This window comes from Gavia stellata, chromosome 15 (assembly GCF_030936135.1).
Source record: "Gavia stellata isolate bGavSte3 chromosome 15, bGavSte3.hap2, whole genome shotgun sequence".
Lineage (NCBI taxonomy): Eukaryota > Metazoa > Chordata > Aves > Gaviiformes > Gaviidae > Gavia > Gavia stellata.
Genome location: NC_082608.1, coordinates 18566560 through 19645482, shown reverse-complemented (window position 1 = coordinate 19645482; position 1078923 = coordinate 18566560). Strand labels below are relative to the sequence as shown.

The following is a 1078923-nucleotide window of genomic DNA, read 5'->3' as shown; positions in this document are numbered from 1 at the left end:
CATTTACCCGGGAGAAACTAGGGTCTGTGCATTATAGTTCATGGATTGTACACCAAAGAAGTGAGATTCTCCTGCAGGACCGAACTTCAACAGCTGGTCATGGTCTTCACATAAAAATGAATGTTGATGTTGTAACACTTAGGCCTCCTGCACACAACCGTTTCACCTTAACTTCCCAACGTACTGCAGGCAATGCCTGGACTGGATTACCCCTACTATCAGCTGGGGAAACTGGGGCACAGGGTGGGTGATTTGCTGAAATTAGACCTTCTTCCGTCTGCATGACCAAACTGCTGGAGTTATAACCGCTCAGCCTAGGCCAGGGCTCTGTGCTTCAATGCTCTATACTCACATTCAATAGGGAATTCTTCATGCCACCCATTTCCATTCCTCACATGCTTCTACCTCCAGTCTGTCTTGGAAACTATGCAAGGGATTTTACATTTTTTATAGGATTAAGAAAAACTTCTTTAGCTGGCAACGTTGGAAAGAATCTATTTCTCGCCTTTTCTGGATATTCTTCTTCTTGGTAGTCCCTGGCAGGGCTGTCTTATCACAGGACAACTGCAGGACAGCTTTAGCCCATTTCATATTCACATTGCCCTTTCATTTGGAGCCCAGTGCACACCTGAACCAAGAGAGACTTTAGTCCACTCAGTTACGGAGGCTCCTCACTCCTGCTACAGAGCAGTTCATGTCTTATCAGGTTCACTTTCAAATGGCCCATTCAGAAAAAAATAGGAAAGAAAAAAAAAAGAGAAGCAGCTTTGACTTTCTGAAGAATTTCTTGTTTAACAAAGCAGTTCTCAGCAGGTTTACGGCTCCAACTATTAGTATAAAGCATTCTCAGCAGCTTGTGAAGTAATTACAGGAATCAGGCACAAATCCTTAGCAAACACAGCCACTGGCAATAATTAGAAATTTAAAATTTACTGCTAAGCAGATTTCTGAGTTGTGTTACTTTAAATGCTAGGTATTTGACGATGTATGATGTTTTTAAAACTATTATTGCAAGAGAGAAAATTAACTGCTATTTTCTCTTAAACTACATCTTATCTACACACAACAGTTGGGCCACAGTCATTTACTCTAAGCGGAGGAACTCCCTCTGGTGATGGTTACATCCATATAAAGTTGCTGTATGGCTATCCTATGCAAAGTGGAATAAGTGATGCTGGTATAAGACATCCTTGTATTATTATAATGTCTTGGCTAGATTTGGCTCCTGCTTGTCTGAAATCTAGGGCATTCAGCAGGCAGGCAGTTAGACTGACAGCTGGAGAAAAGCAACAAGTATAGTAATGTATATAACTGTATCCACGCTGAGCAATTAGCCCAGGGAAAGCGTTAAAGTGAAAAGCCACATGCCTAACCAGCACGCCTGGCCAGGTGCAAAAGGTGTGTGAACCAAGCAGTAAGCAAATTTAGTTACTACTAGTGAAAGTTTACAGTGTGCTCGGTTGCGTCATTCATAATAAAATAATTCTTTTCTGTATGCTTCTCCAGGGAATACGCAGAACATCACTAAGTCAAAGTTTCTCTGCTTCAAGATTTGTGGTGCAGCTCCTCACACAAAATTCCCGCTGCCTTCAAGGATGTTAAATGAGATTGCTTCATACATCATCACTAAGCAGAGTCATCTTCTGTGCATGAATCTGTGTGAATTTGCATTCCAGAAATGGTTTCAATAAGGCAAATTCTGCAGTAACATAAATTGCTGTCAGACAATAGTGGGAGAATGTGGCCAAGACTTGAGCATCTTCCCAGGACCTGTGAAACCTTCAGCATCATTTGTTAACAGCGAGGAAGATGTATCTGAATAAAAGGACGGGCATTTCATCAGGCTAGGAGAATAAAATCACTTTTGGAACCAGGATTTGTGCTGCCTGATTAGAATTAATTAAATAATGTTTTTTAAAAATGTTCTCAGGGAGGTTCTAAGTGAAAGTCACGGGGTGTTTGTTCAGCCAAGGAAAAATGTCTTTCTCCAGCCAAAAACAAGTGAGGTAGGTCAGCCTAAGCCAAGACTTCCCCTTTCCCAGAGGAAAGATCTGACTTCTAAGGAAAGATTATGTCAAAGAGAGAGTTTCCTCAGAGCACACCACTCCAGCAGCATGAGGTGACTCATTTTAGCTTGATACAATCACAGTACCTTCATGCCAGCGGTTGCTGCAGTTCCTTATCCGTGGCGCTAACAGGCCCGCTGTTTCCTCGCCAGCTCTGTATAGGTGCTGTTGCCAATGGCACAGGGCAATGGTTTTCTGGGGGTTAAGCAGTTAGAGATTGTTGGTGTTACCTGATCCGGTGGGAAGGCAAGGTTACAACTGCTCTGCCTGCCCCATCTCCTGCACACCCAGCTGCTGGTGGCCAGCCCAGGGGGTCCTGCCTGACGTACCACCCCGGAACGGGGTTCATGTGGCCTGGGGGAGACCTGCAGGTGTGTGCTGGGATCAGCAAAGGGTGGTAGAGCACTTTCCAGGGCTTCTTATGGGTCAGATACACCAGGAGAACAACTCCACTGATCACAGTGACAAAAGAACGAGCTAACACTCTTCCCTGCTATGCCCAGCTGCCTCGTGAAGGCTCAGCCCTGGGGGCTTACTAGCCAGGCTTCCACTCAGTTTTAGGAAATCAGAAAAAACAAGTAAATCCAGAGTGTTTTTGTTGTGAATATGAGCACAGAAAATACATAGTCCTGATTCAGCTTCCCTCAGCTAAACCTGCCACCTGAAATTCAGGGAAACCGATAAGAAGCGCTGGGCTCCCCCGCAATGATAGATGGCATCGCTTTTATCTGTATGGTCACCCCTCCAACCTGTGCTTTGTGTAAGATATCCTAAAGCAGCAATATTATAATTATTACCTTTATAATTATTACCTTTTTTTCTTGCCTAAAAGCGCAGCCAGTGCATATACTAGCAGGAAAAGGGGTCCCTTACGTGTGCCCACCTGGGTGGGTGCATGTGATAATCAAGAAATAAAAGAAACTGCAGCATCTCTTGAGGGGTGACACTGAATGCAGATGACACACCCCCTCACCAAGGGAGTTATTTTGGGGCCAGCTCTACAGGAAGACCCCAAATCTGGGTTTTCAGTATGGGTTCATTCTTTCTCTGAGCAGGAAAAGCTGGCTATTGTGTCTGTGCCAGATGTTTGCTACCAGTGAACTCCACTGGGAATTTATAGGATGAAATAAAAGATCAAAAGCAATTCAAAACACAGACAGGTGATTCTCTTTAAGCATCTGGCTTCAAGCTCTCACAAAGCCTGGCAGAGGTCAATGCTAAGTGGCCCCTGACCATTTGGAAAGGCCTATAAAGAAGAATATAAAGTGTCTCTACTTCTGACTAGCTTTATTGCATATAAGATATAAATTAAGCAGATGTGTGTTACTAGACAAGCACTCTCGTGAGTGCTGCATCCCACTAACAAAATTAGCAGGAAGTCTTCAAATACATGATCAAAACATTGTATTAATTATGAGGCGGAAAGGTACTTAGTCTGGGGGAGAGGCTCGCCTTTGGGGTGCAGCGAGCGGCCGTGCCTCCGCTGCGATGGCGGGTGCCCTGGGGAGACCGCTGCAAATCCCAAACAATTCTTGTGGGTGGGACCACCAGGGCTGCGATTCTTGTCTTCATGCTCCCTTGTGCCAGTTCCCTCTGGGGCATTGTTGTCCCAAAGCCTTTTGTCTCCAAAGAGGCCTCTGTGAGCAGTTAGTGTCCTGCAGGGAGGCGGGAGAGGAGGTCGGAGGGGCTGGGGGGGAGCGGGGCCCCTTTCCCTCTCAGACCAGTGGGGACTGCTGTATATTTTGGATGGGGGGGACATACCGTGAAGTTCTCACACTGCGACTGCTGAGAGAGGCTGAGTCATGGACTGGAAACCTCAAAGAAATCTCCCTGGAGGACAGATTTCACCCTGAAATGAAAGACATGAGGAGTTAGTCTGTGGATTCACATGGATTTTACAGCAAATCCGCAGCCCTTTACAATGCTCTGCACAGCAGCCAGATTGAATTACCTGGGGGCAGCAAGACTGCACCCAGGGACCCCCGGCCCCAAAACACCAGAGCTGTGCGCTGGGGGCTCCAAAGGATGGGGCACATGATATCTTGCTTGGACCACAGTAAGGCAGAGCTAGGGACCATGCAGCCGTGTCAGCATGGACACTAATAAAACCATCTAAAAGGCACGTGCCATTAGCAAATTCACAATTCTACACACGACATTGAAATAGGGGTTATTTGGTGGCTGATTCTCTGCACTGACCCACAAAGACTTGGCCAGGGCCAAGCAGTTTGTTTTGGGGGCTGCATCTCTGCATCTCTTTGGGGGCTGCATCTCATTTCTGAGAGCTTGAAATCTGCCTGCCTGTAGTCCCAGAGACAGATGGTTTCCCATAACAAAAGTCCTGCCTACATCCAGAAATATCAACTTAATAGATAAAGTGCCTGTCAGTGGCACCTGCAAACACCGAACGAGGCAGATGAAGGGCCAGATACATATCAGCATTGTGCTTGCGTATGATTTCCTTTATGAAACCTTTAACCTCCGCTTCCCACACACTATTAGAAGTGAACTCCCTCAGCTCTTCGCTGCGGCTGCTCTGAAGCAATGAGTATTTTGGCAAGGACACTAAGTGATTTCCCAGGTCCAATCACAAGGCAAATGTCTTAAAAGCTCTGAAAAAATCTACAGCTCCTTACGTCAGCTCTGAGGATGTCAATGCTCTCTAGAATAGCTGGTGATGCACACTTTGAGCCGTGCTTCTACCACATCACAGCCTCAGTGCTCTGCGGGAAGCAGCAGCCATACAGGGACCTGGCAGGGCAGGGAGCATCACTGCCATTCACAAGCCATATGGGGATATTAAGACTTGCAGTCAATAATGTTGCTTCAGAATTTCTTAGAAGAGATCCAAGGATTTTGGAGCCTGAGAGTCACTTTTGCTATATCATCCCATTGCTCCTAAGGACTTTGCTATAAGAAGGCAGATAGTTTGTCTTGTCTTCTCTTATCCGAGGAGCAGGGTTAAACAAGCTACAGAAAATCCCACTTGCCTTTGACCTCCTGATAAAGGTCTTATCTAAAGCTGGTTGAAGATAGACAGCAGTATTTTGAGCTGTTGCAGACTGGGCTTATCTGGGAGTGTTCCCTTTTATGTCCTTCAGCAGAGTGTCTGCAAGTCAGTACATGTGTTTTCATCATCTACCTGGTTTGAAGGGGACAAGCAGGCTCTCTCCTGTCCAACAGCTCTGCTAACTGGGCTGGATCTCATTCACCACTGACTCCTGGTGCTGAGACGGAGCTCACGCTCTGGCTTCCATCCTTCCACTCTCCCTAGGCATTGTTTTGAATCCTCCCTTGGCTTGGGCGTTAAATATAATTAGATGTCATTTCAAAATCGGAACTCAAGAGATACAAAACTGGCATTGCAAAGCAAAAACTTCCTGCAAGAGAGTTCTGAAAATTGCTTCCTGATATCCACACATACCCTTGAAAATCCGGGAATAAGCCTTCTCCAAAAGCCCTCTGGGCAGATAGACAGCTTTTAAAAGCTTCGTCGTGGCAGGAAAACACAAGAGACCTCAGCTAGTGTCCTTTTTTGATGTATGAACCCCTAACTAAGAGGATGCATCTCATAGCTTATATCTTGGCCAATTTCATTCCTCAGATGAGCAAGGGATTTCTTTCAGCAGTCACATAGCTACATTTTTTGAAGGTGCTGGAAGAAGTATAATAGAAGGGGGTTCCTCCTCTTGTGTCTCTGTGTGAGGTCCTGAACAGCAAGGTTTAGTATTCTAGCTGAATTCCCTCTGAATCGTTCAGCAGGCTGGGAGAGACACATGGAGAGTCTCCACCTTTTATCTCAGCACAAAACTTTCCCTCTGAATAGAGCCTCTTTAATGGGAAAGTTATTGTCCTCCAGCGAGCCACTCATTGTTAGGATGACAGTAACTTGCATTTTGCCGCAGATGTTGCCTATTACAGCGTTTCCCATTCCTGACATAAAGGGGAAACATGAAGGTACTTTGGACGCACTGTGCCTCAGCCACAGTCAATCGATGCTTTGCATTTGCTGCCACGTTCAGTTCGCTTCCATGCTCCGCTCCAGTGCAGCTACAGTAAAGCTTTCGGGCAAGGCAGAGGAAGAACCAAGAAGGATGTTTACATTATGGGAGAGCAACAGCATGAGAAATGGTGACATCTCCATTATAAAGTCAATGTTTTGAATATTGCACGGAGACTTAGCAATGGGTGTCCTTACTTCTGCAGCAAAACAATCTGGACGTTGTTAGCTGACACAGAGCAAAAACTCTCTAAACACCCTATTAGCACCAGACAGAGATTAAAAGCAGTGCTAAAAACCAGATCGGCTACAGAAGATGGTCACATTTCTAACTCTCATGAGAGTACGCTCCCAGCTCTGCATGACACAGCTGCTTCTGCCATTCACCATGTGAATTTTATATGCTGGAAAATGTTTATTTCAGTTTTGGTTCAATGTTCTAGTTAAATATTATATATCATATAACTATATATGTTATATAAAACTAGTCTACCTGTCTTTCAAAGCCATTAACCTATTCTTGAGTGTAACCAGCCCTAACAGATCACTTTTTTTCTGCCTAGTCTTCCCAAAGTAGCTGCATTATTTCATCATTCATGTTTTCTGCATTCTGAGAGTGTTAAGGGGACTGGAGGAAGTGAATAGCTGAATATTCAAATACTTTTTCACAATATCTCTCTACCTTCACTTCAAAGTCTTGAATTTGATTTTTTTTCCAACTTATATCCAGCAAGCTCTTCGGCAAGAGAAAGCTCAGATGAGGCTTGACTCCTTAATTACATTATTGGCAAACCGTGGCATTCCTTTGTTACTTTCTTGATCTAATTCCCCCAAAGAGCTGAAAAAAGGAGAATGGTAGATTAATTTAATCATAGCTTCTTGTGTGGTTAAATACCAACTCCTTTATTGTCCACATACATTTGTGTGCTCTGAACTTTATCTCTTCCACCCAGAGTGAAAGCCTCTTCCTCTGTACATTTTTTCCCTTCAGACTTTATGTCGAAGGAGTGCTGCAGACTAAAGTCCATGCGTTGGGAGTAAGTGGAGACTCAGTAGCTGGAGCAGAGGATTCAAAGCATTTCTTGTTCCATCAAGTCCTTCAGAGGCAAAATGGCAAGGTTAATTCAGCTGACGGCTGAAGGACACCTCCCATGGCTCCCTGGAGCAGCTGTAGGCACAGGAAGGGTCCTTGTAAGGAGGATGCATTGCAATGTCAAAAGTCAGTGTTGGAGCAATGAGTCTCCTCGAGGTTTTTTGGGCACTGATGTTTGCAAGCCCCACATCCATATTTTGCTGAGCTTGTATGCATACGTAGAGGGAAAACCCTTCTCATGACAAGGTAATGGAGACAAATGCTGTACAACCTTTTTCATCTGGGGTTTCATTTCAGCAGAACCTGCAGTTATTACAAACTTTCTGTCTCAATTAACTCAACACTTCTGCCAAAGAATCCCAGAACATGCTGTCTGCAACAGGGCAGATTTACTTTTCTGTGCAGACTTAAACAGCTGTTTCAGACTGTGACTGAAAAATTATGGCATTTACAGTTGAGCTTTTCCAGACTCTTAACTGAAATGTAATAGTGGAAGTGTTAGTTGTGTCTCTTCATTTCTGGATGCATGTCCCTCAGATGTGAGGCCTCCTGTCTTTGTCTCAAGGGGTGAAATCACACTTCTCCCAAATTAGCTTTGTAAAAAACCTATCTAGCTCCATCTAGGTTCCCATTCCTGTAACTCCTTCCTTTGGGAGCTTGTTGCCAGCTGTAAGTCTGAGGCAGCCTTTGGAAATCAAGGTATCATTTAATTTGAACATAAGGTTCTAAAGGGTTAGCACCCTCTGCATGGTTATGTATTGGACAATTACCAGCTGGATCACTGGATAGTCCTGCTTCTAGAAACTTCAAGGCAGCTCTCTACCTCCTTCAAACATCTTCCCAACAATTGCTTGAGCAGAGGACCCTTCATTCTCCGTAGTCAACTCTGTGACAACATTGACAAAGCAAGCTGCAAAACTTGGCTGAAGTACGTTCTTTCCCAAAGAATAGCTTAGGACTCGTTGCTGCCTCAAGGAGAGGTCTTGTTTGGAGCTGTGGTCTTGAATTCCCATACGGGCAGTTTTTCACACTGCTGTTATTAACCTAAACTGGCATATTTAAACATCTCAATAATCAGCTTATATACAATAATTGTGAATTATTACAAAGCAACTCTTCATTCTCAAAGAACTATCAAGGAAAACAGATTTAAATGTTGTTTGAATCAATAGAAGGAAGTTACTCAAATTAAGGGAGAAGGAAGACTAATAAACCACTCCTGCAGTCCATACTATATAGGAAGGCACCATTATATCCATGAGAAAACATTGGAATTTAGGTCAGAAATTCCATAACTTACGCACAGGTCACACATGACCTGGCACAGCAGCCAAGCTCCTACAGTCTTCCTCTCTCTCTTAGGAAGAAAACGTGCTGCTCTCCCTCCTCTACACCAACTTAGATTTATAATTTCACATAACACAGTATCATCGTGACTGCTTTGCAAGTAATTGTTTGCTAAAAGTTTAGCAGATAATAATTGAGAATAAGCAACTTCCTTCAAGTGAATAATTGCAAGATTAGCCCATTAGTAAGAGTCACAGTCAGCAATTTCCAAGCGGCTGCTGGGACAAATGCAAAGTCTCAGGAATGCATAAGCAAACGCGTTAGACACAATACATCTACTGGAGCAGTGATTCATTAAACAATGCAGCTTCTGGAAACACGGAAAAAACATGTTCAACACAGGAATAACTAATGGCTTTCCCCCCCAAAAGGGGAGTAATTATTGTAAGTTGTCACTACTTACAAGGTGACGACCTAAACGTGTATACTTTAGGTAGTAACACTCACTCTTCATAAAAATCTTTTTGCCAGTTATATCACAAACCCAAATGCCAATAAATTCCATCAGTTTCCAAATCTTCAGAAAAAAAAATCCTACGGACTTCAACTCTTTTAGCCTGGAATGGGAATTTCAAATAGAAAGGCTGAGAGTGTGCAGACCAGTTTCTTTGAGAGACATTTCAGCTGGTTTCACCTTCTCCTCATTACATACTGGCTCAAAGTGGTTTACATTTCCATACTAGTGGAGAACAGACTTAGAGAATAATTTCTGGTTTCTCTGAAACATGAGCAGCATATTTTTGATTGAGGGCTTTGTAAACTAGCTCCTTCCCGATCAGAGGTTTGGGGCCACCATGAAAAGAGGGGCTTGCTGGTCAGAGATTAGTGAGTGCCCCGATGCACTGCCCAGAAGACGAGGGGTTACTGGAAAACCACTGAGATGCGGAAAGGCCCCCAAGGAGCCCCACTGAGCCTGCAGATCCACAAGAAATCTTGGCCTTAGCCCTGCATATCTCAGGAGATGAGTAATGTCTGCACTTCTGCTGCTGCTCTGGTCTAACAAATGCCAGGCTACATGGCTAGAGCGTTACCCTTCCCAGTATGGGACTGATCCAGCTCCCGCTGGAGCCAGCTGGAGCTCTTCCACCGAACGAAGTGGGGGTGGACTGGCCCCCATTGCTGCGGCTGTTTGTCCTTGTATGGTGCATGCTGCCTCCATCCCACTGGGCCAGGAGGCAGTGGGAGCCCAAGGTCGGGAGATGAGGGCAAATCCTGGAATCTACAGCTATTCCTCAGAGGGGATGAAACTCCTATTTAAGGAAAGAAGTAAAACTGAGAGAGGGTTTTACGACTAGGTCCAGAATGAGGCAAGGACAAACATTAATATGAACAGTTCAAATCAAAGCAGGTGGTCTTTATGTTTCAGTCAGCCTGGACCTTGAGAATTAATGGATGGCAGTGCCAAGGTACACCCCAAAATGTGTCCCTGTGAAAAAGTTTTATCTGCTGACATTGCAAGTTCTGAGTGTAATACTGGAGAGGTCTCATTGCAGAGCAAGACTTCGTTGTTCCAGCTACTGTAAAAAATGAACACAATGACTGTCCCCACCCCAAAGCACAATTAACACTCGGAATTGCAATTATCCTATGTTCCCCAGTCTGCAAGTTTTGACCCTCGCTGGGGTCACGGACCGGTAGAAAGGGAACAGTGAAAGGCTAGAAGAGCAGTGGCGGTTGACAGCAGACCAGTGTTGACAGCAGATGAGTGTTTCCAAGAGGCAGGGATGAGCAGGGGTTGTGTTTACAGGCTCTGAGGGCTTCTCTGGGTCAGGGCACTCTGAAATGTAATACAAACCCATCCCATCCCATCCACCCGGGATAGGGGGTAAGGGTTTACAGCAGAGTATGAGTGAAATTCTAATTTGTAGAAACCGAACTTCAATAGAGGGCTCTACGTTCATCCGTCTGTGCTGGGCCTCCCTCTTCATACATGGGGAATATTTTGGGATTGATTTTCATTTATGACTGACTGCTGCTGCTGCTTGGGTGTATGTTGCAGAAAACAACAGAGAAAAGAAAACCCCCGACTCTATAAAGTAGGAATGTGGGGAGTGTAAAGTCAGAAAACTGACAACAGGGAGAGAAGAACCTGAAACTATTTCTAATTCATTGTTTCAAGTGGCAAGGTTTCAAGTTATGTCCCTCCTGCTTTAAATTTCCCACTTAGTGGCAGATCCTCAGCTGGGGTAAACTGCTCTGGGACCATTGTATTTTAGGATGAAATCCTGTCCCCGTTGCAAGTGAAATTGCTATTGATTCTCATAGCACAGGGACTGCAGCATCTCTGCTGAAATCTGTGGGTTTCACACTCTGCAGGGGGGCAAATATTGGCTTCAGACACAGTTTTCATTGAGGATTTTATGCAAGGAAACATTCCAATTGTTCAAAGGCTGCATTAAAAAAATGCTCATTCTGCAACATTATTAATTCGGAGCCAAATTTAAGTTAATACTTATCCTTTCCCCATGTCAGAATCAGCAATATGGAGAAAAAATGACAAAAGATTTCTCATTAAAATCTGAGAAGTGAGGCCACAGGGTTAAGGATCTCTGGAAAACAAATCCTTAAGATGCGTGTCTGGTTGTTTTTGTCTGAATGGGAAAGTTGCTTTGTTTGAGCCTTTGAAGTGACAGGGTTTGCAGAATGGAAACAATAGCTGCTGCTAGAGATGAAGAAAAGCCCCACATCTGAGAACAAAAATGGAACTGAGACTCCACCTCAGGGCAGCAGAGATACCAAGTGCCTTTTGTTTTGAAGGAACTGACCCCTAAGGATTCGAAAGTCAAATACTTGACCCCAAAGAACAAACATAAAGATGATGTGTGTTTTTTTTTTAATTACTGCAAATATAAGGACCACACATAAAGATGCAGATCCTCGTGGCTTTCTTGGTGAGAAGACACACAGGAGTCTGCCTACTGATACTCTGCAAAAACCTCTGATGGGCCATTCATTGTGAGTGCCAACACCTGCAGGGAACCGCAGTCAAAGTGTTTCAAAATATAGGGGAATGAGAGAAAATACCTTGCCTGCCTCCACAGGGTGATGTGATTAGCTCCAAGACTTTGCATCCTGCAGTCTGTCCTTCTCCCAACATTTTGCTTTTTCCTTCTGCTTTTTTGTCACTCTTTCTCCCCTTCCTTGAAAAAACAGCTTTCTTATTTCTACCTTCACAGCCCTGGGTGGCTCAGATTGCTGGTGCATCAGGATGGACAGTGATGCACCAGTGGTGAGAACTTTAAAGGCAGGAGACCCTTGGGTGCCAATTCCGCAAAGACATCACAGAATCACAGAATCATTATGGTTGGAAAAGACCTACAAGATCATCAAGTCCAACGACCAACCCAACCCCACCATGCCCATTAAACCATGTCCTGCAATGCCACATCCACACCTTCCTTGAACACCTCCAGTGATGGGGACTCCACCACCTCCCTGGGCAGCCTCTTCCAATGCTTCACCACTCTCTCCATAAAGAAGTTTTTCCTAATATCCAGCCTGAACCTCCCCTGGCACAACTTGAGGCTGTTTCCTCTTGTCCTGTCACTTGTCACTTGGGAGAAGAGACCAACACCCACCTCACCACAACCCCCTTTCAGGCAGTTGTAGAGAGCGATGAGGTCTCCCCTCAGCCTCCTCTTCTCCAGACTGAACACCCCCAGCTCCCTCAGCCGCTCCTCATAAGACTTGTGCTCCAGACCCCTCACCAGCTCCGTCGCCCTTCTCTGGACGCGCTCCAGCACCTCAATGTCCTTCTTGTAGTGAGGGGCCCAAAACTGAACACAGGATTCGAGGTGCGGCCTCACCAGCGCCGAGTACAGGGGCACGATCACCTCCCTGCTCCTGCTGGGCACACTGTTTCTGATACAGGCCAGGCTGCCGTTGGCCTTCTTGGCCACCTGGGCACACTGCTGGCACATGGAACAGTACGTGTTCCATGGCAATGACATGGAGCTGGCTCACCGAACTCTTCCCCAGATTGGGGACAAAAGTTTGCAGGCTGTTTCTTTTAAAGAATGAGCCAAGTGCATTCCTCTTGGATTGCAAGTTAAAATATCCTTCAAGAAAAAAACCAAACATTGGTTGTTCTTATTTTCTCTAGGATATGTTGCATAGAAGTAGAATAGGAGTATAATTACCTTAAATCAGACATGGACCATGAAGGAAACAGATGCTTATTTCTTTTAGAGATTAGACAACCTTGCAGACTGCCCAATAGGAAACAGAGTAGAAAATGGGCAATATGTCTCATAAGCATCAAGCAAATTAGAACATTGCTCAGGAAATAAGTAGATTTTATGACTGATAGAGAAAAAAAGCTTTTTTTCTTTAATGCAGGCTATAGCAAGATTTCATTCAAGATGCCAACCTCTCTAGCAGTCACATTTTGGCCAGCTACACCTTCTAGTTCTGCCTGACGGTGTGAAAGAGGAGAAAAAAGGTTTTTTTCCTGAAACTACATGCAACATCTACAGCACAACAACCAGCAGTCTTTCCTGAACTCGCCATTCGAGGATTTTGGAGTTCAGGATTTCTCAAGAGCTGCTGATCACCACTTGCATGGACTTCAAAGCCAAAATACCTGTGAGGACCTGGGGCTGCTCCCCAGATTGAGTCAGTCCCAAAAGTAGCATTTTTGCTTTTGGAGTTGACTGTCTGTCATAAGACCAGCTTAGGAGAGGTGGGAACCTTAAAGCATCCCTCTGGCTTCTGCTTAGTGGGGATTTTCTGGTTCATTAAAGCCTTGATACATTAATGGCCCATGCATGATTTCAGAGACTGGTGCGCCAAACTCCTGCAGTTCAGGCCTGGAGCTTGTTAGTGTAATTTTCTAAAGATTAGCAAGCATTGATTCCACTGGGAAGCCTTGGGGAAATGCCGTTAAATCTCTTCTGACTGCCGCGGCACTGCATGTTTATGGAGGGTGCCTACTGGGGTCTCACTGCTGCTGGGGAGATGTGATTCTTAAGGAAAGTCTTCCCTTTAAAAAAACTGCATCAACTGCAATCGAGAACCATTAGCTGGTAGCTTCATTCAGTCAGACACCTCATTTTACTTCTCCCAGGTTGTCTGAGCCCTGGAGGCCTTCCACAGAAGATAGATACTGGCTCAATTCTGGCTTCAGTTTCACTAACGTAACTCCTATTAACCTCAACAAGCTCAGACAGGTATGAATTAGGCGGAATTTTACCTGCTGGAAGGACATTGTATATATTTTAACACAGAAGAGTTGTGTATTATTACAGAGTGGAAAAAGAAAACCAACCCGGATAATTCAATTTCCTAGCTAAAAGGTGGAAAGTACTAAAATTAAGTAGAGGGAGTAATTCAATTTTCTGGTTACAAAACAGAACATTCTTGGTAGAATGAATGAATGAATGCCGAATCCTGGGCCAGTGTTTACAAATCAAATCTCACAGTACCCAGGTGGGAAGGGACAATAAAAAGCCTGACTCTACATTAGGGCCACCAAAGGAGGAGCTTGGATGCTGGCTTATATTTTTGATAACTTTTTATCAATTCTATATGAGCCATGGAGTTAGGGATGTGAATGCTGCCCTTCAGTACCCTGTTCCGAACGCAGAATGATTTTCACTGATTTTCAGTTTTACACTGGTGTAAAGATCAGCAGCGCCTTACCCCAGGGAAAGTATTATCAGTTGTGCATCAGCAATCTCCAAAACAGGGAAACAGTAAAACCTAGAAAGAGAAAAGAGAAGTGCCTAAAGAAAGACAAATTGTTTGGATAGTTCAGGCATTGTTTTCTTATCTTTAGCTAAGCTGAGGAAGTAGATTTGTTGGTCCTGACAAAAAAGCCCTTTGTACATTGTAGGAGACGGAGACCCTGGAGGATGGAGAACAATAGGCTTCCTTTGACACAGGGATTGACTACCTTCAGGAAGCACATGTGGATTGCTCCCAGTGATTGAATTCCAGTATTGCTTTTTCAGGATCATCTAATTATATTACAGACTCCATTATGGTCCTTTAAATGGCCACAATCTCTTTTACTACAGTAATGAAATAACCACTGCTTAAAACAATGTTGCTTTTTTTTTAAAATGGGCTTAGCAGCCAGCACTAGAGCATTTTCCTCTTTGACGGTGAAGAGAGCTACAGGTATGTGTTATAACATCCATGTGGTGTGGATCTGGCCCTTCAGTTCCTATGCTTTGGAGCTGCCTAAATCACGTTTGCAGGAGTCTGTGGGAGTAAGACACTGCTCACCACCAGCAGTGAAACAGTTGCTGACAGACGTACAAGAAAGAAACCACGGGGCAGTGCTGGTTACCTGTTGCCTCAGCAGTCGCATGGGCTTTGAGGACATTATGGCCGTTCAGTGTTGGAGGAGACATAACCGGCATAGAAACTTTGGTAGCGAGGCCACATGTGCCCGCAGGTGCCACCGGCACGCAGGGAGCCGGGTGCTCCTTCAGCGGACCCGTGCTGCTTTGCAAACCAATGCAAACCTTTCTGAATTTGCCAGCAAAACACCAGGCTCGCTGCTCATCCTCACAAACCAGCTTCTTGCAAACTGTAGACTTCTTTCTTAAACAGCCTGGTTTAAGAAAGTTTGCCATTTCCCTTTTCCTCACAATATTTGGTTTTGGGGAGACGTCTGTTTGCCCCAGAGCTGTGGCCCTCATGGAAGACCTTGAACGCGGGCATCCTCCGCTGCTCGAGGGCTCCCCACACAGCAGCTATCCGGCACACTGCGCAAGCAGGCCCTTGTGAAGAACAAAGGAGATTCATGGCTGTTTGCTTACAAACTTTTAAAAGCACAACTGTAATTTATGGGAGATTTCCCTTTCCCGTCAGTGCTAGACCTGGAGGAAAGCTCTGGGTTGCTTACTGCGGTTATCCATGGTTTATGTGTACTCAGTCCTTCAACGCTGAGCTACCAAGGACGTTTTCTGCACAGATGCTCTTTTTTTCTGAAAGTGATGAATTCCAGAGATCACAAAAGCTAGAAAACTGTCAGCAAAGAGCCTGTGGCTCGGCGAAAGAAAAGGCAGCTGCTGGGAGCACCCCTCCCTGCGAGGCCCCTGCCGTGACCTCCACCTCTGGCAGGGAATCATTGAGGAAGAACGGTATTTCAGTGCACAACCTAGCTCCCACGTGGAGGTCATCGAGAGCAATGGCAGAGATATCTGGGGATGAGGAGGGCTCCCAGAGTTTCAAAGGTTTGTGAATAAAGACCATGGGAGTGGTTTACAAAGGATGCTGTACTGAAAAGAGAACCCAAATCACCAGAAATTCCTCACCACCACAGCTTCCTTGATATCATAGCAATATGTCACAATCTACTTAATTTTTTTTTTTCTGTTTCTGTGCAAAAAATGTTTGTGACTTTTACAGTCTGAGGGGCTGCCCCGTTCTTCTGTGAGAGCAGAGGTGGGATCCATGTGTAAATCATTCCTCCTTTTCAAACTGACCTTTTGCCATGGTGGATTAAAACCTCTGCTTTATTTACAAACATCAGCTTACTGAATGAGCTATTGAGGGCTGTAACTGTTGATCAATGTTAAGGCCATCTGAAACATCAAAGCAAAGGATATTTATGAGGAAGGGTTGAAAAAAACATGGCAATTTGCCTCCCTTTCTAGCTATGTGCAGCAGCGATGGCTCAATCAGTTCAGCTTCTGTGAGTGTGTTTTCGAAGTATGGGTTGCAACTTTTATGGGCTGAAGATTAAATACCAAATGCAGTCTCAATGGCAGCAAGCACAAATCTCCCGATTCCGCAGAGCGACAGTGCCATTTACTTCTGTGCAGTGAATAAATATGGAAGTGGAGGCACAGGAGATGACGGGGAGGTTCGACCTTGGTTTTGAAGCATCGGGGTTGGATCGATGTTGAAGGCACTGCGTTAGCATGGCCCTCTGGCCTGTCTTACTCCAGCACAAGAACTCAAAATGGCTTTATCAATATCATCAAAATAATATAAAACCCCTGCTCATTCCTAACTTTATGTTAGCAGAGAGATCCCTTTATCCCCTCAGTCCTAGGACCCAAATCAAAGACGTCCCCTTGAGATTATCTCCCTCAGCTTTCCCAGGTTGCAGATCCCACAAATAACACCAAACAGAATTTTTCCCCCATCAGTTTAGATTTTCCTCAGTCCCATTTGAATCAAACTGGTTTGTTGCTTTTCATTTAATTTTGGGGTTTTTTTCCTTCTTTTTTTTTGCTGGTAGGTTGAAAAGATTAGAAGGAGCAATTCATTTTTCAGATAAGGTATTTCACCGAACACCCCCTAGTCAAGAATTGGGATGCTTGTAATAGATTTCAGAGTCACACAAGCAACTGCTCTCTATTTTTCTTGCAAAAAACAAATAAATATGCAAATCAAAGCTATCAGTGGCTTAGATTCTCATCAGAAACCATAAATAAACATGCAGTTTATTCAGAGGAAACACATCTTAGAAAAACTTTCAGCTTTTGGAAAAGCTACAAAACAGTACAAAAGGAGAGGAAAACTAGGCAGTTACGTCTTGCTCCCACTCCTCTCATAGTATTTTACCTTGACATTTACCATTTAACAGATAAATGATGTGCACCAAAACAGGACTATTTCCGCTGATGAGAGAGGATGTGCACATTCCAGAAGAATACTTTTGGGGAGTGGTTCCCTTCTGTGTTTGGCTACTGATCTCACAAGACTGTTTTCAACCGTGAATGACACTCAAATATAGCTTGCAGGATATGCTTGGCTAAATATAGCAACCCAAAGCAAAAAAGGCATTTTTATAAAAATGTACCGAGACATCAATTTCATCAGGCGTGACAGCCTTGCAGCTTTGTTTTGCAATCAAGAAAAAGTTTGGACAAATCAGTTGACAAACACATTCTTATGATGTTGACCGCTGGATGGTAATGTGACATGGTCTCTTTAGTTCTTTTCCTTGCCATGTGGGCAAATAGCTCAGATCTGGAAGAGAACACTGCATTTCTGTTGTTAATTATGGGAGGGAGCTGAGCCTAGTAGACCTAGAGTTGGTTCAGAACCTTTACCTCTGTCAAAAGTTGTTTTTGTGGCAAAGCTGCTTCCTGGAACCCAGGGATAGGTGTTAGATCTCAAAATGGACCTTCCCCAATTACTGTTGGGAAAAGTAGCCTGTTTTGCTTGCAACCACAAGTCTCACATCACTTTGACCCTTGGTAACATCCTCCCTCAAGTCCTTGCACTTTCCTGCACCTCAGGTCCCTCTCGTGGCTACACACCTTCCTTTGAAGTTAGGTTGAGCCATGGAAAGAGAAAATGAACCTGTAACCTCATGGAGCCAAAGAGGAGATACTCCGCCACCCACAATTTCTTAGAACTTTCTTAAAACCTCTTAGCTATGTCCTTGTCTTGCCTTTTGAACTAATGTCCTACCTTAGGTCCTTATGTCTCCATCACACAAAAATGCCAAAGGGCCTCCACCTCTTCATGTGAAGACTGCAGGCATTTTTCACTTTTCTAAAGCAGTCCCCCCCACAAAAAAATCAAATTACAAGCCCAGAACATTTCAGTTATCTTCAAGTGAAGGTCACTTGTAAGTGTATAAAAGCAAAGCATTTAATTTGCACAAGGCTTTAAACACATGCTTAACCTTAAATGAGTAAGTCCCATAGAAGGAGGGCTCATATGCTTAAAATTACAGATGGGCTGTAGGGTGTTGCTGGTTTGGGATCTTGGACCACGAAACACACACAGGAGATCTGCCAGGCTTCAGATGAACCACAAGGGCAAATTTAATCTCCTTAGAAATGTGCAGCTGACTTCATACAGATTTTCTGGTGCACAGATCAAAGAAACAGTTGTACACTGGGCTAGCTTGTGTCTCCACGTGTGAGATAGACAGAGAAAAGTGGAACAAGCCTAAGAAAACAATAAATGGGGTTTCAATCTATGAAAGATTCCCTACACTTGGTAAAGAGACTCTGCCTGCTGGCTAGTAGCGAGGAGTGGGGAATGCAGGAATTTTGTTGCTGTCTTGTGACTTATTCAGACGAACCCCCAAAGCTGCTACAACTACTGGCCTGAGTAGTTTGCTGCCAACTTCTTTCAATTCCTTGGAGAAAATAGGTTCTTTTAGCCTCCTGGTGGAAGTGGTTAGGCAGAAACGATTCCAGATGGGAGAGGATGGGATGGCTTTTGTATTCACAACATCTGTACAGCATATAAGGCATAGGGCAATCCAAAGGGCTTAGGGAATTAGGTGACAAGTTGTGTGGCTCTCTGAGGTCGCTGTTGAAATGAAAGAGTAAAGAAAAAAGCTGGCTTTGAGGATTCTGATCTGTTTGGAGTGTCTCTGCTGTAGGCGTGTGACATGCTGCATTGCTCCTCGCCTAAAGGAGTCACAGACACATGTTCTCAGTAGCATAACTGAGATAGATAGATAGATAGATCGGGTATAACTTTGTGCCTACCTGGACCACTTGATCTAGGGATTAAAGTAATGGTCATTGTGGGATAATTTAAGCAGCAAGACTGAAATGGGCTCAGAGCAAGAATGTGAAGATTCAGTGTTTCTGTGAGCTGTCATAAACCAGGATTCTGTATCCTTCCCCAGACAGGACCTTGACAGCAATCAATAACCAGAAAAATGAAGCCAATTGTTGGCAGCAGGATTTAGTATCTCTTCAATATGGTACTTTGTTTTATTTCTGTGTCTGGCTGTCATCTGCTGGGACAAGATCTGGGAGAAGTGAAACAAAATCCAATTTTTGTTGCATCTTCCACAGTAGGAGCAAGTCTGTTTTGCACCATGAGATGAGATTGCGCACTCCACAGAATAACTGCGCTGTCCTCTGTTTGTCCCCATCCCCAAATTCTTGAATTCCTCTAAACAGTTAAACATAGTTCTGCTTTGACCTGGAAAACAAGATATGTCTAACGACTTTTTAAGGATTAACTTTTCCAAGGTGCATTATTTAACTCATTATTTCGGTGCTTAGCTGAGCTGTCAGATTTGGTCACTGTTGTGACACTTGGAATAATCTCCAATTAGACACAACAGATTCTGCTGGGAAACCAGACATAAATCAGGTAGTGCCGGGCACCAAAGCTAAATGGGCAGACTAAGCAACATTCGCTCAAGGATCCCCTGCCATTCTGCATGACCAGACATGATGAGATTTGCCGGGAGGTATGTGATGTGGGCCAGCAGTGAAGTGTAGGTGTCAAATTCTTGGCACACTTGCCCTGCAATGCGAGGAGACATCAAGCAAATTCCTCAGCTTTGTACAAAGGCAGGGACTGTCTTACGGGCAGACACCGGCAGTGCCCAGCTTTCTGCTGGCTCCGTGGAAAACAGCTGCCTCCTTCTGCAAGGTCACAACAATTTCCTTGCATCAGTGAGATACTGGCATTATCAGTACTAGATGGCAACAAGTGGCACAGAAGCATCTGCTTGTTCAAAGCTAAACAGGATCTGAGAGTCAGCTGCTCCTCTGCACAGAAATGATACTGTTATCATGGCTGCAAAGGGGCTTCAGAGCAGGGCTCACTGCGCGCAGTGCGGGATGATGTATCCACAATTGAGGCTGGTTTACAGACCTGTGCAAGACCTTTTTGTTCTGCGTGTTTAATGGGACAATCCCCACTTAATCCTAGACTCTGCTGTAATTTTCAGATTACCAGTTGAGACTGCTTATTCTGAGACTTCCAGGACTTCACACCACAGGGGCTTTTTTCTGTAATTTTGTATTCAGCCCTCATGTAAAATGTCACTGTAGGAATAAGTAACAGATTACTTGCTTTTCAGCACTGGGTAATCCCAGCTACCCTTCCACTCAGTCCTGCAGTACGTTGAGGTCTCTTATGGCAGAAGTGAGCAACAGAGCAAGTAAGCACACCCTAAGCCAATGTCTGGTAGTGGAGGTACAAGACTTATTCCTCTGACTAGCTTTAAACATGAGTCTTTACCTTAAAATAAGTATTATTTCCTAGTCTCAAAGAAGTCCTGCTACTGCAGACACTAATACTAATCAATGCCACTAGTCCTAATCAGTGTCAATAACAGCTTTATCTGGAATTCAGAAAGGTGATAAACAGGTATTTTCATGTTTAATTTACAAAGTCTCCCCTCCCCCCATCAGGAGAATGTATGTTTAGTAAATACCTCTGATGACATGAAGCACTTTTTATTGTTTGAGTTAAATGAATGTCATAGACTTAATTAGTTACATATTTCCCTAGCAGGAAATGGGAAGCCATTAAAACCAGTGCATTAAAATATCCCTCAATTACTGCTTCTTTGCAGATGATTTCAATTTTGTTCATCTGCCTTTTCCTGTTGAGTGGTTTCAGCAGAGGTGCTTGAGGAGCAGCACAGGGTGAACTTCTGCCATTTGCAGGTCCCGCTGTCCTGCCGTGTGTGCCCACATCTCCCTGGGCCAACAGCCCTGCACCCTTCCCATCCTGGCCCTCCCCGTACCATCCCTTCCAACAAGGACTGTCACTCCGTGCTCCCTCCATCCCTTCTTGCCTACCAGTCTGACACCTCCATTTAGTACCTCAGTTCCCCAGTCCTATGCTTCCTAACTCGCCCTGATCTGTACCATTCCTCTGTCTCCAGGAGGAAAACCGCACCTATTTCCAAACCCGCAATCCTCTGGACACCTCGCGTGCCCACAGCCCTGCAATTCCGGCCCGCTGCTGTGCTGGGGCTTTCCTGTCACCTACAACTCAGCAGGTAACATTCAGCCTTTCAACTTACGGTATTGTCTCCATAATAAGAACAAGCAAAGACATAGAAAAGGCCCAAAGGAAGAGGATGAGCAGACAGAAAGCCTTTTAATTTGTGCGAGTTCAAAGCAATATGCTCAGAGGATAATGAGTATGATGTACTCCTCATTTCAGTTCAGGGCCACGTTGAAATAAGCTGAGCCATTTCATTAATGAATATACTTAAAACAAGGAATAGAGGGATAAAAATCACTGAGAGGTGCAATTATTTCAACAGATGCTGCAAATAAGATCCTATAATTCCTTATGGAAGGATTGTGCTGAGCTAATTGTAATGCAGTTATTCCACAAACAGGCTCTTTTTGGGGACTCTTGTGCCTTGATCATAAGGGCTGGAATTGGTCCTTCACTGGGACTTCATTCGGGGACTTCTGAGACCTCATCAAAAGCTGAAAAGTGTTGCATTATATTGTCATATATAAAATGAGGCAAGAATGACCATTGCAGTTTGGATTAGTGAGCTGGGACAGGATCTTAGCATCGGACTCTGTTTGCTTGAGCTCCTGACCGTATTGCTGTTGAACACATGAAAGGCACACCCAGACAGACACGAATGTGGCCTACACCATCCCAGCGATGGTGGATGCTGTAGTACCTCCATGGTGTCACAGTCTGACAAACGAACAAGGGCAAGGGCTTGTGTATCCTTTTTATTCAAAGGAGATCACTGAAATTCTTTAACTCTCTGCCACTGCAGATTGAGAACAGCACATCTGGAGAATCAAACTCTTCCTCAAAACAATTATCCACGATTTATGTCTTCTCTAGCTTTTGATCCTTTTCATAAGTCAAAACACATATTTTTCTCTTTTTTTCAGAGTACTCTAGATTGTTAGACAAAGTTCAGAATAAATCCTTAAATTCCCTGAAATCCACCTGCTCTGAGATTCTAGCTGTAAACTCAAAACCAGGCCTGCTTTGTGCAAGTGTAAACCGTGGGGGCCTAGAAGTCAGGGCTCAAACTTTCTTGAGAAATTTCCCATTTGGGGATGAATATAGAGGGAAGTGTTTATTTTGAGTGAGGTCTGATTTTGTTTGGAAATGAAATCCATTTACACAAGCTCTTTGCAGCTTAACAGCTATGGTTAAATCTCCTGTAACCCCACACAGCATTATCACATCTGTTTGAGTAAGGTACTGGAAGCTGCAAACTCACATTTTCTAATTTCAGAAACTTGTTTACTTTCTTATTTGACAGCATCCTATCTTTTCTGATGCTTCATTTCTTCCATTTCCAGTTACAATTGACTCTTCCATTACTTCAGGACTATCAAATATTGCAAAAGATTAATTACGTGGAAATAGATGTTTGGTACTTTGTTAATACTGCTCAGCAGTAAGAACCCAAAAAGCATTTTAAAGACTCCAAAAGCCACTCAGAAAAACAGATAACATTCATTTAATTTATTTTAGTGATGCTGTTAGTGTCATCATCAAACGTCATAGCATTTTCTCTTCTTTTAAAGGCAATTGAGAATCTGACTGCAATTCTGATAGCCATTTTGCTACAACTGTTGATTTAACTTGAAAGGTTGAGTGTTTTTATTGTGCAGAAAATGTCACAATAGAAACAGCCTTGCTCCAGAATACAAGGATCCTCCACCTTCTGCAAGCATGGCATGGAGCTGCAAACTGGGACTGGCCTGGGGCTCAGACCCACTTTAGAATTAGACTGGGAGATGTCTTTGCCGAGACGTTTAAGAGCGTCTTAGTAATTTTTTAAGAATGCAACTGTCCCAATCAAAATAGAGAGGTTTTTTTAAATGAAGATATAGCAGTGTTCATGCGTATGATGCTTTCTTAATAGGAGGAAGAAGATGTACTGTCTTTGTTGCTTGAATACAGTTACCCACATAATGACTTGTGAAAACATCAGCGTATGCAAGCTCAGATTAAGGAGCTAGCCGAGAACCACTACTTCCAAATGGCATTGATACATAAAGTCCCATGGTGTGGAGACGGGGTCCTCAGCAACATCTGGGTCCTTAGCCGCAACTCAGCTCTCCAGATTGGTTCCTGTTTTGCTGCACTACTTGCTAGCATAGACACTCTGAGGTATCTGGGACACCATCTATTTTTCTGCCTTTTACAGCATTGATTAATGTCAGCTAAAAGCTTTGCACTGACTTTCACATTCCATTGACAAGCTCTGATTCAGATTTGTCTCCACAGACGTAAACCACATGTTCTACAGAAGAAAATGGGACAGATGAAAGGTAATGGGATTTTTTATTTTTGTCGCATATTGGTTCTACTAAATGTATAACCTGATATTGATGTACTGCCATTTCTAACACTGAATATCCATCCGAGAATAGAATACACTACACAGACATTAGGAGACCTCTTAACATCAGCTGGATATATGAACTGCTTAAGACAAAGGACTTCTCCCAGAAACTCACGTGGCCTCCCTTACAGTAAAAGAAAAATCTACCCACATTTCAACGATAGACAGAAGCAGTACACCTATAGCACTTACAGCTGTTGTATTAACACAATATCGTAAAAATCCACTTAGGATAAACTTCTACAACAGCCTTTACCCTTCCTCACGAAGCAGTCACACTACAGTTGAAACGAAAGGACTGTTCTTCTGATGATCACACAGTGACGTTTCACAGCTGAGTGTTGCAGACATCATCATGGTAAGCAACCTTTCCTCAGAGATACAAACAGTCAGCACAAATGAAAGGGGATTACTGAACAGATTTGTAATTAGCCAAACTAAGCAAAACTACAGGTTAAGGGCACACATATTTGTTCAACTGAGGATGTAAACAAACTCTCAATTATATTTAAAGCATAATCGGAAAATATCATGATGTACATTAAATACAGGAAAAGCACTTCAGAAAGAGCTCGCATGAAACAAAATATTTACTAATCTCGGATAAACCTACTGGTGGGAGATGTCCGACTTACTTCCAGCATCACCAAGGAAATACCCTCTTACAAGCTCCTTGGAGCTGGTGGGGACTTTCCAAGAATAGTCTTAAAGTTAGTCCTACCCTAACATATCTTCAAACTAACGCTCCTCTGCTTCTCCCAGGTTCCCTCATGGCCCTACAGAGCCAGCAAGGAGACCCTGCCTGAGACCGTCATCTCTGAGTACAACATGGGAGCAGCTGATAGGGACACACTGAAACCCGCATACGAAAACCCAACAAAGGCGGCAAACACACGGTGGTGCCATGAGAAGAGACCTAATTATATCCTTTCTCATCTGCAATTAACCTTACAGATGAAACAAGAAGGTATCTAGTCCAAAACTGCTGATGAAAGAGGGAGGTAAAACACAGACAGAAAAATCTCCTTCGTTGCAGTGCTACCGTGAGCAAAGTGGAAAGTCAAGAAACCGAATTGCATACACTCTGTATCTGCCCTGTTAGCCTGACACATCATGCGAGTTGTCACTAATGGAGAATTCGGTTTTTACCACCAGGCAGGCATTTGGACACACATTTGTTAACCCACACTGCAGTTCTGAAGCAAAGTTTTAGCAGCTTAGGGGCGAGAGAAATAAAAAGTGGAAAATACGTTGCTTTAGAAGCTGAGCATTTAGAGAACTTATGGTCACAACAAAGTGCAGAAATAAACAACTTCTTGTAGATACTGCCCTCGTGCTGCCTTTTAATTGAACTACATAGATCAAGGAGCACTACAAGGAAGAGAAAAACAAACCAGTGAGGAATTTAAATGAGTTTTAGGAAGGAATTAGGAAAGTCACAATCAAGCCAGGACACAGTTATAAATATCACAGATCTGAGAAAAACAATATAATGGATTTTCACATATATTTCTTGCAACAGCTCTTACAGATGCCTGTGCAGATCATCCCCCTCAAGCCAGACACCCCATTCTTTACTCCTTTCTCGGACGTTACTGATGTCATTATAGATCCCTCTTGCGTGAACCCCCATTCCTGTCATAACATCTGTATGTGTGCATAATGCCTACACATGTAACTCCAGCCAAGATTGCCCAGGATGTCTGGCTTTTATATGAACCACTAAGCCCTTCTCATTTGGGACTGAAAATTCTTCTCATTAGACCTGAGCACACGTTCTTAAAAGACTCTGTCTTCAAAGAGGGCTGGCTGGCCCCAGGAATAAATCATTTGGTTATAAGCAGGCACTTCTGAACATTTTACCCACGGTGAAAGGAAAGCACTATGTTATGTTTTCTAATAAACTATTCACTGGTACGACAAACTCCGTTAGTCTCAAGGTCAGCTCCCTCTCCCCACCTCTTTCCACCTTGCCTAGCTGTTTCATTCAATGGCTGCTTCTGCTTGTCACATTGAGTGTAATGATGTGAAAAACAAATAGCCACTTTACCTGCCCAGTGCCACGAGGCCTGAGCTTTAGCTGGAGATCCCAGATGCTACCAGACAATAAGTAATTATAATGATCATCTTCAGAAAAGTCCAAAACCCAAAAAGCAAAATTTGAATTCCACTGAAGTCAATGGGAGCTTTGGCAGAAACTTCAACACTGGCAGGATTTCATCCAACATTTCTTTCACATTAGATTTAATTAGTGGTCAGTAATGAGGCACTCTTAAAATTCTCCACATCTGGGGAAAGGGAAACATGATTAGATTAGAGTGTACGGTTATAATTCATGAATTGGATTGTTAGAACTAGTTTTCCTCTGCTTTTTCTCCCCTTCTTTGCCAGGAATAACACAATTAAACTCAGCGACTCCACAGATAATTCAGTCAGGAATGACTAAAGTAAGGTGGTGTTGAAGAAACCTACTGCAGACTACTGAAATGGAGGCCTGATTTAGGGTTCTCATTTCAGATTCGACGAAAGTCAGATTACTTCACATATGGTACTTTACAGAAGATTACAAATTAACCACAAGTCATCCAAGAACATGCCTTCAGATGGAAAATAAATCAAGAGGAAATTAGTCAAAAAGTAAACACCTCTTTTCTTCTATCAGGTTAAATGAACATAAACCATTTTTCTTGCCAACAGTGTCCTCAGCTAACTCAAACGAGGTTGTGCTCCTGGGAAATGAGTACCCCTCAGAAAATCTCAGCTGTGAGTACACCAGAAATGTGTCTCTGGTCTTAAGACAGGACCCACAGAAGCCAAGGCGGTGACCCGCACTCTGCAATGCCATGCCACGCTACTGCCTGCTCAGTCCAAATTATGGATTGGCTTAGCCCTAATAGCGAGGTTAGTTCAGCCTTATTTTCATTTATCACAATATTGAATTCCCATTTGGTTTACTGAGCCTGCCAGACCTCTCCTCTGAGGACCTCCGGGTATTAGAAACCGAACAGAGGGCAGCGTTTCACTTATTTTCTGGCACTGAGCTGCAATAAAACTGTACAAATACACACCCAGAAGTAGATGTTGCACTGGAGTCACAGCAGTGGTTGTTCCAGAAAAGGGATTCTGCTGAGAATGTACCTAGTGGCTTCTGGAGCACGAGTCTGATGAGGAGCGGCTGAGGGAGCTGGGGTTGTTCAGTCTGGAGAAGAGGAGGCTGAGGGGAGAACTCATCGCTCTCTACAACTACCTGAAAGGAGGTTTGCAGAGAAGAGGGTGTTGGCCTCTTCTCCCAAGTGACGAGTGACAGAACAAGAGGAAACGGCCTCAAGTTGTGCCAGGGGAAGTTCAGGCTGGATATGAGGAAAAATTTCTTTACTGAGAGAGTGGTGAGACACTGGAATAAACTGCCCAGGGAAGTGGTGGAGTCACCATCACTGGAGGTGTTCAAGGAACGTGTGGATGAGGCACTGTGGGACATGGCTTAATGGGCATAGTGGTGTTTGCTGGTTGATGGTTGGACTTGATGATCTTACAGGTCTTTTCCAACCTTAGGGATTCTGTGATTCACAGGTCCATGCAGGTATGTCCATGCATTGCGGAAGGAATAAATAACAGTAGAGTGGGGTGGCGTTCCTGGTACAAAAGATGCTCAGGGGATAAGCCCAACAAGAAGGTTGCCCACGTTCGAAGAAGAGGGAAAATAGGGTGATACACAGAGGAAGTTCAGAAACCTGGCACATAATTTTCATATTTCTTGGAAAGAAAATACGAACAAAACAAGTTTATTTATATTTGAGGATTCCATAGGAAGACGTTTCTTTGATTTCCTAAGCAAGTATTTTCTTGGTCATGTCAAGCTCCTTTAATATTCCAGGTCAGAAAATAACAAAGACTGGAGGCTAAGCTCGACATAATACTGCAACATAAAAACAAAGTCAGACACTAGCTGTAATAATGGCTGGAAATGTGAATTTTATTTCCATTTGCTCCCTGGTTTTCATTAACATTTGGAAGAAATCATGCTGACTGCAAACGATTAGAGGGAAGCCAGTAAATGTAACATGGATTATGGGATCACTGTCTGAATTAAGCTGACCAGAGAATGGCTACAACCTTCACTTTCACAAAATACAATAGTTTCCATTTGTGAATGCAAACGAGTGAACAGCATTGTTACAACTATATTATTTTATCCAAAACTATTTTTTCTTTCCCTTCCCAGAGGATTACTACTTTTGCTTAGAATAATGAGCAATAAAAATGAGTAGGCTGTAAAACCCAGTGATCTGGATAGATTTAGCCTGAACCTACTTCAAAACAGCTGATGTTCATGATTCCTGGTCACGAATGACAGTGATCACAGACCATGGCCAGAAGTCTGCTGCAGTCCTGGGAAGGACAGACACTCACGGACTTCCACACTCACAGGATGCAGGATGGCCGCATAGATAGTCTTCCTCAGTGAAAATTCACATTTTAAGACTGTTCCTGCCCTTCAAACATGCTTTGCTATATTTGTGGGGGTGTGGAAAGGTGGTATTTGTTTCACTACACAGCCTAGAACAAGAAGTATTGAGTTTCTAACCTGCTTTTGCTCAGTTAAAACCAAAATGAGTGATGACATTCAATATAACCATAAGATCAAATGTCATAAATAGCCCAGTGCTTTAATTCTGCCCTGAAGGTATCATATTTTGATCTTCATCAAGGTATAATTGTGCATACCTACCAATGTCACATCCACAGGGAAAAAAAGTCAACTTTGCATTTTACACACAATCTGAGATGCTGTCAGCGATGCTAAAGAAAACTTCTATCACTGTGTAGGCTATTTAACACAATCAGGCTCCCATACAATTTGCATGAGTGTTATTGGCTTCAGCTGAAACCTCACTAAAACCGCAGAATAGTGGTTGACCTTGTATAAGCTTTTTTCTGCTTAAGAAGAATACGTTTGCAATAAAAAGCCTCATCTCACTTCTCCAAAACACTTCTGGAAATATGCAGCCTTTGAAAAACAAGCTGATACTTTATGCTCTGAGGCTGATGAGCAGCTAAGCAAATGTTATTCTAATATTTCATGTTGTTACCAGAAAGAAGCACACTGGTACGCAGACTTCCTTGAATCTTGACTGCAATGGTAAATCTGGGGACTTGATTCTTAGATACACCACAAACCACACCAAACTGTCCAGGACAAATAGCAACATACCTGTGAGAAAGGTCCCCAATATATATATATAAAGTTTCTCCCTGTATAAAACCGATACATATTCATAAACCTTAATCCATTCACTTGGGGAATGTTGAATGTATAGCCTGTATGGATTACAGCCTTTCTCTTTCCCAGAACTTGGAGCACCCCAAGGAGCTGTATATATAATCTTACTGATTCGATAATATTACATTATAGAATTGTACTCTGTCACTGTCTGGCCAGGCTGTATGATCCAGAGGGAGTGAATGTCTGCAGAGCCTATTTCTGTTCCAAGCACAGGAACAGAGCTGTTAAAAATTAAGTGCTGTCTGTGTACCGGCCTTTTCTCAGGATCCAGGTCTGAGAACAAAGACATTTCCCTCTAGCAGCAGAGCAGGGAGTCTGAAACTTCCATAATTGCTTCTTTTTTGCGCAAGACTTTTTCACTCCAGTGTAGGAGCACGCCTCTCTTTCCAGTTCTTTTTAACACCTCAGAGAGCAGTCACCTTTTCTGATGGAAGTGATGCCAAAACTCCCGGGAGTACAAGCATGGCCCAAAAGAATATAAATCCTTCTCCCACTTTCTCTCTTAATCTCCACTAAATCCCCTTACATTATGCTGAATTAGATAAGAGGCAGGGCATTAATATTTCTGCAGATAAGAAATAAGCTGCCCTCAGTTAAACAGCCCCTATTATTTATATCCATGTGAGCAACGGTCATGGTTTAGAAGACGCTAGCCTCCCTGGCTTTTTTTCTTCTTTTTCATTTTTTTAAACCGTTTGCATATTTCAGATAAACTTGTGAAGCTGGGGACAGATGTTATCAGAGTAATGGGAAAAGCCTGATGGAACAAAGCTGATTCAGAACGTGGATTGAGGAATATTATATAACTATAAAATGTTTTGCAAAAGCAAGTGAATAGTGCCCTGAATCTGTGGAGATGACATCACAGCCTCCTAAGAACTTAATTCCCACAGATCCATTGTATCTTATTATTATTTACTGGGAAAGCACTGAGTGAGATGATTGTCTCCCAGTCGCACGCTGTGTGCGGCCATCAGGCTTCGGAAGCGCTGTTGCCTGTATCGGCTCAATGACTGGGCCTGGGGCTTCTCTCGCTATCGCTGCCGCTGAGATGTGGGTCCCCTTCGCATCCACCGGCTTCTGTGATGGGGGAATCAACTGTTGTTGATGGCGAGGTTTTTTTGAGCAGCACTCATCTGTCAGGAGAGAGTATCTGAATGAAGGTGGAGAAGGATCTGTAAATATTTTCTCCAAGCCACAGATAGGAGCATTAAGAACCCAATTAGAAAAGCACATTTTTTATACCCACTTGAGCTGAAAGGTTAGTCTGAACTATAAGTATGGATGACACAACCCCAGGTAAAACAAAATTCATGTAGCAATTCAGCAGGGACTGTTGATGAAACAACTACCAAATAAACTGCCGGAATCTGCATTTCTGATTGTTCGGCAGTTAAACTAATGGCCAGCTGAAAGCTCAGTGCTCAAATGACTCAACAGAATATTCATTTGCCATTGGTTAACAAATACAACAAGAGTTAGATGAGAAATTCCTTGCAACTTATTGAAATTAGCAAGATCTGGGCAAACTACCTGTAATAATTTCTTTGATGAATGAAACTTTTCCTCCTTGGCAGAGAGCACACGTTGCAATTTTTCTGATTGTGCTTATCATTTCAAATTGTTTGTTCTATCATTGTCTCAGCAAATAAATGAAGGGAAATGGATTGTTAGGAAATAAATACCTGTGGTTATTCAGTCTGTATGTTTAGTCACAAAAAGTGCATAATTTTCTGTTCCTGAATAGGAATCTATTCTTCCCCCACGATATTTGCTAAGTGTTTTTTAGCAAAACAGAACACTTTTGCAAATAAGCACAAAGAAGAAACAGTAACAAGCAAAACAAGGATTTCCCAGTCAGATTATTGCATACTTCTATTTCAGTTCAGCTAGCCACTACACTGGGTAGTCCTGCTGACATGTTTCATTTCAAACTATGAATTGCATCGACTACTCTCAGTCTGTCTCATGTGCCCAGATCGTTCTTCCCCTCAGTCATCCTCATTGTCAAAGAAATGAACCTGCAAATTCCCCGTTACCCTGCAATTTCAATAAACTCAGTATAAATCCAGCTGCAAAGATTTCACAGCATCAGGCAGGGAGATCATGTTAATAATTTACATCCACAGTGTTTAAGCCATATAAATCTCTGCAGGACTGATTATGTGCTCAGCTCTGGCTCCAAACATTGCTATGCATGGGAGCATCAAGTCAGAGGAGCAGAGAAAGTGTCTTTCCTCTCCTCCTCCCAAACGCTGCCCTCTCCCCACTGGCCATGTAATCGATTTTTGTCCGAGCCCTGGGGAAGCTTTTTGTGTAGTCAAGTGAAGAAATAGCCTGACAGACTGCTCCCTGTGTCTAATCCTGCAAATCAGGACCAATAATCGCCTTAACTGTTCAGCAGATCTATTTTTAATGAGTGCCACCCACTGACTGACTCTCGGCTCCTGATTCCAGATGTGAAGCTATTGGCTGGTGGCTAATACTGGACTTTCACTGGGACTGTATAATCCGTCGGGATTAGTCAGTGAGACGCTTCCCTCTTCTTACATAACCAAGGGGACCTTTCTTATTTCTCATCAGAATTGAGTGTTTTCTAAATTCAGGCCAGAAAAGCTGTTCTCTAAACTCACCCGCTGTACTCTGGTATTTATCCATTTATAAATACCATATACTGAACTCAGATAACTAACAGCTCCTTATTTTAGGGCTTTCAGCTTTTCAGTAATTGTTGCAATTAAATCTCAAATAACAATATATTTAACTTTTCACTAGATTCAAATTTTCCCTGGGAAAAAATCCAAATTTTAATCATAGCCCAAACCTTATATAACACTTCAGGATATGATTCATAGTACAACTGCATCGGATGACAACTGCATTTTGAAAGATACACACATAGACATTAATGTTGTCTGCCAGAATATCAATTTGCTTTGAAACACATAAACTGACACTGCCTTCCTTTGGCTGAAGGAAGAAATCTGTCAATGTTTTTGAAGTTCAATATGAAATACCTCTGTTACAACAAGAACTGAGTGGGAAGATTTTTCCTGTTCCCCAAAGAACTGTAAGGTTTTGGAAATGTTTCATGTTGTGCATCAGGACAATCTATCAACACTTTGAAAATCTTCAAGGCACAGAAATCAGATTTCTTGTCATCGGTTCTGTGCAGCTGAAGAGTTTCATTCCTGTAATTTGAAAACATTTTGTTCCTATTGGAAGCATTTACATTTTTTGAGCTGGAGATATTACCTAAAATACTGAAATGAAAAATTTATGTCTTCTAGAAAAACACAAATTTTCTTATTTTGAAAATTATTTTAAAAATCATAAAAATTTAACCCAAGAAATGCCTTGAAAAATTTGTCATTTATCAAAGGAAAAATTCTATTAATTTCAGGTAAGAATTGCTCATGGTGACTATTTCTTTAGGAATCAATAGGTCTGTGGACTCAGTTACCTGTATTATAGTGTCCAAATTAAAACAGTCAACTTGAATAAGAGCCAGAGAGAACTACTATACATTGGCATTGTATTACCAAGGCAATATCCAGCGGAAGACAGGGAACAGTGGAGGGCAGCTGGCTGTGTTATCTGTTTAATGAAGTAGACATACGTTTCTACCCAGGAATCTTACAAATACTAAATATTCCTCATGGTTTAATTAAGGAAAATACTGCTATGTGTTTTTATTTTGTGGAAATTGGAAGTTTACAGAGACAAAAGATGTCCCCATTTTGACTGTAATGTTTTTGGCTTTTCCTGTAACTCTCAGTCTAAAAAAAGTGAGATCTTTTCTTTACAATCTTTCTAAAAGAAAATATTTTTTTAAAACACCCACTCAACAGATAGTCAGAAGTGTAAGAACCAAGAGATTTCACAAACAAAAGCATTAATGAAACATATGTACCTAGGTTTGACTTTTGTAATAAAAAACAGAAAGCATTTCTGTGATTTCTTGACTACACCTATACTATGTCTTTCCCTCACACATACCTCCCCGTTCTGTCCCACCAAGTATTTCTGCAGTGACCGGCACACTGCTGGTGCCAGCCACAGGCAAGAGCCTGCAGAAGCTTGACAGTGCCCTGCCCGTCCAGAGTTGTTGTGAAAGCTTCGTAACTCCATCGGTGGGTTCACTCAGTCAGCCAGGGGACACAGGCAGACTGTGTGATTGCAAAAATGTGTTTCCTAGGAAACCAGAAAATCCTGAAAATGCAATATCGCTTGATGAAAACAGCTCATTCAGTGATTTAACTGCTTCCTCTAGATTTAATTTGGTCTCAATGACAGTGGTTTTTTTGTTGGTTTTTTTTTGACTCTTTAAGTAGAAAAATCACCTCATTTTACTTCTATCCACATTTTGAAAACTACGTCACAGAAAGTTCATAGGACTTGGGCAAAGATACAACAAAGGTTGCTGGCAGGACTGGGGACTGACCTTTGATCTCTTGACCTTCTACACCAGTGCTTCAACCTTTCTTTAGATGATTATTTTAAGATTTTTATTTTCATAAATTCTGTGGTTCTGTTTGAAGGTTCAGGGTTTGTCACTATCATGTTTCAGTGACTGCAAGGGATTTCAAACCTACGGCATGTACGTACCAGCTACCACAAATGAGTCACACAGCTAAATGCAATGAGATTGCTGCCTGCTTTGTCCTTGACTGTCTCTACATTACAGAGTTGGAGATCTTTTTAACTCATGCATTTTTTACAACATTTGGTTAATTTTGAAAGGTCAAGTAAAACGTTTTCCCATGCTTTGAATTTAATGTCATTTGAACAAAGGCTGGAACAAACAGTTATGAGAGGCAGTAAGAGATTATGGGTGTGCAATCAGCGCCTGCTTAGCAGGTCTGGCCGGGGAAGAGCTGGAAGCAGACGCCAGGACTCTTATTGCTACGGTGCTGTCTGAACGAGCTATCACATACAATATCCTTTGTTACTTTAGGACAATCTCTAATGGACTGAATCACTACATCACTGTAATCTGATTTAAAATGAGAAATAGCCATAAACATCTGCTGCATCACCGTCCAGTTTGGCTTTACTAAACTTCTGGGTGTATTGCAATGAAGAAGCTACCATCTGTTGCCGAGGTCTTGCCCTTTGCATCTTCTGTGCCTCTACTAACAATCTCCAAGAACAAGCAAATCCATAGAATGACTTGGAGGTAGGGCAGGACTATGACCAGAGCTCAGTGGAAGATGTCACATTGCATGGTAGGTCAAAACACCCATGCAATCACTCACAGCTACCCACATATTCCCACATAAATACATGAGTGTACTTGGAGAAGCTCTGGTTGTGGAGTCATCCCACAAACATCTGTGTTATTTGCTACACTTCCTCCTCCAAAGGATCATGGCGATATGGGTCATATTTGGAGGAGGCTAATTGACTTTCCTGAGCTAAGAGGCGGATGAGAGAAAACTAACTGTGGATCCATACTATGAAGTAGGAATAAAAGCAACCCAGCTGCTGTATATATCAGTATGTTCATGTCATCTTCTTGCTTATTTTTCTCCTGTTAAAGAAAATAAACTGTAAGAGATCCATCAGCAGCTTTTTCGCTGCTTCCAGCTATGCTGTTATAAACATAATGGATTTGGAGAATGCATAGTATTTCCTGACCTTCCCAGTCAGGCTCCAACCCCAGCGAAACTCATGGACAGGAGCAGTAAGTGGCAACATAGACCACTTTCAGGGTTATGGAAGAACCTTTGCCCTGACTGGCCAAAGATTTTCCCCAGCATTTTAGTTCAGCCTCAAACATTCATTCCAGATCCCACTGTTTTCATTTTCCAGAGACTTTTGCCAATGATAGACCTCAAAAAGTAATTAGGGGCATTACACTGTAAAAACAAAAACAACCCAGAGAAACTCCTTGGCAAATTGTCTTCTAAAAAACCCCTGTTATTTATACACTGAATTAAAAATAATACACATGCATGATAGAAAAAGAGAGAAAGGAACGAGTCACTTGCCTCCGCTGTTCGGCTTCTTGTGTATTGGCTGTGTTGTGCAGAATACACTATTCAACCCCCCCCCCCCCAACAACATTTCACTTTCACAGACCTAAGGGCCTTAGGATTTCAGCAGACAGTTCTCACACAGTTGTTTCAGTCTTAAAATCTCTCTGCTAAGTAAATTCATGTAATCCAGTGACAGATTGGACTCTTACTGTGTAGACAGCAGAAATAATCAAGTACAGGACAGAAAATCCCAGACACCCACATGACTTCACTGCCAGAGAAACCAGTCAGTTTCTTAAATTACACAGAACATGTCAACAAATAGCAATAATGTAGTGAACTATGGCACGGAACGGCCTGACCCCTACTCTAACACAGTGCCTGACTTGTCCCGCTCCAGTCTAATCTTTCATCTTTGTGGTCAGAGAAAAAGGAAATGCAAAGTTGGCACGAGTCTTGCAGAAAGATTTTGGGGGCAACAGAGATGTCTTTCATCTCTTGTTGTATATTTCTTTGGTAGTCAAGTGGGATCAGTTGTGGAAGGAAGACATTTTTCCTTCTAGTTTTTCAGAGGCCGATTCTTTTTAAAATAAGGCCGTTACATACGTTACAGCTCTCTGACCTGTGGCACACAAGCTAGCACATCCATAGCACAGGCAAGGCCAGCAGCTCCATGCCAGGAAAAGGCTGCTGCAGCATCTTGATACCAAACTCACTCTCCCTTCCCTGAGGAAGTCACGGAGATGGGACTCTGCTCCCTGCTATATACTTTCTCTTAATTACAGTGAAACCCAGACCACAACATTTATGTTTCAAATGTCACCTTACAGAAATCCTCGTGTTAATTATCACATGCTCCCCAAACCCTATGGAAGACATTTGTCTTGTGTAGATGATAGAGGATACAGGAATGGTAGTGTTGTGCAATTCAACCTCCTCCTCCACAGAAGTCAGGGCCACCCCCAGAGAAGCTGCCTCTCTTCCTGATCATGCGTACAAGAAAGGAACTGAAGCGGATTTTAGCAGACTGATCCATGATGCGCGTTTCAGCCCAAGACTCTGAAGTCTCAACTTCGCTGAAATAGGTAACAAAGCTCTCAAGAGCTTAAGGAAGCCAAATCTCATCCCAGTTCACTGTTTTCCAAGTCTAGGGCTATTACATTTGTCCACGATACTTGTAAACAAGAGAGTTTCCCACAGATAAAACATTCAGCCATTAGGGCGAACAGACTGGACTCACCTAGGTAACTTTCCTTCTCTTCTGGATAAGCATGTGACATAATAGATGAGCAGATACTTCTGCTGTTCACATTTACAAACAAACTGGCATTTGTCATGTTGTCCGCCCCTGCCTTACAGTCACTGCTCTAAGTGAGAAAAGCACGTTCATCTGTCCAAAGCCTCCAGCATGTTTGGCTGGAAGGAAAGAAAAAAAAAGGCAACCAATCTTTGGTGCAAGGGCTTGGGACATGCTGATACAGGTGTGGTCCTTCGTACCTTGTGACAAATGACGGGCTCCAGCTGACCTCCAGGAAATGACAGGGAGGTCAGTGCCTGTGCAGCAGATACTTGGAACCTGACAGACACTGTTCCCTAAAGAAATGATTTGAAAATATTTTCTTCTGGCCACCATTGACTTTGTGTTAATATCTACCTTCCTCCCCATGCCCTGCCTGCTTTTTGGCTTTTATTTTGTAATGTTGCCTTGTTGAACCTGAATGGCTGTAGGTTTTTGCAGCCTTAGGCAAACATTAGCAGAGCTCTCCCTTGTTTCTATCCAAACTAATTTTTTAATACTTTTTATTTGGGTTATTTAGCATAATGTCGCAGAACTACCTTTTCGGCTGAGAAATAACAAATATTTTAAACAGATTTGGCCTCCTTTGTCTTGTTTTTCATTCCCTGATCACCTGTAGCTTGCTCAGTGCCTTGTGGAAAAGATGTTGCAGAAAGGTTACTGCATCCCTCAGACACTTTTAATGTTCTTTTTTTCCCCCTCATTTTTCTCTATCTCATGTGATTTTTTTTCCTCCTCTTCTCACTTTACTCTGTTTCTTTTGATTTTCTGTCATCTTTATCCTTCTCCTTTGTCTTGAGCTGCAGGTGCCCTGCAATACCCCCAGTCCTTCCAGCTGCTTTTGTTTTTCAAATCCCTGCAGCCGCAGCCAGGAAAAAAGCAGGAGGGATGAGAGTCCTGCAGTCGTGTGCTGGGAAGCGAGAAGGAAGCCAGGAGCCAGAGGTGGGCAATCCGACCGAGGACTGTGAGGGACCACAGCCGTGAGAAACGAACACACTGTGAACATAATTTGAAAATATAGCTAAAAATTATAACCAGAGAAACTGAGGGGGCTGAGGGTGAAAATTTCCATTTAATTTCAGCACCTTCTGGACTCCTCACTCCCTTGAGATCCTTTCAAATTGAGTTAAATCTTGTGGTCCTCAGACAGGCAACTTTCCCACTGACTATTACTAAGTATCCCGCTCGCACACCTCCTGAAGGATGCGTCAGGCCCTGTTTCCACAATGAAGAAATTATTTATTCCAAACTGACACACCAGATGGACATACAGATCTCCAAAGACGTTAATTCCAACACCCGTCCTCTAGTTTGTTTGAGGCAACCACAGTAATGAAAATAAATGCCTCGGGCCTGACAGAAAGCAGGCGTTTGATTACATTAACAGCTAGTTTTCCAGCCAAAAGTGGTAACAAATTAAATAGCCATCTGAGATGTTAACTAATAAACCCATGTATTCTGGCACAAATTGCCATCTGTGGCTTGCTCACGGAGGGTTCAGTCTTCAAAGGCACTGAGCGCCTTAGCCCGGATCCAGCAAAGCATCTGAGTGGTTAGTTTTAAACGCGTAGTAGCAGCGAAGCCCAAGAACCAACTCATATAATGAACATTAAGCCTGTATTTAACTACTTTGATACAATAAAGGCAGAAAATTCAACTGAACATTTAATATATATATGACCATTTAATACATATGTGAACAAGCACCTCCTTAAGTAAAGCAAGTGATGAGTCACTTCAGATTTGCACTATTAGGAATAATATCCTGCAGTAGATACAGATAGTCTGTATTACTTTACAACAGTTAATATTTAAACCTGAAGCAATAAAATTATGGTAACTCAGAGAAAAGACTGGACATGAATTGCTAATATGATTATTTTAGCAGACCCCACAAGCAACATTTCTTGTAAAGGGTGATTTCATGTTTCTGAGGTTCACAAGCTCCCGTCTACACATTTACTCTGCACAGCAATGTAGCTGAAGCAATGTCAGTTCTGAAACATAAAATCCCGCTTCTTGAGGTCTTACAGGTTACTACCCAGGTGTTCAAGTTCTCTCCACGGGAGGTAGCTTTGTGTGAAAATGTTTCAGCTAAAGCCATTGCTGCTAAATAAAGGAAAAAGCCAGAAATTGCCAGCTCCACAGGTGTAAACTACCTGCCTGGCCTGCAAGTAGCATTTTCCTTGCAGCATCATTGTATAGAATATATGCTTTAAGGTTTCACAGCAGCAATACACAAGATTCAGCCAAGGAGCACATTTTTTCAATTTTCCATTCTTTGGTGCTTTCCCATCTTTCTTTTCAGGAAAAGAAAGGAAAGAGGTTTCAGGTCCAGCAAGTTTGTGGTTCTGAGAGTTTTAGCCCATATTAAATAAAAAATTTCAAAAAAGAAATTCAACACTAAGACTTCATGGTTGCAATGAAAAGATGAAAAATGTAGTCTAAATACGCCTTTCAGAACCAAACAGGAGGTACAAGTAAGAGAATATCTTGGTTTTTTTGTAAATCAGTAATAATTTAGGAAGCTTAGTTTGTGATTTAACAGCAGGTGTTGGCAATACTATTGTTAAGCACCTGCGCAACCATATGAAATCCTGTTGACTCATTTGACTTGCGCACTTTAAATTTAAGTACATGAACAACTATGTTCCTAAGCAAGAGCTGCTGGCAGAAAATTCCCAGCAAGAATGAATTTTAAGGTAATCGATCTCCAAACTTCTCCAACAAAATTTCCCGCTCTACTTGCTTACACATTCAAACTGAAACAAATTCTGTCTTAGAAAGAAAAGCAATTGCAGATGATTTTGATCATTGTTTCCAGTACTGAAAAGGGAATTGCAAACAACTTCCAACAGTTTCAATATTGCAAAAATGTTCTTCATATCGTTAGTGTGTTCACTCTACTTTTAAAATCAAGTGCCGTCTAGCGTAAGTGCCTTGTGAGAGTGCAAACGGGACATTGCACAGACTTGCAGGGGGATAACAATTTTGTCCTGTAAGTGCCCATGGCAGATGCTCAATTCCGCAGGAAACTGTGACATCAAGTGAGATGGGACAAGGGACCGTGCTGATTGCTCTTTGCATGAGTGTCTGTGTGGGCTCCTACAACACACTGTGTCTACTGAAGCTGCAATTAATGAAGAGTTATTAGTCATCTTGCTGCTGTACCCACTTCTGCCATCCTGACTTTGCACTTGCATTAAAAAGTGCCTTATCTGAGGGCCCTCTCTCTGCCGTACTTCCACATGAAGCACTGGCTCAATGACTGTTGAGGAATGTGTTTCGCAGTGAGTCCACTCCACTGTCTGCTCCTTCACTCCTCACCAGGGAAGAACAACTTCTCTTCACTGCGAGCAGAGATTTCCATATTTGCAAACATCTGTTTCTGTTCCTGCCCAGGGGCAGCTGATCCCAGCAGAGCTGGGCAGAGGAGGGCTGGCAGCTGAATTATCGTGTCACGCAACACATGAAATCTTCCTTTGACTACTGGGATGGGCCAAAGTCCCCTTGGCTCACTGATAAATCCACATGAAATACAGAACTGTCTTATGCAGCAGAACATCTTTGGGATTCCTCTGTACTAATTAATACTATAATGCTAAAATATATTTATAGTACTTTCATTATAAAGGCTTTGACAACCTGACCCATTTGTCTGTATATAACTTAGGTCATCCAGTTTGATTTTACTAACTTTCTGCACTCATCAGTCTCTCGATTGTCTTCTGCTACTTCATCATGTGCTTTCTGATGTCATTAAGAAAACAAACTAGCAACACCTACTAACTTTGATGTCATCCCCTCTGGCTTTATATTTAATTTCCCTAGAATTAAATATAATGTCTAGTTTATTTGAAACATTGAGAAGATGCTTTGAGGAAGACTACGGGACAAAAGTTTTCTTTGTTATAAAAAGATCCCACAGTGACTATGCTGCATGTTTATCATATCACCAGGAAGATAGATGATACCAGGATATGCTGGTCCTGCAATTTCTCATGATCCCATAGGGAGGGAACTCAGCACATTTTCATTTTTTCTATGCTGTTGCATTTTTTTTTAATAGATGGCCACCAGTTCCAGATGTCTATAAAAATTAGAGCATCTGAGTAATTCAGTACTCCCAAGTACTAGCACTGTGTAAGCAGAACAGATGGCCAGTCCTACAGCCTTGGATGTACATTCCCCTGACGTGTGAGATGGAAACTGCAGCACAGGAAAAGTGAGGTATTGGGCTTTTTATTAGCTTTATCGGGTGACTGACATTTTGCTGGAAGACAGTCAGGCTATTTCTGGTTGCCATGTGTGGTGCTGCTCATACCTAAAATGGAGATGAAATTGTAGAGAGATGTGAAAACTGCCATGATGCAGCAGACAACAGAAGGATGAAAGTCACTGGTCTAGACAGATTACGATAGAATCACGTATTTTTAATTTAATATTGAAGGACATTTCTATCAGCATTGGCAATGAGTGGACACATTCTGCTCCATGACAAAATAACCAATTGACTTTATATGAAGAAGTGGTATTATACAAGTAGCAGCAAATGACAGTAAATATATAATAAGATACTATGGGCTTCTTGCATCTTAATGTGTAGATGAAAAGCTGTAGATAGGTATACATATAAAGAAATAATATCTAGACAGGCAACCCACTGTCAAGATTTTAGTGCTTTGGTACCTCTCATTAAATAGTCCTAGAGACAAATTTTCTCCTACTTTCATATTATTGAAATAAAAAAGACAGAAAAATAAATTCAGCCCTGCCTTAGCTTTGTGATTCAGCAGCTCTGATCAGTAACATTTTCACAAAACCTTTCAACATCTCTGCAGAAAAAAACCCCTAAAATTGTGGCTGCACTGGTTTATTCCATGATTAAGTAAAAATTACTCTATTTCCAACATAGTTATATTGCAAGAATAACCTATTCTCTAATATATGACTAGAAGCACACACATTTGGATAATTTTCATATCCTAAACTTAGCAAGAATCAGATAAAAAGTTGCTGCCGTGATATTTGTATGTTCCTGTCCACAGCAGGGATCAGTTGGGATCTTTGTAAAGACGCTGAGCTACAGGAGTAAAAGCACCCACCTCATGAGGTGGCTCAACTTTGCAAGGCAGGACTGTGTTTGTTGTTGATGCTCCTTATTGCTGCCTTTCACCTTGCATCTAACTTACCTCTTCAGCTCACTGAAATATTTGCTTTCTCTGGGAAACTATGTCATATTCTACATGTGAACTGGTCATACCACGTACTGCTGGAGGCAGTACAGTGTTTATTTGTGGAAAGAATAATATTTTTTTCTGCAAATAACAAAGGCATTATGATATTTATCTTATTCCTCAAAAATATGTTGCATTGATAATACAAAGTACGGCAGCAGGGTGACATAGTAACAGTAACTCCGTATTAACATTCCTATCTGGGCATGTTGGTCCAATTTCCTTTAATAATCTAATGGGACTAAAATGTGTGTTAAGTCATCTTGATGCAGAGTGACATCTACACAAGTTACTTGCATATTGGTTTGGTTTCTAATTTCTGAAGTCTTCTGTTTGTTTTAACTTATATTCACTCTAAAAATTGTGCACTTTAAATGAAAAGCTTTAGAAGTTAAGTTCCTCTGCTATATTTCCAGAAAGGATGACTCTAAATCTTCCTCCAGTGCTGACATTAAAGTTGTGTTGACATATGAAATGAATGAATGACGCTTTATGTTGTCTTCCATATATGATACTTGGCAACAATGTGCAGGTTAATGTCTTCGAGGCTGGGAAAGTGAGAAGTAAGAGCACCCCTGAGACTGCTTCCAGATACAGTCATAACATACATTCTCAATAGGACTGGGGTCAGTTAATTTTATAAAGATTATTTACAATCCAGGCATTTTCCTGCCAGCTATTCTGTGTTCAAAAATTATTACACCTATTCCTAACCGCAATAATACATTATGCAAGCCAATCCTTGCTTTGCAGACTCAGCATGTTACTGGGTTGCCTGAACTGCTGCAAATACTATGCAAACATCCTCAAGGGTTTGATCCTTTCCTAAGTTGGTACCAAAATGTCCATTATTTCTGAAAGCGCAGGACAAAGCTCTAGTTTTGTGGTTGTGGGCCCCCAATCAGACTGCTATGCAAAGTGCTGCACAACACCACAGGTTCCCATCTTTACAGTCTGAACTATTTTGGTATCTGTAGCCCAGGGGTGTAAAGAATATTATAGGATGTCTCTTGAAATAAGAGCAGAGCAAGAAAGCTGAAGGGAGAGCTGGAAAACATCACTTACAAGGAAAGAGTGGAACTGGGACTGTTTAGTCCAGACGCTAAAAGAAGTTATAACAGCCGTAAGCTACATGAGATGATTTTGCTGACTGCTCTTCTCTTTGCAGTTCTCCGTATCCACTGGTGATGGACAAGAAAAAGCAGGCTTGAATTGCAGAAGGGAGTTTGAAAACTAGGAAAAAAACCCAGAAATGCCTTTCTGCTGTTAGAGAGAGTTCAGGGCCGGCAGCACAGGAACGGGATGTTCTGAATTTTCCATTATGGCAACGGCGGGGGAATGGACAGCAAGGGGATCAACTTAGGCAAGTATCTGTTAGAAATGGGATAGAAAAGTTAAGCCTGCTTTGGGATCAGGATTACGTGGCCTGTAGAAACTCTTTCCCTCCCTTTTTTTTACTACTCTGTGTTAAGTATATCTGGAAGATTTCTCCAGGACCTCTAGGCAAAGATGGTTCTGTGACTGCTCAAAGGCAGCAGTATTTCTCCCAAGGAGAGTCTCACCCAGCAACAGGGTATATATGGGTTGTGTTAACTATTCCTGTGTTCCTCAAAGAAGTAATTCATGTAAAATGCAGCATTAAGTACCTCCTCCCTCGGTTTCTTAACAAAAATGGTTGTGGTAAAAGCAAACTTAGGTACTCAGATGTCTGTGGGACAGTCTAAAACTAAAATGCTTTACAAAGAGACTTATCGCCTACTTATTCCAAGCCACAAATAATTTTCAGTCCCACCTGATGTTTATAAACCCCCACAGTCACACTGTGGTCCATCCTAATGAAAACAACTACAGTACATGCACAGTTTTCCCCAGCGTGTGTATTTTTTGCCAGTGTGCAGCTTATGATCTGGGTACTTGCCAGACTGCTGGCATTTCAAGATTTAACACATTCCCCTTGTTTTGTCCCTCTGAGGTACTCACGTTAGGCTGAAATTATAATCTAGGTATTTCGTTTTGCTCCATTACGTCACTTATTTTAGAAAGACATTCAAAGAAGGAGGGGGAAAAAAACCCAACTTTTTTTTTTTTAATTTGGAGCAGACAATGTACTCTTGATCCACCTGCTTCTTTCTTTCTGTTTTACAATTTCATTATTTACTCTTGATATAATACACGAATAGACGTAACAAAATCCAATGGGAGATTTATAGCAGTGAGAAAACTAACCGCTGAGCAAACTCATAGTGAGAGCAGTGAATGCTCTGGGGGGCCACAAGCTAGTGGGATTGACACAAGGCCAATGAATCAGTGTTTTGACCCTGTTACACAGATCAGAATAGATGCTATAGATTGCTTTGGTTATAAAACTCTCCCTGGTACTCACGTATGCACAGAGGTATAGGGACAGGTATTTCACAGTTCTGTTAATGGAGCAAGCTGAAGTTTTCAGCTGGTCTTTCAGAACAGTGAGTTATTAAGGACAGAGCAGTATGGATGCTTGAAATAGTACTAATGCTGGGAGACTGTCACATACTCCGTATTGTAAGTACTCGAAGTCTAGTATGCTGCAAGAACACCATGTATTTGAGATGAAAAGTGTGGGCTGAATGATGCTCTGCAAAAGCCTGTTGACAGGTAAGAGAGTGGCATAATCAGGTATCAGATGTAATTATACTTCTTAGAGTAAGCTGTAGTCACACGACTCCTTCATTCAAAACCTACAGTAAGCGTTGCCTGTGGAGATGATACTGAACTGCAAATGAATGCCTGGGCACCCTTGTTATTCCTTGTCATTGAACAAATGCTTTTATATTTAATTATGGCAGAGAACTGTCAGAAGAACATGTCAGACACAGAGAAAGGTAAGGATTAATTTCTTCTTGCTTAATGAGCACTGTGTTGCCAGTGTCAGGTATACAGCAAACCAATCTAGAGATCAGCTCCACAAACAATACAGGTCACCAGAAGTTAGCAAGTAACCTGAAGACAGCTCACTGCCCTGTAAAGATAGGCTGTAACTGAGCAGTGTTAGTACTTAACAGTGCAGGCACAGCTTGTCTTGTACCCTGCTTACATAGCCAGAGTCTGCTTGTACATCTGTTTTTCCTTTTTCCTTTACAGATCTTAAGTGGACAATAATGGTTACAAATACAACCCCTTCCCCCGATTTCAAACAAAAATTAGCACTAAGAAATAAAACATATTCTTAAGTTATTGCAAAGGCTGAGTATTATAGTTACCACATAAATGGACTGCCATCCTGCTCAGAACTCTGAATTCAGACCAGAAACTGTGTTTCATTATGTCACTTACTGTAAGAGAGATATGACAGTTGTAGCAGTTTGATGAATGATGAACTTGACAAACAGAGAAATTTAATTAATTAACTTCTGCCTTGCTCACTATTCTGCTGCTCCTGAGACTACTAGTATCATTAGAAATCTCTGAGCACTATAAATCAGAACAAATGCACCAGGAAAGTTTGCTTCTCCTCTGAACACTTAGCAAATCCCACTTAAGAGGATGGCAGCTTGACTAATATCCGCACTTAGAACAACAACCTGTCTCTCAAGTACCTTATTACTGCAGTCCTTCTTGGGTTGAACAATAGCTTTAGATGAGCAGAGATTTTCTAGTGGACTACACAGCAATTAACTTGCTTCTAGCCCTCAGAATGATAATATACAAGGTGACACTTTTTTAATAAAGAAGTTACTGAACTTGTTTTATAATTTAAAACCTGTGACCAATTTGTTCTGAGTCTTAAAGAGGAACAGCTACAAAAACTACATAATAGAAAACACTGGGCATGTTTTAAAATTCCTCAGAATGGTTTTTGTTTTGATCAGTGCTGGATAATGTGGGTGCAGCGCAGGGTCCTGGGGGTGCTGGCTCACACTTGTGGGGACCACAACGTGCTCAGAGCATCTCCACAGAGGTCCCTGGTAGGGACAGGGTGAGAGGAGCACACCTAAAAGCATATCTTTTGATATGCTTTGTGAAGCCCTAGGTTACTGCTAACTGTGGTGGGAGAGAGGTCTGGAAGGGAAATACCTTCTTCCACACATTTTGGGCAATAGGGTGAAAAATGGCAGGAACACAAGTAGAAAGTGAGACTGTGCCCTGGTCGAGAAAGCCCATCCAAGAAGCACCAGAAAGTCACTTCCAGTTTCTCAGTGGTCCTGAAGTCAATAAAAGTTTTCCACTGGCTTTACTGGGCTTATGCTTTAAAAAATACACACCTACATAGCCCATTCACATAGGTGACATACACATTGTCACATAATCTTAGACACGAAGGCTTGCATGACTAAAACTCCTTAAACAAACATCAGCTAATAGTATAATCTCTAAAATGTTGTGATTATTTTGCTAAGCAAGTCTGTAGCTGCTGGACCCAGGCTCATGACAGTCTGAGAGATGGGCAGAAGTACATGTTCCTTTTCATTCTTTTCAGACTCAAATATAATACTGAAGATATTAAAATATTCATGATACTAAATATTTAAATTCTTCCACCCTGCTGGCCTAGATACTTCTACATTCACCAAAAAAGAGAGAAAAAAAGAGTTCTAACATATGCAAAAAACATATATAAAAAGCTAAACAGAAAAAAATGTGTGTTCAGCAAACAGAGGTGAGTATTTGGGAAATAACAGCTTTAGTTGAATGGTGATAAAGCATTCCTTATACAATAGAGATGAATATATTACAAAGGCATGACAAAGAGAAATGACCTTTCTCCCTGTACAGTGGCACACAGAGAACCAAGGGTCAGGGTCAGCTCATTTTGCAGACCTTAGGGGTTAGATTTAACATTTAGACACAGATTTGATTCTAGAGCTCTTCAAACTTCAGGGTCATACAGTCATATGCCAGAGGCCTGCTGTATTTTATTAACAACACATACTTTTCTTTCTTGGAATATCCAAACGTGGGGATGGAAGGCATTAGTTAAACTCACAAATAGGCAATGGGCCAGTCACATTTGGGTTTGACTAGAGGGCAGACCTATTGAAAAGATAAAGTTACAGACCCTCAGGTGAGATAGCTTTCCCTTTTTTTTAACGTCTTATTCACAGAAAGCAGAGAGGGGGGAGAGAGGTGTGAGACAATGCGTTAAAACAGATACTACTGGAGAACCCAGATATAGAAAGCCCTCCTCAGTGGGAATCTCTAGGCCAGGTACTGGTGACTGGCATGTCCCAGGAGCAGGCTTCAAACCAGACTTCAGACAGCTTGCAGGGTTTCAGATGAGGGAGCACTTGCTTAGGAGGGCAACTGCCCCTCTCTCAACCAAGGAGGATATTCTCAAGTCTTGATGGGTGACCTTTTAACAGGGGACGCTTTATGAAATACGTTTTGCAAACCACTAGATTGAGTCCGGCATCACCTCTTTAGCTACTTATTAACTGAGACATCCAGATCCCCTCACACTTGATTTTTACTGGTCAACCTTTATATTTTCTAGAAACACGTGAGCCAGAATTACCCACAAACACATGAAAAAATGTTGATGTTGGTATGCTGAATATAAAAAACACATGAGCAAACATCTTCCAGATACGTTATTAAAACTGAAGTAATAAAGTTTATCTGACTCTGAAAACATAAAGACTCAAAAAAGCCAAGCAAATGAAAGGCTAGTTTAACCTTGGCAGTTTTACTTTCAAATGCAAACCCAAAAGCGTTCAAACCAAATGGAGCATTTCTTTCATTTCCAGCCACATGAGTGATGCTGAATTAATATACAGGTCGCATTTGAAAGGTTTTGCGCCAACATTAAGCCTTTGAACAAAATTTTTTGTTCCTTATTTCTTTCTCCCATTCTCTTTTCTGTAATCTTGGGGTATATGAGGTACTTTAATCCTTTAGATCTTCAAGGTTTTATTCACCTTGATACAGCTGCAACTACAGCACCAGGTTACTTTATTGCAATACCAAAAATTTCTACTATTACTCATTATGCTGTGATCAGCAACAAGAATTCAGAGCTCGTAGGGAAGAATTAATCAAGAGTAAACCATTTTCCAGAATGGTCTAGAAATACAGTTCTTAGACTTTGAACTCACTGGGAGCAAATTGTCCCAAGTTACGAAATTTCAGAGATCATTTCAGTTTTAGGATTTTTTATGAACTTGATATATGGTTCTTGGAATTTTCTTTACAAGCTTTTAAATCTAAATATTCAGCAATTTTAAAACCCATGTATTTTATGAAATGTTTAGAGTATAAAATTTATACAATATTATAAAATGTATAAAATATGCATACAGACACAGTTACTTTGAATATGGTGATTTTTTTTTTCCTCTGCACAGCCCTGTGGTGCCATGTGCTTCACATCTGCACCCATATTGCATCAGAGCACCCATGCACTCAGTGTGAGCAAAGAGCTGTGGCAAGGAGGGAGGACTGACCTTTGCACCAGAGTGAACGCTATTTATGCCTACACGAAGCTCTTTGTTCTTTGGCTTAATTTGGTCTGCTGGAACTGATTTTGCTCTGATCAGTAGGGCGTAGGCAGGAAATCAGCTTTTGCCAAACAACAGACTGATCTCTGAAAAAGCTGATGGGATCAGTAGTATCCTGAAAAGCAACTCTGATTGTGGCAAGCAGCCACACGTTCAGCTCTGACCTTATGGAAACATGATGGCAGGAACATGAACCACTGGGCATGGCTTTGTTTCTCAACACAGCTAGTTAGCATAAACAACAACATAAAAAAAACCACGGGGGATGCCTTTGCATAAAAAAGGTGATTCCCACCCTTACACTTTGTGATGGGTTTGAACTGGATCAGTCATATGCGTATTTTGAACTCAGAAATGCTCTGCGGAGAGGCATGTGGGAGGCACATCTCATTTCTGGGTCCCCGTTGGACTTGGGCACGGGGTGAAGAAGCAGAAGCAAAGCACTGGGCTCCTCAGGAGACTTAAGAACTCAAGTAGCTACACAAGGCAGCTAACGCCAAATGGGATGGAAACTGACTGTAGGTTTTTAGGATTGTAATTCCATCATCCCCCCCACCTCAGTCTCATTTTCAGTATCAGTGTCATCCTTTCTTACTCTGGCTCTGCCTGTTGCACAGACTGCAGGAGCACTTCCACATTCCTTGATCCAGGTATTCCCTCTGTCTGAGCTGTGATCCCACACTGCAGCAAGATCTGGCAACGTGCGGGACTCCTCCTTGCACCCTGGCTCCTGAGGAAGGAAACCTGCATGTGCAGGAGGTACAACATGTTCTACATAGGGTTCATGGTCTGCATGGTAAGGAGATGAGGATCCTGGAGTGCACCCTAGGTCACTCCGGTAGGCAAGGAAAGGTGCAATCGCTGCACCTCTATCCTCTATAGAAAAAATGGGGATGAGAGTTCCTTACCCCTTCTGAGATTGCAAAGGTACTTTCATTAAAGCTGGTGAGATACTCAGATCCTGTGATAACAGACCCATGCAAGCAACTTAGACTGGAAGAATGTAATTTCTAGACAGCAATCTCTTTTTACTTCCTTTTCTATCAAAGACAAGCTTTAGCTTTTACAGAGTCAGGTTGCTCACTAGGGCTTTCTATGCAATTTTCAAAACCTTTCCACACTATCCCCCAGATATACTTGACACAGGAAAGCAAAAGGGGTGAGGAGCCATATTACACTACTCTCTTTCCTCACCTCTCCTTAGACAAAATGCTTAATATGGGCACAATCTGCCAATGTCACCCACACGACAGTGCTCTGCATCTGTGTGGCCATATGATTGCTTAATCTGCCTGTTTCATAAGATAATTACTGAATGAGACATTAATATTAGCCATAAGCCGTAGCCTCACCAATTGCGGTGGCTGGTGTTTTGCCAGCGTGTCTAAACTAGTCAAGTTCAGACATAATTTTGCAAGGGACTTTGAACTCTTCACTGAACATGGAAGTTGAAAAGACAAAATGAGGACTGAGCCTGAAATCTGCTGCTTGTGAGCTCCGAGTCCACAGTCAGTACAACCCTTTTGATTGTTAGCACCAGACAAGCAGATATGAAAAATCCATCAGCTGTTTAAATAACTTGCTCATCATTTGTCTTGCTAATAGAAGAGCATTAGCTCTTTCAAAATAATTGTGTTGAAATTGAAAATGTTGTGAAGTATGTTAAATCTCTTTACAGGAAATTATAACACTGAAAAGTTATGCAGAAAATGATTTCTGCATTTTGTGAATCAGTCCTGCAGAAATGTTAAAGAGAAGACTCCCTATTCCTGTTCTAGTGAGAGCCTGAAGATTTCTTAAAGGAGCCAGAGCAGTGATTTTGTCTCCTGCATTTCTCAAAATTAGGTATGGTATATCATTCATCATTTGTGACATGTCTATATCCTACAGTGGGTGTGCATATGTATATTTATTTACACACAAATATGTTCAACACAAGTAATAAGAATTAAGAAAATAAAGTTATGCAGTGTAACACAGTAGAGGTAAACAACAATTCTTATAAAACATGCATGAAAGTGATCCATACAAAAACGGCTGTGAGGAAATGTTCATCATCTTCTGCATATACACTGCATGAAAATAAAATGTTTTTGAAATGACAGAAATATGAGTATTTGTCACATTCCTCTCTCAGTAAATAACTGATCCTTGCCAGTTCAGGAGAAATACTTTCATTTGTAACTAAATGTTTCTTTATATGTTTTCTCTGGATATATTTTGTGACTGCTACCAAAACCCGGTGCCACCCTCCTGCAAACCAAGCGGCGGTGATCCGACACCTTGCGATGCTGTTGCGCTGGCAGGGTGTGAAGGAAGACCCAGCCTCAGGTTTCAGCATTGTTAAGGGGCACAAAGGCAGGCAGGAGGGATGCAAGGGCAAGGCAGAAGAGCAAGATCATCTGCTAGGCAAACAACACCAAACAGGCCGATTCCAAAACAAACACGATACCACTGGACAGACGGGCTCTTTGATGACAGACTTCTAAATCTCCTCTCCTGCAATGATTCTTTCCATGACTGAGTCACTAGTTTTTCATGATGATCTCTCACTGCTCATGACCCAAGAGGAGATCTTAATCAAACCACTGCTGTTTTATTAAACCATTAATAAGATATTTGACAACAGCAGGACCGTATATTGAAAGGAGGATAAACAGCCTTTGGGAAGAGAGGTATTTTCCTTCATTAAATGTCAGAGAACAGTTCCAGAAACTGAGCGAAACCAAGACTTGCCAATGGAGAAAACTATTCCTGTCACGGTAGCTCTCCTGATTCCAAATGAAAATGACAAATTCACAGAATAGGATGTTTTAGCAGGTGTTTGAGGTGACCTGAAATGTCTGACCTCTCCTCTAGTTGTTTGCCAAAGAGACGGGGGCTATCTCTTGCCAGAGGAGGTACCTACCCACCACTGGCATAACCCAAGTGTGGATAGCTGGTGCGGCTCAGTGGCCGATTGCCTCCCGAACACTTTGGAAACATTCCCACTTGATTCCTGCTGGATAACTCACTGGATTAGGTCATTTTAGGAGTCCAACTTTCCCCCTCTGAAAGAGTGGGGTGTCTGTCATGGGTCAAAATGACCCAGAATCAACTTTAAGAACAGGTAAGTAAGACACAACTTTTCCTTAAAAACAATAAGATTAGCAACAGTGGAACCAAACTGCAAAAGGATGAAGCAATGAAAAATATTGACAGTAGCATCCTCTTTAGATACTATCAATACATCATTAAAAGCAGAAATACAGATGATAAAGGTTCATTCACAAATGTGATTATTCCATTTGTTTTGCAATAACATTATTTTGCACAAGTGAACAGTTTTAAAAAGAACATTAAATATACAGTTTAATCAAAATGTGTCAATGCAATTAATACATTTCAACATGCCTGGCCTGATTTTCTACTCACTTAAATCTCTCTTAGCTGGTGTAATCCCGTGGAATATGATAGCTTTGTTCTTGAGGGGATAAAATCAGATGCAGAAGTAAAGTTAAAACAGGAGATGATTCCAAAAAGTCACAACATAACTTGCTCCCCTGTGCAAGGTGTCAGACAAAGTCAGAAACTGGCAGAAATCATGTGTCTATACTTTTGCGTAGGTAAGAAGACAAATGAATTAGGCAAAAATTAAAGGTCATGTTAATTAGCATTAGACAACACCATCTGAAGTACTCCCAGACAGAAGTGACCAAGAAATTAATATCTAAAATCCAGAAATACCCAAGCAAAAAGTCATGGTTCACTATCCTTCAATATGTGCCTTCATTTTACCCCCAGCATGTACCAGACATTCCAGACTCTGCAACTTCAAATACATGACTGAACTTATTCCTTACTCATATAGGTATTACAGCATTAATGTCCCTTAAAAAACTAAATTATAAATGCCAGGATATCAAAGGCACTGAAAATTTATTCACTGAAGCAGACTGAGAAAAAAGAAAGTATTTTTAATCCCTATAATTTCCATATCCAGCATTATTACAAAACAAACATTGATCTGGGAGAACAATATGGAATATAAGTTCAAGGAAGAAATACCAGGACCCTAGAAAAATCACCCTTTTCCAAGATCCATGAAACTGGCTTTCTTAAATGAAAAATGTTAATTATCATTCTGCAGCTAGTTTGGATGAGGGTTCAGTCTCTGATCAGACTGCAGTTCATCTATTCATGCAGCATGAATTCCTTAAAATGAGCATACTACCTACCAGCCCAGAGAAGGGAAAGATTTAGCAGTGAACACTAGTGTAAAAAACAAATACTGGTGTCACTAGTGTAAACCCAGTATTTCCTGCTCCGCTATGGAGAGAGTTTGATGTGGGAGAAGTGCAACTTACACAATAAAACAACATTGGACTGCAGGGTGAGTGCTTCTGCACCAAGTTTTTTCACGCATTTTTATATATATATCAAAAGCAAACTTCCCTAATACCTGATTGCTTTAAGCTGTTTGGATCAAACTCACTGTATACTGCTTTAATTGGTTTATTGTACTGCTGTCTTGGACAAGTTCAGAGGTACCAAGTCCCCCTAATTTCATAAATATTAGAGTTTCCACCAAAACTTATTTTCTTATTATTTCTTTGTTCAGGAGCTCCTAGGCTTTCCTAGTAGAAGTAGCCCCTCATGTAACAGGTCTTGTGCAGACACATACTGAGAGATAGATCATCTGCCAAAGGCTTTAAATCTACAGAGACAAGAAATATTATCAGTCCACAGATGGGAAACCAAAGCACAAAGGGTCGGATCTTCATTTCAGTGCATGCCTGGGGAAGCAGGAGCCTTGGGAAGCAAAAATGAAGTTAAGCCCAAACATGTTATTTGATATCCTCAGGTAACAAAGGAAAGCTATGGCATAGATTAAGCACTGAAGGATTAAAATTATGTTTCATTGAACCCACCCAACAGGACAAGTAAACAACATAGCAGGTATCTGCTTTAAGAAGATGAAACTATGGGAATAGCCTCATGTACTCTCAAAGATAATCTATCCAGAAATTAATTTGTTTTTTTTTTTTTTCCCTCTTGTCTTTATTTGAAACAAATGCTACAAGGAATAGCAATAAAGTCACTTTCCTGTCAATTATGTATTGAACTGTCAGGCAACAAACTGAGGAGATTACAGTTTCTGCATAAAAATGATCAAACATAATAACAAAAAAAAAAGCTTTGGATTTTTTTTATAAGTAATGTCATGAAAATGTTAATAATAAGCCAATTCGCACTTTTGGGGGCTTTCTCATGAATGTAGCATCTTAAATGAGTAAGTCATGAGACTGTATTTTTTAACAGTCTACATTCATACTAAAAGATGATATAACTCTTAGTAAAATCAAAAGGATAGATACGTTCTGTTTTCATCTTTAAGTCAGTCTAAACAAACTTAACTGTAGCCGAGTATATCTGGAGAAAAGAAGGAAAACATTTGCTGATATTGTGACATGTCCCATCCCCCCCATGAAGGGCGTGATAAAGGACAATCTTGAATTGCGGAACATGCAAGGCAGTGGGGCTGGGTGAGATGGTCACAAGCACTTTGCTAACAACACTAAAAGGGTGATTAGTAAATTAGCATTCTGTATTCTGGGCATGCTTGGCATCAGTAATGAAAAATTGATTTTTAAAAACTTGAATTTAATGGGAATACAAGGATATGGGAATGGTTGTCTCTCCATATTGCATCTCCAACTAGAAGAGTTTGCCCCTTAAAACAAATTCACTCCAGCTTCCATATACTGGGAACATAAAATCAAAACACTTATTGAACAAGCACTAAGTGTTGCACATAACTTTTTGTTGGAGTTGTAAGTGTAATAAAATTAAAATGTATTTAAAACAGGGAACTGAATCTTTTATTAAGGTGTGTAGCTTCTGACTACATAACTGCAATCTGCTCTTCTATAAAGACACCCTAGGAGAGATACGTGGTGTGAATCCAACAGGACAAAACTTCAGAAAAGCAAAGAATTATCAGTGGAATTTATCATTAAAAGATGAAGTTCAAACATATAACCATTAGCCAGCTAAGTCCATGTAAATAGATTCTGGAAGGGACTACAATTCAAAGGACTCATTAGCTTAAGATGTGCTAATATCAGCCAAAAACTCTTTTACTGCCTGAAGTGAATTTAAAGTAGAAGATATGAATGATACCAACACTTCTTCTCTACAGACTTTTCCACATACGATCTACAGTGCAGCATTACTTTACTGTAGTCTAAAACATTCAGCTTTGGCCTTGGCCTGAAAACATATGGTCCTTCTTTTTCTCGAACGAGTGCTGACAGATTTTGCTTGTCACATCCATATGAACATTTTCTACTCACAATTAACAGGACAGCATCCAGTATGACTGAAATGAATAGAATAGTCCTCGGACAGAGGCGAACAGGATTTGGCCCTTAAATTATATGTATCAGGCGATTGGCCAGTTAATGACAATTATGGGAATTCACTCTCAGTGAAACTGGAGACCCAATTTTGCTTTGTAAATGGTAAATGTTTTCACACGATACTGAAGTCCAAACAAACCCACAGTGCCTGGCTTAGTCTGTTGCATCTATTTCAAGGGTGAGCTTTCTGAGACAACAACCATCTGTTTGTCCTGTGTTTTTACCAAACAAGAGAGTGTTCAAGTCTATTCCTTGGATTCTTAAGCTCTGCTACAACAGCACTAATGACCAAGTAATAGCAAAACCAATCTTGTCTCAGATACCAGCAAGCCGGCATTGATTTCTAGACAATATTCATGTAACAAAACATTGTTTTTTGCTAGAAATCACGGAGCCATAATATAGCAAAAACATCACAGAAAGTACACGGCAAGGTAGACACTCTACAGAGGTGGTTGTATTCCAACACCCTGAAACACTTCTTCCTTTGAGTTGGAATATAAATTATGAGATAATATCAGTTTACTTGAAAATAATAACACTTCTCTAACAGTAAAATAATTATCGGGACTAACAGAATGTGAATCTGGAATCTGCTAGTCCTTCCAAAGCCCTGCAGCCAGCCAAAATACATTGGAATACGAAGCTTCACAAAGCTATTTCTTAAAACTAAGATCTCATCCTAAAACCAGGAGAACATCATACCACTTTTGTTTTTTCCGATCAGCTTTAGTTTTTTCCTTCTCATATCACCGGTAACAAAGAACCTGCAGTCCCAGCTATGCCCTCTGTGCTCTTGGGTCCCTTTTAGCTCTTGTTCATCACCGAACTCTGCCTGAACGTAGTGACCAATTCTGTTGAGAATGCACAAAAACGAAGATGATTTAGCTGCTTTTCTGCTAGCAGGATTGCATCCCCAAAGCTGGAGGAGAGCAGCATCATCAGTACCAGCCGCAGTTCTGCCTCCGAGTTCAAGTAGGGAGTCAGAGGTGCTGAGTAAAGCAGTACAATTTTTTCCTTAGTCACTGTTCAGAGTAGACTGTGCTTTCAACTGATGTCCTCTGCTAATCTTGTGTTTAGATCACATCACCTCAAGTACTCTCCCTGTTTTTATCTGCTGATGCATTTACAGATGAAAGGAGTAAGTATCTGCATTGATTTTACAAGCTTTTGCAGTAGCATAAGATCAGTAGGGCTCAGAGATGATACACCGAGATGACTCCCGAGAGGAAAACAGGCTGGTGAAAGTTCCTCTGAAAAGGACAATTACTGCAGTAGTAGTACAAAATGGCAGCACCAACAAACCATAGCAGCAATCCGAGTGTGGAGGGTTATGAAAACTCATTAGGTATGTGATTAAGAACCAGGGAGTTGAAGGAGCCCATCAAGAGTGATACTAGAGAAAGCTTACTGACACTTCTGCTGCCTGTATCACTTTATGAGCTTCTGACGATTTGGGTTATTTCATTCTAATCAAAATCTTTTCATATTTCTAATCCCTTCAGCAGATTAAATATCGCCAGAAGGAAAATCGACATGCATGCACAAAGCCTGGACTCGTCCATTGAGTTTAGTTATCTAATTGAGGTCGTTAAGGTTGAAAGACAGTCCCTTCTGGGCAGCTATATCCCCAGTAGAGAAGGACAAGCAACAGGAGAGAGTCAGCCTTTCTGAGATCTCTATCACCCTCTAAGTAGTTTCTTGTTTTCTGCTAGCCAAATAAATAGTCTGAAATGAATACATTTCAAATCAGTCTCCTTCTGAGATGGACCTATGCCAACTGCTGCCATTTACTTAAGTCCTTCTACAACACTGTTAAAAAGGGAAGTTCTAAGCAGTGACATCTTGAAGACAGAATTTGTCCTGTGCACAGTCTGTGAACAAAATTACCAAGGACTTAAAGTTTCTGCAGCCCAAGTCTAAACTGAAGAATTTTTACTGAGGGTAAAAACACTTCAATTAAATATGATGGTAATTTCTGCTTACCTTGAGAAAAGGGGTGCATGGAGACATGTTTATTGTGTTTTTCCACGTAAAATGGTTAAAATGAACTACAGGAATTCTGACTTCACGAAGAAATATTACAGCCACAATGAGCCTTCAAATTCTCTTTTCCTCCTTGCTTGCCTGCCATACATTTATATGTAACACAACTGCCTGGTTATTTCCCAGGCAAGCAATAAGAGACCAAGTGGTAATTAAGTTACATCACTCAAATGTCAGGTGTATTTTGAGCCACGGTAATATCTCAGCATCTCACATACCTTTCATGTCCTGTTATTTAATTATCAAAGGAGCAATGAAAAGGAGCACGGGAATGAGGTGTAGATGAATATGAATTATTGAAAGGAACTAGGAAGAACGTGCTGCAGAAACAGGAGTATCTGTCATTTAAGCGCCACGTAAGAGGTTTTAAAGCACAAATGAGAGGAGTGAATGTGAAAATGCTCTGCCTGGTGTTTGTACTGCTTAATAGAGAGTAGGGGGTGTTTGAGTTCCTACACAACATACCTCTCCGCAGCATGGGCAGGTCTAATACTGGGGGAATACCCAACAGTACCCAAAGTGTGCAGCCAGCTTCTACACGGCTACCTCCTGTCATCACAGCTTCAGGAGGCACCTCAGTGAAGGACTGGAGGATACTGGCATTTTCCAATGCCTCCTCTCTGTCTGACCAGCCCTTCAGGACCATTACTTTTACAGTTTACAGCAGCGTATCTTGCCCTTACTTGACCCAAGGGTAAAAATCATTCTCTCAAACAACATTCTCTCCTGTTTACACCAAGGGCTTGCACTCATCCAGCCCAGCCACTGGCTGCTAACACCTCCTGGCAGGACAAAAAGCAGCTTCACTGGAAAAGCTCCCCTCCCTTCAGGAGCTTAAGTGATCTTTTTATTTAAGGCATTTTCTATTGTCTAGCCCAAGCATTCAGACAGAAATTTTGTGTGTTTACCTGAATCATTCAAAGCAATATTTCCTTTCACTTCATGTTAACACCAATTCAACAACTGTGGATAGTTGTCATGTCACTGATAACCTTTCAAGTTCTTATTTTCTTTTTTTTTTTACCTTTTTTTCATAATACAAAACTTTCATGTCTTTAAATGACTTTGCCAACCCCACTCTTTTCAAATTCTGCAAATCTTTTTCAAACAATGAAATCCAAGGCCACAGGAACTGAAAACTTAACACTACTTCCATTTAATCCATGATCCATAGCATCATCTTTTTAAGTATCTCTACAAGCATCTTTTGATTAGTTTGGTGGACTGACTACATGAATGGAGTAATTTTATATTTTGCTTTATGCTACCCCATCACATTACAAAACCAAACAGCATTTCTGCTTTCCAGACACTTGCTTTTCATTGCATTCATCTCTCTTCCTACTTTATGGCCATTTTCCTTTAGATTAGTCTCCCACAGTGGACATATTAGTCTGGTTTTCCCCAGGTTCAGCCTAATTGCATTAATGCCTACCATTTTCTCTAATCTCTCTAGCTCCGTCTCTGTCTATCTATCCCACCAGACATTTCCCTTGATTTTACCATTAATTAATGCATCTTTGTAGTGTTTACAACAAAAGCTGGGTTATAAATGTGAATCACATATCCATTCGTTGCCCAGGCACTCAGAGTCAGACCTCTTCCGAATCAGTATGCTGATAATTTTAAGATTACAGTGAATGAAACACTTTCTGATTATTTTTCCCCTCCAGTATCTCAGCACTCGCAGATGGTAAGTCCTCCCGACTTTGTAGGATAGGAGGAGGGAGGGAATACAGATTGAGAACAGAGTGATCAGTTTGCAAAGGTAATGGCCCAGAATGTCAGCTTCGGGCAGGGAAGCTCACAAGGGGCACTTGTACCTTCCTAATCCTTGTGCCGTTGCATGCCAAGCCAGCTCTCCAGTGTACCTTAAAGCAACCCAAAGGTTCCTCTACATGAAGGGCTGATGAAGCAGCTGGAGATCAGGGAAAAGTGGAAAATACTTACCAATTGACAGCAGGACAGGAACTTGAGCAATCCTGTAGGTTTTGCAGTACTGAAGCTTTTCACTGCTGAAGCCTTGCAGCCCTGCATGCTGAGAGGGGTCTCTCCCTGGGTGGCTAACGTGAATTTCCAAACAAACAGGGAAAGAGTTTGTAGGGGGAGAAATGCAAACCAAGGGCTTACTTTTGAAAATGGCTCTGCAGCTCTTAATTCACTTTTGAAGTACGAAACTGCAAAAAGTAGGTGTTGTCAGATAGATTAAAAAATGGGTCTGATGAGGAAGTTCGAGGGAAGAGCTTTCTTTCTCACCTGATGGTGGGCTTTTAAAAAATGTTCACTGTATGCCTAATAAAGTTGTCCTCAAAGCAGATGGTGGACCTCCCAGAATCAGCACGAGGAGGAAAAATTCTCTCCTTTCCTCACAAAGGGGAAAGTGAAACAGTTATTCAGAGCCCCGTGGATGGGGATCTTCCCATGGGTTTGCAGAGACTGCAATGCAAGCACATAGTCTCTTGCTACTAGTTTCATACTAGTATGGTCAAACCATAATATCTTCCTGTTTTAGCCTGAATGAGGCTAACATTTCATTGATTAAAATCGATACAGATCTCAAAGAGGAATCAGCTACGTCATTAAGAAGAGTTTAAGGGTACTTTTTAACAACTGGGTGGTACCATATGCACAACAATGTCTTTTATGTATATTACTTTTTAACACAAGGTCTCAAGATTTGGGAAGAAATATAATTGGAATGATTCTTTTTTTTGACATTTAATGCATCATAAATGGAGAACTGGATTTGTATGGTAATTCATTTGAACAGTATGGTATTAGAAAAAACAAGATGAAGTAATCAATCTCACCAGTAACAACTATAAAAAAATTCTCATACCTTCCTTCACTAGTTTTAAATGATTTGAGAAATAAATCCTAACAGGAGAGGGGAAAAAAAATCAACAACGTTCAGTATTCAAGCCCACCTCAACTGCTTAGCTATTCACATTTTAATCTGGCAGTTCGTCACAGTAGCTAATGTAATTTTAACACTGTTTCTGCTTTCCATTTGAAAACTGAAAGCGTTGCTGTATTTTATTCTTGAGCTATATAACTTTAGATAATCAGTCTTACTAGTAACTTATCCACCTGTTAAAAACAGTCTTCTCCAGCATAGTTAGTTGAAGATCAACTTCTTGTAACCTCCTGTCCTTCTCCCCGAGTGGGAGCTTGCTGTTATACCTTAATATCATAAACAGAGTTCTCCTTACAAAACCACAGTAGTTACATTTATTTGATTTATGACTAGGAAACCAAGGCACAGATTTTAAGTGATATACCTGGGATGACAAAGAAAGATTTTTGCAATGGTAAGAGATAAACAAAGAACTTCTCGACTGTAACCACAATATTACCTTTTCTCTTTCAACGTTGCATTGCCCGATGGCAGACATTTCAGTGTGCACAGTAAGTCAGGTGTGTGTCCATGTATACAGACAGACACCCACGACCCTGTGAGCTCCAAAATCAATGGTACTTACAGACATATGTATCCCCCGTGTGAGCGTTCTCCTCAGCACATAACAGTGTTCATGCTACTTGAAACATCTGGTTAAGTGTTTCTTCAGTTTTTCTTCCTAGCAAATTTGCAACACCTTCTTCTGCCCATTTCCCTCTTCGAATTCTGAAATGGGTGTTATTTTTTGCTAACGCATGGTGGCACACATGCAATTTGTCTGTTACCTATCCCTGTGCAGATACCCTTCAGAGAGCTTCTCTTTGAAGCAAAGCTTTCTCTTTCTTAATCATGTCTCCTGTTACTGACTGTAGAAATGCATGAAAATGGTAAAAACACCCTGACCTCAGCACTCAAATGGCAGTCAAATATCAGGTTTTAAAGGGGCTTTGGAAATAGTAGAAGTTACATCTGTGTGGCTGTATCCTGTACAATATATTTTTGGTATTTCAATGATCCTGAGGTGGATCACTGAAATGACTCTTTTAATGTCAGTCATGAAAGCGGTGTGATTAATAAATGCTTTGGAATTCTGAAATGAAAAGCACTTGGTAAGAAAAACGTTTATATTGTTTCCAGTTTTTATCTCACCAAAGGTTTTACATTGTCAAGATATTTTCAACTTTGATAGAAATATCAAAATGCACAGTCCAAATGTGCCTGCGGAGTAAGAGAGAAAATGGAAGTTTGCACTTTTGAAGTAAACTTCCGTTTACCAGCAACAGCCTCATGCTGATTATCACCTGGGACTCTGTTTTAATTTCCTCAGTTGCTAGGCTCTCAGTGAGGTCAAAAACGCAGACCAAATTTTTTTTCTGATGTGCGTGCAGTTAGACAGATGTGCCCTTTAGGACTCCAGGAAGGGAAGGTTGCATGCGTTTCCCATAAAAAGTTTTGGCACCTCCGAACGGACCAGTGCTCAGAGATGGTAGAAAAACTTCTTCCTCAAATGTTCAACTTGTGTGTGGTGCTCAGTGTGAGACTGACCTCCAGAACTGCAGTCAGGGGGGAATGACTCTCCAGATCAGGTTATGAAAGACTTGAGATTGCCTTCCTCTAAAGCACAACTCTCACATTACCTGGGCATATCTCACTTAATCAATCTCTTGCTATGCGGAAAGATAATAGCACTCAGCTCTAAGCCGTGGCATTCAGCTCTCTGTTTCCTCTGCCCACGTCACACAACATTTTAATCCCCTAAAACCTTTTAAACCTAAGTGGTTCAGCCCTTATGCAAAATTCAGTGGGATCGACATAGAAATGTTTATCCATTTGAAATCAGTTTCCTTGGGTACTGTCCATTGACAGATATAATATTCTAGAAAGTCCAGAGGAAATGAGCACAGAAAACTTTGGGAAACTTATCTGAAGTTAATTCCTAGGTTCAGTCTTCACGCATGGAGAAGACTGAAAGGACACAGAAATTTGTGCATTACATATCATGAACCTTATTTTACATTTACATAGCAAAGAAATGCTCTGAATAGTTAATTTGCTTTAGTGGTATTTCACTTACTGAGAAGTGGCCCTGTTTGGATTTCATCAAACTCGACAGTGAAAAAGGAAACAACTTTTACGAAGACAGGGATGGAAATAAGGAATAAAACACTGCCAACAATATGTGAGTCAGTCTTCTTAGACAGTTTGTGGCACGTCAGGAGCACGGATCACGACTGGGGTTTCTAAGGGCTGGGATGAACTAGCAATATATTATAAAAGTGCTTAACAAATCAAGGGTCCCATTGCCTGATTTACCACATATTCCTGGGCAATTGCAGCATTATTCTACTGGAATCAATAATGCTGCAACTCGGTAAGACTTGAATAATGAAGAGGTGAATCTAGCCCTTTACTGTCAATTTAATTATCCATACAAACGACGCATTTGGCAAGAAAGGGTATTTCTATCGCTCCATAAAGACAAATTATGAGGAAATAAACAGGAACATGAAGCTAACATTGTTGGACTGAATAAAATGTTGGCATAAATCCTGGAAGTTTACCTTGCAATATATAATGTCATAATTAAACTAAGAAAAGAAGGCCAAGCTTCTAATGCCCAATGAGTAATATAAGGGTCTGAAAAGATGTTGAATTTCCATGTAACAAGGCTATCTAAATCCAATTACTTCCAGAAGTGTTAACCACCTGTGAACACAATGGAAGCATTTAAACTAATTTTTGAGTGTTAAAATGCTCCTTTCAAACCCATGTCAATTATTTTGCAAATAAATGAAAATTTCTTTTATTTATCGTAAAAGTCCACATAGGACAAACATAAAGAACCTGGGAGAGGCCAGGGCTATACATTGGCTGAGGCTTAGAGAAGAATTAGCCCTCGCAGACAAAAGGCTGTATCTCAATTGATAAAAGAAACAGCATCCAATAACTTCATGATGGAATTGCACCAACTGAAGATTCAGCACTGGGCTAATTTCTAAACCAATGAATGAAGACAGTACAGGTTTTTAAAATTAATTTCTTTCATTCTTATTTTTTCTCCTCTTTTTCAGTGCATTCATATTTCCTTAAATAATTACTTTGATTTACACTTTTGTTTTCTCTCTGACTTTAAAAGCCTGAAATGCATCTTCTGTTATAGATGCCAGGCAAAGTAATTACCTTTGTATTATATTTAGGCGTTACAAAAAGCCCAGTTGGGAAGGAAGGAAGATTGACAACAGTGCCTTTATTAAATTACATGCCTGCTCCCTGCAGAATGATTGGAAGACCTGCAAGCACATACAATTTCAGAGTGTACAGTCTACACCTTTGTGAGATTGCCCACTATATACAGACTTCATTAGTCTTGAATATATATACATGCACATACATATACAATCAGAGTTTTGTCTTCAGCTCTTTTTTGCTGTTCTGACAGAGAAATACTGTCAGGTAAGTAGTGCATGATTAATCCAGAAATACATGACCAAACAAGTAGAGCCTAGGCCACCCTCCTCAGGTTTCTCAGCGTAAGAACATCTCCGTAGGGTCACACCAGGGTCTGTGCAGCACCCATGTACATCATCTATCAAAAATCTAGGAAGAGGGAAAGCATATACCTGTGGTATTTCCACTAAAACATCTCCCTGCTGCCGAGCAGTATGTGGGTTACTGACTTTCCGTGCCAGACACGGGATCTACCTGGTGGACCTTCCTTGCATAGATTTGCTCAGTCCTTTTCTGAATTCTTTACACTTCTGGCCACCACAACATCATGTGCCAATAAATTCTACAGTTTTAGCTTGTGCTTGGTGAAAAAAGTGCTTGCTTCTTCTGTATATCTATATTCTGTATATATCTGCTGCTTGATAGAGGATTCTGGAGTAATTGCAGAGAACAAAATACAGGAGATGAAATCACAGGTAAGCAAGCTATTAAAGCCAGTGACATTCACTGGCTTTCCCATTTTCTACAGCATTTAACTATTATCAATATCTAAATACTAGCCCTGCAAATGATTTCATTATTGAACTATCTAAGAAAAATCTGCTCACCGTAATGGATGTCTCTTACCCTCTGCATGTCACAGGGACGTGATGATAACTGCACTGTCACACCCACAAGGTTTAAAGACAGCCTAGTAGATCTCTGCTGTGTGTGTTTGAATTTGAATTCAGTAAGAGTTACACCATCAATTACCATACAGCCTAGATTGAGGCTTTAACCTTGGTTTACATAGGGCTAAGCTTAGTCCAGCTGAGAGCTGTACAACATCGTGTCATCGCTTTGTCCCTCGAGCCATCTGGGTAGGAACCACCTCTTCTGCTCAGCTTTCTTAGGGGTCGCATGTTTCCCTTGTTGTACAAAGGGAATGCGAGAGGCAGGTCTAAACCAAATTACAGTAGAATGGCAAAACAACAAAAGGGGGGAAACAATAGGGAGGAGCCAGGAACGTCATTCATGTCAACAAATAAATGAAGCATATGAAAACTGCATTTAAGGCATAAAGGGCATGTAAAAGAAGCTGATACGACCAGATGGCTAAGGAGCAAGGAGAGAGCAATTCCAGAAACTATAAGGGAAATAGAGAACAAGAAAAGAGAATAAAGATTATGAACTTCATACTGAATAGGGCAAATCCAAAGGGAATTTAACAGGAAGACTACAGCAGTAGTTATGAAAAACAAAAAAAAAAGTGAACAAACCAAGTCAGCAGAGGTTTGAATTGAGCCAGAAGATATGCCTCTCCCACCTGGGGAGAGATTTCAATTTGTTGTGTCAGCATTAATAGTTTTAGATACTCCACTACTAAGGAGGATCTCATACAGACATGGCAGTAGGGTCCAGGAGAACAGCAGGCAGAGACTGGCCAGGGTGGAAGGACAGCTTTGGGGGTAAGTTTAAGACATTTAAGATCTTCAGAGCTGGGTTCAGGACCTGGCTTTCTCAGACACCAAATAAAGTCGTTCTCTTTTCTGTGCCTTCATATCCCGTTAATAAAATTAAGATAAAAATATTTCTATCCTTCCTCTGTCCCATTTATGAAGACAGATGACTCTTAGGGACTGACTGACAGATACTGGTGTGGTTCTAGCTGGCAATGAGGTCCTGATCTAGTTACAGACACTGCTGCAGATCCCAATAAAGCAAATATTAGGGTGACTAGTATTGGAAGTGAAGTCTTAAACCTTAGAATATATGTATTTCTTGGTAAATAAGTATAACACTCAAATTACTCAATTATGTACAATATTTACTCATTGTTTTGAATTTATTCACCTTCTTGTCAGCTGGTTTCAGAAATATAACCTTTAACAACACCACACAAGGGCTTCACAAGGTAAGAAGGAAATACTAATTGGTTTTATCCTTTTGTGAAACAATCCATCCAAAGTTAATTAGAATAGGTTTGTTTTTTCATTGCAAAAATAATCCATAAGAAAGACTGATAGGCAGAGCAAACTGCATCTTGCATAAAGGTGGTAGGATTTAAGTGATTTTGAGCTATACTCCCAGAACTCAGTTGCCTTCAGGCATCTATCTGGTCTTTGTCTGTGGATGGCATAATTAGGACTTGAGTGAAAACCCCAGTGGTGAAGCCTGATAAGAAGTTAATCTTCTGGGCACCACGTGGGCCAAGAGAGATGTGCCAAAAAGTCCAATTAGCAAAGGCTTCCCGCCCTAGGCCGTGCCATAGCGTTGCTCAGCACTGATAAACAGCTGCAGCATCCACTTCCGAGGTGCATCAGTTCAGCAGTGCACAAGTCCCACACACAGGACAGGGGTAAGTAGCACAGCACAAGCAAAGGGCACCACCTGCACCTTGTACCCACTGTGCGAATGGCAGAAAAGCAGCTCTGCAATACAAGTTCATAACACTTCTCCACGCAACCTTCATACTCGCAGCGGGACATGTAAATCCTACTGATTCAGACACCTCTCTAGTAATAGGATTCAGCTTCAGTGCTTTCAGCCACACTGGGTATAGGCATAAGCTGAGGCATTTCTTACTGCATTTGGGAGTACCGGAGAGGGTACTTGTCAGTACAATCTGATTGTAGGTTTCTTGAACCCTCTGACTGAGGCCGAGCAAGCAGAACATGGGTCAAATCCATGTCATCCCTATTTTAGACTGAGGCAACCCAAGACCTACTGGCAGTACAGAACTCAAATGCATTACAGCAGGTTCACCTCCCCCCCTACAGCCATGTATGAGAAAAGTGAGAAAAGGATTATGTTTGATTTCCCATCATCTGTAAAGAGGAGAGGAAAAAGTTCTTGGTTGTTGGAAAAGCACTGCAGATCTGGAAAAGAGAGTGCTCAGCACCCATTCATTGCAAGCCAGAGACCCTTTCTTTTACGCGAGGAAAGCCCTTCCCTGATAGCCAAAGGAATGCTGAGGCCCAGCATCCATGAACCCAATAAACTTCCCTCTCCATCTAGGGATATTTAAGAGCAAATCCCAGTTGCAGGAGGGATGCAGGACACAGAAACTGCTCCTGAGGAATTTGACTGGTGTCTCCAGAGCAAGCAACTGTGGTATGACTACAATGGAAGGAGTTAATAGACACTGAAATTGTTTTATTAAGTAGGTTTGCCAGAATTTACTTATTATTAAACCTCATTAGTTGGAGACTATCCTTGTACTCTATGTTCTTACCCAGTTGCTGCCTGCTGCTTGCTGAATAGACAGAGGGATGCTGGAGAGATTATTTCTAAGCCCTTCCCCCTTCCCTCTCCCCTCCTCTTCCAGGACCACACCGACAGTCCCAAGGGAAACAGAGGAGAGACAGGGAGAGGGCAGGATCCACTAGTTCTCACTCAGCATATTTCACCAGGAAGCCCCAGGAGTCCAGAAGAGAAGCTGCCACTTAGGACACTGTCTCCTTTGCAAAGGATCTGTTAGTACAACATATATTACATGAACACATACGAATATTTTCCCCTTCCAGGAAAGAAGGAGAGAAAGAGAAAGAGGAAAGAGACTCCGATCTCCAGAGTGCTATAGTGATTTTTCATGTAATCAATACTGTAAAATATCCCCAGGTCTTTCTCTTGGATTGTAACTCAGAGGACAGCTGATCAGTTTGCGGCATGTGTACTTCACCGGCGGGGAAGCCGGGCACCGGGCAGCAGCCCGTGGTGCGGTGGTAAGTAACTTTGGGGAAGTTTCCTTGCAATTCACTTTCCTTGCAGTTCACTGACTTGGGGTAATAAATGCTTTTCAATTTTTAGAGATTATGAACAAAACCAGGGGTTTGTTCCTGAAAGGGAGAAGTCAAGAGGGGGGCGTCTTTAAATTGCTTCCCCCCCCCCCGCCCCGAGCTGATAAAATACTTTGCTTTCTGTCCATGTAATAAAGTTTTCTCCAGGGTGGGCAAATGTTCCCTATATCTTCTCAGTAATTTGCAGTGACATGAGACCGAGTTGATAAGAATAGTCATCATTTATACAGCACTTCATCTCTTAAGGCATTTTGCAAACATCTACTAGCTAATCCTTGCAATACCCCTGAGAGGCAGGCAAAACAGGCGTGCAGTGAAAGGAAGAGGAATTGCAATCTGAGCATTCAAGTCAAAGCAATTAGGAACTTTGCATCCAGCTGATGGCAGGTAATTGACCACTCTAACTCTAATAACTATTAAGCAGCTTAGTTGAGTTTGCGTGTATTTCAGGGTTTATAGAAATAAGAAAGCAATGCGACAACCACCGGAAAATACAACGATCTAACTACGACCGAGATCTGCTCGGAGAAGGGACGATCTGTTCACATTTGGGTTTGCAGGCATCCGACCCTTCGTGATAATTATGAATGAGGCTTTAGCTCTCCTCTGTGTCTGTGTGTTGCCAGACAACCAATGAGGCTGCAAAGCAAATCGCATTCACAGGCTGCAGATTTCAGGAAGAAGCATAGAGGTGACTTTTCCTTACCAAACAGGCACTCATTAATTTTGTGATTTAGGAAAGTAGCCTGAAACACCTTTTCTTTTGCAATAACCTCTACTATGTTTTCTCCTCCTTCCCGTGTCTTTTGGCTGACAGATAACCCTGCTCTGATGCCATTTCGGATGTCCCAGTGAGTACTCTTAGAGATGCCTATTCTCTCCGGAGGCAGTGACCAAGACTATAGTAATATTAGCTACACTTCTTGTAATTCCTTGAGCCACTTCTTTCCTGTCTCCGTTGAAACCCCTTCCGTCAAAGGGGTCCATTACCAAAGAGCCAGGAGGATTTACCACCCTGATCAAGTCTCTGCAGTCGATCTAAAGACAGAGATCATGATAAATGTTGGAGGCATCAAGTACCTGCTACCTTGGAGTACTTTAGATGAATTTCCCCTGACCAGACTGAGCAAACTTAAGTTTTGCAGCAGCTACGAAGAAATAATTCAGCTGTGTGACGATTATGATGAAGATACCCATGAGTTCTTCTTTGACAGGAACCCCAATGCTTTCGGGATGATTGTCAGCTTTCTAGCAGCAGGGAAGCTGATGCTCTTAAGAGACATGTGTGCCTTGTCTTTTCAGGAGGAGCTGAGATACTGGGGGATTGAAGAATCCAACCTGGAGAACTGCTGCTTTCGAAAACTATTTCAAAAACTGCAGGAGTTGGCTGAGGTACGCAAAGAAGAGGAGCTCCGGAGGAGCAAAGAAGCTACATGTGTCTTGGATGACAAAACCAAATTTGGACAGTTTATGAACAGGCTCAGAGATATGGTAGAAAATCCCCAGTCAGGACTCCCAGGCAAAGTCTTTGCTTGTCTCTCCATTCTCTTTGTGGCCACCACAGCTATAAGCCTTTGTGTTAGCACAATGCCAGACTTAAGAGCTGAAGAAGACAGGGTAAGTAAGTCCTTTTTAACTGGTCTTTAACAATTAAAAGACAATTGTCTGTCTTGCTAGGCATAAATCATTAAAAAGATAAAAAGGATACAGAAAAATCCATAGCCATGAGGTTCAAAACTGTTGCTAGTAATGAAATGGTCTATAACAGAAAATGCAAGAATGGCTTAAATTACTTCTATCAGTTTCAAAGTGATATTCAATTAAGAATAATGTGAACAAAATATTTTACTAATTGTCAGCTAAAATACAGGAAAGAGTTTCTGAAAAGAAATTATACTGCAGCTCTCTAATGCAGCATTGTTTTTCCTTCTTAAGAAGCAGTTGCTAGTGCAAGTTATATTAACTTGTTAGCACTGGGACTCTCAAACTCACGTTGTGGAGCCTTCTCTTCAACATGCTTTAGTCTCTAGTTATAAGCAATCTCTCGTTTGGTCACATCAGCTACAGAAATATTTTCCTCTGACATCTTTACTTTTAAAAATAGCCAAGTGTCTTCCCTTGTGATAACTAAGTCAAATCTTTAAAGAGGAAGAAATACTCATTTTTCTCACAGAATAATGTTACATACCAATAATGGCATAAAGATTAAAGGATGAGAGATACATGAACTATTTTTGCAGATACTGAACCTTAAAGCTGCATGTCCAAAAATCATACTTCCATGCTGACAGAATTCTGTGTTTGCCCACATATATATATGTACATGTTGTAGGAGTAATGCCAAATACTAGCTGAACCGCTAACTGCATTTAAACCCTTTTCAAGTAATCCACATTAATTCAGAGCAAATAAATCAAGCCTGTATCATACATGAAGGATCTTCTCTATAACATTGTTGTGAATATTTCAGCATTTTAAAGATTTGTTATTCTAATAACAAAACAGAGTAAAGTTACTACATCTTAAATAACTTTGGATTGTTACGTCCAAATTCATCAAATAACCTTGACTCATCTCTTTAACGAATCCTGCACTTCATTTGCAAACTGCCCTTCCAAAAGCGTTGAGGAAGTCCAGGTCAAATAAATTCCCTGCCCCAACCACTACTAAAAGATAAGATACTCCTCAGAGTATTGTATATTGATGAATAAAGCCATTTTAAAATTTATAGCACAGCATGGCGTGCATGATACAAAAATCTGTATATATTTTATTGCTCAAGCAGTGATTCAAAGCAGCACAGTCATGGTGAAGATATGTCATGATAATTGATGTCTTTGAATAAAACTAAGGACTGCACAGAAAGCTGAAATTTAAGATCATTCCCTGTTCCATTTAACCCCTTGACTATGAACTTACATTTGCATAGGAAGACTATCACCTTTCAGTAAGAAGTCTGGTGCTCTTGCAGCCTTCCACAGCTATTACTTTTGGCAGGAAAAACTGTAACACTGTTCCAATGCTTCTTCCAAGGAAGTGCTTTAAATATAGAACATCCTTCCTACAGCTAGATGTAAAAACATTACAAACTCTGCTCTAGCAAGTGCTTCCTACTAACTTTGAAGTAGCCCGATGCATTTTATCTTAATTTCCCAACCACTGCAGAAAAAACTTTTATAAATACTTTTCATGCAAAAGAACAAGCACATAATGTTTCAGAGCTCAGCTAGATGTAATATGTTGTGTGTTTTAAAAATAATTAACCGTATGTTAGAAAGAGAAGCATGCTGAGGGTTATAAGTATATCTGGTAGCTGCAGTGTAGCTGCTGTTCCTGGATTTCCTATAAAACACAGATGACATTACTACTTAGAGATTTGCATATATATCACTACTTTAAAACCAAGCAAACTGGATTGAAACAAGCTCAAAAGATGAAATGTTTAAAGTGTAGAGGAGAGGATGAAGGATGAACTTGAGCAAAGGACCACATTTGTCCAAATATTTGGAAACATTACATAATTTTCACTTATAGCACCGGTCTAATGCACTTTGCCATTGTGTCCCAGAAGAACAGAACAGAGTATTGAGAGTCCTATTATTTGAAAAACTTAAAATTACGCCAGAGAAAACATAGGGGAATATACGAGACAAAATACTTATGCCTTGTGGAAAAGCAAAGAATATGAACTACTAAATAGTACTTTCTCCATCCCTAGGGATGGAAAATTCCCTAAATTTCCATCCCTAAACTCCTGGCCTGCAACACCTAAGATTTTCTTACTGGGATCTCAAAAGAACATTTTGGCTAGAACTGGACAAATAACTCGGAGAACTTAATTCTCAACTTCTTGATTGTGGCTCAGTCATACCCAGGCAAATTGCAACTCTACATTGATTTGTAACTCAAAATTGTTCACTGGCTGACCTCTGAAAGTGATTCCAAGATGGGGCCACATTTACCAGCAGCCTGGGACAGGCATGCAGAATCTGACATTTTTGCTCTTTGGGCTGAACATAAAGATCATATGTTATCTGTTTGCTCAGTGACAGAAAACAGTTAAATACTTTCAGTAAAGTTTCTGAACAACCTGTAATTCCACACCTGAATTCAAAGATGCCCTATCCTGAGGTTTATTCATTTCTGAGTTAAAGCTTGGCAAAACCTCTATGCATAAATGTGCTTACAAGTACTGCAAGGATCCATTTTCCAATGTCACTAACAGTGGAAATTTAATTTATCCATTCTGAAATACAAATAAAAAAGGCTTTACCTCTGCTGCATATGTACCACTCTAGGGTCCTTTTTCTCATCATCACAGACACGTTAAGAAGGTGAGAACTGGCTGGACTCCAGCTCAAGGAGGAGGATCAGAGTCAAAAAAAAAAGGAAAAATAATACAAGGTGACTTCCACCTCACTCAGAGGCTTGGCTGATCCCACCCTGCAGGCACATGAAATCACAGTTGCTAAACCAGGTCTGCTTAGAAGGGAGACTAGCTGCCTGGGCAGCAGAAGAGCAAACCGGAGTCCACACCATCCGAGGGAAAGTGAAAACTCCGGTCTCCGGGAGAGGGATGGCAAGGAGCCAAGGCAAGAGCATCCACATCAGGGAAGCCCAGTCACCCTGGCAACCAGAGGGGAGGGAAGGAGCCATCTCTATGGGCAGCAGAAAAGGGAGGGGAGGGTTAGCTTAAAGGTAGGAATACAGACAAAAGTAAAATAAGGAATGAGTTATTATAATTGATACCATGCACACACTCTAGAATATGTCAAATGACATTTAGGAACCTCCTCATTAGAGAGATGAAAGAAAAACACAGATAGATGGGCAAACAATTCTGTAACTATATAAAGCACCTGCCATGCATCCCAACCCAGAGGGAGCAGCCCCAGGTGAAGGAGGCCAAAAGTTCAGAAAAACTCCAGAGCAGTAAATGTATAGCTCGAGTGATCTCAAGTTTAAGTCTTATCAAGTTTAAGGATTTATCATACATGATGCTAAGGAAAGAGGACTCATTAGTAACTAATTATGTTATTTGGGCATAAAACAACTGAAGTGTCACATTCTCCAATGGCAATACATCCTTATCTAGGATATTTGCATCTCTTCTTTACGGATACCAAACTGTCTTCAGTAAGAAAGCAAATATAGTATCACCAAAATGTAGTAATCAAGGCATGTGCATATGTAGAGATTAAAAAAAAGGCATATTTGGAGGTGACGAACTCTGTTTATTATTGATCTGAACAGGTAGCCTGAGAGAACTACAAATCTGAATCAAAGACCACACATATAGGATAAGAAAGCTGAAGCAACAAAGTCTACCCAGTATTTCTCTCAAATATTTCCCTCAAAAAAAAATAAAATTAAGATCATCCCACTAGAGACAAGGCAAAAGTCCCATCAAAGTCCCCTGAAAGTCCCAGTCCCACATAAGAGTTACAATCAGGATCCAAGAGGTGTAACTGAAACAGTCACTACTCAGCACATCTAACCCAAAGGTAAAAACATCATTATACCAGAGAACTACGGAATAAAACCACGGCAGAAGAGCTTGGACAGCGAGGCTGCTTTGAAGCACTCTTGGGATTTTCTTTAGGAAGAGGTATTTCTTTTAATGAGTCCCTAAAATTGGCATCCTCTGGAGAAATGACTCAGCAGAAAGGATACAGCAAGGTCTTTGCTTCAGGAAGGCAAGCAAATTAAGGTCAGGGGAAAAAGAAGAAAAAGAAACCCTAGACATTTCCATTCCTTGTCCCTCAGCACCAGTAACAACCAAATCCTTTTCTCCCCATGTAGACGGCTCCCGACAAACCACATGTAAGTGTGGTTTAAGAGAGAAGAAAATGTCTATTCTCTGTTCTCCCTCTCTTCTCCAGTGACCAGTGAGTGGGCAGACCGTGTTATTACTAATTTTTGTATTTGCTCTTAACTGACCTTGAGAAGCTTGTAATTGCTTTACGTATCGTATATAACCTAATGAAACATAACCGGCGTAACCAGTATTGTCAGATCTAATGATTTTATCTTGAAACTTAGAATATTCTTTTTTAGTAAAGCTCCCATTCCTGGGTCATTTGAGTATGTGAAAATCTAATTCCTTTTAAAAGAGTAAATTTTTAGTCTCTGTTGCACTGAGAATCCAGAAAACATGAACAGAGGAAAAGAACCCAGTACCTAATATATAGAACAATTTTTAAATGATTTTTTCATTCTACACCATTATTCCGGAGGCCCTGACTTAGTTTTTCCATATTTGATGTTGCTAATGTTGCCTGTATGATAGTAAAACCAGCCTATTTGGCTTGTATACTAGAGGAAACTGCCGAGAAACATATTTTCTTTAAAAGTGGGGTAATTTTTCATTATAGGGGAAAGAACAATGTATTGGTCTTACTGTGAAGAGAAAGAAAATCAAACAGGGTATTTGTTTCATCAGGGTTACCATTGCCATAGCTAAATGCGTTAATTATAAGAATTCACATTGACTTGTATCTAGCCAGTTCAGTATGTGAAGTTATGCTTGCAAGAGATATATCCTCAGTATTCAAGCTATTAAATCCATTACAAAGACATTCGAACATAAAGCTCCAACCCTGCCCATAACCTGCAGATATCATTAAGTATCTCTAGTGCACTTATTAAAGGGAAACCCGAAGAACTTGGGAGTGACTGGAGAAGATAATAATCCATGTGGAGAGTGTCAGTGAGAGGAGTGTAAACCTAGTTCTGCAGCTCATGTAGTGCAAAGATAAGACTCTTCATCAAAGTGTAATTTGGCCGACTGTGAGAAGCAATCCCCTTTGGTAAATTGGATATGACAGTCAGATTTTGACAGGTATGCTGGCTACTATTTTTATAGCTTTTACACAAGGGGGACTAAATATTGATCAATAAAGAATTTTCTAGCTGATTAGCCAGGGCAAAGCGATTCCTGCTGAAAAATACCTTTTTCAATGACTAGTTCAGAGTACTACTGATGAAGTGGGGCACTATGCAGAATCTACCTGAAAAGCATGGGTATTTCACAGTAACTTGGTGTTCAAACTCACCTTCTAACACAAGCATACATCACACAAAGCATGGTCCAGAATGACATGCTCTATTGCAAAGAGATTAATGAAATTCTGACTTCCAGAAACACTTGTAATGCTCATTTAAAAGTGTAAGGCGTATGTGTACATGCCTATCTATAAATATATTGGTATATACTTATGACTTGAAATTACTTGGAACAAAATAAAGCTGGATGTGCTTCAGTTTTATTGCATCTGCTCTGTACATTTTTCTGGGTTCTTACAGAACACTCACTCTCCTAAATTATCTAGTCATCTAGTACAATTCTGATTTCTTCTAACCATTTTGATCAGCAATGAAAGTATTGCAGCATTTTAATAGGAAAATGTGCTTCACTGAAGCACCAAAAAACTCCCAGTCTACTAGGTGTACTCGGCACAGTAGAATCCAGCTAACTTCTTTGCTTTGTAGATTGAATTAGTTAAATTAATAACAACTGAAGAAAGATATAAGAAATAAGAAGCCATGAAACAACAGAAATCAGAATATTCAAGCCTGGGACTTTGATACGTATAAAAATTACTGCTTTATGGGATCTGCCTTTTTTTGAGGTTTGCATATCTGTTCAGAAACGTCAAAAGCTTTGACCTTGAAATTGCACCATTATGTTAAGACTGATTTCAGAATTCCACATTATTAGTAACTGTTTTCCAAGCATCTGCAAACAGAATTGTATATTTCAGCATTAAATCTAATATGTACAGCACTGATGAAGTTCACCTTACTGAAGAGCCCTGCCCTACATAACCGAAGAGGTGCACCAGTGGGGGGTGAACATGTGTCTCAGCTTACCCTCGCTGCCACAGAAAACAATTTTCTTTAGAAAGTCTGGACACTCCGCTTCACTGAGTAAATGGATTCTGCATGGTTTTCAAAAGCTGGCTCTGCCAGTAGAAGGTCCAATGTTCAGAAAGCACAATTAGACATTATTAGTTTGCCTTGTGTTCATCCAGTTTTGGCTGTATCCCAGCAGCACTAAGTCTCCTGGCTTTGCACGCTATCCTGGGGGTACAGCCAGCTGTTCCAGCTGCTCTGCAACAGGCAGGCAATCAACTGCTATGCAATGTGCCAGCACATGTGTTCCTCGCTGGGAATCATGCTTTCTTTTCCCTTTTGCTGCTTTCAAGTTTGTAATATTTGCAACAGGAAAAAATCCTGTTCACTTTCCTCACTTGACTCATCTCAAGGGATTCAGCACAGATGATTACTTAATAAATGCCTTCTCTAGGAAGATGGGTACTTCCTCCAAGGGAGGCACTCTATCTTTGGAAGACGCTCTTTGAAATCAATTCATCCTCCAAGTTTGTAGCAATAATGCAACAAGTATTAAAAATAAACAACCACCCAAATTTGTATGTGTTTCAGAAATTCCTCTTTGAATATGATGGAAATCTTTGAGGACTCTTCAGTCTACTGCTGCAGTCAAATTCACAATCTGGTATTTTAATTCTGAGCAAATCTAATTGCTAATTTTATTGCAGCATCAGGGCTACGAACTGCATATGTTGTGTTTATTCCCACAGTGTCAGCACCTCCTGTTAGCACTAGCATTTTCCCTTATAAGAGATTCAACCATATTTGGGACCCCGCTGTATACCCTGTACTACCCAGGTACAATAAAAAATAGTCTCTGCTACAAAGAACTTACAATGCAGTAAGGAAAGAAGCAGAGAAGAAACAGTAACAGAGCAAATGATTTGACCAGCAGCAAAACTGGAAACTGAAGGTCATCCTCCTAAGTCCCACATAAATACCTTGTCTTTTTGACTACATTGTTCTTCACAGTTACAAAATCAAGTCTGTTAAATTTCTTACTAGAAAAACAAGAAAAAGATAATACTTCCACATCTTTCTCCTAACACAAACACTCTGGGTCACCAATTGGTTTAAATCAAATTCAGATTCTTCAGACTGATTCTCATGGTGTTTGCAGAATAAGGACCCAAGCTTAAAAGTTAATTGAAATATTTTATTTTAGTTACACTTTTGCCCCAGAGGAGATAATTATGCATTGGATACAGAGATAATAATTTTCTTCTATGTTCTTTCTAATGTCCACATTAATATAATCCCAATATTAGTTTAGTTTCCTCAAACGTACTAGTGGTAGTAATTGTTTTCATAAGTCCAGGCTTCTTTCCCATAGAGCAAAGTGAGTGGGAAATCATTCTGTGATCAGAATACGCAGCACTCCTTTAACAAGCTCATCATTCTGTAAATCAGGTTACAGTCTCTCTCTCAGCAGGCTGTAAACCTTTTGATTTTATTGCAACAGTCTGTAACCATAAATCCAAGTACTGAAGTGATCCATAACACAGGGTTTTCAAGTTCTCCCTAACCATCATTTGATTCAGCAGAGCATGGTTTAATTATTCAAATAATAGCGGCAATGCGGTTGCAGTGATTCAGCAGTACCTGCAGCACTGCAGCTGGATCCCACAGCTCCAGGTAAGCAGGGAACACAGATTGGCACAGCACTTACACTACCAGAATCATCATTTTACAGCCAAAAGGGATTTCTCCCCTGCATCTGTTCATTCTCTGCTGTGGACTGGGATAAAAAAAGCCAGGAGCCAGTTAGGTATCTCGGTTCCCTACACTGAGGTCTTGATCTGCCTCTGCTCCTCCCTAACCTCTCTCTAGACTTGTAGCCTTACCCTGTAGACCCACTGCCTTGGATTTGTGGACAGGCAAAAGCAAGAACCGAAGCTTGTTTTTTCACTATTACATTAGCTCGTATTTTTTTTTCCCAGAGGGAACTGCCTGGGGAGAAGCTGTAGACAAGGATGCAGTGCCCATGTATAATCTTGAGAGAAGTGCAAAAGGCTGGAAAACAGCACCCTGCCCAGGAAATGTCAACCTTGGGCTTAGAGAGGAAAATTCCTGCGAGTTTTTCTTCTAAATCCTCCACATAGGGGGCTGAATGTTTTTTCTGAGTGGGCCAAAAGGCCAGACTGCAAGAAGAGCAGTCTTGCTGAGATAAGCCTCTCTACTAAGTGTTGGATAGCACAAGCAGGCAGAAGGCAGGTCGATAGCCACAATACAGACTGATGCCATCTGCTACCGTTTCAGTGGACACTGGCCTCCATCCACAAAACAGTGTGTGGATCAGAGGGAAGGATCTGAGCAGTAACTGGCTGTATTTGAACATGCCAAATAAAACCTGGACCTGCCAGGGTAAGTTTAGCAGACGTGAATTGTGACCTTGCACCAGCCACGCTGCCAGACGCGTTTCTGGTGTGAAAGATGATGTTCTGGCAGCCTATCCTTCGACTGCAGAGTACTAAGCGGGTCCAGGTCCTATGTTTAAGGAAACTCTCCTTTAGGACTCCAATAGGAGTCTGAATCAAGAAGAGTCAAGCATATTGCTTTACGAGTTTCTTCCCTGCTTTGTTTTGAGACTGTTTGTTTAGTATGGGTGACTGAACACCAAAACAGCCTTTACTTGGAAGCAATCACTACTGCATCTATTGTGGATCGAGCTGGAAAGAGATTTCAGATCCTTTCTGTCCATCGCTCATTTGTTTTATGATGATGAGCCAGCTGGTTTCCATAAATGTACCCTGGGAATAACAGTGTTTGCCTACAGTGGTTCAGTCATGACTTCTAGCTGGGTTCAAGGACTTTCATCAACGCGGCTTCATAAATAATACCACTTGCTTTTCTCATAAATATGCTGTATAAGCAACACAGTAATTCCAATCCTATCCCAATGCAGCTACAGCACTGCACTTCCAATATAATGGGAATAACAGGATTTTCCCCCCTTTTTTCCTAAGCTTAAGAGAAACTTTGCATGCTTCCCTCTGATGTTTTCAGATAGTTTCAGTTCCCTTTTTCACATTCCAGAATTTACCTACAAAGGATTTGTTTGTGTTTTTGTTTTCTGGGGTTTTTTTAAGTATCAGTAACAAAACATGAAGAGTCCATGGCCACAATATAGAGTAGGTGGGGATATAACACCCCTTTTCAGAAAAGTGCCAAACTTCACTAGCCTGCTGCCAAGTAGTCAGCCACTACCTTACCATCGAAATTGTGCCACTGATTTCCACGGTGCTCTGCAGAGGATCAGAAAGAACAGATCTGTTCCAGTTGATACTGGTGAGGTGACCAGAGGTAAAACCTGAAACCCTTTCTATCAATGTGCAACACCGCCTTCGGCTGCTAACAGGCCAGACAGACTCAGGCTCCAATGTTCAGAATCCTCAAACAGTTTTATAAGAGGAGCATACCGAAGTTTGCAAAATACAGATTATCACTCTGTTTTGTCTTTGCTTCAGCATTTATGGACAAACACCTTACAAAGGACTAAAGGGTAAATATCCACTGCAAAAAGTATTGGGGTAAAACTTTAGCAGTAGGAAATTAATTGCCAGATCAGGTAATGATTCAGAACAAGTTTTCCAGAGCATATTTTAATTATAAAGTGTCTTACAGTGCAACCAGGTGGGACACAAATGGTCAGAACAGAGCAGAACCTGAAGGCATAAGAATAGTTCCCTGGTGTTCTCATCCAGTTGTCTATAAATAATACATTTTTTCCTTGTCTAGAAAACGTAACAAAGTGAGTTGCATCTGAAAACCAAGGTGGATAAACAAGATAGATATTCCGCAGGGGAAATTCTGATTCAGTCTCCCTGGGCATTGCTACAGTTATTGATGCATGTAAAGATATTATTTTCACTAGATGAGATTTATATCTCTTGTAAGATAGGTTAGTGCAGCATAACTCTGAGATCTGATTTTGTTTATTATCCTAGATGTCATTACACTTTAACTAATGTTTCCTGTTAAACTAAGAGGGCACTTGGCCAGGAAATTTATCTTATTTATCTTGTGAGTGGCACATATCTCAAGTTCAGTTAGCTTGAATTCACAGTTAGTGAATAAAGTTCTTTTCTATAAACTCACCTGTGCAATTGAGGTCTGAGATTTAGCTGCCACACAGTACCCTGGCCAGTCCTGGCCTCGGAAGTGCTGAATTCCTGAATCTCATGTCCTTTCAAAAAATGGTACCCCAAGAAAGCTGCAGCAACACTTACCAGAGTCACACAATTTCTCACTACCAGAATTATTACATTCGAAGCATTGTCCCTACCTAGATCCAACCTGATTAAACTTGTTTAAAGAGTGTACAATAAAAAAGCAAAATTTATTGAATTCATGATCATAAACTGGATAAAAATTCGACTATACCCACACTACACCCACACTTTAAAACTGCAGTCTTAATCCCTTCCACCTCAAAAAGGAAAAGGGCCAGAGAAAGGCAACAAGGATGGAACAACTTCACACAAGGACTAAGGCAGGCAGAATTCCTTAGGATGGGAACAAGCTGCGACAGTGGCTGCAACAGAGGTCTACAAAATTGCAAATGGCAGGAAATGAGTAAATGTCAATCAAGTAGCCAGCGTCCCTTCCAGTGTCAGAGCTTAGGGGTGTCAGATGAAACTAACGGGAACCTTGCTCAAAGCAAAGCGGTGAGTCTCTGTGCAATAGGCAGCAGACAAAAGAATGGCCAAACTTTATAGAAAAGCAATTCAGTTTGCTTAGACGAACACCACCTTCAGCTCAGGAAGCTCTGGAGTGGAAAATCGAAGCCGGGAGATTTGCCTCTGGCATCTGTTTTCTCAGGCTGTTGGAACAGGGCACTGGGCTAACTGGACTCAGTACTGCCGTTCTTGTATTTTATTATGAGCCTATTTTTTCACATCTAAAGAGAAGTTAATAGAAGTATCCTAAAACAAGCAATTTTACTGTAACACTATCAACATTCCAATGCATAAAAGAACCCAGAAAATGAGCCATTGCCTTATACAGTGGAAGGCAATAATGAAAAGGAAGCACGAATTGCTTATTATCTCTGGTGCTACAGAAGTTTGAAACAGCCACTTTGCTTCTTTGAGGTGGTTTATAAATTTAAGAAATCACTCAATATTTCAGGCATCAGGCTCAGTATATATCTTTTTACATACAAAATATTGTTTCCTTCATTGCTGAGCCAAATGCTCTTTTCACACATAAGATCAATACCAGGCACTCATTTTATCACATTTATAGCATATGTTGTAGAATTTCAGCTAGAGACAAGTTCCATAAATCCTGATAAATTCTTGCATTGTTCAAAAGTAAATCTGAAGGACGAATACAATATAAAGAGTTAGATACTCACTCACCACTGGATTTGTGATAACTTTTCTCCCATCAGAGTCGATGCTAGCTTGAGTACTGATTGACGCTATGGTAATGTAAAACACGTCAGAGGGTTTTGTTGAAAAAGCCCACCCAAAATATGTTGTGGTCAGTTATAAATAAAATCTCATCTTCCCCTCATGTTCACAGTCAACACCATACTGGCTTGGAGCTTTTATAGGTTCTACTACACCACGGTACTTTGGATGCAAAAATGCAGTCAGGAGGAGAAAGAAGTCAGTTACAAATTTGACTCAAAGATCTGAAAATAAAAGCTCAGAATTCTGCTCTAGTGAATGGTGAGGTCAAGAGAGGGAGTTGTTCGTTGTGTTTTGCGTTGGCAGGCACTGATCACTAGAATTTCCCAAATGTGTTTGCTTTGTTCAGAAAGAGGAAATATATAGAAGCCGTTGTGGCACAGAAAGTCCTTTATTGGCCATTTATGCAAAAACCCTTTCATGGATGAGAGTATTTGGCCCATAATTTGACAGTTTACTGACAGTAACTAACATCTGATGGGAATTTGGTGACAACAGCAAATTTGAAATACACCACATAGAGGCATCCATATTCTGGTAAGAACACAGTATTTGAAGTCAGTGTGTTATTCTGCCTGCTCTTTGGACAACAGTTGTAAGTGGAACATAAAGCACTCTGAGGTCTAAAAATCATCAAAAACACTGGGAGAAACAGAAATTGGCTTCCGTACTTAATATTTCCTTTTTTTCCCTCTTATTCCAATATTCACTGCTTTTGAACAGGATGTTCAAAAGGATCAAGAATCGTCAAACAGACTGACATTAGAGAGGGATAGTCTATATAAACCATATCACATCTATTACATAATATACACAAATATTCCTAATGCAAAAAACATTCACAAACAAACTCATTAAATGAAATCTATCTCTCAACGTGAAATCAATGAGCATGTTCTCTTTAAAACCCATAGAGCCAGGGTCTTACACTCTCTTTCCAGACACTGGTGGCAGATAAATAAAGACAGGCAGAGGAAGAGGCTTGGAAGTTTCTAGCAGATGTTGTATATGGATTGACTAAATCATGGTACGTCTATACTATGTAATGGAGTGAAATGGCCCTGCTGCGAGATGGTAGCCCAGCTACATTATTTCTAGGGCTTGAGTTAGTCACCTCCATACAGAACTACTGTGCTGCATGGATAAATCAGTTCCCTCGGAGAGACACAGGGTGGGTTTTGCTGCATGCCTTCACGTAGTGTAGGTACGTCCGAAGCAAACACATCCTTCTTTTTCTGTCTCTTCCAAAAAAAATGAAGCACAGAATTCGCTGCATTAGTCAGTGTCAGAGACTGTGATATTGTCACTCTTTTTTGTTTGCTGCAGCAGAAAAAGGGACTGTGGTTTGAATCATATGCAAACATTTCTGAAATGTCTTTGCAAAGTACATAAAAAAGACAAAGTGTGCTAACAGGGGAGAACTCACCACTCTTTACATCCACAACTCTGCACAAAGGAGAAATAAAATGCACAGTAACATTCCTGAAAAGTTTGATTTTGAAGGATGCTTTTCTGAAAAATGAAATATGCACTTAGGAAGCTGACTGCACAAATTGCTTTCTCTAAATATATATAACTTTCCATGGGGAATACTGAGGCAACCGAGGATGGAGAGAAGAAAAAAATCTCCCAACCAGTCCTTACAATGCTACACCTTGAAATCTCACATTCAATTCAAAAGACACCCTAGATCTTAATGGTTAAAACTTCCAGCAAACAAAATTTCTTTTCTTGCATTTTCCAAGAAAGGAATAGTGAAAGCTACATGATGATCTGAGAGCAATGTCACCTTTAAATGTATAAAGGTAAATAAGTAACATAGGTACTGGAAATTCAGCCCAGTTAACAAAAAATAAAATAAATCTTGATGGAAACAATTAATAATTCACAGGCCACATCACTAGAGTGACCACAGGCAGGTCTGTGCAGAGTCCAGGCTGCAGTGTACAAATAATTTACAACTCAGAAAAAGTGAACGCTGCATAACACAACTGCTGATTGCAAGCAATCTCATCAAACCAAGTCAGCAGCTCTGCAAACATCAATGCACTCTAGGCACTGCCATGGCAATGACTTCAAATGGGGCTATAACCTGATCCTGTACGCGTAACTCTAGCAGGGCCAAGTCTTCATTACCTTTTGTAATGTTTACTTTAAGAGATAAATTATGATCTTGATAGTCTACTGTGCAGAAAGAGGAAAAATCGTCAAACAGTGCTACAGAGCTAAATGGTTCTGAGGGTTACACAGGGTAAAACATATACATACGGGATATGTTACCATTTTACCTGGGGAACCTCAGATAGCCAATGATATAAACACTGTCTGAACAAAAAGACTTGTTACTCCCAAGAATAGCAGTAATTCTACCACAAGGGACACTGAAAAACCAACATCGCATTGCAATGCAGAAGGCAACTGAACATTGGTAGTAAATTTAATTAGTAGTAAGGGTATGTGTTTCCCATGGTGTTTTTAATCAATATCGCTTGTGAAATCTCGCTGAGAATGGAGAACACTGTACAATGAATTGTTCCTCTAAATTGCTTGATTTCAGAGACAGGCTACCAGGAAAGATGCATATAGCAACCTTGACTTCATTCTACAGAGGTTACAAAAAAGCCTTTCATGAAGCAAGGGTCTGCAGTTACTCCTGAATAACACATGGCCACTCTGCTCTCCCAAAAGGAGGTTCTTTCTCTGCACAGATCCTTCTTCGTCATCCCTAGTTCTGCTTGATCTTCTGCAGTTGTGAACATCTCAGAGATGCAAGTCCCTGTTCAGCAAGAATACAAGGAGAAGACTCTTTAACCTTGCTAAGCCTTCACGTACCAAAGTAGTAGCTGGAAAGAACTATTTACTAAATATTAATTTTCAAGCAGCTTAAAAATCTAGAATGAAATTACTGCCTTCTACATTTGGGTTTTCTGGAGCATGTGGTGACAACCCATATTCTGAGTCCAGCCTGGAATTTCAAAGGGTTGTGATACTAGTCAATCCCTTCCTCTGGTTCCCAGTTATAGCTGAGATTCTCATCTTCACCAAAAATTCAAACCCCATACACTTCACATGCCAGTGTTTTGATAATGTGCTCAGCAAAGAAAAGCACACAAGGCTGCTTCAAAGTCAGCCAAAGTCCATGAAAGACTCCAGTTCACTTGAACTGGTTTTCATTAGAACTGTAATCCAAACATTTGCACCAATGCAAGAACTTAATGTAAATAGCAGTGTGCCACTATGAAAATATCATACAAGTACCTGTTGGGTGGAATTCTTCAATGAACTTATTCACAATGCTTAAAAGCAAAAACCCAGCATTAGTTCAAACACAAGACCATGTTTCTTAAGAATACATTAATTCTCTGTACAGAAATGTACAGGAATGTATTTATCAGTAGGATAGATATGGTGTGTAAGAAAGCAGTGACAACAGTATTTAAAAACAATGTGTTCCTTTCAGGGGTAGATGTCCAGCTGCTAAGCAGTACATGCTGCTTTCGCTTATCTTCTGTAAGGCAAAAAATGATGGCAGGACCTGATTTGTTTTCTGCCGGTTGGCATACAGTAAGCAGACACTGTGCATATGAAGGAGGCGGTATGTACACCTCAGTCCCTGTAACCAATGTGTCCATCCATTAGCTCGCTCTTTGGATGGATGTAACCTAGTGGCTGCCCTTCACTAAAGGACAAAGCTCAATGTAGTCTCTTACTTACCCACATAATCACGAGTTAATTTACATTTGCCTCTTTGTTTCACTGGAATAGGCCAAAAGAAGTTCAATTTTTAAGCTCAGCTCAGGAAAATAAAAAATGTGAATCCAATGTAGTTCAACTAAAGCAATTCTTTTGATAACAAAACCGAGAAAACACTGCTTATAGCATGTGGCCTCAATACTGGGAGAGGATTCTTCAAGGCAAGTTTCACCTACTGGATGGATAGTTATTTTCCTCTAGATTAAAACATGTGCATGTACAGAAAGAAACTTGATTTATATGCCATAGCTCAGCCACGGATCCAGATGACTTAATGAATATCTCTGAACCACTTTTAATTGCACCAGAGTACACAGCACTTGTGAAAGCACCATGCATTGAACAGCACCAGAAGTTTACAGAGACATTCAAACATTAATCTTTCTTTTGAAGAGAAAGTGACTTTTGTACAGGCTTATAAACCAGTCAAGTTTAAATTAATTTCTGTTTGAGAGCAGAAAGTGGGACTTATTTGGGACTTACAGGCTGCATGCCAAGACTTTATACAGAGATGAATTTCATTCATTTAGATTGGAAGAAGCAGTATAATAAAAATAAGCAGGTAGATATATCTGTTGATTCAGATATTTCACGTGCTCATTATCGTCTATACACCATTGAAAGATGGCTGCCATACAGCTACCGGCTAGCTGGGATTTGTTCATTTCTGATACCAGTGACTCAAGCAGATACATATTGCTTTTTCCTTAGTGTTTTTGGATGCTGGTTCACAGACTGTTCTTTTATTTAATTCTCTTTTTGTTTTGTGTCAGGGTGAGTGTTCCCAGAAGTGCTATTACATCTTCGTCATAGAGACCATCTGTGTGGCTTGGTTTTCCCTGGAGTTCTGCCTCCGATTCATTCAGGCAAGGAGCAAGTGTCAGTTCTTCAAAGGACCCCTAAATATCATTGACTTCTTGGCTATTTCACCCTATTACATTTCCCTTATCTTCTCCGAGGATGACTCAAATGAGGACGATGACAGGCCAAGCAGCAACACATATTTGGAGAAGGTTGGTTTGGTGCTACGGGTTTTACGTGCCTTGAGGATCTTGTATGTAATGCGCCTTGCCCGACACTCCTTGGGCTTGCAGACTTTGGGCCTCACAGTTCGGAGATGCACACGGGAATTTGGCCTGCTTTTACTCTTCTTATGCGTGGCTGTCACTCTGTTTTCTCCTTTGGTCTATCTCGCTGAGAATGAATCTGGGAAGGTGCTTGAATTTACAAGCATACCCGCTTCTTACTGGTGGGCTATCATTTCAATGACCACTGTGGGGTATGGAGATATGGTACCACGGAGCGTCCCAGGCCAGATGGTGGCTCTGAGCAGCATCCTCAGTGGCATTCTCATCATGTCTTTTCCTGCAACATCAATATTCCACACTTTCTCCCATTCCTACTCAGAGTTGAGAAAGGAACATGAACGATTGCAGTCTCGGCTAAACAGGGTAAAAAATGCCAACCACTCTGGTGAAAGTGACACCTTCAACGAGACAGACAGCTTGATCCTGGAGGATCAAGCATCACCAATCAAATACATTTACACAGGGAACTAAGCCTGGTTGTAAAACGTTCCCACGAACAGGAATAGAAATATACACATATGTATGTCAACATAATACACAAAGCAAAGCAACAACATAGGATACGATGCTATTTTTCTCTGCCAGCATAGGTCTAATAAGCAGTGAAGCCAACGCAGCTAGCTCCAACGCATCATTATGGAGCTGGAGATTTTGAGAATGTCAAAAGTCAGAGTTTATTCAATAATAAATATTCATTCTTCTCTATGACTGATAAGAATAAACTTTGTCTCTGCCAGTCATGTATCTTGCTGAATACCTAATATTGAATGAGTAACAAACAAAACAGCTTCTATTGGCACAAATACACTTGTTATTTTATTTGCCTTTGAGTTTCCAATGTTCTTGCAATTAACATCTTGAGCCAAGCTTTAGAATGGATTCTTTCACGGCTACGCACCAGTGTTGTTTATACAATGCTCATCCACCAGGCATACGGAAGAAGCCTTGATACAAATACGAATTCTGTACCTAAAGCCACTAATAAGCTTAAAATAAAAGCACTGTATGTGAAAGCTTTCAAAGTTTGCCTGTAGCCAGACGATCAATCTATAAATAACAAGTTGCACTGCTATTGTATAAAATACATAGTGTTTGCAAGAGAATTTGCTTGAAATGCAGCTGCAGTCTGCAAACTGTAAACATTTCATACTAGACAGCAAAAGTTTTCAAACTTCTTTTTCATATACTTATTTAAAATAATTATGAGGAATAAAAAACCCAAGCTTATTGACCATATTAAAAAGAGTTGGTGTTATCTTTTTTACTGAATGGTGATGGCTTCTCTGGAAGAAAGATGAAAAATAGGGTTATTGAAAATAAGATGACAGCTCAGAAGTATCCAACCAAGCTGTGTGGTATGGTCAACACACTGGAGGGAAGGTATGCCATCCAGAGGGACCTTGACAGGCTTGAGAAGTGGTGGCCTGTGTGAACCTCATGAAGTTCAACAAGGCCAAGTGCAAGGTCCTGCACACGGGTCGGGGCAATCCCAAGCACAAATACAGGCTGGGCGGAGAATGGATGGAGAGCAGCCCTGAGGAGATGGACTTGGGGATGTTGGTTGACAAGAAGCTCAACATGAGCCACCAGTGTGCGCTCGCAGCCCAGAAAGCCAACCATATCCTGGGCTGCATCAAAAGAAGTGTGACCAGCAGGTCGAGGGAGGTGTATCTCCCCCTCCACTCCACTCTCATGAGACCCTACCTAGAGTACTGCGTCCAGCTCTGGGGCCTCCAACATAAGAAGGACATGGACCTGTTGGAGGGAGTCCAGAGGAGGGCCATGAAGATGATCAGAGGGATGGAACATCTCTCCTATGAAGACAGGCTGAAAGAGTTGGGGTTGTTCAGCCTGGAGAAGAGAAGGCTCCGGGGAGACCTTATAGCAGCCTTCCAGCACCTGACGGGGGCCTACAAGAAAGCTGGAGAAGGACTTTTTACAAGGGCCTGTAGTGATAGCACAAGGGGAAATGGCTTTAAGCTGAAAGAGGGTAGATGTAGGTTAGATATTAGGAAGAAAATCTTCACCATGAGGGTGGTGAGGCACGGGTGCAGGTTGCCCAGAGAAGTTGTGGATGCCCCAACCCTGGAAGCGTTCAAGGCCAGGTTGGACAGGGCTTTGAGCAACCTGGTCTAGTGGAAGGTATCCCTGCCCACAGCAGGAGGGTTGGAACTAGATGATCTTTAAGGTCCCTTCCAACCCAAACCATTCTATGATTCTATGAAAGGTATAAATAGTAAAGAATGAGGTGAACGATTGCCAGAGAGGCAGTGGAAATGATTTCCTAATGCAAATGGAAGATGTCCCTTTTGGGATATCCAAGTATAGCCAGAAGAAAGCAACAGGACTATACGAAAGTCAATAATGCTACTTCATGGGATTGTCTAGATGATTTTACAATTTGACCTTTTAGATGCTGTGAACGTAGTTAGTGAAAACTGACAGAAGACATGAAGGCAGGATCTGTGCAAACACCTGTGTGTTTACGGCCTGGGTAAGCTCACAGGTCCTCAGTTTGTAAGCAGTCCTGGTGATATCCGCAGAACTTTTACACGCTGAATGTTGGGCATGTATTTAAGTACTGAGATGAATCAAGGCCTAAATTATTTTTTAATCATATTTTCAGCATTCATTATTCCATTTCTTAAATCTTACCAAGGTCCCCATGACCTTGTGATGGAGCAAAGCTCAGTGAAGTGATGATTCAGTTCCAGTTTTCAGTCGGCACCATTCTTGCACAGTACGGTGCAGTCTGGAGCCCAGGGGGTACTTCCAGGTCTTGTGACCCATATCCCACGTGGACACACAAACACAGTCACTAGCAGAGTTATGCAACTTCATGCAGGCATTTGGGAGTTTTGGTTTTTAGGTACTATCTTCATCGTGCTGCATAGCTTAAGTATAGAAAAGCACAGTTGTTGGCAGAATTTGGGTCGTGTGACTTGAATTAATCTGTTGGATTTATCTTGCTATTGACCCTATGATTTAAATCAGAGAAACTGTAGCAGATTATAGATGAGATGTTCCAACACAACTGGAACAAATCCACACTAGATGACAGGCATTTATATTTGCCACATAAAGGGTGGAATTTCTGCTGGTTTATGCATAGGGCCATCTGATTTTTTATTGTTATTTTTTGCATTTAGCATTTTTTTTTGCCAGCAGTTCTCTACAGCAGGACTACTTAGGTGGTAAATCAGACAAAATCCAACCCCGATCTGGACCATGACCCAGACCTCTCCAGGGTCCTATGTGTGGTGACACCACCTGTATTTCCCTGGGAAAGTCTGTATTTCTTTACAGTTATTCCAGTTTCTTAGGAAAAACAAGTACACACTGCCACAACACCCAGCACAGTCCACTTCTACCCCTCTGGTCTGGCAGAGCCAAAGACAGTGCTTGCTCCCTGCTGTGCGATCCCTGCTAGAACATATATCCTGATGCTGAAAAGCTACATCCTTAAAAGATGTTTCTCCCCACTGACACGCTCTTTGGAAATACAGACAATTAGGTAGTGCAATATATTTGCTTTTCCTAATTAACAGTTTTCTTGCTAGTTCAGGAGTTAGTTCAATGTGGTGCCAAAGAAAATTAGCCCAGCCACATTGCTCTAAACATGTAGATAGCTGGAAAAATATTGGAACTTTTACTGCCCAAAGACTTATAATAGCTTAATGTCCAACAGGTTCTGTGATGTAGGTGAGGTTGTGGACATAACATGCATCCAAATTCACAGCAATCCGAACCTTGACTCAGTCAAGCATTTAAGCTTGTGTAAATTCTTTCAAAACTCAATGCAAGAATATGCTGAAACATGGAGGTAAACCAACCAAACAAAAAATTACCAGTGTTTAACAGCGAAGTAAGTGCTTGTACTTTCAGCAAAATCAGGACTATAACACATATTTCTGTTCCTAACTTAATCTATTCCTATAGCTGGGTCTGGGCTGCACCAGCTTTCATAGAAAATGTCCTTCATGATTCATTGTGTTACTAGGGAGGGAAAAAATATGTTGAGAGGAACATTTAGTTCCTGTGTAACTCAACTAACAAATTCAGAACAAGCAGTTACAATTAGCAGATATTGTTGTTGCCAAGATCACATAATTTCATAACCAGACTTAATTAAAAGAGCAGTTTAGGTGCCTGGCATCCAGCTTCTCTTAGTTCAAAGCCTTTTCCCTGAATCTAAATCCTAGAAGCAGCAGGGATACAGCACCCATTATCCAGGGGAAACCATGTTGTTCTGCCCTCCCCAATGCAATACATCTCTTTTTAAACTTCTAATTGTTACTCCGATATCACAACAACTCCACTGTATAATGAAGGGACCCACAAAACTCCCCACCATGCTGCTTTGTTTGGGGAAGTCGATAGATAGCCTGCTCTGCAAACCAGCTAGGGATACCAGAGAGAGAGTGAGAGAATCACATGAAAATGCAATACAGGACCCTTCCAATTACTAGTCTGACTTGGAACCAAAACACAGTGAATGAGTTTTGATCACAGACTAAATGCAAATTTTCTATGATGCTGAAATAGTACTGAGGGGCTAAGACCTTTGCTTTGACCTAACTCTCATTTCTTCAGGGATTCTGCAGACTGTTTCAAATTCTCACTGCAGCCCTTGTACCTCCCGGCTATTCTCCAGCTGTTTCTCCTCTTTGACTTTCATCAGTTCCTTTGGTAGAGAAGCATTACATAAGATGGATGTATTATTATTTTAGTAATGAACACCCATTAGTTTCATAGGTTCAGTATTTTATTATTTCAACCTATTGCTAGATCTCCTGAAATTTGCTTTTCATCTGTCTTTGGCAATCTGAAGTTTGCATCCAATCACTAGTATTCATAATATAATTAAAGTTACCAGGTTTATTATTTAAGTCACATAAATTCATTGGAGGGAATAGTACAATATTTTAGGGGTAAATTGCAAAAGAATTCACTAAGTGTACTGCATATCCTATGCATAAAATATAGCAGAACTATTTAAAACTTGTATTGGTCAATATTTTTATTTCAAACATACCCAAACAGTATTCTGCAGTTATTTTGAACAAATAAGCACATCTGCTGATAGAAATTACACTCAGCGTGCCCCCCCTCTAATTTTATTCCTAATGAATGATTTTTTCCCCTTTTTTTTAATTGAGAACATTATTTTAATACATTGCAGTAATCTATAAATAATGATGAAAACCTAGAAGGTTCAGGAAATGAAAAGTATAGCACATTCCCTGAAGGAGTGTCAGAAAGTTTTTAGTAATAAATTATTAGCCACACGTTAAAGTTAAAACTGATAAAAGGCTGATACAATACTCATGTTTCCTAAATGGAATCCGGTTTCTGCATGGTAAAAAGCTAGATATTCTAGCACATGTTACTGAAAATATTAAATTCCTTCTTGTGAAATATTTTCCTTCTGTAGCAATGGCTTATCTGAGCTAAATGGGGCTTTTCCTGCTTCCCTGAGTCCTAGCCATGGCACAATACCTGGCAAAGCCCTGAGAAACGGGACAAGGTTGTGAATATATCAGGTACTCAGTATGCACACTGGGTTCTCTGCTGGCCTCTGACATGAGGCATTAAACTGGATTTTCCCATCAGGCAAAGCACAGAGACTGAGCTGAATAATCCTCTCTCCATACAGGACACCAGCATTCAGCTCAACCGAGGTCTGCAGAACTCCTTGACTAGTCTGGGCAAACCAATATGGTTTGCATATGGGGTGCCGATCTTGTTAGCAAGCTTCAGTTCTTAATTTGCAATATTAGGATGAAACCTAATCCTCTAGGTTACTCTCTTTTTTTTCTGGATGACTAAAATTATATTCACAAGGAAAAGATGATGAAGAGAAAGCACTAAGGTGTTTCCCTTACCCCTGTGCTCCTGTCTTTACCATTTTACTTCCGATAGAAGCTAGTTCTCAAAAACTTATTTTCCCCAAAGGTTAGTGTTCCTGTAGTTCCCTTATGCCTGTATCTGATCTCCATGAAAAGCTCACATAGAGGGGGAAAAAAACCTAACCCAAACTACTTCACTAGAAGAGACATCTGCATTCAGAATAGTAACAAGGAAACTCACGTAGGAATTGCAAGCCTGGATCATCAGCGCCAAGTAGAAGTGCTTAAGGAGCACCTTAGCAGAATATTACAGTAGATTCAGAAAGAGGTATGAAAATCCGGCTCAGATTTCATTATTTCCATACTTGATTCCTGCCATAACTATACCAGTTGTAAAAATCAAGCATATGTCTAAAAGGGAAGGGCTGTAGAAGACCCTTCTGGTGTTTCTCCTCTGAAAGTTATAGTCTATTATATCACCAGGAATAAGTACCATAACTAAGTAATAAAACCTAATCATCCTGAAACAACACTTAAAATTTTTAAATGTTCAATGAAAAGGTCTACTGCTTCACACCTGACAATTTTGTTTAAAAAAATCCTTTAGGTTTTAATGTATTAGCATAGAACTCTATACCTGTATATAATAAAGTCATAATACCTTCCAAAATTTCCTGCTTGCCAGTTCTAGCATTCAGCCAAATATTAGTCAGTCAGACATTAACTAGTCAATAGGTTTTATCTCAGCTTCCTCAAAATAATTTCTTTCCATCAGCTTTCAGGAAACTGTGACTATTCTCAGTAAGAACAAATGGAGTGGTACAGAATCTTTCTTCTGCCTAAAGTTAAAGTAGATGAGGTATGATTTATATTGACCTTGCAGGGCAATGAAGCCCTCAGAATGCCTCTGTGAGAATCCAATAATGTTTCAGTTAATTTCAGACAAACAGCATGGTCATTTGCCGATGTTCCACCATTTGTCTTAACTCCGCATCCAGGTCCACATCACTTCCCACACAGGCAGGGCGCTGACCAAGTACCTTTCTAGTTTCACAGCTTTTTTTGGTTTTGCCTGCCCACTTTGGAACCCCACATTAGGAATTGTTCATTTGCTATACAAAAAGCCATCTCGTTAAAGAATGTTCTTATTAAAATTCATAACCTTAAAGGGACCATGTGATGAATACTAAAGATAATTGGATTGTACCCATGAACAGAGGAAGTGCTTTTATGCCTGTCAATCAACAGGTCTTGTACTGTTCTTTAAGTGTCTTACACTGTCTTTTAGGAACATATCTGTTAAAATTTTCTAATTAAAATTTCACTTGTAAATCACTGTTCTTGAAATATCTTCACCAGAACAACAAAGCAGGTAACAATCATAAAACTTTATGCCTTGAGGATCTACTTCTTCAAATTATGTAAGTTTTCATTAGTCTGATGTTTTACTTTTACCCAGCTATCCTGAAGCTTTCCTAACTGCCTAGTTCCACACCAAATTAGTTAGAGCTGTTCTACCTCTGAGAGACTTTTACATGAGAATTTCACAAAAATCGTCTCAGCTCAAAGACAACAATCTCCAGGAAATTTCAAAGCTTCAGAGAGATGAAAGAGCTTTGAGCTGCTAGTGATTAAAGAAAAAAAAATTATTACACAGTTCAGCAAAGGTACATTACTAGACTCATACAGCGCAACTATGTGTTTTACAGGATATTTTTAGGAAAGAGGGTGAAACCATATAGGTTGAAACCAGCTCTATCTGTAATTCCAAGTCTGATACATAGGTTCATACCTTGAATGGTGCTTGCAGTCAGCAGGATTTAGTGCAGTCATTTCCAGAGTTGATAAAGATAATGCTATCCGCTTATTAAGGTGTAAGTATGCATGCTTAAACAAATTAAACTAATCTCATACTGATACAAAGATACCTAAGGGAAATTGAAGGTCAAATAGATTTATGCCATAAGTGATTCAGAAATTGTGAAATGTTCTAACAGAATTTAAAACTGCATTTTGTCTAAGGAATTTTGTATTTTTGAATAAAACTGTAACCAAGGGTTACAGTTAACTCAGAGTTATTACACAGGCAGCATTAAAAAAAACAAAACCAAAACCCAGAAAACACAGAAGTGCATTTCAAGAACAAGAACATTGGAGGGAACATTACACAGAACAAAAGATAAATCAGTTTCAAATTATCTTCCAAAAGAGCAAAATACGTCAGCAGTACAGGATAATTGGTTTGCTGGTCCTTAATCACTGTTTGTTGAAATAACAGCAAATTAAAGGCACGTTTTTGCAGGTTGTTCAATAATTCCTGTGAGCTGCTAAGTAAGTGCCTCTGGCTTTGTGAAAGTCTAGAGGGTTTGAATCACCCAGTATACTGAAAACTCTAAGAAGTGCAACTAAATATTACAATAAGGTAGTTAAATTTTATACTTGACTATACTTTATTTCATTGAAGTAACACAGATTCTGACTGGTTTTAGAAAAGACCTGTGTTTCACACTGCCTGCTTCTTGTATCCTTGCTTGGGATACCAAAGAAAAAAAGAAAAGCAAAGCAGCCTAGATGTGGTGTAAATCAGTATCACTCTTAAAATCCATAGACTTAATCTAACTCACCACAGCTGAGAATAAGGCTGTAAGCACTTCTACATTGCTGCAATATGTTCACTGTCATTCTCTTCCTTTGTCAAGTGATTCTGAAATGTAAAAAAGTCAATCAGAAAGCTGAAGAGAAAGATCAACATTCCTTTTACCACCAACCGTGACCAACACTTCAGGCTTCACAAGTTTATTTGGACTGTGACCCCTGCAACCTGTTGACAAGAATTGCAAACCCAGACACAAACACAAGCCTTTTTATCTCCATTCTTATCTATACTCCTACCACTGCATACTGTAGTTTTATATATATGTTGATCTTCCTAAAAACACAGACTATGCACTCTCTGAAATGGCTACATCGAACTCTCCCAAACACCCACATTTCTAAAAGGGAGGGAATTTCATAAGACCTTCAAAGATTTCCACCGTGGCTGATTCTGGGTGGGAAACTGGAAGAAAAGGGATGCAATTCTTGATTCACCCTGTTTCCAACAGAGAGAAGAGGGGCACCAAAGAGTGTCTAATAGCAGGGAATATCCCAACCTGTAAACCACTATTACATAATTGTTGTGTTCCTGTGCATGGGAGAGAATAGACTGCAATTATAACTACAAGGAGGTGCTGAACCTGCTCCTTAAGGGCATGCTTATTTGAGAGAAAAGCTGGCATCGTCATAGCTGTTTGCTTGCTCAATTCTGGCTTTAAAGCCGCACTGAGGACTGCCAATATTTATGTGATTCTCTCGTTTTATTCAGAGAGCAAGAATAACCAGCCAAAAAGTCTTGGAGCACCCTGAACGTAACAAGACAGCAATAGCACTCGTTTCTCCTAACTGCTTTTCTGTTGAATAATCAAGCTTATATTAGTTTTGGAAGTTTTCCTCTTCCAAGATGCGGTGGGTAAGTCAAGTGGCTTCTAAGCTGAAGATGCTGCACAGAGCTTAACCCTGCCAAAATTTATGCACGGGAATTGTCCCAAGGAACTGTATTTGGATGACTGGGTCTCATGAGATAGCATGAAAGCAGGTCTAGAGGAACAAGTACTAATGGAGGTTTTTCCTCAGAAAACCTGTGGGTTTGCCTGTAAGAAATACTCCAATTTCCACAGCTCACTGGTTGCCACAGATACAGTTTCCTCTTTCTTTCTTTCCATTCATGCCTTTTGTGCTGCACAGGGGCAATCCATTTTTTATTCATAGGCTTTAGGAGGATCAGTAAATACGCCGTGACAATTTTTAAGCTAACATCTCCCCAGCTGTGACCTGCAGTTGCACATCTGAGGAGTTAAATGTATCTTTGTAACATTGCATTGGCCTCTCTCCCAATACAGTCACTCTGTGTACTTTTACCAACTGAAGAAAATTATTGAAGAAGCATCTTATCAACATACGTGCCAAATGTCCAGACGAGCATAACTGAATCTGCAGGAACACCACTTTGGTGTTGAGCCAATATTAAGACATCAGTGTTCAGGATTTTCTCCCACTCTTCCAGTCCCTCAAGGAAGTGAAGCACACATGGATGGATGATGTGCTTACTCTTCAGGGGCTCCATTCCAGCTCTGTTCCAGCCAGATCTGAGCCTAAGACGAGGGGCCAAACAAGAGCCCCACAGTCAAGTCACTGTGCTGGTCCCCTTCTTATTCAACATCTTCTCAATTTTGTTACTGCCTTCTGAGACAAACACTTTATCACAAGGCAGCTTTAAGATACACTTCTAGTGCTGTTACACAAATTATAACACTAAGTTGAAAAAAGGAAAATGCTCTGGTAATTCAGCCCTTTTTGCCTCTGGGGCCTTCTGTCTCTTCAACACATGAACTACCGAATCAGAGTTCACTTAACGTGGCACCGGTGGCTCATAGAGATGCCTCCAGCCTATGAAACCCCACAGCAGACCATGAGCACCCTGCCTCTGAATGATGCTTTCCAAGCCAAAACATCAGTTCATTTACAATTAACAGTGACAACTCGCATCATACAAACACAATTCAGCATGATTAAGTCTCTCCCCACCTCCAAAACTTTCTGATAGTTAAGACCCCACCTCAAAACCACTTTGTAAAGGCTCTGCATTGAATCCTGATCTGCCCTGGATGCTCTCCCAGAGGTCCTCACACCTTCTGTCTGACAGCCATCTAGTGGTACCTGCACTACTTAGCAAGGTAAAGGAGCAGCGAGCTCAGTGCTCAGATGGATGGGTCCTCTCCTGTTAGAACCAGAAGCTGTTCTGGGAGGATGGAATGTATACTCTGTATTTCTGTCACTTTATTTATTTGCCATTATCCTATAAAAAACTTATGTATAATACATCAGACACATCACCACAATGCTGTTTGTGGCTTTGAACTTTTCACAGTTGCCAACTCTACTCTCCAACGCATCCTGCCTCTGAGGTGAGATAAGATAACGGATAACAGGGCTAGTACAGCTTCTTCCTCCAAACAAATGTGGTGCAAGACCTCCCTCCTTCCTGCAGCCAGGCCGCACTTCCTCTCTAGGGGGAAACTAAGCATGGGGTATTCCTGCTTTCTTCCTGCCCTGCTGCTCCAGGTCATATACAAGGCATACAAGTGGTTCAACCACAGACACAGACACTGAAGACACCACTCTAGCCTCTCTGAAAGTCTTGCCAAAAGGTTTTCATTATGAAACGCACATGGCAGTGATTCTTATGGCTGCCTTTAACCGCTACATACTCCTCCTTGGTGCCCCTCTTATCCCTCCCCTGCTTTCAAGCATGCATCTTGTGCAACTCAATTAAAAGTTGTCAGATTCCTTCTGCAGACTAAGCTCCTTGCTACAGTAATTTCCAGTTGACTCAAAGGACTTCTTGCCCCCTGTAACAAATACAACCTGAGCTTTTCTAATTTCTTCCTCAGTTACCAGTTGCATCCTTTTGTATTCTAAATGCTCAGATTTACATCACCTGCCAGAATCACCTAGAGATCTTTGTCATGCTTTGTCTTCACATATCCCTTTCTATAATCTCCTTTTACTTGAGCCTTGGGCTGTGTTGTCCCCAGCAGAAGCAAGGAGAGCTAGAACAAATCTACAAGATACTTTGCATGACAAAGTACACAGAAACCCATGTAATGCTGAGCACATTTCTAAGCTCAGTAGACCATTGCACTCATTCCTAACTATAGGCATGGTTCACTAGTTTTGAGACTTTACAGGTGCTGCATTGCTTTGAGGTTCGGAGAACTGTGAAATTAACAGTAAAATATCTTGGGTATCTTAGCATGAAGGCAAGAAGATTGCAAGTTAATGTTAAGTTTTATTCAGGTTTACCCAGAGGGCAGGAATATAGTCTAGTGGTAAGGGAACAAAAAAGGAAAAAGAAGATTTAAAAAGTCAGCATGAGTATTCAGAGTCAGGTATGATTATTCCATATATTACAAGCAACCCAAAGAAAACCAACTGCCTCCAGTGTTTGCCGTTAGCTGTACATGTAGGGGTTAATTCATAATAGATAGATTGACATAGTTCAGGGGAACACCTCATTGCCAAAAGCATGATTTGACCCCAGAATACAGTAGCTAGTCAAACTACTATCTGAGTGGCATCAGGCAGATTACTCAGCCCACGGTTCCTACTAGAAAGAAATGTTGTAAATAGGATTTGAAGGAACGTGACTTCTGGTCAGCCACAACGATAAGGACATTGGCAGATTTCAGCATACTGGACTTCAAGCTTGCTTCTCCTCTACCTTCAACACATTCAAGCTCTAACTTAATTAAACTCCTCAGCTTATCTCAGCAGAGATGCCTTGTAGAGAAATTGTATGCAATGTTTTCCTCCAGCACCCACAAGGGATACATGAAACCCTACAACCAATAAATAATGCAAGAGAAACTAATTCTAACTTTAAAGATTGACAGAGAAACCCCCCCTTATTTCCTCCAGCCTGAATTCTTTACAGAAAAGAAGACAATTTTCCTTCTGTCTGCCAGAATGCTGACCACCCAGCCCCAGCTGTCTGAACTTTCCATGCTGTTCCTAGTGATTTATAATGAACCCCAGCAGGCCCCAGCCTGATTAATTAACACAGAGATGTTTCTTCACTGGTTGTGGCTCTATGTCTCTTCGTAAAGTCCTGCAAGCTACCAAAAGGAAGAAGAGAAAGGAAAAAGCTTTAGCTGGCACTCATCCAAACATCTATCTTTACATAGAAGATAATATCCTTAGGGAGGAAAAATGATACAGTAAGTTTCCCAGGATGTAGTGCAGCAAAAGAATGCTGTGTTACGCACTTTCTGAGAAATTAACTTTCAGCTTTTTTGCCCCTATTAAAAAAGGCAGCGGGTTTTGTCACAGATTTTATACTAGCTCCTTTCACAGTTCAGAGGCATCAATCACAGAGAGGTCTCAGGACCAGCCCTCCTTCACAACAAATTCACACTGGAAGAAGTAAATAGACTTGATTACTGATGTGTACCTTTCCAGAATGGAAGCTCCAACTAACAGCTCAAAAGCTACCTGGGAGCTCCTGGTGAAACAAATTACTTCTTTTTTTAATGTGTCAGAACAAGTGGACCAAATTACTGAAGTACTAAAAATCAGGCTAGTATTTTGTCATTTACAAATGCAAATACAATGTGTGCAAGCATCCAGAAAAGCAAACAAATTACTCCCTATCCCTCTGAAACTTGAAAAGATGAGCAGGAAGAAAACATAACAAAATGAATTGATCTTTAGATCTCAACCTTTTCTCTGCAGATAAATCTCTGTGGAAATTAAACACAACTAAGCCAGATTAAAAAATCTAACCACAAAACCAAAAGAGAATTTGAGTTAGTAATGTAAGAGCAATAGGAAAATAGGGAATATTGAAAATGAACTCACATCTTCATATTGGCAGAAGATTAAATGCCATGTTTAAAAGATTTGAATTCCTTCATCATGTTTTTATATTACATTAAATTTATTTAATCTGTAATCATCATACTTTTGACAACGGTTTGTTTTTACACTGAGTAGTGATATCCAATGCTACTTGAAATAAAGCATAAAATTCTTAAAACAATTATTCTTGAACACAGGGGTTATTACTGTACCATGTTACATTGACACGCACCTACAAATGTGGTCCCATTAAACTGGAAGCCCAAAAACATGATTTTGATCATCCAGTCTGGCCTATAGACTTTGCCTTCATGTTAAGCCACTGAAATGACTGAATCTAAGTCTGACACAGGGTTACTCATTGCTGATTGTCTGCAGGTCCAGCAACGTTGTATACTGGGTGTATTACCTACAGAGAAAATTAAGGTGTCTGCTCAAAACAGTTCATAGTCAATGCAAAAGGTAAAGGAGGGAGAGTGATTTATTATGAACATTTTCCATAGGTCTTAGTGGTTCCACATTTTTATGTAACATTCTTATTTTCAGCCATCTATTTTTAAAACACCTCAGAAGGATGTGCTAGTAAGTGAGTCAGTGGGAAGATCTGAAGGAGGCAAATTAAAAAGAGAAATATGAAGCACAGTGGACAAGGTTAAGAAGGCAAGTGCATGTACAAGGAACAGGGCTGGAACATCTACAATGTAGGCGAGCTGTCTCACTGCCATAAAAGCCATTTTGAAATGTAGCTTTAATTGTAGTCCTAAAACTTGTCATCACCAGGTCTCACTGAGTTTCACTGTACTACTGACTTGTCTGTGAACTACTGTCAAGCCTGTATTTTGTGTGGCATGTACCCAACAAAAAAACCATGACCATTTCCCCTCCCACATGACAGCAGTAAATATGCAGTTAATAGTAGAAGCAGTAAGTTCATTAATACTTTTTAACAGGTAGATTTTCCCTACTTCAAGAACAGGGCAAAATCATTAACTACGTTATTGACAACATGTGAAGATTCAAATCCGGGGAGAGCACCACACAAGATTTTCACACGTTCCAGCTGAAAAGCAAAGCTGACACCTGACTTAAAGTTACAAAGCTCAGTCCTGACCCGATTCTCTACTTCTCTGCCCCTTACATATTAATGTCCTGAAAAAGCCCCTCAGCTGTTCAAGTATCACATATTAAGCATGAAGCAGCACAGCAGGTCCATGAAGAGTAGCTTAAGGTGAACATCTCAGCCTGACCAGACATTTTGCTCTTGGCCTGGTAGCTTTTAAACTTGCTTAAAGTTATCTTTTTACCAGCTTGTATGATTGCTGCTGTGGAACCTGGAGTCTTAGGAAGACTTTTTTATGCAGAAAATGAGCAGAAAGTGGCAGATTTATAATGCGTATCTTTTGAACTAGCATAGTACTGCTGAAATGTCTTTAAAAGAAACTGTTGATATGACATTTTTGTCTCAAACTGTCCTTTTTTCAAAACAATATTTCTTCCTCATGTCAACAAAAAAAATTACATTTTGCAGTATTTTTTCTATTTATAGATATTTCTTTTTACCAAACAGCTGGTTTTCTTCCCAAGACAATTAAAATTGTTGATATACATGATGCTAGATCAGCTCTTTAGACATAAACACTGCCTGTAATTAACAGGTTTTCTTTTCTTACTTGTTTACTAATGAAGTGGAAGGGTGGACCTTTGGTCTGGTCTAAAAGAATGTAAATGAAACCCGGTAAGAACTGACCATCTACAATGAGGATGACTGAAATAACTGAGAATACTGTGATTAAAGAGTTCACTGAAAAAAAAAATTGAGCAGAAAAAAAAAATCACTTTTTTTTTTCTGTAACAGCAGAAATTTTAACATAAGCTTTTAGCTGGCAGCAGTAAAACATGAATTGTTTCTTAGGCTGAATTATCACTACATGTTTCATGTAGTAGGATTAACTAGTATGTTGTTATTAGAGTAGTCAGTGATTCAGTATGCTAGAAGATTGGAAGATTAAACAAAAGCTAATCTCTAGAAAAGTAGGACAAAATCCTTTGCTGCTTTTTCAGGAAAAAGAATTCACAGCTTGCAGGTTCTCAAAAGCTGGCTTCCCACTTGCTGTCTTGGTAAGACAAGGTTTTTTTCAACAGCAATACTTTCCCATCCACCTCTCTCAGAGGAATGCAGCTTCCAACAACTGTGTATTACAGAACATTAGGGATCAGGAAGCACCAGTGTTGTTCTTTTTTTTAGACAGCTTAGCACTAACAATAATGAATTTTTCTACAAATCAGACAACTCTTCTGTTACACGGGTGGTCAGAGTTTGACACAACTGGAAAAAGCTGACACATCAGATATTGCCACAAAATTTGAAGAGGTATTCAGGAAACCACTGATAAACAAAATGCTGTGAAAAGTGTTTATGTGTATTTTAAAGAAAACTGTTGACAGATTCAACATTTATTTTAACTTGAATGCACAGTATAAAGCATATTTCAAGTTCTCATCGCTGACTTATCAGCTGTAGGATCCATCTTCTAAGAGAACAATGAGATCAGTTCAACACATCGGGTTCTACCAAAAATCCCTTATGACAAAGGATATTGTCACTCTCACATAACTGCAAGTGCTGCCAACCTTTAATTATTTTCAAAAAAGAATAACAATCCGAGTTCTGGATGCAAAACCTGAAATCAAATTATTCCGGGTTATAACCAAGACCTCTTTATTCTTCTCTTGTGTTACCATGATGGCCTGTAAATCTAATCCAAAGCAAATGCATGTTCAAGTCTTAGCTTTTGGCACCCTGTTTCTAAATGTAGAAACAATGTACTCTCGACATATTGATGGAAAAGGTTATATCCAGTTCTTGACTAGGCAGCAATGTCACATTCTTCAAAAGAACAATGAAATTGATAAATTTTCATTTAGCATGACATTTAAACAATGTTAATTTTTTATATGAGAAAGATGGTGAATTTAGAGCCAACCTCCTAATACAATTCTATATCAGGTTTTCCTTTTATATTTAAGTATTACATTTTCAGCAGCACCTCTCACCAACTTGTCTATTGGAAATATCAGTGGCATTCAGGACTCTGATCAACAGGTAAAAGATAACAATGATAGATACAGTTCTCAGTAGCGTAAGACACAAACAGAGAGCAACTGATATCCCTCCTACACAATACTTAAGATTTTCAAAGGTGGCTTAGGTTCTGGACATTTTAAAGAGATTTTTAGTACTTAAGGGACCTTTGACAGCTATCAACAAAAAATCCAGGAGTTTAGCACTCAATTCATGCAGAAAATTATGAAAATGGTCTAAAATAGCCTTTGAGATGTCCAAATATCTTCAGTAGCTCTGGAAAATATTAGTATCATGCTGTATGACAGAGAAATGCCACATATTAAGTAGATCTCTTGTATACTTCTATTAAATATTCTCCTGCACTGGAAGAAACCCACCACTCAAGTGCAGGAGATTGGCCAGGAATGGCAGTAGCACAAATATCGCATCTCCTGGGAGGATTTATCCAGGGGAGAGTGAAGCTTTAAAACACCTGCAATTCATACTTAAGTGATCTCTTACTTTCCTCCAGGCTCCCTCTGCAGTCATGTTCTGCTGAAAGTCCCAATTAAACAGATGAAGCCGCTAAAATTAGTTATGTTAACAGCGATGCATCCGTTCATTCCTCTCCTTGGGATCAAAGGCATCTCAGTGGGAGTGACTCTGTTGACAGCTGGAAAGGTCACCTAGGAAGTTCCTGCTCATCTGCTCCGGGGTCAGATCTTTCCCATGGCAAGGTCTGGACCCAGCAGATGGTAGTGGGCACTTTTTGCCTTCAAGGAAGTTCTGACACGGATGCAGTGATCTGCTAAGAAATTGGCAGCAGCAGGACTGGGGTCTTAGGTCTGCACAGTGTACCCCCTTCAGTTGGACTATGTAGGGAAATGTAAGAACCAACTTTGACTTCCTGAATTAATTAATTATAATATTTCTTGTCAGTCTTGCAGCACATAACTGTCTATCCTTTCAGACTGAAATTTAGCATAGATTGAAAAGACATAGATAGTGGTAATCTGCAGGAGAAAAATGTTAAGACTACTTAACAAAAATAAAGTACATGAAACATTCATCTCAACAGGATTAGGCAAATTACAACAAGCTTAAAAGTCCTCGTTCCTTTTATCTCTATTTTGCTTTGCTTTCCATCTCCTGTGTATCCCACTTATGGTACCTGACTTAACATTGCCTTGTACCTCTCTCAAGAAACATGAACCAAACCGGTGTTCAGTGAACCCATGAGAGGCCTCTTGCTGATTCGCAGTTTCACTGAGGTCCGTGTGTTAAGCATCATTGCATAAACAAGTGAGAGTGCGAGCTGGCTTTAAACTCAGAATACTCCAGGCTAAGGGCTAGTATGGAATGTTCAATAATCAGATCATATATTCACTAGCTTGTTCTGTTCCTGCAAGTTCCTCTGTCCAATCCCTTAAAATTTAAGTAACCATTCCTCAGTAATGAATAAAGTTGCTGGAGTTTCAGATCTCACAATAAAAAGTTAACTGTTATCGGTGTTACAATATTTAGCATCTGCTGCAAGTCACTCATGGCTAGTTATCAGCTCTTCTATGGCTCCCTAATGATTTTCTTAAGAGAGGGAGAGCCAAGGACGAACTACATTCAATCCACAGTGAGATGATTTAGCTCATGCTGGCAGGCAGATCCAGCAAATGTTTCTCTTGAGTGACATTTTTGATGGGCATTGCTGCAATGACACTTGCCAGAGCAGCATCTGTAAAAGAGTAAGGGATGAGCACATCTATACCTGTATTCTGTGCAGGCCAGCTGAAAAAAGCTGTAAGGAAGAACTTACCAGACATTACTGTTTGCAAACAGACATTTTTGAGTATTAATAGCTCCTGCAGCCTGAATAAAACGGCAGAGTTGGGTTTTTTCCCCACTGGAAAATAACTTTCCTAATAGACCCAAAATCAGAAGATCTGTTCAATTTTACATGTATCATTCTAATTTCAGTGAATGTTCCACTTCGAAATCAAAGGTATGAACACCATCACTCCCAGGGTGTTTTGGCCAAAATGCACCTGCATATATTTGATAGCTAGGGCCTAGAGTCCTTCCACACACAACATATCTCAAAAACCACTCAGTCAGAAATTTTTATTCACATTCACAGGTATGCATTCCCAAAATATTGTATGTATGTGCAGTGATTTGTGGAAGATCCAAGGAAATATCCATCATATCCTCAGCTGATGTAAACCAGCATAACTCCACTGAAATAAATAAAACCAACTTCTAACAGATTCAGATAATAATTACTTAAAAGAACTGTATGAGATTGCCTCTGTGCAGTTCATTTCTAAGGGACAAAAAAGATGACACAGTGATGTCTCATTTTTAACAGGCTACAAAATGAACCCTAAGCACCTATCGAAATTATTAAACAGTGATGACTTACATCGCAGCAGCTGACCTCATTCTGCGATTCAGGTATGGTCACCTGCCTGCTCAGTTACTTAAATTTTCATTGAATAATCATTTTGGTTGACACCGATTCCATCATATTTTATTATTCTAGGTTCACGATTCACTTGAAGAAAGAAGCTGAAAAATTGACTATTAATGTCAAAACTTATGGAGTGATGTTACAAAGTGTTTTGTTAACTAAACACACATCAAGACATAGAGTTATGGTGACAATTCTTAGTTTTCCTGAGACAGCTGGAAATTAAAAGAATGCAGAATCTGGAGACTTTTATGATCGTTTTACTAAACATAAACTAGACATGAAAAATTGTTTCCTACATACTGATTTACTGTTACCTGAAGATTCAGGCTTGAAAACAGGAATAATTCTGTAGGAATAAGTAAGTGTCTTTCAGAGACATACTAATTGTTCTTCCTCAAATCAGCTTTTTCCCCGTACGTTAACAGTTCCTTGGTGGGCAGTTATTTACCCTGAACACATTGCTGATTTGTAATCTACTTTTGTTATCTCCATACAGTTAAATGTCATAAGAAGCTTTTCTGTTTACATCCAAAGTTGTAGTGACTGGTTGGGATCTTAAAACACACAGTAGGAGAGCTATCCATTAGGAACACCTAGCATGGTCTGGAGAAAAGGAAAATATCATGGGCAAGAAACAGTGATACATCTCTCCCCCAAAAACCAAGCGCAATGTTATACAACTGGTAGCTTTTGGAGTAGATCTGACCAATGAGAGAAATCCCACCGATATGCCATATCCACATGGAAGTAAATGGTAAAGTTGGAGAATGCCTTGTCCAGTTCTCCCATTTAGCTAGGTAATTGGGGTCCCAAATTCTGCCATTTCCACTAATACCTTGTATCCTCAGTATCAGAAAGGCTGAACAACTGTTTATGACTGTTACTCAGGGTGAGGTGCATTAATAAGGCTCAGAGTGAAAGGGCATTAGAAATCAAGAAACCTGACTTTTATTCTTTGCATTTGTCAGAGGTCCTAACAACAGGGTTATTCTGTACTCAGTCTACTACATGGACATAGAAAGAATTACAGTTTCCTAGTTGTGAATGATTGATCACTCTCCTTGAATTCTAATTTTGCCTGAGTAAATATTTCAGGTTCTGGTCTTGAGGTTGTAAAATAAATCATAATATAATTATACCTTGCCAGTGTTTCTGAGGAAAAAAGTGCATGAATTTATTATTTCTGATGAGCAGTCTTACAATAACAGAAGCCTGAGGTTTACCAGCAAGACAAACAAATTAACTTCATTTATCCGTGCATTTCATTCCAGATTAAAAAGGCTAAACTCAGAATTTAAAACCGACCTACTTCATTCTGGAAGATGAGCAGGCTAGGACTTATAGACACAAAGATCATGCAGCAGGACAAGTGCTTGTACGTTTGGAAGGCAGCTCATTTCAAGCTATCAAATACATCAAGCCAAACAGTGTGCACTGAAGTATTGCATCTACTGTCAATGGATATAAATTGCTTTATTTTACATAATGAAAGTGCAATTTGTAAAGCCAGTGTTTGGAACTCAAGATAGTGAATTTATGTTGTAAGCTACCTGATTTTTGGCTGTCAAGCTAAAAACCTGTCCGGAGAGGATAGAAGTCAAAGGCTGAGATTCACTCAAATTCCAGAGCAAGATTGCCATGACAGATTGGACATAAACTGTGTGACAGAAGAGAAGAACACTTAATTGTATGTTATAATTCTGTATGTTTGTAGTTGGGAGTGTAATTTCCTTGTAACCTCATCACGGTCTAGCTCCAGAGATGCCTGCTTCTTCCTTTCCTTTTCTCAGGCACATAGGTAATAACTCTCTTCCAGTGCATAAACAGGAGTTGGCCTCAGTCAGCATACAGAAGCAGGAAAGTGCCATTTCGGAAGGCTGAATTAGCTCAACCACTTTTTATCTACCCAAGCAAAACCATGAAGACTTGATCCTGAATTCATCCTCAGATGCAAGAGGCAGACACTTCTCTTGGACACTTTCCTACCCACCCTGTTGCTAGAAAAACTGGGCCTTATTCAACAGTCATGACAGATAATAATCTAGCTATTTGAGTTAATGCATACTCACTCATCCAGAACAGGACTCTGCTTGGCAGTAATCATGACCCAGACCCATAACAGCACTTAATGTCACCAGTCATCTAAATTTACTGTGATAAATGGAATATTTCAGTGGATCCCTAATGATTTCTATTATGAGAATATAAAAGGCAGAGACCTGAAAAACCTAAACCACACATCTCATTGCTATTCGAATGATAATAGCTCTGCTGTCTGCTTGCCTGGCAAGCAGGGTGAGTCACACAGAGTAGAAAGCAGCAAGCTCTCACTGCATTTCTTTTCTTTAACCCATTTTAATCAAGAAACACTTGATCTGGGAGACATTAATGTTACATCTGGTGTATTATCAGAAAGCAAAGGGAACTGCAGCTTGAAGAAGCTGGAGTCCTTGCTTGCTCTGGACAGTAGATAGTCTCTCAATATGGATTACTTTCAGCCTTCTAGTCTTTTAATTTTTTTCTCTTTTGAGAAGTTCTGAATTATCTACCAATATATTTTTCAACAATGGAAACTCAGTTTAAACACTCTGCTTCCTAATCTCATCGCAATTGTAGCATTCAAGAATGACAGGGTCTCAAATTACATTAAACTCATCAGGAGACACTCTGCGAAATGCTGTTTTAAACATCAGATAGCAACCTGAGCCATAAATTCAGAACAATGGACTATACTAACTAGATAAGGAAAAGAGAGTTAATTTCAAATTACCTGATTTAAAAAGACACTCAGCTGTAGTCTTCCCATAATCACCAGACTAATTCTTCAAGGTATCAGCTCAGTTAAAGCATGTAATCTACGTAGTGTGATTCCTGCTGTACTTTATTTCTTGCTCATTTCAAAGATATGGGATTGTTAGAGCTGCTCTGTGAGATTTTTATTACCTATCATGGATGCTTCAAGAGGGGAAGGTATGCTAACAATTAGGGCTATGGAGCCCCCAACCTTCACAAACACAAGAGATTGACTATCTCAGCTGATGCAAGGCAGGGGCACATTGGCATGATCATTGTGGGAGAGAAGGTGATCTCTTGCCTCTGTGCTGCAGGGAGTCTCATTTCTAGCTGCACTTATCAGAAGACATCACCTGGTATGGGCAAGATCAAGAAGATCATGCTGATCGTGACAACAGACCTTGCTCTGCACTGGCATTGGCTCAATTGAAACGTCCTGGAAAGAAGACAAAAGACCAGGAAAAGCATGATCTCTCAAAAAAATAGGATCCAAATGCATTCAAAGCTCTAAAGCTCAAGTCTAATATCTGTTATACGAATATCTAAATTCAGATATAAAATAATGTTTGGCCAAATCCAGACATCTGGTGAAAACACTTCAGAGTTTTGGCTTAGGTTGCATCCAATTTGAAAATGTATATACTTAAAAATAACCTTTCACAGAAGTAAAGGAAAAAGAAGAAAATCCCCAACAATACGAATTTTGAATGCAACGAATTTCAAAGAACTACGCAGTCATATACTGAGTGATTGAAATTTACTCACAGTGGGTGAAAACAGAACCTAAGAAGGGCATTGATGGAGCAGAGGCTTCATGACAAGCCCTTGCTCAAGGCTGAGTTTCTCTCTGAATGCCTAATTCACTGTAGTGTACTCTGAAAAATTCCTACTCATCCAAGGCTTTTAAAACTCAAATGATCTCTGAAACTGGTGATTGACCTCCATATTCAAATGGTTACCCAACTGTCAATTCAATTCTCTCCTGTTTGCTTCAAAACTTCCTGTTTTGAGAAAGACTGCCAATTTCAGAGCACCAAAAATGACGTAGTGATTGTCATCATCTAAACCATAAATAGAATTGCTCAGGTGGTAGTCAGACTGCTACAGTCATTCTGGATTAGAAGGCTGCTATGATTCACCACCAATACCTATTCATTTAATTAAAAGTTCTATAGAATCTACCTACACAGATTTAAAGCTAAGTGGAGACTGATGTGTGAATGTGTTTAACCTAAGGTTAACATTAAATGAAAAACAAAGGTAAATGACATGGCATTTGAATGGACAGTAACGCCAAGAAATAAAAGTTTACTACATGGAAAAGGAGTTTTGGAACAAAATCTTATATTAAAAAGCTATTGACTATTCGAGGATATTAAAAAAAGATTTTATACAAGCCACTGCTAGGTAATGTAATTTTGTAGAAAAGCCACAGTGAATTGAAAGAGTTCATATAGTGGTCAATGGAAGATTAAAATAATGAAATTTTGACCCAGCAAGATATTTTAGAGCATATGACTGGGATATGGCAATCCCATTATCTGGTTCATCATCTGATATTATTGAGGAAAGTAGTTAAGAACATATCAGAGAGTGGAATAGATGCTGTGAATAAGAACCTCAATGGCTGTGAAAAAAGGCCAGGGTGTGGAAATCCATCCCTTAGTCTTTGCAGCAAGTCAGAATGCTGAAAATAACATAGTTGGGGTGACACTAAAACTTTTACATGCATGGAAGGATGGGAAATAGCCTAATGATTTCCTTAATGATTTCCTGAGAACTTGGCATTCTATAAAAGCATTGGAAAACCCACAAGGATGAGGATATTGCTTTAGCAACAACCGTCAATAAAAGCATGTACAATAAATAATAAATGCTAGAACCTATAAGCAATCAGACATTTAGAAGTCTCATTTTCCCTTATGGGAACTATTAACATAATAAAAAATTCAAAATGGCATTACACAAACAGAATTTTGCAATCATGCCTACTACAGAGACCAATCCTCTTGACTGTGGAGGATTCCCAAGGTGAGACACAAATGTATTCTTCCCAGATCAGTATTCAGGAACATTCTGGTGACCAAAAGGCTTCATACTAGATGAACCTGATACTCAGCACAAATTTTGCTGTTGAATGAAGGCTCCTTCTACAGAACATCCCATTGAAGGGAAAAATTTTGTCCCAAAGTGATGACTTTATTGCCATTGTAAGCAGTCTTTTAATAACAAGAAAGAGTTTTTATGACAACAGGTTTCTAGTTCAAAACCCAGGCTACTCAAGTGCTAGAGGAAAATGATTTCTCTGCTAATTTCTTCTTTACACTCACTGTTCATGAGAGAAAACAGAACTATGATTCAAATACTGAGAAAAAGGAATTTCATGACAACCACCATGCTTACTTGAAAGAGAAAGTTTGGGACATCATCTCATCCTTCTTCTTTTTCTTGCTTTGTTAGTAAAACACCAATGTTAACTCTACCATACTAGTCACCTCTATTTAGCTTTGTATTTCAGATAAGACTTATCACCTCATTTACACATCTGTGGCTAGCATTGACAAAATATCTTCCTTTTCAATGCACACGCAAAGTCTGCAGCAAGCAGCATTGATCATTCTATTATCACTCTGTTATGCTTAATTTCCTCTTCATCTTTCAAGTCAAACTCCGTCTCAGACTACATCAATAGTGGTGGCAACACACTGATTGATTACCCGTGCCTTTGGCAGGCACCCATGCTGCAGGTATGTTCTAAGATTGCTTTTGTGTTAGTCCAGCACAACTGAGCTCTCCTGAACTATTCAAAGAAACAAATTAACAAGTGTATTGCGATCTTTAAGCACTCCGATATGACTTTGTAACAAGCAATTAATTGATGCAGCCAGACAGTTTGACAAAGCACTAGAAATCTCTGCCAAGAGGAGGACTCTGCTGCAAGAGTAAACCAGCTTCAACACCCACCTGGGCAGCTCCTTGCCTCAGTTCTGCCCAGACAGCAACAGGCAGGGCTCAGGTGATCCTACCCTTTCCTAGTCATGCAAAGAAGGCAGCATGACTGGAAAAGCAGGGATAATCATTCAGTATTCTCCACTCTGAATAAACGGAGACAGAGCAGAAAATTAAATGCAAGAAACTTTGTGAAATGAAGCAACTCCTTCATCCTTCTAGACCAAAGGGGCTTTTGGGAAGGAACATCCCTAGAGTGACCCTTGACAGTAGCAGTAATTTCCTGTTGAAATCAATGGTTGCCATCGGCTTTGATTTAAAGGATTAAAGTGCTTTTCCTCTTCCTTCTCCTTTCCAGATCCAGCCAAACCACCAGCACTTGCCTCGTCCGTAGCCCAGCCAAAGGGTCTCATTGTCCTATGGCCCCAAAAGTTAAATTACTGAACACAGTGGACATTGGGATTATAAGAAACGCCAATTAAAAAAAAAAACAAACTCATCAGTCCATCTTTTCTGATACCTGAAGACCCTTTGAACCTTTGGAATTTCCAGACATACCCAGGATGTTATCAGTAACTTGATTTCATAGTTTATCAACATAGTATCTTGCAAACTGTCCTGCATAACAGCAGTCCAAAGATATGCAACTCTGCAAGCAGAACAGAAACCGTCAGAAGCACAATCTGGTGACCCTTTCTTTTTGCTTTGTGAAGCTTTTGTCCCTTTACATTTAGCTGTGCTGGCTAAGGCCCAAAGCAGTTGAAGTTTGCTTCCCACAGAAGGACAGGTATTACCTCCAGATGGTGCTTTTGAACCTGTGTTGTAATCTGCAAGCCAGTGGCAAATGAGGGAAACTGCTCTGTTCTAAGATCAACCAACTCAAACAAGGATATTCCACAAGTTCCTTGCCACCAGAGCAGAACCCTCATTTGCAGACTGTAATGAAGAAGTAAGTCCTTTTTAATTGCCATCATTTTTTAACATTTTCAGAACATTTTAACCAATTATCTTAAGACATTGGCACTTAATAATTGTGCTCTTCCTCAGATTAGTACATTTAAAAACGCCATGCCCAAATTGCTAACAGTACTTCATCCATCATTTCAAGTGCATCTCTTCGGTGCCAGCCTTTTCTTTATGTGGCCTACCTCCATACTATACACACAAGTTACAAAAGCATTTGAGAAAATTAATTAACCCAGGAACTTTTGCCCCATTTTTTCTGGCAAGGTCAATTTAGTAATGTGCAGTGATAATTAAGGTGCTCTGAGTCTACTACTGTTTGTGTCCCCTAGACACTACTGGTGCAGATCTGAGCAGGAGTGATAACTAAACCAGCCAGCACACATTATTAACTCTGCATTAGTTTAATTTCAACAGTCTTTGATTAAGGAAAATAACCGCTAGTTTTAGATGGAGTTTATATCATGGCTAGCTAAACAATGAAATCACAATGTGCATAAATAACACGTTAACAAGTATTGATTCAGAAGTATTTATCACATTGTTTCTAGGATTGTTTTCCAGTTCTATTTTCAAAATGTGACTCCTCTCAGTTTCCGCCTTTCTCTTACTTATATGACTATGCGTTACTGACCCTGCTCAAGTTACGTGTTTTGACATCTGAAAGTAGGAAACTTAGAGTACATAACCTTAACTCTTCCCTTGGCAGTCATACATGCACACACAATTTTTGAAACAATACATTGCTTGAAGTTTTTCAGCCCATGTAGCTTTAGAGCAGGGAAATGAAAGATGACCTACCTCTTCGTGTCCCTTTCAGGTTATGCTTCTAATGGATTACTTCTATAGCTTAAGATACAGCAAAAGCATTTCCAAGATAATGTAACCAGAATTGTAAGAGTTGAATTTTACTGCCATGCAATTAAGGTGCTGTAAAGTTTAATTTCATTCTTAAACTTGCTGGTTGCTTCATCCAAATAGGCTATAACTATGTGATCCTTTCAGTAACATTCTGCTTGGCATAGGCTTCACATTTTTGCACAGAGCTAGACAAAACGATATTCATGCAACTGGATATTATAGCAGTAGTCCTGCATACACTTTTATAGCTTGATATTGTATGTTGTTATGCATTTTACTGCATAAATAAGCACTCACTATTGAATACCGAAGGAAAAATAAGGAAATGCAAGGAAATGCGTTGCATCCAAGAACTGAAAATAATCATGTACTATCAATGCAGTCTAAAAATAGGCAGTGTTTTGATACCCAAGAACAGATATGCTTTCTCACATGCAGACAAGTGTAACTGTCATTTATCCCATGCTCTGAACATCTTTATACAGTTTATAACAACATAAAGAAAGAACTAGTTCTTTGCAATATTAGCCACTCATACTACTGATATAAGGGGAAAAGAGATTAAGATGTTAAAACCTGGTCTTCATCATATCTGGCAAGGAAATAGTGCTATAACATATCCCTAGCACTGTGCCACACATATAACAATGTACCAATTCCAGCATGAAAAACACAGCTTCCCATAGGAAACGCTTACTTAGAAACAGAAACAGGAGGAATTTGGATCAGTGAACATTTTTTCACAGTCATCTGTTAATTGCTTTCCCTGCACTGAGAGTCTTATCCTAGCAGAGGCGTAAGTCCAATGTTAGGACAGATCTGCTGTTAAATTGACATGAGGAGACCTTGTTGCATTATGAAGAATAGAGACAGAACAGCATTGACATAATCTGAGACTAAGATACAAATTGATGAGGTGTGGTAGCATAAAAGACTAACAGGATCTTTAAATGTATGTGTGTGGGACTAATAAGTAGGAGTAAGAAAGTTATTTTACAGCACAGCTGAGGCAGACTGGAGGACTGTGTGCAGTTCTGGTAGCCACATTTGAAAAGGATATTGAAAAATCATGAAATGATGGATGAGCTGTGTCTGGTACCCGGGGTTCTGCCTGACTGTTGCATGGCAACAAGGGGTGCTCGCTTTCAGCCCAGCTCTTGTTCTCAAAGGAGCGCCTTTAAAGGGAACAGATCTGCCAGCTGCAATCTTTCCTACAAACCCTCCTCCATCATCTGATCTAGTATATGGATTGCTCAGGAAAATGGTGAGAAGTTTTCATTCCTCCTGCAGATAAAGCGAAGGGGCCCAAAAAAGAGCCAATCTACGAGTGTTACGCTGATATGAGATCTTGCCTATAATTAAAGCAGTTTTGTTTTTTTTTCTTTGAAGCACTTCATATTGCCAGTTATGATGTGCTTGAAGAAGTACTTATTTTTCACTAGTGGTATTTCTACTTTCTCTGTGATAACAATTTTCTGTATTTTTTCTCTGAAGACATTTCAAGCTTTTCCTGAGGAAGAAAAGGGACTAAAACAAAGTTTTTTTCCCCAGTATTAGAAGAAAAAAAAAAAGCCGATCTTCTTTGTGCTATCAGTTTTTGCTGTGTGGTAGAACAAATGATACATATGCGTCTTCCATGCCACATTTACAACTTGAGGAAATCTAAATCTCAAGGCTTAAATTTTGCAGTACCATATTGCCATTTTTTAAACACACAATCATCCCTTCCTGTGGCAGGGGCAACAGGAATACACCTATCTTTTACACTCCACCCTATTCCTTAACCCCTGACTGTAGAGCTGAAAAAATAAATCAGTCTCCCACAGTGAGGCAACTGATATGGTTACTGTCTAGTGCCAGCAGCCTGAAGACTCAAAAATCCAAAGTCAGACTCCAGAACCTATGTGATTGCCCCCAAACAAGACATATTTTACTAAAAAAAAAAAATCTATGCTCATGTGCACAAATGTATGGTGTCCTTCTGCCCCACTATCTGTTGAAATGGATCCATGTGTGCCCCAAATCCCACCAGGGTTCAGGACACTCCTTTTACTTCAGTGGTTTCTGGTGTGGATTCTTGTGAGCAAACTGCCTTTTCTTTTTCTGATTCCTACTCCTTCTGATCCCAACCTGATCTAAACTGGCCTAAGGGCATGGAGTGTGCTACCGTTAAATGATGAGGATCTTGCCTTCACTTTATTAATGCCTCCCTTGGGAGTGCTAAGGACAGACTGGGAGAAAATGATCACATTATCAAAGGCTCCATTCCTGAAAGAGACAAGTCTTGAGAGTTTGTTTACATCAGATGTAGTGATTGACTTTCACTTGACATGTCACAAGCATCCAGTCTGTTGGCCACAGAATAAAGTGAATAATTTAGCAGGAAACTGCTGTACGCCAAGCAAACAGGCTGTAAAGCAGTTCTGCATAGAATCTGGGGAACCAGCTGCTTAGATCAGAGGCACAGAATAGTATTTATTTTTTATGCATCATGATGAATTTCTAACAACATAGTCCAAAATTAGGAAAAGGATGATGAACATGGAGGAATTATTTTTTTATTGTCCATCGTCAAAAACTCTTTTAGCACATGGACAACTACAGGGAACTGCAGGCATTACTTTTAAGGTTGCTAACATTTCAAGAAGTGTATACTAATGTGGATATATTCATGTTGCAAAGAGGTGAATATCACAGTCTACGTACAATAGATGAGACAACTGCAGATTTCCGTGTGATGAGAGCACTGGTTTGGGCAGTAAATGAAGATGTTATTCTAATGAGTAATTTGGGAAGCTGAATGTAGACCCATATTTGCCTGGATGTTGCAGTTAGAAAACCCTTCCTGTCCTGTCATGATACTGAACAAACAAATGCTGGTTTTATTCATTCCCCCGTGGGTGGATTTTGCAAAAGAGCTCAGCATTGACCTAATTGTGATCACGCTGGAATCAACGGGAATTTAACACCAGATTCAGCCAGAGTAGGAATTGGCTATCACTGCCCCAAGATGTCCAGTGTTACAGATTTACACATTCTGCAAAGCCTTTACAATTACCCCATTATTCAGAGTAGCTGCATAACCATGTAATTGCCCCCTTTTCTGGTCTGCCTTCCCTGCTGGCTTCCACGGTTGTCCATTTGTTTTCCAGGTGGCATCTCTGTCCATTTACAAATGACATCTTTCTCCTGACTTTATAGAATTGGAATTGGAAGAAAACGTTTCAAATTTCAATGAGAAAAAATTTCAACTGTCCTTAGTTTTAGTCTAGGATATGTAGTTGTAAATTTGTGATTGATTTGCCAAACTTCTTTTAACGCAGTAACAGAGAGAAAAAAAATCTTAGTGGAGCAGACACTGAGAATAATTACCTATTCTCCTCCACACATGAAGTATTTATAATTAAATACATCCAGCTTTGTCTAATCGAAGCAGCAGAAATGCCAATGAATTCTTTAAGAAATATTCAAGGAAATGTCATCCTTTAAATTCTCAGCTAATTCTGGGTAGATCGTTAACATTCAAAAGGTAAGACATACCTAAAAGTAATGCTCATCCAGAAGAAGGCAAGGAATAAAATAAAGGAACATTTCATTATTGTGCATAAAAGACTAAAACTGGGAAATAAATCATTATATTATCTTTGTGCAAAGAAATGAGGACTTCAGCAAACAAGTTGTACATGGAGATATATTAAACAGAGACAACAGCTGTAATTCAAACAAAAATGTATAATCATTAGAGCAGAGAAGCTCTTTTAACAGAATGACAAATATAATGAATGGAGTTAGAAAACACGAGAATAACAGTACTGATGCCTCTCAGAAAACTCTAACAATTAACAATGATAACAATTTTTCAGGAAAAAAAAGGTGAAATAATCTTATCATGTAGTTATAGTCATTATTCAGATATAGATTACAGTGCTCAAGCCTCAACAATCACTGGATGGAAACTCCCCCCTCACCCCACCAGAGTCTGTAGCCTCTAAAACACTTCTCTTCCCACACCCCACAGAGGATTTTTACACAAGAGTAAACCAACATAATTTCTGGCCTTTACTGAAGTTGCTATTATAACCTTGTATTAAATTTATTTTTTGCTTTTCAAACTTTCTGGCTGAGATTAAATACTATCACCTCCTTTGTAGCCCAAACATCTCTGAGAACACTTTTATTATTTAAAACAGAAACTGGCCAACATTTAATTAGTATCTGGCACACTCTGTAACCTACAGTGTCTTCCCCAAAGAAGACGACTGTTGTTTTGCAGGCTGTGTTTTTCCACCTTCTGTGTGACACTGACCTAGACCTGCAGAAGAAACACGGTTCAATCCTGCAATGTCCTGAGGTGCTCAGTGCCTGCAATTCCACATGACAGCTGTGAATAATCAGTAACGTGCAGGATCAGATTCTTAGTACACATTCTTTTTTTGGCAAAGTAGTAGACAGGGCTAATTAACAGGATAAAACTGTAAAGACACGGGCTTACCTGTGTATGAGTTAAACCATAAGATAACTTCATTGTATTATACCCTTGTGAACCTTCAAGTAATTCCCTGGCTTGATTGATTAGACTCAAAATGCAAAGACTGCAAAAACAGCATTCAGTTGTTCTATTTGTTATAATTTCAATTTAAAGCTGCAAGTAAGCTAGCCTGCTGCCCAAGTGCAATTCCAATTCCTCTAGCTCAGAAAAACTACTGCAAAACTAAACATATTATTTAGCACTTACTGATTATCCTTTGCTTAATTTGGGAGCATGAACAGTAACACTGCATGTTCAAAGTCGAGTTCAAAATGGTTTGGCTACATCTTCAAAACCAAAAAATTTTAATTGAAGTGGGTCAGATGTTGGTTTGACCTGGTTTTGAGTGCTCAGCAGCAACACTGTAATACCAACCCAATGTTTGCAGATAAAGCACTGAAATGTCTCTTGATGCGTAAGTGTATCTCCTTGTGGTTAAAAGCCAATTGTTCTCCCTGCAGTACAATCTACAAAGCAGCTTGATCTGTCTCTGCTCTGAAGGTGCATCACCAGGAAATGCCAGAATTCAAAGCAAAGGAAGATTACTTCCAATGATCCTGGACACAAGTTTCATAACTCACAGGAACCTTGCAGCTCCTAGGTTAGGATGACAACGGCCACTCAAGTTCCTCTGAAAGCAGCACGTCAGTGTCTTTAACAGAGGTGGTGATCCGTTCTAAAAAGCATCATGAACAACCACCTACACCACAGCCAGACCCAGCAAGGTGCAAAACATTCCACTGGCATCACTACCTGGAGAAGAAACTGAATCTCCATTAAGAACTTCTTTCTTTCTGCACTGCAAATCTCCTTTTGCCACAGAAAATTTCAGCCAACATTCCTAGTAATTACTTGATTGACAAATCCAATCACTTACATTTAATTAGCACAACAAAATTATTCCTCATATCTGTGGCATGCTTGCTCTTTTCAGGAACCTTAATGAGATGCCCTCTTGAATGCTTGTAATAGAAGGAGAAAACAGACTTCAAGTTTCTAAAGATGAAGGTCTTCAGGTACTATAGGTCATAAATGTCAATGTATGTGAGAAGAAAATATTTAATTTTGGTGCACGGTCCACACTGCACATAGCTACGATGAAAGATTCATATCTCTACATTAACATTTTACCAGTAACATACTGGACATCCAGAGAGCGCATTCCCTACCACCGAAGTTGAACTCCGTGATTCTTCACAGAAAGATCAGCTGGTATTTGTTGCTAAGGGGCAGCAAGTCCTGGCTGGACCTGAAATTGGCAGTGAAAGAGAGGGGTATCAGAGAGACTGTTATCTCTAGCATGGTCCAAAGGAGACCGAGACAGCAACACTTTGTGTTAGCAGAGTACGGCCCTTCCTTTTCTCCTTATACTGCCTTAGCTGTAGTAGCATGGAGGAAAGGACCAGCTCAGACAACTTCACACTAATGAAGACTTTCTCTTTTCAATAGGAATTCCTCCTGGTCCTTTGGCACTCAACTGAAACATTCCACAGCCCGATTTTTCTGTCCTGTGCAGATGCCCATCAGAAATAATGGGATTCTGGATTCAGTGGTCCTCATGAAAATGAGGACGGCCGTGTGAAGCAAATCATATCTCAGTAGCTTCTTTTAAGGCTCACCTCGTGACAATGAAAGTATCTATATTTAGTTGACTTTTCTACTAGTAAAGTGTCTGATTTTGTACATATGACTTGTCCTTTTCCTTACAGAACTATTCGTTCCACTAAAGATAACAAAGTATAATCTTATAATCACGTCATTGTCCTCTTACAGGTTGTTCCTTGAGCACAGTTCCTCTTGTCCTGGCCCTAGAGATGCCAGTAAGCAATACCATACATTACCATGAATTACAAAGCAGTTAGTATTAGGCCACTGATACTACCATGCATTGTCACACTTTGGTATTGTTTCCGATTGCCTTCTGCTGCTGAAAGCTTAGTAAATCTAAAGGAAGAACAGTGTAACATCCTTCTCCTTCCGACACCTCAGCAAGAGTTTTAGAAAGGGCTTTTGGCTTTGTGGTCATTGACCATCAGCAAGCTTTTCCCTTCGAGAAAGTATAGATTAGAAAAGCTTTTCTTCTCTCAATCACAGAGGATTTAGTAGCAATGCTAAGGAAGTAACATTCTGAAGTGTCTGTACAAGAACGAAGTGAGAGAGTGAGAAGGAATGAGACAGTGAAAGGGTAATGTATGAAATATGATAATATCCCTCGTATCTCCATCTCTTACCTTGCTCACTTTCGTCTGGTCCGACCTCCTAAAATGAAATCTGTTTACTCTTCATGAATCCCTGCTTGTCTTTCTCTTCCTTCATGCGGCCCAAAAGATCTGAAGCGCCCAGGGAAGTACTCCTTGATCAGTTCTGATGGCAGGCAAATTAAAGACTGAAAATGCAAGATATAGAATAAATTACCAGAGGGGAATAACTACAGCAGAAATAATTTCATTTTGTAACAGGAGTTTACTTCACGTGAAAACTACTCATAAAAAACTCAACTATTTGTTTTAGCTGCTGAAGAATAAACTGAAAAAAGCACAGTGAATTGTTTCTGTTTTAATACAAATCACTTTCACATTTATTCTAGACCTGTTTACGCTGCTTCCATGATTTGTGCTTTATCCAGTTAAATATTCACATGAGTCACGATATTGAATGTTTACTTTTCCCTTGACAGTTGTTTTCTAAGTACAGTTCTTTGTTTAATATATCCTGACCTCATGTATATTTGACAGGCTCTAAGGAGTGTTATTCCTCTGGAAGTAATAAATGAGTTCCATTTGTTATATTTTTATATTTTCCTCAAGAATTTCTGCCACAAGCAACTCAGGTTGCAACTGAAATATTAAAATTTCATTCTCAAGATTTCATCATAAGTCTTTGGCTCAAATACAAAAAAATATATCTGTGACTTTATCTGCTGAGTATCTTAAGATCCATAAATTCAGCACACTCAAATGAGGGAGCCGGCAAGAATGGCTGCAACAGTTTGAGTGCACAGTCATTGTATGACTAATATTCAGAACTACCACAATATCTGAAAGCCATCAGGGAGCCCAAATAAGATCTGACGGTCAAAGCAATTAAAGTATAGTTGCTATTTATTGCCTCACAGAATACACAGACATAATAATATATTCTTTTCTAAACTGTTACCACTGAGCTACTGCACCAGAATTCTACCAGGAACACGGTCCTCTGGAAGAGCTGCTATTTAAAAGATGTAAATATAGGACCACTACTCTTTGAGGTCATTACAGAATCCACAACAGTGTTTTTGGTAAGAACGGGGTCTTTTGCAAAAACATCTGTCATTGCAAAAATTGCCTTCAGGGAATTTTATTCTGCCTTTTTAAACTTACATTTCATTAGATGCCCCCCAATCCCTGTGTTATGATTACTGGAAAGGAAGCCTAACAACAAATATACAACTAATTCTGCAGCATTAACTACTTAAGGTGATTTTGGCATTAACTGGCACAAAAAATAAGCTGTTAAATTAACAGCCTTTTTTTCAAGTGGTTACTTGATGAGAATTATATTGAGTCCTAATCCTACATCACCAAAGGAAACAGGAACTGAATCAGACCTAAAGACGCCACTACCTGAAATGTCTATCATGTTTCCACAAGGCAAAGTTCATTTTGAGTTCTCTGGAAAACTGAAAATGTGCCTGCTTTTGTACAAAGCCTGACCATGACTTACTGCTATATGAGATCAAATCATTCTACTTTGGAATTACATATCCCCACATTTTAAAGGAGTTTCATTAACTGTTTTTAAATTAATCTTTGTAATTTTTCCTTGATTTTAAAGAAAACAACAGACTCTTCATAAATTTTTAAGGTCCTCCTTCTCGGTACACTTTAAATTAAGACTTTGTCAGTAAAAAGCTAGCAAGAGAATTCAGCTTTCTACAGCTCCATTCATTTTAGTAATCTCTGAACATTCCTGTGAAACGATCATTAATCCTACCAGTCCTCCTTGCATAGCATTTTCTTTCAGTCCAGTCTCAAAAAGGAGACAAAACCCTGCAAATTTTAAGTCAGTCATTGTTTAACTATGCCATGCTAGGAAGCAAATGAGTAACGGAAATGTTTTATCCTACCATGAAAAAAATTCCTAAAGTTATGAGAACAAGCATGCAGCCATTTGAAACTTATTAAAATTTTAATGGCCTGAGGAATCATTTTGTTAGTCAGATCTGACTCCCTGCATAACAAGGACTGTTATACCAGTTTAGTGGACACACATTTTAAGTGATATGTCAAAACCATAGAGGGCTTGTCCATACCCTAAAATGGAACATGCTATTGGCATGTTTGAAGTAGAAGATGCACCAGCTAAATCTATGAAGTGCCCCATCTAAACTTGCCACAATTGGTAACAGTACGGTCACAATTACAAAGTGCTGAAGTCAAATCAGTAATGTCTCATTCTTAAGGTCAAGCTGCAACAGAACCATCTACAAGAAAAAGCTGGAGAATCAGGCCAATCCATATTTTTTTCTTGTTAAACGATGGAGAACCAATAAAGGCATGTGCATTGTCACCTGCTGAAGCTGCTGGAGGACTGCTGCAGCGAGTGGGCCTTGGGCCTTATGTCTTCTCCTGGGAGACATCTAGCTACAGGCTGTAGCCTTGACACCCTGGTCAGGAGGCTAGAAGAGACAGAAATGGCCTCCAATAATTTGACATGTCAAGCAGTTTCCTGAGAGCTCCCCCTTTTCTGCACTACCTAAGAACAGCAAATACTAAGAAGGTAACGGGACACAGCAATTTAGTTTTACCAGAAGAACACGTAATAGAATAAAGATCACCCTCAGCTTGGAGCAAGAAGGCACAAGAACACACATCAGACCTCTCTGGCCCTGTCTGTGTGTCTTCCTGCTGTGTTTGCATCTGCTGGGCTCATTGCAGAAAGCCACAATTGCCTGACCGAGCACCACACGGTGCACACGGGAGACCGTTCATGCCAGTGAGCACCGTGTTGTCTCCCTGTACAGCTGTATGCTCAAAAGAGTGCTGGGAAAGACACAGTCCCCAGACTGACACTGCTGTGCCACATCCTTTGGGGTCTGGAGCGGGTGGGCAGCAGCCACAGCCCGACCCTGTAAGCACCATTACCTGCCACGTGTCTCCCACCAGCATTCAGGGGAGCACTTTGACGTGCACCAGGAGACCAGATATGATGACCTTTTCAAAACAATAGTTTATCTGATTCAAAATAGCAGTCATAAAACAAACTACCTTTCATAAACACATCAAACAAATAAATGGGAGTTAATTCCTTAGCATTTTTCAGAACGAGAAGCCATACTTACTTCCAGACAACAAAATTTCCCCAAACTGGCACTAAGTAGTTTTTTTTATTACTACTGCAGTGCTCCAAAAGGCACATATTAATAACGCAAATGCTCTGCATTTCACATTTGTTACTAGTTCTGGGATAAGGCAGAGTGTGTCAGCCCATTGTATTGGCTTTCAGGTGAAATGAGACATCTGAGAATCATCTGCTGCTAATGGGAAACGTTCTTCATTTACAAATTCATATTCAATGTTTTTGTTAACTTCAGTTTAGATCTTATCTCAGTACACAATAACCAAGATGTGTAAACATCGACTCACTTCACAAACGAAAACTACAAATGTGCAGTTTTGGTTTAAAAAGCCTAGAAACTTACACTTAGGAAATGCTTATCCTGTGCCCATCCCCACTACAAAAGTCCAGTCTACGACGCTTTACAGTACCTTAAAGACCATGTCACTAATCTGTGGCAGACACGAATTTAATCTAATGCATGAAATTTTGTTATTTGTATTTTCTTTCAGGAAGACAATATGCCACAATAATGTATTCCCTTTAATCATCAATCCACTTACATAACATCCCCGACTTCCAGCGCTAATCTGTAATGCCGCCCTTTCTACCGTGAGCCCCTCTCTGAAGCCAGATTACCTGCACATGTTTGCTGGCCGGGCTTAACTGCTCACTCCCTTTTAAATTAAACGATAAAAAGGGAGACGGCCTCTTCAGACAGCAGTTCCTCAGTCTAGAAAAACACATTTGTAATCTCGCCCACTTGAAAAGTTATTTTTTAAGAGCATAAACAAAGATATTAAATCTCACTGTGAGGAAAGCTTTTATTCTAAGTGTAAGATTACATGTAAGCTTAATGCTCTGGGGAAAAAACAGATGTTTTAACACCTTCCCTTCCCATGCAGCTGTGCCAGTGCTCTGTTTAAACAAGAGTTCGCCTCCTACGCCGAGGTAGGGTACTTGGGGGAGGCCCGCAAGGTCCTTACTTTTCCCATCCCGCTGCCAGTGGGGTCAACAACGGCCGCGAAGGCGCGGGGAGGCCTGAGGGCCGGGTCGGCTGCCCACCCCCCGGTGCTCCCGCGAGCGGGCTCCCGCACCCGGCCGGGGGACGCTCTCCCCGCCACAAGGGCGGGTGCGGGGGGGAGCGGGCAGCCTGGAGACGGGGCTGCCGGCGGGTTTTCCCGGCCGCCGGCCGGCGCTCCCCCGTCCCCACCCTCGCCCCTCAGGCCCTGAGGCGGCGCGGACTACACTTCCCAGAATGCCCCTCGGCTCGTCCCTTCTCGCGAGAGGCGGCGGCGGAAGGCGCGAGGCGCGGCCCGGAAGCGCCGCTGCCGTGGAGACGGGAGCCGGGACCGGAGCGCCCGCCGAGACGCCTGAGCCGACCATGGCCGAGACCGACCCGAAGACCGTGCAGGACCTCACTGCCGTGGTGAGGCCGCCGGGCCCGGGTCCACCGCCTCGGGGGGAGCGGGGAGCGCTGCGCAGAGCGCCGCCCCGGGGCGGCCGCAGAGCGCGGGGCGGGCGGGCCGCGGCCTCCCTGAGGAGAGGCCCCGGCAGAAAAGGGTAGAAGCCTCCGGCCTCGCCCCGTTCGCGGGCCCTGGCGTTACCTCCGGGGGCCCGGCACGGCCGAGCTTGGGTGGCCCGCGTCTGACTGCTGTTGGAGGGGCTGTTGGGCTTGTGGTGTTGCCTGCGCCTTTTTCCCCGGGTCTTATGATAAACCGCTTCCACTGTAGAGTTGTTGCTGCCGAGTCCCTCAGGGAGGGCTCAGGTCAGAGCGCAGCTACAGTCGTGTTTCCCATCGCAGCACTAAAGCCACTCGCTTACCTGAAGTGCTCTGCTAGTGCCGCCTCCCAGGCTGGCTGTGCTGCCAGCGAGGACGGCTGCGGCTCCTTGCGCAAGAGGAGTTACCTGTGTCTGGGAGGGATATGGTTAAGAGCGAGTGTTTGGGAGCGTGGACAGAAAGGCTGCTACTCTGATATCGATAAGGTGTCATCAGGTGATTAACATGTGACGCTGGAAGCAGCTGTTGTGGGTTTAGTCCTGGTTGTGAAACGCAGGCATTTTCTGGATCTTAAAATTCTTTAATGTAAGCCTCAGTTCTCCTGTGTGTACATTCATATATATGTAAAAATATGATACTTAAATACGGAATTATACTGCAGAGTTTGTGCACAGTTGAGCTCAGCAATGAAAGAAAACATTGTGCTTGCCTCATTAAATGAGATTAAATACTGTAACAACCTCTAATGAAAACAAAACAGACTTATTTTCTTCTTTTCTATTAGGTGCAGACATTGCTTCAGCAAATGCAGGACAAATTTCAAACCATGTCCGACCAAATAATTGGAAGAAATATCCTTTTTTAAAGTCAGATAGGTGCTATACACTACAGATGCACAAGTATTTTAAAGTATGTTTACCAGTGAGATTTGTAAGATTAAATTTAAAGTGACCATAAGAGTTTGAGCAAAGCTGTAATAAAAAACAAACAAACAAAAAAACCCAGCCACTATTGGATTGCAGTCATGTTCCTTAACGCTAGTGAACTTGATGACATGAGCTGTCGCATAGATGACCTGGAGAAGAACATAGCAGACCTCATGACACAAGCAGGAGTGGAAGAATTGGAAGGCGAGAACAAGACCCCTGCTACTAACAAGAGCTAAAGTGAGACAATTGCTTGCTAGCCTTAAAACAAATCCTCAGGTCACTTGAAATTACTGACTTCAATGTAGATAGATAGAATTTTTCCTTTGATTTGTGAGGTAGTCTGAAATTAATTCAGAGCAGTTCTGTACATTATAATACAAGAAGTTTTAAGAAGTTCTCCTCAGCAGGTTCCTACTAGCCTCTTCAGCAAGGATGTTTTCTTTGCCAGTGTTGGGAGGAGAGTTATTTTCTTCACGTCTCATTAGTTTTGAGGAAGTGCAATAGCTGTACTCATCCTTTGTTACTCACTCATTCTGGTACTCTTAGTAAGATCTGAAATAATGTCTTTGCAGCATGGGAAGGAGAGGAGATGGGAACTACTGAGTGAGTTACTGTTGATCAGTTGTAAATTCCTCCTGTGTAAGTTAGGAGCTTGCTGGGAATACGTGACTCACACATATCACTGCAAAGCAGAAGGTCCTGACTTGGACAGTGTAAGACAACAGTCAGACATGAGGCAAGGTGTAGTCTAGGGCAACGCTCCCTGGAAAAAGAAATGTGGTTACTGTTATATGTGTTACTAAAATGTGTTATTATTATATATTCTTCTTATGTAATTTCTTAATTGATAACCTGCCCGTATATTACACAGAAACATCGGAGAAGTAGATGTTTGATCTACTTGGCAAGCAGCAGTTCAAAATCTAGTACAAAACATGTAAATAAATTCAAGTGATCAGGTAGCACCACACATAGCATTTAAAACAGTTGCTAAAGGCATTTCAGAAGATGGGGGCAATGCAAGAGTGCCAAAACTGTTACAGCATAAACAAGGCGTGTGTGTGGTGCTGAATTACAGTAACTGAGCACTATGATTTCACTTCAGTTTGTATAGAGCTTGGGTTTTGTAATCCATGGAAGGCAACTGGTAAATAAAATACTACATGTATCATGTTAGAGTAACCTTTTTTTTTAAGGTGGCTAAGTAAGATATGTCTCAGACTCTCAGGCTTGAAATCTTGAGCTCACGTCTAGAATACTATACAGCCTGTATAATAGGCATGTGTGTTTGAAACAGGTATATGTCTTGTTAAGGTACCTACTTTTTGTGACAGAAACACCAATTATTATGGGCTTCACTGCCCCCAGTGCCAGTTCCCTTAGCCTGTATGTACCCCACAAATGAAAAAACCCCACAAATGAAAATTTCTGATGAACATGAATCTTTTAATTCTTCTCAGTAACATTTTTTTAATTATTATTTTTTTCCAACAGGTTGCCAGTAACTTAAGATGAATCCTGGAAAACTTTTTTTTTCTACAAATCCTTGGAATTACAGAACAGCTTTTTGCAACTGCTGTGCGTAAAAGCATTTTTATATTGTTACAGAGCTTGCATTCCTAATGTATATTGTATAGTTAGGGATAGGTTAGTTTATATTTTGATTTGTGTACTGTAATTTCACTTTTTGAATTCTTGTTACGAGGATCAATTAGTTGTGTTATTAAAACACAGATCTTGTGGATCTCAACTACTGGGTGTATTTTTTTTGTGACGTCACTTTTTTGCCTTTCTCATACTTTTTCTAGACATTTCATTTTTGATAGCTAAACATCCAGTGACTCCCATTAAATGGAAATCTTAACCTGTCCTACGTAACTTTGTGGAGTGAAGCACAAGATTGAAACTTGGCATTAATCTTAGCTCTAAGCATCAGTCACTCAACTAGTTAAGGACTATAGTTGAGGACTATGTGTTGTTTTCTCATAAATGTAATAAGGTGATTTTGGTAACATAAGACACTGAACATCAAAATCATCTCTCATACTCCTGGTGTTACCTTACCTGTATGTTCCTAGAACATAAACCAGAAATAGAGATTTAACAGTAGAGGCATTTGTACACAGTTGAGCAACCACTGCCATTCAAATCTGTTGTATTTAGACAGACAAGGAACTATTAACTATGAAAAATCTCACTATGGGTTTTAAGTTTTTTAACACTGTAAAACTCTGCTTTGAAACTGACAATATGTCATTTAGCATCACCTTTGAACAGTAATTATGGTTAAAATAGTGATACTGGACAGAGTAGGGATGGGATTGTGGGAGTGTCTCTATGTGGTCCTTCAGTTTAAATCACTGGCTCGTTGTACAAAACAGTTTGCTAACAAAGCAATGAACAAAAAAAGGAGACAATCCAGTTAGAATTGTAAAGCCTTGCTTCTCTTTGAATAATAACTAGCTGGAACTGTTAAAAATATTTGGTTTAGAAAGGTGTTTGCTTTTATAATCATATCCACATTTATGGGCCTGGAGTTTTATGGATTACATTAGAGTATTTCGGCAATAAAAAGTGTATTTAGAGAGTCTGTACTATGTTACTTGTGAAGAAAAATGACCAATGTCAGATATTACTGACAATCATTGCGATGCTCCTCCAGCTTGAAATATTAATTTAAGAAAGCACTAGTGGCAGTCAGCAGTTACGTGCAGACCACACTTAAGACTGCTCTTTGAATGCCACCAGATTAGCACCTGTGTATTATGAAGGCAATATGACAGGTCATTTTTCAAAACTGAGGGGAAATTGTAATAAAAGCTCTTAATAATAGGGGAATTTTGTGAACATAGGAAATGTATCAATATACCTTGTAATACCAGCCTTAGGCTCTTTGTAATGTCATTTAAAAAAATCTAATAAACTGTTATGTGGTAACAAATAGTCAGGTCATATATATTAAGGCAAAATCTAGTGTTAGTATATCATATGTGAGATTGTATTTAGTTGCATGTTATGGAAAGACTTTAGCACAGCCTCTGCTTATAGAATGTAGTCTAGAATATAGGTGTGTTCTGTCTAATAAACAGGTGAGCATGATTCATGCCCTGTCAAATCTGGATTTTACTAGGTAATGACAATATAGACCAAATTCATAGGAAAGCGTAATAAAGTAGAGGATCATTTTGTATGATGTTTATACGACTATAAATTCTCATCTGGCCACCTTCCTCCTGTAGGAGAAACGGTCGTTCTTGAATTTGCTTGCACTACCCTATATACAGCAGGAGCTTTCCTGAAGCCTGCTTTCCTGAAGTTTGTTTTGTCAGAACAACTTAATGGAAAATTGTATCAGCTTTAAGATTCGAAACACTTTTCAGCAGGGGTAGTTTTCCTTCTTTAACACTTAACTGATTTTGAAAAGTAATAATTCAATTCAAGCCTTTCAGACAGGAAGGTGTTACTTGTAGCTCTTAAAATACTGCATATTTTTGAGAAACACTTTTTATTCTTACTCCGAACCAGTGATAGAGCTTCTATATATAAACAGCACATGCAAGCCAAAGTAGAATCCCTTTTGGCCACAATTTCCTAAAGTGCAGTTAGTTTAATACACAAAGCAAAGCAGAAAATGACTCTTCTTAAGTGTTACTTTATACGGATTTGGTAACACTTTACAAAATAATAGTGTCCTTGGTTCTTTTCTCACTGTGCTGGTTCACATCTTATCTGACAAATATTTGTCCTTTCTACTGGGCTGCCCCACTTCCAAAGGAAAAAAAAAAAAGTCTGAGGGTCAAGCTCGTGAATAGGGACTGTCTTCCTTATAAGAATATAAAGAAAGCTGTTCCATTTATTCATTTAAATCAAACTATGTAGTGCTGTGTTTTGGTTAGGACTGTACTTTGAAACTGCAGCTTGCATTTTTTAGTTATTTATCTCTACGCCAAGGTCTATATCAGCACTTTCTACTTTAAGAGATGTTTTCTGCTACCTGGCATCATGGTTGCATACACTTGGATTTTATCATTGACATATTTACCTTCTACGGTTTATTTTCACAAACAGTTACGGATGAAATGCACCCTGCACCAATTTCCTGGTACAAGCAGGCATGGTGGATTCTGCATCTTCCAGTTTGCAGTTCAAAGCTGGTGTAACTTCGAGCAGACCTACTGTAACTCATGGGCACAGCAGAGCCATGCTATGGCAGCAGATTGTCTGCTCTGCCTGTGTGAGTGAGCATGGGTATCCCCGCGTGTCTGCCTCCTGCCTACCTGCAGGAGGGGAAGGGGTTTCTGGTGTAACAGGTGCCATCCAGGAGGAGGTGAGAGGTGGAAAATGCGCCCTCTTGAGCTTGCCACTTGCTTCGTTCTTTCCCATCCTAGCCCAAGCAGCAAGCAAGGGGATAGCAATGCTACTTTTTGTAAGTGAGCATGAGGTATGGAATTACACAGCACAAGCAGAGTCTACAGGTCCTGCATTTATGGGGAAAAGGAAGAGCAGCTAAGGATGGAGAAGACAGAACCCCTCCTGCTCCTGTCTATCGGCTCTGCTCTCACCTCTCACCACTTCTCCAAATTTCCATTGCTACCATGCTCTTCAACCCCAGCTTCTCTTCCACTCTGACTCTTCAGAGCTCAATTTCAGCTATTACTGAGGAAAAAGCCATTGTTTCCAAACTGTCTCCAGGTAACTATATATAGATGCTCTTTCACAAAAGATCTACATTAGGAACAGCAAATAGACTCATTTTTTTCTATGACAGGAATTATGAGTGACACCATGCAAGTCTTCAACCACAGTTTTCATAGCCAATCATTAATAGCAGTATTGTTTTCAGAACACTAGACTTAAGACCTGAGAACCCAGAAACAAGTTGAAGATAATGGGAGATGTGTGGCCTATGCATTTTACACTGGGCAACAGAAAGAAATTTGAAACTCCCGTCTCGTCTCGTGTCTTAATTCCTATATTTATAGCAGGAATGATACTTTCAGTACAGAGGAATAGTGTTACAATAAATCTGTGTTTTGAAACACTTAGGCCCACTGATAAGTGATCCAGAATTATGGTATCCTTAAGAGGATTTTTCATTTAATCTCTGCCCTAAAGACAATGTACAGTAAATAAGACTGCACGCAGATAGCTCTTCAACTAATACCATCTGGTCCATGCACTGAATGAGGCTGGTTGCAGGCCAGAGAGACACACTAAACTATGACACTCGCTGTCTGCAAGAGCTGGTTTCGAAGCCCTCCTTTCCCGGAGCTGAACCCAGGTCTGCCAGACGCCTGGCACATACCAGTGCCTGCGTTGCTGCCTGCTTTGGGTCGGACTGCATGAGAAATCACTTGGACTTCACCTTGCAATTCTCACAATCTATTGTTGGCAGTGAAGACTGGTAACATTTGTGCAAATTCATGTTATCTGGCTTCCTCTAGACTTACTATCTCAACACTCCCAGTAAAGTACTACCATTGGTTCCTTTACTTGGATGGAATGAGGCACGGGGAATTGGTTTGCCTGAGATTACTGTGGAAACCAGTAAGACACCTAGCCCTCCTGTCTTCCAAACCCTGGGGGAGTGCTGAAGTCATTCACTGGTTCTTCCTCCAAATTTGAAAGCTCACAAAATTCGTTCCCTCATATTGCAAACACATTTGACTCTCTGTCTTCAAAAAGAAAATAATTTTGATTCTGTATGGTTCTGCTGTGGAACACCTGTAACGAAGGCCAGAGACACTGCCTGTCCTCTCCCTAAAATTACACCTGAGTCTGCAGTTTTTCTGGAGGTATTCACATGGAATTATTTAATGAAGCTTTTTGCTTTTCCTCAAGATTATAACTCTAGCAGATACTGCCTTCTAGTGGCACACGCTCACTAATAGAAGGAACACTACTCAGATTAATTATTTGGTTACCGTTAATGTACAAGTTCAGATGTTAGGCCTTTAATGAGCCACATGCTGTTGTGAAATGTTATTACAAAAGACACTGAGGCTTTGTTTACAATTAAGAAAATTAATAGGATACACAAATCCCTTCCTGTGCTTTAAGTCTTGCTGTGTTCTAAAAAGACCTGACGCTTGCTGAGATTTTTTTTTCTGACTCCGATGTAGAGTTAATGAAATTAGGTCATTTGGAAAATAAAGCATGGGAATAGACACTTCACACCATATGAGCACTCTGAGATAAGAATGGTTAAACAGGTATTGTCACTGAAAAATGCACGTGTATTAATAGAAAGTGTTCTTTTATGTAATTTTGCTACAGACCTGACATTTTTATTTATGAAGCTCTTGTAGTTAGATACATGTTTAAAAATTTCTTCAGTTTACAAAGCTGTAGAATATACAGTCTTTGCTCAAGAGATTAAATCCTGTTCGAAATAGCAACTGGAGAAGTGGTGGAGTTAAGTGTTTCTCAAGACTCAGATTCATAGGTGTTAACACGACAAGTCTGGAAGGAAGGCCTGTGACCCTTTTGTGCAAGCCCCGTACAGATATGGAAAATACAGCAAACTAAGCTATCCTTTTAAGGGCAAAATGGAGAAAACAGGCAAGGAGCTACCTGAACAGTGGAGGCAAAAGAGATGAGACAAATTACTGAAGGCTTCACAGCAGATCAGTGGCTGAGTGAGGCCTTAGGTTTAAATCTTTCTTAAAAGTGACCTGCAAAAACCACTTGAGACAGACTATAGCACTTGTTTGTCTCCCAAAACAGGTAGGCAGGCAGGTGTACTCGCAACATAAGGCTCTGCTCCGTCACATCTGAATTCCCTGAAGAGTTTAGATAAGAAAAAACACACGTGCTGCATAGTCTGCAGCAAAAGGTATCCTGAATTTTGATGCAGCATAGCATTCTGTTATATGTAGGTGTCAAGTGGAGAAATGTTTGTCCAACTGCTGTCTCGTGGCACGTAGGAATATCACCAGCTCAGGCTAGGTGGATTACTGACAAAGACCTGTCTGGTATTCTGCCAGCTGACATTTCCAGTTGCTCGGGCTCAGAGTAATTCATCTGCAGGGCACCTCAGTCCAATTCCTCCTTCTCTAAGAATATGACTTTCCCAACGGATAAAAGTTTCTGATTCCCACACAGCTCTAATAAATATTTTGCTTATTTCTCTTGCAGTCGTGTTTGGTTTTGAAGCATATTAGGGAAGCTTTTTGCATTTTAACCTGCACCATCACCCTGGAGGAACTTGCTGAATTCAGCTGTTCTCTAGCCACTGGCATAGAAATATCAGTTCCTTGGGAGCAACACAGGAAGGTTTCCAGGAAGTTTTTGTTTGTTCATTTATTTTTACATGCACTTTGAGAAGTCAGGAGGCCAAGGATATCCAGGATAGACATTGTGTAGTTTGGGAAAATTAAAGCAACTGGTAACACAGAGGAAAAAGAGACAACTTTAAGACATGAGGCTAGCTGATAGTTTCTAGGGATTTAAGACTCCACGTATGAAGACTGTGTGTGATGAAGTGTCCATCGTGGTCTGAGCTCTGACATATGACACATCGCAGTGGCAGTAAGGAAGGAGCATTCGCTACCTTCCCAAGAGGCTGCTCCACAGGAGAACAGCAATTTATTTAGTTTGCCAACTGCTATAAAACAGGGTAAGTTTTATATCATACAACAGGTGCCCAATTCAATTAGACTGTAAGAGGCTGAACCTCAGCCAAATCCTCTCTTCACAACAGGTTCACTCCTAAAAGTATTCTTTAGAGGTAGAAGGCAATAAGAAAAAATCAAAGAGCACTGCAATAGTTAAATATCTAAGGCCCAAAAGCGCAAATGTCATTGATCTTTGCAAACAGATTGATTCTGCAAGGATTTTGTTCACTCGTGAAGTACCAGAAAGAAGACCCTTCAAGGCTCATCGCCAGATCTTTTAGGAAGAAGTATGTGAATTTCTTCCTGGCTCTAGAGAGCAGTAAATTTTTAATGCAAATGACTGGTCACCAAAGAGAAAATGACCTGAGTGCTTGCTTGCCTAAATTCATGCTGAGAAATACAAGTCCAAGACCTCAGTCATGTTACTATCTTTTAAAAACATACCTAGTTCCAACAACTGGAAGAGTGATTGTTAATGAATGTTAATGTGATATAAGGGGGGAATAACCAACCCAAAACCTTACGCGTTTTCCAGTGAAGCCAGCCCTCCTGCTATTGACACGCAAAACATATTATAAATCAGACTGAATCTTCTAAAAAAATTAATGGGACTTCAAATGTTAAAATTAATGACAAATGTAATCAACATTTATTAGAAGGGACATCATTGGGATTCCAACAAGTCAGGCAAAAAATTTAATCAGGTTCTTATCAGAGGGTTACAAATAGATGTGTCATTTTAATAAATTCGACAAGTGTACCATGCAACTGGGAATTAGGTGCATTTTAAAAGACAATTAACCGTAGATCCTTGAACAGGATTCACTGCTCTGGAAATTCTTTGCAAGTCCTTTTTCCAAATTATTAGTGTTACCCTGTCATATGAGAAGGTACAGAATTGGGCTCTTCTTCATGAGTAGCCCTAATTCTCACCTTTTTAATGGAACATTTTAATAAAAAATATATTCAGAACCAGTACAAAATCCATAAGTAAGAGCTCTTCAATTCTTTGAGTCTTGAAGGTGGCAGTGGAGGAGATAATTGGGGTACCTTTGATAATCTGGTTTTAAATGTTCTTAATTTTATTTTTATACAAGGTCTTCACATTAACATTGTTTTTCTTTCAGGTCAAAACCTGAATAAAAATCAAGACAGCAGTTTAAGACTTCACTACTGAGCAACTGTGGAAGTGAATATGACCATGAAGTTTTAATTGCTTCATAGAGATCCCAGACATGATCAAGGCCTTCCCCCCTACATCCCCCGTGAAGACACTCTGGGATTCAAGGTGATTGACAAGTTAGATTATTAGTGCCACTCATTAGCAAGAAATGTAGTAAATTGAAGCCCTTGAAGGAAAGGTCTGTTGCTTGCACAATAAAGCTCTTGGTTAAATTCCATTTTGAGCACTTCTAAAACAACAGGCAACAGTAAACAATATTTAGCAGAAGGACACCATCTGCCTTTTTTTTTTTTGTATCATCTTTCCAGTGTTTTAAGCAAGGATTTGGTTATAACTACTGACAATTGGCACTATAAATTATGGTTTTCTGCTCTCTGAATAGTGAGGAGCAAAACCAAACAAAGTGCAGATTTAAATCTCAGTTTTCACACATTATTGAGCTTGTGAGGTGTGTTTCCAGATTAACCTGCTCCTGCCTTATGTTCATGGGAGGGGATATGGACACTGTTGAAGCACATTCACCGAGGTTTGTAATTGGTTCTGCATTCGGTTGGGCCACCTGGGACTGGGGAGAGGGCTCTGCTTCATGGAGATAACGATGAGATGAATGGCTGAAGGAGTGGAGCAAGACAAACCAGTCACCTTTGCGTCTTTATTTGGAGGCCCTCTATGTCCCAATGCTGTTCCTTCTAAGGCTTGGACTAGCAGAAGTGTCCTGTTCTTCCAAACACTGTGAAATTTATAGGAGCTCTGTGTTCTTCCAGTGATACAAGACAACAAACAGAATGGAAATTCCTACCATCTTCACACCATTTGCAGCCTTGTTGATCCAGAGTGTTTTAGGAAATCCTGTTCCACCCCCCCAAAAGCACTGAACAAAATCACTGTTTCACACATCACACCAAATGAAAAACAAATTTATTGAACCTGAGGCATATTTAAAAATCAGGAGGCTTTTCATGCCATAAGTTATTTTAAAACATCTTTGAAACTACTCCATAGACTGAAGTTAAACAATTAAAATGCATAATCACATTTAAAAAGCAGCACCAAAAATGTAAGTCATTTTGTCACAGAGGCTGCTCCAGCATGGTTTGATTATTTAACGTTATGCTCTAAAACCAATTTATACTCTATACCCTTGATCTCTATTTCAATTTCAGGATGTTAATGCATGCACCATTGCTGTATTAGCTGATAGGGCAGAACAAATACTTCAGGAAAAGTCACGATTAGAATTTGAAATCCCTCTCAGCCATGTTTAATACCCAAACGTATTCACCTCGCTGGCTTTTCCTGCAGATTTTCCCCGCTGGAACCCCATGTTTTATACCTGGAAAGAATGATTATTCAACATCAGTAACAGGTGAATCTAGAGCTCTACAGGGAATATATAGGTGCAGTTACTCCTGCCATGAATGCTAAAATTATCAGGCATCAACTAAATCTCTTCAAACTGAGCTGTTAAACAAACAGCCTATCTTTCCGGGCAGGGAGAGCAAGCAGTCGCCACATACCGTGCTACAGAAATCTTAGGATCCAGATAGCCAAGTCTGAAGGTGTCAGAGGCTATTTGCTCATTTTCCTCTTTGCATTACCTGCACCTTCAGTTTCTGAAGATTTTCCTCCATTCTTTGCACTGACTTTGTTTCACTGTGCGCAACCCTGCAATGAGAAGATATTAGGGGGTTTGGATCACTGAAGCACACCGCATATTTTGAAGCCTCTAACACGGCCCTGAGTTCCATTCATTCACTACTAAAGGAAACAATGCGCTAGATAAACAAGGAGACAGAATCACTGTTGCAGGATAAATGATTTTGTATTCTGAGCATTGGCAAAGAAAGGAGTGAGATTTTGAGGAGAAGCTTCTTTATAGGAATTTAGCCAGCAGGCAACGTTAACACAGGGGCTACCATCCCCTGTATTACTAATGCTTTACTAATTGCATGTGTACAGCTGGCAAAGTGATTCATTATCTTTTCTTGTTCAAGACATATTGTGTATAAATATAGTCCACTATTGGAATATACATTCTCAAGCATCTCAGACTAACTACTTGTCTAGCAGAAGGATATAACGTACTTGTGCTCTTTGCAGAAGAGGGGGGCAACTGTTCACATCCTCCCCGAATTCCTCCAAGAAAGGAGAGATACTGCAGATGATTGCTTGAAAGGCACAGGGAGACGGCAGCAGTGTAGAGCATGTGCATCCATGTCTCAAAAAACAGTTGGCACAGGTGCAAGTCTTTGCCCCTTCAAAGGAACATGTAGATATGATTCAGTGCCAGTTACCCACAGGGGAGTTGCCATTTCAGGTAGCAGAGGGACTTGCATTGGAACTGGGATTTACAAGGCTGGTGCCTGCCTTGGAGAAGGCAAAAGTGTAGTGCAATGCTTCATAGTGGCACAGCAAGGACTGTAGCAACCTTTTCTATGTTGGCAACACGGCTGTCTCAAACACCCTGCTAAATAAGCCTGATTCCTATAAAAAGGAGCAGATAGTTTGAAGGAGACAGCTTTGCCTAGAACTAAGTGAAGAGTTATTTTCACTGCATACTCCAAATTCACTCTTAAAGATCTGCCTGGTGTTTATGTAATGAATCTTCATTCTGCAGACAGAAAGCTTTCATTTTTGGTATCAGTTAGTCTTTTTCTTACTGTTTTACAGCTTGTCTCAGAAAAGGATGGAAATCTCTCCCTAGAGCAACCTCTTAAAAGCCACAGAAACAAGTGGCTCATTCTTGATAGCAACACCCATATATTTTCCGAGGAAGGTTTACTAAGCAAAGGGACTGTGGCACTTTGCAAAAGTTCCGCAGTTTTTCTTGTACAAGATAGGAGGGAATGGTAAAAGTAAAGAGTTGTCCTTCAAGTGCCCTTGCCTAAACAAAAAGAACAGCTTGAGTGCCTATCATTAGCAGGCAGAACACCTCTGCAGGAGGCACACGGCTAAAAACCCAGAGAATTCTGCATGATTACAGCTAAGTAACTCAACAAAAATCAAGCAGAAAGTTTTCCTGAGGGAATTTATCTATGAAAAACTGTTTACACTAAGGTTAGCATGTATTAACTGGGTCTGAGTAGAAAAATTGTTATTTGGAGATAAACAGGGAATTTCAGTTCTCAGAGGGAGAATGGGTTGAGGGCACATGCCCTCACTGCAAGGACACAGATGATATGTGCTTCACCTCAGGGTACTGCAAACAGTATCTCCAACTCCAAGGTGATGGATGAACACACACTCACAGCATAGCATAAATATACAATTATTGGAAATTTTCTTTAAAGATGGGAAAGGCTACATGCCACACAACCCAAGTCTACTTGAAAATTGTCTGTTGCTATTAAATGGGAAATTGGAACCGCTAACCACAATTACACCACAGCAAGGTTTTTCTAGCTCTGTTTTCTATGATTCTGTCTTTAGAATCAGAAAAAAATAGAAAGTACCTTGAGAAGTCAGCCAGCTCTCAGTCTGCTCCAAAGCGTAACTATGCTATGAAGTCTGACAGATTTAGTTTAACTGTTCCTACAGCGCTCCCACTGGACCATCCTCTTGGACCAGCCTCAAGGATGATGCTTAACGTGTAATTCTTTGGGCTTTGGATGATGCATGCCAAGGTAGAAGACCAGAAACTCTGAGAATAGGTCAAGCAGGTCAACTTTTTTGTGATAAACAAGGCTCTTGTATTCCTGTAGGAGGAGATCCTACAGGTTAAGCTTTATCACAAACTAAAGACAGTATAATTCCTCAGAATTACTGCACAAATGTCACTAGAATTTCTATTTAACAAAGAAATTTGGATTTGTGACTAAAAATCCTCTAATCTTCACCCAAATATCTATTGCTATTTAAACATCAGTCCACCTTACTTGTTACAATGACCATTTGTTAAATCCTAGTATTATGGTAATGTTAGCTGATTAGATTCCCACTGTTCTCTAGTGTATTAAACTGGATTGTCAACTGGGTGACAAAAATCTTTCAAACAGAGGAAATACTTCTATAGGTTCAGTAGCAGAAATATGTTTTTTTCTGAGCAGACCTCTTTGGACTGGTGCTACATTTCTAGTACAGGAGCTTATTACAGCTGACGTTTTGCTTCAGTGTGAAATTAGCCCAGGTTTTTGAGAGTCCAGGTAAAATGGCTTGCATGGAAAATACACAAATCTACTTTAGCCATCACCTTGATTTTACAACTTTTCAGGTTGGAACTGATTAGCTTCTGAAGAGATTACATCAGTGAGCAGACATATAGGCCAGACCCAGCTTAGCCCCTGAATTTTGGTAAGGTTCAGAGCCAAACTTCCATGTCTCCACAGCCTTTAGCAAGGTAGTTCAACAACCTACGAATCTGCAGTTGTTACACTGGAGTCAGAGCCTCGTGATGACAGCAAGAACAATCCCTTGATTTTTCCTGTTCCAAAGAGCAGGAAGAGATTTATTGCCTGAAGGTAAGGAGTGAAGCAGCGCTAAACCATTTACAACTGTCAAACCTAGAGCCCATGGGATAGCAAACCTCCTAGGTTACATTAAAAGAGCAAATCTCATCCATTTTCCCCTTTAGATGACAGGTGTGGATAGCCTTTAAAAACACCCAGGATAGTACTATTTAATTCATTACCTATAGAAAACCTCAATGTTTGTTTGAGTTAAGAATCAATCTCTATTTACAGTAGGATTCTGGACCACGAAGTAGATCCCATATTCCCTTTCTCTCTCAGAACAGCCATGTTCTGTGTATGTTTGTCAGTATAACTGGAAAGCTTATGAGTAAGTGGCATATACGATAATCGTTCACGAACAGCTAACAGTTCAAGAGCTATACAACTGCAAAAGAGTCTAAAAGCTGATGGAAATATATGTGATTTGGATAAAGAGTAGACATTTTCTATGAAACCTGTCAAACAGTCTTCAAACTGACACAAAACCATACAGGAAAATGGTTGGAATAATGTGATTTCAAAATTGCTTGTGTGACTATTCTGTACTACTAACACTAAGTTGTTGTCCATTATTTATCGTTAGTGTATTCAGCTCTAGACAGAACATATAGGAGGACTCAGACTGAACTGAAGGAGCGCAGAGCGCTATCTTAAATGAATAGTCAGCAGAGAGCACTAGGATAAATCAATAAATGTACAAGATCGTTTCACATTTTTGAGGAAGGTACAAAAACACATTGTCAGCCTGATTCAGTAGATGGCACTCTACCCTCTGTAATGAAGCCATGCTTCAGCACAGTGTTAAGGGAAGAATCAGGTTCTGGATGAGAAGTACAGCTGAGATCCTTACTCCTTGTAGTCATTAGATGCTCACATACCGTGGTAGTAAGTGCCACCGATAGGCCTTAACAGATGGCAGGCTCCAGGGTGCTCTTCAACTCCAGGCTTGATAGCCCAATGACCCAGTTGTAGATTGGGTATTGACAATCTGCCTCCCAAAATTCCTGTGAAGTTGAAATTGGGCATAATGGCATCATTCATTTCCTGTCCTAAACTCCTTGGTCATTTCAGTGCCACTTCCCAACCCAGCAGTGATTGTACTCCAGCCTGTGCTGGATAATTTCCGGATGTGTAAGTATAACACTTGGTAATCCGCTGGGGATGAAGAAACGTCTCAGACAGTAAAGATATTTTGCTTAGGCTCAGGGGAGGCACTTTACAAGTTACATAATTAAGCAAATTAAGACATAGTCCTTCAGTTTTTCACAGCCAGTCTCCTTCATGGTGTGCTTCCCTTTTTTCAGCTCTTTCTTTGCTAAGGGAAGTAATTCTCTGACCTCAGTCTAAAAGAGATAGACAGACCCATTTCAACAGTAACACCTTTGTGAACGTGACCTCTTGTTGCAGCACAGGGTCAGACTGCAACCAGATTTCCCATGGTGTTATAACTGGACAGAATGGTATCATTTACATCACGTCTTAAATCACTGCTGATAGCAGTATTTCAATCAGTACATAGGCTGCATATCAACTATGAATAAAATCACGTGGGCATACATGTACAGCATTTTAGGGATATAATGGGGGTGGGAAGGTACTGCAAAATTCAACACAAGCAGTACAACAATCAGAAGGTATTTTACTTACTGTAAATTTGCTGACTGAAAAATGAAATGGGTCAGAAACTCAGCAATGAGATTGTGTTGGTGACCAAATAGGAAGCAGTATTTCTGTCCCACTTTCTCCTACAAAAATAGATAAAGAAGGTTTCAAACTTCTTTCTGAGCAAAGCAAGAATCTGTGTTCCTCTGCAGAAATCTTATTCTCTTTTATTACCCCAGCACAAATCAGAAACAACTCACTTCAATGAGGCAGAATCAGAATGGTGTGAGGACACAAATCTTTTTGTTCCTGACGGCTGGCACCAGAGTGAGGTGGGATGGATGGGTGCATTACTGATGTCCTTCTCCTCCCCCCAGCTCAGGTGACAGTTTGGAATATTAAAGACCCATGACTCTAGGGATAGTGAGGCAGGAAGTCCACAGATGAAAGCCACAGATCACACTGTTATCTCACTTTGGATGAAAATAACAACCCTCTCTCTTCTTATATTCACTTGAATTTCAAACACCATCTTGGCAAACACAGGATAAGCACAATTTCTGATTACAGTGAAAGTCAAATTTATGTTGTGCTTTTATGCCTGCACTGTTCCACTCTCATAAGAGAATACGCAGTCAAGAGATGTGTTCCACACATCACGCTACTCCCACCTCCCCAAGCAAAAAGAGGAAAGAATGGCAGATTCAGCGTCCTTCTGCTGAGAATTCATCCCTGTCCCTCAGTGTTTTGGTGTTTCAGACCAAAAAAAAGCAAGCCTCCATGTTAGTTTTGAGTAGTGATTTTTCAAAATGAACTCATTCTGCCATGATTCTTCTCATGACACTTTCTATATTTTTCCCACATCAGCAACTTTCTAATAGCAGCAGAGAAGGAAAGAAGAGCACCATAAAACAGTATTAAACAAGGAGGCTCACTGGTAATTAAAGTGGGAATGGAGATAAAGGAACACTGGGTAAAGCCTGCTGGAATGCCTCTTTGGGATATTTCAAACAGTTTTTTGAAATAACATTTCTGTCTTTCTAGAGCTAATTATACATTTGCTGCACACTAAGCAGAGGCTAAATTAATTGGAAGAACAAAGGTAATTTGTTGTGGGTTGGAATGAGGCCACAGATGCTTGTTTCCCTTGTGGGTGAAGAACTGATGACCTATCCTAAGTTTGTCATCGACAAAAGATGGGATGCAGGACCAGAACGTGCATCCCACCCAGCCCATCATGTAGCAGTACTACCCTCCAGCCTCCTCTTCATCCCTAGCTGTGCCAGCCACCGCGACTACAGACTGGGTAGCAGCAGGTGGAAAGTCCCTCTGCCTCTCCTTCCAGCCTCCCTCCATTCTTTCACCATCTGGCAGTAGATTGCTTCAGTAAGAGCTGCCAAATTCAACATGTCAATATTAATCACCAAAGTCACAATGGAGTATTTGTGAGGCCCATACCCACGTTCTGCCTGTCAAATAGATCATCTCCTTTGCGCTGGTTCTTCATAAACAGCTGGAGATTTTTAAACACCTTATTAAAATAGAATAGATCATCAGCAGCTGGAGCATTTCAAAGATGAATGGGCTTTATGCCAGTAAATATGGTACTTGCCAAGAAACAGGTGGCAACTACAACTGCAATGCTCTATCAGACTGCTGCCCTTCCTATTGTATATATTGATTTGGACAGGCTATACCATGTGGGACAGGTATTGAATACCTACCTCCTTTTCCCAGGTTGTCAAAAGTTGCAAATATAAAACATGTATCCTCAGATGTCCAGAATGTCTGCTTAAATATGAAGCAATTCACTAGTTCTGTTTCTGATGGGGGGGGGAAGTATGATTAAAAAAAAATCTGCTGAACATTTGCAGAAAATCAATTTCTCTAAGGTACAAGAGAGCCTATATTGCCAAACTTAGAAGCCATTCAAAAATATACATTTCAGTTTGAGGTGTTAGTGCTTTTATGGCAAAACATACACATGGGGTTGGTGTCTTTAAACCAATTTTATTCCCCTATGAGGAGGATTTAATTGGCTTCAAATAAGAAATCACTGTTTTACATAGTACAGTCTTTCACTTAATACCCAAAAATCCATGTCATGTATTTAAATTACAAGAAAAATACTTACTAATGAGCTAATGTTTTGCAAACACCCACAGAAATATTTGAACTTAACCACTTTCCTTTTAAACAGGACATGGTGGAGAGAGAGAAGTAGCTTTCTTGGGTAACCACAGTGTTGATGAGAGAACAGGGCTGTTAAACAGAATTGTGGCCCTTCATTTTACTCCTAGCATTTCCCTCTAATTCACTGTTTAACTTTGGGAAAGACACTTAACCTCTATGCGCCTCAGTTCGCCCGTCTGTAAAATAGTAGATAAGTCACCTAATTCACAGGGATGTTATGGAGATTAATTAACTAACGTCTGGAAAATGTCTCAAGATCCTTCTGTGAAAGGCATTATAAGGGCAAAGGATAGTAGTATAACCGTATGCAAAAGGTTTTATCACTTGGCACAAGACAGTTTGGTTTTATCCTCCTTCTCTCTGCAACATCACTGAGTATTTTTACAGGGACCATTGACTAATAGCAGACTTGTGCAGCTTTGCAGAGTACCATTTTCTTAAGTCAAAGGACATGTTGTTTCAACCTAAGTAAAATTGTATTTAGTCGGCTCCTGATACTGCTTCAAGATCCTCAATGAGATCAGAGCCCTGGCAGGCTAGGTGTTGTACACACAGTCCTTGAAAAACAGTCCTTGAATATGTAAGAAAGCTGCATCTATTTAACATAAGAGATCTTTTCAAGCTAATTTAATTGAACTAACAAATGTGCTATGTGGGCTGTCCTTAACAGCGGTATATTTTCATGGCCAGCTCTAGGTAGAGGCAAAGCAGGCAGTTGCCTTGAGCAGCAGACTGCTGTGAGTAACAAAATGGCCATGGGCTTCCTGCCAACTTTGCCTATGCCAGCAATTGCTGACTGGCTATTGCTGCTTCCTGACAAAAGAAGAGTTGGGATGGGTTGGGGTGTTAGTTAGTGACCCCTCCTACCCCAAAAATCAGTGGCAGCAGGCTTCCACCCCTGCCCTTGCTTTTCATTTGCCGTTCTGAACATGCTGTTTCACTCAAACTGAAAGAGCACATTGCAGCTCTCTGACATGAGTTTGAGTCAATCAGTTGGTTTGAAGTCAGACCTTACATTAATCCAACTTTGCAGCACCCACAGTCACAGCTCTTTGGTGCTTGCCGCATAAATAGGAAAAAAAAAAAAGGTGGAGCAGAACAGGGACAAAGTGGGGAAATTATATGCCCTTCAATAGCATAGTCAGAAATAATTCCCAGAGTCCCCCGTGCCCAGTGTCCTAACTCCCAGATCTATCTGGTTCCTAATATGTATTAGTGATTTGTCTTGGTCTACCTGCTTTTCCATCAACGCTTTCTTGTATTATCTGATAGAGCTTTTACCCAGGAAACTGAATTCCACCATGTCCTCTTCTCCACTGAGCTCTGCATGCAGCTTGACATGCTCCACTCCCCTTCACTTGTTACCTGCTCTAAGAGCCAATTTTAAAATAGAAAAGTATCTGTCACGACCATGTTGCTTTCAACTATAGCACAGCACGTTGCAGTAAATTTTTATATTAGGAACAGAACTGGAAAACTTTGCTTTAAAGCAGCTGTTTATCTTCCTGAGCCATTCTGAATCAGTTTCCTCTTCAAACAGCAGACCTGGAAGGGCAAGGGAATGGGGAGAAAGAAAGGTTTGGTCACAATTTAGAGCCATTTGTTCCTGTCAGAATTTATATGAGCTAAATCTCAAGCCTGGACAAGCCTTAATAACTATCATATTTAAAGTTCAGCTTTACAGGGGAAGACTGCGTGGCCCAAGGGGATAAGTAATAGAATATAGAATCGTTCACCTTTCATATGGCCATTCATACCCAATTCAGCAAGGACAGGCTGGTGCTGGCCTTTCAGAGGCAGACATGACACGAATTTAGCAGTCTCTAGCTAATCCCATTGGACTAAACTACTGCTAACTGGTGTCCTTGCTGGATAAAGTTACTCAAGTAGGTCACTGACAAAGTCAAAAGAGCTAGCTTTACTGCTAGACCTGTGCTGGAGGGATGGGAAGCCTCTACTTTCTCGTGATAAACTGACCCTCCCAAACGATCTTTAATATTCGTATATATACTTTATCTTTACAATCACACAAGGTTTGTTTCAAGATAATGTATCCTACTGAGACAGTAATCTGAAAATGAGAAAAAGCAATGTGTGGGCAGATGGGTTTTCTGTGGAGTGAGGTGCACTGTGGAGAGTAAAGACAAGAAACTGAGCCAAACATTCTCCTCCATAGAGGTGTCAAAGGTCACAAATGGAAATGTCCTCACAGAAAACTTGAGAATGACTTTAGCATATTTTTACCACTGCAGACTGCTAAGAAATGAATGATGTCAGAGCGAAGCAATAATCTGCCAATTACCTCTTCAGAAACTGGCCATAAACAAAGATGTGTCTCCCATTATAAGCCTCTCAAGTTCAGAGCTTCCCTGCTCAAGATTACAATATTATATGTTCTCGTTCCAGAACAGAGGAGAGCTAACACAAGCAGCAGGCCTTTACCAGAAATATTTCTATTTTAGTTGATAGATGCCAGTGCTTTCTGTGTGGAAGGTCCCAGAGTTGGTCCCTGCTGACCTGTTGCTGTGAGGTTTATGATCAAGAAGCCTGAACAATACTGCTAAGAAATCCCCCTGGCCGAAATCACTTCTGACCCTAAAGCCTAATTCAAAGCTAGCATGTTTAGCAGTAACCTATTTCTCATTAGTGGTTCAGTCACACAAGACATCCACAGCAGCAGTCAGTGTTCCCCATGGAACTTAATGGAAGAAGCAGCTCGTACAGACAGGTGTCTTTTCAAGAAGGGAGTGAGGTAGAGGAGGCAAGAGAACAAGAAGAGGGGGGAAAAGGTAGCTAGGAATAAGTTCAGTTGGGCGACAGCCTTGGTGGGGATGTGGATGAATGCTAACGGGCTTGATTTATTCATGTGTAATCCGTTGTGAAAAGGTTCAGCCCAATTGCCTTTTGTGGTATCTCTCTGAAGCAAGAAATTTCATTAAAAACAAGATCTGAGAGACACACCTATCTGGTAAGAAAACAAGAGCAAGAGGATCCTCCCATAACAGCTGTAGCTAGAGAAAACATATTTCTTCAGTACTAGAAGCTGACAGCTTTCTCCAGCACTCTATTTGTTTTGCCAAAAGGACAAACACAAAGAAAAGGTCTGACATTCTGCATTGAGTCTTTAACCTCACTCCCTGGGCCCCCAGCTTCTGCACGTCAGGCAGTGCAGAAATAGAGCAGGTGAATCCTGACAGCAGCTTCCACACGCAAGTTCACCTCACCACACCACACTCTGGACACAGCCACAGCCCAGAAGTGCAAAGGCTTGTTACTTCTTATTGATGACCAGAGAGCTCCCTGTTCTTCAGTGCTGCCAACCGTTTCTGTTGAGGGGCAGCAACAAAGTCTGAGGTCTGCAGACCACTGACCTTGTTATTCATTACAGCCACGAGACTGTCACAGGGTATCAGTCACACAAAAACTTGCCCATTTTATTAGCCTGCTGATCGGAATCCTTACTTGAGGGGACCCCCTTTGTATGTCCCCACCCCTTCAGGTGGAAGCTGGGACCTGTGAGGAGCTTTAATCTATAATGGGCTTACTATTAGTGGGAGTTCACAGTGAAGAATATGTGTGCAAGAAAGATAATGTAGGGGAAAAGAGTATTTCCTTATTTTTTAAATTTGATCTCATAATTTGTTTTAAATTCTGTAAGTTGACGCTGAGGCCAATTTACAATTGGTAGCACCAGGTTTGCATAGAAGAGAGAAAGAAACAGCTCTAAAATTAGAAGACTGAATAATCTTGGGTTTAAAAGCATCACAAATGCTGGTCTTGTAAACACTCTCATCAAGAGAAATACAAGTATGCTTGCCATGTAATTGCATATTCAAAAATAATATGGAGAGAACATTTTGTAAAGAAATGCAAATGTAGCACTCATGAAAGGTCCGGTCTGGACAGGCTACAGAATGAAGCTGCTCTGCTGACTCACTAAGGTGATATGGCAGTAAGGCAGGTCAGTCTCCCTTCAGTTCTGCTCACAATGGAACAAAATCAGTGCAAATAGCCCCTCATCTACACTTGGTGTTCCTGTAGTTCACTCCTCTTCCCCCAGAGGTTTCCAGCCTTTCGTTACACCATCACAGACAGCAGATCTGTAAGGATACAAGTTCACTGATGATCCTTACCCATTTTGCCTCAAGAGATAGCTTGTCAACGACAGACAGAAAACTACTTGCTGTCACAACTTCATTTCCTTAGAACTCCAGGCTACACGACATTCAGACAAAATCCTTGCTATGTCTCTCTTTTACTAGTAACTCCATATTTTTCCAAATACTTTTCACCCTGAAGAAAAATGAATAGGAATAGGGAAAGATATTTCAAGATGAGGGAACAAAAGGGGTTAAAATAACCTCAATTTTCAAACACTTCAGGGGTCTGGTGTAGGCTAAATTTATCTCCAAATATCTCTAGGGCTTCTGGGAGGTTCAGGATCCAAATATGAATTTAAGTAAGTCACGTCACTCCTGTCTCTTCAAACTGGAATACATTTCAACTACTATGAAACTGAGATGCCACTATTCCAATGATCTAAGCCCAGGCACTCCTACTGGTGGGTGCTCAACCTTCAGACCCAAATGTTGCAAATTTGAGTTAGCTTCAGTTTTCTCACACTTACATATAACGTGGAGTAGGGGATGGATCTACAGAGCTGCTGCTAAGCACTGAACAGAGGCATATTAGGAGGTTTCTCAGAAAACTTTACTCTGCACCTTCAATGCCTCAAAAGGGCGTTTGCTAAAATAAACCAAAATATCACAATTTTAAACCTCTGCTCACTGCTTTCATACAGGTCTAGGATCACACAGAGCAAACAGATGGTGTCATCATATGCACTTACGGAGCTGCAACTCAGGGACCAGACCAAATTGGCTTAAAAAGCAATGGAAGAAAAACCCTGTATCTGGTGTAAATAATAGATTTGCAACTCTTGCAGCACATTCACACACAGACATGTTCTTCAAATAAAATCTGAATCTCTGCTATAATCAAAGGATATTGAGCAGTACATTATGCAGCTTCAAAATAGACCCAGAGACTGGTTGTACCAGTTACTGTAACTTTAATCTGCAAGAAACTTCTTTACTGAGGCATAAATAGTGCCTGTCAAGAGCATAATACAAATTCTATCTGATAAACCTTAGCATTTAGATCCCTTTTGAATATATGACCTCATTTATAGCGTATAAGACCCAAAGTGAGTCCTGCTGAACAATGTTTTCCATGTTAAACTTGAGCACTATTCTTCCAGACTCATTCTAGTGAAATATTGGTTTATCAAGGCAAACTACAAAAAAGGGATGGATGCATTACATTCTCACTGACTTTATTCAGATACTTTGATGGATGCATTTTTAGTAAGAGCATGATGGAAGCAGGGTGGAAAGCAGTATGCTTTGACAAGGCACTTTGAAAATACTTCAGTGGGCACTTTCTAATGAGATTCATGTGATAAGATCACTTGTAACTCTGTGTCTGCAGCTGTGTCAGTCAGAAGTGATAGGGAGCGATAACTGCAGCAATGGAAGTCTCCAAGTGTTTCCAAAAGGAATTCTCCATTTTATCGCTTCCCCTGTGATATTATGTGCTTGTAATAGCGCCCAACGACTTTAGAAAAGCTGCCCTGAGGGCCTGCCATGCTAAATTCTCTAGATTTACCTAGGAAGACACACGCCCTGAAAAGCTCAGTCTTATTTAGCCTTGCTAGTATCTGCAGCATGCTGTATGTGTATTGCAAAAGGTAACATAGGGTGAATAGAGATTTTGCTGGCATGAATATGAGTTGACCATCTTTTTGAGCAAAACAGCAAGGTTATATGTAGCTGAGAGAGTTTAGCAGAATCTACCACAATTAATCAGGGTATGAAGAAGGGGCATTCTCATGCTTCTGGTAGAGCTTAACACCATCCAATTATGACAGAGAGCATCCTGGGGAGTTCAGCCACCTTACCCTTAAGGCTCTTCCATTCAGACAAATAAAACCAGCTTCCCATTCTGCAATACAGACACCTGAAGCAAAATTTATGAGTGATGTTCAGCCAGAGTGTTTGCTTTGCACTAACAACCAATGTGCTTACATCCTAGCTCAGATCAAATGTAGCACAGAGTATATGTACTCCCTCTGAGGAATAATCATCAAAATAGGGCTGGAAGAGAACCTCAAAGGTCATTCAGTCTATTTTCCTGCCTAAGGCAGGCTCGGCTACACAAACTATTCTTGACAGACGTTTCTCTAATCTGTTCTTGGAAGCCTCTAAGAATAAGGACCTCACCACCCCCGAGGAAGTCTCTGCCATGCTTACCCACCCTTGCAATTCCAAAGTTTCTCCTAGTAAGTAAAATCTCCCCTGGTTTAAGTGACTCATGAAATGGCAAAACAGTGCAAAATGAGGTCAGAGAGACCTTTTTGTCTCCATCTTGCACACTTCATTGCAATGTTTTTTTATTTCATTTTAGCCAGAGCACATGGCCACGATGTATTTGGTAGATCCCTGTATCTTGTCTGTCCAAGACGCCAGCCAAGCTATAGGATTGTTGTGACAAACTTCTTTCCAGTTTGACTTTATCTTTCAGATTGTAATGGAATAACAGAAAAAAATTTAAAGTAGTGTCTGTAAAAAGAGTGCATCTATGAACTGAAATGAATTTAAATTTTATCTTAACCTGATTGTTAATTGGGCCCTTTTCACATTTAAAGACTTCACTACGTTTCCGCCTGTTTTAGCTGTGACACATGCAGAAGAGAGCATTGATTCAAAAGAGATTCTTTTGACAATCATGCTTATATGTACTCAGTTTTTAAAGACAGCCTTTTCATAAGGCTTCCCTTGGCCTGAAACATCAATTCCATCCACAAATCTCTCCCAAATCTCAAGTCAATGATATAATCTCATATTGGACCAAAATGAGGTCCTTAAGACCATTTCTTCTCTGGATGTTCAGGGTGTTTCAGAGGGACTTGCCACTTGGTCAAGATAGACAGATTTTAATGGTCAGAAAGCAGCCCAGAAGAAAGAAATTAAGACCAGAGCAACTAAATAAGAGCGCAGAAGAGGGAACTCACTGCAAGAACACAGTGAGTAGCAGGACCATGCAGAGAAGTACCCAAAGCCAGCCCAGAAATGCAAGGAATTCTGAAGACTCTCCCCAGCTCTACCACTAACGAACAGGTCAGAAGGCTATGCCTGCAAAAGCAAGTGAAAATAGTCCAGAGAGAGCTTTTGCATTTGCTAAATAGAAAATGACAGCAAGTCCCCCACCAGGCACAGGTTTACAAGCTTTCACTGCTCCATAGCGATCTTCCCCTTCAAGCAGAATTTAACTCAACTGCAGTACTCCCAGAAATGGAGAGACATGACATCCAGAAGATGGTGCTCTTGGGTAAAGCACAACTTCTGGAGGAAAAAAAGTTTCTTTAAGATTCCCTTGGTTTTCATGCTATAGTAAGGATTCCTGCACATTTTGCTCTTAATTCACAGAGGAAGCCGTGTAATAATCACCAAGCAGCAGAAAGGAAGGCATAAGGAGGCAGACAGATTAATGGAAATAGCACTGTGCCATTGAGAAATGCCCCTCACCCCTTGTGAGTATATACACACGAACCATAAAATAGCAAAAATAAACAATTTTGCCAGCAGTTTGATCAAGATCTATTCAGGATCAAGGGACTACTTCGAGTCCTTCTCTAAAACCCAGAGCAGAAAATATGGCAGAAATTGTGTGGGAAGGGAAACAAATGAAACATGAAGACCATGTTTAGCAATTCCCTCAGTCATCACATAATCTTTACTGGGATATTCATCAGGGACTCTGGTGTGCAGAGAGCACCACCTCTGACTATTCCCCACAGAGGAGGAGGGGTTACTCCCAAGGAATCAGGAAAGGAAGCAGCTACATTATGAAGCCTCATGAATAAGTATTATTTAACCAGTGTTTCATTTTTAAATGCATCTATCAAACAAACAACATTTTCTCTCAAGGATCTCCAAGTATTTTACATAAGAAAATAAATATCATTATCTACATAAGAGAGATTGAAATGGAATTATTTGCACAGCCAAGGAAATCTGTTTTCCTTCCCTTTTAAAAGGGCAAAAAACCTATTGTACTGTGGAGATGATGCATTGGAGTAAGCTACTGTGCCTTGTTCCTAGATTTCAATACAATATATGCACGCTCCAGAAAGAAAAGAGAATATATGTTTATGTAGATAGATATCTAAAAGCTTGATTCACACGAGATCTAATAGTGCTTGCATCTGAGGCATACTGAAATCAAAAGCAGACAGAAGACTTAATGGATATTAAGGTAAGCTTCTGGTGACTTCCAAGGCTGGAGACTAAATCTGTGGCCGTGCCAAGGGTAGGGCATCTCTGGCATTCAGATGAACCCTCACTGCCACCTTCTTTAAGCCCTTTGTTTCCAAACAGCCGACCACTTCTGCCAGCCTTATCATGGGCATGCCATGAAGCCCAGGCTGCCTTTTTGCTAGAATTGGGCCATCCAGTAAGATGATGAAAGCAGAGTTTCTCTTTCTATTAATCTAAAAAGAAGTCTTGTCTTTTTATTTCTTTGGGGGTTTTTTTTGTGGTGTTGGGTTTTGGGGTTTTTTGGGGTTGCTTTTTTTTAAAAAAGAATAACCTTGTACCTCAGTCCTGGGCTGGAAGAAAAAGACTTCACCTAAAATAAATTAAGACCAGACCAGCAGGCTGAGAAACCTCTATTCCCTAAACGAAGAGTCAATTAGTTATAATCAATTAAATAAAATTAAGGAACACAAAGTCACATGGGCTTGGGAAAGGAAAAATGATAAATGAACTACCATTGTAGTCACTTGGGGAAAAAATGTCACCATCAAGGAGAAAAAAAATGGAAGCAATTAAAAAAGTTAAAGACTTTCCTTATTGCAGGGAGATGAGGGAGTGTGCCAGCCCCGCAAGGTTTTTGTCAAGACTTTTCAATTCATTTCGTATCTGTGTCTTTGCTGACAGTTTCTGGTGTGGGCTGTGGGAAGTACTTAAGCCATGGGGCCCAGAGCCTTGCAGAGTGCCCTACTTTGCGAACCCAAGTGTAGCTGCCATCACTTGTGCTAACATAGGCCAGATGCTTGCAGCTGACTTCAACCCAAATGTTTTGTCCCCATTACATTTTAAGAACGCCCTCCATTGGCAAAGAACAATCCTAGAGTCTACACAACTGTCAGCTTAAGAAAATAGATATTCACAGCCAAGAAAATGACTAATTAGACTCTGTGACTGCTCTACTAGCTGCATTTAGCAGACTCCACATAAGACCTGGAGAGAAAATATTTTAGATAAGGCATGCAGATTACAGTAAAAACAAACTCAGAAAAGTCCAAACTGCCCAGGACATAGGGCATCTTCTTGATGATACGTTTGAAGCCTGCACTGTCTGGATTTGAGTCCAGACAAATCTGACAAGTCTAGTATTAGTACATCTCACTTTTAACATAGATGGAGCTTCTATGACACACTGCCAACAAGAATGTCAATGAATAGCAGCCTTGGTGGTAGGTTTCAAAATCAATATAATCAGCACAGTGTTCTATTCACAGCTTATAAATTGCTGTCATAGTGGCTAACTTCACAGTCCTATCAGTTCCAGAAGCCTTGTTAAAACTGCCTGTGAAGTTTGCTGAGCACAGTTTTGTCAAAAGGTATTCTGCCTGCAGCTTAACACTGGCACACTATTCAGTCTCTGCCCAGAAACTCCTCACATGGCAATAGCAGAGGCCACAGAAGAGAAAGAAAACATGCTGAAAAAATTTCAAGAGATAAGGTAGAAACAGAAGTGGCATATTTGGAAATACAAGCTGTTTCCCCCGCCCACCAAAGGGGTATTCTTAAAGGTCATGAATTTGGGAATCTTCAAACAGAGGCAAAAGGTAGAAAAATAAAGCAAATATCATGTAGTGTTTTCTACTTCAGTGGTTCACGTTAACACCATAGATTTCCAGACATCTAAAAGCACATGAAGGCTGAAACAGGCTATTTTTCACCACAGGACAATCCTACACCGCCCACAAGGCATATATCCTTTCAACACAAATTCACATCATTATCAACCAACTAATTTAGTCTTTCACCTAATCAGGTGAAGATCTCACCACCCACTTTCAGTAAGCTCAAATACTATTTCAGGATTCCTGTGCTATGTGCCTTGGATCTGAATTTCACACTATTTCCTAATCTTTCAGTCACTACTCCAGAAGTATCTCATTTTTCAAACAATTGGAACAAATCAATTCTTGGTATGCTCCCTTGATTTCAGTTGAGTTATAACTTTCAGTTTCAAACTTGTCAACATATTCTTAAAGTTTTGAAGAATAAAGTGCAGTTCTTCCCTCAGACAATCCCTTAAGGCCATAATGTTTCATTATGACCCTTAAGTGGTGAAGTGTCATTTAATAAAATATTTTTCCTCTATTGTATGCTTTATCTTGCTACTGTTAAGATCTTCAGAAATCAAACCACCACCCAGATAAGGTGGAAAAGTACTATTGCAAATCTACAGAGAAGGAAAACAGACATAGACATTAAGTGATTTGCCTGAGACAGTTGAGGAGAACTGTATCAGGGCTGGGAAATGAAGTGTTGCCCCTTGGCTCTTCATTCAGTACTTTATTCTGGGGATCACTCTTATCTTTCTCAGATGTTAGCTTCAACAGCCTGGAAAGACAACATCTAAGTGCCTTGGGTGGTGTCATCTTCTTTCATTCAGCCCTGCAGCTCCTACAGCAATGACAAGCTCAGAAAGCATGAATCACTTTCATGGACAAAGCAAGTTTTTGCTTTTTAACAAGCACACTTGCCTCAGTAGTAAATTTTAGTTTCTTCCTTCCCAAATGATTTCAGGAATTTTAAACCACAGAGATTAGCCATTATTCTTCAGATTTTTTCTTTTCTTCGTAGTGTTGTGGTGAAACAGGTTAAATCTGTTGTTGTCAAACTCATGATGCTAAAACACCAAATTGCTACAGTTATAAGCTTTATTAGGTAACTTGGTATTTCTGCTGAAAGAGATAGACCATATAGGTAATATCCAGTATATTAAAAAACCCAAAACATACATAATAGAAATATCATATGTTTAAAAAATAGCAATATAGTTTAGATTCTTAGTATATGAATTTGGAACTGAACTGGTCTTTTCTCCACTTGTATAGATAGAAATCCTTGGAGCAGTTGTATAGAAGTACAAAAGCAGCTTGCTGGAAAAAGGAATCACAGATCACTATCACCTGTCCATCATCTTTCCTTCCCTAAAGGACTGTAAACACACACAGTCTTTATTGCTGATATTCTACTCTAAAAGCAGGAACATCTCAATTTCTTTCCCCCTGCTGATTTGTTTACGGGCATCTCTCACCTGCAAGAGATGGACAAATACTACCCCTTTTGTACTTAACTAAGTGGAAAGACAGAAACTGTCTGCCATACAACCTGACTAGAAAGCTGAAAACCATACGTCTTATTTTCACCTTTTTCATCTCACTTCTGCACCATCTCTTATGAGCCATAACATATCTACTGTGAATTTTCTTGTATACATCTGCTTGAACTTTCTCTACTTTTTCTGGAATATTTTACTGCATTCAGAATGGGAGTCACATGGGTGCACTTTGCTCAGATCTTTCTGTATCTATTACCTCACGTAACATCACGAACATTAGTGATAGACTCAATACAAATGCTTTCAAACATTAGCTGTCACTGTTAAGAATACTAAATCAGATGAAAAAACAGATCTTACTAGATTTTTACCACCCCTTTTCTATACTATCCCCCCGACCTGCTCACAGATCTGTAGCAGGATAGTTCTATTTAAAGATAAACCTCCACAATTTTTGCTATAATTATGTCCCCCCCTTCCCAAAAAATACAAGTTCTCATTACTTCAAGCTGTATTGTTGCTCATTTTCAGTGTGCTGGAAATATCTGCCATTGACGTCTTTCAAACAGGCTTGTTTTTAGTATGGACAAAAAGACGTCTACATTTCAGCCTTACATCGCATCTGCAGTCACTATGCAGGTAGACTCAAAGACCTCTTTCACAGAAGGGCTATATTTTTTCAACAGGAATGCAGGACTTTTTTTTTTTTTCTTCTGAGTATTATCAACCTTGCTGAGTTACACATACTGTCTAGCTACAGATAATTAACTTCAAGGGTATCATACTGCATGTTTGAACCCGAACCCATGGCCTTCGGTAAGCCAACCTGCTGACCCCTGCCACTGTAGGCAGTGATGGATGCTCCTTACAGAGTGATGTTAGGGATCAGGCTTTGCAGAGAGGTGGAGCTGTGAACTGCTATTTTTCTGTCACATGGGGCCCAGACTTGTCAAAACATTCTCCTCTGTTTATGCTCACAAGAAAGCTCATATACATCATCCCACTCTCATCTAAGGCATCAGCTTCCAGCGCTACCTTTTAGTCACTACATGCTTGTGAGCCTGCATTCATATAGTCTTACTTGCCTATAAAAAAAAGAGAGGTACTAAGATATCTGCTTTTCCTACAGTGTACACCTCCAAGGAGGCTTCTAAGCATTCTCAAAAGGGATGCCAGAACTGGGCATGAGACTGAAATATTTGAAAGCTCAGTGAACTGAATTCTACCTTAAATGCTGGCTTGATTAACTTACTGGGAGCCCTTTTTCACCACTGATTTCGCAAAGAGCACGAAGACCTTAGGGTCTTCTGTCTCCTTAGGGTGAGATTCAACGCATCTACTCCACTCATCTGAGTTGGGTGTCGAGCCTACGCTAGTCATCTGCGCTCCCTCACAGCAAGAGATGCAGAGGGGCCTGCAGGGAGCAAGTCATACGCTCTCTTAGCATGGAAAAATCACCTTCTGATCATGCCCATCTTCCCTTTTGCCTATAGAGAGTGAGCTTAAAGAAGACACCTATCTGAGGACAATTAAAGGTAGCAGAATGGCTTCACCCTTAACTTCACTTTCATAGAGCATCCTATATATAGTTCACACCTTTCTGCAGTACTGAATACAGAAGATACTGTACACTGACACAGTATAAAGATCTGTTTTTCCAAGGAAGTAATTGAGGTGAAATAAAAATCTCTGTTCTTTGCCTGGCTTGTGCCACTGATTGTGTACGTCACTCTAGACAAGCCTCTTTATTTCTCTTAGCTAAGTTAGTTTCTCGAGTGTTTCATGTAAGTGAAGGTAATGAGTGTCTCACAATAGCAGTGCCCAGTGTAAAATTAATTTCTACAGAGAACATCCAATCTTCCCATGAAAGAGGTAAGATCAAGACAAGGCATCACTTACATGGATAGTTTTAAAGAGGCAAAGGCTATAATACATCTTATTCTGTTTGACAGGTATCACAGATTCAGATGAAGTTACCAGGGGTTCCAGCACAGTACTTTTCTATAATTATGTAAATTACTCTGGTTACAACCACTGGATATATTCACATAAATGACCCTGATTTTTCAGAAACACTCCTCTTTTTTGAGGTGTAATTTTGCATGCACAATAAACTGTGGATTTCAGAGAAGCACTTTAAGCATCTAAATATCAGATTGTGCCTACAAATTGTTTAGATAGACATTTTAATAGTATAATTTATTAGTGCAATTACTTAAGTAGGCAAGAATGCATGCAAGGAGGCAGTAAATAATTAAGAGCACCAAGCTGGAGCCTAGGGCACCATTTAAAAATCTTTTATCTAATATCTAAATTTGGCAAGTGTAGGGAAAAGGTGCTTAAGGAGAACACACATAGACAATCAGCACATAAGCCTCCCATTGCACCATACAATCTAGTTTCACTTATTGCTGAAGATTATTTTTGAATGCTCTGATTCTAAAGTTACCAAAATTGGCTATTGTAAGTAGTTGATGCTGCTTGGCTTTTCAAAGCCTCATCAAGCTTTTAAAAACACAGATGGCTGTTCTACAATAAAAAAGAATCTACCTGCAGTGATGCATTTACACCAGAATAATCAGGCTGTAACAAGGGAAAGAACAGGCCGTATATTCAATATGGAAAGTTACATCCATGAACTCTAGTGCTGTCAGTATAAACAGGTGCTATACTGAAAATATAAAGCCTCATTAACACATCATTTAATAAAAAGACCTATTTTCTTATCTTCCAGGTCTCTTTACATCTTCCATAAAGACCTGCTTTTCTAAGTTACTGATCTCAACCCAATAATGTGATAGATCTCGAATCTCAGAAATGGTTCTGACTACAGCAGTTGACAACATAAAATGCCATACAAAAGAAACACTAAAACCTTTATGTATGTGATTAAGGCTACTCGGAATGCTCCATCTATAGCCCTGAAAATAAAAAGCTTCTTGTGGCTTGAAAATGTTCCTCCAGCAGCATTTTAACTCAACAACGTTGTAGGAAAAACAAATGACAAAAAACCTTCAACAATCCCCCTTGCAGAAAACCCATTAAACACAAAAATTTCACAATGTCAAATCAGTAGCTTGCAGCTTTTTCGCAGGCTCAGTATTTGTAGTGGGGAAACTGTCCAAGCCAACAGAGCATGGTATGAGAAGGACAGAAAAATCTTGCAGAATGAATGCGGGAGGAATCCTGGAGCCAAAGAAAATGAGAGGCGGTGGGGTGGAGAGAAAACCACCGTTTGGAAAGTAATTTCTCTGTGGCTAGCAGAGAAATCTCTTTAGAGTCAGCAAGCTGACAAAACAGTCTTCTCTATCAAGAGGAGGTGGGCAGTGTGGTCTCTGCCTGTGTATGGGCACAGTAACAGACTTTCAGCCTCTGGACATGAGGAGGAAAAAGGGAACTGGGTTGCTCTGACTGAGACTGTGTTTCTGGGAAACAACTGATCTACCCAAAAAAAGTGAATTGCAGCTTTAAAACCTTAATTTTTCCTCACCTCCTCAGGTTAAAATAAGCTTCTGAACTGCTTCTGGATTTCTCAGCTTGAAAAGCTTACACCCTGTAAAACTCAGGAACTCTGGGGTTTGAAATGCAAGGATCCCCAAGGATTTCAGATCTTTAAACAGGAATTTTCCCAAGAAGTCTTCACCTTTTGCAGTTTCCACAAAATCTTTGTATCATCAAGATGATCAGTAACTTTCTGTAAGTATATTTTGATTTCACAAGGCTTAGATTAATTGCCTGGTAGAAAATTCAACCTTAAATCCTGCTTCCAGATCAGCTCCATTTTCCTACGAGCTGCAACACCTAAACAGGACCTGCTCCTCAGTCATCTCTTACTTTGACTTTCGACATTCTCCTTGGGGGCTAGGGCTCCACACAGGCCTGACGCATGACAAAGTTGGACTTCTATAAATTCTCCGTGACATCATGTCTCTTTTCCCACCAAAGTGAGAAGCTTCATGGAAAAGTAATACTAGGGACATCTTCAAATTCAGAGAAAGTCAAAAATGACCAGCCCAAGGAAATGGAAATATTTCAGAGGTAAGTTCAAAATGTAGTGCAATAGCGGATACCTATTTTGGCAAGATAGTATAGAAAGTCTATAGAAGTAAAAGGAGTAGCAGATATATCTGTTGTATCTGCATAAAAATACTCTTTATCTTGCTGTGAACAGTAATTGTTTCTTCATGAGACTTCATAAATCTAGGTTACTTATACCGCCTTGTGTAGATTCACTGATGTCTGATAACATGGCTGAACTTATGTTGCAAACTTTTCCATTGTAAGGCCACCTACTTGGCTTTCTTCTCCCTGCCCAACTGCCTATTTTTGCAGAAGTGTTAACAGAAAATACCACTGATGCCACTATATCTCTGTCAAGTTTCAATGAAAATAGCTAATACAATCAAAAGTTATTTAGAGGAACAAAGAAGAGATAGTGAATTCATAGATCTTGTTTCTTTAAGAAATCAAAAAAGAGATAACATGCTGTATTAAATAAAAAATCCTGTACTAGAAATTTAATGTTTCACCTGTTGATGATAATGATTGATGATAACATGTATTTTAAGAAGTGCCTTTTAGTCAGTCCCCTTGAGGAGGTGGATCCTCATTGCTTAAAGTTAAAATTATAAGCTGTGGTGTCCCAATAATCTCTTAGAAAGCAGCTTCTAATTTAATAAGCTAAAAATCTTTCATTGAATCGAGGATAAATAGATAGATCAAAATGAAGAAATCTTTTGTTTAAACAGAGATCACAATCATCTAGCAGGTACAGTAGAAATATTCAGGCACTCATTACAGCTGGGCACATACTTGTTTGAAGTCATGTTGCATAGCTCCCTCTAGGATATGAGAATGTTCCTTCTATTAACTCCTTGTGTGCTGCACCCTTATACATAAGCAGAGATTGATGTTTTAAATTGTATTCTTACAATAAAAATTCTGAAGACTTCTAGCGACAAGCATACCATTAACTCATACCCTAATACTTAATTGAAGAGTCAATTAAATACTACTATATTAAGGGGGTGGGGGGTGGGGGGAGGGAAGCCAGAGAGTTATCATTTGCAAAGTGTTCGGAGATCTTAAAATGAGATCTAAAGTGGTACTGCATTACTAAAAATTTTGCTAGCCAAATCCACACCCACCCTTTGATGAATGAAACTCACAGTAACATCGATAGTGTTGCTTAACTGTCAGACTACCTAAAAGTTGTCAGATTTTGTACAGTGTGCTTGTCATGTTTCTCTGTCTTAAAGTATACCATTCCCTTTTATCCTCACATCTCAAGGTAAAAATAAACAGAATTCATATACCACTCACACAACCTTCTCTGTTAGACCAGGTGTCCTTGGAATGTTAGTACCTAGTCCCAGTAACTGACGAAAATATCTTCAGGCAGTTTGTTGGGTTCGGGTGGGTTTTTTTGGTTTTGTTGGGTTTTTTTGTTTGGTTGGTTTTTTTAGCATCATTTATTTAGGGTTATCCCCTTGTCCTCAAAATAAGTCAGGAACATTCTATGTTGAAGTTACCAACTTTTTCTTGATAACGATCCAGGACAAATTCCTGCACAGTTTTTTCATTTGTTTCCTTCATTTCCTTAATGAAAAAAAAAGGGGCATCTTTAACGCAACTGAAGACAGTCCGTACCTGGCTGTTCTGTGTGTTCTAATGTATGGGAGACTCAGTCAGACTCAAGTCATATCATGTTAATAAAACCTCATGAGAGAATCCTTAGCCCCAAGGAGCCTGCCATATCAGTGGCAAGGCATGAAGAGGAGGGGGAAGTGGACACAGTACAGAAAGATATAACGTGCTTGAAGGAGGAGAAAACAACACGATGCAAGAGCTTTAGGGTCCCTACAAGTATTTCTGAGAAATTATTTTTCACTAGACAATCCATGAACAGTTTGCATCTATATTCCACCTTGTATGAATTGCTTCAGTCTTAAAGCACCAGAAATGATTCACACCATTACCTCTGCAGGGACTTTCTGTCACATCACTACTGATTGAAAAGGAAAAAAGAGTCAAGCACATGCTATGCAAAACCCAGTACTTTAGATAAAGTAGCAATTCTATTTTAGTGTGAACCATTCATATTTTTCAAATAGAAGAAAATATGTTTCCTTAAAAATAAGGCTCTTAAAAACAGATAGCTGACATACGCTTTGGTTCAGTGTGTGACATTTCTTGGCAAATTTCAGAATAGAGATAATTTTTACCTTTTAGCTGAAGTATTTGGGGATGGGGGGAAGGCAGTGAAGTGTCCTTAATGCTGATAAATCCTTCAAGTAACAGCAGCATGAGCAGAGCTACAGACTTCATCACAAAGATGAGACCCACAACCAGAACAATTCTTGCTAAAGTGCAATCTTTGATAACGACTATTAACAGCAAATAAAATAAACACAACACAAAAGGTTAATGCCCCCTTTGCTAGCATTTTCCTAAAGTTTATTCTTTTGTGCAAAATGCTTAAATCTTGCTGAATGCTATTTTTACTTTAAGTATAATCAGGGAGAATGAGAAACTAATATTCTCAAATTGCAATTACGAAAGGAAGTATGTAACATTTTAGGTGCTTCATTTAGAGAACACTCCAGGTTAATTACATGATTTTTTTCTAATGAAGATATTTCCATGAATACTTAGGATTGTTGCATTCATCTCATTTGGTAATGAATAGATTGATATGCAGATGATTTCAGCATTTCATTAAAATAGCTGCAGAATAAATGCTGAAATTCATTCAAGTGAATTGAGAATGCCAGTTTCAATTATGCTGTTTCCCAAGTTTAATTAATAAGTTGTATTGTTGCAATTAATCATAGTCAGATGGTTATGAAAAGTGAGTTTTTATGATCCAAATGCTTTCTAAATGCACAGTGATACATCTACATCATTCAAGTCCATATACAGTAAATCAAGTAATATTTACAACAATATCTAAGTACCTAGTGTAATAACCATGAAGCTGCTCTGAAACTCTGTATGTTGAACTATATGCCAATCTGCTTTTTGGAACAGCTTTATCTAGATGCCCACCTTAATGATGTCATTTACTGTAATAGGAAGTTGTGTGTAAAACAAGCAGGACTGAGGCCCCAGGCTCATCTCCTTTCAGAGCAGGATCATAAAAAACAGTGTAAAGTTTGAAGTATCAAGGGGTGGAATAATGGAATGACATTTATATTGGGTTTCTGCGTTTGCCCATATACATAAATGAGCAGAGGAACAACAGGTGGACGACCCTAGTATCTCCTCAGAGCAAAGGGAACACCGTGCTCCTCCCTGGGCTATCAGAGGAGGATGGTTGGGCCACGATCCATGTGTGTTGCTCACCATGTGAATCAACAGTAGAGGCTCTCACCAGTCACATGTGAGCAGGTGTCTGGTCGGTATACTTGTGTGGCCATGCCCTGCGCCTCATCACAGCAAACTCTCTTGTCTTTTGTTTAGCTCCATTTCCATTTATTTTCCTGGATGAGGGGCTCTCAAATCTGTGCGCAATATGGAAGTGTAAGTGTCAGACACTGACGATGGGGCCGTGGGTCATACAGGTCTGCGTGCTTCGGATACCAGCAACTGGAGAGACTACAGTACATACATATTGTGCGGGTGTGCATGTTGTGTGTGTATTTGCTAGTGAGCACCAAGCTAGATAAGCCAGCAAGTGGGATAAGAGGCTCGAGAGCCAAGTATTGGAGTGGCTGTAAGTCTGGGCTGGATACTGGAGAAAACAGATGATCTAAAAGTAACCAGTGACATACATTTGCACATCTGTATGTGTTTCTGTCTCTGCATGGGGCAACGGGGAGATCAGAGAATCCGGGGGCTAGCTACTGGGTAGACTGTCTAAGACCAGGTACTGAAGGAATCTATATCATACATAAGTATATATTTTGGTGCTGCTTGTGTGCAGCCAGCCACATGCATGTGCATTGTTTGCATGCATGTCTAGTGGGAAAACAGGCTCAGCGTCACTCCTGGCTGGACCTGGGGACACAGAGCTCCTATTAGGCTACTGCATTTGGCAACTCCTAACACCAGTTATTTCAACTGGCCCTGCTCAAAATAGATCTAACTGTGTCTAGGGGAGCAGGCAACTTGTATGGATAATATTTGCTAATGGAAACCAGGAACTCTCCCCCACAGGTTTCTTTTCTATTATTTTCTCCATGTGCATGAGGAAGCAGTGAATTTGCAATCTTGTCCCAGCATCTGCTAAAAATCCTGGCTAACCAACTGTGCACACAGTCTGGCCATTTCCAGGCATCTCCACAACTGCAGCTTGTGGCCTTCTATCTTTCTTAAAGCTAGCTCTGCTCACTGTTTATTCCCTGTCCGATTTCTCCCCTCCCTTCAATTTATGTCATAGCCATAAGGGTAGCAAAAGTACTGCAGAATACAGTTTACACTGATACCTATTACTTTCCTTGAGCTGAAGTAGTAAAAGTCTTACTGGCACTCTCAATTGAGGGCTTATTTCTAACTGTAAAACAAGTGACCTTCTTTTGACCTGCTAAGAAAGCATTTGGTTTTCTACTTTACCTGGTCATTCTGCAGCTTTCTAACCCTCCATCCTTTATGGTGTATTAAAAGAAAACCTCCTTTTGACACTGCATCTGAAAAGGAGTTTTAAGAACTTTTCGCTGATAATAAACCAAGGGCCTCATCTAAGGGCCAGAGATGTCAATAGAAAGACTCCCATTTGTCCATTTCAGTGGGCTTTAGATCACAACTCTGGCTTACCAATAGGTTTTTAATCCTTTCCATGTGTACTTTTGTCACAGTTCTGCATAAATGAGGGGCTTGCATTGTGAAGAAAGCACATTATCAAAATTGGAAGTAAAAATTTGTTGACTTTTTCTTTTTTTTAAGAGTTGAATCTCCAAGAGTAATACAGTTGAAAGGGATTATTTCAGATTCCCTTCCTTTTTTATTTCCAATTACAGTTAAGATATTACACAACACTGAACTGCAGGCTCTTCTCAGAAGATCAAAGATAAATTGCTTTCATTGGATTCTGATTGGTTGAATACAAAAACTGTGCTAGTGTTTACACATACCTTTATCTGCAACGAACACCAAGGTTTCATTTCCACACCAGAGTGACACATGGTTTTCTAATAATATTCCTTAAAATGATGTAGTTTGTTCTTCATTTCAAAACTGACATAATTTCGGAGCTCCTGGTCCTGTAATTTCTTGAAGGATGATCTGTTAGCAATGTGTTGTTTTGACATGCTATTTATTTTGGAGTGAACTTGGAAAACCAAAGATGACTTGAATAACTAAGCCAAAGTTATTACCTGAAAATGACTTTTGTTTGAAGGTTTAGGCCAAATTAATTTTAACACCACTATGATTTATTTCTGGATGCCTTTGTGCTAGGTGTGATCATATTATTTCTATCAAAAATTATTTGGTGATGAAAATATATCTATTTTTAATCAAACTACTATTGGCAACTTTTCATTCTGGTCAGAAATGACTTGTTATAATTTAAATATTCTTAATTTTTGCCTCAAAACTGACTGTTGAAAAAGAAATGGAGACTACAGAAGGGTTACTGCTTTCATAATTGTGAAAATAAAAAAGTTACATAGGAAAAATATTGATTCTTTTATGCAAAACTTTAAAGAGAAGGAAGAGAAGAAAAAAATCCCTCCCACCCTTTCCCCAAGCCTGGCTGGATGTACATGTTTTATCTACCTTCTTGTTAAATTGCTCAAGAGGTTGAGATTTTTGGCCCATGTATCGTGACTCCTGACAATACTTTGCAAACCATAATGTAATCATCTTAAGACCTCCACAGAAATGCTGCCCGGCTAACTGGTGTGATTTTTAGTCTTGCAGTCCTCACAGTTCCCTTGGATCTTTTCTGGAATCCTCACATCAGACAAGTTAAAAGTGCCCCAGTTGAAGTGAGGCTTTGCTGCATGACAGGCTACTCCAGTCCCGCATCGCTTCTACAGCCTTTTAGAAGTAAATGCTTGCTTTAAAGTTGTTAGCATATAATTTAAGTTCCCGTTATCAGATTTGCTACTTGAACACACCTAATAGGTATCTGGTTTTGATATTTCATACACAGGTGTGCTGAAGGTCAGACTAGAATACTTTAGAACAACTTTAATATATTCCAAAGATCTGACTATAAGAGAATTCCTTGGCTGAAGTATCCCTACCAGGATTTCTAGATTTAAATGTTCATTCACAAGAGATTCTAGACGAAGCATTAAGTAAGGGTTGAGGAGGCAGAAGACATTACACTTCAATAAGACCTCAGTTTAAACAACTGTTCAGTCCTAAAAATACAAGGCAGGAACAATAAGGACTTCACTTCCAGGAGATGTCTTTTAAGACAGTTGGGAAACAAGTGTTCTGCAGCATACCACGGTCTTGCCTAGGTACATTTTTAGATACACAAAGTATAGGTTGGCAACAGCGCAAGCTTGCTTTAAACATTTTTCACCCATAGGATGGGAACTTTGACAGTACAAAGTTTGACGGTATTGCCTCATTCAAGAAATATAGTTTCTTCTCCCTAATAAGCAAGGGCAGTACAGCAAACCCACCATTGACTAAGATGACTGGTCTTTAATAATCACTTCTCCACATTTTATACTCGGTATTGGTGACCTAAGATGCACAGTCAAGTTCCAGAACCATTCAATCAAGCCCAGGAAGAGTAGCACCTTGGTCAAACCAAAATGATATAAACCGATAATTTACTTTCTACAGCAGTTCCTGCAGGTCATTTATGCTAAAATGCGTTCCAAACCATTAGTACAGTATATAAGAGGAGACCTACATTTCTGGGAAGCTCCATTATAAAAAATAATAATAAAAAGTGATAGTTTTGTGATGTCTCTCCACATTAATTGGTTGATGTGGAAAAGGATGTGCAATCAAACCACATCACAGCACTATGATTTTTTAATTAAACAATAAATTAACAGTGTGGAGATCAATACTCAATTCCATTTGAAAATGCCAGATGGGTCCAAATTCAGAAAAGGTCACACACATTGTAGATTAGCTCTCCTGAAATAATTAGTAAAAGAAGATCCACTGTAGCCTCTTAATTTGGAGCACATTTTGAAAAATGTGAGTAATTACTTATTTTCAGTATTAGAAAATTAATGCAAAGATTATTGAAAGGCTGGAAATTTTGCAGCAGCTTGAAAAATGTGAACTGAGGGTTGCAAGATGGATGTTACATTTAAAGGAAAAATTTAAAGTTAACTGGGCAGAAGTGGGAGAGGGATGAGTGTTGGCACTTTTGTTCTGATTTCCTTTAAAAGATCTGTCCAGCACAGACATGCAATTTCAAGCCTTATAGAATTTCTTCTTTTCAGAAATGAATAGCCAAAATCAAGCTTATCTATTTAAGTAAAAGAATAGGTAAATAGAAAAATGGCAGGAAGGAAGCTAAATAAAATTATAAACAAATACCACCCATGGGATCTCAAGTGATCTGGCTACTTTATTTTTATAAATATCAAGATTGAAAAAGCAATTCTCCTAGATGCTGCAATGTTTGATACACTATATTTTACTACATATATAATGGCTACAAGGAAAATCATACTACTAACAACAGTTTTCCCATCTACCTGTGTGACCAGCATTCTAAGAAAGCTGAGATCCAAACTAAAGATAATTTGATCCAGAGATGCCAAAAGCACGAGGGGAAACTTACACCAGATAAGAATTTACTCAGGTGTCCTCTGACCATCAAAACTGTGTGTGGCGTTGTGCAGTTTGGAATGATTTTTTGATTGCTTGTGGACAGATAAGCCCAACTCTTCCTGAAATAGGCCAAGCAATACTAAGCCCTGCAGGAGTGCTCTTTGGGAGGTTAGGATCAGCTGCAGCAGCAGGCAGATGCAGCACCTAGGTAGTGCTACAGGGGAGAAATAGATGAGCATCTATCCCCTGACAGGCACAGAATAGTTTAGGTTGGAAGGGACCTTAAAGATCATCTAGTTCCAATCCTCCTGCTGTGGGCAGGGATACCTTCCACTAGACCAGGTTGCTCAAAGCCCTGTCCAACCTGGCCTTGAACGCTTCCAGGGTTGGGGCATCCACAACTTCTCTAGGCAACTGCTCCAGTGCCTCATCACCCTCATGGTGAAGAACTTCTTCCTAATATCTACATCTACCCTCTTTCAGCTTATAGCCATCACCCCTTGTGCTATCACTACAGGCCCTTGTAAAAAGTCCCTCTCCAGCTTTCTTGTAGGCCCCCGTCAGGTGCTGGAAGGCTGCTATAAGGTCTCCCCGGAGCCTTCTCTTCTCCAGGCTGAACAACCCCAACTCTCCCAGCCTGTCCTCATAGGAGAGGTGCTCCAGCCCTCTGATCATTTTCATGGCCCAGTCAAACCTACCTAGTGAGTTTTCCCCTTCTTCAACAGCCAGATCAACATTATTGTTCTTTTCTTCAAAATCCTGAGCAAATCAGGAAGTCGCTCTCTTAAACGGGGCAAAAGGGAGAGACCCAAACCATCTATCCCAGCTACCCAAGTCTGGATTCCAGTTCCCTGGAAGAGAGGTAGGTTCCTGTATTAGGCATTTCAGAGCACGAGCTTAACTTCAGAGTCCTGCTCTCTATTTATCATATTAGGAGATTAGTTTCTCTAAGCTTCTAATATATATTGCTAAATTAGGCAGTACTAATCTCTCTGCCTTTCCCCATTCTCCCAACTTTTCCCTGCTAAGGTCTCATATGACTTAAGTCTCATGGATTAACGACAAGAAAGAGAGTCTCATCCTAGTGAAAAGTTTCCTAGCATAACTGACAGAAAAAGAGATGCCTAATTATTTTAAGCAGCTGTACTAATGGGACTACACTCCAGGATACAGGCAGACTTCTGAAGCTCAAGCTAACCTGGGAGGACTTCAATTTACTCATATTAAGAACCTAGCTCAGAAGTTCTGAACATAGATTAGGTTTGTTAGTTGAGATTCCTTATGTTATTGATGAAGAAGATACTATATTCTTCAACAGAGCTTAGTAAGGGTAATAAATGGAAATGGACACCCTGTAGAGGATATCTTCTGTTCCAGCAAGCTTCCACCAACACACCTTCCACCTCTCAAGTATCATTCTCTCAAAATGAGTATGAGCCTGCAATTGTCAGGATGCAGTCCCTGCAGATAAGAGAACTATCAAGCTGGAATCACTCCTCAAAATGGGAATGACTAACTTAGCAATAACTCCATCATTAGTACCCTGGTAGCCGCAGGTCCTAATTACATCTGATATTTTGTAGCCTATTACGTATCTGATGCCATGTTGAAAGAAAAGTGCGAAGAAGGATACTGAAGCCAATGAGCTTGGCTTAATGAGCTTGGCTTAACATAAAATGAAGCATGCATCTTTTATGAGAGCTTTTTTTTCTTCCTCTTTACAAAGCAAACTCTGTTCTACAACAGATTGGAAGATTGATTTCACACAGCAGCTGATGCCCCTTTTTTTTGTTTTACTTTTCAAAAAGAAAGTGCTATTCGACCAAGAAGTAGGTGCCAGTCTGTCTGACACCTTTGGCAAAATAAGTACTCTTGCTCTCTCTTGTACCCTTTAATGGCCTGAAAAGAAAACACAACTCTCAGGTGGGAGAAAACTAGAAGGAAAATGCATGCACTCACCTAGAAGGAACACAGACTTCAATCCAAAAAAATGTGTACTACAATTCCAGTTCTTTAATTTATACTCATATAATTAGAGCTTGAAAGAAAACACATTTTTCCATGGGGCACCTTACCATACTATATGAAGGAGCTGAAACCCTACTTAAATAGAATTAGCATTTAAGAAAAATAGCAAAAACCCTTGAATTCAGGTCCTAACAAACTAACAGAACTAGACACTCCTCTGCCAATTACAAGAAATACAGGCTTTTCCCCCACCTTCATTGTATTACTTCAGTGGTATTTAATGGAAAAATCTGTGTTGGAAATTGCTGCATCTTTAAGGATAATAAAAAAATGTAAGTAGCTGAGCAAACAGGAATATTTGAGAAGGGGCAGAAGGAATCTGTGCATCTCACTCATGCTAGTAATATCAGCACATGCCAAACAAGAATCTGAAACGGGATGTGTCAGATGTTACATATCATCTCAAGCTCTTGAAAAGCCAGTTTTCCCTTACAATTCTGTTTCTAGGTAACCGAATCCCTGTCACACACAGCTTTCCACATTCTCGCAGAGGACACTGACACGAGCAGCACAAAGACCACTGCTATCAATAGGTAATGCTATGTCTTTATCTTTTTATAAAATGTCATAAAAATGTAACATTACATTGTCACCTATGACCAGCGGTAGAACAGAGCTGAGGCCGGGCTGCATATGTTCAAATGGTTGTGTGCATGCTGCAGTAAACCATTACATTCCTGTAAAAGCATTTCACAGGGCTGGAAGGCAGCAACCTCAAGATCTGCAAAAGCCTTCTTGGTTGAGAACTGTGCTATCACAAGGATTAGCCTGAAAGCTGTGAATGCCTGGCAGACTTTGAGCTATTGCCATCTGCAGAATGGACGGACTGATGAGAAAGCAGCTCAGAAGCTAGCAGTCATTTTGTATGGCGATGCCAAAGTCTTGTAGTAGCAGCTTCCCAGAAGGGATGACAGTTCTTACAGACAGTTACTCAAAATCAGACTAGCATAAGGACTGACCTGTAAACAGCAGATATGGCAAGTCAGAGGAGGATAGCTAACTGTAGGTTTTGGGGGCCGACTGATACGACCCACTAGTGTGCAGAGAGCAACATCACCTCGGCTATAACACAGTAGAATTTGCTGCATCAAATCTGAGGCTGTCCCTGCAGCAAAGGGCCACGACAATCTAGTGTGAAAGACAGCCGAGCAGCTGAGTTGCTTCCTAATATGCTGATAGAGGAAGAAGAGGACATTGCCAAGAAATTCCTTGTGAACAGTGGAAGCAGACAGACACAGTGGAAGGGAGTGAGGATGACTAACACGCTGTGGCTGCAAGTCTGACGGTTGTGCAGCTCAGAGCAGGCCGTTACGTGGTAACATGATAGTCCCCCAGCTTCCCTGTTCATGCTGCTGCTCACCCAGGCCCCTCGGGTGACTTTAAAGATTAATTCCCAGCCCAGCAGTGGTAGTTATGCCAGATGCAATACTACTTTAAAAAGCCTTTTCCATGAGGCATCCTGTGTTCTCCATAGAGGCCTCAGGACAGATGGTATCAGCAGTTGATAAGCCTCACTGAAGAGCCCCAAAATATCATCCTGAATTGAAATCCATTGTTAGTTATATCCTTTGGATGGGAAGAGGAAGATGTATACAGACTATCTGTATTTTTAAGAGTTACAGCACACTACTTTTCTACTTTTACTAAACCCTTTTTAGCTTAAAATGAAAATAGCCAACAAAAAGAACTACACTTCAACCAGGACAGAGTGCCAGGAGGCATTATAGCATTTTATTGCTTTCATCTAAGCACCCTCAACAAGCTCTATAACTGTTCAACACAAGGCAGTTCCTCTCCTGCTCTCAAGATAGTGTCTCTTTTAATACTAATTTCTCAGAGAGATGCATCAAGGCACAAAGTTGTACAATAATAAGCCAAAGATCAAACTATTCAAGCAGTGCTTGAGCCAAATATCAGAGACTTATTTCCTGGCAAGTAACAGAAGACTAAAGGCAATAAATTAAATTAAATGTTTGAAACATACAACCAGTGAATATTACTAGCAAAGAAGTAAGTTTGGGAAGAACCACCAATGCTTCTGTCTTTGCTACAAAATTATTCTTCATATGTGGATCTAGTTGAAAACTGGTATACCAGAAAAATCCCCTTTTAACCTCAGTATAAAGACTTCATTGCAATATATCCAAATTGCAGATTTCATAAGCTTGAGGTAAATGTTTGCTGAGAAATTATAATGTCTTTAAAAATGCATCAGAACTGGGTCAAAGAAATCCAATGATTTATTGATGAAAATTATGTCCATCAAAAAACAATTACTTTGCACTGAAGCCTATGTAAAATGCCCAGGAAGCCACCCCTGTTTCTCACAATCAGGTGGTTAGATCTATTTTTAAATACAGACAATAAGGGGAATTGAATTTATCTTAAGGTTCTTGACATCTGCTTTAAAGTTTTAAGACTCTAGCAGTAACAAAATCTTAGCTTCTCTCATCAGTGATAGCCTCTCTCTCTCCCCGATGAATTGCATCAAATGTTTGGTTGTTGGCATACCAGATGATGGCTGGAAGAAAAGCTGAGAAGTGGGGTGGCATTTCAGCCTGAGTGGAATAGACAGATTGGCTGGAATAATAAAGCTGCCAAGCTAAATATGGCTTTGAAGAAGCCCTCAGCTTTAGTCTAGTCCTGTTATCAATACTCACTGCTGCTGCATGTGCCTGAGAGGAGAGGCCTAGATGAAAGAGAGCAGGGAATGGAGTCATCTGACACAAAGAAAAGAAATTTGACAGGGAATGAGTTGACTGATCACTGTATTATTCAGCTCATAACCCTTAAATGTATTAAGCTGCAAAGAAGTTGCATGGATTGACAACAGCATAGCCATGACAAAATTCAGAGTCAACACAGACTGCAAAACCTGCCTGCCATTTTGGTTAAGCCCTGTGATAGCCAACTTTGGTGTCCTTCTGTGCTGCAGAAACCCCAAAGCTCTCCAGGCCCTATCACCAGTATGTGAAACAGTTCATTTACAGCTGTTTTGTCCCGCAGTCCCCCATTCCTGCAGGATAACACTAACAGTACAACCAGATGACAAGCCTTTAGATGGGTAAGATTCCTCAAATACACAGTATTCATACATATACAGCTATTAATTGCACTTGTACCACCCAGCTTTAAAGTCACAGTTCAACATCTAGCTTTCAGAAATCTATTACAAAACACGTTGTCTTCTTCAATTGGACCCAGGAGCTGCTGGGTACACAGTTCAAAAAAAAAAAATTATCAGTGAGCAAGTCTACGGATTTAACTAAGAAAAAAATTACCTCTCATTTTATTCTTGTTGCAAATGACAAAACTTAACAACTCAAAGCCTTTTAAAACTACTAGAACAGTGAAAGGTACCTTTAAAGTGCTCTTGTAGTGAGAGCCTGGATTAGGTTCTTGAATATTCAGCTCAGTCACAGCCTGTCAGACATGTTTCCACCTCTTCCACTGTTTTATTGCTCAAGTTTGTATTTTTCCAAGATGGATATCCCTGTTGTGGCCAGATTTCTGTCTGAATATTCCCGTGATTCTGCTGCAACAATGACAGAGATCTTGTGACACCTGTGGAAAAATAGCATACCTTATGATCCAGTAAGAAAAAAGTGTTTCAGTGCTGATGTGGATTAGAACACCAATTCCCACCTGCAAGACTACTGTGAAAGGGGAAAAAAGCTGCAGGAGAGGATCAAAATCCTTGAATCAAAACACAACATGCTTTTTCCACTTTCTGTTTGAAAGCGTCACTTAGGAGAGCTTCAAAAATCTTGCTGAAGTCAAGACAGGATATCTACTGTTTTTCCTGTAGCCACAAGTGTTTTCTTTATCAAAGAAATAAACTAGATAGATTTGTCAGGAACAAATTTCAAAGCAATGTTGGTTCTTACTCATCTCTCTTTTCTTTTCTACTTTTGCAATTGTTCGGTAGCTTTTTCAGTACTTTTCTGAGAACTGAAGCTAGGCTGAGTTCACCTTTATTTCCCCGAGCCCTCCAAGTAATGTTCCCTTTTCCAGTGTTTCTAGCACCTCATCCATTCCAAACAATCAGTTCTCAGATAATCACTAGCACTGACTAAAGCCATCTCAAATAAGAGTTCTGTCATGCCTGTCTTCAGGATTTCTAAGTTATATAAATATTCCATAGCCTGTTCTTTCCTTGCCTTAGGTAAAGGAATTCTGGCATTAACTGGATTAATAATCTCATTGTAATTCACCTTTTTTTGTGACGAATAATGCAACATAAAGAAACATAAACAAGAAAGTTTATTTGTATCAGTTTGTAAGCCTACCTTTTTTTTTGGGTTGTGTTGTTTTGGTTTTTTGGGGTTTTTTGTTTGGTAGTAGGCCAGCATTTTCTTTGCTATTTCACTTATTACTTATATACTTCTACGATAATCAAACTAACATTACATATTTACCGTATTTACAATGGACAACATCTTTCCAATTGGTCTAGAAGTCAAAGTGACAGAATTAGAACAAGCTATTTATGTCAAAGGCTTTAAATTGCTGACATCCTCCTCAGACTTGTGAGCTACCAACGCTTCGCCATGCCCTTTTCTTCACACACTGATCCGGTTACACATGAAGCATGCATTGTTCTCTGCAATTATTTCACACATGGGAAGAGTTTACTAACTTGGCAAATAGCACTAACATCCGCACTGCTTTAAAAGACAAATTCAGAACAAAACCTTAGGAAGTTGATATCTATAAAAGGATAGCTGGGTCAGTGGTTTACTTTATGTCTTCAAATTATCCAGTAAAGGGTTTGATGAACACAGATGCAGAAGCTACTACTGAGAAATATCTGGACAGGATTCAAGTTTGCTCTGTTTTGCTCTTCTAACTACAGGAACCAATGTGATATTTAAATAAAGTTTCCAAAATTAAACAACTACATTCTCAGTCCAGAGAGATTATTTATTTGAAAACAAAGGTGAATTCAAAATGGTTTCAACTCCTCAAAACCAATTCATATACTACTGTAACCATTAAACGCACAGAGTATAGCAGATTTATTGCTTGTAATTTGTGTTTTATAGCTCCGGGGTTTAATGTGATATTGTGTATGCATCACTATAAATGAAATGACCATTTTTTAACTCATGTGAACTCAGGGCATGGAAAGGTGCTGCTCTGGCAACTGCAGAAACCATTTCTCTGTTTATGCTAACAAATACAATACTGAAAGCAACTCATATTTCTCATGGGTTGCCTGTCCCTTCTCACCCCACATTAAACAGAGGTTTAACACCAAAGCTGTCAGAGCTTTCCATTCTTTCCTTTTCTTCCATTAGAACTTAAACTCATGAAGATCAACAACTTTTCTTTTCAAAAATTTATACCAATTTCTTGAGTACTTCAACAGCACAATGGAGTACCTGGCCAAAACATCCAATAATGCCACAGTTAAGGAGACAAATTCAATTCCCTGTTGGATCAGACTGAACCCCGAACCTCTATCTTCCATATATCAATAGAGAGTCCAGACTATGGAGCTACAGAGTATTTAGATCTGTCTTTCTCAAAAAAAGAAAAGACACCTCATTTTGGTCAGAGCAGAACAGTTATTTTAAAAAGGTTTTGGTTTTTTTTTTTTTTTTTTTTTTGCAAAAGAAGACAGACATTTCCTGCCCAGGAAGAAAAGCAGCTGCCAGAGGCTGGTGTTCACACAAGTATTTACAGCTAGCTTGCCTGTTCACAGCTATGCTGGGTGCAGACCCCATCAGCTAGTACCAAATGTGGTGATGGGTGGACACAAGCCTCAGGCAACTGAATCAAGACCAACAAATTCATTTCAGATGGTCTAATCAGAAGTTAATGGCAACTTCACAGCTGTTCCAATGCATTTGTCTGCAACTGTAAATCAGTGATTCCAAGGATCAAGGATTCCAATTGTATCTGCATTTCTTCCACCCCTGGGCAGGGTTTACACAGGCAAAGCACAACTGTATGTCACTGCTACATGTCATAAAAGATTGGTGAGAGAAAATGCAAGAGCAACATGTGAGGCTATTCATATAACAATGTCACACACTTCATGTACAGAAAGAGAATTACTTGCAACTTTGGTATTTATAAAAGGACCTTCCTTTCATGTTGATATCAGATCTTCTGTTTGGAAGTTGGGTTCTAGATGATATTAGCAGCATTTGATTTTTCTTAATCCTAAAACTTTGAGACTGTAAAAATATATGTATTTTAATCAGTATGTTAAGTTAGTGAGTATTTTCTGCTGAAACTATGGAATCATTCCACTAGCGTTCTTTATTCAGCTATATGGTGACTGCTATTACAGTAATGCCATTTTGTCAATTGCCCTTTCATCTTTTTTTTTCTTAACATGGATCCATTTTTAAACCTATCATAGGTTTTATAACACACCACTTTAATGTGTCATTTATGCTGTCCCCACTGGAGTTTCAGCCTTTGTCCAAGACTCCAAAGCTACATGATAGTCTGTTCAATCTTAGAGCAAAGCAAAATAATCCCATTTCATTTACACAGGAGCAACCCATTTTACTTTGAAATGTAAATAATTCTAAGTGTTGGAGAAATGTGAAAGAAATTCCCTTACACAAATTTCCTATTTAATAGCTTAAAAAAGAGAGTTCTGTCCCACTGCCACTGAACTCTCAAAATTCTGGCTGCAGCTCAGCAGAATGGATAACACACATTTAAATCCTGCTGATCAATATGAGACTTACGTGCTTTGTCAGATCAAGATCCATGCAAATACAAAAAAGTTATTGGTACCTCCCTATGCTTCACATTAAAAAAATAAATCTGTAATTCCAATCCAGACAAGCATATAGATAACCAGCACACAGACAACCCTAGAACATATATATATATGAAATAATTCACATGAGCCAGTATTTCATGGATTGGTGTGGTTTTGTGTTATGCTGTAGCAACTGCAGGGCAAAGTCATTTATTTCATCACATAGCAACAACTATGCTTACAGCTAGCTGCAATTATCCTTGGGGAGCAACAGAAGCCCCAACTGATCTCAATTAAACTAGCATGAATTCAGAAGAACCCCAACGAATACAGGCTGTAAGTGGAGATGGCATTTAGTCATTTTGATACAGGTAATGCATTAATAGAACTAGCAACATTCTCTCAAGTTCATAATTTAATAAAATTCCGGAACATTTTTTGACAAAAAAACCCCAACCTGTTTTAAAACATATTTGTTCTTAAAACACAGTTTTAGTTGGAGCTAGAAAATCAACAGTTTAAGATGATTCCGACGTGTTCTGAAAAGCCACTCAAGTGTAATGTTATTAATAAAACAAATGCTACTGTTATTCTGGAAGCACCACAAAGTAGTTTTGGGAGCCTTTGTTTTCCCACAACATATTTTTGCTTTTAGTCCCAATCACTATTTACTGTCATTGGCACTCAGATATGGAAATACAAGGCTAGCAGAGATCATTTTACAGAAAAATCAGCACAGGCACCACATTATTTATCCAGATTGGCACCCAGATCTGTGTTATGTATTAATACATTCAGAAAATGTCTTCACTATAAAGCAAGTTGAATGTTCTTTAAAATCAAGTCAGATTATTGGCTGGAAAGGTTTTTGTTATTGCTCCTATGCAGAGAAATACTGTACAATTTTATTGCTTTTTCAACAGCTGAAGAAGGTCCTGTTCTTGCTGCACTTTCTAGTGTATTATTTTTCAGATTTTATGAGGCATTTCATTATATGAATTATGGGTGGTAGATCTGACCTTGTTGCAATTTAAATTGACCAGTCATGGGTCAACATTTGCAAAAAATGCTGAGCATTTGAAGTTTATATAAATTTTTGAAGCAAGTTATAAAATAATAAAATTAGTCAAGAACAGCAGCACTTTTAAATTCAGGTTGAAAGAAAGACAAAGTGGAAAATATATCAGGACTGATGCTGCTGAACCTAATAAATTTTTAATTTCTTCTCTCTACATGCATCACCTTCTGTTTAACTTTGAATCAATTCCTAAGTTCATGCAAAACTCAATGGATATGAAATTACACTACCTGATCTGAAAAATGCTCAAAACTTATTATATGTGGGGACCCCCCCCCCTCCCCCCAAAACAGCAAATTGGAAACTGTTCTGTATAACAACACCCCTGTAAACAATATCAAAAGCCAACTAAAAATGCTCTAGCACATGTTCAGAACTTATTTTGACAAAGCTCTGACATTTTAGATCAAACCTCATGCATTCATTTATTTGTCCATCTGCATGAGGATTTATTTGCCACATCATTATAAATGGGGGTTACTCTAATGAAAAGCTCAGAGATTCCACCTTCCCACCCCTACTCACTTCCCTCCCTGCAAACAACCACCACTAGTACACAGGTCCAATCTAAAGCCAGCTAAGATAGTAGATATATTTCAGTTATTTTGATAGGCTTTAGATCAGAATTGTGCATATATATTCATGCCAGAAAACACTTTTATTACAGGATTTATGAATGAGCACTGTTCTATTTTTAGAGGAAGGCATGAGGTATGAAGGAAAAGCAGTCAAAAGATAATTTCAAGAACCTTTAAAATAAGGTGTTTTCCTACTACTGATCTCACCCACAGTTCTTTTATTAATGATTACTCTATAGCAGAAAACAACTTGCTTGGCAGAGTTAAGGTATTAAATTATTTTTTTTTTTAAAACACTGTCATTAATTGATTCAGCAGTAGGATCTCTTGGAAAAGATCAATTCTATAAACTACTAAACTTGTTTCAGTGGCTACCCTGATACCAAATAAAAACCCATACTGAAACAATTAGTGCTCGTAAACTCATTACAGAAGATATTAAGGCCCAATGATCAATAATCTCATCAAGTAGGTGATTACCATAATAAAAAAGCTTCTGATCTCCAGGCAGCCAGCCAGAGGCTGGGGCAAACAACAGACCCCAGTTTTCCAGAAACTTCTATTTGATACCATCATATTTCTTCTCCTCCCACTTACAATTCATAACAGAGAAAGTAAGCTTTCTACAGACACCTACTGGGAGCCGTTAACAAGACAAGTACACCTCTAGGGGCTAAATAAAAGAGATTTTTTTCACCTGATTACCTCTGGCAAGGATTTGATGTGATCCTAACTCCCAGAAAGACAAATCCTCAGAACAGGAAAATCCAAAAGCCATCTGCCTGTTTCTGAGTATTCTTTTATTTACACCACAGATAAGGAAAAAGCTAGAGAGACATTGGTCACATTAACCTATTACCCAGGCTAACTTTAATAGCAAAGGAAATTATTCTTATAACATATGAAATAATTATTTCTCCTAGACTTTATTATTATTGAAAGGAAGCATAAGGTCATCGCAGGTTTTGTCTCTGCTGCTTGATTTCAGAACTGTCTAATCTCTACCCCAGAATAAAAGCAATCACTTCTGGCACACACCACACTTTACTATCACACTGTCAAATATAGCTTTCAAAGTTTTTTTATGCAACACTTGGTCAAAAACTTGATAAGCTTTTCACCTTTAAAAGCCCAAATATTAGTTCTCAGTAAAGTGGGTATTGAGAAAGTATCTTAATTTTACAGAAGAGAGAATATTTTATTAGTCACTATGATAATAGAGAATCAATTCTCCAAAATGCTGTTGACAGTAATGTTTCAAGTACAGCAGAAAATCCTGAATTCCAGGATTATGCTCAGACCACCAAAAAATATCTTTTCATGAAAGTGAAAAAATCAGGAATTAATGTAATCTAATTCAGTAGCATCTCATTAATAACAACTTGTCTATGATTTGGCACTGATGTGACTTTTGCAGCTGTTGCTCTTACGATGCAAATGATACAATACTATGCAGAAAAATGTTCCATGAGAAACATGCCCTGTGCATAAGTCTTGCTCCTTCAGGTAATGCAGCAAATTAATGCTCAGAGCACTATGATGCCACCATCACTAAAGAAGTTGTTCTCTGAAATTTATTTTAATGTGCATAGCAGAAGGTTAGCTAAAGAAAAATGCCTACTTAAAATATAAAGCAATTATTAGGACAACAGCACAAATTTGTAGGTTGTTCCTTTCTTTTTTTTTTAAATAAAAACCTGAGGTTTTTTATTAAAGTTTATTCTTGCATAAGTATAAAAGCCCTGGAAAACCCTGGGGAGCTGAATACAGGAAATGTTTAATAATTTTTCAATATAGAATATTCTTAAACTGATTATTATGCTAACTCACAGTGTGTGGTTGAACATTTAACGATGCTGAATCATTTGGATGCAAGTTTGTGAAACTACCTTTGAACTTTTCATAATCACACAAACAGGGAAGAAAAATACTCTAGAGACAGGTCATCCTATTAGCATTGACTACTTTCTTCAGAAAAGATTCATCCTGTTTCAGCACTATATTACAATTATAGTTCCTTCAGATTGACTGTGGGGCCACATTGGGAAACTGATCTGCCTTTAAATAATCTATTGCTCCGACTCCCCAAAGTAGCAGGAGGCAGTGGCAGTATTCAGGAGGCAGTTTTTTTACCCTGAAATCCTTCAGGATAAAATACGCCCATCATCCTACAGGGATGATCTACTGTGGTAAGGAGAAGAAAAGCCCTTAGGCTGGACTGGCCATTCTGCCTGAACTATCATGGATGTGGAGTGCTGATACTGATTTATAAACAGCTATGAGATTCAGCCATATGTACCAACCAAATCTAATTCTAACAATTATCTAACATGTCAAGTAGTAATAAACTAATTTCAAAAAATATGGAATTGAGTTTGGAAGTTACAATTCTTTTATATGACTGTCATCCATAAGCTAACTTCAGAAAGTTCAGCTTTTTTTTTTACTCGGTAAAAGACAACTAAGTAACCAAAGATTTATCTACACGCATCCCCTTGCATGCAACTGTTAAACTAAAACATGATTTGCGACCTTTGAATGAGAAGAGAAGGCAGAATCATGAAGTTACAGATACAGAGTGGGGTTTAATTTCTTAATTTCCCCCCATATGCAGAAGAAAGTGCAATACACAGATGCAAAATGTGCGCAAAAAGGCACATCTAAACTGGCAGAGTAGTACTATGCAGCCAAACGAAAAACCTCATCATTACTACAGGGTGAGGCTCTAAACATCTATACAGTGCAGTATGATGCTCCTTAGTATCAGACAGGAGGAATATGGATACAATAAGGCTTGATAATCCGCAGGGACTAAGTAATTTGAAAGGTTTTCCCATTCCTCGAGGCAGCGTGAAGTGGTGCTTCAGTACAGTTCAAAAATTATTGTTAGCATAAATAAGGCGCTGGTGCATTGAGGTGAGGGTAGATGGAAAATTCCATCATGTTTGAGGGGAGGTGGGACAAAACAAAGAAAACTGCTTCCATCTTAAAGCTGGAAAAGTTTAACAGCTAGACAGGAAAAAAACCACACAGGTTCTTAAATAAGAAAACTAGGTTTTGTCTGCTCATTTGGAGCTCTCCTAGGCAAGCCATCTTGTAAAGAGCTGCCTTTCTCCTATAGATGTGTGGGGACACCACCAAAGAATCAGGAGGCTTAGATTTGTTGGGTCAGTTCTGTCTCCTGTTGTTTCTTCAATCATTGAAGGAAGTCACACAGTACTTGGATCTCCAGTTTTTTGTAATAGAAACTCCTCTCAACAAGGCCCCAACATTTGGAAGGGAGGAAGGAAAAGAAGTCTATATATGAAGGAAATAGCATTTCTAAAAGGGTGGAGAAAGCCAAACTACTTTCAGTGTCAAGCATTAGGAATGCTAAAGCATTTGGGACCAAACCTCAATTACAAGGTTTCATAGAAATCTGAATCACAGGAAAAGCTTTCATCAGAATCTAAGTGACATCTACATCCTGGGAGACATATCCCTCAGAAAAGGCCTCCAAAGTGTAACTGGAGTTAGATCAAGGAGAGAAACTCTTTTCCTTAAAATTTTTACTTGCAGCAGAGGAGTCAAGGGTAAATATTAAACCAAGTTTGCTTCTTAGCTAAAAGCTATATTGCCCAGATATGTTCACTGCCAGGCCTGCAATACCAAACAGACAAGTTTAGGGGTAAATAAAAGTGAGTAAATGGCCACTTCCTAGCCTCACTGAGTCTGTAGGAATGATCTAGTATGTCACATTTCAAAGTCTTTCCAAATAAATACAAAATGGTTAAGCACCATGTGCTGACTGTGCTGGAATCCAGAATAAAGCATTAGTAACTGTACTTTTTAGCTGTTGTCATATGAGTCAGAAAATCTGCTATAAGTAAACAGCTTTAAAAAGTGATTAATATGATGCTGATCCAGGAATAAAAACATCCCTTTGTCTTCCTCATTATAATTCTGGGGTGAAAAGTCCCAAAATTGCCAAGTCAAAATTTCATCCATATTGAGTTTCCAGGAATTCATTTGCCTCATGTCTATCAGATTTGATATTGATTTAGTAGAATAACCTGTATTTCATTCAAAAAAGTGGCCAAACCAGTCCCCTTACAACTCTGAAACAATAAATAAAGGGTATCAAAGAGGAAAACCTCTACTTTGCTTCTTGTCTGTGAAAAAAACTTGGGATTGAACACCTACTGAATACTAACTTGCTCTAGGGAAGAAATCCAAAACAAATAAATACAGGTGGAATGTTATCTACAGCATAAGAATTTGAAGTAATTCATAAATCTGGGGATCAGCCCAGATATTAATTGCAAATAGCACAGACAGGAGAAGAAACATTATGAAACACAAATATGTGAGCAGCAAATGTGTGAGGAATAGCAGCCTTCAAAGTAGTTTATTGTGTCTCAGTGAAGCTGCAGGCTGATAGAAACAAGTCCTCATTTGGGAAACAGGCAACTTTTTACTTTAAAAAACCCAAGATCCTCAACTGAGATAAGAAAACTGTTTTCTTATTCCCCTTACTATGCATTGAATGATGTCTCTGAAGTGTAGTGCTTGGAGTTCAGTGAGCTGCAGTTTACCTCCCTAAACACTGACACTGCAAATTTCCATTAAAAACTCTCTTAAAAGTTTCTTTGGAAAAACAGAAAATAGCAGCCACTTATACTTTGAAATATATATTTTTATCCTTGGTGGAAGACCAGTAGGTTGATAAGCAAGACCTTGTTTTCACTATGCACGCTTCCTTATTTAGTTTTTTGTTTGTTTAAAACTGTACCTCCAAAAGGACAAAGAATATGACTCAAATACAGATTAGGCATATTACAGTTGAATCACAGTTAGCTCTTCTCAAATTCACCTTCTGCAGTGACTTTAGAGCTTAGTCCAAAATACACCCCAGGGCTATTCGATCTTTACAAATTCAGAAATCCTGGTAAGGACGTTAAGTCAAGTTCATAAAAAGCGTGGGAAAACTTCCCATCCTTTTTAAGAGACCTCATAACCCAAAACACATCAAAAGAAGAAGTGCTGTATACATGAAAAAATGGGAAAGGAGATTCTTATGTTCAGGTGATGAAGTCAAGCGTTTAACTGTGTTTGGAAATAAACTGATAGTGGAGCATCACATCATTCAACTACTAAACAATAATGCAAAAAGAAAGTGTTTACAAGTGAGTCCTCCAATTTTAAATCAGTAGTACAATATGTACTAACCCGGCAATGAACTCTGGTATTTATGGGTAATTGCTTTGTGAAAAAAATCAAAGCATATTTGCATCGATCGTGGGTGCTGTATGTGGAACACAATTAATTTCAAGAGATAACAGCAGCAAGTAGCTGGAAAGAAGAATTTTAGTCTGCTCCAGTGGAAAAAGAACAAATAACTACAAGTAGTGGAGTAATGCAGGAAGCAATTTGCAAATGCCTTTATGATAAAGTACTGCAAATTAATTCTTTCTATACTTACATTTGTAATGTCTGTTTAAATATTTTCTAATAGATATTGGTTTGTCTGAAAACATTTATGAACCCTGAAGCTGCAAGAATGATATTTCATTTGAAATACATTTTAGAAATGCACTTTTCAATTTTCACTTTTCTTTAAAAAGTCTCAGCAAGCCAAAATGTAAAACAAAGACCTTTTAAACTCAGTAACAAATCACACAGAAAAGTCTGACACCCCAAATGGGTACTTTGGCCAAAATTCATAGTTTGGAATTTATCTGCAAATGTTGTCAATTAATTAGAAATATCGATTAATACTTCCAGATTACCCCCTCCTTATGAATAAGAACATGGAAGACTTGCAAGATAAATTACTATATTCATAATTATTTTATTATGCAACATGATCTTTACTCATCTTGCTCTAACACAGGTAAAATCCTTAAAGTCCTTACCAAGGATCCATTGCTTTAACCCTCTCACTGATTGAAAAGAGACACCTCTGAGCAGCAGGAACAGAGCCAAGGAGACAATTTATGGAATTACAGTAGCTTGACCTGAAATGACCATGGACACATTGCTCCCATGAATTGGAAACATAATTCTAAAGCCAGGTAGTAAGGTTCCCAAAGCTCATTTTCCTCCTGCATAAACCAGCATTAAAATATGTCAAACCCCTCATGCAGAGGGGTTCAGACCACCAGACCTCAGAAGCTCTGCTCGTAAGAAAAATGGATATTTGGGTGTCCTGGACAGAAAAAGTTTGCAAACCTTGACTGAGTAACTCAAGTACAGACAGTCTAAGTCTACTGTGTTCAAGCTTCTGCTTTATATCCAAATCGCTGGCCTGAAATCCAGCAGTGCACAGACTTCTTCATGTTGGTTAAAAAAAATATATATTATTGACCTTGTGCATTATGGCTATGCTGTGTGGTTTAAAACTAGCACATTTCAACTTGACTAATCTTGACTTGGCAATCTCAGCATTCTCTACCACTTTCATTAGCCTGAAGAGTCAGTTCAAACTCTGCACACTAAAGACAGATGAATCTGTGTGGTGTCTTGGGGGTTGCACTAGATGACCTTTAAAGGTCCCTTCCAAACCAAACTATTCTATGATTCAAGACTTTCTTTTTAAAATTACTAGAACAGCACATGTCAGTCTTGGAATGCTAGACAAGAACAGGAAATTGAGTACTCAGTAAAAAGTACCATAGCAAGGCTGCTGGCATTCATGCTAAGTTAGTGCTGAAAAACATTCAGCTTTCTGAAGTGGAAAGTAACAGACTACCCAGAGAAAAATAATACCTCTTTTAGGTGTTTTATTTGCAAATGCTGATAAGCAACTGATTAATCTAATGTTAGGAGACAAGGTTTTCCTCTGTCTTATGTTCCACATTTTGGTATTTGCTTTAACTCTACAGAAGGATTACACATTATTGATTTTTTTTCCCCCAAGCATCCTGAAGCCTACTGATGATGGTACCAAAAAAGTACTTCTCCAGGCAGTAGGTGGAATACTTCACCAAGACAGTTTTCTGCTGTCACAGCTCATGGGAGAGGTTTTATAGTTATATTAACTAAATTGTTCTTTCAGAGGCCTTAGCTATTTGCAGACACTGACCCACCCATTAAGGCTACTGAAAGCATGAACACTGACTCTCCAATTGTATACCAGTCAAGAAACAGCAGCATATCCTTTATTCCAATGCAATTACCATAAAAGTGGTTTTTTTCCCCTAAGAGTCTGAATGGTTGTGATTAAATGACATTTACTAACTAAGCACTTTCTCACTGGATTGTGGCAGGTTTTCAGTGCTGCTACATCTGTGGAGTGTTTTCAAGTTATTCTCTTAAGTAAACATAAGACTATAAAATGTAAATGTAAACATAACAGTTCTATAACAGTAAAAGCATAATTTGAATAAATAGGGAAGCTAATGAAATACCATTACATGTAAAAGACTACCATCTCCCTCTATGCACTAAGCAGTGAACTTGCAACTGCAAATTCAGAAGTAAAAGAATTCATTTGGCTCAATCTTTTGATTTTTATGAGAGTCACAAAAAATTTGTTCCTATACATTAGCCATTAAAGCTACCTCGCAATTTTCTTATTGTTATTACCTCTTCAGCCTTGACTTGCCAATTGAGAGCAGATATAGGAAGTGAACCATTTATCTGTAAATTAACAATCAGGACAGTGGAAACAAGCAATCAGTAATCCAAACTTAGTACAAAGGTAGCAAAATATTTTGTTAAGGTAAACAGCTAATAGGTTCTTCAGTATTGTCAAACATTGTCTGTCATTGATGGGGCAGTTTTTTCAAGAATGTAAAAACAATGAAGTAACAATGTCTAATATACAAAAAATAAAGCCACATATACATATTTTTTTTTAATAAGCGATCATTTACACTTCATTATGCATTTGAATCAATACTCACTCTGATTTGAGTACAACAGTTCCATTTGCTTATCCTTTAACATATAAAGAACATCAACTTTGATTTTGAGTCAAGATTACTTTTGAACCTTCCTCCCTTAATAAATATTCAATGTTCTCTACTATATATTTAAGCCTTTAGCTCTTGTTGTCTAGTTACAAGCAGAGCTGAAAAGTGGCATCTACAAACCCGTACAGCGTTATAAATTATATCTCTAATAATTTTGGTATTCTTCAGGCCTAAGACCAGTCTGGCCTAGGGTTTTGATACTTCTGTTTATGTTTTCCTAGACAGAAAATATTAATCCACACAGAGTAGTAAAAGTGCACTGGAATACTCTCCTTACAAGAAATGATAAATATGTGAAAAGAGAGAGCATCAAAAGAACAAGACATCTCACTTTGTTACAAAACTTTCAGGATTCTGTGTTACCATGTTTTGATTCTGCTTACAAAGCAAGTGGTAGAGATCTACTGTTATGGGGACATTGGGGACTGTCTGGGGGGGAAAAAAAAAACCAACAAAGAAACAAACCACAAAACCCTGCTACTTCCAGATAGACAAAACAATTTAAATCTGTAGAAATAATTAGACATGAAGTACTAAATATAACTATTTCTGCTATTGTTTTGATAGCTTTTATCACAGTGATAAATTTGAAGAGAGGTAAGTGTACTCAAATGGGTTTTTTAAGTGTAACTGTGATTGTCAATTAAAGAAGAGATTATATTGCCAACAAAAGACAACTGAACCTTTTAAATGGCAGTTTGCATATGTTTACCCAGAGTGCTGAAAAATCTGAGACTAGATTTTCCTCATTTGGGTGCTTTACTGTTAAACCAGAATGTAAATTCCAATATGTACTTACCATTTCTTTTGTTGTTCTTTCTCTCACTTTAATTTCAAGACAGAACCATTCTCTACTCATCCTTTCACTTCCTTTTTTACTGTCTTAGATAATTCCACTCTCCTTTTAAGTACAGACATACATACACACATAAGAAAACCTCAGGAAAGGAAAATTTATTGTGCTGCCTGAAGTCATCTATCACATAATAACCATAAAATGTATTGCTCTAAAAGGTAATAAATGCAACTTTGCTTTAGAAAGCAACAGGAGCTATAAAAAAGTGGAATCTTTGCTACCTCATTCTCTTTGCAGCCTTGATACATTAAGACAAATTTAAAGATACTGCTTTATTACTGAATTCTCAAACATGAAATGTTTGGTGTGTAAAACAGGGAAAAGGGCCTTAACTTTCTGAAAAGTAGAAAAACAAATCAAAAAAAAGAATGACCACCTTCTTTCTGCACCAATACACAAAAATCTTTCAAAACCAAGAGAGCCTGGGCCTCTGCTATCGCAGAAGTTAAAATGCTCATACACGGTACTGCACTGAAAATCTGAGTTCCTCAACTCAGACACTAGGATTTCAGGTTGCAGACCCAGAATTTGCAATTGCACTGAGGTTCTTGTACCCAACTACAATCCCCTGGGGTCTTACAGCTACCCAAGAGCCATAAAATGGCCTATTGCCAGACCAGGAGCACCTTTTACCACTAATCTAAGAGGAGTGGCTGTTTCAGGGAGGAGAAAGTTTTGGAGACAGCAACCTTTTCAGCCAGTGCAACTGCAGGATGTCTGCCCTTAGGAACTGCTCCCGTATCTCCTTAAGCAGCAGGTCAGGAATAGGCTGACTTTTAGACAGACTAAGGAAAAAGTACAAATTCCTCATTAAGCTGAGCAGAAGCTCAAAACTGTTTCTCTCCTCTTTCTGGCCATTTTGTTCGGAAGAAAGGTTTGCCCGCCTCCACCTCAGTTATGACAGGAGGTTTCCATTCCAAGTAAGTCACTGACTTCAATACATACATGTTTTCCTACCAAGTAAAAGTATTCCTACCTGCTCTGAGAATTGCTAGGAATTGCCTCTTACTCAGAAAGTGCAAGTTACCTTGAAGTCAGTTAAGTAACCTTTCTCAAATCTATACTATGAACTAAAATCAAATGAAAGCACAGTTAACTGAAAGTGTAACAAAGAATGAGCAGCGAATGTCTTATTCTACCGATGGGTAGCGTAACACCATAGTCACAAATCATCAGTTACATGGTACAACGAAAAGCACAAACAAAGAAAACCTACACACATTTACCCAATTAAGTTAGACTAGGAACAGAAACTTGCATTGTAATTTGGCCTTAATAGTTATCGCTCATTGTTTTAGAATTCAGAAAAGTCAGTTTTAATGCACTAAACCATATAACTTCTTGAGAATTCACCTATCATTGTGTGGTTTTGCTTAGTACTCCTACAGTTTCTCAAGAGAAACTTAATTAAACAATAGTGATAAACTGGCAGGGTTTTACAAACTAATGAATGACTGCCTTTCTGATGATTAAATGCAGATGCCATTGGTTGCAAGAAGCATAATCATCAGGAAAAAAAATGTTTATTTCTTCATAAACTTCTGCCGATTGTTCATGGACACCACACCAGTATAGGGGATACTTATGTTCACTTTTAAGATTTCTGGGCAGCTTTTGTGACAGCATACTTTCCTACAGAGGCATGTCCGAAATGAAGAAATTGCATAGTCTTCAAGTCTCACCTGGGGCAGTTAGAGGCATTTCCCAGGTTGGCACTGATGTACAGTTTAGATTCAACAGACAACAAACATATATTCTTAGCTTGGAAGACCCATCCTAGTAAGTCAGACTGTTCAGATATATTTGCAAAAACCAGAAGCGCACAATCACAACTTCCTGTTGCTTTTTAGAGATGATCATAAGAAAGCAAGGATATAATCTCTTTAATAACATTCACAGAGACTGAGTGCAAAGAATGAGTGGGCCATTATGTATTGATTACAAAGAGCATCTCTTTCAACTTTTGAGTAAAAGGAATAATTTACTTTCTGAAGAGTTATGAATATTTGTGCAGAGGAAACAAACTGTAGCCAATGCAATATGGCTCTTGGACTTTGCACTGGTTGGAAAGCAAGGAAATCTGTAAGACTGGTAGCTATATTTTTCATATAAATACAATTACTGTAACAGTTGTTTCTTCTCTTTTTATGCTTGGGTAACAAAAGTGGATTATTTAGGTGGGGTTTTTTTGCTAGCTTATTACCACTATTTCTACCCATTATATCTTCTTTTGTTGCAAGATGACTATCCTCTGGGGGGAGAAATGGTAACTCTCCTGGGTCTGGTACTAAAACACTTTATGGAAATTGAATACAAGACAGCTTTTGTATTAGGTATAGCACTTTCTATGAAATTAGAGCAATCATGAGGCCAGCCTTTTATAACTCACTTGGCTTCACTTCCCTAGCTCTCTCAGGGATATTATTATTTTTATTTGTTTTTTAATCTCCTGAACACGATGATCATTGAGGCAACTCTGTCCAAAACTCTAAGTAACTAGCCCTTTTGGAGAAAGGTGTTGAGAACATTGCAAATTATGCTAAATCAAGGGATAGTCTATTCCCTCCAATTCCAAACCTCCATGAGAAACGGAAGTGTATCTGCATTTCCAATACCAGCTCCTTTTGAATTTTAAAGCCTAATGGGACTTATGCTGGCAGTGGAAACATGATTTTATGACTGAATCAGATCTGTCTTAAGAAAATTTCACTTTTCCCAGGAGAGGTCAGCTAAACTTCACCTGGAAAATGTGATTTACTCACATGGATTTTCCACATTATTCTTCCCCCCTGCCCCAAATCAGAAGCAGTTCCAGACCTGAATCCTAGCAGACCAACCATCATTTACTGCTACTTCATCATTCCCTGATGATGTAATTTCTTCAGAGAAGTATAAGGAACTAAACCTAAGAACTGAAGAATAAACAGCTCATGATAGTTTAAACAGACTCAAATGACAGTTCTGGATATATAACCATCATTTGACTCAAACAGAAATCACCAGTTAACTTTGATGTCGGGTATTTGAAAACAAAAAGAATGGAAAAAAATCCTTGTTTTTTTGCCTTGGTGATTTTGTTTAAAGAGGTTCACTCAGCTGTGATTTTCTCCTGAAAATCTTGAACTGGAGATTGTTCTTTTTGTGCAGCCATATTTAAGCTGAATCAACAGTCAATGATAAAATTGTATACACCAGTTCATATTTCCCCATCACTTCCATTAGCAGAGTGTGCTTTTCCAGTCAGAAGCAATTCTACTTCAGTGTTACCTCATTTCAGCTGAACACTAGGAAATACATATATATTATTTTTTATCCAAAGTACACATTAGAAACTTAAAGAATTGGAAATTCAACTGATGAATACAATAGCTACTAACTTCACAGTGCAGATCAGTGACATTTTCACCTGATCTTCCTTTTTTTTTATTATATGCAAAATAATTTGCAAAACAAAGAGCTTCACAGAACAGATCTGTGAAATAAAAAGGATTTTTCTACCAGCATTCTCTATGCTATATTTAGCTTCATCAAATCTGAGAAAGCCTAATCTGAAGAAGTCATCTTGAAACAGTATCAATGCACATTATTCTCTATCATCTATAATCCAACTCAGATTTAAAGTAAACCTGAAAGCATTACAGCCATTTTGGTGCCTAACCTGCTTGGCCATATAAGAGCTATTCCCTTGCTGGTGTGATTAGCACTGCATTAATGGCAAGGATTACAGCAAGTACAGACAGAGAATCTTTGGCAGTCATACGTGAAAAAGGCACAGGGGAGTTCTGACTTCACCTAGCCTGGCTTTCCTGCACTATGCTTAGTATCTTATTGTTGCATGCACTTAATTCACTCCAGACATACTAAATGTTCACTGGCAACGACTGTGACAAACCTAGCAATCTATGTTTAAAGGTTTAACCTGATGACACAGCAAGATATGAGCTCATCCTTTTTATTAGGTAAGAACAAGACATTTTGCAGAGACTGTAAAAATCAAAATATATGGTTTAGTATTAGTTTTGGGTTCAGTGATTTTAAAATATTAAGTACTTAAGTACATGGTATTAAACACCATGATAAAATGTTCAGACTTGAGGTTCAGAAGTGAGAAACCTCCAAAATGGAGATAAAAGACTAAAGACAGAAAAAGCAATGGCTTTCTGACGCCAATGTCAGACGGATTTGCTAAGTCGTCTTTATCTCCCACCACTGGTTGTTCCAGCCACCTTTTGCATCTTTTCACTCTAGCCTTACTCTAGTTGTCCTGCATGCTTTGCTTTATCCTTTCAACCTTATTTTGTTTAACAATATGTCACTTGTTATCTTCCTGCTTGACTTTTTTTAATACCTTTGCCCTTGCATACGTCCAAGATGTGAATTTCACCCAAAAATAGCACGAACACCTGAGGAGCCTGTATGAGAGTGTAAGATATTCTGGTTTCTACCCCTGGTCAAAGCCACCGAAAACTTCCGTTGTGAAACCAATTCTCATCCCAATTCTCCTCTGAATTTGCCACTTATAGTTTTCTATAAAGCTAACATGTTAGGCATTTTGAGTCAAGAGAAACAGTTGACTTCAGTATTATATTTTCAAATATAAAAAAATTAACACACTTGGAAAACCCCTAGAAGTTATCTTTCAGAAATATTTTGATATTTATTGAAAGGACTCATTTTGACTTCTCTTTCACAACTACATTTTATTGAGGTTGGTATGGACTTGTGGAAAGTTTCCATTTTGGCAAAGGTGTTTTCTTGTGAGAAAATGTTCTGTTGGAAAGGTTTTAAGTAGTGATAACTGCACTGTACATTCCACTTTTTCCCCCTGCTCCTTAAGCTACCTTAAGGTAGCTTGGATTCCCAGCTCTGAAGCAGCTATTGCTAGCTTTTGTAACTTAACAGCCCCAAATCTCACTGAGGATCCTAAATACTATGCTGATAAATAAATGACCGTTTAGTAATAATGTAAGATTAATGGCCAATGAGATGTGTATGAAACCAGTTCAAGAGTCATGCTTTTACAGGAATGTGTATTAAAAGAGCTTACAAAAACCAGCCTATGGTGGTAGAAAAACAGGTATTTTGCAAATCTAGAGCAGTAAGTTCTTTCCCCAAAGTAACATCTGAAATAGAACTGCATGAAGGAATACATACATCCATAATTTTGCTGAAACACAGTGTCTCCATTTTCATCCTTGTATTTCAAATAAAAGCGATTAAAGTTGGAACTGCTTATTCAAGCTTAAATATTTGAGTGTTTGAAGCATTTAAGATTTAAAGTACTTAACTAGAAGTATTAGTTTTAAAAACCACTAAGCAAGTTCTGAGTTTCCATGTCTCTGTAAGAATAGCTTACAGATAATATGCTGTCTTCATTATATGTTGTTGATAAATACCATAGATACAATTAGCAAGGGAGCTAGCCTTTTGCTTTAAAAGAGTAATATCACAGGATTACAATACAAAAACAAAAAGCCAGAAGTAATAGGTTGTTAGCATCATTGTATATTCTGCAAACACAATATTATTCCATTTTTAGATCAACAGTATCTCTTAATCTAATAGAAAAACGCCTGTGGATAAATGCATTTAACACAGCACATAAATATCACATTGTCTGCAATGTACTACAGTATCTCCGAACTCCCAAATGCCAACATGTAATAAATAGAAAACATTTTTACAGGAACTAATGCCTGTCACAGCAAGAAGGATTTTACACTAGATTTATATTTTTCAGAAAGCTCCTTTCCTGCAATTGTGTAGAGAAGCTTCTTATTTTATATTGTTATTAAGATGCACTTAACTGGAGGAGTCATGTCTTCCCTCAGCCATGATATTAACAATCTCAAAATTCTTCTCGAACTACAGAAACCAGCTTTGTAAGGCTGTTGCATGCTGCCTTCTCCCGCTCTTCCAAAATCCTACAGAGAGCAAAACCCCCAAATCACAGTGCAACAGGAAACATATTAGTCAAAATAAGAGTTACAGCAGATACTCTTATAGCTGCCTTACTTCTTGGCTACAGTCAATGCCCTGAAGTCAATGTCTTGATTATCAAGACCTCTGACCTACACTGGGATTAGTGTGATAAGTCTATGCCAGCTTGTGCTACTACAACAGATGGGATGTTGCTCTGTACCAGGGCTTCTTTAGGACTTTGGCATCACTAATCACCATATGCCATTTACAAAAGCAACAGAAAAAGACACTAGGAACTTAAGTCCAGAATCTCTCTTAGGTTTTGCTTCAAGCATTTTTTCAATGCCCCACAGTTTCTTCACTCCTGTTTTGTATTTCCAGCTGCAACTCCAATATTATCCTCAAAGTAATTTATTTTATAGTATCACACATTTACAGTTGTCTTTGATTGCATTTGGATTTCCTCTCATCTGACACAGGCTGCAGAACAGACTAACCTCTTTTACTCATCTATGTGTATCTAATACATAGTCTGGACGTGATCTGGAAAGATTGATGGTGATTTCAAATTAGCTTACATATGTCTTTCATCTCTGAAACAGCCCTTGGCCTCTCTTCTCTTTGCTCTCTTTGGACAGGGATGAAGTCACAATCTTCTGTTTCTCCTTTGATTGGTTTTGAACTGGAACAATTTTAAGTTTTGACAAGAAAGGAAAAAAAAAATTCTGTACTTCATAAGGATCAAACTCTTAAGATTGCTGCCTGAAAAAGGGAGGAACGCCACAGGAAATAATTGAAGTAATGAACATTTCTGTCACTCACCTTACAAACTCATTTTTCTTCTACATTTTATTAGATGCTGCCTTGCTCTCCTCAAACACAAATGACAGATTATATTAGATGCATAAATTATATGGATTATATTTCTGTCACCAGTAAATTAGCTGTTAAATTTAGTTTGCATGATGGTATTGACAGGTCCCTGATTTAAGAACCCTTTTTCTTTTCAGTCTTTTTTTCCACCTTTTCTTCTTTCCTCTTTTGTCAAGATCTCCGCCACATTTTGGAAGAAACCAGTAAAAGTTGCAAATGTATGTCACAGACTTAGAAGGACAGAGAGGCTATGTTTCTCTTAAAAGGGTGGGGAAAAGAAGGGTTATAAATGAGTACATAAATTAAGTAAATATTACGTAAGTGTACTGGCCAATAAATGCAGCTCTCAACGCAGATAAATGTTTTAGTAGACTTGTTTTCTTACTCTTTGTCCAAAATTTTTCTAAGCCTAACAAGTGTTTCTGTTCCAAGTAGGAATCAGACAACTTCTGATACGTTTAAAGAACTGTTGAGATTTAAGCTTTATTGTTGGCTCCTCAATTTGATTTTGTTTCCAGACCTCAGGAAACAATCCCTCTACTATGAAACTTATTTTGACAGATCATGGGCAGCTGAAAAGTTACAGCATGGTTCATTCAAGCTCTGTAGGTGCGAAGTTCTGCCCTGTCAAGTGCAAGCAAGTCTCAGCAGGATGCATTATCTTCAGCACAATGAGGTGTGATCCAGATTGAAAGTTCAAGCCCCGGTAAAACTCGAAGTTCAATGAATACATACTCATTATCATCCATGGTTAAATGTCACAAATGCAATAAATATTTTTTGAGAGACTTGGTGATTTGTATAACACTTCCCAATTTGTTCTGGTTCATGAAGTACTTTAAGAACACAGCCAGAATGTCCCACCCAAATTTAAAGAAACCCTGTTCTGTCATCATCCCCACCCAATTAGACAACACTGTTATGCCTCAAGTTGTCGTTTTAATAAGTTATCAGGAAGACGACAAGCTCTCATCTGCAGAGGCATGCAATGCCAGATGTACTGTTATGAGCAGTTCGCTCAAGTCCAGCAACTTGCAATAACACATTATTCAAAAACGTACAGATTCAGCTTACTCTGCATTCCAGTATTTTCATGCCAAATCCTCAAATCACCTCCCCTTTAATTAGATTGTTGTTGTGGAATCCCCGGGAAGTTATTGGCATCATCAAGCTTTGCTGATCCTGTTATATTTGTGAACTAATAGAGTTTTTAGACACACAGAATTATAACTAAAAGATCAGTCTGAAGATGAATAGTTTCTCCTGGGGTTCACTTTATCAAAAGTCTTAAGTATTCAATCACAGTAAATTCAAGCAATTGACAAACAGATATTCCATGCAGCTCTTTTACTTGCACAGAAACACTTATTCTTTCAGGATTGGTTCCTGAATTGTTGCATAACCTTAAGGCAACCGTGATCTACAAGTTCTATGAATAAATAGACGTTTTGGAGTCTGGGTTGAACTCTGGCTCCAACATGCAATAAAAATCTCAAGCTACTTCATAAGAGGGCTACTACTAGAAACAGCCATATACTGTCAAAAAGTTCACAGTGATAGCGTTTCTGAACAACAAGAGTTATTAACTGGTTATCTGATTTCTGGGTGATATTTAGAACTATTTACATTGCCCCAGTTTACCTAAGAAGGGAAATTCTGTGGCATGGCACAGCAGGAAAACAACCAAGGAATTCCCTTAGTAACACAACATACCAAAACTGGAACTTTACTTTCAGCACCCCTGTGCTCCAGGGTTCTTTTTGCAAGAAAGGGTGAAAATGCGTTATGAAGCAGTTAACTAGAATAAACACTGGAGGTTGAATAGGAGTCTGTGTTTAAAAGCTTTTAAATGGACTTATCAAGAAATCTGTTCTAAAGGTTTGCTCAAGAAGTATTTGTTACAAAAAGTTTTGAAGTTGGAACCTTAAATGTGTTTTTAGCATGAAATAAGTGCAATCAAATTTTAAAACAAAATAGCCCAAGTACTGTTGTTTTGTCAATGCTTCCACAGATATAAGTATTCTATAGACTGCATGATATTTGGCATGCTGAACTGCGTAACAATCATCTCAACACTCTTAGCTTTTATGTTTCTTTTTTTATCAGAAGGAGTTCTGCTTGAACTCTGAACTAGCCAATAGATTGTTTTGTGCCTGCACAGAAAAACAGGGGTAAAACAGGCGTAACAAGTGCTAATTAAGACTCTCCCCTCATTTAGCTTCCTGATCCTTTAACATGCTTTACAGTATAAATAGAAACTAACACACTGTAGTAACCACCCAGAGAATCATTGACATTTAACCCCTGCAGCCCAACAACAACAATCATCTTACTAGTGATATGTATCCCTTTCAAGGTTTTGGATTTTTTTAGGGCTAGTCAGATTTTGTCTAGAAGCAGTTCACTAGCAGAATCAAATTATATTTGACAGACAAGTAAAATTATCAAAACGGACATATAGACAGACATTTCTTAAAAGCCTCAAATTTCCACACTGACTCTAATCTTCTTACAGTAGCAATTTATATGAAGGTTAAAAATAAAACGTGCCTAAGTATGTCTTTTGAGTCAGACTCAAGTTTTTGCATACCCCATTTACGCAAACATGAATTCCAAGGGGACCTACCTACCAGGGGTATAAGAAAGGAAGCTTTGAAGAATTTGGCCCTAACAGTTAATCTTAAGTACCATGAATTAAAGAGGAAAGCCAAAAGAGAAGAAATATTACCTTTCTTTTCCTGTATGCCTATGTGGTTTGCTGTGGACAGAAGCAAGCTTACAAGAAAGTGTTTCAATTTGCTAAAATTCATAAGAGACTCCCCCTCTCCCCCCTTTCAGGCCCTGTTACAAATTCTCATCTTTTAGGATTTAAAAAGTAAGTTTTAATCCTGGCTCTGCCAATAATCTTCTGAATGACCTTGAGCAAATCGCTTCGCCTCTGTTCTTTCAGCCTAGCTGTAAAGCTGGATTAATTCTTCTCACCCACTCATAGTGGTGTAAAATAAATTATTGTCATGCAGTATTTTGAAGCACTACAACATGCAAGAGATAAGCAAGACATACACTAAGCTTTGCATGAACTTTGCAAAGATAAGCTTACAAGCAACTGTCTATGAGGTTTGAAGGGAAACTATCAATATTCTTACTCAAGAAGTTTTACATTTTAGATTCCAAATTAATCTTACCTGAAACTCAGCCCATTTTTATTAAAAGCATTCAAGACAATATGCATATCTTTGATTTATGTCAATAGGAGTAAAAAACCTAATTACCTTTTTCTTTTTTTTCTTCCTTTCATGACATAAGGCTCTAGACTTAACTAGATGTATTGCTTCACCATTGTTTCAGTAGCATCTGAAAATCTTAACAAAACATTGAAGTAGCTCAGTTTTGCAAGATATATCATGCAAAATCAGACCACCATCTCATTGCACCTGTAACATGTCAAAACACCAAAGAGTGCAGGATGATGGTACAAATGCTTACCAACCTCAGTCGTTTTTCTAGCCAGTAACCAATTAATTTCTATTTTGAAATATAGTCACACACTTGTTTTGCAAAATATTCCTATTAAATGCAAAGCTATATTACCTGGTGTTCCCAATAAAGATTTTAATTAAACTGTCAGCTTTTTGAAGCCAGAGTTATCTAAAGACATTTCTCCTTACTGGTCTCTAATTACAGCTGGATTTTGTTTTCATTAGTTTCTTGTGGTGGCTTTATTCTCTGCTCTCATTACAGTGAAGATTCATAGATCAAAATGACACTTTTGCAGGAAACTCCCAATTCAGCCAACACCGTGTTTGCTCATAAAAGATACAAACCTGCTTATCAGGAACTTATTTCCTCTGCATAAATGAACACACAAGAATCACAATGACCTACAACAGTGAAATTATTAAGTGTCAATCGTTTGCATGGGCAGAGAAAAACTGTTCCAAAGGATTATGGGGTCTTATCCTTCAAGTACTTATCCAGGGGAATAATGTCCATGCCCACACAAATGCTTGCAGGAATACAGCTTTTCATGACTTTAAGGTAATTGTTTTCCAGCTTAGCTATTTGTTTGTTTCTAATTAAGAAAGCAGTTGCAATGTATGCCAGAAAACCAAACCCAAATTTCCTACACACATAGATTATATAGTTTGAAATAAAGAGTTTATCTTCTCACATCTCAGCATGCAGAACTGCTCACATACTAGAGATTCCAATTCCAACAATCAAGGAACTGTCATTTCATTAAAAATACCTCTGTTAGCAAGACTTCATTCTCATTGTTTGACTGCTTTTTAATATCTAGTCTCTTGTGGTTCAGTGGTTGACTTGATAGTGTTATGTTTACAGTTGGACTTGATGATCTTAAAGGTCTTTTCCAACCTAAATGATTCTATGATAGTATATCCTTGGCAGGACAATCGTAAGACAGTCAGGGGGTACACCTGTGATAGTTTACTGAAGAAGATGAAAGGAAACATTTGTAAGCTGAAGAACCTCAATAATCAGGCATCATAACAACTGCATCAAAAGGTTTTAAGACTAACACAGTGATGTTCCCAGATAAGTTAGCAAGATGTCCTCAGTCCCTAAATTAATATATAATTTATTTAAAAGTTCTTTAATGTGATCTTTTCTGTACAAGTCCTTGGGACTAATTGAACACAACATTGAAATCTTGTGCAGCTTAATATACTTCTTGAAAGTATTCTAAAATCTCAAGCAACAGTGTCTCAAGGGAACAGAGTGAAGCCATCATCAGGATTGCTCTTCTGGCTGCAGCTGAGCCAAGTTACAGGTTTACCAACCTTAGCAGCTCTCACTCACTCCCTTCCTGCCAAGTGTTACTATCCTCTCACATCTGCTGACAGAAGTTGCTTTCGATTCTAGTCATTTCGATTCTAGTCATGTCAAGTGATCCTGCTTTTGCCTTATTTTTTTTTAAAGGACTTGCAATTGGAAATGGACAACAGTTAGTTGAAGTAGAAAGGCTTTTTGAAAGTCACAAAATCCTAAAGCATTCTGTGGCTCCTCATTAAATATTCACATGCCTAAGAAAAAAGGAACTAGAACAATAACAAAAGGATCAAATTAAAGATTCACTAGGTCTTCCGCTAAACAAGTAATTTTTAGGAGATGGACATCCAGTGGTGTGTCCAACACCAACAAAGTGAAGCATGGCAGATTGAATGCAAGACAGGTATGAGAAAAGCAAAGCTCTCACATAAGAACTCCACGAGTTTGTCTATGGGAGTTGAACAAAAATACCTCCACATCAATGATCATCACATACAAACCTTCTCCAGACTGCTTTGTGTATTGCTGACATTCTCTATTCTGTCAAAATACAGCCCTAAATCTAAGGGGAAAGTCGTTGGGTGATGTGTTTAATGCAGCCTTTATTCCCTCTCTGGTTAAATGCTATTGATCTTAGTATTTCAATTGCAAGATATTCAAGACAGGCACTCCACATACGCATATAAAGCAGTAGAATGACATTATTCAAGCTATTCATCCTGCACATGTTGTACAAGCTTTTGCTACCTTCAAACTGTAGAAACAGGAAAATAACATATTTCCATCAGTTTCTGTTCACCAATTCAGTGGCCTTCCCCATCTGTACGTCCATTCTAGAAGAATGTTTCCTTTAAATTAAAACTTTCATAGCACAGCTATCCATCAGCAGAGAGACTAGCTTGCCTGCAGCCCAGTGCTGGTTTCCTATAAGTAGTAGAAAAAGCTCAGGCTGATAGCAATAAATATGCATTTATTCCCTAGTAAAGCCAAACAGTACTGCACTTCAGTCAAGTTACTAAGAGGAACAGCACTGAAAGATGTCAGAGTACATTCTATCAACCTGACAAGTTGTCCAATGCTTACATGAACTAATAAAACAAGGGAAAAAATGCAAATTCAATCACAAATGAGGTCAAAATAAATAAATTTAAGGACATCAGACCATAGACTCACAAGATGCCTACATGAGGTTAAGTACACACTTGTAGTCAAAACCAGGCCTACTTTCAGAACTGCTATGTTCATTTCTGTCCTATCACAACATATTATTGTTAAAATCAACTTAACGATGCTTATCACAATCTGCTTACTGCAAGGTCCTATATATTTGATTGTATAATCAGAAAAAGGTTGTTTCTCATCAATTTATACACATTCTTCAGCAGGTCACTAGCACAGAATTGACTGTGTTTAAATAAAGGATTTGGGTGAAAAGGTTTTCAATGAAGATACGTAATAGGAGAGAAAATGCGTAGTATGCAAAAGGGAAGTTTTAGTTGTTCATCGAACTTAAAGCTTCCAGAAATACATTACTTTTATTTATAAACATGTATTACACAATACTGTTCAGAAGAATATGCAAATACTTAGTTGGCTTCAACACTGTATACCCTTTTTAACAACATAACCTGTCTACAAAAAAGAAATAATTTTTCAGACTATGAAGTAGTAAATTAATATGAAAAGTATATCACTTAACTACAATTACAGTAACTCATGCAATATCTGGTAAAGTAGAGTCAACCTACCCTAATACAAATGTTGGGGCTGTCACTACATGGATTCTCCACAATAGTTTTGCTTTATGCAGTCATTTCAACTGTACACAAGAAAAAAACCAAAGAAATCCATTAAATGTCAAAGGGAACATAAAGAACTTTAGAAGTGCAACAGAATTTTAAAATTATGGTATTAACAAATATAAAATTACAGAAGGGCCAATAGTTACACAATTAAGGGGCTAAATGTTGAAGTTTCGGGGCTGGGAGATATACCAGCTCTATATTTAGATATTACCTGGACTGCAAATTCCAACAGTTTTGCAGTCAGGAAATTCAGCTACACTTCTCATGTTGACATGCCTCAGGGGCTGCAATAACTGGAACAATTCATCCCTGAAAGGAGAAAAGTCAGAGGCATATTTAGTGTGGTATTCATAATCATCAAGATGAGGTAATTAGTCTTTTTCCCCCACCTCTGTATTGGCTCTTATTATAATAAACCAGAGGTCATTTTAAGTTCAAAAAGGTTAGAAACACATATAAAGGACCAACATTGGAGATTTCATTATCACAGAACATTGGAATAAGAAGGTTGTTTCAAAAGACATCAAATGACAGGATGATAACAAATCATTATTGATTTGCTTCTTCAGAAGGCAAGCTGAACTCTGTTTTAGTAAATTAAAATGACTGTGGACAGAAGGGTAAGTCCTGTGTTAATTCTTGGCCCCACCCCGATGTTGGGCTCATGTGGAAACAGGAACCAGGCAATATAGTAAAAGGCCAAATTGGGATTTAGGTCTGCATTGTTTTCAGTTATCTATAGGTTAATTGTACTTTCAATTAACTGGCATTTCTAAAGCATTTCTGTTTACTTGGGGTCAATGGCATGAAAACTGTGAAGTCACTAGAAATCTCTGTATCCTATCAGAAATCTATGTATACTATCAGTATGTGTGGCCTCTTGCAAGCTGCTTAAACTAAGCTTTATTTTTACAAAAGAGCTATTAATTTTCCACTTAAAGCTTATGTCTAGTAAGCTGCCAAAGACAATGACAGGTTTGTAATGATCATTAGTGTCTAGAGACATTTCGACCTGAATTTAGTGCATTTTCAAATAAACATTTTAGGAAGACAGCTATCATTTAACTTTATGGCACACAGTCTTCTATTAATCCCTAAGCAATGTCCTAGAAGATCTCAAAAGTATGAAAAATGTATTTCTGACATACTCTGTGTATAACTGCTTTTATGATGACCCTCCAGTGCAAGCATCGTAAACCACTGAATGCTAACAAATAATTTATAGCTAATAAAGGTATGCGTTGACCCAAACTGCAGCACGAACTTCCTTTTTGTCCAAGTTTGCTTGCCAAAGCACTGAAAGAGAGCTAAAAGTGTTTTAAAAAAAAAGTAATTTTAATACGACTGGCTTCACAAATATCATATAAGGAAACCTATATTTTTCAGTTATATGAGCTTGCTTTGAAGAAATGAACATGTTTTTCTCTAATTTTTTTTGTTCTTTAGATGTGTCCTTGGGCTTGAGTAAAAATAGTCTGTGTGTCAGTGAGTTACTACAATACCCTCATTTTTTTATATTAATGTATTTAATGGTGCCTAGCGGTGTAAGAAGAATAAAGAATGGTACACATTTATGAATTGTTCTTTCCTGTATGGCATCCAGACCATCTTAACACATTTCTGCCTGGGCCACTTCATATCTCAAGCACAGCTTTCCTTGAGGCCACTTTCCATAGTAACCATCATAAGTGTCAAGGAAAATTACATATCGTAGTCCTATACTCTCTAAGTGAAAGAAATACTTCTGTTGTTGTTACCGTGATCTGATATATGGCTAGAATGAACATCAACACTAATAAAATATTTAACAGCCTAGATTTAACTTGGCTTGCTATAGGGTGCAATGAAGCTTTTGACTTGATTAAATATTCCACTTCAGTGTGGGATGCAGGTTTAGCATTTTTTAATTCTTCCCCAGAGCACCATGCCAGGTTTTCATATAATTAAGTGGGTACACTCCAGACTGTTTACAACTGGGATCCCTGATGAGACTACTGTCTGAAAACTTTATGTTCTTTTCAAAACTACATATAGGCTGTCAAGTTCCTTAATAATTTCTTTTGTAGTGGCTGTTTTGGAAAGAGTTTTAAGCAATTTATTATTAAGGAAGCCAAACAGATGCTCTCCCCCCTTTGAATTTTTTTTTATTATTAATTTTTTTTTATTTTGTTATTTTATTCTCTGCTATGGGTTTATGGGTCTTAATTACAGCAGTAATTGAGAAAAAGCTGAAACAGAACTAGCTTAATTTAAGGCATAGAAATGAGCCCATTTACAATATATTAATCTGTGGAATAATTAAAAAGCAAAGGAGAAACCTTTAGTTCATTTAAAAAAGGGTGACTGACAAAGCTATAGGAAGAGAATTATGTTTGATACATTAAAAACACACTAAATCTGAAACACTGTCATCAAAATACCTGTGACTGCAAGGAAATAATCTAATATGAAACAGTACTTTCTTTTTCCCCCCACAAATTTAGTAAGATGGAACAGCTCCTTTATTTGCAGGTCTTCATGCTTTACCAGTCTGCTACCCCCTGTCACATCTTGTTAGGATACAAGTAAAAAAATCAAATAGGAAAGGGGTTTCAAATAAATACTTCATTAAAGAAAGCACAACAGTAGACAAGGTAGGAAGTTTGTATACAGAGCAAGTCCTACAGTTAGAAAAAAATCCCACATTACTATGTACATTGTCTTTGTTCAGTGACACAGATGACCCAAACAGACAACATTAAGTGAATTTGTCTGCTCCTACACGTCTCCTCCTTAGCATCCATGAGAACACACAATAACCATGGAATAAATTGCACTTCCAGGTGATGAATTCACAGTCAAAGAAAGGAAAACGGAAGAAGAATATAACAAACACTTCCAATAAGCAGTAACAAAACATCCATGGAAGAATCACAACACTGAGCCTTCTTTCTTCTTTTGTTTCACACAAATAATTACACACCTTGAACACTACTTCCAAAGATCTTTAGTAATTCCAGAAATACACTGTTTCCTAACAAGGATCTTAAATTTCCGTGTGCTGATCCCAGCCAGAATATCATGTAGGTAACAGATTCAGCTGTTCTTCCTACAACCCCTCTATAGGGTAGACATTTGCTTATAAAGTATTTTCAAGATAAAAAGTACAATTTTATTAATTATAAAGATATCATACAATTAATTGTTATTCTGCAACTTAACCCTTAACTGTTTTCTTGTCCTGAATGAATATTATACAAAGTATTACAGTTCATATTTTTTTAAAAACTCCTATACTAATCTTTGTTAATCCATACAAATTCAACTTAAACTGGTGATAAAAGCTTCTGATTTGAAGAAAACATCAAATAGTACAGCAATTAGTATGTAAAATAAGATTATTTCATTGGTTCAGCCTCTAGTTCCTATATTATTCATCACTCACAACCAGCGCATATGAGCACATTGATCCATGCACATCAAAGCCAGGTGATTCCAGGTAGATGTAAATACTACACATGCAGGCTCGAAGATCACTCAGTTATCAATGCAAATACCTAGTACACACCCACGTCCTTTGAACACACTGTATTACTATGAATTCATTAAGTACACATTCAGCATTACCTTACAATCAGTTGTAAGCACGTGACTGTGCACATCTACGTTTAAAATACTGCACGATAACTGTAGTGTAAAGCTCAGAAAAGTCATTAGCTCCAGTCTTTAACTATTGTAAAAAGGAAGACCAGAAACACCATACATCCTCAGTACCGCACTCAATTACAAGGGCAGAGATACAGCGGCATACCAAGAGACACAAAAATCACAGTTTCTTCCTAAGAGGTACATTCCCCCAAAATCCTTTCAATTTCTAATTTTGTTATGCTGTAAATTGAGGTTATGGCCTTCACTTATTTTTTCTATCCTTTGGATATTTCACCAGCCACCAGTACAGTATTTGCAAAAAGCCATCTGCAGCATCAGACAAGTCCCCCTAAAATTCTCCTCCCTCTTGTATAACTATATTTACTATCACGTTAAATGAAATACACCTCTGCACAACAGAGGTTTTCATGTTCCAGTTTGTGGATAGTATCTTTAGGGTCAGTAATCAATAAAAGTTTAAAGGAAAACTATGAACTATACTCCAGCTGCATTTAGATCTCTAAGTAATCGCATAACAGCACTTTCATACATGTTAGCATAAAATTCAGAAAATATTCCCCCCCCGTCCCCTTTTCTAAAACCGGACACAAACATTTACATTTCAATTTCTGCTCACAAGCCTCATGGGTATACATTAACTGAATCAGCTGCATGTGGTGAGGCTTAAAAATTCAGGCCTAGGAATAAGAACCACATCATAGTCAAAACTTAATTCTGAAAGAGCTCCCTGCATTGAGTATGTATTACATTTGAGCCTTAGCCCTTGGACTGAATGACACAGAAACATCTGGTTTTCACCGTTGTTTTAATGGCAACACAATGAGCAATTTCATTTGAAATTCAAGTGTTTACTAGTGTAAGATACTTGGCTCAGGCATATGCTATTACTTCGTTATTGAATGTGTTCATCATTCACATGAAGGCTTCCTCATATGTTTCAAAACCACTTCCTTGCCCTACATCACAATGTTACTGAATGCAAGACTGCTCCTAAATATTGTTCACTGTAAAGCAGAGAGTGCAGACGACCTTAAGGTGAACATTGTTCTGGCAACTATGCAGCAAAAAGGGTATTAGGGACAAACCACTGACATCTGCCATTCTGAACTACTGTAGTGAGCTTCTGTGATGGGGAAAAATTGGCCCAAGTCTGATAATAAAATTATTTGTGAGTCTTGGAAGTAAGCACACCAAAGCACTTTTAATCTCCAAGACGCATTTTATTAGTACATAAACTGCAACAAGATCCATTTTTGGCAGGGAAAACAAATCTACTAAACTAGAAAAATTTAAAGGTTTTGTAACAATCACTTCAGTGCTTGCTGGGCCCTGGCTGATGGGTCCATACCTCCAGTGCTGCTCAAGTTCAGCAACTTCCACTGGCTTCCTGACACAGCCTCCTCTGGAGCTTAGGGAAAGCTCTTCCCACTGTCCATGAGGCCTGACTGTGGCATATTCATAATAATTTTGAATGCTATATGAAGTCTTTACCCTGTGATCTGAAGGCGTAAGGGGAATAAATGCTAGCTAGTTTGCTTAGGTAACATTGACTACAGACACCAGGATCTCTCTACAGTCAATTGAGAGAGATGAACATATTTAGTTAACTTCTGGAAGAACGTCTCTCCTCCCATCACCTATGGGAATAAACCTTGTGAGATCAGCATAAGAACAGAAGCTAATCTACATGTATTTCCCACTCACCAGTAACAGCTCCTTTGCAAACATCATTTTAAAAGGCTAGATTAACTGGCTGACAAAGCATTGATTAATTTTTTTTTTAATTCCACAGTCATAGCAACTTTAAGAAACTACACAAATAATATGTAGTAAATGCATATAAACAATAGAAATTACCAAAATAAGCATCACCTTTTCCTCACTGGTGATTCAAACATGCATAGCTGTGGGAATAACGCAGAGACACCTCAGTGGTAGTGGAGCTTTTAGAGACCCTTAAGAGTTGGTGACAGATTAATAGGTTGGTATCATAAGTTTTGACATCCTTGCGATTTTGGTATTCTTGGTTTTATACACAAAGAAACTGAACACTGTAAATACTTCAGTGCATCAGCCGTAGCATTACACATGTGATTAGACCACTGGTAACTTTATGAAATAAGACCACGTGCTTATTTCCATGTCACAGAGCCGGTCAGTGTGCAACAAGAGAACTGAGTCCAAGCACCAAAACTATTCCAACAGATAATTTTCAAAAATAATTTCCTCAAGGAAACTCCAGCAACATTAAAAATCAGGACTGTTGAAGACAACAATACAAAAGCAATATTTTCACTGCCACTAGTATAAAAGCAAAAGATTTTAAAATACTTTGTTTCCTGAATATTAAGTTCCATGCTGTGTAAAGCAGTGATCACATCTCTCAATTTCCCAATCCTTGCATTATTTTATTAAAACTAATGAATGTTTTTAGCATACAAGAGACTAAATAAATTTGCATAGGATCATAACAGCCAGCCTACGCTCATGCCTGCAGACTTAAATACTAACTGTAAAAGAAGTAACATTTACACAGTAAATAACTATGTCACATCCTGACCTGCTTCTCATACAATCTGGTAAATCCTTTAACTCAGCAAATGCCTGAAACTGAATTGGAGTGAGCTGGAAAAAACACTCTAATCACAGAAAGAGAGAGACTGGTCATCCAGGGCAATGCCAAGGTCACTCATTGACAACATAACACTTTACACATAATCCAGTTACAAGAAATCAGGCCTCTACTTCAATAAAGAACTTGGATTATTGGTGCTTCAGGTCGTTTATTCCCCTAAGCACTGCAGAGCTCAGACTCATTGGGCTGTATTGAGCTATTCATCTAATCTTTTATAATGGAGAAGAAAAAAAAGAGAAAGCAACGAAAACTAGAAAGTTCACATAGTACTCTATACTGTTCACAATCTAAGTTAGAGTACAGTTGAGTTCAGCCCAACATCTACAGCCTTGTCATGACAGATGAAAAGCTATATGTTGTCCCCCAAAGAATCACAAATATTTCATTAAATTTCTCATTCAATTTCTGTGACTAAATACATAAATAAAATACAAATTACTTTTTATATTCCCTCCATATTTGAGTCATGCAACTTCCCCTTCCTGACAATCTGTTTCTCTTCCTCCTTGCTCTGTTCCATTATGTTTAAAAATCTAATAATTTTTACTGTGAGAAGGAAAACGGGGAGATAGCTTCTTACTCTTACATCCAGCCTTATTTCTTCATCTTAGAAGGTAATTTAATTAAGAACTTACTGCTTTGACATCCAAATTCAAGGAAGTGTAAAAATCTGGCTCAGCAATCAAGGAGAAAAAATTACAAACGTTAGTTTAGAAAAAACTATAAGTAAGAATTTGCTGCAATACTGTATGATTTGTGCTATAAGCATAGAAGTTTAGTGCAGAAAAGATTAGCTTCATATGCTGTCCTGTAGCATCCTGTCCACCTTACATTAGAGCCAGCCATAATGAAAAGTATCTGCTTAAGTCTGTGGCCTCATTTTCCTCTAATGTGCCATCTGAACCTTAACAAGAATTAATATCAAGGAACTGAATGAACTCGGTAAATACTAATAGAAGTATTATCTAGGAACTGAATCATCATCTAAGACCTCTCAAAGTAAAGAAAAGGCAAAATAAGGAAAAAAAGAAAGGGCTATTTGTAAAGGGGCAGGGGGGGAACAACTTTGGCTAACATTCACCTTTTATTTTTCATACTAGACCAGAAATTAGTGTTTTGTTGCTGTTTCTCATGAGCCCAACATAAATAGGGGGAAAAAGAGCAACTTGAAGCCAATCTCCATGCTAATTCTAAGGATTCTGATTTCAAGGGTGAAGTACGTTTACGTATAAACCCGCGTACTATATTCCACTTTTATTTACTCTCAAACACTGCAAGAGCAAAATCAAGCATCAGACAATAAAGCAAATCAAGTCAATGTTGACAAGAACATTGTCAGCTTCCAACATTGTACTTGTGACCCATGACTGAAAATAAAAAAGTATCACATTCATTGTAACTATAGTCTGAAATCTTAAAGACATTTCTTAAAATCTTCAAGAGCACTTATTTTCCTTTTTTAAAAAAGACAAACCACTTGAGTCTGAGAAATAGACTCAGTCCACTGTCAGTTATAAATATTCTTAAACTTCATAGAAAAAGTAAGACATATAAACCAGAGTTTTATCATAAGAGTTCTGATTCGACAGAGACCTAAATAATTAGCTTCATAACCATTATTTCAGAGAACTACTCAATACAGAAAAATTAATCACTTGAAACAAATATTACCATGATCTGATCTCAAAGACAGACACCTATGCTGTTCAGTACTTCATTTCATTACCTAGTGAACAACTCACTACAGGCAAATCAAACAAGCACTTGAAGATCTGAAGAATTGGGAACGAAACATTGAACCCAGCAAGCTTTACAACAGAACTCTAACAAAACTGTTCAGTTGAGAGCATAGAATTTATTCTATAGCCTCTGTGTACGAGCCTCATGTGCTTAAAGCCAGATAATTCTACAAAACAGTATCATATTTATCTAAAATTAAGATTAAAGCTAAACACTGGCTACAGCTCTGACAATTGAACATTGCTATCTAATTTTAAACAGACAGTTTTGGGAGTTGTAACAAAACAAGCCTCAGCATTGCCATATAGAATTGCCTATCTGGAGGGCCTAAATAATTGAAAAGCTAGTGCAAAGGCTGAAAAGATCCTGCTTTTTACTAAGTAACTACAGCAGATTTTCTTTTTTCAATACCTTATGAGATTTATGAAATCTCCAAAATGGGATACTCTCTCATTTAAAGTCATTTTACAAACTCTTCTCCAAGCTATTACAAAACACATTTAGAACTTGCAACACAGCTCACCACTGTGCTATGACACTGTAAGCACTAATTCACCAACCTTGAAAGAAAAAGAGAAGAGGCCTTTTATCATCTCACCCTTTTTCCTAACATCAACCTGAAAAAGGTTGTTCTTCAATTAAACAAATAGGTCTTTTTAATATTTTCTAATAGATATTTAAAAAAAAACATCAGTGTGAGAACTATGCTTAGAAAAAGAAAATTTGTGTATACATCCCATTATTATTACACACAAGAACAAAATCTTAGTCATGATACCTTCATGATAGGTGTGGAGTAACACTTCCTTATAAATCTCCCTGAGATGAACACTATGCAGGCACAAACACAGACTTTATTGGAAATGCATAGCTCATTCTTGTTTCCTTTGATGTTAATTGAAGTTCTGCTATTTTTTTTTAACAGTAGCACACTCTGTTCCTCATTTAAGACTCTTGTCCTACATACACTTATATGGCACTCTACACATAAGTGCAAATACTAAAAAAACCCACCAAACCAAAAAAAACCACAAAACCCAAGCCACAGGACTATATTAACATCTAGCATAAATTAGTCTGTCTTCATTACAGTGCAATTATTGAGCAGAGAATTCAGGACAAGTATTTTATTTTTACTTAACATTTGAACAGACTGAAGAGAAAAAAAAAAATATCAGACTGCTTTTCCATCTTTTATACGTTCCTCTTTTTGCTTGGAGACAAGTTACAATTACTAAAGTGTAATTAGTCTCTTTTAAACTCCAGTTTTCTGATAATAACAGTGTTTTCAACAATGCCAAAATTTTTTTCCATTTAATAAGAACATAATAAATTCATTTCCAAATTTTAGCAATGTCTTTGTTATTTCAAGAAAAGTAAGTTCTTGGACCTGAACAATTTACTTATCTACCTTTGGATAGGCAGTCTCATTTGCGTAGGAAGAATCGGGGAGCATCAAGGGCTGGCTGCTCCCTAGGACGGGGAGCTGAGGACAGTAACACAGCCCCACCATACGTGAGCAAGGTGAGCAGAGCAGGCCCAGGGAGCAGCCACATTCAAGCAAGAGCCCAGATCAACAAGCAACTGTATGGTGTAAGGTCAAGCCAGGAACGTGAGCCAGGATCAGGCTCAATGATAGAGACCAGAGTCAGACACAGCCCAGTAATTGCTAGGTATGTCCATAGCGGCAAGACAGATCCAAAGTCAGGCCAGGAAGTGAGTCTACAGTTTGGGATCAGAGACACCCACAGCAGAGCTGTGGCTGAATTGGAGACCCACACTCCTACAGCACAGCTCAGGAAGAGAGTGAAACCCCCCAGGCTGAGCTGAAATGGAGCTCCTGGGCCCATGGGAGGGGGTGAGAGAAGGCCCCAGGTGAGGCTGGTCAGGGCCATTAGAGTCTATTAGTGCCCTTAGGTCCTGACAGAAAGAGATGTGTTTTCATTTTTCAAGCAGCAGCTGAAGCAGATAATAGTTTTCCCTAGGGGAAAAAAGGAAGCAGTAGAAGATTTCAAAAGAAATGTCTTACTTTACAAAGCCTTATAACTTACACCACTTTTTTTTTTTTGGCAATGAACAATATAAGTAGCTAGTTTTTATGGCCTGTGGGCTACGCAAGAGAACTATGTTATTGTAAGAACTGTAACCAAGGCCAATTTGAGAGGGTTGTCAAAGTGAAAAGAAGAGAAGCGATTTCTATGCAGGATTTTTAAAAGCTAGAAATGTTGAACTTGATGCTGAAAAACGTTGACCATTTTCTGGGAGGTTGTAAGCCTTCAACTTCCATCACCCCTCTCCCTGTACTGACATCTCAGTCTTGGGCTTCTTGAAGTTTCCAGGAATCTCTGAATCATACAGAAACCGAACTGGTGCATCAGGCCGTCTACTAATATTTTCGCAAATGCCTTAATGCTTTGATTTAATTCATTTACACAGAGTTACAAGAGTCTCTTAAGGCACTGAGGAAACATTGATGTGTGTTCTTGTTTTGTCCTAAATGCAGCTGTTTTGTCCTAATTGTTTCAGAAGCTGATGTGCACTAACCAAAACTGCCACAAAGACTAACTAGGGTCATGGAGACTTTTAGCACAATTTTTAGACTTATGTTAACCAAATCTGCATCACGGGTTGTAAAGAAGTTTATTATATAATCATATATATGACAAACAAATACAGCAGATTAAAGATCATTATTAAACATACAGAAGGAAAAGTTCAATTTCTAACTACCCTTTATTGACAAAAAACAAGTCTGTCCACCTCTTGTTATGAAACATTGTTAAAAAATGTTTTATTTTGGTTTTCAAATGGAAAAAAATTGTACTTGGCTAATGGATACCCATTTAAAACTGCAGCATTGCTGTGCATATACCAATATCATCATGTTATTTGGTGGAAAGTTCTTACTTACCCATTCCTCTGAAAATATTAGCTTGGGAACCTGACATAGACAGAAGCTTTCTTTGACAGCCTATTTCCTTTAGAGGTGAAGCAGAAGGACTAACCAGCCAACTTTTGAGGGCTTTCACTTTTGCTGAAAATGAAGTTATAAAGTTGTTAAGGGAATTTCTGAAACTTAATTCATTGCCTGTGAGATTCAAATGCTTTTTAAAAAGTATTTTTTATATATTGTAATGCTTCTGAGTCATGCTTTCACTCTCTTAAGGGTATCTTAGCTTATCTTATGACCCTTATTTCCCCAGGGCTTACTTACGTAGTGGGTGGGGGTTTTTTTATTTTTTTCCTTCAGAAGCTCTAACATACTGTTCTAGAAAATTTGTAATTAGGTAGCGCTCTGTTTTTATGTTGGCCTCTTCACTGGTAGAGAGGGCTTCATTCCCTCCTCAATTCTTACTTCGAATGCTGAGAATCAAGAATCCCCTGTGCTTCTGAAGGTCAGGACAATTGGTGCTCAATTCTAATCTCACTGACATCAATCCGACATATGAATTTTGCTTGGTTTAACGGGCATGTGACAATAGCAATGACAGTGCACATAGGATGTCAAAAGGAGGCAAATACATCTTTGTAACACTGAACTGGGAGCAGTGTGTGTATGTTTAGTTTCGTTCATGAATGGCCCTTATGCACTTTAGAGGACTTTGGGCTCATGACTGGAGTTTTTTGCTACAGGTCCCAAAGTGCACACTACTTTCAGGACTGTGTCCTCCAATTACACAACCAAATTTGTGCGGTTTCCTGCATTTATTTCAGAGCAAACAGATACCATCAGGCCTGGCCTGGGCTTCCTGGGACTGTGAAGTAACCCCTGTACCCTCAGCTCAGCCGCTCGAACTGACAGCTGGCAGGCTTCCAGGAGCCCAAACCCGCTGACCTCCTAAGACCGTGGGGACACACCTTTTGGATGCCACCAGTCTTAAAACAGTGCTCTCCTTGATGCCATCCGAACTCTTGTCAGGGCTGTGGGCTCATCCTGACGCCTGGCCTAGTACATGTTCACCTCAGGCACAGGTGGGCTGTGAGGGAAACAGTGGTAGGTAGGGGGAAAATGGGAGCGACAGGTGAGAAAGATACACGGGCCAATTGGTTGTACAGTGAAGGTTAGCAGAAAGCGCGCTCAGGGTGAATAAAGCTCTGAGCGATGACGAAGCGACGGTAATGCCTCTGGGCGCGGCCACCGTGAGGCAGCTCAGTGACCCGTTCACCTGTGCGCCACGCTCAAGATGGCGGCCCACACCACCCCAACCCCGCCACACTCTTCTCGCTTTCGATTGGCGAGGAGGGCTGGCAGTCTGTAATGCCAGCCAATCAGGCCACCCGCTGCGGCCCCGAAGGCGGTGCTGCGGCCTGGCCCTGGTGGAGGGTGTTCTCCGCTGTTGCAAAAGGCGAGACGCGGAATGAGCCGCTTGGGCCCGTGTCTGAGCCCGCGGCCCCTCCTGCGTGGGCCTTGGGCGGCGCCGGGGGTGCTGCGTCGCGTCTCGGTGGCGGCCGGTCTGCGCCGGGGCACGGCGGGCTCCAGCACCCCCTCTGTCGCGGGCATGGAGGAGCTGCTGAGTCGCTCCGTACCGCCGCTGCCGCCCTACGAGACCAAGGAGAAGGCGCCGCCTCCGGCGGAGCTGCGCAGCGCGGAGTTCGTGCGGTACTACCGCGCCCTGGAGGCCGGGCCGCCCAGGGCCGAGCTCCTCACCCGCTTGGCCCGCGACTTCGGCGTGGACCACGGCCGGGTGGCAGAGTTCAGCGCCAAGGTGCTGCAGGCCCGGGAGCAGCAGAGGGAGCTGGGGGCCCTGCTGCAGGCCGAGGACCGGCTCCGCTACTACCTCAACCCCCAGTACCGGGGTCTTTTCCAGCACCTGGGCCGCCTCGAGGGCGGGCTGCGCTTCCTGGTGGAGCTGAGGGGCGACCTGGTGGAGGGGCTGGCGACCAAGGCGGTGGACGGGCCTCATGTCAAGGTGAGGGCTGGGCTGGGGGTGGGCGGCTCTGAAATGGAGTCGGAGGAAGGCCAAAGGGGATGTGCTCTGGGGCTTGCTACTCATGGTGCTGCTCGTGGAGCCGCCACATCAGGCTGAGGAGCGTCCCGCGAACCTGATTCACAGTTGGGGTCTCCATGGTGTGACATGAGCAAAGCCCCTTCCCACAGGCCGTGGCACCAGTGGGAGATGGCTTTGCTGACATGGCTTAGGAAGGGAGCGGCCCATGGTGTGAAGCAATGGGCTTTCCAAAGTGAAGTGGCAGTGGGAAGCTGGGCTGTGGGCTGTGAATGCCTGGTGTTAGGGCAGTGGAGGAAGTGCCGCAGTGATGCAGCATGACATAAGGCAGCTGATGTTGGGGCTGCCAAGCTGTGTCAGTAACTCACTGCAGGAGTGACGTGTAGTGGCATGACTCCTGAGTCCAATAAAGGGCCAAAAGTGACATAGCAGCCGTATTGTGCTAACGATGAAGAATATCAACGAGAAAGGAGTTGTCACGACTTAGCTCAGTAGCGTGTAGAAAATAGGTGAGGTGGAACATCCCCAGTGGTTACATGGTGTGGCGAGGTGATGGGTGTGGAGGAAGGAATGATGTAGCGGATGACAGTGGAAGGAGGTGACAGGACTTCCCAGAAGGCAATGAAGAAAGACAGCAAGTTGATCAGATGCACTGACCATAACTTGTTTGTCAATACTCAGATACAAATAATGTTTGACAAGAAAAGGATGTTTTTCATGTCAGTGCTGTCAATTAACCATGGTCATCACATAACTGAAGTAGCAACAGCATTGGTAAGATTCCACATCCAGTTGGATCATCTTAAGTAAAAACAGACTGAATTTGCAAAGTTAGCAGGATAGAAATGTGTAAAACAGCTGAATGTACACACGTCAACTAATACAGCATGTTCAGAAACATACTAAACCCATTTGAAAGTAGGAAAATATTGTCAGCAAAACTAAAGCTTCAATAAAAGGGCTGTCATAAGCATTCTGTTGTGTCTTCTCAAAATATTTTTTGAAATGTTTGGGTTCATATGACTGGGCTTAGTTCTGCATATCTGTTCTTGTAGTCTTTTGCGCTTGTTGATCAGGTTGGTTTTTTTTCAAATGTGATATACTCTAAAAATGAGAGTTGGTGATAAATAGCACATAAACCAGGAAAGATTAAGCTAGAACTGGTTTGCATTTGGTTTGGTTTGTGACAATAATGGCTGCAAGAATTTACCCTGGATACTGTTTCTTTATAGTTTGGAGTTTCATTTAGGTCATTCTCATCTGTTTTCCACAGCAACCAATACCTAGAACTATGTGCTATTCCAGTGTTCTTGCTAGTGTGTCTGGGAAAGGTGTTACGTCTCGCTTCCGAAATAAGCGTCTTGCTTAGCCTTTAAAATCTATTTGCTTCTACTGCAAGTAAGCATCCTAATAAATACAAGCACCCAAGGGAGCACCCAACCCGCAGGAAGTCTTGACAGTCTCTGCAATGGAGCTGATTACTAGCTGGTGCAAGTGATTTGCGAGGAAGTGGTGTAAGGGCATGTGTGTTCCATTTGATACCTTAAGCTGTAGGTGTGAGATACTGTATTACCTGTTCTGAGGCTAAATGTCAAGAACAGAGAAAACTATATGGCAGAATATTCAGGCTATAGGATGCGGGGGGGGGGTGGTGTTAGAATTTTTTTCTTTTTAATAAAGAATTTGAGTCTTGAGTAGAGAACTCTTCTTGTGGTACAACATATATTTTGGGATCTTGTAGTTGGACAATTTCAGAGTGGTTCTTTGCTGGTTTCCCTAATTGCAGGAAAGAGACAAAAAAAGGTATAGCTCTGGAACTTGGGATGGATGTTAACATGTCAGGATTCATTATTACATATGATGAATTCTTGTCTGCCTGAATTTGTGAAGGTATTATTTTAAAACAAGAAGATGCAGATTACCTGATGATTGTTTCTCCATTGGTTTCACTGTTACTGAATCATTAACAAAATAGATGATGCACTGCAAACTGGTGCGGTATTATCTTCAGTTACTCCCAAGTATACACATCTTCATAATGCCCTCAGTTGCCTTTCATAAATCACCTCTTAAGTTGAATTGGTGTTTGAATTAAATGAAGAAATGCAAATGCCTAACTTACTCTGATTTTATCTACCACGGGACATGTGCCTAGCTGCACTGTGCTCCAAAATGAGTCTCATTATTAGACTTGTAAAGATTCTGAGCACTGAAGTCAATGAACTATTTTAGCAGTGTCCATTAAATTAGAAGTCGTACTGCCCTAGCTGTCAAGATCCAACGTAAGGCAAATTGGGTTGAAAAAGCTTGGTTATAAGAAATTGAGAAGAATGGTGACTACCTTACTGGAAGAATTCCATAGATCCTGAACATAAACCCTGAACGATGCATTGGAAATAGATAAAATGACAAATTGTGCAAAGAGAAGTCACATGCTGCAAATAAGGTTTAGTTTGTATTTAAGTTATTAGAAGGCAGAATCGTCACCTCGAGCGAGACAGAAAAATTATAGGTATCCTCAGTGACAAGTTGTTATGACATAGTAAATGTTCTTCTGTGGTTGTGTAAAAGATGATGAATACTCTTGACTTAAGTTTCTTGATAATCAGATGGCAAAAATTTAGTGATAAACTATTCTTGAAGCTATACAATTTTTTTTCCAAAGAGTCCATCAAAAATACGTACAGGACGTATGGTGAAGAGAAATTTTTCTTCATAATCTGTCCCAGAGGTTGGTGTGCTTTTCTACTAAATATATGAATCAATTATTACTATTGTAAGCCTCATGGATAGTGTTAAGATGACCCTTTGAAAAAAACAGTACTGGCATATAATATGTTGTTTGAAAAGTTAAATTACAGGAAAGCTGTGCCTGATTCTTTTTCACGATACTGTTTGAATTTTTTTCCTCTCTGTCTTAACGTTCTTTTCATGTGTTCTGTTCCTTCCTTCCACCAAAGGACAAGCACGTTTTCCAGTGTCTTTATAAACAAGTTGAATTTCCGATGAGCCCTTGCAATGCACAGAGTGAAATTTGCTGAAAATCTGTTTCCTGAGTGTAGTTCTTCCTCTTGCTGTTTAGAACCCTCTCACCTGCAGTACTTCTTTTTCTGTGCCAGCGTTTTCCTCTTGAGATTTTTTTATATTTTGCTTGTTTACTTAGTTTCAGCGTTTGAAATATGTACTCTGGTGAAAAATTCACAGCATTATTATTTCAGGTAGCAAATCATCCAAATATTGCTTTAAAAATACTCTTCACCTTTCCATATGATTTAGAAAAAGCCAGTGGAAGGTTCAAGTTACTGGCAAAAGATAGCATTTTTGTCAAATTGATTTATAAATAAACCTGCTTCCATAATTAAGCAGTAGTTGGAGTGTATCTGTAATCTTCTTGTGCTTTTATTGGTCTACTAGAAAAAAAGAAACACCGTAATTGTTTTGGGTATTTTTCCCCTCATAACAGCTGCTCCTAAAGTTGGACTTTTCCTTGAATTATTTTTTTTCTTGAAGCTTTCTGATGGATTTGAACACTGACCTTCATATAATCAGGGAAAATGGTTTTAAATTTTAGTAGAGGAATTGGAAATGGTAGAACAGGCTTTAAGGGAGAGTATTTTGTGTGTAGGCTGTACATGGCTTTTTGGGGAGGGGAAATATTTGTGGTGATATATGTCTTAAATACATCCTTCTGTGGATGTATGTAGGTATTTCACCCAGCTGTACTGCCTTGAAAGAACTGTGGTCTCATTGATGAGGATTCCTCAGTGGATTAGAGTATCTGTTCACTCAGGTGAAACAGTGGCTATATGGAGAATCTAAATATTGAAACAGTTTGCTTTAAAGATCTTAGAAGCCCTTAACTGGAGAAACAACTGAAAGTTAAAAGTTTTTCTATGAAAAAAATGTTTTTCTATGAAAAAAGTGTTTGGTATTTACCTATCAAAAGTCCTGTACATGCATTTCATTACTGTAGATTTGATTTAAATTCTAACATACATAAAGGCAAATGTGCAACAGGACTTTTATAACGTCTATGTATTTGTATCTGGACTGACAAGGAAATGTGGAAATAAAATTAAATGGATCTTCTTGATGCTGGAGGAGAATTACAGAATGCCTTATATGGCCTACTGGGATTTGATATTTGCCCAAACTGTCTAAAATGTTTCTTAGACAATCCGTATTTTGTACTTTGCATTTTGAAAGACCTATTAAAACAAGGATTACCCACTGCTGTTTTGTAAATATAAAATATTTTTCTATTTTGTCAAAACATACCAATGCAGAAGCAGCTTGGGCTGTTGGATATTGGTTGATGAAGCATTTCTATTTTGTGTTTGATCAATTGATGCCAGTCAAATAACATATACAGGTGATTAAATCACTTGAAAATGCTTGTGCCCACTTTACTCATTGTCTAAATGAGCAAAAATGGGGTGGAAAAAAAGGGAAATAAATTTTTTTTTTTTTTAATGAATAAGACATCAAACAATATAAAACACAAGAGCCAGGGAATTTTTCAGCACTACCATTACCACTGCAGTAATTACTATTAGAAATAAAAAAGCAGAAAAACAGTCCTCTTTTATTTGTGTCACACTATTGAACCTCATTTTGCTGCTGGGTATATTTTTCAGTATCTCGCCAAGGGTGTTCTGTATCTATATTTTGAAGCTAATTTGTAAAAAAACAAAAAAAAAAACAAAACCAAAAAAACCCAAAGACACTTTTAAACACGTGGCAATATGAGAGTAGGTCTATGTCAGTATGCCCAAATGAAGCATATCAGGTTAAAACCCTGAAGCATTCCAAAGCTGTAGAAAAACTCGACTCTTGAAAGGCTGGCAGAATAGTTCTCTTGTAGCCCTGTCAGATATCTAACCAGCAACTAACAATCACTGAGCTATCTGTTTGATATGCATGGAGTGTTAGTTACTGCTGTTTCGTGTTATGTTTATCTGTAAATATCTGCATATGAAATTTCATTGTAAGGGGTGTTTTATTTTTTACTAGTTTGAGAGGGAAATTGAAATAGTTCCCTCATCAGAGAGGCAGTTTTTTGTAACTAAAAAAACCAAAGTTTTTCTTCAGTTTTTCATAAGAGTTTTCCCATTGTTGCCCTATAAATAGGGACCTAATGCGAAGATCAAAAAGCCTGTAATTTGCTGTCTTGTAGCAAGAACACTGAAAAATAAAATTATCACGATTTATTGTGCTCGGCTAATAGAAACTGAAGTATAGCTGGTAATTTTAAATACCAATCCGAGTATGTCTTGTTGCTCAAATTTAAAATTGGGATGCTGAATGACAAATGTGTGCTATTTTTCTTTTTAGTGAAATTTTGGAGATGTAATTTTATGACTAGAAGGGGCTCTGAAATGAAAATAAGAATTTCCTTACCACTAAATTTACAAAATAAGAGAATGTAACTTGAGACTGTCATCGTTGGAGTCAAGCCTTTAAGAAACTTAGCGTATACTATGAGATTAAACACAACTCAGAATTTTGCTCCGATTACTTGAATTAAACACAGTTTTGGAGAGTATAAAGTGTTTTACGTCTTTCTACACTAAGAAGTTTTGTCAACACACACAGTTGCAGTTGGACTAGATGATCATCGTAGGTCCCTTCCGACTGGAACTATTCTAATTCTTTGGCCTGTGTGCTGCCTTGTTGTTTTGTAAAGCATTATTATTTACAACTGACAGGTTATTTGAATTGAGTTGTAATTCCCCATAAACAATATTCCTTTCTTCCAAATCATTACTGAAAGCACATCTGCTTCACTTTCTTCTTTGGTTACAATTGCATTGCTTTTATACAGCTGTATCTTGGACCTGAAGTAGCTCTATAACACGTTCTGCACCTTGAAAAGTAGCCTTCAGTTCAGTTGGGCATCATTATGTCCCATCGTAAGGAGCATGCTTGCTAAACCTGTAGGTACTTCAAAGAAGCAAAATGTGTCTGATTCCTATGTTTTCCACTTTTACAAGTATACGTGTAGTATAGCTGGCTTTCTCCCAAGTCGCTCATTGCCATCTGAGCCATGTTACTGCAAATAGATGCAGAGCAGCGTGTTCAAAATAATGACTAGCAGGAGTGCAGCCATCAGCAGTTTCTTCTCCTAGCTGCTAGACTGCAGCTTGGAATCATGTTCCAAAAAGCAGATGGATGACAAGAGAGCCATAGGAATCTGTCAGTTTGACCCCAGATCTGACAACTCTAGGTTATTTTTTTGGCCTTCAGTGTGCCCTTACAAAAGAAAACAAAACAAACAATCCTGAAATAGGTGGAGACTTTCACTACACTAAGGGGTATTTGACCAAAAATTATTTATGTTTATTTTCTAAAAACTTCAGAGCTGTGCAGAAGCAAGGATTCGCAAGGAAAGTACCTTAAAGCCAGAAGAAACAAAACAATCAGAACATATTTGTTTAGGATTCTTATTCCTTCACAGTTCAAAAGGAAAAATGTATTGGGAAACAAAAAAAGACAGACAAATCTGTTTATGAGGGAGTACTTGAACTAAAATTCAGCTTTCCCCAATAAAACTGTTGCTGATGCAAGTCTTGTTGAGGTTGCAGGCCAGTCCCTGCTCAGTTGTACTGCCTAGGAGTTGCAATTCCTGCATGACTTAGCCGTGCCAGAAAGAGCCCTTTTTTGTGGATGCTGTTATGCAGATAGTTCTGGGCTCTTTTTTGTACAGCTTGTTTTACCTGCTGCTTTCTCTTTAATCCACTAGTCAGAAGCGTGAGCAAAAACTGTTTTGCCGGTACAGATTACAGCTACTCTACATGCAGTTGAGCGACGTGTTATCAGAGCGCATCATGTGTTGAGGTGCTCTGAGCCAATAGTAATTATGCATTTTTCACAGTAATGTCATACTGTAGAAATAGTCTCCTCTTGTGAGGTAGTAAGGCAGCACGGGTTTAACATACGTGTCCAGTAAGCCCTCCACATCATCAGACTTGCTATAAATGTGCAATAGATCCATTTATTAGGCAGGGGAAGGCACGCTGCGTATGTCCGTCTTAACTGTCCTAGTTGCAAAGTTTTGAGGTAGCTAATCTGGTCCTTTTTAATGTCATCTATTATGTTAGTTCCTCCCCCTCTCCCAGCTACTGTTGTGTAGGCTGGTGTTACCTGGAGATAGAGAAGGCAGGAACACTTTTCATCAAAGCATCAGTGAAGAATGCGAAGACTCTCCATTCCTAGGGTGGGTTTTGTTTAATGTGATCCTTCATTTCTCTCGGTTCTTCAGTGGTACTTCTTGCAGATAGTTGCATATGTGTATTTTTTTCAGAGGTTTCTTTTTATGCTGGTGCCATGCATTATGTAGCTTCCATTGTTTTCCAGTGGAGATTGCTTAGCCTATAAATGTACTTAAGGTGAATTTTTTTTTTTATTATTTCAGTCTCATAGTAATTTAACAACTTCTTTTTTTACTCGCATATGCAGGCTTTGTTCAGCCTTGTAGTACAAGTGCAGGTGGAAGTACAGTTTGACAGATGACTTTCAGCACAGTTATATAATAAACTGAAAGAGAGCTCTACTGAGAAAGACCAACAAAAAACTAATTTACAAAGCTTGGGAGTGTTGACCTCATGGAAGAGTTCATGGATAGTCCCTGTATTTGGAACAATGCAATTGACATTTTCGCTATTTGAAGTATATGTCAATTTATGCTCCAATAAGTAAGGTCGTCTTTTCTTACATATTTGAGGATGCTACTGAAAAAAATACAGAAAGACAGCATAAAATTTTCATGCATGACAGAATTGCTCTATGCAGATGAATGGCTGTTTTCTTCTAGATCGTTGGTATAGTAGCCATTTCTGTATAAACAAAGATAGATGCCAAACAAAAGCCTATGTATTTCACTAACACAGCTTAGTAACAATAGAAGGAGTAGGTAGGAAAAAGGGAAACTGAAGGAAAATTTGATTCTACACTTCAGGCATGGCAAAGAGCTGGGCTTTGTTGTGAATGTACCTTGCAAACTCCATGACTGTGGTCATTACCATCAAGTTTAGTCTAGGAGTTTTTATAGGAGGAGTTAATTGTTAATTTTATTGTAACTTTGGGTGGATTGGTGTAGACTGAAATATCTGATCAGTTGGCTGCAAGCATAGTCAGGGTTTGAAAATTTTAGTTTTTCTAGTATGTTGAATTAAAGAAGAAAAGTCTTTTTTTTTTTTTATTAATCTTGGAATATTTGTAGTGGTTACTTTGGCCAACAGGAACCTTCTTTGATGTGTGGCTCTTGACAAGCACCTCTGCAACTTTCATCTTTGTTAGATTACAATAGGAAGTATTTTTGCTTTTTTGTGAAAGTCCTGAGACTACATCTCAGCTTTGGAAAGATGTTTTAAGTAGTAAGTGTTTTCTGGAGAGATTTCCCCCCCCCCCCCCCCCCCCCATTGTTTTGCTTGAACGTAGCAAGCTAAAGTACATTGGAGCATAATTTTTGTCTATTTTATGTACAGCAGTGGCTATTTAATAAAGGTCTGAATAGAAGGTGAAGAGTTTTTTGTTTTTAAATAAATAGTTATTAAGTTAGTTTCAGGTAAGCCTACGTTTCTGATCAGGCTGTTGGTAAATTGGTGCTGGTATCACACTATGTTCTGTATAGAAAGCAAATGTAAGAAAATAAAATAAGCTCTAGAATCTTTTTAAGGGATATTCATGCTGTGCTGAGTTTAAGAATGCTTTCTAAACTCAAAGAATTTTAGACAGGAAAATCTTTAATAATATAGGCAGCAGGAAATTAGTAGGGAATATAAAATTAATTATTGTGATGAATGTTTCTGAAAGTATTTAATGTTACAGTTGGCTTTAATTCTGTCTCATACTGTTCTAAATGTGTGGTGATTTTTGAGTTTTGTAGTCTTATGCTGCTGCTTTTGTTTTTCTTCCTCAAAAATTTTCATACTTGTAGAGAAGAAAAATTCTGTAAACCCTATGGTTTTATCTGCCTCCTGTTCAAAGATACTAATTTTCTAGTTTATCATCCTGAGTGGGCATGTGCAGCTCTTGTGCCGAGTTGTACAGTCCACGCTAAAATCCAGACTGAAGCATTTTTGTAGCTTACTGATGCCTGAATGTGCCTGTATGGGTTCCAGTCACCTCCAGTAGATACGTGCCTTGGAGATCTGTCAAAAGTAGAAGGATCCATGTGTTCATCATGGTGCATAATGTGCAGGAGTAAATAGCTATTTTGTATCTTTCTTATAAAGAGCAATGGAAAAAATGTTCAGTATAGTCGAGATGACTAATAAAATATGGTAAGGACCTGGAAAATTTTAGTTTGGTGAATTGCTTTCTTTTATTAATAAGCTAGTACTAATAGTCTTCCTAAGTCATGAACTGCTGAATACTCAGAAGAGATTCAGATGTAGAAAATTACAGTGAAATTCAAGTCTTTATTTTCATCATATTTCCTGTGGTTTTTTTCATGGTATTTAAATCTGAGCACCTGTGCAACTGCGCCTTTATTGTCAAGACTGCTCAAATACTTCTATTTATTGTCTGCTTTTCACCTACATTGTTTTGTATTCGCTTCCATTTCCCTGTCTGCAGTTTACTATAGACAGTGTCTTTAAACATTTTCATGGTTTTAGTCCTATGTGAGGAAAGCTGAACTATTACGTGGTTGTTAATTTCAAACAGATGCATTAGTTTCCTTGAACTTCCCAGTGTTGTAGTTTGAAATAATCAAGGTTATCTTTACTCACATTCGTCTGTTCTACGTAGCTTATTTAGCAGATAAGTTCATCTTTCTTCTGTTTGCAGGAAATGAATGGAGTTCTAAAGAACATGCTTTCAGAGTGGTTCTCGACAGGATTCCTAAACTTGGAACGGGTCACTTGGCAGTCACCTTGTGAAGTACTCCAGAAAATTAGTGAGTAAGTGCTAAAAGTTGCTAATGCTCATTGATGAAGAGGTGGTGAAATGCTTGTGACTGCACAGATCCATTATTTTCCAGATAGTGCTTTTCAGTACTGAACCATAAGCAAAGTATAATTAAGGAATAGTTGCATTTAACACACTAAAGAGCACACTTTAAAAACTGAATTAAGTAAATGGTAAAGGGGATTGCTTGTCCCATAATTTGATCCTTTAGCTCACATACTGCACTTGTAGATTGCTGTCTTTTCTCCCAACCTTCTCAGTTACTCTTCCCACATTCCCAGAGGTGCTGCTGTTACTTTTCCTACAAACCTAGATTCTTGCAGCACTGCCTTCTCGCCCTCCCTTTCCCCACACCGGTGCTGCTGCCGCTGCTGCCTCCATCACCACTGCCACCTTCTTCTCCCCTCCATCTACACCAGCAGGGTTGGAGGAGAATCAATACTTAAGTCTGATGCAGCACGGGGTGCCCAACACTCAGGAGCATGTTTTACTTCTAATGTAGTAAGGCTCCCCTTCCTGGCTGGAACTGGTGAGCTGCACAGAATCACTTATAAACTATGTGTAAAGAGAGCACCTTGTTTTTTTAGAAACAGTCCTTAAAATCTACAACATATATTTCTGAATTTCTGTCAAATATTGGAAGTTGTAGTGATGAAGTTGAAGATGACTGAATCAAAGTTATGTTGTGTGGCATTTTGTCATATAAAAAGCTTGAAGAAAAATGAGTCTTTAAAGAGTTCTGAAAGTACATGACTTAAATGTTGATGAGGCAAAGAAAAGAGATCTTATACAAGCTAAATTTTCAAAATAAAAATAATTAGTAATATTTAATTAACCCTCAAGGTATTTTGGCAAACACACTAGACTTTCAATATGTAGTAGAGGAAAGAATGTTTTGAATGATTGGTTGAAAACATGGCTGTGGGAGTGCTAACAGACTACTTTGTAGCTTAGGAAAACTAATTCCGTAGAGGCGTGTTCGGACTCATTCAGTCACTTAGTCATCTCAATCAGATATCCTATACTGAACAGAAAGTGCAAGTGAAATCTCAGATAAGTAATAAGCGTGTCCCAATGAAAACAAGAGAGAGTGGGTATGCAATACGGCTTTACAGTCTACTTTGTCAGAATTTGCTGATGAATTTTACTTTTTTCACTTGCAGCCTGATTCTCCTTTTTTGATTGGAGAGTTTTGTCACTGACATCGATGGGAAAAGTACTGAGCTTGTAGGGTTGGCAGCTGACCTCTGTTTTTAAATGAAAAAATCCATATATAATTTTACTTTTTTTTTTTTTATTTTCTCATTGAGTTCTGAAGCTGTGCATCCTGTTAGAAACTGGGTTGATATGAAGCGTCGAGTTGGGTCATATAGAAGATGCTACTTTTTTTCTCACTGTGCAATCCCAGGAGAGCCATTGATAGTCTTGCATGTTGCACTAACCAGTGATATCTCCAACAGTATCCAGGTACAGTCACTGATGCATTTGGTACGCAGCAAAGTGCTCAAAATGCATTGTGCTGCTTTTAAAAGCTGTAATTCCTTATCATTTGGGAATATTTGGTTTTGTTTCATTTTTTGAAGAGATGAGAGAAATGACAGTTAAAAATTACAGGGATATTCTGTATATCTCCTGTATTATGTAAGTTGAAATTTTGGGGGTTTGCTCAAGTGCAAGAATAATAATAAAAGATAAGAAATATATAAGAAAAGATAGCAAACTAAATTAAAACTTCAAAGCAGTTATGATTACTGATAAAAATTTTAAACTGCATTACAGTTATTTCCTGCACTTGCTAATGGATAAGTAGCTCTCCTTTCTACTTTTTGATTAGATTTTTGTTGTTTCTCACAGAGGGTAATGAATAAAACAGTGGGGAAAAGTGTTAACACATTTGAAAATTAAAAAGAAAGCCCCCCCCCCCCCGATAATAGCTACTACTAACTTTTTTTTTTCATTTTATTCTTATTTTCCCAGGCCATAGTGAAAGAAGTGCCGCCTTTAGAAACAGAAGATACAGCCAAAATTACAACAGCAATTTTCTACTCAATCAGTTTGACTCAGCAAGGACTGCAAGGTGTGGAACTTGGGACTTACCTCATCAAACGGGTTGTGAAAGAGCTGCAGGTAGGTGTGGCAGGGTGTACTTAAGACGCTGCTTGGCCAATGTGGTCCCCTTACCTTGCTGTTTTAGTTTCCATTTTGCCTCATTGCTCAAGGCAAGGAGCTGCTAGGTCTTCCCCTGCAGTTTTAGCTTCTTACCAGATGAACCTTTGAAAGTGCGTAAAAAGTTGGAAGAACATTTTCTGCTCTTGGTTAATGTCTGCTAGATGTAGATGCTGTTATGTAGTTGGCATGTACTGTATGAATTACTTGCGTTTGCCTAATAATGTGCATAGGTTGCTTAAAAGTCAAATTAGTACCTTTCTATTGAATGTAGCTTTCATATAGCTGTATTTTGCAATGTAGTGTATTATATGATTCACTATTGTCTCTCAGATGAGTGGCTGGGGCATTCTTAATGCATGCTAACAGGCTCCCTTCCAGGCCCCTGATCAACATTTTCTCTCTTCAATGTACCTGACTGTTCCTTTTTAAAAATCTTACGCCTGCTCCAGTAACAAAAACAGTTCTTGTACATTAATTAATTAGTTTTCTTGTTTGTTACGTTGAATTGCCAGTGGTTATGTATGCAGTTTGCATGCTTGCCTTGAATATGTCTATTTAAAAAAATGAGAGATTTCTTTGCCCAGGCATTTCTTGCAATATAGTAAAGATGATGTCCTTAACGTATGAAAGTCACAGGAATCAGTTACTTTATGCAAGTCAGTTCTATTAATTTATATAATATCATTGCATGCTATGGGATTATTGTTAATAGTTTTAGGACTACTTCTTGTAGAACCTTCTTCCAAGCAACTGGAGAAAGGAATGAAAACTCATTAATTTATATACAGAGTCGTGTGAAAGAGACAGTCACATTTCTGTGTTGAGTACATTATTTTATTTAATAGTCTTTACTACTTAAATTATTAACAAAGCTACCACTTAAAAGTAATGATCACTACTTGTGTTAATATTCATTGTTCCAACATCTGGGTTAGTAATGATGTCTGTAAAATTGTCTGTGATTTAGAAATTCAGTTCTACTTACAAAAATAACTTAAAATTGGATGCACCAAATTTGTATTACTGCAAAATAATGGATTAGTCAACTACTGAATCTTAGCTGGCTGCCCTGAAGTTTTTTATTTTATTTTATTTTTAATGGATATTTTGGCTGAATTTTGTTGCTTCTTGCTTTTGGAATGGCTTTTAGATTAATTGTCTAAAGTGCAGTAGTCCAGGTATAATTAGGTTGTGCCATCTGTCTGATCTTGACTGAGGGGAGATTGGAATAAATTCATGCAGTTACCTGTTTTCACATCTGAAAAATAATTTCTGGATAATTGAGTTGCTCTCATAAAATAACCCTATTGACAATGTATATGTCCATCACTAAATTACTTACAACACTAGAAAAGTTATGAGTGAGTTATAAAGGAAAATAGACATACCACACTTAGATAACCTAAGTGCAAGTTCTAAAGTTTGATGTGTCCAACAGAAGAATGTTTCTTCTTTATACTTATGACAAAGTTTCTACATGTCAATGTTGTAAAATCCAGCCCTTCTTCAGTGTTCATCACGATGAATAGGAAACACTTTGGCTGAGATGCTTTTAAATACTTTAAAAGCTTAAATACCTTACTTAATATTGAAAGCTAAGTGCTTTCCATACAATACCAAAGATGGAGGTCTTCCTCCCTACTTAAATTCCATGCGCTGCTTTAAGATGTTATGAAAAATGTGCTGTTATTAGTAAGGTTTTATATGGCAAATTGGACATGTACTTAGTTGAAAATGAAGTAGCAAAACTTGAACTGCCTATTTATATTTATTCTATATCTCTATGTATATATATATTAAAGATACAACAACCTCCAGGAATTGTCTCTACACCATTCCTTTTTGTGGTGATAAACCTTGCTGGGGTACCACTGTAGGGCTAAAAAAGATGTGAAGGATAATCCAGGAGTGCTTATTCATGATGGATGTTCTCTAATAGTTTTTCTTCCACACTTTGGTGTTAATACTTTTTTCTTTTCTCTTCTTCCCACTTTCTTCCCACTCCTTCATGCTTTCTTCCTTTTCATTCCAAAGTATTGTTCTTGAATTCTGCAAAAACCATCTCCCGTTACATACTTTACATCTGTGAAGTGACCCTAAATCATCATACTGTTGTTATCAGAGTTATTTGATGCACTTCTATAATGCCTAGTCATTCAGCTTTTGTTGTAAATGTTGTGACACCCATCTCAGCGGACTTCACCTTTCAGTGGAGAAAAGCCCTGTGTATTTCAGCTTCAAAATAGTTACACTGAAATTTCTACAAAGTTGGATTGTTGAGGGCAAAGGCAGGGCATATGATGAGTAATACTCTTGGCAGCCTGTTTTACCTGTCTCCCAGAATTCTGGAAGTCCTGCTTCAGTGCATTAATAGCACACATGTGCTCTCTTTCTCTCTGGTCAGGTGTAAGCAAAGGACTTTCCAAGGTTGTCTTGTGTTCAGGTTGGACATAATTCTTTGGAGCAGCATTATAGTCACTTACTTTAAAAGGGACAAATGGTATAGCAGTAGTGCTGAGTTGACTTGGTGACAGTAGCTGAAACAATATAGCCTCAGCAAAAAAATATTGGGTCAAAAATTAGATCTCATTAAGCTAGCTTCCGGTAGCCTTTGTAAAAATAGATAGTTGAGGTCACTGATAGGAAGAGGGTTTTTTTTTTATATAACCTTTGCATGTCTTTGCAATAAACAAATCTTTATTTAAAGTACTGCTAAATCACTAAATGTTCCAGGTTACACAAATTGAGAGTCTCTTTAATTCAACTGATTAAAAAATGCTTTGGGAAGAGGAGGCCATTTGAAGAGGTTGAGGATTTTGTTTTTCATTATATTTGAATTGTTGATGATTAATACACTTTTATAACTTGCCATTTATTTGAGTCAACTTTTGTGGACATCTGTTTGATCTGCAGAATGTTATTTGATTCGTATTTTCCCAAGGCACTGCAAACTCTTAAAACTTTTTTTTATCCTCTAGTAAAAATCCTTTATCTGACTTTGCCTTAACTTAACCTGCTCTGACACTTCTACTTGTAAGTGCCATTGTAACGTCAAAACTGAATTCTCAGCTGTCATTCTTCATAAGGAAAACTCCAAATTGGACCTGTCATAAATGTATATCATTAGATCAGAAAAAGACATGCACTAAGTTAGAAATATGCTAATAGCCACTCTTTTTTTCCCACCATTGAAGCCTTTATTTGGCAAGATTTTTGAAAACTGTACTGAAACATTGATCTAGCAGGTATCTACACTATAAAGTTATGTCTATAAATTCAATTGGTACCAGATTCATTAAAAGAAAATCTCATTAATGGACATGAAAGATAGAGCTTAATTTTTTACAAATCTTGCTAATTCACCTGAACTGGTCACATACGCTGCTAAACAGGAACATGGGTAGGGTAGCACTTCTCACCTTCAAAGAATGTCAAGTACAGATTCCCTCAAGAAAGTATTTCTTGCAAATGGATTTTTTTTAGGACCGTTAGGAAAACAGCAGCAGTAGAGGCTTTGGCGAAGATTACAACCCTCAATGTTAAGCACTGTTAGTTTGAGGCACTGCATAGAGTTAATGGCCCCTGCTTTTGAGTCTTTCACTAATTTAAGCAGATGGAGGATGTATGAAGTTGAGTCATAGAAATGGGCCCTCAGTTTCATCTCTTTATATGTGCACAGTTAGCAGTTTGAATCCTTAATACCTACCTAGACATTATGAATTGGCATTTGCCACAGGTATTGTAATATAATTGGGTAAAGGGGAGGGATATAACAGAGATGAGAATAGCACCTTAGGGGTGTAGCTTGTGTTGCATACAAAGGGCATCCTGGGAGAAAGTATGCTGCTCTAAATAGGAGATTTTTCTTTTTTTGGTAGTTGCTTGACAAAAGTTTGCTACACAAATAATTTAGAAGGGTTTTATAAACAGGCTTCTATTGTTATCTGAGCATCTTCTGTTTGCGTTATTTTGGGGCGAGCAGCGGGATGAATTCATTAGTCCACTGATACCACTTTGGTCCCAGTTCTCCCTGTACAAATCTGAGAATAGGCTACCTGTGCATTCTGTGTAGTCTCTTGGTTATATTAATGTATATAAAGCAGGGAGCAGACAACAGAAATAATCTCTTGTATGTCTTAAATTTAAGCTTGTATTGTTCCCAGAAACGAATTGGATTTTGAAACAACTTCAGACAACTAGCAAGAAAACAAACAACCCCAAACTGAGTGCTGGAAAACAAGCAGGCAGATACATTTCTAGCAAGCTGATAGGCGCTGGTGAATGCGTAGACAGATAGATTTCTCATTAGACAGACATTTAATTCAGAATGTGTTTATAGCCACTTTAAATGGTCTGTAGCTCCGCAGAAGGTACATCATAGCTATTCAGTCTGCAGATGACAGACACAGATAACTGTGGTGAAGCCTTTGAGAAAACTGCTTAGAATTTTATAGCCTGTGGCATTTGGGGGAGAAAACTGATAGCTACTATGTGACTCAATAGAATGCTTAACAATTGGTGGCAGATTTTAGCTTTCTGGTTGGACTGTTGATAATTGCTACCTTAATTTGATCTAGGTGACCTGGGGAGATCATAATTTCCAAAACAGGCTTTGCTTTCATTGATGAAAAATGTGACCTTGGACTACAGCTTTCAGAGTGCAAGACAGTTTCAGATGAGATATGGATAATAGGAGAAATCTGCGCTCTTCTGCAATGAAAAAAAAAAAAACCAAACCAAAAAACCTAAAAAGACAACCAAAACCAGAAATCTACCCCAAAACAAAATGAGCAGCTGTTTCTTAATGGTGTGTGGGTTTCTGACAAGAAAATAAACATTAATGGATCTCCACCAATAGCCTTAGAAACTAGCACATCAATTTAGCAACAATGTGAATGTGCACACTTCACTGCATCTATTTATTTTTCTACAAGAAATGGCTGCCTCAGATAAACTCCTAAACTCAAGCATTTATCAGATATGTAGTAGTCTGTACTGTAGCTTCAAAATGGGGTCACTTTCCCATGTCTTATCTGTCCTAAGAAGTAAGAAATATGCACAATTTCCCATTTTGTATTTATTAATAGAGTAGGAGCTACTAACTTCCTAATAAATATTTTGGGTTGGGCTTGGTGAACAGGTCACTCCTGAAAGTGAATGATAAACAAAAAGCAGTCAACATCGCAAGGAGGCAAAATGTCAGTTACTTAATTAGGAACTTGCAGTGGTTATTATTAATACACAAATACGGGATGAAATTGTTCATTCTCACTTGTCATTGTGGATGGTTCATTGTTACTCTCTCAGCTTTGCAAGCTGTGAGATGAGATCGGAGCTATTATCCTATAGAAGCAATGAACATGGCTCAGCTCCTGTGTGAAAAGCCCTGTTTGTTACCTCTGTTTAGTAGCAAAATAGTATTTTCAAACACTGCTTTCTTAGTAGAGATGGTGCAGAAGACTTCCAGACTTGACTTTGTGGTAAGCAGCCTTTTCTCTTGGTCCAATCAGTTTTTCCTTTTACCTGAAAGAAGAGTTTCTCCTTCTCAAATTTCAGCATTACCTTCCTTCTTCCCCTCTCAGGTTTTAACCCCAAACATCTGTGAAGAATTCATGAAAGAGACCTAAGCAATGTATTCTCAAAGGCACTATCTTTTATAAGATGAGTAATATAGTTAAAAAAGGGAAAACCTTTAAGGAATATAATCCCATCTTCGGGTCAAGAAGAAACACATACTGTATTCCTTGAATCCCTACCTGGAGCAAAATAGCCTCTAACAACCTTTTTCTTTTTCTCTTTTTTCTTTTTTTTTTTTCTTCTTTTTCACCCCCACTGCACAAGAGTAACATCTGTACTCCGTCTAGCAGCACTTCTAGGGTTTCTCATTGATAGGTCATTAATTTGAAAACTTTTACTGATTTCTCTCTGTCTCTTGTGTTCTCTGTGTTATGGACTAAAGATGAACTTTAAAGCACAACAGGGAATGAAGACATAGAAGAATGAAACCCCATTTTGAAATCCAATGTCTTTTGGGGGGAGCTTGCTGCTGCTTAAGGATGCTGACATAAAAAGGGTACTTCTCAGTGTAGGTTACAGGTTTGTGTTTCTGTAACTTAAGGTTCGTTTGCAGGTCTATCACATCCTAGACAGCTGCTGAATTGTCATCCATCATTATTGTGTGGACATGCAGAAGGGTACTGGGTCATTGAATCTTCAGAAGGGAGTTGTGTCCCGCCCTTCTGGGCAGAAATTCATCTAGCTGCAGTGAGAGCTGACATGCAGAAGGTCGAATTACTTGACAGCAGAGTGTCTCAGCAGCTAAGCTACATCCGGTCACAGTAGAGTCACCACTGGTCAGCTTTCAGTGTGTTGATGGAGAAATGAAGGTAGCAAGTGATGCTGCTCGTTACCATCTTGACAAAACTGAAAGCTATCAGCTTTTTCTTCAGGAACAAGTATCTTGAAGTTATGTTTTCCAGCAGCCTTTAAAAATTCAGGTCTGTGCCATCTTTCTCCCTCCTCCTTCTCCAGGAGATCTGTGGTTTTGTGCTAGTAGTGTTGTCTTTGGTGGCAGCTAGTGTTCAATCAAGGAAAATGTAGCTGAAAAGGGGGCATCTGAGCATAGCTCTCCTCTGCCATGCTAATTAAGATCCTGCTGCTTTAAAGAAAAGTGGATTCCAAATGTGATGATTAGGTGTACTGAATGAAATTCAGAAACCCTACAAGGAAGTGGATGAAAGATGATCAAAGGAAGATTTGATTCTGTATTCAAATTTTATAGAGTTATCCACAAATCAATTCAAAATAAATAGTCTTTATATCCGTGGGGAAGTATTTAGCATGGGGTTGGGAAGGGAAAATTTTTTGAAGAGTATGAGGTTTCTTTGGTCTGTCTCATTTTTGCCCTTCTTCTGCTCCCAAATTTTATTTTTTTTTTTAATTTACTGTGATGATTGCTCTCTTTTTCAAAACCAGAGGGGAAAACTTTTCTAAAAAGGCTGAACTGTCTACTCCAAAAAACATTCTTCTAATTAAAAAGTGTTTTCTATATCCATGCCTCTTGTAGCCATGGTCCGCAGTAAGCACAACCCTAGTAAACTATTTTGTTTTATAAATGATATATTTTCTAATATTGTACACAGAGGTTCTAAGATATCAGCAGAAATTGCTTTCCACAGACATCTCTTTATGTCAATTTCCAAATAATATTTTTTCTTGTATGAAATGCATATGTGATGAAACCTGATAGTTGTAGTTCATGTATCTTGTTACAGACTTATGCTTCAGAATTGCTCTTAAAAATAAAATATCACATGTCCTTTAGTGGAGACTTGAAAAAGTCACAGGAGAGCAATGCTTTACTAATATTGCATTGTCTGACTATGGTAGCTATAGCAGTTGAGAATATGACACAGTCAAGATCTCCTGGTCTCTCCGATGACATAAATGGTTGTTTTGTTCAGTAAGATATAGAAATGAGTGTTTTTATGAAATAATTTGCTTTTTGCTTTGTCTAGTTCTCTAAGGAGATGAAATGAGTAGTTTCTTTTTAACTTGGTCTGCCTTTCTTGTTCCTGTCTGGTCCCAAAAGAAGAATTCTTTGACTTACGTATTTGTGTAATAGTCCAAGAAGTTCAGATATGGGGAGCAAGTGAGGTTGTTTAGTTTATGCAATTATAAGTCACAAAACTGAAAAGGTGCTAGATCTGAGCTGGCTGGTGTATTATAGTGCTGGAAGCCAGCAGAACAGCAGTAAGCTATTCGGGAAGCTCTGTGTGGGAGGAAAAAGATGTTGTAAATAACGAGCTGAATATTATTCTAGTTATTGAAGTTACTAGAAATGGTGCTTGGCTCCAGTCTGTAACAGAGGTATGCCAGGCCTGCATTCCCTGGCTTCTGTATCCTCATGAAACAGAATGCAGATGGCAGCGTTGTGTGAAGCACAGCGGTACCTGAGGATGCAACAGCGCAGGTGCAATACAAACAACCTAGCAGCATGTGTTCCATTAGCATTTGCTAGTGTAAGGTAGCATCTGAGCGATGATGACTTTTTAATGGTTATCTTGGTAATACTCAAAGTAGAAAAAAATGCATTTTGTAGTCATTTAAAGACAATTTTCTGTTGACATTAAGATGCTTCTGTAATGTTGATAAATGTCTTTGTTCTTACCGCTTCTTCCTACGTGAACAGTAATTAAAACAACACTGTAGTTGTTTCAGTTCAGCTCTGTCTTCCCTCTGTTCCTTGCCCCCCCCTACTCCTTCAGCAGGGTTGACTGATGTAATTTTTGTTCATTCCAAGTGACAGTGAGTTTAACAACCTTCTCTATTTTTCACACTGGTGTGCCCCAAAACTAACCTATAGTTTCCCTTATGTAAGTTGTGCTTTACATGATTTCATAGTTAACAGTTTTTATTTATAAATTAGTAGGAGAAGAAGTTTTATTTTGTTAAAAGAAATATTAAACTGTGTGATTACTATTTTTACTGCAAGTATATATGTCTTATCTTGCTATTTTATCAATGTAGTTTATAGTTTGGGAATAGCAGGAAAGGTAGCTGGCCTTATAAAGAACCACTTTCAAAATTTCAGGAAATACTTCTTTCCGTTATAATCTAGAAATCGTACCTCTCCTGATTTTACAGTAAACTGAAATAGTAAACTGCCCTTGATTTTAAAAAAAGATAGTTACATATGAAAATTAAATTATATTTAAAAGGTTTTGAAAACTTGTATGTTTATTTTTTAAAAAAATCTTATTCCTCTGATTAACTTCATGGTATGCGATCGTCTTTGTTTATTTCTGCCTATAAAATGATATATCAGAAGTAGTGTTGGTAAGTACTTCACAAGTACTTCTATACAGATTGTGTGTGTGGATTGTAATTCAGTCAGTGTTAAAATTTTCTTCGTTTTCCAAGTGCTTTCTAGTCACTAACCTATTTCTGGCAGAGTGATTTATTTATTTTTTTTTTTTTTGTCTATGTGTATCAGTTAATTCTCAGAATCCCTAGCCTTTGCTTGACATCAAGTGAAGGGTATCAGCTGTTCTTTCACTCAAACTTCTCATTGTCAATCATGACAAAACTCATTAATTTTTTTTCTCTCCTTTTGTCTGCAGAAAGAACTTCCTCAGATAAAAGCTTTTTCTACTCTTTCACCTATCCCAGGATTCACAAAATGGCTTGTTGGTCTCCTCTCCTCACAAACAAAAGAACTGGAAAGAAATGAACTTTTTACAGAATCAGAATGGCAGGAAATCTCTGAGATCACAGGAGACTCTACTACCGAAACTCTAAAGAAACTCTTAAATAACAATGAGTGGGTGAGATCAGAAAAATTAGTTAAAGTGCTTCATTCACCATTTATGAGACTCTGTGCCTGGTATTTGTATGGAGAGAAACATCGTGGCTATGCTCTTAATCCAGTAGCAAATTTTCATCTTCAGAATGGCTCTGTGATGTGGCGGATAAACTGGATGGCGGACACAAGCCCTCGGGGCATTGCTGCTTCTTGTGGCATGATGGTAAACTACCGATATTTCTTAGAGGATACAGCCAGTAACAGTGCAGCATACCTGGGGACTAAACAAATTAAAGCCTCAGAGCAGGTTCTTTCCTTGGTATCTCAGTTCCAGCAAAATAGCAAGCTTTAATTAAATATTATGAAAACTAAGAACAAGTGTTCCTCACCTATAAAGAGCTGTAATATTTTGCAGTGTCTATATTTAAATGAGAATGTCCATTGTAAAACAAATTTACTCAGCACAGCACGATGCCAAGTTATCTAGGTTATCAGATGCTATATATTCAAAACCTGATTTGCTGTGATTTGAGTCATTGTAAGTTCTAGACATCGGTTACATGCAAATGGCTTGGAGGTATATATTAAAGGGTGAGTAAAATTCTCTCAATCAGTTACAACTCAGTGGTAACTCGAATGGAAAATACTTGAGCCGTACCATTATTCTGTTGATAATAAACCTGTATAAACCGTGTCTTCGAAAGGAGCTGCACTTATTTGTCATAATACTGCTATAGATAGTTCAGTACCAAAGTACCTGAAAAGAAGTACTGAATGAAGGTAAATTTTGGGTGAAATATAATAGCAAAATAGTATTCTACAACTTTATTTCAATAAGATCTGGTTTTTTCTCCCTCAAAAAGTCTCATGTAAAACCTCATGGTATTTTCCTTTTTCAAACCCACTAAAAATCTCACAGAGTCTTTGCTTTGCTGGAGCATGGAAAAGCCTTGCATTAATGTTGTTGAAAAATCAGGATTGCTCAGTGCAGCAGGTATGTAGTATTGCATTTGCATTTTTGTCTGCTAAAGTATAATGGGCAAGAAGGAAGTGTTCAAATACGAGAGGGGAATAAGAGAGACTGATACTTAGGGATCAGTTGAGAAGTTTCCAAATACATATATTATACTTTGGTTCTGGTAATTTTTAAGTTGATAAAGAGTTATTTTTAATAAAGAGGTAGGTGTGACCTGTAAACCAATAAAATGAACTTTCTCAATAAATTACGTCTTGTGTATTTCAGCATGTACCCTCCTTCACTTAACAGTCCTCTTTTGATAACAGTATCACCACAGCAAAAGGACCATCTTAACAGAATTTCATGCTGTTTTGTAATTTTGGATTTATTCTGTGTCTGGTCAAATTCCAGTGGTGTTTTCAAGAAAAGAATTATACAGAGGAATTCAAAGTGATGGAGTTCCTACTCCTGTATGAAAACAGAAGTGAAGAAAGCTGTAAGTGTCCAATTAGCCTTTCTCCTAGCATGAAATTATATAATTGGATCCACTTTTTTTGTATTCATTATTAGAAAAAAATCCCATCCTCCAAGCTGGTAACCTGTTATGGGAATCTATTATACATATCTTCCAAGCAGAGAAAAGCTTGACTTAACTTCTGTTCATGGTAGTTTTTGCAACGCTGATAAAGGAGAGGGTATGTTCACCACCTGTTACTCCCTTGAGAGCAAAGACATTTTTATACAGCAGCTGGTCATCAGTTGTAGTGATGCCACGTTAGCAGTGACAACTCTCCTATGCCATGTTGCCTTCATTATGTTTTTAAGAATAGTTCCAAAAAAGTCAGCAGCTTTCTCATACATCAACAGGTTAAAGTCAGTTTATTGATTTTGATCACGTATGATTTAAAAAAAAAAATCCTATCATCCCCTTGCAAGCAATATGTCCAGTAATTTTTCAGTTGCCAAAACCCCTGAAGAAAAGTTGAGTTCCCCTTGAATTGTGGTGGTGGCATTCTGGTGCATATACCAGGGACAATATGGTGTAAGCTAAAATACAAGTTTTTGGGGTTTTTTTTGCACCTTCTCTGGATAGATTGCTGAATGTGCACTAGGGAACACTGCAGCAGTGTAAAGAAATCTGAAGATTATTTGATTATACTTTCTTTATTCTCAACTGGGGAGCTAAGGACTAAGGATTAAACATGCAAAGCATTGGAAACTTTTAGTGAGAGACTTTGAACAGGCAATTCCATCCTGGCCAACCTGAGGAAATAACTTCAGAGTGATTGTCAATTCTTGCTTTTTGATCAGTAGTTACGGTAAGTAGTTTGCACAACCATATGTATGTATAGTCTTTATAGTACTTCATATGGAAGGTTTTAAAATGAAGGTCTGTGGTTCACCCTCAAGAAAAGGGGGAAGTTGATCACAGGTATGGAACAATTGCATGTCCAGAGGAGACTTCAGCCTGGAAAAGAGACGGGTTGAAGGCAGCTGGACAATTGGAGTTAAATGTATATATCTTTTGGATTAACTAAGACATATCTTCTCTTGACATGGCATTATTACATGAAGAACCTGGTTGCCACTTCTGTTCCAAAACCCACATTTTTAAGGCATTATGATAATTTTGTTGGAGTTCCATCTGAAGTTTGTTGTGCAAGTTTTAGACCTGGAACGTGAACATTAGGGAGCACATTGTGTGTGTGTGTGTATATACATTTAGCACCCTGTGTGAAAAGCTTACTGAAAAGTAGCTATCTACAGTTTAGAATATCAGACCTGTATCAGAATATCAGACTGAACAAAGTACTCACACATTGCTTTTTCTTTTCTATGTAGCATGTGCATTTTGCTAGTCAGGTTTTTGTACAGAGCCTTAGGGTGAACATGCTCACATAACTGTATTGGTACAGAAAGTTTCACCATACAAATTACTACAGGACACACTATCTGTTTTTAACAGTGGTCAGAAGGTGGCTTCATTCTCCTGTTGGGTTTTCTAAGCTTTCTGAATTCCTTTAGAGTTCAGTTTTCAAGGTGAAATTTAGCTGCTTGTATACATATGTACAAGCCATTTTTGGCTGGGAGGAATAGAGAACGAGAACCCTCTTTCTTTGTTATGTTAAGCTCTTCAAGTTTGAGGAAACCAGGTCACTTACTTCAAATGAAAGAGTTCTGAAAATGCAATGATTTTGAAAAGTGGTTTTATTTTGAAACAGGAGCAGCTATGAGGGCAATTAAATGTGCATCCACCTGGCCATAGTTCAAAAAGAGCTAATGCTCCTGCTTTATTGCAGATAGAAACACAACACAATCCTATATTCTTAACAGCTGGACTTGAAGGATAGTATTTTCCACTTGGAGCCCCAAACAAATGTATGAGAATTGGTTCAGTGACATGAAGTGATAGTAGCTTCTAATGAAGAAAAAGCAAAGCTGCTAACACTTCGTTAACACTTCAGTTATTTCCCTAGACCTCTGGCTTCTTACATCTAATACAGACACTACAGATACACAGATCTGCCCTCAGCTTAAGGGAAGCAGGCATATCTTTTTTTTTTTTTTTTTCTTCCCCCCCCCCCTTCCTACCAAACTTAAAATCAGGAAGATAGATAATGGCTTTCGGGCATGTCAAACCAGCCGTAGGAGTTTCTCTCAAATTCAAACCTGTATGTACCCTGTGGTGCCTGGACTGATTGCTCAGCTGCTTAGCAATGCAATTTAGTTGGCATGTCATGAACAGGACTACCCCTTCTACCTTGCCTTACGTGTATGCCACATTTCTCTAGACATTGAATTACCAGTCACTCCTGCATAAGCAGTCAATTTAATTTAGTCAAATTCGCAGGAGCTGTTCTAAGGTGTTTGAGATGTGGGGCTGAGAAGCAGATTGTAGGCAACGATGGAGCAGCATCTTACTGGAGCTGTTATGGATGGGTACGTTTGTTATATGACATCTGTTCTCCATCAGAACCCTAGTACCTGCAGAGTTGTTTCCCTTTCAACAGTTGTTATGGTTTTGGTTATTGGTTGTGCTTTGCTTTCTGAGGTCACTTCATCTGTTATATTCATAAGTTAGCAATGCGAGGCCAAAAATTCCTACAGTGAGTTCTGTATCAGAATAACAGTATAAACTTAAGTGCAAAAGGATCATTTGAAGATGAAGGTGGGACAGTCTGCTCATAAAAGCCATCAGCTGTTAAGTGCTATTAGTTTTCTTTCATTGGTCATTGACTCTGAAGTGTGTAGCAGCGCTTGGATTTTCCAACTTGCTACTGAAGAGTGATTTTTAGCATGAGCGATGCTGAAGAAGATAAATATTCACCATCTGTACTACTTACTAGGACAATAACTATTCACTAGAGAGGGATCTTACTCTATCAAAGTGAATCTTCACAACTCAGAAGAGAGAATACCAGTTCCTTTTTCTCCCTCTCAGTGTGTAAAAATTGTGCCATTTCTGAAGAGCATGCCCAGAATGTTAAAGAAGAGGTAACTGCCTGTCCTTTAAGGAAGCTGAAATACAAAAAGTTCTCGAAGTCATTGCTTCCTATTACTATAGTAGTGTGTTTCAAACAATGTATTTTAAGATTAATTTAGGGAATGTAACACTGCACTGTGTTTCACTTTGAAGTGTCAAGGCTGAAATCATGAGTAAATTTTCCCTTCTGTAAATTGTTCTTTGGATAAAAAGCAAAGAAATACCATCCCCTTTTCCTGGTATTTCTGAATGGCTTCTCAGGTGGTTTCAGATGACAGTGAATACTGTTTTATTGCTAACCATTGAAAAGTCCTGTGGCCATGTGTGTGTTGTGTTACAAAGTTGGCCGTGCTGCACTGTGAGCTCTGAACTGTCCTGCATGAAAGCTGCCGTGTACATCACTACAGAAGCTGGCACAGCTTGTCTGCATCAGATCCATGCCGCAGCCCTTCCCCTTGCCATCCTAGGTATTAGAGGCTTCTTAAATGTGCCTCTTGGGAGTCGACTGTTTTGCAACTGTTACATTAGCAAAAGGAAAGAATACCAGTATCCCTATAGTTACCGAGGCTTAAGTTGTTAGAAGCAATGGTATTGATAGCTGTAGAGTAATAACAAAGGTATGTCTTATGGGTGGAAAACTGGCATTAATAAAAGGGCAATAGCTTAAAATCTATCACTTCTTCCTTTGTTTGGTTCTAAAATGAAGCATAGTAAAAACTGAGAATTATTTGGTAAAGTTGCAGCTTTCTACTACTGTCTTACATCTACTTTTCAGCAGCCTGCACAGTTCTAATTTTATTCTAGTATTCAAACAGGGTGACATGCAAGTTTTTGCACTGGGTAGGGAGCAGTGGTTTTGAGTGCAGGTTTTTAACCAGTTCTGCTGAAATGAACGTGGCAGTAGGTCATGATGTAACACTGAGGCAGTAAACGGTGGTACAAAATGTGAAGTATCTGGACCATTATGTAGTGCTGCCTGTAGGACTTGACTTTCAAGTCAGTTTATTTCAGCCCTTTCTTCATTGGGAGGAGGCATATCAACATGTTCAGGCCAGGGGCTGCTTTATGTTCTACCTTCATTTATTTTCTCAGCTGCCCTACTAGACCCAGTGGGTAGAAAACAAAATATTTGTAAGTTACAGTGCCATTCCTTCCTCATAGAAACACACCTGACTGTAGCTCCTGCTAGAAACCCCTCCACAACAAAGTAATATGATTGCCTTGTTAAGAGCACAGGTTTCGCCAGCACACTTTGCCAACAACCCTGGCCCTTCACCCTGCATCCTGGACTTTTTCAGGACACTTTCTGTTACGATGTGTCTAGAGAGAAAAAGCGGTGGCTGGTTTCAGTGGCTCACTTCCTCAGTAAGCAATGGTAGCTGCTATGCTGTTAGGTGCAGCATATAAAAGCATCACAGTTTCACAGCTGCATCCCACTTTTGAAAGCAAATCAATAGAAATGATGGTACTCTGTCACTTACACTTGTTTTATGATCAACTTACACCATTTTTCTTGTCACAGGCATAGGGCCTCTCTCTGTACAAGTTGTATGGAGTTGAGTAGGACCTGTGTTTTAACATGTGCTCTGGATGGGTAATAAGAGGCCAAAATATTGCTTGAATGGGGGCTATTCAGTTTATTTAGAGATGCTGAGCCATCACAAAGTCCCGTTAAAAGAAAGGAGTAAGTGCCTCTTCAATCAGAAAAATGTTCCATGTATTTCACTGTAGTTTATTTTAGTTATTGACTGTCATAACCTACAAAACATGCCTTCTGTGGTCTCCTTGTGGAAATGAGTACAAAGGTTTATTAAACCAGATTGAGTAAGGGAATGGTAGTCTGATTCTTCAACCTCTTGATAAGGAAACTCCCCTAGGAAGGGAGAGATCAAGGTTACAGTCAGCATGCCAGGGGCAGTTTACACTTTTTTAGCATTGGTATCTTTAGAAAATAAGGAATAAGCAATCGCATTTATTGCCTTTTTACTCCTTCCAAAAGCATTTGCATTTTCAACAAATTTGATAGAACAGCACATATCTCGAAGACACTCATTTCCAAACACAATGAAGATCAGGTGGAAGAAAAAGATGACGTTAATATCACTCAGAGGTGAAAGCCCCAAACGTTTCTTAAGCAACCACTAGGATGTTGTATGGATATTTGTCACCATTTAGTACCTGTCTTCAAAAGAGGACTCATAAATGGGCCTAAAGGGAACTCCTGAACCATAAGCCTCTTCAGATGTGTTCCTGCACTTATTCAAGTGCCTGTTGACTGATATTTTTCCACATGCAGCTGCCATAAATCTTCCATCAAGGCATTGACTACATGGTGCACAGGGTACTAAGGCAAGCTGAATTGCCTTGATGTGTCACATCCAAGCTAGATGCTTATAGTTAGGGAACTAAGCATAGTGTAAGTGGGTTAGATTCAAGGTGCTTTGTAGTCAGACTTAAGTTTTGTTTTATACTGAGGACACCCAAAACTGTTCAGAAAAAAATCACTTGTTGCCACATTATATCTAATAAAGGAATGCATACTCATTCCTCTTAAAATAAATCTGTACCAGGACTGATAAGTACTTGGAGAATGCTGAAGTACAGCAACATGTAATCTGACATGCTGGATAAGTTATTAAACCTTATACTCTGATTGTAGCTGAAAGCCCGAGGACAGCTTAACGTGGGATTCTGTCTTCCAGTCACTGTTTTCAACAGTGGTTTGTTATGGCAGTGCCTGGAAGCCATTACCCACCTGATAAGCCTTGCAGTAGAGGGTAGCTCACGCAACACATGTCAAACCCTGCTAAAGTTGTCACAGTTCATTGGCTTCTTTGGATTCAATACCAGCCTTCTCATTAGCTACTACTCCTGGAAAGAACTTGGGCTAGTTTCCTGAGGTTCTCTTAATTCCCTCAGTGGTGCAGGACTAGAAGAACAGCTCCTGGCATTTTAGCTGACTTTTGTTATCAACAAGCATTTTCAACAAGGCTGGTATCAACTCCAGATGCTTGCTGTCTATGCAGACTGCTTAAGGTCAGGCTCAGAAGTTCCCTTTTAATTTGGTTTGCTAAACGCTGGAATCTGCTGATCTTGTTGAAGTGTTACGATTGTTGAAGTCAATGGGAGATTTGTTTTCTTAAAAAGTGTGGGATTTGGGTCGTATTGATTGTTTTGTCGCAGTGAAGTCCTTACAAATGCAAACTCAAGATCTATATGCTGCCAAGGCTATAACGAACGTGTGCAAGTACGGATTTTTATTTTTTAACGGACTTGCATTCATTTTTCATGTGGCTGTTTCTGGAGATGCAGTAACTCGCTGCACGATGCGTTAGCTCACTGCAGTAGCTCACCTATTGAAAAACAGAAGAAGGTTGTATTTCATTTTTGTATTATGCATAATATTTATCAATGTCCATCTCTTCCTCTTTATCATCTCTTAATTGTGGGTAGAATTAACAATTATAATCTCTGAAAGGCAGCACCTGCAACTAGTAGCAGAAAGAGCTAAACTAGGCAGGCATTGTGTCCGTAGGATTGTGAGGAAATAAAACATATTCTGGTTCCATTTTTAAGAAATGGCAATCAAAAAAGCAATTTTTAGTACAGTTGTTCAAACTAATAGACCCTTTTTTTTGAAAGAATGGGAAGTACAGAGGAAAATTAAGGTAGCTAATTTACTGAAACAGATATGCGAAGTTCCCCCCTAAATGTGATTTTTAAATCAGACAACTCATGAACCCAATTACTGGGGATTAGGCTGGAATCATTTACTGAATCTTAACCAGAGTCAGAATTTGGGAGTGTTGGGGGGAGTCGTGGAGAAAGGGAAAGAATGAGAATTAAATTGACCTAGGTTGTTTCTGCTTAATTACAAAAAAAGGAAATGATGCAAGAACTTTAAATATCGAAAAAGTCATTAAGTTACTACAGTCTGTATCTAAGAATATACTTAGATAGACTTTATGTTCCAGAACGGTATTTAAAATGCAATTTAAATACTTAAGATATGTTTGCTTAAATTTTTAAAGTAAATATTGTTGTGGTTTTTTTCAGAGAATATTCTCCTGACAAGATGGCCTTGAAAGTTCATATACTTACTGCAAGTAAAGCTCTCATAACAAGTTATGTTAAAGTTAAGAGGATGGCTTTAGGGTAAGGATAAAGTTTTAATTGGATTTTTGAATAATCATCTTTTGAGTTCTAACCAAATTTCAGATAGTTCTGTGTTTGAAATACATACTACACCACAGATCTTTGATCTTGTACTCAAAATCTGAAGCTCTATGCTTTATTTATGGCACACTAGTCAAGCCTTTCTTTAACATGACAGTTGCAGATTTTGTCATGAGGCGCATGTCACCGCGGTGCTTGACGGGGTTGTTAGCTCAGCTGCAGTAGAAGCGGGGTAACAGCTACAGAGCCATGCCTGACAGAGGTATCCCACTAATTCTGAGAGCCCAGCATGAGATGACTGCAACTTGATTCAAGCTAGTACTTTTGTAGCTCATTATTTGTGCAAAGCGGAGTTTCTGTTTGTTGACTGCAGTCTACACTGCTTGACAACCTTATGAATTTGGACTGGTCTGTCTCTTGCTTGAGACTCAAAAACAATGGGGGAAAAAAACCCTACTGTGCCTGTGAAAGCCTGGATTGGGGCTAGTTCTTCAGAACCTTGGAGAAAATAATGGGAGGAGACCCCAGTAAAATTCAGCTCTGTGGGTGGACATCAGATCTCTGCTTCTCAGCTGCCCATTGACCCCCTTACAGCATCACTCTCCTTCCTGCTTTGCTTTGGTTAGGCTCCCCACCTTTTTTCTTAGGTGACCAGCAGCAGAACAGATGTTGCTTGCATCCAGTTGAAATGCCCAGTGCTGCACCCTGCTCTGGGTGCCAGGGACGCAGCTGTACGGGAAATTCTTGCTCAGACTCTGCAATCCCATAATGGAGCATGCTGGGTACAGCTAAATGCTTCAGAGAATTTATCTGTCTGATTATTTTTCCCCTGAGCCTGTGCAAGCAAAGATTTTCAGAGGCTTAAAATCAGAACAGATTTGTCTATCTTTCACAGGAACAAGGTGATCTCCCAGTTTCATCACCAGAGCATTGGGGGGGGGGTGGGGGAAGGTGTTAAAACATCTCTGTGAAACAGCGGTAATATACACTTCAGCAACATGATACCTGTTCCTCATAACTTCGTTCTGAAAGAAGTATCTAGAGCTCTTCTCCTTGCTGAAAACTTTTACCAACAAACAGTTACAATGGTGTAAGGGTTGCACAGGGACTTTCCAGCTGAATGGACTAACTCAGCATGGACACAGGCAAATTAATGTACAGTATTTTAAAATAATGCTGGGCTAGCCTAATTAGGGACATCTGTCCACTGTTTCCATCCCACCTTTTCCCAGTCAGCCTGTAGAGGGTTGCTTGACAGATCCATGGTGGAAAAACAAAGGTTGTATTTGATTGTAAGAAATTCTGTGAGTCAGAGCAGCATAGGTGTATTTCTCTGTTTTTCATTATGTGTCTGATTAAGATCACTAGGAAAAATCGTAAAAACAAAAAAGGCTGTTGTTGTAGACCCCAGTTACACAGTTTGATCAGAAGCCTGTGAAATGTTAGGTGAGAAGGAACATTAGCAGAATGAATGATGTAGGAGTGAACACTTTTAAAAAAGAACAAGATTGTTCTCACTTCTACGTAGATTTATCATCTTTTTCCAGAAGGAAATGATTCTGAGGATTTGAGTATATTCAGGCTGAAACAAGTGCCTGAGAAAGGCAGTATAGAAAGAGCAGGGTTTTGATATAAAATATGCTGAAGTAAGGTATCATGTGAGCACTTTGCGCTTCCCTGAAGTGCACGCTTCTATGCTTAGGCCATTGTTAATGTAATGGGATTTATTAAGAGGAATTTATTTACTATGTTGGCACTTCTCTTGCTGTTTCTCCTCCCTCCCTAATGTAGAGTGTGTGTATACTACCAGGATGTATTTGATAGGCTTTGATGCATACATAATAGAAAAAAGCAGGACGAAAGAAAACACTCATATTGTCTTGTTTGTAGAAAAGTTCTTAATGAGAATAACCCAATGTTTGAGATGGATACACGTTTGCATCTGTTCCTTGAAGTAATCAAGCCATTTTCTTTCTTTAGCCCCTACTGAACTCTAGGGTGGTTACAGGTTTATGCAAGGAAAAGAAGTACTAGAAAAGAGTGAACCAAGTCTTAACCGTTAGCATATTCCACTTTTTTTTTCTCAGTGAGCTTATTTATTGGCCTATCAGAGAGTATCATTTCCCATAACCAAGCTTATAAAAGTGGGTGAGAAAAGAACAATAATTAGATAATCTCTCTGACTTTTATGGGATTAAAAACTTCCTGCCCACAGACAGACAGCTGAAATACTGGTTCTATTGAAATCAACATCGAAACTCCTAATGACTTTCACGGAGCCAATAGTGATTTGTCTGTCTGCTTGCTCATTTGGTCTATCTTGATTTATCTCAGGTTTGCTCTTCCTTTGTGTGCTTATTGCTCTTGAAGCAGCCTATCAAGCCACGCAAGCCCCTGTGATAGCTCTGTGGAGATATATTTAATTTGATTTGCTGCTGTCCCCAGGAGTTTATTCTCTGTCAAACAGCTGCCTGTTGTAGTGAAACCTCAATATAGAAGAGCATAATGGTTTATGGATGGAGCATTTAACAACCACCAGTGAATGGCATATGTCTGAAAAATATGTTCAAAACATAGTCATGGCATATGTAAAGGCCATTGTTCTGAAACAGTTATAAGGATACATCTACAAATGCAACACAGTAGAGAATTACCTGACAAATGTGTTCAAGAGTTTACAAACACCTCTGCTATTTGAATGTTTCCGTACTGTACATTTTAGTCTATTACTTCTGATCAGGTTCTTAATATAAGAATAAGGTAGCTTCAGTATTCATTCCTGTGCTTTGTTACTCTGCCATTCTTAATCTCTCTCTATCACTGCTTGTTGTTCTCTCTTCCCTCTATCTCAAAAGAAAAAAAAAGATTAAATAAATGTCTACTGAGGATGACTGAAAAAATCTATGTTAACAGGGAATTAACTGAGGTTGCTAAAGCAAAAAAGACACAGAAAGGCACATCATTTGCATGTGTTAATGGGAATAAGGAAACTAAAAAATAGAAAGTGCCTGTGCTCCATCACTGCCAGAGCAGTCATTTGTAGGGACCCTGACACTGATCTACTGCCGCTGGCTTTATGCCAGAGTACATACAGTAAGTGAAGTCCTGCCCTTGGTGAAAGTGCTTTGATATTAATTTCAATAGGGCCTGGATTTTATGCACTTATTTTAACAGTGATTAATTCCTATTATTCCTATTTGTATGTTGTTTCTCACACACTCTCAGGATCATATAGATGAGCAGTAAAACTGAAAATGGAAATGCTAGAATGTCATGTTAGAATGACATTTTCAATTGGGCCTGAAAATGCTACCTTAAATCTTAATGAAGTTTCATGGGAGCTGGTTGCCACATTCCCTAACAGCTTGCCTGCCCACTCTCTTTCCTTGAGGTGCTATCCACCCACATACTCCTCATCACTTCAGGCAGTTACTTCCCCCTAAGACCTTCCAGCTTAATGGCTGCCAGGATTATTCACAAATATATTTCAGGGCTCCCAAGACCTCCCTGGCATTTAAACTATTTGAGCCAAACCAGTTCATTGTGAGAAAATCATTCCCCAGATGGCATGTCAGAAGGGGTACCAACCTCCAGCAAGCGGACACCAGCACACAGCTGGGGGGTTCAGATGATAAACTCTTTAGCCAGCACAGCTGGAACAGGAAAAGGTTGTGTGAACAAACGCTTATTATTATCCTTTGAAAATCCTGACCCCATGGATCAAATCCTGACTTCACATATAGCAGAGGGGACAGTCTGTGCCTACAAGGACCCTTTTGAAATTAAGCTGAGCATCACGTATGTGGAGTCAAATTCAAGATTGCCTTGCCTGACTGATTCCTCCTGGTGGAGTTGTATTGCTGTTTGGCCCCAAGTCCTTGCTACTCCCCTCCAGCTGATTTACCATCTGGATTTCTGAAGTTTATATTCATCCAGCTCCTCGCACAGCGAGCAATGACCAATACATGGCTTAGGTACTCAGTGTGTACAGGTCCATTCACTCTTAGGAGCATCCGAACAGATGCAAAAACAGTCGAGCTTGATTTCTAGATCCCAGCATCATCTCACAGGCTGGGCAGCCGGTACATTGAGTAAGTACGGTCCAAAGGTCTTCAGGAACCGGTACCAAAGGGCCATTTCTCACAACTATGCTTCAGTTGTGAAAAAGCACGGCCAGAGCTGTGCTTTTCGGGCAGATACTTATTCTAAAATGTCTATGGAGAATCCCAGTTCTCAAAAATCCAGAATTCTAACAGATACCCTTAAAAAACAAAACAGTTTATTTTTAAAGGGATATCTTCTTTCTCAGATAAACCGCGAACAAGAGTTTTGTACTTTTGTTAACTGGTGAGTAATGCACTCAATGGCAGCTCCATGCTAATCACGGCATGAAAAAAATGGCCTGTAAAGTTAATGGGGTTTACAGGGATATATCTCCAGTTTTGATTCTGTTAGTTTTCTTTATAGGAGGAGTCAACATTTGTCCTCAAAATGTTTTGGGTTTGAGTGTCTAGCATCATAAGCACAAATTTGTCATCAGAATTTCATTGGGATGAGGAAGAAAAAAATTACACTTCTTCACATGCTGTCAATCAAGTGACTGACACTTATATTACAGTCTCAGCTGAGCTCTTCACATGAAACTATGGCATATTACTGCAAGCTTCCAGGGAATTGCCCTTTTTAAGGAGAAAAAAGAAAGGAAAAATGATATTTACCTTCTCTCACTAGGGTATCTCTGTACACAGCAAGGAAATTTCATAAGCTTGTTCTGTGAGTGACAGACTATCCTAGAGTGGTCACACATGTTCTAGCAACAAGAAGCATCAAGACATTTTGAGGGGAAAATCTGCAGAATAACTAATCCAAGTAAATCAGAAAATAGTCAAAATCAGTAACAGGATTAAAGTCCTGATCCAGATCCTCTTTCATAATTTCTGTAGGACATACTGTAGCAACATTGTATCAACAGTGTAGCAAATACCCATGCCAGAATACAGTAGATGAATAATTAAAAATAAAATAATAACAGCATCATTTCATTTAGTTATTTTTAATTTTAAAAAAATATTATTATTTTAAATGTATGTGGAAGTATCAGCTGTCAAGTCTGCCTCATGTTTCCTGGGGTCTTCTTAGACTGGTGACCCTGTGTAGGTTTTGAGCATACCTTTTTTTAACCCTTTTGGAGTCCTGATGAGCTGCTAATCTGAATGCATGAAGGCAGGCTGTTCTGAGACCTGCTGTGTGCTCCTTGTGGTGCCTCCACATCCAGATATTCCCATTTGTTCTCCATTCACACAAATATTCACCTTTCCATTGCAGTTCTTTGTGGTTCTACCCCAAATCCCAGAGGCTGTCTTAGTTAAAATCCTCAAAATATGTCTGGAGATTGTTACAGAGTTTGCAGTCTCTATGGTAGCGTTTACAATTCTCTCATACGTGCATTTTTTTGCTGTGCACTGTAAAATACTGCATTGCTAGTCTTACACCTAGCTTTAGTAATTGTTTCATACAATACTTCAGACAGTAAATCTTTTCTGTGTAATAGTAATGCAGTGTCATCTTCTGGAAAATTATTGACTATATTTAATCCCCCTGAATAATGAGATTGTGGTTTGCGTGTTTTCAGTTGTGTTTGGTGCCTTGGGCTTCAGGTGTTTTTCAGCTTCTTGGAGACTACAGAAGCTTCAGGATATAGCAGAGAGGTTTTAGGAACATTTCAAAATAAGAACAAAGTTATCGACGAAGGAGAGTAAGCAAAAGGTGATTGTAGGAGAAAACTCGATTAAAGTGAAACTTATCACAGGTCCTACTTTGCTGGGTCAGTATCAGTCTGCCCTGGATCTTCTGATGCCCTTGAAGTTTTTCTTGAGGAATTTGAAATGTTGTTTTTTCCTATGCTCAAATAACAAATGTACTTATATATTTTTAAACAAGGTGGTTTTTTGTCTGGTTGTATTGTTCTCTAAGTAGAATGTTGCTGTGCATTTCGAATGGGCAAACAATCCAATTAGAGAAGCATGAGGAGGTCTGATAAATACTGCTTGAAGTGGAAAATGAAAAACGTCTGGAGACACCAACAAAACATATCTTTTGAATGCTAAGAAAAAAACACTTAATGCTTTATGGTAAACCCATCCACATCTCTAAGATTCTGGATAGTACATGTTCAGGTTTTGTATGTTTATTGCAGATTATTATAGGATTGATCTGGGTTATATTTTGAAGCCTTTCTTATGAATAGAGAGGTGTGGAAGAATGTAATATATTTAGTTTGTAAAAATACCAGCTATGGAGTGAAAATCAGAGGAACCTTTAGAGGAATTAGCCTTACCTTTTTGATTCAGTGGGACTTTTCCAGCTTACCCTGGCTAGGATATAACTCAATGAGTGTAAAAAACACATTAAGACACAGGAAGATATGAAATAAAGCAGCATGAAGATTGTTTTTGCAATCCTTCCTTAAGTGGCTTGGGGTTACAGTTTTATAAGAGAAGGAATTTATCTTGAAATTTGTCCAAAGGGACGGGGAGAAGCTGAGTGTGGAAATCATCAGAAGGGTACATGCAAAGCTTAAAATTCCAAACTGTCATTTTTCTTACTAACTTCCTCCTCATGAATCCAAGTAAGTCTGCTTCTCCACTTATTTCTGTACCATGACAGTACTTTGTTGGTAGCTATACATACTAAAACATGCACACTACTGGTTTGTAGGTTTTTTTGGTCCAGTAGCATCTGTAATTCTTTCTAATCTACTTAAGGGATTTAACCAAAGTGTTAACAGGAGCCAGAAGGCATAATGTTATTATTCTGTCATAGAATAACATGAATAATCTTTAATATACGTAATGCATATGCTTCATTCCTCAGCTTTTCTATACTTCACCATTTCCTTCCTTTCCATTCTTTGTTTTCACTTTGGAAGTACGTCATTTCTCTCCATTTCTGCTTATTTGTATGATCAATAATTCAACAGGAGATATTTCCCAAACAAACCCCTGAAAGAGGTCTAGGTGAGACTAAACACACTGTCAGGAGATCTTTCAGAGTCTTCATTTTATCAGCTCCAGTGCAACAAGCTATGTAAGTGTGTGCCGAGTCTTAAGCCTATGAGTGGTCCCATTTCTTTGACTTAATTACTAATGTACCTTGATGAATTAGGACTACAGGTTGAATCAACATTGTATCAAATTATATCAGACAAATCCATCCTCTATTTTCTGTGCTCCAAACTGGGCAGATGTGAGCTAGCTCCATTTTGGAAACTGTACAGGCATATTAATGAACTGATTGGTTGAGGCTCATAAGCTTTGTTGATGAGCTAACTTGGGTACAGGTCTGGACCCATGTGTTTAAATGGTTTCAGATCAGAGCAAGTTCACATCCTACCAGTTGTAACATGGGCAATCCATGTTTGCCATTCTCTTACCTCTGCAAAGGGGAGATGATCAGATGGGACAAGCAATGAAGTCAGAGTCAGTGTGTACGGATGAGTGCCTTATCCAGGGCTCTGCTAGGTCTCCTTCTCGGCTGGCACCACTGGGCCAAGAGCTCGAGTTTGGGTGTCACATCCTTGGCAAAACCTGGACATATGCTGACACTGGTTACCTCAGTATAGCATTAGGCTGCTGCCAAACTGGGAGGGTTCTAGACTAGTAGGTACTAAGGTTTCTGATCCATGCCTTTTTAAACCACCTTCAGAGGCAGAAAATACATTTTTGCTTCATTTCAATGCCTCTGCAAAAGATTTACTATTATCCTTGATGCAGTAGACAAACATACCCAAAGATTCTGAGGTTTGATTTGGCAATTGAGATTATAAAATAACAAACATAATCCTTCCATCCTCCACTGAACAGCTGGTGCAAACTTATTAAATGGCAACCTCATTTTGCACTGGCTTCTGTTGGGTTTTTAGTCATTCCGCTCCCTGTGTAGTGTGCTCACTCCACATGTTCTTTCTTTTCTGTATTTCCACTAGCCTTTCCTCTATTTACTTATTATTTGCATTTCAGTACCTACTGTTTTGTATGATGTTTGATGCTTTGCTTCATGTAATACTACCTTTGATCTAATGACTACTATCACCCCGAATGCTGTCATCATTCTTGAATTCTCACTCTATGATGTTTCTGAACTACTTCTAAAATCAACACTTTGTAACCTTTTCTAGTTGCACTTCCTCCCCTACCACTCTGTGTTTGAAAACTTCTGTTACTCTTATTATGGCACACCTCTTCATTGCTGTTTGTCTTCCCATCTGCTCACTTTTCTTTGAGACCTCAGCCTATTCCATATACATTTTTATACAGATCATCTGTGTCAGTCTTACTGGTCCTCTGTGAACCAGCAGGTATTTAGAGAGCCTTGATGTTCAGCTTTCCTCAGATAGGATAAAAGCAACACAGAATAAGGTTACATGGATATTTTACTTAAACTATGCATAAGAACAATAAACTCCTGGGAAGAGAAGTCACACACAGAGCGCACGCGATCACTCCGGTAATTAACCCAGATATGAATACCTGGCTCCCACATGACTAAAGTTTAGCCTAACTCTGGAAAGAGTTTACCTCATACTGGATACTCTCTTGTTGCTTGCTGCAGTTTTAGCCATAATACTTACATTAATTTACTATTTCTTGACTAAAAGTTCTTTCATATATTAGGACAACATTTTAAAAAGTGTAAAAGTGCTGTTTAATGGTTTTCCCATAGCGGTGTAAGTGTGGGTGCAAGTGTCTCGCTAAATACATAAACATAGATAATCCTTGCTTTCTCTCTTCTTCCCGGCAACATTTTTTTCCTATATAACTCATCCCTGGAGAAAGGTTCATGAGTGAAAAATCATTGCTAACTTCACTTTTTGCCTTCACTGTGAATTTCTTTCCTGGAGCAATAATAAGAAATAATGGGTGTAATGCTTTCCTTCAGAATCCATAGTATGTAACAAATTGTCTGTGTTTTGTTGTTGTTGCCATATTAAATTTAAGTGTATTATTTTTTCTCCTTGGCTTATCTATTTTATTTTAAGTTCAGAGGGCCTTCCAAACCTTTTTGTAATACTATTTTAGGAGCCAGATCAGTTTTGTAGTTAGACGTGGCAACTAAGATTCAGGTCTCAAGTCTCCCACTTCCTTCCTGGATTAACTTCAGCAGTTCCCATTTTTTGTTGAGCCATCACCAATAACCAGTTGTAGATGTCCAGTTTAATAAACAGATTGTAAAGCAAAATCAGTCAGAAGCCTCAACTTAAACTGGCATAAGAAGAGAGGTGTTTTCTTCGTGTCCCCAAAAAGCAGGCCAGCTGAGCTACAGAAATCAGTGTTTTGTTAGTCTTAATCCCTGTATGCGTCAAGTTACCTTTTTGTAAGATGATTGCAATATATAGTTCACAAAGAAGGAACGCTCAGGCTATTTAAAGCTTGTGAAACACTGAACAGCTCTAAGTGGATTGCATTTGATGAGTGCTAAGTTAAATGACGGTATTCTTTTCTGTCATTGTGAGATGGTTCTGCTCAAAATAAATTTGGAAAAAATGGCTGTATGGGCAGATTCTTTCGTCATATCTGAGCAAATTTAGCAAATCCAAGGACAGAAAAATTTCCTCAGTTGCATCTTTGTGACTCTGTTTTATTCATTAGTTCATTCGTTAGAAGAAGAAACATTTCTAAGTGTATATGGTATGAATAATAACCTAGTGTTCACTTTTTGGTCTGTAGGTCTAAGTTATTTTGACAAGTGAGGAGTCTCATTAATTAAGGGTGGGAAAATGAAGATTAGAGAATCTTAAATCTGCACCATCTGGGTCAGACTTGCTGGGACCTGGCCTGTGCAGGTAGCCTGTGTCCACCTGGACAGAAGGGTGGAGGGACAGAGTGACAAGGCAGACTACCCCATCCTTCTAAGCCCTCGGGGAGTGGCTCCAGCTGAGTAATGCAGTCACAGAACGCAATTCATGCTTGTTCAAGGCTCAAGTGGTACTTAGGTGCGAGACTGATCCTTTGTGCTCTGTGTCAATGGTGCAGGAAACACCTCACTGGCCTTTATCTCCTGCTAGACACCCAAACCATTCCACAATGCTGCTGAGATCTAGGCTTACCTGTTGCCCAGTCTGGTAAGCATCAAAACACAGAGGAGATTTTTTATGTATGTTAAAGAAAACAGGGTTTGCAGGAATATAAATTATCCTTTGAGAGCTCTCTCAGAGGTCTCTCAGAGCTCTCTCAAGAAAAAGAAGGTAAATAACACATTAAAATGTTGGTTTAAAAAGTCTTTTCAGTATCTCTTTAGATCTGAAGAGAATATATGCGTTGTCATTTTCTTTTCTGCTCCTTTGGGTTTTTGAAAATACACATCTGCTTGCAAACAGAGGGATTTGAGGCCAGGCATTCTTGAAACGGAATACCTTTCTTCCCATGGTATTCTTAAAGGTTCAATTTTACAGTATCACTATAAATACAAAATCACTGCTTGGGCATTTCATCCAGCAAATAGGAGCTCCCATTTCATGGACATACTAAACAGTGAAATGTAGTCTTAGGAGCATAAGCATGGGAATGATGACTGCTGAGTTCTTTGGCTTACAGGCACAGGTTGGCATGGGGGTGTTTGTTTCCTCAATTCTTTCTGGCTAATATTTGCTGAGTGATTTTTCAGAAACAATTTAATCTCTTTTGGCTCCTTTGCAAAACGGGTGGCATTCTGTTCTTACATAAATGCTGTCTGATGGTACACTAAGATCCTGGAATGAAAGCTGCTATATACCTTCAAATCATTGTCGTTAAGCTGAAAGTGAAGCAGCATCATGAAGCATGGATTCAGCTACTGAAGCTGGAGACTGAAAAAATACAAAGCAGTTTTGCTCTGGTGTTCTAGATCTAGATGACTTGTTAGGGCCCTAGTAGATTGTTCTAAAACTGACGATATTCCAGTGCCTCATCCAAGCACATCCCCAACAAAGCAGGGCAACAGTTTAAGCAGAAGAATTTGAGGTCTTCCTCTACAGCATAGTGTTTAGTATCAATAGTACTTTATTTCTTTTTCTTTGGCTTCCATTCCAGATGGGAAGGTTTTGCCTAGCCAGCTCAGTTTGGCTTTCCAGGTAGTTCTCGCGTTACATTCTTCTGATGCTGGTAAATTGTAGTGCAATTGTATTTTACACTATATGAGATTACCATTACATTTGCAATCTTTTAATTTCTAAATTTCTTCTCATAGCTGCAAACCAAAAAAAGACTGTACTTTTTTTCTTGGGGAAGATTAAACATGCATTTTACTTACAGTTATTAAATGCCACTTATGTTATTCCACTTGTTCTAAGCAAAGAATGTACCCTTTAAAAAATATTAATAATAAAAACTTACTTACCCTTGCATCCAACCTATGGATAATGTATCCTTTAAATTACAAAAAATATTTGTAATAATCTTTAAAAAATTTACACGTCCCACCAGTATTCACATCCAAACCCAAGCTACACTTTTTTCTTGTCACATATACATATTTAATATACTTTGGGACTTATAAAACAGTATGTCTTAGGCCAACAAGCACACAGCTGTTCAAAGCAGGTTTTAAATTATGTTCTTGGCCTGTAGCTAGCAGTATGCTTATAATATACAGTAGTAATAGTAAATAAAAGGCAAAGAAATAACTGGGAAATATAATCAAGAAAGAAGAAAATAATCTCCCTTAATAAAAAGGAGATTGCATTACATAGTCATGACTCCAAGTGCCATTAATGTGTTGGGTCTCCATTATCTATAATACCTGAAATATTTAATTTGCAGCTATGAGCAATCTTTAACACACAAAAAGGCAGGGCTCATGCAAAAATAATTTGGAAGTAGTCAAATGCTCCAACTTCCAGCCTCTCTTTATTGTCTGAGATATGATTGCTGTACTTTAGAATATATTTTTCACACTGTCAGATTCCTTATTTGCTTTGTTGTGTAACTTTAACTATGTCTTTTTTCCCCTCTCCTCCTTTTTTTTTGGGTCTATAACAAATTCAGGGCTGGTGAGTTGCCGTTAAGGGAAAGACTGCAGTGTCATAAAGAAAACCACTATGAAGTCAGGGACTCAGTCACAAGATATTAATAAGAGGGGTAGGTATAAAATCAGGAGATTCAAATCAATGAAGCCATGTTAGAGGATTAATATTGGTACTGTATTTTCCAAGAATGTGTTATCAAGCCCTTCATTTGCACAGCCATGAAGACCTGCATGCTTACTGAAGTGCTTCATTAAATTCCTGCCTGTGGCATCAATGTACATATTTTCATTGGCAAGATGCAGCTCTGAGCAGTAAAACATTCTCACAGGCACCTGGAATTTCTATTGTACTATGATATTCCAGATTTTACAAGCTTGAGTAAATTTGGAGTTAGGCCCCTTTTGCAGAACTGATAAGGAATGCATACATGGGAAATAAAGAATAAGATTTCATGCTGCAACACTGAGGCAGAGTTATACCATTTGGTGCAACAACTGTGCTAGTTTGTCCAACGGATCCACAGGCTGGCCCCTAAAGTGACATAATATGCCTTCTTTCTGTTGATGTCACTTGAATTACGATGGCTTACTCAAGCTGAGGATCTGATCCTATAAGTTAGTGGAAAGATTATTCCCCTTTGGTGACTTTGAGCCAAAACAGAATAGAACTGTGACGGTGGGAAACTGAATTAGTCATAGGTGATAATTCAGGAGCACTGGCCTGAAGCTGTGCTCAGGGCGCAAGAGGGGATAAGGCGAGATGCTCCCTAGTTCAGGGTGTGAACATAAGTCTTTATGTAAGTTATGCTGCTGGGAAATAAAGCTATGCTAGCGCTGCTGTGTGCTTTTAACCTTCAGTACATTTATGTGAGAAAGCAGGGGGAATGAAAATGTGTAAATGTGCCTGTCAGAAACCTTGATCAGTCTGGGAGGTTTATAATATGCTTGTAAAAATACACTATGGTCTATGGCTTTTATATGGTAGTTCTTCAGATAGTATCACAATTTTTTAAATAACTGATACTTAAGTCATAGGAGAGAAAGTCATAAAGAATATTGTACTGAGATATTTTTCTCATGTTAAAAAGCTTTGTGACTTTAACAAATGAAATGTTTAAGCCTCCATCAGGCAGCCTCTTATTGTGTACATATTTATTCCTATGCTTAACCTTGGGCTCTGTGAATTGTCCCTTTAACGGCCCCCCTGATGCCCTGCCTTAATATCCGTTAGTTAAGCTGGGTAACAGCAAGGAACCCTGGAGAGGGATCAGGATGCTATTGCACTAAGTGCTGTACAGACGCACAATAAAAAAGACAGTCTTTGCCCCAAAAGTCTTCCAGGTAAGGCCGAGAGAAAAGAGATGGACACAGAGAAGCAGGCTCAGAGAGGGTATAGAGAGTGCCAAAATGTTATGGTCAGTCTGAAAGCCAAAAGTCTAGCCAGGCCTAACTTTTGGCAGGCTTGATGTTACTGAAAGTTTTAAAAGAAGACAAGTAAGTTGTTTCAGAGGTACTTGAAGAGTACATGCCTTAGGGGTGGATCAGAGAGAGGACAAATGAAAGTTCCCCCTGGAAAATTTAAACCAGTGGGATGAAAATCACGCATATCCACAAATCTTTGCAAGACTAGTACCTATGTGTTCAGGGTGATTTTTCACGTGTTTCTTATTATGTATTTGGATTGTATAGTCAAATCTTATATGCTTAGCTCTGTGGGGGAAAATAATTAAAGATTAATAAACAGATTCAGCACAAGAAAATTCTAATTATGAATAGGCTGAGTTCTTCAGCTTAGAAAAATGTAAGAAAAGATATATAGGAGCTATGTGTGAATAATTTCCATAAGATTGGTATTACTTAAAGGCAAATATAGCTTTCACTATTTATGACTCTTCTCTTGGATGGTTGCTTTGTTTTTTTAAAAAAAAATTGGTATTTTCTTAATTTCTTTCTTTTCCTTCCTATTCTCTTTATGCCATGGTTGAGGAATTGTCACCATTAATATTTCATAACCTCCAGAGTACGTGCTAAAACCATGGAAATGTAGAAACAAATCACCTTTTGGTATTAATGCAATATTGCAGAGTGTAGTTCTCAAGGCTGTGCAAAGAAAGGATTAGACTTTATGGGGGAAAAAAACCTAGCAGTAAAAATGTGTCTAGCAAAACACATTGAGAGTTTTTAAACAGTTTAAACAATTTTATCACATCCTGTAGTGACTTATTAACAGTGTCTTCAACCTTTATATATTCCAATAACAACCTGATGTCTTCATCTTATCTTATGGAACTATAATTGGCTGAATCCAGGTACCAGTGCCTGGAGGCCATACAGTCTTATAGACTTTAATGGCTCATTAGGTATTTATTCACTTTAACTTAAACAGCTCAGCCATTTGTGGAAAATGAGCCTTTAAAATAGAATTAGGGTTTTTTTACCTAAGTGTAGTGTATAACCTGAACTGCCACTGAATTTAAATTTCCAAATCTGCCAGCTTAATTTGGCCTTGCTGTCTTCCCTTTTCAAAATGGGTTATAGCTTTGTAATAACTTCTTATGCTGAAGAAGTATGCTGGTGGTACTTAAAACTGCTTGAATTAAACAGAATGATTCCTTTAGTTAAAAAACAAACCAACCCCCACTAAATGTGTGGTTAATGTGCTTCGATAACTCATGCTGACAGGTGTCATCTCTACAGGCTATCTCTAGCCTTTAATCATCGGAAAGCAGAGACTGGAGGGGTCCTAAATAATCTGAATTTTAGCCAGGGTGGTGGGTGGTTCTACTTCACTGTTCAAAATAGCACAAGCCTCAACACACATGGTGCACCTTGGGTTGTGTCCAAAACCATGAGCCTATGAGGGAAAGAGACTGTAAAAGATCACAGAGGATGGGGAGAGCATGATGGTGAGTTGCCTTTAACAGTTCCAGCTAAAGCCCGCACTTTGCATGTCGAACAGTTGTTACACAACTGGCAAATCTAGTCTCCTCTTTTGCTTACCGATCTGGGAGGCCTGACACAGAGGAAAACGTGGTTTGTGTGCAGGATTTCACAGCTCTGTGCAGGAGACCACAGAAGGGTGCTGGGCTGAACGGCACTCCCTGCCTGATGAACCACGGTCCTTTCTGTGAAAGGTTAACTGTGGCACAGCAGGTAGGGGTCTGCTGGCTTGCTAAAACTGAACTATCACTCCCTGGGAGTGGTTTGGGAGAACAGCTTGGCTGGGTACACGTTCTCTCTTGTCTCCCATTCGTGCAGATTCTCTCTGCACAGGGTAAAGGTGACTGAGAGTCAGCTCCTTCCATACTGCTTGGAGACTCTGTTTTTTTCCTGAAAAAATAAGTTCGTTCAATGAAAAGGTACCATAACCATAATGTTTTTGAATGGTTTGTTGCAAATTACTATGCAAGAAGGCATGCTTTTGGGCTTAAAGGAAGTTCATTTCTGTAATGTGGTTAGCTTTATGTAGCAGTCACTGATTGTTTCTCCGTGCATGCAAGTTTTGCTGAAGTCTAATCTTGTCCTTCACTGCCCAATGCTGCCATGCTAGGGGCAATGACAAGGTGGGCAAGTGGAATGCGGAAAAGAGAGCATTGTGTGAAGGATGCCATGGAATTTATTGCTGCATTTGGCTTTTTGGATCATCAGGTTCTCTGTAGGAAGGATGAGGAAGGCTAGGGAGAGTTCTTGCCCCTTGAGATGCTGGCTCTGGTAGATTAGTGATAATGACAGATGAAAATTCTGTTCTAGAGCCAAGCTACACTATTTTCCATTCTAGTAGGTCTATTTCTTTCAGACACTTACATCGTTAGTACAATGCTCAGGCATCACAACCTAAGAGAAGTTTTATTTTATGAACGCATAGAATAATAATATCTGGAAATTGCTTTTAAGCTGCCATTTTTTCATGTTTCCTTTGTTTGTTCATTTCCATTATTTATATGGCCTGAAAATTTCCATATTTGCTCTATTTCATTGAAAAAGGCACTATATATTTTGCTGGGGGAGGGTTTGGATTGGTTTTGTAAAGGGGAAAATATAAAGCTCTTAAAATGCTTAGGAATCAAAATGGTATCTTTAATATGAACAGATTGTGATGGACTATGCACGCTTGACTCATGTGGGCATAGTAGGGCTAAGATACAGCATTGTTAGAGTTGTGGTCTAAAGAGTGAACAGGATGAAACTGAGGAAAAGCAGGTGTTGCTTGTTCCTCCATTTAGAATTAAAGGAGCAGTAAAATACTGAAGGATTCTGTCTCTTCCAAAGCGATCATTCAGGTTACTTAGCTACTTTAATTCACTTAGAGTGGTGCTTAAGGGCAATTTGTTCCTGATTCCCCTCTGCCAGCTGAAGCAAATGGTTTTTCTTTTCTTTACCTCCCTTTTTACCTGATGAGACCACAAAAGGCATTGTGAAGAGGGAATGGCCGGAGACAGCAGCCTGTTTACTCTTGCTGTGTCCCCTTTTCATTATCCCGTGTCTGTTTTCTGCATGCTGAGCAATATCTACAACGTTTAATACCCAATTTAAATTGATTTCAAATAAGTGACACAGGAATGCATAACCAGTGAACTCTGTTTCATGTCAGGGGAACAGCAGAGGCGGTAGCTTGGTGACCCCTTCTTTTACACTTGTATAGTCTCTGCTGCTCTGATGCTACCTCCATTGATCAGCACCTTTGACAAATGAGTCCATTATTGTCTATATAAAATGTTGAAATGTTTCTATGAACCACTTTTCAAAAAGCAATGTATCTACAAAATTAATCCCGGACAGCTTTTAAGACTGTCCCTCTCCCCCAATGACACAGTTACATTTAGAAAATGTGCCTTGATGTTTAATTACTGCAGACAACTGGGATGATGTCCGTTATCTATGCTATCGAAAAGATAACAGTGATAGCATCATCAAGACTGAATGTAGCTATGATGCACATAAAATGCTGCTATATCCTCTACCGTACAGAAAGACTGTACCCCACATCACATAGTGAATAGAGGGGCCACAGTCCCTTAACCACTTCTCTTTACCTCCCAGGAGATCCATCCCGAGAAACATCATTAGGATAATGGTTCTTCTGGGGCAAGATAGTTACTACTAAATCAACATTACTTCCTAATGAATCGTGGTTTTCCGTGGAGCTCTTGAGCTGGGCCTAGCTCTGCTTAATTTAAAGTAGCTGTGTTGACATAATATATTTAGACTTCTGTAATGTGTTTGACTTGGTACTGCACAACATTCTGATTAAAAACAATTATCGCTATACAAATCGGTGTTGTACATATTAAACGGCTTCCAAACTGTCTCGACGATAGCTTGCGGAAGGCAGCTCTAAATCAGGAATCGGTACTCGGGAGAAGTTTCCGGTTCTCTGGGGTCTCGCTGTGGGTTCGGCACAGAAACTCTGGTGAAAGTCTGCTGGCGTAAATGAAGCAAAGGGCTGATTTCAGTAGCAATCAGGGTTGTGTGGCGGGTGGAAGTCGTCCAACATCTGCTTTCAACAGAGCAAGACCCAGGCTCATAATTTAGGCTACACTTCTCCAGTAAGTGCTGCATAATAGACGTGAATTAATTCAAAAAGGTGTGGAGGACATTGCGCGTACTCAACTGCTTGTGACTGCTCAGGGTAACGTGGTAACTGAGGAGGCTGATGCGTGACTATATGGGCAAGTACGGTGAGGCAGGTTGTACTGCTTTACCAACGGCAGAACTAATGTTCTGGCAGAGGAACGGCATGTCAGCTTTTGGAAACTGTGCCTCTTCTTTTCAAGCTTCTCTACAGGGCGTCGGTGTGCAGGTGCGGGAGCGGGGGCCGCCGGGCCTGGGTGAGGAGAGGCGGGGCTGCCCCGTGCTGGACAGAGCCGGTTCCAGGCAGTTCCAACCGGTTCCAGGCGGGTTCCTCAGCTGCCCCACCCCAGGGCACAGCTGAGCCCCTCGGCGAGGCGGGTGGTGCCTCTGTGGAAGTGTGTTTAAGAAAGGGGCGAAACGCTGCCTGGGAGCGAGGGGAAACAGTGTGAGAGCGCAGTGTGAACCCCAGGGGTGGGGGAGGAAGGGGAGGAAGGGGAAGGGCTCAGGCGCCAGAGCAGGGATTCCCTGCAGCCCCCGGAGGACCCCTCACAGGGGCAGGCGGGTACGTCCTGAAGGAAGCTGGAGCAGGGGAAAAGCGTGAGGAGGAAGGAGCTGTGGAGAGGAGCCATTAGGTACTGACCGTAACCCCCTGTTCGCCATCCCCCCGTGCCGCTCGGGGAGAGGAGGCAGAGGAGTTGGGAATGGAGGAGTGAAGCTGAGCCTGGGGGAAAGCGGTGGGGAGGGAAGGTGTGGATTTAATTTAGTCTTTTTCTCACCATTCAAATCTATTTTAATTGGCAATAAATTAATTTTCCCCAAGTCAAATCTGCTTTGCCTGTGATGGTAATTGGTAAGTGATCTCTCTGTCTTTATCTTGACCCATGAGCTTTTTCATCTGATCTTTCTCCCGCCATCCTGTTGAGGTGGGGGAGCGAGAGAGCAGCTGGGTGGGCGTCTGGATGCAGCCCGAGGTCAACCCACCACTACTTCCTTTCTGAAAAGGTTCAGAATACACATACAAGAATCTGATGTGGAAAACTCAAGGTAATCAACGTATTAATGCAGTTGAAATGAAGGTTTTGATGTACTTTGATTAAAGCCTATGTGAGGGAACAGCTTGTCTGAGGTACAGCAGACATTTCCTTAACTTAACAAGCAAAGTCAGGATAAGATCCAGTTAACTTTGCTTAAACTATAGTGACTTATTCAAACTGAAGATCTGGCCCTATAGGTCAGTGGAAAAATAACTGACCTGTGTTGACTTTGAGCCAAAATACAGTAACTTAACAACTGAAAGCAGGATGAGACTGAGTGGCAGACAACTGGAGCCAGCAGAAATTCAGGTCAGACTTCGGGTGCTAAAATTTCACACAGAAAGTAACCAGATATTGGGATGATTTGCAAAGAACTATAAAAGAGTTTTCATTATTTCATTTTATTTTCTTTCTAAAAATCTGCTCTAACTCCTACCACAAAATATGATCAGGATGCAGAAGTTATCAAGTGACATATTTTGACCTGGATTATACTAGAAATCAAATGGATAAACGTAGTATTCCCTTCTGGTATAAAAATTCCATGAGGCTGAATGAGATCACAGCCTGCAAAGATAGCGTTCACTGTCTCCTAGCACCACAAATGATTAGAAGCAGAATTATAGCATGGTGATTTCATGTCAGAGGACAATGCTTTATTACTGTTTGATTTACTTAGTAATATAAGTACATTGAATCAGAGCAGGGGAAACGGCTTTAGAATTAATTTTTTCGTTAGCTCAGTTATTTTTGTTTGGTTCTGTCTTTCTGGTGACCTTCGTCTGAGAGTAAGGGATCCTATAAAACAGGGATGTGACGGTTTTCTTTAAGTTATGATTCACCCAAATATAGCACTAGAGAAACAGCAATCTGCCAAAGGGACAAAGGAGATTCAAGGGACTTGGCAACAAGCTGATGACCTAAATATTAACATGGAATGGATTCTTTTTGTAATTTCCATGAAGATGATAATAACTACTCTTGATTAGTAGGTGGCCACTTCTGAGCCACGTTTATGTACTCAAGTGGCAATTTACACCATTTAATTTTCCCATGTATAAGGTAAATCTGCTCTAATTTAGGAATACAGGTTCTCTTTACAGTCCAATGGAAAGAATTACGCCTCTCCAAAGATGACCATCCCATCACAGGATAAGTTCCTGAGAAAGGTGAGCTAACATAACTTCTAGAAATATCTGTATTACTACATATCATCAGAGGTATTCTAAACAGCTGCCTAACTTTTAGACTCCAACAGAAAAAATGTTCATTGCGGGCTTGAACAGCCCTGTCTCTCTACCTGTGGTTTCTCATTCCATGCTGCCCATTTAGTAGCGCCAGCTGTTTGTGGAGCTGTGACGTGAATCGCTGGGGAACTGTCCTACTCCCTGCTGCAAGGGCATGACAGATAGGATGGTGAGATGGTGGGGAATAATTAGAGCAAGAAGATGAGTAGGTGGGGATTGGTGCCCAGGAAATCTTTGTCCAGTTATATCCTTGAGCAGTTAAACCAGGGAGATAGCCATACTTAGGTGCTCACACTGGACCAAATAAATAAGGGGATTTGCAGTTGGAAAACTTCTCAGCATTTGATGTAATCTGTCCAGATCAGCATGGGCAGCATAGGACAGGGACTAAAACCTGTAGCTGTGATTTAATGAAGATGGTGATCCTTAACTTTCCATTAAGGCTAATCCTTAACTTTCCATTAAGGCTAATTCAGTATTTTTCATGGGCACTTAAATTCACATAAAAAATACATTCTTTGCTATGGTATGGTTTCTGTCAAATTAACCCCCGAGTACCCCACCCTCAAATGTAACACGGTTGTATTACATGTAGCAATATGACATACCACATCTTCAGTGAATGCATTGCCCTCGGGTACACCAGGGGTTAGTCAAGCAGTATTTCTGGATGTTTGATTACCATGTTGAGTTAATTAATGGGCTGCATGCAATCTCTATTAATTAGACCATGCTCAAGCCTTGATAAAGTGTATGTCCTTACAGTACAGCATAATAGTTTCACAAATCCCCTACAAACTGTGGTTAATTACAAGCTCATCATGATTTCAGGATTTAAGGGAAGAAAAAAAAGGTAAAATACTTTTCTTTAATGGTTGTAAAATGGTTCTAAGAAAAATCTCCCATGAAATGAAGGTAAGGATGCTTTTTTGAAGGTGAAATGATTTGGTGGAAAGAAAGAATTTTTCTTTTAGGAAGATAGTTTGACAGCTTTCCTCTAACTACATCATCGGTGGGAGGAACAAGCTTAGGAAGGAAAAAAGACAGGGGGGACACATTGCTTCAGCGGAGTGGAGGAAAGACAGTAACCTATAGTTACTATTTCTTTAAACTTGATAGTCAGCTCTACGCAGCAGTGTAAACTCCCCCCTTTCCAAATGCTGTGAGAGCACACCTACCAATTCTCACATCACAAGCTCCCATCATCATAGAAAACCTTGCTTCACTCCTGCAATTTAGATTTCATCCTAGTTGTCCTTGGTTTCAACCCATTTGACTGCTACACTCTCATGGATGCTCAGAGGCAAAGACATATGACCACATTTGATAGCAGGGCTGTAGTGCCTACACTCATCAGGCTGAAGATCACATATATAGGTCTGGTAAGACAGATACTGCTTCTCTGCCAACTCTAAAGTGTCAAATTCAAGCAAAAATAAGCAAATTAAACAGAGCTAATTGATGACTGCCTGCAGTAAGCAATCAGTAGCTGCCAGCCGATTTGTATGTACAATTCTAATGCACTATTGACACATTTCTGAAAATGCACCTTCAAAAAGAGAACTAATTAACTTTTCACTGATAGCATGTGTTCCTTTGTTTTCATGTACCTGCCATTTGAGCTGTAAAGCAGGATTATCAATTCAATCTTCAGGTCTAGCCAGTTTGGCTTTTGGATTTGTGCACTCCCACAAAGACCTTATGATTGGTGTGGGGTCCGAGGAGCAGCTTCCTAGTGAACATAATTATCTATGTTGCATCTATAGAAACTTCCACATTTTTTCTCTTTATATTGATCCAAACCCTGCAGTTCTTTGACCTTGTTCTGGCACAGCTGCCCTTACAGTCCACAAGGGTTTAGGCTGACCACAGAGAAGGACTTTGTCCCACTAGGTTCCATAAAATTCTTAAAAAGAATAACATGTAATACTAAATATAGCAGTTAATATCTTTATTATATACACATATATATATTATATATAATATTTAATAAAATTAAAATTTGATGAGCTATGTGGAACTGACTGTGTTTAAATAACAATTTTTCTCTTTCCTCAGTTATCTGAAGAACAGAGTCCTTCTGCAACATTAATAATTGTGTGTTTACACTCATTCACTGCAGTATAATTTGTCCTCTTCAACTATTCCTCTCCATAGGTTGACAGTTTATTGCATGGAAACACCAATGCAATGAATGGTAAGCTCAAATATAAATTTAAAAGTATTATCAAAACAGATTAGAGAGTGTTTGTTCAGTTATTGTCTATCCAAGTAATTTTGCAGGACATGAAAAGCAATCAGCTTCATTTTAGGAGTGCTGTTTCACTTACCAAGCACCTTGATTAAGATAGATGCAAATGTAAGTGTGGCTATCTTTAAAATGGTGGCTGAACATAACTCTTTTAATCTAAGACCTCATTTAAAATTACTACAGAAAATGTAATAGTTGCTGGGGAAAAAGTAGCATGTGCTACCAGACAAAGCATTGCCTGGGTAGACAAACAGCTTTCAAAAAGAAAAAGAGGAGAAACCCAGAAAAAAAAGCAGAAAAAAGGAAGAATAAGGAAAAAAACCCACCTCAGTAGGAGCTGAGATTACTCAATATTTCTTATAACAAAGCAGGAAGAATGATTCTCAGCACTGTTGAATCAAACCATCGTAAAAGAAGTTTTAGTGCATTGTAAAAGCAAGATAAACTTTTCCATTTCCCTGTAGAAACAAGCGACAGTCTTGCAACACAACAAATTTCTCCTGCTTTGACTTCCTTTTCTTAAACTTAACTGGAGTGTGGCCAGCGGCAAGACATATACCTAAATAAACTACCAGCTCACAAAAGGCAGGGGACCTTATTCCTATGTAACCCCCGCATGAACACAGAGATTGCTCACTTTTTCCCATACTAGATAGGTGGCAACTGACAACAGAGATTTAGTATTCACCTGTACCTTGCAGCACACAGAAGGACAGCAAATCAGAGATGGATGTAAATGTTGAGGGGTTAATTTTGAGGAGGCTGAAAGCAGGTGAGTGAGGTGAAGAGGAGCACAGAGCAGCAGCTTTCCGGTAGATGGCTCTATTATACACCAGACTGTCCTGCAGCTTCTGCACCTCTCCCCAGTGAACCTGTGTTTTTTCTCAAGCAAACCTTTTAACACAAAATGGATGCACAGATCTTTGCCTTTTCGTTTGGGCACCAGTGTCAAGTGTAGGTGTCTTTTTTATTATTACTAGTGGTCATCCCCCCTCCCCCCCCATCATAACATGTAATTATGAAACTACCATGACAACAGAAACTTTCACAGTTGAACCCCAGCACACAGAATAAACCAGCACTTGGTAAGCTGATAGGCTGAGTGAGGACTAATAGCTGATGTCAAGAGTTCTACAGAATTATTGGTTGCACATCTACTCAGATAAAATTTAACAAGGCCAATTAAAGCCTTTTGTTTAACGCAAGGTTACTTCACAAATGGTATTTCCAATTTCAGAATTTTTGTTGTTTTGTTTTTTGCAAAGAGCGCAATATGGGATTGATGAGTCTTGTTATTTTGCCTATAAAGAGAGGTCTTAAATGCTTCCAAATGCTTGCCAAGTGCAGCCATTCAGTTCTACACCACAGAACTAGATGAGTTTTGCTCGAGCTATAAAATGCATTAATTTAAGATTATACCCCTGTATGCTGTGGAACATATGTAGGTACAGCACAAAGCTGACAATTTGTCAGGCCCTTCTCCAAGCCCTTTTCATGAAGAATGAGATCCCATTTGGATCAATTACAAGTGAATAGACATTATACACTCAAAATCATGCCTTTGTTGCTTAACAGTGCAAAATATTGTTGGTATAATTATTTTTGTGCCGTACTCTTGCCCTGTGGCATCAGTCCAAATGTGATTCCAACTCTACCTGGCTCTGACCCAAGACCACTCCACATAAGGCCCTCAGGATCCTAATTCTCTCATTCAACTAACTATGACCAGTGTCTGTGTGGTTTTGGTTCAACATACAATGGTACGTGCAGGGAAATCCAAATATTTTTCTAGTTGTCAGTGGCCTTCTGCAAAAATTGGTACAAATTTCTTGTACAATGCAAGTTCTTCATAGATTTCTCCTATGTATTTGATTCACTTTTAAGTTCTATATTCCTGAATGTCTTATGCTATACTATTTCTCCACTTTGGACCCTGATATTTTTGGAGCCATTATATCATTCTGATATTAAACTCTTGACACATCTGTTGTGTTACACACAAGCAGCCATACGTGCAAATAAAGTAGGTTCCCAAAACACCTTTATTAACTGGAGCACCAACTCCGTTTTCAGTAGCACATAATTCAGGGGGGAGATGGAGCATATGACATATAAACAGAGGGTGGGAGAACTGGGTTTGTTTAGCCTGGAGAGGGGAAGGCTGAGGGAACTCCAGCCTTCTAATACAGAAAGGAGGGTTATAAACAAGTCAGAGTCGATTCTTCTCAGAAGTGCACAAAAGTACGGCAAGACACAACAATTACAAATTTTAACACGAAAATTTCCAACTAGATATGAGGAAAAAACTCTTCACAGTGAGGATTTTTAAGCACTGGGATACGGGCCAGAAGAGACAGAAAGAGAGGGGCTAACATTTCGATTTCGGACATTTTCAAAATTTAACTAGACAAGGCCCTTGGCAACCTTGTACAGCTCCAGACCCAACCCTGCTCGGAGAAGGAGCTTGCATTAGATGACCTCCTGAGGTCCCTTCCATAGAATTTCTTCACAATTCTATGACCAGCATCTCTCCTGGGTTGTTTTTTTCACTTCACCTCATAAGGAAGGGGTACCTAATGTATTTTTTCTAGACGTTTTGGGTAAGAAAGACAGGACAAAACACCTTGGATTAGAAGGACTTGGAATTTGTGGTGCTATTTAGTTCTTTGGGAAGGAGGACAAAGGGAGACAAAATCTAGGTTTGGCTGTTTGGACAGTTCATTCTTCTACAAAGATGTGGGTTATCATTACAAAAATTTTCTTTATGCCAGAGAAGCAATGATCTTGAACTGTGGCCCTCATTCTTATGTCCTCATGTTGGACACAGGCTATTGAATGAGTTGTAGATACTTCCCGTTTAACAAGACTCCATTCTTGCTTCCTGGAATCCTCAAACCCTTATCCATACTTTTATGTCTCTAAAAATTGGGTGGAAAACAAGTCTGATGTCTTATGCTAGACCATACTACTGAGCTGAGCGGCACAGCTTTCTGTATTAACTGAAGAATGGCAATGGATTCCTTCCATTCCTGTCCTAGCAAGTTTAACTCTGGACCCCCTCAGATGGTGCAATTTGACAAATCAGTGTTTGACTAAATCTGGGGCTAACAGGCCCCTGATTCAGGAATGTGTCCTGTACTTTGGTGTACGTAACAGATCCCACAGGGTTTCTCTGATGTTTTCTAAAGAGTTGGAGAGAGGTGGAGTTGGGCACTGTGGTCATAGGAAGATCAGAGCTTTGGAGATTTATGCTTCAGTATACATCTTTAGCGGACACGAAGGAGGTACTTTTTACATTTACCTGCAACCCCTTGCAGCAACATGGAAGATACTTTCTCTCTTATCAGACATTACAAACAGATAATTGAGTCCAAGCGTTTCTCAGAAATAACTTGCAAGAAACAGCTCTTCATGCTGCATAACATAAACAATTGCTAAAATATGCAGATCAGGAAAACTAATGATGTGTAATACTATAATGTTTTAAATGTCTTAATGTAGTTTATAGGCACTCCAAAAAAAACCTCTTAAGGAGCCAAGCATCAATAATGTGAGCCTGTGCTAGCTGAGTAATTACCTCTCGGTGCTGAATTCTTAAATATTAATTTGCTATATGCTATTCATCATGTGCAACACTGTAATCTGTGAAGGCAAGGCAAAATAAAAGCTCCAAAGTAAAAGGAGGAAGTAGCTTTTTCAGCCAAGGTTCAGAGTTGCCAGTTCTTCAGACTTGCATCTCCCCCATTTCTTGACAGACATGCATATGACATAGTTTCCAGTGCCTGTTTTCATGGCAAGTACAAATACTGGGATGACATCACTACATACTCTTCAAAGCATTGCTGTAGCATAGTTGCAGAAACCAGCTTGATGTGATTGCTGGAAGGGAGAAGGTGTCTGTGACTTTTACAAGTTTACCAATTTGCTCCTAAATTACTGCAGCATTACTTTTATTTCCTTGTGAGGTGGCCAAAGAAATACTCATGGGTTTATTTTTGCCCTTAGCAAAGAAGTGCGGTTCCTGTTGTTAGTGGGGTCAGTGAATAGCTTTGCAGAACAACTTCTATGTAATCAAATCAGGGTATATTTGCATTGCATAGTGCAGTGTAGTAAAGACACCCAAGCTAAATTCAAATGAATGAGGTCAGATACTAAAGGCACTTCAGCTGCAGTAGTATACAACAACCCCAACAACTAATTTACTCTGTCTCATAGATTGTAAGGAAAAACCCCAAGTATTTAAATTTGAATCCTGAAATGTCATATTTAAAATGGATCTAACATTATACCTCATGTTTTTCCACTAGGAAAACTTCACTTCTTGGACTTCAGCTCTTCTTTGTCCTATAAGAGAGGCAATCTGTACCTAAGACAGGTAAACAGAGGGGAATTTTGATGTATTTCATATACCCTGGAAATAAATAAAATTGATTTGGAGAATTTTCTTCTCGGTTGAGCAGGCTGTATTGGTTGGGTAGGCAGTCTTTTAATGCAAAGCTACATTCTGCTGCTATGGTTATGATCATGCTGTAGTCACGCTTTATTATGGTTATGCTGTGGTCACTATTGCTACCTGTAGCAATCACTAGGATAACAGATTTCTGACTTGAGAGAGAGGGAAACTTCAGCCCTGATGGAAGTCTCTAGTTCTGCTATTAAGAAGATTGTTACAAGTACACTGGTGTGCCTAATAGAGAATGCCAATAAACACTGAGGTGGCAAAAATAAGATATTCTGCTTTTACTACTTTTTTGGTGTAGCATTCTTGACATGAGATTTCAACCACTTGGGGCCTCAAGGGTCTAATTTAAGTGGCAAGTCTCCACAGAGCCTGTGAAGTTACAATACTTAGTGGCAGAAATAGGAATAAAAATAACTCCTTTTTGATTGTGCTTCATGTTAAAATGTGTTCATTTGACAGGAGACATCCATCAGGGTGGGTGTTTTCCTTCATTTGGAAAGCAGTGGACACCCAAAATTAGGCAGAGAGAATGCTCACTCCTTTTTGCTCTTTCACAGTGGTTTGTCCAGTAGTAAACCAAGGATAATTCCATTTACTTACACTCTCACAGGAGTGCTGTGGAGTGCAGGAGTTTTCCAAGGTCCTTCACAAATTTTCTGCAGAGTTTTACACTGGGTCTGTAAGCCAAGATATAAATCCATGGGTCGGTATTATATGTTTGCAACTGTCTGAAAGGCTATGGCTCTCTTCCCGTTCTGGGTATTATGAAGTTAAGGGTGTTTTTAATCCTATGAGAGGTCAAAACTCTAGGTAAAATCTACTGGAAAAAATATCTCTACAGGGGCTCAGTTTTAACATCTGGACTTTCAGCCAAAAATCAGAACACGTCTGTCCACCTTTTCTTGTGCATTCCCTGTCTGCTCATGCTTCCTATCACAGCCTTCTTCATCCTGAGCCAGTGAGAGTATCCCTAGAGCATGTGTGTGTGTGTGTGTGTGCCACAAATATGTACTCTTATTAGTGGAGAAGTAATCATGTTCTAGTTCATCAGTTCCTCAAAGAGCAATGTCTCTTGGGAACAAAGATTGCAAAATCAGACAGCATGCCAGACCTGAACTTTCAGCAGCTGATCCCAGAGAGACACACAATATGCTCCTTGGGCTGATCCTTCAGGGAAGCACGTTTTCCAATCCTGCATCATCCAGTTTGGAAGCTGTTTACCTTTTTTAACACAAAATTTTTAAATGATACTTAATCACACCAAAGAGCTTTCTTTTCCTCAGAGAAATTATGTATTTACATACAATTCTCTAATTGCTTACAATATGTTGTCTTCCAAATGTAACACCTGCTTGGGGATGCTGCTAATTTAGATATAACAAGATAAACAGTAGTGTTCTGCATTTTATAAGGCAGGAAAAAGTAATTTAAAAATATAATTAATTAAAGTTACATAATAATAGGGATAAAAATAATTATTTTTTTCATATTTCATAGCAGCTACTATAGAAAATGATTTATTTTTCTATTGATTAAGGGCATATTTCTAGGAAAATTTGGCTTCATTACATGACAGAAATGAAAAGAAAAATCATGCCTCCTATTTAAAAATTAGGATATTTTAAAGACATGCAGCTTTACAGCAAAAAAGGAGCATATTATTTGGCATATGCAAATCAAGGAGGAAGAACTCTTGTTCTGAGAAATTGGCTGCAGTTCAGTGCAGGTGCATTACCTGTTTGCAGAGTGGCATCTGCGCTTCAGAATCCCACTTCAGAAGTGAGATTTTGTCCTGGGCATTGCAAGGGAGCTGCGTAAACTTGTTGGTTTAGGGCTGGCAGGGTCTTTGCATCCTGCTTCAGTGCTCTTGTAGAGGCAGACACCTATGTCTTTGCTGAGTGACAGTATTGTGATGATTCCCTCAGCATAGGCTTGATTTCTGCGCCTGCCACTGTCACTTTGCATCCTTGAGTCGTACTTTATAGCTGCCGCTATGCACACCGGAGCTAAGGTGGAACATACTGAGTTTTCTCTGTCTCTTGCTTTCTTTCGCTTTCCCGGGTCTTACTGCAGAGACCTCTCCAAAACCTTTTTCTCCCATTTGCGGCCACCTGCACAGTACAGTGGGGAGTAAACGTTCTCTGACTACAGGGGCTTCAAAGGCAAGGTTAGGTAATTGTTGATAGGTAGAGCTGTGTCTGTCCTAGTGGAAGTCTTGCCTTTCATAGTTACTTCCTTTATTGACAAAAATGAGTTTCTGTTACGTTTAGTCTGCTTGTCTTGTTCTGCTCTGTGCGTCATAAACTAAAAGCCCTATTTGGTTGTGGCTGCAAAAATGTTCATTGAGATGAAGCGAGAGGAAATGACCTAGGCTGAGAAAAGCATTTTGATTTTCACTAACCATGTTCTGAATATTGTCTGAGACCATTCATAGAAAATAACTGTATAGGGGTGTTGTGCCATTTTTCTCTTCCTCCACTCAATTTAATTTGCTGTTTTTTCTTCCTCCCTAGGATATAGCTTTTCTTTTCTGAAGATCTGAAAGTGCTTCACAAATTACTATTTTCTCAAACTCATATGTAGTTGAACGTAGTTTGTCTCCTTTTTAAAATGGAAGGAAAACAGGATGCCTCCTTTGTCCACTGCGTCCACGCAGATGGGTTCTTTCCTCCAAGCTTGGTTTTGATTCATTCAATGAGTTTCTGAGTTGCAGAAAACCCAGTTCCCTGTGGCTCCAGAAATGTTTTTCCTTTTTCTCTGGGACCTGATTATCTGCTTTTCACATTCTTACCATGAGCCACCGGTTCTCAGCTGTGCTGCAAATCTCCTGCCTACCATCCTTGAAACCCCCAAAGCATTCTCAGCTGCCCATCAGAATCCAGCTATGTCCATTCCCTCCCACTCCCCACTTCGCCTAGTTGTTTTTAGAAGAAATATAACATACAAGTCTGAAACAGAACTCAGATCCTGTCCATGCTTTTAATGTTTGATTTCATTGTGGAGCATTCTTACTTCTGTAAAGATAGCTCTATTAAATTTAGTGCAGTGCCTCTGATAACTTTGCTGTGACAAATTGTAGTCATGCCACACAATGCAGTGCTCTGATTTCTATGGCCTGAGAATGTTTACAGAGTTGTATAAAGTCACCTCAGATTTTTTTTTCGTGAGGAACATATTTCATTTTACATCTGGGTCTTACTAAATCCTAAATGAGCATATATGGAAAGGACAGGAGGGGGCTGTGAAATAATAGAGCCTTTTCCTTCTAACTTGAAGTCCATTCTGTGCTGTAAGCAAGCAAATAGCTTTGCCACCTGCAGCCATTTGCAAGCCAAAATGAAATGAGCTGATGTTCTCTGTCCTATTCCAAGCATACAGGTGTCCACTGTATAAAAAGTGTTATTGCCACTGGCATAATTGTTAACAGTGTCAGCACAGAAAGCAAATGGCTCTGTTTGGAAATTGCCCTTTACACTGAACTGGGGCATGCTGGCTGGCAGTATGGGTGAGCTTTGTCACAAGGCTGTACCTCGTTAACAAGGAGACAGGATTTCAATCTTCAATGTTTGTAGTCCAACATTGGCACCCAGAATATGATTCAAAGTTCATTAAATCACTGTGGTCTGTTTATTGAATGCAAAGACCTTTAAACAAGATCTTGAAGTCCTTTTTAGAAAGGATACAGAGCTTTAATTGCAAGGCAGACCAGACTCCCTCTATCTTCACCCATCTTACTGTCTGTGATCCCATTGTTACCCACATTTTCTTCATCAGTTCTTTGGAATTCTTTGGAATTTTGCAGTCGTAAAAATGCAGTGCTGTTGAAACAAAAACTTTTCATGGGCATATATTTGCTAGTTTTGACAAGAAGGGTGTCTCAAATCCAAGGTAGAATTTCATTAGTGTATTGGCCTAGTCAAAGGAAACAAGGCAGTGATTAGGGCACTCCTTTGCCTGCTTCATCCATCAGTCAGCATTCCTCTGACTGTGAGGGCAGGAGGCTACCATGTTGGCAGAACACAAAGCTTTATTCACACATGCTTAATTCATAAGCATATTCACATACCAAAACAACCTGCCTTGCCTCCCTTTTGTTATATCCAATAATCTAAACATTTTCAAAATTTGAAACATTTTCAAAGGGCAATGAAACTCTGTTCCCCTCAGCACTACTTCATAATTCCTGCCCCCTCCCCCACCCCAAAAGTCTTGGACTTTTTTACTACTGTTATTATTTTTTTTGAAACCTAAGCGTAGTTACTGAATTCAGCTCTGAAAGCCAGATTTTTAAAAGTCTTATTCTTGTAACTCTTCTAATACTGTTATTAAATCTGGTGAAAAGTGACCATGATTTCAGCTGCTGTGTCAAAGTACTGGCTATTTTAGTATTATTATTGGCTTCTGAGCAACACTGAAGAGCCAATACAGACTGTGAAAGCAGCATCAGCTGAGAATCCCCTCCACCTGAATTATGGTCCAGTTCAGAGGTGAGCGTGAGAGAACTGGAAAGTAAAGGCTGTGCAACAGCAAGGTAGTCAGTAAAAGAAGAAAGGCTGGCTGAAGCAAGAGGGAAAAAATAACAACGATGCAAATCAAAGCAGATAGGCAGGTGAAAAACACACATTGAGGCAGCTGAGTTAATAGGGACTCAGAAAAATCATGTTATCTTTTGGTTGGAAACCCCATCAAATGTACTTGGCAGAAGAAATTTATTTAGATATACGTTCAGAGAATCCCACAAAGGAACTATTCTGACATGTGAATACCTTGCATTATCTACGAACACGCAGGTGGCTTTTGGATGCAACATGCTGCATAACAGATGCCTTTGCCTGTGTCTCAGGAGCCACTCTTTGTGCATTCATTTTGAGCCAAAACACTTTGACAATGCTAAAGATTTGGGAAACGCTGCTTGGCTGATGCTTATGTAGTGAAGCGAGTGTTTAAAACAGAAAATCTGGATTGTTTTCATTGGTCATTAGAGGATAGTCTAACTAGCTTACTGCTTACTGCTTTTATTCCCATAAAACTACTTAAAATAATTGTGGAGACTGAACCATTGCAAAATAGCCCTTGTTTATATGTATGTATATTGACTTCACTGTCCAATTTGGTCTTTAGTACAAATTTCATTAGCACAGAATGCATAAACACAAGTCTCAAACAGCAATCAATACTTCACTAATATGCCATAAAGTGCTACATCATACATTTACATAAATGATTAAAACTTCTGCTTTGCTAATGCATGCAAACTTGGTGCAGTGCAGATAACAATGCTGCACACATGGCATTTATTAGCACTGGCGTCGGCATTACTGAAGTTCAGAGACAGGGCTCAAGAAACTGCAACAATATGGAGCCATTAAGTAAGAGCTCTTGCCTGCAATGAGAGAGCTCTACTTGAAGAAATGCAGTGGTTTTTTTTTTTTCCTTTTAGGGATGACAGTGATTGTGAAAACAAGTCAACCCCCTTGTCAGCTGTATCTGTTTCTAGCCTCTAAGACTGCTAGGGTTTAGTTACTTGCAACAATTCTTTTGGAAGAACAGTTCTGTGGTTATTTCAGTGATTTAAACATGTAAGGGAAAGGACTACTGTTCTCCTGGCCCACAGAGACATCCGTAACTTAAACTTTCCCATATATGATACAGAAATATTGTAATGATTATTGTGGCCTCATGGTCCTATAGTTTGGGTGACACATCCGGGAATAGATCACGTGGGACATTATCAAATCCATGTACCCTGAACTACAGTTCTTTGCATGTATTTCAGCAGGATTTGGACTAGCTCCTCAAAAGAAAAGGAGTTTATCCATCTGTATGCAGAGCCCCCATCTCCCAAAATTCACAGCATCCCTCTGAAGTATTTGTAGACACTTCAATATTTTCATTGCTATGCTACTGCTTGTCCAGTCTTTCACAGAAATACATTCTTATTTCCCATTTCTAGAGGGTTGTTTGCTTATCTTCTTTCAACTGTCTTGGCCTTCAGGAAATTGAAACAGAAGGGCTAAGCCCCCCTGCAAGAGATTTTGTTTCACAGTGCTATGGTACTCTATTGCTGAATGATGAATACCAATTTAATTATACTTGGGAGCCCTGGCTGTGTTTTCTTTTGTTAAGTCAGAAGTGTGGAAATGAGTTTCATCTACTGTTAAAAAATTGCTACAATACTACTATAAAATATAGAATTTCCACTGTATCTGGCTTGTTCTACAGCCCTTCTAAATTGAATTCAATTAGGCTGCGTGTCTCCTTTATTGTCAAAGATATAAAACTGCTACAGTCACATGTGGGTTGTGGTAATGCATTAAATCAGGAGATTTGTCAATATCTCTAAACCAAGTCCTAAGGTGCCCTTTGCTGAAGCTCCTTTTAAACTAGTGTGAATGACTGCAGGTATAATAAATACATCTTTAATACATCTTTATTTATATTTAAGATATTTATTATGGAATGGAACCAAGGGTATGCCATAAGACAAAAAAGAGTTTTGCCACTTTGATTTGTGAGTGGTATTTGTGTGCATAGGTGGATAAATGAGTACGATCACTATAAAATTTCTTTCGTGACATGGGTGAGGAACCTTCATGTAGATTGAGTTTGGTCTTTCTGTAGAAATATTATAGACGACATATGCTTCTGGCATAAGCTGGTGCATTTTCAGAGAATTCAGTGAAGCTTCATCACTTAACACTGGCAGAAAATCTGACCTTGTTTTCAAGAAAGGAAAACAAAGCAGAACATGTAAGAACCTGATGCAAAATTCCTTTACGTTCTGAGAAAGTCTCAGTGAGGTCCATGGGCACTTCATGAAGCACTAAAATTATTCATAATATCTGCTTTTGAGTAATTTTGTCTATGTTACTGCTGGTTCTTTCCCCACTTCCCTTAAACTTTACTAAGCAACACTGGTGTTGAAGTAATATTTCCTAAAATATGTGCTGTAGCTGACAAAATGTCAGCATACTGTTAAACAACAACAACAAAAAAGTATTTATTTTTTCCTGAAGAAGTATGATGAGATGAAAAGCCCCATTGTCAGACATCTATCAGAGTAGGCAATTAAGAAGCAGCAGTCTACTATTCACATTCAGAGCATAATTCAATAAATACATACTGCATATTCACCTTCCACAACTAGTAATTACAAACAGATGCAATCAACAGGTCTTTTTCAACATTTTTACAAACCTCATCGAACTGTTAAGAAACCTCAAAGAGGAGCTAATTCAAAAGTACGCCCACACCACACACTCTGCTCAGATGTGTGTGCTTTTAGCACACCCCACTCCCCCTCCTTCAAATAAATAAATAAATAGAGAAACAGAAGTGTGTGGGCAGGAAGAATTTATATAAGGAGAGAATTAAAAATTCTGCATGATTTCAATTATACGAAAGTGTCCCAAATGTCACCTTTTAAAACAGACTGGGCCTAGATTCTCAGTCCCCGTTGCTTCCCATTGTGATGTGTAAACTGCAGCACAGTGGTTGCGTTTAGAGATGATGCAGTTACTCGATGATGCAAAGGTGGCAAGTCAGAAGCAGTCCCTGCAGCTGAGCTGCTCTGTAGTCAAAACACCCAGGGAAAGAAAGTGTTGAGGAAGAAGTTACATGCAAAAGGACGTTTCCTTCTTCTTCCTCTTGGGTGTAAAGATGTCATTCAGAAATTCAGATTTGCTTGATGTGTGGGAGTGGCAATGCCTATTCAAACCTAAATATTTTCATACATTTTAACAGCTGTTGAAACACAACTAACACTTGCAGTTCCATCCGCAGTTTTCCTTCTGCACCCTTGGACAGCATCAAACAAGAAATTGTGATTACAAGACATGTTTGGTTTTTTCTGTGTGGTGTAGCAGTTTATGTCACAAGAGGCATGATCTAAAACAGGGAGGAAGTTCTGGAATGAACAGCAAATATTTCTGTGACTAAGCTCAAAGAATTACATTCATTGACTGTATATACTTCAAACAGAGGACATGGTATGAAAATGCCCCTCACGATATCAACTTAGTTATCACTTAATGTTCCAAATACAAAGCAATCATGTACCCTGTAATACCATTCTGTTTTTCTGCCCTAAGAATAGGATGTCATAGCATTGTCTATCAGCACTGTGAGCAGATCTCTCACAGAGAGTGAGAAGTCTCAGATCCTTCATTAGGAGGGGAAGGTGAAAGATGTAAGAAGTCCTGGTGACCCTGAGCAGACCAGGAGGGAATGATCTGGAGGGATTCAGGTTTTGTTACATTTTTCCTTCTCATAGTTCTGAAAGTTTGTAACTTCCTTATTGCTTTCTTGGTTCCAAAAAGAGCAGGGAATTTTTCTCCCCTCTACAACTTTGCTGCAGAATTGATAAAAAGTTGTAGCTAATAAAAGAGGGGTCTGTGGAATATAGATGGATAGGGCACTAGTAGAGGCATCAGGAGCCCTAATACCGGTTTATGGGACAAGTGACTTGGGGCCACATGCAGTAAACAACTTGAGCATTGTCCACAATCTTTAAATTACATCCCCATTGTCCACAATCTTTAAATTACATCCCCAAACTATTCCAGCTGAATACTGTAATCACCAGGCTATGTTTTCTAGTGCTCCTATTTCTGGCTTAATGAATCTTGAATTCCTCTCTGCACAGGGGCCAGCTTTAAGGGGACAGTTGGAAGGTAGTATTCTTTTTGTGATGGTCTTTCCTCCTCTGAAATCTCCTCTTTCAGATCCTTTCCCAGTCCCCAGGATATAGCTGTCCTGGGAAAACTCATTGGACTAAATCTCCAAGAGAAATGGCTAGGGGACACCACACCAACACAATCAAAGGGATCGTTGGTGGACATCTAATTTCTGCATCTGATCATGCTCAGTTGCAACTGGGAGCTGTTCCTAGGGCAGGGGCTGGAAACATTTAATGGTAACATGCAAGACTGTATTTTTTTTTTTTCTTTTCCCAAATTATAGGTAAGCATGGTGTTAGAAACTCACAGGAAGCTGGGACATAATTTATCTCAAAGGGATAAGCTACTACCAATCAAGTGATGAGCAGTACCATCACCCTCTCTGCAAGGCAGAGGCTGTCTTGTTGCCAGTTTTACCAATGTAAACATTTTGCTGAATGCTGTGTTTGTAATCATGTGTGTAAGTTGTTCAGCCTGAACTAGGAGCAAGAAATCAATTTCTCTTAAAAAAAGATGATTCTGCACCATATGCTATGAAATATAATTTTTAGGTACTCAAGGAAATTTTGAGTAAAAACTGTATTACCGCTGGGAAGGATGGTCCTAAAGGACAGGAAGAGGGAGCATGAGTATACTTTGTACTTAGGTACCGATATTTTGATTCAGTCTCATTTTATAATCTTCAATAATTGTATATAGTTTTTCTCCATTACTTGAATGCTTATTTATCTTTGGAAAGCATTTTGTGATCAATGGGTAGAACGTGTTTATTAAGCACGAAGTATCACTTTATTTAGTTGATGATTGAGCTGAAGACCTTATACATGTTTATAGCAGAACATAAACCAAGGCAAAGAGAAAGAAACAATCATTCAGTTGAATTACAAATAAAAAGAGGCAGGGCTTTGCTGCTGATTTACTCTAGCTGTATGAAATACACATAATTTTCATTATTTCTGGTAACAGAGGAATGACACTTGCTTTCTTCACATCTTTACAATATACCAGTCCCACAGTCTCCTGTAGCCTTCTTCATCCCAACCATCCCAAAGTGCTCTCTCTATTGAGACTGTGTAGGGGAATCATTTTCCTGAGAGGAAGGTGGCAATTGCTCTTTGTGAGCAGGACCATTCTGGAGTGCCTGAGGCAGGTGGGATGGTCCAGAATCTCAGAATTACCTGAGGGCAAAACTGGGCCCATTTTAAAAAACGAACAGTCAGGCAGTTCTTCAGTCTTCTCTAAAGTGACTGTTGCAGGTTTGATACTGATTTCTTTCTGGGTGATATTTACCAGACCAGCTAGGAGGATGAGGGAGTCTCCAGGGTGTTTGTGGTGATGGCACATGGTCTGACTTCAAAAATGGAGTGCCAAATCAGCTATATAGCAAGCAAAATTTCCACTGATTTGAACTGCTACAGGACAGGTCCCAAAGGCTTTTTATATAACATGTTTCTGAAATGAGGAGCAATCCTGTTCTCCTCATGCTGGCTGTGTGGCCACTGAACCATCAGCCTTTAATTTGCTATAGCTCATCTTTTCTCGTCAGATCTGCACATTCATCCAGCACACTGAAGTTTTCTCATTTCACTTTGTTTCCCTAAATGCAGCCAGTCATAAGCTCATAGATTCAGACACACTCTTTAAAGGAACCCCCTACCTATGCTGCTTCTGTATTCAACTAGACACAAGGGTCAGTAGTTTTCCACACCACCATTTCTTTCTCATCTCTGGCTCTGCTTTTTCGAGCCTGGACCAATTTTTCATTAAGGAGAGCTCAGCAGTAGAAAGAACACACGTGGCAGCAAAAGCAGAGTGGCTTTTTCCATTTCCTACTGCCATACGATTTTTTATTTTGAAATCTAAGCACAACATGTGGCATGCTGTTCTTCAACTCAATGAATTGGTAACTTGCTTCTCTGTATGTTGTCGCTAGCAATCATGAACTGGGGAAAGGCAATCTTTCCCAGTACTGTTCCTTCCTAGGCAAGGGTAATAGAAGCCTTACCATCTAGATGAAACATTATTCATACCCTTCTACTCAGACAGTCTCATATGGTGATTTTCTTCGGAGAATACAAAAAAAATTAAAATTTGCACCATCAGGATCCTGTCTAAACACTGCAGTTTATTTCATGCCTCTAAGTCAGAACTGCGTTAATCAAAATACTTGTCATAGAATTTCTAACTACCACTTTATTGGCTAACCTGGGTTGCTACCTGAAATGTTCACATGTGTGGGTTAAATGGAATATAGAGCAACAGGGCGTAATTTGTCTTTGCAGACTTTTATTTTTCCCTGTGTGAGCATGGTGAATGCTACATTCTTAATTGGAGACATTTCTTACAAGTAATCAAGTGCCTTATTTGCAATCAGAGGGACTGGAGTTTGAAGAGGCTCTATAGGTATGGCTAGATGATCAGAAGCAATTGCATTCACAAGCAATGCTGCCCATCTGCTGAGGGTGGTAATTTTCAGCTAATGAGTGGTTATGTCTTAAGATGCACTAACTTGGTCCCTTGTGATCATCTGTCCACATTCTTACTCTTGTTGGAGGTACAGTGTTGAAGGCTTAATTAAGTCCTAAGTCTCTTAAATATTGGAAGGAATTCTGCTTCCTTCTACAGCCTTTCTACTTCATAGCCCACAGTGCTGTAGACAGAACAAGGCACGCTTAGTGCAAGTACAACACTGGTTTATGGTAAACTGCCACATTCATATTCCAGCATAAGAGGGAGACACATCAAGAGGTGATCTACAATGGGATGAAGCATAGAATTAATAGTATTGTGGAAATGCCAAGCTGTACCAGGCTAGGAGGCAGCCCACAGGCAAAACCTGAAAATCTTAACATGAGGAATAGTGATTTCAAAGCACCTCTCATGTAGTTTGCTTAGGCCTCCTGGAGAATCCCCTCCCCGAAGTAGATGCTGCCATGGGAACAGAAAGAAAGAGCCCTTTAATATTCTGTGCATTAAGTAGACTTGCTATCAATATGCTTTTAGGATAGTAGCAATTCTGAGTTTAATGATTAAAGATGCAAAAGTATGGTTTGGCTTTGTACTTCCCAAGGAATATTAGACCCTCCAGAGATTATGGATAAATGACTAGATATCCCAGAACGTAATTTCAGCAAGTTCCAGACCAGTGACCAGAAGAAAATTCAACTACTGAACACAAAGACATGTTTGCAGCCATGAACACTATCTGACAGGGTAACTAGATTATGTCAGATTTTGCTTACAGGCAACTGAAAGTAAATAAACCTGAAAAATTACTTTACAGTGTATGACTGTAGGTGGTGAAAAATACCACTCATGAAGAATTATGATCCAAGCCAGAATTACCTTTATGTCCCTAATCTGCTCTCAAGGCTTCTTTTTTGTCTTTAAAATAAAAAAAAGCTACAACCTTAATATTTCTTACATGTCAGCTCAGACCCCCTTGGGTTAATACATTCCGCAGTCTTGTTGTTTACTTCTCATTAAGCTAAATGTTTTATGCAAATCATCTGACATAAAGCCAGACGACCAATCTAGAAAGGCTGTAATTCCATCTGATGAGTTCATTCAACTGAAATCTGTACTTAATTTCCATAATTATACTACCCTATTCTCATAATGTGAACTGATTGCTGCAAAAACACAAAATAACTAAAATGCATTCAGATTTAAAATATGAAAATGATATGTCCCTTTGGGCACAAGAGTTATGTTTTACAAACAGTTTCTCTATTTTCTTTTTTTTTCTACCACAAAATATCTCTTTATTTAAGGCTGTGCAAGCCTAATTTAAAGACTATTAAAATGATAAGAGCTATTTCTAATGCAGTTTTGTCTTGATAGTGAAAAAAAAATGGAAGGGAAGAAAGGAGGAGGGGAAAAGAAAAGAAAATTGAGAAAAATACTACACCAGGGCATTAACAATTATATTAATGTATTATGCTCAGAAGCCTGAAGATTGCTATCTTCCTTGTCATGCAGCTTAAACTTAGAATAAACTGGCTGTGTTGTTGCTGACAAGTCTAAGTATCTTTTTAATTATAGAATCAGCCAAATTAAGTTACTACTGCACCAATCAGGCTGTAAAAGAGCTAGTGTAGCTGCTTTTCACATGGCTTGAAGGAGCTGACAAGGGTCTGAACTTTCTTTTGGGAAATTCATGCCTTTCAAAACTCATGCCAAACATCTTGTTTGGTTGCTCAGAACCAGAAAGGAAAGCTGTGCCACTAGCTTTGAATTGAATTTATTGGGGTATTTGAAGGAACTTAGTCTAACAGTGATATCTATTCAGCATGCTCCATCCAACAGGTTCTTAAAGTATTCCAAAGTTTGAGCTCAGCATAACTCCCATAGAATGAAGTCACTGAGTAACCAGAAGGCCAGGCTTTTTATCTTTTCTGTCTAGTTCTGTAACCACAGTCATCTTTTGTGAACAACAGTTACAAAAAGTTGTACTTAAAAAAGTGAAGCAATACTCAGAAAACCTGGTTCAAAGGGCAGGATGCAAAAGAGGCATTTAAAGAGGTTGAATGGCATTAACCAGATGGCATTACCAATCCCTGTTGGTCCACAGCCTTCACCATTAGTGATCCATGAACAGCCTGCACAATGAAACTTGCGGCCGTTACCCAGAGTAAGAGTAAACTAATTACTCCATCTCACACATGCTTTGTAAAAAGGTACTCTGATATTCAGAAATGTATGCTTCTGTTTAATACAAAGGATCTTATTATCTTTCTGTCTTCTGCATGGAACAAAAACATTTTTTACTTGCATTACTCAGAAAGGTAGTGGCTATTTTTGGTAAAAGTCACTGACTCCCTCTCTCAGGTTCTGCCAGTTACCCATGTACTTAATGATCTTCCATCTCCAGTGTCAGCTGAGGGTCCTTGAGTATATCATGATTTGTGACTGCCCATTTGTCTGTCATCTAGGATTTGTGTTACCAAGTCATTTTTTTTTACATAGGTAGGCATCCTTGACTGGTAATCTCTCATTAGGAAGCAATGCTACAGCAATTCAGCTCTACTAATGATAATTGTAATAACGTGCTTTGAAATGCAGCCTCCTTCTCTGTGGGGGGAAAAAGTGGAAATTGCAGCATTTTTATTTCTATTATATTTTTAATGTCTCTTGTCTCAGATATTTCTTCTTCATCTCAACTTCTTTTGTGTGTGGTAGCTGGTTTTAGGATTTGCTTGAACTCTGTGTGCTCTTAATTTGCAAGGAGCTGAAAAATGTAGTTCAGTTTTTTGAAATCATCCAGAGGCTTGAGTGTGTAGTAGACAGTTATATATGATGGATAGTGAAACCAGTTAAATATGCCACACCACTGTGAGTCTGTGCAATAATATTGCTGCAGGAATTCTATAGAATGCAGATAATTCTGCTGTTACTATGATGACCTTTCTGGCGAAAAAGGAGAGCAGAATCACATTATGGCTTTCTAATAAAAATAAGAAGTAATCCTGTTAAATTCAAGCTCATCCAGCCAAATCACTTTAGCTTTCTCATATCCCTAGTTTAAATATCCTCAGCTGCCTTTCTTGAAATGAGAAATACTCGCAGATAAACAGCATCAGCCATTGCTATGTGGGGAGATGGGTGGCAGCCCATCTGTCATCCTTGCCCAATAATGTTGAAATATGCAGACTTACATCCTTCTTTGGTCAGAGAGAAGTTCATAGGGCACATGCATTTGGGAAGTGATTAAAGAACTGGGGCAAATGCGGTACTTCTGTGAAGTTGGCTGAGCCTCCATTTAATGATTTGTTCCAAGAAGGTATGTGTAGCTCAGCAGAGCTCCTTGCTGGGACACTTGTTGGTTATGCTTCAGAAGAAAGAGTGTCACTTCCTGGAGCAACTGGTTATTCTGGAAGAATGAATTCTCACTTATTCAATTAGTTTAATGGACTGGAAGTGCCTAAACCCAAATGCTCACTCCAGCTAACAAGCTTTCTGTACTGAATACAAAGGTTGTTCATAGCCTTACGGATTATTAAGTTTATACTTTTTAATCAGAACTCAGAAGAAAATGTTGTTCCATAAGCCAAGTCCTATGAAATTTACAGTTGAGAGAAGTCCCTTTAAGAAACTAAATTGCATTTTACTTGTATGCAGGAAAGGCTAATGAAGCCAATTTGAAAAGGATGTCATTTGTTCTGAAGTGTCGGCCATTGTAGATTCCTTCATCTGTTGGAGAGAATGACCTAATTTTACACAAGATGAGCCTAGTTCTGGATCTAGCAGTTTGGATTTGCATGCACTGAATGAATCTACTTTTGCCGGGTTTATTTGCATGAAGCAATTTGGATGCTGTTTGGTCATAAAAAGACTCCTGTCTGTATTTCACTGGAGTTTTCTAAGTGGTAAAGCAGAGTAATTACTTAATGAGAAATATAAGAATATTTTTTCAGTGTCTATGGCTCCCTGGAATTTACCTTGAATTGATCTCAGTGTGTTACTGCAACAGTGTTCACCAAATACATATTTTGCTTGTTTCTCTCCTCCCTTCTTATTCCTCCCACTCAAAATTACATTAAGTCCAATGGGTTGGGTTTATATCACATAAAATTTCCATGGGCTGCAGCACTGATCTGCATAATGATTGAGCAGACTTAACAATTAATAGTATTTTTATTATGGTTATAAGTACTACCACTTTAATTTACTACACAAATACCACCATTCTTATTTTTATCTTGAATTCTCTTTTAATGAGATACCTGTGTGCATCACAGAACTTGTTGGTTTGTGCATCTGAGGAATGGAGTAAGCTAAACTGCTGTGAGCACTCTGTTGCCATTGCTATTCTCCTTCCAGTGTCCTGTAGCTTGTTTACAGCTAGCTTCTCTGTCTGTACACTGTTCTGCAGGCTGTAACACAGGCACACCCAAGATTGTTTTGCTAGTACAACGTATCAGTATATTGACACAAAATCTAGCAGATAAAGCATTGTAGCTGCAGATGGCTGCTGCTGGAAATACCTTTTCCTTGTTCAGCCAATTTACAAAGTGCCCAGTTAAAGTAATCTACAACAATTAATAACAGAAAATGTAGATCTTAAGGCTTGGCTGCAGATCTTCTAAATATCAGGCACTGGGAGCAGAGGGAGTTGAGTGGTCATTGAGAAAATGACTCAGAAAAGGATTTTCAGAGTGCCTGTTCACTGCCTTCAAGATATCAGTTCCCTAAGCAGAGCCTTCCCACTGAGGATGCCTTGAGCTATTCTCAACCTGGTGTTAATCTGCAATGATAAAAAACCCAAACTCAATTGGCTTGTGGAGACATGCAAGCAAGTTACTTCATTTTCTTGGCCCCAATTCAGCAAAGCAGTTAAGCATGTGCTTCTGCCTCATTGGAGTCCAATGGTGCCTTAAACCCATCCCTTAAAAAGGAGTTGTAACGTTGCTTGCATCAGGTGGAACGAAAATAGTTAGGATGAAATAAGCAACTAAAGAGAGACTTGGGGGATAGCAGGGGAACACTATATGTAGAGAAAACGTTTAGTATGAAAGTAAGTATTTATGAACATGTGCAAGTATTATTGCACTGTACATGAAGCATCTCTGGTAACAGCTTAATATTTTTCCAGGCTGAATTGAAATTCAATAGTACAATCTTCCCTTTGCTAGAAGATCTTTCTGTGAGAAGTGGGTAAGGGTGCAGAAGGAGGGGGAAAATAGAGCTGCCTCTAGAGAAAGAAAAGGAATTAAATTGAGGGGTGTAGGTGGAAATCTGTTTTGCAGACTCACACCAATTTTACAGACCCCCAAATTAATTGAAGTTATTCAGGGAAGATTAAACTATTGGAAGGCTTTACTTACTCTTGGTCTAAAAGTTTTCATTGAAAATATACTCCCTGAATACTGGATGAGTGACTGGAGTTTATGTACTGGCTACTAATTGAATGGCTAATCAAAATCTATTACTTCAGCTACTCCTAAGAAAAAATATGTTCTGGAATGTGATTCAACTCCAATTACCTACCATGTCCGTAGATTCAGCCCTCCTAATCCACAGAGAAACAATTGTGCAGAGCAACTATTAACACAACATGTACATGTCAAGTTGCCATCTCCATTGTTCTGCTTTTTTGCATGCCATTTAAAAAATAAACTAGATTTTAATTTTTCTCTAAGCCTCATATGATAATCCATGCATGTTTACTTTACAAAGAAGCTGACTAATTAGTAGACTTCTAATTAAGTTCATATACAAAATGGTTATATTATGTCAACATTTCAAGCAATAGGCTCTTTGGAGCTCCCAGAATTGCTTGTGGCCCTAAGTGGCACGCTCATTTACATGAAGCAAACAGTGTTTTAAAGTACTGACTAAGTTCATGTGCTTTTGCCTAACAGATTTAATAGCAAATCTTACACTGCTGTTACAAGTTTAGCCTGAAGAAGCGTGATCAAATTAAGCTGCCCAAGGTCCTTGGGATGGTTATGAGACATCAAGATCATCACTGTGTTCTCAGTCCGACTGCAAATTAACTGACAAAACTAGCCCCATGCACATGATTTTGCAAGCTTATGTAGGTGAAGTCAAACATCTGCCCACAAGTCACAATCATGGACTCTGTTACTAGCTCAAGAATAAAATTAGAGTTAGTAATTACCTTATTTTTATACTGCTAGTACAGTACACAGAGTGGTACCCTGAGTGGTACGTTTGCTCAGTAAAGCATAGCACCAAGTGGGTATGGTAGATTAGGTCTTGAAAAAGCACTTTTGACACATCCTTGTGGTGCAATCCCTGTGTTAATACCTAATCCTGCCTGTTCACCCTGCTTGAATGAAATACCTTGCTAGCAGTTTCCTAGTGTCAGAACTTACCCATTCTCTACTGCTGCATTGTGCAGAGTAAATAAACAAATCCATTATTTACTTAGTCTCATTGCTGACAGTATGGCCACACATAGTGAGAATTGAATTTAGTTATCAGTCCTTAATATGTAATTAAGTTTTCTTCCAAGTATATGTCCAGTTTCTTTTTGAGTCCATGTAAATTTCTGTAGCATTCTTTTGTGAAGAGTTTCCCAGATCTGCTACCTGTAGTGGTGGCAATTACCTGCTTTCAGTAGTTTTGAACATGCCCCCCCTTACTTCACTTGATGCCCCTGCTCTTGCATGAATGAGATAGTGAACAGTTAGTGAAATGTTACTCCCTCTCCATCCTTTCAGAATTTTGTACACTTCTATCATATCCCACCAAATGATTCTTTTCCTAGGTTGGATAGTCCCAATTTACTCTATTATTGCTTTTATGAAGAGTTATTGCACAGCCTAGTTTCCACTTTCTGAAATTTTTCCACTTCTAATATATTCCTTTTGAGATGAGAGATCCAGCTCTCTGCACAATATTCAAGGTCTTTCTATAATGCCTCTTTATATGGTGCATATGATTGTGTCCTCCCTTTTCTCTAGGCTTGAGATGTTCTGGTCTCTTAGATGTCCCCTTCAAGGACTTTTAGACTAGCTTTATAGGAGTTTGGCTTTATTAAGTAATCTCTTTTGTTTCCTCCTTTTTTTCTTTGACTTCTATGGGCATCTGAAGAATATTTCAGAAATGTGGTTATGTCTCTTTAAACAATTTGTCTGTATGCTTTTCGTGTTTTGTACACTTTAACAAATAACTATATCAACAGGAACCATAAAAGAATCACTTGTCCACCATTCAGAGAAGCCAGCAGTTCACATCTTTGTGAATTGCTAAGGAACACAGTTACTTGGAACCCAGCTGTGTCTCTGGGGCTTTCCCTATTATTTTTGTTCACTGAAGAGAAAAAAAATAATGAAAATATGAACTTTGAAACTTATTTTGTTATCGGCCTGAATCTTGGATATCCTTCTCCCACTAGTCAGTCCTTGTCACAGATGCAATCCAATGCCATCTAAACTCCAGCTCATCTAAATTTGCAACCCCATCAATGGCAGATGCACTGTGAGAACATCCACCTCATTTTAATTGGTAGTTTCTGGATATTTGGCTGCCAGTAGGGCTGACAGTTGTGCCCTGAAAGGTAAAACAAAAATGTATTACCCACTTTTCAGAAATACCCTCCAGATTACCTTTGTTATGGTTCTTAGTGGTGCTTCATTCACGTTTTGTGAAAGAATGATCACCTGTGAGACCATAATGAGCGGGTTATTAGAAGCCAGAAATACTCTACTTTGATTGTTTGGATACATGACAAGCTCCCTCCATAATCGGAATGACTTGAGCAATCATCCTCAGCAGGAGCTTATTTTCTAGTTCTAGTCCATTTATAATCCATACAATATTTCACTGTACTTTCACTAAAGACGTATGTTCACTCTTTTGTATATATTTTATATGGACTTTACATTACAGCTTCTTAGATAAGAGTCTTAATGTGAGATCATGCATACATTACCCACATACAAATATATTATACATGTTCTATTAATTCTCCTTTTTCTTCATCACCTATCCTGTGTGAACCGAGATATCAAAAATACATATTAAATGGCTTGCAGTGCTGCTTAGGATATTCTCACTTTTCTGATACTTATTTCTATTTATTGGACTAGAATGAAGATTAAAATTGGAAAAGATATTTTCATAGTTTTTCTACTTGGGAGGAGAAATCAAACAGAATGAACTGATTACTGCATCAATGGATACATAGATTTAGTGTTAGCTTGTAGGAGAGAGACAGTGATTGGAATGAGAAATGAATTTGGTTGGTAGCTTACATTTATGATGGATTATAAAATACAGTGATTTACTATTTAATGCAGGGGGAAGAACTGTGGCATTCTTAAGCTTTGATTCAGGGAGGGAATGAAATATTCACACAATTTTCAGCACGGAAGTGGTCCATGTTATTCTAATAACAGTCCTCATAGGTTGTAAGTCAGGCACCAGCCTTAGTTGTAGGTAAGCCTTTGTAGTTACCATGGTATCGTTGATATTTTAATAGCAGCCACTGGACTAAGGACAACCAGGACTTAAAGATGCTAAGATGAATCCCAGGTGAATCATCTGTTGAATGACTGGGTAATTAAATACCCTTTTTCTGAACATAGCCTTCTAGAGGACTTCGAAACATTAGGACTTGTTGCAAAAAGATGAAGAGCAGAAAGAGCTTGGAGTTGTGATGAGCAGCCTGTAGTAGTTCTCCCTGTAAGCACAAGTGAGAATCTTGTTTTTCCAATGCTTAGGTAAGAAAAAACAACAGGTAGGTATCCATAGATTCCCGGTCAGCATTTCCTACCAGAGCCATACTCTCATACCAGTAATTGTATCCATCTATGAAATGTGATGATCACAGAATGACTGTCTCTTCCCGGTAAATGCATTTCAGGATGTTAATTAGAGTTCATTAGTGAAGTGCAGCTACACTGCAAAATATATATCCTTTCAGTGCATATTCTGGGGTTTGGATGAAGAACACTGAGGAAAATGGCATGATTTTGATGCCTGAGTATTCTGCGTACTGGACTGAAGGCTGGTAGAATACTTTTCATTTTGCATTCCCACCATCCCTCTTGAATACTTATTTAAGTTCTGAAAAGAACTTTCATCAAAATTGAGTTCAGTCCTTTTTCAGACTTCATTTCTTGTGAATCTTCCACTAACCAATTTTAATCAAAATAGCCAACCTAGGAGTAATTTTAACAGAAGGCACATTTGTAACTGTCAGTGTTCATTCCAGAAACCTTGATCTAAATGTTAAGTTTTGGGAAACACAAATATACAACAAATTCTATGTATGCAGCTGAAACAATTTATATTCTTAATACTGAATATTTGTAAATGAGCACCCAGCCAGTAACTATTCAAATAAATTTATTGGCAATGAAATAAAGTCAGAAACTTATGAGCTGTTCATGTACAATTCAGCAGAAAGAAAGAGGTGAAATAACTTACAACTGTAGCTTGAATTTTCTGTACCAAGACATTCTGTCTTGTTCCCTCTCTTTCCCTCTACCTTGTTTTCTCTCTCTCTTTCTTTCTTTCTTTCTGTCTCTCTCCATTACTAGCAAAAGGATGAATCCTTTCTGGAGAGATTTTCTCAGTGCCAGGGTGCTGAATATGTGTGATAATATGCTGAGACATTACTAATAAGAAACCAAGCTTACTCCTTAGGTCTGATTCCTTAGTGTTGCAACCAATTTGGGTTGTGTGTCTGGTGTAAAATAGCTCGTTTTCACTCTCTCCCTCTAAAGATGAGTTGGATTATGAAGGGAGGGGAAATCCAACTCAGAAAGGGCTTCCTCCAGGGAGATACTTCAGTGAATGTTTGCCACTTCACTTTCAACACCAACTGTGTCTTAGAGAAATAGGACTATAGTTTAGAGGAATAGGGTGTGGTCAAACCTCTCCTTCAGGCCAGTTGCCCTGATAGGCTCTAGGTAGCATGCAGCCAGCGTAGTGCTGGCAGACTTAAAACCAGCCAAAGTTCAGGGAATTTCAAACACAACTTAAAGCCACCTTTACTCACCACCTCCTGTGCTGCAGTGTGTTTTTCTCAGCAACAGCTGAGGATCACGTTTCCTCATAAGTTACTTTCAGCAGGAGACATTTCGATATAAATTGATTGCCCTCAGTTCCCAAAGCAGTCCTTGAAATAAAGGCCTTCCTTATGCATTCATTCTTGGCTGGCAGCATCCACACCACACCTAACAGCACTGATCTCCTATTCATCTGCTCTGTGGCTCAGCACTGTGGATTTAATCCAAAGGCACTGCAACAATTGTTTTTGGGAATAAGCTCATACAATAGTTACATAAATGGGAAAAAATGCATTTCTAAGATGGGTTAAAATGCTGTAGATAAAAAATGCATTTCCTTCCTGTACCGCCATTCAGTAAGACAACAGTCTTCCAACATATTCCATTGTACTGGATGCAGTACAATGCAGTCCTATACACTGTAGTCCTCATGCACCTACATCCTTTTCCCTGACCCCACATTATAGGGATGGTAGCACACTAGAATTAAATTTTCAGCCTTATAGAAATAGGCTGTAGTTCTTACAGTGAGCATTCCTTTCCAGTAGAATTGTTGAACACCTTTTCTTTCTTTTTTTGTGCAGCAGTAGCTACAATCAATCTATTCACATCTGTTCATCCAATGGCCCTAATTTAAAAAGGCCCATCTCCTTGTCAGTAGATAGTATTCCCCATAAATACTCAAGTCTTTTAAAAGAATAACTGTGACAATAAGGACCATAAAATAAACTGGTGTCAAATGCAACATGGAATCTAGTGGCTTTATTTCAAGCTGCGGGGTAAGGTCAATCGCAGATGAGCAGATTAGTCACACCAAGATACAAGCAAACATACACATTTTCTGAAATATCTATTAAAAGCATGCATAAATGAATTTTTAAATAGTCCATTTTTTCTCCAAAGGGTAAAGATAGATGTCATTCAGTCTTGATCTCATTTTTGGATATTCTACTTCCCCTATTCGTTAGCACAAATAGAAAAGCAGATCAACTGTGAGTGGAGAAAAGCTATTGTGTTGTCTCCCTTTTGAAGGAAGCAAGCTGAAAGAAAGAAATGAATGGGACCTATGATAGTCTCCTCTTGGACTCAAGTGTCTAAGAGCAGGATTTGAATAGCCTTTCAGGGAGAAGGATTCTTGTCTCCCCAAACTTTAGCCCTGCCACTCAGCCAAAAAGAGAGCATCTGAGAGCAGTTAACATTTAACACAGCAGAAGGAGTTGAAGCTAGCTTATCATAGTGGACAAGAAAATCTTTAATAGGAAAACAAGACTTTTCTGAGAGGAGAAGGTTGCAGAAGACCTTGTATAGGGTCTAAAGGTGAAGAAAAAGATACAGGATTTGACATTTTTGTCAAAATAGGTGTTTTCTTTTGTTGAAAAGTTTATTCTTGGAACAATATGGCATGATGGCACTAAACCATCACACTTGTTACATACTCCACTTTCAAGTATAGGTATTGCAGATATTTTAAAAGTACTTGGAAGTTAACATAGCCTCGGACACTGGCATACCACAGGAGGTCATGAGGAAAAGAAAAGTTGCCTGGTTTTGACTCATTTGCAGAGTGTTTGCAGAGGATGCAGTGTAATATCGAGAACACAGATGCCAATCTCAGTGTAGGGTGACTGCCTTTCTTCCTCTTCTTAACTGACCTATGGAAGCAGAAGAGGCATTCAAAATACTCAGGTATAACCCAAGAGATTTTGGCTGCTAGAGCAGTGTCCACCACCCAAAGGAACCTGTGTTTACAACTTTTGGAAAAAAGAAGGTAGGCTGTATGGAAGTACTTTGTAGGTTAGAGCTGACCTATGGCTGCACCTGGCCTATACTGATCTAAATTTTCCATCTCTAGTATGAAAGATCATGGATTTCTCCCATGCTGCTTTTGCTGAGGAGTGTTTTACTAAAACACCTTCTGTAAAAACATATCCAGACTGAATCTGAAATAAATTATTTTAATATTTTCAGCCTCTATTCCATCCTCTTATCTTCCTGTCTTTTACTCCACCAGATTAAAAAACTACAGGACATGGCATTTTTATCTTCTTCTTCATCCTCAAGACACCTTTTTTCTTTTTTATGATAAGCTAAATGGAGTGAGCTTTTAAGCACCTTATTGTAAAGCATCTATTTGAATGCAAGAATTTCTCTATCAGACTCTTGAGTGTTTGGTGAGGAGATAAAAATCACATTTCTGTTTCTACTCACATTGCCTCTGTTTATATAAAGAATTCATTAGTTCTTTTTGGTACAACATCATCCTGGAAACTCATCCATTCAGCTCCATATCCACTCTGAGCAGCAAATCTTTTGGGAGTAATTTCTTTCCAGGCTATAAATCCTTTGTGTGATAGGCATGGCCAGCATTCCTTGTGTTTAGCTATGTCCAGTTGCATTTGGCTGTGTATAAGTGTCCTTTGCTTGAATTCCCCCAATTTACCAAGCAGTTCTGTTCAGGTTTCTTACCAATTTTTCTCTCAAGCAATAGCTACAGCAGCCACCAATTTTCTCAATAGTGATTTTATATTTAATTCTGGATCACTGATGACAAGATTGAATTCTAGTAGGCAGTGATGCACTGAAATTCCGTTTTTCCATGACAACTTTCCTTGAAAATAGGCTTGTAAAATTTGCCATGTGGCTGGTTATTAACCCACTTAATGTTTATCTTAAGAAACAATACTAAATTTCAACAGAATATTGTGCATTACAATACTCTAACATTACATTTATAGGAATTTAAGTGTGTTACCTCCATAAACTGTACTTGCAATTTTACCAAGACATGAAATTAGGTTAGTCTGGCAAAACTTTCTTCCACAGAACCATGGTGACTCACAGTCCCTTTTAACTCTTTATTAGATGAGTTGCTTTTCAGATTTTTAATGATAAGCTAACAAGCCTTTGCTGAGCCTTTTCACTTGGTCTTGCTGAATACTGGCTTGACATTTGCACTCTTACACATTTCCAAATTTTTTTAGTGGTTTACATAAGTAGTCTAGGAACCTCCTAAGCATGCTCTCGTTGAACTCTTGAAAGGTATCCATTCTTTCTGATCTTTGATTTTCTGATTGACTCTATTGAACATGCACTTGGAAAGTATTTAATAATCCTTATGACTAGAAAGCACTTCCATGTTTCTTTCACTACAGCATAAAAAACTTATAAAAATAGAATTTAGGTAGAAAGCCAGTCACTTGCTGTTGAAAGCTCCTTGCACTTGTGGGTTTTGTTTTCTTTCTTTTTCCCAACCAACTAAAAGGCAACTATAAGAATTTGTTTTGCTGAAAGAACCCTTCTGTTTCTCAGGCTTTCTTCCTGCTTGTAAAATCCCACAATACTTGATTTAGAAAGACTTTTTGGGTATGCTAATTTCAGTAAATTCAGTATATATGTACTGTTTGAGCTGAAGTCAACTGGGCACTGGGAATTTAAAAGAGAAACCACAGGAAGAGAACAGTTTGGGAAGGAGAAAAAAATCTCCTTTGAAAAGCAGAGAGTTCTTTTCCTTGTTTTCCCTGGGTACATTTAATAAGAGGAAAAAGCCTCTTGCAGTGACACCTAATTGCTTTTGTTCCTCTATATTCCCTCTGCAAAACATTAAAAGTTGCAGATTTTTTTTCTGGATTTGAGGACAGCTGTGAATCACTTTTCACTGGCAAAAAGACAAAGGATCACAGCCTCCCCTATGCAAACGAAAATATTCATGTATTTTCTGTATTTCCTGGCACAGTATTTTTTCATATTTCTGTAAGTACACTCATTTCATACATCATGTTACCTCCATCACCTGTAGGACTTGCACCAATGGCTCAAAAAATGCCCCATATTGGATGGTCGCCCTTCAGGTGACAAGACGAGTCAGAAGACGGACTTGCCAGGTGCAATAGTCATCTCATTTGAGCAAACTGATAAGCAAATACTTCCCAGTTCCCACTATCAGTTCCCCTGATAACAGGGTGCATTTCTTCATAAACTTGAATATGATCTTGTTATTAAAGTCTTCTTTACACCTCAGTCTACATGACAATTTTTTCAAGGTTTAATATTGCTCTAGAATTGAAAGGAATACAATGTTTACTTTCTAATTGCCCTACTTATTTTTAGTTTGATCTCATTTATTTAGCATTAAAATGAAATCTTTCCAAAGCAACTGCTCCATAAACCAAAGTGACAGCACTTAACACTGCTCCAGCACATATGTCTGTCACTCAAATAGACAGCCGTCTGTAAACACATATAAGCAACTTCATTCTTCCATCAGAAACCTTGCTGTTCCCAAGTCAAAACAGAAACATGGGTAGAATATAATTGTTTTTAGAACTTGTTCCGCAGTTTCTGTGCTGCGATACTGGCCTAATTTCACTGGGGAAGAATAGAAATTTTATGGAGCTGGGAAAACCAGTGTTCAAAAATTACTTATAATTTATATGTACCAAATGGTACTTCTGGCACCTTAATTATTCCTTGTTTCATTATCCCTGGATTCACGATAGCAGGCTGATTCATAGCTTTCACTTTTTCTCACTCTAAAATAATACAGGGAGAGGCAAAGCAGCTGCTGTTTGCAGCAATATTTGTCACAGGGGAGACTCCTGAGTAGCACCTAGGGGAGTCCTTTGAAGAAGGTCTATATGATGTGCTGGTCTCTTTGAGGAGTTGTGGAATACTTTGAAAGTTAGTTTAATGACTCTCACTATTTTGTAGGAATGAATCACCTGAAATTCAGTAGCAATAATACCTATATTCATAACAATGTCATTCTGCAATACATCTCAGAAAATGGACTGCAGGCAAAAGGCAATGCATACAGGAACACTCTGCCAAAGCGAAGCAAACAAAGCACACAGGACCGTCACTTTTATCAGCCATTGCTCTTTTTTTCTTGTGGCGAGTGAGCATCATCCATGCAGGGTCAGAGTTCCTCTCTAGTTTGTAATCATCTTCTGCATACAGTGACTCTCTACAATTCACATATTTGGGAGGAAGAGGGCACAGCCATTGCAATTACAAATTCAACAGCTTGATGAGATCTCTGTCCCATTTTTCTGACATGACAGTGCTTTATGAGTCAAGCCACAAGGTTTGGTTTTAAAAGCCAGAGCCTGTGGTAGACACAACCACCATATGCACAGCAAGAATGGGAGCAAGCAATGGGATGTCAGCGTGTGGGGCCCTCATGGTGCCAAGGTACTTGCATCAAATCTTCCACTTTGGTGTGTTTGGAGTAGAGGAATTAAAAAATGCATTGGTCCAGGAACTCTGAAGATAGTTCATTAAGCTGGAATGATTGTGCTTTGGAAAAAAAAAAAAAGTTCATCTTGAAATTCGGAGTCAGTGAACAACTTTGTCCACCAAATTCTGTTATGGTTCAACAAGATGTGTTAGGTATGCTCCAGGAACTGTGAAGTGTGGTTCTTTAGATCATCATGGCCTTGCCCAGCCTCTGCATGTATTAGTCTGCTGTGCTGCTTTGTACATAGATGAGTGAGAATTTTCTGGAGGCTGATTATATTTCTGTGGCACTGTATAAAAAATTCCACTCATGGCTGTCATAACTCAGCTCAATTTAAACTGAATAACACCTAACTATAGAGAGAGTGACATACTGTACTTAACCAGATCTGGCATTGCATGATGGCGTTTGTAATGAATGCCTCTTTTCCATCATCGCTCACTCCTAAATTCTTTCCTTCTCTAAACATTCTTTTTATTTGCAAAATTGAGTTGAAATGTCAGTGCTTCATGCTGACATGCTTCAGTTTCTGATGGATTCATTTCTTCTTTGCTTCTCTGTGTTTCTTTTCATTTGTTCTATGTAAGAAAAAGGTAATACCTCAATTAGATTTCCAGGGTTAACATCTTGTGTGTAATTTATATTTTGAAGGACCTTACATAGTGTTAAATGGGAATAACTCTTTGGGCTGTTCAAGAAGGTTCCCTCATATAACTTTTTATGATTGTTTCCTTTTGTTGTTGTTGGGATTTCTTTGGCAATTACTTTTTCTTTTTTTTTTTAAAAAAAAATGTGTTAGCAAAATATACTAATTTTTGCTGAACACTTTCACTTTCCTGTTAATAAAACACATTCCCCCTTTTTAAAAGGAGCCCAAAACCTAGTTAAAATAATGAGAAACAAGAAAAAGTCATTTTTTAAAAATAAATTCTTAACTGCCTTATAGCATAGGCATGGCTATGCAGTCCCATTTCAATAACGGTCCTTGAAACCATTCAGTGAAAGGTGCTCTAAGAGGGCAAATTATAAAGAAGCTGCAATTTGCAAAGCCATATTGACACCAAGTATTAATTCATTGTGTGAGGAGTTGGGACCTCGGTAAAATGAGATGAAAGCCAGTCCTTATAAGTTTCTTTATACTTTTTTAGTTATGTCCAGATTCTAGCATTTATTTTTCAATAGCATCTTATGCATGTCTTGGAGTGTATTGCCAGTATCATTCTTTTGCTATCAGAAATTATCCAGGCTTTCTTCTATCCAGAATTTAGTTTCATGTTGCAGTTGTAGGAAGCATTGATTCTATGTGATTTACATAAGAGGTTGGGTTTTTTTCAGCCTGTACTCAAAATTCTCCCATAGTTAATCAATAGGTAATAGCAAGGACAAAGAATGCTAGGTATTCCTCATGTTCCTTTGGTATTCTTAAGTGATTCTGCCCTCCATTTTCATTAATTAATTTAAAAACTGTAAATTTTAGACAAAATGGGTAGAAAAGAATATTTTTCTCATTTACTCTGGACCTGTCACATACAAATGATTTATTTGTAGTTGGACAGTTCCATTTCTAACAGGTTAAAAAATATCGACCACGTTATGCATTTCCCTCTTAAGTAGAAGGACAATTCAGATTACAGAAATCCCCAAGACTGTGTATTATGGATGTGTGACCTGGTGAAGAAAATAAAATATGAACCAGACTCTTCCTGGGATGTGAGATGAATCTGGAAGAACAGGTTTAAAACTGCTCAGAGATCTTACAATCCTCTATTTCCTCCTTCTGTGAAGGGCAATGGACCTATTTTTGGGAGCTGCTTAGCACTTGCAACCTTCTCTGTATTCCCTGGGTTTTGAAGCTGAAAGGTGAAATTCACCTATACACTGAAAGCGAGCACTTTTTTCATCCTATTTAATGGCTCTCCTATATAGGAAAAAAGAAAAGTGAAAAAAAAGTGTTGGATTAACTTTTCTGTAATGTGTATGAGAAATACCACGAGGAAATCTGCTTCTTGGTATTAAGATAGAGGGCTACAATTTAAAAATCTTTTAATGAGCTTTCCAGCCAAGCTGAGTATTCCCAAGTTGTCTGCCTAGTTTATACACAGTCTAAACTTTTATAAACAGTAATTATAAAGATTTCATTTATATAATACCATATACTCCCACATCACTTTGCAAAGACAGAGGACAAGGCCCCCTTGCTAATAAACTTACTGCCCAAATGAGCAACTAACAAGGTTGCATGCAGCTTGTTGATGAGAGGTAGCCGCAGTTTCTCCCATTGCATAACATTTTACATGCACCTTTTTAAGGCTATGCCAGTTACAGGAATTACACTTTTCTCAATCCCCTGGATAGACTTAGGTCTGATCAACCCATAATATAAAGAAGCTCCTGCAAACTGAATCCTGTCTTTACATGAAATTCGTCCTTCATTAGGCTGCGTGCTATTGTTATACCCAGCAACCAAGTAAACTGAGACACAGCCAACTTGTCATGATTTTTAAATCATTATGACTCTCTTTTTGTGTTGACTGAGCCCTACAATCCTCACTCACATCAGTAGTCTCCCTCCTTGTACCCAGAAGCAGTGTCAGGCATTTCACTGTTCTAGCAGAAAAATGCCGGAGAATTTGACTTGTGGCTGCTAAAAACTGACACTTTCAGTATTCTTTCCTATGCAAGCAGAACACAAAGATGTGTCATTTTCACTTGCTTAAGTGACTTAAAATTTCATTTAGACAATTTAAAAAGGTGCAAAAATCTAATCAAGAGCTGCCAACCTATACTAAATTATTCAGCTTCTCGATTGGAAGGGGGATGTGAAAAAATAAGATTTGTTAATGTTTCTAGTTTGTGTTGTCTTGCTGTGGCAATTATACTTTCAAATATGATGTGCCTGGATATGCAAGGACTATGTGCATAACTGATTGATTAGAGAAGCTGTGAATGAGCTACCTGTGCTGTGCTAATTTGAGACAGACAGAAGGAAGGCTCCAGAATGGCCCCAGGCTGGGGTTCACATGGCATGTGCCTGGGGCTGAGGGTAGAGCTATGTGCCTTCTGGGGCAAGTCAGCTCTGACAGATTTGCATAAATTTTTATTAGTTTATACTAAGGAGCTTGTGACAGGAAGGAAGTTCTTGCTGGTAGTAAACCAGTTGTTCATGTTGAGACAATTTTTTTTACTTTATTTCATGACTTGTCATGAGGGGAGGGGCTCTGCCTCGTATCTCTTTGCCTCTTGTCCTTCAAGCAAGTGTACCAAGAACACCAAAAGGGCTTTACAAATTCTAGAGCTAAGTCTGATTGGAAGAGAGCCTAGAATCATGAGTTTTTAAAAACAGAGAAGATTTCGAAGTCAGGTAGAGTAGCAATGTAAACAACTCATCCCCCTACATACATACCTTGTGGCTTTGCAGCAGCTGCCCTTTTCAGGTTTGCTCTCAGTCCAGCAATCTCAAGTAGCTTCCTGGGCTGCCACAATCTCAATACATTTTTCTTTCATGCTTTGAGAATTTTTTTCCTTTCCACTGCCTCTAAAGCTTGTTTTGAGTCTCCTTTCTCCTTTTTCTTAGGCATCTCCTTCTGCAAACATTGCAGGGTCCCTGCTGGTTGTGTCTCCTTTTCCCTCCCCACATCATCCTGCATTGCTGTGTATTATTTCCCTGGGCATTATGGTTTCCTCTCAGAGAAGATGCAGTGGTATCCCCATGCTGTGTGCAGTAGCCATCATGAAGTAAAAAAGAAGGCCTTCTTTTCTGTGGTCCAACCACAAACCCTTTAAAAGAAAATTGCACAGAGTATAAGCAGTTGCTGTGAGCAGATGCATTAAATCATTGCACAGTCTACTGCAAGCAATGTTCAATGTCAAATCAACAGTGCACATGTTACACAATCAAAAGGAAATGATGGGGTTTAGAGGACTTCCAGCACAGCAATTGAATTCAGCTGAGTGGTCACCAATATTTTGAGATGCAGTTTACCAGGAAGGGAAGGAAGGGAGGAGCTGTTTTTCTAGTAAAGCTCCAGAAAAGGTGACACAGTAAAGTACAGCTTAAGAAGTGGCCTTGCTTAGGAGTAGCTGGAAAAAGGTACTGTGTGAGGATGGTTTCTGTCTACCCTTCCACCTATTCTGAAGCCTTCACTTTCCTTCCCTTCACTGATGGGGAGCTGCACTTGCTTTCCTTTTCTCCATCATGCAATCACTGCATAAATTTCTTTTCTCACGGTTGCAGTTTCAATGCCAGGTCTACTTCATATTTTGTTCTTTAAAAGGTGTATAAATCCTAGCTAAATATCATAGGATACAACCCTCTCAAACTTAGTGAGAATGTGAAACTGGAATACACACTCTCACATTAAAAGTGTCTTCCTCTTTTTTTACTTATATTCCAGGATGCATTGCAAGGAGCAGACACATATGCTTCTGTCCAAACTAATCAACACACAGAGTTTCTTGGATGCTGAGGAGAGCTAAGCACCCAGCTCCTCCACAGTAATTTACCTATTTAAGACCACTGTTACAGCTCAGGCTGTCTCCATTTAGTCTTTTCATAACTGTTCCTCAGAATGTTCCTCCAAATAAATATCTCCCGTGGCTTGCTTTGAAGACAGTAACACCTGATTATTTGGCTCTCTATTTGTGAAGGGCCAAATTCAGCTGTTTTGCAAGTGGGTACAATTATGGAGATGTTGCTACAGTTCCATTCACTGTCGCAAAAAGGGAATTTAGCCCATCATCTCTTTCCTTAGAGAAAAATCACATCCTGGCTTTTGTTCCTTCTTGATGGATTTATTTCCTTTCCTGCCATGTGTCCTGGCAGGTAAGAAGCAGGATTGGGTTGTAATGAATACAAATGGATTTACATATTGAGGCTGCTGGACACAGATAGATTCTGCTTTTCCACCTGGCTTTTCAAGCTGCCAAAGGGACTGCACATGCTGGTTCTGGTTTGTGTCACTACTTTGAACATCCATCCTGGAGGCAGCAGTCATTGAAGGGGTGATGCCATACTTTCAGCTGCCAAAGAACTGTGGCTTGTCCCTTATCATTATTGTTAATGCCTGTTTGGGGCGATTTAGCATATCATTTTACACTGTGTTTTTTCCCTTCTCTCAAACTGTCAGGTATCCTCTTGATAGAAATGGAAAATTAATTTGTGCTTCAGAAGGTGCTTTGAAATAGACAATGTACTACAATTTGATTTTTGGTATAGCATCTTTCCTACATACTGAATCCATATCTCTTCAGTGATCTTGATCTTATAAAAAACAACGGGTAGTATAGTTTATCCACCCCCTTCTCCCCTTAACAAATCTTTTTAAAACTTAGAAAATAACCTAAGAAGTTTGTTCTTCATACCTTTAGAATCATTATCATCAAATCTTTTACAGGCTGGACATTATCTTGTCTTAGCATCACTTACCAAGATATAAACCACTAGGGGATTAATAGTGTAGAGGAATGTCTTGCCTACCAGAGCTTATGGACAGACTAGTTAAATGACTTGGTTATATTCTCCATAAAAAGAGATTTTCATGTATTACTCCCAGCACACTGAGACATGAATGTATCTTTCTGTCTACATCTTAAGGTGTCCTTGAGAAAGTTTCCTATGACAAGAATGATTTGTTCTATGAGCTTCAAAAATTCACATCCAGGAAAAAAGACAGAAGCAATGGCAACAACAAATACATACTTGGTACTGAGACAGCAGATACAGCAAATGAGGCTTGTATTTTCACAGATGCACTATTTTCAAGTAGGTAAAGCTGAGAACTCAGAAATGGAGAGTTGCCCTTTCAGATATTACTCTTTTTTCTTAGCCCTTAGTACTTTAATGCCTAGCCTCAGTTTCTCTGCCACATGGCAGCAACAGTACTTGCATATTTTAAAGGTGAACTTGTAACTGGGTCCTTCACAAGATTCCTTAAGAGTACTTGATGATATGTACATAAGGAGCATCTTTATTGGTACTTCTCAAACTGCAGCTGGTTCTAACTAATTTAACAGGCCCAGAAACACTGTGATAGTTCCTGGCACTTCTCTTTCCTTGCGACATAGTTGAGAAATTTTAAGGTGGCTGTTAATGTGTAGGAGAGATAGAAGTGATGGGGAAACCAAATGGAACAAAACAAATCCAAGAGTTCAAATTCTGCATGATGTAAAATCATTGTGGATTGGGAGAGCAATAGAAAAGGATGTCCTGAAATCAGAGCTGGCTTTCAGGGATGCAGAAATGAGGATATATTGTAGTATGCATATCCAAAGTGAGCCAAATAAAAAAGCAAATCTAATACTTGGCTGAATCATGGGGGAAATTCTGTAGCGTGCGTGACTGTCGTTGCACAATGGGTGGGCAGTCCTCAATCAAAGCAATCAATTCCAGACAACGCATTGGAAAGAATATTATGGCAGTTGAAAAAAGAGGAACATGAGAGTAAAGCATTGACATTGTTGCCTTCAGCTTTGAAAGAATGAGTTATGAGGACTAGTTTAAAATCTTAACCTCAGAAAAAAAGTTGAATAAGGGAATCTAATTAAAGAGTTCAAACTTTATAATGGTAGAGCTAATGTCAGCATTATTCATAACTCAATGCAGAAAATTTGATAAAAGAGCACAAATGGAATTTAAATTGAAATAAAGACACCGGGGAGCATCTTTTCTGTCTGAAAGTAATACATGTTTGGAGAGACCTACCTGGCAAGGTTTAGGAGGTGATGACACCAAGGGCATTTTCAAGAAGCACCTAAATTTTGCTCTGTGGAAACAAGGTATTAATATGGATGAGCTCAGATAAGCCAAATAGCCAATTCTCATTCTCATATGTTTGCTGCCAGCACCAGCAGCTGCTTGATCTCTAATGAGCAGGAGACTGGCAATGGCAAATGGTGTCCTCTTTCAGGCTGATGGCATGAGCAAGACCCTATAACAGATAAAGACATGTTTACCTTGGATTCATGTTTACTGCAATCTTTATGAAAATGCTTTTGGCCCTGGGGATATACCATTTTCCTGTCCATATATACACCCCTGAAATATTTTACAGCCAAGGAAAGAAGTGGTTAATTTCTTTCACTTGCCACAGAACTAAAATAAGCCACTTGTTGCTATTTGTTTATAAAATGTAATAAAAATGAAGAAGGAAAGGGGAGGAGAATGCTTTGGAGTCAGCTTTACTAAAAGATATTTTAAAGATCAGATTTTACCTTTTGTTGGCCCTTACTAACACCTTTTTTCACACATTAGAGTTCATCATTGATCCCAGATGAAATGCTCATATCAGCATTTGGGCTGTCTTTTGAAATTCGTACCTCTTTCATGGTTTAGTATTTCCCCGCTGTCTCTGGCCTGATGAATCCTGTTCTGGTTTTGATTTTTTTCTCTTTTTTTCCCAAACTCAGGCCACTGCTAAAATTTTGAGTCTCACAGAGGAGTTTAATTCCATATAATGACATGATAGTAGTTGTTTTGACAGCTCTTTGAAGATTCAGTATAAACACAGGTGTTCTGAAGGAATTGCACAGTTTCATTTTCATCCATAAATGGAGTGGAAATTAAAAATCTTTAATCAACCATCACTGGTCATTATAAGCTACCAAGAGAAAAGGACTGCGTGGACCACAAGCAGATCTCCCTTGTATTTTAAGGTGCACATTGCTCCTTCTAGTTATACCTTGAGAAGGTATTTCTGGTGACTCTGATGACTATTTCTGGGTATAGAGGCTGAATTTTGTTAACTGAAAGTGTAAACCTATCTCTTTAAACAAATTTCAGTAGAAATGCTCCCAAAAGTCAGCTGTTGTTGATATGAAGCAAGGCTATCTACTGATTAGCACAATGGAGCGGGAAACAGGTTTTGGGGCTCCCATTCTTGATTTTGCCACCTAACTGTTTGGTAACTGTGGATTATTTGTAGATTTAGGGACAAACGTCAAAGCCTGGTGAAGTCAATTGATGTCTTTCAATCTATTTCAGTAGACTCTGAGAAGGGGACCTGTTTCCATTTGTGTGAATTGATCTTTTTTAGACAGATCCAGATTAATAAAATTCTTTCTGTAAAGTTAATCTGGATTTCATGCAAAAGTATGAATTCAGTGCCTTGAATTTCTCATCTTTTTTTTAAGCACCTTTGCGTGCTTCAGTAAGTATTTGACCATCTAGAGAAAGTTTCATGAGAATCACCAAAATGCTTATTTTGGGGGAATTTAGGCATTTACAATGCTAGTTTTTCTGGCGAAGATTAACATACAAGTAGAATAGACATGGTTGTTTTCTCAGCTGCCATAAAAATCATCATTACATCCATTTGTGTGTGTATCAATATTATTTGTTTCAAATAGGCCAATTCTGAACCTATTTTCAAATCCAGATTCATCTGACATCCATATTGTTTGCATGCAACACATGGCCTAGCACAGTGCATGCACTTTGTGACCAAGCTGCAGCTAGACTATTAGGCTGCCATAAAGCCGAATTGCTGCAGGCCACGGTTACCTGTGCTTAAGTTTTTTCATGAGCCCATTCTTAATCCTCTAGTATAGAAATAACCAGGAATCTGTAGATTCCAAATATATGATCTGCCACAACTCCTGTAAGAAATTAAGGTAGATTTTAATTGTGTCCTTAAGAAGCTTTATATAACTGCACGTCATGTCAGTATCAGCTACATTGCATTTGTTATGGTGCTTTCAAATTATGTTCTACAGTTCTGCTCTTTTTAGATAAATTCCCTGTAGCCCTAAATACCAAGTTAAACTGTATCTTTGTCGTCCAGGTCCGCACAGGTTGTATGCAATTTCACTACTTTTGTAAGTTTGGTCCTTTATGAAATCCTTTGGATTGCTCAATAGAGTGGGAGACAAGATTGTGGCAGAAACAGCAATTTAAAAAAAACCCTGTTCTTTTAAAATAATTAACTCCCTGCAAGCTTTTTTTGTTGGGCAGGCAAAATGTGCAGAAGTCTAGCTGCAAACACTATAGAACAACTTCTACGACTGATTTCTATTTTTAGCAGATTTCTACTTTCAGTTTGCAAGAGTGGAACTGTCAGTTCAACTAGTGTAATACTTGGAATTTAATCACCTTATTCACATTGACCAGAAACAGAAGCACAGGGTTCTTTTTAATTAAATAATAGTCCCACAGAATGCAGGAAAAAAGTGATATCCATAAGGGATTATTATTCCACCTTTCCTTCTTTCAATAAGGACTTTCAAAATCCTCAAGAGTCACTTATGGTCCTTTCCTATTAATGAAATGATTAACAGAATATCCTAATTACTCTTTAACAAGGCAAGACATACTTCTCTCTGAGCCAAGGGGAAGAGCAAAGCAAGCATTATTGTAAAAAATTTGGTCAAACAACTGAGAGGTAAAGAGAGGAAGATAAAAAAATAAACCCACCCAAATTGCATTAAACTCAGGTATCAGATCCTTTAAAGTCCTCCTTCACAAATCCCACATGAAGGCAATGGTTTCATGCAACCACTTGTATTTCTGCAGGATGATATGATTTATATTGAGGAATTAAATTTTAGCATTTACTGGAAATTGTGAAATTTCCCTGCTCTTTCACCTCCATTTTATTTGTTCATTTTCTTATTAAAGTCAGACTATATGACTACTTAAACCTATGAATAAGCAGTGAATTTGAGCTTTAAAATGATGTTCTGACAAACTTAGAGAACATTTACTTAGCATACTGCAGAGCCAAAAGTTTGACCTCTAGAAGTTCTAAGAGAACATAAGCTTGCTCTACATCGGTCTGAGCTTACCAGAAGTTGTTACTGTATTAACATAGCACTGAGTCCAAGCTAATAAACCTGCCACATGCTCAGGTATTAAATGTGCCTTTAGTCACATCAAAGGGTTCTATACTGTGCAAATACTTTCACTGCAGCCAGTGGATCTAATGTCTGCAGTTGTAAATCAGCACAGCTTCAGGGCAGTCACTGGTACTCTGGCAATTTATATCAGCTGAGGCTTTGATTCATTATATCAGGAAATCACAACCTTGACAACAGAGGGCTGTGTAAGAGCTCTTGCAAAGTACCTTTTGCTGCTTGAAGCCTGGAGATCTCCAAGCATAGTCCTGTCCATCCTATGGATAATGAAACTGATGCCATACCATATCAAGCCATGCCATGCCATGCGCCTCTTCAGAGTTTATAGTGCAGTATCACCCTGTGCTGTGATCTTGCCATACTAGCTGTGATGGGCTGTGTTGGATCAATTAGTGAAACTTAATACCAAGATTTTGAAAAGCACCTAATTCTCCTGAGTGCCTCAGAGACTAAGAGTAGAGTGTTTTGTGATATACAAGGTAGGACTGCACAGATCTGTAGATCCAAGAAAATTATAGAGACACCTAGAAGCTGTGATGTGCTAGGCTGAGTGTAGAAATCAGGAGCATTAAGGAATCAGGCAAATTCTCTTGCTGACTTGCTGTGTAATTTTGGGGCAAGTCATTTAACCCCTTCTGTCTGCTTTTGTCATCTGTTGACTGGTAGTTAATGGCATAAATAAAAAATTCTGGTACAAAGAGTATTATTTAAAATAACACAAGGGAAGAGCAAGTTAGCTCATGCATTTCATGTATTTTATTCCTGGGTGGTGCCCTACAAAAATATCATGTTTAATAGGCAGTCTGTCTCCAGGAGTCACAAATTACTACAGTTAGAATGGATTATAAATCTCAAGTAAAGCCTAGTCAATTCTACAAATGATATATTTCTTTTATTACTGACCCTTTATTGCTTCTCTCTCTCACATACATCTATCTTTTTTTCTTGGGCAGAGGGGGTGTCATGCTGCATTAATATTCTTCTCAGCAGCTTTTCTAGTCAGCCCCATTTTCTTTCCTTCTTGCATCAGGAAACTTGAATCTCTCTCTTTTTTATTTTTCTGCTAGTGCTTGCTTGGCTATGTAACAAAAGACAGGGGTATAAAAGGTATTTAAAAAGGCAAGCTGGGAAATTCTGATATTTAAAAACCCCATTTTTTCCCAGAACACAGGGATTATTTACTATCACTATTTTGGGGGGGGGTGGGAAATAAAAGGTCCATTTCAGTTTAATTTTACATCAGAAAGACAAACCTTTAAATTTTAGGGAACATTAATTTAATTGGTCTGGGTTGAAATTATGAGAATGAGATAATTTGCTGTTTCTAAATAAACATTCCTAGAAACATTTAATTCCCTGAAAAGTTTTTCTTTTCCAGTTTTCATCTTGACTCACCATGGGGAAAGAGAGTTGAATCATCTCTAGGTGTTGCAGAGCACTACCAGTGTCCAAGTCTATTAGCTGCTCATAGTGCTTGAAGGAGTGAGTTTCAAGGGATGTGGGGGGTCTGGTATGAGTCCAAATCTCAGCACTGAAGATCTAGGATGTGATGGCTTCTCTGGTAGCTGTGGTCATGAACAATAAGCTCTGAGTCAGTTATGCATAGTTGTTTAACAGCCAGGTTCAACTCTAGACCTTCAAGCCTGAGCAGTCAGAAAACTGCTAAATTAAATCCACTTAGACACTGAAAAAATGTGTGGGGTTCAATCTCTACCACATAGCGGAAAAACAGGATAGATAAAACCTCTCATGTCAGGTGCAGGATGTTGAGGGACAATATAGACTCTTTACACTACACAGGTATACACACTATACTATACTTTATACTACACTTGATCCGCTGCTGGTAAGAGACAGGAAAGTTCTGCAAATCTCTAAGTTTGCGCTATTTTGATGTCTGAATGTAAAAATCTCTTGAAACAAATATATGAAACACGCTACACTGGAGAGAGACAAATCTCTCTTCCACCCTCAGGGACTGAATGCAACTTACAACTGCTGAGTGAATAATTAGTGGTAATTAGCACTAGAAATTGATGCCTTTGGAGATAGTCTGCCAAGTTTTTAAGCACTTTAATACTAATGGATTTTTTTTTTCTCTGGGATAAATCTTTATAGAGGAAGCAAGTGCAAATTGATTTTTAAAGAGCCTGTCCAATGTTGAATTTATCTTACAAAAACATTGGGTTTAAAAACAATTACATTTACCTTCACTGTATTTTAGTGCTTTTTCCAGTGGGTTCATTGCTCTTTAAATATTTTTGCTGTCACTTTTTGTCTAGTTTATTGGAAAATGAGTATAAGGAGTACATTTGCATCCTCAGAAGATGTTAGGATAAAATATGACACCATGTCAAGTTATTTAGTTCCTAAATCATTCTTCAGTTATGAAAAAGTATTCTGCTTTAGTGATAATGGCAATATAATGACACTTTGAATCGTAAGAGTAAAGTTTGCTGAGCAGAGCAGAGGCAAAGACCTAAGCGTTAAGAAAATTGTGCATGCAATTTCATGCCTCCTCTGCCCAAACAGTTGTTGACTGAACTCAGAATCCTTATTTAAGTTTCTTTTCAGATCCTTCCAGCTAAAATCAAGTAGTAAGGCAATAGGAGTTGGAACAAGGACTTGAAACTGCCCCGCTAACTCATATTGTGTATGGGATATGGGCATTTCCATGGGGAAATAAACATTAAAAGTGTAAACAGGGCTTTAGAGTTGGTGCACTAAAAGGTTAAGGAGTGGCAGACCAGGCTTTTACTGTACTGCTGGCTTTGTGAGGGATAGGGATGTGGTTAGGTGCAGAGTCTGGTTCCAGTTGCTTACCTAATGAATTAGACTGAAAAGTCAAAGATAAGTACAGTATCTTGATTTCCAGAAGTTCTGGGCACCTTGACTTCTCCCTGAAGTTTCTGAGAAAGACATATATTCAGGACCTCAAAACTCTGATCGGAGAAAGCTTAGAGATTTTTGCAGGCAGTTGATATGAAAAACTCTAAAATAGCATAGAAAGAAATCTGTCTTATTATATTATATGGTAGCCAGGACTCAGAGCATTAAATCAGTGCAGTAGTTTCTTTGTTGTTATTACCAGCAATACACTGAGGAATTTCTGGAGAAATCAGAGCCGAAAGGAAGGTTTGAAACATATACATGCTAAATATTAAGTACATTAATTACTGCAGAAGTATGTAACTTTTATAACAGGTGGTATATGGATGCCAGGTTCAGTGAAACCGGCTGCTATGGTTTTTTTAACACTGTTCAAATTGTGCAGACAACATACAAATCAAATTAATTTCCTGCAGCAAGAAAGAAGGACCGATTTTTATTTACAGGGAAAAGGGTTCTTTTTCCCTGCCAGCTTGAGACGCCAGAATATTTGTTCATGGCAATATAAATATGAGAGTTACAAAATGATCAAAGGCAGACAACAGCCTCTCTGCTCCTCCCTCCCTTCCACTTTTAGAATAGACATATTTTCTTATAGGCCATGATCCAAAGCCAGCTCAAATCCATGAAATACCATCAGTGATTTCCATAGTCTTTGGATGAGGGTCTCTGAAAGTGACTGCCTACTCCGCAAGAGTAGGTAATTCTCTTATCCCACAGGGGACCTGTGTGGACAGGTTACATTTGCATTTGCTTTAGTGACAAATTGAACTTTTGCTTATGAAGTGCATAAGAGGGAGACAATCCACAGAATTTACCTTGTGGACTATAGCAATGTCGGATTAAAACCTGTCACCAAAGTCCAGAAACCATTCTTTACAACCCAGTTTCTAAGCACCCTGCATTTACAAATTGGAGTTTTTTTGGATAAACTTGTGTTTTGGTGTTGTCTTCTAGATGAACATACTGCGCACCACAGTCTGGGTTTCCATCCAAAATGACAGGCATGTGGACCATAATGTCCCTGTGATAGAACAGTGAGACAGGGCAAGTATGTGAGGCATGGAAACACAAATGATGTATAGCTGGGCCAACCTGTGTGCCATCACTAGGCAAAGGCTAGCTTTGGAAAATTCTTTTCAGAACCCTCTGTGCACATTTTCACCAAGAAACACAAACATTTCTCAAGTGGAGAGGCCCTTGAAAGTCTTCAGATTTACAAAAAATTTAATTCAGAGATACATTGAGATTCTGTATATTTTTAAATCCTGAAACACCATAATCCTTTGTGAGAATGCGTGTAGTTTTGTGTGTATACTTCGTAATAGCCTTAGGCAAATAATACCTTCTTTTCCTGTTTTATTTATTTTCCCTCTTAAAACCTGCATACAGAGAGAACCAACTTATTTTTACTGTGAATAAAAATTAATTAATGTAAAAGATGTTTTAACCAAATAATCACTATTTCAGGCTGTACACAGATAATAACAATACGAAGCCTCTGCATACACACCTAGTTCATCTTCACTGTTTATTATCAGGAGATATTTCAGACACACAGTTGTGAAGATGTCCATTTACACTTGTTTGGGCTCAGCTTCTGTAAGTTGTTTGGTTGTGAACAAAACATCAAAGGAGACAAACAGTGGGTATTGAATTATTTTTGTTTATGCCAGCTAACACCAGAGGCTTTTGGGATCACAAATATGTTGTATGCTGGTATTAGGAAATTCACTACTTCATCAAAAGTTTGAGTTTACAGCCTTCTTGGGAGTGTCAGCTTTCCCTATTTTTGAGTGAAAAACTGTACTGAGATCCAATACTCTTTGCTCACACCTTTCCCTCTGCTGCACCCCTCCTCCTCCCCCATTCAATACTGCCCTTTGCTCTCCAGTATATTAAGTACAGCATGATTACTCTAGAGATTATTTTCTCCTTTTTATTGCATTTGACTCTTTATTACTGCTCATTAGAATGTTATTAACTCGGCCTCAGTTATGACAATATTCAACACCTGCTTCATATAACAAACACATTTCCTTTCCCTTCCCTAGCATTGCACACCTGGGCCTTGAATTATTCCCTTTGGCTGAGTTGAAAGAAGGAGCATGAGAGAGTAGGTCCTTGATTTTTCTGAGGTAAGAGGCTTTTAATTTGTGACTCGACATAGATCCTGTTATTATTGATTCTGCGGTATGCTTTTCATCTTGATTGTATGTAGTGACTGACACTGACAATTATTTTGGAAGAGCAGTGATGTGAGTGGTATTTCAGTAGAAAAAAAAAAGAGGTAGGATTTAGTCTGCTTTTAACTGAACTGGATTGTTTGCTGAAAAATCTCCATGGTGAGAACATAGACATGTACAGACCTGGCTGTGGCTTGACTGGAGTGTGCAGTGTGCCAAAGGCCAGCAGTCCTCTGGAGCTCTAGCTATGGTTTACTTCCAACACGATTACCAGCAGGTCGGAAACAGAGGGTCACCACTTTTTTTTACTCAGAGAAGGCTAAGCAAAAGCCAGGATTTCTCTCCTTATAAGTAATGTTTCTGAACCTGATGCTGTTAAATGCTAGTGAAGCAGAGACCTGTAAGATAAAAGAAAGACATGGAAGAAACAGAGAGCATCAGATGAGATTATCCTGTGATAACATATGTTACTTGAAAACTGAGGAAAGCTGCCTTGTTTGGGACTGTATTGTAGAGAAATGCTTCCCCACCTCTCTGGTGATGATTACGGCTTACAAATAAAGACCACCCGTGTTTTCTCTTCAGGGTTCATGTTTTTCCCTTTATTTAGTCTGGCTTTTTCAGTTTTCAAAAATGGAATGAAATCATGGCAATATTCCACAGCGAGGAGAGTGAGGGTGAGGGAACAGGGACAGGATATAAACATATTCATACAATTTAGATTTTGTTTTTAACAAATTATGAAGTACCAGAGCTTCGGCACCTCATGCACTGATAATCCTGAACCAGCGTTGTGGGAATAGTCAGCATTTGCAAGGAAATAAGAAGCCATTGAAATTCTTTTTTTACCAGTGTGAGACACAAGGCAATTGGAGAATGAAGTAATAAAGAATACGTTTCATAGCCCCTTTTATCCATTAACATTAGCCATTTACTTAAACAGTTTTGGATCAGGCCTGAACTCTAGTATGCATGAAACTCATATGTCTTTCTTTTTCAAATACAGTTCTTCTGTGCCAAAATTCTTTAAATCTGAAGAAAGCTATATTTCTTTCCAGGCTTTCTGCTTTTTTTTTTTTTTTAAGAAAAAATTGAATCAAATTCAAATATGCAAATAATGAATTTCTAAATGTACAGTAGAAGAATAAATGAATTTGTCTTCTAAAAGGGCACTGTTGTCGAAGGAAACTTGACATTTCCTTGGTAAATTGAAAAAGTATCATTTGAAGTCATTGTAGTTTATCGGTTATGAATCAGGTTACCTTTTAAGTAATTATAAAAATCTTAACTAATCAACATTTGCCATTGAAAAATCATTTTTAATTGAAAAATAAAGCATATTTTCTGGGTAATGTAGTCACTAAACAAGTATGTTTTTTAGCATTCGGAGTGGAATGGTTCAGGTTTATTAAAGAAAAATTAGCAAAAACTAATGGTTGTCAGATGTCTTTTTGCCAATTTGTACCCAACTGCAGAATTTCTCTTAATAGTAAAAGGATATGAAATGTGATCTGTTTCTAAAATTGAAATAGGGAAAAACCCAGAGGCTCCAAAATGAAATGCCACCATGGAATGACTCAGGCAATCCGATTTCACTTGCACCAAGAATTTTGTGAGATACTGAACTTAACCTCCTCACTTCTTTTAAGGTCTTTATCAAATAGGCAGAGTGCCTTTACAACAAACAGCAACACTGTATCTTGATATGCTTACAAAGATCTTAAGTAGAACCCATACATCTTTTGTGGTTATAACAAGCCTTTTGAAATCAAGGGGATGCTCCTTTAGTTTGTCTCATTTTCAGAAGAGTTGAGTTTTCAGAACTCGGCTGAAGCTACTGATGATTAGGTAACTCTGAAAGTCAGCGTCCTGGAAAAACTGCTGTAAGGAGGAGGACTACCTAATCTCACGTTGAGATATGGTTTGTTTTCTGGAAGGGGAGTTGATGGAGTTTACTGCTTGTCTGTTGACGTCATAGGAATGGAAACACAATGTGTTAAAATACATGACCTCTTTGCATATATATGTATTGTGAATATAGGAATTGTTTGAAAGTAGTGAACATGTATGCATGGCATCCAGTAGACAGAATTTTAAATTTTATAGCAAGTTACTAGGCAGCTTTTAAACATTCTGCTATTTGTGGATACATTCATTTTCTAGACACTACAAGACGATAAAAAGATCAGGATTTTTCTTTACAGCCTCAACTCTTTGACCCAATCTGGCTGTATATCTTGATGTCTGGAAGTGTGAAAAGATTCAAGGCAGAATATTTTCATCCTAGGTCAACTTTCTCCAGTACCTAATGCATACAGAGGAGGCCTTCAGGAGATTTCGCACACACTGGAGAGTGATATTGGAAAGTATATGCTTATGACAGCTCTAAATGTAACATTTGTCACTGAGAATCCTTCCCAGCTGTATGCTATTTTCTGTTGCATTTCAAAGGAAAAGAAGGAAAGGAAATTCTCAAATGACCAACCCAAGATGGCACTAATGGTTTCCTCTCCCCTGGGTTTCATGAGAGCAACTGCTGTTGAAGTTACCTATGTAACTGTGTTAGCCACAAATATTAATCAATATTTGTCCCTCTGAACTTAAAGGAATTAATAGTGGCCTTTAACATAGAAATCTGTCTCCCATTAGATACCTTTTTTTCTTTTACTGTTGTCATCTACTGATAGTAATGGATACTTATGTACATAGTTTTCTTTGCATTTCTCACCACCTGTCTTTTGCCCCTGTTCATTCATAATAATGTGATTATTAGTCACAGTAATAGCTGGAGTAACTGATTGTGCTGCTGGAATTGAGGCTATACCAATTTTTCTGTAATGATGTAATGAGCTGCTTTTTTTTCCCCTCAAGGATGTAAGTCAGCCATGAAATAGCTAAGAATGAGGCAGCAGAAAGTCATAATTTGGGAAAGCTTTTTATTTTTGAAGAAATACTGATACAATGGAATTGATTGTTTTGAAGTTAAAATGAGGCAACAGGCACATTTTTGTTTGTTTCTTCTTTTGGATGAATTTTGTGTCTCAGGCTGATAATGGCTTTTTTCTCCACAGAAAAGGAAAAGTGACTTTTTCAGCCTGAAATGCTGTAATGCAGATTGCTTTAAAAATAAAATAGGTGTCTGTGGAAGCATTTTTTTGGGGGGGAGAGAGATGAATGGAATTATTATGTGATATTATTAAAAAATAAATTTGGAAACAAGAGAGAGATCTGTATTTAAACATAGTTACAGAGCCAGCAATTTGGCAGGGCCAAGGCTCTGAGACCCAGGAAGGCTTAGGAATGTGTTTTAGCTGACTGTTTCAGCATCTTTAGAAACCTCTGATTCCCATGCTCTCCCTTTAAATGAGTAAACTTTGCATCTCCTCTCTAGACTTTGGTAGAGCAGCCTCAGGTGTACAATGCTGCCTTGGGTTTGTACTTTCATTATATAAGGGAAGCTACGCAAATCTCTGAACCCTGGTTTTGATCTGTAGGGCTGGAGTGTGTGAGATGGGTTACTGTTGGCAGTTACAGCCACATCTGGTGTTCTGTGGCTTTGTCTTCTCTTCTTTAAATGCAACTTTTGTAATGCTTTAGTGAATCCTATAACTGTAAAAGCTGCCAGCTAGGCACCACTGAAACACAGAAATGAAACTTCTCAGCTGGCCAAAGTTGTCATGGATTCAGTGGCTTCTGTGAAGCTATGGCCGTTTGCACCAGCTACGTGTTTGTGGGCAAGCAGAGGAATAGCAGGGGCAGAGCAAGCATGTTATGAGCTGGTCAGTTCTCAACAACATATACTGAGAGGTTTATGAAGGGAAAGGTAAGGATAATTGTGTGTCTCAGCATGACTGAATCATACCTGCTGAGATGCCCAGTAAAATAGGTTTGATGATTTTTTTACTCGCTTGAGCATGAAAAAAATTCTTGAAGCAGCAAAAATATCAAAGGCAACTTTCAATTTGGAATCATGCTTTTCTCCATAACTAAACTGGCCAACAGTGTGACGATAACTAGATGAAGAATAAGTTGCACTTAAAAATTGCTTGATGTTTCCTTCAGCAAAAGAACGTGTCATGGACACATTGTGAAAGTAAAGGATCTAATCTGATAATTATCATCCATTTCAGTTGTAGGAAAAATACAGCAATTGGACAATAAACCACATGTGTCCGCACTGTGAAATTTACCTGATTGGTACATGAAAGGCTGAATGTACCTAAATATTTGTTAAGAGAAAAGAAAGAATATTAAACTTGTGTTTTGTATGCTTGCAGTCCAGGCTGAATAATAAACAGCTGTCATTCTACAATACCTCTAGTATTGTAGGCATATTTTATGTCCATTCAGTTAGAATTGTATTAGCACTTTTGACGGTGTGCCTGGGTCACATATTGACAGATAGATTTGTATTTGATTGGGAAAGTTATTCCTGATTTTCATGAAGAGGTTTCCTGTACCTTTCGTCACATCAGAGGAACAAAAGGACACCCAACAAACTGCTGTTTATTATTTTTGTATTTTTCTTGATGTGGAACCCACTGTTGTGGTTTTTTTTTGGGGGGGTGGTGATGAAATGGTATTATTTTTTTAATTGGTTTCAGTAATTAGAGTATGTCATAAAATCATCCTGTTTTTCTTTACTGTCCTGTTATGAAATCCTAGTTTAAAGGAAGCCTTTGGGAGTTATGTGTACTGAAAGGGAATGGGGATTTTATCTGAGGTATCCTGAACTGAGTATCTTGACTAGAGATGCAGCAAGCCTCTCGCCTTCAATTTAAATACCAGTGAACATCTCCCAAGCATGCCAGACTGAAATACCTCAGTTGTCCAGAGCTACTGGTTATATTCCACGTTAGGCAATGCATGTACTATGGGGCTAATTACAAAATTTGCAGACTGAAGTGAATGACAGTTATGTGTCATAGGAAAGGGGAAAGAACATGACACATGCAAAAAATTAACTTAGAAAACCAAAAAGGGGGGTAAAATATGAAACAAGATATACTGGAGACAAGGTTGTTCAGAAATTTCCCCAAAGGGAATCCTTTCTTTTTGCAAAAAGTGTTACCTGAATTTTTTTACTCTTGGAATTTTTTTCCTGTGAGCCAGTTACCTGCTTTTTTTGAAATCTATGGGAAAACTGTTTGTGATGTATAAACTTTGACCATTAATACCATGATGTGAATGTGTGGTACCACCACTGACGCATCAAATAAGAGATCAAATTCCAACTTAAGAAATGGAGGAGTGATTTAGAGAATGCTGAGCTACCCAGTACACTGAGCTTTGTGCCCCTGTGCTACTGGGAACTTTGGGTTTCTTAAGACCTATTGATTCACAGGTTGTTCTAAGTTGTGATGTGTGGGATATGTCCCACAAATGGGAATATTTTGCAGCCCCACTTAGTTTTATCACATCCAGGTGTGCGTTGTTTAGAAGGCCCACCTGAAATGTTTGCGTTAAAAAGGATGTTTTGCTGTAGATTGGAATACTGATGGTTTTCTTTTTTTCCTTGGAAAGGACTTAGTACATTTTAGGACAGCTGGTTTGTTGGCTGGTGCACTGATGCCAAAATATAAAAGTAAATAACAGGCATGTCTATCTTCAATTTAAGATGCATTTTTGCTTTCTCACCTGTATTGTTTATGGCTCTTTCCCAAACACTAGATCTCCAGAAAACCACATCTTTCTAACTACTGCTCCTGTGCCTGAGTGTGTCTGAATTTCCTTGTTCTTCTCTTGAAAATACTTCTTTTCAAATATCATTTTTATATTAGAGATGGGTCATGCAGAAAGCCCTAATTATCTTTTCTGAGGGCAGATTTTAGTTGTTCATACAGTATCCTATCCCTCCCATCCTCTGCTTCATGGGTATTCCAGGCTATAGAAATGACTCTTTAGATTTCTGGGTGTTGTGAGCATCAGGTGACATACAGCTGATCAATTTCTCTGTTCAGAAAACTGGTGTCTTGTCTGTGCAGGGTCCCTTTTTTTCATCATTCACTGGGAAATAATTGGTTTTCTGCAGAAAATACCTGCATATTTCTAAAACAAGCAAAAAATGCTTTACAGACCAGAAGGCTTTGCTAATCAGTGTGTAATGTGCAATATAAAAGCATTTGCCAGCTTTTGCTCCTGGAAAATTGTAAGGCTGACAGAATTACACCATAAATATAGGACCTGAATGGTTTTGTTTACTTTCTCTCTTTTTAATATATTTCATTAGGTTTCACATTATACAGACATACAGAACAAACCAGGGAAAATGGCTGGAAGTCTAAATCACCAATGAAGAGAAATGTTATTTCTCTTTATTTTATAAAAAACCAGATGAAGAAGGAACACCTTAAAAATTGCGTTTTGTTAATGTCTTATTTTTCTCACTGCTCCTCTGTTTGTCTTCTGATTCCACAGAGGAATCTGTTCATTGATTTTTTTTTTTTTTTTTTTTGTTATTGTTTTGTGGGTTTGGTTTTTGGTGTTTTTTTTTTTAACCTGGAATATCTGCCTCTGTATAGCTTCATGTACTGTGTTCACACACAGACAATTCCCACCCCTCCTCCCAGGTACCATTTCTATATCCTTAACTGCATAGTTCATAAAATTAATTTCTACTGCTATGTGTATATCTTCTAATGTTATTTGCTGCAGTGATCATAGTACAATAATGATTTCCCAATAGAAATGTTTATGGGAAACTATATTATTGTTACAGAAACTATCACTCTATTTTGACTTGTATGAGGAATTGACACATTTCCTGCAGACTTTATTTTCATTTCCCTTTCATATCATGAAAGTCAAGTCAAATCAAATCACCCCCAATTTATTACAGCATTTAACACCAACACAGCAGCAACAGTTGTTTGAAACTGCTTTTTAAAAGACAGTTACATCTCTCTCCTCCCGCCCCTTCCTCCTTTGAATAAAGCAGTAACCATAAAAGAAACAAGGATTCTAGTACAGGAAGATAATTTGAAAAGCTCCTTAATCTGCTGCCTGAAAATTAGCTCCCCAGCCTATTAAAAGGAACTGGAGTCTTCCCAATGCCATTGTGTGCTCTGGGAAAGAGCTGAATTTTCTGGAATATGCCATCTCTGGTGAGCAGGCAGGCTAGATCTGCATGCGAGACTTTCATTTACTGTGCCTTAATCATATTGTTTGTCAAGCTTAATATTTTTTCCTACATTTTGATATGTTTGAGGTGTTTATCAGACAAACTTACAAATTAAATTTTATCAGTCTTTCAAATGCCAAGACCTTTTGTGTTTTCTCTGCACATGTATAGAAAATAAAATTACTGCAGCAAGCAATGCTGGGAGACTAGCCAGAATATAGCTTTGATTAATACTTTGAACCCATTCCTAGATTAAATATATTTATACATATGAAAATATTTAATAATAACCTTTTTCTTGGCTGAGATGATGTGCTTAGCATTTTATTCTCATCTGTTTTGGGGCTACTGGTTTGATTTCTGAGTTAGGTTTTGAATGCTGTGTTTCTCAAGCCACACAGATATAGAGGTTATTTTAGTTGATGAGCTGTAGGAAAATGTATTTGCAGTTGTACAGAAAGGTTATAGCAGCAACATAGGTTATTATTCATGTGATCAGGTGGTAAACATGACTATAAGTTACTGTGCAATAATCCTTTTTGTCGATGCAGTTAGCTTGGAGTCATTAAAGACTCCCTGCAAAAATAATATGTAGCATTTCATAGCAACTAATCTAACTTGTATGACTTGAATCAGCACTACAGCTCATCTTAGCTTTCTTTCTAGCTGAAATGCTTAGTAGTAGTATGACTTCAGACTGATGCAACCAAGAGAGGAAAGCTCGTGGTCTGTATGAACTTTATAGACAGTATGTAGCTGGTTGAGGGAACTTGCTGGCACAGGAGATCACCTGTGATTGGAGGGATTTAAACAGCAAATTAGGTTGTTGTATGAGAACTTCTGTAGAGCAAAAACGATAACATTTCATGTATCATAATTTAAGCAGGGAATCTGCGGGTACAGTGGATTTCAGAGGCGAGCAAGTGTTGTCTCAATGCAGGGCCAAAGTGGAGAGACTTTCCACCTCTGAGTGATGAATCGGAGGCCATTTTTGGAGCTGGAATATTAGATGCGACAGGCTCTTCTCAGAATGACAGGGTAGCAAGGTCATTGCTTGGAATACACTATTGCACAACAGTTAGTTTCCTTTATTAGATATTCTGGCTAAGCAGTGTTGTGATCCTTTAATAAAGCATGCTGATTAATGTCACATAGTAGGAATGTTTATGCGTAACTGTCTGTACATCCAGCTGTAACCCAGGTGACTCAGAGATGCCTAATGCTAACAGCACACAAACTTTACAACTTCTATTCTGCAACTTTTGAAATGTTAAAATATTAGATGAATCCAAGTAACACAAGGAGCTCACAGATTTCATATGAAGCCTGAAACACTTGCAAGAAAGAAACCTTAACAGTATTATTTCTTCACTGATAAGAACCCCAAATCCCTTGCAGCTGAAAAATTACAGAGGATTTAAAAGACTTCATGCTCCAGGTTATAAATTGACAGTGAGCCAGTCACAGTGAGTAGTTCTGTCTTACAGGGACACTGAACCACTATTACTTCAAGATTTCTAATTCTCTGCAACCTAAGTCTTGACAGATGACTGCAAAGAGAAGCCAGAAATGTCACTTGTTCCACCCCCTATCATGGTTTAGTTATTTACTTAAATGCTTCCTACACCATCCTCCCAGAGAGATGGAAGAATAATGAAAATGGAAAGGAAATCTATCTTGAAAACACAGTGAGCTCCTCCTGAGAATCTGCTTCACTGAAGCGCAAGGGTGATTCCTGAGGGAGAAAAACCATCTGGTTGCTACATTGATGGGGGAACCACAGAAAAGAGGGTGTTCTGCTTGCTGGGCTGCAGTAGCACAGACTTTGGGATAGGCAAACAGAGAGTATAGTCAATGCTATAGGCTGAAGCCAGTCTAAAACTCAGCAGCCACTAAAGGACACAGTCCCGTTAAGAGTTCCTGGTCCGCCTCTTCTGCCTATTAGATCTTGTACGTTTATGTGTCGATGTCATCTAGTTGAAAACCAACCCTGATGTGTTGTGGTGGTTTTATGAGTGCTAGTGCCAGAAAAAGAGGGGAAACAAGAACACACAGCCAGCAGCAGAGAAAGGAACACCTCTGCTGGGGGTCGCAGAGATGGAGGTTAGTTTACTTTGTGCAAGTGCACCCCCTGACTGCTCTGGTAGAGTTGCCTTAGAGAAGGTATTTTCTCCCGGTTGCTTAGACTGTGGGTTCTGAGTTGTGCCATTCAGTTACACTGCACAGAACCCAAAGGGCTTTGAGTTAACAATAAGCAAATTTCTTTGATATTTTTATATTAATGGGCAAGATCTGTAGGAAAGGCAGAGGAAGTTTCTAGGAATAAATATTTACTGTAGCTAACTTTCATGCAAGTCTCCTTTTCAGTTCATTCATTTCAGGTCCCAATAGGTTTAATGATAGAACAGGTCTCTTAAAAAAATGTTTGCAGATACACAGACTTTAAAAATTCTTTTCAGGCCCTTTATTCCCTGAAATAACATCATCCCCCAACCAGATTAAATGGGTCCATCAACTGCAGACTCTAAGCAAGAGCTCAGGTGGAGGTACGCTGTAGTCATTACACTGAAATGAAAGCAGCTGTGCTAACTTGCACCAGCTGAGAATCTAGTGAGGTGCGTAGAAATGGTTTCTTTAATTTAAGCAGTACCTGGGATAGAAAAAAACCCCACTTCCCTGGAGACAACCTAGAAACTCAGGCTAGGATCATTTCTCACTGTAAATGCAGGGAGCTATTCTATACTGCATCTCAGCTGCAGTCCCTAAAGCACAGCAAGATCTTCCGGCAAGGTCTCTGGTGTGTTGAGTCAACACATCAGAACTCATGGGTATGTTCAAGAAACCATAAGTTAATGATGCAAAACTACTAAGTTCTGCATTTATGAAAAAGGGAATGCTAATTTAATGAGTGCATGTGTCTCACATAACTAGTTTTCTTCATGTCTTTTTTCCTATTGATATTAGTTACACTCTAACTGCCTTCTTAAGCTCATTCTTATTGTAAGTCTATCAGGATGGTTTTATTCATAAATGTTTTGCATTTAGCTATTTCATATGTATATAGAAAACAAATGTAGGCCTCCCCTGAAGAAAATAAGAGCATTATTTTGTCTAAAATATTTTTTTTCCCCATGGGTTACTACCCACATGCAACAGCTCAGCTGACTCATGGTTTCAACACTTTCAGAAGGGTTTTCAGCACAGCCCATATGTGTAAGTGCTTTCCAGACCTTAATCAAGGCCTCTTAAGAAGTGTTTTCCCCTAATGAAAAAAAGAAAACACATGGATTAGCCACCTGAAATCTATTAATGTTTTATGGAGGGTAGTGCTTCTGGTGTAGTTAATAGGCTGCATATATGATATCAGGTTTTGAGTGTTGTAGCAGGATGGAACTGCTGCAAACCTAGAGTGAAATGCTTAGCTAGTAATTCTTTTCATAAAGACACACTTTCTCCAAGAAGTGTCAGTGCTATTCTTGGACTCAACTCTTCTGTTTCCTGCTACTAGAGGTCTCAGATGAAAAAGCAGGTGTTTGGGGTATGGATTTCTTACCTAACCCTCCATTAGAGGTGAGTGAGATGCTAACTTATAACCTTTACGTATTGGCAGGTCTGTAGTTGATCACCAAAATCAGAAAGCTGAAGTTGGGAGTGAGGGGCAAAATATAAATTAGCCCTTCAACTGTCTGTATTTTTTTCTCATTTCCCTCAGATTTTTCTGAAGGTGGTGGTTTTTTTCTTCCTAGGGAGTACAGAAGATAAAGTTACTTATAGATAATTCATGAACTAGAGACTGAATATTTGGATTAAAGGTTTAAGATTTTTCTAAACAATTTAATGAAATGAGCAAATAATATATAGGTATTTTTATTCCACATGTCAATCATCCTCAAACTATGTTAGCATCTTAATTTTTTTTTTTTACATGTTAATGACATCTCATTATTCCATTAATGGTTTGCAGCAGGATTATCTGTATTTATTTTCCGTTAGTGCTTATGCATCTTGATATGCCTGAACAAGTATTAGAAAGTTAAGCTTCATCTTTTCTTGGAAACATGGGAGAACTGAAGCTTGCTACAGAAATTTCCTCAGTATGCATATTTAAATGTTAAGTTGCAATTTTTATTTGCTTTCTATTCCTGTAAGCTTTATTCTTTTAATTTTCCAATTACTGAATGATTAAGAAGTTAAGAATAAGAGCTGCCCTGGTATCTAACAGCAATCTCCAGGACAGAGTTTTTAAAGTGATGTGAATGGGTACACCTCCACTGATCACTAGAGCTATGGTGGTTTATATTGGTTAAGAATCTGACTCCACAGCTTCAGTGAAGCTGTAAATAACCTGTAAGTCCTTAGAATCTGCCAAAGTAGGTTATCTTTATTAGCTATGTTTGTAGAATATTTCTATTGCGAAAAGGTGGAATAAAGTCACTAAGTTTGACTTAGAGAGGCAGTAAAAAATGGAGCATTTTTCAGGTTTTTTTTGCATTTATTGCTGAAGAAGGCTCTGGAATCCTAGCTTAGCAACAGTGTAGTGTTTTCCCTTGTGATCTCCTGAATGAGTGCTTTCCTGACTCAATGGAAGATTTGACAAGATCAGAAAGCTTCTGGAACAGGTGTGTGGATTGAAGTCAGTGTTATCCACTTGAAAATATTTTCTAAGTTGTGAAAGAATATGTATTCAGAAAGAAATGTGCTAATACATCTAGCACAAGGAGGTGAATGTGTTGAATATATCAGGTGTGACCATTTCAACTTGGCAATACTAATTGATGCTTAAAGATTGTCATGCAAGGAAACCTGAGCCAGGCAGTGACCTGATCTGTCCTGCTGTCACCTTAGAAAGTAAGGGGCTGGTGACTTTTCCAAGACCTTAAAATAATAATGAAATATGGCGTTTGATGAATGGTTCCCCTGCATGTGGTTCTTGTTTCTTTCATGCTTTTATCACTGTTATTTGTTGTCTTAGTTGTTTTTCCTCTCCGTAATGATAAATCTTTTTGTTTTATATGAATTAAAAGCTGTGCAATGATTTAAACTTCTCTTAAGCAGGTGGAGATTTAGTCCAGAGAAAAGGTTTTCTTCTCTTGGCTGTTTCTATGTTTGGAGGTGGGCACTACATTTTGGTTCATGAGTTGGTTCCTCTGCCTGAGGCAGGAACTGAAGCCAGAGTTGAATGTGTTGGCTAGTCCAAAGCAGTGTGTTTCAGTAGTACCTTCTTCATCTTTACTGACTACAAATTGTTTGTCAGAGTAAATCAAAATTGCTGCTTCTGAAATACAAATGTATGGGTTGGGACTGCACTACTAGAAATTTCTCGTCTTGTCTTGTATTGCAATGCTAGCAATAGGTAGAGAGACTTGCATTGGTTCACTACTAGTTTTGCCTAAAGCAGAGGAAAGGTGGTGTTCTACATTAAGAAGCTTCAGCTGTTAAGTAGACTTTCATCTTTATTTGCAAAAGCCCAAGCCTGGTGATGTCCCTGTTTGTACTGGATCCTATGGGCTAGGTCTTTGAAAGAAAACTAATATATGTGGTCAGGATGCGCTTTATGTCCTGTGGGTGAATTAAATTATTGACTTTCAGCAAGAACATAGACTTTCAGGTGAGGGCTTCTTCAGTAAATTGTTCACATATGACTTATTTTTAGGCTTTTATAAAAATAGGTTCATGACTGGTAAGGATTCAGTGGTACTGTTATAGGAAATCAGTACAACGCAGTATTTTTAAAATATTTCAGGTTTCTTCTTTTTAATTCCTTTAAGATATTTCTCAGATTGACCTTTTCTCCCCTCTTTGTGTTACATACTGCACTTCCTACAAGCTAACCAGACAGTCATTTACTTTGGCCCAGCTGATTTGTGGTATTTCTATTTTGTGTGTTAGCTGTGAGGTTCCTGTGATGCCTTGGAAAAGCACACACCTTGTTTATTCTGTACATTTATCAAATGAAGACCGACATGAAGTCATTGGGTTTGACAATTGATTTATGGTAGTTTCAGCTGGCTTTGCATTAGCTTTATGATATTCTTTGACAATGTGTTGAACAGACTTGGTTAAAGATATTTTTTTTTTTACAAACCTGATGGGACAGAAGGCTTTAAAACAGTTCATAGAATATTTGCAGCCCAATCCATCTAACCCCTATTAAATTTATGAATGTAGTATAATATTTTGTTGACTTTCTTTCTGTCGTGGTTTAACTCCAGCCAGCAACTAAGCACCACACAGCCACTCGGTCACTCCCCTGCAGTGGGATAGGGGAGAGAATTAGAAAAAAGGTGAAACTCGTGGGTTGAGATAAAAACAATTTAATAGGACAGAAAAGGAAGAAAATAATAATAATAATGATAAAAGAATATACAGAACAAGTGTTGCGCAATGCAATTGCTCACCACCTGCTGACCGATGCCCACCCAGTTCCCAAGCAGTGGCTGCACCCCCGCAGCCAAATCCCCCCCGTTTGTTTGTTTGGGTTTTTTTGTTCAGCATGATGTCATATGGTATAGAATATCCCTTTGGCCAGTTTGGGTCAGCTGTACTGGCTGTGTCCCCTCCCAGCCGCTTGGGCGCCTGGCAGGGCAGTGTGAGAAGTTGAAAAGTCTTTGACTTAGTTGTTGCTGAGCAGCACTCACACTAAAATGTCAGTGTGTTATCAACACTATTCTCACCCTAGATGCAAACCACATACTATACCAGCTATGAGGAAGGAAATTAACTCTATCCCAGCTGAAACCAGGATGCTTTCTGACTTCTGTAAAGTGAGTTCTGTTTTTTATCTACTACTAGTCCTTCTGCTCCCCATTTTGGCACTTGACCATATGAGTTGCTGTTTCCCCCCCCCTTCACTTTCCTGCTTCTGGTCACATCTCTCTCCAAAAATAGTCTGAAGCCTTGGAGAAATACATTTAAAGTATGATTTTTGGGTCTAATAAAGAGGAACAAGAAGTGGTAGAGAGAGGGATGGAAAAGAGGTGAATATAATGGCCATGGAGAAGAACATGCTCATTCACATTTAAGTCCTTAATCTTAATCACCAGATCCTTCTGAAGGAGTGGTCAGGACCACTGTTTTGAGAAAGAATTCACCGTGATTCTGACTCTGACCTTCTATGAGACCTTTAAAGTTGAAGCTTGTCTAAGAAAAAAATCAGAGATGTTGATATTAAAATTTTTTTAAAAAAAGTGTAATCCAAGATGCTTTGACCTTTAGCTTAGATTAGCCAGCTTGGGCCAGTTAACAGGTGATTGTAATAAAGCAGCAGTCAAAAAATAAAAAAAACCCCAACCCCAAAACCACCTTTTGATCTTGAGTGTAGACTTTGTGTGCAAAAGCTACCCATCAATGAGCTGTTAATATTGATTGTAGTGCTTACAAAATTTCTGTGCTATAGAACTACCTCTGTAATCCCATAGAACATCAAGAATCAGTCTGATGGATAATTCATTTCTTCACTAGCGCTTGGGCTAAAGAAGGTCTGAACTTGCTCTCTATACCAGAATATCAGAGTTGGATCAAGGCAAGCTGATGTATTTTCTAGTGTCTGTCATATTTCTGGTAACATTTGGATTCAATCTGTAGCTAATTTGCCTCCAAGAAAGTGAATACTTCCTTCCCTGTAGCATTATATCATATTAGAAAATACTAAGGCTTGCATTTTCATGTGATCTTGTCTTGTACTATAGTTGTGTCTAATATCTGATTAGAGGGATAGCTAACTTGGTTTGGTGGTGACTACCTTTAAGAGCTGCCTCCCCATCATAAGGGGTAGGAGGCGTTTTAGTGGTACTCAGTGGAAATTTTGACAAACTGAAATAAATATTACTGTGGGAAGTGTCAGCTATGCCCCTCTCCCAGCTGAATTCATAAGGCAGACAGACTTCCTCACAATCCCCTTATAGGAAAGCATACCATAGAGCAGGCCATAGGGCATTGTGCGATAATTCTACCTTTACCTCCTGGGTAAGGAAGCCAACCTAATTAATGACTTCCCTCCAACTGGAGAGGTGCAGAATAGAAATTTGGATACTGGCAAATGAGGGATTTGTTGTCAATTTGGAAGACTGTGAGTGCCAACTCTGCAGTTCTCTACATCTCAACTTAGAACTGGGATCAATACTGCACTTGCAGCTTCCACTTGTGTATTTTATTTATGGGGCACATATTTTGAAACTTTTTCCCCTGTTGTTTTTAAAGAGTTACTGCCACTACCTACTTTGATCTAGGCTAGCCAGAATTTATTTTGCTTTCTTTTGAAAATCGGACAACTGCTAGTGATAACAGGATGTGTGTTTGGGTATATGTGTACCTTTCCTTGTGTGTAGGTAGAGGTAATGGTACATGTAAATCTGTCAATTTGAATTTCATTTAACTTAATTTCTCCTTTGACCTTCCCTGGCAGTGCTATTGTCATGAACACTTACATCATGGCCAGCAGAATGGAATAAAGTCTTTTGGTATGTGTGAGAATTATGCTTTGGATATATCTGGAAAATTCCAGTGAGCTTTCTATGGGTAACTGCAATTGATGGTATAGAGGTACATTTAAACCAAGGTCACAGATCTGAATATCCCTTTCCTCTGGAGCTGAAGTCAACATCTCTATTCAAATGTTCCAGCTCTGTCCATGATGTGCTGACACTGGCAGGTTATGCTTGATGTTATATTTACTGAGAAAGCATACATTATATGATCACTAAAATGGGAAGCACTAATTCCAAATCCTCCATGTGCATTTTGTGTATGTATATATGTGCAGAAATATGCTTTGGGTAGACGCTGGAGGTATCCAGGTTCACAGTGCTCTTTCTGAGTTACAGATGTGCTATCACAGTAAAAAGATAACGTAGTTACTCTGATGGGCAAGGGGATGAGTTAATGCATTCTTTTTTTTAACATCTAGCATAAAAATCCCTGGTTAACTATGCACAGGCAATGGGAAAACCAGGAAATTTTAATATAGAAGCCAAATGATGTAAACTGTACAGTCAAATAGCAGACTGACACTTTGAATAAAAGAGGGAAAATACTTTAAATTTTGTCTCACTTATATTCCCTAGCTGTGCTTTCTTAATAGTGTCGCCGATGCTGAAGTATGTGAGTAGGGATCAAGCTGGAATCATATACTAGTTTGTTTTTATGGGAACTCTTCTTCCTGTTTTGTGAATAGAGGGTACTTTGGAGTCCATCTGTAATAGCTGTCACACACCAAGCAGTAAACCCTATCATTCTGTTTGTCTGCTCAGCTGCTTTCTCTGATGGTTTGCCAATGTAAGATGAAAATTAAAATATGTACCGTATACAGAAAGATTAACTAACTCTAATTATTTGCCGTGACAACTTCTCAGGACAAATAAGGCTTGACTGTAGTCTTCCAGTAAATCAGAGTAGCCTATGCACTCAGGAGCAGGAGTCCCAACTACCAAACTCATTTCATGTTTACTGCTGAACAGACACAAAGAAGAATCAATGTGGGCTAGATTTCAAGTAGTAAGACAGAAATGAACCTGTAAACCAGTCCGTTATTAGTCCCCTTTACTCTCACATGATAATGATTTGGAGGACCTAAAATTATTTAACAGTACCTCTGTTTTCTACTTCTCAAACTCAATTTTACCTTTTAAAAAACCCTATGCAATTAACAATTATCTAATTAACACTTTTGCAGAAGGGGGTCTTGCATTTTAAGATAGCTGCATTACCATAGTCCATCTGTGTGGGGGTTTGTATTCCCTGGTGAATTTATTTTTTTTTCTCCAGACTAGTAACAACTGAACAAAATGGAAATCAGGCAGTTACATTTTTTTTTTTTTATCCTTTGCAGTTAATGCATTAACATTCTCTGGATTTCATGCTTTATTTGTGACAGAGACTGTGCTCAGGCTAGTCACAATATCCCAAGATCTCACGACTTCAAGAAAAACAGCTGGAAAATTTTAATTAAATCCCTCTCTTTACCACCAGACAAAACAATGCCCGCTCCCCCTCTAGGGTATTTTTTTGTTTTCTGTTCTATAAACCACAGACTATCAGTTTAGCTGTTGCCTAAAAGGTAATGTGATGGAAGCCTGGCTATAGATTTGATATATTGCAGGAAGGCTGTATTCATGAATTGTGAATAAGAGCAACAATTTTTCAAATACGTATTGTCAAAGCCGTTTTCTCTCCAATAACATTGCACATAAAGTGTTACAAGTGTAATGGCTATTTTACTTGCAGTTAAAAAGTGCATGCAATTGTAATATATCAGCTGTTGTTAAAATGACATCTGGGAATATATGAAGGTTTTTTCTTATCCTGTTTCAGGCTTCTTTACTACCTGTATTTCCTGTTAAAGGTATCAGTATTAAAGAATTACTAGAAGGAGGACAGCACCTACGTACGTGTGTGTGTTTATGCGCACACACACATATATATATTTATTTGTTCCTGGCAGATCTTAGTACCTGTATTTAATGTACGTTACTGTCTATTAAATGAAATAGTAATTTCTTTGTAGTTCAAATAATGGATCTCACTGTATACTTTCACTTGCATCTGTCAAATACCAAGTGGCCATAGTTGGCCTATGGTCATTTTGAATAGCTCTTTGTTTCCAAATCTCATTGAATTAAATGGTTGATACTCATTGCTGCTCCAAAGATTGCAAAACTGTAAGGATGATCTTGCTTTGACTCATCCAGTAAAGTCAGTTGCAATAAAATGAATTCTTCAACTGCACTTCAAAGGTATTCTAATACAGGTTGTTAAAAGCTCTAAAGGTCTGACAAAGAAATTCAAAGCGACTTATAAAACAGGATTTCTCTATTATAAGCGGACAGCATGCAATCCTTGATCAGTTGAAGACAAATGCAAAGCTTTCCTTTTGCGGAGGTCAGGATTTCATCCACAGTATGGGATTTCTGAGAAGTTCTCATCATAGATGTTTGAAGCCTTTAATAGGAGTACCGATGTTGAAAATACCTCTTAATATGCTGTGCCTATGGCACACAGAGAGCATCATGTTCCTTCTACCCATCCTTGAATAAGTAATTGCTTAAACTTAATGCCTTATTTCTACAGTTTCTCCTTGATCCTACATAGGAGTCTGTACTTGCAGAATAGATGTCAGAGTTTCTGAAAGGATCTATGTTAGCTGCTTCTACTTTAGACCAAGGTTTTAGAAGGCAAACCTTTGAAAGTAGGAAACTACATTTATTCATTTAGAAATCTGTAGAGCTCCTCCCCTTAGTTTTAGGACTAGTGTCTAACACTGAGAAATGTGGACTGGGACTACTGGATTATCTGGAAGATGTTTCTCCAAACTTTCCCTGCCTGACCAGCAATCCTGGACTTAGCAAGCACAGACCCTTCCATGGTCTGGGATGGAAATGCAACTGAGCTTCCATGATCAACCTTATCTCAAACCCTAGAAATGAGGATGGTAAAAGAAAGAGTCTGTTATGAAAGTTAATACAGTTGAATATTCCTTCCTAGTCTGAAGTGGCTGCCTTCATTTCCTGAGCGCTTTGGTGTTGCAGGATGCACTTTTTCAAACTCTATTCTGAACTGATTACCTCGTTAGGTTTAACATTTGATTAGTGAGTCAGTAAGTAATACTAGATGTGTCAGAACACAAACTGTACCCAGGTCTCCTTTGGTTTCCATTAATGAATTGAAAAATGTTCAGAGTACATGTGATATACCTTTGTCATGGGCAGGGCAGAGGGAATGATAGTTTCTAAAAATCAATTCCAGTCAAATATTTTATAACACAATATGTCATCCAATATTTGTGGACTGAAATTACTAATCTAAGGACATTGTTAGATTTCTAATATGATATTTGGCAATAAGTTGTAAGCAGACCTTTATACTTTTAGTCTCTGGTGAGTGCCTTTTCTAGTTGTGTTGAACTGAAGAAGCTGACTTTCATAGGATTCAGTTCTCTTAAGAGAGAAGCAGCAGAGGTTGATATAATACTGAGTCAGGGATATACCATAAGACAGTTTATCAGTGACAGCATTCTTGAGGCTTAATTGTTCTTCTCACCCTTCGCCCTCTTTTTCCCACCCTCCCTCCCCCCAACTGGTTTTCCTCAAAATAGTTTAATACCAGCCATTCCTAATATAATCATGCTGAAATTATGGAAAAATTGAGCAAAGCTATGATCAAAGGCCTTTGAGCTTTTTTCCTCCTAAGCAGACTGTAGGCTACTTTTGATAATACAATTACATGTGCTTCTGTCAAAAGAGAAGTTGCTATTGTTTTGTGTGATGTTATTTTAATGGTGCCACTTAAAAATTAAGTTCTGCTGCTGAAACCCTAGCTATAAATAGTATTTCCTATGCTCCACAATGTCTGCCAAAGATGTACCTCTTGGGAAACCATCAGTGGTTAACCTTGAGCGGTATGCTTAGTTAAACTGTAGATGGCAAGCTCAAGAAAAACGATCCACTAAATCCAAATGTAATAAAACCAAATGTGTGCTGATGCCAACTAATGTGCATGGTGGCAGGTAAACTGAATGCATATATTGTTGATGGGTACATGCTCCCTTGCCCCAGCTTTCTGTGGTGAAGGAAAAGCGAGCAGCCTCTGACAGGATCAAAAGTGCTGTGTGCCTGATTTCATCTTGCTGAGCAGCAGTGGCATCTTGTGCTGTGCTATCTTTCATTAGTAGGGCAGCCCTTTAGAGCAGGGGAGAGATTAAACACTCTAACAAATGTGGCTAATCCATAAGGTGAGAGAGAAGAGTATATGCTTCCCATTATTCAAATGGTATTTCCTCTTCCTATATAGCCAGAGGCTTTTTCTGGATTATCTGTGGTCACTTTGCTGTCCACACTGTTGTCCATTTCTGTCACTATGTTACAGTCAGTTCATGTTTCCCCCCCAAGCAGACCAACCAAAATTATTTGTACCTAACCACTTGTTGTTTGGTGTGTGGTTTTTGGTTTGTGGTGTGTTTTTTTTTTTTTTTTTACTTCAATGGGAATAGGAGTGGCAAAATCTGGATGCTAGTGGGTTGGAAAGTGAATCTCAGTATGAGCATTAACAAAACATGTGCAAAGTGCTAGGTCAGGTCATCAAAGCCTCTGGCAAGGAAAAGAGTATATTGCCTTGCTGTAGGAAAAATCCATACAGTAATAAGCATTCTAAAAAGTTGTTATTGTGTTACTTGCATAAAAATGAAGCCTCTGAACTATTTTTGTTTGCCATTGTATTGAAAAAAAGAATAGAAGACACTTATTCATGGGCAATTGAGAGGCAATAGGTAATTTGTAGAGGTGACAGAAGAGTTGATGCAGATGAAGCTATACAGGAGGGGAGCAGGGGAAAAGCAGCATGTCTCATTCACAAACAGCAGAGGATCTGAAGAAAAGGGTTATAGCTGGATGTGGCAGGATGTCTACGGGCTTCATAATTCTGCACAGCAGTCTTTTTTTTTTTTTTTCCTGACCCCCTTCTAGCAGTTTGTACTGATTCTTCTCCACTACCCGCAGAAATGTCTTACTTCTTGTAGGATCAGTGCTCTTCAGCATTTAGTAATGAGATAAAAACCCCAATCTATGTATTTAATTATGTGTCCTAGCACAACTGAAGATAAATGCCAAAAGTTCAAAGGTTCCTATCAAAGGCTTAGTCATAGAGGCGGCAATGACAGATTTGACAAGTGTCGCACCAGGCTGGTAAAGGTGGAAACCCAAAGTTGTGGCTTTACAGTATACCCTAAAATGAGGCATAGGAGTTGTAAGTAAGGGAAGCAGAGAAAGAATCTTTGTTTAAAAGGAATTTGGCCACTGATTCAGTTTCACTTGAAAAAACACATTGATATCTCTTGAGAGTTAGTCTTAGAGTTTTGGTTTGTTGTTAAAAATAGCAGTAAATCCCTTCCTGCCATAGGTTGTAAGGAAAATTTTGGAAAACAATATGACCAAAGCTGAGTTGTTTCGGAGTCTAACGAGTATGAATGGCTTCATGTGTTTTGGTAAAAAAAACAGAAAACCAAACCAAACAAACAAAAAAACCCCACCAGGTAATAGTCAACTTTCCCCTGTTTTTAGCTCTTCTAGTCTTTACAGAAAACCATATACTTAGTCAACTTTGTAGTTTACCTGAAATTTCTGAGTTTTAAGAAAACATGAGGAATTGCAGAACTTTACACTTTTACTGTGAATACAACCTCACTTTGGTATACGTTTTTTTCTTTTCTTTAGTCTGCTGTTTCTCCAAAGAAAGAGATTTTTCCAAGTCTCATGACATTGTCCAGTCTTACTCACCTGACAAAAAAGTTAAGTTGTTCATGGGGTCTTATGTACCATGCACTCTTTTGTTGAACATCTGAGAATTTAGTGTGATTATGCTTTCATGTTGATGCCTTGCACAGCCACAGGTCTCATCTTAAAGGTCAGCTATACTCCCTTGCTTCAGTACTTTCCCCTAGTCCAAGCTCTGACTACGTGCTCATCTTTTTCTCATGAAAACTGTTATTTATTTATTCCAGATCACTAAAAGATGAAAGGTACAGGTAAAAAAAGGAATACTTCAGTATCCTTCTTAATGTTGTGCTCATGGTGACAGAAGGTCCAGGCAGCGGAGGTGGAGGGGTGAAATTGGTGATAATTCAATCCTTTCTTTTCATTGTAGGAAAGACATTTTAATTTTACAAGAACTGGCTTCATAAAAAGGAAGACATTTGAGTAGGTAAGGGACATAAAATTACCTATCACCAGGAGGTAAAGCAGAGATGAGTAGGACATTTCCATGGGGAATCCTTCCAGCAGTAGCAAGTAGTGCCAGGAAAAATAGCCACAACAAATTCATAAGTAAGTTCTGGTCAAAAAGGAGTAAGCACATACTTATGATTTAATGCACATCCCCAGGGAAGGTGTGGTTGGGAAAGCATATGAACTGCAGATAAATACTAGAAGAGGATGTAAGGTAGGTAAGGAAACTGTGATGCCAAGCTAGTAGAAAAGAAGATATTACTAAATATAACTGGGTACAAATATGATGCTGATGCTCTTATTTTACATATTTCATAGATATCACATGGGGAAATGACATGCAGTGGGATAACTGCTGGGTGTTTGGCAGTCTTGCATTGTATCTTGCTTACACAAAAAATCCTGTTACAGTCTGCAGGTAAGGGCTGTACAAAGGGAGTAAGAATTGCAGGAGACGTAGCTTGTGATTATGCACCTGGCCCATAAACAGCTGTTTCCTTAGAAGGAAAGAATAGACATGTGTTCTGAACATAAAGAAGTTTCTTCTTCCTGAGACATAAACCCAAACTGTCTTTCCTTTGCTCTTTTCCTTTAAGTATTGGTGAGGCCTGAACCAAAACTTACTCTTACTTCCCTATAAATTCCAATGACTTCAGTTTAGTATGCATAGGTGAAAGAGAGTCTATCTACCAGTACTCCTGTCTGTTTTGTTCTCTAACTTCCCTCAGGTGGTAATTTTTAATGTTTGGAACAACTGCTACTGCATAACCTGTGCTGTTTTTGACAGGTCCAGATGGGTTGGTAAGACAACTTCATCTGGATGGGGCCAGAGGAGCTTTAGAGTCCACTGTAATAGTAGCCCTCTGGGTTTGGCAGAAAAGATGCTCTGGAGCTACCCCTGCATTGTCTGCCCCTCGCTGAGTTTCCTGCTCTGTCAAGATCACAGCTGGTTCAACCCCTTGGAAGTATCCCCTGGCAGCTTGGAGGCTGCATGGGGTGGCCATGAAGAACATGGGTAGATAACTGTTCTTTTTTTTGTCCCCTGTTTTTCAGTCAAGGGGATGGAGTAGCTAGGGTTGGTAAGGAACTTTCTGAATAGGTTCCTTTGTCGGAGCCTTTCTGGACAGTAAAAGTGAAGTAGCAAGAGTGGGGAGCGTGGAGAACTGCCTTGCTCTGTGGGAGGAGAGGGCAGGGCAAAGATAAAAGAGCATCTTGAAACCCTTGTAGCTGTGCACAAGGCCCTGCAACAGATGAGCAGTCTCAGGGCTGTACAGCAGAAAGTAATGTTGGCTTTTGCAGGTTTTCTGGGGGGAAGATTTCCTTATTCTGAGGGCCTTCTTGAAGGGTTGCTAATTAATTGAAAGGTGGGTTTACCAGCAATCCACCAAAGTAGCTGTGAATGTTGTTTGTAACTGATTAGGACTATTTTTACTGTCTCTCCTTTCACTACATGTTTATTTTTTCCGCTAGATTGCTGCAGGCTTCCTGAGCATTAAAGCAGCAGTTTGGTAGTGATATGATATTGTGCCTGAGCTAGAGAGCAGCAAATTGGCAGCATCAGCATTCTTACTCCCTAGCTTAGGCTGCTGTACAGAGTAGATGAAGTCAACATTAACGTCATAAAAATATTACAAATATATGTTTTTTTGGAACCATACTGTTGCCCTGATACTAACTTTTTCCTCGCTCTAATGACAGCTGGCTTCACAGCAGCTCTCAGATACTCATTTTGATATCTTTTTTCTCATGAGGCCTTTTTTAACACCAAGGATTCTTTTTCTGACATATGCACAGATTCCAGATTACTGCCTTAATCCTTTCCTTTATCATTCTTGCATGCTAGGGATTGACCAACAGCCACTCTGTTAAGAGACTTTGCCACAAGGGACTGGGATTAATAGAGTTATACTGGTAGGACGTTCTACTGCGCTCTGGAGGCTGAATATCTCTTAGTCTTTTTGACACTGTGTGGCAAACACAAGCTAAAGCAGGGCCTGTCTATTAATTGAGATTAATTTTGATTTATTACCTTCACATGTTCTTTTATTAACATTGGTAACTACAATGGAGCAAAGGCATTTCAAGATAAATTCTTCCTGAAGTTCCTTTAAGTTCTTGCTTGATAGGATGTTTGGGCTCTGAGAAAAAGAGCCAGGGAGATGAATGAAAGCATCTGAATTGGACTGAAATCACTGCTGATGTGAAAAGAAGGGAGCTAAGAGCCTTTAATTAAGGAAAGGACTTGTAATTTGAAAATTTATGATGACAGCTGAATAAGCAATTCTTTCATATCTGCCTTAAGAAGCCAAGTGGTAAAGGAGGACACAGGTATTTTGTTGAACAGTGAATTACTAGAACATAGTCCTTTAATATGAATGTTTCTGCATTGTTAATATTGTAATACCACATTACAACTTTCCACTCTAGAAAACCAGAACTTCTGGTGCCTGGCAATACAAATTGTATTCTCAAAAAAAAAAAAAAGTTTTTAGGAGTAATCAGAAAGAAATATAATCCCAAACCTTTTTTTCTTGGAGGAAAAAAAAAAAAAAACAAACAAAAAAAGCAAAGAAAAAGGCCCGAGAATATAAACAGAGAAGTACATCTAAGATACCTGCACTGAAGATCTCTGCCTTATTTTTTCTATTGCCATAGGTTATAGTCTTAAAAATACCCAAAATATATTTGTGGAAAAAGACTGATATTTCCACACAGATTTCCATGTGTGCGGACTGCTTTTCTTCAAAAATAATCTGATGGCTAACAAGACATTTTGGCTGTCTTACTAACTGAAATTAAGACTGTTTTATCAAGGCTGTTTTTTCATTTGATTTTACTCTTGATCTTTCTTTTATACAAAGTTTATAACTGACATTAAATAGTGGCTGAATTTTTGTGTGGATTCCTGTTGCAATCAGTAAGGCAGGCTAATGCAGGCATATTCTGGTCCTGAAAAAGGTGAGGTCAAACAGCATGTAAGAGAATTCTTCTAAAATTCGGAATTGCAATATTAACTGGTCAGGCCCCAGGGCACAGGTCTGCAATAGGATATAGAGCAAGTGCTGTTAAAGGTGTGTTTTTGGTTGGTTGCTTGTTTTCAGGACTCTACGAACTCTGCTATAAAGATGTTTGCTTAAGGTCAACTGTGGGAAGGGGAGGACAGGGAACAATATTTCAAATCTCTCTCCCATTGCAGGGAACATTGATAAGAATACTCTGAGTGTGAATTTGATAATTTTGATAGATTTCTGTATGGGAGATGACACAGAGAAGGGCTTTTCAGTCTCCTAGTTTGATGGATGACTGAGCAGTACTTGCATGAGACAGAACATCTTGGTAATGCACAAAAGATGAGGACAGACAAAGAGAAAGAACTTGTGTTCTTCAAATTTTTTTTTGGAAAAAGAAAAAAATCTAGCACTTCAGTTAAATTATATTTAAAATATTAACTTGAAGTGATCCTAGCTTTGGCAAGAAATACAGACTCCAGGTAACTGACACTTAGAACACTGATTGGTAAAAGTTTGGGTGCTACAGGAGGAAGAATGATTCAACTCATTTTCTTATCCACTTTTCCAAAGCATCTACCATTTGCTGGTAACGGAAAGAAGTTCCTGGGTTCTTCTAAGCAGCTATACAGGAGAAGACCCATCTCATAAAAATGGAAACAAATTATTTTTATGCAACTTTTTCCTTCTTTTGGGGGTGTGTGTGAGTTCATTCCATCCTCTTTTCCCCTTTTCTATTTTGATACATCAGAGGAGAAATAAAGGGCAAGGAAAATAACACAAATATTTTTAAAATGAAACACTTTAAAAGCTTTCCATGGAAAAAATATGTTGTCTTCATCTTGCTCTAAGTAAGGGCCTGAGGTGGTATGAAGTTGGCTCATCCTTGCTTTACTCAGAATCCCTGTTGTGAGATCAGGAGCTAATGACTCTTCTTTACCTATTGAGATAGTGGCATATTCTATTTACTGTTGTCCCTTGTACAGCTAGGGCAGAAGGAAATGAGAGAGGATGGGATAATCTCTTGGAAGACAGCATTTAACACCTGTCTGGTAGGAGATAATTGCTGCATTCCTGGGGGATTAGCACAGTGGAACTTTATTATAGTGTACTGAAACTGTACCCAGCTATCTCTCACCAGACAGACGTCAGACTGTTTTGTCACAGAAGACACAAAGCACAGAATGAAAGATGCATGAATAAAGCATGTTTGTGCAGATGAAATGTGGTTTGTGCCATCCTTTCTGCTTCAAAACTGGACAGAGATTTTTCTCGCTGCTGTCCTAGTTCAGAACTGTTTGAGGAACACTTGGGAATGACTAAAGTGGTGTCTATATTGCAGTCAGAGGAGTGATTCTGTAGGAGGCACAACTATCTGTCATCTAGCCTGCTGAGCAACAAAAGCAGTGTTTCATAGCAGTGTGGCTTTTGGATAGCTAGCCCAAAAAAGCAACCTCAGTCAGAAGTCTGGGCCATTGTTCCTGTGTTGCTTTCCACTGAGCAAGCAAAGTTAAAGATAGCTTGGGAAACACTTGCTGCTTCTCTGGCCAGTTCCTGCTCACATCCTTGGGCATATGTTGATACAGTGAGCTATAGACCAGTGTACCTGAGCCACTTGGGAAAAATGACTTTTCATCATCTGTATGCAAAGTAGTGTCCTGGGAGTGTCTCTTACTTCTGCTATGTAGACGTAGCTTGGCATTTTTCCACTGACTATCCTACTTTTCAGCGGTACCCTTTAATGTGTATTGATCCTTGTGGTTTACAAATAAAAATAATTATTTTCAAATGCATACCAAGAAACTGGAGCTCTCCTATAAGAAGGAAAGCCCTTTGACATATGATGCTGTAAATTAGAGGGTGTTTGTATGTTTTCAGTAATTGTAGTTTGCCTATAGTTGGATCCTTAGCATGGAGTTTGAATTGTGTTAGAGAATATACTAAGAAACAAATAAAACATACAAAGGAGAAAGGAAAAGAAGATGAAAATTTAGCAAAGAGAAATTCAGGAATTGGTATATATTCCGTAACCTACAAATACGCTCTGCTAGTTGGTCTGAATGCCGATTTCTTGCATCAGCTGGAAGAACAAGTTTATAGCTGCTTAATTCTGCTGTTCATGTGCTTTTTGAGTCTGCACATGGATTATAAAATACTGCATTGCTTTTTCTGTAAGCCTGAATGTAGAATTGCATCACTTGTTACTACACAGGTCATAGGGTTTAAGTCTCCTGGTGAATGCTGAGCTCTTAGTCAGATTATTTAATTGTACTGTGATATAAAGGAAAATATTTTGTAATTTTACTGTCTGCACTATAGAATCTTCATGCTTTAAAATTGGGTGCCCAAAATGAGAAACTACTTAAAACCTTGCTTTGCAGTTTCTCATATTGTGCTGGAATGCTGCTTGAGCAACAAAAGATGTTACTTTTGACACTTAATTTGCAGTACAGAACTATTTTAAGAATAGACTTGACTTCATCTACTTAATGACCTTCACTATATATAACAATCTGAGAACTGAAAGTTACTGAAAGGTTTGTGACAGGAGCAGAATTCCAGGGGAGTGGAAAAATTGTTTACTAGTTTTCTGGAGAATAAACCCAGAGCAGTACCATACTTGGTGTGTAGCATTTTAATTTAGCAGTGAAACAAAACTCCGGTAAGATTTACAATTTCTGTTGTAACTGTGTGACCACTGTCAATACAGAGCACTAATAGTAGTGTATAAGAGCAGTGTTCTTTACCTGCTAAAAGAAACACAAAATTTAAATTTCCCCTTTAAATGGTTCTGTGAGGAGCAGGGAGTTGGACTCAATGATCCTTACAAGTCCCTTCCAACTGGAGATGTTCTATGGTGTTGACTGGCTAATTACAATGGAAGAAAACAGTCTAGTTTTGTGGACTTTATCCTGAACTTGATCTGCTATTTATTTTTCATTATACACAGACTTGTATAATTTTGTAGTGATCCTTGTTGAATGAAGTTATGGCCTCTGAAACATAACTAAAAAAGTGAATGCAAATCTCTTGCTCTAATAGCAACTCAAGTTGAAAAAGCTTCATATATATTGGGTAATATATATATATCACATTTCTAATGCTATCTCAAATGAAATTTCAAATAATTGTTGAAAATGTCTTGGAATAGTAATTCTAAATCATCTTCATCCTAGTAGGATCCTTTGAAAATTGTCTTCTATCTTGTTGATGTGTCAGGAATTGCCTCTTGTTTAGCCGGCAAGACAAGTCATGACCCAACATACTGTCATGGCCTGAAAACACCTGACGTTAGAATAAAGATTTAATCACAGTAGGGAGGCGAAAAATGAACTGTTTATGTTACAGTTGCTTTTCTGTCACACGGTGTGAATGGTGTTAATAGAGAGGGGACCATAACTACCAAAGGTGTCTTCAGCTAATGTGTCCTACTTTGCATTTGTAATAGACGAGGAATATACAATAAAAATTGCTTATTGCATCATGACTAAACATAGCTTCTTTAAGTGCATCAACTTAGTTTCTCTTTGCCACATGGGCACAAATGGAGAAAAGCCTTATGCCTTTACAAGCTTTCAGTACGTTGGCTTTTTGGCTATTTTTTAAAAAAAAAAAACCATACCTTCTATAATTTTGGAAACATTCAGCACTGACACTAATTTCCTGTGAAACCAAGTGATCAGAAAATAGTGATTGATCTAGTAATCAGAATCAGCAAGTGGAGTTTAATTCATTTGCCTGTAGAGTGCTTGCCAACACTGTCATGTAGAGCTCGCTGCTGTTCCAAGAGCCACTTGTGCTTATAATAATTAGAGTTCCAATGATCTGGAACTGCTTGATTCAGCTAAAGTTTTGGCAGGTGGTTGACACACTGAAGCATACTTAAATGCTACGCTAGCCTTGAAAAAGTCACTTCAAATTATTTGCATGCCTGTAATACTGTTACAATCATAAAAAAACCCAGAAGTGGCCAATCTATCAGCTATGGATGTGTAGCTATCATGTCACATAAAACACATGAATTATGGATTTTAGGGAATCAATGGATTAGGAAAGTTCAATTGGTTAGTTTTAATTGCATTAAAAAATTAAATTGTTCCTCTATTTATTTTGATGTACGATAGCTCATGCACACTTAGTGCTATTAGTAAGCCTTCATAACTGGAATTGTGCCTGATGAGCAGGTCTAGATGTGGAATTACTAGAAAATGGATGAAATGTATATACTTCCTCTTCCAATACCAAAAACTCCATGAAAAGCTCATAATAAAGTCTTCATTTGATTTTTGAACCTTCTCAAATTTTCAAAGACTTATTAATGAGAAAATGTCAAGTTTGCCACTTGATGTCAGTTAAGACCTAAGGACCTACTGTTGTCCTAGACTGCTAAACCCAAAGGTACTATTGAGATAATTTAGTCTATATCAGTGCCAAACACATGCTAATGGACTTTTCAGAATTATTTTTTACCTGAATGTTAGAATATCTTTTAGATGAAGCATAGGATAACACATTTTTTCATATGATCACTGACCATTCAGTTAGCTGATTTTGCCACTGTGTCTGCATAAGGCTGTCTCACACAAGCTTTGAGGATTTGCTTGATCTTTTGCTATTCTTTTTGTGCTAGTTTGGGGAAAAGATGAATGCAGAGCAATTGTTCTTAATGTGCACCTCAGAACCCACCAAAGTTTTACCTAGGGAAGTTAGACAGGCTCTGACTGTAATGAATTTCACATATAGTCTATGAGTTTAATAGACATGAACTCACTATCTGCTCAAAGTTGCTGGAAATTTGTGTTCGGATAATAACATTTGGGCTGTTTGTGTTCAAATTCTGTATTCCAGGGTTAATGAAATATTGGTTACACAGGAAACCAATGTGATATGCTAAAGTGCAACGAAGGGTATTTCTTTGGGATGGAAATGTTCATGCCAGTTATGAAGGAGTAGTTGGCATAAGATGCAGAAAGGGGAGGAGACAGTTGGAAAGGAACTGAGATGAATTGAGGACTGACAGCTTTTTACTAATCGCTCACTGGATCTTTCAACATGGTCATAAACTTTTTGTTATCACATGGAGTTACCTGCATAAAAATAGCTGCCAACAACTCCTATTGACTTAAGAATAGGGGTTTTCAACCTTAAAGGATCTATCTCCCTCTCTGTAAAATTTTGTACACCATTTCCTTTGATTAATTCTACTACGTCAAATCATGGTACTGTTTCATTTGCTGTCAACAGCTTTTTGTGATATGTTGTTTACTTGTCACAAGTTGTCTGGGGGGAGAGAACTCCAAGTGCTTTGCATTTCTCATCCGATTTATTTGTCAGCAGCAGTAGATGCTTATTTAGGAGAACAATTGGTGGAAAAGAAAATGAAATAAGCTTGTGTTTTGTTTTTGTGCGTTTTTAAAATATTTTTTGGTTGGATTTTTTGCTGTTTTGTTTTGAACTCTCAAAACTCAGTACTAAGCCAAAATGAAAGCAACTCACATTATTAGATTTCCACCAAGAAAAAAAAATTACAGGCAGTTTTTCATAATAAACGTTGATACTGCTGAAAACCAAAAAGCAGTACAAATAAGAACTTGCTATGCAAAGATGCATGTTTTCTCATGACTTAATATCAAAAAGCTACATAATGTCTGCTTTGTGAACTAGTTCTGTCAACATGCGTTTTATTAGGTTCCATTAGGAATGTTTCTTGCACCCAATAGCAATATATCTTTAGTAAAAACTGTCCGTATCTACTGATCACAGCCTGTCCCCTTGTAGAAGTCGTCACCACTGAAAACATAATATTGTATTGTGCAGGTGACATTCGTTAAATACTAATTGGCACCAGCATATAAAAATGTTCTGGCCACGTGAGAAGTCTGCTGCAATGCAAAGCTTTGCAAAACAACATGTCTTGCTCCCATCAGTAACTAGGACATTGTTAAACAGTTGAAGAGTAGACCTAGATAGCAGAGGTACTGTTTTTCAAGAATTAACTGCATGGAAAAGTTAAAGGTTCAGAAAAGAGCTCTGTGCATGACTTGGCCTCTGGAACTTACTCCTAAGACATGGAAGTAAAATGTGCATGTAGGAAGTTGCACATGCACAAACAGAGTTGAACCAAATCTCTTTAAATATTCAGCCCTTAATGCGTAACATTTAATCACTAAACACTGAGTTTAAATAGAGCTCTTTGGGTGATGATGATGAAATGATTAAAAAAGTGGTCTGAAATGTAGTTCAGATCCTCTCTCTAGGGAGTCTCGCTTTGCCAGTTTTGGCAAGTTGGCCTCCTACAGCAACAGAATCAGAAATGCCAATTGTAATTAAAGTCTTTAATTACATTTTCTGCTTTATTTCAAGGCAACAAGCATTTGGGGGGTGTGGTTTTATTTTTTCTCCTCCTCTTTGAATTTTGGTAGTGCTGAAAATATGTATAGGCTTCCTGTGAGCACTTGGCTTTCTGAAAATAATAACAACAGATGAACACAAAGAAAACATGAGTCGCCTTCAGAAATAAGTATAGTGTTTTGCAAGCCTTTTCAAAGTTCTGTCAGGCCTTGTCAGGCATGCTACAAGTTTACTTAAATATAATCTTCAAATTTCACTTCATGTTAAAGGAAGATTTGAGCAAGTAGAATGGTGCAGCTGAAAAGAATAGTATGTGCATGGGCTCTTCAACCCTCACAGCATGAACCATGTCTTAAATCATAAATCACGAAGAAAGGTCAGAAGGAGGCAAAAACAGCTAAGCCATTTCTTAGTGAGACAATTTCTTTACTTCTTGTAAAAGGTTAGCGCTACCATCTTCCTTGTCAACATGAAGGAACACAGAAGGGCCACTGAAAGAAGATGGGTAATGTTACCAGGAACAGACCAGAAGAGTGGAGAAAGTAACTCGTACTGTGCATCAAGAAAACATTGCAGCCTGGTCACCAGATGCTGAGCGTACGCTGCTTTTAATACTGCCTGTAGATAGTGTTCTGGCCTCGTAACTAGGCTATGCTTTGCTGTGCTTAGTCATAATGTCATGTTTATGCCAAATCATTCTGACGAAGCTATTTGAGTTTTGAGCAACCCTGGAATAAAAATAGTATGGTAAAAGGCAAGAGACATCTTCCCAAATTGTTTTTCCTCCTGTTACCCATTTAAGCAATAAGCAATTAAATTACTTTAGTTACAGACAGTTGCTTTTTGCAGTGATATTTTTTGCATGTCTCACCATTTTTTTTTAATGTCCTAATGATTTAAAAAGGTCAGTGGGGAGAAAATAAAGCAAGTAGTTTTGACATTGAGTACTTGCTCCTCAGTAGATCATCAGCTGGCCTGATGGATGTCAGTGGTGCTTCCACATGGACCTGCTTGATGGATTGCAGCAAGAATCTTACTAGCCTTTGCTTTGGTCTGATATTAAAAACCTGCAAGTTGCATCCTTTTGTTTCCTTTGTGTAGAACTGAAGAGGAAGAAAGCAGAAATAAGCCTTTGTTCTGACCTTGCTTTCCCCTGTTTTCTTCAGGTGCACATGAGCTGCCACAGAATCTCTCTACTTTGGAGACAGTCTGCCATATCTTGTCTTCAGCAGCAGATTTGCTGGTGTTCATAAGTAGCTGCTCTTCCCTTTCAGATCTGCTTCTGGTCATACTGTTTCTTCTGGAGATTAATACAATTCAGTACTGGCATTACCAAGCATAGACCACAATATCTGTATCTTGCTACTGTGGTTAGCCTTTGAGATGGGTCTAGTTCTACTTCTACTACTGAAATAGAGCAAGCAAGGCGGAGGTTTTGGCCTGAAGACCTACTGTTTGACACCTTTTACATTTTATTTTTAAACACAGTTTATTATTATGGTAGATGTCATTCTGACAGATTGTTGGTGCATAAAGCTAATGTCTGTCTTCCTGAAGAACTCCTGTTAACTTTTGTATTTCCATTGGCAATGGCTTTCAAACTGAAGACATGAATTGTTTCCTTAAGGAAATGCAATGAAAAGCATCACTTCTGTGATGGTTTTGTTTGTTTGCGATAAAGCTGATGGCAATATTTCTTACACATAGCAGGGTCAAATTCCTTCTTCATGTGTCTTTCCACCTCAGATGTTTCAGCAGAAATCTCCTTCAGGCTTTGTTGTCAAAAGATCTCATCTCCTATTTGAGAACTAAAGTCGCCCAATTTTCAGAATATATCAACACAACAAGGACACTTTGGACATGGAGTATCTGTGAAAACATCTGGAGTTTCTAAAATTTTGTTCCTTTTTTTGATGTATAAATTGTAGCTTAGCTTTTTAGAAAATCTTGTCTTGTCTGACAATGTTGAAGTCCATGTTTGAACATCATAAAAATTGAGCTCTATTACCTTTAGTCTAATGAAGTCAATAGCTGGTTTTTACATCAGAGATTCCTGTAAGTATACACTCATTTTAAACATCTCATTTAGAAATATAAATTAGGAATTTCAATAAACTGTAAGTGTTCTTTTGCAGGATTTTCACAATGCAATGTTTTTACTTCTTAAATTTTTCATTTCCAATTTACTGTTCCTAGTTTCTTGAAAAGTAAAAATTAAATATCTTTGATGTTTAAACAATTTTTTTAGATAGAACTTAAAATTCTTTATTTTTAGATCATGGGGAGATAAAAGTGCAAATAGGTTTTCAAAAGGAAATTCTAGCATGGAAGAAAAATTTATTTTTGAGTCCTTAACAGGCTTTTCAAACTCCTTTTAAACTCTACCATGTCTGAAAATAATTGTGAAAAATTCGTGTTCCTTTTAAGTACGAATTTTTATAACCAGCATTTTAGCAGATGATATGGAGAACATGGTTTTTCTGGGGACTTGAAATATAAAAAAGTTTCTATCCTTTTTTGAGCAGAATTTTAGCTTTTAATTTATTTAATTTTTTATGCATTGGTTTATGCTTTGGTTTTGGCTTCATTGAGATGCCACCTGTAGCAGAAGCCCTGGAGTGCTTTGTGTTCTGTTGGTGCTTGTTTTATAAAAACTGTCCCTTACATGACAAAGATGATTTGGATTAAGGCTATGGAAATTCTGTCCCTGGAGAAGTGGTCATTGGAGAAAGTCTTTCTTTATTCTAAGCATATGTTTTTACTATACATGGCTTCATGTGGATAAACCACATTACCGACTTTAATGCTTCCCCTGAAAAACCCTCTTTGCATTCTCACCAGGGAAATAATTAGCGACTGCAGGGGGACATGGTGGTACCAGAAGTACTACATACAGCAATATCTATCTGTAAGTGGCTTATTTCTTGGCCTCTCTTTATTCTGCCAAAGGGTGATGCAGCACTTCAATGTCAGAATAATCCTTGACATCCCTTGCTGCTGCCTCTGCTGTTTCTTTTGCAGCTGTGAGAGGGAGCATGGGGTGGTTGGAAAGCTAAAGCCCAGGGAAAACACGGTGTTGTCCTTGCTGTGTTGTCAGTGGCCAGGTGCCCAGCAGGTGACTTGGCTGGGTTGTCTGAATTGTGTTAATAAAATCTTCTCCCTTCTCTCTGGTGCACATGTGCTACTATTTTGTGTGTGGGAACATTGCTTGCTGCCTCTTTAACATCTAATAAGGAATTTCTCATTTTCAAATAGGAATTTCATTTGGAGATGAATGAAAACATAGTTACCAGTTTCTTTTTTCCTTGATGATGCAGTAAAGAAATATTTTTATTTGCCCATGCTCTCCTTTCCCTAGAGTTTGTTGTGTCTCGCTTGTGCTGTATGCATAATTATTCTTCAAACTGAAATGAAAACCCAACTTTATTTAAGACATTTTCTTCATGTGAACACAATACTCCATCTCAAGGTAACAGTTACAAATTCAGATTTAACTATGACTTAATGGAAAAGGGAGAGAAAGAGGCTCTAAGTTGTAAGAGAAACTTACAGTGCTGGCTGAAAAAATGGATAGTTTATAGCTTTTTTCTTATTTTTCCTAAATTCTTATATTCATACTTAGCTTGAATGCTCAGATTCTCTCTCTATAATGTTTCTGGAATATATACAGCCTTTTCTAACCATCCTTGCAAGTAACACTCTCAAGAAGGTTCATATATAAGCTGCAGCACTGTCCCTTTCTTTTCTTTTGGTGCTCATGCTTGAATCCATTCTTATCACAGAATCACTAAGGTTGGAAAAGACCTGTAAGATCATCAAGTCCAACCATCAACTAACACCACCATGCCCATTAAACCATGTCCCAAAATGTGACATCCACATGTTCCTTGAACACCTCCAGTGATGGCGACTCCACCACCTCCCTGGGCAGCTTATTCCAGTGTCTCACCACTCTCCCAGTAAAGAAATTTTTCCTCATATCCAGCCTGAACCTCCCCTGGTGCAGCTTGAGGCCATTTCCCCTTGTTTTGTCGCTAGTCACATGGGAGAAGAGGCCAACACCCACCTCTCTGCAACCCCCTTTCAGGTAGTTGTAGAGAGCGATGAGGTCTCCCCTCAGCCTCCTCTTCTCCAGACTGAACACCCCCAGCTCCCTCAGCCGCTCCTCATCAGACTTGTGCTCCAGACCCCCTCACCAGCTTCGTCACCCTTCTCTGGACACACTCCAACACCTCAATGTCCTCCTTGTAGCGAGGGACCCAAAGCTGAACACAGTATTCGAGGTGCAGCCACACCAGCGCCGAGTACAGGGTCATGATGACCTCCCTACTCCTGCTAACCACTTTTGCAAAGGTCTTTTTCCTTATCAGCCCCTTGGACCATGTCACTGCTCTCTTTTACATTCCTTCTTTGCTTCTTCCTTTATCACATCAAATCAACTCTCTGAGGCTAACTTTTAAGGCTGTTTGCTGCCTCTCTTTGTCTAACCTTTATCTCAAGGCTGGTATCAAAAGTCAGCTCCCATATCTGATCAGCCTCAGATGCCAGCCCCTACATCCCAGCTGTTAAATATTATGAGCAAACAACTTTGTGCTTCTCCCTCATCTCCCTCATCCTTGAGAAAAGGTTCCCATGCTCAGAGCAAAGCCACATCTTGGTTCTCTTTCAAATTCCTCTTTTAAAACAAATTTTTCTTCTAAAACTCTATTTTGTTACAATGCCTTCAAAACTCCTGGGTGGTTAGCTGCTGCTGCTGAGACAGACCGTTGGCATATGATGTGGATTTAGTACTGCCTTGCTGTTTATTTCTGTTCCTTTATCTGTGTAAATTAATCTGTTTTCTCATGTGTTAGATTCTTGGCATAGGCTACCTTTTTCTTTTGTGTCTGTATACACTCTAACTGGCCCTAGGCTATACAGAAATGCGAATAATGTATGCATGTAATACAAACAAAAGTTTTATCCTCTTCGTGCTATCCTTAAACATATGTTCCGTTAGAAGGTAAGGATGTTCTTTGCAGCATGAAATTTCTCATGTTTCTTATTGAGAGATGCTGAATTTCACTCTTTCAAGTACTTAATTCCTTTTAGATCCATTTGAAAATACCAGTATAAACCAATCCATCTGCACTGTGTTGGGAAGTTAAATTTGAGCAACTTTTCTTGGTTTTGCTTTGTTTATTTTCAGGGTGTACAGAGGCAGACAGAAAGCGTTAGACAATTACACGGGTGAGAAAAGCTGCCTCCTTCCTCGTGCTATCACCAGCCCTGTGGTTGCACACAAATAATGGAAATGATCTGGCTGAACACTGACCCAACAAAAAAAAGCAACTAAAATGAGCAATGGCCATGTAAGCTTTCTGCTGTGACTTGCCAGGAGGTCGTGTGACTCTGGTGCAGGTGCGGGGATGGGGTGGAAGCAGAGCACCAGCCACGAGGCAGGGGCTAGCTATCACTCAGCACCAGCCAGCCCTGGATTACGGCTGTCGTGGATTGCAGCTGCAAACCAAAATGCTAAAAACTAGAGAAAATGGTAACAGCAGAGGTACAATGAACAAAAATAGTGGGGTTATGAACTGGATGATACATCCACCATTGCAGTGCTCCCACAACGAAAACTAGCTGGAGATGTTCATCTTAGCGTTTGATTGTCACTTCTGTCTCTTTGACAGAGCAAGGTTGCTTGAGAAAGAACTGTATTTCCGCAGTTCATACATGTGCATGATCATGGCCTAAGAACATGTTCGCTACAGTATGAGTCTTGATACCAAAACGATAATACGAGCAGGACTGCGTTAATCTCAAATGGGCAACCATTTTAACAGACTAGCAACAACATTTGTGGGAGCTTGAGAAGGTGAAAAAGAATGTTTGAACAGAGATTATTGCAGCCTTTTTTATGGGAGAAATTGTGTTGTGGTTTTATTTATTTACATTGCATACGTAGGTCTTCCAAAACAAATCGTAAGTTAACGTTGAGTCTGTAAAAGTGTCTCAGTCTTGATAGGAAAAAGGTTGAGAAAACTTCTGAAAAATTGAGAAAAGGTTTATTTTGACACTCTTTAAAATTATTATTTTTTTGAATGATGGGTCTTGCAATATTTTTTTTTAATGCAAACAACTGGAAAACAAAATCCAATTCATATTTCAAACTGAACGCTGTGAGTTTGGAGGCTAGTGGAAGTATAAGAAAGGTTGTTTGGTCTTCACTAGGAGATGTAAGAACCACCTTCCCTCTGATCGTAGGGGAACACTTGCGGAGAATTGTACAAATTGGATACAAACCCAGTGACTATCAGACCTGAGACGACTGTGAAGAAAAGGGAAATTAAGATGCCTCTATATAACTGTAGGCCTAGACTAGATCTCAAAAGGTCATCCTGTCCATACTCTTTCCCTGTCAGTGTCAAGTATACTTTCAAGATCTATCAGACTCTGCAGCTTCCAGAGGCAGACTGTTTCAGTACCTTGCTTGGTCTGAGAAAGTATTTCTTATTACCTAATGTAACTTTTCCTTTTTTCAGTTAAAATCCATCACTTTGTCATAGACCTGAATAGAATGCTTCCCTTCCCAGCTTTTATGTATTTAAAGATCACTATCAGTTTCCCCTTCTTTTTTTTCTTCTTCAGGCTTCACAGCCATGTTTGTCCTCTGAGGAAGGATGGGATGTATTTTTGAGACCTCTGAGCCTCATTGGAAGTTAGTACAGATGATTGTTCTGGTCTTTCTTAATCTTCTGAGTTTGTATAAGACTTCACTCCCTCTTTTCTACTCTGAAGACATACACATACTTAAAATAATATGCAGCTTCACAGGGAATTTCTGTGTCTTTACTGAAGTCTAAAGCTTTAATGAGTTAAAAAAAAAAAAGGTTTGATTTCCATATGCAAAATCAAAGACTTTTCCGAGTCCTGCAGTCCTAGATGGAAAAGAATTTCATTGAGGAGAATAGTTTCTGCAGCAGAGGGACAAATGGGTGATTGAATATTTAGTTAGGAATTCAATCGCTGTATAGATTCTCAGTAGGCCTTAATTATACTCTTCCATGCATGATCCTGCAAGTCTTATGCAAGCAAATTTTCATTAAAGTTGAAGAGAGATTTTTATTGCTTGAGAATTACAAATTTAGTCTGTTGGCATGCATTGATTTGCTTGTTTAGTTTCGTGTGGTTTAGGTGTATATCAAATACTTCAGTTTTTTAAGCTCTGTGTTTCAAACAACCAGATCTGCCCAAATTTTATGAGGTAAATAAGGACAAAACTGTGTTTTTCAGAGCAGTGGGGTAGAAAGAATTAATACCTGGCTATTGCTGCTGATCACTGGACTTTGTGTCTTCAGAAAAAAAGGCTTCAAAGTATGTCACTTCCTAATTTTTCAAGAAAATTCCTTTGATAGAAGCAGGCAGTAAAGCAGATACAGAAAAACAGTGGGTGAGATTCTGCATAGGTATAAAGGCAACAAAATCTTAATGGGAAGATAAATCAGATTGCAGAGCTGGAGCGGTATGTTGTTGGAAAGTTCTTACTGGTCTTCATACAGGAAGCATAAAGTAGTGACAAACCTTGCTAAATATTCAGCCTCATAGGGACTGCAAGCCAAGTGCACAATTTCCTTGCCTTGAATGTCTGCATGAAGCTAGTTGAGAAGCTTTCCTTTGCATTCTTATATAAGGCTGGGGAAAAAGTATTTGGAAAATATCTTTTCAAAGCTAGAACACTAAAAAAACCTAATTTTTCTGTATTTTAGCATAGCTTCGTGTTTGTTTTTTTTCCCTCCCAATATAGAGGTGGGCTTATTTTCTGAAAATGCTGAGGAGAAAATGGTAACAATTCATTGTCTACACTTTCCATAGTGATGGAGGGGATATTTTTGATAATCTGTATACAAATTGGAAAGTTTTGCTTATATGAGGGAGAGGAAATTTTTTAGACTGAATTTTCAAGTCTTCACTCTCAGTGAATTGGCTATAGGATGGCAGGGTGTGCATTCAGGACTCAGGATAAAGTGCTGGGTTTGAATGAGATGATTCTGTTTCTGATTTGGGTATTGCATTTGATGGTACAGCAGAACCAGTAACAAATGGTACCAAAGTTTGTGGTGGTCTGGTTAACGGTCACTGCCTGCGCTGTGGAACAAGTTATGCATTCTGTAGCATTTGTAATAGAAGTAATTTGGAAATTATTCACATAAGTAATATCCAAATAATTGTGTATAATTGAATGTATTCAGTGAGGTCATGATTAGAATTGGGTAATTTGCAAAGGATGAAGAACAAGAAGAAGGAGAAAGGTTTATTTGTGAGATGCATGATCCTCTTACAGTGTTCACTTCAGAGAAATTAACCTAAAGGATGGGGCAAGGAAAGAAAGTATCTGGTAAGGCTAAGTACACGTGTCTGGCTGCCCTTGAGTTAACAAGTGTTGGTCAAATAAATCTCTGGCTCTGGCATCTGGATTCTGCATTGCTAACAAAATACATTTCTGCTTTTGTGCCAGCACTTATGAAGAACACTTCTATTCCTACAAGTTTGTGAGGTGCCCCATCACTTGCCTGGTCTGAGATACTGTCCACTCCAAGGAAACATGTTAGTTCACTTAGTCTTGATTCAGCAACTGGTGGTTTTTTCCAGAGGGCTGTGAACTGGGACTTGAACCAATTAGAGCTAATTGCTATTCTGCCCCATGGAAGCAGAAACACTGCCTGTCAGGCCCTGGTTTATTACATCAAGCTTCCAGAGACTGTTTGATTAGGAGGCATATGCATGTACCTATACTGTAAAGTTTGCTACCTCCTATATACTTTTTTCCCTTCTCAGTTGTTAACTTCTCTTCATTGCATTGCTTTTCCTTTCTTGAAATAGATGTTTTAATAGGCATAAAAGAAAGTAGAAATTTAAAAAAATAAATACACCAACTATATATATATATAGAGAGAGAGAGAACTGCTTGTTTGTTCACCTGTCCTGAGTTTGCAGTTTTTACTAATATTTTATAACTTAATTCTACTGATTCATCCCCTTTGAGAACAAAAGTGTCCTGTGAAGGGAAAAACATTTCCTGCATTTGTTTTTAATTGATCGTAGGTTTAGATCTTTAAGGACAACAGAACAAATGTTTCTTATATACCAAGAAGGAAATATCTTAATTTTTTTACCATTAGGTCAAACTTCAAAGAGGAGGATAAAAACTTAATGTTTCCTTGTGGTTTCTTTTCCCATTGTTTCTTACATTACCTTTCTAATCTTTGGTAAGCCTTTTGTGGGACCAACAGCTCCCTCTATCACAAAACAAAATGGTATTTCCTAGGCTCTCATGAGAGTTCGTATGTACAGATTTAAACCACGCCACGGGGCGTCAGGCACAAATGTGGATGCAAAATGGTACATGGAAAAAACGGACTTCTTTCAAATATGTTCAATGTTGCTTAGGACAGAACTGCTTGGTACAGCACATAGAAAGTCACAGCTTCTTAACCTGTATTTTAATATTTTATGTGTTTTCATTTGGAATAAGTCAGGGTCTGTTATACATTCTCAAAAGTTCCTTTTTCCAGATTGGGCAGCAAAAGACTTAACAGGGTATACATTTCTTGCAAGATTCCCCTGCATTCAGTCATTGTACGATATATGTGTCTGTGCAATAGGTAAAAGGATGTTCAGTCACCACTTGTGTTGGAGTAGAAAGGGAGCAGCAGCTGAGAGAGGAAATGAGAGGAGATGCACAGTGAAGCCCTGTGGTGTTCAGGTTGGTGTAGTCCGTCATGCCCAAAGGACAGCAACATGCATCCTGCACACACCGTAATACAGCCTGCACGTACGGTAACTAACCTAGGAAGCGCAGCCTAGCAGGGGGATGCTCACAGAAGTGGTCTTGGTTTAGTGCATTGCTATAACTCAGTCTTTGCCGTACCTTTCTGTTCTAACTACTACTTGAAAGGCACTGGAAATAGGTGTCTGATTTTTTTCTCACTAGTCTCTTTTGAGGGCTGTTTATTAATCTAACTCTTATTCTCAAACCTCGGGAGACACTTAGCTCTGACTGAAACCTTGTAGTGTATTTATTCATTCCTTGGAAAAGGTCCTGATCCACTGTAAGATCAGGCTAGCTCTGACAGATCTACTTTATTTATGGTTATAGTCATTGACAATTACTTTGGTAACTATAACTACAGACTAATTAGGAAGAAGCACTAACAAAATGCTAAATAGATAAGGGAACTAGAATTCTTTTAGCTTGTCAAATTGGTCTATTAAATCTGTGTGTGTGTTGTACCTGTAATTGCAAAGCTCCAATTATCATACACTTAGTGAAAGGAGTGATAAGATTTTCTGGAGTGGAAAGTGATAAGAGATAAAAGTGAAAAGTTGCCTAATAATAACTTTTTAGTAAAAGCTATCAACAGCAGATGTATACTTCTGATAAGAACCAGAGGCCAAGAACTTTAAATCCTGATATCTCCAAGCAAACAAAATGAGGGAAAGTAGAAGCTGGAAGGAAATGTCATCACCTCATTTGTACAGGTGTTTTAAACAATGTAAGACCCTCTAATCTTCACAGCCTTCTCATACCGCTCCTGGTAAGTGCTGTATTGGTGTCCATGCAGCACTGACATCAAGAAACCATGGCCTTTGGAGAAGTTTGGTATTTAATGTTATCTTGGATAGAGTCATCTTCCCTAAAATCATTAGAGAATGAAGGATCTGACCCAAGATGACATTCTTATTTCTTGCTGGGGATCGTTTTTGACTGTAATCATACCTGGGAGACAGGCAGCTCATAGGGATGGTTATAGTTTGTTTTGAAAATAGTACTGCCTTACAGGTTCTCCTGAAAATCTTTGAGGTAAGATGGAGAGGAATGACCAAAATACAGGTATGAATTCAGGCACTATTGAAGACTGGAGTTTATGTAGAGGAGAAGGGAATTAGAGGTGCTTTTATTTCTGCCATAATTCACAATGGTGGAAAGCTGAATAAAGGTATATCCTGTCTCAGTACCTTTCTGTTGATCTGAATCTTTGAAGTGGGAGCTGGAGAGGTTTTTAGAAAGTCTGGAATCAATTTGTGAAGGGGTATAAAGGTGAAAGATTGTGTGAGGGACCAATAATTTTGAGAAATACATAAAAGGAGGAGAAGGGTGGTGGCCTTAAGAGCAGGCAAGATAGAAAGGATTGTTGTTTTTAAGCAGAACTTACTTCACAGAAAAACAATACTGAACTGACTACTATTTGTGAGAAGGGGGGAAGAAAAAGAATCATTCTTTTCTGAGAACCCAAGAGGCTTTATCCATTTTAAAAGCAATCCTGTGCAAAATAAAGGCAAGCGAGCATATGTATTCTAAATGGCACTTCAACCTCTCTCCAAAAGAAGTCATCAGTGTTAAAATAGGCGTCATTACTCTGTGGTGTTGCTTGCTTTCTTTCTTTTTCTGCTAGTGGATTGAAAATGACAAGCCTGACTTCTAATTGGGTTTAGAGCTATTGTTTGCAAAGTTTTGCATATAAAGGGAAGGAAGCTGAATTTTTCTGCTTGTGTCAAAAGAGAAAAAACGAGAAACGATACAGATAAAAGACAAGAAAAGGGTGATCATTTCTGCACTTAGAGTGGCTTTGGCAATTTGACTTTAAATGAAGGAATGTTTTCTTTTGAATGGTTGAGAGAAAACAGTAAAAAGATTTTTCCTCTGAGAAATCAAAATGTTTGTTCTAAGTGAGGGAAGGCTGACAGTCAGATGGTTAAAATTACACTTCTAATGACTTCTTAAGCTGAATTGTATCCACTCAACTAGTGACAGTCGTGCATGGTACTGGGAGTTTATAGGCAGTTGGAAGGAGAGAGAGAGCTGGGGAGGAAGAAAGGAAAAACATGCAGTCAGATTCTTGTATTTTCAAGAAGTAAAAAAAAAAAAATCAGTGTACCATTTCTCCAGTTTTGTTTTCCAGAACTTCATTCTGAAAGGGATTTATTTTTTGGAAACTTTTAAATTTTGTAATAAGGCTTAAGAAGGAGGAAGGAAGCAACAGTGGCCTAGTGCAGAAGATGCAGTAGATGGTAACAAGTGAGTCTGCTGTGTCAGATAAGAAGGAATGTTTACACTAATGTTGTCATTTATGGTAACATTGGCTTAGACTTTGGTCTTGAAAATCATGTTTGTTAAAATGTAGGGTCTATCTAGCAGCTGTAGAGCTGAGAATTTTAAGGGGAATGTCTCCCATCCCAGCTCTTCTGTACTTGAGCCCATTGGTGTGCTGTCTGGGTGGTCTTGTGACTGCTTTCCCTCTTCAAATGCTGAGACATGTAAAGCACTTTGCACCGTTTCCTACAGGAAACGGATAAAGAATAAAGCATAATTGGTTGAATTCACTCTGGAGTATGCATGTTTGAACAGGTACTGACCATCTCCGCTGTGGTAGTGGATGTTAGCGGTTTGAGAGGAGGTGTTAGAAAAACAATCACCATTTAGTTGCTTCAGAGTGATTTTTTTTTTTTGATTGGCACATCAGAACAGCCATTTAGAATGTAATCTGGCTTCATAATAGGACCACTTCAATAGCAGTGGTCCTAAAATTATAGTTCAGCCGTCATAATATTTGTCTCCTTGTTCTTGTAAATGTATGCCAATTTAGTAATCAATAACAGAACAGCTTAAGAATTATTAGACAGTGAAATCTGTGAAACCTTAATTTTAATTATATTTCCTTAAGTGGTGGGAAGATCTGGTCATGTTGTGATTTATGTTTGACAGACTGCTAACATACTATCTGATAGGACAAAGGGGAAGGCAATTATTCAGTTTTAAAGATTTTATGACACTTTTTCTGCATCTTGGATCATAGCAAATGATTCTTGGGACAGTCTAATATCAAATTAATAAATGAAGAACTGAGGCAGTGACAAAAGGAGTGGATGGTAAGAACTGGCTGGAGATCTTCATCTGTGTGGACATGATCTCAAAGAACATACTTTACCAATGCCAAAGACTGCGTCCAGATCCATGCACCCCAAGAAGCAAATTGGTACTGGAGAAAGGTAAAAGCTATAGCTGTTCCAATATTGTCTTGATGGGAACCTTTCCACATGGAATAAGCTTACTGAACTTCAATGTGAACAGAAACAACCAAGCAATGTCCTTCTGTAAAGGAAAGCAGCAGCTTTCACTGTGGTTACACCAGGAATGTGCTAGCACTTTTGGCTTATGCAAGTATATCTGCTGAAACAGCCCAAGTAACTTCCACTAGCTATTGTAAAATAAGGTGTTTTGTTATTCCCTTCCTCACTGTGGGCCTTAACACCTCAAACTTTCGAGCTTTACCTACATGAGTAACAGTGTGCCTATGGTTTAAGATTGGATCATGGGATCTGTGAATGCTGGCTGCTCATCCACCTCTCTTTCATCTGCAGGAAGCAATTTGTTCATTTATATCTTTATATTTTTGGAGATTCTGTGGGATAACATATAAGAACTCATAATAAAAATAATAACACCTGAGAGGCCACAGGTTGATTTTATTAGCTAACATTTATTAAGTGTGAATTAAAAACTAAGGACTGCATCAAAGGTCTGCAGTGACACTTGCAACAAACACTTCTACAGGACAAAATAATCTGTCTTGGTCAATTTTAAAAATGAAAACCTTACGTTTAAATCCAGGCACTTTGTTTGCACTTTTTTGAACAGCACTTTTTTTTGCTTGGGAAGTGAAGGATGACTTTTGATCACATAAAGAGGTTTCTTCAGGGAAATCAAACATTCTTGGAAGACTGCAAAATCCCTTCTCTGAACTGCAGCTGCAAAAGGAGAGCCTCAGACTACTGTGTCATTTTAAATCTTCACAGCAGGAAGACAGCCAGGTACTTGAACTGACATGATGGATTCCCCCTTCACCTGCTGCCTCTATCTCATTAAATTGCAGTGATTAAAGAGTTATCAAAATTTAATACTTCAAAATGACCGCACAAAAGCAACTTCTCCTTATGAGAAGCTGTCTTATAAACTGTGACCCGTGTACACAGAATTTCTCCCACAAACCTCTTCCTCTGTGCACCCCCTCCCTCCTCTAGAGATTCAGTCCTTAAATTTATGAGGAAGTGGTGAAACCTTTAGCCAGCAAGAGCCACTCCTGAGAACAAATATGGGCTCTAAATTATTTGAGCCCATCGGGCATATTGGTTATTAAACCTCATCTGGTGCAAGAGGGCAGATGGATGTGCTGTGTCATTGCCAGCTATATTAATTGCATGCTAAAGATTTTCAATTTTTTAAGTAGAAATATGGATCGGAATTATACCAGGATTATTCAGGTGACTCTGACAAGCTGTAGTTTGAGAGATGTATTGAAAAAAATTAGGAGCAGCTTAGTTTGATCAGGCATTGAATGCTGTCACCTTGCTCCTTTTCTCTTTCTCCCTTCTGCACAGTCCATGCACAGGTGACATTAGTCCAACAGAATACAGACATTGGAATTTGATGCTAAAACAACTAATTGTTAGCATTTTTCCATCAGTAGATCTGCCCCCACCCTCATTACTCAAGAGGAAATGCTAAGAAGCCAAGTGACTTGCCCAAAGCCACTTGGAGAGAGGTGGCAGTGTTACATATAGAGTCTGTTTATCTTGAATCCCAACCCATTGTAATGTTTACTAGGCTATGCTTTTTCCCCCATATATAACCCACTGACATGAAAAAGCAGCTTAAGGGAATGGTGCCTGGCCTGAGGATCAGCACAGACTGTGCCAGCTAGTGGCATGGCCCCTGGACAATATTGTTTCCTCATGCCAATGAGGGCAGCTTGGAGCAAACTCTGTATCAAGCTGCAGAAGCAAGGGGAAGAAAAAGTGTGTGTGTGTGTTATGGATCTTTGGAGCCTCCAATTCCTCAAGTCTGTCTGCAGCTGACATAATGTGAATTTTTTCCTGGATAGCAATAGATTCTGTGAATTATGATACAGCGCCTGGCAAAATTCAGCTATACGACATAGGTACTGATAAAGCTGACAGTCAGTGTAGGATGGGGTCCCTCAGTGCTGCTCCTTGTGCACTGCAGTTTTAGCATTTTGAGGTTGGATGCCTTCCGTATTTAGGTATATAACATTGTCATTAACTAAGTTCCTGGTGGCAAATAATAAAAGAACAACCTTTATGTAAAAAGAGGAAAAACTTCCTGCAGAAACCCAAATGTAAACAGATATTACAGTACTGCTTTTGTAGGCAGCAAAAGTATCAGTATTCAGCAATTCGTGATATTAGTAATGGATCTAAAATATTTAGGGGACTATTTTAAGGTGTAATTTAACAAGGTCTAGGTTATATTGCAGGGATTACTGTAAAGGAGTCCCACGTTTAAATGAAGCTTTTAAAATTAGCGCTCTTTAAGCTGCTAGCACCACAATTTACTTATTTGTTTTGTGAGTGTGCTAGGAACCTCACTCATACCGTGGCTGCTGCATGTACAAAGATGTCTGGCCTCAAAAGCTTGTAGCCTGCATATCGGAGAAGAAACAACACATCAGTATAGGCAAATGGTGGGGAAAAGGAAACACGGCAGCAGTGTCGGTTAGCCTGATGGACAGTGGTGTCGGTATGTGGCTGCTTAGCTACTCTCAAACTGTCTGAGGCAATAAAGAAAGGAAACCCCAGAAAAAGGGTGGTAATGCTACACTTCTGTTTTGATCAGGGTTCATCTGGCTTTCAGAAGTGATGTCAAATACAGAAAAGTCTGAACCATGTAAATCAGCTTAAAGTTGCATTAATGTCTGTATTCACTACCTGATATGGTTCTGCTTATACTCCACTTTATATCCCAGTGTAACAAATCCAAATTTATACGCACATTTTCATATATGCACTGACTATATATATTCTCACAGATTAGCTTTAAGGAAAGTAAACAATTACATAATACATGTTTTTGTTTCTTGAGTTTTGGGGGAAATAAGGTTATTTAATAAAAATTAGTCAATCTGCCTTCCGTCCTGCATCACAGACTTTGTTTAGCAACTCACAGAATCACAGAATCACTACGGTTGGAAAAGACCTGTAAGATCATCAAGTCACCCTTCTTTATCAGACAGGGAGGGTCATACCTCTAGTATTATATAGATTATTTACTTACTAAGAGGTTATGTTTAGTTCTTAATTTCCTTTCCAGTTTACTAGCATGTCCCCTTGGCTGCCTTTCTGTGTTACATATGTCAAAATATTACGGCTAGAGCAAATAAAGGTTAATTTAGGAGGTGCAGTAACTGTTGCGGCATTGAGCTTGCTGGTCAAAAATTCCTAATGTAATTTTCAGAGCATAGGAGTGTGTGAAAGATGAAGTGTTAACTATGATGCTGGTCAGAGACAGCACAGGATAGCAATAGTTGGGGATAACTGTGGGACATATGTATCATACAAAAGCTGGTGATATGGTATTTTTTTGACCTGGTGGAGATGAAAACCCTCCCCACCTTCATTACCGTATGTCAGCTTACAGTAGAAAGTGTAAATGATAGCAGTGATGCAAACAGTGGGAATGGAGTTCATTCAATTATTTATCTCCTACAAATAATACAAGTCTAAACAGTTTGCACAAGTATTAATAAGCAGCAGAAGGCAAGAAACATTGCAGAAGCAATAGTTATCTCTATAATAAGAATGAGAGATGACAAGTTTATTTCCAGGCAAGCTCTACAACTGTTCTCATGATCTGCTATCTCTCCATATCACACGGAGGTTTATTATTCTTTTTCTACTTGATTACACTTATTTGTGGTGCAGGCTTAAAGGGCCTTTGGGACAAGATGCTCATCCCCTGGAGCTCGCAGTCAAGGGGCCTGACCTTGTGTAGTACTGAACATGCTCAGTGTGGTATAGATGCTTACACTCAGTCCACTTGCTAAAACTGCAAAGATGAAGAGTTTGATTTGTTCATGCATAGACACCTTTAACAGTACTCTGGAAGCACAGAGAAGCCTTGAACATGAGTATACATGACCTTGTACAACGCACTACGCGAATAGGCAAACTCTTTTACCCTTGGAGAAACATAGCTAATGACAGCTTGTGAAGTTTCTGAAGGTCAATGTTTTCTACTATAGTGTGAGTGAAAGACGACTGCAAATGGCAGCCAAGATGGCCACGAAGAGGTTTGTGTAGATGCAATGCTGGAATTGCTAAGTGTGTTGCCTACTTGTGTTGTGACTTGTTTTACTCTGACCAAAACTGAGGATGCTGCTGTTAATTGGACATCCCAATGATCTCAGAGCTGTTGACTGTAGATGTGAGAGTTGTAGTAGTTCTGTGCAATAAGGAGATGCACAGAAGCAGGAGTGATAATGATGGCATGAATATGCAAGTAGTTCTCAATGCCAGCATCATCATCACAGATGTTCCCATGCATCTGGGGTCCATGCACGATTCATTCATTTTGCACATGTTCCCACTCAACCAGCTACTCTGAATATCTTCACCCAATAGGGGATGGCTGATTGTTCAGTCTTTATCATATTTTCCTCAAGTTTACCCTAGTAACATCTGTGTACAGTCATTATAGACCTGGCGCTTGTTCTGAGTCGTTACTAATTTTCTCTTTTGGTGGCAGGCAATGCTCTCTTTTTCTGTCCCATTGAACATGTAGAATAAAGCAACCAATGCTATCAGATACTGTCAGGCTACATTCATTTCACCGCAACCCTGAAGTGATAAGTTGTCGTATCACTTGTGTGATAAGCTGTGGAGCACTGGCAGAGCTGATGACAGCACCTATTCTACCAAGAGACCTAGGCTGTGCTTTGGCTGGTGTTGCCCTCAAACTTGTTTGGCCAGCTGGACATAATGGTACAGTGTCAGAGAATTTTCTTAGCTTTGAGTGTGTGAGACACTCCACTAATATACTGATCAGATTTTGCACCACTTCCTTCGTTTCTAGCATACCAAAAAAAATGAAAACAGCTGATTAGTCAAATGGCTACAGAACTCTTCTGGGCTGTAGGTCTGGTGGAGCCAATCCCATTTTGGGTAAAGAAGGCCTAGAACCCTGTTTCTGTTTTTTGAGAGTTGATGAGTGATTTATCTGTAAGGTAGTTGTCCAAAAATTATCTGCTGCTTCTACCACACTATGTGGAAAAGTGAATGCAATAGCTGTCAGCTCAGCATGACCTTATCCTGCCCATATTTGAATTTTGAAGCACCTCCAATCATGTTACAGGAGCCTGTGAAATTTTGCAGTTGAGAAGTCAGGTGCCAAACAGACTGTGATGTTTGTAAGCTCTGACAATGACTATAAACACAAGATTTGCAGCATTCACTTGAATACTTACTAAGGTACCTGTTTTCCTCTTGGGCAACGTAGAAACAGTTTAAATGAAAGAGCTGAACAGCTTTGAGAATTCCCTATTTCTAGGAGCAGGACTGGGGTGAAGTTATTGAGTATATCGTGCAGTTCAGTTATCAAAATATGTTTGCAGTAGCTTGGTTGTTTGGAAAGGAGATTGTTCTTGGCTTGCTTGTTAGCGGTGTGTGCTTTCCAGGAGCAATAATTGAGATTAAACATTCTCTAGGGAAGTAAGTAATTTATTTTGTAGTAAACTGATATCTGTTCATATTTTAACATCGCTTACATTATTTATATGTAGATTTGCACCCGTGAACTGGAAAATATAATCTTTTATTTCGTAAGAAAAGTAATTTAATGTTAAAAATTTAATAAAATATTAATTACATATGAAAAGGCTTATGTAGCACAGAACACGTACTGTATATTATTGCAAATTGTTCATGCTGAATAAATTGCTTTGCAAAGGAAATGGGAATACATTAGCACACAATAAAAGCAACGGAAGTTGGCTGTTCTGTTTGGTAGATTGACAGATGTGAGTAAGCAAGTTGCACATGTAGATTCTTCTCCTGTACCTGAAGACAGGAAAGCAGGAGAGAAATTGGTGTATTGCAGCTATCTATCCTCATTTCTGAAAAAGATCTGCTGCCTAAAAGCTTCCTGACTGCAATGTATTGTATTACTGCAATACATAGTTGTTTTATGTCTCTTTTTTTCCTCTCCTGTTGGAGTGTTTGAGAACCTGCAGTTGGGAAATTTTGGGCTTCACACTGCAGTTTTCCAGTTCATCAGAACTCTAACGATTCAAGCAACAGTGTAATTGGGCAAAGAGTTGGATTAATGTTGTGACAATTAATTTAAGACTTTAATTCTTGTCAGGCAAAGGACAAGCTCAGCTGGCATTGTGGGGAGAATGGTATTGTCAATGAAACAAAATGCTCTCCCCAATGCCATTTAACCAATGTTCTCTATTAGCAACAGATTTCATTGCAAGCCATCAGCACGCGATTATCCCTGGATTGTACATTAATTTCTATGTTGAGTCTTGGCCTCACTTCATGTTTTATGTGCTGAACCAAATGACATCTCAAACAAGGAACTGCTTGCTTAGATGGATAACCTCCTGGTAGTAAATGCAATACATCTGAAAGTTGTTTGAATAATGTGCATGCTCTCTCAGGCAGAAAAACCTACCAGAATTTCATATGGTTGAGAAAAGTCATGCCTTTTAACTTTGCGTTGCTTTTGGTCAAGATGATTTATTCTGAGGAAATGCTCTAACCTTTGTGAAGCTTGTTCCATTACACGTTCATAGCCTCTTCTACAGGAATGGTAGTTCTCCTTCTAATGTGCCCTGTGGCTTTATAAATGGCAAGGTCACATCTTTGTAGGATTTGAGACAAAGATGAAAGTTCTCTCCAAGCTTCTTTCCTGAGAGCTAAATCCACCATAAAACCAGGGCTTTCAAGATTTTTCTAAGCTGAGAAACGTTGAGCACTCAGGTAAAGATCATACTTTTTTTCATTGCAGCAACTGCAAAAGGGCGTATGTATGTAATTCACAGACACTCTGCATACGTATGGGACTGTCCTGCAACTCCCATCACTTTTCTACAACCACTGTAATACTAAGCTAATTTGAGTAGTTTTTGTTCTTCTTACGTCAGCCACATGTTTCTGTGGGCTGGTTATTGAGTGATTAGTAATTAATACTGTGTAAATTTCCTTTGAATATCTCAAAGCTGATGATTTTTGCAATATCCTTGAGTGCTTTAGATTATCAACTGTCAGTTAAAGTTTGTGCACACAAAGCAATTGTAAAATTTATGGTATGAGACCTGAATACTCAGGCTGTAGCTAACTACATTTATAATATCTTCCAGCAAGTGATACAGTAATATACGTATTCAGTATGTATAGCTGTCATTGCGTGTCCATTCCTCATGTTTTCCTTATTTTTCTAAGGGCCTTCAGATCAAAGACCCTCTTTGGTGCATGCAGTGATGCATACATTTAAATTCACCATAGTGAAATGATTTTCATAGTATTTCTTTATACATTTGATAGTAAAATTTTAGTGCATTACTTAGTTATGATTCAGGATGATTCCTGCTTAGTCATCTCTCAAAACTATCAATATATTTCATCTATATTTTCTCCTTGTCTCTCTGAGCATCCAAGAACAGGGATGAATTCCACTCTTAAAAATATTCTGTCATCCGGCAACACAAACACAAAAAATAACATTAACTATATAGAACATTATGAGTTTGAGGAGAGTGCTGTTACATGTCACTAGCTGCCTACAAACTATGTTCAGTGCAGCTGTGAGGGAAATGGTATATGCCCTTTTAGAGCTGAAGTTCTGTATGTGAGCCACTGCAGATGGAAACAGAAATTCCTTCATTCTAACGTGTTCTCATGAACATATTAAATTAATATATACCTCTGAATCAAGATGTTTGGATATTTTCTCATAGGAATGCCATTGGGATTCTATGTGCCTGTCATAACATTGATCCAGGCAGTCTGCTCCAATGGATTTGTTAAACAGGTTTTTACATCAGAACATAAAATCAGGAATTTATGGCTTGCCATAAGGCATACAAAGTGAGATTTCAACTCCCTGTGGTGCGCAGCACATCACGCATCAGGAATGTCACTATTCCTTGTAGCATCTATTACTCCAACCTGCTGCTAAAATGCAATTCTAGGCTGTGCTTCATGTATTTCAGGAGCTAGGATAAGACAGGAAGATGGATAAATTGCTGTGGGGTGATGGCACAGCGGTGGTAAAACCTATCATTTTCCAAAACTTTTTGTAATTTTATTTCTGAACATGACCCTTTCTAAAATCACTTTTGATAACCCTGACTGTTCAGATGCCCACAAAAAGAACAAATTAAGTAGAAGTGAAAAGTCAAAGCACACTTAACACATTAAGAAAATCAAAGTGGTGGAATTTAAAAAGCACAACAAATAAATGATTGATTATCAGTCTAAAATGAACTTTTCTTTCATGCCAACAAACTCTTCTGCAAGCTCCATTTGTGTATAGCACCTGGTGCTAATTGTTGCTAGGAGTACTACTTGAGCTCTCCTCCAGCGCCTCCCTGCTGAAGGGCCCGTTTCAGTTCTGAAAAGGAATTTTTGTACCCTGTACAGCCACCCAGCAGCAGTTACCTAACAAGTCCTCACAGGGTTTCAAAAGCTCCTGCCAAGGCTTTACAATTTTCTTTAATCTATTCATGATCTCTAATCCTAGTGTTCTCAGTGACAATAGCAATTATTACCAAAGGGACACTGAGTATGGTCGTGCTGTAGCTGTCATATAAAAATACCCAAACTTAATACCTTTAAAACCAATGATGTGCTTCATAGCAGCTAGCGTTACACAAGCTTTCAACACAACAGCCACTGCTCCAGGTAGATTGTAGTCAAAGTGAACCTTTTGTTCCCTTCAAAGAGGTGGAGAATCTAGTGATGGTGATACTTTGGGGTTGACAGGCATAAACTCACTTGTGCAGGTTTTAATTATATGTGATCTGTGTTTGTCTGTGAGTCAAGGCACCAAATCCATCTTCTCATGTATCCAATGAGCCCTTGAGTTGACTCCTATTTTGCTGGATGAATTTCAGCCTTGTTTCATTTTCGTTTCACGCACCGGTGTGCAAATTTCCTATCAGCTTCCTGCTAGAGTAATGCATGTGCCATGCTAGAGAACTGGGTGTCAGGGTAGCATAAAAATAAAATTGTTTTTCATTGGCTGGACGTTGGGAAGGGATAGTGAGCTGAAAAGCCTGTTATATCTTGGCCTCCATTTCATACACTTCTGATGTAAATAGTGACCACAATCAAATACTTGCCTGCTGGCTGCTTGATATCCGGTATGAGGAGGGATAGTAGCACTTACTACACTGACAGTTGACAAGTCTTGTGCCTTTTACAGATACGATCATCACTGTCCTTGTAACCACTTACCAATAGAAGATGCCAGGGATGCCAATATATATGGTATGCTATATACACCTATACAGTCACACTTCTCAAGGAAACTGCTACTCAGTCACTCTCCCATCACTTCCCATCTCAAGATTTCAATCTCCAATTTTTCCATGTGATCCAACATAACTCTGTAATGGGGTGGTGGATAGCAATAGGGATGTTGGCTGGGTGCTGGCTGAGCTTCATCTAGCCTCCTGCTTCTCAGCCTTATGGGCTCTTGCAATAACATAAATTTGCTTTCTTTCAAGATGCACACAGGCTCCCTTTTATGCTGACAACCCATCTTTCAACAGGAGGAGGAGAGGCCTTGAATGGAGTGAGGGCTGGATTTTGTGCCAACTCTTAAGTGAGTGAGGGTCAGTGATTGCAACAGTTGGCTTCCTTTAGACTATCAGGGCTTCTGTCCAAGCATTAGTAGCCATCCTCCTCAGCAGAGAGAGCAGGATCTACCCGTGTTCCAGACTCGGAATACATTTTCCCTGCTATATTTATTCTTCCAACTGCATTTGCTAAAGAGGCACAAGGAATTGTAGCTTTGCCCTCTGAACTTCGGCTCTCAGCCTCCCACATTAATGGAGAACGTGGATTTAAAAAAATAATATCCATTTTGATTCATCATTATGTAACTTTTCTCTCCCTCTCATTTATTTTGGCATTGATAAAAACTGAGGAGAGGCTCCTGTATCACTGTGTTATTATTTGGCTCAGTTTCAAGAGAACCTTAGTTGATTGAGGTTTCTGTGCTAAAAGCAGCTGGTCTGCCCTGCTCAGAGGGATTTCAAAATAGCCTGCCAGCCTTTGCATGGGTCCGTGCTCTGTTTCTCAGCCTCTAAGGCTGTATTCCAATTACTCCTTCAGAAGGGCTGATTTAAGAATGAGGATAGGCATGCCAAAAAAGCACTTTTTAGCTTGCTAGCTAAAACCAGTAGGTCTGATGCTGCTCTACTGCTTTCTGGCTATGTGGCACAGAGTAGCTTGTATTGCTTGTATTTCCTTAGCGTGGTTAACGGGCTGTTTTGTACAAGGCAGGGAATAAAGAGGACTGGGTTCAAGCAGGAGTACAGAAGAGAGAGAGAGAAAGAGGGTAAGGTTAGCAATTAGGCCAAATCCTATCAGACTTACCTATCCCTACCATGCAAGCTGCAACATATAACTAGACTGCTCAAGGTCTAGCACTATGAGCAACAACTAGTTATGCTACGTGCCTCTGGTTACTGTTGGCTGCTGCCAGCTGCATACGACTAGCTTTTGCAGTGAAACTCATCCTTTTTTTTTTCTGTTGAACTGATGTTTTTGTATAACTTTTTCAGTATTTATACCTTGAGATGCAGCAAGAGTATAGCTGTAAGACAGAACTGACATAATGAAAAATCAATCAAAACTTCACTGGGCAGCATGTAAGTGTCTAAGAGAGCTTATGAGGGATTGGTGGCTTTCATGTGCCTAGTGAAGTCGCATAAGATCAAAACTTTGTCCAAGATACTATCCATTTGAGAAATGGGAATTCATCCACTTATCAATCTGTTGGAGCAGTCACTTCAATGGTGTTTTTAGTAAATAGGAAGAGAGAAAGAGAAACTCTAGGAAGTGATGGGCTGGCAGATGCTGAGAGCCAACGTTTCACGCTTTATTGCTCAAATTGCTGTTTGCAAAAGTTTGGCCCAAATAACTTTAATAGGTAGCCCTGTGGGCAGAGGAGTTAATGAAGCCTGCTTTCCCATGTAGTTGGGTCTATAGTTCATTGATCGATAAGACACTTTTTTTTAAGGTTGCATTGTGGCCATAACCCTGATCAGACATCAGAGCCCCGTTGGAGCAAATTCTTGGGGTGCTTTAAATGGTACTGTCAAGGTTTCCCTCTCATTGGAGGTGAGAGAAGCCTTAAGAGTGGATGACCTAGTGTCCAATAAAGGTCTGGCTCACAGTGCAGCCTTTTTCTCAGTAGATAACCTATATAACCTCTCTGTTCTCTGTGTGCTTCATCTTTTCATAAAGCTTGCAGGAATTTTGTGTCTTTCAGACCTTTCTCCCATCAAATTTGATTGAAACTTGATGGACAGGTTTAAAAGCTGTTTGGTGGAAAGAAGACAAAGTTGTACACAGACTTGTATATCTTATTCCCTGATAAGATACCAGGCTAAAATCTATAAGTAATAAAAGATCCACCCTAAATTTTGCAAGTTAGGCTTTGTCATAAGGGGGAAGAAGGGATACATTTATTTGCTTATTCTCTGGATAATGTTTCAGACATCATTATTCTTGGAACCCTGTAGTTTGCCACATCAAGCGAAGCATCGGTTTCTAGACACCCTGCTGACCACACAAGGAAGAATGCCAAGTCCTTCCTAAACCCAAGACCTTCACGCAGCAAACAGATGTGCTGCCTGCAGTGCTGAGCCACCGAGTATAAAGGTTGGATCAGTTTCTAGGAAATTAACATTATTTAGCCTTTAGCAGAGAAATCCCATCCCTGGTACTCTTTTTAATAATTTTTCTAGTAGCCTCTGTTTCATTTGAATATATTCCCCAGTGTCACATCTAATTTTTGTATCTGTATAGAATCCATTGCAGAGGATCAAACAGCAGAGGCTGAAAAAGCAAACATATGAGCATGGGTGATATGGCACAGAAGTGCAGTCTCCTTACTCCATTGGCTACTGCTCTGAGCACTAGAAAATCACTTTCAAAATACAATACAATGACTGTCTGAAGCCTATTCAAACCAAACCAAAGCCTATTCAAACCAAACCAGGCCCTCTGAAGGGCCTGAGGTTCTGTTTGGCTCAGATAAGCTTCAGAAAGCATCCAACTGTTTTGATGATTATCGGAAACTTTTGTATCTGCCAGACTGGGCTAGAAAACTTATGAGAAGCTCCCAGCTTTCTTATGAGATTTTTGCTACTACCTGCTTTGGGCCAGATGTGTGTCTGGAAAGGCTTCAGTAGCAAAGGTGAGTGGCACACTAGAAAGCACTAAAACAGACAGAGGTGTTCAGTTTCCAAGGAATGTGGCCCTTCATTTTCTGATTCCAGCTGCAAAGAGATGATAGAAAAGTATGTAGAAAGGAGGAGCAGATGTTGCCTTTTAGATCTCAGTAACAGCAATAAAATGTCTACTCTTCCTTCTGGTTGCAAGACTTTTCATCTCTCTGGGCCAGTTGTATCTCTCATGCAGACCAGAGCAAAGAGTTTTATCTTCTCCTGCCATCTCTATAATTTTATGTCGAACAAAACACAGATCCTAGCTAGCATTCTTGCAAAATACTGTAATATAAAGATGTGGTGCTAATTTAATTGCTCTCTGTTTCTTCCCTTGACTCTGGTCATCTTCATGAGATTCCTAGTCCCATGCAGCTGACTTTTTTGTGTTGATCCTGCCTTTTTGCTATTTGCCATCACCCTTTTCCTCTGTGTACCATTTTCTTTTCTCTGGTAGCACATAGAGGAACTGTGACAACGTAGTAGAAGTCTAGGTGTTAGAAAGGAACATCTTTTTAAGAAAGTACACAAAAATATCCTTATCTCATCATGAAGATTCTGAACCTTGTGCAGTATTTGTCAGAGCTGGGCATACACGTATTCTCAAGACAGTGGGAGGGAGAAAGTATTCTCCAAGGAAACTGTAATCATTTGAAAGTAGCATTTATATTTCAAGGCTTTTCTGTTCACTGAATTCCAAAATAGTTCTTTCATTAGTTAAATTTGTTATTAGGATACCCAGGTTAGTGAAGCTAGATACTTAAGAAAAAAGGAAAACGGTGAGTTGTCCCTACTGTCTTTCACACTGCATCTCTGTGCTTTATGAAACAGTTCTGATGACTGGATTATCTTGATCTTATATGTAGCACATCACGTACATGGTAATGTATTTTATAGCTATAAGGCTACCACAGCAAGTCCTAGTCTTCTGCTGTACGATGTGTGTAAATACGTATCTAAATGCCTCATGCTGCTCTTTCTGAAGTTGATAACCAAAATCCACTGGGGAATTTTGGTAGTACGGTGTGAATCTGAAAGATTCTCCCAGATTTGGCTTGTTTTGAACTGGTAACAGACTTCTATTCATCATTTCTGAAAGGTCCACAAGATCTGAGTTGCAGACCCACAGGTGGTGGCGGCAGTGTTCTTTTAAACCAAATGCATGTAAATGGGCTGTTTGAGATCCTGACATCCCAAAAACCTTTAGAACAGCTTTCTTTCTTAAATGGTTTGAAAAAAATTGCCAGGATCCATTAACATTAAAAACTTTTGGCTAAAACTCAAACATTTTGATTAAAAAAAGTTAAAATTAATCAGCAGTTAACAGATTATATTGCATGTGGTGAAACTCCAAACAAGCCTAGATTTGAGAAAGAAGCTAATTATATGCAAGTATGAAACTGAGATGGCTTTGCATTTAGGAGTTTCTCTGGTCTTGCTTGTCAGGGACCTGATTCTATAGGCAGCCTTTGCACTGTAGGCTGAAAAATGCATTTTGAGACTCAAATCCCTAAAACATAATGGATGTCAGACCGCAAAAACAGTACAGGAGCTATGCGAGTGGATTCTGAAGGAAGCACTCAATGGATAAACTCCTAGTTTTCATCAAAAGCCATGTACTATGGTTACTTTCATTTTTCCATTGTATCGATCCTTACTCCAGAAAGAAACTGCTTGCACATTCATGTCTAGGTTTGACTGCAGCAAAGTTGAGGTTCTTCTTTGAGCTGTAGAAATTGGGGTCTGGTTCCATATATCCTGTTGTTCTTCTGATGCCAGCTGAACTGCAGCAAGGGGCCTAAGTTTGCAAGCTCCTTTTGGTTGTCATCAGTTTAAAATTTTCCGTTTCTTTTTGCAAAGAAAAGACTCTAAGACTGTCAAGCATCTTAAGCTTTAAAATGATAAATTCTGTTTCTTCTGGTTTTATTCTTTCGAAATCTGAAGGGCCCTTTGGCCACAGCTTTATCCTTTGTTACCCACAAGACCCACTGATTAAGTCAGCGGGAATAGTCAGGGTTCAAAGACAAAATGCCATTTCTGGGTAAAAAAGAGTTACTTAAGTAGGAGGATTCCTACTTAATTCCTTAATGCTTTTCTATCACTATTTGAATGTGTTCTGAGTACATGAATTTCAATATATTATTCTCTTTGATCTGCAATATATTGCATTTTTTAAAAAGAAGCTTTTTTTTTAAGTTATATGCTTGCTTCAGAGCCTTGGCTGAATTAATTCTTAATATTATCAGGGTTAAAGCATCATCTTTATTTGAATGGCAAGGGAAAACCTCGGGGTTATTCTCTTTATATACAAAAAAATATCTCTAGCAATAACATTCACCAGTGGTTTCCATGTTATCTGTGCTACTTTAACTTTTGTGCAAAGCAATATGTTGCTGTATCTCTAATTGTGTACCGCAGTCACTCCTGATGGAATTTTATTCCTTTTTACTTATATTGTCTGCATTGCATTAATGGAAGATGACAGACAGATCTGGTCTTCACTCTCTTATGTTCTGGAGAAACACGTGATAAGCAACTTGGAGACTTTGCAGTGTAAAAGTGATAAGAGGAGGTAGATTAACAAAAAGGAAGGCTAAGGTGAAGAATGGTAACACGAATGGACACATACTTGTGAGTAATAATTGTGCTTTTAACATTGCTAAGGCTAAATCTGACTTTTTTTTCTTCTTTGTTTTTTAGCAGTTCTAACAGGGATTTCTGTAGAACTTGTAACAATGCCATCCTCAAAAATTCAGTTAGAGATTTTCTGCTAGCTCACTCACAAGGACTGTTTATTTTATTTTTAGCTCTGCAACACATTCTCTATCAACTCAGACTGAAATTAACTGCCAGAAATAAAAATTCTAATTTAGATTCTTAATTACCTGCCTTCAGGTATGCTCATGGATCATCAGAGGCTAAGAAAAATCTGCAGTGATTGTGTAACAATTTTGGACTGGCAGAACATTAAACAAATGTATTCAGCCACAGAGGTTTACTGAAGCAGTTACCTTGGGGACAGCTCCCCAAGCTGCCACATATGTCTGTAACCTCAAAGGCACTTGAATTGTTGCAGACCTATGGACGAGAACCAGATATGTGCCTGCAGAAGAATTTAGTCAAGGGGAGACTGTACTCATGATACTTGAATGAAGAAGTGCTTTGTAAGTTTTGTTCTGTTAGTGCAGAAGAGAGGCTTTTTCATAACTAGCACATCACCATGTTCAATTATATCAACCCACTACCTAGTTATGCCCATTCATAGGTCTGCTGATAGGTAGATAAAATTCTACACTGCTGTCCCTCAAGGGGAAGCTATTTATTCAGCCTGTCATTTGGGAGACAAATCCTGCTAATTTTGTCTGTGCTGATAGCCTCCTTATCTTTAATGGGACAATTTCTGTTGATAATAATCTGGAAATTTTTTTGTTTCACCAAGAGAAAGATAGCAACAGCTGTTCAGACCTTATTCCATTTAGTTAACTACAGTAGAACAGTACCTTACAGTTGCTCTTTCATTTTACTGGCAAACTTCTGTTTTGATATGTTTAATTTACATGGTAATTCTAGTAATTAATTTTCAGCGATCTGGCAAAACTGTTGAATCAAGAGGATCTTAAATCTATTGCTGCAAGCTAGCTGGTAATGCTAGTCACCTGGCAACAAGGAAAAATAATGTGAGAGAAAGCACTGCAACAGTGGTAGTGGCAGCTGAAGAAGGGTCCTTTCTACAGACTAGGGAATTCTCTTTTGGTTTTCCTAAGAACCAGTCAGATTTGGTGTGTGATGTTGAATGAAAGGTTTATGTATATTTTATGTCAGATTTAGAAAAATATTTAGTTGAGATACTGATTTTATTGTGAGCGTTATCAAAACAAAGATTTTTTTTCTTTTTTTTTTTTTTCCCCTCTTTAGAGTGGACTCATTAGCCAGTGTATCTCTGCTTCTACGCTACTATGGTTTGGTTTGTGTTGGGTCGAATAAGAGTATCTGAAATGTAAAATGCTGGGGCGCAAGTTTGCTTTGAGAAATTAAATGAAGTTACAGTGAGGTGGGTTACTGTATTTTCTTGTATCTTACATCCTCTGAAGTGCTAAGTTACATGGGATAATGAGTGAAGAAGATGTACCTGTTTCATAATTGCTGTATGGCACTTCATGAAACTGTAATAGGCTATACAGGAGTTTTGCACTGATTTAGTGAAGTACCTTTTAAAACAAGACAGCTGATTAAACTGTGTCAGTTTAAGTGAGAGTGCATGATGAGGGTCCAAGGTTTAGGATGTACTATTAAATGGTGATTAAATATAATCCAGCCTTGTAGCCCAACCAGGAGTGAAGGCAGCACTGAGAAAATAATGCTCACAAGGACAGATTTCCTCTAATTTTCTACAGAAAGTCAGCATCCAGTGTGCCGAGATGGCTGCCCATCATGCTGAATGGTGCTCTCTGCTTTTGCTCGGACTTAGCTGTAAGATAATTACATGATGTCTGATTGAATTGTTGGGTGGGCGAGCTTAGTTTGGCATGGAAGAGGAGCGGAGTGAGGTTGCGTGTTGTGCAATAACTATATGCATACCTCTAATCTCCTTGTTCAGCTATTGGCTTTTTTAAAACTCTCTAGGACTGGAATTAGTGTACTGGGAAGCTGTTTATGATGAGGCTTCCTGACCTTGCTGCAATACAGTAATTGTATAGAATAATATTTTACTTGCAAATGCTTCCCTATTGAATCACTTGGCTAAGTTCAAATTAAGCCACTGTTCAGTGTGAATGAGGATGACAGAATTTAACCATCAGAGAATAAAAAAATCTACCACAATTTAAATTGTAGTCCCTACTACTTTCCCACTTTTCTGCAGGAAAATGAGCTTCTCTTGTTACCAAGAATAGCTCTGTCTGTGATATTCCAGCTGAAGCACGTAGTGTATGAGTCAGCCCGAGTTTGCCTTTGAACCAAAAGGTTCATTAAAGTCTACAAAGTGGTGCCAACTTTCAAACAAAACCTAAGGAATGAAACAAGGCAAAAGTCTTCAGTTTTGATGAGCTCTGCTTTGAATTTTGGCTGCATCTATAGAGCTTTGGGTATAGGAAACCAGGCAAAGACAAAGGTTACCAGATTAATATGAATCCATTCTTTCATAAGCTTCTCTTAAAGAAGTAATCTTAAAGAAACATCACCTAATTTAACAGTTTGTCCAAAGGCCGTTGGAGTTGATTGGAGTTTTTTTTCCATTGACTTTAGTAGGCTGAAGTGTCTGAGTGTCACAGTTTAATCTGAAAATATATTTCAGTGAAGCAAGACATGTTTGCTAATACATGCCAAGTAGCTTTTTGCCTTGTCAGTATAATGAAATATTCAATTTGAACAATAGTTTAGTTTAATTGAGCAGTTATCTGATAATCTGCACACGCTTAGTGGGGTAAATGTGTGAGGCAGGTGCAAAAAAAATCCTTCAGTAAATTAAACTAATACAACATTCAATGAGCTAATGAGGTGCTTTGAGAGTTGCATTTCAATTAAAAATCTATGAGGATATAAGCAACTTAGGAAAGTTGTTTGTTAGTTTTGCCTGCTTTCAATGGAAGGGAGAATCAATCAAAGGCTCCTTAAACACATGACTGAGTTGGAAATGAAAGCTGAAAATATGTTTTAATGAAGATATAACAGTTTCTCTTCCAACTGCATTTCACAGTCCTACTTCTTAACAACCTGCCTGGCCTCGCTTACATTCCACAGAGTGACTTGGATTTTCTCGTAACACTTTATGAAAGGGCCAACTGTAGAGAATGACCAACATACGTCTCAATTCCTACAGGCACAGTAGAGACTAGCTGTGTGTCTGAGAAAACCATTAGGTTTATAGACTTTAAGAATGAGTAACTCCTGATATGCTTGCAATAAGCTAAGGGGATTGATCTTTAATGGTTTTCCAGATATGTTGAGAGTTATTCAGCAATTTGAAACTCCAGAGGCTGCAGCTGAAGTGGCCAAGAACAGATTTGATTGTCAGCCTTGCAGAGGTCCAATGAGGATATAGATCATTTGTGGGAGTAGCGTGTTACAAATGGGCTATTTGAAGAGAAGTAAAGCAGTAGGAGAAGAGGTACCAAGGGGAGTGCCATCGGCAGGATTTCTGTGAGCCTGAACTAAAGTTTTTTGAAGTTTTTGAGACTCTTTCCTGATATTTTAATCTCTTTCATGATGGTCTTACTATGCTTTAATGGATTGTAATTGCACCTCTTTAATTGCGATTACGATAACGTTAACTTATCACCAATGTCTATCTGCATCTTCCACAGGAACAGCCAAGGTGAGGCAGAATTTCTCTTGGGCTTTCTGTTCTCCTTATTTTGTAAAATGGGGAAAAATTCTTCTGTTTTGTTAAAATTTGTGACGTGTTGTTATATGTGCTAAAACAGCACAGAGAGCAAAGGGATCCTGATTCAGCCCAGAGATCTAACAAACAGTAAACAGAATTAACAGAATTAGTGACAATATACCCCCTTCACATAAGGAAGGCCTTGCTGAGAGAGGGGGATAGCCTAGTAGTATCTTAGAACCCAGATGACTTATTTTGATTGCTCTGGTGTTTTGCTAGGGAACAGATCCCTAAATAGTAGTAAAATGGTATTCTTGTCTGGTCTCATCATCTTGGTATGACTCCAGATACCAAACCTGTATGTTTCGATTACAGGTTTGTCCCCAAAATAAAGTAGAATTAATCTTTTACAGGGAATCTAATGAGGGACTTTCCACAAAAAAGGTTTCAAATAGTCTTCTAAACATCAAAATGATAGGGGCATCATTCTTTACTAGAGTAATTACCAATCGTAGTATTAATGAGTTTGGAATTTGCTGTTATTTTGTTAACCTGAATGCTTATACCTGTCAATTGACATAGGATTATTCTTTACAGCTGGACCCGTAATTTAGCATATAATTTTCTTTTTTTTGTTATAAAAATAATGCTTTATATCAGGAGGAAATTATTTGTCATACTCAATGTGTCAAAATATTTGGAAAGTTGCCCAGAACATGAGTTAACTGAATACCATACAATGTTAGTTTTAATGTAAATTATATTAGTTGCTCTATAAATTACACAGTGGCTGTATTTCCCATATCTCTACTGATTTGTCCCAAGGAGCATGTCAGCATGAAGATTGTGTTTTGATGATGCAGTAGACAAGCTATACAGAGATATGCAAAAGCTGTGCTTTTGAAGAGGATCAGACTTTGGGCTACAAATGGTTCCCATCCCATGTTCTGCATGAGCTTATCTCCAAACCCACTGAAATTAAAGGAAAAACTTCTGCTGACTTTAGTGGCTATTGAATCCATATAATTTTCTGAAAATAGCTCAAACCCCTACTTTCTTCTGAAATCCATGGCAAAACTCCCAAGGTCTTCATTATGACTATTGTTTTAGACTCTGTTTTTGAAGGTTTTTTCAGCTTGCATATAGATACAAACTCAAGAATGAATGAGAAGTTCGTGCAGCCATCAACATCTCATGGCATGTGCTGTTCTGTTTAAAGATTCAGTGTTGCATTACATAGTAGTCTTTTGTTATTTTTACAAGTGCGGGTATTTCTTTTAGCAATTTTTTAATGTCAGATGGGGGTTTGCATTGTTATGCTTAGAATCAACATTTAGTCTTAATATGTTATGTGACAAAAATAGAGTTTAAAAATATTGATCAGTTTTGGCATTGTCATCGTGGCAAAGTATTTTAGAGATACCTGCAAGTAGTTTATGAAAATAGGTATTTCAGAGGAAGCATAGTTCTTTTTGATGAAGTGCTTATTTTAAAGCAAAGATGTTATCTGTATTGCAACCTTGTATGCTTTGGAGTTTTGCATAATTTCTAGCAATCTCAGTGTCTGAATACTTCGCCATTACGTATTCCGCTGGTTAATTTATGAAGTGTGAGGAATAAAGCTGGTTAAAAATAAATTTACTTTGGTGATACTTAATCTTTTTCCACAATACATGCTGTAATTAACATATTAATCTGTAACAAATGCTAAAAGTTTCTTTCTAATCGCTTTGCCATACATTTCATTTGACATTTCAGTTATATTTCTCTGGCTTGCCCTATGAGCATAAAACAATAAAAAAATTCAATGAAATAGGACATATTCATACTAAGAATCTGATTTTTGTATAAGATTAATTTGATTTTTGTGAAAAGACTCTGCAGTTGGGAAGTATGTGATTTACGTGAACAAAAATATGATTTGCTAAATGCCAAGAGAAGGGAATAGAATAAGAACTTGGAAATGATTATGTAACATTTTAGATACACTTTGAGCTATCTCAGTATAAGTTAAGTGACAAGCATTACCGAGGCACATTAAGTTGCATCTTTATGGGGAATAAAAAGCTTACAAATCACAAAACCTGCTACACTCTGGAAATGAATGTATAAATATTCTGGCATCATACCGTGCTGTGGGTCACATTCCTCTCTCAGCACAACAGCCTTACACATTTTAACTTTGGGAGTAGTTTGAAAAACTTTAATAAGATTGATTGAGTGATTTGTTTTGTTACAATGACAGCAATATTTGGGATTTTTGTTTTTTCAGTGTTGGGAATTAAATATGGCAGTACTGAGCTTAATCTGTAAGAGTTATAAGAGCAAGGTGATTACAAAAATGCCTAAGTGCCGGGTAGACATAACAACGTAAGATCATGAGTTGTGCCCTGCCTCAAATAGTTTATAATCTACTATAAAACAACAGTAGGAAACCTTATGATAGAGTACTGAGGTGGTACTTATAGCATAACATTCAACGTGGTATACCTAACTAAGCAAACTAATTAATCTATTTAATTTTGAATCAATTCCCCCAAAGCCTCTATAATAGATGTTCCAATTATCGCAAAAAGGAAAACCCTTTTTCCTGGGATTACAGAAGTGTTTCATTAAATAGGAGCAACTGAGGGCTAAGGTGCCAAATTCCCCATTATTGCTCCTGCAGGAAAGAAAGTCCAAAACTGCAGATTCTCAAAATTACTGTTCATCTGTGATTGCATCCTGGCAGCCAGCAATTACGCTTTCATCAGTAAATGATCCGAAAGTAAAAGTTGTGATCCTGGGCTGGAGGACTAGAGGTATATAGGAAAAAAGCATGGTTCCAGATTCTGTCAGAGCATTGACCTTGAGAAGTGAAAATTACAACACAGTATGTTCTGTTTGTGGCCCCCTCTGTCATCCTTTCCTGAATTTCTCCTGCCTACTAAACTTCTCCTCATGTTGTATTTCTGTGTTTGAATTTTCCTTCCAAATTAAGCCATTTGCATTTGTCTTTTTAACAACTTTGATAAACTTTGGAGTATTTCTCTATTTTATTAGCTCACTGATAACCCTTTTCTCCAAAGTGCTTATTAGTTACCTGTCTAACTTTGCATCATTTTTACAGTTACAGGCAAGCCCAGACAAGCCATCTATGGCCCACTTAACATATGACTGCTCTTGGAGTAGGTTGGTTTATTTAGCTAATGTGCTCCCTCCTTACAGTAACTGAATGCTGGATAGGAAAATGCACATGGGCTGTCCATGGCACACCAGAAGATTTTGGTGCTCTATGTGTTCCCCTAAAACTCTTCCCTGAGGAGCTCTACTTGTGGGCACCTAGTGAAGATTAGCCTGGTGAAAGTGGCACCTGGATGCCAGACAGTGGCATGTCCAGGTGCACATCAAGCAGTACCTGCAGCATAAACCCTTCAACAACAACTTCAATAATCTGTGCTGTTGTGTGGGAATTACTGATCAGAAGCTTTACTAAATTTAAGATGTATGACATCTACTGCTTTATCCATTAGGGAAGTTACCTTCCCAGACAAGGAAACCAGGCAAATTTGACATGATAGATTCTTGAAAAATGTTGGCCATTTCTTGTCACTTATTCATTCCCTAGGCACTGACAAATTAATTCTCTAATAATTTGTTCTAGTATTTTTCTAGGCACTGAAGTTAAACTAGCTCATCTCCAGTTGTCTGTATCTTTCTTTTCACCTCTTTGTAAAGTTAGGTATGATATATGCCCTTCTTCTGGGGCCTCCCCTCCTCTTTGAAAGCAAGCCTGCTTATGGGAACCGAGTTAATCATCCCACTTTGGCTTAGAGTTACTGCTGTGGCATGACTTGCATTTGATTCAGCAGTGCTCTGATATTAGCATTTGAGAGCATACGGAAGAAACTGCTTGGTCTCTTTTCCTATTTATTATTCAAGGAATGACTGGAGCAGAATAGACAGAGATGTCCAGGTTTAGCAGGATTATAATTAAAAGAGAACAAAGAAACTGAGAACAAAGGTGAAAAATAAAAGGGAGGAGAGAGAAAGAAAAAAAGACCTAAAGTGTCAAAGAGTAAGAAGAAGTGGATCCCTTGATTTAAATCACCTATATGTTTTTAGGTAATTTTTAGCTTCAAGTCTTAATGTCTCTCCCCCTTTTTTGTCTTAAACAGAAAAAAGAAGTTTTACTGCATGAAATTGCTAAAAAGTAATAAAGTTGGGATTTCCTTCTGCCAGGACATCAAGGTATGTTGCATATGCCTGTATATATGTGTATTATAAATACATAAATAAATATGTATACATACATACTCACCAAAATTGATAGTTTATGACAGTGCTAAGCCTCCAACCTATGTAGAAATAGATTTTACATGGGATACTGGCTGTAGCTCATGGCAGTGACTGCGCATGAAATCCCAGTGCTCCTGAATTGTAGTTTAGTAGCTGAAAGAAAAATTCATTACAGCTTAGCACTGGACAGCTGGTACAACCCTTCTTTGGCAGTATGTTGTTACAAATCTCCTCTAATGTTCTGGTAGGAAGATGGCTGCCACTCGGCATGAGACCAGAGACCAGAAAAACCTAGGTTTTTAAGTCCTCATCTCTTATGTAATATAACACTCTGTGATAAGTGATTTGGCTCTCTGTACTTTAGAGGAAGAAAATTATTCTGTAACCGGTGCATTTGTAACCCAAATACATTCTAGTGAATTTGCCACTGAAATTCCGCTTTGTGCTTACGCTAAGAACACTGAACTGCTGATTTGGATTGGATGGGTTTTGTTTTGATTTTTCTTTTTTGTTTAATGACTCATTTTCTAGACAAGTTGAAGTAAATAGCTGCTTTCTATTTTCCAAACTGTTTCATGTAGGTGCAGTAGACAGACTCGTTCTTCTAAAACATAGCTTTTTTTTTTTAATAGTTGTTAAGAATTCTAAGACCTTTGCTATTCTCCTTTTCTACACTTACACTACACTGCATTTAGCAGTTGAAGGCCACTTGTTCACTAAGGTTTAGAAGCAATATGCTGTATATCTTCAAAAATCCCTATTAAAAAAACAAGGGGTAACTTTCAAAAGGATTTTGGAAGAGGAGAGTAATGTAAATAAATTATTCACTTATTCTGTCATCTACGGTCTCCTATTGATTTTTGTTTGAATACAGAAAGCGTTAATTTAGTTATGCCAAGTGTTTCTGTTCTTCTACTTAAAGACATCACATATGGGTTTACTGTAAGCAGTTTAGAGGACCGTCCAAGAGCACCCTCCCAGATTTACTTTTGAAATATGCCTCATACATCTTCTAACAAGAGATGCTCAAACAGCTTTGGAGACCCGTGTTACCTGACCTCTGCTCTTGCATTTGCATGATGCCTCTGGCTTATTTGAAGAGACATTTTTGTCATGCTAATAACATGCCCTTTCGTGGTTGGCAGGGATGAACCCCACTGAAAGATCAGGAAGTGGTTATGTTGAGTTTTCAGGAAAAGTGGCTAATCTGAAATGAGCACAGGAAGGAAAGATGTCATGCCAAAAGTCTATGTGTTTAGGAATAATTTGTCTGGTGGATGGAGTAGGGCACCAGGCAAAGTTGAATGAAGGTCACAAGTCACCAAAATGAAGCCTCAAACAGCAGCCTCCCACTGGGGATTTGTGCTAGAGTTTGCAAGAAGGGCTGTTCCTTTCTAGATGGAGCAGGGCTGTAAAGTAAGAAATACAAAGGTGGAAGTGTGTCACCTGGCCAGACAAGAAGGAGAGGCTAGAGGCACTGCTGGACTGAATCAGAGGAAAACGATGTCTCGTCCAAGCTGTGCTCTGCCTGCACAGCCATGCAGTGAGTGGCCCTTCCCCAGTGGTGGGGCCCTCTGCTTCTTGGGGTCCATTCAACTTTCCTGAACCATCTGCATTTCTGCGTACTCCTGTCACACACCCTTAATCACTAACTGAAGAGCCCTACCTTATTTAACCATTGTCAGTACAGAAGACGATCCATACCTCTGTACTATGTGCCCTTCTCTGTACGTGTCTAATTCTGCTAAATCCCTCTGGTGAAAAACAAGGCAGGGAACCAACCTGCAAATCAAAAAGGAGAAGATAAAGGATTGATGACAGAATGTCACACTATGGGCACAGATATGAATTATGAGATTATGGCTGTAAAGACAAAGATACCTGAAGGAATGAGGTCTGGTTATTGAATAATGGGGTAATGCCAAAGATTTTCATGTAGCTGGAGCAACTTGTACCCTTGGGGGGAAGTGCTATAGTGTCTCCTGGGTGGAGACAGAAAATGGATAAAAATTCTAATGTGATCTGGTTTGCAAAAAAAAGATGAAAATTGCACATAACACACAAATACAGTGAAAACTGGGTGTCATCAAATGTAAGGAGAGGAGGAATATCATTATGCAACTCCTGGGAGGGGAAAAACAAAACCCCATTATACTATTGGATATGTTCAACAGCTGCTAAAATATATCCCAGATGATCAGAGATGAGTACATTATAGTATTGCATGTGCTTTCGGATGCTGGTTATAGACTAGGGAATTTATGAAAAGGCTGCTCTATTATCAACAAAAAGAAGCTATAATAAAAAAGGCCAGAGAACTGAGTGGATAAGCTTTTTAAGGAAAATGGGTGCAAATTTATATCTGTATAACGAGCTTGGAATGAGGGGAGAATAAAATATAGTAACTGAAATCTGGGGCAGAGGGAGGATTTGCCAGCATCAAGACACAGTTTGCCCTTTTACATGGTCATGCTCTGCACAGTACCTGTGTCACTAGGCAACATTATCATGGCTTCGGGCAAGTTAATTCTCATCACCCTCTTAATTCTCATCTCAAAGACATTGCAGAAAGCCTTCAGGCTGTTTGTGAGAACATTTCTATTTTATTAGGAACTGAAACCATGGGTGGCAGGATTCTCTGAAGTAGTGAATCTCGATATGAGGAATGAGGATCCTCTACAGGGATTGCTAAAAGGCAACTCTGAAGTGGAATCAACAGTTTAAAAAACCCACCCGTCTATCTAACTATGCCAAACCTGAAGTATGCTGGACAAATGAAAAGCCAACATGTTACTGTAAAAATCAGCGTTCTGAAGGCAGAGGAGGATGAAATGAACAAAATAATTTTGCAGGTGATGGAGCATTCATGTGTGGTCTCTGAAGGATGTTTTTTAACACTGAGTAATATAAACATAGTTCTATGTTATGTCTTCGATGTATCTGGAAAGCATACCCATGGAACTCAACAATTTGTCACACATGTATTTATATTGAAGTAGGCCACAGATTTGTAGGTTACTTAATGTAATAGAGGGAAGTGAAAAAGTAGCAAGTGCAGAATTTTATAACAGAGAATTACATCAACAAAGAGTATAGTTAAAAGTAGAAAATAAGAAGTGTGTGGCATTAATAGGTGAAGACAGGTAAGTATCTAAAGTAATTTGAAAAAATACTGATGTAAGGATTGTAATAGCCAATATATTTTTCTCAGAGAAATCTCTTAAATATGAAAAAAAACTATGTCTTTGGGGCAAATTCACATCTAACATAAATTGCTATACCTCCAAAGTTTTAGAAAAACTATGACATCCTATAACAGCTAAAGAATGTCAAAAATTGTCCTGAAAGTAGCATCTGAAAAGAAAAATAAGACATCCTGGTATTCAAACACACACAAATAAAAAAACTGTTATGATCAAATATTTAGAATATTTGCTGCCACAGTATAGCTCATTAAAACAGTGATTTAAAAAGTGTTTCATGGACACTGTTGTAGGATCTGAAATTGATCTGATTCCTAATTTTGCACAATTTTTTTATCTTTCACCACTTCAAGCAAACATTTCTATTAAATTGCTTTAAAAATGAAAAAAAAATCCCTTAATTACCCATTTTTTTCCAGAGAAATGGAATTATAATCAGTGTTATCAGTGACTGAAAAAATACACATATACTCATGCATAAGCCCCAATGTCACTGTACTATATTGTGCAATGTTAAAAATCTGGAAAAAGTTTCTGGCAGCGGTGCAAAACTATCAAAGATGTTGCCATTTTCACAAAACATTCGGTGTTCAAGAAAAAGCCGTTTATCATAGAAAACACATTGTATAACAAAGTTACAATCTCTAATTAATACAGGAGATTTTCACTGTGCATTGAATCCCAAATTTGGAATTATCAGAGAGAAAGGTAATTAAGGATAAAGCTGCTGGAGATAAGTAACTCTTCAGCCATCTTCTGGGTGACATATGAAGGTGTCTAAACAGTACTGTGAGCAATTAATCTTCTATAACTCACACAATATGCAGATTAAGAACAGATCTAGTACTGAGTTACACAACACATGCTGAAGTTTTGAATCTGTACATATAGTCAGCATCACATTTCAAGTTTTGCCTTAGTGGGTCTTCCATGAAAGGTTAGTTCTGGAGACAAGAAAAATAATATATGCTGTTAAATTGTTTATTAGCACAAGAACTTCACACAGTGCAAGAAATTATTGTTTATTGAAACAAGACCTTCAAGGGACTCTTTAATTATAAACCAGCTTGATATTTTAAAGCAAATGACACAGATAACAGAAAGAACTATTTGCTCTGGGTAGCAGGTTGAGTATAGCTTGGGGCCTATTAATCAGTCATGCATAACAAGTATCCTATAAAGAAATTGGAATAAACATACAGAAAATACTGCTTCTGCAAGAGGATTCAAAGAAACATTGCTAGGTTTTAAAATATACTTAACAGTTACATCATATTCCATGAAGAGGAGCAAAAGCAGTATCCATCTCACAAAAATAGTTGAATAAAATGAAGACATCAGTTCTCCAGCTTTGGAACCCTCTGATAGCAAAATAATTGCAAGTTCTGAAGAAATTGGAGCATGTTAGCTACATACCATCACCAGCTGCAGGCATTGGTACTGAGACACCAAGCAAGGCTTTGAAGCAGATGGGTTTTTGCTGGGCATCTCCAGTTTCAAAACCAAAGAGATAGGAACAGAGAATTTTGTCTTGAAGTTCTCTAGAAAGTAAACACAGACCATAGCTGTTATCTTTTAAAAAACATACATCTGTAAATATGCATAAAGCTTAATAATGGAAAGAGGATGTTTTCCCATCAGAATTGTGCATATTGATGTAATAAAAAGAAACGGGGGGAGGGGGCAGAGAGTTCCACGCGTGAGCTATTGGTGTGGATTATTTAAACTGCTGTTAGTGCAGGGCCCAACAAGGTTATTCAGTGGGCTGTGATAAACTCTGGGGTCAGCCCTGCAGAAGCATGAGGTAACCCTTTGCTACTTTTGGGAAACACCAGAGGAGCTTTGCTTTATGCTAGAGCACTATTCTAAAAAATCAAAGTCTTTTGAAAAGCATTACCTGTCTGATAATCTTGCCCAAATACAAGACATTGGGCTACTCTTTGACAAAAGGGCAGTAAAATGTAGTGGTGTTTTGTTTTGGTTTATTTTAATGAAGGATACAAACAGAAGAGTGAGGAGGTATGATGACAAGCATATTATTGGACGTATGAGATTAAGTGAGGTAACTGGCATGAGGTCTCTCAAGATATTCAAGGAATTCAAGAGCTACGAATATTTCAGATGTTTTTCAATCTATTTTTACAGCATTGATGTTGGTTTGTTTCATCCCTTGAATTGTAGCTTAGCTGTGATTATTTTTGTACTTGGGATGTAATTGTGTCTAGTTTGGCTGTGATAATGCTTAGGTTTTCTTGCCTTTTTATCTTCCCACTGGCTGAGTGGCAGGGCAGCCATTATTTACAGCAGCAGAACTGGGGTCTGTTTCACTTGTGATTCCCAGCTAGGTAGATAATATTGCAGCTAGTATCATTAAGAGTATTGCACTTGGTTGCCAACATTAACACAAGAGGTTAGATGGTACATTGAAGTCTCTCCACAAACTATATAGACAACGCTATAGAGATTTCCCATATTGCAGCAGGTGGTAATGGATGCAGAGAGCAATGATCTAACATTTTGCAGTGGTAGGATATATTTCTTTGGGAAATACATAGCTATAGCCATCAATAAGCTGGGCAGCTAGTCTAATACAGTCAACAGTAAGAAATTGGCCACTCCAAAGGGCAGTTTGTCCTATCCTGAAATAAATCAGATGACTTGACTCACACTGACTGCAAAGGAAAGCTAGATAATTAGCTTAGATTCAGTTCTGAGTTTTTAGTTTTCTGAAGTTAAGCTCGACTGAATGCCTCTCAGATACTTCTCTGAAAGGGAACACAGGCATAGAAAAGTTTCTAAAAACAGCTCTCTGTTGATTATCCACATTCACTGGAAAACAGTGCTAACATACTGAGCAAGCTGTGAAATTCTGTGGCTTAAGTGTTTAAGTGCTGGAAGGTAAATGCTGAAAATACCATTTCTGCTTGCAATTACACATCCTTCAATAAATCAAAACAGACTAATGCACTCATCAACATGTGTAAAATGTGTAACTGTAGGGGGTGAGAGCATGCACAGCCAGTTATGTGGCCAAATGTAAAAATAAGTAAATAGTCGTCTTGGTCCCTCCAGACACAATGGCTGGTCCTTTTCCCAGGCCTTAAGGAATTTTGGGGGTAGTGACTAGACTGCTTGCAGTGGTGCTTACCTTCTGTCAGGCTAGAATTTTAGCCACTCTTGTTTGCAGCATCTCCAAATTAGATGCACTTTACCTCATTAATCACTGCTAGGAAATACCATATTTTATTCACCCTGAAGCCAGAGTCTGATCCCCATCATTAACTGCCATCTGCTATTTTGTGATAAAGTTATCCTCAGGCTTCCCGTATCTGAGTCAGGTAAGAATGTCAAAATAGCGTTATTGAAATTGGAGAGACTGTTTTGTCATTAGCATGCCTAGAATAAGAAACTGTATGTAAAATTAGGTGGGTTAGGCTGTTTGCAATCTGCAGTTTGGTTTTGTTAGTCAGAATGTAGTGACAGACACCCCTGACTTTCAGGCTTTCGCAGACCTGTTGCTGAGGCCAAATCCATGTACAGGACTGCCAGGGAGGGTGACGCTAGGCCTTGTAGGCTGAGATCTAGACAGCCAAAATGAACCAGAGGCCTGTAGCACCGTGCTGTGTATCCTTGTAGCCTATTATATATGGGGTTATCATTGGTAGTGAGAGATCATATGCCACGTTGCTTCATTGTTTTAGCCCGAGGAAGTTTCTTGACTCCTCTTGCTTGCCTTAGTTGCAGAGCAGTTGTGTAGCTAAAGTCTAGTAACAGAAATAAAAGGTTACATGGTTATTGCTTAACGATGGGTCTTGTTCACTAACATTCATCCTTGCAGTTATTTGGACTTGTTTCGTTGAATGTTGTGATCTAATGCCTACCTACAGCATATCTGGTAATGTTGAGTGATACGTACGTGGCAAAGAGCCTCCAGTGAGCAAAAATTGTAGTATAACATCAAATTGCTGATCATCAGGAGAGAATAATCTTGACAGGCAACAAAATCAAAATTACCATAAGTCAACCCCGAAGCAGCAACCATCGACACTGATCTCTTGGCAGGAGCATGGGGTGCTAACACCACACCTCAACCCCAAATTCTTCCCTGAGGCGTGCATGGCTAGCAGCACCAGGAAACCATGTGTGGTGACCCCTGAGGGGGAAGAAACCTCAAATAACAGGGACAGATATTAGGTAGCATGCTCTATATATTACAGTTTTAGTCGCATTATTAATTCTTTCTCCTTTAATTGAACAACTTCTATTGTTGTGCAGGTGACATTTTAACAGGTCTAGTAATGTCTTTTGCTTGATTTTAATTGGAGTAGCAATAAATTCTTGCATCCTTGTGTGAGGTGGTTTTCCTTTTTGCCCATAGCAAGTTTTTGAATATAACACTAGAAGGGCCTTCCTGAGCCCTTCTTTAATGTCTCCTGCTACTGCAAACATGTACTGTCTCTTTTTAATAAGCTTGCACAATCTCACCTAGAAGTAGTTAAGGTTTACGAGGCTTTTCTGAGCACCTTAGTAAAGAGAGGTTTTTTTTTTTTTTTGAATGTTCATTTGTAACCATGAGCTGTCTCTTGATGGGAGTGGGATAGAGCTTGTCCCTGAAAGGCCTGAGCATCTGAGGTGTGTCCTCAATTTTCTGAAGTTAGACACCAACATATGTGGGGGGATCAGGGCCCTGGACAAGTTAAGTGAACATGTGTAGTGAGTCTACCCAGTGCTTTGAGGGTTTAGCATTGATGCTCTCCTGCAGTTACACCTCCTGAGAGTTAATGAAGATTAGATCTCATCTATATATATAGTGCCAACACATTGAAACTTCCTTAAAAAATTTTAGGATAGACTTTAGTGTGGAATTACAGTGTAGGTCTCCAGCCATTGAAAAATGAATTATTGTCGCTGATGTAACTCAGCAGCAGAGCACCCTGACAGCAATGGCCTGAGCTAATTCCCCCAAAGATTAGTCTCTGTTCCTGGAAGATAAGTGCTCTAGCCTTGTTTCCTTATGTTGGATTTTTATATAGTACCTTGTGTAGCACTGTGCTATTTCCATTTGCATGTACTGTACAGGACTGTATCGACTATATCACAGAAGGTATTATATCACACCTAATTTGGAAAGACTTGGTGAAGGTTATCTCTGCCTGAAGCAAAGATACTACTAGGCTGAATAGAAAGCTGTTAGAGTAATTTTTAATGAATAATGTATTAAACAGTTTTACTTCCCCTCCCCCTTCCTCTGTGCATGAATTTTTTTGAGATTTTTTTATTAAGAAGAAAGGAACTATTTAATAATGAAACTAGAATAATGTTGAATATATAAGTTAGTTACGGGTGGCAGATCTGGAGATGGACTTTAGTCTGGATAGGTACTTTAAATATCAAACTATTAGCTGCTATTCTTTGCTGGTAAGTTTTGATTTGTAGGTCATTTATGAGTAAGCTGTTATACTGCACTCTGCACTCAGTTGTTATAAACTGGCACTCCAGTTTCAAGCTATTTTGACTGGATGCTCAATCACCTGTTGTTATTTTTCCTCCCCAAAAGCCTAAAGGTGATTCATGGGATCTCATGTTTTGTACCATTTACTTTTCAGCTTGAATATGAAATTTAGTTTGTATCAACAAGTGCCCATTGCTCTGATAGCCATTCCCTTTTTATTATTTGTACTTTTTAAAGCTGGCAGAAACAAAACGGGCAAAAGGTGAATTTTTTTCAGAATATAACCTTTTGTTTATGATGACCTTTGTAACACTCAGCTACCCGTTTACAGGAAGATAAATATTAGAGGTTCAAAGAGAGAAAACGTCTATGGAGAATATTTGTTAAAGTCCTCAATAACGCGCTATGTTTGCAGAAATTCAATGATATGTAGGAGTAGTCTATAACTTTCCTGTTTTTAAGGTAAGTCTTTTCTTTATCTGTTCATTATGCTACTTTACCATCAGTGATGATGTGGTCACATGAGGCTTTGGTGTCCTGGCGAGTGACAGCTGTGGACGGACTGTTCAGCCAGATCTCTTTCATGCTTACGTACAGGCTGATCTGGGTGGCATTAAACCTGCAAGGCAACACGTTCCCTTCCCAGAGTTCAGTTCTCTGGAAGTGTTTTAGATGATCTGAACTTATTTTTGAAGAAAAAATAATAAAAAAAATAAAAAATAGAGAAAGAGAGAAAAGAACTTAATCTGTGAAAAGGGAGAAGCTTATCTCTGTTCATGATTTTTTCAAGCTTGTTCAGATGTAACAACCTCATTGACAGCAAGTTTCTTGAGGAAAAACATGAAGGTAACTGCCTTCAAAGAAGTAGGTAAATAAATTTTCACGATATCTTCCCATTCTAGCAGTCTCACCTTTGTTCCATTAGTAGCAGTTTCACAGCAGTCTTTCCTCCTTTATGTTGTTCTCTTTTTTAAAAAAGCAAATTTAAAATTGCTAATTGCACCTATCCTTGGATGTGTGTGGTATATTTCATAAAGATGAGATAGATTCAATTAACATAATACGCAGACAAAGCTCGTAATGTTTGAGCCCCCCCACAGGGGACGCATGCTAAAACTTCTGGCATTTTTTTAATAAAGAGAAAGGCAAATCATTTGGTTACAACTGATGTCGAAAGAGAAGGACTTAATGCACAATTTAATTGAACATTTGTTCTTAACTTTACTCAGGGACATTTGACATAAAAATTCTTACTATATTTGGCAGGAAGTCCCACTGATTTCACAGATAAAACCAGTTGCGTGTATCCAGAACTGGATGGTTTAGGGAGATAGTGGAAGATGATTGCATATTGTACAATCTCCCAGGCTCTCAGGGGCAATTAGAAATGCAAACCTGTTACCCTGGCAACTGCAAAATTTGACAGGACTTGAAACCTCTGATCTCTTAGGATAAGGCAGCAGCATTTATAATTTTTTCTCATTCACCTTACTATAGTTGTGATGTTGAATTGCATCAGATAGCCTCTTCTCTGCTGAAAAGACCTCATACGACTACAGAGCTAATATATAACAGCAATTGTACAGAACAGAGGTTCTGAAATTTCACTCCATGGACCACTGGTGAACCGTTGAGTGCCAACTGGCTGCAAGATGGCGGTTCACTCCCTGTGTTTCCAGCTGTTAATATTTCACCAAAAGGCAGCTAAACATATTATATGTTCTCCTAATAGCTCCAGAGAAAAATAAAATCAATGGCAAACATCTAAACTGCTAATACCAAGCTTGTTCTCTCTTCCCCATCCTCTCTTTTGTTGTGGTCACATACTCTCAATTTTGTTGAATTTGGAGGCTTGGCTGTGCTCGACCACAATAAAGTAATCTTTGCATAGCTGCATATTTTTGTTATAAAATTCAAAGTGGGGAATTCTGCCTTGGATGGAGCTGGATCCTCTCTGGAATTCAGCACTGCTGAGATTAATACCAAAGAACACAGTTTAGTTCTGGTGTCTTTTTTGTTTCTTTAGGCTTATGGCAAGTTTAGAGACAGCAGAAGGAAGAGGCCCTAAAATAATTTTGAGGACTGGAGAGAAATAAAGGTGATAAGTAGCATTTAAAGATGGCTGACAACAAATTCAGTTACCATGTAGAAATAATTTAGTGGGGGGGAAAGAACAGCAGGTAAAAAAAGGTGCTTTTGCTAAGGAAAGAGATAACAGGAACTAATTGGGAGTTAAACACAGAGAAATTATGAGTAAAATAAAAATTTTTAACCATAAGACAAACACTATGCATAGGTAAGCTCTAGATTGCCTGTCTTTTTGAACTGTTCAAGGAAAGGCTGAAATGCCTTTTTTGTGGATGGTTGACATTGCTCATCTGAGTCAACACAGGAGTGATATTACAGGGGTTTTCTTATAAAAAGATCTGACAAGATGGATTTATATTCAAAACCTTAGTATGAAAATGTACTTCACTCTTCGTCTGTTTAAAAAGAAAAAAATAAAAAATTATTTCAGGTTAATACTCAACATCACCGTAATATTTTTATACAGTTGATTGGCCTACTTTAGAGTGTTTTGTATAATTTTATGAGGCTGATATGGAAGAGTTCACTGAAAAAAATTGAAATGTTGGAGGTTTTTTGCATATCCTTGAGTTTGAAAAGGGTCTGTGTTCTCTTTGTTTCCTTGAAGTGTCTCCTGTATTGGGAAGCAGTTTCTTAAACTTCAGCTAACCTCTGACTACCCTGGGTGAGATTTGAGAAATGTCAGAATCATTCACCACCACTTAACTAGAGCCTAGCTTAGATTGTTATTCTTGGCTTACCCTCCAATAACTATTGAAAACTCAGCCAGCCATAAAACTCTTACTCTCCTAATTAGTGTTTTGGACTCTGCTCATCCTCTTTTCCTTTCAACTTTCAGCAAACTTGGCATTTGTGCCCAGCATTGGTTCATAGCCTTAGGAATAAATCCTTCTATGTAGGGAACTTGCCTATTGCCTAATTTTCTCCCCCTGATGGCGAAAGTACCGCCTCCAAACTAAGGTGCTAATTACATCATTGGCTCTGTGGTACAGATGCTGACTTCACTTACTCTTCTTAATAACTAGCACTAACTAATGACTTGGCTGCTATTAAGGTCTGGCGGACATTAAGTAGCAAATGGCTCCGTATGCCCGCGGCTATCTAAACCCCTGTAATCTTAAAACAAGATTATACCTTTATCTTCAGAAAGAAGTTTCATGTAATGACATTTACTTTTCTTGCAGATGTCAGTGAAAGGGCTGAAGGATTTCATCCCAGCTCCATCATGGTTTCATTGACTCTTTAGAAAAAATACACTTTGGGGATTTAATCTAGTAGCTCTTTTGAGAAGCACTAAGCTTGCTTGTATATAGATTCAGAGATGGAAAATTTTGTTTTGAGGTTTCCCCCTTCTTTTTTTTTTTATTTCATTTGGGGTTCTGTGCTTGTGGTATGTCAGCTAATTAGTTTTTAGGTAAACTCATCTTCAAGTGATACTAGAAGATGGGAAGTTAATTCTCACTCATTCTTTGTTTCTTTATGACTATCTAATTATTCATGAGTGTTGTAGGGGTTATGTTCTAGAAAGGCAACTCAGCATGGGGTTAAGCAGTGCCCCAACAGAAGAAGAAGGGTAAAAAATTTACATATTTGACAGGCATACAGCTGCTTTGAGATTGTCATTCTCCAATTTTCATTTCTGTCCTGTTGGAATTGTAAATTATTAATCAAACAATGATTACCTGTACAATCCTCTGAATTTCCAAAGAGCTTTGTTAATGTGAACTAAGGCACCTGTCATGTGCTCAAGGTAAGTTATGATCTCAGAGCCAAATTTTTCCTTGCATTATGCTTATGCAACTTGCTTATGAATCAAGGAATTTGGCATGTAGGAAGAAGCATAATTTTGCTGTGAATTAAATAGGACAAGGACAGACTTGTGATGCAGGTTGGGATAAGGCCTTTTAAGAACAGAGGAAGAAATGCTGGCTCGGGTGGTCATAAAAGAAGGTGGTCATGCAGAAAAGAAGTGAAAAGAAAATTCTGCAGGCACCATGGTTTGAAGGACAAAACTGAAAGTGGATAAAAATTATAAGGAAAAAATTTAAATAAAAGTCTCAGGAAGGGCAAGGCAGTATAGAGATAGTTGTGGAAGAAATAAAGTAAATGAGGCAAAAAATTTATAAGTCTTGCAAGAGTACAATTGAATTTCAGGGATATCTAGTACAAGAAGTAAACATTTGTGGAGTATAAGTGATGTCATCAGATCATGAAAAAAGGAAGATAGGCTCAGCTGTAATGTCTGAAGGCTCTCTGGAAAGAAGGAAGATGAAGCCAGACAGGTAGAATTGGGAAGGGTTTGCATTATTTTATGTTTTTCATTTGCAGTTGCTAGAGTTGTATTTGATCTGCAAGGAGTAGAGATGGTCAAATGTGTTCAGTGACTAGCAGAAATAAAGCTCCCAACAACTCAGGTTCAATATTTACAGTCAGAATGGGGAAGGGAGAAATGCCTCAATATAAAATAACCTCTCCCCCAAAGGTAAATGTAAAATAACCTTACTAATTTGGGCAAAAATGTGGGGTGTATTTGGTTTCTTGAAATTTTTGACTTTTCTAAAACCAAAATGTATTGTTTTAATTTTGTTCTACTTCAACCTTAGAGTTCTTCAAGACTCAAAGAGTAAACATAAAAAATGTTTTCACCCCTCTTCTTCCCTTTTGACCTTTTTGGAGAAGAAAAGGAAACTGTGGCCAGTGTTGAGACACCAGAGAGATAAGATGTGTAATAAAGAGACACCAAGGTTAGCAAAAGGGATCTAAAACTCAAAAGTCAGCTTTTATCTGAATGCAAACCAGAACAGAGCAACATTTGAAACAGAAAACTCAGCAAGACGGATTAAAATGACAGATCTCTCACCTTTCCTGTATTTTCATGCAGGACCCTTGAGGTCTTTCTCAGTCCAACAAATTTCAGTGCATTTCTTGTTTGCAGCAAGTTCTACTTTAGGTCCCTGTGGGACACGGTGCTTTCTTCTTTCCATCACTTCTAAAGCTTGGCTTTGTATCTGCTCTCTACCAATGCCAACAGACTTGTGTTGCAGGTTTCTTGTTTTCTACCTGGTTTTCCCACCTTGTTCTCCAGAATCTGCTTTTCCTCATTGATATTTCTGCACTTTCAGTTGCTTTACAAGAAGTAACAGCTCCTGTTTGTGCCAGAGGGTCTCACCTTGGCCTGGGCCTTCCTTCCATCTGCCCCACTGCAGCCTTTTTAGCAGAATATAGCATACAAACCAAACAGATGCCATCCACCTTAGAAACATTTAAGTTTCCAATACCTGCTCCTTCTCACCCTCACTTTTTACACCACTACAAAAAAAATGCTTGGAATATTTTGTTAAAAAAATTAAAAAAGGACCAAATTAATAAATTAAGAAAACTTTCCATTATTGCTTGGTCAATAAGCCACTGTTCATTAAATGATTTATATTGTGATAGATTTGAAACTGGTTTTAACTGTAAAGGTACTGAAGAATGGCTGTTTACTGATCACTTTAAAGAAGCAGATGAGTTTACCCATTGCAGTTTCAGGTAAACAAATGATGCAGGCATTAATAACATATTTGGCTGTTGGTTCAGAGAACACAACTGGATTTTCAGTGATGATGTTATAAAGCTGAGGATCCAGATACAGGAAGTAGTATTAACTAAAATAGGTGGGGAGGTAACTAGCCTTCAAACATGTTGGTATTTCTAAGAACTATAGATAAGACTACAGAAACAAAACAATAAGTACTAGCTTTCTTTGTGTCATTTTATTATGATCCATCCCAGGCAGAATTTATTTTTCAAATGGTGTGTATCCAACCAATTTCACTACCTCTTCCTCCTCTTATTAAAATCAAAGCAATATAGCTTTCTCAAAAAAAAAAAAAAAAAAAAAATTAAAAAAAGAAGCACAATATCTTGATGGTTTCTTAAGACATCTCACAGTTATAGGTATGTTAGAAAGGAAATTGATGTATCTTCCTTTCTTCTTTGCGTGTTCTTGGTACCACAAGCTGTGCACAGCATGCTTTCAATTAATTTAAACTAACTTTCCATCTGGTCCAACAAATGTAGGATTTGAGTGAAAGACAGTATGATGGAGTGACATGAAATACGCTAATAGCAAACACTAATGTGAAAGCCAGTCTTCTGTGGAAAATGTAATATCCATAGTGCACTCTTTCTACTCCATATTAAAGGCTCACTTTAGTGAAAAATGATTATTGTTTTCAATATTTGCCTAATCAAGATGAGAAAAGAAAGTGGTGGAGATAGAGATTTACATTTTGCAGAGCATGGTAATGTGAAGAACAGGATGTATCAGATCAATTCCTTTTTAATTGCCACTTTCATCAAGCTTTATGTTATGGAATTATTTCATTATGTTTCTACACTTAAAAAAACACAAATGCTGAATATGATTAGAACTTGGAAAGCTTTGGCTTTGTTATCAGTTTGATCAGAATACTCTGTATTTTGCAACTGTTCTATTTTTCCCCAACAAAAGTTCCAACAAAGGTATTTAAATTAGAAAAGCCAAGGCCACAGCAAAACTGTTTCCCCAATTTAAACTAGTGTGAATTTGCAAAGTGGAATTTATTTTGGACCCCGGTTCCTCCTCTCCATATTTCTTATATTAAGTACTGTACATTTAACCCTGGTTTGACCACTTCAACTGATCAAATAAATGCAAATCAAAATTCTAGGCTTGGTGAGATGCACAGGGAAGCATGGTGGCAGCATTACTGTGAACAATAGCAAATAAAAGATAATAAGCTTATTCTTGATAATTCGTACCTCAAACTCAGCACCACTTGTTCTTAAAAGTAGAGTTCCATAGAGGATAATTCTCCATAATCTTGTGCAGATCCATGGAAAATGATCTCATATTTTCATGGCAATTATATACCTGAGTCCAAAGTTGCAGTAAAGACAGATACTACTAACTGCTGCAGTCTATAGCTGCCACATCTTTCTAGGTTAAAATTCCTCAAGCCCTAACAGTATTTTGGGGTGGGGTTTTTTTGTTGTTCTCCCCCCCACACACCCCCCCCCCCCCGGCATGCCTGGAAGGCCTTCATTCTTGGCAAGGCTGAGCAAGACCTGAATTGCAGGTGTCCTCAGAGCCTACCTATAGATCAAATAATATAAAAGGTACCCAATCGATGAAGGAGAGGGTCCTTCAAAGTGAGAAAATAAACACTGTATTTCTTTCTTTCCCTGGGATTATATAAGAATCTAGCACCTAATGTCTAGCATTTCACAGCAGTGTTGCCCTCATCACCAATTTATGCCAATTTTTGGGGAGACAATGCTTGCTGGAGCTGTTCCATGCTGCAGAAAAGAATTAAAAATTTCCCAAGGCAAGATGATATGGGAGTAGAAGCTGTTTAATTTTCTTCAGTTCCTTTTTAGTTTGCCGCAAATAGACCCAACCAAAGAGAAGTCTTTTCATCAGATAGCTACTTTTCTTCTTTGGATTTGCTTTAGATGTAGCAGTGGTTTCAAAGGTAGGAGGATATGAGACAGGAAAGGTTTATAATACTTTTATTTGACCAGCTGAGACAGGTGAGTAAGAAAAAAAAAAAAAAAAGAACTTTCTTTTGGACCTAGAGTAAAATCATTCTTCTTTGATATTTAGCAAAGGTCCTATGTGTCCAAAAGCTTGTCTGTTTTCCCAATTATGTCATATGGTCTAATAAAAAGTATTAACTTTCCCTACAGACCTTTCTTCCCTACCGGAGTTGACGTGACAAAATACATGTCAGTAAACCTGCACAATTCTGCCCAGAAAGGCATTTTCAAAGGGCTCTGACTGCTGTGTTAGTCGTGCTCATTTTTCTGGTAGTATATACAACAGTATAATATTTAACCACCATTAAATGTTTGTCCAGTTGGGACTGTTTCATGTGTAACTCAACAGTTTAATCAATCTATCTCATTCATTGTTAGATTACAACTGGTGTAACTGGAAAGAAGTGAGAAGAAAGGAGAAAATGAGATGCTTCATTAGAAAACACCATCCGGAAGTGACAGATTAAGCTATTTGAAATGAAGGCAATTGTGAATGATTTTGGGGATATTTTATTTTATGTGTAAATTGGATCATTGGCTGAAAAATAATCACTTGGTCCATCAAAGACATAACCCAGAAATGAGGTGAAGATAGAAGTTAACAGAGGATGAGTAATAGAGGTAAGAGATCAAGCATGCAGCAAGGCAGGGATGATAATACAAGTTATTTAACACGGGAAACAGTGGCAACTAATGGTAATTAGCAGTAAAGCGAACACATTTTCCCCTCATAAATCTGGTGTTGGTGTCAGTGTGACTTGCCTGAATGCAGATTCAGGAGAGAACATGGCTCTGAAATGCTAACAAGAAAGCAAGAAAGAATAATCAGAGCATGACTTGTGGGGGGGAAGTCCAAGAAGATTGGGGAAGAAAAATCAGAGGAATGTATCAGGAAAAATGTGTAGTCTGCTGGTATATGTGTTTCTAGATCTTTTCTGTGCCCAGCAGAATAAAAGTCCCTGTTGAACATAACTCTAGAGATCAAGCTATATATTTTTAGCCTGTAGGTTCCAAATTACACACTGATCATCATTATTGAAGGAAAGATGTCTTTGTTGTGGGACTAACTGCACTCCCAAATAACAGTCCCTTACATCTCTTACAAGATGTAAACCATGTCCGTAAAACTATTCCTGGTTTATTATATGTGTCAGCCAGAATTTCTCATCATGTTACACAGAAAGTGGTATCTGCCAACTTTCACTGTTACGTGTGGGTAAGTATAAGTTGACAGAGATGAAGCAGTATTTTATTAAAAAGTCTCCCTCTCAGAAGCAAAGGAAAAAAGATTTCTTCTCTCTCATGTATGAGCATGTATGCCTGTACATGCAACTGCCGTAGCTAAGGCCTAACATCAGCAGAGGAGAACTCTAGATTATCCTGGCGTTTGATAGCCGTAACAGCTCCCTGCTAAAAATTCTTCCTAGTTGTGATGGAAGAAAGACTTTACTTAAGTGCAGTTTCAGCATTTCTTGCATTGTAAATACAATGGTATAGTTTTTTGCTGGACAGGAGAAAACATCTGTGTAATAGCTCAGATGTTATTGTCAATAATATTTTGGGGCATGATAAAGAATAACATATATTTATAATTTAACCTGCCTGTTTATGAGGCAAATTACTCAGATCCATTATCTGGGTTTTCTGCTTGTTTCTTAGAAGCTTAATTGAAATAAACCATGCATATATGATGTATATACTTTTATGTATGGTGTGTGTGTTCATACCTCTCAATTGTTATTTGAGCAATCTCTATAAGTGGAAAATATTTTCAGACACAGCTTATTCTGTGTAGCATACAAGAGACAATAATTCTGCTTTCAAGTATTCAGTGTTATTCACTCAGTCATGTGGTGGCAAATTATCTCTCACCTCCCCATCCTTAGAAATGCTCGTTACTTGAAATAATTTTGTGTCCTAATCCTGAAGGATGTGAAGGATAGGATTTAAGATTAAGTACAGCTGTTTGTGACTAGAAAGACGTGTCAATCTTGAAGCTTCTAGATTCAATTCAGAAGTTAAATTTGTCTATTATAATACTATTATAAAATGAAAATACACCATCCTACTGTCAAAAGAGTTAAATATTCAGGAGTAAGACCACGGTTAATAGGACATTAATCATTAACCGTTATTCAGAGACAGTTTGGATCAGGCTGGGGGAAATATAAAAAGTGTAAATGAGCTCTGAAAAAGCCAGCTGAGTTTGGGTGAGGAAGCTATCTAGCGGACAGGAAGAAAGAACTAATCTTTAGGTAGATAAGACTTGCACAAGTGACAGATGCATGGGCTATAATGAAGGAACAACTCTCTGGCTGATTGATTTACTCAGACGTTAATAAACAGTTCACTATCTAGACTTGCCCATAGTGGCAGTACACCACTGGTCTCCTGGGAGTCATTCACTGGTGGACTTTGGTCTGTCTGTATGGCAGCAGGCTGGAGAGGCCACTGTATTTCAGCGTAATTACTTATTCTGTTCAAGAACGCCTTCTTGAATGGCTTCTTACAGGGAGAATACACTGCCTTACAGAATGGTAGCAGGGGCTGCATAGATGTTGTGAAGGTATACATAAAAGCGATCAAAACGCAGACCTTGCGTCAGCTCCCGGTGAGTGCATGAAACTTCTCCAGAGTGGGCGAGAGAGTTGTTCTGCATTAATGCAATCCAGAAAATGTGTTCCTTCAGCGTTCCCATATTGTATATATGAGTAATAGCTGCAGGTTTTTTTAGGGCTGCAAACCAGTCCTGGGCCACTCGATTAATATAGATGTCTTTTAATTTTATAGTAGGCTATTGATAATACGAATTTATTTATAATGCAGGTAGTGGTTTAAAACATGTAACACTTTTTAAATACTTTTAGACAGTAAGGTTTCACTTCCCAGTCTAAAAATGTTGGCTATAATTATTAAATGTTTAAGGTATTCCGCTCTTGCAGGAAAGGTTTTCTGGAGTACTATTTACCATTGTCTTTGCTCAGCTTAATTTCTTTTTTTTTAATTTTTTTTTAAAGCAAATCTTTCTTACATGATTCTAATACCTTAGACGTAATTATTAAGATTAAGCTCCTGGCTTATGTAAATTGTCATCTCAATTCACATTCAAGTAAACCAGAACTGCAACAAATAACAGAGGTTTTTCTAGAATTCTTTTGAAAAGCTAAGTTATTTGTATACTCCAGTTCTTTATATTCTCATTTTTGTTGGGGTTTCTGAAGACTGGTTTTAAATTAGTAAACAGGCTTTCAAGACTCATGGTAGGTCTTAGATAAGGCGAAAAATGATGCTAAAATATGCAGTGATAATTGAGTGTCAATTTAAGAACATGTTCCCCATTGAACAGGTGCCTGTTGTTTCCTGTGAACTTGAGGTTATTGTTAATACACTGTTAACAGGTTCCCAGGAGTTTCCATTGCAGTTCATTTCACACTTGGACATTGCAATATTTGCAACAATTCACAGAGTTCAGAAATGTCCAGGAGACTTTGGCAGGGACAGCCAAGCAAAATGCTAATAAGGAAAACAGAACAGAAGTCTGAGCCAGGATTTGACTGTTGCCAGACTCCATCAGCACTACACAATGTTGACATGAAAAGAAGAGTTCTTTCATCTTTTACAGCCATAAACCAATGGGGATATTATTTTTTTATTAACAGAGAAATAACAGAATTAAATACAAGGGAGGGCTTGAAAGAAGCCCATTGTGTTAGGCCAGTGACATCTCTCTCAAATGAATGAGTATCCATGAACGGGTTTTGCTTCATAACACAGCTATACAACACAATGACCTAACAGATTGGTGTTTGTCATCCTGCAGAGTAATTTATAATTCTGCAAACTGGGAGGAAAATACTCGTGAATCAAAGCTGACCTGATTTATAGTCTTATGCTTTGGTGTAAATGCACCAGTTGTATAAATACATACAAGGTGTAAAGCAATAGAGTCTCAGCCAGTTGGACTTCCAAAATCTTACCTCAGCCAAACATCAGATGCTAAGACTGTCTTAGACCTGTGCTTTACTTCTGGATGGAATAGTAAACAGTAAAGTTGTGTTATGTGTTGAAAGACTGACCTCCAAAGGGCAGAAATCAGAGTAGGCTGGCTTGTGAAGTTCCCACCAAGGTACATAACAACACCCAAACTTCTAAGGAAATGGCTCATAAGCACCAACAGCATCATGAAACTTCAGTTTGGCTTTTAGTCTGAAGCCCATCCTGGGTTTGGGTGTAAACAACTATTTTTAGCAAATCTCTGCTACTTAACTGTTTGTGTGATAGCAGGCTCCTTCAATGTGTTTCCTTAGAGATTTGGCATCCTTCCTTCATCTCAATTATGAGAAAGGCAGCAAAATACTTTTCATAAAAGTCTGGTTTATAACTGGTAAATGTCTTCTGACTCACAAGAAATTGGACAGCTTGTAAGAATGGTTCTTGACACAGCGGCCTTTGTAAGAACAAACTAACAGGGATCTCCCATAGGGAAAAGATGCTACATGACTGAGGAGCTAAGCAGGCTGAGAATTTTATATTAAGTCTTAGGGTATTTCAAATTTATTTGTGTAAAGGAAAGATGCAAAGTGCCAAGAGCAGGTCTGTACAAAAACAAAGTCAGAGCTGACTGTGTTACGTGGGTAAGTAATATATGAATCTATTATCTCTTTTTTTTTTAAAGAGTGTTTTTCCAGATTTTGTGAAGACCCATATTAGAAAACATTTTTTCACCCCAGATTTTCTTTGAAACTAAACCCAAAAAATAGAATCCTCAGCAAAACCCTGAAGTAGCAGAAAATCCATCTGCTCAGCTAATGAAGATCACTGGTACAAATCCGTGCTGCCTACTGTCCCCACTTCCATCTCTTTAAAGGTGTTTGAATTGCCCCAATTCCCATATTAATTAGTCTGTAGGACAGTTTAATTGCATCGTACTATTTTTTTCCCAATGAACTGAGCTTTTAATGAGTATTCACTGTTTAATAACCACTTAAAAAAATAGCCTATTATTTTTGTGTGTGTGATAATGAAACTCATCACCTTAGCTGTTTATATTTGTATATATACACACATCTTTTAATACCTTGATTTGAACAATAAATGTTACATCCATGTATCTGTCTTTGTTATAAGTGAGTTATACCTTCACTACATACTGCTTCCCTTTCTTATTTAGCCTTAGCAGGACGAGAGATGACAAAAAGCTGCAGTAGCAAGAGGACTTTTGTTTAAAATTGAAGAAAGAAAGAAAGAACTGAAGAAAGCAAGCCTTGGATTGCATCCACTCAACCCCAGAAGACCAGAGTTGTGTACAGCACGCATTTTCATTAGCTTCAGGTACTCAGTGCTCATTCGCTAAAGAACAAAGTACGCAGTGCTACAGAACAGAAATTAAGAGTACGAGAAAGTACTGCAGCCCACAAGTTGTGTAAATGACGACAGACAACTACAATTAAAAGTAAGTTTATCATGGAACTGATAAAAGAGTAAGCCCTGGTGGCTCTTTAATAAGGTGCCAAGCTAGAGCATCAGTGCAAGAATGATGACTGCATGTCAATGGCACAGAAACCAGATGATGAGAACTGTCTTAATTGAATGAGAAAGAGGGGGGAAAACCCAACCTAACAAAAAAACCCCTTCCACATAACACTGTTGTTTCATTTGCTGGGGGGTCCTACTTGTCATCTTGTACAAATGCTGTCAGCCCAGCCATGTGTGGGGCCTGACACCCACATCAGGACTGATTAAAGGTATAATTCTGGCAGGAGTTTGGGGCAGAGTCTGACAATTGCTCAGCTGCCACATGACCACAGGGCTGCCTAACCTCCCTGGCCCTCTGTCTGGGTGGCCGAGGCGGTAGCTCCTCCTTTGGGAAGGGTTCAGCTCTCAGGCCGGTGCCTGCCTGACTACAGGCATGAGGTGTCTCTGCACCCTCTTGGTCTCTTTGGTCATCCTGCTGAGGTGGCTGCACTTGCCGGGAGGGTAAGTCTGGCTCTACTGCCAGGATGGTTTTGAACTGTGCCCTCTGACTGTTTCTGTATTTCTGTCTTTATATTGTGGTTCTGTCCCTACCACTGAAACAGAGCGAGAAGAGCGTGCTTTGTGGTCTGGTGGGAGTAAGGATATAAGAGAACGCAGCTTGATGGGTACACATAGGTCAAAATCCTGCAGTCAGCTCTGCCAGTGTGATGCCAAGCAGCTGCACTAAGCCCTTGGCAGGGCTGAGGATATAGGGTTTTTTTGCCCAGCTCACAGGATTTCTCTCTAGAGCCGTTATTGTTTTGACTTCTCTGTGCAGGATCCAAGATCAAGCCATTTTCATATTGATAAATGCAGTTTTTGCCATTAGAAACAATGGCAAAACTTGCCAGGGCTTTCCAGCACTGGCCTAGTTCTTACATGATGTAGCTAGTAGTCACAGCTTGCACATGTGAATTTTATTGCACGAAAAAGTCTAAATCTTTCCTTTAGACTTATTGTCTCATAACAAGGGTTATTCTAATTACTACAATATATTGTTTCTACTTTGCTTTATCTGTCACATAACATTGAAGTGTACTGGACTAGAGTAACTTGCTGCTGTAACCACAGGAGCAGTGAAGGTCATCAAGCGCTGGGAGGTGGATGAGTAGAGTCCGGCCAGAGGTGTGGCGGTTGAGGAAGAGCATCCCAATAGTTTTACAGCAGGAGCAATGACCCTTGCTTTGTTTCTGCAGGTAAGGTTGTGCTGAAGCCAGAAGGGACTGTTCTGATTTACTATTGCTGGAGAAAAAAATGTAACTGGATTGAACTGTGCAAAGTTACCAAGTAACAGTAGACTGCAATCCAGAATGTGTGGTGTTAGATGAGACAGAAGAAGGTTGAAAGGGCAACGGAAAGCTTCTACCAGGCTAAAAGCCATTCAGCATTTTCTGTCTATGTCTGTTAACATTTCCTTGCTTATGATTTAACTTTGTACTGTTTCAAACACCTCTTTTAAGATAGAAGGCACAGCATTAGTTTAGGACAATGATCTCAACTGAGACCAAAGGAGGTGACACTTTTTTGCTCTGGCTTTCAAGTAATGACCTTTTGCTCAATTATACTGCAAGTTTCATGTATCGTCTTTCATCCTCTACTTATTAGGGACCGCATAAAAAGCCCCCTTTAGATTCAAAGTCTGATAAAGCATAGGCAATAGGCAAAAGCTGGAGGTGGGTCTCGGTGAAAGCAAGCTGCTGTGGCTTGTACCCAAATGTTTCCTTCAAGTGCTGCCCTCCCTCCCCAGCTTCCTCTATTCTCAGATGTAGTAAAAGGCTATTTTCAGGGATAGTCTATCTTTATGTGTCCCTGCCACTTTAGATAACTTCCTAGAAGATCTAAAAAAACAACTCGCAGGAATTTCAGAAAGCCAACAAGCTCTAGCTTGGTGCTGGAAAAAGAATTCCCTGGCAACGAGGCAATAATGCCATAATGCTATGGTGCAAATTTCCTGCAGGATTTTCATTCTACCTAGCCTTCTATTCTTTTTTTCTGCCCTGGATTCTGAGTCAGAATAATCGTTTATTTATTTCACCTACTGGGCCCTTCTGCAAGTCTGGGAGCAGCAGACAGCACGGGACAGCACACTCTACTTCCTTTCCCCTCATAATTGTGAGAACTCAGTGAAAAAAGAAAATAGTATCTTACAAGCCTTGAGCCCTGCTATTGGGAACGCTGCATGCTAAAGTGATAAGCCCTCCCTGTCTGCAGTTCCTGGTACAGAAGGGCATCAAAGCAGTGCAAGATTTTTGGGGCAACCTGGCCCAGAGCAGTTTAGGCTTGAAGGCAATAAGGGCTTTAAATTATGGGGTAAGGTTTTTCTGATTCAGGGCAACAAGTAGATCACATCTGCGCACACATCTTAAGGAGGAGTTAAGGACAAGGAGGGAGCGCATCAGTTATGACTGCAGACTATGGCAGTACCAGCTGTTAAAAGCCATCTTGTAATCGGCCATGACAGCAGTGACAGAAATGCAGTCCTGCAGCATCCCGTGGTGGTCCTTGCTGACTGACGTGTTCAGCCTGTTTCTGCGTTGTTTACAGCGTTCACTTTTTGTGGCTGGCTGTTCTGTACAAGCTGAACTGATGGAGGTGGGTGGGGAAGGTGGCCAGGTGAAGCAGAAAGGAAGTGCAACGAAAAGCCGTTAAAGCTCCTACACGCAGTCCAGCTTAGGGACGTCTGACCTGGATTTGGCTCAGTGCACCTCTCTGTAATGAAAGTGGGGCTTTAGAAGGCAAATCATTGCTGTTACCTGAATGGATGCTGAATAATCTGCTACTGCTTTCCTGTGTGGTCAAACCTTGTTTAGCTCTCTAACCTCCAGATGCTCATTCTATAACCATGGCCTGGTGATGATGAAGGCTGCAATTTATCTCTTTTTACTTAGAGCAATGTGGGAGTTTTGTGTGTTTAGCTCAGGCTACTCCAGCTCTTTGGCAGTCCCAAGGTCATTTTGTAGTCCTCCACCGCTGCTGTATTGCATCAGGAAGGTCTATGCCCAGACAAAAGGTAAAAGCCCATACATCCTTTATTTGAGCATTTCACAAATAAATTACAAGTTTCTTTGCAACCACGTCATAAATCAAAACGTTTATTTACACCTCAGAAACAGCAAGCAATTCAGCAACTAGGGCCCAAAGGAACAATTAGCTGGAAAAGTAGCTGAATTAAGTATCTTTAAAATCAAACAAAATCTATTTCCTCCTTGCTTGAACTTCAAAAAAAAGAAAGAAAATAATAAAAAAAATAACTTGGTGGTAACTTAAAGAGGCAGAGTTTGTTATGGGGCAAACATGATTTTACAGGAGGGTTCTGTGTTCTGTCTGAACAACACAGCTTGTTTGTACTGAGTTCACCAGCGCAGTCCACCAGACACACTCTCATTCTACAGTCCCAGGCAGAGTGCGTATGCATGTGCACACACATACTCTGTCTTTAAACTACATTCATTTTAACCCCAAGTCATCAAATACAGTCACTTGCTGATGCAGAGGAGGAGTGTAATGCTCAAAAGGTGGATGAAATTTTCCCAAATAGCTGTCCCACTGAAAGCACAGTAATGCAGAATTCTGGCTATAAACCCTTCCCTTTCCACTACTGGTGACCTGCTGATACATGCATAGACAACTAAAAATGAGTCAGTAAACAATTATGCGTATCTTCAAACGATATAATTGTGTTAAAAAGGGACAGCTAAAGGTAGCATAAATACAACATGAAAGTTAGGATAAGCCTGGGTTTTAGTGTGCGGGTTTTTGCCTTTTTTCTTTTCTTTAAATCAGGCTGGTTTGGCATAGGTAACTCATGCTGTCCCTTAACTCATGTATTCATCCATAATTCATGGAATTAAACTGTTTACTCCAAGTCCCTATGTTGTATTAGTCTTCCTCCATCTGCGTATATTTTATATATATATATATTTATATATGTATGTGTATATCTCATATATATCTACATATATACACACACATAGCAATTGTGCAACTAGTAACTTTCCACTGAGAGTGTATGAGTGTATCCATTTCTTTTGGACAAATATAAATCAGTTAGCATATCCTGATGTGAGCCAAGAGAACAGTGTAGTCAATAGGTTATGTGTTTTACACAGGAAAACAGTCAGCTATATCTGCTTTAAATAGAATAGTTATAATGATAATTACTAATGTACTTTGTGAGTTAATTCTAAAGATTATAGATCACAGAGTTAATTGATATAAAATAATTGCTATTTTAGTTATTTATCTTTTTGTTAGCATTGGACAGCGTATCTCGGACAACAGAGTTTCTAGAGATGCAATAAAGGGAAGATAGGATCAGCATTTTTGCCTTAGACTTGGTTTTCTCAAGCTGATGTGACTTTAATATAATTTATCTTGAGGAGGTTTTCTAAATTAAATAAGACATTATTAGGTCCATTCAGAAAGAAACTTAGCCTTTAGACAAACAGTGATGTAAAATTATTTGTGTACAAAATTCTGCTATGTTTCAAGTGACTGAGTGTATTAGTAGCAATTGAGAACAAAATTGGCAGCTTTCTCAGTATTTCAGACAGGAGTAATGTAAACAATGTAAAAGTTGTCAATATAACATATGTCTGTCTTTTTGTAGGGATAAAACATATAGCTAGGGCCCTGCAAACTGATTGTAAGTCCATAATTTAATAAATGATGTTTGTATTACAGCGATCCCTAACTTAAATGGCTATGGAAGAGACCAGGATGAATTATTTGACTACAGGCCACAGCCATTTCAACTAAAGGCTAAACCAAATTATGCTGGGTGCCTTAGAGACACGTTAAAGTGGTCGGTGAAGGAAGTGAGTCATCTGTGGGAAGCATCTAAGCTGTAGGTTTTGCTGTACGTCACAAAAGACAGACTTCCGATAATATATAAGCACTCGATGATCCTGTGACAAATATTGCTGCTTTACTGTTCACAGCAGACCAGTAAAAGCAATATGTGGGGAGGTTTAGATGAAAAATTTCGTCTAAATATGATTAACTGAATCTTAAACAATTCTAGTAATGGAGTTGCTCTTTGATTTACACCAGCGTAAACGTGATGAGAACAGGGCTTAGAAAGTGTGTTTGCCAGTGTTCCACTCCTACCTAATTTTCCTCAATACCCGGTAGGAAATTCAGCTCGTTCCCCTTTGTTTTCATCTTCAGACCTACAGTTATTACAAAACGTACATTAATAAATGCACATAGGCATATTGTAAAAGCACACACATGAGATGTACAGACAAGGGCTCAATTAGAAAGTACACCCCACATGAGAGCTTTGTCTTGATAATAAACTCCTCTCACTGATGAACTAACTGCTATACCCAATTTGTGTTTTAACAGCAGATGATAACTCTTTTCAAGTGAAATGATTTTTGCACAAGATATTTGTGCATGTTACAAATGAAAATCAACAAGTTCACTCCCTCTCTGACTCTAGGCAGCATTGTGTGTCTACAAACAGACTGAACTAAATACTGTAGTGACCAAAATAGCTAGGTAGAAATAAGCGCTATGTTATAAAACCAGCAAACTTGGCTAAACAAATGTTAAACAAAATTAACTATAAAAAAATGACAACCAATTTTGTAACTTCTCTACTTTTTCATGATACTGTGAAAATCTAATAAATTGTTTTTGCTTCTTTGTTTCAGGAAATGGGCATCGTTTTTTGAGCCAGAGATGACAATCTTATTCAGGTAGGAAAACTCAGATTCTAATATGGTTCCTCACTTGTATAATGCTACAGAAAGTGCCACAATCTCTTGTTAAATGGAATTTGTTCTCGGGTATAGAGAGGGAGAAACATTAACATGGCAGCTTCATCCTCTTGTTGCATGCTTAAGTAGTCCAGTCTGAAGCCTAGAGACACGTGTAAAGGCTGGGAGGCTTTAATCTAGGTGCAGAAATAAAGTGATAATGGTGAATGAAGGCTTTGATGCATCTTGATTCAGAGTTTCAGCCATGATGCTGACCTCTCTACATGTCAAAATGTTGCAGTGGTATGCAAGAAGAAAGACTGCTTATTGTCAGCCACAAAGCGGTAGAAAGAGTCTTCCCGCTATCAGTGTAGTTCCAGGCACAAAAAGATTTTTCTTTGTTCCTCATTTTGGATGCCCTTGGAATGATCCACCAGATGCTATGAGAGCCTTGGTTTAAATGAGAAAAGGGTAGCTTTATCTGGTACTTGATAGAAATGACACTAACGTCAACGGGTGTCTTTCTAGAGGCGGGTTTTGCTGGATAGAGAGAGGAAGAAAGCGCGTAGAAAAAGAGTATTTGTGTGTGTGGGAGGATATTATAATTTCTTTTATTCAAGATAGAGGTTTTGTAGATCAAAGCAGAGGGTGCAGTTTATCTTTGGGTGCATTTGGATGCATTCATTAAATATACACATTGAAAATCCAGTGGTGTTATGCATTTGTTGATTTTTTCTTTATGAAAACTGTATTTTTTTAAAAGACATGATAGTTGATGATAAAGCAGCAGCATGTGATTATTACAAGGCATGGGCAGAGACAGAGAACGAGAAGCATGCCCATGTTAATGCTTGAGATCAGGTACTTTCCTGCTGCAATGCCTGCAGCTGCTTAACAGCCCACTCCTGGAGCCCTTGCTCAACAGAAAGTCCCACTAACGTCAAAGTACCACTTTGGCGGTTGAAACAGCTAGAGCGTGCTGCAAGAGAAACAAGGTCAGTGGGAGATTTTACTTGGTCAGGACTGCAGGAGTTAAGCTGGAAGAGGAAAATAGGTTCCTGTCTGAAGGCAGCTTGTATCTTACCAAGAAATCTACAACCTTAGGAAAGTTCACAACACAAACTAATTTTTCCTCTGTCACTGTTGTTATTACTCCTTTTGATTAAAAAAAAAGACCTGTTTCATATTTGGTACAATACAGGAAGTCAGAGAAAAGCTATTGTACAGCAATTTTTAACCACCAACACACATTTAATATCTAGTGTAGCATTATGGAAAAACTAAATGTATGTTTGGACTTCTTAATGCTTCTAAAAAGCTTTACTATTGAAACATATACGTGGTGTGAAAGATACGCTCATAATCTCACTGTAGTAAAGACAACATACAGTATGACTCATAAGTACTGTAAAAATGCTAACTAAAGAATGCAGCTGCAAAGTTCTATTGCATAAGGAAGCTTTCTTTGTTTAAACTTTAAATAAGCAAGTTTATTAAAATATTCTAAGACACTTACCTTACCCTAGTTACTGGCAAGCTCTAATAAAAGCCACAGTCTGTCACTAGTATACTTTTTGTGTTAATTTTATAAAAAATTTGGTGTGAGCTTTGATGGATCATTTACAGTTTATTAACAAGATGATCATCTTGATACAGTTAGAAGGGTTTTTTTTTTAACCTTACATGCTCACAGAATAAAAAAAGGATTCATATTCATATGTAACGAACACCCTTTTTTCCCATGTCTGCAAACAAGTGTGGTAAGTTTACACACACAAAGAAATGCTCTTGTTACTCTTAACTGGAAACTGTGTGTATATGTGTATGTATGTATATATATATATTCAAAACTATATATATGTGTGTGTGAACATATTTATAGAATAGGGCATCTGTTTTCCTCCTTGCGCTTATGTATGTAATAGAGGCTGAGAGAGAAACCAGCGCTTCCGAGAAATCCTTTGCTTTTGCTGTCCTAATCAGCTTCTCACACGCAGACATCTATCTACCTACCTAACTGCATCTGCAGAGCTGACGAAAGACTTAAATTTTGTATACTGCCCTGGCAAATAATCATCTGCAGGAACATAAAGGAAGCTGACCTTAACCCCTTTAAAATCAGGCTCAGCACTCCCACTGCTGTAAATCGTGACCCATACAGTGCCGGTCGTGGCTGGCTGCATCCTGCTTTCTCACAAATCAGAGCTTTGCAGAACCTCCCAGCGCTGCTCCCACTGAACTGGGGAGCTGAGCACTGTGCTCCTGCTGGATCGTAAATTCCAGTTGGGGCATAAGAAAGCAGTTCAGATCAGAAACAAGCCAGGGGGACTTGCATTTCTTGTTTGCTGAACCTGAGGTACACGAAGCGACACTGCAGAGCCCTGGGCCTGCTTTATTTGGTGTCAACAAAGTGGCTGTTGAAGCGGTATGATTGGAATAGGCTCTGCTCTCTCCTTCTGGCCACACTATAAACAGCAAATACAGTAGGTTTAGCCGTGGTAGAATAGCTACAATTCATCTGTGGCTATATTATTCTGCTTTGTCCCTTGCCCACTCCAGATGAATATTTTATAAAAGCTAAACCTGTCGTATAACTCTCCTCTCTATATAAATATATATATATATACATACACTCATACATATACAAATACTAACCCACAGACAAAATATTTTCTGAACAGTTGAATAGCAACAAGTCAACAGATAGAAAAAAAATGGAGTCAATCTGTTTTCTGCTCCCCCAAGGTCCAGTTTAGATGTCATGGTCTTTAAACATTCAGAGAAAATTCGCATAAACCTTGCGTCTTGCAAGAGGAATCCATTAATAAACAGAAGTTAGGGTAGAGGCTGTCAAACACCAATGTATAGTCGGACAGATTAAGTGAGGTTGCAAATTAAACTGAATCAGGAGCAACTGAGGCCTAGTAGTGAAGAACAGTAACTGTAAACTGCAATCTTCAGATCTGACGTTTTCTTGTTTCTCGTTGCCATGGCAACTCGGTAGGACAGCTTCAAATGTCAGGAGTTCTTACAGACCTAAATGATGGGAAATGTGTGTGATTATTACTATGCAGATCACAGTATCTTTTAACTTTTTGGTTTTTTCCCCAATCAAATTACTGATTGAGTGCATGCACATTTGTCAGTAATTAAATATAAATTATCCAGGTTCAGAAGCAATTATTTGTGAAGACAGAAATCTCCAAGACAAAACGCCAAAGTGTCACCTGGGGCATTTAGAGACCTTTGTATTGCAATTCAGGAAGAGGTAGTGCGGGGGTCTGAGCATAAATCTCGAGCCAGGACCTGATTCTCCCCATTTGACACCTTTATCATTTATGGTAGTGCAAGAGTGCAAGTAAAATGCCAGTGAGTCACTCCCTTGCGTGCACGCACACTGACAAGCAAACAGCAAACAAACAATATCTTTTTAAAAATGACGTGATTATAGTGCCATACAGTTTGTGGATACACCAGGGAATAGAAGAGCTGGCATATCATATTAATGTTGCTACAGAAATATTAATTGTGTGTGGACTAACTTTTTTTTTTTTTCAAATGAAGTGAAGGTGGCACAACTTGAATAATTTTACCCATTCTAGATGGGCACCCTGATAATACAAAGGTAGTAAAAAAATTCAGAGAAACAGAGATCAAGAGCAAATGTAACATTAGCTGTAGCTAATGGGTCACTTTCCTCCAGTTTTTCTTGGACACTAGTAAATTGCAAATATTCAGCTTCATAATAAAACCACATAAGAACAGTAAGAATAATATTAGCAAAACACTTAGCTAAGTTTGGTCTGACTCCTCTCAAACAAATACGACTTCTGACCTTACAGTGTTGGTTTACTGGTTGTACTGGTTTTGGCTGGGATGGAGTTAATTTTCTTCATAGCAGCTCGTATGGTGCTATGTTTTGGATTTGTGAACAAAACAGTGTTGATACACAGGGATGTTTTCGTTACTGCTGAACAGTGCTTACAGAGCCTCAAGGCCTTTTCTGTTTCTCCCGCTGCCCCACCAGCGAGTAGCTGGGGGTGCACAAGAAGCTGGGAGGGGGCACAGCCGGGACAGCTCACCCCAACCGACCAAAGGGATATTCCACACCATATGATGTCATGCTCAGTAATAAAAGCTGGGGGAAAGGAGGAAGCGGGACAATGTTCATAGTTATGGCGTTTGTCATCCCAAGTAACCGTTATGTGTGATGGAGAGCTTTCCTGGAGATGGCTGAACACTTGCCTGCCCGTGGGAAGTGGTGAATGAATTCTTTATTTCACTTTGCTTGTGCATGCAGCTTTTGCTTTGCCTATTAAACTGTCTTTATCTCAACCCACGAGTTTTCTCACTTTCCCCCTTCTGATTCTCTTCCCCATCCTGCTGGGGGAGTGAGCAGCTGTGTGGTGCTTAGCTGCCTACCAGGGTTAAACCACAGCACTGCATTAAAGGATTCATGCTCTCTAGCCTGGGGGGAGACAACTGCTGTATCAAAATACAAAAATGCAAGTCAAACATATGCATCAAAATTCACAAACACTCAGGAAATATTTGTCTAATATATATTGCATTTGTATATTTAAATGATGCAATATCAATAGTTTTGTCACAACCACAGACATACGCAGCATAAACGGTAACATAATGGTCATTATTAGAGGCTGGCCTTCTGCTCTTTACTCATTTTTAATTACCTGCTTTTCTTCTGGGGCAAATCAAGTTTAATATAATGATTGAAAAGGGTATTTTACTTTATCTGTTTGTTTCTTGTTATTATCTTGGTCTTATTTGAATTGACTTCAATATTAAATTCTTCCAGCTAGGGGCCTGTCCAGATGGGCTATGCAGCAAGGCAGGCACCTGGCTAGCACGCAACAGTCTGTCCTTTCCCCTGCAGCACGACCTGTTAAACAAAGGTAAGTAACGCAAATTAAGCAAGCATAAGAATCCATAGAGGGACTGATGGATGGGACTCACTGAAGTGAGAAGTATCACTGAAATTTCCAAGTAAGATAAAATCTGGGATTGCTTGGCATGTGGATTTTTAGCATGCTGTTTAAAGAAAAGGTCTGGCCACAAAATTAGGATCCAGACTTACGTATAAGAAATTTGTGATTATGACTGCCGAAGTCTGGATATATTTGGATTAGGGATTCCAGCTAGGACTAAATTCTCATAAACAACTTGATCTCCTGAGATAGTGAAAAGCAAGAGTTCAGGACTCTGGTCTCACAGACCATCTGAAAAACAGCATTTCCAGATCGCAATGAAGCTTAGTATGATTAAAGGGCATTTGTTCAATCCTGATTCAAAGGAAATAACATTAGCTTTTGAATTGGCAAAGCTACTCCAAATCTTTAGGAGATTCCTGGAGGTCTTACTGCTAAGGACAGGTGCTTGTATATGATGAATGAACAGCAGCTGTAGCGCTGAATTTCTGGACAATCTATAGGCTGAAACTTCACCAGAGGAATTTGTCAGCACAAAATTTATAAATATCACACAAATTGAAGCAGCTAGTGACTGCTTCACCAACAGCTTGTAAATAAAGGGCAATATATGTTGATTTATGTGCAGACCTGAAGAAAAGCTTGTATATTTTACATCATATTGACAGATGTAATGAATGTTACTATCTTATCATACACTTTGCCTTTTCTGAGTAAACTATATATTAAAACTAGCTGGTTCAGCTTTAATTATGAATATGCTCTTTCCCATGCTATTTTTTTGTCTATTGAAGGCTAGCTTCTCTCTCTCACAATATAAGCAGGCTTTTGATTTTCCCTGTTATCCCACCTGCCTCTTCAAGCACCACCCCAGCTCTTCTCCCTTTCATCTCAAAGCTCTACAGTCCCTGCCTAGACTTTCTTTCTACTGAAATTGCTTCTCAACTTCATCCTTTCTGACCTATCAGCTGCCTTCAACCCATTTAATCACATGCCTGGAAATCCTATGCTTCCCTTGGCTCCTGTGACTCCTCCTGTCATTTTACTATGATTTCTCTAATCACTTTTCCAGCATGTCCTTCTGTCTCATTCCCTCTATCCCAGGTTTTCTTTTTCCCACTTTAACAACTTCTCCTTCTTTGTGACACCATTCATACACGTTCAGCAATCACTTCAGTGCTGGCGGTTCAGAGACCTTACTCTCTTTACCTGCTTTTCCTTTTAGACTAAAATGTTGACCTCTAGCTCTGATACTGTTGCAATGTTTAGCTGACAGCTCTGCACAGCTAAAACTGAGCTCTTAAATCTTTCCCCTAAAGCACTCCCTTCTAGTTCTTCCTTTGCTCTGGACAATACTGTCATCCTGCCTCTTATTCAAGCCTAAAACCAGAAACAAACTGGAGAAAGTTTTTGTCATGGAACCTCCTTTCTAGGTCTGTATATTCAGGTTATGTCTTAATCTAGAAGATTCTTTTTCACACATCATCCCAAAGGGCTTTTTCTAGCCATTCAAAAAGCTAGATCTCCTACCCAACCTTCTCCTCAGTTATCAATTTTGCAACATCTTTTCACAGCCCTTGACAAATTCAAGCTACTGTGCTCATATCCTGTCAGTCTTTTGCTGTACAGAGCATTTTCCTAGTCTGCCACTTTGACAAAACCTCTGTTACTGTGACTCTGTGACTCCTTCATGGCCTCTTCCCTACTGCACGTATTTTCCTGGATTAATCCCTACGTGACCTGTTTTTCCTCTCATTCATAGCCCATGATGGTAATCTTCACTGACATGTTTTCAAAGAAACCTGTTTGGACTTTTTCTCTGGCTTTCCCATGTGATAGGAGGAGCTCCCTGCAAGCATCCATAACATGCTGTCTCCTTGACATCTTCTTTTGCTGACACATCAACAAAAAACTTGGCATTGGCAAAGGGTGCCAGGACTACTATGAATTCAGCTCAGCCCTTTCACCAGCCTTAACTGAAGTTGTGTTAAAAGAATTATCTTATTCCAAACAAACATTGTTTGGAAGGATAGTATATCCCTCTGCTCATTAATGATGACTTGACCCTTTTGTAAAGCTGGGTTGCTAAAGGAGTAGTTTTTGGCTTTAAAAATCGGATTCAACATTCAAAATTATGGGCTGTAAAATTTCAGTAGATAATAATCTTTGGTAGTTGCAGTAAGAATACTTGAGATCAAATCTGTCTTTGTTCTTTCTATTGCACACAAAGTTGATACAAAATTGCTTACGTCCAATAGAGAAGTTAGACTAACTTTCAGTTTCTGTGGTTAATAACAAAGCTTACGAGTTACAAATTTACTTTCTAAAAATATTCTGCTATAGTCATATAACGTGTTATTGGACAAACATTCTGGCCAGTAACTCCCTTAATACAAAACCTGCAGAAATCAAGAACCACCAAAGTATTGTGCAGAAAACTCAATGATGAATGTAAGCAGATCTACTGAAATCAACAGAACTGCTCTATTATAAATTCTTCAGGGATCTGATAAGCATCTGGTCCATATTTAAAACCTCTGTTCTCCCAGCTGGATTTCCAATGTTCATTATTGTTTTCTGTATAGGAATTGCAGTATTCTTGTTTGCTTTTTTTTTTTCCTTTATTATCCCCATAAAGGAGGACCAAATGAAATTTCCAGAAATACAGACACACTGCCAAATTATTAGGGTCTACTTCTTATTTGAGTCCCATCTCTGAACAGCTAACCTAAAGACTACTGACTTCTAGTGTTTATCCACTGACTTCAATGGGGTTGTGTTGATGGGGTTTTTTTCTGGACCCATTCTTATGTATTTTATATCGCGCATGATTTGAAGTTTGCAGCTGGCAACAGCACATAAGATATTAGTATTTAAGGAATACTGTGAGCATAAAATGTGCAAATAATGTGTGCAGGGAGCACATTTGTTGATCTGTGCTAACCATCTCTTTCAGGAACTTAATGCCCTGGTAAGCCTGTGCCTGGCAGGTTTAGATCTGTACACTAATGATCATTATGCCTAGTAATTATTTTATTGTCTTTGTTTCAGCTGTTAAGAACAACACAGTCTCTATAGCCGGTCTCAGCACTCAAGAATTATTACACACCATGAGTTGTTTTAAATGTGATTCCTGTGTACCTCCAAGAAGTAACTTGCTGCATACGGCTGCAGGCATGAAAGCCACAAAGGCGGTGTGTGCATCGTTGTTCTTATGTGGTCACCCCCTACCTTTCCCTTAAGGCATCCAGGGAATGCACAAGCAGAATAAAAGCTAGCATAGCTATATATAAATTTTTTCTCCAGAAATCATTCTCACTGAAGTCTCTAATGTGATCGTCACCATTTTTATCTCATAGTTCTCCTCTGCTCTACCTCTTCAACACCCAAGAGAAACATTCAGCCACATTCCTTTTAAGATAACAGTCAAATAGTGAGATAACAGTGAAATAGGCAGGGTTATTTTTACCTGCTTGCTCTCTGAATGTTTACTATTATGGTTAATGGGTCTCAGATAAGAAAGCACTTATCATAAACAGATGATGTCTGTTGGCATGAGTACTTTGGCATTGGAAGATGTTTGCTTTTGCTGGTCAAGAAAAATGACAAACATTGTAACATGTTTATCTGGATCTAATGTACTAATAGTACGGAGTGTAATAATGCTACATGAGTATAGGTCTAAGTATGCAGTTTAGGGGAGGGAGATTCATGAAGTAGGAACTTAAATGGAACAAAACCCCCTTTCTACTCCCACTGAAGTCTATTGATGTTGACTGTATCTGGAAGGTCAAAAGAGTTGATGTTGGTGGCAAACTCCATAGGACAAATCTGAATTGTCATCTAGTCATGGGGTTTTGGACACTGAATTGGTTTGGAAGATGAGCAAGCCACCTAACACGGACTAAGTGCTTATAATATTGACTTATTCAATGACTATAGCTACCTGTCTGTTTTACAGTGGGCTAATTCAAGGTTTATTCCTTATGCTGATCCACATGATAGAAGAAAATGGAGAAAACAATGCACATAACTCTTTAAGACAAAGATTTCATAATGCCCCATCCCAGGAAAAGGGCAACCAGTAGCAAGGTAACCTCATTGACCATGGTTCAGGTTGCCAATAGGTCATATCCCAGCAGAACCCTTTTAAACAGTCAGTAAACAATTTTGTTTGTAAAATGAGTTCTGATCTCAGAAAATGCTTTGGCATTTCTCAGGCACTCTAGCTTTCCCTGTTGTAGCCTTAGCTTTCTCTGAACGTATTTACATATTAGTGACTCAATTCCCTGGTTATTTTAAAGAAACAGGTCTAAACTGAGTAATTCAAAGCCTTTGAAAAATGTGTTCCTTATGAGACCAGACTCACCCCCGTTACACACACTATGCTTCCTACATTGCAGTTAAAACCTCATAAAAATTAAAGACATTTGAGTTTCACGTTGACCGTCTGTACAAGAATGAACTTTACCCAAGATGCATTCATCCTCTAATTCCCATTTAATATAGACAAGAGAGTTAACACAGCTGGAATTTGGAGTTCAACTCATGCATGCTCCATTTCTTTCAGATTTCTTTCAATTACCCTCTCATCAGAAATATTACATTAATCTTTGCATAATTAGAGGTCTACATTACATCATGGACTTTATCAAAACCTCAGTAATGTTAAAGCGGTAATGCAAAAATGGTAGAAGAAATTAGAACCATGTTTCTGATTAGGCAGCTAATCAACATCCAGGTACTTCTTTCCTGGATTTACCATCTATAAAAGGACATTAATTAGATACATAGTTATTAGTTTAGCCTTCACATAGAACTTCTTAGAAAAACATAAATGGTTTCCACGTACATAACTGGTTGATTTGTCATGGGTAGTTTTCAACACCAAAAGTGTCACAGTATTTGTACCACATGCCTACAAATTATCATATTTTGCACTTTTGTGTAAAATAAAATAATAATTTAATAGCTATGCTCTTCTGTGACCTCATCAGCAGTCCAAAGCACTGTCTAGGCTTTGCTGCAAGTGTCAAAATCTAGTGGTCACTGGTTTTTGACTACCCTGGTATCGTGTTCTCAAAAGCAGAAGGGGCTCTTTTCACCCCAAATTTCACTGAATTTGAAAGACCAAAACAGCTATCCCCAGACAGATGTCATGTGTCCTTATTCTTGCAATTAAGAAATTTGTTTTTAGTATCAGGAATAGCAGTGTGTATGCTTGTGACTAGACGAATTGGCGCTCTCTCTCATTGATCAGTAATACATTGTGGAAGAGTTTATAAAGAGAGAAGTAAATGATTTTTATCCTGAAAATTTGCAGCTTATAATATGATATATAATTTGTTTCCCATTTATGTGAGGAAATGATTTCAAGGTTCTTAATGACAGGAAAAACACAGTATGCATTAGTACTGTGTGAAATAATGAGTGTCTCATAATTCCACTCAAAGCTCCAGTCGGCTGTCATACATCAATGTCAATATTTAACTTCAGGAGCTAAAATGCCGGCATGTGCTATGCAATTGGCCAAAATTGGCAAGACAGTGGAGAAAGATGCCAATCTAAACTAAACAGCTTGCACAGGGGAATAAGTAAGTTGCTCAGGCTGAAGTAATTTTCAAAGCGTATCTGTTTGTCACCAGCAGATGATATTTCCAAGAGTGTCTCTCACTCTGCTAACTTATTTGTTATTAGACTATATTGGCAGATCTGAAACAGTGCTGATTTACGCCAAAGTGCTCTTACTCTTCTGAATTCTGGCAAGGGCCTTCCTCACTGTTGAATCCTTGTTTCTGCTTCACCTCCTCCTTGTCATGTACCCATATATACTCACTATGTAATGGGCTGTTCTTATGAAGTGCAAAATGTATGTGCACATAAGAAGCACCACATGAGAGAAGTTTCTCAGATCAACTAGAAGACTAGTTATATTAGAAATTCAGAAACATGTACTACTACCCAGTCCAGCAGAGTGCTAACGTTTGTCTAATAAAGCCTCTTCTAATAAAATTCCGGTTTGCTAGGGATATGGAGTGTCTTACTGGAGGTGGTGGTGGTTTCTAGGGTAAAGCAGCTACGATGATGTCCTAGATTTTTTTTTTTAAATTGATACGAATTTTAGCTGGATTCTTTGCCAAAGCAATGTCACCTTCATTTGACCAATGGGAAATGAATGCTTCCTTTCTTTTTCAGTTGTTTCAAAACAAAACAATTGCAGAGGTGACTGCCTGCAGTCTAGAAGTATGTTTTCTCATGCTCTAATCCAATAAATTTAGCTGAACAGTTGATAACATTCAGCAAATGACATTAATAAGTACAGTTTTGAAATAGTAGGATTGAACAAGTCTCCTAATTTTTCATATTTGTGCTGAAAATGAAATGCATCAAATGTAACAGCTAGCCAACCTTTTATAAGTGCTTAAGCAGTCAGATCTCATCTTCCACAGCAGTACAGCTTAGTTTACTATCAGTTTTTAATAAGTAGAACATGAACATAAGTAGTCCAGACACATTCAGACCTGTAGGTATCCACTAATCCCAGCTTGAAATACTAAAAGAATTATCTGAAAAAACTCTTATTAAGCAAGAATAAAAATGAGAGGACATTATTACACTTAGAAGCCATGGAAAAGGAGAAATAAGAAAATTGCCAGGTTTGGCTATGCTGATATCAACCTGACTATTTCAAAATCTTTCAAGAACAACTCGTAAGCGTGACAGCTTACATACGTACTAACCAGCGACATACATATACAAATTAAGTGTATGGGTAAAGTAAGGCTTTAAGGTGTAGTCTGAAAAACTCCAAACACCAATGGCATTTTAAAGAACTTTTTGTAAGTATCAGCTGACTAGCAAAGAGGCAAAACCGACATCATCTAACCTCTAGGCACAACAAATCTCCCTCATTCATCTTTAATATGAGGTACCACATCTAAAGCTGAATAGCAAGCTGTCCGCATGGAGGCACATTTTGAGGTGTTTGGATGTTTTAGAGTGGGAAAATATCCAAGGACAGAGTGTTAAAAAAAACAAAAAATCCCATGGCGTATAGTGGCTGTTAATGTCAGAAAAAATATTTGAACCGGTCATTTATTCAGTTCTAGTTTTTAGTTATAGTCTACTCCAGAACAATTCAGATGATAACAATCTGAAGTTATATATTTATGTGACTTCAAGAGGTTGTTCAGAAAAGAAATACAAAATATTATCTATCAACAGTTAGTGTTGAGAACTGTTGAGAAAATGAAAACAGAAAATGTTCATTTGAATTCACAACACTGAATGGTCTATCAAACCAATCTCTTTAAATGTTCATTTCATGTCTACAGAATGACCATCAGGAACAACATTACAGCTCTTAGGGAAGGAGCTGTATTTGATAGTAACATTTTTCTCTTTTGCATTCCAAACACGCATCTTCTAAACTGTCGTATTTTTTTTAATGTCTATACTTCTGGAACATGTTTGGATGGTTTAAAATGTGTGTAAAATGCCATTTCCCACCTAATTGACTCAATAAAACGTAATGTCATTAAGTACGTTTTAAATATGCTGATGTACAATTGGAGGGTATTTCTATTTGTCATGTCTATATGACTGGGTATATAAACATCCTGTCTCCAATTATGTACATACATATGGAATTCTGTGCCATTTCAGGCCCCATTAACTTTAGGTGGGCTCCCAAAGCCAATTGCACCACAAATTGCAGGACTGAGTACACCTGCAGAGAAATCGGAAGACTAGACACAGGGGTCTGTGTTAAAAGTGAGATCCAAAACAAGACTGTCTCAATTAGAATGCAATCCCTTAACCCCCAAACCATCCTTTCCTTACTAGAGTCTAATGGATCGATATCTTTAAGGAGACAAATAACAATGGTATTTTTCTCATACACGCATTTGAGAATCCATCTATATTCACTGATATTTAGCAGTAACAATAATAATGTTAATACGGACAAAAGCATCTGTAACAAAGATGATAAGTATTAGAGTAATAGTGGATATTGCTGCTGTTATTATTGGTTTTAGGAAGTGAGATTTGTACCACTGGAACTTGCTAAATGTCAGTAATTTCCAATTACTTGGGTAGCATCATTTAGCTGCTACTTTAAGTACCACATGGTATGTGCTCTAATGCAAGAACGTAACTTAAATTAGAATAGTGCAAAAAACCCAAACCCCAGCAAACCACCTTTCAGAGTAAAATGTTCCCCATCTTGGCAGTGTTTGAAATTCTAGCCAATATAGGGATATTTTACTTCTCAGAAATGGGAACATTTATCTTGCAAAATTTCCTAGTCTTGTTAACTAAACTGATTTTTTTTTTTTTTTAAATTAAATGCCACTGCTCTGACAAGTAGAAAATTGCTATAGAAGATTAAAATATGCTAAAACAACAACAACAACAAAAAGGTATTGTGTTTAGCAAATTCACATATTGGGAATGGTTCCTCTGAAGCTTCCTCTTTGAACTATACAGAACAGGGATGAACTTTTTCTTCTTTTCTTGGGAAAACCAGAAATCCTACTGTAAAAACTAAATAGTAGTTGAGCCCTGAAAAAAATATACTACTGATTGTCTAAAACTAAGCCAAGTAACTCACAATAAAGGCTGAAAACTGTGAATCTGCAGGTAACAAATCTGCACTTGTAATGGAAAGAGCAATGACCTTAAATGTCTTTTCCATTTGAAACCTGCTATGATTTGTCTTAGTCTTATGCCATTCAAGAATGCTTCGGTCTTCAGACATTTGATGTTCCCGCACAAATAGCATAGGATGTACAAGAGATACAGATGCTTTGTTGCTTTGAAAAATGAACTAGGTGAACGATAACACTGCAGTTTTAACTCTGGCTGTCTATGTTCAGGTAAATTCAAATCCACCAGTTTAAACCATTACAAAAATTTAAATTATATTAATAAAAAATACATATTTTTTAAGGAAAAAAAAAAAAGACATTTTGTCTATTGAGCCTGTAGCTGCATTTCTCAAATCAGAAAAACATTGTGGTGGGGGAGAGCAGGCATTAAACCAGGAAAAGTTAGTGGAAATTAATAGGAAGTTAAATTCAAGGGTATATCTAAATCTTCTTTGCAATCGCAGTACAGACATCTATGCGAATCTCTGTTTTTCAACACACCTGAGGCCCTTTCACCCTCAGTAACCAAATTCATTTCAATGTAGAGATCTCCAGCTTATTTAATTTTTCTTCATTGCAGTATTCCTCCCCCGCCCCAGTGTCTCACTTTCTGTTCATAATAATGGAATACTTATTTAAGCTCAAGTCTACTTACAACTTCGTAGTCCACTGGCCAGGTTAACAAAAAAAAAAGTTTCTTATCAATGGTTAATAGTCAACTACGATATCAATTTTTTTTTCAAGATGAAGTCTTTAAAGTCTACTCTTTTTCTAAGAAGGAAATGTAAATAAAATATTCTTGCTAGAGTGACTGACCTATTAATAGAATTGCTCTGAATTCTGCTTGTTCAGGACATGACTACTGTGTCTTTTGTTCTTATTTTAGTCCCTTATTTCAACACATTTGAATCTAACTTGGTCTTTTATGTTGGTAGAATATAAAAGGAAACATGAAATGCAATTACCATTCTATGATTATGCAATTAAGTGTAATAATTATTTTCAAATCAAAAGTCCAGAATTCAAATACTCCTTTAAATAATATAAATAATTTGGAATTGATATAAAGCCTGGTTCTGCCAGCTAGAGTAGTTGCTTCTCAGTCTCCCATAGGGCCTGGGGCAGTTTTTGTTGGCGAGTTCATTATGACATACACAAATTTGTTTTTATCTTGATCTTTTACTTTTTTAGCTTGTTTTGTTTTATGAGTCACCTGTATGTAATTTAAGTCCCAAAAGTTCTTTGATGTATGCCTTTGATTTGTCTTGTTCTGACCGAGTTCCTTATGGAAACTTACTCTGCCATCTCATTGCCAGTGGACAAAAACTAGCTTTACTGACCTCAATATCTCTTGAGAAGAGACTGCTGTTAAATGTTTGTTAAACATATATTTACAATGATTTGTTGTGAAATTGATGATACTTAAGCAAAATTTTGAAGGGCAGCTATTCTTTTAGATATTGGTTCTACCTTTTAGGTATTTTTCAACCAATACCTAAATGAAATATCAGCTACCAATTCAAAGGTTGCAAGAAGGGGCACATTTTTTCCCCTCTCTCTCCATCCCTCATCCTTGTGGAATGTTGTAGATGCTCACTTACTAATAATGTTGAGGAGCCTTACAGAGGGAACTTGTTTATAATTCTAGTGTTGTTGAGCGCAACACTTTGGTTACATTCAATCTGAACAGAGCTATTTTAGCTGTGTCACTTGAAAACATGAGATGACTGAGCAGTAAGGAACAACATGGACAATCTCAGACCCAGCACCAGACATGCTGCATAACACGCTCTCTTTCTTCCACTTTTTCTCTTTCTCAAGTAGTCCTCCCTAACTAGGGATCCAGATGTATTTTTTGATCTGTTCTTTTTCTTCAACCTGAATTACTACATTCTAAATTATATCTGAATATTTTGGTCCTATCTTGTCTCCAGTAGTGGCTAGGAAAAGCTGACAGAGGACAAGATGCCACTACACTAGGTCTCATCTTAAATACGGTGTCTGCGTTAATGACAGATAAGATTTACTGTTCTTTCCAATATTTGTTAACATTAATTATTATAACTTTGGAAAGTCCTCTACCTGTCCACTATACATCTTTCCAGCTTGACTTCAGCGATTCCCAGTGGTAATAAGTTGGGTTAGGTACTAGATATGCAAAGACGCTCCTTTTTTCAATCAACTCTGTATTCACTGTCTTTTAATTCCACCAAACACCTTACTGTTTTGTTGTGAAAAACCAGCAATCTGCCTGTGTACTATGGCATCTTATATTTTCTATTTCTGGCTGACAAGAACTCCTAAATTTTTCTTGTTCCAAGTTTATCTACCTTTCCAAGGGCTTCTGGGCAACTCTGCAGTCTGTATCGCATTATCCCTCAATATACTGAGCACAGTAGGGCAGCTACAGAATAGGTGAAACTGCTGCTTTTTGCATGCATTAGAGTTTTAATCAGGCTCTTCAGTTCTATGCTCAGATACTTCAGAAATCTACCACATATAACTTCTTCCATGATTTACAAAGGAGGCACATATTCTAAGTATAGATAATAATTGCACCATTTAAATGATAATACCAAGATGTTTTGTATGGGGAGGAGATTCATGCAGGGCATTTTTACCATGAACAGCTCTTTCATAGGGCTATCTATCCTCACACCAGATGTCAAATACAAAAAGAAATACTTTGGCATGAATAACAAAGTTCATTTGACTGAAGGATTTACCTCCTAGGAACAAGAGCCTCATAAAACATAAACACTGGGAGCAAAGTGAGCCACGTAAGGGCTTTTGCAAAAATTAAGCCCATAACTTGCCACTAGAAATGGGATATTTCATCTGTTCAATAAGCACTAAAGTTCTCTTTGTTTTTATGGCGTCGTAATCTTTGATTACTCTGATAAATATTTGGACTATACAAAACATTGCAATGGAACTAAACACAGTTATAAAAAAACTATGTGCAAAAATGAATTGGGAATGCAATGATACCAGCACATTTTAGAGAAGTGCAAATACAGAACCACATTATTTTAACTGGATCCCGGCCTCATTCTTTTATGTCTCCATGTAGTCATTTACACCTGAGGAAAATGATTATGAACATTGTTACGCCTGTTGGCTTTGCACAAGCATGATTAGGTAGCTGTACCAGACATGGAATACCACCCTCACTCTGTGTGACTGGGTGAACCCAAACCACACAACTGAACAGTAGCAAATTTCAGAAAAAAAATGTGGTCCTGTGTTGAGGATTAGGTCTCTCTATGCTGAGGTCTATTTGTGGAATTCATGTTCTCACTCACAACAGCTGTGTATAAAACAGCCTCTGTCCCAAGAGGGAGATCTTTCCTTCCCCTACCCTTCAACTCACCCCCTATTTCCCTTTTTTTTGGTTTTATTGCTCAGACAACAGACTGGTATATCACGCTGCTGGCAGATTATGTGCATAATCTGACTCTACTCTTGGTTTAAAATTACAACTCTCTTCATACTTGTTACAGTACTCTGAACGAATGTAAGGTTGCAGAACAGCTCTAGGCATGTCTGTATTGGTTCACAGTGTAAAGACTATTCAGTGCTACTTATTCTTTTACAGTAGGAGAGGGAGTCCCTCTGTCAGTCAGAGCACCACGCACCATTCAGATGCCCGGGCCTATATTCTGCCCACAGTTGAGCTGGAGAAGGTCTGTAGTCAAGAAAGGCAACTGAAAAAGAGCTTTCCAGTACCTAGAACTGCTTCTTATAATTCAAGGTAAGGAAAATGATCAGACTTCTTTGGGGGCCAGAAAAAAGCAACATGATCACTTCCAAAAGCAAAAAGCCTTTCTCTACCTCATTGTATTCTGGGCAGCTGCACTAACGTAAATAAAGTTCAAGTGCAAATCATGTCAGATAAGAAAGTAATTCCAGTGGTGAAAGTCATGCCTAGTATAGCACCAGCAACATTTATGAAGTGGTAACAAGAATGTATTTGAATCAATGGGCTGCATATTTATATCACTGATGTGATAGTGTCACGTACTGTCAAATATTTTTAATGTATTACTTCTAACAGCTGAAGTCTGCGTTTGGTTCCACAGACTAAACCCAGAATAACTGAACCAAAGCCAATGGAGCTACTTCAGATGTCACTGATTGGAACAAAGAACGTGAATTTGCACCTAGCATTTATATAGTCCTTTTCATCTTCAAAGAGCATCACAAACATTAGCTAGTTCTAATTCTCACACAATGACCTTCATGCTAACCTTTTGGGATAGAAGTAATATACTACAAGAAAAAACTGACAAGATGTGTAATTAAGCATACACCAAGCCTCAGATGTGTAAACTGTCTCTCCTTGACCTCTGTCTCTGCCTCATGGTAGATTTTATCTCATCAAGAATATAAGGCCTTTAACCATGGCTCAGGTATTAATTCACCGTACAATGGATTTTACTAACATAAGATGACAGTAATAATCCTTGAATAACAGATTTACTATCATAGGATACAGCTATTCCTTTTTAAAAGATAAGGACTTCAAAATAATACTGCACCAAAAAATTTGCTGGAAGCTGTCACAGGACAAGCCAGGGACACGTCTAGGTTAGATGTTGGGATTCCGTGGCTTTGAATTCCTACTCTTCAGTCATTCTGGGATTTTTTTTTTTACTCCTTCCAATTCAAATTAGGAATTTTGTAAGTCTCTCTTAGAAAGCTTTCTCAGAAGCAGAGGAAGCTTCCTTTACATATCAGTTCTCTCTGCCCTCCAACCCAGACTTGCAATTTGATTATCAATTCTGGGTGGCTCTAAGCCCAGAATCTTGAATAAGTTCTGCATGTTCCAGTTGCTTGCACACTTTATGCAGAGGAATAGATTGAAGCAGACTGTACTCATTTTCATGGTGACCCAGAACAGCTATTGTTACAAGAACACCTTTAATCTCCTGTTTCTGTTTTTGAATTGAATTCAAGTGGGGAGAGATGAAAGAAAGCGTCTCATGAATCTGCTACTACAGCTGGTACTTCTTAGTTTATCATATGCTAGCTCTAATTCTCTTTGATTCTTCTTAAAATTATTGCTTCTATTTCTTAATTTGACAACCAGGCATTCATTGCTATTTTTTGACTATCAAAAATCCCTCTCCTCCCTCTTATAGCTACTTCCTCAGGAAAAAACCCCCAAACTTACTGCATTATATCATCAATGTACGAATTTAACTTCTCCCTTAGTAGGTTTTCTTATGCAGCATACAAATGAGCAGCTAAATAATATTACTTACGGTTCAGGAAAAGACTTACAAAATAAACTGAAGAGTGAAAGAAGGATAAGGGTCATGCTGATATGAAGGGCATCAGTTGCACTGCAGTCCATTTTGGATTTCTTGCAGGAACACACTTGTAATTTCAGTTCTGTGTTGTTAGTCAGAGGTGGTTTTCCAGAATCTGTCACTGAGATTGGGATGTTGTAATTGGCCTTTTTCAGGTTTTGAAGCAGGATGACCTGGGCATGAGTATCTGCAAAGGATAAGGTGAGAATTAGCCAAAGAGTGGTTGTTTGGAAGGGCAGAGGAATCTGCAAACAGGATCAGACAGGCAATTACAGAAATTCTTTCATGGGTTGAGAGCTAATTGCAAACATATTCCAAACCCCACCAGAAGAAAGACTTTTAAGAGCCCTTTTTGTTTAAATACATTATTTGGTCTGCAAATTATTGGCAGAATTTGCCTATGGAAACTAACATACTAATGAAATGCTAAGGCATGTCATCCCCAAAGCAACACAAGAGGGAAGAATATACCTATTTGCCAAGGGAAAAAACACTTCTTGCAAGGAAGTGCAGGCAAAGCTGCTTGACTGCTTCCTCAGTTTAACTGAGGAGGCAGTGAAGGGGAGTAGTGCCCCTTCAAATCCACAGATCTGCTCCACCTGGGCAACAGTGGGTCATAACAGCTATTGGTACCCAGGTGAGTGTGCTAACTCTTTTAGGGGGTTTAACAGAGTGGTGGTTTGATGTTTGGAGAACCGTAAAGAAAATTACTCCTCCACTTTGTCCTGCAGGCAGGTACAGACACCACATCCATCTTTAGTTTTTTCTAACAATATGAAATGAACTGCTAAAAGATTCGATAGTGACAGAGATAAATAATACATGCTAGAAAATAAATAGAAATAATATACGTTAAAGAGAGATGTAGTACTTTGTGTCCACAATTTGCCATATGAACTTTCTGCAATTGCATAGCATGTGCTTTGATCCTCTTACCAATAGTGTATAGTCCCAGTGCATTACGGTCCCAGTGCATTTGAGTATTTTATTTGTGAAGAGTTTAAATACTTAAAATCAGGAAGTTTTTCAAGTACATTGCTAAAGCCCATGCAAAAGATTCATGCTGTCCTATAGCAAAGACTTGTACATCTTATGCAAACAAATTCCATGCCATGAAATATGGTAATCTTTACAAAACGATGTCATTAGTAGCCTTTCTTTAATGCAAAGCTAAAAGAGAAAAGTTTGGTCAACGTAATATGAAGAGGAAAAAAGCTCAGATTTCAGAGAAGATGCAGACAGACTATTAGTATGTCCCACCAGGCAGCTGGTCCGAGCAAAACCAGCACAGTGTAAAGCAGCAGCAATGGGTCCATCCTGCAAGACTTTCATGCACAACTGCTCCTGAATTCACATAGTGGGCAGCTGCAGGTTGAGCATACTGGGATGTAGAGGTAAGAGGAGTAAATGCATAAGAAAAAGAAGTAATAGACTTACTGTTAAGCTTGGTGATTCTCCACAATTTTTCTGGGCCAGATTGCTTACTCAGTTCAAATTTGAATGGATCTGTGTTGGGATGAAGGTCTTTGTCTGATGCTCCTAGTACCACTACCCTGAGATCTTTTGCATCGTCACAAACTTTTGCCAGTGTTGGATAAAGGGATGGGACATTGTCATTGACATCCTCCAAGGTGATGTGTAAAGTTCCTGTACCTGTAGCGGGAGGGTTACCTATATGAAAAAACAAACATATGTTTATTAAATCATACTTCCATAAACACTTGCTTTTATTTGTACCTCCATGCTTGCAAAGGGAAATATTTTTTATAGTTCTTACCTCTGTTACATGAAAATTATTGCCTTAAAAAACTGGTGAGTCATTGTAAATTTATTTCTGTATTTTCAGAATGCAGCCTGTCTGATTCTCTACAGTATGGACAATTATTCTAAGGAAACCTCTGGGAGAGGAATATTTTGAAGTTAAAATGAGATTAGGACATGAATAGATATCTGGAAAAGAATCTGTTCATAAACATATACTGAGAGAAACATAGTAGGAAACATCCCCTAGATAGACAGCATGGTATTAAAAGAATCAAGAACAAGACAAGTAAGAGGAAAAATGAGAGCAGAGAGGAATCAATTTGTGTGGTGGGTGCCCATAAACAGAACAGGACCAGGTCGTTCCCCAACAACCCTTAGGGCCACATTTAGTTATGTCAGCAGAAGTGAAACCTGGCAACATGCAACTCTGGAAAATTAGATCTTTTATTTACCCAGAGCCACCCTGTGTTAGCAGTGAAGTTTTAAGCTTTCTCAAATTATTCGCCAGCCTGCCTCAGCCCTGACCTGAAAGAACCAGCTTCAGAGGTGAGGATGTTGTTTACTCACCATGTTTACTCACCAAGGCTGTGACTGACAAACCACCTGTGACACTGGAAGTGTTTGTAACGGAGACGGCTGCCCACTGGGAGCCAGACTGAGACTAGCACCTCATTTCACAGAGGTCAGAGAGGAGCTGACAAGGGGTAATAACTTTCAGACACTACACACGTGTGCCACGGTTGAGCCAGTAACCTACTGCTTTCAGTCTAAACCTCAATATCTTATTACAGAACCCTTGGCCATCCCATTTTAACCGATCTCAAAGTTTTCTAAATGCACATTACTTCCTTCATTGTACGCTGTACTTAATAATTTCTCATTTGAAATGCTGTGCTTCTGGGTTGTTTGTGTTACTCATTTTTCTGGTGTAATATACAAGATCTATGATCTCTGCACTTCCCTTAGCTATAAACCCTTAGCGGGTAGAAAGGATTCAAGAGGTTGCACTTAACCTGTAAAGCACTAGTGCACTGTGTCATGGTAGTTTCAAGTTTAGCACTGGAAGTGGTACACTTTAGCGTAATTACCCTGCCTAGAGCAGCCCAATAAACTATGGAATTATTGCTGCACTGTGAGTGCATCCTAAGGGAGAAGTAAACACCCCGTGGTCTGGATCTGATAAACTACTAACTGTAGCAGAATGCAATTAGTCCTTTCAATAACAAATGTTACTAATGGTGACACTTCATCTGTTTCATGCACACATAAATGCATAACAAAGGCAAAATTTTCATAGTTCTTTAGCTTCCTCCCCTCTTCCCCCCCATCTTGCACTTTGTCATTGCAAGGGTTAGGGTCGAGTTATTTTTAATGAAAAAGAAATTATTTTTCACTTTTTATTGGACTAATTGAATTTGCAGAAAGACTCCAATACATTTTTTGTTCTTGATATATTATTAAGTAAAGTCATACGGTAGAATGGATGAAAAGACATTCGAGTATTTGAAATATGATCATAAAAGCCAGCCTTTCATGCACTTAATTAAACTGCTGTCTTTAATTTTGAATGCATTATTTCCACACTGGACTGATAATGTCTTATGCGCTGCCCTTCTTATCTTTCTCTGAAGTCAGTAATATTAAAATCTGCCTTTTGAAATTAAGAAACCAACAGCATTATGAATGTACTGTTATTTTGTCAAACGCAGATATGGCTGCATTTTCTCTGCCGTGCAATGTTTCACTATTTTGTATGGCTTGCGGGCCAGTCAACTATTACGCACAAATAGAGAGAAAGGAAATTGCTTCTGTCCATTTCAATGACTTACTCTCTGGTAGGTTTATTTATAATGGTTTAAACAAAATCTTTTGGTGATTTATGAAGACCTCCAAAAGAAAAATAAGCAAATGTCAAGGTCATAAACTGAAGCTTGTTAACACGCATGTCATAAAAAATACAACAAAAAATGAATCAAGGAAAAATGGTCAAAACGTATCATTGGGAATATATGACTTTTATAAATTTGAAAGTATTATGCCTTTGAAATAATCCAAAAAACCCATGATCTCCAGACAGCTTTGGTTTTGAAATGAAAGATTTCTGTACCATATTTAGATTTTGAAATAAAACTTCTCTTAATTTGTATTGTAAAAACTTGCAGTTGAAAGCAGAATTAGTGCTTAAACCAAGATGAAAAGGGCTCTGTCCAACAGCCCTTTGGAGCAGCTTTTCAAAAGAGCTCAGCTTCCATTTTTGTCACTGAACTGAATTGGCCGTTCCTCCTGAGGCTGAAGACTTTAAACCTTTAGGTGCCTTTAGCGCCATTGGGGATACAGATAATTTCAAATTCCTGCTAAGGGTCCCACAGGTGGCATAGCTGTGAATATACTATGACAAAGGTATGAAGGAAACAGCATTACTCTCGTGTGTAAAAGCTACTAAAGCAGACTGAAGGATGGCTAATTTCATACTGAAAGAAAGTGAAAGCTTGGTATTGAATCCTGATTTTAATAATCTAGGGCAAGACTGAGAACCTTAACAAGTAATCTTCAATGAGACCAAAATGTAAGTAAGATCTTTCAAGTTAGTTAAGGTCTTTGGGACTGGAACTTTGATCAGCAACACTAAAAAAGTACAGATTCATCTTAGAACACGCTGCAATTGGAAATGTATGATACACTTATCTGAACTTGATCAGGACTGGTAATGTCTTCGTATCCTGGCATGAGACTGCATACAAAGCTTCTAATAGCAGTCTTCAGTTAGGCAATAGCTACTGCTGTTGTAAGATGCAACAAGTGAAAAATAGACTAAGAAAAGTAATTCTATTTCGTGAGTTAGAGAGTGCCATAGAATATGATGGGGTTTATTGTCTGGGAACTAGAATCTGTAATGCAAGGACTGTTACCAGAAGATGTAGATGTTAAATTGGATTTTAGTGCTAACAGCATAAATTACCATGTTGCTACCTTTATTTAAAAAAAAGTTTCAAAAGAAATATTAGAGAAACAGATACATTGTATACTTCTGTGTACTTGAATTTTAATGAAAAGCCACAGAGAATCATATTAGAATCATATTAGAATTATTAGTGTAAAGTCTTAAATTATAAGCCCTCTGTAGAAACACACGGCCAAGAAATTTGAAAACTGGCATTCGGTTTTGGTCCAAAAAGTTCCCGTAGGAACCGTGATGGCATTTAGACATCTAACTACTCAAATGAGACTGCCCATCAGGTAGTTAGTTTCTTAAAAGATACCGATTACGCACAATGATGGCCATAGACTAAGATGACATTTCTCTTAAGTATCAAGACTTGCACAAAATGGCATGTCTAACAAGCAATCATATGGTTGAATGGCTGATGATGCATTTAATCTGAATGTAACATTTTTATGGACACGAAGAGCCATTTCATGTTCCACTTTCTAGTTTTTCTACGGAAATGTGATGCTGTTGTGTACAGATTTCTAACTATGGCTGAGCTGTGCTCCATGAAATTAAAGGCAGTATCTGGACTGCTTTGAAACTGAATTAAGACATTCCTAATCAATGTACATTCAAATATCAACAGCTTTCATTTATTTGAAATGACAGCAAAAATAGAGTTAGGAATCGCCACACAGCAGGTGAGATTTTTGGATATGTCTCACACAATAAGAAGCCAAACACCCCTAAAAAGTCAGTGAGAGTTGAGGACTTAATTTTTGGGGGTATCCAAAGAAAAACTCACAGCGTGACTGAGGGTTGCCTACGCAGCACCCTATTTCTTTGCACGATGTAAACACACCTGTACTTCTATCTTGTCTTCCTAATGTTAGCATCATAAAAGACTGATAGAAGGATCCACGCTGTATGAATAAGTCCACAGGCATTTCTCAATGTCTCACCACATCTTGTGTAGGCATACCTACAGAAGCTTTAAAATAGTCAGTGCAGATGCTAATAACTACATAGCCACACATCATTTTTATATGTTTTAACTCAAAGTGTGACTTTCATGGATTATTTTGATTTTATTCACTTAATGCTAAGGAAGCCTTGGGGAACACAACACTGGCTACACCGGTATCTGAGCTGTGTCAACCTGCCATTTTCACATTCAGTACTGTTTTTCTCCACTAACTGAGCTCTGTCAACAACAGCAACAGTGGAAGAAACAATTTAGGCACTTCACTGGTGGAATCACGACAGTTACCGTGTTTAGACACTATATCGTCTTCTAGGAGTACAGCTGAGCAGGAGGGTAGCTAAAAGTAGCCATCCACCTACACTAAACTGCCAGTATGTAATTACAGAAGCTGGTCAGAAACATTGATCTAAACCAGTAGAACATTTTCAGGATGGAAGAGTTGTTTAAATGCATCTCAAAGAGAAAAAAAGATAAAGATTTAATCCTTTTCTTCCAGCTTTCCCTTTCCAATTTGCAGCAAATCTCAAGATTAGCCTAAATGACCCTGATTACATTTTCCAAGCATTCAAAAACATATTCAGAACTTAGAAAATTAACCGATTACGGTGAGTCTAGATTGTCCTTGAAAACGAAGATGTTTATTCCTTAAAGCACTGGAAAGGTTCCTAAGAACATATCCATGTAAAACAATTGCTTGAACATTGGTGCTTAAAATATATCATATTCCTTGGTCAACAGACCACACAAAATCAAAGAATTAAACTGATGTTTGTCCATCCTACCTTGAGCTTTCTGAGTTCTGAAATTTTTAAATACCTCTATGGAATAACTGAGGTGTATTTTTTTCTTCTAGAATTGAGTATTTAAAATATATTTTTTTAAGATTTAAAGGATATTATAAACTAAACAAATTGGATATAATAAGAATATTTGTTCAAGTAAATAGCATTCATTTAATTTGTGAAAACCAACAGGAAGACCCTCAAGGAATATTTTCCCTTCTAGTTTGAGTCTTTTTTTTTTTTTTGGTTTGACACCAAACTTGACTTGTTCTAAAATAGAACAAGTTGCACAAGGGAGAACAAGGATTATCAAACACAAAAAAGTACATTTCCACATGCTATGTGAAAATGGGCTTGGAATAAATCAGATAAAAGTCAGTTCACTTGTAAATAATATAATTTGTTTAGTGGCACAGCTAAGGAACAAAGCATTGATAATCAACTAACAAGAAAAATGCCAGACACAAATCAAAAAGTGTTAAGACTGGGAGACTGCGTGTTTTCACTTGTATTTAGAAAGTTCACCTAATGGTATCAAAAGCTAAACATAGGAAATCTTCTCTGTTTGGAACTTTAATAGTTTGTATTTTGGTCATTACAGCAAAGGAATATTTATGTAAATGCCTTTACATAACAAAATCTAATTAGAAACAAATATTAAAAAAGGTATTTAATTGGAACTATTATACTTTTTTTTTTTTTAAGAACATCAGAGACCTTGGATTATGGCAATGTTTATCAAATTTCCAAAGAAGAAAAATCAACCATTCCAGAGAATCCAGCTGCCACAAAGATCTAAGCCACAATATTGCTGGAAGCCACAACAGTGTTTAGGAAGAATGGAGCATGAACTGTCCCTTTTCACATGCTCATTATGAATGGTAAAAAGACTTCTGTACTCATTTCTTCTTATTAAATTAAGCTTCCAGCACCATCAAATTAATACATATTATCTATGTCCTTCTATGCCATGAAGCAGGAATTACAAGGCCATTTAATTCCTAGAGCAAGCAATAGGGTATCCATTGCCATATAGATTTCCTCTCAAGGTGACAAAGTGAAAATTCATTTATTCTAAATTTTACTACCATATTTATGGTTTACCATTTAGCAGCAGTTTTTAATCCACTTGCACTATCACTTATGTAACCTAGAAAGCTCAATTCCAGCTTTTTTCCCCGCTTCTACTTTTTTGCTGGCTAACGAAGTTACACAGATACAAAATGAGTGAGCAATTATAGTAAGAACAATTTTTCTTCATATTTGAGCAGGAAAAAAAGCCTTTACAAACATGGGTTTGCTGATTTCTGGCACAATTACCTTTCCTCTGAACCATCGTGAATAAAGCCTTATATCTTAAAACTTCTATAAACTATATTCGAATCATAGTCATATCAAGGTCAATTTGGAACTGCAATGATGCCTACAGAATTTCCTTCATTTTACTCCTGTATCACTAACTGTAAAATGTACAACTGCCTAGGATCTCTCCTTGGATATGGATTTTTCACCAATTTCTCTATTTTCAGCCTCATATTTGCCTGAAGGAGAATACAGCAAGAAAGCAGGAGAATAAAGAATGAAAAGAGCGTTGCAGAAGTTTCCAAATTGTTTGGAGGGAGCTATGCAGCCAGACTGTGCGGTCCATGGTTAGGCTAAGTAACATGTTCTCTCTTTAAATTACTATACTTCAAATATGGACTGTGAGAAATAATGCTTCATGCTTTCTAATGATACTGCTATGAAAATCTAAACACAGATTTCTGGGGGTTTTTTTCCCTTCCATATGCTGTTTTTCTAATCAGAAAATGTGTGCATACTAGCTGATTTGGCAGCAGGTACCCTCACTGCAGGCATAAATCCCATTCAGACAGGCATATTCCATCACATTTGGTGTTCAAGCTGAACTCTATTAATGGTTCAACTGAAGTAAATGGAACCAGTAGAGTGGGAAGATACCAAAATTTGGGTGTGCTGCTTAGTACCTGACGTATTTGAAAACTGGTCTCATAAATGCCATATGCTGACATTTTGTATAAAAGAGGTCCCAAATTTCCCATGAGTTGAAATTTCCTATGCATTTTCTTTATGTATTGGCATATAGATATTTTTCAAAATTTATAAAACAAATAGTGTTTAAAAGTTATAATCCTTCATTCATTCACTCAAATAATATATGCAGATCCTATTTTTGAGTAATTACATTTCAAAAGAGCACAGCTCTTCCAGCATATCAAATTGCTACTGACATATGCCATCCGTCTTAAATACTGTTTTCAGCATTCTAATTTCTTTTTCTAATCATGAGTCCGTGATGACAAATTAAAACAATATTTTGTGTGCAATTCATATTTTACTGAAATTTAAAACGGCAAGAAATGGATGAGTATTCAATTTATTCTCTCTTCTCGATTAATACAGCAATTAAGATAAGGGGTATAAAACTGGCTTAATTGGGTTGCCATGGAAACTAATTGCCTGATTTCTTCAAAAATAGCATGTTTTATGTGGAATCAATCTGTGGTAATTTAATTATGTACATCATGAAGCAAGAAGACAGGTTAGATACATGTAAGGGAAAGTTCTAATGGCAAATTGTTACACATCTCGTTGTTACTCCAGTTTTTTCTAGATGTTGCCTGTTACTGTTCATTACACATAGTACAGAATGATAATTTTTCTTTTTAATGATTAGAAGTATCGAGCCTTGCACAATAAATGAGATTCAGAATTGCTTGGGTGTCGTTCAGCTGGTCCTTGGAAAAAAGGAAAAAAGTGAAAACTAGACCCTGACTCACGTCTTCCTCATTTTGCTTTGCATGTGCAACAGGGAAATTGAAAGAGTGCCACTCAGCTAGCTAATTTATACATATGCAACTGGCCACAGTCATAGAAGAAATATCCAGGTTGGGTTTTTTTTTAAACTGGCCAGTGTAGCTCAAGGCAAACACTGAAATCACACCAATCTAGAGAGACCTTTTTATAGTTCTCCATATCTCTTAACCTTTACCTTGCTCAAATACGGATACTACATTAAATAAAGGTTACTGCTCCTGAAGCTTATTTCCTGCAGCTCAGCCCTCCTGCTGGACATCCTGCCTGTGACTGTGGATGGCTGCCATGTCAATGCTTATAATGTCAAACACTGGGGATGGTGATGTCATGTAGGGAGCCACCCACTTTCAGAAAAGAAAGCAGTTTTCACTCATGCAGTATTGCTGTAAAAAACAGTGCTTACTGTGATTTCATGCATTTAAAGCTACATCAGTTAAAATTTTGAACCCTTAACTCCATCTCTGAGTATCTTTAACATCTGGAAGAGATGCCACATTTTCAATGACATTTATCCTCCTCTATGTTTAATGTAGTGGAAATACTTATATTCCCAATTTTCGTCTCAGTAGTTCCCCAATGATGAGCATAGCAGGGGAAGAAGATGGCAAACTTGCACTAGATGAGAATATCCATCTCAGGGGGAGAACATTGCTACCTGGCTTTGTGTGGCTGGTACTCCACCAGAGTGGCCTGAGAAAACTGAAGTTGATAACTGCATTTAACCAAATCAGCAAGACTGGGTATTAGTGTTTCATCATTTGTCACCAGCAGCTGACATACTTGAACAGCGTAAGTGGTTTTCCCATGTATCAGGCAAACAAAGGTAACCAAAGTTTATCTTCTAAAGAGATAGAAAAAGTTACACAATGGGGACATTAACTAGGGTATCATGTCCCTCCACAACAACATGAGTGTTTATTGCACAGCTAAGGTAAATCTGGATATATTTTATTATTCATCCCTCTTAAAGGAAAGGGAGAAAGCAATTTTAGCTTTTTTAGATTTCACACATTTTCCAGATTTTTTTTTTAGCTTTGCCTCCAAAATTTTCATGTTTTTCTCCTCCCTTACTTTTTCTAAATTATGACTCAAACTCTCAGAATACAGGGGAAAAAAGACCATTCCTGGAGAGTTTTTAGCATGACTGACCTTATGAGAAAAACATACAGGTATTCTGCTTTACAATAGTCATCCCAGCTACTCCAGTATATAACAGAATCTGTAGGATGACACTACAACATGGTCACGCACCAAATCTCCTGGAAGGTCTGTCCCAAGCAGATTTCTCAAACTGAAATGATTTGTCTATGTTTAACACATGTGTGTTTTACAGATATACTCCCAATGATTGCACTGTATGCTTGTGATATTGCATTGTTTTTAGTGATTAGAATGCTAAATCCAGGAAATGATCATTATTGGTACTTTCGTTAATTGAATGAAACCGCTGATGTTTTCCAAGTTTGCATAAACCTGACTTTGTCCCATTATGAGCTCATTCTCAGATTAAACACAGTTCATGACACTTTAATGTGTTAACTCTGCTTCATGATATTTCCTACCAGTGTTTAATTTCTTCTTTAACAGACCAGAGATTCTATGTCCACACGTCTTTAATAAAAAGAGTTTTCAAATTCTAAAGACACTACCATGACCTTTACTGAAATCAAAAGTACAGAGAAAATTAGGATATTCATTCCAAAAGTCCTTTTTAAAGTGAAATTTCCCCCAATAAAAGGTCAAACTTTATTATCTATAAAATTAATACTGTGTCCATCAAATTTGCTCTTACACATTGTTTCAATTATGTTTGGGAAGGAACAGGAACTGTTTAGATCAGAAATAACATAATTCATACTTAACTACCTTTCTCTGCAGTTAATTTGATAATGCTGAAAAATAATATCATAAAGTTAAAAAAGAATATCATAAACAACTAAGTTGCTTCCTCCAGTGGGGTGACTCCATTTTCGATGGTTCATTCATGATTACTGTCCTACTGGTAAAGAATAGTTTTGTGATTTAGTGAAAAAAGAGGAAGATGTGATGGATTTATATAAAGAACGACCAAGCATGAAGCTCCTGGTTTTACTTCTGACAGAAATCTTCAACACTTTACAAATAAGAAAAATGCCCTGGCACTTGTGCCCTGCACTGAAGCGTAATAACAAGAAGCCAGTGCCTGCTGAATCCAATGACAGATTCTCTATTGACATCAGTGAAAGTGTATGAAAAAAGTTTCACTGTGAGTTTTGTTTTCAGCTGTCTCTACTCTTCACCCAAGACAGCACATATAAGGTCTTTTTAAAAAGAGGTGGTCATGGAATATGATGGGACAAGAGTATCTTTTCTGTAACTATATAAACTGTATATGCTATGAATGTTAATAGAAAATAATATGTTTATGTAGTGTTCTAGTATATGACTAAGGTCCTTTAGAAAGGTCTAAGGTCCAAAGTTTTATTTGATTTTTAGAACCTCACCTTACTATAAATAGTGTTAAAAATTAGCGCACAACTCATAGACACCCTTCCACAGCAAGCATCATGTTTGCAATCCCTTATACTGACAGTTAACAATGTCAACACTGCTGCAGCTCCTGGTAGTGCTGTCAAAAACTGAACTTGAGGGAAGATGGATTAGGCATTCTTGGTGTGGCCACACAGACATGCAGACCTCTAACTGAGCTGGCCTGTCTAGGAAGCCTCACAAGCACCAGTGTGGTGCTGGGCCTGGACTGAGGTACTCTGTGTTATGCTTGGAGCTGCACTGGGTAGCAGGTCACACCCTTTTCAAGACGGACATTAGCAATGATGAATAGAAAAATGAAGTGGGTTTCACAGCTTTCTTAGTTAGCATTACCAGTGGCCTGGAAATAAGCTGGGGAACACCTTCCAAGGATTTTATCAGTCCCAGTCATAACCACAGGGGACAAGGCAGACCCCCAGACCTACCCATTGAAATAAATTATAAAACTTCCTTGGCTGCTTTAGCCACAGACTCTAGACTGAGACTTCAGGCTGGCAGCACCTATGTGCAAAGCCAGCATTGTTCCCTCTGCGAATGGAACCGATCAAACCGCAAGTGGACAGTGTGTGAACTGAAGCTTGCCTGTCTTATTGCAGGCTGCCTGAAGCGAGGCGGTGCTCCCCAGCAGGCCCCAGCACCGCTCCTCTGGCCAGGTGGAACCAGCGGCGAGTATCCGTGTATGACTGCCCATTGAGGTTGGGGCTCCAGAGGAGCTCTGGCTCCACTCAACTTTCACAAATTCCACTCTTCGATATTTATACAGACCAGAAGATAATTTTTCCAGTTACCAACCTGCCTCTAAGTTTAATGTGTTTCACAAGCTGTTTGGTAATTAATCCAGGGGTGATACAGATCACAAGGTTAATATCAGCTATTTAAGCTCTGCTATTTATTGCTACTTCCACATGTGGCTGAGCTACATACAGTGAAGTAGTACAATACTCCTGAATCATCATTATTAACACCTTAGCATGCCAGTACTAAATGCACACATGTGGTTTCTAATTAATTAATTCAAAGAAGTCAATAATGTTGGAGCAGATTAGCTTCCCTGCTAACAGTACTGCAGAATTACAAATAAATGCAGTAACGGCCACTTGAATTAGATGCTGACTCAGTACCTCAACTGAACAGGATTCCTTTTCTCTAACCCATGTTAAATATCTTCTCTTGCTCTGCTGTTTAGCGCACAGACACCTTTCCCTTCTCTCGTTTTTCCCGAATGGAAAAAAATCTGGGAATTAAGAGGGGTCACCTAGCAGTGACGTTCTTGGCTTAGAATAGATGAGCAGTGAGCGTTACTGCCCTAAGCACAACATAAAGGTATACCCCAAAATCCACTTGAATTCAGATTGGTTTCCACAGTTGGAAATATTCAGCTTCTTGTTTCATCTATTCTCTCTGAGAATATTTGACTCTACCTTTAAAACATATGCAACTTTGTCCTTTGGATAATCCCTCAATAGTATTATCCTGACTTTTTACTTTCATTGTAAGATGCCATTTCCCAGTGTACCAGATTTTATCATGCATTTAAAAAATCTTTATCCAATAGCAAGTAAAAGACAGAGATAAGTTTAGTGCAACATTTTTCCATGGAAATTTCCTAAGAAAAATATGTATATGAATATAAAAGTAAATCATCATCTCAGCAGAATTTTTTTTCTTTTATACTTAAGGCGATATTTTCTTTTTCCTGTCAGGCCCTGAAAATGTTCCCTGAGTCATGTGGTTTCAAAAATGTAGAATTACCCTCCTAAAAAGAATGTTTTACAATTCATCACCAGGACTAAACCAGCTGCAGCTGTGAAAAAGCGTTAGCATATTAGCTGTTATATTACAGACAAATCTTTTATTTATTTTGTGCCTTTAGCTCTGGAGATTTGGAATGTTCAGGATTTTCTCTTTCGTTCTCTGCTGCAAAGTCACTTACTGAATTTTCACTAGATAGTTTAATTTTGATTGTATTTGACAGAAGGAACTTTAATCCACACAATATGTAAAAAATATTGCATTTTAACAAGGGGTTTTACTTCTGTTTTTATTGTCATGTATTGAATAGAATAGAATTAAGCATATCAGGGATGAGTTGTTATTGGTATTTAGGTGCCTTAGGCTTACTAACTGCTCAAATATTATGAAGAAATTAACTCTGATAAAGATGATTTATTACTTTCCAAGAATGTTCATAGACTATTTGCATCTAGCATTAAGATTGCAGTGTAGGAATAAATGTGTGAGACGTAACCTTAAATCAGAGCTGTTCCAAGTTTGAAGTTTTAAGTTAATTCCTCTATTTTCTGTTTGCCACAATGACCGCTAACAGCTTTAGGTGGCCACCTAGCAAAGTGCTGAAGCGTATGCTTAACTTCACACATGCACATTTCCGAACAGAAAATTTCAAGCAGGAAAAAAGTCATATACTTTGATGGATATGATCCATAACAGTTACTCACCACTGTCTATTGCCAGAAAGAGAGCAGTGTATATGTTATTCTGAACATAAGGAGATTCCCGATCCAGGATAGCAGTGGTGCCAATGGTACCATTGGTAGGGTTAATTTCTAGCCAGCCTGCTGGATCCTTGTAAACTGAATACCTAAATAAAGGTATAAAAGTTGTTAACAAATTACATATCTAGACATAAAACAATTACATTACTACAAAAGAATATATCTTTGCACTCACTGGCTTTCATGGGGTGGATCTCTTAATACTTAAAAAATACAACTTAGACCTTATGCCTTCCCTTTGAGATAGTTCATTATTGTTAGGCTTATCTGACAGATGGACATAGAGAGAGAGGTTTGAGCCAATTTCTTTGGATACATATGTCCCAAAGCTTAGTACGGAAATCAATATTTAAAACATTATGTAGGACCTGTTTCCTACTGCTATATTACACGGCCAGAGTACCTGAACACTTTCAAAGGACCTCTGCAACAACACTGGTATGTACAGACTTCATGAATCCTCTCACGGTCCTCCTTTTTCCAAACTCAAAATTCTGGCTGGACTAGGAGTTATATTTTTAATTTATTTTTTGAGTGTTTTTCATCTTTTTCATACAATTAGTTGTTTTGGGTGAGGCTGGAAATGTAATAAATTGTGGGGTATGGTAGCAAAAAGAGAGTTAGACTATGGATTCATTAGGTCTAATGGGAACTGGTTATATGCAGACCCGGTTTGCATACATTTGTTCTGCAGTCTGTGATCTGTAGTTTCCTGCTTCTGATGATTTCAAATAGATGCTCACAATCTTGGAACAATTCAACCACATACATGTCTAAATAAGGATTTGAAAATGCTGTCTGTCAAGATGCCTCAATACAAAATTCACTGTTGTGCTTTCTTTGCATTAATCGGCACAAATATTTAGACCCTGATACCGGAAATATTTAGAGAGATTGTGGAGTTTATGCATGAAGAACTGCCCTACTTGACTGAAGTATTAAACATAAGAATGTTCATGATTAGGGCCTAATTCTATACTCAGTCAAATATATTAAGTAATATAACAACACAGAGCTGAATTAACTAGTACCAATTCCCTCTCCAATGAAATGTGTTAATATTTTAAACTAAAACTCCAATCATATAATCAATACTGAGTATAATAACCTGTTTATCTTTTTTGCATAGGTCATAAACAGCCATACAATCTTCTATAGACATTTTAAATTGTAAGTAATTGACATGAAACCTGTTATTGATTAATGAGTATGTGCCTAGCCAGTGCCTCATAGCGGCATTCATCTGAAAGGTGTCCTGTGTGACAGTGCTGCCAAAAATAATTTACCGGTGCAACTATTTCCTGAGGGAATAATGAACAATAACAGATTGTTAGGGGGGTAAAAAAAAGTAAGTAAAATGAAATAAAATGGCAGTTGCTAGAAGAGGAAAGAATAAATTGCAGGCCAACAAAGAAAGACATAGTCTCACTGAATGCTTATTTCAGAGGCTTGCTTCGGTCTCTTGTGCCCTCTGGAAAGTGGAAAAATAAGTTGTGATTAGTTGCCAGGTCCCTCTAGCAGAGTGTTAAGGGATGTCCATTTTCATAGCTAACAACGAGGGGTCAACGTGTGGCTGTCCTATCCAGCTGGCTCTGACCCCCCAGTCCTCATTTCAGACCTCTCAGTTCTGTATAACTTATGCATTTTCATTGTCCAGTTATTTTGATCAGTCAGAGTTTGAGAACTTTGGGTTTTTGCTGGGACCTCAGAAGAGCTAGGCAGAGCCACAGCTCTGAGCTGTCAGATGTCCGAGGTGGCCATTAGCATCATCCATTATTCATGCAGCAAATTTTACTATGTTTGAGCAGTAGGCCTGATCATTGGCCGAAGGTAAAAGAAAACCAAAAGCAAATGACTTAGTGTATGGCTCAAGCTTAAATTCTGTCATTAAGACAGCACTGTAAAAGGCTATTGAATGAACTGAAGAATGGATCTCTTCCGTCCCTCATCCCAGGAACTTCCCCTCCAACATTTGAAATAATGCCATGGGAAGGTGTCATTAAGCAAAGATGGGGGGTTTTTTCCCATGTAAGTTAGGAAAGATTAGAATGGATTTGACTTATAATAGCCTTTGAATAATAGATTTTGGGCACAGGCACCATACTATTCAGCAGGAAGAAAACTTAGTTGTTGAAAAGGGAAAAGTTCTGGGCAAACTGGTTTCCTCATGCATAAATGAAGCAGTGCACACACAGGTAACTCAGGCCTGAGTACCTCAGGACAGAAACATAGACCTATTTTCCCAGCCCACAGATCAGGTATCCATTGTAACTGGACTAGCTGGAGGCAGTGCAGGACTCGACTTTATGCCTTAGAAAGCACAGGGCTCCAGAATCCCTATGAATTTGCCATGTGACCCACAGGTCCATTTAAATAAACTATTCTGTAGATTCACATTATACTTCAAAGACTGATAAAGTACTCTTATTTCAAAAGGAGAGTCCAAAGAAAAAATACTGAGTTTTGTCTTTGGAAAACAAAATCGCTTTTAGAAGAAAGCGTTCTCTTAATTCATCAGAGAAATACCTCTCTTACCAAAAAAGTCATCAGTTGCCCCAAAATTTCTTTGGTGTACCTTCATGGGAAGTGATATTATGCTACAGAAGATGAACATGACTAATTTCAGAGGTGCTAACAGGCAACACTGTCCACATGACTGCTGTTCTTTACCAAGATTTTGCTTCAGGTTTGAAAAATGCAACCTCCTCAGGGCTGCTGAACCAGATTGACTTTTCCGTGGTGTGTAGGAACACAGTGGTGTTCAGGCAGCCAGTTTCAGGATCAAAAATTCAATATATACAGCCATGAAAAATTCCACAGTTTTATGAGTTATTACTATGTTAAAATAAATTAAAGGACAAATTTGGAAACCAGAACCTTTTGGAATTTATGAGAAAAAGAGACAAATACTGAAAACACTTGGCTTATTTGTGCTCCCACAAAAGTCACTCAGAGTTTCACCACTGGCTTGCCCAGGAGTGGAAATTATCTCTTAGGGAATATGCGGAAAAGAATCAAAGGCAAATGCTAGCGCATAGTGAGATGTTCCATCAACCCAACATGTCCTTCCACTTAACAACCAGTTAAACATTAATCAATATCTGGGCTTTATCTCCTGTAAGAATAAGTTATTAGAATAGTAACAATGCAGATCATTATTTCATTTCTCTTCTTTGTTTCTTTTTTTGTTGTTGTTTTTATAACTTTGCAGCAAAGGTATACACAAAAATGTGAAACAAGGGCAGCCTAAACAATTCCTAGTCTATTGTAAAACTGCAAATTCTCAATTAACCCCGAAACAATTTAAGAAGATTCAACACTTCTAAAGTAATGAGAATTTAAAATGGATTGTATTGTCTCCTCTGATTGCTCTACAAAGCACTGTTGGCTGTGCAAATAAAAAACTGAATTGTATAACCTGTGATTTGGCACAGGATATTGTAAAAGCAGTACTTTGTCTTTCCCACCACATTTTTCACTTATTGTAAGAGTATATTGAAGTACAGTTAAGATGATTGTTCTTTGTTCATTTGTTTCAGGCTCTGCTAGCAAAAGGCTTAGAATAGAGTCATTAAGAAAAGCACTAAAAAAAATAAAAGTATAGAATACAAAGTTTCACTTCCTACTTTTGACTTTAGTGGGATCTGCTGATAGCACAACAGTTTTGAAAATCAGACCTTTTTTTTGGTGGTTGAACATGAACTTATGTGCCTGCATGTACCTACTCAGTTTTGAAAAATCATAAGCACATTGATACATCTTTATGGATGTATACAGAACTGTGTTCTCTGGTGTGCCAATTACTGTTTATTCTGGACTTATTCTACATTGCACTAGTGAAATTTAGTGCTGCTTTGTGGGGTTTCTTTATTTCATTGGGTTTTTTTAAATTTTGAATCATGCCAACAGTTTACAGTTCCCAAGGGCTCGTATGACAACAGGGCATGGGCAAGTGGGTGTAACCTATTTTGATTGTGACCTTCTTGCACTAGGTTCACGTTCTTGCAGAACTATAAGCTAAGTATTGCAAAGGAAGTAGAAAAAGCAATTCCTTTAGACTGGAAATCGTCTGCTGCAAAGTTTAAGTAAACATCTTAAATATAGACCTACAAACAGATGCAGAGAGCTATAGATGCAGAACAAGAGAACACAAATCAAAATATGTACTCAGCCTACTTGGTGCAGAACTAAAATAAAGTAGCAAATATAGAGAAATAATTTAAAATTTATAAATGTCATCTTTCCCTTCCTGCAACACAGGAAAATAATTCAGAGAACAAACACCTCCTGGGGCTGCTAGCAGATATGCATGGTGCTGCTGGCTGACAGCTTGATTAGCACAGAAGATCATTACACAGGACAGTGGTGATAACATGGATGCAGAAATCTAATCAGAGCCACAACCTTGCACTAGCCACAAAAAGAATTTCACAGCCAACAGTGCAATAGGCCAGGGTGTCATAGGAGAGCAGCCAGGCATCTAGGCACAGTGTCAGATGCTGCTCTTGGCAAGGACTTCCAGATCCTGGTAGCTGCCAGACTTTTCCCATGTGGAGTCAAGGGGGCTTGGCTCTTATGCTTTAACAGAAAGAGAAGGCAGGCAAAGGAATCAGTGCCAAATCTATGCTGAATGACACATCTGCGCCCATTTGATGTGTGGCATTGACAGGAGTTAAGGTGAGCAATCTAGATAGGCTTGTCAGGGCGGTGGTTTTCAGCCTTGCACATCTGGAGACTGCTCAAGTCACGTTGTACAGAGACTGTATGACCAGAAAGACACAACAGAAAAGTAATGGTACAGTGGCATTGGCCCCATGAAATATGTGCCTGATTCCGCAATTAGGCTTTGCATAACAGGGCGAGAGACTGTAGGCAACAAGTTGACACTGTGGTGGACTAGTAAGCAAGGCTGGTCTGGCTGAATTAGGACTTGGAGAATTGGACTTTAAGTCCCGTCTCTGTCACAATGGAATTAGGGAAGCCCTTTAATTCATGCTATGCCCCCAACTCAGCTTTAAAATGGTGAGGATGTATTTCTGCTTTGAAAAGCTGTTAAAAGGATAAAATCTGTAAATCATTGCAAAAGGACTGAGAACATACAGCAATGAGGGACAACAAAAGTACCAAGATAGACAGAATAGAAGAGGATAATTTGAATAGCTTTCTAAGGATGCAGAAAGATATTTACTGGCATTTTCAAGTTGTGTAGTTGTTCATCTTAATTTTTTTAACTATGTTTAAAATAGAGTTAAATCCAGATGAGGAAAAATTCGTATTCTCTGTGATAAAAACATGTATATATATGTGTGTATATACTTACTAGTCTTGGGTGAAACTGAAAGTGTCAAAATACTGATAGCAACCATTTTGATACTGTTTCAATCTCACTGGCAGGAGTCAGTATCAGAAATAGAACAAAGCTTATTCATACATTAGATTTCCACACCATAGTTGCTGCTTTTATGGCCAGAGAAGGGCAACGAAGCTGGTGAGGGGTCTGGAGCACAAGTCTGATGAGGAGCGGCTGAGAGAGCTGGGGGTGTTCAGTCTGGAGAAGAGGAGGCTGAGGGGAGACCTCATCGCTCTCTACAACTGCCTGAAAGGGGGTTGTGGGGAGGTGGGTGTTGGTCTCTTCTCCCAAGTGGCTAGCGACAGGACAAGAGGAAATGGCCTCAAGTTGCGCCAGGGGAGGTTCAGGCTGGATATTAGGAAAAAATTCTTTACTGAGAGAGTGGTGAGACACTGGAATAAACTGCCCAGGGAGGTGGTGGAGTCACCATCACTGGAGGTGTTCAAGGAATGTGTGGACGTGGCACTGCGGGACATGGTTTAGTGGGCATGGTGGTGTTGGGTTGATGGTTGGACTTGATGACCTTACAGGTCTTTTCCAATCTCAGTGATTCTGGTCTAACTGACATAAGTTGAATAGACCCAATATTTCACCTAAGAAGTATAGATACACATTTGTATTTGGAATGAAAAGCATTCACATTATCCACATATCTGAATCCATAGCAATTCACCTACAATTAGGTGACATATTGAAGTTAGCATATCTATCTTGCTCCTGCTGGGACCCTACCATATAATGGCAGCCTCTGACATTTTTCTGTAAGTTCTTCATGAACTATTCAAGTCAAATGATCAGTGGGGAAGGTAACTTTGTATTGTCTGTGCCTAAGAGCTCAGCGTGAGAACTCCCTTTTGCCTCTGAATGAAAAAAATCTCTAAATATGGATATTATGTAATCTTTAAATCAAGCCAATATGAATTTCATCTTATTATATCAATTCCACACGAAAAATCAAGAGCGACTACCTCTAGGAAAAGACTCACAGGTTTTTTGGAGAGGCTGGTATAGCAATTACAGCATAAATATATGTGCCTATGTAAATAATGGTGGTTCTAAGAGAAAGACAAAACCATTTCCCAAAATATAAGTGTAAGATTAAAAATCTGGATTAAAACTGCATTGTACTTCATATGCTTTATGTACAGATGACATAATGTAGAGCTTAGAGATCAACCTGCTTCTAATCATGCTCCATCTTTTCCACTGTGCTATCATTACCTTTTGCCTGCACTAATTATGGCAGCATATGGCACCAGAAAGAGTAGAAAGGAAACGTTATTGCAACACAGCAATTCTCCAGCTGAAATTTACTCCAGACTCATTAATGATGACATACTGCAGGTTTTCTGCTATCTGACTATATGATAACAAAGGTACTCCTGCTCCCATACTGTTTTAAGTTACAAGCTTTGGGAGAGCAACTTACATTTCACATACGTATATTCACAGCCTTGCACAGCAGGGTCTCTAATTGCTAACCCATGCTGAATAGAAACAATAGTAATAATTCTCTAACATATATTACATCTAACATTCTCTAACTATATTAACATTTGATATTGTAAAGATATTTTTTATGCAACTTCCAGGCTTGGTTTTTTTATTTTAAAATGTTTGTGTCAGCAAAGCCACTGGCAGAGTATCTTTGGAGCAGCTGTGGGTTTTCCCTTTTTTCAGATATTGAAAAAAAATGTTGATGAATAAAATGTATTAACTTCAAGCTGCAAGAGAATATACAGGTTTGCTTTCCATTTTATGCCCCGATGTAAAGCTACTGCCTAAAATCTTCTGCTGCAGCCCCTAAACACTATGTTGTATGGGTCAGTAACACATGATCCATGGTCCTTGTGTTTACTGTGACAAGGCATGTCCTAACAATAGAAAGGAAGCATTATTTGGGATAACTGAATTCACCATATTAAAAAAAAAATCACAGAAATGAAATAGAGAGATTGTCAGTATTTACCTTATCACATTAGCTTTAAGTATACTACCAGTAAGCAGTTCTGTGGAAAATCAGTTATTTAAAAGGGCTTTTCATACCTCCTTTCAAAACTACTTCCTCATGTGCTTTCCCATTTGGATACCCAAATACGTTTTTCTTCCTTTATGAGCCTTGAAGAGCTCTACAATTTCTACCGATCCATATGACAGGATGTCTTCACATCCTTCTGTATGAGATAAACTCAGAGGCTGGTACCTTGCCATTCAATTTAGAAGCACCTGGATCTGAGCCCGCGTGTGAGCATTACGCTGTTTCACATCTCTTTCAACAGTCAGCGATGGTCTGTAGTCCAGCAAAGTGCCAATGCCAACCACTCGTCTCCAGTGCAGTTGGCATCCGTCTGCCTTAAGAGTTTGGTGCCTTCTTTTGCAACTCTTTTTAAATAAGTGCATGCAGTTAGTGTGGCAGTGTTGTCAGAACTATAAAATTACTATTACGGGCACAAGATCATGACAATTTCAATATAACTCCGCTGTTGCTTAGAGTGTTCTGTTATGCAGGCATGTCTGAGTAATAATTCAAAGCTAAGCCATTTTTCCATGATTTATTAGCAATTCAAATAACACTGCCTGAAATAACAAAAGCATGTCAACAGTTAAATGGCTATGTGTTAGGAGAGAGGGGCAAAAACTGGTACTGGTTTTCATATGTGCACAAGCTACATTGCTGTTGGCAAGTGGATATGCAACGCTACTCTGGCACTTGCTAAATCCCCTGTTCCACATTGCTTTCAACACACTGCTCTGTACCTGAGCACATGGGCCTTGTGCTTCCTGAGGGAATGCATCAGGCAATTTCACTCTGTTTGTAGACATAGTGACTGCTCAATGAGCTGTTTGCAATAGGTCTATGGTCTGCACACAGGGGACTTGGCTACTAGGCAGTTCAGGTATACACGTGTCTCACTCATCCTGATTTAGGACAAATGTGACATTTGAGGATCCAGAATAACAGTTTGGCAGTTTTGGGGAACTGGGAACATTAAGTATTCATAACAGAGCTAATGAAGATCCCTGTTGAATAACGGCATTAGGTTTGTCATCCAACTCATAAGATGATATAACAATACATGCAGCCCTAGTCAGCCAGCTGAACTGGTTCTTTAGTTGTAGCATTTTTCTTTTCATTTTCATTTTTCTTTTCACCCCTGTAATACGAATCAACAACAACAAAAATAATCCTGCATTAAGCTCAGTGCTACGAAGAACAGCCTGTTACTAGTACTAGCTAATTTAAAGCTAGCCCAAGATATCTATCCACCGTGCTGTGGGGACAACCAAAAAAACATTTCCATTGCAGGTAAGGACTAAAAAGCAGTCAGAGGATTTCATATCACAGGGAAAACAGAAGCATAAGTGCTTCATCACAGAATGTTATTGGGACAAAACGTAAGCATTCATTCACCAAAAAAGCTACAGGTTCTAAGAGAAATGATAAAGGCAACAGTACTGATAGCCCATTAAAGGGCTTTTTCAGGTCTTCTCCGGTCACTTGTATAAAGGTACGTGTTGATTACCAATCATCAAGGCATTCAGAAACTGTCTTCTATATGTTTAATTTTGTGGTTCCACAAAACAATCGCTGACAGTTTTAAAGACTTGTTTTGAATCTTAAACCTAACTGCATCTGGCCAAAACCTTGACGTACACATATCCCTTGTAAACATGCTCTATTAACACAGAGTTAAGAAAGCCCCAACAACCTTCAAAAGATGCTGTTAAAACGTCAGAAAGGAAATCTAACCTGTCATCTGTTTGTACTTTCCATTTGCCATATTTGACTTATACACTACAGTTGGCAAACTAAGCATAGTTGGCCATCTTTTCCCATTAAACATGTGATCATACAAAATACATGGTTTTGAATTTGGATGGAAATGCTGTACTAAAAGTGTGGCTATATGCTAAATATGCAGCAGGCTGTAAAATATCTCCTGCAGTGCTCTCCTGCAGAGATTTGGACATGCTCAAATTACTTTGGCTAGATCCTTTAAAATAAAAAAAATTAAAATATACAAAGCAAATTTAACTGAAATATACTATTATTAATCAGAATAAACATATCATTAACACAATCTAAAACCTGAAATAAATCACATTTTCTGGCGAGATTGTTGAGAAAGGTATTAGGTCTGATGCTTTTTTAAACTTACTGAAGATAGAGGATTTATGCCATGGCCATTTTTCAGCTTCATGGAACAGATTTATGGGCTTGCAGACTGTCTGTATTTTCACAGGCTGGAAATGTCAACTTAGAGTACAATTTAAAAAAATAAATTAAAATCCCCATCAATGTTCTGCCACAAGTCACTCTGTGCATTTTTGGTCACTGAAAATTCATGTTTCTCTTTGATAAACTGGACATATTCCAGGGTGAATTCATTAGCTACGCACTAGTGCATAGCTTAGCTCTGCAGGTCGGGCATGACAATCTTTGTAGTAACTCACTGCAGCGTTCCCGGGTGATCCTGAAGTTCCTCTCAAGTTTCTAGGAGTTTATGTACAAACATAAGCATGCACATACTTTATTCTAACCCTACCCGAATAGGCATCATACTGCTCTGGCTTCAGTGCCGATCTGGCACATGAAATAGTGTAATAATCCCCTCCTCAGTGCATGCATATCTGTCAGGATGTCCAGTGGACAGCATATATACAGTATTAAATTCAGTGGTGCTGCACAAGACTGATATATGTTGTTTTTTAAGGTTTATACAGAGTCATGTTTTGGTCAGACATTCGTTATTAATACCAGTTTTCCATTGAGTCAGTCTCAGGAAGAACTCATTTCAGCTTGTTCTAAAGAAATGTGTATTTTACAGAGAGCCAAGAGCAGGAATGCTGTGGTACAACAGGGCTGAGCATACAACTGAAGCTCAGCAATTTTTACTAAAACTCCTCTGTGCTGTATAAACACAGAATATTCTCTAGAACAAGCTTCCATTTGAGCCTTCTTCTTTCAGTCACCCTTTCAATTTATGAATAATATATAGATATTTACAGCAAGAAAAGGAGTCTGCCCAATGCTTTGGAGGACAACTTGCCTCTCCTACAGCCTTTCCTGGCTGGTATCTGTTTTATGTCAATAAGTCACAGGAAAGTCTACTGAAATGTAAACCAGATTTTTCAGAAATATTTCAGCTATTTTTTTTTATTCTTATGATTGAAAGTGTACTTTTTTGATACAACATATTTAAAAAGGCAGACAAAATAATAAAATGGAAACTCTAGACACTACTTGGTCTAGACCAATATGCCATTATACTTAGAAACACTATTCTATTTCCAGTTTACAAAAGTAAAATTCCAATTTAAAATCATAATTAAAAAAAAAATCAGCTAGAAATAATAAAAATGAAATCTCCCTCCACCCAAAGTATATTTTCTACAAGCAACAAACCTTGGCATGAATGATTTAACTTAAAAACTAAACAAATAAACAAAGAGAACAAAAAACCTGCTTACTTCCATCTGTTTTGCAGGTAACTGGGCTGCAATATAAACATTGTTTTATATGGGTGGAAGGAGATTATAATGCTGAGGTGTCTCTGCTTGTAGAATTTTCTCTTGGCTTCCCTCGGAGCCAAGTGCAGACCCAGCAGACAGAATTAAGTAGCATACCTCTCAGAAAAACGTTTTTTGTCTCATTCAAGTAAAAATGAAGTATTGCCAATACAGGCAAATTGGAGCATATGGGACAGCATAAAAAGGTCAAATGAGAGAGCTTCAGACGCTCATCCTTACTGCTAATGACAGATCGATATATACCCAATATTGTCTCCTGCTACTCACTGAGTCAGAGTGAGCACAGTGGAAATTACAGGCAATGTTGTAAAACAAAATGTTGGGGCTATTCTGCAGCAGACTTAGAAGGCAATGAGCTCCTTTGCTCAGACACTAGTGACCAAGCATTTTTCAGGCTGGGGCTCTAATCTCATAGATTTTAGCACTGGAAGTGGTTCCTGTGCCCAGAGGGAACAGTTTGCAGGGCTGTGGCCACATTACAGACAGTATTTGCTTCTGTTTCCATCTGCAGGGCACTTCTTAAATTATGCACCCCACCTCACCACCTGAGCAAAAAGATTCATCGTTTCAGCTTTATTTTGCTTGTCACATCAATGATTTAGCAGGTTGGCTTTCATTGCAATTCTCTATCTACAATATGATCAAAACAGAATTAAAAATTAGATGAAATTCAGTTTCTAGTCCCCTGCCACTGAGAAGTATCAGATGAGAAAATAGTTGACTAATTAGTTATTTGTGTGGAGAAACAATAGGAGTAAAACCCTTGGTAAACATGAAGAAAGTAACAGGAAAGTCATTGCAACTAGAATAATAAAAAAAACCCCTAACACAAAACCTACAGCAATTAATCAAATTAAAATATTAAAATTGTAATAATGAGGCAGTCAAAAAAATGTTATGAAAAGGAAAATATTTTTTGTTATTATTGTACAGTCTTTCAAACATTTCTCTATACCAAGACCTAATTTTCATTTTTTTTTCCTTCAGGGCAAAAAAGTCCTAGAAGCTGAGGTGTAACAAAAAAAAAAAAAAATCCACAAACTCATTTATGTATTTTTTAATCAGAAGTGATTAGGGCTATGGTTAAATGAACCCAGAGGCTATAACTATTTGAATTATTCCTAAAGCTAGGGAATAACACACCATATCTGGGACTAACACACTAGTATAATCAGATTGTTACTGTTAGAATAATTGTCGACACATGCAAATCAGTAAAAGTTTTTCATTGTAGCAATTGTGCCTCAAAAGCTAATCAATGTGAGATGAGCTGGAGGTTCTTTTATAGACTACCAAGAGAAGGTTTTGGCAGTAAAACTCTATCTTCTGCACATGCCAGTTCTTTGCAACTGTGCTTCCAGTAAAAGCAGCTTCTCCTGCTGCAAATCCATTTGCTGATTTCTCTTTCACGCGGGGGCCCCGCTAGCTCTTGAAAAGATAGGAAATTTTTTATAAGAGCCCAGCAGATTCACTACTAAAATGTCACTGTTGAACACAGCCGTGAAATAGCACATTTCTACAGATTTAGTGTGAGTTATTTTTTTCCAAGGGATGGGCAGAAAAGAGGTGAGAAGTGGCTCACTACTGCGAAGCATTAGTCTGTCCAGATCAGTACAGCTCCTGTTGGACTGCAGATCCTACTGCCAGGAGCTGGCTTGTCCCAGCAAGGGATTACTTCTGTCAGCTGCCATAAAACCTTGGGTTTGCCCTGGCTAATACTAAAGCCACAAAGAAAACACCTTCACCTGGAAGCACTCCCCCAAAAAAGGCAGAACAGGGGAGCCGCGAGTCTCGGCTCCACTGCAGGTTTGCAACCTGAGCCTGTGTGATACAAACATATTCACAAGATCCAGTCCTGGCCCCTATTAACATCTGTTAACTTTGGGACTCATAAGGAAGGAAGGGAATTAATGTTTCTGCAAATTAATTTCCAAAACGAAAGTGTAACAAATTGGTGGATATGCTGAATAATCATTTTAGCATAGTTTACGTCCTCTGCCAATCTAAGGCTTCGCAATTTTGACGTCTTTCAAAGCCGAGGTTAGGGCAGCAGGCATCCCCTGTGCACTACTTTATCTGTTTCTCACACACTCCCCTCTTTTGTTTCCCTCTTGTTGCCTTTTTCTCATCAAAACTTTTCCAAGAATTACAGTCCAGTATAAATCTAGAAGACGGTGGGACTAGGTTATCCCAGAGATGGGGAATAACCCCTTGTGAGTCTGAAAATAATTAAAAATGAAGTCTAGAGCTATTATAGGCCATTCCCCTATTGCCAGAGGAGCAAGCAATACCAAGAAGGACATTTTTTGAATTGGTTCCTGCAGATTTAGCAGAATGACTCCTTTGATACTAAACATGCACAACTTTTCCTATTAATTACAGATGTTCATTGGGAAGCGATGAATGTTCACAAATGACACAAATGGAAAGAATGGTGTCTAAATCTGAACATACACAGGTGGGATCTCTGGGACCACAGCCTCTGGCTATTCTCAAGGCATTCAGAATTATTAACAGCATGACTTTCCTCTATCTTATCCCTTACTACATGTAGTAATTTTTACTTCTTCAGTGCTAGAGAAAATGCTAGGAAAGAGTGCTGAAACTATGAATTTCATATGAATTAAAACTGAACTGCTCCCTTGATTTATGTGGGGGAACCTACACTGGAATTTGAAAGAGGAAAAATGTGAGGTATTTTGTCATGCTTGCTAGTACAGAAAATAATTACCTCTAGCAGAAGATTAAATTATGATCCTCAAGGTGGAAGATTACGCTTTTGCCAGTGTTTTTCTTTTTTTAAAGACTGCAACTTTTACTAGGGAAAAAATGTGCCCAGTATTTGAGAGCTATAGCATTTGTTTTGGGTTTTTTTTACATTAGTACCTGGAAAAAATAAGGGAGGAAAAAAAAATATGAACTACAACGGAAGTCAGGAAGTAGGTGTTAGCCAAAACAGTGCTATTCCAAATAAAGGAACCTTATGAATTGTTAACAGAGTTGAAAGAGACTGTAAACATTGCTGAATGGACAGTTACTTAAAAGTTAATGAGACCTTGAAAATGTAGTAGCTCAGTGAAATGTATTCTACTACAGAAATCTGGATCACAGCCACAAAAAGCAAAAATATCAACTACATAAACATTTTGTTAGAAAATAAGTTCCAGACTCACAAACCCCAACCTTGAAATCACCAGACAACATTAGTTAAGGCTGTAAAAGAGATGCCACGAAGGAAATGTCTGCTCAGTCTGTCAAGTCAAGGTCAGCAAAGATAAAGTGAAAGGTTGCAAGCAATGAAGAGCAAAAGGCTGAGTCTCTGTCTTGGATAAAGTGGGAAATACTCATCCCTTAAACAGGAACATGAAGTCTCTGCTATGAAGGACACGTAACTACAGCAAAGGACAGACTCAGCGATTCACTGAAAAGATATCACATCAATCATGTGGCAATTTTCTTAATCCTAAGTAACTCCATTATAAAGGCCAAATACTTCAAACAAAATTACTTGAGACCTGGGTCCTAATTCCATGAGATTTGTCTTCAAGAACAAAAAAAAAATAAATTAGGGCTCCCCTGGCTATATCAGTTATTTCAGCCAAAAAATTTACATAAAAGTTTATTTACTGTGATGAACCAGCATAAATATTTTCACTAGCTTTTTCTTAGCTTAGCAATAAAGGCAAAGAAAAAAGGGACTAGCATAAGAAAGGACAAAATTTAACTCACAATAAATTGACCGTGCAATAAGTAGCAATTCAGAAAGAAAATCTGTGAAGAAGCTGATACTGCCAGAAAAGTAATCGAAGTATTTTCCTCTGCTGACAGAGCTGGGGCATTCCTGAGTTGGCTGAACTTGCATAGGACTTATTTCTACGATTCAGCTATTTCTAAGGTGAGCACTGTAACACAAGAGATGATAGGACAGCAATAATGTTCTGCTGACTTAGAAAAGCCTCTGAGTTTCTTGGCAGGTTGCAGTTAGGGGCCTGGCAGGAAAACCAGCCCCATTCCTGCTCATTCCCTCTCCTTTCTCCATCAAGCACATAACACTGTCCCCCCAGCTCTGTTTAAACTGCATGTATGTGACAGCTAGTATAAAATATGCAGCTGGTGCAGGTTTCCCTCTCCAGAAACTCATTTTGGTGAGATGTTGGTTGCTAGTCTTATGATCGTGAGAGTGTGTTTTCATGTATTTGACAGGCATAATCCTGAGTGGCAAAGATCCACACTGGAATCCAGATTTCACCAAAGTAAAAGCAAAACACTGGTCCTGGGAGTTGAGCTGAACCTGATCCAGGCAAAAAACCTGGCTTGAATCTTGTTTTTCCTCACATTAGAGCACTGCCTGAGCTGTTATTTGTAGTCTTTGCTGAATGTGGAGCTGATCCCCAGAAGTATATTTCATGTTACCAGTTCACAATAACAACTGAATTAATAACTGACATCCCTTAGAGAGAATTTGTTCAACAGGGAGAGCTGTGTGAACCTGCAGCAGTCTGCAGCATCACCCCTCAGCCTATTTTGTCATCCTGCAGAGCCACGCGCTGCCATCGCTGCCACAGCCTGCAGGCTCCCAGCAACGCCTGCCGCCCGCTAATCCCCGGGCACGCCCCGTTACACAGACCTGAGCATACACTTACATTTACACATTTCCCATTACCTTTTTGTTTCTGTACCTCTGGGATGGGCACCTGTGGGTAGAGCTTTATCAGCAAGGCTGGATGGTTTCACTAACCTGTCTCCTGTACCCACCACGACATCGATGCCAGCTCTAGACCAACAAAATGCCACTACGTTTCTCCCTTTCTCACCACCAGATCCCTGAAGCAGGGAGCTTGACAATAGCAACAGCGGTGTGCTGGAAATTCAAGTTCCTGCGGGGACATAGCACTGGGAGGAGGAGACGAGGAATGAAAGGTTTATCCTGGCTCAAGCACTTCATGGGGTCTTCCTAAATGCTACCTCTAGGGAGAAGATATGGGGAGTTCCAAACCCAGTCAAAATATTTTAGAATGAAACAGAATCAAGTCAGGACGATTTTGGGCACAGTCGGGTGCCAACTGATGAGTGAGTTAGGAGTTAATTAACTCCTTCCCTATTTAATCTACTAAGCATCTATTATGAAGGTTGAATTCTCTAAAGGTCAGTGCAAGAGCAAGAAATAAGGATGTGGGTTTTTTTAAAGAAAAGAGTTAGGCTTTTATAAACTTTTTTTTTTTTTAGTAGCCTACATTTTCCTGTATTTCCTCTAAATTCCTAGTGTTTTTTTCATGAAAAATATTTTACACACACACAAGTGCATGCAAATAAATTTGTCCAAGAAGGATGTCTCAAGGAAATTGTATGAGTTATTCACACAGATACAAGAATTGCTCTGTGTAGGCATTACTTTTGGAAAATTATGGAGGCCCATATGTGAAAACTTGTGCTAAATTATGTCCTGGTAAAAACCATATCCTTACCATCACTCAGCAGCAGATTACGTTTTCAGTTGCATATTACAATACATGAACATGATAATGTTAATTTCATGTCAACGTCTACGTGAAAAATACATGCAAGGCTCTCTAATGTTTGATTAATGGTTTGACTTTATCCAGAAGAACTGGAAATTCTCAAAGGGTTTTATAAATCAATGAAGAGCCAACAATTTAATAACTTTGTTTCCATAGAAATAGAACTCAACTAATTCCATAAAATATGTCACTCTGGTATTATTATTGCAGCAATTAAGACGTTTTTCCTTTTAGTTCTTTAGTTTAGCTTTGTTTAAAAATAACTGTATTTGTAGTAGGAAAATAGATTGTCTTGATGCATTTGTATAGTTATGTAGCCCACAGGAATTAACACCCACTGAGTGAAAACACTTTCCATCCTTGTAGCATTCAATAACAAAGAAGGGAAGGGTAGATGAGAAATTCAGTAACATGTGTGATAATGTGAGTATATAATATTCAAGAAAAATTCACACTACCGTCCAATCCGATAATATGAAGAAAAAGGCACATTTATTCCTGGCTAATAATAACACAAACTAAGCTTTCATTTTTTTCCAGCTGATTTTGAATATACTATGCACTTCATGGGTGCAGTTCTTACAGAAGAAACTTAATTAATTCTCTTTCATTCTTTTTGTAATAGTAGGCAATTTCCTATCTGAGGTTTATTTGACCAAGTACACTGAACTACACAAAAAACATGCAACCACTTTCTGTCCTAAATTTTGGTGCAATGTGTGATACCATGTCACATCTTTTCAGTTATTTTAGGCCAGTTTCTTTTGTTTGCCTAACTCACTATCTTTAATGACCATGACAAATGAAAAGGGAAGTGTGATTTACCTTTTCTAATCTCTAGGAATCAGATTCTCAGGCATTCAAGCTGTCCAAATGCACTTTAAAATCCATGGACTTCCCTCCTACGTGTCTGGCCCTTATCACTTTTCAAGATTGTGTATAACCGTGTCTTAGTTGTTTTATTTATAATGTCATCAAGCCTAGGTTGTTACATTTGTTATAGGTTGCTGTGCTGAATCCCCCCCTTCCTGCCTGTGCCTTCAAGGGATGTTAGGAAAACGAAATACTACTTTTCACTTGTTGAACAAAAACATTACAAGTCAGATTCCACACTCAGTTATATTCACTCGGGGGATATTCATGGTAACATCCCTTGTCTAACTGATGTTACTGCAAAACAAATTTGGTCCTGTACATGTAAATATTAATAGAGAATGCTGACAGAAATTAAATTCTGCTAAATATTCTGAAACGTATGTCACAAGATATAGCAGGATTGAGAAAATAGCCCTTTTATATGTATTTCAACATATAATATATGACCTATGAAAAAAAACAGTGTTTTTCAAAAGAAATAGAAAATTAAAGGATATTCTTCACAGGGAAAATTGTCCTTTATTTGCTAAAAGGTGAGTTCGTGCTGAACACTTCTCAGCAATATTTCTTTGGAGGTTAGAAAGCATCTTTTTTGTTAGGGTAAGTATCCAGTATTCTGTGTGCATCTGAATGCTTGCTCTGATATACTGCCTACAACAAATCTACTCTATACAGCACAATTTTTATATCATGATCATCATCATTATAGCCAAGCCCCTTCCAGATGTACATTAAGCAACATGAAAAATGTCTGTCATTTAAGAAATCTGCTGGCCAATGATGGAAAACGTGAAGAAGTTAGAGGAAAAGCTCCACATAAGTAGTCGTTTATGACACAAAAAGAGCTTTCATTAGCTGTTACAGGATTAAGTACCGAAAAGACTGGAAACAGAAGAATTACAGTTGTTTGTTTAACCTTAATTTGCCACACGGACAGCTGCTGATAAACTTATATCTAGGCCTTGCTTGACTGCAGTGTGGTACCAATGAGGCAAACACTTTACCAACAGTCTTCCACTATTTGGTCATACATAGTTTTATTTTCTGCTTGATGTCTATTGCATTCAGTGCACACAATATATAGCGCTCTGTAAATTGAAGGTATTTAATCCTCTCCTAAGCTTCTTCACAACCATGTCTTAGTTACTCTATGCTATTTAACTCTGGATTGGGTGCCCAAGAGTTAAACTTCTCATGCACTTTTCCCTTGTCATTAGAGATCCGAATGTTTTGCCAGCCACCTTCAATGCAATTCCATAGTATCACTGTGGGATGAATTTTAATGTTTCAATTTGATAGACAAAAAATGGAAGGCTCAAGACCTTTAAAACTTAAAATATGTGCTATTTTTTCCTGAAATGACAGAACCCGAAATGAAAAAACTCACCTAACTGCACAAAGAAGGACTCGTTCAAAGGGTTACAGTTATGCAATGATTAAAGTTATTATGGGCTTCTTCGTCTTTTTTTCCCTTGTACTTAAAATCCTACACTCTGTAACAGTTCCCGTGAGTTAAACAAACGTAACACAATTGACATGGACATATGCAAAACTGAGACAATGTTGTTTTCTTTCTCTACTAAAATGTGTTTTAAAAACCAGTTAATAACTTAGAAGCTTCCAGGGCCAGAAGCAACTTTTGAGCGCTCCATTTTGAAGCTACAAACCTTGTGCCCTACTAATACAAAAATTTCTTGGTTTAGCCCTGAAGCATTATCAGATAAACTCTGTGGCTGCATTTGGTTTTTATGTATAAAATGCTACCAATGACCCAGGGCTGAATCTCCAGAGAGGCTGGGCCTTAGGCAGGTAGAATTCTATTGGAAATTTCCCATTCAAAAGGAAAAAGAGGAAACATCGTTCTGACAGGCCCATTAAAATAGGTAAATGTGTAAAAAATTCTCCAGGCTTTGGACTATTCAGTGAAATCTGGGTGAGACAGGTTAGTATCTCCAAGGCAATGCTATACTAAGTACTATCCAATGGAGCTGCCCCAAGGGATCACATGGATAATAATTATCTAGCTATACGTAGAGTAGGCATGCATGTCTCCATAGGCATATTTACCTAGAGCATAATGGTCATAAAATTAAGAAGTCAGTCCCTAGCAATTCACATTTGAACCAAGAATGAATCTGCAGGTTTACTGCTGCTTAACAAAGTGTATAATTTCGCTCTTACTCAGAAACTATTTTACAGAAATTGGCGTCCTTATTACTAAGTTAATAGAAAAATTCCAATTGAACTCTACAAGACTTTTTTCCTATTACAGTAACATTGCAGAGCTCCATTTAGTAAAAATGAGTACTTAAACCTTCTGACAATTTTCTCACTGAACTTGAATTCCACTCTAAGAATAACTGTCTGTGAGTCTGAAAGATGGGGTTCTTTATGCCTTGAAATGCACAGACTAGGGATGTCTTGCGGTTGAGTAGCGGCTGTAAACGTACAAAAGAAGTTCTGTGTATTTGGGACAGCTTCTGCTCTGAGATGCAATCCTACACCCAGATTCAGTGGGAATTTTGCCACTGAACTGAGTGTGTCTATGGTCTATTCTGTCCTTATTCTGGAGATACCAAATTAATGAAATATAGCCATAACATGGGCACCTCATATCTTCACCGCAGGGCAAAAAGCTATGAAAGAATTACAGTGTTTCCTTTTTCCAATCAGGACATGAATGCCAGACAACACCTGCTCTAGTGTCATCTGAGATCTATACCTGCTTTAAAGACAGAAGTGCTGAACTCCACAAGAAGGACAAGAATGGCTTAATTATATACTTCAACTTGATAACAGGATTCTGGTCTAGATGTGTTACCAGTCTTCCTGGAAAACTTTTATTTGAGTGCTTGGTTTTCCAGATTTTGCCTTCATATAAAATAATACTGGTCACGGAAGCTACAATCTTACATATTACCAGTCCAAATAAATTTCTGTCAAAGCACCACTGAAAGTCCTAACTACATACAGTCCTAACTTGGCTGAGTGGGACTCAAGAATTCAATGGCTTTAAACTATTAACAGAAATTCATACCACCCCCTTCCCTGTCAACTTGCCTCCTCACACAGTGTCCTCAAACTTGATAGCCAACTTCTTATAAATCAAGATAATCTTTACTTCTTCCAGAGGCAAAATCCTGCCTTTTCTGAAACTAGAAGAGAACAGTAATGACAAAGTGAGTTATTGTCAAGATCTGACTTCCACTGCAAGCATAACTTGTGACTGATATATCCTATTGTTATATTTCTCAAGAAGATCTGCAATATTGTTTAGTCAGTGACATGAAAAATGTGCCCTATAATTTCACAGTTCACAGTCATTCATTCTGAGTGCTGACATGGTTGAAATCATAATGTGACATAATATTGTTAAGCAGGATAAAGACAGAGGGTCTAATTAAACTCCTCTTAAATGTTACATTCATCCTTATTAATCAAGAATTTGGGATTCTTAAGGTAATATCAAGGGAAGTTAAAATTGGTTTCTATAGCTTATTTGATGACATGGAAACACAGATTCTCAATTCTATCATCTATAGCTTTAATATCAACATATTAAGTATGATTTATGCCAACAAAGTAGAGCAGATGGAAAATTTCAGGAATACGATCTTCTGACAAATAGTGTCAAGAATGATAAAGTCTGGCTTCAGGTAGCTGGGTTCATTGCAAAACTATGAATCATTGGATTGAGAATTCCTGGGACCCTTGCTTCAGGTAGACTTTAATAATGTAATTCAGACACTTCTGCTATTTCAAGGACTAATCAAAGAGAGAGATATTAACCTTTTTTTTCTCAGGAAAGGGACACTGCTCTTCAGGAGAACTGCCTCATTCAGTCTGGGTGAAAATTTGCTCTCTGCTCTCCCTCCTTTTCTACTACAAGAGGGTAAGATAAAAATAGGTGCTAGAGCACCGTGTTTATGTACATTAATCTTTCCCCCCAAAACCTTGGCAACTGCTAGGAAGAACCAAGCAGTAAGACAAGATGATAGCATAAATAAGATAGAGCAAACATGGTCGTTTCCCCACCTCCCTGCAAGGCAAAAGCCAGCATATCAAAGCTTAGCACCAACTGGTTAGCTGGGATTGTCCTTAAGCACTAAAAATTAAGATATACAAAAGCAGACAAGGAGAGAAGAGGCCTAACATCTGCCCCAACACAGAGACAGAGAATATCAGTAAGAAGAGGGCAAAAAGAAACAACAGGGGAGACTTAGAGGTGTTCACCACCAGGAGAAACACTAGAAGCAACTGAGAAATCAAGGACTCCTAGGGACTCTCCAAGGTGCTAAAAGGGAGGTGTGGACAGGTTGGCTGTAAGTTACGCAAGCATGGGAATGTCTATAAGTAATAAAAGGACTGAATAACAGGCTTTGAGAAGCAGACTATCAAAATCTGTCCACCACTCTGAGGAAAAGAAGGTCCTGTAATAGTATAGCTCCGATATTGAAGCTGACAGAGTTGGAAGTGGCTTTCCTGAATGGTTAGTGTTAGATGTTGTCCACAGCTTTCATAGAACATGGTTTCCAGATTTCGCAGATGTTTTCATTCTCTTGGCACTTGGATTTTACTCCAGTCATTTATTCTCTTCAGTCTCACCTCAGTAGTTTCCACCAGAGACTATTTCTTTTTAACCAGCTGCTTCTGCCACATTAATTCAGACTCAGTGACATATCTGCACAGTGCTGGCCAGCTACAAGACATCTGAGCAGGAAAAATAGGGCCTGATTTTACTTTTAAGCCATTATCACCCTTCCAGAGTTATATCAGTGTGGTCATGGGTATGAGAGGAGAATAAAGGAGGTACAGTACCACTCCAGAAACAATTTTGCTTCTTTCCCATCTTGCTGTAGGTCTAAAGAGTTTGCTGTGTGGGGAAAGAGAGGTTTGTTTATTGTGTTCAGTAAACAAAACCTGGAAGTCAGTTTGGTCAAACAATGACAAAAAAAGAAGGCAATGCATAATTTCATTAATTTTTCCTTTCAGATATTAATATTATGATAGTAACATATATATCACAGTGATTACCTACACAGATAGTATTAACACATTCAAGAAACAGTTTCCGTAAAAAGACTGTTTTGTAGATATTGTTGAGCAAACCATTGACTAGTGAGTACCTGCAATTATAGGTAGTAGTTGTGTAGCTTGATGGAATTGGCCAAGTTCTTTCTTTCAGAATTGATTAAATCTCTCCTTTTCAGCATTGCTTGCCTGATATGCCAATACATGCAGCTCTCTAGAGTTAGCGTTTCTGTGTTTCAAAATTTTGCAGGGAAGACAGAAGAGGAAAAACTTTTTGCTTCGAGCAGATTCCCTCTCTACTTGGCTTTCCTTCTAACTTTAAAAAGAGAAAAGAAAAGAAAAACAATTTGCCCTGTCCAATATACAGCAACTTCAGATCTAGAGATGGGCTACAAATTCCCAATGGCTGCGTTCAGGCAGGCTATAAATAAAACTGCAGAGCCAACTTGAGATGCTCTTGGGTGTAACTTACAGTGAAAAACTCTGCTGCTGCATGCTGAGAGCATGGCTCAGCCATTCATTTATAACAATAGAACTATTCTTCTGTCCGCAGAAGGAAAACAAATCTCCTGTTGTTATGAATCAAAGACAAGTCCTTCAGACTCTAGGAGACATATTTAACAATGACTAAGTGTGTTACTTCGTAAGTGTTCACTCTTTAAGACTTTCTATCCCTCTCTCATTAAATAGTACTTCTGTAAGTGATTGTAGCGTATCCCAAAAAGCAAGTTTATTGACCTCCACCTGCAACAAAAGTGCTTTAAAAAGGCTTGATGTGCAGCAAAGTATGCAAAATTGATCCCTTAAGTGTTTGTAAGGAATGTGATTTGAAGCCTCATCCTTGTTCAGAGGGGATTCAGGATCTCTGAAAAAATCCTGGCAAGAGACATGAAAAAGGCTTTTTGAATTGTCTTTGCAATTCATGGCTTATATATCCACTACATGTAAGGGTGGTGATTGGCAGCAAAGAGAAGTAACAGAAGTAAACTTGCTTTTTCCAGTGAATTCTCCTTAGTTTTCTCAAGTATTTGAGATTTGGCAGAAACTCACCGAACAAGAAATCCCATTTCAGTGTAGTTTCATCACTGTTTTACAGAATTTTACGCAATCATTTTTTTGACAAAGAGTATGCAGATCATGGTTGCCACCAATAAGAGTTTGGAACATTTCCACTGACTTCCACCAACTCCACAGGCACTGACCCCAAAGTTATCATGATGTCATCTAAAGCAAAATGTGGCCTAGTAGCAAAAGTTCCTGTTCCCAAAGTCAATGGCCAGTCCATTGTCCAGTGGCTCTTGGTGAAATGACAAATAAACAAACATGATTACTTTTAATTCAGTGTGTTAGGTTCAGCCTTACCATCCCCATGGTCTGCTGTTCAAGGATGAAGCCTCATTAATATATACACTTAATTTGCGGTATAGAAAAAGGCACTTTATGTAAAGAGAAACAGAGTCTAGCCACCTTTCAGATGGAGCAGTAGCTGTTATTTGGGAGTGATGACAATAATAAATACGTCTTTGCTCCCATTTACAGACTAGCAGAGCTATCAAACACACAGCCAGTACAATGGTAGTGCTATAGCAGACATCCACGCTGCGGGTTAACAGGCAGCTGGGTAGCTGGATCCATCATAGACTATTCTAATCTGAAATGATTAATCTCAAACAAATGGAGATTTACTGGTTTCATATTTGTGTAATTCCCCTAAATTAATGATATGGTGATATAAGAAGACCAGAATCAAATAAAAGGATGTCAACTTCCAAGCAAAAAATTGGCTTTCATATTACAACAGTTGAGACTTCACTGCTAAGACAATGTACCTATGCTTCCAGAAGCCACCATGTGGGGTCAGCTGGATTCAGGTGCAGGTAAAAAAAATTACACACAACAGACACACACACACAAATATATAACTTATTTACATATATTGCTTCAGATATTTTTGGCAGTCTTTCCTATTCCCATGAAACTCACTGCAGTTTGGGTTCCGTTTCTAACTTCTCCAGCTTCAAATACTGCATTTTAACCTACTTAATGAATTAGATATGCTTTAGAGCTATAATAAACTTTTCTTGTGAAGATATTTCTGAAGCATTGAGTCACATTGCTTACTGAGAATACCGCAATAATATATTTACATAAATAATTTAAAATCCAAGAGCACAGAAGGTAGTAAAAATATATTGCCATGATAAACCATGAAACCAAGGAACAATGTTGCTTTAATTAAAAATTACATATACACTGCAGTAAACAACTTATTTACACATAGTTAAAGGTCTAACTATTGAATATCCTGGACTTGTTGAATCCAAAAAAAGGAGAAAATACTGAAACCAATCTCGTCATACAGACAACATATTGAGGACCGTAACGGTGTTTAATTAAGATCTACTGTTAATAATGGATTTCAGAGAGTAAGGCTCTTCTTTTAATTTCCCAAGGTAGAAAATGTTATTAAATTTGGCCTTTAACTTCTCATTGACATGTACACTTGAAACTTCTGATTAAAATTTCAGAGGTTGGAAAGAAGCACCCAAAATTAAACTCTTAAATCTGGCACAAAAATAACAATGATCCCTGATTAAGAAATCAAATTTCAGAAACTTCATTACTGTTCTATTAATAAATTGTTGGGTTATAATTGAAATGGGGCCTGCTGTATTTCTTTAATTTTTTAATTCTAAAAAAATTGGAAACTGTAGAGGGAATTAAATGCTTAAAAAAAAATAGGTTAATGAATCTAAGAAACGTGATCCAACTTGAACAGGTTCCTTTTCTTTCTGGGAGCGATCACAGCGGAACAAACATTACTTTCCACCTAGGTATGTGTTGAGGAAAAAACAACGGATTTGTTTGCTCCTTTCATTCTACAACATCTATAGTCCAAAGCTTACTATACTCATTGCAGAATTTTCATAGGAAATTATAGATCTGGGTATGGTTGTGAAAGTCAGTGTTAACCTAGTTTTAAACAGGTATAATTTAGAGTAAGATTGAACTTGATGCTTACATTATTTAGCTGGTCAATATTAGCATGCAGTTCTTATTTCCAGGATCATGTTTTTACCTCTACCTTGAGTTTCTTGGAAATGTTAATGTCAGTAGATCAGAGAAGAGCTGACACCATGAAAGTTCACTGCTAATCACGTGCAGACAAATAGCTAGAGCTCAAGGTGCGTGCTTTTGAGTCTTACAAATACTTGGAGTCATATTTTTTTTCAGTGTAATACATTTTTGCCAGCTTGTTTGAGCTTTTAAATGAAATTCTTTCTCAGTCTGCAAAAGCACTTCAAGCTGAAGAATAAGAAAGAAAATTGCTTCAAAAGTACAGCTGTCTTTAGGAATTTTTACAAAGTAAGCCACATTTTTCAAAGAGATAAGTAATTTGAATCTGATTCAGATATGCAACGTTCAAAGAATATATTCAATCTAGATGTAGACAATGGCACAAATGGTTTCTATACACTATTCATGGTTCTTGCAATGCATTTATGATATCTAGTAGAGTCACTAAATTTCCTGATTACAAATAATCATCAGCCCCTCCTACAAGTTTTATATAGAAAACTAATTAAAAATATCCCTGCAGTTAGACATATCTCAGTTGTTATAGGTTGAAAATAGAAAAAAGTAATATTACTAATTCTCTGTTGTTCTTTTGTTTGTATCCATAGCTTTGGTCTCTATACATGCAATTTTACACTATCCTTAATTACAGATACTGTTCTCATACACTACAGTCTTCCTTTTTCACTGCTAGTAGCTATGTGTTTCAATAATACCTGTCAGTGTTAAAAGCATCTTTTAAAAATGCTATTTTATGCTTTCCTGTTATTTTAGCAAAAGAAGGACATACAGGTAGTCAAATTAGTCTTTCCTGAATCATTCCACTATTTCCCAGATTTCCATTACACTTGTATTATTTTCTTCTAACTTACAGATTATGAGCTAGTTATAGGCAAGATTTGAGAGTTCTTTTGCAGTCAGTTGTGAGATGTCGTGGACTGCAAAAAGTGTTTATGTTACTTAGCTGGTTACACACAATACTAAAAGCCAACTTGGAGTTTTCAGTGAACTATTGGTATGTCCTATAATTTCAGTGCCAATGTAGTTAGGAGAAATTCAGCAAAATCAGTAGGTCAAGGGGAAAAATTCAAATTATAGTTTCTGAATTGTTGGTTTTGATAACCAAATCCTTGTATTTTCTTGGCTTTTCTCTTTTAGCATCACAAAATCAACTGTTACAATAATTAATATGACTTTTCTTATCTCCCATGAAAATACATAAAGTTATAGAGAACTTCAATAATTATGTTTCTTAAACTCAGTCCGACCCCAAAGGGAATAAATATTTTTTCCCTACACAAACCAGGTCCTCAGTAATGTTGTGGGGGTCATATTGCTGCATCTGACAAGCAATAGAAATTCCATAGTTTTTCCATCATAGAAAAGTATGTGTGACCACAGTGAATGAAAGAAGGAATCCTTGGAGCAAAGAATAAGATTAATAATAAAAATGCATTCTGTAAATAAATAAATTTAGAAAACAAGCGGAATGACATACGCTAAGAATCATCCTCAGATAAACTTACATTTCAATGGCAGAACTCAAAGGCGTTTTTAATAGAGAAAAACTGAACTATTCATACTCCATTAACTACGTATTTTTGAAGTGATGCAGAGAATTGAAACTTTTAATTATGTCTTGCCTTTTTCCTCCTTCCTTGGAGATGAACACACTCACCTGCTTAAATTCACCTTCTCATCATTCGAATCCAAGGCTGTCAGTGCTGTCCTTTGCAATGGCATGCTTTCTAACACTTGTTACTGACAGAGAACATCTTCAAGATCAGTAGCTGTCTTTTTTTTGTAGAACAGTACATACATCAGGCCTTCTTTAAGAAGTGCACAATCACTGCTAAATAATCCTGTGATAGTAAAGAAATCTACCTCCATGGTATAGATTGACAGTGCACATTGTTCAGGTAAAGCTTTGAAGTCATTCTCACAAAGATGTTTATGCCCTTTTATATACATTGATATGTAGGGGAAATTAGACTCACAAGTAAGAATGAAAAATTAAACACAGAGGTAGATTTTAGTTTTAGATCAAAAACCAGACCAGGTGGATCAAAATATAAGATGACGACACCACTTAATACCTAGGTTTGCTCTTGTGACATGGCACATGTGTGGGATTACATTATCATAGCACAGAAATAATAATTTACTTTCCTCTATCTGAACAAGGTCAAGTCTTAGCTCACTTTAGCTTCAGCGTTTCACTGGAAAACATTTTCTCAGCCCTTGAACATGGACGGATGGTCATTATTTCACTGAGGGACATTATAAATGATCATAAACTGACTTAATACATATGTAAAACTGATAAATTATTTCTATACACATTTTCAATTTTTACTTGTTTTCTCTGTCTCTCATGAAGGAAGAGGAATAAACAAGCTCGTTAAAAGTATTTTTGAAACACTATGCAAAGCTATGTCTGTTGCTTGTGACACTCGATTGTTGTACTGCAGTGATCTCATAGCCTGGAAAACTATTGCCCCTCATCTAATGCAGTTTTTTGTTTTCATCATACTGAATCTCTTCATTGTAGGAAAAAAAAAGGCCATGTATTATGTAGAGCCCAAACAACTTTAATTCTGTACTGCAGGCAAATTATTGGGCACAGAAGGCATACTCACTTTCTGATGGATGAAAATTAGAGGGTACTGCACTCACCTGATAGTCTGATGTTGCAAAGTATCTGGATCAGTGGCATTTACCGTTAACACAACACTGCCAATAGGGATGTTTTCTTGTTTTGTCACTGCCATTGGGTTTGGGTGGAAAACTGGGCCTTCATTCACATCCTCAACAGTGATCTGAACTGTTGCTGTGGAACTGGGGCCATAGGCTATGTCTGGAATCAGCGGGTCTTCATTTTCTACTTTGATCAGCAACGTGTGAAATGCCGAAATCTCATAGTCTAAAGGCTGTAAAACATATCATAAAGTCAGAGTGCAAGGTGCAAAGACAGTACTTAACACTTTTCCCTTGTACCCCATTGCAAACTTGCAGAAGATGGAATTAGCCAGAAAGAGACAACAGCATTCATCGCATCTGATACTTGTGCAGAGTTTAGCATTAGACACAATGGTAGTTATAAAGTGCATTGAAGATAATGAACTTAATGGACTTAGTGAAAGATATAGATGTCCCTCTAGCCAAGAGCATGTATGTTTTTGCCATACGTTATAGATATAATTCAATTCTCATACGTACATGCTTATTTATGATGTAATATGCATTTAGCAAACAAATCAGTGTCATACTTAGTAGCTACTTAGGATAAGTAAGATAAGGCTATTTTCTCAACTCCTACCTTGAAATCAAAAGCACCGCCATGCAAAAACATTTTATTTGTGTTTAAAATTGAAAGTAACTCTCTTCTGAAGTCAAACAGAGAAAATTCTTGTACAGGCAGCCACCAGGACTATTTTCTTTTTTTAAAAATATGAGATATAGGATTATCTTCATACAAAGACAGGTAATACATTTTTTCATGAGACTAGAAACATGGGACCAAAGGCACCTCTAGTTCAGTCTGAAGCCACATCCCTTACTTGCCTCATATTTGCATCTGTGTTATCTGAGAACAAAATATGACCCTTGAATTCTAATTGTACCCTCAGTCACAAACAAAACTGTGTTGTAAAGTCTCACTATTAATTGTGATGCTTACTGCAAAACTAGATGTTATTTAAGCACAACGGCAATATAGTTAACAACAGCCAGGTCCTTATGACTAAAGAAGTAGGGTTACTGTGACAGAAGAAGGGGTTACACAGATTGTTTGGACAAGGGCTGGTAGCCAACTATGTATTTTGGAGTACCTTATCCTTGCTGTGATGTCTCTTATGCCGTAAATCCAGTGGGTGGACCTTACAGTAATAAAACAGTACAACAGCAAATTGTTCTTACTTTGACAACAGAAAGCATTCCCTCATTAGTCTGGGGATTGGTATGGATTTCAAAACTCTGCCCTGGATTTCCATTAATAATGGTGTAGACAGCTCTCCATGCTCCAGTTGCTGGGTCATCTCGGTCACCAACGGTTAAGTTTACTATTACACCTGTGACTCCTTCCTTTACTGTGGCTTGAAACTAGACAAAAAACATAGAGGAAATTGTTACTATTTTCAAGTAATACCCCCCCACACACACATGAAATATCCAAGCCAGCGTTAATTATTTACCACAACAGGAGAAAGATGTAATCCTTGACAGAAACTGAACGTTATAGGCTCTAAATAATACATCCTCACTCATGAAATATAAGGTAGCACATTACAGCTGCTCTCCATTAAATAGATGGCCGATAAGCAGCAATGTGATAGGAATCAAGCTGTGGAAGATTCTGATCACAAGAAGAAAGTTCATCTCATATTCCTGGAAAGGTGAATCCTGAAAATATATACAGTGTTGCATAGGTGCATGTGCTATCAGAAAAGGAACTATACTCATAGCTAAGCAGAAGAGGACGCTGACTAATATAGCCCATTGTTGCCCCCGAATGTATTATTAGTTACAGACAATCCAGTTTTACATTTCAGAGTATTATTTTCATAAATTACCCCACCCTTATTAATTTTTCACTACACTGTTATCAACACATAAAACATTTTTCAAAAAAAAAGTGTTCCCATACCATTTTTGCAGGGGTTGCTCTAAGAGACTAAAAAATAATTGGACCTCATGCTACCACTTTATCTGCGAAACTATAAGTCAGTGTTACTTCCTTTTTTCAGTGGAAGAATTTTTTATGACCATGTGAAGTTTGCTGCACAGCCGTACTATTCAGCTAGCCAAGCCCTATGAGAAAATTCTCTCTAATTTACTATCCAGACGAACAGTGTATAACATCATTCTTATTTATGTAGCAAAAACACTAAGCAAATCATTGGAAAAGCTTGTAAGGGTCAGACTTAATAATACTCCTCACCTTTCAAGTACTTGAGGCTGACATGCTAAAAGCCCTGTATATAAGAGTGATAAGATAATACCTGCTTTATAGGTGGATAAACCAGAATGATAACATACTTAATCCTGAGAAGTGCTGAACATCAGCAGTACCATTATAGACCATTAGGAAATCTTAGCATTTCTAGGGATTAAGCCTTCAAAAGTCCAAAATTACAAACTTTAATGACACAAATAGGCTTTGCTGTACATGCACTGCTTAAAAGCTACATCGTCGGTGACATTATATCACTCAAGGGAAAAAATCACCCAAGTGGCTTCAAGACCTGAATAGACTAAATATCTTTTGTTCTGTCTTATAGACCACATGAAGTCATAACACTACAGAAGATTTTGTGAGAATACTGAATCCAGAAAATGGCATTTCATTAATATAGAGATTTTACAATCTGGACAAACAGTAGGTAAAATGGATTTCCTCATAGTAAAATACAGAGGAGACAACTATGTCTTTTCCTGTGTTCAGTTATCTTTTTTTTTTTTTCATTTATTCCAGGATATTTGACTTACGTTTTCAAACCCTTTTTCAATTTAGCTGTATAATGTGAGTGTATCATTCAGTTCAAGCTTTCCAGCCTCCAACTTGATTTTATAAAAGGATGACATTAATGATTGGCTATTTCTATCTTCTTTGGTATGTTTGACAAAGAATGTAAAGGTTCTTTTGATTTTGATATTTAATATGTAACAGGTTGTGATTGAGCTTTGTTTCAGACAGATCATTAAGCTCATTTGCAGTTTAATTAACTCTAAATGATAATATAACAATTTTTTTACTTGCTTTGAAACAAATCAAAGAAAAGCTTTATTAAGAATCTTGGAAATAACAGAGGAATGATTACCAAGATTGTATTCCTTCCTGCTCAGCAAAATGCTGTCACTGGAAAGCACACTTGGATACCTCTTACTCTAATTGAAAACAAGCAATTAGCCTGATGGATATTTTTTTATTATTTCATATCATATCAGCTTGAGCATGTATAAAACAGGACATCAGAACCATAATGGCCAGAATTTTTCCCAACAAGTGTTCAATACCAAACAATTCATATTTAGCTGTGTAAAAAGGCAACTAGACTTCAAGGAACCTAATCCTAAAGAATCTAACCCTTAGATTTGACTGGGCATCTGCTCGTAATTCATATTGATCCTTCTGAAAAATCATTTCCTTAATCCACTAGTCTGATTCAATTAAGTGTTCAATACTCCCTGGATCACCTTGGGAACAGTAAGACCTGTTAGGGTAAAATTTTTAAAGACCTGGCTATTTTATTCAGATACATAGTTGTGAAGCCAGTGAGATAAATTTATTATGCTTACCCCACCAGTGCCAGACTACGATTGGAAAGGTTGCCATGATGTGCCAGCTAGTTCAAAAAATATTGAATGTCATTTTAAGGCTATCTAATTCAAGGATATTTCCACTGGGATTGGCTTTCTTCTGCATTCCTAGTTTCTCCTTATTTAGGAAGGGCTCTCAGTAGCTTCAATTGCAGTGAGTTAGTAGTGCAGAAGGGGCACATAGACTTGCTTGGGGCATAAAACTGCAGAGCTTCTGACACCTGCAGATCAAGGAAATAACAACGTCTACAGGCAAAGGCTGTGCCAAGCCAAATAATTCCAAGCGTAGTAGTACACTCACCCCTAGCATTCTTTGCATTTTAGAAATGACCATAGAAACACAGAGGGTATTTGAAGCTGTCTGGAACATTAGACTAAAATCTGTTCAAGATGGATGAAAAAGCAGAATGATCAAATCACAGAAGTTGTCATATGGGTCTACTCTAAATTTATAACATGAAAAGTGAATACATCACAGATTTGTGATTGCAAAAGACAAGTATCTACTGTGAAATAGAGAGGCCCAGAAAAATTTAGTGTATATTACCTAGAAGGTGAACGCTTTCACCTGTTCAGCCTGTTCTTATACAAAGAATAGACTTCCTAGTATTTAGAAAAATCTGTTCTATTTATACTGGGTCCCTTTCAGAAACAAAAGTAAAGAAGGGAATTTAAAAACTATGAAAGCACAAAAAAAGGAGTTGGATTTGCAAATAGAGAAAATATAACCACAGGTTCATCATACTTCAAAATGAAAGGTTTACATTTTCAAAGCACGGTGCTTAACTGGGAGAGTCTGATCCAGTGCTCTAAAATAAAACCCCATAGTGGCTCACACAAATAATTGGATCACAAGTTAATTGATTTTACTCTTTTTAAATATCTGCATATCCCCTAAGCACCACTATAAATTAAGAATAAAATAGATGAGTTCAGTACTTTATTTAAACTGCTATCATCTGGACCCATATTAAAAATAATAACTTAGCAGGCAAATACCCTGGGCCAGAGTTGCATTTGGCTGGAAAGAGCTATGTTAATTTACTACAACTGAGCATTTGAACACATAAGGTTAACTTGCTCTGTGGAGTGATAGGCCATGTTGTCCTTTATTGTGCTTATCATGCATGCAAACTAGAAATTCTAGTAATTGTCATATTTAGAGTTTTATAAACATAGGGAAAAAAGACGTAATTCCCCTTTTTCTGCACCCAAAAGCTTATGAAAAAATACTGAAAGACACAACAGACTAATAGCAACTTCGAAGGAAACAATGAGTGAATAGCAGCCAGAAGTTTATGCTTAATCATCAGCTTTTTTAGACAAATGAGACTTTTAACGGGGAATTGAAAGACAGCAAGGAAATATAGCGATGGATGTAGATGAAGAGTTCCTCCAAGAGTGTGAGGGTAGCTTGTGAGGAAGCACAAATAGACTTGAAAGGGTAACGAGTGAGCAATGTTTGCTCTCACGATGGACTGATGGGAAGTAGCTATTGACCACTGGACATTCTTGAGAGAGATCAGAAAGACAGTTCTACTAAGCATGGGGGTCCCTGCAAGTGAAAACAAGCAGCTTATATTTCTTAAACAAAGCAGTCAGTAAAGGGATGGCAAGGAGACGAGCAACATTCAAAACAACTGTGTCAGAATACAGCCCATGTAACAGCACCTAGGATAGCTCTGAGCAGAAGAGATAATCTCAGTTCAGCAGTCAAACTCTATTCCTCCTTTCCCTGGATCTTGCAAGCCTGCTCCAAACTATGTGCAAAGCTTGAGAAGATAGAATGAAAAATTATGGTTCCAAGCTAGCAGGAATGTTACCTGACTGAGTACAGGAATTCAAGATGGCAGGTATCTACTGAGAAAAACTGGGCCTGCAGCAAAGGCTAGCTAAAGTCAAGTGGGGAAACAAACAAATTGAATCACAGCTTAATTTTAGTAGCTGTTTCCTGGTGGAGCCGGGATATAATATAACACTGAGCCAAATCCTCCTCCACACTGAGCTCTATGGCGAACTGGTGGGACAGCAAAATGGCTCAGTAGGGCCTCAGGAAAAACCAGTCCTGTCATATTTCCACCATGGGCAGATACATGAAAAGATCACTTTGCAAAATGTTTTCACCTGAGAATCCAGGCACTAACCCCATCTCAGACTCAAACAAAACTGGAAATAGTACCTAACTTGTACGAAAATTGTATTCTTATCTGACAGCCTTATTTAAAGCTTCTGTAGTTTATTTACTGGCTTCTCAGAGCACAGAGGAACAAATGAACCTAACTGCATCAGAATCACCTGAATGTCTACTGTCCAGCAACAGCATGAGCATGCAGTAATAATCTTAGTACCTTTACGAAGCCACGGAAAAACTGTCTCAGAATGGGGTACCGATATACCCAAGTTAAAGAGCTGACACAAGCAGCAAACACAATGCAAGATAAACGTGTCTGGGATTGGTGATCGCTACCCCACGGCTCATTAAGATTCTGCATGCTGTGATTCCCAGTCAAGAACAAACAAATTAAAACTCCATGTCAGTTTGCATTTATCAGGGTGACATTCCAGTTGAAGGTATTCTGTGCTACTATCACGTGTTTGTTTCCTCATCTATATATCATAAAAGATGAGAAATAATGGGATATATTAATTCACATGTCTCTATTAGAAATTCCCCAGGGAAACTGTATTATTGTATTTGTCCTCCTCCACTAAAGTCCACTGCTTTTGCAACCATATTTTGTCTATCTGCTTTCTTGAAAATATGAAGACAAGCTTATACAATCTCTAGCAATCTGCTTGCTCTTTGTCTGTGTCTTTTACTTTGCACGCTGTCATTCAGTATGTGTGCACCTGAGTGGGCAATATTTATTTCTGAAGGAAACAATGTGTTTTCCATAGCTCTGTATCTGGCATATCTCCAAGGACAAACGAATTTTCAGAGTGATCACAAAGGTTTGCATTCTCAAGCAATCAGGAATAAGACTCTCATAAATGTCAGCAATGGACATTTCTGGCGGAATTCACTGGGACACAAAGCCCAGCTTGCTGGCTAACAATAAACCAAGTAATCTGGTGCTCAGAACTCATCAGACTTCACAAACCAGACAGGTGAGATACTAGGTGGAAGTATGTAGTATAACATTTGTGCATCGAACAAAGCAATACTGATGATTCTTCAGTCACCTTTCATCTCAGCACAACGACCAAACGTGCTGGCCTGCTATCAGGGGCCCCTGGCAGGCTGAAAAACAGAGGACATGGCCAACAGCAGTTTATATTGAACTCTCCACGTGAGCAATTTCATTGCCAATTTTGTGCTCAAGGCAAATTGTAACTTGGTATTACATTCTTCCTAATCTCTTCTACAGATTTTGAAGGTATTTTCCCTCTTAAAACTGTTCATAGCCTTTACTATATGGACACAAATAGCTGCTGTGTTTCACTACAGATATAGCTGTATTAATGTAATGGATTAAGTTGATGTAAGCTATACATGAAGCAACATATGAAGCACTTTGGAAGCCATTTAGATGAAAGACACTGTGTAAATATAAAGTATTATCGTAGTACGACAAGGATTCAACAGTGTAAACTAGATGCAAAACACAAATTAAAGCTATGAGTCACCTAAACAGTCTTTAGTAATTGTCATTGTCTTACTGCCATAATGCTGGCTCGTAGGGGCTATATTATTTCTTAACTTAAAGTGTTTCTTTCAGTTTATTCTATATTTTTTCTAAGTACATAATATTCTTCCATCTCCCTAGTGAAATTACAGAAAGAATTCAGTTGTAACTTAGAAAAAAATCTTTCCGAATATATGAAATTGACCATAATAATTTTGGATGCATTTTCACTTTTACTTTTGAATGAATTTCGCAGGCTATGTATTGTAAATGCCTTGTGATCTTTCAAGGCACACACCAGTTACTTTACAAAATAAAAGTACTGCTCAATAATGAAAGACTGAATGAGTACTTTTTTCCACATATGCTGCAGCCTGCAACAACAGCAACAAATCCAAAAGATTAATTAGCTAAATGGATGGCCAAAGATTAAATTCTACTCTCTGTAACATGGCTACAATTTCTGCAGGCTCTATAAATTTGTGCCTTTTTATTGAAAAACAGAAAGATGCTTATTATTGCTGATATTAATCACGAATGATCAAAAAAAGGCAAGGGGAGTTTCAACATGACTTTATCGCGTTTTGCTGCTCATCAGTCTGCTTGGAAAAGTACTGCTAAGGAGTGCTAGTAATGCAACAAACAAAGAAACAAGAAAATATTAATCAGGCTGTTTCCCCATGCTCCAGATACAAGTCCCTCTGTGAGCAGTTTTCCATTGTGATGAAGCTAAGCTATCTCTGGGATTCAGTGGGACCACTTCAAGAACTCTTTAGGTATTAGGATTCATGACTGAGTAGGGCAGGGACAGAATGCAAAAATAACAGGGTAAAATGGATGGATGGATGGATGGATGGATGGATGGATGGATGGATAACCTGCTGGGTGCCGCAAGAGTTGCCTTTAAAGTTGGCAGAGTGGCAATGCAAAGAGTTCTCCCTATCCCTCCTGCAGACATCACAAATCTTGGAAAACTGTGGAAGATCTACAGAGTCAGATCCTCATAAGATTCGCAAATGAATTTAAAGACCTTTCCTTTCTGCTTCTTTCCCACAGCAGTGTTGAAACTCTGTTGTATTCCTATCCTCTTGTTTATGTGCTTGCAGAAGACTAAAAAGCCATTCAGGGACTGTAAATAAGTGATGGTGAAGGAAACTTGAAAATAGCTACCTTTTTTTAACCATTTCGAAAAATTTTGTTTACACTAGACTTTGACTCTTTCTCAGTCCAGCTCATGGCCTCATTGAGTGAAGGCAAAAAGATAATTCTAACATGTATTAATCGTATGTTGAATGCCTGCTTCAAAGTCTGTTACCTCCAGGGTATGCATCAAATGTAGTACAGTTGTCCAAAGATTCAGAAGGAAGACAAACATCTTTTTTTTCAGAATATATAAATAATTTAGAAAGGATTCACTCTTTTTTTCACTTTTCCACCTATAAATGCAAGGTGCATTCAATTATTTCTAGAATAAATCAAGGCTTCTAGAATGATGGTCATATCATAGAAAAACAAATACTCTTTCTCCCAGTGGACAGAGGGCAGTGAAAGGTCACTATAATATTTACTACACTTAAGGTACTTTTGGGAAAAACTCAAATAAATAATGATGTTATTTTCTCATCTATCAAAAATTCTTTCCCGCCAGGTAGAACAAACCTTATGTTTAAAACAACAGCATCATAGAAAATGATGATATGACCAAGCCTGAAAGAGCAAACTACACCTATTCACCGGTTACAGCATCAGCGTTGCCTAGGGACCAGGGAGATACCTGCTTTTCACATTTATGAGACCACTTGTGCTGTATTCAGCCAATCCAGCTACGTATTATTTCTTCCTCAGTGCACTTCCCATCAAGAGCAGTGTTAATCCTATCTTTCTAAGATGCTGGATGTCTTCTTTAAATAGAATGAACTTTAAATAGAATAGACTTAGCTGCATTTTTCTTTCTTTTACATCCACCGCATTTTAGGAGCAGAAAGGTTTTACAGGCTTTTTCCCCCCATCAATCCACACAGTTGTCACTTATGCTAATGACAGTCACGAAGGAAGGGAAGGAGGCCTTGTTAAATGCTCCTCTTTCATTTTTAGCAGAGACTTTTTCATACCCGAACCAACTTTTCTGATGCTGAAGATTAACATCTGAACATATATGGTTGAGCTTACTGAAACTGCCTTACTAATAGAAAAAAGCGTGGAAGCCACCTACTCATATTACAAGGAATTCATGCAAACTCTCCTATGCCACTAAGACTGTTTCACATGCCAGTCCCAGTTACAGGTGGGGTGCATTTTTTCCATGGGTCAGAACCGCAAGCAACAAATTCCTCCTACTGGTTTCCAGACTAAGTCACGTTTTTGGGGTTTGTCTGACATGGAACGGGTTCAGAGAAGGTGTCCTCTTTAATTGTTGAAGTTGCTATCTGTACCATATAGGCTCCTTAACAGCAGGACAGATGAATTCACTCCTCTCTGAACATCAAAGTGGTAAATAAAAGGGGAATTCTATCACAACAGAAAGACTGTTTTGATAGCACTGACTTTAACATGCATATGCAGAGACCAGTCAATTTGCTAGAAAGCCTGGGAGATTCAGAGGAATGAAGGAGAAACTACTCTAGTGGCTTTAGTCTCCTCTCAGGTATAAATAAATGCAATGTGGCCTCTGTACTGATGGGGAGGGAGCTGGGCAGTGACAAGAGCTTCAGTAGATGAAAGCTACTGATGATTTTTAAATTATTGTCATGTTTACATTTAGGAAGTAGAGAAGAGCATTTTGCGACTTCTCTTTAGGAAGGTAACTTCCAGAATTTCTTTTCATACATGTATGAAAACTGTATTTTAGTGCTATACAAAAGAAAACTAATGGAAGATGTTAAAAAAAAAAATGCTTCATTCTAAATAGGTCAAAGAACAAACATTTCCTAGATAAAATTCTAGAGGGATCTTGTTAATCTGTATAACTACTACTACAGTTACGAATGAATGTTCTGTGAAATCCTAATTTCATGTTTTATTACATTTTTATTTTTTTAACACAAATCTGTTACTCCTTTATTCTATTATTTGAGGACTTAGCAATGAATAAGATATTCCTGAATACTTTACTAAACATGCCCTTAGAACTGACATAAGCTATGACTGTGCACAGATTTGATGAAAAAATAAAATGCCAAGAAATCCATTCTGGCAAGCAAGGGTTTATACATGTGTTGATAGGGAAAGATAAAAAGAAAAAATAAAAAGCCTTTTAAGACGATGCTCTTGTTACTCAGGAAATCATTACCTAAAATGGTGTAACCTGTTCTGGGAGTGATTTTTTCTGTGTGTTTCTCCTGTATTACATGAACACCAAATAGAATATGCATTCACAGTTTTTTGAATGCACATAGTCTAATTTAAGTGAATTCTGCAATGCTGTTGGCTGTTTTAAATATTTGGCCACACACCTTTTGAACACTCATCTCCAGTGACTCAGCGTCAATATTGACAACTTGAAGTTTGAGTACAATTTTCTCAAAAAGCACCAATTCTAGATTTAAAGAACCTAAGTGATAAACATATTATTAATTTTTTTGACAATCAGCTCCAATGGTTATTTGTTCTCTGTTTAAAATTATGATGATGATTACCTCTCCACTGTGTATAAATAAGGAAATAATAAATTAGTCTATGAAGCTGTTATATATAGACACCAACTTCATAGCAACTGTCACAATGATTTGGAACTCAGTTAGTTCAAGATTAGGTTTAAAATGTAGGTTAAATACAATCTGATTATTGAATTGTAGATGGAACTGAGTCATGATTTAGCAGTATTTCTAAATAAATTGCACTGTCCAAGGAAATCACAGATTAACATGCGGCTTTTCAAGTCCTTTATATACTTTTCAGAATGCTGTGAAAACACTCTGTTTTGGCACCTTAATATTGCAAGACTGAACCATGCTCTTACCAGGTTAAGAAGCCAACATGTATTTGCAGAGAGGTGGAAATTACAACGTAAATCAGACTTTCTCAATGGCAGAATCTTTGGGGTCTGGTAAAAAGCAGCATATGCATCCAATGAGAAATGTTGCTTTTTCTGCCCTGAGAGGACATTGCTTCCAAAGAAGACAGTTTACAGCTGATCACGACCCATGCTGCCAACAACAGATGTTTTGACAGTGTTTAAGCGTCTTCACATGGTCTTTGGTGAGCAGTGCCTAGCAGCACCATTTGAAGCATTCAAAGCAACTTGTATCTCTAGAATATTTTAGCAATGAATTTCATCAATTCCCCAAACTTCTGGCATTTTAGGTTGTGCCAACTGATGGGGATGAGGTGCCCTAGATTTACAAGCCCCTCCAGCTGAGAGCTGTCTGAAGTTAGCCCAGTTTGAAAACTCTTTTTTGGAAGCAGATAAGAACTCTGCGAGGTTTCACACTGTTCCAGGGGAGGCAGGAGGTACAGATGGAAGGTTACAGGCAGTATCATCTGCAGTGATACAGAATTTGTCTGAATTTGAAAAATGAAATCTCTAGCCAGCATTTTGTTTTCTGTGGAAAACTGGGTGGGGAAAGGAGTATTTGGGATGAATGTTCCATATTTCAATCTATCTGAACACAGTAAGTCTTCCAAGTCTGCCGACAAAGTGATGAATGAAGACTATTGCATGTAGTTTCTTCTACTGGATATGCATTTTTTTTCTCAAATGATCTAGCCTACATCCTGTTTGCACAACATTCATTGAACATAAATATTACTGCTGTATCAAAAAGCTATGATACAAGAAGAATCATTTAGCGATATAGACATAGGTGAGCTGTCATGATTAATGGCCTCTTTCCTTTTCTGTCTTCCTCCCATAGCAGAAAAATCTTTATCGTATCTTGAACATCGAGGTAAGCACAGTGCTCTCATTACCCTGACAGGGAACAACGAGGTCCTAGGGTCTCCAACCCTATTAGCACAGAAAAATTCTTTTCCCAAGGTCAAGAAGAAAGAATAATAGAAATGAATGCAACCTATTTGACTAATGACTATGGAGTGATCTGAGCCTCCCCATAAAGCACTGTGATGGGAGGTTTCAAAAGGCAGTTTGAGAGGAGTTCACTTGCAGCTGGGTGGCCTGCTTTGAAAACACATAAGATTTAAATGTATATTGAGACATACAGTGATTGAAGCATGGAGCAACAGGTGGATGGTTTGGCATTGCACAGATGTGGAAAAGGTCAGGAAGGAGGCAAAGGTATACTAAATGGACTTATTGCTTTCTGCTTTAAGGATACCCATGGTCTTCATCTCCCACTGCCCAGCTCCTTTTGCCAATGCTCATTTCATCTTTTCTTGAAAGAAAAATATTTGTAATAAAGGAAAATGAAACGTTCCTTTTGTAAGTGCCCATTGTGTGCTTATTTCCTGTCTAGAATGTCGCAGAGGGAACATTCAGGCCCCTTTCATTTTCTCACCTGTAATTTACGTTTTCCTAATCATACATTTACTGTATACACAGCCTTCTTGAACACAAACACCGTTGCAGCCTCAACTGGATATGTTTTGCTGTAAATAGATTAAGTGTCCATTTAGTCCTTCTTACTAATAAGGAGGATAAAGAAGGAACTAAGGATTTTTATATATCCTGATACTGAATTCTCTCTAAGCTATTTGGAGAATGTGAATGACTACAAGTTTGATGACAGTGCTCCTCAGTTTATGTGTCTGAGCACCAAGAATTAGGAGGGAGGTCAAGACAGGCCAGGGCACTACACTTGTGCTTTGGATGGAAAGATGTGCGTGCGCACCATGAAGTCTATATACAGTAAGTCAAGCCTGTCAGACCTACCTTGTATGGGCTGCAGAGATTAGCTGAACAAGAACAGCAAATGTGGCCTGTCCCAGTGGCACATCATGGTTATTGTGCCTGTGAAGACCATCACTGTAATATCTTGACGGAAGGTGAGAAGCATCACAACTAGCACAAATGCACTCCACGGTCAGTCTGGGTAAGAGCAGAAAGTCCAATGCACCTCCACAGCAAGTAATCACTAGAGCTGACTCTTGCTGGGATGTGCAGAATTCATAGAATTCCTTCATTCTGGTCACAGCTAATGCTGTGGTATGCTTGGAAATCCTTGAACAGCAGCTTAAGTCCTCCAATTCCAAGCAGACCAAATTTCTAATGCAAATAAAGGCAATTCCCAGGAAATACAGGTGACACCAATAAGCATTTGGTACTGTCATTGGTTTATATCAAAAAAGCTTTTCCACAGGGTTGAATGCTTATTAAATCAGGACATGTATGAGGAAAATTAGTTTATTAAGCAACTGTGCTATTCCTCTCTCTTAAGACTGCTTCCCCTTCTTCTGTAGCAAATCTCTACATAATATGCTAATACATCTGCATCAAAATTGCCACACTGAACTCTTCCCAAGGAGAGCAAGCAAGTACACTAGCAATTAATTGAATCCTTATACACATTTCTAGATACAGATTTTTCAACTGAGCTTGCCAGTTCTAGGGGAAATCATTTTAAGGGACAATAAATATCATTTTATTTCTATACACAGCAGTATGATACACTGTAAGCAGCCACCCTTTCTCCCCTTGGAAGGGAGAAAAATGCTGTGCTTGCAGGTAGCTTGAAACATATACTGTTTCTTGCTTCTGAGTAAACTCATAATTAGAGTAGGAACATGAGGAACAATTTCAATGGAGCTGTGAACTCAGAGAGGAGGAAAAAAAATCTATTCGAGGTTAGAACAAAATCTTTTTTAATCTGGCTAATGCTACTTTTGTGCTGATGCTGATCATTATATTTATTACTAAACTGTGGGACATTCCAAAGTGTCGACACCTGACTTCACTTACTAGAAAAGCAATCACTTTCAGATATTCAGCTTGGTGATTAATATGTAGATAACTAATTTTTAGTGAATTAAACCATTTTGTATCAATTTGGTGGTCTTTAGGATTTATAATCAAACCCTGATGACATCTGATTAATGCCAGCACAGGCTCCCTCAACCTTACAATATTCTTGTTCCTTTGGAGCTCAGATCACAGCAGGCTGATTACCCCCCTGATTACCCTGAGTAACTGAGGTCAGAGGTTAGCTAGCACCACAGAACACATTTAATTTAATCAATTCAGTTAGTGAAGCAGTTGGGAAAAAAAATTATTCCAATTGCTGTACACTGCATGGATTTCTGTGCTCCGACTGATGAGCATTTTTGCTTAATTTCTAATTTAATATTCTGCTGGGGTTTGCAACTTCAATTACTCATGATGTTTTCACTCATAAAGTCCAGGGCATTGAGCTTGGAGGGGGAAAGAAAAACCAAAGGAAGAAGAGCTGCCTATATTAACCTATATAATAACCCTTCTCACAGACAGACAGACACACACACACTTTCATAGCTTAGTTGTGGTTTTCTGGGTTACACACTCTAGTGGTGGCTCAGAAAAGTCGCCTTGGTTCTCTCCATTTGTCCCTCTTGCCACTGCCAGATTTTAGCTCTTCTTTTACTTTTGGTAGTTTTTTAATATTGTTTAGCTGACTACCACTTCATTTGTCTTGTAAGCAAAGAGACTTTGATCACGCCACAGTCCTACCGTCAGACAGCCCAGAACCCTTGTGAGTGCTCAGATGAAGTTTGGGGGAGCTCATTAAAGATACTGGCACTGTGCTTCAGTCACCTGAAGCAGCAGCTACTATGTCTGGGATGAAATGTGAAAAAGGACCTCTTACTACTCTCTGAAAGCCTCAGGGCACTTCTTACATGAATACAAATGTCCAGCAGCTCAGTTTGACTCCTACTGGTTTGTTTTGCATCTTACATAACAATCCCCGAGTCTGCTGATACACAGATATTCTTTATTCTGAGTCCTGAGGCTACTGCCACAGCCACTGGCTCTGCCTTCTGACCCAGAGGTGTGTTGGTTATCGCAGTTTCAGTGGACTAATGATGATGGAGAGCTTTCATTATACTTTAGAATGAGTCAGTGCACATCACTCACTCACTCCTGCGTCAGTCAAGACATGGGGCCACAGTAGCACAAAGTCTGTACCAGCCATGATACTTAAACTTCTTTCTGCTATGCATTGGACTCAAGTGCCATCTCAATCGTTAAGTGCTAACTGCAGCCTAGAAAACACAGAATGATACAGTAACTATGTAGCTCTGTAATCTGGTATTGCCACTGCTAGTAACAGCCCATGTTTTGAGTTTGCAAGGCCTCAAACCTCAGGATGAAGGTTTGTCAGGCTTGCTCTGCCTGAACTTTCCTTGACCTGCCTGCAGCTTTACTTGGTTTCGCTGTAACAGGATTTGGCTAATTTATTTTTACTCATTTATCTTTGTACGGTACCACCAGTTTCATAACTCTCACACAATGATGTAGTACAGAGAAATACAGGCCTTGTATGATAAAAGAAGCCTTGAGAAATGGTGACACAGGATGCAGTACAGAGAAGTACAGTCACGGATGACAAGACATGAAGCACAGACTTGACACTGGAGATCCCATGTCAATAAACAACTCACCGATGTTTAGTTAAAGAAATGCAGACCTGGAGCTGGACAAAACTGGTTTTAGGGGCAATAAAGAAGTATCTAACAAATATAAAAGACATCATACATAGTAAATTTGAATGTAACATGGAGCTTTAGACCAATGAAGAAAAAGCAACATGTAAAAGCATGTTAGCAAATACATAAAAATGACCCCAAATGATCCCAAAGGAAGGAAGAAGAAATGATCAGCGTGAGCACCACGCTTGTCCTGGCAAAGGACTCCAGGTGCTGACAACTTGTCATAACACCACTATCATGAACACTGGAATGAAAGCATAAACTTTACAACTCAGAGGAACCAGGAAACGGTGAGAGTAACAGCAGGAAAAGGGGTAGAAGCTAAGAAGGATGTGTACAACAATTTTACAATGTGTACAACAACTGTCATATTGTCATTATTGAAAATTTTTCTGAATAGAAGAATTATTCTTTTTCTGCAGTAATTCAATCTGGATTAAATCTTGGATTAGGAGGGACTTGGATTAGTTTTCGATTTTACTAACAATACATTCTTGGCTTTATATATGAGGTGGGCTTCCTGTTTGCCCATCAACAAGATTTTGAGTGTAACAACACAACACCACGGTTAGCCATTGTTCGCAACGCTTCTTTAAAAATTAAAGCAACTTTCCTGAGTAGGATTCTTTAATAAAGGAAAAGAAGTCTTAAACCTCCATTTTCCCTGCAAGCAGCAGAAAGTTGCAATTTAATCTTCTGCTTGCCCACGGAGAGGATCCATTTTCTGTATGTTCCTTTGGGGTTCTTTGGAATGAAAAATGTTATATGGTTATAAAACATTCTCTTAATGAAACTAGCTCTGAACTAACTCTCAAATTGATGAATCTCCTCCTAAACCCCTGTGTACATTTGCCCACGGCACAAAGTCTGACACAGCTGTCAGACTCCCTTACCTTTAAAGAACCCCAAAATAGGAACTGCGAGATAGTTGCAGGTCAGAAGTTAGGTGTAGATGCAGAGAGATGTGGAGAAGATCACAGTGTACCTAAATGGGACATAAAGGTCCCTATCCAGTGCTTATAGACTCTCATTTATGTATGAAATATGCTCAGCCTGTTCTATAACAAACCCCAAAATAAATAAAAAGAAAACACCCAAATGATATAATCAAATTCTCCATATTAAACACAAAACCACATGTGTAGAAGAAAACAAACAGCAGCAAAACCCCATCACATCAGAATGCTCAAAATATGTACACTCTTTTCCTCCTGTGGTGAGGATGAAAGAAGAAGAAACCACATAGAGCAGATGTTAGTTTTGTCACTTACTCTGCTACTGGAAAAGAATCATGGACAATAAAGGCAATTTAATGTTGTGAAAACAGCAAAACTCTGTTGAGATGTGTAAGAAGTAGTACTGTGTGTGAGACAGAAGCAGGAATTCTTCCATCTGCTCAGCACTGGGGAGCCCCAGCTGTATTATAGCACCCGATTCCTGCCCACAGCATAGAAGGCAAAGGGCAATTGGAGAGGCAGATGTCTAAAGCTCATGGTTTTGAACAAATCTGCATAACAAATGCACGCAGGGCTGTTGTAGACAAAAGGATCGTCCATGTGTCACCTTCATAGTGGACAAGACCAAGAAGCAATGGGCTTCAGTGGAGGCAAGGAAAATTCTCATCAGAGATGAGGCAAAACTTGCTACTAGCAGGGTAGCTGAAGTACTGTAGTAGATTGCTGGAAGATCACAGAGACTGTATCTTCAAAGCTCTTGAAAGAAAAATAAGCAAATACGGGAAATCATACAAAGAGGAGGGAGGGCTTGAGGATATCTTGAGAACCCTTCCCCTGCAGATTCCTGATAAGCCCAAATCCAAGAATCTATCCAGAACAGAAAGGGGAACTAAACACTTTAGCATAGTTTTCTAACATTTTTAAGGTCCATGGTACTCATTGACTTCCATGAAGCTCACTGGATTGCCAAAAAAATGTTTTTTCTGTGCCCAAAAACGAGTGATAGGAAGGAGTTCCCTAACTGAGATTCCAGTTGCAGACTCCTCATCATACAAGACTCTTCATTACGGTGGATTTGGTGCCGACAGCTAGAGATACAGGGTGTAACTGCAAAGTCACATTTGCCCTCCCTACTGTAGGTAAAAGATTAAAATTATGCCTCTGTCATTTGCTTTCCTGGCTGGTCATATTCTCTTTTGGCAACAAAACATAAGGAAAAGGGAGAGGAAAATAATTATGATCTCATCTTGGGGAAGGATTAAAAGAGAATGGCAGAACTAGATACCCAAATTTAATTGTTCTGAGACCATCTGCAATGTGACCACTATAAAAAAATACCTGCTCCAGTCACAACTCTTCCATTCTTACCAGTGAATCAACAAGTCTTTCCTTGCAGTCCCAGAGGGACCAACTGCTCCTGCCACTGCAAAGAAGGTTTCTGAAGAAAATCATGTTTTTTACAAATCTCAACCATTACTTCATCATTTTCCTGAATTGTCTGGCAAAGAGGTATTTAAAGGCCTGCATTTAAATTCCGGAGCAGCTATGAAATGAAGAAAGCAGATTGATTCACATTCTGTTCCACTACTCTCTTTGCCAAGGTGATTTTTATCAGAGAAAAAAACCCTAAAAAACCTCAATCTGAGCCTGAGAATTCTGTTGTCAACTTCAAATCATTGAAAATTTTTACGGCTTGCTTACAATATAAACCCTTAGAAATAGGGTTTACAGAAGAAATGCTGCCAGAACCCCTAGGGCATATTATCCACTCATTCCTCACATGGAATTTGTGCAAAATATCACCCTTACCTTGCCAACAAATAAGAATGGCGATAGGCTGACAGCACACTGTCTGGGATTTTTATACTCATTTTTTTCCATGGCAACGTGTCTGTTTCATGCACTTTTAAGCCTCCATAATTTTATTCCATCTAATCTCTGCATTGTCTTGTTTTGTTTGTTTATCTCTTCCAGAGAGCACCTGCCATGCTCCTAGGCTGCTGCAAGACAAATGAAACACATCTTCATGAGTGGTTGGGGCCAGCTGACGTTGAGTTCCTTAGCTGCAAATTTCACTACAATTACACCCAACCTTCTCACCTCTCCTACTTACTCTCCCACTTACCAGTCATTATTTGTCCCTTCCTTGGTTTTTCCCAACTTGGGGCTAAGAAATTGCATAGCCTCCGCTAGCATTGTAAATGCCAACCAAAAAGATTAAATGCAGCTGTGTGCCACCTCATTCTGTCAGAAAGAACAGATAGTGTCCTCAGAGTCCACCTGCCAATCTTCAACACAGATGGCAAGGGAGTTTTCCAATCGGATGCTGGGTGTTCCAGTGCCTAGGTTTTGCTGAATAGCCTTGAAGAGATGGGATTTAAATTGTATTGAGGATATTAGTCTAAAGTGAATGAAGTGGAGAGTATACTTCTCGTTTATATCCCCAGAGTGATAAAAGTGAGAGTGTAATTTTTTTTTTTCTAAGGCAAAGAAAATGGGAAACCAACATGGATTTCAGACACATGAGAAATAGCTTATGAATTTAGATGATAGTTCAGCAGAAATAAATTGTACATCTGTTCATTCATTTTAATAAAGCAGGGAAATGACACACTGCTGGAGACCTTTGAGAATGCTGGTATTTTTAAATTATGATCCCATAATAGTAGCATTAACATTTGTAATGCTGCCCATACTTTATGAATTTAAGAAAAATAAATTTATGGAATAAGTGAGCTTCAATCTATAGTCTGGACTCTGGGCACTTAAAAGTGAATAAGGTGTTTCCTGAATACTTACAAATTAGTCCAGGAAAGGCGTTACAATAGCTTTACTACGTAACACAGATAACCCTCTGTGTAAGTGTTGACAAACCATGCTTATTATTTCTGAATAAATAATTCAGATCTGCAACATGTAGCTGGATGCATTTATTTCTGCTGAGTAGTACCTAGTGTTTACATTTATAGGCAGCTACAGTGTAGTACTTCCCTTTGAAACTAGACTTTTAAAGAAATAAACTAGATGCTTTTCTTGGCTGTACGTGTGCATGGGAACATGTACTACCTTCTGCTGAACTCAGGCAGGAATATTATCTTTCTCTTGCATCTCCCATAACACAAAAATGAGAAATGGAAAAAGTTATGAGCTGAATACAATTGCTTCATTGTTTCTATTTTATCATTCTTTACAAGGATGACATACAAATTTAAGAAATAAACAAGTGAGACTGCAGGGGATGTCACATTTTAAAAGCTTATGTTTTGATTTTCCAAACTGATCACCACAGGAAATAATAAATTAAGAGTTCAATAATAGCTGTCATGTTTCCTTTAAAAGCACAATTAGTAATATCATTAAAATTCCCTTTTAATCGATTGCATTAAAGCAATTGCTACTAGAGGAAAAAGAATATAAAACTGATTAGTTGCTCACATATTGCCTTATTGATCAACTGAGAGAATCCTCATTCAAGAAAAGGGAAAACAGGCAACCCTGACTTCCTTGAAAAGTGCTGAAGTTCAGCTGAAATCAGATGTCAGAATCTGAGACCTCTTTTTGTAATCCACCCTACACTGTTTCCCACTAACATGCCAAATAAGTCAAGAGTGCATGCTTAAATATTTAATCTTCCTAAAGCAAAGACTTCGCAGAGGCTATGCTGGAAACCAATATTGCTACTGCTAACATCTATATCTATATCTACCAGCATGTGAGTGTGTTCGTGTGCTCTGTGTTGCTCACTCCAGTTCCAGCAGGCAGTCCAAAACCAATCTCAACAGGCAGTCTAGGTAAACAAGACTTATTGTAATTTGGTTCTCTTGTGAATACAGAAGAACTGAAGAAAAGAAATACCTCTGGGACACAGAAGACCCCTAGGCGAACACTTACCATTGACAGAAACTGTACAGATTTATTGATTGGAACTGCATTTTAATCATATGGCTGGAGGAAAGAAAACAGTTGCTAGAGACTGCCAGTCAGCCCCAGCATGGGGCATGATAAAACTGTTTCTGCCATTAATATCAGGCAGTGGCTATGTTAGAGTAAAAGGACATTAAAGAGTTCAACATCTGCAGGCAAAGTTGAATTTATTTACTCATGGCTTCAATTATTATTTAAGATGGAAAACTTGAAAAGGTCAGAGCTGCTAACTTAGAAAGCATGCCCTTCATTTGTCTTCAAACATTCATTTTTTTCTTAGCTTCAACACTGAATCAATTAATCAGGTACAGTGTTCTCTGTTTTCAAATGCTAGTTGTGTTATTTTCAAGTAAACCAGTAAAACCAAACTAAATTTCATTTTTGTTTTAATCTATATTAGAAAATGCAATTTTAGGACAATAAAACATCTGGTCCTCAGTTTAGGTAGGTAAACATCTGTGGGCCTGCGATTCTAGCTACACAGAAATGCATGTGTATAAAATCCAGATTTACATTATAGTCTAATCCTGCATTCCCATCTTCATGGAGCACTCTGTTTGGATGGGAGCCATGGCTTGGATACAAGCAGGTAAGAATATCAATACTATAGATAAATCTTTGTCCTTGATATTATTTCAGCAAAAGACAACTGTTGGTTTAGATTTAAGCTTATTTAGCAGGATTGATTTTTCTTATGTATCTTTTGAAAGTTTCTCACATAACTCCTTAGATTTTTCAAACTTTTTTGAACTAAGAGATTGCTTTCAACCCTTTAAACTTGTTGAGGACAGCAGCACTCTCCTTACCATCAGTCTTCTAAATGAAGAAAAATCATTGATCTAAGAACATCTGACAGTACTACATAACGTATGGGCACTGCTGGCCTCAGTGACTGAAGGTGGTCAAAACAAATGAGCTGAGGAAGAGCAAATAAAGCATAAAAGAAAAAAATGAGATGATGTGTGGAAGCAGACAGTGATGGTACTCGATTTATAGAAGGCAGGCAAGGAGCGTACATGGACTTTTGCGAGTCATAAGCAAACAGTTTAAGTCATGAAAACAGAAAGGTGGTTCCCAAGGGAAGCGGGCAGTGAGGGGATGAAGAAGAGTTCACTGGGGGACAACATCAGCAATAGAAAAAGGAAGATCTTCCAGAAATAATACTCAAGGAGCAAAATCATGGGAACAGAAAGAGGATCATGAGATGACAAAGGTCAGAAACATTGCTTTTTATGAAATACTAGAAGAATAATTTTCCGTATAAAAAGACAGTGGGGAAAGTGACAAAAATAACAGCGAGAAAGGGGATGTCACACTCAGCAAAAAGGAGTCAATGATACATCGCTGAAATTAGTCTTGGTAGATCTGAAGCAGGAAGAGGAAATGGGAGTAGAGAGGCATTCAAGGGATGCCAGATATGTTCAGATTCTGAGAGTCACATGACAGACTCAAGGAGTTTGGAGAGGAAGGAAAAATTAAAGTCAATTATTAAAATTCAGAGAAAGCTCCTTGCAGGCTGCTGGCTAAATAGTAGGCTTGAAAGGGAGAAAGACCACAAGATAAGAGTTTTCTGTTCATTTGGTTAGTTTGAGGGGTTTTGTTTTGTTTTTAAAAAAGAGAATGATGAAGCAGGCAGAAGGGATTTTGAAGGATGATGCAAAAAGACGACGATAAATTTCAGCACTGGGCAAATTAAATATCAGGAAGACTAGACAAGGAAGTAGCTGGAAGAAATCTTCCACAATATGCAGAGAAGTGAACAACAACATCTGTATAAAAGCTGCATTAAGCCAAGTGGAAGAGGAGAATAGGACTTACAATACAAACTCAAAAGGATTGGCCACAGAGCAATAGTGTTGGAGGGAAACATAGGGTCAGGTAACCAACTGGGATTCAGGGATTTTTGATAATGGGGTCAAAATCTAGAATGGGAAAGTGAGGATAACATCAATGCTCTGTGTAGTGTTGGGATTATACTTTTTCTTGTGACATATGGACTGGGAACACAGGGGAAAACATTTGTAAAACCAAATAAATATTAAGTGACTGTTAGACAGCCGGCTAGAGAAAGGGCTACCCTTTAAGCAAATAAGCATCTGGGACTCTAAGGCAAACAAGTCCTGGAAATAAGCCAAAGTAGAAAGTACAAGGATATGAATAAATTACACTCCTGAACCATTTTTCTCAACAGAGACTGTAACTGCAGAGAGCTCCGTATGAATCCCCTAATCTGTTTTCTTCTTAAATGTATCAACACCGTTTTCAGTCCAGTAAGTTCAAGAGACGATGAGCCCTATAGAATTTTATTGCTTTCCAAATGAGCCTCTTTCATAAACACTTACTAACAATTTTACTTGAATAAATGTACAGCTCCTTTTAGCGTGTTGATTTTTATCGGTTCACTATTTTAACGTTTCAGAGCAGAAGGAAAAAAGATATTTTGTCTAAATAATCCTGACATTTTGATTCGTGTGCACAGATGGTTAGCAAATTTTGTAGTAGCCAAATCAGTTCTAGTGTTGCTGACTAAAATCTTAAAATCTCATCTGTCAGTGAAGAAATTGATAAACTGATCACAAAACTCATTCCACTCCAGTGGAATGACCTAAGCAGTCATATAACTATTATTTTTGTATGACTATACTTCAGCTTTATAAATCCTTTCTGCTCATATAACCTGCAACCATGATGCCACCTCACACATATTGTGTAATTGCTATTAAATAGGGTTTTGTCTGGTGCAAATTGAATATGTTGAGATCTATAGTGTGTTATCTTGTTTAATTCTACTTTTAAAACAGAACTCCTACAGATGCTAGAGGCATATTAACAGTGTGGGTTTCTTAACTCATGGGATTAGAGTGATATTTTGCTACACATCTAACAATTCCTCTATTTATTACTCCTCAAATCATCTGTGCTGTGTCTGACAAAAAGATTTAGAGTAACCCTTTATGTACATAATATAGAAGTCCCTTCAAGCCACAGAACATTTTTGCTGGCTGCACCACAAAGGTAATACCTGGTCACCTATTCTCCACTACCTGCCCACCAATTTACATACTGTCTAGGCCGAATCAGATAATAATGATTTAGGAGCCACTCTGCAATGAATATCATATACAGAAACCACAGTGTTTCCACACAGAACTTAGGATTTCAGTCAATTGGACGTTACATAGGCAAATGAGGTTTCTTAATACAGAACCCAAAAGTTAATTTGAGAAAAGAGATTGAGGCGTTCTTTCATATCTTGATCTGAAAATAATTGTGTGAAGTTTCTTTGAAGTCTGGGTGTCACCTTTCTGCACTCAATGTTGAAAGTGGAACTCCTTGGACGGTTAACAAGGGACAGCATGCTATATACCACTCTTGGAGAAGAGTGAAATTAAAGGAAATTTCCATGGAGTGCTCCAGCAGCACATTCAGAGGAAAAAAAATTAATTTCTCAGGCAAAAGACTCCAATTTTAAAATTTACATTAAAATTGAAATCTCTAGAAAGCAGTCCTTATTTGATTTGAAGGTAACTGCAAAATTCCAGCTGGAGAGAAAAAGTTTAATTGGAAAATCACATAGCCATTCCTAGCAATGACTGCTAATAATTATGTTTATACAGCCTCCCTGAGTAAGTGGTCAAAGACTAGGTCTGGAGACATTACGTTATCTTTGTTTAGCTTGTGCTTCTCTCAAGAGCCTCTGTTTGAGCCTTCCTTCCTCTTTAATTTCTGCTATCTGGTTACTTACCCAAACGTATTTGTGCTAGATGTAGTTAAAACTCTTACTGCTACTGTTTGCTTTGTAATTCAGACCTTAATATCTATGGTAAAGTTCACACTTCATAGACCACATTGAGGAAGCATATTAACCTTCACTTCTTGTAGAAGAGAACAATAAATTGTGGGTTTATGGCTTTTTTGTTGCTCGCAGTGTTTGGATATTTGCTGTTAACAGAAGCAGATGGAAGAAGTCTTCAGAGGATAGTCAGCATTGGAATGGTTTTGTGGTGAGAATTTACCAGCTGTAGTGAGAATTGCTGTTATTACCATTGAGTTGCTGTTGACCTTCCAAGCATAACCAAAGGGTTACAAAAAGCAAGGACTCACACAGAAGTTTGCATCAGGACTGCTCGGATCAGCTGATCATAACGAATCAAGGAAACCGAACAAAGGGCAGGAAAGGAACACAGAAAATTAGAAAAGAGAAAAGGACTGGCAAAAATACAAGTTTACTATGTGAGCTGACTTGGAGAGTAAGAATGCTGGGAAAAAATCAGATCTGGAGAAGCAGTGAAGTGCCTTTGTGTTCCTCCCCAATTTCACACTGTTTGAATCATCATTTCTATTCATAGAACCTTTCCTGTACTTATACAATGTTTCTCAGCTGCTTTCAGATTATAAAGCAGGCACTCTGTTGTTTTATGTACCACTGAAATGTGTTTATCTGGAGATTAAATAGACAACTTCATGTATTTCATGACCTTGGTGGAGAGAAACAAAGCAATGAACTCACCCCTCACAAGCAAAGATAAATGTAGAAGTCTGCTGCCTACTGCTATGCAGTGTATCCAGCTCTAATTATGTGATAAGTGGATGGACTCAGTGTTAAACATATTTTGCAAAAGTTCTTGAACAAAGTGCTTACACTGGTTATGCAGATAGCTTGCTCAAAGCCACATGAATACAAATTATTATGCACACAGTATGAATCTGGATGAGTACAGGAAACACTGGTCTTCCAAACCCTGTTTTTTGCTGAATAGTCCTCTATTTCAGTCAATGTCCAAAATAAGCGTATTTGTTTTTCTGTCTCTCTCTAAAATTATTATATTCTTACTTGTAATGCTACAGCAGAGTATTTGCTTTTAAGGTCATTGGTAATTTAATCCTGAGTGATGCTGACTATTTCTCATCACATGAGAAACCTCAAACCAGCTAATTCTGGTAAGAGCTGACACACGATATTGAAGAAGAAAAAAAATAACAAAAAGGTAATTTCATTATCCAGATAGGCAGATTGTTTGAATAAGTCTTCCAGATGTCCTTAGCTTGGTACCACCACAACACAACTCAGAAATATTAACAAACATTCTTCTTGATCACAGGCATTTTTCCAAGTTATTTGGAAGTGATTAGGTTTAGAAGATAGACAGACATTTGGGATCCTAATTGCACTGAGAGTCAAAGCAATCTATGCTCCTAAGCACAGCTTTTTAAACTCCAGTGGGAATTAGATGTCTTTACACCTATGTTTTAAGTCCAATAAGCTCTTCTTTTTTATCTTTGACTTCTAATTTTTTTTTTAAAAAAGAGATCTAAATGCCTATGTTATTTAGATACTTAGATTCCTAAACTGCTTATGTGATTTTGAAAATATTTTCTGCAGCTCATGACAACTAAGAAAACTCTGAATGCCATAGACTTTAACACAACTGAGTGTAGTGACCAATTATTACCATGAAGAAATGGTACAGTTAGTAGAACTTTACTGAAAATTTCAAATATTGTGTTATTTTTGTAGTGAGAACAGAATGCTTAGAGTCTTCATTTAGAAAATAAAATATTTATCACTATTTAGACGCTTGTTTCCTTTTCACATGGATTTAATAAATAACTTTTCATTTGACTAATAGATACTCTCTAAACTAAACTAATAGATACTTCGCAAATGGAGTCTAGTAGAAACACATATACATCTACAACTTTGCCTCGGCTTAAATATGAAACAACATGAGTCATTTATGGGACAACTTGATCTCTTCTGTTTTCACCAAAACTGCTAGGTTAATATTTGTGGGAAACTACATGAGTATCACAGGTTTAACACAAAACTTATTTATTTATTTTAAGTAATAAATGATATATGCTGAGTTGCAAAGTTGTCTTCTTCACACACGGTCCCGATTATACAAGAATAAAAAAGATATTAAGGGCATAATCTGTCTTCTGTATCTATGAGGATAACAGAAGATGTAATGATTTTAAGTTCTAGCAAAGGCAATTCAGATCAGGCTATGCAGAAATTTTCATTGTTAAGATTTGTGCAGGAACAGACTGAGAAGCCTTTTGATTTTCGATCTCTGTTTTAAGAAGATATGAGACAGATATCTTACAAGGATGATATAGGAACAGCAATCCTACCTTGATCCCATTTCCTCTATTTTCCATGACCAGAGAAATTATCTTTGAATTCTGCCTGTGACGTGAAAAATATACGAGGTAATGTCTTTCATTGGTTGTCAGGCTGGCTTTTGGGCACCTGGAGCCTCAGGTATGTCAAGTGTGTTAGTGAACTGCTACAAGAGTATGAAGTGAAAGTAAAGCTGAGCGAAAAGGTCAGTGCAAATATTTATCTAGTGTAGGGGGTTTCTGAAGGGTAAGATACGATTCGGGAGCCTTGCTATCTATATTTACAACTCTAGAAAAAACAAGGATGGCCAAAGAGCTCATGTCTGATGAGCCCTAGCCATCAGGAAGCTGTTCTTTATGCCAAAGTTTACTAACAGCTGTAGAGGCTTTGTCCTGCTCTGTTGAGTTTCTCTATGAATTCTGCTTTCTCTGCATGTAAATTGTCTCACAGTCCAAAAATAGGAGCCAAATGGAAATTCCAATATGCATGTGATTTTGATAAAATGGTTTTACCCTTTCCACAAAACTCGTTCTCGTGACAAAGCAGTACTGGAGACAGTTTGCTCCAATTTGAACAGGCTGCTAGAATTTAAGACTGGATCCCGTAACATTTAGGCCATAGTACAGCTCTGTCTCTTAACTATTAGCCTGGCAACAGCTTCTTCCCGTCTGTTCAGATCTGCTTATTGCTGCTCAAGTACCTCAGCTGAGTCACCTGGCCTTCCAACATCCAGCATGAGAGAATGGTACGTGAAATGGGAAAAAGCCAGCTCAGCTTGTTCTCACCATCTTGCTGAGCCACGCTGGCAGCTCCTGCTGGTTTTTTGCCTCTGTTCAGTCTGGTTTACGCACTGACTTCCCTCCCAACAGGAAAGTGAAAGAATGCTAGTACCCTGGCCATGCTCCTGAACTGTGTGTTCATCAAAGGACAGCACTCTTTTTCTCCGTTTTGCACACAGCTATGGTCCTCGCTAGTGATTTCTCCAAATCAGATCTAAGGGTCTAGAGGAGGCAGCTGCAGGGGAATCATCTACCATTAACAGAATTGTTAGTGTCCAAAGGCAGGGTCCAGCTCACTGGCAAGACTGACAGAGAAAGGAATAAGATTAATCAGGAGTCCCAAAGGGCAACATTTTCCCTGTAAGACAAGATAAGAAGGACCAGGGTTGACTTTCAGATCACAGAAGAAGGGGAGGTGAGATTTGTTGTTGTTTTTTAAATGTGCAAACTGAATGGACAGATCTGGTCTGTGTCGGTAAGGTATGTCTAGCATGGAAAATAACAATAACATGTCTAAGAAAGAAATTTTTTTAAAAGAAGTGTGGAAAAGAGAGCCAGGAGGCTACTTAAAAGTGCTTTTAGCTCAATATTTGGTCCTCAGTATGATTTAGCCAATACCAAGAATCAAGACAGGGACTCTGAAAGCTACAAGTGTGTTTCTCCACAGCCTGAGCTGAAAAATAAATTTCTCCAGATGGTGCTCTGAAAGTCTCACATCCTCTTTGAACCATGAGCAGACGGAGATACATATTGTACTCCAGGGGCTGTTTTACCCCAGTGGGTAGCACAACTGAATCAGAAGACAGTGCTGGAAGTCATCATAAATCATGGTGACAAGCAACCTATTCACTTACAGGTCTCTATAGGAATTGATGAATCATTTATTAAAGCACATATTAGTCATTTATAACTCTTTTATAAACCATTTCTCAGTAGGTATTCAAAATGTGAGCAAATCATATTTTTCACTTAAGACTTACAGCACTAGTATATCCCAAATTTCACTGCGGTGATGTTTTGTCACATTACAGAAATGTTAGGCAAACTTCTTTATTTAAATGGAAAATTCATTTCTAAGATCATATATTCATAAAATCTAAACTAGGAAAAATATTTTCCCAAGTCTTACTCTCCTGATGTGACAGAATTCTTTCTATTTTACATTGCTTTGTCCCAGAAATGGATGAAGGTGAGGATGTGTGGAGGAAGGGCTTAGTAACAAGGGACACGATCTGATTCCCATGAGCAACCCAGTCTCTGATGAGAGGGAAGGCTCGGAGGAAACCGTTAACTGTCCTTGAAAGCCTGTTGTGATAAGAGACAGTGGAATGGTAAACAAGAAGAAGGAGCTACATCCACGAAGAGGAGAAGTGCTCCTGTGCGTGCACAAGAGCACTATACCAATCACACTCGCCGCCCTGGCGCGTGAACAGAGGCTGTAAGCCAATTATACAAGTGTTGCGGACGCGTGTTCTTGGCATCTGTCTATATATACTCTGTAAGCTTGAATAAAGGAGAGAATGACTATACTCATATTGAGATTTCATCATTACTCCGGGTGGTTCTCCCTCTCCAACAAGGATGGAAGTGGCAGAAAGAGGAACTGTCTCAAGAATGAGACTGTTCCCTGGCCAAGTGAAGTCTCCTTTTCTTATGAGCAAGTGAGAGCACTCTGACTAGTCCCACTACTTTTCAGTGTATGACTAGGGATGTGCTGCTGTCCCAAACATGCAGTGAAGGACAGATGTGAGAACTAGGTGGACTGTAGAAAAATCATCCCCTTAAGCCACATCACTGCATTCTTCTCTCAAGCACCTGATAGCATTTACTAAGGAAAGACAATATATCCAGTATTAAGGAAAAACAAAGTATTACTAAAAAGCAGCAATAGAAGCTTCTTCCTTGGGAACAGATACTTTAAAAAATCAGGACAAAAGCCAGAAGAGGGAGGCAAATATACTCAGTGGAATCCCATTTTTGAGCATATACTCTGCATTCAGTAATGGTATAAGACCAGAAGTTGGATTCGTTGTACTGGTTTTTTGGAGGAGGGAGAATAGACAGGAGGGGGTGAAATCCATATTGTTGTCATGTTGAAACAATGTTTTCTCCTCCACTGGGTCTTAGGGAAGATCTGGGCAGAACCACGCCTACAGGAACAGATACAAGAGAAGTATTTGGCAGCATGTGGCTTCCAGCAGATGTTATATTGCTAGTTTTTCATTACACTTCAACCACAGTGACACTACCTGTAGACTAAAATCACTGTTTTGCAGGCATACAATACTGCAGTGGTCTGTCACGAATTGTTAAAGTGACACAAGAAAATAATTCTCTTTTTTCTTAATGTGCTAGATATAAAAACAATACTCAGCACCATTAGCATTCACTCAGTCTAACTCATTCCGACACAGTTTGAATATCCTGCAGTACACAAGCCAGGTATCAGATTTTCCAGAACGATCAATTCCTGCTCTTTGCTTTGCTTCCTTTCTTACTTTCACATAAGTAATCCCTTGCTGCTGAACAAAAGTTGAGCCTAAGCCCTTAACTTGCTGGAAAGGAAATGCCAAATTTCAGTTTGTGATACAAAATATACATTGTATTCAGTAATAATTCACAAAATTAATTTAAAAACAACTTCATATTATAGAAATTGGGTTGTAAATTTTAAAAACTTCGTGAAAAAGAGGCCACTAACTTTACAAGTATCTCTATTTTCATTCTCTATAATTTAAATCTGGCACAATATCCCGCCCATTGTGACCTTTTAAAAGGTAGACCTTGTTACCTCACCTGGGATTTTTGGAGGGGCTCTTAAAACATTGATCTTTTAGGCATTAAAGATGAAATTATTTAAGCCCCTGGACAGAACAGGGTACTGTTTGTACATCTGAATGGATTTTTGCACTGCTCAGAGCCTGTTATGAACAGTAAGGGTAAGTATGTATGTGAAATAGTACAAGGCAGATATTTTGGAGGTGTGTGGAGTGATGGGGCAGTAACAAAGTAGTTAACTGGTCTGAATCCCACAAAGCAGTGTATCATACATTAACCCATCAAAGTACCTGACACATAACCTCAAGGGCTTAAACTGTTCCTCTGAAGTTAATGGAAGTGCTATGTTGGATCACAGCCAGGTTTGCTCAGCTTTTCCTGTGATTACGCCCTGACACACCATCAATGAATTTTCCCCTACGCACGAAGGCCACAACTGCATCAGAATGGCATGGGTGTGGTATGCAGGGGAAAAAATAGCAGATGGAAGAACAGATTCGCTAGACAAATACCCCCTCTTACAGCAGGATTTACATAAACCCAGTAGAGGCTACTGCAAAACTGTGTACAGCAACAAAGGAGCATTTAGACCATTCTGAATACTTCAAATAAAGTCCATTAATGAGCATTTTGAATAGGTGTGTAAGGACCTGACCTCCAAGGAATAAATATAGTAAATAGGAGAACACAGAAGTGTATTATTGCTTAGGGGAGATCCATAAACTTGTTTCTGGAGAAAAAAAGCAGAAGAGATTGGTCAAGTGTCAAAAGGTAAAACTCATCTTCAATGGACAGAGACATGCTCACGCATGGCTGAGATTGCCATGCACCAGGGACTCAAAGAAATATGTGTTAACACATATAAGATTTATTGGAAATAGAAATATATAGAAATATAGAAATTTTCAACTTTGGAGAAAGCTATGAAAAAATAATTAAATTTCTGTCTTGGCATTAATATTATTGAAATCATATATATCTTAATAAAGATATATATAACAATGCATTCTACAAAACACCACTTAGTGCACAGGCTGGGGTACCCAGTGTTGTACTTATACAGTGTACAGACTTTTGAAGAAATCCAGCTCTTACAACTTCATTGGCTTTCACTGTGTCAGATCACGAATGAATTTGGCCCCTGTGCTTACAGATGAAGAGAACACATTGAAAACTTGGCTTAATTGAGCTACCTCAACAGCATATGACAAATAAAGGCAGAGCTATTTTAGGTAGAAATTATACTATCAGAAAAAAACACAGGCCAGTAAATAAGCATTTGTTTTACAGAAGGGAGAAAGGCATTGAGAGAAAGTATCTTTAAAGAGAAGGAAGATAGCTGGGAAAACACATCAATACCATAAGAACCCAATCCTAAAGCAGCCTGTCTCAAAGTAAATAAAAGAAGATGCACTCTGAAATCAAACCTTCAGATTTACTGAATTTGAGCTTTCTACTTCAAAAGTTATGTTGTAGAATATGTCTTTTTCTTTCAAGTTTTCTTCAAATCAATCTTATTGCAGCATGTGGTATGCAACTGGTATTAAAATACAATAACTAAGTACGTGAAGCAGTAAGCCAAATAAAGTGGCATTAGCTCTATTAATAGACACTCTCCCTCCTCTTACACTACTTATTTTAAGTAGAGCATATGTTTCTAAAGGGGCCTGACACCATATGTCTAAAGACTGATTTTTCCTGCCTTATTCATGGAATAAGAATATCACTTAGCAAGGCAGAGGGGAGATTTCTGAGGTCATTATCATCTCTAAACAGTGAAAGGTTCAAAACCATGTCACAATGTATTAAAAAATCAAGAGATGTCTCTATAGGAAATTTGTATGTCATAAAGTGCAAGAAAAATGTATAAGACCGGACTTTTCAAAGAAATCTGCATAATGCTGTCTTTTCACACTTGCTATTTTATTTCTGTACTGAAACCACCAGACTTTCAAGGATACAAAGTACCTTTTACTATCACTGACTGAACTGAATGTATAAACATTTCTGAATTTCCACAGAAATAGACACTGTCTAACAGTACATTTGGGGCTAAGCAGGCACCCAAGTTTTTTAACATGCTTGCCCAAATTACCAGAGAAAACTATTAAGTTGAACAGGAAATATAACTATAAAAAGATTTCTTCAAAAGAAGAAATATCAAAGTTTGGAAATCAAGTAGGCAGGACTCTAAATGACATGAATTGCTATCATTATTAATACAATTACTTCCTATTTCTAAATACACTGAGTTGTCTTTTTATGTTGTTATATTCCAGCGGGCTGAAAAAATACAATATTTTAAATATATTGTAACTATTGATTGTCAGGAAACAGCTTTCAGAGCATTAAAAGCCTGATCTAAAGGGTAATTTTAGGGGAATTAATAGTTTGATCAAAGCCACTTAGTTATCACCTATGTACTTGAAAGGTTTGGATCAGGCTCTCCATGGTACTTTTCAGGTGACTGAAATGATCTTGCCAAAGCATTTTACTTAAGTAATTATAGATACTGCCACTGATTACTGAAAAATAACATTCCTGTTGGCAAAATTATCATTGTTTCTTATTTCTTCTTTCCTTTTTTTTAAAAACCTTCTCCATCTTTTTTTAATCTGGTTATCCAGTTTGCATTTATAAAAGAAATAATTATTCAAGTAAAATTGCAGTAATTTATTTCAAAATAATCTGTTGACAAATCATTACAATTAGGACAGGAAAAAAAATTAAAAAAGGTAAAAATATACCTTAAGCAGAAAACCAAGACTTTTATAGCAATAGGCTTTCCTCTTCTTCTTCTAAAATTACCTTAAAATCAGCATCCCTCATGCTTGCTTGTCACCTTTTGGGAATATTCCTTAAAAACTGCAGAGCCTCAGGAAACTTTTACAGCAAAATCCAAACCAGCAGTTATCAGGTAAAACTTTTGACACTGTCTAATTCTCTCCAGATACCAGAGGCAAAAAAAAAAAAAAACCCAAACAAAAATCTGACTAATAATAAATGTAGGAAAGGGAAGAAACCAGTGTGAGAAGGGCAGAAAGGTTGGTAGATGCTTTGCCTGAAACCAGAAAGTTTGCTGTAGCACTATTACAGTCTCCTGCAGGCAATGAATATCTTTTGTTTTGGTTTGGTTTTTTTCAGACTTTTCAGCATTCTTCAGCGGATTCAACTTGCAGGGAAAAAACCTTTCCTTGCAAATTCCACCTGTAGGTTAAATTTAAAGCTGTTAGGACTAGAGCTTTCATTATAGAACTCTCAACACTAGCTGTCTCACAGGTGAAGTATTGAAGCCAGGACAAAACATACTGCTTTCACCCATGTTCCAGACCATCAAAAGGTCTAAGCTAGAACGTAGGCAATAGGGAATTCGCTATTTTCCTCCATAGGAGCAAAAGGAGAAAGTTACCACTAGCAAACGTATTTTACAGGTTTTCATCCTTCTAGCTAACCTCTGAACAATATCTCTTGACTCAAATTTTTACCTTGTTGTTGCATTTTGTTTTGCAAATGATGCATACAAATTTATTAATGTAAAAGAAGAAAAGAGCAGCTCTGGGAAAGTCTGTCACCTTGAGATAAAAAGTTGTCTTTAAGTATTTTCTTCCATTAAGGAACATTTTTACATTTAGAAACAAGCTAATTACAAGCACCATTTTGTAGAACACAGATGGCAAACTCTTACCTCCTTCTTGGTAAATTCTGGTGGATGGTCATTTTTGTCATCAATAAGAATCGTTGCAGTTGCTGTGCCAGTTAGTCCAACATCAAGACCACCCATATCCTTAGCTTCTATAACTAGCTCATATTTCGGGGTTTCCATAGTCTGAAAAAATAACAGAAAAGGAAAGGTTAAAAAAACCCACAACAGATTACATATTACTTTTAATTCACATTAAAATAATAAATAAAAAAATGTAAAACTTAATTTGGCCTGATAAAACATAGCATAGAAACGGATCTGTTCTCACAGTGATTTACCAAAACAGCACAGCTTTCTATGAACTTCAGCTGTTACAATGGAAACCTTGTCTGGAATACAGGTGAATATTGGTAAACAGTACATAATCTATCCTGTTATTTAAGAAGATTAGGAAAGAGGAAAGAAATTAAAATATACCTGCTCTTTAAGAGTAAGCTCTCACTTCAGTACACCAATATTTAGCAGCTTGCCTCATCAGTGTTATGATGGGTACATAATTAACTACTAATGTCACAATCTACATATAAATTCACTTTATTTTATTAAATTGCATTCATTCTGTGTATTAGCATTTAGAATGGTAATCTAAGCTTGCTTCACTGTAAGAAACAAGAAAGCAGATTCTAAAATGGACAATGACTGCCAGTTATTGTACAAAGCAAATGTGTATAGTAACATTAACGATTTACATCTATAAAATCCGATTCCTGTGTCATGGTTACTTATCTGACTGCCTACCTATTATAGAACCAGATGGCATAGGGTCCATAGCAAAAGCCATCCTTAATTTCCCTCCCTCGAAAGACAGCCATAAGTCGGAAAAAAAATTTGTGGCCTCTGCTCTGCAACAGGAATGCTACAGCATTTCTAATTCACCTCTCGCATCAGGCATGAAAGCACATCTGTTTGTAAGCTGGGCAATGGGGTAGTAACACATCCCATCAAAGGGAGCTATTATCAGAATCAGAACCTACTCCCATGGAACTCTTAGAGAATTTTGACATGGATTTTGCAGGAGACAAGACTGGGCACCTAATTAAAATGAATATTTTCCCCATTTGTATGGCTGCCTTATGTGGAACCATCTGCCCAAAGACTGTATGTGCTGCATCATCAATGGAGGACACAGATGGGAAAGCACTGCAGTCACCTTTAAAACTATATGGTAAAAATATCGCGTGTGCTCAGGAATGTTTTTTCAAACCTTCCTTGAAAAATAAGTCTGGATCCCAGGGGCAAAGCCACATAATGATGCCTGAAAGAGTGGCTAGGGCACCACTGCTAGAGGGCTTTTTTAACCTCAGACCTGCTCTATCAGCCCACTGTGTTTACAAGAACCAAGGGTACACATCTTCGACATCACTCATCCTATGTCCTTCATCTAACGCTTTTCCAGAGAATTAACATGCAGGGAGACAACTGGTGTGAAACTCCAAGCAACACCGTGATCTCTGTCTACCACTGCCTTATAAAGCAGTATCAAGGAAGCTGAATTAGGGCTTATCTCATAGCAGAGAACAGAATCATAAAACAGTTTGGGTTGGAAGGGACCTTTAAAGGTCATCTAGTCCAACCCCCTGCAGTGAGCAGGGACATCTTCAACTAGATCAGGTTGCTCAGAGCCCCATCCAACCTGACCTTGAATGTTTCCAGGGATGGGTCATCTACCACCTCTCTGGGCAACCTGTTCCAGAGTTTCACCACCCTCATCATAAAAAATTTCTTCCTTATATCTAGTCTGAATCTACCCTCTTTTAGTTTAAAACCATTACCCCTTGTCCTATCATTACAGGCCCTATTAAAAAGTCTGTCGCCATCTTTCTTATAAGCCCGCTATAAGTATTAAAAGGCTGCACTAAGGTCTCCCCGGAGCCTTCTCTTCTCCAGCCTGAACAACCCCAACTCTCTCAGCCTGTCCTCATAGGAGAGATGTTCCATCCTTCTGATCATTTTTGTGGCCTCCTCTGGACCCACTCCAACAGGTCCATGTCTTTCCCATGCTGAGGACTCCAGAGCTGGACGCAGTACTCCGGGTGGGGTCAAGAAACAATGATAATTCTGCCAACAGGAATGTTATTTTTCAGTAATCAGTGGCAGTATCTATAATTACTTAAGTAAAATGCTTTGGCAAGATCATTTCAGTCACCTGAAAAGTACCATGGAGAGCCTTTCTGCACTGCAAGCGCACATTGCCAGCCTACGTCCAGTTTTTCATCCACCAGTACCCCCAAGTCCTTCTCCACAGGGCTGCTCCCAATCCATTCATCCCCCAGCCTGTATCTGGCCATTTAAAATTTTAAAAGACTTATTTCTCATCTCTAGCTTAGCAAAGCAACCTCTCGGGCCACACAATCCTCTCTGTAGCTAAGTGATTTGAAAGTATTCACTAAATCGTGCATTTTGCATTACGCATTTTCCTGGGTACATCACACCACCTTTCTTGGAGCGTGTGTAAGAAGGAGATCTCAATTCCTTAGTACTTAGATCTTGAAGCATTTTTAGGCCGTGAGTGAAACAACCATATCAGTTGCTCATCAGATCAGATATTATGAAGCAATATATTTGCATGTAAAATCAATGAGTCAAGCCAGAAGATATATTTAGTTCTAAAAGCATATGGACTACTAGAAAATCAGATGCCACTGCCACTTAGGGGATCCTAAGAAATGTATTTCCTTAAGTCTTACAACATTATTGAATGAAATTCATCTCAGAAGGCAGCAAACCCAGAACAGGAATTTGATTTATAACATCATATAAATAAATATAAGCAAAGAAATATTACTGACATGTCTCCAACACAAATTCAGATTACAGAGTGGAACAAAATTTACAGTTTTCATATATTTATTTTCTAAAATGTTTTCAATGTATTAAAACCTGAATGGAGCTTCTCTCCCCTCTGCTAGATGCAACTTTTTCATTATTTTCATTAAGAAGTTGTTACTATTGTATGGAAAACTTGCAAAGCCATTTATCACTTCATGTTTATAAGCCTCTTTGCTCAGAAAGAGGCCCATTTTTACTCACAAACTGGCCTTTCTTCCTTTGAAAACTGTCCCATTTTCTATTGAAAGCAAGCCCATTTATGTTAGAAATTGCGTCTACTGCAGCAGAAATTTCTGTGACAGGAGTCTAATGTTTAAGCTCGCAAGGGAATGTGAAAAACATCGAATTTTGAGCAGTATTTCATATCATTATGAATACTTCGCACTTTCCTGCTATGCAGCACTTTCTACATCTAGTTCTGTCACCAAATATTTGCTTTGCTAGAGAAAGCAACTCCTAACAGAGAGAGCAGAGGCATGTTCCCATCAGGTGCTCTCTGTACACTAGGAGATTGCATGTAAAGGACTTTTTAGCATTTCTCATACTTGTAGCCCAGTTAATTCAGGCACTAGTAGCAATTATTTGGATCTGTGTGATTTATCAAACTACTGGTAAATCCTGGGACAGGAGAGTGGGGATCTGTGGACAGAGCATGGGTCCCTGTGCTCTTACTAACCCCGTTCCTCAGCTGATGACACTGCAGAGGGCCAGGGCCTGTGCTGGGGGCATCCCCCAGGGCAGGGGCTGCAATGCAAGCCATCGTGGCAACTCCTCGTCTTTTCCCCCTTTCACAGGGCTCAGGCCTTTTACCCCAGTGCGGTCTCTCCCTGCACTTGCTCCCATCTTGTGAGAAATGAGCGCTCCTGGAGGGAGGCAGTGGAGAAGAAAAGCAGCCTTCCTTCACCTTCTCCATCCCTGCTACACTGTGGAGGTTAGGGATAAATGCATTTTGGGAACCCACAGTCACTCAGACTGTTGTCCTACCATGACATTGCCTGTCCCTAAACCCAGGCCTGCTGCTTCTCAAAGCAGTGACCTAGCCTCTGAAGCACACTCTTGCAAAAACAGCCCAATTAATACCATTTGGATAGTGAGATGTTAGCAATATAAATGTGTAACACCTCTCAACAAAGTGGATCAACCGCTAAAAAGGATAATAGATTATTTTAATAAATGAACATTAAGTCGCTGTTTGTGTGGCTTATTACTTATCAACTGTGACTTTGTGGAGTGCAACACTGTTGAGAGAGTTTGTACAATTACAGCAGGAGAACCATTCCTCTCCCCATAAATTTTCACTCTAGTCATTTAGCCATGGCAGGGGTGACACTGGCAAATTGTTTTGTTTGCCAAGAAGGTGAGCTGTGTCTTGAGTGTTTTTCTTTGAAAGTCCACCCACTGCCATTCTCACCAGTGTTAACATTCCTATCAGATTTCACCCCCCTGCCACCTTGACATAACTGGTTCAGCACTGGTAAGCAAAGAGAAGGCAGAAAGGCACTTTTTCAGGTTTGAGATTCCTGACAAAGACAGCAGGATCTAATCACAACAGAGGGAAATAACCAGTTCAGTGCAGATACACACAGGTGGAACATACCAAGTGATTACTTTTAGGTAGTGTTGAATGAAACCAGGTAACGATGGTTTTCTGCTGAGTCTTAGTCTTTTAATATTTCCTACAGATATAGTAAAAAACTATCAGTGACTTAAGAGAAGAAGGCATGGCTAGTATTTCACACCACCAGCAGTAACACTCCAAGTCTTGGTATGGGCTATCACTTGTAGGCTGTAAGGCGTCCATGTGCCATTTAAATTCAGCTGGAATTGGCAGCATCTTCAGTACACAGTAGGACTCAAAACATAAGATGGAAACAAGTAGAAGTACTTGCATGATTACAAGAAAGGTTTAGGACCCTTAGGTGACCACTGGTATTTTCAAACATGTCCAAGTCCTGAATTTCCAGTTATGTACCTGGGCTCTCAGAGCCTTGGTAGTGCTAGAACAACAACAAATCCCCTCTCTGCAACTTCCAATGTCCAAGGCTTTTAGAAGTGTGACCAGTGTATCTCCCCCTGTTTATTTATCTGGTAAGGAAGTGCAATCACTCAGGAAGTTGATGTTTTCACTGAGGCCTGGCTTCTTCCCATCCTTCTTTAGACATTCATATTAAGTGTCTACTTTATTGGAGTGTCACTGCCATAGAGTCAAAGGAGAGAAGCCATTTCTCTATTTGTCTGCATTGATGATTTCAGGAGCTCAGTGCTCCCTAGTGCATGTACCTTGGTGCATGACTAAAGCTGTTGAAGATCTTAATGACTTGATAAAGATCACAAAAGTAGCACCAAAGTGAGGAATAGACATCACATTCTGGCACCGTATTAAAGAAGCATATCCTAGCAGTAAATGATTAATTGTTTATCTAGATTCGATGGCCCTGGTAACTTTACCTTTGGTTGTGGGAGGAGGTAAGAAAAAATCTAGTTTTGCTTAACTTCTGAAGTTCAAAAACTTCTGTCAGACTTTTTATTTGAATATAAAGGAAAGCAGAATAAGTAATGCAGATTCACCAGAAAGAAGACCATGAGAAAACTTTTGTAACAAAGACCTCTTTTTGCCATTGACACCTGAAGCAGTTATGACTAAATCTAATCTATAAAGTTGGCATATAGATTGCACATGTATGGAAAGCACTTCATTTTGGCTGAAAATTGAAATTCTAGTCACTGCTAGAGTCAGTCAGATACAATGTACATTGGGAAGGATGTTTACTAAAATAATGCTTTCTGTTTTTCCAATATAACGATCTAGTTATTTTCAGGAGATAATATATTTTTTGAAAGGACACACTATGGGGTGTTTGTAAATCCATTTGCGATGCTGAAGCTAAACTAAGAATTTGGATTGAGGCTTAATCTTCTTTGTAACATGTGAAGATGGACTGGGTTCAGAATTTTAGGCTGCTTTATTCTTTTATTTAATCTGTAATTCAAACATGTTTAAACAGGAGTTCAACATACTTGTAGATCTTCACAACATTGTTTTTACTACCAGTTTTTAAACTATATGTAGGGGGGTTGAAAAAGAATTCATTTTGGCAAACGTAATTTTTCCCTTTTGTATTTATTCACATCATCAGCCTGCTGATGTATATTTTGTAGTTTCTCTTTCAGTGAATTTTAGGATCCTGCTAAGGATTTCAGGCTGTGAATCCCTGCCTCACGTCAGGACCCAGCTAAAAGCTGCATATACACACCAAAGTCTGGAAAACAACAGGACTCCAGAAACCATCTCTTTGGTGTTTCTTCCTGGCTGTGTGTTCCCCATGACGTGTCTTTAGCTAGGTCTTCATCCAGTGCTCTCCAGTCATTGTAAGACACCTATGAATTGCATATCCAGAAAAGGGCATGCTTTGTATCACAACACCCAAGCCTTCATTTGGTGCTTCAGTGCTTCATTTAAAAAAAACTGGGGAGAATAGAAATTCCTGGATTCACCTAAAGTACTCAGTAGCTAAGATCAGAACAAACTCTGTTTGGGAAGCGAACACCGTACAGAATGTTCAAAACTCATGTGAGGGTTTTAATTACCCTTTCAGGCTATCTTAGTACTTATTACAAATAGAGATTATTTTACTATTTCGTGGATATTAGTATTTTCTATAACAATGCAACAATGCCTCAACACTTCCATTTGTAATTCTGTTTATACACTATGTATTCGTGCATAATACTGTATCAGTAGTGTTCTACCATCTCATAGTTGTTACTAATGATTTATAATATAATGCTAACTAGAAAGAAAAATTCTTAGGATTTATATAATTTCAGTTCATGCTAAATAAATGCTTGTGTTCATTTAAGATGATAATTGCATAGAGTATGTACTGAATATGTCCTATTAAGACATAATCAACGTTCTTGTTGAGTAACAATATCAACATTGAATCTAACATTGTTCCAGAGTATGCTGTCAGGATTTTGACAAATGTAGAATAAAAAAATGAAGCAATGTGACTATTAACAGCTCTAACAGACATAATGCTTTTATAATTATAATATCAGCATTTATTTTAAATGCCAATTGCTGCTGCGTAAAAAGGGCAATATACACAGAGGCTTTGCATTCAGAGCTTGAATTACAGTTTGATGAATACAAAAACCCAAACAATTTTGTAAAGTAAATCCTCTTTAGCTCACCAATTTCCATTTTTTTTTAATATCATAAAGGAAGGTCTACAGTTTAATCACTGTAATAATGTACTTCTGTTATGAAGAAAATCAATATCTATTTACTACCCACAGGAGATCTATAGTCCATAGGTATATCTGGAAGCAAAAGGAAGACTAAATTTTCTCCTTCAGCAGTTGCTGTTAAAAAAGGAAAGAAATTGCTCCAAAGTGCTTGATACAAATAGGTTTCCTGGCCAGAGATATTTGTTTACCATCAAGAGGAAATCTGTAACTATTTAATACATAGGATCTATAGGATCAAGACTTTAATTCTTCATAGTGCTCACAAAACTATAGGGCTGATATACATGGATATGTTTGTTGTATTTTACATGGAAATACAGGAACTGTATATGTGCGTTTCCAATATTTTGTGTAAACTTATCAGTTTTGACTGATATGCAAATTAGGATATAGAGTTGCCATCGAATTCATATCATTTTGGAGAAGACTGCCAACCATAATGGGGTGACAAACTTTCCTTTGAGAAATATTAGAAATCTGCACAGAAAAACTATTTGTTTACTGCTCGCTCACTCACCCACTGTACAAACGTGCATCTTGGCTCTTATATACAAGCACCACAGTATTTGTGCAGACATTAACTTCATTTAAGGGAGGATCCTTGCATTGAGAACGTTACTAATAAGGAATTTCTCCTTGGGTAGAGATCATCAGTTTCTAGGACAGAACAGTGACTGAAGGTCCATTTAGTCTGAGATATTTCAAATTAAATTATTATTGTTAGTTAGGCTACTACCAAAAATAAGCCCTGGGAAGAGAGCAAATATTCAATGTTCTAAACAAAATCCTTAATTATCATAAAAGATATAACACCATTGATGTTAGTATCCCTACACTAATTTTTACCAGCCAAAGATACTTCCCTGAGTATAATTTGTTTGGAACAGAGTGGCATGTTGATCTGCAACAGCTACTCACTAGATGCTCATAGTTTGGGAAAAGAAACATTTTCCATGTCCGCTGTGCTAGAAGTATAAAATACTACAATAATTTTGAATAGCAATGGAGAATAGGGATCACAATGTCCCAAGGAAAATACTTGCTGTCAAATGTCATTAAATAATACTTTTTTCTTTTTTAAAAAAAACACAAGCTATGTTTCAGCTTTCCTTCTGGACCAATGTATGTAATTTAATATTTCTTTTCAGGAAAAAAATTCAGTTGTTCCTCATAATTAAACAGTACTGCAGAAACCTTTCATTCCAGTGTGAAAGCATCGATTATTATGTAACTTCTCCTGCTGATTTTAGACCATTTAATCACTCTATTATTATTACTTACTCGGAGGTGTTGGGAATACAACTACCACAGTCATCTCACCTAAACTTTCTGTCGACAGCAGAGAATAGCTATAGCAAGTGTCTACTCCCCAGTACTAGGTCTGAATAAAGAAAAGAGAGCTACATTATACTCCATATGCAACTATAGGCCCTGATGTATGCAAACATTCCCTTTGTATTTACATGTCACTAGGGCTGTCATTACTGCTATGCCCTTCCAAAGATTGTCCTGAGTTTAAAGAACATGTATAATCATGCTTGCTAGATCTGAGTTCCTCCAAGCTCTGTGTTATATGGTAGTCCAACTTGCAACCCCAAAGCTTGCTGGAGTTTGCGTATCCTTCCTGCAGCCACAGACATACACTTTAGGAGAGGAAGCATGTAATTCAGAGGGAGGTGGGTTTGTAGGCTAAGGCAGCTGTAAGCTTCTTTTCGAGTTGCTACACACAAATATAATTTGGCCATGAAGCCTGCCCAGGTTGGAACATCCTTTCCATTATCCATAATTCTCCACAGCTCTGACTTTTCACAAAGTGACATGCTGCTTTAACACACCTTCCCATGTGCTGCATATTCCTAATGTTAGCACTTCCCTTTTCACAGTGCTTGCACCAGAAAGAACCCTCAACCCTTCTCATACATGAAGCGCCCAGTATTCTGCTAGCCTGGTCTTTTAACATAGTACCAAAACACTGCTGAAACCACTGTGCTACATCTATTCCTCATTGACTATATACCTACCAGTGTTTATACTCCGACTTTTGATGCTGAATAGAAAACACTATGTTATTCACATGAATTACTTGCACCCAGATAAAGACTATTGATGGAGTGGGTGGCAAATAGTTTCCCTGATGATTAACACTTTCCAAGCCTTAACATATTGAACACTGTAACAATGCTAATAAGCAAAACCTTCCAAGGACTTTTTCATTAAAATCAGAACATATGATCAGAAATGTTAACAGTCTGACTGATGGGTGTAGGAACCACCATTCCCCCCAGTCCTGTTTAATACACTTGTAAGGGAATATTGAAACTACTATACATGCTGTCAATTTATAGTTAATTATTTTTGCAAAGGTAACAGTTTGAACAGAGTGTATCAGAAGAGCTTTGTCTCAGAATAAATAAATACCTGCATCAGCACACCTCACTGGATGAGGGAAGTTAAGCTTCAGTCCTGTCTGAACAGGGCATTCAACCTGGTTGTCTTGACTGCTTCGGAAAGTACTAAACCTCAAGCTAGTTGTCAGGAGCACTCAAGATAAGAACTCCATTCTGGATTACAGATATATATTTCAACAAAGCTTTTTTTTTTTTCCAAATCGCTATGTTTCTGTAACAAATGTTCATTTCGACAAATCAATATATTTCCATAAAAACTGTTCTTCTGTAATACCCAATCAGCTCTATTTGCAGTGTTAATTATATATTTCATTTTAACAGTCACAATTTGCAATTCAAATAATCTGCAGACCAAAAGATATTTGCTGAAAAAATGTTCAAATAATTTTCAGCCATTAACATACTAGAGTTGTACTATCTGTTTGCAGACGATTTGTGAAGAGAAAGAAGGGCAAAGTTGTTCTAATAAATTATTAGTTGCAAATTATTGAATCATTCTTGGTCCCTGCCGTAGGTAGAAATGAGTCTATTTAAATCCAAAAACATAAAAGGAGAGACAAGTTTCTCCAACACAGTAACCTACCATGGTTATCAGTAGAGACAGCTTTTCAAATATCTCTATATTAAAATACCTCTGCCAAGAGAATTCCCTAAGTATATGAAGGGTGTAAAGGTCACATAATAAGGATCAGTACACAAAGATGAGCGAAGGTGTTCTGCTGAAACTTTGAGAGAAAAAATCATGAGCAACTGCCAAAGTATTTAAGCCTGAAAAGATCCTCAGCCTAGCATAAATCAGCTCAGCTCTGCTGACTTTAAATGGGCTACCCAAGTTTATTTACACATTTATTAAGCTATAACTTAGCATGTTTATGAACGAACATGCATATATGCTTTCATGCCATGATGTAAGTTCCTTGTGTCTCTTGCAAAACTGGCAGGTTCCCATAGATTTGCATTTAAAACAAAGGAGAACTAAGAGGCTGCTTTCCAAATCATCATGGCATCAAGAGCATGAAAGACAAAGGTCCCAAAGCACACACTTTGAAAAAAGGGCCCCAAATTCTTCAAAACGGGAGGATGAAGGTAATATTTCCTGCCTTGTTGCAGGTATAATCACATTAGACTTAGGGAAATCTTGTTCATCAGTAATTGCAAGAGGGTGTCTGTGCAACACAGACTCTGGAAAATAATGAGAGCTTCTAGGCATTTAACCCATTGCGGAGGGGGGCATCCATCCACGGTATAAATATTTCATACAACAGCAATAACATTGAGCTGGTCAGTACTCCCCTCTGTTTACTGGAAACAAATTGCTTTCCTAAATTGTGTGGACAGCAGCCAATGTCAGTTATCAGTGATCCCATTGATAAACTCGCATTATACCTGCAGCCCTGAAACATAGGAATCCTTCACTGAACAAAGAAACAAAAGGCTCTGTCAAGCACTCTTATCAGTGCTTGAATTTGCTCCTTCTTGAGTCTGAATCAGGTCTGAGAAGCCCTGAAGTGTTTCCTGCAGGCTTCAGGGGAGGAGAGTGAACAGTTCCAAAAGGAAAATACTGCCTTTCATGAAAGTGTATCCCAGAAGGGCATCTCCAAAGCAGGGAAAAAAAAATAGCTGGAGTTTTATCTTCGTAAGGTGCCAAGAAGTGGGTCTGAACAAGGCAGAGGTAAAACTTGAAGCAGTTCAACCTAAGCTTATTCCCAATACCTCTCTTTCCTCACAAAATCAGCTCCGAACCAAGCAACAAACCAATAACATAGCTTAAATCCTGGACACTGTAGGTCTCTGTACTCCCGGCCTGCACTTCTTAGCAGACATTTTTGAAGGAACGCATTGCAGGAAACTAAGTGAAACCTAATGCTGACTATTTTATTATCTGCCACCGTCAAGCAATCTATCATCTCACCAGAGCTGAATTCAGATTAATCAAGTTTATACCACTGACATCTGCCTGGATGCCAGTGCAACAATTGTACTAATCTACCTCATCATTCCAAGACATCACAGACCCATACAGTAACTTTCTTAACCTTTTCATCAAACATCAAATCCTAGATGGATGTTCAGGCAAGTCAAGTTAATTTAAATGCATCCAGTTGACAATAGCAATCCCAGAAAAAGCTGCTTGACCACAGGCCCATGCAGGGTTTGTGTATACTGTTGCTTCAGCACTGACCAGGAAAGACCTTTTGAAGTGAACTTTCCCACTGTTTACATTTACTACACTCTGGTTTGCATCACCGAGAGTGTGGCAACTGGATTTCTTTCAGCCGAAATTCAACTGGAGAATGTGCCCTGGGCATCAACTAATTCTTTCTAGCCATCAGTGTGATTTAGTCCAGGAGACCAGACTAGAGCTGTCTGAAGTGAAAAATTGCAGTGTACATTATGGATGTCAGGTCCTCAGCATGAACTATTTTGCTCTACAGATCTGCTTCTACTGTTCTACTCTATCTGCTAATGCAGAAATAGCCTTACGATCCACAATAAACTAGACAGCTATGGAGTTTACAGTATCTACCTAGTGACAGCAACCTCTTACCCCAGACCAGGCAAGGAGACAACAGCAAGGGCAAGAACTGATAGATCCCCCGAAGTTCCAAAGGCTGTGACAAAACAAGTGTGGCAGTTGCAAGACAAGGATGAACCATCTAATAAACCATCTGACAGTAGCTGATGCAGAGGCTTTTCAAGTAGATGTTTCATCCTTACCCCCAAACAGCATCTCTAGATCTACAAAAGCTTGGCATTATTCCTGTGCCCAGTTTATACTGAAGAATGTGAACAAGGCCATTTATTCACTAAAGTCTGTGACGGGTCACTGGGAAAAAGGTTTCTTGAGGATCTCTGCACAACAGCTGAAAATGAAAGTTTTCCTTGAGTTTCAATTTATAATCGTCTAAACCAATATTATCTGCCTAGGTAATAAAAGATAATAAGTTTTATGATACCTCCCTAATGCCAAGTCTTTACATAATCTGTTATCAAATGAATCAAAATGAAGCTTACTGGGTTAACATCAGAAATCACATTCTCACAAATTAGGTGCACTTAGATTATATTTCCCTCCATAAACTTTCCAATTCCCACAACAGAAAGCAATGTTACAAAGGTCAGGATGGAAATTGTGTTTCTGCTGTGTAACCTGCTTTGCAAATTTGTACCAGTGGTCAAAATGGCCAGAAAACTCAATTACTGACTTGCTATGACAACCATACATCAGCAGGCCTAGGCAGACAGTGGATGTTTCTAAAATTAGTACCCTAATGTAAAAAGCATATTCTATGATTCCAGATGTACAACCTTTGCCTGATGTTTATATTGTTAAATATTAATGGAAGCACTGTCTATTATTTCAGGCATATTATCAGGAACATAATATTCTAGATAAACAGGTACATTCTAAGTTGGAGGGGAAAAACACCCGCCATGTCCATTTGAACCATTTAAATGTGGTATTCTAATCAAAACAGTCATCAAATGTTACTTTTAATCACTATTATAATTTTTCCTTTAATTTTTTATGCAAATCTTATTTTAGAGTTTAGTGTTCTATTGCCAGTAATAATTCCAGGTAGCTTTTGAAATAAAGGACCCTGCTGAGAGTGTAATGAATCAGTAAATGATACTAGCTTTGCTCATGGACAAAAACAATTCTAGTGGCTGCATTTATACTCTTGTTGGGTTATACCTGCAGAATATAAATTGATCTAATTCTAAATCATCCAAGGGAAAATGATGTAAAATAGATTTCAATTACACTATCGCTGTTTTACCAAAAAGCTTATCACACTATGGGGTGAAAAAATCAAACCCTCCATAGGATTTACTTTCTGATGGAAGAAGTAACAATGCAATTTTCCATTTAAAATTTCTCCAGTCAATTTCATTCTTTTCTTACTTAATCCTATGTATCTTTTTATCAGCTTCCTTTCATGATAAAAAATAATTAAATGCCCTATTTGGAATTCCTGTACTTTCTGCTTTGGTTAATAAGTTCTATTTTTGCTAAACTTTCATAATCCTACTTATATCCTCTAAGAGCGTCCCCCAACAAAACAGCTCCCCTGCTCCCCACTAAAGTCAGTCTTTGTTTTCGTACAACCAACCCAAGATTTCTAGGTTATTCTCACTTTCAGACTTAGTCTGTCACTGCCTTGTGCAGACTTTGCACTGTAGTACAGTTCTTTTGGTGAACAATATGGGACGTTAACCTGCTATGGGTTGCTCCTTGTATAAGTTTATGCCTGTGCACTAAAACTGCACACAGTTTCGGCCTTAAATCAATCTCCAGAAACTTTTCATGTACACTATAAAAGAAAGAATAGGTTTCTAATTAATTTGTTTTATTAGCAATACCAAGATACAATCTACTGATAGTATGAATTTAGTGTGGTGACCTAGAAGAAAATCAATAGAAAATAAACATAAAAAAGTAAGCATTGGAAGATCATGCATGCAGAAGAATTTTCCTTTCAAGGATTTTGGAAGATTCAATAAACGCATAGCTCTCCAGATAAAATAGAAAATCTCACAAAAAGGCATAATCATCAGAACCTTGACATAAAATATAGGACATATTACCCAAATAATAAGAAATATTACTGAGGTATAAACTTGACTTCCCTTCTGTACAATCCAGCAGCTCTATGTTCTTTTAAATGTTTAGCAGCGCAGTTTTCTGGCCCAAAATCTTGCCCAAGACTGTCTCAATGAAATAAATTTTGCTTTATAGGAAGCACATTATATTTTTTTTTTCATTGCAATGCCATGGTATTTGTTAAAAAATTTGCCTGAAGTAATAGCATTCTCAGAAAGTATATATTTGGTTAATTTTGTCCGCTTTCCCTGATGAAGTATCACCATAAGATATTTACGTCAGGTTCCTGAGAACCCATTATCCTGGTCTTCCTGTTCAAGGAAGCATTATGCCAGGAGGACTGAGACGTGACAGATCAGGGAGGCTTATGATCAACCTCACCAAGAGATCAGCAAAGTTAATGGGAAAGTTCCCTTCAGCTTCAACACGTTTGGGTGACACATTCTCCTGGGAAGCAAACTGTACAATTACCTCCTCAGGTAGAAACGCTCAGTGACGCAGTCTTCGTTTTAATCATTTGATCATTTTAATCATGTCATTGCACTAGCAAAGGTCCTAAGAAATCTTACATGCTCTGCTTTAATAATGAGACATTAGTTAAGCTTTTATAATATTGCCCAGTTGTAACTGTTTTATATCACATCTAAAGTAACTTAGTTAAATGTATAGAACTGGTACAAATAAAGTTATAGTGAGCTAAGACCGCACAGCATATTTTGTACTACGTATTGTACCAAAATATCCTTCATTCATGCTACTCAATGTCAGAAATTTCTGGAGGTCTTTGCTCTACAAAGTGGTTTTATATACAGCTTTCCTTCAGAAGAATTCCCAAAACACACTGTAAAGAAAAAAAATCATTGCTAATTTGAAGAATTAAGAGACAAATAAGAGTTACTGACTGAGAGAAATCCACTGTTTTGTATTAAGGAAGGACAAACTGCAATTAAGTGAATAACATCTACCATCATGGAGAGACAGAGGGAAGGTGAATATATGAGGTAGGATACAAGCGGATGTGGGGGTGAGCAGAGGTCAGGGAAGTACGAGGGAGCGAGTCTGTAAAGAGTTTTGTGAACTTGAAGTCCCATTTTCAGGCAGTTCTTGTAGACTAAAAGCAATAAAATCAACAAAGGAAAGAATGGTATGGGAGGCACTCTAGTAGGAAAAGAAATGGGAGGAAAGAATACTTGACTCCCTTGAAGAACTGGGAAGAGACATCCATAACATTATTAAAAGAACTTTTCGAAGCTAGAAAGTGCAAAGTTGTAGCTGTGGATCTAAGAGGCACTACCATACTTAGATTAGCTATGGGAAGCACTGTGTCACAAAGACAGTTTTCAAAATCACAAACCTGTCCTACTCCTCTCATTTCTTGCTATGAAGTTGAAGGATTAGTAGTTTGCTACTTGTCCAGCGGCATATTGTCCTCCATGTGTCTATGACACACTCTTAAACTGTTCATTTTGGTTGTCTCAGCTCTGCCAAATCCCCATCCATCTGTTCTGGAGAGGTATGTGTGCAGTGCCTGCTTACTCCTGTATGCCTGGAGATCTGATCCAAGTAGCATGGATGTCTGAAGGGATCCATACATCCTTGTATTCCCCAGCATGGCATTTTAGCATAGCTCATATGGCAGAAGACAGATACAGAACTATAGTACAGATAAATTCTGGCCATAGTCCAAATGTTTTGATCAGCAAGTTTGCCCACAAGCAAGGCAAGAGCTTTTAATAGCGTGAAACGAACTGGGTCAAAATCCTTTCAGTGCAGTGCGTCTTAGACACATGTAGATAAATGTAATTTTGCATTACTGTCTGACATCTCATAAAGATTTGTGATTATGCCAAATAAATGACTGAGGCACCTTTTAAATTCTCTACAGATTAGCATTTTCTGTGTCTAAAAAGTGTACCAGGGGAATATATGAAACCCGCAGTTCATATTTAAGGATGTCCTTCAACTGCTATTGGACCAGCAGTACATTAGATACTGACCTCAATCAGATCAAGATCTAATTCCGGACATTTCTGGAGGTCAGAGATTATGTGTCATTTCTGAATGCTCTGCAACCTTTACTGAATCAAAGAAATTCTTGTTCACATAATTAATTTATATGCACAAATCTCATACTGAAACCAACAAATGAGTCAGAGTTGCAGGATCAGGTTCATGTCCTGGAACTACTTCAAAACATATTTGTAAAAAGGAACCAAAGTGGGCATGGCAATTGTAAAACTAATGGGATTTAAACACAATTAATACTGAATACTAAAAATTAGGGTGTATAATCATAATGACAATTCAAGCTTAGCAAGAGTAGCACAGTAATGAAAATATTAAAAGCAATACCCTTTCTCTCTCTCTCAAAGCAAGCATTTGAAACTGTGATTTAATACAAATCCACTATTTGAACTGAGATTAATAAATATTAGTCTCATAAATTTTAATATTATTTGCATAAACTTTATTGAAAGAGGAAGAAAAGGAACAGAGAAATTTCAAATTCACAAGAAAACTGCAAAATAGAATTGAATTTTCTGCTGTCTTAAAAGCCTATCTAGGTCACTTTAAGTTACACAGATTTCTAGAGGTAGAAAATGCTGAGTTAACATTACAATAAACAGAACTGATTGGAAGGGAGGCTACAAGTAAAACAATTAGCTTAATAAACAGGTAGAGAAGACACTTTTAAAATTACTGCCTTTGTCAAATGTTCAGCATCTTAAGCCTGGTAAGATCCTGTTTATCAAAGCAGGAATGCAATTACTGGTGAAAATGTAAAATAAAAATTTATATTAGACATGCGTTAACTTATTAAAGCAGAACTATGGTACACAAATGAAAGTAAAGCAGAAAAAAATATCAGCATCTAAGTTTCTCTCTCTGGGAATTCAAAGGCTGGCAACAGATTATCAAGGCAGAATTCAGTTATTTTCCAGTATTCTCCCTCCCCCATCTATCCCTGTTTCAAAAATATTTCAAAGGCACTGAATGAGAAACTCGCACATTCAGCCGTGCTTCCTGTCAGGGGGGATGTCACAATGGGAGACAAAATCGAGCAAGGTTATCTCTCCATGGGAGTGAAACTGTCTGCAATTCTCCAGGCTTGACGAGGAAATGCTGAATGAAATGCATGACTCTCAACTAATAATGATATATGCAACATGTTAAAAACTGTCTGTAAGGTCTGAATGGGCCCTGGAGCATAGCGTGTCCCAGGATGGATATGTTACACTTTCTTGGAACTTAGAAATGCAATGAACTCAGCTATTAAGATCAAGAAAAAGAATATCTTTCCTTAATAAACAGTTAAGTTGGCAGTTTGCACAATCCCAGTGCCTCAGGATGGGGACCAGGAGAGCAGTGCCATAGGAACTCACTCACACTGCTGCCTGAAGATTGCTCCAGCTGGGTCTAGGCTGCAGGCATACTAAACATGTATAGTGCCTGGGACAAATTGTGTTATTTGCTTAAAAACCATTTTTGTGAAGGAGGACCTACAAGAGGGTGTCAGAGGATAATGACTTTGGACTCCACTGATTTCCCTAGACCTAAGGTTTTTCTCTGTTTGTAGGACAAGGTAGGTAAAATGGATTTATAATATCCACAGAGTTTATCAGACACATTCTCTTTTTCGCTGTATTCTGATTCCAGGTGGTGAAGAAGAGCAGCAAAGAGCACCCATTTTAGCAGGCATTCAGATCATTCATCATCCTGAGTAGACCACTGAACTGTACCCACACAGAGATAGCTAACACCTCGTTATTTGGTCCATAATGCATAATTCAAAATGGAAATTTTCCCTTACGATACTTAGGAGAAGAGCACTTTAAAGGAAAATACTACAGCACAAAGAAAGGAAAATATACAGTTTTTAAGGGGCTTTCCAAATAATAGCAAATTACAAAGTATTTTTTCATCAGTCCTGGAAGAATGAAGGGTTATGTTGAGTTTAATCAATATTTTTGAGCTATGGTTCCACAGAATCTAAGCATTTTAACCAGAATTTTATACAGCTGAGACATTCCTCCATCCATATTCAAACTAGACAGTTGATCATATCTGTTAGAGGGAATAGAACTTCTCCAAAAACAGCCCTACATTAAAAGAGCATCAAATTCTGCCCTTAAAACTTATTTACAGATGCCCTATTTACCAGAGGACAACATATTTGGTCCTGACAGTGTCCAGAGTAGCACTGGACAATTATTGTGAAGAAAAATGTATCTCTCCACCTGCAGGGATCAAAAGAAATACTAACATACCTTTGACTTCAATGCAACTGGTTGCAGTTTTGCCAGCATTCCAAGAAACAATTGGCTACTAATAAAGGCACCTCCGAATATAGTGCTTTCTTCAAGGGAAACTATTGCAATGTGCAGTGAGGACTCAACCAAGATGGCTTTGGCTTCAGTTCCGCTTGGGAAACTAAACCTAGCAGGCGCCTACTTCTACCTTCTCACGTATGCACTGTTGTAGGAACTGCACATGGGCTGCTAGCGTGAGGTATCCAGCACCTTGTAAATTCACATGCTGCGGTTCCGTTCGCTCATTTCCCCACGTAGACAAGTTACCAGGAAATGCAATTTGCTAATGATTATAAAATGAGATCTCTTGATTACAGGCTAAAAAGGAACAGGAGAAGGTCTATAAAGAAATCCACACTTACTGTGAACCATACTTCATTAACTCCCATGTAGGCAGCGGTATGGGTTCCCGTCAATGAACATATGTAGGAAATAACCAGTATTGGTTAAGCAACTTTAAGAGCAAGGGTTTCATCCTTACAAGCACCTTTTTTAACAGGGCTTCTTTACCCAAGCTTTGCACTAAAGTAAGGATTCAGCTATTAAGCAACATACTATTTAAATCTATGACAGATCAATATGCTACTCTTGCTGTACATAACCATCTATTTAGCATGCAGCATAGTAACCAGAAGTAATGAAATGTGTCTTTACATGACAATCCTGATGTCCACCACAAACATGCATTAACTGGATACAGCAACACCCCATAGATGGGTTAATTGAAACAATGATAAATGACATGACCAAGGTCATGCTGAGAATCACTCATAGACTTAGAAGTAGATTGAGAGAGTTCCAGTTCCTAGTCTGTAACTCTAACCACTTCCTCTCTTTCAGTTATAAATGAAAAAGTTTAAGACCTCCTTCCTATTTTTATAATGACTTGCACAATTTCCTTGCTTCAGACGGCTGATGTACACATCCCTCATGTTACTCCCTTGCATTACTTAATAACCAGCTTGTCTGCCTGGCTAAAAATCTGCAGTCTGGAAGTTTGTGCTCCCCACAAATAGAACATTATGGGAAAAGAAAACAGCATGTGTCCTACTAGTTTCTGCTGGTCATGGTTTCTGTGATTCAGTGGTGTTTTTTTTTTTTAATACTATCATCTTTACTGAGTGTTTCAGTAAAATCAAAAGTTTAATTTCTTTATGAGGCAGCAGGTAATGCAGGGTTTCAGGTCAGGACAGTTGCTGACTACTTGTTACTGAGTGACTCTAACTGGAATATTTGCTTCAGAATTTTAAAGGCAATAAGCTTTGGGGATATTTGTATAGCTAGTTTGGTTTAGGTATATCTTTGCTTATTAGAGCGTCTAAGGAATTAACACTCATATGCTTATTTTCCAGAGACTAACTTTAAATCCTCTAAGCCTCTAGGAAGTAGTTTGTTTCTACCATTTAATTGCTATCTTTTATTTGATGTGACAGGGCTCTCTCATGATCACATAAAGTTTGACATGTAGGTGTTCAGATGGGTGGAACATTTTTTTTGATCTGTTGTTTTTACCTGGAGGACAATGCCTGAGCTCCACTGTATGAGGAAATAAAAAAAAAAAAGAAAATTGAAACTGTTAAGTCACTTGCCCTAAATTTCTCAATGGCCAATTGACACATTTTCTGAAGAAGTAATAAAAATATTGTGATATTAAACAAATGATCACACATACTTGAAAAATATTGTGTGTGCGTGTCAATGTTTGAAGGCCTAAGGAAAGATCTCTGTTATTCATGCTATTGTAAGGTCTGCATACTTTCCAATTCTTTATACAAGAAAGCTTAATGGCCATGGATTATTTGCCTCATTGGTTATGGTTCTAGGAAATAAAACAATAGGAAATATTCATTATAATGCTCTCTTATATTGAACTTCCACTTGGTTGAAGTATTAAAACAAGCTGCAAGGAAAATTAAACCTCAGAAAGAAATGGCAGGTGTATTTATGAATGCAAAAGACAAACTAAATACTCTATTTCTCTTGGTTTGCAGTTGTTATAGTGTAAGCCCTCTTTACTGTCAGCTTACTCCTCAGTCTACCCAATAGCTTTTCATTCACTTCCATTACTAGGTGGCAGCCTAATAACAGAAATAGGGGGCATGTGGGAGGTGAGAATAAAAAAAAGAAGAAAAAACCCACCAAATGACTGGAAAAAATAAAAAAAAGACTCATTGTCATAGTCAGTACTTCAAGAAGAATGACGCTGAGTTGCATAGCATACTTTTTTCATGTGTAATTGTAGAATTACGATGTATATTTTACTACTAAAATTACTGGTTTATGATTAGGTTAAATTCCATCCAGTGGTTTGTGCTGGCAAATTTGAAGGCACTAATAATTAGAAATTTCAATACACACTGACTAAAGAGTAATCTCAGAAAAAATACTAATGGAACAAAAGCTGTGTATCAGACCAATTATGCTGAAAATTTAGCTTTAATCTCTTTGGCAGTTAGCATAGATTGTGAATGACAACATAAGGGCAAAATTAAATAGCAAGCCTTGATTTGGAGACACTTGAAACAATGTGTCTAATGGATTTCTTCCTTTCTTATTCACAGGATCTTCGGAAAGCAGACAGACTAGATCGTTTGGGGGTAGGGGGAGCAACTAGCCTTTTACATTTCATACAGGTATATATGCCAATCACAGCCGGAGACACATAATTACTCTTTCCTTTTGGATAAGGCTGGTGGAAGTATAACAATTTCCCTCTTTTTGCTACTGGTTTATCCCAGTAGCAAATTGTGCTAAGTCCTGCACTCTAACTGTCAATCAATGACAAGCTGCTAAGCAAGGCAGTCACCTCTCCGCCACATACATCTGCCCCAATGAGGGGGTAAAATGTTATCTTGTGTCTGTTAGAGGTGTGGACAAAGATCTGGTGAAAAAGCAGCAAACATAGGAGAATCCTTACTGCTGTGCTCGTATTTGCAACTCCAAGCCAAAAATAGTGCAGTGGGTCCCATTTTGCAGTAAGTTTCTAAATGGTATCATAAAATCTATGCAAAAGGCTTCTTTATCTATATATATTCTTCAGTTCAATACAGTCACATATTTGAAATGAGGTATTTTCATTAACTGGTTAGAGCCACCTTAGAGACGTGATGAGTTTTGCTTTCTTAAAAACACAGGCAAAAGCAAGGACAGTGCTGGTTTTGTCTTATCTCCCGAGATCAATAAAATTGAGTCCCTAATTATTTGAAATAGGAAGCAAATTTTGAAGACAAGAGTATGCTACACTTCACTCTGGAAATCTGTTACTTGCACTGTTATGTTACCAAAAATGCTTCTACCACCTACTTGGTAGAACCACTGAGTAGTACCACTCACTCAAAGTGATACACACAGTAATTTTTATTCGTATTTGCAATTTGTCTAGGCACTACCTTTACCTTGTTCCAATAAAAATCAGTGTAACTCTGCATCTCATCCTCCTATAAAAGGATTACAAACAGTCACAGTCTTAGATACCATGGCTTCCCATTCAAAATGAAGAAGGTAAAAGAATAATCTCCCCTACCAGTCAAAAAGAAGCGTGTTAAACAAAGCCAGCAGTGTTTGAAGCTCTCAAAAAGAGAAAAGAGGGATCTCTCAAGAGCAACGCACATGCCTTTCTCACAGCCTGCAAGACCTTTGTTCAGAACTAATCAGCCACTTGTAGACTTGAAAATGGGGCAAGCTTTCATAAAGATAGGAAGAATCAACAAACTGTCACTAAGCAAAATGAAACTAGAGCAGATTCTGGGGAGTAATCAGTCCTGATGCTGGACTGACAATGAGCAAAAACCATGTGAGAAGTCCACACCCTGCCATAGTTACCGCTTTTTGAACATCCTTGCTCTGCAAGGACAGATTATACAATAGGCATTAACCAGCAAGAATTTAGTTTCAGAATCTCAGCTGGTATGACCTTGCACAGCGTAACGGGAAGCAATGGAATTGCACTACACCTGAGGAGGATCCAGAACCTCCTGTCCCCATCTTCAGGAGATGGGGACAGTAACACCAAAACCAATAATTCCAATAACACCAACAGATCCAATGATCAGACTACTCTCTGTGAGGACAAGAGCAGGCACTTGGCAGCAAGTTGTTTATATCCATTTCAAGCACTGGGGTTTATTTATGACAACCATGGTAAATGAACTCTTTAAAAACTAGTCCACTGTGGCAGCAAAGTTCCACATCTGTTTTATTACCTCCTTCAGTCTTTCTATGTTAGTGGATGTTTTCTTTTTTTACTTGGACTCTGTAGGTTAGGTAACAAAGCCAAGCCTAAACCCCAAATATAGGAAATTAAGATACATAATTTTTGAGAAACATCTGCAATATATTTTGACAAAAACAATATCAAAATATCATTTAAAACAGTACATAAATATTCATTTATGGTATTATTTTATTGTGAATAAAATCGTAGATTTATCACAGTTGATTAGTTTGCTATGTGGAATCAAGTCTCAAGCAGGCAGAATGATCCCTAAAAACCTTATATTATGCCTAACTAAATAGTTAAATATAGGCTTTTGATGAATGCATGTGAAAACTGTACATTAGATGTAGCTGGGTATTGACAGTTTATTAGACAAATATTCACCAATTATTTTTTTACATCCTAATGGCTAGTACTTTCTTCTGTCAATAAGACATGGCTGTAATTCAGAAATACTGCCATAGGTCAACACTAAACTGAATCCGCATCACTATCAGTAAAACTGATAAATAAGTCCATTGAAAATATAATACCTTAAACCCTGGTTAGAACATTTGATGACTGCCTCATTAACAATACAGCAAAAATGCTTCAGGGATTTATGGTGGCAAGAACTGATGATTACATCTTTTTTTAGATTTAAGGGTGGCAAGAAAGTGCCTTCAGAGATCTAGGAAGAGTGATAGGGATTTAGTCTTGCTTGCTTCTTCCTGAAGATAAGGTTACTTCTTTCCCAGCACTTTCACATTTCATCTTTAAAATAAATTAATATTTTTAAAGGCCAAACTTGCGGTTTCATTTTTCACTTTGACAGCTCCTGAAATGCAGATAGATTTTGTATCATATAGAATATTTCCCCTCTTTTAGTTTAGTCTTTTGTTCTAGTGCCATACAACAAACCACTGACTTTTCAAATGACCCTGTGAAAACAAAAGATCAGAAAACAAAGCTATCCCAGCTGGACAGGCACAACACCTTCTCATCTTGAGCAAGCTGCTTTTTGTTCTTATTTTCTTCCTTTCCAGCAGTTCCTTTTTAATCTGTCCTAGCAAGAGGTTTAACAACTCAGGATCCTTTTGCAAAATCCTGGTGAAATTTATAATAGTGAAAATTCTTAGTACTTAAGTTCAAAGGTGACATATGAAAACAAGCTGCTTGTTTCACCTAAGTCCTTTCACTTTTTCCTAGTTGGTAATTGTTTCTGAAGGTTTTGCTATGCCAAAAGGAAGCACCAAACACCGAGATTTACGTGAAAATAAAATCAGCTGAATCTGGCACAATCTGTAAATACAGATTCCCGTAGATGAACCTGTCATATAAGTCAAGACAAAGTGTCCATGAGTTGTAGGTGCATATCACCTCAAAGATAACAGATGTCCTTATGTGCATCAGCCTAGAGAAGCTTGAAAATACTGCCTAGGTGATAGCTTTAATATTTTGAAGACAATATTATTTAATTTGCCACTGAAGAGGGTATCTTGTTTTCATTTTGTGAAAGAGCATGCAGTTTTAAAAGCATTTTTGCCTTCCAACTGCCTGGCTGACCCTTGTGTGCCCAGGGGAAGCTTTAAGAATGGATGAAAGATAACACAACCCTATTGAGGTATTGAACTTCCACTTGTTTTTCTAGAGCTGTAGGTAAGGATTCTGCTTCCCAAAAGACGAAATATTTGTTTATAAAAAAACTTGTTTATATACTGCATACAAAAGTGCAATAGAGGTGACAGTCGGGTTTATCCAATGCATACATTAAAGCATTAGCAAGAATGTGTTGACTATACAGAACATACAATATTTTAGTCTAGAAACCTGCTCTAAGTACTGCAATTTTGATTTTAAATTAGCTATTAAATTATAATATGTGGCTTACTAAACAGTAATTAAAATTAAATTTTTATTAGTGCTGTGAATATTAATCCATCCCAGGTTAATTTGTTTTATATAATTCTTATAAAGCAATGCATTACTGCTCTTCTAAAATATTTTTGTGTAACATTTCCTCCAAGGCCCCTGTATGTATCCAACACTTCTCAGTGTGATTTATTTTTGAGAAACTACCACCATATGGGCTCTAACAGTGTACACTATAATGGTATTGGGCACTGGCTTATTTTTCTGTGCTGTTTTGTAGACACCGAGGACATGAAGTGAATGTAAAACCTGACTGTAAGGTATCAAAGTGATGGAGTATTAGTCAGTAAAAGAGAAAACTTTTCAAACTGATGATTGACTAGGGATGTGTTTTCCTACAGACATTTTACATTGTATAATCAAACCATAATATGAGCATACATTATTCTGTGTCTTCATTAGAAATTTAAACAAGCTGTAACAACGCAAAGTATAGGCCACAACATGCACAGCAGAGCTCAGTGGGTGATTTATTATCATCTTAAATAGAAGCAGAATTGGACTTGACACTGCAAACTTTGATACACCTGCATCAAGACAACTGTATGTCACTAATTCCGACATTAAGTAACACTCAGAATATAAATCAGAAGTGGAACAATATTTTCCCACTGTTTCAATTTATTCTAAAGCAACAGGCATATCATGACAAGATAGAAATTAATTAAAAAATTCCAAAAATATCAGGCCAGTATCTGATGTATCAATTGCAAAGTCATTCAGTCACATTATGTAGCTTTTAAAAAGCTAGAATTTTATATTGCCAGATTAAACAGAAAACACAAATCAATTGGTGTAAGATGCAACACTGAAAAATTTATGTAGCAGCAGGAGAAAAATGAAGCACAAAGTATTTAAATGTTTCCCCAGGTCACAGAGCAAATTTGTGTCAGCAGATGATTCTAGTATCCTCACTCCCAGGACAAAGCTATACTTGCAAATCTATGCATCTTGGAATAGCTTCTGATTCCTAACACAAAACAGCTTTTTATTTAGCAAAGACATTCAGTCCTTTACTTTACCCTATACGGAGATTAAAATGAGGCATGAATATTGGCAGCCTAGGTTTATATTTGGGAATAGGAGGATGAGGAGGAAAACGAGCTTTTTAAGGTGTTGTCATATATTTATTTTAGCGAACACACAGCTCTGATATTAGCTTGAGACTACAAACAAAAAGAAGAAGGAAATTTCTCTTTCAGCAATGGGAACCTTTTCAACTACTGTTTGAACACTGTGCTTGGAAACACAGAATTACAACATAGGTAACACAGGTAGGATTCAGCAGGGAAGACTGGCATAATGCACAGATGTCAAGGTTGAAAATCTCTTGATACATGTCTAACTTTGCAACTTTAACACAGGAAAGTAAATAAATCCAACAGGATTGCCACTCTCATGGACTGCTTGTGCAGCGAACCTGCACATATCTGGGCAGACCTGTCCATTGCCATCAAAGTACAGTAGACACTTTTTTTGGATTTCCTTTTTATTCCTCCTTCAGGACACTTGTGTAATGAGGGGCTATTTGACTTAGACTAATAACAGTCTTTTTGACAAGTGACCTCACACTTTGGCTGAATGGGCAGTTCCAGATATATTAACAATTTTTGAGATTGGAACTGACTGAAAAGTATGTCTACCCTGACTTCTGTGACATGCCAGGTGATGCTCCCCAGTTCATGCAAAGCTGAGTGCTTTGGATTGTATTTGGTTTTAAAGTTCTTAGACTTTGATTCTGTCAACCATCATTACATAATAAGTAAAAGGCACTCTGTTTTCTTCTTGGCAGGAAAAAACCCCCACATTTGTATAAAAGTCAAGCATTAAGGGTTAAAGAGATTCACAAAAGACTGAATTATAACTGAAAGTATCAAACGTAAGTTCCTTATACTTCAAAAATAGTATTTGTTTTCATATTTGTGCATCTGAATTTCAAAACACTGCCACCCCATTCCATCAATCTCCTTCCCCTATTTTCTCACCTTCTACCTGAACTCAGTAATACCTGTCACTGTATGCTCTGATAACAAATTTCTCTGATTTACTTTCTCTTAATTTATTCACTTTTAAAAAGGGCACAATAAACAATAATGGCCATCTGAAGACCAAAAATGAGGATAATGAAAATTCAGTCACCAACAGCACAAACAGTCTATCACTGACGTGATGATGAAAGACTGCTTAAACATGATAAACCCCTTGTTAGGAGTTAAAGTTAAGATTAAATATAATGCCTGCCTCATCTAGGTCATTTGGTATATCATTTGGTTTAAGTTACATGAGAAATAAATTAAACATTTCATGATCTATGCTGTCAGGAATTCCTTAACATTATATATAACCATACACTCCTCACTCTGCAAACACAAGCCTTAAACCTGCACTCATCAGATTATTCTATATTTGTCATTAACTTTAAGGGGAAGAGTGACAGGCTCAGTTTCAGTAACATCAGTACTTGGTTGACAGTACAGTACAGCCAGTGCAATCCACAGCAGCACCTTTTGCACCACTACAAAATGATGATTTTTTTATATACCACTTCAGTTTTAAACACTTTGCAGAAGAACTGGACATCAAACTACCACTAAACTGCATTGGTTTATGCAGACTTCAAGACACAACCTGAGACTGATTATTGATCCTAGCCTGAATATTGTTCCTGTCTCTGCTGGCACTGTTGCTATGTTTGGAAAGAACTGCTTTTCTGCCCTAAGACCTACCAATGAGTCTGATTCACCAAAACACCCTGAGGCACACGTAACAACAACTGGTCCCAGCACAAAAAGAGATCCCACAGTGTGCTATTATGTGGGAAACGGCAGCAGAGGGAGAGATGTTGGTTGGTGTTCTATAAGGACTAGGGCTGTTAATATAGCCCTCCATTGGACCTAATCAGCCCAGCAGAGCTAATTAGTGGCAGTTCACCAATGTGTTGATATAGCTACACTGTTTCCAGTCCCAGCATTAACTTGCTCATTGCTAGCTCAAAGCTGCATGATGCTTCAGCTGAATCTCCACTACATGGTGTTCTTCCTAAGTTGGATATTTGACTAGAATATAATTGTCAACTCACAGAAATTCAACTTTTTTTTTTCTTTTCTCTCTCTTGTTCTTCTAAATATTTTGGCTTAGTAAGGGTTTACAAAAGGTGATTGAACAAGCTGATTTTAAGTGGACAGAAATGTACTCAAGCAAAATAAAAACAATACTGCTAACAGCTTCTCAAAAGCCACATACAACCACAGGCTAGGAGTTCATCTCCTGAGGCTGCTGTATAATTCAATCTTATCTCAGGCTGTCCTGACTTACTAAACTTCTCAGCAGAAGTCAACTTCAGGTTACTACGTCAGATCATTTATCCAACACAGTTCCCACTCTGCCACTGCTCCTACTGTATATCTGTGACTCACTTAGGAAGTGCAGCTTACCATTACTGGTGTCTTAGTGGCTCTCCAAATTAGCTGCAGCTGTGCTAGGCAGTATCTAATGGCAGCCACTACTTTATTGCTTCATGGATTCAGAATTTCTTGTTGGTAAAAGTCACCTGCTGCAATATATTTCAAACAAATAAAAATATGCTTGAACTAAGAAACAGGAAAAAGAGGTGGAAAAATAGGGAGTAAGTTGGTATTTTTCCACCCTGCCAGCAGATACCAATCTACCATGGTCAGATTAGCCTCCATTCTTGACTGTTATTTATTATCACTTTGCTACTTAAACAGGGCACAAAAAAAAAAAAAAAAAAAAATCCCTTTAAATTAAAGTGTGGATGGAAAAACTGTCTGCTATGAGGATTAGAAGACTGACTGATGTGAATGCCCATATATGCACAGGGCAACCAGAACTTGTGAGAAACTATAACACCTCCAGGAAAAGGAGAGTGGTCAAAGCAAGGAGTACCTTTTCTCCCCCTATTAGTTGAAGAAGTTGGTAAGAAAAAGCTAATCCTTTGTTTTCTAAGAGTTCTCTTTTAAGAACAAGACTTAGGACTAAGTGCAAAGAGCCACAGGGGTCTCTTAAAAATGGGTAAAAAAGAAAAAAAAAATCATTAGGCAGACGTTAGAGAGGAGTTCAAGCACTTGTGCAAATACACGAAAGAGTTCTTAGCAAAAGCAGAAAACAAACACTGTGCAATCTTCCATGCAGTTTAGCTGATATAATTCTGTGCTTACAAGCAGCCATTCTGCACATCATCGCTAACATCTCTCTAAAGACAATCTGTAAGCTTTCCTTTGGTGCTACAAGGTACTGGCTTCCTAACACAGAAAATTCTGTAAGACTGGAAGGCAATTACACATAAATTATTTTAGTGGAACACATGGCAAATCGGAAGCTTGACATGTAGAAAAGAGTGTGTGTGGGAGATCACAGGGGGACAAAGACTTAAAACTAGTGCATTAACTTTCTGAACTTTCTATCATTCTTATGTCCCTCTCTGTTTAAATGATTTTCTATTGAATTGCTCAGCAGTGCCTCCCCATTATGGTCTGAATATGTATAGACACAGCAGGTGGTTTAAAAATAGCTGCAAGTGTCTCCGAAAAAAATATGTGGAATGTATTAGGTTGTTTAGGGAGAATTTTAATGACACCTACAGCAATTTACAGTTGACAAATTTTTATGTTTCTGTGGTGCAGAAATACCCAAAATGAATTATCTTGTTTATCACTGGGAAAAGGACAGTAATGAAACATGCTAATTTAGAAAGCAAAATTAAATTCCAGTCAAGGCAGTATTCAAACAGGTGCCATCCGAATTACATTTGTTACACCTTGGAATAACATTCTCCAATATTAAAGGCAGAAAGGTATCACAGGTTCTTCCAAATAGATTTAAGTAAGCTCTGCACAAGACTACTGCTGCAAAAGTCTGGATGCATGCTTTGGACTGCCTGCATTACATCTCAGTAGGCTTTGCCCATTACACAGTAAAAGGAGTTTTCTTCATGGGATATCAAGCAATAGCTGCGTCACCAAATAAAAAGCTACACATTCCCAATACTAGATCTGCTACTTAAATTGGATCCCTTCAATGACCTCTTCCTAAAATACATTTCATAGCATAAACTAAAAAAAACCCCTAAAAATAATTTATATTTTCATAGTAGTAATAATGCTGTTTTGAAATATTTCTGTATGCACTTATGATGCTACTGTTTGCTAGCAGTAAATTATAAATACTCTACTATTTTACTTCTAAGCTTTTTGATTAGGAACTCACAGGTTTAATTCCAAGGAATTGTAGTATTAAACCATCTTATGAGAAGGTGATGTGTCACTGTTGAAATACATTTATTGCTTTGGATCTGCAGTCCCTCCTGTGGCCACCCATCATCATTTCTAATTATCACTTCAAATCATACAAAGTATATCCCCTGCTAGGCACAGAAGGCAGGTGGGTGAGTGGAAATCTATTATAACAACAGGCCTCCAGGGAATGAGAATTACACTATGCTATTTTTCTTGGTTTTCAAAAAGTAGTGCTGTTAGTTACAACCCCTCTTCTAGAATAACTTAAAAGCTTCAGGGGCATCCCTATGACATAACTAACCACCTACCAGTAAGAGGTGGTTATTCTACACAGAAAGAAGAAAGTATGTGTTTCAAAGTAGTAAAAAAGTAGAAGAGCACCAATTACTGCAGGATGACATACATGACAAAATGCCTCCAGGACAACACAGTTGTATAACTATAAAGTAATCCTGAAAAAATGTTGAGAGTATAACAGCTCACATAGCACCTTCTGAGTCTGAAATGAGGATCTCGGTATCTAAAGGACAGACCAGAATTCACTATTTGGCACAAGATTGAATTTATTTGATAAAGCTAAGCTACAAAATTAGGAAATACAAAATAACTCTAGTTAAGAAACAACCAGAAGCTTCTTCTGTATCAGGGTATCACTATTATAATCCAATTTATTAACTCTCATTTAGTATTGAGAGCAGGCTCTTATGGTTTCCCCTGTGCTGCCCCTGGCCATATGAGGCAATACTCAGTGTATCTGGGAAGGTGTTTCAGTATCCTCTTTCAACATCCCCATCAGCCTCCCCTAAAATCTGGTCTTCCTGGATGCTACAACTATTGTCCACCATGCTGAGAAAGTCCAGGGTTTCACCTGTATCTGTATTTCCCATTGCTTTGTTTTTTCTATATGCTTATCATAATTTCTTAAAGGAAGGATTAAGGAGTTTTTATATTGTATTCATGCAGTTATGTGATACATTGGGGTCCTGGTCCAAGACTGAGATTCCTATACACTAGTAGTAATAACAGTAAAACATTCCCAAATGTGGAAGAATGTCTTATGACAAGGTCCAGGTAAGACATGGCAATAAGAACTGCAATAAAAACATGATTTAGACATGCCTTTCAGCCATAATGGAGATTTTAGACTGGACAACATGGTTTGCCTTTGCTAGTCATCAGTTAAAAGAGAGTGCCTTCTGAAGGTGTCTCCTATTGCTCAGCTGGATATATTAGCTTGACTAATGAAGCTCTGCTGCTGGTTTTGAGCCCTTCAGGAATGTGCATTTGAATACAGCACAGCTGGCTAGGATGGAGCAGCTAAGCTCCCTGCAGTAATATGTCTGGAAAGGTTTCTTAGTTTAATGATGGTGAATAGCGCACAGAACTGAGATGAATTAAATCTTACATTGCTCTTATTTAATTTATTAATTTTTATATAAAGCCTCATCACAAAAGTGCTAGAATGTTTTTTGCCTGAAATGCTATAGTAGTGCAATACAAGAAAAGCTGCATGGATCTTTTATATAATCAAAGCTATTCCCCCATATGCACCAAAAAGGGCAAGTAATCCATTTCTCAGTAAAGACATAGGAGGACATATAAAGAACTGTCTCAGTTGTAGACATGATAACAGCAATATTACAGGTCAATAGTATGCTATATCTTCAACAGACAGTTACAAAACCAGTCTTTTAATCTACAAGATTTATACTAAAGAGAAAAGGGAGGCAGATGGTGAGCAGGAAAAAAATGAACAAATATGGCATTTTACTTTTTATAGGTCAGGGATGTAGACAGGATAAGAAAATAAGGCTATTCCAATATTTCTTTGAAAATCCTAGTTCCAGTTCCTCCACCCTCTTTCAAGGCTATAATTAAAATACCAAGACCTTCTGGGTGGGAAGCAAAAAAAAGGCAAGAGGAAAAGTATGCGGTGTCAAAGAGAGCTTCTACTGGACCCTAAAGGGGAAAATCACCAAACAAAATCCAGGAATCTAATCTGAAAAGCAAACTGAATCCGTCAAAATTAATTTGGATAGCGGATGGATGTGGTTCAGAGAAGCAGGTGATCTTTGCACACTGTCTTTGCCCAAGGATGTGACAGGCTCCAAGTCAACCAGGCATCGAGGTAGAGACAAAATCATCAATCTCTGAACTGTATTGTATTAGAATACTAACTGTAGTAGCTAGAGTAAGGTTTGGGATGTGTGATGGGTGGGTAGTTTGAGGCTTTTCATTTTTAGAAGAGAGAATTCAGCTTTGGTGCGTGAAAAGAATTTTAAAAAAGCTTGTAAAAAGAAAAAGTTCTTCCCCTGAGCACTGTGCACTTCCGGTGGGGATCAATTTTGCTCTCCCTCCAGCAACTTTCACTGCCTTCTCAATCTGTAACAAACTCACACAGACCTCCTAGGAATTCTCTTTTTCTCCATAATCACTGAGGCTTGGCTGGATATCTGCTCCCTGCTCTTTTTGGGTGTTTCCTGTTGTTTCCTGTGTGAGAGGCTCTCAGCTTGCTGTCTTTTTTCTTATACCTGCACTCCCGATACCTCTGTTCCCAAATGGACACTCTTTATTGCTCTCCCCAAAGAAAGTAAAAACCTCCTGTCACTGCTCTCCTCCCGCAGTACTCCACCTCACATTCCCTGGATCACAATGTGCAGGAAACAAGACAAGGCAACCAGACAGCATCCCTGTCAGCTGCCAACCTACTGCATTAACAAATCATACTGTTCCCACCCAAGAATAAGCAAATACAGCAGAAATACCTCCTGTCCCAAGGGGCTACTATGAAGAACCTTAACAATGCTAGAACAAAGAACTAAGAATGAGAGAAAAGAGAAAAAAAGTCAGCGTCAGGGTGAAAAGCAAAGTGTGTTAAAGCTGATCAGCAGTCGTGAAGCCACCAGTGATCTTTCCGAATACTTTTCAGGTACAACTTAATGTGCTGACCACATTTACTTTGAACGTGTGATGGCAAGAGATAAGTATTCCATTCATTTCAAGAAATATTTTTCCATTTTTACTGTAGGAAACTAACAGGACCTCCAAAGTATGAGACAGTCTCTGTTTTCATTATAGCCAGTTTGTAGGTTTATTATTAAATGGACTTTTAATCAGAAAACACTGATCTTTCAAGACCATCATTTTTAATTTGAAAGCACCAGTTTCAATGAAATATGTATCAAGAAAAATTTTCGACACCAGTATGGTCTCATTAAAAACAGACTGAGGTTCAAGTCCTTATATGGAAGGCACAGAGAGAACTTTCCAGGTGAATATTTTAACCATGTCTTTGTTGGCTTTCATTTTTTAACAGTCTCTACTTCATTCTTATGCTGATTCAGATAATCATTGAAAACTAAACAGGATAGGAAAGGTGTGCTCTGTCCTTGGCTAATTAAAGTTTTCCTAAAATTTCTAATCTAAAATTTCTTTTTCTTTTCCTAATTAAAATTCTGTCTTTAAAGCTTCCAGTAACGTTGAAAAGCTTAAAAACTGTAGTAGAAACCCCTGCATTCTGATGAGGTTCTTTAAATCTCACACCCTATAACACATAAGAGTCCAGCATAAATCACACATTAACTCCCTATACTGCCAGATGGAACCCATTTGTATAGTGCTTGGAAGACAAGGACCTTCATTTCATTTGAGCATTGCTTCTTATTAGTTACAGGTCATTCAGTCACAAGATGTTTCTAACACCTAACACAAACCAATTATGACAGCACATTCTGTGCAAGGATGAAAGTGTTACAGTCTCACTGCTGAGTGGCAAGCATTGCTAAAGGGGCTCTGATTAAGATGCAATTCAGCCTGATTTGATTTGTGCATAGCAGAGCAGCCCTTGCTTCAGCATGCTAAAAGCAGGATACAGAATCTCCTGAGCAGTTCTTATTTTTGAAAGCGACAGAAGTGTACGGCGCTCCTGAAAGGGAGAACACAGACGGACTCTATTCTGTTTGATGTGCTGTCTTATGTCTGTTTTTACTGCATTTAAAAATTCCATTTCATTATGTTCATAAAAGCTGAATCTATCATGCTGCTGAATCTAACAGCTGTGTTGTATATAGATATTGATACCCACAGGCAAAACTCTTTTATGGGACATCTCGTGGGATCAGATAGAGAAGCTCCAAATGTTTCAACTAAGCAGCAGTTGTGATGACAAATAAATATTTGAGACATACAGACATGTACACAGACTTTTCACTTTTGATTTCTAAATAAAGTCTATAAAATATGTAGCTATGCCTAGAATCAAATGCCTTGTACCACACACTGAAACTTATTACCTGCCTTTTAGAGCAATACCATCATCTGTTTTAGCAGACAACTTAATCTACATCTGTGTCAATGATACAGAAGATTAGGTTTAATATTTATTACCCCTCCTCACCTACATCTAAAGCAACCACAACTGTTGATGCCTACTGCACCAGGAATTCTTTGTGTGGGATTTCTAATCCAGCTAAAGCAGGAGCTGCCTAAAATTGCACAAAAAGCTTTCTCGTGTGAGTTTTCAGGACAAATTTTCTAGCTATGGAAACTCAGTTTTCAAAATGGTAGCCTAACTTGTGCAGGTGCAATTTTTACTGTCAGACAAATGGCAAATATACTCCAAAGTATTGAGCTCTTCACTGTAGTTGACTTATTGCGTTGCCTAAGTACAAAGTTAAACTGTAAAAGTATAAAATAATGCAAGAAGTCACTAATTTCTTTCCATATTAATCACAACATTAAACATCTGTAAGGCATTTAAAAAGAGAAAATGAACACTCACAGGGTTTAACTTAGAAAACTGTGTAAGTATAGGTATGTCCGGTTTTACTTGTATATTTTTCTTTTATTTTAATAGTGATTTAAGTAAGTTTTATGAATTCAAATTTCCTAGCTGATTTTGGCCTAGACATTCAATATTTCCATACTTCATCCTTCATCTTCCCCAACTATGAAACTGGTGTAATAATAATTACTTTTGCTCTCAGAGGCACTGAAAGGTATTCTCACTATGGGGCAAGCACCTGGGAAATCTTTAATGAGGGGGGCCAAAAACAGCAGAATAATTTGGAAGCAGACTCAATGTTGAAAGGTAGTTGTGATTTCAGCTTAGCTGCTCTTTTTGTTCTTTTCTGTTAGTTTTAGTGGTTATTTCTTTCATAATAGATTGCTGCAGCAAAGGACTGAAAATGAGGAATAAGAGTAATTTGCTGTTTTCATTGCAAGACAATATAAGTTATATTTTCAGTGTCTAACAGAGAGCATTGCAGGGAGAGCACACACAGAGATCTGGCCATAAGCAAATCCAAGGGAAGGTTAAAGGAAAATGCCAAGCCTGCAAGTAGCTCACTCATTCTAAAAAAGACAGGCAGCAAAGTTCAAAACCTTGTGAGCGTGAGGGCAGGGGAAAGCGTGACTCTAGGCTATGCAATTGCAGGGTGAGGGCACTAAGGAGGTCATGGCTGGAGCAGAGGGGAGAATGGCTGTACATACAAGGCTAACAAGATTGGGTAGTCCCCAGAAAGGGTCTAAACAACAGGGACTATTTTGAATTAAGTGCTATTGCAGAGCACTGGAAGTTGATGAAAGTGTCACTGTCCTGCCTCCCTCACAGTAATCTAAAAGTCAAATTCCCTTTCTCAATCAGATCCGAATCTGGTTTTGACATGCATTTTTAATCTGTGTAAATTTAGGTTGCATTGCAGCTGCCACAACCCCATCAGTTCAGTTACCACTGAAAGACAAACTTACTGGCTGGCACCCCTGCGTGACCCCAGTGACACTCAGAAAGCAGAAAACCCACCAGGACAGCACGGGATATGCACTCATTTGAATACCAACATGGCTACAGCTGACACCAGTGGAAAGAATCAACTGGATGGGGAATGTGACTGAGACCTCATACCAGAATGTGTATCTGAATGCAGTATTTTTTAGCATTATCACCCTCAACCATCCAGAGTTTATACTGCTGTGGCGTTCCTGTTTAGAGGGTTTTTTCCCCTCTCTCCCACCCCCATTACTAGCCAAATACCTGCAAGTGTGTTATTTCTCATATTTCAGCTCAAGAACAGTAGCCCAAACCTATTTCTGGTGTTACTCACTCTACTCTCTTGATCGCTAACCTCTAGCCTTGGGTTTCTAAAAACAGTAGTAGAATAAAGCTGTGCTTTTTGTTGAGCTCACATCTAGGAATGAGCTACTTCACAAACCAAATGTTTTGGTGTGGTTGTAACTAATGATGTGACAGTTATTTTAATTTTGCATAAAATTTTGCCTGTTGCAACTAAATACCTTTAAAATATACAGCTAATGACACAAGTATTATTGATGAAAAGAATATGCACAACCTTAGCTCAATTAAAGTATTTTTACATCGTTAATACATTAAAAATCAGTATCAATGAATAAGAAATAACGTATCTAGATGAAAGTCAAATGTTCTGATTCAGGCCCAGGTATCAGTTAAAAGCAAATTAGCAGTGTCTAATGTGATGAAACGCGTGCTTCCTAGAGCTAATGACTGACTCTGTCTTTCACTTGAAATACCTCTATAATGTAGTGTCAGCACAGAGAATAGTCTTGCAAGAAAGGTGAGCAGCATCTTATTACTAGCACTTGTGGTTCTAGGTCATGCAAATTGTTTTAAAGACATTAAAACTATTTCTAGACTACTATATGAGAGAGTCAAAACTCCCTTTGGAAATCTCTACGTTCAGCACAGAATCTGTCTTTAACTTATTTTCATACACTGTGAAACATCTCAGATTTCATTCTTGTATTAAAAACTTTACAAAACTGGATTAATTTAACAACTGATGAAAGATGAGGTCCATAAAAACCTCTACATGGACCAAACATACATTTCATAAATCTTTTACTGAGCAGCTTAAATTGAGGTTATGTTGAAGTAACGTTGGAAGTCAGACCCTCAAACAATAAACTGATTTTATACATTTACTAAATACTGGTAGGTAAAACAAGTACCAGTAAATAAAACACATGCTATGATCATATTGTTGTAAGAATAAAGCAGATTTTTGCTGTTCATACGCTAGATTTTGATTTCATTACACTAGTGTAAATCCAATTTAAATGGTGTTAAAACACTTAAAAGGCTTAAAATGTATGTGAAAACATGAATTATGTAAAGTATCCCCTAGATGGAGCAAGTTAGCAAGGGCCATACATATGCAGGCATGGGCATTCAACTGTGCTGCCACACTCAGCTTCACAAACGATTACTTCATAACCAAATTTTAATGAAGGATGATAATTTTGCAGTCCTTCAGCACATGACTGATCATATTCAGTGCTGGTCATCTAGAAAAATCCTCAGTAGATTTCTGTGCTGAAAATGGGATACGGATTCTTAGAATCATAGAATCATTTAGGATGGAAAAGACCTTTAAGATCATCAAGTCCAACCATAGACCTAACACTGCCAAGTCCACCGCTAAGCCACGTCCCTAAGCACCTCTTCTGCACATCTTTTAAATCCCTCCAGGGATGGTAACTCAACCACCACACTGGGCAGCCAGTTCCAATACCTGACAACCCTTTCAGTGAAGAAATTTTTCCTAATATCCAAACTAAACCTCCCCTGGCGCAACTTGAGGCTGTTTCCTCCTGTCGTATCACTTGTCACTTGGGAGAAGAGACCAGCACCCACCTCACCACAACCCCCTTTCAGGTAGTCGTAGAGAGTGATGAGCTCTCCTCTCAGCCTCTTCTTCTCCAGGCTAAACAACTCCAGGTCCCTCAGTTGCTCCTCGTCAGACTTGTGCTCCAGACCCCTCACCAGCTTCGTTGCCCTTCTCTGGCCACGCTCCAGCACCTCAACGTCCTTCTTGCAGTGAGGGGCCCAAAACTGAACAGAGTATTTGAGATGCAGCCTCACCAGTGCCGAGTACAGGGGTACGATCCTCTTACTCAACAGGTCTACAATTTCTGCCTAAAATAAACTCCATACCAATATGGGATTTTTTCCTCCTCTTAACACTGTGGAGCCTAATACAGCTACAAGAGAGTGTGATGTTAGCTTTCCCAAATGTCTTTTACTACATCAAAGGTCCAAGATGAATGAAGGTTCAAACAGACGCCTAGGTATCACCTCCAGTTATAACATTTAAAAGTTCTGAGGACAGAATATAATTTTCAACATCTATAGCACTTAGCTCTAGGGAAACAAAAAAAATAATAATCATGGCTGTAAGGCAAGCAATTAGATTTATTTGTCAATTATAAAAATAGGTTTAGGAGTCACCAGGGAATATCAATTCTTAATGCCCCATAAAGCTCTGCTAATAACTATAGATACCCATGATTTTGACCTTTCTATTATTTAAACTTATTTTTCCTTTTGTTTATATGGCCTGATAAAATTAATGATGCTTCCCCCTTTAACTAAACTTCCCATGCTTAAAATTACTTCTAAAAATTATTTTGTCTCCTGTGTTTTGTTTGCTTTACAGACTAAAGTTAACAAGAAATCAAATGGCCCAGTTAAAATCAGGCCATGAAGAAAAGTTTTTGGAATGTAAGAAATGTCTGGGACAGATCAAGAATTCTCTCTTTTAATGCAGTTAAATAAAATCCCTTTATAAGCATACACATCTAACATTCTTTAAGAAGGAGAAGGTTTATATGAAAAGCCGCGTGAGAACTGACGATCTTGTAAAGCATTTATTCTCAACTTGCCTCTGTTTTTTTCAAAAAGTACTATAAATATAGCATACAGCCTCAGATGGCAAAAGGAAGTTATTAAAAATAGTAGTTGAGTATTTTCATGACATAGGTACTGTTTTCCAACATTTCAGTTCAGAGAATGAGCATTTCTGACACCCTCATTAACACAGTGAAATAAGAAAAGCAGCAGTTTCCATGGGGCAGAATATTTCTTAAATGAAAGATATACAGTAACCTGTAAAGAAGTACAGTAGCAAATGTGAATCAGCAGAACATTGGATATTGGAAAACCATTATATATAAGAATTTGCCTACTCGTGCCCTGGTCATGAATGCTAAGAGCCATGGACTAACATCTAAAATCTGCTTCTATTTCCTCTGCCCAAGACCCATTAACTTCAGCGACCACGTGCATGGAAATCCTATCACTCGCGCTCATGCAGCATCACGTTGCCTGCACCTGAGGCTCTGAGTCAGCAAATGAACCAAATGATTGCGAGTCTACTGTAAATTTAATGCAAATAAACTCTGTTGAATGCCAACATCCTTATTTCTCTGGAAAGCTGTAACCTAAGCCTTGTCTTCAGAGACAAATGGTTTTTTTGACTTCTTTTAATTATTTAGTATAAACAGGGCAAAATTTTGCTCATGACCAGCATTTTGTGTTTTTCACCTAGGTCAGGGGCATAAGAAAAGGGTCTGCCACCATCTTTAACTAGGTATGCTCAAAACTTGAACTTCTGCAAAACTTAAAGCTGTTCTCCTTACTAAATTCTTCTTTTGTATTACCTACACAGGGATAACAACAGACCAGCTTTTCCTCCACTAATGTCCTGGAAAACTACGTGTATTCTTTATGTAACAAGTTCTTTGTTCAGTGTAAGAATTATTCAGTCTACATTGTCTAATATTTACACATTTCACTCCTTTGTTTCAGTCTTGTTTCACAAATCTGTAATGTGACTAAAATTTGAGGTACACATATGTGTATTTTATACTGTAATAACACTAATCTTACACTATGCATTTGTTTGCATAACTACCATCATCTTGAGTCAGGGCTTGTACAGCCCTATACAGCTAGATAAATACATCTTGGATTTGGGATTTCACTATAATTGGCTTAAGGGTTAGATGTTTTGAATACATTTTCTTGTTTTACCTTAAACCACTCTGATGTGTTTTACATATTAACTTAATCCTACTGATTTAGTGAATTTGAACGAATACTCTTATATAACTACTGCATAGGCACACCTGATTTCTAGTATTTACATCATTCAAAAACACATTTAATGATTAAAACTATTCCTTTTGTAAATAACAGGACTTTTTGAACTTGAGCAGCAAGTATGATGAGCAGAATACATACAGCATAAATAAACATAATACAAATGTATAATTATATAAAATACAATCTAAAATTTGCACTTATTGTCAAATAATAGGGATCACTATTATTGTGCATACTCTGTTTTAATTTGAGATCACACAACCACCATGGCTCAAGTCTAGGAAGAATATAAACCCCAAGTCTAGGAAGAAAATAAACCCATTTTGACAGCCAAATTACATCTAAATCTAAGACTCACAGTTCAAGACCTCAGTCCAAAATAAGACTTTCCCTGTGCAGAACAGTCCCTTTATATACGTTCCATAGACAATGATATTACTATCTTCCATATAAGAACAACCCTTCATCTACTCAAATAGCTCTTCACAATAACTGAGGATACAGAATTGCTTATTAATGTATAATAAGGGACTCGCAGACTGCTCCTACAGAGATGGGATCTCTGTTAGGGGTCACAGGTCAAGAGTATGCTTATCTGTGTGTTTAAGGCTGTAACATAATATAGTCATGGCCTGCATATATGTTGTATACAAAGAAATAGTAACAAAAAAGAAGGTTCTGATCTGCCAGGGCAGATTCTTTACTCATGAAAGTTGTCTTTAAGCCTGTGATCTGTTATAAGTGTTCAGTATGTTTTTTGTAGGTAAACATTTTTCTAATCTTTTCTATTATTTCCTTATCTGCTAATGTGTGTGTAAAAGGAACATGTCAAGTGAACTACAGGCTACAGAGCAGGGCATCTTCAGATGAAACACCTATTTGAACTTTCGAGAACTATCATTCTGCATATCAACAGCTGAATAGCAATATGAGCTGAAGATGGATTTTCCTGTGATTAAAGGGGATGTAACAAAATGTATTGCTGTCTTCCTTCTTCTATTAGCTCATTTGATATCCTTCATATCCTTTGTACTTCTAATGCATGTCTTTGAGGAATATTTTCATGTCAATTATTTCTTAAAAATAGTACTTCCCCTCTGCTGATACCTGGAATATTGATAGGATCATTCTATTGCCATTTCCTTTTCATGAGATAGCTAAGATTAAGCCAATGCAATTTAATCTGACATTCCGGTTGTCTAAAATGAGGTTCTTACATCTTTCTTTCACCAACTATCTGGAAGACAGTCTAATTTCAAAGCTGTTGAACAGTCCCACCTCTTGGCAAAGTTAGTACTTTTGAATCTCTGAGTCCGTTTATTTAAATGATTAAATATGGAGGAAAACATCTAATTTTACCCACCTGGATTAGAAATTTTGCCTCCAGTCTCTAATGTTCAGCGTCCTATTGCCACATGGTATCACCCAGGTGAGGTATATGTTCAGTATATCCATCAAGTTTCACTTTGATTGAGTTAACTTCATCTTTGCTAGGGTGGGAAAAATGACCACTAAGCAAGGGCTTTACACTGGCAAGAGATTTTGTGTAGCTTCTGGAGGAATGTGTCTTCAGCTTACTGTCAAGCTTGGACATACCTGTTGTGGTGATCAAACTACCAGCCCACTCTTACAACAACAATAACCAAAGCAATATTCAGTGCTGTTAAATAAATTAAGTACATTTTAACACAAAAAATGAAGAATTTTTTTTTTTTTTCTCAAAGACTTCCCAGCAGGGCTATCTTCTCTTTAAGCATAAACTGTGAACGTCAATGCAAATCTTTGCAGGTTGCCTTCGGACTAGAACCTCTTGGAGGATAAAGAAATTACCCTCAACATTCAGCAATATTGTCTCCATCAATGAATAGGGTCAGCATGCAGCAAAGCACTTGCCAAAAGGTTGCTTATGCGACTCAGGCAAATACTGATTCCAGGCACTAGCCTTAGCAAATTTTTATTTTCTAGTAATATCACCACCACTTTTTTATCATACTGTGAGCTGATTTGCTGGCAACAAAAGGAGGTACGGAAAGAATTCCTTAATACAAGCCTCACAAATATTTATATTAAAAAATTATGCTTAGATTTCAGAAAACCTTGCACCTTGATTAAGTTCAAAGTCTGGGACTAAAACCAAAGTATTTGTTAGTGTCCATTTAGACTGAGCAGATGTGAACAAGTGTAGTAAATCCATGAACAAATCTGGAAACATGATTTTTGAGCTAACTGCCTGGAGCAATTTCTGAAGCAATTTTCTACAGTAGAGAAGAAGCTTGGATGACTCACAAAACCTAAAACAATGTGGATAAAATAACATTTGAAACCCTTACTTGTTTCTATTATTCTGCCACGCTTATATGTGTTGATTTGCATTTTTTTCTGAAGCGCTCAATTTATATCTTTTAAAAGACTTCAGAAATCTGATGCTATCTAGAGAGACAGAGGGAAGTTTATGCTAACTTTAAATAGCACCTTATTATATGAACATCTGGATATTCAGAAATGAACTGTTCTCCACAAAAGTCATCAGGGTTCTTCAGAAATAGCACGGATGCTTTTCACCTGTTTACTTTTTCATTACATTCCCTGATATTCCCCACACATATGATGAACACTGCTATTTACTGATTGATTTATACTGTACATTCCTTAAAGGACTTATTTTATTTTAATAGGTCTTTTAAAATACATATTCCTATTTGATTACTTGTTCTATGTGTTTGAAACCTTAAACCCAAAGTTATGCATGAAGATTCAAAACTAAGTATTTTTAATTCTACGCTGTAAAAATTGTCCCTTTACATCTTTAAGAAACACCTCTAAATGTAGGAAATGAAAGATTTTGAACTCTGAAAGTTATTTTTTCTGACTCGTACATTGTTCATGAATGGCTTTTTTTTTGTTAAAGCACACACAAGGAAGTTGTCGGTTCTTTTTCTGTTCTACTTCAAAGTATACCTGTGAACATTCATTTAGAAGGTAATTTCATAGTTTAACCTTTGATAGAAAATGTTCCTGGATATTTTTCTGTATCCAGTTTCATTCCATTACTCATAAATACAATACACACAAGTGGACTAACCAAAATTCTAACTCAACAGATTATTTTTTGTGCTTCATTGTCTTCTACAAATTTCCCTATCCCCGTTTCTCTTCTCTGAGTGTTTTTCCCATAGTTTTGCTCTGATGTATTCCAGAGCGGTAAGTTGACCTATGACCTATGTTTTATTCCTGCAGTAATACATTTCTAACTCCTTTTGGTTCCTTTATATTTTTTCTTTAAGCTCACCAAAGTTGAAAACTTTTAAAAATGTATTATTTTCTTAAATATATGTTGTTCATTGAAAAAGAAAATTTCATCAGAAGGTGAAAGCCACTCGAAAGATATTATTTATCAGAGTAGAGTTTTAGAAGAGAAAGGAAAATAAAGGTATTTTCTCATCTGCTTCTATTTAAGATAAATAGTTCAAAGTAAATCTTTTTTATTCTGTCATCATCCATCCATCCAGTTATTATTTCAAGACATAAATTTCTAATGTACCAGCTACCACAATATTCTGTTGCCAAACACACAAGGATCAGCAGAGGAATAAATCAGTGTGCCACCAGCACAGGAGTCTCTGGTCCTCCCATGGAGACAATTATACACATGAAAGATTGTTTCCAGAGATGAATTACCCAGGAAAAGGTAGATGTATAGACAGGCCATTTAAGGTTTTCCCTACTATGGGAATGGACTGGACAAAGAGATAAATCTTAGTTGTGCTTTTCTTGGTCAGTCTCTGCCAACATCAGTGTGCAATTTACTGTAGAGTTTTGGAAAAGAAATGTAAAAATGGATGGTTCTGCATTAACTAGGTCCCAGCCTAGCAACTTGAGAAGACTATTCAACAACAACCAAAAAATGGAATAGGAGCAGCAACTAGACATGCTGTTCTTAATTCATGTTACTTAGGAACCAGACGGATGCAGACAGCAGCAAAGAAGTGTTCATGAATCTTTTACAAGTAGACAAAAAACAAAGCCATGAATTATGTGACTGGTTGAGGCTCTTTGGAGATGAAGCATTGTCTTTTATCTGGTAAGGATGTTGTTATTCTTTTATAGCTATGACAGAGATTGCTATTAGATAACATAATCCATGTACCACAAAAATAAAATCTTTGTGCTCTGCAGAGTTTCAGATGTACACTAAGCTAAAAGCCAAAAGGAAGAAGAAAATCCTAGAATTATTTTCAACTGAATTCACGTGACAGAGATTTTGAATACGCATAATTGTACCTCTCCAGATGTTTGCACAATAGTAAAAAAAGCCATACAGTGGTATTGCAGAGAGAGGAAACGATCATGCAAAACAGAATTTGTCCTGGTGTCTTTTTTTTCCTCAACTTTTCCCATGCTGCTGTTTTGCAGTAGTTGATGAGAGCAGTCCCTTACCCCTCATATCTGCGAGGAGAGGGCTCATCCCATCTAATATTTTTAAGCATAGTCCGGCTCGCCATGTATCAGTGGAGAGAAACAGGCATTTGTAATGGACTATGCAACATGCCTAAAATCCAAACTGCCCTTTCCTCATTGAGTATACAGGAGCACATCTTGCTCTAAAGCCTGAATTAGGAACTGTGAATCCTTTCACAAATTCTTGAACAACTTGTATTTGCTACTTGTTTTCCTCCTCACTCATTACTTTCTCCTAGAATTCTTACAAGAGCAACTGTTCATTTCTTAGCCTTTACCTTCTATTTACAACAGAATCCTTTTTGCCTACAAGTCTTAAATCAGCTATTATATCTTTGAGTGGTTACCGTTATGCCCATTTATGAATAGGAAATATATTTATATGCAAAATGATATAACACACTTTTCCAGTTTTCTCCAATATTTATAACAGAGTAAAAAATATGATTAAAATTATATAAAATATTCTAGTATGATTTCCACAGTGCATTGTATGATTTGTTTTAAAGATACTGTCTATTATTTTCTGAGATGGGCTGTACAGAAAATAGGAAAGTGTTTAGAAAGTTACCTTTCTCACTACTATTTATTGAAACTTAGAATATTCTGTTTGATCCATCACACTTATCAGTAATAGTCTGAATTATACTATATAATTTATCCTCCCTGGATAGGATTGGAAAAGACAGGCTTTGCTCCAAGTAAAGCACAAAGTGTCTTCTGCTTATCCATTTCCTCAAAATGTCATCTAAATTCTTAATTTATATTCCAAAATCTGTGTCAGTTTTCTGTCTTCCATCTTCATGAAACAAAAATTACATACTACTTTCTATCATTTCAGGGATGAAAAAATAAAAACATATCTTCCTTTATCTATTAGAAACTAATATCCTCAGTTTAATTTAAATCCCATCTCTTCAAGTAGAAATAACTTACCAAGTCACTAAGATCAAATCATCAAACCCCTTTGCCTCCCAAAAATAACATTGACATGTCAGATCATGTAATCAAATCTTCTTTGCCTCATATGGAGGCTGATAATCAAAATATGATATACGAACTACAGGGAAAAAATAACAAGCTGATACATTGATGCTAGAGGAAAGTGCCTAACAAGACAGAAGTTTCTATTAAAACTTTTTGAACCCAGGCATTCATTATTCTACTCCTTCCACCTGGAAGGAGACAGGACCTGCTTTACAGCTGAAAAGAAATTCTGCTCATTTACACAGCCTTAAACCTTGATTTTGTTTTGTAAAAATTATATCCTCCCTCAAATCAAGTTGTTAGCCTTCATTTTTGTAGATGCTTTAGTAAAAGCTTGGTTTAATTGTATCCACACCTTTCCATGTGATGTGATTGGCCTTTCATGCTAAGATACAGCAGCCACAACACAATCATACGAAATTCTGTGTCCCATTTTCCAATTAAAGGCAAGTCAGTTATAAAAGGTCTTTCAAAGAACTCTCAATACAAAAAAAGAAAAATGTGTATGTACATATATAGATTTACATATATATCAAGGATCCCTGTTAGCTGAGAAATTTTGAGTCCTCCCTACTTCCAGTGCACCGAAGAACTGAATTTTAAAGAATTCCTGTTATGTGAAGACAGTTCTTAGGAAAAACTCACCCACCCCTTAACAAATTAGGCAAGATGGAAAATCCACTGCAGGCTTGAGGCTATTGCTAGTGGAATTTTCTACTATGTAAGAAACAAATTCCTTTTCTTATTCTCTGGGGAAGAAGGGCCGTATTGTCGGTGATGACATAGTGCTGAGGGCATTTTTTACAAGGTGGAAAGTGCCTTCAACTATGTCATTCTCTACTTGTGAGGAAATCAATGCACTTTACAGAGCCAGAGCCGTGTACAGTGAATTCAGAGTGGCAGTACAATCTGAGACACGTTACAACTGCTACCTAGTGAGGTAAAAGTGTTTTGCCAGCTTTATCTGCTGTTCTGCTGCTGGATGAAATGGAGTGTAACTCTTGATGCTTTGTTCAGTTTTCTGTTTGTTTGTTTGTTTGTTTTTGAGGGGTGTTGAAAATTTTGGTGCAGCATTGTTAAATGCAATCTCTATATCGGGTTTCTAAATAACTTCCCAGGCGTTACACATGCTTGAAAGAAGGAACAATTTATATCACTAAACTATGTACATAAGTGACAGTAAGTCGTGGACCTAGGAGAGGGGATTACCCAAAGCAGCTGAGCCAAGGAATGGCTCACCACTGCTGAAAAAGTAAGGCTTTACTTCCTATCCCTCTGCTCAGCCACATGGTTCCATCCCAGTGACAGTTTTGGGAGGCACCAGCCATTTCTATGAGTTGATTCAAAGTTAGCCTCTTGCTGGATCAGTAAACTAGACAGGTGTATGGAGGGATCTATCATGAAAGATGGGGATAGGAAAGCATTCATCTTGAAGCATAAGAATGCATCAGACAAGTGGCTGTGGGGAAGTCACATTATCTTTTTTTAATAGGGATCTGACAGATCAGCACACCCTGCCTCACCACTAGCTCTTGCTGCAAGCACAGCCAGAACCAAACGAACTCATAACAGTTTCTAAAACTTTCTGATTGGACTTAGACCTTTTCAATTCTCATAGAAAAAACAGGCTTGAAAAAACAATCTATTCTGAAGTGCTGAAATTTTCTAACTGAACCACACTGCTTGCTTCTCTGAACCTCTTACAACCATCTCTTTAGCCACATTGCTAAAAGCAATGCTTTTACCTATTGTTATCTGAAAGTGCTACCTTTAAAAGTGGGGTGACAACAGTGTACAGAAACCAGTGATTATTTTTCCTTTAAGGCGGGAACATGATGCCTTAATGTTATAATTAGGCTATGGTGAGAAGTCAAGATTCCAGCAAAAAGCCATGCTATCTCTAATTCCCCTATTCAGCTGCACAGCTGCCTTGGACCTGCTGCAAAGTCTGCCACAAGAATCAATGGAGACAAATGTCCAGTTACCTCAAGAAAGCCTAAATCAGACCTTTATTACCATCAGCACAGATTTTACTATCTTTCTTTTGTATTCTCAAACATTTAATGACAGTAGTGGAAATCTCTGGACTTGCAGATATTAGAGGTACACTTTTGACAAATTCCCCTGAAAAACTCTCTTTCTCTTTTCAGCACTTACCATCTATCACTCATGGTTCATTTGAAAGGCAGAAATCCCCTAGGGAAACTGTGATCTCCCTTCAGTTTGTCTCTTCTGTAAGTTTTGTATTTATCAAGGATACATTAACAAAAGTACACAGAGACGATTCAGAAATTTCCAAGACAACAGAAAATAGGGTAATGAAAGATAATGCAGTCAACAGGTTTTCTGTCACTTTCATGCAGTGCTATCTCACCCATGAGAAACATGTGTCAGAGCGACATTTTTCCTTAAGTCACTCTTTCTGCCATGGAGTTTCATGCACGCAGTAAAGTACCAATGCTAAGGTAAATGTCGAAGTAGCAACTGCTTCAATCTTGCAATTTTTCTAATAAACCCACATATCCTTTTTATTACTATGCAGACCTTTTTCCTCTCTAATGTGTAACTTCCACTGAATGGTTACCTGGATAGCTATTTAGGGATGCATTCCTGTACCTTCTGATGCTTCACTGTCTGGTCACGGCTGAATCAGGTGTCAGAAAAGCATTATGCCAAACTAGAAATAATTCAGAAGTGAGATATTAGGCAAAACACCTGTATTTGATCCCTTGTAGGGTGGGTCACTGTTTTAGCAAAGAAAGGCACCGTCTGTGTTGGCCATGACATGACTACCATTGTCCTCTGTGATATTTAGATTAAGATATCAATAGAAGAAAATCCTATTATAGGAGGTCTGAAAGCTGAAAATGAAAGTATGTTGGAAGAAAATTTTAGTTCATCAGAGGACTGTGGAATGAGTGTGAATGAACTTACAGGACTATAGAGACTTGTACCTCCCATAAGAATGTGGCTCCATAAATTTCCTTCAACATTTTTAAAGGAAATTCAGCTGTAAAAAATTGTGATAAACCTAAATTGAACTGTAGCAGCACATCTAATTTTTACAGTCTAGTTACTGCTAATATCAAATATTCATTTCTCCCAACAAGCAGGTAACTATAGCAACAAACACAACATGGCTGTATGCAAAGGTGCTGAGGAACAAAAAAAAAAGGTAAAAATCTTTATGTTTATCTCAGGTTTTTAAATTTTTTAGACTTCTTCAGAATTACCAGTACAGCTGTCAACTATTTAAAATATCTGCAAATGATTAATTTAGTAAAATATTATGGAGGCACTGAACAACTTCTGCACACGCACAATGGGAAGAACTCCATTCCTCTCTGAAAAAAATGCAATCAAAAATAATTTCCAATTAAACTACTTTCTGACAAAAGGAAGAAAATTAATTTAAATTTTAGCTCTAGGACGAAAGGAGAATGAGCAACGTCATGTTCCATTTTCTTCAGCCTGTCACTTCAATTCTCTTTTGAGGAGGACTTATTTTCAGATGATATAATTACAATCCTGAAACAGCAGTTTTAAATATAAATGACAGATGTTTATTAAATTGAAATACATTTGGAATAAAGTTTACTTCCCTCCTCTTCACTGCAGAAGCAAAGGCCATATTCTAGGGCCTCTTTTCTGTTACAGTCCCTCAAAGCTGAAATATCTTCATGATTGTCAGTGGAATGTAACTCTCCTCCCCTAGCAGCACTACCGTGCATTTAAACTGTAGCATATATGCTGCCTGACCCATCTAAGTGTACTTTCAAACTTTATGCAAGGCAACATCCTAGTATAAATACTTTAAAGAAAAATTAAGGTGGCAAGGCTACCTAATTCTTATGTTGAAAATAACATCTCCTCTAGGGCAGGTTGTGGTCCAGTATTCCAAAAACCATTAAATGAGCAGTGTCAGGCAACATGCTCTGAAGTCATCGTATGTTGTATGTCAAAAAAGAAAAGTTAGCATTCATAAATATTGCTCCATGGTACCATCAACCTACAAGGCAGAATTCGTATTTTAGATGGAGGTGTCTATTTGTAGATGGTAGTATAATATAGTACAAATTTAAAGTGTTTACAAATCACTTTTCTGAGTGAGCTATATCTTCCCTTAAGAGTGATTTATATACGGTCTTGAAGGAGTCAACTTATACTTGTTCTGCAGGGAGAATGATGCTTTATGGATTTCCTCTCAAAGAAATTGAGTTTGCCTTAAAAAAAAAAAAAAAATCCATGACACAAGACAGATCAAATTAAAGATGTCAAAAGCAAACTGTAAAAAGTAATCAGCAAAACTGAATTATATGCATAAACAGCAGCATTTTGATCACTGACAGAGCATTCCGTGATCTTCCAGTAAGGAAAAAATCAATTGTTTAGGAAACTTTCATAGCCATATCAAAAAAGTATATAACGTATATAAAGAAAAGGCTAGCCCTTCTGTGGTAAATTGAATTTCTTTAATTCTGCAGTAATCAACCACATGATTGAATGACTTCATTTATGCTTTAGATTTTGAGCTTCTGAAATGTTTATATATACATAATATGGATGTAATGTCCAACATTTACAACTAAAAACAGATTCAAAGGTTGTCACTAGTCTCTCTGGGATGTTCCAGCTATATTTTAATTACAATTTCAATTTTCACACTTTGCTTAATGTATAAAAATGAAAAAGAATTAGGCAAAAAGTTACATGAATGTATTACAAGTGAAACATTAGTGGATTCTCCAGTCCAAAAGAGCAGCAGAGGAGAATTTGATTAACATGACTCTTTATATTTCTATGTGCTTAATTCAACAATTTACCCATCTCCAGGTCTCTTCAGAGGGATGTTTCTTCAGGATATTTCTGTGTATTTACCTGTGTTTATCTGTTCCAAGAACTAAAAGGTATAATTCAATCAAATATATCAACATTATTCACATTCTGCCTTCTCAGATTACCTTTTAATTGATTTACTGAGAATATAAACAGAAAACTAAAAACAAACGTTATTCATGTAGTCCAAGAGGTTTTTGGTTTTTTTTGTTTTTTTTTTTTTTTTTTTTCCAACCTTGACTAGAGGTTTATATAACTCAATAGTACAGACTGAGGACTATGGGATGTTGACACAACTAAAGAGAGAAATGATACCTAATGCTTCACAGAAGCCAAAAGACCACAATTACACTGAGAGTAAAAGCTGAAAAAAAGCCCCCAGAACCAAATCACATTTTAATTCATGTTATTGTAACTAGATACTGTAGCACAAAGGATAGGTGCAATTAGGCAGAATTTGGAGAGAAAGAATTTTTTTGTTTATGGTATTAAGATAAAATCTCCTACAAAACAGCATATTTTAAATAACTTTTGCTACATACACTAAAAACAGAAAGTCATAAGATAACAAGAAAGATAAAAGAAAGTGAAAATAAAATAAGAAAGATGAACCTGTTATCTGATTGGCATTTAGGGAATCAAAAGTAGCATCCCACTGATGCTAGAGGAATTATCCCAGAAAAACAGCATTGGGAAATCTGAATTATGCTAGCAGAACACTAAAAATAACAATATATGTATTTGACAATACCTTTTTTATGTTAAAAAAAATGGGTTAAGGAATCTGGACCCTAACCACAGTTTTATAGCTAGATTCTTTTTTCCTTTTTGGTATTAAACTTTAATCTAAGGGGTTTCTTGGGAAGATGACTAGTATTTAATCCTAATTTCTGGCACTGGGCAATTGTCTCCCTTGCCAAGGTGTGAACACAGCATGCATGTATGTTTGGTGAATTTCCAACAATGTTAGGGTTCGGTGTTCATTACAGTCACAAGTATGTAGGCATAGATTTGATACTGCTCTTGACTAAAGGTGGAGTTGTTAATTGCTCAGTTTCCAAAGCTTTATTGTATTTTGAGAAAAGAAAGAATAGTGATTGATTTTCATATTAAAGCACACAAAACTTTCTCTCCTGAAGCATCTCCGAGGTAACTCTTGTAGAGTCCCAAAGCACTCTGAGCTGCAATTCCGATATAGCTAAGCAATTATTTCTATGGTGACTTTGAAGTAATTCCGTTTACTTTTTGGTACTAACTCTACTTGAACCGTGCTGGTTGTAAACAGACTACTTTCAGATGTTTTCCCTTTTGCTCTCTTAAGCAATGAGCATTCTGAAAGTACTGATACTTGATGCAAAAATCTAACTTTTAAGACAGAAAACTCAAAAAGTTTTTTTTTTCAAGCATTAACTGCAATACATCCTTACTACCTCTATAACAAGGACGAGTTCATCTTATCCAGACAGCAAAACCTGTTTGGAAACTAGGGATATCTGCAAGAAAAAGAGTGTATTGGGATTAATCGTTAGAGACTTACTTCTTCCTTTTGTAGTTATATTCCTTGGCCCTAAGAAAGGATTGAAAAACATGGGCAGTGAGCATCTTTCATATTTTTCTCACCTTTTGGCTCTTCCAATCCTCTCTCTCCTTAACTGAAACCATTGCCCCAGACATCTATAAAATGTCTCTAATCTGGAATTTCTAAGTTTTACTATTTTCCATTGTAGCTGAACTTCAGTGATCATCGGGCCCTTCGTACTAGCAGAATATGTGCCAGCATTTAGTAATTAACCAGCTCCCTCTGCAAAATCTGCTACTTGAAGATTTTTTTGTTTTAAGTACGCCACTTCTTTTCCCCTCTTAGATACTAATTTGTCACAGTGGGATTTTAACACCTAAACATCCATAGAGCTAATATGCCTTTCAATTTTTTAAATAAAGACACTCTAGCCGAAAAAGACAACATTTCAGTTATCAGCCTCTATTCAAAGTTTATGTGCAGCTGATATCATGCTTTGTGTCACTCTTAGTAAGTGTCTTGAAGATATTTTTTAAACGTCTCTGCAATACATCAGTGTCAGAGAAACTCATGATGTTTAGATGAGTGACAGGTCTAGAGGATCAGCAAACTATCTGCCACAGGAGCTAGTAATACCAAAACTCTGAACCCAAAACATGAGAGGGAGAATATAAGTATTTCTCAGTGCAACTACAGAGAACTGCAAGTTTGAAAAATCATATTCACATCTTGTGCAAAATATGGAGCTTTTCCAAAAAGTAAGCTATTATAGGAGTACATATTTTAAAATGATGCTTGGAGTCATCAGTAGTTGAGAATCACCTGGTTTTCATACTATGGTGGATAACATACTAGAGGAATGAAAAGCCAGTAGCCTTCCTAAGAAATAAATCCAAGATCCTCAGGAAGAGCTGGGAATGCTCTTTCTTCTTCCCTCAGTGTCAGAGGGAAACACAGTGAAAGCAAGTAGAAAAAGATTCCTTTGAGATGGTTCATCTACACAGAGGAGAGAAATCTCCTTGCAGAAGCTCTGCCTGTTAAGTGGTTATTACTTATCCCACCTGCAATCTACAGTTTAAAAAGCTTAAGAAGTATACATAGCGATTACCCCAGTTTATATTGGATGAAATTGTAAAGGAGCACCTACACATGGATGTCAGCCAGCAGATCTGGCAGGATGATAATCTAGAGTCTGTAATAGCCAGGTGTTTCTACCTACAACATTGTTGTCAACAAACCAGAGTTTAGGACTGCAAAGGAAAACCTGCTGTGGCCTCAACCATCCACACAGAGAAGCCAATGAAAGAATTTGAAGGGAGCTCCAGCGGTCACTAGGGTTTTGCAGCCTGTCACGCTCAGTTCAGAGTGGGAAAGGTAAATGCAAGACATAGAGTGTAAGCAGTAGCTTATTCAGTGAGCCTTTCATTTACAAAGGAAGGAAATGTGTTTGTTCACCCAATGGTTTTATTTTTTCCAGAGGTAGGATTCTTACGTGTTGCACTTAGCGTTTTGAAGACGAGCTATTCAAGAGATTTGTCTGCCTTGTGATCTTGATATTATACTCACTGCCCAGAGTCAGTAATGTTGTCCTGAAATGGTTGCCTGTGAGGTTCCTGATGTGATATGTTCATCCCTCACAGATTTTTATAGAAAACAAAATCTGGTCCCTGTTATTGTCAGATAATTTTCTTTTTTTTAAACAAAATCTGACTCTCAAACTATGTGTCGAATTAAATGGAAGTAGAAACACATAATAACAATGTAATGAAAGATTTGCAGAAATTCTGCCACTACAGCTTTATGCAGGTCAGACTTTTTTTTTTTTTTAAATGAACAATTTCTCTACTGTTCTGGCAATGGGAATATTTACTATTCCTAACCTGAATGATACTACTTATATTTTGACATATCATTTTTACTTTTATTTACCTCTTTTGCATAGCCTCTTTCAAGATTTAAGAATGGGTTAATGAGCTTTCTCATTAAAAACGTGATAGGAATCAAACTAAGAATTACTGGTACATCTAATAAACCAAGATTCTTTCTCACTGAAGACATTTAAGCCCAAATGCTGGAAAATTAATCATAAACTTAACTTTAAATATGAGTTTACATCTCACTAACAAGCACTTTCCATCTCTGTCCACAAGCTAGCATAACTGGAAGCTTTCTTCTTCCCATTTTTCTACTTTTCTAATATTTGAGATACAATGGACTATGGAATAATCTCTGAAAAGAGACTGAAGACCCACCACTTTTTCTCTGACCGAAGACCTGCTGCTTCTCACTTTTACAGGCACCAGGAACAATTGTATAAGAAATGCATTAATCAAGGGGGAAGGATGAATGCCTTGTTTATCTTGTTTTTTAATCAGAAAAGAAATATGAGATATTGCCATATCTGTCACTAAAAAACCCAAACCATAGAAATTGAGGTCCAGCTATGGAATTTACCATACTGCGAAACAAGTTAAAGGTGTGCAAGTGGGAATTCTGTCAGAATACAAGACAAAATGATACAATTATTCCAAGTCAGCGCTGATATGCTCCAAGGTATACGTTTTCCTACAATCACTGTAAATATGAATATTTTAGAGGTTAATATGAAGATCAAATGTGGAATGCATTTGCTGAAAAGATTAATATCTTTTCATTAAAAATGAGAGTACACTGTTGGTTCAGCATTTGCATTTAGATGGAGTAAGTAATAAGTATATTGACTGCTTAAGACACATATCTCCAAAATGGAAAATACGGATAAAGAGGGTAGCATCCATATGCAGAAGTGGACAAGCTTTTTCTATTCCCTACTGCTACCCCTTCAGAGAACTTAAGCCCTATCAACAGGAACACTGTGATTTACTTATCACAGCAGAATTGGTTGAATACTGTAAAGAACATTTATGCAAGTATTCATTCCTTCATGCAAGCGGTGTATTGGTGAATATATATCAGTGGGCTGCTGTTGACTTGAAAAATTGCTAGACACTACAGTCATTCATCAATGTATGGATAGGAATGGGTATTTGCTAGTTGTTATACACCATTTTTTGTTGCAGTTGTTGTTTAAAGCTTAGAGCCATCCAGTTAAGCGGGAGGCTCAGCCGGCTATCACATTATTACAAGCGGTCCACATAAAGATGAGCAGGATGGGCCAATGTAAATCCAGGTTTCTCATAATTTATGGCATAAGGCTTTCAGGTCCATGTTTTCAAGTAATAAAGAGAGGGGAAAGTATATATGATTCAAATAATGGTAGATTGATGCACCAAGATTGGTTCAAATGGTTACGGAAGCTAGCACTTGCTTACTGAGATGGTGGCGTGACTTGCGCAGGCACACCAACTGTCAGTCTTGCTGGAGAACATACATTTCATTTAACTGAATCTAGCCCAGGGTTTCTCAGAATCACAGAATACTTGAATTGGTTTTCTTGAGAAGACGTGTTTAAAAACATATGTGACAGCATGTAGCAGATATCTCAAACTATTTGTTAACTTTAATTCAAATTAAGCACAGCAGTTCCTATCAAAAGCAAAAGCATATTACTCCTCAAACTGTGAGAAGTGAAGTAAATATTTCACTTAAGCAACTGTGGTGGCAGCTTTCTTATAATACTTTAGTCATATAAAATTAATACAAATCATACAGCTACTTTCCTGCAGAGCAGAGGGGTCTGTAATACTGGCAAAATAGCATTGTGAGTAAGCAGAAAAACTGATTACTGATCCATAAAGGAAATTTAAGAGATGATTCTACAAGAGCACAAGCATTTTCTCCTCCTATGCACATGAGGAGCATTATTTTGCTTTCACTGCAGAGAAGTGTCACTTTGAAATGGACTCTCCATCCCTGAAATACAAAATCCAGGACATTTCCTCAAGGTTTCTTCCCTCCTTTCTTCTTCTTCCCCCCCCCCCCCCCCCCCCCCCCCCCCCGCCTCTTTTTTTTTCCCATGTTGTGCTCTATTTCGGGTCATTTAGACCATACACTTTGATGGAGGGCATCCTTCTTCTCTGAATTTATGAATCAAAATGTATTCTCCGATGGATATCTGGAGGTATAATTTGCCCCCTAACACTCTTCAATCTTTATTGCTGACACATTCAAGGATGCCTAACTCCCACAAGAAAAAAACCCACATTAATCTTCAAAAATACGTCCTTACCTGCCTTCTGAAAATGAAAATGTATGTTCTTTGAGAAATTATCTGAGTTTCGCTGCAAACCCTGAGGATCATGCACTTTTGGAAAAAAATTTGAATCTGAAAAGTTTATAAATAAAAAAACGCCGGTAGATTCAGGCCATACAAATCCTGCATGGTGCTAAGTCTTTCCTTAGAGGCATGAAGAACTCAGCTTCCCTCAGCAGATGTCAATAGAAATCAAAAGCACTCAGCAGCTTGCTGGATGTAATCTATGGGATTCCGACATACACTTTTTCTGCATACTGGAGAGAATGACTTTTTTGCTTAGTGCTTTTGTAGGTGATACTATACTATGGAAATAGCTCCATAGTGCACACTGTCACCCATCTGTGCTAAATCAAACACCCATTCAATTACTACCAAAGTTAAAAAAAATAAAATAGCTAGGTTGGGGATCTGAAAGCAGATAGGCAACTCAAAGAAAAGACTTAAGACAACCTTTCTGTTTCTAGATAGGGCAAGAAAGAAAACAACCCTAAAGAGAGAGTGACGCCTTTCACATTCCATATTCCTTCTGCCACCTTATACACAGAAGAGCTTTGGAATAGCCTTTGAAGGAGAGGTCACAACACACCAGGGACCATTACCATCTCCATACTCTTGATTTAGCAAAAACCCTAATAAATGCCAGTCACAGAAGAAGAGATTCTGAAGGCTTGTAAGAATTTAACAAAATTGTCTTTATTTTGAGCTGATCCTGTAGAGCTAAAAGAACAAGCAGATGCACAGTTGAGGATCACCAGAAACAAGTTAATGCTTTCCTTTTTCCTTTCTTTTAAATTTTATTTTGAAAGAGTCTACTTGGAATTTACTTTTAATTCTAAAGTACTACCAGAAAAAAGTTTGATTTGATTTTTGATTTTTTTAAGAATTATTAACCTAGATATTTACATATGCATGCTAAGATTCTCCCACATATATTCAATTCGATATAAAACCTGAGCTCTCTAGATGGCCAAACTTTATTTTAGGATAAATACCTGTATTTTGATTCTTTTCACTGAAACAAGGATTTCTGAGGCTATACCATAGAAACTTTTCTGAAAATGTTGAAGCACAGAAAAATAATATGGACAATACAGTGCGTGCAAAACCTGCCAGATGCTTTGTACCTCCATATCTCAGTATCTCCCACTGGGCAATACCCCCAGTGTCCTGATGCACAAACATGAAATAAATGATACTTAAAATTAAAAAAAAAAAAAAAAAGACCAAAACCAAAACAAACCCCCAAACAATTTATATTCTGTTAATTTGTCTTAAATGAAATGAAAAGTTTCCCAAAAGCATCAAGATGGTTTACTAAAAGAGATGGGAAATATGAGTAATTTTAATCAGTATTTTAACTTGCTTTAAAAGAGTTCATATCAACCTTTGGCATATACATATGATTAAAGAGTAATAGTTCTCTCCCTTCTCCATGTCCATCCTAGAGAAATTTTTACTTCAATTCAGCTTCTTAATTGGTGTCTAGGGCTAATACAGTTTTAAACAGTACACCTACAAGGAACAACTAAGAATAATCCACTTTTGACAGGTACTCACTTTTAAGATTCAAACAGAAAATAAATAGAGGTAGCAAAAGACAGAAAAATCACAGGCAATTGACCCAATTTAAAGTTTAAGTAAAATCTAGAAGAAGCAGAATTGGCATGAATTGGCAGTCATGAATAATCAAATTCACCAGTACCAATTTTTGCAGTTTCGGGAGCTGTGGAATTGCCCAACAGAAATACACCCAGCCTCCCCCGCCGCCAAATACCATGTGTACCTTCATAAGCTACACCCATTTAACCTTCATATACTGCTAACTCAAATCCCAGTCATCAAAAAGGATCAAGCTGAGTTGTTCAACATCCATTCTGTTTTCCAAGCAATAGAAAACATTAACGAAAAAGCTTGCTGTTCCTTATGTGTGTCTACTATAATACATTGTCCACTGAGATGCCAGCAAAAGAACGGTAAGAAATGAGGAGGTAAAAAACATTCCTCTGTCCTTTTCACAACTACTTTTTCATGCAGTTGTTGTTCAACCATCATTCAATGCCTCTATCTACATTTTTTGTCCTCTGATGTTACACACCTACTAGCAAGGCTTTCAGGGTAAAGATCGTTTCTTTGTCCCATATTTCTACAATGCACATCATAGAAGATTGTGATAAATAGCCAAAATATTTAAGATCTACAAAGGATTACCAGAGAATATATAATAATAATAACAAGGCACTAACATCAGCTGATATCCTACAGAGGAGTGGCAAATAGTACTCACTCCTGCCCACCAACTTCCCAGCACCCTGAAAGCCACTTCCTTCAAGACTGGTGGATGTGCAGATACCTTATTCCCTAAGCAGTAGCTAGACAGACATGTCCTCCTCCAGATGTTAGTCCTGTCTCTCTCTACCTGAGGCAGACAATTCTCTCACAATAATTCATGAGCTACGTAAAAATACATGAGAGTTATTTCTATAGTATCAAGATTATGTTGGTACCCAGAATTGTTCAGAATAGGATCATTAGGCCGCTTGTCCCTAAAAGCTGCTGTTATGGTTAAAAATAGAAGTTATACATCTTTGACCATGAATGGCTAACTCCACAGATCTAAAAAAGGAGGCACGACTACCAATTTCTACACAAGACATACATAAGCAGGAAGGGGGAGAAAAGGCTAAACCCACAAAGATGACAGAGGGCACAACACAGAGCATCTTGTGAAGAAGTGGAAAACATACTTTTTCCCCAAATGTTTCACCTGACAAGACAATATCAGACTGGACTTTAACTGCAGATAATGCTTGGGTTTACAGTTAAAATTTTACACAGCCCTACATTTTGGATCATAAACCATACAGCATTTGCAGCAACAACAAAATTACTTTGCAGTTTCAACAAGACTGCAGTTTGCCATGTCACCTTCAAAGTAAAGGTATTGAATCTACTATTATTAAAAATCATGAGGAATTCAGATCTTGCTTTCAGGATATACTACCCAGCTGTAATACCCGTTCGATTGAGGCGAGACTTCTTGTATAGAGACAGCATCATTATTTCATGAATCACCAGTGACCTTTGGAAGATACTAGAAAAAAGCAGGCATGTTCATTCCCTTCCATTGATTTTCTAATTTTGAGTAAATTGGTTTAATCTGGGGAATGGTTATCTATTAGGAACAAAAATACCTAAACTGACTTTAGAAAACAGTATAAAGCTTTTGAACTGAAACAATGAATTTAGAAGGGAAACTTGAGGCAAAAATGTAGTAATGATATAAATCTTAAGTTGGGCATGATTCTGTGGCCAGCCACACAAGTATGAAAGAATTGGAATCTCTCTAAACTGAAAAGACAGATCTACAGGCCCAGACCTTAGTTTTACTGCACTATGTGTCTGGTTTACCCATTAAACACCTGCTGCTGGAAAAGCCTGCAGAAAAACTACTCACCTAAAAAGGGAAGATGGTATGGGCATCATGTTCATCTGGTTAAAATAATGGGCTGAATATTGAGAACATTGGACAGTCCTAAACCTAACGAACTTAGAAGACAAGTTCAGTATATCAGCACACACAAGAAACAGCCTGCAAGAAAAAAAACATGGTCTTCTCCAGGAATCAGAGAGCACATAGGGCTACGTAATCAAAGGAAATTGTGATTTACAGAGTAACTGTTTAGGTCATCATTGTATTGGTGCCCAGATCTCATATATTCTAATAATTAAACCTTTGTATTAACAGACCGGCTCTACTTTATTACCTTCTGAACATGAAATTATCATACCTAAGCTTTCTTTGCTATCAATTTATGGTCTCATAATGTTAATGATCTATAATAAACATAGATTTTTGTCACTATGGTAATTCACCTTAAAACCACATCCAGGCTACCTGTCCCTTTACTACTCCTTTTTTGTATTTTCATTTTTTGCCTATGCAGGTACCAAGTTAATTAGTCCATTAAGCACACTCAATAAAAAGAAAATTCTAGAAAAGGACTTAAAGCACCAAACTGTAACAATCTCATAGCAAGCTATATGCACAATTAGGTGTTGGGTTTTTTAGTTCCAAATGGTCAGTTGGTAACTCGAAGTTGATTTCCACTTATTCCTGAGATCTTTGCTCTCACCATCCAATACTAAATGTCTTGCGCAGAAATTATGAACTGGTAGATTTATAAATATTGATCAGAGCATATAACTTCTTATGCCCAAATAAGAAATAAACAAAACTCTTAAAAAAACCCTCAAAGCTGAAAATCTGAATCCCCAGCACTGCAATACTCTGAACCTCTTTTCACATCACAGAAGATTATTATAGGCACGAACATAAAAATGTTAGATTGGCGATAGGAAAATGTTCACTTACCTCACGATCCAACAGCACAGGTGACACCACTGTAACAATATCTCCCTTTTCTGGGTCAATATAGAACATATTTGGAGATGGTTTGGTAGGTGTCTGTTTGAGGATGTTATACCGCAGAAGAGCATTGTCTGTGCTAGAGTCATCAGCATCAAATGCTGTCATACGCATCACAGTTGTTCCTAAGGGAAAGGTGGACAGACAACAGAATGCAGTTAATAAGAACATGTAAAATTATGCCACCTTCACATGTGAGAACCAGGTGAGTACAATACATAATTACCTCACCAAGATCACTAAATAGTTTCACTTGATATTTAGTCTGTACTTGTATTTGTGTTATATGTACTTGCTACTGAGCCAACAACAAAGGGCTAGCATTTCTGGTTTGCAACAGACATATGACTCTAACATAAGTTCCCCATATTTGTATGCTTTGTTGCTATCCATATTAATTGCATTTCACTAAATGAACTACAGATGTATCGTCACTTTAAATTCTACAGGTAGAAAGTCTACAGGATATTTAAGATGAAGATGACAATGTTGAAATAAGAGAAAGGTCTCTATTTTCACTTTAAAGTCTTGCACAGATTCAGAATTTGTTGGACATTCTGTCAATAAGAAATTTTGCAAAGATTAAAGCCTACATTATTCTAATTTAAATTTGTACAAATTTATGGACTTACTGTACCAGCCTCACTCTTCTACATCACAGTTAATGCAGGGAGGACTGAGATGGTACCAATTCTCTACCTAGCTAGTGGAACACATACTCCTGCATCACAGGATCAAGTCTTTTCCTCTCCCTTAGACAGGCACACCAGAGGCTGACATAGCCTACCAAATTCTGTCACAGCATTCTTTTATTTGTTTTGTACAGTACGTTGAGAACCAAAGAAAAGAAGTAATTAGACACCTGGGCTGAACCATGCGATATTCACCCCTAGACTGTTACAATTTCTTAATCAGTTCATTTATAGGTATAAACATAAGCATTATTTAAAAAAAAAAAAATCTAACTAAAAGTAATATATCAACACACCAAAACGAAAGTATTTCTGGTAACATTGACCTGAAGAAAGAATAAAATCCTACCAAATAACAAAAAAGTCATGATCAAATCAACAAACTAGTTTCAATGGTGAATCCAAGTTAAGTAACAAATTAATGCAAAAGGTATTAGCAAATTTTATACAAATAAGGAATCTAGGAAGGTATCCATTCTTTGGCCTAAAAATCCCAACTGAAACAATTTATCAAATTCCATCAACTATACAATTTACATTTAAGTAGCTTAGCACTGAAACCATATTATCTGATGTGTGAACCACAATGTCATAGTCATAATTCTTTGTTAGAGATTAATTCTTGTGTGGTGGTTAACCCTTTCTTTCCCCCCATAGACTTTCAGAGGGCAAGTGTTATTTCAAATACAACATTTTCATTTCTTAACAGGTCTGTAAGACCATATGATCTGTTCTCAGTATCCACATAGCCTTTTGTGGCAAAATAACTACAAGTGATTAAAAATTTCTGGTACAGAGTAGGCCTCAGACATTATATTGGAAGTACCTGCAGAACAGAAATATATATCATTCATGTATAATGATAAACAGTGTCCTTATATTCTTTGTAAATGTCTTGAAGCACAGATCACTTAAAATCAAATAACAATGAAATATTGTGGTAAAAGTAAAAACAAACCCAGCTTCATTTATAGGCTGGCATAACAACCGCCTGGTTCCCTGTTAAACAAACACAACTGGCTTGTTTAGATATGTTTCTTTTTTTTTTCCTTTTGCTGTATTTCCCAGAGTACAAAGTATTGCCTCTTGTTGTAGTGACCTTGAATATAAGCTCTCAAAGGTTTTGCTTCGTTGCTACTGCAGGCAGAGTTACCCCCTTGAGAAAAATAACAGAGATCTGACTGCACGTTGGTTTTATTCACCAGTGATTAAAGGTCAGACAGCTCAAAAAGAAGCTTACCACTGGATACCATACCATGTTTTCCAATATTACAAGATGATCCTAGCCCTGATATTTTCCCCTACTTTGTTTGAGACTTCTTCAGATGAAAAAAGAAAAAAAAGCAGCTTTCTGTTTTGAAGAATGAAGATTCACCCTCTTTTCACAAGTACAACACTCTGTGCTATTTTTTAGATATTTATCGTGTTTCGAGAAGATTATTTATATTCATGTTAGAGAATATGTTTCACAAAGATCTCCTAAGTCACAAGACTTCAGTGAAATAAATAAAAATTAAGGCAAGTCTTCAAGGGATCTTAAAGAGTGCCCAAGCACAAGTGAAATTCAATGGATTTTCGTACATAACTCCTCCCTGAAAAATGCAATTTAATAAGATGTTATACTCAAGTACATTAGACTACATTTTAAATGAATATACAGTTGCTACCATTATTAATCTATTAAATGAGTTGATGCTCAGCAGATTTAGAAACTGATTAAAATATATACTCGGGTAGAAATCTTATTTATACAGTTGTCTTAGACAGTTCTACTGAAATATTTCTGATTATAAGGCTGTGGAAGGCACATGTAGATTTTAAGATCTGATGTACATCCCCAAATCTCAAGTTACTCTGGGATAAAACTGGCTTAATACAATGGCTGAATCTGAGTCTGATTTGCCAGCTGCAGTTCTTTAACCTTCCAACTCACTGGACATTATCTTGTTCTGTGCAATCATTCCTTTGGTGCATACAGATAAGAAATTCCAGCAACTCAGAAAAGCAGAATTTTATATTCATTTTGCATAGAGATGCTAGCTTGAGGAGGAAAGCTGTAGCGAATTAGATCCATTTGTTTCTATGTTGCTTTTCTCAAAAGTTTTGAGATACTGGTTTCTAGCTACCAAAGTGGCATTTACATTTAAGTAAAAGTTATTCTGTTCTCACAAGTTCATATAACAGGTGTAAAAATGCATATAAAATTTGGGGTTGTCTTTGGATGTCATTATGCATTACTACAGTCTATATGAGGTTGTACCTGTTTTCTGTTCATGAACATCAACACAGAAAACTACACCTCTTTAAACATCACCTATACGCTTGCATCGCTACAACCAGAGGAGCTGCTGAATACTGCGGCTGAAAACAAAAGGGAAGTCCTTGCACTGAGTTGAAAGTTGGTGCTAGGCTTCTGCAGGCATGTTGAGAATGTCTTGTCCTCAGAAACATATCCTTTATGCTCTTGTGCTCACAGGCAGGTTTGCAAACTAACGAGTTCAATGCTGTCCATTCATTTCAAAGCACAGTGGTACCTACTCTATATTCTAGTCCATTAAAACAAAACAAACAAAACCCCCCACATATACAAAAAGCTAGAATGGGCTAGTATTTGTGGTTGATGCCTCAAAAATCACAACAGCTTTAAATCAGCAGCTAAAACATATTCCAGGGACCTTTTTGAGCAGCCTGATAGCTACATTTCCAGGGAAGAATTTTCCTATCATAGTTGATGTGTTCACAGATAGAACATACATGACCATACATTTGGGATTGGACCTCCACAAAAGATAATGTTTACAGAGTTCTGTTTTCTAAAAATATAGTGACACAATTTTTTATTTTAAAAGGCACACAGCACACATCCTGTCCAAAAGAATTTAATTCAAGATGCACACTTCCTCAGTATTACTCCTTCATCATAAAGTTTTATTCTTCATAAAAGATTCATTTCCCCAGACCCATAAACTGACTATTTCTAATTCAGTGTCATTTTATAAATACTTCCATTCCTGGCATCAATCAAATGCAGCTGGCTTTCAAACCACAAAACAACAGCTTGCTACATTATCATGTTAAACAATATATATTAACTTATCAAGCTGAGAAAGAAACATCTGCAAAATCAGCAACTTTATAGTTCTGCCGACGATGTGCAGATACACATTGAGTCAGTCTCTCTCAGTTAGGGTATAGCTATGCCTTGGTGTATTTCAATATTCATGGTTTAGTTGTCACACCTTCTGGGCAGTTTCACTATTACCATAACCACTCAAAACCTCTACTCGCACCTCCCAGAGTTCCTCATTGATCAGACATATATCCCACTAGCCAAGTCATTGCTCCACAAGCTGCAGCTATCAATCTGTTGATTGCTCATTTGGCCTGTAAGTTAGCTTGGAAATATTGGCAAAAAACTCCCCTTAGGCATTAAGAAGTAAAACACAATGCTTGCACAATTTTGTGGTGATTGGAGCAGATGGTTTCTTGGGAAAAAGCTCTTTGGCATTTTGTTATTTACCTCTTAATAACCTTTCTATTTCCTTCATTCTTTCTTTCCTTTTTTTTTATTTTTTTGGTGCCTTTTTTTCTGTCAAGATGCCAAGAGAACATAAGGAACAGTTCAGCTGATGGATGAAATTACTACTAACCCCCTATCCCTTTTTTCTATTTATTATATTCAGCTGCCGGGTTTACAAAATGGACTGGAATGCAGTGGAAGTTAGGCCTATTTCTAGCTTGATTAAATGTGACCAAGTGTCTTAACCCTACAGCCTTAAAAGACTACTCTGAATTTGAATACCAACATTAAAATATTATCCAGTTTAAGGACTGAAGAGTTTTAACTTTATGAGAGCTACGGTGCTCAAAAACTTCACAGTGGAGTTTTCTGGTGTTATTTTCACTCTTTTTGTGGGTCTCCACTGTATATTCAGCACATTAAATGTTTTCTACATGTGCTACAGAAAGGCAAGGTTCTACTTTCTTAATTAACATGACTGGATTGCTGAGTTTTACTTCCACCTTCTTCACAAGTTCAGACGTACCTCCATACACTGATTATAATCAGTTTCACAATGGTATAATTTCAAGTAAAGCTATTTTAACCCAAGAAGGAAAACAAAGAATGGAAAAATGGGATGAAAAAGGAAGAAATCAAGAGGGTTACATATATGTCTAGAGCACATTACATTTATTGCTACAGAAAAAAAAGACACCAACTTTCAGAAAATGGAGCAAAGGAGAATACCCTCCTGACTACCATACTCATCATAACTAATTACATGTTTGACTGTCATTTTGTACTTTAAAGACAACAAGCACCAGGGAAGCAAAACAAATAGAAGAATAAAGGTCTATTATGGTTCCAATCAAGTGCATTTGAATTGCAACTACAGTTATTAACTTATGCGTGTTATTAAAAACTTGAAGGTCTTGCTCAATAGAGAAGACATTTAGTAAGAATTAAGGAGTTCAGTCTTTTAGCATGTCTTACATTTGTATAGGGCAATAATTTTCTACCCTGCAGGACTTTTTCACATTGTCTATTTAGATGTCCGGCAAATTCAGGATACATGTATACTATAGAATGAGCCCAGGCCAACTGTATGAGTTTCAACAAGGCCAAGTGCCAAGTCTACACTTGGGTCACAACAACCCCATGCAAGGCTTGGGGACGAGTGGCTGGAAAGCTGCCCAGTGGAAAAGGACCTGGGAGTGCTGGTTGATAGCTGGATGAATATGAGCCAGCAGTGTGCCCAGGTGGCCAAGGAGGCCAACGGCATCCTGGCTTGTATCAGAAACAGTGTGCCCAGCAGGAGTAGGGAAGTGATTGTCCCCCTGTACTTGGCGCTGGTGAGGCCGCACCTCGAATCCTGTGTTCAGTTTTGGGCCCCTCACTACAAGAATGACATTGAGGTGCTGGAGCGTGTCCAGAGAAGGGCGACAAAGCTGGTGAGGGGTCTGGAGCACAAGTCTTATGAGGAGCAGTGGAGAGAGCTGGGGTTGTTTAGCCTGGAGAAGAGGAGGCTGAGGGGAGACCTTATTGCTCTCTACAACTACCTGAAAGGAGGTTGTAGAGAGGTGAGTGCTGGTCTCTTCTCCCAATTAACAAGTGGTAGGACAGGAGGAAACAGCCTCAAGTTGCGCCAGGGAAGGTTTAGATTGGATATTAGGAAAAACTGCTTCACTGAATTGGGTTGTCAGGCATTGGAACAGGCTGCCCAGTGTGGTGGTTGAGTTACCATCCCTGGAGGTTTTTAAAAGATGTGTGGATGAGGTGCTTAGGGAGATGGTTTAGTGGTGGACTTAGCAGGCTTAGGTTCAGTTGGACTTGATGATCTTAAAGGTCTTTTCCAATCTAAATGATTCTATGATTCTATGATTTTTAAACTAGAGTTTAGATGGCATCACTGATCAGTACAGTGGGCACACCAACATATTGTGGTCAGCAGGAGTGGAGAGATTCACTGGTGAGCTATCAATTATGGAATGAACAATAAACTTCTGTTGATACACAAAAGAAACTTCAGTAGAGACGAAGAACTGTTAAGAATTGCTACTATCTATAGAAAGTTAATGCAGCCAGAAAGCATATAAATTGAGTAAGAAATAACGGGACATTCCTAGCTGAACATTATGACAAAACAGGAAAGATGTATGGGCAGGTCAACATTTAGCAATACTATTATTTAACCTTTTTTCTCATGAGTAACACAGCTGTTTTAGTAGAATAAATTATTCACTGCTGGGAATTTTTGAGAATGAGTTATATACAGTACTGTTGCTAGCCATACTGTAGGGTAGAGAGTCACGTGACTGAAAACGATGTTAAGAACTTGCAAGTATCTGCTGCTCCAGGCGAGACGATATATGAAACGTCAGTAAATGAATTTACATTAGTTGAAGTTATGTGACATGGATGCCACTTTGGTATACTGTGCTTTGTCTCTAGTGCTATGAATGTTTCTTTCGTTACGGTAAAATTGTTGGGTGACAACACTGAAAATTGTTAGCCCCACCAAGGATTCCCAAATCACGCATATATTATCAGTACATACCAGATTATGAGACTTTGTGGTAGCAGATGAATACTGAAACTTTTGCCCTACTGTCTGCAGATACAAGAAATTATGAAGCAAATAAAAAAAGCATTATTTAATCCTTTTGTAATACTAAGATCCCCATCACAGATCTTCTGTTGTACAAAATATGAACCTCATGGTCCCCGATTGGCATAACTTACATTTTAGACACTGGGCAGTCTTCCCTCACAAAAAAAAATACTGCATGTAGTCTTTGCATTTGTCTGATAGACTACAGATAGCATGAAATAGGCAGTTCCATAAGGAGTAAAATCAATGAATTTTCATTTCCTATCTGGTATTGTCCAAAGGCTCATCTCCTGGATGGATAAGATGACATCTTATAGGAGCTAAAGTCAGTCATTCCCTTAGCAAGACCATTAATAGGATCTTTTTCTTCTCTCTTATTTTCATGAGATTTATATGGATTTAAGGTACTCCTTCAAACAACTTTATCCCTATGAGAAAATTAGTGGAAACTGAGTGATAAGTTCAGAAGTTTTGAGGGACTGACTGCCAGACAGACAGGTAGAAACACATGCAAATAGTTAGCTTATTCAGATGGATTCTTATTTTTATATGCCAGTTTCTTTTCATCATGTACCTATATTCAAACTCAAAAATAAAAACTATTCCCAAGCAGTCAGTCCATGAAGGGAAAGCAAGAGGCTGTTTCTCTATGCCAAGTGTACTACTTATTAAGCTTCTCCCTCACCTGAATGTATACAGGTATAAAAGTAACAACAGAAACCTTGATATGCAATGACATAGCTATTAAAGGCTTTTGTGTAAGAGGAACAGGGCTGGTTGGTGGAAATGTTCTCCTCTATTTCAGAGTACATGTCAAACTCCTCAACTTAAAAAAAGATATTAACTTTTCACATTTAAAAAATAAGAGGATTTAATATTTTAACACACGGGGTTCCTGAGAAAGAAAGGAAAGTGCTGTGATATGTTCCTGAACCAAGTTTATCCTTTCTTATATGTGAATCTAAACCTCCAGATAACAGGAACAAGGGAAATAAGAGAGGAGAGGAATAGTGACTGTTCTGCTGCTATTAGAAGCTCCTCACCAAATTATACCTACTACTACTCAGTCTTCCCCCCTAAACAGTTCCCCCAGTTCTATTCAACATTGTTGTTACTCCTTCAGGAAGCAAGCCTTCCTTGCTCAGACATGGGGAAGTCATCACAATTGTTCACTTACAGCCTCCTCAGATGAACTGGGAATTACAAATTCAATGAAAAAAGACTTAGAACAGTAGAGCGGTAGATGAAAAAATGATGTCCTTCCTCCAGATATGAAGAAGCTGCAGATATAAGCAAACCACCAAAGATTTCTACTTAACTAAGATTCTTCCTAAGTTCTGGATCCATAGTGAAAATGTTGCATACTCATGTCTGCTTCCCTTGTGACCAGTGACGTCTATTAAGAAAAGGCATGAATTACTTCTTGGATCATGACCATAAGCTATAAAAGTCCCACTGTTCTAATATTCTAACTGCCAATTCATAACATAATATTATATGTCAGATAACATAATTCATAAAGCAATATAACACATTCCCTTGAAGTAAATGGTTTAATGTAAATGATGATATGCATCGAACATCTCACAGCAGGCGAGTATGACAGAACAGTGATTTATGTGTGAAAGAATAGCTATTCAACATACAAAGAGTAAGAGTCAGCCCTAGGCACACTCAGAAAACAGAGGACCCACGTTCTCTTGCAGTTTAGTCTAGAAGTCAATCAGAAAAATCACAGAAAATAAAGACTAGATGAGACATTAAAACATCATTAAATTCACCCCCCCTAAAAGCAATGCAGGACCATTCTTGAAAAGATACAGAAGAATACTGGCTTCTTTTCTGAAAACTTCAAACAGAGAAATTTCCACAATTCCTATGTAACTTATCACCATGACAAGTGCATTTGGCAAACACCTGCCAGAAAGATAGCTCAAATCCTAAGAGGAGATAGGTCAATGCCTAAAATAGCCAGCTAAACTCTAAACCATCACTGCACCAGGGGAGATGGAGGATGCTAAGCTCTTTCCTCACCTTTTATAAAACTACCAGAGGTAAAAAGTCTGAGACTCAACACCTCTTGCCTAGAGTGATTTGCTCATGCACTTAGCCCTCTGATCAGAATTGTTTGACAGCTGAAACATTTTGTCAGAGATGCTTACAAGTCACATGATTCACCATGCCATTTTTCCCAGTTCCCATGTAAAACTGGAATTGACTGCAATCATTCAAATTTGATTTCAGACGCATACAAGCTGTTTAAATGCAGATGCAAACTTTATAGTCAAGAACAGCTAAGCAGAGAGCTTACTAAAAATACATATTCTGCACTTATCTCTGTTTTATAATCCAAATGTTTTCTTTTAGCTTTTCTTTAATAGTTTCCTATTCTTCTACTCTTCCCTGTTTATCTGGGTAGCATACTTCTGGCCAGAGCAATGCAAATTGCTAATAGACAGCAATTTTTAAAGTAATACAAATACATAAAACCTGATGTAAATTTCATATCCAGAAATACCCATGAGAAATTACCTTTTCAATGCGGCAGAAAGCTTCTCCTAAGCACCAAGACAGAAAATAAACCAGACAAAATTAGATTAATCATTTAACTTTCTCCCAAAAAAGAAGTTAATATCTGGTTTCTCCTAGCCTCTAAGCAGGGAGGCATTCTTAATCAAGATAAATGAAGAAAAGAAAATAGATGTTTCAGAGACTTCACTTAGGTTAGTAAAAAAGGATTGTCAATTATTTGCACTCTGAACTTCTGGGAGAGAAACGGCCATTTTTCATTTCAAAGCCACTTTCACCTTGTCTCCATCTAGCCCTGTCAAGAAGAGTTAGTATTCTGAGGAGTTAGTATAGGATCTTCTCTTGGCCCTTATTAAACAAAACATAGGTTATCACTGGGAACCTGGTTCACATTCAGCTATCCTTCAAGCCATGAAAGCCTCTGAATTTTGAGACCTAGCAGGACTTACTACCCCTTGGAGCCAGGTAAACATCCTACCCATATTCTAGCCCACAACTCTTTCACAGCACCAGTGTCCTTTGGAAAGGAAACTTGGGTGCACTGGTAGAAAAGCAGCAGCAGTGTATTTTAATAGGTCCACCAATATGGACTACTGGAGACCCTGGACTGTGAGGGCTTACCTTAGCTGAGAAAGAATCAAGGTAACAACTTCAGACTGCTATTTTATTTTTTTTTAAATGGAGAAATCCCATGCCAATAATAGCTCCAACATAAAGATGTTTGTCAGTCATATTTTCTTTTTAAGCTAAGACTGTCTGTAAGGCAGGAGTGAAACTAGTTAAATAAAATTCAGGGAAATGAAAGAGACCAGTGCCAAATGGACGTTTTAAATCAGTACTATATTAAAATCTAATAGCACTTCGAAAATAAAAAGGAAGTGAGAAGAATATTTTTCCTTTCATTCCAACAACAAATTATTTCAAAATGAAATAAAAAAAGCAATGTAATGTATTGACAATAAGCATCTAGGTTTTTAAAACACAGTAAAAATACAGTCTCTGTGGAATGGGTAATAAGAAACCCAATATACATACTCTGTGTGCATACCCTGCATTAGGGCTTGCTCAAGAACAACAACAAAAATGGAGAGATTTTTCTAAGAAGGTAATATTTTCACAGATTTCCATAGTCTTTTGATCAGGGCCACACTTCATAGATGGAAGATGTCATACTTTACCTACTTTGGGAAAGGAACTGACTGGCTTCTTAAAAATATCTTGTAAGAAAGGCAGCAATTATACTCCCCTGTCTCAGTGGGCTTTAATCAAAAACACGTCATTACTTTACAGAAACCACTTTAGACTATTCTTCTATGTCCAAGTAAGGTACACTGGCATCCTTCCTGATTAAAAGGTAATAATATTACGTTTTAATAAGATATCTCAGTGCAAGGTCAATTTTCCCTGATTGGAAATGCTTTTTGAGACAGTTGGCCAGAATTTCTGTTGATCTAAATCAGCCCAGCACTACTTAGGCAAAGATTTATACTAGGTGAGGCTATGGAATACAGGAACGACCTCGAAGGTCTATATTAGTTATACACAGTATTACATTGCCTTTATTCCCTTTTTTACCTTCCTAATTTCTCACTTCAGTATATGTGAAATGAAAGAGAAAAAGCAAAAGGACGATCTGTGCCTTTTTTGTGCCTCTTCTGTATTAGACCCTTTTCCTTGTTGCTACCAGAATCTTATACAAGTATCAATGTTTTTCACATGGATATAGGATAATGACAATACACCAACATACACTTCATCAGCAACTGCACCTTAGAAGTCCTCATCTTTAACCTTTGCCTCTTTAACTAATATGAACTGGTTGTGCATTAATCTCACGTTACAAAGTGGGGATGTAATTGAAACACCCACCCTTTGTTATCCATGATTCTGTCACTGTGATCCTCATCATCAACATCAATCCAAAATTAATCCATATAAACCAAGGGTGCTTCAATATTATAAAAGTAGTATGCATGAAAGAAGAATCAGACCTCATAATGAGGAGGTAAATCTTCTTACAGTGTTTCTAGCTTCATCTGTAGGAACCAGAGCACACACTAATTCTAATGTATCATTTCATCTTTGTATTGATTTCACAGTCAAGCCCTAGCCATTTGATCTATTAAACATCTGAAAGTTTTTATCTGAGGGATATGTGTTTTCGTCTTAATACAGGATCTTTTTAGGTGAGTTTTGTTTTTCTTTCCCCCCTGCCGCAAATGAACTACTGGATAAATTATTTGGTTTGTCTCCCAGTATCTGCTCTGTTGAAGTTATTAAAATTCATCCTGCCCAGACAGTATTTCATAATGAACTTCTTCACTCCTAGACCCAATGATTGAATTAGCCAACTATTCCCTGTTCCTCATCCAGAGAATTGCATTAAGTGCATTGCACTTTTCTAGATAAATCATATCAAAGATGCAGTAATTCCTGTTAAAACTACGAACAGAAGTGGAATATTTGCTTGTAAGGTTTCAAACTTAGTATTGAACAAATCCTTACAGAGGATCATAAGGCATGTCTTGAAAAGATATCCTTTCCCTTAAAAAGGATTCTTTCTTTCCCCATACATTCTTCTGAACCAAGTTCAATATCTTCCCCCAGTAAAGGAGTCCACAATGAGGAAGGATAAACACAACCAGTTTTTCCTGGAAACCTACACTTTAAATTGGTCAGCCTTTAAATCAAGTCCATAGCAACAACTCATTCCCTAATAGCATTCCATAATAGAAGACAGAATGTTTTTCAGCCATTTCCCCTTTTTGAGATTGAAATATTTGCATATAGAAATCTTTGCAGCCCTACTCAAAATCCTCTTTTTTGGTTAAATTTTATTTTAAAGCCACTGACAGCTGAATTTAAAAAATTATTCAGATGCTGAAAGAGTATGTGCTATGTTTTTAAAGCAGGTCTTTGAAACTATCTTATAAATCCCAGGTTTCAAAAACTCTACCCATATATGTAGCAAGAATACACTTTGGGGTGCGTGGTATATGTTTTTGGTAGGAGCCTTGATATTCTTTCCTGAATTAAGCCATTAATTAAGTCACTAAGTTCAGCAAGTTTGGGGTTTGCCAGTGTAATACATTTTGCTCAGTTACAACCATTTTAGGCTCAGATACGTAGTCTTTTAAGATTCTTACTAGTCACTGGAGAGGGAGTGGCAATTTTGGATGCATTTCATCCCATTCTAAGCTAAATATTTAAGAAAGGTGTGATGAAGCATCTTTAGAAGTGATTAATTCTGGAGGAAATCTAACTCAGAAAAGATATTGATCTCCCAAGTGCTTAAAACAGGTGACACCACTCCTATTAATTCTGCCCATCACTACAGACGTGGAAAACAGAGTTAGAATAAAACGATTCTCCTGTACTTTTGTTCTAGTATCACACACTCCAAAAGACTTTCCCACTTCATGACTACTTACAGGGAGTAAGCTGAAGGGAAAACACGCTTGTAGGAAGTGCATTAGAGGCCTGCCCCAGCTCTGAGCTGGACAGCTTTACAGTCTGCACTGACACTTGACCCTTGAAAAAGTGGAGGTCTGCAAGGATTAACAGCAGGCCATGATATCACTGTTCTTACTCCCTTAGAATTGATGCATCATGTTAAGAAAGGCCCTTAAGCAAGAAATCAAGTTATTTTAACTTTGTGTGTAATTGATTTAGTATTTAAAGGGCTACATTATGTCCCTGCAGAGAAAATATGGATATGGAAAAGGCTCTGTATGTCGTAAAACATCTAAATATTGACTGTGGAACTCCTTAATGTAAAATTAATAATTAAGCACAGAACAGTTCATGATTTATCACTGTCACCAATTGGATACTTAGATATCATATGGATTTGCAGAGCTGGGTGCAAATATAGTGACATTAAGTCACAGGCTTGTTCAAGTATATTTATACGTATGCACATATTCTTTCTTAGGCCCACAGAAAACAAGCATCATTCAGTTCTATATTGTGTCAAGAAGGAAGACCGAGAAACAGATTTTAGATGGTGACACACTTCTACCTTTCCACCAAGTACACAGTCCTCAACCTGAATATACTTAAAAGTCAAGTGGTTCACATCGCTTGCAGTGAACTGAATTCAGCTGCTTAAAACCTAATTCACTGAGCCCTTTTTCCTTAATGTCTTTCCACGATGTCTGGGCTAGCTGAGGAGAAAAATGGGTTTGTTCCTTCACTCTCCAAGCTGGCTGGCAGGGATCTAAATAAAGTCCAGAAGCTATAAACCATATCTGAAGAGTGCTGTTAAGCTCTCCTTTTGCCACGACTTTCATGGTTCCCTGGTTTTGAAGCTGAGCTTCTCATCTTACAGAGAACTTCACATGAACCTAGCAACACGGTCTTTGGTGTGGAGTTGGCTCAAGTGTGAGGCAGCTTGGAGTGCAAATGGATGAAGCTGTATCTGTCTTTGGCTATCCGTTTTGACTAATTTTTTCCTATTTTCCTGTATTGTGGTGCTATACATACCTGGCTGAGTCCTAAACTGTAGGAAGGCAGACTTATAGACTGCTTTTTGGGCTAACGGCCACCAGAAATGGGCATAGTGTTGTACAGCCAACTAGTTCAGTCACCTCTGAACTAGCTCTTGCACAAAGTAGATGATCATTTCCTGTCCCAAAACAAACTTCTGATTTCAGTTAGGACAACTTCTGTAGTCAAGGACACCAAATACATACTGGTATTTCAGTCTGATTGTATTCAATGGCACTTATGAGGTACATAAAAAATAACAACTGAGCTTTTAATTGCCTTTTTACTTTTCAAATTTAGGTCTTCAATGAAATACTGTCTCTTGGGGAGGTGGTTCTGGCCTGTGTAAAGGATGCACTGAATGGAGCCATAACAGGTGAATGTCCATTCCACCCATCTTTCCCTATTAGAAGCAAATGGAAAAGCAAATGGGACTTGGGAGCAGACAGAAGTGGCCCTGTCTCAGGTTCCCTGTTGACTTTTGCCGTTGCAATTTCCAGTGTTGAAAATGTCAATAGCAACATACCACCAAGCTTAAAGGCAATCTGTAAACATAACTTATCAAATATATGTATAAAGCTTCCTGAGTAGAGCCCTGGTGCAAGGTTTATGGAAGAATGACAATTCCAGGATACAATCTGTCAGAGTTTGAGTGGATTTCTTCCATGCAAAACTTCAGTTAGAAAAATCAAGTAAGAAATATTTTACTTTACACCCCTTGTGCTTCTGTGATTTATTAATTTGTTTTTCCACTAACTTATATGAAATCCTACTTTCTATGGATGTGAGCTGTAAATCTCCCTGCTAGTCAACAAAGTCAAGGTCAGTACTGAGTCATAGTTTTTGTCTCTGAGATGTCTGCTAATATCTTTCCGCGACACTACCATACACTTCACAATTGGATGATATCATCAGTACATTATTACACAAGATATTTATATAAACTCAAGGGAAGAGGACCACAGCATCCCTACTACAGCTATATTGTAAATTCCTTGACTTTTGGCAAGATCAGTAACTTCTGAAAAATCCCTAAACTTAACACCCGCTAAAGAAAAAAAAAAACACCAAGCAAACAACAAACTCAAAAACTTACCTACTTTGGTATCTTTAAATTATAATTATTTTATATCTGTTTATCTACAACAAAATACCTATGACAGTTATAAGTGAGTCACAATAATTTGTATCTATGGATTACGTGTCAAATTTGAAAAATTATAGCTTAAATCATACATTCATGACAGATCTTGAAAGTCTAAGAGGAGATAGGTATTCTAATGTAATGGTCCAATGTCAGATGAAGTTATTCTGTATTTTTATTACATTACCAGAAACATGCATTAGATAGCTGCAAACTCTTTTGTTCAGGGAATTCCCTTAGCTTTTTTTTCCAAATGTACTACTTCAAACAGAGAACAGTTTGTAATTTCGTTCACTTGCACGCCACTTATGAAATAACCCATTGATACTAATCCCAGCAGCATTCTGTTAAGCATATTGTACTTTCTATGCCTATAACAACCAAATCTGATAATGATCTTCTTTGCACTGAATACATCTGTTGACACAGTGCAAGTAAGAACTAAACCAAATGGATAATTTGCTAAAGCAAATAAAAGGCAGCATATTTTACAAGTTTCCCAGTTACACTGTAATGACACAGAATACCAATAAAGTTTAAAAAATAAAGAAAACAGTCGTGTAAACTTGTGCAAGCATTTACTTTTAAAACTATACTACTGGGGACAACATGGTTATGTTGTGAAAAGCACAGAAATGCAGGTGCTAATACCCCAGCTTTTTGCACGGTGCTAAGACTGTAATGTTCTCAAAGAAATTAAGCTCTGAAGATATCAGGCATGTGATTTCTTCTGTATATATTTTCTGAATACTTCAAACTTTCCCTAGTTAATAAAACTCCATCTATATTAAAATATACATAAACACTTGTCCCAAATAGAATATATTTAATACTACATGTTAAGACTTCATAGAGACACACTTATTTGTCTATATTGAATACCAGGGATATTTCCTGTCCTTGAAGTGATTGTTTCAAACTAAGTTTCACTTGAAACTTCTAGATGCATTCAGATCTCTTGTTAAAAAATCCCAGAAAGAAAAATCTCCTCTACTGTTCCATGTGGTTTTTGGTTTAACAAATAAACAACTTACGTATTACATTACTGCCTTCATAACATGCCATTCTCTCAGTTTCACATACCATGAAATACTGTAGTCTACTAACCAGTATTTTATTTGCTGGAATCAAACACAACAGCAAAAAATAAAATGGGAGTTTATAAACTTCCTTCAGTGAAAGTGGAGGCTCCCAGAAACAGGTCCTATGCAAACTGCACTGTAGGCTGACTTCCTTCCACTTAGTTCCAACTTTCTCAAGAATTGTTAAGTGTCTTTCAGACTTTCATTTCATGAAGCAAGCTGCTTTTTTTCATGAAAAATGACAATTACAAAATGGTTATTTTGATGGCAAGCGATAATGTTAGAGCATTTCTATCATTTACACTGATATTTTGCATATAAAGATAACATGAAGCAGTTGTTAGCTGAATAACTAAGCTGCCTATATCTGACTGGAATAGGTTCACCCTGGTGCCTGAAACACAGTCCAAGCCGAGATTCTTTTTCCCCCCACCCTTGGCTGGGAATCTCCTGCTGGTGCTGGAGCAGGAAATAAGATAGTTTTGCTAGAAGCAACTTTCACACCTGGGTTAGGTACCAAATAAAATGAAAAGTGCTGCCATTCTCTGCTTAGACTCTGTCCATAAATCAGTTCTTTCTTTTGCAAAATTAGCAGGTAGTAGAGGCTGCAGAAAAGCACCACTAAAGTTTTTATTCAAATTTAGCACTCTTAGCAGTAGTTCATAATATCATTCAGCTGCATCCCACTTGCAAAATGACCTAGTTATGCTAATTTCAGAGGGGTTTTATCACATTTACATGTAGAAAATAAATTGATAAATGCTCTGTTGGTGTATCAGTTATGGAATCTAATGTGTATACTACTTGAGCTCCACATATAGACACTTCCTTCTGCTTCAAACAATAACATTCCTGTGTACAGGAAAAAAGTTATATCATGAACAATTCCATGTAATGGAACATACTCTTACATTTTGTTTCAAAAATTGTTTTAAACTAATGCTTTTTTTGCCAATATGCCAAGGTCTGGGCACTGGATAAAAATGCCTCTGAGCTGTTCTGTGTAGGACATCATGAAGGCATCGCTTCATCAGGATTTGAATGGAAATGCTACAAAGTGGCACCGGTGTACCATAGTTGAAAAGCAATTAGCAAAAAGTAGTTAATTTTTTTTTTTTATTTTCTAGTTGTGTGCTTGTTTCTAAAGCAGTGAGATCTATGTGCATATCTACAAATCAGATTATAAATTAAGCATGCTACAGATGTTTATAAACCATAATTAAAATCAACCCAGTGACCCTCAATTAAACATTAACAAAGATTTATTCAAAACTGGCTCACCATTTATAAGACATTTATATAGAAACAGAGTATCAATGATGACTTTCAATTTTTCAGGCAAACTTTATAAAGTACTTTAATCTTTCCTTCTGTCCTAGTTACTGCATGTGGAGACACTGTGACAGTGGATATGTGGTAATTTCTTGCAAATTTTGACTTCTCAATATTGGAATGACACTATGAATAATAGTACAGGAGCATTACAGGCTCATAAAAGCAAATGAATGCTTTAAGAACTGACAGTACATGCATTCTTAAAGCTGGAATCTATTTAAATGTACTGCTCTGAAGCAAAGAGATATATTTTAATGTATGTACAATTGTAACTGCCTGTGTGTTTTTCTTTGACAGGATTTCATTTTGAATAGTACTATTTAAATAGGTAATGTAGCTAATTTTATATATTTTATACACATGCACATATATACTTAGTATAACATCTACACAATAGATGTATAGATACAGGAAAAAGTAATAAATAAATAGATTTTAATGAAGTTACTTTTAGTTTATATCAGTGCAAATCAGTTTCAAACTCAGGTTCTTTTCTTTGACATTTTTATCTGCTGAATTATCCACATTGATATGGCTTGACTCAAATAATACCAAAAGAACCCCTGATGAAATAAGAAGCTTAGCATCATCTCTTAGCTTCTGTAGCCAATGTCCTTCCCATATGCCCTGCTTCCTGTGCATCTCTAAGATGCTCAACAGCTAACTGATCCCATAAACTCCTACAGCCCTACAGAATAATGTGCCTACCCCAGTACTCATTCTTCTTACAAAGTGTAATATGCTTCCTTTTCAGTTTTTCATATTTCGGGCACTTATTTATTTAGTATTCTATCATCAATAACAGAAAATACAACTGCTGAGTGACAAAAAAAGCAGTTACAGAATTTGAAGGTACCACTGCAAGCTCTCCTTTCATGCTCTTTTGATGCGTGCCAATAGTGCTCTGGACAGGTTGGAGTATCGATATCACCCATGGCATACACAATCCTCAACTACACTGTTGAATGTCAATTTCAAATTACTTTTGTTTTTTTATACCTTCTGATGCAGACTTTGGCAACAAGACTGGAACCTCAAATTAATTTCACACTTGTTACCATTAAGTTATCGAAGTTTTCACTATGGACACATTGACCTATTGATACGGTTTTGTACCAGTGAGCTTAAAGATGGAAGATTACAGAGTCCACCATATTTCTGAGAAATTCAGGTCCTTGTGATTTTGTTTTCTATAGTAGAAATAATATTATCTTCACCCGAAGGCACTGGTCAAGACCTACACTCTTACCTGATCAGCCAACTATGGTAATTAAAAATACATGTTCTTTAAAAGTAATCAGGGAAGATATAGCATTCATATTGTTCATGTTTTATTGCATGCATCAAAAGCGATTAGAAATAAAGTGAAATTATATATGTTGAGAAATACACCACAATTATTACACAGGAGGAACAAAACATCATTTCTGCTCCTGCTCTGAAAATACTTTCATTAAAATCTCTGGAACCTGAAATGTGGTATTACAATAAATATATGTTATTCAAAAAGGCTATATTTTTGCAACTCTACTGTACAAAACTAGTTATATTGATTCGTTACAAGGCTTATTCAATTAGAATATTTGAAAACTATATAAATGTGTAAGGCAAACAGCCATAAAAAACTAAAAAATGTAGGATATTGACTTTTATGTTCAGAGGCACCTTAGAAAGCATCATAAGTGAAATTTCCATTTAATATTTCAATTCCTAAACATAGTAACAGAGAAGTAATTACAGAATACTAACCAGCACTAGAATTTAAAAAGAGATAAATAAATGCTTATTTCCCCAATTTGTTTCATGTAGGCAAACATACAAAACCTAAACAAAAGAAGATCCCTCTCCCTCTGTAAGAAAACAGCTTCATTTGCATAATCTCCTACAAGTCTAATTTCCCTTTATGACATTTTGGAATGTTTTCCTGATCAGTGAATTCCCTACAGCAATATAAAAAGTTCTACACTCAGTAATGAAACACTTTTTTAAACCACAAAATAAGGACTTGCAGCACAAATATCCCTGGTATCCCGCTGTAAAATAAAACTATTTAATTCCTTCCCTTAAACAGAATCCATATAATCAGTAACAGATTTATGCTTTTGTAATAGTGCAAGTGAGAGTTTTCATTGGAGGGGGATACTTGTGCTTACAACTAAGCATCTTAAAATGTTGTTTAGACTGGCTGAAACTGTGGAAGTGACTCGTTTGCAATCTTTATGCTTCCTGTCCTTAATGGAACAGACAAAAGGACTTTGAAAAGAAATCAAAGAAAAGATGAAGGTAGCCAATTAGTTTCATCCTGAGCAGCACTGTATGTGAAACACGGCCTTAGCAACTACTTGTTGCACTAACTTGTGCTGCTAACAAAAACTATTACCCATCTGGTTCCAGCGGTAGACACTTGCAGAGTGTTGTGATGATCAGGCTTGGGTGATTCATAAGGGGGCACAGCATCACACCTGCTGCTAGAAGACCACTTAAGATTTGGCCATTATCCTTCCCTTATCCATATTAGATATTATTTACTTGCTGCCAGTGGAGGGAATCATGTGGAAAAGGGCTATTTGAAGGGCCCTAGAGTTATGGTAGAAGTGAGTGACTGACACGGAAATGTCATTCAGATTCAGCACTCTAACAGCTGCAGCATTGCCCTTAAAGAAAGACTGTGGATAAAGCAAGCACAGTTAGTGCTAAGCTAGCAGCAAGAAAAGCTCTCATACTTACACCTAAGCCCTGTGATGTTAGAGTCAGAGGGTACAACAGAAATATGCTCAAGACAGATGAAACTAAACAGAAATATGAGCAGGGAAACTTAAAAAATACAGTCTAGGAAATCTATTAGTGTTGATTCTGAAAGCCAAAATTATTTATCCTTGCATAATTTTCAGAGGCTGTTTCATCACATAGAAAAGGAGTGAATGAAAAGCTGTTAATGATGATCAAAATTCAAGGGGCATGCAGAAACATACTGCTTTATGAATCACTGCAATTTAATATACTGTGCAACTGGTTAGTGGTCTCTTGTTGTACTGCTGGAGAGTTATATAAAATGAAAAAATGTTTATTTTGTTATGTACAAGCTCTGCAGAGGGTAGGCCAGAGGTTTTAGAAGGAAATACAGACCTCTTGAAATATATCAGAACAAGACCAACATAAAATAAAACTGTCATCATCTTTCCTGCCCTTGGATATACTGAAGGTGTATTGCTTTGGCAGGTTTCAACATTCTTCAAATATTAAGAAACCATAGAATTTTAAAGTCCTAAATTTAAATCCACATTAGCAAGCAAGCTGGTTCCCAAGTACCATCCACATATGTATTTCCAGGACAGTGTCACTTCTCTTGCTATGTATAAGTCTTTCTCTGAATGGAGGATGACTTAAGAGAGGTGCTGACATAGGATCAAGTTCTTTAAAAGATGAACTATGTTTTATTATACATACATTCATATTAATGTAGAAGAATTGTTAAATAAATGTTACAACTGCTGACGGCAGTAATATTAACATGATGAGCAGATCATTATTGTAGTTTCCACATTTCCAGCTTGTTCTGTTTATTTCACAACTACATAAGCTTGGAAAGACGTCTTAAAATGAATTGTAGAAATGAGAGCGTCAGAAAACCAATTAGATCATCAAGTTCAAGTCTATGTCATTATGCTGTTACTTTCTTGTTCTCTCCAGGTTATGTATGTGAGAACATTAACATTTCCTTTTAAAGGCACTTCCAATATACTTTTTTTGCTGACATTAAATCCAGGTTTTCCTTTCCTTCCTTTTACCCCTCTACAGCATGCAGCAGTGACCAATAGGTAGTGCATTTATAAATTGTCTGAGACTCACTAGAAATGTGGCGGTCCCACAGCACACTATAGCTTGTGCTTTACTCTCAGCTTCTGCTTGAAACCATAAGCAATGTTTCTTTTTCTCTGTACTGTTCTTTTTCAGATCAATGATTTTCAGCTGCATTTTAATTACAAAACTGTAAAACAATCTCTTCTCCTTATGTATACATAATACAAACTGCTCCAAGAAACGTGTATAAGAAATGAGGCTCATTCTGAACATATCAGCTGAAAAGGCTTATTCAACTTTTCTTCCAAATGCAGAAGAAATGGACTTGATTCTCAGCTTTATCAAACTAATACTAAAGGTCTTCCAGGAATGAGGGAGGAGACGAAGAACAAATGAGTCTTTGCATTTCCCCAGTCAAAGGAATAAGCAAAGCTTATCAAAAGCAACCTCCACGCAGCCAGGTGCTCCATCAGTTGCTCTTGTGGCATTCCAAAACCCCTGTGCTGCCTGCTTATACCATTAAAACATTCCTTGTACTGATAGTAATGGTGATAGCTATTCCAGAGAGGAGTCTTTGGCTGTTAAATTCACTGAACAACTCTGAACCCAGAGTAACCAGGTAACTCCTCTACCTTAAGAGGTCCTTTATAGCATGTGTAGGAACTGAAATTCCCATTGAATTCCAAAGCCAACAAACCAACTTTCTTTGCAGAAAAACAGTATTGTTTTTAACTGACTAAATAATATAACTCGAAGAAAACAGAAGAGCTTTTGGGCACATCTCTCTTACTTCAAGAGTAAGTACCTTTCAAAAGGCTTGGTGCCCCAAAAGTAGTCTTCTGTTTCCAATTCTGTTGGACAAATAAAAAATACTATTTTCCCTTACAAACATATGTTACTCACACTCTTAGACCACCACAACCACAGACTACTATTGTAAAAAAGAGGTTTATACTGAAGTCTTTAGCCAAACACATCCTGTCCTTCAGCTATAAGCCAGTCACAGTGTATCATCTGTGGTCATTCAGGGAATCTTAGCAGTAAAATAGTTTCTGAATGTTTCTGGTTCACATTAAATAGTTGCCTGCTTGTGCCGCAAGGAAGATGGGACTGACAACCCAAACCCAGACAGAAGAAAGAGTGTTTGACTGTAAGACTCTTCCTACCCAGCTTGTGATCCAGGGACTTCTCTCTCAACATGAGTTCTCCAGTCATGCAGTGGCACAAAGGGAGGGGCTGATGCTCTGCTGACCAGCAGATCATGCCAAATTGTTGATCTTAATTTCCCCTGTGCAGTGAAGATTTTGGTATGCATATGAACATGACACTGCCTAGACCTCTATGGAGTTTCTGTGGATAAAACAAGTGAAGTTAAATTTTTGATGTAAATATATAACACAAGCTGAAGGAAATATTTGACTAGCTATTGCTCTTTACACTCTTCCTGTTTAGCTCTTTTATCGAGACTCATTTAATGGGGAAATTCAACTGCACCTGCATGAAAATCACACGGAGTATAGGGCAGAAATAAATATTTTACTAATGTCAGCCTTTTTTGTTTGTAAACTTAAACAAGAAGACTAGTACTGTGTGTTTCAGAGAGGACATCTACATAATGCTGTATGTGATAAATTTCTGAAGATGAAAATGGACTAATGTTTTTGTAACATTTCCTACTTTGTCCTTGGAAAACCTGCCTGTATAATAAAACTTGTATAGCTTTTCTGAGGCTGATTAACTAGCTTGTTTCCAGTAAAATGACTTTCCCTTGAGAGGAACATTAAGATTTCTTTAATGCAATCTTCATCCATTACCATTGATTATGGCTTCATTAAATATGATAATGAAGACTTACTCTTTGCAACAGACATCACTTTCTGCATAAGTGAGTAAACATTTTCCTCTGTATGCTTTGCTCAGAGAGAAGCGTGAACAAATATTTTATTTATGTACTATTTTGAAGGAAGAAATTGCCTGTGGCAAAAAATTAAGCAAAACTCACTGGCAAAATACTCTTCTCTGACAAGGACAGAGCAACAATATAAAAGTCTGGGGCACAAACCACTCACAACCTAGGCACCCTCTGTGGCTCCAAGAGGTTAAATGCGACTAAATATTCATTAGCAAGATAAGCTGATGAATCACAGAAATTCTTACTTGTGAATGAATCAATAAATTTATGAAAAGGCTGATTGAAGACAAAAAGATATTTCAGTCAGTATAAAGCTAACTGTCCAGTCAGCTTGGTAATGAGAATGGATCTCTGGCAGGTGCAATGGCTTAATCTAAAACATGCATAAAATAGCCGTAATTTAAGGGAAAACAGCAGAGAAATTACATACTAATGTGCTAATAGCACTTGAGCAGCACTAAACATTTTTAATTTTTTCAAATTATCTTTCTTACTAAATCATATTTTGGAAATATCTAATTTAATTGTCTTTGAAAAAAAAAAAGAAAGATTTTAAGAATCTTCTAGTACTGAGAAAACATCAGAGGTTTCTATAATGAATATTTAGTACATGAAGCTTTGAAATGTTAAACTCCAGGTATAAAGGTGACTGTTCTGCCTTGCTATCTGAGTTGCCCAGCATCAGGTGAGCAGGTCTTGTACTGGCTTCTTTAAATCAGTTCACTCCCATGGTGTAAAGAGATATTTTGAAGATCACATTCAAATTCTACCTCTACAGCATTTGCACACATTGTAAGTGGACAAATTCACCAAATACTTGCTGTAAAAGGTATTCCCAATTTCCACATTTATCAAGGAGATTTTTTTAAAGGGCTGATCTATAACCTCAGGGATCAATTTGGGCAAAAGCACATCAGATCAATAAAGTAAGGAAGAAAAAGCAAAGAGAGAGAGGAAATAGAAATAGGAAGGTATTACTTTTAAGAGGCACTGCATAACAAGAGCTATTCTCATGAGTAGACAATCTCACTGTTGGCTTCCCTCTAAACCAGTAAAAAGTGCATTTTTAATACTCATGCAGCTTGTTATCTTCGCATCAAAGTGCCAGACACTGATTTCTCTCCTAGGGCCAAACACATTTCCATTGGTATACATTCAACTGCTCTCAGCAGTTTATTATGGGGAAATGCACTAAAACAGATTAGAAAACATGCCTACCTCTTACAAGAATAATCCTTGACATGATACAACACTGACATAAACACCAACATTTAAGCAAATACACCCAGTCACTGTACTGCAAAGAATTCAGGTGTCCCTAGCAGAGAGGCCATTTCCTTCATGCTTTGATCCAACCCTAACCAAAACCCATGAAAATATTTCCACCGAGATCAAGGAGATCTAGCTGGGTCCATAGGAAGCAGTGATACCAGAGTACTGTGTCCCCTGTGCCATGCATTTGTAATTAATATTCACAAATTCCTGGTGCAGGAGGTATAATCACCTGTGATACATGTCCCTGATGCAGGTAGTCCAGCAATCACTCAAAGCTGACTCAGTGGGAGGTAGCTTGCAAATAAAAGGGTTTTCTCAATTTAAATGTCATGGGTTCTTTCTAGGACTTGCTGGCACAGCCAGAGGGCATTTCAGTTTACCTCTAATGTACAAAGCTAATATTTTGCCCTCAGTATCTTATGGGATAAAGCAACTATACAAATTTCAAAGCGTACAGCAAGAAGTTAATTTCTAAAAAGCGCTATAATTTCAATGCCATATAATAAACTGTACTTGAAAGAAAGTGAAATCATTCTGTCAAAAAGAATACAGATTGTCAATCAACCTTTGAAAACAGACTGTAATAAGCATAGCAAAAAACCCCGTTCCATCAAAAGGACTCTCTGTGATTAAAAATGTTACAATGGTATCTTTTAAATTCCTCTAAATTCAGAAGAGGAACCCTAGAGAACACTGAATACCAACATCAGCAGGCAAAATGTAGTCACATATTCTCAAAGCCTGGGCCTAGCCCAGCTCCACTGTTTTCAAAGGAATTACAATAAGAGTGAAGAAAGACTGTAAGAAACAAGCTCCAGAGCACTAAGTGTAAAGATTTAAGAAGTGATAATCGGAAGGAAGTCCTTCATCTATAATTCTGCATGGGAAACATTCCTCTTTGTTAGCCATTTGACACCTAGAGAGCACATGGATAGCCCCTATTCTTTTTCCTTAAGTATTCCATTAGAAAGGCAAAAAACAGACACAAAAAACATGAGGAGTGATTTTTTTCTTGTGGTAAGCTTATACTATCTTACAGCAGTCTATGTTTCCTGTATAACTTTTGATCAGTACAAAATAAGAACCAAATATTCAGGTGATATAATCAAGAGCTTACAACAGCATCAATATTAAAGTCAGAGCAGGGCACTCCTGCATTTACTACACTGGGAACAGAACTCTAATGAAAGACATGTAACTTTAAAATGTTTTAGCTGAAACACACAATAAAAACAAAAGAAATTTCATCAGAGAAGTGAAATACCAAATAAGTTACCAATATACTGAACTACCCAAAATTCTGCTTTTGATAGATCACAGAAATCAGACAGATACAGTATGAGGGATGGTCTTACTAGATTCACCTGTGTAAGATTATCTCTTTATACTTCTCATGACGATTCACAAAAGCTAGCTTCTTTGAATACTGTGTAAACTTGGCAAAAAATATAAACACATTCTTAATTTAGAATAGCTTTAGTGGAGCATTGAAAAGCAGCTGCTTAAGTATTTATTTGTTTATGATGCTTTTTTTTAAAACACTTTTTGTTTATTATCATCAGGGATACCCTTTTACAACTTGCTCATATCTGTCATGAATCAACAATGATTAGCATTAAAAGCTATACAATATTTATCACACCAATGTGTTGACTGTCTAAGGGAAGAACCTAGAGAAAACAAGGATTTCAATCTTAAAAAACAGATAACACAAAATTTAAGTATATTTGGCCAAATATTTTTTCTCCACAAAGGTACACTTTTATGAAGTTCTTTTCATAGTGAGTATGATCAGAGAAGCTCTTATCTGACAAATAAAGACAGAAAAGTAGTTTTGAGCTAAATATAGCATTGAAATGGGAACAAGGGGACCTTTACAACTCTGCTAAACATCCGGTGTGACCTCAAAAAACCCCATACAATGTTTTTTACTATTGTTACAGTTCCCCATTTGTAAAATATGGGCAACACATATGAGGACAATACAAATAGTGGGCTGTAAACCAATGTGTAGACCCAATTAAGTAATTTTTTTAAATACTTGTCAATAGTCAACTCAAAAGGTAAATAAACTAAAAATAACTACAGATTTGCACTTTGAATAATGAAGCAAAAAATGAACATAGTTGCATAGCATCCAGTATAATTGGTTGAATTATTTATTTCAAAGATTTGTTCTAATGGAATAGTATGAAATCTGAAGGAGGAAGTAACGATACCTTGACTTGCAAGTTGGCCCATCTGAAATAATTTCAAAGAGCTGGATTTTCGCACTATATTGAAATCTTCCCTTAGAAAGCAAAACTCTCTAAAGCACCTTGTATTGGGTCTCCCAGCTTTGCTGCTTTTGAAAACATGCCCAGTTCTAAAGGTGGTCAGTGGCACTAGTTCTTTACAGTAAGACTTTACAGGAAGAATTTTCACTGACATTAAATGAGGTTGCCAGGATGGTGTGTTAATATGAATGAGGCTCTAGTTATAAACCCTATTAAAGATGAAAACAGTCGGAAATATATTTTCCTTTAATGTCACATTTTATTTTGAGGTTCTTCTGATTTTTCTAAGGTGGTATACTTCAATAACCACATGAATTCTACAAGTTTTTCCTTAAAACATTTAAAATACCACTTAGACATTCTATCAATATATTTATATTTATTGTATACCAAAAATAAAACCTGTCTATACTATGACGGTACAGAGGTAGTTGAAGATGACCTAACATGAGGGAGACCCTGTATTAACTGTCAGAAATCAAGACCTCATTCAGAAATACAACTATAGTAGACCTAAATGCTCTTTGTAATAAACACACTGAAAGTACAAATAGCTTATACAGAAGTATGAGATAGTTCTAACACTTACTTTACCAAAAGAACCCAAGACCAAAATAAAATAAATGCACACGTATTTTAAAGATCAATCTGAGATTATCTCTTATCTCCACTTCTTCAGCTAAAGCAGGAGAAATAACAGCAATTAACAAGTACACATTAAGCGTATCATAACTTATCATCAAGCTGAAAGAAAGCACAAAGGTTTCAAAAAGATTTACTGATCAGCTGGAGACTTGAGAGATCAAGGCAATGATGAATTTTAAGTAAAAACAGCATAGTTGGATTTGAGTTTCATTTTCTCATTTGCATTTCAATAAAAATTCAATTTTCTTAAGAATACTTTTTCTTAACAAAGAAAAAACACAAAAGGTATGTCCAGTTATATAATCCCACTAGATGCTGCATTCTTAATGAAGTATTAAGATGCTCAGGACTATACCTTAGATGTCAGTAACTGTTTGAAATAGCGCTAACAATAACTACATAAAAAGGAGCATTTAATCATGCAGTCACCATTAAAGTGTTCATGGCACATCAACTTTTCAAAATTAGAAGTCTCCAAATGTGGGAAAACACCTCTTTTGGCAGGCTTAATTTGACTGAAAGAGCAGTCAGGTAATGTGGTGGAAGTTAGGGGCCATGCTCACTAAAGCTTCCAAATCCAAAGGTAAAATTCAAATGCTTCAGGATTATCAGCCACTATTTCATAAGTGATTTTAGCCACTTTCCTACAGAATACACATCTCTAATCAGAAAAGTCGTGAATAATTACCATATCAATAAAAAAACACATAACAAAAGTCTCAAGATCTCTCTTCAAAATACTTAGTTTATACCTGTTCACCTCTTGCGCTTTGTGTCTCTCACCTGATCACAGAACAGCTAAGTGAACAAAACACTGACAGAAAGTCCATATCCTTTCTTAGCTTTAATTAGGGTCCACTACTGGAAAACTGTCACTCATGTTGATCTGTTATCTTTAAATCTCCATGGTGAACATTTTGCTTCTGGTGCTCTCCTCTTGGACACAAATCCCCCAAGATTATCCCTAGCTATCAGAAAGGAACCCACAGAAAAGAAAATTGTTTTGTATTAAAGCAGCTTGAGAAGTCAATGGGGAAAAATGAGAAAGAGTTATTGGAATGACTAATAGCACAGCAGGTGTTATATTAAAAAAAGTGTAGTATAAAATGAGATAATAAAAACCAGGTTAGTAGAAATACATCCCCAGTGAATCATAATTTTTAAATATTTGCAGAAACAAATGGAATTACAATAGAAAATTCCAATTATTTAGAATTGAGTATCTTCCCGCCTTACATATTTACTAAAGAACTATAGAGATGCTGAAAAAGCTTTTTAAAATATAAAGTAATGAGAAAAATAATTTTCTCATTATAAAATCCTTGACAAACAAGTTATAACTGCATAACAAAAAATTCACCTATTAAAACTTCCTAACTGCCAAAACTTCATGCAAATGCACTGAAAGCTAACCTTGTAAGAGGTGTAGAAAAATCTTGTTGCTGCTAGAAGATTCCAGTTAGAAATTTGTACAGAAAAGCTAGCAATGGGAACTTGTCGACTTCATGATTTGTTCTTAACAGTTTGCACACTCTCACATACTGACTAACATTTGAATAGAGAGTTCCATGTTTCTTTTATTTTTATGGGAGTACACATTTTGTCGCAGCTTTTTCAGTATTTCATATGACTGTAAGTTTATTCGGGGTATTGCTGAATTTTGAATTGCTGGCAGAACTTACGTTTCTAGACACAATCTACATTTGGGAATGAAGCTTTCTTAATTCTTTTGCTTTATTGGTTGTTGCAGAAGATCACAACATTAGGAAGTGATGTTTCATTTATCCTACTATGCTAAGAAGTGGAGAAAAAGCCTTTTTCTTCCTGGTATGTACTATCTGTATTTTCCTATCAAAGTCTGCAAGCATTTGTTGTGAAACCTACCCTAGAGTTCAAAGTTGCTAATTAAGATGTGAATAGTTAGGTAACTCAAATCAGTAACAGTTCTCATGGCCTTTTTGTAACCTTTCACCCTACTATAATAGGCTTTCCCGGGTCCTCTTTGAAACGGTTATCAGTTGGTCAACACATAGTCAAAATTTCCAATTTGCCGCCATCATCCATGCCTCTTGCCATCAGCGATTAGCACATTATTCTCAAAACGATGGTTCCCTATTACTCTCTATATAACCCATGTGATTGTCAGCTGGCTAAATGTGACGGAGAATTTATTCTTGAATGCACTGCATGCATGTAATCATTTATGTTATTGGCATATCAACTAGCTATATGTGATTAAAAAAGAAACTTACTAAATGGCAGGTGTGAATGGCTGTAATTTATTCATTCTTTCTGCAAATCAGCTGTCAAAATATCAACCTAAAATTATATTGTTAAAAATAAAAAAATATATCAAATAAGAGAGAATTACTTTTTCCTAAGGACTAAAGGCAGCAACCACATTTAGCCTTAAACAGCTTATCCAGTCTTAAAATTGTTGTTGAAGTGACACTAAGAAAGCCCTAAGAGAGCATGAAGTGAAACATTAGTGTCAAGACAATGATTTTATCCCATGAACTCCATATATCAGTGCTGATTCTGTATTGCACTGGATAACAGCTGCTGAATCAGAGAGGGACGTAAAGAATATAGTATCAGTCCCCAAACACACATCCACATAGTTCTGCTGTTGGGGTCCTAGAGAAGCAGAGCTCTTAACTCAATTGATAAATACTGTAAAAATTATTAAAGATCACAGGAAAACATCAAGAAGAAATGTCTCTTGGCAAAGCATCTAACCTAAACTCAACACAATCCTAAAAGTCATCTTGAAATGCCAGAGGAAGATGTGGATATAAACCCTTTGTTTGAGATCCATGTCTCTAGTTTTGCACAGTGGCTACATCCAAGTTTAGTAACGACTAAATTAATCAAATCGTAGCCATGGAAAACTTAAACATACAATCTAACATAATAACCCATACTCCTGTTAAAGTCAAGGAGAGCAAGAGTCCCTTTTGTAGTGTAGTTCATCTGCTGCCCTAAAACCTCTTTGAGAATGAAATGAGTGGTCCTCAAGAGCAGATAGTAACTAATTTTTTATTCAGCAGGAATTCAGGGATATTAGTTTGTAATAATTCTGTTCTAAGTCAGGTTTCCACCACCCACAATGCCAGGCAAGCCTGACCTTCACACCATCTGCCCTCACTTAATTGGATCCCCATGCCTAGACCAACCATCCTGATTCTCTCTAATTGCTCGCTAGATCACCTCTATTTCTCTCTCTCTTAACAATGAAGTCAGTCTTCTGAGGTGCAAAGCAACCTCAGCAAAAAGCTGAGCTCCTTTCCTTCTACAGAGTAAAATGGATGCACTTCAGCGTCTTGAAGGATTTGAGCCTTCAGGGGAAAATGAGAAAATTGCAGGAAAATAAATTGGGATTTGAGACTATAAAGCCTCCTCAGTGGCAAAAGCAATGAAAAGATGTCACTCAACAGCAGGACAAGGCTTTAGACTTTGCTGATAATTTAGATACCGGTGAACTTTGTCTGTTTACAAATACTGAAACAAACAGACACTAAATTCCATTAGCATTCTGGCAGCTTGAGGTTTAGTTTCAATTGAGAAAAAAACCAAACCAAACCGCCAAAAAAAAAAAAAAAGGACAACCCCCTCCCCAAAACCTAAAGACTGAACCCCTGAAATTGTGAGCAAAATTGAAACCCAGAAATCAGACTGCTCCTTAATGAGATCTGCATATACAGCACTAAAGGAGTGATTTGTTAAGGAATCTGTGTCTTAATGAAAGTGTGGCCCATAGCTAGATCTTCTAAATGGAATAAAAAGATCTCTTCCTGCCCTGCACTGTCCTTCAGCTGTGTCTGTCTTATTGTTTTGATATATCACAATTACTTAGAAAGGTAGCAGAGGCTGTGTCAAAACCAAAATAACATAGGTACAATAAGTCATGAAAGTGATATGCCGAAAGCCACACAAACCTCCAGTACACAAAGAAAGCAAGCACAGTTTGAGACAGGTTGCAAAACCCTTACAAAAACCAGCCAGCACCGGGTTCTGCAGGAATACTGAAGTAAAGAAATGAAATGACATTTGGTCTCTATTCATATAATGAAGATGAAATTCAAACCATTTGGGCAAATGGTATTCTGGGTGAAAAAAAGCACCAGAAGCTAATAATCTTAATACAAGGGAGACAAAAAGCAATGACTCCTTTTTATATAAACAGTAATTCTGCACTTAAATTTTAACTTTGCACACATTGTATATTATATAAAGCTACAGATGCATCTTCAACTCCAAAAAGACTTGATCTTTCCACAGTCATCCACTGTGATTGCTGGAAGTTTTTCACTCCCATTCTTAATAACTGGAGAAGGGCACTGTCACTAACTGATGTCTGCAACTACTTCTTGTAACAGGAGTTCAACGTGGATTTGTTCTTGAAGGTTCTACTTCAGAAGTTGAGTTGTACCTCTACTGGAGGCACACTGCACGAAGGGTTTGCACGAAGCTTACACAGTAAAATAGCTCCTATTGTATGTGAGGCGTTCATATCCCTGCCTAGTAAATCTTACCCAAACAAGACAAAGGCACAAGATTCCCTAAAATCTGTAAGAGACACATTCCAGAAAACAGTACAGACATTTGCATATTGTCCCTATTTTATTACTATACTCAATTCATATTGCTTTACTTGTTTGTTAGGACATCATTAGCATCAAGTTCTGAATATTATAATTAAAGATGGTTCAGAGAGTGACAGCTCTTCCTGAAGAAGAAATCTGAAAGCAATTCATCATCAGAAAGCCAGAGCCCATAAGCATGTATAATGAAGCCTAGCAAGTTTCAACACCATGGCTGCTACAAACGTTTCAGCAAAGTTTTAACTAGTTTGCATGCAGCAAGCTGTTGTGAGCTTGATTAAAATATAACTGAAGTGCAAGTTTGCCATCTCTTTAAGATGTCCTTCCAATGATTATACTGTGCAACCAGTTCCCCAAAGAAAACATAAGTTGTTTAGGCAAGGGTGCTGCTTGAAGAGATTTTAATATTGTCCAAAAAGGTTACTAAGTCAATCACAGATATTCTCATGTTCAACAGGCTAATGAAATCTGGGGCAAAATATAGCTTAGGCCACCCAAAGGACCACTGAAATCTACAGGTGCAGGATTTAACCAGCTGACATTTAAATGCGAGCTGAAACATCAGTGTTATAGCAGATGTGTTTTTTCTCTTACTAAACTAATACAGAATGCAAACAGAGAAAGATCTATTAAAATAATTTTTATTATTTGACCACACTAATTTAAGGTACATTAAATGCATGACTTGGGAAGAATGCTGTTACAGTAAAACTGAAATAGTTTAGCAGTAATTTCAGCATCTCAAATCATGCATCTGAAGCAGACCGTGGAAAATTGTCATTGTACTATTAAAAATAAAACATGCTCCAAAATTATTTGAGCACTATGGATGAAATGCAGCTTTCAAATTAAACATACATCCTGAAACGATATCCTTAAATCTGAAAAACTGTAAAAAGCTCTGACATTACTTGTTATCAAAGGTGTTTCTCATGAGTCTAGATGATTTTGTGATTTGTCTTTATTTTCCTACTGTAGTTCCAAGCCCAACGTACAATTCATGCCAAAATATTAAGTAATTAAGAAATTATTACACCCCACTGCTTCTGAATTTCTCTGTCCTTCAGATAACTGCTAATTTAGCACCAAAATGGCACATTAGAGCCCTGGACCTAGTGGCTGTGGTTGTATCTTGATTTACAAAATCTTAGAAGGAAAGTACAGTATGATGCTGTGACAGAGCACTGCACGATGATTCCCTGTTTTTACCTGCTACTAACACTGAAGAAAGAGCATTTCTATAGGATATAAAATAAGGGCAAAATGTTTTAGGAGCTATGTTTCCTTTAAACAGCATCTATGACTCGCCTTGTCATAAATGGTAACTCATATTGTAACTTGACAATCAGCGTATTACAGCAGTAGTTTACAGAAAAAACACAGACTTCCTGTGGAATACAAGTGGAAGGCACTCCATGGTTGATCTGCTGATGGTGTTGGGGGGAAAGAGGGCTTGTAATCCCTGCTGCTCTGAGCTGAACTGTGAGAACATTTGTCCAAACAGGGAATGGACCATAGTTCTCTCTCTTGTTTCTATAAAAAATGGCAAAATGATAGAACCGGTCTGCTGTTGGAAACAATATGGACTCAAAGCATGGACTTGGAGCATTCTAAGAGTTCTAATGAATGTAACGTGATCCTGTGGTTTCCAGGCACTTGTGGCAGTGTAGCTATAGAATAGCGTGAGTGATACTGCTTTGGAAAAAAAACCTTGTTAGAATCATAAATTTTCTGTAAGTTCTCTATTGTTGCATTTGGCAATTGCCTAATTGTTTGAATTACTCCCCAATTAATGTGTTTGCAGGGAGCTACCAGCCAATATTTTCTGCCATTTAATAGTTTCTCTTCTTAGTCCTTTTCCATTTTTTTCCCATACTCTCCCACAAATAGTTGTCTTTATTATACATTTAACTTGGTATGTATCTTTTTAACTTTTATTTAATTGCTTTTTGACTCTCAGTTACCACAGTGCCCTTTTTCATGTAATAACAGACAGCAAAGAATGACAGAAAAGCTGTGAATTTTCAAGGGTTACTGCAATTTTTTTCTCTTGTAAATCTATTCTGTATGATAAAAGAAGCAGTATACATCTGTTCTGCAATAGAGAACTCATTATCTTTTTAGGCTTCTATTAGCTACAAGCTGTGCAACATATTTTCTTTTAAGAAGGATGGTCATTTGCAAGTGAGGTAGGGGATCTGTTGTATACATTTAGCAAGATATTTCCTTTGTCATTTATACAGTTGGAACGTAACCCTAAGAAGTTAAGAAATTAAGGAAAACCATGAAAAATAATGAACCTTTTAAGCTCCTTGGCTAAGATGAAAATGTTACAAGAGTACTGGAAAAAGACTAGCATTTCCTTTTGAAGACATACTTTCTAAAGGGGAGGAAAAAAACCCCAAAACCAGAACAAACTAGCAAGGCTGGGTCAATTCCTATGAGCATGGAAATCATGTACCATCATAGGAGCAATCTATCGAGCTCCACTGGCAAGAAAATCTATATTAGATGAATAAATGCATTTGACGTCCAAGATCCTCTGCAGAAAACAAAAACAGAGAATCTATTAGATATAAATACATACGTTAACAAAAAAAAAAAAAAAACCAAAAAAACCAAACAAAAAACCCCACACCAACAGCTAAAAAGCTTATACAAAGCTTTAGTTGTCTGCAATTCACTAGCTACCATCAAGAAAAAAGGGTTAGTGAGGCACAGGAATTAAGAAAAGGGTAAGCTTGTACAGGGGAACACCATAACCGTAAATGTATACATATCCCTCTTTTTTGCTATTCTTTTTTCCATTTGTCATTTTCGTTTAACTAAGACATTACAAAACATATAAAGTTTTAACACTAGGGCTTTTCAGTATATTTAATCTACTGGAATGATGTCACCTTCAGTGGTTCTTGAATATCATTAGTAGGTGTCTCCCAGCCTCTCTAGAGGTTTATTTCACAGGATGCTTTAATTATTCCTAAACTATTCTTAACAGAAATTAGCACATCAAAGCAGTGAGAAACCAATGAGAAAAAAATTCCCTTTGTAGAAGTCCTCAAGTTCATGTATTGAGCCTGTGTGATTATAAAAGGTACCATTTCTGTAAAAGTGTTGTAAAAAGAGGACACAGAGAGAGTGATAAAGTAATTTTTTTCCTAGCTCCTAAAAACTCAATTAAATGAAAGATTTCTTCAAAACTCTCCATGTTTTACAGATTGGCTGCTGCAATGTAGTTTTTCAAAGTACATACTTATTCAAAACCAACATCAAACTGCCTTGTTAGCTTAATCCAGCTTCTGTTCAAGTCAACGGTTAAGCTACAAAAAAAAAAAAAAAAAAAAAAAAAATTAAATTCTCACTTAGGAAGTCCTAAGAGGAAGCCTGAATTTGTTTTTCTTAGTACCTGGCTCTCTTATTTACATTAATGGGCCAAATCAATCCCTACTGATATTTAGCAACATCAGGTTTGAATTCAATCTTTAACAAGAGCTTTGTCCATGCCACAGTGAAAGAACTTGGACGCCTGGTATTTTGATTTTAAAAAGAATTCCAGGATGAGCTAACATATTAAAACCAGGAAATGACAAACAATCAATTATAATCAGCCATTTGATAATTCCACTCCATAGAATAGAGCTCTCAATAACTCCTCTTATCCAATGCCACAGCTGAAAGTCTTGTTAACAGAGATCTCAAGGAAAAAGGAGTTCCAGATCATTGGGCATTTTATGTCAGTTTAATGTTTAGGGAGACAGCTGAGGAAATATATTAGCTTATGCTTATGTTCCAGTATTCATAATAGACAGAGTTTATGGGCTAAATGAAGGACCAAGTTTCTTTTTTAATAGATACCTGCAATATTATTTCCAGGTATAAAGTATAATTAAGTTCAAATATTCATTCTATTATGCATTTTAACTTCACGTTGAATCAACTACAGAGATACATTTGCTGACTTGTTTTGCCAAGCTAACTGTCTGCAGGGAAGATTAACAAGGGAGACAGGCTGTGAAACAGATTCATTCCAGTACTTGTGGATTTTAAGATTAGATTGGCCATTTCTTTTTATGCAAAATGTAAACATATCTGCAATTACTCCTAAGAGAAAGCTAAGTACTCATAAGATATGATTAATATGGCATGCTACTGTATGGAGACATATAGTTGTGTTTTTCCTTTTACTTGGCACTCAAATTACCAACTACCAACTTCTGCTAGCACGATAATAAATGCACTTAGAATAACAATCAGAATTAGAGTTATCAAATCCTACAAGCATTGCAAATCTGTGTTTAAAGTTCCATTTTGGGACACAAATTGTCACCTCACACAGAAAAACCCACAGTGAGGGCTCTTCAGGGAATAAATGTCCTTTAAGTTTCCTTTCATTCCATTTCCCATTATTCAGTACTAGATTAAAGACTATCAAGACTGCCTCCAAAACTAGTAGAGCTGGAAAGTTCTAAGAAAGAAAATCTGTTTCTTTTTAAGTCTCTTGGACCTGATAGTCCTTCTATCTGAAATATCTAGATAAGACCGCCCTTCTGGAGAGCTTTTTCATCTTATCTTCCTGAAAACGAACTTCCCTGTCCAAGTGTCACCAGAGGACTCTGCTGCAGCTGTGCTGCATAGAGACAGAACAAGGCTTTGCCAGGGCAATCTCGTGTCTCCTGTCCACAAGAGCAGATATTTCTTCCATCCCCTATAACTTCTCTGTTTTTTTCATTTAATAGCCTATCCAACCACAGCTACCCTCCTCTATTCCAGACTTAGACTTCTGTAGCATCTGAAAGAGAAGAGCTTTTGGAAAGCAAATTTAAGAGGACAGGCAGAGCTGATTAAGTCACAACTGTTAAGTCAGAGAACTTTAAGAATCTCGGTTTGACTTTTCTATAAGTGTAAAGGACAGCATTAGCAACATAATTTTTTAAGATGATGCAGATCCAGAAACACTGCCAATCTGCCCTCAGATTACCAATTAAAATTTTGACACTCTGGCAATGATAGTGCAAAGTTATCGAAGAACTTCTGAATTTAAGCTAGCTAGCCACCAACATCCAAAACAAAATTGTCTTTATTCTAAGATAGTACACCAGCATGCATCATATGCAAACCCATGACCTCTTTCCAATTTCTACCGCGTGTCTGAATCTTTCGCAAACAACCAGTATCCATCAAATCCATACTCTGGCTCCTTCCTCACTCCTTAGCTTCAGATCTTTGCTTATCTCTGTAGAGCTATACAAAATGGAAACTGTTTGGAGAGTCCTGGACCTACAAATTACACTGTGAGTTAAGAAGCTATTATACTGCATTGCTTTCAATATTCTACTAGGTTACAGTTCTGGGTGAAAATGAGTGAATGAATAGGTATCATGTTAACAGTTACTTGAGCTTTCTTGTTGGAAGAAATGGGGATAGCTAATTTTATAGAATAGTTTGCCTTGTTGTTCATAGAACTCCCAAATAACCAAGTATACAAGGAGAAGCCTGTTACTCAATATAAATTAATTAGATTATCAAGTCGGTTCTTGTTAAGAGTTTTTATTGTGCCACCTCTAGTGAATTGATATTTATAAAAAGGTATTGTAGATAGAGAAGGCAACTTGAGTCAGTACTTGAGTTACATTTCCAGTCTGTTATTAACTCATCTGTGGAAAATAACACAGAAAAAAGTTTGTAAAAAGCAAGACCTATGTGCTTAACTTAAAGCAAATGAATAATGTGTGCCACTAGCTTTAGTAGGGCTATAGTCATTAATGCTAAGCGGTAAACTTAACTAATATTAAGGAGTAAAATAAAAGTTCTCTTTTTTTTTTTTTAAATCTACTCTCAGTCCCTGGTCTTATTCACTGTACATCCTCTTTCCTTTCACAATAAATAAGATGCATCCTACAAGACACAATCTGCAACCATGTAAAGAGAAAAGGAAATGAAGTAATGCGTCCATGGAATGAAGCCAGCTAACGCTGAAAAACCAACCTGCATTGTGGCATTTCCTAGCATTTCTTTTGAACTGTGATAATAAAAACCTTCAATACCCAATTCATAAAGACTTTGTGAGATTAATTAATATATGCAAAAGAAATTGAACAGACTTTAACCTTTCCAATTTCACGGTGTATAAAACAGAACTAATACAGATGATTATCTTACGGGAAGAAACTCAAGACCTGTTCTCCAAAAATGTTAGTAATTCTGCAATATTTCTACTAGAGACATACATATTGAAGGTTACAACACCAAGATTGGAAAAAGAGGACCTACATGCTCATCTGGAAACTGGATCTCTATGCTATGTTACATATCCTGCTTATTTTCTTACTATTTACCATTTCTTTTAATTTTCTTTCACCTTCCTTTGCCCTGCATAACAGGTGGGTATATTGTCAAAAACTGTAAGAAAAAATGGACTAAACTCACTAATTTAGTTGTACTGCATTTGACATATTGGGATACTTATATAAAGGTATTTTTATAGAAAGAAAAACTTCATTTTGACTTTTCATTGCAGAATTGGGTGATTTTTAATGGTATGAACATTCATGCTTTTTACCATAGTTTTGTATTTAAAGTAAAAGAAGAATACCTGTTAAAAACAAACCTAAACTGAAAACATACACAAGCTTACAGCAAGTGAAAAAAGATCAAGTCAAAACCAAATCTAATCTGCTTAAAGTAAGACTTACACTGTTAAGTGCATGCGGCTACAGAACGTTTTTTCATTGGTGAAACGAAAAAGTAGTATTCAAAAATTATGAGATCGATTATCTTAATGAAATGAAAGAATTAAAAGAAGTTTATAGGTGAATAGAAATGTTTCTCATAGTTGAACCAACACTGACTTTTTTCCCTTTGAAATTTTAAAAGAATTTTATAAACTTAATGTTCTAAACCCAAACCTGTCATTCAAAATAGGAAGGAAAATATTTGTTTCTCTTTTTTTCCTGTTTTAAGTTAAAATTAGTCCTCAAATTTGACATAAAAATGTGCAAAGTTTCAGTGTGCCAAACCTGCAAATTTGAGATCCTGCCTGCTGTGTACACAGATCATCATGATTGATCACAGGTTCCAGTAATAACAGTGAAACAAGCAAATAAATGAACAAACCAAAGATGAATCAAGTGCAAATAGAGAGAATTTGAACTTCGACTTCCCATTTCTTTGTTTCACTATACTTTCTGTAGCACAACATGATCATTACTAGAATTAGGTATCTATGATGTAGTAGCACATTATTTAAAAGTCTGCATAACCAACCGCATGTTTACCCTTACTAAACATATATACGATCGACCTCTACACAGTGAAAACCAATTCCACAACAAACATTGATCTGACTTAAGTAGTTACCTGCTTTTAGCCCGATGACAACCAGCTCAAAGACATTTAGTTATCTAAGGTGACATTTAGTTTATTGATGACTAGACATTTAACATCGTTTTCACGGATCACCCTAGCTCACTAAAGGATTAACCACCCTTTAGAGACACCTATTTCCTCCCAGTGACTCTAGAGGGAAGTAGAGGACCAAGCTATAATACACATCTCATTCATTAGGTAAGTCCTCCCACTTTACAGCTATGTCTATTTTTCTGCCTTATTTTGAAGATGGTTGCAGAGGTATGTTGATGCATGACCCAGGATCTTCCACAAGGCAAGTTCTTGCCTTTTTTTTTTTTTTTTTTGTGGAGATTGACTGTATTTTGAAGTTTGATGCAATTTTTTAAACATTAAGATTGAACTTTAGAGTATTGAGTTGGATGGCAAAGCTCCCAATGTATTCATCACAAGTAGTATTTCACCTTGGAGTGAAAGAAATTTTTAAAGAAAAATAAACCCCAAACTTCTCTGAGCAGCCTTTATATCTCAATATTACTTCTATTATAACAATAATGTGTGCCAACACGATCATTTGGGGTTTGGTGACTATTTTAAAATAGGAAAAAGTATTAGTAACTCATATAATATCACATATAAAGAATTACATCTTTCTCCAACAATTAAAGGGGATTATGAATTCCTGGTATCTTTTTGCAAAATTCCACATGCTCTATATATTAGAAGTTATAAAGATAATACTAGGTTCACCATTATTTAGCATTTAACAATCAATCTACATAATGTAAATATTCATGCAGCCTTTAGCATTTTAGGACTACGGAATTCTGAACACTATGCATTTCACTACTTTAACATTGCAGCTAGTTACTTATTGTATGACACTAGGGAGATTCTTGATATTATGTATTAATAAAATATAACATGAACTTTTTAAAACTCAGAACATTTTTCTAGAACTACTTAAGTATCTCTCAATGATTCCTTTTCTACGGACCTTTATTTTAATTGTTAAAAGACTGGGGACTATTCTTTATAGAAGCTCTCCCAAATGTGTTTTTGTTTATAAATCTGAAGGGTTTATGACTTCTGTCCACAGGGTAACATGATTGATAGCAGAGAAACAATGAAACCTTTTCCTCCCCTATACTGAGCACTGCTTTTTTAGACACAAATAGGAATGGTAAAGCATGAGTTTGATATGAAGTGTTCTTTTGAAGACTGCAGTGTTAAATATTTCTTTTTCACTGTTGGGTTCATAAAGTTATTCACAACAGAAAACTGTATTCTGAAGCCAATATAACACAATGACTTCTTTCAGCTTTGAAATACACAATTTTCAAAAAAAAGAAAAAAAAAAATCAGTATATGTGCATGGGGTCAAAAAAGAAAACGAGGTTTTTGTGTCATTTTCATTAGTTTCCATCATCTTACTGGCATTTTCCATTCCTGGCATGGCCCTAGGCAGCTAGGGCAGCTTTTCTGTCCCTATGCGAACCCTTGCTTCAAACACAGCTGATCATCCTGCCAGAGTTGCACATGATGTGAGAACTCTCAGGCACCAAGAAAAACTGCAGCATCTAAAAAGGTTCGCACTGGTTTTCTTGCATTTCCCTAATGAACATAACAAATATACCCAAGAAATTTCATGACTGAGCCTCACACACTGTTTACTTTATGATTTGCCTGGTATGTGAAATCATCAGGCAGTGTTACTTATCACACTTAGCTTTGTATATGCAGAGTTTGACCTCAAAACCAGGAGATTAGAATGAATTAATAAACAGGAGTATTAAAATCAATTTAATTCTTTAGCTTCCTGGGCAAATCAGGATTGTATTTTTAAGCTTTTTTCCTGCAACTTAGAAGTGTGGAAAGCTTTTATTCTGATGTATTCTCTTGCTTATGGAACTAAACTTACAAGAAAAATATGGATTAACTTGCAGCTCTCTATCATATCATAAATTTTGGCAACATTTGCATTTCCTGACAGTGCACTGAATTTCCAAGATGACTAAATAGGAAGTAATGAATAACATCTGAATAACAGTCATCTTAAAACATAAGGGAGGAGGTTATGGTTGCTTCATCTCACCACAAAGTAGAAACTCCAGAGCTCATTTAATCTTTTAAAAGGAAACTGCTCCAGGATTTTAAATAGTGCATAGGCTATTTGCTGACCTATGGCAGAAGGACAGATTTCATCAATGAAAAGCATCTGCCTCCCAACAATATTAACCAGAGAAAACTGTTAACATTATCTTTTATGAGCAAAGGAGCCCATGAATATGGTCAAATCAAAACACTCATTCAAAATTTGAATAATAGTAAAGATCCTTCTGGCATTTGTGTGGCCTTTATTCCATTTAAATAAGCTGCATTCTGTCTAAAAACAAGTCTGCCTTTTAGAAACTATTCAGGGAATCTGGTTTGAACTGTTTCTATGTCCTGAAGAAGTTTTCTGTGACAGCCTTTACAATGATCTTACTATGAAGTTGGGTCTGCTTTGAGAGAGGGGCTGGATGAGACAATCACCAGAGGTCCTTCGTCTTTCATTATTCTGTGACTCTACATGGACTAAACCATCCTTTACAGTTATTTGTTCCAAATGACATGTCACAGCTTGACCTCACTTGCCAATTCCTCCCTAAGTGCTTTTCCAGTCTACACCAGCAAATACCTGTTCTCAAATATATAGTACTTCACTGTATAACATACATATAAAGTAGTCAATATTTTCTCATTAACAGAAAATATATTCCAAACTCTAGTGGGGCCAATTTCCCTACCTGCTTTCTATTAAACCTACACATAGCTGATGCTCTTTTTGTCAACCATCTCTGTTAACATCCCAAATAGTAAATGAATTTGTGTGACCTATAAAGAGGTAACTTTAACGCTTCATAATAATTTTAAAAACTGACACACATGATGCAGAGTTATTTGTCCAACGCTGAAAGGAATCCTCAAAATTTGGAATATAAGCCATTTTATTTAACTATAATAAATATTAAATCTCAACCACACAGTGGGAATTTATGAATTAAGATGTAAATAGATATACACACTCCAGGCACATGATGAGTACATCTAAACATCATCAGTCACCTTTTAAAGCCTACAGAAAATATCTCCATAGCAACTTCAGTTGCCAACTGTGGCAGTCATTTCCAACCATGCAAAAAAATTAATTAGCGAGCAAGAATTTATGTTCTTGAAAATTAACTCGAAAAGTCAAAAGTAGGAGTAACAACTTCTGTATCTTATGCCAGTGAGCTCCCAGATGGGTGTGAAAAGCTCAAGTAAAGATATAAAGCTAGAGGTGCTCAGCATATTTCACAAAAATTAGGAACCAGTGTCTCAGACCAGCTTTCATGGGGCCCATTCCCAATGGTGATTTGCAAGAAAAGAAACCGCGTATGTGTATAGATGAGTAAGAATGCATTTCAAAAAGTACCATCTACCAACACATAGAAATATGCATTGCTTGGCAGCTTACAGGCAATAAAGTTCTTACCATGTCACAGATATTACTGACAAGGTTACAATTTACATCAAAGCTGAGACTTTCAAAGCCACTTAATATATCCAAGATGCTCACTTGACAAAATTCCTTACACATTTAAAAAACAGCCCAAATTTGTACCCTTTAAGAGGTAAATTAAACAAAGCTAAAATTAAAAATACATCTTCTGGGTTTTGCAGTTTAACACATGAGAAAATACACAGCATATGAGATGCAAAAGAGATCCACAGCACTGTAAGGCAAAATTGTTTCAATTCCTGACATACACATTTAAGCCTGTGCCCTTATAGCTCAGAAGCACTTTGCAACTACTCCTCAACAAGGACCATGACAGAAGCAATGCAGGGTCAGAGAGATGAGGAAACATGGTAGGTATAAGGCATCCCAGATGTGCTACAGCCAAGGGAAGAAAAGATACTACACAGAGATCAGAAAGAAGCCACAAAACAAAGTCTGCTTGGAACAGTACGAACAGCAACTTCTCCTCACAGCTATCAGCCATTACAAGCATTTAAGTAATAGTCTCTCCACAGCTGTGGTGAGTGGACAGTAGAGGGGAGTATTTCTTTTTGCAGTTTTCACTTTTTATTGCCCCTAGGAAAAAAAATATCAGCAAGAATAATGTGACTTTTTTTCCAGTCTTCTTTCCTCAAGCAGCTATTTTCAACTAGCAAAATTTTTCAGTTGCAATTTTTGACCAGGACTCTCATTACTTAAAAATACCTCCACCTTTGCACTATAAGGTAATCATATGCTCGAGAAAGATGTTAATTTTTTACCTACTGGATAAGAGCAAACGCCAACCAAATGGCAGACATTGCATGAAGTCTGCAGGGGATCTGTAAATGCACCTATAGATGAATCCTAAATGGATCCACAGGCTAAATCCTGCCATTTGTCCTGAAGTCATTTAGAAGTAAACCAACTGGTTCTAGTTTTCTCAGAAAATGGACATAAATTAGAATTTTAGGGATGCAGCCTGCAGAGTTGGAAAGCATGCACAATTCTCAGCTGGCACATTACCTTTAGTTTACAGTTGTCTTTGGCCTAGGATCACAAAGAATGAAACACAAAAGCTGGCAATTGATTTGCACACCTTTAAAACAAAAGTGAGAAGAAACGAGGATCCCCCACCCCTAAAAGCTTTGTACCCCTTCTTTCCATGCACTAATAAAAAAAGACGACGACAGTTTCAACTGCAAACTGACATATCCCACCAGGAAAACTGTCAAGGAGGGGAGACTTTAAGGACATCCAATGGTAATCACAACAGCTATGTCTGCTGCCAAGACTCTATCAAGCAGCCATGTTCCACTATCTCTTGTACTCTGAAGACCTGTCAGATAGATCAGGGGAAAAAGTGTGCTTTAGTGCAAACTTAAGAAAACAAAATAAACTGAGCAAATATCTGTGAACAAAACTGCAAAAAGTTTTACTGGAGCACAAGTCCTCACTTCTTAGCATCAAGCCATTAAAATTCTTGGCAGCAGTACACACTCCTGGCTTGCCAATGGCCCACTTTCATGCAACCTATTTTTGTTTAGAAAAAACTTCAGAAAATCCTGAATATTAAACCTTTCTTCAAGCTATAATGATCATGGAGATTAGCTCTGATCAGCAGTTTTAGGCCATATGTAAATTTGGTATCCCTAGGCAGACTAGCAAACCATGAAATACCCTTCTTTTTTCCCTTTGGCTAGCAGTAATAAGGAGACTGCTCTACAGACCCTCATTAATACTGGTCCACACCATCTACTTAGCATTCAACAGGTTGTAATTCCTGGACCATGTCAAGGACTAGCCTACAGCTAAGGTATACTGGATTTGCAAGAGAAAACATAATTTAAGCATTGAAATTGGCTACAATAACAAAGAAACCTTTATCTCATTTGGTTTCACTTAATTAATGCTTTTTTATGTTTTCCACTTCTTTGGCTGCTGCATTCCAAGCAACTTTAGTAGTATTCAAGTGGCCGTACCACTACCCATCCTCACAGACATGCTTATGAAAATGCTAAAATACGTAAGTTAAGGAAGATATTTTTCCTCTACTCTAGAACACATTGTTTAAAACCCTCAGGACAGGGCAAAGTAATACAAGGATGTACCTGTCATGAGAAAATGTAACAACACTTTTTATGCAACAGTATATTTAATATAGAGCCATAGTGGGAATGAACAAACTCCCTGTTACAGCCTGTGCAGTATAGCATTTCTCCCTGGATGAGGTCTGAGAAAACAAACCTTGCCTTTATCAGAAAATCTGATTTAGTTTTACTTAGGAAAGAGATATCTACATTCAGCAGCAAACCATACAGAACAAAGGTTCCTTGACAAATGGTTCCCAAATTGTAGTGCATGGCAGGAGGTGGTAGAATCGGCAGCCCTGAATGCCTCTGTGCAGGGGCTTCTCTGAGCATAGAATGGACTTACTTGTTCACACTGGTTTGAAGTGTATGCTAATAATACTGTAACCGCTGTTTTAATCTATATAGTGATTGAGGAAAACATTCTGAATTTTGATGTCCTTCCCCTACACTTTCCAGTTATGAGTAACTACTTGTAAAGGAACTGACAGACAAACTGTAACCTAGAAACCAGGAAGAGGGAAAACCAGAAAGATTTGCTTGCTTGCTTCCAAAAGGATTCTTCGGTTTGAAGAAGAAAAGAAAAAAAAGGATAAAAAGAAAAATGAGTTAAAACTTTATTCAATAGTAATGAAGCCTGAAGCTGGTAATTTCAACCTCCTTGGATACAGCTGTAGCAATAAGAAAATAAAAGCCCAAAAGATGGATAAACTATATTATCTTAACTAGCAAAAGCAAACCTTCAAAATATGAAATTGGAAAAGAAAAGCTATACTATTAACTTTTTTCCCTGTCTGAGAAAATACAATAAAATTTTCAATTCTTTAGTTCTTATTTAGCAAGCCTGAAGCATATACCAAGCCTGTTGTAAGTGTAAACTCCCAAAATTAAACTGCCAAATAAGCAGACTACAACAAGCCCAAGAGGCATGTCTATCTTTTTGTCTTACAATTATTTTGAGTACTGTAGGTTTTTGTTAACAGAAGCTATGATAGAGTTCAGCTTAAAATCAAGAAGGCAAAACTGTTTAAATTAAAAACCAAGAAGTTTGCAAAACAATGCTTGCAAGTGTGTCTAAACAGTAATGTATGCAATTTCATGATCCATTACACTGTCTGATAAAAAAATGCTGATGTGCCTCTATTGCTTTTGTTTTCCATAGCTACGGCCCTTCCCTGTTACAGTTGGGAACTGAGCTCCTATGCCAAGTTCTGGCCAACCAGATTTGGGGACCACTTATCCCATCTGCACAAAAAGTTGACATAACAAGAACAGTACTGCCTATCATATCTTTGTTAAATCAATCATGAATTTTGCTTGCTAAACTAACATTTGTTTTACTAACATTGTATAGGTTGCTTCTACACAGCAGGGATGATAGGAAGTGCAAAATCCATTTATTCGTAGCTACATCATAGACATTTCAGTATCTCAGTATACCTCCTTTAACATAATTACTTTCCTTTAGTGTTATTTACATTTTTTGGTTTATACAACTACTCATTCAATGTCTGGCCATTCTTTAATTACCAGAAATTCTCACAGTGGTTTTAGGGTATGAGCTTTTTCTCCAATATGATTTGTCTGAGTAGGCCTCAGACTTATTCATGTAACTATTGCAGAATTTGTCAGATGAAAACCTTAAACCACTTTTATTTAGTAGCTGCTGGTACTAGCATTATTATATCTGAGTGTAATGTAGATCCTGGATACCTAGATCCTGGATACCAAGTACCTAGATATCATTTTTCTGGCTTAAAAAAATTAACTGATGTCTCTTAGTGGAAGAATCCATAACAAGTTCAATTGAAACACATCAGCGGGATGCTTCCTCATCTTATATTCACCATGGCTTCATTCCAGGGCTTGCTCAAAACCAGCCCAATCCTGCAAACGTTTACAATTCTTCTGACTGTGGCACTTATATAGCCTGTGGGAGTAAGAACCTATTCTTGCATATAGAAAGGAACTCTATATTGTTTAATAGTTTGATTTGCTATTATATGCTTCTGCATAAGTTTTATTTTAATATCATGCAACTGCTGGGATTGCATTTTTATAATTGGTGCTCTACCCCAGAGGAGAACTTTCTGAAGAGTAAAAAATGCTACCTAGGTGCTGAATCAGAGAATTCACTGAGAGTGCTTTGGGTAGCAGTACTTAGCTATGAAGCTTCCCAGCAAAGGTGCTGCAGGTGCTAAAGAATTCAAACTACAAGATCAATGACATTAATTAATGGTTCATGCAACAAAATATAAAAGAAAATTAAGGTAGTGAATTAAATTTTGAAAGAAAAATCCTGGACACAATCCAGCTGAGATGCTAATGCCCTTCTGAAATTTGTGTATATTCTATCAACAGATACAGTCCTACATTCTCTCCATATTCCAAATCAAAGGTGTGGGGAGGTAGCAAGTATGATTTTTGCTATGCTAAATAATGGTAATTATTTATGGTAATTGGTAAATTGGTAATAATGGTAAAGTAATGGTTGCAAATTTTGTTTCCAAAGACTCGGATTTGTAGTACAGGGGTTTTTAGCAATAAGCCTGCATGAATTTCATTGACATTCCTACACCTATTGATTTCACAATATGCCAATTTCAGCTGACACAAAGAATTGTCATTTAACAGGAAAACACAGACATCTTTCATTAACACTTCCTTTAAATTAAGTGTTTCAGATGCCTCCCAAACTTCTCAGATATACCACAGGAGCACAGGACTGACGGCAAGAAATGACAGATGAAAAATTTTTAAATAACTACTGCTTTAAAAATTGAAAACTGCTTTAAAGAAAGATACCCTATTTATAATTGCCAATGGTAAAAGAGAATGATTGTTCAACAAAATTTTTTTAATCAAGCATCATGAAATTCAGATTGTAAAAACATACTGAGACACTGGCAATATTTTCAAAGCCCAAAGGACCTGTATCTCACTACAGATGAGAGACTACAGCTTGGAGCAACAAATCAACATATCTTCATTTGAGAAAAGTAAAAAAGGTTTGACCAATTGAATTTGCAGAGTTGGATTTTTTTGTTGTTTTGTTTGGCTTGGTTTTTTTGCCCCTGCCCAATCTGGGAAAAACATATATCTTACCTCCCTCTGCAAGATCAAGCATAATCTGCCCTTTTAAAGCCTAAAGCAGGGAGGCCAAGAAATACTGTTTGCCTGTGTACTTAATAAAATTACACCCTTGAGTAAGCTGGAAGAAAATACATAATGTATATTCATTGAAGGAGTAATCATATGACCCCATGGACAAACCCTGCAGTGTACCACAAATTATTTCATTAATTAAAGTAGCTTTGTCTTAAGGAGTGTCTCCCAATTTCAAAACCGTGTTAAAAATAAATTTCCCTGCCAAGGTTCCTAACAATGCTTTTGATGATTAAAATTAAAATATATTAAAAGTAGAATGTGCTCTTTACTTTTAAAGTAAACATCATATTCAGCTTTCCTTTTAGAGATTCACTGAATCATTAAGATTGGAAAAGACCTGTAAGATCATCAAGTCCAACCATCAACTAATACCACCATGCCCATTAAACCATGTCCCACAATGCCACGTCCACACGTTCCTTGAACACCTCCAGTGAGGGTGACTCCACCACCTCCCTGGGCAGCTTATTCCAGTGTCTCACCACTCTCTCAGAAAAGAAATTTTTCCTCATATCCAGTCTAAACCTCCCGTGGAGCAACTTGAGGCCATTTCCTCTTGTCCTGTCACTCGTCACTTGGGAGAAGAGGCCAGCACCCACCTCTCTGCAACCCCCTTTCAGGTAATTGTAGGGAGCGATGAGTTCTCCCCTCAGCCTCCTCTTCTCCAGACTGAACAACCCCAGTTCCCTCAGCCACTCCTCATCAGACTCGTGCTCCAGACCCCTCACCAGCTTCGTCGCCCTTCTTTGGACACACTCCAGCACCTCAATGTCCTCCTTGTAGTGAGGGGCCCAAAACTGAACACAGGATTCGAGGTGCGGCCTCACCAGCACCAAATACAGGGGCACAGTCACCTCCCTACTCCTGCTGGCCACACTGCTTCTGATACAGGCCAAGATGCTGTTGGCCTTCTTGGCCACCTGGGCACACTGCTGGCTCATATTCAGCCAGCTGTCGACCAACACACCCAGGTCCTTTTCTGCTGGGCAGCTTTCCAGCCACTCGTCCCCAAGCCTTGCATGGGGTTGTTGTGACCCAAGTGCAGGACCCGGCACTTGGCCTTATTAAGCCTCATACAATTGGCCTCAGCCCATTGATCCAGCCTGTCCAGATCCCTCTGCAGAGCCTTCCTACCCTCCAGTAGATCAACACTCTCACCCAACTTGGTGTCATCTGCAAACTTACTGAGAGATTCCACAGAGGAAACTGAAAAATCTCACCCAGTAATGTCCATCTCATTTCTTTATGGTACTACATGCACTGTCATAATGTTTGCATGGCAAATATTGCTACAGAAGCTTATTTTATTCAAAACTGCATTTTTTTTTATAAAATTCCTATTTCTTAAAACAATTATTAAATACTTCTATTACTCTTAAGATCATATTTAACCAATACTGTTACACTTCTGTTACTACTGAAACATTTTGAAAGATTAGGTGAATATCTCCAGAATTTTTATATAGAGATAAATCAGAAAAACAATTCATAGTTAAAAGTCAACCACAGAATACTCTTTCACTTTGACTTTTTCTTATCAACTGCTTTGAAATTACTTTAAAGTTGAATTGCTTTAGATTCATCAATGATTTTCTTCAAGGACAATTTTGCTCTACTGTAATTGAAAAACAGAGCCAAATTTCAAACTCTTAAAATATTTTTCAAATAGACCTTCATTGTCTGTTATCCCAGTCATTCATAATTAAAAAACAGACTCAAATATATATATGCAGTGGCTTCAAATGTTTTATTTCTGGCATCTGTTTAATATGTTTTTATTTCTGGCATCTATTTAATATATACATTTGATGTTCAATAGAATCCCCTTTGCAGCAGCAGTTGCTACAAGTGAAAGGTTTCTAAATTCTACCACACTATCTTTAGCACATTTTTCCACTTTTTTTTAATAATAAGTATTTCTGAAAAACATTTGTAAACCACTGGTGAATGTATTCAGAATTAGAACACGGCCCTCCTATCCAACTGGTTCTCAGCTACTTCAAGTGAATATAACATATACCAGCAGAAGATGGAAGGAAAATGAGAAATCTGCACCACTGCGAGATTTCACCTTCAACCTTCACCTTCAACCAATGTATGGTTCTAACTCAGTCATGCATTCTTTGCATATCTTATGTATCAGCTGACAGCAACTTTTTTTTTCCCCCTGCAAGAAACCCAATCAGCTTTTCAACTTTACCAGAATATTCTTGGGGTACAATCGTGTCATTTTTAAAAAATTTTCTTACTTAACTTTCAAGCATGTTAGTGGTGCACTTATTTCTAAAAATAACTGTAATTTCCCATCTATTTTTGGTGGACAGCCATGGAAAGTTGCTACACAGAAATATGCATGTGCAAATGAATAGCTGCATGCAAAGGTAGGCATTTTCTGTACTTAAAAGACGTAATCTGAGTGAAGCAATCAAGGAGTTACATTTTCTAGAAGTTTTGCTCAGCATATGTCAGCCAAGTAAACTATTTTGAATATTTCTATAAAGAAAAAAAAAAACTTAAAATACTACTAAAAAAAAATAGATCACATACCATTATTTCTCCTGTTCACTGTTTTATTGTTTGGTCATTCTCACTAAGGTTTCCTTTCTTATTGCAATTGCTTTCAGGCTTCCAAATGTAATGTACAACTACCCTTTGACTTTATGGGACTACAGACCGCAATTTAAACCCCAAGCGCTATATTTAATGGTGGGAAATGAAAGACTGTGAGGGCATGAAATAAAGGGAGAAATGGAAGAAAAAAGCAAAGAAAAACATGAACCCACAATTTAAAAATAACATCTCTTTTTTCTCTCTCATTTTTCTTTTTTTTTTTAAAGACACTGTCTATCTGATAATATCTTTGAAATAATATTGGGGAAAATAATCAGATTAACCTCCAAGAGAATAAATAATCCTGCCATTATGCAATGACAAGTTTTTTATTCAGCTATGTATCTCTTTCACAATAAAGGTAGTACGGATCTGTCTGTTGACTGATCCTGGCATTGCATACTAAGGCAAACAAATCCTGCCTGCACTGACAATTTATAGGCCTTTTTCCATTTAGCACTTGGAGTAGTAGCCACCCCATAGCATTTCTGTCAAAGGAAATGATGTCCCATTGTTATAATACCTGGTAACACAACTCCAAGATTTATGTCCAGTTGAGTGAGAGGACAAGGAAGGGGGTGTAGGGCTTCAACTCCTGTATCTACTGCCATCAGTCTCCAAATCATGTAATAAATTTATGGCACATGATTGCAAGTTGTGAGGATTTATCACCCTATTCATGCGCTTTAAAGGGCTTGAATGAAATACAGTGGTGTGGATGCTGACAGTCCACTGACTTAAAGAACAACTCACTGCATATCCTGCAGGGCTGCTGGCCTGCAAATAGGTGATGGGAAAACAATATCCAGAAATGGTGATTTAGAAGTGTATCAACACAACCTGAGGTTTTATACCACTAATAAAGCTTATCAAGAGGGCTGCGGCATCCTCCTCCTCTCCAGTATGCCACAGAGTGATGCATTTTTTCAGAAAACATTTTCCTGGCACTACAGCATCTTTCAATTAATTGATTATATGGATGAGGTTGTCTCATGTCTCTAAACTGCTGAGAACCTTTAAAGTCCATCCTTCTCTTTTTTGGGAGGACAGAAGTAGAGGCGTGAAACAGGTGCAAAAGCCCAGGTGCAAAAGCCACTGGTAAATTTATTAATGCATAAATTTCCCTTTGCAAAGAATTACACACTGAATTACACAAAATCACTTGAGACCTTGTTTTTCAGTACCCAGCAAGGACTCCAGCATTTTTTCAAAAATTCATTTGTTCTTTAATTAAGAAACATGCTTATTTTTACTTAATGAACCTGGGCTATAATGTAAAAAGAGCCTAAAGAGCTAACCATCATTGCTTTCACTGCTCTGTGCCTGGAAGTATGGCTTCTTTACTACATGAAATGTCCAAGGTAGAGAGACCATGATGCTTTTATAACCTTTAACATTAGGCATTAATGCTGATGTGGCTAGGAGACTAATTTTTGGTATATCATTGTGTGTAACTATAGAAAAACAGATGAAAGCTCATTTTAGCAGGGAGTACAGTGAGCAAACAAATCAGTTGTACAGTAAAAAGAAGAAAGTCAAAGGGAATTTTCTGTCTGGAGCTGAAGAAGAGGGTACCTCATCATTTCTAGTCCTCACAAATGCCAGTAATTCTGACCCGTGCACCTAAGCTGGTCTGGAGCCTTTTCTGAGTCTAACCTATTTCTGCTGAAAATCAAGAATAATTCAACCTTGGAGTGAACTGCAGACTCTTGCTTCCAGACATTCGTATCACATACTCAGTTTGAGTGAACTGCTAATTGCTACACATGAGATTATTTTAATTTGCTCAAAATGTAATGGTTTAACCACACTTGCATGGCTGGGCACCTGTTAATTACTGGATTATACTTTAATGGGTTATTCCTCTCAACTTCTTCCAAAAAACACAGGCAGATTAGACTGGATGCACATCTTTGTCTGCCATAATACAAGACACTATTAATAAATACATATCTTTTCTTTTCATCATGTGCATACACAGTAACTAGAACATAGCAGGATCCCTAGGCCCTGCTAAAGGACCAGATAAATATTTGCATGTCTGTATATGTTAATCTCTCTGTAATATATACATATCATATATATATGTAAGATATATGTATAAAACCATACATATACACAATACCCATATTCATATACAGCTATATTTTATCCCATGCAGATTTAAGAACAAATTCTTACGGGATGTACGAAGCAGCTGTGCATAATTAGCCAACTGGCTTCTGCTTGGCTTCTGTTTGAAAATGAAAACACTGACATTACAGATGTTTCTACCTAGTTCACATCCATTACATTTACAGGCTAAATTACAAAAAACTTCAAGGCAGCAAGTACGTTTTTGCTGAAATGCAGATGATTAAGCCTAAGAAAAGATTGCTGAAAGTTTGCTATCAATGATTTTTAAAGTATGCGCAAAACTACACACCTTCGTGTACAGAAGAACATAAAAACTGCTATGCTGAGTTATACCCAAAGCCTAGCATCCCATCTCCAGCAATGGAGGACTAGGGAAAAGGTATGTGAAAAAGGCTTGTTTTTCCAAAGATAGACTTTTCTGTATTCTTTTGCTTCCTTTAACTCAGAGGCTTCCTAGGCCACAGTCTCATTAAGTACTATTATGCTGAATAACCACGTCGTTTATGAGTTTTTCTCCCCGGATTTATCACATTGCTTGAACCAATTTATAATTTTTCTTTTCCACAACAGCTCATAGCAATAAGTTTCATAATTAAATGTGTAACATTTGACATTTCAAACCTCCTCTAAAATCAAAGTATTGCTCCAAGAGATGTTGCTCTGAATCAAAAAAGCTCAGGTTCAAACATTTAATTTTGAGATAGTCTTGAGGTGGATTTACCAAGACATTTCAGCTTTGCAGTTCAGATCTATATACACTTCTAAGATTTCTACTGCTGATTTAAAAAAATAAAAAGAATATTTTAATATGAAATAATGAGCTCACTCATTACGTGCCTTTAGCAGCCAACAGGCAGAAACTGAAAATGAATTGATACGTTTTCAAAAACTGCTAAAGCACAATCCATAAGAGAGGCTGTAATGAGCACTTAAATTTTAAACAATTCTTTTAGTCAGAGCTCTTGTTTACACAGAAGATATAAAGCTAAACTGTATCTTTACAATATTTTTTTTGTTTGTTTGTCTGTTTTTAAACAAAAAGAACAAATAAAAAAATCAGGATGAAATCTTCTTTTGCTTAGCTTGAGAGAAAAAAAAAAAGTAATTTGGATCATACCAGTATAATAAATACAAGATGGGAGAAATACATTCTTCAGGGTTAGCAGATCATGCCCCCCCAACTGGGACCAAGACAGGGTCTAGCAGGCAGGCTATTAAGGATTTAATTTATGATGTGGTGAGGCTCCTATAATTAAAATTCACAACAAAATGCAATATTTTACTTTCTAGTATTAAAATGCATCAATATTCCCATATCATACAAAACATTTCTACAATGTATATATGCAAGCTTCCCTCATATGAAAATTAAATCTTTGTTTCTTATTTTCCTTGGTAAACCCAGTGGTAATATTCTTTTTTTTAAGCTGAATACCCAAAGAGTTCATCATAATTCTCCTATTACAAGAAAGGTCAAAAAGCATTTATAATTATTTGGTTCTCTTTATACATTGTAAGCAGAAAGCCATTTCTGCTACTGTCTTAAACTCATTTTTTTCATTGTTTTAAGATCCTCATTAGTGTCAGCAGTATTTCAAGCATGTGCCTTTACTTAAAAGTACACTTTGAGACCCATCAAAATGTACCTCTTTGTTTTGATTACAATTTTCTGCAATTCTTATTCAAACATTCTGTATTTTATTCTCATTATGGTCATGAACTCTATCTACACTCAAACTGTTTTTCAAGTATTTGCCCCAGACTACTTTGCTTAGGAAGAATTTTGCTTGGTGAAACAGTTTTATACAATGGTTGCGTTCCACTAAATCGATTGCAGATTTTTTGTGTGGAACTCTCAAAAACTTTGTATATCTCCCCACCTTACTTTGAGTAAAATGCAGCACAGTAAGAATCATTAGCACAATAAATATATGCAAACCCACATCCTACTTCAGACCTAGACCATCAACTGATGCTTAGTGCTTGCTGTAAAGGGGTGTTGATGTTGACACCATTTTGGTTTTCATGCTATTTAGGATTTGATATCCTGAGCTACCACTCCAATTTAACCTTCCAGGAAGTGGAACTGTATGTACACACAGAATGTACTAACTTTTGTGACAAAAAAGATTGAAGAGGAAGTATCATAACACTGATGCAAGCAGAATCAGAAGCCACCAGGAAATTTCAGATGATACTTTTACTTAGATAAAAAGAAACTATATCCTTTGCTGTTCTCTTGTGATGGTGGTTTGTGAAAAATCTTTTTTTTTTTTTTTTAATTTTAATCTTTTGATTAAAAGACAACTCTTAAAAGCACCCTAGTAGTTTCTTCCATATTATTGGATTTATAGGTCAAAAGGAAGAAGTAGGCCTGGAGAGTTCACCAAATTCAATGCAATTTTATTCATTTTACAGCTTTGGTAACCTTCTTATTCCGTAAACCCACAAGGATTACAAGGAACAAAAACCCACAGTCCAGAAAATACTATCATAATATTTGAAATGTATTAAAGATGACAACAGGTGTATATCAAAGATGCCTTATATACCCTTGCTACTTTGCTAGGCCAGCCTGCCCGTAGTTTACCTTTCCTGGTATCTTTTGACTTTTATCTATCGTATCCAATCTCATTTATATTTATTCGCGTACTAACCTTCTTCTTGTTGTTAGGTTAAGTATAGAAAACCCCTTGTCCTGGCAGGTTGTTCTTGATAAGAAGCCACCATCTTTAGAAACAGTTTTCATTTATCTGAATCATAGCTGTGCACTATTATACAATGCATAGCTATCAATAATACTTAGTGCTTCAGACCCTTCCTCATGCTTTATCCATTTTTACAAGTTAGTATTTTATGAACAACCCTCCAGGCTACTCTTCTTAATTCCTTCTGTTTCCTCTCTAAATATCTTCAAAAGTCCCTTTATTTCTAGCAATTATTTATAGACATCTATCAGTCCTGGTTTGGGGTTCCTTGGCTGGAATGCAATGTATTCAGGCTATTGTGCATCATGGAAAACAAGTTACTTTTTTTACATGCAATTCTCCAGCAATTCTCCCTACCACTGCAGTTAAGATTTTTACCCCACTGGGCTTGCAGCATATTGTTACAAGTCACATAATGTCAAATGCATTTACAATAATTTCTGTTAAATGCCTCCAGCAAGTGAAATGAGATGGCTGCCAAGTTCATTTAACTAGCCTTCACTTTCCAACCTTTAGAGTGAGACGTCCAAATGTTTCTGCCTGCCTATGTAATTCATAAGATTGCAGTCACTCTCATTAAGGTACTGAGGTAAGTCTGCGGCAGGATGCAGATCCTACACCCTAGAGTTGGAAGCTGGATAGACCAGAGATCTATAGGAAATAAACTGGGTCATAACTTAGAAAACAAAAACACCAGAAATCAGCAGTACAGTTAATACAAAACCCATCACAGTCAGTAGAAGAATTGCCATAGGTGTCACTGAATCAGGCTCAACTATTATTTTCCTGGTATATATATTCTGACTTCAGCCTCATATAGAAATTAAAGACTTTATAAATAAAAAAAATGCAAACTATTTCTTTACAGCTTTTTTTTTTTTTAATTAAATAAATAGCCTCCAAGTTTGCAGTTTGTCCATGAACAGACCTCCTGATAGAAATCTGAAAACATCTACGCTCACTTTAGCATACATTTGTGTGTACTTTTGTTAGAATTTGACTCCTGGCTATTTCCAGGAATACGACAATTTTCCATGAAAACATCTAATTAACTGTAACTAACTATATAATGAAATCTCTCCAGGAAAGATATATCAGGAAAGAAATACGTTACTATATCATCTACCATTCACATATTTTTATCATTAATTATAAGCTGTGGCAAACCCTAGCTTGAAATTCAGATGAATATTTATTCATGTAATGCAAATACAAGTTTATATTCTCAGTAATTATGCCCAGGTATTTGCCTTTCTAGTAAACTGATGACATACAAATTGTAGATGTCCAAATAAGTAGTGGTGTTTCCTGTGAGTTCAAAAATCACACACAAAAAAAGGTGAATGGCCTTAGTAACACAGAAAATGTATTAAAACACCACCAAAGCAAATCCTCACTGGGACGACGCAGAAAAGATTCTTTAATTGTTCACAGGCAGATTAAATAAATACAGAAATTACACAATATCTTCGTGTTTTCTTTTGTTTCTTCTACTATTAACTATCTCCAATGGCAGAGAAAGGAGGGTCCTTAAAAAGGGTGTGGCACAACATTTCACTGTAATCTTGCAAGTTTTGTGCCTTTCCCTAATTAAGGAACTAAGCCTTCAAATCATTAAGGAAAAAAGTCATTTTGGAAAACAATAAAAACCTGGAATACATGTCTTACAGCAACATCAAGGAAGTGCAATATAAACACTCACTTGAATATTAATATTTATATATTTAAATTTGTGACGCTAACTCTCTCCAAGATTTATTTATTAGTAAATCTCTGATACTTCTCATGAATGATAGACAAGGTGTAACTGCAATTTTAGAGTCAGTAAATAAGTGGAAAGCCGCTAGAAAATTCCACTGGGTTTGAGACTGCTAAAATTATGGCCCCATAGGAAAACACACAGGAACCCAGCAAAGAGTAACTTAAAGCAAGATAATATCATCTGAATCCCTCAGCAAGGCCTCAGGATCCTTCAGGCAAGTTTCACAGTCCAGTATAGCTATATCTTTTTCTACATAATTATACAACTCTCATAATTGAATTATTGGAATCCATGGACATTTACATTTTGACCCAGTGATCATAAAGACAGATCCAAGATACCTGTGTATGAACATTATTTATTTTTCAGCAGAAGACTGTTTCAGTTAATGGGTTTGATTAAGAGCTTGAATGAGGATGAAGGTGGCTGTGATAGGAAATAGGGTTATGCATATAATGCAGAGCCTTTCTTTTGGAACTTCAAAAAAGAAATACAACAATACAATTTTAATACAATGAGAAGGAATCAGAAATCATACATGCAAACACACGCACATAAAGATTTCTATCAAGCTGTGCAGTGCAACTACTGATTCGGAGCAGCAAGACAGCAGAACCTGATGAATAATTTTAAGATACATGCCATACAATTTGAAGAACTATGGAAAACAGATGTAAACAACATGAAATCTTGGTTGACTGGATGTCATCTGCATAGAGAACTATGACAGATTCTAGCTACCACTGATTCTACAGGTTCACTTTTGCACAAAATAATTTTGCAAGTATTGGTGTTCTTGACACCAGGAAAATGAGGTTATGAAGTTTAATGGGATGAATACCTGGGGGAAAGAGGGAGAGGATAAGAAGATGATGAAGTTGAGAAAAATTATCTGAACTTTGACTAACAGGTAAGACAATCAAAATGCCAAGTGCTACATGAATAAATACCAAAGTGCAGCAAGAGAAAATGGATGAAAACAATTACAGAAGAATTCTCTGGAAGTGGTACTGAAAAACATGTCTACTGAATCAGAAGCATAAGCAACAATATAAGGAGTGAAAAAAAGGAAAAGCAAGGATAGTTTATAGATGAGCAAAAATAGGGAACTGCCACTTAAAAAGAAAAAAATAAAAAAATTCCTTGGCAGAGGAAAGAAACTTGGTATAGAGTTTGAGTAAAGAAAGAACATATAGCAGGTAACAGTTAAATATTGTCCCATAGCCTGGAATTAACAAAGCTAAACACTAAATATTGTTTTGGAAGGGCATATGGTACATAAAAGGTGTAAACTTCTGCTTTGATGCAGGGAGATGAGACCACTGAAAGACTTGCAGGAACTCACAGCTCATATCCAGACCTCATGTACTACCAGCAGGATTTAGGCTTAAACACTGCAGAGTTTGAGCTGTTTGGCACTACTTTCTTTTACTGAAATACTGGTTGTGGGGGCTGTGAATCTACTAAAACTACACCATCCTACTCAGTGGTCTAGGAATGTGCATCTTAATGGGCATGACAAGAAGATGCTGTAGTTTAAATGAAAATGTAATACAGTTTGTCCCTTGATCCAATCAGATAATCACACTCTGCTACATACTATTGGCTGATTGTGCAAAGGAATCTCTGACATTTGTTAGCAATATATTCTCAGTTCATTATGAAACTCTTGTTACGACACAGGGTGAATGGGAAGTGGGACAGTCTAAGGAAGTTTCTTTTGAATTCAGAGTAACCGATCAATATCTGAAATAAATTAAGAATGGAGTAGAGACCTACAACAGAAAAGAGTTAGTGTTCCACTCACCAGCCATACTCAGAAATATGAAACACATTTCTTGTTTGAATGAAAAGATCGTCAATTGGGTCATTATATGCTGTCACAAGTAAGGTAAACGAACATTTACCTGAACACTCTTTTTAATCTGATGAAGGAGCAGCTCATAATGCATTTCATACCTACAGCTATTCAAACAATGGCAGCTGTATGTGAAAATGCAAAACTTACTAAAAAGGTTACATGATTTCTAGAAACTACATAAATAATAAAATAAGGCCAAAGAATGACTTGTAGTCCTATCAATGTGTAGTACAAGGAAGTGAAAGGTAATGACTGTCCTTATTCAGAGTAAACAAAGCATATGTCACAAAGCATAAGCTTCAATGAATAGTAAATAATCATAAAAATATATATACTTGATTCCAGATTTCATTTCAAAATATTTCAGTATGCCTATACAGCCAAAACCTTATGTCTATACTCACAGCTTCAACTGTATGAGGAGGGTAAGGCCTTGCGTTCAGTGATGTACAGAAAGACATACAAATATATAACCCACAACTCTGATCTGTATTAAATCACTGTCACTCCACTGATTTAATAGGCATTCTACTGTTTTAGGTTTCTTTCACCAAGATCCAGGTTAACTCCATAACATACTTTGATCATACAATTACCGCTCACAAATGCAGTGGAGATACCTCTCAAGTGGAATGCAACAGCTGTTTAATAACTCACAACAAAATTGCACAACAGTTGGAGAAAACTAATTCAGCCTTCATCTACAGGAATAGTTTAGCTAGGATGGTTGTTTGTACCCAAATTGAAATTTGGAACAGTATCTTATTTTTATAGAATTTCATCATCAGATAAAGTCAACAGTGAATTTAATCAGAACATTTTCATTACTAACTTTAAGAATTAAAGTGTGTTTTTATTTTGTTGCAACTGTTCTATCTGCCTTTACACAAGTAACAGTATTTCAATCTGCCCTACAACATTAGCATATTCATAATGTGCTTTCCATTTATTCCTATTATTTACCTAGCCTCATGCTATATAAACAAAAAAAATGACACTTCCAGCAGCTAACCTTACAGAGAAAAAGGTGGAATTCCCACTCTGAACAGAAATTGTACATGTTATTTGGTCTGAAACATAATCATATCCTAGGGGTTGTCTTCGTTGGTTCTAGATATGAATAAAAAAGCATAAACCTAAATTGAAGCTTTCATTCCAAACTATGTTATTTTACTTTTTTTTTTCCCCCCTTTTCTACTGCAGAGACTTTACTGGTTTTCAAAAATCATTACCTGCTGTCCTAAAGGGCTGCTCCCACCTCTTTATGCAGGGGAAGGATTCAGTGAGCCATAAATTCAGCAAGAAAAATTGTACAATATGATAACAATGCATTTATCAACACAGAATTTGTTCAGGCATTATTTCTAGAGATATGATTGGCATGGACTTACCTGTAGGGGATCCCTCCATGACATGACCAACATAGGGTCCTTCTTTGAACATTGGCCTGTTATCATTTTGATCAATAACAGAAATATCTAGGCGGACTGGACCATCAATGGTTTTCCCACTCATATCTGTAACCTCAACTTCAAGCTGTATGAACGAAAAGAGAGGAGTAAATTCATTAGTTCACTATCACATTGAGCAAAGAGCAAAAAAAAATAGCTCAGATCAGTGCTGTTGTAACTAGACCCTGCCAAGGATACCACTTGCAGCCCATTCTTTTGGACTAGGGTCAGAGCAGGTTTTCAATCTAAGCAAGAGTCAAACAGATGCACATTCAAATCAAGATACCCCTTAGCAGCTTGAAAATGCCATATTCTCTGACAAATGAAGTGATAAGTATAAGAAAAAAAAGGACCCCCAGTAAATCTGATACTAATTATGTGAAGATCTGGTTAGAATTTGTTTCTTTACTATTTTCAGGCACATTTAAAGTGGACACATACAGAAATATCACTGTATAATTGACATATCTCCTAATGCTCAGTTAAAAGCCTTTTTTTAAAAAAAAAGGCAAGAATGCATTAGACATTATTAACATTTTCTCAGTGATGATGGCATGTATTATGTTAGGTAATTTTGACAGTTCTTCAGCTTTTCTAATGAGGTATGGAAGGACAGAACAACACATGCCGTCTTATATGAACAGGTATATATATACACACACACACACTCACATCCCAATGTATGAAAGTGCCTGTTGAACATAGAGCTGACATACACAGCTGAAAATTTGTTTGGAATTCCTTTACTTCCAGAAACTGAAAAGAAAGATCATACTGTATATGTCAACCCTCCAATCCGCTTGCAATGGAAAGTCACAATGAGTTACCAAAACTTAATCCGTCATTAGAGCAAACCATGCCAAAACTTCTCCGATAATAGAAAAGGTCAATTTAGATTGCAACTGCATGCTATGACTGCAGTTCTCTCTCCTCACCAAGACGTGAGTACAACACAGCAATAAACATATCAGAGACACAGCTATCATTTTCACCTACCCTACCTGTCCCTGGACTCAACTCTTAATGGAGTTAAGCCAGCCAGAAAATGAACCTGAGCACAGATGTTAGTATCCCTCTGTTCCAGTCTTTCCCTGAGAAAGTGGTAGCAGAAGGGGCTGGAAATATATGAGTATTTTGTTTATTCTGTTAATTTATTCTTCATTGCCATGTCTTATACCTGTAAGTTATTTATACGCTAGTGATAAATCCTACTGGGAAAGAATGAGGTCAAAATTCTAATCCTTTATTAAAATGGTTGGCTTATTATCACATCTCTCTGTATTTTTTTATGTTTATAAATACATTCTACTTTTATAGTTCAGTGTGCTGAGTGTGAGTAGAAGTATTTGTTATGAGTAAACTATCTACTCACACACACTATTTGTAAATAATGTCATAGTCCATTTTAACATCTACTCACTGCTTATCCTCAGTTCTCTAGCAATTGTTCTTGCAAGCCTTTCTCAAGTCTCATTTTTTACTAGATACATAGCTTAACAGCTTAAAAGCAAACAAATACTCTGACATGAAGACAACTGATTCATGTGGCATTGGCACAGCTGAAGCTCTACTGGGGCATACGCCCCTTCAATTTCCAGGGCTTGTTTAACTCTGTACTCTAAAGTCAATGTGATAATCTTAGGATTGCATATGATGTGATGTGAACTAAGAAGGAAAATGTAGTCTTATTACTGAACTACATTAAAGCTAGATACAGTTTTAGATACATTTGGAAACTGCTGACAAAAAGATTGTAAATGTTGACTCATCAAAACTATGTTAATTGCTTTGGGAAATGGAAGAATAGCAATATTTCTCTGTGAAATTCCAGCAAATTCATTTTAAAATTCGAGATAATTTGCTCTTAATCTATCTCTCAATATTAAGTGACTATACTGCTTACTGAAAAGAACAAAGGCTTTGCTAAATTTAAAAAACTACTTCAGCTGCTTTATCAAAATTTTAAGTCATCTAAAGCAAAGGCTGATCTAACACTAGGGTTTTTTCTCCCAGACTTGCACGGATTAAGAAGAGAACAGGAGATTCTTATTAAAGACTGAAACAGATTTACTTTATCATTGCCAAGTCCACTGCATCTGAGACCAACTGCCAAAAAAGTTGGCATGACAGGTCCGTAGGAATGGTTACATGATCTCTGCTTCATTTTATTAAGATGACAGAGGATTTTATTTTATTAGTCTTTGTACAATAATTTCCAAGCTTGTCCTAAGCATTATGGGTTAACTCACTAGCTCCTTTTAAACCCACTCTTCTACAATGTTTTCAAAATAAAAGCCTGCAACACCGAAATTTTGACCATCTATCTTTACATGGCTAGTTTGTGAAAGAAGCTGCCGTGTATATTATCTTGCCCAACCAAAAATACCCCACAAAAAAAAAAATCCATAAAGCTCCACCGCCCACAAAACAAAAACCAAACAAAGCAAAGAAGCAACAAAACAGCAACAAAAGTATATCGTTACCTAAAAAAAAACAACATATGCAAGAGAAAGAAGCATTCAAGTAAAAGACAATATTGGCACAAAAAACAAATTACTATGAACAGGCAGTAAATAAAACCAGGTGGAAAATTAGATTGTGCCTAACTATCAGAAGAGTGAGATTTCAGTTTTCAATAAAGAAGGCAAGAAAGCCTATCTAGTTTTAATGTAAAACTTGACTGATGTATGAAAGATACTGCACTCATTCTTTTGATAGCAAGAGACTGTAATTGAACATTCAGAAAGTATCTAAGTTCCTACCTGATTATAACAGCATAACTCTAAGGAAAAGTGGTAAGCATGAAGACAGATTTGGGCAAATTGACAAAAAAAAAAAAATCTGCAGAGCTCTGTAGTTATTTATTATGTGAAAACCTGATAAGATTGACTATGCTTTCAATGTTCCAACTTAAAAGCTATGGAATTATGTTCATAATGAAGAAGTTACGTTCACCATAATCTAACGAACCATATTTTCAGGAGCACTTGAGTCTAAATCCCAATTTCATTTTTGACAAAAGTATAGATGCAAACTACAAAGGATAATCAAGTGTTTATGAGAACTGCTACACCTCACAACACGAGTCTCCATAATAGGATACAAAGCAGACTTTGGCTATTGCTTCTAACATAGCTGAGAAACACTGATAAAATTAAGCACACCAATAAAAGAGGGAAAAGCAATATAAAACTGAAAACTGCAGGCAGTAATAGATTTTAGCCTGTTTGTCTAGACAAACTCTTATTCAATACTCTCCCTTCTCAAAAGGGACTTCTTGACTCCCCATGCAATTTCCTTCACCATATCTGAAGTGAGGATCTTTCTCATCACCCCAAATATAGTGATTTTACTAGAAGTTCAGTACTCTTATTCAAAAGCTGCGCAAACCTGTTTTAAGCACTCTGCTTTATTTATATAGTCTTGATTCCCTTCCACTCTGCAGTCAGCAACATTTACGGGAAAAAATAACCAGTCTCATTCTTACCATTACTTAAAGTAATTTCAAAGGTTGCTCTTCACAGAATGGTTGTTTCCATTCATTTATTGCTTTTGGTGAAATAATTCTGGATAACCACCTTCCTTCTCTGCATATAGATGTCTATTTTTACTTTGCAGCCAGCCAGCCAATGGTTGACACAAAATTACATCATAAATTTAAAGTTTTTCATAAGCAAACCTGGCATATCTTTTAGTACTTAATTATCTTCAAAGTCTAATACAGGTTCTTTAGTCATTTACTGCCTTCCAATTTTAATTTTCAATTTGTTGCGGATGACTGTTTCTCACAGAATTCTTCCAGTTGTTTCAACAGGTGGTTTTTCTACATGTTCCTCGTACCCAGCTTCACCCAGCAAAAACAGAAAATAAAATCAGTCATTTCTGTGCGTGAAACCAGCAACTTCCCAGAAGCACAAGGTCCCCGCGGTCAGGAGCCCACAGGTGCATTGGGTGTCCATACTGACTGTCAGCAGCTGGGGCCGCGGGCGCCTCTGAGGCGAGGCCAGGGCTGCCCCGTGCCAGTTCCAGCCGGTTCCAGCCGGTTCTAGGCGGCGCCCCCCAGGGCGCAGCTGAGGCACCGGTGGTGCCTCTGGGAAACCGCGCGTAAGAAAGGGCAAAGCGCCGCGGGGGTGCTTCGTCTTCATCTTGACCCACGAGCTTTTCATCCCATTGCTCTGACCCCCCCGAGCAGGAAAAGCAGATGAGTAAAATGTGACCAAGGCAGAGGAAAGGTGCCTCATCCCGGAACTGGGGTGCACTCAGAAATCTGAAAGGAGCACTGTTCCACTACGGAAGTCTGTTATACCACTACCTGCCCCAACCTCAGTTATTCTGAGGTATCTATAGGTACAGACCACTGCTGGCTTTATTTATTCCTAGCTTGATTAGAATTATAATTAGGAATACCTGTCAGGTTTATTTATCGTCAATTCCTAAGTATGGATTGACAGTAAAGAAAGGTGCAGACTTACGGATCTTTCATTTAGGCAATTTCCAGGTCATAAAAAGTAGTAAAGAAATTCTCTTTATAGTAAAAAGTTTTAGTAAAACTTTAATGCAATTACCTAAAACAACTCAGAGAAGACAATAATTCAGACACACAGAAATTAATTGCAATTAAATTTTCCTGCTATTAGGAATATGAATAAAATATTACCTAATTTTTATATGGCACAAGAATAGATGGCGGGAGAGGATATAAAGCCAAAATACACTGCTTCTAACAGGTATGGATAATTTTATCTCAAACTACTTGATGACAGGGTATCGATTACCTCAGCAAGGTTGCACAGATGATGGCATAAAATGGCACCGTTACCTACAACGGGAGAATTTAGCTTCACATTCAGAGTTAGAGCCTAGGTGGGAAGGGGTTAATTAGCCATTCTAAGTACTCCTATGAGCATCTTACAGAGGCTTCATCTTGCTAATGCATCCACTTAAAAAATTAGATTCCGATTCCTTAAAAACCCACACCATTTATTAGTCTAATTTTATTGGTTTCTTACCTAACAACAGTCATGTAACCTTTTAGCAACATGCCATTTTGCAATACCTTCACAACTGAAATATAAGCAGTTCCAGTCTGAAAGGATCATTGCAGTATGAAGACACTGAACATCTTTCAGTTAATGTTCAGTACATGGACTTTTGAAAGCCTAAAGCACTACCTTGGTGATTATAGGTATCATTGTATTCTTCTGTACATTTCATACTCATGGAGACTAGAGGTGAAGAAGCAGTGTCTTAGCTTTTATTTTAAGGTAGGTGTCTGCCTTTATTAGACATGTTTTATCTCTAAGATATTTTATTGGAAAAACCTGTAGAGCAATAGAGAGTTTCCTGAATGCAGACTTTCTTTTACCCTAAGCTGCAAAACATTTTACATACTATACAACTGCTATAGGTCTTCTGATTCATTCTTCTCCTAACAAAGATCTATGCAATGTCTGAAAAGTCTTTTGATTTAGAAATGCAAAGATTGTTTTGAATTTGAATTTGTAATCATCAGCTCATCACACAGAAGTCCTCACTTCAAGCATTCCTAAACTCTATCCTATTTATTTTCTTGGACATTTGCAAAATATAATCTTATTTTTTAATCAGCCTTCAAATGCTGGTTGTCTCATGCCTTTCTTCAGAAAGAAATCATTTGAAAAGTGATGTAATTCATAGAGAAGCACAACATAGTGATCCAGTCTTGCTGTGGGCTTATGCAAAACAAGGTAATTTTTTAAGCAATACTTCTAGTTAAAATAACCAAAATGTAGTTGGTTAAAATAACCAGAAAGTTTCATACTATTACTATAGCACAAATGGCTAGTCCTAGCATAAATATGCCTGCACTACTAGACAAAAACACTGAAATTCCTATCACAGAAAATGCAGATTTCATTTCAAAACATTAATCTCTATAAAGCCTTTAAAAAATTTCAGGACTCTATAAATTTCACTAGGAAAACTAATTAAAAAAGCAACTGAACCTTCTGTGAATGCTTAAATTTTTCTCTGTAAACCATGGTAAGTTGGGCAATATACAGACTGTAACTGTATATGGTCTAGAAATTGAAGAAAGCAATACTGTAGGAATTAATAGTGGGAAAGGATTCCAAACCAATCATTCAAATAATTTCATTCTTTTTAGCATTTTTATAGCCTCAGTTAACAAAAGAAAATTAAAGATCAAAACCAATACACAAAAAAGCATTTTCTTTCAGGACGAGTGTAGGGGTCTTTCTGCATATACAATATATGACTTAAATACTGCTCACTTTAGTGCATTCTCCAAATTAAGCATTAGGTTTTACAATATCAGATGATTCTTACGGTGGTATTGTTATCCAATTCTACTCAGGAAGTCTGAACCACTGAAATCCAAAGTAAGAAGGGAAAGCTAAATTAAAAAGTAAGGCTGACATTAGCAGGACGTTCCCCAAGCTACCTTTAAGTACTATTCTCCTAGATAGCACCATGTACTTTGCAACGACCCGCCAAACTACAACTGTTCTGCACCTCCAAATCAGGTGAAAGACTGAAGAGCTTTAGCAAAGACCTCACCAAAATAAAGGTTTGCACTGACCTATCTTACAGTCCTAGAATTACCCTGCAGTTATTTCATAGTTCCTATTTTCTTAGCACAACTGCCTCTTAACTGTGTGCATTAATTAAACAAAAATTTCAAAAAAAACAAGACTTCTATCTCCCAAAAGAGTGACAAAGGATGAATTCTTCATTAGGTAAGAGTAATTTCATCTTCTTTGATCACACCAGATGCAAGGTGTTGTAGACACATTAATAGAACTTTTGTGAAAAGGAAGATAAATTTAACGTTATAAACAAGATGTTCTTTTCTCACTAGTTTTAAAGGTAGTGGTCTTAATATTTTTAATCATTAGTCATATAAGTAGACTGAAAGGTCAATGTCAACGTCATAGTATTCTGGTTTGTGAAGTGTAATGTAGCAAGTTCTTCTCAGCGAGTACCAAGGAATGAATATTTAACTGGTACTCTACATGATTTAACTTTTTTAAATTTCCTGCAATTTAGGCCCAATCAAGCAAAAAAAAAAAAACCAGTGACAGTATGAAAGTATATTTACTTACCCTACTAGACTTGGAAGAAAGGGGGATTTAACTTACGCACTCACACTGGTACAGAACTATTCATTGGGGAAGTAAGAGCAAAACAAACTGGAGTGACTGGTCTGATGCTTGATAACAAGACCATACATCAATAGAAGAGCAAGATACAAAGGTGTTTAATGAAATTAATTGTGTTGTAACTTATGTTTGAAGCTAAATGTCATTGGAGAGCAAAACTGGTTTTTTTGGGGGGGAATGGGAGGGGGTTGAGCAGTGGAGAGATAAACCATAAGAGCAAAGTAATAGAAAAAGATAACGTGAGGAAAGAGGAAATTATGATGAATCCTGTTAAACTTTCCTAGAAGGCCTTGTCTAAGCTGAGTCAAATTCAGGAATACTCTACGGAACTGACCTGACTGTTGTCCCATGGTCTAACAGGAGGCTGTCTGGTAAAACACTGGTGGCAGGAGCTGTCTCGTGCCCACCTAATGCAATTCTGACTGGTCCCTGCACCGGCATCCTTCCCAGCTACAGCTGCCATGAGAGCATTACTAACAGATTTGTCAAGTCTAACAACTCTTTTCTTTCCTTTTGAGAGAAAGAAGGGACAGACAAGGAGAAATAGGAGTACAAACTGATTTTTCATAGTTTATATGCTTTTTACTAATATGAACCTTTACCTTTTCAAAGCTAAAGTTGCATTTGAACCAGTCAATAGAGGGGTTTTATTTATACGCAGCTATAAGTCATAACAAGATTCCCATGTTATTTCAAATGCTTTTTCTTTAAACAAAACTCGCCCAAGTCAAGAAAGTTGCCTTAATTAAATAATAACTTTCTGTATATTTTGCACATTAATTTTTGTGCAGTAAATCTTTCTATTGTTATTATCTTACTGTACATTCTTCCCTTGAAGTGGGAAGCGCAAAAACATTGTCTTTGCCAGTTTACATTCAGTAAAGGCCAACCTCCAAAAGCACATTGCACCTGCACCTCCTGTTGGCTTGAGATACCATCAGAAATTGTCCATCTCTTAAAAAAATGGTACCGGCAATCCAGAAAAGCCACTACATCTTGGGGCAAGGATCTTCCTCAGTGTGAGTAGGAAAACAAATCTTGAATGATTAAACTAGTGATAACAGTACTTAGAGTTTTCCAGGTTCTTTATCGTGTACTGGCAGTATTACAGTCTGTCTTCTAGCACCAGAATGTCTTTTGATTTGCAGTACACTTTACAGAATATGCCTAAAAGATGCCATCAGTGAAATACGCTCATTGCTGCAAAACGAAACTAAAATGCTATACTTCTAATATTTTTTATTTTAATATATTAAATTCCTCCATAGCACTAAACTAAGGAATTATGAATTCTTTAATTGAATGTATACCATAATACTATTAGTGTCACAGTAAATATATTTTCTTCCACAGCTGTGTGTCTCTGAATCACAATATTGCTAAAAAGGCACTGTTTTCTTGTAGAACTTAAGTCCTGAAAATTTTTCTCTGCTGTGAGCATAAAATGGTCCCTTTCCTGTGAACAAAATCACAGAGCAGGAAACCAGAAAAAATTAGAGAGAATGGTGGCATAAACCTCAGAGAAAATAATACATTAAACACATACACATAGAAAGCTTATACCAAAATGAACTCTGCCTTTTTTGCAGGACAACAGTAAACCCAATTTAAAAAATTATCTTGATGTTTTCAGCTCATTAAAAAAATAAAATATATAACATGGGATTTTGTAGAAGATTTCTTGTGTGTCAACAGAAAAAATAAACACACAAAATTGATAACTTAATCTCATATTTTTTACCACATATTCCTGAGGATAGTTTTTAAACATTAAAATCAAAGATGGTCATCAAGCAGTAAATGGTATTTTCAGTTATTTGTGTCAGTTTGGAGCAGACAAGATTTACTCTTATGAGTTCTTGTGACTATTATTTTAAGATTTCATATTTTTAATATATAAATACTTGTAAGAAGTAATTCTTTACACATGGCAGATTCCTTCCGATATATATAAAAAACTAAATATTTTGTGAGTAAGATCGAACACTAGCAATTTTTCAAAGCTTCAGTCTTTCAGTCAAATCTTATGCCCTAGATCCACCCCTCATAAAATCTGGTCCCTCTGATAAATGTTACTGTCTAGGGACACTACACTCTGAACAGCCAGGTTGCACAGGAGAAAACTGGGTTTAACTGGTTAGTTATACAAAAGTCACAGTGAACAAAGGAATTGGGAGCAGAGAATGGAAGACACTGGTGTTATCACAAAACTCTCTCTTCTGTTGTGCAGGAAACCTCAAACACACTGCGCAACAGGGCATGTCAGGGTGGGCAGCCAGTAGTTGCTCCAAGGCCCTGCCAACCTGGCAGGGCTTCCCCATGGGCTCTGGGTGCATGTGCAAACCCTGCTGCACCTGTGGACTATTGAACTGCAAGCAATACAAGAACTTTCAAAAAGGGTCAAAATCACCACCTCCGTTTTAGAGGTGGACATAAAGGAGGTATGAGGTACTCAAACTGATCGTAACCATCCTGATTGATTATGATAGAACTGATAGAACGAACTGATGCAATATAGCAGACTGTTTTGAAAGAAAATCAATTATATAAATAAGATAGGCAAAATGTGGAAGAAGAAACAGAGATGAAATGGCTGCACCAAAGCTGTACACCAGACAAAATTTAAATCAAGCTTGAATCTAGGTTTTTTGATCTCCGAATACAAGACGTATAGCTAAATTCTATCTCTTGCTGAGCAAGTGATGTAAAATTAGATTTATAAAGGTTATTAAGCTACCAACATGCGCACAGTGTGATTTTTCAAAGCGCCTTACAAGTCTGGTTACTATATCCTATTAAAATCAAAACACCTTTGAAAGAGGTTTGAAAACCTGATTGTCCCTTCAGTGTCTCATTTTCCCCCCTATTCTACAGCTGTATAGACACAAAACCACAACTGAAAATAATTTTCTGCAATTCTCACAACAGAAAGTGTGTATTTCTAAGGGTCTCTCATATAGCTACAAAAATAGAATTAAAATTACTTCTGAAGCATACTTCCTGTTAAATATTATCAATGAGTTTTGAAATTAGAATGGCCACTCCAAAAATAACCTCAGTGAACAAACGAGAAGTAAAGGACATCCCTCAAATGTGTGGAGCAATACCACTCTTTAAATGAAGCCATGTGTACTTCACATAGACCAAAAGTATTACGGAAGATCATATAAATACTAATTAAAATATTTCCATATCACAAAAAAAAAGCTGGGGGGGGGGGGGGGAGTGGAGAGGGAGAAGATATCAGAATTCACCAAAGCAATCACTCCTAATCACCACAAATATACTACAGAAAATTAAAAAGAGAGGAAGTAGGACTGAAATAAAGGATGAAGACATAAGCCGTGCCAGAATTTTTAGGCTCTATGCTGCACCACAAAAACAACAAAGACCCTTACAAAAGAAAAAATGAAAAAAGGCTTTGCACTTTTAAATAGCTCCTAGCAGTATTCAAGCATTGCTCACCATTCTTGCTTCTTGAAAATAACTCCAAACGGCATGTAGGAAGTGGCAAGAGTTTAACAAATTTCATCTCACAGAAGGATTCGAGAAGCAACAGGGTCAGAGAGAGCCCATAACTAATCAGACCAACAACAAAAAAACCAAGATCTAAAAATGCATCGGTGACAAGAAAACTGACTTATTTAGGCATAAGAAATAAGGTCAGTGTAAATGTCAGGTATATATCACACACGCATATATGTTTTCTTTGTTATTATTGCTTAACATACCTGTTTCTACAAATGAGTAGGAAAAGGCCTTAGAAGTCAAGGATCACTCAAGCTTATACCAGTCTAGTACAGATGTAACAAGCCAGGTTTCTGTATTTTAAAGCAACACAACAAGGAATCACAAGAGCACTTGAATAGAGTACTTTACAAGCTGGGCTGGAGGGCATGCAGCATATTGCTGCCTTGCTGCCCACGTTTCTGGCTTTGTCAGCATTCCTGGGATGACATCTCATCCTCTTTACACTGTCAGTTTTCGCCTGATGAGCTGCAGCCAGGAGTCCTCCAAAGCCCCATCCAAGAAGGGAGTAAGAGTGCTTGGGATCTAAGTGTCGATGAAGAGAAAAATTTGATAATTTGGAAGTGAGGTTTTCCTAGTGGACTTTCTCTTTCTGAGAAATTTGCTTGTTCTGTAAATAAATTGCTCCCCTCTTCAAAATTTGAAATTATATCAGCATATTTTATATACTTTATTTGCCACACCCTCATAAGATGCAATTCTATTGTCTTTTTAAATTTTATGTTTTTTTAAAGGTTAGTCTGTAGAAGTCAGATAAAGAGAACTAGATGAGATTTATTTGTATCTGCTTTACAGCATTTAGATGACTGTACTGTAAATCAGAAGGGCCATGTGTTATGAAACCCATTCAAACTGCAGAGCTGCAAAGCCCCCATCGCCAAGAGTCTTTGCTATGAAGAGTTGTGTTACGGTGCAAAACATGTGTCATTCCCTTTTTTGAGAACATAGCATGCCATGCTGATAAACTGTTAAGTGTCCTGGTTTTGTACCTATACAGTTGCTTTCAATTTATTTATTTTTATTCTGCTGCTAAATCTAATTCTAACTTCTTTCCCAATCGCTGGCAGCCTCTCATATACTCAATGCATCTGCATTAGCAACCAGAACCTGCCTGTTTGACCACAGAGCTGAACTAGCTTCCATGCAGCACACCTTAGTTTGCTAAGCCAGAGGCAACATATTTCAATGCTGATGTTAAAAGGTTTGGGTGCTGTAAATGCCATCTACATGATTCGCTACCTACTGTATGTTTGGTTATATATGTCAGTAAAAGTGAGTTTATCAATCTTCCTCAAAATCATCATAAAAGGTTGTAAACTGTTAGATTATGAAGGCTGAATTTTGACATCTGATTGGCTAAATATATCACGTAAGTATTCACAGTTAGCACTTGGCTTTCATTTCCCTCCTGTATTCTTTGCCCAGCCTTAGCCGTTACAATGATAGACGAGCACTGAAGGTAACAAAGCACTGTTTATCTTTCCCTGTTATTCTGAACTAAATGAGTTTTTGCTGATTTTGTCTACAGTCAGCTTTATTGAATTTCACATTAAGCCCGGTTGTTTTTTTCCAAGAGGATGTCTATGGCAGATGCTTTCATAATTCAGACAGCTGATCTTCCTGGTAACAACATCTAAATGGATTAGCACATCCCGGATCACAAACATTTAAGCAGCTTCGCCATTTCAGTGTAACAGCGTAGTTGTTTTTTCTACTTTGCCAACAATGGCAAGGTATACATTTCATATAGAGAAAAAAGGAAATATCTGAATCGTTTCCATGTTATTTTAGTAAAAAAATAGTTTGCAGACATGTATATAATGGAAAGATACGCCAAGGGCAGCCTGATCTGAAATAAAATGTTGTTTCTAATTACCTGTTTTCTCTCCCTGAAACTAATCTTTGTAACTCTTAACACGTTGGATCATCTCTCTACATTAATTGTCAATAAAGAAAGATTTAGTCAATGAGCCTCAAATTAGCTAAATTAACATGGTAATAGTCTCTTCTGAGTAGTCAAACAGCTTTAAAGTAGCTCCCAAAGGATCAACAAGGGTCTGCTACATAGTGACACATCAAGAGACAGAATTTATTCCATGTTCTTTTATTTTTATTGCTTACATTTAGCCCAGGAACTTTCTGAAATGCTTCACTGGTCTTAAGCTCTGGTGACAGCATTACCTGTTAAAACTATTAATCTTAAAGCATAATTAGCAATTCTAGTGTGTCTCACTGGGTTTGGTTTTTTTTTTCCCCAATCTCAGTCAACTTTAAATTACCACATTGAGCATATCAGTAAAGGCATCTCTTCAGTAAACTATATGCCCCATCACCACTTTCCCTGAATTCTGAACTCTCACTTGATGTTTTACAACATATAACAGCAGCAATTCTTGTACTGCATTTTCACAAAGTTAGATCTCAAACCAAATCTACAGATTCTGACTTATTGATTTTTCACTATCTTTCAGGACTTTGTCTATGCTACATTTCTACACCTGTTTTGTGTCTGGAGATAAGGTAGACTTCTCTTTTTCTCTCCCTCATGCTTCTCCTAAACTGCAAATTATGACGAATCCAAACCAGCAATTTCCTGAATTCCAAGACTCACAACGTAACTGTCATCTTTTATCTTATTTTACTCTTTTTCAAATTCTTTGATAATTTACAAATCTTAACAGAAATGATTTTGAGTCCAAAATTACAATTAAAATATTTTCTGCAAGGAAAATTACTATGTTGCAGATCTCAACTTTTTCATTTCTTGCATCAAGTTGCATCAAGTGGAAAAAAATGCATAGAAAAAGAAAACTTTACATATTTGGCAACAAAGCGAGAATTGGAAAGTCAAAGTTATTGCAGCAAAAATAAAGTCTGGATACAGTCAGTCAGAAAATTCATTAAATGCCATTTGCACCAAAAATTGGAAATGAAGAAGGCCTTTTTGAATTACAACAATCAGCAAGACTCTTCTTCACATACCTGCAAAATAAACAATCATAAAAGGAGTAACTTCCAGAACTCATCACAGCAAGCTGTTGCAGTAAAATTTGCTTCTCCTATTGCAAAGCTGTAACTGATAAAACAAGAAAAGTATCTTTGTAACCACAGACATAATCACTAACAGAACACCAGGAGTGAATTAAAGCCATAACAGGAAAAAAAAAGTATGCCCCACTAAAAAACTAATAGCAATTAAATAAAGGCAACTGTAATTTCAAACAAACATGTTTACCATGATAAGACAGGAAATTAAACATACAGTAGAAACAAATATGCAAAGCAGGAGAAATCTTGCATTATTTTGACCTGTTAAAATCTACTGAGGCATAGCATTTTTTTTTCAAACCTTAAATGACCTAGAACAGAAAGTCCTTGAACAGACCCTCTGAAGTTTATGCTCTGAAGCATCAGAGTGACTTCTTGTATGGAGTAGAGTATTCAACCTTCACGTATTTAGTCCCAACATGGCATTGCACTCACAAAGAAATGGAAATTCATCCTGTCGTATTTTACTCCATTATACTCTCCTTGAGCCTAGCTATGTCAATTAAGGGACTTAACGTCACAGTACAGATCTTTTCTAAAGAGAATAGGCCTGTGTATATTCAAATCTGAACTTTTTTAAAAAATAGGGAGGTATTTTAACCATACAGTATGATTTTCATGAAAAGTATTTAATTATAGCTTGAAGTGTCACCATTGTTACCACCATAATTTCTAGTAGCCCCAGTGAATACAAATAGTATCTTATTGCACAGGTTCCTGTCTAAAAAAGATGAAAACAAGATTGCACCTAGTATTTATCTTCACCAGATTCTGGTGTCATCTGTGACTAGGTCTAGTCCTGTCTCCATTCCATTGTTCCTGTCTCCTAGTTTTTAAGTTGATATACGCAGCGTGCATAATGATCGGACTTTACTGTTCGATAAAATAACAATTAGTTGCAAATCGCATAAAAGTTCTTCCTCACTCAGTTCTGCTACATCACCAAAAAGCGCTGTTCTTCGACTTGGCAAGGTCACTTTTCATCAATATATTGCTGGTTCAAATATAAGATAATTTCTTTTATTTGGAGTAACATATTTATAAATCCATCACTATTAAGTAACTTGCTAGCTCAATGCAAAACACATACAGAAACTCAGTCCAATCGATACCAAGAGTTTGATTTTTGAGCCTCAAATCAGTAGCAATCCATCAACCATACAGACCCTATCAAAGGGAGTAAAACTATTCTGTTTGTAACTGAGGTGTCGTGCAGAACTAAATGTTTGTTACTATGACACTAAGTAAATTCTACAGTATCTGAATAACAAAAAGCACCTACAACTGTGTAGCAAGCATATTTATAAGTAGTACAGTATCTTAAGAAATATGTAAGTAAAAAACAATAGATAACTGTAATATGATCACTTGCCATATAAAAATTGTTCAGTGAACACAGATACTGAAGACAGAAATGAAACAAAATGTTGCATGAACTGAAATCATAGAGCTAAGTTTATTGTTTGGGAGAAACCCATTCACAAGGAATGCAGAATCAGTTGCAAAAAAACCAACTTAAAATTATTAGGTCTCCTTATGAAAGCAGAAAGATCTCCAAATATTTTCTCAAACGTAAAGTAGGCCAAGAATAATTATTTTAGAGGCTCTGTGTTTGTTTCATTTTATGTCAAAGAAGGAAATGAAAATGAAACATACTAAAATCTCTAGTAGGTTGTTAATTTTTCTGCATGTTAAATGTTTTATAAATATGGTTGTGTCTCACCTTCTTTCAAAACCAAGGCTGCAGGATCACATAATTGTTCAATAGATGGCACTCTATGTTCTTCTACAAATAGCTTATATACACCATTAAATGGAGACAGCTGAGAGAGAGATGAGTGGACTGAGTTTAGTCACCTGCCCTAATTTTACTACAGACACCACTTAAAAAGAATTACTCTATCAGAAGATAAACGAGCTTCATACTAAGCAATTCAAAGAAAGTGGAAGTTTTAACCACTGAAAACATGCCTGACAAACGTATTTTAAGTAATCAGACCTTTGTCTTTCTCACTAAAAGGTAAAAAAAATAAGCATGTCTGTGGATTGCCTCTTCAGCAAGGAACCAAAATTGTACAACAGCAACATTTTCCTGCAGGAATAAAAAGGACATTCAGAGAAGGATGCACTGCCTGTTTAGTAGAACGTCAGGAAAGATATTATAAAAATGCATACTACTAAACACAATATTCATAGCTCATCAAATCCTGACATGTTCTGGAATATGCTAGCACCAAATTATGTCACTTCAACTGGGTTTGACAGCAGGTAAATTATATTGTGTAAGAGTTTAACTAAAATGAAGTTGCTCACCAAAAATATCTTGTTCTAGATAAGGATTCAAAGTTAAAAAAACGTTCTATTACTAATGAAACAACAGACAAGAAAAGCAACATTAAGTTTATTTTTCTGCTTTATGTTCTGCTTTACCTAGCAGAACATCATAGAGAACAGAGTAAGTGTGTGGAAACTTTTTTTTTTTTTATTCTTTTCTCTGAACAGGTTCAGAACCACATTTATCTTTTAAAATTCTCCATCAAATGCTGTAACTGAACACATTTCAGCCTTTAGATTTTGAATAGTGTTGAATAGCCATGCTGACTGATCACATCAGTCATATGACATTGCTGGTACACTCTGACTCAACCTCCCTTTATAAACATTTATAGGGCTGAAGTAAATTCCAGCTCAAAGCTTCACGGCAGCATATGGTAATATGATTATCCTACCCAGTAGTATGACTGCTATTTTAATCAATAAATATTCATATCAATACCAAATTTCTTAAATAATAATTCTTATTATTAGAAAATAGATGCATGAACAGCCATTACTGCCATCACAGCAAACCTGGTGTTTGCTGTACAAATAAGTTGTAAACTGCTGTTTTCCAAGATTCACATCATACAGCTAGTTTGGGCTTTTTTACAGTATTTAATATTTGTATAATAATATTTAGTAAGTAATAGATGTAGTTAGATAGTTTAACCGACACAACCCAGTAACCTAGAAATGGGCTCACATTGAAACCTATAGTGCAAAAACCTATTTCCAGTTGCCAACAGCTGCAAAGGCCCAGTTTTTACCCGAAGATGGTTTTATCAGTGATTTTATTGCTAGAAGTGTCTTAAATCTTCAGTATTTTCGGGAACAGTGTAAACTATTTTTCTGTGATCTTGCTTTTATATCTGCTGTAGTTTTGTAACCTGATCACAAGAAATAAGATTAGTGAATAATATGACACTTGGTCAGCCTGCAGGTATGAAGCTAAGTATTTTTTCAAAGTCCTTCCTGCAGAGAGAAACTTAGTATCAGTGTTCGTTCCTGTCAAGTCACACAGCATGGATGGCTGTTTTCTTTCTTGTCATAATGAAACCTTTATTCGTAAAGTAAGTGAGCATCTAAAGATCAAGAGGCCAACTAAAAATGTATCATAATCAAAGAATGAAAGAAATAGGGGAATTCTGCATTTACCAAGGTGATAATCGATAAAATAGCCTAAGAAATACTTCTCTAATTGTCATTCAACCTTCACATCACCTATTCTGTGACTTCCAAGAAATTTCACTTTTCTGTTACCAAGACAATTTTCTGTACATACATGTTCCCTCAAGTAAATTTTACTCCAAATCTGTGTATAATTATTGATAACATTTCTTAGACTTATTTCTTGTTTCTTCCACCAACAACCACAAAAGCTCATTTACCTTATGCAGAATGTAATTAGTAGGTATCATATTTATTTGACAGCTTTCTCATTTTCTCAATTCTATGTAATTTGACAGGGAGCATTACAGATCCGTAACTAGTCTTTCAGAATGACTTTCACAAGGTTAGTTCACTTATTAATTGACCCTTGGTAATGGTAATTTAAGAAGCATATTAATCTCATCTGTCAGTTCTAACACATAGTAGATGTATAAAATAATTTGTCTTTTGCAAGGAGCCTTGCAACAGAAATGAAGTGTCTAAATTTTTTAATTAATGTGCATTTTCTTTCAACAAATGAGATTGGAGTGGAAGGAGACTTCTTTTCAGTGGTTTTCTTTATTCTGCTTTAAAGCTCCTGCATTTTCTTATTATGAAGATAAACACTATTTCACCAGTCAATAAAGCCTATGATCTAAATGATCCTCTACAAAGGACATTCTGGTATTCTCAATACAGATCCCTGAAACTTAAAAATGTGTGAACAAAGCATTCAGCACTTCAACAGCAGTGTCTTATTATTACATATACAGATTAAAGGTTTCTGGAATTGAAGGAGATTTAATTCACTAAGAATATTAAACAAAAGATTACTATTCAGAAATTGAAAAACTTCAATCAGTATCAGATGCTTGAAGTTGTAGTCTTTTAAAATTTGGTTTTCTAATGCATCATAGGTTGAGCAGAGCCTGCTGTTTATGTCTAAGAAAGAGGTATACAAAATTCTTAATCGAAACGGCTAGTAAGGACCATGTGTAAGTTCTCCTGCTTTATTCCATTCATTAACGGGACCAGTTAACAGCAAGGGAAAGAGAGAGAACTGTGTAAAGAACCAGTTGTGCCCTTAAGTGTGTGATCATCTGCACTTCAGAACACATGGGTGAAACACAGCTCCCGCATAAACACTCCAAAAGGGCATAAGCATTTACTGATGAATGTGCACAGTTCTCATCAAGGTTAGCACAGGTTTGAAGTGGAACAGAAGTCCTATGGTCTGTATTTAAAAGCAGAGAAGTCAAGAAAGCACAAGGTAAAAGCTGAGGTCCTCCTCCACCTCCTTCTACTTTTCCTTTTGTGTCCAAAGAATGAAGAGACCTTCTGAAAGGTAACTTTACAAAGAGTAGACCCTTATGCTGTAAACCCAGGGAGGCTATACTAAGAAAGCAGGTCAGGCCAATATTTCTGCATTACCCTACAACCTCTTACAGACTCAGCTATCTTTTACTTCATGCTGGCAGCAGACTTCCAGTGTTAACTTATAGCAGCAATGAAAAATCCTACCAGCTCTACAGGGCATAGAGTCCTTACTAGCATCAGAGATTTTGCTATGTAGACCCCTAGCAAAATTAACCATGCAGAACAGACTGGCATACAATGATTACAATCAGTGGGTCCACAACACACTTACAGAGAACCTTCAGGAAAAAGGGAAGTCTGGAGACTGCTGAGAGTAGGTAACTGCCCTGGGTGACCGCATTCAGCCCTCTGGATAAGGGTGGGGAAAAAATGCTGTGGGAATCCATCCCATAGTGCTTGTGGTTTCTACCATGGAATGCTACTGTGGGTTAGGAATGGGAAGTAAATGTAGAAGACACTATACTAATTCCTCACAGCCATCATGCCGGATTTTGCTGGCATGTATTTCAGATACTTAAAAAAATGGTAACCATCTTATTTATTGGCTATATTGTCACAATGTCTCCCCCGCTGTTATAGTCTACCATGTAAACAGGTATTCAGGTGCTTTTTAAAAAACCAAATTGCCCACTTGACAGACTATAGTGTCTCCTTCAGAATCATTAGTGTCAATCATGTGAGTACAAGTTTTAAGTGCTGTTGAAATGCATGCTACTTAAACAACTGATCATCATATGGAACTACTTCAAGTTTAATACAGCCTATGAGCATACCCAGTATTAGCAACTCAGCTACTACAATACCATCTTTATTTTTAACAATACAGTAAAAACTTACTATGAAAAACAATGCCTACTTCTTCACTCAGAATTAATAAAAGTAACTCAGTTTCCTAATTTTTAACCTTTTAACTTTTGAAAAGCTATGATTTTTTATGAAGATCACAGATGTTAGTGTACACAAGGAATGATCCTTCAAGAAATGATATGGACCCCGTATGCAGAGGTTAGAAGTCAGGGAAGTCACACCAGACTGTAAAACTGGTAATAAAATTACTGCTTGGGATTCCTAGAATTCAATGACATCATGCGCTGATTTTTGCCAGCTGAACATTTGCATTTCATTTGAGGATCTGAATCTAAAATGACTCTAAAGACTTGCTAGTATCAAAGAACTCTGTACAGAGAGAACAAGCTTTCCACTCTGTTGCAGTGTATGCTCCTACCAGTTTATAATACAGGAGCAAAGATCAAAGATGACCTGGACCATGTATTACACTTTGCCACTGTTATTACAACATTGGCAAACTACACTGTAAACAGCAACAGTTCTGTTGCTGAAAGAGTTATTGACAGCTGGAGAATCCCGACTGTTACTGACTCTTTTCAACAGCAAGTGGAGAAACTAAACAAATTGTCAAACCAAATAAATTCTTAAAGCTTTACTTTATAAATTCTCAGTCCCTAACTTCCACCCAGTATCTTCACCTGAGTTACCCTAGATCAATGTCTGTAACAAACAAATGAAAAATTGACAAGTGGAAGGAAAGGAGGACTCTTCAACTTTCAGTGAAATCACTTTCATACATTGCAAGGTTTCTATGAGTAACAAAAACACACATTTGCTATTTGTTCACTTTTATACCCTGTTGTGGCCTATTTTCTGATGATCACTTCTCTTGTATATGTGACAGGAAAGCCGTAAGCCCAAAACAACTTTCTTCACTTCCTATTAGGGAGAACAACAAAAATATTCACACACACACTTAATGTATTGCTGTTTACATTCTTTTTAAGTGATTAATTTCTGGTTTGGATAAAGTATGAACATTTATTACCAGAAGAAAAATCTCTCTCTTGAAAATAGGCTGTTTCTGAAACTCAGAAGAGCTGAATGTCCTATTTAATACTTAAAAAAAAGCTGGAATACTGCATGGGTGGTCATCATCTTAGCAGTTCTCGCATAATTGTAGAAAAACGTCACACACAGTTTTGCAGACCTAAGGGGATTTTATTGCATTTTATGGAACCCTTCAATAATATGAAAGGAAGCCATGTTTGCAAACTAGTATGTGTCTTTAATAAGAGAACTAATAAATATTCACAGTGGTGTGCCACATGGTGTTAGTATCCAAGCAACAGGAGCACAGAAACCAGGATGGGCCAACAGGAGATCCATGGAGCCAGAAGTCAGTGATGAGGACCTGCCACCTGCACTCCGCACCTCTTGCACTAGCTCCTCTCTGATGATGAGCTCAGGTATGAAAGGTGTGCTCCCAAGCATAACTTTCAGTTTGCTTTCATTCAAAAGGAGTCCAGATCATGACCTCTAAGCCTACTGCATGATCTGAAGCAAAACACAGTAAGAGGGGACAATGGGAGGATTCATTTCAAAAGCTCCCTCCTGATCTAAATTGAAAGCTAATGAAGAGGCATCCTGAGAACAACTTCATAGTCTCACCTACTTGGCCTCTCTGCAACCTGTGCACTTTGAAGTCTTATGCAACTTGTCACCAGATGTACTTTGATACTCAGATTCAGTTCTGAATGATGCCTATTGCTGACCTCGCTTACTCACATTAAAAGACAAGCTTGTGGTGTGAAATGTTTGCATCGTGTCTGAACAGCAGTTATGCAGGAAACCTCATACATAAAGTTGTTTGTCCTTCATGGAGATGAAACTCCAATCAAAAATAGGCCGTTATGTATAGAGGGCTTAATTTATGCCTCCCTATATGAGCCAGAATGAAAGCAGCCCACAGAAGAATTTGAATATTGAGCATTATCTGCGTGCAAGTCAGAATTCAAGCTTTTAATGTTCATTTTGCTTTCCTGTTTTTCAAATTGGCCAGGAGAAAAAAAAATAATTGAACACTTTTTCATATAAAATGTGCATTCTGAATAGCCATTAGCTGACAAAAAAAAAAAAGAAAGAGAGGAAAAGCAGGTAACACAACCATGTAAAACTTTGATGAGAATGGAAGCTTCAGGAAGGTGTAAAAGTCATCATGGAATATACCTAGATTAAATGGAATTCTCAATTTTGCTGTTTGAAAATTAAGTGAGTAGAAATTTGATATGTCTGCAGTTGCAATCCTTTAGGTTGCTTGGCAATGAACATTGACACGTCTAAAAATCAGTGAAATCTCTTCCACAGGTTGCAGGATAAGGCTGTTTCAAGACACCTGTGTAATGAAGAGTTTAAGAACGGTTTTCTCTTTTATTGGAAGATGGGAACGCTATGCATATATGCAGAGATTAAACATGAATAGGGCAGAGGAATAAGCAGGGAGAAGGGACAGATTTGTAAAAACCCAGCCATGACTTTCTAATAAGCCAAGCCAATTTTGTAAACTAAGCTTTAAAATGTAAATTGCCCTTATTCCTTCAGTAAACTGTCAGCACAGAATTTAAACATGTGAAAGACAACATTTCTAAAGACTGCTGACTAAAGTCTATGCTCTCTATTTTCACATTATTTCATCTTATTACTTCTTATTACTTCTATTATGGTAATAACAGGAATAAATTGTGATCCTTACTGGGATGAGCCGCATATAAACTAAACTACATGGTTAGAGACAGGCCCTGCTCCAATAACCTCAAAATCTAAATTTAAAGATACCCTTGTGACTGCAAGGAAGGCATCACAGTGCTAGTATTTCAAATTAAAATACAATCTCTATACACAATTTTGTAGTAATCTCTCAGAAACAACCTATGCTGTACTGCCTGGACACTGTGCCATGATGTAAGCTGGGAAGAATGAATGTTTAAGTCTTAATACTATCAACTAAGTCCTTTGTAAAACTCATGGGTAGGTTTTCCTCGATCTTGATAGATCCTTACCTTAGGTATTTCATCATCCACGCAGGAACTAAAAGCAAGTTAGCCAAAAGTGAACCATCCACATAATAAGAGAGACAGTCTTATAGGTAATCAGTTATTGAAAGAGCTGAAGAGAACTTGGAAGTGGCATCACTCTACCATGGCTTCAGAAAGTCAAAGCTAGCACAACGCTCAAAATCTAATGATTACTTCACTTAGAAAAAAGTCTGTGAGATCAGCTGTAAATCTACCAGCAGCCAGACATCAGAAAAGCAAAACAATCATTAAAGACATAGGATGATAGCAGCCCAACAACAAATAATTAAACACAAGTACATATAAGATGGACGTACAGGGAAATTTCCAATCAGAGCAATGAGAGTCTGGATGAGTTTTTCAATGGGAATTTGAGTGTACAAAAATCAGATTAAAGGTGGAACTGGATCCGTTTATGCAATGAATTGTAATGTCATAGATCATCATGTACAAGACCACTTTCAGTTCCCTTTCTAAGACTTATGATCATTCAGATCCTTTTCTAAGACTTACGCTCATTCTGGTGGTGTTCTCACTCTTTCTGCACTTTCCCTTCCCTGTGGCACAGAGGTGTTATAACACAGGGAAACACAAAGTGAGATGGTCTTCCTTTTCATTAATAAAAATGTGATGTTTTTATTCATGTTACATTTGAAGAAAAAAAAACCATGCTATTTTTCAACACGTTCTGGCCACTGTGGCCAATGACTATGACTCTTTCTGCAGTCTTTGTTCTATACACCTCTGCTCTTTTTTCCACTGTCAATCTTTGTGACTTTCTGCTCTATTGCTGCGAACTACTGGATTTTGCAAATGCAGAGAACTTGTTAAGAGTGATAATGGTAGCTAAAATGCAAATATCGTAAGTCTTTTCAAAATTAAGGAAAATTAATAGCTAAGACAATAAACTGACAATTGTACTCACTGAAAGCAGTAATGAATCTGGCTCAGACTGCAGTAAAGCCAGGATGTCATCTTGTGCATTCAATCTGAAAATACTCAGTTTGCCATATTTTGCTTGTACCATATGGAATGTAAATATAAAAACTGCACTCCCACTGCAGAGCAATCAGCCTTGACTACAGCCACACCTAACATCTTTGCACAAACAGATGGCAAGTCTCTTAATATTTCATGGCACTGCCCCTCATAATTACAGGTTTTGCACAAATAAACAAAACACACATTACATAGCACTTCGCATCTTGCAATAAAATAAAACAGTGGTAACATTTAACACAAGTTTAGTAGCTAGAACAGAAAAGCAGAGAATAAGGATTTACTTTTTTTAAAAAAGAATATACAACAGACATTTACTACCTGCATAAATTCTGTGACTTTTTAATAAAGAATGCCTTTGGTGAATATGCTTTTAACATTATAAATGTATCACTGAATGATAACTACTACTGTAATAACTATAATGTCTAATACACTACTTGTTAACACTTGGTAGTTGACCCCTTTTGATTGTTTAGTGCTCTCACTTCACTAGGGTTATTTAATTACAAATGGATTCTGCCATCTAGTATTAACCACCACATCAAGTGTTATTATCCGATTAGTGAAGAGTGATTATTTACAAAAAATTATTAGATAGTATTTACTATGCACAAGATAAATATTTAAGGCATATATGTATAATCAGCAAATTAAGTTTAAGCAAAGCTAAAGGTCTACCCAAATAGTCACAATCGGACAGTAAAATAGTAAATCACTTACTGATTCTCATAACTTCTCCCTTTCAGCTGACTTGAAAAAAATTAAACAATTTTTCAATCAAAAGCTGTTTTTCTGTATTTTTAAGATTTTGACATGAATTAAGGAAATGAAACTCAAGATGAAGAACCACATTCATATCTCTTAATATTAATTATCTATGGGTTCATCTCTCTCAGCTATGAATTACACATTTAGAATATAATCCAGAGACCATAAAATCCAAGGGAAGTCTTCCTTATTCCTTTTGTATTATTTAGCTAATCTAATTTGCTAATCTAAATTCCATTGAAAACATGGGGATATGCTTAGTGATATGCTGAATTTCTTTTACAGTCTTGCCACAGGAACAAGTAGCCAAAGGAACCACACAGGGTTCTCAAGGTAAGAATTGGAGATTTTTATCATCTCTGCCATTGCCATTTGGACCTGCAAAAGTCAATTAACCTAAACAGCCATTTCACATCATTTCATGTATCCTTCTGTTCTATAGAAAATCCATATGGAAGGACACTTTCTGTGACTTATGTTTAATTTCTTAAAGCTCTTTACATAGGCTTGGTATATTCTGATCTGTGATGAATGCCACTGATTTCAAAAGCGTATATTCAAGCAGTAAGAAACACTTCAGAAAGAGCAAAAGTAGTAAAATCTGGATCCAGGATGGAAATTTCTACACAGGGAGAACTATAAGACCGGGCTAATTTATCTTTTTCAGTGGTGGGTTTTTTTTTTTCCCCATATTGCCTTTCCTTTACTAGCTACAGAGTAAAAATAGGAGTCCATGAAAATGCCACTTGTCAGAAAGTGCTCAACTATCTTTAAAGTTCTTTAGTATCAGTAGCACTCAAAGCTATTGTTACAATATGAGACACATACACCTTTTCTTTTCAGAGTGAAAGAAAGTAGGTCTCTCTAAAACAAGCTGTGAGTAATTACTTCTTGAGGTTCTATTCATAAAAAACCATCTGCTTTATAGTCAGGTCACGCTTATTCCACATATGTTTTTGTGTGCAATTCAAGTTGATTTATTCTATTCACTAAGAGGAAAAAGAGTACTTTTTTCCTAGTGAAGACCAGTATTTTGCTGGGGTCAGATGAGTGCTCCTTTACTTTCCTAGTAAAAGTAACAAAAATTACTTAGAGAAATTTGGTATCAGAATACCTTTCTTTCATGTGAGTTACCTGCAAATTGAAGCACTGTGGTTCACAAGAACATGCATATGTTTCACCCCTATTCAATGGCTCATCTCAGGATCACCAGCTACTGAGCTCTTGTTGCTAAGAAACAGTACTCAGTTATATTTGAAATATATATTATGAAAAGGTACTGCTTTGCTTTGTGAAATGAATATGTTGCCAGATTGACAGCCATGGAAACAGGCTGAGCAGTATGTATTGTTTCTTTCATTGTTTCACAATATAGCCAACCATGCTACCTGATTAATGCATTTTAAAATGTGAAATGCCTGTTTAGCTGTTGTCAGTATGTTAAGACAGATAAAAAGTGTATTGCAACAATTAGATTCAGTCTTTATTATAGAAGATATTTATTCACATTAAGCTAGAAACTGAAACTCAGAATCCTCATTATCTGAGAAAACACGGAATTGATATACGCACATGATATACACATGTACATATATCTCATCTCTGTGTCTGTGTGTACATACACACATACGTACATCCGATAGCAGCAAGATGTGCTACTGCTGTTCTGGAGCAGACTTATACCCATGATGCTGTCCTCAACAAAGAAAATTATTTCAACAGGGCAATGCTGTTGCTCCTAAAGAAGAAGAATTTAAATGTTATAGTCACACTTTCCTCTCTACTAAAACAGACCCCTTTAACCTTTATCAGTAAGTAAAGTACCCCTAACTCCAGAAAACTATTAGAGAAAAAGTAAAAGCATGGTTTATTGAAAGACATTATTTTCTCCTAAATAAATAAACAAACAAATAAATGAATACATAAATTCATGATATCTTAAAGTGCTTCTTTCAACCCTAAGATTTTAAGACTATTTGGCATTTCCTGCCTAAATAAGATTACTTTTGGCCAGCACATTAATAGTAGTCATAAAACACACACATTAGGAAGGGTTAATTAATCTTAAAAAGACACGTAAGATTAATCTCTTTTTAACAATGCATTAAATTACCAGTCATTGAAATACAATTGAAAAATAAGACTACCACCTTTTCAGTTCCATTGAATCCCTCTAAAATCATCTTCTTACAGATTATCAAATCTCTCATGCCCTAGTTATAACAAAAGTTAGGAGTTCAACAATCATAATTTACCATATCGTGGTTTTCCTAAGTTATTAGCATTTATAAGAAGCCTTTTCCAGTGGAAAGTTATTTAGCACGTTACCTCTTTAATTAATTAGGGCTGAATTGCCACCCTCATGAGCTAGTGATGACTTTGGTCAGAAGATATGGTAAATGCAAGATCCTATTATGCTTAGTGTTACTGCAGTAGTTGTACACCCAACATACTCAATTCAACCTTCAGTTCATAGGAAGGCTGCTTCATGTTATATAGTAACAGTGCAATAAGGTCTGTCAAAGAGTTTTATATATTTAATTGCTTAAAACAGGAACGTTCATTGGCACTGTATAACATAACACCTTCTGTGATCCCCTTACATCAAACAAAGAGAGTTTGAATAAATGAATGTTCTGAAGAACAATAATGGTAGCAGAAAATTGAGTTAGGATTTGATGACATAAGCAAATTTTAACAGAAATAAACAAATTTTTGATCCATGCAAAGAATCATTCTAACTTCCTTACTCTTTTCTTGTTATTGAAAATCGTAACCAAGAAAACTCTCCAAACAAAATGATAGTTTAGAAAGCCAATATTGGTTTATTGCAGTGCCAGGTGTACGGGGGATTTCTCCTCCTAGCATGCACACGGGGTTAAAATCATGATAAATATTTAAAACAGTTAGTTATGCCTACTGGTCCTGCCCCTTAATTAACTATTGGTTAGTACCTTTCTTAATTCATCTTAATGATACAATTGTCTTTTAATTCACTACACATGCCCAGAGAGTAGGGGGCTTATTTGGGTTGGGGGCGTTTTCTAGCTAGGAGGTGTGGTTTTCACATTATAATGAGATTATAATGAGGCAGGTCAACCTTAGGACACTATTTTGGCACTCTATTCTACTTTTCTAGAATTCATCCTTGTTTTAACAGTTATTGTCAGTTAGTGGAAAGTTAGTGGAGAGAGTTTTTATCTTTAATATGTCTAAATACCAGGTGCATTCATTACAAAGTATCTTCTTTATATTCTTTCCATTCTTTTTCACTTATTTTTGACCTTGTGTTTCAAGATGTTCTGTAACATTCTTATGAAACTCCTGATCTGATTCTGTCTTGTATCAACGACCCTTTAGAGCAGTTTTACAATGTGAAATAAAATGTGAAATAAAAGTGGTCATGTAAATAATTTAGATTTAATTTAGGAATACTTAACATTACCCTGTCATGTGAAATCGTTTCATTTTAAGTTATGGTGTATATTCAATTCCTTGCTGATATGATACAAGGCCACAAAAAATATTCTGCAAATTCTTATTTGATAAAACCCTCACATAGCTCCATTCTAAAATATGTATGTGTTCATACAAATATATATGTATGTATGTATATTTAATGTAGGGGTTTTTTTTAAATGCAAGGATGTAAAAGTGATCATCAACAAAATAAATGTTCAAAAGAAAACAAGGTAAAAAGTACTCAAACAAAAAGGCAAAGGAATTCAAATGCTTTCATATTAGTTGATGCCACTGACTAAACTCTGAATGATTTGTTATTTCACAATTTGATCATTGTTGTATAAATTTTTATGTAGTCAAATAAGATTACACAAAGTGAAAAAGCAGAACCTACAGAAAATTCTCAGGTTCTTTTCTGCTCAAAACTTAAAAAAATATTAGGACATGAATAAAGTCCTAATAGCAGTATTGAGTCTAGATCCTATAAATACTGTTTCTATATTTTTCAGTTAGACAAAATTTTAAGTTAAACTATTCCAAAACTAAAATATAATTTTAAGCTTTAAAAATAAATTTCAAAGAAATACTTCACTTGAAATGTCTACTTTGACATAAAGTATTTGAATTTCAAAATCGCAATCCTGAAAAAAAAGTAAAAATACCATTTTCCATAGAAAACGTATATTTTGGATACCAGTCTCTTAAAATATCTAAATACTAACCCCTGATCTTATCTGAGCTTTCCATCAACCACCACATAAGACATAAATAGGCATTTCTGGGGAAGTAGTTGATAAGTAAGAAGTGTTATTAATATCATCAACAATCTTGAACATCACATAAATGCTCTCTCAAGTAGTTGCTGATAACTCAACCAGAGTGGAGTGACTCATGTTATGGAAGAATCATCAACTTCGATTGACTCCATCTAGAACCATGAAAATAATTCAGACAAAAATCACTGAACTAGATTACAAATAATGTGGTGCTGTTAGACAAGGAGTATCTGATTCAAGGTTAAACCTTTATTTTAAATATTTAAGTTAATCAAATATTGGCTGCAAAAATAGTTATGTTGAGTTGGAAAGAGAAGAATCTTTTACTGTCTGTTGGGCTAACTCTCCTTTAATGTCCATTCTCTCCGCATACACACACTACTATATTTTTCATCATCAAATTCTCCTGTTTCACCCATTAATCATGTGACTAGAACTATCAATTTCTTCACCATACAAAGTGTATATATAATTCTAGCCATTTACTCCTCAATACAGTAAGAAATAATGTAAAGAAATACATGAAGTCTTTGAAATCACTCTGGCTTGTAAGATGTTGGAAAACCTCAAAACAAAACCTAACCTGTATGGGTAATAACAACAACAAAACATTGGCTCACTGAGGGGTTTTTTTTTGTACAGATGATATTTAATGAGAAGGGATGAAAAGTTTATGGTTTTAAATCTGGAGAGTCTTTTCAGTGAGGGTAAAATGACTTTAAATAAATAAGCAAATAAATAAAAGTGAAATGTTCTTAAATGGTGGCATACGTTTTTTTCATTAGATAGGACAGATCAAAAAGTTGAAATTTCATTAGCCTTTGGGCATATTAGAATTAAGGTTTTAGTTCACACTATATCTTACTCTAAGCCACTCCCTGGGACCTGATTCTCCCTTTCAATGACAAAGCCTCCTCTGATTCAACAGTACAGGTGCAAACCTCAAGGAAAATGATGACATGGCACTGAGGCAACAGCAGTGTAATGGGAAGGATTTTAAGTAGGGCATGAATATAGAGAAAAGAGAATGATACCAAATCTCTTCCGTGGCCTTCCTTGAAGTCTGGACAAAATGACTTCAGGGATAAAGAAAAAAAAGTAAGGAAATACACAGTACTTCTTGGGATAATTTTGCACTTAACAGGAATCATTCTGTTCTTCATATTTTTTTATGACTCTGCTGTCCATCTACTTATCTATGTGGTTTCTAACACCACTGGAATTGACTTCCTACAGTGTTAACAGCTCATTCAAACTGTTCTACCGTCAAGATCATTCCCAACATAGAGGTGTGATACCAGAGACAAAAAGATGAGGTTGCTTGCCAAAAATCTAATAAGAAAAGTAGAAACAGAACTAAGAACATAAAACATATAGCCTTATAGTTTATCATAACTACAAAATCCTCCCTCTACAGCCTGTCATACATGAAAATATATGAATTGTGAAATACACATTTTAGACTGTTGTCATTAAGAAGCTTACAATCTCAGAGGAATGCTATAGATTACTTGTCTGAACTTCTTATATCTATTCATTTTATAAGGATACACAGTTTTCTTATGCCAATGACTTAATCCACACTTTAAACTGATTCCCTTTTTTTAAGGTAGAACCACCCTTCTTAAAATGTGTCAAAGTTTCTTTAATCACCCTTTATTTACATTTGAACCAAATTCCCTTCCAATAAAAGATATCCAGTGTGCAGCTTCAACCAAGGCTCAGCATGTTAATGAGGTTACTTAATGAGCTTAAAACTGCTAGCTTTGGTACAAAGGATAAGACTAGCTGAGATGTATCTCAGCACACATACTAAATAAGTGATTTCATATCACAGTATGGTTTCTTTTCAAGATGAAAAAAAGATTTATACATTAAGACAGAAAGAGAGCTCACCAGGACTTCCAAAACAAGAACACAATAAAAAAAAAAAAAATCCCCCAGCTGAAAGAATAAGCTGATTACTGTCAAAATCTATGTTCTTACAAGATACAAAGTTATAACCTGGGATTTCAATCGCTGTTGAAATGTTGGGACTTCAGTCCCCAGCTGCCTTACAGGCTGCAGGCAAAACAAACCTGATGCCTTAGTATGAGACTTGCCCTCCTAATATTCTTCTATAAAGATAAAACATATATATGCAGTTACAATAGATGTAGGTGATAAAAACAAAACAGTGCAGAGATAGTAGCTCTCTTCTGTAGAAGATTTGGAAATTTTGAAATTTGTTTTTTGACTGGAAATGAAAGCCAAAAGTGAATTTCAATTCTATGAAAGATAATTGAAAGAAATTATTAAGGGAATTACTTAGTTTGCTTTAAGATACAAAAAAATAATTTTTTGAAATTCGGAAGAAGGAGCTGAACTGGATCTTTGGAGCCTTTTGACCCTTGGCTCCAATACATCAATCAGGATTAACTTAATTTTGAAATCAATAACCTATGTGAATTTTCTGAACAAGATCACATTTCAGACAGTGATCCACAGATAATTTTGAAAGTTTGGGTTTTCATTTAAACTTGCCCTTAAGAAGGCACCAATACATCTTCTCTGACCAAAGAATATCTTTGCGTCAAAGAATATCTGATGTGCTGCAGACAATACTGCTAAAGTGACATCAATCGTCAGCAATAGATTAGTTCCACAGTGTGTGTGTGTGACAAATGTCCCAGTTCAGTTTCCCTTGCAGCTTCCCTGGCATTCTATTAATCCTATGGTATTAATTCAGCGGTAAAGTTGTTGATCAGGACAACCAGAAAACAACAACAGAAACTACCTCCTACTTTAAAGAGGTGAATGCACTTTAATCTAACAATGACATTAAAATTTAGTTCCCTAATGGTAAAAACTGGGCCCTAAGAAAAGCTGTAGGTTTGGTTTTTTGGGTTTTATTGGGCATGGTAGAGGGGTTGGGGATTTTTGGGTTTTGTAAATATTGAAATAAAAAGAGGAAACACTGTTCAGGTAAGTTACTGCCTATTCCTACTTCAAGACTCCCTAAGGACCATTTTTTCTTAGCCTGTTTGGACCAAAACTAAGGCTCTTTGATCCCAGAAAGTATTTCATTCTTTGAATAAATTCCGACACCTAGAATAGAAGCAGAAGACAGCAATATTTTAAACTTGTCAGCATTGAGAAATAATATTGCCATCACCTTTACTCCATCGATTTGCATAGTGAGAGACCGCTGCAAAGACTTTTTGATAGTGGCAGAAGAATCTAAGCAGTAGAAGTGCTGAAGAATCAAGGATTATAATTTTTTTCTGGCAGTTATAGAAACACGGAGAAAGATTTCTCCAGCTAAATGCAAAACAATGCAAATGTACTCTTTTACTTTATACAAGTCTTTCTATACTAAAAAGAACTTCTAAGGGGAAGCTTTATTTTAAAGTGCACCTCACCAAATCCATAAATTACACCATTCCAGTGGAATTCAGAATAAAACCAATGGTAATTGTCGCCAGGTTTGACACGAGTATGCAAAACCAACATAACGTATACTCTAAAAAATTCTTTCATGTCTCTCTTATTGCTACTCCCGTGAGACCATGGACAAATGAAGCGGCTGAATTCAGTTCAATTATTAATATTTGTATTACTAAATATGCTTATAAAGAACTTGGAATGGGTTGGACAGAAAAAGAACAAACCAAATCAATTTCAAAAAGACAATTTTTTTTCATGTTGCTGTGAATAATAATACACAAGATTGCAAGGACAGGTTTGCTGTGGCTGAGACTACAACTAATAAGAATGCAAAAACCAGACAAATAAGAGCAAAAAGACTATTTCCCAAGCCACAGGATCCTGATGGTTGACTGTCACAGCAGGAGCCACTCCGCATTACTGAGACTATGAGTCTCTCTCACAAGCTGAGACATAAATGATCCATAAGAGAATTCATTGCCTTTCTACCCAATTAAAAACCCAAGTTACTACAACAGAGAAACAAAACCAAACCAAAGTCCAAATTAAAGATGTTAAACTTTTTCTGTTAAAGTTTCTGAGAAAGGAGGGTAGAGCTAGGGGAGCTGAAAAGTATCAAGACTTCATGGATTCCCAAAGCATAGCAAAAGGGAAACTTTTACTGTTTGGCGGAAGCAGATGGCAAAACATGGGAAATTCTTAGCAACTGCTTCTTATACCACACTGCTTCATCAGATGTGAGCCAAGACATTGGCTCATTCTCTTGAAGTTCACTGAAGATCTTTCCATACGGGATTTATTGGCAGCTTGGATATTACTTCAAGCTTGTTGTAAACCACCTGGTTTAATCTTAACATCAAAGAGCTGGGGATTTCATTTATGAAACTTTAAAAGTTTTTCTGGGCCCACAGCAGCTAAGTATATTTCGTATCCCATCTGCTTTCATTCTTGCTTCTTCCTCACAAGAAACTATTCTGGTAACAATCACACTTGGGCAGAAGTTGAAGATGGGAAATGCAATAAATTAATATTCTGGAAAATACAGAAATGAGGAGTGTGCTCATCTATTTCACTGCAAAAGCCTAAGAGAATTATGCTCGTAAAAATTTTTCTACAAAAATATTATAGAATTGTTTTATAACCATGAAAAATACTTCATCAAGTACCTGTTAATACAGCTAGTTTAGAATAGCAGAATTCCACTTCAATCATTATCAAGTATTTCCACTTTTTTATTAATAAAAGCAGAATGGTGTATTTCATGACATGTTATATGTTTTTGGTGGTCCGTTATGCCATCTTTTTGACAGCTACTTCCATTTATAATGTTGTACAAAGTCATGTTAATATTCTACAATTTTGTAATGAATGAAAAAGTAGCAAACACTTTCCTTTATCTAATAAGAGATCTTCTATTTTCAACAGCACTCAGAACCTCTGGACATGTCTTTCTTCCTAGTCAGAATTCTTGATATTTTTCTGGAAATGGCTTGTTAAAGACATAAATAATATAATGAATAAGCATAGAAAATGTAAATCAAAGCTGAACTAAATTTTAGAGTAGAGAAAGAAATTCTAGAACATACACTACATTGTAACTGTCCTACTTTGGCATAAAATTGGATCAGCCTTTAGTGCCTTTAATATCTTAGGTATTTTTTCCCCTCACATGTATATAAACAAAAGCATTAATAATTAATTCCTCCCTGCAAAAATGGATGTTAAGTTGCACAGTATAATCAATCTCAGTATAATTTCAAATCTGCAGACTTTACAGCATCACCAAAATTCTTCTATTACCAATATCACTTTTCCTTAGGTCTCCCACAAGCTTCATAATGTGATCACAAAATTTTCCTTTCAGCAAGTCTACCAAGTTCCACCGCTGCTGCTCCTAACACAAGATATGTGCAGCATTAATTTTACTGTCATTGACAGAAATTTCTGTTTTCTTAGGTGCTTTTTTCTGTAGATTCTAACTACTGATCTACTTACTTAAATTCCCAAAATACAATCCCTCAAACCTCCAACAATCACAAAATATTTCAGCGTCAATTGTTTATTGGGCTTTAACTAAAAGTTTTCTCACACATCTTATCCCTATATTCTAAGAAATAAGAAGTGGACTTCTTACAATTGAGATTTCTTTGCCAATGTTAGAGATTCTTACAAATACTTAGTGGAAAGCTCCATTTCTCCTCTTCCATAGTAGCTGATTTGTTTCTACTGCAGCTTGGCTGCTTGTATATACTGGTCCTAATCAATCCATATATGCTTAATTTGTTTACAAGAAGCATATTAAAAAAGACAGTTTTCACTGGCTGTCCCCTCAGAAGAGATGACAATCCAGAAGAAAGACTATATTATTCCCAAGAGATGGGTTACGTGGTGGGGCCTATGGAAGTTAGTCATTCTACACACACCCAAAGCACAATTTTAAATATGTGGAGAGTCACAGGATATAATTTGAATAGGCTTTAATCAAAGCCTAATGCAGGTGGAATGAAACTGAGCCTCTTACCTTCAAATGAGGCTTTTAAAAATGTATCTATTACCATATAGACACCAACTCACTCTCCAGAGAAGATCAGTTGTTTCGTTATCCCACATGTTGGATCCAGCATGATCCAGATATTTGAAGTAAAACCCCCCTACTTATTCTTTGGATTGAGCATACAGAAAATACTGGGAGCCTGACAAGGACAAAAGCTATCTTTTATTAGATGCACCTATGACCCAGTAAAATGTCTCTCTTTAAATAAGAAAAAAAAAACCAACAACAAAACCAAACCCAGATCTGCTGGTTGTGATAAATTAAACAAAAAGTTTTGAGTACAAATCTACCGCCCACCCACCACGTCCTGTTTTACTACTCAGAGAAGAAGAACCTATTGTATTTTTTGAACTAGGACAGCTTTTTCACCTTGGCCTTTACTCACTACTTTGAGTCAGTTTTTAGTGTTAAGCAAATTTCATACATGAAAGGACTATTCAGCTTTTGGGAAATCTGCAAGTACATTTGTTACCAGGTTTTTTTCTGTTTCTTTTATTAGATTATTGCCCTGCTGCATGATAGGGTCTAAAGAAACAGTAGTATATCTCACTGGTGTTTTCTGAAAATTAAAATTCCTGATGCCATGCTAATTAATTTCCACAGGGAAAACAGTTTAGCAAAAAGATTAATGAAAAATATTGCAGAAGACAAAATTCTGTTAAGCAGCTGCAATGCCAAATTTCCTCTCATTGGAATTGTTATAAGTGACTATGCTATCTGTTACTGAAACATTCTGCCTTTTTCAGGCTATTTAGCTGTACAGGATAAAGGATTAAGGAAACTGCTGGCCCACAATAAAGAAAGATAATGGAAGAAAGTGTTAGCCTACATAAAACTGATGAAAAGCAGGAACTTTACTGCATCACTTTCTCAGCATAAGGAGCCTTTTCAAATACAGCACTATTTGTGCAGCTATATATTTAAAATAACGTTTACCTGTCTTGCATTAACCTGGTCATATCAAACTGCCTGATTTGTACATGGAACCATAGTTCTTGGAAACAAGCACTTCGTATCATTGCATTTGTTGTATTTGAACAGTTTTAAACAAGCCATGTGAAGGAAAAAATACATGAAGAAATAAAGAAAATCCCGTTTATACTCCCATATATATGCAATGACTTCACGACGTTGTAGAAAAGAACCATCTGGAAAACTTCTGGGACAGGGTAATTTTTATTATCTTTAATGCAAAGTTCCTTATCCTTTTTAAAGTGAAAGAATATAGTTTCGAGTAATCGAGTAATATCTATCTAAAGCTATAAACTCTTTTAACCGCGAAGTAAGCTAGACAACTTGCCACTTTATTGCTTGACAAAGTAACTCATTGCTTTCCCATTGAGTGCAAAGATACTATGTTTTAACAACAAATACATGTTCATGGCTCCATATGTTTATCAAAGTGTGCATGTTAAATTTCAAGCCAGTCCTCGATCAGATTTAAATGCATCCTGGATCAAAGGGTAAAATAAGGGAGTTGTTACATTTCATGTCAGTCAAATGCCAAAACTTTGGAAACACTGTAACAGACTGTGTGGATAAGGGGAAGTTTAGACTAATTTCTGAACTTAATAAAGAGAAATATTTCATTTTTAAAAGGTACTAGTTCACATATGTATGCCTCCTGATGTGTTAATGTTTCCCCAGATACACATCATTCCTGTTAATGTCAGGGGGAGTTTGGGCATGATCAGGGAGAAGAAGATAGTGTGATGGCTGCTATTAAGTAACTACAAAACTAGAATTAAGAGGGACCTGAGTTCAGGTATCATGCCATGCTATCTCCTGTAGTCAACCAATTTTAAAGGTCTCGTATTAGAATACCGTATTGATGAAAAACTGAGTGCAAGAGATAGAAAAAGCACAGGAAGATTAATTGAATTAGAAGCTGACTATATGACATCAGATGATCCCAAGTCTTTCATGTTTCATAAAAATGGACTAAGAAATAAGGAACAAAACTAGAATTTGAAAACAGAAGTTCAGCAGCGGGAGCGGTGGAGAGCCCAAACAGTTGATTTTTGGTGACTATTTGGCACCAGACTGACCCCATCCTTTCTGCAGTAAGGATAACTCATGAGCCAGTGGCTATCCTCTGACTTAGTTGAAGCTTCCTGTAATGTCCCATTGGCAGTGCTAGAATTATAAGGTCACAGTGCTTGTCCTTGAAACAATCCTGAAATAATCTTTGTTATCCAGTAGGATAAAATGCTTGTATTGATCCAATATATAAGCTGGGAAAGCTCAAAATTTATATTATCTTTCCTCCAGATAACAAAATTTGTATCTGGCTTCTTTGATAACAAACACTTTGTTGGCTTCCTCAGGAAACACACTGGTAATTTCTAACATCTTACAAAAAGATTTTAAAAGCAATATGACACAACCCTGTATTAAGTCATTCTACATAAGTCTTCCTCTGAACTAAAAATTATCCATTTCATTTGAGAGTTCAACTTAATAAATATTGAAAAATGTATTAGGAGATAGGACTTAGACCAGTGGACTCCCAATATCTATTTTTATCTTCTCCTTGTATTAAAGAAGAAGCAACAGTGTTTTGCACCTCACACCACTCACACAATTAGAGCACAATGTTAGTGTAAGCCATGACATAAACGGCAGGTCTGGTGTGTTTCCAAGAGAAGTGCTCACGTGAGAATAAAAGGTGAGTGATGGCTAAACAACTAATAATAGCTGACCGAGGGGAAAGCAATAGCTGGGAAAGACCAACTTGTCAAAAGTTTCAATATAGGAATAGCTTGCATTTAATCCAGTGGAAAGAAATACAGTGGGGGTAGAACACTGTGGTAGCATGCTACAAGTACCTGGTAGTAGAGATAACAGCAGCTTCATTTGCCATGAACCAGAGGTACAAGGTATTTGTGCTGCACGAAAGCTGGAAAAGACATTAAGACTGAGAAGAATAGGACTTGGATGAGGCATATAGTATGCAAGGAGCAAATCAGTTTGTAGTTATAATGGAGGAAGATCTGAAAGGCTTGGACATGGCAAGGGTATGCAGAGCAAGGAGAAAAGACGACAGTCTATTGGGTTGATTGGCAGGAGAATGGTTGGGTTGTCTATATTGACAGAAAAGGGGGAAGGTGCAAAGATTATTTCTGAACTGGTGAGACATCCAGGAGGACATGTCAAACAGAAAGGTTTTGATACATAAAACTTCATCAAGAGAGAGGTCAGGATAGAGATGGAGCTGTCAGTGTATATATAATTGGAAGCTACAGGAGCAGACAAGGGGTGCAGAGACAGAAGAAGGTGAAGACAGCCCAGGGAAAATCCCACAGAAAGGAGATTCATCAGAAGAGATGCTGACAGAACAGCCAGAGGTAAGACACAATTAGAAGATGGATTCATGAAAGATGAGGAAACTGAGTTTTCCTTATTAAAGTATGATGGACGATGTCAAAAATGGTATCCCCTTATGGTGAACTAGAGTTTTCTTCTCCTGTTTTACTAGCACTCTTGTAAAGTCAACCCTTTCCTGAGCAAGGTGGTTGGAAACATCACATGTGACATTTCCATTGTGATATAATGAACCAACCTAAACTTTGTCAAGCTTTTTAAAAATAAACACATTTCTACATGCCTACTCAAAAGAAAAACTTTGAGTGATGTGAAATTATAGTGCGTTTCCAAAGTGCCAATATGAGGCACAGTAATTGAAAGCACCATTTAAATAACAATAATACGGATATGAAACATGTACCCATAGTTTATAACAACATGATGTGCTCTATACCATTAACTTTTAATTAACTCCAATTTTGCCACAATTAAACTCAATTAGAGCAGAATGTCTGACATTGCAATTAGCTGTATATAAACACCCCAGTTGGTGTCACATTGAATTAATGTCTCCTGATGGTGGACTCTCTTTCCAAGGATAATGGATTTACCACCATCAGACTGTTAATTGGACCTGGCACCTCATGTGTTGTATGTATCCGAGACAAAACACCAGAACTTAGTTTCCTGAACAACTGTGCTTGTCAGAGCTACACAGATTTCAAATGCAACTAGCCAAATTCTTTACTCCACTGTACATTCTGTAATCATTCCCATATAGAAAAGCTCTCAAAAATTTGAACATATGATTTTTTACATCCCAAATTTTACATTCATTTTTCTACTCACTTGCTCATCAGCAATACAAATTATTATACAATAAAAAATACCACAACATATGTAGAACAAGAAGTCATGTCTATTAGTAAGCACCGTATTTAACACAGTATTAGAAGTTCAATCCTATCTCATAAACAGTCCTACTAAAATTATTGGGTTTTGGCTTAATACATTACAGTCTCAATGGGATGCAGTTAGACAACAATTAGTCTTAGTTCAGTATCAGACTGTTGATGCAATTATGCTACCCCAAAGACACATAATAAGACGACAGCCCCTATCACTTCATTGCTAACCTCACCACTGTTGAACAACACGTGCACAAGTTAAGCCACTTGGCATTCATCATAGAATAAGTCAGCGTTTACTACTTGTAAGTGCACTAGTATCCAACTTTAAGCAGCAAATCTGTGAGATTAAGGTGACAGTATAAGTAAAGAAAGAAAACTGATCCTAACACCTTTAAGAAAATGGTTATTTAAAACCTCTGAATTCTCGAACAACTGTTAGAAGAAAGTTCAACCAAATCTAACACAACAGACAAGTGAAACTGAAATACTGGCTTCACAAGGGAAAAAAATGAGCATTTACTTCCCTGCATATTTAACCCTAAAAAAGCTATGGAAAAAAAAAAAAAATCACACAAAGTCATCTAAACCACAGAAAATTTGAAGATAAACTACTATATCTTTTAAAGAGCTAAATCTTGTTTTAAGAGATTCTTAGTATCCAAAAATCAAACACTAAGTGAAATTCATGGGCAGTAGAGTTACTTAAATACTAAATGCTTTGGGGTTTTTGTATTTTGAAAATGATACATTTCAGCTCTGATTTGTAAAGAACTTCTGGCTTCCTTTCTTACCGTCCTAATTCCTCCATTTCATTCCTGTTTAGGATAAATCAAATAGCCTGTGGAGAAGCTGGTAAATTCTGCACACTACTCACATAGGACAAGTTTTGTGTTATGAAAAGGAAAACATTCTCATTAAAAAGCACCTTTAATAAGTCTAGCTTACAATGGTGCTTATTAGCTTCATATGTATGTTCTAGTGTTCTTTGCGAAAAGATAAAAGAAAATTGACCTGGTGGATATGACTTAACATAATTATATGCTTCTCAAAAGTTTTGGGATTCAGAGCAGAAAGCATAATTGATTCAAATCATACCTTTTACATTTGTCATAAAATACTATAATTTATGGTGCTGAATAGCAAAATTTAAAATTGAGTAGCTAATATCAGCACATTACCTTCTCACATAATCTGAATGAGGATATCAGCAGGAGTAAAGGACCCTTCAACATAGGCTCAGCTTTGAGTCACTACTGATGCTATATGAGAGGTAGCATCTACTAAATCACTAAAACTACTTCTTTGAGGATTAGAATGTGCTCTCGATGTCTGCAGAGTAAGGTGATTAAAATGTTCATATTTTGCAAGAACTGCTGAGATGAAAAGGTCAGGTTCTGTGGTCATTTCCAATAACATCGGGCAATCGCATATACAGACTGAAAAGGATAAATAATGATGATGGAGATAGAATAAGTGATGGAAATGTGTTCAGAAAGACATTAATGAATATTCTGACAAAGCCCAGAACAAAACATAAGGAAGGAAAAAGGAGAAAACCTCATAACAAGGTAGCAAAATACTGTCAGTATTAGGAATAAACATGCTCATAAAATTCTTGGCATTTTATCTGTCATCAGGGAAGGTTCTGGTTAAATCTCAAATGCAAATGTGTATGCCTGAAGTATGCCCTGAAAGTGCTACAGCAAAGCATATATCAATACACTGTAAATACTAATTGCAATTGACTATACAATGCCCACACTGTCATTTTAAATACTTTGAGCAGAATCTATTGGAAAAAAATCATTATATGCTACTGATGGCATTTATTTGTAATTATTTTCACTGAATCACATCTTCAGTATTTTCAAAAATCAATGGAATTTCCTCTGTAAGCTGAAAGACTACAAAAAAGATATCACATCTTTTTGGTTTACTAATTGCTACTATTCTAAGAGTTTGATTTACAAAGAGAAAAAAAAGGTTATCGAAAAAAGTTTTTATTCACAATACAAACCTTTGTCAAAAGCCTGTAATCTGACTGCTATACTTTGGGGAAATTACTTGAAGCCTTTCTAAGAGATACAATTTTGCTTTTAATTGCAATTTTAATTCAGAATTCAACTAATCAATTCACTAATCCCACTCACTAGAATTTAGGAGACAACTTGCTTTTTATATTTCAGCCTGGGTAGATCAGCCAAGAATTGACATGGGAAATTATTTATACGCTTGCATCTACAAGTTCAAAGCATGTGGTAGATGTAGTAAGCACAGCATTGATCAAAGCTACCAATAAAGAAATGGAGTGAAATTAAATGCATATCCTCAAACACTTCAATTCCTTTAAAGCATTTTCTTTAATAAATACATTGCAAATATCAATTGCAAATAGATTTAACAGGAACTGAATATCAGTTATCATTAGATGACTTAGTACCTTAAAATTAATAGTGAATGTTAATTTTGCAATTTAAAACCTGACAAAACGCAGTGTGTTTTTCAAGTTGTTGTATTGTTAATATATTAAAGGTTACAAATGCAGTTACAGTCTCCTGCTTCTGTACTGCCACATCTGTGTTCCGCAAAGCTGAATGACAAACAAATTACATGTTTGGAGAATCAGTTTGCTGGCTTTTAAAGCCCATAAACATAGCAGGTTGTGCTTTAATTTACTGGTTTCATGTACAGCAGATCCACGATTCACTAAGGTCGGTGTCATTAGATATACCCTGCAGACCATAGCAAATACACAGCACAAATTTTCATATCCCAAGATTTGAACTTAGAAACACTTTAGGACTGACAAGTGCCAAAATTGCTGCGTTTTCTCCAAGCCTCTATCAGAAACTCTAGATTCCTGACTGAGACAAAGATTGCAGCGCACTCTGAGAAAAAACTCCAGCTGCTGGGAATAAGGCCTTCAGACCTGTGAATCCCACCACAGTTGAATGAAACTCAGTCTCTCTGTATAAAGTGGGGGATAGTTGTCGCACTGGTCATGGGGAAACTAGAAGCTCATATAAAATGGCTAGCTAGTAGGATATTCTTCTATATCAAATGTTTTCTTTCCTCTTTAGAGGGGAAAATGTAAAATACAGTAAAGTTGCATAGCATTTAGGGAATATATGTTATTTTTAGAACAATTTCTTTACTCCTTTTTGTCCTCTCCACTAGGTTTCCCTAGCAGCAAGAAAAAAAATGAAAGTTTTTTAAAAAATTGTTCTAGAAAACAAGAAAAATTGGTAGTTTAAAACTGTCATGACTTTCCTCCCTCTTAGTAATTTCTAAGTAGTAAGTCATAATCCTGTTATTTAACTCTATTAAATCTTCTAAAACTAACGGAAATATAACAGCAGTACATTGCTTTATTTGTTCCCATCCACAAACAAAATCTGTACTCTGTATTCATATCACCTGTGTATTATGTATAAATAATACATTTAAGAAATATATATAATAACAGAGCCTTACATAGAAAATAGGTATTTTCAATGGATTACATTTAGATATCTGAATTACCATTATGTAAAATAAATACTAAGAATAATGTCAGAGCAGAGGTTGGGAAGAATTCTGCAAAGATGAACTATCCCTATTTAGCAAATTTAAACTGCAAATGCAACTGCATAGCAGGGTACACTATAGAACACATGTGCTAATGACAAAAACTAGAAGAAATTATAATAAATATTTCTCCAAGACTCTCATGCATATAACTGTTTCAGGTAGAGGTTTTCTGGCTCCATACCACCTTCTCCAATATTTTACCCATGTGCTTTCCCACTCAGAAGCCTTTAGTCCCAAGTGGACTGTTTTATGATCCTCTATATTTTAGTGCTGGACTTCAGGAGAGATTGAAAAAGAACATTTACCAGCCCCTGCTCCTGCTGCCAGCAGCCTAACAAGTTTAGACAAAATGTTTTGAATATAATAGACATGCTCTCAAAGACAAAATGTCCTTATGGTGTAACTTCAAAAGGATCGGGATTACAGTTAATGTATCTGTCCTCGCAAACTTTTAGTCACGCACCTGCACAATGAGTTTTGCCAGTAGCTACTGAGACCTGTTTTATCCTCTAAAGAAAAATTACAAGGAAAGCCCCTCAAAACAAAAATATCCATCATGTGAGTCTAAACTTATGGTGTTTTATATGAACTGATAGAAACATATTATCTGTTGGAAAAACCTTAAACTAAAGTCACATAAATATAGCTTCATTTTAAGGAATATGGCTAATTAAGAAATAATTAGTAATGACCTGAGTAAACCAGGACAAATACAGCAAGACTTTTATAATTTACATGTTAACAAAATGATGCCAAGTATAATTTCCATAATATTAAAAGTCTCTTCACACAATGCTCTCTAAATATTTATAACTGAAGTCCCCTAAAACTCTCTCACTCATTTGCTATTATGCATTGAAAAAGATCTAAAGAAGGAAAAATGTGAACACAGAAGAACCACTTGTTTCCTTGAATGCTTTCACCACAAAAGACTAATAAAGGGAAAAATGGAGATTCTTAAAGCTCTGCTTGCAATGCGTAGTGTTGCCAACTCTTACATTTTTATGAATTTCATTACAGTTAGTGGCTGTCTTGAAGTTCCACCTATCAAGTCCTGTCATATTTTCATTTTAAAGAGATAAACATATAACTGCCAAAAAGAACTCGAAAGTTCAGACAATGTGGATCAAAAAAAGCCCAGAAGCCAGATTAAAAAGGAACTCAATGAATCACTCAAACTCTCATGCAAGTTTTGGGGCTCTGGCATATTTTAAATTATTGAGACAGGTAACATTTCAGATGGTGAGAGTAGGATGCCTAAGGTTCAGCGTGATTGAAGTCTCCACAAATAACTGAGGAATACTGTAATTAAGAAATAATGATAGTGCACTAGCGATTTCATGCTGCCAAACATGGAAACAGGATTTCCATTTGATTGCAACAGAAGTGAGATTTCAGTGGAACAAAGTAGTTGTGTATAAATCTGTTAGGATATGCTAAGGTTTATGATATCGTACATTTGTGTTTATGCACTGAGACATACATTGAGAAGTATTTGTAGGTATTTAATAAAAGCATAGCAGAAAAGCAACCTGCATGCACACATATATGCAGACTGAAGCGCAGCTGTATTTTTTTTAAAGTGGATTAGTATACGAATTAATCTCTTATTGTTTGATTGGTAAATGTTATCAGTCAGAACTACAGTCACAAAACATGCATTTTCTTACATTTTATTTCTTGTAAACACTACAGAGCTCACCTGTGATGCAAGAGGAAAATGGATTCTATTTATGCTCATGCAGCATCAGTCAATTTGTTAACTTAGGTCCAGCTGCAGGGCCAAATTATGCTTCTGGCTATACCCTTGGCACACTACTCAAGAATAGTTAATTGCCATCAATGTGGTAACAGAGAGACAGCTGATGTATTTTGGGGTGGGAGGAGACAATTCACAAATGGTTCTCATTTCACTTCGACAGATCAAAATATAAAATCTTACTATCACCCACCGACAACCTGTCACCTGTCTCATCTGTGGGCCTGAGAAAGAGTTGAATCCTACAGTGAACTTAAAATACAGCAGTCAAAAAGCTTTGACGATGACACAGGCAAGTGGATCCTGGACTCCAATTTTTTTTTTTTTTAAATTTCTTTTTACGGCACACAGTAATTTTTGTATCATTTCAATAATGGAGACTTCATGGTCCATTCTGCTGCTTTTCCCCAAAGTCATGGACAGACATGGAAAAAACACATAACAATGAACATGTCATAGTAGGGGTCCTGTGAAATGTTTGCATCAGATTAATGCTCCTAAACCTCAGTGCAAGAAAGAGCCGATGCAGAAAGATTGGATTTTGGAGATAACTGCATATTCAACTGGACCATGATGTTTAAATGATGAGATTTGCTGTAGCCTAGTTCCCTCTAATGATGTTAGAGAAACACGCACAATGGAACACAGAATCCACAAACTCAATGATTGAAGCATGCTTATTTCTTAATTTTATACAAATTCTTTTCACACATTTTGCAAATATATCATGCCACTCCACATTAATTAAAACTTACCTCTGCATAAAAATCAAAAACCTGCTTAGTGTTTTTGCCACAAACACATGCAAATACAGCTTTAAAATTATGGCCCATTATCCTACAATAATTTTACAGAGATCAAGTATTAATACCACAGTTCTGAAGTCATAGAACTAATTATTATATGAGGTGTTCTCTCATCTCCCTTATTGAGGCTGACCACTTTTAAGCAGGCCTCAATTCCAGTGTGGACAGAATTAAGTATTAGAATTATTAGAATTATTAGAATTATTTTTAATAAATTAAATGCTAGGACGTTCCAGCCAACCATGTACTACTTAAATTAATACACATAATTTGACAGAAGAGATAGGCAGTCTAAAAAGCATTAAAATGGAAACAAAACTTTTTTTTTTCCCACCAAAATTTCTTAGCATGACATATTAACTACCTAGGCTGTTTCACCAAAATTGAAGAAAAGATAGGGTCATGTAGTAAGTAATCCAAAGTCAAGGGTTTCCAGAACACAGGTTTTTAATGGGATTTACTTATGAACACAGCAGACTAGAATGGATAAAGCAGTACAGCTTTTGCAAAGACAGTGGAAAGGTTCAATACAATAACAAAACAAATTTATGCTTAGATGATGGTTACGCCTATCCCTAGCAACACTATTTATAAAGAGCATAAAACAGGTCAGTATGTCTGAATAAGGAAACGCAGAAAGTGTAGGAAAAGTGTAAGTGAATGACATAAAACATCAAGAAAGACGGGGGAGTAGAAAGGTTATAGAATGAAGTTAAAAGTGCAAGGGAAAAAAAGATGCAAGAAGGTAGAAAATGAAAAGAAGACTGCAGGAGAGGATAAGATCGGTAATATGATTTTCTTCAGATACATAAATAAGAAGAGGTCAGAAAGGAGACAGCAGGTCCTCTAGCTGCAGACAGGAAATTATTGACAAAAAATTATAATTAATTCATTACCTTATTTCTCAAAAAAAAAAAGTCGTTACAGACCATACCTCAGTTTTTATCAAAAAAAAAGAAGCTATAGATTGTTATGGACCCACATTTCCAAGATGAAGAAATAGCCATAGAAATGAAGGTCTGTCCAGCAATCATAACATTAAGATTCTGAATTTTGACCAAATATCTAAATAAGACAGACTTCTTTCTTTATTGGGAGGAAGAAGAGATATGGAGATTTGAGCAACCAAACTTCAAAAATTTCTGTATTATATTCTGAATGTTACTAATGGACTATGAAAAGCTTAAAGTAGTGTTGCAAAATAACAAGGCCAGACCTTCAAGACTTTGACTTGAACCACAGGAAAGGTACTCTATTTCAAAATACATGCTGCAACGTTTTTGCATGCTTAACAAAGGATCAGGAAGCTCAGCACTTGTGCACCTTTTCCAGAAAAAAACAAACCAAACCAAAAATATCTATCTAGTAAGAGATGAACCAGGACTCTCCTCAGCATTCATAAAGACAAGATTAACAGCTGCTACTTAATCTATGATTAGTTGGCAGAATGCCAACTTATCAAAACGCGTTCGAGAAACGTTTTTGAGCAGAAAAAGATTTCCTAACCACATTGTTTGACTCGCACCACCAAAAAAAGAAAATGATGTTCCCATCTTTCCTCTAAACTTCTAAGCTGCACCTTTGCATACATGAGCATTATCAGGCACATCCGAGTACACAGGCAGACAAAAAATGTGACAAATTGTACAGAACTGGGATACACAAAGTAGTGGGTAGTACAGACCTAAGCTGTAGGAGGTCACGTAGCCTTTCCCTCCTCTCCATTCAGACCTGACATACCCTGCAAAGTGTCTTCCTAGGTATTTATGTTGCACCTAGAACAGTGAGCCTTACCCAAAATATTTTGAGGGTTGCTATAACACAAACAGACAAGGAAAAGAAAACAAACTGATCATGCTAAAGACTGAAGAAGTATCATGATGACATTTAAATGCCTCAAAATGCAATTAATATGTAGCAGCAAAAGTAGTTTCACAGACTATTAACATAACATGACAAAAATGTTATTAGTCTCCTCTTGTTTTCCTGGACACATCATTATTCTTTCCAGGAGTGGTCTTCCATCAGAAAATAATAATAATAAAAAACAAACAAAACAACCATGAAAACAAATTTCATGTCATTTATTACTGTCTCGGTAAACTCCAATTTTTCTTTATTTCTTACTGCTGTGCATTTCCACCTCCCACTCTTCAATGAGAAAATACTAATTTTGCCTGGTGTTTGGAGTTTGTGTTATTTTTAGCATGGAAATCCAAGCCCACTACCTTGTCTTGACAGTTACAGGTTATAAACAAACCTTTGCTGATTTTTCCCTTAAATGAAATTTCACTCTGGTCCTCTTATGAATGACATGACAGTGCTGTTGAACAGCAGGAACGTCAAAGCCATGCAAGCAGTTAGATCTAAGAATAATGCATATGCCCTCCAACAAAGCTAACTGGTGACTTTTGTACGCTTTCCACATAAATGATATGAGGATGCTAGTGGCTTCTGAAATGAATCACAGTACCCTGCTGATATCTCATAACATTAAGATCTACAGTATGTATTGAATAGACTATTTACAGTAAAAATGAACAAGATATGGTAGATTAGAAAGTTTATATAAAATAGATATTTTGTTCCCCCAAGACAAAATGGCAGAATATACATAAAAATAATATGAATTTCAACTTCATTTCCTGTCAGGTTTTCTTTTTATCCCATAAACCAACCTTGGGAGAAAGAGAGATATTTCCAGTAGCTGGAAATCCCATTTATATCCCAGCTGTGCAAGCAATTACTTAAATCGTACTTTTAAGAAATGTGACTCTATGTAAAATTTATATGCGCAAATATTTGATTTATGCACACAGTTATGGTGACCACCTTGTTTTTGACCTTGGTAAAATAATCAATGCCAAAAAGTTCCCCATGAATCCAGGAGTCTGCCCACACAGATCTCATCAAAGGATCTAGACATTAGCTTCTGCTGGGTTTGTTCCTGTTGCATTTCTGCTTCCAGGTTTGATGAAATATCTGTTAATACTTAATCTTGACATTCCGCAATCTCAGTGGGAAAAAAAAAAGGATTAAATAAATACTAATTATCTTTTAACAAACAATACCTGTTTTTCTCCAATTTATGGCATCCTAAAAAAATGCTTTCTATGTCTAAATCCATTTGTTACAGAAGAACAGGAAGCAATAATTTTTTGACTAATCCATCACTTTTAACTTTCAGATAAAAAGTGGGGTTTTTAGGTTGACAGATTCATTTACTTCACCCTTTCTCCACACAAACAAAAGCAGTGCTAAGTTGTGAGCAATCATGTCAGAAATGAAGTTCAGTACCAAGCCGGTATTGTGAGAACAAAGAACAGGTTTCCATAAGATTCGCAGAGTCTTCTGTAACATAATGCTATTTTTATGGACAGAATGCTTTATTGGAGATTACAGACACCAACAGCCACTTGTTAATGAGAGACGGAGAGGCATACAGAGCCTTGTATCAAGCACCTTAAATCCATTCAAGGTATCTCAGCCAGGCTACGCTGAGAAGTTGCACTGGAATAAAGACGTTGCTGAGGGATGAGATTTGTATAACTGGTGGAGCTCTCTATCAGTAACAGAACTTGTGTGGTCACATGCAAACTACATCAACCTAACATACCACCAACAGCAGTGAAACTTCGCTGCTCCGAAACTTCTGGCCGCAGTGAAAGTTTCAGAAAGGAGTGCAATGAGAGAGTAACATTACCCCCAGAGCAGATTATCTGAACTTCCTGCATTTTGCATCCTCAAGACTTGTTGAAGTAGAAAGGATCCTGATATAAAAGTAGAGCTGATTTCCTCTTCACACACACAGAATCACGCAGAATCACTAAGGTTGGAAAAGACCTGTAAGATCATCAAGTCCAACCATCAACTAACACCACCATGCCCATTAAACCATGTCCCACAATGCCACGTCCACACCTTCCTTGAACACCTCCGGGGATGGTGACTCCACCACCTCCCTGGGCAGCCTGTTCCAGTGCTTCACCACTCTCTCAGAAAAGAAATTCTTCCTCATATCCAGTCTAAACCTCCCCTGGTGCAACTTGAGGCCATTTCTTCTTGTCCTGTCACTCGTCACTTGGGAGAAGAGGCCAGTACTCACCTCTCTACAACCTCCTTTCAGGTAGTTGTAGAGAGCGATGAGGTCTCCCCTCAGCCTCCTCTTCTCCAGACTGAACAACCCCAGCTCCCTCAGCCGCTCCTCATAAGACTCGTGCTCCAGACCCCTCACCAGCTTCGTCGCCCTTCTCTGGACACGGTCCAGCACCTCAATGTCCTCCTTGTAGTGAGGGGCCCAAAACTGAACACAGCATTCGAGGTGCAGCCTCACCAGCACCAAATACAGGGGCACGGTCACCTCCCTACTCCTGCTGGGCACACTGTTTCTGATACAGGCCAGGATGCTGTTGGCCTCCTTGGCCACCTGGGCACACTGCTGGCTCATATTCAGCTGGCTGTCGACCAACACCCCCAGGTCCTTTTCTGCTGGGCAGCTTTCCAGCCACTCGTCCCCAAGCCTGTAGCGTTGCATGGGGTTGTTCTTGTCGCCAAAGTGCAGGACCCGGCACTTGGCCTTGTTGAACCTCATACAGTTGGCCTGGGCCCATCGATCCAGCCTGTCCAGATCCCTCTGCATAGCCTCTTCCTATATGAAAATGCCTATATTGGAATAATAACAGTGTAACAGTTTCAGCAGTGAATTGACCAATTTCTGATGCTAAGCCTGATGCTGTGCTAACACAGGTTTATAGAAATTATAGTCTGTAACCATTATATGAACAGGAGCACAACTGCTGAGACATAAGTCTCTGCTATGTTAAGATTATTATGCCTACCTCAGCATACAGAGCAGCCTGCAGTTCCTTCATGTGCAGCCATGACAGAGGGAATTCAATGTTTTTTCAAGAGGCTGCCCACATTTTTTTGAGATCCTACCTATAGCAGTTCATTATTTTTAGTATTCACAGTGATGAATTTTCCTCTTTTGCACAGGCATTATCATCAGCTTGCTTACTCAAAAGTCCATGTAGGGATAGCTAAATTTCAAGTAATGCTGCCAGGCAACATCTTAATGGCACTTTCTCAGTCAGTGTTCATTTCTCTCTTTGTAGTCAAAATATGAAATTAATTCAAAAGAGTCCTCTCTGAATTTACCTGGTGTCCCAACTTGTGAACACCTTAATGAATATATACGTAAACATATCAATATAAAGAAAAAACATAAAATATCTCACACACTCTCTACTATACATGTAACGCAAGCTACAAAGATCTTTTTCGCTGCCAGAATTTTCAGCTGTATGTCAGTTGATCTAACTACAGCTCATTTATATAAATAAGTTTCCAGCTTAGCAATAATAATATCCAATAGCTGCACAAGAATGCTTTTTTTTCTTTTCAGTGAAATTTTCTTTCTTTCCTTCTTCCTAAATAATCAGGATTGCTCCCTGAAAGCTTGTACTCTGCCATTATTCCAAGCTCTTTTGATGTAACTGATGGAGTTTGGGAGCACCAGTATTTTAATAGGTTTTGTCTGTCTATTACTGAAGTTTTAATTAAATCAAGCACATTTTACTGAAATTTACACCTATACAAGACCAAAACCCTCCTCCCATGGAAGGCTGAGTGCCTTCTTTCTTTCAGAATATTAGTGGGAGATGACTGAGGTCTGACGTTCCCCAACACTGATTTCAGCTCAGGACAGAGCAGATCACTTACACCTCAGACAATTCTGCCAGTACAGATAACCAAGATTAAAATACAGTTTAGATCAGTCTTGAAGTTAGAAGCACGTTCGTGGTTTTCCTTCTCAAAGAGAAGCGTGCTTCTGTGTGCTGTCTAAATACCTCCACACTGCATATCGCAGAGATTCAGTACCAGGGTATGATAAATCATTCTGAAAAGGATGTGGCTGCACTAAAATGGACTTACACAGAAGACAAATTCATTCTTCTGTACAGAATAAATTACAGCTGTTCAATTCTAGGTTTTTTGCTACAGTAATACTTCTAGTATCTGCAAAAATGCACTCAAGTACTTAAAAATTTTTCTCACAAAATACTCCTTGGCACCTGACCAAGCTAGTTTTCCTCATGATTGTGAAGAATTTCCATTATTTATTCCATATTAAACACAGAAATAGAGTCCATTAGGACTGCAGCATCACCCTAAATGTTTGGCTCAGTCACAGAAACAACAGTCTCATGTAACCTGAACTAAATCAGTTCACACTAGACATTTGGTTGCTGTTGATTGGTTTGAATCCTTTAGCCTGCTCTCAGTTTACTTGTTATCCAACACATAGAAACAATACCACATAGAGCGAATAGTCCTAATTTACTTTTCAGTTCTGCTAACATAAGTTTTCTAAATATCTCAGTCTGTCACTATCAGTTGCAAGGCATCCTTTCACAGAACTGTGATCTGTCATTATAAAAAAAGCTGAAAGCAGATTTCACCCCCCTGCTTGTTAAGTATTTTCTAAAGCAAATAAAGCTCTTTACTTAAAAAATAATTAAAACTAACTCTTTATTAACAGTTCAAATTGCCTAGGTAAATTTGGTCACAGCTCTAATTTGCACGCTGTCACTGAACAGTTTTATCAAGCTTCTTCATTTCATGCTTGCAAAGGATCACTTTCTGGTTATTTCTCTTCCACACATGTTTACAACTTGGCAAGCAGTTATGAAAAAGCCCATCAACGATGGCAACATCCTTTAAAACCTTGAGACCCAATTGAAAGCCCCCCATTGACTGGCAATTTACCACTGATGCTGAAGAGGTTGCAGAGCTGGATTTTACTGCTGCGGGGATTACATGCAGTGATAAGTGGTGGGAAACAAGTGTGTGCAAGTTCAGGCTTTGTCCTGTACCCAAGGAATGCCTAACCAAAATCTCATGCATTAACTGTAAAAAGTTAATGTAATATTGTTTCCATTTCTTCTGAGCCTAGATTAATGAACAAAACATAATTCTTTAACTTAGCAATTTTTGTCATCTTGGTCATGGTAATCAATATATGCAATTCTTCCTGCTTTTACTCACATGAAAGCATTCTGCCTGCGAATACATTATCTGTGTAAATGTGAGATTTTGAAAATGAGCGCAATGTTTTTAATTAACAGATTACCCCATAACCACTGGTTTTCAGCCAGTATTCACTGACCTTTTATTTGAACCTTTGTTTTCCCAATTCACTAGTCTTTCATCATCACTTAGCACAACTAGACTTCCAGATTCATTGGAATCCTTTAGTTCTGTTATTGCAGCTCTTTTTAGAAGCACTTGATTCTTTGGGGTTTTTTGCTAAAAGATACAACTGAAATGTCACTAATATTTCTGCTCTGCTGAAATCAGAAAAGACTATGGATGTGAAGTGAACTCAGAATTCCGTAGATTATCGGCAATTTTTGGATGCTGTGTACCTCGCTGATTTGGCCTAGAATATCCATCTTAAGACTCCACAACAAGTTCCTTACCTGTTTTGACACTACTGCATTTTTCAATACCAAATAAACAAATGATTTGCTATTGTCTGAAATTTCCAAGTAGTTGTATTTATTCAAATCTTGAGAGAAAACAAAAGACATTATTTTTGAGAGCATATTTACACAACTGACCACCTTTTGCTCCCACTAAATAGGGACTCTAGGCTACCTGCTTATCTCACCAACCCAGAAACAATTCAATAATATGCCCATACTCTGCTTAAACCCCTTCTTCAGAGCATCATTTAATAGTTTCATCAACAGGCTGGTAGCAAGTTCCAAAACCATTCAATGTAAATCCACTGGTTTACTTTGATCCAGATAATTCCTATCAGTATGCTCTTTATCAGACCTCTTTAGAAGAAAAAAGGAATTACTACACACTTCTCTACAACAGTCTGTCTTTGCTGGTCATAACAACATCTTTGCATCCTCTTGCTCTTCTTTATAAACAGCTTTTACTTAAAAGTGAAGCTGACGGACATTCTCTGACCTTTAAGGAGGCACCCCACAAAGTTACAGGGAAAAAACACCAGAAGCACCTACCTTTTTCCATTGGCAAACACGATTTCATTAACATAGTTCCATACACATGCGAAAAAAAAAAAAAATTACTAATGGCTAATTTCAATGTAGTGCCTTTTGGACTTTTGCTGTCTCACCCAGCCTCCTCTGGCACAGTTTCATTGTCTCAATAGAAACCACCACATTTTCAAATGTGCAGGTGATTAGGTGAGAATTACTATGGCAATTAATCACTCCAACATTAATATTCTGGTGGAATTTCAAATAGTTGTCAATTCTTGAACAATTTAACTCATTTCATAAAAAATAAATTCATAAATCAACTGGATATATAAATCTGTTTCAGTGGGGGTAGGTGTCATTAATGTAGCTGCCTTACATTCCTCTTGCCAGTTTGAGTTTCTTTTGCTAACAAACAGAATCTAAACTCACCTGAAAAACACAACTGCCACGCAACTGGGCTGCACCAAAGAGACTGGCAGGCCCTGACCTTCAGACAGATTTTTTCACTCTATTTTAAAATATTTTCTGTCTTTTACTACAAATAAAATATTTTAAAATAAACAGTAGAAAGAGGGGATTAACTCAGACAGTCAACAGTTGTCTGAGTAGAATTCAGTACTCCTCTAATTTAATCATGTTTCTCTTGTAATGAATGTATGGAAAAATTCCTACAGGTTTTTCAATATTCCTCCAGGAGACAGAGGGCAGAAAAAAGCAGAATTTCAAACATTCAATGAAAGAAAAAACAACAAAATTTTTATAATAAATTAAATATTCTTAGATAATTTAAAACATTTTGAGGTACATGGATGGTAAAATCTGCAAAGTTCTATGAAATACTGTGATCACCAAAGCTCTACTTTGTGCCCTATTAACATGTTTTTAATTCTCATCCCCTGAGTATATATGCACTAAGCAGAGGAAAAAAAATCAGTGCTCACGAACAGCAGCCCTCTGTGTAGCTAGAAGGATTCAAAAAGATGTCATCTTTTTATCCTTGCCCTACCACTGATTATATACTCGATGGTATGATGGCTTGCAAGGAACTTTTTTCATGGAGATCTATTCTTTCCTTGTTTGCCTTTTGCTTTGAACTTTTTCTTTCAGGGCATCAAAACTGGGCAGGGAGAAGCTCAAACAAAAACAGGAAACAAAAACACTTTTGAGAGAAATTTAAGGATCTTTCAGGTAATTAATCTTTTGGTATACCATCGAAATCAGGGAGAAAATCCTGCTGCCTTCCTGACACCATGATACATCTTTATTGGAACACAATGGGCTGGATTCAAAGACAGAGTAATCAAGTTGAGGGTCCTCCTACAGAACTTTTCAACTACATTTGGCACAACAGGATGCCAGTGAGTATGCTGAGCAGAGTGCTATATAACAGGTTAGAAAGCACTACAGCCTATTAGAATATACATTCACATTGCTCTGGATAATCTACTGCACTGAACTATTTGTATATAATTTGCACTGCTTCAAAAAGGCTCCTCTAGGGAAATGTTTTTGTCTTAATTTAAGTCTATACTTTGCCAGATCAGATAGGAGGGCCATTTGTGGTTTGATGCATTAGGTTGAGAAGACTGCTATGATTTTTTCCAGTAAAAAAATATTCAAGGTTTATACTGAACATATTAAGGTGGAAAGCCACTGATAAAATAAGAAACAGCTGGTAAATGAAGACAAGGAACAGTATTAAAAAGAGAAACTATGATGTTTTTTTCTTTTAAGGACATCAGTAACTACCATAAATCCTATGCGAGTGGTTAACATACATTTCACTGTAGACCTGGATGAAAAATAAATGTTTAAGTGTTGAAAACCAACACCTGGTAAATTTTAGCAGTGCTGTTTGAGTAAATATGACTAGTCATCTAACTGGCAACACTCTTCCAGAGGAGGAGAGAAACAAGATTGAAAATACAAGTATTGATTACCACACAGCAGAAGACAAAACAAAGAGGTCAGGGATGGCAGTCAGAACTGTACCAGAGCCTGTGCCGCACATGGGCTGGAGTACCACACGCTGCCTGCTGCATAAGGACACGCAGGTCAGTCCCTCATGCTGTGGCAGAAGTGGCAACATACAAATGTACTAACCATTTTGCATTCTGAATTCTGCCGCTCATCTATATCAAAGTGGCCAGACACATTTATATGACTGCACATTTCAAGAGCTAGATAGAAAACATGAATTGACAGATCCTCTATTTATACTATGCATTTCAGGACATTGCAGTGCAGTTGTTTTACAGATTTCAGAGATCATTTGTTAGAATTTCAGTGGGGAGAAACATAGCATTTATTGACAAGGAAAGGAATCTTTAGTAAAATCTTTGTAGGAGACATACATCTGACAAAGATATCTGCTAACACTTTCATATTAACAGAATCTTCTTTATCTCTGTTAAAAGATAACCATTACTAAAAATGGAGTTGAATAGTATATTCCATTGATAGCTTGACAATAAAAAACTATGACCATGTAGTACCTTAGTGGCAACTTCCCAAAAAGATCTCCTTTTCTCCAAACATAATTTTGTATTCACAAATCAAATGCACACACAACATTCAGACAGTATTTTTACTAAGGATAAATGACAGAAGTTACATGCAGAAAGCAGAGTAGAGTTTCGATCACATGTAAAAATAAACACATTTACCATTTCCAAAGGACAAAGGGTTCTTCTGGAAATTTTATAGGACAGTTGCTGTAGTTTAGTCTTCAATAACTGCAGCCTTTTCAACAGCAAATACACATTCAAATAATATATATTATCAGCATAGAGGCAGAGATCCTATTGCTATGAGTACTCACCTCATAATTGGCAATTGCTTCTCTATCAAGGGCTCGAGTCACAGACACATCCCCACTGATCTCATTGATTCTAAAAATTCCTTTTGGGTCTTGATCTACTCCCTTACCAGAGAGTCGAAACTTTGCTCCCTCTGTCCCTTCACTGCTGATGACCTGCACAGCGGAAAACATGAAGTTACAGGCCATTTTATAAAAACTTATAAAATCATTCTAAAACCACATAAGATATTTCAATCTTTTACCTAATGTCAAGGTATATTCCCTGCCAAAAATATATAACAATAAAATATGGTTCATGGTAATATATAATATGTAACTATAAAATATGGTTTCAATCATTCAGAAAACATTGTGCAATTCTTGTGTTAAACCCTGGAAAAGCTACTCATGTCCTTACCCAGTTCCTATCTTATCTTTACTGTCTTCTATGTCACTGCTTAGAGTTTCTCTTATTCCATTGCTACTGTATTCACTCTATATCTAGAATTTGACATTTTACTTAATTCTATTTCTTTTTTCAGTTAAATTGATAAAGCAGCTACAAACTTACAAAAAAAAAGAAACAAAAAAGACATATTCCATTGAGTGGCATAAAGCATACTTATTTCACAACAACCGTTACAATACCAGATAACCATCACGCATTATTTTCCGATTAGTCAGTCCTTTTTATTAGCCATTGTAAAGTCATTACAAAACAGACTACTTTCAGGTTGTGGTTTTTTCCCCCCATTCCCTTCTACACTCCTCCTTTCCTGGGACTTCAAACGAAGGGAAAAATCTCCTAATGAAAATACTTGGGTATCCTGCCCAGATCTCTGCTTAGTCACACAGTTAGAATTCCTCCACTTTCCAAATTCATATGTGTATTTGTATATACACACATGTGTGTATGGAAACTCCTTGTTACTATCACTACCTTATTTCCCCATAAGAAAAAAATCCCTAAAAATCCAATTTCAAGGCTGTCTCACATTAGTGACAGTAGCATATGTAAACTTGCAGACTGACACAACGTTTGTTATACACTGCATGCTTTCCAAATTTGTATTTGTACACCAGAATCTAGAAGGATTATAAATTAATCTTGCCCTTTAAGGCTGACAATCTTGCCAAGCCATTCCTTCCCTCTGCTGTTTCATGTTCTTTTGTTTTTAGTGATTTTATGGTGTTAATATTTCTGCAGAAACATTAAGTCATTTCTTTATATGCTGGCCTGAATTACAGCTCAGGAAGAGGAAGGGAAAAAGTGGCCTTAGAAATCTGGACCTGCTCCCATTTTGAGGTAATAAATATGCAGTGTGTTTAATAATGTCCCTGAGGAAATACATGTTTGTTGCTCTGTTGCTGTGGGTTGAGCAATGCTGGTTTGCAGATTACTGGGCAGGGAGATTTTGACTAAACTCCATAATCATTATTCCTTTATTTTAATTGAGAAAAAATTGCCACAAGTTATGAAATAGGAAATCAGCATTTTCAGAGATAAAGTTTCAATTCGGAAACCCTTTTGGGAAGGCAGAAATTTCAGAGTAAAAACCTGTTTCACCTATTTTTTCTTCCCCCTTCCAAGTCAGAAACACTAATGGATGAAGTTTTCTTCTCGTGTATTTCTGAGTATGTCATGCCAAAACACAGAGGCAGACAACACTACAGGTGACAAAAGGGCAAAGTAACTTTGTAACTTCAGGTTTTGTGATGAAACTGAAATTTAATGGTTCCTACTGAAAAGTTACCTGCTGTTCAATCCATTTTTTGACCAGTTCTTATTTTTTACAACAAGCTTAAAAATATGTGTTTTTCTTAACAAAAAGCTATGCTTATGATTTTGCAGTGTCATGACCATTGCTCACTTTTGTAGGGAAAAGATGAATTGATCATCTTCTGCCCTGATTTCTGAGACTTATTACAAGACAAGTGCACCTTCCCATCCAATATAAGAACAGTGGTTTGAAAGGCCTGAAGTCAGGCACAGGCCAGCACAAAAATCTAATTCAGAGATGTCTACACAACAGCCATTTCCACCATAGCCATCAAACATTACCTAATTGATTATGACAAATTTAAGATGTAGTGTAGTCGCAATGCCCCGGTTGTAACAAGCCACAGGAAGAAAGCAAAACAAATCATGGACTGTGCAAGAGAATTTATCAGAAAAATTCCAGATAATCATATACAGACCTTTCTCCACTCTAGATCGGAAGGAAGGAGTGTAATACTACTACTACTACTACTAATAGTAATAAGTGTCCCTGCAAACCTGACTGGAGGGAAAAATTTCATCTCAACTCCAAATCTGGCAAACATCTTAACTTTGAGTTCGATGGCAAGACATCCCAATGTGGTATGTGAGATTTGTACCCCTGGAGCTCGACACATCCCATATCTCATCCCCACTTCAGCTGTAAACCATTCTTCAGCATGTAATGTATAGGACCAACAGAGTTACCAGACAGCAGAGTTTTTTCTAAATGACTGAATGGGTCCATTGAGCTTTTTTAAAGCCTCAGGAGGCAGTCATGTTCACAATGCAAGTATGTGCAGACCCTTCTCTCCTATCTATTTACCCATCTACGCATCTAGTTATTGCACAGCGACTTAAGCTTGTTATAATAATAAGAAGCCTAGGTTAGAGATGCCCCATGTACCACTGCATCATTTGTTCAAGAGCAACAGTGGTCGCACAAAAAGTAATTTTCAGAAGTATGATTCTTTAAATGTTTAATTAGCCACAAGAGGGAGCTACATACTCCCAGGAATGTAAGGAAGAACATTAACATCTCCTAATTAAGATGCTTATATAACGGCTGTGTAGTTCAAAGAAAGTGCATTTCCCAGTTCACACTAAGCTCAGTACAATGAAAAGTTTAATAAAAATCAGGCTTAATTTGCCATATGGTTTGGTGCTTCAACAAGAGCAAGGAAGAAAGAACAGGAGGATTGTCTGACATCTCCTCTGGCAAGACTGCCATTCTGAATACTGTCATAAACACAGCACTGTTCACATGAAAATTTCCTAGCTTACAATGTATTTACACAACGATGCTTTCCCAATTTACTGGCTAAGAAAAAACAAGGCCAGATTATTTCTGCTGGAATGTTTACTCTGGGGTGTCATTTTTACATTTCTAAAATACATAAATTACTTTCCCACAGTTTCCCACTACTACCTGAAGCCCAGACAGAAACATTTATTTCCATAAGGTAGCACAGACCGAAGCACCCACCTACTAACAATACAGATAAGGCAGGCACACTTTATCTGGCCTCCCAATTTCTACCCAGTTCATTTTCCCTTGTTCTGATCTCACAATTCAGAAGGGCCTTGACATTGCCCGGGGAGATCGCATAGACAGAATAGATGCCAGCTGAGCATCCCACAGTAATATAGACTCTTGAAGGGTATTTCCTCACCCAGCGCCCAAACGACAGTATTAGATGTAGACTTAGACAGTACTCACTACCCCACACCCGATAACAATTTCCCATGTCAAGGATACATCAGAGAATAAATGTATTGAAAACTGAAGTGATCCATGCTAGCCTTGTCCTGTCAGGACCACATATCTAGCACCAAAGACATACCAAAATATTTTTTTTCTTTAAAGGCAGAGACTGTACAATTCTGCTCAACTAAAAGACACTTTCAAGAAAACAGAATGTTACTTAGCTGACAGGATCTGCTTTTTGCTGAACCATAGCCAAAACATATTTACCAAGTCCTATTTTTCAGCTGACATTATGTATCCCTTCCAGCTAAACTCATTTCAGCAATGTGATCCCCCTGTTGTTACGGGTTTATCGCAAAAGTAAATCAGTGTTCTCAAGAGAAGAGGAGAAATAGAAGTACAAAAAAACACACTACCCCCCAGAGAGAGACTTTGCAGTTCTGCAAACCCAGCAAATCTGTCCTTAAAAGCACCATCCTAGTTTACCAGTTTCATTCTTTAAGTGTTTGCCTCAACCACTTCCTTAATTTCTTAGTTCTTGACACCATCTGAATTAAAGATGCATCATATTAGTTTCACTTTTTAATTAGAAAACAAATCCCACTCTCAGACAGGGATATTTGGTTCAAACCCCAGTACTTTTCACTTCAGAGCATTACACAGTCTCTCTCGTGGCTTTTTTATTTTTTGGGGCGTTGTTTGTTTTTGGTATTTCCACCCTCTCGTAGCCTCCTAGGAAGCAAATTTATCCATGGAACATTTAGAGGTGAATTATTTTTTCCTTTAATCACTATGCTCCACAAGAGCAAAACAATGGTTTAGGCCTATTGTTTAGATATCATATAAATATTTAAACAGACACTTCCTGTCCTGCCATACTGAAAATCACTCTTTACAGTCAGAGGCTCCATCTGCTCTGTACTGACTCAAATAATCATTCAACCAAAACAAATGCAAAATATTCCCATCATTATCCAAAAACACTAACCAACAGAAACTACTTCATTACTATAAGCTAAACATACAAAAACTGTGGTTAGAAAATTTATATAATTTGCTGAGTTTAATAATTTATTAGATCTATTAGTTCCCAATACCTCTATCTTCATTAATTAAATACTGGATTAACTAGTTAAGCATGGGAAGCAAATTCTGCTCTTTGACAAAGGGAGACATGTTGGCCAAATCTGACCTTTGCTTTCTCTCTGATGAGGACTTTCTTCAGAATTTGTTCAATATATGGGTGATAGCCAAGAACATCCAGTTCATTTATTCACATAAGTAATAGTAACAGAAATTACAAAGCTTCTCTAAGTGACTAAGTCCTTTGTTCATGATAATTAGGGATAAAACCAACACACTATATATGACAGTGTATGTTTTAAGTAACACTTTTTTCTTGTTCACAAACATAGCAAGCTTTGCTGATAGCTTCATTATATCTTCCTTTCACGGTCACCAAACTTAAAAAATAATTATCAACCAAAACACATCTCGACCAATGCCCATTCAGTATGTTATCCAAAATACAAGCTAAATTAATATTGACAAGTATGAACAATATTTACAAAATTCAAGTAAACAACAGAACAAAACTTCAGCAATTAAAGATGCTTATGCAATACAATAACACAGGCAATATCGCAGTCCTAAATTTCAAAACATTTCCAGATCAGTTTTCAATCTCCACTCTACATATGAGGCAATATTTCCAAAGCTGTATAAATCTCCTAGACCATGTGCTTTCACTGCAAAGCTCAATCAATCACTCAAATTCTAATATTTGTACTTGCGCTGGGACAGCACTCCAGAAACCACAAGCACAGAATGAAAAGGGAAATGTGGCCAGCAATAGGAATATACGACACTGACCCAACCTCCTATGACAGCTGACATAAAGGAACACAATCAAAGTCAAGGTGAAGTGTTTGGTTTCTGGGGGAACCAAAGCTGGGGAAAACCCCATTTAGTAGAGCAGACATTGCTTCTGTGTCATCAACTACAAGTATTTTGCTTGATGCTGTTGACAGTTGTAATAAGAATACATACATATATTTCCCAGAGAAAGAAAAATGTATGTAGACAACAGACTTGATTTAACTCAGCAAAGAAAGCTATAATTCAATTATTTTAAACTTTAAAAACCTATTTTCTATGTCAGATCCCCAAGACTCAGTTTCAGCTGGGATAAACACGATTGGAAAGTGTCTGAATTTTGCACTTTAATGTACACATTAAAAACTCACCGGCCACTGGGCAAAACTACTAGTACAAGATTAGCTGTTACTTCTTATTTGCATTCTTTTGCATTGGTTCTCTTAAGACTCTTATGAATTACAGAAAAAAGTTCCTCAAACAGGAACACATGTATTATTACAATAGTGCATCTGTAAACTGAAGCCTTTTTAATAGCTGTATAAAATTTTTGAAGCATTGAGTACTGGGTGTACTAATACCTTGAATGTGGAAACTTTTATACCAACTGTCAGAGATGTAACATGGGAATAAAAAAAATAATCAGGAGTTGAAATTAAATGAATTATGAAAATGAAAAATCATACATCAATATTCTCAAGAGGGTTTTTTTTAGCATCTTAACTATGAGCTTTGTCATGGAAAACATTTCAGGAAGTGTCAAATTTAGGAATAATATTGTGAGAATTAAAGCACATAGTTTTAGCATATTTTTGATGCATGTTTGCAAGACTGATTGGGGTCTGCAAACGGTACAAATATTCCTTGCCTGAAGCAATCCAAATAAAACTGCATGAATACTCTTATAAGGTATCATATTCAGAACTTTAGGTACATGAATAAAAAAGAACTCATACTGCTTGAAATGCAGATGGTATATTTAAGTATTTTGTTGGACGGGGGCTCTGCTTCCTATACAAGTTACTATACCAACTATTATTTCATTACACCAATGCAAATACAATGTTTTAGTAACTATAATTAAAAAAACCTCTAAATCTGAAATTTGCCAAGGTTAATAAATTGCATAGACAAATATTTCAACAAAATATCTTAATGTATGAAAATGACACAATATATTAAAAACCAGTGAAGTTGTTTCACCACCAGTGCTCATTTTTTGAGGTCTTTTTAGAATAATCAACACAAATAGGATATTTGATATTCAACCAAAAAATATCTTCTCAGCATAATGGCTTTTAATCATAATTATGCATAAACGTTTACAAAATTCAGATCAATTTTGTAGTAAGATGTACAAATGTCAAAATGAAACAAAATGGATTATGCATGTGGAAGCCCTGTGCACCAGTGGACACCTTCAGTTTGAGGTTTATTATCGTAGCTGTACCCAGATGCAACAATTCCACTTGAAGAATCAGTTGCAGCACTGGGGCCTGCAGGCTTCATCTACAATTGCACCAAATTTGAAGATTTAATCAATATAAATAGCAAACAGTGAGCATTTGCTCATAGATCAGAGTAAAGTAATTCAATGAACACATCAAGACGTGCATTATCTTTTGTAACAGGTGATCCTTCAGCTTCCTTTTACTCTTAATTTATAAAGAGCAAGAGATTAATTACAAATAATTTTTACTTCCCCTTTTCCTAAGTAATAGTCGATTTCACACATATCTCTGCAAACTCTGGATTCAGTACACAAAAGTATCTTCCTACTGACAACACAGAATTTACAAACACAGTTTTTTGTAATCTCAAAGGAAAATGACCTAGAAGTATTACTTTTCACAGAGGCCTGGATATTTCACTGGCTGATTTGGCCTTTCAGTAGCCATTTAATGACCATATTTTAACTGCTGCTTAAATTACTAACTTGCAACAAACCCTGTTAGTTGAAGGAATTTGAGGACCATTGTCTTTTGAGTGACAGCCAGATGGAGTAGCTCAAAAGCTATGGTTAGTTGTTAGGAAAAATCTGTGACTGACAATATTAAATTAAGAACTCAAAAGATGCCCTTAAAAAAAAAAAAAAAGAGGATTATTTGGATTTATAAAGATGCTTTATTGCAAACTTATCACTGATCTAAAAAGGCAGAAATGCAGAGACAACATTGCAACATTTAATGGTTTCTAATTGCAGAAATTCAGGACATAGGACAGAATACATAATTTGTAATCACCACACACGTAGCTAAATCTACAAGAAGTAGGAGAAAAGAGGAGAACAGAGCCAATTTACAGTACCTTTTTCCAGGTATTTCACAGTACTATCTATTCCAAATAAGATCAAAGTCTTCATTTATTGCTCAAGGCCACTTTTGCAGCATCCAAGAAAGCATAAGGCACTCTGATCTAGCACCGGACTGGAAGAAACACAGCAGCATCTCAGCTGAACTGTGCCCAGGCTCAAATAATCTGCTGATAAGGTCTAGAGAAGCCTGTCCTGGGTTGTCTGGGGAATATAAAAAAACCTAGTTGCTTCCTCTCCCTGCAGCTACAATTACTGCCCATGGGACTTAGCTACAAATGTTATCTTTAGATCCATGCATGCAGCAAAGAAAGAAATCAAGATCTGGATTAAGTGGGAACTTCCAGCTGGGTAGAGTAATTGGAATTGCAGAATAAGACATTGAAGTTGCAGAGCCAACCTGAGGAACGGAATAGGAGTAGTAAAGTGAGAAAAATGGAGCTGGTAAGAATGATATATCTAAAACCACTCTTGAAAATGAAGGTTCGGTTTAATCTGAAGAAACTTATTGGAAGACTGTGTCTAATTTTGTTTTTGCTTTAACTAGCAACATGCCGAGACTTGACTTTTGAAAATATTTTGCAGTTAAAAATGAACCTAGAGGAATAAGTACTCTATCAAAAGTATTTAAAAATTTTAATTGAAGATATTAAAAAAGAAATATCATGATGAAGGGCATTTTTAAAATTTAGTTCCATTACATGAAGTCAATGTAATACTTCTGGATACTTTAAGAACCTGCTTAGCACCCAATTCCCATTTGTAGCAAACAACCCACAGATTTAATTATAGATTTTCTTCAGTCACTAGTTCCCTAGGAAACAAATCCATGGCTCATGTCTTGTGCACGGAAGGTCATAGTAGGAAAATAAATATTTTTCTGTGTATAGAAACTTATCTAGAGGTCACAGGTCTGCATCTCAGCAGATGTTGGCCCTTCTGCCAAGGACAGATGGCAGCTATATTTGACGACTATCTGGGATATTTAAAACTTTAAACACTTAATACTTCTATTAGTAACAATGCTCTATGATGCTTTATGCTGTAAATAAAGGATTTTAATTTTCATTCTCTAAACTCATTTCAGTTTTTAACAATGGGTCCACCTCACTTTTCATCTTAAATGATTAACCATCAGATGTCAATTCAAACCAGCTGTAAGCAGCTACAATTTATCAGAAATGATAGGCAGAAATTTAACTTAAAGTCATGAATGATAAACACAATTTGTGTTTTCTAATATTGGCCCTTAAAGTTGACAATGTCATCATAAACCAGATCAACAATTTTTACCTACATACATGTAGCTGCAATAGCCTTAGAAAAAAAAAAGGTATCATTATTTGTTACTCTACTTCTGATTTCATTCTAATTCATTGCTGAAAAAATAGACAAAATACAATTCATTGGAAACTCAAATACATGTGAATAGCTAATTTGAACAGGGGTGAATTAGAATGAATTCAAGGGTGGCAGAGGGAAGCTTTGTCAGATTTGTCCTCCTTATTTATAACACAAAACCACTATTCAGCTCTATCCTGACCTATCTACAATGACAGCTTAAAAGGTATGCAATTAGGCAACAATCCTACTCACACTTAGTATAATATTCAGCCTGACTTAAGATCAAATAAAGGATTTAAGCTAAGTCAGTGTCTTTAATCTGTGGGAAGCGAGAATGAAGCCTACATTGTCAGCACATGTCAAGTAACGTGCAGCGACTCATGACAACAGACCCCCAAGCTCTACCCCAAGTCTTGACCCCAAGTCTTGTTCCACTTGTCTCTGCGGAAAGGCAACCATCCAAACCCAAGCCCACAACTAATACCACAAACCTGGACTCCTTTCCTCCCTAGACCACTGGATGGGTACATAAATGGATGCAAAAATACTTGATTCTCAGAAATGTTTTTGGCTCCCCACTTCATTCTGTTAAATTTACATTCTCTTCCCAGGTGTCTTTTTTTTCCTTTTTAAATTCCCTCCATCTTTCTTCCATCTTCTTCAGATCCTACCAATTGTGCTACTTTTTCTTTGTTTCTGTAGCTCTAGTGGATTGAATTCTCATTAGCTACAGCTGAAAAAAAAAATCCACATGGTTGGTGAAATTGCTACTACTTGAGAGCATTTTAAATCTCTTAATGACTCCTAGTCTCAAAATGGTATTTCCTTGCCAAGTGAGGGGTTGCCCAGTTTATTGCACAGACTGCCACAGACGTGATTACCTAGCCAGGGAACACTTGCAGGAATCTGGGATCTCCACACACATCATGTTCACTCAAAAAACAGAAAGTGGAACTTTTCACAACTGCGTAGCAGTTACCTCACTCACCAAGGCTCAGGTAGCTCTAGGCAACATTTGTTTTACTTTCCCGGGAACTTCACCCCTTCATGCTTTCTGTTTCCAAAGGACATACTAGCTTTCTTTAGTTGTTAATTTCCAGATGGGGCTGATAAGCATTTTAACAATACCATTCCTTGATTAGCCTATCTGTAATAGTAAAACCATTAATTGAAAGTGGTTTTGTTAGCAATTCCATAAGTTTTGCCTTCCTTAACAAAGCTTCAGATTCCAAATTTATCCAGATTTGGGGTTCTGAAATAATTTGGTTTTGTCAGTATAACATCACCAACAAAGCATGGTGAAACATGCCTTCAGTCTTCTATTATGATCTTTTCAATAAATAGTTTGCTCTTTTTCTCTTCTTCCTTCTTTTCCCCCATCTTCCCTAAAAAGAAGGGTTCAAAATCCACAGTACGTTTCACAAATACTATCATCTTGCAGTTAAAAAGTTAACACTAACTTGGATTCACTTTCCCAATTTAACCTTACTGAATGCATGACTCTTGCTAGAATTAGAAATGTAATGCATCAAAGTACAGGTTCCAATGTGCAAACATCTTGGTAGAGTTGCAATTAGTGACAGAGTTACATTAGTGTCTTAAGAAGGTTTCAGGTGACTATGTAATTCCAATACAGTCTTATATGTATATCACTTCATGGAATCATGCTGGGGAATTATGGACTCAATCAAGATTAAATTAGCTGAAAAGAACACACAATTTCCAAACTAGTCATTGTCAAAATGCAGAACTTAAAACTTGGATTTAAACTTCTAAGAGCTGTAAGATCTCTGGAGTAATGGAACAATTAAGCTTCAATAATACATATGGTACACTGTTGTCCAGCATGTCAGTTAATGTCTTCCAGGTATATTATTACTGTCTTCAAGAAATCAGAATTAAGTTATCTAAATTTAATATTCATTCACTGTGCTACAAAGCTGTACACTTACATTTTCAGTTAACAGCAATACCTGAAACAGCCTTCCAAGACAAGACCTATGTTTGACACACTTGGACTAAGAGGAACTCTTAAACTTAATAAAAGTAGAAGTATAAGGCTCTGTAATAACTTCTTAAAAATAAATAAATAAATAAAAGGAAACAGCTCTACATTGTGAAAAGCTGCCTAACAGGAAGCCAGAAAGGCAACTCTAGCATGGGAATCAGATACCCAGAAAAACCTACTGTATGTAAGTAACCTGTCCTACCACCACAGGTCTGCACTTTCCCAAATCTTTTAAGATTGAAACAAAAATGCTCATAAGATTGAAAAAATTACAACTTTGAACTAATGGTGAAAAATAAGCATTCTTTATAAGCCTGCACTCTAGTATAGCTAGGTCCAATATCCCATTCAAATTCTTCAGAGCTGAACTTTCTACTGCCTGGCTGAGGATTTTGAGCTATCATAGAACACAAAACCATTAGTACACACCACTCAGTTTTATCAAACATCTCTTAAGTAATTTTGTCAACGGTTAGAAAATATATGTTTTAACAATCAGACATAACAGGAGCTATTTTTTCTGCATTTATAGACATACAAGAAAACAGTGAGTCCTAAACCTGTAAAAGGAATATCAAAATTCAAAAAACAAACACCCATGAACACTCTTTAAGGTTATTTTCCCACCTCTCTCTTTTCCTTTATCTACTTTTTATTATTGCAGTACATTTTAAAGTTAGTTTCAGCAAACAGTTTCAAATCGACATTACGGGACACACTGTGACCATCCTCAACTCCAAGTCTATTAGAGTCAACAGAAAATCTCCCATAACTTCTGTTTATTCAGGCCCTCATTGCTTAGGCTGTGTTTGGAGATCTAACACAAAGACAACGTGGCAGTAGCTAGTGATAATGTTATATACTCAAAAGAAAGTTTTAACTACACCTTGATAAATTTGTCTGCTTTTAATGTGAAAAAAAGCAGTCTATCATGACTAAATTAATGACTTTTTTAAAAAATAAAAATAGGTAGTTTTAAAAATATTACATCAAGCTATTATGTTAGTATAAAAACTATTCATACTAACATTGAAAAGAGCTGTACATATTTAAAAACCACAAATGAGGTATTTACCAGACTGACTTTTGCTTGGTTTTTGTAGAGCCAGGAATCCATTCATAAAGTAGAATCATTACTCGAGTAGGTAGAAAAATTGAAGGGTGAATCTCTGATCCTAACATATTTTCTCGAGGTTTTGCTATTTATTCCATGGCAGTTTCATTTCTACCTAACAGTTTTCAATAAATGTATGCTGTATCTCAAGATACAACATGCTAAACATACAGTAATTTAAGGTCTTTGTAGAGCCCCAGAAAATGGAACATCTGTTCTTTCCAAGGTACTTGACAAAACTACAGAAGGCCTTTGGAGTGTACTTTTAAAACCCATTGCTAAATTTCTAAAAACTCACAAATGGATCAAGTGTATCACAAATTGCAGGTAGCTATCATGAAATCAATATGCTTCGTTTTACTGGTGTCCACCAAGAACGAACTTACTCTCCATGTGTACACTGTAAAAAGGTCTTCACCTGTTTGTAGCTTTTATAAGGGCGCTCTCCAAGAAAATCATAGATAATAAAATATTATTCATGTTTATTTGCATGAAGATGCCTCAGTATATCTAATTCTGAACTTGCAAAGCTATTTAATTCAATTTTGCAACAACACCAATTACCCAAACTTAATTTATGCAGAAAATAGTCACTCTAGGTTAGTGTGATAATTCATTCAAATTTTATAATTTCCTTCCTCGAAAAACTAGAAGCTGAGCCATAAAATTTAATTATGCATAACATCTACATTTTCTGACTCAGCAAGCCAAAAGTTGTCTTCGTTCCAAGTGAGGGTGTCTTTGTTTTAGTCTTTTCTCCTATTGACACAGATATTTATATAAATACGTATGTATAAACATATGCATGTGTGTACAAAAATTGGCATCTACATATTAATATACAATTTCATGTATGTGCAATGCAAACATTAATGTACTTTCAGAAGTTTCACTTCAGTCTACACTAGACAGCAAGAGAAATAAGAGACACCTCAAGGTTTGCAGGTAACAAGTCAAATATATGCTCATCATTTGCAGTTACTGATATGAATCCCTACTTCAGTTCATTGCGTAAACCAAGCAGCATATCAAAACTTGCACTACCACTGGAAGACATGCTTTTCTAAGGGAGTAAAGCACAAAGCAGTAGTAATGTGTACCTCAGGTTACCAGAGCTTTTGCAATGTGGAAAAAGGCCAAATTTGTAACAGAAAATACAGGTGCTATTAACTATCCTTTTAACATAGTGAGATCTATTACAATGGCAGTACTTATCAAGTATTATCTTAAGTATCCAAGTTGCCACTGATTTTCTCTACTGGCAAACAAACATTAACCTGATTTAATCTAATGACTCATTTAGAAAAAGAAGTCCATGCATTTCCTACAGAAATCATCTAAAACATTGAAGTGATTTCAAGGATATTGGGAAGAACCGCACAACTGCTTGCTTTTAGCTCCAACAAAGGACTGTAAGAGTATAAAGAAGATTTATTGATGTCTCTTTGAGAATAAATAACAAATAATCCACAGAAGCAAACAGAGAATGTTAATTTTGTTGAGTGATTAATTACATTGTATCTAAACTTTTATGTAATCTCTTTGATTAAGAAGCTTTGTGCAAGAATTCAGCCAGATCAGTATCTTGTTGATCACCACAAGCAGAAAAAATGTCTTTAAGTCAGATGACACAGATTCTTTAAAATATTTTTCCAATTTTCAAAGTGCATTGATAAATAAAGATCTTTTCCTCAGCTTCCACTGTGTAACAAATAAAACTACTATATAATAATATGAAGCTATAATTCTCACAGTCAACATTGCCGACTTTTGCAAAAGACTCCAACAACAAAAAAAATTAGTCTACAAAATCATGATTTAGTAAAAGCTTGAGTAATAGCTTCCTATTCTTAAAGATTACACATGGTAAACTTTGGATGTTTTGATCAATAATTATTAGAGATGGGCTTAAACTGTAAATGCTCTGTCTAAATATGAAACATTCCTAAAGTTTAAGATGACCTTTACAGGAAGCTGTAGATGGAACCCAGTAACATACTATCTATACTATATTCTTTTTAGAAAATAACTTTCTAAGCTACCTCACAGGCATTACTGTTATCACATACATCACCATTAAAAAAAAATTTAAAAAAATTCAGCTTCAAAAACATTTTGCTTGGTCACTTATCTCTGTTTTTATCCCATATACAACTGAGCTTTTCAATTTTCTGAGAAACCTAGTCCATCAATATATGGCTTATGTCTTTTCAAAACAAATATATCTTCAAAAAACCCAACATTTCATGACATCTAAGCCTGCAGGAAAAAAAGTATTCAATATCATAATCCATTAATGTAACAATTATATTTTGAGGCTCCCATCATCAGCTATTAACAATTACAGTTTTAGCATTCAAGAATCCATATAATACAAAGAACTGAAATTCTGTTCCTGACATTGAATGAAATTTACTTTTTAGAGGAAAGAACTGGAGGGTAAATATACACAAGGTCCTATAAGAAAAGGTTTGATTTTGCCCAACTGTTGCCTGAAGCAAAGAAAAATATGTAGGCAATAGAAATAGAGTGAATCTTTTCCTTTTTTTTTTTAAAAGACAACAGTACATTTTATAAACTTGCTAGTTAGTATCAGCCTGTGAATTTATCAATACATAAATCTTAATTACAATTATTATACAACTAAAACATCACTTTTTTCCCAAAAGAAAGAAAGAAAGAAACAAAACTTTTTCAGGCTTTGTAATCCACTTGTGACTAAATACAAGATTTTTTCCCTACCTGTAGCAGCATTATCTTTTCTAACTCTGAAAAATTAGATGATTTCTAGTCACATTTGCTTACCATAACATTGTTCAATGTCAAAAAATACAATTTAAAGCTAATGGTAAGATTTTGTAAAAGTTTAAGCTGTTAAATTATTAAACTGTTATATACAGAAGTTTGGTGGATAATGGCTATACATTCTATATTTTGCAGAATGTAAATGTAGCTATTAGTGTGGAAAAAAATCAGTTTAACACTTTAGTTGAGATGGAAGAAAAAAAAGAATGAAGATATTCAAGAAGCAAAAGGCTTCACACTGAATAAATGAGAGCCAAAAAAAACCCAAGTGGGATATTTGTATAAAGTGTTCTAAATGTTAGAAAGAAATTCACTCTCGTGTAGCAACAAGGTCTTGCTTCTAGAGGAGCTTAGAAGTCAATGGGGATCTGTTGCATCCATCAGAACAAGCTAAAGCAATTTTAAGCCTTTCTAAAAAAAAGCTCAAGGGGGCCTGGGAGGCAGATTCACACCAAGAGTTTTATGGATGTCTGAGCAGCCTTTGAGTGGCTCTGATCTGCATGCCTGGCTTTCTGCTTCCCGTTGGTCAGAAACATGAAGCTGATGTTAGAGTCTGGAAGATGGTCTGCTCTGAGTAAACTGGGTTTTTGGTGGTTCCCTTAATTCACTGGTATCAGGGTTTTATCCTATTATGCTTAACAAACATGTAATCCATCCCATAATGGTGGCATTAAAATAGAAATCAAATAGAAACATAGTCTCCAGTGCCATTTTTAACTGGCAAAATATAAATATCCTGCTAGGACCTGCTCCACCTGTACTTTGCAGAGAGGATTCGGCTATATTGTGCAATTACTGTAAGTAGCCACAACTATTCTGGGCCTTGGTTTTATACCTTGTTCAAAACATAGCCAATACTGAAGCCTTGGATTTACAGCCATAACAAGGCACTGGCTCACTGCTGATACAGAGAAAAGAGAACTCACACCTAAAAGAAAAATATAATTTAATTCCACAACTGTTTCCACTTTGTACCAACAATTTCTTACTGATACTAACTGACATTATTAAGTGGTAATCTATAATCACCTATGGCCATATTTTACTTCAGTTACATAGGTGTAAATCCAAAATATACCTAGGTTTCGTAGACATTTCTTCAACTCAGTGTTAACAAATATCCGTACTTCATCACCTTATATGGGTTCAGATTATGACCCTAGTTACATGATTTAGAACTAATGAAAGGCTTAACCACTGCTATGTCATTAATTGCTGTCTCCCTCTGTTCAACTGCAGTTATAGAATGACTAAAACATCTAATGATAAATATAACGCATGTTACTTATAAGAGTGCACCTGTTTTACTATATATTAATACAGTAGCATTCATATTGCACTTTCAGGCAAAAAGGACTGGACTTATCTAGAATATTAGTGAGTCTCATACGAAAATAGAATAAAAATATTTGGAGAGCCTCTGAATAATATGCTGATACATATAATGATGAAGGCACAAGAGTGCACCCATCTTCACAAAGATGTCAGCAATATACTTAAAATATGTGTGGTTTTCGCTTGTAATTTAAGAGAAATGCAGGTCTGAAACTGTAGGGATAAGTACAAACTTTTAGATTAATGAAGCAAGTTAGTTTCCCCAGGATCAGACTTTGTTGTTTAATTTTTACTGAAAATTAAGGCTGCAGGCATACGATCACAATTCTCAAATAAAAATAAAAAATTATTTAATGGTATCAGTAACTTATTTTTTGGAAATTAGTGACCAACACATCATGAAGTTAGAAAAATAATTTAACAAGGTCTACTAATTTTATTAATAATGAAAGTCACCTTAATATGTATGTTTCTATGGCTACATTTATTGTATCTAGAATACAGAAGGATCTTAAAACAGTCCCAGGATTACCAGCTAATATGAAGAGCAGGGGCTGTTTTGAAACTGTTATTTAGAAAGAACAGTCAAGTCTTTTCAATTACAAATCATTCATTTCAATTTTAGCCAAAGAAATCAACAGGCAAGAAAACAGATCTCTTGTCAATTAGGACTACTTCACTAGATCTATCACTTTGGCATACCTTAGAAATTTTCAACTGACAACACAATATATCAGCCTTAAACTAAATTTACAGAGCAGTACAACAATTTAAACATGACACTATGTTCAAAAATTTAAACCTACACAACCCTCAATTTATACAGTTAAGACTAGGGATATATTCCTATTCCAACCACAGGTCTGAGGAGTGACCTGTCATTTGATTGCACTTTTGTCTTTTTACAGTTTTGATATTTCGCTCCAAAACAAAGGAACCATAAGCATTTAAAAGCACAACCTTTAACATGTCTGTCTACCACACACTAACAAAAACTTTGCTAGTGTACAATGATATTTAGTGGATGTCAGGCATACTCTGTACACTTCAATTCTGTTACCTGTCACAGCACTATATTTTACCGAAAACCAGATATTACAGTTTTCTTACTCATAACACACAGCATCTCCTTGCCTCTCACTTCCTTGACTAATAGGAAATACATGTATCTAGAAAATAACTATTAGAAAATTTAGTTGTTAAATTTAGCCCTTCTCCAGTGCCTCGTAGAGGAAGAAGTCGAACTGAAGCCTTAAATTACCCAATTAAAAAGCCCAGCTTCAAATGACCCTAACCTCCCAGGGACACCTTCTGCATGGTTAACACATTAGGACAATTTTACCCAACAACAGCATGTATGTCAGCCCAGCATCACAGGTGTGAATAGCAGTAAGGAACCAAATTAAATTACAGTAGCCTTTAAAAAACAAGACAGCACTTTTCTCCAAAAGAAGTCGCGCTAAAGACAAAGGACTTCTTTCTGAGCAGCTCTAGGAACTACACAATGTTCAGGAGCATTCAGAACTTCTCCAGAGGCTTTCTGGGGCCTACTTAGGGAGTGGTACTCAGTGCAAGACAGAGTGGCTCCTATTGATCACTGTATTTTTCTACCTATTTCAATAATCAGGCATTATAATATTTCCTTTTACATTACAGGAAAGCTGGAGGTACCCAAATGCTCACAAATGTCAAAAGAAATAACTGTTTAACTCCACTTTCTAACTGTGGATTACACGCCGTTATGGTGAAGGAAACGAGGCACTTAAATTCCCCTGAAAATGTGGGCCTTAGTAACTCAAATCTCACTGCTTTCAGAAACAGCTTTTTATTTCTAACATTGCCTACATGCTTTTGAAATGCAGAATGACTCTATAAATAATAGGGTAATATTTGAATACAAATAATGAGTCAGACATTCCTCACCCTTTCTCTCTACTTTCCAGATATATTTGCATGATATAAATTGTATTTAGAAGAACAAAAACTTAAACTTGAGATGGTTTGTGGGAATATAGAACTGCAAAGGAAGTATTTATGCAGCCACCCTGAGATCTTTTTGCAGTTTGTTATTTTTGCAAAGAGTGCTAAAAATAACATGCAATTCAAAGATGAACGATGCACAGCAAATTACACGAGGATGGTCACAGGTCAGTCCCAGAATACATCTGCCCCTATATTCTGGCTGTAATGATGACCGATATCATCCTGTACGAGCATCAGAGCCCAAACCATCAGGCGTAATAGCAAGAAGTATACCCTTTACTTTTGGCCTCTACATCTTGTGAAAATGTGTAGAGTATCACAATGCTTGATAAAAATAATATTTTTTTCCTTTCAATCCATCACCTGGTAGTCAATGGAAGTTCCTTAGTTCTTCAGTAGGAAAGAGAGAGGATAATTGTTCCCTGTGTTTCCTCCATGCGATCAACAACTTTCTAGAGCACTATCATATCCACCCTTAGTTGTTTCTTTTCCAACATGACAAGCCCTGTTCTGTTCAAACTCTTGATTTCTTACCCCTGATTACCTACTTTGCCCTTCTCTGAAGCTTCCCTAAATCTACTGCATCCTTTTTAAGATGGCATGACAAGAACACAAAATCCAACTTTGTATTTGACATCTGGTGACTGTTAAGCATTGAGTTGACTTTTTCAGAGACCAATCCACAATGGTTCCAGAACTGCTCCTGAATTTTATATATAATTATATAATATTATATATATATCATTTTATATATATTATAATCTGCAGTTATCAACAAACTCAATCATTCAGTACTGTTAAATCCTTCTACAACACTATAATCTTTTTGTTACTTGTCACTCTCTTGAATTGTTTTGGATGATCTGCAAACTCTCACCTCACCGTCTCCTTTTTCAGATATTTTTTTATTGCGTTAAACATCACAAATGACTGTATAGATCCTTGAAAATATCCATTGGTAAAACCTTCCCTATGAAAATCTATTTCCACACTGATGTTTCAATCTTTTTTAGCCAAAAGAAGGCTTTCCCTCTTAGTAGAGAAATGTGAGTATGGTTTATTGATCAGATTTATCTACAACTTTGACTCCTCCATGGATCTTAATACATTTATGAGATATGGCTTGCCTTCAAAAAAGCCATGTTGACTATTCACTTCATGATCATCCAAAAGTTTATCTATTCCAGTGACGGTTACAGCTTGGCTTTGACTGATTCACCTAGTGTGGGAGTGGGATTCAGCGGGCTGTAGTTTCCAATGCATTTCAAGGCTTCCTAGGGTCCTTTTTAAAATGCACGGGCAGTACATGACACCTACATTCTAGTGCAAGTGAAGCCAATGCTTGTGAGTAGTTACATGCCACACTTAGGAGTTCAGCAATTCCCTGCTTGAGCTCTCTTCAAATTTTATCTTTGCTGTTTTATAATAATCATTTTTCTGGTTTGCTCTGCACCCATTTCTTTTGACACTTCAGTTTCAGATGCTCCTTCAGACTCCTGTCCCCCTCCTTCACTGAGAACATCTGCATTGTGACACAGCCTCCCTTGCAGGGAGCATGCTAGTTTCCAAAATATGTGAAAAACTTTTACTGGTAGTTTATAGTTTACTCTTCCATTTCGACAGGACTTTCACTTTTTAAGGGAGGTTGGGGATTTTGAAGGACCCTCTTACAATCCTTCTGAACCTTCAATGGAAGCAAAACTGTTTATGTTAACTGTTTGTCAGCTATTTGCTTGTCACACAGATTTACAAAAACAAAAGTAAATTCAAGACTGAAACCAATGGCAGATCCTGCTACTCAATTATTTGCAATGAGATAATTTCCCTAGCTTTTCAACACAATAATTTCTTACTTTGAAAGCTACTGCATAAGGGTCTACATGGTTCACTACACAAGCAGCAGGGAATTCCTCCCAGAGAGAATGAAGAACAAAAAATGGCAGCCTGGCTGTATTTTGCCTCTAGTCCTTGATTTAAAAAGCTGATGAGAAAATTTCAGCCTAATTCTAAAAATATAATTAACTCTGACAGTCTAATAAGAATTTTAGAAAATCGTTCTTTTGAAAAGCATGTGAAGAAAAAATAAATTTTTTTGCTCTTACCTCTACTGTAAGTAAATATTGCACTAGAATGCATTGTACCTGTCTTCATCTGCCATAAATTATATACATATATGTGTACACATAAGTTATGATCAGTAAACATGTGCTTAATTTGTTCCCAGAATTAAAAGGCTGTTCAGGATGGGAAAGTTTTCGACATAACAAAATGTGGTCAAAGCTTATTTTCTTGTAAACAAGAAAAAAACCTGGAGGATACGTTTAGTAGCTAGCATGTTCAGAGCTCATAGCAGGTGACTATGAACTACATCCGTATCTTTTCATCTGAAGAGTTTGAAATCACCAATCCTTGTGGAATCTTGGGGAAAAAAAAATACAATCAATTTTCTACTACTTACAAAGAGAGTCCTTCATCATTCATCCCCTAAAGGAAACAATATGCCTGTTTTTTTAAGATTACTCATTAACAGATAATTACACTTTTTTCCCAGAGCACTGACTGTATTGTGATGGTGCTTTCTTTTTTTTTTTTCAAAAAAGGAGAGAATTTATTAAATAATAATTACTTTAAGATTTTCACAAGAAAATAAGTTAATAAAATTCAGTAACGGGTTTTTTTTACAATTTTTTAAAAAAAAATTAATCCACATGTAATAGATTCTATTAATTTAAACTAATTTTCATGTTCCAGTGACCCTTAGCAAATTCAGATTAGAAAGCCCAATAGCGCAGTAATAATGGATGAAGTTGATTTATTATGTTTTCTTATTTACACAGTTTCAGCATGTTCTCTATTGTTTACTAATTTTTATTGGTGATAAAATTCATATAGATCCTTAATAGTTTTTACCTTATATAATTAGCAAGTTGCCCATTGCAGACATTGCTCTTTGAATATGCCTGATTTAACCCTTATTCCAACCCTACAAGGAACAATAGCTTCTTCAGTAACATTTAAGGGCTTTGTTTGTCAAGTAGAAAAGAATCTGTTGAGGAAAGGTTGTTATGCTAAACACCTGCTTCTTTAATCTGGTCTCCTAAATAAAATAGCATTTAAGTGATTATGCTGTCTCATTCATTTTAAGCCTATTGCCCAGTTTCAATCAAATTTGACCAAAAAAACTCCAAGATACAAAGTTCCGAAGAGTTCCATGAAAATTGTAGCTATGTAAAATGAAAAGACCTACTAACACCTGCAGACACAGAAAGGTAGGAAGTGTTTCCATTTTGCACATATATATTCATTGCCCAGTCAGGCTAGCTGTAGCTCCAGGGTGCACTCTCTCTTATCCCAGTTTAAAATGCCAGAAAGTAGAAAATAACACCAGTGGTGCCAAGGGCACTGTGGGATTATTTAGGGACATTGTGCTTGAGGTGTTGTCACAGATAAGAGGACCTGGGTTTGTTGCAGGAAACGAATATTTGTAGGAAACCAGCCTTCATCCCTTCAATTACTCATGAAAATACTTGTAATATATTGTAAATCAGGTTTGAACATGAATTTCTGTTAAATTAACATAGCCCCCGAATTCAAGATGTAGCCACGCTCCGCTATGTCTACACTTCCTCAGGTTTTTTGCAATTCTAATAAGTAAAAAATATATTAAGACACATGTTATTGGATTATAGGGATCACTACTACTTTCCATTTCTGGACCTCATTGTTGTACAGATTTCTATTATCAAAATCTATTCCCATCTCCAGCAAGCTCAACTGAAAATGTAAGCTTAATAGTTTTGTCCACGCGTTGTAGAAATGAAAAGAAAAACTTCTGAAGCAGTGCAAAAATACTTATGATCTTGAAAAAAGAGACAAATTTGAACCTTGATGAAAATCTTATTTTCCAAATGTACTTTAATAATTTTCCCTATAAACATAGTGAAATAAAGTATAACCTGATATGTACATGATCAGCTTAGTTCATGCTTCCTTCAGTCGTCCTTTTTTCCACCCCTACAATCTCCCAAGATGGTTGGCCTGATCAAAAATCCTTTCCCACTTCGATGGGAGAATTTCTGTTAGCTTCAATGTGCTTAATGTCAGACATCATTGTACAATGATACAGAAAAATGCGTTAGTATGTGCTTAACAAACAGACTGCCATTCCATGGAAGTGCTGAGGGATGAGGACAAGTTTATAAAGACTGTTACATCTCAGCTTAAACCAGAAATCAAGCTAAATAAAATTACTAAAATAATTAGCAGGCAAAATTGTGCAAATATTTTAATAGTCATTTCAATTCTTAGCTAGAATTTGTATAAGTATTCATTCCATGTTATTCACCTGTTCTTCAGAAATATGAGACAGACAATAACATGGCAGGAAAATAAGATATGGAAGAACAACAACGCAACTGCTACTTGTTGACATAAGAGCAGATGAAATCGGGTGACTTTCCAACAGAAGCAATATGTACTCACAGCAGCATCTTATAGATTAAAATGGGAGAAAAAGCACATACAAAGTCAGTAGCATCGACCAAGAAGAGTACATGAAAGTGTGGATATGTGTGTATAAGCCTGTACTCATTTATTGTTATGCATCTCTTGAGTATGTATGTGTACATAAATACAGTATGGATGGCATGATTCCTGTATTTAAATTCCAAATATATAAATTCCAATCACTAGCATGACTTCATAAACAGCCTCAGAAAATTTAAAGAATATGATAGCCAAACCAAAAAGCAACGCTGTTGCTAATTTAATTACAGAACATCAGAAAGCAGGCTAATCCAAAAGTACAGTTGTCTGAATTTTCATTTGCCTTTGCTTAAGCAATGTTTCAGTGGCAGAAAGTGATTTTTGTCTCTTTGAGTGATTTTAAAGAAAGTAGAGTGGTCAAACTAGAATGCTCTTTTCAAAAGATAAGCAAAAGGAAATTGGAGATTTCTGTAATTGAAAATTTTAGTTCAACAATGGATCCCTGATTAGGATGAAATAATTCATATTTTTATATATTTGACCCTGAAAGAAAAAAAGGTCAATAGAGAAGAGCAACATTTACTTCAAAATGACATATTATTAACAATGATAAAAGACATCAGCTAGTCTTAAAATAAGGTAAGGCAAAAAGATGTCCTCATTATACACTTAAAGGTGCAAAGATACCTAAGTCATTTTGTCAAGCAAATGAGGCCCTCCACAGACAGATAGGAGCAGCCTCAGGTTCACAGGCCCTGGTCTTCATGGGAGACTTCAACCACCCCCAATACCTGCTGAAAGGACAAAAAAACAGCAGGACATCAGCAACCAGGAGGTTCCTGGAGTATATTGATGGTATCTTCCTCCTCCAAGAGATAGTGGAGCCAGAGAGGAAGAGGTGTTCTGCTGGACCTTAAACTTGCCAAACATGAGGGACCTTGTTGGGAATGTGAAGGTCAAAGGCAGTCTTGGTTGCAGTGACCATGAGATGGTGGAGTTCAGGATCCTGAAGGGAGGGAGGAAAGTAAAAAGCAAGCTCACTGCTCCCTAGACTTAAGGAGAACAGACTTTTGCCACTTTAAACACGTCCTTGAGTCCCATGGGAAGAGGGGCCTAAGAAAGCTCTTAAGGTTCACCTCCTCCAAGCTCAAGAGCACTCTATCGCAACTAATAGGAAGTCAGACAAAAATGCCAGCAGGCCTGCATGGATGAACAAGGAGCTCCTGGCCAAACTCAAACACAAAAACGAAGCATACAGAGGGTGTAAGTAAGGACAGGTAACCTGGTAGGACTACAAAGACGTTGTCCGAGCATCCAGGGATGAAGGAAGGAAAGCTAAAGCCCAAATGGAATTGAATCTGGCTAGGGATCTCAAAGACAAGAAGAAGGGCTTCCATAAGTCCAGAGGTGACAAAAAGACGACTAGGGAAAATGTGGACCCATTGCTGAATGGGTCCTCCCCTATGGAAATCCACCCCCCATGCTGAGTTGGGGGACCGGGTTACACAGAACATGGAAAAGGCTGAGGTACTGAATGCCTTCTTTGCCTCAGTCTTTACCAGCAAGACTGGCTTTCAGGAATCCCAGAGACCAGAGGGAAACTTCTAGAGCAAGGAAGATGTACCCTTAGTGGAAGAGGATCAGGTCGGGGAATACTACTGAGGTAAACTGGACATACATAAGTCCATGGGCCCTGATGAGATGCACCCACAAGTGCTGAGGGAGCTGGCAGATGTAATTGCAAGGCTACATTCAATAATCTTTGATGGATCACGGCAAATGGGAGAAATGTCCAAAGACTGGAGGAAAGCAAATGTCACTCCTGTCTTCAAGAAGGGCAAGGAGGAGGACCTAGGGAACTATAGGCAAGTCAGCCTCACCTTGATCTCTGCGAAGGTTATTATGGAGCAGCTAACCCATTCCAGGCACATTAATGACAAGAAAATCATCAGGAGTAGTCAGCATGGATTCACCAAGGGGAAGTCATGCTTGCCTAACTCACCCTCCCTGGAGATGTTCAAGGAACATGTGGACGAGGCATTGTGGGACATGGTTTAATGGGCATCGTGGTGTTGTTGGTTGATGGTTGGACTTGATGATCTTACAGGTCTTTTCCAACCTTAGTGATACTGTGATTCTGTGACTGGCCTGGTAGATGAGGGAAGAGCAGTGGATATTGTCTACCTGGACTTCAGTAAGGCCTTTGACACTCTGTCCCATAAGATCCTCGTAGAGAAGCTGTTCATGTATAGACTAGATGAGCAGACAGTGAAGCAGATTGAAAACTGGCTGAACAGTTGGACCCAGAGGTTGGTTGGAACCTCATGAAGTTCAACAAGGGGAACTACAAAGTCCTGCACCAGGGGAGGAACAACCCCATGCACCAATATATGCTGGGGGCCATCCAGCTGGAAAGCAGCTTTGCAGATAAGGACCTAGGGATCCTAGGGGACACCCAGTTGAACATGAGCCAGTAGTGTGCCCTTGCTGCAAAGAAAGCTAATGGTATCCTGGGCTGCTTAGGCAAAGTATTGCCAGCAGGTTGAGGGAGGTGATCCTTCCCCTCTGCTCAGCTCTGGTGAGGCCACACCTGGAGTACTGTGTCCAGTTCTGGGCTCTTTGTACAAGAAAGGCATGGAACATTCTGGAGCCCAACGAAGGGCCACAAGATGATTAAAGGACTGGAGCATCTCTTCTATGAGGGCAGGCTGAGAGGGCTGAGATTGTTTAGCCTACAGAAGAGAAGGCTCAGGGAGGATCTCATGAATGTATACAAATACCCAAAGGGAAGGAGCAAAGGCCACCAAATCAGGCTGTTTTCAGTGATGCAACAAAAGGCAATGGACACAAACTGAAACACAGAAGGTTCCGTTTGAACATCAGGAAACCCTTTTTCAGTGTGAGGGTGACTGAGCACTGGAACAGGTTGCCCAGAGAAGTTGTGGAGTCTCCCACCTTGGAGATACTGAAAAGTCATCTGGACACAATCCTAGGCAACTGCCTCTAGGTGGCCCTGCTTGAACAGTGTGGTTGGACAAGATGACCTCCAGAAATCCCTTCCAACCTCAACCATTCTGTGATGCTGCCCTATAGACTACAAATGATGGTCCACTTCTGAATTTCACAAACAGGGTTGCAAACTAAGTGATAAAGGTGATTAACCAGAAAGGTTAAAAAAAAAAAAAGTTGCATTTAGAGGCCAGCTGGAAAAGAGCAACAAATGTTTTGGAAAGGAGAAGGAAAAATGTTTATTGAATTAAAACACAGCTGCACCATTATAGATATAAGCATCATACTCCTTCACCTACCCTACTGATCTGTTACTATACATCACTCTAAAATGCAAGAGAAAAAACTTTCAAAAGAAGAATCATCCATGTATGATAAAACCAAGAGCAAAACACAAAAAGGTTAAAATTAGTTAGTAATCATTGAAGAGATCCAGCAGTTAGTCAGAAGGAAGAAAATGGCTGTTGTTCCCTGAGTGACAGCTATTTACTCTACCTTACAGATGAGCCATATATAATACACATCATTTTTCCTTCTGGAAATACTCTGCCAACCATCTTTTCTTAATACCACTTTAACAAGCCACAGCTAGTAATATCAAATTTGTCACCAGTCCAGTCTGCAAAATGCCTTTATTAAAGTCTTTCATTAATGGAAGTAACAAGGTTGACAGTATGACAGTATATTTAGTTCGCAAATTGGCAGGGATAAGTTATTTTTCTTCCTAAAATGTCATTCATTTGGGTATTGCTTTATATTACACTACATACTTGCTAACAATTGACTTTGCGTAATAGGAAACCAAAAGGATACTTTGGAATGAAACAGGAAAATGATTGGATGGAAAAGGTATAGTATTCAGATAACAAACAGATCACATCCGAAGCAGTATGAATCAATTCACGGCTATCAAATAAATATCTTAATTGATTTAAAGGAAGCTCTATGGTTATGTTCTCTCCACTGACTTCTATGTTCTGCAGATCTCATCTTCTTGCTAGTAATATATTAACACAGCACACTGCTCAGTAATGCTGGATAAGTCTGTTGCATTTGTCATACTACTTAAAAGAAAGTGTTACCGTAAGTAGATTTGTAGGAAGAAGTTTTACAAATTAAAGGTACTAAGCAAACCGAAATCCTGGATCCAAATATCCTGTGTTACCAATCTGAGATTACAAAATTAGGCCCTACATCTTGTTAAACTTAAAATTTGGCCCTACTACGAATGCAGAGATCAGGGGTTTGCTCAAAAGCATACATTCAATAAGACAACAGCTTTTTCAAACTGGACAGATTGAGTGGTTGTTTCAAACAAATGAATTAAACCAAGACAGAGAAAAGTCAAGATGGATAACAAAAAACTTCCCATTAGTCAACTCAGGATATAAAATCATTGTAGAAGATTGTAAAGATGAAAGTTAACAAAAAGTCAGTATAGTTTCATGAAAATCACAGAGAACCGAGTTAGGGAATGGCAATTTAATAACTACTATTCTGCATCCCTAGAAGGGGCTTTCTGGCTGCTGCTGTCTATGGCACTCTCCATTCAAGGTATGCTCAGTAAGACCAGGTACTGAATCACACCCTAGATGTGATTCTTAAAACATGAGCCTGGGGTTTTATTTGGGTCAATGAAGCTGGAACAGGCCTGGAGTTTTGGGGAGATTCTTTGGCTTTGTTTTTGCAAAGATGACTGTAATTAACCATTTAAGAAAATAAACATTATAGAAAGGTGTCTAACATCAGGCATCACTAGCTGAAATAGCTGTTGCATCTAAAAAGAATCCAAGCATTTTCCTTAAATTCAAGTCTAAAATTCAATTAGTATGTCAATGAAAAATTAGTTGCCAGGGTTTTATTTTATCTTAGTTACTTTATATAGGTAATTTACCAGCACGGACAGGCTTTTTTCCATCTACCCTCATCTGCAACACAGTTTAAGATAACTTCGATCTCAGAAGTTGGTAACACAAACAATGTGACAGTTAAACTGTAGTACACTTTGCTGAACAGCTTCAGAGCATAAAATCTCTTCTGTTTGGTGCTCTCCTTAAGGTCATTAGCATGATTTATTATAAAGCAAGAAATTAGGTGCTGGATATTTCAATACGGGGCAGAAAATTTAATTCCATCATTGCCATAGAACTGCTTTATCTCCAACAAACTTGTAACCATAGTAACTAGATTATAAAGTATTCCTCAAATGTATAAAAATTCTTTTATTCTTATTAATGACACCAAACACTGAAAAATAATGGTAAATTCTTATTTTTTAGTTTCCCAAGGCATCTGCTGCTCAAGTGTGATTCTTCTGAAAGATCTTAAGTAAACAGGAGTATTTTAACAAGGCTTTCCATTAAAATTCTGTTAGCTTAAAGAGAACAAATGTATTCTGTTGGAATTGTTTATGTGACTATCAATATTTAAAAAAAAAGGGGAAGTTGGAAGAGAGACCTTTCAGAAAAAGAGATAAATTTTAAGTGCTGTTTTCACTTAATGGTTTGTTAGGACATCAAATACATATCCTTTAATGAAAATTAATATGCTGTAGTTTAATAATTCATGTACTTGCATCGAAAGCCCTTTAATTTAATGGAGTGCTGTTCATTTCATTACATTCATTGCTGAGGTAGGTTGGTATTTTTCCATGAAGGTCAGAAGTCTGCCATTCCTTCATGCGAGCCATGAATTTGATCAGATGTTAAACTCTGACATCTCCAACAGCCCGTTCAGGTCCACTCAGCAGGGTATTACACATTTTCAAGAATACTAGAATAGCAGGAAACCTCTAGGTGTCTGTTCTTTCAGGATCAGAAGCAGCTGTATTATGCAACCGTGATCGTATATTTATCAAACTTTGTATTCCCTCCTCAGTACTTCTGTTGGAAATTAATTCCTCTTCTCTGGGGACTAGAAACTTTTCTTCTAATCTTACACCAAAATTTATATCCATTAGTTATTACGCTAGTGTATTCCTTTCGCTTAAATCATTACACTCACTCTGGATTTGCAAAAAACACTTACTGTGCTAGGCTGAACAAATTGAGCTCGTATATATTTCTGCCCAATCTTACTGTACTAATACCATAACTTGATTTTTCTCTAATCCCAATCTTTTTTCTTGCTGGATTAGAAAGAGCTTTATTTATTAAGACTGTCTTTATTGCCTAAGTACTATTTATCAATAACACCCTTACTTTTTTTCCCTTTTCTGTGCATCTTTCTACCACTCTCTGTTTGCTGCTTGTTTATCTATCCTTACCTGTGGATGTGTCTTTTCCTGCATAGAATGATAGATATACTTTAGCAGAGTGCTCTCCTTATATGCCATCAGACCTTGATGCAAGAAACTAGAACTCCTCGTACCTGAGTAATTCCATCTACTCTCTGAAAAAAGTTCTCACCCTGCAATGCTTCCCAGGAGCCAATCATTCCAACATCTCCCTGATGGCACCACTTTTTCAACTGTCACTGAAATATTGTTGCCTTCTGGACAAGTTAGAATTCTTGCTGATGACCACCTCCCTTTTTCTGAGCATACTCTTTAGCACAGCCTGATTGTTACATCTGATATGGTGATGATTTGAAAACAACCAAATGGATATTAAAAAATAATTTTAAAATATCCACTGGATTTTTTCTGTAGACCTCAGAACCATTTCTAGTTCACAGTAAGAAGTACATTCTCTTGCTTCTGCATTATTTTTAGTAACTGACGTGAAGATTCAGAGCAAGGACTGAGATTCAGACCTTTACCAGTTGAGAAGTTGGTAAGGAGTCACACAGCCTCTCTTTTGGTGTTGGAAAGGCTTTTAGGTATATCTCCTCCATTCTGCACATCATTCTGTTCTTTGTCAGTGCACACCATTATCTTCCAGACTTGGACACCCATCCTACCTAGGTCCTTTCCCTCCTCCATTTCTCTTCAGACTTTCTCTCCCCACCCCCTCGTTTTCTGCCTGATTTTCCAGTAGAACATATGCACTTCTTAATTCAGCTTTTATTTCACCGTTGTTCTTTGTTCTTCTGTTGTCTTTCAAATGTCCTCCTCTAATATACAATCCTCTCTAGGTTCTCTTCAAAGGTCAGTGGATCACAATCATCTCTCTTTACATTTCTGCCACCTTTTTTTCAAACTCTTGCCTGAAGTTTGGCATTTTTTTCCAGCTGCATCTTTAGTACTTAACACTTCTCTTCTGTGAAGCATATAATTTATCATATATAAATAGCCTCAATCAGATAGCCACTCAGAAATAATAAGTTTCCAGCAGCTTTTCCATCCAGTTATCTTCAGTCTCGTCCCCTCTCCAGGTTTCTTCTATTGCTGCATTGACACACAAGTTGCGTTTTCTCTTTGCCTTAAATTCACAGCTCAGAGGAGGATAAAAAACCCACGTCCTCATAGATCTTAAAAATTTCTAGCCTGTTTGCTAGCCTGCACCACTTTTTCTCTTGAGCTTTTGTTTAGGTCAGTTCTGCCATCTAATAGTCATTTGGCAGCTAACTGTTCATCAGGCCAGATCAAAGGCAGGGAATATATATACACTATCTAATGCAAAACATCTGAACAAACACCCTCGCCTTCCAAAAGGACAAAACAGCCAAGTAACAAAGAAACAAATTCTCTTAGTGGCAAAAAATAAGGTTTTGCTTTTTCTTCATTCAGCAGTTCCCTACAAAGTCTCCTCTGTACCTCTCTGTGTCTTCTGGCCTTCACTGAGCATAAAAAGTCCTGCCAATTTTTACCAGGCCACTCATGGCTTCCAGATCTCATGTGCCAACAATTAAAATATTCATTCTTATGAAGGACAATTCTTTTAAATTAAAGAATAGAATCATGACTTCATCATATGCCCATCAATAAAATCCATAGCAAATCCTTTCAGCCTATATTAAAACTCTCTCACTTTGCAGATGTCCTTCCCTCCTAATGTCTGGAAGAAGAGCTGGAACTTGTTGACCATCTCCACAATTAACTTCCTGCACTTTGAGCTCTGCATTAGTGTAAGGATTAAACTTCAAAAAGTACCATCATGCAGTTCATCACCACAATTAAAGCGTGTCTGGAGACTGTCATCAAATAGATTCATAGAACCACCACTCTAAAGGTAGTCTTAGAAAACATTTCCATAGCTTAGTGGTGAATAACCTATCACCATAATTACAAGAGAATCCTGCATCCCACTGTTTTGTACTTCATTTGACTTGATATGGACAAATAAACCAGAGAAGTAACGTATGGAGAGAGACTAAAAATTGAGTATTATATCCCTGTGCTGTATCAGCAAGAGCTAAACAAAACACATTAATAACAGTCAACAGTTGTACCCTGGGCCATCTGGTCACAAAGGCCCATATTACCAAGACTATTAAAATATTTTAATCTTACTAGTTTCCCTCAGGAATGAAGGATAATATGCAAAAGCTTAAATTCTGCTAAAAGGTGAGATTCTACCTACAAGAACAGCACATCTATGATAGTTATTTAATTAAAAGATACCCTAATGAAGGGTGTGCAAATGGCAGGGCAATAATCTTATTCCTAAGTGTGTATGCTGGAAAGCCAGTAACAGCACAGAGAACCGCCTCTACACATGTATTTCCTTGTTAGACTAAACACTAATTTGAATATTTGTTATTAATTAAAACAAACCAATTTTTTCACTTGTCCAGTGCAGTATCTCCTTCCTGACTTATATTACCAAACCTTAATGAATAAAGTCCTCTAAAATCCCCATGTTTTTTCTTTATGCTGTTGTTTCCTAATTGTGAGATAAAATGTAATTAATTGTTCTCACCCTACTCTCCTATTTTTGCCCATCTGCCCCACTCCCAACTAAGTGCTAATAAGCAGCTCAACTGTTGGTGGCTGCTGCAATCACTTCCAAACAACCTTGTGCATTCCCAGGCAACATAGCATGGGTTGGAAAGCAAGGGGCAGTCAGGACAGGTGAATAAACTACACCAGTAATTTGCTAAATCAGATGAAAGAAAGGGAAAATAATATACTTGGGGTGCAACTGGAAATCTAACTTTTATGTGGACCTCCAAACTGGACCACATGATGGTATCAAACAGAACTAGTCACATCTGAAATTATCACTATCCTATATATCATTCAGTCAGGAAAGCTTCACATTCCTGATGAGCAGAAAATGTAACACTGCAGTAACAAAGATGAAAGCAAAACAGGAAAATGTGTGGTTATTCCCCCCCATACACACATTATTGTACTAGAATACCGTGTTCCTAAAGTATTTTATTGCTATGCCTGAATAAAATACGAACTGCCCCACTGTGCAATCTCAGAGATTTGAGCGGGAACGCCCATTACAGAGGAGCTCAGAAGGACACTCGTCACGGTGTTGGGCAGACAGGGCGAGATCTGCAGTATGAGACAAACTGCTGTTCCCATCACAAAAGACCTACACAAGTCCTCAGCCCTGACTGCTGCTGGCAGTTGCATGACAGAAGTTTGATCCAGAATCTGCTTTGCTTTCTCCTTCCTTCTCATTTTTTAAATTCTATAATAACATGCAAATTATCCATTCTCTGGATGTTTTCTCTCTTCCCCAAAACACTATAGAAACCACAGCTATTAAATACATCTGCAATGTTCCATCACAGACAGAGACAACAAAGTTTAAGTTCAAGAGAAACTCATATGCATCAGAAGCTGTAACTCATCAGTCCATGTAGTGCCCTGTTGAGGCTTCTGAAGATAAGCCCCAAAATATTGTGGAAGAGGAAATAAATGTGTTTCTTATACCTCACGGAAGCAGGCAACTAAGTGAATTTTTGCAAATTCATGAAGCTCCATACAGTTCACAGTAAACATCTAAAGTTAAATGAGACAGATGATCAACTTCTTCTTACGGTTTGTGCAGGATCTGAAACAAGTACATGAATTCGGTGTCTAAGGCTCTCTAGATTAGTACAGACTATTCTATTTCTGAAAACTTCATGGCCTATCTCAAAGAACTGTGACATGTCAAAAAAGACCTAAAAGAATTGCTTTATTTTCAGCATTGACTCCTACTGAATTTTTCAGTTAGGGAACAATAGACTCTCTTCCCTAGCATGAGTATGTCTGAGGCTCCAAATCTTTTTTATTTATGCTTTGTTAAGCATTCAGCTGCAAATTACTGAGTTGACCTAAAATATTTCATTCCATTATTTTAAATATCTCTAAAATTTTTGTCTCACTTTACACATATACACTCTATGTCACTACTTGCAATAGCCAAAATACTCATGTCTAGATACCTAAATTAGAAATATACTGAAAAAAAATTATATTTAAAGACTTTTAACACTGTTGACAGCTCAAAGTATTTCAAGGTGCTGATCATTTGCAGTTCCTGTAATTTAAACTTTAGTTGAGGATAGGTATCTTAGAGCCTTTGAGAAACAGACTGCCAGATGCTTTTACACTTCTGTGTTTGTACATCATCTAATGCACTTGCAATCCTTGACTAGCATTTCAGGAATGATAACAAATCAAGATGACAAGATGCTAGGAAAACGTTTCAGTACAAATAGGACCAGATTCATCTGATTCTGCTTAAGGAGCCTCAGTTACCAGGACTAGCATTCTAAACTCCAAATAAAAAAACTTAATGAAGGCACTTCTAGAGAGCAATTCAGACTACCTCAGATCTAAAAATTCAGTGTTCATAAGCAGTAGGGGTGGAAGGGGGCAGTGAGAAATAAATCAGTAACAAAAAAAAAAAAAGAAATACTATATATCTGTGTATAAGTAACCTTTTTAATTCTCTCACTGCTTTAAAATTGCACAACAGAAGTCTTAAAAATTAACTATTTATCACTAACATATTAACCAACAATATTTACTTTAGCTATTGATCATTAATTCTCAAACACTGAAATGTGAAGGGAGAAGTTCAGAAATGGCTTTAGAAGGTTTAGGACATATCAAAAATACTTCAGAAAGATAGAAAAACTTATGGAAATTTATGAGATCAGTATAAATTATTGATGGGGAAAGGGGAGAAAATGAAATCTGTGAAGATTATTCTTTCTTTTTACTGATAGGAAAACAACCTTTCCTAATTATTAAAGTAACTGATTAGTTACTGCCAGCTGGGTAAATTACACATTGATCGCAAAGCAAAATTCTGCCCTCGAGCTATGCATTTAGCTCCAGCGATCATATCGGTGGGAATTAGGAACAGACTCCACAGCTGTATAGGCCGTGATGTCATTAACACACCTACTAAAGTCAGAGCGATGCATAGCAGTTCTTGTTTCAAAACTGCCAACATGCAAAATATATTAATGTAATTACAAATTCTGATGCCTAAATGGCCATTTGAACAATTATTGGTGTTTTAATGATTTTTGTATATAAAAGCAGTACATCTGAAGTTCTGGAAAAGTGCCTGTTAGAACTCTCTTCTCCGGTTGCCTGCAGACACGAGAAAAAATTTCCACTTCTTTGTCAGACATTTGCAAACAAAAAATAAAACTGTAAACACCTGCAAAGACTTATTTTGTCTTTGGACACTAGAAATTTACTAAGGAATGAACAAAAGATGGTTTTACCATGAAAATTACCATTTTCATAATGCCTTATGAATTCCTTCTACGTCTTGAGAATAGAAACAAGATAATCCACACTATGCAGTAAGATATTCTTCATAACATTCCTGACCTAGATTTCAGCCCCAGTCTAACATACAGATACACAGGTAGGCAGCAACCTCTACTGAAGATAGCAGCTGCATGAAAACATACGTCTCTGATTAATGCTTTTTACCAGAATGTATGCTGTTAAAGTCTGCCATGAATACAAAGCCATTTTCATCTGTCTACACAATATAGACAGTAAAACAATCTTCTCTGTTCAGTTTTATGTTTCTTAATTTTGTCTGGGATATTACTACTAACATGATAGGCATTACAAAATTTTAAGATAAATAGATCAATTACTTAATATCAAAATTGGATTCAGTTCTTTGTTGACTTACCTTGCCAACAGATCTGGGGAATGGTGGTCTTTGATTTTCAGGAATTAATATCGGAGTTGCCAAAATAGCCCTTTTTTGTCTTGGAATTCCAAGGTTGCCTTCTATCTTAAAGATTTCCTAAAAAAGAAAAAGACCAATTGCAAAGACTTTCAAAATAATATTCAGTCGTTATTTCCATTCCCTGTATCTTTAGGCAAAATTAACATGAACTACCAGATTCTAGGTTTTGTATTATTTCCCAGCAATCAGTGATAACACATCAAACTATTTAAATCTGTCAGGTTACTCCACTTTTTACAGTGACAGTGGAAAGGACATATTCATTTTCTATTCCTGTAGACTAGTTTTAAATCCAAGCAAGTGTGTCTACCATCCTAACCTGACGATTGCTTAAATCATAAATCTTAAACAAGGTCTGTCTTACCTCAAATATTTGCATGAGACCTGTAATAAGCCACACTTTAAATGTCTTACATAATTTTCACATCTCAAGTTGCATCTATACTTGGTCACTTTTCAGTCCAGGCTTTTAATCAAACAGAACTTACAGGTGAATTTGCTGAGGCTGTGCTCAGCTAATGAATTCTCAATAAACACCAAAAGGTTGTAACCTAAGAATAAAATAGACAGCAAAACCCAGGTATAACTTAGAATATCAGCTAGTAGGGGTTTTTTCTGTTTTGGGTTGGTGTTTTTTGGTGGGTTTTTTTGTTGGTGTTTGGTTGTTGGTTTTTTTTTTTTAAGAGAAAACTTCACACTACTATATCAGAAGTAGAAGTGGTTTATACACAAGCCTTACTTTTCCTGCTGCATTTTCTGGAGTATTTAGTTCTAGCTGAGCTTCAGGCAATTCAGCACTTTATAAGCTACAGCAAACTCTTCACAGTGGCCTCTGGTGGCCCATAGAAAACTCTGTCACATCTTTGCCTTCCCTCCCCTTCTGCTCTATGATCCTCTCAGTGCTCTCTCTGCATGAGCTACGGTTTCCCAGAGACCACACCCCCTTCTTTTGCTTCCTTCTACAGTCTCTGCAACTCTCTTCTCCAAGGACAGTTACTATGAAGACCAAAACCAGCCTCTCCCCATCTCACAAAGGTCTCCACTTGATCCAGACCCCTTTTTTTGGGTGTGTGTGGGGTGGGGATAGGGACAGACAGGATGGGGGACAGACCCAAAAAGGAAAAAAAAAACCAACCAAAAACCACAACGCACAACTTTGTACTGCGTTGGTAATGGTGAAACTGAAGAAGATTTAGATCACTACTATTCATTCACGTTGTCTTGATAGTTTTACAAAAGAAATCATAGGTTGAATTAAATGTCTAATTCCAATAAGGTAGTTACATCCTACAGATAACACTTTGCTCTCTCAATGCAGAAACTCCGGAAACTGGTTTCTCAGTCAGTTCTGGAATCCATGTTGTTGTTCTGATAGCTGTTACTTTATTACAGAAGGAGAGCTCCATCCCTAGGCTATATTTTTATAAAACTGCAAAGCTGAATGAGTTTTCTTGGTGGCACGATCTGGATGTCCATCAGTCAAGAACTCCACAGACTGCTGCTGCCATCTGTACAGGTGGCTCCCATGTAATGAGTCTATCATCACCAAAACACTGCTCTACCTCTACTAGCTTTAGCATCATTTTTCAAATTTGACAACAAGCAGCAGCAAGAGAAACTCAAGCCTTCAACTATCAGCTTCAGACATGACAAAGTCAAAGAGCAGTAGAAACCATGCAGAGAATCCCTTCTCACAATTTTGCCAATTTTCCTAGCTTTTTGAGGTTCACCCTGACACAGAGTTCCCATCTCTCCCAAAGGCTTTGCCACTTCCCTCTAATCTTTCAGTCTGCAGGCCACTTGGGTCCCTATTTTTGTCTTTCAATTCCTCTCCCAAAAGAATTTTCCCTAATAAAAATTCATGAGAAAGTTCAAGATAAAAACATCTGAAGTGTCAAATAAAAAGGAAAGAGCTGAATTCTGTCCAAAGGCAAACGCACAGAGCAGTAAGCTTTCAAAATCACTTACACTATAAACACAGCAGAGTTTGGCTGGCATGTGTCTGCGACATTTTTAAAGAGAGTAAAAGTGACTACCAGTATGGCTAAAAGGAAATACCAGTTCTTTAGCTCAGCTGCAGCAGTGCTCAACTGATCACAATTTTCACTTGTGCTAACTCCTACCTTCATGGTTGCCCTTCAGCTCATAAAAATGTAAGGAAGAACTCCCAGATACATGCTCTCTGAAAATAAGCGAGACCTTTATTTAAATTTACATCTCTTTGTATCATAGAATCATAGGATGGTTTTGGTTGGAAGGGACCTTTAAAGGTCATCTAGTCCAACCCCCCTGCAATGAGCAGGGACAACTTCCTTCAACCAGATCAGGTTGCTCAGAGCCCCACCCAATCTGACCTTGAATGTTACATGTTTCTTTCTATGCTAGTTTCAGAAGTAACAGGAATTTTCAGATTGTTCAATATGTAGATCTCCCAATTTCGGTAGTCATAGACCCGTAAGCAATTAATTCATCACTTTCTTATGACAGGTTATGCTTACACTTTCCCAGAAGGTCCACAAACGAAAGAAAAAGCCAAATTATATTCAATGAGTCAATGCTGCAATCATTAATACAAAGAAGCAAAGTTCTAAAGAAAGCAGAAGGGTGGTAAGACTTAAGGCCTTCAAGTCCAGATTTCCAAGCAGTACTTTGGAACAGAAAAGGAAAAATAGTATTATTTATTTGTTTGTTTTTAAACACAGTTGGTCTGTTGCATGGAGGAGAAAGCTTCAGCAGGTTGGGCACAGAAATGTAAGCAGTTCTCCGAGTACGTTTCACACTCTCTATTCTTCAAATCTCACTGCTGTTTTTTAAACACCTATTTCTTCATGATGATTTCCTCTCTCATCATCCCCTGGTGTCTAACAGCAACATGACTGATTAAACAAGCAGCCAAAAGCATCACTATAGAATGCAGGTAAACAGAAAGGAAGAAAAGGTCAAGAGTACTTCATCAACACGTTTAATAATTCAGTGCTGTTTGTGGTTATCATAATGATTTCCCCATTTGTAAAGAACAGGGAAAAAGAAAGAACACTTTGCTTAATGCCAAGCAGCTGCAACTGATGGTTTGATCCTCAACCAGTATATAAGACACAAGCCAAAGAATCTGAAATTACATGTGCACTTAGCATCTGATTCAACAGTCAAAACACTGAAAAGATTCCCATTCATGGGTGGATATATTGCATCTATAATCATTTTTCTGAATTCACCTATTTAGTTACTTGAAGAAGCAACTCACAAGGGATATGAAATTACTCCAGATAGAGCTGGTAATTTTGCTTCAAATTTTCTTATAATATCAAGCTAGCATTAAAAAAGGAGTCTTCTTTTGCCCCTTGACACAAGCAAAACCCACAAAGTTTTTCATCATCTTTGCTGGAACCAGCTGATCAAAGACTATAGCACCTACCATGTCTTTGTAGCAGCCATGACTCCAGAGAAGTATTTAAGTGCCAGGAGCCTTGAGCTGGCAGTCTGGAGAGCCTAGAAGAGCATGTCCCAGATGGGTGGTGTTCAACCAGCACCCAAAGAGCAAATGACTATGATTAACACCTGCTTCTCCCATGCCTGCTGCTTTGTACAACAAACAGAAACCTAAGGTGTGACTCCAGAAACATCCATCCACAAGCAAAATTTAAAAAAAAAAAAAAAGTGCCTTCCTAAGAAAAGTGCACCAGAAATAAAAATTCTGGTTTTCCGATTGACTTTTTTTTTTAACCCAAAATGGTAGGAGAGAAATCCTACCAGGTTCTTTATTTTTACTATTTAACCGCAATATCACATCTGTGATCACTATCTTTCAGCTGGTATTTTCATGGACAGTGGATTACCTGATCAAAATCTGACTATCATTTCACTGTCCACCATTTCATAACCAGCATTTACACCCTATTTTTTACTTCATTAAATTCACTTTCTAGATGTGGAATCAGTACAGCAATAGTTCTGCACCCAGTATGCTGATTCACTGTCAACAAAGCTTGATTCCCTATTCACGTTAAGCAAGCAATAAACACAGGCTCCTCATTTTTCCAGCATTTTGGTTAGGCTTTTACTGAAGATACCAGTCTGCCCAAACTACCATGCAACACAAGTTGCAATTTCCCTAGATCCCTTGAGAACTCTCAACTCAGTTTTGGTTTACTTTCTTTTTACCAGGGGTTCTTGGGAGCATTGCAGTACTTGAATATTTGAATGAATGGCCTAGTCACTATCCAGTAGCAGGCACCATTACTCTTGGCGAAGAAAATTTCATTAGAACTTGTCATGGGAATAAGGTGGATGAATACTGATATCAATTTGTCACAATAAGGGTTGGAAATATTACTGGAGTGGCAATCTGTAATCCACTATGGTGACCAGAAAAGTGGTTGGGTTTCTTGCCATTTAGTTGTTTTTATATACTAAGCTTGATGGTATAAAGCAGGGTCAGTCCCAAACACAAAGAAATAAACAAAATTAATTGGATGCCTGTTGCAAGCAAAATTCCTCTGAAATAGCAAATGGGATGTGGTATTCAGTGGTACATCAGTCTTCCTACAAAATAACATCACTACATAAGACTGAAAAACTAAAACTGCATGCAGGTCAGTTTAAGACAATTTTTTTATATAATTTTCAGCTGAAATGTCACAATTGTGCTGTAATACTTAGTTGCTTTATGTATGTTATTTCTATCATCAGAATATTGTTATTATCAGCAGTATTAATAGTTAATGATTTCTAAAACGTACCAAAACAGAAAAATATTTTCTCATGTTGTTAATAATATGAAAATCTAAGAAATGTGCTGGAACTTTACTTGTAAGTTAAAGAACAACTGTTTAAACAAATAATTAACTCAATGAATAAAAATTAAGAATTGTAAAGGTCAATGGCATACACACAAACATCTGCTCACAAGTAGCCTGTCCTCAATGCCTGCTAATGCCTAGCATGCTAAGGGGAATCAGGTATGTCAGGGAACGTAAACTTCCCGGCTCGTGAAGCGTGGTCAGATATAACATCTGGGTAACGGAAATTGCTGATGGAACTTGATTTAATTATGCTGGGTGTTTCTACCATTATAATTGTCACATAAATAGAGAAGCAGATCCTTACATTGCCTAACCGATGTACCCATTAACTTCGTAGACACTTGGTAATCTCAGACTACAGCTTTGCTACTGTGCCGCTTGGCTAACTGTGCTATATGTATTTTTATAGGATGGAGGTTCCTGTTATCTTTAGAGGAGTCAAGAACATATTAGGAAAAACTTTATTCTTGGTCAAATCATTCGGTCACGTGTAAATCATAACTATTGTGAAGCTAATTTATTCAAAATTGTTTTTGTAACGCATATGTGACAAAATGTCAACTATCATGGAGACAAATCTGAACTTTTGCTTTGTGAAATGATACATTCCATTATTGCCCTGAACCTCTGCAGTATCTTTTGTGATGGAGAAGTCCTGTTTCTATTCAAGTATAAGTTTCATTTATCTTCACACCTACCTTATTCTGCATCAGGGAAAAGTTTTTCTAAGATGATAATGGACTAAATGCCATTAACTTTGCTTTTGTACACATTAACCACTGGAGTTACCTGTTCTGAGAATAATACAGAAATGACAACCAAGTGCCTTTTCTTTTTTTAAAATTAACATTTCAGAATTTTCTTGTCATCATTTAGTGAGTGTTATTTTCATTTTGAACCATATGTGAATCACCCCCTCTTTCAGGAAATCTCATATTGGTTCCACACTGCTCATTAAATATAATGAGGTATCCCTTATACACAAACAACGAAATATGCTCTGACTGACTGCATCTGTCAAACAGCATTGCAAATATGGGCTTAAGGAAAAAGACAGGGGCTGACCTTATGCCTCTGTCTTCACCAGGATACACTAACAACACACCACTTATCACCATTAAAAATACCCTTCTCCCCACCTCTACTGTGCTTACACTGGTTGCAAAGCAAATAAAACCAGACTGCTTTTACAGCATGCCAGAAAAAAATTCAAAATTGTTAAAGATGTCCCAAAACCTTCAGCACCTTAAGTAAATGTAGTGTAAATAAGGAAAGCACTTGCTGATGCAATTGCCAAAGCATACAAGCCTTTAAGAAAAGTGTGCTGTAATAAAAATTTACTGTGAAAACAGTCTTTTTTGGCTTTGTTTTTCTTTTTTCTTTTAATGACAACATCTTCCATTGGGTTAGATACCAAACTGCTACTGAAAATAGTACTAGACACATAGCAGAGTTCTGAAGCAATTAAAACCTTTCACAAATCTGATTCTTTTGAGACTTAACCAAAGCCATATGGAAAATTCATTGCACAGCATGGACACAAAGCCTTAACTTCTTACTCTTAATATTCGTAGAGTCCACACAGTGGACTCCTTTCTTCACTTATGTTGCAGGAACTCAAAATGTGAGAGCTTCCCTTTAACCCCCAAACAAGCTTCACACATGTTGAAAACACCCTGATTTCCAGAGTGAGGAGGAGAAAGAACACACAGAAGACATATCTCAATTCTAGGACATGATAAATTAATCAAAGATGAACCCTTCTGGTGGGGCAGTAACCTATATAAAGCCACAAAATCTGTGGGATCAGTAGCAGATAACTGACAACTCCAAATTTGGAATAACACAAGCAGCCATAAATCAGCTGTTCCATGTTTCACTTCTGGAAGATAAGGACAATTTCTAATAAAGAAAATTTATTTCTTATGTAAAATAAATCCTATTCATAGCAGAAGTTGTCCTACCTTGGAAAAACAACTTTCTATGTCTTGCTGTAGGGCAGCCAGCTATTAAGTATACGGAAGAAAACTAACACATTTTATACCCATGTTCTGGATTGCTCAAGTGCTATGGAATTCATTGCATTATAAGAGTGTTGCACAAAAGCAATTTTGTGATACCCTAAAGCAATAATACAGTATGTTAAATTCATGGGTACTGTTTAATAGCTCTGGTGGCTGCACACTCAGTCCCATGTCTGAATGGATGCATAACACACACTTATTCCTACCCCTTTCAAGGCTTCAAGCTGTGATTACAATTAAAAGCTTCTCAGTCCTGCTCCCCAACAACTTTTTTAAAGTTCTATTGCCACATATTCCTTGCTATCCCTTAATTTCTTCATCATCTCCATTCCCTCAACAAAACAACCCCTCATCTAATTTCGAACATTGATTGTTTACCTTGCTATTCTTTTCTAAACTCTGCACGATCCTTCTGTTTTTCCTGTGCGCCTCCTGCGTTCTCAAGTAACTCCTCACTTTCTCTTGCTCCACGTCTCAGTGTAATTCTGCAAATCTTGTTTTTCTTTGGAAATCATTCACTCTTTAACATTCATTTTGAATTTGTTTCCCTTGAACATTGATGATAGAACTCCACCCAAACTGAAGTAATCTCAAATTTGCATTTTTTGTTTCTAGAAATACCTGGGGTTTTTTCCTACTCTTAGGGGGTTTTTTTGAGCAACACCCATCTTGGCATTACCACTCCAAAGCTTCCCTATTTCACCCATCTTTACCAGATAACCAGTTCCATTCCCCCCACTAAAAGCACATCCAGTGTTAAAATTTCTGAAATCCTGGTAGATTTGGGAATGCTTCTGGTACAGGTCCTTCAACTTATTCAAGACAAGAGTAACAGCAATTCCTCATAATGAGATATTTTAACCCCTGACTTTCTCATTGGAAGCTGACATGACATGCATAAAGTACTGCAGCAAATAGATTTGTACATGCCATAGATCAGTCTAGAGCTGGTGAAATACCACCACAACATATCCAGGACCCCCTTCTCCCCTCCCCTACCATTTTCCCAGTGCACAGCCACCCGAGCCAGTTCAAAGAATGTATAAATTCTGTCAAATCACAATAGTGGGTTTTTAAACTCGGTGCGTGTGGTTATAAGCAGCAATTCAAGAAGCAGTACAGCAGAAAGAGAAGCCCCTTGTTAAGCTACCAGCAGACCCATGGGTTCCAAAGCTTCCAGGTCATTGTTTCTCACTTTAAATAAAAGCTGGTCTATTTAAAAGGAGAATTAATTCATGTCACGTTGGACAGATACACACATTAAACATTATTTCTTCCTTCTTTCACAATTGATCACTAATCCTGACTGTCCAGAAAAACACATTATTTTCCTGTCCCATAAAATTCTCGGGGGGGGGGGGGCGGTAAATAAGGAATTCAGCCTTTGGCCTGAGATTTCACAAAACACAGAAAAAAATTCACAATGCAGACACTGACCATATGTCCTACAACCCTACCCTGCACATTCTGGCAACCTGAACTGTGCATGTGCAGTCAGTTGGGCACACCCAGATGAATCACACTCTGCACAGCACAGATCATATAGAGGAAACCTGGTCATAGGTATTGCAAAAAATTCGCCAGTTACCTATGCTGAAAAACAAGACCCTTTTTATTAAGAGTCTGATTTCTTGTTGCAGTAATCAAGGACATTTTAACTGGGAGGGAGTTTCAAAACTTTTCTTTCCATTACTGCTGGTACAACCTTGCATGTAATGTTGCAGTCAAGCGCCTGCACAACTTCCTTCCTCCTTTCCATTAGATTAGGGCTGTATTGACTCCTAGCAAAAATACTATGTTTCTTAAGACTGCAAAGCAGGAATGTGTTATGTTTAGATCATAGATCTGCACAACAGAAGAGTCTGGATATATTCTGTCAGACTCGACTATGCAAGCATGATGCTCTACAGAGCCAGCATTCTTGTGCTTTCCTATACAGGAGCTGCCAGACTGACAAATGAAGTGGTAGTCTGTGATGAAGACAAAATGCCCACTTAGATCGAGGCTACGGCAAAACTCCTCATTCACCAAGCTAGATTTGAAATTTGGTCGAAAGAGCTGAAATGCTAGTGCATTAATCCACTTCACTGCTTGGTCCAGCTACTCAGAACAAATTAATTAACAGGCATTAACTGAGACCAAAGAGCTGAAATCGTACTGTATTAATCCACTTCACAATTTGGGCTGTATTTTTACTCTTCAGTCCAAACAAATTAACAGACAGTAACTGATTCCAGAAACTTAATTCTATTCTGTGATACAAATAAAGAGACAGTGTTGTAGTGTCTTGTGGACAGCTTCTTATTACCACCTGAATGGTACTGGAGTTGGTACTGGACTTTGACTGCATTTGTCAAAGATGAAAATACAAGACCTGAACATGTCCCGTGTTATTTGTTCCCACCCTAGTGACCCAATTAAATCCACAAGACAATGCCCCTTAGTTCTAAACCTTTCATTAGTCTGGAATGTCTCAAAGACCCACATAGTATTACTGAAGAAGAGAGTACCCAGGTGATGTTCTTAGATGAGAGGTATCTAAAAATTCACATGCAATAAAACAATTTTTTAAAAAGTATGACTACCAAGACAAAAAAAAAAAAAAAATCAGTCATTCACTCAAATTTTACTTCTAGATCCAACTTCTAGACAACTTGTAAAATATGCTAGTTCGAAAAAACAACATTGCTTTGGCTTTGCCATATCTATTTTGGGGTGAGAAATCAAAGCTCAGCTTTTTTGCAGAACATTTCCCAAAAAAAAGTGAAACATGCAAGATGGACATGCAGATATAGGCTTGGAGATCTCCGTGGATTCTCACATTTCTCCTTAATCGTATGCTGGCAATTAAGTCTAATTCAGGAAATTCAAAGAGTGTACCTGTCAGGAATCAGGAGCAAATTAATTGCTGTGATTCATGAGCTCTAACATCAAGCTGCTAACAATATTAATTGCCACATACTTCAGGAAAAAGAGCCTAAAATGGCAGGAATTACAGTTTATGATGGTTTGAAGGGGTTTTTTTCCCCGATTACAACTGCTGAAACTGAAGTTGAGTACAGCTTTACAATACATGAAATGTGACATTGATAGTTCAATACTGCATATCATTAAAATTCATATGTTTGGATCTGAGCATTTTGCCCTGACAACCTGCAGCCATAGTAGCACAGAAATATTTACATTCCCTCCTTCACACCTGTTGACTTTTAACTAAGTGTCTCCATGGGATAAGAACAGTCACCACCTACACAAACACCAAGTAAACAGGTTTTATTCAAGTTTTCTGGCCAAGAGAAGACAGATCCAACCTTACTCCCAGCCTGCATGCCATCTGTTCAGCAACTCCACCGCTACTCCTACTGCCTTGCTTTTGTAACATCGGCCATGGGCTACGTATTCTGGGTTTCCGGTCAGTGGGAAGCAGCATCCAAGATTATTAAAAAGAAATAACACCCTCAAAACTGTCAGAGCAGTGTTGGAGCACTCCATAGCTCCTTATTGACTACAATGGAGTGACTGAATAGGGACCAATAGTCCAGCAGTCAAAGCCTTCACAAGGGATAGAAAAGATACAGATTCAGTATTGTTGTAATAATTGCTTCCAGAGACTTTCCAGTGAATCGCATTATTTTAGCACTTACACCCCACAGATCTGAAAACTCGACTTCGGCCTCATGATTTCTAATCCAGTGTCTTTCTGAGAAAGAAGCAATACATTCAAATGCATTCAAAAGACCCGAGCTCCAACCAAAACCGGGTATCCACCCCTTAGTTTCCACTTACTTTTTTGTTCATATTTGTTCAGTTCTGCCAGATAAGTTTTATTTTTATCTATACACATTGTCTTGCTCCCAAAGTCACTGAAGTCATTAAAGTCAGACCTGTGATGTCTGCTGCCTTTACTGACACACTGGAATTTAAACAGGAGAATTCTAGAATTAAAAACCTGAGTTCTCACAGCTTGAGCTAAATCAGCAAAATCTCTCTACTCCTCATAATTATCCATCATGCAGTTAGCCCCAGAAGATTCTCAACTGGACTGTATTTAAATGGCATTATGAATTCGTAAGATTAATTCTTCAGTTCTCGTCACACATGCCAAGTACAAATGTTCTGCTTCAAAATGTGACCAAAGACCCATTGTGTATATCAGATTATGCACAGCATGTTGCGTCTATGAAGTGGAGAATTTCCAAGGAACGTAAGAAAATTCATTCTATACTCTGCGTTATTCCACTTTCTTTGCACCATTCTCATTGGTATTTGAATGTAGCACTGCAACAGAATTAAACTATCAGCTTAGTGCTTAAGGTTCTGGTTGCTTTTGCCTAACCATTTCAGAGTGGAGTGAAGCACAGTATCTTAGCTTAAAATAGCTTTATTTTTCTGAACTTATCTAATAGAGGCAGGTTAATAAATTGCAGCATTCATAATTTGAGACATTTTTGGCCCTGTTTCAGTTTACAAACTGTCCATTAACAGACCTTGAAATCTGTGAACAAATACATTATCTACCATTATACGCAAGTTTCTCAGATGAGTAATTTTTGATCTTCAGATTGCTCAGGCAGTTGCTTAGAAACATTTGTCTGTATTAGTTACACAAGTCATGTGGTATTAGTTTTCTTTTCAGATTGGACAGCTTCTGTGAACAAGCAACAGAGCATGAAATGCAAATTTCATGATATAAAATTCAAAACTTGCTTTTGGCAAGGATTTGATTTATTACATTTACAGCACAAGATGAAAACAAAAAGGTTATCTCTGTGATCTGAATGACTTGACAGGGGAAGTAATGCCTGTGCCACTCGGAAAACTAGTGGCATAAATTGCAAAAACAAGCAAAGAAAAACATTAAAAAAAGGAATTGCATGGAATCAGTGGAGAGCATGGCCCAGGGACCTTATTTGGCTGAAAAGATCATTCACAGAAACATGAAGATGATAAAGAACGGGATGGAATTTTTGAATAGTCTTGCTATGGAATGAAATGGAACCTGTGCAATACTTCATTTTACTAGCTATCTACATAAAAATTATGGGTTTCTCTTTTATTGATTAGTACTTTCCTAGATTAAGGCATAGGTATTTAGGTCAGAAAAAAAATCATGGAGATTCAACTAAATTATTATTTGCCTTTTTCAGAGTTTTGAGCAAGCAAAGAAAGAGAAGCAAGGAGTCTTGTTCTTATTGATACTAACAGCCAGGTCTTATTCACTAAGTTTGAAAAAAGCATTCACTAGTATTTCATTGTAGATTATATAGAAATGCAGCAGAATCTTTTTTTCCGCTGATGCTATCAGTATGAGAAACATTGAAACTCACACCTTTTTGCTGCTTTTAACTTTGTAAAAGAACCACTTGTATTTGCCTGTGTTTCTCCACTGATAGTAATGATTTTTATTCTTTATTGGATGCAGCGATTTATAACAGCAAAATCATTGGTTCAAAACTAAATATAGAATTTTACTAGCAGAGGATGCTTCTTTCAGTTGAAGAGAACCAAATATGGTAAAACTATGTTACTGAGCTCACTGTCAGAGTGTGATCCAGGCTACTTCTACAAACTCTAAAGCCTGCATTCGAAATATAAGCAAAGTCACGAAGACCAAACCAAACAAACCCTGAAGGAGGAAATACTGCCAAAACAATGGAGAGAAACATAGAAAACAACAGTATTTTTTTTCCAGTAAATATTTAAACCCAGGCTGCAAGGACCGATGGATAGTAAAACCATTTGCAAGGAAGAAAACATACCTGAGTTTTTGCTGAATTGTAATGCCACATAGGAATATAAAGGTACTGAGTCTGATTTTTAGTGATACTTGTGATAGCCAACAGAGATACATCTCATCCCACTACTAACTAGGTAAAGTCGCTGACTAACTTTCCTGGTACTCCCTTTCAAGCCAGCAGCTCTGCCAGAAACTAATGCCAGGGGGTCTACAAATGACAGCAAGTGTGCCTAGCAGCTGAAGTCTGACATCAGTACAAAATATTTGTTCCACCCGTGATTTAAGACAGGCTTAGTTTTGGGTGGACTATGACTAACCCATGCTTAAGATCAAATCCTTCTGCTAGCAGAAACAGCATTGAGTGAATATGAAAGATGTAATGCACAGTCCTTACTTACTGTTTAACGGCATCTCTCATAAATCCTAGTGAAGGCATTCCACAAAACCAGCCAGAAGTGTCACACTGAGCATTTCTCTCAATAGTCAGTCAAATGCCAAAGTGTTATTAATGAAGTATTAAAACACTGAATATAAAGCTGATTAGAAAAAAGGTATAAATTTTTATTTTGGCAAAACCAGTCCTCAATAAACCCAAATTTGTCCACTGCATACTTTCAATGTTTGTATAAAAATGTACACATTTCTTAAATACCAAAGAATCACTTTTTTTTTCCTCCCTCCTTTCTCTAACATGCATCTCAGTTGGATCACGCTCATCCATTTTCAACAGTATGTTGGTCTGTATGCTGCATACAGAAACTTGGTTTAAGGAATATGAGCTTATAAATTGCCATCCTTTGCCTGCCTTTTAAATAAGGCAGAGAAAAAAAAAAATAGAACCAACATCCTGAGCTAAGATTAAAAGCTGCATTCATATTAAAGAATGGTGTCTTTTTACCATTGAAACTGAAGCTGTAGATTATTCTGTGCTGATAAAGTACTACAGTGGGCAAGGAACTTTCTCATAATGAACACTGCTGTAAAACAATTTATCTACAAGAAAGGAAACAAGTTTGCATAATCCATTTATGGTTGATTCAGCTTTAGAGGAATTTGTTATATAAATGTATCTCACCCTGGGGAATTGTTTTGCCAAAATAACTAATGAAAGTGTTTGAGCAACTTAACACTGATAATTAATAGGATTTTTCAGTATCACTATGGACAATGACATCTTCTCATGTACATTAACCATCTCACCAGTGAAGAAGGCAAAAACTTGCAGACTCCAAGACCCAAATACATCAGAAAGCAGAAAACGAATTAACTTAGCACTTGCCAAATGCTAAGTAGGTGACATGTTTTAACTGATCATCAAAAGGTGTTTTATAGTACTTTCTTAAAACACATTCCATAGCTCAGTAATTATCACTTTAAAAATCTTAATTAATAGTTCATCAGTTTTTCAACTGACATTTCTAATATCATGCTGGAATGTTTGACTAAACATAATCAAGTACCATTATGTTGTTAAACACTTAGCTAGCAATCACAAGTTATAAGTTTAGGTGTCAATATTAAATCATCAAGAAGGATTACCACAGGTAACTCTTTCACAATCTCATCAATAATGCCTTGCCAACTACAATTCTGTAGACACTTGCAATTTACAGTGAACCTTACCTGCTTTTGTGGTCACATAATTATTTTTATTATGCTTTGTGGCAATGTTGGCTGCCAAAAAAAGGTTGTCCCAAAATCCCAGTGTGACAAAAATCAATTTTCAGATGCAAATGAGGGTGCCATAGGTGACATTTTTCATACCCAATAAATTGCCTGTCTGTGGCTTTGAACTAATGGACACATAAACAAGAGAGATTGGTGCCAAGGTATTGCATTATAATCTTAGCAAAGTTTTATGAGACTCATGCTACAGGCTGCAAAGAGAAACCAAAGCAAAGGGAGGGGGCATAAACAATTTGAGAAAACCTGTAAGAATAGAGGTAGCTTTTTTTTTTTAACATTCTTTTCCTTTATTTTTTCTGAGCTCTGATTTCCCCTCTATCTGTTTTTCCCCCTTTTTTTTTTTTAATTTTAGTGCTCTTCATGACCCCTTCTCTCTGCCACAACTTTTACCTCATTATTATTCTCCACACCTCCTCTGTCCCTTACCTGTCTTCCCAGTTTCTCTCCTAGAAAATTTGTACAAACAAGATTCCTTTCCATTATTCTTTTTTAATTCTGGCAAAATTGTTTCCATTTATTTCCACCTCCTTGAGGTGATAGGCATCCCCTGGCAGGGGAATTATTCAAAGCCACCCCGCTGTGGCTGACTCTGCAAAACCAGTGCGAAGAGCCAACTAAGGTAGACCCTGAAACTTTGGCAGGTACTTCTAAAGCAAGATATCCAGAGGATAGCATGAAAACACAGTTTATCAATGCTATTAAGAATCTTTACAGCAGTTAAGTACAGGGAAGAGCTCAGATTAAAGCTGCTGAGCTGAACCTCTGGGTGAGGAAGCAGAACCAGCAGGCAGGCATCTCAGTGACGTCTCACTGAAGTCTCAGGGAGCCATGTCCTTCTTCAGGCACTACGTCCACATGAGACTTAAGTTGAAGTCTACAGTTTCAGACTATTTTTGTTACTACATAGATACAGGGATTACAACCAGATCACTCTCAGACAGGTTTGGGGTTTTTTTTTTTCCCCTTTCTTTTTCTCTGAATCACAAGCATTTCAATTTTTGTATTAAATAATGAAGGGATATAGATTAATTCTGCCTTACTAAATCTGTGTACTTACACTACAAACACATTTAAACTTTCCAATAAAATACAAGAAATACACTAAAACTAGCATTATCTTTAAAAACAACAAAGACTTTAAGTGACCCTGCTGCTCATGTCAGATATGGCTACACTTCAAAAACAGGTCTGCATTAGCACAAAATGAATAGCAGGGCTTTTATAGGCTCGTCTGAAGGTTATCTTGATTAATCACAAACTTCTTGAGGCTGCCAATTTAGGTTACAAGTCCTGAGATATATTTACTCCTGCAATACAAATAGAAACATGACAAAACCAATATTTTAATGCTATGTTCATAGTATTGTTTCCAACTATAGCCAAAATGAAAGATATGATTACATAATAGCTTTTCAAACCTCTTCAAGAGATTTAAGTAAAGTTCAAATCCTAAGCTTTTTAAACTTTAATCTTGAAATAAAGATCAATCTTTTTGTTATTTCACCTTTTTCTCAAGTTAGGAAAATATGAACGTACTAAAATGACAAAGAACTGAATCCTGCATCAGACTTATCTCCATGCATATCCAGTTGCAAGACTGGAATAATAGTTTTGGGAAAAAAAAAATTAAAAATACCCTTTTCAACTTCTCATCCTGGCAATCCTTGATAAATAATATTATTGCTGCTGGTGCTCCTTAGTTATGTTTTGAGTTCTGTTTGGTTTGGGGTAGAAGGAGTTTGCTGCTGCTGCACATCCAGCTCCCTCCTGAAAAATCAGAGTTCCCTCTAAAGTCAATAAACCAGTGCACCTTGACTTTGCCTGTCAGCATCATCAGCAAAACAGGGAACCAGAATAGGCTTCTAATATTGTGCATGCATAACTTTGAAAATATATTTTTAAACTTTTGTTTATGCCACTTGTCTGGCTGGCCAAATGCTGTTAGTGTATTCCTCAGAGGCAACAGTTTATTCCCATTGCCAGAGCAACGCCTGGCAAGGCGTGCATATGGAATTCAGGGCAGCATGCCACAACCGTCTCCACCCTGTTCTTCTTCTGAAAAGAGAAATTATGATGGAAAGTATGAAACATACTGTTCCCTGCCTTTTAAGGTCACCATAGAAATTTACTTCACAAGCTAGCTAATATACACAGCTTCTTTTTCTTCCATCACTCTGTTTCTTCATGGTCTTGTAACCCATGCAAACATTTGGAAAGCAAGTCTTTAATTCCAAAAGTCCACAAGTTACTTCAGTGGCCTAATTCCCTGATCAGATTAACTATCTGCATCACTGCTGGTAATGCAGAAAGCGCCTAGCAGAGAATTCCAAGGAGGTGGAGGATTACCTTCTAGTAAATCTACACCACAGAAGAGTACCATGGTCTCTTCATCCTCTACAAGCCCAGCAAGTACATCAGGGTTGCACACACTATGGATTGGCATTGGTTAATGTGGAGCTCAGTTTTATAGTACTTCCTTTCTGTAAGCAGCTTCAATTCGTATGGACAAATAACCTACCCATAAGACTAAGAAACAGACCCTAGGATTTCCAGCTTTTTCTGATGCTGAACTAGATTTGACCAGATCATAACTCCCAGCAGCAGAAGATACCAGCCAAAAGATCAATTGCATCAGATTCACCAGTTTATCTGTGTTGAACAACAGCAAAACAGAAATTGGAATAATATATATAAAAAACCATCCAAAACACAAAGGAAAAACTTCTTAGATACCAGAGATGTTCGTTGACAGTGTATCAGTGGCAAAAGATTTAGAAACAAGTTTAGTGAAAAATCTGCTGAGGAGTTCTACAGTCCTGATCATGACTACTACTGTCCAAGGCTATTAATTTATGCAAGAAGTTAATTTAAAAATAGAAGATATAATGCAGCATAGTTTTATGAACCTTACTAAATGTAGACCCCTAGGCCTCAGTGTACTTTCATTTTAAGTAATTGTATTCCACATGTAAATATTAAAGACTTAAATATACTGGGATAAATTAATTTAGACTTGCTAAAAGGCTTCTATAAATAGCCCCCTATTATGTCACTTCTCTAGACAGCCTGCTTTGTTGACAGTTACTATAAGAACAGAGCATTCCAGTTTCCCTGTGGTGAACATGAAACAGTCACCTAAGGAAAACCTTTCATAATTGGAACAAGGCAGGTGCGAAACCTATCCCTTGGCTTATCTATGCATTTGTAGCTGAAGTTCATTAACTTAATCAGGCCTGATTCTTTTTGAATAAGAAAGTGAAACGAAAAAATGACGTGCAAATCAGTATCAACTGTTAAGTCATGTTCTTGTTTAGCGCAGTGTCAGATATGAAATATTGAGAATTAAAAAGAAACTTTCTGGTGGAAAAAAATACTTACTATGCCATTTTTTTAACAAGATAATTAATACCGTGAATTAAGCTAGTTGTCGCCCCATGATAAAAGTTACAGCACGTTAAAAATTAAAGAAAGTCTTCTAAACCCTATTTTTATTTTCAGATATTTTTTAAAATTACATTAAGCTTAATAAATGTGAGACACATTTAAGAATATATAATTCATGCTCATTAGTTGGCACAAAATCTGTGTAGCACACCCATATATATCTGGGGGGGTGGGTGGGGTGGGATTGGGGGAGAGCTTCTGAAAGGGCTTCCACGTAACTCAGCATTACACCACAAGTTCACAGAAATATTTTTGGAAAATACATTTCACATGTGTAAATCACGCTATTACCAGAAGGGACTACCGATTAGTCTTCATGGACATATGGAATGATAATAATGGAGTGTCAAAGACCAGAGGAAATTTGTTGGAGATGAGCATAAGGTAAAGGTAAAAATCTGTTTGTATACCCTGATATATGCTGAATTGCTTATTACCTTTCTAGAGAGAAACAGTCAAAATCAGCAGGCTCTACCTGGTAAACTGCAGGCCACATCAAGACCTCCAAGATGCCACTGCATGTGCCCCCTGAAGTTGAGTTCAGATGTAACCCAGCAAGTAGATGGCTTGGAATAGAGTTAAATGGAACAACCAAGAGTAACAGCCTTCATTTCAAAATTGCTAGGTGTCCACCAGCAAAAGGGAAAAGGTTCTAATTACCCTGTAACTGAATACTTTACCTTTAATATACCTACAGAGTATCTCCATTTTATACACAGAAATCCGAGGCAGAGAGGTATAAAAGTGAAGGTTGTCGGTATTGTAAAACTTTTTCCTTTTGTCCAACCTCCGTTTTGTCTGGAAGCTCTTTGGGCAGATGCTATCTTTTACTGCGTGTATGAACAAGGTCTCAAAACCCACAATCTTTGTCAATGCTTCTATACTACTACAGTAAAACGAAGAAGAAATAACGCAAATGTAAAATGTTTTTGCTCTCTCCCTTGATTCTCCTAAACACGTACCCTTACACTGGAAACCAGAGCCTTATCTTCCTATTGTCTAGAGTCAAGATTAATTTCCCTCACCTTATTTTCTCATTTTATAGTTTTAAAGACTGTCTTAATCAAGTCACTTATCTAATTCAGAATTGTTCTGAAACACATTTTCAATTAATAAAATGAACCTAAATACAGCCTAATGCACTGAGTGCTAACTAAAGGAAAAGACACTATAATTACCAGCAGTGACAAGGAATTGGGAAAGCCATTAAAAAAAACAGAATAATTTCTCCCCGCCCCAACCTCTAACCAGCCCATATTTTTGTACCGCTAGAAGATACAGTTATTATGTCCCTCAAGTAAACAGCTACTTTTCTGTTTAGCAGACAAATATTAAAGGAACTCCTTCCCTTTTATACTTCTAATATATTTCCCATGTTTTTCCTCTAATTGAATTAAATATGACATGTTAAAGCAGGAAACATTTCCATTTAGGATACAGGTGATTGAACTTTTCTGGCAGATACTGAGTTTATTAAACATCATAGGACTGAACAGAATCTGCCTTACGGAATTTACAAATTTGAGATACAATTTTAAAGTATTTACAGTCAATACACAAAATCTGGGATTAAAAGCCACTAATAAGTGTGAAATTTTGAGATCCTCTAAAGAGCTACTTGACCAAAAAAGCATTAATTTTGCAGGGATTCAGCTGAAGGCACAAAAAACATTTAAAATAAGGGAAGAGGGTATTTTTCCTGTTTTGTAGACACAAAATATAACTGGCACACTGTGACTACCCACTAACATTAAGCACAACTGATATTACATGTATCAACTTGATGCTAATAGCATCCAATAGAAAGGACTATACCATATGACAGTCCCACTAACACAGTCAGTTTTCCTGGCAACTAAACAATGTGGAAGCACTAACAATTAACATCAAGGTCACCCTCAAATAAATTTTGATTTGGACACTCCTCAAAGCAGATTTATGAGTAGATTCAAAGCTCATTAAAGACGGTGGAATGACTCCTGTTGACTTAATGGAGATTGCATTTGGTGTACTGCTTTCTATGTTTTCCTATGACAGATTAATTACACGGTTTTGTGAATAATCATGCCTAAAATCAATCCTGTAACTTAAAGCTTCAGGCCTTACCTCACATATACATGCAACTTTGTCAGCTATGTGTTCGAGTGTTATAAATGTGAGCTAAATTCAGAGTCAAATCTTCCCCAAATTTGACTTTTAATCTTTAAACTGGAGTTTTAACATTCCCTCCCCCTTACCTCCACCTTAATTCCTGATTTGAGGGCCAACATGAAGCATGACAGACTTTTCTGACTTCAATGAACTTATCAGCTTCAAAAGGATGGTTGTTGGGAGTGGGGGGGAAGAGAGTGAACCACATAAGGACAACACAATACAGTGGTACAGAGAAAATAATGTTGTCTGCAAATAAAGTCAGAAAGTTACTTAACCTGTCCTGCACAGCTGCATAAGCACTTAAGGACACATACTTTGAACTACACATAGTTCTTTTGACATAGATGGGAGAAATCTTCCCCCTTCACTAATTCACATGACAACAGAATAACCAAAAAGGACAGGAAATGGGTAGAACTTAGCATCATACTAAGTTGATTGCACAGAAGAGTTGACAATTTTTCCCTTGACCTGCTACTGAAACAATTCACCTCCATTCAAAACCAAAAGCAGGGCAAACAAATAAAAATTGCTCAGTCTCAAATTGCAGGCATTATTGCAACAGAGTGGATAGAACAACCAATTGTATCAATTTTAAGACTATGATTTTATTTAAGTAGCAGGAACATGACTTTTTTATTAAAACCCCCAACCTATACATATTCCTATATTATGTTTCTCAACACAAAACTACAATGTATGTATTGAAAAGAACATGTTTTAGTCTCTCTTGCAAGACATCCCACACTAATATATATCAGTAATGTTTCTACAGACATAGCTGGAAATTAAATACATGTGAACAGTTCCAATAAACCTCTTGGTATGGAGGTTCTGGTTTTGATATTATTAATGACAGTAAATGAATGAGTCTGTAACTGGTAAGATGTCTGTTGACTGAGGCAGTACCAAAACAAATAATGAAATCCCCATTTCCTAAATCAGGAATTCAGTCTAAGTGTTTTTATTTCTAGCAGGCAATTCTGCTACAAAGGGCTGGTAGGATTAACGCATGCCAAATCAAATCCAGAATACTAGTGTAATAATCATCTTAATCTAAGGCATGAGTTTATAGTTTGCAGCAAGAGCAGCAATAAAAACAGAAGATCTGGTCTGAATATTCTTGTTGCCAGATGCTGCCACACTGGAGCACAATGACCGAGTACACCTGGTCCCGTCAGGGGTTTTGTCTACCAACATAATCTTTTGGCAGTCATGAATTTCTTATCAAACAGAAGTGGCTGACTTTTTATTTCATTTTCAGGGAAAAGAAAAATGTCACAGGTATGAGAATATTCTTCGTGCACAGAGAAGAAGCTGCAAAGTGTAATATTTGTCAGCCAATCAGGAATTTTGAATTTTCTGGAATTTTTGTTAGCGAGTTCAACAATATCCAAATCAAAATGACATACCTCATGAGAGCACTCAAGTGCCCTATTTCATAGGGGCTGATATGCTATTTTATCACCACACTGCTGTGCTTGAAGGAAACCCTCTGGATTCTGATGCAGCCTTTTAAACTATTACTAGTGCAAACATGAATCAGATTTCTCACTAGCATTTCTTTTTTGAGGAGGTCAAAAAAGTCAGGTGGTATTAATGTGTACTAATGTCAGTGCATGTATAAAGTCTTCAACATCTCCTAGGATAGTTGAGTACTTCACAGCATCATACCCTTGAAATCCCTATATAAAAAAATTCTATGTCAATATCTGAGAAGGAAAGTTTGGTACAGTCTTCCAGATTTTAAAAAACTTGTACTGTCACCTTTCTTCCAGGTGATTAGAGGATAAATCTTTATACAGCACAACAGTGCTCAATACTGTAAAAAAAAAAAAAAAAAACAAACACCAAAAAAGCAAAAAAAACCCCACAAACATTCAACATATTAAGATACAGCATCAAATGGGATCTAGAAGAATTAAAAAAAAGAAAGTGGATTTTTTTTTATTGTTTAATAGCTTGAAGAATATCAACATTAAGTCTGCAAAGTGTATAAATCTTCCCCGATGGATATATTTTGCATGCTTGTGCTAGTAAGTCTGAAAAGACATTGGGCACACATCAGGAGGATATGAAAATTCTTAACTTTGTGTTGTTTCTTATTAGCAAAGTCCTTAAAACTCAAAAAAATCTTGTCATTTATCTTAAAGGTCTTTTCCAACCTTAGTGATTCTGTGATTTATACTTGTATGAGAGATGAGTAATCTGAAAACAAAGTTCACACACACAGAAAAATACTCCAAATTTCCATTTGCAAATACATAGGTCACGTCACAACATGTTTGACAGGGACCATTTGAAAAAAAAACAACCAACCAACAAAAAAAAAATCCCAACACCAAAACCCAAAAAACAGTTCAGCAATAGTGCTTTTACATTAACTGCAGAACAGGGTACTTGGCCACATAAAATATTCAGTAGCTCTCCAGGGTGATTAGTACCATTATAGAAACAAATGTACTTTAAATAAAGTTAAGCATTTAACCCATTTCTGATTGATGATGCAAAAAGGGACCTTCTTAAGCAGCAGAGGCTACAGTATTGTACTAAGATCATACAATTTAGTGCACAAGAAGGCCAATACACTAACAGCTAGATCTAGCTCTTATTTTAAAAGAGTTATAGTCTATTCCTTATCTTAAAAAGCTGCATATACTAGATCCATGATTCATTTATCTCAAAACCACAAGGTAATTCTAGAGATAGAAAAGAAAGAAAAGACAAAATGATTTCAAGATAATTTCCTGCTGAGTTCAAACATATGCCAAATGGTTCAACAAGTATTGAACACCATCAACCACAAGGGTATTTGCTGACTTGCAGGTAAATTAAAGTGTATCTGTTCACAGTAGTTTGAACAGTTGCTGACTAAATGACTTTGTGTTGCTAGAACTTGGATCAAACCAGTTACCAGAACAATCACTAAAAATATTTTAACAAATCTATTCCTACTCACCAGGGAAGTTCTTGTTTACTGCTACGCACCAAACTACAGTCATAGTGAGGTTGTTAAGAAACTAGAGGCAAAATTCAGTCTCTCGTTTCCTACTAGTACATCTGTTTGCCAATTACCTTAAACAAGAATTTTTCCTTTCCATAGTAATGGAGGACACTGAGGAATTTTAGTGGTATCAAAAGTATCAGCAACAGCCAATTACTGTACATAGCAGGACTACTGGCCAGTTCAAATCGATCTGCTGCACCTCTACTCTCTTCCTGTGCAATCACTATCCCTAGGTGCCCTCTCAGTAAGAGGGGGAGAGATATAAACAACAAGTAAAACTATTTTTTCTAAGATGGATCAACTGCTTAGTGCAAAGGTTATTCAGTTTGATTTGGTGGTGAAATAAGAAATGAGGAGCTGGATTATTAATAACTCCAAGATGACTGTAGATATTAGCAGAGTTGTTTATTATGGAGATGCCAAATTATATTAAGCGTTAACTCTGTCGTTCTTATGCTGAATATTTCTTCAACTTGCCAAGTTATTCTAGGTACTTAAGAAAACTACCTGTAAAATAAGAAGCAAAGGATTACTTTTAAAAGCAACAGAATTGTGATGATCAACAAATAGGGAATTTTAGGTCCAGAAGGAGCCATCTGTCCTTGCAGTGGCAGAATCAATTCTTGGGGGAGGACAAATGTAGATTTTTATCCTGTGATGCTCCATTAAATGCTTAAGATGTGTGCTGAGATAGGTGTTACTATAATAACCATAATAAATGTTCCTTCAGGTTTGTGAAAACCAGCATGGAACTATTGGGGCAATCATTAGGGACAATTATTGATGTCTCTGATGGAGAGAAATGACTAAACTGTTACTCAGGAAATCATCTTTTCATGTGAATAATTTCTCCTATTACGGCTCTCTCTCAAATCTACTCTGTTTCTGGAAGCTGATGGAAAAGCTTATAGTAGGAAAGCACCAGCAATATTTTGTGTCTCTGACACAAAAAAGAACCTTGAGTTTAGTTTTGAACACAACTTAGTTTGATCTCCTCTTGGAATTGTCTCTGTTCCTTAATAAATCTGAGGTATCACTGGTGAAACTGGGGTAGCTGTCATACATTGACTGCATCATCCCTGCATGCTGGATGAGAGAACCACCATGGAAGAAGTTCTGTACCAGAAGTCTCACAGCTTCTACTGGTTTCTGTAACATCTCTTGTTCATTCTAGAGTTGAGGATGCTAAGGATATCATGGCAATTTTAATATCATATAGAAATCACTATGTCCTTTTTCCAAATCCCTTATTTAAAAACTACTCTGTTCCTATCCTGATGTGAAAAAGTATTATGAAATAAGTATCAACAATAAAGATAGCTATGTAAATACCTCTTTTTACAGATATATGTATATAGACACGCACACACATATATTCTTTCTCTGTGTACTTAATAGTTACACTTTAAGGATCGTACAGGATGAAAGCCACTTTATAAATGAAAGATATTACATATCCTAAGAGACTTCTACTTATCCTTTATGATCTTACTTAATGTTCTACTAAATCATGCTTAGCCTGTTGCTTTCCCACTTATATCCTCATTTACGACTATGAATTTTAAATTTAAACCTTTTCCAAAAGGCTCCTTTAAATGCTCCCCACACCTCTGGCACAAATTTCCACACAACTCCGGCACAAATTTCCACACAACTCCATCAGTCTCTGGAGATTAATGCATCGGATTGGTACAATTTTCTCTATATCATCAGAATACTTTCAAGCTAGAATCAGAACAACAACAACTTGAAAAAAATTATATGTCAATGCATGATAATTTATCACTCATCGACGAAATTTAGTGTTTGGGTTTTTTTATGGATAAAGGACACTTAGCATCCTAGATCATAAAAAGAAACTAATTCTATTCAAAATGTCTTCACAAAACTCGTCTACCATTCAAACTCTCATAAAAATGTTTTAGGGGCAAAAGGTAAATAGGCATTTTCTTGGCACTCTGTGCCAGGCTGAATTTTAGTTCAGATAAAAAGACTTCAGCAATCTTTGAATAATCTCTCTCACCGAGATTTATGGGAGCTTTACCATTAAGTCTTATGGATGAAGGATAAGACCTAAGTGTGTTTTAAAAGAAAATAGAATAAAATCGGTTGCATTGCAGAACTGCATTTGGTTCTGAGCTTCCACTAAAACCTTACTTTTATACCAGAAGCACACCAAGCAATAGTGAAAATGTCCCATGGATAACATCTGTTACTGCAGGGAGAACTAACTGAGAAGTCTAAATGCAGTTCAGGGCTGAAAGGAATTATTTTAGATGGTTTTAATACAATGTGTTTGTTTAGAATATTTTTGCCTGTCATTTTTCAATAGTCTGTTAATAATTTGGAATAAATAACAAGGTTTGCATTTGTTTCAAAAATCATCTCATTTTACCTTTGAATCACTGTTAAACATATTCTATACTGGTCTTAGATCTACTTGCTATTAAAAAGCACAAAGTCCCTTTTCCTGGATAAATACATCCCTGGTTCACATAAAATCTGAATGTAGATTACTCATAAAGAAAAGCACTGAACATTCACAGAAGCTAACACCTTCTTGTTTCACAGTCAATTATTCATGTTTCCAGTCTATAAGACCGTTTTTCTCTCCTTAAATAACCAAGTACTTCTCATTTACATGCTGAAGTTGCGCACTGAGGGAAATAGAAGGAAAGCTAGCCCACACGTTTGATCTAAGCGTTTATACATACAGTGAATAAACTTACGAGACACACTTTGCCCAAAAAAGGAACGTTAAATTAATGAAAACCACCAGTGGCTCATGTTCTTTATAGTACTTACTCTGGTATTCAACACAATATGTAATTGTTGCTATGGCAACTGCCACATCTCTTGGCACCATAATAATTCTCAGATAAATGGATCTTTGTCAGAGCAAACTCCAAAGCCAGTGTATATGAAACCTGCATTTCTTTGGCGATGGGAATCTGCAGAGTTAAGTTGGAAGTATAAATTCAGTCCAGGCCTGAGGGGAAGCACAAGCCTATTGATAGAGGTGAGGCTCTGCTGCAGAGCTGAGTAAAAGAGGAAGCGTGGCTATAAATGAAAAATCATAACCGCTGTGCACTGCCATGGGACTCGCAGGGTCACTCAGAAACACGCCAGCAAAGAGGTACGGGAGTCACGTCCATACGGCACTGTCAGACAAACTCCTGCTTCGAGGGTTTGATCTAAAGTCTGCTGGAATCTGATTACTTCAGCAGGTTCTGGGTCAGGCTGAGGGATAAAAAGGGAAAGTAGGTGACTGGAATTTCTATGGAAAATAGCTTATTTCAGTGGTTAAGGAGATATCTGAAATAAAAGGAGCTCTTTGTTGTTTCCCCAACAGCAAGTGGTCTGCACAGAGGATTTTTATAAAAATATAGCCAAAAAGGCAGCTAAATGATACTACAGAATGACCCATTGATGAGAACAAGCTCTTGCTTTCATTGACATTAATTAAGATGTATTCTGTGAAACTTACAATGTAGCATTGCAGACTTAAAAAAAAAAATAAATGAAAAATTGCATCCTTTCACTGGTGATTAAAGCAGGGAAAAGTAATTTACCAAAATACCATCAACACACAGGTATTAAATTCTAAAATCACTTATGCCTCAGCTTTTTATGCATGAATTCCAAATCAATAGGTGTTTGCAGTGTGATAATGAACAAAAGTAAAAGAAGTAATAACAAGTTAATCATTTAATGGCTAGTAGGAGAATGTTACTATCTTCTGCCAAAATGAACGCAAAAGTGAGGAGATGAATTTTCTTTTGTTGGCTCTGTAAGAAAACCCATCTTTATATGCCTGAAGGACACCTTCATATCCAAAGGCAAAATATCTCCACAGCTTTTCTGAAAGAAGTGGTATTCTATACACTGTTTTGATCAGTGTAATAACTCCTAAGTGTATCGTAGATATTAATGTACCCCTATGACTTACTCTATTTTGTGCCTTAAAATTAAATGCAAAACATGGTATTTTATTTATGCAGTGCGTTACTTTTTGCAGCAACTGCTATATGCAAAATCTAATTATATGAAACTCTTCTAGCCTGTTTGTCAATATCTCACGTGAGAGTCCATCTTCATACTTCTGCACAGTCATTTTCAGCCTATTTGGAATTCTATTCTAAACTGAAAAAATGCTAATATACATTAATGGGAACAATTGCTTGCTATATCAGAGAGGCCGATTCTTGATCTTATTTTCCAAATAAATTATTGAACTGCCAGATGACTAAACTCAACTATTCACTTCCTTGCGTCAATATTTTTTCTGTGAGAGAATCCTGATTCATTATAAGATTATTGATCCTTTATCATCTGTTCTAAGGCAGAAAGCCATACATGTAGGATTTAAGGCTCCAGACACTTTTTATCTCATATCAATAAGATTTGCAATCTCTGTCCTGCAGGGATAAAGCAGAGAGTAAGACACAAACAAGAAATGCTAACATTTAAATCCAAGGAGCTTAGTTTCATTATTTCTGTTTGATACTTTAGGAAACAGAGACACAGGTGTAAAGCAACTTGCACAAACATATACATCCAGGCAGTGACAGTAGGAAACAGAATTCAGGTCTGCAAAGCGGCTGGGGAAGTTTTTGACCACGCTGCCTCTCCTGTCCCCGCTATAATAAACATAGCAGGGTACTGATGTTGGGAAGAGCAATGGTTTGACAAAGGGAGAAGTAGAAGCCGCGTATCTGACTAGCCCGTAGCTGCTACAAAGTGGACTGGACAGAGTAGCAGGACTAGAGCAACTTCATTTCCTTCAATCTGAGCTACTGCTGGAGGTGATTTTAAACTTTGTCTACAACATGCTGTTTCAGGGTGTGCTCCTCCCTCTTATCTCTTCTTTTCTTTCTCCTATTCCTTTTCCATCTAGCACCTGAAAAGTGTCCTAAGGGTTTGACAGTTTCTATTTAATCATTTCATCCTTCTGTGTGGAAGACTGCTGAGCACCATACAGTGAAGTTACTACAAGCCTGGAATTTCTGAATATCTGCCTGCCCTCTTATCTGCTTTGGTGCCAGACTCCTGATATCTCACTCCCTGCCCCAGTGTCTGTGATGCTGTAAAAAATAAAAGTTCTAAATAACTCCCTTTGCTGCGGAAAAAAAAAAAAAGCTGCATTTTGCCAACACACAAGAAAAGGCAGAGAAAGATTGTTTCCCGAGGTTTTCTTTTAGCTCCCAGCGTATTAAGGGTATATTCATTAAAACCAGGATTAGATTACAGAGGGGGAGAATGACTCGCAGTCAACCATTTTATTTAGCCTTGGAGGACGCAGTGCAATTCCCAGCTTGCTGCATTTTGCAACTCACAACATGTTATGAGACTCTACAAAAGATAGGCTATACTTTCTGTCTTCCACAAAACCAGACTCTTCAAATAAATAAATAAATCCACTATGTCTGCTCAAATACTCAGATTGATGAAATTTCCAACTTTCATTTGTCCTACTATTTCCACAAAACAAAGCAAGGACCAACCATTGGATAAGACATAAGTTAAAAAAATAATTATTGCCACTCATCGGCTCAGTCAGTTTGTTCCCACCTAGGGTTTGCGAGTGATTTATTTTTCCATTAGGGATCTGAACCTTAGCGATTCTATGAATTATTCAGAATGAACACAAAGTTCATTTTGGGAATCCTGGGTGAATCAAAACATTTCCGTGTCTTTTTTTTAATATCACTAAGCACTCAAGTCCTGAGTGCCTGAAAGGGTATTAAGCAAACATTGGGCAAAGCAGAGCACGAGCACAGATGTGCATGCCTCACCAGCACTACCCCACGGTGAATGCAAGTGAACTTCATTTCTTTCATTGAGGACTGTGATTGCCTGAGGGTACAAGTGTGTACACACACACAACTATTAAAAAGATGACACACTAATGTCACACCTTCCATAGGCCCATGGCAACTCTTCTGTGCACTCATATCCCACATGCCTCTCAAAAATAACAGTAGCTTTTGTGTGAATACTCCACTCTGTCAAGACAGACAGAAACCAACATATCTAGCCAAAACCATAAGAGGAAAGGGGCACTAACAGCAGGTTGTAGAAAGCAATCTAACTGTAATCTAAGGTACAGACTTTTGCTCTCAAACACATGTATGCATATCTGTAGGTACAGACATTCATAGGTTTTAGGGTATTTTGCAGAAACATCTAGACATCTGGAAAAGCAGCAGTGCTGTATCTGCTCTTCTGTCACTTGACACCACAAAAGACTCTGTGATCAGACAGCAACAGCCAAGTTGGCTAATAATGTTGAGGAACCATCTATCTTTTCATATTGTAGTCACCGCCACTCTTTCATAGAAAGCTGCAGGCTCTGCAGATCTAATACGCTTCTGGCAGAAGAGTAAGAAAACATGCCCTTCAGACTCAAAAAGCAGAGTTAAATAGTAAGCGGTATTCTAACAGCCACTGACTGTATTATGGCCATGAAGTTAGCTTAAGTTAATCACTTAGGACTGATCAGTGAGGCCAGCTGGAATCTTCCCACATCTTCAGCAGGAAAGAACGACACCTCTCCACCACTTGAATACCAAAAGCTTTTCTGCGAACTCCAGATTTCACCTCTAAATATTTTCAATATTCAAATAAAGTATGGTTGATAGCAATCGCAAAGTTTTAGGAATTATGCTCTCTCTTCCCAGGCTCAGACTGCCAGTCAGCATGTTAGAGATCATTGTTGTCAGTCATTTCCAAACATGTTGGGAATCTGCAGTTAGAAACATTAACAATGGGATTTCACAGATGTAGGTTACATGCTTTCAGAAAAGAAACGGCAGTTGCTGGCAGTGGGGAAATACTTAAGGACTACTTATCCCCTAATTAAACAAGGTACTGTACTCTAAGTACTGAATGCTAAGCAGTGCTCTAGCATGTACTCATCTTAACCCTACAGAATTATGCTGAATTATTAAGGCTCCATCTGAGCATTTCTTAGCCAAGACTCCTTGCATAAACAGATGGCGCACTTCTGCTGTTTCCATGCTGATGCATTCAGACTGTAAAAGTACAGGATTAAGTTCAAATTTATCATAAAATCACTTTAGATAGGACGCTGTAATCTTTATATCCTTTTCAAGTATGACAAACAGAAAGACAAGACTGTGTTGTGTTTTAAGACAGGCAAACAATAGCTGAGACGGTTGGTAAAAAACATTGATTTAACAGCTACAGAGTGCTGGCTGAGTTCAGAGTAGGACAGGCCACTGCAAAGACCTTTATATTCCCTTGAAGAAGGGGATGATCCTCACTAGATGGATTTCCCAGAACACATTAATGCATCATGTAGCTCCCAATGGCACAGCAGACACCGAGGATCACCATACTAAAAGGGTAATCATCTAGTTATGAGCTGAATATCAAAATCCATAAAGAAGTGATGAATGCAGATAGAGATGATGCTATGATATTGCTCTGAGGAGTCACCTATGAGGGATGACTGGCAAGTGGCAGAGTACGCCAGATTTAGATTGGTTTTTCTCTCTCTGAAGCAACACAAAGTGGTTGGAACAGAATCCAGGAGTGGGGCCAAATTAGACTTGGCTTTTGAATGCAGTCTGGTGATAGATTTCAACACTAGGTATTAATTAATACTGCTGGAATATTTTGAGGGGAGACTACCCAGAACCCAAACAGGACATAAAGACAAAAGGTCACTGACAAAGCTATGTCATAGTCAATGCAAATACACATCTGTTAATTCCTACTCATGAGACAAGATTTCCCCAAATTGTAACTTCCATAGAATAGGTCCCCTCCAAGACATTGAAGGGCTGCTTCGCTAGGAAAACCAGAATAAAACTTCAGAATATGATTCTCAGAGTCAGATCTTCACACATAAACCAATCCCATGAAGTTTAACTCCAGACATCTGGTCAGAGATGTCTCAAACTCCTCTATGTTTTCAGTAACTTCTAACTGAAGAATGAGAATCCCCATTTTGAAACTGCTCCTGAGATTTCAAAATGTGGAGTGAAAACAAAATCGTTTGAACATTCTTGTGAATGCACCAGAAGGAGCATGCCTTGCTAGTTTGAAACACAGGACAGACAAGTGCCCAGCTCCTGCAAGTGTAGTTTTCCTACTCTAAATTTGGCAGCGTGTGGTCCTAAATCCACAGCTCCACCATGTAAGAGACTGTCTCAAATATGACCTTGTTAAAATTTGACTTGGTGAAGAAACAGTGTATTTAAATAAAATTAAATTCCATTTAAGTGTTTTGATCAGCTCTCTGCAGTTACACATTATGGTACTTTCTCTCCTGCTGGCAATCTATATTCACATCACGTGCTGCTTAAAGTGCAGATCAAAACCTTTCCTCAGCCACGGACTTACAGAAGTTTGTTCAACCTTTCCCCTAAAGCTAATTTTTTTTTTTTTTTTTTTCCAAATGGAAGACTTAAATTATACTAAGCTGTTGGTCAAAATATAATGAGAATGCTGGCAGCTGAAGATCTAAATACCAAAATAAGACAATAGATCAGTCATTTTTACCATGGCTTCTTTATACTTCCTTGAAATTATAGGTCTGTAAAGGTACCAGGCTTAATTGTCTAGTAAGCCACTGTCTTGCCTGTCTCTCTCCTAAATGCCATGACACAGAAGTGAAGGCTATCTCACATTTCCTTTTGTTACTTTCACAGGTGTGAAGTAAACAATTCAATCAATTTGTGAAGTGCTTTTTCCCCATAGTACAAGGTTAGTATTACACCGAAATTCAGAAATGGAAAAGAAAGGACACGGTGTTCAGTGGACAGAGTGGAACAGAAATCACTACTGCATAGTGACAGAGTGTACATATGTGTTGCTATTTGTGTGCAGATGTTTATATAGTTTAACACATAATAATATCAAATAAGCAGACCTATATGAGAATTTAAATTCCACAGCATAAAATTCATTCCCATGTTCTTAGATTTGGAGTGAATGTGAAGGTTCTGTAAATTCTAAATTGCACATTTAGACTATGATTTTCCATTTTCATTTATGGCCAAACTATGGTTATCTGGCATAATGTACACCAGAAGAACCAGCCAATCTCGATACTTGGACTCTCTCATTTGAATCACTTCTTTATGAATGTTTAGCATTTACACCCGAAGATGTAATAAATCTTTCAAAACCTGGAAAATTTTTATTTTAAGTTAAACTAAGTGCTACAATATCTGGATTGAAGACTGATTTTGATCTCTCTGCTAACAGATTAAAACTGCTTACAGTCCTAGGTAGCACATGTAAATATCTAGCAGTATCTCCTTGGCACTTCCTTCTAGTCCTTTGTATTTATCTTACCTTTAATGCACCATGTTTTTCATTTGCTCCAACAATCAAAATTTCTGCCATATCCTCAGCATGCTCAGACCGCGCGTGGACAAACAAGGCTCTGCCAGCTTCTGATATATTCTTTAGCGCAACTAAAGACCCATCACGTTCCACCTTAAAGTCTGGGTTAGAAACTTCGAAGTTCAATTTGTTATTCCCCTTGCAGTCATCAAATTCCACTGGGGGGAGGAAAAAGAAAAAAACACAATTATAAGTATCCACTTTGGAACATAGACTTCAAACATATTTATGTTATTGGCTTGTCTACAGGTCTCGGGAAGAAATGTCTCCCAATGTAAGTGGAAAAACTTTCAAAGAAGCTTTATATTTGTGTGACTATAATTCATAGACAAATCTTATGAATATGCACTTTCAGAAGGATGAAGAGATTTTGACCATGCTAATTGGGGAGGCAGGAGATAAACAAAACACTTTGGACATGAACATTTTGTGATCACTCAAATCAAATGCACAAAATGCACACCTAATTCTACAAATTGTGCAATAGCAGTAGAGACCTTGTAGAGACCTCATCGTAATCTGGGATATCTAAAGGCTGTTCTGCTGGCAAAGTGGTTTCAGATATCCACTAAATCTTTATGCTTGGAATTGGTTGTTTACAGAATATTCAACTTCATAGTCTACTGCAAAAATGTTACATAATGAAAACCCAAACTATAACATTTCTTACTAACTACCAGGATTTCAATATAGTGCATGAACTGCACTATCAGTATAGCTAAGGATTACAGGAACTTTTAATTAAACAGTAGCTGTCAATAATCCTGTTTCACTTTACATAGAAGTATATTAAAATATTTAGGAAGGCTGGCACAAAGAGAAAAATGTCTCTGAAGTACAAAGGTTTGAGACTGCCTCAAGTTCCTTCTCTGAGTCCGGTAGATTCACTTTGCACAAAATACTGGAAAAAACATTAGTGATGTAACTACCAGCTATATGATTAAAAGGTCTTCACAACAAACTTTTAATTGCTAAGTAAATTTTTCAGGTTTCGACATCTCTGAACAATCTATTTGCATGTGGAGTTTTTTTGCACACAATCTGTTCTATATTCCCTACCTGCTCCTTGACTTACTGCATGCTCTTGCTATTTTGATTTTACATTTCATTTCTACTGGATCTTTAAAAACTGCATTATACTTTCAGAAATGGATACAGACAGGGAAACAGACTACAGAAGATCAAAGACAATGGAGTTTTACTGAAAATAAAGCACTTTGCATAATTGTTTAAATTCACTGTATAGACTTGTTGTATTCAGTCATTGTTTTTAAAGAAAAAAAATAAAAATCCCAGATTCTCTCACAGCTTGGCCAATACCTAAGCTTTTCCTGACTATGTAATACCTATAACTGGTCTTAAAACACAGACAGAATCTCATAGTGGATGGCCTAACAACACTCCTGGGAAGTTACACAAAAATCTTCTTCATCAAATCTGGCATCTATTTCCAGACATACCAATTTGAAGACATGGCTCCCAGAGGACCTCGTGGAGATCCTTCCTCTCTAGGCATTCACTGGGATTGAATCCCAAAGTAGAACCACCACAGGGAAAAAGAATTGTTGCCGATTCCAGAATTTGAATACAACTTCATTTTATGACAAATATTGATGAGAAAGGTTAAATTAAAAATTAACTAAAAGCAAAAAATCTAAAATGCCCGAACTTCAGAATAAGGCACAGAATATGAGATGGGTGACACTATTTGCCAAATTCACAGTGGTGGGTTGACCTTGGGCTGCATCCAGACACCCACCCAGCTGCTCTCTCACTCCCCCACCTCAACAGGATGGCGGGAGAAAAATCAGATGAAAAAGTTTGTGGGTCAAGATAAAGACAGGGAGATCACTTACCAATTACCGTCACAGGCAAAGACTTGGGGAAAATTAATTTATTGGCAATTAAAATAGATTTGAATGGTGAGAAAAAGACTAAATTAAATCCACACCTTCCCTCCCCACCGCTTTCCCCCAGGCTCAGCTTCACTCCTCCATTCCCAACTCCTCTGCCTCCTCTCCCCGAGCGGCACAGGGGGATGGCGAACAGGGGGTTACGGTCAGTACCTAATGGCTCCTCTCCACAGCTCCTTCCTCCTCACGCTTTTCCCCTGCTCCAGCTTCCTTCAGGACGTACCCGCCTGCCCCTGTGAGGGGTCCTCCGGGGGCTGCAGGGAATCCCTGCTCTGGCGCCTGAGCCCTTCCCCTTCCTCCCCTTCCTCCCCCACCCCTGGGGTTCACACTGCGCTCTCACACTGTTTCCCCTCGCTCCCAGGCAGCGTTTCGCCCCTTTCTTAAACACACTTCCACAGAGGCACCACCCGCCTCGCCGAGGGGCTCAGCTGTGCCCTGGGGTGGGGCAGCTGAGGAACCCGCCTGGAACCGGTTGGAACTGCCTGGAACCGGCTCTGTCCAGCACGGGGCAGCCCCGCCTCTCCTCACCCAGGCCCGGCGGCCCCCGCTCCCGCACCTGCACACCCCGTACATCGACAAAGGCATTCGGAGTCTGAGGTGGGATTTTAAAAGACCAAAGTTGTGAATTCGTACTTGACTATCCTGTTACTGAGAAGAGTCCAAACTCTATAGTCACCACAGTCTCTTGCACAAAAATTATCCCAGCACCGGAAGGGTCTGCTTCTGCACAAGTTTTAGGCTTGCTTACATATTTTTAACTAAAAGCTGATCCCATTTCCTCTGCTTTACTTGAGGGCAAGAGAACTATCCTTGGATTCACAGTGGGATAACAAACCAGAATTTCATCATCTCATTCGCCATTTCATTGAATTTTGCTGAAAGCAAGAGGGATTATAAATAAAGAAACAAAAAGCTCTTTCCCGCCCAGATACACCGATCTCGGTCTGTCGTGTCGCAGACCCCTGCTTGCCAAGTCTTACACTGCAGTAGAAGCAGGGGGGAAAACCACAGAATTTGAGAGCAGTAGTGGTTTAAAACAATTTCACAGTGCTCAGACTGTGCTGGTGTCCACGCTGCTCTCCGAGGCCAGGAACCACTTGCAGAAAGGGTCTTGTGCTCACGGTAGGATTTTGATGGAAGGCTTTCTGTTAGCAAGGCCTCCCTGGCGTAAAACCACACGCTCCAATTTATGTTGGTGATATGACAGGCGTTATAACAGATTCACTGCAATCTCCCAAAGCTATCAACCCACAAAAAAGACAAAATTTTCCTGTCACCACAAATGTGGGAAGTTGAAATTCTCTGTACTAATCACTGTATAGATTGCAGCCTTGGTGAATTATGAATAGATTATCTTTTAACTTATTCTTTTCCTCCCTTAAAAAAACCCCCAACAATGAAGCAGGGTTTTAGGAAGGTACCTTGTTATATTGAATAAATATGTGCTTCTCAGTCAAAAACTGCTGGTGACCTACTGCCTATCAATAGCTTACAACTGGAAAAATTTGGCATCGCTCCCTGAGAAATTAATTATGTCAGGAGTAAAAAGTAAAAAACAATTAAAAGAAAAGCCTAACAAAACTACAATAAACTAATAACTTAAAAACAAATGTCATAGTTCAGAGCTATAGCATCACCCAGCCAAACACTACAGGTCACATTGAAAAAGAGGCCATGTTGTGTTGTCCTTCAAAAAGAGGGGAGAAGCTGGCTAGGAGTACATTTCTCCCACCTTGCTGCTCAGCATTCACAAACCTTGAGGTTCCTGCATTGCTGCCATCTGCGTGCATTGCAGAAATTCAAAGACCACATGCAGATTCGACACGTGGAATCAGGAGAAGTACTTGGATCTATATTCTATATTCCCTTGGAGTTATGAATTTGACACTTTTAGACCTTTTGTATTTTGCTCATCTCTTAACCTTGCTTTATGAAACCCTGCAACTTTTTCCAACAAGGGCAGATGCAGAGGTGTTTGAAAGTGGGAAACTGTTTTCTACCATATCTCATCCAAAATCACTGATGCTTTCAATTTCCAATTCTACCACAGAAACAAGAGTATTTGACGAGGTTAATAGCAAGGAGACGGAAAGAAAATGAAAAGGCTCTGAGAAGTACTGATATGTAGGAGAGAAATTAGAAGTGGGTGGAAGGAGATGAAGTGATCATAAGGATAGAGAACATTGAAGATTATTCAGACCAAGGGCCAACAGAGATGAAACTGAAGCCAGTTGTTAAGAGAGTTGAAGAGAACTGTAGCCTTTGATAAAACCCCTAGTCTAAAGTTAGGGGCAGATGTGAACTTTATCAGAATGATGATTGATGATATCTTTTGGACTGGGATGACCAGGGAACATCGCATGAGATTGCATTGCATTCCCAGTCATTCACATGATGCACCTCACTGAGAACGTTTGCTCCTTTAAACTCATGTGGTTTCTGGGGAAAAGCCAATGCAGATATCCAAAATTTACAGTACTTAAGCTGCCTGTGCCAGGCTCCAGTAGCAGCTACCTAACTTAAGGAGTTAGCCCTGACACTGACCACAGTTTCCTGCCCTGCCAGGCACTCAGGAGAGATCTGAGGTGTTTCAGCTTCATCAGCTTACTCTGATTTCCCACCTGTGGCACTAAATCTATCTCTTAAACAAACCTACACATTGCTGATGCTCTAAAAAACATAGCCCTTTAAATATAGCGCAAATAGGATTTTTAGTTCTTATTCTCTGGTGAAGAAAACTTGCTTTGTACACAAAGCCTGTGTACAAATCTCTATGTAAAAACTATAAAGAGTGATTAATTAATTACTCCTCATGTCCTCCAAGTACTAACCAGTATAACAAGAAACTAGACAGGGTTTTGTGGATATCACTTGTGGGAAGGTTCAGACAGATACTGAAAAAAGCTTTCCAGCTAACCATTATTAAAAGAGGGTGCGGAGGACATGCTGAATACCTACCATTGCAGGGTTTTAACATGAGGTTAAACAAATACCAGCTGAATCCAAAATCACTCAAGACCAATCTGAGTACCTGATCCTCCTTCAAACCAAGAGGATGGACTAGATGGCACCTTGAAGTCTATTCCACACATAGAAGTTCTAGATTCAAATAATTTCCCTCCCTGTCCCTTCAGGTCAATATTAGGCCTATATATGTGGGGCTCATTCAAGAAAAAAAAAACTACAAAAATGCAGTGAACTAACCACTGTGTCTTGCTACACAGATTATTCATCTAGCTGAGTCCTAGACAATGAACTCTCTCCCAAGACTGAAGGAAATTTGGGCATGGGACTGAGAACTTCTGAGTACAAGATGAACAAGCACACGCAAGAAAACAGAAAACAGCTCAGACTGTTACACTAAGAAGCCATCTAAATGATCAAAAGTGACAGGTTTCAAGAAGAAGGTATGGATGTCTCTTTTCAGAAATGAAACATCCCATTATCAAAGAGTTCTTCCAATAAGATCTTTTCAGGTTAGTATTTAAACAATCCCCAGATACCAAAAAAATAAAAGTAGTTACCAAAATCTATGTCAGTTGGATGGATAGCACATGCTCCAAAGAGTCTGCCAAGGTTCATGGAGAGAAGAGACCAAACTACCTGGCAGTCTGCCTAAAACGAAAAGGTGGTCTCCCAATAGATAACACTTCACTGCTTGGCAACCACGATTACGTATGATCCTTACAATGTTCATGCATTTGTCGCAGAGATAAGGTGTGAGGAAAGCCATGAAATGGATAACTGACATTATTGATACTACCCAGCTACATTATAACATATTGGACCAATGGCAGCTTGATGAGAGTGGCCACACACAATAAAACCTTCCATGTCCTCCTGCACACTCACTTTGTGTTAGAGTTTGAGGAGTTTAACTAGATTGTAAGCTCTTCAGAGCAAAGACCACTTGTTATTTCTGTGTCTGTACAGCACTCACAACAAAATGATTCATGTTTGGTGCTCAAGGTGTTACAGAAGTGTAAAAAACTAACAACTGTTCAGCTATAGCCCTAAACTAAAATTTTGGTAACGCTACACCAGACATGACTAGTGATTGTGTCTCATTGTCAAGAACTCAATGGGCAATTAAAATAATGATCTAATATTTATTTACATGAAGGCAGAGTTCTTCATTTATTGATGCATATATGACTCTTTTGATGCTCCTAGTCATGCTCCAGCTGCCAAATGAACATCTTTATTGTGCTTAATATGCCATATGGTATGAGACAGGCTCCAAAACTCCATGCAAACAAAATGAAAATACTGCCAAGCATCTCCCAATGAAAAACAACATGCATGTCAGTCATCGCCCTCTGTTCATTTCTCAGCCTCTTATATTAGACTTTTACTCCTTTCTGTAAGAAAGCTCATTCACATGTGAATTGTACATAATATTTTTGTCCATTATTAGTAATACCTGCATGCATCCCAAGGCTTTAATCACTGACTTTGAGCTTATTATCAAAGGACCTGTTGGAAAAAGGATTCTTGTGGAAGATCCCAAGTCCATTACTGTAATGATGGGAAACTGAAGTTGTAAGTGGAAATACTACCCTTTATAGATCTCAGCAAGAAATCTCAAGTTCCTGGGATTCATCATTTCATTGTGTCCCGTTCTCACTGTTATGATATGCCACATATGTGAGGTTTCTACACAACTGTGATATTTATGCTAATGAACCACAGCTGTTTTAAAGAATACCATTTTAAAACATTGAAAGGTTAGCAGTTGGAGTTCTTGTAAAAATATATAAAAAGAAAACAAGCCAAAATAGATGTCTTATATTCAAAAGCATATATTAGGCTGGTATATTCCTCTTCCAAAGTAATTTTTTTCTGAGTTTAATTCTCAGAAGTTTAATTTGTTTTGAACAGAAATGCAGAATCCATAATATTTTCTCGGAGGAAATATCTACAGAGGTATTCTGAATAATTAAATATACATATTTATCTATAAACACACAAAAACTTATTCTGTATGTCTCTATGTATAGGTATTCATATTTTAATGATAGCTAGCAACAAAATGGCTCCTCAGTGAGAAAAATACACACCAGACACACGCACAGACTTAATTACTCTATCAATGAAAGTTAGGATCCTTTTTGTAAATACAACCTAGCGTTGTTGAAATCAGTGGGAATTACAGCATCAAGCGAATATTATCCTGTGTATTTTTTCTTATCCTTTTTAACAAGTAAATTTAGATCATATTGAAACCACAAGTCGGAAGCTGTACCTCTGAAAAGTCTAGAGCTGCAAGAAATGTACATTACAGCTGCGCAAAGGCAACTTAACTTTCCAGCCCAGCAGGGATCCCTCAGCTCTGCTAAAAAGTCCTCCCTACTCAAATTAGCAAAATACAGAAGTTAGACAGAAACTGGCAAAGCTGAGCTTCATTAACTACAAAGAGAGAAAAGTGCTGGTTGAAGCAAACGGAAATGCTTCTGTGCTGTTCTTGTATATAAAAATTCATAAAGTACCATGACCTAGCAAAGCTTTAGTTAGCAATAAACATTGAGGCTGACTGAAAACAGCAGGTAAGTAACTGAAGAGATGGTAACAGGCCACCACGTGACAGCATTCGTCATGCTGTTGAATGCCTGACTCTGGTACAGGGTGTCACACAGCAGCCCAACACAAACTAATAGAAATGCAAAGTGTTATGAGTCTTCGAGAGATGAATTATCCTGTCAGTGTGAAGAGGATGAAATCTACCTGGAACCAACACAACTGGACAGCCTAAATCCATCCAAGAACAAAAGAGGAAACTGTTACAACAGCTAATGACAAAGGCAGCTGAGAAACAAAAGAAATCCTGCTTTTCAAGCCAACAATACTGTCAATTAGGAGAAACAGCTTCTCTCCCTTCCTTTGAGATGCCTTCAAAACCATCTCTGGAACATGGGTTCTGGCAGGGAGCCCACAGCGTGTTTATTTCTGCTGGTTTTCCTGAAGAGTATCTGAACAAGAGAAGGAAAAATAATAGAAAGAGAACAATGCTGCCCCATGACACTTTTGTGGGCAGACTAAAGTCCAGACAAGACACTGTCAACAGTTCAGTCAGACAGACTGTTCCTTAAGAGATGAGGTTATCATTATTTCATATCTAGAAATAATAGATTTGGGGCTTAGAAAATCTACAAACATGACTAAAATATTTCTTTACACAAAAAAATCTTACTGAACATTTAAGAAAATGAACAAAATAAATTTAATGAAAATCTTTTTTGAAGGTTTTTTAAACAGTTTAATGCCAAATTCTAGCTCTGCAGCAGAATTGCTACAGAACAATTTTTTTAAAAATCCAACAAGCAATAGTAGGTTATTATCTCCCATTGCGTAGAATCATAGAATCATTTAGGTTAGAAAAGACCATTAAGATCATTCAGTCCAACCATTAACCTAGCCCTGCTAAGTCCACCACTAAACCATGTCCCTAAGCGCCCCGTCTGCATGTCTTTTAAATACCTCCAGAGATGGCGACTCAACCACCTCCCTGGGCAGTTGGTTTCTGTTCTTGACAACCCTTTCAGTGAAGAAATTTTTCCTAATATCCAGTCTAAACCTCCCCTGGAGCAACTTGAGGCCATTTCCTCTTGTCCTATTACTTGTCACTTAGGAGAATCAGCACCCACCTCTCTACAACCTCCTTCCAGGTAGTTGTAGAGAGCAATAAGGTTTCCCCTCAGCCTCCTCTTCTCCAGACTGAACAACCCCAGCTCCCTCAGCCACTCTTCATCAGACTTGTGCTCCAGACCCTTCACCAGCTTCCCTACCCTCCTCTGGCCACGCTCCAGCACCTCCATGTCCTTCTTGGAGTGAGGGGCCCAAAACTGAACACAGGATTCGAGGTGCGGCCTCACCAGCACCAAATACAGGGGCACAATCCCCTCCCTGCTCCTGCTGGCCACACTCTTTCTGATACAGGCCAGGATGCCGTTGGCCTCCTTGGCCACCTGGGCACACTGCTGGCTCATATTCAGCCAGCTGTCGACCAACACCCCCAGGTCCTTTTCTGCTGGGCAGCTTTCCAGCCACTCATCCCCAAGCCTATAGCGTTGCATGGGGTTGTTGTGTCCCAAGCGTAGGACTCGGCACTTGGCCTTGTACCTCACACAATTGGCCTCAGCCCATTGATCCAGCCTGTCCAGATCCCTCTGAAGAGCCTTCCTACCCTCAAGCACATCAACACACCCTCTCAACTTGGTGTTATCTGCAAACTTACCGAGGGTGCACTCAATCCCCTCATCCAGATCATTGATAAAGTTTATGTTTATGATTCTTTTATATCTATATAATTTCTTTATGTGCCCCTGAAGTAAATTAAAAGGACTTATTTAGCACCCAGATAGTCAAAAACTGAGGAAACATGAGCAACAGTACAATGTTCATCAAAATATAACAAGAATTGCTTAATACAAACACACATCTATATTCAACTTCTCTGGAATAATAAGTACTAAACAACAGACTTTATCCTTGCACACACTTATAATGTCTACAAAACCAAACTGATTACCTAAACCGGCAAACATCCCCATGCAATTTGTGTGTGATGACCAGATTTGTGCATAGCCCTGTTAAAATGGAAAAATTAGGCCAACAGTTCATCCAGCAAACACTAGTGTGTACATATCTGCCCTTCAGATAATACCCTTTCCACAGTATAAATGGTACCTATTGACAGCACAGAAAAAAACTGTGACCATTAAAACATATTGCAAGAATATATCACAGATAGGAGATAAGCTTCCTATAGATCAAGAAAGACAAGGGATTTCATCCAGAAAACCAGCTGCAGCCAATAAAAGGTGCAACAGTTTCACTGGAAGAATCACACTGGTCTCTTTCTTGCGTTACCTGGCTACCACCAACAGTCCTAGCAGAGCTGGAAAAGTTGCTAGCAATTTGAAACTCTGTAGTGCAGTTCACCTGAGCCATAGGTGATACTAGACTGAAGACTCCCTCTACCTTTGTGCAATGGGTATGATGTGTCATTCCAGAATGAGTGAGTCTCTCCCCACTGAAGACCCACATAAGTGATGCTCTGCTCTGTCTCTCTCCTCGCCTTCTGCTATACCCAACACTGTACTCTGGCATCTTTTCACAACTCACCAAGCTCTCTGCCTCTCTTCTCCTAGCACATCGCAACACCACTTGGCTAGATATGAGTATGGCATCAGGTACCCCGAGCTAGAGCTAAACAACCCTGCCTTAAAACCAGAATTATCACAACTTGTATCAGCCCAGTACTGAAGCAATATGTATTAGCCCTGCAGCACTGGGGTTGCTGTTTGGGATTCCAATGAGTATTTTCACAGAGCACAGACTACTATGTGGGCAAAATGGCTTTGTCAGCACCAAACTCAAGAATTCCTACCTTTTTCAGCACAAATGCGTCACTGCTTCTTCCACCCTGCTCCCTCTTTCCTTTCTCCTAGAAAGGAAGATCCCTTAATGGCATCTCATGTTCTTCAGCAAATTTATTCTACCAACAGGGCTCCATCAGCAGTCTCTGGCTGCTTGAAATTATGGGAAAATACAAACACTACAATCAAAACTGAAGACATTCCCTCCTCCCCCCAGCAGACTTCACCAGCTCACATTACATGATAACTTCACACATCCTTTTGCTGCCTGTCTCATTTAGGACAAAAAGCAGGAGGAGTTGTAATGAGTTGTTCTCAGCTGGAAGTTATCTTGACTTATTCATTACCATGTAGACACATTATTGACTCATCTCCTGGGTCAGTGGCTGCATTATAATGCATGGTAATACTATAACTTCTGCTCTAAACCCTAGAGAAGCATTACTATTTCAACAAAAATATGATGTCAGTGAGTGCGTCTGAAGAAAAATAGAAAAATAAAAACTTTAGATGTTATATCACAGCCATTGATCTTCTGGGCACCACACATAATTCAGTTTAAATGGTGTAGTTGTCTCTTTGTAAATGCAGAGAACACTTAAACTGATAGTACATTTGCGGAGCTACAGTCTCAAAGGAACTGTCACATCTGTGAAGGAATATGACATTTCACTATTAACACTGCATTGATTCTGAACAGTCCACATGACCCCAAACCCAGAAACAATACATAGACAAGACTGTTTTTAACTTTGTTAGTTTCAGTGAAAGGGTTTCCCATTGCAATGCAAATGATCGATATTATTCCGTTTAAGCAGATTTACATAATATTTTGTTAAGAACCCCAGGAGAACATAAGATGAAATTAACTTCAGATTCTCACAAAATCATCACTGGCTGAGTCTGAGACAAGCAGACAGAATGAAAGACATTCAAGTGTATTCAATATGTTGTGGCTCTGCAAATTGCTGTGAGAAGTTTGTCAATACGAAATTAATTGTGTCCTATAACGGAGTAAGATGGGACAGACATCTGAGTTTGTACAAGGAATTCTCAGTGGGATATAATAGATAATTTCCTTTGAATGCTGGCTGAAAAAAGCATCAAGAGGCAGTATACTAGTGACCATGAATTTTCTTGGCTTCTGCACAAGCACACATTTGATCTTTGAGCAGTCACTCTAAGTGCTACCCAAACCAAATTTCTTGATATATGTAATTTATTGAAAACTAATCAGTTGAGGTTGTATTCAGCAGAAGAAACAGTGTCCCAGGAGATTTAACTATGTAAATAAATTGCTGCCAGCAGATGTCAAAAAGTCACAACAAGCAATCACTCACAGGAAATAACTACGGTGCAACCAGCACAGAAAGTACCTTATTTACACCAGTATGTTTTTAAAATGTCTCCAAAGTCACAAATTTATATAGTTAAGGGTTTTCAGTTAACTAGACAATTAGCCACAGGTCATGGGGATTTTTTCCCTCAAGTTCACAATTAAAACTCTTTGTCTTTAAGGCCTTTTTTTATAGTTACGGAGATCTCTCATTTCTTAATGTGATCTGTCATAACTTCTTGGGTTTGGGGTGGTTTTTTTTTAAATTTTTTTCTTTTTTTTAAATGCACAAGCATCTGTCAATGCTCAACTAAGACCAGTTTTCTGAGTCTTAATTTAATTGAAATTATGATAATACTATTATTTTAACAGAAGAGTCACTAAATTATGCACACATTTACGTTTGCCTGAAGTTTGGGCCATTAGTAAGAAAGCTTACCAAATGACAGAAATTAAATATCAGGCCTCAGTGGAGGAATGGATGCTTTGTCCACTCCTTCAGTGGGAAGTACAAATAACTCAGTGATTTGAGGATGGAAGAAGAAATTACTCTTCTAAAAAAATGTATTTTGTCCCATACCAAATCCATGGCAGCCACTCACACCCTTATACACTTGCTTTTTTCAGAGATGGGAGGAAAAAAATACTGCTTGATCTATCTCTCTTGCTCTAGCAGTACACTGAAACAAGAAGTCAAAGTGCAGGAGCTTTTCATTAAATGAGCTATCAGTACAAAGTGCTTTTTACACATTACCCACAGATACTGTGCGGAGGCAATATTGCCTCCATCTTCTCAACCTAGGGTCTTGGTTTCACCTTCTGTGTGAAATTACAACTAATCTGTAAATTCAACAGCGAGTTGCATAGACTGCTTCCTAACCTCAACACACTGATAAGAAGCAAAACTACTGGTCAGTACATGGTAGGAAATGTTAAAAAAAACAAAATACATGGACATCTACATACAGCTGCCCTTCTCCTGGAATCATAATTCTTATAAAAGTCTTTCTTGTTGTACAATAATATTTTCTTAAAAGGCATCCCCAGGAAAAAAAGCTTTCAGCTTGTGCCATGTGCAGCTAATTTCCAAATAGCACTCAGTGGTAGGAGTTTGTTTCAGAAATAGAAAATGACGCATCATTTACAATACATAAAAGGAAATGAGAGTGAGTAATAAATCCACTGTGTAATATTTTCCTTTCAAAATGGATACTGTAGGTTGCTGGCCTATTTTCCCAGCTGCTGAATGAGTAATGCCATGCCTGAAAATCTGCTCAAACCGTTTATTGAGTGGATTGTTCAACTTTCCCAGTGAAAAACTGAAACAAAGTTCCTCCTGTTTCCAGGGGAAATCTTTTGCCTTTCTCATCTTCTCCACCAATGAACCTGACAGAGAAATAACAATTTCTCTTAGCACTTTTTACCAAGTTCTCTCAAGTAAGTTCCCTCAACCTTTTTTTAAGAGTCACCAGTAGAAAGTTGATTTTTTCAGACATACCCGATAAATGCACAAATACACACCTATACTCCTTTTCAGTCCTCAGTCTAAAAATTGTGTTATTAAAATACAGGCCTTAAACATAGTTTATGAATAGCATTTCAGAATGCCTTCAAAAATCTAAATTGCATTCAAATTTGCAAAATTAGTTGGTAGTTAAGCTTTTGTTTTACTCAAGCATCAAGCCAATTCCAACACACAGATCATTCTAGAAACCATGGAAAAATCAACCACTTAATTGCAGCCTGCTAAAGTACAAAACTTCTGAGATTAACGAGGAAAGCCACTCTCAAAACTCTGCTGGATTTTAAACTTTCTCAACTTATCATCATCTCATTCAAACAGTATCAGCACTTGACTAACAGTTACAGAACCAAATAACCTTGGTTTAAACATTGACTCTCACACTAAGATCAGACAAGTAGCACTGCTGAGAACAATGTAATTAAAATTGCACCATGTAATCTTGCTCTGCACAGTCATTCCCAGAACAGTTTCTATTCACATCAAACACAGGCTTTTACACTTGAAAGACAGACAGGCTTTGGCATCTTCTACAAAAGAACTGACCTGAGAGAAAAATATATTCTGTCAGTCAGGATCATTTATAAGCAACCTGAAATTTGTTTACATAGATAAACCAAGGAAAGAATATCAGGCTACTGAAGTTTCTGTCTCTTTTTAATAACTAAGAAACAATGAAAAAAAAAAACAGGTAATGTACAGCCCAATAGTAGTTATTCGGCAAGCCAGGTGACATTGCTATTCACCTTTCCTGCTTAAATGGGTGGCATTGCTACACATGCTCACATTTAAACAAGTAGCATTGAATATGAAGCAGATGACAACGAAAAGTTGTGTCAACTACTTAACACAATTGACATTTCAAATATACACTATGGCTGGTAGTGCCATTTGGCTGCTTGCTGGTTTCCAAAGGTGGATATCCACTTTTATTTAGCACTGTGTACACAATGCTACCAGATTATACTTTGCATCAATGCAACCACAAGCTAAGGTTGAGATCACCACAGTGTTTGATTCCAAGCCTTTTTGTCAGCTTCAGGAGTATGGATCAGGCTGATAACTGACAGTTTCTGAAGAAAGCTGTCACCAATGGATAGAATTTTTCCGCATATTAAACCCCATAGTCACAAAAAAGGGTGCAATGAGAAGCTACCTGAGCCAACATCCCAGATATGAACACCCACAATGGGGACTGTTTGTAGAAAAAAAGCATTACACAAAAAAATGAAAACAGAACATCTCTAGTGTGGAGATTAAGGACACCAGAATACCCCTAGTGAGTATTTCTTTAAAGTAATAAAGTTTTATATTATTTCTTATATTTCTTACTAGTGTAATTTATTTTCATATGGTGATCACACCGGAGACAGATCAGACAAGACGCTGGCCTACCACACAGTATTTACAATACTGACTTGGTAATCAATATATAACTAAAATATTATTACCAAGTACTCTCTTAGATTTAATAAATTACAGTTATTCCTAAAACTACAGGCTTTCCATGTACCATCATAGTTGCCAACACATCAAAATTTGCCGGTCATTCAGTGGAAGGTCTACATGCACTCATTTAATTTATTTTTTTTAAATCTAATATTTACTTTAATTTTTCCAAGTCAAATAGATGAAAAAAGCATGATTTCTCATCTTCCCTTCTCTTTCCTTAGACTTGGTATAGGTACCATTAATTGCAAATGCTCTGATGACTGCACTGAGAATTAGTGATATAAATTTCCTACACTATCACCTGTCTTTGCAGTATTAGGATGCAGAAACCTTAGCATACCTGTCTGAATAACTGTCTTTTCTTTCACATTAGAATAACCGTAATGATTACAATGCTTATGAAGTTTAAAGAGGTAAGATAACAATCGGTCAATCTTTATTTTGCTTCTGGTTATAAACCCATTAAAAAAAACCAGCACTAAATCTGTGCATTTTTCCGGCTCATGTCCCCTTCCAAAGCATTATTCTCTTGTGACAAATATAGCACCATCCTTCTGTACACTGATATACCTCATTTGTGTTGCACTTTGCTAATGGCTACAATCACAACAAACTGAGCATTCTTTTGGTAAATGTGATTTGCCAAAAGTTTTCAAGTGACACAATGTTATATATTTACACACATGGCTGCTTAGCAACTTTGTAGTAGTTCTATCGAGGAATTAAGGTGTAAATAAAGAATTATGCTATATCAGAGTGCATATGGGACATTTATAGATTTAGGAACAGAAAGGTTATCAGAATTCATCACCTAGCAACAAATATAATATCATCATCTCCCCTGTCTAGCAAGCATCTAGCAAGAAATATATTATAACTCCACTGACTAGTGAGTTAACTTGGTAGTTTGAAGTTTAAATGAACTCTACAGCTAATTAAACTCAGCTCAGTGATTCTGTAGGCTGTATGTTTGCATTTTAGCTCATGCTTTATTCTAGAATAAACAGTTGCCATTCTCTCATCAACAGATGGGTCACATTCAAAAGCTGACAGATTCTGAGGAAATGAGAATACAGAAATGCCATACACCTTCTTATGGTTCCCAAGAAAACAAGAATGGTTACGTAATGTATGTAGATACAATTAACAGAAGCAATTCTTAGAACACGCTGAGAGCCCTGCAGACTCCGAGAATACGATCAAACTGTAGTGTTAACATGGTTTCCACAATGCAACTTTGGTGTTGATTCCAGTACAAAAGACTGGTTTTACAACTTTACACTTGTCTTAAACATTTCAAAGTGGTAGATGTAATTATTCACTAGAATCATTTAACAATAGACTAGAACTTACAGCAATGAATATTAACTAAAAATAAAATTAGTTTTCAAGTACCAAAAGCTTTGTGTATTCAGCCTGCTAGACAACTTTCATTCCCTCCCTCCCTCCCTCCCCTTCTCTCTCCCTTCACTGTTTTGCATATATACTCTATTATTATAAACTCCTGCTGTCGTGAAACTGATGAGACATGTTATTGTATAGGCAATGCCTGCTATTGTATTTCAATGTAGAGTGATATAGGTGCAGTGTTACCATCATTCTTTAAAGTTGTTCATCTCGTATTATTTTAGGAGTGCAAATTCTTAATCAATCACCTCTGAGACCTTTGTTTTGAAAACCTCATTAAAATTTCCTTGCAAAGCTAAAGGCTAAACGAAACCAGATTTCATTACACCTTTGATAGACATCCATTAACGTTTTGAAGTTCTGACAGAGACAAGTCTAGAATGAGTACATTCTTCACCATGGAAGCTTTCACAGAAGACTAAATCATAGACAGAGATCTGGATCCTGAACGAGCAGAAACAACACAGCCCTACTATCCGTTTCCTACACACAGAACAGTTACCTTACATGTATCCCAATCCCAACATATGAGAACATTTCCTTGCAGAAGGAATCAGAGCCCAACAGCCCTGGCTTAGTGAAATTTGGTTACCTGGCCAATGACAAGCAATCAAGAAATAAAGTATACACTCTTTACATTCACCTACATCTTTGCCTGTCTTTGCAGACCAAGCCTTTATACTGTTTGTGTACTCAGTCTCCAGGCTACTTCATATGGCTCACATCTTGACAGCACGAGACCGAACAAGCACCAAGGATGTGCTCAGTTCTGCAAGGAAGTGTTTCTCTTGCAGTGATTTACAATTTACATGCCTGCCTTCCATCAGCTCTTCTGCTGACACTGTCTCTCCATAGAAGGCTCCTATACAGTAACTGACAATAAATTACACTGCTCAACTTAGTTACCTTACCAGAGTTGTTTTCCAAGTCTACATTCCTCCTCCAGCTTTCCAAAACACCAGAGGAGTAAACATTATTTTACTATTGCTGTTCCAGAAGGAAACGCTGCATTTATATCTCTTTTTTTTTTTTAAAGTATGTAGAATACCTTCCTTTATAGTTGTAGAAAATAAACCAACTTTTACCCTGACTTAACGTATTGGGAGTTAAAGGTTCTGTAAATGTAAATTGCTCATTTGATGTCACACAATCAGCCAGATTCCAGAGCCAGTGCAAGAACGCAGGCTGGCTATCTTCACTGCAGGGACCTGCCAACTGGCCATAGGGCTGTAGGACACTACTCATATATATAATGGTCTGAATCAGCGCACTACATGAAGGTGCACGCACCCCAGAAGAACAGCACATATTTTGACACAAGCATCAACACTTGCTTGGGAAAAAATCCAGAACTGCAAAGATAGTTGATCGGCACCAATAAAACAGGCTCAGAAAGTTAACTACCGCCTGAAAGCACCATTTGACAATAGGCAGTGTTACAAAGACTGTCACTTTCAGAAATGGCAAAGATTTTCGTAGGCAGAGGCATGTTAAATTTATTTCATTGTCTCCTTGTACAAAAGCCGTCAGTTTTTTATTTGCACTAAAATGGGTTTTGGCTACTAGCATTAAAAATTCATTTATTCAAAATGCATACTATGACCTACAGAAATCAGGCACAGCCACAGAAGCTACCTGAGAAAGTTCATCTCAAGGGCAAGTACATATATAAAACCTTGAAAATGTTAGACAGGGATGTCCAAATCGGTATTTAGGATTAAAAAGGATATTTAAAATTCAGTAGTAACAACATGAGCATCCAAATGTTGAATATGGACAATAACATTTGGAAACTGAACCTATGCATTTAATTGTTATTAGGGGTGGAATAAAATGCACCAAAGAAGCTTCAAATACCATAGCTCTATTCCCATTCCCAGCTACACATTATTTACACAACATGGACCAGCCTTTTAACAGGCAGATACTAGTTCTTCTCCAGTTCGTACAAATGGTACAACATGGAATAACATCACTAGGAAAAACCAAGAACCAGAGATTAGATTCCATAATGTTATACAACATTATGGTTACGAGACAAACAGAAAAGGAATTCACATGTTCAAAAGGAAAGTGTTACTGTTTGAGTGCATGCTTCAATTCCCAGGCCATAGGACAGATGGAGTTTTCATTAATGGTGAGAGTGATTCCATGCAACAGAAAAAACGCACCCAAAATGAGTGCTGCTATTGCTGAGCTCACAGAAGAAGATAATGCTAGCACTATACTTCTGGTAAAAGCAACCTTTGGTTTTTGGGTTTTTTTTTAATTCTCTCTCCACCAGTTATTCCAGACATGATTTTTCACTCAAAAAAAATAATCTCTTAATAGTAAGAAGATTTTTATTTTTAATTTAAGCAAGGGGAAGAAAAAAAAAAAAACCCACAGAAAAAAGAAAACCCAGGTTTTCAAATTCAAAAGAATTTCTGGGCCAAAAAGCAATTGTTTTTGAAGGTCCGTAAGGTGCATTATGAGGTGTTACTCCAATAAACTAATATGTAATACTACTTAAGAGTTACATCAGAAACAGAATTTTAGTATTTTTAAATAAACAATGAAATTAAATAGATTTACAAAAAATACAAAAACATCAGTGCCCCGTTAAAAGAACACTACCTTCCAAACAGTAAAACTATTTAGTGTTCTTTATCTTGTTTGAAATACTGTGTGAAGCAAACCAGATAAACGATTTTTCTATTACTTTTTTACACAGACCAATATCCATTCTATGTGGAAACAAATACTGGTGCTGTGTAAACTAATTTCTTGCTTATTAAAATAATATCACGTTCCCGAAGGCACAGAAAGGAATTAAGGATTTGTCTTTTCAGCTGTTACCTCCTCCATAAATCTTAAAACTTTGTACAGAATTAATTAAAAACTGATGCAGTGTATAACTCATCATTATATATATCAGCTAACATTTCTCATTTAAGGCTACAGATTTTGCAATTGCAGCTGCTGCGTGGCAAATGAGGTCTTTTTATATGCACCCCTCATAAAACAACCTGTGTTACAAATTCGTATTGTTTTGTTTGTGATTTATTGGGTTTTTTCCCCCTAGCAGCTATGTACATTTCTGCTATTCCTTTAAGACAGCACTTACCTGAGAAGCAGGAGTTCAAATGCAGCATTTCAAGAAATCCCCCAAAAAAGACACTTCTTAGTAAACATCAGAGCAGAGCAAATAATTCAGAATAATCATTTATTTATTGGATTTGCCATATATTTTTCTATTCACCACAGATTGCTAAATTCTTATATGTAAATTATTCATGAATTTCTGCCAATGCTTCTTCCATTTAAATTACTATGAAAGTGTAATTGCAATTATTCAGATTTCAACGTTGCCTCTGTCAGTTTTTTGGAGCACTGGTTCTGTTCCATGATTGGTTGCAACTTGCCAATTTGGAATATGTTTCAAGCATTACACTTGAGTACACAGTTCAAAATTTACTTTGTCAGGTCTATACTTGCAATTTGTGCTCTGAATATAATGTTTTCTGACACTTCCATACTGACAAAAGCTCTATTGTAGACACAACTATATCTTGCTTCAGTGGATGTTTCAGTAGCATTATTTCAGTGCCAAAGCCATTACCAAAATACAGAAGACAGGCAGAAGAGTCCTTTGACATTAAGTGCCTCTGCATTTTCTACTATTTATAAAGGTGTTGCCTTCTCCTGAGTCAGTAGGGCTCTTGCTGGTTACTGCTCAAACTGTCCTTGAACTGTACACCCAGCACTTAAGGGGATAACACAACAGGTCACATCCCAAGAGCCCAAAAGAGAGGGAAGGGGATGGCAAGTAGCCGTCCCTCTAAACAGTAGGTTCAGACCTTGGCTCATCAGTTGATTCCCTCCACCCAGGAGGGAGTACTCTGCCATACGAAGCTGTTAATCACTTTTGATAAAGCAGCCTGGCATCCCATCAGGCCACCCCCGGCCAGAAGTCCCTATTCTTCTCCAGCACCTGGAGCTCATTCATGTGCACAGCAGGAAGCACTCATAACTGCCCCTACAAATCTTCTCTGCCAAAAAAGAGGTGGTGAAACTTAAGGACACAGAGACCATTCACTACCAAAATCAAAACCAGAGTTCCCCTATTGTAAGGTGAGTCCTAGGGGTTCTTGCTCTTCAGTTCCCTTATTGTGTTTTGTTTCTGGGTTTTCTCCCAAGCATTTCACTGCACCTGCTTCAAGCTCAAGTGGAAGGGTGAACGTAAAAAGTTTTTCACCTCAGTATTAGCATTACTGAAGATCATCGCATTTTCATTTCAAAATCTCTAAAGCTACGTGTGAATCTACATTTGCACTTTTATTATTGAACCATTGTTTTCTATCCAGTGTGTCTCATACACATGTCAACAGTCAAATGACGTGACTACGATGTGGTTAAACACAGAGCAGAAGGAGGGACAGGCAGAAAAAACACAGAGCTACAGAAAATATTGCACGCTGCAAAATGGTAATTCACCATTCTTTCAAACTTTCAACAGTTTACTTTTTCCCATCACTTTTTCAGAAGATGTGTTTGGAAGAGAAAGATTATAATTGAATCTCCCAGTGTCAGCAGTAATGCATTTTACATTAGAGAGCCTGATCTTGCTTCACAAGGTTGAACAATGTTTGCAAGCCAGTAAAGCCACACCGCTTACTGTAATGCATTCCTCTTTCCTCAAAACAGTAAGCTCCAGCAGTAATGGAGAAGGCACTCAACTGAAAAGATCCAAATAAGAAAGTATCACCACATGAAATAAGGTTAGATTATGTACTATATTCAGACTGCTTATTTCAGGAGTGAAGTTTACATAAGAAATGCACCTTTATAATGGGTACAGACAAAAAACAGTCAAAGAAATAGTAATATAATCTAAAATTAAACCTAATGTAATCTAAAAAGTCAACCTAAAATTACATTAGTAGTTTTAACTGGGATTTATAAACAAAGCTTTTTTTAAGAGGATGCATTTTGAATAGGTTTTCCTTTGAAGTCCCTGGGCAGCACATCAAAGAGGGGAATATAGCATGCTTATTGTCTAGGGATGATTCTTTAAAAAAAAAAACAAACCACAACTACAACCAACCTGCCACAGAACAGGGACCCATAAAAACTGTATTGGGAACACATTTTGTTACTAAGCAGAACAAATGCACATAAGCAGGTTCTATCTATTGCCTTCAATAAAGATTTGATCAAATGGCAGCTGTCTGATAATTACCTTTTGGTACAAAGAACAGCATACATGCTACCAAGCTGGGGAATTACCCATCTCTTTTCAAAAACACACACAGGAACGTGGTATGTCGCTCAGAGAATTACCCAGTGAGCCATCTTACTGCGACCATTTGGAGTAGGTGGAGACTTTCAAATCACTGCATCCTGATTTTTAGTGGAAAGCAGGCTTGAGCCATAATGTACAACGGCAAAATGGAGGAAGAAACGTGCATTTCATGCAACTTCTTTCAGCAGCACCAAGCTTTTCTTTTTTCTTTTCAAACAAGTATTTCAACAGTAGTCAAAGGATCAACCTGAATGCTTTTGCAGCCTGGATACTAGATAGAGGAGCAGAAGTAGATCAGTTAAATTAAATAAAAACTTTTTTTAAAAAAAAAAGAAATTTAGATGGTACACTGCAAAATTTTGTGCAAGCCACTGATGCCGCAGAAAATTGATTTTCCCACAGGTTCTGCAGCTTTGCACTGCCTTTTGAAGTACGGAAGCTAGATATATTTTGCTACGTATATTTTGCTGAACTAGAGCCCATAACGGTTTTATATTTTGCTGAACATTTTCCAGCTGATTAATGTTATGTTTACCAAACTATAAATATAGGATGATGCCTCCTTGAAGAAGTAATTTAACTTTTCTCCTCTATTTTTGTAAATTGTTTTTGCTGTGTGTTTTTAAATAAATGGTGTAAACATAAAACTAAAAATAGATCCCTACATTACATTTTATATAGAGATTTCTTTTTAATAATGAGCAGTACCAAAATAGCTGTAACCACCCTATGTACAAACATGACTCAGATATTAACCATACAACATGTGCTGAAGTTTAATACAACATTAACTAGTTATTCAGTAAGACAGAAAATTGTGTCATTTAATCAGATGACATAAGAGGTTTTTTAAGTAGAGTCTGAAGTTTAGCTTCTTCATGTCCTTTCTAGGAAACCTCTTCTTTTTGCTGTCATAAACACAGACTGGCATTTTTATTTACCTGTTTGCTTCAGAGGGGAGATTCAGGACATATGGTTCTTTGTCTGGCTTTATCTGTTAACCTGAATATTTCTGCTTTTACTTCTCACCTGAAGAGGATACTAATTCTTGCCTGCAGTAAGTTCTTTCGTACCCGCTGACAGAACTGATGAATAGATGAGCTCAGATCCCTCATGTCAAAGAGGTTTTTGCATTGGTCTCAGAAAGTTTTGATTAGGTTGTAATGAGAAAATATTCTGTTGAATTGATATGTGAGCGTGTGAACATACCAAAAATATTTTTCCTTCTCACCTTTATTCATTTTAACAATCGTGTATCAGTAGTGCCCAGAGGTGCTGGAGAAAATGGAGAGCTTTTCAGTGCCAGGTGCGAGACACACATATAGTAGACGACATTTCCCCATTGGCCACAATGTAGTATAGATTCTTCAGCGCTTTGTGAAGCACTGGAAATGCCATTCTTCAAACTTAGACTACATCATCCCAGTGTGAAGAAATGTCTTTGCTAATGATTTTACTGATTCAAACCAGGGCTTCTTTCCAAAACTCATTATATAACAGCTAATTTCTCATATCTCATTTTGACATTTTTTACATAGCTCAGTACTTTTCCCCGGTGCTAAGCATTCCGTATTTTGTATGGTGTACAGGTTATAAACAATGTTAAAATTAATTTGTATCTCATGCATTCAGCTTCACCCCGACTTAATCATTCTGCTGTGTGTTTACTTAGATAAATGCCTGACAATGTTACTGACACTTCAAAGAAAATAAGCCATTTTCTTTATGCACGTACATCAACACTGCTCACATTCACCAAAAAAAAAAAAAGCAAGCAGAGAGGGATAAGATCAAAAATAATCCTGGCTTAATCCAAATTCCATTTCCCCAAATTTGCAAGCATTGTAGTGCAAATATTTCACTAAATTGTATTATTCTGTCCTCCAAACAGCAAGGAGCCATGAACAACACACTGATTAGTCAGGCCCTGTTCTGAATGGCATTAAAATGATTTGTTTTTCTCACATCTCTCAACTATCTCTCATTTGAGAGTGCTGTTCATTTTAGTCCTAGAATAAACTCCATTCCAAATACACTGATGACTCCTGACACTTATTGGGGAAAACAAATTATTTCCATCAGAAATAAAGAATCTAGCAAGGTAATAGAAAATAATACTTTTTTCACTAAATGAATTGAATTGATTTTCCTGCATCAACACGTTTAGAACTTACATTTGGACTCAACACAGTAAAGAAAACATTCATGTTTCTGCAAAACTAATAAGGCAATGTTTCCTTACATGCCTTACCTAAAGCTCTGTAATATAATTGGGAAAAAAAACCCTAAAATAAAATCCAAGAATCTGATTTTCTCTCAATATCAACCTACAAACATTTTACAGATGCAAGTTACATTTACGTTGAAAATTCAGACTAAATGAGCGTTTTGTTTCCCTTGTTTTTGATAGCACAGATTCATTTCAATCTCCTCTTCACTCCAATTCATTTCAACAAGCTCTTTGGGGTCCTAGATACAGCTTTCATAAACTTATCCAATACTGATGTTATTCAGAATCTGGTAAATATGCAAACAAAATATTTTGTCCTTAAAACTTTTAAATGTTTTGCTATGTTTACAGTAATGTTTCTACTTCAACATTTTTCCATTCTTATTCCACAGCTTTGAATTTTTGTTCAGATCTAAAAGAAATTAGTTTGTTAGTGTTTGGGGTTTTTTCATTTTTACAAAATGTGCAAATTTTTATTGCACAAAGATTTTTTTCAAGACAAGATTCAGTTTGTAGTATGGTTTCTTAGAGCACTGCAAGGCTATAACAGGGTGAAATATGAAGAATAAGCACTGATGTGTGCAGAAGTGACAAAAATGAATGTTACACAACAAAGCAGTTTCTTAGCCTTTAAATCTGACATCCATAACAGCACCAACAACATTATAAAAGCTAACTTTATAATACAACTTAGGTTGACATCTTAGGTAAAGGAAAAAAATGGTTACTTTACTAATGTTGAAGTATAGACATACATTCTTCTGGCCATTAACACATTTATTCACTAAATACTACAACTGCTGGATTCCCTAAAAAAATGAGGGGCACTTCAGCTGTGTCCATTTAAGTATTTGATGTGATACTAAAGGCACTAGCAATAAAACTGGGGAAACTCAAAATCAGTTTATTATATTTGGTTTTGCAGTTTCCCACATTTGGTTTAATGGGTCCCGATCTACTGTTTCTAAATTATGTATTACACTTTCTGCAATGTTACAGGGAGTATTACATGAATTGGTAAAAGCACAGTAAGGTACTGTACCAAGGTTCACAAGAATATCTGCAAAAATGTTAGATCCAGGTTTAACATCTAACCTTTCATGCTAGGGAAGCTGTCTCATTCCAGATTTTCAATATCGCTCACTAGTTCTGGGGACCCCGATTATGGCATCAGAGGTGAAATTCTCTCAGATTAACCCAGTGAATTAGTGAAACTGGGATTTCTCCCTCATTATTGCAGCTTGCTCATTCAAAACAAGTGGCTGCTATCAAAGCAGTTGTAGTCCTACCTCCAGTAAGCATATTTTTCGCATTAACAGGTGCTTACAGTTACACATAAATACTTCCTTCACATGAAGGAACTCCATTTCATTTAGTGTCTGTTTAAAAATGCTTTGTGACTTAAAGATGAAAAATTGATACAAACACAGAGTTCTCAGCAGCCGTCCTAACTTGACAATACATCCCACCTACATTGCGCATTTGATTGCAGCAAGGCTTTGCATAACATCAGGATCTGCATCTATGAAGAATACTTAAGGAATGTGTTGTTAATATGTGCTTTTCAGGTCACATTCTGCTCATTTTATTTAGCTGAGTAATCTTTTTGAAAAGACCTTGTCAATATTAAGAGAGTATGATTTTGAACTATGCTTTTAAAAAGTTTGTTGGAAATTGTAGGTGGAACTCCCGCTGGTGGAGCATTAAGCACACTTCTAAAAGAATATGTAAACCACTTAACCAATCATGAATATCAATAATCACAAGAAGTTTCTGAAAAATTTTTCCGTCTTCCTGTGTTTGGATCACTTTGCAATCTCTGCATAAACACTCAGATGTACAATTTTTAAAGCCAGCTTACACCAGTTATTCTATGTTCTGCCACTAAATAGTCAAGTGATTTCATATAATTTTGAAGAAAAAAATAGTCAATAGAGAAGATGGCAAATATGGAGCATTTCTGCAAATATCTCCTTTATATTAAATATTAATAATGTAGGCTCCACTTGAAAATTTTCCCCCTGCTTATTTAATATTTAATGAGATTTGTGTGAAGAGTTTGTGATGTTCCCCTGAATCGGTGCTCAGAAAGGCTGGCGGTCACATGTTTCTTGTGTAGTTCTTCATGACTCTAACCCAGTGACCACTGTCTGAGTGCATAAATATGAGTCACATTATGCACTCTGATTACCGATTGCAAAAAGTGATAGCTATCTTTCCCCAGTCTGAACACTTTTACAAAATACATGTGTCCTCCACGGTTCCTCTGGCACTCACTGGAAAAACTTGAGACAACTGATAAGATCTTGTGTAAACTCCTAATATATTTAAGTAATGCTGAAGCAGTTATGCCTGCATTCCCCTCAGTCACAGGTACAGATGTATATTTGCATACCTAATAGATCATCTGTGTATTTACTTACCGTAATTACTTGTGTACTTTTGAGAATTGCATGCACTTGGGAGCGCATGAAGTTCTAAAAACCTGGGCCTTTTTGTTTTTAACAAAAAGCGACCTTTTTTTATCTTCCCTAGTTTAATGGTAGCATTGCATGCAAGCAACTAGGACTTCAGATAAGGCTGAAGGATGTTTATATTCCAAGAATGCTGCTGTAAGTGTTAATTTGGGGAGTTAAAAAACACACAAACTCACTACATTTATGTAACACTTCCAACAATTGATCAGGTGTCATTAAAACCTAGGAAACGGACCCAGTTCAGATCTTAAGGACCAGGTAGAAAGATTCATACAAATCCACCTAATTAATGATAACTAAAGAAACAAATATCTTGTGTTAATTTCTATCTTAGATCACAAAAGAAAAAGTGAACACTTAAGGACTTTTATCACAGATTCTACAAAACTGAAGCAAAACAAAAAATCCCAACCTCTGAGCTGTCAATTAGTTATTGTGCTCTTCCATTGTGAGCTTTTCTCTAAGTTATGCATTAAGAAAGTGTAAATGATAGCTTCATGACTATATTTTCTGTAAACCTGACAGCTGCTTTCAACACAGTGTTGTTAACTTGAACTTGCATTTAATAAAGTCTCCTTTCCATATTATTGTGAGCAGCACATTATAGGCCATCCTTGTTTAACATCTTTCTTTCCTTGCTGACTGTTCTTCACTGATAGTTTGTCAGCTAATACTTGCTTTGTTAAGCGTTCCTGATATGCAGTAAGCTGACCGAAGAATCATGGCTGATGGCTGTAGAAAATACTCCCCAAAAGCAACATGATTTTGGTCTCAGCAGCGGATGTGTGCATTATTACAGCAGAATTCAAAAACAGCTTGCCATACGTGGAATAGAGCTAAGTATCTCAATAACTGTGCTGAAAAGTGCAAGAGATTTATTTGTCATGGAGCCTTCAACAAAACACTCCTAATGCTCCATATAGTCAGCAAGCCACCCACCCACAGCATCATTCTTCCAGAAAGAGGCAATCCTTGCAAAGAAGGAGAGAAAAGGAAAGCTTTCATCAAAATACTTCCAATGGGACTGAGGCAGCAGCACTTCAATACATACAAAAATGGATCAGCCTGCTCAGCAAGCTTTTCCACCGACCGTCCTTCAAGGAATGGTTGAAAGTGAATTCACGGGCTCTTCCGCTCCTCCAGCCCTCTGAGACATGAAAGGAGGGCTACTGAAGGCTGCTTCGGTAACTGCTATCTGCCACGTTTGTTCTTATTCTGATGGAGAATTTTGTGTAAAGGGGAGGGATGTCTTGGCACATACCAGTGAAATGCCAGAAAACAAAGGTAACTTCTGAGGTATAATTATTTTCCAGTGAGGCGCAGGGCACACAAAATTTTATACAACACTGCATACTATATCCTGAGTTTATCACAAACTAAAGAAAAAAGTACAAGTTCAGACACAAGACATTTTGTGTGTTAAGAAAATATTATATATGTTATAGCATCGTTTCACTGATTCTGCTACTATCAAGGTCACATGTATGTGAAATTCCTGAATAACACCAAGGCCACTTTTCCCTTGAAGTATTATCACAACTGAACAATAAATTATTCAATGCAGTTTTCAAAAATGTCTAAAAAGACATTATAACTTTCCTTCTGTTCTTTATAGACTGTGAATAACAGTTTAAGACACAGGAGAACAGAACTTTGTGAGTCAATTTAGGCAAAACAGAAGGATAAGAGAAACTTAAAGATTATGAAAACAGGAACTAAGTCAAAGGAATAAGACCAGAAGCTCATAATGAATCATAATATTAGGCTTGAGCACTCTCACACCCTCCTCAGTACCAAGAGCCAGTTATGGGCCCTAAACAGTTTTTGGCATGGTCTCTCAGGGTTTAATTCACGTAAGTCTCAATGCATATTCAGACTTCACACTCCTGTTCCTTCACTTTCCACTTTAACTGCAAACAGTTCACCTAGTGGGACTGTTTGCTTCTCCCTCAGGCTGGGACAGCTCCAGCAAGGGACAAATCTCTGAAAATACACGCATAGCACTGCACCACATCCACAAAGAGAAAGGATTTGGCCAGAGATGAAAACAGGAGGGGACCTCTAGCTGTCACAACATCCTATATCATCCCATTGTTTTATTAACTCAGTCACTTTGCAAATATAATGAGCAAAAAAAAGATTTAAAACCTTGCTTTACAAAGTGTGGCAATAGTTTCAAGGCTCTCCCCACATATCGAGGGGTTGCCTCTGGCTCTTATTTGCATGTATTTGGTTGAATCAGTACCATACTGTGGGAACAGAGGGTTTTGAGAACTTCTATTTCCCTGCTAGCTTCAATTTACTCAATTTGCACAAAAGGGGCCTTTTTGGCCTTTTTTTATAGACTAAAAAATAGCAGGATAGTTTTGAAGTAATAGCAGCTATTAGGAGAAAGAATTGGAAATAAAATAAAACTTTTATCCCTTGAGAAATTACCTTAGGGTCAAATCCTCCTGCCCATTGCAAGGCAAATCCTTCTCTTAACATCAAGGACATGAAGGTTAGGATTCTCAGCTTCTTTCTTCCTCTAGCCTAAGAAATGATACAGCTAGGAAAATAAATCCCTCCCTCCGACTTTTATAATCTTGGGGGAAGAACAATTTTGTCTTTTAGGAAACCATGATGGGAAAGAATGCAAGTTCATGCATTATAAAGTAGAGCAAGAAAACAAAGTCAAATATTTGAACAGTTAATTTCATTCTGCCCCAAGCAATTATTCCATAAAATATATTGCTACAGAAGAGCATAAAATAGCAAAGTTCTTCTGCAAAAAGAAGTACAAAATCTCTATAAATAAGCATGTAACTACTAATAGGTCCCTTTATTAGCATTATTATTTTTGTTGTAGATATTTAAGTTTAAAGTGTACTGACTAGAAGATGCTGCCAAATGAAGGGAGAGGGTAGTGAGGAAGATCATAAATGTACTGTTTTGTGCATTTTTTATTAGGGAAAAGCTGCTTGTTAGTTATAGAAAACAGTTGCCTTGGTGACTAACTCACCTTTGAAAGAGAACTATAGACCTATAATGGCCTGTTTCTGTGCCATTTCATCAATTGGACTCTTCCCATTGGCTTTGTTATTGGGCTCCACATTGGATTCACTAAAAAAGCATATCCCTTTAGTAGAGTGATCAGCACATGCATGCAGGAAGAGATCAAAATCTTAATCAACTGTAGCATTACATAATTAAACTGATTTCTTTTGCCAGTTCCTGGTATATTCACTTCTGCACACAACTACCTAGTTGTACCCGCACATGCCGATCAAAGACTTTTCACCATCCTGTGCTTTCATCTGCTAGATACACCCAACCAAATGAACTTTTGCTCAGTAACTTTTTAACTATCTGTTGACACAGATTAGTGTAAGGCTATCTTGTACTCGGGCAAGTCCCCTAAGTGTTTGGCGAGAGTCAGTATTTCCCTAGACCTGAACCAGAAAAGGTGAGAGAGCCTCTAACTGTGCATCTTGAAGGTACTGTAACATGAGGCTAAAAACACAGTTTTCTCTCTGAAAATTTAGTTGTCAGCTTTGACCAAGTTAGTCACTGTCACACACAATTTAAGACATGCTTCTTTTGTGAAGCAAGCAGAAAAACACACATTTAAAAGTTTCCTCCCACCCCTGCATCATTTATATTAGCTCATAATTCTACTGCCTTCTACCAAAGCCCTCATCATTCATGGTAAATATATAGACTGACTTGAAATAGAAGAGAGTGGGGGTTTGTTTGGTTGTTTGAAGTCTATGGGACAACACAGTTGAACCATCGTAACAAAAGGACTGAAAGCAAGGATATGGTGGGTGGTGTTGATTCAGCCTGGAGACAGAGATGCAACAGCAAGAGAACAGCTGGAGGAACTGTAGTCCCCTGACTTCCTACCTACCGCTTTCCATCAACTTAAGGTCTTTATACCTAAGTGACATTAAAAACAAAACCAAAAAAAACCCCACAAACAAAAAAACTCAACAAAAAACCCCTATGATTTCCATCACTGTTTCTCTCCATGAACGCTTCATTTCATCAAGCAAAATTGACTGTATCTGCCCAGACTTTTCCTTTTTTCAAGCATTAGAATTATTTGACATCTCAATATAAAAAAATGGGTCGTTTTCTCAGTGCAAGAAACTCTGTAACAATAAAAAGGCTGGTCTGCTTGCATGATCAACCGCAAGGCTTACAGTGACATAAAATTTGATCTCATTTCTCTAGCTCAGACCAAAGAAATGATACAAGGGTATATCTGTTCATGAAGGCATATCTTCTCAACTTTTACTTCTTATTTAAGAAACCTTTAAGTTAATGCAAACAATTCAGTTTAATTCCAAGGTACGTTTCCTGTCAAAATACTTTGGGGTTTGGTTTGTTGTTTTTTTTTTTCTTTCATTTCAAGAACAACTTTAATATAAATAAATTAGAAAACAGATTTTTAAACATACGAACATCCAGAAAGGAAAAAAACACTATTTACAGTAAATCTTGGTGCTAAGGAACAGAACAATTAGTGTTTTAAGGAGTTGCATGTAGTATTGTGATGGTCTTGTACTCTTGGCTGCTAGATAGTGCCAAGGACAAAGTTTTGAGGTACTTCTCAGATTTGATTCATCTTTCATTTTGACTTCCACGTTACACGCGGCGTGGCACACGCGTGGCACGTTACACGGATAGCACAGCTACACTGAGGTACTGCATCAGCTCTGCAACCTAGTCCACAAATCAGGAGAAAATCCGCGAAAGTTAACACAAAAAAAGACTTGAAGTACTTGAGAACTGCAAACAAATCCCACGCTGTAGCTCAACAAAAAAATAAAAATTGCTGGAATGGATATGGTAGCACTTGAATTCAGCCATTCAGTATTTTGCTAAGTACAGTTCCCCAGGCTGCAATCCTAAAACAGACAGTGCTAAGCAGAAAGAGAATTGAAGGTATTCTATTAAAATGAGATTACTCCAGTGACCAGTCTTTAAAGCCTCCTACATTTGTATTGGACAAAATACAGCTAGCTCAATGTTTAGAGATATTTAACTTTAAACCAGGATATGCCTGAACTACAACACTTGCTGAGGCAAAGCATTTCTTCTACAGGACAGTGTATCGGGGCGGTTAATCTTTGAAATCCTGGCAATTGCTTGTACATTTGCCAGATACTTGAGGACTTTTTAAAACTGAAGGCAAAATATAGGTACAAGAAATTCTGTACAGACCCACCCTCCAAGAAGGTGACAAAATTAGTCACAAAGGTCCATTAAGCATGTTCTCTGCCCTGCTCACCCTATAAGGTCCTAAATAATGGACGTAGTATAAAACAGCCTAGATTAATAGGTTTTTTTCAGTGAAGAAATGATTTTACATCCACAGTTAGGTTAGGAGTCAAATGACAAAAGATACGTTATGCATCAGGAAACATTCTTACCTCTTGCTTCAAGCCTGACTAGCGCCTGATCTACACAGTTAATGCAACTGTTGCAGCTAACAGCGATTTTCTTAAAAAGCAGTGTGTTAGCGTGGATTCAATGATGCCTGACATTATACTTTTCCCATAAATTTTACATAGCGGCTGTACCGTTTAACCATGCAGGTTTGAAATAAAGAAAGCTTCAGAGGCTTTGCTGGTTTTCTGATCATACTTTCAAAAACCCTTTGATGTTACCATGGTTTTTACCCATACCTTCCTACAAAAAGAACTATACACCAGGTATAGCTTCCAAGGTAACTGTGGAATATCCTTGCTAACCTTTTGATGAGGAACATTCACCAAGGGGCAGCTCTTACTTTCCTCTCACTGATGTTCTTTGGGGACTCGTGTTATCCAAAGTCAGAAAGTTCCTTGGCAAAGGTAGCAGGGTACAGGATGATGCACAAGCTGGGAGGGGAGTACTGTGGGGCCATGTTCTTTGGAGCTCCATGGGGGTAAGGGGAGCTGGGGCAAGAGAACACCTACTGCTGGGACAAATGGAATGACTACTGCTTTCACCAGACAAACCTCTTCTGGTAGCCTGTGTGAAACAGAGTGCTAGTTTTCACCACTGCTGACCTCTTTGTTGAGTTACAGATTTCATCAAGAGCTTCAACTTCCTTAATGTTTTGTGCAACCAAACAGGACTCTCCCCAACCTGCATAAATGCAGAAGAAAGCAAACACCTGGTTTTACAATTACCTATGGAAGTGGTTACAACGTCAAAAGATACACAAGAGGAACATATTACTGCAATCCAGTCAAGAACATATTAGGAAAATCGTTGCCTATAGTAATGTTGTACCTTCGGCATCCATAACCTATGTCTAACATAGCCTCTCCATAGCTGAGAACTCATCACAACTTCCAGACCTTCCTGCAACCCTGAAGGAAGACCCAGACACAGCAGCAGCTTGCTGCAACTCCATCACAGCAAGCTGAAGCGGCGTTAATGAGGAACGGTGGTTAATGCAGCCATTCAGCAGTTGGCCCTCTTATCACTAGCCAGGGAATACTAAAACCACCACAACTGCGACTAGAGCATGAAGATCTTTACTATAACACAAACAACCTGCCCTGGTAGGCATTAATCAGACTATACAAGTATAGAGAGCTGATTAGACTAACAATTCCTCTCTAAGGCTCCATGATTAAAGCAGAATGAAAAAACATATACAAAGACACACAGGAGGATACTGAATCTAATGCAGGTGTCAGCACTGCTAAGACTGTATTTTGTAGCAGCCATAACAGCCAGTTATTAAGCTGCTTTTTAACACTGCACAGTTGTGTAGTACAAACATAAGGCTTTGAAGACCCCAAAGCATTTCATATGAGACTTAAAGGAAACTGTATAGACCTTATGTGTGTGAGGCCATATGCAAACTGATTTCCTGCCAATACACCTAAGAACAGCCTTATTCTGAGACTGTAGGAAATACTATTTTCTGAAAGTAAAGCAATATCTTCTCGCATCTAGTAAATGGACCTTCAGCCAGCACTTGCTCTTTCGTCCAGTTGTCCCAGCTGAATTTCCCAGGAGAGCTCCCTCATCTAGGAACTATTAATTTGTGATTGTGAGAACTAATAAGTAGCAAAGCAAACATCAGCTCACAAGGTGCTTTCAATCACTGTCTCCTATTTAGCAGATGTTAAAATGCATCTCAAATGATGAAAACCTTGCAAAACTATTGGCTTGTGTAGCTCCAATTTTGTGTTACTAGTTTTTTGCTGTATCGCCCATAACTAGTAACATAAGCATAACACTAGAACATTCTGTATAGAGGGGAGAATATTACTTTGGTATTATTTAGTGCAATGTATTGTTCTGGTTTATTTTGAAGCAGAAAAAAAAAATTAAAAAAGTCATACTCTGGTCTACTGTTTTGTCTGGTTGATCCCATTTTCCTAACTGATTCTTGTGCTCTAGCAAAGACTGTCCAGATGACAGAATAGCCAGAAGGAGGTGAAAACCACAGTAGTCTTTAAGCTCCATAAGTACCTTTGGATACAATGCGATGATATTCTTGCCTTATCAAATTCAGGATTCATGCAGATTTTTCTTGTGTCTCTACATATTTTAATAGATATAAATCTCATCACATGGACACAGCCTCTGTTCTTTTCTAGCTTTCTCCTGACAGTCTCCTGTTGTATCTCTCTGACCTCTTCCAAAGCCTTGTTTCCCCACAGTTGGAGCTACTCTCATCCTGTACCACTTTTCCTCTCTCTTGCAGTAAGCACTCTTTCCTTCTGCCCCAAATCTTTTTTAAAAATTTCCTTTTCTCAGCTTCTTTTAAAGTTTTCTCTCCTGCTGTTACTAGCCAAATGACAGACTTTTAAAGTTTATTCAGTGGTGAATATCTTTAAATTACAATAACCTGTAATTTCTGTTGTGCTGTATTTCCCTTGTACCACTTAATCCCAGAACGTGTTCTGGGATGCAGGCAATGCATTAGGAAAGTGAAACTGGGAACAGCAAATGGCAAATATGTAGTTTGGAATTTTGTGCTTACACTGAGATATGTATACGTGAGATATAGTTAATGGATATTGCAGTACTGCCTTCTTCAACTAACATGATATTAGCCAAAAGATAAAAACGTGAACGTGATTTTTTTTAATGTACATAAGCCACTGTATAAATGTCATTTTAGGTATTTTAGAAATAAGTTTGCAAAACATGATATCTTTCCTGATTTTGTTATGATACTGGAAATACACCATTTCACAGGGAGTGGAAATTAAATTAGTCTTAGTATCATGTACAAGTTGTGCCTATTTTAAGTGTTTTTCTCTCACTGGCTATGATTTTTAATTCTAGCAAAAATAAATGCTTTTTCAAAAATGCCTGTTTTGTTCTTTAAACTACTGTAGGGCTCACTTTTAAATGGGGAAAGACAGGTTCATAGGCTGAATTATCTGTTTAAAAGTTTCCTAATTGTCCTACTATTTACAAAAAGTCCTGGTTCTTTTTATCCTCTTAAATAGAATTTCTTCTCAATTCAAAAGAATTGATGCAAGAGCATTGATGACATCAACTTGTAGTATATACACTTACATGAAAGTTAAACCTAACTGAAAATGAAAAATTGGCAGGTTTGGTGTGCAACTCTGCAGCCTTTATGTGCAGTTTTTATTTGTGAAAATGTGTGCAGCAGAAGCTCAAAGAATCAAAGTCAAAATCACCTAAGATTTGCAGCAGATGAAACAAACAGATGATATCTCTTTCTAGAGAAATACACGTTTTCAAGAAGAAATTAAATTGTTCGTGTTTATGTTGTTCCCATATGCCTGAGTATTTCTTCAGAAGTCCTCAGAAGTTTGATGCAAGCCTCAAGCACATTCAAGTGGAAACCGTATCTGACCAGGAAAAAACTCAATTCTTACTGGACCGCAGCTAAACATCCAAGGCTGACCATCAAGGTCTTCTTCATATTAAAGTTTTGAAATCTGTGTGTTTCTGCATGGTATTAAGTGCAAGAAACTCCCATTGAGAAGTCTGAAAGATCCTTTAGCATATACAGCTCGAATAAATCAGTGTAGCTTTAACATAATTAACCTTATTGGCATATGAGGAAGTTTACACAGGATTTCAGAACTGTCCTCAAAAGATGAAATCCTACCCGTTTTTTCCTCATAAATGGCTTATATAGTTGATCCTATTTATGTTAGATTAACTTAATCAAATCAATCCACGTGAAAGAAAACCATCACCAGCTGCCTTATTTCATCTTGGTCATAAATTCAATACCTGGAGAAGGTTCTCGGCTGTAAATTCAATGGACTCAAAGCAGTTCCACATGCAAAGAACTACGTCCATCGACATTTTCTAAAATGTTTTTCTTAAGAGGAACACAGTGATCACCGCTAAAAAGCTAGGATTTTATCAGTTGTCCACTGAATGCCATATTTAAGGCCAATTAACAGAAAACAATTTGTTTCTTAATATACATTTTTATTTTAAATAAAACAATTTTGCAAAGGATAAGTAGTCTGTCCCATACAGACCACATCACACCTACATGAATTTTGAATTTTCAAAATAAGTGCAGTGTATGTAGATACATAACTATACAACTCTTTGCTAAGTATAGCTGAAAAGAACCTAGCTAAACTTGTATTTGAATATATGTTAATATATTGCAGCACATCTGAAAAACCTTTAACGATTCTGTCATAATTGCACTTTTACCATGTCCTCCTATTAAGCAACCAAGAAGCAGCAAAAACATGCTACAAAACTTCAAGTTTAACTCTTGCAAATGGAGCTGGAGATGCACTCCAATACATTTGTGTAGATACAGCATCATTAATGCTATGAGTAAGTGCAAAAAAATACAAAGAAAATCTATTTTAGTATATAGATTTAGAACTAGAAATCATTTGTGTTTTAAAATAATGTCAGTGAGGTCTGCTGTGCCATTGATTTTTTTTAGCAGAAGTCTCCATTTAATTCAACAGGGGAGTTCTGCTTGAAAATAAAAGGCTGCAGCATGCCTGCTATATTTAGGGCCAGCTGATGTAAATCAGAACAACACTGATTATAATAGACATATCCTGATTTACTTCAGTTGAAAATCTGGCTTTTAAAAGCTGATGGAAATCATTTGTATGTGCTACAGAAGTATGATGTAGAACAGAAAGAAATTCTGAGATTGCATTATTCAAATGTCAGCAGGTAAGCCATTGCTGTAGAAGAGAATTTGCTTCTAAGCTAAATTAACAACAAATGAAAGTTGCCTTTTCAAAACCTTTACATAAAGCTGTCACTGTGGTTACTTGCTTACATGTTGATTTTATCTGACATGATTTTACAAGTCTGTTTGTGATCAGAACAGCAGAGGAATATATGTTCAGTTTCCTATTTTTCAACTTTATCTGCTGCTAATACAGTGATGAAAAAAATTATGACTCAAATACCTTACTCAAATGTAACTGAAGCAGAATGAACTAGGCTTAATTTATATCTCCCCTAGTAAGACAAATATTTATTATCAGAATATATGCATGTTAGTTAAGTACTTTGTCTGGTCTCAATGCAAAAGAATATGTGCATTGAAGGAAAATAATGGAAATGACAAACAATCAAAGGATGTGACTATACCGCATGTGTCACACATTGTAGTTAAATCCTGCCAGGGATATTTTCCCATTGTGTTCAGTTCATTCTGAAGAGGTTCTGTCCCACACAGACTCCACTTTAGCTTTATGCTTGTATGACCATTTTAACATCCAGGAAGATATTGATAAAATGAGGTAGTCAGTGAGGAGCAAAAGAATGACTAAAGGATTGCAAGGCATGCCTTATAGTGACAGACACAAGAAGAGCAATCAGTTTAACTTACAGGCTTCGCCAAAGAAATGTTTAGAGGTTAACTTGATCACAAGCTGTAAGCAAGCAATACAGGGAGTACGATGGACACTCCACTTTGTTTTAGAAGATAAAATAGAGTAAGGTACAAAGATTGAAATTGAATTGCCTCTCAGTTCTACAATACTGATAATTTTTGATTTATTTTTTTCTTTTTTCTCCTAACAGAAATGATTTCCCAGAACCAGTTCAGGGAAGTCACCTGATCCGTGAATACTGGGGGTAAAATCAAGTGATCATAGGGGTCCTCTATGGATATACGATTTTTGAGTTTCCTCCAGAGTAAGACGTTATTTAGCAAAACCAGAAACATTTGTTGACCTCACAATGTAATGAAAAACATTAATTTCTAACTAGAAATTAGAAACACTGATCTCATTAAAACATGAAAGAGAGGTAAGCAGAATTCAAACATATCTCTTTCCTCCAACTTAACACTTATTTAAAACAAAGGCAAAAGTGATATTATCAATATACACCTTATTTTAAAACACAATTGAGATGAAAGCATGAAGTTTAAGATTAACCCAAACCTGATATTTCCACTTTAACAAAACTTTATCTTATTTTCCAAAGAGTATGTCGATGTAACAAGAGAATGTGCCCTCCACAGACGAAATGTAAAACAGGAATTAAATGGTTCATTAAGAGCTGTAACAGTAATGTTGGTCTATGTGATAGAAGTTTGGTAAGAAATATCTCATGTGAAAAGGCACTTTAAGAAGAACTTTCACAAACATTTCCTAGCATCATGTTCCATAGTTCATTGCAATCCTCCCCTCCACAACATTTCACTGAGTCTTCACTGAAATCTCAATTGTAATAGCCAGATACTTAGTCTATGATCAACATTTAAATTCTCCCTAAATGTCTTTCACTTCACTGCAACAAGAATGATTATTATTTCTTAAAAGGGTTTGATAAACTGAACAGATGCGTACCATGGTCTTGGAAAATGAGTGGTTTCTGCTTTGAAGTGAAAAAGACTTCGATAGATTGATCAAGGCAAAACCTTTAAGCTCTAATGAAGAATCTAATTCCTTGCACGATTTTAGCAGTCTAGCTTGCCTGTTTTTATGACCTTCAGCAATAGCTGCCTTTTCACTGTTGCAGGGGGAGCACAATAGACACTCATCTTTAGCAACTCACAGAAGTTCAGAGCATCTCAAAAGACAGAAGGTGAAGCACAAGACCAGTTGTAAGTTTACTGCTACAGTGTAGCTGTGAATCTCACTGGAATTAAATACCTGATACTAAACTACCAAATGAGTGTTCTGATTTCATAGTTTAATAGAATTTTCAAGTTGGTTGTAACAGAGCATACAGGGTAAGCTGTTTACCAAGGACTCACATTTGCTTCAGAGTTAAGGCAGCGGGAGAAACAACTAATTTCAATCAGGGTAAAAAAAAACCCCACATGATGGTATTTTCAAAATCATACCAATACTCTTAGTAAAGGCTTGTATGATAATTAACTTTAAATCAGAAGATTCTGTATATTAAAGCTAAGATACAGAGAAAATAGAAATAGAAAATTAGTTATATTAGAAAATATTAAGATTAATTTTCTACTTCTCCAGGAAAAACATCACAACTGTCTCAGCAGCTTTTTAAGATTTTTGTTTAAATGCATTCTGTGATATTACAAGTCTCAGTTTGAAAGAGATAGCAGAGCCTCTTCCGGACTAAACAGTTTTACAGTATATTATACAACAATTAGAACTGATTGACACTTAATTAGGAAGTGTTACTGATTGATTATTGATTCACCATTGGGAGACTTCACATCTTTGTTTCTTATTTTAATGTTAAATTTCATCCTTGAACAAGGTTATCAGCACTACACAATCTCATATCTCAGATACAAAAATAGATTTTAATTAAAAATAACTAGTCAATATAATGTTATATTAAAAGTATTCAACAGCAGCATATCCCTACTTCTTTTATATTCTGATTCAAAGAAATGATTCAGATCTCTCTTGAGATAACAAACTTTCTGAGCTTCTGAATCAGAGAGATAAAAATCAAAAGGAAAAAAGCGATTAATAAGATTCATGTGTTTGCTATTTGATTTGATTTTGTCAGTCTATTACCATGAGTTTGCTGTATCCAGCATCTAGACTACTTTAACAGGATATGTACCCACATGCATAATTTAAAACATATTGACAAAAAATCCCAGCAATTGATGAGTGGGACTCGGACTTTAATTTAATCTGGAAGGGGATCAAATCTGCTTCTACTTTCATTTGGAACATAAACAAAGTGTGGTCTTTGCTTTGGTATCTCTACATTATTGTCATGTAACTAATAAGTATTGATTGTCTGAACAGAGACCCCCTTACACAGTTAAGTGAAAATAATACTGTTGTTCTTGAACCCATCCACTAAAACCACAATCCCTTGCCATTCATCTAGCTAAATAAAGGATAGCACAATTTAAGATAATTATCCCCTGCGCATTCCTGGTGTATTTGATGCACAACATGCCTCCTTAATCACTCTAAAATTACTTTATTTATTGAGAACAACAATTATAGCACCGAACAAATCATATCCAAGAAGTGTTACTTCCACTAGGGTGATGTACAAATGACACTGGTAGCTAGAAGCCCCCCTCTCATTCCTTCTGTGCTACATATAACAAAACCCAATTTTCAGAGCTGAGCAAAAGGACTGAAAGCCACCTGGTTGGGAGGTGGTGTTGATGAGGAGACACAGGAAAATCCACAAGTTGTAGTACCCTTCCCTTAGGAAAAGGCTATGCAATTTTAAACCTACCATCAATTTTGCATCATTTAAATAAACAAAACAAACAAAAAAACCCCAAACCAAAAGAAAACAAACAAAAAAAAAAAAACAGGAAAAGGAACATCTCACCCTAAAGTAAAAAGATGATTTCCTCTATCAGAGCATGGTCATCTCATAATAGCCCATTTATTCAGTACTTTATTACTGTGTGAGGATCCTGCAAGTAAAAACAAAACTATTGCACCTTATTTCTGTATATGTAACAAGTGTAATAGTAAAATATTCATTTAAATAAATTAGAAAACAAAAAAGCCCTTTCTCATTAAAAAATTCATCACAAAGGGAGCCAGGAAAAATGATAACAAAGCATTTTAACCAAATTGTCCTCCAGCATAAAGTGAACTAGCTCCATTGGTGCAACTGAAAACTTGTCAGAATATAAACCTGTTCAGAAAGCAATGAGAGAAATGTCTTGCTTAGGTTCATTGAAGTATCATGATATTTAGCAAGTGAAATGCTAAACTTGGACCTGATCCTCTAAGAGGCTATCAAGAATTATTTGCCCAATTTAGTAGAATGCTCAAATCCATGTATTATATAAGTACACTAATAATACTTCTGAAGTCAAAGGACCTATCCATGCATTGAATATTTAACATCAAGTGAGGCACTCAAGCACATATTTAACATTAAATGCATGGGTCCTCATAGAATCTGAAAAGGACTACTCATTAGCTTGGTTATTTGGGTAAATTAAATGATGGATTAAGCACTCATTCCAAGCCAAGTATCCAGCCTTCCGATTTTATTGTCCCAATCTTTTACAGACACTAATTTGTGAAAACAGAGGTGAATTTGTGCTTCGTTTGGCTTTCTGTGCATAATATCATTGTTAGATGACTTTCCAAATGATATTATGTTTTATCTTATTTTAAAAGTAGTACTTCTGGCACATGATGATTCCACATTGGAGATGTTACTCAGTTTTACTTATCCAATTACAAACCCTAGTTACCTTGCAATTTTCTATAGGATTTCATCATCTGTTCACAATAATAAACAATATTAAGTAGGTCATCATTATATACTGCTTTAATTAAAGTCCTGCATTCTTTAGGATCACTACAATTGGGTACCAAATTATCTCAAGAAAGACTTTGGCAAAAACGGGTGCATGCCATATCAAATGAACATTTGACACAAGCCAAAATAATACCAACCCTGTGTGTAGAGGTCACTAATGAACTTTCTCTTAATGATATATCTTAAGATCTCCTTTTAGAAATTCTTTTTCTCTCTCCCGTCTTTCAAAATAAAACCTACATTTTGATAAAAAAATATTGCCTTCACTCTTCCTCAAAGTTTTCCATGCCTTTGATCTTTGAAGAAGCCTGAAATAATGATTTGTTTTGTTTCGAAATACTTCTTCCCCAAGGATAAAGTGTAAATTTATTTTTCTGACTATGTTATATTCAATAACACAAATAAAAGTCAAAAATAGATGTAACTTCTGTACGTGTCACTTTTGAAAATTCAACATGTAAGACCCAAAATATGCATCTTAACCCAAGATGAAAGAGCAATTGCTACCAAAAGACAGACAACAATTTACAAAACAATTACTTGACAATAGTATCGGAAATGTTACAGTAAGGGCCTGACTGAAAAATCTCTGAAGTCAAAGGGAATTTCTTCCATTATTCCAAGCAGAATTTGGGCTAGGTCTTTGCTTTGTTTTCCAGAGAATCTTGTTTAGGCATCATTTGTAATGATGAACAATAAATACAAGTAAAATGCTCTCATAATACAGCTGCTCAGTGTGGTGGGGGGCACAGGGAATAGTGTCCTGAGTTCAACCAACACAGGAGCAAAACACACATCATGACACAGCAAGGAGAGAGATTATACGTGTTTAGGCAATAGTTACAGCAGTATCACACTCTTGACGCAGGAAGACAGCAATTGTGCTTTTTATAGCTCTGATGCGATGGCATCTGGAATATTGCACTCCCCTGCACAAAAATATTGACAAGTCACTGAAGAGAAATACAATTATCAAGGGGCTAGAAATATCGATGTAAGGTAATGATTGAGAGAGCAAAACATATCAAGCTTGGCTGAGAGAAAACAAAAGGTGGGATCAGGTAACTGTACAAACACATGAAAAGGGCAGCTTTCAGAAAGAGAAATTAATTATTTAGGGTCTTTCACAGAAGAATCAGCCGCAGTAATGGGAAAAAAGGGGGAGTGGCACCCTCATATCATTCCTTTCAAAAACAAATCTACTCCTTTCTTATTAGCAGAAGTTTGTGCACAGAGAATGCAGGGGAAGTCGGTGGTAGCTAACAAATAACCAGCTCGGAACCAACTGGGCCATGCACAGAACTGCCCTATGGCTTTTTCCTTGCTTGCAAAACCCACTTGGACTTTGTAAGTAGGCTGAAAACTCTTCTAGGCAGGGCACAGCGTAGTGGAGTCTTTATCTTAACTGATGTTCTGGTTATAAATAATGCACTAAGCTAGTTAACAACAGACTTAACTTGCTAGAAAGCTTTAGGCGGGCAGCACGTAACGGCAGTGGAGTTTTGGCTGTATATTGGCACAAACTCCATCACAGCAGAACTGTAACATTAAGGGATCTAGTATGGAGAAAGTCTAATTTGGAGACTTTTTGAAATCTATATGAACATCTGTTTTATTACTGTACTAGCAATCTGTAAACCCTCCAATTCTGCAAATTCCCTTGCAGCAAGAACATTAGTGGAAGAAAAACAACAGCAAAAAGAGTTCACCAAATATCCTTCTTCAAGAAAACCGACATGTTTCTTCGTATTTCTAAACTAGGAGTAGAACTTAAGTTATGAAATCATGGCAATATTTAATAGTATGAAGTAAATTTTCCAGTGTTCATTCATATCGCACATAACCTAAGGTATGTATTTTAAGTTACTATAAAAGAAAAAGGTTATATGAACTGACAATGAGCAATAGTAATACAATAAATACCACTAGAATCACAACACAGAACACTGCTGTTTTCCCATTGCACTCTGAAACACCATTATCGTGCTCTGAATATCCACTTATTTCAAAGCTTGTTTTTAGCTATATATGGTGATAGATGGTCTTTAGGCCTGAGGTTCTGGGATTTATATTAGGCAAAGAACTTGTCAGATAGAACACTGATACTTTTTCTGGTTTCTGAAATATTTCAGAACTTGTTTATTTTCAAATCATAAGAAGAAAAAGTATGATCAAAGAGCTCCTGGAACTCAGGAGAAAAAAAAGTATTATAAAAACATATTTACAAAAATTCAAATTCCTTGAATTTTACAGAAACTTGGTGCTCTGGATGTCACTGGACCAAGTCGTAGGTCTACTTAGAAAAAACTATTAAGATTGCAAATTCCACATGGACAAGAAAACATCGTCCATGTAGACTGCCTGTTGTCCAAAGAGAATAATTTTCAAATAGATTAAAAATTAAACTGTGAGTTTTCACTTCGCGTTTAATCCGAGTGACTGAGAACAAGGAAAACTAAATGTTCCAGCTCTGGGTGAGACTTGGACCATTCCTGTTTGAGATTCATCCTCTTGCTTAACCTGATGATGTGTGTGTGTGTGGGGGGGAGGGTTGGGGAATAAATCAGACCAAAGCACAAACTTCAGTGAATATACAGATTTTGCCTTTGAAGTGAATAATCCCAATTTAAAACAAAGCAAATAATAATCCCATATCTCCTTCATACACTACCCAAATCCTTGCAGGCCTCTTGGGACACATGACTGTACTCAAAAGCTGTACAGGCATATACCATGTTTATTTGTGCCCTGAAGAAGGAAAAGAGAAAAATAGAAAACACTAAGACCCATAAATCCTCTGTATCCCCTCAAAATTAGCCCTATATTTCCACAAGGCCCAAGTAAATAGCTAGAGTACACTGGCATAATTCACCTCACTAACACTTATTACATCATAAAATCTGGCTCATGTTATGTTTTTAGTGTGATGATTAAATACAGAAAGAGGAAAAAAACAGAAATCCTTCCAGTCCAGCCAGCCAATGTGCATTCTGCAACCTGAACATGGTCTTCAGCCAAGGCGAAGAATAAAGGGCTCAAATGAACAGAAATTGTGTCCAACCTTGACTCCTCAGCCATGTGCTATTCTCATAGGCTTGGTGTGTTTCATAGTATGAGCTCAGGATATTACCTGCAATATGTACATAAACCCTATGTACTTCCTCTTGAAAGCTTATTTTCTTGAAGTATGAGGTTTAATACCAAAAAAGGACTGTGTTTAATTGTATGACAATGGAAGGATTTGAAGCAAAGCTCTGAATAATGGAACTTTATCCTCTTGCAAACAAGAGAGCTGACACAATGTATTCAATAATACAAATCCTGCTGTGCTGCCAAAGTTATAATAAGGCATTCTTAGAGGAGAGCCTAATGATGGGGGAAAATACAACATTTTTTTCCATACATGAATTCATAAATTTTCTCAGAATCACATCTAAACAGTAAGGTAGTACCTGCAGGAAAATAAATAAATGTAAAGCTGTTATGTTGGGTTTGGGTTTGTTTTTTGTAATCTGTTACAGATTATGCCTTTTTCCTGAATATTGCATTAAATGTAGGTATTATAGCAGAGCTTTTAACATAAGCTGTTTGAAATATATGGAAAACACCTTTGGTGAAAGATATTTTTTTCTCAGTCTCCTGTCTGTTGGATTTGTTTAAATAGCTCAAATAAGTTCATATCTGATTAAAGTCTACAAATAGATAATGTTACTTCTGTTGTACAGTTCTGAGGGTTAAGCTGTATCTGCCAGGAATAACCCCAGAGTATTAAGAAAATGCGTTCAAGAAATTCAGAGAAACTTTCCTATTTCTCTTTCTAGATGTGAGAAAGCTATTTGGAGGCAGGGGAAGGATTGTTTTGTTTTAAGTACAAAGGCATTTGGACACCAATCAGTAGAACAACTGAGCAAGAAGCAAGTGCTCCAGAGCAACAGAAAATCAGCTTTTTCCACATTATTTTTACCTTGTGGTACACAGAAGGTCACCTTTTTTTGTTATCCAGTAGGAAAGAAACACAATGATTTGCAATATATTCACAAATATTCTTGTATCTAGGGTTTATTAATTCCCTCAACTTCATTTTTCAGTTTAATTACCCACAAGAGATGTTTATTGACTAATATACTTCTCTGTTATGAGCAATTAATTAATGTGACTATTCCAGCTAGGGCTCAGCATGCACAAAAACGTAACTCTGCATTGAGACATAAAGAAAATAAGTATTATATTATTATTGTTAGGCCATATAATTGAACGACCAACACTTTATGTCCAGAAAAAACCCAAAATTCGTGAGAGCATGATGAGGCTTTCAAAACCATGTGTGATAAAGAGCACTGGTCTGCGTGGTGTTCAGCAATCCTCCATCCATCACTGAAAGCTACACAGAAAGATATCTTATGCAGCAGCAGGAGTTAGATACGGTATACTAAGATGAAGAGTAGTACTTTAACAGGCTCACCACTCTTACTGTATTGGGGGGAAAAAGGTGAGGACTTCGCTTCTGTGAGATCTAATAAGCATATTATCCTCTGCTGTAATGATAGTAATGAATTAAATCATGGTAAGACAATGAATTGCTTCCTTCTAGGTCTAAAGGATAAATTGTACTTGATCACAACGATTCTAGTGCCATAGATATTTACATCGAAGTTTCCAGGGGTCAGAAGACTGAAAGCTGCAGAGTTGCACATAGACAGGGTACTTTTTTCATGGTGTGGAATTTGCTTTTTGTTCATGCCTTCATTTAAAAAACACCTGTTCCATCCCATAGTAGATATTTTAGTGGTTAAAGGAAGAGCTAAACCTTTCACACACAACCAAAGCTAAGAATAGATCCCTCACAAGCTGGGTTTATTGGAAGTTAATTCTGAACTCAGCGCATATTGAAATGCTCTCTCCAAAAGGCCAGCTGGTCCCTCTGGCTTCACGGGGGCTGCTCAAACACTAAGCCATGTGGGAGGTGGCCCACGGTCAGCGAGGTTAGACTTGCTGCCAAATTACAGTAAGAAACTTTTACCAAAGTCCAACGCTGATGGACACAGGAAATCCCTCTTCATTTAGTGATCTTCCAAACAAGTTTTGGGACAGATCAAATTTGAAGTAATAACTATGAAAACAGTAACTTACACTTTTTTAGTGCATCTTCTCAGAGATGACTGTGTGCAAGACATCAACTTACGGGAATCACGACACAAAGAACCAGCAAATTCTTGTTACCCATTTCTGAGCTGTCACTTTACTCTCGACTTCGCAGTATTTAACTGGACTTTTGCCATTTTTTCCAGGGGAACTGGGTTAGAAACACAATTACTAATGAAAGCCTGTGTAAGAATTATCCAAGACCTCTAAAATGAGAGGACAAGCACCCCAGCTGTTTTAAGTCAATGCAATGCCACCACTTTATAACTGCTAGGGCTATGCCTTACAAAACACATGTTTTGGTAGGGGTTCAGAATGGGGTGGGGCAATGTGAAATGAGTTCATCACTGTAAAAAGAAAACAATAATTAAAGCGGTGACTAATTCTGTCCTGAAATTCTGTATTAGCAGAAATTAAAATACTAAATAAGAAGCAAAAAATATTTTAAGAAAACATTCTAATCCCAATTCTTTTGACACAGCTTCAAAACAGTATTTCTGCAGCAATGACAAAACACCCTTTTCAATAATTATATAAAAAAAAATCATGATTCTGAATAATTTCCTAGGGCAAATCAACGTAAGAGTGTGACTTCATAATTACTGGTAGAGTTTGCATCCCAGAGCAATACGTTTCACTTATGCCATGTGAACAAGATCAGGGTTTTATTTTTCTACCAACTGAAGCTTACAGCTTCTCCATAAAAAAAAAAAGACTGGAATAGGGTGGTAAATATTACGAGTTTGTGGTATTTTGCAATAGTCATATTAACAATGTATTAGTTCCATGACATATTAGACTATTAACTTAATTCTGTAATTGTATGGTTTAAAACACATGGGCAAGCAAAAGCTATAATCATGAAACAAATATATGCCACATTATTATTCCAAAACACCGAGTCTAACATATCTTTGACTCCTAAATGAAAAAAACTTTGTATCAATGTTATTAGGTATTAAAGTAAGCAGCAGCATCAGGAGTATCAAAGGATTTAATGAAATCATAATCAGATTGATCAACTGTTTGTTACGCTACCATGAAGCATTCATGTCTGATAAATTTAACTTTGACATTTTAGATAAATGCAGAGACAAAAAAAATGAAGACACCATTTTGTATAAAAACACCTTTTACCTAATCTCACTTCATGAACTGATACGGGAGACAAAAAAGCACCATTCTGTCATGTATTTCTTTAGAACGGTTTTTATTTTGGAGATCTGGAATTGAATGTCTGTGGACAGACACTTGCAAAGCGGTACCAGTGAAAGATAAGGAAATAGGGTATACTTTACAAAAGAGTTTGTGAGAAGCTGTCAGGGGAACTTCTGAAGCACTGGTGTGATAAAGGTGAAGGCCCCAGTGGAGTACATCTCAAACAGCCACGTTCCATATGCTAATCTTGTTATAAAGAATTGCTCTAATTAAACAAAAAATAAATAAAAGAGCCAGACTGACAGAACCCAGCATTCTAAAGTTCAAAACATGCTTCCTTGTCATTACAGTCCGATGAGAAATACTGAATGCTTCTGTAGCATATTCAAGAAGAAAGCCCTCAATAATTAAACGATGCTGTGAAGAAGCATTGTAAGAGTGTCTGTCTCAAAGAGATCAATCCCACAAAAATCTACTGCTTTATGGACCTGAAGTAGAAGGGTCTTCTAACATCAAAAGCTTTTCTTCCTGTAGCTTTCCAGGTTTGCCTTAGCTTTCTCATTTCTAGCGGACAAGAGAAGTTGATAAATTGTAGGGAGCAGCATAAGAAAAACAACACATTATCAGCAACTGTAAACAGTTGCATCAGGAGCTGCCTTTATGTTTATCTTCACATTACATCCAGCACACAGAAGCTTTAGCCTATTTCTGTGTATTACCATATACCACACCAAATCATAATCTAGGTCACTAGGGTGTCATAAATACAGATAGTACAAGAGATGGATAAACTTTTGTGATTAGTCAGCTCTTTACAAAGGTAACGAAGCTAAACTGAACTGAAAACAACTGTTCCGAGATCTACTTGAACAGGAATCTTGCTCCCTCTGCTTCAGAGCTGAAGACTAGCTTGTAAAACCAGAAGCTTATCTGTTTCTTCCAATTATATCAATTATAATATAATATGTTTCAACCTGCAGATTTCATCCTACTAATATTCCAAGAGCACCATAACTATAAAATAATATTTGCCATAAAACTTCTGAAAGATATGTAGACAATATGACTTCACCGAAGCCAAACTCAGACTAAATTAGAATATTTGTATGTAAAAGCAACTATTTCTGTAAGATCTGGCTTAAATATTCATATACCTTTCAGAACTATTTTGAACTGACAACAGAGTCAGCATGTTTGTGACCAGAAAGTGGTCAAAAGTGGTCAGTGCTTTGAGAGTACTTGCCGCTGATGGAGATTGTTGCACAAACCAGGTTTGTTTACACAAATTAATAAAATGTTTCAAATTTAACACAGAAACCTGGCTTGGTAGCACAATGTTGTGCCTCATTACACCAAAGCTCACTTTGTCCCAGCATCTATCATTAAAATTCTGGATACTGCAGTATTAACACTGATGCTGCACCAAAAATAAAATCAAACCCCACTAAATCTGGCTTCTTCCATGTTAACCACTTCCAAAAGAATATCTCATCACATTAAAAAAATCCCACATTTTAAAATTCTGCTGTTCCATCCTAGCAGTTTTGAAACATTTATAAGCTCAGCCTGTGTGTGTTCTAATCCCAGTGGCTGGCGTAACAACGGCCTGAGGATCCTAGACTGTCAGGAACAACAAATTGCCAACAAGAAACACATCCTGTAAAACACTGCCTGGGTAGTTTATTTAAATTTGAATCCGTATCTCTGTTGTTGGCACATAGTATTAGTCATGACTTAAACCATTAGTAACAGAACACTCTCCCCCACCTAACACACAATGCAATAACAAATGTGACTACTGTATCAGCAGGAAGCAGGGGGTTTTATCAGTTTATTTTAAAATGCTAGTTATTTGTAAAAATAAAATAAAGTCACAAAACTTAAATAGAGTGTGCAGCAATTTTCAAGTGGTTATCTAGCTCACGGAGCAACTACAGAAACCGGAGTATTAAAGGTTGTGGTGTGCCTGTTGCATTGATTTTCATGCCAGCATACTTGGCATGGTGCAAGAGCATCAGTACATGATAAACTACAATGTATTTCATAATGGGATGGTTTGCATTAAAAAGGGAAAACAACAAAGGCCTGCTGGGTGTAGGCCATGGCATGCGATTTTTACTGACTTGGGAGCAGCATGATTTATGGTACACTAGCAGACACCGGTTTATATCTAGCTCTACCAGCTGTGTTTAACAACCTTAACTGTCCCTTTCGCCAAGAAGAAAGCACCCACAAACCAGTGGTGCAGTCAGCAGGGGATTACTGTGTTCATACCTACAAAAAACTGATGCAATCCAGCTTGAAACGCTGGGGGAATCTAGTCTCCTAATGAGACTCAAGCAAACAACCAAAGTAAATGCAGAGAAATGTAGACTTCCTCCACTTAATTCAGACTTACAAAACGCTTCCAACAGGGGCAGAGTCAGCTTAAGGTCCCTCCACAGTCAGTGGATGGATGGGTCACCTCCAGAGTTGATGACTGTGTGGATCTCAGGAAGGTTAAAATTACTCTCTGATGGTACCTGTTTTCTCTCCATTGACAATACAATCACTTACTAGAGTCCTGGTACGTCTCACTTTGGTATCTCAAATATATGCTAGAGAAAGGTGGGATAAATCTATGCATCTGTACACTTATTTGCTCATTATTTCGCCAGTACCAATGGCTAAAGTCTAGCCATGCTTTCAGGTGCAGAAATGAAGTAGAGATAGGACTAGCAGCACCTAGGAAGCTTATATCTCAACTAGAAGACATTTAACAGCCTTCCAATAAACATAACCTCACGATTTATCACCATTTTAGTGACTGTGATGTAATATGTTACAAAAGGATACATCATTAACAGTCCCTGGCAAGGTAGCCTACCACAAACAGTGGGGATGATTATAAAAGAGCATTAATATGAAACTATGATAAGCTGCAACATGAAGGAGTTGGATTTAAACAACAAAACCAGAATGTCACATTTTTAAATGATAAAAACACAACTTTCATCAGACCCTGAATGTAAACTGCATTTTTAACGTTCTTCACTCCTTTTAAGCAAGTACTGCAGAGTTTGGTACTTGGGGACTAACAACAAGGCAAACTGATTTGAGGATTCATAACAATTCTCCAGTCAGAAAGTCACAACAGCCTACATTTGTGGACATCACAGAAATAAATTCTACAAAGCAAGCTTGTTACTCTTCCATGCCAATCGAAAGCTAAAATTTACAGAAGTTTGAGTTTATATTTTTCTTCCTTTCACTCAGTTTTTTCTTGCATTTGGAATGCATTTCTCCTAATCCAATTACCTCCATCTCTGGCTTACAAGACTGCTAACCACAGTATACATGCTGCTTTTACACTGTAACCTTGCATGCTTGTCAGGGTTTGTGGTTTTTTTTTTTTTTTTTTACTATCCCTGAACAAAACTACTTAGCTCACGTAAACTTCCTCTCCCTTTCTCCCCCTCAGGGTCCAGTTTTGGTTTAATGTTCTCTTTTGAACCTGGCCTTAGGCTTGCAAAAAGCAAACCACTTGTAGCCTGAGTGCAACCATGAATATGGCTTTTCTAGAATAAATAGTTTCTCTCCTCTTTTCTCAAGGATTCCAGCTGTCGTGCTTTTGTCTCTTCTGCTTGCATCTTTCAATAAACACCTTTGATTTAGCAAAATGCATTCAGAAAAGATAATAATATACCAGAAAAACTATGAGGCATAATGCTGTACAATTTCATAGGGATAGAATTTTGTCCAGTTGTTTGTGAGTGGTTTGGTTATTGCGTGGAGATTCATTAGGTTTTACCTCTGCTCAAATGTATACAAGCAGAACAAATTAAAATAAAAAGAGAGAGTATTACAATATCAAAACTTTAATTATTTGGGATTGAGAAAAAGCAGATATTTGAAGCTTAAAATATTTTATAAATTAAGAGTTGATAAAGAATAACAATTTTCCCCTAAAGTGCAACAGTCTGTTGAAAGATAACATACAAAGGAGAGTTAGTAAACAAATAGCAAATTTGATCACAACCTGTTAATTTGGAATGGACTCAAATACATACATAAATACACATTTATTTTCAGGCTGAATTTTCTTTAAAGTGTCCTGAAATTTTTATTAATCACTCTGCAGGCAATATATATGTCCCCTGAGGTTTTTCATGTATTTCCTACTATGTTTTATTAGAGAATAATTACTAGCTGCCTTTTACTGCCTTAGATTGCAGCTTTGAAGAAACTCACGCTTTCATATAGTATCAAAATAAACTGCAAATGTGTCTTCCAAAAGCAGGTGTTATAATTGCTTCAGAAACCTTGATCAATTTAAAATATGTAGTTCTGCTTTGAAATAATAAGAGTCAGTCTAAGCAGAAATATTAAACATGTGGTTCAGATATCCAGTAAAGGTGACAGGCAGAGAAACCAGAAAAAGCTGCAAAAAAGAAAATCTTTAACTCCATGAAAATAGGATTACTGAATGAATCTTAAAATAAACATAAAGAGAAAAGATATTAAGCTCCTAATCCAACACAAGTGAGCTGAAAAACATGTTGTACTATGTTCATAATAATCTGTTTTGACAAAAACACGCTGTAGTGACTGTTTAATATGCACAGTGTATATTCAAAACCTTTTTGCAAATAAAAACCTGCGAATATAATTGCCTTAAGTATACACTGGAAACAACGATTAAGGATAAAAACAACAAGGTAGGAATCGCTGTTAAAATAAAGATAACTTTCAGATTGATGTATGAGCCTGGTTCTCAGTTTTGCAATGTCTCCAGATCAGTTCTGCTGCCCACCCCTTAAATATTTTATAAATACCTATCTTGCAAAGGGCTGTATGCACCACATACTATCTAACAAACTTTCAGATACTTTATGTAGCATTGCAGGCTGAATTCTTTGCTCCAGAAAGCTGACTACTCCGCTCTGTTACTCTGAAATAGAGGACATTTCCCATTTAAGTCTCAGAAGTTTTCCAACTTTGCTTACCCTGGAGAATCACTTGGGCTTTTTTTAATAACTATGCACTGTCCTTGGAATGATTTTGCCATGCATTCCTAAGAGATCATGTTTCTCAAGCCTAATAATTCTGCATACAAGTGCTGCTGGGCTCCCTCTGCAATCACAGCCCAGAGGCCAGCTGGCAGCAGATCAGTATTTGACCAGTGGCCTGGATGAAGATAGAGCAGCTGGAACTTTGGCATCCTTTCGTGAGACATGGTCATTTAAATGTTTGGGATATGACAAAACATTTACCCTCCTCCTCCTCTTCCACCAGAAACCTCTTTCAATTACTGCATGTTACAGCTGCTTTTCTTCCTTCTATGGCAAAATAGGATTCTGAGCCTTGACAAGGTCACACAGAACTGGCATTTCAATTTCTTCTGTGCTGTGATGCCTCCATTCCCATGTGTCTGTCATGTTTGTCTCTCTTTATCTTGGTCCTATAGAGTGCCTCTGTTAGTGATTAGCCATCACTGTTTTTATTCGTCTCAGCAATTTGGGGAACAATACCCCAGAATGTGTTAGCTATTCTAATGATTCGAGATATTCCAGGCAATATTGTTTCTTTGACTCCTCCTTTCACTTCAGAGACAAAGGGAAAAAGCATGTTATTTGCATCACCCTCTTTCCTTTCCAGGTCTAGATGAGTGCATGATTTAGCAGTAGCTCCACTGCTTTTGGAGTTTGTCAGTTGTCTTGCAATCCAATAACCTCAAAGATCCGTAAGTCAGCACACAGCTTGTTTTGCTTCTAGTTGTTGTTTCATTTGCACATTCAACCCGTCCTTTCTTGGCAGTCAATTGTGCTGGACTGATTTCTGCCACTATGCTTGACACACTGCACAGGCAGAAGGCTCCACATTTCTAATACAGAATGATTTATCAAGATAATTAGTCAAAGAGGCATTGCATTTTGGCCTGTTTTCTCGGTGCTTCCATAGTCTTGCATTGCCTGTTCTCCTTCCATAGTCCCATGCAGGTTGCTCCACTGGTATGTATACATCTTCTTTCTCAGTAATCCAGGCAAAAGTCTAAAGCCCTCATCACAACAAATTTCAACATGTGCTGGAAAAACTGCAAATAGACAAATGATGTGCCAAGAAAGCTAACTGCATGACAGTAGTAGATGTCTTACTGGTCCAGTCAGGAGCAAATCATTCAGCATCTGTTTCAAAAGCAATTTCATAGATATACTATGTCTCTCCATTAGCACACATTGCAGTGTTTTCCTTTTATGATCTTCCACTCCACTCCCCAGGTAAATCGGTAGAAGGAGGGACAGACTGACTCTCTAGACAAACTCCCATTCGAAGTATAACTTGGAATAAGAGGTCAAAACTATGTTATTCACCCTCCAACTATTCCCTTGCAAAAGATGCCTCTTTCAGTTGACTGTGCAATATCAAATTGCCTCACTTGAATTGCAGAGGAGAAATTATATATGACCTTTATCCTTATGCTCAGTCTTCTCTATCCTGGAGCTTTTTAACACAATTTAGCACAATTATTTAGAATGATTTCACAGCAATATGAAGGCAACCTTTTTTTCTACAACCTTCTAAAAGGCATCTAAGATATAAATTAATTTCATGGACACTAATTTCCCTGAGCTCTCAAAATAAAATATAACTCAGAAAGTTCCACTGACAAATAGGATGCAACTATGCAATTACAGAACATTTTTACAGGGAAAAAGAGCTGAGTTTTCATGTAAGCTTACCTTTGGCATTTTGTGCCTTAAATTGTGTGAATTTACTCTTCGTTTAGTATACAGAATTTGCTAGCATTTTGGAATCTGAATTTATTGAAAGAGAAGAATTTAACAACCCACAATTTTGGGGCAGACATTACATGATGCCAAATACAAAGAAAATAAGCTGTTTTCACCTGAGCCTGGATCTTAAAGTACCAGTACCTCTAGAAGGCTATATCCATACTGCCCAATAAAGCAAGCCACAAACACACACAATATGCTATTTTATTTATTTAAACAAAGTCCTCTACCACTGCCAAATCAAAACCAGCTTTCGGCCAAATAAAAAAACCCCATTTCTTAACAAATGAGTAATCCTGCGTTACTGAATTTCAGCTGTCCTCCTACACTAGTTGAACTGTACGCTGCAGAAGATTTGTTTTTACAGAAAAAAAAAATGGGCATTTTTATTTCTGCTGCATACAAAAATACCTGTTTTCCTTTTTGAGTTGAAGAGTATTTTGCTTTTTTTGATTTGGGGTTTGTTTAAGATAAAATAAAATGCAAACTCAAAAATACAGACAACTGAGAAAAAAAGCGTCTCAGATGTGAGAAGTTAAGAAAACTAATAAGTTGAACACAAATGCTTAGAGGCTACCTTTACTGTACCTACAGTTATCTTTCTACCTATACTAAGTTCATCAAGGTACATTAACTTTAATAATTACAACCTATGATCGTAAATAGTTTAGGAATACTTTACAGAATTGTTTGCCAGCAAAACTTTAGATGTTGATGTTTCATTTCATTTGGGGTTTTTTTTTGGGGGGGGGAGGGGGTCGTTAGTTTGTTGTTTTGTGGGTTTTTTTGGTTTTTTGTAATTTTTTTTTTTAAACCAATACTATTCACAGACTCTGGGGGAAAGGAGGCAGGTATTGTGATCTGAAATTTAGAAATGTGCAGTTCAGGATTCTCATGTGTGTGTGATCAACATCCCAGTACATGAGGAAGACAGAGAAAAGTCATTACTCTTCTAGAGAGGAACATAATTCTTCAAAGGTTCACAGTATACATAAAAATAAAGTACCCTAATACACAGTAATAACTTCTGTAACCGAGTATTTTGAATGAGAATAAATGATTAAGTAATTAAGTAGCTGCACAAGAGAGACAATGTTGATCGAAAAAACCCTCTGGACTAAAACTTCATGTATGAGCTTCTGCTTAGTCCAATTTTTCTCCCTCAAAACAGCCAGCACTCTCAACATTAGGCTTTAGAATAGAACTCAGCTTTAGCCTGACAGATAACAATGACTCTTTCTTCAAGATAAAAGAAAAATGGATAAAAACAGTCTTGGAGTCTTCAAAATTTTATAACGTTTTCCATGACTTCCAATGTCAGCAGTTCTTCCCTATGTATTTTGAAATAAAGTGCCAATTTAGACAGAAAAGTCTTACAAAATCTTCATCTTCAGTTTTGCTGACCTTGAGTCTGTATTTTCACACTCACAGATGCCCAGCATTACCACAGATGGCAAACATCTAGCAGAAGTCATAAAACAAATGGACATTTTGAAACTTGATTTAGTTCTTCTAAGGTTCAAATAGAGATTAAAAAAATACTGAATATTTCACTAGTCAATTTGCAAATGTGTACCAAATAGGCTTAACAAAACAAGTTAAAACAGCAATAGCAGTTTATCTTGTATTAAGATTTCTAAAAGTAAGTTATCAGAAGACACTTGTACACCCTGAATTAATGAAGAATGCACAGATACAAACATTGCAGTCATCCACAGAGCACCACTTTCATTTACAAGGATTACAAATTAAACACTAGTTTAGAGGCTCGTACTGCCAAATTTATACAATGTAATGGAGAATTCTCCAGGAAAACATTGACTTTTGAGAACTGCAGAACAGACTTGTGAAAGGGGAAAACACACTTAAACTTTGTCCATTTTTAATTATTAAACAAGTAGTTTTTGTCAGCATATTCAGCTTATTGACCGACCAAAAATTACACCGTGTTTAACTGTGTTCGTTACATTGGTGCTACACTGTAGCTAATTCAAACTGAGTAGCCTTAACCTTGCAAATACAGATCAGTTTAAATGCTCGTAGCAATTTTTTAAACTTACTCATTACACAGGTAAGGACCCGCTGTAGCCCAGGCGAGTTAAATTAACAGTTCTTCAATAAGGCTACTCACATGCAAAATATTCTTACCAGGCAGAGATCAACTGCCTTGCACACCTGCAGCATCTCTGACTGTTGAGAGTATGAATATGCCTGATCCTCACATTAGAAACCGGCCAGATGTGCCTGGCATGTACTGGCATTGCCAAACATGCTCACATCAACTGCCAGTCACACAAACAACAGCTTTGAGGTGAAACATTGCTCATAGAACTGGTAAAAATGGTCTCACTACCAGCTACCGTGGAGTCTGGAGAACTACCAGGCCAATGAGATCTAAATGATGCCGAGATGCTTAATTTGTATTTTAAAATTAAGAGTTCACTCAGAAGTCTTGGGAGGTTTGAGGGCTGTTTATTTGAAAAGGGGTCTGGAGAACAGAGTTGTTTCAAATTAGGTCTCCCCTCCGGGCAGGCTGAGCTGGAAGAGAGACTGGGAGCCTTTGTGCGGGAGCAGCCCCAGAAAGGAGCCCCATTCTCAAAGGAGGCTGCTCTCCTACCGTCTGCAGTGGCAAAGCACTGCTCTTAATTAGCGTGTGTTGGGAGGGAGGAACAAATAATATTCTAAGCATGACTTTGGTCTAAGTCTTCAAACAGTCAATGAGTTCTATTCAGCGATATATTTCACACAACATTGTCCATTAGTCATAAATTAACATTATCCTCTGCAGAGTCTGGTGGGTTTTGTTAATAGACAGCCAACGAGAATGGCAATTAAAGTGAAACAAAGTATGCAGTGATGGGTACATGTTACAAACAAAATGCTCTCTTTGATCCTCCAGGTTGAAAGGCCTTCTGAAAAACCTTTATCCTGCGAGGAGATAAACACAGTGTTTCAGAACACTTTGACTTACCAGATATCAGCCTTGAAACTTTTTTTTAGTCAGTTTTTAATGACTCTCTATGTAATTAGTAGCACCGAAGTAGAAGCTGATTGACAGGCTACCAGCAAGCTGTTTATACAGTGGGAAAAGCAGGAAAATTGTAACAGCATGAGATGTTTATTCAACTCCCTGTGCAAACACAACACAATCTCACATTACCTGCACTGCCTTAGAGCCACCTTGCAAATGGCACAGCAATGAAAGATGTGCTGCTCACAGCTGGCAAGGCCACCTTCTTGCATGGGAAATCATATGCATCTGCTCCTCATTGTCATCACCACACAGAGTCTAACCTGGCACTGAGATCAAACCTCAAAATTCGTGTTTGGAGAAGCAGTCATATCCGACACCTAAAGTCTTCCTCCCCACCCCCAAACTACATTAAAATAGTTCACAGTTATGTCATCGCCATGCCAGGTAGCATAGCTGCCTTCTCTTAAATATGGCTTCGTAAAGCTCACAGATGTTTTAGACTGGGTCTGTTTCTCTGCACCCACCCTAATAGGAGACAGATAGCCAAATAGAAAGAAGTTTCTTCTTTTATTCTATGGAGATAAGAAAAATGAAAAAAAGAAAAAATATTTTCCAAGTGAATAAACTGGTAGGAAAGGCATCAGAACAGTGGCCCCAGGAATCAAGTCCTACTTCTCCAGCAAGTGTCTGGAAAATGACTGGAATCTACTCAGCACCTGCAGGTATTTAGTATTCTTCTTTAGCCTTCCCATCACAGCACCCAAATAACCTGCAAGTGTGAGGTTAATCAATCACATAACACACATGCAAAGAAAGAGTTCTGATTCCACATTTACATGATGGACAGAGAGATTAATATGTAGGCACAGATCATCAAAAGTATTTTAACACCTTTTGAGGACCTTGGCTTAAATGACCTACCCACATAAAATCTGTGGCTGCTAGGGAATAAACAGAAATCTCCTTAGTTCTGAGCAAGCGCCTGGTCTCTAGACTGATATTTGTTCCTCATTTCCTAATGCCCTGACCATGACGACTTTGGACAAGGACCCTGCTTATCTTCCTCAGCAGTTCTGCTCATTTTTGCTACTGAACAATAGCTTTTGGTCATTGGGATTTTGAACCAACTCACCAAAACTCAGTAGGATTTGACTTTCCAAAATGTTACCTTGTATTTGATCTGTCTCTGTTTTATGATTTCAAGAAGAGCATGACTCAATATGGGGAAAAAAAAAAAAGAGAAGAATGTACCTCTCAGAACAGCAATATCAGACAAAAGCAAAACACATTATTTTCACTCCATTTCTCCCACTGTTTAATAGCTTGACTTTTGTATACCATCATTCCACAGTTATAATATGAAGGCAGCTACAGCTTAATGTGTTTTCTTTTAAAAGGTCATCATTATATTAGCAGTATTTGATGCATTGTGACCACAGCACACATTTTTTAGAGATAAGACTGTATCTAAATGTTTCTCTATAATTTATTGGCATCAAGGAAGTCTATTTAATTTTTGCTTTCAGAAGAACATCTGCAAATGATTGGCATAACTCAAGGAACCTTTGCAGCTGCAACTTTCTCTAACAGTAGAGCAGAAAGCCATGTTTGTCAATACGCCTGAGTAGGATTTAAAAAGAACAAAAAGAAACAAAAATAAAACCCCCCAAACTACAAAACAGTTAATTATTGGAAGTAAATGTTTCATGATCCGTGTATGGCACCCAGAGCTGAATAGATCGTTAGCTAAACTTCCAATCAGCATTCCACGTAAGCATATGTTTTCCTCATAAGTACTTGCATAAGTTTGTTGGCAGTCTCAGTGACTTAACTGGAAGCACTTATGTACACTGTGAATAAGCAGGGCCAAGGAAAAGCAGGGCTTTTTCTAGACTTAACTTCATAATTGTATGTATTTCCAACAGTCCTATGCATTTTTCCCAGCTCTTACTGCTCTTAAGTTTTCCCTCCATATTGATTCCTCAGTAGAAAACCACTGCATCTGGCAAATGCTATTAAGAGCTACACCCAAACTCACAAAGCTGTTTAGTGCAGCTCCTTCTATTTTCCGTTTGTGCTTCCCTGTTGCAGCCTAATTGAGTATGTTCTCAGACCTAGTTTGAGAGTATGCATGGGTCAAGGATCACGCACAGTAGACAGTGTGCACGCAGCCACCCTGGTTTTGCGAGTAAGAGAATTTAATGGTATGGATGCAGGCAGTTCAGTGCCAACTGGCCCTAGTGCCATTGAGCAGTCCCAGGCATGTTCAGTTTACTACTATAAATGTAGCTGTAGTGCATTAATAAGCAACACGGACAAGTCTTTGTGAATTCCTGTCTCCTATCCTCACAATGTACACACTGTGCTGCATGAATGCTGCCCGTAAATTAGCTAACCGTTGAAGATCAATACACAGAGAAACCAGCTAAATAAAAGCAAGTCCAGGTAGGAAACACTGCAAAGATCTCGAGGGAGCCCATAAAGGGGTAAGACAACAGGCGCTGACAGTGACTTCATCTGGTTCAGATCTGACCCATAACTACTCAGGCCAATTTTAGTATGATGGGCTCAAAGTGACCATCCGGGTATAAAGGTGCCTTCAGCACCGGCTTCCCAGCTCTGCAGTGACAGCCTGTGCACAGGACAAAGTGCCCCCAAACAACCCTGAGAAACATCCCAACTCAAAACTCCCAAGCCTTGAGTGCCCTATTCATGTTTATCATTCAAGAATATACTGAACTATTTTAATATTTCCAACATTTTATAAAGTTCCGTAAAGCCAGGAAAATGTACAACTCTCTATTTATTTCCAGCAGCGATCTACTAAGATTCTCACTAGCTGAAAACAGATGTAGGAAGATATTCCCTGCCTCAGAGGTCATATTACTTCTAGCAGTTAGAATTCTTTACCAGCTACAGGATGCTTCTGTATGTGGTGTAAATAGGATGCAATTTCAATAATGGACCTCCCCTCCCTATTGCCCCCAAACATGCTGTTTTGAGATAGGTTCTGCATCTCATTTAATTTTAGAACAAGAGGGACATGCTGTTTGCTGAAACCTTCTGGTCAGATCTGTTTGTTTGCTTATTTCTGGTCTGTAGGTGGGCTGGTGCTTGGAGCGTTTAAGCTCAAGGAAGCAGGTGGGTGGCAGGAACCTTGCTTTCCCCGCTGTACTAATTTCCAAAGACTGAAATAAACATAAAGGAAAGAAGTACAGCTCACGAAAGGTGTTCAAGCACATGAAATGAGTTCAAAAGCCTCCTGGGGGTAGAGTCTTCCTGAACAGAGAAGCTACAGTACAAAAGGAGCAATATTAATTAAATATATATTAATACTATCTGCTGGAAGACACTTAACAGGAATCTGACTTTTCCTGGAATTCTCAAAATGTTGCCATGGACAGAGACTGGGTAAGGAGTGACAAATGCTGCAATTTCTTTCATAGGAAAGAGTAAAAAAAAAAAATCATTTTCATGGATATAGCACATAAAGCATATATTAAGAAAGAAGAACTTTCCACCGAGCTTTGTTACAGTGGGAGTTGTTCGCTTCCCAGAAAACATGATTCCTCTAGATAAAATCAAGAAAGCCAACAAACGGTGCTGAATTTCATCCTAAAGAAAACAGTGTCTTCCTTGCTGATCCCATTTTTCATAAGCATCATTACAGTATTAATTATTGATATTGATCAGACATTGTATTGATTGTGATCTAAGCTCACTTTTCATTGCTATATAGCCCATATGTGGCTGCTGCATCATATTCTTACAAAAAATCTAATACCAACTAGTGATTTTGGTATTTGGATTACTAGGGATCCCAGTTCAAAGCATCTTCAGAGACACAGAGTGCTGTGTAACTCTCTCCCCTCTATGCTGAAAAAAATTTTGTGTCTCCCTAAGAAACATATGCCAAACCTGAAGCAATCAAGCTCATTAGTTAGTCCCCATTAGTGAGAAAGAGCCCTGTACTGTTAGACTCAAAACCCCTGCTCCAGGCCAGCTGAGGGGCACGAATGACCAGCCTGCACCCAGGCTGTTGTCTGCTCGCAAGAGCAACAGGTAGAAGTGCAGCTATATGTGAAGTTAAAATGCAGCAATATATTTTCAAATCACAGAGCAGGGTTAAAGGAACTAAATACATTATACATGAAATGGGTAAATAAATCCCAAGAAATGGAATTAAGATGAGCATTAATCAGAATGGTTTTGAGCATGGCACATGCATAGACCAGTTCATAGGAATCTTGCTAATTGCCTTTCAAAGGCCACTTTATCCTATTAAGATTATCCTCAGGAGACTCAAGACTTTGGGGGCAGCAGGGAAGACTGAAAAACCTAGCCACATTTATCATGTTTAGAAACAAACAGAAATTGATTTTTATTTATCTTATGAAGCAAAACCTCTGTTATCTTTCTCTCCTGCTATTTAATCCTTTTTTTTCCCTAGCAATGTAAATAATGAGACACACCAATAAGCTGAGGGTAACCTTCTAAGCAATGAGTGATAAATACCACAACACCAACTTTAGTAAGCAGCATGTGTAATTTCTCTTGTGCACAAGCATTGATGCAGCTTACATGACAGTTTTAGACTTAGTGCTGTGACCAAGCAAGGTATAAATTATGACAGGTCCACATGGATTACAGATGATTTGAAGCAAATCAAAGGCATTAACTTTAATAAGGTGATTTGTCTCTCTTAAATGCCACTCTTACTTTCTGCAACAGCAGCCACTAAAAAAAAATAAAATCAATTATCAGAGACCTCTGCATGCAACAGAGCTGTTAACCTCTGGAACTTCTGCCAAAGGAGCCTGTGCAACTAGAGCCACAAACCCATCTCCCAGATTCCTCCTCTGTAATACACAGCATCTGCAAAAGCACCATCAACAAAATTTACAATTAAAAAATTGTAACTAATATTTACTTTTAAAGTCAACTCTACAACTGTCTCCCTGAAAGCTAGTCAGGGACTGCAGTACCCCATGTATTGCTAGATGTAGCAGGACCACATGCATAGCAGAGCTAAAATATAAGGCCATGGAAGAGACTGAAAATTGAATCAAAATGCTTATTATACTTTCAATAACATGGCGATAGTTCAATCCGAGTCTCAGCCAGCTCTCCTTAAAGTCAATGAGAGCTGTTTCGTTGAAATCAAACGATGTATGATTAGGTCCTCACAGAATTATATGGAATAGTATATTCAAAATTGTTTCAGGTTGACATATAAAAAGCCTATTTTCCTTCTGGAATTCTGCAACAAAGCTACTGTAAAAAAAGAATCAATACGTAATTCACAGAATCACTAAGGCTGGAAAAGACCTGCAAGATCCTCAAGTCCAACCATCAACTAACACCACCATGCCCATTAAACCATGACCCACGATGCCTCGTCCACACATTCCTTAAACACCTCCAGGGATGGTGACTCCACCACTTCCCTGGGCAGCTGGATCCAGTGTTTCACCGCTCTCTCAGTAAAGAAATTTTTCCTCATATCCAGCCTGAACCTCCCCCGGCGCAACTTGAGGCCAGCTTCGTCGCCCTTCTCTGGACACGCTCCAGCACCTCAATGTCCTCCTTGTAGTGAGGGGCCCAAAACTGAACACAGGATTCGAGGTGCGGCCTCACCAGCACCAAATACAGGGGGACAATCACTTCCCTGCTCCTGCTGGCCACACTGTTTCTGATACAGGCCAGGATGCCGTTGGCCTCCTTGGCCACCTGGGCACACTGCTGGCTCATATTCAGCCGGCTGTCGACCAACACCCCCAGGTCCTTTTCTGCCAGGCAGCTTTCCAGCCACTCGTCCCCAAGCCTGTAGCATTGCACGGGGTTGTTGTGACCAAAGTGCAGGACCTGGCACTTGGCCTTGTTGAACCTCATGCAATTGGCCTTGGCCCATCGATCCAGCCTGTCCAGATCCCTCTGCAGAGCCTTCCTACCCTCAAGCAGATAATTCAGTATAGTGGAAAAATTATTATAAGGGTTATTAAATATAGCTCAAAGATCATGGATAAAAAGAATGAAATCCCTCGTTGATTCCATCATGCTGTACTGACTTATGCCAAACACACTGTTTCAGACTACAAAAAACCTGTTCCAGATTTCAAAATGGAACCTCTAACACAGTAAAAGCAATAGCAAAAAAGGGGGGTAGGGGGGAAAAAAGCTCCTAAATCTCAAGGTAGATTTTGGGTTTGTACACTGATATTAACTTAAAATTCAGCTTTTCATGAAGCATGCCAGGACAAGGCAAGAAAGTGTTTCTTAACTTAGTTTGACAATTTTACTTTCAGGCTCACACTGTTATTGATAATATCCATCACAATTCTTTGTCTTCCCAACAGGCTGGCAGAAATGTCTGCGTAAGTGCTGACTCGCACACCTCAACACCTCCTGTCAAAGTTAGTCTGAAATTGATTTTACTTTCCAAAGGTAAAACAGAACTGCATTAAATCAGCTACAAATAGCATTCACAGATTAGTGTTCAGCACTTTTTATAATTCCTGTGAGATTTCATAAGTATACCACAGGAGTTTTCTACCAAACCCTTAGAAGCTTCAGATCAAAATAGTCAATTATATCTCTATATTACTTCAGGGGAAAAAAATTAATAATTTTTTTTTTCCCCTTTTTGTTTCAGTTCCTGTAACCCTTCTAGTTAGATTTTTTTACCACAAAATTGGGAGGTAACTACATAGAAGAGTATTCGCATTCATTACTGAACATCAGACTTCGCAGAGCTCAGTTTTGACGGTAGAAGAACTGGCAAACGCCATTACTAATTTCAGCATGGCATAAAAGAAGTTTTAAGATCAGGTTAATTTATTAGAATCAAATGAGATCCTGTTATTCAAAAATTCTTTTTTAAAGATAATTTGTTCATCCTTGTTTCATTCCCTTTGTTCAAGGAAAGATTTCTCCATTGTTTTCCTATCTGAACTCTCTAAATAAATACAGCTGAGGAAGTACGTTCTTGCTAAATCCATTGATCTCATGGAAATCAACCATTATCACTTCAAGTTGAGGTCTTAAGCTTTGTTCCAAAAAAACAAGTGAAATACCAACCATTCATGTCTCCTGCTGGCATGCAAGATGGCAGGCCCAGGTAACACAGCTGTATAATCTCCTTTGCTTTTGATAACACTGTTCTTAACAGAGTAAGCCAGATGGCAAATAAATCAGAGTATGGTCTTCCTATAAACTATTAATGAACAAGGAGCAGATGATGGGCAAAGGAAGAGATGTTCAGGATCCTTCAAGGGCATCCATGTTGCTTTTCTCATTTCATAGCAACATCTAAGTTATTAATTTCTCTGAAAAATTTCTATTGTCATTTATCATTAATAATGATCACTTTAGGGCATTCCAGAGAGGAAATGCAGTCTTGTGTTCTATGGAAATCAATTTACTGACACCGTTACAGCTGTGCAAATAATTTATTTTTGGTTTGGCTGCCAAGCAGAAGGTGTTGAGGGAAAGGGTTCCACCAGAATCAAATTCAAAAGAAAAATTATTTTCTTGCCAAAATTAAAAAAAATAAATATATATATAGTTCAATGCAACAGAAAGCATTCCTCTTGACAAACAAAGGCTGGATTTCTAACAAACATAGGAAAAATAAGTAAGGTTCCAGAATTACAAAATTATAAAGGTGGAGGAGGAAGAGCTGTGATGTTCTTCATGTACCCAGTAGCTCCAGTATTCCACTAGGATCTGGAAGGCTCCAGTTCAGCTGCTCTGCTGGCTTAAAGCTCCTGGAGCTTGTACTATCCCCTCTACTTTTTAGGAAACTCTCCTAACCAGCAAGCTGTGTCAGCCCTTTTTGTTGAAGCCATTTCAGCTGTATCCAATTAATCATTGCAGGAAAAAAGAAAAAAGCAAATCACAGGAATGATACTCTAGCATGTGGCTTGAAAATCCAGAGAACAAGGCACTTTTCCCCCTGCTTCCTGCTGAAACTGGTGTTTAAATGTTTCTACATACTTTGAAATCATTATATCCTGCACACATCACAAGCAGGTTCCAGTTCCAGCTCCCCGAATACTTATTAAAATACCTATAAAAATACTTATTTTAAAATCACTAATGCTTCTCATGGTTTTAATTCTATTTAAAAAAAGCATTAAAAAAGTATAAGCACTCAGGTGAGCAGAGACCAAAACAACAACCTTCACTCATGTGGAAATGAACAAATTACCAGACTAAGGAGTCACTCATTTAATCCACATGTAATTAGTCCCTTTAAAGCATAACAGTTTCAACAGAAGGAAGAGGCAAAAGAAGGGTAAAGCCAGGGCATATGTGCATAGTTAAAAGATTTCACCCTCCTGGGTGTATGTCACATGTACATCCAAGTAAAAGCTCTGGTCCTCAGAAAAGCCTGGATGAGAAAACACTATGTGGCACGTAAGATCTCCAAGACTGTCACGACAACTCTCAAAGACTGTCAACAGGGAGATGAGAGGACAGGAAGAAGAGAAGCAGCGGTTTGCTGCCTAGTATGCTGTATTTGCCTGAATCTTGCTTTGAGGGCTCTACTCAGTTTTTGGTTGAGTTTTTTTGTTTGGTTTGGTAGGGTTTTGGTTGATTTTTGGGGTTTGGTGTTTGTTTTGGTTTTTTTTTTTTTTAAACAACCCCAAAAGGCAGGAGGTGCCATTCTCACTTCTGCACAGCACTACCCAGCTGAGTCCCACCCGCAGCCGGCTCCGCGCGTGCCATCACACTCACTGCATCCACATCTAGCCAACTCCAGCGGGCTGCTGTGTGCAGGCCATGCAGAGCGTGCAATGCCTGGGTACCTTCTGCGGTTCTTTTGGTCTAAACTGATCTTTGTGGGCGCTATCTATTTCTGTTGTCTTGGTGGAAGTAAGCACTCAAGATTTTATTTTGAGTGAAACTGGCTCTCTCCCACTGCCACTAAACTGGCAATACTCTGTATTAAGCTCATGCAGATACTGTCACAGGGGATGCTACTGGCTTTTCTAAACCCCCAGGTCTAGCAGGATGCCTGTATTATAGACCTGGCATTAGAGACCAGTATAAATAGTAAAGCTAGACAGAGAACAGTTTTATTACCTTTACATGTAGCCTACCATTTTCAATCTGGTCACATTAAGCCTGGCCTTTAATCTTACTTAAATATTTATATCTTTATTAAGCTTTCAAATCTGTCAGTTCTCATGGAGGCAGTGCCAGCTGTTCTAGCAAGGGCTGTTCCACCCCAGCCCAAGGCAGCTGCTGCTCATTCCCCACCGCCTTCCTCGGCAGGAGCCCTGCCAGCAGCCTGACTTCCTGAGGCTCTCGCCTACGTACCGCAGGTGGCAGGGGTGCAGCACCAGCCTTCTCCACATATTTTCAGTGCTCATCCCTATCCAGAGTTTCTTTAAGAGGTCATTAGGAGAACATAAGACCGACCAGTCTGGATTTGTTTGCTCAGTTACCCAAAATCCACTTGCAACTAAGAAGAATACAAGTTCTCGCATTTCTTATGCAAGAAAACCAAACTTCAGCTGAGACAGCACTCATCTGTGGAAAGATGAAGTTCTTGCTGTATTTACGGTTCTGAGCATAATCACTCCAAATCATGTTTCAGCACAGAAAACACGTGTGCTAGGAAACTTGTATGCCTTTTCTTTTGCATGGCTGCGTAGGTAACAGTCACCTTACAGCTCTACCATTGCCAAGGCTTTCCCAAAGGGCAAACATTTTGCATAAGCAAAAACTTGTGCTGAAGATGATAGAATTTAGGCATATGGTACACTGAAGTAAAGTCAAGTTTCTGTATAGAGTGTGGAGGGAACTTAAATTAAGGTGCTGCCTAAACATCTTTCTAAATCAGGATGTAAAGCATAGCTATGGTGCCAGAAAGAGTTAAGTCAAATGTGTCCAGCACTCATTCATCATACAAGTAATTTCATTTCAATTAATTATCAGCACTAACTGTAGTTACTATCATACAATTCTGGGAAATGATGCTGACTTATAAAAACAGTAGTAAGTAGTCAATGCCTAATATTTCCAGAAGCATTAAGATTAATAGATTTATTATGTAAGTGTTAAAGCTTCTATATTTCAGTTTCTAACTTTATTAGAGAAGCTATTAAAGACAGTGTCTCAAGGAATAAAAGTAAAGTGCCAGAAGTAATAATATCATTTTTAATAAAGTTTCTTATTTTGATTTACAGTCGACAGAAGCTGCTATTCTATTATGCCAAAAAGCTTCTGCCTACCTGCATAAGATCTGACATTTCTCAGAAGAAACACCAAATCTTACAGAACATTTGGAGCATTGCATTTTCTTATTAATCAGAAGAGTGAACTGATCGGCTCTATTACTAAAGATAATTTTAGACTATTTCCTGTGTCACAAACCTAACTTTAGAAAATTTAAATGAAGCAAGCTCTTTGGTTGCAAATTACACTGTATAACTCCAACAATACTGCTTTCATTTCGCTAGAAAAATATTGTAAAGTCACTATTTCCTATTTTCTTTCATGTCACACGAGTTATTTCTCCACAAATACAAGCCAGGCTGAATACCATTTTTGCCTAGAAGAGCCAAGATTAAAAACAAAGAAAACCACCAAAAAAACACCAAAAAAACCCCAAAGCAATAGTAACTAGACAACCAAACACAGATTCTTAGGCAACTGAGTTCATGGCCTTTCTTTCAGCCACAATGAATCCTTGGGAAGCTCCCTGACCGCAATATTTAATGGCTGCCTTCTTACCCTCCATATCATTTGTTTGCATCCACAAAAATCACAGAATGACAGGGGTTGGAAGGGACCTCTGGAGATCATCTAGTCCAACCCCCCCGCCAGAGCAGGTTCACCTCGAACAGGTTGCACAGCAATGTCTCCAGGTGAGTTTTGACTATCTCCAGAGAAGGAGACTCCACAACCTCTCTGGGCAGCCTGTTCCAGTGCTCTACCACCCTCAAAGTAAAGAAGCTCCTCCTCATGTTTAGATGGAATGACCAAGTTTGTGCCTGTTACCTCCCGTCCTGTCACTGGGCACCGCTGAAAAAAGACTGGCCCCATCCAGCATCATGTTTAAACAAACACGCATACAGAGGAATGAAAGAAACTTCCTTATGCTTCTGTCAGGCTGCCTGGCCTCCAGGTCTAAGGAAATTCTTTGGTCAACAAGGATGCGGCTGAGCATTGGCTCCTCTCTTTCAGCATACAATCTGCTGCAAATACCTCATCCCCGCTTCCTCAAGCGCAGAGACAACAGACGAAGCCTCTCCTTGAGTGTAAAGAGAGCAATTACTGGAATCCTGCTGTTCCCCACAGCAATACAGACATACCACTCCATGTATGGCAGCTCTTCAAGACAACTTTTAACCTTAAATAGGCCTACGAACCATTAGGTTGGTGAAAGTTTGAGTCCTGAAACGTTCCATTCCCAGAAACTGATACACACTCTCACTCTTTCTTTCTCTTCCCCAGTATATCCAGCATATAACATTTTGCATCACAGAAATAGGTGCATCTTACTAACAGCAACTATCCATAACATAATGTGTTGTGAAACATAACATCAGGAGTGCAATTAAAGAACAATAGATTTGGGCAGTTAATGCTTCCCCTGTCAAACAACTAGCGAAGTAAAGGTGACATAGGCAATGAAAATGGAAGTGGTTTACGTCACATAAAAGCCACTTATAACCTTGGCATTCAAACATCTTCAAATTTGATTTTTATTATGGGACATGAAAAACAATTTGTTTAAAGTATGCTTGTGTTTACAGCTTCAATGCAGTTTCACCAAAAAAAAAGGGTAAAATTGATTAAACTATGCTTTGAATGATATTAAAGACAATGGGAGACCTGGACCACACTCTTAATCAGTTTTTCATAATGGCAGAACTACAGAATACTGTGAGCTGCTACACCATGACTCAGGGACTATATTAGCCAGAATTAACTCAAAACACATTTGTATTTCTGACCATTTATGATGCTGTATACAGCTGGGAGCCAGTACTGTTAACCATTTCATGGTCCAACAGTGCTGTTGCACTGACATTCCCATGCAACTTGGGCATAAGCTGTCCTACTTGGTTCCTCCTCTTCAGCCCCACCTCGTTCTTTTGTGACTCTCAGGCAGGGGAAAGGAGCACTTGGCCCAGGGTGCAATTCACAACAGCTGACTGTCATGAATACCTCCACCTCCAGGGAACACAGCGAGGGAGAGGAGACAGAAGAGTGACAAGAGGAGATTCAGAGGGACCAAGTGGGCACCTAAGGTTTCCTGAACTGACTCTTCTGGGGAAAGAAACAGGCTCTGTTTTTTTTGTACGTTAACATTTCCCATATGGTTTGTATAGTACCCTTTATGCTAAGCCTCACAGCAGGACCACTTTCCCCGAGGCATGATAGAACCATGAAAATATTCTTCTGTCAACTGTGCAGCGTTTTTATATGAAGACCAGAAAATGGATACAAGGAACCAAACACACCAACATCACTTTGGTGTCCACACTAGTGTATTTTTGTGTTTTTTCCAAAAGTAAAAATATTATATGCACATTTATTTTCATAATTCCTTGAATTCTGCCTCTTACTGTATCTATTCTTTAAAGTTGAAGCTGTATTTTTGTATAGGTTCGTGTTAATGTTTTATAAAGGCCAAATTATAGTGGTGTCCCTACTGTTTTATTGTAGGAGTTGAGAGCTGGCACTGTAATTAAAATTCCAGCTAAATAAAGTCTGCAGGAGTGCTACTTGCAACCAGGCAATTTGGTTTTCTAGCAAACCAGAGCACATTTTCTGTTGCTGCTAGTTCACTGCTACACAAAAGAAGATAAACAAAACCCATGTGCCTGAATGCATTTACACAATGTTTCTTATCAGCATGGTTAGTAAAGAATATAAATATATTCTAGTTATAGAATGTAATATAAATAAAACTAAAATTTAAAATGCACCCATTTTCTACAACCCGCTTTTCAGTATTTTGGCAAAAATTGGAAGACAGGACAACTCAGTCTGTTCATAAACCTAGGTCCAGCCAAAATGTTCACACCACTGTTGATAAGGGATATAAGAGATTTGCAATTTGCCCTTCAGTAAAATAAACTTGAATCCCTAGTTGCACAATGGGCCCATGCATCAACGAGATTATTATTTACTTCAGTCTAACCTGCATTGAAGTTCTGGTACTTGCTAGCAAGTGTTTCACAAGTGTCAAAGATATAGCAATGCTGGCTACAGCTTCCCTGCTGAATTTCTTTTGCTATCGGCTACCTGTAAGCTGCTCCAGTATTGCCTCCGTTTTGCTGCCTTCTTTAAAGGCTCCTCAGTTCTGCTTCAGTTCTCTCCACAGCCAAGACAGATTTTTTTTTTGCACTGATTTTTTGATTATTTTTTTTTCCAAGAAAGGGGAAAAAAAAAAATATCAAAACTAGTATTGAAAGCAGAGCTCCTGTCTAAAAAGCAACATCCCAGATCACCATAGGAATCATCTTTTAGGCCTTCCCAGGGCTCCCAATTTTATTTTCACCTTGGTTTAAAAAGAAATCTTTTGTAAAGGAATTTCAGATTTTTGTTAAAGATAAACCCTATCAGTCAGGCTTTCTTTAGCTAATTTCTTATTTCAGCAAATCCTACCACTTGCCAGGGTTGATATTTTTTCAGGGATTAAAAAAACACAACACAAACATTTTAGTTAATATTCATATCACAGAACATGATATGCACTTCACTATCTACAACTTCACTTGTCTGCCCAAGAAGAAGCGGTAGGTACAAGGCTAACAAATATGCACAAAGTCATTCCAAGATGAGCGATGTTTTCAGAATCAATCTATAAAAACCTTCTTTCCCTTCTCTAGAGGAAAGAGTTTGGGTGGATAAACTGAACAGAGACATAAGACAAATCAGGAACAGTAGCCTCCAGCTAGAAAAAAAACCACTCAGTCTAATAAATTTCTGAAAGACTTCATGAGTTTACTGCCAGTGTTATTTATTCTCAAAGAGAGACTGAGAGATCCCATGCCACAGGAAAGCTATGTGAAAACGAGATGCGCCCATTAAAGCTGACAATAGCTGATGCATACAGACAGATTGCTCTGTCCAGGAAAGACTGCTTTAAATAAGCAAAGGGGAAGAAAAACTGTGAGTTGAAGCATGAGTATAATTACATTAGAAAAGTTATAATTTGGTTTGGATTAGCAGAGTGAAATCCTAAAAGCTAAGAATTAATTGTGAACTACATCTACAATTATTTTCAAGAATACTTGCATGCTTTAAGATATCATTAACTTAAATGAGATTCTGTGTTTAAAGGAAGGTTTAACCTCACATACTCCCATTAATTCTTGCTAAATGTCCACGCTGCACTTTGAAATGTAATGGAAAAGGTTAGTTAGCCATGATTCTTTTGAACGGTGCTTTCCTAAGATCCTCAAACTAAAAGTTCTGTCAGAAATGTGGTCTGTGAAAATACAAAGCTATGTACTACAGAAATGCATTAACATTTCAGCATGTAGCAATTTGTGGTGCTTCTGTTTGTCAGATATGCAGAACAGCTTCCTCCTGACAAAGCTGGGCTGATGCTGCAGCCTCTTCAGCATGACCCCAGCTCTAAACTATAACCAGAAGTCATATGCCCCTACCCCTCATTTCATCAGGAAGATGACCCTGTTAAATTTTGTCAACCATAAGCAATTAGTGTCAGACTATTTGCTTGGTGAGTTTGTCCAATGCTAAGCTACCTACGTTTTCCTAAAAGACAGATTTTGGCCTTCCAACGTGTTTATACGCCTGCAGAGAATGAGGCTGCCTCTTGGCCTGCATTGTTAATCAGTTCAGGAGTAATGCTTAGTTAATCTGATTTGGTTTTGAAATTGGCAACTGGAAATGAACAGAGAAGTCTTTCATTGAAGGACCTGGGGACATTATGAATACAAGGTTTGCACTGCACTGAGCAAGAGACCCATCCTGCTAATACTGAGCAGTTGGTCATTGATTTAGACTATTAGAAGAACAGCTGGCATGCTTCAGCCAACCAAAGCCTACATATATTTCAAAAAAGTATTATCTGTGAAACATTATGGCTCTTGGAAAGTTTCCAGAAACAAATCAAATCTCAGACCAAGTAATCTGCTACTTTTACCTTCCTAAATCTGCTATTTTTACCTTCCTAAATCCAGACAAACCCATTAACAGAGCATTCACTACCACTGCAAAGAACCTCCCTCACTAGTTCGTTCTTTTTTTTAAACCAGGATTGCATGGCTTTTCTCAACAAAACAAACAAGATACTTTCCGAGTTTAGATCTTCATTTCCTCCACCTTGGAATCATAATGTCAAGAGGAGGTTTCACCAATACATATGGCTTTCCTTCCATTACTCTACAAGAGCTGACTACATCCCCGAGAGTTTTTGACTTAGCCCTGAAGATGTTCCTCAGGGGCTAAATAATTCTTTCATGTTGTTCAGTCTGATGTCCCACTTTTTCAAAAACTAGTTTAATTAAATGTATATGCATAAAAATCAAACACTGTTTTAAACTCCTTTCCCCTCAGGTCTTGTTAATAAGCTGACGTGCACTGTTTGGAAAGCGACTGTCTGACCACCTGGCACTCGACCACCATTTTTTCCTGTTTTGTTTTGTTTTAATCATATGTGAAAGCTGTTTAACAGATTATATGATATCTTGTTATGTTGCAACATCAATCTGCATACATCTATTCAGACACATCCGAGACGTTCTGTATTACTTAGTCACAATACATATTTGCAATACATACGCAGATAGCTTTCTCCCTCTGTGTAAGAGTTAGGCATCAAACTTCAATTAAAAAGCAATGCCTTAGATATTTAAGCGCAAAAGGATCTTCCCTTTGAAGATCCTCCTCACTCTGCCTCCATGAACACGTTGTAAAGTTCCCAATCTCTCACTTTAAAAATTACTTCCACAATTTTGCAACCATTTTGCATACCCCCAGATATTTCCTGGAATTCTGGTAACATGAGTTTGCCTTCCTACAGCCATTTAAATGGGAATAGTGTGATTGAGATATCCCTAATGTCTGGCTTCAAATCCTGACCAATACTTCTGTCCACATGGTATAACAGAGTCCCAGATGTGTGGTCTTAATCATGTATCCAAGTGTCAGAAGTGGAGCTCTGGTATTCAAGTTCTATACAGGGTATGTGCATTAAGATATATTTTGGAGTATAAAGCATTCCACTATCTGGATAGAAAAGTTGACAGACACATTTCTGTACCATCTGCTACCACATGCCCAACACAAGAACCAAGTAATTTTTCAACATCTTCTAAAGAAGTACATTTCTTAACATAGCAAGTGATTTATGTGAAAGTAATTTCAAGATGTTTGTAGAATTCAAAACATGTTAAAGACTTCTTTATTTTGAAAAGCCACAACTATGTTTCAATACAGATGCGCTACAGATGTGTACACCTGAAAAGGTGAAAAATCCAGTTATCTAGCTATTACCCAAAAGTCTAGACAGTTTTCCCTGCAAGAAATTACTAAGCCAAAAATCTTACCTCACTTGAACTTCTTTTGCAAGCCACAACTACCACCTGTAGTTCCAATTACCTAAAGCCTGCAATATTCAGCATTAAGAGTTAACATTGGCATATAAACCTCATGTTAATCCTCCTAGAGGGTTTGGCATATTATAGTATATTGAATTAGGCTGCCACATTGGCTCTATACAAGCTGCAGAAAAAGTGAAGCAGGAGGAAATGAATCAAGTGTGTGTGATAACATACACTGTATGGATCAGAGTAAACAAGAGGGTAACAGCAGTAATATTGATAGCATAAACAGTCACAGAAGAGGCCACTGTACAGTCAAATGGCATGGTAATCAGTGGGAAGAGTGAATGTGATAAATCACAAATCTCACATGGCATCATCTGAGAATTAATAGGGAATGTTTAGATGCGAGCATGTTGGTGCTGTGATCCATGCACACACATGATACTGTAATAGTAGGAATGGTCTTCTCTGATCTTGCCACAGGCATTATTCAGTTTAAACAAAGGAAATCTTGTTGGAGGCTACAGCTTTGCTAGACAACATAAGAACTTCCTTTAAGCATTAATGATAAGCAGACTAATTATTTCCCATCATATGAGTAAACAAAGATTTTCAATATGGTTGAACAGAAAAGTCTTTGTTAAAATCCACAGAATAAAAAAGTACCCAAATGCAGACAGACAAAGCCCTGATCTTGAAGCAGCCCAAGCTCTGAAACATGCAATCTATCACGTAAGAGACAGAAGAGGTCAGCCATTAATTAACATCCAAATTAAAGCTTCTCAAGTAAGGGTCAAAACTTCCTTTGTTTTGACATTTAAATCACTGGCAATGTATTCCCTAGTTTAGTATGCACAACACATCACCTAACGCCTTTATGCTAATTGCCTCAATTTTTCAAGTGCACTATTTGATTCATTGTCAATTAAAAATACCCCCAAAAGCCAAGACTCATGTATGTTAAGTATAAACATGATTAATGTAACACAATTACATTTCCACGTTTGATGAATCTGATTAGGAACTTTCTATCAGCCTGGCATGACGGAGCATTGTCACTACCAGTGACCTGTCAGCTTTGCCAAAGACAAGCTTGCTGATGGAGAAGCATTTCATGGCCACAAATGTTTCAGAAAGGTGTAAAACCTGTAATTAAATGCTGTCAATTATCACCTTATCAAGAATATAGCAATCCATATGATCATCTCTATTTGATTGCAGAAGATGGTCCTAGGTCTAAACTTTAAAAAGCTGTAAGGAAGAAAAATCCAGTAACGTCATTGCTTGTTAAAGCAGTAATTATGTGGACAGACCCTCTAGTATTTCCAGAAAGCGACTCTATGAATCCTCTCCCACTACATCAAGGGAACATCTGGTTTAAGAAAACTGCACTCAGGGAGTGGGCAGACCACAAGTAGGAAAGTAATGTCTGATTTTGTTTGTAGTCATAGAAAACATAAGTTATAAGGTGATAAAGAGGTCTGATGAGAAAAAAAGGTCAAAATTAGGAAAAATAAATGACAAAATTAGAAAAATGAAATGATTGGAGTCTGGAGGTTGCTGTTAAGTGAGATGCAATGATAAATAAAAAAGGCAGTTCAGCCTGAGCACAATGAGATAAAGCTAAGAAATAGCAACAGAATTCCAGTGAAGCTAACAGGAAGGAGGGTATGCATACACAACTGGACTGATGCAATTGGTATGGCCAGCTTATAAGTAGGGTTTGATAAGAATTGGTACAAATCAGAATAAGAAATAAGATACAATTCTGTAACCTCAGTTTGGGCTTCTCTTCCTTCTTCCCATCAGTAAGTGTAATATATAATTAACATTGCCATATTTCAAAGTAATAAATACGTAAGAACCAGCCATAACCTGTATTTAATTACAAGGGAGATACTAGCAATGAGATGTACAGTAGGTCCTTGTTTAAATTGAAAAATAAAAAAAAAAGAAAAAGACTGTTCTATTGCACTTCAGAAAAGAATTAAGGAGCTCCTTGGCTTATCAAGGACTACAAAAGCAATCACTGCTATAGACCTGCTTTGCATATTCACTCTATTAATTTACATAGCCCTGGTAAGCCTCACATTACAATGCAACTGCTAATTACACTGCTTTTGGGTAATAGGTATAAAAAGATGCAAGAGCATGCAAAGTGTATTCAAACAGACAATTAAAAATATCAATTCTGTCGACAGCTAAAATGAAGAAACTGTGCAGAGGTTTAATGCTACTGCATGAAGGACATGCTGTTTATGAGTGATTGAATTAACTAGAATCATGCATCAGCAGTCTGCCTTTGTCAAACATTACATATTAGGCCAATTTACTGTCTGCTTAATAAAATAATTTAATTCCAAAGATTGTTTCCAGGCATTTCTAAATCTCCTCCTGCTCTTCCCTCCTCCTCACGTTAATGATGGCATCTTAATCATTGTGCCAGTTTCACACCAGTGCGATTTGCTGGGTCAGCATAGAGCAGCCCAGTCAACTTTGGCTTAACCAACTCATCCTTTAGGTGTTTGGGAGGACAAGTACAAGTGAGCAGGAGATCTGGTTAGACATGCTACACCTCAAAGCTCAGAAGCAGCCAAGGAATACAACAAGGGTTATTTTTTACTCAGTTTAGCACTAACTTGTTAGTATTGTGCTTTTTTTTTTTTTAAACACAGGTCTTCAACTTTACATGCTTATTAAATCTATTATGCTTCCTATATTCAACGAATTTCTACTTTTAACCATGTAGGAACAACATGTTCATCAACTCTAAAAATATTAATTTAAAAGAAAACAAAATTGCCTAAAGAAATTAGGAGTTTGAAATCTCTCGTCTAAACTAAATAATAATCTCACATCTCTGTGTATAGCATTACTATTTCATCATCTAATTTCCTCTTAAATGCAACTCAGACTAAGTAACTTAAAATGCTTAGGCTAAAGGTTTGCTTTAGCACCTGTTAAAGGCTGAATGACTTAAGTTTAAGACAGCCTTTTCAAGAGACTCTGGCAACTAATTGTGACATGGCATTTTGAAAAGTTAGTGCTATTTTAAAATGAGTGTGCACAGAAATTACACCTTCATCCAAACATGCATAACAGTGAAAATATATCAATATGCAGTAATAATACCTGGAGGGAACCGAGATGGGAAATGTGTGCATTTAATGAGTAATACTGCTTTGCATTTCTTGGTTTCACCAAACTGGGTGATATCTAGGATCTAGATATCGTACATGGATGCCAAGCACTACTGTCTCAGGCTGCATACGTAGAAGAATTCCTGGTTCAACAGCAAGCAACCAAGCATGACAAAGAAACCATTAGTAATGTGTGTCACATGTAAAAATGCTGGCATGTTTGGAAGTTATAAAAAAAAGATACTAAGTGCTGCCATTTTCAAGTCTTCAAAGTCATTGACCTTGGACAAGGTACTACCTTAGTTTGACAGTCTTGAAGTCCCAAAGCCATGGAACTGAATGAACAAGTTGTAACACTTGCTCGCTACAGTATTTGAATGAACACCAGGACTGGGAGACAGTTAAATCTCCTGTAGTTTAATGCTTTGAGTATACAGTGCCAGACTGGATTTTATAATGTGACACTTGGTCATTGGAAATATTACTGAATATCGCAGTTGTACGACACATATAGTAACAATTTATTATCACTGATGAAGACAAGCTTCAACCAGCCTCCTCTGAATTTCATGTAAAGACTTGGACTTGCAGAAGCTTTGAATGAAACTTCTAGGATATAAGCTTCTAAATCTGAGTTGCAGAGATTAATTAATAGTGACATGTTGATAGGCAAACCCTGATTTCCAATATTATAGGAAAGACTATAAAAAAATCCGGAGTAAATTTACTCTTTAAAAAACAGATGATTCTAAGTTTTCACAATATTCATATTGTCCTAAATGATTATGTATAGTATTTTGCCATCTCTAATACATAGAACAGAGTAAAGTCTGTAGAGATATAGAAATAATGCAGGGGAGCCCAGACAGAATCATGGCAACATTCAAAATCCTATGTACAAAATAAAGCTTTCTGATAAATGGCAGGAGTCATATGAATACATAAGCAATTCTGGATTTTGCACAATAGTAGTATATGAAAATAACATACGGTTCAGAACTGGCTGGTCCTCTGTGAATTCAAATGGCTGTTCAATATAAAAAACCTTTCGCTGGAATCCAGGGACACATTCTAAATCTTCTGCACATGCAAGCAGCAGAACCTGAGAAAAAAAAAAAGAAAATGGGCTTTTAACATCCACTCATTCATCCATCATGTTGGCTTCTGGGAATGATAGTGGGTTTAGGCTCAGTGCTCATAAAATGAAACATTGGGCTCCGTGCTCATAAAACAAAATATCCATCAAATCACACTGCCCCTTCAAATCTTGCTAAACAATTTATGTAAGGTTTTTGCTTTTATGTATGTTTTTATTTTATGCTGACATGGAAATTACAAATAGCAGCTTTCAAGGTTAAGTCCAGTTCAGATTATCAATAAAGGATATTATTGTTCTTTGAAAATGTAGGATGTATTGTTGCTCCTAAAAATCACAAGTGAATACTGCTAGGCTTAAATATATGCTTAAATAAAGCACTTAAGTTGATTTAAATCATTTATAAATTAGGGTCTGCAAACCTAGTTTCAGAAAGTTAATCACCAAGTTACAGAAGGAATTCTTTATTCAAGGGTAAAGTTTCACATCACAGAAGTTTCCTTTATGAAAGAACTTCTTTGCTAACAAATGTAAACTGTTGCGCCCCCCCACCCCGAACCACAGTTTGTCCATTTTCCCTGAAATCAAAAGTTTGTTTACACCAAGGAAATACTGAAAATGAAATGTGTACATCATAGTGGAAGTGGATCTGAAGGTTAAAGTTGAATAGTTTTTGTCACTGTTAGTACATGGTCACCAAAGTTCCCTGTCCCCACAGGAACACCTTAGCAAAGGAGGAAACTTAAAAGCAAAATAAAATTGGTTGGAAGTAGGTACAATGCTAATCTCAGTCTCTGAAGGTTTGTGTTCTGTCCCTGAATAAGACAACAACCCGAAAGGCTATTTTTCTTGGCAGCTTTTAGATGAGAGCATGAGGGTAAGAACGTCCAAGAAAGAGGCAGCAAGAAAAAAATTACTAAAAGGTTTAAAAGGTTAGAAAGAGAGGCAAAAGGAGGCAAGTTCAAAAGTAGGAAAGGCCAAATCTGTATTTTTCAGCCTATATATGTGTAAGCACATTTTCAAAAGTACTCTCTGCTTCAGAACCTCCAAAGATGTTTTTCAAAACTTGACTTTCAGCTGGTGTACAGAGTACTCAGATCTCAAAGTTATTATGGCCAATCTGCTGCTCGTTGGGCAGCTGAAGAAAAATCAAGGAGAGAGGGCACATGTAGTGACCAAGAAGAAAATGGTCAAGCAAACACAGCGGTTCTGAATGACATTCCCTCTAAAATTCAAGTGGCCCTGCACAAATGGGTCTATTTACTCAAGACATCCTCAACATGTGATTAAAATTTTGCAAATAAAGCTCTTCAGCTGTACAATTTCTCCTCTATACCACACAGGTGAGTGCTGAAGCCTCCTTTCTCCTTCACCACCTCAGGTCACAAACTGCACTCTCACTTCTCCCAACCCAATAGCAGCCTCTCACACATTTCTCAGTTCTACCTCCACCACATTATCATCTAGGTATGCTGATCCTGATCCTAGAGAGACGCCCCGCAAAATTTTAACATCTGCATGTTTCCCTCTTAACCACCACTCATAGTCCATTCGCTAAATCAGAGCAATACATTATCTGCTCTCTCCCTTCATGCACTTCACACTCACTCTAAGTTTTATGTGATCCCATTTATAAAACCCAAAGGCTGCAATACCCCACCTGGTCTGCATTAGTCCTTCTTATTGAAATCAACTGCTGGATCATTTGTTTCGTGTCACTAACATTTGCTATAAAAGCTTGGCTAGAAGTGCTAGCAGACTGTGAGAAACAGCCAGAATATTTCATGACAATTAAGCTGGTGGTAGTGAAACGCAGCAGACGGATGCTTTTGCCTTCTATCCCGACCTGCTCTATGTTTGTCCCTTTGAAGGATTAACCAAGAAAGAAGAGAAAGACTTAAAGTAATACACCAAGCAAGGTGCAACACACTTGACTACTATTCACTTCTATATATCCACATAACTACTACATTTCTTATAACGGCTTAAAAAAAAACCAGTGCCTAATCCCTCATTCAATTATTGACATTGATATATTGATTTTATTAGAGTCTGGACACTACAGGGGTTGAGAATTGGACATGTCCCCTTCAGTCCTCCAGTATGAGACATCTGCAAAATGTGAACAGACATATTCAGAGCCAGCTCTCAAAACTGTGCATAAAATTTGATTATTGATTCTAAAAAAAATAAATAGCTTGATATGCATTTAAATGGTCACATGCACAGAAAGACACATATGCATTTTCTGCACAGGTTTTTTGCATGCACAGGTGCATTTTTAAAGTACCTGTCTTTCTGACTCATGGTGTTACTGAATGAATATGCATAAAAATGCAGTCACAGCAGAAGCAAAATTCTTCCAATCTCAAGATGCAAGCAACCACTGAAACAAAGTTATATAAGAAGTCCACACCGGAAAAACAGTCAAAGCACTATATGCTGAAATTTAACTACAAACAGCTCTTCTTCTAAACAATTAGCACAGCAAGTAAGAGGCAAATCATGTTCTGATCTCCCAGTTACTGGCATCTTGAAGTTGGGTCTTGTCTTATGGAGCTATAAATAAAAAGTCTGCTTTGGACATCATCTATATCAGTACTTAGAGAAGAGAATATGTCTACCTTATCAGATTTGTGACAGCATAAGTTGACTTTGAAATCTGGGCAATCTAAATAGGTCACAAGTTAACTTCTGTAAGCCTGGTACAGAAGCCTCACATAATACAGATGTAGCAAATAGAAAATGACCTTTAATCCCTTTGAAATAATTACGAGACTCAGGCTTGGCCTTGCTGTGAAATGGAACATTTTATTCTACTTGTGCAATTCCAGGCACTTTCTTCTCCTCAACATGTCAGGCAAGATGTTAAATTTGTCACTACACAGAGTTTTTAATTAATTATCTTTTAAAAGCACAATTATTCTTTTAATTTATTTTTCTCACAAAGAAAGTTCTTCTGTTGAACTAAATGTCTATCTCATTAAAATAATTTCTGTTAAAGGTTTTTTTCCCTCCAAAGTGAAGAACCTTAAAAATGCCTTGAAAAAATAAGCCAAGCAGATATATATTGAAGGCAAAGACAACATTATTCACAGCAGAATAACATTCTGAATTTAAGCACCATGTAGATTTCTTATTTTTCGATATAGTAAAAAGGTTTATGGGCTGATAGCAGTCTAAAGAAAGACTTCAGCTAAATGCACGGAAAATAATGTTTAAATGTCTCATGTAGAACTCAGAATATATAAATATTTTTCACACATCTAGTCAAGTAAGTACTGGGCAATTACTACAAAGGGAACCTTCACCCACTACTAAGAGAAAAGCCGGATTATTGAAAGAATATGACAATTATGCAGCAAACATCATTTGCTCATGATAATCTGAAAGGGTAGAAGTCTGACTACTCAGGGAGTCATGACTACTCAGACCTACAGATCCTATAATCACTGACAAACAGAATCAAATTTTTTCATAACCTACTGCTTTTCAGAAATGTACAGAGTGAAGACTCATTTTTAATATCCTAACAAATTATCTTTCTGAATTTATTACCAGTCACTATAAGGAAATGTCACTGGTTCAAATAACTCCTGTGCAAGTTTGGTCACTGGGCTAGAACCATATTTCTGATGATGTATCAAGCCTATGAAACACTTGGGGTTTTTTCTTCATTAATGAAAGAGCACACACATGTTGGTGACCTTGACCAACCTCAACATTTCCACCGAAAGCTGCTCACACAGAACATGGATTGGAAAGCAAAAAGAGGATGGCAAATTTATACCACACTGCAGAGGAAATTAATAAAGCCCCTGATGTTAAAGTACCTTTGGGTGTTACCACATGTCAAAAACTAGGGTTCCTTTGCCTCTTCTGCTGGTGACTGAAAGTTAGTCTCTGAAATGACATTCCAAAGAATTTAAAAATCTTTATCTCCTTTTTGACTTGCCCAGTTTCAGCACAAGGCAACTCCATTCAAGTTTAATTGGCTACATCCTCACCCTGGAAATTAATTTTCTCACCTTTTACTCTAAACACTCTCATATCTTCATTAGCCCCTGTACAAGATCAACTTTCTATCACAAAAGTGCAAGCTTCAGCATATTAATTGCATTTCGCACACATTCTTGTGGTATGAAATTCATCCTTGTGCAAGGCTTTAGAGATGTAAATGCAGACACCTGAGAAAACCATCTGTCCAGACACGAATTTTTACACACAATAAACTCAAACAAATCTCATTTCATAGGGCAGTATTCTCTAGGGCCACATTCTACCTTTGACTTCAGGAGAGTAATTTGAAATACAAACAAACCAACATAAGACCCCACAAAAGAAAAGCTAAAATAGAAATCACATTCATTTTTAATAATGATAATTATCTCAAAAGTTCAAAAATTATGAGTCACATTTCATAGGAAATAAGGGGTTTGGTTGTGTTTGGTTTTGTTTGGAACTTTTGGTGGGTTTTTTTGGAAGTATGGTTTTGGGTTTTGTTTTTTTTTTTTTTTTTAATTCATTTGACTCATTTACTTGGAAATGAATATTGAAAATCTTTGCTTCTGAGCTTTTCTCTGGAAACATGAGAACTAGAAATTTGTTTTTTGCATATGAAAATTTCAGTTTTTCATATAAAACACCGTGATCCTAACAGCTGAGAGGAAAAAAGTAATTAGAATAATGAGAACTGCCAACACTGAATTAAATTGCACATGATGAAGTATTTTTGTTGTGCAGATCCAGATCTTTGAATCTTAAAACCCTTTATCTTCAGGTGCTGCAACACTAGACACGCAAAAATAGATAGGGAGGAGCTGTCAGAGAAGAAAAACAAGTAGTAAGCAGCACACAGTCACAACGATTTGCAGAGGTGATGAAATCTTGCCTTCACTGAAGTCAGTAAGAGTTATTCATTGACTTTAGGTTTTTACTCAAGATTTAAATGAGGGAGTTCTTTAAATGAAATTAACAGACGGACACTTAAATAGAAAAAAGAGAGCACTGCTTTAAGTAAGCATTATGCAGACTCCAATTAGAGTGTCAGCAGGTCCTAAGGCAATTGTTTCATCAAATCACATACAGACTGGACATGAAGTTCTCCTTGTCTTCTGTATTTTTTAACACGAATTGGAACAGGAAAAAACCTCAAAAGCCTGAATAACTTATCCTCTGATTGGCATAATTAACAAAGCTATTTTAATATTGCATAAAGGTATGTTGAATTATTTATCTCTGAAAGTGACTAAATTAAACAAAACACACAGTTCTTTTGCATTAATTTGATTTCTAGAGCACTACAATTTGGGGAATTTTTATTCAATATTTTCATTTTGGAGGAAAAGTTTTCACTGTTTTAGGCTTTAACCTCTCTTCTTTTTATCAGAAGAGAGGTTCAGAAAAAGAATATTCACAATCTCTACAGCTCTACCTCTAAATCTGATAGTGAATTCCAGTCATTTTTGTAAGAAATGCTATTAAGATTTGGCACTAAGATTCTTCAAGGATGATAAATATTCTTTTAAAGGGCCTAGATATCCATTTACCACATAGCTCTGTCCTAAAAGTGAAAGTCACACTTGGAGTACTGAAGAGTGGGCTATGAAAATGCAAATTAGAATGACTTTATTGGCTCAAATGAATTCAGTTCTCCTGTCACTAAGCGGTGTGACTGCGGTAGGCATCCATTAACTGGAAAAAAAAAAACATGACAAACTCTTTCGTGAGACTATCTAGCACAGGAACTTTCTTTTTATGAGCACTTTCCTTGTGAATGTATGTTTATTATAAGACTTCTATCACATATTCAGTAAAAAGTGTACATCTTCCATGACACTGGAAATCTTGTTAAGTTATTCAAGAAGCAATTTGCCAGCACTAGTGTCTGAACAGCCAGCTACTTTCCTTCTGAAATTCAAGATCTCTGGAAAAGGCGCTATCATTTGTTAAGATATGACCCCCAGGGTCTGTTCAGAGCCCAAAGCAACTCTGGAGTCCACACTGCTTAGGGTGAAGTATAATATGAGAAGCATAATAGAAAGTATGCAAGCACTTCCACGGCACCCTCATTTGAAGCCAGAGTTGTGGCGATTTCTCTCTCCCCAGGCACTGACCTGCCTGGAAACCAATCATTTTTTCTGCTCTTCTTCCAGTCACATCTGCTCCCTAAATCAAGTCACTGAGTAGCTCTGCAAAAGCCAGTGCCCACAAAATAGCATAGCTGGAAAAACACGGTTGAGTGTGAGACCATCACAGTCTGCACTTATTCTGGTTAAGCTGCCACGAAACTGCACCCTAAGGTTAAGTTTTTCAATAAACTCTTACTAACACATCTTCTATGCATCACAACTTGAGCTAGCTCAGAGTTCCCTTGACTTGGGAACCCAGAAAAGCCTTATACAGGCCTGGAAGAAGCCACCTCTGGTGTCACAAGCGGGCACAACATACAGTCTCCTGGCCAGATCACTTGATCCCAACCATAAGTAATTCTTCCTGCATTCCACAATTCTGGACCCTTATTCTGATGGTCATTTCGTAGCTTCCAGAATAAATTTCTTCATGGTCAATTTACAGCCATTTATTCTCGTACAAGTCTTGTCTCATAACTTAATTAACCTTTCTCCTCTAAGTCTTTAATTTATTAGGCTAGACAAACCAAGCTCTTTCAATCTCCTCCTATAAGGATACATTCCTTTGATCATCTTAGCAACCTTTCATTGTACCTGCTTAAGTTTGCCCATGTGCAAAATACACAAAGAATTCCAGATAAGCGTTCTCCAGCATCTGGTAAGTGAAATTAACATTTCCTAAAGCCCGAAATATGTTTCTTAATGCTTCCTAAAATTCCACTTTTTAAAGTCTTGTCATACTGATGGATCACAATCATTCTAAAATTAACTAACACACAAAGAGCTGAAAAAATTTGAGATCAGAGGAGATACTGCCTCCATTCAGCTACAACAATGTTAAGCAGTTTTTGCAAACAGGGTCAGAATTTATCTTTATGAAATACAAACACAGATGTAAACCCTCGTGCATTGGTAAATCTATGCCCTCTCTGACCAGACGGGAACCAGCTCTGCTCACCAGTGGCAGACATCTTACAGTGCAGAGCCCAAGCCTAACCTTCCCTCTCAGCAAAGCTTATTAGCCAAGACTCAGGATTTGCTGACAGATGATGGTTTCCAGGCTCAAGATGGTTTGTACCCATATGGCTCAGAGTGCAGGATCAACTTACCGTTTCATCTACGTAGATATACCTGAACATTGTTCAGATTTTTGTAATCCGGGCAATAACTATCATCCTGGTTCATTAAGTATTTTAATGATTAATAACAGAGGCCAAAATGTGTTACTTGTGCTCAAAGTAAGTAATATTTTAAATTACTCAACTATTTGACAAATAAATACCTACGCATCGTGATTAATAACACCATTTAACAAATAAGACTCCTTAGACAAAAGGATAGGTTGGGCTCCAAAGTTATTTTTTTGTTTATTTTTAGGCATTATGAAAAAAGTAATCATATTTTGCTGAAACCCATACACCACTGGAATGAGATTACAATTGGTTAGCCTATTTAGAGAAGCTGCATAATAAATTCATTTTACAGGGCACAGAATAATGCAAATGAGCCATTCAATAGCACTCCTGTACTGGTGAAAGAGGCATAAAGAAGAAACATTGAAAGTCAGAGTTCTGATCTGGTTATACCGCAAGGTATGGAATTACTGAAACCTAAACTGCATTACAACAATAAAGTGTTCGAAGATCTGCTTATACCAAACATTTTAGTTATTTATTGCCTAATGAAATAAACAGGTTGATCCTATTTTCCAGCAGTAATGACTTCATGAAACACTTAGATGAATGAAAATATGGATCTCTGCTTTTAAAAAAAGGAAATAAATTAAGAATTGTTTAAACATATTTACAACCCTTCACATGCAGTTGCATGGGGCAAAGTCATTATTCCACACAGGAAAACACTGATGTGGCAAAAGCCATTAGAGGAAAAATTAAAATCATATTTCTTACCGCAGATAGTGGGTTTTGGATAGGATGGCTGGAAACTATAAGGAATATGATACATGTTTAATTTCCCAACAGTGTGATCATTATCAAAAAAAGTGCAACCTTCCATCTATCGTTTTCTTTATATTCCACAAAGTTATAGTATAAAGCAATTATTACTGCACTACAAAACTGAACTTAGTGTAATACTGAACATCTGTCTTTTGCACTAGTAAGCTAAAACCAAAAATGAGCTTGCTGAAAACAATCTTTCAAAGAATAGCATGGGTTTGAGTATTAAACACATACACAGTGCTATCACCTTGAAACATTACAAAAACAGGAACCAACCTCCAGAACTCAAAAGTATAAGGACAAGTGAAAAATGTCTGGTTTTCAACTTCAAGAAAACATTTGTTGAACATTTTCTGACCTTTTCCTGAAGTCACAAATGCAGGATTTTTAAAAAATTAATACTTTAAAGTCAATCCCTCAATTCCAGCAAGGGTGTTGGGAAAAAGAACAAGCCTAACATCCGAAGACTCATAATAAAAATTGAGAAATTGCTACAAGGCAAGAAAACCAATGCAAAACTGTCCACCGATTTTGACATGCTTTTATTTGACTTCATCAGGAAGAGGACAATATATCCCGTAGAACAAGCTATAGACAATTTTTTGCACAAAGTTATCCGCACATCACATGGTCATTTTTTCTTTACTACAAATTGTATTGAGCAATAGTAGTAAGATAGTGTTAAAATAAATAGTTCTGAAGAGTGACTTCCTATTGATTTCTGCTTAAAAAACCCAGGCTCATAGGTGGGTTCTCTTTTAGCAAGGACAGGGCCTGTAATCGCCTCAATCTTTCCTTCAGTGGGAATGTCAACACCTTCTCTATCTTCTCATCAGCTTCCCATTTTCATGAAACTCCTATGAACTTGACACTTAGAGCTCAGCCTACCAACTGTAACTGAAACTGCCCAGTGGTTTCAAGTGTTAAGAGGCAATAATGAAAAACATGCTTAAGCAATAAGAGAATAAGGCTTATACAATCTCAGAAAACCAGACCAAAACCCATGTAAGTGATACATGGTGGCATACAGGACTACTTCTGCTTGTCCTATTTGTTAGTTCCAGGAAATAAAAAGGTGTATGCCAGTTTTTATTCCAGTTGGTAAAGTTTAGGGACATAAATAATTTCAAGATGTAAAATAAGTCTAAGAAATCTTTTTAGCTAACTAAAAGGACAGCATATTGTTACAGCATGCATGTAATACATGCCTATAGGAGAGGGAACTGAGCTTAGAAATCAGCAAAGTATGAAACAAAATACAAACCAGAAACTGATTGCCTATATGTTAACTGTTGCCCATGGGATAGAGGAAAACCTTAAAACATAGTGTAGTAAATAAATAGTCCACAAAAAAGAAAAAAAGAGGTAATTTAAGCCTTTAGTAGATGTACAGATTGAGGTCATTGGAATTGCAGTCAGCTAACCTAGACAGTACACCACACTTAAACATACTACCTACTTTACCTTTATCTCACAACCCATAGAACAAAAATTCCAGGAAGGAAAATGGAAGTAGATTAACTGTTACCTGCCTGGTCAACCTTCTTAAGGGATACGCTTCTATAGATCGTAAAAGATCAACCTGTTAAGCTGAGCTATTTAATTACACTGCAGTAAATTCACTGAAGTCCTTTTGTGCTCCTCCTCTCCCCCATGTATGCCTGTCAAAATAAAGCACCGCTATCCCCAGTTAACCTCGACGGCTGACCAACTACCAGGAGAAGTTACCAGAGTTTTAACAGAAAGACAACAACTGATCAACTTTGAGATAACTACAACAGGGGAAGAAAGATATTTGAATGAAGTGGAGAAAAATATATTCAATATATATGTATTCCTATATTACACATACGTATTTAAATACGCATCATTTTTAAATTGTTTTAACAGGGACTGTTCAATAGATGCAGCAGATTTATAGTATAATTTAACATTATTTCAGCCTAGTATTGAGTCCCAAAACTGAATATTAAAATTTACACACTTTTGTATTTTCTTTGTTCAATGCTAGTTTTCAAGTGATTCTACTTTATTTGACTAAAGAGCATTAACTGTACCTTATTATTAGTAGGCTAATTACCATACATATTTTTAATCCATTTAACTGATATGACCCAAGTTGTTGTATCACTGCTCATTTTACTAGACAAGGGCTTGTACATTTATTTACAATAGGCAGTAATTTTCAAGCTCCTAGAATCATTCAGAAATAAACAGAAAAGGATAAAAAAAAAAGACCCAGGTCTTTTTGGCAGTGCCTGCTGCTACTTGAGGAGTATTTTTAACGAATTGCAAGAGCACAGTCAAAAATTTAAAAGAACTTGTACTAACTCTGAGTTTAGAGAAAGCATGCCCCAGGGGAAAGACAGCAAGCAGTTGAACATTTTTGAGCACATCACAATAAAGCAAAATCTCTAAAGCTTACAGGCTCCCTTGTGTTAACAGTGACATTACATCAAGAATGACCTTTCCAAAGAAATAAAACCCATTAATGCTAGGAACATGATGACTATTAAAGATCAACACTCAGTAGCCAAAGCGGGGGGGGGCGGGACACGACACACACACACCAAAAAAACCAGTCTGGTAAATTAATTAGGACATAAATAATATGAAACCAAGACCTTGGTCTATAACCCTCTCTCTTATAATTGCTTGCCATTTAAAAGCTGAATGAAATCTTTTATGTAAAAGAAACAGCTATTGACCCTACATGTATTAGGAAGTCAAAGAAAATCCTGACACATTGAGAATGAGACCTCATGAGTACTGGAGAATGCCTTAGTAATACCCTATTGAATGCCTATTTCTTACTTCTTTACAGTACAATTTTCTTTCAACCATCAAGGAATGATGCTGCTGGGAAATATTGCAAGTTAATCGTTAAATATTTCAGGGCTTTTTCGGTTGGTTGTAGAAAAAAAGAAAAAAATTAAAGAAAATTATGTGTACCCATAGGAACATAATGATTTTTTTTTTCCTTACATGAAGGGACAGCTGTCAGTCCTGAGGCATAAGGACATACATATGGTTGTATCCCACAAACTCCATCATGAAGCCTCTACAATAAACTAATATTTGCTTTTGAAATCCATAGTTTAAAATCAAGTTAAGTTTCTGCCATGGTTAGGAAACTTGATATGTTATTTAGCCTCCCCACTTAACATTGTAGACAGAACTTTCAATACATTTATTGGTTCTATAATTATCTGTGTTTACCAAGTCTATCATCTGTTCCACCTGAGACTCAACAGGCATACACACACAACCGATGAACATAAAACACATGAAAGGTTGTGAAAAATGTGAATCTCTGCCTTGGATCTTGCTTTTGCAATCTATATCTACATCTAAACATGAATATTATCACTGAAATAGTTGAGAGAGGTCAGAGTCACATCTTTGTTTAAAATTCCTGCGCAGAAAACATGTAAGGACATGCTTTTGCATCTGTCTAGACTGACCAGGTAAAAAGGTCTGACATAATTCAGATTTGGGGGATATGAAGATGTCTATTTTTTAAATCAGAGAGACAGGCAAAAGAAGAATTCTAGCGTCCAAGCTATTTTCTTTATAGGGTTATATTTTATTTTTGTTTTGTTTGTGCTACATATAATAATGAAAGTACTGAGAATTCCTACACCGGGATATATGCATTTAATCGTGGAATATCCTACCATTACTATTTGTAGCAGGGGTTAATTTAATTTTTTTTGCAAGTTTATACAATCAGATTTTTGGTTCATTTTGACAAAGTAAAGCTGTTTGAGTTGTACATAAAAATAAGAAATCTTTAAGAGAAAAATTCAAGTATCCGATCATTTAAAGGCCCTTTTCCTTGTACATAGCAATTAAAATTTATTGGAGCACTTAAAAAAAATTGAAGTGCTTCAGCCTGGAAGTGATTGGGGTTCTGTTCTTGCACAGTATAAAGCAATTTAAAATTATTCAACAGCTTCAATTTTTTATAGGTACTTTTATTTGAAAGTGATTGGGGTTCTGATCATGCTCAGCACTGAACAATTTGGAATTATTTAATTTTTTTTTAATCAGTGCTTCATATTTGGGACTGAATTCTGGGAGGCTACAGTACCTTATCAGGCAGTTTAAATTATACAAGAATTTTATATTTACACAATCATTCATCTCCTAAATAAGAATCAGTTTGCCAGGGTGAAAGCATAAAGCATTACACTTCAAAATAAATCAGCATTATACAAAGTCAGAAACTTAATTTTTAAATGTTGTAAGAGACCCTTTTTCCACAAGGAGATTCCCATGTCTTACTACATACTATGAAGCATGAACATTTTAGAACCTACATGCTTCTACTTTGCTAAACTGAAATAAATTATTTCAAAGGAGGAGAACAACATCTAAAAGAAGTTTTCTGAGTCCATGAAAAATGAGGATTTATTCCCACAGCATTTGACTTGCCAAACTTCACGTCAAGCAAGCATTCAGGTCCTCTGTAGCATGGATACAATGTGCTCAACAGCTTCTGGTTCAAGTTTATTGTAAATATTGAGTATATCAAGTAGGAAATTCAGGTTGGACTTCAGGGACATCATTCATGACTTAACAGGGCTGATATACAGAAACTTAGGGGGGTTTTTTGTTTTTGGTTTTTTTTTTAATTGGTTAATGGCATTATCATTCTCAATACTCAAGAACATGCTCTGCTCTTAAGCAATTCCCTATGAAAGGAGAGGAAATTAAGGTGTGACATTTGAAAATAGCACTGAAGATGTACAAACAGAGAACTGAGAAATACAGCTGACAGATCACATTAGTGAATCCTCCAGTCCATTCTTAGCTGGTATCCTTCATTAATACTCTGCCAATATGCTTACATTTGCTACCAAACAAAAATCCAATACAAGGTTTTTTGTACTTTCCACCGAGATATTGAACAAATATGAATGCGATCTAACCTCTGTTTTAAAATGGGACATCCTGGAAAGAAAAAATTAGTGACCAGTTTCTTCAAAAGGCTTGCCTTCATGTTTCACCTTTTACTTTTTAACAGAAATAACGTAGAAGAAATAGGATAATTTCTCACCAAGAAAAACAACCCAGTGTTCCTCTGCACATTCATTTGAAAAGATAGTAGCTAGTCCTTAAAGGTATTGGCATGCCTGACTAATCGCAGGCTTTTAATTCTGTCTCTCCAATTTCAATTAGTAAGTAAGCACTGACATCCTCAATTGCACTGCATAGAGCTCCCCTTTATCCAGTTAATCACATTCACTGCAGCTATTCCCTAGGGTGAGGTTTCAGAGTTCCTAGCTTCTGTAAATCCTCAGTATTACATCTTTTGATTCAGAAACAAAAATACTAACATATCTTATCGTTCAAAAACATGTGTCCTGGGTTCAGGAAGGACTCTGTTTTCCCTCTCTCCCAATAGTCAGCTGCTGCAGTCCATGTACAGAATTAAGTTGCAAAGCATCGCTAAACTCATCCGAAATATTTTGCTTAAGTTAAACCTCATATTATAGTAATTAAAGAAGCTGTGAGAAACCATAATTAGCCTAAGTGTCCAACAAATATTAATCAGTAAGGCAATATTCTATTATTAAGCAGCAGCTATTCACAGTAGGAGTTTCTCTTGCAAGAAACAAGATTAGGAACTGAGCCAAAAGCAAACCAGAAGGCACAGCAAATTGGGTCATTTGGTGCCTCATTTTAATTTATGAATGCTTTCACCTGTATTTGACTTATTTTGTATTGTCATTTTAGTGGAGAAGGTGTAAGCAGGCTGCAGACTGCTATACTAGATCTGTTGGTTAGTCCCAATGTTCCCAGTCACCATGATATGGATTTCCCTTCCTCACTTCTAGTCCAAGCCAAGAGACAAACTCAGACTGCACACCACGGGCAAACCACTTAACCTCCCTATGTTCCCCCATCTGTAAATGAAAACAATACAATTAACATACATAGCAGGGAGGCTCTGTGATTTACTTAAGTGTTTTTAAGAGATTTGATATCTAGAGTAATAAGTACGGTATAAATACTGACAAATATTGCCTGTTTGAGGCACCATCAGTAACCATTTTGAGCATACAAGAAATAGGATCATGTCAAAAGCAAAGTTTCTAAAACGCTAGGCTGTTTTAGCTTCTTATTTTCTCGTTAGACCCTCTCCCTGTATATCAGTTAAAAACTAATGATAGCAGTCTGAAAACAAGTCTCCTTTGCTAAGATCAATTTTGGAGCTTCCCTCCTTTAAGTCTACTTCTCCGCAGTGGGAAAATACTGAGACTCAGACTAGAATCCACAGGAAGAAGTCTCAGAGGTTTAATGTAAGATACTGCTATTTTTTAGTAAAAAATTGTTTCTAAGTTACCCTATTAAATACAGATACACAACAATAGAGTGCAAGACCACAAATTTATTTGGTGGGGGAATCTCTAATGTAATGACTTACAAGAAAACAACTATCAATCAAATATCCACTCTTTCCACTTCTGAGTTATTTCACATAGAGTCTGATGAAGCGATGAACTGTGCTAGTAGTCGAGTCCTCCACTGCTGTCCAGAAGAATTATTTTTCTAAATGGCATGTTAAATCACAGATTGTTACCTGAGCTATTACAAAATAGATATTGCTTAGGCAAATTCTCAATTTTAAAATCTATTTATTATATCTGTAACACACCACTAACTTCCTTAGATATTGCTCTTATATGCATTCATCACCCCCTAAAGAGAGATGCTTTCTTCAGAGGACAGAAGGAAGAAGTATCTACAAAATGCAAGATTTAAAAATTTGAAATTCCAAATTGTATTTTGCTTTCTAATTAGGCTAAATAGGTATATTTATATAGAGATATTCAAGGCAAACATCCAGGCATTATGATTTTTTCAGCACCATTGAAATTTATAACCAAGCCCAACTTTTAGTTCTGTAATTTCCAGCACTGATAGAAGGTTCTTTATTTATTACTGAAGAAGCAACAAGCAAACCAAGCATACCATTCACAGTTCCCAGAAGAATTACCTTTTATACATGATGAAATGCAACTCATCAATTAGAAGTCATTCCAGTAAGTTCATGTATACTACAATGTTACGTTTTCCCTTTTGCACTCGTTAGTGCCTTGACAACAGCAAAGGCTTCATTAGTCACTAATATAAAATCAATATTAATATACAAAATTGAAGAATAAAACTCTTGCAAGATGTTTATGCTCAGTGTGATACTAGCTTTCAAATCCACACAGGTCATAATTTACAAGTTCTAATTTAAAGTAGCAATCTACATTGTAGGAGACAAAAGAAATTTTGGAAAACAAAGCCATAATGCAAATGAGAGAGTTATGTTAGCTTCTGCCAACAATAAAACTACAATCCCTTATTGTATCCATTGGCCACAGAAATAAACGCCAAGTAGCAACAGGAACAGATTTTATATGGAGCAGACGGAGAATGAGAAAGTGTTTGATCAGATGTCAGGGAAACCACTCATTTTATTACTTTTATTTTTAAAAAAATAACTGAAATGCAGAAAAATAAGCACAGTAGGTTTGGCAATAGGTATCTACTAGTAGAAAAGTTCCTGAAAAGCAAGAGGTTGCTGCTATAATTTATTCCTGTATAGTGAAATAAGAAGGCACTTGCAGGGCTGGTGGTTTTTTGTTGGGTTTTTTTTTTTTTTTTTAAATCTACTGGTTGAGAAAAGTAGAGGAAGAACTCTGAAAATCAATTAGCCCAAGAGCGAAGCACACCCCAATGGAGAGGAGTTGAAGGAGAAACAAGAGGTTGGTGGGGAGGAGCCGGGGGAAGGACAAAAATTTCATGCTTGCTCTGAAAACTCACAGAAGATGTTACACCACAGTGTTGTGTGCATGATGGTTCTATAGTCAGCACCTCCCCAAACAGCTCATAGGCAATGTCTGAGACTACATGCTTTTCTATCCAATATAAACACAGTGTTTCTTGGCATGTAATTTGTTTCACTAACATAGTTCATATTGTTTCCATGCTCAGCAAAAACTGTTAAAAGAGGGTAAGGAAGAAGGAATAATTGCTCTTTTTTCATAGCTTGCTCTAGTCAGCCTAGAGGATGGTGAATTCTCCTGCCAACTGACAAGGGCAAAATCCTAACCCCTCATGAAAGTCTCATTTGTGATGAAGCCAGAATCCCATCCCACTTGTTTTTATTTAAACTCCATGCCTTTTCACTTGGCAATTTACTTCTTGTTATTAGCTAGCTTCTATGTCCTAGATTTGGTTTCTCTCTTTTTTGGCTTTCATTTCTGCTCCCTTATCCTACATCCCAGAGGCTGCCAGGATTATTGGACAGTTGAAAGGGGCACATGTGCATGAATTCCCTTCACAGCTATGACAAAGACAAGAGCATCCATTTCACTCTAAGTAGCATTCAGTTGCCAGCTATAAAAACGCAGGTGGTCGGTGTGCTTATAGTAAGCAGCTTCAGAGAGGATTTCATACAAATACATACATAACCGTATTTGTAACTCAAGCTTCCACTGGAAATTGCATTACAGCTCACAGACTACAACAAGACTAATACACTTTATAACCTTTACCACCACAAAAATATTAACTCCACCTAAAACTTAGTGCAGTAACACATTAAGACTTGAAGAGCTATAAATTATCAGCTTAGTTAACTTATTAGCAGACACCCATCTCAGAGTTAAAATATAAACACAGCAAGAAATCAGCATGTTCAAAAGGTCGGTCTTCAGTTAAGATATCAAGAGAAAACTTTGTCAGGGAGAAGATTTCAACTGAATAATTGATATCCATCTTGCTGCCTGTGAAAAGCCTGAGAAACAAACAATAAAGTCAATATCTTTAAGGTTGGGCAATATTAAAGCACTGCAATGGGAGAGCAGAAGACCATCTGAGACCACCAAAGATTAGATTAAGACCAGAAATTATATTAAACTGTTCCCCACCCCCCCCAGACAAGCATAGGGATAAATAAGACTTCACAAAGCAGAAATAAAACAAAACTATCCAATACTGTTAATATTAATGCAATTTGTTGTCATCTGTTATGCACAGCTTAGACAAAATATTCTATAAAAATAATACAAAAGTGGTTTTCCCCCTCCCCTAGGCAATATTACTGTTTTGGGGGTACATTGGAACAGTAAAAAACCAACAAAACTTTTTTTTTTTAAATTTAGAAGTGCGTGGGGAAAAAAGAAAAGTGTTCTGGAAGTGTTGAATGTTTTTGTTTTTTTTTTTACCATTTTTGAACAAAATGAGCTGTTAAAAGACTCCCAAATCAGAGTGTTTCATTTTTGGTTTAAGAGCCAAACCGTGATGATTTCATTCATGTTAGCTCCACATTATACTGCTGCCGTATGGTCTGGAAGCCAGTAATTTTGTCTCTTGTCCCGTGTGATAGGGTCTCCATCTGAATGACGACTCTGGAGATGTTTCTGCCATTCAGCCATACAGGACAATTGGGTCCACAAACGAGGCACCCGATCCATAGCCTTGAGAGGCCACATACCTCACCAAGGAAACAGAAATCACTATTAAACTGGCACAAAATAGAGTTCCTGTTTACTAATCTTTTAAAACCAAAGTGTATCAACTAGAGGAGACACAATCCAAAATATATTCCATTTCTGATTTCCAAATAGAGGAAGAATAAGGTAAAATTCTTTAGACGATATCAGAAAGAAGTTTCAGATAAAATATTTTGAGTTGCTTGTACTTCACTTCCTCAGTGAACCACTAGCTCTTACTTTTTTTGTCATTGTTTAAAATCATTTCAGTACGCCCTTATCGTGGCAATTAACACCTTCATCAGTTCAGCATAGTGTTCTATAGACATACCAAGCTGGCACAAACAATACAAGAAGTTAGTGAGGCATCCCAACACAGGCCAAACAACTTTGTTAGGAAGGAAAATGAAACTTTAGCCCTCAAGGAAAACTGCACGAATATAACAGATTCATTTCCAGTGAGCAAACTACACCTTTGAGTAACACAGACAAAGCCAAGCACTGCCTAGCTGTGGAGATACTTTTCAACCCCCAGCCAAGGTGGTGAAACTTGTAATATTTTTTTCCTGCAGCATAATAAAAAAAACCCCACACACAACAAACAACCCAAAGAAATATGTGTTGGGAGAGGAAGTGATAACATTAAGGAGTAAAGACAAGTATTTTCAAATCAGAACCACATTTTGAAGTAGTTCAAGTATCAGCCAAGCTGCCACACATGATTTTCTAAAATACTGAGAACCAGACTTGTCACCTTTACCTAGTTTCAACGTACTGAATCACGTGAGAGTTTTGCAATGGCTACTAATGAAAACTACCCTTTTAAAAATGTTTGATTTGAACTTTAGATCTACAGATGAAGAGTGAATAAAGCTACAATAGCATCTCCAATTTACCTGACCTAGTTTCTACAAAGCTATATTGTGAGCTACGCTTTCATTATGCTTAAGTGAATACTCACCAAAGCAGATTCTGGCAAGCAGGAATAACATGTGAACTCTAAAGGTATTGCAGGACGCCTTCCTTCTCTATTATCCCCCTTAGTTTGTATTCCCCATTATATTTAGGGTTCCCCATTGTGCCATATAGAACGGTGAATGCATCTTGAGCATAAATTAATGTGAAGCTATTGCAGCAGTTTCTTGCTTCCCTTGTGAATTCTTTCTACAACACACCTGTTTTAAACATGTAGTAATTATTTTGCTGTTACCTGCTACTAGAAGAAAGGAAGCTTGATAGCAGTGAATTGAATTTGCCCTTTGTCCCCTTTCATTGTATCTACCTGCAGCAGACAGCACCAAAATGCAACTCAATTAAACACAGCCCTCTTGTCATAATATAAACAGAAGCTCTCCTCACAGGGGAAGCAGGAAAGTTTTGCCATGACACTCCTTGTTACATCTGACAAGTTTATTCAAAAGCAAATATTTCAGTGGGGAGGTCTGTCATTCTAATCCTGTTCTTTATGTGAGAGCAGCTAATGCAATTTCAGCTACCTGAATAAAAGGGCTCTTGCTTCCAGATGTTCCATTGTGCCTTGCAGACAACAACTGCTATAGGATTGACACCAGAAGACAGGTATTATATTTTTTTCCATCATTAGCTTCCTCTTAGCACAGGGTTTACAACTTCCTTGTTGATTCCTGTAATTCTGATAGGCATAGTAGAAGCCAGGATAATGCTATCCTTCTATAGGTCTGACATAATAGCAACAGAAAGAGGGCAATTGTACTGAACAAGGAGGTAAACTTAAGTTACTCCTGAGCTATTGAAAGACTGTTTACACGATGAAAAAAAAAGATTTATTCAATGAATCAAGGCTTGAAGAAGGTTGTAGGCTGTTTGTACTTCCAGAACACAAACCTCAAATTGCAGTGTCCCAGATTAGCTATACTTACACTGATTGGAGATACAGCAAACCTGCAGGAACACCTCTGCAGAGGACACCAGGGCCCTGAGAAAGACAAGGAGCTAGAGTAGCCAAGCCAGCATGAATATTACAGTCAACTGAAGAAAAGACCTGGAAAGAGGCTCTACTAACTTTTGGCAGCAGCCTAAGAAGGTATACGGACATACCTGTTGCCTGCGGGTTGCAGTAAGGCTAAGAAGTAAAAGAAAATACACACAAAAAACCCTACTAACAAACCAGGTATTAGCTTTTCCTATCACATATATTAACATTGGCTAACCAATAAGCTGGTTTTATTTCATTAATAATATATTAGGGTTTATAATCAGAATAACGCGCTTTTTTTCACCCAGCCTCTACAAGCGTTAAAAAAGCTTTGTCAGGAAACCGTTGAAGTTTTTTTCAATTGCACTGGAAAACAGAAAATAAATGCAAATAAAGCCATGCAGAAAGAAGAATAGTAAAAGAACAAGAGTGTTAAAAGAATTTCTACATGTAGACTTAAACAGATTGATATTTACATTTGTCTTTGCTTCTAATATCGATTTACATTATTTGACATGCTGTTTATTGTCCAATAGCAACATGTTTTCTTCCCATTACCTGTGATTTGTGATGTATAAGCAGTATTTATCTAGATATTAGGCTTTTTTTAAGCATGAGTTTCTGCTAGGAAATGAAGAGCTTTCCTTATAATGCGTAATGTAACTAATATGCCACTCCACAGGACTGCCAAGAATTTGCAATTCTCTCTGAAGTCAAGAAAGGCTGTAGGTGCTCGGTAATTTTCCATGGCTAAAACTCTTGTGCTCACACACAGGTTGGAGAATAAGCACTCCCCCAGAGCAAGTCTACCACCCCTGCCAAGCACATTGTGCTTTGCCCAGAGCAACTGTGAGTAAAGACACCTGCTATATGGGTAATGCAGTTACTGACTGTGACAATCCAGAATTTCATTCTACATACAATTACACAGACATATGAGCAACCACTACTTAACAACCTCACAAATATGTTTTCAAGTTTCCAAAACCTTGTGGAAAACAATCTGCTCTACTCATTTTCTCTTTCAGAATAGAGGATGTGTTATAAAGATAAAGATAAAAATCTGATCCAACTGGATCAGGAGTCAATGATATTTAAGAAGTGGCATCAGCGCATCTTATCCAATTCAACAGCAGCAATCTATTTCCTAAGTAGAGAGATGCGTTCATATACCATGAATGGCTCACACTCAGTGAGATGGAAAGAAGTGGTAGTGTCTCAACTTACGTAGAGAAACATTATTATTCTCTAGGCCATTGGAAAAATGTTATTTTGAAGTACTGCAAGCGATCTCCTTTTCTCTGAAAGAAAAAGAGTAATTGCTTCTGATTTGCTTGTTATCAAATCATGATGATGCATTCTTTTTTTTCCTCTACCAATTCATGTAATAGACATGATATGCCACTTCTCATCCATATGCTATTTTCTTTGCCTAGTCTTTTGGAAAAAAGTCTATAGCACAAAGGAAAGTGGGCAAAAAATGCAAAGCTGGGCATGCTAGCAATAGAGATGTTCTTCCAGAGACTTGACCACAGACTGCACCCTCCCTTGTTAAACATAGTAACTAATGCGAGAAAATTAACCACCTGGTCTATACCCAAATTCTTTTTCAAACATCAATGCTCTTGCAATACATTCCTGTGTTAATCTAGTGTTGAAATAAGAAAAAAATCTGAACCTTAGAATATAAATTGTTGTTAGATGGTAATACGGTGCTCCATCTACATGAAGTATATTGTTTCTCTAACTGCAAAAGGGTAGAAGGATTGGCTTGTAATTAAGGCACTGTACTCTAACTTAGAAAAGTGGGTCAAGTTTCCAGCCGACTCCTGTGTGTTATCAAATGTCTTTCAGAGTTGCTGGCAGACTTCTGACTGGCATCTGTGAGATTTGGCTCAGGCCCTTCACAACTTCAAGGAAATGTGAATAACAGCTGCCTTCTCTGCCTGCCTGATCCCCATCACCTTTATTTACCCGGTAATTTGGGGGACAGATTATCGGTTACATCTCTTGGCAGCACATAGCCTCATGCTTCCCAATCTCAGTCAAGCTCAACATTCCTTGAGGCTATGTCTAGATTTCCTGCCTTTTCTTCAGCACAGAGCACACAGCTCCTGTTATAATAAATCATTCCCTGAAATGGTAACTGACAGAGTAAAGCACTTTGAATAGTAGCATATTTACACCAGATGTGAACGTAGGTCACCAGAAATATGTTCAGATTAAAACAGATGGAGAATCAATGAGGCAGAGCGCTATAGGAAAGCACTTCTGGATGGCAGAAGCAGCAAAGAAGGCTGTGACTTGATTCTAGAAAAGGAGAGACACTCCGAGGGAATATGGGGAGAAAGCCAACAAGGTCCCTACTATCTTCCTTTTTCTGCGCTGGCACAAGCTGCTTTTGAACTGAAAGCTTCTTAGAACTATTCCAAAAAATTACAGAAATCAATGGGAATCTGTCCAGAAACCATAATGGGTTTTAGATCAGGCAAACAATGAAATATTTCCTCATAATAAAAAAAAAAATATCAGATTTATATGATCATGAAGTGAGAGTAATAAGTATCCTAACATCTGTCCTAGTGTTTGCCAGGGGATAACAGCACATACACAACATAGGCTATTCAATTTTACACCAATGCACAAAGTGAGGGTTTTCATGATACCTTCTACGCAGAGAAAAAAGGATAAATGGATAGAAAAGGATAAGAGATTGTAGGACCTGACAATAGAAAACTAATATAAACAGAAACAAAGGCAGAGTATCTTAAAATGAGTCATAGATGATATGCTGAAAAGACTATTTAATACAGTCATTAATTTTTTATACTCATGTGAACATTCATTTCCTGTAGAAAATACTTCTTGCTAACTTATGTTTCATCCCAGCAAGTCAGAACCTACAGTAAAAAAAAAAAATTGTATTATCATCTTCTACGTCTGAGACTTTGAAAACTTTATTGAGAAAGTGACTTGGTTTGTATCCTTCCTTTTCCTCTTTGCTGTTCTGTTTTACTTACCTACTCCCTAAACCAACAATAGATGCTTCAAAATGCCTGCTTCATCATGGAACAGGTTTTAATATCGTTGGTACAATTTTACAAGAAACAGGAAGGCTGGAAATTATGAGAACTAGATGACTTAATTGATCTTTTTATATCTAGAATATTTGCACACTGGTGATGCTTAGGCATACCGATGATCCAGGCCATATTAGTCCTTGAAATTACCTTCTTTTTCAGAACACTTATGCCAAGGCAACATTAACCATATCTGACTTGATCCAAAGTCTAGTAAAACTAATGGAAGTCTCTCCTTGGATCAGATCACTAGTTTCCTGGGCAAAGATAAGAACCCTGGGTATTCTTCCCATTGCCAGAGTGTTCACATCCAACAATTTCCTTCTTAAGAGTCCCTTAAGCTCTCTTCTGTCCCAGTCCTCTCCCCCAGTTTCTTTTCATCGCCTTAAAAACAGAATTTGAGGAAGTCTCTACTTATTTCTATGCACTAGCAGCACAATAGTAGTCTACACAAGAAGAAACTATAGCATTTAAGGAATAAAGTAATGATGCCAGAGATGTGTTTGCTACTATATTCAGCATTTAAAAAAACACCACACTTACTGGGTTTTTGACTTTTAAATGACATGGCTCAGTAAGGGTCCCCTGAAGTGTGAGGCCAGGTTGAGAGAAGTAGAGAACAACCATTTGCAAGAACAGTCTTTGAAACAAGGTACTGTACTCAATTGAATAATGAAACACCAGCAGCTCCACGGGCAATATTTTTCACTTCTGTGAAGAACAAAGTTATGAGACTTTTTCATTTAGAAGGCTTTAAAAAAACCCACCACCCAATAGACGCCTTCTTTACTTAGTCTCTAAACATTTTCTTCTCACCCACCCCACCTTTCTGCTAACTCCTTTCAAAATTCCGTTACGAAAATGTTCTATATCAATGTAATTTGATGATGACTTCCCTCATTTTCTGACTGCCTTAAAAATGTTCCTTGGATAGACACAGCAATCACATTAGGAAGATATCTGGCTGCCCAAAGCTTTCTTTTTCACTTGGAGCATACCCACCCACATATCCACTACCAGAGATGACAGTCTGCTGAGCTGAAATGGAATGAGCATGCACATTAAATAGCAACCATCAAATGGATTCATCCCTTTTTATGCTACTAGACTTGTTACCAAGACAGCTTAGCCAGGCTTGTTCACTAATCTACGACTTCTCCTGTTGCCCACCTGCTATACAGTAAGGGAATTTCCTTTTCCTAGCTCACTTTCATAAACCCATTTCAATATAAAGTCTACCTACCTGGCAAACAAAAGCCATCTGTCAAAGGGAAGATCTGACTTCGCTAGCAGAGATTTCAGTCCCACATATTGAGCACTGCAGTGATCCCATTGAGCTACCTGTGTCTTTGGTAAAAGAAGCTAAGGAAATGTCAATGAAAAAATTTATCAGACTGGTAACTTCACTCTTGAGGCAGCTTCCCCATCCTTTCAAAAGAGAATCCCATCCAACAGTGCTTCTTCTGTACTTTGGATTCATGATCACAAATCAGTAGACATAATAGCTAGGTGGGAATTGGATAGCACCGAAGAGGAACCCCTTGAAGGGCTGTGATAAATGAGAAAGATACAGCAAAAGAAGGTATACTTAGAAGTCCTGGTGCTTTTGCAAACTCTGTAGCAAAATTACTGGAGTATTACAGCGGAAAACCCAAGTTTCAGATTGTTTTTAATTTCCCTCCTCCAGAATTGTTCTCCGGTAGGCTGAAGTCCTATGTGACGTATAAGGCTCGTGGCTTCTGAGACTATTTTGTATCCCTTTTAATATTATAGCAATACTATCACTGGGAATATTTCCAAATAGGCAATTATAAATCATCTTAGAATTCTACAGTTCTTAAGATGACATGATTTCAAAGTCAAAGAGAAACACAATGATCATCCAGGTGCAAACTACTACATAACAAAAGCCAAATATTTTTCCTTAGTAATTCCTCCTTCTAGTTCAATGACTTGAGCTGTGTGCCAAGGATGAGAAGATGTTTCTTCTCACTGAAATAGCCTACTTAGGGACTTAATTTCAGCAAGGGATGTAAAAGTATAGATCAGAGTCCTCATGTGATGGAAACCCTAAACATGGAGCAAAGCCAGCGTCACAGAGTAGTGAAACCCCCAGCAATTGCTAAAATATTAACACCTTCTTCCCGCTCACTGAAGGATGAGACTCACCTACCTCATTCCCAGAGGGGCTTTCCATGGTGTGGGGCTTCAGATAATGGCCCACAATAACTCAGAAGTAGTATATATGACAATTTCATCATGTAGCATGTTTTAACAATAAACCTATACCACATGAAGTTGCTGATATAACTATACCAACAGAGGAAGCAACAAGCAGAGCCCATAGTGGATGATATTTATTATTTCTTCTTGCACAGCTTGCATGAACATATGCTGGCCAAAAATTACCTTTATCCACTGTGCAGATCAGAAAATAGAAATCGAGGGTCTGGTAGAAGAATCTGCTTGGAAGAGACCCAGTAATATACAAATGGGATAATTCTTGCTGAAATACAGAGCTGACCAGTTAGTTTTCAACGTGGTAGCTTATCAGAAAAGGCAGTTTTACAAGAATAAAACATTTCAAGGACATGTATTTCTGTTTAAATCCTGATTTCAGTGATGCCAAAAGAAATTAATGATGTTTTGATTTACATATTAAGTTACATAATGCCAAACTATTTAATATTTAAAATCAAAATACAGTGTTTCAGTAATGAGAAAATACAGCATTTAGACAATTCCAGCAATTTTTTATTTGTTTTGGCATTCAAGTTCCATAATAATTTTTACTAGGAAAAATTCAGAACACAGTTTTCTTGAACTGTTTTCCTTTCCCTCAGAATATCGGTTCTGCTTCCCAGCCAGTGCTAATCCAATCCACTTAATTGGCATTTTGTTTCACTCGATCTCAGAAATCCCAACCCAGATGCTCTAAACTTGATTGTCTCCTAGGAGTGTCATCTCTAATTGTAACCCTGAGAAGAAACACACATTACCTCTGTTAATTCAATAAGCAGGGGAAGGTTCCTCAGCTTATAGCATCACAGCCAGCAAAGCAAACCTTGGTTATAAGCCTCACCAGATACAGATGTGTACATTTAGGAAGTATCTGAATGGCTTTTCACATTGATTACACAGTTCTCAGTCATATTTACTTCTGATTTTCAAAAGCAGCCATCCCATTCCTTTAAAGACATTGGGACATTTATAATCAACTTAGTAAATATACTTTACATCTCAGATGAGGGTATTGTGAGTGTATTTTATTAAGGTTTTTGTTGTATGTGTTTGTTGTTTTGCTTTTTTTTAAACTTGTCTGTAAATGAGGAATGCTGATAAATCCTCCCATCATTTAAATATGTTGACATGACTATATCGTATTCCCCAAAATTAACAGGAGTTCCCAATACTGACTACCTTGGTTTCTACTCAGTGTGGTTACATAGGTAAAAAAGTTAGATGCAGATCAGCCTGCTTTTAATAGGCAATGCTAACATGCACATGTATAGTTCAATCCTACATGGCTGCATCTACCCCAGGAGAGAGGTGTTCTGCTGATATAGCTGAACTGGCACAACTTTTGTTGTATCTGCAAAGCGTTAAATGAAAGCAGAATTAGGCCAAGAATGAACACTTTTGAAAAAGTCCACTTATCACTCTTAAGGTGAGAGCCCAAAGAATAGCACTCAGAAAATTAATACAAGGCAACAATAGAAAGTGGTGGCACACATCATCCAGCCTTCACTGCGGTACACAGGGAAGCGTATAATCAAATGAAAAGCAGCACAATGCACATACAATTACACACATCTTACAAAGGCAGGAGAACTACTCCATCCCTCCTGCCACTGCTGTTGGGGAAATTGTAGGCTCACCTCCTTCAAGAGTTCACCTGAACTCTTAATAGAAATGCACAGGACATCAGAAGTGATACATGAGTATCTTCTTTGACACCATTTCACTAATTTGATACAAACAATGACACCTGGGTGCCACATCTGAAAATCAGCATGATTTCCCTCAACCCTTAATTGTCATGCAGCATATAACACACCTTACTCTGATATTCCTGGCAGGAGACAACAATATTAGCTATGAAATCTGTAGGCTTCTGCCAAATTCACAAATACTGGCAGCAAAATCTATGGAAGGGGCAGACAGGGCTGGGAAAATGAGGAGTAATTTAATGCAAATGTTCTGTAGTGTTCCCCAGGCTCCATGATTAGGGATGTCAAAAAATTTAAGTGCTCCTTCTGGTTAATATTATGGAGAACTGATTATTACTCACTGTATACAAGGTTTTTAAAATGATTGTGTTTTTCGTAAGTAAGTCTCTCATTATTTTCTTCACTAAAGTGTATTTTGCATTGTGCTCAATAATTTCTCCCCCAAAGTGAAAGCTAATTGTTAAGTTCTGATTTTAACCATGATTTCCTTTTACTTAACTTATTTTTACTCCCTGGTGTAGCAGATAATGGTATATGTTTTTTTAAAAAAAAAAGAGGGAAAGAAAGGAAATACATTTGCTAATGCAGGTAGGCATAACTTGTGTTGAGGGCTAGATTGTTTCAAACACATACCATCTAATTTTCTCAGAGAAGTGTTTAAAAAGCCCATTTAGAGATTGCTTTTGAAGGTGAAAGTACCCATGTATACAAGGTGAGTGGAAGTTATATTTATGTATTTGCCCATACTTCCAAATGCTGAAGAGTATGTTTGTACAGGTCACTGATTCATTGAGCTGGATACACCTTACAGTCACATTTATGTAACGGAAATAATCCTGATTAATTACTGCAAATTTCTAGATTAACAGCTGTGCTCTCATGCATGGCTGAATAGTTCGTTAGAGAATTTAGCCTAACTGCAATATGTCTAAAGAAGAACAAAATATATTGAGAAAGAACTGTAATGAGATAAGCACAGTCAGCAGTCACCTGTTAAAACAAATGAAGCAGACTTTTACTTATGGGGTTGTTTTGGGTTTTTTCCTTCAAGGAGGGGCTGCAGGGAGAATTTGTTTCTTGAATCAATATAGAAAAAACTGCTAGTGGAAATTAGTCTCTTTGATTTATAAGCATCCTATTCCTAATGAGTAAAGACTTAAGTCCAAGAGCTAATTCTCCACAGAAATAATAATCTACTATCTTGAAACCCCAAGATTTTCATGGAAATACAGCCTGAGCTTCTTCAGAAGAGTCTTTGGTTTGGTGCAATTTTGATATTCAAGCTGTGCTCAATGTTTGGTAAAAGCCGTGTTCCTGAAATAGAAATCAGTCTTGCACAGTGGTAAAGTGATGCAACTGTACAGATAAACCATTGTGGTAAAACTCTGAAGAGATCCAGTATAAAATGGTGTGGATACTTCCTGTAAAGTAGTCATCTTCATTGGCTATTAAAATAGCCAGGAGAACTAGGTCAGATACAGGCGTACACAGTCAAAGTCCAAAATAAGATGAGTTGTATGTAATGGAGCACCCAAAGAAAGGTCATGTATAAGAATCTGGTTATCTTTCTTTCTACATACATGAATATACTTAGTCTGATCCAACTGCTCCTGTAGTTGATAAAAAGCCACCTTCTTTTATTGTAGGGAGATCCAATTCCTCAATTATTACAGCCCCAAAACTATCATCAACTGCTTTTAAAATGTATATACGTTTTTATCCTTCCTTATTTACTGAAAACAGTCATAATGAAACTCAACTGGTTTCTTAAATGCTTTCTTTCTAACAGCAAACATAGTCGAGAAAGTCACTGCTGGAAAGCTGATGGAATGAAAGTGTTTATTAATCACTATTGCATAAGTGCATAGGAGATGCAAGTCTGTATTTTGGTTGAGAAAGAGGTAATTTACAGTTGCCCACATTCCTCAGAACTGATCCAAATTCTGTAAGAGATGCATAGCAAACCAGTCTATAATCAAATGTTCTCTAACAAGATCAAAACTTTTTTTTAAGTCAATCCACAGGCAATGGGAGGTTTGCTTATTAGCCAAAGTCTAGAACTGAACGTGAAATTAAGGATATGTTATTCACCACATAACGACAGTCTTTGTTATTGGAATTTGAAGTACAATTAATTAGGGACTTACTCTGAGTGATTTATCCTACCCCTGTCTTCACTGGTGTTGCAAATGCCTGCTGTGGACATCAGGTGTATTACTCTGCTTTACAGATTAATCTAACTCCAGACCTGTGCATTAAACACTGTTTTCAAGATTTACTAAAGTTCTCCAGAATTTCACAGTCCCTAAGATTTCTAGTCAAAGAAACTAATATCTACAGATACATGCAAACTCAAGACTTACTATACACCACAGAAAAGTAAGGAACCAGAGGATAAACACAATCACCTAGCTACAGAGTTCTGCACTTTTGTTTTCACATGCTATTTTCATCAGATTTTTTTCAACCTCCAACAGTCACACATACAGGTTTGGCAAAATACACAAACACATCCTCAATGCATTTTGCTGATTAAGGTTTGGTGTAAGAATACTTTGGCCAACAGCTTCAGCCCAAGTGGGATTAATAGAGGGACTGGCTACATATCTATCCCAAACAAAACAACAAAATTTCCAGAATCTTGACTATCTTATTGCTACGTTGTTTCCTTATAAGGAGTTACAAAAGTAGCTCATATTGTAACTAAAGCAGAAAGCCATTTACTACAAGAGCCTGATGGAGTTTTTTTCCTGCGCTGTTTTTAATCAAACGAAAAAAGTGTCCATCATTTGTGGAAATCCCAGAATTTACCAAATTGCTAGCTATTAAGCAGCAGTAAACAACATGAAAAGGTTCATATATGCAGCATCTTCCATAGCTTCCATAGAAGTTCTTCCTTGCATCAGAAACCCAAGAAGAAATTCTGTTTCAATGAGCACACTCGCTGACCTGCGTGCAGAGCTGGCAGGATGCACAGAGCCGCCTGCATTCTGCTGTCCTCTTAGCAATGTGCCAGTGGCTCTTGCCTATGCCCCCAAAAGCTTAAAAAATAAGGAATGCCAAGTGTCAATGAAAAGAGGCAGGGAGAAGGAGGGTTTTTTTTTTTTATTCTTCATGCAGCACTTTGCTTCACCCAGTGACAGAGAAGGCTCGGTCCCACACAGGTGTGGAATGTGCCGTATTTATTTGCACAAATGAATCTTGGTGAATTACATGTATCTGCTTTTCCAGAATCTCCTGAGATCACATGAAATCACACAACTAGATTGGGGTGGGGAGGGGAACCCACCAAGCTTGAAGAGATTGTACTTCTTGCACATACTACCCAGCTATCTAAGCTTAGGCTTGCCTAACTAGGAGGTACTACAATGGATCACAGCAAGAACCACTATGCCTCAGGACAATACTGGTAGGTGCTAGGCTTGAGTAACACAAGTGCTAGCATTTCTAACACAGAGAAGTGTAGTTTCCCAGCTGGAAAGGCTCTGCAGAGAAGTAATCGATTTTACGGCTTCAAACCATCACTTAATCTGACTTTATATCTCCCTTCTATGCCAACAATAAGCTGTAGTTTCTTATGTTTGGATGCTCCTCTGTTGTCATTCATCTGGTCAATAAAAGGTGAAAGATAAGAAAAGGTAACATGAAATCTTGACAAATGTCTGGCAGTTAAAGGTACTAAGCTGCAATGCAGAAGATACAATTGAAAATATTAAGTTAAAATAAAGATTAATAAAATAATAAATTAAAATAAATAAAAACTAGCCTTTTCCTTATGACACCAGCTCTGGAGCAGAGAAACACCAAAATTTAAAAAAAAAATTAAGAAAAATCAACCCATTAGACCCAGAACACCTACACTTCATTCTGCTGCATTTACAAACATGCATCATTCTGACTCATGACACAAAAGAACCAAAAAAAAACTTTTTCTTGCTTAGTAGTAAAGATGTTCAGAAGGTGGTTTTACATTTCATTTTTGCTTCATCAGCTTCCTAGCCCTCAGCCCAAATTGCATGAGTGTGGAAAATGAGTTAACCACTCTGCAGTAACCACACTGCATGTTCTTCCAGCCATTTTTGACTGGTGTCTGAATAAACCTATTCAAGAGAAGAATATGCAGGTAAAACAGCACAAAAACATCTCTAAGATTAACAAGTCCCCACGAAACTGTCAGTGTGTCTGAACAGACCTACTCTCCTATACATAAAACACTCAGATTTTGTTGATTTTCTGATCTGGGCCATATAAAGTAATAAGGTTGCTTTACATCTTTTGCACTAGTTCAGGCAGTTGGAAAGCAAAGTCAGATTTTTACAGGAGCTGATCAAAAAAGAACATTGATTTCTGAACCAAACCAAGCAGTCAAAACACATGGTCTTTGCTCAGCTGCCAAAATGATAACATCCAGATTTGTGTCCAAATCTGTAATCATTAATCAGTCTGATTTAGAATAATGTTTGCAACAACTGATTACTGCTGCACATAACCATTTATCCTTTAAAATGTGAAAATGTTTCCCCTACCATTCAAGACAATGCATCTAATTCTGCCAGTATGCTAGGGCTGGGCAGAAACGCCAGTGACTCATCTCGAAAGGATGGAGTCTTGCCTAAAATAAATAGTGCGTAAGTTCAGTATATTCAAAGGCTAAAAGCCACCATTCCTCTCATGATAGGCATGTGTACCCAGTTACACTGCGGCCTGCGACTTTAAACATCATTGCTCTGGAATCATGCACTGCAAGTTTTATTGCTCTGATTATCAGATCAAATTTCCATACATTGAAGTTAGATATAAGAGAAACAACTTCATGCCACGCAATAGCAGGAACTATGGAAATAACTGTCATGCATGTAAAACAGAATTAGAATTGCACTTGGTGAGTGTCATTTGACATGAGAATCAATGAGACTTGCTAAAAGATTGATTCAAGGCAGATTTTTGTTTACTACTTCATGATGTATACAAATTAACTGTTGCTGTTCAAGTTCAGACCTCACTGGGAGGTCTGTCCACTTCAGGATGACCTGTTTAAACATGGGAAAAATAGCCCTGATGAATTCAAAGTGACCATCAGAACTGGGAGAAGAGGAAGAAAGCAGCAGAGCAGATGGGGAGAACTAGAGTATTTTTTTTTGCTGTGAGGGTGCCTAGTCCAGATACAGGTAGAGTTGGGGCAGGCATGAGGAACAGCTCAGCATGCGCAGCAGGGCACCAGCAGTAACACAATGGCTAATGACATGCTTTTAGTCCCTGTGAGCATCTTTGTGCATTTATCTCATTACTGTCACACCAGCAGGCAGCAGAGCCGCCAGCAGCAGAGGCTGATCTCCCTCGCAGCTTGTTCCCACTGTGTTGAGAAGGGGACAAAGTGTGACAGGGAGAGGCAGAAGGCAAAACAGAAGTCCAAAGGACTGGAAGAAGTTCAGTCCCGGGGTAACAGGACAATATTTATGTACAGCTGCCCATAAGCTGCAAGCTTTTTCCTGTCACAAGCATCCTGCCTAAAAGAAGAGATGTAAATAGATAATGGGCAAAGGAAAGATGTTAGAAGAAACAGAATTAATCCATGTTTGGGAAGAAGAGGCTCTGCCCATCTAATCTTTCTGCTTCTCCAGAGCATAAAGGAACAGGGGACATTTCTCTTGCACTGCTGATTGCTAAACAGTTCATTAAAAAACTGTTTCAAGTAATTTTGTAACTGGGCATAATTCCATCTAATTGAAAACTGAACGTTTCACTATTAACATCATTGAAGGACTGAGCCAAACTACTTTCATATGAACAAATTGTTTTATCTGCCTTACCATACAGCCTGGCATATAAGTGGCAACACAGAAGTGATGTCAGAAGACATCATAACAAAGTGCCTACACAGCACTGCTCAGCATCCACAGCATCCCTGTTTGTCTCTAGAATTAGATGCGCTTTTCTCCAGACTTGTCTAACCACTTGATTTGTGTTTTGGCACTCAAACAGTAAATGAAAACCTTTCCCACTGAATTTAAATAATGCTGAAGTTGCAATAGGAGACAATGAAGCCAACATTTAACATTAATACTAGAATCCATTCCTCATTACTGCAGGCTGGTTTCAAGGGAAAAGAGAAAGTTTTCATCAAAACATTCTTATTACTTTGTTTAAGTGCTCCATCTTCCATAGGGTTCCAGAGTTACTTATGCTTTTGCATAAAATATCCAGTTATTTATACTTTTGCATTCACTCTAACTCAAATTTAAAATAAAGACATGTGAGAAGGTCTCTGCCACAGGGAGCTTTGTAGCTCTCTGGGGAGCTTTCTCTTTTGAGGAACGGAAGAAATTTTTTTTGGGGGGGGGCGGGCAGGAGGAGGTTGTTCATTGTTATTAGAAAAAAAAAAGACAGGAGGATCACGTGGTGGTTCCTTTAACAGAAATTCTAAGAGGACTTTTTAACATATTAACAGTGGACCCTAGCTCCAAAATACCCATAACCATACCACAGAAACAAAGTCAGTGGAGATCCTTATCATCAGCCTCTGAAAGGACCCCACGAGAAAACTCCCCATACAGTTGGCTATGAGCAATTAACTTGGAAAACCCTTCTAAGGAGGTGTTCTCATTGCTCAGCAACACATTCAGCATGATGGGGTCTCAGGGAAAGATTAAGACACAACCACAGTGTAATTATATAATTATTTTAAAAGCTCAAGAGCATTCATTCCTCTTATTTCAGAAAAAGACCACCTTCTACCAAAAGAAATCCCCACTACAGAAAGGGAAGCAAAAGATTGTCAGAGATGTCACATAGCTAATGAGAAAACAGATGAAAAGGGGAATTTTCTCATAGATCAACAGGTAGAATTGAGAATCACAAAAATGTCTTCACTGAGTGAATTCCCACTGGGTGGGCAGTATGGCAAGCTGAAGACCTGTCTCTAAGCCTCATGCATAAAGCTGGGACTTGAGGGAAGTTTGTTTATTGTCTGGTCCCATGTCACTACATTGTTTTCCCAAATTCCTGTTGCTAAATACTTTAACAAAAAGCTAAAAATCCATATTTTTTTTCCAGTTGCTACCTTCCCACTCAATTGATTACCTAGTTATGAGCAGGAATACTATGTGGTTGAGAAAAGACAAAAGGAAAAGGTGGTCTGTGAATTAAAGACAATACAGTTTTCAAACCAGGCATGCACCACACATTTCTGGTTTGAAATGCAAGATCTAGATGACTCTCTCCCAAATAAAATGATATCATGCCTTTCTAAGCTATGAAGGCACATAACCTGAGCAACTGAACCTGCATATGCAGTCTTGTTGCCACACTTTAACCAGCAAGGCTGTTCTTACACAGTACGCATAAGATTTGCATGACAAAATCCAGCCTTTTCCCTATTTACCTGACTGGTTCATGAAAAAAGTGCAAGTGATAAGGTTTTTTTCTGTCTCCCATTTTAGAGACTTCTTTTGGAAACTAGCATTATCCTGTTGCTAGGAAAAATAAGATGAAAGCCTTTCCTTAGATTCTGAATTTACACTAAATAAATCACTCTACAGCTGTAAGCATTGATTTGATAAGACTGAAAGCACAGATTTGCTCGTAAGAAAAAACTTAATCAGTTTCTAGAAGGAAAAAGTAAGCTCCCAACTAATGGGGTTGGGTGGGCACACACAATGTGTGTAAGTGTGGATGTTCTCTAGAGATTAACTTCGATGAAAAATTACATATTAGCAGCTGTACTGCAAAAGTGATGAAAGAAATTAAAGCATTATAAACATACATAAATACAAGAGAATCCTGATATTTAGTACGAAATATAAACATATTGCCTTTCAAAAATTATCAGTAGTAAAAATGAGATTCAGCTATATAAAAGTCTAATTACATTCTTGATCAAATTATGAGATATTAAAAAAGGTTATGGAATACCTTTGAAGCTATATCAGGAAAAGGAAATAGCATAAAGCCCTTTGGTATCAATCTGGTTAATTAAACACCAAAAAAATTAATGTACTTAGTCAAGAAAGAACCTTACTTTAAGGCCACACTAACATCAAGCAAAAATACGGCTTGTACTTCTTTTTATACAGATCATTGTGAAGTGTTAAATTCTGCCCCCAAACTTTTCCCAAGCAACTAAAGTGTGGGTGGAAAGGTGAAATTAGAGGCAGAATTTGTTCCTGCAGTGCAGTCATTTGCTCAATTACTAGCACCGCAGTAATGCCTCTGTGCCACCAGTAGTCATCAGTGCTCCTTTAATTTAAGCAAAACAAACATCCGAGGAGGCTTGCTCCTTGCCCTCAGGAGTTTAAAGTCCTGAGAGACAGAAGAATGACAGGATCACAACTAAGACCTGTTCTGTCCCCTCCACATATCTCCTTTGCAAAACTATAAAAGTTCAGAAGGCTTAAGCCATTTTAGATTAAGAAAAAAAAGTAAACAAAGAACTGCATTTTAAATAAGCTAATAATAAAACCAGGACACAGCTATATTGCACCTGCAACTTCTTCATGGATCCATATTGGCCATTAACTCCGTCAGTGTTCAAACACCTGTGACAGCTTAGACATTGCCTAAGTTATTTTCAGAGCTGGAGCAGCCTGAAGAGCATTTTAAAAATCATTCTTTCATATCACATTTCCTAACTCAATGGCACAGGTAAAAAGAAACCATCTGTCTGTGTCTTTTTTGCATAACCTCATTTGCATGCCATTAATAAAATTAATATTATATAGGAAATTATACCAAAGCATTTTCGATTCTTCTAGCTAGCAACACTCCAATTTGTAGACCGCAAGACAATTTCAAACATAAGTGAATCCGAGGTCACTTCATAAGCCAGCTAAATCAGGAAAAAAACCCCATGTTTGTTGTTGTGAAATGACAGATCACTTGAATCCTAATAAGATTATATCAACAGCCAGTTGCATTTTTGTCTGAATACAAAAATCAAATCATTCAAGTGAACGTTATAACACTAATGAAAAAAGATACTATAGAGAATGAAACAGGTTCTTTTTAATCACACTGCTTCTTTTGGTAACACCATACATTAAGAGGCAATTAAAGTAGCTATAATGGTGTTGGGATTTTTCTTTTGTTTTTGCAATGACACACTTTGCTTCAGAAGCAAATCCAAGAAGCCATCCAAAATCATCTTTGAAATCGTGTTCACAACAGTTACTTAAAACTGGAGAAACGTAATAGTTCCACTAACATCATTTATTTTTTGACATCTAGAGGAAACCTTTATTTTCTGCACTCGCACAAGGAGATTGATGTTAACCTCTGTTTAATTCAGAGCATCAGGTTCTCGCCCATGCTTGTTAAATAAGCTGCTTCAGATACTAGAAAGCAACTCCCCATAAACCTTTGCTATCCCTTTCCATAATAGTTATGTTGATTTAGCAACAAATATAAGGCCAATTTATTGTCTAGGCCATATATACATACAGTATGTAGTAGAAATGCACTGTGATATGTCCCGCAGTCCTGGTCTCCTCAGTTTCCTTATGAGGTCTCCTGGAGTGCACAACAGCACCCATGCAATTCATGTGCCCAAATATCCCTAGGGAGGAATTCCAAACACAGAGGGAAGCACAGCACAGGATGAAGCCAGGCACCTTATGGGACCACAGCTGCAGGGCAGCACCAGGAGATTGTACAAAGCCATAGGCTAGAGGCTCAACCATAATTCATTCATTTTGTTGCATGTTTCAGACATTTGTTTCTTACTTGCAGACTTTCATCTGCAGTAAACAGGTAGTCACCTCCTTAATGTATTAAATGGGCCACTCGCAGGTTAGCTTTCAAATATCAATGCATTTAGTCCAACAAGGCTAAAAATCAAACCTTGCCATTCAACTCCACTTCTCTCCTTATAGCCCTCCCCCCCACTGCCATGATGCTAAAACACTACCCCCCAGAAAAGCCAGAAATCACCAGCATACTGGAACTATTGCCTACTATAATTAGTGATTTTAATTTCTTTCTATTTTCCACCTCTGCATTCCTTACATTATGGTTACACTGAAAGCTGCTTTCAGAAAGATCATCTCATTCCATTTGAGCACTATGGGCTTAGCCCATTCAATAACACACACAGCCTGTGACAGGTAGCAGGTGTCAACCTAGCAAACAGCTTCTGCTGCACAACTGCTTACTCAACAGGGAAGACATCTCACCAGAACAGAACTGAGACTGGCAGCTGATACTGCAGTCAGTGATTCCATGACAAGAGTTCAAATCAACCACAAACCTTTCTCCACTATTAGTTATTTGTAAAAATTTACTTTTTTCCTAATCATTTTCATAGGAAATATGAAAGGAATATTTGGCCTACAACTATACTAAACTTTAGGGAGTGTTTCAGGAGTTTGTTGATCATCCATCATCATTTTTAACAAAAAAATATTAGCCAGAGTTGAGCAAGAGGAAAAGAGCTAACATTTTGCCCCATCATGACAACTTGCTCAGGGACACGCATGCAGACAAGTCGCAGAAATATTAGACACTACATAGAACTGGAGACATGGCAGAGCATGGACAAGTTCACAGCTACACAGGAACCGTTAACATTCAGTGTGGAAGGATGACAAAATGGTGTGCGTGAAGCGGTGTTAGTATTAGCCAGTGGCAAATGCATTGCCAGAGATGTGATGATAATTTTGCAAGCCATTGTGCTACAAGTGGCCTTATTAAAATGACCATTCTACTGAGAGAGTTGCTCAGCTCAGTGAAATTGCCAAAAAGTTCTAGTCTAAGAAATAAAGTCGTATTACTTTTTAGATCATGTTTAAATTGCTGTAAAGTGAATAACCGACTAAGAACGGTATACTGGCCTTAGAGGAAACCGCTGTCAGTTGAAACACCACCTGTGTTACAGTGATAAACCATTAAGAAGAGAGAACATCTCTGCTTGCTGTTTAACCTGACAAATTAATTGAGAAAGTCTATAGTGGACATACTAATATTGTATGAGTCAGACTGGTTACTTTATCAAGTAACACTACATCCCTCTCATATCAGCTATTTCCAGTTGTGGAAGGGGTAGAGCCAGGTGAACTGCTTTACTAGGATCCAGGCTGCTGCCTGCACTACCATCATTTCAGTAAGCCTGGAAGAGATTAACTGGGTGGATGAAGTGAGCATGGGCAGGTTCTGTAACCTTCTGCTGTAACCAGCAGAGTTACTGGAGGGGCTTACAAATCAGGGCATGGCATCCGTGCAGGAGAGTCAGGAGTAAGCGCTGCACAGTCCCAGCCCCAAACTCTTGAGCTGGAATTGGTTTGGGGCCATTGCAAAGTATCATTTGGAGTCTATTAAAGAACCTTTTGTAATCCCATTTACCACTGATAGAAGTTTTTAGTCTCCATAGTTAGCCCAACTGCTTAAAAATGGCATGCATTAAGGAATATTTTTTTGTTTAAACACAAAACAAGGTTAAATCTGGTGCCAAAAAGGAGAAAGAGCAATTTCCCTTTTATGAATGGTAGATAAAGATTGAGAGGCAATCAATTTAATTCTACTGAGGCCTCAAAAATTTTGCTTAAGTAACTGGTTGGGATAGGAAGTGTCCTTCTGCACATCAGGCTGATGGGTTCAAATTAGCCTTTTGATGGCTAAACTAGTCTCTTCATATATCAGATTTTTTACTGATGTTCATTCCACTCTTTGGAGTTAAAGGTAATCAGAGTTCATCTTTCTGACTCTTCATGAAAACTTTTTCTCCAAAAGCTATTTGTTGTCCTGCCTTTATTTACGCTAATGACCCTGGCTTTGTCTAAAGTACTTAATGTCAGAATAATACATATAAAGGGGTCTTTGGGTAACCGAGAGTTGAATGCTTGGAAAAGAAGGCTGATGTGTGCAGCTGGAGTGCTAGAGAAAGAAATTTGAAAGGAGGGAGAGTTGATGGCCAGTGTCTCTATAGTTACTTACATAGCCTAAGGCCAAGATATCCCATCTTCCCATCCCTCAGTCACCCACACAGAAATTTTTTTACTCATTTATTTTAAAACATAAATCTACTATTCAAGTCAGTCAGGACTATTTGGATTATAAATGCTTGAAGTAACAACTCTGTGTTAGACTGTGTCCAGGCACAGAAGAATTAAGACTGACATCTGAAGTAGAGCTGAAGGAGATTTTCTCTAAATGCAAATCAATTATAACAACTGTGAGAAGAAATAAGTCTTTGTCAGCTTGATTTCCTTTTCCTGAACGTTAGGATGACCTATATATAAATGCATCCAGCAAAGTGGGTACTGTATCCTTGAGGGACATTTTGCCTCTGTCCCAGATCTTTGAGATTACATTTAGCACTCCAGAATAGCTCACGAAGGCATGCACTACTGACTACAAACTGCAAGGCATTCTCTTTTCATTAGCAATATGATCTTCTATAGATACTCAGAGGGGACTATGTTAGTGCACATAGCAATGATCATTTTAGCTAATTAATTTTAGCTGAGTTGTTCAAGCTGATAATTTCTGAAGTTGTGCATTGTGAGTTGGGATGTCCTTCCCCAGCAGAGATTCATTTATTCTGAGAAGGCTTGCCCCAAAGAGTAGATCTCCATTAGTTTGTTCCCCCTTCAACTAGTGTTGATAAGATTCTTAGAGTGTTAAGGTATCATGTCACCCATCCCTAGACCCACAGTTATGTTATCTCACGGTTAGTCCCTTGTAATGCAGCTAGTCCCATCTCCTTACCAGACCTATCCACAGCATGCCTGCAGCCATTCTGTATCAATAATGATTTTTCTTTCCAGCTCAAAATCAGCCTGCTTGGACAGGATAATTTAAAGCCTCATTATTTTGTGTTTTGCTTATCCATATGAAACATTTCAATCAGCAAATTGAGTTTTGATGGAAAAGAAAGTGATAGTAATATATACAACTTTGCATGAATAAAAACTGTTCTATGTATTTTTCCATTGTTCCTGTAGGGGAACTAGGGATAGAAATAAGTAATTTGTAACATTAAAGTTGAACATAAATTTCATCTCTACATAACTGAAAATTGCTGAATTGTGGCCAGTTCACTACTAGAAGGAAATATACCTTCCAATACTACAAAACTCAACCCAATTATTCTTTGTTGGAAGAGCAAGCTAAGCAACTGCTTCTATAGCAAGTTCTTTCTGACAATGTTGTTTAGCTATAAGTTACACTTCTTACTACAAACACTAGTTCTATAAGGCTCCCTCTGGCCACCTTTTTGTATTGGAGAACCTCCGGCTTTCCCAGGATTTCTTTGCATGCTGCTATACAAAGTATCTCACCTCACAAAGGCCCTTCCCCAGCCTTCTTATATTTTATTACTGACTTGGAGCATTTCTAAGACCAATACAGAAAATAGAAAAGCTATGTTGACTTATGAAATGGTAGCCAAAATGGTTACAGCTATCTGTTCCATCTCCAAAATACATGAAAAAAGAAAAGCATTGAAGATACATATTTTTTCTAATATTGTGGCTGTTGTAAAAGCCCTGTTCCAGAGCCTTGTTCAACTTCAGTCCTCATCTCAAGCTTAATGCCACTACTCAGATACTTTGAGGTATCAATTCAACAAGACACACAAGATGCTCACACTTAAGATTATGGCCTTGACCAAATTAATAACAGAAGGCAAAGAAAGTGACATGTATAACTATTCAGAATCAGTACAGAATAGGTTAAAGATTAAGTCAGTAAATAACTCACTTGTTTAATACATATCCCACCTTCACCATCAATATTTAAATAGAATGGATTACTGCATGTGAAGATAACAAATATACTGCACTGTAAAAGGAAAGTTCTGATCTACAACCGTATCTCAGCTTGTTCAAAAACCCACAAGACAAACCAGTAGCTTACAATTTTAAATGACATCCTCACTAGCAAGCAACTTCCTGACCATGACAAAAGATCCACTACCTCAGGTTTATTACAGCTTTATCTAGAAATCATCCTGTCATGCAAACCAGACAATTTTTACACTGCTGGGGCGCATTTGTATGCATTATTTGTGCATGGAATAACCATGAATGCATTTGTAATTTGGGTAATTGTGCATGCACAACTGGCCAGCTGCATGCAGAATCACCCAATTTGCACGTGTTGCCTTAATTGCCACTTGAATTACGACATTTTACAGTTATGTGCAAGCAAATATGAGCAGAAAAAGACTCATTTGATAAACAAAGCACTTTGCACTGGTTTTCAGTCCTTCCTAATCAGTCAGAGCACTTGAAGCCATTTCTGCTGACACTTGAAACAGTAGATGTATCCTGAATTTGGTACTAAAGAAGCTTCTCCCAACCATATGTAAGCATGGTTAAGTATTGGAAAACAGAGTCATGCAACATGGCTAGAACTTCAAAGCAAGTCACTTGTCACAGAATCACTACGGTTGGAAAAGACCTGTAAGATCAAGTCCAACCATCAATCAACACCACCACGTCCACTAAACCATGTCCCGAAGTGCCACGTCCACATGTTCCTTAAACACCTCCAGGGATGGTGACTCCACCACTTCCCTTTGCAGCCTGTTCCAGTGTTTCATGGTAGGTAGAGGTAGACCTCTACCACATATCACTTGCAGCCACCCTGGATGCTGAATATTTATCGATAATGAAAATAAGTATATTTATTTCTTCATAGTTCTATAAAATTTCATCCACTGGTCTCCAAGTAAAACAAATACTAGGGGCCAAAGCAACAAAGAAGCACCCAGGAATACTACAGAAGTGAAGTTAGTCTAGTTTGCTAAATTTACCTGGTTTGGAGGGTCTCAATTATGCTGAAGACTAAACAAGCAGAGCTGGAACTCCCACTTCAGCAAAGAAGTTTCCAACTCAAGAGAAAGATATGAAGAGTATTAAGCTTAGTACTTTGAGGCTGTGCCAGTAACATGCAGACTCAATGAGCTAAAGCACCCTTAAGACCACCTGTTAAAAAGGCATAATATCAGGATTCATTTCATCTAGCAAAATTAGCTCTAAGATATACTGCGCCTGGCATAGGAAATACCGGATTTCAAAAAGGTTTCCTGTACAGACAAACAGAAATAGCCAGAAGGGACAAGAAAAATATTAGGTGTATGACCCAGTCTTCACAATGGAAATAAGCTATCGATTTTTGAGTTGTTTAGCCAATGAAAGAAATTACTATGGTTGCTAATTATTCAATTATCAGTTGTGAAGGAATAGGAAAGGAATGAGGTGAGTGAACAACTATTGATCAGTATTCCAAACTAGATCAACAGATATACTCCAGTGACTATTTCTTATGTCAATAGCTGGAAAGCAACCTTAACACAATAATCAGGAACCATCTTGCAAGTCATACAAGATTAAAAGAGTTGGGTTTGGAGGTTCTTCCCCCATAACCGCAGGTTATGGAGTAATCCATGACTAAGTCATATATATACACCTGAGAACAGAATATAAAAATATGGCTTTTGGCATGTTGCACATGAGAATTAGTCAAATTTGTTATGGAAGAAACCTATAGTTACCTAAACACAGATTTGAGGTAGCAATCACATCATAGTAATCTTCAGTCTTCTTCCCTTTATGTGCTATAAAATATTCCTGTATTCCATTAATATACCCAACATGAATTGTACAAACACCCAAGTAGTCACATTTGAGTATCTGAAAGACTTTTATGCAAATAAACATTGGTTTATTTGATGAGGCTTGTTTAAAAGCACTGTCAAGCATCTCAACAGCTTTGCAAACCTCCACCAAATTCTCATTCTTCACAGTTCATCTTGCAGTCACCTATACTATGTGATGAGGCTGATGAGGTTTGTTTCCTCAAATACAAGAGTATGACTGGACAGAAGCACCCTGAGATTACACCATCCTATATTCCATAAAATCACACTTTCTTTTTCATGAAACAGTCACCTTCCCTGCTTAGAAAAAAGTAAGCCTACTTGTTTACAATTTATTGAAAGACAAATATAGAGAAAAGCTATCAGCATAAGGTGCTCAGCCTTGGGAGCATGGAGTGAAGAAGATATTTCTGCTTTGACGAGGTGGGGAAAGATTACAGCAGCAGAGCCATTTTTTTACAAAGGTAGCTTCATATAAGATGTAGGGACTGGAAACTCTTGTCCATCTCCAGGCGCTGCACCTCGGCTTTATATCTGTACACAGGGCTCTGTGAGTGTAAGGGCTCTACTTTTTTCACATCGCTTAAAGAAAAAACACCACCTGATGCAGCATTAAATGCTGACTTCCACCATACTGGAAGTATGAGTAGTGAACTTCCTGAACTATGTGGCTCTCCATGTAGATATGCTCATCCCCAATTACTTTGCTTTGCTAAGATGAAAATTTATCTTCCTCTCCCAAAATTCAAGCTCTGAATCATTCCTATGCATTTTTAGCTTCCATCCCTACATTCGGGATCAGATTTCTTTATTATTTTTTACTCATCTGCAAAAATAAATTACTTTCCAATAAACAGGATTGAATTTATTTAGAAAAATGTGTTTCAAGTATCAGTACAGGTAGGACAAGAAACAATGCTGGAACAAGAGTTGCATTCTGAAGTTAGTTCTAACCAGAGCATCTGTCTCCATAACACATTGTTAATAATGTCTGAAATTATGAACATCATCTAGTTTTTTTATTCAGATCTTTCTTTTTCCATATAGGTTAAATCACTGCAGAATCTGGAAGTCTTCTCAATTTATTAATTTATTCTCATAATACTTCATTGCAGCAGGGAAATAAGTTTGACACTTTGTTTAAAAGAGAAGGAAAAAAGGAAAACAGGAACACAGACCTTCATGGCCTGTTCAGAGGAACAGAGAAGTCTGTACCAGATGCGATACATTTATGTCACAAGTAACAGTCCAAATAAATTCAGGTTGTCAACCCAATAGCCTCAAAGTAGACTATTCCCTAAAAAAAAAAGCTCTTCAGTCTGTGGCAAATGATACAAAGACTCTCATCACAGAGCTAATCTTACCTCTCACTTGGTTACATCTCTCCTAAATCATTCACATTATATTAATGCTGCTTGCCACCATAATTATAAAAGCAAACCTGCACTCCCTTCTGCATATGCTTTCCAGGAGAACATGAGAGGCAGATAATAGATGCTAATTGATAAGCTAGTAAGGTCAGATACATGAAGGCTGTAATTGCTAATTCACACCTAGTAATGCAAATTGTTAACATATTAAGGAAAGAAGGAAGAAACTTTGATTTCCTCAATACCATTGGGCATAAACTACTTTCCACTTCTTTTCTACACTCTATAAGCAATTAATAGACACTGACAGATTTAAGCAAGTATAAAGATATTACACAGTATATGAATTTTAAAATAATCATTTTATAGAGCCATATAGTCTAGTTTCTCATGTGAGATAGAATTCTATCTTTATTCCTTATGTATTACACACAGGTAGTTGAAGAACAAAGTTTCAGGCTCTGGCAGTCATCTGCCAAAAAAATATGGGATACTCAGCCAAAGACACAGTACTCTATTTTAAACAAAAAAATGTTTCTTACTCAAAACTTCCCACAGGAAAAAAAAATTCAACCAAGATTCCATACACTTCAAATCATCTCATCTGAACTGTGGTTTCTTCCTGTCTCTTGCATTTCTTAGGTTTTGTTTAGCCTTGTTTTAAATGCAATTTTTTCCTATTGAGTCATGGTACATTGATGCATTTCATTAGTGTCACTAATAACCATCTGAACAAATAACCTTTACTGTTTGGTAAAGCTAAGGCCAAGTAGGGATACAGCAAGTTTCAGCTCACGATAGGGTTGGGTGTGTATCTTTGAAGGCTATAGCTACCCTCTCCAGCTTTTTGAATAAAAATACTTGTCAGCTGCAGCTCCAGGGAGCTTAGTAAACTCCTTGTAGCATGGGTAAAAACCCATAGACAAAAACCTCTTCCATCACCTTCCAAGAACAAAAAGTCTGCATTTACATAAGGCATGCCCCCAGAATTTAGTCATAAGCCACGAACTTTGAGGGACAGTAGGTTTCAACTTCCCTCTTTTCAGGGATTGGAGATTAAAGAAATATTTCATACCCCACTGAAATATTACAGCCTGCATTCCTTCAGCCAAAATATTGCTGACAGTTTAAGGAGAAATTATTTCTCCTTAAATTCTTCTCTGGACCAGAGCATATAGTTCTGCAGAACTTCACACAGTTTTTATTAATGTTCTTTGTTAATAAGAGTACAAAAGCAGGAATCACGAGACTATTTTTACCTCCCCCCGCCTCTCCATCTTCCCCAAAATCCCATTTCTCAGTTTCAGGAATGTCAGTTACTCCAAACATCCCTTGTTTATGTATCATGTAGAAACAGTCATAATCATAGGCATTCTAGTGTTAAGCTGTCAACCAGCCTTGCCACTGCCTATTTGGCAATTTCATGTTGACAAGACAGCATCCTAGCTTAGCAAAGGCGGAAGCTGATCACAACCACCACCCCGCAATAAAAAGAAAAAAAACAAACCACAGAACATTTGACTGTTTACTCACTTAGCAAGCTCTAGAAGCTAAAAAAAGAGAAGGGAATACAGGAAAAAAAAAAAGAAGAATGCATGCTTCATTACTAGCACAGTTTTCCTAACCATTTACCCCTTTTCTTCCAGGTGTTTGAATGGACTCATGTAGAAGTAGGCTGTATCAAAAGTATGTTTCTTAAGCAGTATTAAGAAGGCCCTATTAAAAAATACCTCAAGCAGTTTAACAAAGTAGGACATAGCTTCCAGAAAAGCAGCAGAACTCAAAGTCCCTGAAATTAAGAGCACAATGTTGATGGGAACAAACTGAGAGTTTGGCTCAAGATTGTTTCTTATTAAATATACAAATTTTAGTTCAAAATTATAGGCTACATTCTAGATACCCATACAGACAAGGAGTAAGGGAACAAGACTTCTTGATAAAACAGTCAAAGTGAGCTCGCTGAAAACACCACTTGCCATATTGCAGCCTACTGCTGTGGGGGTGAGGCATCCAATACACTAAATTTCCCACATTTTTATATTCAAGCACATATATAGATAGAAGGAGAACAACAAACTACCATTTATGAATAAGGAGAAGAATCCAGCAGTACCAAATGGAATTCTTCAATCATGGCGAATGGCAAGTGGGCAAGAAAAATAATAATCTAACCAAAACCCAAAGTATCTCAGTTATATCAGTTACAGAACTAAAGCTCCTGTAAACTCCAGGATGCCACTATTCGTTACCCCAATACTCCCCTCCCATAAGGTGCAGAGACCTCTGCAAATTTTCAACTATTCCAAAGAATTACAGCAGGGAAAAAAGGGCCCTTCAGTTCAGAAACAACATTTAGATGAGGACAGACCCTTTATTTCCTTGAGTTTCAATGCTTCGGCAGCGAGATATGCCTCCAATGCACACTGCAGATCTCAAAAACACTCGCCTCCCCGGTGGTGTGCATCAGTCCAAGTTAATGTCAGCAGGATGCCAACCATCCTTCCTCTGCGATATCTGACAATTTTATACAAAAAGCACTACCAAAAAAACAGTATTTCCACCCTTCAGGGGGTCTTTTCCTTTAAAGCCATAAAATATACATATATATTTTTGAATTATCTCTGAGTAAAAAAGGGTTTAATAAGTGTCCTTTCTAATTTCTATTTTTAGAAAACCACTAAGAAGCCTAGGTACATATAAGTTTCCTACTACCACTTTCCACACTTTAGCTTTCACTGTTAAAACTTACTGTGCTGCTATAAGTCTACACCCACAGGAATAAAAATCTAAATTAAATATTAGGCATTTTTACCAACATGATTTATAAATGCACTAATCATTTCTTAAAAAGAAGGCTTTATCCTGTATAGAATAGGAGCCATTTTTGGTTATTCCATACAATTGCTGTCCACTAAGTTTGCAATTATTAGCTTTACACATGGTAGGGAGGGGACATGCATGTAACTGTCACTTACAATTTATTACAATGTCCTAAAATTAAGTCAATCAATTTACTTTTAATGGACTCCTAAAAGAATTTTTAAGTACATTCCTTAGACTTATTGTAGTTCACCAACACTTTCTTTCAACATATGATGGATAGTTTCTATTTTAAAATATGACATTTGTTGTAATATAGTTTAAATTACTTTTCTTCCTGGAGCATGTGTTAGTCAGAGTTACCATTATGCAGTAGGAAATTGTACATTATGTTGCTGCTTTATCTCCTTTTATGGCTCATGTTAGAGTTGCATCCATTCAGGTACAATTACATTGGGGGAAAATGATTTAACATTTATATTAAGAACAGTCCTGTTCAGCAAATTTATTTCCGCTTTTGGTTAATTACTGAAGAGTAGTGAGAATAACCCAAAACAGCTACAGTATGTAGACTTTTTAATTAAGTAAATAAAACATATTTCCCCCCAATACATGTATTTACAGTAAAACACATTTAAGGCACTGTATTTGTAGGCAAAGTTACAGTAGCCTTCATGCATTACATTAATTGTAACATAGGTTAAAGAAATTTTTCCCTAAAGACTTAGATTCTTTGGTATTAGTTTTCTTTATGTCTGAATTCTCTCAAGTTTCACAAGCTGAATTTTATTGGAAAACACCCCATGATGGTATATGCATGTAGTAGTATATGAATTGAGAGCACCAAGTTTCTCAGATTCTACGCACTATCATGTTATTATATAGGACTCCAAATAGCATAATTAATATCTGGTCAGAATTAACTGTTTCTCTCTTCTGCTTCCAATCTAAATCGAAAGCATTCCCACTCCCCCCCCCCCCCCCCCCAGTTATTATATCTATGGATACAAACAATACAGTTATACTGTAAATTAGAATCTGTTTTGTTCCCATTGCCAGTAAGACAGTGAAACACTGTTTTTATACATACAGAGTGTAACCTGTTGGACAAGTACAAAGACATTTTAATCAGGATGTAATAGGTATTCTTATTCTGTTCATTAAGATAAAGAAATGTTTGGCAGGCAAATGTTTCATTAGGTTGTAATTTGCTTTGATATGCAAATTAAGATGTAATTAGTCTTGAATTTCTGAAGAGGTAGACGCTATGCTGCTAGACATATTTTTGTGTGTTGAACAGAAGTTAAAGTAGCTACCTTTCCTCCTCCCCCCACAAAATAAACCTCCAAAACCTCACTCCATCCTCTTGTCTATATTTGTAAACCCAAGAACCTTCCATACCTTTCCCTCAGATGTTTTAAGTTCTTAAAATTCACTTCAAAACATAGTTATCTAGGAGGATGCCTGTTAAAGTCGCTTTTTTTTCCCTGTTTCAACTCTATTCTGCAATATTAGAAATTGTGAGTGAGGTGAAAAGCTGTTGTAAATAAACATGGCTACAGTATCAGTAGGACAGCTGTATCAGTTTACACCAGCTGTGAACCTGACACGTATACTGGGAAAAGAGCTTGAGGTTAAGTAGGGTTGCATATTTGAAATGAGAGAATTAAGCTTAAGACACAGACGTATTTAGGGTTATTAACAAGCAGCTAAGGAAAGCAAAATTAATTCTATACTTGCTTTGTTAAAAATATGACTTAAAGTATAAAGACAGAATTTAAAGTAATCTATTTGCCTCAGCTCACTACAATAGATCAGTAGAAATTAGTTACTGTAGTAAACCATGAAACAAGCCACAACAGTACAGATCTTGGGAGTTTCTACACATCCTAAATTGTCACTCTTGACACCAAATAAAGTACTCAGTCCATGGCAACACCAGAAACTAAAACAGAGCTTGATCCAGTGACAATATCACCCAACAACAGCAGTACCACATAGCGACCCCCGTAGCAACACTCTTAGAGACTAAGCAGTGCTGTTGATAAATCGGTCTTCTCTGGCACTCAGGTGGGTCAGCAGAGCCACAGTCAAATCCCTGGCAACGTTTTGCAGTACAAATATGCCTAAGGATTGGAAGTCACGCTGAAGTCTGCCAGGCTGCACATGTTCCATACAACAGCTGCTTATCCCTCTAATACATCACAAATTATGAGCAACAACTTAGCTATGGTTAGGACCTGTTAGTGTTTCATCTTTTGAAAGACATTTTGTTAGAATGAACTAACTTTCCCCTTCGTTTAGCCAGAAGCTTAGAAATGTGGTAGCTATGAAAGATTAAAATATTAGAGTTCAAGATCTCGGGTATCTTCTATTGTGAGCCAAACAGTGATTGAACTCTTACCAGTTTCATCAATACTGTTGAGGGCTTCCTGATTTTTAGAAGAAAGCCCATATATTTTGTTAGTGTTTTAAGAAAGTATCACACAAAAAATTGTTAGAGAACTTTGTCAAAAAGGAGTTGGGAGGGAATACTTTTTACTTTTTTTATGAATTTCTGCATCAATTCATGAGTGTCTCAATCATTTCAGTGTCTCAATACATTAATTTTCAACAATGAATGGAAAAAATAACTAAAATGTTAGCTATAATGCCAGTAGAAACATTTCACTAAACCTCCAAATTTCATATAAGAAGTTTCAGATACATAGTAATAGATGGATTTATTTTCATTCCAAGCCAGGCTGAAAGTCATTTAAAATACTTCATACAACAGAGAAACTAAGATTTTAACCAGCTCCATCCTTATTATTTTGGAAGTGAGAAGACTGACTGCTTTTTCTTCTCTTCTCAGAAAGGTTTACATAACTGAATAGCATTGTGGAATGTGTGTAACTCTATCCTTGTTCGAATACTCCTAGTCAGTGTGAAGGTTGCCGATGCTGTCCTACTAAGATGTCCAAGTACCACTCTAGCAAAGCAATCATTTTACTTCAGCGTGAGTTCTCTCTGCAGGACTTTTGGGCATTTACAGTGAATAACACACTTGCTATTTCTATGGGACTAAATCCACATGTTAAGGTCAGCAACAGTATTAAAAAGTTAAACCTGTACATCAGATAAGCTCTATCAGGCTGCCAGAAGACAGACATGTATTTGTGGTTTTTGACTCAGAGGACCTCAACGTTGTCCTCTCTCATACAGGTTGACAGGACAGCACTGTAAGTGGCATACAGTCATCAAGGACTAAAACAACAACAACCACTGATTGCCACATAACCACCAGTGGCATTAAAATGTATTTAATCAACTTTATCCACTGTTTTTATTTCATGATCTGTTAAAACAGGGAACTTTGGAGATTACAAGAATAGCCCAAGCTGGATAGGAAGCATCCAGAGATCCAGAGAAAGTGAGGAGGGACAGAAAGAGGAGGAGCCTTCCCAGAGGCCAGGCTTCTGCTCATGATTTACTGCTAGGCTAGATCTGTTGATCTTTCAAGAGATAGGGAGGAAGTAGAAAATGATTTAGCAGTGAAACAGCAGGTCTAAATCTGAAAGAGGTGAAGAGGGGTGATAAAAGAGGGTATTAGTCCATAAAATTGAGACGTGTGTGTTAATTCTAGACAAGAAATTTTTTTGGCTTAACGCACTCATGCAAACATGCAGGAACAACACTTAAGACTGTGCATTCCAAGAAGCTTGAGATGTGTATGCACTTAGCCCATCATGATAGCAGTTTACTTCTTAGCTGACGCATTAACATTTAGCAGTTTCTTGCATTCGCTTTCACCAAAAAAGCAGAACCTGCTGTAACTCTGCCTGGTATACTTGTATCTTTTCGTATGACAACTTCAAACAAGTAACAGATGTCACTGGAGAGTAACAAAAAGTTTCTTTGGCTATAATTAGTATAATAGTGGCTTTCAAATGCATTAGTGTCACTTAAAGAGCAAAAGCTGTAGGTGATCTGTAAGATAAATCATTCTTCAGAATACATGCCTCTTATCCCACAAGTATAAAGTGTTGAGATCTATCATGCTGAGAATTTACTATACTTGCAAACAAAAGCACCACATTCCAAAACCAAGCATTTACAGAGATCTTTCACCCTGACACTACATAGTGTGTAGCACAATATTCAGTTGCCTCTGTCTATTTTCACTGCCTAAAATAGGAAGATGACATGGATTTAATGAATTTACATATGTTTTATCAAGACACAATGCAAGAGAAGAGGGTTGAAATTGAAAAACTTCAAGTTTTGACAATGGAAATAATGAGGAGACATTCACAAGAGATAAGGAATGATTGATACTGATCTACAAAGATTTACAAGTATGATTTGTCATGTTCTGAACAGGTCTGATTTTATGCCTGTCAAACTCAGCAGAAATACTCCCCTGAACGCCACTACACTTGGGTGCAAGCCCTTAATCTGTAATCTTAACAAGATCTACAGGCTAGAATTTCAAGCTAGAAAGGCCTGACTGGAAATAGGATCACAGTTTAAGTGAGTTGCTCCCGAACTTTCCAAGATACATAGTGGCTAGACTGTCAGTGCAGTCTGTAGAAAGACATTGAATATTTAAAGACAAGCTGTATTTCAGTCACAAGATTTGAGACAGAAATTGCCATTCAGATCTATAGACACACCACAGAGGTCCCCAGCCGCAACAGTTCATTCTACTCTGAAAACCCCTTGACGCCATGACTAAAATAAAAATGTTGATTGAACAACTTAGCTGTTTACAGCAGCAGAAAAAATAAAATCAGCATTGTTGTTAGGTGTTTGGTGTTGTCACTGTTCCTATAAGGGAGCACAGATGAATCTCTCATTTGCAAGGGGAACATCTGCGTGAAACCAGTGAGCAGGTACTTGTAGTATTCATGCAGGATGACATCTGAAATGTTATGCTTAAAACAAACAGTACCAAAGCTCCATCACAGTGATATCTTAAAAGCTATGCCAACAGTCTAGAATGAAAATAAAATTGTTTCTTCTGTGGCACTTTCCTTTGATAATCTTCAAATGCACTGCAAACATGAATTAATCAGTTCTTAAATCGCTCAGAGCACAAAGAGATGGCTTTGACTGTCTTACAGACAAGGGAAACAAGGTACAAGAGTTTGACTGCTTGTGCTGTAGAAGTCATAAGTAGCTAATGTAGCGCTATATCATCCCACATTTGAATGGAAGAGCTTTGTGATAGTCTACAAGAAATTAAGGAACAACATATTAAAGGATGCCATTTAAGAGGTCGTTCTGCATTAGCCTACATCTTGTATTTATCATCAGCCTAATGCTGCTACAACAGAAACATTTAGGAGCTTTATTACAGGCTTACACAGTTACACAGGAACACTAGTAATGCATGCTTTATGCAATGTTACCCCCAGTCTTTTGCTCAAGTTTATCATCATATGCTGTATAGAAATTCTCATTCTCTAGTCACTAGTTGTATTATCATTTCAAAATACCCATACAACAGTATAGCTTTAAACTAATTTCAGTAGAGCAAGTGATCTGCTTAACTTTGTGATGAATTCTTAGTTTCATAGCTCTAATGTGAGTAGCAATAATGTTATTTTTTGCTGTGTAACCTTAGCAAACAAGTTTTAGCTTTAATGCACTTGTCAAAGCCCATGAACTTTTTTCATACACAGAATCATCTTAGTATGTATTCACAAGAGTATGTCAGACATTTAATTGATAACGATTTAACTTCCCTTTTAAGAGTTTTTGTAACAGAAGCGGTGCTACAGACAGTTGTAGGCAAGATCTTGAATTCTAACAACCACAATTAGTGGTACAAAGTTGCACAATTTATTACAGATGTGATCCACTTAGCCAGCATAACAATGTTAATTGCTGTTAAGAGAAAATAAATAAAAATCTTTGCAATATTAGCTTTCAATAACCCCCCAGACAGTATTCTTATTGGTCTATTCTTATTACTAAACTACTTTTGAATATGTGCACTAAATCATGAATTTATAACTTTTTAAAAAGGTCAAATTTCTTATTTCTACTGAAAATATGTCTCTTAATTGTTTTTGCTGTTGATAATGAATAATAGGAGGTATAAAACTTCACTTTATATACTAAGCAGAAAAGGCACATTTTGAAAAGGAGAGAAGCATACAAATTTAATAGCATGCTCTGGTCTACTTTCAGCACAACATAATTCTACAGGAAAACAGATCACAATGAGTTTTCAAGCATCCTCAGTCAGCTGGTTGAGTATGGACAGATGTGATAGAATCTACCTCATCCCTTAAGGTCTTTAAATGAAGGCTCAATGTCTTTATAAAAAAATCTAGACAAGACAGCAACTTGACAACAAGATGCAAATATGGAACTTTCAGGGTCATTTAACTTCAGAATTTTGCCTGCATGCAATTGTTCTCAGAAACTCCTTCACATGCAGATATCTAACACCTCACCATCAGTCTTCCACAAATGTACATTAGAAAGTGCTTCAGCTGGTTGCTTGGACAACAGAAAGGTGCAACAAGCCCCTCTATTCTTTTCTAGGCTGCTATGAAAAAAGGTTTATAAATCTCATCATTGACCTGGAAGTTTTAACTATCTGCAAATTGGTGAAGTGAAATTTTAACTGTATTCATCTTGACAAAGTGGAAAAATATCTATATGCGACAGCCACATGATCCTAGTAGTTACTATGTTTTCTGCTCACACAGTATTAATATATAATGAAAAGAATGTTCTGCCTTATTGATCTTCAGACCACAGCTAAGTGCTCTAATGCTTGAAGCATACCAAAGACTTTTCACTCTTTTCCTCATTCTCTCCTTTTTTTTTATTACGTTATGCTAACCTCTGCAAAGTGTTTTTTATTACTTGATATGTTGTTGGGCTTTTCACCTTGAAATTGTTGACAGGAGAATAGAATGTTCTGTGTTGTATTTTTAATCTCTATTCAAATATACATCTTGCTGTTTTTCACCCTGTCAAGTTAATCCCTTGGAAGTATCATAAAATAGCAGTGAGGTATAAAACTAGAACTGCTCAGTATGGGACAGAGCTCAAACGTGCCACGCATATGCACAGAAGGTTTGCCTCTCCCTCAGAACGGGGAAAGAATTCCTTTGAGCTTTTTGTTTGTCATCTTAAACTGAAAGCTGTCTCAACGATAAGGTGACCTGAAATAGAAAGCCTTGCAAATGAAGCAGCCTGCCTTTGTGCTTTCTAGGATCAAGTGGAGTTTTTTTGTTTGCTTGCTTTTATTGTATGTTTCTTTACTCATGTCACAGCTATTGCTCTCTAGAATTTTAATTATAAGCTGTATAGAGTCTAATATTGCTTTTTCTCCCCTTTCACTACCTCTCACTCATGTTCTGAAAGATTCATAACCATCTTATTACAAGAGATATGACAAAAAAGCCTTTGAAAGTGCTGGCATATAGAACAGATTATATCACAGGGCAGCAATCAGCTGATATATTCCCACAAGCATACATTCAGGAGATCAAAGGAAGCGTTAAGATTATGATCCCTCCATGGATCCATAGAAAGGAGCACATGAAGGTCACTCTTTCATGAGACACGTACAGGACACTATCACACTAATTCATTCAAATCTCTTATACAATTCACTGTCAGGATTTCCTCACTGCAAAGCAAGGAGATTCTTCTAAGATTTGTGAGGGGCATTGTGCCTTTTGATGTATCAGGCTTGAAGGGCAACTAAAGTAACTCCTGTAGAAGAAAACTAATTGCTTAGGTTTCCACAGCCACTCTCGGCCTTCTGTAAAATACAGAGAATTTGCTTAGATGTTACAAAGACATTAGTCAAAGTTTCAGAAAGTATAAATCAGGAAACACAGAAAGATACTTTTGTTTCTTGTTTGAGATTGTTCACAACTGATGCCACGTTATTTATTCATTTTTGTTCATGTTATTTTAAGTTAGATGCAGTCTATGCCAAAAATATAACCTGTAACTTCAAAACAATATGAATGAACAGGGAGTCTTGAAATTTTAATGACCTTCCCCTTGCTCTTCTGGACACTCTACTGCAGTTGGGTTCACAGAAAAAAGGGAATAGGCCACAAATTTCTCTCCCACATAACAGCCATGTCAGAGAACCAGATTAAGCAGCCATATGACCAAAAAAGTAGCCCTTGTCTAGAAGTATCAAAATTTGTCACGCAGTCTCAGCCTTGACCTGAGGCTTTGTGACAATGAGATGTGATATATAACCTGGACTCAAATTCCACTTGAACAGTTTCCTATTGACTAACATGAAAGCTTCAGCAAAACCAGTTTTAACACAATGCTAATTTCTATGTCCTTTGAATTGGGACCTAGATTTTGTAATGGTTGAATGAATCCTGGAGCTATTGTCTCCATTTGAAACTGACGTTAACAAAAGACAGAAGTTGAACTATTCAAACAGATTCTCTACTTGATTTTCACTACAGACAGTCACTCTGTTCCTCTCTTCAAAGAAAAGCAGTAGGATAAAATTGAAATTGAATTAATGGCATTAGCACATAATACCTGCTATCACACTGATATTAACTGGACACTGAGTATAGGAATACATTTTATGTTAGGTTTTAATCCATTCCCACGAGACATTTTAATGTTTCATTCTGTCATTTGCCAGCATAATATTTGCATGTATTCACATTCAGTATAACACTGAAATCTATAAAGAACCTGACAGTCTAAGGGTTAAAATACATAAATGGGGTAGAAGCATTAAACTTCTGTTTCTTGCATTTAAATCTTTCTAGAGGAGATAATTACCTAGGTTTCTGGAATACAAGTATATTAGTGTTTCTACTAATGTTTATTGGTTAGCTCACAACATGAAAAATGATGGACCAAGTTTGGCTCAAGTTGGCTCTGATTCCCCAATGAACTGAGCAATATTAGCATTTTTCTATGGCATCTAAATTCAGGGAAGAGCTGTTTTAGAGTACACATTTTGAGTGAACCCACAGGCAAGGTCATGGGATGCTCCATCTATGTTATACCCACCTGAGCAACCATTCACGTCTATCACACAACATGCAGTTAGAATTGCTAGAAGGTTTTAATTTCCTTTTGAATGATTTACAGCTGTTTAATCAGATCAACATATTCCTACAGAAACGTTGAGCTTTAAGTTTTGTCAGAAAAACATTCCTTAGCTGTACATCTTAGGTAGGTACAGATAGGCACTCTCCCAGGCAGCCAACAAATCAATGGTTAGAACAGATCAGTTAAAGCTCTGCCAGTTTTCTTTTCCTACTGGCTATTCAAGAGTGCCTATATTGATTGTTTAAGAAACAAATCCAAAAAGCTATAGAACAACTTAGGGTCACAACAGTATGCCAAAGGAAAACCATTAAAATCTCAAATATTTTTATGAGAAAATTATTTCCCATGAAAACCCATGTTAAAAGTACTTTGACCTGAGGTTTACAATTTATGATCAAGTGCTCTTTGTTGAGTCTTGTAAGAAGTTACACCTCCCATTGCTAGCCATTGTGGGAAGATCTTGAAATATACTTGTTTTATTTAAACCTCAATGTTAAATATTAATCATGAACACAGAAATTGAAGATTAAGACTCTATTTAAACCTGCCATCACTTCTGTTTAGTAAATAAAATATTCATTGCTGTCTTAGTTATAACTATGTTCCGATTCCCATGTAGATAAAAATATTTACGGTTTTATAAAATATGTTGTACTGTCAGCTCTGTTTATTGCTATATCAAGCATGAACGATGCATTAAGATTGTATAGGATAAAGACCTACAGAAATTAAAAAAGACAAATTCAGGCAATATAAAAAAAATTCAGGTTGCATTCAGAATGCCATTTAGAAGACTCAGTTCCCACCCCACCCGAAAAATATTTCTGTTACACCATAGGACCTCTGATCTTCCCAAAACTGGAATCTTACTTTGAAGGGCTGGTGGTCAGGTCAAGTACAGGCTTTGTTCTAATTGTCCATTAGAATTATTACTTCTATTTTGTTACAGTAGAGACCTTGTAAGAGAAGCCTTTAATTCTAGATAGCCAGTCAGAATGATTTGAGGAATATTTTCTGTTGAATGCATGCCCTAGTGAATTGTCATCCACCCGTGTTCTACTACTCTCAAGTTTTAGTTTCACTTTGCAGTTGTCTTATATCCATAGTCTCTTTTGGAAAACTAGATGAAGATAATGCTGGAGCAGAGAAGAATGTGCATTCAGGAGGTTATAGAAGCATTTTAAAGAGGAAAACAGAAGTTGCTAGACTGGTTTTCATTGCCACAAGGGTCAGAGAGGCTTGTTTACATATCCCAGTTTGTACCTGATACAGGAAAAAAGCGTAACAGTTCTTTGTTCGTCTTTATGATGCAAACAACCTTTGCTCTTCCATTTGGCGAGAGAGAGTGATTTGCTCTTTAGTATTGCTTGCATTGTCCTTTTATTTTAGTACTTTGCAAAGATACAGTATTCTTGGGGGAGAAAGACATGAAGTAAACCCCATAAGAATACCAGGTTCAGACTATGCCATGCAATTATGCAATGGTGCTACCGTGTCTTCTCATAGAAAGAAGAGAGGTTTGTCATCCACAATGTCCACATTTCCAATACCTTCTGGGCATTTCAGATTCTTCTAATTTAAGTAAGGAAGCCTCAGTTTCCTGTCTAGAAAGACCTAATTACATTTTGACTGTTCATCACTAAAAATAGCAGGCAGCCTTTAACATGAGTCCAAATCAGTCGATTTCAGCAAGTATTTCCCCCCCGCCTCCCATTCTCACCACCCAAACCTAAGGCAACTCAGCTAGCCTACAAAGCAAACAATATTTCCATAGGACCAGGGGCAAACTGGGAATGAAATGAAGTGTTTATAATTTTCCTTTATTTCACACAGAGCTGCTTTAAAGCTTCTGAGCAGTGTAGGTTGATCTGAATCTTGGCATCCCAAAGATGGAATAACCACCAGCATGGAATAATAAGCCTGGAGAAGAGCTCTGTAGAGCTGCAGTTGCAAACTCTGCTCCCAGCAGGGGAAAAGAGGGGCAGAAGGAGGAAGAGACCAATCCCTACAAGATTAGGTGGCACTGCACATGGCCCTGCCTGCCTCTCAGGGGCAGTAGCTGTGGGAGCCACCAGCAGCTCCGCAGAAAGCGGATCAGGCTCTTCAGAGCTCAGGAACCTTGTTCTCATCTACCCTAGCTCAGACAAAGCAGCAGCAGAGCCAGTCATCCCTCTGCATAGTCTTTTTGCCACTACCAGTCTTCTAACATTACAGGCAATTGCCTACTTATTCTTAAGGGCAGCTCCAATTCTGGTCTTAAGAGGGGAGTCACACCCAATGCAGGAAGGACTGCAAACCAGAGACAAAGTGTTTGGAAAAGCTATCTTTGTTCACTCTTTTCATTAAAGATGTTTCTCACTCTTCAGAATTATTTTATACTCAGTGATGTTTCTTTTAACTTAGATCAGCAATGGTCATCAATTTTTGCAGCTCTATAAAAGAAGATTTGTCTGCCCCCCACAGATTGATTTGTACACTAGTGGCTTGATGGGCATGGTGGTGTGTGGTGGGGGTGGGTTTTTTTTGTGTGGGGTGGGGTTTTTTTTGTAATGGTTGGACTTGATGATCTTACAGGTCTTTTCCAACCTTAGTGATTCTATGTATAAAAAGCTCTTCAGAATGAATGTGGCTACCTATATTGTAAAAGGCAACTCAAAATGAGCCTTGAATTGGCATTCAGACATACTGTAAGAAAGTGTTGCCAAAACGAGAATAGGCAAGACAGCATCTATGCTAAGATTAGATGACAAAGAATATTACACAAAAATTCTTTTAAAATAAAATTCAGTTTGACCTTTTCTGACTGAAAAGAGTGAAACTGATAAAAACTTTCTGGAATTATAGGGAAAAAAACCACATTCCAGGTAGTTATAGTTCTTAGTCAGTTGCAACCCTAGGTAAGTTCATTGCAATATAAAACTAATCTACCTCATTCCTGTCCTTCGCCCAAAAGCTTAGAGCATTTTGTGTCATATACCACATAGCTCATGTGTGATCAAGGCACACATTGCTAGCTTCAAGTGATCAAATAAAACAAGTTTTCCGTTGTCAGAAAATGCTCTTCCAGTCATAGTAAATTTGAGATTTTTGCTTAACTGCTAAGGAGTACAAAGAATAGAGAAACTAGCAACGCACCATGAAAAGGGAAATTAGGAAATCTAGCTAAGGGGAGCAACAATCCACAGGGGTCTAAAAAGTATATTGATGCATAGGAAATTCATAGGACTAACTCCCACTAGCACTAATTGAATTCACCCATTCCAACTGCCATTAGCATTAGTACAAGTCATCCTCTGACTCTGGCAGGCAAGTAGAGCCTATGAAGTGGAGAGCAGAAATAAAACTTGAGACAGAGACAACAGCGAGAAAACTCACAGCTTGTCTCATCTCCAAATGCATCTGCTGAACAAAAGCAGACAATGGGAACAAAAGGGGGTGCAAACAGAAATTTCATGTCATCACATAACATCAACTACTTTTTCCTATTCAACTGTTTGACAAACTTTGAAATAGGCTAGGTAACTACAAACATGAGAATCAATGAAAATGTAGTCAAAGAGAAAAAACACCACTACATTATCTTTTGAGAGGCATCTAAACACTACCAATCTATTCATACTCCAAACAGAAAAGACTGTGGTTGTATGTTTTGATTTGCAAGAGCACCACAGTGATATGTGCGCAAACTGCATTACATTTTATATTACTGAGTACCATAAGCATGTAAAATTCCTGATTGCTCTAAACTGAGTACAGGCACAGGCAGGTCAAAGCTATACATTTCTCTGAAGTTCATCTTTGTTATTTTTAATAAGGCTAAGCCTGCAGAGCTGCTCTTGCTCTTATTTCCCTTCACACCCAAGAAACACTAGCTCCTTGAATAACAGTAAAACAAATAAAAACTCAGCTAAACTAAAGTTAGAATAAGTCAGCAAAAAGTGACTCTGCATCTGTAAAACTCCAGTATCTGTCATTACTGATGACTCAGCAGAAGACCTATGCTTTCACTGCAGCGCCCTGGGATTTTGCAAGTTACTCCACATACTGAGGTTTTACAGAAACAGTTTCACATCACCTATTACAAACAGACATGAACAGAAGGTGAGAGACAGGACTTGATAGCAAAGATGCCAGTAGAAGTTGTTTATAATAGCTATAAACTACATGGGGAAAACATTGCCCTTCTACATCAGCAAAAGGCAATTTTCAAGCAAAATAATGTAGGTGTCATAATAAATCATACGGTGCGATTCACATATCTATTAATAATTTCATAGAATATGCCCTAGTGTCCCACTTTGCCTGTCATAATGGCATGGATAACCTTCTGAGGATGACTATGCCTCTGTAAGAGATTCACTAGACTGCTAAAGTGACAAACATTTCGTTCTATATACTGTTGGTCATGGTTTGATAACTGCTGAATACACACTTTTATTAAAGTGCCCAAAGCGGAGCATAGATGGTAACAATGGCCAGATCAAAAGCAATTCCTAGCTTGTTGAAAATATGAAAGTAATTTTTGCATTCAGCCCTTGGGAATGGCTATCAGGATGCTCTATCACCTTCCAGAATTTGATGATATGGCTGTTGCAGTTGCTGTTCGACTCTGGTATTTCAGTTCAAGTGAGATACTCAGGCTTTGAAGAGAAACCTATTCAAGGTTTATTTCCCAATACTAGAATGAAAACCTTCACATGCACTGGCTATACACTAACCATAACAGAAATGTCTTCAGATTAACCCCTTTTGCACATTCCCTCTGGCTTTGCATGACATCTTTATACAGGATCTCAGTGGGATTTCCAGAAGACTGTACCAGCTAATGGGAAAAGGGCCAGTATTCTGCATGCATAAAATGCAATTCCTACAGGCACGTGGATGCCTAGGCCCAAAGAAACAACTTGCTTTCTGTGTTGGGGGTATCGGCCCAGTGCAACAGCACATGGGAAGATACCAGGTTATAAAACCTGTCACCCTTGTCACGAGCTCTTTCCTCCTTGACCACAGGATAGTAAAAGGGTTCTTTGAGAGCTAGAAATACTTTTTTCATTTCTCAAGTCTGTTCCACTTGTAACAACTTCAGTTTATATTTAAACAAAACATCCACTCCTGTTAGGCAATAGACATCTGCTGTGAGGTGTTCAGGGTCTACACCAAAGGCACAAGCAACTATACATCACCAGCCTTTCCAAAAATCACGCTCTTGATTGCACACTTAATGACTGGCAAGATACAGATTTGACGTGTAAACAGGCAGCTGTTTCATCTATCTGGAACCTATTGAACTAGCTCAATAGCTATCAGAGAAGTCATCTGCCCCACCAATCCTTATGCTGAAAGCACAAAACTACAAGTACAAGCTAATAGTACCACCAATGTTCACACACACAAGAAATATCAGAACAGGTTATGAGTGGAACAATTTCAGCCATATTTCAGTAATGGCAGTTCAAACAGAACTGTTCTGTCTTACAAGCTGAATCCAAGGGACTTTTCCTTCAGGTCAATAGTATGGAACACTAAATTTTAGCAAGAATGCATTTAACTTAAGATTGGCAGAGAAGTGCCTAGGATAAAGAATCATGTACAACCAATTAACTAAGTTACTATAGTAAAAATTCATATTGAAAAGAGAAGAAATTAATAGCTACCATCTGTCAGGTGAGTGCCCTGCTACAAAGCCAAAATGGCTCTAACTCTTAACCTTACCACAGCAGTCTAACCCTCAGCAAAGTTGCACAGATCATGTTTCCTGGCTTTTAAACAGGGCCCAAATTAGCTTAGCATCAGTATGTGGTCCAGCTATGATGAAATATGCGCACAGAGGGAACTAAGCTACAGTGTCTGAGAGCAATTGCTTATCTCTATTTTAAAAAGTAATTTGCTAATGCTATAGTGAATTCCACAGCTAGGTACTGATAATTTGGACATAATCTACCTCAGGCAATAACAAGGCTGAGAAGTGACCTCCTCCATCCCGGTCAGCCATTATGTGAAGATGTCTTCTCATCTGCTGGAATAAGTACACATTCATTTTTGCAGTGTTTGCTATAAAACCAGAAGGGAGGGTGGAATCAAGTCCTGATGCCAAGGGACAATTCAAAACAGAGCCTGAAAGTCAGAAAAGTGGAAAGATGCAAATATAAGTAGTTAGATTAAATGTTCAGTGATTAACTCTAGAAAGACAGAAAGGGAAGAAGCTCATTTGTTTCCACATTAGATGAAGGGGAAAAATTCATAATTCGTTGTCACCAGACTAAGTACCATACAGACAAAGAAACTGTACTTGCATGGGCTAAAGCACACTAGTCTTTCTACAGAAAAGATCCATTTATCATATCAACCAATTTTTGTTTCTAATAAAAAAAGACAGTCAAGAGAGCGCTGTCAAGGTATTTTAGCACAATGATAGATATATCCTGACAGCAGCTGCTCACCTGGAAGATCTGGCCTCCTAGAGTGCAAGGATTTAGCTTTCCCACCAGCTGCCACATGCTTTATTCTCATATGTTAGAGCTTGAATCAGGGTAAACAAGCCAATCTGTTGTTAAACTGACAGAGTCAAGTGCCTCCTTTTTATTTAAGTTTCATAGGAAGTATTGGCAGGTTGGAAGCAATAAGGACATCCCTTGAGTTCCTGTCAAGGGACAAACTCAGGGCTGGTCAAGGTTTATGACACTGGAAACAGAGGGCATTGCTTTGATCAAGCTCAAAGTTACATATCTTTCTTCCACGTATAAAGTGCCTGTTCACCATGTAAACATCAATCCTTAGCAATAAGTATTAAAGATTTATGTACATGAATACTGACCAAATCCCAAATGCCTCATTTCAGCAAAATCCCATTGACTTTTCGGTCAGCATTTAACAGAACACTAGAAGAAAGGCACTTACGGACTTTTTTAGATGAATGCACAGCCAGCCTGAAATGAATTGTGTATGAACGTTTCATTAATAAATTTTCATTCAGTTCATAAATATGCATAAATATTCGGGGCTCATTCTTTGCCATCTAGAGCCTGATCTAAATTAATCTAAAGTCAATACAGATATTTCCATTAACTTCTCTGGAAACTGGGCCTGCCACTTAAGCTGAAAGGATAATGAAAATGAAAATAAATTATGTGCACTGAATATTTTTAAGATATGATAAAATTAACAGGAAAAAATGTTATTCTGTCAGCTCTAATCTTTATTCTCATCTATGTACATTTTTTCCTTGTGAAATCTCTAAAGCTAGTTACAAGCTGGTTTTTTTTTTTTATTCAAATCCCCTGGTTCCCATTACACAGTACAAGGTCACAAATGAAACAGGCTGTTTGCTGCAAGGTCCTATGCGTTTGTGTTGGTATGCTCTTCTCGCTATGTCAATCAAGAAGTTAACACTTAATAAATTCAGCTCTGTTGGAAAAACAGCTTAAGTGCACTTAAAGTCTAAGGGTAGTAAAATAAACAGTCTGCTAATCCTCCAAATGCAAATAAAGACTCAACATCCAAAACAGCCTATATCTTCAGGCAATTATATGGAAAACACATGGACAGGCCTTTGAAGTGCCAACACTTATGACATTTTATTTGCATAATAAATCTCTCAATAAACTTTTCTTTGCATAGGCTACAATAAAGCATGATGTACGGCTATATGATTTGTCCTCTAGTACCCCAACAACCCTGTACTTTTACTCATCTTGTTACTCTAACTCTACTTCACTTTCCTGGAGCTTCAGGATGGCATCCATAAGACTTACCCATAGCTGAAACGCTGCTGCTCCCAACTTCGAGTTGTGAAATCTGTCACATTTTACAAGCAGTTAGACAAAACTTTTTAATTGCAATCATCTGATACAGCAGTTGAGGAACCAGTCAACTACTTCAGTTGTAAGCAAGTATTAAAAAGACTATCCTGGTAGGTTTTGTGTATATACATACAAATGTATTACCCAACCTACTCAAAGAAACAAATCATGCCACTTCAGAAGTTGTATTACCCGGAACTCATACTTGGCTAAATTAAGCTTACTTTAATAAAGTCTTCTTCCATGAGGAAGGTGGGCTTTAACTAAATGAACAGAAAACCCTTTCCAAATCATCTCTAGTACTTTCAATTATTTCAAAGTTGTCATATAACAAGTTTTCCTTTTGAATCTTTTTTTTTTTAAATAACAAAAATAGATGTTAGTTTACCATGGTTGATGATTTATGGGATTCCAGCTAAAATAAAAGTTTCACAGATGGTTTGGTCCAGTGTATCCTCAACTCTTTCATAACTACTGAGTGCAAATATAACCCCTATGCACAGAATATTATGCACACCACATTGAAGACAACAGAAAGATTATAAGCAATTCAGTTAGTCTTTTTATAAACTCTATACCAAATTGACTCACACTATGTGTATCCCAAGCAATTGCATTGCTTAGAGTCAGAAACTCACAGAACAAGCTTTGACATAGTCTGTCAGTCCCTGCTGTGGAAGATGCTGAATGTAGTTTTTCAGAATCAGCAGGTAAATATTTCTTAGTAATGCTAAACTCTTTAAAGATGTTAAAGTATCTTATTTTTAAATTGCTACATGACTATCTCATCATGCCTCAATTCTATAAGAAATACAAAAGCACTGCATAGCGGATACAAAATTCTTTTGTGGAGTAAGGAGGAAACTATTAGATTAGTTCCATTCAATAGTCTGAGTAAATTGCAACTGAAAAACTTCCTATCATTTCATACTAATGGTACTTTTTCACTTCAGTTACATTGGTAATGAATTCGGTGTAGGAATGATACTTTCATTTTATTGTAGCAGAAGTTGAAATTTCATTTTCATGCTGAAGAAGGTGAAGCCTTTTTTCAGTATACAACCATGTGACCTGCGTATAGCAGAGTAGGATGGAAATAACGGTGTCAAGAGAGTAAGTAAGGAGAGAGGAAAAAAAAGGGCAAAAGCAGACTTATCCTCTCCAAAACCAGAAGATTAGAATAGAAAATAAGATAAAGCAGCAAAAAGACAGCTATCAAACTTACTGTCTTTCAACAAGAGCTTATTACAGGTTTCCCAGTTTCTTCATCATGATTTTTTTTAAAAAAGATCAGGCTCAGCTGCTTTGAGTTTACTCTTCACAGGTCCTACTAAATTCTTAAAAGCGGCTAAAATTGGGCAGCCTTAGTCAAAAGGTTTCCAAACACCATCAACTATTCATTTTACCTCATCTCATGTAAAAATCAGCAAGTCCTACCAGCATCAGTGAAGCTAGTGACTTACACAAAGAAAGAACGTGGTCCAATATTCCCTAAACACTCCACTTATCTAATTAGGACAGATCTAAAATCCTAGAATTCTTCTCCTTGAATTGCTATTTCAGAACTCCCCAGCTGCCTCCCCCATATGCTTGCACAGAGCAAGGGAATTTGATTTTTCCATTTGTAAGATCTCTTTGTAGACTGTTTGGTAAGGAATTCTCTTTTTTAGAGAGTTTCTTTACCTGGTGCACATTTAGCTTCTTAATTATTTGACAAATAATCCTCTAGCATGTTCCATATATTTTCATTACTTCCTTCATTTATCCAAGCACATTCTGACCATCTCCTTTCAATATGCCAGGCAAAATATTAACCTACTGCTAGTAAGACATTTGTGAAACATATCATACTGCGTTCTGGGATAGGATAAACCTTTTGTGAATATACAGAGAGCTTCCTACCAGCTGCTTCAGAAAAAAAAAGAAGATTAAAACAGGGTATCTGTCAGGCACACAAAATTCAAGAACTTCCTGGATAACTCTGCATCAGGTTTCGGGGTGGTTTTTTTTGGGGGGGGGGGGGGAGTGGGGGGGTGTTTGGTTTTTTGTGGGGTTTTTTGTTTTGGTGGGGTTTTTTGGGTTTTTTTGTTTGTTTTACAGTAGCCATAGCATCATGAAGACCAGAGGTGTGATACTGCACATGTGTTTCCTTATTTTCACTGATTCTTGAACATCATCACCTGACGCTGCCCCTGTGAGAGGATCAGGATTTAGGAAAATTCGTGTACACTCATCTCTGGCTTTACATGCTCTTCCTATGTGAAACATCAGATCCAAGATCAATTTCTTCATCTTCTCATCTAAATTTGTACTCCATATTATGAAAACAGAGTCAGACCTTTCCTGGTCAGTTAATATAAACTACCATAAACTGCTGGGACTAACATGCTTACTGCAAGCAGGAAGGAAGACAACCATTTCCCATTCTTACTCCCAGCTTTCCCTTACCAATATAAGTATGCCTATGACAGGGAAGGGTCAATTTGCCCAACATTTCATTATGAGGATATAGGAAGTCAGCAAATGGGAGAGTCCTGACCTTCCCAGAGTAGGCAGCTAGATGAAAAGAGAATGTCTCAGGTCCTCCCACAACTCCACTCCCTGTGTTACCACTGGGTGTTGGCTCCTAGAGCTCACAGCAAAGGTAGAGGAGCTCAAGATCTCTTGATATTCCCTTCTCCCTATAGGCTTCAAGTTTAACATGGCACACTTGTATTTATGGATTTCTGGAGAAAGGTTTACGACTTAATACTACAGATGATTACAGCAAAAAAGAAATCTAACAGTGTCTTCAAATGAATTGCACAGATTTAGACTAAAAGTTAACAAAACCTGACAGACATCTTTCCAAGATATATATAGTATTGCCAAACTTTTCTATAAGTTTTAAGAAGAAACAAATTACGGTTTCTATAAAGCATAAAGTTATTAAAGGAGTAAAAGTAGATAATGGGATGGTCTACAAACTGCTTGAAATCGGGAACAGATGAGTCAGACTAACATGCTCAGCACTGAAGAAGAAAACTTCTCAGATAACTAGATCAAAGAATGCTTCTGTCCACGCTTTCAACAGTCATGTTAGTCTGAGAATGGCTACTAATCTTTCTCTATCCTTCAGACTCCCTTTCTCTCATTAAAGGAATTCTTAGATATAAAGAAACATTTTTCAGAGGGCAAAACTGCAGCGAACACGCAGCAAGTGATCAGTGTCATGCACAGAGATGACAAAGAACAGAAAGTAAATTGGTTACAATGACAGATTTTACAAAATTAAATTACATATATAAGGACTAATCTTGCACTATGCTGATTCCAACGGGTCACATCTTTTAGACCCTATATTGAAATTAATCATTCACATGTATCACTGCATGTAAAACCCAGGAAAGAGAACAGATATTCAAATTCCTTCAGAAATAGGTCTCCTGTGGATGTACCCAGCCTAAAGTGGAAGCATTTTGGAATCATGTGGAAGGTTGGAATAATTTCTACTTCTCTATCACATCCAAGCCCTGAAGCTAATGGATTTGTAGTTTTCTTATTTAGAATCATCATAGCTGAATGTTTCCAGGTAGCTCCATTTTTAAGGTTATAAAATGGTAATAGCTAGCTCCTATATAGATAGAGCTTCAATAATGTATTGCTAGAGCTTAATGTGATTTACAAGATCTCAGTATCATTTTCCACACCTTGAGATGTGGGATATGAGGTAGCAGAGCCTGCGAGCAAACACCAGAGGCAGTCACCCCTAACTCCTAGGGCAAACCAGGTTATAATCAACTTCTAAAGACAGTTTAATGAAACTGCTAATTAAAAGCAAGTACAAGAATGCTATTTCCCTTTAAAGCTTTGAAAAAAACCACAACTCAAAACCCTAACAACAGGGAATATCACCTATTAATTTTTTTTATTCAGACTTCAGTTTTTAAACCAGCTGATGTTTATATCAGCAACATCTTGCTCCATCTCAGCCAAGCAAGTAAAACAGAAAACAGCAACCTATCCTCCCTAGCTGCCATGCCCCTTACTTTTCCATCCATGACAAGCAAAATTATACCAGCTTGACTGCCATAGACTCACTGTAGCATTCACTGACATTCACACCTGGTACCCAGCATTCAATTAGTCATTCACAGATGCTGAATTTGTGGCAGCAAGGTCAAAAGCCAAGTTTGAGCAGGTATTAGTTGATTTGGCATAGGAACAAATACTGAGCAAAGATGCCAAGAAACCATTGAGATAAATTGTCAAATGAGCAGTTAGAGAGGGGAAAAAAGCCTATTAAAGTTCTTGCTGGTGAGAGCACAGCAGAGCCGAGTATTCCTAGTGTGAGCATCAGAAGCAAGCTTGTAAAAGGATTTGCAAAGCACATGGTTTGTCAACATTTGTTAATAGATGCTATACTGTTACCACTAGAGCTAGGCAAACCACACACAGGCACACACATTTGCAACTATGCTGTGATGAGGTTATGCCCTGCACTCAGTACAAAAATTCACCTGTACCTCAGATGCCCAGAGCTTGTCCTGGGGGACAGCAGTCATCACTTCTGCTGAAGTAAGTGGGTGATGTCAAAGCAGAGAGGGCTCTTTCCTCTATCCACAGTGTGCCAACTAGCAAGCTAAGTAGATATGGAAGAGATCAGCTGCATGGTATTAATCTCTGTACTGTAAGGAAGAATTGGAAGAAACCCTTGACTGAGAGCTGCCTCTGAATCTTTATTCGTTCTAGCAATAGCCCCTTTTTGCTGTATAGTTTCTTTTTCACAAATATGAACGACATTTTTATTGCATACATGCCCTCCTCCCCCTACTCCTCTTTCCTACATTATCTCTTTCATACCAGTTCCTGAGCATTCAGACAACTTTTGTTCCAATGTACCTCTAGCTGGGCACTACGAATTACAAGGGAAAGAGGATGCACTTTATAGTGGGATAAGTTTTGAGAAGCACCTTTCATCAAGAACCTCTTCTAACCAAGTAATCAAGAGGAGATGGTCCAAAGATTGCAATGCCCTGAATACTTGAAGACTCAGGTGAGCTAAAGCCTGGGGGTAATAGGGCTGTGACAGACAGGTCTCCCAGCATTGCATAATGGTCTGAAGGCTCAATAAATAATCCATCTACATATTATATAATCCCTGATTATTTTTTTCATCTAACAGCTGGGTGTGCAGTAGAGGAGACACCACCATCACCACTGCTAAAGTCTGAAGTCCAGTCCAATTTGTTTCTGCAGATCATGTACACATGGCATATTTAGCTGTTTTCACAAGCATGAAGTGACCAGAACAAGCACAGAATGACTGGAACCACCTTTTTACTTGGCAATTTTAGTGTCTGCCTAGCTACAGGTGCTGTTTCTGGCTATGTTTCACCATTATTATGTTCATGCCCGAATACATTGATGTTATCATCCTCTATATGAACAAACTGCATTGGAGCCTACAATGCTTGCCTATCTACTGCATTAAGTGAGCAAAAGCTGTTGCATTCCCACTGTACCAAAGCAGTCACATAGTAAACCTTTGTCTTTTGGGGAAGAGAAAAAATAAATATCTTAACAGAGAGCAAACAAGGAGTAGATCATGTGCCAAATCATGCTAAGTAGTCACATTCATTCATGTATATTGAATCAACTTAGAACCCTCTTAGTGCTCTCACAAGAGCAATACAAGCACCTGTCACAACCAGCTGAGTATTATGATACATTACACTATTCCTTAAATGCTTTGTTTTCCCCCCTTTTGCATACACACTCTGATACAGGTTTGCATCTGATATCAAAGCTCCCTAACAGCATCTGCCAACACTCACTCTCCCCAAGGTCCCATGACTTTGGTCAGCCCAATATTTTCCAGGTGCTAGCATTAGTTTTCTTCCTGCTACTGTAACAGACAACTCACTAGAGGAACACAGACCAATAAAGACTTAAGATGGAAGAGGCTTTTTGGACTAATAGTAGTATCTTGCACTTTGTATGGTGAGAAACAGACATTTGAATATGAAAATTTAATTCATCTAAATTAAGATTATTCTGAGAAAACAAGAGACTTTCACAAGCGAGGTTCTAAAGCATGTTGCCCCTTCTTTCACCAAGGAAAGGATGTTAGGTGCATAACTGCACTAAGGATGGTGGTGATCACATTTTGCTTAACAGCTTTCTGCATAGATACAGCTACTCACTTAAGAACTAGAAGCTGCCTGATCAAGGTGCTGATGAAAAACATTTAAGCTGATGACCCAAGCCAAACATGGCAATAAGGCTGCTGCCACAAACTCAGATCTCTACAAGCTCACCCATAGCTTGCATTTCACTTGTGTATTTCAGCAGTTCTTTCCCACTAAGAACTATCTGAACACTGAAAGATTTCATGGGAATTCCTGTAGAATTATCCTTACAAAGACACAAACTTTTGATTTGTAAGAAAAGCTCTCCACGAAAAAAAATACACAGTTGTCTCCACTTTTCTTGTTCACAAAGCATATCGTTACTTCTGAGTAACATATCTGCAGCTAATTGTTAATAAATAACTGCAGCTTGTAACAGACAAGCTGTGGAATTCTGTCATTTTGCCACTTGAGATAGTTATTTACATGATGTCTCCACTTGGCCTGTATTCATTTAAGTTACAAGCTAATGGAGGCTGACAGCACTAAAGCAAGTCTGCATCAGCCAGAGATGCATCCCATGTCATACAACAGAATAAAGGGTCATGCCTTTAAGTACCATAGTATAACATACAAATGGCAAGAGACCCTCACACCCACATTTTTACACCAAATTTACAATGTTATATCAAAAGCCTGTTTATCTGAGCCATAAGAGATAGCACAAGGTCCAACAAGAAAAAGTTGGACAAGTATAAATAGTGAAATAATGAAAATGCATAGGGTATTTTTGTTATGATTACAACACGGAGAAGGAAGTTTAATTACACTCACTTGATGTCTCGTCAGACAGTTCAGATGCCTACAAAACATCGTAAACCAATTAGCTAGACTCTTACTTCTTTTCTATTCATTAAGTGTATCGTTCCAGTTAGGTATTTGCCTGGTTTTCACAAAAAGGGAAATAAAAACAGAGTGTAGAGAGCTTCTAGCAACAGTCTCATCCAGCATAACCAGTCTCTTGGGTCTTGCACTGGAGAGCAATCCCCTCTCTCACAACTTGCATGTAGACAGGGGCACTCTAAAGCCCCCAGTGAAGTTCAGAGGTCTGTCTCCACAGCTTAATCTCCTGTTTTCATACTCATAGGGCCTTGAAAAATAAATGAGACTGTAGCTTAGATTATTCATACTACAGAACTTGTCAAAATTGGGCACACAGCTTCATGATACTGTCAGAAGAAAGAAGCAGGCTCCTAATTTAGATGCTTTCATTTGCCTACTAAAGGCTCAATTACCATGAGAAAGCCCAGGTAGCTAGCTTAGGCTCTTAAATCTGGATGGTATGAACACCTCTCCTATCTCGCTCTCAAAGCTGCCTTTTATTCACTAATTGGTAAGTGCAAGAAAGGAGCAAAACAGGAAACACCATTAACAAATCTGCCTCTGAATTAATACAAGTGTCATGAGCATGTTCAAGAGATTCAGGTGCAGAGTCAATATCATGAATGTTTCATACTAAGCTTGCTCAGATTGATCTAATGCCTCAACAAGCTCTCTGGGATTTGCATTGATGTTTATTATTTATGCGTATACTAGTAGGGTTCCCTGCATCAGGCCTGTCCACACACAAATTCAGAAGCAAAAAAACCTCACATGCCCCAGGCATTCAGCCTAGGATCAACAAATAATTCAGAGATGAGTGTAAGGCGGTACTGATTAGTGTTACTTACCAATGACTCCACAGAGCAGTTACTGATTCCTTACAACAGAGGAGAATTTTAAAGAACAGTTGAATAAGGACTATAAGATGGTCTTGCAAATGTTTGCAGATAGCTCTTCCCAGGTCTGAGTAGCAGCATGCAAGAAAGTATTTGCAGCACTGGTAGAAAAGATAACTGCCACTTCAATAAATAGGAGCAGAGATTGTAAAGGGCCATAAAAGTTCCTATATTCAATGAGGATTGATGCTGCCCCTCCCCCCAAAAAAATCTGAAAATAAAAGTGTACAAAGTCACTATGTTATTCAATCAAAATATCTTCAAAGTTCACTTATCCTTGCAGCAACAGGCAACTATCAAGGGCTGCTAAGAAGCTGACAAGGCTGTGTTACACTCATAACAGTACTTGCATTGTGCTCTCCCCATCGATATCTTGTCTTTTTCTCTCAATGAAAAATACAAAAACTGTTTTAAGATGATAAGCAATATATTGGTTCTCCGATACAGAATCTCTAGATTCTGTGGCAATGCAAGAAAAAAGATAACTAAATGCTGGAATTATAAATATCTCCACACCCGACAGTGATATTGAAACTTTTCTCTAACAAAGCCATTGAACTTCTTCAGAACATACACAGGCACAATCCAAACCCAACTCACTTGCTACAGCCAACTTCAAGAAGTCTAGAATTTGTTTAATGATATCAAAACTAGTCCCCCTTCCCTGTTATACTTAAACACTGAAAGAACTTACTCCTTTCTTTCAGAAAAGAAATATCATGACAAGTATCAGCACAGTAGAATGTCCTTCACAACATCAACCCACTTGGTGGAGCACAGATGCAGCAAAATGAAAGCCTGTATTAGCTTGCTAGGAACAGAAAGTCAAATTCAAAGCCTATCAACTATAAGTTGCTATTACATCATGAAACAAGCTACCAACAGCACTTGGGAAATTGTTGAAGTTGCAGTTGATTTGTCATCAAAAAGCCAGAATGAATTATAGGGAATGAAAGACATAAGCAGAAATGCTGACAGTATTAAAAGTTTTTCCTCCTGTTTATCAGATATCAAAAGCCTACTTTCATTTTGCAGTCATACCAGGGAGTCATTTCCCTTGCAATATGTAGGTTTTATTCTTTCCATTTTGAAAAGGTACATCAAGACCACAAGCCAATTTCAGTTTGTAAGATAAATATGTCCATAAGGAGAAAGAAGAGCATTTTGCAAGAAGAGTATTACAAATAATGAGATCACCACAGAGTCACAGAATACTCAAGGCTGGAAGAGGCCTCTGGAGGTCGGCTAGTCCAACCTCCCACTCAAAGCTTCAAAGTCAGACCACATTGCTCAGAGCCTCCTCCTTTGAGGTCTCCAAAAATATCCCTCTCTCTCTAAGAGAGAAGTACTGTAATACCTTCAACCAAAGCTCTCACAAATGAAGTGAATTAAAATCTTACAAGGAGAGTTTTGCTTGCTTTGGCTAAAATAGATTAGAAAAGCAGACAAAAAAAGTTCTTGACATGATGATACTTGGCATGCATGCTCTATACAAAATAAATCTCTGCCATCTTAACCAGCTTCTCTTGCAGGTTTGAGATTAAATAACCTAAGGTGAAGCAACTGTTGCTTTTTATGAGTTTATTTGCTACAAGGAACTGAAAAGGTCAGTGTCCCATTAACTTTCAGATTCACGATAGAGACCAGAACCGTCTATGGTCTCTATTCCCTACACAGGGTGGGTCAGGCACAACTGTAGTCCAGAAGACCCAGCACAAAGAAGGGGAAATAAAAAGTCTGCACAGTGTGCAAATGTTGAGAAGCAGCTGATGCTATGCAAAAGCTCTCAGGCTATTCCAGCAGGCTCCCATTAACAATACCCTGGCACATCTGGGAATTAACAGGGGGCAGAAACCTACATTCCGCATGCAGAGGAAGACAATTTAATAGTATAGACCCAGACAACAGCAAGATATAGCTGGCTAGTGCTAGATCCGTCCTAACCATGTATGATAACAGTAACATCACCTCAATTGCTGTAGGATGAAGCTCCTTCTTCTATTTGAGATTCTGAAGACTTAATTTTGTCCTTTCATTGTAACCTATTCCTTGTCATTCAGGGGATCAGTCTCTTCAAGTGACAGAGGAAGATAACAAGGTAATGGTTTTGTATCCTCTTTATTTTCTTGTCTGATGCCAAGAGCATTCACTCACACTCTGTTTCATCCTCCATCCAAAGGTGGATCAAATCCATGCTTTCCTTTTTCCCAGGAGAGGAACCCAATTTCTTAATACACACTGAAAACTCTCCTGTTCAAGCTGCAGTAGCTGTAACCTGGTGATGATTTGTTGCATTTGCTCTTTGAAAGATCATCATATTCCAGACAGCAACAGCTAAGGTTTACTTGCAAGGGAATACACCATACACACAATCAAGCTAAGATCCTGTAAGCACTTAGAAATTAATACAAGTACCCTATGTATGCACATACAAGAACTTACAGTTCATAGATGAGTTAAAAACTGCAGAATTTAGGTCAGTTTGTAGTGCACTTCCAAGCCTTTAGAATAAGATAACATACAAAATGATTATGTAATTAATTAGATTAAGTAAGAATTTAAGTGTCATAATTTTATTTTTTTTTGGGTAACACACTTATGGTGAAATCCTGACATTACCAAGGCCAAGGGAGTTTTACAATCAGCCCGCTGGGAGCCAGAATGTCACCCATAATGAACTATAGTACAAAATTACTGATATTTAGCATCCTCCAGCATAAGGCTATGATTATAAGTTATTTGCACTTGAACATCAATATTGAATAATGTTTTTAAAATAAACTTATAGGTAAAGTACCTGAATAATCAATTAAAAGTGTCACTTCACTGTTACATAATATAATAAGGAATTTTTCTAGTTAAATGTGCCTTCACTGAATCAAAATTTGTGCCTACACAGCCACAGATCTACTTGTTCTGCAACAAATACATTCAGATTCATGGTAGGCACTGATCAAGATGCCAGAAGGGTGACTTTTAATCACTGCTGGAAATAAACAAACATCAAAAGAAAACCAGTGTCCCAGACAGAAATAAACTTCATTGTGCTCATGTTCTTAAAGAGTCCTCTTGTGTCCTTACTAGGAAGTGAAAAGAAAAACAGACAGCCAGTATCACAGTTAACCGTTTGCCCTCATCAGGGATCCTTATCGTAAATACCAAGTGAGAAAATCTATTCATGTGTCAAATATCAACATTATTCTATCCTTGAAGTTATATTATTCTGTACAGGAAGTTTAAACATGACTGGATGAATGGATTGCTAGAATATTGGTGCCCTAAATAGAATTCACACTCCAGAGGACTCAGGAAAGGGGCATCAAAAGAGAAGAAATAGATGCTAGTGCCACATGCATTTTCTTTAGTGCTCTGCAATATTCTGAGATCTTAATCTGCTTCCGTATAAATCCCACCATTGACTCCAGAATGACCAGAATCTGCTACAAGTAACACTGAAGTCAGATTATTTGGCTAACAACTCTGCTTCTTACAGTGGCAAAATTTAAAAGGAACAGTTTATAGAGATATGCCACATGAACAGCTACTTGACTGTGCCCCTTCAGCTTTACCACACATCACATTCCTGTTGCTAGGGGTGTCTGAAGTACACTGGACAGGCAATACCCATGTCAAAAAGTTAATTTCCCCATGGCAACAGGAGCCTCAGCAGGTGCAACTGGTGCTGCATCATCTTCTCACCCTCTATGAAAAAACACAGCTGATGCCCTGGGACAGAAAGAGAAAGGCCAGAACATGAAACTTCAGAAGGGGCACCTGGGTGGTACTACAGAGGTTACAATACAAATTGCAGCAGCTCAAATGCCCATTTTTTCTATTTGCTCTCCAGTGCATGTGACAACGCAGCCTACACATTTCCTTTGAATCCCAAGTTAGAACAAGACAGCAAAAGCAGCAAGTGAACTTCAAGAGGGAAAAACACTGCTGTCACCTCATTTTTACTTTGTTTTCCGTTTTGTTTGCAAGTTTGGTTTTTTTCCTTCTAGTGCTCAAGGGACTGTAATACAGTCATATCGACACACTCAAAGCACTGGATGATTTCCCCTATAGGAGTAGGGAATGAAAACACCAATACGAGAATTTTGTGATCTGTTAAAATTGTGTTAATAGGATGCACTTCAGTACCAAAGCACAGTGTATTTAAGGACTATAATTAATTTTAAGATTTCTCTTAAAGTTTTTTCTCTTCTCTCAGTAGAAAAACAATTATCTTTTTATAAAACACACTACTATTCCTAGTCTAGATTTTATGCAATCCTCTGTTCTATTTGCTCAAGATTTGAACAATATCTTGTTTTCCACCCATTCTTTCTTCTGACCAGACCTATTTTCTAGGGCACCTACTCTTAAACTAGTACTTCCAGGAAAATTAACTGTGACAACTATGGATGAAATCATGTTTTGTGTATATTTCAGGTACTAAACAGCTGCTACTAGATTTGCTACCAGATGTTCTAGAATTATATGCAACATTATGCTCAATTTTAACTTTTACAAAATTACAAGCTAATAAAAGATGACACTGCTGTAGTCAAATGATTTATTAAAGGAAAAGCCATTAAGTTCTTTTTAAGCTTCACACCCTACTACCCCAAATACCTCGTCATTATATACATCAGTGAACAGATGCAAATCTCTGTACCATTCTGAGATTTCAGTACTATCCCATATACTAATTATGTATCCAGATGCCTTTTGCTTTAACAGCCTCATGCACATCTGTCCATCTTAACCTTAACGCATCATGACTGTTCATTTCATGGTTAAACTACCCGCTAGATGACACAAGTCTGGGTTTCACACAGTTCACGTAAGGATCATCTTTTTCTGCCACACAAGTGAACTTGTCACCTTAGCTGTGTACATTTCACACACTGAAAACACTTGGAATTTAAACACTGGCATTACTGAGTAACAAAACACACAAAAAGTTTGCTATACATTCAATTTCATTTAGGCACCTCACTTACCAAATAATTTAAAAAGCTGGAACATTTGTTGTGGGATTTTGGGGTGTTGGAAGGGAGTGTGTGGGTTTTTTTTTTTTTTTTAAGTGAAGTCTTATACCCTGATGAAAACCAAAGTACAGGCTTTATTTTGTACGAGCTCCCCAATTAAAGTCACAGAGCAGCACGCAATAGCCAATATAGCTAACAGCCTTTCCCATCCACAATCACAATAAACATAAGTAACATCAAACAGGAGTGACAGCCAGTAATTATAGAACTGAAAACTGTCGTGGATTCTTATGTACTAATGAAGCCAGGCACAAATATAGTAAATTTAAATAGCTCCTTTCAATCTTCTAACAGGAAAATACACACATTAACTGGTCCACAGAGTACTTTAAAAGTTTGTATAAATCTGTGTCTAGGCAAGCAAATAAAATATTCTACCTAGTTCTACCCTCACATGTAGCAGCAGCAGGTCCTTACCAAGTAAAGCAAATTACCACAACCTGAAGCTTGTAACAAAGCCCATTAGAGTTGAAGGCACTGTAAAATGGTCCTCGAGCTGTGTTCTAAATCAGGAGCAAGCAAGTTCACTTAAGTCAGTGAAATCCCCCTGGGATAACATGGGGAAAAAGAAACACAAGTGCAGAGTGGCTCCAGCTTAATTTCAGCAGTTATACAGCTTATACTAGAGACAAGAATATATATGTATTACTTCATAAACTTATTCTACCATAAGTACATAACTTAGAGAAAGAACGAGCAAACACCAGAAAGGAAAAGAAGAGGAGAAATAGTGAGGGAGATCAGCCAGAAATGGTTGTTTATAACTTTAGATATCAAACCCTCAGTTAACGTATATTAGTCTAGCTCCATTGAGGTCGCAGTAGCCACACAATTTACACAGCTGAGCATCTGGCTCTAAATATTTAACTGTTTAAAATTCTAGTGTGCATCCTTGCGTAGCAGAGCTTCTCTGACTAATCATGCTAGAGGTAACCACATCTTAAGTGTGTAGTTCTAAATTGAGTAATATTACCATTAATAACAGTGCCTAATTAAGACATTTATAACGTTTTTAATGAGAAAAATTGAAAGTCCTTCTGGAATTTTTCCAGTCAAATTAATTCTGAGGACTTTAGACGTTATTACAAGTAATGTTACAGGAATGAAAATTAGGTCTAAATTAGGACATGTCACTGTATTTAGAAGGAGAAAAAAGGAAACATATTCCCTTTCCCCCTTTATGCACAATTCTCTGCTATAACGTCGCACCACAGGGGAAAATAAAGACACCATTTTGTAGTCTGCTCTAAGTCGCTCTCCATATAGTTATACCTGACACATCTAAGATCTCCACATATTTTAACACTTTGCTTTCAGGCTCTTTTTAAACATCACATCAGTATTCTCTTAGGAACAAGTATTTCCAGAATCTTAAAGTGACAACTTCTGTGGCTTATACAGGTCCAAATCCTCTTGGCTATAATTCACATGAGTTATGCTTGTCCAAATAAGAAATCCCTTGGTGAGGTTGCCTGTTTAGATAGGGAGCACTTGTGGTTAAAAAATGATCAGATCCAGCCTGCTAAAACTGTACAGGAAGGAAAGAATTCACACGGTCCTGAACGATGCTCTTTAGGATAATAACCAGATATTTTAAAGGCTATGAAACCTGGCGAGTCTTTATTTGTATTTCTAATAGGCCAGTCCTTTAAACTACTCCATACATATTTCTGGCTCACAGTTGCTGTTTCTTTATCATGGCTTTCACCGCAAGCATAACCCACAAGTCTACTATGCAGTTGGACTAGGTTACTTTGAAGACAAAGACACTCAATCCTTGCTCTTCAAAATAGCTCATTTGAGCACTTGCTTTCATACCAGTTATATGAATTTGAGTGTGTTCAAAAATACATACAGGTTCAAAACTAAGAGCAAAAGTCATAACTGTGTTCTGACTGGATTGTATATGAATCTCTCAGACTCAATTTAGAAGAACTTGAAGTGAAGCCCCAGTTGAGCCAATTTTTTTTTTTTAAGTTCAGAAGCTTGAATCTTAAGGCATGAATATAAGTTAAGAAAATAATGAGTTACAAACCAAGTATTACCTTTCAGAGTAAAAAAGCCATTGTAGAATGACAAAACCCACAAAGCTTACCTTTGCTTTTGCCTGACCTATGTTGTGTATATGACCCTACATATATTCATACATACCTTCACACATGTATATACGCACACAACATGTACATGCATACACATAACATTTTCTTGATTGTGGTACTTAACGCCTTCACAGTTCATCTCCCCCCTCTACCATGAAATTCTTCTCTCCCCAGAACTTGCCGATTCCAAAAACCAGATTTGAATTCAAATTTGTTATGCCTTACTACACAGAAACACAACAGTGTGTGTTTCAGGCAGGTCAGCTAATTAGGTGGTTTGCCCTTAAGAGCAGAGATTGCACAAAAGATTTTTTTATTTAATGCATAGTACTAACACTGAAGATGTTGTCAGTGCTTAGATAATATTTTGAATGGGCTTACAGCTTACAATGATTAGAGTTATGAGAGTAGCAAGGACATTCAGACATACACGTTTCCTAAAAGCTCAGGGAAGTTTGCCTTCTTTCAAATCATGGTTTTGTTTACAAAATCCTCATTTAATTGAATTGTAAGGACTCCTCAGAAAAAGAAAATCTGATTTTTACCTTCTGGTAATACCATAAATATTAAAAGCAGAAAATAAACAAAATGCTTAAGTGTTACTAATACTTAACAGATATACATCTTGGATTTTTAGAAGTGACATCACATTCATTGTTCTCAAGCACAATGCCAAAATGATGACAAAGTTAAAAATCAAGCATTTCTTTTCAAAGTCTTTCAATTCAAATGCTGCATGCCACCTAGAACATAGAAGTCTAAGAAAAAAGTGCTAGTATTGAATTAATATACTCCTATGGCTGCCATAAATGCAAATTCATATTTAAATTGTATCACTCATTGGCCAATGTTACTTTGTTTCTTAGTAAGTGTTTCACATACAGGAGTCTAATGAAATATTATTCAAACAACTAATTCTTAGCTATTAGGTTTAACCTCTAGTTTGAACTGTGCTATAAAGAAACAAAAAAATCCATTTGCAGTACTCAGCTGCAAATTATTTGATGTAAGACTTCTAGCTAATATTTCACTGAGGACACTAAAGATTGTTATATGATATTTCCAGGCTGCACGGGATAATACACATAGAAAGGAGACTACCAACTTGTTCATGTGGTGAAGTTTGGGCAGATAACACTTCTCACTTTCTCACTCTTTTCTTCCTGAGACCATCTCAGATTAAGACTGTAGACAATGGGAAAGAGCGACTTATGTGGCAGTTTGAGCCCTTCTGAGAAGAATTTAGTGTCTGCACCAATACTTTGCTAAAATAGTTGTTGACTGAGCTCAGAAGTAGGTAGATGAACACATTATTCTAATGAAGGAGAAAACTGAAGTAATTTGTTCTTTCATGCAGAAAGAGAGAAGCACTCCTCATAGACCACCGCCACTCTTTTCTTTGATCACAGCTAGCTGCAGACAGCACACGGAGAGGATAGGAACCTAATTCTTTCAACAAGTTTAAAGCATGACAGAAACATGGCTCCAGCAATTGTCACATGTGCTACTGAGTTGTTTGACATTGCATCTAAGGATACCTACAATTTTGTTTCATAATTCCCCGAATGCCTTTGCACATTAATGCCTTTCAGGAGGACAAAGGAGGATGAACTTGAAATGAAGGGCAGCCTGATGACTTCTGTGAGTCTGTGCAAGATGGGGTTTGACCATCAGTGGTGAAGAGCAGCTGAGAGGACTCCATTGTCCATCTGCCAGGACTCACATGAATCCTCATATAAAATACATTTTCCAGTGTCTGATTATCATGATTTAGAGGGCAGAGGAGATGTGGTATAGTAAATATAGGAAGAATAAGAGAACTTACTACAAGAGAAATCTTTTCTGCTTTTATTGTCAGATTTGTAAGCACACAATTTGCTTTAAAAGCTCACAAGCAAGATTTAATTTAAGTTGCCAAGCAAAGAAAACGACAGATTACTCCTGAAGAAAAAAAATAAACTCAGATGAGAAAAAAAGAAAATATCCTTAAAAACCCATTGATCCTAATCTTATTTTACTTTTAGTAAGGCATTGATGTCAACGATGTATTTTGGATTATTGAACAAGAACAAAATGACCACAGTCAAGCTTCCCCTTCGGGTGAAGTCATTCTGTTAACCACAATTCCCCAAGCACACTAAAAATACATCTTCATTGTCACAAGAAGACTGCAATGTATCCTTAAGACAAGGATTAAATGCTAGCAGTTAAATGCACTGCAGAAATAGAGGGATGGATTTTTCATTAAGATACAAACTAGTTACTGTAATTAAAGTTTTAGTTCTAATAAACAGAAAGAGTGCAAGACTCTTTCCAAGATTCCCCCCCAACAAAGCATGTTGATCTGGGTTCTCAGTACCAGGGACAATATGTACTGATGGGTGATTTGGGGGTCCTGAGCTGTGACTGCGTCCTACTTATTAAAGAGTTCCTCTAGGAATTTGCACAAGCTACTTTCTTGCTTTGTACTTTAATTTTCCCTGCTCTTAGATTATATTATCATTTAACCTCTCACAGAAGTCAGGAAAACAAAAACTAAAGTTATAGTGGCATACAGAAAGTGAGGTCCCTTCATATGTAAGGTTACCCATAGCCTGCAGTGATGCAATTCTGCCTTGAAAGATATATCCACCAGGTTTTCGTAACTGTAAGTATTAGTGTAAAAGGCAATTGAGAACTGGCACTCTGAATATAGGTAATCTGTCTTTCCCCTGTATTTGCATTACTCTCTGACTAAGGGCTTGGCTTCATGCAATTCCCGTGCAGCTCTGTATTCACAAGGGGCAAGTGCCCCAACTTTAGTCAAATCACAAGAGGAGGCAAGTGTCCAGCATCTCTTGAAACTCAGCTCATCTGCCTCAGAGCTATGCTTTTAGTTATAGCCTCAAAAGGACACAAAAGCTCCTGGCTTAATTCCTCACTCTTCTAAATGCTAGCATCTTTTGACTAAGAACTTGTTTTTGTAGTTTTTTCATTTACCATTTTCTCCCATTCCGGAGCCAACATATCAAAATCCCTTACTGATTGGCCTCCAGCAGTCCATAAAAATCTTACAGTAAATCCTGCAGCTGGAGACATACTGCTGGATGCACTAGACAGCAAAAAGAAATAAATGGCTAGTGTAAGAAAGAGTATTAACTTAGTTCCACAGAGCATTTAGAGATTTTTTACTTTTGATTTCATTTGGTTCATAAAGCAATTGCAAACTTTTGAAGTTCTCTGCAAAGCAGAGTTATTGTTCTCTGCCAGAAGACCCAGCTCTAGAGCAATTGGTCTGGGAGACATACTCAGAAACTCCAGGAACCCTGGAGACGTGACTCCAGGACAGTCCGTCAGACAGTAACTGACCCCCTCAAAGAAAAGTGTTGCTTCTTTATGCGAGCATATTGTTTTTAACAATACACCACAGATTTCTCACTATTAGGTTTCAAATCCCTTTGAACATAGGGAAAATGAGGGCAGAGACGTGCTCATTAGATCTTAGGAATCTCTGGCTAGCAGAAGCTCATGCTTCTAGTCATTGTACACACACAGGACAGTCATGGGTCCCTAGACTGATGCTGCAACTCAGATCTTGACACTAGTCAATTCACAGACAGATATATTAAGACTCCTGGTTTCCAGTATACTGTTAGCGGCAAACAAAAGGTTAAGCCTTTCCAAAGTGCAGTTACTCACAAGACCATTCTGACATTTCAGAAGTCAAGAAGAACTATTATTAGCTGTGTCTAATAATATTGCAAGTTCCCACCCATGGAATCTGTGTGCAATCCTCCATTGAACTGGCAGCCTTTGGCAGTATCACATACCACTGCCACAGACAAGTCTCAAAAACACTGCCATCGCTCTGTGTAGCCAGCTTGAAAATATCTTCACTGCTCTAGGGAGATGAGTGATCCCTTTGGAATTGGTTTTTGGAACTGTAAACTGATGAATCACTAACAGCTTTAAAGTAGACAAAATGTATTGCAACACAGCATGTAGTGCCACAGAACCAAAGAAAATCTGTTTACAGTGCTTCAGCAGACACTTGAAATCAAGATGCTCAAGAAGGATGAGGCTGTTAAGAGAGAAACAGAGCTCCAAGTGCTGTGAGTGCAGTTATCCCTACCAGGGCCAGTAGCCATTCCCTGTTGCCAGGTGGGGGCTCTGACCCCCAGGTATGCTAGCCAAGCACAGCAAGGAAAGCTGCAGCTCAAGGGAGCGTGTCCATGTGGAAACAGGGCAAGGAACAGAGCAAGAAACAACCATCTTCTTGGCCTGTTGGTGCATGTGCTTCAGTGCTAAGTACAGATATCAGAAGTTACTTCTGTCTTTCAGACACATTCACTGCCTACATTCCCCCAGGCTCCTGGAAACCTCGTCAGTAAGATTTACACTACATTTGGTAATGGGACAAGGTTGACACCAAACTTTGTCTTCAAGCCAAAGGTCAGCCTTATGCATGTGGCTGGTGGGAAAAGGCACTGCTTTACAGTTCAGATTCTTAATGAAGCAGCACAGTCTGAAGAGAAAAGTTAAAAGGAAAAAAAAAAATCCACAGAGAGTTTGCTGGGTAAGGGGAAGGACAAAGCTCAAAACCCTCCTCAACCTAAGGACATTCAAAGCCACAGCTATTGCTTAAGAAAGCTCCCTGCCCTACTTTTGTCCAGCCAAAGCTAGGCCGTTACACAAATAAGATGCCTTGGGCCAGAAGGAGACTAAGCAAAAAGGAGCATAACTTCAAAGGGCACAGTTAAAATCTTGTCTGGAAAAGATGGCAAGTTTGATGTACTAGTGCTGTTTATCCAGGGACTAATTACAAATTTTACAGCAAAGAGTTACTAAACAAGACAGAATATCAAGGAATCCCTCCTTGAAGGATGCTCTCTACCCATTAACTGCAGTCACACTTTCTTGTCTCCCCCTCTTTTTAGGCCTCACGAGTACTACACACCTTCCAGCCCAGCAGCCCTGCTTCAGCAAGAAGCCTTGTCAATGGCACTGAACAAAAACAGAGAGGGATTTGTTTATAGGTGCTAAGGTAGCTAGCTGATCAGATAGTTCACCAATTCACAGCAAATGTATGGAAGAAGGGCAAATTAAAAGGTACACTGATTCTTATTTAAGCAGATTGCTCAAGATTTGCTGTTAATGAAATTCATGTAACCACAGCCACAGAAGGTGACTACACAGTGAACCAGGAAATAAGAATGCGGGATGAGAAGGGAAAAAATGTTTCTCCCTGCTGCACTGGACTTGGCCAGCATATGACAGGCAGCAGGGTAGTACAAATAAATCAAGGAGAGTCTATTGTCTACAGTTAAGCAGTTTCAGACCCAAAAGACATCCAAATTTCCAGTGCACCAACTGCAAAGTAGTATTAGAAATACCAAAAATAGTTATAGCAATACCAAATCAGAGACCTACCCCAGGTGCTGCATAGCCTTCCCTCCCTTCCCCAAAGAGACTTAAGAGAAAAATTTACCCTGATCACTTCATTCAAAACCTACCCTTACCCCCAGAGCTTGGCACAAAATTCTGCACACCATGTACATCTCTAGCTTGTAGGCTGGGAGAGATGTACTACATGTACTTCCTCCACTTTTAAAGCAAAGGAATGTGCTCACAAATCAACAACAGTTTTACGAGGAAAAGACGAAGGATCTTCAGTTCCCATCATACTTGGAGCCACATTCAGAACTACACATATTCCCCAGGAGCAGTCATGGCACAGGGAGTGGCAGCATAACAGGCCTGGCATGCCCCTGACTCAGCACCCTGCTATTTAAAAACCCCAGCCCTTCTAGAGGGGTTAACTCACTCAGGGCAAGGAACTGAACAGGGGCATTTATGCCATATAGCACCCACGGAATTACTTGCTTTTCAAAGTTGCTCACAGCAGCATTAAGAGGTGGCTGCATCCAAGCTAACCAAGGCTGTAGCTAGCTGAGGATTTCAGCAGAAGCTTTCCAGTGATACTTTACACTTGAAATACAGACTCCTGCTCATCAGGCAACTAAACCAAGACCAGCATGCCAGTTACACAAGCATAGCTTATCAAACAGTAAAGATTTTGGAATGCAGCAGACCTGAACTACAGGCCAATCCCTGAACTGGAGAAATCAGAGTTGACTTGAACCTCTACTCCAATGTCAGGCCAATTCACACATGCTGTCCTGGAAACAGCAGTTATAAAAGAGCAGATCTCAGGCTTAGAAGCCTCTGTGCTACCCAGACTCCCAAGGCAGAAATAAGAATGCTAGTTTGCTTGCAGTCATTACACATGTACAAGTTAAAACTACAAAGTAACTATTTTTGTTTTGTTTTCAACATTTTGAAAGGTCAAATGTATTTGCACTTTGCTGTGTTCTCTTTATCAGTGCTTAAACTCAAGCACTGCCAGATGAATCATGAGTCACGCGAACACCCAAGAAATAGTGACAGAAGTAGATCCATTGTACACGAATTCTATGCTCAGTTGTCAGGGAAGACTTGTTTCCGTTTTAAGCATGGAAGAACCTGCAGAAAACTAACAGCTAGTTTGCAAATGTACCTGAAGTCAGGTTGTCTTCCCTTTAATCTTTGCTCTTCAACTGACCTCCAAGAGATCCCCTTTCTCTTATTTTCTGACATCAGTCTGAAATTATTTATTGGCAAGTGGTAGGGGGAGGGAAATCTCACAGTAGCTGACAAAACTTTGGAGCATTTATCTCTCATTATAGCTAGCCTATAATAATACTCATTTCAGCAAGACATTGCCTAGCTTTTCCTGGTATCTGGCTTGCTTCATATTTATTGCTGGAAAGCTGTAACAGAGTTGTCCTTCCCCCCCCCCCCCCCAGGTTCTCTGGTCCTTTCCTACCTTTTCCTTTTCACTGGGACATACTCACTTCCACCAGTATGCAGTTATAAAAGAACGCTTGTGTTACACAGAGGATGTGTGGGAAACAACCTTTCCAATATGCATAAAATCATTTAAGACAGTTAAAGAAGTGACATGCAAACAGTTTCAAAAGAAACTGTGATGTGCTGTCCTGCAATGACAGCTGGTTTGGCCTAACACCTTGTACCCAGTTTGTTCTCTCCTTTCCCCATACCCTCCCCAGCCAACTAGTCAATTAGGGGAAGGTGTCTCCTAAGTTTTATTTCATCTGTGCAGTAACAAATTTCCCAAAGCATGAGTAGAATGGATTTAATGATCACAAAAACAACAATGTCAAAGCAGACAGAGATAAATACTGTCCATTAAGACATACAGCAAATGATAATAAAAGTCCCACCAAAACATAAAACGTAGGAGAGAGGAGAGTTCTGTGTCTGGGCAGCGTAATGAATGCTGGAAACAGAGAGTTTTACAAAGGATTAGATTTCCTGCCGCTCATAAACCAGCATGCTGATACACACACAAATGTGCATAAAACAGAGTAAAATACTGCTGTTTCCTGATGCCAACAACCTCAGATCCAGATATGAGCAAGAGCTCTGGATATGGGTATCAGCCTAAACTATCAGGTAAGACTGTGCATAAACAAAGATATGGAAATCAAGCAGGATCAGACTAGATGCTGCGCTTCATTCCTGTATACAGTTGTTACCTGTATCGCATATATAAAAGGCTGCTTTCCAAATGCTAACAGCTGCAAAAAGTTACAGGACATTAAATATCATTTTGTTTTTCTTTTTCCCCTTGGTTTTGTTCTCCCTTCCATTTTTGTGTGTTAAAGTTTGATCTTCTTTCTTGTATTCCTCAGTCAGCCATGGAAAGGGACAAGGAATTCAGCAGCTATGTCAGCATATTTATTACTAAATAACTATGCCAGCACTTCTGGCTTTAAGAGATCACCGACTTAAAACCATTAACAGGGCAGCCAAATAGAATTCTCTTTTCCACATGTGCAGATAGGCTGCCTTAGGGAACTGAGGGAGAAAGGAGAAGGGTAATATGAACATACCAAGAAATGTACAAGACTTGGGCCAGATACACAAGCACTAACAGTACAATGTTCATACCTGCCTGCCACATTAGCTAAAGGTTACAATTTAACACTGCACTAACTCTAGGCAATCTGCAGACTACCCAGTGAAAATAACCAGGACCTATGCAAAATGCTAAAGGAATGTGACTCCTTAGGTGTGTATGGTTTTCCTCATACTGCAGGGAAATCCCCATCATCTTCTCATCTATCACCAAATGGAAAACATCTATAAGCACCAAGAACAGGGATGGACTTTCCAAAAGTGCCTGTTGAAGCCCATCTAAGAGAAGCTAAAACACAGTAGTAAGAAGTATTCATCCTTTCCCCCAACACTAGATGTTCTGAAAGAAAGTTTGAGTAGAAAAACTAAAAGCATTTGGACTATCTGAATTTTTTTTTGAGCAGATGAAGTGGAACAAAAAAAAAGTAATTTGAACAAGGAAATTACAGGAATGTTGATGTTTCCAGTCAGCCTGGAAGTAAGGCAGGGAAAACCACTTGTGCTGTGCATGATTGCTTTTTCTTCCTTCATATCCCAGCTAGACTCCACCAACACAGAGCATACAGAAATCAGAAGTCAAGAACAAGCTGGAAAAACAATTTTGTTCAGGTTCAACATGAGTTACGGCAGACAACCAAGCCTGTTTCTATTTTAGCCAAACTCCTTCAGCCACCCATAATAAATATTTAGTTCCCATACACAGCAAGAAACAGGTTCTGTGCTTGTGTGCCTTTGACTCGAAGGAGCAAAGGCTTTGAAAACTGTATTCTTGGGAAGCAAGTGTAAGAAGATTGAATCCTCATTTCAGAGGGACATAACCATACAGGAAGAGGCAGCTGTTCCAGAGAGTTGGAGATTAGCTTTCAGTAGTCCCTACAAGTCTACAGATTCTCATGTTTTGGGCTTGTAACAAAAGGTCCATCCATGTGTCATCATCCCCCCAGGAATTCAAACATTTAGGTGCATCTCACCAACAATGACACTTCAGGACAGCAACATCACACTTCCAGAAGCTAGACATCAGAATGAAACAACCACGACCAGGCAGCTCACCTCCTACCAGAGGAGCCCAAGCTTTTGGTAGTTCTGCCTCCTCCAGTCAGGGAAGATGGCAACCTTTAACAGCAAACAAGTGGGGAAAATATTCTGCCATTGAGACTACGTCTCACATTGCAGGGGAAATATCCAGCACATCTCCCCTAACCAAACACTAGAAGTATAGTTGGTTGTGTATTACCTGCCCCTGACTTCTACCCCAAACTGTTTTGGTCTCAAATGCTGCAAGTATATATATAGCACTACCAGTCTCATCCTCCTCCTCTGCTCCAACTGATCATTTTGCCAGCAGCCATCACATAAACACCAATTAAAAGCAAGTACACTCCACTTTCCTTATGCCTAAAAGAACTCTGTGCAGTTATGATCAGCTAAACATTTTCTCTTCTTAGTTTCTTCTATATGCAAAATACTAGCTGTATAGAGATAGGCATTTCTTTGGCAAACCATAATTAAATTCTTGAAAGTTGAGCAGCATTATTAAAATAGTACTACATATACCAGCTTCTGATTGGCCTAAAGACTGAATTTATTCTGGGCTCCCTCCAATCAGAATTAATCTTTCTATAGTACAACGAACTGTCACTACCGAATCAACATCAGCAGCAAAAGTGACAGCAGCCTACATCATTACTCAACTAAGATAATAGAACTAAAGTCATTGAAACAGGCAGATGTTGGAGGCTGTCTCCCATTTCAGAATAATGTTCCTGTCGTAACTCAGCATTTATTTTAGGGAAGCAAGGATAAATTCATTACCATTTGCAGGGTGCTCAGATATAATAGTAATACAAGCCATGTAAGCCTCCCAATATGTACACAGTAGAAATGCACGTGGCATTGATACTAACCATCCTTCACCTAGATAACACAAAGCAGGGCAATGCAATCAATCCACGTCCACCAGAGACCTGCTCCCGTATTAGTGTGAGCAACAGTGTTTTGCCATTGCAAACTCAGAAAACTAAAGTTGAGAGATGTGCAAGGCCAGAAGTTGTTTCCACAAGATACAAAAGCTTCATGATTTATTCCCAGCATCCTTACCTAATTTCCTGGTAACACATGGTATCCAAAATTATCATCTAAAGAGCTGCTGTTTTGTGATATTGCAATAATTAATATCCTCACTGCACAGAATGCCACACTTCTGCATTGATAACTAAACTGTGTAGATCCAACAATTAGGGAAAACTACTGGTGACATTTAGAACTGGAGATTGTACTCTTCTTTATCATTTTTAAATGAGATTTTTTTTAATTAAAAGCATGAGAAGAAAATAATGATTCCAAAAATAGAAGCAAATGTCAGGTCATTATGTATTTCTGAGCAGTAGTGTAAGTGTGTACAAAAAGGTGTACTTCCCATTACTGCTAGGCTTTTATGACCATCTTTGTCCCGCTGAATAATGTCTCCTGCAATGATATTGCCACATATTAGGGAAAGGTGATCAAATATGGGCCTAACTAATTTAGTGTTCAGGTCAGAGCTGTATATCAGTAGATTAATAGGATTATCGATATTCATAAATCAAGATTTATAGAGTTCAGAGTCCAGTTAGTTCAATCAAATCATGAATTATGAAAACAAAAGACATTTTGGAAAAGAATAAAGCCACTTAGCCTGCTACCTGAAGGTTGTCTTGTGTGTCAGGCTAATACAAATACCCAGAAATCAAAACTGATTTTTATGTCTTGTCCTATTTTAATTTAATTCTCATTTATCTTTACCCACAGGTCTTTCATTTTGCATTTCACCCAAATAAGGGTGGTAGATAATATCCATGAGTTCCTGGCACTTGCAAGACTAGTTATCTTGGCAGAAGGTCAAACTGAACACCTTTCAATTTGGCCAGTTATCCAACTGTACTGAACAGCTCAAACCTGCAGCTGACAAATCCATTCCTGCTGCATAGCACAGTTAGAATTGCTCAGCTTCCTCTGACAGAGCTCTGAAACAATGGTTTTAACCAGAAAGGAAATGCCCATCCAATTCCAACAAGCTAATTCTATCTCCTTTCACTTAGAGAGCAAAGTACCAGATGCTCTGGATTTCCTGCTTTGTCAACTACAGAGCAGTGCTATGTTCAGCTCACACATTTTAATATAGCTGTTTGTTGTCTGATAAAACATGGTTCCTCAGGGAAAACAGAGGGCTGTCCCTAGAGAAATATAAAAATACACCTTATTTGACAGTAGGGGAACTCAAAGCCAGCAAGTTTGTCGATAGGAAAATGCAAGATCTTGGGAACACTGTTCCCAAGCAGTTACCAACAGTTGGCTCAAAGTTAAAATGTAATAGACACACTTCAAAGACTATCTTACATCAAGAAAACTGTAATAGGCTGGGAAAGGGGCACCTTTGCATGATTTCCCCCCTGCCTCCATCCTTGTATGCTGTCTATACAAGCTATGGATCATACTCCTAATTTGTGCATGCTGGGATAGCTCCCTAGTGGATCCAGATGAATTTACAGCGGCTTAGAATTTCTGCCTTTATGCAGTGACTCCATGGACAGCTGCCAGCTTTTATTTTACTCTTACAGGTTCAAAATCCCCTATGTTTAACTCTGAGACACTTCTTTAAAGACAGTTTGCACAGAAACCCTTCTCGCAATTCCAAGTTATGCCAAGACAATGAAAAGAAATAGATTAAGTGTCTATAAAGTAGATGAGCCGATTATCAGCGTGATAAGTATGTTGTAACAGGCTTTTTTACTCCATAGCAATTCAAACAAAACTCAATGTGCTAACAGTTTTATGGATTGATTTGAAGCAATGTGAGAAGTTATTCATCCTCTTTCTACCTCTGCCACAGATGTGTTATTGTCCATGTGGCAGACAGCCATTAATGTATAGAATCAGTACTCCCCCAGCTGTGTTTCCAGCCAAGCTCGCCAACTTTGCCCTGGAGCAGAAAAGGGGGAGATCACATAGCTAAGTAAGGAAAGGGGGTAACCTTCAACAGTAGTCTCCAGCACACAAGTAGTAATAGCTGAGAAAAGCTTACAGGTATAATATTTGCAAGTGAGCATCTCTTGTATCCTAAATTCAAGTTGTCGGTACATATATTTCTTTGCATACAGCCATATTAACAGTGCTGTGACAGTTTAATGGCCTAGAACCCAAGGTTTTCAGCATTTTGAGTCCTTGTTACACACAAGTACCGCAAGGTCCATCTGCCATAATTACTCATTTGCCATAAACCTCAAACTTTTAGAGACCCACTTTCTGTCTGTACTTCTATTAACACAGCCTTCATACACACAAGAATTATTTGTTCTTCATTACATACCAGACTGCAAAGTCCTTGGGAATTAAACATTAGCTTTTAGAAATATATACATTGCCATTACCAATAAGGAGTTAAACATTAGTTGTTCACAGCAAGAGAACAAAAGAGTTTAGACTGAAAGAGATAGCTATTATTAGGTTTTTTTAAAAAAATAATAGTTTGGGGAGTAGAACCTTTATCAAATGGAGTCTGAGGAACCTTAGGCAGTAAAAACTTATTCATTCCAGAGAAATGCATATGGGTGCCCAATTTTGAGACACTTCAAAAGCTTGAAGGTGGATGTTCAGCTCCCTAAAAACAAGGCCCATGAAGATACCAAATTAAACATCCATACATGGATATTCATAGATATGAGAAGTTATTTAAATACCTTAATCAGCTTTTCCAAGTGGTTAGAGATACTGATAAACTGCTGTGTGCTGAAAAGATTCACCCCACTCCGCTCTTAATAGCTCATTTATTTTAGTCTGTTCTTAGAACTGTTTTAACCAGTTCCATCAAACCAAATCTTAAATTCCTCCTTTTTTCTTCAGCCAAGAAAATTAATGGTGCAAAACAGGAGAATATTGGATAAGTTAGTAGTGGAATGAACACCCTTCATAAAAAACAGTAAGGCTTTCAAAGCATTAGATTCTTCGGTTTGACAGAGAATACAGTCCACAACACTTAAAAAAAGCAGTGGGCAAATTTCCAAGATCTTTTAATAATGAAACAGTGGTTAATAAAGCAAGTCGTCTTTTTCACTCCTCTTTGGCATTTAATATCCTACTGATTTGTATATGCTAACATTGTGCTAGCTGCAGGACACATGAAGTGAGAGAAAAACACAGTCTCCCATCTGGGCTGGTCCCATCCATCTGTTGATTAGGGCAGGGGACAGTGCAACCATATGGCCATGATCAAGAACCCACTAATATCATCCAGAGTTAACTGGGAAAAGCTATAGCCCACTTAGTCTCCTAAGGATGATAAATCCCTCTCATTCTGTCTCTCCTCCCCAGTGGACATGGTAGATTTTTCTTTTTGCCTGCACAGATGAAGCTTTGCTGTTTAGAATACTAGTGATACACAAAAAACGAACTTGGTGCTTGTACCTGTCAAAGACTGAATGAAGAAATTATTTCCATGAAAAAATTAAAAACTCATTAACCTCACATTTCTTCCTCAAGTCCCAAAAGAAGCCCCCCTCCTCCCAAAAGGCTTATGCTGGCATAGGAACTCTAAAACCTGAGGCCAAAATCCTGACACATAGCACATGGGTACAACCCAGCAGCTGAAGAGAAGAGATTTGACTCCAGCAGCGATGCAGGGAGAGTATAACAGTAACAGCTCTGTTATCTAGCCTGTCCTTACATATTAATAGAATGGGAAAAGCCTACTTATCTAACAACGAACAAGAAGAAAACAAAAGGCAGAACTTCACATCTTCTTGAACAGGCACCACTGTTGTCATCCTCATAGTTCTAACAGTTCCTGTTGCACTTGTCTGTTGAGATACCTTTTAGAAATACTTGTTTCCTAGCTGACAAGTCACTAAAAATGAAGTCATTAACCCCCAATGGATCACAGCACAAAGATATTACATGTGCTAGAATAACTTTTTTCAATTTTTGATTATCAGAAACCAGGTCCCAACATACTGCCTGAGCTACATCTTAAATTGAAAGAGAGCCTCAAGTGGTACACAAAGTGGGTTTAATTGTAATGCCATAACTCTAGCAGCATTTTCATGACCAGTTTCCACTCATCTATTGTAACAAATCCCCCTCGCTTAGCAGTAAGGAGTCTGGTCAGGTCCTGTGTAAGAGTATCTTTAAAAGGTTAGAGCTGTTGCCTAAAGTCATACTAATTCACCAGGGGCCAAAATTCCCTCCAAGGCAACGTTTGACAAATAGCACAGCATGACTGCTGGAACAGCCCTGTGTTTTGGGAGACATATCTCATTCAAAAGATGGTGTAAGTAGAAGATCTTTTTGACTACATAACCAAAACCAACGGCCTGAAACTGTCAGGAGTAAGTGTCAGCCTGCTCACAAAATGCTCATCAGTACAAATAATTATACATAATAACTGGCAATTGAGTTTCTCTAATGCTTTTGAAGCATTTTTACAACTCAGACATAGCACAAGAGATACAGGACTTTTTCCTCTAGAATTCTCAAATAATAAGCAGTCTTAAACAAAATAAGACCTACAGCAACAAGATACAACATGGAAATGCTTGGTCAGATTTCAAACATGATCTTTAATTTTATATCAACAGACTTTATGTGAGCAAGATTTTCCTTTTTTCCTGAAGGTGATAGATTTCTTTTAATACCTGAGTGCTGACTTTCAAGCTGTGCATGGAGCCCTCTTCTGGAGAAATTTGAAAAAATAAAAGCTTAAAAATGCAGCAGTGTGAGCTATGCATTTGGGGAAAGAGTTTTAGGACTAATTTTCTCTATTCACTATAATAACAAGCTTGCAAAATGTATACTCTTTTCCAATTGACTTAGTTGCAACGCAGTGGAACATGACAGTTATTGTTAAAGCTATCAAAAAATTTTTTTCCTCATCTTGTAAACTTTACTTACAAATTTTATGTCGATTCTTCTGTCTGCATGAAATACAAAAGCAAACCTGCGAACAACTTTTGTTTTAAACCAAATATTTTGTATATAGGCCTTAGAAAATATCCTTTAGGACAATGTAAAAGCCACTCTGATTTGATAGATTTAAAAATCTGTATGTATTTACTGCTTACTGTACACTGTATAGTGAACTGCGCAAGCTACCAGAGTACACTTAGTTTTTATTGTCAGCTTCAGATCAATGAAGCTGTATAGTATAGATATGCTTTGTAGTTTTAAAGGTGATCCTGAATTAAAGAATTACTTGAAACATCTCTTCCTCAGCTATTCCAGCTAATGTTCAGTTTTCCTCTTGGTGAAAACAGGGCAAACAGTTGGTAGTAGTGTAGACTAAATCTTTTTGCAAAAGAAAAAATTCATTTATCACCCACCTGTTTACCACAACTTTTACAAACATACTTAATGGGCTGAAAAACAATTCCCCATCCTCATCCTTTTAATACCTCAAAAGACAATGGTTTTTTGATGTTTAACAAATGCAGCTGAATTAGATGCAGACCAAGAAAACACAAAACCAAACTTACTGGTTTTAGAAATTATATTTTAATTAAAAATAAACCTTTTTTCAGTTCATGTTCTTATGAATTTAAGAATTTCCTCAAACTTTTTTCCTACACTGTAAACTTTGTTATCATTACTTTGAAATGAAGTTATTCCTATCTTCTACTTCCACAGGAAGTATTGCATTAGTAGATTGCTATTGCTTAGAAATCATTTTATCAAAATTGAGCTTTGCAGGTTCCACTAACATTGTATTATATAAGGCATTTTTGCTACTGCTAAGGGAGAAAAAAAAAACTTACAAAAAGTGTGTTACAACCACTACACAGCCAGATGGCTGCATTTGGTTAATATAGTTTCTCACATTCTTCTGTTCACTTTTCCTGTCACATGAAAGTTGTACATGTAGTGTGTCAAAGAGAAAAGCCAAACAGCATTTCCTTCCTAGCATGCTATCACCTTCAGTTCACACTTAAACCTGCCAATACTCAACCACCTGATACCTGAAGACAGAATCAAGTACACTTCCTTATTATAGTCCAATTCATTAACTCTTAGACATGACCTGTAAAGTGAACTTGAAGATGTGTTAAATCACCAGGTAGGGACATTGCCAGATAAAGCTACATATGCTAATAAAGAAGGTGGGCTGTAGTTTAAGCACTTAAATACAAAGCAATGCTAAAGCACCACAAGCTCAGCCCTGCAGTATACTTGAACTTATCTCAGCCCAGCAAGAGAAGAAACTCTGAAGTGTTGCTGAAAGTTATCAATAAAGTGCACAGTTGTTTTCAGAATCAGGTGTTCTGCACCTTGTCAGATTTTAAGTAGTTACTGATGTTAAAAAATGCCAGCTTTGTAGTTTAATAGAAGGCTGTTCCCCTCTATTATATACATACTGCTTTTCCTACAAGGGACCACTAAAGAAAATCCAAACTCAAGCTAATTAATTCAGTGGTGTGCTAAAGATGGACAAAAAAGGACTGAAAACACAGAGAAAGCCAAGCAAACTGCAGTCCAGATGGCAGGTCGCAAGCCAAGGTGAGGGAGCAACAGCTCAGTATATCCACAGGTTACCTTTACACTGTCTGTGCCCTTTCCCCCCAGCCCCTCTGCTCCCTGAACATTCCCTCCCACTAGCAGCTTTGCCAGCCCAGCTGCCTGCTGAGGCTGGATCTCAGCCCACTTCGACAATTTCTCCTCCCCGGGAGCCCTTTGGGCATCCCCAACCCACCAAAAAGTCCTTCCACTCTCCCCAGGAGGGGCATCTTGCCCACTCGCTGCAGCCAGTCTCAGCAGAGCTGGCGAGCTGCCCACTGGCCAGCCCTCCTACACAGTCCACAGAGCCTCAGCCCAAGCTGTTAGGGAGGCCCTGCAAGAAACTCTGCGTATATCCCCAGCACATGCTGCTCTGGCTCCTCAAACTCATCCTTCACCAGTACGTTCAGGCACCATACCTATGGCCCAAAGCAACTGCTTTCATTTGTTACACTCCCTGAAGCTGGACTGTTATCCTGAACCCACCCAAATGCCTATGTGCTTGCTCACATGAGTCCCCAGTCACAGAGTCTCCGTAACTTCAGCCACCCACGTTAATGCTTTTACTCCTTATCAGGGCAAGCCAGGACCCAAATATCCCAGCCTTAATCCACAGCATATATGTGTTCAATTCACCCTATTGCTTCCTACTTACACACTCTTGGTACATCTCCTCTCAGCAATAAAGCTCTCCCAACAGTGATCCCACACCATTTTTGTCCTTATCATCCTATTCTAAAGCAGGCTAAATGCCTGCTGGAGAATGCAATTACACAAACACGAGTGCACAGACTCAGCGTCCCAAGCACTAGTTTGACACTCTAAAACTTACCAACCACCCAAGGGTTAACAAAACCACTCAATCACAAGTCAAAAAGGAATTAACTTTTATCTCTACTCAGTGCACAGGATGCCAGTGCCACTGTCACTAAACGAAAGAGTTTAGAGAGCTCCTAAGACAAAAGAAGGAAGGATGCATTTAAGCTGGACAACAACAAAGGATTTTCAAACCTCCCCAGATCTTCCAAAAAGTGAGCCCTGTAAGAGCAGCAAGAGGAAAAAAGAGCAATCAGAAGGTATCGAGAAGTCAAAGCCCAGCGAGTTCCTTTGCTTTGACAGACAGCAGCAGCAGCAGGGCTTTAGCAGCTCCGTGTTTTTAAGGCTGGGTGTTTTTTCCTCTGCTTTCTGGCAGAGGGGGATCTATTACGTTTAATAAGAGAAAGGCTACATAGCAAGTCACTAACCGAGTATTACACATCTATCAAGAGAGTACGGGGAAGGGAACCTTTTGCAAGGTCTGATTTTATTTTTCCTCCATATTCCCCCTCCTCTTTTTTTTTTTTTTAAAAAGCAATAAATAATGTGAGCTGCCTATAACAGCCTATAAGCCTACTACCCGGCAAAAGGCAGAGGAAAGAGGCAAATCAAAGTTGCAGCATTTGATATGACAGAAAATACTGCTGCTGCAGCTGCTACCGAGACACTTGAAAGATTCCCCCCATCACCCTTCCTGAAGGGAAACAAGAAATGCTATATATCAGGCAGCAAATTTGTTGTAATTGTAAATCAAGGAACTATGAGATTCTACATTCCTAGCAACTGGCTTATAGGAGAGATCTTGCATCTTTCAACAGTAATTCAAGCAATGTATAATTACTCAGAAATCAGACCTAAATTACAAATACTTTCATATCCAAATGCACAAGAGAAGGCAGATGAAACAAAACAAGAAAAAACCCACATATTTCTTACCTGGGACAGCAGAAAGGACAGAGTAAGTTGAGTTTTGTGCTGCATTTTGCCAGACTAGAAGGTACCAGAGGCTTTTTCATTCATGCACTCGGCTGCACTGAGCATATTTTCACTGTGAAACAGCCTTTGAGAAGAGACTCTGCCTTGAGAGCCAGCCAACTTCCCAAATAGATCAGCAGCATCATCACTAAAGCATTGGATAGAGTCTGATGACCAGAACCAATGGCTTTACAAGGATGATTTCTTCACAAAGCATCCCCATTTTGCATCACACATATTGGGCAAGCACCTCTCACAAACACAGCACCTTTAGAAAGCATTTTGCTTTGGTGTATTTGTGTGTTTAGTTTCAGTCTAACAAATCATGCCTTACAGATCTCAATAGTATTCTCTCTTTTAGAGAATGGAATTGCACAGAGAGAAATAAGAGCAACTCTGAGTACTGCTGCAAAGAGATTCTCTTTATTAAAATGTTAATAAGGTATGCTTTATTTTCAATAAATCAAAAAAATGACCGCTGCAGTTTTAGTTACTTCCAAGCCTTAGAAGAATACAGTGAATTTTTCCACTGCAGCAGAAATACAGATTATATTTTGTGTTTTCCCCCTCAATCTCACAAATCACAACGAAGACAGATCAATTCTAGCCTGCAGAAAAAATCCATCATAAGGCAATAGATTTTATTAACTGCTCAGGTAATGGCAGAACTGGCTTTTGATTCTATGAACTTGAATCTAGGACAAAGTTTCAAAGGTGCATGCCCTTCAATTACAAAAACTTTTCCTGTTTGGAAGAGGGGACCTGATGTTTCAAGAACCTGCTTTCTCTGGATTGGTTATGCTGCAACCCAGCAAGTAACACCAGGCAGATGGACCAAAGATTACAAATTAATCCCCTTGTCTGCATTTCCAGCTCCACCTCTCTTGCCACTCCCCATTATCACAACAGTCCAGTCCTTTTTTGACTTGTCTTCTTGCAGTCGCCAGGATTACCTAGCAGTACACTTCCCCTTTTTCAGTAGGGTCAAAAGTCCCCTCAGCTCTCTGACTGGTATTTTTCCCTTGGTTGCTTATCCAGCAGAGCCAGCTGCCACCACTTTCTGCTCTGCCCCACCACAGGTGGCTGCTGCACCGGTGGAAATGAGCAGAAACATGGGGAGGGGAAGGCAGATAGGCAGATACAAAGGGATACACAAAGGAGCTGCCAACCATTTTGAGTTCCTCAGCATCAGCAGGAGCTTCCTGCTGTGAATAATGTTGTTTGATAGCTTCCCCAACCACTGCTAGTCTGCTGCTTACAGCTCACATCTTCCTTTACTTACACACTGGACCAAAACTGAGGGAAAACACTGTCCTTCCAAGTCTAAGCCCTCATATGCAGCAACAACTCTGCTCCAGTACCTTCATCACACATGAGTATAAATTAATACTTGAGATGGATCAGAATTCAAACCAAACGCAGCAGGAACTAACAGTAGCAATTATAATGCTCTATACAGCTGCAAAACGTTCACCACTTATACAGAAAAAAAAGCAGGTAGGTTGCTTACTTTTTCATCTTTTTTTTCAGGCAGAAAAGCAGCTTAGTAGGGTTAAAAAGAAAAATCTTAGGGCTCTTTATGATTAAAAAAAAAAATGGAATGACCATCTCCAATTGCTCCTTCAGGGTCCCAGCTTTCCACCAAGTGTAAGTCCCAGCCTCAAGAGAAGCACCTCAGAAGTTTATAAACAAGGCTGTGGGGTTTTCATAGGGTATAGCCTGTAGACAAGAGCACTAGCTGGACCACAGTATGCATAGCTTTTGTATGGGAGCACTGGGATTTAGACGATCTCTTAAACCTCACAAACAGGGGCCAAACAGCTGAGTGAGTTACCAGACCAACCAGAAGTAGGTGGTGGCTGAAAGAAACAAAGGCATATCTGCATCCTGTTTCACAGGAAAGGGATTCATTTAAGGGAAAAAAAAAAAAATCATGTCATGGGGTAGATGATTCACTCCAAAATAATGCTTGCTGTAACATGAGATTTGAACCAATATGAGCACTTAATTTCTGCACAAGACACAGCATGGTTATGGGGCCACCACCACACAAAGAAGCCAGAAAGGCGAACGAGGAGTTTGAAGTCTTCCCTGTGCTCCCACAGGCACAAGGAGCAGGGCTGGGCCTGCTGCCACGGCCTCCCTCCTCACCGCAGAGGGGCCAGACACCACAGCAAGGCCCAGGGCAGGGCCTGCCCCCCAGCCCTTCACAGCCAAAGGCAACCACGTAACACAACCCTTTGCCTGCAGAAACTACAACAGCCCTCTAATAACAATGAAAAAGAGCATTGTTTCAAAAAAAAAAAATTAATTCACTAACCTTTTCTTTTACCTCCTGTCCCATACAGCATATCCCTTCTGCTACAGCCCATCTCTCTCCTGCCTTAGCCCTCTGCTCACAGCTGCTCTTATTTGCCCTCAGGGGTAATTAACCACTCCTGGAGTGGTAATTAACAGCTCCCAAGGGTTAACCCTTCACAGGGTGCTGCCAAGCCCAGGCCCAGCATGGCGCACCAGTACGAGGGCAGCTGCGTCCTTCCCCAGTGCTCACCCACGCAGGGTCTGGCCGCCTTTGGGAAGTGGCCTTTTTGGCATTGCTCACGTGAGGTAAAACCCAGCGCACAGGGGCCCTGGATGCTGCGGGGGCCTTAGCTGGGGTTAAGTGGGGCCTCCGGCAGCTTGAGGTGGGCAGCTGCTGCCAATCAGCCCCTGAGGCCCAGGACAAGGGCTTGGCCCCTTGCAGGTGGGCTCCCAGAGGGGCTGTATCTTCTGGGGTCTGGAGCAGAGTCTTCTCTGCTAATTAGATTATTAATGAAAAGCTGCTAGGTTATTAATTAGAAATTAAGAGTTGGTTCCTCAGTCCTTCTCAGCCTTAGGTGACAGGAGGAGGTTCAAACTCTGTAAAACATCTCTGAGGAGCCGGCTGCGAGGCAAGGCTCCAGGTGATGGAGGATGACTGCTCTCTAATCCTCCCCTTGAAGCAATTTTGCTGCACAAATGAAACGTGAAGTTGTGGGGCAACGGAGTGACAGTGAGAGAAATAACAGCCTCAGGTTTAGGGCATGGTCAGTGGAGAGGCTCCAGGGTTTAGGCCTCCCCTGTTAGAGCAAGCCGTGCTTCTTTCACCTGTTGCCTGCTGAGGTAAAATGCGTAGTAAGTTTAGGCAATGACTGAGAGGGGTCTTGGTTTGTGAGCAAAGCAAGCTCCTGCTGAGACCTTTTCTAGATCTAAGCCTACGTTAACTGATGGATGTAACATGCTCTGCAGTCTTTAGATGCAAGATGCCGTCATTTTCACTTATAAAATCTTGAGCAACTCGACACCTCAGCTCACTCTCCCTCCATGACATACTCTGGCAATAGAGGCCAATGCTGGGCTGAGGCTAATATAAACAGTAGTAATTGCCTGCAACATATAAGGTGATGTCAGAGATAGACCCATTAGCAGACAAGGGAGTGACTGTATGCTGCCAGAAATGCCTTTTGACCTTCGGAAGATTTGCCCTGACTATTTTGTAAAAGCTGAAGATTAGCTGCTATGAATCTATCAGAACAAGGGAAGTTTAATTTCACATTCAAGTGAGTCACATAAGAAACCTGGATGCAAGAGAGAGGGACTAATTTCCCCTGCCATAGTACTGGCAATCTATATACTCCTGGCTGCCACACCACACTGCAGTTTCTGACTCCTTCAAGCCTGGAAAAAGATTTTAGCACTGGGCAGCAACTGGGGGTGTGTGTGTGTGAAGCTTGAGTGGCACGTCTCTAGGACAGAAGGGACAAAAAGGGCACAGCCCCAATATGGGAGCGTAATACAGTCCAAGACAACTCAATCCTCATCAGATCAGCATCTGCCCCTAAAGGACAGGTATAGTTGAATTTATTTTAGCACAGATGGGCCAAGTATGTAGTGGAACAGAAATTCAGTCATGCAAGCTAATTCAAAGAGTAAGTTTAACTGCAGCGTATTTGACATTGCCCTTGTTATTGGGAAAAAACATGCTGGTTAGGGCTTTCTGGAATCCTACTGTGTTCACTCCAAGACCAGCCAGAGAACAGAAGAAAGCAAGCCTGACCTGCTGTGTCCATCAGGTTTGGCACGTCACTCTCTGCTATGCCTGCAGAGCCACCACCACTTCCTGAGGATAAGAAGTTGTAGTAAATGTACCTGGCTATAGCTGGAATCCGTAGCAGCAGTGAAATCCCCTCTTCCTGCCTGAGGTTCTCCAGCAGGAAGAAATGAAGCAACTGGCTGCAATAATGTTTTATTCTGGAGGATGGAGTTTTGGAAGACTGCAATAGAGTTGATTCAGTGAAGAGTTAAGGAATGTGTTTCCAGGCACTGTGGTTTTCTGCTTGGCAGTTCTGCCAAAATAGATTTGGGTAGGGATTCTCAGTCTTAAGGCAGCTGAAGTTTCTTTAAGAAAGATTCACAAAAACACCAGAAGAGTTTTGCAGTTTGAAAGTGAGACCACAGCTTTTCATTATGTACCCAACCCAGTACCTCCATAATACCTCAAACTCCCACCAGTATTTCTTACACTAGGGGCTTATTGGCAACAGAAAGTTTGGCATTAGTGCAGCTTTCTCTAAAACCTGTGGGACTGCTGAATGCTTTGTCTGCTGTTTCCCTACATCCCAGCCCAAGCTCTAGGATAGTAAAGGGGTTTTCTTTTCTTACTTGCTAACAGGCAAGTCACAAGCAACTAGGACAAACTGATACTTCAGTGAAAACAGATAGGGTGTGTTTCATTGTCAGAAAAGGGCAAAAAACAGTTCGTGAGTCAAACAGGAATCTTACATTTTAGAAAAACCCTTGAGAGACCATCACACCCTTTTCTTTCCAAATAATAATAATCCCTGTTTATCATGACCACAGGAGCCATTTCTTCAATTCTTAAAGCAAAGAACGCTATTACTTTTTGGTTTAGCATCCCTGAGCCCTTTAAGCATAAACAAAATATATGTTCAACTTCTAAAATTGAGCTATTGTAAAGCATTCCAGAGTGACAATTTGTAATGCTGTACATCTAATCTTCTAATCCTTACTTGGACTAGAAGCAAGCTGTTCTGTAATTCACCCTTCATCTGAACTAAGGTGGGGAAGGAGTGAGAAGAGCCTTAGGTATGTGGTGGGTGGGGTGCTCCACAGCATCTGCTTCATGGAAATGAGTTTGTTTCTATCCCCTTCTCCCAGTGGGCCCCAGTGTGGAAGGAGCTCCTGCTCCTCAGTCGACCTCCAGTATCTAACTCTGTTTTCTGGAGTGGTGGCAGGTATTTTCCCATATCTGTTATGGACTTGTGCCTTTCAGCAGAATCATAGTAATTGAGCTTGCACTGTGAACTTGCCCGACTGCAAAGCTCCCAGGCACTTTGGATTAGCGGTAGTCAGGAGTAATTCAATCACTTGCAAGCCTACACCCATACCCCTGCGCAGGTAGTTGATTTCTGGCCCTCTATTTACCCAGTTTTCAGTAATACAAAGTTACCTCACACATATTAGTATATTTGTCCTCCCCAAAGGATAGGGATATAGCAAAATATTCCTGCAATGTTACAGAATAAGGAAAAGTGAGGCATAGGACACAATGGGACCTGATTAAAATCATAAAGGTGATCAAACACAGAGCTAAAAATTGGGCTGCTTGCTAAATGCTTTAGGCACTGGCCCTTCCGTCTATTGAAAGAACCCGTTGGCCTTCCTGGGGGACCTGGGAGCTTCCTCTGTTATTGTGCAAAACCGAAGCTGAAATGCAGTTTAATTTAAAAAGTATCCATTGGCTGGGCTATCTGTTTCCGTTCCCCACATGTGCCTCTCCCTCTTCGTTTTAACACCACTAGTCCTTTGCCCTCCTCCCATACGTATGATTGTATCTGGCCTAAATACAGGTGTTCTGGAAGCAGTTACAGCTCCGTTGGAGCAGAATATGACGCATAGTAGCTCATTAGTGGTTTGCCCGTATTAAGGGAATGACTCCGTGTTTCCCTTCTGACCTCACCTATTGTCTAGGAAATGAATGGATCTAGGAGTGAGAAAATTTGTTTTGGCAATGGGATCTGTATTTTCCAAGGCTCTGTTATACTGAATTCTGCCCAGAAATACAAATCAGAATAATTAATCAAATAAATGCACAAAAGAACTTATCATTCTCTATTTTGGTAGCAACTTTACAAAGTCAAAGTCATTATTTAAAAATTCACTATGCAAGTTTATTAGAAAAGTTACTCTTTTATACATTAAAAAAATAACTTTTGCCCAAGAAATGGGAAAAAAAGCAAGTTATCACTGTCAGAGGTTCTTCTAAGACATATCCAAACTCAAGATATTCATCGTGAGTTATGGGAAAGTTAATACTGCAGGAATAAATTAACCACAGAATTTTAATGGCTTTATTGTGTGACAGTTTCTAAAGCCCAACCAAGTATCAGCTAGGAAATTCAAATGTGAGAGATATGCTCTTAATTCCCACAGTTATGTTTTTTTTTTAAAATCCCCTCTTATGATATAAGGGTCATTTAAAATATTCTACCATGAATATACAGCTTACTTATGGGTAGCACATTTCACCATTCTTATCCAGCCAGAAGCCAGCTTAATCTTTCATCTTTTCACAGAGGAACAGCAGATGCATAAGTATATTTTGGAGGGAATAAAATAGTTGAGAGAAAGAGGGAGAATGTGTCAGTCTTTGAATATCTGCACACAGGACTTCAGCTGACATGTAGGCCCAGAGCTGTTAAACCTCTTGACTTTGGGCACTGCTGCTTGCACTATATGTGTTAAGAGAGTGGTGCACTGCTCTGTTTCATGTTATTTTCAGCTACTGTGTTTCCACTGGCCAGTGCAGCTCTGTATTTCACATACCATTATCATAAAACGTGGTTGCAAAGCCCCTCCATCAGAATCACAGTTGTATCTGCCCTGAGCATGGCAGCAACCCAACTGCCTTGGGTTAAAAATGGGGTCAGATACTAGGGGGTTGTGTCCTGATGGCTGCTCCAGCAGGAAGACATTGTTACAGGAAAAGAGACCAGAGCAAAGCCTCCCTTATAAAATGAAAAGGCACATTTGCGACCCGAGCTGGAAGAACAGGCTGGGCAGCCTGAGCTCTGTAACGGGGGCAAGCTCAGGCTGAGCTAAGGGATATCCTTGTCCCGCTGAACTCAGAAAGCCATAGATTTCAGCTGCATCAAGATTTCACCCTCCATCCTTAAAATCTTTCTTCCCCATTTATATTCACAACCTTTTGTCTATGCAACTGTCATGGCTTTTAGGCAGATAAATATCTTACATGCTTCTCAAGGGTGTCATATGCTATTTAGTATTTTCCCTCTGGTATCAGCACCTGTTAAGCGTGGAAATAAAGTGATTAGTCTTACACGTTTGGCTTCAAAAATTGATTTTAGGATACATCTCCTTATCATTGGCAGATTTGCCAACTCAAAATAATGATATCCTCTTCAATGATAAGTTTTCTCAGTCTTGAAAAGTAGAAATTACATTGGGAAATTTTCTGGATTTCCCTTTCTCATGGAATTTTCTATACCTGTCAAACCATTTGTGACAAAGCTGTCTGATATTATGTAGCCTTAGAGGAAATTTGTCTCTGCAGATCTAGACATGACTTAAGAAAAAAAAGTCCTTGTGATGCGGGGGAAAAAAATTAACATTTGAAAACTGCATGTTCTTTAAATAACCAGAAAGCTGTTTTATTTGGTTTTTTAAGTCTGAAAGTAACCTGGTACTTTAATCAAACTAAACAGGCCTGAGGATCAAGTTGGATAAAAAGTAGCACTATATTACTATGCAATTACTTTAGACCTAACCTAGTGGTATCTTAAAGAGCAGCTAAAACCAGCTAGGTTCATTTTTAATAGGTCATTAATTACCTTTAAATTAGCTGAGTATTCCATTGTAACAATGTATGCAAGTATTTCTAGAGACAATTATTAGTGAGCATATTGAAATGATCCTCAAAAATGTATGTCCATACAGAACTCAACTGAAACCACGGGATCCTTTCTGCCCTCCTGCAACTAGAAGGTGCGTTGTGCCTGATGCATCTTCAAGTTTTGGCTCCTTAAGGAGGAACACCTCTCAAACAAACTACTCTGTACACACCAAAAACATCTGATTCTTATACTGCTTCTTTACACGCCTTTGAAATACTGTATATTATGCATGAATTCCTGGTTCATCATGTATCTTGAGAACTCTTTGTATTTCGTTGTTTGTCTTCAATTTTGTATCTTTCTTATGTAAAATTCATTAAGCCTTTGTAAATATGAGTAAAAAACCTGTTCCTTTTGCTTTCTCCCTTGGAATTCTAGAAGGTTACCTTGCCTCATGCTCGGCCATAATATCTCTCTTAGGCTTAGTTTTTAATGCATGCAGTACTCCAAGAAAGAGGCAGTCTAGGGTGTTTTACTAGGCTCAGCCTTGAAGTGAAACAAATAATTTAATTTGAACTGATGAAATTGAATCCTCTAGCACTAGAACAAAATATTCTCATATTATCTTGCCTAGGCCAGGTTGTGACCATAAAATTACCTGCTTTCTGCTGAGTGGGCCTCTCAGAGAAGGTAGAACAGATTGCAGTGGGTCATTCTGGGGCTCTGAGGCATTACATAGCTCTTGTACTGAGGTCCCTTGTCAGCTGCTCGTGTGATAGAGTGTGGGTTGGAAATTTGCTTTCATTGATGCAGGAAGAAAGCACTTAACTTGGAGGAATGGAATGCTGTGAGAAAGACCCACATCCAGGCATTTAATTCCCTATTTTTTCCTATGTTTTAAATCAAAATATGACTTTGGTAAATCTAAAGCATCCTACTGGCCATGCTTGATAAAAACTAGTCCTGCATATTCTTGTGCATGCCATACAGCCAGTATCAGCAGGTTGTTGGTCTCCTGGGAGCTGCAATCAACTGGCATATATTAGAGCAGCTTTGCACGTGTTCTACTTCAAACTGAACCCAACACAGACAAGCCAGTAGATCAAAGAAGCCACAGTCAGCTCCACAATATCTTTTTTCCTTACGCTGCGGTTAACAACATCAGATCAGGAAATCCCCTGAGTTGCAAACAGTTGGAAGCTGGAAAAGCACTCAGGGGAAAGATCATATGAGAGTGGCTTGTTCCTGCTCTTTCTTGGGCATCTGTTTATGGCCACTGTTGCTGTTGGTCTCCTCTGAGATGCATTCCTAAAAAACTTTAAATAATGCCTAAGAAGGTGAGGGTGCACAGCAAAAGGAAGTGAGGTGGTGGAGATATTGGTGTAGTGGTACCTGTATAGCAGTGATGATGATGGCAGACGTTGTCATCTAAGATAAGGCAGGATCAGCTCTTGCAGGCAGCACTCCCTCCCCATGGAAGAGCAGGAGGTGGGTAGGCTGACCCTACTCACTCTGCTGGTGGGCATCATTTTGCTCTTCTTTTTTTTTAATCAGGGGAAAGGGTTCTTTTGTCCCCTCCCATCAGTGCAGCTAATACAGGCAGCTTGCTTCACAGGGGGGAAATTAAAGGATCTGCACAGCTGGAAGGCAGGGATTGTGCCCTGCCAGTGGAAAGCCATGTTCCTGTCAGGATACCGTTAGCCCAAGTAATGCAGGTGAGATGGATGGAGCCAGTACAGCTGTTTGTGCTGGTTTTGGCTGGGATAGGATTAATTTTATTCATACTAGCTAGTATGGGGCTGTGTTTTGGATTTGTTCTGAAAATAGTGTTGATAATACAGAGATGTTTTCATTATTGCTGAGCAGTGCTTACCCAGAGTCAAGGCCTTTCCTGCTTCTCACACCACCCCACCAGCGAGTAGCTGGGGGTGCACAAGAAGTTGGGAGAGGACACAGCCAGGACAGGTGATCCCAACTGACCAAAGGGATATTCCACACCATATGATGTCATGCTCAGTATATAAACTAGGGGGAAAGCTGGCCGGGAGACCAGTGCTTGGGGACAGGCTGGGCATCGGTCAGAGGGTGGTGAGCAATTGTTTTCATTTGTATCACTCATCTTTCTTGGGTTTTGTTTTGTTGTTGTTATTTTCCTTTTCATTACAGTTTTTATTATTATTTTTATTTTATTTTATTTATTAAACTGGTCTTACCTCAACCCATGAGCTTTCTCACTTTTACTTTTCTGATTCTCTCCCCCATCCCACTGGGGCAGTGGGGGGAGTGAGCGAGCAGCTGTGTGGTGCTTAGTTGCCAGCTGGGGTTAAACCACGACGTGTTCTTGTGTTAGGTAGTGAACAGATCTTAGTAAGGAAAAAAACCCCAAGAAATAAGAATTATTCTGCAGTACTAGAAGTATTCTATAGAAATAGGTGTTTTCTAAGAAGCACTTTTTTTCTTCGTTTAGAGAATAAAAGAAGCATTTTTCTGACAGCAGTTTAAATCTGGTGAAACCAAAACCGTTTTCTGAGAGATTCCTCACAGTGATCAATGTCTTGTTCCAAACAATGGCCAATATGAGCTCCTAAAACCCATGTACCACATCCTGTATAGCAAGACTGTCCAGCTTCAGCCCTAGGGGAAGCAGCTTCTATGCATCACAGTTTGGGATGTAGCAAAGATATTGAGATGCTTAGAGATGGTAGTTTTCCACTTTTCAGCAGGTCTCAAAGAGATTCAATAGCATCAAGGCAACAAGAGCTCTTACTAGAAAGGTCAGGTGAAAATGTCTTGAGTACATGTCCTGGAATGGCCTGGGTGGGTGGCACAGCATGGGGACAGTCCCTGGGTCTCTTCCTGAGGTCTAAACTACTACTGGGAGCAAAGGGAGTGAGCTGTTTGTCAAGTCTGTCCCACCCTTCCTGGGAGCCCAGCACATGCAGGGTGCTGCAAGGACATTTCATAATAAAACATACAGCTTAAGGTATTGGCTCCATGCCTGAAACCCAGCCTACTCGAGAGAGATGCTAAGATTTTGTGCCATGGCAGAGAAGAAATTGTTTTTTCAAGCTTTTTTGCATCTTTTTATATCTTATTTGTATTTCTTCCCTTTAAATAAAGAGGGATTAAAATAAAACTCCGGACCAGAATGTACAAACTAAAATACTGCTTTATTTTTGGAAGAGAGATTGTGGGAATGCTGACTCAGCTATTAGAATCAGTGCTTCCCTGATTTCCCTCACTTTGAGACCAGAATTTAACTAGTTAAGTGAGATACACTGAAATGAAAGGGCACAGATGAGTTTGCTAGCCAGTGGGCAGGAGGTGCACCTGGGATAAGAAAGACGGTTCAATGGAAGCAATTAAAGTAATTAACTCTTTCAGTCTATTGAACCCTGAAAGCCAGAGCTATAAAGTAATAGCAATCAAATGTTATTAAACATGCCAAGTGTCTTAACAGATAATCATATACAATCAAGCTCCAATAATAAGAAATAAAATTTACTTATGATTAGATCCAAGTCAAAATAGTCAAAACAGATGCCAAAGGAGCTAGTAAACTCAGCAGAAAAAATCTTCAGGATATCTACTTATGTCAAAATCTAATGGAGTTTACTAAATAAGCAAGTTGACTAAAAAGTGATAAACGCTGGTCTCTGAAGTAAGCAATCAGATTGTATGCTCTTCAGAAAACATCATTATATATCTATATAACACCATTTCAAAGCATGTAGTTATAATGTTGCCAGGGTGCCATGAGCCTTAAAGTAGAAAACAATAGCTGTTGAAGAACTTCCTGAAAAACAGCTTTTAAGCCTGGAAAGCTGAGAAGAGATAGGTTTAATCATATACCATGTTAGGAAGGAAGAAAATAACAAAACAGAATTCCAATGTAGACAGAATGCTGTTTCAACATTTAAAAAGAGTTGCAAAGAATAGCTGCAGACAATGTTTCAGCTTTATACTTTATTCGAAAGATATCAACACATAAACTAGAAGCCTTATTCTACCATGACAGGATACTGGATCACTAATACAGAAAAAGTAAATACTAGTAATATTTTCTGCTTAATAATGGGAGTGAATAGAGGGGCATTTGTTGATCAGTAACTTTCAAGCAACTTTAGATGGACATCATCTTTGTGCAGGTATGCATCCTGCTAACATGGGAGTGGATCCAGGTTTTTGTAGCTTTGAGCTGAAGTGGAAGAGAGACACCTACGTACCAACCAAGGTTGTAGTGAAAGTAGAACTGAACTCAGGCTCCTTAGGGTCTTTTTTTCCAAAAAGTTAAAAAAAAGTATAATTTCTCCCTACAAAGTCTGCCTCACTGTGAACACTTCTGCACAGTGTCATTACTTGGATGATGATGCAAAAACAGAAGCAAGAAAATGTGTAATATTTAAACCACAGCATTCAGTTCTGACCTAATATTGCTGATGTATTGGACAGATTTAAAGTACTGGGGTTTGGGGAGTCAATTTTCCATTGGAGTATTGGAGTAACCTGCCAGCTCCGTGTGAGCTGATGTGACAGTGTCCAGAACCACCGTCTCCTTCAGTCGTTTCTCCACAGCATAATCCAAACCCGCAGCAGAAAGCAAACTGGCTTCTGACTGCCTACTGCTGCTTTTATGCAAAACACTTGCAGACCATAAACCTCATAACAAGAATAGACAAAGCTGACTTGTACACTGAGGAAAAAGCCCTGGAGGTCTAACTGTGCCTGCTGGTGACACTTGCCCTAACTGGAAACTGCGTTTCTATTGATTAACCACAGAGGAGTGAGAAGGCAGAGTGCTAATACATCCTGAGGGCATTGATTAAAGAAATCAATGCTGTCACATATTTATGCCAGATTTTGTTTCTTGGCATACCTCTTATTTTATGGTTCTGTGGTTACGCAAAAGCCTGGTGAGACACTGCTGCTTCTAATACCCGCTGCTGAACACGAATTTTGCCTGAGTTCATGTGGTTTCATGGGTTTTAGCAGCAGTGAGTTCAGTCAAGCTTAGCTCCTTGCTCTTCCAGCTTGTAGGGAATTTATCCCAAACCATTTCTTCCACTCCAAGAAATACATTAACCTTAGTCAGCAAGTAAGATGCTGTCAGAGACGGCAGGTTGCCTCGTTCCTTACTCTTTGCTATGAAACAAGCAGCATGAAAACACATTTAGGCTGATACATTTTTCAGGCCTTTTACAATATGTACACAGCTGCTTCAGTTGACAGAACTATCCAAGTATTATAAAGCATCTAAACATTGCATCTTTATCTCCTTCCTGGACTAGCAGGCAAAAATATTTTTATTCCCCACCAGAGAACTCGAGCAGGTGCTATTTGTCTACAGTTACCTCTTCTACAGAAGTTCTTTCTTACTTTCTGAATTTGCTTTAGGCAATTCATAACTTCGGCATAAATGGCCAATTTGTAGCATTGACCATTACTCGCGTGAGTAATGCAGATGACCAGGTTTCACAGAATATTTTGTTTCCTTTTACATAGAAACTAAAAGGACTCATGGATTTCATACCTATGAACATAACTTTTCATCAGGGAAGTTCAGACAAGAGACAAGCTTTACTAGTGATTTTGGTAGGAACTGCACCACAGCTGACGCTTTGCATTTCATGAGAGGAGATTCCCTTGATATCCGGATGAACAGACCCAGACAGACAATGTACAATAGCACCATCTGGTGACTCCCAATAATCTTACTGTTGCCCCCAATTCCCAAAGACAGGATCCATTACAAAAAAAAAAGAAAAAGAAGAATATACATATTCATAAAAGGAGCAGGATTCAGTAAGAAATTATTTTAAGTTAAAGAGCCAGTCACCTCCATATGTGTGCAATTTTCATATTTCATGAAGTGGTAACAGCTAAGGATATGGTTTGTAAAGGATTTGGGGAGTCTACTTTCAGTTAAATACTGTGTGCTTTTCCATCCCTATTCTAGCAGATTCCAACATTTAACAAAATAGTCAAAAAGCCACCCAAGCCCCAAGCAAAACATATGGGCTAGTATTTAATAACCAAGTATTCTGCACCTATGCAATTCAAATTAAATGGACCATGTTTGTGCTTTCATTGTAACTTATTTGGGCTGAAGATTGTTTCCTGTAGATGAATCTGAAGCCTCTGGGTGGAAGGGGCAGACCTGGGAAGACTGTTTTGTGGGGTCCCTAGGAGACAATGACACAATCATAAATACTGGTGAAATAATTACAGAACTGTTTCCTACTGAGCATCACCAGGAAAGATATCCTTAATGGGTTTAATAAGTCTTCCAAATTCTTTAGTTTCATGTATTTCCTTGCTGGCCTAGCCCAATCTATGAGCTGAATTTTGTAAATACTGCATTGCCCAAAACCCCGTTTTCTGCTGTGAATGGAGGCTGCATGTGATTAGAGACAACATCTAGGCAATAAGTTGATGCTTGGGTGACACTCTATCTTCTGAAAGAGGAAAGGCTGAAAGGTTTTCTGCAGAGCACAGGAGATCCTTGAAAAAGTCAAGGAGCTTCTTTGCATAGTTATGTGGTTGGTTATCATTTAAAAAAGAGTTGCGGGAGAAATATTGAAGAAATAGGTTCAGCTTGCTGTGACTGCATCTGTGTTTATTTTTTTCTAACAAAAATCTGGAATAGTTGAGCACAAGAAAAATTTCTGCAGAGCTAAAGCCAAAGGAGAAGGCTTGGGAATTTAAGTAGCAGTCCTCGAGCTGATGAGACGTCACTGGAGAGTGAAGCCAGTAATTACAGGGTCATTGCATGTCTCATGGGTCTGACTGATACCCTTAATGCATTTTTCTGCTGCACGTGGATCCCAAAAGATTTCCATTTCTCTATTCAAGTCATCTTGGACGTGAGTTTGGTGCTGTGCCACGAATTCTTCACTGACAGCACTGCATAATTTTACCTTGGCTAGAAACAGTCTCCTCAGGTGCTTTTTCCTCTATTCAGTCTTGTTGAAGGATACATATGAAGGGACAGTCTTGCTGCAGAAGATTTTCCATTTAGGTATGTCTGAAAACTGTAAAGAAAACATTTTGAGCTGTCTTCTGTACTTAAGAATAAATTATTCTCCTTTTGATTTATTATATATGTACCTAGTATTGCAATGACCTGCAGCCTGCAGGAGCTGAGACTTTTGCTATAATGTAGCATGCACCACTTTTATTTATTCATGAAGAGTGAACAATCCACTCTCCTACTATATGTATATGTATATTTTTTTAATGAGGATATAAATTGGAAATGTCCAGAGCATGGGATAGGAAACTATTGACTGAATGCCAAACATCTTTCCAAATCAAAATAAGTAAGAACTAATAATCCTTGTTGTGCTTGTCAGCTGTAGCCAAGTTAGTGATATGCTGATAAAAATAAACAAGTTGTTTCACAAATTGACTGTAGCACACTGTGGAACTTACAATGCTCTGCTTGTGATTGGCCTCTCCTGCTGATTTTTCCATTTCTTGGGCAACAGAGCTTCTTCCATGTTGTTTGCCATCTGAAATATGGATTCCAGAGACTGACTGTGCCTTAGTGTGCTCTGTACAACTGATGGATGTGCATGTGTGAAAGAAGCTTTGCACATCATTACATCCTCTGAGGGTTTGCACCATCCAAATCTTTTGGGCTGTGCCAGTTCCCTCTTTTGCAGAGAAAGGCAGACAGAAAATGCTTGCACAGATGGAGAAGATTTCTTCAAGGAGACAGAACTTTGTTTTTGTTCCGTAATGTCATTCTCTGGTGAGCTCTTGACTTCTTGTCTTGGATCCATGAAACATCATTCGGAATACAGAGAGCCATTTCAGGATGATTTATTGCATCAAAACTATCGGCACAAGAAGAGGAATATATTCTGGTTACCGCTTTTTTCTGGTCCCATGTGTGCTCCTATCCCTCATGTTCTTTTGCTAAATACACAGGGGAATAAGTATGTAGGTGTAAATATGTATTATTTATTTGTTAAGCTGAGAATGAGGTCTGACACATAGATGATTTGCAGCGTTTCCCTCATCTTACTATAGGGAATGCATGCAATGAGAGAATAAGCATTATTTCGTTCCCTTTAACAAATGGTAAGATTTCAGGAGAAAGTACAGCAAGTACTTGTGAATACAAAGCACCAGCCCCTCATATTGCCTACCTCCCGCAAGACACATTCACAGTGTCACGTTAGCACCCAGAGCGTTGGGATGTTGGAACGGAGATGCACAGGCAGCAAATTACTGCTCCTCACATACAGCGTACAAGACAGACCTGGCAGTGCTGCAGTGGTTATTTCTGCCACCATTTTTGTCTTTCTTCTGTTAGAATTCTTTTGAAAATCCCCTCCTGAATCAGCTTGCATCTTTAGATACTTCAATATTTAAACAGACACAGGATACCGTTCCCAAGAGAGTTTTGTTCCCTCCACTTGTGAACCTCATTGTATTTTCTGTCATTTTAAACTAGCATATTGATGTCCTTGGAAATCCTATCCATGCTTATGATTGGAAGGAGAAGCAACCTCACAGGTATTACTGCTTTGAACATCAGGACAGAAAGCTGTGCCTGATAAGATGCTCAAATGGAGAACTCTAATAAGCCCCTGCATCGACATGTACCTGCTCTGCTGCATGGGCTGCGCAGTGCCCTCGAATGTGCACAGGCTTGTCAATGCCTTGTTACAATGATTCATGGAAGGTGTTAACATCTACTGCATCTTGCAGTGAGTGCTAATGTAACCCCTTATATTTCTATAATCACTTAATTCTGGAGCAGTTCTTAATGTTTCAGTATAATTCTTCTCATCAATTCAGACCTGCTTTTCAGATGTTCTTTCTTTAGATCCCACTTTCTGCACCTAGTAACCAGGTTGGGAGTTAAAGAAATTGCTGTTTGCATGGGGAGAGGACTGTTTAGGAATTCAGCTTGTTTCAATTAAAGATAAATTTTTAATATATGTTCCAGCTCATTTTAGTTTTGCAGTCTTCAAAGTGTAAATCATTTTTGCTAGGTGTTTTTTAAAGAACAGAATTTTAAATGTTAGGGGGGAAAAAGTGAAGAAGCAGAGATCAATTTATTCTTGGTACAGTTTTCTTGTCATGTCCTAAACCCTTAAAAATGAGGGTTTCAGTGTAGCCAGAGATAGAAACATATCACGTGCTGAGTTTCTCAGGCTTATAAGCCATTCACTGAAAGTCAAAAGTTTATTGAAGGGTAGCTGCAATTTAAAGTTGTTTCCTCTACAGTATTATTAGCATTTGACGGACACTGATAGATGTTACTAAAACATCTTTGAAAGGCAAAGGAATAATTCAGCCAACAGTTCCACTGATTTTACTTTCTGATATATCCCCTCATAAAAATAATATCCCTTTGATGGATTTTTTCCAGAATAGAGTGCTGTATCTGCAAAAGAGAAGCAAAATATTTCCTGCAGTATTTTCTCATTGATGAAGAGCTTGCAAGAAGGAAAAAGTCACTGTACTGGGATGCAATGAGACAATTAACACTTAAGACACAATAGGGCAGAAATAATGGACGGGGTCTGCCTGAAATACCCAGTGCCATGACATGGGTTACTTTCCTCATATAAACAGGAAAATTTGTGAGTTGATTCTTGAGGAAATCCCTAGCTGTTTTTAAATTGTTTCTTACTCATGAAAAGCTATTAGGTAAAAAATTTGGTCTCTCTTTGTCCTTTGTGTAGCATCATTTTCTAACTCTCAGTTCTGCTGATGACTTTGGGCAACTAAAGTTTTGTATGAGACTGTTCTAAAACTACTTTTGCATGAGCATTTCCCCTAGCTTCAATCCCTGCCCTCTTTCTCTTGAATTATTTAGTAGTGCAGATAACTTATTGGCATGAATCTGTCACCTTTTTCAAGAGTTTATCTACCTCTTTTCTACGATAATCCCCCATGACTAGCTAATCCTTCCTTTTGACTCACGTTCCACAAACCTTTGAACCCTTATTTTTTTGTTGTTGCTACAGCACTACCAATTTGATCTCTGCTGAGTGTCTTACATTTCAGGACCAAAATTGCTCATAAAATGTTAATGCTCTCTATCTTATTTCCCCATAATACTAGAATAACTGTAATGTTCCTTGGGCTTGACTATCCCAAGAAATTAGCGCAGAGTAAAGCAAGGTTTGAATTTATAGTACCTCACTTCTGACAGACATTTTAAGGGCACACTGAGTAGCAGATGACTTCTTCCACTATTAAATGTGGAGTAAGTCACCGTGAACTTAAATGTGCGTGGGGCTTTACAAAGTAGTAACTAGGGCAGAGAAAATCCATAACAGCTTTCTACCTCCTGTAACAGAGAAGTCCTATATTCTTAAGCAGCTTCTTCCCTGTCTCTAAGAAGGATTTTCTTGTGGTTATAGTAGCGTGGAAGAGTTGTGTCCAAATACTCCATGCACCTCCGGTTGGGTAGACACCAAATAACTTAACATAAGATGGTTGAAAATTTTCTTTCAAATTCGTGTTTCTTTAAATTGGAAGCTTGGTTTGCAGAGAAGTCATGTGCCTGTTGATGAACTCATGCTTCTGCTTCCTTTGAAAAAGCTTTTCTTGGGAGGGTGGTAAAGGAAAAGGCATGCAGGAATATTTTCATTGTTTTCTGTTGTTACCCAAAACACTGAGGTTTTTAGCTGCAACTTAAAATTTCCCATGAGAATTGTGACAAAATTTAAATATTTTTCATTTTCAGATGTATTTTTAATTAAAAGGTCACATTTTCCAAACAGCTCAGGCTTTACCATCTCTCTGCCTCAGTTCTCTGTCATTTGGGATTATAATTCTTTTCTATCTTTTTGTTTCTCCTGTCTATTTAGATTATAAAATGCCTCTTACTGTGTGTTGATACAGTGCCTAGCAGAATGGGATCCTGAACTTAGCTGGTATATAAAGTTGCTACTATAATGCAAATCAATATTAATAAATGAGCATCAACCTACTTTCCTTTTCACCTTTTACATTTCACATGTTTCAGTCAATATGCTCTTGAAATTATTGCTGGACTTCCTCTACTCTTATAAATAACACAGTATTTTACTATATCATCTACAATCATGTTTAAGCCTCTACTATGATCAATGTCTCCTAAGAGTATAGCCTTATAATTACTGTCTGTCCCCTGCTGCATTACCTTATACTTCCCTTCTGAAAAGTGTATCACACATTTGCTTGTACATAAGCGTAATTAATTTCATCAAATTATTTTTAATTTGTTGGCCTTGTTCCATCACATTTGTTGCCCTTCTTCCCTGATACCAATAAATTTATTCTCTTTTCAAAATACACCTGCTGCCAAGTTTACATATGTAATATGAAAAGTAGTCCCTAAATCATCCTTGATGGGACCAATCCTATTGCCTCACTCAGCCTTTTGAAATATTGCCTATGACTTATTTCTTGTCACTCAGCAGCCTTTTTTGGAGCCAAATGAATGGACCAGTGTACCACTTTACCAGGTACACTGACTTTGTAGATTAACCTTTTGTGTGGTATGGCTTTTAAATTTGCATAATTTTTATCATCTACTTCACCTCTGTCTGCTAATTCGCTAACGTACTCAGCAATGTCACACACATCCCTCACGGGAGCGCGGGGGGAGAACTGCTGTGCGCACTGAGTTCAGCTGCACGTCCCCATGATCGTCCTGTGGGGCAGCCCTTAATTCTACCTGGAGATAGCAAATGGTAAGAACATCACTGCACCTCGTTACTAAAGAAAGAAAAAAAAAAAAAATCCAGAATAGGGATTCCAAATATTTAGGGAAGGGTTTGCTTTCCTTTGTTTTCAAAGGGAGAGGAAAAGGGAATATTAACAGTGCTGTGGTGGATTAATGAAAGAAAGCAAGACATGGCACAAACCATGCTCCAAAGCTAAGCAGACTTTCAAATGGAGTATTTTAAAGATAATTTGAGAGGAATTTCATCGTTGCACTAGCTGCACATTTGTCAAGATGCCACAGCAGGTTGAGCTTCCCATGCCTAAGAGATCTGAACGAGAAGGGTCTGATATCTCATGAGCTCATCAGACATCTCAGGTAGCTCTTGAGATTGACAGGCCTTTTTTGCATCCATATAATTAAGCTGGACCATCCTTATTTTTTGTGTTATCAGGTCTGGCATTCTGAGCTTCTTCCAGCAGAAATGCAGAGTTGTCACAGGGGGAAAGTGGAACAAAGATAGGTGGTAATCTTTTGAAAAGAGAGAATCAATTAATAAACTCTCCTGGATTTGCTCCAGGTCTAGCTTTGCGGTAGTGTCTTTGGAAGCACTGCCATCTACGAGCAGTCAGGACTCCCCAGACAGCACAAGATCGTTCAGCATGTGAATTATAGACTTCAGCCTTGAGAGTATAAATGATGGTCAGGAACAAGAGGGCAGATGGAGAGTGGTAATCATTCCAACTTCAAAGTTAACTCAGTACTATATTGCTTCATTACAGTGCAGCAAATCAGCAAAGAGATCTGATTAAACCTTGATGTAACTTCCTTGACATGCCCTGGTTGTTAAAACATGCTGTCTTTCTTTAGCACCTTCATGCTGTTTCAACAATAAACATTTGAACAGCTACCACAGCACACAGACATCAGGAAAGCTGAGAGAGCTATATTATAAGCTCATCCTTAGAAGGCGATGAGTCAAGATGACAAAATGTCCTGACACACTAGGAAAATGCACTTACCTCATCAGTTCATCACCTGAATAAACTGATATGGTGCTAGACCATAACACAGAAGGTAACATTTGTTCTGAATTTAGTGATTGATAACTTTTTAATGGTAACCATTAAAACGCAACTGGCTAGGTGTAGTTGTTCCTGCCTGGAACAACAGGGGAGGCAGGATAGGAGCTATTCTGTTGTACCTGATAGTAGTCTGAAAATCTCTAAAAGCTAATACAAGGTAAACACCTGCACGGAAGTTTGCAAGATCAGAGCAAAATCTGCATGTGCAGTAAATACAAATCACAAATGACACAAATATTCTGATAGATGAATAGACAAGGGGACAGGCTCACCACTCACCCCTGTATAAGAACTGGTATGTGTATAGATATAGCTATATAGCTATATGTAAAGAATGCATTAAATGTGTGTTTAAGTTCCTATAAATCTGGAAGAGTAGTCAAGTATGAGGGGTAATTGTAGTCTACTGACCTGTAGCCCATGTAGCTAGTCACAAAAGCATAGCGCTGATTATTTCTCAGAAATGCTCTCTGGGGTTGTAAAATGTATTTTTCTTAATACAGCGATGGTGGAGCTTGAGGTCATGGGGAGAGTGAATTGTGGGCTTTGTAAGGAACCTTAAAAAGAGAAGCGTTCTCAGCGCTTCTTCTTCATACGTCCTGACACACAAATCAGTGTTTTCCCTCTATGCATTTCAACCCTAGCTGTCAAACTGAAGCACGAACACATGCACCCATGTGCACACACGCATACACAAAAAAGAGCTCACACTAAAAATCCCTTTTAACACTGTTTCTCCCTCTTAATAATCTCTCCCCTTTGTGAAAAGTCTCACTTTGGGATAATCTCATTATGGGGTATCTCCTTGACAGGTTAATCTTCTCAGTTACCTCTTGAAGATTTTGTCATCTTTTAATCTGGAATACAATCGGATAACATCTACAGATCAATATCTTCTTTGTAGTCGTGTTCCAAAGGCTATGAGAGCTGTTCTCCAATGCAGTTCAAATGCCTCATTAAAGATTTCTCAAACTGTAAAGGCCTTCCAGAGATATCATGCCTTCATTTGCTATACATTCAGTATAATGATGTTCCTTAATTCACTCAAGTGTTTTAATGTCTGTCACAGTGACTGTTCCTTCCTTAAAGCCAATATATTTCCTTAAAATAAACTTAACAGCTCCTACACATTTTCAACAAGCAGTACATTAATTTGAACAAGCTTTAAGTGAATTATATCAGAACATTTCTTACGATGCACTGTCGTATTTACTACACATTTCAACATGAATATGGTATCTTCTCATTTGTTAGCTTTATGTGTCTTGTGACAGTAAATTAAAATGATCCGTTGAACTCTGATTTTCTCTTTTTGCATTCACTTTCTAACACAATTACTTTCCAACATTTTATTGACTTCTTTTCTGTAGCAAGATGATTCACATATATTACGATCTTTGAAATTATATTCAGAAAAAAATGTAAGGTTACCTGTTGAACATTCTTTGCTTTCTGCATATTGTTAATCATTAACAAGATTTCTGATGTATTCACAGAAATTTTAACGTGTTTCTTTTCTAAGCAGCACTGATAAGGGGATTATACAGGCCAAGAGGTTCATAACCGTTACCATTGCCAAATGTTATTTTTTATATTGATGAATTCTGCTTGCCAAGAAGCAGTGACTAAGTGAACTAGACATTTCCTTCTGGGGGCAAATATCCTGATGACAAAAAGAAAGAATGGATAATATTAGGAAGACATATGGAAAAAGCTAGCCAAAGATATATGAAGAAGTAAGACTAACACTAAATGAGTGTTTCACTCACAAAGGAGAAAAAAAAATGATTTGCCATTTCACTCTTTTGTAAGCTTCAGTGATTAAGAGTCTGAAAATATACCTGGTCTCAATTTACACAGCAAGGTGTTTATTAGTTTGTCACATCTCGCATAGGCAGAAGCTAATTTGCTCATAGGGTATACTGTAATTATATCACTGAAGAGTTGTTTTAAGAGATCCAGTTTTAATTTCTTCCTCTTTGATATAGTCATTTAGTTACAACACAGTGCAATTGATTAATTGCTATTACAATATTTTGTTTCTGAGAATTTACCTACAAAGTACAGTAGGGTATTAGAGAGTGCAAGGGAAAGAGCTGCGGGATTTAGTTTATGAGGCCAACAGAATATATACAGAATATATACCTGTTTTCTTTAGGTAGGAATACAGCATGTGCTATACTGGTGAGATGATTCTGTGTTCAGTTCCCCCCTTCCGTCTCTATTTAATATGTGGGAGGCGGGGGAGAAATCTCCAATGTCTCTCTATGCCTACTTGTCAAAGCTCTCTTAATGGCCCTGATCCACAACTCACTGAATTCAGTGAAAAGATTTCTCTTGACTTCAGAAGCCTTTGGACTTGGCTGGTTACGAGCTCATCTTTCTTTCTGATCTGCAAGTTACCTCAAACCTTTGAGGTCAGTACAGATAGTCGTAATAATTGAATCAGCATGGACTCCTCACCTTTGCTCTCTGCTTGGGTTACGCTGGCTCTGCCCAGGAGAGCTGATGGAAATCAGAACCTGTCAGATGATGCCCAAATTGCCTTCCTACCTTTGTCTCAATAATTTTTCCAATAAACACAAAGATTAGAGACAGGCTAATAGCCGGTGAGACAATCAGTGTCAACAGAAAGCTTCTTCAGTGAGGGTGTAAATAGCAGTTCACTAAGCACAAGAGAGAAAAAAGGATATAGGCATTGCAATGCTGACACAAAACCTGGCTTTTGGGGACCCTCAGGAATCCACACAGCCTTGTATTAGGTCAGAGGCTGCCAGTAATAACAGCAGGTTAGCCTGTGTGCAGCTCTGTACTGATGCAACAGTATTTCCTATCATCCTAGAGGTTGTGGTGGGGTCCTGAACTGCGCTCCAAGCCCTCACGAGACCATGCCATAAGCCCAGCTACGCAAGACTCTTTTTGAGGAGGGGGATTGCAGCATCAGAGTAGCTCCAGGTCACACTCATGGGGTAATGTTTATGGGGCACAGCTCTCTTTGTCCTCTCCTCCTATGCATCTATACTAGTGCACCTAAGGAGGGAGGCAGGAGGATGGGGAGCTGCAGTCTTGAACCCAAACACTGGAATTCTGCCAGAGTCCCTTTTAGGTCTCAATATCCTTTTGAGGATCTTGGCCTTTAAGCCTTAGTTTCTCAAGCAATTTACTGCGATGATCAGTAAAACAATATAGGAGTGTTCTTTAACTCACCATGAAAAGGTTGAGCTTTAAATCTAATGAAATTTGATTACAGCATTAACATTGTACAGATACTGATTTCAATTCAGAATGCCAGAGTCATAGGGAGCATCTCAAGAATTAACTCTGTCCTAACTTATCCTGCTTTATGTGGTGGATTTTGTCTGTAGACCAGAAGGAAATATTCTAGTAGTAAATTCACAGTTAAGGTGCTGCTTTGACATATCCCTGAATAGTGCACTCAGCAGAGTTCAAACAGCCTGACATTCAAAATTAATACTATAAATATGACCCTAAAAACGTCTGGAGTTCTAAAGTAGTGGGCTGTTAACTTTTCTGGTGTCGACCTATTCACTCTTACATCAGCTTAATTAGTGTACAACGTAAGACATAAGAGTAAATATCACATGGACAAGCACAATAATCATTGTTGGCTCCAAACAGATAAACTTTTTGATGAGCTGCAAAGCATTAAAAAAGCCACCTACACATTGCCCACACATACCCATGGCAACAAATATTCATCAACATAAAGCAGAAAAAAGCTGCAACCTATCAAAGTTTTAATATTCATCATCTGAGGCTGGCGTGATTGCATTTGCATGCCTTTGCTGCCTTTTTTTTCCCCTAAGGATGAAATGAGGGAAAAAAAGCACAGAAATGTAAGAGAAAGTGCTTTGAAGCTTCCGAACGGTTTTGATCATATGTCCAAAATGAATGAACAGTTACTTAGTGCAAGTGTGTGTTATAGGACGTTGCCTATGCCCTCTGAAAATAAATCAAGATCGACATCAATCAATACGTGAATGTGCATAGAAAAGCAACTGGTGGCACTACAGCCCTGCCTGTTAGCTTCTTGGACAAGTGATCTGCCGCCAAATGGATGAAAAGTGTCATAAGTTCAATGCAATTAAGAATCTTTTTTATGCTCTTGAAAGAGGAAGGTCTTGGCTATTCACATATCTATTACTTTTCAGTGGTAAAACAAAACTTCTGATAAATGATTACTCTAAATTGCTATAAAACATAGCACACATTCCTTCCCATACATGTGTATTGACATTCTTTTCCTGGCATGGGCTCAAATCCACTTCTTGGATGCAGTAAGTTCTATATTTCCTTCTGCTTTTTCCATTCTGTTTATCTGGCATTTACCCAAGCCTCTGGACCTTCTCTTCAAATTGTTTTTACAGCAGCAGAAAGGGGCTTAAACTTCCAAGAAGCCCAACCCTCCCTGCAAAACACCAAATGATTTCTGCTCAGCGATATGAGAACATCCAATATCCTGCAGAACCTGTCTGTGTGAATGGGTCTCAGGGCAACATCCAAAGGGTTATGAGCTTCTGTTGTTGTGTGGTTTTTCTTTTGTAATAGGTTGTGAAATGGGTCCTGACATTGTTTCAGCTGTGACATTGTAGCTTGAATTGGAACCACTGGCCTATGAGATTCTTCATTAACGTCAGTTCAACAACATCCTTTCCTGCTCTACTCTGCAAAATTTTATGAACTCGACCAGCCTATCTCAGAGAAGACACAATGTGCAGATATAGACAATAAAAGTGATTAGCAGTCTGAAGAGGCTTCCATTTAAAGGGAGACAGAAAAAGAATAGACTGTTTAACCTGGAGGCAAGAAAAACCCCATGGAAGGGACAGAGGGAGGCAAGTAAATTCAGTCGGATAGGAAAAAACATATCTGTTACTAATATTTACCTTCTCACTTAATGAAGTCACAATCAATTGTTCTGAAAGACAACAAATTAAAAGCTGATAAAAAATAAAAGAAAGCACAGCACGACCCATAGCAGCACTAACCAAAATGAAATATCACTGAGGACAAAAACTAAATTCAATCCAAAACCAGATTAGATATGCAAATAATGTGAAAGCGGATAGTTACACCACTGAGAAACACAATTGATTTTATTCATATCAAGTAAAAATTACTGTGATATAGGTCATAAGTCAACTGCTGCTAATAAGGTTTAGAAGAATTTTCCCTAGGATCATTTTCTTCTGGACTAGGCAGACTAAAGAGCCAATAACTCCTGTGTTCTTCTAGCAATTACAGCCATGCTTTTCACTGTAGATATATAGTTATGTTGGATGGTGGAACAAAGTTTGCATATATACTCAATATACAAGACAATGTCTGGAAACAAATAGCTCTGTGCACAGTGGAACCAATGAAGCTTCATGCAACTGTCTTAAATCAGAGCTACTGTGTGAATTCTCTTTTAATACCACTTTTCTCATCAAGTACAAAAGGATTTTTTCCTTCTGTTTCTCCAAAATGCTAAACATCTCAGGAAAAATATGCTTGGGCACTGGTCACACGCGATAACCCTTATCTCAATGGGAATATTTATAGAGCCTCTCTATTCTCCCTGTTTACCTGTAGAAAACTTACAGGACCTTAAAACCTATCAGATTAGCCAGTGGATATAAAATGGATATAAAAATATTTGAAAGAGACCAATAGATCAAAATGCCCACAGACCATAATTGCATAAGCATTACAGTGAGAAACCAGGACAGAAACATTAATATGGGAAGTGCACTCCAGCCCAGCCGCTTACCTCCCCCACACTCCCACTTCCCCCAGGAAGAGCAGATTGCAAAGAGCAATCACACCAGCCACAGGTTGGCAATCACATCTTCCCCAAACAGCAATCATGGCTCCTACTGATGGACAACAACATGTGAGAAACTGTCATTTTGATATTTAAAATCTGTGATGTGCAAAACACTGACTGTCAGTCTCAGCTGGCGGGATCTGAGTTACTGGAGAAGGAACTACAGAAATTACTAGATCTGAAATGGACCTCACAAGTCAAAATGTTTATTTTTTGCACCTTTTCAACATTATTTATCTATGCTGCAGACTGTAAAGCTCATTTATTTACCTGACACTGTACTTCAGTGAACAATGTTTGGTTGCAGGACTTCAAAATTGTATTTTTTCTCCCAAGCTCTTCTTACCAGGTATTTCTTAACTGTGTCAAAGTGACAAAAAGGTGTATTCTTGCCTTCAGCTCTAAGAGCTGAAAGCAAAGTTGTCTAAGGCCACTTGTCAGGAGAGAAAGGCTATGGTAGCGCCGTCTTTCTGTCGTCTTCCTATATATATTACTGCTATAATGGTGGTAATGTGGTCGGTGATGCTGAAGAGGGATTAAGGGCTTGACCTACTCAAACTTCATGGTTTCCCAGCTGGCAGTGAGAAATTACTTCCTGTGTTCCCAGTGCCAAAGAATGACTTAACTGGATGAATTGGATTTTTTTTTTTTTTTTTTTTAAGATAGACAGGAGGGAGCCCTGATATTTTTATGAGGAGAACAGAACAGCAAAAATCTTAATGGATTGTCCAGCACAAAATGTCCATGGGATGAATGAGGCCCTTAAAACATCATGGCTTGGCTGAAATATTGCCAGGCTCTTGAGTAGCTTCAAGACTTTGCTTTCCATTTGAACTTTAAATCAATTGTCCCATTCATTTCAAAATCAAATTTCAAAGGATGGGGGATAATGTAACCTTTTGACTTCAGGGATATTTATAAAGGGGGGGGGGAATTATATTAATATTTTTTTCAAATGCACAACTTTTAAATTAATAGACATCTTGAGAGACCAAAAACTGCCCACCCAATGACTCATCCAGTAGGGTTTCCTTCTGAACAAATCTGGGGCGTACTGGTAGTTCTGAGAAGCAAGTTTCTTTCCTGTCCAGAAACCAGTACATTTTATATGTTCTACTGTACACCACTCCAAAGAAAGTAAACTGGCGCTTATACAGAGAATGGGAAAGTCAGTCAGAGAAGCTGTCATGAAACAAAACACCAATGTTAAAATACAGGTGGGGGCAACATCCAAAGATGCAGCACATTGTTGCAACAGACCAAATTCTGTTTTCTTCACCATCTGAGAGAATTGTCTGAGAACTGACCTGATATGTTTAATGACGGAGGAGCTACAGTTGTTACATGAATTGATAAAAACCTGATTCAGCCATTTACAGATTTAGAATGGGCTAATGGAAAATAATAAAATGAGAAGAAGGTGTTCCTCATTAGGTGACACCTACTTATTCCAGTTGGATTTTCTCCATTAATCTCCACAAACTTTGGAACAGGAGCTAAGTGTGCTTCTGCATAGTCCTCTCTGAAGCAGGTATAAAGCCATCTATCTCAAAGGATATAATTTGCCATATTTCATTGCAAAGACTTTAGTAATTTTTTAGTCCAAAAGAATTTTTTTGATAACCAACGTCTAGGAGAACTCAGACAACCTGCACCTTTTCTCTGATTTTAGTATCGGTTAATGATGATACCAACATAGCTTATGGTAGCCTCAGCACTGCTTGAAGCTATGCTGCATCAGCACAACCACGGTCTAGGAAACCCGGCTACATGCTTTCCTCCTTCAGCGTGCCACATGTAACCAGCCGTAGGCAATGCAAAGCAAACTCAGCCTTTGCCTTCTCTGCCAGGGCAAGCATATCTGAGAGGCGTTCCAGACGTGCTGTGGAGCCACAATTGAAACTTCTGCAAAAGTGCCAGCTACAACAGTTGTTGTTGCTCTTGTTTGTATGTTATTGCTGCTGACTAAGTCAATGTCCTTTAGCTGTCACAAACCTGAGCTGATTTGGCTCTCCTTTAGAGAAATAAGTAAGCTCTCTAACTGTATTTTTGTGCTGCTATAAAAAAAATGGCTGGGTGGCTTTTCAGGGCCATTATTTTGTTTCTTTGTTTTATTTCTTGGAGATCTACTGACAAAGTCCTTTCCTGAGCAGAGCACTGGTTAGTAATTCATGAGTTTCAGGCAAATGTTCAGTGTTTCAGTGATGAAGAGCATTGCTACTATTGGAAGGAAAGCTGATCTGGAGTAGAGACCCATCTGTTCCTCAATAAACTTTGGAGGCAATATTCCATTTCTACCTGGAAGGCAAGCCTAGAGACAGAAAATAATCATTTCTGATGAGATATTTAGATAACTGTCAGAGACTCCTGCTTCTTATAATCAGCGGTATCAACTACTGCTATTCCTCATGCTTTAGTGGTTTGGACTTGTGACAGAAAATTCATCTCTGGGAGGATACATCTGTGAGTGCCACAGCATATAAGATTGATCAACTTCAGCTATTGCTTTGCTGTGTTCAGTTCTTTTTCTGGATATATATAGTCAGTGAGCTAGGCGGTCAATTTTTCCTTTTTTTTAGACCACTGATTACTTCCTGCTCTTAAGGCATAAAAAGATGATGATAATTTACAAGAACATTGGACACTATCCAGAATTTGTACTGGAGAAGACGGTGGAGTGCCTCCATGCATCCATTTGAGCACCTAGAAGAAAAGCGGGCTACCAACTCTGCAGAGTTTTCTGCATAGTAAATCTGAATTTTCAGGTTCTAAATAAAGATGAAGTTCATTCCACTGAATGACAGGAATGGAAAAGTAATCACTGCAAGAAAGGGAAAAGATAAAATTCTGTCGCTCTATGGTGCCTTTCACGAGAGGATTTTACTCATGTTAATGAGGCCTTGTAACATAATAGTGATATTGAATTTCTTATGGAGGATGAATTCAGGCTTTCCAGAGATGTGTGGCATAAAGTCATAGTGCTGAGGGCAAAAGTGGAGCTTGGGTAACAGTTTGGCAGTCCAGAGTTGTGGTCTTTTAAACTATCTGTTAAATCATCTTGATTTAAAGGAAGAAAAAGAGCAGTTTCCTGAGGCTCTATCGCATTGCTGTGCATGCCAGCCTCCCCTCTGCAGTGAGGGTTATGCAAAATTAGCCGAAGTGGGGAAGGACCACGTCTGTTTAACCTCACTCCAATTAATTTTCTGCAGGGGCTCAGAAGCTGGGGCTGTACTTGTTTTAGGGTCTGTGCTCCGTGGTACAGCAGGAATGGGCAGCACCATCCGTGGCAGTTACCAGAATTAACGCATACAAGAAACAAGTGCTGGGCTGGTTTGGGTGAGGCTGTGTGAGGTCCTTCTAGTACAAAAGCAAAGCCAGAAGGTGAGGAGTCATCAGAGGCTGCGTGTCCCAGCACTCCTGAGAGCTCCAGTCCTTTGCATTCCTGTGAGCTGGGCTGATGGGTTTTCAGCAACATCTTCATTACAGGAAGGTATATTAACAGTTTATTTGATTTTCCCTTTTCCAACACACTGTTAGCTGAGGGACACTGCAAAATGTAATTGCTCATGCCAGTATCTCTTTTGCCTGCAGATTTCGTTCACACAGTTTCATTCTTCTCTTCCTTTTCCTCCTCCTCCCCGGCTGACAGAGCCAGGACACCCTCGCTGCACTTCACAAACAGTATGAGCCTAATTATAGATTTTTTCAGACTGGATCTTAGCAAGTTTAAGTGGAAGACAAAATATTTAGTTTCTACAAATTAATGAGGACAACAGAGCACACATCCTTTGTATGTCAATTAGCAACATATGGTGTAAGGCTTGCAAAACAATCAAATGATCAAACAATAGAGAAATGAAAGAATGTAGCAGTTTCTCCCTCTCTTATTAGCTAAATGTAGCACGTGATGCTTGTTTTACAGATTTTCCAAGCAGATTGTGGAACACCTGCAAGCACATGGGTATTGTTTTATCCAGGTAAGCAGCAGGTAGATTTTCTGTATAAACCATTATGCCTAATTTCTTTTAAACAGTAAGAATTGTATTTAGAAAAAAATAAAGACATCAGACAGCTTGCAATTTTTTTTCCATAAAAATGATAGGAGAGACAGTGGAACAGATTTCTTAAAACCTTTCCACCTTGGTTTTTTTTGTGCACCAACCAAGCACTGGGTTTTTTGTATACACAGGAGCAGCAAAGGGAAATGGGAAGGAGCTGGGGTAATCTCGCCTGTTGCAGCCCCTGTGGGGCGGCTCCCGCAAGCAAGCTCTCCATCCCAGGCAACATGCATCTCATTTGTAGTCTCGCTTCTGAACCTGGTTCATGAGCCCAAAAGAGGCAAACTTTTTCGTTAACACTTCTGAAAATCTGGCCATTTATTTAAATGTGAAATATAAATTAGGACTCGTATTGAAATCTGGCTTTAAAGCCTCGCCTAGCTTTGTTATATGAAACCTTTATTAGTCTCACACTACAAGCTATCTGTAGAAAAAATCTCCCTATTACTACAGATAGCTATGCTCTTCGCAGATAATATATGTACATCCTCAGATCCTGATTTTCTAAGGTTATAAATCCAATACTCCGAAGCACAGCAGCAAATCTAGTACTTGAAAACACACTTTACTGTTGATGATGATGAAAAATAGTATTCACTGGTTTCAGCAGCAGAGCTGCTGCTTGATCCACTTTACCTAGATGCCTAAATTGTAAAGTGAGTTTATTTGCCTGCAGAAATACCAGCAGTATGATGCCAAGGGACTGAACAGAAGGACAGGTGGGGATTACTGGGCCATGTTGATCAGGAGGAAGAGAAGAAAACTGGAGTATAAAGAAGGATAGAGGTTTAAATGGCCTTCTTTAGCTGTATTTTTGTGACAGTTCATAGCATGGAAATAAAGGATGGGAAGGTATCACCATGTAGTGCACAAAATGAGTCCCAGCAAGAAAGGAATATGTGGGGGTTTTGGGTGCCAGACAGTCCATAATGGAAGTTTTATATCTAAACATTCAGAGGTCCTAAAAGTAAAGAAAGAGGTAGGAGGGAAGAGCATCATTGCAATGAATAAAGTTAAAGGTGGCTAATTTCCCCCTGCAAACGCCAGAACTGCGTATCTCACCATTCCTTTCCTCCCAAGCCATCTCCATGGTCCACTGGTCCCTGATCTGTCCTTCAACTGAATCCCATTCGGCAGGGGCAAGAGAGGACTCCGAAGGAACCCAGGGTATTCCCAGAGGTATGTCAGAGGGAAGGAAAGCAGAAGAGGAAATGTAGTGTGGGAAAACAATAGAAAAAATTAGCATCCTGGAAAAGTGTCAGATTATAAAAATAAGAAAGTGATAAACCAAGTGTTCTTCTTTGGGATCAGACATGAGAAGCTGTGGGCTGAAGATGAGATTACCTGGAGTGGTAAATACTAATCACTTCAGTTAAGGCTTCTATAAAATGAACCAGGACATTATTCCTCTTTTTTCCCATTGCATGGACAGATTCTGCGGTGAGGCCGAGCAAGTACAAGGAAAAAAGACCCAGCCACTGAGCTATAATATGGTACAGACCTTAAATTGCAGAGGAGGCAGGTAATGTGGCAACCAGAGGAATGGCACTGCAAGGAGAGGCGGAGGAGAGGAGGCGGTGGTGCCACACAGCCACTGCTGTGGCCTCCAGGGACAGTCTCAGCACAGACAGCGAAGTTCAGCATCAGTGAACTGAAGAGATGTCAGGATCAACAGCAACATGACCAGTGACGCTGTGCCCCTGTGGCAAGAGTGAGCTGTGTTTCTGATGCAAAGATATCTATCACAGAATAACTTCGTGGAGAGAAAGCCAGCTAGCTTTCTCAGCTGCTCAAGGTCAAGTCCAGATAGGGAATATAGTGCTGTCCTCGACTATACTGCAAAGGAAAAATTACTTTGGTGCCTTGTCACAGAGTTCAGCCATTTCCAATAAGTAATCATAGTGTAAAATCATGCCTGGTTTGTGTAGTGAGGAGTGAGCCCAAGTGGATTTTTGGGGTCTATCCATTGAAAACTAAACTGAAAACAACTCATTGCTATAGGCCACCAATTAGCTATTTAATTATAATAGCTTTCACTCTCCACGTACAGAGCTAGATTTGAACCAGTGATCAAAGGATCTATAACTCAGACCAATAGCATAAAGCAAATATTCTGGATTGTTTTAGCTCATACAAGAGATTAAACATTCCTCTTTAAGCATTGTGATTTCTTCTTTCTTGCTTGTAGAATCAGAAATAAAAAATTTGTTTCCTCTTTGTTGTACCATGAAATGTCCCTTTTCTAATGAGTATATGAACCAGTCATTTTGCTCTTAATAGGCCACTTACTGAATTTGATGGAGGAGATAATTAAATGTGACAGATACTCGCATACATCTATCTTAAAACTAGCACTCAAAGATTATAAAAGCCATAACATTCTCTTAATGAAATATAGCTAAACATGAGAAAAACACATTACAACGTATCTGAAAACAATTGCAAAATTTAGAGATAAACGCTGTTAACACTTGATAAGCCTTTACTGTGTTGGTACGTACAGCAGACATAACTAGAAAACAAAAACCCCTTTTTGAAGTAGATGAAAGCTGGAGATAAATTTGTTTGGTGTCCAAACAAGACAGAATGAGTTTGTAGGTCCAAGACAATATATGCATTATAACTACTGAAGCAGAAGAGAGGCTTTTTGTAACTTGTAAAGAAAACGCCAAGGAAAATTCATTTAAATAAACCCTTTCAAAATTTCAGTGCTGAATTTCAGTGATGGTCGGAGTCAGGCCTCATGTTCCTGGAGGCTGTTAAAAGGCTGGGCTGCATGGTGAAATATGTCAGGAAATCAACTGGATCAATAGCTCCCAGGATTGTCTCCATTCAGTCTCCGTCCTGCTCTATTCACTCAGCTGGGTTCTTGGCACTTACACTTAGCCCATTTAACTAAGGGACAAGGAGATGTTATGGAAGGTGGAAAACTAATTATAAAAGCATTCAGAAGCCATGAAAATGGGATGATTCTTAGGGCTCATGAGATGACAGACACAATCAAGTGCGCTGCCAGAAAACCACCGGTGTGCAGCTGTGACCCAAAGCTGGTGCAATGGGAAGGGAGCATGAGGGAAGGGTGATGCTCCCACTTCTCACTTAGCAGAGCACTGGTGCCACATGAATCCAGGTACTTGCTGAGTTGCAGCTCTGGAAAAGTTTAAGCAGTTAAACCTTCATGACAGGTGGAAGATACCAGAAGAGAAAATAGCAATTAAAAAAAATCTTTGAAAAACCCCAGTAAAAAGGATGTGAAGAGGAAGGCTTCCTTACCAGGAGTGAAAATGTTGAGAACCCAAGAACCCCCAGCCACCCAGATTTGACTTTGTATGGTCTCATCCATGATGCTAAGCAGGTCTAATTTAGTCTCTTTGTAGTCTTGATTATGATGAACAGCTAAAACATTTCAGAGCTTGATGAGTTTTTTTGTCTTTCTTCTGCAAGTGGGAAACACTCCTGAGCTAGAAGCTGCTCAGTTTATGCATCATTCCCTGGGTAGGGGAGGTGGCAAATGCCCTTGAGATGCAACAAGCCGAAGTGTGGGAATAACTGAAGCAGAGAAAAGGCAAAGGCAATAGCTATTTATTGTGGCTAGGCACTTTATACTGACTTTACATGAACGGTAGTGTTACTGATGATTATTTATATTATATGACTGTTTACACCTTTGCAATATTTCCTATCTGCTTGACGTGACTGCCATTTAGAGTTCCCTACTTTGTCCTGAGACCTACTGTGAAGAAGATGGGGGAGCAGGCGTGGGCACTTGGTAGACAGCAAGACAACAGGTCTCGGACATGGAAAACGTGGACTTCAGGCTGTAGTGATCCAAATATGTTGAACAGTATTTCATCTGGATAGGGTGATGCTGTGGGCTCATGTGAGACTCCCCTCCAGGGCTGATGATGGGTTTCCACTTTAAATTTTATGCTCTTTGAAAAGTACATGCTTGCCTTCCTCTGGGGAAGGAACAGGTTTAAGTATTGCTAAGACTGCTGTCTTGTCTGACCGCATTTGATGTTGCTGTGGTTTGACTACCTGCATTCAGAAACCAAGCCAGGATTCAAATGATCTGAAGCTCCCACTCCTTAAATTTATTTACAAGGGATCCCTTGTTTACACAGTATTTAGACTTGAAATTCTCCTCAGGGGAAAAAGCCCACATCATTTCAGGGTTGCAAAACCTGTTTCTAGCACAGATAAACTCTCCTGTTCCTCCTCTGCCTCTAAGGATGTTGCTTCTTTTAGGAACCTCTCTTGGGTTAAATGGTTTGATGAGCAGCTTCTGACAGAGAAAAGTACTTGTCCCACAGTTTTGCATCAAGAGCTGAATACGAGGTTCCGCGGCAACAGTTGAGCTCTGTCATGCAAGCAGTTGGTACATGCCCTCTCAGATGATTACTGCCGTTAGAACCCAAAACTCGGCCTCATAAATGGAAATAGGCATTTTGGAGCGGAGCGATGCCTGGCAGTTGCAGGCCTTGTTCCAGGAGCAGAGATCGCAGAGCTGAGCGAGATGCCTGAATTCCCTCTGGGGTGAATGGAGAGGATTAAGTGCCTCAGAATGAGATTCAAAGCAGGCAGCGAGTAAAGCAGGGAACACTTAAGCCTGCCTTAGGAAATACTAGAGAGAGGGGTGTATTTGAAATCCTCCATATATCCCGGGTTTAGCATTGACCCACATCCATGAGATAGGAGATGCTGTGAAAATGGGATTCAGAGCCCATAACCCCTTTCCAGAATTGTCACTTTGAGTAAAAGACCTCTGCCTGCTGTTGATGCCAAGGTCAGAAGCCAGATGGAGCGGGAAGTAGAGGGAATAACCACAGCCACCTTTTATAGTAGCTTGCAAAGCTTGCCTGCGAAGCTGGAAACCTCTGTCTGAGTTCCTCCTCAGGTTTGAAGAGGCAAAACCACATCTTTCCCTTTCCTGGAAGGTACACATTAACCTCAGGTGCCGCTTTCCCTTTACCCCTTTGGAGTAACAGTGAGCAGAGATTCATTGCACCAGAGATGGGGAAGGGAAGCAAAGTGAGGGGTGGCAAATAGAAATGAGCATCATGATCCCTTCTTCAGTGACCTGCAAAGTGAGGAGCCTTAGCTGCTTGTAAGGACATGTAGCTTTATGCTTCATTCACCTCTGTCATGTAAGGAGAAATACAGCAGGTCTAACAGTAAGAGGAAACTGTGCTTTGATCATGAAGAAAATTTATTTCAGGCCACATGAGAGGAGAGAGGCTATGGGGCAAGAGGGAAAAGGTGGTGGGGAGGAGCCAGACATGGCAGCTGCAGGCACCGTGAATGTGCTCTCGTTAGCAAGCTCTCATCTTGCACTAGGAAAGCCTTTGGATGAAACACTTAAAACAGCAGCCTCTAGCTATTAGCTGAAGATTTTATTAATTTCCATGTATGTGCCCTTGCAGAAGGTTGAATTTCTATCTACCTCCTTCAGCCCCAGTGTCCTCCAGCCCTCTCCCTATATTCTGTGTTGGCAGCGCCTCCCAACATGTGTCTTTCAGGGATAAAATCCACACACTTCTTTTCCTTGTGTCTGTATCATTAACGGGAAAATTCAGCAAGACCCATGGCAGGCATGACTTTTAGTCTCCCACCTCCTCTCATGACTGCCTTTAGTCAGACACATCAGTGCCACTTCAAAGCTCCCCTTTCTCCAGCATCCAGAACACCTTAGACCAGCTGCTTTATAGGCACTGAGATAAATAAGATCAGCGGCATTTCCTCTCCTTACTTAATCTATTGCTTTGTTTTCAAACAAAATATCAGGATAGTTTGGCATGAGCTATTTTTAGTAAATCTTAGTTGCATTTTCTATTTTCCACTCACCAGAATGTTTTTTTCCGCCATGATTAGCTCTGAACCTCAGGCAGAGCCCGTACCAGTAATGGGGAACCTTTTTGGTATGCTGTGACAAATACATATATTTTTTAAGCATGGTAATTTCTCCCTGGTGGCATCCCAAATCACTCTGCATGCCAAACTTGACTGAACGACCAATGGTTTGCCATCCTGGGTTAGATAAAAACACCTACTGTTGCCTCTGTGATATTTTATTTGCTATTCTCCAGTCACACGGGTCTCGTACCGGTTTGAGCAGTTTATTGCCGGACCTGAAGTTTGTTTTGCCAGTTCCCTCAGAAGTCTGGGATGCAAATTATCTAGTCCCCCTCCCGTGAATGCATTAAGCTTTTTTCTTTAAAGGAATCTTAAAAATGCAAACAAACAGTAATGGGGAAAAATAAAGCTTTTTGGTTGTCTTGAATGAAGGGATTTTTTTCCTTTCAACATACTGATATGAGGAGGTTAATGTGTCACTATAAAAGAAATGTGGCACTCTGCTGTTCTCTCACAGAATACATTACTTAAATTCTCACTATGAATTTACATCTTTTTTTCCTGAAATGTAGTTTGGCACTTAGTGGGAAATGAATCTTAAATATTTTGAAAGTATAATTTAGCATCTCAGCAAAACCCTGAATTGTGAATTGTGCTTTATAGAAACTTTAAGGGCTAGCTGAAGCTGACTTTAAAAAGAATAGAGTATTACATCTTTAGGTGGTGCATTAGCTGCAGATGTGTCTCCTACAGTTTTTAGATACTGTGTTTATCCAATTGTATACTTGGATAAACTCTCTGTAGATTTCTTTTTGGGTGATTTTTATTTTTAATTACTTTTCATTTTTTGTTTAATTATCATATATGCATATATACATGTAAAAAGTCATATACTACCAAAAATTATTTTTTAACTAAACCACCACAAAAATCCAGAAAAAAATCCCAACACGATACCCTAGAAAAACAGAGAGAGGTATATGATTTATAATTGTTCATCTATATGATTTATAATTTCTGGAGGCACATCTAAACCATGCAGGTCAACTCTATAAGACTTGAGAGAGAGCTGGTGTTGAACTCATCATTCTCTGCTTCTCCCATCCAAGCTGTTAGGAATAATCTGCCCTTCTGCTTATATCAATTTTATATCAGTGTAAATTGATGCTCACATCAATCAATTCTGTTTCACACGGATTTAAGTCAGAAATCAGGGACGCTTTGAGTATACGGCTGGGAAGCCCAAAACATTCACAGGGGCAAAAAAGTCATTTTACTCTATATAGAGCCATTACTGGATGTCCTCAAGCCATTGTTCATGTGCACAAAAAAAGACCCCTGCAAACCCACTCATTCGCCCTTTATTTCTTTTTACAGTGAAATAATATCAGCTTGTCCTAGCGCCTAATGGCTTCTGATGGACTTAAATGCAGTGAAAAAATACAGCACTGGTAAGCACTTCGGGATCCCAGAGAAGTGGGCACGCTGAGGCACACTGAACCTGGCAGGCTTACCTGAATGGAGTGCTCTCCCGCACTTGGTACTTGCTTGATGGTTGGTGCTTGGCATTAACTGTGATCACCATGTTTCCTCCTGAAGGCCTGATCCAATATCCATTAAGTCAATGGAAACCTTTCTTCCAACCTCAACGAACGTAGTTTCCGTTCTTGGAGATGTGCCTATTTTAAACTCTGGTTTTGATAGTGTATTGAACATGCACTGGAAGGGGTTGTATTTTCGTAACCTTCCCTCTGGACTAATTCATTGTTTTACTTTGCAATTCATTAACATCTTAACGGTCATCCAGGTCTTGTTTGCAAAGAAGAAAAAAAACAAACTGAAAACTTACAAGAATGCTCATTTTGTAAGACTGAAATCGATGTGTGCATGTAACTGCTGGTAGTGGTGCTGGTTCACACCAACGTGCATTTCCTCTTAAATCCAGTTAGAATATGTTACATAGATTAATTACATATTATACAAAAGATCCTATTATTTTTATTTTTTTTCAGTATCATCTTGTTCTTGTTATGGCAAATGGTGAATAGGATCAACTGACTGGCCTACACTGTAGCATCTTTTTATTTCCTAAGATAACCTCCTCTTGTTTTTCTTTTCCTGTTACAAAAATGTATAAATCTTGAATGCCTCCTTTTACTGAAGCTCCACCTATTTTCATCTTCTTCCTTTTTTTGGCCTTTCCCTGGATTCTATTTTTGCAGTTTGTTTTTTTTGAAACAAGAATGCCCAAATTAAACACACGGCATATGCAAGGTTAGTGAGAGTCTTGTACTTCTCTTCCATAGTCTTGCCCCAGGTTGGTCTGCATACGCTGACTCAGGAATTTTTCCTTTCACACAATGGCTGCGCCTCTATTTATTTCTTCCAGTCAGGCTGAGTCAAGCATATGCTCCCTTCTACTGGAAATCTCTCCTCTCTCAAATTGTTTTGGCTGAGGCTTTATTAGATTTTTAGATCTATGCTGCTTCCCCTCGTGGTCAAATCTGCTTTTGGGCTTTTGTTTTTTATGCTTGTCTCCCATCAGTTCTTTTAAAATGAATAACTGTCAGAGCTATGTGATTTATTTTTATTCTTGCCATCAGTTTCTGCTAACAGAATCAGCTATTCGAGAGCATGTTCCTTTGCTTGACTTTCTTCTCTTTCCCAACATAAGAAATAAACACTTACAAGAAAGTTTGGAGATTTGACACTAGGAACAAGAGGGAAGTAGGGGATCCAAGAGTCCCCAGGTCAGAAGAGAAGACACATCCAAAAGAATTTAATTTCAGCTGCAGACTGATTTCTGAAGCTCCTATTTTGCAGCTAAAGAAACAAAAGAAAAGCTGGGGGTGGCGGGAAGGAATGGGGGTGGAGGGAAATGAGAGCAGTGTAGAGGGCAAGAAAAGTCTTTGTGGTTGGAATAGAGTTTTGGGCTTAATTTAAATGATAATCAGAAGCAGGAGGCAAGGGGGAAAAGCAGACAATGAGAATACAACAAAACAAAAGACTGACCAGGCTAAATGTGAAGAGACATGAGCAAGTTCTTTTAGAAATCAAAGGCAGAGATGGTGTAAGCTTGGAAAGGCCCTTCCTCTGGCCATCCTGGTAATTCAAAAAAGTTTTGTTCACAATCAGAACAAAACCAATGAGCCTATGAGAATTCCTAGAAAATCCTAGCAAAATTAATTTGGATAAATCAAACTGTATTAGCTTCATGATCCAGCGCAACGGGGAGCAGCCAGCTGCCCGGCTGTAGGAAGCAATGTGGGCTGGCAGGGGAGGGATGGACCCTGAAGTCTCACATCCCAGGACTGAGTCAAGGCACCCAGGGTTTGGAAGCTCAAAATTGCAGGCTCCTTCAGGACCTGTGTTACAGGTATCCTTCTGGAGACAAGGCCTCCAGGCTGTCGGGTGAGCCGGCATGCCCAGACAGAGCTTTCTGCAGACAGGGACCTGCTCCCACATTGCCAAACTGGGCACATTGGCACCTCAGCAGTCGGCAAAAATCTGGCGGAAAGGAACCAAACCCCCAGGCATTTATATGAAACCTGGTTCATTTTGGCAAATGGACATTTTCTGATGAAAAAAAAAATGGTCCGATTAATTTCCAACCAAAATCTTCACTTGTCCTATTTTATTTTATTCTGACCAGTGCAGCAGAAAGCAGGAATGTGAGAAAGGATGTGGTGATAGGGGATGCTGCTCCTCACTGTCTCTAGACCATGACAATTATTGAACTGCATTTTCTCATGCCATGAAAAGATAATGAGCTAAATTTGATGAATTTTTGAGGTCAAAACATTAAGTAGTAGAGAGTTAGTTTATTGCAAACCCAGGATTCAGACATCTCAGTCCTCCCCACCTAACTTTAGTAAGCTGTGTGCACCTGTGATCTGGAAGAATTTTATTATACTAAAGGGGCAGTTGTCAAAGATGGGAGCTTAATTTGCCTCTCCATCTGCATAAGCAAATGTCTGTGCATAGTCTTTGATATCCATATGCAAGTAGTAACTATTCACATGCAAGAAATCTGAGTAAAATTCTCCAAAATACTAATAAATTACAGCTGTAATTCAGTATAACATGTCAATGCTATACGCAGCTTTGACGATTTCTCTATTGATACTCACCAATGTGAGCTGAGGTTATGCACTCAGCCTCATAGAAAGCAAACATATCAAAAACCTGTTTTCCTTCCCTAGGGTTTAATTTTGATGTCCTGGATGTCCTGCCTTCTGAAGCACATCACAGCATGTCGAGAAACAGCAAAGGGAGAAGTACAGAACCCAGGTAGACAGCAGTACGCTGGGCTGCTGTTTTCATATGCAGTTCCTGAGCCAAATCTGGCCACCTGCATTTTGCTCAGCATTTTGGTTTGTGAATAGAGAATATTTGCAGCTGGGTAATTAAATCTACTTGTACTTATCTGCATACGCATATTTTTCAGGTAGAAGTTAAGCATCCATCTTGCATAACGTAACCTTTGATGTATAGAGGAAATGATAGCAGTAGTTATTAAAGTAAACATTATTTCCATATCAAAATGCAGTTTTCCTCAAAGTTTTCACTTGGATTTTTGACATTTTTTAATGGAAATTTGGCCCCAGATATTTTCAGCAAAAGCATAAGCAACCAGTGGCTAGTAGCAAACACATCTCTTAAATGTGTACAGGCAGACACATGGCAACTTATCACACATCTAATGTTCCCACAGTACTGGGGACTTAACACTTGGCAACAGATAAACTCTGACGTTCCCCTGACATTTTTTTTTGGTAAATGTAAGAGACATAAAATTTAGAGAGCATTCACCACTGCACAACTACAAAGAAGCTATTCTGTAAAGTGACTCTAAGATATGTAGTACAGAGGAAATGAGCTACGGTGATCTAATGAACCTAAAATCTGTAAATCTATTAAACTGCAAACAACAGAAAACTCAGCACAGGGCAGCTGTCTGCATGAGCCATTATATAAAAGTATCTCTATTAATGGGCATCATTCTTCAATGGGAAACATACTGGTTAGCAATGCGGGAAATTCAATTCTGAAACCAGCCACGGTATATTGGACAATCTATAACAACAGCAGCAACCAGAAGAGCCATTTTATCCTATGTTTTGACAGAGTTTTAATTCAGAGTTGATTTATAACATGATCATGAAGACCTGAAAGTCCATGCATTGGGCTTCAGCCTGGGGACAACTTTACTTTTAATACCTTACATTAAATATAGTTTATTGTTGTCCCATTCTAAAGGTATAGACCAGCAAGGACAAAATAAAACAAAAGTTGGTGTCTTGTGGCAGATCTGAGCATCTTCTGAGCAGGGATCACAAATTACATCCTACCGACAAGCTGAACTGTTGTAAAATATAAATGAAGTGAGGGAAGTTTTGGTTTTGGCATTGTCTTTCTTTGCTTTTCAAGGATTTTTTTTTTTTTTTCTAAGTATTTACAGTTTAAACCCATGAGTAGTGCTTATGCCTCTTTTGAAACTCAAAATGTGTCAGCTGAACACAAGCAATAATTTGTAAAGCAATCTCACCACTTCTGTACATCCCCACCCCTTTGTCCCCAAGAGCCCAGATGTTGGCACCACAGTGAGCACCTCACTAATGTCTCCCCTTTCTTTATCCCACCAGCCCTATAGCAGTGTGCTGGCCATGGGCTGCCCTCCCACCACCCTTCATCTCTCAACAGTCACCTCCCATCACCAGCTGGAGCACGGTGACAGCCCTTTGCTCGGGAGCTGGAATTGCAAACAAACCTTTTCACAGATGCTTCTCCTGATGTCTGGAGCTCAATATCAGGTCTATGGAGCACACAGATTAACCTGTGTATCTGCCAGAAAGGCATCAGGTGCTGCCTGAGATGTGCAACTTCCAGCTGGTAACAGGCTGGTAACAGGGAGGGCAAGATAACTGTTGACTGTTTTAATCCAGGTGATCTGGAAAAAGTGAGTGAAGCAGTATTGTCCATCACGCGCCCTGCTTTGCTATGCTCCCTTTACTCTCTTATTAGAGGCAAAAACTTCTAGGGGTTAAAACCCTCCAGTACATCAACTTCATTTACATCCCTAGTGATCCAAGGGGCTCTGATTTGTATATTTATGACCAACTCTCTAAAGTCCATTGCTGTTTTGTTTTTAGTGCCTGACCATGGCTTGATTGTCCATTACTGAGGCAATCACTTTGTTCTTTGTATTCAGTGAGCAGCACAGGTTCGAGGATGAAGAGATTGCTTTTGGCATTTACCGATTGTGAAGTTTCTCCACGTTAAATACTTGATCCTAAAGTAAATTTATAAACTTCATTCTTTTGCCACCCCAAATAACAGTTCTACATATTTTTTCCATTAATTACTATTTTTCATTTTTAGATGTGGATCTAAACATTTAGAATATCGCTTATGAAAGCCCAAGGAATGAATATGAATGGATGACTAATCCTGGTAAACATGCAATTCACAGCATAGGTGTTGTATGAGCAAACGCAAGTTAGGCAGCCTTTTAATACCTCTGCCAGAAAAATGCTGCCGTTGTACCCTCCAGGCATGGTGGTAAGTAGACTGTAGAGTCACAGATCCAAAAAGCTGACACAGAGGCTTCAGCAGTATGGAAAGGCTTGGGATTTGAAAGGTTTGCTGATGCCCTGTGAACAGGGTAAACTCACAGCACAGACAATACCCTTCATGTAAGGTGTAGTGGCAGCTGCAGGGAAGACCCCAAGCACTGAATTTTAGCTGTTTGCCTCTTGCTATACCCACGTTCTCTTCTAACCTTTCACCACTGATGCAGAGGTGCATCCATTTATCAACCGTGGGAGAGGATTTGGTTTTAAAACCCAACATAGTGGTCACAACAGCATAGCTGGTGAGGAAGGGAAAGCTACAGTTATTTGTGGAGCCCTGACTCCAAGCTGCAGCTCTGCCTTGGTCTGCTCCAGGATTGCCAGAGCCACCCACAGCCGAACGGTAAAAGAAGGGGCCCCTCCTGCCCCCAGAACAGTAACCAGGGGATGAAAGGCAGCGTCACCCCTTCCTGGGCAATAGCCTCCAGCTGGAGCACACTGCTGGAAACCAGGGATCCGTCTGCCTCCCCCACCAGCATTCAGGATTCGAGGTAGGTAAGAGAGTGAGATGTCCCAGTGTGAGCATATTCCTACATCTCACGTGAAATCAGCTGAAATAAGGAGCTGCCTCTGAGGCAGGAACAGGAGGCTGGCAGCCTGAAGGAGGGGGAGAGCATCGTAGGTTTGGTCCTTAGCTGGAGGACCAAAAAGTTCCTTCTCACTTTTGCTTATGTTTCACTCCCTGAAAGCTGTGCAGAAGGATTTAGAGCTGCCTGAATAGCCTGTGATATTCTTACTGTAGCTTGAAATTCATCTAAATATTGACTCTTTCAGAGGAAGTTTGATAGAGAAAGGCAGTATCTTGGACCAGAGTATTTGCACTAAAACCCTTGAAGATCAATGAGCCAGAGTGATCAGACAATTCCAGTTGCTTTTGGGGACTGCATTTATCTTACAAACCAGCCTTAAAATTTGGATTTCATACATTATTCAAAGTCCAGATGCACCCAGTCTTTGTGCATTACTTCTTGCTTGTAAAATCTCTTCACTGCTTTTATTGCCACTGTAATAACAAAGTTAGCTTTTTAATATGCACAGTAGGACCTCCAAAGCTGTACATATTAAGCAAACGTTTTGGATCAAGTCAGTTCTGCGTAAAACAGACACTGACGATTCCAAATGGAAACCTCTCTCCTGCAGGAGCCCCCGGGAGTTAGGAAATGAGACATAAATGCTGCTGTATTGTGTAACACGGAGGAGCCCTGTAACCCTGAGAAAACGCTTCTGTGGTGTTGTTCCTATCCATGTTGCAACAAGCATTTTTCTGTAACTTAAAATGGTGGTTTACAAACTGTCAGGATGTGTATTTACACAGCATAGGCCTACGTGATTATTTCCCCCTGCCTGACTGCTCTCTTGGATCAAGGGTTTAGGGCAAATATGAGAAATTATTAGCATACATAGGCATATGATGCATGTATGTATGCGTTTACATATATAAATACATATGTATACACACATACACATACTTCAGTTAGTATTCAATGCCAATAATTCACATTTATAAGCTGTGAGGGGCTCCCTAGGCTGGTCACAAGTTTGAGGGTATCTGCCTGCTCATGAGCATGCTGCAGGCACCAAAAGATCCTCAACTGTTGGAGCAAAAATTTCAGAAGAATCCAGCACGGAAATGGGAGAAGTTTGTCAACTCATCGTCAACTCATCTCCTCTCCGCCCGCTGCATCCTCCAAAAGCGGGACCTATCCTCCAGGTTTCTCTCACTGCAGCCAGTTTTGGTGCCGTTGGGGCGGGATCAGGACTTACACTTAGGAAAAGGCTCTGCAGGTGGGTGATTGCTGCAGCCTGTGCTGCTGCTCTCAGCCCTGTCCCAGGCTTTGTCCCCAGCTGTGCCTCAGTCCCTTGTTGGCTCTGACCACCCCCCATACCAGCAGCTTCCCCTGCCCCAGCACATGGCGTTGCTCTCACAGGGAAACAGTTTTCCTTCCTCTGACCAAGGCAGGACATGCAGCCTTTGTCTCTCCAATTAGTCACATCCACCGATCAGAGCAAAACTTGCAATGTCCGGTCTGACGCTGGCAAAGCACTTCAGAGGTAACGTTGGCCACGCAGGGGTGCTGGGGTGGGGGGTGGTACAAGGGTCTGGCTTTTCTCCTTTCTTGGTGGCAATGACTGTGCTTTGGTCCATTTTCTGCGATAAATACGTAGCCCTTGCATTCCTCGTGCTGCTGCTTTAATTTTATATTCCTTCTGGAGTAATGCAGTCCCAAAGGTTTTGAAAGCTTGAGCCTGAACTATCAAGATCCGTGCTCTACGTAACCAGAAAAAGGAGGAGATAGATGGGAAGAGCAGTTATGCCTGCTCTCAGATGTGGTTTTGTGAGCTCAGGCTTTCGATAGAGTTTCTCTGGATTTATACTGGTGTAATTAAGAATGGTACGTCGCCCACTGTGGTAAGCAGGCTAGGAAGACACGACCCATTAAAAGAGGCCCCTGAATTTCTACTGTGCAATTTCAGCTGAGTTTTATTCATTTGCTGTTATCTTGCAATGATTCTTTTTTGTGTTTTCTTTGTTTTCTCCCTGTGGCTTGTTTATTTGCCAACACTTGGGAATTTTGCTTTTACAAGGTGTTTACAGTGTTTGCTTTAAGGCACATATTTAAGTATCTGAAACACTTTGGGTTTTTAATGTTTGAGGTAAATATAGTTTTACTCTGCCATGTACAACACGTAATTATCTACAGCATAAGTATTTTAAAGTATTCTGAGCTGAAGTCCCATTCCCCCAAACATGGGCTGTTTTCAGTACAGGTAGGTTAGGATTAAATATAAAATGGCTGCGTAAATGGACACGGGGAAGTAAAAATCCCCTCTCCCAAGAGAGCAGCTTAAGTCTGTCCAGATTGCCTTAATGCCCAGGTGGGTTGTGTTCAGGTGCTGTGCTGCTTAACTGCGGCGGCTATTTGCTGAGTATGGTGTGAGCAAGAGACTCAGGAGAGTCGGATTGAATTCTTCGCTCTGCTACAATCTGCTTTAATTCTCTGTGTGCCTCCGTTCAGCCAAAAGGACTTCACCGTTCCTGATGAAAGTTGAGATAAATGCACCGAAAACTGTGAAAGTCTGAAACAGGAGGTAGCAGGGCTGTGTTGGCAGAGGTGTATTCTGTTCTGCTAATCGTTTGCTGCTGAAGTCTGCAGAGAGGAGGGAGGCTTTATGCTGAACGAGCGTGACAGGGTCACGCAGGACTTCATACACCTCAGGGACAAAGTTTCAGAAAAGAGTTTCAGTTTTTTATCAACAGTCTCTGCAGCTGAAATTCAAACAAAATTGTTTAAAGAGCTCCAACAGTGCCATACAGATGACCGTCTTGGGGGAGCAGGATGGTTGTTAGACCATCACCTGTGTAAGCTTATTGACCACAAAGTTTTGTAGACAAAAAGCACAGAAAATGTAAGCGTGAAACTGAAAAACCTTTGGAAAGCATCTTTGTGAACACGTAGGTTCTCAGAGGATGTTTCCCACCTCTCTATCGATCTGTTGATGTAAGTCACAATGACCGTCCTGCTCAGAAGAAAAGGATTACTTCCCTCAGAACGTGTATTAGATAAAGATTGTAATCATTGCTCCCTAACAACAGCAAAATCCATCCTCAACTTCGCCACATGCAGCACATCTGAAAGTCTTGTATGGCAGGGGTGTGCCCTCAGTTAATTGTTGCTGTCTGGTTTATTAAGGTATCACCTATACGCCAAGCTTCGTTTCACTTAAGGGCCCCAGTTTGCCTTTCAGGCAGAAACAGAGGGTGCTCAGCATTTCGGAGGAGACAGCAGCCTCCAAAGAGGCACTCAGTATGGTGGGAGATGCTGAACCACAGCCCGCATTTCCCATACCGCTCCTTACCAGGCTGCTGTATTTATAGCAGCCGTCTGTATTATGTGATTGTTGCATTCTGCTGAGAATTACTTTGGCGGAGGAATGAGCTTTGCCTCTGACTGGCATCAGTGCTCTGTTCCGGCTCACATCGCGGCTCCAGGAGGGCGAGAACCCAATTGCAAAACCATCCGGGCTTCATTATTTATTAAAGCTGGGAAAAACAAGTTACCCGAGTCATAAATACATGGGTAACATCGGTTAATCCTGCAAAGGCAGTGCTCTTATCACAAAAAGTTCAAGCACAAATAAATTGTTTCTGGGACCAAGAACACATTTACAAAAGTGACTGAAGCTACTGGCTGTATTAAGATGAAGATGCCATGGGGTTTAGGTCATGAAATGAGTGATACTGAGGATAGTCCTGAAATAGGCACTATTATTATTAGTGCTAAGTATGCTTAACTGAAGTAGTGCAGCACAGATTTAACACGAATAAAAAACAGAACGAAGCGTACGTTGCTAGGTAGTGATGTATTACGTGTAATGAGTTGAATGCGTCTTTTGCACTGCAGTTGTGCAACCGCTTGCCTGCTTTGGGGGGTTGTTTTCCCAGCTCCTGTTTGGAAATGGTTCACCATCTTGAAATTGGGAGGTTTTATTCCCTTCTGTAGATGGTTGCACTGAACTAAGTCTGTTTTGCTTCTGTGCAGGCATGTCATTATGATCACTGGTGTAAGAGCGGAGATTAAGATTACTCAAAACCAGGATTTTGTTCTAAAATCAATGTACTGCCCTTCTAATGACTTTATGTAGTGGGCATATGTTAGTATATTGCCTTCCTGTTACATGCACTGTAATCACTGCTTGATGGATTATTACCTGTCTATTATATGCTGCAAAACAGTGAGAAACACAAGTTTGTAAATTTGAGTTTAATTGCTTCTCACGCTGGTGGGCTTATTTTATTTTATTTCTAAGGGCTGAGGGTCTGGAACGGGTCTGGTAGGCAGGTTTCAAACCCTTTGGAAAAAAACCCTAATCTGCATCTCTTCTTTTAGATCATACTCTATTCCCTTTACTGTTATGATTACAGCAGAGTTCAGAAGGTTTTCCACCAATTATAGTCTTATTTCTGGATGTCATCGGTAGAGCTTAGAAGGGTGCTTTTTTGTCTTCCTCTCTGCCCACAATAAAGCAGCTGCACAGAAAACAGATGGTGCAGAGTCAATCCAGTTGAAATTAATGGAGTCAGGCTATCCACACAAATCTTTGCAATGAAAAAGGAGAGATTCTTTTTTTCAGTGAGTTGCGTACAAGATGTATGTTGTTTGTAAAGGAATTTGGTTCATGTAAGGGATAAAAAGCCGTAACCAGTGAAGAGGAAAGCCTGCTTTTTAAATCAAAACTCAAATATAAGTACTCTGGGAGCAGTCACACTGTCTTAGTGAAAGCCTCCGTGTTTGTAGTTGAAAGATGGAGTAATATTTCTATTCTGGCAAAGTTCTGTTTAAACCACAACTGTGCATGCGATGATAGAACACACAGCCAAGTTTTACATGCCGATTAGTAATGAATTTGTAACTGGACTGGACTCGTTTGAACCCGCACATGGCAAGGACCACATAAACATAACAATGCAAATAGTCCTTAAAAGACTGTGTGACTGCATGAATAGGTATTTGTACATTGGTGTTTATAACCTGTGTCCATAAAAATCTGGTTGCACACAGGAGCAGATTTACAAAGGTCTGTTGATGTCTACCGGGAGTTTCAAAAACACTTAAGCAATTAGGCTCTGAATACCTTTATGACTGGTGCAAATTAGGTAACTAACTTATGCAGGTGCTTTTGTGAATCCCATTAGGCTCATATATGCATAAATAGGTGCCTAAACAATGTTTATATGTTTGCTCGATGGTCCTTAAACCTTTCGGTGACATATTTTGTTCCTTCCTCTGAGTAATAGAATTGTCTTCTTGCCATGAGTAATCCACTCGTCAGGAGCTAATGCCACATCTTGCAGCTGCTCTGCGCAGGTGGGGTCATGGCTGGTGTTGAGCCAAGTGAGGTAATTCTCCTTCTTCTGTTGCTGCTGCTTGGGAAAAGTCCCAAAGTGCGTTTCACGTACAGAGGGAACGAGCACGTTTGCTGGAGCACACCTGCGTTTGGAACCAGGGAAGAGTAGCCCGGGTTTCTAAGAGTGGTTCATGAAATACACACTTGTAGACCATGGTAGATGTGTACTAGCCAGCTTGGTTAACGTGAGGCTGTGTCAGAAAAGTGCTGGGTGGATGTGTTAGAGACTTCTTACTGAAAGAATGTGTCATGGTCTGGATGTATTAAATACATCTGCGTTGGGGCTGGAGTCTTACGTTGTTGTGATAAGACAAAATGACAAGTGTACTCTAAGTAACAATCTTACATATTTTCAAGAAAAATGTAAAAGCTTTTTTTTTATTCACAATAATCAGGGAGTTAGAAGAAGAAATGGCAAATATAGTATAATGAGGGTGAAAAAGCATTTCAAGAGGAATATCAGAAGATACTCATTAGCAATGAAATATGTGGCAGGTTATGTACAAACAGAAAAAGCTGCCTCAGGACTGCAGCAAAATCCCGTTGCCAAAGGTGTAAGCTCTTTACAAACAAAGCATCAGGAAACCTAACACAGCCCTCGCTCCTGGAGTGACAGAGAGAAGCACTGGAGGCCACAGAGCAGAATCAGGGAATCATATTTTCTGCCTCTTTGACACGAGTGGCATTACATGGTGCGTGGCCTTTATTTGTGTTACATTTGGGCTTATGCACTGACATTTCTGCTTCTGCAAAAGGCACATCTAGTTAAGTATTGCCATTTCACGTGTGAGTGTTGGCTGGAGAGGAGGGAGAAAAGGAAAACTTTCTAAAAGTGAGCCCGTTAGCAGAAAAGGGAAAACTACTACCAGCTGATATTTAGGGTGAAGTTTTACGATTGTCAGCCAAACTATCAGCCGTTTTACCCATGTGCTTTCCTGCTTGAAATATTTTATTCTCTTCTACTTCAAGACTCAAACAGCCTTCAGGGATTTATAGCATTTACTTAAAAACAGCAAACATTTTCAATTATTTCCACACTGTTCAGGGACCATAATTTACTTAATGCTATGAACAATTGCATTTCTCAGGGACTGCTGTGAAATGTCACCTCTAAAGGATGGCTCCCTTGTTGGTAGCAGTGAAAGCCCTGTTTGTAGTTTTCATTTTTTATTTTGATCTAATTTTCAGACAATTCAACTTTCACACCATGCATGAGTGACTAAATTCATTTCACTTGTCAGAAGAGAAAAATTTTCATAATTAAAATCTAAAACAAGGGTGGCCTTTTTGCTTGCCAACCACATATTTCACATCTGCTTTATTTTCTTTTCTTGTGGTTGGCTTTTGTTCTTGACATAGTCTGGGGTTGGGTTTCGGAGGGGGTTTCTTCCTCCCCAAGCTATTATTAATAGATGACCTTCAATAATTTGTCTGAACTTTGGAAGAACTTCAGTGAAAGGGCCACATGAGCTGTGGATGAAAATCCTCTCTCTCTACATGAAGACAATCCGCTCTTGTTTTTAAGGCCACTACAATACAAGTTGACAGCATGTGTAACTGAGCTTTTTACGTGCAGGAATTCCCCCAGGAGTATGCTGGTGTGAAAAGCTGTGTGAACTTGCTTGTCGCTGGCTCTAAATCCAGATGTATTCCAGCAAGGTGATCCCAACACGTTTATCTCATCCCTCTTTGGTTGATCTCCTGTAGCTATGAGTGACCGTCAGTTGTGCAGGAGGTCTCTATGTGTTGCGCACATCTGTCTCCTAATTGAGCTATTGAGTTGTTTTGCACAAGCCAGGAGTCAGCTCTCGCATGGGAATAATCTGAATTTCTTTCCTGTGATGTGGACAGTCACTGGGCAGAGAAGCTGAAGGTGAAGAATCCTATTCCCACCAACCAGCTAGTGAGTAAAGACTAATTTAGTTACGGTTTGAACTGGCCTTAGATCCAAGACCAATGCAAGGCAGTCAACAAAGTTGATAGTAAAATGGTTGTGGCTCCACTACCTGCTTTTCTACCATGGAAAGCTGGGTTGGCTGCCTGCCTGCTTGGTCCAGGCATGCAGGTAAACTTCTGGTTGTTGGGGAGCGTCCATCATCTCAAAACACACCAGCTAAAACTGCACTGAGTTCTTCTCCCAAAAGTTGGGTTCATTTTCATTAAGAATCCATGCACTATTCTCTAAATGTACTTGCCACTAAAACCTTATGCAAATAATTATTACAGCTAAGCCATGGTCGTAATTTCCATCTCACTGAGGTCAGTTGCGTTACATTTTCAGGATTAGTTGCTGGTGGTATAAATGGCTTATGTTCCTCTTTGAGGGTGCTGGTTTTAAATTAAATATAGAGCTGGGTTGTGTGCATCTGCTTTAGGCTTGCAAGCCACTAATGTGCTCTTTTTAATAAAAATCCATTGCCTTTCGTGATATGCAAAGGATTAACCCTTAAGGGTCCTTAAGGGACTCTAGGGACACTGTTCAGTTAAAGTCACACTGATAAAGTCAGTGCTACATAGTATTTATGCTCTCCTGTTGAGATAAATGGTCCCTGGGAAGTGCTGAACTAGGCAAGCCAACAAGCATAGAATTTCAGAGGTTAATTGTATTCACAGTCTTTTCCAAACATGGCTTTAAAAGGATTACTTCTCCATTCTTTTTTTTTTTTTTTAAGCTGGTTAAAACTTTTCTAAATACTATATACATCCTTCATGCAAACTGGTGATGTTTTCCCTGCTGCCAGGAACATGCCTTTTAAAGATATGGAAACACAGATGCGCATGCACTTATGTTAACAGAAGTTTATCTTTCAGTTAGCCAAGGTAGGAAAAGAGTGAGAAAATCAAAGGTTTCAGTTGCTACAAAAAGTGAAGGAGAAAAGAGATTTAATTTTAAGCTGTGTAGAGTGCATACTGGAAATGAATTGTATTTTTAATTAAGTTTGTCGGCATGTTATGCATGGCTGAAGCTTAAGGAAATATTATGGAAGTGTGGAAATGTAGGGTTAGAGAAAGTAGTATTTTATCTGGGATATTCTCAAGGAGAAATATGGTACATGTGAAAGATCAACCACTCTGCAGCAAATCTGAGTTATCAAAATAATGGTCTAATTAAAGAGGAGTCTCCTCACCAACCTTTCCTCACTAATATCCATTGGCATCTGCACTGGGGTGGGGCTGCTGTAGTAAAACCAAAACTTTCTCTATGCAGAAAATGTATTATTTATTTAGCACAAGCATAGTTGCAAATTTACTAACAAACCTACAAATTTAACCAACATAATAGATTTAGTCCAGCTAGTAGTAATCTAAATATTTGAGTAGTAGGAAGGCAATGAAAAACCAACTTTTGTATCTTCCTCAGCCTTGGAGAAGTTCCAGTCCATGTCTCCAACGAAAGCTCCCGGTACAGCAGGCTATGAGCTAGCCTGGGCAAGGGGCAGCGGCTACCCTGCTTTCAGCAGCTGAGTGGCTGCTTGTCCTTCCCGACCCAAAAAGATCACATTTTTACTGAGCTCTAATTTAAGGATGTTTATTTACATGTTCTAAACTTGACCATGTTATTTCACCTTGGTGCATGAACAAATGGAAATGTCTGTGTTGATCCTGGTAAATCTACTGAAGCATTGATTCTTCTCCATCAAAGGGAACCGAAGCAATTCGTTGTCCTTACGAGTATCTTTTTACAACTTTGTCAAGGAGTTTCCCACTTTTGGGAAGGAGGGAAATCTCTTTCTTTAATCATCATTTGTTTTTTCCCCTCTTCCACAGAAATTAGGAAATAGGGTCCTGTGCATCTCCCCTCTTCATATCATCTCATCCAAGTAATCCTCTGAGGTTGGGGTGGGTGGAAATATTCTCTGGACCACCGTCGGGACACGAGTATCAGGTGCAATTAATCCTGTCAGGTGGGACAGGAGATGTGGAGGTCGGGAGGTTTCATTGCTCCCCCTCGCTGGGAGAGGGCTTCTGTGTCGGAGAGCTTTGCTTTGGCAATGCTGGCTCCTTTGAGAAACAGACAGATGTCCAACCTGAAAAGGGGTGGAATTCTGGTGCTTGTGCAACCAAGGGAGGTTTGCTGTAGTTTCTCCCCAGGAGTAGGATTTCATCTGAGATTTTTACTGTCACTGAGAATTGACAGAATCCTGAAGTCTCAATTTCCTTGATGTGAGTCAGCTTGCAAACTCTCATTTATTCCCCATGCAGCATCCTCAATATGCCACAGGAGTCATTAACCTACGTAAATTAACTGTGTCCTCAAAAATGTATAAACAAGCTAATTTTAAGCATCCTCTAGATCTGAGCGAAACGTATTTTGTGTGCTAAAACATTGAAAATTGGAATACATGATGGTGAGAAGAAGAGTATTTAACACTCTGCTTTTAATCTTCAAAAAGCTTAACAAACATTTGTTGATTTAATAATTTAATAAGTGATGTATATTAAAGTGTAAATAGTGCAAATACAAGCCTCACTTTATATTTTGATTTGGCTTCTGTGACTAAGGATCTTTTTTTCCAAATAATGTTGGTGTAAAATTAATTGAGCAGCTAAATGTGCTTGTGCATTCATTTACCTTTTAAATTTGGAGTTTCAAAAGTTATTGCAGTAATATAAAACTTTAAAGTATTTCAAAATAAAGAATTGCATTTACTTTCTTTTTAATTTCTGGATTGGATGGTCAATAAGTAAGATGGCTGATAAGAACACAACTGTTAGAAAAGTCCTGTGCTGGACTGCCACACTAGCTGTCATGTTAATCACAGAATCATTAAGGTTGGAAAAGACCTTTAAGATCATAAATTGCATTTCCAAATGACATATCTTCCAGTTGATACTTACAGAACAAATTAGGCAGAAAAGCACCTCGTATTCCTAAATACTTTTAGCCAGTGGGCTTTTCAAGGTTAAATAGACAACATACATGATCTTTGAAGTAGCAAATGGTGCTACTAAAAATCCATTAATATGCACATTAGCAAAAATTTGACAGGCCCTCATGGCAGTTGCTGGAGACAACTAACAAGGGATGTTTCACAGGACCAGCCAGACTTCCATGAGGTTTGCTTTGTTATTTGTTACTCTGAGCGCAGTGATAAAAGCATGCTAATATGCCATAGATGCCTTCTCTTTCCCCTGGCCTAATTAAGGGCAAACTCATCTTTTGGGCAAGACAGTATAGTGGCGTGTCTTCAAAAAGGTTCTTTTAACTTCCTTTTCTTTTCACTGTGTTTCTGGTTCTGTAATTATTATCAGGAAGGAGCAATCCACTGACTGCAGCTAGGTGAATAGCATTAGCTGTCAAATTAGTAAACATTATCTATATTTGCAACAGCCAGCAAAAATACAACAGTATGGTGAGAATACTGAATTAATTTCTAGGAAACAGATCTGCTACAAGTTGTCATAGGACTAGTGGCCTCCTTGTCCTATGGAAACTTATAGCAGCAATGGATTTGCCCACAGATTACGTAGACCAAGCATGCAGTGAGTGCTCCTGCATAATGATCCTTTTGTAAAATCTAGCTATTTATATAAAGCTCTTATAATTGACAGTTTTAGTTTAAGGAAACACCTGGGTTGATAAGTTGTGGCTCCTGTATAAGTGGACTGGATGCTCATTAAGGTTGAGGTTTTCTGTAAGCCCTGCTTCTGTTCAGCGAAAGCACTTCAACATATGCTCAGCTTTAAGCCTGAGGATAATGGCATTCCTGTCCAGCAAAGCACTTGAGCAAATGCTTAAATTTCAGGGTAACCACAGCCTTGCATTAAGTAGATGCTTGCTTTTAAAGAAACAAGCCAATATTCTGCTTTGTCAATATTACCTTAGCTAGTAGTTGTAGATCACCCAACCCTTCCTGCACTTCCCTTGCAATCAGGAACGGTACCGTTTCAACCTTTTGCAAGATCCTCAAAGATTTATACCATTCCTGTCTTTCCCATGAGATTTCCTTGAAAAAATAGTCTAAAGGTGGCTCCCCATGTGGGTCTAGATCTGAACATGGGGATTGTGTGATGTGAGGCAAAAGGCTTCTGTTTCCAGTGTGTGTTTAGCACTTGCAGCTTTTACCAGTCCTGAAGCAGAATGTAACGGTTCACACTAGATCAGCATAATCTGCCTCTAAGCTTTTTCCTCCTTAATCAGGCTGATGCTCAGGACACTCGGGGGTATTCTTGTTTCTCCAGTTCTTTGTACAACACTTCCATCTACCCTCAAGCATCTCCAGATGAATATTTTTAGTATGCATAGGAAAACTTCAATCTCTGAAATCCTCAGGGAGTTTCGAACGCTCTCAAAGTTAGCTTTCGCGATGTCAAAAGTGTTTGCGCTACTCTTATCTTCATAAGCGCTACAGCTGTTGAAAAGCACTGCCACTGCCCACTTCTCAGAGGTGCTCTCCCCCTCCGCCGTCCTCCCAAGGAGGTGTCAAAAGTGCTTCGTTGCATTTGCTCTGCAACACCATCCCCTTAAAGATCTTGAATTGTGTACTTGACCATCACATTGCTTGGGAAGGTGGGAACAGGCTTCTTATTCTATGCATCTCTCACAAGGCTTTCTGGGGCATGGCTTTACCTCCCCCTTTTCATATCAGCTCAGCCTCCACTCTTTTCTCGTTAAACACTGCATTGCCACGTCTTCACTTAAGAACATAATAGCTCTTTTAAGCTGTTCTGTTTCTCTCTCCTTCAGAATTACACAGTTAAATCCATTTGGCTTCTTGTCAGTTTACTCTCCCTGAATACTGATTTTTTTTTTTTTTTTTTTTTTCCCCCCTTTAGATAGATAGTCACTATGGAGCATCATTAAGAATTTCAGCATTGCTTAAGCCTAAAAAAATAAAAAAAAATGAGAGCAAACTGATTCGTGACTGTGCTCCTGCACAACAGGCCACAAGGTTCTACTTAATCAGCCTCTTTCAATATGTACGAAAAAATTAATTTCCATTCTGTCTTAAAAATAGCACCCCGTTGAACCAAATTGAGACAGTAAAATTATTACAAATGGAAAGATGATATTAAATGTATGGAATCCACCTTCACAGGCTATTCAGGTACCAAGGAGAGAAAAATAAGAGGAACAATGGAGTATTGATGAGGAAATTAGTAATAATGGCTTGAAAATTTAATGGTCCCCAGGTAGAGATTGACTTGAAACAGGGAAGCATCAATACCTGGCTCAGATGTGAGTTGAGCGTGGATCGGCTGTGCACACAAAGGACTAGAAGTGCTGCGTTTGTGCCAACTTCTCCAACCAACCTGCTGTCTGAGTTTAGCAGCCCTTTGTCTCATTTCTCCCTGGTACAAGGAGATGAGATGCAGAACCCTGGGTTGATGGGGATGATGCTTAATCAATTCGAGCTGGCGTTTGCAAATTTGCAGTTTGGTTGCTTTACCATGGTGTGCAAAAAGCTCACAGCCTTAAGTGTGTTTTTCTTGAAATGAGACACTGCACCCACCTTGTTGTGTTGGCGGACAGCTAAGGCATTTGGGGACTGGATCACCCAAAAAGTCTTCAGCAGAGCATCACAACCAGTCCCAGTGTTATACCATCCTGCCTCCCATCCCGTGTGCTGTTTTAGCAAGGGAAAAGGGTTTTGTAGAGGAAAGTCTGCATCTGCTGAAAATGGCAGGCTTGTTGTTTGAGCCATTTCTTGCCCCCACCCGTGTAATCAGAGCTGGATTCCTTCTCTCTTTGAAGCTGACTAATGTAGTTTATCATATAAAACCTATTTACTCAGGCTATATGCGGGAGGAAGAAGGGTGAACTTCCCCATAATGCTCACGAAACACTTTGATATCTTAGCCTGGAAGGCACCATAGAAGTGCAATGGATTATTATTAATGAATTAACTAAATGATTAATTTAGTTAAAAGCTAAATTATTTAATTATTCATTAAATTAGCCCCAAATGTGACAGCAGCAATGAGACAAGCACTCAGTCTGCAAAGAAGTAACACAACTCACATTAAAAAGTTGTTTTCTCCATTATTTAAGGAATTAAAGCTTTGGTTATAAACAAGTCATCCAACAGCCTTTTCAGTCATGGTACGACTGATGCCTCTCTGGTGCATCGTTACAGATGATAGCAGTGTGCGATTGGAGACAAGATGAGGTCGTTCCTAATGAAGAAGAACTTAACCTTTTCGGTAGTGGGATGTCTAAAACTAATTAATCCTATTCTTAGAAACTCTAACTGAGGTGAATAAAGATACGTCATTTAACAGAAACTTCCCTCAGGAGAACAATTGGGGGTTTACCAAAACTGCAGAGGTTTTCCAGAACTTAAGCAAATTTTCTAAGTAAGACCACGTGTGTGAGAGAGACAAAGTGAAGCCAGATTAATTTCTGATATGTGGCTTCACTGAAATCAATTAAACATACCAAAAGGGAATTTTGGCATGCTTATTTTTCAGCTGCACAACTAAGCCAGCCTTTTAGCATGTCCTTCTTCCTCCAAAGAAAACTATTTGAAAGCAACAATGAGGATGGGATATTTTTACCATGTTCTGGTTTACCTTCTCTGCAATAAGAGAAGCTTTTGGAATAATTGCTTGCCAAACAAATGGCTTGAGCACACGTGTAGGTTGGACTGCCCAGTAGATCCAGCAGTAACTGGTGAGGCTGTAGTGCATTCAGAGCCGCGTGACACCCCGAACAGGCAGCACAGGCAGTAAGAGGAAACTCCTTTGAGAAGATCATAGTTTGAATACAGAGGACAGACCTCTGCAGAGGAAAAATGGCCTCTGCAGGAGTTGTTGAACATAAGTTCAAGGGCGGGTGTTCAGATAATAGCTGTATGTACAGTGGACGTGGTGAGAAATAATTTCTCTGGTCCATCAAGGGTTTATGGATTAATTCATTAGTGGAACTACTGTAGCGTATTCCTGAGTTTTTCCCCAAAATAAGAGCTGAAAGAATGTGACTGCAGAAGGAGCATTTCTGTGATGGTCGGCACTCATCCAGGATGTGGGAGATCAGCGTTGAAGCCAGGCTTGGGCTGAGCTGCTGTGTGCTCACCCAGCTGCCTCTCCACATGGAGCAGTCCCAGCAAAGATCCTGGAGAAGCTCTACTCCAGGGCAGTGGCAGGGAAATGCCTCTGGGATGTGAGAGAACAAATTTCTGTTTCCAAGATCAAAGGAGCGTGTATTTCCTGCTTCTCGGGTGAGCAGTCCAATTAGCTGGTTACTTCTTTCTCTCAAGATGCTTCATCTTGGAGGTTAGAAACCTTCCCCAGCAAATATTTTGATGAATTTGCTGTAAAAGGTGTTTTCTGTTCTGGCATATACTAATGTTTCTCAACAGAAAGATGCTCCATCAAAAATCCTCAGCCAGTTTTAGTGAGGACTTAGTGGAACTTATCTACATTCTTAAACTTCCAGAGCACCTTTGGTCTGTCCTGAAGCACTCCCCTTCCTGGAAGCTGCAAGGACTTGCCCAGGAGGACAGCTCAGGTTGACCTGGGCAGTCAGAAACATCGAGGCAGCCAGTCCTGGGAGGAAACATATCCTCAGCCGCCTTGCAATACAGTGAATTTTCTTTTCTGCTCAGCCCTGCGTTCCTTTTCCTTTCCAATTCTCTTTTGCAGACACATGAATGCTAACTGACACTGCCATTATCATCTTACAAGGCAGAAGTCAGGCTGCATTTGGGAAGAGCTATTTAGCCAGTTCCATGAACTCTTGCAATTTAGACCATCTATCAACCGCTGGAATCTAGGCCTTGATTCTGCAACATCCCAGGCATACAATTAAATCTATCATCTTAACTTGTCCTGTTGAAGTCTGCTGGCAGGCACAAGGCTTAAGTTATGTACGTCCTTGAAGGATTAGACCCCTTACTCTTCTCTAGCACTTCAAATAGAATAGTTGGAAGCCAATTTCTTGTAAAGTTCACTGTATCTCCACCTGCAGAGCAGCTGTGGGCCAAGGGCCCTGTGTTTTATGACTATTAATGATTCTAGCCTGAGCTACAAAAATATATGAGAAACTTCAGCAACTTTTTCAGCTCAGTACTTAAATTGTAGGATTAGACTTTGAGACATCTTGTTTCACATATACTGCAGAGGCGGAGAATGGAGACAAGTTGTCATGCATGAATGAAGATGCTGGGAATTAGATGAAAGAGATTTTCCCACCTCCTAATAAAAGTCAAAAGTGACTCATTTGAAATAGAGGAGATTAACAGTGGCCAATAATTTGAGTACTGCTTTGCTAATGTTTGATGTTGGATATTCTTATGAAAAATATGACCCAAGAAAATCTGTGTGAAGCACCCAAGAGGCAGAGACTTGATGGTTTCATGTGAGAGCCATTGTTAGGCCAAAATTTTAAACAGAAGTCTCTCTGCTCTTTTCTTCCTCATATCCACAGTTCCTTAAATCTGAAAAAGCTTTTAGAAAGATTTCTTGGTCTGTTCCTAAAACAAGAGTTGACAGGTTTCAGAACATCTATTTTGTAAAACGAGAAAGAAAAATGGTCTCAGGTTAGTGGCCATTAACATGTCAACTAGATAAATCACATGTCTTCTACCCTGGATCTTAATGATAATAATAAAAAAGTCCACTTGGGACAATGAAAAGTAGGAAAATAATCACCGGTAGGCCTTTATTTCCCCCAGGTTCCAGGAGGGAGCTATGAAAATGTTAATTCATAGAGGCACTTAAAAAGGCATTGCTTAAATTTATCTATATAATGAATTCTGGCTGAAAAAAAGTTACTTTAAACTAATTTACACTATCCATCATGAAGTATCTCTTCAAATGAAAAGATTTAGATTTTAACATAGGACCGTAAACTCCCAAGGACTTTTGGACTGTGAACAATGGGTTCAACCATCCTCTTGAGAAGCCGGCATGATCTACAGCCTCTGGAGGCTCTGTATCTCACTATTTATTGCTTGTGTGTTTGACAATGTACGGATCTCAAGCGCTGACTGGAGTTTGGCCTGGATTCTTACTACCTGTTATTTCTAGCTGTGCAACCGGGTGGGAGGGGATTTGCATCTGACGTAATCCTTGCAAATAGGAATTTGGTTTGGTAGCAACAGGAGTTGACTTGGGTGCAGCAGACAGATTCTGCAAAGGTTTTATTAGTGTGTTGTGGAAGAAAATGACCTGTTTCTTTTCCATTTTAAGAGGCAAGAGGCCATAAGGTTTGTGGGTTTGGGGCTGAAGCAGGGTAGGTTTCCAGGCTTATTCAGTTACAATTGTCAGTGAAGCTCCAGTGAAGGAACCGATGAGCTTAGAAACAAATATTGCCTAAACCACCACCTTTCTGCAGACCAAGAGACGAACACCAATAGCAGTGGGGTCTCTTCCCTCCTTCTGCATGAAGATAAATTACATGCTGAAGAATTCCTGTTCTGAAGCGTTTTAAATGGGATTCCTGCAAAAGAGCCAGAGACCTTTTCCCTGTGAATCTCCATTCAGCTCATCTTACAACTGAGCTACTTTACAAATGGGGAAAGAAATCCCCCAACTTCATTTCAAGTTGGGGATTTTCAGACATGTAGGCTTCAGACTCTTTAATGGGAGAGAGCTAAGAGATATGACATAATCATGTATTGATGACACAATAAGCTACTTACTATCCTCTGTGGCACTGGAACTTGGCTCCTGGGAGGCAGTCAAAGTTTTGTCTATTTGAAGGAGGAAAGGTGAGGCATTGCACTGGTATTTTTATGAATATTTCATAGCTTAGAGCAGTAACCTGTCTATTCCCCTCACAGATGCCTACTTGTGCTTTAAACAAAGCGCAGAGTGTAGCTGTAAGCAGATGTACATTTGTTTAAATTTTCCTTTGTACATCAGTAAGTTGACTGAAGTTGCACGGGGAGTGTGTGAAAGCACTCTACAGTGTAGAGGAAGAAGGGAGGAAAAGAGACCTTGAGGGTTTAACAGCAATTTTCTCGCACTCCTCTCAAAAGAGAGAAAAGCGCGTAATCAAAAAACCGGTAACAAACCTCATCTGCTGCCTATGCCTCACAGCTGGGACGCACTCACTGCGGCCGTGGGACTGGTCCTGCGACGTCCCACTGCAGGACGCCCCGCTGCCGTGTGATGCTGGAGGAGAAGAGCTGTCCTCATGTGCTGTTTATGACACACAAACAAGCGGCTTTGATTCCACCATGTCGAAGGCAACGGTAACATGTATGCCCCTAACAGTGATTGCCCATTCTGTGACTCTTGCTGTTTCATTTACTCAGCAGTTTCAAGGCCCGGCTGTTTCTTTGGAAGATATTACTAGAATAAAAAAAAAATAATCCAAAGTCTTTCTCAGTAGCATTTTATGTCTCGTATACTGGTGTTAACCTCTAGGAGAGTTTCCCAGAATTAACATTGATGATGGCCTATGGGTCAACTTTAAATTTTGTCTCCCGGCATTTTGTGGACTTCTTCACAGTATAAAGTACTGGTGGCTCTGCAGTAAAAAGTGAAAATTGTGTGTAGTTTTTTGGTATTAAGGTAATGACAACTTTCAGCAAATTTTTTATTTCACAAACTTTCACAGCTAACAACCTTCAAAAGTAACAATATCCCGGTGTATTTTTCTATGTGCTTGTACTGCAAGAGGAAAGTAGGTAGTTCAGAGGACTAGCATCTAAATGCCACGTGTAGTAATTTGACACACAACTGCCATTAACAATAATGGGAATTGTATGTCTGACGATCCATCATGCAGAGAAAGAAAATTCAACCCTGGGGGTTTACTGTGCAGTGTTCAAAAGCGCAAGGCAAAATATGGAGACAAGTAAAGCCTAAGAAGCTTGTTTCTCCTTTCATGCCCATAAAGAGATGCAAAGAACAGCATTTTTAAGCCTCATGAATAATCCACATCCCTGTTTTGTTGTTTGGGTTTTTTAATTGATACAGTAAACTAAAGAGCTTTTAAGCCGGACTATTTAAGTTCAGACTTTGAACCCAGCTGCTTGTAACCAGGTGATTAAGGACCCAACTTGTTCTCAACCTGAGGGCTAGGCGCTTACAGGGTCAAGAGCTTTGCTTGCTGGCTTGCTTCCCTCTTGAAATAAGCAGGCTAAGCTGTGTAAATGGCATGAAGGCCCAGAAAAGCCTTGGCTGTGCTCCTCTCCCTGGTGTTATTTGATGAGCTACCTCAGCACTGGATCTGATTTAAAATATAAAATAAAAACACAGTTTTCATCTGAGTTCTTCCAGCTACTTTTAATTATTCATTTCTTGAAATCACAAACATAAAAATGTTCTGGGGTAACGTTGATGTTTGTTTAATCTCTTTTCATGGATTTTTTTTTTTTTTTTTTTTCCAAAAAGACTGCTCGGTTTCCTAACCAAATCTAGTTGGGACTTGGCTTGCAAAATTTGTCCCACACGCATCTGAATGAGGAGGCAATGAGTTCCCCATGAGAGGTGATCTCACTGGGGAAACAAGACAGTGCCTCCTGCACAAGGACAAAATCTGGGCCAAAGCAATTCATTAGATTTCTAAAACCAAATGGACCACTGGATCAACTTCTCTGACCTCCCATATGGCATAGCCTTTAGAAGTTCAGCCCATTCTTGTTTACTGCCCAAAAGGCCATTGCTTGGTGAAAACTTTCTCACTGATATTCTTATTTAAGGCATAATCTTCCTCTGAAAAGTCAAACTCCTCTTGGCAAAAGGTCAACCTCTCTGCGCACTGGGCTCTGTCCCTCCGTGTCAGCAACAAAATATATTTTCTGCTCTTATTGCTCAGTCAGTGATGGAAACCAGACATGAGTACGGGGTAAGTGTTGGACCTTAGCTTTAGCACCCACGCTCTCCCTTTCTTGTACACACGAGCTCAAATGAGTTACCTTTGTAGGAGTCTGCAAAAAATGGTGAATCAGTGATTCGGGAGCCCAATTTGACTTCAAATTCCATTACTCTGTGAGTAAGTGTGAAAAGAGAGCAAATGGGAGAAGAAAGCAATGCGAGCTTCAGATCCAAAATGGAGTCTGCAGATCTGGCGCAGGAAGGTGCGTTTGAGTTGGAAAGAGGGCACATCTGATATCGAGGTTTGAGAGAATTAATACTGGTCTCCTGTGTGTCTGTCTTCATGTTTTGTACTAAGTTGCATTTCACCTTCCCTGAAGCTTTTTTCCCTTTCATTTCTTGTCTTGCCAGTACCTGGAAAAATAAGGTACGTGGAAAATAAGCTGAAGGATTGTTCTCAGGTATAGGGTTTTTTTACACTTTGTTGTGCTTCCTCACCGTGCCTCTTTGAAGGCACCTCTGCAGCATGACATTTCAAAAGGAATAGCAGAGCAGCCACGGGATGCTGGCAGGAAAAGAGATTTGGTTCATTTAAGTTCCTTCTGTGGACAATTTATATTTTATTTTTTTTTCCTGGAGAGTAGAATTGTCTCCCAAAGTGGGAAAAGCTCCATCATTCGGAACATTTAAGAACAGTGAAGAAAGCATTAAAAATGAATGATCTGGCTCAGCACTAAGGGTTTTTGTTGGGTTAGAGGCAGAGTATGGACAAAGCGGCCTAATAGCTTTTTTCAGCTGCGGTTTTCATGATCCTAAAATACACTTCACTTAAATAATTCACTGCCCTGTGTTCCCAGTAAGGTCCCACCTGTCCCTTTCACAGCACGCACTTGTACTGTATTAATAAGTGACGTTACATTTGTTAAGGCATTTTACCACCAACTGTCTCTTCAATTATTTCTTTTTGTGTTTTTTGTGACCTAAGAAGTCCTTTGGAAAAAAACTTGCTTAATCTTTTAGTTACACATGTCCCAGTGTTATAGCCACACCAAATAATGGGAGGATGGATATTTTTTAGCAGTATAAATGCAGAATCATGCACTTGGTGATACACCTGATTTGATTGTGGAATGTTGGAGGCTGCACGCAAATGGCAAAATTACTTTTTATGCAATTAAGTAGTCGTTTGTCCATACAAGTTCCTCACTTGCATGCACTGTGGCACATGGCAGATATTATACACAGTTATTTATGCTCTGGCTAGAACAAACAGAGTTTAGATGTTAATATTTGGGATCTGCATTTATTTCTTTTGCTTTTTTTTTATTATTGCCACTTTCTGATTGACAGCTATTCAGAAGTGTGTTTCTCTGGGCTACGTTTGTATTTTCTGGGTAGAAGTGTATACTGTATCTATTAAGACCTTGTGTTGTCTGTCACTTTCATTTTATTCAATCGTGTACCTGTCGTTTTCGTTAAAACATGACTCCCATTTTCATGTAGGCTGTTTTTTCTCTTTCTTCCAACATCCCTTGAAAGTCAGCTTTTCTGAAATCATAGACTGCATCTTCAGAACCAGCCTTTAAATCTGCTCCAGCAATCAACTGCAGGTGCAATTTTGTGAGTACAACCATTTGCAGGAGGAAATTATAGAACTTAAAGTTCAAGCATCTCCCTGATTTGTAAGCACAAATAGCAAGTATAAATGAAGTCGATGGGAACTGTAAGTGCTCAGAGTTTCTCAGTGTAAGGCTGTTGTTTGCACCCACAAATTAGATGATAAGAAATCAAATCCTACTATTCGCAGTGTCGGTTGATTGCAGGATTGATGTGGGAGCCTGAGATGAAGTCCCTCTAAAAATGTGACCCTTGAGGCTTACTTGTGCTTTCCCAAGAAACACGGGATTCATCACGCACTGTTGGCTAATCCGTCTGATTTGGCATCTTCAGCAGTGGATGGTATCCCTTGCTTCATATTTAAAAAAATTAAATTAAAAAATGGGGAAACAAAACATAAGGCCGTGGAGATGCAGAGAAGTTGCTTGCAGGAAGCTAAGGGGTGATTTTATAGCGTTCAGCCCCATATATGCTGTTGCCCTACAGTAAATGTCAGTTATGAGAGTTAGCTCACAGGTCCTGGGACAAGAACTGGGCAAGAAACTCACCGTGTCCCATTCCCCTTCCTTTCCTCAGCATGTTTGTGTCTCTGGAGTACGTGTTCCTCAGGCAAAGGCTGTCTCCCATTACATCTCTGCCCATTTATGGTCCCGGTCCCGGTGCAGCCAGGTGGTGGCAGAAATTGCAGTGGATAAATCGCTACATAATCTCTCTGCCTTCTTGTGTGTTTCTTAAAAACGAAGTGTAAAATGTTTTATGAAGTCCCACTGTTGAGTTATAGGTTAAACTCAGATCCAGCCATATTTTTTGTATCGTTTGAGCCTTTTACACTTTGGACTAAAAGGTAATCATTTACTACTGGCTACCCAGAATTTTATATCTATATATATCTCGGGGGTTTCCTAATATACACTTAGTAGTTTGAACTCGACCATAATTACACCCTTATTATCTTCATAAGCTTTACTTATCTCATTATCAACTCCTTCCTATGTTGGAGGTCAGTGGCGTATCCCTTTTATTAGCCATTTAATCCTTTTACCCAGTAGCTCTGTTCTCATTGATTCACTTACTATATTCCTCTGCAGCTAATATTTCTGACATTTCAGACTAACCTCTCCCCTTGCCTTTTAGTCTGTCCAAAGCAATCTCTACCCCTATAGATTCTGAGTTCATTACCGCCTGTTTTAGGAGTACTGGAGGTCACCATTAAAATCTTTATGATTTTGCCTTTAGAGTCGGGCACTGTCATGTCACTGCAGTTTGCTGGGGCTGCCTGTCCTTAGCGCAGGGTGTAACTGGGGGAGACTACCGTAACGCGTATTCTTTGCAAAGAGGTAGGGGAAGACTGCCGTGGAGATGACAATAAATAAAAGGAACCCGTTACCATAACAGCAGGAAAAGTACTCTGAAATTACCATTCTTATAACACAGTATTTTTGCTCATTTATTTTGTATCAGATATCTTGGCTGCTGGATACTATGTTTCTTTAGAAATAGCATTTATTGATTTTACTCTCCCTTTGAGATACAATTAACATTTTGGAGGCTTTGTTTTCTTATTCCCTTTCCATCATATTGTCGTTCACACATGATCCCTTTCAATGTGAATCCTTGTTTATATTTCTGACCGGGGTTGTCTCTGCAGACAGCAACTTCTGTGGGGGAACGAGAGAGTTTGGTTTTGAAAAATCTTCCAACTATTTTCCCAAAGAAATTATTTCCTGTATCTAACTTGAAGTATCATTAAATTATGATTTTTTTTTTTTAATGATCCTCTTTTTTTATTATTTTCTTTTAATACGGTGGCAGTTACTTAGGCATTCTGAGTGTACTTCAGCTTTTGGCAGTCTTAAGCATACAGCTGAATGCATGCTAAGTCTAGGAAGGATAATTACACCAGCTGTGACCTTTTTGAACACATATTTGGACCAAAGCAGTTTTCAGTCACTTCTGATTGACTTAGAGCTTACTTGAATTTGCTTTTTGCAAACTTCAACTATCATTTGATATTTGTTCCTCTTCATAATGTCTGGTGGCTTTGAGGAAGTTTTATAGCAGATTGGGCCACATGTTCACTGCCGCTTTGGGCTCAGGTGGCTGTAGCAGGCTGTGAAAGGTGTCCCTGGAGATGGGTGCTGGGTTCCTGCCCTTGGGCCGAGGAGGGATGGAGTCAACTCACGGTGCTTCAGCAGCTCAGCGATTCCTGTTTTAATGCTGTGTGCGGTATGACTCAGCTCTTAGGAGAATAAAGGGAACATGAAAATGAATAGAGATGACAAATTACTGGCTTGGCCATTGGAAAGGTCTCGCCTTTTCTTTTTTTCTTTTTTTTTTTGTTTGTTTGTTTAAATGAGGACATTATTGGTGTTGCTGAGGGTCTCCTTGAATCCAGAGTGGAGTTTTGGATCTACTTAATGGTTTTTACCTCTGTAATGCTACATGTTTGGCTGTGGTTTGTTATTAAAGGACAGCTGCTTAATTAAGGTAGCTTTATTCAAGAACAAATGTCCTATAATGTATTTAATGGAAATTTTACTTCTGTTTTAGAGGTACGCTCCTGAGTCTGCATGCTGGATAGTAGGATCATTTAACGTAGCATTATTATTAATTAAATCTAATAAGTGAGAGATCGGTGCAGACTTACCAGAAAGTGCATGAGAACAAGTTTTAGTTATTTATGAGTACTTCCTTTTTATAATTCTTATGCTCACAAAAGATATAGTTATATTTTATTATTTTCACCTTTAGAGTTCCTTCCTTGCACTGGATAACCTTCCTTGGCTTCTGTGCTACAGGGCAGGCAGAGCTGGCAGCATTCATTTACTGGAGTTGGTTGCTTTCCACTAAACACTTTCACTGTTGACCCAACAATATGCTTGTGTATATCAGAAGGGTACTCTTACTGCGAAATCCAAGTAACTGTCATAGTGGAGACATATAATTTTAAGCTTCTGAAAAGATCCTGAGATTCAAGGGGCTCTGTAGCCTCTCAGTAGCCCTTCTAGAAAGCTACAGCTGAGCCCACACCATGGTCTCCATCACTGTTGCTCTTGCGTTGAATAGAGCTGGGTTTTGTGGGAATGAGTTTCTTCCAAAGGGTAAAGAGGGGTAATCCTGTTGTTGGGTAAACTATACCTAAGAGGATTAAAGAGGTGATACTTGTGTCCTCTCTCTGATCATTCACCTCTGGTTAAGACTAGAGAGGGGGCTATATTACTCTGAATGCACCAGTTTTATGTCATGTCTAACTGGCACCAGGCAAGTGAGCTGCTTCCCTTCAGAAGTCCATTTTGGGGACACTTGTGACTACTAGACTGCCTCTTGTAACATCAGTACGTCTCAGTTACATCAGAAAACAGTGCAGCCCAAATAGAGCAGACTTAGAGTAAAGCAGTTGCTGCTGAGGACCCACCATCCACACAGTGCTAATTTCAAGGGATTTTGCTCCCAGATAGCGCTAATCTGGCCCTGCTGACTGCACGTCGCTTAGTGCTGGGAATACACTGCATGCCTCTGGAGCACATCTTCCAGGGTCGTTTCATCCTAATGTTTACAACCTCGGGGACCGCTCTGTGATGTGAACCGAATCAGTGGGATTGATCAAGAGGTGTCGTCCAACACTGCACTGCTGATCTGCAATAAAACACTAACACAGAGGCCCCCTCTGTATTTTGCAGGAGGAACAAAGCTTAGAAAGTGCTTTTAAAACAACCCACAGTGTATACGCATCCATCTCACCTAAAACCTTCTCTCTGCCTCAGATAAGTCACTTGCGCTCGGATCCAACTCATCTAATACCAGGGCCACCCGTCTCCTGTCAAGCCTTGCTGGGTTTTTTTGCCTTTGAGTTCCCTGGCTGTGAGCTTGGCCAGAGCTAGTTCTGCCACTCGGCGGGGGCTCCACACGGAGTCTGCGATCCAATTACCCAGGCCTTGTCTCCGAACAGCCCTTAAGTGGTTGCTGAAGGATGGTTCATCTTAAATCATTCTTTCTGTCAGCTTTTTTGCTCTACACCAGGCTCTTGTTTGTTAAACCAATATAGTCACATATAAAACACTGACAGCACATGCTCGACATACTGGTAATAAAGAGGGCATTCTTTCAACAGCTTGTCCTCTTCAGCAATCCTTATTTTTGTGTATTGCTGTTTCCACTGAAATCTTGCAGGTAGGGATTTTGCTTGCAGGGAGACATTAGGCTGAACATTCCTGTAAATCCTACCCTAACTATGCATTTGGCATAATCATGTTGTTTTAAAAGATGGAAAAAGCAAATAGATAGTGTGTAATATCCCATTAGCTAATAATGCACAGTCCGCTAAGCTGGATTCATTTTCCACGCACATTATATACAGCGCTACACTTCTGTGGCCAGATTATTCCCTGGTCCTACCATTTTAATACAGAGATGGACGCCCGTGGATCCCGTACGTGTAAGTGGGACATAAAGACACAGCAATGCCGGGAAGATGTATCAACCCTGCAGCAGCCACCCTGCTGTAGGCAGTTTGACCCAGCAATGCCACGCATAAAATAGTAGCATGGTAAAGGCTCCAAGCAAAACTGCTTTTCACATTTGAGCAAAACAAATGCCCAGCATGAAACAAACTACTTCAGGAACATGGATGCAGACAGGTTTGCACCCAAGAGACTGCAGTACAAAGGCCAAATGCTGCATTGATATAGAGGACCTGGAAACAAAGGAGAGTGGGGGTTTTGGTTGCTTTTGTTTTTTTCCCTTTTAGGAGCATTTTAGAGCATCTGTACTGAGTAATGAGTGTGACCCAATGTGTGGCATGTGTCAGGGTCGCATCTCTGACCCATCTCCCACTGGGAAGATATAGAGAAACAAGCCCCAAAACTTCAGCACTGGCTTCCACATACAACAGTTTCTACGTTTCAATGGTGTTTTAAAGTAAGCTGTGCATTTCTCCCCTACGCGATCCAACCCGCACAGTCTCTGCTGCGGGGCTGTCACAAGGTGAGCACCAGGAGCCGCATCGCCCTGCACCCAGACGATGTGGTGGGAGCTTGAGAGTTTCCTAGATGTTAGTGTTATGAGATCTAATATCCTGAAAATCCTTCCTGCAAATATATCTTGGGATATATTCCCCAGAGGTATTTTTTTCCTTGGAGAGAACCCAGGGCTCATTCTTTTAGGCTGTAAATTCTTCAGTAGAAGGATTTTTGTTTTCTTTTATGTCTCAAATGCACCTCATGCCACTGATGCTCAGTCCAAGCTAAGTAATATATTACCATCTGAAAACATCGTTTACATTCAATGACGGTTCCTTTTATTCTCTCTCAGAAAACCCAGACATCTGAAAACCAGATAGTTAGTATTGTGTGATTTACCCCTATCTGAAGGCCACCAGCTACAGACTAGCCAAAACCCAGTGCTCTGCCCCATGACTTCCCACTTACCTACAATTCATGATCCATCAGTATTACAAAGGTGCTACAGAGTTGGCCCACATCAGAGTTAGAGTAGCTGGGGGATATGGCCCCATGTGAAAAATCAAGGCAAAACCAGAAAGAACATCCAGTGAGCAAAAAAATACAGTGAGGAAATTTCTAAGGTACAAGTCCTGATGATCTCGTGAATTCCTGTAGTCTGCATAGTATTAAGGATCATTAAAATGAAAACACTCTGCCATTACAGCCAGGAAAGGAATCTATACCACTTATATGATAATACTATGAAGCTACATAGAGGTTCATGAAATATGGATGTGCTTATATGCAACATACTCTAACAAATTTGTAATGCTAAGTAACTACCTGCAAAACACACATTCATTCAAAAACATTCAAGTGGTGAAGGCTTATTTCAATTTACCATAGGTTAGCACTTCATTATTTTCCTGTTAGTGTGGAATTTTGTTGTGCTTGTTACACATAAATTCTGGCATTGGGTCTTCTAATATTTATATTGATAGATGGGAGGTCACTGAGCTTCAGCTCTTGGTCATTTTCTGCTTCTCTCTTTTCTTGACAGCCATCTTTTGTGTTAGATTCCTGGTTAAATCTTGGATTCTCTGCTTTAGAAACTGCAACTAAATTATGCATGTATATTCTATATTTGAACATGCACCACACATGCAGATTATGTGGGATTATTACTATTTGATCATTATATTTATGCAGTTTAACGATTTTACACGCTCATATACAACACAGTGTCCAAATACACAGAAAATTAATTTCTGTTGCAAAGAGTTTACAAACTAAGGGTTCACGCATGTTTAGCTTTGCACACTGTAGACTTCAGTGGAACCGCTTCCAGTATGTGAAGGTTAGCATGGGTATAAACCTTTATGGGTCTGCAGCCTAGAGACTAAACGCACTAAATGAAAGGAGGTAATCGTAATGAGAGAATAAAAAAATACATACTGAACTCACAGAGGGTTAGGGCAAAGATTAAGAGACTCTGGATTTATCATTTTAATATGAGTTTATATGGCTGAATTATGGCTTCAGGTTGCAACTGTTGTGAATTGTCAAGTAAGCATACAAATTCACTGAAACAACCCAGAGTAAAATGTATTTTATTAGGAGTTGAACTGTAGATTTAATAAAAATAATGGTGTCTTAGCTATAAAACACTTCTCTATTGCTCGTTGGTACTATATAATTGCTTTAAAGTGTCATGTTTTTGGAAAGGAAAGAAATACTATTTGAATGATCAAGAGAGAACCGGACAGATCCTGCTGTGTCGGCAGACCCAACGCCCGGCACGCCAAGCGCTGCCGCTGGCATCCCCAGCCTTTGGCTCGCTTCCCTCCGCAGCAGGAGCTGCAGCTCTAGGATGAATTTGCAATCCAGCCCCTGCTTAGTTCAACGGGCCGGCATTGCAAATGTTTAACACAAAACGCTGCTTGTCCACCTGAACGTCCTGAGTACGGGGTATTACACAGGCTGAAAGTTCAGTCTTGTGGGCAATCGATGCATTTTTAGAAATTAAACTTCCGTGCTATTTCAAGATACCTCCCCCAGCAGGGGCTCTCTGTAGCACACCTTACAGTCGTTGGGCTGCCCCATGGATTTGGGGATGCTTGAAAAAGTTATGGTGAAGCCTCTGGCACTTCCAGTTGCCCAGGGGGTTTGGTGCCTGGGGAGCTGGTAATAGATGGACCCCGTGGGATGCTCAGCCTTGCTTTCGCTGACGCTCCTTTTCATTGCCAATAGGGGACAGGTTGAAGCTTTCAAATATTGTATCTCATTCTCAGTGTGGAGATTTTGTTGGGGGTGTCTGTTGGAGGACTAAACCCAAATCTCCTGTTGCTCCACCATGACCCTGGGGCCAAGCCTTGCCCTAGCAGAGGGTGGTGTGTAATTGCACAGACAAGAACCGACAAGGGCAACTCAAAGATAAACTCTGTTCCTGCAGTTTGATACATATATAAACACTTTTTTCTTTTCTTGCAGCTTTTAGGACAAGTGTCTAACAGTCTATTTTTCCTTGGGTTTATTTTTTGAAGTCTGTTTCTCCCCAGGAAGTTGAATGGATGAGCAAGAGTTTGATATTATCTGCCCCTTGCTGTGGAAAATGTCAAAGGCATGCCATGACAAATGCCACTGCTCTCCTGTTTCATAGGCAAGAGCATCAGTTGCCAGTCACACACAAACTGGTGGTGTATATTACCAGGGAAGTAAAGCTGGCTTATACCCAAATCCGTATTTGTGGAAGAAAAAATGCATGTGCATTTCTTTGTGGCAGAAATGAAAACCAAGATCAATGACTTACTCTTTTTAAGTCTTATGTGCAAGGTAAAACTACTCTTTCACTCTGTGATAATGTCAAGTGGAGAGAAATATACAGCTAGTGAGGTCATGGTCAGTTCAGGAAAAATATGTTAAAGAATAAATCGCCTGCCTTTTCTCTCTGTGTGTGGTGGTAGGGGGTGGTCTTTTTTGTAAAGAAAAAGAAATTAAATGGATGATTACCGTATTTGGATTAAATATAATAAAAATGAAAAATGATGGGAAATTTTATCTATTTATTTTTAATCAATGTGATATTTCTACTCTGCTGCTTGGCTGTTCCAGCTCTTTGGTGAAGGCAAACTGCTTCTGGCTGCCTCGACACATTGATTTAAATGTTGTCAGCTGCATTTTGCAGCACAGCCCCATAGGTTTCCTAGTGTTTATGGCAGTGTGAGGGTGAGATATTCATGGAGCCACTATGGAGAAACTGGAAACCAGGGGACACTGTGCTCTGGAGGGTGGGAGGGGGATTTCCCAGCTCAGATATCTGCCAGGAGATGAGTGCAGTTGCCCACAGGTTATGAATGGTAGTTTCTCAACAGAAGAACCAAGCAGCCATCCTGAAGGTGCTAATTGGGTGAGAACCAGATCCATATACAGATACTGGAGAGCTTAAACAACAGCAAAGAGCTGGTGGAGAACCGCGAGGTGCAGCTCCTTGCTCTAGAGCCCACACCAGGGAAGTCAGCCGCTGCCTTTGCCCTCTCTAACACAGATGACCATGGCATAGGGCATGGGGCTGCCTTGGGCAGCGTTTGCCACCTTGGATGGCCCCATCAGGAATAGCAGGGGGTAGTGAGGATGCTGCCGGACACCGCTGATGCCACGCACACAGAGCAGCGTGTGCAGCTCCAGGTGGCAGCTGCTGCAACAGCCCCCTGAAGTCTGACTTGCCCATGCCTGGCTATTATTTTAGTTCATGAAGAATCGGGAAATATGAGAACAAATGAGGTAATAATGTTTTGAACAAGTAGATAACAGTAACCAGTAATCCTGAACCTTCAGTCCCTAAGGAAGTAACATAAGAAATACTGAGATGATAAAATCCATAAGTACCTTGAAACCCATATAAAGGGTAGAAGACCTAAACTCTTATATTTAGGATACCTTTTACAACTCTCATATTCAGAGCCTGAATTTCTAATTTTTGCCCCCTTTTGGCTTGGCTACCTGGTAGGGCGACTGCAAAATAACTCATGATACCGACTCCAGAGGTACCAGCTGACTTTCTAATGTTCCACAGTAACTTTCTGCGTGGACGCGTCTTCTGTGCTGAGCACCTTTTCATTTAAATTGATCTGTTTCCAGAGTGAACTAAAAGTCAGATGCTAATTCAGAAAAAAAAAAAGAAATCAAAACTTGGAACATCCACAGCTGAGGACTTGCTGAAGAACAGCTTTTCTGGTTTGACTTCACATCCATCCATTATCTGAATTTACTGTCCCATGTAAACAAGCATGGCTTCTTAAAAAGAGTTTCCATGTTAAGTAATACTATGTGATAAGTATTCCAAGTTCTTTTTCCCGTATAGATAAACCCTGATCTTGCCTTTAGCTTGTGTATCCCTGTATTTAATTTAGACTTTTAAGTAATTTATTAAAATTACCATTGGGCAAGGTCTCCCTTCTTGGTCCTAGCACACAGTGCAATATTCCATTTTGGGGATCCTAAGTGCTGCTATGAAATATATAATAGGTAATGGGTGGCTGAAATGAACACTTTGCTTTCTGCGTGTCGATCTGTTCTTCCAGCCTTGTGCACCCAAGGTTGAAATTTGGATCCCTCTGAGAGGAGGTTTGCCAAACCATTGTTAGCTTGATTGCCTCTTTATTAAAATTACAAAACTGGTCATTAGAGGAAAGGCAGTACTTATAATCCATCTACATTTTATAACAGGCTGACTCCAGAGCCTCACAAAATCCTACTTGGAAAAGAAGTGCAAAGGAAGCTGGCTGTGAGCATGATCGCATAAAGTCCATACTGGCTGAAGGACAAACAGTGGTGTATCAATTTGGAGAGAAATAGTCATTAGGGGTACTTTGGGGATTGGTGTTAAGCCTCGTTTTATTTAATGAACTGAAAGATGGGGTAAACAGCAGATTCATGTGAGGTTTTCCTAAGTTGTGAAGGGTTGCATCACTTTGGAAAAAAAGAATAAATGGAGGGGAAAAAAAAAGGGGGGGGGGGAGGAGGGAGAAGCCTGGCCAAGATAGTAAAATACAGGTTGTCACAATATGCAATTTAAACAACTGCAAAAGAAATAATCTAAGAGGTAGGTAATCGGTTGGGGGAGGAAAAGGGATTTAGGAAGCAGTAATGACTTCAGGCAATTGTGGAAAGCAAAACGAGTATAACGTTGCCATGCAGAGCAGGAGCACAGAAAAGGCACCCCGGTTTAGTGCTCTACGTGTAAGTGTCACAGGTAGATGCCTCTTTAATGCCACAGAGGAGAGCACCATTAAAATATTGAGGGCATTTTGTCCTGAAGGCTGGAATTTTCATAAATGCTCCATACTTGCCAAAACCTGCTTCCAGTGAGGATCCCGGGAGTTTTGCCATTGATTTCAATGGGAGTAGATTTGGGCCATTGCTGAGACCTTTCTAAAATTGACCCATAAAACACAAAAGACACTGACAAGTTAATTTGGCCTCAGAGGCAGGCAGCCAGAATGATTAGAGTGATTCATTTAAAAGACAATATTAAAATAATTGACTACATGTTGGCTGCACGGATGTTTGGCTAGATAATTGCTTAAGCATCAGTTATCTGTGGGTAGAACCAAAAACTGCAGTGCTAAACATGGATCAGGAAGGTCTAAGGGGGGGAACATCTGGACTGAAAAACAACTAAGTAAAATAAAGGTTGAAATTCAAAGTCCTTTCCCAGGATGAAGGTCAGCTGAAGACTATTCTTCAAAAAGAAGCGCTAGGTTTTAAAATACACTGAACACTGCACACGAGATTAAAATATAGCAGTGTCTAAGTGGACTCTTTCTTTTCTGGTCTCAATTATTCCATAGAAATTAATTGTATATATATTTGTGAACAGCAGTTAGAATGCATTTTGGTTGACTGACAACAAACATTTCTCATTCCAGAGGCAGAGCAATAATTTCACTTTATCTTGCATCTTTCTTAGTATTTGCACGTCTCTAAATCCCTGCTGTTATTCTGCCATGATAGGGGTTTAAGAAGACAATAAAGACTCAGTTTCTTTTATGAAGTGGTGACATTAGGGAACAGGAACGTGCAAAGACACCCCCAAGTCTGTGAAGAGCACTTGGTTGGTAGCTCCATGTTACTGTGCGTGGGTGGAGAATTGGGGACTGATCTCTCTCCGACAGATTCCCTCTAAAGAGATAATATCCCTCATGGAAAATAACTAGGTATGATTTGTCAGTACAGCTGGCAACACTGTTTAGGTAGGAGAATCTGGATGCAGGTGTTTAATTTAGCTTTCATCTGGGGTCTGCTAATGGACACATTGTTAAATATGGCATTTTACATTTCACGGCAAACTGCACCACGCTGCTGAAGACTTTTCAGGGCTGATTGTCATTAATGCCTACCGGTATGAAAGGGCTCTGCAGCAAGCAACAGAAAAAGATGCTCTTCCTGACATGAGATGAATGGTGTAAAACTATGTCAGATGTTGCTCCCATCAAACCCATCACATAGAGGTTATCTGAGGACATCAGAGGGTAAATTCCTGGGTTTCATTAAGACCCAAACTAGGGCGGTATGATATTGAGACATTGAAAATAGTTATATCCAAGTCAAGGAGAATTTCAGATGTCTTGTTCCTCAGATATCTACTTTTGGTTTATTATATATCCTTATTTGATGTTTCATATTTCATATCCTCACCCCAACCCAAATATAGTGAAATTTGCAATGCAAAAAAGGTCACTGTGTTACTACAAATGAAAAAATCGCTACTGCATTTGTTAGCCTTAATCTATGATCTCATCTGCAAAATATTTTATTCATAAATGTGTATCTGCAAATCTAAAGGTAGCATCTACGTAAAATATAATAACAAACAGCTATACAAAAATATTGGAGGATAAAGAGGTGAAATAAATCTTTTCACTGATATTCTGAAATTAAAAAAAACATTTTTCAATCAGCTCTTATAAATAAATATCTTGACAGTGAGTTGAGCAACAGATTTAATGGGCTTGATGTATTTCAACGGAGATGCAGCAAGTTTGGGTACGAGGAAGGGGGTATCTGACTAAGATCAGTATTGCCATGCTCAAGCACTCAAAGATTTTGATTTGACTCTAAAAAAAAAGAAGTATTTGCAACTTATCTATTATAAAAGAATAAGAAGTAGAAGACAATGTTATTTACCTAATGGTTTCTGACACTTCAGGGTTACGTTCAACACCACCTATCATCTTTCTGTGATATTAACCAAATGCTGGTATCCTTTCCTAATTCTTATGTGCTTTCATAATTTTTTTTCATTGTTGGACCCTGGAGAGGAAAAAAGCTCAAATATTGTCTGACATACGCAATTGCCAGAAAGCTGACGAAACAGAAGACTGATATAAAAATGTGAAAATTGCAACTAGGTAAAAACCCTTCACAAACCACGAAAGAGAGAGCAGGGGCAGACCACAGGTCATGAAGATACTTGGCACAGGGACTGGTTTGTGCTTTTTGGGAAGGGAGTGATTTATGTGCTCCGGGTGAAATCCCTACTGTGTCCGGGCCACAGAAGACTAGAGCTACAGTGCCAACGCTGTGTCACCACCGTGCATTGGTTGGTCTAGAAGGTAAAGGACAAATGCAGAATGATCTTACAAGCCTTTCAGCACAGCACTATAGCAATGCATGCTTCTTTTGGTACGAGTTGATGTCTAAATACCACAATAGATTTCCATTCTTTGCGGTCTTTGAGGAATGTTTAACACTGACTTGTATGTGCAAAAGTTACGCTTTATTGTAAGTCCTAAGCATTTGGAAAAGAGTTAAACCTAATGTAGAGTAGATTTTAAAATTATAACTTTTAAAATTAATACAATTCTAAACAGTCTTCTCTGAACTATTAAAAATCATGCATTTCTGTGCAGTCATTAAATTATAAACTGGCAAGATTAAGTTATAATCCCATGACTCCAAGAGCAAAGACGTCATAGAAAAGCTTCAACAGTCACAAGGCTCGAGATAAAGTCCCAAAAGCTGAAAGAAGAGGTTGGGCAACACTAGTTAGAGGAAATAGTCTTTTCTTTTCAATTAAACTCACCCTAAGTTTTTTAAAGTGTGATCCCAAGTAAATTTGCAAGCAGCAGCAAGATCCCTTGGTGCACACAGGCTCCATTCTCCATGCTCTGAGCTGACGACAAGTTAGGAGATAGCACTAGGCTAGGGCCAACCCAAGATAATAATACCTGTGTGGGGGCAAAATATGGATTTGTACTGATGGAATTGCATATATTTTGTATAGGACATGTCTTATGTGCTGTGTGGTCAAAGCAGAACTCCACTATATATTCCTGCAATATTCCATGCATGTACATATATGTATAGATAAACACATGAATGATGGTGGAATCTATATGAACAGCCAGTGAAACATTTTAAAATAATTAAACCATTTGGATATTGCTCAAAAATTATTTTTGAGTGATTCCAGTGCTGATGTATGAGAGGCAATACCCCCATCTCCTCCCCTACCCCTTTCCCACCAGCATCTTTTAAAATGCAATGCATTTATTCCAAAATCAAATTTACAGCTCGCTAAACTTTTTTGTGTGTTCAGAATGCACCAGGAGAATGACTTTATCAGAAATAATTAATGTTTTTATAGCCGATGCTGATTGCTGCGGCATCACATTTCAGCACCGTATATAATTGCAAATCATTTCCTAGAGGTGTCATGTAAAAGCAGAAGATGCCTTTTGGAGTAGCGTATTGCCCATGGAATGTAAGATTAATGTTTGTATAGGACAAGAATACATGTAAAGACTCACTATCTTTTTTTTTTTTTTACTTTCTAACCTTGTTGATGTCATGAATATCAATTTACATCTTTTTCTTTTTTTTTTTGAGACAATTTAACACTCCATTTAGTCATCCTTGGTAATGCAAATCATATCAATTCTGCTGCCAGACTACAAGGTGATCTCCATTGTATCCCTCAGAAATGAGAGATCCATTTTTCTTCATTTATTTTTATTAAAAGAAAAATCTTTCTTTTTAAGCCTTTTGATAAGAAACAATTGAGAATTCCAGGAATTTCAATCAGGGAGCGAAGTTGTAACCATCCAAACATATTGCCCTTTACTCCGCAGTTTTTCTCTCTGTCTCCTCTCCCTCCTTCCCTCTCAGCCTATTTGCATAACATGATTAAGAGAGCAGTAATAATTACAGCAGCACCCGAGGAACGTACAGAGTATTGCAGATTCCTTGTAGGAAGCGCCTTTTCAAACTGTGTGAAAGAGCATCTGGTGTCTTGGCTAACTCCCAGGTCTACCGGCAATGTCCTAAAGCCTCTTCTCCACGGTACCATGGGTCACGCATGGGAAGTCCTCTCCCACCCCTCATATTGCTGCCTGGTCTCCCACGTCATCATCAGAACCAACAGAGGCGTTGATCTCCTCCAGGGCAATGTGGTCCCCTCAGTGTTTCATTCTGCTGAACCATCGTTCGTGTTACTACAAAGCCATAAGTTTCTGGACACTGTAAAGGGAGTATTTTTTCAAATAGAAATCAATGGGAAAAGGTTAAGAAGCTATGCAGAGTGTTTGTTGGGTTAATTTGGTTGTTTTTATAATTTCTTTTAGCATATGCTTTTTCATACGTGTGATTCTTGTTGATAACATTAGTTGCAGATATTTTGTGTGCTTGTGTGTATTCAGTTCATGCCTCAGGCTTGTCCTACCATTAAAAGCTACTGAGGCACATAATACCTTAGAATGAGGAAATTCAATATGGAATTTCAATATTGTATTATACCTCTGCTAATCAGGATCAATAGTCACCATTGCTCAAAGCCTCGGAGGTCCTTCCCAGCCTCACAGCAGCTCCATGAAGTGGGAGGTGTCAGGGCAGGGCTTGCTAATCAAAGCACCAGAATGAACTCCTCCTGCCCTGTAGAGCTGCAATGGGACAGCAGCATATGTTGATTGGTGCCTTCCCATCCTTCTGAATATATAACTGTTCATATTAAAGGTGCAAAAATATTTTTTCTGTTTATTTTCATTGCACACATAGGAAAATGAGAGCTAAATACATGTAAATGAGGAAAGACCTCAAGGACTTGTATCTTTATGGCATACATCTGATAAAAATACATTCAGTGTTTCAGAAGGGGGAAGAAACCGTATCCATGACAAAGTAGGATTTTTCTCCTATTGTATGTGTCCAGGTGCCAAAAGAACCACAAAACCGTTTGACTGTGCCTTCAAGACAAATATAGATGATGGGGTTTTTTCTTCTCAAAAAGATTACCTATTTTGGTTGATCTGGGATGGGCTCACACCCAGATACAGGATAAGGACTGACACACATGGTACCTAGTAACGTATTGACATTTCTGCCTGGCACGCCAGGCAGGTTGCTGCAAAGCAGAGGGGTGCTGCAAACACTTATGAACGTAAATACCAAAGTCCAGAAGGAAAGTAGAGCGCATCAGAGCTGAGTGACAAATTGCAAACAGAAAACCCCTTCCCCCGTTTCTGCAGGAAGGCCCGGAGGAGATGGGCTCCTGGGGACCATCCAAAAACTCTCCCGTCCTGCCACGCCGGGTGGTGCCAGTGATGCGAGCTGGGGTGGTCCAGGCTGCAGGGACCTCCCAGGGCTCTGGAGCGATGCGCCACGGCTGCAGGAGGAGGAGGAGGAAAGCAAGGCCAAAGACCTACTGCATAAAGCATAATGGGTTCTTGCCTTCTCATGGTGAAAACTGGGGGGTTTTTTACGCAAGTAAGTCAATGATTTCTTTTTCAATTTATTTTTTGGTAGGTGTTTTTTATTCTCTAGCGATTCACTGGTTGAGCACTATTGCATAAAGACAGGTCAGTTTAGTCTGCTGAATGAGATGCTTACAATGGGAAATTGGCTTTCCTGGAGAATGAATATCCTTTCACTCCTGTGCAGGTATCTTACTGAGAAATTCATTGTGAAGAGCCATACATCCAATTGTTTGCCTTTAAAGTGAGTGAAATTTAGGGGGACTTAGACCTGGAAGCACATTTCTGCATAAGAAATGGAGTGTGCAGAGAGAGGGGGCAGCTGCCATCTCCCCCCTCCTGCGAGTCGATACAGTCAGCCTGCAAAGGAGAATGACTTGCCAGGGCTTCTTGTGAAAGCAGTATGGGGAAAAGCACCCATTTATTAATAAAAAATAAAAAGTCTATTTGTGTACTGAGGTATTAGCAGAAATCACTTTCTTGGGCCATTTCTGGGGGGTTAATTTGGGGATACTTTTGTCGCAAATCTTCAGCAGAAACCTTTTGCTTTTATAAAATAAAGGCACTGGTGAAATTCTGATTTCACTCAGGCAGAAATGTTTGAGAAATTTTCACTCTACAGGAAAAGATACCAAAAATATCCTTTTAAAATTCTTGTTTCCATGGTTTAAAAGCTGTAATTATTTTAAATGCTTAATGGTAGCTCAGTATCTATATTGGCGACTGTTCACTTCTGTTTGCCCTGTAAATTTATCCTATTAGTACACGTGTGTGAGCGTGTGCATTTATGTGTGTTTAAAATACATATAGTATGGAAAAAATATATATTTATCCATTAGAAGTTACTTGTTCTTCTGTCTTTTCAAATTTCTTGCTGCCAGCTGCCTGTATCAAAGGAAGTGAACAGCTGAAACATTACAGCAGTCTAATTTTATGTCTGTTTATCAGGCACTGCTTCTTTGCTGTATATTTTCTAAGAGAGTTTATTGTCCACTAGGGCTCTTTTAAAGGGAGGCTTGGATACCGGGGACCTTAAAAGTGATGAAACTTAAATGCAAATCCATTTACCTTTTCTTCCATGCAGTATATTCTACTATCTGCACTCTGAAATGCAGAAGATAACTGTTACGGTACCCTGTTTTTTAATCCAATGTTGACCCTTTTGCACTAACTTCTTTATATTTACTGTTTCCAAATAAGATGCAAATTGCAGGATGCAGAAATCACCTGAAGGTGGTTGTTTATTCCAGGGAGAGTAGGATTTAACGTGCTTGGTCAGTGCTGTGCTGGTTATTTTACTTTCATTTCATTTTTGCCAGAGGGCCCGTTCCTGAATAATGGTGATGTCCCTGGATTTGAAAACATAGCTACGGGAGAGGAGGTGCTGATAGGAAAAAGCGAAGACGGGTATGAAATACTGAGGTGGGAAAAAATAGTTCTTCTTCAGACCAGCAGATTAACAAATGCGTTCCTGGTCTGTCTTTTGATTCTTCATGACTAATCTCTACAATTAGAAATAAACACTGCGTCCTCAAGAAGAGATTCTGTCCTTGATTCAAAAATGACGTTATCAGTCTGTGCTTAGCTCTAAGCATGTGCTTAGCTCCAAGCTTGCCCTTGCTGCTGCTGGGATCACGGCAAGCCACCTTCTTAAGTGTTTTGACCGATGGCAGAAATAATCATTCTGTGATGCTCAGTTTTGTTGGAAAAAAACTTCCACCCATCTGGGGGATTTACATAATCAATTCCTAGGGCCATCTTTTCAGTTTTAACAACATTAATTAGGAAAAAGCGCATCAATAGCAGAGCTTATCTGTGTTCATGGTGCTTGGTGGGGCTGTTCACATAAAGGGTGGTCTTTAGGCTCAGGCAAGATGAGCAGGTAGACAGCAACATCTGCTCAGATCTTTCTAGGTGTGTTGTGCAAATGGTTTTCCATCTCTTGCATCACCTCCGTGGTGCTTTTAATAATGAGCCTCATCACAGGCAACCTTTTTGCGCAGTCACGGGAATGCGCTGAGGCAAGCAAAACACTCTATATCTACCCGAAGCACCATTCTTTTCATACCAGGTAGCTGCAAGTGTAGAGTTGATGCTTCATAAAATTCTGACATCCTGGAAAGGGAGTCCTAGATCTGTTTTATATGCTGTAGTAAAGGTGATCTTTGGAAATTGTTTGTTGAATAACTCCGCAGTCTGCCGTACATCATTTTTATTGGTGATAAGGAAGATGTCATCAGTATGGCTTGCCTTGGAGAGGAAGGTGGTGAGACACTGCATTGGCTGAAAACATTATATTCTGCGTTAAAGTCTTCAGTGACTATTGTGGAAAGAAAATGTTCCCACTGGTGCTCCTGGGTGTATTGGCTGCAAAGTTTATCAACATCCCCCAATGCTGTACAGGCCAGTGGCACACAACTCTGAACTTCCAGGAGGTCCTTTGCTCTTGTATTAGGGCTTCTTATTTTTCAGTGCCATTTGGTGGTAGTTTGCTATGAATTACTGACTTCTGTTAGCAGTCCAGCCATGGGGATGGACATGTGCAGGTCTTTAACCTTCAAGCTCAGAACTGCGCCCCTGCCTGCTAAATATGGTTAGGGTGTTTTTATGATAGCTGCAAATTGTAGACTATTAGGGCAGAATGATTGGTTTTATGAGTGGAGCAGGATCTACTGTATGTGCTGGGTCGTAAAGGGGTCACCTACCTCGTGTGGGATGTACGTGGGCAACTGCCCGCTATGCTACTGAGAACGGAAAATCATTACAGAGTATGAGGAGAAGCAGTTTACAGATTAAATTGTAAAGTGTACACTGCTATTAACCAAAAGTACTTAGCAAATCGTCTCTCTCCTAAATCAGTTTGTGTCCACTGAAATCACACAAAACAATTAAAACCAAGTCATTGTGAAGGGAAATGCCTTCTTTCCCCTTCAGATGGGTCTTTAAACCTCTTTATAGAGATTTTTCCCCTGGAGTTTTCCACCTTCAGAGGAAAAGTATTCTTTTAGCCCTGGCCATAAGGGATATACATGCATACCAGATTTGTCATGTTTCTATAGATCTCTGGGTTTACAACCTCAGTACCAAGACTTGAACACAGATGTTTTATGCTTGTGAAAGGAATTGTAGGACAAGATCATCTGCAGCTAGGAAAATAAGGAGTTAATGACTTCACAGATCACCATTCTGTCTTATTATTTAGTACTTGGGCTCATAACTGCGATTCCTGTCTATCCCAGACAGTCTTGTATGTTCTGCACTGTTAAATCCTGTAAGTTTTCTCCCTTTAGATATTATATGATAGAAGCATCCCTGAGACTTTCGAAGCTCCTGTTAGAGGGCAGCTGCTATAACCTCACTTCTAAGACATCTCAGCTATTTTCACATTTTCCTTTGGGTAACTCTGGAAAGAGAGCGTACTTGAATGTTGAGAGCCCACAGCATTTGTCATACCTGCATTTCATTTAATACCTGGTACTTTCTCAAGACATTTGCTTTCAGAGGCGTTCTCCTCCTATTTGTAGTTTTGATGGATTTTCAGCTTTTCCCATCCATTACTGAAAATGGGAATTAACCTTGAGTTTGAAGATTCATAGTCTGGTCATTACAGTATCCACAGCTTAGAGATCAGTCTTGTGTGAGTGGGTGAACGCAGCTGCTTGCATCCCAATTCACGGCAATATTTTCCTGTACCTGTTGCCACTGCCTGCCAGAATGGGTTGATTAACATATGCCTCTTCCTTCCAATGTAAGGACCGAATTGAGGGTAACTTTCATGACATTCGGGTTTTCCTAGTGCCACCCGTTTTGTGACACTGGCTGGTCTTTTGGTCTTTCCTTGGATGTCGGCTGTACTATGGCCATGAGTAAATAGCGAACCGTGGTTAGACCACACAGTGCCCTTCCACATCTGCCCATTGAGCGAGCCACAGCACTGTACAAAAATACACCCTCTAACTTTTCTCATTAACACCCTGCTCAAAGAAGAGTGGTATTTCCTCCCGCTCACACCCTGGCCGCTGATGCCCACCATGTCAGAAGATCAGAGAGGATGAAGGAAACTTCTGCTGTCAGTATTAAAAATTTCCAAAAATCCAGAGAAGCAGCAATTACCACTCACGTGGGACACCACGGATTTCTTGAAATCCAGCATGTGTGAGCCCCAGCTAGACAGCAGTGTCCAAAAATGGGAGTTGTTTCCCATGGTGGGAAGACAAGATGTCCCATGCCAGCACAGCGGGAGCATCCTCCCAGCCGCTGATAGACGTGCTGCAGTCGAAGAGAGGCGGACTGGCCAGAGCCGCCACAGAAGGCTGCCCACTCCTGTCAGCAGCGATTAAAAAAATTAAAAAGGCGAGAACTTACGGCAGCGCTTAGTAAGTCCCAGGTTATTTGCTCGGTGTATTAAAAGACCTGTGTGTCAGATTTTATATTGGTGCGTGCACCAGAAGCATATTTAATGTGCTGCCCAAAAAGCGGTGATATTCTCTATTTAATAAATGTGTGTGCGTGTGAGTATTGATGTATGGCACCCGGTGGTGCAAGGAGCAGCATTTTTTTGCAAATCAGGCCACCTGTTCCTCCTTCCTGATTTGACAGGTTTTAGTCTCTTTACTGCAAGTGGGTGGACAGTTGGATTTGATTTACTGGATACTCTCCTCTAGTGTGATTGCAGCATAATTATATTGATAATCAGCTCCGTTTGTGGTCACAATGTTCTCTGGCATACACACACACGCATCTCCCAGATTGTAACACGTTTAGAGAATGTGTCCTGCTTTTTGTTCAGAATGGTTAGGTTACGTGATAAATATAGATTGATTTTTAAGAGCTCATAGCTGTTACTCAATCGACCAAGTGTGTGTGGTACACGATAAAATTTACAGTTACGCTTTGTAGGTATTTCATCAGGTAGGACTGGTCCTAGTTAGAGAAGTGCAAAAAATTAGATAATTGATTTTTTTTTTTTCTTATTTTGATTTGCACGTTCACCTGAAAAATGCGAAGGAGACTAAAGCTATGGGGTGGGGAGTCACGCTGCACAGGCAAAGAATATACTTTTTCCACCAAAAAGAGTGATCAAAATTCATTTTGGAGAACACACAGTTTTTCACTCATCTGAAAACAAAAATTGTTCTATTTGTTTAGGTTTTGGCTGGTTTTGTTATTGTTGAGCTTCAAAAAAAGTATAAAGGTAGATATAATTAGAAACACCATTTTATTTTTAATAAGGATCATTGAAAAGATTCTTTTAAGATTTGTTTTTTTTAGATAGGGTTGGTTTGGGGTTTTATTATTTTTAAACTGTTGCTATGTTTGATACACACTCATGGATTATCAACTGACCAAGTATTTTACCATGGGAAAAAATTGTTGCAAGCACTTAGTCTAGTTTTAAAAGGCACATAGCAGTTTGCCATCAATGTCCATGCAATGCGTGTCTTTTAAAGTACACTTAAAGACAACCCAAGTGCTTAATACATTGGAAATTGGGAGGAATCTGGAATGGGTGTGTGGTGGATTGGTTATGCCCTTAACACAAGCAGAGAAGCGGACGCATGAGCGTGCGCGGGGATGTGAAGCTGAGCAGCTGGTGAGGCAGGGAGTGTTACCCAGCCATCAGTCGCACCGTGAGCTCGCATTTAGCATTTTTTCTGAGCTTCTTTCCACACCATTTCAGATGCTCCAAAAAAGTAGCTTGTGGATGAAGGTGAGGATGAGTGATGGCTCCCACAGCAGTCTCTAGGCAGGGATAACCTGGCCTGGTCCCCACTGGAGGCATCCCTTCTCATCCTGCAGGCATGGCTAGACCTGCCAGCTGCCAGCGGTGGAGGCAGCAAATTTCCTACCTTCTCCATGTGCTCAGCTTTGGGCTAACACCTTTGAACCTCCAGCAATTCTCGTACAAAACTCTTCTGTTGAAATATTTTTTTGGACCAAAAAAGCCATTCGTGTTGAATGTTTGAATACTCAAAGCAGGGCACCCCACTGCCCACACTGGACCTGTTCTGGATAAACAGGCAATGTCAGGACTGTAGGCTCAGTCCCTTCCCACACACATGAAGTTAACTAGACCCTCTCCAACTTGCGCATATATTGTAACTTCATCAGGACTGTCAGTTTGTCATTGATTATAATATTTCTCTTTCTAACCAGCTGCTAGAAAAGCTCATTACTGCAAAGCATCCCTTGCCTTTACAATGTTTTTAGATGACCAAGCATGCAGATGCCAGAGGTTACTCCACTGCTTGGTGCGATGCACACCAGTCTGCACGACCAGGACTGGCCAGTGGTCATTTCATCTTCGACAGCACCAAAAAAAGCGAATCTCTCAACCTTAATTAATTGTTGTAGCAAAGGCTCCCTCTGCCTTCCGCTCTGCAGTTCTCTCTGCAAGGGAACACCAGGCAGCAGGGGAAGGGGGTGTCTTGCTCACCAAGAGAGTCTTCATGAGCTTCCTTGGCTCACTCCCACAGCCTGGCAGATCAGGAGCCAAGGCAAGTTATGGTTGCCTTGATTTTTTTCAGACTGAAATGAATGGCCTGGCGTAAAAATGAGCAGAAAGAAGTAACAGGGAACAATGGTGCTGATTTTAGTGACTGGCCAAAGGCAGGGTAGCAGAAGATGCTCCAGAGAAAGTTGTGGCTTTGCCCTGTCCTGTATTGGGCAAGGTGTGGAAAGTCAGTCCTGGGCAAATTCCTTGTGTTGTGCCTCAGGTTTGAAAGTATTTAGTACAGAAAATAAATCCTAGTTAGCTGGAGTTTATACTGTCTTTCTACTCGCTTCTTCCAACCCTCATCCTTCCTGCTTCATGGGTGATGTCCCAAAATACCTCCCTCAGTGAGGTGATGGCATCGATGTCTCTGATGCTTCTGAGGCTTGTGACATCACCACCCAGAATGTTTCCAGTAAATGAGGCAGGACTAGGATGGTTTGCCAAAGTGGAAAATTTAATTTTATTGTTGACTACACTGAAACCTGGATGTTATAGGGTTTGAGTTTTGCCTTTGTGTTATTCCTCTTGAAAGTAATTGTACGTTGTGCATCACAGTCCACCAGCAAACACCACTGATAATAACAAATCTGACACCTGTAATTAATGTCCTTACTGGTACCATCCTATATGTGATCACACATTGGGTAGGACAGAGGAATAATTCATCAGAGCAGTGGGAAAAGCTAGTTTCTTTGTTTACATGCTGGAGGGAAAGGGTGGAAAGGAAATTTGGCAAGGAGAAATACCTAGTATCTTGCTCAGAAGTGACCTTAAAGATGACACATGTCATTAATAAAATGAAAACCCATTTCTTATCAACTTTTCTGGCAGTTGCGTGTTCTTAAATAGGCCAAGCAAAAATTATAATATTTGTTTTGTTTTGTCTACAGAAAGGCTAAAACCCAATTCATTTCAACTCAAAAAAAGCCACAAAAGAATTCTTCCCCTATCCACAAGGAAAATTTCTCAAGATCTTAAAAGCATCTCTAAATAAAATGCATAGTGAAAGACAGCAGTTCAAATAAGGTCACCTTTTTTTACATATAAAAAGCTAGAAACTATTTGCAGAGACAGATTTGTCTGACTTGAAGTCATGTGTTTGGTGGTGAGGGCTCCAAAATTCATCAGAGTCTAGTTATAAGTCAAGTCTTCAATTAGTGTTTTGTTATCCTAAAAATAATGGAAAACTCTAGGAAGGGTGGAGAGTATTCAGTGTGTGCATGCATTTGTGTGTATTTATGTGGATATTTAATAAGGGTAGGTCTTTATCTTTAAAATTCCTATTTGAGCAGAGATTTAACTGGACCTTTGGCTTTTTCATGCTGTGTAAAAGGAGTGTGTTAGAACTTTATTGGTGAAACGTGTGCATTCAAAGCAGTGCATGGCATTTAAAATCCCTTGGGAGCCTTGTTTGATCATTTTCTCCCTGATAATGTTTGTGTTGCTCTTGTGTGGCTCTCTTGTTGTTGTTTCCTTACTTTGACTGTGATTTTATCTGCTCACCAAACAAATTGTTTTATCTATTTATTTTTACGAAACTGTGCCAGAGAAATTATTTATTAAGATAATTGGTCCAGAGAAAGGAAGAGCAGGAGATTTCCCCTCTAGACAGCTGAACTTTAATTAAACTTAAATGAAATTACAGAAAGGAACAGGCTTCTTTCTGTTTCTTCTGTGTGAGCTGGAGGTGGGCACCAATTCTTGCCCTCTCCAGCCTTGCTTCTGCATGTGTCACCCTTCCTGGTGCAACCCAATTGATGCACTGTGGGGAACACCTCTGGGAAGAGCGAATGTCTGCAATGGGTGGAAGTGGATGGACACTGGGGGTGGTTAAGCTGCAAGGGTATGCCAGATCCATGGTCCATGCTGTTTCATTTGATCGTAGAAGCAATAAATGAATGATTAGAAGCGTTTCTTTCTCTTCTCGTGAGGAAGGATAATTGTAGCCCATCCATCTCCACCTACAGAGATTCACCCATCATTGATGACTTCTGTTGGATATGACCAATTGCATCCAAGATTCAAACTGTGTAGCCTTGGAAAGCTGCAGTTTTTTAAAATAAGAGCAGTTTCTCCCAGCTTTTCCTATGTTGTCACAATTAGAATCACTGTTTCTACATCTGAGGCTTTCTGGCCTTGATGTCCACGTGATATAGTCCAGTCTGAAACAACAACTCAAGGCAAACCCTACTTCTAGCTCCAATGCTTAGCTTCCATCTATAACATCCAGCCAGAAGTACCTTTCATTGCAACCTTCCCCCTCTCCTTCCTGGTAGCAATTGTGGCTGTTGTGATCCTCTCTGAGAAAAGTCTGTCTTACATGCAGCACCACATGAAGTGTAATATCTAAGCACAATAGGATCAGTTAAGAAAAGAGCTGCAGAACTTAAATGTTTTGCTGTCACTTGTTTTAGAGTGTTATATTGTTACTGTTGTGTTACGTGTAAAGCGAATCGGAAGTGCAGACCATGGGAAACTTCTTCGTGGTAGTATTCTTCCAGCTGTAACACAGCAAACAAATTGCCAAAAGCAACATCCATGCTCTGAGCTTAATATTAAGAGAAGGATATTTTTAGAAGTTTTACTCAGAAAGTGCAGACTTTAGCAGCGCAGTGGTGCACTAGTGAATTGACTGTGTACTTTGGAAAGCCCTTTTCGCTGTAAGTGCGGATGAATGTGTCCTTGCTGAACCTCCGTGCTCAGCCAAAGCCTCTGCAGCTGGAGTCAAGCAGCAATGAGCAGCTCCGTTCTGCTTACAAATCATGTATGGTGTTAAAGAAACTGTGGACTTTCTGGAGAAAACATGTGGGAATGTTATCCTGTCTGGTGATCACGCTAATTTTCCATTTGCATTGTTTTCTGACCCAATGCTCATTCCAGCAGTCCCCAGCAGTGGTGCAGGCACCGACACAGGCTTGCCCCAGGGACAGTGACACGGAAGGTGACATGATGCTTCTCTCAGCACAGCCCAGATTGAGCAACTTGAGTTTTTCCCAAGGCACAGACAGCCCGACGGACCGCAGCACCTCCACATGTGCCTAGCTCAGGTTGTATTCAGGGGTCCATATATAAATGGTATCATTTTGGGTTCTGCACCTGGAATGCAGCTAGGGGAGGTAAGTTAGGAATTTGGGAAAGCAATAGCAAGAGGGACATCGCAAAGCTAGGAGTATGGTTCATGGGTTTCTGTAATGCCCATCAGCACAATAGTCAGCAAACTAAGTGCCTTGTGAGAAAACCAAAAAACATTGAAGAGTGTGTGTCTGTACAGGATCCATTTCTTCCCACTCCAGCAGCTGGTCTAGTAGAAGCTGATGCCTCTGCTTCCAGCTGTGTCTTTCTAGCGAGAAAACGCGGGTGTTAGCTCTGCCGAAATGCTGTGTCCCCACCTTGCTTCGGTGGCAGCCGTTGTTGTGTGACATTGGCCTGTGCAGGCTGAACGCAGGTGAAAACCAGTCTGGCATTTAGCAGATGTTGGGTCCAAAAACTCTACAAGCTGCTGACTACTTCAGATTTTAAGTTTGTCTTCACAGCCATATTGACGGAGCCAGTGCTGACCTAGCAATCTTCCCTAGCAAGAAATAGGTTGTACAAAAAAAAAAAAAAAAATCTTTACTGATAAATTAAACCAGATTTCCAAGTGATTTTAGCAAAAGATATATGAGGATTTTTGTACATTGCTGTTACATCAGTTAGAGGGTGTGATTTTTTTTTTTTTTCATCCTTCACGCTCCTATGTGTCAGAGCTGGGCTAGCAAAAATTCAAATATAGACCAGGCTTAAGAATGCAAGTTGTATTTTACCGTTACTCCTCAGACTGGGAGTATGGCACGTACAAGAGCACTTCACTTCCATGAGTAGCAGATGAAGTGAAACATCCATTTATTTTTCAAGCACAGAAATGGTAATAGCAGCTGGAGAAAGGAGATGACAATTTATTTTGAACACCAGCCATTGCAGCATGGTTATAGCAGAGTTAAGACTGGCCAACAGCTGTGCTGCAGCCAGTGGGTTTGAGTGGCAATTTCGCCACTCTGCTTGCCTAGGGATCGTCTGTAGGTTTTTGAAATGCATCTGTATCAAAGAATGGTCTTGGGACAGGTCCTCAAGCCCATAATACCTTCCCTCCAACCCATTAGTGTTCCCGTCTGGAGCTGTGGGTTACACAAGCTGTGCTCTCCCATTTGCGAACTGGAAACAGCTCAGTGTTAAATTACTGATCCTGACTGTCCTTCAGGTTTCTCTCCTTTGTTTTCACAGGTCTTGATTCAGCAAGATATTAGCATATATTTGAATTCAACCATGTGACTATTTCCACTGAAATAAAATAATAATAATAATAAAATTTTAAAACCTACTTTCAAGCCTAAAAGTGAAGCTTATGTTTTATTGCCACAGCCAACCCCAACCTGAATGCTGCTGTCAGAGGCATATAGCAAAAGGCTTTAATGGAACCATAAGCTTAATCTTCACTGTTTAGCACTCTTAATGAGTCAGGTCTTGAGTTTCTTGTCTAGTCTTGAGTCAGACAAAGCTCTCCCTGAACTCTGCTGGTGCTTTGTCAAAACTTCAGGATCTTGCTCATAAGGACTTTTCTTTTCTCTCCGTCTCCCCTGCCCGCTGTAACGCGCCGTCCCCATCTTCACAATCCCTCCTCAGCTCACACTGTGCCGGGAAGCTCATCAGCTTTAACCCACCCCTTCAGATTGAGGGGAAAACGAGAGAGAAAGGAACGGAGACAAGGCAGAGCTATATATCAAATCATCTTTGGGAGCCCTGGGACGTTTTGCCTCTGGTTTGTGATGTTTGCCTCCTTGTGCCGAAGGAGCTTTGGGCAGGGACTCAGTCTCCCTCCCCAGTCCACCCCACCGGGCACCCTTGCAGTGAGGAGCAATACAAATGAGGAGCGGTTAAGAGAGCTGGGGTTGTTCAGTCTGGAGAAGAGGAGGCTGAGGGGAGACCTTATCGCTCTCTACAATTACCTGAAAGGGGGTTGTGGTGAGGTGGGTCCTGGTCTCTTCTCCCAAGTGACAAGTGGTAGGACAAAAGGAAATGGCCTCAAGTTGCACCAGGGGAGGTTTAGATTGAATATTTAGAAAAACTTCTTCACTGAAAGGGCTGTCAGACACTGGAAGAGGCTGCCCAGGGAGGTGGTGGAGTCACCATCCCCAGAGGTATTTAAAAGACGTGAGGGTGAGGCGCTTAGGGACATGGTTTAGTGGTGGACTTGGCGGGGTGAGGTTTACGGTTGGACCTGATGATCTTAAAAGTCTTTTCCAACCTAAACAATTCTATGATTCTATTCTATGAAATTCCAAATGGCATCCTGCCTCCGGAGGGACTTCCAAGGCGCTTTGGTTTGCTGCTAAACAAGCTGCAGACCTAACCCCTAGCAAAGGGGCTGTTCCAGACAGGCGCCAGGGAAAGACTCGGAGCAATCCAACTTTAAACAGCAGTGCTATTAAAGCAGCCGCTCTGTGCATCACCTCAAGTAATGTGCACTTTAAAAATGCATCAAATAGGTAAAAAATTGACTTCAGTGACTTCATGCTTTTCTTTGAGGAAGGAGAGAGGGAATTAAAAATCATTAAAAGGCAAAACCAAATTCGACTTATAAAGATATAAACAGATCGAGGGGGAAAGGTAACTGAACAGAGACCCTGAACAGAGCCTTTGTTCAAAAGTTGCAGGAATCTGAACAGCAGGCGAGGTCCCCAGGCTGCAGCAGAGACGTGGATGACCTTGGCCAAGTCTCTTTGCTTTTGCTGGGCTTATGTTTCACCTGGAGTGTCTTAGGTATTCAGGCTGCAACCTCTTCCCAGCTGGGATTGTCACTGTGGATTCACACGGTGCCAAGCAGGAAAGGTCCTGAGTGATTCTGCGTTTCTGGGCACTTGGTAGAAAATAACTAATAAGGTCTGGGGTTAATGCATGAAGATCAGGTATAACAGTTGATGTGAAATGAGAATACAGCCTGCACAGAATATTTCTATCCAGAAGTCTTATTTATTTATTTTTTACATCTGCAAGGAGCCTTAAGCCACAGCTGAAAAACAGTCACTTCTGTGAAAAAATGAAATAGCTATTTTTAAACACACAGTTGTTTTGGACAGGATATGAAGAATATTATATCTGATTGAAGGTATAACAGCAGCAGAGGTGGGCAGGATGTAATGACTCAAATTGTAATTTGCCCAGGACACCAAAAATATCTAGTATAAAATGCCACCAGGTCGTCAATTTGTTTCAGTGTCCAGGACATGTACCTAACAGCTCCTCCAGAGATGGCACCTCCCCCAGCATGGCTAATTCTCCATCGAAGGACAAGTATTATCAACTCAACTGCTCAGCCATGAAATACTTTCTGTTTTGCTTAACAGCCTCCTTTTCCGAAGCTGTCTAAACCCAAACCTAGACGTGGCATTTCGGTACATGGTTTAGTGGGCATGGTGGTGTTGGGTTAATGGTCGGACTTGATGATCTTCCAAGTCTTTTCCAACCTTAATGATTCTGTGATTCAAAACAGTGTGGCTGCAGGGATCCATGACATTCTTAAACTTGTGTAACACATGTGGGTTTTAAATCCTCGCTTGTTCCATGGGATGGAAACATGCTCCTTGGATGGATTAGGCAGAAGAGGTGAGTGGTAGTGATGTGCATGCATTAATTTGAAGAAGTGCCTCGCAGGCGGTGCCTAGGCTTTCCTCTCCCCCCAGCCATGCTGGGACAGAGGAACTCATCTGTTTGGGGGTTTGTTAGGAGATCTTGCTTTAGTCAAAGAACCAGTCCTGAAGACATGAACTGTAATCAGAGCAGGATGAGTGAAGGAAATCAGCAAGGGGAAAAAAAAAAAGAAAAAAAAAAAAGGAAGGTAGTACATTTCAGGCTTTTACAGCCATTGCACATTCCTTTCATCATACAGAACCTGCAGGGGTAACGTATGGTAGGTCCAAAGCCCTTCTCATCCCTCCCTGGATCATAGGGTGGTTGCGCCTCCTTTTCTCCCTTAGAGTATGGAAGGGCTTCTGCAATAGGAAATTATTGCTTGAATTTTGTAGGCTGGTTTTCATGCATATAGTCTTTAGACATTTCATTCGCACTGATTTCTCCTTCTGGTGGTACTATTCATGTTAGAAGACTCTCTTTAAGAAAGTACGGGTTTTTGCAAGAGTAAGTTGACAAACCCTTTCACTGAGGAAAAAAAAATCTTTTTTTCTTTTTTTCCTCACTAGAAGTAATTTGTGGCTCTATATTTGAAAGTTGCTTTTTACTGAATATAAAATTACTGTAATCCTGAAATGGTCTCCAAAGTGCCACAAAGTTGTATTTAAAATGTATGTTAATCTTTACATCACATATGGCCTTCTTGCTTCCTGCTTTTACAATTTCTTTCACTTCTAAGAATTTTTTTTTATTTACGCCTCTGTGAAAACAGAATCAATTCCCCCATACACACACTATTGCATATTCTTTGGAGAGAATATATTGATTGAAAAACCTTCTATCAGTCTTATTAATCTCAAGCAGTATTGACTATGTACAGTTGTATGTACCAGTTATACGTGTGGAAAGCTCACAAAATAACAATATCAATAATGTTCTGCAACAGAAACAATCATTTTATAAATAATGAAAGTGCCATGTTGCATTCTACAGGTTTTGGGGGCACTTTTTTACTTTTACAGGCCCTGTGTCCAACTTCATTGACACCAATATAAATAAAAAATAAAACTGTTGCATTCAACGCAGTTACATTCGTGCAAGAGCCAATATAAGAGAATCTTAGAGCAGTCATTTGTCAAACGAGAAAGTAGGACATGGCATAAGTACCATCTGCAGAGAATGATTCATAAGACAAGAATGCAGCATAATCAGTTAAATAAATACTACCCTTGTGTTTTGTAGTCTAAATGGACCTTACTCCAGCACAAATCATAGTGCAAGGTCAAAGCAATTGCAGGGACACATGGAATTTGTTATTCTGATTCCTAGAACTATGAGGAATTTACTCCTTTTTAAACTGGAGAAAAGCCAGAGACCTGAAACTATTCTTTTCCACACAGAGCAGGATCTTAATTTCTGCCTGGAGGGACATGACATGACACAAGAAGCTGGAGCAGGTCTTAGCAAATCAACTGACCTGAAGACGTGAGTTTTTGAGAGAAGATATCTAGCAGCTAATGCTAACCCGTATCTTGGCCGTGCTGGGTCACCACAGGGTCCGGGCGAGCACACAACCAGCACGGAGAGGTCGGCTCCCTTTGTACGGCTAACTGGATAATTCCCCATGGTGTTGGATGAACAGTGGTGGTTTATAAAGGTTTCTGTGTAAGCGTTGCTTAAACCCAGCCCGAGCTCTCAGGGCATAGGCAGGTTTGTAAGATGCATGGATTTGCTGGTGCTTTTTGGGAAGTTGCAGGAGCGTCCGAAGTCTGGGAGGTAGAGGCGAGGGGACTCCAGGAGCCGAGCTGCAGAACGAAGGCACCTCTCGGGCTGGTTTCTCACCGGCTGGGGAGGATGTGATCGCAGCGTATGTGTTCAGTCAAGGACACGAGAGGTGGGCAAATACAAAAGCAGTGCTCCAATGTCATCTGGCAAATGAAAGGGGTCACTTGTGGGCAAAAATATTTCAGCCATGTCCTCCTTTTTCTCTCAAACTTGGATTTTGCAAGGAGTTTTCTTTGTGTGTACTCTGCTTAGGAGGAGGAGGAGGCTGTGCTTTTCATAATTTTGACTGCATCGGAGTCATGATATCCTTCAAAGCCAGAACAAAAACTAACATAATAAATACTTTAGCAATGAGTAAGCCACTTAAGCAGTTACTTTACAAGGTACAAGATTGTTATGCTGAAAGACACCACATATATTTTTTCTTCACTGTACTATTATTATTTGAATCATCGCAGGTCCTAAAGGTCACTAGCAAGATTAGTATTCAGTATCACCAAACTCTAGTGAAACAAAGACCCTGCTCAAAAGGGGTCTGAAATGTCAAGTGATGAGAATGAGAAAAGAATTAGGAGGAAAAAGGTGACATGACTTGTCCCAGGGCTACACAGCGAGCAGGCAGCAGACCGAGGAACAGACCTGGGGTCCTGTGGCTGATAGCTGTGATTTTTCTTCCAGCTTACATGGCCTCTCTGTTATCTTTTCTACTCAGATCTATTTCTTCACCCTTTAGCTATTGTCACACTCAAACCCAGCACCGTTTTGGACAGCAGTGGACTTGCGCCAGCAGGAAAGTGCCCTTTAGTTATCAAGTGTCAGATGGATATCTGAAGACTGGGTGCTTTGGTTTAGCACCCCGAGCTTTAAATTCTTATTTCGGCAGTGCTTGGGTTTGGGTGTGCCACTTTGGACCAACTCCTTCATCATTTTGATTGGGTTAATCACGGCTAAAATGACTCAGGCACATACGTGCAAACAGGGCTGGGACCCAAAGAGTATGTTTCTCCCTCTGAATTTCTAGAACTTCTTGTTCTTGCTTGTTCCAATAATAAAACCTTTCTTTGGTGGCATTTTGGCATTTCTGCTGCTGTGAATCATCAAGAGGTATCTAACAACGAGAGGAAACTTTTCAAAACTTACTGGCACTGGAAAGAGGCAAATGTTTATTTTAATCCAGCTTGCTTACATTTTCCCCTCTCTTTCACAATTCTGTTTGTAAAAGGGAATGCAAATTACTGACATAATCTTAATCATGCAAAGAAGATGAGCTTTTAGAAATTGTATGGAATGTACAATTCTAAATCTCTACGAAAGTGCAAAATATTAAACTCAACCAAATTCTAGTATTTGGGCACTATCTGGAGGACAAAGGATGTTAAAAACACTACAAAGGCACTAGTTTAATTTTTCAGATTGTGATGGATTAGCTTTAACATGCATTTTAATTTGTAGTTGGATTTTATCAGCTGTAGACAAAGTTTGATAATCTCTTCTTGTTTAATTAGCACAATCCTCTTAGGAGGGAGAAATGCACAGACAATAATAATTTATGTTCTATGACAATTTCATACTGACAACCTGAAATATCTTCTTTCTTTAAAACATCCCTACATGTGGTTCTTTTAAACATCTTTGTCCTACCTCCTCTGTTTGTAGTGCGTGCGTGTGTGTATATGTAAGGGGGAAAAAAAGGGAGGGAGCTTACACAATAAAATGTTTCCTCTGCGTAAAGAGCCAAGAGAATGTGTAAATAGACTGCACAAATAACAGCCGGCTCCTTAGAAACCAAGAGGCATACGCATATAGAGGCTCAGCTCTGTTACGCTGCTTGAAATGTGAATCGACTCATTAACATTGAAGCTTTACTCCGGCTTTCTTTTTGCGCAGACGAGGTCTGAATCTGGCCCTTTGTTTCCATTTAGAACTAAACATTTGTTGTTTTTCTGGAAACTTAAATCCTTTCTGTGGGACGGAGGGACTGGTATTTTTCCTGGTATAAAGCAAAGAAACTTTCTTGCCTCTGTTAAAGTTTCACCCAATAGATCCATCCTTTTCACACTGACACTGCTCCGGTTTGACGTGCTGTGCACAGGGCCCTTCACACGCAGGAATAAGGAGCTGCTCATGGAGGTCCATGGACTACTTTCAGGACCTGGGGGAGATGCCTGAACACTGAACCAGTAACCTGTCCGTCTGTTTTGGAGTTAAGCCCATATCACCAGGTTCATAAGGTTAGCACAGACCTCTAGAAACATGGGCTGTTGTAGGGGAAGGGAACGCACTGAACCACCCCATCCCGAGAGGTGCTGGTGTGCAACGCCACTGCAGCTCAGATGCTCAGGCAGCCTATGGTAGAGCTTCCCAACATCACCAGAGTGTGCTGGAGAGCAGAAGAGACGCCTTGAGATCTCTTCTCCATGCTAGCAAAATCTTCCCGAGGCAGGGGGCAATGACCTGGTAGCTGTACTGTCCCGTTCAGCTCATGCACACAGCTAACGCAGCCGTCTCTGCTGACTGCAGTCAAGCTTTGCCTTTCCACCGGGAAGAGCTCTTTGAGTTTCATGGCGTGTAAGGCCAGTAGGAGCAAGGTTGAGTTTGCTCTATATCACATACGTACACACATATAACCATAGAAACCTGACATAAATATTTTAGTGAATATTTTACACTGCAAGGTTTTTTAGGTCAGACTTTAAAAGGACTAAATATACTTTTTTCACCTATGCCTTCCTTTGACTCTGTTTTTAAAAATCAAAATCTTCCCCTCTGATTCTGGCAAGCCCTAATGGCAAATTAATGCTGTTGTAATAACTTGGGCTGTGCCTTTGGAAGACATCAGAATACTCTTATTGCAGCTGTATCCAAAAAAGGTCTCTCCAGTCCCCAGCCCTCTGTAAGGCTGTTTTCCCATCCTTCCCTGCCAGTTTCCAGGCTGGAAGAGATGAACATTGCTATGTAACCACTGATGGCTGGAACAGCACTGTCAGAGGTGTCATTTTCAGGCATGGTTTCAGTTTGCTTATTCTGACCTTTAGGAGAAGAAACAGTGCCCTGACATTTATGTTGGTTTATGTCCCCTGCAATCCCTTTTCAATTAAAACTCTTATCTATAGGGCTTCCTCTGAGCACCCCACAATCATTTATGACAAATCCTTGATGAACCAGCGCTGAATGGACCAGACTGTGCTTTCACCTGGCTTCCAGGCTGCCCTGAACATCAGGAATCTCCTTGATTTGACCCTCTCTGGATGTATTATTTTGGTCATGAAAATCCCAGAGCTACCTTAAAAAGCTGTGGAGTTTCAGATAGAGGCTATGTGGGAATATTCAAGACTTCAGTGATGCAAAGCAAGAGGGCTGCTATCCATGTTGATGAGACCGGTGGTGTTCCCCGTGGGGAGTTTGGCTCTTAATGATGTGTAAGAGTGGCTGCTGGATTGGGGAGAGGCTTGAGAGCAGCCAGCCACAGAGATGACTCCATCCTCTGTCTTGCAGCAGGCTGCCCTGGGTTGTTGTGAGCTGCTATATTGGAAATGTTGTGAAGAAATGCACTTAATTAATTAGCTGCTAAAGCCTGGTTCCCCTATATTGTCTGGTTCACACCGACACCTCTGCCTTCTGTTCCGCAGAATTTTACCTTTGAAGTAGCTTCATTGAAAACTCATATTCTATGTGCTTAGGCTCAGTAGACGAGGATCACGCTTCTTAAACTCCTCGCATCTCCTGATTATTCTTTTCAGAATAAATATATGCAGATATTGTTGCATTTCCTTGCTTAATCTCAGCAGGCAACTTCACTTTAAAGTATCTTCAGGTAATTACTACCCAGCCCTTCCCACAGCAGCTTTTCTGGCATAGGACACAGCTTCCCGCATGACAATACCCAGATCAAAGAGCGCTCAAGTATTGTTTTATCTTTTGCATTAATGCTGCCTCGGGCCAACACGTGAAGGAAGAGCTCACCCCGTGTATGGACACCCCGAAACAGATCATAATTCAGCATTTGAAGCAGTGATTTATCACTGCCCACGGGTGACTGTGTGGCCAAGGGAAGGGTCTCCCAACAGGAATCTCAGCTGAAGGGGCTGAAGCTTAGAAGGGAGGATTGTAGTAAAATATAAATGATAGCAAGTGTACTCATTTTTATTTGGGGCAGAGTAGAGTTTATTTACTTCTTGTATATAGCAAACAAAAGAGTTTGTCCCCTTTTTTTTATTCATCTCTATTCTGCTCCTTTCCTGGTTAGTGCAGGATATTTGCAATATTGACTTGTTAAGACTCCCCGGGCTCATTTTAGGCTGTTTTTAGGCAGATTGCTGTTGGTTTACCTGTTTTGCTGCTGGCCATAGTAAGCAAAAGGAGTTAAGTGCTTTATTCATAGAGGTGGTGTGAACCTGTGCAAGCTAGATAGAAAACCTAAGAATTCTGCTTACAGTAAATCACATCCTGCCTTTGCCTATCAGTAAATATTATTACTATTATTATTATTAAAATGTTAAGACTATCAAACAGTGTTTTGCAGTGCAAGCATTAGGAGGCACAGCTGAGCTTGTCTAACTTGATCCAGCGGATGCAATGCATGCATACTAATGAATTCATTGCCTTATTTGTCTCCTGATATGTTTTAAAAGGTAAATTAATGTTCTTCCACCTGATCTTTAATGAATACCTTACATCCTGCATTAGGAACTCATTCACTTCCCTAAACTATTGCTAGCACCAGTCACAAGGAACAGTTAGAAATTTGCTGCTGCAGTAAACTGTAGTCTTCAGAGCTGCAGATTGCTTTGATAATGGGAATTCTTCCCTTTTCACACCTATGCTTGCAGCTAGGATAGTGTTTATATCCAGCTGATGAGCTGTATTTGAAAGATTTCTGGAATAATTAAGATTTCAGACAAAAACAGTTGCATAGCCCCCTTTTTTTATCAACACATATATAGGAGGCTATGTCTTTTACTAGTGTAAACGAAGAGAATGATTGATGCTCCCTTGACATTTAGGAGCTGTCTTAAATGCAGTGCTATCATTTTCTCAATAAGGCAACTTTTCAGAGAGACCTTTTATTTTACACAACAAAAATGTTTTTTGTTTGCTTTCCCTTGTGCACCCTGCCATCTCCACAGGCACTGTAACCACCTTCCCCCAAGAGTCACAGCCGGCTGCAGCGGCTGCAGCTCTCAGACACAGCTGTGATAGAGTACTCAATCTACACAGTTCATAATAAAGACTTCTCTTTTTGTGGGTGGTAAAACACAAGGAAACACCACGTAGGGACAGCTCAGGCGTCCATTGAATCTGCTCTGGCAGTGGCCATCACCAGATGAAGCTAAGAGCCCTCCAGATGTGAGCTCCTGTAGCACATTTGCTCCAAGAAGTTGCTTTTTCCTGTCGTTCTCAGGCTCTCACCACAGTTACGATCCTTTCGAACTGGTTCAAACCACCAAGCTTTGTGGTTCCCCATGTCTTGTGCCAAGAGACCAGAAAAGCAGGAGGAAGGGCTGCAAGCAGGTTAGCCTCCACGCCAGCTACTAAACGCTGGACTACTTTACATGCACTGATGCAGCCCTGGGCTCTCAAATCACAGCCAATGCCTGATAAATACGGGATGCATGTTTTTAGCAGAAAAGTCTTGCCCTGTCTGTCTTTGCTTTCACATCCCCACTCAAAATATGAAGATAAGGATCCTTGATTCCCTCCTGAGAGAACAGTGAAAGGTGTTTATTTATGTGTGTCTGGTACCAGGAAACACAGAATGGCAAACGTTTATTTTAATGTTGCTTCGGAGGAAGGGAGCGGACTTGAAGTGGTGACAAGAGGGAAGTCTGGCTAATGAATGACAAAGTCCAGGTCCCTGTCAGTCACTGCTGCTCCGTGGCAAGTTTTCCTGCTCTTTCATATCATGTCGCAGTAATCGGAGTGTTGCAAGCACAGAGTAAGAGACGGCCCATATCTGAGAGAGCTTTCAGTTTAACCGAGCAAGAGATGAAAAAGCCAAGGAGTAAAAGAAGGCAGAGGCAGGCCCAGGTGGAGCGGGATGCCGGCAGCACAAGGCAAGGGGCAAAGCCCACCTCTCCTGCACTTTTCCCCGCTGCTCTGTGCATTGGACCAGGCTCTTCCACAGAAACACGTTGTGTGAATGAGGCGATGGCCAGAGACACGTGGTGTGGGATGGCCCTTGTCAACGCATTAAGGGTGATGCATAAAATGGCCAACTACATGCGACAGGGTGTAGCAAAACCCTACTGCAAGGCTTGGAGTTTTATCTAAGGAATTTTTCTTGGATTTCTGGTGGGAATGAAGCCCAAGCAGCACCTGCACAGGTGTGTGCTGCGGGAATGTCCTCCCGCAGCCTCCTGGTCCACCAGCCACCATGGACACTGCTGTGCTACTACATCATCCCGGCTGCTGAACCACTCTCAGGACTTTGGGTCACCAAAGCCCTTTGGTGCCAATGAGAGTTTTCACACAGATTTTAACTGGCACTATATCCAGCCCTCACTGGGTAATTTCTTTGACTAATTTAGTCATTTAACATTTTCAAATTAAGTGTAAATTTAAAAAAAAAGAAAAGGTGAAGAAGGAGGAAAAAAATGGTTGGTTGTCTACTACCAATTTTAGAGTATAATATTTCTGACAGTATGTTTAAGTTTCTCCATGGACAAAAGATCTCATGATTTATTGAGCCATTTATTAATTAGAAGATTACAGCAAGACTGCTTCCCAGTAGCAAAAAAAAATAGACTTAGAGTTAATTATAAATGCTGTAAAAGGGTATAAGAAGATTCATAATCCAGCTCACCCTTTCTTCCTGCTTCAGGTTATCCACAAAAACATTTTGAATATGTTGAACTTTAAACCTGCGAAATCATCTTCAGCAAAAAGACCTTAAATTTAGGTAGATGCTGTTATGCCCATTCTTAGCCAGGTCAGGTCTAAATGCATAGAATACAATTTTAGCATCAAAACCTGTCTGCATCTTCATTGTTCTCCTCCTCCTTTGCCAGACCTGAGCTGTGCGCCTCACGGAGGCCTTCGCCTTGCGATGTCTGCAGAAGTTCTTCTGTCCGTTCCCTGTGATGACTCCTCCATGATTTACATCTCTGTCTCTTTGCTCTTTAAGGACCAGTTCCTTGCCCTTAAAGCACTGTTAGAAGACTATGGCTCCTGATACCTGTCCCTCCATTTTCACTTCTGTGAAACAAGAAAATCTGATTATTACCTTTTGCTAAGCATTTTGTTCCTATTTCCCATAGGATTTTTTTTTGTCCGCTTAATAGCCACAAGCTCTCTCTTTGCACTTGATAATCCCTTTGATCTTCTTCACTCATTGCTCGGCAGAGTGCCATAAGGATGTTACTACCTTTAATCTTTTCTGCCATTGATCAGTAATATTCCTGTCTGCTGCCTCTCTGTGATTCCTTTGCTGAAATTGCCACTACATCCCCTCTGTGTTTTTGTGGAGGAGGTGTCATAACACTGCAGGAGAAGATCATAGTTGTTGGAATGAGCAAAGAGTTTGAGGAGAAAGGTTAGGACCAGCAACAGTAAATTTATCAGATGTTTTACATATTTGTACTGTAGTATTTTTTCTAGATAGGGAAAAAAAAATTACATTTAACCTCAATTTCTGGTCTTTCGAGCTGTCTCTGCTGCCTTTCTCTTCAAGGCATGAAGAAGGAATTCTGCAAACTCTATAAGCTCCCATTTCTAGTGTCTCTCAATGGTTTGTAGATGGAATTATACCCTTTTACAAGGCAAATATGATATTTCCAAGAGCGAATCATAATAAATTCCACTCGAGTTCTGAGAACACCTAGCATTCCTTCCGCCTCTTGAAGTAGGTCAATGCCAAGAACAGTTTAGCTGATGATGTCGCTGGTGGTAACAGGGGATGCAAAGTAAAACCTAACCTCTTTCCATAGTTATGTCGCCTAACAGCAATAGTAGTAATTAAAAAAAAAAAAAAGCGGTGTGAAGAAAGTGAGGCCAGCATGACTCAGATTCACCAAAGATAGACACTGGATCAAGAAGGAATCTTTTGCATGTGTTCATTATTCTGGATTTAATTACACTTCACTGCAAATGTGCTTCACCTGCCACATTTTGTATATAGGTTTTTAATCGTCTATGTTGTGAGGCGGGGGAGGAAGGAGACAGATTTGGTTTTGCCCATTATATGTAGCAGGAGTCTTTGCAAAACTGTAATTCAAATATGAGTCAGAATTTTGAGTGCTCCAAGGAATGAACCACAATTATGGACTTTTATGAAACTAAGATTGCAATGCATCAGTGGGACAAATGACTTTATGTTAATCTGTTAGTCATGTAAAAAGGCCAGAGTTTGGGGTGGTAGATTCAGCTCACACTTTGTTACAAAGGCGTGTTCTGCTCTGCCACAGCTAAGGAGGTGGAAAAGGGGGGGTTCTCCAAGACCCCTTTTTTCCTAAGCCCTCCCAGATGAAAGGTGGCTGTGTTGGGTGGGGGGAGGTCAGACGAGGTTTGTTGGATGTTTATTCTGGTAGTGCCATCTCCACCTGCTATGGTTGGAGGTAGTGCCATCTGACCTGCTTATATCGTCTTTTTTTTTTTTTCTTAGTTGATTAAATAAATTCAATAAAGAACTTTCTGCTTGTTTGAATTCTAAGCAAGCAAGAGATGTTGCTGCTCCACTTACGTGACTGAAGGTCTTGCATTCCCAGAGGAAGGAGTCTCTTCCACACAGCCCTGTGTTCAGACTTATTTTATAACCAGAAGCGAAGCCGAGTTCCTCTACTAGATCAGAGGCTGCCAGTGCTGAAGTGTCGGGGTTTGTGATGTATAGCAGAGTGTCACCTGTACAGAGAGAAATTCTCCTCTCCACTCCCCCTGTATTTATACCTTGTATCTGTGAGTTATTGCATACTTTCCTGGCCAAGGTCTTGATTGCCAGTGAAAAGAATAATGGGCATAAGGGAAAATTCCTGTCCGGCTTTACCCTGGAATCTGGAAGGTGGCTGTTTCAAGCTGTGAAGCCACCTTACTCTTTCTGACCCGCTCCCCAGTGAAGTTACCACTGCTGTCACTTGTGTCACCGTCAACCCTAACAGCCCCTCCTGAGATCGGGGGCTCCATGCCGCAGACACTGGTCACGGGCTGTTCATGCCCTGAATGAATGAGGCATATCTAGCATGAAGGGAAAGGGGAGGTGATCCGCCAAGGTCGCACAACTCAGTAGTGGCAAAACTTGAAATCTGCTGATAGCCGGTGTAGCACCCGCACTGCTGGTTTACTTAATAGCTCTGTATTTTCACATAATACTGCATAAAAGCAAATGCCCAATTGTGTAAAATGTGAGAAGGTAGATGGGAGCTGGTTATAGGCACCTGCAAGGTGGTGTTTGCCGTGAGCATGGGTGGAGCAGAGCCAGAAATGGTTGGGAGGAACCAGAAAAGCAAACGAAAGGGGACCAACATCCTTCCATCCTGTTAGTTAAGTTTAACATAGTCTGATCTCACAGCTCATCTTCACTGGCCTGGAGCACTGCTAGGAGTTATGATTGGTAGTATTTTAGGGACCACATATCAGGGGACTTACCAGGAAGGGGCTGGAGGCAGAGGTGGTGCAGGAGCAACTCTGGATTTCCAGATGTTCCTCAGTTTGGGGAACATTGTGGGTTTTAAGGGAGTCAGAGAGCCCACCTGGGACCCAAAGACTACAATCACATATTAATGGGCTAAAGCCAGGCTGTCAGAGGGACTGGCTGTCCGTCTGCAGCCCCGTTTGATCGCTGTCAGTCCTGAGGAGACCCACTGTGCTCCCCAGCGCCTGCTGCCCTCCCTGGCAGGCATCCCCGCTGCAGGCGAGAGCACGATCAGCTGTTTCACAAAGCTGGAGGGTTCACTTTTAGCGTCATTTGCTGTTTCTTGAATTATTTATTGCAATTATGCTGATGATCCACAGAAGCATTGCTGCTGTGCATCATATCCAGATGTCTGCAAGCGCATTCCCAGGGCCAGATCCTAATTTTAGCTGCCTCTGCAAAATATTATCCTCTGGACTGAGGCCCTATTTCTGTTCCTCTTAACTCTACAGCTAAGTAGGCTGCTGGCTTGCAGAGCTAAACACTGTTCCTCTGAAAGAAAGGGCTTAGTGAAGGGCACAGATTTCACCTGCGCAAGATGATAATAAGACAGCATTCCTTGGCGTTGTTTAAAAGTACAGATGGAAGCACGGAGACCTCTTGCATGGTCAAGAAGCAGAGAGCTGGAGCCAGGACAGAGTAAGGGTGAAGATCATTTGCACTAAGGACATTGCAACTGTGCATCTCTACCCCATCCTCCCCCCGCGCTTGGCAAAGTCCCGGGACAACAAATTCGGATCAAGCCTTTGGTAGCACGTGGGGGCTGCAAATGGAGTTCTGGAGCTTTAGTAAAGTCAGAGCAGTGATATTCATAAAAACTAACCTGTCGTCAGGGGATACTGTAATCCAACCTGTGGTTCCTCATCTACATGAATTACTAAGCGTATGTAATAAGATGCATCTATTTAGCGAATAAGTCGTTTATCAGGAACTTGGTGTCAGGATTGCTTTTGCTTTGTTTAATGACACGCTGGGCCAGCCTGGGAGATGGAGCTGTCTCCCATTACCTAAAAGCAAGTCCCCAGGGAAAATGACCACCCAACATATGCCAGAGTTACGGGTTTATTTACTTGGGCAGTTCTGAGTCGTTCATGTACGGGTTTTGTCAAGATTTTTAGGCTGAAGTTTGTTTCCCTGTTCTTCTGATCAATTGGCTCATAGGCCTATTTGAACAGTGGGTAAGAAAGGAGTAAACATCAGAAAACCCACAAAATGTGTGAGATGGGGAAGCAGTCCTGCTTCTTCTCACAGTCCTCCTCGCTTACCAGATTAAGCAACTGATGTGTTATGAAGCTGTGCATCTAGGAGCGCACTAGGTTGTCCCAGCATGAGTTTTTGCAGTGGACTCACATGTCTATTTATTGCTGGCATTATTATTGACACCGGTAGTAATTTTATGTACACAACACCTCCTGGCTGAGCATTCAGGGCACGGTGCAACTTGTTTTCAGAGCGATGCAGGAGGCTTAACAACATGGGATTCAAATCCGTGCTGCTTGTAAAAGGTATAATTATGGTATGGTGTGTTTATTAATGATAAAAGTCATGGTGGGTAGCTTTCTGGCCGAACTGCTGTGAGAAACGGGATGCTTCCACCATCTCTCAGTGGGCCTTCCCATCCCAGACAGCAATACTCTAATTAACTTTTGTCAAGTGGTTCATTGAATCTAGCAAAATGGAGCGATCCGGAGGTGCCTACAGATCTGTCAGCTGCTACCTGAAAAATGACTTTCTATTCTCCACAAGGAAAGGGGGGGGAAAAACCACTTGTTAATGATCAGTTCTCTAAATGCGGCGTGTCCTGGGACAACAGGACACACCAACTGAAGGGACACTTGGGGAAATGGAGCAAAACCCAAAACTGTCAGGATTCATAAATGAAAGAACCAGAGGGGAGGAAGAAAAAAAGAAAAATTGTCCACAAATTGCATGGCTCAGTAAGGAACATTTATGCAAAAGGTGGTAATAGCATTTCTCTTAAGATGGAAAATAATGGCGAACTACTGGGACTGAAATATGTGGTGTCCATTTGAGGGAGAGATAAAAAGCAGCAGCACAGCTTTCCTGGAGTCTGCATGCATGTGTAAAATCAACAGCCTGAATCATAAATTCTTATCTCCTTCATCTTTCCTCTCTCCTAAATTCACAGATTTTAATACAAGAAGAGACTATTATGATCATTTTTTCTGACTTGGAGCAGTATCTGACGGGAGCCTATTTCCATACAAGGGTCCTGCTGTGCCTTTCCCATCCCTATGGTTTTCTCCCCACACGTGGATTTTACATTCTTCTGGGGTCTCGCAGCCCACCGCACTCTCTGACAGCACTGGTGTCTTCCCATTGCGGTCTGCTTGCATACACGAAATTGCAAGATTGGCACCTTTGGTTGCAAGGTTGTCGGGACAGGAGGCATGTCTTCTGTTCATGAACTGCCTAGGACATTTTTAGCACAGTAATGATAATAATCACACTTCTGAAATATGTTCTCCAAGCATAAAGTGACTGGTGCCTAAAGCAGGTCTTAGCTGCTTCAATCCACACTTTAGATCTTGAAGACCCTACCAGAAGCCCGGGGCGGGCAGTTTTCAACCTTAAAGGTACTGGGAATACTCAATACTTATCCACCACCAAACCCACATCAGGAGCCAGAAACTTGGCATTTCTCTGTTGAGACTCAACCCCATAAATGTCTTCAGAGCCTCCCCTTTTGGGTCCAAACACACTCCAGAATCTGTTATTGCTTCCCTTCACCGCATTTCTACATGCTTTTCTGTAATACAGCACCTCTCCTGTATGAAAGAGGTAAGATTTTAGCTCCCCTCTGTCTGAACCCCAAATCTTCTATTTTCCAGGGAAGAGCGAGGTCTCCATCAGCCGTTTCCTTGCAATGGAAGCCTTCTACATCATTGCACACAAATACATTTTTGGTATTGGTAGTCTTCCAGGTGTTTATACATGCATGTATACGTGTAGATCTATTGAAAAAAATCTGCATTCCTTTGTATCTGTGTGTATATGAAATAGGAAATGTAGATTTCTTTCAACTCTCTTGTTATTAGTTCCACAAAGTACACCCCTAATGGCATACGTAAAATAGCATAATTTTACAGTGCTGAATACTTCATCAGGGAATCTGTGCTATGATGTGGAAGTTCATGAGATCACAAGATCTGACTTCTAAAATTGTGCCAGACAGTGAAGCTACCAACTACTCCCTTCACACATGCAAGTATTATAATTATGGGGTTTGGGAGGTAAATTTGAACGTAAATGCTTGCTTACATTTTAAATGTAATGACATGTAGATGTTAATTACATGGTCTTTTAAGATATCAGATTAATTTCTTAACTTACAAACTCCAGGGGTAGATTTGGGAAGTCCCGCTTTTGAGGCTGCCTACCAATTTGAGCTGCTGTTGACATAATGTATTTTGTGGTACACATTGTATTTTCTGGTGATAACATAATAGGCATAAATTTGATCCACTGTAAATATAAAGACTGAAGATAGAATTTAAAATTGTTGGCTGTTCAGGAGGCTGCACATGATATTTTATTGTTGGACAGTATTTCACAAAAGGCTTAGAACAAGACTTTTTGACCGTAGATGGTTTTTTTGTTTAATTTAAGTCTTTGAACAGTATTTCAAGAATCATTGTCGACTTTTGAACTATATTGCCTTGTGGAATCATAATATTAATTTATACAAACTGTAAACCTGTGTCATTTCCAAATTTGCAATTCACCATTCAGCTCTGCTTGAATAAATCATACAGGTTTTTAAATGTAAAAATGCTTTTTGCTGCCAATGCTCCATTGCAACTTCTTGTTTAACCTGGTTATTTCTCAGGGTGGATTTTTTCTCCTGCCATAATTATTTCTAATTGAATGTGATTTGCTGCCACTCTGTTTTGCACAGGAGCGGCTGCCCATCAGTACGATTTTAAAATTTTTCATTGGCGATCTGTACCATGAGGCTGCATTTGACATATCAGTGCAACAGAGGTATGAGGATTTGTGCACCCTTGAATCATGCGGCAACACAAATGTGATCCTGCTGTGATGTGCGAAGACGCCTGTCCCACCTGGTCTTCACCACTGTTGGAGTGAGACCCACGAGCCCATCCCCTGGAGCTGGGAAAGCTGGTGCCTTTCCAAGCCGCGAGTTCCCTGCTCTGCTTTCTGCATATTTCATACATTTGTGGGAGTCGGCCAGAGTTTGTTGCTAGAAACTAACGATTTCCTATTTTAGATAGCCTTTCTTCACACGATCTCAAAGCAGTTTAGGTGCCCTCAGGTATGCAGGATTAATGCACCACGGTGGCAAAGTGCAGCTCCCCCCCGGCCCAGGCAGTGCCGTCGTCAACTCCAAGTTCAGCCAAATCACACTTGTCTGACACCCCCCTTACGAGTCTGAGAGAAGAAGGAACAAAGGCTGTGAAGGTGCTTTATCAGGCCCCTGCTCCCTCTGCATGGACGGGCAATGCACCACCTCGTGCAGCTCCTGCGGAGAAGCTGCTGCTCTGCTCTGCCGGGTGTTGGCTGTGTCATATCCGCGGTACAAAGCCGGGATCAGCGGAGGAAAGTGAAGTACTAATGCTGCGTTATTAAAGCAAACTGCTGGGTTTGCTCTTCCCCCTGTAGAACTGGAATTCTTCACGGGGAGAAGGCTCAGCATTCCTAGCAGGGTTTTCGGAGGTGCCGCAGAGGCTGCTCGGTCTCTTGGGCTGTGACCCCTGCCAGCCCGGCTGGAGAGCCGCAGACGGCCGAGCTCCCCACCACACTGCTGGAGCAGGAGGCTTTGAACTGCTCAGCTTCCAAAATTTGCCCTTCTTTCATGCTTTGTTTTGTGGGATATTCTCACGCTAATATTTTGGAGAGCTGGAGCATTATTCCTGTGCTGCCAGCAGCCTCTGTGCCTGGGGGATGTAAATTTGTCATCTCCAGAACTGTTTCCACGTGAAGTTGTGGCTCAGGCTTATTATCATTATTTAATGTCACTTTTTCAGCAGCGTAATAGTAAAGCTTTTTATAAAATATATTATCATTCTGAACTTTGTTGTTAGCAAGACAAAGCAGAAATAACAGTATGCTGGGTTCAGCCATCAATATACAGGGTATGTCATCAATCAAATCCATAAAGCTTTTAAGCTGTCTTGTTTTAAATTAAGGTTTACAATGCATTACAATGGGATATTTAAAACTGTGTACACGTTTTATCAGCTTCTCGTGACTCTGTAAATGCTTTCTGATTAGTAGGTCTAAACACAGCAGACTTGATTCAAAACTGACTTTTACAATTAAATCCATTTATTTTGCAGGATGTTACCTCTATTGTATGGGGCAACTGAGGGCTCCATTTTCATTTCTCATCAAAGGCAAAATTAAATTGGAACCAACTTTGACATTCACTGAAATCTAACAAGACTTGGTAAAACTGTTGAATTAAAAGTTTGCCATTATATGAAGACTTTGGGCAGGATATGGCATTGTGGTAGTGAACAGGAAATATGCGAAAAGGGGAAATATTTATAAGTGAATGCATGTCTAGTGTATATGCCATCCATTACATCAGTGCTTACGTGTCTCTAACAGTGTCATGGCTGCACAATGTTAAATGCCATGCGGGTGCATCAGGGAAACATTAATGTGCTGTAGAGAACTTGCAATCACATAGACAACACAGAAAAGGACGGATAGGGAAACAGATGCGAAACGATTTGTCTGCAGTCAGACAGCCATTCAGCAGGAGAACTGTGATTACAACCAAGTCTCCTCATTTACAGTCTGGTGCTCTGAATTCAGCCAGACAAAATCCCCGTTCTTTTCCTTATCATACCTGCGCACCCTGGCTGGCAGCCGTGTAAGAGAAGCCCTGATTAATTTCTAGGAGTAGATGCATCATTGTCAGTGGCAGGAGGGGCTTCATCTGCAGTGGGAGAAGGTCCCCCCTAATCCTGCTCCCTCACCGCTAAGCATCTGCTCTGGAGCTGGGTGTTTAACATGGAAGGAGGTAGGTTTGATATGTAGGAATAGTTTGGTTTCCAGCCCTAGGCTTCTCCAGTAAACCGGCCAAGAAGGCAGTTCACCTGCAAAGTTTGGTGATCCACGCAAAGACAAAGAATGCAGAAATGAATTGGGATATAGAGGCTGTAGATGCAAACATAGGTGGCACGGAAATTCGATTTGCTGCTTGAAAATGGCTTGATGGGCATGGTGCTGTGTGGTGTTGGGTGGGTTGGTTTTGGGGTTGTTTTTTTTTTGGGGGGGGGGGGGGTTGTTTGTTTGTTTTGTTGGGTTTGTTTTTTTTTTTTTAGGTTGGACTTGATGATCTTACAGGTCTTTTCCAACCTTAGTGATTCTGTGATCCTGTGAAAATGGCTTTCTTCTTCCCTTTTCCATTTCGAAATTTGACGATCCCCTGGCAAGCATCTTTGGGATTCAGCAGAAGGGCTGAGGACAAACAGGAGTGGAGGAGTGAAGAGGAATACACAGAGCGGTGAGGATGGAAGAAGGGCTCAGTGTGGAAAAGCAGAGCGTACAAGGACAGGTGAGGCGGGCAAAGTCCTGATGGGAATGGAGCAGATCAGCAGTTTCAGGTTGAATCACAGCGGTATTGCCAAGTGTGACGGGCTCTCCGAAATCTTGGTTGGCGCTGTTAGACTAAAAAGAATAAGCTTCTAGGTTTCAGATTCAGCCCACATTATATTAATGGTTATTTGAGTCATGCCCACAATCTGCGCAATGGCAGGAGAAATCAGAGACACAGATCAAAAGCTCAGATCAAACCTAAATATTCTCTTCACAATCTTAATAAAGGTTGTGGTCAAGGCAGGAGCTGGCTTCTAACTATAACTATACAAGACTGACAACTAAATGAACGGGAAATGAAAAGCCAGTTTAATTGTTGCCTGTTGTTATTGTCAAAATGACCGGCTAATTAAATATTTATTGTTTACGGGTTTCAAGCATACATTTGGCATGTTGGGATACTGTGTAATCAGTAGATCATACATTTCCCCAGAACAAAATAGTAGCCTCACAAAAGCCTGTTGTGAGGATTAGCTGGCTAATGGGCTTGACTCACCCCCCTGAGCACCGAGGGTGCAATTTGCAATTGCGGTTTTGAGTTCCCAGCTGGAAGTGCTTCATGCTCCCATTGCATCTCCCAACGGGGGGGCGCAGCTCCGTGCCTCCAGCCTGGGCTCTCTCGGAGCCCTGCCAGCAAAAGCTGCCCACAAGAAGCAGTGATTTAGTACAGCTGGCTCCGTCCTCCTCTCCCTTTCCTGCCCTCACCTCCTGTCTGGCCACGTCCAACTCCTGTGCTTGACAGCTCATCGACTGCCCTGAGGAATGAGGTTGTGCTCTGCTCCCCTTCCTAAAGGGAAGCTTCCCAGCACGCTGGGATATCTGAGGCTCCGGAAATCAGGATGCTTTCTGCTTGGGCGACAAACTATTGGCTTTTTCCATCAGCAGCAAAAAGAGAGATCCTACAGGATCTCACACTCCTGCCAAGTCTTAGATGAACAGTGGTCCTTTGGGGTACAACGGTGACGTGCAAGAAATGAGGATAATGCAAAGACCTGCAAAGATGCACAAAGCCTTAAGATGTTCCTTGTGCGCCCAGCTGCAACCGCAACTTTCCAAGAATGGTATTTTAGAGTGGGGGAGAAAGAACATCTGCACAACACCGTGGCCCAAACGGATGGCAGCAGCCGGGTGTGGAACCTGAGAGATGCTCCTGTGAGCCCCTCGATGGATGCAATCCTGCCAGCTGCTCTGGGGAGGGGGAACTCACGCTCACAGCCTGCACAGCAAAAACCACTTCATGCCGAGGCTCTCAACAGAGCCTTTTTTTCTCATTTCCACCCCCGGGCAACAAGGCTGGGTCTCGGCAGACTGTCAGCCTCACTTGCACCTGCCTACCGGCGAGGAGGGAAGGGGCAGCAGGGCAAAGGGAGAGCCAGACCACCCGCTCTCAGCCGGCAAATGTTGCAGGGGAAGATTGCCAAGCTGCGAGCGAGCAAGGCTCGGGAATGCTCACAGGCCTGTAGACATCTTTATTAGGTAGGAGGAGGAGAATCCAGGCAAGCAAAACCAGAAGGAAGGAGGGGAAGTCTGCAAAAATGAGAGTGGGCTCATTGCAGGGAGCTTCACTCAGAGCCATCCCCGCTAACAATCAGGCCTTTTTAGTAACAAAATAAAAACCAAAAAAAAGCAAAAGCTGGCATTTGCAATTTCTCAATTAAAATGTAATTTACACCCCGCGCTGTGTCTCAGATAAAAGCATGCTTTGCTCACCCAAGTGTGAAACAATATTTACAGAAACGTTTTGTGGCTTAATATGCTGCTCTGACGTTACGGCCGTCGGCATGCGTACGGACACGCGCGCCGGCTGTGCTGCCAACGGCAGCTCCCCCTCCACGGTTCCAGGGGGGTGTCCGGGGACCACTAGGAGCGGAACTCCTCCATGCTGAGCTGGCTGCCCAGGGCTGCCTTTGTGGCCAAGGAATAAAATATACTGCTATAAAGTGCAACCCGTCAAAGCCTGTGCTGGGTCGGCTGAGACCTTCCCTAGGAGCCATCCCTTCCTGCAGCAGCTTCTGGGCCTCGGCAGAGCGTGTTTAACCCTGCCAGCATGCGAATTCAGGGATCTTTTTCTGAGAGCATAGGGAGCCTTGAGCCTGAAATGGAGTTTTACTGGGCTGGTAGGACTGAACAGGGGTGGGAACAGGGATGCTCTTGTAGTGGCCTGTGTTAGGGAGGAGCTGAACTGCTGAGGGATGCTTTACTCCCAGCAGCTACTCAAAGATGAGAGAAGATGTGCGGAGAAGGGGTTGCGCTCTGCTGCATCATTTCTGATCCTTTTGATTTGCTTGTGAAGGCGATTGCCTTCCAGCTCTGTCAATCCCAGATTGTTCTGAAGAGCTTTTGGCATAAAAAGGATTGGAACAGCTTTCTGGTACTTACCTTTTTGGTATGAGGCCTTGGCATCAGGTCTTTCAATGCAAGGATTTAATTTCCTGTACAGAATCACATACTCCTTGCAATAGCTTCATTAGAAGATTCTGGCTGTATCAACCCTCTTCTTTTTTTTTCCAAGTTACCTAGACGCATTCAAGGGCAATGAATATGCAGTTTGTGTTTAGGAAAAAAATCTGCATGAAAGTTAATGGAAATCTTATAACAAGCACCCCACTCCCATTAATTGATTCCCTAATCCAGTGAAGCATTAGTCATATGCTTAATTTTAAACATTTGATCTCTACAATCAAAATTGCTGGCTCTGATCCGAAGCCAATCAAACCATCAGCAGCCTTGCCATTGATTTCCATGGATGAGATCCAAAGGAACTACGCACGTGTTAAAATTAAACACATCCTTAATTGACTTGCTGGGGGCCGTATTTAGATCTCCTTAAATCACCTGTGCCAAACAGAACCCTACAAATACTTATAACAAAAGCGAGAATAAAAATCTAGTGGCCTCCCCAAAAATGGTGCCTATGCCTGAACATATAAACTTACCCAATGCATCGTTGTCTCTTCCTGGGGTCCCTAATCCACTTGCTAAATTAGAAAAATCTAGCCACCGTGACATAGGCTGTCTCAGATTGAGAAACACTTGGGACTGAAACCTCCCCTTAGCACCTGACCTGGTCACGGGAGGTCAGCCACCTCTCCTTAGCACAGTGACAACGTGACTGCATGGCAGCGAATGTCTGCAAAATCAACCACAAAACAGTGTCACCGCAGCTGGTGGGGGATTCGGGGGGGATTTGGGGGTCGTTCTGTGCAGCAGAGCTTGCTGGTGTAATGCTTCTGTCCTAAAGTTATTATCAGAATTCAGAGCACAACTCTAGATTGAAGCCATCTCTTCTCATTTTTAAGTAGTTCACCTGTAGTTACTCTAAGACCTTTGCCAGGAGTACATGCACCCGTCCCAGCCTGGGTCCAGGGGACAGCAGGGTTTCCTCAGGACCTGCGGCAGAGAATTCAGTCCTGACCCAGAGTATCTCCGCCTGCTCAAGAGCCCAGTGTTGCAACAGCTGCCTAAAAAACTATTCCAGACTAGAAAAACCTCAAATTAGGCAATTAAACTGGCAAAATATCTCCAGTCATGAAGAAATCTAATAATTCCTGGGTTGGGGGCTTTTTGTCCTTTTTTCCCCTACTTTTTTTTAATTATTATTATTATTATTATTAGAACAGATTAGCTCTACACACTCTTATCTTATTTGCAAGCCAAAGAATTATAGATAGCAATTGGATAATCTCTCAATTATCCCCAGTGACTTAATTATCATCATTAACTGTATTTATTTCACTAATTTGGAGGATTTCTTTTGGGGGTTTCATTCTCCAGGCCTATTAGTTTGACTGATAATGGGGCATACTGGCAATAGCAAGGCAGAATTACACAATTATTTAAAAAAGGATGGGTCATATCTTACAAAACACAAGGAAAAAGAAAACCCTGCTCTATTTCAGGGATATGTCTAAAATCAGAACATTTAGCTCAGAACTTGATTATGTAAATTACGGAATTTCATCTCTGCTGCACTGAGTTTCTGAATATACAGTGAAATTTGTTGTGTTATGCTACAAGAAATGGCTACTGTAAATTGAAAGTCAATGCAAACAGCAAACATAATGCCTTAAGGAGAGAGGGCCACGATCTGAAATTTCAGAGGCAATGCAACTTCTTTGTCTGACTGGTGCACTTGTATTTGAGCATAATTAAAAAACCCTGGAAGTGAAACTAATTCCTGCAGCTTTATACTGGGAGATGAATCGCCCGACTAATGAGAACGATCTCATCCACATAGTGTCCATAGCGATGTCAAGTACAGGGGGGCTCTGAGCCCCATCTTGCTGCTGTCGAATCACAGAGGATGGCTTGGGCTCGGTATCCAGCACTGCTAATTTTGATATTTAGGAACACACATAATAGCTGGTCCGGCACTGGCAAGCAATAGATGACATTGCTTATTTCTTTCCACCCCAATTTTCTGTGTGTGTGTGTGTTGTTGTTTTTTTAAGAGCCTGAAGCAGAAAAATATAACTGTTGGAAATTGCTTTACATTAGTTGATTATCTCTGGCTAAGTTGAGAGCATTTGGCCTTGCTTATTTGAAATAATATAACATGAGAACCCCACGGAGGGTGGTAATTTACAGGGTATAGTCTCAATTGTGGTATGTACGTATTGCGAGGCAAAGGGTGGAGGAACTGCCAAACATATTTAGGTAAATCTTTGAACTGCTGCTTATTATTCCGGGCCGTATCTTGTTTCAGTAGACCAAATGCTGTTAAAATCACAACGTGCTCATATTAGAAGCAAAATCATTTGATGCTCTTTGTCTGTTCAGAGCCATGAAACCTAAATTTTCAATGTAACCTAGAAGTTCATTTAAATGTGCTATATAGACATATATATTTGCATCATTTAGGTGAGGTGCTCTGTTGTAGGGAGAGGGTTGCTCTTTTTCTCCCCGAATTCTCCAGGTTATTACCTCATACTCCTGGAGGCTGAACCACCCTGTCAGTCATCACACTGTCACCTCCCGTCTTCAGCAGTCAGAGCTTTGTGTTACCTTCGGTACCCATGAGCAAAGGCATGGCTCGTTACCAGCACTTGCTACTAATGCAGCTTTTGATTACCTGAAGGATTATCTTGAATTTTGATTGTTATTTTTTTAATTACAAACAGTGAATTGCAATGCTGTTTCAGTAACCAGATATCCATTTTATACAAAAATATTAGCTTTTTGGTCTGATGCGGCAGGACCATGCTCACACCTCTGCCAATAGCTTCCCCGTATCTAAGTAATTGGCTTTCTCAAGGTTATTTATTTAGATGACTATTTGATAGCAGACTGCAATTTTGTTGTCTTCAATATACGTAAAACTAGTTTTTCTCTATTAATTGTCCTCTGAACTTTATTCTTTCACTCAAACTAGAGCCAAAAGACCAAGACCGATCATAGATCAAATGCCAATATCTGGTGTAAGTCCATGTAAGCCAATGGATTATACAAGCAGAGAATCTGGGTCCATATATATTAGAGAAAGAGAGAAATAAATCTTACCTGCGCTAAGAGACTGCATTAGATTATTGTGCTTGTAAGACTTTGAAAAACCTAATATAGATTCCTGTAGTGGATGAGCACGGAGAGCTCCATCATTTCCTACAAGCATTTGGCAAGCCCGACCACTACAAAGTCAAGCTGCTTTGTGCTTTTATTTTTCTGCCTTGTTAAGACTAGGCAGTGAGTTTGCTCACACGGAAAAGTTAACTAGTTAAACCAGATTTCACCTCGCAGCGAAGGGAGCTCAAGTGAAAGTAGCTTGATTTCAACGTAGAGCAGTGATATTAAAATTTAATGTGGTTTAGCCAGGGTATTTGTAAATCACATCTCTGTTTAACCCAGATACCTTTCCTGAGGGTCCCCGGAAGAGCTAGGGCACAAATTTAGCCAAGATTTGCTGTGTTTTCACAGGGCATGGGAAACAAGGTGGAATGGAGGCTGGGGGCACTGGGAGGGTGCCGACCCATGCAGGATCTCACCCCTTCGGCTCACTGCAATGTTTCCAGAACAAATTTTTCCCCAAAGGCAGACCTGGAGATATCTCTGCTGCGTCTCTTGACACCCAGTTTCTCTCTCAGACCTGGAGCGATTTGATAAGGTGAGAAGCTCAGCTCTCGGTTAAGATACTTCAAGCTTTCCTCATTGCAGAGAAAAGCCTGAAGGCATGAAGTGGGGATATCTGGGAGGCTCAAAAGCTGAACAGCAAAATAAACCTCTTGACTCAAATATTAACACTTCAAGCCTTTTCTCACAATCCTGAGGAATGAGGATGGTGTCATAATTTTGGGGAGACCTGAGCATTTGTGATTAACCACACTGCTCATCCCTCGAGGAGGAGCTGCTGAATCCCATGAGGTTTAGTGGCCTCAGTGGGAGATCAGAGGTACAAATGAGCAGGAACAAGGGTAGCATATTCTAGCCGTTTCCTTGCTATTGCTGTTACATGGGGTTACAGCACCAAAGGATTGTATTTAAATCCCCAAAAAGGTTTTCAATTTTAAAAAAATAAAAATATTCAGGTTTTGTAAAGTTCACCCTTCAGTGTAATCTTCCAGTGATTTAGAAATGTAATTATAAAGCCAATTGACAGTGCCCTTTAAAATATGTCATGTAGGAAAATTAATTTTAGGATTTCTTTCCTTTTTCTTTTTAGCTTCACTGTCACATCTTGGGCTAGAGAGAAGCATTTGAAGGTCCCGTGAACCTTCCTCATAGGGACAGGGAATAGTGGGGCAATGATAGGCAATCCCATCACGTTCCTCTTTCTTGCACCTCATTTTAACATTTTTCTGTATCACAGGCCAGATGTTCTTTCTTCTCAGGACTTTCAGCCAGCATGGGACATGGAGTGGGACTAAGCTGCTGAATTTTTCAAAAACCTTATGGAGTCTCTAGATGACGGTACATAAGTGCTCTGGGATGAGAGCACGCCCATGGTCGAGCCCGGGAGGTGGGGCGGGACGGAGCCAGCGGGGAAGCTCAGGTCTCCTATGCACACCTCCCTGCCTGTGGAAGGGACCTCCTTAGCCTCGCCTGGTTTCCACAACCTAAGCACAGCCTGAATTAAGTTGCTGCAATGCAAGTTGCACAAATACAGACTAATATAATTTGTCACAATTAGGGCTTGATTGGATGTTTTCATGCAGGGTGATCCAGGCCAAACTGTTACAAATGACCTCTTAGCCTTAGAGCATAAAACAGATTTGCTAAATCGAGGGTGAGACTGGAAGGAAGGCAACGGGAGCGGCCATGCACCTCTGTTGCACAGCACCTGCGAGGGCAGTGCAACCGGGACTTGCAGACGCTTGAAAGCAGGGAAACTATCCAGCGCATACAATTCAGGAACATTCCGAACTTAGGAGGAGTATTTTAATCTCTCTGAGTATTTTCATCTCTGTGAAAGTGTAATCCACGTACTTCGTGCTTGGCGTTCATCTCTGTTTGGCTGGAAAGATGGAAGGGAAGGGAAATGGGAATTTTGTCCGCAGCACCCTCCAGGTCTGCAGCGAGGTCCAGGGCGGCAGCGCATGCATGTCAGGCAGAGCGGGGTCTCGCTGAAAGGGGGGGTGGTCACTCACAGCCTGTGGGATCCACCAGGTTTGGGGCTTGGGAGGAGAAAGGGGCTTTAGGCTGGGCTCCTCCAGCCTCTTCCGGGAAACCATTCCATTTTGCAGGGAACAGCGGCTATAAATACTAAAAAATGCTCTCCGGGTCGTGGGTGGGAATCCTCACCTCCACCCTGGTGAGTGCCCTAACGCACCTTTCCCCTTCAAACCTCCCACAGCAGAAGATACAGCCCAGCCCTTCGTTTCCTTCTCGCTGCTGGGAAGCTGGCGGAAGAGCTGCCAATCCCCAAAACACGTGTCCATGCTGCAAACAGCATCTGAGGCCCTCACAGCTCATAAGAGGACAGCGAGGAATTGGAGTTGGAGGCAGGGTGAGATGGTACTGAATGTAAATAGAAGTTTGAGGCTGTCAGCTTGGCTTGCTTTTTCAGCGGCTGGGGCACGAAGCATCCGCTTCACCTTGGCACTCTGCATCACTCACGAAACAAGTGCTCATAATGATGGGATGACCGTTCTGCTTTCCTCCACTTGCAAGCAGTTGGTGGTAATGATGTTCATTATGCATTCAATAGGCTATTTTACAATATGAAGTCATTTAGAAAAGGATAATTAGTCCACAGCTTGCTTTTCATTTTATTTAATTTTCTTTACTTCTATTTGGGAAAAAAAAAAAAAGGAAAAAACAAAAAGTATGTAGGGATTGTGTTATTTTTGCAGCAAGCAAAATGGAGCTGTTTGAGTTATCCTCACTAGCAAGAGATAGCATGAAAATGGTGCCCTGTTTTTTGCTGAATGATTTCTTGCAATTGAGCATCCCAAAGAGCATTTTAATCTCAATGTATGGTCCGCTATTGTATCAAATTAAGAAGAGCAGGCACGGGAGGCTGCTCAGTGAAGAATCCTCTTTTCCATTAATTTGGATGTGTTAAGTGCACTTTCAGAAGCCAAAAATATTCTTGTAAAAACAAGATTGCGCAATGGGATTTCTTTCTAGGGCTTCAGTCATCTACCAGCATTCATCATTGCTAAAATTAAAGAGGGGCTGAAAGAGTAACATCTCCAATTAACAGAGACGCATCACTTATGTTTGTTTTGGTTTGGTCTGTTAGTTTGCTCCTATGGGGTAGGTAGTCTACAGAGCTACCAGAGCGAGGATTTGGGGCTCTGAATCCTCCCTTGCACTGCCAAATTCCTTTTGCTTTTCTTACAACAGCCCAAAAACAAAGCAGTTCCTGTTAAAAAGGCATTCAGGCACAAACTGACTTTTCAGCCTATGAAATGGCAATTGTTATGCCCCAGGATTATATAAATGTATTAATTTATATAATGACAGCTGCAGTGCAATGAATTGGCAGCTCAGGGAAGATGGTTCCCAATGGTTTCCAGAAGCTGAGGAATAAGCTTGGTACTGGCTCCCTAGTTGTTTCAAGTGGGACAGCCTGTTGTTACGTCCCCGGAGATGTCTCTGCTCCCTGCTTGGCTGCAGCCCCCATCCAGAGCCAGAGAACCCCCCGGGATTGGGTCCCTCACCCCGGCTGAGTTTAAGGTCTCATTAAGGGGAGCTTCCTCACCCCGTTTTTGTGTGATGCACTGCACCGGCAGCATAGGCAACTTAAGTCAAAAGGTTTTCTGTTTCTGCCAAAGAGAAATTAAATTCATATTTTTGGGGAAAAATACCTGGAACTGCCTTGCTGCATGGAAGCACTTTTAAGTGACTGACCTATTTATTGAGAGCTCAAGTACGATTTTAGGTAAGTAGTCCCTTGAGTCTCTGGCCAACCACTATACTAGGAATCTCCTAAAGGTGATGTCTCCTGTACAGTTAGAGTCAATAAGGTATGAAAGAAATAAGATCTGAAACAGTGTAATGTATGAAATATGAATTGCACAGCAGCCTTGGATTACAGCAAGTCCAACTAAAATGCCTGGTGCTCCCCTTTACTCTTATTTCTATTAATATTCCTCAAGCAACAGCAAAGATCGATTTGAAGTAGAGAGCACAGAGAGTCATGGGAGCTTCATTAGCATGCAAATCTGAGTGAATTCATTAGCCCTGCAACTGATGCTGATGCTCCTGGAAACTAGTAAAAGAGTAAAGTCTGCAGAAGTAAATCAGGCCGTGCTAATGAGCCTGTTAATAAAGCTTTTGTAAGCCTTTTCCAGAGCCAAAGTGACAAAGCACACTGTCAATGTTAAACCTCTGGTACTGTGCCTTAGATGAGGGACTCATATTTTTATTTTTTTGTGGTGATGGGGAATAAAGCAGAGAACTGTAGCAAAGGTAGAGAATGAGATGAAAGTAGTTACAGTATTTCCTCATCAGAGATAAAAGTATTGTGTGGTTGCGGAAAAGAGACAGAATGACAAATGCAACTGTGCAAATAAGATCCATTTGACTGAAATTATATTTTAAAGGAAAACAGGAAACCAAATTTTTCATAATGGGGCTTTCACCTTCTGGCTGTATGTTCTCATTTTCGCCTCACCTTATTAGACATAATTTCAGGATTGCATTTTGCTTCATCTCCCGAACTTGCAGAAATGCTTACGGCACTGATGCAGTGCCCGGCTCGCCGGGGGCCACTGCAGCCCACGCACCTCCTCACCGCGTGGGATGGCTTGTGGTGAAGGGGAAACACGCGACTGGCCAGCCCTGGGGCTCTGACCCTTTTATTATAGGATCTAGGAAGACTCATACCAGGGCAGTCTCTGGTCCTGGCCCCTCACCTGTGGGATACGCTGGTCTGGGGCAAATCTGGTGGGCTCTGACAGATCCAGCCCCTCCAAATCAGGGGCTCTGTGGTGCAGGGAAGGGCTCTGCTGGGGACAGTCTGGCCCGGCGGGGTCCGTGGCTGCTGGTGCAGGAGGGGAAGGGAGCTGATAGCATGTGTCTTCGGAGCAGCAAGTGGTCTCCGGATGGTGCTCCGATTTCTTCTGGTAGAGGCAACGCTGAGGAGGGGAGCGCATTGTATTTATCAGATTCAAAACTCCATTTCAGTCCATACCGCCTTAAAGCGGACCCGTTCTCTGCACGCATATTGCCATTTTTGGACACCCATGCTTACAGGTAGGAGGGTGGATACCTAAGGGACTGGGTGATGTTTAGTCTGACAACCGAAGCTTAATTTTAGTACCGAAGCATTTCCTCCTTCACCTTCCATTTTGCCACCATTTCAGGTGTTGCAAAGTTAAAGATCTCCTTTCCCTGCTATCGCACCAAGACTTCAAGTTTTCCAGGTGGGAAATAAATCGCAGTGCCCAATCCACAAGCCCTGCCAAGATCAGCCGAGCACCCGCGCTGACGAGCCGTGATGCTGCTCATCCCCCTCGACCTTGTGTCTGCTTCATGTGGCAGCAGCAGCCGCAGCAAACGAAAAGGCTGCAGGTTCACCGGGCTCCGAGACAGAGATAAGGGGAGGCCAGTTAGACATCTATTTGGTTTCTTTTTGCTGCAACCTCTTTGTGTAAAAGAGCTTGATGCAGGGGGAAACTGATTACTGCTTTCTCATCAAGTGGAAAAAGAAGTGCTTTATACACAGGCTGATGGAAAACTACTGGAATGCTTTTCAGTTTCCCTCTCTAACCTTTAGTGCTTTCTGATGCCTTAACAGGAACAAAATGCTGGACTGGAAAAGGGGGGAAAATATATCAAAAAATATTTGGAGATAATGGCAAGTAATACAATAGACAATGCAGCCGGGCAATAAAAAAGGAGGCAAGAGGAAGGCGTCAAAAATACCATCAGAGAGTGGAAAGAAAGAAAGAAGACAGGGAGAAAAGGTAAAAGCAAGGAAATGAAGAAAAAAAGCCACTTGTATAATGGGGTGGCAAAGGACAAAGAGGAGATGAAGGGAAGGCAGAACGAAAGCAGTGCAAGAAAAATGAAGAAGAGGCACTCGGTGAATGACGGAGCAGGGTCACGGGCAGGCACACACAGGGAGGAGAAATGGAGTGGAACTGAAGCAAAGGGAAGTATGGAGTGGCAGTGATGCCGCTGACCTGTTTTTCTTTTAGCTGCAAAGCAATGGCAAGTGTTTGCGTTAATAATGCTAATGTTTAGGTACCGGAGGGGAGAGGCAGCCGTGGCTAGCTGGTGTCAGGGACGTCGTTTGGTCAGTGCTATGGGTTGAGCTATGCTGAGCCTTTTTCACAGCCTCTTTCAACTAAAAGGGACGGGAAAGCACTCAGAGGTAAACGATGCCAAGGTTTGGGCTAAGACCCATTGGTCTGACAACCCACCTATAGATTGTACTTTTTCCCTCGGTGCTGGTAACCTGCCCACCTGCCAGAGGACATTTGGCTCACTGCCCTTCACCTCCGGCTAGCTGAATTTAATGTGGTATCATATCAGAGATCTTTCTGCTCTGTCTTCATACACAAGTTCACCCAGGTAGTTCATCCTGCCTATAATCTCATGAGCACAGTATCATAATGCTTGTGCTCAGCTGCATTTCTCATAGCCTGCTGCATATTTACATTGCGCAGCGATCGCAGCACTCAACATGCCACACTATAGGTGCAATCGCACTGGCGCCTTACATACCAACTGCACCATCTGCTTTGATTTCTCTTTCTTTTGTATTACATCGCAGCATCGCGTTTTCTTTTTTTTTTTTTTTCCCCGCAGCTGCAAAAGCTTTGGGAACTTTCCTATAATAACTCCCATACAGCTTGGTTTAGCAGATATTTGGGCTCTTTCATTCTTAGCTGCCGAATTACATTTGGTTATCAACATGCATTATATCTGCTGTCAATTAGCTGTTATCTAACACCGTGAAATAACTTAACTCCTTCATCTGTCCCCTACCAGCACACCGCACAGCTTGCATCAGCTTGCAAAGATTCAGGCAATTTTGTCACACTTATTTTTTTACTGGTGCTCATTACAGCTAAAGGTCAGTTGTGTTTCCATTGTAAGCCTAGGGATGATGGCGTGATCCAGCAAACTCCTTCTTGTGTAAAGTTAACAGGACTATTTGCATAAAAATCCTTACTCTGGGAGTAATTTGCAGGATCGCACCTTTAAAACCTTAGCCTCAGGAGCAAGGCAAAAGCTGGAACCTGGAACAGCAATCTTCCAAAGCCATATTTTATCAGAGAAAATGATCAAAATTTAATGAGGAGAAAAAGGTACTTAATGGCTGTAGATAGTGTAATTTCAGCCATAAAATGGGATCATCTTGTGAGGCACTGTGCTGCGGCCTTTTAAATCAATGGTACTGCTGGCAGCAGCCTCAGCGGTTGCAGGGTGAAGCCCTACAAGGCGTCGAGCAGAAGTCCTAACCCGCTGCAAAATGCACATGGTGGGTCTGTAACTTCTCGCCAGATGGACCACGTGGATGAGCGACTGGGGCTTTGTCCTCCACAAAATCCGTGCTTGGCTGCAAAGTCTTTGCATGACCACCTTTTATAAGCAAACGCAGTGAAAGGCGGCTGCAAGGCATGATGGCCTTGCTATCCTGGCTGAAGCTGCTTGTATCTCAGGAGGGTTTTCATCTGCTCTCACAGCAAACGTTTCAAGTGTTTCACCAGCTCAGTTGTTTATAATACTGGAGACTCCCTGAGGTTCAAAGCTAGCCTTGAAAATCTGTTTACATTTTTAAATATATGCCAAAGCGTAAGCCCTGGGACAATTAAGAGAAGTTAGGTTGGCAAAGCAACCAAAATAGAATCAAAAAAGCCTTCAGTAAGTCTTGGGTGAATATCTCTGCATATTTTCTTGAACAGCCCAAGTGACAAATCCTAGCCTTCATATCCCAGGTCACATCTGAGAAGGCCAGTGGATGGGTTTGGCCATTGGTGAGCAAATATTAGTCCTGGACAAAGGAACTGCTTTATTTTCCCAGTGTACCAAAATTAGAAAACCCCCTAGTGCTAAATAATTATGTTCTGCTTCACTGTGAAAATTCCTGGTGTTCAATAGCCCTCCACAAGTTCTCATTTTATCCCTGTAGTGCAGTGCTCCTGCGGTTATATGTCAGCTGCAGTAGTGGTAAACATGTACACACTACTCATTTAAGAGCTTTTAAAAGACTTCTTACTGTGCCCAGAAATTGCACCTGTGCTTTCTTACTTACCCATGCTGTTGCCTTTGTTTCTCAGGCTATATTAAGCCTTTTTTTTTTTCCCCCCTTTGAAAGAGTGGGCAAGTATAAACGCCTTTAAGTCCTGGCTTTCTCTCTAGCAAACAAGTTGTGCAGAGGGACAGAGACAGTTAATCTGAACAGAGGGAAAAAATACGGGTGCGTTGCAGTAGGGATGGCAGAAGATATCTGCCCCTTCTGAAGACGACTTTTCAGGAGCTCCGCGGTGTTAGCTGAAATCCCTGGCAGCTGCAGTGCTTGACTTCCCTGAGCCGGGGACCCGTGATATTCTGACTGTCTCTTCTCTACCTAGAAATGATGAAGAGAGACAGAGCACGTACCACCCGGAGGAGCTGTGTCAGCGGAGGGGAAGGTAGATGCAAGGGTGCCATGAGGCATTGGCCTCTAATAAACCTTTCCATCGTAGGAGAATCTTTCAATATGCAAGACGATTTGATAGAAACAAGAACAAGAGGAGATGAGGTAAGTAACGTAAAATACCATATCTAAAAGACTGTTTGATCTGTTGGCATTTTACTGCTAAAAAAAGGGAACTGAAATAGAGGTCCTGCTAATGTCAGTGGTCAAATTCTGCACTGGTCTCATGTGTCCAATATTTAATGTGGGAACTCTCACTGAAACAAAAGACCAAATCACTCAAAAAAAACCAAAAAAAGGAATCAACCTCAGCTGGTTAAATATCTCTGATAACACAACAGTACTTTGGATGGTGTGAAGTTGTTCTGTGAAGCTCTCTGATGAGGGATATGACTAAGAAAATAACTCAAAAGACTTTTGAAATAAAGGGCTGGTGTAGGACACATTTGGTACCTTCTCTCTGATAGTGACATAAGCACTAACAGTGAACCATCACTGAATTTATCTGATCCAGCCCATCCCAGGGACTCTCCTGTAAGAGTCCCTGCATGTACATGGTGGTGGTGGCTGTTGGCGGGTCCGCACCCGAGTCTCAGCAGGCTGCCGTCTTCCATGGTTTTTAATGTGGTTTTTTATGGGGCCAGAACCAAATTTTTTTCCCAACACATGCCAAATTTGCAATGCCAACATTGAGGTTTACTGGTAAACATCTGCTGATGCACCTCTTCCGAGAACTTAGTCTTCCTATTTTATCCCATACATTTAAAAATAATAAAGTTCTTGCTCTGTATTTCACAAATGTTAGAACCAAGCCTCGAAGGCATCCGCGTTAATGATGTTTAAATCTTCAGAAATGCCTTCCAAACTCCCCCCTCCATTCATCGCAGCTCTTGAACCTCTGACTGATCATGTCGGGAGTGATCAGCACGTCTCCTCGCGAGCTCAGATCCTGCCTCTCCATTCTGCAAGTGAAATTATCTCTGTATGTCTGCACCCATAAAGTGAAGTGCATTTGTGCTTCCAACTTCCGCAGAGCACCAGACAGTTAGCTGTGCTAGGGCTCCTATTAACGCCTGCAATTAGCACTGACAAAAGTGCTGTTCCCTCACTCCCCGAAACCGCACTTCCTTGATTGGTTTTTTAGAAAATCCCAGTGCAGTATAATATCTCCCTGGTAGTCATGTTTCAACAGAACAGCGAAGTTAGTGAGGCATGACAGTGCTCTTTTTTCTAAACCTATACTGAACATCCTTAATCAAGCTTTGCTTTCTTAAAAATAATGGGTCTAATTCTCTTTTGGCTTACAGTATATTCATGCTTGTGTAATTCCATCAGGCTGTATCCTCAGCTCCTGTAAACTGGCAGAGCTCTTTCAACTCCATTTAAACCCCAGGAAGATCGGTAATAGCTGAAGATTTGGGCTGCTGATTTCCAAGCTTTTCCTGATTTATGCCAGTTCAAAAGGATAATGGGTTCAAGCTTTTTTTCTTTTTTTCTTTTTTTTTGCCATTAGATCCACACGCTTCACCTCATTTACATCAAGCAATGCACAAAGTACATCCAAGCCACCGCTTGTTTCCTGAGGTCTTGATCCCTCTCCACTCCTGCTGACCCTGTTGCTAATCTCACCCACCCAGCAGCTCCTGAAAACATCCACCGATCTCCCTAAAGGCCCTCAGGAGGGTCAGGCCAAACCATCAGGGAAAGTTGCCTTGTACCACTACACACATTGCATTTTTTTGTGTTCTCTAAATTCAACGTTGTCTTTCCATATGCAGACATACAATGACATATTGCCATGCCTAGACTATGCTGTCTCCGGAGATCTTCCAGGAGGAAAGTTCATGGATGCTTCAGCACGTCTCTGCCACGACCCAACGGAGACAACACGTCCTCGGCCATTGCGCTTAGCGGGTCCTGCAATGAAGTAGGTGTGTTTTGTTCTTCTCTCTCCCTTCTTTCATTCCTGTGTTCAATAGTCATATGTCTGCTGGCAGCAGCCAGCAAACACAGCTCTGGGGATAGCAACAGGCAGGTAACGAAAGTGAAGAGGACAGAGTCAGCATGTTTCTTCTTGGTGGTGTCAAATCTGTCTTTGGTAAGATCCCGGCCAATTTGAAATGCGAGAAAGATGTGAACCAAGAAATAAATGTGTTGAAGGGCTGTTGGTTGCAAGTCCATTCCCATGATCAGAGAGCACATATTTATATCGGCATTCAGTGGCTTGTCTGATGTTAGACTGACTTTTAAATTAGGTACAGACTCGACAATAACTCTGACTGCACCTGGGACTTCTGAGTGCAGCACAGGGCAAATAAATAATGATGTCTATAGCAGCAGATAGAGATGCTGTTACTAACTTTGATACAGCAATGTGAAACGCTGGGTGAAACATCACACAGGATGACAGAGTAGAGATTTCATAAGCTTCAGGTACAAGAATAAAGAAAATAAATAAAACTTGAAATGAACTTTCTTCGATAAAAGTAGCCATGGAGGAATCTTCCAAACACCTGTAAAACTACTGTGTGGTTCCCACTGGTGCCTGCACCCAGTACTGCAATGCAGAAATACGAACTGTAGCAACTGAGCTGTAGTTCTTCAATAAACTTTTTATAAATGTAGGGTTTTATGGATCTGGAACACTACAGAATATAGAGCATGCAAGCTTTTTCAGAGGGAAAGTGCCTAATTGTTGGTTTTGCACTGTCCCACTGCATTCAGAGACATAACTTGTGATCTATACTGTACCATACTGGCTATACATACCTGCAAAAAGAGTCAGACTCGTTAATTCTGTTCTGAACTATCAGTTGTTTAGTCCTTCCCCATTTCCCTTCCCAAGGACCATATCTCTGCAAGGACAGAAGCGGGAAAGACACGGTGAGGCAGGTACCAGAAAACTAGGAGTGTTTGCATAAGCTTTCGTGACATATTACACTGTATAAAATACCAAGACACCTGCCAATATGTTTTTGGGACTTCCACGTAATGGTCTCCCATACAGGGAATCACTTCAGTATTCTGGCACTCTCAAAGTTGTAAAGTCAGTTGCTCACAAAATGCTGCGCTCCTCCCAGTTGTGCTTTGATGTCTTCATCGTTCTGAGCCTCCAGGACCAGGACATGCTCCCAGATTCAATTAAAATGCACTCAGCTCTCTGAAGCACTTCATTTCTGGTTTGTGTTTGGGGCTTGGCTGCACAAGTCAGAAGAATTTGGTATCATCTTTTTTGGAGGGCAAACCCTGGCCCTTCAAATATTTCCCTTCCTGTAGGATTATTGTCACCATTTATCATCCTGTATATGCGGTACATTTGATGGTATGAACCCTTGCTCCTGACCCCACCAATGACATTAATAGAGAGAACACCACACTTTCATGCAATTGTTGCCTCTCAACGGCTGCTCAGCTTTTGATAGTGATTCGGATGAGTAAATCAGCACAATTTTATGGAGTTCTGCCAGTTGTGACTCACTGATTTTTCCAGCACTTATGATACTGATGTTTTTGTCCCCCAGCGAGGAGCCTTTCCCAGCATCGTTCCAACGCCAGAGAGAGCAGCTGAGTCCCTGCTGACCCCCTGAGCAAGGCTCCCCACCCTGCCGTGCCCACCACGGGGGGTTGTACGAGAGAGGTAAGCTGTGGCGTAAGGGCTCAAACCAACACCTATTAATAGTGTTAATTAATGGTATATTATATTAGTTATTAGTATATTGAATAGTATAGTATATTGAAGTATATTAATTAATAGTATATTATATTAATAGTATTAATAGTGTTAATTATTAAAAGCTAACGCAGTGTCCTCCCTCCATCCTCTTCCCAAAGCTTTGGTTTCCCCATGATGTTAAGAAATGGGATTTGATGTTTTCAATTTTGGTGTTGTTTCTAACCTACGTAAAAGCAGGACTAACCATGACTATAACCTCATGACCACTTTTTTGTTAGCTTCAGCCTGATTCAGATACCACGTCCTGAGATGTAAATCAGAACTGAGATACACTGAAATAAAACTGGCTTATGTTAGAGGGAAAAAAAACAGGCTCAGTTTGGTTTAAATTACCCTCCTGCTTGCTGAAGCACCCATTAGCACTCCTTTCCCGGAGGGCAAGGATTCTCCAGGGCATTAGCTGTTTTCTGTTGTGGATAAGATATATTGGCTGAAACTTGCTGCACGTTTGGAAGCCTCTTACAAGATGCTGGTTCATGAAATCAAGTGTAGGACAGTGCCCTCCCTCTCCCCACAGTACATTATGGTTGAACTCATAGAAATAAAACAGTTCTTGAAAAACACTTGGTGAATCTACATAATTAAAAATCTTTCCTGCTGGGGGTTAATGATTTGGGTAGATTAACTTGATAATGTAATGTAAAATGTCGAAATCAAGAGTGTGCATCTAGAAATACTGGTGCAGCTCTGCAATGGGAGACAATTTTAAGTAAATAACCAGAGAAAGTATTTTGCAATTAAATTAAAGATGTTTCCAAACTACTGTACTTTGCTATAAAAAACATCATCTTGAAAAGTCAAGTTTCATTTATTTTAATTAGCGCTGTCATGAAGTATTCCGTTCGGCAAACACTGACTAACAAGCCCTTTTCCAGACACCAATTTGAAACGCGTGCGTCAGAAAAATGATCGCAGACACTTCATGTGGTATCTTCTGGGCTCAGTTCTCAGGTAGTCGAGATCAGTGTCACTCCGCTGAAGTCAGTGCGGCGAACTGATTTACATCAGGTGAAAACAGAGGCTTTAATCTCCCTGATATGCCCTTCGGGAGGTGATGCAAAGTCTACCGACATCGGTCGGAAGATTCCTGTTGTCTTCAGAGAAATTCAGGTTCAAAGCTGTGTGTGCTGGCATGAATCTCTGGTCCCTTTCACTGTTCTCACACTCGAGGTATTTAACTGGAGAGGCATCAGTATCAAATTGATGGAAAGCCAAAGTGATCTTGATCCTCCTTTGAGACTTGCTGTTGAATTGCATTATATATAAGCAAAGAAGTTTTTTACTATTAATGGGACAGAAAATCAGAACCATCAAGGAAAATGATAAAAGTCCTATTAAGATGGATGAGTTGGAGTTAAGTCCATGTATTCGTAAAAAGATTGCTCTCTGCGACTCCTGTAAAAGTGTATAGTCCTTTCATGGGAAGAACTCACCGGGGTGGAATAATGCCGAGGGGAATGCCACGAACTTCTCCTGAGGCAGTTTCCCAGCCTGGTGGGCAGTTGTGTAGGCAATGGCGACACGCATGTGGGCACAAGGCTGCTCCAGGGTGGAAAATCTGGGGCTGCCACCCCAGCAGCTGACCTTCCTTAGGATCTCTCACTTAAATCCCTTTCTCTGCCGTCCGACTTGTTTTCACATCTGCCAAGTATTGCGGCTCCTTCTGCATGATCAATGAGGGGATTGTTTTTCAGGCTTAAATCTCACTACCAAAAAAAGAAAGTTACACTGATAAATACTCGTTGTCTACACAGGGAGGCTAGTGAGCAATAAGCTGAAGTGAGTGTGAAGGGCGCTGTCGATTCTGTAGAAATGCCTCTTATTTCACATGGCTAGCATCACATCCAGACTGCTCAAAGCAGTCTTTGCGCAGCACAGGGTATCCTCTGGGAAGTGAGTGAGGAGCAGCTATTCTGGGCTGCCCCCTTATTTAGGTAAGCCCATGTATATAAAATCTGAATATTCCGTTTTAATTTCATCCTGTTGCTCACAGCTAAAACCCCTTGTTCCGCCTTAATTTATCCCTTCTCTCTGTTAACACCCTTCAAATACTTCTAGACTCTTCCTCCTTCCTTGCCATTTAGCTACGCTTCAATCTTACCTATTTATTCATTCATCAGAAATCAATCTCTCCTGCCCCCTAATCAGTGCAGTGCAGCAGCTCTGCTGGGAGCTCCCGCCAGTCCATGTGGTGCTAAGGAGCAGGACCAAGTGCCAGGAGCCTCACGGATGGCGCAGCATCGTGCCAGGAGGGATCCTTAACACCCAATGTAGGGGTGTCATGTTTTCCATATGCTGCCCCCCTTCCACCTCCTAATGCAAAATCAAGGTCTGCTTTCCTCCTGCTGGCAGCCCTACATACCTTATCCCTGTTACTATCATTTTGGGAGGAATGGTTTTGTCCAGATAATAATAATTTTCATTTCCCCATTCAGAATCTCCTCTTCTACCTGTGCGTAACTGATTGAGCGATAAGGACGTTGCCTCTTTCCTTCTTACCTTATAATAAGCACCAGCAAATCTCTGCCGGTTTTGAACTCAGCTGGTGTGCACTCTGCACCTTCAAGCGGATCCTAATCCAAACATTATATGGCTGAAAGAATTCAAGTGCTTAAAGGATCCACAGCTTTCCTCCCCACTCTCCAGGGGTAATACGCTCAAACCTACCTGGCAGCAGGTCCCTCCCCAAACCTTTACAGCACCAGCATGACCTCTGAATAGTCTCCATCTACGCAGACTCCCGCATCTGATTTCCTCTCCACTGTTAATCTGTGATCTTCATAAAAATTACTACTGTTAGGTTGTCTTTCACTATGTTATTCCCATGCTGAATGCTTCTAACACTCTCAGCAAACTTTCATCTTGGCACCCCAGAGTCAGCTCCGTAGCCCCTTTACTTTGAATTATACCGGTCTATGAAATCCTCCCTTGAAGGACAACTTTATCTTTCTTAGTGTTTGCATTCAGTATAGGTGATGGGCAAGCTGGTCCCACGTGTGTCTTTGGGGACTCAGGAGCAAGCTGAGTGCTAGATTCGGAGCCAAGAGGACAGTTGCCCCCCAGACCAGGCTGGGCTGGATGATTGCTCTGATCTCTCCTACTCTTGTGGTTTCACCCTTTCTCAGTTTGATTTGCTTATGTTTCACCGTCACTGGGCTATTCTGAATGTCTTTTGTTCTGTTCCTGGTTTGCATTGATGGTGCTTTTCTGTTCTTCCATTATTTTCTCTATATGGGGGGACCTGGCCTTCCCCTTGAATATCTCCTGCTGGTGACCATGACTACCTATGTCTTCTCCTTTCTCATCGCAACGCAGCTTCCAGTCATTCATACACACAGTGCTATTTCTGTTCTCTATCTCCTCTTCATCCGTTGGGAAGCTCTGACACTCTTCCTTACCACATACGCCTGCTCTTTTACCAGGAAGCCGCTCCTCCCACTTGGCTCTCCTGCTGTGACTGCCGGCTCCTCTGACCCCATGCAGCACGGGGCTTTGCCTGCTCCCTGCCTGCTGTCTCCCAAGCAAACTGTCCTGCTTTCCCACCTCGTCCCGGTTTTCACGGCAGCCCAGCCAGTGCAATTAACTCAGCTCACTTCCCAGTTCATCTCACACTCAGTTTGGTTTAATGGAGTGAAATTCAGATGAAGTCAGAAACAATTACTCCAGCTGATGCCTCCCCAGTTTCTCACACAAATCTGAAAAACGTACCGGATCAGATACTCATACCCTACACTTAAAATGAGACGTTTCTCAGTACGCTAGTATCTCCGCTGCTTTCAGTGCCTGAACAGCACGAGATGATTTTACTTTCTTTCCTCAGCATGATGGACTGAACTACTCATGGCAATGTCAGAGATCAAAGGGAGAAGGAGAAGGCTGAAGCAAGCAGGGGAGCAGAACCAGAGCAGTGGGAAGGAGGCTTGGCGATAAAAGAAATCCGTGAGATGACAGCGAGATGAGCTGCGATCTAAGCCCTCCTCATACCTTGTGTTTTTATACATACACTCAAAACATATTTCAGGGCTTGAGAGTGTTTTCTTCTTTCTGGAGATCTATTTTGTCATTACTTTAGCTGACAGCCGTTGGGGAGAATGAAACACTTTGGTTAGCCTCAAACACCTTGCTAAGTTCTCCTTAGGTTGAAGTACAGCGATGTTTTATTACAGCTGACACCAATCAAGGCAAATAGACAAAAGTGAGAACTTTGATTTGGGATCCATGAAACGAAGGGAATAAGTGAAGCGAATTTGGACTCACAGTTCAAAGGAAGGGGTAAGTAAGTTCCAGGAAAAGCTTTATCTTATCAACACCCTGTGCTCCGGGAGGAATGGGCTGTTTTACAAGGGATTCTGCAACCTCTGCAAAGCTGTTGCGGCAGGATGAGTGCTTGGTACCATCTCTGTTGCGGGGATTTCGTGACGCAGCCAAGGTCATGGGAAATTGGTGTTAGGGGGAAAAAAAGAAAAAGAAACCTTGACCTTGTCCATCATAAAAGAGTAAACACTTATGAGTCTGGTCCCAAAAGGAGTAAATTATTGTATGTTTGTTCTGAGGTGGCACCTGTGGTCCACAGCAAGTCATCACCCCCCTGTACTAACTAGTACACAACAACAGAGAGCTGTCCCAAAGATGCTATCCAAAGGTAAGAGAAACCCCTGTCCTTCCAGCGGCTCCCACCCCAGCCCCTACCGCTCTCAATTACCTCTGAATATCCTTGTGGGGCATTAAGGAAGAGGAAAACATCACAAGGCATCAGGGATTGACCTCCATGGATAGCCAGAACGGGGTCATGACACATCAGCCCTCAGCCATCGAGGTGTCACCAGGCAGAGGAATTTTAAAGCAAGATAGGTTGGAGGATGAAGTCAGCTATGTGCCGGCGAAGCCCCTGCCATCAGCGGGGTCGGCATCGGTGGGAACGACACAGGAACCAGCCCCACAGCTCCGACAGGGAGTTGTAATGCGGCTGGAGCAAACATCTACGCTGACTTGCTCCTGTGAACAGCAGCGAGAAATTTTTGCAATGAAACGTGGAACTGTTTGAAATTCACAGTTTGCCACAGCCCATTGTGAATTCAAGAACGGGCCTTCTTTCAAAGTAAGTTTTTGTGATGGCTTATTAAGAAAAAACAGGCCACTTTCTAGTAAAAATGGCCAGGCAAGCAGGCCTGCTCCGGAGTGAGGCTTTGATAATAGGAGCCCATTTTCCATGGTTTTGGCATTAAAAATATAGAGAAGTGTCCAAAGTTTGCACAGAAAACAAGACATGTTGGCAAAGCTGTGAATGAAAAAAAATAGGAGGCACCTGCAGAAAGGCATTTATATCCTCCTTTAGGAGTATACTACCTAAGTATCTGCTTAATACTGAGTGTGTGTTTAAGATACGGAAGGAACTTATCCACACATCCATGCACCGGGGAAGAAAAGTCCTGAGGACCACACCCAGGTCGCAGCAGGATCCATTGCTCCGATTTAGCATTCAGCCCATTTGTTTGTGCCAATGAATTACGGCGCTTTTCTTTTTCCCTCCTGCGGCATTAATAGCAGCAAAATCAGGCCGACGCCGAATCCCCACGCCTTGTCTATCCCAACCAACCCCACGTCCCAGGCATTGCTCCGCTACGGTGATTGGGGCGCGGAGATTTGTTGGAAAGAAAGATAAAGCCGAATCTCGCTTTGCTTTCCTGCTGTCCTGAATTTCACCCCGCCTTCGAATAGCTTTGCCTCAGCACGTGGAAATTCGCCTAAGTCTTCGGGAGAGCGAGAACAGAGCCAGCAGAAAGCGCGGTTCCCTCGCCCCGAGGCGCAGCGGCCGAGCGCCCGCAGCCGGGGCGAGCGGGCGGCACTCCGGGCGCGGGGGGCACGGCTCGGGCTGCCCGCCGCCCTTCCGCGACTTAACAGTGACATCCAGCGGTCACCCAGGTCCCTCCCACACCGGCCTGGGCGGGCAAACGCTGAAAGGCCCTTTTCTTCTTTCAAGGCGGGGGTACTTCCATCAGAGCGCTGAGGCGGGTGCGAGCTGCTCCCGCCGCCCGCCCGCCCCGCTGCCGGCTCCGCTGCCCGCTCGCCGCCCGCTGCCCTGGGGCGTCCCTGCAGCTCCCTCAGGGGACGGGACAGCCTGAAAATCCCCCTGGCTCTCCTCCGCCTTACAACCCCCGCGTCTGCCGCACCCGTGACGTTCTTCGTAACTAAGCTGCTATAAATGTAAAAATAAATCACAACCCTCTTAAACATGAAATCACGGAAACGTTTCCTTCTACTACTTATTACACTAAACACAAAAATAAGCAGTTTCCGTCTCAAGTTTAACATTACAGGCATATTTTTACGTGACAATTTGGTTTTCAAAAAAAGTCTAACTGTGAAGTTTAATGATACCACATGAAACAGCTTGTCAGTTCATATTTATATTCAAATCCGAGCTTTCATGGTTCCCAGTGTGTTTCTTTAGTATTTTCTTGAAGATATTCTGACAGTCTTTCTCAAAACTGTCTCTAGGAAAAGCAGCATGAAAACCTGCAAAGAAACAAAAGCCTTCCTACACTTCTGGCTCGGGGTCTGGACGCTTGAGGAGGAGACTTTTATTTCCAACACGCACACGAGGCTGATGCTCGAAGGCTCAAACGTTTGGCTGCCGCAACACAGCCCTTCTGGCTGTGCTTGCCTTTTCCTATGAGCAACGGGTGGCTGCACAAGTCCTGGAGGAGTCCCCAGAGGTTAAAAATACAGAAATCGGAAGCATGGAAAGCTGCAGCTACCAGAGCACCTCTGAATCCTCCCTGGGAGGTCAGGTACCAATTTTGGGGCTCCCTTCTGCCTATTCTGTCCCCCTCGCCTGGTTACAAGCCAGACTGGGTACGCACAGGCAGGGAAAGGGGTATTTGGCTGGTGGTTCTGAGTGCTGCTCTCAGCACCAAGCTGGACGCAGCCTGCCAAGCACAGCTTCGACCTCACGGGTTACAGGACCTGCCTTACCACAGGTAGCAAAACCCGAGCCATTATTCATCATCTGTTGCTATACGGTGAAAAATAAGGGTCACTTCCCTGCTGACAGGGGTTTGCGAGAGAAAGCCTTACTCCTGCCCTTGTCCTAGCTGGGGACATGTCACCGAGCCCAGCCTGACTGCTGTATTTAAAGGAAGATTTCTGTCTGGAGCTCCCACAAAAGCCACACGCACTCTGAATGAGGCCCCTGTTGCTCCCCAAATCCCTTCTCCTCCTCAGCTGGTGTGGCAAAGAAAAAACAGGGTGGAAGGGGAGGATGTGCCCGAAATTACAGGTGCATCCCAACACACGGCTGCGCAAGGTGCTCGCTGAGGGTTGGGAAGGAAAAACCTGGGGCTGGACCCTGCCTCTCCTAAGCGCATCCTCCTGCCCCTTTGCACTAGAAATTTAATGCAAAACCCTCAGCTTGTGGGAGCGCTCGGACGCCTCCTCAACCCGCCCCGCTCTCAGAGAAGGTCACCCCGTGTCACAGGCGGTGCAAGCAACAGCCCCACTGTCAGGAGCCTGAAGATGTATTTCTTTTTAATATAAGATGTGGAGGGTCTAAAATGACTGCAGCTGCTATTGCATTAAAAAATATATGTCTGCTGCCTTCAGGTTTTTGACATTAGCTGATCCTTTCAGTCTCTCCTTAGCTGACAGCTGCATTTCATGGTCTCATGTCCATGCCAGAAACAAAAGCAACCTTTTCAGCCCAGCAAGCCAGGGTGAATGACCTCTCTGCAGCACCTCCTGATTCATGAGCGTTAATTTGTCCTGGTTTTCCTCTTCTCTCTCAGCTACACTGCAGGAGCCTGGGCACAAGGTGACCGGAGTTTGGGTCAGTCCCTCTGCGTGACCTTGGGTGAGTCACTTTGCTCCACCCCATGCTTTGCTGCGTAACAGTGGGGTGGGAGTCGCAGAGGTGGAGGTGAAGCGATGGGCACTGTGCACGGGGGTCTCGGCAGCGATGCCCCCACGCCCCCCGTCTCCTCGTGTCCGCCAGCGCTGCCCACCACTGGGCTGCACGACCGCCACCGCCACATCCCGCCGTCCCGACCGCAGGAGGCACGTGCTAATTCCTCATCGGCTTTTAATGATCCAAAACCCCTCTACTGACTCAGGCGACAGCTAAATTTATCCCAAGGTTAGGGTGACTCTGCTGTACTGGAATCTATTTAAAGTCAAAGCAAGCACTTTAGAATAACAAGTTGTTATACAACTCCAGAGACCAGGCAGCTTCCCATATTCTTTTTTTAATGTAAAAGGTAACATATTTCCATATTTTGTACGTGCTAATTGTTGGGAACACTGTCAGATGGTTCAGCAAATTGAAAATGACAACATCAACCTGTTCAATCCATTAAAATCTCTCCAGGATTGTAAGGGACATTGTCAGCCAAGTAATACTGGCATCCCTGTGGTAAAGCCATCTTGCTTCTTACTAATGACTGGCTTTACAAATGAGCAGATTTTCTTAACGTGCACTGTTCCATCACATTATCCAGGAGGGGCACGGGCACAATGTAAGGAAACCCAGAGATTTTTAATCTTTTAGAGAAGACTTTCACCCCAATGCAGACTTAATGAAGAGAATGGATGAGTAAAATTTAAATAGGTCCCAAGCCACACAGCCAAGATAAAGGGTTGGGAATAGCTTTCTCCTTGTCCCAGGATCATGGTGGGAGATTAGAGGGAATACAGTGCAGATTCTGGACCAGTCTTTTATAAGAGAGAAGTGGTACCATTTTTAAAAACTCCCGAGTCCCATCTTCAGGAGAAGCTAAGGAAAACAGCAACCCAAAACCTGCTGTAATTCAGCTCTGGATAGGCATTTGGGGGAGTCAGGTGTTTAATACTTTGACCTGGACTTTAGTTCCTTTGTGCAGAAACACAAGCCAGCTCCAGTCCAAAAAGCTGTAGAAATAAGTTAGTGCAGTGCTATGCCCAAGCCAATATACTGTGGTATCTATTTCCACTAGTATTTATTACCTTGGTCGTGGTATTTCCCAAAAGCAGAAAGCAGCTGTGTATAACTTCCAGACCAGAATTTCCAACTAGCCGGGACTGAAGGCAGAGAAAACCTGCATCTGTTTTCACCCGTCCTGGTAGACACATCCAAAATCATTTTACTTTTGAAAATGTTGCCATAAAGCTGTTAATTCGTTGTTGCCCTGAGCCTTTCAACCCATCCAAAATCTGAATGTGAGGATCCTGGTACCTTACCATTGTGAGCAGGGTCTGCTCCTCCTCGAAGGGCGGTAGCACCGGCTTTGCTGGGGACTGTCATGAAACAAACAATAGCCCATTGTCCTAATCCTGACAGATCTCTAATACTAAAATAATAACCATTTTTTCGCTTCTCTAGTATTTTCTGCAGTCCCTTTGTCTCTGCGATGTTCTTGTGGGTATAAAAGTCTACTGGGATGGATTGCAGATGGAGAGACAGCATTAATTTAAAACAGTGATGGAAAAATGGCTATGACACAGGGGAGAAACACAGGGCTGTTATTTAAGTTAAGAGCAATTTTCCCATTGTTTTGTGGTTTAGGGTTGTGGAACGTGTCCCAGGAATAGCACTTTTTCTCCTTCAGTATCCCTAGCCGCTTCACGTTAGTGTCTCACAAGCCAAGCTGTTGTTCTGGGAACGTTGCAGACTATTAGTATTTCTTTATCTTTCATTTATGCCATCTTGTTTGCTCTCCTGGGCTGCTCTAAAGCAGGCTGACATTGCCAAAGAGATTTACTGCGTGTACTTTGTATACACTTTAATTAGGTCTCCATTCATGTCTCTTACCTGACACTTACATAAGAAATCACTCATAAAGTACCAGCAGAGTGCAGAAATCAATACATGTCTTAAACACACGGTGACTTTCAGGCTGAAATTAAGTGCCTTCACTTACTCAGGTTGTGTCCACCTCCGCTTCACGGCATGGAGACATACGGGTTTGCTCTGAGGGTTGTACTGCAGCCAGGCTCTACAGCTTTTGGTCAAGTAGAGGCATGAGTTGCCCCAAGCACAAGGGTCCCAGCACAGCTGGGGCGGGGTATTTCCCACCTCTCTTCATTTTGACACACAGCAGCTACAGCCAAGGAGGTGTACAGAAATTAAAGCTTTAACAAGGAATTGTTTCTTTCTGTCACTTCAATTTCATTTTATTAGACTTCCTGACAGCTCCAACCTTCAGACATTTGTGGCTGAAACCTAGTACTATTATATTATTGTCACTTCAATTTTTTGCTGGTGCTTCTAATAGAAATCTAAATGATTAGGTGTTTAACTTTCATGCTCCACCAATGTGAGGCAGAAAAAAAATACAGCTGCCTTTATTAAGGTCTAGCACTCTGGAAATGGCATTTTTCAAGAGGGGATTTTCTTTCAACTGTTGGGCTGTATGACTTTATTTGTCTCTCCCTGGCTGAGAGGGGCCTCACATTCACTGAGCAGATTAGCTCCAGAGAGGGAAGGATGGTTTATTATTTTGTTTAGGGGTGAATACTTGGCTTGTGGCAGGATTGTAGCTGTGTGCCCTTGCGCATCCCAGCCAAGACTGTCACTGTCACCGAGACTAAGCAGCAACAAATGCCTCTGAATGAGTTTACATCCTACTGCCTGCTTTGTTATTCATCTTGCAGGCTCGTGAGTAAAGAAATTGTAAGAAAGGGGGTTTCTTAAACTTAACCCCCCAGGTTACATGGAGGAGAGCCCATTGCAGTCTTTACTTCCAGGGGAGGGGAGAGGGAGGTGAGAACCTTGCGGCTGCCTGGGCTGCTTCATTGCTGTGGGAACAGGGTGCCACCAAGTGTGCAAGGTACACATGGATCTACCAGAGAAAACCAGCATCTGAAGCGTAATCACCTTCAGAACAATGATTTTCTTCCATATGACATTCATATGGAAAATTTTTAATAAATACTGAAAAAATATATGGCCTATCTAAACACATACTTGCGAAAATACAAGAATGTACATGGCAGTGGCTGGTTTGGGTTTTTTTCTTTTTTGATAATAAATGCACAGTAGAACTCAATTTACTCTTTTTTTGTCTGTTTTTTAAAGGAAGATTAACTGGGTGCATACATCCAAACATGCTAAGGAGGTATCATCAGTAATTTACTCAGTTTTCCTTCATACTGTTCATTTTATTTTCATGTGTCCATTTCTTCCTGGCTATGACATTCCACTCCAGAGCTGTTTCTCCCTCTGCTTCCTAGCACCTTGGTAGAGTCACTTATAACTTACACTGCACGAGTCTCCTTTTGAGAGGGGGGGAAACTTCATCAAGGGCAACAATTTTGACAACTGGGGAGTTCATGGAGACCCCCAGAGCAGCTCATTTGTGGAAGTGATGAAATTGGGGTTAGAAGCCTAATTTTGGGCTCCCATTTGGACTCCCTTTCCTTGGACTAAAAACCAAAACTCATTTTTGGCTTCAATGAATGATCCCACAGGCTGGTTCTCCCTTCTCAGAGACACCAGGCTACAAAACCTTTCCACCAAGCAGCACTATTTCATTTAATCTGAAATAATCACACTGTAATCAACAGGACTGCTCCCAATACAACACACTGTGTGATATGAGCAGGAAAGAAAGACTACGATTCCTGTATCTGGACATTCAAAATCTACAATCAAAGCCTCAACATCAGGGGCCAACTTTGAAAGTGTAAATCTTCAAATCTGGAGAACTTTGGGAGGATTCCCATTCTTAAAGTTCAGAGGAAAGAAATCCCTCTGCACACAAGCGCATCCAGTACATAATCTCATGCTGGAAATTAATTTGTAGGCAGTGTAGTAGTTCCATTAATAAGATTAATGCCAGGTACAGCTCTGTAGATTATTGAAAAGACAAAGCGGCCTGATCCATGCAATTAGAATGAGTTACCTGCATTAATTAGGATGCTCACCTGACAGTAACGGTTACATCAAACAGTTCAAGGAACTGAATCTCCTCCTCTGGTCTCACAATTCTTTCTGGTTTGCGCTGTCAATACCTTTATCAGTTTTCTTATATCATACATATTCAGGAAGAATAATAGTGTTGTTCTGACATGCAAGTGTAAAATCCTTTCTTTCTCCATCTTGGTTCTAATCTAAGTGATAATCAAATATTCAGCGTCTGGTTTTGTGTTGGTTTATCTGAATTACAGGAAAAGCCAGAGGTCTGGTTGGTGTGAAACAGGGCAGTGTTGGCCCATCTTGTTCGGACACCGGCCACTGTCCCCCTTCAGATGAAAGCAGAAACCACCGCAGGCGATTTCATCATGGTGTCTGCACATTACCCTCCACTAAGTAAATGGAGGAGGTCAAATAACAACGAAGGCAGGAGGTAACGTACTTTCATAATCCGGAAAGTCTCCTAAAATACTATAAAACAAAATCAAATAACACACTGTGCAAGCGGAGGATGCGGCTCAGGCCCATGGTGCGCTGATGCTTAGGGCTTTATCTCTGCAGCGGGGCACCTTGCCTGCCCCACAGCAGCCACGTGTTCCCCGGCTTTGTGCAAGGGCCCTGCAAATTTCTGGATTGCGTTGATGCTGAGCCCAACGCACGCGTGTGGATGACACCACTGGCAATCAGTCAGCGTTACCTTGCTTGTGTCCCTTTTTTCCAAGGAGTTTACAATCACACGTAAGTCTTCGCTTGCCCTATTCTGCAGCGTTACTATGAGGGTTTCTATCGTGCAGGGAGTTAAGCACCGGAGTGCCACGTCACCCTAACAACCATCCTTGGGAAAGGAAATCACTCTGTTCTGCTCTGTTGTACTCGTTCCCAATTACAAGCCAAGTATCTCAGTCATGAATGTCAAAACAGATACTATCTGGTTAAATGATACAAGATAGGAGCAGTTAAGCCATAAGCTGTCATGCACCCAGACATGATTGACAGGAAAGCTGTCTCCTGATGGTATGGGGGAATTAGCTTAATACTTAAGGAGAAGTGATGCCTGCTTAGCAGAGACCCTGTTGTTCCACATTAGATGTAATGCTGGCACTGTTACTGTTACCACATGCTATTTTCTTTTTTTTTTTTAGAGAGATTACCATGCTTTTGTATCTTTGTAAAAATGTGTTGGGCCCTCTAACCTGCTGTGATTAATTTTCAAAAACCAAAGCTACAATTTAGACTAAAGAAATGCTCCGCTTTTTATCTCTGCATCACATGAACCACATTGTGTTCAAAACCACCGGTCCCCCTTGGGAGACTGGTACCCTGGGTTCCCTCAAACCGCGCAACCTATAAATGGCACAACGCTCCTTTGATTTCTGTCTGCGCAGCGTTTTGGTCATCGCTAGTTATGCCCAGCTGTGAGATTAATGTGTCATTCTTGTTATGTCAGAATTACTGGCATGCTGTTCTGCTCGTTTTGCTGAGCTACAGGAGCTGCTGGGCAGCGCTGGATCGTCTCCAACAGAGATGAAAGGAAGTATCGGGCGAGCTACAATTGGGGAATCTGTGCTTGAGATTTCAACACTGAAGCTCTCAGAGTCACCTGCTTCATTTTGCCAGGCTCTAGAATGATGTCTGCACTGTCCTCCGTTGTGAAGGTATTTGCCAAGAGCTTACAGATGAGACGGAACGGCCAGGTCAGCCAAAATCAGTCTACCCGCACGGTCACCCCAAGCCCTGATCTGTCCTAACAAGCTGCTGAACCCATCTTTTCCCTCTGCCCATCAAGTGGATGAGCAGGAGGGTCGCTGAGGACTGAGACAGGTCTGTGCTCAGAGCAAGGGGCTCCATCCGCACCCCGTGTGCGGATCACCAGCACGCGCCACAGAAGTAGATGAGCGCATAGCACGGCAGCATGAGGAAGGCATCCTTGTGCTGGGTGGGGAGATCTGAATTTCCACTGGTATAACAACATCTAGAATAAGAGTAGAAGAAATAACTAAACCCACCCGAAACCATAGTAGCTGGCTGTTGAGTCCTTCATTCAGCTTTGAAACCCCTCCGGTCAGCTATGCTGAGAAGTGTCCTCCTTCCAGCCCACGTACCTGCGGTTTGTAATGCCCCCCTGGAAATTCAGAAATTGTTTACTGACTGGAGGAAAAATTGTAAAGATCTTTGGATGTTTTTCTGCCTAACTAAAAAAACTTAAAAAAAAACAGCTGGGGGGGCTGTCAGCACTTGTTTACAAATCTGAACTGCCCTTTCTTGTGTCTTTATGCCCAAGCATTTGCAGCATATTGGAGTCACAAATCTGAACCCCTTGCATATTTGGCCAATAAGGCTGGAATATCAATTCAAATTCCAGATACACCAAATTTTGTAGAGACCTTGCCCTAACCTAGCTTTATGAGTGTTAAATCCTGCTCTGGATATTTCCAGATCAGCACGCATTTGGGGTGAATTTGCACCTTTCAGACTGAAAGGGAAACCTGGCCCTTGGCTGAGAGCGCCGTCCCTCAGGCACGCAGGTACCTCAGTAAGTGCCTCAGCACAAAGGGGGTGCTGGAAGGAGCATGAGCTTTTGTGTCCTGCTCTTCAACCACATTTTCATGGTACTTGGACCCCCAAGCAGTCGCAGAAGCTTCCCACGCCGGTGCAGGCGTGCACCGTGGACCTGCCGTACAAGCTCAGGTGTCTGTGATGCTTAAACTTCTATGTTTCTCCAAGATATATCTGAACTCTGTCCATGATGTTTGTCAAATAGCGAGGTATTTGGATAGCATTCAAGTTTGCTATGTTTGAAATGTTCTCACTCCGCATAAATTTGTCAGGACTGAAGATTACATTAAACATAAACTCGCGGAGGGAAATGATGCAGCCAGCCTTCCCTCCCCCATGCACACTCGAACAGACTTGCTAAGTGCGCAGACAAGGAATCCTTTCAGCCCAAGTTCATGATTCAGAAAACCAACCCCGAAATGCAATTCCAGCCCTGAAAGTGAGAGATGCTCTCATTTTACTCCCGTATCTGCAGAGTTTTACTCCTCTTTTTTTTTCCTGCCCTGGTGTTTTGCCCTGATGGGGCTTGTTCTTCATTGCAAAGAATTATATACTTGATAAAAGAAAATCTGGGGGCAGTCAGAAAGATCTCTTAAAAAGTCTTGAATGTTGCCAGAAGGCCTGAGGAGGAACAATTCAGTTGGCAGATAAATTGTTGTAATAAGTGACCTGACATTTCTTTCGTGTTTGACCATGTTACACCGTGAAAATTGACAAAATCCTGTTCCAACTGAAAATATTTTCTCCTGGTTGTGTAGCTGGTTAATCCTTAAAAAGACCCAGACTTTCCATCTCATAGCAGTAGAGCTCAGCTGTAGCTGTGCGCTCATTATTCCCAGCTGGCTGGCATTATTATTTGGCTGTTCCCATTCCAGGCCATTGTTCTAGTTCACCTTAAACCAGTTGCACTAAAAACATCATCAAGAATGGCAGTGGCACCATTTTCTGGGCAGTTGAGGACTCCAAAGCATAACAGCCAAATAGGCAGATGGAGTCAAACTGCAAAAGTCAGCTCAAAATCAATAAGATGATACATTTCAGGTGAGAAGATGCTGAATAGTTATTTTAAAATGCCTTGGGATTAGACAAAATGTACTTCCCATCCCATTCATCTATAATAAGTCATTGGTGCTTTCTGCATGATTGAATTTCATTTCACATCTATGTTGGATATGAAGGTTCACCTGCACTTCGGGTTTTTTTTTTAAGTCCACAGACTATTTTGGAAAGTTTTTTTAAAATAAAACAGTATCAGCACAGAGGGCAACTGGAGCAAATAGTCCTCTGGGACATGTCTCCTGTTAAAGAGCTTTGCTTTTAAAGAGAAATGTCCTTTTGGGGAGGATGAAATGCGCCGTGTAAGAGGGAAGCCAGAGAAGTCTGCTGTGGGATGTAAGTGGTCTGCAGTCCTGACAGCTCACCTGAGGGCACGGGAGCGAACCTCAGCTAGTGCCAGCGCTGGATACTCCAGCGACGTGTGGGCACCTGCGTAAACCAACATTATTGGGGGGGCAAATAAAGAATACTAGCTCACTCCCATACTAACTGAGTTATCTCCAAGATTAATGATTAATAAAGAAAAGGTTAGCAAGCTAAGTAAAGAGAAAATGCATGGTCTTCTTTATTTCAGTTCCTTTCAGTTCATTTGGGCAGTACATGCAGACTGGATGCAAACAGCCTGAATTTAAGGGGTTTTTTTTCCTTTGTCTTTGCCAGACCTCGACCTGAAGCTGGGGTATTCAGGATCTTCTTTAAGAACTAAGTGCAACAGTGTGAAGGAGAAGGGCTGCCACAGTGGTACAGGCTTGGAGGGCTCAGTGTCAGAGCATCACGAGGATAACGACCGGCTTCATCTCCTCCGGCAAGGGCACGGACTACGCATGACATCCCTGCAACTTCCATGCCTAGTCCTCCCCACCCAGCATGTGGGGCTGACTGCTCTGCTCTGAACTCAAGAGAAGGGGAGAACTCAGGCTGCATCCCACGCTGCGTGCACAACTGCTTATTTAGAATCCAAACACCTTCGTGTTTTCCAAACCCTCTGCTCTCTGGGATGCAAACCTGATTTCCTTCTTTACTCTCAGCTTTTAAGTTTCCCACAACAAAAGCGTGCTGGTTTTGGCTGGGATACAGCTAATTTTCTTCATAGCAGCTAGTATGGGGCCGTGTTTTGGATTTGTCCTGAAACAGTGTTGATACACAGGGATGTTTTCGTTACTGCTGAGCAGTGCTTACCCAGAGTCAAGGCCTTTTCTGCTCCTCACACCGCCCCACCAGCGAGTAGCTGGGGGTGCACAAGAAGCTGGGAGGGGACACAGCCGGGACAGCTCACCCCAACCGACCAAAGGGATATTCCACACCATATGATGTGATGCTCAGTGCATAAACTAGGGAGAAAGCTGGCCAGGGGACCGCTGCTTGGGCTGGACATCGGTCGGAGGGTGGTGAGCAATTGTTTTCATTTGCATCACTTGCCTTTCTTGGTTGTTGTTATTTTCCTTTTCATTACAATTTTTATTATTATTATCATTATTATTATTATTTTATTTTATTTCACTTATTAAACTGTTCTTGTCTCAACCCATGAGCTTTCTCACTTTCACGTTTCCGATTCTCTCCCCCATCCCGCTGGGGCAGGGGGGCAGGGAGCGAGCGGCTGTGTGGTGCTTAGTTGCCAGCTGGGCTTAAAGCACGACAAAAAGTCAGCCCATGCTGGGAAAACCCCTACCACCTGTGTCTGTTAGTCCCACACTTTTCCAGGGGCACCCTCCGCTGCAAATAAATCTGTCAGTCTCCGAGGTTACTAATAATTTCAATGCATAACTAGTACAATGATGGGGAAAAAAAAAAGTAGCGTGAAGATATACATTTTGCCTCTAGTAATTCCTCCATCTGTTGATAGACCTAGCAGGGTGTGATGCTCAGCCTCTACAGATTCCAAATTAAAGGTTTGCCAAGATACTTAACTGAGTTAAAGGCAAATCAAATACAGCAGCTTTAGGAAATTAAAGCAACCGCCCCATTGTTTGACTTCCACAGTCTCTATTTCAAGCCTTCCGATTCATCAGCAAAGCAAGATTCAGATAAGTATTTTAACTTAGGAGATTCAGAGCACCAATTACGGGTGGGACAACTGGTCTTCTGAGGTCAGAGGGACTACACTGCAACTCGTCGATGCCCAGCATACTCTCACATAATCAGTTAGGTGTGTTCAAATACTTTTTAACCAGCACTTGGGTCCCAGTTATGGAAATCACTTACAAAACTTTTTTTAAACCTTTCTGTTGATATGAGTAAATAGTAATAATGTATTTTACACATTACTGAATATAGGGGTGATAGAAGTTGTCCAAGAGTGATAAAGAGAATGCAATGCCTTTTCCTACATAGTTAATGACTCACGAAAAGGCATATGGATGAATTAGCAGTCACAAGCATACAGGTAGGTGCACAATTTCCTAAATGCAATATTGATTTTAAAGATTAACAACATTTTCTGAGCTTGTGTACGGCCAAGAGTTTTCAGCAGATGTCCAAATACCTAGCTGTGTAGCTAGAATGAAGACTTAAATAAGAATCTGAGCTGAAATAAATGCCCTATTTCCTACTCTCTAATCTTGTTTGAAGCTCTGGGAGTCCCGCCGTTCTCAACACCGGTTGGCAGTCAACAAGCAAATAAAGCCTATGTTGGATTAGTGGATTTTATTCCCCCCTTAGGACCTGAACATTTTTTCTTTTCTTTAATGTTCAGACTGAAACAGTTACTGCATAATAACAACAACCTGAGTCAGATGCAAGATGCATAACTGTGAAAAATATGTTCATTGCTTCCCATGCAGCCTGCCAGTTTGGGAAAGAGAGAGCCTGGCTTACGTTCAAGGTTTGGGGATTGTATCATAAGTTTGAGTGGAACCCAGGATGCATTTGAAATGGGAAAGCTGAAGAGCCGGGGGGCTTTATAATATTAAAAGCACTACTGGAGAAATATGATATGGACAAAGAAAAAACCAGTCAGATGAAAGCTGTCATTAGTCCATGTGAACTCCTTGCAAGAAGGACCGTGCTGTACTCTTGGTGTATACAGTACTGAGCTGGTGCCAGCTCTGCTCACTGTCCCCATGCTGCCTCGCTTGGCAGCCCATCGGAGAGGACCACAGGGACCGGCTTCCTTGTTCTAGAGGACTAGAATTGGTGAAATAAAGCCTATAACCAATCCCTGGCTTTAATCTTCTCTCTTTTGAATGACAGACCCCCAACTTGGATCAGTATGTCCAAAGACATTGTTTGGTTTTACTTAGGAGACAGCGGACAGGAGAAAATGCTTCATTTCTGGGCTCTGTGGGTGGTTCCAGCCAAGCTCGTCTTGATGGCAAGCAATATGCAATTCTGAAATAAATGTCCCTTCATTCATGTATATAGGAAATAATTACAGACATATACAACCATATAACGGAGACATACAGAGATCACTACATACTAATGCAAACTGTGTCTTTATTCTGACATAGGAGGAAAGTTCATCTAAGCTCCACATCCCCCATCACCTTGATTCTAACTGTCCAAAAGCATGTGTCCCGGACAGAGTGCAAATGGCAAGAATCGGCGATATTTTCCAGACATAAACTCACGATCCCCAGCAGTCTGTCATCACGTTCAGTGATGGAGCCAGTCAACACAGGCTCTTGGCTGAAAGGCTGGCAAGCTCAGAATTTTCTCCTAGGGGTTTCTGTGGGTCCTGCTGCTGATTGAATGTTCTCTGGACTTCCCATGTTTTTTGTTGATGTGGAAAGACCTTCTGTGACTTTTCCTACTGGTTGTGAAAAGCCAAAAGTCAGCTGTTCGTGCTAATATGGCATCACAACTTCTTTTGCAACTGTTGTCATAGAAAGCCTTGACACTGTTTTTGGTGGCCTCAATAAAAATAAAAATAGAATGAACTCTCAAAGGGCAAGTCTGTAGGAATTAATTTCCCTCTCTGGCTGTGCCAATGACCTTATAGCACTGCGGACTGCCACTCAGGCAGAAGAATCTCTTTCTTCACACGACACATGAATCTCACATTCTCACTTGCTTCTTCTGTGAGAGCTGAACCTCAATTTATTATCCAGGAGCTGGTATCTGAGCCTGCATCCTGCACGCAGACACCTCACTTCAGCATTGATATCTGTTTCAGCATTGTGCAGCTTGCAGATGCCAAGCTCCCCCTGTGACACGTCACCATCCCCAAGAATGCTGACCCCGGGTACCACCACCCCTGCAGTCCTGCCGGGATGGGAACAATATTTCTCATGGTTTTGTATCATGGAGCCAGTACCAAAAGCCATACTACTAAAGGAGAAAGGATTTCCTTCAGCTGTGTTTGAGGAAAGAAAGCAAGCCTGAGCCCTGGCTGTTCTCTGACCAGGCTCTGGTCCCTACCAGTAGTCAGAGGTTCAGATCTTCAATATGGCCTTCACTCAGTGATCCTGTTCGTACATTTTGGGCTGCTTTGCTCCTCTGATTTGTGTATCTTCCCAGTGGTTTCCTAGCTAGATACTGAGACCATTTATGATAGAAACCAGGAAAATTTGGCACAATAAGCTACCTATTTTTAATTTTTCTCAAGACAACTAACCCTATTCCATACGCACAGCCTGCTGACATCTCCTCTCTTTTTTTCTCTTTGTTAAACCATCTTGAACAGCATCTGTCTCATTCCAAGAAAGCTGTGAAGCAGCCTCTTCCCTGGGTAACACTTCTTTGGTCTGGCTCAACTTCTAGAAGTTATTTTCATATCCTACATGTGCTAATTCTCTACTTGGAGGAAAGGGCTCTGAGAAATGAAGAGGTTTAAGCTTACATATTTTACCTTACACGTATAGTAGCCAAAGAGTATGGTTGGCCCAGCTCTTTCTGCTGGTATGCAGAAGCAACCTGTTGAGCCACAGTAAATTAATTGTGTTTCTAACCTCTCAGTCTGGTGTTTCAACTGCTTTTGAAGGTGCAGTCTTCCTTCTTTGCACAGCCTTGCAGCTTGATTGTTTCATCAATGTGTAAGTGAACTTTTCCTGAGGACTTTCAGCTCTCCACATGAACACTGGGCATCTTGAAAGGTCCAGTGAAACAGCTATGCATAGGTGAGACGCCGCAACAATCAAGGCCAGGCCTTTTTCCACATTTTAGAGATGATGAAATGAAGGCATGTCCCTAATCTGGCTGATAAAAGAGATGTTCTGCTACCATTTTCTCCTGCTTTCACCAAAAAGAAGGGTTGAGATTGGTATCAGACAGCAGTCTATTCACCTATTCCATTGTCTACATAGAGAAAATGGTCAAAAGGGGGAAAACATAGAAAAGATAATCCATGGAGGAATTCCTGCTGTAGCATGGGCAGTGGAATAGCCTACAGTGACAAGAAGAAACAGATTCACTCCTCATCTTTACCACTAGCAGGAGGGAACACAGAAAGCTTCCCAAATTTTATTATCTTTCCTGCAAAGCTGTTTTAAGAGACCCTGCCTTCCATAGGGCCACCGAAGGAACAAAGCTAGGACCCACAGATCAGAGAGGTCCAAACCCACTGCAGGGGTGCGCGTGTTCACCAGGGAGTCTTGGGTTTGATCCCTGGTTTAATTCTGAGGATACATGAACTGAGATATCTAAGATACCCTCCAGTTTTCTTCTTCTATGCTGTCACTTGGGGATTGTCTGAATGTCATCTAAAACCATGAAACTGCAGCTGTGTCACCTATGCCATGGGACTGAAGTGCTCCCGATGACCAGGCAATGCTTGCTTGTTTACACCTACCTGCCTGTTATACTCTCCACGGGACTGTTTTATTTGATCTCAGTTTTTCCAGCTGTGCAAATTTTTCACCGTTATGTTCCTTTTCCTCCTCGCTCTTGATGGGTCAGCAGCACTTTAGGATGGTAATGCCGGCCTATCACTGAGTTTACAAAGTGCTGCAGTCAGCAGGTTGCTCCAGCAGAAACCTCTTCTGCTCCCCACCGAGCGGCACCGCCCCAAAGCTTGATCCAGTCTTTGAATATCAGAGATATGAGGATCCTAAGGCTGGACACTGCCCCAAGTTCCTTCAATAACAGCCCAGCGTGAGCCCAGATGAGCTGTCAAGCTGGCTGATGATACTGTTTTAAATTCACGATAATATATTTTTCTAATTTAATCTCTAAAATGGAAATGCACATTTCAGCTCATGATTTCCAACTTATCTTCTATTTCCCTTCAGCTTTTCAATGTTTCTGAAATGCCTTATGCTACAGGCAAAACACACTGATTATGATGGGGCTTTTCTTTTAGCAGCTGCCACTGAGCAATGTCACACATGGAGAAAATGGAAAGTCGACTCTGCCCAGTTGTGTCAAGCATTTGAAAAGAAGAGAGGAAAAAGATCCCGTGCTAAAAAGCAGGTGGCAACTGTTGCTGTTGGATCCTACTTTAAGGAAGAGTACAGGAGGGATTTTTTAAGAACTTGGACATGGTGAAGCTCTACAAGGTGAGTAATATAATAAAAAACAGCCCATCAAAAACGCATGATGTTAGGCACAATGATTAACTGAGCTTTGGCTTTACGGCATCAAGACAAATGCATCTGTGTATCTTCGAGAAGGAAGGGGAAGATAGGAAGAAATTAATTTCCATAATGTGTCTGAAAGAAGTGTGGCCAAAACCTTGTTTACACCAATGTAGCAAAGTCCACCCCTTCCACAATAGGGACAAGTTATTTTTCTGGTCCAAGGGGCGAGTGACACACTGGAATTTCAATTCTGAAATTAAAGTGAGCACGTGTACCCCCCCAAACTTGCACACTGTAGCCTTCCGAAAATACTATTGATGTATATGTTTGCTGATCCCATCTTCATCATTAACACCCAGACAGACACTTGCAATTAGTATGAGAGCTGGGGCACTTAATAATGATGTAAAGTGTATCGTGCAGCACTGTGGGATGCAAGGTTTTCTGTTCAAGTGTGTCCTCTGCCTATAGATGCAGAAGATACTGTACTTGTATCCAAACTGGGAAAAATGCAGCAAGACGTGTAGTTACTTGTTGCCTTCAAATAACAGCTGTTCTGAAGCAGCGCATCTCTGCCTTTGTGCTATCGAGAGACATTGCACTCTATGAGGTCAACCTCAATTAGAAGCAGCTTGTTGTGACAGCCCAGGGAGAAGCATGCATCGGATCAAAAACTCCTTCTTTGTCTTTGGAGAAGAAGGTTCTCTGTCTCTTTTTCCAGGTAACCTTCTCTGAACCATCACTTTGTGCTCTCACCTCCATTTCGGATAAAACCATTCCCCCTTAGCGAGAGGCTGAGCCCCGCAGGTGAACGGCCAGGGAAGAGGGACTCATCAAACCCAGCAGCTGTGAGTGACTTTCTTCCTGCAACAATTTTGCTGCTGATAGGGGGCATTGATTTTCAATGGATTCATTACCCTCAACCTGTTTGGGAGTGGGGAGCTGGAATTTCTCAGTCTAATTACGCGGCCAGCGGTTTGAAGTTTCTGTGCTGCGAAAGAAGGGGCGGGGAATATCATTTAAGAGAAAGTTGCTGGAGAAAGCAAAGTCAAGGAGACACTCTAAACACAGGTTCTCCCTGGGGCTGCGTGTTCGAGCTGGGCACCACAACTGGTCACCACGCAGACTCAGATGGCACCAAACCGTGGGCAAGGGCTGCTGGCTCCGCTCATGGCCGGGAGGGTGGGAGCCAGGCTGGCACACCTGCAAACGACGCCTGCGTAAGAGGCAGCCTGGCAAGCCCTGCTCCACTGAATCGGTGGCTTTCCAGCTCGCTCCCATCCTCCACAAGGGCACCTACCGCCTGGCAAAGCTGGGACGCAGCTGCTTTTTGCAGTCATGTCTCTGTCTCTTGGCCGTCACTCTCCCAGAGCCACGGCAGACCCTGCCTCTTCGGTCCTTTGAGCCCATAAACGCTGCTGGCTCAAAGGCAAGAGCACCGAGAGGCAATTTTCAACCCAGCACAGCTGCACTCTTTGCCCACGCGACACATTTTGGAGGAGCGAGAGGCAATGTGTACTCCCAAAATGTCATATTGCACAAATTTTTTTCCCCCTGTAACCCTTTTTCCCAACAGCTCGGGTGTTTCCAGTTGGGAGATTGGAAAAAAGCTTTCCCCAAAGCGATAGCTGGTGGATGGATCCCGCAGGATGGCCGTCTGCCACCCCTTGCCCGCGGCGCTGAACACGGCAGAGCCGAGCTGTGCCATGCGTCGCACCAGGGCTCGGTGGGAATTAAACGCGGGGGACCCCATCTCCTCTCCCTTGCTTTAACCGCTGTGGGAGCTGAAGTTCAGATCTGTGCCACGCACTTTGAAAATGTGAGGGATTAATTTAGTCCCTCGAAATATTCCTGCCTTCCAAAGTACACACAGCGAGCACAGCTCTCATTTAGTGCTCATGCTCTGTGAAGAGGTTTTCATGCTCGCTGCGGGGAAGCGGGGATTGTTTTTATTCAGAGGAAGAAAGAAAGGCGCATCTGATGTAGAGATGACAAAAGACGTGTTGAAGATGTAGTGCTGGGGAGGGAGGGGATGGAGAAGCACTTGTAGCGTGGCTTTCAATTAGGTGCCCTATTTTGTTCGCAGGGGTGGGGAGACGTTTTATTCTAAACAGTTTTGTAGGCAGACAGTGATTGCGCAGGACCAGTGCCCTCTGAGAGGATGGCCATATCTCCGAACGAAAGCAAAAGAGAGATGTACTTTCAAACAAATGTTAAATAATGAAAGCAGCCAGACATGCCTATTAACGGCTGTCAGAGCACCGTCGCATCCACTTTACTGACAGATAGCTGCACTTTCAACTTTGTTTCACAATACGGGAGATGTTCATCACGTGCGTGGCTCAGCCATTCCCCCGGACTCCTCTTACGTTAGCACGACCTGGATCTGAGACTTGTTTGCCATTAGCAGGTAGTTTTCAGAGATTTAGAGTGGATTTGACCTAGAGGGTGGGATTCAAGAGTCTGTTCTTACAAACTTGGTGGAAATCCTAATAGCATGTGCCCTCATAGGCTTCATGTACTTTCTGAGTTACTGAAGACAGCTCTTGAGACCTGCAAATGTATTCTTTATGCACTTCTATTCACAGCTTTTTTTAACACATTATTTCCTTGGACTAAATTTCCACCACGGGATGTCCATGGACACTGTGGCTGAACAGTTTGTTGGAATATACTATGGGCTTTGGCACTCACATGACTTTGGCAGCGCGTCTCCTTCTGGATCACAGAAGTCTAATAAGGCAATTTACCCCACCAGATGCCACAGGGAAAGGCTTGAAGATGAGGAACTGTAAAAAGCAGCTGTTTGGGCATGGTTCAGAGCTCCAACCCAGCAGGGGAGAAGGTCAGGCAGCTGATGGACGGAGCTGGAAGGGGTGGTGGGGTGAGAGGCACTGGAAAGTGGCCGTTCAGCAAAACCAAGCCCCAGTTCCAGTCTCTGCTCCCAGTGCCATGTCAGGGCAGCGCTGCCTGCCTGTTGCTGTCTGAGATTTCTTTCTTTTTTCTGGAGAAAAAGCTGTGCCTTGAATGAAGTCACTTCAGCTCTGCCTTTAGGCCTTCTTGGGTGATGGGAACGGTCCAACTGTGTTATGCAAGAATATAAAAATGCCAAGTAGCTCATAACCTCCAATGATGAAAAGCCACTGAAACTGTACAAAAGTTCCAGAATTTACAAGTGTTGTCCAAAGAGAAGTGGCAGGTATCCCGGTATGTTATACAACCCTCCATGCCTCCTCGCAAGATAAATTGTAGCACTAATTCACCCTGTGAATTTAACTTGTCCTTAATTTCTCTTTGCTTCAGGTTCCTGGCTGTAAAAGGTTATACATTAGGAAATGTAATCGTAAGGATAACTCATGAAATTTATGATTCAGGGGAGGTTGGGGAACCTCCATCTCTGAGGGTCTCAGGAACAAACGGTCTAACAAGGAAGATTTTTGGCATCACTGATCCTGCCCTGGTGCACAGGGGTGGAGGAGTCATCTTCCTGAATTCTCTTTCTACCCTACTTTCTCTCGGTGGCCAACCATGCACCAACCTGAGAGGGGACTTCCCAGGAATAGGTAATATGTATTTAAAGAGCACCAGGAGACACTCAGTAAAGAGAATATGTCCCAGGAACTGTTATATATGTTCTCATCCAGTTCTTGAATTTGAGCTACTGCACATCATTGGAGCTTGTTCTTTCCTTACAAAGAGCAGAGGAAAAGGCAGAGAGAGCCGCAGCAGGCGGTGAGCAGAACTGGATCAGCTGAGAGGCAGACACTCCTGCAGCAGAGCCCGCTGCTTCTCATACCCGACATTTATATTAGCTCCACTGCAGCACCGCACGCCGAGGATGGGATTCACCTTGCCTAACTTTAAATGCCTACAGTGATTTCTCTCTACCCAAAGTTGCTCAGATTAATTATACATTAGAAGAAAACCCGTCTCCCTGTTTACTGTGGCGGGAGCATAGCCAAGGGCTCCATGGTAGAGCACTGGGAGACACACTAAGTCAGGCAGGATGCGTCCCTGCTGCCCACCCAGTTCTGCCTGGGAACACTGAATAAAAGTAAGTTTTCGTAAGGCATAGCCTCAGTTCCACTGAATAAAAGTAAGTTTTCGTAAGGCATAGCCTCATGGCAAAACCGTCTAACTTTAAGGATGCACAGATCACTTTGGAGCAGCAGAACCCATAAAAACTAGTTACCGGTGTCATGTTGACTTGAAATTGAGCCCTGGCACGAATTTTCTGGTGCCTAATGAGAGCTAAACTACCACTGCAATGGTTTTGCCAGCGAGCTTGTATAAAACCTGTAGAAACTAAATATCTCTAAGACTGTTCCCCCCAGCCAAATTTGACCGAAGTTAGCCCCTAGGTTCAGGACGTGCACATGTACACAAAGCACAGTGGCGTTGGTCTGATTTCTGGTAAAAGCCAACTGAAACGAGATTCTGACTCTGCTGAAGTTGATCATGTCTCTGCGCTCAGGAGTTTCCTCAGAGCAAACCTGAAATGATTTCTTTGCACAACAAGGGGACGTTGCCAGTTGAGCTCTTTGAAAATGCAAACGCTTCCCCATCACGCTTTATTTTCCCATTATCTTGACTGCTCATAAACCTATTGCCTTAATTTTAATAAGATTTCATAGACTTTCATATAAATACCTTCTATCCATCACCACATTAGAAGAAAGAGAAACAATAATAACTTAATTATCTCTTACGCAGAAACTAATTATAATTCTCTGGATTCGTAATCAATACTTTAAAGCTGTTCTATCTCAGAGAACAGTTTGTCAATATTTTATATACTGTTAATAATTCATGAGTTTATTACATAATCAAACAGGAATCTAACTGCAGAAGGCCTCAGCACAGGAGGAAGCAGCACAGGAGAAAATGAAGTGGAAGAATGCAAACCGTCAGGGTACGAAGTGAGGGGGAGATGAAGAGCTGCTCGCACACACACGGCAGCACCAGCCTCCTCTTCGCCTCTGATCGGCGAGGGTAAGGCTGTGTTCATAAGACAGAAGAGTTGGTTACAGGAAAGAAGAATGCCAAAAATCCACATTGAAAGAATCAGTTAGAAGGGAGACTGACATTTTTCAAGCATGATGTCGAAATTTAGTATTTTCACTGGAAGTGTGCATTTGGGAGTAGAGGAGAGAGAACTGCCCCTTTTGAGAGGCAACCAGCTTTGTATTGGCTCAACTGTATCGTCAGCTCTGTCCTAAAAATGCAGAGAGACATAAATCACAGTCTCCTTTCTTAATATCCCTCCTGTCTTAAGACAAACACTTGTCAAACACTTGTCCTTTGTTACTGCAATGCCACAAGTGTTGACTCCATCGTCCATATGCCTGAACCCAAGTCACCCAGGATGACGCAACTTATGAGTAACCTCTGCAGTGATCATCTCAGGAGATACGAAAACTGCCTAAAACCAATGGCACACATGGAAGCACAATCTCTATGACGTGGGAAAAAAAAGTGAAAGATGATTTATGATGCTCTAATTGGCATTTGAAAGAGCTCATCGTCACCTTTGGAAGAGAGGAGAACCCAAGGGAAATGTAGGAAAAGAGTGCCCCTCAGGTCAGCCTGACATTTGTTGTCCCATGTGTGGGAAAACACTTTCACTGCAAATAAGATGTTACAGTCATGAGGACTTGGAAGCAAAATGTGGAAACTGTTGGCTGTGATCCTGAGCAATTAGGGACAGCTGCCTCTGCTAGTGTGCTAGCATGTGTGTCAGAGCAGAACGTAGAGCCCCCAGCAGAGATGCACTTCTTCTGGACCCTGCACAGAGATGTGATAAAAAAGATGACTTCTGCCTCCAAAAGTGTAGAGTCTAAGCAGGTGCAGCAGTGAAATCAAGGCTTAGCACCGCTCCCTTACCAAAGAGAAACCCAGCAGTGAGGCAGCAAGCGCTCTCATTGGCACAGGGAGTGTGCAACTCTAATCTTCTAAGTGCTGCTGCAGCGCCTTGCACACAAAACCATCCTCTCTGTCAGTCGGTTTTACTTTAATGAGTGCAGGATGGGAGCGCTCTCCGTTTTTTCTCTTAGCATTTGTATTGCACTTCATTAGGAGCAGGTTTGGTACGTCCGCAGTGCAGTCCTGGACAGAGTAGTTCTCGCTGCACACCTGTCACTTTTTTTTGATTACGTTATTCTTTTTATATCATTATCAACTTCTTATAAGCATCTATAAAATAGGTGCAGGATAGTAAAAGTCTTCAGAGTAAGTAAATGGACATTGTGCTAAATGAGTTATGTCTTTGATGCTATTATCTCTAAATCAGCATAGATTATTCAGGCTAAGGGCTTTTAGAATCATAAGTGGCTGAGATCATTTCTCAGTTCATCATCCTATTACCCATAATGAGAAAATACTTCTAAATATGAAGATTACTCTTCCAAAAAGATCCCCTGTGAACAATTCCCCAGGCAATAACAATACTTATTAACTCTTTTCTTTCTGCATGGAAGGGACTGAGAGAAACTGGAAGTCCTCAAGGAATACCCTGAAACATCCAGTAGCTCTGAATTTGCTGTCACGCTCCTGGGACCCCTTTGGCTCTGCACTCCCGTCTCTAACAGCTTTTTTCTTAGTTTCCACCTCTGCGACTGCTCTTTTGCAGTACATAAATTCAGCTGCTGGTGCTGAACCTGGAATGCGATAAAGCCTTTTAAAACTTCATTTCATTATTTTTGAGTGGCTCTGTTTATGCTGGTTTTAAGTTTCCATTTCAGGAAGCGCAAGTTTTACTGTTTCTCCAGCCAATGATTTCTACTTGCAAGCTTGAGAAAATGACAGGCCCCCTTCCCTGCCCACGGTGGGGAAGACCCTCAGCTTTGGCATGATGACGCTTCCCTGTCATTCCTTTATTTTTTCACACCGTCACTGGCTCATTTCCTTATCGTATGGGTAGAATTACTGGTTTTATTTATTGGGCTGCACATTTCTAAGAACCCATTTAACGCCCAGTTTCATGAGACAGTTTTCATGGAATATAAACTTCATATTCCAGCTCTCGAGTAAAGGATTCCTTTTACCTTCCACTGAGTAATACACAGGTCTGTAAAAAAACCCTTCTTTTTCTGCTGGGCAAGGTGAGATTTCAACATACCAACCCTATGAGCTAATCTCATCCGAGGAATGCTGCTTGGTCCCATTGTACTTCTAGGGAAGACATTCACGTCTGTGATTAAGAAGCTGACGAGGTGTCAAAAGCCTCCATACAGTCCTCCTGCAGGTCCCTTGCAAGGCCACTTTACATCAGCTTCTGCCAACTGCATGATATAATTCAATGTCAATTTTCTCAGGTAGTAAAAATCAAACCAGCTACAATAAGGTCAACATCTGGCTTAACTATAAATGATTGGGCATCGCAGAGGAGGTTTCACAAAAACTTATGCACTGTAAGTATGGTCTGCTCCACCTTTTCTTCTTTATTGCAAAAATTGCCATGCTTAGGTTTGCCAAATTAGCGCAGTATTGTCATATGTGTAAAGCCATACTTCTGTAAATCACAGATATAATATTTTTTCCTTTTACAACAGAGGATGAAGCAAATGCAAATGTGGTTTTAGCTCTAGGTTAATTGGTACACTTTGCATGTTATACAAAGAGCAACTGCTACTTCCAGCTTTTGCCCTGCTTTGCTGTTGTTTTCTTATTCACTTTTCATGGAAAACTACCTGTGGTGGTCTAATTATCTATTGTAATCCGCGTGGTGGTGACGGTTTTTTTAGAGACCTACGTCTGCAAACAGCACATAATGTTTGCAAACGTTTTATTTCAGAATTGTTTGAATGGCTTTACAGGCAAACGCCAGCCTGGTTGTTGACAAGCAGTTCTTTTGTGGCAGTTTACGACAGACTTTTTTTGTATCATCACAAAAGTTGAAAGAGTCTCTTGTTCACACCATGTCACATCAGAAGCCTGAGGTTTACTTGCTGTAATCATTTACTCGTATAAAACTCGGGTAGCAAGAACTTACAAAAACAAAAGGGAAGGTTGAGACCTAGTGTGAAGAGTGAATTATTTTACAATTGCTTCCTGCATGATCTTTACACTTTCATCCGTAGTGCTTCATGTTGGCTGCTGGCAGAGACAACATACTGGATTAGAAGGACCCCACATCCAAGCCAGTATGACAGCCAACATGACCCACATTCATACAAAATAGATACCAGCTATTTGTCCAGTCTTTCATCATGAGATAACTTGTCTTAGTGTTGAGCCTTGCTCCAGTGAAAGGCGGAGGCTGTGGTCAGCAGTTCAGAGATAGAGATGTTGGGGGGGAAAATGTGCAGCCAGGTGAGATCCATGACAAACCCCAGAGCTTTGCTCAGCCCTGACTTGGCTTTGGCAGCCACGTGTCTGACCAGCTAACTCACTGGAGGCTCCAGAGGGGCTTGGAGAGAGTGCTAGATCAAGACCAAAATAAATTGCACTATTGCATGAATGTTATTTCAGTGAGTAGAGCATATTGCATAGGATACCAGAGCTTGGCTTTTTCTTCTTGTGTTAAAAAAACCCCTTCCTAAATAGTAAAAGTCCATTTTGTTACACCATACAGGTGTATTAGATGACAGCTCTCACAGAAGAGAACACTGGATGGGACTGAACAGAATATAGTCCTGTTCTGTCCCTTCAAAGGACACTTTCAAACACATTAACATAGTCTTGAGAGATTTTTTTTTTTAACCACATTAGTGTTGGTTTCTGAATTTAACACAATATATAAATCAGCCACTTTCAGCTGCATTTAAGAGCCACCACTATTTCACTCTTCCTGTGTCTTTAAGCCCCCCATAAAGCACACTTATTTTTTCTTAAAATAAAAATAAATAGTCTATCTGTTTTCCACGATAAATTAATTCTACAATTTCAGAATGACTTGTCTAATGTTCGTTATCCAGACATTTAAAATAAAGTCTTTCAGGAAAGATGCCTTCGTCCTAAAGAAGACTTTAAATTGATTTTTTTATTTCTCTTTGTTTAAGATTCAGTTCAAGAAAAGCAAAGACTGTTTTTCAGTACAGACAGGCTCCCAACATGTGCTGCCAAAGTCTGTACTTGTCATTCTTTCAGTGGGAATAGCTAGTTTAGAAATGTTTATATATTATCAAAATTAGGTTCTAAAATGAGCTACAGTATCTATGAAAAAGGGGGATAATATTATTTTAGAGAACTAATTGGAAACTTGTTTTTGGCTAAAGTAGTTATTATTTCCATTATGACAAGCTGGAAGCAGATGAAATTCACCTTTATCTTCCCCAGCCTGGTGTCTCACGCTATTTATTCAAACTGAAATTAAAACCTGACAAAATCCCAGCGAGGCATTTCGCACCAGTTAAAGATTATTCTTCTGGAAAAGAACTTTTGTTCAACAATTTCATTATGTTGTTACAAATGTATTTATTATAAAAGGGTGATACACAAATCAAAAGCTATCTGTTCTTGCATATCTCCCCCCACCTCCAAGAAAATAAAAAAGGCTTAAGGTTCTCCTTTTCCCAGGAAACTAAAGTTTTAATAAAAAATCACCATCACTCTTCACATAGTGGAGAGGGTGTGCTACAGGACAGGGAAAACTGCCATGGGCAAACGGATGCTCTGCAAGCTTTCGGCACCAACTGGACCCTCGCCAGCCCTAGCGCGTGTAAGGGCAGAGTCCGGCTGGGCACGTGCAAGAAGAGCAGAAAAGAAGGCAGAAAACTCTGGTTGCTTTACGCTGCCTTTATTCTGCCATGCCAACCTGTAGCTCTGTGCCCAGCGCTCAGGTCAAACCAGTGTCCTCCTTCGCTTTGCATGGGAGGAGGAAAGGGGGGAATTCTGAGCCTGCACATCGCACGGTTAAAACCACACAAAATAGCAGCGGGTTGTAATATTTGCCAAGGGCTAGGCACACAGGTGTTATTCCTGGGTGAATTTAAAGCTTTGAGTCCCAGCCCCCTGTGAATAGTGACCTGCGTGGCCTGTGCAGCCTTGGGCCAATGCAAAGCAAAGCGAATCGGCGCAGTGCGCAGCACGGCAGTTATGCCGGGCAAGCATCACTTGCATATGGAAGCAATGGGGTGAAAAATTGTTTCCTGCTCTAATAACTAAGGGATATTAAGAGGGATAGGTTCACAGGGGTGTCGGCTACTTTTCATATTTAGGAGAAATTTTCCAGAAGTGTAAAATGATAATTGCATGAGAAAAGGGTGGTTAATAATTTTCCCTGTTAATTCAAATGCACAGAAGTTAATTGCAGTTTGGCAGTCTGAGATATACAAATTAGGAGAGTTTAATTCTGTTAATCCTCACTTTAAGTTGCAGGGTATTGAATATAAATGCGATCACCTCACAAAGGGACGAATCCTGCCTCCACTGAAGCCAGGAGGAGCTTTGCCATTGACTTCAGAAGGAGCTACGTTCAGTCCCAGGTGCCTGCGTTAGCTGTGCACGTATGAGTGAACCGGCTTATAGAAAGGGAGACAAACGTTATTTTTCTCTCAGAATATGGGCCAAAAATTCCTCGGAGATTCTGAAAAACTTTGGAAAACTTCCCCAGCCTCACTATCCAATTCATGCAGCTATTTTTGGCTACTCACGTGCCCTGCGGGAGAGGTTCAGTTTTCTGTGGTTTTCCATTTCCCTCTTTGTTGTCTGACTGATTAAATAACCAATGCCAAAACTACCTAAAAAATCAAGGGCTGTAATGCAAACTGCTATTTCGCATTCAACAGCCTGCAGCAGTCTGTCAGCTGTACCAAACCCTCCTCCCTTCCCTGTACGCTGTTGCCACCACTTGTTATCTTGTACATCGAATTTGAGACCGTGTAAGATTTTAGCCCCTTCCTCCTGTGAGTAAGCCCAGGGAGATGAGAAGAAAGCCAAGCAAACTTGCTGCCAGAGGCTGGATGTTGTGCTTTGATGTAGGTGAAAATTTTGCTGTTGGCTTCAGCGGACGTAGGATGAGGCATGAGGCTACGCATTACAGTGGAGAAGCTTTCTGCCTCTGAGCTAGTACATGCTTCTGGGCTAACTGTTGTCTTCGAACACCTCTAAAATGAGGATAAAGCTACTTATCCATCTTTGTAAAGTATCTGCATACCTGTATAGCTGAGAAGTACAATTTAAGGTTGATCAAGTGAGCAGGACTTAACCTCTTATGGTGTGATATATCTGGGCCAAGCACCTTGCCATCACTTAATTTGAATTCATGTGTACAAATGACACAAGATAAATAGTACAAAGATGAGTCCAATCAGAAATGGATATTGCTTGAAAATACCCTTTTGGCTTGAAATATTGCAAGAAAATCAATCCAGGATCTCTACAGAACTCAGTAAGAATGTAAGTCACCAAACACATCTGATATGACCCAAACCTCCTCATCTTGATTTCAGTTATCACTGACATTTTGGCTATTATTCCTTAATTTAGGAGGAAAAGCTGAACCCAGATCGTTTGCAAAACCTGTATGGTATTTCCAAACATTTCTCCTGCCTTCCTGCTGATGATTATTACATGCTGCTCTAATTAAACAGATTAATTTACATCTCCCATCATGAGAGGATCTGAGTACCAGCACCGATTTATCTCTCTGGATTGCTTCCCTCAGTCACTGCTCACAGCTGTGAGGCTGCAGCGGTATTTTCTCCTTGGACCTTCAAAAATGCAGAAGCAGAGATGCTCTGCAATTCCAAATGAAATCATTTTGATGCCACAAGAAATGTCATTAAAACTACTGCAGTCTTTTAATAAGCTCCTTCTTGGGAGAATGGATTTTCAGCCTCTTCGCATCGGCGCTCGGCAGAGTAACTACAGCAAAGCTTTGTGCCAGTGTCCCCGTTACAAAATCCGTTTCTCAAGAGTTTATAATTACAACATGCCTATAAAAATTTACTTTAGTCTGAAAGCCAGGATATAGTTTCTCAGACAAGGAGGAAATATTGCTGGCTGAAGTTGGTTTAAATCAATTTTGAGTTTCAAGAATCCAAAAATAATAAGCTTTGTGGGTTTTATATGCTTTTTCTGTGGTTCTATAACTCAGAAAGAAATCATTTTGTAGAATAAAGTGCCATGTTTGTTTATAAAGCAGAGCGGGAGAAAAAATAACACAGATAAAAGTTCAGACTTTTTATAGTGGCTACTGAAAATTCTAAGACAATAATTTTCTCAAAGAATTTCCCTATAGTGTCCTCATGCACAAGCCTTGCCCTGAATAGATATGGTAATACACATTGTAGGAACTTGGCAGGGTTGTTGTTCACATACTTGGAGAACTGGAGAGCTATTTTAAGCAGCTGGAGAAATAAGGGATGGAAGTTCCTACATCAAATTTTGTTCATTGAGGCTGCTTCAATGAAAATTAGTTTGCTCTGTCCCCATAGCCAAGACAGGAGAAGAGTCATCGCTGGGCAAAGATTCAAAAAGCCGCATTGCTGAGACACCTTGCCACTGTGCTCAAACATATTTACATTATGCTTGCAGCTAGTCGCAGGACAGAGATGTGTTCAGTCAAAACTGTCTTACAGTTAGCTAAGTGCAACAGGCATTTTCCCATTTTCCTCATTTCCACATTATGGCACTGAGAAGGAAGACAGAATATGCCCTTATAAGGATTGCTAATAAAAACATCAATAACTGGACTGAACACAACTGAGAGTTCCCATTTATATTGGCATTGCCAAATGTCTCACAATATTTAGCCTTTGGCTTTTATCAATAAAGAAAATAATGCTGCTGCTAAACTGAAATATTGATGACACAAGTAAAGGCCAGCACACATAGGCAGGAAAAAAAAAGTCGGAAAACGAACCCTGTAAATCTTAGTGCAATATTTTTAATTTCGTTTAGAATTCACAATCAAGTCAGTTTTATCCAATTAAACATTATTCAGTCTGTCTTTGTCAGCTCTTCCCTATTAGACAACATGTTCCACTTCTCAATATTCTACTTCTGTATCAAATTGACAGGGTCATTTTTCACATGGCAAGCTGGGATTAAAGTGATATTAAACCATTTTGCATACAACAACCAAAAGCATGCTGCAACAAAAAACTAGATGTTTTCTTTTGTTGGTGTCATTAAGGATGCCCTTCCTAGCTATTTTGCTGGGTTGCTAAATATCTCCACTTTTTCTAGCCCCATGGGATATTGATATGATGTTGCAGGTTTGGAAACTGTGTTTGGAGCAATAATCATAACACGCTGATTTTCCCATTAGCAGTTTTTGGCATAAAGAACAAGACATAGCTAGTCTTAGGGTAACCTAAGGGCGGTAGAGGTGTACACCCAAAGTCTTGCAAAAATACACATTTGCCACAGGTGAGCTCTTTCCTTCCGTTTCAAGGGAAGAAGGGGAAGTGTTTTTAATTACTTCAGTTAAGTTGTTAATTTTATGCTTAGCACTATGCTTATGACTTCCTTATAGTCACCCTATGTAAGGAGAATTACCTCTTTTTGGGCGTGTTATTTCCACCTTGCAATGTAACAGGTATTTCACTCTCACAAAATAATGGAAAAAAATTATAAAAAACCACCTTATCAAGGAACATGGTAATAACTGCATTTTGTTCTTTCTTCAAGTTCAGGCTTTTAGTATTACTGATTCAGATTCCATATGTAAAGAAATATATTGAGTACGTACGTGGGTATAAGAGGAAGTATATATATTTTCCACAGCTGGCTGAAATCCAAATGTATTCCTAAATCCTAAAGAAATTCCACCCATGAGTCATCCTGGTAGTGCAGTGTAGGAGTGTGTAACTGTGTGGGAAAGGGTGGGCTCTAATGAAGAGCACACAGTGCTCTGCAGAGGAGACTTGATAATAAACTGGATTATGATGGTTTACGCCAATCTAATGGTTGTCCAGGACTTTAAAAGCTTTGTTACTTAGCAGTCCTGAAAATCCTAGAGGAGATGTTGAAGATAACAGATGTTTGGGTAACATGGT

General features: G+C 38.7%; 4 protein-coding genes across 5 annotated transcripts; 3 read left to right on the top strand and 1 right to left on the bottom strand.

Annotated features, from left to right (window-relative positions):
* Nucleotides 1-67242: 67242 nt before the first annotated feature.
* Nucleotides 67243-84997, top strand: KCNG4 (potassium voltage-gated channel modifier subfamily G member 4). Its single transcript, XM_009812545.2, has 2 exons — nt 67243-67992; nt 84212-84997. Exons 1-2 carry the CDS (start codon nt 67243-67245, stop codon nt 84995-84997), a joined length of 1536 nt encoding a protein of 511 aa, XP_009810847.1.
* A 37118-nt stretch (nt 84998-122115) lies between these two features.
* Nucleotides 122116-124954, top strand: HSBP1 (heat shock factor binding protein 1). The gene is made up of 4 exons (XM_059824914.1): nt 122116-122203; nt 123060-123126; nt 123322-123441; nt 124699-124954. The coding sequence occupies exons 1-3, from the start codon at nt 122159-122161 to the stop codon at nt 123438-123440; spliced, it is 231 nt and encodes a 76-aa protein (XP_059680897.1). The 5' UTR covers nt 122116-122158; the 3' UTR covers nt 123441; nt 124699-124954.
* Nucleotides 124955-208484: 83530 nt separating this feature from the next.
* MLYCD (malonyl-CoA decarboxylase) lies at nt 208485-231532 on the top strand. The gene is made up of 5 exons (XM_009822455.2): nt 208485-208910; nt 218739-218851; nt 220169-220325; nt 220836-220985; nt 230150-231532. The coding sequence occupies exons 1-5, from the start codon at nt 208500-208502 to the stop codon at nt 230681-230683; spliced, it is 1365 nt and encodes a 454-aa protein (XP_009820757.2). The 5' UTR covers nt 208485-208499; the 3' UTR covers nt 230684-231532.
* A 147043-nt stretch (nt 231533-378575) lies between these two features.
* On the bottom strand, nt 378576-914195 carry CDH13 (cadherin 13). 2 transcript variants are annotated; one of them, XM_059824681.1, is made up of 14 exons: nt 914126-914195; nt 817558-817669; nt 740123-740331; nt 707882-707998; nt 673174-673326; nt 617491-617635; nt 556948-557126; nt 496855-496995; nt 464003-464185; nt 462761-463014; nt 434642-434784; nt 421799-422032; nt 420333-420548; nt 378576-378666 (listed from the first exon to the last, which is right to left on the bottom strand). In XM_059824681.1, coding segments are annotated over exons 1-14 (2133 nt in total). In that variant the 5' UTR covers nt 914171-914195; the 3' UTR covers nt 378576-378664. The 2 variants fall into 2 exon arrangements, with proteins under 2 accessions (XP_059680664.1, XP_059680663.1); XM_059824680.1 differs by lacking the exon at nt 378576-378666 and adding an exon at nt 398818-404482.
* Nucleotides 914196-1078923: the final 164728 nt, after the last annotated feature.

Coding starts and splice junctions, on each gene's coding strand:
- MLYCD (XM_009822455.2), top strand. CDS start 208,500: ATGGAGGAGCTGCTGAGTCGCTCCGTACCGCCGCTGCCGCCCTACGAG. Junction 208,911..218,738: donor TGGACGGGCCTCATGTCAAG/GTGAGGGCTGGG, acceptor TTCTGTTTGCAG/GAAATGAATGGAGTTCTAAA. Junction 220,986..230,149: donor GGGTTGTGAAAGAGCTGCAG/GTAGGTGTGGCA, acceptor TTTTGTCTGCAG/AAAGAACTTCCTCAGATAAA.
- HSBP1 (XM_059824914.1), top strand. CDS start 122,159: ATGGCCGAGACCGACCCGAAGACCGTGCAGGACCTCACTGCCGTG. Junction 122,204..123,059: donor TGCAGGACCTCACTGCCGTG/GTGAGGCCGCCG, acceptor CTTTTCTATTAG/GTGCAGACATTGCTTCAGCA. Junction 123,127..123,321: donor CGACCAAATAATTGGAAGAA/ATATCCTTTTTT, acceptor ACGCTAGTGAAC/TTGATGACATGAGCTGTCGC.
- KCNG4 (XM_009812545.2), top strand. CDS start 67,243: ATGCCTATTCTCTCCGGAGGCAGTGACCAAGACTATAGTAATATTAGC. Junction 67,993..84,211: donor TAAGAGCTGAAGAAGACAGG/GTAAGTAAGTCC, acceptor GTTTTGTGTCAG/GGTGAGTGTTCCCAGAAGTG.
- CDH13 (XM_059824680.1), bottom strand. CDS start 914,170: ATGCAGCACAAAACTCAACTTACTCTGTCCTTTCTGCTGTCCCAG. Junction 707,999..740,122: donor AAAAACATGGTGCATTAAAG/GTAAGATAAATA, acceptor TTTCTTTTTTAG/GAAATCTTTAAGATAGAAGG. Junction 434,785..462,760: donor TTGCAACATCAGACTATCAG/GTGAGTGCAGTA, acceptor ACCTTTATTTAG/GTATTCAGTTTACAAGGATC.